The sequence below is a fragment of the Cavia porcellus genome, unplaced genomic scaffold (genome assembly GCF_034190915.1).
Source record: "Cavia porcellus strain 051 isolate PalLab524CR breed Dunkin Hartley unplaced genomic scaffold, mCavPor4.1 scaffold_9, whole genome shotgun sequence".
NCBI classification, from domain to species: Eukaryota; Metazoa; Chordata; class Mammalia; order Rodentia; family Caviidae; genus Cavia; species Cavia porcellus.
In genome coordinates, this window is record NW_026947492.1 from 86648292 (window position 1) to 87801724 (window position 1153433).

The following is a 1153433-nucleotide window of genomic DNA, read 5'->3' on the forward strand; positions in this document are numbered from 1 at the left end:
TGAGCGGGGACTCAGACACCGCGACCTCTGGTCCTTACCCTGACCAGATCCAGAGGCCTGACTTCTGAGCAAGGGACTGGCGCCCCTGGACCCGGGTTTCCGGAGGAGAACCCCCAGCCGCGTGGGTTCAGCGGCTCCGGGATGGCCTGGTGAACTGTGGCAACTTCCAGCCGGCGACAGTGGCGAGCTCAGCTCCGGGGGATCCCAGCGCGTGAGTCCGCTGGTCTCTGGCTCCTCCCTCTCCGCCGCGGGTCCCGGGACTCCGGCTCCGCTGCTCCGGTTGGGGGCAGCAGTCTCGTTTGCCACCAGCGTCTTTGAGCTCCTCGGGCGCAGGAAACCAACCGCCTCTGCCCGCAGCGCCAAGCGCAACCTGCCGGAGTGGCCGAGCCTGAGCTCCCGCTCAACGCCAAGGCAAGCGCAGCGGCGGGGCCCGGACGGAGCTGCGGTAGGGGCGGGCTAGGGGCGGGCTAGGGGCGGGGCTCCGTGCGGGGCGCGATCCCAGAGCCAGCGCAGCGCGCGGCGCGGCCCCGCCTCCTCCCCGCCGCCCCGGAGCCGCAAGTTTGGCGGCTCCGAGCCCTGCGCGCATTGGCACCCGGCACCTCTGTTCCTGCTGGCCTCGGTGCGCCTGCTCGGCAGGGACCCTCGGAAGCGATGCTCATGGATGTGCTTTTAGTTGTAGGGTTCTGCGTGTGTACTGCCAGGACAGGTAAGCAGGGCGGGGCGTGGGAGGGATTCGGGGAGTGGGAAGGGGGCGCACCGCGGCTGTGGCCTGCGTCCACACTAGCATAGGCAGATTGAGACTGAGCTCGGTGCCGCCCTGGGTGAGGTCAGCGGCACGGGTTGGTCCTTTAGATCTCTGTGCCCCGCTCGGGGTGAAAGGGCGACCGCGGACCTCGCGGGCTCACAGGGATACCGCGAATGTCCTCCTCTCCTGGGACGCGCCTGCCTGCGGGCGCTCGGGAGTGAGGGGTGCGGCCGCTCCGGAGTGAGGGGTGCGGCCGGGAGGTCACAGCCGGGGGCTGCTAGAAACCAGCTTTCTGGCTGCAGGGGGTCCAAACCTGCAGCAGGGCGGACCCGACAGGCCAGCGTCCCGGAACTTGGACGGTCCCAGGCAGGGGGCAAACTGCTCTCTTAGCCAAACCAAGACCCCAACCTGCTGAGAGGCACCCGGGGCGGGGGGACGGGCTTGGCCGAGCCTGAGAGGGGCCTGAGAGGGCGCAGCGGGGAGCGGGGACCCAAGACCAAGACCCTTGCTCTCTCCCAGGCCCCGAAGACTCCCAGGGCAACTCTCGGAGTATCCGTGCTCTCGCCGGCTTCTGCCCCAAGAACCGGGAGAACACTTTTATTTGGTGTGATTGCAGTAGCTGAGACTATGGGGAGATTTTCTGGAGGTCTAACAGAAGATTGCGGGGCGCGGGGGGGGGCGGGGGGGGAGCACGGACAACAGGCCTAATTGTCTCAAGTCCCCGCTCTGCTTTGCTTCTGGGGCTCCATTGTGGGGACCCCAGGAGCACTTCCTTCTGCTTCCACCGGCTCCCTTTCCCCAGTCCCCTGGGGCTCCAGCCCACGGTAGAGGCTTTCCATAAGAGCTACTAGGAGATGCTGGAAGAACCATGTGAGCTGAGGAGGGTTAGAAATAGGCAAAAAAGCAGGGGCTGCGGGGTCCAGAAGCCTGTCCTCTGGACAGGTTGGCCACTCACTTTGAACCCCAAGATGCATGCATGGGCATCTCCTCACCCCTAATCTTTTCCCCAGGGCACCCTGATTTTCCTTCTCCAGAGGTGCAGCGTCTTTCCTGGCCAGCAGGCAAGTTTATCTGGAAAGGGCCCCAGGAGGGGCACTGGCTCTTGGTTGGCTCAAAAGTTCTCTCTGCCCTTGGCCCAGGAGCCCCTCTTGGCTGTAGGATCCACGGATCCCAGGCCACTAGAAGCTTCCAGCTGGGACTGAGCTTTCCTTTTTGCTTAATCTGGAGCTTTACAGAGACATTTCTCCAGGGACAGAAGACCTCTCCCACTTTCTTTCTATGCAGCAGAGCTGCCCAGGCTGTAGTGGCCCTGAGACTCAAGTTGGCCTGGAGTAACTGTTTTGGGGAAGGGTGGGTTAATCTTTCAAAACTTAGAGCTCAGAGGCAGGGATGCTTCCTAGGAGGCGGAAGAGGACAAGCCAAGCTGGTGCAGAGCTGGGCGCCCCAGAGCAGGGAGAGCCAGGGAGAATCTGCAGACTGGGAAGAGCTGGATGGGGTCACTGTGCAACCTCAAGTGCGAAGTCCAAGGTGTCCAGGATCTGTGTGCTCATTATTGCTTTGACACGTTGACCCCCTGTCATGGTTTATGTTTGTGCCCCCCAGGTGTCATGAGTTTGCATTGTTCATTTGTGATGGTTCATTGTATAGTGCTTGGATTGATGGTGTCAGTGCTCCACCCACATAGGGGTGGAGCCAGGATGTGATGTAAGGGCAGGAAGAAGGTGTGTCTTTCTCTTTGCTGGTTTGAACTTGCTGTTTGCGGCTGCCATGAACTGCGGCCCAGCCATGCCCGCCTGCCTGGGAGCTGACTGAGTGTGGACTGAAACCTCCAAAAACTGTAAGAAATAAACTTTCCTTTCCCAACTTGGGCATCAGGTATTTTGTCTCAGCAATGAGCATAAAGTAACTAAGACACCCCCCCAACCCCCTCTAAGAGTGCACTGAATGTCTCTCCAGAGTGCATTGCTGTGGACCTTAAGCATACCATAGGCTTCTCTGTCCCATTGTCACGACCTTTCCATCTTGTAAGACATTGGTGGTAGGGGAAGGTTCATTCATGTATTTACTTCTTCATTCCACAAAGAGCTAAGTGTCTTGCTAGTTACCCAATATCATATAGAGAGGAAATGATTTGGTCCCTGACTACTGGGACCTTAGAGTTTAGCTGAGAATCCAGGTAGCAGCTGGGAAGCACATTCATTATACAGCTGGATGGGGTGAGGTGGGATTTTAACAAGTTTGTGTGAAGAAAATAGAGAGGGAAGGGGTGAGTTAATTCTGGGGAAAGGTGGAGGTGGTCAGGGAAGGTGACATTCCAGAGTTGTGTCTTGCTGGGCTTTGAGCCAGGTAAAGTGGGAAGCACTTTGTACAGGCAAGAACTCAGCAAAGCAGAGATACTTGCGGTGGCCTGACCCCACTCACTGGTTGTAGCTGTTGCCTGGAGAACTTAACTTTTCAGTGCTGCTGGGTCCCTTGCTACTTGAACAGCACAGGTCACATATTTGCTATACAAAAATTATCAGGAGACTCAAGGAGACAACGAAGAAATAACTTTGCCTTTGTACACTCACCGTTTCTTGAATTTGTATGTAGTTTTCTGTGGACAGCCTCTTTGATTTTGCTGGAAACCCACATTCCCACATCCAGCCTCTTCTATAGGGAGTGAAGACTGGCTGGTGATGAGTTTATTGGGATCCGAACAGCTGCTTGGAAAGTTTATTTTTCAAGTGAGAATTGTCATGAGGGATGTTAACAGTCCTAGATGAAATGAATATGTGGCTCATTTAGCGAGCTGCTGGGATATCACTGCCTTTTAATGGAAATGAGGGATGGTATCAGGCACCTTGTAATTAAGGCAAGGCTGCAGGGCGGCAGCAGTTACCTATGAGAAGATCTAGTGACAGGTGTCCTAAGGAGGCTGCGGACATTGTTCTTATTCTGGAAGCCTATGCTGGAGACCAGAGTTAAGATAGGAGATGCTGTTTTTCAGTTTTTGTTCTTGTTTCTGGATAAAAAATAATCTGGGACTTCCGGCACATCACTGATAATGAAACCTTAGAGGCTACAGGAATGGTGGTTTCCATGAGTTTGGAAGTGGTGAGTTACTTGAACTGAAGGATTATTCTCCCCTTGCTTTCCTGTTTGCTTTGTCATCAGGGTAGGGAGTGGAGGGAGTACTGTTCCAGAAACATCAGTGTCCCAGGTGCCCAGGGGAACTGCTGTTGCTGCCACCTGCTGGACGGGAGAGATTTTTTTTTTCTTTTGGAAGCCATTCCCAGGTGGTTTATTAATTATGAATTGAATAACTGAGCTATGAAAATGAGCCTCCAGGGATGTAAAATATTGGCTCACTTGAAACAAACAGAGAGCAGCTTCTTCAAGGAAACTGCTTCTGGGGTGTTCAGAACTGATCAAGTGGTCATGAAATCCTGCTGTTAAATGAGGTCTCACAATGTCTTTCCGGAGTCATTTTATTCCTCATGGACCAGAAAAACAGCGTTCACCGTGGTCCATAAAATGGATTAGATCTGAATTGAGCCAGAAGTAAGAGGGGCTGCTTGGTGCATTCTGAGTTCTGAAAAATGTTTGGCTCTGAGGATTTGGGGGGATTATCTGTGTAATGCAGAGAGGGACTGGGAAAAGGCACAGAGAAACTGTGCTATCAGAGGGGCAGTGGGAAGAGTTGTTTTCTCTTACTCTCCAAGGACTCTCCAACACTCTCCATTGGCTTCCTTGTATTCCCCACCACGCCCTGCCTCATGGTCTCTGTTCTGTGTTGCTGCTAGCCTCCTGCCTATTATGCCAAAACAGTTCTTTGTTGCTTTCCAGTGGTTGGCTCTGGGCTGGACCCTGACCTTCAGATGGACATTATCAGCGAACTTGACCTCGGAAACACCACCCGTGGAGTCACTCAGGTGTCTGGACAGCACAATGGCAGCAAAGCGTTTTTATTTCAAGGTAAAAGGACTTCTTCCTTTGCATGGGACAGAGCCGGGGGGAGTGCTGGTCTGGGGAGTGTCCACTGGTGGGCCTTTGTTTGGTGGTCGCCTTTGCTAGTTTTCTTGGGTTCTAGTCCATAAGAGCAATGAGATGTGCAGCAGGGTTCTGAGAGTGGGAAGAGGCGTCGGGGGGGCGTGGTGGAGAAATGTTTGGTTTGGTCATAAAATGGCTGCCTGGGGATTTTAGTGGAGAGTTAAAGGGTAATGAATTTGGGAGAACTTTGGAAAACTATTGGCCCACTATGTTATTTTTGCTGGCGATCTCTTCAGCCATTATCTGTCCCTTTACCTGTGTGTATACCAGTATCCGTCATCTCCCTGGTAGACCATGAACACAGTAGATACTATGGCTGTCTCTGTTAACAGTCCAGCTTTTCTTCTCCTTTCACTGTCACAATGTCTAGTGTACATTTTGGAACAACTGGGATGAGGGAAAGGAGAAAAAAAGGAAAAGATACGTGTGTAGGGATACATATATAGATGTATGTGTGTATGTATGCAAGATAACTATACTACTGATCCCTGTTAGTTCATCAAACAAAACAGTTTGTGCTGTCATTGTTTGATTGTTTGATCATTTTTATGCCTACATCTTGTAACCTGAACAACTACTTCTAAGATAACAATATCAATGTATTAACTAGTGTTAATTTCCTACTATTTTTTTGAAATTGTGTCATTTCTACCATTTTTCTGTTTTGCTGTTTTTTAAAGAACATTTTGCTTTCATTGTTTGATAACAGTACCCAATATATTAACCATTGTTACTTCCCTGTTACATTGTCTTGAAATTCTGTCACACTATAAGTGAGCTTACCCAGCCCTGCCCATTATAAAGTTGATTACAATTCATGAAATCACTCAGTGAGCATTTATAAAGACAGTGTTCAGTGGTTCTGAAAAGGATGGGCTCTGGAGCTTTACTGCTTGGGATCCACATTAGCCCTAATTGCTCTGAGACTTGGGTGATTACTTAGTTTGATTTGTTCTCATCTACAACAATAGATCCTTGCTAATGCTAACGCTACCTACCTCGTATGGTGGCTACGGGGATTCAGAGGCAGCCTGGGAGAACAGCTACACTAATTTTAGGCAGAAGGTAGAAGGTAAATTCTATCTTCCCTTTTGGAGTTCCTTTCCTGTATTAGGTAACATGCTAACAGTAGGGTTACCAGTAAGAGTACATAAGAGGCAGCCCCTGCTCTAAAATGTAATGAAGGAAAAAGTCATTCCACAAATCCTTGTCAAAGATTAATACAGGCACGTCTGACCTAATTGGAGAGGCGGTGGTTTTAGAGAAAGGACACCCTGAGAAAGTGGTTTATCAGCAGAGAGTGGACCGCATGAACTGGCAGCCTCCTGTAGGAATGGGTGGGGCTCAGGGAAGTCTGGGCAGAGGAAATAGTACCAAGCATAAAAGTCTAAAGGTAGAAACCAGTAGAAAGGCTCGAAAGGTGGTGAAAGGCTAAGTGATATTGGACCTGGTGAGCAGAACCAGCATCCTGACGCTGTGAGTGAGTGTGAGAGTGCTGGGGATTTACAGCCAGTGTCCATTCCGGGAGGTGGGAGGCCAGGTACTTGTTATTAAGCACTGTAAATAGCTCCCCTCCCTGTAGGCCATATTACTGGTCTTGTACTATACTTTCACTGAGGTGGAGCCTTTGTTTAGGTTAAAGCAGAGAGGCAGACTGGTTGCATGTGGTAATAAGGCGGCTGGGATTTTTCTCTGAAAATGCCTGGCAGTGTTCTTTTGACACAGCCTTTTAAGAAGACAACAAAAGGATTTTTTTTTTTTTTTTTTTTAAAAGAACGACTGAACCAACATTACGGAATGAGATCCATGTGTCCCCTGGGCAGATCACTCAAGGGTTGTTAGTGACACATAGCAATCTATAGATCTAATGAGAGTGCAGATTTGTTACCTTGTACTTACTAAAGAGTTGGAGAAATTCTGAAGCTGGGCATGGGAAGTGAATACAGACCAGATCACTTTTCTTTTTGCACTGTATGTGGTCTACACAGTCACTCTTGAGAGTCCATGCGATTCTAGATGTAAGCAAGGCTGCTATGAGCCAGGTTTGGTTGGTGTTTAAGCCCCAGCATCCATACTTTTGCTCCTTGGAGCCAGCCTTGTGCATGGTGCACTGTAAATGGTTAATAAAATGTTTGCAATAAGTTAAAATTTTTCTTTGTCCTATCTACCTGAAAGAGGCTTGTTCCTGTGTTATTTATCATTCATTCATGTATATTCTTTCATTCATTCTGTAAGTGTGGGCCCGTTGGCCTGAGAAGTCTGCTCTCTAATCTGTGTGTTGTCTACTTTTTAAATCTGTTCCTAGGATGTCAGCTAGGCTGCAAGAGCTGGGAGAGCTTTTCATCTTTCTTGCTAGAAGATTAACTTCATTCTTGGAGTCTGAGGAGGCTTTTCCATGTATCCCATCTCTTGTTGATTATACTCGGTGCACCTGGGCAACCCAAGATAATTTTTGTTTTCAACAACTACAGTTTGGTCACATTTACAAAATCCTGTTTGCCATGTGAGGTGACATATTCACAGTTCTGACATTAGCTCAAAGACATCTGCATTATTCTGCTTTCCCCAAAATCTGCTCTCTGCCCTCCAAAGATTCATGTTGGTCCCTCATGCAAAATAAATTCACTGCATCCCACTATCTCCAAAAGCTTTGAGCATTTAATTTCAGCTCAGAGTCCAAAATCTCTAGTTGGGAATTGGGAAAATTCCACAACTCATCACTCAAGCTGTTTTATTCAGTTGTTGTTTTGGGAGGAAATTCTGCTCTATTTGTAGACCTGTGAAGCTAGAAAATAAGTGTCTATTTCCAGCATATAGTGGTGGGACAGTATGGAGCACCTGCTGTGGAAGGAGAAAGGAAGGAGCACAGGAGTCACCAGTCCAAAGTAGCTTTGAGGTCAAGCTGTGTGAACTTCATTGTGTTTCATATCCTGGGAGTAACCTTTGCCTTCTGTGCCTGTAACTCATTCCTTGGGGACACCACTGAGTTTTTTTTTTTTTTTTTTTTTTTGGTAGTATCAGGGATCGAACTCTTGGCCTCATGCTTGCCAAGCAGGCATTTATGCCACTGAGCTAAATCCCCAGGCCCACCACTCAGTTTTCATGAAGGACAGCATGTATTTGCAGACCAGTAGTTTCAGTCGTTGTTTTTGAGACATGGTCTCCCTAGGTAGTCAAGGCTGTCCTCTCATGGCAAACCTCCTGCCTCAGCCTCCGGAGTGCTGAGATTACAGGTGTGCACTACCCTGCCCAGATGCAGACAAATAGTTTTACTAGCCTGTTTCCTGCCTGCAGAGCTGAAGAATTTTGGGGATTTGTCAGCAATCTTTCATTTTATCCTTTCTGTTCCCTCCAGTTCAACCTGGCAGTGTTTTTGTTGGTATTTTTAAAATAACATTTTGAATATTTTTAAAATTACATTTTGATTTTTGATCAGCACATAAAAATTTTATATATCTATGGGATGCAGTGAGACATTTCAATATCTGTGTACAATGTGTAAAGATCAGATTAGGGTCATTGGCATCCCTCACCCCAGCTATTTATCACTGCTTCATTTTGGCAAATCTTCTCTGCTAGTTATTTTGAAATCTTCAACTTATACTTGTCGACCATAGCTGTGCCACTGTGCACTGCACCCCGTCATTACCCAGCCTCTCTCTATCTCTTCCTCTCCCCTTCTTTCCCAGCACTGTGGAATCTGTGAGGTCAGCTTTTTGGGGTCCACAGATAAGTGAGGACGTGATGGTGTTTGCCTTCTGTTGCTGACTTATAACACAGCACGATGTTGTATAGTTCCTTCCACTTTCCAAATGTCACTCTTTTTATTGAGGTGACAGACTAGTACTCCATTGTTGAAGGATACAGTTGATTTGTCCATTCCTCCGTCTGTGGACCCTCAAGTGGATGGTGCATCTTGCCTACTATTAATAATGGTGCAGTAAACGTGTAAATGCAGAAGTGTCGTGGGCCCATCAATTTCAGTTGATTTGTGTGCTACTTCTAGTGCCTTTGAGGGCTCTCCATGCTATTTGTTGTCTCCGCCAACTGTCTGAATGTTTCCCATTTTGGGCATCTTCAGCTGCATTTGATGACAGCTGTTCTAATGGGGTCAGATGATAACTCATTACAATTTTCATTTGCCTTTTCCTGCTAATTAGTGAGACTGAACATTTTTCATATGTGTTGGTCATTGTCATGGTTTATGTTTGTGTCCCCAGGCCTCATGAGCTTGCATTGTGTATTTGTGATGGTTCATTGTATAGTGCTTGGATTGATGGTGTCAGTGCTCCACCCACTTAGGGGTGGAGCCAGAATGTGATGTAATGGCCGGAAGAAGGTATATTTTTCTCTTTGCTGGTTGAAGCTTGCTGTCGGCAGCTGCAATGAACTGTGGTGCAGCCATGCCCGCCTGTCTTGAAGCCAACTGAGTGTGGACTGAAACCTCCAAAAACTGTAAGAAATAAACTTTTCCTTTCCCAACTTTGGGCTTCAGGTATTTTGTCTCAGCGACGAGTAAAAAGTAACTAAGACAGAAATTTGGTACCGAGGAGTGGGGTCCTTTGCTGTGACTATACCTGGCTATGTTTTTCAAGAGGCTTTGGAAATGGCTTGTGGGCGGAGTTTGGAAAGGTTTGGACATGTCGTCCAGATGCATAGAGCTGGAGCAGTGTAGGCTGTTCTGTAGAGGAGATTCTGGCCAGAGCTCCAGAGATCAGAAGGCTGATAGAAAGCCTCATGGTAAAGACCAGGCTTGTGAGGTTTCTGCTGGGAAGAAGGACTGCATTGGTTGTTGGACTCCACATGATGTGTGTTATGGCTTGGCAGAAAGTTTGTCTGCATTTTGCTCCGGCCCAGAGACTTTGCCTGAGACTGAGACAAAGGGCAATGGACTGATTAATCTTGAAAAAGAAATTAAAAAGCAACCAAATGTTGAGGCTGTGGCATGGCTATTGTTGGCAGCTTTTAGCCAGCTATATGTTTCAAATCAAGAGCAAAGAGCCCAGCAGGATAATGTACAATGCTGTGAGTTTGGCCTGAAGGAAGATTCCAGGAAGAGTGTGGATTGTAAAGACAGAGTTGAGATTTTAATTCCTGAGGAGAAACAGAGAAATAAGAAAGATGGCCCCAGGGCATCCCAGGAAGCAAGTCCCCACCCTGTGCAGCCTCACAGCAAAGATGAAAAATTTTTCTCAGAGGAAAAAGCTACAGAGTGCCAAGCCCCAGAATGGCGACATAGGCCAAGTGAGGTTCCAGAATGGCGACAGAGGCCAAGTGAGGTTCCAGAATGGTGACAGAGGCCATGTGAGGTCCCAGAATGGCGACAGAGGCCACATGAGGTTCCAGAATGGCGGCAACACAGAGAAGCTTTTCATCACAATCAGGTAAACAGAGCCCCGCTATCCAGGCAACTGACCCCTACAGCCAAGAAAGAGAAAAGCCTGGATACTGCTTCAGCTAGCAGCAAACCTTGGCGGCATCCACAAGGTGCTGATTTTAGGTGCAAGGAAAATGCACCAATTCTGAGGGTAAAACGGCTTCCACCTCGATTGCAAAGGGTCTGGGAGGCCAAGCAGTGTGCCCCTGAGAGGACAATTTGTGAAGATGTAAGGGTGAACCCGAAGGTGCAGTGGAGACCCCAGAAGTTTGGAAAAGCCAGCAATGTGGATGATCCAAGGGAAGCTGCAAAAAGAGAGCAGAGAAGATTTAAGAGAAAAGCTGCGGGAGTTGAAATCGCTGGAAGTGCCCTGGGGGTGGAATCACCCAAGCCTTTGGAACTTGCAACCAGATTGCTTCAGATGCTGAGTGTAGAACTCTAGGACTTAATGTTTGCCCTGCTGGATGTTGGACTTGCTTTGTTTCCAATGCTTTCTATTCCCCTGTTTGTAACTTTTGGAATGGTAATGTTTATCTTGTGCCTTTGCATTTTAGAAATATTTAACCTTGTTTCATTTGTACAGGGGCTTACAGTTAAGAGTTTGCCATAGATCTTGGAGATTTGGGACTTTGACTGTTTCAGCAATGCTGAAACTTAGGACTTTGGCAACTCTTGGAGGTGGACTAAATGTCTTTTGTATAAAGGATGTACATGAGTCCTGGGGGCCAGGGGTGGAATGTCATGGTTTATGTGTGTGTCCCTCAGGCCTCATGAGCTTGCATTGTGTATTTGTGATGGTTCATTGTCTAGTGCTTGGATTGATGGTGTTACTGCTACACCCACTTAGGGGTGGAACCAGGATGTGATGTAATGGCAGGAAGAAGGTATGTTTTTCTCTTCGCTGGTTCAAGCTTGCTGTCGGCAGCTGCAATGAACTGTGGTCCAGCCATGCCCGCCTGTCTTGAAGCCAACTGAGTGTGGACTGAAACCTCCAAAAACTGTAAGAAGTAAACCTTTCCTTTCCCAACTTTGGGCTTCCGGTATTTTGTCTCAGCGATGAGTAAAAAGTAACTAAGACAGTCGTTTATATATATTCTTTAGAGGAATGACTATTTAGGTCATTTACCAAATTTTTAATTGAACAAAGTTTTGTTTTTGACTCTTGGGCCTGGATGGAAATAACCTGATACCTGATGGCAAATAGTTCACAAATATTTTCTCATGCTCTGTAGCTTTTCTCTTCATTCTGTCGCTGGTGTGCTTTGTGGTGCAAAAGTTTTGTAGTATGATGCAATCCAATTTGTCAAAGTTTGGGGGTCTTTGTTTCTGTGGTACTGGGGATTGAAACCAGGGTCTTAGCACTGAGCTGTTCCCCACCTTACAATATATTTATTTTGAGAGAGGATCTCACTAAGTTGCTAAGTTGGCCAGTTGGGATTTGAACTTGCAGTCTTCTTGCCTCAGCCTCCCAGAGTGCCAGGTTTGCAGGGGTGTACTGCCACGCCCAGACTCTTCTGAGGTCTTGTCCCAAACACCCTTGTCTGTTCCTATGTCTTGAGGATTTCTCCTGTTTCCTTCTGCCTGTTTCATAGTTTTGTGCCTTACATTTAAATAGTTGATCAATTTTGAGTTGATTTTTGTATCTGATGAGATATATGGCACTAGTTTTATTCTTTTGCATGGTGCTATTCAGTTTCCCCAGCACCATTTGTTGAAAACTTTTCCATTTTCCAGTGTATGTTCTTGCTGCTGTTGTCAAGAATCAGTTGGCTAAAAACATGTGGATTTATTTCTGGGTTCTCTTCATTGGTTTATATCCATTTTTATGATGTGCCTTGCTGTTTTGGTTAATATAGCTTTTTGGTATGTTGAAATGGTAATATTTTCAAGAATCTTTGAGGTCTACTATATAACAGGGATTCCAAGTTTACTGGTCTTGGGTCCTTCTAAGCCTTCAGTGGCAACACTTTCAATGCCTGTGTTTTCACTAACAGTCTGTTCACAAAGATTTAAATAATTTCTACCACAATAGCTTGTTCCTTACCAAGCTCTTCACATTCCTCTGAGCCCTCCCCAGCAGAGCTGTCAGCTGCCTGCTGAAGGATGCTAGGCATTTCTTTATGATGCTTTTCAGAACATTTCTAGGTTCTGCTCATTACCTCAAATCAAAGTGTCTCCCACAATTTAGGTACCTGTTACAGCAGCACCCACAATCTGTGGTCTTTTCCTGTTGCTGCTATAGCAAATGATGGCAAATTTATCATCATACAGTTCTGGAGGTCATAATTTCAAAATGCACCCTGTAGGTCTGAAAGGAAGGTGCTGGTGGAGCTGTGCCTCTTCCTGTTGGTCTACAGGGTCAAAAGGTCACTGCCTTTCAAACACTTCCAGAAGCTGCCAGGCTGGCGGCAGCACTCTGGTGTTTGTACCTGTTGTCAGGTTTCTTTGTCTCTCTGTTGCTGTCATCACATGGTCTTCTCTGGCATTCAGTAGTTGCCCCCCCACTCCCCAACCAAGGATCCTGGTGATGGTACTGGGCTGACTCACATAATCCAGGATCATGGCTTCATTTCAACACCCATAATTTAATCACAGCTGCTAAGTCTCATCTGCCCTGCAAAGCAACATATTTACAAATTCTGGGAACTAAAATGTGGATTCTTTTTGGAGGTTCATTATTCTGGTTACTCATTGCTAAGTAGAAAAATAGAACATTATCATGTTTCCAGAATATTCCAATTAAGTCTGTTTCTAGTGCACTACTTCCCAGTGTAAGTATATTGTGAAATGTATCTTTCTGTGTTTTTAACAAAATATAAGAGTTTGTAATAAATATATGATAACAACAGATTTATATTTTACACTTGAAAATCTCAATTTCAATGCTCACTTTTTTCAATGCTCACAATGATCAGTATATCCTGAGCTTTTATTAAAGTTAAAAAAGCAGTGTCCTTAAATTATTTCATGCAGTCTTGATTAAATATTAGATTAATGCTTTAGTGAGGTATAATTAGCTTACAATAAACCATACATATTCAGACTATATAGTATGGTAATTTTGATATGTCAACATACCTGGGACACCATCACCACAGTCAAAATAAACATAGTTATCGTCACAAAAGACTTTACTCTTAATTCCTCCCAGATGCCTCTCAGAGCTGCTGGGCTGCTTCTGCATCTTCAAAGAAGCATCAACCTGCTTTCTGTCACTGCTGATTAGTTTATCCTTTCCACAATTTTGTATATATATGGAAACATGTAATGTGTCCTTTTTTGGTCTAAATTATTGTAAGCTATAAAGGTCTTTTCTTATAGGAAGTAGATAGTTGCATTTTACCTTTTTATTTTTAAACCAATAAGAGACTCTCAGTCTATTCATCAAATATTCTTGTGTTATTCTAGGACATAGTTAAGTACCGGGAAACATTTCAGGCCCTTGAATTTCTACTTGGGTGATTTATTGGACAGGCCCAGTGAAACACTAGTGCTAACAGTAGTCAAACTAAGTATTTCCCATCACTGAGGCAGTATCTTCCCATGGACTGTACCCACAGCACCTTGTGAATTATGAGAGTGTCCTTTGACTGCTAGGAGTAGCTGCTGTTCCTGGTGCTGTGTATGCATTGGGCTCTGTTGGTGATTTGACTTGCTAGGGTAATTTTTACATATTAAAGGAGGCCTGTATTTCTTTCTGTGCTGCCACCTCAGTGCTTGTATTTTGTCCTGTGAAATCGGGTGCTGTCATCTCCCCGGGGCTCAGCTTCCTCCTTTCCATGCAGAGACACTGCTGAGCTCCGCCTGCATTGTCCCTGCTGGGCAGCAGCCCGGAAACTCACAGAGTGGGGAGCTAACTGACTGCAGGGCTCATCTCTTCCCTGTGCAGCGGCTCAGGGATCGCTGCTGCTCATTGATTGATGTTTAATGTCACAGAAACTGCTGTCATCCAGTACTCATAGTAAATCTAAATTCAAATTAACTAAATTATATAAAATTAAAATTCATTCCTATGGCCACACTAGCCATATTTCATGTCCTCATTTGCTCTGTGTGGCTAGAGATTACCTTAGTGGACAGTATAGGTCTAGAGAGGCACAGGGAGTTTCACTCTTTCATTGCAGCTCAGGTGTACTGGGAAGACTGTAAGATCTTCTTTTTCAAAGTTAATTCATAATAGTAAATCGCCTGCTTGAAAAACATGAGGTTTCAAGTTCAATCTCCATACCAAAAAAAAAAAAAAAAAAAAAAAAAAAAAATTCATGATAGCGTCCAGCAAGCTATGAGGCTTCTTGTCTCACAGTGTCTAAATTTACTCATTGATAAAGCAGAGGGGAAAATAGGACCTACTGTAATGGTGGCACCTGGGAGGCTGAGGCAGGAGAATTGCCATGAGTTCCAGGACAGCCTGGGCTACCCAGGGAGTTCAAGGGCAGGCTGAGCTACATAGTGAGACCCTGCCTCAAAACGAGGGTGGGTGTGGCTCAGTGTAAAGACTTTGCTCCTCATAGTGTCACCTAGCATGTAAGCTGTAGTGAGGATGGGGTGGATTAAAGCACACAAGGTACCAAAGCGGAAACAGATTCAGGATGAGCTCTTTTCGGTGTAAATCCGTGTGTTCTAACATGATGGGGTTCAGCTTTGGCTTTTTCATGTGCTTTGTGTGTTACTGTCAGATTGCAGCCTGCACAGGTAGATTAGGAGAGTGGGGAAAGCAGCAGATGGTGGAGGGGCAGAGCATTAGAGGTCAGCACTTTATGTGTGAACTTATTTCAGTCTCGCTTTAAACATATAAGATAGGTGCTATTGTTACCTCTTTTTATCAGGGAGTGAATGGAGGATTGATGTATCTCTTCCTGTCTCTAAGCCTCCGTTTCCTTGTTTGGAAAGGGGATGATGATACAAACTACATTACAATGTGTGGGAAAGCACGGTTACAAAATGTATAAAAAGAGCAAAAAGTCTAAAAAGAAGCTTATTATTTTGCTTATTTCTGTATTTATTAACATCTCACCGTTCTTTCCCTGGCTGTAAATTGATGCATGTTTGGGAAATGAACATTCCTTCAAATGTTAGCTGATTAACAAAGCTGATAAATTTGAGTAGAAAACTCACTTCATAGAAAGCACATTTACAGCACCAGCTACAAGCCTGATAGGATTTATTTTAAGATTAGCTGAAGTTTTTAGAGTCATCTTTGTCGCTGCTGTCTTTATGTAGTGCAAAGAATTGAAGTAGAATTTTTTTGGTCTTCTTGCTTAAAACACGTATATTTTATTCGGGATTGTGGGCGGTGAGGGGAGAATGAGTGTTTCAGTGTAGACTGGCACGATGTTCTCTAAGTGACAAAATCCCTGAACACCAGCATTAAGTCTTCAGAAATCGTTTTTCAGAACCTCCGCTTTGCTTTGAGTGGGACTCAGAGATGATCTGGGGGTTGGAAACGCTGATTCTCTCTGCTGGTGTCTTAAAGTTAAATAGTTGGGAGAATGTGTCCAGTGGGGCTTCCTTTCTAAAAGCAAACTAGAATGTGCGGGAATGCTTCTTTTCTTTTTCTTTTTTGACTGCTGGAGAAAGTGCTACTTTTTGGGCATGCTGTTTAAGAAGAGTTTCTAAAGAAGGAATGGAACAGTGTCTGTTAGTATCTTGTTTCATGTGCCAAGGTAGAGCAGAGTAACTGGGCTAGTCCAGGGGAGGATTCCAAGCATTCAGTGCCTCTTTGCCTTCTAGGCTTTGAGCTGGATACTGGGAAAGGGAGAGGAATACGGTGAAGGTTACAGGCTGGGGAGGTGCAGAGTCCAGAAGGGCACCTCAGTGTGGTCTCAGATGCTCCATGGGGAGATGACGTCTGGCTGTGTTTGTTCGGGTGTGAATAATGTCCCAACAAGATGGAGAGTGGATTCTTGTCACTGCCTGACCTGGGGGAGACTTCTGTGGGAGGTGGCATCCATGTAGGACGCTGACAGGGGTGAGTGTGTGACTTCTGTGCACAGGAGCACTGCCCGTGTGCCATCGTGTTCACAGAGCAGTGCTGTAGGTTTAAGCTGCAGTTTTAAATGCTCAGAAAATCTGAGTAAGAGGGAGCTCCCCAAAGGGTTTGTTTAATGTTGCTCTTCCAGATTTCCTGCCACCCACTGCTGCCCAAGTCTGAACTGTTTTTTCTGTTGATTGGATGCACCTAGTCGCTAATTGCCTCTGGGAGCATTTAGAAGCCAACCTCAGTTTGAATGGAGTGATTTAGTATAACTTTGCATTTAATCAGTTAGTGGAGTGGTTCCATTCACATACCAGTGTCTCCCCAACATAGGGGACTTCTGCTCTTGCCAAATAAAAACTCCATCAGTGAGTTTTTAAGTCCCTCTATGGGATGAATCACCATCTGTGCAGGCTTATTCTGGAAGATCATTAAGTGGCTATGTGATTACCTATATATCATAGAGCAAATAAACTCTGTATTTATTTCCCAATCTGCACACTCCCAACATCTGCCCTGAACTCCATTTTCTGTCATGCTTCTCACATCAGATAAGGAAAGTAGAGATGCGAAGGAGAGGAGAGAAAGAGAGAGAGAGAGAGTGGGAGGGAGGGAAGGAGGGAAGGAGGGAGGGAGGGAGGGAGGGAGAGAGAGAGAGAGAGAGAGAGAGAGAGAGAGAGAGAGAGAATGGAAAATGGTAAGGATTCTTTCTTCTAGGAACTCTAGAGATAGCAGCCAATCCCATACACACAAAGTGGCTTTGGGCCAACTACTTAACCCCATGGAATTTGTTTCCTCTTTGTACATTGAATAATAGTGGTAATGTCTAGGATGCAAAGTTCTAAAGGATTAATTTAGATGATATAAATTCATTGTGAAACAAAGAAATTTAAATTTTAATTAGTATTGTTATTAATAGTGTTGTAAAATAGTTTTCCATTACATAAATATACTGCAAGCATCTGTTCTCTAGGAGCTCTAATAGCAGCAAAGAGATCAGCAAAGGACAATAAACAAATACATGAGGGTAAGGTGTATTTTTGCTTGGATAACTTCAAAATATGTACACTGGAGCTGCAGAAAGCATTCCTATTTTATTTCTCTCAAGGAGTGTATATATTTGCATTTATCTACTCTGCTTAAGTCCTACTGAGAACTGATAACTGAAGACTGGAGTAAAAAGTATTACCCTGCTGCTTCATTTGGTCCTTCCACCGGCCTTTGTCTATGTGGACTAATTTCCTGTCATTGTAGGGGTGAGGGGATGGAGGCTTGGAGTTCTAGGAGCTCCCCTGTGACCACACAGGGTAGCTGTGGTTGTGGACAGAGGATTTATGCTCCAGGGCAGTCACCTACAGTGTGTGTCTCAGCCCCTCCTCCTGGTGGCTGGTCCCCTACTCCATAATTGCAAAGTGCAGGACGGGCAGCAGGACAGAGCTACACCACCACATAAGAGACACCATGGAGTCTCCTGCCAAATAACTTTTGACGTATATTTTAAACCAACCAGAATGGGTGGTGGTCTTGCCTGGTGGCGAATCCTATTTAATAGGATTCTCATCATTCTCCCAGTTGGAAAATGGGCTGCTGCACACCTAGAGCGAACATTTGACAATCTGGCTGCATAAAGAGTGCATGCAGGAAAAGTTGAGCTAACAGTGGGACTAAGTTTTAGTAGGCATTGATTTAAAATCTAACCTCCATGGCCGTTTGTCCAGGTTTATATTTTTGGGAGTGGATGGTGGGAGAAGTCGATTGGCATTGACTGCCATGCTCTTTGATTAATGATTTGATTCTTAATTGAGATTTATCCTCACATATTCAGACTAGACTATTTTTTGTGGGAATGCATCCCTAAAATTAGCATGTAAATCAGTGGGAAAATTACGTGATATGCAAATATTTTACGTGATATGTATATCTTTTCATGGATGCAGCCAATGTGTAAAATGGAGCCAAGCTGCAGTGATAAATGAGGCTGGGTCTGTCCCCATGCTGTAGTCCGTTAAAGGTGACTCCACACAGACTTCTTGGTACCATGAGGCAGCAGAGCACATGGGGTCCACCTGCCTGGTGACCCAGGCTATAACCTTGTCTCTTTTACTTGTGATCCCTGGCTAAGTCACTGAACCTCTCCCCACCTCTGTCTTCAAAGTCATAGACTTTTTAGCTTGACAGGGAATTGTTTTGCAAAGCAGACATACAAACAAGGCACAAGCACAAAAGATGATATTAGCAACAACCCTGTAGTTGTTCCCCAGCATCCATAATTTGCTTAATGTGCATAACATCTTTAATAAATGGTTGTAAAATAAACTTAAGGCCCTGTGTTTGTCTCCAAGCTCTTTTTATTTTCTGACCCCACCCACCCACGAAGGCCATTACTAATGTGGTTCATTGGTCTATTTGTGTGTATGTATGCCAGCTAATAGAGTACCACATTTATATATTTGTATGTGTCCCTGTGCAAGATACGCTACAGACATGGCTGACTGCAGTCTTCGCAGACACACTGCATAGTTTTAAGTCCCAGCTTTGACTATTACTGTGTAGTCTTGGACAAGTGTTTTTCTTGTTTTTGTACCTGGAATTGAACATATGACCTTGTGCTTGCTAGGCAGGTGCTGTGCCACTGAGCTATATCCCCAGCTCTTGGACAAGCTCATAAACTTCTCTGCCTTCCCCATTTGTATTATAGGTAAATTAAACATTCTTCTGTTTTTCTGTGTGGGTTAAGCTACTTGATTCACATAAAAACATTATGGAACATGTAGCAAACATTTCGCAAATGTTAGCTGATTTGTGTGGTTTCCAAAATTATGTGTACAGTCTAATACAGTGTGGGTCTTTCTGAAACCTGTTCTTTGGAAGAGGCTTGTGTCTGGTTTATTAGTTTAAATTTCTGCATACCTGAGTGTTCAGCTAACTGCCTACTCATGGGTACTTGACTTGGTTCAGATGCTTGACAAACAGTATTGTGTTGTACAGCTTTGTGAATGTTTCCTGTTCACGGCTCATAAGTTCTTGAGATATGAAGTGAGATTAAAAACATACCGTGAATATTGACATTAAAGAACTTGTAACATTGGAAGACATATTACCACTAACCATGAATCCCCTCAAGTCTTCTGTCATCACTTAAAGCACTATTATCCTCTCATTCTTTCTGCCTTCTGAAGTGGTTTTGCAAGTCCTCTTTCCTGAGTGTCTTTATTTGTACTATTATGGTTGCCTTCATGTCCTGAATGGATTCAAAACTTTTACCTTTTATGATCATTTTGACATGGACAAGATCCAGTCAAGATCTGCGGGGTCAGATCTGGTGAATAAGGCAGATAAGGCACCATAATGTTCTATATGTAGAAATTGCCGGAAGCGTTTTGAACTGATTTAGGAAACCAGTGCAGACATTAGAAGACACCTAAGAGGGCTTGAGGAGCTGCATAGGAAAGGGATGAGAACAAGGGGTTGAGTAAGGGGGAGTTTTGAGGGGCATAATGCAGCATAGTTTTTACTGTAATATGTTTTTATTTAAACTTTCACTGCAGTTTTTATCAGGCTTCATGCACACTTCACTATAGGAAAGATTCTTTTTTACGTTAAAATAAAAAATACAGTCAATGATAACAGAACTTCAAAACAGAATAATAGGGGATTAACAGTGGTTAGTATGTTGAATGTTGTTGCCTTCAAATAGTTTTTTTTTTCAGATTACCAGATGTATTCATGAGAAAAAAAAATCAAACAATGAAAGCACAAAATGTTCTTTTAGTTAGGCTAACAGAGATTAGTAGTAATATATATATATATATATATATATATATAGTAGTAATATATATATATACATATATATATATATATATATATAGTCTTTTTTCATCTTTCTTTTTAAAATTTTTTTAAAAGAGGATAAAATCAAGGAAAACAAATCAGAATAAAACCAATCAAAACAAACCAGTATAGTTTCAAAACATTACAAAATCAACAACAGTTACCATAATGCCTTTTGCTGACTTCAAAGTAGCTGCAGATAACTTTGAACATAGTAAAAGTCGAACAAAACAGAATAGAATGAAAATTATAAAAATAAAACAATGAGTATAATAAAGGACTTCAGAACAAGACAATGCCAAATCCAAAATGGCTACAGTAATGTCTCTTGCTGTCTGTGAAATAGCTGCTTAGGCCAGCAGATATAGCAAAATCAAGCAAAATAAAAGAGAATAAAATCCAACCCAACAAAACAATGAAAATGATACAGGACTCCAAAACAAGATAATAGGGAATTAACAGTGGCTACCATCTTCAGGAGGAGATCCCCCTAGATGCCACACTGTGTACCACTCTCCTCTGAACAGATGATCAAACCACTGGCTGTAGACCTGCAAGGTCAGTGAAACACCAAACACCACAAGCATCACATTGCATTTCTCCTAAATAGCTATCATCATAGCCTGTGTTTCTCCAGATCAGCCGGTCACTTCTGGGGTGGGGGAATGGTACTTCTTGTTTGCCAGACCATGTCAAAGGGGACTAGGGTGTGGCTGTCCTGCTCTGTTGGCAGCCCATGTGTGGTGCTGGTTACAGGGCGGGGTTGTTTCTTGGTGGGGGCTTGTTCTCTCTCCCCGCAGACTGTGAATGGCACTGCCTCATGGGGAAAGGCTTGAGTCTGGCTTCCCTTCTTTCTTTTCTCCTTTCCCTCATCCCAGTTGTTCTTTCCTTTTTAGCCATATCCTCCCCTTCTACTTTCACAATATCTGTTGTACATTTTGGATCCCACTAACTCTTTCAGTTTAGGGGAGACAACATGATGCTCACCTATGTGAATCTGAACCATTTCACCCCTGAGCATGATCTCAAGTTGCATCCATTTACCTGTAAGAGCCTCACGATTATCCTCCTTTATAGCTGATTAGCACTCCACTGTATAATAATACCATATATTTCTTTTCCATTCTGCGATTGGTTGGCATACTACTCCCGCTTTTTTCTGGGTTCTTAACACATGGAGTGTTGTTTTCTCTCCTTTGACTTTTGGTCTATTAATTTCCTTTTGAGTTAAATGTGCTTCTTGCATATGGCATATTGATGGATTTTGTTTATTGATCCACTCTGGTTGTGTTTCTTTTTGTTGGTGAATTGAGGCCATACATAAATTTTTATGATTGATACATATTGGCTTGTCTTTATCATGTTATTTTCCTGCTGTGGTTCCATATTTCCCCCCATTTCATTACTTTCTTTGCTTTGTGATTTCTTTCTGTTCTTGTTCTTGAAATTGTGGTCATTTTTATCTTTCTTGAATATCTTTCAGTACTCTTTGTGTAGGATTGGCTTGGTGGTCATGAATTCCTTCAGTTTTTTCTTATGGAAGTATCTTATTTCCCCATTAATTTTGAAAGATATTTTTTCAGGGTACATCAGTCTGGGTTGAAAGTTGTTTTCTTTCAGGATTGGAAATACTTCACTCTAAGCTCTTCTTGACTTCATGTTTTATGTTGAGAAGTCTGCTGTGGTCCTGATGAGTTTGCCTTTATAGATGATGTTTTTCTTTTCTCTAAAAGCTTTTAATATTCTGTTCTTGTGCTGAATTTCTGGGATCTTGATTATTATATGTGTGGGTATAGATTTATTTTAGTTATGGGTAGTTGGAGTTCAGCATGCCTCACTTATCTCTCTCAGGTCTTTTTCCTATGCTTGGGAAGTTTTCTGCTATTACTTCTGTAAATAGTCTTTTTACATCATTGTGTTTACTCTTGCTTTTTGCTGACATTTGTTGGCCTTGAATTATTTTTCTTTGTGTTGTCTTGCAGCTGTGGAACTGTTATTTCCTGGTTCCTTACTTTTTTTTAAAGAGATCTTTCCTTTCATGATCGCTAGTTGCAATCCTCTCTTCAAGGTCTGAACGTCTAACCTCAGCCTTGTGTGAGTGGATTTGCCTACTTTTAGTGGAGATTTTCATTTCCTAGATACCTCTTTGGATCTGTTTCTTGCATTCTAATTCTTTCCTGTATTGCCCACTCAAAGTTTCCATCATTTTCCTGTATTCCTTGCTCTTTTTCTTTGATTCTATGTCTTTAGTTGTGCTCAACAATTCTTCCATTATGGTTGTCATTTCTTCTTTTATCTGACGTAGTATTTCTGATCTGGTTTATAGCCTCATGAAGTTGTTTCTTCACTTCAGTTGCTATCATTTCAGAAATGTCAAGTGTGCTACTTCCAGTTTATTTACATCTGTGACTCTTGGCCTTGCTCTGTGTGTGCTGGAGGTCTGAGATCGCATTTTGCTTCTTTGTCATGACAGTTTTCTGGGTTCCTCTGGAATAATGAGTTGTGGAGTCCCAGGTGCACCCCAAGTTGGCTACCTCTCTGTGGTATGAGGGACTGGACCAGGCACCTAGGGTTCTCTGTACCTAGTTTCCCAGGGGTGCAGTGGGGTGTGGGGCAGAATTCTCAGGACCCATGTGGATACACTGAGACTCCCCCGATGTTGGCCATTCGGCTGGCTGCTTCTTGGTCCGCACTGGCTACTGGCAGGCAGGTCCCATGATGGAGGTTGATGGGCTTTCAGGGGTGTGGCTGGCTATATGGAGAAGATTCTTTAAGGGAACCCTTAATGTCCAGTGGTCTATTAATTCAAAATCCTATGCTTCATCTCCCCCAGTGATGGAGATAACACCACAACACGAGGCAGCAAATACTGTTTTGGAATACTCTCCTAGGACAGTTTAGAGAAACGCTACTGTTTGCTAATGCAGATCCCCTCTAGGGGTCCCCTCCACATCACTCCAGTTTAACTGGCCACTTTTTGGTTGCTTGAGTACTTCAAGGTTTTCTTTGATTAATCTTATCATTCTTATTCTTGCCCAGAACTCCTCCTTGTCTTTACACTTTTTATTTTTGGCTCTCAGTTGCTCTCTGGTTTCAATTTAAATGTTACTTCTTTAAAGAGACTTTTTTGGCCATCTTATTTTTAAGGATCCTCCATTTGTTACCTGTCACTACTTCTTAAGTCCTTTAGTGTGCTTGGCATAAATTTAGATTACTTAGTTTCTCATTTGCCTTCCATTTTTTGTACCTCTAGAAGTCTTCAGCATTACTTAGTTTGTTTTCCCTCACAGATCAGTATCTCGCACAACATTTGACATGTCATTGGCAATCTAAAAAGGTTTGCTCTGGTAATAAATAAAGAAATGATTTGACAAAGCACTTGTGATTATAGTGAAAAAGTCATGAGATATTTTCTCAAATATTTGTGGATGGTTTTCCTTTCTCCTTTCCTTTTGCTAAGGTGAACGTTTCTGCTTAGGTTAGTGGTTCCCAACAGGACTCCTTTTCCCATTCCCCTGTCATTTTCCCTAAATGGGATTCCTGACCATTGGTCCATAACTCTTAATGCTGTTTGCTGTCTGGAGCTGATATATAGGCTTCCAGCGTGGTCTCACTTGGACACACCAGCATTTTCTCCTTGTTCAAGTTCCTGTTTCCATCAGTGCAGCTCTGTAGTAGTATTAATTCATAGTGCAAGTACTGTAGACCAAGACGCAAGGAAGTTTGTTTGTTTTTGACATTTCTGTTAATCTCACACATCTCACTGCTTGATCTCTGACAGTTATTCTTTTGTATCCACATTTATGTCTCTTACGTTCACTATCGTTAAATTTCACTACTCTCTTTAAAAGAAGAAGAGTGTACTAAATCATCAAGGCTGCTTGCCATCTTTAAAAGTAAAAGTGATTCTACATCAGTGTGGATCATGGGATGGCTTTACATGTACCCTGCTCAGGTCTATGGCCACACGCCACATGTTCATATCAAAACTTGAAATGTGACTTGTGTAACACAGAAACTGAATTTTACATTTTGTTTTATTTTAATTATTTTAAGTTTAAAGTTTGGATAGCTACTGGAATGTATGATGCAGCTCCAGAGAAAATTATTTCGGTTTAAAAAATGAAATGGTGTGGATGAGCTGTGGGGAAAGCGCCAAGCTGATAGGACAGCATTTTCTCTGTCGGAGTCACTTCTCCTCTGTTCTTTCATTTAACAGATTTTCCTCCTTTCTTTCAAAGGCAAGCATCAGCTGTGTGCCCACCACAGTGTATGTTTCTGATTTTGAAGAAGACAGTTTTGTCCTCCCCTCTCGAGAGGTGCTCTGTCTAGTGCAGGGATCTGTGACTGGTTGCTTTTTAGAATCAACTGGGAAACTTAAAAAAAATCTTGGTGTAAGGACTAGGAATATAGTTCAGTGGACCCCTTTCCTAGCATGTGCAAGGTCTTTGGTTGCGTCTCTAGTGTTACACACTAACACCCACTGCACACCTCCACACACATATGCACACCATTCTGAGGCTGAGGATCCACCTCAGAGATCATAATTTATCTGATAAAAGTTGGCCCCAAGACCTTGATAGCCTTGAGAAAGTTTGACTAGCTGCTCTAATTGGCAGTCAGATGGGAGAATCTCTCTTCATCTAAGGGAAGGGAAGTTTCCTTCTTAATAAACAGGTAGGGGAGTCATGTTTGAAGTTCCATTTTGGTGGAAAAGTTGCTGGCATACTCTAAAGTGTTCCAGGGGTACTCTTCTGTGGGCTGTTCCTCAATCCCCAAGAAGCAGACCTGATGGTTCATGAAGTCAGCTGCACAGCCTTACTTGATATGTAATGGTACAAAACTTGCAGACGTTTCATCAAGAGAGGCTTGATCTTATTTTACTTTAAATTTTAAAAACGTATGATCCCCTGGCAAATGTATTTCTAGTCTTCAAATCAGACACTCCTGTCCAGTGTTTTATGTATCTGTAGTCTTAATCAGTCCATGTGCTTGCTGTGGTTTCTCTAGAACTCAGCCTCAATGAATAGAGAAGGAGGAGCCAAATGTTTATGGGGCTGGGCAGAAAGTTGAGTAGGTCCTTTTAGCTAGGAGGGATTCTGTGGCTATATCACTTAACATAGGCTCGGGGTCACTGTGGGAATAACAACCAGGTTCTCTCTGTGTGCTCTTTACGGATGTCTGAGACTTCTGCAGCACGCTGACAGAATATCCTTTATGTAGATCAGTGCTTCGTATTGTGACAGAAAAAAATGAGAGCATGACAGAGCATCAAACGGCCTCTAAAGCTTTGTCTTGCAGTATTTTGCTTTTCATTTAAAGCAAGTTCTATGGCCATGCAGAGAATTGACCTCCCCCAAGAAAAGGCAGCAAATATTTGTGAATAATAATAGTTTATTGCTGTTTTCTCTTCCTATCGCAGGTATTTGGTTCAGTGTCATTTCTATACAAAATATATTTTCCACTGCCCCTCTGTAGTGAGACCATATAAAGAAGACATCTAGTCATGGCGAGAAGAACAAAGGCTGGCATCTTGTGATGCAACTTTACATAAAGTATTTATTTGACTCCTCTGGCTTGGGATACTCAAAAACTAGAATGACCAGTTATCTGCTTCCCATCATGTGCAGTGTAACAGGATCAGTATCACTGAACTCAGTACTGTTTTGGCAAACGGAAAGAATGGAAATATACAATGGTGACTTGTAGAGGAATGTTAGAATTTACTGGGACATATGTGGTAAAGACTCCTGTCTTAGGGAATGTGTTGGTCAGCTTTCTATCATGATAAGGATATACCTGAGATAAAGTTAAATTCTGCCTCTTGATTTTGGAGGTTGCAGCCGATGATAGATTGGCCCTGTTGTTTTGGGCTGGTGGTGAGGCAGCACATTATGGCAGAAGGATGTGGTAGAACAAGACTACTTGGTTTATGGTGAGGGAGCAAGACAGTGAAGAAGGGATGAAGGTCCACCCCCACCCACTTAAGACCACCCAATCACTTAAGACCACCCAATCACTTAAGGCCACCCAATCATTTTAGACCACTCCCCCATTCACTTAAGACCACCCAATCATGTAAGACCACTCCCCCAATAACTTAAAGACCTCCCTTTAGGTTCCATCTCTTACTGGTTCCACCATTCCCACTAGAGCCTCTCAGGGGAAAAAGCTCCTAACACATGGGTCTTTCAGAAGCAGACTAAGCAGGGATCAAGTATGTTCATCTGCCCTTTGAAAAATAGATCTCCAGCTCATTGCTTCCCAAGGGCTATTTGTGTTGCTTTTGGGAGGACAAGCAGTCTCCCTTTTCTGTTATAGTTTGTTACAGCTGAAAGACCTTGCCAGTCCCCTTCTCATCCCTAGGTGGACAGAAGCTTGAGGGCTATTTTGTTTCCATATTCCTTCCTCTTGTCATATTGTAGTGTGGGCCTTTGGCTATAAAACAAGGGTAAAGATAGTTAATTTTAGTCATCTATTTAATTCCAGTCAGATTTGTGTACCAAGAGCCATGCTCGCAATTAGTTTTGTCTACCTGGATCTATCAGGCTTTCATGAAAAGCCTGAATTTCCCCTTCCCATGTTTTCCATATAAACATTTACTGCCCTTCTTTAAGTTGTTCAAGTTTTCACAATGGTGGGATGTCTGACACCTTGTTAGGTGCAGAGGAAAAGTTAGAATTTAGTCAATATGAAGAGTTTTAAAGTTTCATTTTCATTTTTCAGTTGTGTCTCGTCTCTATCCATCTCATCCGTCCTGTGCTTGAGGACTTCCCATCTGTCTGATGCTGTGCTGACCTGGGCAGATTCCACAGAAGAAATCTGGAGCACTGAGTGTGGAGAAGAACTATGAGTTGCCTTTTTCAACACTGGAGATTATTGAACCCAGGACCTTGTCACTGAGCTACTTTGCAGCCTTTTAAAATGTTTTATTTTGAGACAGTGTCTTCTTGAATCACTTAAGTTTCCCAGGCTTTGCTCCAATGTGTGATTCTCATGCCTCAGCTTCCCAGAGTGCTGGTATTACAGACATTCACTTTTATCTGACTTTATATCCTGCTCTGATGTGGTGGTTGGGACAGCAGACTGTGTGAGGAGCATGGTCAGCAGGGAGGAAATTGGATGCATTATCGATGCCTGAGGGATCAAATGATGAGATTGTTTGGGCCAAGGGAGAAAGACAGCAGCTGTTCCATCTCTGGATCGAGTCCAGTGTATTGGCAGCTCTGAAAATGCAGGGGCGTGACAGATTTCCAAGAAGGACCCCTGGATTCCTTGAATCCCATAGGACCTTATTGATAGCTTCCTCCATGATAAATCATTAAAGAGCTTGATGCTGAGACTGTGGGTGACAGGCAGTGCTGAGCTTTGAATTCTCGTCCTTTAGGAAATAAAAATGTAGTTGGGAAATAAGTAAACACATGAAAGGTTATTAACGCTGTTTGACTAAATGATAGAAGATTGATGCTTTGCTGAAAAGAAATGGTTACAGCTCAGAGATCTTAATTTGGAGTCCAGGAAAAATCAAAAGGGAGCCTGTGAACCCCCCAAATTGCATGCAGATTTTGTTTGTGAATGCATTTTTTTCCCCTGGAGAAAGGATTTGTTCCTGCATCATGTCTCATGGATGTATGTCATCCTTCACAAATGTCAGCATTCTCTTGCATTTTATCTTCATAGTGTCCCTGCATGTCAGATGGGAAAGCCAAGACCCAGAGACATTAAGTGGCAGAATCAGCACTTGAATCCCAACCTTTAGGCTTCACCTGTTTTTCTGGGGTGCATTCCCACAGCTTCAGTAAGATGACTAGTGATTGGTCCATTTCTCCATGTTTGATTTATGCCCAGGATGGCAAGGTGCTTTTGCTTGGAACAGAAGGTCCACGCCTCGAGGGAAAATTAGTAAGGCTTAGATTCATTCAGCTGTGACAACCACAGCCTGTTTTTCATGTTGGGTACCTGCATGATGATGGGCATCTGTCCCCATCTTCCCAGAGGTGAGGACCAATGTGGAGCTTCAGGACAAGGGCAGGTGGTACATAGAGAAGAACTTGTCTACTTCCAAATGGGTCCTTTGTTCAGTCTGCGGTGAGTCTGCCTTGAATAGTGTTCTCTACAGCTAGGGGAAGGGCATGTAAGTCCTTGAAGGCTTCTTTGTGATTCTGAATGCCCATTACTCTCCTGATGTCCAGGAGTCAGTGGAAGATGATGGATGAATGCAGTCCTGGATTCTCTGGTGTCCTGGACTAAAGCCCGGCAGGGGCGTTTGTTCACCTTGAGGTGGGTGGCTCTGCAGGCAGCGGGGAAGGTCCTCACCTCCACTGACAGTTGGGGCCTAGAAGCTCTGTGGATGTTCTCACACCACCATCCAGGTTTGAAACACTTTGAAAGTGACCTGTTGCCATTCTGTTGCACAAATCGAGTCCTTGTGGCAAATCACTGTGTTGGTTTTTTTGACTGATGGATGTGGCTGAATGAAAGAGTAGAGAAACAAAAGCCTGTGGGACTTGTGGCTCAAAGGAGCCTCTGACAACAGAGAACTGGGAGTAGGGGAGTTGGGGGAAGTGGCTGTGAGGGTGTGTAGAATGGAGTTTTGATTCCCGGTCTGTGGCTTGGTGGGTGAGAAGGGTGGGTGTGTGTGCGCGTGCGTGCGTGCGTGCGTGCGTGCGTGTGTGGAGGGCCCTTGGGGGCTCTCTGAATATAATTAAGACCTGAGTTTGACCCATCATTTACAAATTCTGTGGGTTAATTTACTTCTTATTTGTTAAATACAAGTAAAGTTAACCACCTTGTAATGTTGCTCCAGGATCAATATTCGAAAGCATGCGTGAAAATTGAATCACATGCCTGGGTGGCCTCAGGAAGCATTGCTTGAGTGGCAGGTGTAGGTGTGTCGTGGGTACGCACGTGCGGGCATTTTCTGCCAGCTGTCTCTGCAGGCCTCTTTGACTATAGGGTTTTCCCTTGTGTGGTCGAGGCTGTCCTCCAGAATGACTGCTCCTTTCTGGGACCTGCCTGCCTTCCGGCAAGGCTCACTCAGGCTTTCCACACTGCCTTTCAGCGTGCTGTTTGTTGTTGTTTTTGCCATTGTCATTGGTGTTGTTTCTTACCAGCCATCATTCTCCCAGTTCTCCTGGTGTGGAAGCAGTGGGAGTCCTGAAAGGGTGGTGATCTGATTTATACCAGGCCACCCTGTTGCTACCTGGACACAGGTTTACCCACCCCGTGCCTGTTCTCTTCTCCAGTCTGAATAAATGGGAAAGGCTATTTATTTAAATCCATTTTATGTTACTTTCCACTTTTAAACCAGCTTTTATTGTTAGGAATTACATTTTTGTTTTTTCAATTTTGAGACTCTTATTTTACCTTTTAGCATGATGTGTTATCATCAGTGTACACCTTCAGTTACCGAAGGTGACATTTCTTATTTCTAATGCTTTTATAAAAATAATGGTGCATCTTTCTTTCTTTTTCTTTTTTATACTGGAAATCGAACTCAGGACCTTGTGCTTACCAGGTCAGCACTGTGCCACTGAGCTATATCCTGAGAAATAGTGCATCTTATAAATGGATGCCTTCTTAGATCTCTCTTCTCTCTGTCTGTGTCTCTGTCTGTGCCTCTGTCTCTCTCTTCACTCACTCTCTGTCTCTTTGCAACCTAGTATTTCTGTGACCTTTTTCCAAGACTGTTTTTGCAACTAAAGTACAAGCAACTCCCGGGTAAGGCTCCTTGTGCCTGGCTCAGGTAGATGGTGGTGCTTGGGGCGTGCTGGGATGAATGAACATGTCTGCAGGGTGTGACTTACCTCCAGGGAAGCCCACAGGCTGAAGGACCTCCATTGCCTCTTTCACAGCATGGGCTTTCTCCTTTTGTTTTGCATCCATAGTTGGAGGGTCTCACTCTAATTTTGAGCTGCTAGCTGGGGAGGAAACTCAGGTGTGTGAGTAGAGGTAGTGAGTCCCACAGTCACTATCGAAGTTCCTGAGTGACTCTGGGTGGTAAGTATTGTTGGTGGGGGTCTGAGGATCCAGAGATCTTTTAGGGGGTGGAATGAGCTGGGAGTATTTGTGGTAAGAACAGAGGGATGACAGGTTGGGTCAGGCTTAGAGGTGGGGGAAGGCTCCAGAATTCTATCCAGTCACAGCATAAAGGACAGGTCAGCTTAGTGATGAGATCGTGTGAGAGGTCATGGGAGAAAAACCTAGGAAGATACATGGGGCTTGGCTGGGAAAAGCTCTGAATCTCACGCTTAGGAGCTTACCATGGGGAAAGTTTGGGCTTCTCTGTTACATCGACTTGGGTTCTCATTCTTTATTTCCAGAAGACATTTACTGAAAGGTGAAGCTCTGTCCCAAGTGCTGTGGAAGTAGTGGGAGCACAAAGACCCGTCACCAGGCTTGTGGACGTTCCACTGTAGTGGATTCAAAGCCCAGCTGGGTGAGCTTTCACATGCTTCTGAGTCTTAATTTCTTCTTCTGTGAAATAAGGGCATTGAAAATTATGTGTGTGTGTATTGCGTGCATAAATGAAGTAACGCATAGGCCATAGAGCCTGGTTCATAGCTGGTATCCATGTGTATCAGCTCCCTGATTCCTCTTCCTCCTTACCATTTCCCTTCTCTACCTCCCTTCAGGGAGCCACTGGCTCTGCTTTGTGCCTGGCAGAAGAGCACTGCCCTATCTAATGCCCTAGAACTGCCAGTTACCACTTAGCAGCCCATGGAGTGGGCTGGATATATTTACGTGCCAAAAGTGACTGTAAGTGACAAAGGTCAAGGCAGTTCATCGGTAGAATTTAAGTGCTGAGCTCTTGGGAGGCTCTGCAGGATGTCTGTAACCCCAGAGCATGGACTGTGCTCAGGCTGGACCATGCCCAGAGAGAACCCAGGTTAGGTGCTCCATGCAGGGAGGGGTAGGGACAGAGGGACATAGCAAACAGAGCTAGAGGAAGGGAAGATGAGAGAGGAAAAGAGACGGGAAGCCTCACACGCAGGGGGCTGACTGTAAGTGCAGTGAGCAGCGGTGCAGAAGCTTATGTTTCTCTCTTCTGCTTGTTGAGTGCCTGCTGCATGCTTGCCAAGAACAAATTCCCTCATGATGCTTGTATAGAATTATAAGAGAAAGATAATACACATGAGTGAATAAATTACAGGAGAACTTTGACTAGAGACAAAGGCTATTCATTTATTTGATCAACAAAAATTTGAGTGTGTAATTTGCTAGTTTTGGATCTAGGAGATCAGCAGATAGCAAGGAAGGGGATGATCTTACCCTCATAAACTTCACATTTCCATGGAGACACAGTCAGTTACCCCACAGACTAATGGATAAGTAATCACCACTCAGTCAGTTAAGAGTGTTACAAGGAGTAGAAAGCAAGATAACAGGACAGGGGCTGTTTTACAGAGTAAGCACTTGAACAGGATGGATATTAGAGGCCTCCCTGAAGTATGGAAGAAGCCATGCCCTCACCCAGGGGAAGGACACACTGGGTAGAGGGGCAGCAAGTGCAAAGGTGCCTGGTGAATGTAAGAATGACCTAGTAGGTCACAGTCACTAAAGGTGACTGAGAGTGAGAGTAGTAGGAGTTTGGGTCAGAAAGGTAAGCAGACCTTGGGGGCTACGGGCAGGAGTTTGGATTTTGTTTCCAATGAGTAGATAGCAGAGGGTGGGATTTTGAGCCCCACAGAAACAAATTGCATCTTTTAGTACGGTGGGCTGCTTTGTGGAGGAGAGAATGCGGAGACCCCAGGATGTAACTGCAGGCCCAGATAGGAGGACACCTGCAGGACTCCAGGTGAGCTGGTGGTGCTGTGGTGAGAATGACCAGGAGGAGGTGGTGGGAAGCATCCCCACTTGGGTCATTGCACTTTAAAACCTTGCCATGATAAACACATAGCGATGGCACAGTTAAGGGGACTCGCTGTGACCTGTCCACACAGGCCCTCATTGTGCTTTGATCCTGTGCCCTCACGCTGCTTCTGCTACCCTTCCCTTCCCTCCTCCACCCTGCAGCACCCGTCAGGGCCTACTGACCCTTCCTTACTAGGTGTATGTGTCAGAACCCACATGCGTGTGGGAACATGCCACACTTGGCCTCCGGTTCCAAACATTTTCCTGCAAATGGCAGGATTGCATCCTTCACAGCTGAACATCTCTCTGCTCTGCATGAATCCATCATGTTTTCTTTATCTGTTCATCTGTTTGATGGGCACCTGGGCTGATTTCCATATCATGGCCCTTGTGAGTAATATTGCAGTAAACATGAGTATGCGGGTATGGCCTTTGTATGCTGGCTCCATGTCCTTCAGATATATAAACAAGAGTGATGCTGGGTGGATCATATGAGAGGTATATTTTCTGTTTTTTTAGGCACTTCCATATTGTTTCCCACAGTCATGCTACTAATCTACATTTTCACTAATGGTGTACAAGGGTTTCATGTCTTTGCCAGCATTTTTTAAAAAAAACTTTAGCCATTCAGAGTAGGTTTTAGCTAACATAGTTTTGGCTTGAATTTCTCTGATGGCTAATGGTAACAAGCATTTTCATATATTTATTGGCTATTTGTAGTTCCTTTGAGAAGTGTCTATTTAGATTGTTTTTACCTGTGTACTATGATGCAATCCCATTTGTCACTTTTCACTTTTGTTTCCCGTGCTTTTGGGGCTCTTTCTAGAAAATCACGGCTTGTACCAGTATCTTGAAGTGTTTCCTGTACGTTTTCTTCTAGTGGTTTCTCAGTCTCAGGTCTTCCTGTAAGATCATTGATCCATTCTGAGCTCAGTTTTGTACAAGTTGAAAGGTGAGCACCCAGCCCGGGTCTTCCACATAGGGTTGTCCAGTCTGCCCAGTACCGTTCCTTGGAGAGGCTGACATTTCTCTGACGTATGTGTTGGGCACCTTTGCAAGAATCATGTGGCTGTAGATAGGTGGGCTTGCTGCTGTTTCCTTATTCTGTTCCCCTGGTCTCTGCATTCATTGTTATGCCAGCTCTGTGCTGTTCTTATTACTGTGACTCAGTGGCTGTCTTGAAACCAGTTATTGTGATGTTTCCAACTTTGCTTTTTTGATCAAGATTTCTTTGGCTCTTTTGGGTCATTTCTGATTCTACATGAATTTGAGGATTATAATTTTTTCTAGTTTGGAGAAGAACATTCTTGGTATTTGCATAGGGATTGGATTTGTACATTCTTTTGGGTAGTAAGGACATTTTAGCAATGTCAGTTCTTCAACAACAGGGGAGGTCTTTTCACCTTTCGGTGTCTTCTTCAATTTCTTTCTTCAGAGTTTTGTAAATTTTATTGTAGAAGTCTTTTTCTTTCTTAGGTTTACTCCAAGGTGGATACCAAACATTTAAATAACTGTGATGCACATTGGGTCAAATGCTGCTGAAAGTTGAGGAACAGGAGAACCAAACATTGTCCACTGTGTTTGGGAAGATGGAGAACTTTTCGCAGCATTGACTACAACCGTCTTCAAGGAGTAGCCAGCATGATAACTTGTTTGGGGATAAGCTTGACAGAAAAGGTTAAAAAGCAGAGACAGGAAATGCAGGTAATTATTTTGTGACTCTTTTATAAAGTGTCTCAGTCACTTTTTGTTGTCACTGAGATGTATTACCTGGCACCTGCAGTTTAAAGGTGGAGAGGAGAGGTTTATTTTGGATCACGGCTAAAGTCCACGGCTGTTGGGTGTAAATCAGAAACAGGATGGCAGAAGGGAGACAAACCCTCCCAGGTCACGCCCCAGAGACCTGGCTCTTCTGACCAGACCCTCCCTGAGAACAGCAGGCCTGCTTTAGCACCGCCCCCTGTGGTTCCATCAGCTTCCAAAAGCCTCAGCTGTGAGTGAGTGAGGCACCTGGGGGACATTCTTGATGCAAGCTGTAACAAAGGGGAGTGATGAGGAGGGGCAGCAGCTGGCTGCTGGTCACTTGGGGTCTAGGGAGTTTTTAATATAGGAGATGTAATGATTGGCACATTGTGTCACCTTGAGAGGTTTAGAAGTTTAAGTGACTCACCTGGGGACCAGGGTCCTGCTTTGTAAACATCCCAGTCTGTTCAAGAGGAGGGTGCTGAGATGGTGTGAGTGCTACACCCACCCGAGGGTGGGTAGCTTGCTTAAAGTATGAGGGAAGAAAAGAGGCTTTTTCCCCCTTTTTTACTCTCATTGCTTTTGCTGTCATCCACTGTCTGGAAGCGTTAGTCATCTGCCATGCCTTAGAGCCAGCTGACTACAGACTGAAACCTTCACAAATTGTGAGATAAATAAATCTTGCCTTCCGTAACTTTGGGCGTATAGTATTTTGTCTTAACAATGAAAAAAAAAATAACTAAGACAGGATATATTGGACTACATTTTAGGAATAATCTATCAGAGATCGGTAAATATGGTGCAGAAGAGAGGCGAGCTAATAGCAGGAAGTCCTTGAATAGGTGAGAGGGGCTAGGACCCCAAATGTGAGTTCAGGGATGGATATCAGGAGCAGGACCTGCTGACCCGTGATACCAGAAGAGAAGGCAGAGGATAACGAACATAGGTGTATGGGTTTGGGAGATTTGCAGTTGGAAAGACAATCCCAGTTCTTTCTTTTTTCTCCATGAAATACAAATAAGGTAAGGACCTGACCACAAGCACAGGAGGAAGTTGAAGGTGAGAGAAGATGCAAAACAGAAAAACCTAGGCTGGGGTGATGTGAGCAAGCCTGCCCTTCTCCTGCTGTGTGCTTTCAGTGGGCAGGGAGAAGCCAGGACACATGGCAACAGGCTTTTGTGGTCCTTATGGCTATGTCCTAGTAATTGAAAAATGTTTGTTAAATAAATAAAAACCCCCAGTGGCCTGGCAGAGAGAGGTATTTACACAGTCATCTGGGATGCTCTGTAAAAAAAAAAGTGACATAGAAGATTGCATATCTTCCTGCTGAGGGTTGCAGGGTGCGGATTGTCCACACGTGTGCATGTGGATTTGCATGCCTGTGTGTGTGGGTTCTAGGAAAGCACTCCAAAGGGATGATCCCCGCCTTACTTAGTAGGTAAGAAGGGCTTTTCATCAGGTGGAGGAGCAAGCAGAAGGCACTGTGGCAGAGGCACGGGGCTGCAGTGGGCTCCGCACACAGAATTGCTGGGTGCCTCCAGCCAGGGACAGCACGGGCAAAGCTCTGAGGGGCTGTCGGTCCCTGGGTTTGCCGTGGCAGAAGCAGTGCAGATGATGGGAGTCACAGAAGGTTTTCAGTAGGAGCGCATGGGTAAGATGTGAGGTCCTGGGAGAGATGGGTCTCAGTGGCTATTGAATCAAAATCTGGATCAATCAGTGCTTGCACTCATCTAAGAACATTGCATGTTTTCCAGGAAAAGTTTTCTTTCTTTTCTTTTTTCCTTCATTCTTCACTGATAAAACTGGATAATAACACAGGTTCTAGACTGGGACCTGGATTCGAGTTCCATTTTAGCCAGGGCCTTGGCCCAGGACCGCTTTCGTGGAGTGAGGGAAATAATATTCTTTTCCCAGGGCCATGCGTGACCAGGGAGACAGTGTCTGCAGAGGAGCCTTGGAAACTGGTTGGTTAAGTGCTTTGGTGATGCCAGGGCCGGAGCTTGTTCGTTCCTCGGAGGTGCAGGCAGGGTGCTTGAAGCAGGTCAGACTCTGCTGAAGTTAGTGTTTCTAGCACGGCGATTCCTCCTGGATGAGCCTGGCACTGAGGAATCAGAAAAGGAGCTCAAGTAGGGCTTTCTCAGTGCCTTAGCTGTACAATGTAGTCCCCACTAGTGAGGACTCATGGGTTATTTAAATTGGAATTAATATTAAAGCAAATAAAACTAAGAATTGAAGCTAACATTGCCCTAACCATGGTTCAAATGCTCAGTAGTCACCTTGTTGTGCTCCTGTGCTGACTCGTGTGGCTGTTACTGTGGAAACCTCTGTCACACTTGCTGCTGACCAGGCTCAGGAGGGAGGCTCCATGGAGCGGCAGAGAGCCTAGAAGGGAGGTGGTGGCTTACAGCACCTGCTGGGACCTGGTGATACCGCCTAGTGAGACATGCAGAGGAGAGGCCCTCGGGTAAAAGTGAACGTGTGCACTGTCAGTGTCACTGTGTCCTCGTGCTGTATTTGGGTCTGGGCAGGACTCACACCACGTTGCCAGGGTGCTTCTTGGGAGACAAATGCTGGACATAAAAGAATGCCTGGCTCTGTAGCTCTTTAAGGGTTCCTGGCAGACAGTAACCCAGCTGCCTGCCTGCCCATGTTTACATTTTGTGTTGAGGGAGAGAGAACAGAAGCTTTAGCACGGGAAAGCCCTGTGCCACACCTGTCATTCTTTTGACAGGGCCTTCTCCAAACCCTCGGAATGTGAAGGTGCCAGGGCCCTTGCTCAGGTGATGTGCAGTGGGGCTTTGGAGAATATAGCTGGATAATCACCAGCCAGGCTAATGTATGTCCCCTCTACAGCCCAGGCATGCCCTGGACACAGAAAGGAGCTGACCTCCCCACTGTGGGAGAAAAGAGAAAGGAGGTGAAATGGCCTGGGCAGCTCCAGTGGTCAAGGAAGGTGGATTTCAGAGGATTCTAGGGAGACAAACAACAACCCAGAGACAGCAGCCCAGATGCCCTCCATCCTGGACGCCACCTGTGTCCTGGCCAGCAGAGTCAGGGGATGAGCTTTCCGTTCAACGTGTGTTTATTCAGCAGCTGTCGTTTGCCATGTACAGCTCCAGGTGCTTAAATTACTGTGGCTGTAGAGGACAGGAGCCCCTGTCCTTATGGAGCCTGGGAGTCAGTGAGAGGAGAAAGGCAACACTTCCTGTGTGCATCCCACACGCCAGGCTGGTTCTCCTCTGCTCAGGCCTCCTCCCCGCTGTACAAGGGGCTCCCTGTTACTCTGCCTGGTTTTCATAAGCAAGCTGGCTTGTCTAGCGTCTCTTCTGGGAGTGATAGAAATGGTCATGGTTGTCTGGAGCCCCAGACTACACCTCCTCTCTTACCCTCACTTCATTCCTGGTCCCTAAACTGGGAAAAAGATGTTCCTGGATGAAAAAGGCTGAGCAGACCCCGTGTCTCTGGGGTGGAAACCCCATGTGAGTTTTCAATCACTGTGTTTCTGACATACAATAGTCACATCTGTAGGGAGGAACAAGCACACATGTGTCATTCTCTAATCTTTCTTAGTACACGTGAGCTCTCCCCACAACCCCATCCTTTCTTCTCTGAGCTGTCTGGCTCCCTGTTTTTGACCATCTTGCCTTTCTTTTTCTTTTTAATTAATTGACATTTTATATTTTTGTATAAGAAAAACCATGTTACATTTAACTTTCTTTGGCTGGCTTAATGTCACTTAACCTTAGAGTTTCACGATCTATCCATTTTTCCTGAAGATGATATGATTTCCTTGTTCTTGATGGCTCGTGTCTCCTGTTCCATTATACCACAGACACACAGACACACAGACACATACAGATGGGGTGAGGAGTTAAAGGGGGGGGGGAGAGAGAGAGAGAGAGAGAGAGAGAGAGAGAGAGAGAGAGAACAAAAACATTTTCTTTATCTATATCCGTGAATCTATAGATGGACATCAAGGCTGTTTTCCGCCTCGCTTACAGGATGTGAGTTGTATGCAGGCGAGGAACACCAGGCTTACTTGTGACAGGTGAGCTGCCAGTGCCCTTTCATTTATTTCCCTGGCCAAGGCTCTTACTCCTCTTCCATACCATTTTACAAACATGCAGAAACCGAAGGCTTCTTAGCCTCACTGGACCATTCAGGGCATAGCCACCTCTGCAGCTGCCCTGGCCCTGGGACCCATTGAGTTCTAACAGAGCCCCCTGGGGGGACTCCTGAGCTTGCAGCACTCGCCAGCTGGGCCTTTCCTCCCGGAATCCGACTTCTGTGGGCTCCAGTTACATTCTGTGTCAGTGATGTCTGGAATGTTCTTCTCTTAGCACCTCTTAGCCTGCAGAAAAAGATCTCGAGTCTGCTCTTTTTAATATTTTATTTTCGATTCCCTTCTGTGTTCCCTTCCTCTTTCCTCCAGGTTGAACTTTTTATGAAAGTGGCTTCCGCCTCCTCTTCAGTTCCTTTGCTGCCACTTTTAGATCTCACACCCTCTTCCTTTCCCCTTCTCCTTTCTCTCCCTGATTTTTCCTGTTTTCATCTCAAGACCAAAACCAACTGTTAAGGTGATTCTGGCCCTCCCTGGGTTCCTGAGGCTCTCATTCCTTAGCCGAGGAGCCGTGTTTTGTGCCCACATCAGCTCTTGAAGACTTTTTGGCTCCTTAATGCAGGTCTGCTTCTTAGTTGCAGGTGCCAGCTGTTTTTGTTTCTCCTTTACAGTGCCCTGGCACTGCTGCCATTTAGCTTTCCTTCTGTCTCAAGAAATGCACATTGCATCACCTGGCACCGTCCCCTGGTACTGCCTTCCCTCTGTGCTGTAAATGACCTCTAGGTCTCTGAATGCCATAAGCATGATGAAGACTTCCTAATCTCTAATGATTGAGATTCAAAAGCAGGGAAGCAGTTTAGAATCCTTCCCATCAAGCTGTCAAGATCCCTGGGCTCTTTTGTTTTATCCTTGTTAATATGACTAGGAATTTTCCAGTGATTGTGACTTCCTTGGAAAGTGGGTGCTGGTGGTAGGAGGTACGTCAGAGAAAATGTAGAAATCCACCAAGGTTAGTTCTACCAGGGAGCACTGCAAGTTGTGCATAAATCTCTCTCAGTTTCCAGGTTTCTGGTACTATCTGTTCACAGAGATAAAGTGGGATAATTGATCAAGGTGCTGAACAAAAGGTAGTTCTGTATTATTTTCACCCCCCTTTCCTGCAAAGCCCATGGAAATATATGGTGGAGATAACGGCTCCCAAACTTTAACATATGCGTAAAACTTCTGGAGATCTTGCTACACGTGAATCTACCTTAGTGGATCAGGATTCTATATTTCTAGCAAGTTCCCAGGAGACATTGTCACTGCTCTTTCACAGACCACACTGTGAGCAACAGAAGGCTTGAGGGCAAGGAGCCAGCAAAGTCTTATTTTTATTATTAGTTGGGGTTTTGAGATGGGCTTGGTGAGGACTTCCTTTTATAAGATAAATCTCTTAGCCAGCATCCTGGCTCCTGCTTGGTGCTGTTGGTGGTAAGGAGTTGTGAATGTCACATTTTCTCCTGCTGGTGAAGGTCCTGGGCCATGTTTTACTTCAGTGACTACAGGCAAAATGGAGTTCAGAGAGGTGATAAAGAGAAGCCAAGAGGAAAATGAAATGGAAATCCCCCCAGCGGAGGCAAATACTAAATCCCTTTCTTCTTGGCTCAAAGATCTGGGCTTCCCTTGGTGTCTTGGTTACTTTTCTCTTTTCGTTGAGACAAAATAACTAACTTGCAAAGTGAAGCAAGGAAAGGTTTACTTAGCTTACAGTTTGGGGAGGTTTTAGTCTACACTCAGCTGGCTGTAAGCAGGTTGACATGGCTGAGGGGCAGCCGTTCATGGCAGCCACAAGTGGAAAGAACAAACAGGGCAAAAGAAGAAAAGCAGGCCTGCTTCCCACCCTTACATTGTGTATTGGCTCTGCCCCAGAGGAGTGCAGCACTCACACCACCAATCCCAGACAGACAACAAACCAACCACAAATGCTTGACTCAGTCACAGCTATGATTTCAGGAGGTTTGAGGGGGGGCATCCATACACAAACCAAAACGCATGGGGAGGTATATTATTATTAATTTTCATGACATACTGAAAACCCTACTTTCTGTTCCATAATATCCTCAGTACATAAAATTGATTTTTTTTTGATGGTAGGAGACATTTAGGTATTACAAATGCTGTTTGTGGTCTGTTCTTTGTACCTGGAATGACTGTGTGCACACATATCACGTAAGTCCATAGGTGAGCTGACCTGTGCTGGGCTAATACAGTTTCCTTGCTAGCTTATAGATGAAGATGCTACAGGGATTGGAGAGCTCACTGAAACCATTACAATCACTGTCTTTTAAACTCCTTTTGACTAAAATCCACTTAACATATGGTATAAGAAGCATAAGAACTCCTAGCAAAATTATCCTCTCTTTCTAGAGGCGAATTGTCATATAATGAGATGTTTCTGATCAGTGTTTTTCCTGTTCTTTTTTCTATGAGTAGTTATATGTTTTCTTTGGCAGCTAAAGGTGTGAATGGATCAAATTGGACCCATAATTTTCTCCCAGGTTTCCTGTTACCATCCTTGCCTTCTTTCCTCTATCTCACAGATCCTATTTCCCTCTGTCTTTGCTACTTTGTCCTCAGTTCGTAAGATGGCTCGAGTTGTGTCTGTCTCAGAGATCTTTCCCACTCCTTCAAGGGCTCTTTGTGGGATCTCATGGCTTCAAATACCTTCTGTGTACTCACGGCACTCAGGTTTACATTCCAAGCACACATCATTTCCTTAATAACTGAATACACAGTTTGTTAGTTAGCCTCTCCAACACAGAACACCAAGCCACCCATCCTTTCTGTTCTCCAACTCTGTACATCTATTTGCCCCAGCTTCCATCTTAGTAAATAGTTCCATCATCTATCCAGTTGTTCAGGGCCAAAAGTTAGAGGCTATCCTTGAACAATATTATCTTTATTTTATCCCTAATCCACACCATTAGATAGTTTCATCTCCCTTTGCTCCAGAATGTATCTTGAATTAAATCATGACATTATTATTTCCACTGCTACAGTTCTACTCCAAGTTACTACCATTTCATTGGAAATGTCACAATGACCTCCTCACTGGTAACCTGTTCTCCACTTGTGTACCTGTGCAGTTTGTTCTGCATGTGGTAGTCACATGGTTTTTCTCTGTTGCTTAACACTCTCCAGGAACTTGTACACTTTGCATGAAGTTCAAGCTGAACAGCTGTCCTTATCTGTCTCTTTCTCATCCACACTGCTACACATCTAATTTTCTTACTCTAATCAGATCAATTCTTTCATGTTCTATTAGTCAGCTGTTGCTATAGAATAAACTTCTTCAGAACACAGGACCACTCAGGGATACGTTCATTCTTTCTATACAAGTTACTGTTCTGTACAAGTTACTGAATCAGGAGATCCAGGCTGGGAGCTTTTGTTTTAATCAGGACAGGTGGTCCTGGACATACACAGTAGTTTACATTTACATCTGCTCTTCTTATGTATGTGTCATTTCGGAGCCCAGGATGAAGGGAAAGCTCTTTTCCTGGCAAGGCAGTAACCCGAGAGGAGCAGTCTGTCACACAGGCAGAAGTCATCCCTTTGCTTTTTTCATATCTTCTTGTAATGCACCGGCCAAAGCAGAGTCATGTGGCCAACTCAGGGTCAGAAGATTTTGTCCTGTCCTTGGGGGCTGGAGAAAGATGGTAACCTTTTCGGATTGACCATAGGAACCATGATGCTTTCCAACCATGCTCCTGCCCCAGAACCTGCTTTCCTCTCCTCTCCATCTGCCTGTGTGGAATGCAGTCCTCCCTCATTTCCTAAGCCTGTCTCTTGTGACCTTACCTATTCCCTGCTCACAAAAGTCTTTGAACATCACTTTGGCTGAAGGAGTCTTCTCAGTTTTCATATATAAAATTATCCTATTTTATCTTTTCCATTATACTTTTTGATACTTGATATTACTTACTTTTTCTGTTCTTATGTATTTTTGTTTATAGTCTGATACAGGAATATACAGTTTAGGAGAAAATACAAGTTTTGTGTTAGGAACAGGATAGAAGCCTAGAATAGAATTTATTGCATAATAGATGCACAGTAAATATTTGTGGTTTGACTGTCTAATTCTTTTATGTCTTGAAGACTGTTGAAATTATAGTCCCCAATATGCATCAGTGCACATGGTAGGGTGAGCTGAATCACTCAGTGCCAATCTAAATAGATAATTAGGAAGCTTATTAACATTAATTTATTGGCTGCTATCACAGCATAATCAACTAAAGATAATAGTGTTGATATCTATGTATGTTTTCTGTAAACTGTGGACCTTACAGACAGCTGCACATTTTCATACACAGCCCGAGCCTTTGCTCTTGCCAGGGTTTGCAACCTAAATAACCTGGCAACCCACTAATTTTAGTTGACTGCTAAAATTCTGCTAACCTGTTGAGTAAATTAGCTGTGAGTAACCCTTAGCTGTACCCAAAAATAGCACTTTGAACTGGAGTGCTATGTCTTCACATATTAACACAAAGGCCATTACTTTTCAGTCGAGTTTGAGACCCATCCAAAACACTGGTATGTTCTACCACTGGGCAGTAGGTCTGTGTCTGTCATTATTCCCATTGCTGGGAAACAAGATCCAACACCTGCAACTTAGAGGAGGAGAGGTTTACTTTGGCTCACAGGACCGAGGTTATAGCTCAGTGGCACAAGCACCTGCCTGGCAAGCACAAGATCCTGAGTTTGAGTTCTGCTACCAAAAAACAAAAACTTTGTCTCATGATTTCAGTCCAGTGGCAACAGCTTCAAATGCAAAACCAGCAAGATAAAAGGGCCTCCTAGGAGGAGAGCTTCTTGCATCGTGACAGCCAAGAAGCTGAGGCAGAAGGAAGGAGCAGGAAAGGGGAATAATCCCTCCAGGCCACTCCCCCAGTGACCCACCTATGCCATCCAGATCCTGCATCCTAACAGCAAGTCAGCTATCTGCCTTCAGTATCCTCCTGCCTTCCAGGAGCCCTGCCTTAATACGTGAGGCTTTGTGGTGACAGCCTCAATTTAAATCCTAATGAGGTCCTACTTGAAGGATTCATGACATGCCATGGCAGTGTCATCTAGGTGAAACTGTTACAGCCCAAACCAGGGACAGTACTTTTCCAAGAACATATAGGAAGAACTGGCTGGACTGCTGTCTTTCATTCTGTTATCTAAGTTATCAGGATTCCTTTTGCTTTTCCATTTGAAGACTGGATTTTTTGTTTTTTTCACAAGGACAAAGAATTTCATGCCTGTGTAAAGTCTGCCAGCTCTAATTATTTAACTAAAAATCACACTGGAAGCAGGGAGGGGAGAATATCATCCTATTTAATAGACAAAGAAACAAAGAGATTGAAGAGGCAGTCAGTGGCAGAGCTCTGCTAGAATCCACGTCTCCTGGGTCAGGAAAGTCTTCTCTGGTTGTTTGGACCATTCCTGAAGGTAGGGGATGTCTTTTGGTGGTGTTGGTTGGTAGAGGGAAAGGCTCAGAGTCTATAGGACCTTGGATCTTACTCTGTAGACTAAAGTTCTTTGGGAATCATTAGACAGTGGTCCAAGTTTTGCAAGAACTTTAAGGTGACATGAACAAATGGAAGTACATGGTTTCATGCCAAACATATTTGTGTTTAAATCTGCTGTCCGCCTACCAGGGCAGTGATCCTGAGCAAGATATTTACCTACTTGTATTAATTAGGGATCTCTAGAGAGATAGAACCAATAGATTTATTAGGTGCACTGGAAGTATGATTATGAAGGCAGAGGAACTCCAGGACTGAATGTTTGCAAGGTGGAGAGACTCCAGGATGCGGGTTCATAGGTCAGCACACATCCAGATGCCTCAGGGCCCGGGAAACAGTGCTGTAGCTCTCAGGCTGATGCTGAAAGCCTGAGAACCCAGCTGGCTACCGGTGTAAATCCTGGAGCACAGAAACTCGAGATCCAGGTGTTCTGATGTCCAAGAATAGAACATACATCCCTGCTCCAGGAGGAAGAAAAGATTTCTGTGCTCTCTCGGCCCCTGCTTGGTGGATGGAGCCTGCCCACATTTCCTCAGCCCACTGAATGATGTGCTGACTTCCTCTGGGAACGCCCTCATGGATGAGTCCCAGCTAGTCCTCTGCCATTCTCCAGGTAACTCTCTATCCAGTTGAATTGATGTCCCACAGCAGTTATCACGTCATTCTCATCTCAAGTTCCTAAAGTGTCACGGGAGTACAGGAATGTCCTCTCCCTTTTAGAAATACAGTAAAGACACCAACCATGGTCATGTAGTGGGCACTTAGCACACAAAGGTCCCCATTTCAAGTGGTACTGAAAACTGCCCTTTTCTGGCTCTGTGATGTTGACTGTCAGGTGGGAGGCTGAACTGGAAGCTGTCGAAGGGGAGTTTTATTGATATGATCTATTCAGCTGGGCATGGTGATGAAACCACCATGTGATTAGTAGAAACCAAATATGCTGAATATACATACATTTTTTGAGACAGGGTCTTACTGTGTAGTTCAGGCAGCCTGGACTGACTGTGGAGCCCAGGCTGACCTCAAACTTGCAGTGATTCTCTTGCCTCAGCCTCCTGAGTGCTAGGATTACAGCTGTGTGCCACCGCTCAGAGCAGAATCTTTTACAATAAGCACAGAAATACGAATTCTTCAGCAAGAACATAATTTGGCCAGCACGATATTACATAGTCTGGACACACCAAAAAAGAAGAAATTAAGCAATTTGGAAGACCTTTGTGCAGAGGGCGGTGCCTGAGATTGTGTTATCATTGTCAGTGGGAGGGATCTAGATGTTAGAGTGACCCCCAGGTTTGTAAAGGCGGCAGTGGTGTGTAGTTTCCCTGGCTTGTGCAGCTGGGATCCCCACGTCAGTCACCCATGTGCCCTGCCCTGTACTGTCAGTTGGTGCTTCTGCATGCAGGAAGGGGCTGGCCTGAGGAGGGATGGCATTTATACTCCTAGTGCGTTTTTGATTGGATAGATTGCTGACCCCCAATCTTACCCTCTCCACAGCCAGAGAGGGCTGAACTGTACTAGTGGGGAATCCTTCAGTGTGTCAGTTCAGATGCAAAGCTTTCATTCCAAGACCAAAGTTTTTGCCTTCTTTCTGCTCCCTACTTGCTGTTGATCAGGAAGACCCGGCAGTCCCTGAACGCCTTTCCGTTACCCTTGTAAGGCTTAGATGATCTGTCTGGGATGGTCCCTGTCTTAATCCCTTATAGTGTTTTATGTCTCGCGTCTTTGCTCCCTGAGTTCCATCCACACTGATGCTCTTCAGGTTCCCAGAATGTCTCATAATTCTCTATGTCTTTTGTGTAAAGTTTGTATATTACACCTACAAAATGACTGCTACTGACTGCTAAAACAATAGCTTAAATAAGGTTTTCACTTTCAAATGTCACGTGATAAAAACTCTATGAAAGAAGGAAGATGCAGATTGGTCAAACTGGTGGTTCATTGACCTCACACAGCTCTGGTTTCCTCCCCTATCTTTTTGTCCCATTACTTTAGCGTGCTGGTCCTGCTTTCCTTGTGGATACCAGGCTTCCAGGCCGCTCATGGAAAGAGTGCAGTTTTCAGTACCAGGAGAGAGCGTTTCTCCTCTGGTGTATCTCTTCTTATTGGCAAAGAAACCTTGCAAAGAAGTCAATTTCTGGCTTCCTAGTTTCCAAACTAAGCTTAGCCAGAGTTGCATTAAGATAAAATGAACAGTGAACAAAGTTCCAGAAAAATCAGTGTTTTAGTATAAACCTGCTGTTGGCGACATGACTTCCTTTATCTAGGTTGCTTTCTTTCCTTACCTACTAAAAGAACTAGATACATAATCCTTGAGTATACTGTAATTCTATCATCCCTCTCTCTGTCTTCTTCTCTCTGTGTCTTTTCTTTTCATTTCTTTTTCTTTCTTTCTTTCTTTCTTTCTTTCTTTCTTTCTTTCTTTCGTTCTTTCGTTCTTTCGTTCTTTAATTCTTTTGTTCTTTCCACACATCCATCTTTTACTTGATTATGTCCTATAAAGGCTTCTCATGTTCTAGGAATTGTCACAGGGAATGAGAGTAGGTTGGAAATCAAAATCAAGTCCATACTCTCATGGGATTTATAATCTGGTGAGAGACAGGCATTAAATAATTGAATTTAATTCCTCTATTATAGGGCTGGCTGACATTTTTGACTGGCAATTCTTTATGCAGTTGGCTTTGAGAAGGCGGTGAGTGTTCTGTATTTGGTAAAGAGATAGGGCTGTGTTGGGCAAGACATTATCAGCAACCTCTGGAAAAGTACAGGGAAAAATTCAATGTTCCTGTATTATTTTTTTCTTTAAATTAAGGAGTAGTTAACATACAGTGAAAGAACAGCTATGGAGATTTCCGTTGATTAGATTTTACTGTGTTCCTGTGAAATTGTCATGCCCAAAGGTGAGTGTTTCGGGGTCTCCTCCCCAGCACCTTCCTCATCCCAGCTACTTAGCTTTGCTTATGTTTTGGCTTCAGATGTCCTTTTACTTTCATTCTGCTCAGCAAGGTGTTTTTGAGGTTTGGTTGTATTTTTTCATGTCCTGGTGGCTCGTTTTATAGTCAGTTAATTTGCATTCATATATTTTTCTTTATTTTGGATAAATACCTGGGATAGTCAAGTTGCTGGGCCAGAAGGGAGATGTGATTTTATAAGAAATGACCAGAGTTCTCCAAAGTGATTTTCATTTTCTAAGCCCATCAGCATAATGTGAGAGTTTCAGTGGCTGTATGTCTTTGGAAATATTGAGTGTTTGATTTTAGTTATTAAAATGTCTATTAAGTAGTATTTCATTGTGGTTTTCATTTGAGTTTTCCTGATGACAGATAATGCTAGCCTGCTTTGTGTGTGTGTGTGTGTGTGTGTGTGTGTGTGTGTGCGCGTGTGTGTTTATTCCTGTATCAGTGTGCCTTGTATGTCAAGGCTTTTACTTTCCATCATCAGTGTTATTATTTTTGTGGTGCTGGGGATTGGAAACAAGACCTTGTGCGTTGTAGGTAGAAGCTCTATCATGGAGTTTATTCCCCAGTGCTATTATTGTTTTTAAATCCTTTAGGAGGTTCTTAAATATATTTGGACCACATGTTCTTTGTCAGAAATACCCATTACAAATATTTTTCTCTTAGTGTTTGACACATTCTTACAGTGTTTTTATGTGCAGAAATTTTAAAGTTTGATCAAGTCTAATGCATTATTATTATTATCATTTTCTTTAGTGGTTAGCTTTTCGTGTCTTGTCTCAAAAATCTTTGCTTTCTGTGAAGCTGAAGAAGTTTTACTTTCTACAAGTTTACTTCATTCCAGCTGGTATGTTCAGTCTATGGTGCAACTTGAATTAATGTTTTTTGCATGCGGTTTATGGTGTAACATCCAGATCTCCCCCAGTGTTTTGTCACCATGTGGTAGAAGGATTTTTCCTATTTCACTGGCTTTGTCAAAACTCACGTGACTGTACGGTGTGTCCACTTCTGTTCTTTCCACTCCGTCCACTGGTCTGTAGCTTTATTCTTACACTAATAGTAAACTGTGTTAATTACTGCAGTTTTATGGTTATTCTTGAAATAGACAATGTAAGAATTCCACCTCTATTCTTTTTTTTCATGATTGCTAGGCTGTGGGAGGTACTTTCCATTTTGATGTACATTTTAGAGTCAGTTTTAAATTTTTTCAGAAAATTCAAATAGAATTTTAATTGTTGATTACATTAAATTTATATATGAATTTGAGGTAATGCTTACCTGACAATATTAAACTACTTATGCCACAGATTGAAAATTTTTGAATTTTTCCATGACATTTATGTGTTTTCTACAAAATTTCAAGGAACAGGTGTTTGAAGAGAACAAATTTCATTGTGTTCCACTGTGAAGGATATTCCAGAAATGAATGATTAGGCACCAAGGTGTTAAATTTTTCATGAGTCAGTCTGTGAATGATGTTAATATATCTCTATCAATATGGGCTTTAAAATATATCTGAGAAATGTTTCATAGTCTTTAGTGCAGTGTTGTGTATCTTTCAGCTTTGGATTTATTCTTTGATACTACACCTTGTGCCAATTTAAATAAATAGCACTGTATTTAACCTCAAATATTGCTACTTTATAAAAGTAAAATTAGCTTTTATATATTGACCATTTGTTTTGAAGCCTTCCTAAATTCACTTATTTGTTCTGATAGTGCTTTTTTTTGTTGCAGCTATTATAAGGTTTTCTTTCTTTACAGTCAGGAATAATGAATAACAACAGACTCCCTTCATTTTTCTTTTTTTTTTTTAATTTTTATTTTGAAAGTATACAACAGAACAAGTCAGAATAAAGCCAACTAAGATCGTACAGTGAAATTGGTACAGAACTTCACAGCAGGTTACCGGGATAACAGTAATAGGTATCACGGTATATTTTGTTATCTTTATAATCGTTGTTCTTTCAATCCCGTATATCAGAATGAGATGAAATACAGAACACTATAGAACTTATCAAAACAGAATATTGAATAGAGCAGTACCATTAATCAGAAAAGAGCAAAACAGTAATAAAAATATTTGCCTTCAAAGAAATTGTAGAAGGAAGTCCCCCTTATTTGCTATGGTCAATCTCCCAGGAGATGCTCAGATTTCTGGTTCCCACTTGCTAACGGGCGGGAAGGAGGAGGAGAAGGAGGATATGGGAAGTGGGATAATTGACTCTAGGCCATGTAGCAGTAGGTTCACTATGCTAAGCAGGGAGGCAGAATGGTCCTTTGTTTTCACATCGTCCTCTCTTCCAACATGGAGTGGATTTCAGGAGACACTGCTAGTTCTCCCCCTGGAAGGGCTGCAGTCTGCCACCCTGCCTCCACTTACCAGGGAGGGGAGGTGCTGGCTTGGCTTCCCAGAGCCCTGAGTTCCAACATGGCTCCCTTCATTTTTCCTAATCTTGTTTCTTTTCTTACCTTACTGTATTGATGAAGGCTTCTAATTCATTGCTGAACAGTTGTAATGCCTAATGTTTCTGTGCTGATCTTAGTGAGAAAGCATTCATAATTTTAAATAAAGTACCGCCTGTTTTTTTTTTTTTTTTTAATGTAGACATCCTGTATCAGAATGAATGTTCATCATGATGAATGGTGGGATTTTTTCAAGTGCTTTTCTACATTCAGTAAGACGATCCTGTGACAACTCTTGCTGTAGTCAGTTCTGGAGGCAGCCAAAAGTCATAAGTATCTTTTGTGAAGATGGTGAACACAAAGTGGTTTTTCTTTGATACTTATTTTTTCTGTTAAAGTTATGACTCGTAGAGCTACAAAATCATTTTCTCCCAAATCATTGTCCTTTAAACAGAAAATTAAAGAAATATGCCCCTTTTTCTAGAAAGTAGCATGATTACTAGATCTTGGCACTGCGTCTGGGGGAAGTAGAAGGACAGGAAGGATTGGACCCCGTGCTGGAAACAGAAGACATAACAGATAATGAAGCAACACTCTCCCCCGTCTTGATTCTGGTTTTTCTTCTGGGAAAATTAAAGCACACTTTAGTTGGAATGTGGAAAGAGGGCCTTAGTGTTTTTAAGGTGTTTTAGTACTGAGCTAGGGGCATTGTCCAGGGAAACAGAACAAAGTTAGTTTTGGTCATCAGACTTCTGTTCTTCAATCTTAGGAAAATTATGGAGTGTGAGGGAGATGCTAAGGGCTGGATAAACATCATCATTATTTTTATAGAGAGATTAGATGTTACAAAAAACAGTCCTGTGATCCTATTATCTATTCTTACAAATAATTTAGATAATTTAAATTAAACAGATAGGAATATTAGGATCGTAATTCTTAACTCCCCTATAGAGTGTTCAAGAATACTCTCATGTGTTGTCTTTGCTCATGGTTTCTTGACCTCTGGACACGGCATCTGCTCAGTTTGAGTTTGGTCTTTGTGCGCCTGCATTCCCCATGCTTTAGTTTTGCCCTCTCGTTTCCTTGCCATTCTTGCTCCCAGATGTCTGTTCACTCTGCTGTGCTGAGAGCGGACTGTGATCAGGTTGGCTATCGTCCTGGGAGCACAGTGGTCCTGAAGACTTTAGCCTTGTGTCTTATTTTCTTGGAAGCTCCAATGGAGAGATGCTTCCTTTTCATAAATAAGAGAAAGTGAAATTCTACAACTGTGTCTCACTGTCGCGTCCTGGGCTTTACAGTCATTCACAGGCCAGAGCTACACTGTGGTCAGGAGAATAGGTGACTGACTGGCCAGACCTGGGCTGCATGTCTACTCCTGTCGGGGAAACGTATGTGTGGAAAGGGAAGTGCAAGGTGAGCAGGAAAAAGCAAAATAAAACACCACAGTAACAAGGAAATAATCCAAGTACCTGCAGGCTCTTGATGACTTCATCCTTTGCTGTGTAGTGGTCTCTGAGCATGTTCATTGGGTAAGATCATTAATAATACAGTTAGCTGGATTTATAGTGAGCTCAACAAATACACTCGAAGAGTGTTGACTTGTGAATTAATGTGGGCCTCAAACACTGTTCCCAGGCTCATTCTGTCTGGTTTTGTATGTAATCGATTCTGGGTGGCATTTTTCATTGCATGAAAATATAATAGATATATTTACTAGATCTTTGGGTAAACTGCTTCTAGAATTTCATGTTTCACTGTCTGGTTAAGTTGTACAACAAATGCAAAAAGCCATAAGGCTCTCTATATTTTGTTTTTGCCAGGTAAGCATGTAAATACCATAGTGACTGCTATTTATCCATTTAACCAACATTTTACTAAAGTAAAAAGTTTTATGGCGAAGAAAAGGATGGAAGAGAATGTCTTATCAAAAGACAGCCCTTTTCAAGGAAAGATAATTTGCTGCCTTAAATGGACATAAAACAAAATAATGCAATGGATTTAACACACACAATTGCAACATAAAAATTCAGTTTTCAAAATTATAATCCATCTACTTTCTATAATTTTCTCTCTATAGATTTGTCACTAGGGGGATTTGTATTTGACATCACATCACAGCATGGAAGTTTGATGTCAGCCTTTAGACTTGATTGCTTTTAGACCTAGTAGCGAGTTCAGGTGCATATAGCTCTACTGACAAAACCAGGACTACACCCTTAGTGCCTTTCATTCAACTCCCATATTTTCCATTATACGAAGAGCAGTTGGGAGCAACCCCTCCACCCCCAGGCTGCATACGCACATGTATTTGATCTGACACAATGCAGCCATTTCTGTTCCCTTTCCCCATGGAACAGAGGAGCTGTGAAGGGAAGGATGATGTGGGTGCTGTCATGTGCGGGGCTGCTCTGAACTGGGATGCTCAGGCAAAGGTCTAGATGTTGACTGAAGCAGGCAGGGAGTACCTAGAACAGTGCTGCAGACCAGCAACCAGCCCCATCCAGCCAGGGCCCAGTGTGTGGTCCCCTAACTGGGGAGCTGCTACTGGAAGCTATGAAGAGCTGGAAGGAACTGTTCCCTTGCTGAGTGCTGGAAGGAGGTCCGTATGCAGCTCCATGGGCCGGAACCAGGCACTCAAGCTGACAGGGTGGACTCTCATGGAGATGACTATGAAGCTCTTCCCAGTGGTCCAGAGCCTCAGTACCACAAGAGCAAGTCTGCCTTGAGAGCATTTCCATGAAAAAGACCTGGAGTTTTTAATCCATGCAAGTTCAGAATGAGACAGAAGACTGCATGCCATCAGCCTTAGGCCACCTTAACAGGGCCACGATGTCTAGGTCATGAGAGATGGTAGTTCTCTTGGTGCTGGGTTGTTGATATGTGGACAACACCGTTCTTTTTCCTTTGTGGCTGATTCTTGTGCTTTGCGCGTTATATAGTAGCACCTCGGGGCCCCACTCACTTGCTGCCTGTAGCACGTCCCGGGTGTGGCAACCACACATATCTCCAGATGTGGTCAGGGATTCCTGGAGGGAGGGCGACAGATGGACCCAGTTAGGAACCATTTCACTGAACAATGTGTGAGGGCCCCAGTGGAGCTTGTATTCACTTCTGAGATAGGGTGCAGCTGGTAAGTAGCTTACTTGGGTCTCAGATGTGATTTGCTCTGTTTTATTCCTCCTTCCCATTATCTAAGTGTGTCTCGTGTGCCTTTAAATGCATCTTTCACAGTGACCTGTCTCATATTCTGGGCTTTACCTTTGCATTTTGGGATGTTTGGGGATTTGTTTGCTGTAATTTCCCGTGGAGTTTTGGCTCAGTGCTCCCCTAAATGACTGACTGAGGGTCTCAGTTTCAGAGCATCCATGGTCCTCACAGGAGAAACTGAAATGTCTGGACATCTGGGTGCTCCTGCTTGATGCTGCAGGGGCCATGGCCAGTATTTAAGAACCTGTGAGTGCCAATAGAACCGCATCACTGCTGACAGGCCATCATATCCATGCTTGCTCCCTTCTCTTCAAGCAGAACCTCTGACTTTCTGTGCAGCATCTCAGGATCCCTCACCATTCAGTACGATGGCTTCACCTGCCTTTTGGCAGGCTGTCCTTTGACTCTACTAGCCCAAGGCAAGTAGCTGCTGGATTAAGTTGTTTCTAGGGCTGGTAGAAGCCCATATGAATCACGATCTTGGTCCAGAGTGCTGTGCCTAGTGGACCCGCAGAGATGCACTCGCTTCTGTTGGAGACAGCTGTCCTTCCTATGTTGGCCTGGAACCCAGCCCTCAGGGTACTGGAGTTCCTTGGTCCAAGTAGAAGAAGAGCTGTTATTCCAATCACCCTGCACTTTGTTTCCTGGCCCCTAATTATTCCTGAGGTTCCAAGAGTCCACAAAATCTCTTGAAGAAGTACCCATGGCATGTGTATGGTTGTCCTTGTAAATGCAGAATCTCAAACTCTGCTTAATAGTTCAGGGAGGAATGGGTAGACATCATTCCCTACCTGTATCTGTCATAACCAGAAAGAGAAGCACTTATTTTCCTTTCCTAGGTGTCAAACAGAAGTCCTAGAATAGACAGTGGCTCTGTGGTGTAGGCTGGGGAAGGATGCTGCCTGCCCCTGGAGCATTGGGGCCTCAGCTCATTTATTTGAGCCAAACACCGTGCTCTCTTCACAAATTAAAATAAGAGATTTGACAATTGCTTTGAGAAATGCCAAAATTTTTTTAGGGGGGAATACGTGTCATCACTGAAAGGTTTAGGCTAGATAGCAGGTAGCTTTTACTCGTTAGGATTCTCTAAAGAAACAGAATCAATAGAACATCTATATCTATATCTATATCTATACCTATATCTATATCTGCAAGAGGATGTATTAGGGGGCTTGCAAGATCAGCGGAGAGATAGTCTGCACGGGCTATCTGCTCAGTAGCTGCTCTGTCCAAGAAGCAGGGAGCTACAGAGCAAGAAGAATCAAGGATTCATCACCAGTCTGGAATTAAAGTCTGAAAGCCCTATGGAGAATTATTATAATGAGTCCACCTTAAAAGGCTATGGGAACTGGAGTCTGAGGTCCATGAGCAATGGCAGCTTCAAAGGACATCCTGTTTCAAGCAGAGTGGAGGTTTTGAGATAAACAGCAGCTCTCTCCTTCTTCCCCTTTTATTCCATCTGGGCTGCAAGCCTATTTGGCTTTTTAATCCACTCAAGTTGGCCATCACAATTAAGGGCCACACACTTCTAATGCAGTTCTCAAGTGAATTTGACTCTCTTGTTGAACTCACCACAGTGGGCTGCTCAGTTCTCTGTACACATTGGATCAGTGTCTCGCAGGTTTTATTGTGCTCTAAACTGTGGCTCCCCAGAATTCTGCTGGGAAAAGTGAATACACAGAATGCTGCATGTTTCTCAGCTCCCAGTGACAGGGGTAGAATGAGGGAGCAGAGTGAAGAAGGTGATGCCCAGTCCCAGATCATATAGAGCTATTGATTAGGGTTCATGCTGATAGAAGTCAGTGCCCACACCCATGAGCAAGGTTTTGAGATTTGACAACCTTGGCCACGACTTTGAGATTTGACATTTGCAATCATTTGACCTAAAAACAAACTTTTGGCCTCTGAACAGCTACAGTTGGCTAGGATGAATAACTTAGTGTTCTGTGGTGCAGTAGGGTAACAATGGTTAATAACAATTGATTGTGTTTTTCAGAATAGCTGTTTGAGAGGATGTTGAATATACTGAGCACAATGAAATGATAAATATTTAAGGTGATGTGTGTGCAAGTTACCCTGATCTAATCATTCCTCATTGTATACATGCATTGAAATATCACATTGAAATGCATAGTTATTTACAATTAAAACAAAATGAAATAAAACAGAAGAAATGCTAAAAAGAAGCCCATGATTGCTCATAATTTCAAGCATAGTTGATACAGGCATGTATGTGGCTGCTTGGAGAATCTTTTTATCTTCATTTCCTTTTGCCTCTAAACATGAAGTTTGTTGCCTGATCTCATTTGCCAATGTCTGTTAGAATTTTAAATGCTACTGGGTCCCCAACCTCATTTGGCTCCTTAAAGAATGGGGTCTGATGGAAGGAAGGGTCACTCCAGCACCTCCAAATGGTCATTCCCCCAGAGTGCCCAACCCTGATATGGTGGGCAGAAAAATCAGTTCTTTCTCATGAGTGTTCAAGCTGCTGCCTCTTTTATCTGCCAGAGGTTCAAAATCATGTGCAAACTTTAAGCATATCTGGGGTGTGTGTGTGTGTGTGTGTGTGAATTTTATTTTGCATTTGAACATAACCACAGTTGGATTGCTTGATGTCATGAAGTGTCAGTCAATGATGAGCTGCGGTTTAATGTCATCTAATATTAGCTTTGACATTGCTGCTACTAAACTCAGCTCCCTACAATCTACAGCCTGAATAGCAGCCATCCACTGGGGCTTTAGAGGTGTCCTAGGAGCAGAAGGATCATAGTTCAAGACCCTCTGATGTCTGGGAGTACATGGTATACCTGAAAATGAGAAACTACAGACATACAGTTTCTAAAAGTAGTGATCGCAGTGCATCTATACAGTAAACCCAAGGAAACAATATATGCTTCTGCGTTCTGGCTTTCCTGATGATAACAGGGTTAATTTTCTTGAGGAGTGTCAGAAGTGTTTTGTAGTCTCAGCCTAATCTGAGATTTGTTTATAGAGCTCTACAAATAAACCCACAATGTTAGAAGTTTGACAAATTGCTCAGTCCACCAGATCTCAATCGCAACTCTCTCTCTTTCAAATTCTAGGCAAGGAGTGACTTTAAAATGTCTTTTTGCTCATACATGTTTTGAAACAAACTCTGCAAAAAAAAATTGTATTTGGAAGGCAACTTGGAAGCCTGCTGGTTGCGTATGTGTGATAGAACAAGATGCTTATAGATTTGCTTTAAAAAATGAAACCTTAGAACTTGAAACCTGACATCCTGGGGCCGTTTGATAAATGTTGATGGTTTTGCAGAGACACACATTGCTTTTTCCTTTTTACACATATTTCTTTGCAAGGCTTAGCAGAGCTCAAACTCAGAAGGGACCCGGCTATCTCCCCTGAGGAAATAAACTTCCCAGAAGAGAATGTGGGGTAGCTATAGATGTCCTGCTAGGTGGGTGCAAGCATGTGAGGGACTTTTCAGATGTCCAGTTGTCCACTCTTGGAGCAAGATATTTGACGTGTTTTGGGGGCCTCCTGTGGAGCAGAGCTCCTCTGGGTTGTATTTGTTCCTTAATTGGAAATGTCCTCCTTCAAAGACAAAGTAAACATAGTCTCAGGTGTGGTGCTGAAGGCAGGAACTGTGGGGTGGTGGGAAGAGAGTGAGAGTCTCTGTGTCTTGGTGGCTTACAGACTTAGTGTGAGAGAGCACACTCCCCATCTTCCTTTTAGATAAAAGTCCTTCCCAGAAAAAAACGCTGTTGAAATACAAAAGCTTTGTACCTGGAGCACGGCTGCTTTTAAGGATGAGCCCCTCCAATGGCTGCTGTCAAGCTTGTCATATTTTATTCATTAATTGTGCTGTGCCTGAGTGAAATAAGAAAAGCAAAGCTCCAGATCACAATTTAGGCAAGAAAAAGATAAAATAGTTTTTATTGTGACTTTTTGAAGAATTTTATAATCTCTCTTAATTCATTTGGAAAGTTGTACAGAGCCCTGGGTGTGTGGCACGTGTGGAGGTTGCTGGGCTCGCGGGGACGGGCTCCAGGCTGGGTGAAGGAGAGTGTGACAGAGGAGAGGCTGCAGGAGGCGTTAGTGTAAATAGAAGCCCCGAAGCCTTGTTTGCATCAATCATATTCACGTGGTTATTCCGTGGTTGATTGGAGTGTGCATTTTTGCTTGTTTTTAAATTTTTTTCTTTTTTGTAGAAGGTGGGGGCCTGGATCATGTGGTGTGTAACTCATCAGGGAGGATTTATAGCATAGGACAGGGAAAGGCCACTTACAAGGTAAACTTGTGTCCTACCTGTGTGTGGGACAGCAACAGAGGACCTCACAGAGCTCATTATGCTGGTTCCATCATGAATGTGAGCAAGGAACCAGACATGCTTTCTAAAAAAGATGTGTCAACCTCATTGGGGAAAAAAGGCCAGCTGTTGGCTTCCTCACACAGACCTTAGATGTTCCTCACTAGCAGATTTATGCAAAGACTCTTAATGACCCGCACCACCCTTATGCTCATGGCCCCATGTCTTGGCTCTAAATGGCTTGCAGACTCAGTGTGAGATGTGTGTTGACTCAGTGTCTGCGTTCACTGTTCTGGTGTCTCTGTCGTGAGCTACGTTGGAAGCTGGAGAAAGTAGCCTCCCACGTGGCCTCTGTGTGTGCCTACCCTGTAGGTGGCCATCCTGTCTAATCCTGGCACCCAGATAGTGAAGAATACGAGAGTGACATATTCAAAGCCGTGATCACGTGGTCCTGTGATGTAGAGGTCATCATGACCGTGAGTTACACTTTTAAGGAGCCCACACTGAGGTTGGGAGGGATTCAGGGACCCAGATATGGGGGTCAGCGTATCAAATGTCACTCAGCATTGTGTCAGGACTCACAGTAGATCCCTGGTCTGTGGACCCCAAATCCCACTTCTGTGAAGGGTGGTGCTTCCTGACCTTTTGTTATCTGGGGTACAGGGGAACAGGGGCTGGGGCATTAAACCCAGGGAAAGAGAAGGATCTCTTCTGTGTGGGAAGTGCTCTGCCTGGCCACCTGGAGGACTGAGAGGATCCAGTGGCAGCTGTGAACAGGGTCCCGGCATCTGCTGAGGACCAGCGGGATGAGGCTGGAGCACCTGCATGGGCCACAGCCTGAGGGTGGCTCCAAAGCCCTGGTGACAGCTAGGAAGGAGGGCAGTGAATGGAGCACGTTTGTGTGACGTCTATGTATGCAGTGTTAGCACAAGTCAGTGATGCCCGGGAAGAGCCACATTCCCACAGACAAGGTCCCCAGCCTGCATCATTGCCTGTGGGAAAATGGGCCCTGGGTTGTCAGGTCATTTAATGTGTTTTTCCTGGGGATCTGAATTTGACATGAACTGCTAATTTTTATGCTGGATTTCATTGAGGCTCAGATACAGACACTTACTCGTCTTGGTAAAATAATGCAGTAGTAACTAGGGATGGTGGCTCCTGCCAGAGTGGTGAATCATCCCTTCACTCTGGGAGGCTGAGGCAGGAGGGTCACAGGTTTGAGCCCAGATTGGGCTACTCCATCTTGTCTCAATAAAATGAAATTTAATACAGCAGCAGCATCTTATATAATGAACTGTGTTTTTTCCTGTTTTACAAACTGCAGCGCCTTGGATGTGTTGAAATACAGAAGGTTGGTCAGGAGGGTGGAGGGTACTGATAGGGCCTAACTTAGTGTTCTAGGCTGCATGGAGCCTGAGGCTGGCTAGTTTGACATCTTTGATCCAAAGCTGGGACCCCTAGCAACACCCCATTCTTGGCTGTGTTCTTGTCACGTTTACTTGGGATGCATATAAATGTGGGTGCTTGTGTCTCATCCAAACTATATTTTTCTGAGTGTCCGGAGGTGAAGCTTGGGTGTCATATTAAATTAATTAATAATTAATTAATTAATACTGGGAATTGAACTCACAACTTTCACTGCCAGGCAGCTGCTGTGCCGCTGAGCTACATCCCTGGCCCTAGAATATTTTTCAGTTCACCCAAGTGATTCTGCCACACAACCACTCGGTGGAAGAAGCCAGAGGGAGGAAAAGGTGCAATGTTGAGTCTGGTTCCCAAAAGCCTGAGGGCTAAAAGAAAGTCCCTGCTGCTGAAGGGTTTGTAGATGATAATCATTTACCTATCAATTGTATTGACCAAGATCAATGGAATGGAGGATTAGAAGCTGCTGTTTGAATTGAAATGAGGCCAAATAAAGGATAAATTATCACGCTGTTGTATACAGCAGGCATTGAACTTGCATGGTAGGATCAGGCAGAGCTGACAGAGTTTGAAAAAGTCTTCCGCTTCCAGATTCATACAAGTTCTGAATGGGTTACTAAAGGAAACCCGCAGTCCATCATCCATCCATTCATCCATCACTCCAATATTTTTCAATGTCTACTCTTCTTGCTCTGTGGCATTAGGTGCTAAGCACGGTGGTGAGGCTCCATGCTGTCCCACCCTTATTTAAGTACAAGGTCAAAGAGGAGAAAGCCCTGGGGAGGTGGGCAAGCAGATCTGTTTATCTGGGAGTTGGGGGTATAGAAAGCACATTTCTGCTGAAGCCTGAGTAGCAAGAGGTGAATGAGAGGTCACCAGATGTGACTGCGCACAGGTGCATTCTAGACAGAAGAGTAGCCTGATCAGATACCTTAGGATAGGAAGGAGCTCGCATGGAGACTAAAGACAGCTGGAGTGTGTGTGTGTGTGTGTGTGTGTGTGTGTGTGTGTGTGTGTGTGTTTTAGCTAAGGTAAAAAGCACAGAATGTGGCATTTACCACCTTAACCATTTATAAGTGTACAGTTCATTAGTAATAAATACATTTATGTTGTGTAAAAGTCCCCAGAACCTCTGCATCTTGCACAAACTGAGTAAGCATTAAATCACAGGTCCTTATTTTAGGAGGATAGAACTGTATCTTACAAACTATCAGATCTACAAGGGATTTAAGTAAGGGAGGAAAGTGTGTGATCAGTATGTGGCACAAGTACCCATGTGTACCAGGTAAGCACAAGGGGTGGCATGGCCTATTTTGTGTTGCTGTAACAAAGTAGTTAGACTGGGTGCTTTGTAAAGATAGATTTATTCCACTCACGTTTCTGGAGGCCCCAAAGAATGATGCTGGCATGCTCTCTGGTGAGGGTGTGATGGTGAATAACAGCACATGGCAGGAGAGAAAGAGAGAGAAAGAAAGAGACAGACAAATTACAAAAGTGAGCAAGAGGTGGAGAGTGGCTAGGCTTCCTTTGCTCTAACAACTTACTTTGATGGAAACTCACCTCTGTGAGATCTAACCCACTTCATGAAATCATCACTAGTCCTCCCACCAGGCCACTGTAAACCATTGTTTTCCCCAAGTCTTAGTTACTTTTTTACTTGTCGCTGAGACAAAATACCTGAAGCCCGAAGTTGGGAAAGGAAAGGTTTATTTCTTACAGTTTTTTGGAGGTTTCAGTCCACACTCAGTTGTTTCCAAGGCAGGCGGGCATGGCTGGGGGGCAGTTCATGGCCGCTGCAAACAGCAAAGGGGAACCAGCAAAGAGCAAAACATACTTTCTTCCTGCCATTACATCACATCCTAGCTCCACCCCTTTGTGGGTGGAGCACTGACACCATCAATCCAAGCACCATACAATGAACCATCACAAATGCACAATTCAAACTCATGAGGCCTGGGGGACACAGACATAAACCTTGACATCCAGGACCCACCTCCCACAGGTCCTGCACCTTTTGGTCCTGCTTATTGGGGACCAGGTTCAGTGTGAGTTTGGCTGGGAACAAACCATACCCAAGCTATAGCAGAGGGTTTGCACCTAACCTGCTCAAAGGCATGAGAAAAGCGCAGTCACCTCTGCATTTCAGGGGTGATGTTGAGTAAGGTTCAGTCCTGAGTCTCTTGTGAAAGCCCAAATTATTGGCTGGATGACACCCCTCTTGCTGGAGTGAGAGGACCAACTATGACCACATGAAGTTAGACTGTATCTGCTCTGTATATCAGAATATAGAAGCAAGGAGGTGCTTTACAGGGAAGATGCCCCAGCTGGCTAGATCGGAGCTGCAGGTTTCACCAGAGGGGAGAGGTACTAGGGGCTTGAGGTTGAGACATAGCATTGTTTTTCCCAGCAATTGGCTTTTAGGTGTATATTTTGAGATTGTTACAGTATCATTTGGACATTTCAGAAGATCTCATAATGATTAAAGAACTAGCCAAACCCATTGATATAGGTAGAGGACAGGTAAAGACTGGGCAAACAATTTCATAGACTTTTGGTTTGAATTTCTCTGGTTTTAACATGTGACTTTGGAATCCTCTTTCAACTCAGGCTGTGGTATGGGTACTGACTGACTGGATGGGAAAAAATAATTTCTATTTTTTGAGATGTGCCTTTAAATCTCACTGACATATTGATTACTCAGGAGGGTCTGACATGCTGCTGTGTGCAGGCTGCTGTCCTGGATCTGACTGTACAGGAAGAACATGACCTATGTTTTTTTTTTTTTTTTTTTTTTTTTTGAGGAGATGTTGGTCTCCGTGGAGGAAAGGAAGAACTAGCAATATATCATATTCATTTCTTCATGTACTCAAAAATATCTATTATACTCTCAATTGAAAGACATTGTTCTAGTTGTTAGAGATGCAGTAGGGAAAAGACAAGATTTCTGTGGAGCCTACATTCCTGTAGAAGTGGCCAATGACAATAAACTGTGAGCCAAATTAAGCCTCTCCAGTTCTAAGTTGTGGGTGTTGGGCATTGTATCATAGCAACAGGAGAGGTGATTAATATAAAATATTGATACCAGATAAGTGGTCATCACTGGTATAATTATACCTGAATATGTGGTTTAGATGCCTTTGAAACTGGCTCACAGGAGAATTTTGGAATTTCTTGGAGATGTGGTCAAGAGAATCCTTAGAATATTGTAAGAACTTGATGAGTAATTCTGCCTATGAGGTCTCAACCAAAATGCTGATGGAAATTTGGATAGTAAAAGCCAGACTCAGGAGGTTTCAGACATGAATAATGACTCTATTAGGAAGTACACTAGATCTCACGTATGTTACATTCTGCCAAAGAATTTTTTTCATTTGTTTATATCATTAGATGTTGTATGAGGCTGAACTTGAAGGCAGCACACACATAAATGTAAAAAAAATTGAAGAGACCCAACATTTAGGCTGTAGTATGGATACTATTGCTAATGTTTAGCCAGATCCATAGGGTGACTTAGGAGCAAAAAACAGTTGGAAAACTTAATTATTGGCTCAAATAGAACTGAGTATAAAGTTATGACAAAAGTTAAGTGGCTGCTGATGAGATTAGTGCCGCACAAATGAGCCCAGTACTTTGTACAGGGAAGAGGAGCAAGTGGCCTTAGCAACATCTCAGAAATGAGGAAAATGCCATCCATCTCAGGGTCAGGGGTGCAAAAATACGTACTTTCTTCATTTGAGGAGAGAGTCCCTGAGGTCCCTGGTATAGAAGGGCCTCCCAGGAAACTGACTCTAGAAGAATCATTTCACCCTGCTTAGCCATCCAGGCACTCAGAGGCTACTACAGCAATGGTTCCAACAGGCCTGGAAACTGACAACAGACCTTGGCATTGTTCACTTGATGCTAGTTTTAGCAGCATGTGTAATGGAAAAGTTGTGGGATCAGGCAGGCTTCCACCTAGATTTCAGAAGAAGGCCATAAGAATGAAGCCAAAGGTACAGCAGGGACTTCAGTGGGAATTCTGAGCTGTCAGGAGCATGGACGCTCTGTCAAGGAAAGCTGAAGGCTGTGGGTGTTTAGTTCAAGAGAAGGGACATATGGGTTGCAATCAATAAGACTATGGATGGGGCTGGAACTCACATCTCACAACCATGTATTCTGGAGGCCAGACACACAGCCACTGGATTTTCCTGCAAGTGTTGGTCTTGCTTTGGTCTATTTCTTTCCCATCTTCTTATTACTCTGTTTATCAGTGGGAATGTTCACCTATATTCTGATACCTTGGTTTGTATAACTTTAGTATTATATTACTTTATTTTTTAATTTAAAAAGGTTCATAACCAAGCATTTGCCTTTAGTTTTAGAAGAGATCTTGACTTGGAATTTGGAGAAATGATGGAACCTGAAGGCATTGAGGAAAGGATTGTTTTATTTTCAGTTGTTAGATGGAATTAATAACTTATGGTTTATCTGGATATTTAATATGGTTTAAGGAGATGTGTTTGAGTGTCAGATTGTAAGGGGTGGATCGTAACTATTAATTGCGATATGTCCATTTGATTCAATTAAGAAATATCTAGCAGCAGATCAGTAAAGCATCCTTTTTGGTGTGTCTGGCTGGGTCATAGTGGCCCAACATATGATTACTGACCCTTTCCCTCTCTGACATCTTTTCCCTGCTCTACTTTCTGGCCATCATGAACTCAGCATCTTTGCTCTGCCATAGTGTTCTACCATGCTATTTCTCCATTGGAGTCACTTAACCATGGACTGAACCTTCTGAAACTATGAACCAAACCTCTTTTACTTTAGTTGTGGGTGCTGAGTGCTGGGTATTGCATGTCACTGACAGGAAACCAAACTAACGAGGTGAGGATATTGTTCTGGATTATACAAGAGGACCAAGTGCAATCACAGTAGTCATTATTAGATAGAAGTAGGGGTATTAATGATGCCAGGTGCAGGTGTAGAAGGTGGAGGAAGGGAACACGACCTTAGGAAATCTGGAAAAAAGGAAACATATTCTCCCCCGAATCATCCAGTGGGAGTGTAATGCTGTCTGTACATTAGTTTTGGGCCTTGAAACTCATCCTAGGCTTCTGACCTTCGAAATTGTAGGACAATAAAACTGTGTTGTCTTTTAGTACTGTTAGTAGTCATTTGTTACAACAGCCATTTAAGGGTTTGAGAGAACTGAGGTAATCTATATGGTGTGGTCTAAGTACGGGAAAGAGCTTCCTGATTCTCTAATTGCTACATGAGATTGAGAAAAAAAAAAGAACAAAGAAGAGAGAAAAAGAGAGGCGAAAAGAGAAGAGGGCATAAAAGAAAAACAGAGGAGGAGACAGGACAAAAAAGGACTCAAATGGAAGGAGGCTGCCCATTGGTAGCTATGATGGAGCATCGTGTTAAAGTTCGGGACTTGTGGGTGGATGGACTTTCTCTGAAGCATTCTGCCAACTAGGGAGCATGAAGAGGGGGACACAGTGAAGGGGCCTCCAGATGGTTCAAGAGCAGGAAGAAAACCAGAAGACTGAGCATCCAGAGGATAGAAGCCCTCAAAGTGGAGGAGAAGATGACTGCTTGGGAAGTTTCTGGGATGCACTTAGAGATCAGGTGGCCATTTGGCCACTGGATTTGGCAGGATGTGGAAAGCAAGTTATGTCAGAATGAGAGGTTCTGGTCAGCGTAGCTAACAGCCCTGGTTAGCTGTCCTTCTGTAGACTGAGTCTGTCTGATTCACCATGCTGCGGAGTCTGCACAGTGAACATGTGTCCAACATACCTGTTTGAATGAGAGAATGTGATAGACTTCAGGGCTTGAGAGCGCAAGTCGCCCTCCCTGGGATGGCAGAGCTTGGTGGAATCAGAGAAATTGGTTTGGACCTCATCAAGGGATGTGCTGCACTTGGGTCTGCGTGGGGGAAGGAGGCTAGAACTCCAGGTGGAGGAGGAGCTGAGAAGAGGTCTTTATGGACCCCCAGCATCTCCTCATCCTACACTCGAGTGTGGCCCAACTGGGGGTGAATAAGGATGAACCAACAGCCTCTCTCAGTGTGGGGAGCTCAGAGAGCAGGAAAAAGTGTGTGCTGTCTAGCTCAGACCATAAACAAGCACAAAAGCCTTGAGAGTCTGCGAGACACCATTTGAAAGGAAATATGCAGACATTGTTTAACATACTGAAGGAATAATTTATTGAAAACCAATGCAGTATTGTTACCTGAGGAAATGCTAGAGCCAAGTTATTTGTAACAGTGACCAAAGTTCAATTTTCTACCCATGTGACATTTTTCTTTCTTTCTTAAAGAGACTTCAGTAAATGGAAATTGTCATTTTAGCCTACAGCTGCTGCTTGTGTTTGGTAGGGCTGAGGGTGGGAAGTTGGTCAAGGAAGGTCCTATAGTCAGATAACAATGGGCTCTGAGTTCCAGGAGCGAGAATGGACATTTCTAGTGATTCATTTTAAGCATGACATTAATGTTTAGGTGCAGTTGGAATAAAATCCCTAAGGAGGAGATCAGTCTTTACAGGACAGTAAGTCTGTAGAAAGTCACGCCCAAAGCTCTCTGTTTGGATAGATGCCGAATTTCTGGAAGCTTCTGTATAAAAGCTGAAGGAGTTTTAGGTAATCTATTCCTTGTCCAGAAAACTTTAGCATCCTTCTCATGCAGGGTAAAAATGCCAGTAATTATATGTCTTACCCCAGAAACTCAAAGGCACAGACACCTTGTGACCAACACAGATAGATAAATCGCAAAGGAGACCTCAGTAGCAGGACTCTGGAACTAATTAGCTAGCAAGGCATGTGATAATACTCTGGGGGACCGGCGGCGGCTGAAAAGATAAGAAGTATGAAATATAAATGACCTTTATTTTGAGAATGCAGGGAGAGACACCCCCGACCCCTCAGGGGCGCAGCATCTCTACCCTGGGGTCTGAGATCTCTCCGTGGAACACGTGGAGTGAGGCACATAAGTAGCCTAGGCTTGGGGTGGAACCTAAGGGGGCATTAGGGATGCACAGGTAGCTCATTGATCTTTGTTTGGTGCTCCAGGTAGATTCCTAAGGGAGGGGGAAATAGGAGCTCTTTGCCTTTACTGGCTACAGTGTCCTGCCTGGGCCAAAACACTTTCAGTGTGTAATTAGATTAATGCACGTGACCCAAAAGCTGTTGATATCCCTTTAGGACAGAGGAAATAAAAGCACCAACAACAAAGCATTGCGTGGAGGAGTTCCAAATTATTGTCCCTATCAGGAGTGATTCCTGTTACATATTTTTTGAATAACTAGATAGGATGAGCCTGAAGGCTCCAAATGTAAGGGAGGGTTAAAGGGAAGGGAATGTTAATTACGCTGATTTGATCTGTTAACCTCATATACAGACGTGGGATTAACATGCAGATCCCCACCAATATGGACAGTGATCATCCCTATTATTATCATAAAGAAGTGTCAGCCTGGGAGTGGGGTGGAGAAGAATAAGGAAGGGGGTTTCCCATTACTTAGCTCCTGCTGGGTTACCTGGATTCACATTGCTTTGTGATTTCTTTCTGTTGTAGAAAAGGTTTCTCTGTCACTCCTTCTCATAGCAAGGGAGAAAGGCTCTGCCGTTTACTTGACAGGCATAGTGCTCAGGACTCCCTTAATCCATCAGTAGGTAAGTTATTTCTAGAAGGCCCCCTCCAGCTTCGCTCTTTCTCCTTTAGCTAAACTGGAGAGAAGGAAACTATGCCTGCGAAGCTGCCTGGCCCCTCCATGTCCATCTCCACGGGCACGTGTTTCTGCAGGGCACAGTCTTGCCTCTTCACAGTGAGTCCTTCACCTCTGCCCGCTGGCTTGGCTTCTTGCCCCCTGCTCCTCACTCATCCCTTCACCCCTGTTTGAGGCCCTGCTGTCATACTGGTCCCAGGTCACCAAGTTTATGCAGGATCTGGAGTGAAATAGCATGGATGCCATGGAAGTCTTTTGTCACTGTTTCTCCCGCAATTTGCTCATTAATATGATCTTGGTCATTGCATTTTCTACTAAAGCTGGGTCAATTTCCCAGGGGTGGAAAGTCAGGCATGAGTCCCTTCAACCAATTAAATGACTTGTTTGTGTGAGAGAAGACAATTTCATCAGGAGTATTTCCCTGTGATTTGACATCTCCTTTTGCAGGCTGAACTTTTTAAAAAGTGCTTTCTAGTCTGATGACAGGGTTGCCTAGATTTTTGATAGAAAAGTTAAGTAATTAAGATAACCCAAGTCACACACATGCTTAGAGTTGTTTGTGTGTCACCAGGAGGGAGATGCCAAGTTGTATTTTGAGACCATGAAAAGAAATAGCTGGATTGTTTCTTGTCAGGCTGCATGTAAACTTATCAGTCAGAGTTTAGCTTTCTGCCTCTCCACGCTGCAATTGTCTTTGCCCAGAGTCTCAGGAGCTTACCTTTGAAACATTAGCTGTTCACCCTAGTAATTGCTCCATCCTCTAATTTAATGAAAACCCATTAAACTGAAACAACAATTAAAATGAGATATCATCTCTGCAGGAGGTTTGCATATTAAAATCGCTGTGCATTCCCATACAGGCAGATTTTTATTCTTGAAAAATGGAATTTGAAGCAACATGTGAAAAATGATTTATAATGAAGAATCATAAACTAGAGAGCTCTGAAGTTGAATATGATGCCTTACGTTTTACTATTGAGTCTGAGTAGCTGTTATAAGTTCAAGGCCAATATGATATTTTGAATGTCTCTTTCATGCCTGAGAATTAGACTGATCAAATGGAGACAACTATAATTTTGTAGGCCCACCATTCCAGACTTAAAATGCGCAACTGTTTGCACATTCAGTACATGGAATACTGCAGGCTGTTGGAGGACGGCACCCCTTAAATAGAGGAGACCAGGTGGACTGAGGAGTTGAGAAGTTTAATGATTTCCTCTTGTGTGGGATTAGGGAAGCCATTTAGAAATTTAAAGAGAGAGCAGTTATTTTGAACCTGTAGATGCACCTTAGCTCAATATTAGAGGTGGGATCTTGTGAAAGTCATGGGCTTCTCTAAGCCAGAGATTTCTTGTCTTTAAAGTAAGGGTATTCATATTTATCCAGATATGTGGTGCAATCATATAGAAGAAACCCTTGGGAAGCTTTAAAGTTCAGATTTTTAGTAGGCAGATTTCTGTGATTTCCTTGCAAAGTTTCTCAGAAACATTCTTAGGAGCCCTCACTGTGTGCTGGGCACTTTCCATTTTTCTGTCATGTCACCAGTAGGGAGCTATGAAAACTGAACAGTATTACCATGGTTGGGCAGGTGAGGCGACTCGAGAAGGAAGCAGAGAAACTTGAGTCATGGTAGGTCTCACGTGGCTCTGTCACAGAGTTGGCACTGAAATCCTGCTGTGTCTCAGGTGACAGATGGCACTGAGAAGCAGTGGTACCTTGCGGTTGGCCGTAGTAGGCAGAGCTGAGTTTGAACTTCAGCTGTGCTGCTCTGTAGAAAGCTCGTCAATTCTTTGCACCTTACTTTTAAAATGGAGATAGCAGTGCTAGCATCACCAGGTTGCTCTGAAGCTTAAATTACAATATGAGATGTGGGGACCAGGGATTTAGCTCAGTGGCTCAAGTGCTTGCCTGGTAAGCACAAGGTCGTGAGTTCGATCCCCAGTACAAAAAAAAAAAATATGAGATGTGATTGAAAAATATGATGTGTTAGAAAAATTTGACAGACAGAACGAACCATGAATCCCCCCCAGAAGGCTCCCTTTGCTCGTAACACACTAACTCATCGTTCTTGCCACTGCCCAGGGCAGCTCTGGAATCCCCTTTCGTGAGTGTCTTCAGAACCTGACCATTCTTTTGGATGCCTCAGTGTCCTTGAATGTATTTAAGGTGTTTAGTTTTCATGGTCATTTTTCCTCTGGGGAGAAGCCAGAAGTTGCATGGTTCCAGATCCTGTAAAGAAGGTGACAAAGGCACATTCCAGTGGTTTGCAGGGCTGTCTTTCCATTGGATAGCACTGGGCCACAGCTTTCACCATCGTTTTGACCACACCCTATGAAGACACTCATGAGCTAGGATTTCTTGAACTGCAAGAGTTCAGCAATGTGTGTTTGAAGTGAGGGGGAGCAAGTTGTGTGTGACTAACAGCAAAGTGGCTTTTCCTGAACTGTAACTTTTCAATTCAAAAATTGCCACATCACTGCTTGAATTTTTCATTGACTCTTTGAATTTGTGCTTGGCTTTACCAGCGAAAAGCAAAAATTTAGGAAATTTTGGGTATTGCCTGAGTGAACCTAGAATGACGTGGCTGGAAAGGCCCACAGGGGCCCCATGCTGGTTTATTTTATGGAGATAAAAGAATTAGAAGTGGCCATAACCTTGTCCCCAGCCATGGCTGGCAACACCCATTCCCCAGTTGCCCTCACTCTGGCCCACAGCTCAAACTGACCACCAGCTTTGCCTTGATTTCAGCACCAGCTGCAGCACCCAGGCTCTCTTGGCTTGGTGCATGATGGTAAAGCTTAGTGCTCTACCTGAGCTATGGGACCCAAGACTGGTCTACAGTTATCATGCACTTTTTATGTGGTAGACAGTGTGTTAAGAGTTAGCGTGCATAATCGATCCAGTCTTCTTAACTGTCCCCCATGGAGTAGAGGCAGTTTTATTTTACTTTTCAGATGCAGAAGTTGAGGCATAGATGGATTTACATGTCTGAGGTCACACATCTGACAAGAGTGAGAAAGCTGGACTCGGAATCCAGCTGTCTGTCTTCAGAATGGGAGCTCTTAATTACTACTATACCCGTTCTTAGCCAAAATATCCAGTCCTGGATGAGGTGCTCTCTGGCCTGCTCTACGATATCCTGGACTTGTGATGCCACCTGTCATGGCTTATTGCAGTGGCCCCAAGCCTCATGCAGTTATGGACTTGACCAAATGTAGAGTTTGTGATTGGTCTGTTGTCTAGCACTTGGATTGGTGGTGCGAGTGCTACAGACACCTAGGGGTGGAGCCAGCATATGGTGTAATGGCAGGAAGACAGTGTGTCTTGTTTGTTTGCTTTTGCTTTTTGCAGTGGCCATGAATGGCTGCTCTTCAATAGCATACTGCCTTGGAGCTGAGTATGGACTAAAACCTCCAAGAACTATGACAAATAAAGTTTCCTCCCCTAACTTTGCATGTCAGGTATTTTGTCTCAACAAAGTAAAAAGTAACTAAGACACCACCCAGCAGGTCTGCTTTTCTTCTACTTGTGAAGGAAGCACCCAAATGGCTCCATTCATCATGTTTGTGCCTTTTTCTTGTGAAGAAAGTCTTACCCTCTTGTCAGTAGAGGCTGCCAATAGTCCATTTTGTGTCACAGAGTCTGGTTCAGAGGATTGCTCAATAAAGATTTCTAAAATGAAGAATAAGGAAGCAATGGATGAGTGGTTGAATGGATGGCTTGCAAAAGGCAGGGGTAAGGACCACCTTCACACCTTTCATGAGAACCAGACAGCATACCTTGGCCAAATTGTGTTGCTTGTGCTTAGTAACTTGTGTGTGGCATTTCATATGCCATGTAGTGGGTACACCTGCTGGTGCTTGGACTCTTGGCCAGAGTGGTTTAAAATGATCCTAGAAAAAGCTTGATGATTAGCTGTGTATTATTAAAATACACCTCAGTTCCTGACAGGTCATACAGATGAGCACAGACAAGGGTTTTTGCCCAAGAGCGCTGAATATTGCTTTTGTGAAGTGCCCCCATCAGGCCATCCAGGGAACTGACTGATGCTTTACTTCAAGGAATTGTGTTCCTGGAAAGCAGGAGCTGGTGGAGGCTGGTTGGAGGGCCAATCTGTTGCTCTCACTGATTTAAGTATGCACAATTGTGTCAGTGAAATCCAGGTGATTGCTGCTTATTTTCTCCTTTATAGAATTCCCTTCTTAGTTATCACCTGTTTCTATAATGTGATCTCCTATTGTAGAAGAAAATGTGTTGATTTTTCCTTCCAGGAAGTCTCAGAGAATATTTGCAAATTCATATATGTGCAGAAAGGAAAAATTTCAGTTACAGTAGTTTCCAGTTGCTAGTATTTTGACTGGTTCCCAATCTCTGTTATGTACCACTGAATACCTTTAATGCATACTCAATATGATGCTGTAGACATGGCTGTGTATCTGTTTCACAGGATTCCTTGTGTATTTCCTGTGTTATCTTAATACTTCAAGTACCATCATCTTACCCTATGTACTTTCCCACTGGGTACATAGACCCTAATGTATTTAACCATCCCTTATTGGTAGATCCCGTCTTTGCTGTACAGTACAGTCTTAATCATATTACAAAAATCTTTCATCAGCCTTTCCCATTTGTTCCCTCATCTTGCGATTCAGCTGGAGCTGCATTTATACTTTACCTCTTTTTTTTTGTGTGTGTCTTTTTCATTTTTATTGGTACCGGGGATCGAACTCACGACTGCCTGCTTGCAAGGCAGGCGCTTATGCCGCTGAGCTAAATCCCCAGCCCCTATACTTTACCTCTTTCGTCGCTGTAGGGAAAGGAATGAGGGTGATGGAGAGGAGAGACAAAAACTTGATCAATGGTAGGTTGCAGTGGTAGTGTGGAGTGTCTGTAATTTGTCAATTTCTTAGTGACACAGGGGATGTGTTGATTTTCTTTACTGGTCAAGATGAGCTCAGCTGCCTTTCAGTGCCTACCTTACTAGTGAAATTATAGGGGCATTGGAAGCTGTTTTGATGGAGTCACATAGTAATTATAAAAAAGTGATGAATACCTAGAACTCTGTGGTCTGAGTTCCCTGAGGAGTAGCTGGCGGTGCTCAGTGCGCCTTTTCATGTCTTAGCCAGCTCCCTGTGTTAATATTCTTTATCTCAGCAAGTTAGTGTTAAATGTGGATATTTTCATGGGCCTCCTATCTTATGTTGTCTAGAGTTTGGGCTCAAGGTGTATTTTATGGCCACAACACGATGAGGGTTTGCTGTGTGCCAGGCACTGTACTGGGAGTGGGGTAAACATGTTTTTTGTGGAGTTTGCAGTCTAGGGAGCAGTTTAGTCATTAATAAAGCACTCCCACCCATAGGCTGGCAGTGCTGGGGTAAGTACCTGAAGATGAAATATAGGGGGCGCTGGACTGGGGAAGTGACAGTTAAGGTTGTGTCCAGAAAAGGAGGCAGGAAGAGTGAGGTCCCTGAGGCTGGATGTGCAGCAGTGGGGGAGGTCCATGGACCTCGGCAGGAAGGAATGAGGCTCTGGTGCTGGGCTGCGTGAGCAAGGGCGGAGGGAGGGGAAGGAGGGGATGATGGAAAGCAAGCAGGGTGCCCTGCGAATTCCTGTAATAGGCAGGAGTTCATTTTTCCCCCACTTGCTTGGCCTGTGACCCTGGGCAAACCATGGAATTCCTTTGTTTCTCAGTGTCTCTGTCTGTAAAATGCACAAGGGGTATAGAAATAGGTTATCTACTCATTTGTGCAATAAATGCTTTCTGAGTGATTATACAAATTGCCTAATGTTGGGTGTGTGATGGGGAGTTGTCCTCTGTCCCCTCATGTCAACCAGTGAGAATACACACGTCGGCAAATCGTGGATGCCATGCAGGTAAGAACATGACCTTTGGAACCAGCCAGCTGTATATGTACTGTGGCTTCCCAGCTCAGTGTCTTTTAGAACGTTATTTTAATTCCACAAGGCTAACTTTTCTCATCTATAAAATAGAAATAACAGCAAGGCCTGTTCCTGAGACGGCCGTGAGTGACAGGACACATGCAGAACCTTGGCCCAGTTCCCGGCACTGCAGTAAACCATCACACTTGTCTTGTATCATTGTCATTTCCGAAGCCAGTGGAGGTTTCATGGGAGGTCATTGTGCCCTTGTTAGTGGAGATGAAAATCCCTTCCGCACTCACCGGAAGTCTTCTGCTGTCCTGGCTGCATTCTGCTTGTGATTTCTACCTCTCTGCAGACGGCCTGGATCAGTGATATCCAACATCCTAGAGATGGGCTGTAGGACCTGCAGGGGGACACAGAACCTCCACAGCAGAAAACCCGCATGGCTGGTTGACAGTTCTGAACCCTCAAACTTATCCTGCACTGGGAAGTAGAAAGCCAACTGCCAGTGCAAATGAACATGTGTTGCTTTGCTTTTAGGGAACCAGGGTTACCATGAGCTTGAGTGTTACTGCAGCTGGGAGGATGTGCCTTTCTCCCAGGAGCTTACCGTATTTGAGGTTCTCCACGTGAACCCTGAAACACTGTCTGAATGCTCGCTCAGTCAGCGCTGAGGCAGGCCGCCCTGGGGTGTTCATTTTTCCATGTTTCTGGCTGCCGCTTCCTTTGCTACCTTGATTCTCCAATCTGCATCAGCAGGAACTTTGCCAGTGGCTATGTTTTGTGCTAATCTGGTACCCCGTGGCTGTCAGGAACCTGAGAATTCCGTCCAGTGGATGCTTTCGCTGCTGGACTTTTAGTGAAAGATCTGCTTGCAGAGAAAGAAAAACGCCAGGACAGTGTAAAACGTGTGGTGCTCACATCCGCCCAGCAGTCCTGCAGTGAAAACACCTTCTCCTTCCTCTCGCGCCTGCCTGGCATTGTGTGTTAATCGTTTTTTTGAGTCAGGTTTAATGAGGCCCCCTCTGTGATGTCACTGTCTGCCTCCATGACCCTCTGTCCTCCGTGCTGTGCCCTGCTGGCTACCTCTTGTCACTGGGAAATGGTCTCACGTATGTATCTGTGGGACACAGACAATAGTTTTAACTTTCATTTCCTCAGTGCCCATCACAGTGTCTTCTATAGACGCAGCACAGCTGTGTATTTGCTGGCCGTGAAATTCACCACCATCCTGCCCCTTCAGGTGAAGGAGGAGGCCAACAAGGTTGTTTCCTGATTCAGCAGGGAAGAGTGTGTGAGTGCAGTTTAGTAATTTCTTTTCTTCTCTGCTCTCCAGTCCCCTCCTGTCACCCAGCACTGATTTTTTTTTCTTTCTGATGTTTAATTAGCACCTTAGCATTTTTAGTCTTGCTTTAAAAAGAATAGGTGGCACCTTTTCATCCTAGGAAAGAAAAAGCAATTAACCCTTGCTGCTGAGTTAGCATATGGTAACTAGATCTTGCCAAATCTCAGAGTATTTGGAGTGATATTTTCTCTTCTTTCCAAAAAAAAGAGAATGAGTGGCAGTTGCTTTAAATAATGGCATCCTGGAAAGCTGCCTCAGCACAATGGCAGCCCTCAAAGCTAGAGGGCACACAGTGGAAACCCTCAGAGGTGGGTCAGATTTCACAAGTTTGAATTGTGTAGCTTACTAGTCAATTTTTGGAGGAAGTAGGTAAAGAGATGCAGGTTAGCACACGTTGAGTTGGGGTATGATGAGTGGAGAAGGGCTCCCCCATTTTTACATTGTGTATGTATTCAGAGCCTCTCTCTCTCTGACATATCTGCTTTCCTGATGATGTTGGGGTGACAAGGACTAGATCTCAGCTTAGGGAAGGGGGTTCAGTAAAAGGGAGGTCCCTGGAGCCAGCATTGTTGTGTCAGGTATCTCTGGCCACAGCTGTGGTTCACCAGGTAATGTGATAGGCACTGAATGGTTCTGACAGTGTTGCCTGGGAAGAGAACATGTGGGGTCTATAGGAGTTCAATGAAGGCCACCAATGGGTGTCAGATTCAGGGACTACACAGTTGTCATTCTGAGGATGACTTGATTTACACATGGTGACCTGGTCCTCCCACCCAACTCTACCTGTAAGTCACACTTTTATCTAATCCCCCTTTGTTGTGTTCAGCAGCCTTACATTCTGCATGTTTGATCTGTGCTTAACACATTTCACAGGTCTCTAACTTAGAATCTATATTTAACACTTCTTTGGAGCTTTCCACATCTCACTTGTTTTTCTTGTTCTTGCTGGCAGAATTAAACATTCTCCAGTTACCCAGCAGCATCCTTCACAGTGGCTAAACACGGAAGTATGATATTCACGATCAGGTCTCATTAGTTGGTTTCCATTGGTCACTCTTTTAACTCCAGAGGGGAAAACACAGACTGTGAAGTAGCTGACATGTCAGTATTTTCAGTAATAGGAAACTTTACACTTTATGTTAATTTGAAAAATCAGCAAAAGAGAAAAATTGTAGAATGTGAATATTTTTTTATGGAAAATGTGCTCGTACCCTCTTTTTCTGTGTGGCCAAGAGCAGGAAAATGTGATTAACAGGCATGAAATTGAGGCAGGGAAAGGACTTGGTGATGATGGAATTTAGCTCTCTTACTTTTTGATGCTGTGTGTGGGATTCAGAAAAGGAAAGTGTCTCATCCAAGGTTATACAGCCAGTTACCTGTCAAACTCTCCTTGAAACCCGGTCCACTGTTCTTCCATTGTAAGAAGTGAATTTTCTTGTGTTCTTCACTGGTTGAAAATAGGTAATTAGTTACTTGAAAGGTCTTTTTGAAAATGAGAATGCACACAGAGTCTCCATGTATCAAAACAGGTGGTTCTTACATTTTCCTTTGGTGGGAGTTAATGAAGTCTCATTACTTCAGTGTGCCAATCCTTTATAAAGAGAAATGAGTCAAACCAGCATAAGGAATGTCCAGCTGTCAAGCAGGACTGAATGAGCAGAAATATAAAAGAGGGGAAGTCAGCACCAAATGTCGTTTTCTATAGTCAGCCACTGGCATTCAGCCATTCATCTCTTGGTCTTCCAAAAGGTTCCATACTGCTTCCTGACTGCAATATACATACTTATTCAAAGTAATAATGTAAATGAGGAAAAGAGTGGAGGATACATTCATTGACCAGTCAGTCTTTGTGAGTTGCCTGCTTCATGCCAGGCCAGGCACTAGGAAGGGTTGATGAAACAATGAATATATGAGTGGATCTGCCCTCTTGGAGCTTAGTGTTAGTGGGAAAAGGAAAGAAATGACAGGAAGCAAGAAGCATGAAACAAGACTGCGATATTTAAGAGAATAACAACCCGATCCGAATTCACAGATTATGATAAATTATGTGGAGAAAATAACCAGAGTGGTATGTTAGTGGGACATTTGTGGAGGTCTTGCTTTGGAGAGAGTGACTGGGAGTTTGTATCTGCAGTGAGAGCCCACAGAGGATGAACCAGGCACGTGAGAAGGTGGCAGAAGTGTGCTTGGAAAAGGGGGAAAAGTCTAGAGCAGGAGTGGTCTTGGTGGCTCCTCTAGTGCCCCAAGAGAAGAGTGTGAGATGGAAGGAGAGATGCAGGTATAATCCCTGGTGTGTGTGTGTGTGTGTGTGTGTGTGTGTGTCTATGTGTGTGTGTGTGTGTGTGTGTGTGTGTGATTTTGCAGGTAATGGAAATGGAGCTGAGTTTTATCCTATGACCAGTGAAAAGCCATTGGAGAATTTTATGCAGTAACTAAAATGATTTGGACATATATTTTAAAAAGAGCATTTTGGCTGTTGTGTGGAAAACAAGGAAAAGAAAAGTTCTTATGGGAAACACAGAGACGAGACGAGTTAGGAAACTGAAGTGTCAGGGGAGCAATCTTAATGTCTTGGGTGAGAGTTATCAGAGAGAGGTAGGGAAGTAGTTAACAGACTTCAGGCCTGGGAGCCCTCACGACTTGCTCTTGGATCAGAACACAAGGCGCAGAGCTCGGAAGAATCAAGTGGATTCTCTAGTTTCATTGGCTCAAAGAACTTGGTGTCACCATTTACAAAGACTGGGAATTCTAGGAGAAGACAGAAGGTTGTGGGAGAGAACTAGAGCTCTGTTGTGGGCAAATGCAATTTGAAATGTTCATTAATCTCTTGCAGATAGGTGGTGGCAAGAGATTGGATCTATGACTCTGTTGCTTAAGGGAGAACTTAACATTTCACTTGTAAATATGGGGGTCATAGGTCATGACACTGGAAGATCAATTCCTAGGAATACTGAGGTGATGGTACTCACTCTGGGAATGATGTTTATAGCTTCTCTCCAGCAGGCTTTGCTGAGTGATCATGCCCTCTTTTGGATCCAAGTAGCACAATCCTGTAATGAGGTCTCTAGGTCCTACCACCAATCAGTAGAGTCCTATTTGATGAGTGAGGAAGTAAGCAGATAAGAGAGCTCCACCTCCTTCGAGTCTAACTGTTCTGCCACTAAATTCTGGGCAGCCTTTACTACAGTTATACCTAGCAGTAATGATAATAAAAATAATGTTTAAAAATTTGCTAATATTCTCTAGGTTGCAAAATAGTTTGTTTATGTATTTAATAAATTTTGCATATTATCCTGGGATGTCTTCATCTGGGATTTCATGCAAGGAATAAAAATATTCTTAGGCTGAGGATATAGCTCAGTGGCACAGCGTCTGCCTGGGAAGCATAAGGTCCTGAGTTTGATTCCCAGGACAAAAAGAAAAAAACATATTCTTTAAGTGACTGTCGTTTGTTTGAGCCCTTGAAGAAGACTAACACAGTTTGCCACTTACCAGTAGGGAAGGCATTTCTTCAGGAAAAAAAGCAAAGTGCTAGGTGGGTATACAAGTGGTGTAGATCAGCATTCTGGGAGACTGGGGAAGAGGATTGCAAATCCAAGCTCAGCCTGGACACGTTAGAGCGACCTTGTCTCAAAATAAAAATAATAAAAAAAAAAATGCTAGCAAGGCGGCTCACTGGGCTTCAGACCCCAGTACCCCAAACAGATTGCAGGTGGGGTGCTCTTCATGAATTGGCTGCTCACGTGGTAGCAGCCTCCTTGTTTTTTCCATTCACAGCCTAGACTTTTATAGCTGGGAAAAGACTGCTGTTCCCTTTTGTGTTATTTACATGAAGTGGCAGTTCATAGTATTACAAGGTAGGCTGGGAGGGCTTGCAGAGAGGCCTGGTCCTTCACCTCTATTTGCAGATAAGAAGACAGGGGCTCAAGGTCAAGAATTCAAGGACTTCTCCTTTAGAAGCCACTGAGATTCTTCAGGGTTCTTCAAGTTCGAGATGTTCCTTGAGCAGTACAGACTTTGAAGTTTTGTGTTTTTCAAAGGCTCCTCATGCAGGGCTGGAGAGATAACCAAGAAGTTGTCATACAGTCCAAAGAGATGGTCAGGGTGGAGAGGAGACTGCCTGGTCCTCCTGTGACCTTCCTCTGTCACCCTCTGAGTAGTCTTCTTTAGCTTCATGCCCTCTGTGTTCCTTTCTGATCCCAGGAGATGCCGTGTGCAGTAATGATATAATACCTGTTTAAGGTAGTGAGGCTGAGGCTGAGAGGGAAATGGTAGATGCCTCTCATTCTGTTGGTGTTGGAGGAGGAGATTTCATCCAGGAGCAAGATTAGCTGGACTAACACACCTCTAGGCTTGCTAAGTTGGTCTCCATTGTTATAAATATTTCATGAGGAGAGTCATCCATGGCACCTTTACAGAGAAATTCCACGTGTGCTTTCGGAGCATGAGCAAATCTTGTGTTTATTGTCCAAGAAATGGCAGAGCTTTCTGGTGTTACTGGTGCTCGTAAATCTCAGCTAGGTACCGGACATGGACATGTTTCCTAGGAGCACTGTGGGGAGAGGGAAACACAACCCAGGAGAAGAGTGAGCGTGGGTGGCACTCGGTGGCATTTGGGCTCTGCTGGATCCCAGAGCCTCTGAACTTTGAACCCCATTTATCTGACCAACATTTGCCCTCCAGCACCCTGCTCTGCTTGCATCAGGCTGACTGGCTCAGTGTTCTGTCAACATTCATGTCAGAAAATCACAGTCCGGCCCATTGTAAACTGGGCACGGTGACAGGGATAGCATTTCCAGGGTATGCATCGAATGACTGTGGGTGAATGGTACCCGAAATTGAAAACTGTTGACGGGAGGGGAAATGGAAAATGTGACCTGGATCCATGAACATGGTGTTTTAAACTGTGGACCTTTGCTCTCTTCTCACATTCCCTTTTCTCTTTCTGTAATCCTTCCCTCCTCTCCCTTCTCCCCTCCTGTCCTCTCCTCTCTTCTCTCCCCTCCTCCTCCTTCTCATTTCCTAGATACAGGAAGAGAGATCCATGCAGCTCCTCATGTGAGTGAGAAATTAATTCAGTTGTTCCAGAATAAGAGTGAATTCACCTTTTTGGCCACCGTGCAGCAGAAGTCATTGACTTCAGGTGTGATACTGTCCATTGGAGACCTGGAGCACAGGTAGGAAAGCTTCTCCTGCTCTTGAAAACCTGCTTGGAGCTAGTTGACTCTGCAAGGTGCTTTGGAGGTGAGAGGTAGGAGCTCTAGGGAAGGTCTGACTAGGGGAACCTTGGTTGCTGTTGACCGCATTACTGGATTTACTTCGCCAACGACTGGATAAAGGAAGTGTGGTGTTGGCACACAATGGGTGCTATTCTGACAAAGAAGGACGAGCTTGAGTCGTAGTAGGAAAATGGAAGCACCTGGAGAGCACAGTGCTAAGTGAATTAAATCAGACACAGGAGCTTAACTGTCACAGGGTTTCTCTTATATGGGCAATCCAAGTTATCAATAGAGCAAAATAAAATGCGGATAGTAAGAAGTAGAGCTATCTTTCTCACATGGGAAAAGGATTAAGAGTTGCAGGGAGGGTGAGGGAAGGGAAACAAAGGGGGTGAATACAGGACTGAAGATATGTACCTGCGCCAGCTCCTTAGGAGGATTGTAAACACTGTGTCCTCCAAACATGTACTCATAACAAATACATAGAAATAAAGTCTAAAAATTAAAAAAAAAGAAAACCACAGAGCTGACTTTGGGTAAAGTGACTTTCTCCTTTGCCATCCAAGACCCACCCCTGAGAGCCTTTCTCACCTACTCTGTGGTCGACTGTTCATAGAAAACCACATCCTGTCTGAGGATGCCACGTGTAAGGCATCAAGCAAGTTAATTGCGTGCATTTAACAACTTTTAAGGATTTGTCCTATGTGTAATTGGGATCTGTGCTTGGTCCTGGGAATATTCAGGTGGATAATTATGAATGTTGATGCCCAGGATTGCATAAGCTGTTAAGGAATGTGGACAAATAAATAGCACAAAGCACTGCAGAAACAGGGTTGCATGCTTGTGTGCAGGGAGTGAAGGTAAACCTTAAACCCACGGTAAAGGTAAGTAAAGTTAAGTGGTCTGTCTTGGGACTTCAGCAGCCAAGAAAGGCTTCATGCAGGAGCATGGTTGGAAAAAACCATGTTGGTGGTAAGAGACTGCAGCCTACAAAGGTTTGTGGGAAATAGAATGAGATTTGGGGTAGACTTTGAGGAGAAAACAAAACAAAACAAACCAAAACAAAAACCAAAAACACAATGAACATTAGCATTTTTCAAGATCTTTAAAATTGCGTAAAAAATCCCTAGTCAGTGCTCAGTCCACAGACGCATGGTAACATACGATGCTTATGAGAAGGCACGTAGTATTACTATTTCTACTTTAAAGAGAGGAAACTGAAATATAGATTGTCGGTTGCTTTGCCAGGGATCATCTTTTTTAAATAAGCTTTTTAAAAATTAAGGTTATCAGTATAATTTATATGTGCATAATGATCATATTCATCAGAGGAACTTTGTACTTGCACATGATATGTTTCAGGAGTCTGCTACTAAGATGATGGATGTATGAGTGACACCCAGGTGTCTGGCTCCATGGCATGCTTTCTTAGTCTATTGCTTTGACTTCTTTGACCCAGTGTTTCTCCTGCTCACTTTTTAATTATCCCATTCTTTGGTGGGCACTGTTTGGTATCCCTTAGTTGAAATAGGGTGCTGACAGTTGAGGTGAAATGTTCCATGTACGGTATTGATTCAAGGCCACTGTGGGCTTTCTGGTTTGAAAGAAGCAGCCTTGTCGTGTCTTGGAGCCCTGGTCACAGTGAAATAGGTGGCTTTGTCCAAGAACTGGCCATACAAAGCCTGGCTGTCTGATGAAAGTGTTTCCTTGGTGATTTGTGCCTGTGCTGTGCCTTCCCAAGGTCAGTGGTGAAACATTTGCAGACAAGGGTTGTTTAAGTGCTGAGCAGGAATCTGGGCCCAGTCAGGCTTTGTGGTGCCCTGAGGATCACACAGGGACCATCTCTGCTTCTCAAAGTTGAGAGGCAGCAAGAGAGGCCATCTCTGCTTGAGAATTCCTAGATGAGATTTTTAAGCTTGTCTGCAAGTTTTAGAGAAGGATGAGACAGATCACTCTGGAGTGTGTCTGATCAATGAAAAACAACTTTCTAATTTTGTTGATGTTAATTTTTTCTTGAGGACCCGGTGTGAATCCTGGAAATGGTTGGCTTGGTTGGTTAAAATTCAGATACCTTACAAAAGCTGCAAGAAGTTGTGGGGAACTTTTTAACTTCTTTTTGCAAAGGTTCTAGAATATGGTAAATACCGCAGCTCTTGGGGTTCAAAATAATTCCACCCTTCATCCTTCAGACTGCCTCAGGGGCCTCTGAGAGGTATTTACCAGGCTGTAGGGGTCTAAGGGATCACAGGGTTCTCACTCACCAGATCCCTTGTGCTCTTTCAGACAAACTATTTGGGGAGCTCTGCAGTGGGTATTGTCAGCGCATGAGGTGAGGTTTTCAATGCAGACTGCAGATGCACTGGACTTTGGATCCTGTGTCAGTTTTGAGGCCTATTTTGATGACCTGGGATTTCTGGCTACAGGAATTTTGAGCAACTATCTTTCAGTGTTGAATCTTGGTTTTGGAAGACTAGAACAACTGCTTATTCTTGAATTTGAAGACCAGCTCTTTCTGAGTGAAGTCTGATGTAAGGTAGCTGCGGATACATACAGAATTTCTGAGACTCAGCCTTTTCTCAGAAAGACAGGTGAGGTATAAAATGACATAATATTCAAACACTGTAATTAAAATTTTAAAGAGGGTAGTAATAATGTCCATTCCAAGGGGCTCAGTCTGGATTTTGTAGAGATTTGTGTTTTGCTTAATCTGAATATCCGGTTTGCTTTGTAGTTCCTTTGTATGATAGAACCATTTCTTAGCAGAGGAGAATGAGGCCCCAATAAGTGTTTGTTTAATGTCCTCTAAGACATGAGCTGAGGCCTCTTACTAGCTCCCGCGAGGTACTCAGTGTCTTTCCTGTTCTTCACTTTTCTTCTTGGAGGCTTCTACCAAGGATATTAAGATGGTTAATCAGGCCTCTGCTTTTATCCAGGGCCACACAAGCTGGGAAAGATGGGAACCAACGATGTGGCAGAGGAGGCTCACCTGGGGGTCAGCGAGCAGAGTACTAGGTTGGAAGCCAGGAGGAAAGATGTCAGGAGAACAAAAGTTTAAGAAAGAAGTTCACATTTGAGTCTGGATCCCTGGACATCAGGTCACAGAGAACATAATTGAATACTGTAATTCGTTGGGGAAATTGTTAAGACCACAATTTTCAAATTTTTTTTTAAAATCCCTCAAATGCGAGTCTTTGAGGATCTGACCTGTGACTGTCTGTTTTAAGTAGAGATCAAGGTGATTCTAATGCTGTGAACAAGTAGGTGGGAATACTTGCCAGCCAGCTGTGCCAGGAGATAGAGCAGGAAGACAGGCTTGTGCGCCTGCGGGTTCCCCAAGCATCTGTCCATGCCTGCCCACGAGGGAACCCCAGCGAAGCTGTGTGGATTAGGATACAGGATTAAGTGCTGAGATAAAGACTACAAGATCAGTGGTTTAAACTAAGCGAAGTGTAACTGTCTCATGCTGCAGTTTGAATACATGCTGCCCAGAGTATATGTGACAACTCTTTCTGTCAGGGCCTTGCAGTTTCTAGGGTCTGCCGTGCCCCTGGTGGTGTTCACTTCCACATCAGTGCTAAGCCAGCACGCAGGGCAGCCAGACGTGGAAAGTGTGACCCTGCCCGTGTGACTTCCACCTGTCTCCTCTTTGCCAGAATGGGTTGCGTGGAGCCCCTGAGCTTCAGGGAGAATGGGGGAGGTGGTCTTTCTCCTGGGTAGCCCTGAGCTTCACTAAGAACCTGTGACTAACAGAAGGAGGGGTAAGTATGCTTCAGAGGCCAGGGGACATTCTCTACTTGTAGCACTGTTTCCCCTCTCCACAGAGAGGGCTTGGACTCTGCTCTGTGCATGTTGTGTGAATCCCTGGAGAATTCATTTTTCCTGCCCCATTCTGGATGAGGAGCTAGGTGGAAGATTGGTATCACCCCTAGGAAAATTACTCAGAGGCAGAAGCTGGAAGCTGATTTCCCCTCCAAGCAAAGAGGAGCTTTGGTTAGAAGCCACCTACCTGTTTGACAACTTAAATGGCTTATGCTTGTGATAATGACCTTTTTATAGAGGGGACCATAGAGATAGCAGATATATGCGTCTCGGTTGAGGGGGTGAAAATGAGCATTTGCTTAGGGCATGCCTTTGTGTATTGAATACTTTTTTTACTGACACATTAATTGTACACATTAGTGGGCCTCCATGTGGTGTTTCCATATGTGTGTAGACAGTGTGCACTGATTAAATACAGCTGTCTTTGGCCATCACCAAGCACCCTACCCAATCCCTAGGAATGTATGATCCTCCTGCCTCAGTGTCCCAAGTATCTGTGGCTACAGGCACAGGCTGTTGCTCCTGGATTGTTAAAAGCTTTTCGTTTAGGATAGCACATTATTAACCCTGAAGATCTGGACTTTAAACTTGGCCTTTTTACTTGGTACGTTGTTTAGTGATAATGAGCCTGAGAGGCTTACACTGGATTTGCCAACAAACAACACACACAGAAAGAAGGAGGCATGGCTTGGATTGCCTGAGTCTCCTTGTATATAGGATGGGGATTGGATGGTGTCTGTCAGGAAGTCAACATTATTTGCTGGGGATTGAGCTCAGCAGCATAAGCACCTTCCTGGCAACACAAGGTCCTGAGTTTGATCCCCAGTGCACAAAACAGTTGATATGGTTGTACAATTTTGATTTTGCAGATGCCATTGTATTGTCCTGTGATCTCAGAAGCCTGAGTGACCAATGCCAGGACACAATTACGTTTTAATGCTTGGTAAAGAGGTAATGGGACATCTCGACAAGTGCACACTGTCAGTGTGCACTATTTTCTTTTAAATGAAGTATCAGAGGGTGAGGGCACCCTCTGCAGCCTGGAGGACTCCTAGCTTATTTCAGGGAACTATTTCCTCATTGACAGTCTTAGCTAAGGAAGCGCTCTCTCTATTTGCTTCTTGCATAATGGACTGCAGGGAGTATTTCTGGCTGCACATCTGTTTGGGGTAGCTTTTCCTTTGGTGGTGATTCAGAGACCCATGCTCGGTCCACTTAGTCACTGTGCTGTTTTCTGTAAGTGGTGCTTAAGACCTCTCAGGGCATCGGCCTCACTCCAGCACCACAGAGAGGACGACGACGACTTATTAGGGCCAGCTTGGAAGCAGAGTTATGTCCATTACTTACAACCCAGTGCCTGGAACTGGAGCGCATGGCCACACCCAGCAGCAGGAGAGGGTGGGAACTGGGTGTAGCTCTGTGACAGCAGCAGAGGTGAGTGGGTGTGGTGATTTTCTATGCTGATTTCATTGGTGCCTCTTTCCTTACTTTTGAAATCACAGTCTTCTCTTGGGGAAAGGGAAGAGGTTGCACACAATTTGATTCTGTGGATCAAAACCATCTGAGACAGCAAGATGTTGTCGTACTCCTCTCTCTGTACCACAGAGGGCCCACAGTCTTGGTATCATTCACTGGGTCAAGAAACTCCAGTTCCCCAGAGCATCCTAGACTCAGTGTGGTGATGCGGAAGGGACATCTTTGGTGTCATGTCACCTTGGGCTGCTACTCACATCTCTCCCTCACTGGCCATGTCACGTGGGCATTATCTGTTTCTACCTTTAACCTCCAGCTTCCGCATCTGTGAACATGGTATGATATTTGCCCAGTAGGCATATTCTGCGGACTTGGGTCAATGCCTGGTACATTGCAGACACTGAGTCATGGGGAACCATTGTCATTATACTGTTTTTTATGTAGATTTTGTGCTGTCTTCACTTCATTGGGCATGGTTCAGCATGAATATCTTATCTTACAGGTCCTACTCTTGAGATAGCTATTAAAACAAGTTATACTGGAAAATACACTCTCAACATTTAACTCATAGGCATCAGAAACCTAAGAAAGAATTAATAATGAAAAAGCCTCTGGTTTGTTGTTATCTTAGTGACTGATAGGAGAAGCCCTGTCTCTGGCCCTTTTCTGTGGTTTGAACTAGTCCTTGTACCTCTTCAATTCTTGTTTGGGAACAGCTGGAAGGCACTGGGTTGGGTCCCTCTTCCTGGTTAATAAGTGATCTACTGAATACTGTCCTCTGCAGGCCTTCAGTCTTTCCTCATTCTGAGATACTTATCAGCCTCATGTAGGACTGGGGAACTTTTCATTTCATTCTCTTCTATCTTTGTGTCTTTTTTAAAAATGACTTTTTTTCTTCCTGGTGTCTTCCAGACAGTTTCCTCCACATTAGTCTCTCCCTTTCTGACTGTTCTTCTTGAGGCTTCGTTTTTTCTGTAACTGTGTGACAGGTAGAAGATGGATTTCAGAACAGGAACCAGGGTGAGTTGATGGCTTCCCTTGATACTATTGTGAGAATGATCCAGTGCCCGGGGGAAATAAGCAACAGAAACCATGGAACAAGGTTTTATTGAGAAAAATCAGATCTGAGAGAGGCTGACTGGAGGATCCAGTCTTTTCTGTTTTGCAAGTATAAAAAAGTACCAGAGACTTTGCCACTGAGCTCTGAACCACTGCTGTGCTTCTTTGGTGCTGGTTCCTCAGGAGGAAGGAACTGGAACTTGTTTTTCGTTTTTTTTTTTTTTTTTTAAACTTTTCCTTGGATCTAATTTTGTACTTAGAGTTGCAAAAATGGATCAGAGGATTCTTGAATATCTCTCACTCAGTTTGTTGTAATAATAATGTCTTACATAAATGCAATAAAATTATTAAAGCCAGGAAATTAACATCCCAGCTGGACTTTTAGCCAACTGCGTATTTTATTTTAATTTTATCATTTTCTACTGAGAGTTCATTTCTTCTGTAGTAGGATTTTATCCAGAATCCCTCATTAAATTTAGTTACTATTTCTCCTTCGTCTTCACAATATGGCAGTTCTTCAGATTTGTTTTTGTTTTTAATGACATGGATACCTTTGAAAGGTAAGGTCTTCTGTTTTAAAGTGTGTCTCTTGTTTTGAGTTTCTGGTATTTCTTAGGATTAAGCTACTAGTTTTTGGAAGACTGTCATAGAAATGATGTTACTTTCTCTCCAAGTAGCGTGTCTATACACTCCTGATGTCTGCATCCAGCGTCTTATTATGGGTCATGCTTAGCCTTCAGTTGGTTAAACTGAGTGTCACATTTCTTCCCTGTGAAGTTTCTGTTTTTCTTTTATGACTTAAAGGAAGCAGTAATTTCCTCTTTATAGGCTTCACCTGGGAAACTGCTCTGGAATTAATGGACTTCAGAAGACACATTTCTGGCTTCTCCATTGAAGCAGAACATTGCATGGGGCATTTCCTCAGTAGTTCTTGGTCTTATTTCCTCTGCATTGCTTTTCCTCTCTTGACTTCTCCTTTACTTTATTCCATTTAACTTCTCTAGTGATTATGCAGAACATCAGAATCCATTTCTGTATTTTATGATAAGGTCTCCTGGTAAACCACATTGTTAGCATGAAATAGTTGTTCTAGGCTCACTGGTTTCTTAAGAGGATACAGGTTGAATGGCCTTTGTCCAAAATGGTTAGGTCTAGAAGTATTTTAAATGTAAACTTTATACACACCTTAGACAAATATCTTTAAACAGGATCTTAATATTCTGCATTTTGCTTTCAAGTTTTGACTTACACCATCATTTTTGTGCTCAAAAAATTTTGGGTTTTAGAGCTTTTTGGATTTCAGATTTTTTCATTAGTAACAATCAGTCTATATTTCTAATTTAGGCAAAGATAAATTTGTATGTGACTTTGAAATTTCTTGTATGGAAAACAATAGCTTGACCTCTGAAACTTTGTAAGCTTTGAAAGCCATTGCCCAGCTAATACTCTCTCCCCCACAAACTCTAGGAACGGATGATTAAATTTCTGCCTTTTTTATTCTTACATCCTTATGTTCTAGGCCAGGGTACATTACCTTCAGCTAGTACTTCTTCTCTAGTCCAGCCTGAATATTTTAGTAGTCACATTCAGAAATCCTCACTTCAGATAGTGTGGCCAGCAGGTCAGTCCAAGGGGCATTACCTGGGCTCTACTTCACATCAGTCCAGATCTGCTGAATCAGAGGCTGCATTTATCAAATATTTTAATTGACACATGGTAGCTGTACGTATTCATGGGTATGGTGTGGTATTTTAATACATGTGCTCTACCCTGATCATGGTCATTGGTGGTGCCCATCACCCAAACATTTGATATGTGTTTGTATTGAGAGCATTCAAGGTGCTTTTGTACTTGTTTTAAAATATTCAGCTAGTTGCTCTTTTAGCATGGTTACCTTACTGTGTTATGGAATATTAGCGGTTATTCCTTGTCTGAGCCGAAAGCTAAAGCAACACTTTTTAAAAAATACTGCAGTCAGAGTGCCTCCACCTCCTGATGCCAGGTGATCTGAACTGATTGGAGAACAGACAGAGATAGTTTCAAAATAGTAGGCAGGAAGGTTCTTCAGCTCTTAGTGAGCATGGGGAAACTGGGGACATAACAGGAACTCTGGTAACACAGGGTAATTTGATTAATTTTGGAAGATGGGAGGAGTCTATACCAGCTTCCTAAATATTACTATGAGAAAAACTCTAGCTCCCTCTTCTGTCTCCTGCAATGTTGGAGATTAGGCTTTGGTGCTCCAGGTTCATACAACACGAATTATTCTCAGCTCAGTTTACCTAAAATGTCTGGTTTACTTAATGGTAATTTCTACTAATAGTTTGTTAAATCTGTAACAGTTCACATGTGCCAGGAAGGTAAATTGGCTTTTGTCAAATTTGGTTTTAGATAAAGTTGCTTTAGGCGAATTCCCGCTTAAATGCATTAACTCCAGGCAATTGAAAGACTTCTGAGGGCTAAAGCTGAAACAATGTAAGCTAAAAAATAAGTTTAATATTGTATTATAACCCAAGCTATAAACTAACCCCAGAGTTCACACTGAAATAAATAAATGGGGAAAATAGACAAATTGCCCATGCAGTAGAATTCAAAATGATTTGTACAAAGTTTGTCCTCTGTAAGTGGGTGAGCATAACTCCTTACTTCTTACCAAGAGCAGCTCACAGTGACTTCCTTCAAAGAATGCAGAGTGGAGTAGGGAGAGAAGAGGAACAACTTTGTGGAGAAACCTGAGAAAACATAGGTCAGCTGGGGAGGGTGACCCCACTGGCACCAATAGTGATATCATCCCTGTAGTATGCATTGTTGATGTGATGTTACGAGGACTACACTGTGTCCCTGTGGGCTTCTGCAAAACTCACAACGCAAGTGTAATAATCCTGAAGACATTCCACAAATACCAATTGGGAAAAATTCGATGAAATACCTGACAACCAGTCTTCAAAACTGGCAAGGTTATAAAAAAATGGATCAAGCTTGAACTTGTACAGCCAAAAGACCAAAGAGAAATGGCAGGTATGCTGGGTAACACTGGAACAGACAAGGATATTAGATAAAAACTAAAAATATCAGAATAATGCATGGACTTCAATTAAGAACAATAAATAAATATTATTAATGTATTAATATTGTTTTATTAATTGTGCTGAATAGTCCATGCTAATGTAAAACATTAATGAGGAAAGCTTAGGTACAGGATACATGGAATTCTCCATTATTTTTGAAATTATTCTGCAAAGGTATTTTTCCCCCAAATTCATTTATCTCAAGAATAAAAAGAAAGAAAAAAAAAGAGAAGACAAAGAATAAAAAATTACAACAGAATTTAAAGCACTTCAATCAGGGGGCAACAGTGGTACATACATTGCACATTGTCATCCCCAAATCATTCACCCAGACTACAGAGGTATTCTAACAGAGGTTATTTTTTAAAACGAATTTTGGAAGAATGCTTATAACACTGATAATGACGAGTACTCATGAGGGAATTTGGGTACCAGGCAGACTGGGCACAGGATGGGAGAGAAAGTTCTCGCCGAATGTCTCTATAGATATATTAAGTTTTTGGAACTCTGAACATAAAAATCTAAATGGAATTTGAAAAATTGAAGACTGTTTCTTGTTTGGGAAAAGTAATATTTTTTCTCTTTTATTTTAGTAAAGAGGTAGGGAAAGTGCCACACTGTTGGCTGTTACGGTGCCTTCAAGTGCAAGGGCGACCACTGTCACCTTCTCACGTCCTGTGTTTTAGATCTTGGTATTCACAGACATCTTAATTTTGATGACCTTGAGAGTCCAGAGCTCTACTTTCTGTATAAAGCAGGATAGTCCTGTGTGCTTGTGGGTTTATACCTTGGACTTGGTTGCTTAGTAAATATTTTTATTTGGTTTTACTTTCAGGCCTTGCCAAGCAGATACAAATGATCTCCATTACCCTTGTTCCTGTAAATTACCTCCGTGGGTCTTTCATTTTAATTTCTTTTCCCAATTAAGATTTTTTTTTTCTATTGTAACTTTTCTTTGGTTTCATTCATTTTCTCTTTGTTTTTAGTACCTTGGTAAGGTGAGGTCAGCCTTTAGAGAAAAGAGCGAATTTCCATTTTTAACAGGCTGTAATACAACTGCTTTGAATCCGTGCCAAGGTCTTTATTTTACATTTCATTTAACGCTGATTGTTTTATTACAAAACAGGCAGTTTGCAATTGCTGTCACAATTTATCTCTTGCTGTATGTTGCTAAGAAAGTTGAGTACAGAACGAATATGTGGCATTGCAGTCCAAATAACATCACGAGGTCCTGTCTAAACAAAAGGAGGGCGAAGGCAGACACATGCTTATTTCTGAGGAAAGGCACCTGTGATACTACTGGCACCTTCACACATCTGGGAGGCTGTTTCCATAGATGCAGAAAGGAGAAAGGGAAATCGTAATTAACATCAGGCACGAGGCACATTCTAGGCAGAATTTCTATTATTATTGCCATTTTATACCCAAAAGTTCCCATGAAATACACGTTTTACTTTCTAGTATGTGAAGAAAGGAGGCATAAAGGAACGGTGTGTCTAACCCCGTCCCCCACACGGATGAACTGCAGGCAGAGGCAAGATTAGCATGGATGGGGTGAGCTCTGTAGCCTGTTTATTTTTGGCCAGTGTTTTTCAGGTGTTGTTATCTTTCTGCTGCACTGTGTTATTCTGAATACAGGAAACAGAATTTTGGAGCACCAGGTGTTTGTCCAGGTCAATTAGGGTTTTCTTTTAACTCAATCAAAAAGCTATTTGAACCGGAGGAGCACTTGGAGTTGGAATCCAGAGAAAATACCTGATTTGTAAAAGGAATGCCAGGCTAGATGCTCCTGTTAGAGTAGAAATGAAGGTGGAAGCCAGCAGCTGGGACTTGTTACAGGAAAAATAATGCTTTAATAAGAAACAATCACAGATACTCAGTTGTATCCAGAGTCATGTCACAAACTCTGCAGCCAGAATCATGGAAAGAATTGTGTGTGTGAACAGAGGCACCGCTGTGAGTACCTACTAAAGCATTCCCTAGGTACTTACTTCTCTGACTAGCAACTGGAAGCCATGTATTTTTGATTTGAAAATCATTTTTAGCTTTTCAATAATTTTAAAAAATTTTAAACATTTTATAATTATATAAATTTTTGTAGTGCAAAGTGATACTAATTTTCTTATTGTAAGATAAAATAATTAAATCAAGTTAGTTAATATGCTCATCTGCTCAAATACTTAACATTTGTTGGGGGAAGAATATTTGAGATTTATTCTCCTAGAAATTTTTTTTTGTCTTTTCTTGAGACAGGATCTGACTATGCAGTTCAGCTTGGCCTTGAGCTCACTTTGTTTTATTACAAACTGGTTTTGTAATAAACCAAGCTGGTTTTGAACTCGCAAGGATCCTCCTGCCTCAGCCTCCCAATTGCTGGGATTACAGGTGTGCACCACCATGCCCAGCTATCTCCTAGCAATTCTAAACATAAACTATGCTATTAGTAACTGCATTCCCCATGATCCTGTGTCATAGAATTGAAAAGAGCATCCCATTCCTCCTGTCTGACATCTTGTACCCTGTAACCATCACCTCCCCATCCTCTCCAAACCCAGTCTCTGTACTTTCAGCTCCTGTGGATTTATTTCTGGTTGAACGTATATGTGACAACATGTATTATTTTCCCCTTTTGTGTCTGATTTATTTCACTAGCATAGTGTTCTCCAGCTCCACATCTGATGTTGAAAATGACAGAATCCCCTCTTTATAAGACTGTCCCTGTTTGTTGATGGCATGACTTTATATAGAGAAAAATCATACAGAATCTAAAAAAAAGTTAGAACTAATAAATGAATGTAGTACTCAGCTCACAAAAATCAGAATCTCTGTACATTAGCAGTGAACTCTCAGAAGTCCACTTTATATAAAACCAGAATAAATGTATACTTATAAAACTGTGGGATTACTTAAAAGAAAATTGTCACTCTGAGGTTTGATTATCTGGCTAATGATGCTAGGTATTTAGTAAAGACATATTTAATTTATACTTTCAATTTTTGAAGGTCAAAACCTGTGTGCTTAAAGTTAAAGTGTTTTAGTGTTAATATATAAAATACCAACTCAACACTTTTTATGCTCGCAGATGCTACATGACAGGAATTTGGACAGAGCCCAAAAGAGAAAGTTTTTCTTTGTACTTCAGTGTTTGTGGCTTCAGATGGGAAGGCTGGACTGTGAGTAAAGCACTTAGAGGCATTTTGACTCAACAGTCTAGTATTTACAGTGGTTTTTGCCTGGTATCACAGTTGGGGTGGTACTTTGCTGCCTTCCACATATGGTCTTGGTCTTCCTCACAACATGGCAGCCTCAGGACAGTGGGACTTCCTACGGAGTGGCTCAGGGCTTTAGGCATAATGTTTTAGTACACAAGATATAAACTACATTTATGCATTTGAGACCCAGTCCTGGAAGCTGTCAAGCCTCACCTTGGTCCTGACAAGATGTCTTCACCCCTTTTCTTGTTGCTGAGAAACAGAACTGATCACTAACAGTTTAAAGCAGGAGAGATTTATTTTAGCTCATATTTTGAGTCCCTGATATGCTGGATTCAAGGCAGAAATGGCATGATGGAAGCGTCTGGCAGAGGAAGGCTGCTTATGTCATGGTGGCCAGGAAGATGAGGCTAAGGAAGGAGCCAGGAAACGGGACATATCCTCCAGGCCATGCCATGGTGACCACCTCCACCCAGACCACATCTCCTACCAGCACACTCAGCCAGGAACTCATCAGTGCAGAGTCCACTGATGGCACAGCAGCCTCACGACCCAGTCACTTTCCAAAAGCCTCACCTCTGAACACATGAGGCTTTCGGGGACTTTATGATCTAAACCATAACATAAGATTACTGAGATGCTAGGGGAGGGACATAATTCCTACCTTTCAGTGAGGGAAATGACATGAGCACTTTGTAGAAAAACACAGGAAATGGGAGAGATTGTTGTGGCTGTGTTCAGAAAATGCCATTTGCCAGTAAGAGAATTATGCAAGTTGTCTGTAACACACAGGATGTGAGATGGCTATGCTCATGGATTCTGCCATTTCTTTCTATTTATAGACCAGCAGCAGCTTTGGGTCCATGGCTATGTCTCAGTTTCCTGCCTTTCTCCTCATGTTCTCATACTTTCTTTTAGTGAGTCAAGGCAGGCTGAAAACCTATAGTCTGTTTATCATCACCAGTAAAGGCTTATTTTGTGTACATCCCAGTTTGTATGGGGTATGGGCTCTCTGATCTTTGCCATCATTTACAGATCTGGACTTATTCTGTCTCATAATGTGTGATCCACAAAGGACCTTCTGCAGTTGCCAAGGGTGAGCGTTCCCCTGGCTCAGCTCCCTGGGCGCGGATGACACAGCTCCCCTCACCCTGGCCTGTGCGCTTTTGTTCCTACTATTCACGTGGTCCCTCCTAGATTCAGGAGGGGAGGAAACAGTGTAATATGTGTCAGGGAGGTGTGAGGGGCATAGATATATTAGCTATGTGTGTTACATTTCCCCTCTCTGATCCTCCCTCCTTCTGCCTGCAAAGGATCCTGGAGCCTGAATATTGAGAGAACTTAGGGATTGATTGAAGCTCCCTGGCCAACCCATCATTCAGCTTCTTTTCAAATTTAACAGTTTTCCAAGTAGGTAATGAATGACAGGTGTTTAATGGAGCACATATTCAATCATTCAAGATTATTTATTCAATCATTTAAAACTAGTTTTGGAAGTAAATCTCTTTTGCCCACATTAGATCTTTTGGGAAACTCCAATTTATCCAACAGGTGAAAGCGAAGCTCCCGTAGTTGAGAGGTTGTTGTCCCATCTCTTCCCTCTGCCACAGACACTGAGTCCTTCTGAGGAGTCCGAGGGTGTGGTGAGTCAGATTCTGTCATTTTATTTAGCAGACAGGAGAACCTGAGCACAGAGTGGCAGAAATGTGATTTGCCAAAATTTCTGTAATTCGTCATAGAGGTTGAAACCCTGGTATTTATTTAAAACTGTGTCACTGCCTCTTCCTTAGTGTGTGGCTCCTGTGAGACACCAGCCTCAGTGAGGAGTAGTGTCACCTGCCTGCTGCATTTGGCCTTTTATCTTCCTTACTCCAGCACTGGACAGAGGCCCAGGGAGGGATCAGGCCCCAGTGTGAGCAGCTGCAGTGTTTTCTCTTGGTTGGGAAGAGCACACTGCACAGGCCTGGCCCCTGAGCCTGCAGAAGGAAGCCCTGGCGCCATGGAACATTGTTAGTGCACCTGAGCTCTTCTGCTCCTGATGTGATCAGACCTTTGTCCCCACGAAGGGGTACAGCGTGGTGGGAACAGCACGGGTGCTAGAACTGAGCAGACCTGGGTTTGAATGTTAGGAGTCGTTTGACTCCCCACAAGCCACTGTATCCTTTGGAGTCTTGGCTTTTACATTTGTGATGCGAGGTGAGTAGGATACCATCTTTAAAAACTTGTGACACAGTCTGGAGTAAAGGAGGTCTCCATCGGGAGCATCCACCCGGGTGTTGTGAGGTCCAGGTGCAGGTCGTAGTTCTGCCCCCGTGGGCCGTATCATTTCCCTGTCTCTCATTTCTATCTGCACAAAGAAGCTGTGGTTACAAACACAGACTGGGGTTGCTATAAAAGCATTAACTTTAGAGCCAGACTGCTCTTCTTTGAATTGTTGTTCTACTTCTATTGAGTTTTGCACTTTAGGCAAGTTATTTTATCTCTGTGTAAACTAAGGATGATAATAGTAGTTTTGAAGGTCATTTTGAGGATTAAATTACTAATACTTGCAGAAGAGTCCATAGTTTATAGTCAGTGCTGTGGAACTGACCGGCGCAGCCCCAATGAAACAGGAGACAGGAGACGCTCTTGTGGATGACAGTTAACTGCTGCTTTATTCACGCGGGCTCTGGTTTATATATTTGGCCGTGACCAATCACAGGCTCCCACGAGGAAGCAGGGCGGGAATGGGACACAGGCTCCGGCTACCATATCCAGCTGTGGCCAATCAGGAGTTGCCACAGAGTATGGAGTGAGCACGAAGTGCGCACGGGTTGGCTAATTTAAAGAGGGACGTAGCCATTGCGGAAGCTGGCGTGGTCCTTTGTCCCAGGTGGGGTATGGTATGTTGAGCGCCTGCGCCCAACATGGAACTACTTTTTTAAGAAAATAAATAAATATCACTAGTTTGTAATTGGGTTCGTTTGCTATGAAATACAAAATTCTAAAGGCATTTCTGCCAATGATTAAGTACTCAGTAAATGTTAATTAGTACATATAGATGTTAGCTACATTGTCTTTGTTATCATTGATATTACAATTTATAAAGATAGAATTACCTTTTGTGGAGGTCATATTCAATGCCTGGACACTAATTTTTCATCAGATTTGGGATTTTTCTCCCTGAGATAGGAATTAAGGCCAGAGGTAAACACTGAGTAGAAGCGTGGCCTTGTTTGCTAAGTCTACCCTGCCTTGATTTCCCACCAAGGCTTTCACAGAGAGATTGTTTATTCAGGGCCCCAGAGGGTGCACCGGCCTCTGCTGGAATGCGAGTAGGTGCAGCAGTAACTGTGAGGTCTTAAAGGTGTGATGCATTTCTGTAGACTGTAGGCACCCTCACAGAGTAGCTGGAAAAGAGATCTTTATCAGGAGACTTCTCATGGACTAGCACTGGTTAATATTTAAAATTAACTTATACTGTTTATATACAGAAACTACACATTCATCCAGGAATAACCACTCACACTTTGGGTAGTGTATCTACTATTAATCCTGTGATCAAAACTACAGTGAATGTTATAGTTTTTAAAATGTTAGCAAAGCAAAAGACACATCGCCGTCAGCCCCCTCAAACACTTCCCCCTGCGTTGAGCACACTCATTGTTCTTGCCACATTAGAAGTGGATCTGGAAGTCCTCTCTCATGAGTCCTTTTGAAATGTGATAAAAATGCTTTGATTGCTGCTCTCTGGTGCCGTCAACAGAAAGGCGGCTCCTAAAAACACGACATGGTGTCAGGCACCATGGGACTCCTGACTCTTCCCCAGAGTGGAAATGACCATGCAGGGCAAATGTTCCGAATCAATTCAGGACATCAGAGTGGGCAGGACAGTGCCACTAAAGACACATACCAAAGAGGACATCAAGAACTGCTTCAGAAAGTGGCAAGAATGGTGGGACAGATGTGTTGAAATTGAGAAGGGTATTCTGACAGAGATTAATGGCAGTGTGTGTTTCGATGAATACATTTTTAAAAATTTAAATACCGTATTTTTCATTCATACTCCTTACAGTCTTAACATAAAATATATGTAGTTCACAGTCTCTCTCTACACATGCATGTATAATCTCACAATGGGTTGTATTGCTTCAATTTGGGGGACATGACAAACATTTTAATATGTATGTATATCATATAGAAATTGCCCTCCTTGAAGCCTGAAGAGCGAGGACCATCAGGGATGAACCGGTCACTTCCTGTGTCCTTCCTCTCCCTGCGAGCCCATGAGGCCCTGAGTCACCAGCCTGTAGTCTCAGACTTCTGCTCCTTCCTTACAGTCAGCTGTCCAGGAGGTAAAGCAACACCTGGCACACTCCGCTGCTGTGATTCTGCAGCATTAATGTGCACATAAGTCATCTGGGGTCCTGCTGATGTGCAGGTTCTGATTCAGGAAGCTTGGTTGGGTCCTGGGGCTCTGAGCTGGACCTGGTGATGTCCGTTTGCAAACAACACTGGGGGACAAAGTTTACTCCAAATCAAGGCTCTTCCCCCTTCCCTCATGGTAGTGGAGTCCCATCACACCAGTGACCACCCCTCCAAGGTGCTGTCAGGGTCAAGTCTCCCATCTCTGCTTGAGTTACTGCTGAAAGTACTCGCCTTATTCCCCTCTCAGCCTTCATGACACAGTTTTATCCTGATGTCACTTAGCCATTCATGGTTTCTCTCTCCCTAGTGTCACTTTTGCAGTTAGCTAAAGTACTTTTTCCAAAAGCACATGGTGTTGGAGGGCATGAATTTTGTCCCAGTTGTTTGAAGCACAGCACTTTTTGATGCTATCTGAAGATAAGATACAGGGGTTCACTCTTGTCATGTCATGTCGGATTTCTTTTCTCGTAGCTATACATTTTAATATTTACTTACACAATTTACTCCAATGCTTTGTAAAGTGATCTTTAAATGATCTATTTATAATACATTAAGCACTTGCTCAATGAGGCCATAGACCCGGGAATACTGATTAAATCCCATTAAATATGTTTATTTCCCTCTTTAATGACTGTGTCAGCTGATACCTGTGAACATACCTAATTGTCATTGATTGGAGTTGTTTTAAGATCATGTCCTTTCCTCCAGGAGTCACTTACTGGTCAGAATAGAGTAATTGGGAGATTTCTTGGGACATTTGAAGCTTGGGAAAGTCCCCACTGTAAGATCATGGTGCTTTTCTGTACTGGGGGTCCTGGGGGCTTTTGGGCAAAGCACTCAATGTCTGTGATCATGTGCAAATCCATCAGCAAAATAGGGAATAATAATATATATTTAAAAATGAAATAGGACGATGCTGTGGAAACACTTGGTGTGTTCTTGGCACATGACACCCATTCCTTCCCTTGCCTTCTCTTTGGGGGTCTTTTTGGCCACTTTCTAAGGGTTTGTTGAGAAGGACATATTTTACTATCTGTTTTGTTAGTTTCAATACGCCTTAAGAGAATGACCCATATTTTACTATGTTTTAAGCCTTTCATTGTTTGTTTGGTAAAGACATAGTGAATTAATGAATGATCAGATAATCTTTAAGATCTTCTTCACTTTTACATCAACTCATCAATTCTTCTACTGTTTCAGTTCCTTAGAACAAATGGGATAATTTCTTAAGAGACATTTTAAGGAAAGTCTCTGTTTCTGATCTTATTAAATTGTGCTTTATTAATTATTGCTAATATGTTTGTACCTGGGACCAAGACCTGGCTGCTATTGTATAAATAACCTCTTCAGTTTATGCTTGGTTCTTTGTCTTGGTGTAAGAGAGGTGAGGCAGAGGCTGGTCTTGATTCTCTTCCCATGATATTCTTTCTTGGGAAGATCCCTTGTCAGACATGAGTAAGAAATATGCAGTTATTCTCCGATATAAGATTTAGGATTCGTATAATATGGGCTGAGTTTCAGGATGTATTCATTTCATCCTCATAGAAGATGTGTTTTACATTTTAGATTAAATACAGTCTGACTGTTAAGATCAGGCCCACCCTGGGGACTAGGAGAGAGGCAACAGGTCCTTCCAGATCTAGTCACAGTGGGGTCCCCTGTCCAAGTAGCTCTTGCATTGTCCTGTGGACACCTTGCAGGAGGTTGGCATGGAGGTCACCCTTGCTGTGACTGAAGGTGTCCTTCAGGTTGGCCGTAAACTGCTGAAAAGCACACAAACTCAAACTGAAATCTGGGTTTAAACCTTGTCTTGGATGTGTTGTTTAATCCTTGAATCTCAATTGTTTTTAATCTTTGAAAAAGGATAATGATATTGGTCATGTAGTTTTTGTGGGCAATAAATTAGATTGTGCAAGTGACCTGCTAGTGTGATGCCTGGCAGCTGGGTAATGCCCAGTGTTGATGCCTCAGTTACAGTGACACCTCTCGAAAGAGGTATCAAAGATGAAATGCTGCTGTCACCCACGAAGGTGCCAGGTCTGCTGGGTTTCGGAAGCGTGTCCCAAACACACTTGCTATACTTTTGGGCTACAGTTCTGATCATAGTATTGGCACTAAGAATTTCTCATGGGGATGGAAAACACAAAAATCCCAGGAAAGAGATGCCAACTGCACATTGCATTGTGCGATAATTTGAAGTACTGATCATAAGTGAATAGGTTTAACCTCTTTCCCCTGGTACTCATTTAGGAGTTGTTCAGTTAAAACTTTTTGTGCAAGAGAGGAAGAGGAGGAGGAGGAGGGAAAGAAGAAGAGGAGGAGAATGAAGAAAGGAAGCTTAACTAACTCCTTTGCTCCTGCAATGTGTTTCAAACTCTAATGTCTAATACAACTTTATTTTTTATTAACTGTTGAAAAAGTTCAAATGGCAGTTCTAAAAATAAACATTAATGCATCCTTTTCACATGAATGGCCTTTCTCAGACAACAGGAGCAGAGCTCTGAGCTGTGCTCCTCAGTGTGTCAGAGCCCTGCACCAGGCTTGTTGATTAGCTGTGACATCTTACTCAAGGTGGATCCACTGGTCTCTGATTCAGATGTGCAGGGTGCTGCCACAAGGACTCCCCTACAGTGGGTGAGCTGGATTGCACGTGTACAGTTGATTTCAGCTCACGGCTTTTTTGTGGTGCTTCACTGATTTTAGGTTCTGGAAGACCTGCAGTAAGAAGGTGGGGACTGATGAGAGCCACGCTACCCAGACTGGAAATAAAACAAACTTTGTTTCTTTGCATGCAGCTATTTTGAGCTGGAGAGCAGTGGCCTGCGGGATGAGATTCGCTATCACTACATGCACAAGGGGAGGCCCAGGACAGAGGCACTTCCCTACCGGATGGCAGATGGGCAGTGGCACAAGGTGGCTCTGTCAGTTAGTGCCTCGCACCTCCTGCTACACGTGGACTGCAGTCGGTAAGCCTGTGTCTTTGGTCTTGAGTGATTCTGCCCTTTAAATCAAGCAATGGGAAGGGGAAATAAATCAGAACCCTCCAGGACTTGCCGGGAAACAAACCCAAGGACCCTTAATTGTAATTTAACCTACCCAGTGGTCCATTAGGTGTACTGAAATGACCAACCATAATACAATAAGAAAACAGCTAATTAAGATGAAACTGTACCCTGCCATGAGGAGCAAACGCACAGAAAGCTGATTGCAGACTGGGGAGTATTAAGTGCACCTCAGTGTGTGCTAGGCCCCAGTTGAAATTCCGTGGAGCTGTGGCTACAGTTAACTGTGATATATTGTTGTTGAGTTCGTTCCACTTGGGAGGGAATAAGCCATTCTCCAGTGCTACTGAAGCAGCTAATTCTATTTTACTTCATCAAGTACAACTTTGCTTAAATGTCTTTTCCAAATGGAGACTCTGAAAGAGGCTGTCCTTGGGCTTTTTTGAAATTGAATGTTTTCCACTCCCTGCAGAGGAATAAGCCTTCTAGCTCGTTAGAGAGTGGCACTGTGATGTGTGAGGCCTGAGGTTTCCTCCAGGGGCTGTGTGTTGTGGTGAAGCGCGGTGTTGTTCCACATTTGGCACTGACAGCTGAAGAGGGGAAAGACCATTGGTCTTTACTGGGTCATTTGTGGTTGGACAGCTGGGTAATGGTGGTCAGGGGAAATGTTTCAATCTCCTCAGAACCTCCTGTAGTCCTTCTGGATAGTGACCCACATCCAATTATGGAGAATGTTTTTATTTTCATTTTTTGCATTCCAGGGAAGTGCCCATGTGTTATTAGTTCTCGTTAACGATGCCTTCAAGGTTAAAAATAACTGTTCAAGCACAAGGCTCACTCATGACCCCAGGACTCAGCATGGGAGGTTGGGGACAGTGTCCCTTCCAGACCCATTCAGAAGAGCGATAGTTCAAGATCAGTCAATGATACACTGTGCCTTGTGCTGAGATTCTCAAATGTGCTTGTCATGCTAGTTCTGCAGTCTCTTTTACAAGACCTAGAAGGGCAGGAAACTAGTGTCAGATTCAAAGGAAGTGCTGGAATATTGAAGTGAGTCTCACTCCATTTTGATGTGGTTATTTAAGAAGCTTTCTGGACTTCTGAGTCCATCTAGATTCAACTAGGTATAATATGTGTGCCCAAACAGTTTCCAGACAAACTCTGGCTCCTTTCTCCCTGAAGGTCTGGTCTATGCAGCCTGTGTACAGCCAGTACTTAGCTCTCCTTCCTGAGCTCACTGGCAGATTTGGTTTTCTAGAATTAACGGAGTCTGCCAGGTAGCACTGTTTCCCCCAGGGCCTCCCATGCCCAGGCTGTCCAGAGGAAGGGTACTGCTTGCCGCAAAGTGGGCTTAGATTCTTGAGTTGAGAAATTCTCAACTGCAAAGTCCTGGTTGCTATTTTCTTGCAATGCACTTTTTTCTTCTTTCTCCCAGAGTTTTACTATTTCTTTTTTTTTCTTTTCCTTTTTTAAAAAAATTTTATTTAAGGAGAAAAAGAAAAAAAAAGGAGAGAAAGGGTACAAGTTATCCAGATTTACAGAAAAAAAAACAGTAGGAAATCACTAGTTAAGGGGTTACATTTTGTCATCTTAGAAATAGTTGTTCAAGTTACAAAATTAAAGCTTATAAAGTGGACATTCCAACAGTGAGACTGCAAACAGTTCTGTTCAATGATCCAACAAAACGCAGTAATATCATTATTTATCCTATACACTTAAATATACATGCAGTTTTACTATTTCTTGACATCATTCTCTTTGGGGAAGATAAAGAAAGAGGAATCCGGATCTGCCTCTGTGAACCCTGAATTCCTTACCCTTGCATGTTCTCTAATGGTTCCTGTGAAATGTTTTCTCCTGCCATCCTCAGACATTTGTTAGCTGTATATATTTAGGCAGGTTAAGTTCCTTGCCTCAGCTTCTTCAGTTGTAAAACAGGAACACAAATATTAATGTAGAATTGCTAATACTAATTATTCACTACTTAATTACGGTGTAGCCAACAACAGGCAGCTTAGACACCGATCCTATGAGGTATGTCGCCTGGTGACACTGCAGCTTCCTTAGTTTGTGTGAGGACACACAATGATGAAATCACCTACTTATGCACCTATCAGCAAGCATCTCCTCCTCTTACCACTGGGAATGTCCAGTGAGGTATTTCTTGTGAAATCCTTGAGACCGTGCTTGGCCTTTGCTGCTGAATATGCGTGTGTGGAGGTGTGTGGTTTAGTCTGCATCTGCGGTGCTTCTTTGTTCTTGCCTCCCAGCTTTCCTCCCTGGGTCCTTCTTGGCTCCTGTGGCCTCCCTCCTGGGAGAATGGAAGGAGATGAGAAGTCTGCAGCTGTAGGATAAGTCCATGGCTAAGATGGGTAGACAGGTCCCTGTGTCTCTGTGCTGCTCTTGATATTTTTCTCTTCATTGCTTATGGTATGACACATCTCCTTTGTGTAAAGTTTTGGGTTGGGGTACTATATATATGTATATTGTACTGGGAATTTTACTTAGGACTCTCTCAGCCACACGTTTCATGCCACCTGGAGGTTCTTATTTCTAGATCCTTTTCGCCCTGGGAGTTGTGCTCTTGTTTTTCTCCAGCTCCTATCCAGGGTTATTCTGCTGACTAGGAGATGCACAGAGATGACAGGTAACATGTGTCAGGCGCTGACTGTACTTAGCCCACTACACAGATTGACTCATATTCTTCTTTTATTAAAATGAAGAATCCCAGAATTATGTTATCTGTCTGCAGTCCTGCTGCTCACAGGTGACAGAACTGGGATTTGAGCCCATCTGACTCATGGGTACCTCTGACCTCTAGGCTCTTCAGCTCTTTCTTGTGCATGTGCTGCCTGGACATACATTGGTTCTAATGAACAAATCCATTGCGCTGGTTTGGAGAAGAGACCTACATTTATGGAACATGTTCTACAGGTTGAGTGATGGGCTGGGCTTAACACTCCTTGGGACACTTTTATTAGATCCACTTTATATATTTATAAAAAATTAGGCTCTAATTACCTAAGTTTTAGTCACATGATACAATAAGCATTAAAATGGAACTTTGAGCTAAAGTACCTTTCAAACCCGAGTCTTTTCACCCTTCCAACACTACCTGTATAGTATGCTAATGATGTGCATTGCCCAAGACAAAATCACAAGCAAACCAGGAAATCTTCCCAAGGCAGACATGCTATGGATGGTCACAATGAGACCTAAAACCAGGAAGAAGAGATTTCCCATGCAATTCTATTGCTCTGCAGAATTTTAGTATGGCAGGATTTTCCACAAGGTTAGAATTGAGAAAACAGAGCTTTTTCAGACCTAGTTACACAACTTGTCACAAGAAAAGCAACTGCTATTTTAGCAATTATTTTAACACTTTCTGCTTGCTACTGGGACTTACACTTTTTTCCTTGCTACAACTGTTTAGCTGGATCTAGTTAGATGCTCCCAATGTACTGGTAGTAGATTACCCCATGGTAAAAATGTGAAAGAAAATATTTAGTTGGTGTCCAGGCTGTTTATCTCCACTGCCTTGGGTTTTTTTAGCTGCCTTTTATATTCATAGTTGCCACCAAAGCTCAGAATAAGACCCAAACTAATCTTTTCATCTTCAACTCCCTTGGCAGCCTGTCCACATTACTCAAAGGACAGAATTCGTCAACACCTGGGGTTCCCATAAGCAATCTTCTGTACTCACTAACCAGAGAAACACATTTCCTTTCATTTATTTGGTAATTTGTAATTTTCATTCAACTCATCAATTAATTTATTGGGCATCTCTGCAAGACTGTATAGGAGACAAACAAGTAAGAGAATCTGAGCCACCAGGAATTTCATGGTTTTTTTGTTTAATCATTTAAAATTCATCAGAAACCTTCCCACCCTATAAAGGATCCCTTTTCTTGGGCATCAGAGAAAGCCTGGGCTCAGACCAAGGCCCCTGAGCAGGCAGAGTTGACAGCTGATAAGAGGAGATGAGCACTCGAAAGATCTGGAAATGTTTGCTTGCGGCACCGTGTGCTCCTGGTGACAGTGGAGTGGAGCACATCACCAGCTTAGAGCTGGGCTTCAAAGGGCACTTTCCCTGCTTCGCCTGGAACTTTCTATGCTATGTAAGCATACCCACTCTAAATCACCCTCCTCATGCCTCTCTGCTGGAGAAATTACATCTTGTCACATTTAAAAAGAGCTTTGAATCTTTATTTCATTTGTTCAGAGTTGTACAAGTGTGCATGATGCACGCACACACACACATACACACATACACTCTGCAACCCCGTGACCATGACCAGAAGTTAGCTCAGTCATTACAGTTTAGACAGTGAGTATCTTTATATCTTATTTTTAATGCTTGATACTTATTAACCACACAGCTTATCTAAATTTGGCATCCACTGGTCCCAATGAAAATGCAGAATCAGGAAAAATACTGGCACAGAACAAGTCATCATTCAAGATTCCTGTGTAATACTCTGTCACAGTACTTTCAGGACATAAGCATCTGTTTATAAATGTAAATTTCTCATAGTGAAATATGTTGACATGGCACTGTCCTTCCAGAGAACTCCTAAAGTATTTACAGACATCTTACTAAGCTTCATATTCCTGCCGAAGTTAAGCCATCTCTTTAATGCACAACATTGGTTTTATGCAAATATTACTAGAGTAGGCAGGGTACCAGGAAGAGATGAGTATCAAAGGTCTTGGTTTCCCAGAGAGCAGGTCCTGGCTCTCGATCTGCCGGTTTCCTGATTGCTACATCCTTCACTTCAGAAGGTATGCCACAGCTCACATCACAGTTAAATAAAGTAGAATTAGGAAGCTAGTATGTGCCTCATGCCCAATTGGCAGAATAGCTCCAGACCCTCTACCAAGGAAGAGATGATAAGTAAGGTAGGAAGATAGCGCATGCCCAGGTTTAAATTTAACAGTACCAGGCAACAGTATGAGCACTGTCATGCGGCAGTGCATGATGGACTGTTGATTTCCTGGTGGAGACAGTCAGGGCTGGGAGATCACAGCAAGGAGTGTTTCCAGAGATGCGGAGTAGCATGTCAATTTCTTACTATCCCAGATGAAAATGCACGACCGTGTTAGCCGCTGTACAGCTTTGCTGGTATGTGACCTGAGAGATGGACTTGGAACAAAGTGTGTGCTGTAGGAAATACAGAACCAATCACAGTCTGGAGAGAGGAGAGTGTGCGTGGATGAGTAATATCAGGGTGGCTGTGAGGGAAAGCCTGCAGGGGGAGCAAGAAGGAAGTGTGAGAGAGGAGCAGGAAGGGAAGGGAAGGGAAGGAAGAGCTGTCTTCCGTGTTCCGTATTCCAGGCAGAGTTCTGTGGCTTAACCTAGACTAAAATGCATTCTAAATTCTTGTCTCAGTGTTGACATTTTTAAAAGCATGCATTATATCTGATGTATGCTTGTGAAAGGCAATCTGTCTCAGTTTCTTTCATTCATTCATTTACTCATTCATATGCAAGAATGCATGCATACTTGCATTTAAAATGAGTAATAGTGGCTTTTCTATCAGCTAGTTGTTGGAGGAATGTAGCTATAGGGTCATGTCAAACCTGAAAGTTTCAAGCTACTATGTAAGTATAGAGCATAATTAAATACTATAGATCTGTGTTATTACATAAAGAAGATTGTGAAGCATTCTTCTGGGAAGAAGTACAGTTTAGTCAGACTGTAACCTCTATGAAGGCAGTGGCTTATGACCCCTGGATTCAATACTTTATGTGCAGTGTGGACCCATGATGCAGCACAGGCTTGGAAGCCAACCAAGTCCTTGAGGTATTTCTGAGTGCTGGGACCTAGCCAGGGTTCCCCGGTCATCCGTGTTACTCTCCTGGCCTGTCGTGCAGTATAGTGGTGCCTGGTTCCTCACCAAGAGAATCACCTTAAAAACAGCTACTGGAAACCTTTTGTTGGTCCTGGATGTGCTTTGAGAATATGGCACAGCTTCTTTCCTTCCTCATTCTTATGAGGGGGGTGTTCAGAAGTTCATTCCCGTCCCCTCAGCTCATGAGTCCAAATTGTGACTTTTGTTAGGAGGTGAAAGATTTAAGCAAGTGAGGGAGGCCTGTGTTATAATTATCTGGAACTCTTGAAGTCCACAAAGATGAGCAGAATAGCATTTTTATTTCTTTCTCTGCTTTGAAAATCTGGCCTGTGAGCCCTCAGATATTCTGGACAGAGAATCTGAACTGAATGATATTGTTACACTGTGTGACTCTGGGCAAAGTGTGTATTGTCTCTGGGTGTCAGCTTTCTCAGTATACAGGGAGGGATGGAACCAGGTGACTTTCAGCTCCTTCCACTGCTGGCCTTCTAGGAATCTCTGATTCTGTCTCATCTTGGAACCTGCTTCAGGGCTGCCTGCCTCTTTCCATTCAGGACCAGGGAGAGCAACCCGGGAAGCTTCTTCTCAGGGCCACTGGTGCACTGCACCAGCAGGGGTTTGACAATTACCTGAGTTTATATATGGATTGATAGGCAGTGAGTTACTCATGAGCACAGACAAAAACTTGCTTTCCTTAGATGCTTTCTGTCTTTTAACATCACTCACCTCCTTTCTTAATTGGAGTAAAGACTGGATATGCATTTTTGGATACTAAGGGCTGTTAGCTTCTTGTTTTCTCCACCTTGTACCTTTTTTTTCTTCCAAAGTATTGTGCGTCAGACATATGACATGAAACAGCTCATGAGGCTGGGTGAGGCTTGCCCTGGTCATGGAGGCCTTGGTGGCTTGGTGACCTACAAGTTAGAGCAGTGTAATGTAGCAAGCAGATGAAGGATAGTTGTGCTGTTGTAAACATAACACATCCTCTGAATACTGAGGGATGCTGCAGAGTCACAGAGATTTGAGTAATACTGACAGTGAATTAAAGCTGTAGTTGGCTACTCTGATGCACTCAGAGGTGTAGATTGCTTGGTGAAATAGAGAGTGGTTGCTTAATTTTTGAGGCGGTCTTGCCTCTGCCATGTCGCATGCCTCATGAGGACAGGGCACCCACACTTCCACCTAGGCTGTGTGCCCTGGGCTTATCTATTTCAACCTCATTAAGTGGATTCCATGTTTAACTTTGCCCTGTGTTCTACTGACATCAGTAGCTGACCTATTTCTAATTTTGCTTTTTCAAGAACTTTCATCTTTTTATCTTGTTCCCCAGTGGGTTAAATATGCCTTTAGTTAACTGCGGGCTCAATGGCAGGGAAAGGTAGGGGGTGGGAGGATCAGTAGAAGTGATCATAGCTTCATTCCCTCTCCATCAACCTGCATTCCAGGTTTTCAAAGTTCTGTGAGAAGAATTTTTAAAAAATACTACAATAGACTCTTTCTTTATCTGAAGCTTTGTTGGCAAAGACCATCAGTAGATGGTGAGAAGGTGTTTTCATAGATACACGAGGCCCAAGATGTAGTAAAATAGAGAAAAAAAATAACACTCTGTTTGTGATTTATGATTCCCTGTGCAGGCCTCCAGCCACATCTTGTGCTGCCATTGCATTTCACAGATGTGTGTCTGTGTAGTGTAAATGGAGGGGGAAATACCTGTTAGAGAAATAATTTATTATCAAAAATATTGGTGCTTGCATCTTTATTGCTGTAACTTTACCCCATACTTTTGATGGATATATTTGGTAATTTTTTTCCAAGCAAGGATAGTGAAACTTAAGCCACAACAATTGGTGAGATGCAACCTTGTGTGAAAAATACATACATTTATGAATTCCTTGTCACTGTTCCTCTTATGTTTCACTGGTTGCAAAGGAGCACTGGGGAATAAAAAATGCGTGAGTCACGAGAACTTTTAAAGTAAAAAACAAATTTCCAGTTGCTGCATTAGTTCTCCTGCTAGACCACGGGAGCTGATGCTCTTTGGAGAGAACTATTTTTCTACACCTCTGTAAAAAATTAATCTATATCCTGGGAGCTTTAATTAAACTAATGTTATAAATAATAATAGCAGCTAGAACTGTTGGATGCCAGGAAGTAGATTTACAGGGGTGCTGTTCAGTGATTCTTCTGGGCAGTGTAGGGGATGGAGCCTGAGGATGAGGAAGCTTGGGAGGAAAAGGTTCTGTGAGCTCTTTCTCCTGCCCTAACCTCACCTTCAGGTGACCTCTGTCCCCAACTCAGCTTTTTAATGTCTGCTGAGTGTTTCTCCCAGAAAATCCCAGAGACACTGAACACTAGTTCAAGGGTCTGCATCTTAACCTGGGGATTCCTTGGCAATTGGAGCGGAAAACATTTCTCTTCCTCTTCAAGGCCTGTGTGGTGCTGTCTCTCCCCTACCTAGGAATGTCACATCAAGTCTGTAGTCATTAGAGCCTGTTAGCCTGAGGGAACCACTTTCCTGACAGCAAATTTCACACATAGGTTCTTACAGGCTTCAAATTGGGGCCATCAGCTGGCTTCTTGGGAACAACCAGATGTCTGTGCTACCCAAAGTGGCATTGTGTCTCCACTGGGGGTGTACTGCCCCCCAGTGATTAATCCTGATGTCCTCATTGCAGAGCACACAGCTCACTTAGCCGCTCAGTGCACTGTTACCAGTTCCTGCTATCGAAGTCTGAGGCTGCAGGTGGCTGCAAGAAAAGGAGGGACAGCGCTGGGGAAATGTTAATTCCAGGTTCTTGAATTATTGGACACTTTATTCTCAGAGACCTGATGCCAGGTGGGGAGAAACCCACACTTTTTACTTGATCATTGCTAAGCTGAGGTTAGGACTTTATATTTCTTTAGCGATGGTTCAGGTATTGACTTGGTCTTCATTATAGCCCTGTGAGATGGACGTTCATGCATCTGTAGGGACTTTTGCAATGCTGAGGAAAGAACTGTTTTCCTGGGTTCACCGTAAGTCAGTGGCTGAGGAGAGCCAGCCTCCAGGCATCTTTTCTTCTTTTGTTTTCGGGGTGCTTACTTTCTATCACTTCTTTCCACACTGTATCTACTCCAGAAAGTCAAGCAGCTTTGTCTCGATCAATGATTATGAACCTTTTAGAGCTGAGTGCCCAAACTGCCACCAAAAGTGATGGCAAAGTGCCAAGTTTGCAGTTAAACCTGAATCTTGAGGCTTTAGTTTAGAAAAAGCAATGCATATGTTAACATCTTTTATCTCAAGAGCAAGTAACACTATGCCATGGGTTTCTACCGCTGCACTAGATTACCACACAGGGCTTGGTTTTCCTCCTCTTCCAGGTCTTCTTCTTTCTCCTTTTCCTACTCCTCTTCTTCATCCTCCTGTTGTAGTAAGAGTACACTTTCAATTCTCATGGAAAGAGTTCAAGGTGTCCCACTTATCAGGGAGAAAACACAAACCAGGAGACAGTTTTCATCTATTAGCTTTAGTCTAGGGGAGCTGGCCACCTCACAAGACCACTTTCTGTATAAGCAAATATCTACCCTGTTATAAATCCTAACTTTTTGCGGATCGATTGGTCTTAGACTCTAGAAGGGTTATGGGTGCATGGGTTTTCAATCTAATGACTCCCTTTCTCCTGGATCTTGGAAAGTTGGGAGGCTCATGGCTCTCAGCCTAGCCCTTTACCTTCCATGGTTTGAATTCCTTGCATTTGCCTCGGTGCTCACGTGTAATGGCCAAAGCCCTAATCTTAAATTATTATCGACTGCAAATGAGCCGTTTGGCCATTTCTTTTTTTTTTTTTTTTTTTTTTTTATTTAAGAGGAAAAAGAGAAAAACACAAAACAAACCAAAGCGGCGTAAGGGTATACGCAATACAGAACTACAAAACAAAACAAAACAAAACAAAACAAAACAAAACAAAACAACATAACAGTAAGAAATTACCTGCTAGTAGATTACACACTATCTTCTTGAAAATAGTTCCTCAAATCACAGTATCAAAGAACACAAGGTGGACATTCAAACAGGGAGACTGCAAACAGCTGTGTTCAATGTTCCAAAAACATTGATAAAGTCAGCTATTTAACACCCCCAAACACACTTGCTGTTATATCCGTTATAGCTCTTTTTCATTTTTTCTTTTTTTTCCCTCTCTTTTTTACAACAAAATTTACACATCTTGGATTTTATTACTCCTTAGTGCTTATTACTTTCTTTGGGGGGGGGAAGAATACAGTCAAATATGGCAAAACAAAGCTGTCAGTCAATACCAAGGATAGACATAGCACATGGTGTAGAACAGAGTACAAGTTTATCAGCAATGGTTATCAACGTTGTCCCTTGTTTCCTTAAAAAGAATTGTCTATCTTATTAGATATTATAAAGTTGGACAAAACAGTAGAGAACAAGACCAATAAAACTTAGGCATTGTAAACATTACAGGACTTCCAAAGAAGACAATAGTCAAACCAGAATGGGTATCTTAGTGAATCTTATTGTCTTCAAAGTAGTTGCCTATGTCTTCAAACTTGATACTATCATATAGAATGGAACAGAGTCTAATCAGTCAAAACAAGATCGTGGGAGTACTACAGGACTTCAAAACAAGTTAATAGGAAATCAAAAAGAGTTACTATTTATATATCCTAATTTTTTTGAATTTTTTCTTTAATTAAGACAAACATAAGAAATGACTAAATAATTTTTTTTTGAAACAATAAGGGGGAGATTGAGATAAAACAGGACATAACAATATAACAATAGAGGTCACAGCATGACTGTTTCAACAACCTAGTACTTCACCACCTTATAACCTGACTTAATAGTAGTTACCATAGTGTCTTTTTCCTTGAAATATTTGGATAAAACTTCATATACTCTAGCTTCAAATATTTTCATATCAAGAAGCCCAGAATAAAGCCTTTCTAATTAATGAGTGAAAACTTTATAAGGCTTTAAGGCCACCTAATGGGGAATCATGATTACCACATATTTTTATATATTTGAATCATTATTTACATTAGGGAAACTATTCGGTATTCACACATGCGAGATTGATTTATTTCACTAATGAGTATGGTCTCAAGCTGCGCCCATTTATTGATAAATATCTCAATGTGATCCTTCTTTATAGCTGAATAATACTCCATTGTATAGAAATACCACAACTTTTTTATCCATTCCTCAGTTGATGTGCACTTGGGTTGTTTCCAAGATCTGGCAATTACAAATTGTGCTGCTATAAACATAGGTGCACATATATCACTGTGGTATGATGCTTTCAGTTCTTCTGGGAATATGCCTAGAAGTGGAATAGCTGGAATAAATGGGATTTCCCGTCCCAACTTTTTGAGAAATCTCCAGACAGATCTCCACAAAGGCTGTACCAGTCTACACTCCCACCAGCAGTGCAGGAGAGTTCCTTTTTCCCCACAGCCTCTCCAGCATTTGTTGTCGGTTTTCTTGATCCTGGCCATTCTTTCAGGAGTGAGATGGTATCTCAGTGTCGTTTTAATTTGCATTTCTCTAATGACCAATGATGATGAGCATTTTTTCATGTATTTATTTGCCATTTGCATTTCTTCATCTGAGAATTGCATATTCATCTCAGATGCCCATTTTTGGATTGGATCTTTGAATTTCGGAGGTCTGAGTTTCTTTAATTCTTTATGTTTTAGACAAGAGGCCCTTGTCTGAGAGAGAGTTCACTAAAATCTTTTCCCAGTTTGTGGGTTTTCTTTTCACTATGCTGGAGATTTCTTTTGACATGCAGAAACTTTTTAATAAGAAGTTGTCCCAGTTATTGATTCTGGGAAGTATTTCCCGTGTGGTTTGAGTCCTGTTCATGAATTCTTTACCTACTCCTATGTCTCGAAGGTTTCTACCTATTTTGTCTTCCAATAGATTTAGTGTTTCTGTTTTAATATTCAGATCTTTGACCCATTTAGATTTTAATTTAGTACATGGTGATAGACATGGGTCTAGCTTTAGTTTTCGGCAAACGGAGAGCCAGTTTTTCCAGCACAATTTATTAAGGAGACTGTCGTTCTTCCAGTGAACCTGCTTGGCTCCTTTATCAAAAATAAGGTGGTTGAGTGTGTTCGTAGTTGTGGTTGTATCTTCTAATCTATTCTACTGATCTTCAGCTCTGTTTTGATTCCAATACCATGTTGATTTTACTACTGTTGCTTTGTAGTATAACTTCAAGTCAGGGATTGTGATGCCTCCTGCTTTGTCTTTGCTGCTTAGAATTGCCTTTGCGATTCTAGGTCTCTTCTGGTTCCAGATGAAATTTAGGAGTGATTTCTCTAGATCTATAAGGTATGTTGATGGTATTTCTATTGGGATTGCATTGAATCTGTATAACAGTTTTGGGAGAATGGCCATTTTCACAATGTTTGTTCTTCCTATCCATGAGCAAGGGATGTCTTTCCATTTTCTGAGATCATCTTCAATTTCCTTTTTCAGTGTATTATAATTTTCACTGTATAAGTCTTTCACTTCTTTCGTAAGAGTAATTCCTAAATATTTCATTTTTTTGCTTGCTAATGTGAACAGTCTAGTTTCTCTTATTTCCCTCTCTGTAATTTTGTTGTTCGTGTATAGGAATGCTATTGATTTCTGAGTATTGATTTTGTATCCAGCCACATTACTGAATTTATTTATTGTATCTAAGAGTATTTCAATGGAGTTTAGGGGGTCTTCTATGTAGAGTATCATGTCATCTGCAAACAATGATAATTTAACTTCTTCTTTTCCTATCTTTACCCCTTTTATTTCTCTTTCTTGCCTAATTGCTCTGGCTGGTACTTCCAGTACTATATTAAATAGGAGTGGTGATAAAGGACATCCTTGTCTTGTACCCGATTTTAAAGTAAAGGCTTTCAATTTTTGGCCATTTAGTATGATGCTGGCTGTTGGTTTGTCATAAATGGCCTTTATTATATTGAGGTAAAGACCATTTATTCCAATTTTCTGTAAAGTTCTTATCATGAATAAGTGTTGGACCTTATCGAAGGCTTTTTCTACATCTATAGAGATGATCATGTGATTCTTATTTTTGGCTTTATTGATATGGTGGATTACATTTATTGATTTGCGTATGTTGAACCATCCTTGCATTCCTGGGATGAATCCCACTTGGTCATGGTGTATAATCTTCTTGATGATTTGCTGGATCCTATTTGCCAATATTTTATTGAGGATTTTTGCATCTGTGTTCATTAGGGAGATCGGTCTATAGTTCTCTTTTATAGTTGGGTCTTTCTCAGGTTTTGGTACTAGAGTAATATTTGCTTCCAGGAATGACTTAGGAAGGATTGCTTCCCTTTCAATTTCATTGAATAGTTTGAGGAGTGTCGGCATTAGGTCTTCTTTATATTTCTTGTAGAATTCTGCAGTGAATCCATCTGGGCCTGGGCTCTTCTTGGTGGGCAAGGACCCAATTACATTCTCAATTTCATTAGCAGAGATTGGGTTATTCAACAGTTTTATATCCTCTTGATCTAGCTTTGGTACTTCATATGCTTCTAAGAATCTGTCTATTTCTTCTGTGTTATCAAACTTTTGAGAGTAGAGGTTTTCGAAATAGGTGTTGATGATCCTCTGTATTTCTATTGGGTCTGTAGTGATTTCTCCTTTTTCATTTCTTATTGCATGAATTTGAGCTTTTTCTTTCCTTTTTTAAATAAGGTTGGCTAGGGGCTTATCGATTTTATTTATTCTTTCAAAGAACCAACTCTTTGATTCGTTGATTCTTTGGATTGTTTTCTTAGTCTCTATTGCATTGATTTCTGCTCTGATTTTTATAATTTCCTCTCTTCTTTTAGCTTTGGGCTTCACTTGCTCTTCTTTTTCTAGCTGTTTGAGGTGTAGCATCAAGTTATTTATTTGTATTCGTTCTGTTTTCCTGATGTGGGAACTCAGTGCAATAAATTTTCCTCTCAGGACGGCTTTCATTGCATCCCACAGATTCCGGTAAGTTGTATCTGCATTTTCATTTTCTTTTAGGTATTGTTTAATTTCTTCTTTAATTTCTTCTGTGACCCACTGATTACTCAAGAGTGTGTTATTCGGTTTCCATGTGTTTGCGGGATTTTTTGCAGTATCTTTTATCATTAATTTCTAATTTCAGAGCACTATGATCGGATAACATGCAAGGGATGATTTCAACTCTTTTGCATTTGCTTAAATATGTTCTGTGAGCTAATATATGGTCTATTTTAGAAAATGATCCATGTACTGCTGAGAAGAATGTGTATTCTGATGTTGTTGGGTGGAACATTCTGTATATGTCTATCAAACCCATTTGTTCACAGGTGTGATTCAGTTCTGTTATTTCTTTGCTCATTTTCTGTCTGGTTGATCTGTCCCTTGGTGTCAGTGGTGTATTAAGGTCTCCTGTTACAATTGTGTTACTGATAATTTGAGTTTTCATTTCTGTTAATAATTGTTTTATATAGCTGGGTGCTCTGGAGTTTGGTGCGTATATATTTAAGATAGTTATCTCTTCCTCTTGGAGTTTTCCCCTTACGAGTATGTAGTGACCTTCTTTGTCCTTTATGGTCATTGTTGGTTTAAAGTTCACGTTGTCTGCAAACAGAATGGCTACTCCTGCCTTTTTTTGGATTCCTGCTGCATGAAGAATTGTTTTCCATCCTTTGACTTTCAGTCTGTGAGTATCTTTCTGGGTTAGATGGGTTTCCTGTAAACAGCATATGGTTGGATTTTGTTTCTTGATCCATTCTGCTAGTCTGTTTCTTTTGATTGGTGCATTGAGACCATTTACATTAATGGTTATTACTGTTAAATGCTGGTTAATTGTAGGAATGTTATCTCTCTGCTGTTGCATCTTTATCTTTCGGTTCTGTTTAATTATTTGCTTTGCTTAGTGGTTTTTTCCTTTGTGTATCTAAACTGTCTTTCAATATTTTTTGCAGGGTTGGTTTGGTGTTCATGAAGTTCTTCAGCTGTTCTTTGTCATGGAAGTATCGTATTGCACCATCTATTTTGAATGATAGTTTTGCAGGATATATCAGTCTTGGTTGGAAATCATTTTGCTTTAGGATCTGGAATACTTCACTCCATGCTCTTCTTGACTTTATCGTTTGTGTTGAGAAGTCTGCTGTGATTCTGATAGGTTTTCCTTTATAAGTGATTTGTCTTTTCTCTCTGACAGCTTTTAATAATCTATTCTTGTGTTGGATTTCTGGGATGGTGATTATTATATGTCTGGGTGTAGTTTTATTTTTTTTATGACTGTTTGGAGTTCTGTATGCTTCACTGATCCTGATGTCATTTTCTGATCTCATGCTTGGGAAATTTTCAGCTATTACTTCTCTAAATATCCTCCTGACATCCTTCATGTTGTCTCCTTCTCTTTCATTAATCCCTATCATTCTTATGTTATTCTTCTTTGCATCGTCTTGCAGTTGTTGAATTGTTGTTTCCTGGTTCCTTGTTATTTTCAAAAGATCTTTCCTTTCCTGTTCACTAGCTGCAATCCTGTCTTCAAGGTCTGAAATTCTATCTTCACTTTCATTAAGGCGGTTTTTACAACTTTCAGTGGAGTTTTTTATTTCCTGTATATCTCTGTGCATCTGCATTATGTATTCTGTTTGTTTCTTATATTGCTCGTCTAGGGATTCTATCTTTTTGTTTAGTTCCTCCAATTTTTTATCTGTGTTTTCTTTAGATATATTTAGAATCTCTTTCATTTCTTTTATCATTTCTTCTTTTATCTGGGAGATTATTTCGAGTTTGAATTTCTTTAAAGCTTCCTGGAGTTGCTTGTCAATTTCAGTGGCTATTGTGTCCGATATTTGAGGTGAATGGCATATATTTTTGCTCCTAGGGTTTCTTGAGATGGGCTGGAGGTTTGAGGTTGTAATTTGGTCTTTCGTTTTGTCATTTTCCTATATTTCGGTGTTTCAAGTGTTATTTGAAAGCTTCCTCAGGATCTGTTGAAAATCCCCTTCTATATTTGGAGCTACTGAGACTCTGGCGCCGCGCTACCCCAAGCCATTAGGCCTACAGAACCAGTGGCCCTCCTCTGCCTGCTCAGAACTCCGCAGTTCCAGACAAGCTGGGCCTCAGGGACACTGTGCGCCCACCTGCCCCTTGGAAGCTCCACAGTTCTTCAATCGCAGACGGGTTAGGGTACTCACCATAGGCCTCAGTGCTTCAGGAACCTGTGGACCCTCCCTGGTTGCAGAGATATCCACAGTCCTCCAGACACCTGGAGAGGCCGATGCAGGCACCCCAAATCTGCCCAGCTCCTCCTCTGCAGACCAATGGCCAGGCGCGGCAGCTAAACAGGCTGGGCTAGACTGGTAGTGTGGGCCAGCCCACCTATCGGGAGCTCAGCAGGTCTCCAAATGAACCCGGAATGGGGAGGCTGATGTGGAAGCCTCAAACCCACCTCTCCCCTTCACTGCACCTGGAAGCCTGAGGGAACTCCAGCAGTCTGGGCGCAGATATCCAGAGTCCTCCAGACACGCAGAGAGGCCAGTGAGGGCACCCCAGATCTGCCCAGCTCCTCCTCTGCAGACCTATGGCCAGGCGCGGCAGCTAAACAGACTGGGCTAGGCTGGTAGTGTGGGCCAGCCCACCTATCGGGAGCTCAGCAGGTCTGCAAATGAAGCCGGAATGGGGAGGCTGATGTGGAAGCCTCAAACCCACCTCTCTCCTTCACTGCACCTGGAAGCCTGAGGGAACTCCAGCAGTCTGGGCGCAGATATCCAGAGTCCTCCAGACACGCAGAGAGGCCAGTGAGGGCACCCCAGATCTGCCCAGCTCCTCCTCTGCAGACCTATGGCCAAGCGCACCCATTTGACCATTTCTACAAATGTGGAATAGATGTATTACCCTAGGCTCCACTGTTACATATCTGGTTTTACACTTTCCCCATATAAACTTTGATACTCGCTTCTTCAAGGTGAGAAACTCTCTGTATTACTAAGGTGACTTTGTACTTCCAAGTCTTATTAAAAGTGGCTGGCAGTGAAATAAAAGGCTGGCCGTGGAAGACCCCCCCACTTAGGAAGACATTTGTGCTTATGGCTTCTTTTATTGGAACCTAATTAGACACATCCTAGGGCCTGCGGGAGCTGACCTGAGAACACAAGAGATAAGGTGAGCATGTTGAATTCTGTGTGGCTTTTGGGGGTGCAATTTTGCATGATCATTAAAGTGATGTGTAATACTTCCTACCGCACACCTGCTCAGTGTGGCCCCTTCTCACTCTGCCAAACAATTACATCCAGTAACTGGCATCCTGTAAATTTAAAACAAAAGTACCAATCATATAGCTTCCACGAGGTCTCTAGAGGCTAGCCTGTATTTCCTCCTTCAGTTGTGTCCTGTACTGATTTTTGTCTGCCTATGACACAATTTTCTTTTAGTTCTTTAAATTTGCTCAATTCTTCCAAACCACCAGACCTATGCCTATGCTGTTTCGAGAATACCAAGTTCACTCCCACTCATCCTTAACTTTCACATCTTATATTGCACATTTTCACTATCATCTAGTGTTCATTTTGCCACTGAGTAGTTATTGGCCCTTTGCCTGCTATCTGGCTTCCCCACAGTTTCTAGCACCCTGAATCTCACTGTCACATCACCAAATACCTGCTACTCAACAGCTGGCTGCAGTATTTGCAAATATTGGAATGGACCAATCATAACGACAGTAGCATCTATATTCCTGATTTCTGACCTTATGATCCTAGCCTTCTAGGTAATTGCATTCATTAACTATTTTCCCTTTGCTTCCCTCTCCCTATCTTTATGAAGTAGATCCCTTTTCTATCTGCTCACTGGGGCAGGGTTGTTGTGAGAATCAAATGAGCACCTGCATGTGAGTGGGTGTTTTCAATCACACATGCTTTGTAGATAGCACCAACGAGGGCAAAAGGAAGTAATCCAAGCATTTCTGCAACTTTTTGGGATTGCTGTGTTCTGGAGAATGGCTCCTAGTTTATAGAAGGTGCTCCTTGCTTTGCTGGACTGATTCACAGCACAGTCAACCATGGCACACTCTCATGTTGAATTTCCATGGGCCTGTGTCTGCAGGAGCTCTGGCAGGCATGCAGAAATGGGGAGAAGGTAATTTACAGATAGGGCACAAGCATAAACTGTCACAGATGAGATTAGGGACAGATGTCCACCTACTGGAGATCGAACATGGCTGGGGACTGGTGTTTTGCCTGTATGGTGGTTATGTCACCGTGATAAAATCCTGTAACTGTTTCTTAAAACTGTATCTGAGGCTTGTCTGCAAGGGTTTCCATCAGCCCAGTTGAGAACACATTCTTGGCGTAGTTCCATAGCTGTTGAGAAACAGCATTATTGTGAAACTCAATAGATTTTTTCTTTCCTTTTTTAAAAACCATGATGAAATGTGCAAGGTAGTATCTAAAATGACCACCCTGTCTTTAGTCATACTGTGTGGAGATGGTCTTTATTAACAGTCTTATTCCCATCCTTCAGACCTCCCTTTGGATATGCACAAATGCTCTTTGAACAGTGGGATGGCATCAGACGTGTTGTTCTTCAGCTGCTCCTTCATTTACCAGAGCACAAGCTCTTGATCTGCTGCAGGATCCTGCCCAGGAGGGATGAGGACCGCCGTGTTCCTCACAGGGCAGCCAGGACAGTGGGTTGATGGGCAGCTTGTGTGGCAGCACTCATCGCATGCTCCGGGCTTCCTGCTGTGGGCTGTGGTGTGTCCCTCTTGCCTGTTACAGCAGTGGCTGTGGAGACAGGGAGGAAGCCAGGAGCACCTGCCCTTGCATCAGCATGCCCTATTTTGGGCGTGTAGCTGGGTGAGAGTGGAAATTAGCCTGCACTGATATAGGAGCAGCAAAACTGAAATGGGTGTGTGGTGAAGGTCAGATGCTTTGAGCAGGGCACAATGCTAGATCTTTTTTTTTTTTTTTTTTTTGGCTGTTGTGGTGCTAGTGCTATCCAAGGTCAGACATCAAGAGAACACAAGGAGAGAAAGTGTCATTTACTTTAGTTGTTAAGACTAAAGGAGCTTGTGGACTTGAACAGAAATGGGTTTCAACCCTGGCCCTGCCACGAGCTATGTGAACCTTACTTTTCTTTTTCTCTCTCTTTAATAGTTCGTTTTATTTTATTACTACGTGTTTGTAGTTCATGCAGTTTACAATCGTCTTGCGGAGGAATAAGATGTACATGTTACAGCTCGTTTTTTCTTTAACTCCTTTTCTCTTCCCTCCTCCTCCTGCTCTGGTTCCCTGACCCTATTTTCTGTTCTGATTAATGCTGTTTGTTTTAGCACAAGTTAAGTCTTACAGTGTTTACACTGATTTGGGTTATTAAGGCTCCTGTACTTGATATGTCTTTATTCCTCTCATTTCCCCTTCCCTTCACTTCCTCTTTGCTCCTTTGGATCCTTTCCCCATTGGGTGAAATCTGTGCCCTTGTCCCTTTATATTCATCTTTTATCATTTTCTTTGCTGGTACTTTGCCTCACTCAGCTGAAGGCTATGCAGGATCCAATCTTATGTGTCTAATTTATTTCACTCCACAGTATGTTTTCCAGAGGCATCTGTTTTCCTATAGATGCCTCAAGTTTGTTCTTCTGTATAGCTGAGTAGTATTCTACTATATTTAGCTACTACATTTCACCTATCCAGTCACCTGGTGGTGGGTATACAGGCTTCTCCCAGGACTTAGCTATTACAAATTGTGCTGCTACAAACATAAATAAATATCACTGCAATATGATGATTTTAGCTATTTGGGGAAGATATCTACCAGGGTGATAGCTTGGTCACATGAAGTTTGAATTCCTTGAGAAATCTTCATACTGATTTTCTTTTTTTTTTTTTTTTTTTTTTTTGGCCTTTTCATTTTTACCGGTACCAGGGATCGAACTCATGACTGCCTGCTTGCAAGGCAGGCGCTTATGCCACTGAGCTAAATCCCCAGCCCCCATACTGATTTTCATAATGGTTACAATAGTTTACAGTCCCATCAATAGTGTAGAAAAGATCTCTTTTATGCCACAACCACACAGAATTGGCTATTGATTAATTCCCACCTTCCAGAGCAAGGTGGAATCTTAATATTGGTTTGATTCATATTTCTTTAAATGGCCAGAGATGTTGAACATTTTTTTCATATATCTATTGGCCATCTGTATTTCTTCCTCTGTGAGGTCCCTGCTTATTTCCCTAGTCCATATCTTCACTGGATCTTTAATTTTGGGTGGTTTAATTTTCTTAATGTTCTGTATATTGTAGATGTTAGTCCTCTGACTGAGGAGTAGCTGTAAAGTTTTTCCCATCCTGTAGCAGTCTCTTCGCTCTCCTGACTGAATGTTTGCTGTGCAGAAACTCTTTAACCTTCTATAACATCACTTGTGGAATCTTGTTACTACTTCCTGTGTGATCAAGATTCTGTTGAGGAACTCCTTTCCTACTCCTGTGTCAGAAGTTTGACTATTTTGTCTTATGGAAAGTTTAAGGTTTCTGTTTTAATGTTTATATCTTTGATCCATTTTTGTTTTAATTTAGTGTATGGTGAGCAATAACAGTTCAATTTCATTCTTCTACAAGCAGGAAACCATTTCTCCCAAACTGCTTGTTGAATGGGCTGTCTTTCCTCCAGTGTATGGTGTGGACCCTCTGCCATAGTGCAGATAGCTGATGTCTGGGGAGGTTGTTATATCCTCAGTTCTGTTCCTTTCATCCAGTGTCTGTTTCTATTCCAGTAACGTGTCATTTTTATCTCTATTGCTTTGTAGTAAAGCTTAAAGTCAGGTCTTGCTATGCTACCTGCTTTGCTCTTATTGCTCAGAGTTACTTTTGCTCTCCTGGGTCTCTTCTGGTTGTACATGAATTTTAGGGTTGCTTTCTCTGGATCTGTAAAGTGTGCTGTTGGTATTTTAATTGGGATTGCATGACATCTGGATAGCAGTTTTGGAACTGTGGCCATTTTGACAGTATCGTTTCTGCATAACCAGGAGCAAGGGGCATCTTTCTGTTTTCTGATGTTCTCTTCAATTTCCTTTCTCAGAGTGCTGTAGTTTTATTTGTACAGGTCTTTCATTTGTTTGGTTAGGTGAATTGTTAAGTATTTCATTTGTCTTAAAGCCATGGTGAATAGTATTGTTTTCATAATTTCCTTCTCATCCCATGCATGGTTGGTGTACACAAGTGCCAGTGATTTTTGTGTTTTGTTCTTATACGCTGATACTTTGCTGAAACTGACTATTAATTCCAACAGTTTCTTGGTGCGGTTTTTTGGGTCTTCCATGTAGAGTATCATGTCATCTGCAAAAGTGAAATTTGAGCTCTTACTCTCTTATATGTGTCACTCTTATTTCTTCTTCTTGTCTGATTGCTCTGGCTAATGTTTCAAGAACTATGTTGAACAGCAGAGGTGATAGTGGACATCCTTTTTTCTTTTTGATTTTAGAAAAAATGCTTTTAGTTTTTCCTCTTTAGTATTATGCTGGTTATTGGATGGTTAATGATGGCTTTTTATGACATTCATGGATGGTCCTTCTATACCTGTTTTTTTTTTTTTTTCAGGGTTTTTATCATGAAGCGGTGTTGGATTTCACAAAAAATCTCTTTTGCATCTATTGATATGATCATGTGGTTTTCAACCTTGCTCCTGTGTATGTAATGTATCACATTTGTAGCCTTATATATGTTGAACCATCCTTGCATCTCTGGGATGAAACTTATTTGATCATGATGTGTCAGCTTGTTTATAATATGATGCATTCTGTTTGCTAATATCTTTTGAGGATTTTTTGCATCTATGTTAATTAAAGAGATTAACCTACAGTTCTCTTTTAAAGTTGGGTCTTTATCTGGTTTTAGGAGTGATACTGACTTCTAGAAATGAGTTTGGAGCACTCAGCTGTTCTTTGAACAGCTTGAGGAGTATTGGTAATGTAACATCCTTACAGTTTTTGTGGAATTCAACAATGAATCCACCAGGTCCTGAGCTTTTTAACACAACTTACTTTTTTAAGCTTCAGTCATAGGACAGGTACTATTGTGCCTCATTTGTGGGATTAGGAGAATTAAAAGTGATAATGCACAAGGGTCAGATAGGCCACATTTTACTGCAAATAATAATGGCTGAAATGACCAGAATACGTGCAAGGATACACAATGTATACTTAAATAAGACATTTAAATGAGGTGACGCCTGGGGTAAGTTTTTGACTGGGACAAGGTACTTTGCATCTTTCTGTTCTGACCTCCTCAGCTGTATCTCTGGATGTTTTCCCTGACAAAGAGAAAAGAGGTTTCCATGAATATCACAGACTGCTCATCCTTCCTTTCATGGTTCTAGAACACTGCTTATCCAGGAAACAGGGTCTCTGAGCAAAGAAGGAGGAGTGGTTGTGGGACAGATTGTGAGCAGTGTGTGCCCCAGCGTGACAGTAGTTCAGCACTGGGCCTTGGTAGTGAGTGTCATGATGACATTGTGATGGTGCTGTTGCTAGATCTGATTATGACGATTCTGCTTGCACACCTCAGTGGAGCAGCAGGTACCAGCAGAACAAATACCACCATGATCTGGTGGATCAGGAGTGATTTTTAATCGCTGTTCCTGCTGTCAAAGCATTTTCAAAAGGCGCAGGTCATGATCCAACAGGCCAGAGTGCTCCCTGCCTCCAGATTCTGTCCACCATGTTGGCAGGGTGGGTACTGCAAGGCTGTTACTTTAGGAAATTCAGCCTCCACCTGTTTGCCTGTTGCAGCTGCCCTTCCATGAGCTACTTAAACACAGCTTCCTATTCCACAGAACATGCTGGCAGGCCCACCTGTGCCACTGTGGACTGTAGCTTTTATCCCAGCTGGCCTCCTGCTTACCTTTGCCTGAAGACCCCAACACTTGCATTCGTGGCCCATCAATGTCTGGCCTTTGATACCTGCTCATTTTGGCAATTTCTTTGGAGGTTTTTCTCTTCTTGCTGATCTCAGAACCTCCAAACTACCCTGCCAGTCACCACCCACAGTATCTTTACCAGCAGGGGAGATCCCAAATTTGCTTTGCTGATCTTTTTGATCTTGACTCCTTGGCATATTTTGATGATTTTGTTTTCCTGCTACACTCTAAGTGCAAATTGGATTCTGGATAGTTTGTTGGGAAGCTGCTTTACTTTCCCAAAGTTAGAGTCATGCAGCATTGAAATCCAGCTTTACTGATGGGTTTAAAGTCCACTTAAGGGAACTTTCTAGTCTGAAGATGAAAATGAACACAGTCTTCACAATATTCACAAATTGTTAAACATGCAAGTTAGGTGTCTGAGCATAGCTCCAAAACTCATCCTTGCTCAACACTGCATGGGAAAGGTGACTCAGGACTTGCAAGGCCATCAATCACCAAGATTAACTAAAGTGTCTCTTTCCTCAAAAGAAAGAAACATGCCTAACTCGGTCACAGTCGTCACTCATGGGAAAAGCAGGGAGGCTGCAAAAAGCCTCCAGCGCATGTGAGCTCCCTTCGATTGCTTCTCCCCAAACATCCTGTCACCTCCTATCTTCCCTCTGCTCTGCATCCTAGCAGGCTGTCTGATTTTATGAGTTTTGTTGGCAGCAGATTTGGGGAAAGGAGAGGGCAACTTTTCCATCTCTGTGGGGTCACTTTGTGCTGGCTGTGTCCATCGACAGAAGGTCCTAATTAGGCCATGCACTGTGGGTTAATACCTTTTTATATTTAGCTTCCCAATCCTCATAACGTTTTACAGACTGTGTCATGCCATACCATTCCTTGGCATTTATCTATTCCTTGCACTTCTTTTCTAAGTTACCCCTTGAATTGATTATTCTCTTTTTGGATGAGCAAGTCTCAATACAGACTATTGTCCAGATCCATGACTATAACAGATGGCTCTCTGCCTTTCCTGCTTTCGGTGGGCTGTCCTTGGGTGTGTTTCTTAAGCCCTTGGGGTTTCTTGAATCTTGAGTTTTGGTTTTCTCTTCAGTAAAATGAGGGTGGCAGAAATCCTTGCCTTTATCTTCCTCACCAAGTACAAAAAATATGCAACTTCTATGTGAACTGGAGGTGGCCTGTGCATGAGGAAAGAGTTTCTAGCACTGGGACTGGAGGACGAGAGGCTGAAATGGGCAGTGGGAAGGTGTCTGCCTCCGAGGATGGAACATGCAGGACTCCCCAGAGGGCTCTGCATCCTCACCTGCTCTGTTGGCCCAGTGGAGTAGATTCACCTTCCACGGGACCTGATCCTCCAGATCTAGCCCCAAAGCTCAGCCCGCGGCCATTCCTTCCCTACTGCCCCAAGCTCACAGGTTCTGCTCCTCAGGAACCCAGTAGAGGCCTTGTCTAGCTCCAGATGGGTCATTTCATGATGCAGCTGGCCTCTGCCAGGCCTCATTGCATGATGAGACCTTTGGGGGATGTACTGATGTGATTGGAAAAAAGGAAATTGTCAAAGTGATGCCAAGGAACATCCTGAAAAGGCCAATCCTTGAGCTTTTGTTGCTTGATATTTAAAAAGCGCAATATTTGGCAAGGGTAAATACTATTATTTGTGTCTGTGGTCATCTCACCCGGGAGGTATTTATGTTGGAAACTGTCTTGGAAAGCCTTGTACCTGAGCTTCCAGAAGGATGTGGCACAGGTCTGCAAGTCACTGCTTATTTTATCACACGCATCTGTGATGCCTATTACAGTCTGTGAAGGACTCATCAGTGTCCTGTAAAATCATCTTGGTCACTGCATGGTGTGTAGTTTAGAATTTGTCTCATCCTCCATCAGTCATAGTTCTTACACCCAGTGAACAGTGTCTGCACCATGGACTTGTTTGATTTTAATGTTGTTGTCCTGGCACATGGCAAAAGCCTGGCACAGAATAGGTGTGCAGTAGGATTTGCTGAATGAATGAATGGATTTGCAAATGAAAGAAAGATTGCAAAGCCCAGGTGCCTCTGTTGGGTGTGAGAGAAGAGTTTTAACTGCTGAAGGCTCCATATTCTTCCCACAACTTTGAAGAGACAGGCATGAACCCATAAGGTCCACAACCCTCATGGACCCAAGGTAGAAATCAGTGGTTACTGAATTTGGACATGGGACAGTTAACTTCCATTGGAAATGAGAGGAAGGTTCAAGAAGCAGGGGATCAAGGGAAAATCTTTAGAAGAGAACAAGATGGCTGGGCTGTTAGTCTTCATTTTCCAAAGTTGCTTGGGCCACAATTTTATCATTTGTTTTTAAAAAGAGAGGGCTTGAGTGTAGCTGAGTGGTACACCATTTGCCTAGCATGCGCAATATTCTCACCTCATACACATGTATGCACACACACACACACACACACACACACACTTCATCCAGCATAACGGGTTTAATTGAAGCTATGTATGGAAAGCGTATAGATTTGTGTGGTATATAATAAAGATTTTCATTATTATTTTTGCTGATGTTGTTAGCAGTAAGAGAAGGAGAAAGAGAAAGGAACATTTATGAAATAAAATTAAGCAAATCCTGGCTAGCAGATGAGTTCTAATTGTGCCTCAAAGTTCTATATGTACTTTGGCAAGGACTTTCTTTTTTTCAGGCATTGTTTGGAAAAGTGAGGAAATTGAATTTTATGGCCTCTGGATGATTAGTTTGCATAGAGTTGGAGTTGAAGAATGCACAGAATTTGTGTATCAGAGAATGTGATATGCCTGTGGGAGATAAGTTTCTTTGTAAAAATTCTTTCCAGCTTATGCCATCAGGTTATTTAATCAAGCAAAAAGAACAGCATGTCTGTTATGATCCTTCTATGCTTGCAAATACACTTTGGATACGGGGGGAGATTGTCAGATAGCCATAGTTTGCTTGGTTGACTCATTTGGTTGAATACTAAGGTGTAAAGAATCTCAAGGGGTTCAGAAAAAGAGAAGGAAAAAGGTAAAAGATAGTCTTCTTTGTAAAGCTCCTAAATTGTCAGCAAGATGCTTGCTTTATAATCACTCATATATCCTTTAGAAAAAAAAAAAGGAGTTATCAGGAAATGGAAGATAAAAAGAAAGAAATAAGTACTATTTATTAAGTGTTTGAACAACTCCGTGGCATATGGGAGCAGATAGTTTTAAGATATTTTCATTTCCATTTTGATTGCGAGGTTGTAGGACCAGGGAGGCTTGGCTTCTGTATGGTCCCAGAAGTAAGTGGCAGATTAAAGTTGGGACTGACACCCAGGCCTGTGTGACTTCAAATACATCATACCCTCTCCTTGGTGAGGTAACCTCTCTACAATTCTTATGTCTCCTAGTACTCTACACTTCTCCCTTATCCTCACACTCCATTGATAAACTTCCTGCCTCCCCCAGAGGATGGAAACAATTAGTTGCCTGATTCTTTATTATGGACCCTGCATGTCCAGTACTGGGGTATTTTCCATCTTTTTTCCAGCCACCACTTTTCTTTGTAGGGTGGTGTGCTATGGTTTGTGTCTAGGTGTCCCCAAGCCTCATGTGGCCTTGGAGGTGGCTGAATCTAGTGTCTGTGATTGGCTTGTTGTCTAGTGCTGGGATTGGTGGTGTGAGTGCTGCACCTGCCTAAGGGCAGAGATAACATACAGTGTAAGGGTGGGAAAAAGGGGTGTTTTTTTCTCTTTTGCTTTTTTGCTCTTGCTGCTCTTGCTGCTGTGAACGGCTGCCCCTCAGCCATGCCATGCTACCTTGGAGCCAGCTGAGTACAGACTAAAACTTCCAAAACTTTAAGAAATATAGCTTACTTCCTTAATTTTGGGAATCTGTTGTTTTGTCTCAGAAGTGAGAGAAAAGTAACTGAGACAGGGGCCTCTCTTCTGCAGCATTTATTTCATCCATTTCTCTTCCTCTTGCATCCTATCAATGAGAACCAAGTCAAAAAAGCTCCTACACTTTCTATTCCCATCTCCTTCTCTAGCTGCATCTCCATTTCTCAGCTTTTCGTTACAGCAAAAATCCTGGCCACATGGCCAATTCCGAGAGTTAATTCTCCATCTTCATGCTGTTGGACCTATCACTTGTGTTTGGCCTAATTCGTCACTTCCTGCTTGAAAATTACACTTGGCTGAGTTATGGGGACACGAAAGACTTGGAGTCTTTCACTTCTGACTGTGTAAGCATCAGTGACCGACAGGTTTTCCTGATTCCACATTTGCTGTTATCCCTGGATTAAAATAGGTCTATGCCTAACCCATTAACCAAATTAGATCATGTCAGCCTGCTACTCACAACTCCCCAAAGCTTCTCATTTCACGTAAGGCAGCAGACTGAGCCCAACGGTGGTCTTTGAGTCTAAGGTGTTTTAGTCTCTTTCTTTTCCCCCAACCTCATCTTCTGCCACCGTCTACCCTGCTTACTGTGCCCCAAGGAAACCTCGTTTCTTGAGTGTTGGTGTTCTTTGAGCATTCTCCACATACCTGTCTTGGTTACTTTTCTTTCATAATTGAGACAAAATACCTGATGCCGAAAGTGAAGGAAGGAAAGGTTTGTTTAGCTTATAGATTTTGTAGGTTTCAGTCCATACTCAGATGCCTCCAAGGCAGGGTAGAATGGCTGAGGGGCCATTTGAAATGGCTGCAAGCAACAAAGTCTTGGTCCAGCCTGTTTCCTCTCATTTCTTTTCATCTTAAAATCCAGGATAATAGAAAACAGAGGATATAGAAGGTAATATGTATTATATTCTCTAAGAAGCTTGTGGTCTTACTTGGAAGCTACAACCAGTACGATAACCAGTAGACTGTCATACATGGTGCTGCCTGATACAATGCTGAGTAATGAAACGAGTCTATTTTAACGCTATTACAACTGGGAAAACAGGTGCCTTCTCTCAGTCAGCATTTGTTGTGTTAGGCCTTATGCTAGTTTCTGGGGATAAAGAGGTGATGATAGTGATGGTGATGATTACATGATTTCACTTCAATGAAACATCTAGAATAAGCATAGTCATAGAAACTTCAGACTGGGTCAGCAGGGGCTTGGGGTGATGAGGAATATAGAATTATTGTTTTATGATTATGAAGTTTGTGCTCAGGATAATGAAAAAGTATTGGAAGTAAATAGAGGTGATTGTCCCACAATATTGTTAATTTAACCAGACCCACTGATTTGTACAGTTAAAATGAATGAAATGGTAACATTGTGTTACACATATTTTATGGTTAAAAGTGATAATGTAATGTATTAAAATCTGTTGAACTATTGACCTTAACTTAATAACTGTTAAATATTATCATACCAGAATATAAAGAAAACCCAAATCTACATTTTGAACAAATCATTCATTAGTCAGGAACATCTGACCTTTAAAGTCATCTCTGTCATATATTCCAGCAAATTTTATTTTAAACAAAAGGAAAATAACTTCATGAACTCAAGGCAAAGAGACCATATCATTTACAAGTCAAAGAAATTTGGGTTGGCTTCACATATGTGGATAGCAACTTAATAAGATAAAATAAGATGAAAATAACATTTTCAATAAAACCCAAGGAAAGATTCAGAGGAAGAGCTTCCCAGTTTGACAGCTGTGTCGAGTTCTTGGTGTATCATACAATCAGTGAAGTGCCAAGAGTGTTTCAAGCCCAGAGACCAGAACATACTAAGGACAGAGGCAAGAGACTGCCTGAGACTTCCAGGATTTGCAAATAAGTCCAACAAGTTGGCATGGGCAGAGTTTCTGTAAAGTGAAGTGGAGAAATTCTCTAGACATTAAATGTTGTAAAGTATTTCATTCATTTACTTACGTAATATCCTTATCCTTATTTCACTTAGTGTAATATCCTTTATCTTTCTTTGAATTCCAGTAACACTTTCATTATTTTGTTTTGATTGCTTTTGTTCTGTTTTGCTTGGTTTGATTTTATTGTGTCTGATGGTGTAGACAACTATTTTGAGGAAGACAAGAGACATTATGGTAAAAAAATTTTCTCAAGTACTAATATGAAGTGCCTAGTAATGTCTATTCATGAAATAAGAAAGAAAAAGACACAGAGTAAAAGGGGCTTGTGAGATCTGTATAAAGAGGTTAAGGGGGGCTTATCCATGGAGGTTTCACATAATTCTTCAGCTATTCCAAACAGCTTCTTCCATCTGATAATTTGCATTTCTGCCTTTCCATCAGCCTAGTGTTGGAAGTACTGGTGGACAGTTTAAAATTTTTTCCCAATTAACACATAATACTTGTATAGACTTAAAGAGTATAGTGTGATATTTCATACATCAAATAAAAAACAAGTATATAATATATGCTGATCAAATTGTTAAGGTCTATAATGTATACTGATGAAACCAAATCAGTATCTATCTCCTTACTGTCTCTTTATGTGTGGGACATTGGAGATTCTATCTTCTTGTTCTTCATAAAATATATATTTCCGACTACTGTAGCATAGAACTCTGGATTTGATGCCTCCAAACTGTGATTTGGTGCCCGTGCTCTACTATCCTTCTAGCCTTCCCTCCATCTCCCTTTGCTAGCCTCTCTTGGTCACTGTTCTCCTCTCTTCTGCTTTGAGATCATTTGTTTTAGCATCCACAGATAAGTGAGCACGCATAGTATTGGTCTGTCTGTGTCGCACTTATTTCACTTAGTGTAATGTCCTTTAGTTGCATCTGTTTTAGCTGGAGGACTCTTAATCTAGCCCAAGGCGGGGGAACCAAACTGGATCACCTTCTGGATGAACATGCAGTCACAAAGAGATGCCTATGTCCAGGAACTGATCTGGCAGATAAAATCTGAGTACCTATGTGCAAAATAAGTGAAACAGAAACCATGATCTGGAGCGTATATTTTTGTTGTAAGAACTGGTTTAGGTACTGAAGATGCCAAGAGAAGTAGGTGCTGATATCTGCTTTCAAGCTGTCTATGAATTCATGTATGCTGACTGGAGCACAGATTGCAAGGGAAATGGGCACTGGGGATGGTGAGAAGATCAGAGCTTCTATCTTCGTATTCTCTGATGGGCGAGCATCTCAAACCTACCATGGAACTTTCTTTAAATGCCTGTTTGACTCTCAGTATAACAGAAATTGACTTGAATAACTTGAGCAGAAAACAAGAAAATTATTAAAAGGCTATCAAGTTATCTCATGGAATAAACATGAGGGAAAGAGTTTAACTGGGTCACTGGAGGGATATTAAAAAAAACAATAAACCCTCAGGTAGCTTTTAGTGTCATTTTACTTATAACACTCACGTTAGTACTAGCTAACATTTTCCAAAGCAATTACTGCGCTTTAATTCATCAAGCCTCAAAATAAGTAGGTAAGCAGCATCTTTGATGTGTGAGATAACAAGGATATGAAATGATTTGTCCAGGATGGCTTTTCACTTGATTGGTTAAGCCCAGAATTTAGAACAGGGCCCTTCTGACTATGGAGTCCATTCTTTTCCAGTTAGCCATCTTCAAAATATTCTTCCCTTACTGGTGTATGTTTTTCCCTTAGTAATTCCTTTACCTTCATAATTGTTCTTTTCACTCATTTGGGTCTTGGGAAAAGAGGAGTCAGTTACATGTCCTTAATAATAAGACATGCCTGAAAACTGTCTTTAAGTTATATCCTGCGACCTGAGCATGAAGGGCCACCAAGAAAACAGATAATTAAAGCAATGAGTAGGAGGTTTCAGTTGTTGCAGTGATTTCCTTATTATCATCCATGAGATGCCTTACAAGGCACGGCCCATTGTAGTTAAAATAATGACACAGAATTTGAAAGGGATTTGAAACTTTGTCAGACATTTTCTGAGCCTAGAGTTGTAGCTCATTGTTTTCCAAATTTCAGTTTTTCCTCCACAATGAACAATGACTTTGTGATTAAACAGCTGCAGTTACTATTGAATGCTTCCCACTTAATAACAAAAGTCTTTTTTAGAGCAGGAAGTTTAACTAAAATGATTTGCTCTTCTTTGATGATTGTGAATTTCTAAAGCCTGAAAAGACTGATAGCATGGGGAAGAAAGAAACTTTTCAGAAGACGATTATTTTTAGAAGGAAGAGCCCTAAATTAAATGAATAATTCAGTGTACAAGCTGTGGAGCAGAAGTCACAGCATACAAGTTGTCCTCTCGGTAAATATTATTAAAAAGCAATCAAGTGTATATTGGGAGGACTGCAGGCAGCAGCTGAGACAGAGAGGATGAGAGATCACGGAAGCACCATGTGAAAGTAAGGACCAACTACCTGTGCTTTAGTTCTCAATAGAAGCAGCTAGCCTTATGCAGCAGGTGCTGTGTGCCGCTACACCCTTCACCTCAGTCTCGCTCCCTTCTGCCTGGCTGCAAGGTCCCCTGGGCTGATATCAGCCAGGAGCAGAAGGGAGAGGGGCCTTGTTGGTACAGATGGGCAGGTCAGTGTCCTGTGGCATAAAGAACACAAGGCAGAGCCATGTCTGTAGGGGCAGATGGGGAATACCCAGCTCATTCTATATGAGGCTGAATGACAACGTTATTTGTTTAGTGCTGATTATCCACTCTACAGTGTAAGCCTATAAGTCAGGGATGTGTTATTCTTGGGAAAATAAGAGCATCTTCGGATCTGTCACATAATGATTCTTCCCTTCGTCCATCATCCCCACCACTATCATCAGTGGGACATGGTCAGGAAAACTCTTCCTTTGCTTTATATGCTTCACTGAAAAGTGATGTTCTGGAATTTCTTTGTGGTGCTTTCCTGGTTTTTTTTCCCCCTAAGAATTTAAATGGAGCAAACTTTAGAGATGGTCCTGCTATTCCCATCATTCTTATCTTACAGGTGTACTAAGCCAAGTCCTGGCTACTTGCATTGTGTGGCTTGTTGTCACTGCATCAGGGACAAGAGCTCTGGGTCAAGCCAACTCCACTGCATGCTGCGGACATGGGATGGACATGGGGCAGACACCACAGCAGGCTGCCATCAGAGAGAGATTTGTGTCTGCTTGGGGCAAGGCTGGCACTTGTAAATGTTCGTGAGTAGTTCAGGAATTTGTACTTTTGGATAACTCATAAAACTCTCTTACTGCCTAGCCCAGTATGGGAATTGCCAGAGAACCTTAGTGGTGCATTCCAAAGTCCTAAAAATGTCATTAGGTCAAAGGACCCTTGGAATCTTGGAGATACCCATGTTTGGGGGAAGTGTGTGGATGTAGGGGCTGTGGCTGTCTTGCAAGGATGATCAAAGATACTGTGAACTATTTCCTTTGTTTTTTAACGTAGCTGCTAGACCCTTATATATTCTGCAGCATGGTTTAGAAGTTTCTAGTTCTCAGGCCTTTAGGGAGGATGTCCACCCCTGGGGAGGATGCATATTGCTACATGGGGCTATCACACATGCTCACTGCATGACAGACAGCTTGGGACACTCGTATGTTAACATAGACAGGAGCAGGTATACGTTGGGTTAGAATCCATTTTACATCCTGTCTGACCCTGAAAGTCCTAGTTGTAGTGTGGGTTTTATATGAGCAGCAGGCTTTTGATTTGGTGGCTTGCGTGTTGTGGGCAGTGAGGCATTTACTGATGAGGAGGAAACCTCCGTAGCCGGAGGCCTGTGTTGGGAGGGTCCATTTCCTCAGCTCAGGGCAGAGTGAGGAGTTCGCAGGATTTGCTTTAACTTCCCTATTTACTTAACTTGGGTGACATTGGGTGTAGGCGGTAATCACTGAGGCCCACTGACCTGTTGACAGGAGCCAGGCTCCTGAACTGTGCCTCAGGGTCAGTAGTTGCCTTTTTGCCAAGCTTCAGATTTGTTTGTGTGTCGCGTGGGCAGGGGCCTTTCACCCATCTGGGAGGATCGGGAATGATCCTGTTTCTTAGTTTATGACAACAACATGGGTCTGCGTAATGTACCTTTCATGTGTTCTTTCATTCATTAATTCCTTCATTCACCTTTTTTGCTGCCTCACCTTCCCCCTAAGCCTATGCAGGGAAACACTATCAGTGTCTTTGGCTGACAGATAACATTGTTTTATTTGTACTGTACAAACACAATAAGAATGTTGTTTATATATATGGATGTATATGATATGTATATCCATATATATATATTAGAGATTTTAAACTATTTTAAAAAGTTTTTACTTAAAAATAATTTTAAGGGCCAGGGATTTCGCTCAGCTGCATAAGCTCCTGACTGGCAAGTGTGAGGTCAAGAGTTCGATCTCCGTAACAAAAAAAAAAAAAAAAAAAAAAATTAATCTCATAGCAAATTATATGAATGGTACAGAGAAAAATCATGTACTCGGCACAGATTCTGCTTTTTTTATGTGTAGATAGTACTGTGCTTTTTTGTATGTCCGTGTACTCATATGCACAACTGTTTGAGTGTTACCTACTTCATAACCTCTACCCTAATTCTGAAGCGCAAGCTACTCACTTAGATAAATACTGCCCCATTATCAGAGTCAGGGAGTTGAGCATTGATAAATATTATTAAGTGCTCTATGGGTCTTCCTTAGCTTCAGTTTCCCTGATAACATCCTTCACAAAACATCTTCCTGCCCCAGGGTCGGATCTAGGATCCCGTCCTGTACTTGGTCTTTATGGATCTTTGATCTCTGTTAATAGGAAAATGTTCTTCAGCCTTCCTCTCTTTCATGGTATCTGCATCCCAGGCCCCAGTATCCCTGGGCACCGGCAGTCATCCTGTGGAATGTTCTCCATTGTGGATTTGCCTGATGTGCCCTCCTCATTGTATTTCCTTCCTCTGGGCTTTAAAAACACTTCTGCATTTTAAAACTCTCTTCCATTGCTATGTCTGTATCCAGTGTGTTGATTCCGCCTGCTGCATGGAATTCCAGTGAGAATTGCCTCTTGGAAGGAATCCATAGGGCTGCCAGGAGAGCAATGTCTAGGGTATTTTCCTTTGCAGGAGGAGGAGGAGGCGACTCTGATGGGAATGTCTGCCATGGGGAATAAAAAAGCCCACCTGGACACACGTGTATGGGTTGCTGTGCCTTAGCTGATGGTTGACAACCTCTGGCGTTTACCTCCTCAACTGTTTCTAAGGCACAAGGAGCCCTTTCACTTGCAGAAAATGAGCTGAGGGTGGAAGCTGATCTTCTTGATTATTTTGTGCTTCATTCACTCATGCGCTTAATCAACATTGATTTAGAGCCTACTCTGCCCTTTGGACCCCATCTTCCAGCGTATTGAACCCCAGAAAGAGAGCTTTTGAACTGCAGACTGCTCTCCTGATGGGGAAATGTTTTAAAATGTGAGATAAGGTAAATGGTTGACAACATTTTCAATTTATAAGTAAAGCAGCCTTATAGAAAATTATTATTCTACCTCTTTCACTAAATTCAGTGATTTCCATTTTTCTCAGGTCTTTCTCATATTTCTCAGGACTGAACATAATTTTGGCATCATTATCCCCGCAGTGCATAAGTAATTTGGCACGCCATGTTCTCGGTGAGAATTATTCGGTGTGTCCGTGCCCATGCTTCACAGCCTGCACATTTATCACTGCTGATGACAGCAGTATATTCTCTCGAGCTGATCTACTGTAACTTGGTGTTTCACTTTTGTTGTAAATTTGGCTTGTTTCTAGTTTTTCCACGAGTGTTAGGAATAACTCCTTTTTTAAAGGAGCAGCATCTCATATGAGAAGAGTTCTGACAAACTGTTTTGTCCAACATTATTATAACATAACAAAAATACCAGATTCCTGTGAAGAAAACACAGTCTGTCTTTAGAAAGGAAACTTATTCTTTCCATAATTATGTTTTGAGTCTCCATTTATAATGGGAAGGTAATAGGTGGAGAAAGACGTGATGGATGTCAGGTTCCTAAAGGTACCCCCTACTTGTTGCTAGGAATCTTCACATTTCAAGTGGGGTGTGGGGGTGTGGGGGTGTGGATGGGTGGAGCAGTGGGCGTGGCTGAGACCCCAGGACAGAGGCAGTGTGACCCCTCCCACCTGCAGTGGCTCCCAGTCCCTCACTTTCCTTGACACAACTGCACAATCTTAAGTTCTTGTGCTTCTGGGGGGCATCCATCAGCCCTGGCAGGAGACAGCGAGCTCCCTCCCAGCCGAGAGGATAGATTGGTGGTCCTGACCAGGATGCATCTGAGCAGGACTCCCGAGCAGGGCTTTGCAGAGAGACAGAAGAAAGCAGGAGTGTGTAGGGCTCTGTGGGAAACTGAAATGTACAGATGGCTCCAGCTCTAGCCTCCAAGAGCCTCTGAGCTTCAGGAACGGAGAGGTGATTGCCTGGGGTTAAACAGAGGCTTGTGATCTGTAGGTACTTGCAGGGGACTGTCAAACAGTATGGATTTAAACACTTTTAACTTAACTGGACCTTGGTAACCATTCAGACAGCCCGTTGTTGTGCAGGCTCAATAGGCATCTCCGCAGATTCTGGATCTCCTAATCTTCTATTACGAAGATGCCCATAATGTTTCAGATAAAGATTTTTTTTCCCCTGAAGAATGTCTCAGTTTTACTCCATGGAGGCAGGGCTTTATGAACCTGGTTTCTTGCTCTATTTTCTCATGGCTATGTAGGAGTTGGAAATATAAATATGGCTCAATCAGTGTTTTTTGATTGGATGATGACTTTAGGACTAGACTTTTAGGCTGAGCATGGGTCAGATAGGCCGATACTGCCCTGCTGCTTAGAGGGTTGCCTCAGGTTACTGTAGAGATGAGCAGCTGCAAGAAGCAAGGTCTGGGAGCAGTGAGGTGCAGAGAGAGAAGTGCATGGCCTGAGGAGCCAGGCAGGTGAGTGTCACTGTCCTCATTCCACTGCTCCATGCTGTCTCCCCTCCTGTTTACCACTTCTGACCCTCCCCATTGTTATCTGTAACATTGAAGCGAAAACACTTTCCTTAGGGTTTGTGTGACATTCATTGTTCAGAGTAGGCTCTGAAAAATGCTTCCCTCATGGTCACTCCCCTGCCGAAAGGGAGATGAGAAAAGCAGGAGAGGCCTAGATACCGTGTCCAGGGCTGTCAGGAAACAGAGCTTTGCATTGACCTTTACTGCTTGCCACAAGCCGGGCTCTTTCTCTGCACCAACAGCTCAGGCATGGGTCCTTTCGCGGTGTTCGGACCTGTTCACGCTGCTTCGTGTCCATGAGTAACAGTGTTCTTTGCCTCCACAGGATTTATGAGCGTGTGATAGATCCTCCAGAGACCAGCTTTCCCCCAGGAAGCAACTTATGGCTTGGGCAGCGCAATCAGAAGCATAGTTTATTCAAAGTAAGCCTAACTTTCATTCATTCACTCACTCATTCATATACATTTCATACATGTATATTTTTCCATATGTGCACATGTATACTGCTCAACATGAATACTGGAGATGTGTATATAATTACCTTAGTAGGAAAGGCACGCTCTAGTAATTCTTGATGCTAATTGAACACTTAGTATGTTCCATACGCTCTTCTGAGTGCTTGACATGAGTTAACTTATTTCATTGTTACAGTGACTCTGTGAAGTAGATGCTCTGAAATTAGGCAGAGAGCTAAGTGATGGTCACACAGCTTGCGGTGCTGCTGGGAAGGATGATCTGGGATGTAAATGATCCTCAGAATGTGCCTTATTGATCTCCCAATGCTGGGAGCTTAGATGGTACTGGAGTTGGTTTCCCTCAGTGGAATATGACTATGTTAATTCAAGCTGGAGAACCAGGCCTGTGCATGTGATAGAGGATGAATCTCAGCTTGCCTGAGCTTTAGTCTTTTTGTTCAAAGAGGATAACTAATTTATTTACAGTGATAAAAGGCACTGAAAACCCTAAAAACACCGTAAAGTTTTAAGATGGTTTTGTTCTTTTAAAGAATCATAGACTTTTGCCTCTGGCAGTATGGCAGAGCAGGTATTACAAAAGTCTTCCTGATTCAAAATGCCTGTAAGTGCTGGATCAAATGCAACAGAAATCTTTAAAAATGCATCTTTATGCTGAGAAGAAGGGAAATTTTAGGAATAAAATACTCAGAGGAGATAAAATCCAGAAGAGCATCTCTCAGTACTAGAAACTTGGAGCTTTCAGGATTTCCTCTTTCCTTTTTTTTACAAAATCTAAGTGGAGTTTGCATGCAGTAAAATTTTCTCCTTTCCATGTGCAGTTTTGCCCAACTTGTATAATTACATCACCTGTTATGTCAGATAAAAAAATATCCCCTCACCTCAAAAAAAAGGCCCCATACCCTTTGTAGACAGCCCTTCTCTTTACCCTCAGTCTCCCTCTAACATCCACTGATCTGTCCTCTAACCCTAGCTTGGCCTTTTCTAGAGTGTTGTATAGATGGACCTTTTCATGTATATAGGTATTTACATAAGTCTGTGTGCTAGGGTTCCTGTACTTGTAGAGTTTTTTTCCATTTTGTTGCTGAGTAGTATTCCAATTCCAATTCTTTGAATAGTTGGATTGTTTATCTAATCCTTACTGAGGAACACTTGAGTTGTTTCCACCTTCTAAATAAAGGTACTATGAACATTTGCATGCAGGTTTTTCTATGCATGTAAGTTTTTGTTTCAGTTAGGTAAATACATAGATGTGGCATGGCTGAGTTATACAGTAAATATATGTTTAACTTCATAAAATGTTTTATAAAATGTCCAAACCATTTTGCTTTCTTACGGGTAGTGCATAAGAGTTCTAGCTGGTATCTAAAATATCAAAGTGTGAAAAAGATATCTAAGATGTATTTTAGATCCCATGTATGTTGATAGTTTCTGAGCCAAAGCCAGGACACAGGACACAGTTACTTCCAGCAAAGCAGTGAGCTGAAAAGCTCTCCTGTCTTGCACAGAGAGGCTATCCGGTGTCAGCCTGTCTCTAACTTATCTCTGGATAAGAAGAAACAATCATTTCCCTAGGAATTAAACCTCTACTCTATCATTCTGCAGGGCTGAATCTTAGATTCACATAAACTGTCTCAGTGTGGCCCTGGGTTGGTATCTTGAAATTCCTGTGGAGGAACATGCAGGTTATTTTTGCAGAAAGTCATACTTGGTGTAGATCTTCCAGGACGTCCACAGATCAGGTCTGTGACAAAGAATTTTGAAAGATACTGTGAGTGACAGTGGGAAGAAAGAACAAAGTGGTCAGTTGACCTCCTTGGGACTACATAAATTGAAATTATAAAGGATATCTTTAGGATTCTTTTTTAAAAAATTTTATTTAAAGAAAGACAAAACAAAAAAAAAACAGCAGAAATGTGTACATACTTTCAAAGAAAATAAATAAACAGTAATAAATCACTAGTTGATATACACGTATTGTCCCCCCACAAATAATTGTTCAAGCTCCAAAAATGGAACACATAAATGAGAATTCAATCAGGGACACTGCAAACAGTTCTGTTCAATTATCCAGCAAAAACTAAGTAATATGGCTATCAATCCTATGCACTTAGACATGTATGCATTTATCCATATCTTCATTTATGTTGAGACCAAACAAAGCATAGCAGATTAAAATCATTCTGAACAGAGATTAATAGTATTGCTGGATTTCACATCATGACACTCTGGAATCAGCACTAGGTACTTTTTTTTTCCTTCAAAGTATTTGTTCATTTCATCATGTGTCATAAGACCAGTTCTCATAAACTGTTTATAGGTTTTATGCAAGCATGAGTCTTAACATCTATCCTTTCTATATTAGAAGGAGAAACAGAACAGAAGCAGGACAGAAGAAAACATATTCCTATAGACACATAAAACTAAAAAGACATATAAAACTGCTGTACAAGGTCACTCTACCATGCTCTACCATGGTTACTGTGCTGTCGTTACCAACAGAATTGGCTATCTCATCAGATAAAGTATAATTGAATATATCAGTACATAACAGAATTAGTAGAAATACAACTTTATAGATAGTGTAGAGCTACATAAACAGGTAGTAATCAAATCACAATCGGTATCATAGTGAATCATTGTCATTTTCAGTATAGTCTGTACTTTCCAACTTGATACCATCAACCTAACAGTTTTGAATAAAATGTGTCAATAACAAGCAGCAATCAAACAAATCAGATTTAACTAAGATCAATCATGATACAACAGTATAAGTCATACAGGGATCTGGATTAAATTAATAGCAAATTGTGCTATATCCTTATATTTTCAGGACAGCTGTCTGCACCCTCACATCTAGTGCTTGTATATAAACTGGGACAGAACAAGTTTCATCCAAGCAGAATAGTGTGAGTAATAAGGTTTTAATTCCTGATACAGTATTAGCAATATCTTCTGAATAGGCTTTTTAAAGACTATTCCTCCCCTTTCACTCCCCCAGGATGTACTGTGTATTTTGGGTCTCCCCAACACTCTCGGTTTCATATTGAGGGTGGCAACCTGCTATTTACCTAAGTGTTTCCGAACTTTCTCACTCCTGGACTTGATCTCTAGTTGTATTTCTGCACTTATTAAAGCCTGTCTTTTCAACCTATCCATAAATACTGGTCCAGTTGCCCCTATTACTCTCTGGTTCCCTATCACATTGAGTTCGGTTTTCTCATATTTGATTTTGGTCCATATACCCTTCTTCAGGTTAATTATATTTCTTATAAAGAGCCTCCTGGTGGACCCTACCTCTTGATCCACTCTGCCTGTGATTCTCTCTTTTTTCTAGGCCATCTATATTAGAAATTATATCCAACCTTCTCTGCCTCATTTCTGCTGTGCTCTTTTTCCATCATTAGCTGTCTGTTTATCTTCCTGATTTCGCTTTTTGCTCCATTCATTGGGGCCTCTCTGCCACTGTTTCTGAAATCCTGGTGCTTTTCTCTCTCTTTAGAATGTCCTGTAGTATTCTCTGTAGAGTTGGATTGGTGGTTTTGAATTCCCCCAGTTCCTCTTTGTCTTTGAAGCATCTTGTTTCTCCATTAATTTCTAGAGACAGTTGTGCAGGATACATCAATCTGGGCTGGAGATTATTTTCTTTCAAGGCTTGGATTATTTTGCCCCATGCTCTTCTTGATTTGGTGGTTTGTGCTGAGAAGTCTGCCATAATTCTGATGGGTTTTCTCTTGTAAATGATCCATTACTTGTCTCTGACAGCTTTTAATATTCTGTTCTTATACTGGATTTCTGGGATCTTGATTATTATATGCCTGGGTGCAGTTCTGTTTTGGTTGTAGGTGGCTGGGATCCTGTATGCCTCATACATCTGGTTATCTTTTCCTTTTTCTCTGTTTGGGAAGTTTTCCTTAATTATTTCTGTAAATAGCCTTCCTTTGCAGTTCCTTTGTTTGTACCCCTGCTTCTTCATTCATTTTCTTTAAGTTATAGATCCTCTTGTCATCTACCAGCATTTGTATTGTTACTGCTTGTTTCCTTGTTATTTTTAAGAATTTTGTCCTTTCATGTTCCCACATTGCAAACCTGTTCTCCAGTTTGTATAATCTATCCTTAGTTTCTTTCAAGCAGTTTTGCCAGCTTTCAGTGGACTTTTTGATTTCCTGGTAATCTCTTTGAACCTGCTTCATGTATTCTATGTTTTCCCTATTTTCTCCATCAAACAATTCCTCCTCCCCCCCTTTTTTTTTGTTCTTCCATTCTTCCATCTGTTTTTTTCTTGGGAGGTGCTTAGCATTTCTTTAATTATTCTATTTATATCTTGCTTTACTTGGTTAAATATTTCACTTTTGAACTTGTCTATGAGGCTCCAGAGATAGTGCTTTATGTCTATTGGTGCCATGTCTGATATTGCATGTTTGCTGTCCTCATTCTCCTTTACATTTATCTTTCCTGGATCAGTGTTCTCAGTATTGGGGACTGAGGACCCTTTCTTGTTGCCTCCTCTTCTCATATTTTTTGTTCCTTTCATACAGACATATATAGGAAACCCAGTTTCTTTCTTTGTTGGTTTCAGTTTCTCTTTAAAATTTTTATCTTAAATACATAAAGACAAAAATAATAAATTAAAGGGAGTATGGTGACTAGACATGATAAATTATCCAGGAATAACTGAACCGAGAAGCACTTCCTGAGATAACAAGTGCAGTCATCGAAGTAAAACTGCTGAACAGTAGATTAGACACAGGCGAAAAGAGCATTAATGAAATGGAAAACATCATCAAAGTAATTATCCTAATAGTGTTTGAGAGAGAGCAGAACATAAGGAAGAGCCTGAAACATAGAAATCACATTTTTTTTTGAGACAGGGTCTCGCTGTGTAGTTCAGGCAGTCTCTCAGCCCACTGTGTAGCCCAGGCTAGCCTTAAACTCATGGCAATCCTCCTGCCTCAGCCTCTTGAATGTTGTGATTACAGGCATGCATAACCATGTCTTGACAGAAAAGTAAGTTTATATAAAAATGTTTACCTATCCCTTTAGTATGTGTGTATATGTATATATGTATGTGTGCATGGATGTATGTGTGCATATGTCTATACACGAATAGTTGAAAATTCCAAAACATCATATATAGAGTTTATGATCAAAGACATCAATTCTCTTTTTTTTTTTTTTTAATTTAAGAGGAAAAAGAGAAAAACAAAAAACAAACCAAAGCGGTGTAAGGGTACACGTAATACAGAACTACAAAAAAAAACAATACAAACAAACAAAAAAAAACATAACAGTAAGAAATCACCTGTTAGTATATTACATATTATCATCTTGAAAATAGTTCCTCAAATCACAGTATCAAAGAATACAAGGTGGACATTCAAACAGGTAGACTGCAAACAGCTGTGTTCAATGATCCAAAAACATTGATACAGTCAGCTATTTAACACCCCTAAACACACTTGCTGTTATATCCGTTAGAGCTCTTTTTCTTTTTTTTTTTTTCCCTCTATTTTTTACAACAAAATTCACGCACTTTGGATTTCATTACTCCTTAGTGCTTATTACTTTTTTTTTTGGGGGGGGGAAGAATACAGTCAAATATGGCAAAACAAAGCTGTCAGTCAATACCAAGGATAGACATAGCACATGATGTAGAACAGAGTACAAGTTTATCAACAATTGTTATCAACGTTGTCCCTTGTTTCCTTAAAAAGAATTGTCTATCTCATTAGATATCATAAAGTTGGACAAAACAGTAGAGAACAAGACCAATAAAACTTAGGCATTGTAAACATTACAGGACTTCCAAAGAAGACAATAGTCAAAACAGAATGGGTATCTTAGTGAATCTTATTGTCTTCAAAGTAGTTGCCTATGTCTTCAAACTTGATACTACCATATAGAATGGAACAGAGTCTAATCAGTCAAAACAAGATCGTGGGAGTACTACAGGACTTCAAAACAAGTTAATAGGAAATCAAAAAGAGTTACTATTTATATATCCTAATTTTTTGAATTTTTTCTTTAATTAAGACAAACATAAGAAATGACTAAATAATTTTTTTTTTGAAACAATAAGGGGGAGATTGAGATAAAACAGGACATAACAATATAACAATAGAGGTCACAGCATGACTGTTTCAACAACCTAGTACTTCACCACCATATAACCTGACTTAATAGTAGTTACCATAGTGTCTTTTTCCTTGATATATTTGGATAAAACTTCATATACTCTAGCTTCAAATATTTTCAAATCAAGAAGCCCAGAATAAAGCCTTTCTAATTAATGAGTGAAAACTTTATAAGGCTCCAAGGCCACCTAATGGGGAATCATGATTACCACATATTTTTATATATTTGAATCATTACTTACATTAGGGAAACTATTCGGTATTCACACATGCGAGATTGATTTATTTCACTTATGAGTATGGTCTCAAGCTGCGCCCATTTATTGATAAATATCTCAATGTGATCCTTCTTTATAGCTGAATAATGCTCCATTGTATAGAAATACCACAACTTTTTTATCCATTCCTCAGTTGATGGACACTTGGGTTGTTTTGAAGATCTGGCGATTACAAATTGTGCTGCTATAAACATAGGTGCACATATATCACTGTGGTATGATGCTTTCAGTTCTTCTGGGAATATGCCTAGAAGTGGAATAGCTGGAATAAATGGGATTTCCAGTCCCAACTTTTTGAGAAATCTCCAGACAGATCTCCACAAAGGCTGTACCAGTCTACACTCCCACCAGCAGTGCAGGAGAGTTCCTTTTTCCCCACAGCCTCTCCAGCATTTGTTGTTGGTTTTCTTGATCCTGGCCATTCTTTCAGGAGTGAGATGGTATCTCAGTGTGGTTTTAATTTCATTTCTCTAATGACCAATGATGATGAGCATTTTTTTATGTATTTATTTGCCATTTGCATTTCTTCATCTGAGAATTGCGTATTCATCTCAGATGCCCATTTTTGGATTGGATCTTTGAATTTTGGAGGTCTGAGTTTCTTTAATTCTTTATATGTTTTAGACAAGAGGCCCTTATCTGAGAGAGAGTTCACTAAAATCTTTTCCCAGTTTGTGGGTTTTCTTTTCACTATGCTGGAGATTTCTTTTGACATGCAGAAACTTTTTAATAAGAAGTGGTCCCAGTTACTGATTCTGGGAAGTATTTCCCGTGTGGTTTGAGTCCTGTTCATGAATTCTTTACCTACTCCTATGTCTCCAAGGTTTCTACCTAATTTGTCTTCCAATAGATTTAGTGTTTCTGTTTTAATATTCAGATCTTTGACCCATTTAGATTTTAATTTAGTACATGGTGATAGACATGGGTCTAGCTTTAGTTTTCGGCAAATGGAGAGCCAGTTTTTCCAGCACCATTTATTAAAGAGACTGTCGTTCTTCCAGTGAACCTGCTTGGCTCCTTTATCAAAGATAAGGTGGTTGAGTGTGTTCGTAGTTGTGGTTGTATCTTCTAATCTATTCCACTGATCTTCGACTCTGTTTTGATTCCAATACCATGTTGATTTTACTACTGTTGCTTTGTAGTATAACTTCAAGTCAGGGATTGTGATGCCTCCTGCTTTGTCTTTGCTGCTTAGAATTGCCTTTGCGATTCTAGGTCTCTTCTGGTTCCAGATGAAATTTAGGAGTGATTTCTCTAGATCTATAAGGTATGTTGATGGAATTTCTATTGGGATTGTATTGAATCTGTATAACAGTTTTGGGAGAATGGCCATCTTCACAATGTTTGTTCTTCCTATCCATGAGCAAGGGATGTCTTTCCATTTTCTGAGATCATCTTCAATTTCCTTTTTCAGTGTATTATAATTTTCACTGTATAAGTCTTTCACTTCTTTCGTAAGAGTAATTCCTAAATATTTCATTTTTTTGCTTGCTAATGTGAATAGTCCAGTTTCTCTTATTTCCCTCTCTGTAATTTTGTTGTTCGTGTATAGGAATGCTATTGATTTCTGAGTATTGATTTTGTATCCAGCCACATTACTGAATTTATTTATTGTATCTAAGAGTATTTCAATGGAGTTTAGGGGGTCTTCTATGTAGAGTATCATGAAAGACATCAATTCTCATTGTAGGAAAAAAATGAAGTTAGGGTGTATGTTACCAGCTGTTGCCAAACAAGTCACTTGGGAGACTTAGAGGTGTGTGGAGGTATTTTCCCTAGCTCACAGTTCTGTGGGTGGATCGGTTATCTTTCTGGTCTGGCCTGGCACCAGTGGGCAGGAGGACCTGAGGTGGCCTTGTCACATCTGGAAATGGGGTGGCTATGGTCTCCTGTCCTCAGTCTGCTCCATGTGGTCTCCTCGTCCATGCTGGCTCAGGCTTATTTAAATGGCTGCCACAAGGATCTAAGCATAAGCCTACAGGAAGCCCCTGCACACGTGTGCTTCTCCAGGCTGTTCCACATCATCTGATTTGCTGGTGTTTTATTTGTCCGAAGCCAGTCATTTGGTCAAATCTAGAATCAAAATGTAAAGAAACAGACTCCATCTCTTGAAAGGATGATGTGCAGTATCGCCTTGAAAAACTTGGATTTTTCACCATTGAAATAATCTATTACACCAATTAAGGCAGCCACACAGTAATATTGGCAGAACAGCAGAATTTCAAAGATGCAAGGAATATCTTAAAAGGCAGCAATGAAAAAAGACAGTTTTTCTATTAAGGAGTAATGCAAATTGAACAGCCAGCTTTTAAATAGCAAAAGCAGAAGCCCAAAATATTTTCAAATTTTTAAGAGATAGTAACTCTCACATGCAGTGGCATATTCACAGCATAATTATTGTTTGAGAATGCCTGTGAAATGAACACAGTTGTACACAAATAAAACTCTTACTTTGTGTAAGAATCTTCCCAGAAGGAAGACATAAGATACAAGAATTGGTGAAGAAATAAATACTGAGAGCATGCATGAACCTGAATATTCATTGTTGAAGTAACAATTATGCCTCATTATATAAAAAATAAAATTAAAAGTATTAACAATAAAATTATAGTAGGAGGTGCTAAGACTTTGACTTTTGATTAATTTTAGACTTGAATTTAGACTTTAAATTAGTATGTCAAAAATTTAAACAAAAACCAATGTAACAGAAATCATGTTCCATTCCCAAATTAAAGTCGAATAGACAATTTTTTAAAATCTCCACGTGTTGGGTATGGTGGTGTGTTCCTGCAGTTCCAGCTACTTAGGAGGCTCAGGTGGGAGAATTTTTTGAGCCCAGGAAATTACGACCAGTGTAAGCATTCTAGAGAGACCCTCATCACAGTACCTCCATCACTGCTGGGTGCTGTGGTGTTTAAGATTGTTGTGAGTTTGAGGCTAGCTCACCTGAGTTCCAAAGCCAGCCTTCAGTCACTACATAGTGAGACTTTACAAAAAACCAAAAATCAGACCAAAATGAAACAACCTTCCATCAATCAAAAATAAAGGAAGACGGGAAAAATGTTTAAGATAGGTGATGTAATTCCAGTTTCAGTATTCATTATCAAATTAAACTACTAACAATTCAGAATTTAAAATGGGAGTATTATACTGGATCCCTACAACTCAAATTTTGCTGCATTGTTGTTAACAATGCAATGATATAAAATAGAAATCACACAAAACAGAGTCACCAAGTAGCTTTTCTAAAAGAAAAATAGGCCAAAATGAATGAAAAGCCTCGAGGAGCTCCGGTAATCACACCTTCTAGGTCAAATGGTTGCTGCACAGTGATAAACAGTTCAAAGATGCATTGGCTTAGTAACAGAATCTCAAAATACAAATTGCTGCCTTGCCAAAGAGCATGGAAGGGTGGTCTTCTTGTGACAGGGTGCATGGTCACCTGAATGACCCCTTGGGGAGAAAACTGATCTTCATTCTTATTTCATATCACATGCAAAATCAATTCCAGGTGGATTATAGATCTGCACTAACACACACACACACACGCATACACGATAGAGGAATCTTTATGACCTTTATATACTACAAATGATTTAAAACAAGACACAAAAATTAATAACTATAAAGAAAAAGACTAGATACTAGAAGATAGAATATTTGCAACCTTTTTTTAAATCAAAAATCATGACTGAGAGTTACCAGAGTTCATGACTGGGTGTAAAAAGACACAGCACAGGTATAAAAGAAGCTGTAGAAAGTAGTTGTATCCTGCGAATCTGTTTTATCAACACTTTGTGAAGAATGTCATATCAATAAAAGATCTATCCAATTAAAAAATGGAAAGAAATACTAATGAGCATTTTACAAAAGGGAATATCCAAGAGGCCAGTGAGCAGAGGAAAAAGTATTGATCTGTAACCAGGGAAAGTAAAACCAAAATGGGGACACTTAATACCCATCAGGATGGCTAACAGCACCATGCATGTGCAGGAATGCAGAGTACCTGAACTTCCCTCCACTACTGGAAGGTGTGAAAATTGCCTTAAGAATTGTTGAAAACTGTTTGTAGCTGTGTATATTAAATGAGAATAGACGTACACATGACTTTTGATCAATGAAGAATACATCCAGATATAAGTCTAATAGAGAGGTACAATGTATATACTAAAAAGTATACATAAAAATGATAAAAATAGTAATATTCAGAACATAAAGAAACAGCAACCCCAAATCCATCAATTATGGAAGAGATATGCATATTGTGCTGTCTTTTAATAGCAGGATTCTGCAGAGCATTTAAAATGAATAAATCATGTAGCAGCGACATGGATGAACCTCACAAGCAGTGAGTCCGGAAGTAGACTTGAAAGGCTGTTTATTTCCCTGATACCAAGTTCAAACACAGGCAAAACTGAGCTGCATGTTAAGGTCTGGGTGTCCTCTGCACAGGGAGAGTGATGGTTGGGATGGGAGGTGAGGATGGCTGTTGGGATATGGCCTCACATTACTTATTGAGCTGTGCAGTATTCAACATGTTAACTTTAGTTAATCCATCGGTAGATACTTTTGTGATTTGTGTGCTATATATATATATATATATATATATATATATATATATAGTGTTCTTTATTAAAAACAGGTACTAAGCACATATACAAATATGTGCAATAGGAAATTCCAAAGAAAAATGGATAAATACCCCATTGCACTGGAAGATTTTTTAAATATATTTCTCTCACTAATTCATAGTTTATTCAGGCAAAAAAGCTGGGAGCACATAGATTGAAGCACCTTACCCAATGAATTTACCTAGTGGCGACATGGAAACCCCATAACCACCACTATTAATGCATTTACTATGTGAGATGTTAATGAATGCTGACCATTTGAAAGGCCATTTACAGCTCATGATGGTCCATATCCATTGATGAGCGTGTAATTTCATTACTAATGCATAGAGAAGAGATAACTGGCTCCCAAGCCAGACATTTGAAATAGAATATACCTTTTAAAATAACTAATGGATTTAAGGGAAAAAGACAACAATAATATAATTTAGCAATCAAAACAGAGGGGTAATAATGATATTAAATACTGAAATTGTGAAATGTAGCTAAACAATTCTGGTTGAGAAATATTTATCTTTATATTCAAAAATGCAAGAAGTTTATGAGTTAAGTGTTCAACTTAGGAAGTTGGAAAACAAACTACAGAGCTAATCAAAAGATAATAAAATGCATGAAGTAGTAAGCATAGAAGAACAGAAATTAATAACATAATAGGCTGTCCTAGGCCTGATTTTTAAAAAGCAAAATTTGTTCTTTTAAAAAGCAAATGTGGAAGTTTGAGCAAAAAGTAAGAGAAAGCATAAAAAGTACAAGGAAAGCATAAGATCAAGTCTTTAAAAAGTTAGAACAATAGCAATCATGTATTACTAACTTTATGGCAAAAAATGGAAAGTTAAAGTTAGAGAAAGTAGGCAATTGCGTATTTCAAAGTAGATTTAAGAAATGAAAACCCAAGCAGTCATAGAATCGCTAGAGTAGTTGAGTTTATGGTTCAGTACATGTTTCAGCTTTTAATGCCAAGGAAAGCAGAGGAAATCTTACAGGGTTAAATAGCGTAGACCTCAGCAATCTGAGCTGAGCCTGTCCAGTGGTCTTCACATTCTCATTGGATGCCATCTGCATCTCTGACCAGCTTCTGGAAACCGGCCACAGTAGCATCCTCTTAGCTGGGGTGGGTAGTCTCTTTTTCATTTGTTTTGTTTTTTAATAGGGGTCTAATGTGAGCCAGTACACCTAACGGAAGAGAACACTTCAGGAGTCAGAGTAGAAATGTCGAGGGCCTGCCGAGGCCGAGCTGTGAACTTGTGCTTTGTTATTTTGCAGCATTATGCTGACCAGAGCAGTTACCGGTCTAGTGGGTAAAAGGTTCTGGGAAACAGATTCCCCTTTTTCTTGGGATGTACTGCAGGTTCCCTCTGTGTGAAGCATAGCCACGTCTCTCCACCAGCTAACCATCAGGCCCTGTCAGTGTCACAGGTCACTTAGTACACATTCGAGGAAATAACTCCAACCTTGTGTAAACTCTTCTGGAAAAGCCAGTAAGTGGGACAGCTTTGCATTTCACTTTGTGACAGTAAAGAGACCTTGATTTTCAAACTAGGTAAGAATTGTATGAAGAAGAAATTGGATAAACTGATTTGCTTTTGGGCAGATTAGATTTAAAAAATTCTAAACACAGTATTAGCAACCCAGTCTAGCATTGTGGTGTGTATTCCTGTCTGAGAGAAAACAGCTTTTTACTTTCAACAATGCTAATTTGTTTTTACCATAAAAAAGTATTAACACAATTGGATACATTAAATGCAGGGAAAAAACCCAGTGATCGTGTTAAGAGGCTGAGAAAACATTAGATAAAATTCAATATAGATTTGAGATAAAGAAAATTCTTGGTGAACTGGGAATAGAAGAAAATGTTACTAAGCTAATAAAGAGTACATAAAGTAAATATACATAAAATATAAGACTTATGGTTTAAATATTAAGAGGCTTCTTATTAAAATCAGGATCACAAAAGAGTGCCTGGTATAATTAATGTAATGAGAGAAAACATAAAAAGTAGAATTAAAAATACATAGCAGCAAGTGCTGTAAAATTAAAACAATAGTAATCCTCTGTTAATAACTGTATAGTAAGAAAATCAAAAATTAAAATAAGAGAAAATAGACAGTCATACAATTCAAAATAGATTTTCAGTATTATGCTGAAAGTCCTTAATAGAAAAATAAGCAAAAATCTTAAGAATTATAAAAAATAAAAATGTAGTTATTAACAAATCATATAATAGCTTGCACAATACTAGGGTCCCTGAATTATTGGCAAGAACACTGAGTGTGAAGCCAGTGATACAGTCAATTGTGTCGCTAAACAAAGGCAGCAGCAACAGGAATAGAAATGCAGCTAAAGAGAAGATTTCATTTATAACATCAAAAGATGAACAAAGCACTTATGACCAAGTCAGACAAAACACAGACATGATGTTTATGAAGCAAATCATCACTAAAGAAAGTGTGTATGGAAAGAGGCACACTGATTTTAGAGAAAGTTTACGATGAGAAAAACATCAAATATTTTAAAATTGATTTCCAGATTCGATGATGTTGTAATAGGACTTTTTTCCCTGGTAGAAAAGCCAACACTGAAATTCATATGAAAGCAGAAGGCCAAGAATAATTAAGCTGTTTTTTGAAGAAGGGTTAGATAGAGCCCTGCTTCTCACACACAGATGGTTTCTGTAGGTTACAGGCTCAGCACTGTGCCATCACTGCCCAGCTCAGCACGTGGACCGTGAGATCAGGATGGCGAGGCCCATCACCTCGTGTTAAGTGGAAATGGAAACCTGTGGTGAAAGAATGAATTCATCAATCAGTAGTCAGGAAAATCAGTTATTTAAAAACATTTCATGTGTGACACCCACACACACACAGAACATTGACTCATGTCATTGATTTTTGTGTATTTCATGTCAGGGAAAGCTTCCCTTATATATCTGGATGCCACGCATGGAAATCAGTTATAGCTGAGTGAAATACCTAAATGTGAAGGCACAAACTTGTGCTTTGGAAAAGTCAACATGGAAGCTTATTGACATGATTTCAGAAGTTCTTTTTAAAAATACATTATTAGACCAGTCTTGGAATCTGTTCTCTTGGGATTTGCTTCTCTGGAAGGCCACATGACTTTGCTGCAGCTTCTGTTTCTTCCAGGGGTGAGGTGTTCACAGGATAACCATAGAGTCAGAAATGAACCCTGAATTCGCCATGAGAATGAGCCCACATCAGCCTTCTGGGGGATGAGATCCCACTGAGAAGAGAATCCTGTGGCATGGTTTGTAGCCAGTTCATCCTCTGAAGCTGACACAGGTCAACTATCAGATGATGAGTGATCCCTAGGGAGGATGCCCGCCACCCCCCAGAAGCTAGGAAGCTATGCTGGGTCATTCTTAGAGAGAAAAGGGAGTACCCTAGTAGCTAGGGAATGTGCTGAAGCTGCCCCGAGCATCTAGAAACATCAAAGTGGAAAATTTCCACACTGAGACATCCCCATAATCCAGGGCACATTACAGAGAGACCACCTATCATAAAGACTCATTCCCCACTAAACTGCAGACCTCAACACAGAGACACATCTACAATGAGAAAAGAAGGCAACTAGATACCTCTAGAAACATTGAGTTCCTGAAAAGCTAACCCCACAGATACTTAAGTAGGTGAAATTTCAGGCAAAGAATCTTTTTTAAAAATAAAACTGAAAAATTGTTTAAAAATTTAATTAATTAAAATGATCAGCAAGAGCAAAGAAGGTACAAATAAGCCATTGAATGAGTTAGTGAGGACAATGCGTGACACGCAAGATCCTGTCTGTAAAGTGGCAGAAGTTCTGAAATTGAACTAAGCGGAGCTGGGAGTGGTGGTGCAGTCCTGGAATCCCAGCACTTGGGAGACTGAGACTGGAGAATCATTGCAAGTTCTGGACCAGCCTGGGCTAAAATGTGATCTCAAGGCCAACCTGAACTGCGTAGTAATACTGTGTCTTAAAAAGAAACGAAACAAAACAACAAAACAGAACAAAACAAAAAGCCAAGCAGAAACCCTGAAAATGAAAGCACAGAAAGCACACAAACACAAGGAGATTGAAAAATGCACTCCTAAAGAATCAGTGGGTTACTGAAGAAATCAGGGTGGAAATTAAATTCATACAGTACAGTAATAGTAGAATCACTACGTATCTGAATCTATGGGGCCCACAAAAAGAAGTTACAGAAAAGTTTATGGCTATGAGTGCCTACCTTAGAAAAAAAAGAGTGAGCTCCTTTTAGTCTAATGGTACATTTCAAGACCCTAGAAAAGCAAGAACTATCCAAACCCCAAACCAGTAAAAGAAAGGAAATAGTAAGTGTGGAAGTTAATGCAATTGAAACTTAAAAAATACAAAGGACCAGTAAATCACAGAATTGTTTATTTGAAAAGATATGTAAGTGCAATAAACCCTTAACCAAACTAATCAAAAGAAAGTGAAGGCCCACTTTAATAAAATTCTAAACAAAATCGAAGAAATTACACTAGGCACCACTTCTGTCTTTAACAGAAGTATCCCTGTTTGAAAATGCATGGTTCTCTACGTGAAGTCCCAAAAAAAGATCAGCAAAATTTTTTATCTGATAAACATTTTCAACAAAGTAGCAGACTATAAAATAAACACACTGTAAAATAAAATCTACTGCTTTCCTGTACATCACTGATGAACTCACTGAGAAAGAAATCTGGAAAACATTTTCATTCATTATAGCTTAAAAATTAAATTCCTGGGAATGAACCTAACCACTGAGATTAAAGATCACTATTGGAGGAAAAAAGTCAGAAGAGACAGTTGAAATTGGAAAGCTGTCCCTTGTTTCTGGATTGGCAGAATAGCAGTTAAAATGACCAGATTGCCAAAAACTGTAGATTCAGTGCATTCCCTATTAAAATACCAACAAAATTCTTCACAGAATAGGAAAAGCAATCTTGAATTTCATCTGGGGTCAGGAAAGACCCAGAATAGCCCAGGCAGTCCTGAGCAAAAGAGCAATGCAGTATAAAGCAATAATAACAAAAACTATATAATCCCTGTGTCAAAAATAAATAAATAAATAAATAAATAAATAAATAAATAAATAGAACAATGTGCAGATCGATGAAACAGAAGATACAGAAACAAATCCAAGCTCATCCAGCTGTCTGGCTTTGACAAATAAGTAAACAATATATATTGGAGAAAAACAGTCTTTTTAATAAATTGTACTGGGAAAACTGGGGCTCTTCATGCCAAAAAAGTAAAATTAGAGCACTGTCTTTCACCCACACTAAAATCAACATGATTCAAAAACGTAGTTATAAAACCAGAGACACTGAAACATAGGACGATGACATAGGACAAATGTCTGGCCCCCTAGGCACACGCAGAGACTTCTGAACATGGCTGAAAAAGCACAGGGAACAATATTAATTATCAAAACATCACATTAAAAAGCTCCTGAATGGCAAAGGAAACCAATGAAAAAGTGATGAGACACCCTCTGCATAGGAAGAATTCTTTCCTAGCTCTTCTTCTGCTAGGAAATTAATATCTAGAACATATATGGAAACTTAAAAATTAACCCCCAAAAAATAATTGCGCTAAAAATGTGGACACATGAACTGTGTAGGTCCTCTTCAAAACAACAGGTTAAGTGGCTGTTTGTGAAATAAATATGCAACCTCTCTGGCCTTAAGAGGAATGCAAACAAGCTACATTGAAATTTCATCTCATCCCTGTCAGAATAGCCCGCATCTGGAATACAAAAAACAGTGAATGCTGGTGAGGATTGGGTGGGCGGGCGGGGGGAACCCTCCTACATTCTTGACGGGAATGTAAACTGGTACAGCCACTGTGGAAATAAACACAGCAAGTCCCCGACTTACACTCCAGTTGCAAACTTTCACAGATCTGGGAGGAGCTCACGTTATGAAGATGCCTAGGTGAGAACACTGTGTGGAAGTAGCTGGACATGGCCACAGTCCTGCCGCTGTGGGCTCAATGCCCAGTGCAGTGGTGCACAGTGGGCAGTACATTTGGCTTCTGATGAACGTGTGTGTGTTTGTTTTTGTTTTGTCTTTCAGTTTACATTGTACATCTGTGTCAAAGTGCCTAAGACTCACTTCTTGGACTTACAAATTAGTCTGATTTCTGAATGTTTTCCCAGAACAGAACTCGTTCATAAGTCAGATACTTACAATATGAAGATTCCTCAAGGAACTAAACATAAAAACACCATTTGACTTGGGCATATTTCTAAAAGAATTAATTACTACATACAATAGGATATATGCATACCCATGTTTATAGCAGTCTGAGTCATAGACTGGGGAAACAGCCAACATGCCCATCAACAGATAAGTGGATGGAAAAAAGGTAAAGTTATACACAGTGAAATATTATAGAGCCATGAAGGCAAGAGGAGCCATGCCATTTGCAGGAAAATGCATACCTAAAAATAAAAAGTAAATAAAAAGTTAAAAAGTTAAAGGAGAAGGGGATGGAGGTCAATCTAGAGAATGAGAAAAGGGATAAGCAGGAGGCAGAAGAAAAGGGAGAGGAAAGTTTTGAGATGGAGATTAATTATGATAATGAGAAATGTACATACTGACTTCTTAAAATAAACCCATCATCATGTACTATTAACATGCACTAAAATATTTTAACGGACACATAATTATACATATTTAAATTGATCTTATGCAAGATTAAAAGGCAAAATCCTCAAAGAAAATATTGATAGATTTAGTGGATCGCCATTCTAAATATAAGAACTAAACCCAAGAAAGTCTTAGGAAATAAATGCGAATCTCATACTTTTGATTTCACAGTTGATGCTTAGCTATTAAAGCATGAAAAATAAAACATAGATAAATTGGGTTTCTTCAACATTAAATGCTATTTTGAATCAAAAGATATTGTGATTATTAAGAAAGTACATAGAATGAAAGAAATATTTGCAAATTATATATTTTAATGAAGATTGGATGTAAAAATATAATTTAACAATAAAAGATATGCAACCCATTTTAAAATCAGAAAATGACTTGAATAGACATCTTTTTCAAAGTAGATGCAACTGTGGGCAAGAGGCACATGGAAAGGTGTTTCACATTCTTAATTATCAGGGAAATGAACATCAAAACCACAGTAATACATGACTTCACACCTGCTCCCATGGGTCTTGTCTCAGTTATGTTCTTCATCATGAGGACGTCATACCCAGCACCCAAGAAAGGAGAAAGGTTCCTTATCAGTCACAGGTTGTTCGGGTCTCAGTCTGCAGTCACCTGGTTTCAAAGACAGCGCCACAGGGCAAGGGGCATCGCATCAGAGGAGGAGTCTGTCACATGGCACTGAGGAGCAAGGAGGGAACCCAATAGTGGGAGGGGTGTATACTTCCAGGCGGCCCAGTGCTTCCCCCCAGGCTTCACCTCCCAGCGTCACCCACTGCAAACCCTTCAGTGGACTAATCCAGGATCCCATGCCCTTGATCCAGGATCACACATCTGTGACACAGTCACCTCCCCAAGGCCCACCTGTGAGTGCAGACAGCTTGGGGGGTTTATCTACAGATAAACCGCTACAGTTACAATTTCATTTTAAATGAGAAATCAGTGTAGGCAAGGGTGTGGAAAGTCAGTGCCTTGCTGATGTGCACGTAAGACAGTGCTGATGCTATGGGCAGCCTTGGAGAATCAGTGCTTTAGGCAAAAATATAACCGTGGGCCGAATGCGCTTGTACATGCAGTGTCATGTACAGTGATACAGATCTGAGTTTGAGTCCTGTGCTGAGCGGTCCCCCTCACAGCTGTGATGGTTTGTGTTTTTATTTTTAATTTTTAAACTGTGAAGCAATGCTCTTGCTTAACTCTTTTCAGTGACTCCTTTCCACATCAGTGCAAGCTCTGGCCCCTGTTTTCCTTCTGCAAACTTACTCTGAGTCACATTTTCCTCTGGCCACCAGGTCCTAGCTACACTACTCTTCTTTTAGTTCTGTGAACATACCAGAGCCCTTTAACATGCCTCTGCTTGGAACTTTTCATTCGTCCATCCAGTTCAAATGGTTTCATCTTAATCTGGGTGTAAATGGTTTCCTCTCGCACCACCTTATCTTTGCAGATCCTTCGCTGTTACGATTTGTGTTAAGGACCAGGCTTTGTTGGTCTCCTACATTTACTTGTGTGCCCATGCTGGGCTGGTAGCACTGGCTGAGGGCACTTCCCTGAGATGTTTCCAGTCCCCTGCAGGTTGGCCATTGGTCAGGTGATGTTTGGACCACAGGTCTGTTCTTACCCAGCAGGCAAGTGTAGGTGGCTCCTGTGGTCCTTGGCAGCATTTCAGGGAGGAGAGAGTAGGAGCCCACAGGCTTTTGTGGCCTGTCATTGGCACGTGGTCATTTCTAGCATGTTCCACTGGTCAAGCCGAGTCATGTGACCAGTGCCGGGTTTGAGGATGGGGAAACAGACTCCTCTGGATGTGTGGGTCTACAAGGCAGCTCAAGGTACAGGCATACGAGGGAATCCGTTATGTGTTTATGATTATGCCACCACGTACTTTCTCACTGAAACATTTCCTTCATCGCACTCGTGGTCTGAAAGAAGGTGCAGGGCAGGCTTCAGGGCAGTGTCCTCTGCAGTCCCACAGGGCACTGCACTTAGGAAGATTTAATGCCCTCTGTTGCCATTTTCAAGTTTTTAGTAAGATTTGAAGAAGAGGCACCACCAATTATGCAAGTAAGTTAGTTTGTGTGGATGTTTTCTTGTTTAGTACTGTTCTTTCTTTCCTGGTTGCAAGCTTCACCGAGGTCAGAAATGTCTCTTCTTCACTAACTGGTCTAGAACATCCCAGCTCCATAACTGCCAGACAGTTTACAGATGCTTTTGGATTAATTTCACCCCGATGAATCCATAGTTAAATGAAAGTAATTGTTATTTTGTGTTAAAAAAAAAAAAGGTTTGTTAGCTCATGCTTGCAGTGCATAATGGTTGCCTTCCTCCTGGGAAGTTGGTGCACATATAGAACACAGTTTAATTTTTTTCTAAGTTTCCTTCCCCTCTCTCCTTGCGACATGAAAACATCTGAAGTCCCCATGCGTCTAGGAGGCCTCATCTCCCCAGTGTCCTAACTCAGCACAGGACAGTGCGAACCAGCATCAGATCTTAGCAGCAGGTCTGTGTGTACCCTTACTTTCACCTGGACATTGCTGTCTTCTTGAAAGGACTGAGCTGTTCTTGACAATGAAATTGGTTGCAACTTTTTTTTTTAATTTCGCAGCTGGTTTTTTTTTTTTTTTTTTTTTTTTTTTTTTTTTCTCATCTACTTCCATGATTCTACAGATGGTAAACATATGGTTATAGGCTCATAGAAAAAGATGCTATCTTGGATTCTTCCAATCTTTAATTCTTGTTTTTCCTTTCATGCAGAAAGTGAAAGTCATAGAGCTGAGAAATCATATACATTTGTAGATTAATATTTCTGTGCAGAAACAGCAGGTTGGCTAGTGATATGCTAAGGAGCTGACAGTTTTGATCACAATGAGTGCAGACCAGTGTCTGTCTTGGCTTTTTTGCAAGCTGAAATATTTTATTAAGTGTTTTCAGGGCAGAAATACAGGATTGGTTTCCATTTTGAACATATTCCTTCTGAGTTTCCCAGGTCTTACTTTTTGTTAGCCTGTGGCCAAAGCTTGAGTTCCTGCCAGTTTATAAACAGAACACCTCTTCATGCACATATTGACATGCTGCCAGGAAACTCTCTCACCCCTTTTTGCTTTCCCTTTCAAAACAATTTGTTTCAGTGTTTTAGCTTACAAAAAAAATATAACCATTTCTTCAATGTAAACAGAGATCTGCAGGGAAAGAGAACCCTTAAAGAAGAATTAGCATTTGTTTGGCTGTAAAGCAGCTCACATTTGTATTAGAAAGCTCTGGGTGTGGAGGAGAGCTCCCCTAACCTCAGTTCTGCCATACATAAGAAGGCCTTAACAGCACAATTTTTAATTTTTTTCTTTGCATCTTCATACATTTCTTACTGCAAAATGAGAAAAGTTCCAGGAAGTGTGGAAATACTGGGCATGATTTCCTCAAACATTAAAGAGCCATGATACACAGCCTCTCCATGCACATTTATTTTCCAGGGCACCCTGAGCTGCCTGCAGGAGGGAGAGAAGATTAAACAAAAAGGGAAAAAAGTACCCTTTTTCCCCCTTCCATCAGCACTAAGAGTAAATTGTATTTATTTGTGCTCTGCATCTTTATTTAGTTGTTCAAGGTCTGCTGAGGTTTAGTATCGCACAGTAAGGAAATGATAGTTCAGAAAATTAATAGCGTAAAGAAGATTGCAGAAGGGAATATTAACAACTACAAACATCACTGAAAATCCCTTTTAGCAAACTGTGAACATTTAACACAAATAATTTGTTATACACATTTGATTAGTAGCTATCTGTTCCTTCAGACAATGAAATAGAACCACATTTTGATAATAGGAGGTCTTTGTAGCAGTATCTTGTTAGTTGATGTAACTTTAGTTCTCCCTCAAAGGATGCATTTTTACCTGCAGCATTTTCCAGTGATCCAGCACTGGTTTTGGAGTTGGTATGCCTCTAGTGCATGTTTAAGAATTCAGGTGATCTTTAGGAAAGCTCCTGGAACTATCAGAGCCTGAAGTTTCTCATAGGTAAAAAGATCAGATGAGTTCACCCTAGATCAGTAGTTCTTTTTTTTTTTTTTTTTTAATTTTATTTTAGAATAAAGCCAAGCAAAACAAAACAGAATGAAGCCAATCAAAACAAGACAGTGTAAGTGACAGGATTTCAAAATAAGGTAATAGGAAATCATCAATGGTTACCATAATGTCTCTTGTCATCAAAGTAGCTGCCCATACCTTCAGACATAGTGAAATCAAACAAAACAGAAACAGAGTAGAACTTATGAAAACAAAACAATGAATGCAGTGTGGGACTTCAACACAAGATAATAGTGAATCCACAATGGCTACCATAAAGTATCTTGTTATCTTCAAAATAGCTGCCCATGCCCATGCTAAAATGAAACAAGACAAGACAGGATAAAACTCAAACAAAGAAAACAATGAGAATGATAGAGGATTTCAAAACAAGATAATGTGGGATTAACCATGACTACCACCTTCAGAAGGAGACTTCTTAGGTGCTACATTGCTTATTGTTATCCTCTGGATAGACACTCAGACTGCTGGGTTTAGACCTGCAGAGTCAGTGAAACACTAAGTACTACTAGCATTAAGTTGCATTTTACCTCATTAGCTGCCATCACAGCCAGTGTTTCTACAGATCAGCAGGTCACTTACTGTGGGGAGGTGCATTGGTTCTTCTTGTCTTCCTGCCCCCATGCAGTAAGGAGCTGGCATCTGGCTCTCCTCCAGTCAGCCCTTGGTGGCGCTGACTCATGGGAGATCTTAGCTTCTTGTTGACTTCTAGTTCTCCTCCACTGCAAATGGCTTAGTTCTCAGTGGGATTATCAGAATCACTTCCTAAGTATACCAGAATGTCCTCTCCTAGCCTCTTTGAAAATTCTGATTATATACCTTTGGGTTAAAAACTACTGCCCCACACAAGCCTAACTTCTCCCAAAATTGTGTGCTGCTATATTGTGTAATTCAGAGTCTTCAGGATGTTCTTTTCTTAATATGGGGATGGAACTCAGGGCCTTTGCATGGAATTATACCCCGTACATTTCATTTTTTGTTTTGAGACAGGGTCTCCTTAAGTGACTAAATTGCTTAGGGTGGGTTTGAACTTTCAGTCCTCTTCCCTCAGCCTCTGAGGGAGCTGGAATTGTAGGTGTAAGACACTATGCCTTGCTAGCTTTCAGGAATTTCATGTTTTTAAAATATATAGTGTGCCAAAGATGTGAAGTCTACTAAAAGAACAATGGTGTATCATACTGAGTTGATTTGTGTGGTATTTATATTTATATCTAGTAATACTGTTGGCTTCCATTCAGGCCCCAATCAATGAGATTTTACTTTATTGCTACATAGGCATAGGAACATGGGCTAAAAAATGTCAACTATTTTTTTTTTTTTTTTTGTCTTTTTCCTTTTTATCGGTACCAGGGATGTAACTTAGGACTGCTTGCTTGCTATGCAGGCACTTATGCCGCTGAGCTAAATCCCCAGCCCCAAAAATGTGAACTATTGAGTAAATTCTCCTGCTCAAAAAGAGACCTGTGGTTGATAGTAGAGTAGGCTTTCTTTTTTTTTTTTTTTTTTTGTTAAGATGTAAGCCTTTGATCTGGAACAGCTTTTGAACATGTGTCCTGTTGAAACAGAAGCTCTGGGGTCTTGTGGGGAATCTGATTATTAGGCAAAATCTCAAGATATTTAGGAGCGTAAGGAACTTGATATTTGAGAAACACTGCCAAGGTGAATGCTGTGAAAATAAAGCATAGGTCTGAAAACAAGAGATCCAGTGAGGTCAGGTAATCCAGGGCCAGCTAAGTTGCAATTCCAGCTAAGTACGGATTTCTTCAAGTTAAAGGAGGAAATAACAGAAATTCTGTTTTTTTATTGCCTGACTCCTCTGGGAGAGGTTACAGTGTTGGAACGCACATTGTCTTGTGGAAATCCTCACAGATCATTTTCCTGGGGTGCAGCAAGAAGGGAGATTGAACTACTTTGTAATTTCATAATTGTGGAAACCCTGTTTGTGGTTTAGCAAATTCTTTTTTTTAAATCAGCAAATATGTATCACTACGGACCCACATGGCAGCTCAGCACAAGACCTCAGGGCTCATGTTCTTGAGAAGTTGCATGGAGACCTGATCAAAAGCACTGAGTGCGTGAATCTAAAAAGTGATTACAGTAGCACAGAGGTCCCCAACCTTTTTGACATCAGAGAGTGGCTTCATGGGATAAATTTTCCAAAGAGTGCAGAGTCGGAGATGGTGTGAGGTGACTCAGAGGAGCAGCACTTAGCTCCCTCTTTACAGTGCACACTAGGACTCCTACTGCTGGGAGGATGGAACTGAGCTGCTGTCCTGAGGGAAGCATGACCAGGCAGGCCGTGAGCAGTGGGAAAAGGCTGTCAATGCAAGGAAGCCAGGCTCTCTGCCTTGGGCTCACCTCCTGCTGGGCAGCCTGCTCCCTAAGGGGTGATGCTGCCTGGCCTGGCCCTGGGCTGGCCTTTGAGGGCCTCTGAAAAGACACATTGCCATGAACCCTTTTGCCTCCAGCACACTTAGCCATTGTCTCTCCCACTTTCTGAAGCAGTTTTGCAAGTCCTCTTTCTTGTACACACACGTTTTCACATGTGCACACACTCACATGGGTTCACACTTCTCAGGGTGATGATTAGTATTTGTATTGTTTCACTGCCACCTTTGTTTTAATCCAACATTAAATTACATCCATTCACCATCAAGTTAACATTCCAACCTTGATTCACTTGGCAAGAGTCAGTTTTTATGCCAATATGTGTGCTGAGCCCCATGACCTCTCCAGAGGGGCTGGGTGACCCAAGTATTATGGGTTTCCGTGTTAGTGAGCATTGCAAAGCCATCAGCTCTTATTTCTGTTTTTGTTCCAGTCAACACCACTGACCTTCATCTAATGCTGTGTGTATCACATGCTCACAGGGGCCAGAGGTTAAAAGTAGGGACAAGAGATACAGGAAAGGTGTGGGAAAGCAATTTGTAATGTATCAAGTATCTAAAATTAGTAGAGTCCCTTAATTAAAAAATATAATAAGGGAAACTGCTGTTTCTTAGTTTTTAAATGTTTAACAAGTGAGATGGAGTATTTCCTAAAATATATTTTATAATTATTTTAAAAATATAATTGATACCTTGGTACATTTCATCCACATTTCTGAGCTCCCTTTCTATGGGTGAAAAAAAATGAGAATGATTTAGAGTTTTCTGATGAATAGAAGATAGAGGGGCGCCATATTTTCCTGACACATATATGTATTTTTCCCACTCATTATCACTGAGGTTGGTGGCTGGCCTGGTTTGCCTGGGAACATCTTGATTTTAGCGCTGAAACTGCCCATGTCCCAGGAAATTCCTAAGTTCTAAAGCAAATCAATCTGGTTGGATACTCTAAATAAACCCATAATCATCTTGATTAGTCAGATGTATTTCTAAGGTAATATTTAATTCTCTGTGATGGGTCATTGTTGGATGGAAATTTATAGCTTTGTCTGAAATACACACATGCACACACACACATACTTATATACATAAATATATATACACACTTTGTAGTAACAGTACAGAGTTCTAAAATGAGCTTGGATGCCTGTTTAACTGACCTAGAACTTGAGTGCTGGAAGGATCGTTAACCTTTTTTTTTATCCGGCACTGATTTTCATAAAGAAAATAACTAATCCTCAGAGAAGGTGGTTTATTTACTGCCTGTGACCATTCAGGAGGTTAGAGGCGGATCCAGAATGTGAACCCAGGCCCCCTTACTCTTGATCATTTACTTTTCCTGTGTATGGAATATGTCTGAAAGGTGGTTTAGCCTCCTCCTTCTTCTTTTCTTTTCTTTTATTTTTCTTTTCCCTGGTACTGGTGCTTGAACCCAGGGCTTCTAAAATAAGTTACATTTTCAGCATTTTCCGTTTAATTTGCCCAGGATCACCTTGAAATTGTGATCTGCTTGCCTTAGCCCCCGAGAGGCTGGGATAAAGGCAGGCATGAGCTTGCATGGAAAATAGAGCGGCCCAGTCCCAGAGAGACACTGATGCCCTTGGCTTGCGCTGCATTAACTTCTCCCTGGCCCTCCTCTGTGTGCGGTGATCAGTGAACACTGAGGAGCAGTGGCAGAGCCTTCTTGCCCCTGGGGAGGCCTCTGCCTCTTGTGGCCACAAATACCATCCACACAGAGAAGGAGGTTCAGGCATGTGTGTATTCCTATGAAGCAGTGCTGTGATTTTGCTATTTCTGTTAATATTTGTAGCTTAAAATACTAAGCAGAAAACAGCATTTGCTGATTGCCTTCTGTGAACTGGAAGAGGGGCACATAAATGGTGCTCGGTGCTCCCTCTGAAAGACTTGCAGCACTGTCTGAAGCCCATATTTTATTTATAAATTAAGCTCAGAATTCTGAGCCAGCTTCTGCATCTTCCATCTGTTCTGTGATATCTCTTCTATCAAATCAGGAAAAAACAAACAAACAAACCTAAAAACAGAATCTTAAATTTAAAATGAAAAATCCGGAACCGAAGTCAGTATTTTCACTGAGAGAAGCTATTCCCGATGGCGATGGCTTTCTTAAAGTGGGGGAACCCTTCCCTTCTTGATGAACTGCAGCATTACGAGAGCACCTTTTTTTCTCACAGAGCTTGAGCAAGTCTAAAGACTCAGCTCCAAGGACCCAGTTGAAGAAGGAGATCATTAGGGAATTGTTCTGAGGTCTAGCTTCTGTTTCTTGACTAAATGAATTAATGGGAACGTTTCAGTCCATTATGTCTCTCTTCCCACTGTATAGCAGAAGTCCTGTAATTCAGCTATATTTCATATACTGGGATGATTAAGGCGATGAAGAGAATGTTAACTGCACCAGTGTCTGTTTAATTTTAGTTGAAGACTCTCCCATTGACAGATCTTGGTGCTGTGACCTCTTTGGAATTAAACAGTGCCAGCTGATGATGTCTTTCTCACCATACAGCTCTGGCTCAGAATATCTAGAGGAGAATGCTTTGGTTTGGATCAGTGTGGGAGAGGTCAGCTCCCCTTGTGAGTGAACAACAGTCCAACCTCCAGGGCTGCAGGCTGCATAGGGCCTCTGGAGCTGTGACTGGGCTCATGATTACCACTTGTGTCTTCTCCATCAAGGGCGTCATCCAGGACGGAAAGATCATCTTCATGCCAAATGGATACATAACACAGTGTCCAAACCTCAATCGCAGTAAGTAGCACCTGAAGCACTTGCGAGTTTTAAATGGTGCAAAGCTTGCTCATGGGATCAGAGAAACAACCTCAGGAGGGCTCAGGTAGAAGCCCGTGCTGGCTTCTGGGACTGTGAGGGTCCTGGAAGAAAACTCGTTATCTGTATTGTGTGCTTCTGTGTCTCTGAAGTTTTAAGAAGGTTTTCTTCTATACAACATTAACATTTGGATGTAGGAAAAGGGTTGTGTTAATCGGTTCTGTGTAAGACAGATTATGTATCAGTGTTATGTATATGTGTGTGTTTTAAATACTACTATTACATCAAACTTTTTTAAGCCTCTAGACCTAGATATGAACTCCCTTTTTCTCTCTTATAATACTTTATATTTTTTCCCGTCACCTCTCTATCAAAATGAGGGTTTGATTTTGAAATGTCATGTGGCCTTTTTAGTCAACAATCCCCTTTTCCTGTTTCTTTCTTTTTCTTATGAATAAAGAAAAAGATCCAGGCCCGAAATCCTCTCTGACTTCACCCAGATTTTACCCAAAAGAACAGAAACCCTCCTACCATCAAAAGTGGTTAAGATGTTTTAAAAAGTTTTTTCTTACATTAGCACAAGATCAATATATATTTTTTATTTTCTTCATTGAGCTTGCCCTACCTGCAGTGATTTCTTAAGCCTGGTGCAAGGAATCATGGATTTACAAGAGCTTTTGGCCAAGATGACTGCAAAAGTAGGTATCTGAATTTCACTTGGGATGTTCATTTCTTTTCCTGTCATATTGAGAGCTTAGAGTGATCTGTCACGATGGAAACATTTTTACCATTGGCACCTGCAATATATTACAACAAGAATGTTTTATTTTCTGCTGAAATTGGACTTCCTCTAGTAAGCATTCAGGCCTTTGATGCTATTAAGCTGCATCTAAATGTTGTTCTTGAAAAATATTTGGAAGCAAGAGGCAATCTGTATTACTATAGATTCCCTAGGAGAGGAAAAAGAATTTGCCCAATGGCTATTAAACAGGAAACACTGTAAGATGATACATGGTGAGAACCACTGCTGCTTATAAAAGTCAATGCATTTTAGATGTAGGAATTATTGCCAACAATCATGAGGAGGAAAACTAGCTGCCATTAGAATCAGATCACTGTGCTAGGAAGACCTCACCTAGGCTCTATTTCATGACTGATCCTAAGTTGAACAAGGAAGAAACATTTGCCTTTTAACACTTTCAGCTTTTAAGATTCTGCATCTTTTCTTCCTCTCCATCACCCAAGTAGTGAACATCTTGGGAGAAACTTCTATCTGCCAGTCACTGTATTAGGCTTCTAGCTGCACTGATGAGCAAGGCCTGACTTCTGCCTCAGAAGTGGCTGCAGGGTGTGGTGGTGCCAAAATTTAAGTAGTTAGAAGCTTTGGTGTCTGTTCATGAGGTGTAGATTCATGATGAAAACCCTGGATTGAAAAAGTAGAGAATGTGGCTGATGCTGTTAGGATACCAATTAGCTATGAATGTGGGTTTGGCCTAGGTGATGAGAGCATTAGGGTGAGCCTAAGAGATGTTATGTTCTGCCAGAGGAAGAATTTTAATAGCAGCAAAGATGACACATTTATTCTCTTCTACTTGGGCTCTGACTGCCTTCTCCCTTCAGGCAGGGCAGACAGACAATACTTGGAGGGTTGCCCAGTGATTAGGAGACAGGGCTTGTGTTGGATTCATAGGCTCTGCCCCAGAAGACAGTGTTTTCACATAGAACTGGAAGTTTGGTCAAACCCAGTCCCCTTTTTTCTGGGAGGTAGAAATGGGATATTTTTGCAAAGAGAAAGATGGAGTCTGGAGCATGAGAGTGAAGTGTCCGCCTTCCACTGCACAGTGCTGGAGAAATGTGAAGGCGGGCAGGTGTCGGCCCTCCCATCCTGCGGCCTGTGGAGGCTTTTATTATACATTGTCTGGAGCGGCCGATCTCGATGCTGTTAGTTATATTTTAGCATGCTACAGATTTTGAAACCAGAAACATGTGACTCAATAGCAGGCAATTGACGGTCTCCGCAGGCTCCGAGGATGCCCTTTTCTTTCTCTTTATGGGGAACCATTTTTCTCTTTTAGGTGTACATTATCTAGAAGCTGCAGTGAGCTCCATCCTCAGAGCACTATAATGTAAAATGGGCACTGGAGAGTCAGAAAGTATTTAATTGTGGGACACAAGGAGCAGAAGATGGTTTAATCTGCTTCCTGAACCCCACCTTCCTCCCTCTGGCATTTTGGCAGACTTGGAGTCTGTTCCTTCCAAACTGTGAAGAGAATTGTAATTCTATCACTGAGTACTTCAATTTTCACTGCATAATTTGTATCTGTGGTGATCCCAAGCAGGAATTGTAAACAAAAAAAAATTTTTTTCTATAAATTGCCAGCCAGCAAACACTGGGCTTTTTAAGTTAAGCAAAATTGAGCGTATTATGTGTGTAACTATTTCTTTTAAATGAAGTTATTTATAATTGGTGAAAACAAAATCATTGAAAAACATAAAAACTATTCTTAGCTCACAGGATGTTCAGGAGCAAGTGATAAACCAGACTGGGACCGTGAGCTTCTGTTTGTCAATCTTTGACTTAGAAGGAACTGGATAGTCACTCAGATGAGCCATACTTACTGAACATTTTGCATGTGTTAGTTCCAACCCCTAAGCATTTTAAATCAATTCTCACAATAATCTTGTAAGCTGAGTTTATTGTGCTACTTTGAGAAGGCCATGGCCCAGAAAGGTCGCTTTCTACAGGATTGTAAATAGCAGAGCTGGGACCTGAATTCAGGTACTTAGGTTCTGAAAACTGATGTGACTGAGGAAGTTTATGGGTGGAAAAAGGAGAAATTAGAAAGAAAGTTAGAATCCATAAAGTGCTGCTAACTGTAGCGTGAAGGAGGTGGCTGTACTAACACGAGGCTGGAGATCGGAGAGGAATGAGCAAATAAAACAGGCAAAGAGCAGCGCCTGTGTGATGGCTTGTGGAGCTGAGCTAGATTTCAGTGACTCCCTTTGGGAGTGAGAACAGAGCTGGCAGCAGCTCCTCAGGAAGGAAAGTCCAGGAACAAGGCCTTGCACCTCGCCTTTTGGCTCTGAGCTGCTTGTTTACCTTGGAAAGCTGTGGGAGGTCTGTAGTCTTGGGTGACACTGGGTGTGCTCTTGCCAGTTCCACTTGGGCACACCACACACTGTGTCATCTGACTGCTGAGAATCAGTCCTCAAACCTGGGAGAGGCATGTGACTCCTCAGGGAAGAATTTTTAAGAATTCTAAGGGAGGATTCCCCCCAGCATCCTGCCCTGCTGTAGCTGATACTCAGACCTGAACAGAAAAGGTTCTCTCTGTGCTTTGTGCAAGGCTTATCTCCTTTGTGTTAACGTTAAAACAGGGTACAGCCTGGGGATCCCCCACTTTCCTGTAGGAGCTTCTTTTAAGACCCAGTTCTTGGGCTGATCTCTTTTGAGTCTGCTCCCCACATCTGCACAGTCTTCAAGATAAAAGCTTATGAACAGGATGGAGGTGGGCTTTGGTGCTTGCTTGGGTCTTGGGATCTCTGCTGCCACTTTCTGTTGACCTCTGTGCTGTTCTTCCTTTTGTGTTAGCTCTGTGATGCTTTCCGGAAGTTTCTGTTCGCATACCGAATGTGGTATTTTGCTCAGTTAGTTGCTAACACACTTCTCACTGTCTAGTCTGCCATGTTGGTGGAAGTGGAAGCCTAGCTCACCCTTCTGACAGATTGAAGGCTGCAGAGCTGGAGATGTGAGGCACAGTGCAAGCCAAACACTGTTTCCTGGTGGAGAGGGAACTCTATGGCACCGAGTCCTTCTGGACTTAGCCCTGCCATTAGTTAAGTAAAGCTATGGAGGCAAGATTGAGGTGATGGGGTGGAGCTGGGTGTCGGAAGTTTGGTTAAGTTGTCGGGTGGCCTCGACTGAGGTAGGCGTGCAGTCATGGATCATGATGGAGGTAGGGAATGGGCTTTGGAGCCAGTCTGGTCTGACTTAGAGACTTTTTTTTACGATTGCGTGTTTTAAAGTCACAGCCTTAGACAAGTTGTTGAATTGGTAGCTGCCACCTCCTCACCCAGGGAGTGGTGATAACCATTTACTCGGGACCAGGTAAATGAAATTCTGTGCAAAACTCACCACAGCCATTGGCCAGCGGGTGGCTGCTGTGTTTATAGTACTGAACCAAGGGCACCGAAGGGAGAGTGTGAAGGAAAGATGGTCCTGAGAAATTGTGCCCTTTCCTGTGGCTTGGCATCACACAGATTGGCAGAGACTGCAAGTTGCTGTCAGGTAGTTGGTCTAGAACCAGTGCGGAGAAGTCTCAGGAAACAGCAGAAAGACCTCAGGCTTAAGTCCTGCTGGACATTGTGAAGCACTACTAGTAAGCAAGCTCAGGGTGCAGGCTGGACAGGAGTCTGCAGCCAGAACCACGTCAAACCTAAAGATAGAAGCTGAGTGTGGTGACACAGGCTTTCAGTCCCAGCACTTGGGAGGCTGAGGCAGGAGAATTGCTGTAGTTTGAGGCCAGCACAGGCCACAAAGTGAGTTCAAGGGTAGCCTGAACTGCATAGTGAAGCCGGGTCTCAAAACAAACAAATATAACAGAAATGTCCTATCAGTCCAGGAATCTGTCTAGAATTGCCCACTCTGCCTTTTTTCTGTAAGGGTCAAGGATGCCAGTTCCCATTCACTGATATTCCAGTGACAGAGGTGAGGCTAGGACAAGGCCTTTTGAGAAATCCTGACATTTTTTTTTTTTTTTTTTCATTTTGATCGGTACCAGGGATCAAACTCATGACTGCCTGCTTACAAGGCAGGCACTTATGCCGCTGAGCTAAATCCCCACCCCCCAGAAAGCCTGACATTTTTGACAAAAACTGCACACTTTCAATGCTGAGAAGGTGCACGACTGTGACCTAAAGTAGCAATGCTGCCTGAGGTTGTTAGCTGACAATTTAATCCCCCAGAGGCTACTGCTCCCCCGGTTTACTCTGACATTCCCTCAAGTGGGCCGAGCTGTCCCCCTGCCAGCCAGGAGGACTGTGATAGCCTCAGGTCATTGGGTCCCGCTCCTGGATCCAGCTGTGCCGAAATGGCATTGTGCCCTCAAACTCACAAAGAGGGCACTTGAGAAACTGGAAAAATTTTACATTATTGTCATGTGTAAATCTTTGATAAATCTATGTGGGCAAGTCACGGAGCGCTTCGAGCAGCAGGCTTTTCGGCTTTCACATATTTAATCTTGAGCTTTCCAGTATTTTGGAGGGCTCAGTCATAACTCAATGATGATTGTGTAATTGAACTTAAAGGTTTAACAGCAGCAGCAGCAGTATTTTTCCCTTCTATGTAGCAAACATGAAATAAAGCGTATTCCAAAGGAGGAAAAGCAATTTCTGCATGACTGATACACTCAGATCCATTCGCTGTCCTCTTACTGTGCAAGAGGCCGCCTCTGCGTAGCTTTGAAGGTGGAGAGTGAAGAATAAGTATTCAGTCCCTGGCTTCCAGATAAACACGGGACAAAGGTAAACAGAGCAGAGATGTAGATGTCATACCATATCTGTTTTGGACCTGCCAGTCTCAGAAAATGGCAGGCAGTGTAGAAATAGCTTTTGAAAATGAATTAGTATAAATTCAATGCACTCATGCCAGTGACAGAGAATGTAATTTAGTTTTTGATTCAGAGTTCTTTTTCTCTATTATTGTTATAGGATTTAGCAGGAGCAAAGGAAGGCAAGATTGCATATTAAATGCCTTTGAGAAATTAGTTTTTTGCCTTAATATGCTTTTGCCTCTGTATCTGTCTGACATAGATATTATTATAGAGATTAAGGCTTTTCAGTATTGTCAAAAAAGCTAAATACATGTAAAATTTTAAAAATCCATTATGTTGAAACTGCGGTTTTCCTCAGGAATTGAGTTATAGATGAACATAGCTCAGCTTTGATGGACCAGTATTGACAATTGCCAATATTCACCTTAGGCAAGAGCCTAGGTTTGCAGGATAGAGGAGGAATTGCCTTTTCAGTCATTGAGTCTTTATGATGTTTCCTCCTGGGAATGATACGGGTACCAGAGTTGTTCCAGGTTTTCAGGATAAGGTAGGGATTCTCCTCTCCCAAGCAGGTACGTATTCTGAGCCACTTTTAAGGATATATGGAGATCTAGTTCAGCCTCTTTTTGTTCCGTCCTTGGTCAGGCAGTAACCTTACTAGGAACTACTCAGGCTTCTAGCAGTCAAGAAAAGATAATAAGAAATGAGTTGCTGTTTCCTTTTTATTGTCTCTGACCTGTATGTGGTTTGGTCACTTGACCTTGCCAAAGTCTTGGTAATGTATTTTATCTGTGTTTCCTGAAGAATTCCTAAAGATCTTAATTAGCACATATTCTAGGAACTCTATAATGAGACTGGAGTTTTACATGAAACATTAATTTTGGGAAGAACCTACATATTAAAAGGAGCCATGGAAGCTGCTGATGTTTAAGTAGTAAACCCTTCGCTCTTCAGGGGCTGATCATGATGCGTGTGCTTTGTTGTGCATGTTATTTTCTCTGCCTTTGCTACCACCCATGAAAGACAGGCAGTGGCCAGGTTTCCCTGAAATACTCCAAAAGCTTGGGGGAAGAGGAGGACATGAATGACTGGTCTGAAAGTTGGAATGACACATGGAGCAGAGCACTGTCATGAGTCACTGAGAGGGACACGTGTAGCATGAGACTGTGTCTCACCCAGAAAGTTTGGTGGGAGTCACTGTTCCTGAGGTGCAACCATTGCAGTCTAACATAATAGCTCAAAATAATTTCAGGGGGTTTACAGACTGAATCAGTTTCCTATATGGGAGAAAGACTCCAGACATGAATGCATATGCTGTGACTGAGAAGATAAAGAGAAACCAGAAGATGAATTGGTGGGAAATGGAATTTGTTTCCTAATCATGGCAATCTGATGTAAAGGAAAAGAGAGAAAAGTGATATTGCTCTTGGGCTGAATTACACTATAGCATGTCTGTGGCAACAGGTATCTCAGGCCAAAAAACTGTCTATATTGAGACTCTGTTTGCATTGTATTTTCCTTTTTTTTTTTTTTTTTTTTTTTTGTGGTGTTATGGATTGAGCCCAGGGCCTTGTGCTGGTGGGGAAGCTCTCTGCTGAGAATCCCTGGTTTGTGGTCTGGTCTGTTTGGGCTGAATGACCCGGGGAAAAACTAAATCCCTCTATGCTTTTGTTCCTCTGGCCCCTCCTCCCTAGAATTTTATATTGCAGAGAAAGCAGCAATATCCTAAGTGTGTAAACCATTGCACTGTGGTTAGTGTGTAACAGGGAGATGATGATAGGTGAGGAATGCAAGTGCATGTGAGCTCTTCCTTAGATCTCCAGTGAACACTGTAGTAAAGCTTTCCTTAGTGGGTTTCCGTGTAGGCTTGAACTGAAAGCACACACACCTTTCTGAACATTCACGAGGTTCCTGAGATACACTTCCACGTCTCACTTGGTGTTCATTAGACCATGAAAGTCAGCGTGTTTTCAGTTTTCAGAGGTTCAACTTTGTGTTTAAGGGAAAAATGAAAAACCAAAAATAGATCTTGCTAAGAATCTGTATAACTACTTTGAACATTTTACTGTCGCCCTCATCCTGTTTGGATAGTTTTTTCCTTGTTATTGCTTTGTTAGGATGACTGAATTACACAAATGACACTCTGTAACTCTCCTCCTGTAGCTGAATCATGCAGAGAGAAGACTTAGTCAGTTGGAAAACTGTCACTGTGAGAAGATCTGTCAAGTGAGTGGATTGCTCTATCGGGACCAAGACTCTTGGGTTGATGGTGATCACTGTAGGAACTGCACATGCAAAGTAAGTACCTTTGAAAATGAATAAGATAAAACCAGTTTTAAGGGGACAGGCATTCTAATTATAGCATAATTGAGTTCGTTAATATACAATGTCAGCTCCTTTCAATGTTCCATCTGTTAGCAATTCAAGCAATTATGAATGCTGAAAAATTGTCGTTTTTTTATCAGAATTCTTGGGAGTTAAATCTGGTTTTTCTCACTACACTGTGATTTGATCCTATAATATTAGTAAGAAGCTTCCTGTTTGGAATTTAGAAGTTGAGGTATAGAGGGGAAGAGACTCTTCCATCCTCATTGTTAACTTTATCACAACTTTTTTTCAGAATGCATTTTCTTTTTTTTTGTCTTTTTCGTTTTTATCGGTACCAGGGATGGAACTCAGGACTGCCTGCTTGCAAGGCAGGCGCTTATGCCACTGAGCTAAATCCCCAGCCCCTAGAATGCATTTTCTAGAACGCATTTTTAAACAGGATTTAATTAGTCTCGGTGGGTTTTTGTTGTGTTTTGCACGGTATCTGTCATTTGTCTCAGAGAACTGCAGGATGTTTTCCTCCTTCCCTGGTGTCCATCATTTGTGTTCTCCACCTATTTCAGACAGTTACGAGAGCTCCCTCTAAAATTAGCATTTGTCCAGTTAGAATTACTTGATAAATATCTGAAGACTGCTATTGTTTGTCCAGGAAAATACAAAATGGATTGTTAGAGCCTCAGAAATGATTGACAGGGTCTGCAAAAGGTGTTATTCATGTTGGTGTTAAAATAGGCTTTTTGTTTTCTGCCTAACCTGCTTAGTCCACATGGGCAGGTGAGATGAAGTCAGTGATGTATATCAGAAAAGTAATTGAGGTGACACAGGTTCTTTAGGCTTACAGAGATGTTTTATTTGTGGTCCTGGAGTGGAGTGGGTGCTCCTCACACTCTTCTCTTTCCCTGGTGTGGTTTGGGGGTGAGATTGGAGCTCTCTCTGCAGCAGGAGTGTTTAAAGCCTGCCTCTGAGAGGCCTTTTGTCCTTCCTTCCTCAGAGCGGTGTTGTGGAGTGCCGGAGGATGTCCTGTCCCCCTCCCAACTGCTCCCCCGATGCCCTACCCGTGCACATCGCTGGTCAGTGCTGTAAGGTCTGCAGACGTAAGTCCTAGCCGGGGTTCAGTGTGGGAAGCTCAGTGTTTTCAGACATTTTTTCTGCATTTCAGGTCCCAATCCACTGCCTGTGGAACAATGTACTTGCTGTTGATGTAATGTCAAGTGTATAATGAGAAGCACGGTGATATTTTAATCACTTGTGCTGTGGCAAATACTTTAGATGGCTTTGTATTTTCATCAGAGGTTCCTTGCATGAACCTTCATTACTATTCTCTCTTTCTGTATGGAGATGGCTTGTGCTCACAGGGATCCAGGCACTCGTGCAGGGTCACTCAATGGGGTGGGTGTAATCACTAAACAACTCCAGGGTTCCCTGTGCCTTGCCTCCCTATTTTGAACAGTCAAGTGAAGGGGAAAGTTCTGCTTTGTATTTTGAGGTTCTGGCTAGATTCTCTTGGTAGGGAGGGGTCTTAGCTGGACATTTTGGGATGAAGTTCAAGGTGCATCTTATATGAATGGGCATGTGTTTGCATCCTATTTTTAAATCTGCTTTGACAATCTGGATTGTTTTGTTTCCTTTGGGTCATTTCACCCATTCATGTTTAATGTTATTAGATATGGTTAAAGCCACTCTTTATTGTGTACCATGTCTTCCCTTGGTTCAACTCCTTGCTGTTACTGTCGCTTTTCTGTCACTCAGACTCAATCCCTGAGACCCATGACTTAAAGGAAGAGAGGTTTGATTTGTCTGATGTTTTTGGTCCATGGTAAGGTGGTTCTCATACAGAACAAGATGGCAGAGGGGCTTGGTGGAGGAAAAGGTACTGAAGCTATGGTGGCCTGGAAGAGAGGGAGAGAGAGGGAGTCAGAGTCCTCAGAGGCATGCCCCATGAGCACACCTCTCCCCAGGCCTGACTCCTCATAGCACAGTTCGCTCATTCATTGATCTGTCCAGTTGTTAATATAGCATGGCTGTCATCTGATCGCTTTCCAAAGCCCCATTGTCTGTACTCATGAGAGTCTGAGGGGACTCCATTTGCCTTGAGTTTTTCCATTTTCCTCGAGAACTGCCTTAAGGAAATATATGTGAACAGTGTTTTTCTCTTCTGTGCGTTTCCTGAGTTTGGTTTGGGTGAGGCCATATTCTAGGGACTACAATGAAAGGTGCTGATATAACTCAGATAACAGGAGCCAATCTATGAAAGCGGATTGCTTTGTCTGCTGACTTCCTTTGTCTTCGTTTGTTAGGAACAGTCTCAGGAGCTGGAGCACTTGCAGATGAGGGCTTCTGTTTGGAACCAGAAAAGAACTTTGAGCATCCATGGTTGTCTAGGAAGTGACTGTCCTGTTCCACTCCTATCTATTTGTTGATATCTGCTCTCGCCAAGGCATACTGAGAATGCCTCACATTAAACATCCCTTGGTGAGCTTCATAAATTGTGGGTTTTCAGAACCCTCCTTAGACCTGCTGAATCAGAGTCTGCAGGCAGCAGTCTACTGAAAGCTGTATTGATTTGGAGTCTGTATTTCAGATCTGCTAGAGATGAGAGGGAGGAGGAAGAAGGAATCTTTCAGCTATGCGACACCATATTTGTGAAGGAAAAACAGTAGTGCAGTGAAAGGGAGACTGTTTGCCTGATGGTGTTTATGGGAGTGAAGCAGAAATTAAGCTGCCAGTGTGAGTCGGACGTGAATGATGAAGAGTCAATCCTATTGATGACACTCCTTGCTGAGATCGCTTGTCCGAAACACTGCCCTCAACTCTGGATGAAACAGTGCTGATGGGTCAGTCTTCCATTTTACATCAGGACTGAACTAAGTCATTTTCTATGTATTCATTCACGTAATTCTCTAAATAAGCCCAAGTGGTAGTCCTCACTATTAGTACCATCGTATAGGGGAGAGAGAAGAGCCCAGGCTCTCAGCGCTGGTAACCCGGACAATCCAGCTGCCATCTGGCTGATGCTCTTAATCTATCTATTCTACTTACTGCCTGCATCATCTCTGTCACCTTAAAAAATGGCAGAGAAGGAAACCGGTAACTTCATCAGAAACTTGTGTATGAGGAGAGTGGGGTAAACTTCAAGGATAGCAGCTCAGGAAAGTATCAGAAAGTAAGTGGGAATCTGCTAGGTAAACAAGGTAAAACACACCTGCTGGAGGGAATCACACATGCAAAATCCTGGAAATAGCACAGAATTGGATTTGATACTTAAGAGCAAGGTTTTATAGCAGGGCTTTGGCCTCCTAAAAAAAGTGCTTTCAGAAAGACCACCACATCAAGAGAGCTGGGGACTGGGGGTGGGGTGGGGTTGAATTTGGGTACATTGCAGGCAGAGGTGAAGAGGCTGGAAGGCAGGCAGTCTGGGGAGGTGCAAAGGAAGAGAGGAATGTGAGTGACAGCTGAAGGACCTGGCACACAGTAGCACTGTTTTGCATGAGCATCTGTGAGGCAAAGATTGCCAGGTTTTGAACAAGATCCTGTGGGAGACTCATGGTGTGATTAACAGAAACAAAGCAGGAGAGGAAATAGATTGGGGACTGGTACACTTTATGTGGCACATTTGCACTGAGGTGGCAGAGGGACAACCAGTTTGATGTGAGTGTCTTTCTCAGAGGGGTCGTGTTTGAAGCCTGAGCTTTGAATTAGCTGCCCAGGAGGAAGAATCCCTGGGTGCTCAGCTCCTCTGATCTGCCACTCTCCTTTAAAGTGTGAAGCAGGGGCCTGAATTTGATGTTCTACACTGCTGAGTGCTGAGGGATGGCTGGAGTGTGTTTCTGGTGTGCAAGCAATGGAAACTGAGTCAGAATGAGGCTCATCATGGTGGGGGTCCAGGAGGGTGCCCTACAGTATTCTCATGCTGTTCTTCAAACAAAGAGATCTGCATTGCTTGGAGGCTGAGAATCTGCCTTGGGGGAGTCTATTGGAGTTGGATGGTACCTCAGAGATGATGTGGTTACATCACATGACTAGCTGATCTATTTTTCTGTTTTATTACAGCAAAATGCATCTATGGCGGGAAAGTTCTTGCAGAAGGCCAGCGGATCTTAACTAAGATCTGTCAGGAATGCCGAGTAAGTTCTAATCTCACGATCCCATTGCGAGGAAATAGTTGGGAGAATGGTGTGGGCTTTTGCTAGGTTCTTGAATGGGGCATCTTGGCCGGGATGGGTTGCTGAGGGGCAGAACCCTCTAGATGCTGGGATGGGGTAGAGCACGGGGTGGGCACAACCTCCATTAGGGTGTGATCAGCAGAGGTCAGCTGAGGATCAGGTAGCCTGGGAAGAAACCAGTAAAGGGAAAGTGGCTGAGGAGACTGAGCAAGGCGAAGAGCAGTAGGAGGTGACACTGTAGGGATGGCTTGGGGCCAGAACATTTAAAGGCTTTTAAGACAGGGTTCAACAAGAACCGTGGGAGCAATGAAACCCAAAATGTGTAATAGTCACTGTACAAAAGAGAGGAAAAGAAAGTGCTCTAAACTATATAACTGCATGTATATTTAAATGTATAAGATAGAAAATGATATCACAGAGTTTTATTGGATCATTGAACAGAACTGTTTGTAGTATCATTGTTGGAATGTCCACTCTACAAGCTTTAATTTTGTGACTGGAATAATTATTTCTAAGATGACAATATGTAATCCATTAACTAGTGATTTCCTACTGCGCATTTTTTTTATTCTGTAAATCTGTATAACTTGTACCCCTTCACTGTTTTTTTTTCTTTCTTTTCTTTTCTCCTTAAATAAAAATTAAAAAAAAAAAAAAAAAAGACAGGGTTTCAAAGGTCCTGTCGTTTGACTTTCCTGTTTATGTAAATCCCTATCCATCATGGCAATTCAATTTGTACTCTCCTTTATCTCTTATTCTATTCAACAAATATTTATGATCTTCTACAATCTTCCAGGTGCTATTCAAGTAACTGTGTTAGCATTTCATTAAGTGCTTTTGGAGCACCTATTGTGTACCAGGCACAGCGCAGGACAGGAATTAAAAATAAGACTTTATGGTTCCCTGGAGATGCTGATATGCACTGAAGTCAGGAGGCAGGGAAACTAAGCGTAGTGCAGGCTGGTGAACCTGGGGCCATTGGTCAGTTCTTTGTATTAAGTGATAGCACTGGTTAGGGCACCTTGACTCAGTGTGAGGGGGCCAAGCAGTGCTTCTTGAAGGTGGTGGTTGTTCTTCACCAGAAATTACTTCCCAGGTGGATGAGAGTGAAGGCATATTCCAAGCAAAATGAATAGCACTCACAAATGCCCCAAAATAGAACCTAAGAATGGGAGAGAAAAACTAAATGTGTTAGGTCCAGTAGGGCCTCTTCAGCCTTCTTAAGGAGTGCAAATAATGGGCTCATTACTTTTAAACTGAGTACAGATTCTAGTAAGGCCCACAAACAGGACCTCAGATGAAGTGAGGTCGTGAGGATTCAGCTGCCGAATATTTAACCTTTCATGTAAGCGATTTTATTTATATCTGGGGAAAACCTAGCGCTCATCTACCTGACCCTCTTTTATCTCCTTCACACCTGGACACTGTGGCTCCTGTCTGTGTCCTCTGCCTGAGTTCTGTGTGTTCCTTTTTCCTTTATTCAGTTTCCATACATGTGGCATCTCTGCAGTTTTTTCCCCATCTGGGTAGAATTAATTACGCCCCAGTCACACCATCTAATGCTTTTATCAGAGCACATCATTTTCGGACTTGCTAGATTATATTATGGTTTATAGTTTAAGAAGTTTTTGTCTCCTTCCACCCAGACTGTGAGCTTGTTAAGAACAAGGAGGAGGTGTCTGAGTGTGGTGGCACATGCCCGTCATCCCAGCACTCGGGAGGCTGAGGCAGCAGGATTGCCACAGGTTCCAGGCCAGCCTGGGCTGCATAGTGAGTTCAAGTGCAGCCTGAACTACATAGCCAGACCCTGTCTCAAGAACACCAAAAATAAGAAAAAATAAAACAGGAAGACGTTTTGTTCCTCTTTGAGTTTGCAATGCCTGGTACCCAGAAGTGTGCTGGATTTGGTGCACATAAAAATGGCACAGAGCTCTCTGACTCTGCTTTCACTGATGTCATCATGCCAGTAGCTCAGAATCCACCATGGTTAGGATATCAACGGCAGAAATCAGTACACTTTACAAAGAAAGCCTCCCCTTCTCAGGTTAGTTGTTAAAATTTATCATCTAACATTGTCAACATCCTTCCTCACTATAGAAGATATGAAGACACCTGGGATTGGGCTCAGGGGACATAGCAAAGGGAATTTGCCTTCTTTCCAGCAGTGTCACCATTTCATTTGCAATGTTATTATTAGTGGAATAGCTCAGAGTGCTGATACTTATTGTAGGTTGTTATCACTGGACACTATTAACAGTGAGAATTATTAGTTGGTACCAGTGACTAACCACATGAACATCTTTTTTGTTTTCCTGATATCTGACGTCCAGGGTGGAGTTTTAGTGAAAATTACGGAAACGTGTCCTACTTTGAACTGCTCAAAGAATGACCACATTCTTCCAGAGAATCAGTGCTGCAGAGTCTGTCGAGGTAAGTGGGCTTGATGGAATGTGGAGGTCTGTGCTTGTGATAGGACCTTGTGTGTGTGCGTGTATGTGTGTGTATGTTTAATGAATAGTGTGATGGGAAAAAAGCACACACTGCAGGCTCTGCTCTGATGCTTAGAAATTTGTATTTCTTGTTTATTTTTCTCAGACATAGTCTCTACATTTGCAAAATGAGAGAGTGTCTGCTTCTTAAGAGTGCTGTGAAGATTAAACAGGACAAGGCATAAGCACCTAGCCTAACACCCAGCACATGTGATGTGCTCAATAAACAATTGCTATTAAAATAATGCTAATGATAGTTCCTATAATAATAATCATCCCCTCATGATTACATTTTCCTCATGAGTAGGTTGAGGAGTTATCATTTCAGCATGGTTCATGGACCAATTCCCATATCTCATAGAAAATATAACTCACAGTGAATCCTTATTCATGAAATTGATTTCTGTGCACTTTGTTTTACTTCTTTGAATGAAAACAGACTGAATTTAGAACACTGATTGCTAATTAATTCTTGGGTATAAATTGTTTTCTCCCTCTTCCTAGAATTATCTTTTCCTCCAAATACATTCTTATTTCTTCTGCTCACATGTTTTTTCCTCTCTCTTAAATTCTTACCTGGGCAGATTAGATGGATAAGGAGAACCTAGAATTTATTCAGAGTCCTAAAATTGAGTCCACTTAAACTGATAGCTGTTATTTTAAAAACAGTATCTACTCCCACTATTTCACTTTCTCAAATCTCTAGTTAGATCTGTGTCGCCAGAATTTCCACCCTTCTAAAGTTAAGAAGGCTGAAGCAGCCTTGTGGTTTGTCTCAGGTGACCTCATCTTTAACATTTTTCTATCTTTTCTGTAGCACAAGAGCTGGTCATTTTAGGTTTTGTAGACCAGCAGATTTCTATTGCAATTTTAAATTCTGCTACTATGCAGGAAAGCAGCATAGATCATGGGTATATGAAGAACTGTGGCTGTGTGTCAGTAAAATTTTATTTACCAGAACAAGTGGCAGCTCCTAACTTAATGACCACTCCTTTAGCACACTTTGATATATAAAAATGTTCTGTTTTTTATCATGATGTGTTTTTATTTCAGACTGTGACTTCTGTCTATGGGTGGTCATGAAAGAGCTATGCTTTACTAAAGTTCTTAGGAAATTATGGTACCCTAAGAATCAGGGTTATGCTAACCATGGCATCGGACTCTGCCCTGATTTATCTCTTATGACTACAAGTGTATTTGCAGCTGGGACACTTTGGCAATACTTAAACATCAAATGGAATTATCAGAGGGATGCAATTATTGATAACCAATAAGGGTATCAGGTGGGCCTTATCATTTAATGCAAAATCCGTCACTTGCTGTTTGTTGAGGTGCCAAGTGGGACTCAGCTTATGCCAATCCCTTCTGACTTACGGTTTCATTAGAGCAGGATCATTGATTAGGTCACAGAAATTTAAGACGAAGTCATTGCTCTAGTGTCCCTGCTTGTGCTAGAAGTTGTTGTGCCTTTCTCTATGAATAAAGATTCTGAGAGATGTCAGACCTCACTGGAAGGCAGACTCCCATTCCCAGCACTCTAGGGGCTTTTAGCAAATTTGACTTAGCTACAGAAAAGTGAGAGCAAGGACTGACTGATGCTCCCCAGCCTTGGTCTCGGCCATTTGCGAAACTCAGGATATTTTTTCTTCTCCTTCATGTGTGTTTTCTTCCATCCCAACCAACCAGGAATTCCTTTTTTTTTTTTTTTTTTTTGTGAAGCTGTTGGTTTTCTCTGGAGATTCCGGAGGGATAAGTGAGTTTGCTGTCCTCTCTGACACCTCCACATTTTGACAGGAACTGAAATGTGCCTTCTTAGAAAAATATGGCAGAGAGGAATTTCTTGTGGGAGGTTGGGTGAATTAAAACTTTCAGGTCTATGAGTTCTCTTGTGTTTCCCTCCCATGTCAGAATTCACTGGAATGAAGGAAGAAGTATTTTTCAGTAAGGTCCTCATTAGCAACTTTTACCTCAGTTACTTCCTTCATCCATGTTGACCCATAGCAGAGAGGGTACCCAGGCTCCCTCTGCACTTCTGTGTATTGGGAAGTTAGAAAATGAGAGGCAGGTTCATATGGAAAGTCAGCATCTCTTTTATGTAAACCCTACCATTTTGGTAACAACAAAACACCAATCAGATGTGCTCAAAATACTATTGTCTTCAACTATGTCGGTGATGAATTTCAGTCCATTTCCTTCCATTCCAATCTATCTTCCAAGAGCTTCTCTGAAGGTAACATAGTAGACTCTGTAACAGAGTGGTTTCTGTGAGAAATCTTTTATCCCTCTGATTCTCATTGGCTTCTTCCCTTTTGATTCACATTCATGTCTTTTGAGTGGTTCTTACAGAGAAGGAGGGATCGAATAGTTACTATACTGCCAAGATTTGCAAAGCCCAGGGACTTTTTCCAAGATAAATTATTCAGCTTTTCTTGTCCCTTATCCTTTCCCCCTATCTAAAACAGTAAGTAATAGAAAGGTGAGAAACATCTAATTTCTATGTAAAGCAATTTTTACCCTGCACGTGGAGCAGCTGGCACTGGCCACGCATTGGCAGGGAGCAAGTAAAAAGAGAGGCAGGAGTAGGATGAGATCAAGTGCCTATTTTGGGGTGAACACTGGGATGCAGTGTGATGCAGTCCTGTGACTTTTGTCACCCTGGCTTCAGTGATTCCAGAAAGCAAAATGTCCCTGGCTCTTCCCAAACTTACACTGAAGACAATTACATATTAGCATATTACAATTACAATTAGCATATTAACCTGCCTTGCATCCATTAATCAGTTTGAAAGAAATTATCTTTTGAGAATATCATTCCTCAGAAGTCTAAGTCAAAAACTTTTTTGAGGAGTGTAACTTGTTAACTTTTTTATACAGGTAATTTTTAATGAATAACATGTGTATGTTTATAGTTTTCCAGAGTTTATTCTCAGTAGGACTTGGATGAGCCACCTCACCTGAGTGGGTTATTTCTCTGTCTCCAAGTGGCTGATGGCATAAGGCTAAAAAATCAACTTCCCACTTAATGATTATATTTATAAATCGGTTCTTTAAATGCAGGAGACAAGTAAGTGATGGAGATACCTTCTGACTGAGAGAGCATCTTTGTTGCTGTGTTTGTGGTCCTGGGGCTTCACACACATTTGGCAAGTGCTAGGCCACTGAGCTACATTCTCTGTCCTTCATGTCCTTGTCATGTCAGTGACTTAGATGGGATTTTAATTGAGTCAATATATTTTGTATATGAAATATTGTTCAAATCCTATTTTGCTCAGCTGTAACTAGTTTCCTCAGGTTATAACTTGTTAGTTTTATTATGTAGGCAATTTTTAAATGAGTAACATGTATATGTATATGTCATTACTGTCCACTTTCCACTGACTAATCCAGAAGAACTGTGCAGACTATGGTTTTACATTAACCATTTTCTTAGTGGGAGTTAAATCTGAGGGCTTTGTGTTATCAGAACTGGTATCATGACCAGAGCCTAAGAGACTTTGACTCTCCAAAGTTTGCAAATGCTGTGACATATTCCTCTTCTTTTTGACATAGATGAGGGCAACCATCAGAGCAGTCACTTACATCCACAAGGCTGTTGGTGTATCTAGGATGCCCAGGGAGAGAACTGCAGAGAGGTGTGGGCCGGCACATGCAGGGGGAGGAAAGGCAGTGGGCACTGGTGGAAGAGACCGCTTAGCCACTGCTGGGCTCAGTTCTCAGTCACTGGCAGCAGGATGTGCAGCAGCCCTCAGCATGGCCGCAGCTTCCCCAGATGTCTCAGCACACTTTGTGCTGGCAGCGTGAAATTTGTTTACCCCCCTCATTACATTGAGGAAATAGCCATAGCTGGAGTCTGCCCACTAGTAATGTGAGAACATTAGGTGGATATGAGGAGAGGGCACTGGAGTGACATCTCTGCTGCTTCCTGGAAAGAAGCAGGAAAGGCCTGAACTAGTCCCAGCAGATAAAAAGATTGCTCATGAGTTTCTGCTCCTCTCAGTTGAAGGTTGGAAAGGAAAACAACAAAATCAAAGATGATGATCACGCATCCAGGCTCCAGGAAAACACACCAATCTTGTGGCTCATTCCAAAATTTCCCAACACACTTTTCATGGCTTTGTTCCCTCCACCACCAGCTCTAATTGCATTTTCAGGGTCACTGATGACTTTGGAGGGTTTTGCTGCATGTTTATGACTTCCAATGCTGGAGAAAAATGTTCTTTTCAACATCTGTTCCAAATGTGCTTATCTGTAATTTTAATTCATGCTCACTTGTCTTGTCATCTGGCCTGGACTTAAATTACTTGGAATTATTTGTACTATTTATGATTTTATGCTCTTCCATTAAACCCTCCCAGAATCTCAGCATCCCATGATGTCCCTCCCCAGGTCTTCCCTATCATTTTAGGTGAATTTATAATTGAAATGGTTCTAGAGAGGATTTCTGGGTATTTGAGGTAAACAGAGATCTGGAAAAGAGACATTTAATGGGACTGTAAGCTGGTGTGACAGTGGAGGACCTGGCAGTGCATAGACAGGTCAGGCCCTCTGCGTGTTTATAGTTGGGGTGGGATCTGATCAAAACCCCTGAAGCATGAGCTAAAGTGGCTTGGGAAGACAGTGCCTGTGCTGAAGCTGGGAGCAGAGGGCATCTGAAGGAGAGGCTGGGCTCAGGGAACACAGCAGTTCAGTGACCCAAAAGTGACTTAATGGACTTGAATCTGGGAAGTTCCCAGAATGAAGCCCATAGTTCCAGAAAGAACTAAATCTAAAGTTAGGCTGTTCTTCCAGGTAAGAGCTCAGGTGTCTCCTAACATGTGTATTAGGTGTGGAATGCATAAAGTAATTCAGTTCTCAAAAAGGATCTTCGGGCTGTACCCTCCCAAAACAATACATGGGAAGAGAATGTCCAGGTAGGTAAAGTGCCTGACCTGGTGGTGTCACACTGTGCACAGGAGACTTAGGGCAGGGAATGGTCGTCTTTCTGCAGTTGACTTGAGCTATCTCTGCGCTGTTAGTCTTCCTAGGAGAAGTAGCCTGTTCATTGTTCGTTGGGGAAAAACTCATGGGAGTAAATCCTGCATGTGCATGCCCATCATTAGCTGCAGAACGCAAAGATGAGCCACATTAAGTGTATACCTTTTTCTTAGGTATACAGCGTGTGGATGGGGTTCTAAAGAGCAGCAATGTGAGAGACTTCATTGTTATAGTCAGGGCTGTGGTATGCACATTTTGTCCATGAATTTAAAGTAAATAAATAGTTTAAATAGGGTTATTAGTATTTGTAAAGCACTCTAAATACAGTACCACTAAGGGGGAGACAAAAGCTTAGGCTGTTCCCAACCAGTGGAAAAAAAAAAATAATGTGACTCCTCATGTCTATGCTTCTTCATTAACTTCCTTGAACCTGTCTCAGCCATTTGACGCTCCATGTGTTTTGAATGCCTGTTCCTTTGGATCTTATCCTCAGGACCTCATAAGCTCCTTCTCATTGACACATTCCTGGGGCTCTGTGCCCCATTCACCATAATACCCCGCTGAAATTCTGCGTAGTCACCCTGGCTTTATTGTAAGGTGGGTGAGGACCTGTCTGCCATGAGTTTCTGGGCACATGGTGAGTAATTCATACATTTTTCTTGACCCACTAAATGGCGCCTCTGCCAGGAACTAAAACCAAGCTGTGGTCTGAGTAAAATGAAAAGCATTGTCTTTCAGCAGACTGTGTGTCTTTTCCTAAGTACCTCCTCATTTGAAATGATTTGAGTATGAACTCTCTTTGGGTCTTACTCATCTTGATATCTGTGGGTGCTATTCTGATGTGTGACAAGTTAGTTTACTTCTTACCTTGAGTTTCCAAATAATAAGTGATAATAGAGTGTTCTCTGGAGAAAGAAAAGTTTCTTTCTTTCGAAAGATCTGGGCATGCATGGAGTAAAACATGCTGATGACTGGTGGAGCTCTGTCTCCTCAGGCCAGGGTCAGCATCCCCTGATGAAAGCTATAGCTGGATGGGCTTGTGGGGGGGAGGACTGGGAATTATATCTGGTTTTTAATCTGTTTCACTTACTACCTAAACATTGAATAATCATAGGCAAAGGAATAAACTTCTTTGAGACTCATTGTATGCATCTTTAAAATATTCCTAGTTTTAACTTGAGAAGACTCTGAGGATTTAGTTGTGAAATCAAGAAATATTGAGCGCCTATAATGTGCTATGTATTTTCTTAGGCACAAGATCAACAGATTTGTGTATTCCTTTCCCTCGTGGAGTTGAACTTCTAGTGGGCAGACAGGCCTCCATCCATAAACACAAAAAAAAATCTACTAGTGATCATGATAACTTCTGTAAACCATGAGGTTAGGCTCCCAAGAGAGGGAACAATGGGCTTCATTTAGACTCAAGAAACAAGAATGTCTTCCTTGCATAGAGTATAACGTGTGTGCTTGTGTGTGTGTGTGTGTGTGTGTGTGTGTGTGTGTGTGTGTGTGTGTGTTTCTGTATGTTGAGAACATTTAGATCTGCTGTTCTTACTGCATTGGCAATTTGCCTGTTATTTAACACAGTGTCATTAGCTACAGTCCTCATTCGCTAAAGTAGATCTATAGAATTTACTTATTCTGCTTGAGTGAAAACTTGTACCATTTGACCAACATCTCGGCATACCCCCTTGCCTAAGAGTTATTTTAGCAGACATGCATATTAACATCCTGAGTTGGTGGAACAAATTTTCAAAGACTTGGAATCAGAAAAAAGACTGCAGTGCTAGAGGAATAAAAAGAAAGTCTGATGTGGCAGGAGAGGTGTGATGGGGTGGTGTCCGTCACTTCAAGTTGGAGCTGAAAATTTTGTATTTGAAATAACACAGGAGGCCCGTGAAAGATTTTTTTAAAAGGTGACACAGTCTAATCTATGTTTTAAAGCATTCTTTTGCTGTGGAAAATGGATTAGAGACAGCCAAGAGGAAACAGGAAAACAAATGAGGGATGATGTCTAGAAAGATGTGTGTGGAGCGAGGCGAGTTGTCTTACTATGCTGTGGAAGGAAAGAATCTGTGGAAGGAAAGAGGTCTGTATGAAACTATAGGCTGAGGACATGGCTTTGGATTTGATTCAGATATGACATGTACTACACACACAGACACACAGACACACACAGAGACAGGCGCACATGCATGGGAACAGAAACTGGCAGACCATTTTCAGAACAAGGATAAAGATGATCCCTGATTTTCTAGTTATTTCCTGTGTGTTTAGAGAGGATCATGGATTTTCGTTATTGATCCTAGATGTTCTTGACCATTTCTCAGGAATAATAGGGCACAAATATTGGTCCATATTTAATTTCTGTTAAAAGCAGATTTGTAGAATGAAAACCTTCAACCTTGATAAACTATATTTATTTTTAATAAATTTGCAGAACGTAGAAAGGCTATTGTGTTGGTTCATTTCTCATTGTTGAGACACAATACCTGACTCCTCCAAGTTGAGGAGGAAAAATTATTTTAGCTCACAATTTTTAAAAATTTTAGTCCATATTTGGTTGGACAAAGGCAGGGCAGCATGGCAGAGGGACACTGCAGAGGAGAAACAGTTCGTGGCATGGCAGGTTGGCATGGGACTTCCTCCTTTTTCTTTTTATTCAGGCTACAAGCCTATTGGTAGGTGCCACCCACAAGCAGAGTGAGTCTTCTGGCTTCAGTACATTCATCATTCATTCCCAGAATTATGCTAACCCAAATTTGGGCTAATGCAGTTTCCTCCAGTTACCTCTCCAAAGCCCCACTTGCTCCCAGTGCCTGAGGCTTGGGGGAGCATCTAGACATAAGCCACAACACTCCTCTCCTGGCTTGCAAGGGTCTTAGAATGCACATCCCTCTATGCAAAATGCATTTAATCTGTTTCTAAGAGTTTCCAAAATCATGGTAATTTTAGTATTATTGGAAAGTCTAAGTCCCAATTCTCTTCTGAGATTTAAGGCAAACTTTTATGTGCAAGGCCTTATAAAAGTGGAAAATTAAATACTTCCAACATATAATGGCACAAGATAAATGTTCCCATTCTGGAAAGTTCAAAAGGGCGATACAGAGGAATGAGACAAAAACAATCCAGCAGGGCAAACATTAAATCCCCAGTTCTGTGTACAGCACCCAGGGTGATTTGTGGCGTGATGTGCATAACTTTTCCTCTATTTATTGAAGTTTATTGGTTCAATTTAGGTACACATAGTAACCACATTCATTATAGGAAGTTTGTGCCTATACATGACATGTCATGAGTTCTCTGTCTTTTTTTATTTTGCAGTCCAATTTCTTCTTTTAAAACTCCCTTCCCTTCCCTGTTCATGAAACTCTGCTTTCATTTTATCCTTTTCTCATTTTTTCTTTTCCTTCTTTCCTTGATCTCAGTTGTAGCCTTCATCTCTTTTCTCTTGGGCTGGCGTTGCTCATTACTTGTGGCATATTCCTGACTTCAACGAACTTCAGAGTTCTCCATGGCATTTTTGGCTTTACCCGCAGAGCTTTACACACTGCCTTCCCAAAGGCACACTGACTGGCCTCTCAGGCCTTCTTCTGAAATCTGCGTGGATGTCAGAAGCCTCCCTGACTCTACAACTCCTGCATCCTGCATGAATGAAAAACCCGCACCACCTGAATGATGCCAATGTGAGCTGCCAACTGGAGAAGCACCTGAGCTTCTCTCTGTCTTGCCTGTAAAGGTCAAGTGCCTGGATCGCTGAGCACTGCGAATCCAATCTCAAGGATCAATTCTGTAGGCTGCTGCCATTCTGAAACTTGCCTTAGAGAATTTCTTCTCAAAGCAAAGATTTTCATCTTTGCAATTGTGGGGCTACGAAGCTTAGAGTCCTTTTGGTTCTTGCAATTCCCTTAGGCCATGTTTTTTTTATTGTGCAGTTGCAAATTACATGACTTTTTGCTACTAATCTTTTCAGCAATCAGGTTGTCCTCTGTTCTGTTTTTGTAGGCCACAACTTTACTAGAGCTTTCTTTCTGGCCCAACTCAAAACTTTCAAAATCTTTGCTCTTGATTTTTAAACTTTGGTCTTGATTGTTGACATGTAATAGATCTGTCTAAAGCCTCCCAATAGGAGCCATACTACTGCCTCAACATTATACTTCTTTGAATTTTTTCCACCAAATTAATTAGGCTACTGCACTTAATTACAGTCTCCTGAAAAGTCTCTGAACATGAATAAAATGCAGACAAATTTTCTTCCAGAGCAGAACACACATGGCTTGGAATCCACCTGCCAATGGAATCCTTTCCAACTGAAACTTCTGGAGCCTGCTCTTTTTGGCTGCATTGTAGTCAGAATTGTGGTCTTCTGAGTTCTGACCAGAATCTCCCATCAGGCTCAGCTCACAGCATTGTAAGGCTGATTCTCCATCAGGGATTTACAAATATTTCCAAACTTCTCCTGTACAGCATTTCTGAGGGTTTCTGCATCCAGCAGTCACGTAGTGTCACAGTTGTAATCACTAGCAATCACTTATACCCCCAGATACGTAGTATCACAGCAGTGACTCCACTTCTCTAATAACAAATCTGTCTTAGTTACTTTGTCATTGCTGAGACAAAATATCCAAAACTGACAAGTTAAAGAGGAAAGGCTTATTGTAACTCACAATTTGTAAAGGGTTTAGTCTATAATTAGTTGGCTCCAAGGGTGGCATCACAGAGCGGCAGCACAGAAGAGAAACAGTCCATGGCAAGGGAGGCAGGAAGCCTTGAGACTTTCTTTTTCCCTTTTTATTCCCCTTAGGCTAAAAACCTATTGATTTGTGTTATGCATACTAGGGGTGGGTCTTCCTTCTTCATAAAGCTCACCATTCACTCTCAGAAACCCATCAGTGGACTAACTCAGTATCACACACCCTTGATCCCGTTACCTCCTCAGAGCCCCAACTATGAGTGCGTGAGGGTTTGGAGGGCCATCTGGATCTGAGAGGTAATGGTAATGATATGATTTATGAACAGTAACAGAAAATAGTCACTAGCAATCACTTATACCCCCAGATATCTAAATGTTTTTTAAGTGGTTTTAAGAATATTTTTAAAGTCGTTCTTATGAGAACTTTAGAATCAAATTGTGACCATCATTTTCATTGTCTTGGATGAGTAAAATTCCAGACACATTTTCCTATTTTTGTTTTTTGATACTGGAAACTGAACTCAGATCCTTGTGCTTGACAGAGTGGCACTGTGCCACTGAGCTTTATCCTCAGCCCCTTGATGCGTTTTTCTAACCTGTGGATAATAGTAATTGTAGGATAGTGTAGGAATTTAATGAAGTACAGCTGTGTAACTTGCTAAGCATTATTCCTGCTATATTGGAAGAAGTCAATAATAGCAACATTTTCAGGTATCCCCATTATGGAAAGCAGTGTGAAGATTCCTCAAGAAAGTAAAGCTAGGGGACTGGGGATTTAGCTCAGTGGCATAAGTGACTGCCTTGCAAGCAGGCAGTCATGAGTTCGATCACTGGTACTGATAAAAAAATGAAAAAGACAAAAAAAAAAAAAAAAAAAAAAAAAAAAAAGGAAAGTAAAGCCAGAAATTCCATTGGACCCACTGTTCATGTTCTTCTCAGTATCGGCTTCAAAGAGTTAAAGATGTCATGTTACAGTGATACATGTATACCCGTGTTTATAGTGGTAGAACTCATAAAAGCTAGATCTTGGAAATTGGCAATATTTCCATCCACAAATGAATGGAAAAAAAATATGGTATTGTATACAGTGCAGTACTTAACTCTAATGAAAGAGGATAAACTTGAATCATTTGTAAGAAAATTGTGTCCTTAAGACTATAATGTTATGTGAAATAAATCAGATATACAAGCTCAAATAACACAAGGTTTCACTTAGGTGAGAAACTCAAAACATAAATAAACCACAAAGTAAAGGAAGAATAATAGGACATAGATTGTTCTTTTAAAAAAGAAAAGAGACAAAGAGAGGAACTGGGGATGGGAGATAAAAAAAGAATTAAGATGTGTTAAACACAGGCAAGTGAAAAAATATTGAATTTTTTTACCTTATTTGTGTGTCTTCTGTGATCACATTATTGCTTGTAATTTCATAAAAAATAAATATGTTAATATTTTAGGAGGAGGATAGATTGGAGGAGACTCCTACATTTTCCTCAATTGAGAAAAAAGCATTCCAAAGTCTGGTTGGAGGGAAATGGCGGGGGCGGGGGGGAGAAAGAAAGAGAGACAGACACAGAGACAGAGACAGAGACAGAGACAGAGACTCTGAGACTGACTGCGTAGCAATTAAGCAGCAACTAAAGCCAAACAGCCAGGAGAAAAAGCTGTGCATCTTAAAATGTCGTGATGTGCACATCAGACAAGATAGACAAAGCCTTTGGAAGGATTCTGAAAGGCAAAGAATCATTTGTGAATTTATGAGTTGTCGTCCAACTCAGAGGTTGAGGCTCTGTTTTAAGAATGATGTTGACCAGCGGGGGTGAAGTGTTTTAGAGCTGGACTGGGATGAAAGCTGCACAGCTGTGTAAATTACTGAAATATCATCAGACTTGCTACTTGCAATAGATAGATTTCATAGTATGTAAATTGTACCTCCATAAAAAGATTTAAGGACAGAACTATGGTGACTAGCACACGAGTCAGATTTGCCTTCCAGTTGGCTATGATGGGGGATTGCACGGCCCTGCTGTTTTCACCCATCCATTGATTCCACCTCTAATTTGAAGACTTCTGTCTGCCCATTTGTCCACCCATTCTGTAAGTCATCATCCACAGCACCATTGCTGTGAAAGAAGGTTTTGGTCAAGAGTAATGAATTAGACAGAAAATCTAGTGCAAAGAAGTTGTAGTGATTAAAGTTATGCTTCTTAGGATATGGCAGAAAGGAGGGGGAGATGTTTGGAAAGTGAGAATTTACCTTGTAGACTGAATATGTGCATATAAAATGATACTGTCTTTATCCTTTAGATAGAATACTCAGAATCTGTTGCTCTAGGGAGTAGAAAATACTGATTAAAAGCTCTGGCTTCAGTCAGATTTGGGTCATGACTTTCTGTGCCTTACACATGTGCAGCAGCATCTTTCAACCTCAGTTGCTCCATTTGTAAAACAGGGTTGATAATTCTGCTGTGTAGAGTTGCTAACAGAATGAAATGGGATAATGCATGTAAAACACTTAGCTGGTTACCAAGCTCATAGCATGTGCTCAAAAAATGTTAATTATGATCGTTACTATACCCGTGCCAGACTATTTAAGATTTGCCCAGTTTATCCTTTCTTTTTCATAAAGATTAAAATTGCATTCTCCCCATGAGGATCTGTGTCCTGCTCTTTTTCAAGTTCCTATGTAACATAGTTTTGTGTCCTGCAGAAATGATTTTTCTGTCTCTGAAACATGTGAGAACATTTGTGCCGCTCATATTTCACTACATGTGGATTGCCTAGTTTTGATGCCTCCCCATATGTAACTTACCTCTTCTTAGAGTTTGTAACATAGCTGTGCACAGGGGATATTTTAAATACCTTTGCGCTTCCGGATGCTTGTCCCCAAATTGGGTACCTATTTAATCCTGGCTGGATGGTTGCTCCCTCACTTGTGGTAAGGTGGCCCTGAATAAGTACTGCAAACGGTGGCCTGCGTTATTTAAACAGACAGTTATTGTGGCACAGTGGTGAGACTCACTCACAATGGATTCGGCACTAGATTTGTCACATGGCCCTTCCCCGACCTTGGGATAAAATTTTCCCTACTCCTTGCATTGTGAGTGGACAGGGCACATGTCTGATAGAATGATGTACATTTGAAAAATCTGTCTTTCGTACTGTAAATTAGAATGTTTAAACTATTTTGTTTTAATTGACAATAATTGTGCATGTTTATGGATTATAATGTGGATGCTTTGAGATGTTTGCAGTGGTGTTTGGAAAGTTTTTACCCGTGCTGTCAGAGGCATGTAGTAAAAAAAGTTCAAGTCACCCAGAAACAATGAGAAGAGAAATACAGCACAGAGCACATATGAGAAAAGATGAACCTGTGGCACTGGTTCCAGTCTCATGATGAGTAGAAACATGACAGCTACTTATCGGTCAGCTTTGATGCAGCACTTGAAGGACAGGCTCTTCGGGCAGAGGGAGCTCTGGTGCCTAAAATCATTCCTGGAGTGAAAAAACCTTGCAGTCTTGGTCGTGAGCTCCTTGAGTCTTTGTAGAAATGTTCTCAAGCGCCAGAGGCTTTGGATTGCTAACAAATTCACCTCTTAGTCCTCTTGTTATTGGGACATTCAGCAGTTACAGGTCACAGACATGAGGCTTGGAGTAACACCACTTCCCCAGGGATGTGTAAGTATTTCCCAGCAGCCTAGGAAGTGGTACATTTTCCGCTTTTTAACTGCTGAGTTTTGCTGTGGTAAAAGGTATACACTGACATACTGGGAGCAGACAGAGCTTGCACTTGGCCAGACCTGACTGAAAACCCTGGCACTGCCACCACGAGCTGGGTGTTGGTGGATTTGAGGCTGGAGCTTCCCTTTTCTTATCTCGAAATTATAGCACTGTTATTCTGAACTTCATCATTACTGATTGCATCGCGTCCTCACCACTGTGGGCACTGCCTACTGATGAGACTCTGGATACGTGTGTAGCTGGAGCTGTTCCTAGTGGTTTCCATGCATCAGCCCACTTCACTTTCTCAGCGACATATTGATAAGTTGTATTATGCTAGTATTATCCCACCTAAAAAATGCAGTAGAATTTTATTGGTAATATTTAATAAAATGTATTTTAATCTTCCAGATTAAATATAACCTATGTGTGGTTGGTTTAAAATTCAATTTCAAAGATATAAGCATCCTAGAATCTCATTGTTGAAATGAATTAATTATGGAAGTTTGTCTAGTCCAGCGATTTTTGTATTTTCTAATCCCCAAATCATTGTTCTGATGATCCACATGTCAAAAATATGGAAACAGCTATCCTGTTGAATTGGGCCAGGGGACTTGAACTCTGTGTAACAATTTATCTGTGCCCAGAGCTCTGAGGAACATGCACTGAAAATTACTGATTTTCTTCATTTCCCAGGATATGTACCTAGATAAACAAAGTGATTTATAGTATTTCTCAGATGCAGACTCTGAATTACAAATCACATATCTTGATTATCCTAGATCTATTTGTTTCTATCAGACCACAGTGTGTGATTCTACATAGAAATTATTATTTGCTAACATTTACTAACTCAAAGATGATAAAATACCTTTGAATATTTTATACTGAAACTTTGCAACTTTTATAGAGGTCTAACCTATTCCTCCTAGATCAACTCAAAGTGCTCTATGATATGTAAACAATTTCCTCTTGGAAATTTGATGGGTTAGGTTTAGGGTTATGGCTGGGATTAAGGTTAGAATTAGGGTAGTAGAGTAAGAGAGGAAAATGAGAAGCAAAAAATATTGAAAAATTCTGATGACTCTAAAATAAGCAAGTACATTGGGTGGACATTTGTCGTGAGAACACTTTTAGTCCTGTGTGATTTCGGGCATGGCTTCTGATGGACGCAGTGAGAAGACAGCACACCTTGTGCCTAGTGTGAATGGCTTCAGTAAGAACCTTGAAGGCTAAACCTCCTGTGGGTGAATTAGCAGAAAAATCACTGTGCAAGGGAAGACATGCCTGTCAGCCTTGAGTCTAGGCTGTGGTCTACAAGGGAAAATTTGCATTCCCAAAAGCTTAGCGCTACAATTTATTCTTGGTTAAGTCCCATCCCCAAGGCGAAAGTGTAGTTTACACTGATCTTACGTTGATAATTCCCCAGGCAACTGACAGAATCAAGCGCAAATACTGTCTGAGGAAATGCAATTTAAAGCCAAAACTCAAATGATTGTCACAGGTTAAATTCCAAAGGATATGAGGTTGCAAATAAAAGAATTCCTTGAAACACAAAAGCATCTTGTGTGACACTTAGCATGAACATCAAACTACATGATTGTGTGTATACAAATTGAAAATATTGGAATTATTCATGTAAAAATGCATGTGTAAAGTGTTTAAAAGAAATAAAATTAATAAACTTAAAATATGAAATAATAAGGGACTATCAAATTTGAATAAACAGGGTAAAAATGAATCAAACACTATTCTAGAACATAAAAATATAGTAAGTAAAAATTCCACCAATATCGGTGACTAAAACAGAATGTGGCACAGCTCAAGATAGAAATAATAACTGAAAGACATATCTGGAAGTCATTCAGTGTAGAGAGGAAAATATATGTATTATATGAAAGCAAATCTAAGCAGCAGGAAGAAGTGCTCACAGAGACAATGTTTGAAGAAAGAATATTTGATAATTTCCTAAAATGATGAAAGAGTTCCTTGACACTAAGACTCAAGAATTCCAAGACCCTAAATAAAAATAAATGCACAGGTATAGATCTTAAAGTAAAACTAAAGAATATAAAGCAAAATCAGTCAATGAGCCAATCAAGAAGTCCAACAATCAACCATCCAGTGAGCAACCAGCCAACCAACCAGTGAGGCAATGAGCCAACCAACCAAGCAACCAACTAGCGAAACAAACAAAAACTTGATCTTTAACGTAAGCAGAAAGAAAAGAGGTAGCTACAGAACAAGGAATTAGATTAGCAACTGAATACTCCCTAATAATCAATAGAAGTTATAAGAAATGAAATAAAATCTTAAATATGTTGAGATAGTAAAACTAAATATAGTAAAACTGTAAACTATGAAGATGGTCTATGGACCTATTCAGATCAATTAAAATCTAATACAGTAACTATTAAAGATCTTCACTAAAGGATCTTCCTAAGGAAGAAAAATAATTACTCTGAAGAGATTCCCAGTAATTCTGGAAGGGATATTGAGCAAAGAAAACGTTACATATGTGCTTTAAAAAGATTGTCCTGAAACATGTTTAAGTATGTCGGTAGCAATCTTGTTTATAATTCAAAATGTGAAAATAACTCAAAATAAATTGTGGAATCTTCATACTATGGAATAGTATACAGAATTGGCAACCGATACCTTCAGGCATTAACTTGAATGAATAGAACAAAGCACACCTTATAGACTTGCACAACATAATTTTACTTCTATGGACATTAAAATGTCCAAAGCTAAGTGATATTTATTGGAGAATAAGAGCTTGTGTATGACAAAATAATAGATATGTGAAAGAGAGAAATCAACACAAAATCCAATCTTTTGTGTGTATTGTAAGTTTTATGTTAAAACAGTTATAAAGATTAATTATATAAGAAGGAGATAAGAAGAGGAGCAACATGGGTAAAAGCCTTCTGTAGGAATGACTTTAGTAATCTGAGTATCCAAGCAAAAGAACCCATAAGTGATGAGGTGGTCCTAAGTTTCCTGTCTCTTTTCCATCGTTATCCACCCCAGCTTGGTACATTGCTAATGTGTGTTTTCATGCACTGTGACAGGTAGTAACAAGTGGTTTGTGTTTTGTCATCTGGAGGTCTTCTATTTCCTCCTTTCCTGATCTGAAGTTTTGTGTGCATCTTATAGGTCATAACTTCTGCGTGGAAGCACCTAAATGTGGTGAAAACTCAGAGTGCAAAAACTGGAATATGAAAGCGACTTGTGAGTGCAAGAGTGGTTACATATCTGTCCAAGGAGACCCTGCCTACTGTGAAGGTAAGGAGGAGGAACAGGCTCCTGAGAGATGGGGTAAAGACTGAAAGCCATCTCTGGCCTTTGTTCCTGGGGGCTTATAAACACCCTACATTACTCCAGGTGCTCTGCTCTCTGGCTTTATCCAGGCTATCTCACCTGACAGAACAAGGTCCTGGAAGCTGGTGAGGAACACAGGGACTCAGCACATCCCATGTGGCACTGTGTCTTCTGACCAGAATGATCCTAACACTTGGCTTCCACTTTCAATTTTGAGGAGACTGCCATCTCCAAGTTTAGTTATGTACTGTGTGCTGGATTCTCTTCTAATAGCATTTGGCATTTGTTTAATCCCAGCTGTCATCTTTTTCAGGTATCAAGGTCAGGGTTTTTTCAGTTGGATTTCTTAGTGACTGTTTCATGTGCTGCCGATTACAGATCTTTAAGAATCGCAGTGATAGCACTCATGAGTTTGGCTCCTGGGCTCAGACCTAATCACTGGGTTTCTGTGGTGCAGTTTTCTACCTCACAGTGCAGAGCAACTCCTCTGTTGCATGTGAATGACTCTTTCCAAACTCAGATTGGTGGTGGGTGCCATGTGCCCTGCTCCTTTAATATGGCAGAGGTGTGGCTTAGCTCTTCCTGTGTAGGGGTGCTGCTGCAATACCTGAGCCCACCCTTTCCTGAGGTGCCCTCTGGCTCTCCCCTGTCAGATTAGAAAACTTCTACCAGGCAAGGGGATGACTGGACACTTTTCGTGTCCCAGTTCCTATCATTGCGGTCATTCCTTTTACTGTCACTAATTAAATATTAAGCCATGGTGATCTGGTAATTGGGGAGGTAGCTCTCTTGAGTTAATCTGGTCACTGCTCCACAAGCATTTGATTCTGAAGTTGGTATTGAGAGTTCCCAAGGTAAGGATAACAGTGATCTCTGCCAGTAAGAGTAAGTAAACTCCTTTCCCTTCTTCACTTCTACATCATTTCTCCTCGGTTAACTTTTTGGGTGTGGCTAAAGACTAGCAGTTGTTGAGGAAATGTATCTGTTTGCTTCCAGGGTTGGTAGCTGTTGGTTTTCATAGCTTCAGGAATATTGTTAATTTGTCCTTTCCTTTTAATTAGCAGTACTCTAACACTTTTTCCTTTTCTTTCTGATACCTTTCTATCCTTTTGCTTACTTTCTAGATGTGTTCATTAGAGAATGAAGCTGCTCTTTGACTAGAACCTTTTAATCTACCCTTTAGTATCATGTTACTGTTAATTTGCAGGAAGTGGATTATAAGTTTGAATAATTCACACTAAAGTGTATTTGTAAAATTTTACCTTATCAGTTTTCTAGCAGAAAATTTAAGTCATTAAAAGAAAAATTAAATTATGAGCAGTCTGTATTTTCTTCACCATGGAAAAAAAATGCTATCAGGTAAGGTCCTATAAACTTAGCTTACTTTCCTACTTTCTGCTTTTTGTGGAGATGGATTCCGACCAATTACAATACTGATGGCAAGAACATGGAAATAATTTGGATCTTGGTTCCATGAACACTGGCAGACCTTTTACTTGTCCCATGGATTCAGTGCACCCCATTCTTTGTCCTCCTGAGCTAGGGAGACCTGGAAGAATGGGGGAGATAATTGCTGACCCTAATTCTTTTTGCTTGCATCCACCTTCATGATGTTATTTTGCCCCTTGGACTCAGCTCTAAGAGCAGCCCCCTGTGACATTAAACCTGCCTTTGTGGGAGCCCTTGTGATATGATGCTAAGTGGCCTTAGGTCACTCTTCTTGCACAAGTCCCACTTAGCTCAGTGTCTTCACTGGGCCATGGTGGTCTGTGTCTTCCTTGGGTGATTGGTGCTTCCTTGGGTAATGGTGATAGGCGTGGGCATCCGTCATCTCTCCATTTTCCTGGAGACTTTCTACAAGGACACTTGTTCGTGGGAGGCCCCTAAGGAGAAAAAACTGAATGAATGGGGTCTTCTAGTTTACAGAGCTCAGAGAGGATAGCAAGGTTGAAACCCGGGAGGAAAGGCTCTGAGGATAGAATGGAGTCTGCATTGCCAGTGGGAACAGATGCCTCCTACCTTAGCCAGCCATCTGGAGCATGTCCCCTGATTGCATGGTGGCTGCTGTAGCCACAGTCATGGTGAGGCCTGGCACCATCCCAAGCAAGCAAGGAAGGAAGGAGTGGGAAGCATAAATCTCTCTATGTGGAGTTCTGTCTTTTTATGTTGAAAGAGTTTCCTTCAGAGAAAGGCTTCCAGCCCCACCTCTACCATGCACAGAAAGCTTGGCCTGTCTTGGTTTTCAGACCTGCATTAAATCCCAGTGTTCACTGTATTCTTAGACCAGTGTTGGGGAAAAGGAAGGAAATGACCACTACTGGCTTGAGCTAACTTATGCTGCAGAGCTGGAGTAGTCTGTCTTTCTTAACAGCAAATGATCTTTGTCCTTGATGTGAACCAAATAGGGATGCAGCAACAGAAAAGATTGGGAGTTGGTTTGGGGGTGGCAAAAGCTAGGACTACCTAACATTTTCAATGGTTAAAGTGAGTTTGTGACCATTTTCCTAGCTCTGTCTTAAGAAATGTCCTCTGGAATAATCTGTCAGACAAGTTTAGAGTTAGGTACTGAAGTCTAGTCATATTGGCTCACCCTCACCTAAAGTGAACTAGATAACTCAGAAACTACTTCATGCAAGCTGTTTTTTACCCTGTATGAATGGAGCAAAAATAGCCCACATTATTAAACCCCAGTGAACAAGACTGGCTTGCAAATTAGAACACAGAATTACTTGCATTGTCCAGGCCATCTTGAAAAGCCTATTTGGGCTATTAGTGCAAGAAGAAGCAAAAAAGGCTTTCAATGCTCTTAACTTCCTAGGGTAGTTGAGGAGCTGTGGTATATTAAGGACTCCTGCTCCGCAGAGATTGTTGGAAAGGAGAAGAGATAGTGGAACTCCTGGCCAATCAATGGGAAATAATAAGACCTTTTGTTGGCAATGATACAATTCACGGGAGGCTGCTTCTTTTTGCAATTTAGCTGGCAATTCAACCTGGAACTGTCTTTATTTTGAAGATGGTTTTACTTGGATTTCAGTATTTAAGAACCTGATGAGCAGAAGCGTTTACTCTTTGTAATGACATTTTCAACCAACTGGTCTTAAACAGTTTCTGGCCCATTATAATAGATTAGAAGTAACTTCCAGGGAAAGTACAGCAACTGGGTCCTCTTGGTGGTCTTTCTTCTTGAATTTGGAGACTGAAAATATAGTCTTATAAACTGTGTCTCCCTGCAGTAAGAAGTTATTTTGATGAATGAAGAATACTGTGATGTCCTCTCACTCTAGACTCTGCCATGTATATTCAGTATGACGAGTAGCCTCGAATGCTAAGATCTCTACCTGCAGAGTGTTGTGAATTTTTCAGATGCCTTTTACATGGTGCACTTTCTGATGATTAAATAAATTTCTGAAGAAATTGGCAGCATTGGGTCATTAATGCCCCATTTTACAAATGCACATGTGAAGACTCAGAGGACTGCAGATAAACCTCAGTGTAGTTTTACTCCAGGGCCTTATGCTTTGATTAGGCTTTTACAAACCGCCCCCCACCACCACTCATACTTTTCCAGTATCGCACTGCTATTCAAAATATTTGCTGCCTCTTCATTTTGTTCTGCATCTGATGGAGTCAAAGAAACATAAGCGGGTGTGACCTGTGTAACTGTCATTTCAGAGTGAACATGCTAAAACGTTTGCAGGACTCTACCTCATTTTCTTTTCTGTCTGGCACAAAACCTGACAGTGTTCAAGATCAAGACTTGTCTTGTAGCCAATGTTCCAGAATGAGGATGACATGGAGCCGGTGACAACTGACAGGTGATGGACTCGTGGCATGAAGGAAAAATAATCCTGTGTACTCAGGAATGTGTGGTTTTTGGAGGTAGTGCTGAGAGGCACCTGTTACCTCTACCTGTCCTGCTCAGTTTACTGATATATCCACCTGACTGAGCTCATGCAAATCTTGTGTGGTTTGGAGAATCCGTGCTCACAACCAAAATAAAATTCTAACCCAGTGAATGTTGAATGTCCCCAGAGGTATAGAGCATTTGGGTCGAAAGTAGTCTGCACTGGCTCTGCTGTCAGGGATAGAGTTTTTGAATACCGCACTTGTAAATTAGTGCTTTGTTATATCAAATCCAACATGGTAAGTTGGTTTTCCCAATTAGTGTGATCATGAGACAGTATGTGTCTAAAATTCAGGAAACTCTCCCATATTTACTAAACATTCACCATTATTATTGCCATCCTGTTTAATTGTTAATGTTGATGGCAGTCCTTTTTTGAAATTGATGTGCTCTGTGAAGTCAGTCCTTTGAGAAAGTGGGCTTCCCATGGTTTTCTGGGAGAATTACTGTGTTGCAAGGGAAAGGGACTTAGGGTGGAAGAACTAGGGCTCACCAATTCTCTCAGGGGCCCATACTGAACACTTGGGCACTGTGCATGATAAACTACAAAGCAGAATTCATTGTTTTCTCAGAAAAGCACAAGCACAGCTGCATTCAAGGATATATTTGGAAAGAAATCTTTTCTGCATTGGTATGAAGTTAATAACTTCTTGTAACAGAGGTTCTGAGGTGTGCACAGCACAGTAACTGATTAACAAGGTGATTTATAACTTCTTTTCCATGATCGACATGACAATGAAGAACTTGACCCCTTCAGAGGGAAGAGGCCAGGAAAATGGCAGGGAAATCAGTGCAAACAAGAAACTGCTCCCAGAATAGCTGCAGGTGTAAGATGTACGGGATGCAGAGGCTGCATGCACTCCCATAGAAATAAAACTGTAAATTCTTGATTAAGAGAATTTACCGGAAAATTGACCAGTGTGCTTAATTACACTTTTAATTATCCATATGTTAACCAAATAACTTTTTTTAAACATTTTTTTTGCCTTTAAATGTTTTACATCTTTTAAATGTGTGAGCACTGTGATCTAAGCCACCCAATTGATGCTCAACTCTGGCCTTCATTTCCCTGAAACCCTGCTTTGGACAAAGATCAAAAGCTTCTTCTGATTATGCCCTGCTAGCAAAAGCTTACGTCTCAGCTCCGTGCCCCATTGGTCTGTGGGGAGTGAGAGTGCTTGAGATAAGGACACCTTTGCACTGGGTGTAGTGATGCACCCTGGAGATGAGGTTGGAGGATTGTAATTTCCAGCACAGTCTGGGCAATATAGCAATTCCATGAGGCCTTTTCTCAAAATAAACAAATAAATTAAAAAAACTGGGGTGTGTAGCTCAGTATGAAGTTCCTGGGTTCAGTTTCCCGCCTTGAAAAACCAAACCAAAATAAAACAAGATCAGACCAGGTGAGATCAGACCAGACCAAGCCAAATCAAACCAAACCAAACTGAACCAGACCAGACCAAGCAAAACCAAACCAAATAAAATTGAACTGAACTGAACGAAATGGAAACAGACCAAACCAAACCAGACTAGAACAAACCAAACCAACAAAATAATCTGGGAGTCTCTTTCTTATATTTTTAGCTCTCACAGCCTCTGGAGGTATCGTGTGTTACCCAGGCCCTTTGAAGCCCCAAGTCCCCCTGTAGAGGACATGGAGGTTTCCAGCCTTTGCTATGTCACTGTTAGTGTACCGTTGTCCTCCCATGAGCTGTGCAGCAGGGCCCTCGTCCTGGGTCTGTTTTTTTTTTTTTTTTTTTTGCTTCTGCCTCTGTATTTCTAGGGCTTGTTTTGCACATGCATCGGTTCCTGCCCTTCCTCTCCTCTGAGCCCTTAACTCCCAAGCCCTTGCTCCAACAAGTTGTTGCTCAGAATTATATTAAACAGAAAAATAAAAGCAAATCCAAATCCTGGTTATTGTACCTGGGTTAGATCAAAGGGTTCTTGTTAAACTTCTGGGTGCAGAAATACTCCTTGTCAAGCCTTTGTACAAGAAGTATCCCTCACTTGTGTCCCTCACATGGCCTGGGCAGTAATTCTTTCTTCAGTCCTGTGTCCTTCCCCTGTCTTTTCACATCTTTCTCTCTGTCTCTGTCTGTCTGTCCCTGTAGTCATCGCTGAAGTTGTAGCTCAAATGTGACCATCTCTAGAAAAAAGATGGTCTTTCCTAAACTGGTTAAATTAGCTCTGTTACTACCCTCTGCTACACCACAGACAAGTTTAATTTTTTGTATTTTATTTTCTTTATAGCATGTGTTATCTAAAATTGTCTTTAATTGACTCTGCCTCTTTAGAATATAAACTAATTGAGGGAAGACATTTTAATTTATTCACTGCATCTCCAGCATCTACAATAGTGCATTGTGAATTATAGTCAACTGTATTTGTTGAAAGTAAAAAAGGAAACAAGAAAGAAGGAAACAAGAAAGGAGGGAAACAAGGAAGGAAGGAAAAAGAAAGGAAGTAAAGAAAATGAACGGCAAGCTGATTCCTGTAGAAACATGTGCTATGACTTGTTAGTGTTGATAAGAGCTGATTTATAAACTGCAGAGTCTGTAGGCGGGGCAGGAACTGATTCTGCTAACCTCTGCTAATACTCAGTGCATGCATTGCTAAAATGCTGTCTGTTAGCTTCCTTTCATGTGAATGATTTTCATAAAAGAATCATTTTCCAAACATTGTTCTGATCAACTGTTTATAGAGAAACATCAAATTCTGTACAACTTTTATGTTTTGATTTCCTGTGTTCTGGGGCTCTGGCTTCAGTGAATTATACTGAAACTTGTTCTCTTGGGAACTCCTTGGGACTTAATTTCTTAACTACTTCCTTTTCTTTTTCTTATTGGCATTATCCATGGGCCTCTTCGTGGCTGCAACTGTGTCATGTCACTGGGGTTTGTTCAGTCCTTTATGTACCTCGTGTCTGAGCAGGACCCATGCCTTTTTCTTCCAGACCAAAGTCACAATCTTTCTCTCTCTTTTTTTTTTTTTTCCAATCTCTTATATGTTATAGTTCTGAGCTTTATGTCAGGAGAAATGAAATACATGTAACAGCTCGTATATATTTCTGAACAATAAATATCCATCTTCCATTAGCAGAGATACATACATTCCTTAAAGAAAAGATGCTTGCTAACTAACAAAATCTCAGGTTGTGAAATTTCAAGCAGCATAGCAAAAGAAAGTGAAAAACTACAACGATGTGAATACAGAAAAAGAAAGCTCTTAGGCAAGAAACTGAGCAGCTCATTCCTGCCGGGCATGTGCCCTGGTGGCCTGCTATCTTCAGAGTCCTACTACCTAGTGTTGTCTTAGTTACTTTTTTCTCATTGCTGAGACAGAATTCCCAACACTCAAAGTTAAAGTGGGGAAAGGTTCATTTAGTTTATAGTTTGCAGAGGCTTCAGTCCATACTCAGCTGGCTCCATGACACGGTGGCTTGGCAGAGGAGAACAGTTCGTGGCAGGCAGAAGGTAGCAAAGCAAGCAAGGGGGAGAAAGACAAGCCTTGTTTTAGTCTTTCTATTGTGTTCAAAATACAGTAATTAGGGTGGAGCCAAACCAATGAGTGGACTGATTTAGAAATCATCCCCCTTAATCCCAGCACTCTTAATCCCAACGTCCTCACTCTCAACATTGTACCATGAAGCAGTCACACATTCTAGATCCAAGCACCACTGAAATAGCCCCGTCTGGGACTGTGTGAGGCTCTGAGGGACATCCAGACAGAGCCATAACAAGGTTTCTCCTGCCTCCACTTATTTTCTTGACAGCTCCCAGGATACTGATATAGTGGGTGATCAGCCAAGTAGGAACAAGGAGATCTTGACTGATCCCACTTCGCCACTGACCAGCTAGATGACCTTTGAAAGTCACCCATTTCTCCATGTTTGGTTTTGTCACAGTCCAAGGGAGACTTGTAAACAAGGCCTATATAAGGCCTTTATTGATTAAGTCATGGCATTTAAATAAAGTATTGAAGGTGGAAGTATTTTTACAGGCTGAAGCAGCATCACTATGTACTTGTCATTATTTATGATTATAATTTCCTGATGACACATGATTATAATATCAATAAATAAGTTGTTCACCACTGGCAGTACTGTGCTACCATTCAGGGCTTTGTGGTCCAGCTAGATGGTAGGTGTGTACTCCAGATGTTGCTGTATCTGCCAGCATCTGCTCTAACCACTGTTTTGTGTTTAGTCACTGTGGGGTATGTAAAGTGTGGGGGGCATCTATGGTATACAGCACCAGGGGACCGCATTCCTGCAGTGATCCTGGTGAGCAGCACTGTGGAGATTATGCAGAATGAAGCTTATAAGGTTGTACGCCGCAGTCTTTACTAGGGGGGAACTGGGCAGTAGGCTCAGAGCCTGGTCTTATTCTTTCAGTGAGTATTTTTTACTTAAAGTCTTTTATTTATGAAATAAAAATTGTATCTATCTATCTATCTATATTTTAGTATACATTTGCAGTACCTGATGATTGCATTCATTGTGGGGAGCTGGTACAGGGATGTAACACATCCCAGTTCCCTTTAATGCCCCTCTGTTCTCTTCCTTACCCTCTCCTCCGTCTTTTCACCCTCTCTCATTTACAAACACTGTGTCTACCTGTTCCCTTTTATCTAGCTTTTTTTTTGTTTATAGTTTATTTATGTTTTGAGTTTTCAGTGTAAGAGAAACCGTGCAATAGTTAGGCTTGTGTCTGATTTATTGCACTTAAAGTTACGGATTCCAGGTGCATCCATTTTCCCACAAATCATTCAAGTCTGTCCTCCTCTAGGACAGAATTGTGCTCTATTGTGTGCAGCTGATGCAATTTCCTTATCACTCATCTGTTGGTGGACATATAGTCCACTCCCAAGGTTTAGCTGTTATGAATTGTGCTGCTATGTCATGAGTGTGCATATGTCACTAGAGGATGAAGCCTTTAACTCTTTCAGCAGGATGTCTTGATAGGGAATAGCAAGGACAAAGGGAATTTTTAGGATTAGTTTTGAGGAATCTCCAGAGTGATTTCCTAGGATATATGACCAGCAACAACGTGAAAGTATTCATTCACCCCTACAGCCTTGGTGGCTTGTCTAATTACTTGATTTCTTGACAGTGACCATTCTTTCTGTAGTGAGATGGAATCTCAGTTCTGATTTAATTTGTGTTATTTCCGTGGCAGAGTGTTGAGCATTCTTTAATGTATTTATTGGCCATTTGTGTCTCCTCTTCTGAGAAGGCCTATTCACTCAGTTGCCCATTTTATAACTGGGTCTTTCATTTGGGGAGGGACTGAGTTTTTGAGCTCTTTATATATTCTAGATAATGGGCCTATGTTCAAGGCATAGCTTGTAAAATTTTATTTTCATTCTGTAGAGATTAATTGCCCACCTAATGTGACTGGATCCTGTACTGGCTCCTAGGAATCCAAAGATGACTTCAGCTATAGATTCTACCCTCAGAATGCTTTCAGTCTGAAGACAAAAAGAGCATTGAAGTCAGATGATGAACATACACTGGGATTTGTTCCACTCTAGGAATTAAATAGTGCCATGTGGGAGCAGGGTGACCTGCCAGGAGCAGCCATCAATGGCCACCCCATGGGAGCATAGCTGAGGGACTGAGCACTTAAGAATGCAGTGGCCCACAAAAGTAGGGTGTCCTCCACAGAAGGGTCAGCACACACAGAAGCACAGAGTGGAAAGTTGAGCATGGCTAGAACATAAGAAGCTGGGCAGAAGCTCAGGATGGAGACCCAGCTTGTGGCCAGATGGTGGAGAGCACCCACAACATGCGTGGAGATTCAGCTTGTCTTGGTGATGAGCACACTCACAGATAGAGTGCAGGCATCAGACAGGTGCGGCATTGGACCCATTGAAACGTTAAAATTTCAGTTATGTTTATTTCCATCTTTTCTGTTTGGTATAAATTTTATAATGTGCATGGTATATTCATACAATAGCCCAGGCATGTGCTTTACTAGTCATGTGTGTACATATAGGAGGTAGATACACAAAGATATTCTCAGCAGTGATATATGTGGTGGCTGAGATCGAGGTGAGACTTGGAGATAGGAAGGACCCGACTAGATTGGTCTGTTAGGAAAGCCGTGCCTAAAACCATGGAGGTAACATTGGCTGGAGATGTGTTGCAGGCAGGGAGCCAGTTCAAGCAGTAGTTGGTGTCTCTGTGAGGCCTCAGGCTTAGCCAGTGTGGATTGCAAGGTTCAGAAGCATCACTGAGATTGTCAGGAGGATTCCTCATACTTGCTGATACCTCTCCTCAAATCTTTGCACTCCTGTTGCATCAGATTCCTGACTGGGAATTGCTTGTGAGAGCTTCAGTATCTGTTGTTTTCCCCAAATTTATCTTGCTGTGCTTGGGGCAGGATGGGATCTGGAGGCTAAGTCTGCAAAATAGTCTAGTGTTATTTTTCAGTGATTTATCTTCACCTTGAGGATCAAAATGAGACATCTATTAGCTCGCTGTACAGTGCTGCATATGTTATATTATTTGTTGTATTTAGCACGTGAGGCAGCAAAAAGAGAGGGAAGAAAAGTAAAAAATGAAGGGAATAATGCTCCTACTTACTTTTGGAGATAGATCCAATTTTTAGTACTCTATAGGAAATCGAAATTTGGTACCTTTAAACTTTTTTGGTTGTTTCAAAACTGATGCACCTTGTGAGCATCTTCCTGGTGGCCCTGTATAGACAGGAATGAGAAAAATTGAACTCGCCAGGGTTTTACCGAGCTCTTGTTCCTGCAGCTCAGGTGTTAGTGCCTGCTCTGACTTTGGTTTCTCAGTGATACTTGGCTGGGTCAGCAAGAATTGTACACCAAAAACCATGAGAGAAGAATAGCAAAAGTAAGTGGAAAGGTTAGATTCTGATTTGAAGTAACTGGAATAGAACTCCTAGCATTTCCTCAGAGGATTTCATCTCTCCATTTTTCATTTGTAAACTTAGTGAGCTAACACTTTCTTCATTAGTCTCCTTTAAAAACTGCTGTAAGAACTTAAGGGAGCAGAAAGATCTAAGACAAAATGTAGCCTGAAATAGGATTTTTACAATTTAGAAATAACTTTTGTGGGCACCTGTTTTCAACCCCTAATAATTGCAGTCATTCTGAGGAACCTGTGCGTATACATATCCCTCTTCACCTCCCCATCACTTCCCCTCCCCTCCACTCCTCCCCTTTCTCCTCATCTCTTCTCCACCACCTACTCTTAGTGAACTCTGGGCATCACTTATGCTGAATTTGGTACAGTTAAGTTCTAAACTATGTGGTGCAGGTGTGTCAGTGAGTAGTGAGTAAGGGGAAGACTAAGACCCAGGGCTGCATTCTCTGGAGATCAGGACCACGGTGCCTGAGAAGGATGCTGCCTCCTTGAGGACTGGAAAGTGTGAGACACCACAGGAAAGTCAAGCTGAGAGCAGGGGAGAGATGGCTTAGGGGCTGGCAGCAGAGGGAGAGAAGATGGACCAAAGCACTGGGAACTGAGGCTAGAAGAGTGGACCACAGAGTCAGCCATCTGAATTTGATGTAGTGTGCATGAAACAGCCAGAAAATTAATTGCGTCTTCTCCATCGGGGGCTGGAGAGAAGCAGAGGGAAGGCAGAGCTGGGGAGCCTCATAGGCTCTATGAAATTTCACTTCTGCTCCAGAAGTGAAGGAAATTGGTTGAAGGCTATAAAAATGGTTTCAAAAAGGTGACAAGATTCACTTTGTAATTCTGAAAACTTATTCTTGCTGTAGTGGCAAGACAGACACACCATTGTCCATCTCTTGTAATCACCCTGGAGGGTGATCAACTAGGATTGGCAGAGGGAAGGTGGAATGAATGGGAATGGCTGAGAGATTGGATGTGCAGGGCAGATTGGTTGTTGTGGAAAAAGTGAAGTTATAATTAATTTTCTGGATGTTTCATCCACACTACATCAAACTCGGATGGCTGAGTCTGTGGTCCTCTCTTCTGGTTTCAGATAGTACTTTGTGTCAACCTTTGTTAGAGTGGTGATCACATGGAATCTTCATTACTATTTTTAACACTTGTTTTCTTTTTAAAATTTTTTTATTTTATGAAAAAAAGGATAAAACAAAATAGTAGAATACCTAGGCTGGGGATTTTGCTCAGCGGCATGAGCACCTGCCTAGCAAGCGTGAGTTCATGAGTTTGATCCCAGGTTCCAAAAAAAAAAAAAAAAAAAAGAAGTAGAATACCAGTAGTTAATACATTACATGTTGTTATCTTTAAAGTAGTTGTTGAGGTTACAAATTTTGGGAATAAAAATTTCTCTAATCGATATTGCAATATGTTTTCAAGGTTAAGAGCTATTTGAAGGCTAGCACTGTTTTTTTATTTACCTTTGTATCCCTAAAACTCAGCCTAGGACTGAGTATAGCACTTATGCAGAATATGCTTTCTAAATGAACTGGTAAAGGTGTGATTTCCTTTACTGAATAGCATGATATGGGTTTTTTCCACTAAGACGTTTAGCGTCTCATAGAGAAATTATATTCATTTCTTTCCCAGTTGTAAGATGGACAAAGCCCCCTTTAAATGTGTTGTGCTTATTTGTTTTACTAGCAGGGCATCTTACTCCTCTTGGTATTGAGAGGATTTGCAGAAAACTGGTGCTAGCTAATAGCACCTCAAGAGCTGCCCCGGAGAATTTGGGACTTTTTATTTGTGCCTGGGTCATCCTCACTTTACCTGCTGTTACTGATTGTCTGTATGTATTTCTGACACAGCAGCTCAGTATTTTTTTTTCTGGGTAGAGGAATCAAAGCATTCTGTGTGATTTGCAACTGGTTCTCCAGATCCTCACGAAGTCTTTTAGTATGCTCTCTCTTGCTGGACTGCTCACCTGGGAATGTGGCAGACCTGGAGACTTCGCTAATATGAAGCTTCAATATTTCTGTTAGTCTGAGGTATAAACATTTAAAGGAAGTCAGTTTTATGAAAGGTGGAAATGCTTAAAATTTTAGAAGGTAAGTGCTTTCAATAGTTTCTGTATGCCCACTGTTTAAATCTACTACTGAAAAGTGGATTTTTCCCTAAATCCACTTTGATGGGTTGTAAGTCATTTGTGGTGAATGATGATTCTCTATTATTCATTAATACTATTCCTACAGATAATAAAAATGAGGGCCTTTTTAGGTGTCCCTGAGCACACCTCAGTGCCATCCTCCTTCCCCAGTTAAGTGTTAATGCGTGGCATTCCCTGACAGTGAAGCTTGCTGCTTACTGTATAATTAGTTCTGGAAGAACTCCGGAAACAAGACTTTTCTTCTTGTCCATGGATATGCATCATGCGCACATGTATACCTATGTAATATAGTCTCATATTAAATGTGTTATATATTATACATTACATAGAATACATATGATTTCGTGGGGAATACAACTTTTCAGCTTCAGATTTGAACATGCTTTGTATTAAATTTTAGTATGGATCATGACTATCAAAAATATGCAATATTTGGCCAAAGCACAACCAGAATTTGACTGGCTGTTGAGCAAAAAGCAGACCCTCTGGTGTCTCTATTCCAACTCAGCTCATTGCTCCTGTCTATGTCACTCCAAGGTTCCTGAGTGTGGATGAACAGCTTCCTCTTGAGAATTTCTCCAGTTTCCAAAGACTGTTCCCACACCCAGCGTTAGTTTAAACCTTTAGAATCCCTATCCTCTATCTAAAGTCTGTGGTGTCTCCTTCCCATAAGTAACTCAATATTTTTGATGGTAGAAGTTCTATAAAATTCACTTTTTCTTAAAATAAGTATAAATTTAAGAATATTGCATGTTAGTTTATTCCCCTTTGTCTTTCTCTCTTTAGTTATTCTGATTCCCTTTCCTACAGCTTCATTGTTGGGGAAACCAAAACCTTAGACCGATACCCAGCTCCTGAGCAGATCACTGAATAGTTCCAGTTCTGCCTGCTTCTAAACTGTAGTTTGCTTGGTATGGAGCTTGTACTTCTGACCAGGGGATTATGAGCAGAAGTGATGTGTGCTGCTTCCGAACTAGAGCATCTCGTAAGTGGGTAAAAGTCCCCAGCAGTGCTTCTGGTCTGTAGTCTGAGCTTAGCACTGCTGCTTAGTTCAGGTTCCTGTCTGGAGCTGAAAGCCATCTGCCCCGTTGCCCATCCCAGGGACCTGCAGTGGACATGTAATACTAGTTAAATTAGCTTCTTTTGTTTTAAGCTATTGACATATTTGGGTTGTTTTCTGTCACAAGCAAAACTCATGACGGCCACACATAGAATCCACCATGCTGTCTTATACGTGAAAACATGTATTAATACCAGTAGTATTTTAGAAGGGATAAAGTGGTAAAAAAATGATGTCAATAGAAGAAAAAGCATATATATTCTGACAACTTGATTTACTACTTTTTTTTTTTTTATGTTACAAGTGCTTTTAGAGATGTGTGTAGAAGTTGAGAAAGGACCTTCTTCAGAAGGACTCACAACTTAGGACCCATCAGAGGAAGGTGATATGATAGGCTGGAGAGTGTGGCATGATAGGGTGTGAAATAAGATTGAATCTTTTTTATTTCCAGCAGGTGAATTAGATGTGGGACAGTGGTAGGAGATATAGGGAGGTAAAGTGTGTTTTCTTGACAAACTCCTTAAAACATGTGCCATGGCCCTATTCCCATTTTTTACTTCTTGATTTCCCTTATATTGATATGCTGATAATATGTAGGTGTCTTATAGATTCAAAGTTACCAGTCGAAAAATCTTTCCTTAAAAACCAGTGAGAAAAGGAGGCAGTGGTGGCATTTGTGTGTGCTGAACAGGTGGCCGTGGCACTCAGAGGATGGAAATGCACAACCACAGTGGCTTCAGCATTTGATGGCCTAGAATAATTGAAAGTTCAGATTGGTCTTCAGGCGAAACTGCTTCCAAGGCTGGGGAAGTGTCACAGGATTGTCTCTGTCCCTGTCATTTTTGCTGATTTCATTCCCAGGCAGATTTCTTTAATAGCTTCCAGCAGCTTCAGGCTTCCTGTGTAATCCCATTGCTTCCAGGAAGTGACACAGAACTGAGTCTCATTAGTCTGTGTTGGGTCCAGTGCTGGCCTCTGACTGGCTCCTCAGTGGGGTGGGGGTCACCTTTACTAACAACTTGTGTCTGCAGGCAAAGGAGACAGATAGGCTTGGGCAAGCGAAACCAAGGGTGCTGGACCAGAGGTGAGAGGATAATTTCTCCTGGGTCCTGTGATTTCTTTTACTGTGACATCTTTTATTTTTGTAGCTGGAAGGTCTGTGAAGTGAGGTGAATGAGAGAGATTATTTGGAGAAGCCCTGAGCTGAGAGTCCTGGGTTTAAATCCCTGTCCGGTTATCTGGCCCTGTGATCTAACCCCAGTAACATCACTGAAGTGCTGTTTAATAAGGGGAGTGAGACTTCTGCATGGCACTTTACCATGCATGCAGGAGAAACAGGACATTGCTGGTACGGTGTGTTGGGAGATTGTCTCCCTTTTCTTGTTTCAGAAGCAGAGCTTTTGGTGAGTTGACTAAGGTCAGGCAGTTGATAGAGGCAGAAGCAGAAGAATTCTCTCTGTCTTCTCATTTGAAGCAAAGAATTTAGTGGAAGTCATGGTATGAATGGCCTAGTAATGATGGCAAAGTGATTTGCCATTTGTAAAATCTTAATGAAAGAGGGAAATACTATATATATATATATAAATATATATATATATAAAAAAAATATATATATATTTATTTATATATATATATATATTTATATATATATAGTATTTCCCTCTTTCACTTTCTATATATATATATATATATATATTAGTTCATCAAAAACAATGGTTTGTGCTTTCATTGTTTGATCCTTTTTTCATGCCTGTTTTGTATTATGAGCAATTATCTTGAAGGTAAGAATACACAATATATGAAACCATTGTTCATTTCCGATTGTTTTGTTTTGAAATTCCATATCACTGTTTTTGTTTTAAAATAAAAAAAAAGTAATAAAAATAGGTTAGCAGTGGAATTGTGGTTAACAAAATACTTTGGAAAGGCTGAGCTTGTTATTTAAAGGATTTTCCTGACTAACCTTTAGGAATCCTTGGTAAGTGAAAAGCTTCAGATTGTCTGCAGGGTTTCCTGCACTGAGGTTTTCTGTTTCGGGCTGAAGCAGCATCAGAACCATTCAGACTCTAACCTTCTTTTGCCTTCTTAACACACCTTCTTCTCTAACATTTCACTTTGGCCTTCTTCCTTCTTCTTGGCTCATGTTGCTTTATCCAGACCAAGGGCCATTAGCGCCTTCCCCCTTTCACATGCTCTTCCAGAGTTATCTCCACCCGTGGTTTATGGCACCAGCCTTCTTGTTACTTAAGTCACAGATTTATGAGACACTCATGACTTTTAACACTTTTCTCTCCTTCCTCCCCATGTCTGATTGTCATCAAGATCACTGGATTTTATCTACTTCCTGTCTTTACGTCTCACTCAGTTCCCTCCATGTTCCTTGAGCTCTTAAAGTCTGCTTCTCCCTCACCTTGATGGTGTGGTGGCCTGTGAACTTCCTCCATTCTGGCTGCCTTCATACAGTTTTGTGTGGGACTCACCAAATAATCCCCTCAGAATGAGTACTGAGAGTGCCATTCCCTGGTACTGCCAAGTAGCTTTTCACTGCTGTGTGGAAGAAGTACCTCTTTATCATGGTTACAGGGACATTTAGGATCTCTGTGGCTTCTGGCCTCATTTTGTTCCATGCTCCCTCCTTCTCTCCATCTCACAAGCTACATCTCACAACTCATCTGCCAGAAGTCCTGCACTGCCATCCCTAATCCTTATAATCTGCACTTAGTTGTATTTTATTCATTTTTCAGATCTCAGGTCAACCCTGTTAGTTAACTTGCCTACCCAGGTGAAATTGGCAGTATATACTCCCTTAGGACCATGCATGTCTCATAGTTCTAGTTTTATATTTGTATGATTTCTAGTCACTTTCCCATGAATATTGATTACTAAAACCTCATGAATGTTGGATAATACTCAGTGTATTAAGCTACCTCTCTTGTCACTGGGAGGAAACACCTGATACCTGAAACTTACAGGAGACGAGATTTATTTGATTCATGACTTAGGAGGGTTCAGTCTATGGCTGGGTAGCTGTAGGATAAAAATAGCATGGCAGTCACAAGGGACAGCAGAAAAGTGTCAGAAAAAGGGGCAATGTCTAAATATACTACCAAGGTCACACTTCTGTGACCCTCCAAAACACTTTACTACTGACCTAGGCATCTCTCAAGCCAATTAAGTTAACAGTTCAATTTAACTGTCAAATCAGATGAGTAATCAATATTGGCATATCATATTTTAACAATAATAATAATCACTGAAGCCAGACAGTCTGAGTTCATATCTTAGCTTAATACTTCATTTGTTGTCTGACTTTGAAAGCATTATTTGATTTCTCTGAATTTTCAGCTCCTTCTTTGCAACATGGGCTGGTAGTTCTACTGGACAGCCTAGAATCGAATAGACAGTGTGGGCCTGACTCATGGTAGGAAGTCCTGCAGTGCTATTCCTCTTCTTTTCACTGTTTATCCTCCCAGCATGCCCACTCTGTTATAATAGTTAAGTATGCACCGCAGACACTGGGAAACACTTCTTTTTACACTTTCTGTTCTTCACAGCCTTCTCCTTCTTCACTCTGCCTGGGCACCTGCATGGCACCTACTGCATAACAGTCCTTTTTTTTGAAGACTTGACACTGACTTGTGTCCTCTCGGTGGTTTGTGCAGGACCACTTGGCTCCTTAATGGCCAACACTTACAGTGATGGCCCATTTGCAGGGAGCAGGGAGTAATTTGCTTAGTTTTCAGGGAACATTAACTCACTTTGGTCACTATAGCTCAGGGATTCAATTTCCTCTTTGTGTTGTCAAATAGCAGCTCTACTTGGACCCTTTTTGAATTCAAACCAGATTTTAGTGAACTAAAAAAATTTTAAAAAATTATGTTAGAATAACCAAGTGAGTGATTTTCTTTCAGTAGCACTGATTTTCTCAAGGTTGCAGGTTGACTGAGTCAACTGTGTTTGTTGAAAAATGTTCAGCAAATAATCTGTTTGGCTCTGATGTACCTGTTCCACTTATCACTTAAAAACTAGCCTTGAGTAGATAAGATTGAAAAGAATGATAATGTTGTCAGAAGGGTTAGGGATCGAGTGAAGTTGATCACTTCACTTGATCACTTTGGTTAGCTATGTCCTGCCTCATTCCCTGAAGTATTTGATGGTTTAATATAAGTACAATGAAAGAGAGGAAATCTAGTTTAAACCAGAACCTAAGTAAGCAGTGAAATTATAGACTAAAAAGATAAAACAAGAGGACGTTTTATATCTGAATCTTTTAGACCATAAATCCATATAATTAATATAATTAGTGAAATTGAAATGTATATTTTTTACTGAGCTGAAGAGTTTTATTGCCTTCACACTTAATGCTTCAGCCCCAGCTCAGCTCTACCACAGCATGAGTGTCCGCATAATAAATGGGGGGCAAAGGACAGATTATCAGAAAAGTTTACATTTCTAACAAGTTCCCAAGTGAGGCATTTCTTCCTTATTCTTGGTGTCGGGATTGTGTTTTTTTTTTTTTTATTTTAACTTTTTTGTTTAAAGAGAAACAAAACAAAACAGTAAAAGGGTACAAGTAATACAGAATTTCAAAAAAAAAAACAGTAAGAAATCACTAGTCAATAGATTTCATATTGTCATCTTAGAAATAGTTGTTCAAATTACAAAATTAAAGCATACAAAGTGGACATTCAAACAATGAGATTCCAAACAGTTCTGTTCAATGATCCAACAAAAACTTAGTAATATGGTTTTCTATCTTACACACTTAAATATACATGCAGTTATATCCTTTAGAGCACTTTCTTTTTCTCTCTTTTTTACAATAACAATTACATTTTTGGTTTTATTACTCCTGCAGTTCTTATTACTTTTTTTTAAGAGAATAAAAATCAGTGTGACAAAATAAAACAGAGTCAGTTAGAACAGAAGGAGGGACATAGTACGTGATGTAAAAACAGAATACTAGGTGATCAACAATGGTTACCATAATGCCTCTGACTATCTTAAAAAGAGTTGCCGATATCAACAAGTATAATAAAATTGAACAAAATAGTACAGGACAAAACTAATAAAACCTAAACATTGGAGACGTTATGGGACTTCAAAAGAAGGTAATAGTCAAACCATAATGGGCATCATAGTGAAACTTATTGCCTTCAAAGTAGTTGCCTATACCATCAAACTTGATAGTATCAAACAAAACAGAATAGAATAAAATCAGTTATATCAAGATGGTGAGAGCAATACAGGGGTTCAAATCAAGTTAATGGGAAAACAAAAAATTTACTATAATATATCCTGCTATTTTTAAATTTATTTTACCTTAATTAAAAAAATAATAACAAAATAAATTAATTTTTTTAAAAAAATGAAAAAAAGGGAAGATTGAGATAGAAGAGGACATAACAACAAAACAACACATGTCAGAAAAGAACAATTTAAGCAACGTAGTGTTTCACCACCAGATAATCTGACATAATAGTAGTTACTATAGTGTCTTTTTCCTGGAAATATTTGAGTATAACTTCATGCACTATAGCATCAAGCCTATCAAGATAGTGTGAAACCATTCAAGAGAATGAAAGTATTACAGGATATTTAGAACCAGCTACAGAAAACGAACAAATTATGTCTTTGCCTATAAAAAATTTTGTTTATACTATCACATATAATAAAATCCAGTAAGATACAACATGATAAAACCAATGCAGACAGAAGAACAAAAGCTTGATGGGACTTCAAAACAAGATGATGTTAAATCAGCACTATTATGATGTCCTGTTTTCTTCAAAATAGCTGTTCATACTTTCACAGACAATAAAATCAAACAACCAAGATTAATAACATTCCAATTAATGAGGGAAAACATTCTATGGCTTCAAATCAGTATAACGGAGAATCATGATTACTTTTATGTATTCTTATCATTTCTTACACTAGGGAAATCATTCGGCATTTATATATGTGAATTTGATTTATTTCACTTATGAGTATGGTCTCAAGCTGCACCCTTTATTTATAAATACCTCAATGTGATCCTTCTTTATAACTGAGTCATAAAATACCACAAATTTTGTATAAAAATACCACAACTTTTCTATCCATTCCTCACTTGATGGACACTTAGGTTGTTTCCAAGATCTGGCTATTATAAATTGTGCTGCTATAAACATGAGTGCACATATATCACTGTGTTATGATGCTTTCGGTTCTTCTGGGAATATGCCTAGAAGTGTAATAGCTGGAACTAATGGGACTTCCAATTCCACCTTTTTGAGAAATCTCCAGACTGACCTCCACAAAGGCTGCACCAGTCTACACTCCCACCAACAGTGTAGGAGAGTTCCTTTTTCCCCACAGCCTCTCCAGCATTTGTTGTTGTTAGTTTTCTTGATCCTAGCCATTCTTTCAGGAGTGAGATGGTATCTCAGTGTGGTTTTAATTTGCATTTCTCTAATGAGTAATGATGACGAATATTTTTACATGTATTTATTTGCCATTTGTATTTCTTCATCTTAGAAGTGTGTATTCATCTCAGATGCCCATTTTTGAATTAGATCTTTGAATTTTGCGGGTCAGATTTTTAAAAATTCTTTATATGTTTTAGACAGAAGTCCTTTGTCTAAGGGACAGTTCATTAAGATTTTTTTCCCAGTTTATAGGTTTTCTTTTCACTATGCTGGAGATTTCATTTAACGTGCAGAAACTTTTTAATAAGAGCTGATCCCAGTTATTCATTCTGGGAAGTATTTCCCATGCGGTTTGAGTCCTGTTCATGAATTTTCTACCTACTCCTATGTCTTCAAAGTTTTTACCCAATTTGTTTTCCAATAGATTTAGTGTTCCTGTTTTAATTTTCAGATCTTTGATTCATTTAGATTTTATTTTAGTACATGTGATAGGCATGGGTTTAGTTTTAGTTTTCAGCATATGGAGAGCCAGTTTTTCCAACATCATTTATTAAAGAGACTGTCATTCTTCCAGTGAACCTATTTGGCCCTTTTATCAAAGATAAGGTGGTTGAATGTGTTTGTAGTTATGGTTGTATTTTCTAATCTATTCCACTGATCTTCGGCTCTGTTTTGTTTCCAGTACCATGTTGATTTTACTACTGTTGCTTTGTAGTATAACTTCAAGTTAGGGATTATGATGCCTCCTGCCTTGCCTTTGTTGCTTAGAACTGTCTTTGCTATTCTAGGTCTCATCACTCCAGATGAATTTTAGGAGAGATTTCTTGAGATCTATGAGGTATTTTTATTGGGATTGCATTGAATCTGTATAACAGTTTTGGGAAAATGGCCATTTTCACAATATTTATTCTTCCTATCCATGAGCAAGGGATGTTTTTCCATTTTCTGAGATCATCTTCAATTTCTTTTTTCAGTGTATTATAATTTTCCCTGTATAGGTCTTTCACTTCTTTCCTGAGAGTAATTCCTAAATATTTCATTTTTTTGGTTGCTAGTGTGAAGTGTGTGGCTGCTCTTATTTCTCTCTCTGTGATTTTCTTGTTAATGTAGAGAAATGCAATTGATTTTTGAGTACTGGTTTTGTATCCAGCTACATTGCTGAATTTATTTATTACATATAAATATCTTTCAATGGAGTTTTGGGGGTCTTTTATATAGAGTATCAAGTCATCTGCAAATAATGATAATTTAACTTCTTCTTTTCCTATCTTTACCCCTTTTATTTTTCTCTCTTGTCTAATTGCTCTGGCTACTATTTCCCATACTATATTAAATAGGAGTGGTGATAAGGGACGTCCTTTTCTTGTGCCTGGTTTTAAAGTAAAGGCTTTCAATTTTTGGCCATTTAGTACGATACTGGCTGTTGATTTGTCATAGATGGCCTTTATTATATTGAGGTGAACACGATCTTTTCCAATTTTCTGTGAGGTTCTTATCATAAATGAATGTTGGACCTTATCAAAAGCTTTTTCTGCATCTATAGAAATGATCATGTGATTTTTACCTTTGGCTTTATTGATATAGTAGATTACATTTATTGATTTACATATGTTGAACCATCCTTGCATGTTTGGGATGAATCCCACTTGGTCATGGTGTTTAATCTTCTTGATGATTTGTTGCATCCTATTTGCCAATGTTTTATTGAGGATTTTTGCATCTGTGTTCATTAAGGAGATTGGCCTGTAGTTCTCTTTTTCAGTTAGGTCTTTCTCGGGTTTTGGTACTAGAGTAATATTTGCTTCCAGGATTGCCTTAGGAAAGATTGCTTCCCTTTCAATTTCATTGAAGTGTTTGAGGAGTGTCAGCATTAGGTCTGCTTTGTATTTCTTGTAGAATTCTGCAGTGAATCCGTCTGGGACTGGGGTCCTCTTGGCATGTAAGGACTTAATTACATTTTTAATTTCATTAATAGAAATTGAGTTATTCAGCAGTTTTACATATTCTTGACCTAGCTTTGGTACTTCATATGCTTATAGGAATCTGTCTATTTCTTCTGCATTATCAAACCTTTGAAAATAGAGGATTTTGAAATAAGTGTTCATGATCCTCTGTATTTCTATAGGGCCTGTAGTGATTTCACCTTTTTTATTCCTTATTGCATGAATTTGAGCTTTTTCTTCCCTTATTTAAGTAAGGTTGGCTTATTGATTTTATTTATTCCTTCAAAAAACCAACTCTTTGATTCACTGATTCTTTGGATTGTTTTTTTAGTCTCTATTGCATTGATTTCTGCTCTGATTCTTATAATTTCCTCTCATCTTTTGGCTTTGGGCTTGACTTGCTCTTCTTTTTCTAGATATTTTAGGTGTAGCATCAAGTTATTTATTTGCATTTGTTCTGTTTTCCTGATGTGGGAACTCAGTGCAATAAATTTTCCTCTGAGGACAGCCTTCATTACATCCCACAGATTCCTGTAAGGTGTATTTGTGTTTTCATTTGCTTGTAGGTGTTGTTTAATTTCTTCTTTCATTTTGTCTGTGACCCACTGATTACTCAAGAATGTATTATTCAGTTTCCATGTGTTTTTAGGAGTGTTGCAGTATCTTTTATCATTAATTTTCAATTTCATAGCCTTATGATCCAATAATACATAAGGAATAATTTCAACTCTTTTGCATTTATTTAAATATGTTCTGTGAGTTAATATATGGTCTATTTTAGAGAATGACCCATGTACTGCTGAGAAGAATGTGTATTCTGTTGCTGTTGGGTAGAATACTCTGTATATGTCTTTCAAGTCCATTTGTTCACAGGTGTGATTCAATTCTTTGTTATTTCTGTGCTATTTTCCGCCTGGTTGATCTGTCTATTGGTGTCAATGGTGTGTTAAGATCTCCTGTTATCATTGTATTACTGCTAATTTGGCTTTTCCTTTCTGTTATTACTTGTTTTATATAACTGGATGCTCTGGGATTTGGTGCATATATATTTAAGATAGTTATCTCTTCCTCTTGAAGTTTTCCCCTAACCAGTATGTAGTGACCTTCTTTATCTTTTCTGATCATTATTGGTTTGAAGTTCACGTTGTCTGCAAAAAGAATAACTACCCCTGCTTTTTTGGGGGTTCCTGTTGCATGAAGTATTGTTTTCTACCCTTTGAATTTCAGTCTGTGAGTATCCTTTTGGGTTAGATGGGTTTCTTGTAGAGAGCATATGGTTGGATTTTGTTTCTTGATACATTCTTTCAGTCTCTTTCTTTTCATTGGTGCAATGAGACCATTAACATTAAAGGTTATAACTGTTATATGTTGGTTTATTGTTGACATGTTGTCTTTCTGCTGTTGTGTCTTTATCTTTCTGTTCTGTTTAATTGTCTGCTTTGTCTAGTGGTTTTTTCCTAAATGTATCTAAACTGTCTTTCAGTATTCTTTGCAGGGTGGGCTTAGTGATCATGAGGTTTTTCAACTTTTCTTTGCCATGCAAGTATCTTATTTCTGCATCGATTTTGAAGGACAGATTTTCAGGATACATCAGTTTAGGAAATCATTTTCCTTTAGAATCTGGAATACTTCATTCCATGCTCTTCTTGACTTTATTGTTTGTGCTGAGAAGTGTGCTGTGATTCTGTTATGTTTTCCTTTATAGGTGATCTGTCTTTTCTCTCTGTCATCTTTTCATTTTCTATTCCTTTGTTGGATTTCAGGGATGCTGATTATTATATTTCTGGTGTAGTTTTGCTTTGAAAATGGCTATTTGGAGTTCTGTATGCTTCACTGATCCTGATATCAGTTTCCAATCTCATGTTTGGGAAAATTTCAGCTATTACTTCTCTAAATATTCTCTTAACATCCTTTATGTTGTCCCCTTTTTTTTCATTTATCAACCTTATGTTGTTTTTCTCTGCATTATCTTGCAGTTGTTGAATTGTTATTTCCTGATTACTTGCTATTTTTTAAAAGATCTTTCCTTTCCTGTTCATGGGCTGCAATCTTGTCTTCGAGGTATGAAATTCTGTCTTCACATTCATTGAGGTGTTTTGTTACAAATTTCAGTGGAATTTTTGATTTCCTGTATATCTCTTTGCATCTGCTTTATGTATTCTGTTTGTTTCTTATGTTGTTCATTCAGGGATTCTATCTTTGTGTTTAGTTCCTCCACTTTTTAAACTATGTCTTCTTTAGATATGTTCATCATCTCTTTCATTTCTTGTATCATTTCTTCTTTTACCTGGGAGATTATTTGTAGTTTGAATTCCTTTAAAGTTTCTGAGAGTTGCTTCTTTATTTCGGGTACTATTATTTCAGGTATTTTAGGCATATGGCACGTATTTTCTTCCATGTACATGGCTCCTAGGTTTTCTTGGGATGGGATGGATGATTGAGATTGCATTTTGGTCCTTCATTTTGTCATTTTCCTATATTTCCTCATTTCAAGTGTTGTTCCAAAGCTTCCCCTGGGCATGTTGGAAATTGTCTCCTGTGTCCTGAGCTCCTGGGACTCCTCTGGTCACATAGCCCCCTCCTTGGATAGCAAGGCCCCTGGATTAAATGAAGGGTGCCAGGCTCCTCTCAGGTAGACATAAAGTCTCCTCAAGCTACACAGCTCCCCCCTCTGGCAGCAAAGCTCCCCTGATGGAAAGAAGTCCACCTGGTGTGATCCAGGCCAGCCCAAATCCCGCTAAACCCAATCTAGTGTGGCCGAAAGCCCAGCAGGCCCCCAATCCCCTAGAGCAAGGATCTCATACTCTCTTGGGGATTGCATGTTGTGTAACCATCCAACTCCTTGGATCGCAAAGCTCCCCAGGCTGATAGAAGGTCCCCCTATAGCCTAGGCAGGCCTCAAACCTCCTCAGAAGGGCTGCTCCCTCCTCCACATGGTGGCAGTTGTGCTGGTGCTCTCTAGGCCAAAAGAAGGTTGCAATAAAGGCCGCATCAGGTTCCTGTGGCTTAGCTCAGCTCCTTGCTCCAGGTGGGGCAGCTGCAGTGTGCCCTCCGGGTGAGGGAAGGTGCTCAGCAAGGCCAGAACAGGTTCCCGAGGTTTGGCCCATCTCTCTCCTCCAGTAGAGCAGCTGCCAGGATTATGTTTTGTGAAACACTCTTTTAGATATTTGAGCATGACTTCCATTCCTCTGAAGCTCACAGATAAGATGAGTGTAGTGGTTGATACATTGTGTTAATTGGAGGGTTGAGAAATTAAGGTTACTCAGCAGGGTTCCGGGGTCCTCACTTTGTAAACATCCTGGACCTGTGCAAGAGGAGGGCAAAGAGATAGTGTCAGTGCTACACCCACCTGAGGGTGGGTAGCTCACTTGTGATATAAGGAGGAAATGAGACTTACTCCTCTCTGCTTTTGCTCTGGCTGCTTTTGCTGTCTTCTGCTGCCTTCAAGTGTTTCCCCTGTGCCATGCTGCCCTGCTTGAGAGCCAGCTGATTATGGACTGAAACCTCCACAAACTGTAAACTAAATAAACCTCTCTTTCCTTCATTTTGAGTGTTGGGTATTTTGTTTCAGCACTGAGAGAAAAGTAACCAAACCACGTGACTGCAGGTACTATAGGTGCCCTAAACTACGCTGAGGGGAGTATAGTCCTCTTGGAGAGACTCTGGATGCAGGCATTGCTAGGTGGCGTTCTCACCAAATTTTATAACCTTCTCTAACTTGACATATTTAGAAATTGTTTTATATAAATAAACTTAAATTGTTAAAAAATTCATTATTAATTTAATGGGAGAGGGAAATATTTTAAGGAATTAATCCAGAGAAAACTACAGAGTGCATAGTATACTATTTACCTCATGTTGTCTCTGGCATATGGTTGGCAATAACCAAAATGACCTTTTAAATAGATTAAAAGGAAACTGCACAGGCTGAAAGGTTGCCTAATTCCACCAAAAAAGGCCAAAGTCTTTATCCAGGATATTATTTATCCAGGATAGGGTTTACTCTCAATTCACCCTGCTTAACCGGTGTTTGTCCCTTTGTAGCTGTCCTCAACTAACTTGACCTTCATTCTACTGATTCTTTCCTGGTCAAACGCTGTGTGGCATGGGCTAGAAACAGAGTGCCTAGATTAAACCCCTTTCTCTCTTGCATCCTCAGTTATGAGCTGCAAATGATGGGTATTGAGAAACTCATTTGTCTTCATTGTGCCTCATTGTGTTCATCTGTATAATGAGGCCAATCGCAGCACTTATCCCACAGCATCTATTGCTCTGTGAGTAATTGAATTAATACATGTAAAGGAGTTAGGATAAACATTCTATCAGAGTGGCCCACATTGGGTAAAGATGATTGACCTTCATCCCTCTATGTGGCCCTTTATGCCTGTGAATTGACTACCTCGGAACACTGTGTCCTCCCATCGGGCACCCCAGTGAGGCTGAAGTGAACCCAAAATAGCTAAAAACAGTCTGCTGGCTACACACTCTGCCCTGGTCCCTCTTTGAAAAGCGATCTTGGGCTCCATCTTCAAAGTACTTGCTCCAGTTTCTCTGAGAACTTCCACGCAATTTTTCAGAGCCAAGAGCATTCTCTTTCTGTCTCTGCTCATTGTTCCCACCTCCTGGCACATGGACAGCCAGTCAGTTCTTCAAGGAGCAGCCACAAATTCTCAGAAAGCCCATGCTGGCCAAATTCAACTTCCAGATCTTCCCTCTCTCCTTGCCTATCTCCATCTGTTCTTTCTTGACAGCACTGGGGTTGAACCCACGATCTTCCCTGAGCTATATTCAGCCAATTTTATTTTATTTTATCCTATTTTATTTTTTTATTATGAGGCAAGGTTTCCCTAATTTACCTAGGTGGGACTCAAAATATTGACGTTCCTGCCTCAGCCTCTCAGAGTGCTGGGCTTGTAGGTGTCTGCCACACAGCTGGTTTGACCGGTTTAGGGTTATTTCTCCCTCTGTAGTCATCACTCTCATCTGATTGATCTGAAAGTAATATTTCTTGAGCCCTCTCGGCTGTCAGCTATCCTGCTAAGAGCTTGACATCCACAAAATGACTCAGCGTTCACAATTTCTTTATGGCGTATAGGTTAGTGCCTGCATTTTACAATTGAGAAGATACAGAAAGCAATTTGGTCTGACCCAGAGCTTTGGCATTTTCTGGTGCCCTCTGTGGTCTCTGCAGGGGAGGCTGGGCTTCCCGACAGCAAGCAGAATCCCCTGAGTTCTGTATCCCGTTGAGACCAGTGTGAGGAGTGGAGCCCTCATCCAAATCAAACACCACCGTATCCAAGTGGTTTTTCCATTGCTGCCATACTATAAGGAAAAAGTTGTAGAATAACAGATTCAGAGACATTTTATATCGGAAAGTAAAACTCAGTCAGTGGCCTGTGGCTGTGCTCATGCTGCCTGTCACATGGTCAGCCTGCTAAGCTCAGGGAGCCTTGACTGTCTGGGTCCAGCTGCTTCTCCTAGATAACACGCTAGGTCAATCTGACTGGGTCCAGCAGCAGTGCCTGTGTTTTGCTACATCTGTTTGTCATCTATCTATCTATCTATCTATCTATCTATCTATCTATCCATCTATCTATCTTATCTATCTATCTATCTATCTTAGCCTTCCAGCTTTACTCCAAGGACTTCATGTCTGGGACAAACTGGCCTGTCAAGGACACGGTGAACTCTACTTCTTCCACTCAAACCTTTCCCCCTCCCTTCATCCCTCCCAGCATGTTCCTGCCTTATAATAAACAATTTCCTTATAAGTAAACCTGCTTAAGACAAATCTGCTTGACAACATATGACTCAGTGCATTAACCTATCATGTCACAGCCTGCCATCAGCCTTGTCCTTCCTGCTTGCCAAATGTATTTAAACTGAACTCTAAGCTGACTCATGGCTGGTGATTTGGACTCAGACTCAGTCCCTCAGCCCACTGATGTTCAAATAAAGTTGCCTTCCAGACTCCTCAGTATAAAGAGCCTTCTGTTTGGTTTGATGCTGTTTTTTCTGCAACAATGCTAAAAAGGTAGGAGAGATTCTTGGTTCTATCCAGAATGCTGTGTCTTACACCACACCCGGTGCAGATCTCTGTTCTGTGTTTTTCCAGTGTGGAGAACACACTCCAGATACCACCTGACTGCAGCCTTCAGAGCTGCACTCCCTATTGGCCTTCCATTCAAGACCATGCTGTGTTCCCCTGGGGGACCTTCCTTCTCCCCACCAAGGTAATTGTCTTGAAGTTACAGACTGCCTGGCCTCTCTTAAGACCATCCTAGAACTTAAGGTCTCTCAAAGGCCTTCCGTGTTCCAGCACCCAAACAGAACCCTGACCACCCCTGACATTTCATGTGCTTGATCCTGTTGTGGGTTTGTGATTCAGGCCTTCAGCTTGGCTGCAGGGCATAGGAAGCAGTGGTGAGGGGTTTTTGCTGCAGAACATCCGTCTGGAAGGGGACCAGGAAGGGGCCAGTTTGGCTTCTGATATTGCAGCGCATCACAAAGGTAGTAGCTGGAGGATGGGACTGTAGGGGGGAAATCAAAGGAGGCAGCCAATTAGGAGAAAGCCTTAGGTCTGGGCAGGCAGAGCCCAGCAGAGGAGTCTTCGGCTGGAAGTCCTGTCCTTGGGCAGGGTATGAGGAACAGAGTGGTAGAGATCAGAAAGCACTTTTTGTGCAGCACACGCAGTGTGATGACCAAGAGCACCGTCTCTGTGGCTGGACTGCCCAGACCTGAGTCCTGAGTCCACTGCTCAGGGGACTTGGGCAAGTTACCCCCCACCCCCTACCTCTACCTCAGTTTCCTACACTATTGAATGTGGATGTCGGGCAGAGACCTAACTGGGCTGTGAGAGTTAAGGGTGTCCTGTGTCACCTGCCAAGGGTCCTCTTTCTTTCTTCTTCAAATGATAGGATGTCTTGATTATTATATGGCGGATTGACATTTAGAGGACAGTTGCAAAGATGCTGCACAGAATGTGAGAGTTTCCTTACTATGCCTGACTCACACTGGCATTGTATATTTGTTAAAAATAATGAGCTCATATCGAAACATTAATTTTAACTAAAATTATACCTTTTAATCAGGTTTTTCTAAGCTTTTACTTAACACCTTTTACATGTCACATCCAGGATACTAGCTAGCTATATCTCATTATCATATCTCCTCAGGTTTCCCTTGATTGTGGCATTTTCTTTGTTTTTGATGATGCTGACACTTTGGAAAGAGTAATAGTCAAATAATTTTTAAGACTATCCCAGAACTTGAATGGTCTAATTTTTTTTTTTTTTTTTTTTTTTTTTTTTCACTGTGTTAGTCCAGGGTTAGGCACATGGGAGAGACAGCCTCACAGATTCTTGTTGTGTATTTTGTAACCCAGGCTTCTCTGTACTGTTGGGATTGTCTCAGCTTTGCTAACAGGGACTGTTTCAGCAGAGTCCTTGGCCAGGGATTTTAGGTTTGTTTACCCGAGTCAACTCCCTGATTCAGTAGGATGGGATGCAATAGACAGCTGCCTTTTGAGCAGGGGCGGAGCCTGCCTTGCCACTGCCTGGACTATAATTAGAGTCTTCTTTTTGATGGAAGACATCAACCCAGGGGCGTTGTAAGTCTTCCAACCTCTAAAATGGAAATTTGGGGGTGAGCTACGCTTGATGATTTTATTTCCTTTCTCCTGCTTCGCATTGTAAATTCTGTTTGAACAGCTGAGAAGGAGCCTTTCTGGGACAGATTAATGAAGAAATGTACTTTCATGTTCCGCTCCTTCAGCCCTGTAGGGCTGACAGTCCTCATAGAGTCTGAACTTTCTCTAACCGCATGCTAGAAGGGCTCACTTCCCAGGTGAATTTTACCTTCATGAGCCCATGAGCCCTTAATTCAGCATGTGCGTAATTCTGCTTGGAACATTTATTTTTCTGTGGTTATTTGCACACTGGTTGCTGTCACCTCAGAATACTGTGAGTTCCTAGAAGGCAGATCGTATTTTTTAAACAGATTTTGAAGTCAGTGTGTAGCACAGTGCTGTGTTAGCAGCTCAGTAATGTTGATGACATAACCGATCCTAGGACTAGGAGTTAGCTTTTTTGCCTGACTTCATTAATTTGAAGTCTTCAGATCAACTTATGTGACACAGTTCGTATTGAAGGGAAAAGTTACGGTCCTCTGCGCCTGCTGTGGTTGTTTTATTCTCAACCTCTAACAGGCCTGCTGAAAACAGTGCAGCCTGGATTTTGGCCTTGGCTTTCCTTTTAGGAATTGCTCACGACTGCGCTCTGATTTTTCTACTTTTGCCTCTCATGGGTCGCTGAGCACACTTGCTCATGGGCTTGAGCTTTGTCCATGTTTTTTCAGATCCCTGCAGCCTTTCTTGTTAGGTTAACTCTGTTTTTCTTTAGATAATTGTCTTTTCACAGAGATTCTGTTGTTTGTTTGTTTCCTTATTACCACAATTGACTGTTCAGCTTTTCTCCACCAGTAACCTTGGGAGTTTGATGGCTGTGTCAGGGTTCTGCCCTGCTGGGATGCCTGTCTACAGGAAGGACAGTTTTTCTGAGGCCCAAGTGTACTGAAGTCAGGTTGGCAGTGAAGGACCAAGAAGGGGGCGGGAGAGCAGAGCTTTATCCCAGCTGGTGAGGATCACGCTGTAGCCACTTTGTAAAAGCAAAACATGGGCTTTGAATTTGCTCTGCTAATCAGCACCCCTTCTGCTGCAGGAATCATCTCCTGCCTGGGGTGAGCTTGGTGATGGATGCCTGCCTGGCTTATGTTGGCCTGACACTGTGTTAGCTTTTAAAGGTCAAGCCTTTTCTTCTCCTCACAGTTAGCTTTAACCTGGTATGTGGAAGTGACTGTATTTGCTGCGTGGCTTTTTTAATTTTTTTGTCCTGTGGTTGAATCAGTGCAGTTGTGAAAATCTCAGCAGCTTCTGAAGAATCCTTTGGTTCTAGCAGATTGTGAGGCCCATTTTCAAGGCCCCCCATCCCTTTCTCCTTCGCCACCCAGCAGCAGTCAATTCTAGAGCCCATCTGTGCTTCTCCTCCAGGTGGCTCTTTCCAGGTGTTAACGCAGAGCTTAAATAAAACTCGACCTGATGCCCTTTTCAGCCAGGTACTTCTGTTTGGCGACCCGATGTGTTCTCCACAGACCTCCTGTGATTGTCTGAGACCTGTCACTGTGTCTGTGTAACTTTCCGCTACATACAGGGCCCTTCAGTCCTAGTGTCTGTGAATACAACACCTAGGGCATCTGTACCTGAACAGGAAGCCTTCGGATCCTGTAGCTTTTTTCCTTAGTCCTTCCAGTATTGGCAGAAGGTGACTGAGCCATCCAGCCCTGTGGTGGACAGAGACCACCACCGTAGAAATCATTGGCTTTTTCTGGACACTAATGGATGCATACCAGATAATGAATACATCAGAAGCCTGATCTTTCTTCTTCTGTTGTAGCTTAGGACAGATCAGAGCATGGAGGGCAAGGTGAAAATGACCACATGCTCGCTTCTTAATGACAAATGAGTTTTGGCTTCCTTCATCTACTTTCTCCCTTTCAGTAGTTGAAAATAAACAAAGTAACTAGAGAAACCTCAGGACAAGTCAGCTGGGTAAATGTGCTGCCTACTTTTTCTTGTCCGTGGAATCCTTTGGTGGAGTGGTCTTGGGAAATGTGACCTGAGCGTCTTTTATGAAGCCTGCCACTCCCGGGACTGTGAAGAAACATGGCCAAGGTTGGCCACGAGGTGGTTGCACTATCTCTAGATTTTTTCTCCATTCCTTTCCTAATGCACCTTTGGTTTTAGCCATAGTGAAGGAACCACAGTTTCCCTCCGTAGCAAACTGTGCTCTCTGCCTTTCAGTGGAAGGGTACGTGATGTGGTCCTGTTTCTAACTGCCCTACTCTGCTGTGGTCTCCCACTCCGTGTGAATGAAGTAATGAGTGAAGAACTGTACAGGACCCCACTGAGGATATGCAGTCGCTTCATTTTTGATAGATTGTTGTAGGATTTTCACAAATCTTGGAATAATCTATTTGAGTTCTTTTTCTTGAGCCGAGACATTTAAAAATCAAGGCCCTTAGCAGTTTGTTCAAGGTGAAAGTGTTGAATAAAAGACTGTGTGTTGGGGTGGGGGTGGGGCACACCCATATGATCCTGAAAGGTGGGGATCCTGCTATTCCAGTCCTTGTCAGCACTCGCAGACCTGATGCTTTACAGGAATATAGTCAGAAAGGCATTTTATCCTAGCACTAATAAGGCAGACTTTGCTCCATGTTGAGAAGAGCAGGATGGATCCAGGACCAGTTTCCACAGCTGCTATCTGCCTGACAGGGTGAGAAAAAGGGGAGCTTTTAGATTGCTGGTCGCATCCTTCTAGGCCACAGGAATCACAGTGTGCTGAACAACGTCAAGGTCTAGAGACCAGTAACTAAGAGCCTTATGGAGTCCCATTAAGGTGAAGATTGTAGCTTTTAAGCAACTTCTATTTCTTTCCCCTCTGTTTCACAGAGTCTATTTTTGGAGAAGAAAAGGTTGAAATAGTCTTTAGTTAGTTGAAAATGAGGGTCATCATCCAACGTGAAACCTGCCACTTACCCTTGATCTTTTCCTTAACTTCAAATGTCAGTGCAGGTTTGCATTGTGAGATGTCAAATCCTGTGATCTTGAGCAAACTTTTTAATCTTGTTGGTCCTGTTTCTAAGTGTCTTTTTGGGAAAGACATCCAAATTTTCTTCTAGTCACTTCCTAGACTGAACTCTGTGCTGTCAACTTGCCATCAGCACCATGAGTTTTTCAGTGAGCTGTTGAGAGTGACCTCCTTGCCACTGAAGCTCCACAAAGTTGTGGCAAAGAGCCCAAAACAATGAAGACATAGGCCTTCAAAACAAGGCGCTTAGGAACGTAACTAAGGTTGTTATTTTACATAGTGATCTTCAAGAGTTCCTCAGATCACTAGACACAAACACGGAAAATTGTTCCAATCCTATGAATGTTAACTGTTTTGTTCCACAAACTTACAGTATTTGTAGCACAATCATCTTAACTATCCTAAGTGTGTTTATACAGATTTAGACATTGTTTCTTTCTCTTCCTTTTTCTTTTTCCTCCTTTTCCCTGAGATGCTAATTTTTTTCCCCTTTGAGTAGATTCTCACCTTTGCACTGTATTTACTGAGTTTTTGGTATGTTCTGTTCTCTTACCATTTCTTACAGTAGGGAGACAATATGGTATTTATACATGCGAGTGATTTATTTCACTTATTAGTATGATCTCAAGTTGCCTCCATTTATTTATAAATATCTCAATGTGATCCTTCTTTATAACTGAGTAGTACTCCATTGTATAAAAATATCACATCTTTTTGATCAATTCCTAAGTTGATGGACTTTTAGATTGTTTCTAAGTTCTGGCTATTACAAATTGTGCTGCTATAAACATGGGTGCACATATATCACTGTGATATGATATTTTCATTTCTGAGAATATGCCAAAGAGGTGGAATAGCTCGGTCAAATGAATCTTCCCATCCCAGCTTTTTGAAGAACCTCCAAAGTGGTTGCACCACTCTGCACTCCCTCCAACAGTACAGGAGAGTTCCTTTTTCTCCGAAGCCTCTCCAGTATATATTGTTGGTAGTTTTCCTTATCCTGGCCATTCTCTCGGAATGTGATGGAGTGAGATTTTAATTTGCATTGTTCTATTGACCAATGATGCTGAACATTTTTTCATATATTCATTTTCCATTTGTATTTCTTTATATGAGAACTGTGTATTCATCTCAGCTGCCCGTTTTTGGACTGGATCTTTGAATGTCGGGGTCTGATTTTTTAAATTATTTATATGTTCTAGACAGAAGTCCTTTGTCTGAGGGACAGTTGCCTAAGATTGTTTCAAAATTCATGAGTTTCCTTTTACTCTGTTGGAGATTTCTTTCAACATGCAAACACTTTTTAATAAGACGAGATCCCGGTTATTGATTCTGGGAAGTATTTCCCCATGCGGTTTGATTTTTGCTCATGAATTCTCTACCTACCCCTATGTCTTCAAGATTTCTACCTTCCTAGACACTCATCATTATTGATCACACTCATGTTGGGGAAAATGGCAGCTGGGTGCGCTGGACCAGACGTGAGGCAGGCAAGGCTCATAACAGAGGGAACAAAGCAGTTTTGCAAAAAGGACGGAACAGCCACATTTAGGGTACAGGTAATGAGTAACACTCTGTAGCCAGGTTTCATCTGGTCACAGAGGCCTCAGCGGAGAGGTCATCTTTTTCCTTAGCCCCAAGGTATCGCAGTTTGTCTCATTGAGTTTAACCTCGGCCACTGAAGACACACAGTCTAGTCTACCATCAGCCTCCTGCTTTCATGGTGACACACACAGCCTCGGCCAGATTCACTAATGAGACCAGAAGCCCATTTAAGGAAATCACTCCTATGCAGCCTCCACTGCTCACGAGTAAACACAGTCACCCCTGGGTCTGGGGGAGGGCGACATGGCATCCTTCACTATTGTTCAAACTCAAGATGGCTTCTCTCTCGAGCCTTCTCTACACCAATGCAGCTCTGTCTCCTTGGTTGATATGACTTTGAATTCATCTTGCTGGCTGTAGTAGCATGAGGCTCTTCCTCCTTCTAGCCTCTCTTCCCTTTTCCTGCCTTGATAAATAGTCTTGTGCTGGGAAAGGCACCTTGTGAGAGGGCCTGTGAGCAGGCCTTTCTTTCCACTTCCTTGTTTGGAAGAGATGCCCCAGTTGAAAGCCCACCAGCAGCCTCTCAGCTTTGGAACTTGTGCTGTAGACCAGCTGGACACTGTGTCAACAGCCGTGCTCTGCAGAGTTGTTTGACTTGGTTCAAACTGTGATGATCAGCTGGTAAGGTTCAGCTGGTGATAGTGCAGGGAGAAACCCAGAACCAAAGCAAAACAAAACACAGCACAATAAAAGTTAAGAATCTCTTTCCTGGTCTTTCAGACCATCCAAAGGGCACCCAAATTACAAAGTGTCCTTTCCACAGAGAAGAAGAGGCTGTGCTTGGTTTATGAGAGTATTTTAACAAGCTCTGTTTGCCCTAAGAGTTGACATACATGTGTGTTTACAGATCTGATCTTACAGCCAGTCTCTAGAGAAAAGCTGGGCACACTCTGAAGGTAACAGTGAATGTCAGCACTTGGTTTGATGGGGTTGGGGTGGGGTGGGTTTTACCTCATTAGAGAGGTTTTGAAACTTGAGTGTCTCTTTCATGTTTATCTGGAAGGCTGAAACTGTGTGTGCATGATCATTGAATCATGGCCCATAGACTTGTGGATAATTGCTTATTATCTTTCAGAGAAAACTTTGGCTTCCCAAATAGTTGCTGCATTTTAGGCATGGAGCTCAAAAATTAAGCATATTTTCATAATCAGAGCGTATCAGAGATGGCAAGTCAGGTGAAAGCTTCATTATTTCTCGGTATAATTTCATGCCTTTGGAGAAGCACCTGTCTTGATTGAGCCTGAACTGCTGGGTTTTGAATGCAAGCAGATTGCATTATGTGTAGGGCACATGGCCCTCTTGCTCTGTTGCATAGCAAGTTGCCTGTGAGACGTGCAGCGGTGCTTGCAGAGTGCGGTTGGCCTATCTGCAAATTCATTGACAGTAATTAAATGATACAGACTTAACCATGTCCCTTGAATCTCAGGGTACCTGATTCACTCAGCTCCGTGTTTGGCCTGAGCTTGGATAAAACTGTGAGGAACAAAATGAACTTCTGTTTTTGGCATCAGCGTTTGTCTTCTTTTTTCTACTTCTCTATGGAAAAGCACAATTCTGGGGCTTCTCCATCTTGACAATATTTCCATCTGTGGCTGAATAGCTCTTTATTAGTGGTGTCTGTCCTGTGCATTGAGATGCTGAGCAGAAATCTGATCTCTATCCTACTAGTTGCCAGTGGGATCCCATGCCCTAGTTGTGACAATGGAAAATATTTTCAGACCTTACCTTGACTGGTAAAATTGTCCTTGGCTGAAAAGAAGTATCCTCCTGAATGCTTCATATATATAGAACATAAAGGTCTATATTATGGCAGTGTCAGCCATGAGCTGAGTTCTTTGCCATAGTTATCTGCAGGGAGCCTGGGTACTGATTTGCTCAGGTCACTACTGATTTTTCTTGTTGCCCCACCAATATTATTAATATAGCTCATTTCATTTTGAAAAGTATACCATTCACAGTGATAAATGGTAGACACCCTAGTTTTGGGGAAAACACGCAGTCTTATAATTGCATAAAAGGAAAGTAGGCTGAAGATAACAAGCGATTTGTCAAAAATCAGGTTACATTGTTACCAAACTGAATTGCTTACTGTTAAGGTCAGAAATATCTAAGTCCAAAATCCTGTTTGTTGCTTTGATTTTCTCTGTCTGATGTCACCATAGTGACCTAACTGTAAAGTAACTGACATTAAAAGGATTCCAAGGACCGCCATGAGGGTAAGATTTTGAGCTAGTTCATCATTCTCAATATCCGGGGTGGGGGGGAGAGTTTAGAGTTGGACAGTGTGAGCTTCAAGTCTTAGAGTCACATACCACCCTCTTTGTTTATGTCTCCATAAAATAGAGTTAAGGATCGAATCTGAGGCTAATGTGAGATTTAAGTTAGATAACCTGATGCAGGATGGAGCCTAGAATACATAATGCATCAATACATTGTTGCTATGTTTGACACCCCCAAAGGAGAGAGTGTTTTTAAAGTCCAGGATGCAGAGGAAGTCAGGCCAAATCCTAAGGGTTCTGATGGAAAGGATGGTGGGGCGGTCAGGGGATGAGCTCAGTGTGGGATGATCGCTTACAACAAGGGCTCTCTGGCTCTCTGAAGGGGCTGTGCATAGAAAGAACACTCATGGAAATTTTGCAACCCAAAGCTTCAGCTGCTTCTCCAATCCAAGGGTATTTCAAATTTGTAGGGAATTGTTGACAAGCAAGACCCATAAATACCCCCAAAGCATGGATGTGTGCTCATGGGTTCTGCCTTGGATGGTTTAGAACAGAGAGCACTCAGCCAGCAGTGCAAAGCCAGCACTCAAGGTGTGTCCACAGCCAGTGCTGTGGGCTCCTCAGCAAGTCATTCTCTGCTTGGTAACCTAATTGTTCTCACTGTAGAATGAATAATTGGGACTAAGCATTAATATCTTCTTTCTCATGAAAAATACCACAAACCAATTTTATAGCAATATTAAAAGAACATTACAGGAAGCAATACAATCAGCCGCAGCTCTGCGTGATTCTACATTGCTTATAATTCTGTGTGTCTAATGTTAATCCTGGATAGTGGCAATATTGCTGGATTATATTTTTTTCTGTGTTTATTTTTATGTTTCAAATGTCATACTGCACTCATCTGTTACTTTTCAGATAAACAAATATTTAATCCTATTACTTTATAGATCTGTAAATTTCTTAGGAGAGTGGGAAAAAATTCCCTATTTATAAAACAGCTTCCTGAGAGTTTTGTACTGAAATTCAGGCTTGGTCATACCCTGAGGTATCATGTGCTATGGAACATGCCAGTAATGGCAGTGCATGACACCTGTCCACTCCAAGTCCTCAGTGCCCACCTGCATGTGCTGTGGAGGTCTCTGGTGTCTTATGTGCTGTTCTGTCAAGCTGGGAAGACAAGTGAGCATGCCTGGCTTTCTCCTCAGTTGCTCTGGTCTTTTAGCATTTTTGTATTTTATGTATAATCCACAAGCATTGCACTAAGGCAGTGCAACATTGCATAAATGTCATTCCGCTAAAACAATTGCAAATATTCTTCAGAAGTCTTTCTTGGAAAACAGATGATTAGCTGATTATCAAAATTAATGACTCCTATGCTTTAGAGAAAAGAAATTAAAACTTAGATATGTTTTGCTGTTTTAGAACCATACCTAGTTTCAGGTATTCAGAAATTTTACAAATGGGCTAGTCTCTTCATTCATTGACAAATTCCAAACCATAAAATCAAGAAATACCTTCTAAATATGCCTACTTGAAATGAAATAAGCAGAGGACTGTTGATCATTATAGTATCTTTAAGGTTAATTCAGAAAATCATTTTTTTATGATTTTGTTTACTCAAAATTCTATTGCTGCTGTTTTGTTGTTGAAATTCGGACTCCCAGACTCATCTGGTTGCTTTAGGAAGCACTGTGATAATGAGGTGATCAGTTCAGCAGTCAGAGGTGCAGGTCCTAGTGTTCAGATTGCACTGAGCAAGTCCACTGCGAAGTGGTGTTCAGATTGTATTGTTTAAACCGGCTCATCTGTCACTTAGGAGAGCAACAGTACCTTTCTTACAGCACTGTTTGGGGAGAAAGTACATGTAAATTGTTTATAAGTGTTCCTGGCACAAATGGGATGTCCATGATTTTACCTTTTAAGGAGCTTGTATTTCATCCGTGACAAACACAAAATATAAACTTCTCTAGAACAAGACTCACTAAAACAAGATTCTCTATTTAGTCCAAAGTGGATTCATCCTAAATGTTGTAGCTGTTTAAAAATTCAGATTATTCTTTTCTTTCAGCTCCACTATTTGTGTAAATTGTGGTTTGATTAACTAGTTTCACCTAAAGCTTTCCTTCCCGTGTGGTGGATGCGGTGTTTGTCCCGTTGTCTTCCGGTCTTGTCCCACTGTAAATTTTCTCGTCAGCATCTTATTTACTCAGCTGGTGAGCAAGTTACAGCGCGTGGCTCCCACTTACTAAAGTTACTGGATCAGCTGGAAAGAAAATTGCACTGTCCTCAAAGAGCTTGTTATGAGGACTGGATCTATAGAAGTTATTTTTTAATTTTAAAAACAAAGCAAAAAGATAGTTTTTAAAAAGTCAGAAATCAACATTAGTTAATATATTGCATCTTGTTATCTTAGAAGTAGTTGTTCAGGTTACAGAGATTTAGGCATGAAAACAATGATCAAATGATAAAACCACAAACTGTTCTTTTTGATGAACTTACTGAGATTAGTGATTTAGTTCCATTTAATACAGCTATTCCCCTGCTGCGTATTTTCCCAGAAGAAGTGAAAACATCATGCCACATAGATACCTGTGCACATGTTTAAAGCAGCACAATTTATAACAGCTAAATCTTGGAAACAACCCAAATGCTGATCAAACATGGAATGGAGAAAAAAGATGTGGTATTTATATTCAGTGTAGTATTACTCGGCTATGAAGGACAAACTTGAGGCTTTGATAGGTAAATGGATACAACTTGAGACCATACTTACAAGAAAGATAAATAAAATTCACATGTGTAAACATCATATTGTCTCCATAGTATAAAAAAGCACCTAAAAGAATAATAAGATCCAAAATATACAGTAGATATTGGGATAATGAAAGGGAAACAAAGTGCTCAAAAGGAAAGAACAACTAGACTAGAGGAAAGGAGAAAAAGAAGAAAGGAAAGAGTATATGTGTATTGGTATAGCTGTGTATGTGCCTATGTGTATATACACAAGACAGACAACTGTACTGGAATGTCTTTGAAATCTCCATGTGTCATCTTTCTCCTAGATAGTTCTCCTGAGGTGGAGCCCTCTCCCCCATACCTGACATGGTGATTTATGTGTCCTTTGCATTTCTTCAATAAGAACTTGGTCGATAATAATTTGGAAACTGTAGCCATTCTGTTTTGAGGTTTTGACATTGTTTTGTGTTTTATATGCAAAAAGTCTCATTTAATTCTTGCAGTCTTATAAAGATGGTGCTCTTTTTGTTTTATCCTTATGAAAACAGAGACTCAGCATAGTTAAGTGATTTCCCAGAGTCCAAAGCTTATGTGAAAGAATCTGAATTTAAATTCAAGTTAATTTTATTTACAAATCCACATTCTTAACTGTTTTGGCTGTAGTAGATGAATAAATGCATACATAATAAGGCAAATGAGTTAATTTTTAGTAAGCTTAGATTATAAATGCATCTCTTGCTGTTCCTTATTGACTAATTCATCTCAGTCTTCTTGGCTATTTCTTCATCATTTTCCTGAGTTATGAACTTTGAAGGGTCCCAGGACTGTCTGCATGGACTTCTCTGTGTGTTTCTATTTACTCCCTGGAAGAACTTGATCTTTCTTTATTTTAAATATCAGTGCAGTGCAGTGCTAGCAATGCCATCCTTTACAATGAGTCCACACCTGATCCCCGAAACCTGGCTTGGATATTTATGTCTGCACTTGGTGTTAAAAAATGCATAAACTGACATGGCCCCAATTGAACTGTAGATAGCCCCACAATCTGCCCTTCTCAGGCTTCTTCTCCGTCAGTCTTTTCCATTGATTAAGGACCATCTGTCTAAGATGAACAGGCTAAAATCTCTGGACTCACCCTTCATTTCTGCTTCTCAGGCTGCAAATCTCATGGATCAGCAAATCCTCTGGACTCAGTCTTCAAAGTTATCTGAAATCTGCGTGATCAAATCTCTCTCTTTCTTATAGCTGTTGTGTGGTTTAAGCCACCATCAATTTTCACCCGAGTTATGCTTTAGTCCTGGGCCTCTTCTGTGTTCACCCTTTCCTTCCCAACCTCGGTCCTCTCTGCACCCCAGTGTAGGTGTGGTCCTGTTAAATGGGAATCGCTTCACGTCACCCTCTTTCCCAGACCTCTTCAGCAAGCCTCTCTCTCTTTCGGGACCTGTACAGTTGTTTTTTTCTCATGACTCCTTCCCTTACCTCTGTAGTTCTCACTCATGTCCCCCACTCAGTACAGTGTTCCCTGGCTGATCTTTAAACCTGTGTATCATTTCCACTCCCTGGATCCTGCTTCTGTTTCTATAGTCTCCATAACAATCTCCTTACCTAACTATGCAGTTCACTATATGATTTCCTTGACAGTAGATGGTAAGTAATAGGCAACGATTTTTACCTATTGGGTTCATTGTCCCAGAACTGTGCCTAGAACATTCTATACACTTGATAAATCTTTGTTGCATTGGTGAATGGATCGTGTGTATTTACTCCCGCTGGACCCCTGTGCCGAGTATTTTGCATTCAGTACAGCATTGTAAAATACTCACAGTGATCTAAGTAATCTTACCAGGCATACACCACAGGTGAGAAGCCTGAATTTAGAGGGATTAAGTACCGGGTTCAAGGTCACACAGCTGAGTGTAGACCTTAGTTCTGCAGGATCTCAAAATGCTGTGCTCTACAGTCACAGTCTGCTGGCTTTGTCTGCTGCCCTGGTTCCTGTCCTTCTTCTGGCTCCTTAAAAACAAGCGTAAGTCCCACCTGGCTAGCACATTTCCTCCTGGTGGTCTCTAAAACAGTGCTTTCCAAACACTGTCTTATGAGGGATTAATACATATTCTTTTGGAGAAGAATATTCTTCGGAAGAATCAATGCTAACGTTTATGTTTAAAGGTGATGGGATGGTTTAGCACCAAAATTTATTCTAAATGAATTTTTGGGAAAATGTTAAATGCACATTTTTTTCTTTAAAGGCAGTGTTGCACCGTCTCTGAAAGAAGCAGCCAGTCGTGGAGGACATCCTTAGGAGTCCTGAAAAGGAGCCCTATTGCTCTTTAGAAGAAAGACTGAGTCAGCTGATGCATTTATGGTTCCGACTTTCTATCTGAGTTTCAAGCTCCTTCAGGCAGGCACCATCACTGTTAGAAGCTAGAGACGCTCTAGTGACTGGTAATGAAGGTAAACAAACAAGCAGTTCCCACCCTGAATAGTACAGGGAGAGCTGACTGCATGAAGTCCATTGCTAAAGTCTCCCTGTTAAGAATCTTCCCGCCAGGCACGGGGTTGACACTGGTCTTGCCCCTTGTTTATTTTTCCACTGTACTGTGATTCCCAATCTGCAAATGGGAGTGTGAACAAACCCTGCTCTTTGGTCCTCACAGTCAGGGCATCTCAGCAGTGACCACTTCTCAGGTTCTGGGATTATTTTTTAAAAAGTGCTTATTAGTACAGGTTTGCAGTGCCTAATGATGACATTTGTGGTGAGGAACTAGTACATGTATAGGACACATCTCAGTTCTCTTTTGTGCCCTCCCTTCCTTCCTCTCCTTGTGTGTCTTTGTCTTTTTCCTATTTAAATGACCTGTCTCCCTTTAGATGGAGCCAGAGACAGAGACTAACTTAAGGAGAATTTTCTTGCTATGTACAGTACCTAAAATATTTTGATGTTCAGCAAGATGTAGTTTGGTTTCCCCTTAAGATGTAACACTAAAGTTACATCTGAAGTGGCTCATTTTTTGGACAAAGCTGAACAGTTAAAAGGTGCTACCAGGAGCCACATGACATGAGGGGTGCCGCCTTGAAGGGGCCAAGGCAGAGCCGTGATTTGGTGTCCCACAGTGGGAAATCCCAGGTGTGGTGTACATGTGTCATAAAAAACCTGGGTGGACTCAACTTTGCAGGCAAAACGTATTTTTAAACTTGGTTTTTAGAAACTCATTGGTTCCATGTAACCCTGCTGAGAATAGGGAAAAATCCAAAGTGTAATTATATCCACTTCCGCACTACCTCTTTCTTTGCCCTTTATCTTTCTTATTTGACTTGTATATTTCCTTTACAGCTTCCATTTCTAATTTCTGTATTTGATGAAAGTGAGAAATAAGCTATATCTGTTCTACATTTGGAGCTGACTGAGAAATTGTGTGTTTTTTAAAATGGAATTAGCTGGACCGTTGGTATACTTTTCATCAAACATGCAAATTATTATCTTTTAGTTGCTGTCCAGAAAAGTTTACATCCTCAAACCCTTGCCACCTCATTCTGTTGGCTGTCAGAACCCAATGGAAACAGGCTCCTGCCTGCGTCATTACGAGATGGGTTACATAGGCGTCACCTGACCTAGGTAGTGCTCCATTTCCATCCTTTGTATGGTAGGGTTGTTAAGTGTGGACTTCAGTGTTTCTTAAACCAAGTAGAAAAATGCACAAAATTTTTTACTTGCATTTGAAAATAAAGGGTTTAACTTAACAATAGAATTTTTATAAATACTTGGTTTAGGTGGTAGGTGTGTGCTCATCCTGCCAGACCTTACCATCCTTCACAAAGTTACTAGGGAGCACAGTTTTGTCTGAACAAATAGCAGAGTTAAGCTTCGTTTCCATTTCACAGCATATGGTTCAGCTTATGAAGTTAGTGTGAACTTCATAAAGTATGGCCTGACTTATGCTCTGTGTCTATTTAGCATTTGTGGAAAAGGCTTGTTTTATTTTGTGTCATGCACAGACTTAGGTGTGCTGACTTTTCTGGCTCCTTAACACCGTTTCCTCAGCATCTTCCTTCTTTCCCGTGTTGTCTTCATGGATGTCGTTATGGTCATTGCCCTCACCTCTACATGGCCATCACGGTGGCCACTCAACAGCACCGTGGGAATACTACTGGTGTCAGAATCCTTGTGCAGGAGTGTGAGCACCTCTGTTCTCTCTGACAACTCCACTTGAATAACTTCCACTAGGTTAATCTGATTTCCTGAGATCCTATGTTATTTTTTTCTCCCTGAACTGCTTTGTTGCTGTAAAGTTGGATTCAGACTTATAGTCCCAAGGGGAAGCTTGAGAAGGAGAGAACAAGAGAGGAGTTGGATAAAGGTCACCAAAGAACATTTGATTTAAATAAAATCAATTATCACTTACTGTACTAACTTACAGCGTTCAATTTCCTGTCCATCCATCCATCCATTTCTCTAACTGAAAAGAAATGGAAAAGCCATTAAGAGCTTTTGTGTTGATGGCAGGTACAATATAACTAAAAACAAGATTGAAGAGCTTGCATATTTTTACATCCTCAGCAGAGTTTGTAGAGTGACTTGCTGAATAGGTACTTGAGAGACTGCCAGTGCAGAAGTCAATGAAGTGATGGGAGGCTCATCACGGAGTATTGGGTGACGGTTCCTCTCAGGTTTAGGAACGTGATGGCCTGGAGTACTGGACATTAGCCCATGAGCTTAACTTTAAATTGCATTAGGTATTTAAGACTCAGCAGAAAAGACTCAGTGCAGTGGACATCTTGGATTAGACAGTAATTAGGGCAGTAGTAGTTACTGCCCTTGTCTGCAGGAATGTGGAAGGTGAGGCAGGATCTCGGGTGGTCTGAGTTTGCCTTAAAACCTCAGCAGGAAGAGAAGCTATAGATGATGTGTCTCTCTGCTTGGGTGATTTGCCCTTTTTTGAAGGAACATTTGCCTTAGTGGCTCAGACCACAGGTCCCGATGAAGTGTCTTGGCTCTAGTGCTCGATGTGGGCAGCCTTTTTGATGCTGAACAAATGCCATCGGATCAGAAATGGAGGTCTGTCTGTCTTAGTTTTTTCAGTTAAATATCTGATGCCATTTAATTGACTTGATTAGGGCTATGATAGTACAAATAATGTCAGGGCCTCATGCAATTTGTTTCATAGGAGTTTTATTTTCATTTTTTATTTGTTTTCTTTTGACATGACTTTCTTCAAGTATTTTAATTTTTCTCTTATTTAACCAAAAATGGAAGAAGATATTTAAAATTTCTGGTGGCTTTTCCAAAAAGAGATTCTAAACTTAATTGCTAATTTGTTTGGTTAGAATATACTAACAATGTGTGTTCATTTACAGAAGGAGGACAAAAAATCAGTATTTTCTCTCTTACATATGACTGCTCTTAATATTTTGGTACATTTTCTTTAAGGCTTTCAGGATGTATTTATTTTTCATGATGGTTAATTTTTATATCAAAATCTACATTTGAAGAAAATGGATATCGTGCTTTTAGTACAATGTTTTCTCTTACTATTACATCGTTAGCATTTTCCTGAGCTTTGTAGCACTGTATTCTTCTGGAAGATTACGTAGCATGAATATGCTGCACTGCAGTGGACAGAGGCCCAGTCTGTGCTCTTCCCTGCTGTCGGGTAGTTAGGTTATTTTCAGTTTTCACTCTCACGAACAGTGCTTTGGTGCACATCCCTGTATGAACTCAGTTAATTCTCTGACTGTTCCCACTGAGTGCGTTGTGCTAATATTCTCAGTTCTCTTCAGGTAAAATGCCCCTTCTTTGGGAATTACCAGCTCTGTACTTTATTTATTAGCTGTTGACAGATACAAGGTGGCATGCGCTCTGGGAAGAAAATGAGTTATGGCTGAGAAGACCTAGATGGAGATCATTTCCTGCTGCTCTTTAGCTGTGTCATTTTAAGGCTGGCAGTTCCTACCAGGACCTTCCCCCTTTTTATGTGCAAATTGGAAGGGTAGGAAACTTACCTTACTTTCTTTCTCCAGTGGTTTTGAAGAGCAAGTGAGGCAGTGGAAATAATAGCACTTTGTAAACATGAAAATACCTTATGCTTAGAAAAGTTTTGTGAATGTTTCTTTGTATGGCAAGTGTCTTCTTTCTCAAGTGGAGTACATCACCTTTTAATTTTAATTTACCAGGAAGTAAAAAAGGGATGATCAAAAAGATGGTGTGGGCCTAAATTAGAAAACAGTGTCACAGTGACACACACACTGCCCTAGTCCCTCTCAGCATAGCCCCTGCTTTGCACACACTCACTGGATCCTTGTGGCCGCTTCGGGAAGCAGTTCTGGCAGCACTCAGGCGTGAGCATCTTTGGGAGATGTGATAAAACCTCCAGTGGGTGCTGCTGCTGCCCAGTGCCAGCCCACAGACAGAGAGGCTCACAGAAGCCTTACGGAGCGTCCTTGCCCTCCTCATTCACTGTAGCTGCACTGGGCAACTTCTAGAGCTCCCTGAGGTCAGTATGTCCATGCAAAGTAGGGGTTTCCTGTCCGTTCAGGCTGCCACAGCAGCACAACTAAAGACACCCAGGAACGGGGACCTCCAGCATTGCCTTAGAGGGTGGCAGGCATGATGGGATGCACATGTTTGGGGTGAGGGGGAAAGGGAGTATTTTGGGAGATGATAATAGGAATATGTTTTTAATAATAAATTTTAATGATTTAAGCATTCACCATATATTTGAGCATTTCTTATATATTAGACAGGTTGGATATACACAAATATAACTTTTAAAAATCAGTGAGGCTACTATTTATTTTAAGAAAAACTTCTTTATGTAATAACCATTTATCTAATCAAAGTTCTGTGCTCTGCTCCAATCGCATTGCACCTGAAATCCCCCTCTAGAGCGAGCTCTTTCTCATTCCTTGCACTTGGCTAAACTTCACTGACTTTGCAATTGTACGCTGTATTATTGTTTTTGTTTGCCACCCTTAAAGTCTTCACATCCATATGTTAAGTAAACTGTAACGTTACATATTTGTCTTCCTTCTGAGCAGAATTTAGAGTGTTTCAAGTCCAAATAACTTTTGTCTTTCACTTTACTTTCACCCCTAGGAATCTGAGTTGTTTACTATGTGACTGCCCACATCCGTTGGGGTGCCCGTTGTTACATCCTGGAGATCCTCAGTGCAGTTTACCTGGTGGTCCTTGCTCACCACTCCTTCCTGTCCCTCGGTCTTTCTTCCTGGATTATTCCCTTTTATCAGTGTTGTCACTGTGGAAGGTTTTTCGATGAGTATTCCTGGTGGTAACCACTTTCTGCTTGGCTGAAAATGACTTCCTCACTTTTGTTCATAGGTAAGGACTTATGTTAATACAGTATCTGATTCTCAATTGAAAATTACTCTCTCTAGTTTTGATGCTTGTGGTGCTTATTGTTTGAGTTCTTACTTGGGTGCTGGGAAGTGAACCCAAGGCCTGGCAGATCTTACACTGGTGCTGTACCCCCGAACAGCATCCCTCATTTTCATCAGAGTTTTCAAGGCATTGGCACTGTCTTCTGGCTTCTGTTTGTCAGTGTGGAGGCTTCTGGGCCCGTGGACTCACTCTTCATTTTTAGCTGATGCTTCTCTGCTTCACTTTCCCTACTTTTGTAATCTCTCTCTCTTTGGAGAGCTGAACCTGTATTTAACCAGATGAGGATTTCTTTAATGTATTCTGCTCTATGTTGATGTTTTGAAACTCAGAGATGAAGAAATGTTTTGGAACCCTGTCTACTTGGCCCAGCCATTGATTCGTTGGCACTAGACTATAGTATTTTTTATAACCCTTAGGCAATCTGAATCTTGGTATATCAGGAAGAAAAACTAGTTAGAACCTTTATGTCACTTTGGCTTTTGTGGTACAATCAGCAATAACAATGACATCAAAGAAAGTCTAGAATGTAACAAATGAAGTAACTATTAATTTGCTACCTTCAGCTCTATGAAACATATTTGTGATTAAATAACAAAATCTAAAACACACCAAAAACTTGTATGCAGTAAATAAGCCCTCAATATGACCATTGTATCTTTATCAGAGAAATTTAAAAGGAGTTAGGGGAAAAATAGAGAAATAGAAGAAGAAGAGGTTAGAAGCAAGGCTGGAGGACAAAGGAAGATCACAAACTTTGGGAAACTGGTGCAGAATATAGGAGAGCAAGAAGGAAGAAATAAAAAAAAGGAACTTGGCCCAGCCAGTGGTTTTTTGGCACTAGACTATAGTCACATGCAGACAAACAACCACAAAAACTGTAGAAACTGTGTTCACATTTATATAAAGACCATAACAAGCAATGAAGAAAAAACAAACAAACACCCCCAAAATGAAAAAAAGAGACAAAGAAAAGAAAAAAGAAGAAGAAAAAAAAAATGGTTCATTTTAAGGTGTGTCTGTGCTATCACTAACTGGGAAACATGGACAGAGTCCAGGTCTGTGCTGATGAATCTCAGCAACTTAGCAATAGCTTTACGAGTTGTAGTAGATAATCCCTGTGGCCCTGCACCTTTCTTTCCCCTGAGGACAGGCTGATTTCTGGCCATGAAATTGGAACAAGACCTTTTTACCTGGCAGCAGTCACCTTGTATGGGCTTGAGCTCAGCTGGGAGCTACTGGTCAGAGCCAGCCTTGTTCTTAGTTCTGGGCTTGGTTGGCCTGTCTTCAAGACAGCTCCTGGTTTGCTTTCTCCCGCAGGCTGCTGCAGTCCTTAACATCCACTGCTGTACTCCTCCGATGTGTCTGTTCCCACAGGCCTCTGGGGCTGCCAGCAGTGCCTGCAGCCAACTGTGTCTGAAGGTTTGACCAGATTCTCACATGCAGTGAATCCTGACTCAGAGAGAAGGTTCCATCTGCCACCTCCTTCTTCTTCACTGAAGATTCACTCCTCACTCTCCCCATGGGCTTCAGTTCTCACTTCAGACCCTTACTGGGTCTCTGGAATTCACTTCCCTCCACCTTCTCTTCTTTACGTTGCTGTTTTTCAATGCCTGGAGAGCAAATCTTGGAGAGGCTCTTTCTCTCATGCTCATTACACCACCATCTTCTCAAAAGCATTCTAAAATACAGAAAAATTTGGTACAAAGTTTATAAGAAAAAGCCTGTCAAATCTATTAGCACAGTTTTAGAGTAAGAAGTCTTTGAGATAGTATCATAGAAAATATGCAACAAAAGAGAAATGACAACGTGGTATGATTCTGTGTTAAACAGAATGATTTTTATGTAGACATTCACTGTAACTCCTGTTTTGAAAAATCATACCAGTACAGTATCACCTTGGTTCACAGGTGGCTTTGTTTGTAAACAACTTGGTTTGCAAACAGAAGCATTTGCGAAAAGTTTGTTTTTGTTTGCAAACTCCACATCAGGTGCAAACACAACCCCTGCTGTCTTTCTTACACAGACCCAAATGTGGCCATTTTTCCCACATCACAGAACAAATTAAAGTCATGAACTGAGTTAACACTGTGCTGAAAAATGCTACTGTTAAAAAGTAAAAATTGGCAATAAAGAAGGATTTTGAAAGTTTTACTCACCCGTATTCTTTTTTTTTTTTTTTTTCCTTTTGTTTTCCTGTATTGACTATATATCAGTTTTATGACTGGAAAAGAGTAAGTACTTGAATTACCTTCACTGACAACTAAGTGGTTTAAAGAAACTTACCAATTTTTCTTATACTTTCTCGTATGTTCAGAGAGTGTGTTGATTAGAGTTTTCCATGTCAATTGTTTGCCACCTGACAGGAAAAGGACGTGGAGTTTGAGATCCCAGAAAATGTCTTTATATACGGTAGCCAGTCCTCTTCCTAAGGAGACTGTAGAACTCCGGGCGGTTGTAGCTCTTGTAATGTGTGTGTTACTGGTGAAGTAATGGGTAGGGAGACGAATGTATGGGTGTGCAGTGTCTTAGCAGCAGATTACGAGAAGCACCTGCAAAAATTTGCTTTCCGGTTAAGGAATATTCTTAAGCTCATGATGAGTTTTTTAAAAAGTACTCAGATATATTTAAGATACTTAATCTAAAGCTATCTTATTTTTATATATTCCCATCTTCTATTATAGTAAAAACAATTTGAGTCTGATGCTTATCTGCCGGAATAAAAGCATGATTTAATGAACTGACATGTAAGCTTTAAGTGAAGCAATTGTTGGAATTAGCTTGTTTGAATTAAGTTGTTCTATTTGGGTTTTATCATTAAGCCTCCACTGTATGTGTTTCATTGCAACCTAGTTGAACTTTGTTTTAAAATGGAGCAGAAGACTTATTAGAATTGCACCTCCCTTGTTAGTGATACCTGTGCCTCTGGATGCCAAAACTGCACTGATGATGACATTTGTATTTGCCTTGTTCTTGCAAACAAAGTGATGTCCTAGGTATCCCACAGACCTAATTTTTTTCCCGCACATTTCCTAGTGCATTTTTTTTTTAATTGCTGGACTCTTGGGACAGTGTAATTAACTGGGACATAGCCATGGTTGTTTGCATGAGGAGGACTTGGAGCTCTAGAGCATCTGATGGAAATGTGACGTCTGCCTTCAAAGGGAGTGGTTGTTCTTGCATGGAGCATTGGAGTGACCCTGTCTAGCTTCCAGTGGAATTAAGTGACCAAATTCATTTTTCTGACCTTTTTATTGTGTCCTCTCTTTGGTTCTGTGCCAAGCTCCAGAACAAAGCCATGATTTCTCTGCAAGGGGAAATTTAAGTTCTGATGAACATGGACCCAAGAGCCATTGCTGGTGGGGGATGGTCATTTTACCTGTTGTCCGCAGATTGAGTGCTGTGACCTTTGCATCTCAGCACTTAGTGCTGTGCTGAGTACATGATCAGTCATGAAATCCCACGTATCCTTCTAGCTCAGTGCTGGTGTTACCTTTTCCCATTGTAAGACAAAGATTTTCTTTACCTGTGCTCTGATGATGCTCCAGTCTCGCCTCTGTTTATGTAGTTTTCACCTCACATGAAAATGGTTTTCTTGACTTTTCACACCCACATCTATACTGACTTTCCAAGTTTCCTGAGGGGACAGGGCACATTTATCCAACATCTTATTTGGAGTGGCTAGTCCATAGTTAATGTTCCTATACTTACTCTAAAGAACCTTGAGAACTTCCCAGGAACTTTTTATACCACATTCTCTAGGGCAGATTCTAGCCAGGACAAACTGCTTAGCTTCTGAGATCAGGCAAAAGACGGAGTGTTTTTGGGGTGAGATAGTACAGGGGTGTCCCACATTTTTAATACTATAGAGACTTTATCAAATACTTTCTTCACCTTCACTGTTCAAGAAGTATCTTATCTGTTCTACTGTTTTTAATTCTGATTAAACCAAAAGGCATCTGGGTAAGAAATTCTTAGTCATTCTGGTGTAATATCTTATTTCACCAAATCAAAGGAAGATGGACACCTTGCCCACTGAGAGAAGTTAAGGGCTTCTTCCTGTCTGATATACACCAAGATCTGAAAGGGGCTAATATATGATGGCTGGATAACCACACTGTAGGACAGTTGTCATCAGTGCTGTGACCTCTGGAACCCTGCAAATGACACAGCACGAGGAGTTGCTGGCTGGGAGTTTCAGCTGTGTTCTTACATTAGTTCATTTTATGACATTTCCAGGAGCCTCTTTATTCAGGCCCAAAACACCAGCTCTAAAGGGGAATGCTTTATGTTAATGTACCACAAGGGGTTAGGCAGATTAATTAGGTACATAAGACCCCAGTGCCTTTCTGCATTGCTTCTGCTGTGAGGGTCATGTTTTTGCCATTGATTTCCTCCTTCCCGAGCTCTGGACTCATTTGTCACAGCTGTGGCTCTGGACTCACAATCTGAATCTGGATTCTGCTACTGATTAGCTTTGGGCAAGTGTATGCAGATCACTTAACTGTGAGTCTCACTTTCCCTTTCTGTGTAGTGGAAATGATGTTAATCACAGGATTACTATCAGGAACATTATGAGTTTTATCTAGGTGTCTTTGCAAATCCTCATGGGGTCATAGATGGCGCTTTTTCAAAGGTGACTAGATCTAGGTGGGGGCACTGAAACTGATTCATGGTGCGAAACTAGGACCAAGGGCTTTAGGATTGAGGGTTTGAGTACTACCCACCCTAAAGATTCTGGATAAGATAAGGGATAGAAAGAACTGCGGTCCTCTCTGAATTACTTTGCTACCTTCTGCCAATCACAAACTGTGTTTTCTCTGCGTGACCTGTTTGTCATGCTACTCTGCCTTGGAGCCAGCTAGTTATGGAGTAAAACCTTTACAAACTGAGTTAAATGAACATTTCCTCCTGTGATATTGGATGTCAGGTATTTTGTCTTGGCCACAAAGAAAAGTAACTCAGATGAGGAGTAAATCTAATTATATGATACATTTGAAAACCTTATGATTTAAAAATACCTAAAATTTTAGCAATTATCAATAACAAATAAATTGTGTCATTTAGTTTGTTTTGAATATTTGCTCTGGCTATAGCATCATTATGATGGGAATGGTCTTTTCTTCTCTGTGTGTGTTTTATATATAGCATATCAGTCTAGTTCTCATGATGCTTGATGACATCTGGTCAAATGTTGTGTTCTTGATTTCAGTATCCTATTATGTACCTAATAAAGAACCAGCATGTTGGGAAGAGTAAAATACAAAAGAGTAAAATGATTAAATTATCTAGGACTAGCTTCATTATTTCTTTTGAAGGTGGCTATGTTGGTGAAATTTCCCCTGATCCATTCTTTTGGATGCCAGAAAGGATTTTAATAACAAAATCTAAAAATCAACCTGAAGCTAATAGTAGGTTTGTGAATTCTTTCTACCATATGCACATACTACTGATTTAAACCCTGAACGTGCAATAGCACACGAAGACAGATGAGGTCTTAGCTCTCATGTGGTTCCTTGATCAGGAAGTATTAGTTGTCATTGACACTGGTAAAAAGGCCTTTCAGTGAAGGAAGAAGGGATGGCCCTCTCTTGTGCTCCTGATTTTGCTGTGGATGGGAGAGAATTGAAGTTCCTCTTTGACTTTTCTCTGGAGAAGTGGAGATCAAGAAGTTTCTCTCTTTCCATTCTCAAGTTCAGTTTGACTGGGTAGACTTTGAGACACTCTCTGAGTCACATTTACTAGAAGAGGTGACTCTGTCTTGTAAGGATGTGCTCAGCTTTTTTAAACTATCCAGTCCCCCGCTGTTCAAACACAAACACACATCCGCCAATCTTAGGCTCAGGTTTAAATAGTTTTCCTTGCATGAAGCCAGTTAAGTAGGACTTGCCTCTGGCCACCCACTCTCAGTTGTCTGTAACTAGGTGATCCATCTTCCCCCGGGGAAGTTACTCTATATAGTTATGTGTTGTCCTATATGGGAGCTGCTAGCTACTTGTCACTATTGATAGCATTTGAAATGTGATTAGTATGACTTGAGATGTGTTATAAATGTGACATGCACCCAAGATTTTTATAAATTAACATGAACATAAAATATTAATATTATTTTATAATGATTACAATTTGAGGTGACATTGTGGGTTTAGAGCATTAAAGAGAATATGTAATGAATACTAATTTTAACACATTGACTTCTTTTTAGACAGGTCATTTTAATTAAAACTGAAATTACACAGGTGGCTCACATTTGGGGCTTACGTTGTTTTCTTTGCATAATGCTGATCTACAAAGATAAGTAGATCTTTTACCTAAGCCATGATCTTCAACCTAGTTACTAATAAATGTGTTATTAATTATATTTTGGCTAGCATTGCTTTTTTGTGTCATAAATTAGTTAAAGGCCAAAGGGTGATTGATAAAGAAAATGGGATATTTATGCACAATGCATTACTATGCTGCCTTAAAGAGGTATGAATTGGAGTTATTTGTAGAAAAATGTATACACCTTGAGACTAAATATTAAGTGAAATAAATCAGAAATAAAAGCTTAAGTATAACATGATTTCTCTTACACAAGAAACCTAAAATATAAATGAAGTGGAAAAAAGAAGATAGCTAATAAAAATAGGGAGCTAGTTCTTCCGCAAATGAGAAGGGGACTGAGAGATATGGGAAGGAAAGTAAGCAGATAGGAAAGAGGTTTACAAAAAAGAATTGAGATGTGTGATGTATAGGCACCACCTGCCCGCCGGGAATGCAATCATTCTATGCTACAAACATAAGAAAAATAAAAATTAAAGAAAAAAGCCAAAACCAGAGGAAATCAACTGTAGATCACTTGTTTTTCACTGCTTGAGGAGCTATGAAGTATGATAAAAATATACAGTAAATGTGTAAGTTTAAGATTTTTATTACAGTAAAAGACACATTGCTATTAACCCACTCAAATAGTCCTCCTGGCTTTTGACAGTCTTACTCCATCATGTTTGCTGCTTTCTGACACAGTCCTAGAAGTCCTTTTTTATCAGTCTCTTCAAAAGTTGCGACACAAAACTACTATGAACGGTGTGTTCTTACACACCGTATTCACTGTATCTAGTAGTATGCCCTCTGTCTTGTCCGCAAAGTCAGAATCACTGAGAAAGGTGAATGCTTCACAGTGATTCAGATCATGGGTTCGCCTGCAGCAGAATAAGAAAAGACCCTCATGGAGGAGGAGGATGTCCAGAGCTGCTTCAGAAAAGGGTGAGAAGGATGAGTAAGTGTATTCAGAGAGAGCAAAAGAGAGAGAGAGACAGAGAGAATGACAGAAAGAGAGAGGGAGAGACAGAGAAAGACAGAGACAGAAACAGAGAGAGACAGAAAGAGACAGAGACAAAGAGACCGACAGAGAGACAAAGACAGAGAGAGAGAGTTCTGAGGGAACTCTTTTACTGTGGTGTATCTTTTACTGCAATAAATTTGTAAAAGTTTGAGCATTCATCACAGCTATTTTTTATCATACTCCATGGATTCCCATATCAGCTGATATGCTGGAATGCAGTTCTGACCCTGCCTGCTGGTAGTAACCACTGACCTTACAAGTTAAAGGGCAAAGTCTACCACAAGTGACATTCATTTTAGATCAGCTGGCTACAAATCTAAAAGTTTTCATAGAATTTCTCAGGTTTGAAGCTGTGCTGTACAAAACTCAGAAGAGTTCTAAAATTTTGATGACAATTTTATTGTAAGGACTACTACAGATCCAGAAGAATTAAATGAAGAGAGTAATATGTGAGGTCTGAGGGATTCCTGAACCACAGATTCCACTTCTCCCTGTGGCATTGTCCTGGGACGCTGAGATGTTCACCACCCAGAAAGTTCCACTGGGCTTTGGTGCCCAGAGATCTTGTTGGGGTTTTGTTGTGAGGCATGATTAACTGAGTCTTTGCCCATTGGATTGAAGTCAGTGTCTGGAGGTCAAGCTGTCTTGAAATCCCCATCCTCTCACCAAGTATTTGGTCTTCCTGGTGACTTAATCTCCATCCTGAGGTTATCTGGAGCTCCCCAGGAGTTACTCCAGTCACACAAGTGCATGTGTAGTCTGGGGGGTTCATGAGCAAAGACACATAGCTTACATGGGAAACTCCATGGATTTCAGAGGTTCTGTGCCAGAAATCCAAGACAAAGACCTGACATAGCCTTCCTCTTACAACAGACCGAAAAGACCAGGCTTTAAAAAGTGAAAAGCCTGACGTCCCCTTTTAACTAACATTTATTAAGCTGCCCATGCCCTTCCCTGGACACTTGAAGTAAACTAACGAGCATCAAACATTGCTGTCCTCCTGGAAGTGATGTTCTAGCAGGTGAAACAGACAATAAACAAAAATACAGTGAGGCAGTCAGTCAGTCAGAGAATATGAGAAGGTGGAGCTGAGGAAGAAACCAAGAATAGAAACGGATTTCCCGGGCTGATGTGAAGAGAGGGAAAATGACGGATGCGATTTATCCCACGCAGTCAGACTGAACTTCCGTAAACAGTGACATTAAACAAAGACTTGAAGGAGAGCAGAGGCTTAGTCCTATCAAAATTTGGGGAAAGAATGTTCCAGGCTAATACAATAGCCGGAGAAAAGACCTAAGAGCAGAAGTGTTCTTGGTACACTCAGGAAATGGCGAGAAGTACCCTGTGACCAGAGAGCGAGAAGACAATAGGAGAGAAGCAGAGGTCACAGGTGGCCAGAGTCTATAGGACTTGTAGGACACTGCATGACCTTTGGATTTCATTCCTGGGGGCTTTTTCTATTTGAAGAATTTTGAGCAGAGGAACTGACTTCCTTTTCGGGAGCATGTCTGAGTCTGTTGTGAGCTGGTTGTGGGAGAAAGAAGGGATGAAGGGAGCCTTGCATTGAGTGGGCTACTGGTCACCAGGCAGAAGGTGACAGCAGCTTCGGAGAGGAGGTAGACTCACACAGTGACATCCCGGTATGTTTTGAAGATGGTGCCAACTGAGTTGCTCCATCAGATGTTCACATGAGGGATCAAGCGTGTGCAAGATGAGACTGAACACGTATGGGAGTCTTGACTTTATCCTGCCTGAGTGGAGGGGCCAGTCAGGCGCACAGCAGAGAAGTGGTCTGATACCCTAGCATTTCCCAGAAGTCCCTGTCAGGGCCATGGAGGAAGGAAAGAGGAAAGGAGAGAGGACTGGATGCTGCGGACCAGAGGTGGTGTTTAGCCTCTCTGAAAGCCTTCAGCACCCTTGTGTTAGAGGATCTAACCCATTTCATCTCTGACATCTTTACCATAATAAAATACGCACACGTCCTTTTTAAAATAGCTCTGGCTACTGCAGAAACTTAAAGGAGTTTAATAATTTTGCTTTTGAAAAGATTTGACCCATATTCCACATTTAATTCATGGATGGCCTTGATTTCTCAGCCATTGTTAGGCGTGAAGGTAAAATGCCAGAAATCTAACCTGCACAGTGTTTTTGATGTAAAGATACTTGACAATTTGTGAATTTAATGGCACAGACTTCAATAAAACATTGTGTAGACAAAGCAACACATACTGATACTACTTTTTTTAGTTTTCTTTTTGTATTTTTGATGCAAAATTGTTACAATGAATTTAATAATTTGGAAAATATGTGCTATGAATATTTTTTAGAAAAATAAATGTATGTTAATATTGATTAAATAGTTATCTTTTTTTGTATTTTTGACTACATTTCTTTTACAGGTCTCAGAGGTTCTTATGGGCTCTTAAAACAGTTATAGGCCCATAAACCTAATGGATTAATCAACTCCAGATGCCAGTGGAATAGTTAGAAACTTACTATCTGAGAGAGACCTTTGAGCGGTTTGGTTCTCACTGGCTTGATATAAGGCAAGGTTTTAGGGCAGCCAAGTGCATGCAGTGTCCTGCCTTTTGTTATGTAATTTCTGCATACATTTTTCAGATGTCACCTTGGGCCTCCTGTCACACTGATCTTGGCTTTGCTAGAATGAATTGAGGAGTGTGCTTCTGTGCTTGGTTTGCTACAATACCTTTGGCATGTTCTTGTCGCTATGGAAGTTATTTTCCACGTTAGTTCAGTGAGGATGTTTAGAGAAGTATTAAGAAGCTTAAACACAGATGCAAACTGTTGATTAAGTTTTGCCACTCTGGATAATGGATTTCATTTTTATCTTTCTGGCAACTTGGCTTTGGATTGCATACATTGAATTCGAAGAGAAATCTAATTATAGCTGTGTTATACAGTACTGCATGTTAACAGGATTAAATGTTCTGAGGGGACACTGCTTGCTTTAACTCTGAATTCATTTTGTTTTTATAAAAGAGGGCAAAAGGTTTCGCATGAAACGGGGGAGAAATATGTCTTCCCTACTCCACTGAATAAGTTTTGTGATCAAATGTTTTGACATTATATGTGATACAGAAAAAAGAAGAAATACCCTTGAAAAAAATCAAACAAATAAGACAAAGTCTTTTTCCTTGTTCTTCTAAATAGTCTTGAGAGAGCCATTTATGAGCATTTCCTTTGTAGAGGACTCATCCATGTCTGCCCTGTGCATCCCTGGTTCACTTGTAATTTTGAATGTATTCATTTACCTGTAAAAGCCTCAAGTTTACCCTTCTTCATAGCTGAGTAGTACTCTGTTACAAAAAAGCTCACAGCTTTCTTATCTATTCCTCAGTTAATTGACATTTACATTATTTCCAAGATTTATCTATTGTAAATTGTGCTGCAATCAACAGGGTTGTGCATGTATATCACAGCGGTGTGATGTTTTTAATTCTTCTGGGAAAATACCCAGAAGGGGAATAGCTAGGTTGAGTGAGATCGTTAATACTAACCTTCTGAGGAATTTCCACACTGATTTTCACGGTGGCTGTGCAGATTCACACTCCTATCAGCAGTGGAGAAGGGCTCCTTTTTCCCACAGTCCCTCCAGCATTTGTTATTCGTCGATTTCTTGATGACAGTCATTTTTTCTGGGATAAGATGGAATTCAGTGTTGCTTAATTTGTATTTCTTGAGTGACCAATGATGTTAAACATTTTTTCATGTATTCATTTACCTTTTATACTAATTCATCTGAGACGTGTGTATTCATTTCAGATACCTATTTTTGGATTGGGTCTGAGTTTTTAAAATTCTTTATATTTTCTGATAGGAATCCTTTGTTTGAGGATTTGCTAAAATGTTTTTCTACTCTGTGTGTTTTATTTGCACTTTGTTAGTGATTTCTTTTAATATACAACACTTTTTAATAAGGTAAGATCCCATGCACTGATTCTTTAAAGTACTTCCTGTGTAATCAGGGTTTTGTTCAGGAACAATCTGCCTACCCCTATATCATTAAGATTTCTGTCTTCCAGTAGATGCAGTGTTTCTCTTTTAATATTTAGACTTTTGATCCACTTTGACTTTAGTTTAGTGCCAGGTGACAGACCTGGGTCTAGTTTTATTCTTTTGTGTGGGGAAAGCCAGTTTTCCCAGAACCATTTATTAAACAGGCTATGGACATATTTGGCCCCTTTGTCAAAGATAAGGTACCTGAGTGTGTCTGTAGTTGTGACCTGGTTTGCTTGTAAATGAATACAGTTCATCAAACTTGATTGTTCCCTTGTGTTCCTTTGCTCTGGAGCCCTTGCTGGTAAAGAAACAAAGCCTTGTCAGGGTGGATATCTGAGTGACAACTGATGGCAGTGTTTTGCACTTTACCTTAAATTCAAGCTCCCAGTCCCTTCACAAACCCCTTGTGTCTCCCTGTTCCAGTGCACTGCTGGATGGCTGCGATAGGAAACCTGAAGAGCCAACATTGGGCCTGCGTTCACAGGCAGGTCCCCGACTGTTTGTATTATCTGTTGTCCATAAAAACTGTTTCTCTTTCTCCTCGTACAGTGTTTGTGGAGTTGATAGAAAGATAGAAAGATATGGCCTGCTTCTACTTTTGCTTTGTTTTTAGCACACCACAAAGAAGTACAAGATGAAACAGGTGAAAAGTAGGAGCTGTGGGTTTAGACTTTTCAATCTGGCTTTTCTTTCACCTGACTATTTTGAGAAGATTGATAATATCTCTTTGTGTTTGTCAGCTTATGCTTATATCTAGGTGTCCCCCAACACTCCTGCAGTTATCAATGGGCTTTTGGAAAGGCATGGGGTTTTGGAGGAATCATAGGTGACTTGCAGGTAGGAGGTGGGATGGTGTCCAAAGAGGCAGTCACTGTGGAGGTGGCCTCTGAGGATGTATCTCTCATCCTGCCTGCCCTCTTGAGCTCTCTGCTTCTCTTTCCCCAATACCAGGCCATACATGCTATGAGCAGTCACAAGCAGCTCATCCTCTGCCCGTGCCCCTCTGCCATGTGGACTTGTCACGGAGCCAGATGAGTATGGACTGGAACTGCACACCAAAATGAAGCTTTCTTTCTCTAAATTTGTGAGTGGCAGGCATGGTAGCTCAGCAGTGAGGAAAGTGGCCAAGACCTGAGCTTACTGCTTTGTGAAATAGAATTTGCTGTCATTCCTCTGGTGTGTATTCATTGAGAGTCCTTATGTACCCGGCAGTGTTCTTGGTGCTGGGTACATACATAAAACCTAGGCTATTTCCTGCCTGCCCTTCATGAAGGCCTGACTGACCAGAGCATGAGATTGTCCAGCACCCAATAGGTCTTAAATATAGTTCTGTTTTCTTCCCTTTCTTTTGCTGCACAGTAAAAAAATTAGCTTAGTGAAAGTATTTTACTAGGATTACTTCGATTGTTTTATCTCTCGGGGTTTTTTTCCTTCAAAATCTGAAAGGGGCATTTGTAGTGAAGTTTTAGTATTTAAATATGAGCATTCTGACAAGGACAAGGGAAGCAAATGATGAAGGGAGATTTCTGGACAGCCTGTTAAGCCAGATGGCCTAGATTCTTACCCCATGGGTGACTGGAAACTTCCCAAGTTTTCAGGCTGATGTTTTCTGAAAGTGTTGAATTTTACAATAGTGTTTCAGTCCTTCTGTCCAGAATGGGTCAAAGCACTCTGTGTTGAAGTGAGTCCAGTTTGCTTTGCTGAAACCTTTCATATATTGGGTAGAAGACATGTCACGGTGCCCACGGGACTTCTTCCTAGAGTGTTTTTGACAAAGAAGAAAGTGGTGCAGGAATTCTGCCAAGAGCAGGTGCTCTGTATTTCTAGGAAAAACGTGGAAACAAAGGTGTCAGAAACCACCTGAGGGCAAATGAAAAATGCGTGGGAGAATGCTGTATTTGTGTGCTGTGGAAAGGACCATTTCTAAAATTCTACAGGTTATATTATTTAGCAGATTTCTTGCTTTATTTAAAGTTATAATCTGTGAATATTTTTCTGCAACAGATTTGTTGCTTTTCTTGTTTAAATAAGTTCTTCTTTTAGTGGGAAGTGTGTTTATTCAGGTGCCTTTTTGTGGGAAGTGGTTTATTCTGGTCCATGTTTCCTGCACCTCTTACCACGATGCGTGTAAATCTCTGTGTAGAAGATCTTTGCTTGTAGCATGGATGAGTGATGCAAACATTGGCTGACAACTCTGCAGAGCTTGCCATGTGGTATGCCTTGTTTTGTACCTGTTAGATCTGTTATTTCATTTTATCTTCACCACAAATATCTCCCATTGTACACACAGACACAAGAGCTTAACTAATTTGCCAAAAGTTATCAAGTGAACAAGTCCTAGAGTCAGATTTAGAGAGAACCATTTGACTTCAGTCTAATCTTTTCTGTTTCATTAGGTAAGTAATGAATAATAATTCTACTAGGATTGGAGTCTACTGATTCTAACAGACTATAGAAATACAATATGGTTCTCTTTATAGGACTGATAGAGTCTTTTCTCATATCTCTTTGTGCTGTAAAATGAAAATATGCACACAGGAATACACAATACAATAGATGATTGAAATATGGAACATATATTGAAATTAAAATGGTGTTACAATAAAATACTCCTTGTTGTTTCTCTTCAAGATGCCTCTTTTGATTTAAACATACCTTTCCTATCGTTATTGCTACTTTCTGTAGGAGTTCTGGAAATCTGTCATGAGCATCTTTACAAGATGTGATTAAAATGCAGGACCTGCTGCTGCTGAGTGGTTTGCAAAATAAAGGCAGGCTCATAAGAATATCGCAATGTGAGGACTTCCTGAGAACATGGCGGACAGACAGCAGCAGCTACTGAAGGCTCTCTAAAGGCTCGGCTCAGAGGCCAGGAATGATGCGGACTAAGGAGATACGAACCAGTAGAGATATGCTCTGCTGACTCAGGAACGAACTGGGCTGAGAGAATCTAACTTAGAATACAGTCCTGGCGCTAAAATAGGAACAGAAAAATCTCGGTGTGGAGGCTCGACCCCGCGCCATTGGAAACCGCGGTTTGGATTTCCCGCCACCCAGCGGCTGGCTGCCTCCACAGCGGCTCGGCAAGGAGAGACGCGCCGAGCTCTGGGAACGGGAGTCTGCGAACGGAGTCGGAGGCAGGACGGACAGGGAGGAAAACTGACTGGTGGCGAGGTGAGCAAGAAACTGATCCCCTACCACAGTTTGACTCCAGCGGAGGTTTTTCTGGGCTCGGGCAGTCCTGTGAGAGCAGGGCGCGGTGACAACTCCAGCCGCACATTCCCCTCTCGGACGGGATTGGTGAAAGGTGCCTGGCCTGAGTGACGCTGCTGGCGGACTCCCTAGGCTGGCCTAACCCAGATCCCAGAGCCTGACGGTGGCCCGGAGGAGCGACCGACTCTCGCGTAGGCTGCCTCCTCCGCAACTCCCTGGGGCGCAGCAGTGGGCGGGAACAACTAGCCAGCACAATTTGATCAGGCTGTGGCTGACAGGCAGGGAAGCCGGGCCTCCTATGTAAGATTGCATTTTATAAGGAACAGAAAATATGGGGAAGGGAAGCAACAAAAAAGGCTCCTCGGCCCCCAATCCTGAGAAACAGGCAATAGTGGACACCGCACCAATATACATTAAGTGCCATCTAGAGAGCCTCATAGACCAATTCAGGAATGAAGTTATCAATGACCTGAAGCTAGAAGTATGCAGAATAGTTAGAGAAATGCTAAGCACCGCCCAGGAAAAAGCAGATGGTGGAATGGAACAACAGAAAAAGAGGGGAGAATTGCTTGATGGAGAAAACAGAGAAAGCATTGAGTATGTGAAGCAGGTTCAAAGAGACTATCAAGAAATTAAGAAGTCTATCCAAGACTGGCATAACAGCTTGAAAGAAACTAAGGACAGACTATCTGAATTGGAGGGCAGACTTGAAACATGGGAGAATGAAATGAAAAACTTCTTAAAAATAACAAAGAAACACACAGCAATAATACAAAGACAAGAAGATGATAAGAGGAGCCATAACTTAAGGATTAAGAACATAAAAGAAGAAGTAGGGACACAAACAAGTGAACTACAAAAGCTACTCACAGAAATAATCCAGGAGAATTTTCCTAATTTAGCAAAAGGTAAAGATACTCAGATGTATGAGGCATACAGGACCCCAGCTACCTACAACCCTAACAGAGAAACACCCAGGCATATAATAATAAAAATTCCAGAAATTCAATACAAGAACAGAATATTAAAAGCTGTAAGAGACAAGAAACAGACTACTTACAAGGGAATACCCATCAGAATTACAGCAGATTTCTCTTCACAAACCATCAAATCACGAAGAGCATGGGGAGAAATAATTCAAGCTTTGAAAGATAATAATCTCCAGCCAAGATTGAGATATCCTGCACAACTGTCCCTGGAAATTGATGGAAAAACAAGATGCTTCCAGGATAAAGAGGAACTGGGGGAATTTGCAACCACCAATTCAACCCTACAGAAAGTATTGCAGGATATTCTAAAAAAAGAAAAATACAAAGAACCCAGAAATAGTGGCGGGGAGGCCACAACGAATGGAGCAGAGAACAAAATGTAGAAGACAAACTGACAGCTACTGACAGAAAAAGAGCTCAACAGAAATGAGACAGAGAAGATTGGATGATAGGAACAGCTTTTTTTGGAGAAAATGACATCTTAATAGGTAATGCTGATTTAGTACCATCTTGTTTTGAAGTCTCATCTAGCTTTTGTTCTTCTGTCTCCAATGGTCTAAACAGGTTGTATCTTATTGGATTTTGTTATGTACGATAGTATAAGCAAAAACCTTTTAAGGACAAGGAGATTATACAGAGACCATTGTTCATTTTCTGTTAGTCGATTCTAAATACTCTATAATGCTGTCATTCTCTTAAATTGTTTTACATTGTTTTGATATACTTAATGCTACAGTATATGAAATTGTACTCAAGGACTTCAGGGAGGGAGTCAATATGGTAACTATTTTTGGGTCAGGATTATCTGGTGGTGAAACACTATTCTGCTTAAATGGTTATGTTTTGATCTGTCCTGTTTCGCTGTTATGCCCTCTTTTTTCTCAATCTCCACTCCATTATTTACTTTTTTATTTTTATCCATTTAATTAAAGGGAAAAATATAGCAGGATATAATATAGTAACCCACTTTGACTTTCTATTATCTCGATTTGAAGCCCTGTATTACTCTCACCATCTTGTTTTTGACTGAGGTTCCTCTATTCTGTTTTGCTGGATAGTATCAGGTTTGAAAGTTTAGGCATCAGCTGAGAAGATAATGAGATTCATTATAACGCCCATTCTCGTTGACTTTTATCTACTTTTGAAGACCTACAATATCTCCAATGTTTTGGTTTTGTCGGTTTTATTCTTTACGGTTTTGTTCAATTGTATAACAACTAATGATATAGGCAATTCTATTAGAAATAGCGGGAGGCATTATGGTAACCATTGTTGATCACCTTGTATTATGTTTTTATATTATCTATTATGTCCACCCTTTTGACTTGACTGATTCTGTTCTGTTATGTCACATTTGGTTTTACTCTCTTCCAAAAAAGCAATAAGAACCGTGGGAGCAATTAAACCCAAAATGTGTAATAGTCATTGCACAAAAGAGAGGAAAAGAAAGTGCTCTAAACTATATAACTGCATGTATATTTAAATGTATAAGATATAAAATGATATCACAGAGTTTTATTGGATCATTGAACAGAACTGTTTGCAGTATCATTGTTGGAATGTCCACTCTACAAGCTTTAATTTTGTGACTTGAACAATTATTTCTAAGATGGCAATATGTAATCCATTAACTAGTGATTGCCTACTGCGCATTTTTTTCTCCTGTAAATCTGTATAACTTGTACCCCTTCACTGTTTTTTTTTCTTTCTTTTCTTTTCTCCTTAAATAAAAAAAAAAAAAAAAAAAAAAAAAAAAAGAATATCGCAATGTGTCCATATTAGCCTTGTTCACTTGGTCTGGCAGCCTAAGACATCTGGTTCTTCTCAAAAGTCAGATTGACCTTGAAAGGTCAGAACACCAAGGCAGTTATGATAGGTAATGCGTAATGTTTATTTTACTATAGTAACTTAAAGTGTTCACCATGTTTTTCAATTATACGTTGTGTGCTGTTGAGCAACAGATCTAAGAGTCAGTCTGTGTATCTCTTATAGCTAAGCAGTGTGGCTGGACATGAATCGAATGAATAATTGGGATTCCATTTATTGAACAGGACTGACTTTGTACACCTTACATTTGATTCCAGCCAGGCCTCCTAAAGAGCTTAAGGTTTATTAAATAGATGAGATTTCAGGGGCCAATGAGTCCCTGAACTAAGCAATGGTAGGTAGAGTATATAACCTGACAATATATGTATATGGGCTCTCCTTCTCTCTCTCTCTCTCTCTCTCTCTGTCTCTCAGTCTCTCTGTCTCTCTCTCTCTGTCTCTGTCTCTCTCTCTCTCTCTCTTCTAAGTCACTGTAATATTACAGCCAGACATTGCTGTAACTCAGAACTTTTTATGTATAAATACTCCATTCAGCCAGAAGAAACTGTAGTTGAAAAGAGTGAATGCACATTTCTAGAACAGAAGGCCTAGAATTTAGAAAAAGTTAAGTTTGTACTTTGAGTCTTTTAAATGGTTGGCTGAATTAAAAGTTGTTACCCACTATACTTTGCATTGCAGTGAAGGTTTCTCGAAGTTGTCCATACTGTTTAGATATCTCAGCTGGAATCCTTGTGGGAGTTATTACTGACTAGCACCTCACTTAATGGTGCTTCTCTGTGAGAAGTGCAGACAACATAGGAAGTATAATCTGTACATTCATTCCAGGAAAGTCAACTTCTTGAGAAGTTGTTTGACCTGATACTATTTAATTAAGCCCTTTCTTCCACACAGTGTTGTGGGCATGCATTTATGATGAAGTTTTAAAAATTAATTTGTTCTTATTAAATTTTAGTATATTTCTTGAAATTCTTTATACTGTCGTCTAGAAATCACCAATTTCCAAGACTAGAATGCTTCACTGCAAAAATATTCATTGTGGAGATAGAAAGTCAGATTCTTGTCTTACCTTCACTGTTTACGATGTGAATTACTCTGCAAAAGTAATTTGCATTATTGTCTTCTGAGCTCTGACAAGTCTTGCATCAGGCTCAGCTAATAGCTTTCTAGGGCTATTTCTCCAGCTGACATCTCTAAACTTTTTCAGTATACCCTGTGTGCCAATTCTAAAAGCTTCTAAACCAAATGGTCAGATAGCTTCAAAGCAATGACCCCACTCCTGGTAGCAAAATCTGTCTTAGTCTTTCCTGAGACAAAATAATAACATTGTAAATGAAGGGAGGAAAGGTTTGTTTGCTTATAGCTAGTAAAGATTTCACTTTGTAGTCATCTGATTGCAAGGCAGGATGGCATGGCAGAGGGGAGTGTCAGAGGAGTGTCAGAGAAGACAGGAATCAAAGAGAGAGAGAGAGAGAGAGAGAAAGAGAAAGGAAGATGGAGGAGGAGGAAGAGGAGGAGGAGGAGGAGGAGGAGGAGGAGGAGGAGGAACAGGGAAAGGAAATGTGTTTGTCTCACTCCCTAGTGACCCATTTCTTCTGACGAGACCACACATCCTAAAAGGAAGTCAGCTATAATGCCTCTATGATCCAGTCACCTCCCAAAGTTCCTGCCCATGACCACATAGGTTTTAGGGGGACATCTAGACCAAACTTTAACATTGAATTCCTTTTAGGCCATTGTCAACTTACAAAAGATGAAGTATATGAACACAAAGCCTAACATAGAGTAGGTGCTGACACATTTTCACCTTCTTCGATTCTTCTCATCTTTTATAGATACATAGGCACTATTAGACAATGATGGTGCTCTCAGGGATCTTGTAGCTTATTAAACTGAAAGGAAAAGTTGTTTCCCTGCTTAAAATGACAGATATGTTCCTCTTAAGCCCTAAGATGTGTACTTACTAAGTCACTCTTTAGCTGTTTTATTTATGTCACTAAACCCTAAATGTATACTTATTATGATTCCATTATGAACATTATGAAGTATTGCACTAAATTAAATGAGAAGAAAACTGCAAGGAAGTTCTCCAAAGAATACTTTTTTGAGCTTTTGTCATTTAACACAGATAGAAAATATCAGGAGATTTAATATTTGGGAATTTTAGGTGATCCTTAAACTAGATTTCTACTCCAAATGATATCATAAACCTGGTTTCTCAGAGGCTAAATTAAGAGCCATTAAATAGGAAATCAGTCAGTGGTACAAATCCAACAATAATAAGTTTACTAATCCTGTTTCAGCACCTCCATGAGGGTTCTCTTACTAAAATGGAACTACAGCTATTTTTCTCATGTTGCCAAAAGAAGTGTTAATGCAGAGAATGTGCATGAGAAGTTTGCTTTTCTGCTCTTTCTCAATTTCAACACCTGCTATTATTACCTTGTATAGTGCAACGTTGTGAGTACACACCATTCAGTAGTTCATGATGAGTTATGTAGAGGTCCATAACATAACATGAAATTAACATCTGAAAGAATTTTTAATACATTTTGAAAGATCTGAGCCTCAAGATGACTTAAAGTTTTTTACTCATGGGAAGGATGAGCCAAATCAACCAAGAATCCTACTCACCCTGCCTGCCTAAAAACTGACAAGTGTATCAGATAGTCTAAAGACACCAAAGACTCCCAGAGCTGGCCTCGCATTTGGCCCTCTCACATCAGAGTCCAGATTGTCTCAAAATCTAAAACACTGGTATTGCAGGAGGGTGAGTGTGGTTTGGGAGTAAGAGTGAGTTGATTTTGAATTCTTTCCCCTTCCTTGTAACCTTTGGTAAATTATGAATCTTCATTTCATCATCTTCAACATACACATAATATACCAATCTACTAAGTGTGTCATTATTATGAAGTCAATAAATCCAATTAATAGATCTGTATTATGATTTCTCTAATGGAAATGGGTCATATCTGGTTTACATGTTGACCCCATTGCCCATAAAAATACACAGTAAGTGTGTTGATCTGCTTTCTGATGCTGTGGCATAATACTTGCGAAAAACAAGTTAAAGAAAAGAAGCTTTATTGTAGCGAATGGATTCAGAAGCTTCAGTGGTATAGTGGCTCCTTTGTTTCAGGTCCTGTGCTGAGACAGTTCCTCCTGCTGAAAGAGTGTGGCAAGGCAATGTTGCTCACCTCACAGCAGTGGAGGAGGAGTGGAGAAGGGGGAGAAGGAGTCGGGGGGCATAGAGAAAACAGAAGATGAGGAGAGATCCAGAAATAAGATACAACCCTCAGTGTTACACCCCATGACATTCTCCCTTCAACAAGCCCCTTGTTAATACACGGATGAATCCACTGATGACGTTAGAACCCTCAAGATTCCTTCCAAAGCTAGCAATCAATTTCTAGTGCATGGTTTTGGGAGATGTTGTAGATTATAATCATGCCATGCATGGATTAAGGAAATTAACATATAATAAATTTTAAGCATTTACCCACATATTTAAATATATGGGCCTCTCAATAAGTGGGAAGTATGAGAGTAATGGCAAAAGCTTATTATTAACATGAATTTACTGCACCTGCAGAAGTTAAAAACTACAAAGAATGTTTGTAGGTGGGAGCAAAACTAGACACCTTGAGACTGACTTTCCCAATCCTCTTAGCATTTAAAAGCCTTTTTATACATTAGTGTAGCTCTGAGCAGGTCTTTGTCCAACTGGTTTCCTAAGACCAGACCTGCAAGATGATCTGATTATAGACCTCTCTCTTCATTGTCTTCAGACTGTTGAGAGTGACTCTGAGAAGCAGCAGGTGGCTCCCAGGCACAGATACCTGGAACCAAAGCAGGCCTCCAAGAGGGGAGGAGATGGGGAGGCCTTTGAGAGCTTTTGCTCTGTAGGTGACTAATGAGATGATCACTCTAGGAAACATTTGTATTTCCTTCTCTTAAAGATACAGTCTTTGAATGAATGTACTTAGCTTTCTCTCTAATGGCGTGTCCTCTTTGATGCCTGGGTGTTTTGTTTGTTTGTTTGTTTGTTTTTATCTCTGCTGCTTCACTTTGTCACACAATGATCAGGTTTCCATCATGATGGCAGTTTGAATGCACAAGTATAGGAGAAGCACAGAAAATTGGAAGCCAGTCTTCTCCTCATAGAAAGAATAGGATTTCCGTGTCACCAATATATGCAGAGGATGATAAGTTTAAACTAGAAACTAAAGTAACTTTATGAAATTTTGTTCTATTGTTTAGCTTTTTGGTGGAAGCCATTAGGCCCTTTAATGTGGCAGGTAAGCTCCATTGAGCCCATGCTGCTGATAGAGAAATGGCACGCAGTGATCTAATCAGTGAATGTGGGAATTATTAAACACAAGTGCAGTAGCCTGGAATAGAAATGCTGAGTGCTTATAAATGACTGCACTGTTAGTGGAAGGAAACCGCCATGCAAGTTAACACATCAGAGCTGCACACAACAAAGTCCTGTCACTGTTAGTGTGTGTATAGAGTGATACCTGGATTTCATTTATAATTCCAGGTAAGTTGCTTTTTCTTCCTTCCAGCTGCAGAACACCGACTTGAATTCTATTTTCATTTTAAACATCAATAGTTCATCATGTAATAGCCTCCTTTGGCCTCAAGGTTCTTGGCATTTTTACAGGAAACACAGCACAGTAGCAGTTCTTTCTACAGATGGGGAAAAAAAATGACAGACTAAAGATAGGTTGTTAAGTTGTAACAAAACACAGCTTCTAAAGCTGGGTGAAGATTTATTCAGAGAGACAGAACTACTGTTCAGCCAAGGAAATCGGTACAGAGGAACTGAAAAAGGAGTGAAGCTCCTGTGCCTTAAAACTGTAATGAACCCTGGTGCCGCAGCAGCCTCAGGTCAGGAAGGAGTAGCACGCCCCAGTTTTGTTGTCTCAGAAGCTCAGCGTGTCCTCTTCTGGTGATTATTCAGAACATGGACCATTAGCCGGATGTGTGCGTGTTAGTCAGCAGCACAACGGAGCCCACTTTTCACTAACACCTGTGCTACTCCTGTGTAGATGCTCAGCATCCAGATGTGTCCTTGACCTTTTCCTCTGCCCTGTTTCCCTACTTCCTCATCATGTAGGATACCTTAACTCCCTGAAACCTCTGTTCCTGGAAATCTTTCTCTTTTCCTCTCTGCCTGTTGACACTGTAGGCTTCTCATCGCTAATTTTGTAGAAAATACCTTGAAACTTAGCTTTCCAGCACCCAGAAATGATGTTGGGTCTGTCTCATTTACCCTGGAAACAGATGATGATTCCTAATCAGAAACAGTGCTTTGTAAATAATCTTTGCTAATCATCATGAGTCATCTTTGAATAGTTGGGATTCAGCTAGGGTCTCAGGGCATGGGGTGTCTGAAGAATTGAGGCTGGCATTCCAAGATAGCTTCTTCATTTCCACAAAGGAGGAGGAAATTTAAACTACAGATATAAACTAGTGTTTGGTACATTATAGTCTGACAGTTTGGAGAATATATGCTTGGATATTCATGGATGTGGGCAAATAAAATTTAACCAATGGGCTGAGGATTTTCAATGCTTTTGAAGATGCTCAGTGTTGGATAAACAGAGGTACTAGGTTTTGTGTGTGTGTGTGTGTGTGTGTGTGTGTGTGTGTCTGTGTGTCTCTGTGTGTGTGTGTGTGTGTGTGTGTGTGTGTGTGTGTGTGTTTTGTTTTTTTGAATCTGCAGATCATGGTAGGTGTAGGGCAAGACTTGGAAGCCAGAAGCCCATGTGCGGCACCACAGCTGTGTAACAAGGGCTCCGTGGTGGTGTCTGAAGATAATAAGAATCAAAAGTCAGCATAAGCAGCAAATGAAAGCTTTTTAGAAGAAGTAGCATTTGCAATGGGATTTGAAAGAAGTAAGATGAAGACAGTAAAAAGTGTCCACTTTTTAGTAGCAAATTTCTATTTTATTTTTGTAGCCGGGTTCAACCAATTAATTCAAATAAATCTTTTCCTTTATCTGTTGGGAAATGCACAGAGAATAGAAATAATTTTAAAGACACCTCTTTTAGACTAAACAAAACAGTTTTTTAAGCAAGCAAGAAATGGGAACTACATGCTCTCTGCAGCCACTTTGAATTTAAAGTAGTTGGGTTATTAAAAACAAAACCTTTTCAATCATACAAAAGAAGAAAAGGGAGCCTGAGAGAGCCAGCATCTTAAACACTTAATAGTGAGAATGACTTTTTGTGTTAAATCATATTTTTAAGAGATCAAGGACTTTGCTATACAAAGTCAAGTTCTGGGACCTGCAGCAACAGCATCTTGCAAATCTTACTAGAAATTCAGGGTCTTAGGAGCTCCCTAACTCCTTGAGTCAGCTCCTTTCTATTATCAAGAACCGCAGGCCATTTGTAGACACCTTTCCGTGTTAAGAAGCATTGTGTAGGAAGCAGGAAGTGGCATTTTAGGTGAGCAGTCTGCTAGAATTCAGTGGCATCCAAATGCCAATCAATCAGCAGAAGCATCCTGGCAACATTTGAGAAATGTGTATTATCTTTTTGATCATTAACTCATATCTAACAAATCAGAAACTGGGGGGCGAGATCAGGAGATGGTAGAGGTTGAGTGCAGGTTTATGCATTTCAATAAGATCCTCAGTAATTCTGATAACTTAGATTTGGTAGCTACTGATGTGACAGTGGTGATTCCTACAGCTACAGTGAACCTCTGAGAAAGGTGAATTAATTGTCTAGGGTAGAGTTTATGCATGCATATTTTTTGTGGCCTTATTGAGATGCCATTTATATACAATAAAGTTCATCAATAAGCAAAGTAAACATTTTTAATGCTATCCAGATGTTTGTCCTGTGCAGCCTCACGTGAAAACTGCTGGAAGAAGAGGAGGTGATTGTTCTCCCATCCTGATGAGCCACAGTGGATCTGAACACGGGCAGCAGCAGTGAGTGAGGTCTCTGTAGATGTGTGAGGCTTCCACATAGGGAGGCGCACAGAGAATCCTCTGAGGTTAACTGCCTTAGTGACTCACTTCAGGTTATCCAGCACTTTGTAAATATGTAATTATAGGCTATCTCCTTTTTACTCTATCAGGGATCTATTACACAAACTATTCCAAGCTCTTCCCAGGACCTCTCCCAAAGAAACGTTATCATAACTGCTATATTTGCCACTCTGCTTGTGAGGATCTTTCATTTGCACATGCCTGTTTTCATTATAATATCATGAGCAAGAAGAGAAACTAGAGAGGTTCCATGCTCAGATCAGTCTTTGACAGGGTTATACTTCGTAGTGTTTTGGACTCACTCCATTCTTCAACTGAGAAGAATGTACATTTCTAGTAGTGTTGTTATCTTTCCTTTTTTCCATACTGGGTCATGGAGTACAAGAGTTTAGAAGAAACCTGGTTGCTGAGAATGGTAAGAAAATATTCCTGCTTTGAGAACAGCAAAAATGAATTGGAATCTGGTATATTTCTTACTGTGTCTCTATTGGTTCTTAAGGATTTGGGTGAATGATTATTAAACTGCACACTTAGGCTGATTAAATCACTTTCTTGTGTCTGGTGGGTGCTTATGCTTATGGGGTGGATTAGAAGATACAGCCATGGAAGTGATCTTTCAGGCTGTGTGTGAGCTGCTTAGCTAATAGGAAGAGGATTGGAGGCAGCCCAGAGCCATTCCCATTGTTGGGTCCAGCATAAATAAATTTTCTTACTAATTTATGGTTTTTTATCAATATTCTATAACCTTGTTTTGAATTGCTGTATCATTGTGTTTAGTGTTTTTTTTTTCTCTTTAAAATAAAAAGACATAGAATTCAAGTCAAGTGGATTGCAAGATGTAAGAATAGGCTGTTAATGTTGATGAAAAGTAAAATTCACAATGAAGACAACATAGATAGGAATCTGTGTTTACTAATAAAGATGGATCTCTTACAGAAGCAAGGAAGATCAACAGAAACACAATCCTAGTGACAGATTTTAATATGCCATCATTGGTTCATAATGAACAAAATAGAAGCTAAACAAAAGCAGGAGACTCAAAAATTCATAAAAATGAATAAATAAATATAGCTCAAAATTATACCTTTATATAATAGCCCTACTTTTCAATTGTTCATGGAAAATGATCAACAATGATCATGGGAAAACATCAGTAACATTACTAACCCTGAAATTATTGAGGCTGTAATTTTCGACATCCAGCTCAGTGAAATGCTGAAAGAATGACAGCGTTGTCAAAAAACTGAAAAGCCTCAGAAATACATGTTAATCTCTAGACTTACTTTGTTCAGAGAAGAAATAAACACAACAGAACATGATGAATTATTAGTCTGTGGAAAAACACAGAACTCTATGTGAAGCTTATGTCTTTGTGATCATAAGCATATTTTCAAGTCAGTCCCTGCCTTTGCAGATTTGGGCCACTCTGGGAAGTGCAGTTATAGTGCTATGGAAAGCAGAGGCTGAGATATTGGGATACAAGGAGGGCACCTTCCAGGAGGCTCAACCAACTGCTAAGAGCTTTGATGTCACTTAGAGTGGAGGAGGGCAGATTTTCTAGAATAACGGGCTGGGTAGCACCTTTTAATAAAGTGCTGTCTGAGTACAGAGAAAAGACTAAGCCTGTAGACAGTGATGGTCTTCATTTTGGATGTACTTTATTCTTATGCCTACCACAGTCTAGCAGGGTAATACTTATAAATGTAGTAGCAAATATTTTTATTAGAACTTGTAATATGTTAGGCATTGTGTTAAATGCTTTATAAGTATCATCTCAGTTAATTTTCAGGGTATTCCTAGACTTCAAAGTTGGGTAGCTGTTTTGGCTTTATTTTTTGCTTTTCTTAAAAAATAATGGCTTTATTTGAAAAGCAGTGAAAATGTGTCATACAATTAAGCCTTCTAGTGCTTTGAGATAGAATCTCGTTAGATAGTCCAGGGTGGACTTGATTTACTGTGTAACTCAGGCTGGCCTTGAACTTCTGCCTCAGTCTCCAAAGCGCTGAGATCACAGCTGTGCACCACCACACTTGGCATAAAATTCCACTTCTCTAAGGGATTATTTAGTGAAATCACATCTGTCTCCTGCCTATCTCAGATTCCACTGGCCCTCCTTAGAACAAAATCCTTTTCTTTTCAGTGATATTGTACGCTTCTTTGAAATAACACACACATACACTGTATGAGTGGGTATATTACATCCCTGTGTATTTACTCCAGGGTAAGCACAGTGTGTGTGTTATTAGGTGCTTCTTTCCCTGCTTTATATGCTGGATAGGGTCCGGTGTGAGCCATATGTGCAATACTCTTTTTCTTTTCAATGTCTGCATTAGATTCCTTTGTGTGTCTATGGCATGATTTTAAAAACCAGACCAATATTGGGGAACCACGGTTGTTTTTTTAGCTTTTGTGAGTTTATTGGTACAATTTAGGTGGCATAATGATCACACTCATTATAGGGAATTTGCGCCTGGACATGTTATATCTTGCTTCCTCTTTTTTCCCCCATTCCCTTACCTTTCTTTCAACCTCCCTACCCCTCCCTGTTTATAAAGCTCTGTTTTCATTTTATCCTTCTTTTCTCATTTTTCCTTTCCCTTCCTTCCTTTTTCCCTCCCCACCCACATCCCTCTTCCTTTTTGAATAGTTGCTTCCTGCTTCACAGTGTATATTGTATATTGTGGTACTTATTTACATTTTCAGTTTCTCATACCAGCGAGATAATGTGATATTTGCACACATAGGTCTAATTGATTTGACTTACGATTATGGTCTCAAGGTCCACCCAGGCCCAGTTTTTATTTCCAGGTCACTTCTCCAAAGCCTACTTCACTGGGTGTCCTTGGGCCTGTGTCTCTGTGCATGCAGTGCATGCCTGTGTTTATCTGTAGAAAAATCGTCATGGGATTACTTTATCAAAGATGCGTGCATTTCACATGCAGGTAAATGCTGTTAAATTGCCTCCCAAATAATTTATAATAATTTGTACTTCTAGCAGTTCCATTAATGTTCCGTCTTTCCCCACACCCTCACCAACAGAGTACTGGTGAGCTGTTGGTCTTTGCTTACCTGGCATATGAGGCACACACTGCTACTCCTGATCACCCGAGATAAAATACTGTCTCATTAGTGCAATGTTATTTTCGGGTGTCTAAGCATCATTTCATATGTCTAAACCCAATGTTTATTTTTTTAAAGAATGAATTTTTCATCCATATTCATTTTTCTTTTTATATTGTCAAATGCATTTTGTTGACTTATATGAATTTTGTATATTAAACAATTTCCCCATTTTTATCCCATACTATTGACTATTTTTCATTTTTCTAATTTTCTTTTGACTTTGTTAAATTTTTTTTCTCCAGATACACACACACTGTTATAACTGTTACTATTTGGAATATGAGACAGTAAATTTTAGTGGCCTTCAGGAACTCAGTCAAAAGAGAATTTGTACAAGACCAGTGCTTGTACTCTTAAGGGTCATGCAGTTATCCTTTGGACACTTAAATCTTCTTCTTGCCTTGGGGAAGCTGGCTGTTCCACACTTAACTTACTTCCTCTGCACATTTTACAGATGAAGTTGTTCAAACCTCAAATCCCTGAAGGTAGGTCATCACCTTGATTTTCCTTATTATCTCAGGCTGTTGTTTTGTGCTCTTGCAGAACTGTCTTTGTTGCAGGTTGCTGCTCTCCTTAGAGCTTTTCTTGTTTTTCCAGACAGGGTTTCATTATGTAGTTCAGGCTGGTTCTGAGCTCACTGTATAACCCAGGCTGGCCTTGACTGTACTCCTGTCTCAGCCTCCCAGATGCTGATGTTATAGGCCTGCACCAACATGCCCTGTTAGAGCCGTTCTTTCATGTGGTTTACGCAATGTTTTAGTGCTGATGTGTTTCCTGGTAACGTCCCAGATTTTATCATCATAAATAGCAGTATTTCAGAAATATTAAAAGAAACACACATTCAGCAGTCAGAAAACTCCAGTCTTTCATTTTCTTTGTTCAAATACAATCCACTGCCTCCATGTTTGCATGGTTTTTACTCCTCTCCTGTCTTTCTTTGTTGGGACAGGCTTCACTCTGCAAGCTGTCATTGTTCTCATTATAGTGAAAATATTTTCAATCTCCTTTCTTTCTAATCCAATCCCTTTCTTTCATACTGGACCAACCCTGTCTTTGGGTGAAACCCATTTCCTACCTCGTCCACATTTCTCCACAGGTGATAGAACCTTACCTGAAAAAGTCACTCCACTGTGTAAATTATGATCACCTTTTACATTAATGATGGAAAATTCCACTTAGAAATACACCTGTGCATGACATCTGAGGCTTCACTGGTAGATGCACTACCGTCCTCTTGCTCCTCATATTTTCAATCTGCTTTACCTTGGGGTGTCACCGCCCTCTTAGTTTATGACCCTACTTTACATGCCACTGAGAAGGAGCAGTCCAGGAGAGAGCCACCTCAGCTGATGCCCTCCTGCAGGCTTCCAGCTGCTCCTCTCCCTAGCTATAGTGTCCCCAGCTCAGGAAAGCCAGCCTTTACCTGCGTTAGTCCCTCTGAACTTTTCAGGGACCTCACACCTTCGATTGTTACCTCGTTCTTAATAGCAGCAATTTCACCCTCTCTCCTGCATTTTTTCACCAGTATCCTCTTATTATTATTTTTTTGTTCTATAAATGATTCCTTCTGTGCTCCTAAAAGACACAAGAAAGCCATTGTTAGGACCCATTTGGCCTTTCAAGGCCGATTCTTGGAAGTGGCTCACAGGCTGCTATTTCTTCTTGACTACAAACTATTCTGTAGCCTGACACCATCTCATCTCCAGGCTTCCTGCTCCAGTGACTTCCTGCCAATTCCAGGAGTCATCTGTCACTGCCCTACGTGATCTCTCAGTAGCCCAGGTCATCAGCTGATCACCAGCCCTCTCTTTGAGACAGTTCCTCTGCTCTGTGTATTGATGACAGCTTATTAATTGTTGTCTTCCTGTGGGGACCATTTCTCAATCATCTTGCAGGCTCCTCTTTGGTCTGAACTAAACGTGCTCACGTTTTTCAGGCTTTGATCTAGTGGTCATCTTGTCCTCCTCCAGATCCTCCACAGCCTCCCTCTTTCTCTCTACTTTCCCCTCCTACTCTCTTCTTTCTCTTTCTCTGTTTTTCTTTTTTTCTTCCTTTCTCTCTCTGTCTTTCTTTCTCTTTCTGTTTCTTTCCCTCTCTTTCTTTCTCTCCTCCTTCTCTTTTTTCTTTTCTTTTGCTTTCCTTGTCTTTCTCCTCTTTCTCCTTCTTCTTCTGAACCTCTTCCTTTTTCCTAATAAGAAAAGTGATATCACGTTGCCAGTTGTTTTTAATGAGTTTGTCTCTCTCACTGTCTGTTTTACTTTGCTGGAGCTTGTGTAAACAGCTAAACAGCTAAGCATGTTCTCTACCTCTGAATTACAGTCCCAGACCTGAGATCTGAATTTTTCTCTATTTATTCAGTTACTATCTGAAATCCTAATATAAGTCTGTAATCATAATATAACATAATAAGTCTACTCAGAATATGTCCTTTGCCGTTGGTATCGTCTTAGCATATTACACCACAATCCATGCAGTTCTAACCCTGTACAGCCTCGACATTCTTCATGGCATCCAGCAGGTCCTGTCCAGTTAGCTCAGATAACATCTCGATCCATCTTCTTTCCTTCATTCAAGCTTTCATCTTCTTTTGTGTACTAATGAAACCACCCCCTTTTCCTTCTCTGTATTTCTGCTTTCTATGCATTCGATCTAGTCTACATCCAGAAAACACAGCTGATCTTTGTTTAAAACAAACAAAAACTAAGCTACTTGAGTGCTGTGTTAAGTGATTTCCATGGCATATCTTACTTACTTTTTTAGTCATCTCATAAGGTAGGAACTACTGTTTCCCTGGAGTGGTTAAGTAATGTTCTCAAGGTCACACAAAAAGCAGGTTGGCAAACAGAGATGGAAACCCCAAGTGTCTAACTTTAGAACCCTCCCTCTAGGCTACTGGGAGAGAGTGCACTGTTTCCTTCCTCACAGCAGTTTGAATGCTTGTAGCACAATACTTCATCTCTTTTGCCTCCGGAGACCTTGGAAATTACAACTGAATTTCTTACAATGTTGATCATCTGTTTTTCTGGCATTCACCATCAAAGGGCATCTTGTTTCAGGCAGCTGAAATAGCACAGGCTTCTTGGGGCTTCGTCCAGAAGCCCGAACAGGCTCATTAAGATGAGAGGGATTTTCTTCACACTGTTTTATGATGCTGCTGATGGAGACTCAGTGTGAAAAAAAAAATCGGTGAAAGTACAAATGAGTTTAGAAGCACACCAAGGTGCTTCTGTGGTGATCACACATTTACAGACACTGTCTCTGCAATGGGCTGCAGAGCTTTGAATGTCTCTTCACTGTCAATCATATTAACCAGGTGTGCAGAGAGAGAAGGCTGCCATTATGGGACATTTTCCCCTTGGAGGTCTGTACAGCACCACTCACCTTTCCGTCTTTCCTCCCAGCCATTCATCCTAGTCTGCCAGACTCATCTTTCTAAAATCCAGCTCAGACACAGCCAGCTGATGGTTTAAATGTCAGATAACTTCTCTCTGGCTGCCAACTGATTCAGTACTCAGAGCCTCTGCATTGTGATTCCAGTGCTGTTTTCCCAGGCTCCTCTCTGCCTCGTACTTTATGCACATTATGCTGTCATCAGTGAGGTTAATTAATTCAACCCATGCAAGCTCCTATGTTCTCACTTCATGTCTTTATCCTCTAGTTACTTCAAGTGAAAACATTTTACCTTCCTAAAATCTGTACTTAAGAGTATTTAACATGTGAAATCAGATTGCATAGTGCTTGGTAGGAATTTAGGCAGAAAAACTTCTTATTGTTCTTCACTTGTTTTTCTGACAGCATGGATTTTAGTAGAACAGTGGCTCAGGAAAGTCAAGTGCAAGGATCTGGTGGAGGCTTAGGTGCTCCTTGGGAATCTGGGTTCCCGGGAATGCAGATCGAGGAGACTTGGCCGAGCTGGTCGGCTGGAGCCTCAACTATGAGAAATAGAGCAGGTCACATCACCAATGATAGGGGAAACCAGCCAGCTGCCTGGCTAAGTAAAGAGAAATGAACAAGTCAGTACATGTTTTCCTGGTGATATTGGTTCAGTCATAAGTATCAAAGTGGAGTAATATAGGGGTAATAAATATAACTCCCAACCTACTAGATGTCAGATATACTGAGTTCCCAAAATTGACAAATGAATTCTAAGGACCAACAGAGGTTAAGAGTAGGAAAACTTTATTGAGAGAGAGAGAGACAGAGAGAGAGAGAGAGAGAGAGACAGAGAGAGAGAGAGAGACAGAGAGAGAGAGAGAGAGAGAGAGAGAGAGAGAGCTATTGAGTGATAGGAAGGCACCCAAAAGTGGCTTATCAGTGTGTCCACTTCTCGAAGGAAGCTTTATAGAACAAAACCATGAAGTGGACAAATGTGGATCAGTACTGTATGACCAACCAATAAGGTTACAAGTGTGGCCACTTAGGTGGTACAGATTCAGGGGGAAGCAGGTCACATAGCAAGTGTACATGGAAAGAACAAAGACCTTCCTAAGGAAGGGATGCAGCAGGGGTTTCTGTTCACTATCCTAGGTGACTGATGTCCAGTTACAGTTTGTTGGACTAGGTGATGACCAGCTGTCTCACCCTCTGGGGAGGCTTGTAGGCCTGGTCACTCCATCGTTACCTCGAGGCCTGGCCTCCCATAGACACACCTCCTGTTGCAGTTGCAATGTGTTCTCATCCTCTACGCTGTCTCCCTGGAGGACCTAGTCCCATCTGACTGCCTATATATTCCTGCCTAACTTGGCTGGCTGTATAGGAAGAAGACAGAGATGACACAGAAAATGGCCAGTGGCATGATGACAAACGGCAGGCAGCAGCTCATTGCTGGAGCCACGGTGGGGCTGCACACTGCAGACAGAGTGCTCCGATAATTTAGGTGATTTTGTATTATTTTAAAAACAAAGTTCTCTGTGTCTTCCGAATGGAGAGTAGATCGAGTGGGAAGAAGGGAGAAATGCCGAGAACAGAAAGGAGGCTGTGTCCCTAACCCACAAAAGAAGCTGGAAGACTGAACACAGGGAAAAATGGGTGGATTGAGACAGGGTATTTGTGCAAACTGGACATTGGGTGGCTTGCAAGATATGGAGTGGCCTGAGGTCAGAAGCAGTTGGGGTTGGGGTGGGGGATAAGAAGCGCTGTTTCCAGACTTGGCTGCTAAATTTTCCTCCACAAGTGTCTCCTGGAAGGAAAGGAGGCTGAAGTACGCAGGAGCTCCCTGTGGGCTTGTACTCCTGGTTGTGTCCCTTAAGGAGCTGGCATTACCAGCAATGTTCATTACCGCTCCGAACCCTTCACAATAGGAGCTGCACTGTGAAGAGGGAGGAAGGGCCCTCTGCTTTAGGGTGCAGACAGCTCTCTGTGTGCTCTTGCCTGCAGTAATGGACATGACAAACGTGGTTCTGGCAGCATCGAAATGTGTGCGTCTATCATACAACTTTAAACTTGAGTCTTTTACCACACCTTGCTCGTGTAGAATACTGTAAATTAACATAAAAAATTATAATTGCCCTGTCATTGACACCATGGATGTATACTACTATGTTAAAAGAGTTATTTTAGAAAGTAAACATTATTATCAGTGTTATAATTCTTTTTTAAAATTTTATTTAAAGTATGCAAAAAGACTTGAAAAAATGGAAAAGGCTTGGTGGGAATACGATAGTACACAAAGACTCTGTACAACTCCAGGCAGCTTCCCGAGAACATTACTGTGAACATGTTCCCTGCATTCTTTGTGGATTTGTATTGTTGCTATAATGACTTCCAGGCAGATGGCCTCAAGAAATATTAGTCTCAGGAAGTGCTTAGTATTCTTTATTTATTTGCATGGCTAAGGTAGCTACTGTTGGGGCTCTGTTCTGAGACTTTCCTGAGTTCTGAGGTCCTGTGTATCAAAATTAGAGTTAATTATATTGTTTATCTATTGCCTATATTTTCTAGTCCTTTTGGGTGAAGGATGTTTTTTGGGGGTGTAAAATAAATTAATATGCAGTTCAACCAGTAATTTGTTATATAATGGAGTGCCCATAGTAGTACCTATCGATAGATAGTTGTTTGCAGGATAAAACAAGATGACAAACACATTTCAGCATGATATTTGGCTCAAATGTCAACTCCTATATTGTTTACTTAATTTATGGATTAATAACATTGGATCTGGGCTGAGTAGGTCAGGGCTGAGAGTCTGGATTTTCTAGCTCTTGATGAAATGGTGACTTTCTGGGAGAACTTTACTGGGATATCAAGCAGCATGGGCATCATGCCCATTTCCACATGAGAGCCATTTGTTACTCTGTGCGTGCAAGGAACCTTCTAATCATCTCACCGTGTTTGACTCCCTTCATCATCTGATGGTGCAGGGCCAGAGCATTTGTGTCTCTGCTTCCTGTCCCAGTACTGTAGCCAGCAGAGCTTGATTGAAGGTCTCGCTTAGACCCAGAGAAGCCAGCAGCACTATTTAGTATTTTTCTGGGTGGCTGTTTCAGAGCGTGCATTCCCAATTCTGTTATTTAAGTTGAAACTGTAGCTAAGAGCTTGACCACAGTGGTTCAAGATTCTTAGTGATACATGTTTAAAATGCAATTATCTTTTATGGTATGGAAATTAGAGGAGGTGTTCATATGTGATGCTTATATCACTCTAGTACCTAAAATTAATCATCCTTCTTAAAATGTTTATATACTCAGTTATTCATTAAAGTATTTATTGAGTGCCTAGCATGTATTTAATATGACTCAAAGTATTGTGGCTGCCATGGAAAGGAATCTGATGCTTGTGAAATCTGAATGGTGCTGGAGAAATCAAACAACAATGAAAACAAATAAATAAACCCCAGAATTTCAAGAGATGTGAAGGATGGAAAGTGACTATGGAGGTGCTAGCTAATCAGAGAGAGAGAAAGAGAGAGAGAGAGAGAGAGAGAGAGAGAGCCAGTACTATTGCGTTGGGAGCAGCCTGGGGCAATGCTTATCCTACTCCTGGGCAGCCACAGCTGATACAGTGAGGAATGAGCTTGGCCTGTGTAAAGAACAGGCAGCAACTTGGCATCCTTTAGGTAGGTGACAGACAGGGAGAGAGATGGGAAAGGCAGGTGAGGAGCAGGCTATGTAAGGACCCTAGGATTGGGACCCTGAAGTTGTACTCCAAGTACAGTAGGGTGGCGAGGGGTTTAGAGAGAGTAACACAAACTTATGTTTTCTTTGTTTCCTAGTAGCTCAGTCTACTGCACAGGGGTGGACTTTGAGGGATGAAACTAAATGCTGGAATGACATAAAGCATTTGCAGTTTGTTCCTGTGTGAGCTCCTCGAAGGTAGCTACTTACTTCTTTGGTCTCCATTTTTGAAATTCAATACTTAATAAATGTCAGTTGGATGAAGGAGTCAATTGCATGAATCTAGCCTGTGTGTTAAATGCTAGGTCGAGTCTATTCTTTTCTGCTAATCTTTGCAGGCAGGGTCTGTGTCATATCCTAAAACAGGAACAAATCTAGCTGTTTTGTGCTAATAATATGTTAATCGAGTATTTCCAAAGTCACTGCTATAGTTCAGATATGGTTTGTGAACCAATTTATTTGTGTGTTAGAAGCTGTGGTCCCTATAGTGGTTGTGTTGGTGGTGTGGAACCTTTAAGAGGCAGAGAGTAGTGGGAGGTTTGGGGGTTACTGAGGACCCCGCTGCAAAGGGAATAAGGCAGCTCTCCTGAGAGGGAAAGCATCTAAAGGCCTGAGTCTGGCCCCAGCCTCTGCATTCAGGGTCAAGATGTAACTGATGTTTCTATTTGCATGTCAGCCATGACCATCTTATGTCACCATCCCCTGCTGTTACCAGGGACCAAGCCCATGGGCCCACCCATCTTAAACTTTGAATCTCAGTGGTGGCAATGTGGGAAGGACTGGAGTTCAAGCCCCAGCGTGGCAAAAGAAAACAAGAGGCACCATAAAACTTTAACCCTACTGAGCTGTTAGTCCCTCCCAGGTATTTGGTATTTTATTCTGGAGCAGAATTGGCTGATACAGTCACAAACACGTCAGGGGGCTGAGAGAGAATCCTCTGTATCCTGCTTTCAGCTTCTAAACTTTCAAGCTTTGAACTTTGTAATTTTAAAGTTTTTTTTTTTTTTCCTATGGGGTGCAGTTAGACACATGAAATAGGCTAGAATAAGATTTGGCTTTCGCTTAATGTTAAAAGCACTAGTGTTTTCATTTAGTTGAATAATATCTTTAAGATGGAGTAGATGGAGTTGGGATATTTCTCGGTAAGTTATCCTGCCCAAGACTGACTGACTATCTCTGAGCTGAGAATGGACTCTCCACCTGGTTTGTCACCAACAGCCACTGACTTCTGTCATTTGGTTAAGTTTATGTCCAGGGCTCGACCTTCCCAGCAGTGTATGGGGAATTCTTAGTTCTGCAAGCCTTCATTTACCTTTATAATAGTCTTTTATCAATTTTGTTCTAATAAACTACTTCTAATTTAAGATAAAACCCATCCTGAATTTTAGATGGAAAGCTTCAGGTTTAAATGTAGATTGAAAAATAAGTCTTGAATGAAAGAGCAAAAAGAACGAATCAGAACTGAGCTACTGAGCCTGATGGAAGGATTTTTTACCTGAAGATAGATCCTGGCTTAGACAGCGGGCGGCAGAGAGTGTAAATACTCGTTTTATTTATAGCCAAGAGTGAAATAATTAGGGTCAACCTGTTGGGAGCCGTGGCACTGTCAAGTCATCAGACGCGGTGATTGCGAGGCCTGTGGGAAAGTACAAAAGCCTGAGCTAGATTACCCCTCTCATCGAGCCCGCCTGTGTGGCACCTGTTTCTTATCACCCCACTAAGTTCCCGCCTCACAGGGTAGTCTGCCTAGCTATTAATCCTATATATAGCCAGTGCCTCCACCCCCGAGAGAGAGAGAAGCACGAAAGGAGCCGCGGGGAGCGGACCGGTAGAGGCTTCGGGACAGACTGTAGAGAGAAGCCCGGAAGGAGCCGCGGAGAGCGGACCGGTAGAGGCTTCGGAGCGAAGCACGGAAGGAGCCGCGGGGAGCGGACCAGAGGAGGCTTCGGCTGGGAGCGATCCCAGGGCAGGCTGTACGGAGAGAAAATAAAAGAAAAGGTTGTCCACTGCCAGACTTTGTCGTGTGTCCTTCCTGCCGGCCGGGAGCGACATCGACATCAACCTTTTTATTAAACTTCATGTGTGGAACTAGGTAGGAAGAGAGAATTTTATGTTCATATTCTGAAATGGTTTCTAAAGATCATTTTGTTCCAATCTCCTTATGTTACACCGAAAAATTTTAATATGTATGTTATCTGGAGATAAGAGAAAAATGAAAATATTCCATTGGTCACTAGTGTTGTAACTTTATGCTGATTGTCAAATTCACAAAAAGATACATGCATTCTCTATTTTTCATTATCATACTGACAACTATTATGATTATGTGTGAGTAAAAATAAATGTTTTGAAGCCGAGAGCTTCCCTGTCTTGCCTTAATATTATTTATGAGCGTTTCAAAGTTGATGTCCTGTGAAATTGTTATGATGTGAAAGTATTTAAATATCAAGGTTGAGTGCAGTAGGAAGAAAGCAGGAGAAAGGATGCCAAACCCAGACCTCACACTGTCGTCTGCTGCATATGTAGGTCAAATAAATAACATTTTGTTTTAGTTGCAGAATGAGAGATTATTAGTTTCTTACCACAGCCTGCTATTCATAGCTTATGTCTAATTTTTTAAAAGTGTATTTTGAAAACAGTTGTAGAGGGCATTGTGCACACTTCTTTGGAGATTTGGAACATTTTTTAGGTAGAGTGAGCCATTGCCCCCATCAGAATTTTCATCAGCATGTGATTTTTCAGAGGTGCAGAGTACTTCAAAATGCCATAGCTAAAGATTGAACATTGTTGGGGGCATGAGGAATTCATGATCAATAATGTGGTTGGCCTGCTAGGGTTTGTCATCTGAAGATAGCATCTATGTGAATTTAAGGAGGCTGCAGTCAGTATTACAGTACAGAGACAGGGCACAGCCAGTGTAAGGGCATTAAAGATAAACAGGAAGAAGTGAAGCTTTCCTGCTGCCTCCTCCATGAACAAAGGATGGGAAATAAAAATGCTGGAAGTGTAGGCTGTATTACCACGAGTTTTCAGAGCCCAGCAGTGTTAAGGAAAGACGCATTCAGTTGGAGTACCATCACCCATATAGGTACTTCCCGCCCGGTTTATCACAAGGGATCAAGCTAGGCACTTTGGGATATTTCAGAAGAAGGAGGACAGCGAAAGAGGGAGGGTTTCTGTGCTGGCCATTTCAGGAAATGAGCGTGGGCTGCTCCCCTACCCCAGATTGTCATAGTGGTCTTTATTGGTGAGCAGAGGCTGTCAGACAAGGCCGTTTCTCAGTGTGGATTCTGTCTGTCATAGTGGTAGAGGGGACCAAGGCTTTGCGCTGACCACTGTGTATTTTTGAGCTGATTCTTTTCATCTCTTATTGAAGTTCAACTTCCATTTTGATATTTTCTGCAGTTGCAGATGTACAATGGTATGGGAAAAAAAAATCCTACAAGGAAGAAAAATGGACAAAGAAGGAGAGTAAATATCCCATAAACATTGTTCTCTGATGGGTTTACAATGGCCAGTTCATCTTCCCACCACTCAACAGCATCCTTTGTGGGCAGGAGTATCGGGAAGTTATGGTTAACACTCCTCAGGAGGGTAAGCAAAATGCTGCCCTGATGTGGAGGATAAATAATGGAAAAAGACATTAGGCTTTACTCTGTTTATGTTCAGTAGTTATTTTTCTAGGTCTAAAAGGTAGTTTTGCTGTATCGGAAAGACCATTAATGCTGATGGTTGCAGTGTATTTCTGATAAACTGTGATGAACTTGAGGTCAGGGAGTCTGGGATTTGGGTTCATCTCTTGTTCACTTTCAGCCACATGACCTTTCGTCCATGGAGCCATCGGGTAACTTGAGCAAGACACACTTCAGGGAGGTGAGAGCGATTCCAGAAATGCTCAGGGGTCTGTGGAAACCTTGGCTTTCTCAACCTGTTTACTATCCAGAGAAATGTATTCATTTTAATTTTCACCTTAGACAAACAAGTTTATGAATGTGTTTGTTGAGGGATCTTTTGCTACTTGGTGGAATCTGAGTATGAAGCAAAACCTCTAGCTCTTTGGTAGGCAAATGACAGATTTTCACCATAACAGATTTTCACCCCAAAAGAGGACATGTTTTCTTCTGACCAAGTGTGCTGTTATCAGGTAGTCTCTTTATGAATGTACTGAAAGTACTCATTGAAAGTACTGAAGCTTCAGGATGAGTTTGAACACTGGCCATATCCCTTGCTAATGATATAGTTTCCTAAGGGAAGCATCTTAGCTTTTTGAACCTTTAATTTCTTTGCTGCAAGAGGAATATGCCTTGCAGAATCATGTAAATTAAAGCTAATGAGTGTGTGTTTCCTGGAACATGCTAGGTATTTGATAAACTGTAGCTACTCTTCTGTGATATATATGGTACTCTAGGCAGCATCAGGTGCTTTATTCTTGCTAAAGTTCACCTCACTGATAGATACCCCTTCTCTAAAGACCTGTCCTAGAGCAGGAAAATGCATCACATTACTTAGCAGATTTTATCTTGATCTTTAGACAGCTCAGATGAAGATCCCAGAGCATTTTCTTAATGTTATAAAGTATACCTAGAGAAATATTTAGCCAGTTGAGAACTGACCTTCTTACAACTCTGGCTTAAATAAGTCAGTTGGAGGCCTTTCTTTAGTGAAGAAATGAAGTTCTCTCTCAAGTTGATAGCAAAAGCTCAGAATCATGAGTAGAAGTTTGGTTCTGTATGGAAGTTCATGTTAAACTCTAGAGGGTAGATAGTATGGAATTTTGTATCCATTTCCAATGAAGATACTAAGCAGTAGGGAAAGTAGTTGTTGTCAGGCCAACTCCTATTTATTCCTATAATTCTCATTTTTACTTTAATAGGTAAGAGATTCATCACAGCTCTCATCTGTCACTATATTTATTATTTATGCACCCACTTATCCTTCCATCCAATTAGCATTCTCAGTTGCTTATTTTCAAATGCCTTTAACTCACATGTGGTGTTAGTGTTTTCGATGGAGGCTGGGGATAAGCAAGGTAGGAAAGTTCCTGTGTTTGAGGAAAGCAGACCAGCAGGGGAGTGGGCACATGCATAGATGATGGCGGTGCTATTTAAATTTGCAGAAGTTACTTTTATGAAAATCAGAAAAGGCACATGGTGGTTCTTCTACTAGGGAAGATCACAAGTTAGGGGTGTAGATGCAGCGTGTCACGGTTGATCCAGCAGAAGGATGGAGAATTACAAGTGGGGACTTCCTTGTTGTGTTGCGCCATAGACAGGTTTAGAAGGGTGATAACGCTTTTGCAGGAAGGACAGGTAAGAAGAGCATCCAGTCTGGGTGTGCATCGTGAGAACTCACAAGGGGATTTGATTCCTTATTCCTTTCCTGTGCGTATTTACAGAGCACCTCCCTTGTTTTTGTGGCCCATGCCAAGTGTAATTGTCGCCTAAGCAGTAACCCCCAAGCCTTTCACTTCATCTCAGAGCCCAGTGTCTCTCAGCGCCGTTGTCCTGGCTCACTGTTCCCATCCCCAGACTTTTTGTTACTGGTCCTCTGGGAGCGCTTATGCCCACTTGTATTTTCTGTGTCCTGTGAGCTAAGTTTTCTTTCTTCCTGTCCTTTTCCCTCCCACTGAGCTGCTTCCACAGCGAAATCCTTTTGTGTAAGGAAGGAAGAAATGACTCCAAGTGCACCAAGGCTGTCTTTAAGAAGCCAATGCTGCCTCTGGGGTCCAAAGCAGCCTCCTCTGTGATTACTGCTCCCTGGGGATTCCAGAAGACCAAGAGCAGGGAGTCTTTTCTACCACAGTCTTTCCTCTTTGTGTGCAGACCTGAGCCTCTGCTTTCTCACACAGCTTTCCTCCATTCCGTTTTCCTGTTCTCTCACGTTGGATGTTACTGCAGAGGATACAGCTCAGTGTAGCACAGAGTTTCTTATCCCTCTGGCATCTTTCCTCTAAGGAGTCTTTGGGACATGTTTTCTCCCCTTACATTTTAGTGCTGCAGGCCCCTAGCTGTGTGGTGGAGAACCACAGACCTCTGTAATATGTACCTCCTCCCGATAAGGTGTTTCACCTCATGGTAGGTGATGTCACCCTACTGAGAGGAGGCCCCCTGGGGTCTGCCTTAGCTTTTGTTCTTTGTCTCTTACCTGTTGTGTGTCAAAGGTCAAGTATTTTAGTCTCTCCTGTCTCACTTCCTGTCTGTAGACCTGGGAGGTTGAAAAGTTGTGCCTGCTCAGAAAAGTTATAAGGAGTGCTCTATCAGTAAATAACGGGGTAAGGAATAGCTCTCACAAAGCACTTTACAGATGTTTGCTATTGTTCAGAAGAATCCTTCCATTTAGAAAAGTAGCTTCAAACCCATTGAACAGCGGAGACAATTTTCTGCTGTGTCCCAGTTCGGGGATGGTGTGGTCCTTTCCCTCTTTGAAATTGTTTTCAAGGGAAGCAGGTTGGGTTAGAATGTCTTTGTCTGTCCTCTTCATCCATTCGTTTCTGTTTGTTTGCCAATGTTGGGGGTTGAGCCCAAGGAGTGATGGGCTATGTACATCATCAGCCCTGTTTGCTGCTTTCTAACTTAGAGATGGGGTAGATAAGAGCAAATGGCTTTCTTGAACCCGGGCAGTGTTCCTTAACTGCCTCCTTTAGGTCCACAGGCCCTGCTTGTCTTTGTAATTCAGAGTCTGATATTGGATGTGACATTGTAGTGAGTCACTTCTGAATCCAGCACCAATCATTTAGTTTTAAAAGATTGAAGCTTGTGCATTTTATTTCAACTGCTTGGTGGAATCAGGTAATTAGTAACTTGATCAAGTGACTATAGGAATTTTGATATTTAGTTAATCAAGGAAGGTGGATATTCTTGGAGAAGAGAGTGAAGTTTGTTTTCTAGAAGACCAAAAAAGAATGGATGCCACAGGTAGAAATTCTTTAGAGCCATCTTCCTTCTGGTTAATCTATTGTGCCCTGATGTGTCAGTCCGTATTTTACTAGAGAAAGGGATAAAACATAAGATATACAAATGTATAAGAAATCACAAGATTGGTTACAGTGGTCAGCCACAGAGTTAGGTGAGGGAGCATGCAGAGGGGGTCTGCACCCTGGAGCTGAAGGATTCAGTCCAAGGTCTGGAGCTCACTGCAGGGTTCGTGCAAGTCTGTGTCAGACTGATGGGTCTGTGATAGGAGACTGAAGGATCTGAGGCAGAAAAAGTCTGCACTCGAAGCTAGGAGATGACCTCCAGGTGAAGGGGAAGACTCGAGCTCCTCTGATGAACAGAGGCAGATCTGTCCTTCCTCATTTCCCCATTGTACTGTCCAGGCAATGAACCACACCTGGGTGGGTCCTCTCTACCCTAGGATGTAGAATTGCTGCGTTGACTTAGTTAAATTTCTAAACTTCTCAAGTGGACACAATCAATTAGCCATTAGACAGCATAAAATAAAAAATGTTACTAATACCTATGTGGTGCTAGTAAAGATGAAATGAATCAATGTATGTACATTCTTAAGCCTGTGCCTGGCACAAAGTGGTAGTCAATTAACCCATTATGATAAGGAGGAGTCACAACTAGAGACAAAGAAGATAAAAATGGTGTGGTGGATTGACAGCTGGTGGTCACCTTGTAACAACCTGCTGAACTGAGTCAGTCAGTCTTCAGTTGGGTGCTGGTATGGATGACCCACCTGAAGACAGTTCCCAACATAAAAAGGAGGACTGGAGAGGAGGAAGTGTTGCTTGTTCTCCTCTTGCCGTTATTCTCCTGGAGGAACTTGTTGAGCTTCTTTCCTGATATGAACTTGGCTGTTCTCATCCTCAGAGGAACTCGGGACCTTGTTGTCACTGAGAATGGCTGTGGTTCACTTTGGAGTACCTCTGGTCTTTACTTTGAGCATTGCTTCCTGGCTCCAGAGGCTAAGATGGTGTGCTATTCAGTCTCCAGAAAAAGCTGTCACTCTGGCTTCCTGATACCAACTCTGCTGTTCTCATTGTCACAGCAGCTCAAGATAATATTGTTGCTTAGAATGGCTATAGTACTTTTGGGGGGAGCTCTGGTCTTTACTTTGAGCATCACTTACAGGCTCCAGTGCAGATTCCCCAGGCTTGCTGGCACAGATTTTCTAGTTTCGTCTAGTGACCTTTAGGTCTTCCCAGCACAGATCCATGAAACAGACTTGCATGGGACATTGTCATGGGCTCTAGGTCTTCAGCTGGACTCATGCAGGACATTGCCGTGTGATGTAGGCCTTCAGCTGAATTCTTTGGGGTCTTTAGTGTGTGGGCAGATTTCCTGCACTGTTTTGCATTTGACTCTTTGGGTGATTATTATAAAATAATTTATAAATTATGTGTCTTGTATTAAACTGTTTTCCTTGTAATCCCTGACTACAACAAATGGCTTCCTTAGTTTTATTTTCTTCCATCTCATTGATTTTTTTAGTGACTGTCCTTTGTTTCTGTAAAGCAAGCACACAATCAGGTAGAGTCAATGTGATCAGGAAAGGCCATCAATATTTGTTAAGGTGTCTTTCTTTATCAAGACTGAAGTCAAATGCCCACTTCTGAGTGAATCACTGTTATCACATCCATCGGAATTAGCCTCTCTTCTCCTAGGAGAACCTGAACTGGGCACAGTCCATGTTCATGTGACCCCCTCCTTTCTGGCTGCCCATGGGTTTATGAAGGCACAGATCCTGTCCTGCTGACATCTGGAACCTTTACTGGCTGAGGTATTTAGCTGTCTTTCAGTATCTCTTGAATTTACTGTTCCAGTTGTAGGGAAGCCAGAAGCTCAGTGTAGCTCTTACTTTTCCTGGGTTTCTCTGACTAATCTGAGTTGTGACACATGGGAGAACTTGGACCTCTTGGATGCCCTAATTTGTGTTGTTACCGTCAGCTGAGGTAGAGCTCAGACAGTGACAGATGTAGGTAGGGTGCACTACAGCTCGGGGCAGAGGCAGACTCTGTAGCTCTTATCTCCATGTGTGTTTTTCCTTGCAGACACTCGGCAGAGGTTTATGGTCACCCTTGAAGTTCACCAGAACTAGGGTGAAAAGTAAGTCAGGGGATAGGGTTTTATGCTGCTTTTCTAAAGCCATTGTGCTAAAACACAAAAAAGATGTGTTTCTTTTTTGACAGTGTTTGATTCTGAAATTGAACCCAGCAGGGGGAAAAATATCTTAGCCTGAATTTCTGAATATCTGACATAACTATGTATAGGAAATTCTTAAAAAATATCAGTAACCCTGAAGTCTAACTTGAAAAGTATATCATCTTCCATTTGCTCTATGAAGACTTCCTTAGTATTCATGGGGTAACCGGAACATGCTTTTGAATTTTCGTTCTGAAAATATGTGATCTGGCAGGCAACAATCTTGTTTGACACACATTTTTTTTTTTTTTGTCTTTTTCCTTTTCATTGGTACCAAGAATCGAACTCACGACTGCCTGCCTGCAAGGCAGGCGCTTATGCTGCTGAGCTAAATCCCCAGCTCCGTTTGACACATATTTTAAAAGATGATGTAAAAATCTATTTCATCAGAAAGCTGACAGCCTGAGAAAGCTATGGTGTGACTCAGCTGTGGCTGCCATAGAGAAGTACTATAGACTGGGGAACTGAAATAATAACTGATTTCTTACAGTTTTGAAGCTGAGAGCCTTGAGAGGGTTATTGTGTGACTCATCTATTGCTGCCATGGAGAAGTACTATAGACTGGGGGACTGAAATAATAACTGAATTCTTACAGTTTTGAGTTTGGAAGTGTGAGATCCGGGTGCTGGCACCGTAAGGTTCTGGAACGATTTTCTTCCTGGTTTGCCAGCAGTCACCTTCTTCCTGCCTTCACATGGAAGAGAAAGCGAGGGTGAGAGTAAGTTCTCTGGGGCTTCTTCCAGGGAGAGCACCGATCTACACCATGAAGATCCTGGCACTTCCCATGTTACAAAATAAGATAAAACAAAGTTTCTTCACAGTGTAATAAGAGAATCACAATAGTTAACACTCTGTCTATCATCTCCTAAGTAGGTACTCAGTGTATAGGAATTGGACAAAAAGATTCCTTCTTTCAAAGAAGAAATGGATAGTAACACAAAATTTTCTTTTGAATACGCTTAAACTAACTAGTATGGAAAATTATTTGAATTTTTCCCTATTTCCTATTTATCTATTTTCTAGTGTGAATTTTATCTGTATATCTGTGTCTCTTTTTTTGAATAGAGAGACTCTCATATAAGGGAAGTGATGTAATATTTAAGCGTGTATGTCTGACTTATTTCAGTTAACTTTATGTTCTCCAGTTGCATACATTCACAAATCAATGCCCCAAGTTGATCTTTCTTTATGGCAAGTTATGATCCATTGTACCTACCACATTTTCCATATCTGTTCATCTGCTGATGGACATAGAGGCTGTTTCCAAGATCTAACTATTATGAAACTCTGCTACTATAAATATGTGTATCCCTGTAGTAGGATGGTTTTAATGTTTTGAGATGATACATAGATTTCTGGATACTTATGGTCTGTCTAACCCTAATTATCTCTCAATGCTTTCTTCTGCCAGTGCCACCTTATTAGGAAGTAGGGCTTCAATATGTGAATTTTGGAGCAACACAATTCAGTATTTAGCAGTTATCTAATAATTTACTTAGGGGGAAAATTGGTCCTGGAATTTTTAGGTTATTACAAAGATCAGATTCATAGTACGCAATTTTTGAGAGGCAGGATTTCAGTGTGAAGGGTGCAGACTCTGGAGCCATGCTCCTAAATTGATGCCCTGGAACAAGAGGTCCACTTCCTGCTTATTGAGCTTTGATGATTTACTGTATGTTTCTATGCTTTTATTTATCCATCTGTAAGACGAAGATGAAATACATAGTGTTGTGTATCCCTCATTCTGCATAGTAGCACCTTATTGCATTGTAACTATTAAATGTATTAGCAAACATTTAACCTTCAAGCTCTTCCTCGTGCACCACCAGTAATGAGGGGGCAGTGTCTCCTTGCTTTTTCATGGCGGTATTAGACTGGAGCTCCATTTCCCTACAGTCCACACTCTTCCTGCTGTTTTCCCACCATTGGAGGGAAGTAGCATTTATTGTAAGAAAGACCTCATTTGTTATGAAAGACCTTATATCTTTGTCATAAGAAAGAACTTAGGTCTTTATTTCTAACCTGGCTTCTGTAGGCATTTGTTTTGCATTTCTAGGTTGTGTAGGCATTAGATGTTTCTCCCCTCAATTTAGGAAAGAAATACAATTTTAGAACACTGGATAAACATTCTTTCTGGAATTAGTGTTCATCTGGGTAATTGGACAAGTCAAAATTTTTCTCTTGGTCTCTAGCTTCCCATTTATAGAAGGAGTCCGTATTCTGTCTACCACACTGGGATTGAAACTTAAATACATTTTGAAAGACAAATTCTATGTTCTCTGCAAAACTGAAAGCACAAAAGTTGCCCATAAGTTGCTACTCCTACACCTGTACTGTCTGTTATCAACCTGCTCCCTAAAGTGCTATGTTTATTGCAGTTGACTTGCTTACTTTGAGACATCATAATGACTTAGTGCCCTTTACTTTACATTAGGAATCATTCTGATTATTAATTATGTTGGTTTGGAAAAAGATAAAGTGACCTGTGTGCCTCTTTCTGCATTGTAGTGTGGAGAACATATTCACTGTCATAGAACATTAGTGTTACAGATCACTATTAGGGAACGTGGCCAAGTTCCCAAGCATGTATCATGAAGGCTTAAATAAACGAACCAAGTGGCATGATTTTAGTGCTCCAGGAACATCAGGACCCAGAATTCAAGACTCTGGGGGCTAACACAAGGCATGTCTCTGGGAGGCCTGTGTTAGTTTAGTTTTCAAATAAGGAAGGGGTTAGAGAAGAAAACACAGGAAACCTGAGCAGGACCTTGGAAGTGGTTCAAAGACTTTCCAAGTGACAGGCTCTGTTAGGGTAGGAGAAGCATCTTAGGAGAAAGTCTCCAGGTGACCTTCACTACAGGAGTGAAATGCCTGCAGCTGCGATCTCTATCGTATTGATTGGGGTTAGAGCCCTGTGTCCTCAGCTGTGGCCTATCTTGCCTTTTTTGAGGTGTTTCTTTGTTCTCAGTTCTGCTACCCTGGCCATACCACAGCCCTGCAAATGTATTCAGCTGAAATAGCTCCCAACAGCTCACATAAAGAAATGTAAATTAAAACTGCATTGAAATGCCATCTTATTCCAGAAAGAATGTCTATCATCAAGAAATCAAATAATAACAAATACTGGTGCGGATGTGGAGGAAAAGAAACTCTTCTATATTGTTGATGGAAATGAAAACTATCATAACTACTGTGGAAATCAGTATGAAGATTCCTAAAAAAGTGAAAAATAGAAAATTCTTTTGACCTAGGTTTTCATCTAAGTTTCTTATTGAAAGAGAGATATTCTATTAGAGCGCTGTATGCACACCTGTGTTTCTAGCAGTAGAATTTATAATATCTAGATCTTAGAGACATATATGCCCATTAGCAGATGGATGGATAAAGAAAATGTACTATTTTTACACAATGGAACACTACTCTGCCATGAAGAAAGATAAATTTGAGGCATTTGTAGAGAAATTGATGCAAACATGACATTAAATAAAATAGGCCAGACACACAGGTTTAAATATCACATGGTTTCTCTTATATGCATATGTAATATACACACATGGGAGTTCTTTTCAAATAGATGGGGAATTAGAGATGGAAGTGGGGGAGGGAGAGGTATGGAGAGAAAGAACTGAAGGAGTAAAATGATGGAAACAGAGTTTTGCAAATGGGAAGGGGATCAAGAGTTGAAAGGAACAGCGAAACAAGGGAAGAATAGGGCTGGGGATTTAGATCAGTGGTGTAAGCACCTGCCTAGCAAGCACAAGATTGTGAGTTCAATCCCCAGTACTACAAAAAGAGGGAGGGGCAAGAATAGGGCATAAAAAGAGAATTACGCTATAATGTACACTTGTGTCCATTGCTCATGATGAATATAATCACCATGCATTGCAAACTAATAAATAAAAAAATTATGTGGGCATAAACTTTAGAAAATATCCCAAGTCACAATGGAATGTATTGATAGTTCTGATACACCTACCAACTGGCCATCACCGCCATGTTTTTATTGCCTACAGATCTCTGCAAAATTAGATCAGTCTGGTAAAACTGCTGTGCAGATCATTTTACCACCCCCTAGAAAACTTGTTCAGAGTTGCGCTGTTGTGTGAGTATCTGTTTGCTCATCCTAGTTGCTCTCAATTTTCTGGAAAAATGCCTACTCATGTGACCTAGACATAGTTTTTATGACCTGTGTCTTTGGGAAGGCCTCTGGCTGTCTGCAGCCTTCTGCGTGGAGAGGGGATGGCTCAGGAGAAATTGTTCCAGTGGAAGCTTCTACGATGAGGAGACAGAAACATCAGACTGTGTGCAGAGTATCACACCAGGGTGAAGTGCCTTCCGGTCCAGCTCTCAGTTTATACACTGGAAAACCACGATCTACAGAAAAACATGATCCGCCCAAACCTACAGTTAGCTACTTAGAAACAATGAGAAGTTAGTGTGACTTCTGAGTGTCATTTCCAATGCCTTCTGTCCAACAATCAGTGAAGGACAAGTGTGCTGCTTGGGATCAAGGGGCCTTAGTTGGATGGAATTCTAAGTACTGTACAGTCGCGTGTGAGGGTTTTCCCTGGGGTTGGTAGGCAAAATGAGATGGAATGCAAAGGACTGTTAGGACAGAATAGGGCCCAGTAACTTGGTTTTCACCAGCACTCTGCTTTCCTTTTAAATTTACACTAAGAATAGTGTATGACACTCCCCCTGTTCAGCCCCCTCCATTGTATTTTTATAGGAAATTCTTCCCTATTAAGTCTGAATAAATCACATTATTTTATGCAAAGAGGATTCTTTACACACACTTCTGTATGCTCTCCAGACTCTGCACTTTAATTTAATGACACTGATGCTAAATTTGGGTCTGAGTTTGCTCTGAATGTCTGTGCGGGTTGTAGGTGATGCTATGTGTAGAACTATTATGTCACATCAAGATTCATTGTGAAGTCCGTAAATACACCTTTTAAAAGTGAAAACAAAGTACTTTGCCATCCTGAGGACATAAATCATGTGCTTTCATTACTTCAAAAGACCACCAGACAATGAGCTCTGGTATTTCTAAGGTGACAAGCAATTTATAAGAATAAATTACAACTGGACTACCATTACACTCCAGTTGATATATACAGCAATAAGGATTATAAATGTTTATTTAGCAATATTTAGCACTATTATAAAAACCTAGACTTTTCTGTTACTAATTTCCTATTCTATAGGAGACACCAAGCTCCTGTGAAAGGCACTGTGTCAGACTGTGCATTCCTGCTGCAAACAGAATGCCTGTATCTGCCTGCTCAGGGGCCTGAGGTTACTGGAGCCCAATGTGTGAAAATGTTGGAATTTGATTAGAAGAGCTGAGGAAGCAGTGGTGGATGGGGCCACACTACTGCCTTAACCAGGAATAATCTGGAATAAATGTTCTGAGGATGCTGCACACAGGCGTGGGAGTTAGGAAGTCTGCTTGGTTTTGTAGCTATCATGGCACCTTGGGACATAGAGAGCATCACCACAGCTCTGCAGTGTCACTCAGGGTCAAAACTTGGCACAGCAGAAACAGCGCCAACTTTGGAGGTGGACTTCCTGGATCCAAGTCCAAGTTTTCTGCTGAATGGTTTTGTGCCTTGGGTTCTAAGTTGTCTAAGAATCGCTGAGACTCAGTTTATCCATCTTGGCATGGGGATACCGATCTTCTAGAGTAGTCCTGATTAAGTTGAGTTCTGAAATGTTTGCTGTAGAGTCCCTAGCCGAGTATCTGACACCTAAAAATGACAAGTACTTTGAATATCAGGTACCAGGCACTGTTTCTTGTTCTGTTCTGTGTACGAAGTATGGGCTGTTTAGCTGCTTGCTGATCTTACTAACCCTGTAGCTAAAGAGGTGCCTTTGAAGTCAGCCCGTCCTTCTGTAAGATGCTAAGCTCACTGTGGTTCTTCCTAGAACATTTTTTCTTTTGTAGGGAGTGATGATTCAGATGTTTAGCTTGAGACTGGACTTGAGTGGATTTGACATCCTTCTTGGACTCCAGCCTCAGGCTTGGACCTGTCTTGCCTTTGGTCTAGGTGAGCATCACCTTGAGAGAGGCAGCACCTCGGCCCCCTGTACAGCACCCAGGAGTTAGCTCAGGTCTGTGGTTACAGTCCCCATGACTTTGTGGCCACCCGATCTCTGTCGCTGACATTGGTTCATTCTTCCAGCAGGAAGCTGTGCTCTTTTTCCCCTACTTTGTAATTATCCATTACCTCTCAGAGTCTCTCTACTTCTGTGAACATAAAGCAGCGTTGTCTTAGCTCATTTTAAAAATCAGTGTGTTCTCTTCTGGAGGTCATTTTCTTCATGCAGCCCAGCCCTCTGAAGATGTTAATTCTGTCTTGACTCTTGTAATCATATTCCTTTTTGAAGCACTCCTGAATCCTGTTGAAACTATCTGCTGGGCTACATCTTCTGATACAAAGAAGCAATCTTTATTTTGGTGAATCTGTCACTCTGCCACCCTTTTCCCTATTCTGAAACCATGAGTTTGCAGTTTCTACCATTTCTTTCATCTTCTGGAGACTCAGCTGAATGAATTTCCCCTGTCTGTTACTCACCATTTATACTGGGCTGTGACTTACAATGTGCTTGCTTGATGAAGGATAAGCAGCAAAGATAAGATCATGGCACTTTAATTTTCTGGTGCATTTTTCAGCTTTTTGGCTTTATTTTAGTTCTGCCAAAATTACAAATGGTATGAACTGGAAACCAAACATACTCTGAGCCAAACCATGTGAGCAGCAAGGATGTATGACCACCGGGTCTGGGATGGTTCACAGAGAGCAAAGATTGGATTAAATCTATGTGAGCAGTTCTCCTTGAGGTTTTCTAAGCAGTTCTTTGTCTATTTTTTTTAAAATATCTTGATTCAAGTCCTTAGAGTGCCATGAAACAAGGGGATGACCTGTTTGATTTGCATCAGACTAAGTAACTTCTTCAAACCCGGGTGAGCTGGGGACTCTCAGTGGTTGGTTGCACAGAGACCAAAGGATGGTCCTCTGGGAGGAGCAGACAAGGATCCTTGACAGAGACACAGCCATTGCTGTCAGCAGCCTGCTCACCAGTTGTGGCCTGTGGGTGAAGACTGAATTGCCTTCAAGGCAAGTCCTGCCAAGGCTCTCATCTTGAAGAATGGCTGGGCCCCTCAGCAGTGCAAGGCAGACCTGTGTGTGACTGTGTTCCTGTGAGTGAAAGACCAACATAATTTATCCTTTAGCATGTGCTGCTCAATCCATTCGCCTCACTGCAGGTGGAGTGATACTTTAAAAACAGAAATCAGATTGTGTTCCTGGCCTGATGAAAGTTTGGGCTTCTACACGTAGCCACCAGTACCTGTGTCTTGATCTTGTCTTTCAAGTTACATCTCAAATAGGCACAGCTCCTGCCTGTAACCAGTCTTCTGGAACGTTCTTCTCTGTTTGCTGTGTTGTTTCTCTCCCCTTTCTCTGTTTCACTTCTATTTTAGATCACAGATGGAGCATCATTTCCAGAGCAAATTGTCTCTGACCCTCCTGGAGGTCAACTCCCCTTGTTAAAGTGTGTCATGTCCTTGCTTGAAATTGTCGTAGGTTTGTTTCAATAATTTGTTAGGCAGTTAAAACCTAGGTTGGCATTTTGTTCATCACATTGCCTCTGGACTTAGTAGCAGCTTCACTAATATTCTTTGGGAGTCATGATTAAGTGATTCTCCCCTTTCCTAAATCTGCAGAGAAAAATTTAGTCTCCAAAGTGTCCTTCTGGGTACCCATCTTCATTCTCTACTTGGTGAATTTTGATTCACCTTTTAGGATCAATCTTTGTGAATTTTTTTTTGAGTTGCCTTTCATATTTACCTTTGTAGTAGTAAGAGGAGGCTCAATGGCTTAACTCCACAAGAATACATTTCTAGGTCATATAACAAGTTCATCAGTCCGGCCTGGTGGCCTGTTTCTCACCTAGAGCCCCAGCAGGAAGGACTGTTCAACTCTGCACTTCTGTGATGTGGAAGACAGGGATAGGAAAATGTGCTAAGCCAGATGTTGGCTCTGACCTTTCTATCTAGAAGTGATACCTGAGTGCCTGTGCTCAGATTCCATGCTCAGTCATATGGTCAGGCTTTTATTAAGAGAGAGTAGAGAGGTTCATTTGTGTTCTCTGAAAATGGGTGAGATGTTATGGACATCACTAATCCAGACCAAACTTTCCCAACACCTGGCTCCTCCTGGGTATCCAAACTGTCACTCCCAGTACTTCATTCTTTCTGCCCTTCTCTGTCCCTTAATCTTAATACTCTGTGATTCCATCTTTTAACTTGTGTGTTCCAGCATCATCACTGCAGTAATTCCTTGCTTCCCTCAGGATTCTGGCTCTGGGTTGGGTTCCCTGGACTCAACTGTGAGATGGAGACCAGCACAGGAAGTTGTTGATTACCTGAGTCCTGTCATTAATTTCTAGTGTTGTGTCTCATATCATGGTTACAAGACTCTTGCTAACTGCGGGTCTCTTTTTAAGATCTCAATGACACAACAGTAGTTTTTATTTATAGCCCTACAAATCTTTTACACTGAAAATGGTCTGCTGCTATATCAGCGTGTTTTATTAGGAAATAAATCAATGTACTTTTCTCTTAAAAATAAATAGATTTGTGAGTTTTCTAATGACCCAATGTAGTCATTTTTATCCTTACTTTCTATGTATTAAGGATGGTAGGACATTGGTGATTATATTCACTGAAACACTATTGAGTAATTGCCATTTTTAGGGAGTGTTTTGAAGTAAATCATAGTGAATAAGATACTGGTCTATGAGTTCAAACACAAAGTACAGCAATCTGAGTGTGGTGGCTAATTTTGCATCAGGTATTTAAGTTCTCTGAACAGTGATTTTCTAAAACTTATAGGTGTTTTTAGTTTGTTCAAGGATTTGCATGTGTATCAACTTGGATGATGTCTTCAAAGATACACACCTTAGAATCAGAACTGACCCTTAGATCAAACTGATGGGGATCCTGGATTCCGGAGAGTAAGTGCAAGTCATTGGCCATCGAATAGTTGAGCTACACACAGAGCTCACATTTCCCACCTTGGATTCCCAGCTATAATCTGCCTCTGTCTCCATCTTTTATCAGCAATTTCAATAAAATGAACCTAGATCCATTTTTGAACACATAATTTCCAGAAAAATATTCTCTCGACTTAAAGTTGTAAGTTATGTCAGTTTGTATCATAAACTTTTATGAAAAAAAAAAAAGATGATACTCTGGCCTCTGTGCCAAAGAGAATAGAAGTTTTTGTGGAAGTCAGCCTGTTATGCTTCACAAGGGCTGGGTCCCCAGATGGGAGGATGAAAGGCACTGATTTGCCTCAGACACAGCTGCTGTCTGTTCACAACAGAGGAAGAACTGGGTGCAGCATCATTTTGTAACAGATGGATTAGAACACATGAGCAGAGAAGGGTTAGATTCCCTTGATATGTCTGATAAAGGCTTCCCATGTGCTGTAGATGCCCAAAAAAATATTAATTGGTATAAACTCTTGGGATGTAGAACTCCTTGATTTTGAACATTTAAGCACAATCACCTCCTTGGTGAGAGATGAATAACTGATTTTGTCTTCATCCTTCTTGGACTCTTCACTGTTACACATTTTCCTAGAAGTGCTTTTCACTCAGGATAGGATCTAATGCATCACTTAATTTGTGCTTGGGTTTTGGTTTTACTGTATCTCTTTTTTCCTCTTCAGTGAGCATTCGCCTTTTGTAATTTCTCTGTAAGATGATCGCACTGTGGTTCAGTTACTTGACTAAACAGATATTGTTTCTTTTTTTTTCTTTCCAGATATTGATGAATGCGCTGCTAAGATGCATTACTGTCATGCCAATACTGTGTGTGTCAACCTGCCAGGCTTATATCGCTGTGACTGTATCCCGGGTTACATTCGTGTAGATGACTTCTCTTGCACAGGTGAGTGCAACAAAACGTTTTCTAATTCGTCCCTTCTCTGCGCCATGTCTGTGTTGTTACACTAGCACCTAGTATACAAAAATACTTTTACTTAAAATTCTCTTCCATAATTCCACCCTCGCATTCTGAAAAGGAACTAATAATATGAGAATGTTTGTCTGCATAACTGATTTCCACACCCAGTATTTCCGCCTGTGTACCTGTGTGTGTACATGTCTGGGGGTGTGATGAAACTGAAGTCTTAGCTGCCTGTGGTAACACCAAGGAGCTTAAAGCTACCAGTTCAAAAAATAGAAAGATTCAAACATTTTTCCTTCCATTATAATTAAGTGTTTTTCTATGTGAGAAATGAACTTTGAGAAAGATAAGCGTTACCTTGAAGTAGGCGGCAAGAGTGCTTGTTGGTCACATATCAGGCATGTGGGAGCCACTCAAGATTATGCTGCTTTATATTTTCTTGCTGTCATTTCCCACCTCTTCTCCTTCCGTCACTGTGCTTAGACTGACCTGGAGCACTCTGTGAACAGAGGAGGTCTTGGTGGGCATTAGCTTTGTAGTTCCAATGTCTTCCCAGTCATGTATCTGCAGATATCAACCTGATGTTGGTTAAGGATAGTAGAAGATTGCAGGTCTTTCTTTGCTTGGGTCAAATATATTTAAATGCTCATTAACACTGTAAAGTAATACAATTTGGGATTCTTGTGAAGGTATTTCCCTGACTCCTGACTCTTTTTGTCTTAGCACTGTCGTATGAAACTGCATTCTTCCCTGGGAATGTGGTGCCACCTAATTTCTTTCTCTGAATGATCTTTGCAGAAACATAGAAAGTTGGAGAAGTCAAAGAATCATACACGATTCTTCTGATGTTTCCTGTTTTGCGTTCTAAGTTGCTGCTGTTTAGGGAAAGGACGGGAAAGCTCAGAGGGAGCAGGATTCTGAGGGCTACGTGAGGCCAGCTGTCATCTCCCTCTCTTCTCTATACTGCTGTTAAGACCGTTAGGAATACATGAGAGAGATGACATCTTAAGGGCTAAATTTCCATGGGACCAGTAAACAAACATGTTGTAAAAACCTGTGTGGTTACTGGTAACTGTCACTCTTCTCACTAGTAAATGAAGCTCATAACTCAGCTTGACCCCAAGATGACACAAAGCTGCTGACTGTCTCCCCGAACAATAGCTCCACATCATGAGCCTCACTAAATGAGATGAAGGCAGGCTGAGGTGACTTCAGTGTGCCACCCCTGCTCTTGTGTCCTTGGTGAAGGGGCTGGGAAACCCTGTGTACTTATTAAACTCCTGCAAAAGACAGGTCTCCACCTGGTAGTCTGTGTGTGGAACAGGATGGGAAACGTGTTATCTGAGGAGCTGGCTCCAGCATTATTTTAGGAAGTGAAATGTGCTGTTTGGAATAAAAGACAAAAGCATGGATCCTGCAAGGTAGCCAAGCACCCCTTCTTCACTGGAAAAGAATAAATAGCCCTGTGGGGGGAAAAAACCAGCATCACACAGCTTTTTGTTTTGTTGGCCATGTAGGTGTATTTGCCTAGGAGGAAATAGAAAAAGTTAGAAATCACAACGGTGAGGAAAATCTGGGGAGAGGGCATACAAGATGGAGGCCCGTCAGAGAGCGAGAGGCTGGGTGCTGGGACAGCACAGGTGAAAAAGACCCAAAGGAAACAGGGAGGAGAGGACTTTTTACAACAGGAGTGTTGGGCGGGAGACAGCCAGCAGCAGCACCTGCCTGGCAAGTGTGAGGTTGTGAGTTCGATTCCCAGTGCCAAGACACAGAAACCAAAACAACACCACAGAAGTAAATAAAATAGAAGTTTTTAATGTGAAGTTCATCCACTGTTTCACTGTGCAGTGTGCCCTGTGAACCTCCCTCCTGACTCTGAGATCTGCGGTAAATTCCCTTTCCCCTTAATGAGGGGTACACACTCCTCCCCCCAAGAGGGAGCACGTTGACATGACTCCTGCTCTTTGTCACCTGTATTTTTAAGGTGCTTTTGTAAATCTTTTGATTTGAGTAGGATTCCGCTGTTGCTGACACCTGAATTTCTCTTTTCAGTTCCGATCTTTCTCCAGAGCTTCTGAGTCATAGATTCAGCTTGATGTCTACATACAGATGTGTAAGGAAGCATTTCATATGGAATATGTGTAGGACAGACACTTTAATTTCTTCCCACATATGCAAATCTTCTCTTAAAACTCTTCCCATCTCAGCAAATGAAGGTTTGCCCAGTTTAACATGGGAGTCCAATGGTTCTGCTTGATTACTCTTCCTCCCTCGTGGACAGATTTGATTGCTGTGTCATCCGCCTTGTTGATTGTGCTTCTCATCCTGTCCACTTCTTTCCATGTCCCCTGTTATCACCCCAGAGGACTTTTGCAGTTGTCTCCACTCTAGTCCAACTCCACTATATTCCATTCTTCACATAGCAGTCGGAGCAACCTTTTAAAAAATAGAAATCACACAAATGCTTGAGACACTGACACATGTCTCACCACACAGGAAATCAAATCCTTACTTTATTATTTTGACTTATAGCACCAAGTGATTCCCCCCTTCTGCCTCTCTGCCTCTCTCTTGTACCATTTTGCTTTTTCTCATTACAAGACGATGACCCTACAACTTGTCTTCTCCATTTAAAACATTTCTTCTTCCTCAGTTTCTTTGCATGCACTGTTGCCCCTTCTCGGAAGTCTTTTTGTCTTGATATTTACGTAGAAGGCCTGCTCTTAACATTTAGATCTTCGCCTAGAAGCGGCTAACAGTGACACAGAGAGGCTTTGATTTGTCAGTATAAATAGCCACCCATGTTTTCCCAACGCTGTACTACTTGACTTTATTTCTCTCAGTGTATCTCATCACTGTCTGCCTAAGATTTGTGGTGTGTGTGTGTGTGTGTGTGTGTGTGTGTGTGTGTGTGTGTGTTCACCCTCAGACTGAGGGCCTTACTTCATGCATACTAGCCAAATCCTCTACCTCTGAGCTACTTATCAGCCCTTAAATTGTCTCAGTTGTAAGTGGTTTTTGTTTGTCTCTCTTCACTAGAATTTAAACTCTGAGAACAGGAATCTTTTGCTCTTTTGTTTCCTGCTATCTCATGACTGCCTAGCACACTGTATGTCATACAGAATTCAACTAGTATTTGCTGAGTTAAACAATGCATAAAACTAAAGGACCTTGTGCAGATCCTTTGCTTCTCAAAACTTCATTTATGGAATGTTGTCCATATCTGCCATACCTAAAAACTAGTGTGAACGTCAGTTAGGAATAATACGTGTGAAGATACTGAGTATGACATCAAGTCATGATAGCATATTCTGCAGTAACCAGCACCTTAAATATGGAGCAACTTAACATAACACTGGTAGTTCCTGCTGTGGTATTTGTCTACCACTGATCAACAGGAGTGTTCTGTTTATAGCTACACTGGAGTGTGTTCTGATAGAGCAGTTCCTATGGGGAAAATTGTCCACCTCCAAGACAGGAAAGAGAGCCTGAAAGCATGAAATGTTCTGGCCAAAAGTGGGCAACTTCCCTCCTAACCCATTGACTAATGCTAGTCATTGGTCTGTCCCAGAACAAAGGAATGAAGAAATGCCTTCCTAGCACATGTTCTGGAGAGAAACAGGAGCTGCTGATGACAGAGTCTAATGCATTCTGTAGGGACTCATACTGGACAGAGTCTTAGCAAACAGAGTTTCTTTGGATGTGAGGACCTGAAGAGCTGTTGATGAATCCCGTGTCAGTAACAGATGAACATTCAGAAAATAGTTGCAATATTTAACAAATTATGGAAAGTACTATAGTGGCAGGGAGAATAAACAGAATCCAGTAGGAATAAGACCCTTGATTGTAAAGATAAAGTATTGGTGATGATGATGATGGTTTGCAAGCCCAGGGGAGTTATTGGATTACCGAAGCAGGTTGTCAGCTGTGCCTGGATCAGGTTAGGATTTACAGAAATCCCTTAGGAATGGGGACAGGTGAGCTGGGTTTGGTGGCACACACTTGTGATGTAAGCACTTGGGAGACTGAGGCAGTGAATTCACAGCCTGCCTGGGGTACCTAGTGAGTTCAAGTCCAATCTGCACTACACAGTGAGACCCTGTCTCACTGTAAAACAAATCAACAGATCTATTGAGGATTGTGAATGAGGGAAAAGGGTCCTAAAGGATAAGTAATGTCTTAGGTAGTTATTTCTCCTCTAGTGTCAATTCCAAAAGTGTCCTCTGTTCAACACTTTAGTAGTTAACCAGACTGATTCTCTGGAATTCTGAAGTGTACTTTGGCATCCACAAAGTAAGCTTCTAGATCAGCTATGCTTTATTCCCCAACGTAGATACGATCCTCACCCATTTCCTTATTGGCAAACAAAAAAATTACCTTTTCCCTGAGGTAACTTGTTTATGTGATAAATGAGGTGTGTAATAGCTATACAGTGTTATAAAGATTTTTTTCAGATGTTAAATTTTCAGTACTCTATTTGTTAAACTAATCCTTCTTCACAGTCTTAGAAGAGTTTCAGTGACGTGTTGGATGTTTAATGGTCTGTGGTTATTACTCCTTGACAAACTGCAGGGAAGAGAGCCTTTCCTGATCCCACTGACAGCAGAACCAAAGATTCCGGGCTAAGCATAGAATTGGAGGGGAAAGCCAGTGAGGTATTCAGATAAGGAACTGCAGCCTTTACTCAGTTACATTTTCTTATAAAGATTATAAGATTATAAAAAGAATAGCTGAGCATACTTCTGTGATCCTGGCATTCTTGGGAAGTCTATACATGGGGGATTGCCCAGCCTAGGCAGTTTATGAGATCTTGACTCAAAATTAAAAAAATAAAATTAAATGGCCAGGTGTGGTGGTGCACATGTGTAATCCCAGCACTTGGGAGACTGAAGCAGGAGGAGCACTGTGAATTTGAGGCCTGGGCTACAGAGTGCATTCAAGTCAGCCTGAAATACTTAGTGACCTGACCTCAAAAAGACAAACAAAAAAACAAAACAAACAAAAAAACCCACTTTTTTTTTTTAATAAATGATTTGGGATGTAGCTCAGTGCAAAGCCCTGGGTTCAATCACCAGTATGTCCAAAAACATTGTATCTATAGGATAATAATGCTCAAGAGTATAAAATGGAGCACTTTTGTTTAGAATTTAAAACTGAAAATCCCTGATGTATTGTGCACCTGGGCTCCGTAGGTTTTCCACGATGGAAGCATTTGGCCTTTGACAATGGAGGATGTGTTTTGGCCTTGAAATTAGTTTGAGCTTGGATCAATTCATCCCCTGTAAGAGATTCCTTAGCTATAAAGTTTGTAACTGGAAAAGTCACCAATTAGCATTTTATGGGGTTGGTTCTTTCCCATATTCTTTTAGTTTCTGGAGTGGTCAGTCTGCTGATTTCTTGGCCTCTAATGTTCCTGTATTCCAGGTAAACCCCTCATGCTTTGGCTGTTTGATAAGATGTTATCATTAGCGATGCAGGCAGTTTGAAAGCAGGGTCCTTGTGATTTACAAGGAAAGTGTGCAGCAGTAAGACAGGTGTTTGACGGAAATGGGTAAGCACTCATTTTTATGCCAAAAATTTCCTATGGAGGCAAGACATAAAGGGAAAGAGTGAGATAACAATGTCTCATGTGATTTCTATTACCTCACTAAAGGGGTTTTTATTCTCTTGATGTTGGCATGGAGCACACCTTGGAAGAAACATATATTAGAAACAGAGAAGGCTTAAGGAGTGAGATACAATAGTCTATTAATTTAACAGCTTGCATTAAGCACCTCATAATGCAAAGAGGTTAGGCAACTGTTTAAATGCCTTCGGAGTAAGAGTGAGTTGTTGGAAAGTTTAGGTGAGGTTTCTGGAGCACGGCTTCTGCCCAGAGGTGATGAAGTAGAGAACATTTTCCATCGTGGGATGCTTGAAATTTTCTCTCTGAGCAGAGGCATAAGATGTGGAACTAAATAGAACGTTCTCTAACTTGATAATGTCAGGTCCTAAATTATTCACGGATTGCCCTTGTCTTCTGAGCACACACCTTGTGTTTGCTTTGGATGACTGTCTTTAGTTTTGGCTGTTGGTTCACCTTAGGGGCAAGTTGCTGGACATCGACTTGACTTTGAGTCTCTGAAGAGGTGATGCTGGTGAAGAGGAAAGCAGGTGTAAGCAGGCAGCAGGCGAGTGAAGATGACAAGATGCATCAACCCTCAAGCTGAATAGAATCACTGTGCATCGCACACAGTCTGTGGGCCTTCAGCCCATAACACTGTAGTTTATAAATGGCTGTCACCAGGAAGCCAGCCATTAACAGATGCTGTCAAGGCTGTGGGGAAGAAGGAACTCTTCTCTGCTGTTGGTGGAAGTGTAGATTGGTTCAACCACTGTGGAAATCAGTGTGGAGATTTCTCAAAAAACTAGGATTGGAGGTCCCATTTGGCCCAGCCATTCCACTTGGCTATCTTTCTAGAAGAATTAAAACATCATACCACCATCATACCATGGGTGATATATACGTACCCATGTATATAGCAACACAATTTGTAATAGTTAAATCTTGGAAGCAACTCAAGTGCCCATCAACTGAGGAATGGGTAAAAAAGAGGTGGTATTTCTATATAATGGAATATTACTTGGCTATAAAGAGGGATAAACTTGAAGCTTTTAGAGGTAAGGGGATATAACTTGAGACCATACTCATAAGTAAAATAAATGAAAATCACATGTGTAAATATTGTATTGTCTCCCCAGTGAAAACAGCTGACAGAGTAATAAGATCCAAAATGTACGGTAGGTATTGTGATAATGAAAAGGAAGGAAAGTGCTCAAAATGAAAGAACAACTGGGATAGGGGAACTGAGACAAGAAAGGAGGGAAAATATTATATATATATATAGATACACGTCTATGTTAGTGTATATATGCAAGATGGACAACTAAACTACTAGTCTGTGTAAGTTCGTCAAAAAGATCAGTGTTTTCAATATTTGATTGAGCAATTATTTCATGTTTGATCAATTATTTCAAAATCTCATAATCTGTACAATTACTTTTAAAATGACACTATGAAATATATTAATGTTAATTTGGTATTTTTTAAAATTTTGCATTATTTTTATGTTTTTTTGTTTTGCTTTTAAAATAAAAAAGATAATAAAATGCCATATCCAAAGTGTCATAGATTACAGTGCTATATTTGTTTATCAGAAAACACTTATTGGTAGATCAGATAATAAAAGTGAAATTAAGCCATGTACCTTTGGATATCCCAAAACCCGCCTAGCAGGTCTGATGGGAGTCATGAGATGCTCGCCTTTGTTTCGACTATTTGGTATTTTTCTTCCGTTCTCTTAGATAATTAGTTTCTCTTCCTTCCTGTTCTGTTCCCCAGAGAAGGTGTGTTACTGTGTCAAAAGTAGGGTTCCAGAATTCTTAATCCATCCAGGTGGAGATGGCCAGGTCTAACTTCAAGGTAGAAATAGTTGAGACATTAAAAATCAAATACAATATAAAATAAAATAAGATGTCAGTGCCTGGGATCTATTCTTAGAGGTTTTAATTTCCTTGGGTTTAGGGCTGTGATGCAGCATTGAGGGCACATTTGCTCAGACTTACAGATGCTTTTTTTTTTTTTTTTTTTTTTTGTCTTTTTCATTTTTATCAGTACTGGGGATCGAACTCACAACCAACCTGCTTGCAAGGCAGGTGCTTATGCCACTGAGCTAAATCCCCAGCCCCCAGATGCTTTTAATGTTCAGTCAAGTTTGAGGGTTCCTCCTTTAGTGCAGAACAGAAAGAGCTGCATGTGGGAGCATATCACAAGGTAACGGAAGGGGAAAACCTTCTTTTTAGGACTAGAGAAGAATTCCCCTAGGCTGTCATGGGTGACAAAGATTTGAGGAAATAATGCAGGCAAAGGCTTGGACAGCGCTTCAAGGAAGGGTCCTGCTTTCAGAGCTGCACTATGAGTGCGCAAGACACAGAGAGAGAGGGCAGCAGAGGTCTCTGTGGGGAGATCCTGAGCCCTCCAGGATGGCCAGGCTGCTGCAGGACCTGGCCACTACAGAGGCATAGCTCATCTCCATGGTGACCTGAGTGTCCCCTGGACCAGGGCCAGATTGCTCCCTCTCTGTCCATGCCATGGTTAATTGGAAATCTCTGGAGCCATGGTACACCCTGGTGGAAGTAGAGAATGCTCAAAATGACCAGATATTTCCTTAGAAGAACTCAGAATTACTCATCAAACTGAACTGAAGCAATTATGGAAAGTTGTATTACTTGCTCAGACACCTTTGGATCAGGTTGCTTTGCCCATCATGCATAAAAAAGTAAAAGTCAATAGAAGAGAAAAAACTTAAGGGACCCTCTAAAGAAAGATTACAGTTTATCTTCTTATGTTTAATTTTTCCTCATGTAGTACTGAAAATAATAATGCTAAAATAATGCCAATGTGTAATAAATCCAGGAAATATATCTTCAAGAGATTATCCCAAGTTTACCTTAAATTTCATGATAGAAATAAATCTGAAGGATATGTCACATGTTTGGTCTTTTGTTGAGTCTAAGGAGGAGCTCTTTTGTATTTCAGCCTCTATTATAAAAAATCCAAATCACGTTAGGGGCTGTAGAACAGCTAGGATAAATTATGGAGCTTGCCCTAGGGATTTTGCGCACAAACCTATTAAGTACTGTGTTGCCCTTGACCCAAATTAATCATAAAAGACTTGTTAATATTTCTGTATATCGTTGGAGCTGTGCATTCAGAATAACAATTAAATTTCACATAAAGAAGACAGCTCATTATAATGCATTAGCATTTACAAAACCCATAGAGGCTAGTTTGGTAGCCCCACTGTCTCCGCATTTGGGTCAGAAAATAACTGGAGGTTTTTCTTTAACACCCTATCATTTTATATTATTTTCATCTTAAAGACGTAGTGCATACTTATGGGTAGTTATTTCCATATCGTTTTAAAGGAGAATGGAATGTCTTAGAACTTGTTTTCTTTCTCCAAGATAACTGAGAGGAAATGTTACGTCTTCTCTACTCTCAAAATTGCTGAAACAACTCTAAACTTCAGATCTTGGGGTAAGCTGCTGGAAATAAATATTTCTAGACCTTTTGATACAAGCTGTCAAGTTGTCCCCAAGAAAGACTGTAATAGTTTCACTGTTACCTCCCAAATTTAGAAGACTTTCCCACTTACCATTTCTTCTTAAGACCGGAAATAACTATCAGAAGTTCAACCCTAGTAGATTTGTTTTCATGTTTCATTGACAGAAAGTAGCTTTGTATACCTATTCACAAAATGTGTCTTGTGGAGGTAAATAAAATTATCTTGAGTCAAAACTTATAATTTATAGCAGTTGGCTAAGAAGTCAAAACAGAATTTAAGTTCTGTTGCCAAAAAGAAATTGTTGTGCATGTGTGTAGATTTGCAATTGTATGGGTCATTTAGAGCCTTTACTAGAGTATATGTAAAGCTTTCAAAATATTTATTCAAGTTTAGGAGTAACTAAAAAGATGCCAATTTGAATGAGTATTAGATACCAATTATACTAAATTTATATATGTGACCCTGTATATTATATATTTACATATATATCATTACCCATTTGTGAAGATGGCTCAGGAAATGTACACTGCTGATGGAAATGAAATTGTTATGGTCTTTCTTGGGGTTAATTTGGCAGTGTGTATCAAAAGGCCTGGAAATATTTATTTATAAAAACTTATCCCAATGAAAGCATCAAACACAATTATTTATATCAGAATATTTTCATTATAGTCATTTACTTCACCTACTATTTATCAGAAAAAAACCAGAAGCAACCTCAGTATGCACTAATAAAGATTTGATTAAATTATAATATATTCATGTAGTGGAACATAATATGTATTAAAATAATATTTAAAAAACTATTCAATATCTATTGAAAACTGAACTTTATGGTGTAAGATGTAAGGCAGGATGTATATTATTTCCCAGTTAAAACAATAGATAAAGATTATGAATGAACCCGCCATACATGTATATACAAGCACGTAGAAAAGGCAGATTACAAAATCTCCTCCTCAACCAAATAAACAGGCCACAAAGAGCGATTAGGTGATTATGTCCAACACTTTTTCTCCACATTTTTATGTATTTTCAGATTTTCCGTGGCAAAGGAGAACAGTGTGATAGACCGATGTTGTTTTATTAGTAATAATGTTTCAATATAAAAAGTGCTAGTAAAATATTAAAAAAAAACATGCTGGAAAAGTTAAGATTAAATGTTTATCTCCTCTGAATCTCTTAAATACACCCCAGTAGATTAAAATAAAGGCTTATGATATGAAAGTACTAATACCATTCCTTGGGGCCTGACTTGAAGAGATTCATAGCAATCCTTGTGCTTTACCACACTCCTGGAGGCAAGGCTTTTATAGTTGCCATGTTTAGTCCATTTGCTCTGCTGTACCATTAACTGGGTGTTTTATAAACAACAGGAATTTATGTTTCATAGTTCTGGTGTCCAGAAAGTTCCAGAGCAAAGCACAGCATATTTAGGGTCCTGAGACGGCTTAACCTCATAGATAACTTCTTCTGTCGAGCTTTTATGTGACACAAGGGCTGACGATCTCTCAGAGTTCTTCCTTAGTGAGCCTTAGTCACCATCTAGAGGCCTGGTCTCCTCCTTCCACCAGTGTAGGGACAGGATGTCAGCGTATGGTTTTTTAGGGGAATGCAAACATCCCAATCATTGCAGATGCTCTGTTACTTCTTTTTCCTTTGAGCACCCTGGCACTGTATGTTTCACAAGTCCTTCTGTCCGAGTTGTCAGGGAAGTTGGTCCAGATATTTCTGCACCAGGACCATGACAGCAAAGACACTGAGGGAGGCAGAAAAGGCCCAGGATTTCAGTGGCAAAGCAACCATGGAGGGAGTATTAGGCAGCATAGATTATCACTTTATTCCTGCCACTGACACACCGAATGAATGTCACTAAATCAATACTTTTTGTTTTATACTTGCAGGAGTAAGATTAAATTGCTCAATGGTTTTCAGCCAGATGAGCAGAGATCACAAATAAGATTTCTTTTACAAAGTGTTGAGCTTCTTTTAAAAAAGATAATTTCACAAACTATTACTTTTCTAATTCTGTAAGTCTCTAAGGTATGGTTCCTGGCCTCTAGGAGATTATGATCTCTTTGGGAGACATAAAAATGATATTTAAGGAGAATAATTTTATAGGTCACATAACTGAGTGCTACATTGTGAACCACAGGCAGTAAATGCAATGGGAAAGAGCACAGAAGCCAGGAGAAAGGAGGACAGTGATTATGAAGTGTTACAGAGAATGTGTCCTCCGCTGTCCCACAGGACACCTGAAAGGTTTGGGTTAATGTGAGGTGGAAATTAGGGTAAGACTGTGGCAGACAGCCCTGCGTTCCTTTCCCAGCTTGGACGTTTATTAGCAGAACCAACTTGGTTCGATTCAGGGAAATGTATGCAGCTTTCTTTCAACATCCTGCGAGAAGTGACTGAAAGAGCATTTGTGAAATGCTTAAAATAAAGCTCAGTGCAGAGCAAACACCCAGGAAAAGCCAACTATTATAGTCTCTACAGGTGAGGACACTTACTTGGACAAATGGAGCATAAGAGTGAACATAGAGCCATATACCAGAAAGTGATGGAGCAGAAGCAGAAAGGCAGTCCTTCCCACCGCAGAGTTTCAATCTACCTGCACTAGAGATTTTTAAAACTTTTTTTTGGTGCCGGGAATCAAACTCATGACCTTACGATGGCCAGGCTGTACTGCTGAACTAAATCCCTGGGCCCAGGAGCTCCTTTGAAATTGCCTTTAAAATGTGAATGCAATGTGGTCCCCCTGTGCTGAGTACACAGCAGTGACTTTAGATTGAAAGCAAAGACTGCACCCGAGAGAACACCCTTGTAGCCCACAGCTTTACCACATTGGAGCTTTGGGGTGCCAGGCAGCTTCCTCAGTGTTCCCTGGCTCGATATATAATCTCAAGAGAGAATGAGGTGAGGTTTAAACTTAGGAGAATGCCCATCCCATGCTAATGTTGAAGCTCTAACATTTGCTCACCAAATTTATCTCTTCCTTCCCTCCTTACTAAACAGCTGTTGAAACACTTAAGAAGACACTAAGGAGCAGGGTGTGTGGCACTCACCAGGAATGTCAGCACCCTGGAAGTCAGAGACAGGAGGGTTTCAAGTTCCAGCCCAGTCTGTGCGAGTGAGTGACAGTAGGACCCTGTCTCAGTGACAGAGCTGTGTTCCAGGTTCAGTGTCTAGTACAGAGATAGACGGAGACAGCACTAAGACAGCTTCGGGGACACCTGGAAAGCAACTTCCTTCAAGAAACCCCATCTAAATAGATCACTTCCAGATTTTCTGGTAACAGGAGTTTGCAGTGAGATGCTTTAGGTCTATGATCTGTAATGTTTTTGGCACCCGGGACAAATTTCATGGAAAATGGTCCCTCATAGACTGCGGTGGTGCACTGGTGTTTTTTCCTTATGATACAACCACATTACATTTATTGTGCACTTTCTTTCTAGTATTATCACATTGTACATAAAGAAATAACTGTACAACTCACCATAATGCAGGATCAGTAGGAGCTCTGAGCTTGTTTCCTTGCAGCTCAATGGTCTCATCTGGAGGTGATGAAAGACAGTGACACTCAAAGTGTGTTGCTTATGTCCAGCCTGCTCTGTACCCTCATTTCGCTTTCTGTTCCTGTAGCTAACTCTGCTTCACAATGATAAGATGCTGGAAATGGAAGCAGGCTCTTCAGTGCTCTTGTGGCAGTCTTGGGACATTCTGCCTTGACTTAAATATGGAGCATTTGGATATTTGCCACTGTCTCTAGCAAAGTTTTAAAGCCACTGTCCTTTGTTATTTCAGGCAGTCGATCCTTTTTAGGACAAAGTTGATTCACTTGGATTATTCTCAAGTGCATTACAGATCATTCCTTCCTACTTCTGGAATCTGTTTTGATTGGGAAGTAATGTTTAAACCCTTTGACACCTCAGATAAGTGATCATGCACCAGCTGGAAAGAAGAAAGTCCTGGCTCAGTCTCTTTGGAAACCTCCAGTGTTTGAAACATGTCAAAAATTAGAATAGTCACTCATCACTCCCGTAATTCCAGTTTGAATATGAATGAATCCACTTTATCTTCTAGCTTTAACACGACTGGCTTTCTTCTCTGAAGTGACAGATTCATTAAGAAAGGTAAATAAGTTACACCAGTAAACAAGTTTCAGAATCCCTTCTGACACTGAATTGTTTGCCAGTGGTAACTGTTTATAAAAGAAATCTCTGCTGTGGCTCTCATAGCTCAAAAACTCTGGCCAGTAATCTACCATTAGAAAACCATGTCTCTTCTGTGGATGACAGATGATGTGTACTGTGTATGCATTTTACAGAGCTGTGTGCATAGCTGTAAGTTAAGTCCATGTTGTAGTCAAAGATTGCAAGGAAAACAATTATATACAGGGCACATGATTGATAGTAGTATTTTATGATAGTCACCCAGAGTCAAATACAAGAAGTACAGGAGATCTGTCCACACACTGAAGACATAGGGAATTCAGCCAAGAGCCTGGATCCCACAGCAATGTCCTGCATGAGTCCAGCTGAAGTCCTAGAGCCTGTATTAATGCCTCCCATGATTCCTGGTGGAGAGGTAGAGCCCATGACAATGACACATGCAAATCTGTTTCTTGGATCTGCACTGGGTAGGCTGCAAGGTCAGCAATGGAAGCTACAAAGTCTGCCAGTGAGATGAAGGATCTGTGCCAGTAGGCTGAGATTTCTACAGTGGAGTGAAGGAGAAATCCTCAAAATAAGGGCGGGGTTCCCCTGAAAAGTGCCATAGCCATCCTCAGCAACAACAAAGTCCCAGGATCCTCAGAGGATAACAGCTAAGTAGATACCAGGAAGCCAGTGTGACAAAATCCTACTGGAGATTAAACAGCACACATCTTCCCCTCCAGAGCCAGGAAGCTATGCTCAAAGTAAGGACCAGAGCTCCTGCAAAGTGAACTGTGGTCATTCTTGGCAACAATGTACTGATCTCCTCCAATATTAACAGCTGAATTAGTATCAGGGAAGTGAGCATGACAAGCTCCTCCAGGAGAACCAAGGGCTCCAAATAACAACACTTAGGAGAATCCACAATGCAGTGGAGAACCAATGACACTAGTCTTCCTTTCCAGGTCTCCCTTTTATGCTGGTAACTTTCCTCAGTGGGCCATCTATAATCAGAACCGTGCTGATCTAGTTCAGCTATTGTTTAAGTTTACTACCAGTTTTTAATCCACCTCAGCCCATGTACATGGCTGATAAGTTAATAATCATGTCCTACAGAATACTGTTATGTTCAATGACATTTTTCAGGTAGCCAGTATTTCCCTATGGAAGATAGAGGGTATAGACTCACATTCAAAAACAAGCTTTTTGAGTTGAGTAGTGAAACCAGAAAAGTGTTTGGTCATGTCAGCCACTTTGTCCACTTTTACCAGTGAAAAAATTCAGAGACTTAAATCCTGCACTGGCGATGCAACAGTGATGTTGCTTGGGAACAGAAGGGCACATAAAATATTCTTATGCAGATGATCCTGAAAAAATAGGTCACATTGCAACAAACACAGTTGTCTTATCAACATTGATGGACCCATCAACCTGAATTTTGTTGCATGGTGAAACATTGATCCTCTCTAATAAGTGTGCCTTCTGGTATTTCACGTATTTGTCTAGTTATGGTGCTAAGCAACAGGGAAATAAATGGCACTGAATGGCGGCCACTCTGAAAACTTCATCATGAATGTCCTTCACAGCAGGCAAGATCAACTCCTCCCCACCATGCCACAATAAAGGTGTTCTCAGCTTTTGCAATGTGGTTACACTCTAAGAATTATGTTCTCATTATAGGCACAATTGATGAACTGATATCCTTCAGTAACTACTATTGTTGTTTTTTCAATGTTTATGTTTTTTTCTTTTGAAAAATTCCCAAAGTTTGTCTTTTATTACAGTGTTCTTGGCCTTCATGGGGCAAAGTAGTTTTGAGAATTTGAGTGTTTCATTTGCTAGCCAGCCACCACATACTACACAAAGCTGGTCTGGAGAATGTAAATCACCTGTTACAGTGAGCCTGAATTTTAGGAGGACACTTGGCATCTTCTTTTAATTAAATTTTTCTTTTTCTTGGCAGGCTTAGTGTCTTCTCCTATTCAGTCATCAGATCTTTCCCTTTTTCAAGTAAACTCTCCAGTGACATTTATTTGTTACTAATTTTTTGGCTAGGTTTAACTTGTGGGATTACCAAAGCCATGACTGAAACAAGTGCGGAGTGAGGGAAAGAGGTACAGCTGTAATGGTAAATGAAACAGTGGGTAGGTCACTGACAGTGTTGATTTCATACTTAAAGTCTGCCACCTGATGCAATTCAGTTTTCATGTGCTGTAAGGATTTTATTGAGTGTGCAAGCAATTTTATTTCTCTCTGTGCAGGTAAGCCTTTTTACTGGTATTAATTTGTATTTGTTGCCACTCCCCAGCACTAGCATCACTGCCTCAGCTTCACTTCAGATTATCAGGCATTAGACTCATAAAAAGCACAATACTAGCTCCTAAGTGCAGTTCATTGTGGGGTTCATATGCCTATGAAGGTCTAATCCTGCTGATGATGAGACAGGATATGGAACTCAGGGGGAAATGGAAGGGATGGGGAGTGACTGTAAGTATAGGCGAGTCTTTGTGGGCTCATCTGCTGCTCACCCACTGCTGTGCAAGCTGATTCCTAACGGGCTACAGGTAGTTAATAATTTGTGGCCTGATAATGGGACCCCTGTTTTGGCTGAAGGGTTAAGAAGGACACTTCTTAACAGTATATTTGAATTTCCAGGAATACATTATTTATTCAAAGAAAGCACTGCCTTCTGGAGTCCAGAGTTGAGAGTTTCTGAGAACATACCTTGCGAATATGTTCTGTAAGTACCCTTAAAATTTTACGTCTGTTCCCAGAGAACAGAGCTCTGTAGGACAAATGGTTTCTTTCCTCAAGTGATGAACTAAAGGCAGGCAACTTAGTTCACACTGAACACCAGGAGGGACTCTTTGCACTCTGCCATGTCCTTAGGGAACTTGCAGCACAGAAGAAGATGTAGATAGAAAACAGCAAAGTTTAATAAAATCATGAAGATGTTTCCTAATTGTGAAAGTAATATATGAATTTTGTGGAAATACTAAGAAATTCAAAAGGCTAAGTGCAAAATAAAAACTATCCATCTTGGTGGATTTCCTATGTCTACATCTGTGTTCCATTATGTGGAAATCATAGTGTAGCTACCAGTTAGTATTATATATATATGAGTGTGTGTGTGTGTGTGTGTGTGTGTGTGTGTGTGTGTCTATGTGTGTGTGTGTGTATTACCTGTTTCATAAGCATTGTCCAGATTATCAAAGATACTATTAAAGATATGAAAGAAATGTAATAATCGTGGTCTAACATATTCTTTCATATGGACACATTGCCACAGCTTTTGCTATAACAGAGAAGTAGTAGCATCCACTTTCTCCATCTTCATTTTGTTTTCTCTTTTGGTGCTACTTTTCCTATTAGCTTACTAAGTTGAATGTAGAGAAACATTACTGTAACAGGCGTTCCAAACAGCTGTGTGTAAGATATCAGAAAACATCTTTAAGTTAAAGTATTTTGATTTTGGAACTTTGAGACCTGATGAAGAAACAAGGCTAGAGAAATCTCACTTGTAGATTGTCAAGAACTTTAGGTTGCTTTCTGGTTAGAAGTGTTATTTTCCCCCAGCAGTTAGTTAATGTCACTTTGATACAATAAAAATATAGCATTGGTCAGAAGGAGAGGACAGCAACCTTACCCATCATTGTAAGAGGAGGTAGGAGGACAATTATGGTCTCCACCAGACAGGTGTGGAACGAAATGACCGGGATGCCACAACCCTCAGGTAGAGCAGTGAACAGTACAGGCAGGGAGTCCAGGGAACAGAATCCCTGCACCAGGTTCCTTACCCACAAGCAAACTGTTCATCTTTCTTTAGAGCAGATGAGAGCAACTCACAGCTTTGAAGTCAAGTCCATGAGGAAAACCAGAGTAGCGCCCTCTGTCTGTTTCTAGGGTTAGAAAGTTGACAGGGAGGACACTAAGCAGCACTCAGGTGTGGTCCTGCTTCCCTCCCAGATGAGCAGGGCTCTGGATGTACAGTGCCCCTGTGTGAACGTGGTCTGCTTTGTTTTACCCCTCTGGCCCTCTGTCCTCTAGATTGTCTGTTCTCTGCTGCATTGTTGCTGCTTTTCTCTTTGAATCCAGTTTACTTCACCTTTCATATTTGCTTTATCAATGTGTGTTATAATTTATGGCTGAACCTAAGGATGGTCTGAATGAGAGACGGAAAATTGTCTCAAAGCTGGGCATGGTGGCACATGTCTCTCATCCCAGAACTGAGAGGCTGAGGCAGGGGATTGCTGTGAGTTTGAGGCCATTCTGGACTAGATAGTGAGCTCCAGGTTAGCCTGAACTGCACAGTGAAATCCTGTTATTCACAGTGTATACAATTTAGGACTCTCCCAAGTGTCCATCAGCAGACGGATGGATAAGCAAAAGGTGGCTTAGGTGTACAGTGGAGCGTGGTCACGTGTGTTAAAATGTAAGGAAATTCTGACACAGTCTGCGGTATGGGTGACCCATGCAGGTGTTATGTGAAGTGAGATAACTCAGCTACAAAGGAACACATAGTGTTGGACTCCACTTACAAGAAGTTCCGGGAATAAAAGGGATCTTGGTTAGCATAGGCTAACCAAGGGGACACAGGAAGTTGTCATTGAGTGGGGCTGGAGTTTCGAGTGTACAAGAAGAGAGTTCAAGGGAAGAACAATGAGGGTGGTTGCACAGCACTGTCAATATACTGCATAACCCTGGGATGCACCCTTAAATTAATAAGATGCCATATTTAAGGTGAGCTGTATTTTACCACAATAAAAAATTAGAAAAACAAATGCCATCAGGGAAAGATCCTTTCCCAAGTCAGCTCTTGAAATAACACCATTTTTCTTTTCGTCTCTAACACATAGGCAGCATCAACTTCTGTTCTGGGCTCAGATCAAGTTTTACTAATCCGTGATTTTATTCCATCATTCATTAAAATGAGAGTGCCAAAGGCCTAGTGAGCAGCAGGTGTTTTTCTAGATGTCCAGAATGTGTCAGTGAATAAAGTATTGTCCAATGCATGAAATAACATGGAGAAGGGAACAAAAGCTGACAAGAAGTAGGTAAACAGCGGGTCAGAAGATAAGATGTGCTGTGGAGCAAAACCAACTGAGGGAGAGGAAATGGGGTGCAGGGTGGCCAGGGATGTGATTGCATGCAACATGGGCTGGAGAGGTCTCCTGATGAGGAGCCAATGGCACAACGACATGGGAAAGTGAGGGGGCAGGGCATTCACTGTCTGGAGTGTCTATGTGCCCAGCTGTGGGGACCACAATTGGATGGAATTTAGAATCAGTGCAGTGGACTCGGTTCTGTCCCAGACCAGTCACTTGACCTCGCTGAGCTCCAACGAGCTCATTCCTGCAGTGCAGATCGTAATAATTTTACAAACATGTTGGGAATGACAGATGAGAAGGTGCATGCTGTAAACTGGGAAGTGGTGTACCAAGGTTCTTGTTAAGTATTTGCAGGGGTTCTAACTTCTTCAGCAATAGAGGTCCATGGAAAGATCTGCACCTGAACATTACCTAGATAGTTTCAATCATCTGTCCTTACACTCTTCTTTCAGTGCATGCAATGAGGTTTCAAATAGTTCTCTACTCAATGGCAGAACTAAATAATGGAGCTCATTAAATCAGTAAACTCAAAGCAGCTCTTCTGTGCTGTATGAATGTCACAGGTGCACTGTGAAATAAGGTGCATGGGGTTCCTGACTTTAGACACGTGGAGAGTCTAGGCCACATCTGTCTTCCTAAGGTTTGAAGGAGACAGAAGTCAGGTATAGAATGCATGGGTGCTGCTGCATTTTTCCTCTAAGCAGCGAACAAGCTTCATAGGCCACAGCCATTCCTAGGATAATTTTTCTTTTAGAAGAGGAAGGAGGTTCAGGAAGGGACATTTCATACCTGGCAGGTAAGAAATTCAGTGTCCTCCTCCCATGACTGCTAATGATGCCTTCTTATTTAACTTGACAGGGCTTAATGAGACATCTCTAGAGTCAGGGGTAGAAAATCTCCAAGTAACCAGGGACCTGAAAGTACCTGCTTTTCATTCTTTATTTTTACATCTATGGTTTTCCCATTCCCCCCGCTGTTGCTAAATAATCCAGAAAAGAAGAATGCAAGACCCCTGCCTTCTTCATCTAGGGGATCAGCACTGTGCCCTCTGTGATTGCTGCCCGAACACCCATGGTGTCTTGTAAGGTCATTATTTTATATCTGCTGGGTGGCAGTGGGTTCTTAGGGGCTTTGAAGCCCGTTGGCTTTGTTCTCAGGGTTGAACAAAAGCAAGGACTGTGTGTGTGAAGTGCACAGAGGTGTTGCTGGCACCTTGTGACAGTCCCTAATGGGGCTGCTCAGTGGCAGATAATAGACGGATGGTGATGGTGGGCTGAGAAGAAAGATCATCCTAGGACACATCTTAGGGCATCAGGAGGTTGTCCTGGAACCCATGTAGCCACGGGCTGAGCTGTCACACTGAGTTTCACGAACCAGCATGAGCTGGTCACTGAGGACGGATACCAGGGTCTCCACGTCAGGCTTTTTTCTTGGACAGTGAGGAAGTGCTTACCTAACAGTGGAACTGACTCACTTACTATATTTTGAAAGTCATCTCCAAAGGAAGGGTGATAATAATGTATGATAGTAAATTCAGAAGCTGGCCTCTGGAAAGAATTGTGGGGGTTATTTATGTAGAAGCAATGTTATTATCCATATATTAGAAAATAATTTGGGTCAGGGATTAAGATGAATATTGAATTTTTGGGAAACAGAATATGGCAGAGAGGAAAGAGTTTGTGATTAGTTACTAAAGAACTTTGAATTAATCCAGACTAGTGCAATACATGGCCCTGAGTGAGACATTTGAATTTTGGGGGCTTTAGTTTTATCATCTGTGAGAGACTATTAGATTATAAATGGACTTTTAGAAGCTGTAAAAAGCCTTTCTCTCCTTTAAGCCAAGCAGAATAAGTTTTCATCTTCTCAACTGCATCCACTTTATATAATGATAGACACTTAATTGCTCAATTTTATTTTTACTTTTTGGCTTAAACACACGTATTAATGATTTGGAGCATTAAAATTTTCTGTGTAAAGCTTTATTGTTAAGGGAGACTTTCAGTTTTATATTTAAATATTTTCACAGTTGTTGTAAAAGTACCCATGGACACCTTTCTGCCATACCCTTTCTTTGCTGGGTGTTTGTTTCTGAAATATTCCAGGAAATATGTGCATATCCACTCAGAGCAGAATGGTGTCTAACAGCTATTACTGAGTTACAGCCTGGAATTTTCACACAATAAAGGAACCTTCTTTGCACGATAGGTAATTTCTGTGAAGGAAAACTGGAGACGGGGTCAGGATGAGCAGGGATTGTCCCCTTGCACGTGTTTGTCGTGCTGAGACTGGGAGACACTGTGGGGCACTGGCTGGCCAGTGACGTTCCTCTGGGATTTACCCTGCTTTTTGTTTATACTAGTATCCACAGAGTCACAGTCAGTGTATAATTGTCTGAGGTCTTGATACTGGGCCCAGTGAATACCTTTCCTCAAGCACTGGCCTGTGTAGGAGGCGGGAAGTGGGGAGCTGGGATGGAGATGGTGGAGGCCTATGAAAAGACCACAAGTATTAGAAGTCTTCAAGTCTCAGTTTTATAAGAGTGGTTTTCTTATTTTGGCCAATGTGTTTTGCATATTGTTCTTTTTATTGTTTTGCCTACGGAGAATGGAGATCTTTGCTTCAAAAATCTATTGCATGTAGAATAATTTGAAAATAGTTCTCTAAACTGTTGTACTTTCTATAAGTACAAACAATTTTAAACAAAGCAAAAATCCCCTGTGATTGGAAGCAATTTATAATAATATTACTGTAACTGTTCTTATTATCATTTGGGTTGGTGTCCACTTACTCCAGTAAAAGGCTGATATTGTGCACAATCACAATTTATTTTTTATTTTTTATTTTTTTTTATCAGTACTAGCAATTGAACTCAGGACTGCCTGCTTGCAACGCAGGTGCTTATCCTGCTGAGCTAAATCCCCAGCCCCGACAATTTAATCATATGCTTTAGATGACACATCTTCTAATCCAAATTGTAAAATCAGCTATGTTTTAAAAAATGCCCTGCATTTAACCCATAAAGAAGCAGAGCAAACAAGGAAGTAAACTGGGCCTCTCTTTAGATATAAAAATTCTATCTACAATTAAAGTAGCTCATTAGTAATTTGGGACATCTGATTGGTTATCCTAGTGTTTCAAGGGGAATGGAGTGAAGCATAAAGTAAGGCCGTCTCGTCCTCCTGCAAAACGCCTGGTGAAGCCGTCTTGCAAGTTGGGGGAAATGCTGAACTGGTTCCACATGAGAGTCAGATAGGAGACAGAGATGTGAGCCATGCTGATACAGGTATATGAGTATAGATGAGGTGTGTAAAGATGTGTGTATAAGGACAATGTCCTTGGAGGATGCCAGAGTCCTGGAACTGAAAGAAGTAAAAAAAAAAAAAAAAAAAAAAAAAAAAGGCAAATTAATTAAGAGATTATAACGTGGAACTAATAGCCAGGAAGAGTTGATTGTTGGCTCTATTGTTACAGGATCACACAGAAGGTCAGCAGGGCCAGGCATGAAGAATTCCATTATATTTGGCAAGAGGAGAGGGACTGGCAGTGTGCCAAAGAGCAAAATCACTGCTGTCTCCAATAACAGGATTTAAAAAGAGATCTTTTGATAGAAAATTGGACAGACAGTAGGATCTGGAAGTTTTGGCAGTCCAAGGACTAAAATGAATTGGAAAGAAATGTGAGGGAACAAGTTCAAGTAGTGAAAGGCCTTTTTTGTCCCCCTCATCTGACCTCTCAGATGCAGAATATTTGAGGACAGATGCGAAACGTAGAGGTGGATCAAAGATGCTACCCAGGAAGGCATCATTGGAGACGGGGAGGGTACAGGAGATGAGCTGGCTCTGGGAAATCGACTGGACGCTTTCTCTTCTGAGCCTGAAAGGATGGGTAGATGGCTGGAGGCAGGCAGAGGGACCTCTGAGGAAAGGCAGGCGTATGGGCTTGGTCCGTGCCTGGCAGCGACTCACTCTGTCTCTCCACTGAGTACATTTTGTGCAGCACATTTTCCAATCTCCACCTTTTAGAACCTATGAGAACTAGACCTACCCTATGCAAATAGAAATGTAAGGTTTTCCCTGGAGGCAACTTTGAAATATGGTATATGTGTCACCGCTCTGGCACATCCCCTCTGCTTAGTTTTATGAAGGTGCTTTGCTCTGTAAGTGAAGAGAACCTGGCTGTATTGTTAAGCAGCAGAATCTGGGGCTGAAAGCAATGTCTGAGGAGCATTTAGTTCTTATTCTCTCAGTGATTTGAGGTGAAGTCTCATAATTGCTCTCCTCCACATCTGCAATGCTGGTTTAAAACTGGCCTTCTCTTGCCTAGGGAACTGAGGAGGAGTCCAAATTTAATGCTGTATAAATCACCATGAGGTTCTAAATGTGAAGAGCTATCATTACCCACCTACTAGACACGATGACACTCATAATGGTATATTGATTGCCTCATGTTCATTACCATGGCAATAGCTTGCACTTGTAAAGGGATAATGTATTCTCTGCTAGAGCAAAACCAGAGGAAGACCATCTATTCCCCAGAGGCCCATCTTCAAGAAAATAAAATCTAAACATATGGTTTATTTTGACCTAAACAGTGTTTCATGTGTGGAGTCTGTTGTGAAACTTTTTTCTTGAAAGTAAAATGTGCCCGCTATCTTGCTGGGAAACTATAAAATGCAGACAAGACTCACAGACTTCTTAAGACATGCTGGGTTTGGGAGAATAATGGGAGGTTTGAAATCTGGCTGCAAATAGCTTTGTTTTATCAATGAGTGGTTAGTGGCTTTCACAGTCACATTTGAACAGTAATGTCAAGGATGTGCTGAATTCTAATTCAGAAAATATAGTTCTTGTTTGAAAGCAAAGCCAGTGGAGTTGTAGTGGATTCTTGATTGTGTTGACTTGAGTCATTAAGAAGCTTAACTAAATGGGTTTAGCAACTCTACACCCTGGGGTGTAGAAAAACTATCCTAGGGTGGCTCTTCACCTGGAGGTATAAAAGGCAAGAAGGAAGGACAAATGCATTCCATTTTGTGGAGAAGCTCCAGTCTTCTCCTTTGACTTGGACATCTCACGGCTTCCAGTGTAGACTCTTCAGCTTTCCATGTCAAGCCTTAGACTTCTGTCACAGGATCCATCACTGGTGGTGTGGACTTGCATTGGACCCTGGGGTGAACTCCAGACCTGGGATTGACTCCTTCAGCCTCCAGCTTGCAGGCACCCTGTGCACACTTCCTCATCCAACTCTGGCTGACCATCGTAATCCAATCTTGTCATTTCTTTATACATTTGTATGTCTTGTATTATATCTGTTTTCTCTATTAAAATTGAGTAATACAGGAGGCATGTTTCCTCTTTGAGTGTGAGAATTTTCTTCTAATGGGCACTTGTGTCAAAGCCCTTGGGTTACTGTAGATCCTAGCAAGCACGAACTTTTAGAGAAATACTTGACTCTGTTTGACTAAATCTATCTCACAAAGATGCAGCTTCTCATGCAAAGTTATTATGTGAAAACCTGCTTGACAACTATGTAAAGAGGTCTTTAGGACTTGGCTTCTTTCTTTTATTTCCATCTCCCTCCTGTGACATCCATCAGGACAAGCCTCTTGCAAGCTAATGCTTTCAAGATAAATCTATACAGGACTCCGGGAGAACATGCCGGACAGACAACAGCAACTACTGAAGGCTCTCTGACAGGCTCGGCTCAGAGGCCAGAAATGATGCGGACTAAGGAGATACGAACCAGTAGAGATATGCTCTGCTGACTCAGGAACGAACTGGGCTGAGAGAATCCAACTTAGGATACAGTCCTGACGCTAAAATAGGAACAGAAAAGACTAGGTGTAGAGGCTCGACCCCGCGCCATTGGAAGCCGCGGTTTGGGTTTCCCGCCGCCCTGCGGCTGGCTGCCTCCACAGCGGCTCGGCAAGGAGAGACGCACCGAGCTCTGGGAACGGGAGTCTGCGAACGGAGTCGGAAACAGGACGGACAAAGAGGCGTACACGAAAACTCACTGGTGGCGAGGTGAGAGAGAAACTACCCCCTACCACAGTTTGACTCCAGCGGAGGTTTTTCTGGGCTCAGGCAGTCCTGTAAGAGCAGGGTGCGGTGGCAACTCCAGCCACACATTCCCCTCTCGGACGGGATTGGTGAAAAGTGCCTGGCCTGAGTGACGCTGCTGGCGGACTCCCTAGGCTGGCCTAACCCAGATCCCAGAGCCTGACGGTGGCCCAGAGGAGCGACCCACTCCCGCGTAGGCTGCCTCCTCCGCGACTCCCTGGTGCACAGTGGTGGGCGGGAACAACTAGCCAGCGCAATTTGATCAGGCTGTGGCTGACAGGCAGGGAAGCCGGGCCTCCCATGTAAGCTTGCATTTTATAAGGAACAGAAAATATGGGGAAGGGAAGCAACAAAAAAGGCTCCTCGGCCCCCAATCCTGAGAATCAGGCAATAGTGGACACCGCACCAATATACATTAAGCGCCATATGGAGAGCCTCATAGACCAATTCAGGAATGAAGTTATCAACGACCTGAAGCTAGAAGTATGCAGAATAGTTAGAGAAATGCTAAGCACCACCCAGGAAAAAGCAGATGGTGGAATGGAAGAACAGAAAAAGAGGGGAGAATTGCTTGATGGAGAAAACAGAGAAAACATTGAGTATGTGAAGCAGGTTCAAAGGGACTATCAAGAAATTAAGAAGTCTATCCAAGACTGGCATAACAGCTTGAAAGAAACTAAGGACAGACTATCTGAACTGGAGGGCAGACTTGTAATATGGGAGAATGAAATGAAAAACTTCTTAAAAATAACAAAGAAACAAACAGCAATAATACAAAGACAAGAAGATGATAAGAGGAGCCATAACTTAAGGATTAAGAACATAAAAGAAGAAGTAGGGACACAAACAAGTGAACTACAAAAGCTACTCACAGAAATAATCCAGGAGAATTTTCCTAATTTAGCAAAAGGTAAAGATACTCAGATGTATGAGGCATACAGGACCCCAGCTACCTACAACCCTAACAGAGAAACACCCAGGCATATAATAATAAAAATTCCAGAAATTCAATACAAGAACAGAATATTAAAAGCTGTAAGAGACAAGAAAAAGACTACTTACAAGGGAACACCCACCAGAATTACAGCAGATTTCTCTTCACAAACCATCAAATCACGAAGAGCATGGGGGGAAATAATTCAAGCTTTGAAAGATAATAATCTCCAGCCAAGATTGAGATATCCTGCACAACTGTCCCTGGAAATTGATGGAAAAACGAGGTGCTTCCAGGATAAAGATGAACTGGGGGAATTTGCAACCACCAATTCAACCCTACAGAAAGTATTGCAGGATATTCTAAAAAAAGAAAAATATAAAGAACCCAGAAATAGTGGCGGGGAGGCCACAACGAATGGAGCAGAGAACAAAATGAAGAAGACAAACTGACAGCTACTGACAGAAAAAGAGCTCAACAGAAATGAGACAGAGAAGATTGGATGATAGGAACAGCTTTTTTTGGAGAAAATGACATCTTAATAGGTAATGCTGATTTAGTACCATCTTGTTTTGAAGTCTCATCTAGCTTTTGTTCTTCTGTCTCCAATAGTCTAAACAGGTTGTATCTTATTGGATTTTGTTATGTACGATAGTATAAGCAAAAACCTTTTAAAGACAAGGAGATTATACAGAGACCATTGTTCATTTTCTGTTAGTCGATTCTAAATACTCTATAATGCTGCCATTCTCTTAAATGGTTTTACATTGTTTTGATATACTTAATGCTACAGTATATGAAGTTGTACTCAAGGACTTCAGGGAGGGAGTCAATATGGTAACTATTTTTGGGTCAGGATTATCTGGTGGTGAAACACTATTCTGCTTAAATGGTTATGTTTTGATCTGCCCTGTTTCGCTGTTATGCCCTCTTTTTTTTTCTCAATCTCCACTCCATTATTTACTTTTTTATTTTTATCCATTTAATTAAAGGGAAAAATATAGCAGGATATAATATAGTAACCCACTTTGAGTTTTTATTATCTCGATTTGAAGCCCTGTATTACTCTCACCATCTTGTTTTTGACTGAGGTTCCTCTATTCTGTTTTGCTGGATAGTATCAGGTTCGAAAGTTTAGGCATCAGCTGAGAAGATAATGAGATTCATTATAACGCCCATTCTCGTTGACTTTTATCTACTTTTGAAGACCTACAATATCTCCAATGTTTTGCTTTTGTCGGTTTTATTCTTTACGGTTTTGTTCAATTGTATTACAACTAATGATATAGGCAATTCTATTAGAAATAGCGGGAGGCATTATGGTAACCATTGTTGATCACCTTGTATTATGTTTTTATGTTATCTATTATATCCACCCTTTTGACTTGACCGATTCGGTTCTGTTATGTCACATTTGGTTTTACTCTCTTCCAAAAAAGCTATAAGAACTGTGGGAGCAATGAAACCCAAAATGTGTAATAGTCACTGTACAAAAGAGAGGAAAAGAAAGTGCTCTAAACTATATAACTGCATGTATATTTAAAGGTATAAGATAGAAAATGATATCACAGAGTTTTATTGGATCAGTGAACAGAACTGTTTGCAGTATCATTGTTGGAATGTCCACTCTACAAGCTTTAATTTTGTGACTGGAACAATTATTTCTAAGATGGCAATATGTAAACCATTAACTAGTGATTAACTTTGCATTAAAAGGTATGCATTAGTCTTTTGAGGGCCAAGAGCAGAATGTTATGGTTTAGGTCAAGAATGACTTCTACAGCTCTTATACACTGAGATTCAGAGCTTTTAAGTGATTAGCCTGTGGAGGCAGTAGAGATAAAAGTGACATTAGGTAATAGGGCCAGAAGACCTCGGTCACTGTGGGCCTGACCCAGGAGGGTATTCCTCCTGCCCAGTTCTTTCCCTCATCCTCTGACTCCTGTGCGCCAAGACATGAGGAGCTTTCCTCCACCCAGGCCCTGCCACTGTGTTCTTTCTGTTCATAGCTGACCCACCAAGTAAGAACTGAGACGCCTCAAAGTGTGAGCTGAAATAAACTTTTTTTTAATTTGTGGGTTTCCAGTATGTTGTTCCAGTGATGAGAAAGTTACTAACACACCAAGTCTCATCTTCTGCTCTATGTGGAAACATTGCTGGGCATTTCATGTCATTGCATTTTTGAACAGAGAACCTGTGAATGATAAGGGAGCTCTTCAAAAAGAAAAAAATAAGTTTACAATTCTCTGATTTTTTAGATTCATTAATACCTCTATTACAAAACCATAAAAGTCCATCTCCCTATGTAAGATTTATAAGAATTTCAATGAGTTGGGGCAGAGAAGTATAATTTAAATACATGCATTCTTCTGATAAAAAGATGTGTGCTTTAAAAACTGTTTTTTTTAATCTCATGAAATACATTTAGATAAGAAACTATCCTCTTCACTTTAAGAATTAAATAATTAAGAAAGAAAATACCCTTGTGTGTATGGATGGGGGTATTTCTTTGTTTTTGAAAAGAAGGCTAGTATAGCCAACTTAAATACAACACAGAGAATAAGAGATATCTTTGTTCTTACAACTCCTTTCGGCATACTATCAAGGATGCAGTACCTCTTCCATTCCACATACTGCCCCAATTTCATACCATCTCCTTGACTACTCTTTCCCTACCATGCTCTTTTCTCCTCAGTCACTACAAATTCATAATCTTTCTATGGCATAATATCCTAACTATTCCCCAGTCCCTTGGTTCTAATAACTGAGCTTATTAAATTACTATCCCTAAGAGGAATTCCCTTGCCAAATATTAACATAATTGAACTTACTCCCTGCTACACAAAGTTTGGTCAAAATTCTCTTTGAGCTCCAGTGAATTCAAGTAAAGCAATCTTTGACTTCTGCTCTTAATGGTAAACACAGACTCAAGGTGGGAAGCGGTAAAGACATGTGAAGAGAATATAGTGTGGGAATCTACCTTCATGCAGTCATTTCATCAGTCCTCATCAAGACATACTTCTCTCTCTCTCTCTCCATGCATACCAGTCAGGATGCTTTTTGACAATATCGCTATATATTTCAACCTCATTTTACTTATATCTGATGTGGGATCCAGAAGAAGCTATACTAAATTCTTAAACTACCTAGGTATAGTTTCATTTGGGCAGTACTATAAGTGTTTTTCACAGAGTTTTCATGTCAATTTGTATTAGGTTGAGCAATAAGAAACAGTTACTTGAACTGGGGATAGCGCCTGCCTGGCAAGCATGAGGTTGTGAGTTTGAATCACAGTAAGAAGGAAAGAAAGACAAAAAGACAGAGAAAAGAGGAGAGAAGAGGAGAGGAGAAGAGAGGAGAGGAGAGGAGAGGAGAGGAGAGGAGAGGAGAGGAGAGGAGAGGAGAGAAGAGAAGAGAAGAGAAGAGAAGAGAAGAGAAGAGAAGAGAAGAGAAGAGAAGAGAAGAGAAGAGAAAAGACCCCACAATCTTTGTGGGTAGATTCCATCTTCAGGGTTATGATCCAAGATTGCAGCTATTCTTTTGCCAATGTCTCCTATTACAGGTTAGACAGAGGCAAGGAGAAAGACAAAGCAACAGATTACAGGATGAGCTTCAAGGAAGAAGTTACCAGCCACACCACAGAACTGAGTCACTGAAGAGGTCTGTGTAGCTGTCACGACACAGAATCAAAGTACCACCACCACTGCAGGAACACTCACCTCTGCCATGATCTGAAAACTGTGAATTCAAAAAGGAGCTGATATCATTCATCTGCCATGAGAGAGAAAAATGGAAATCTCTAGTAATTCCCAACTTTCTATGTAACTCAGCTCCTGATCAAAGCCAACAACACTGATTTATCAGACCCTAAATCACACTTGTGACCCAGATAACAAGGTAAATTAAAAATGTAGGTCTGGCATCCCAGGATCTACACAACAGAAAGCACACCTGCAGGACTTGGAAGGACAATGGTTAGAGCCAATCTATACTGTTTCCCATCCCAGGCCAGCATCCTGTGCATTTCGCTACCCCTAAAGGCATTTTGCTTGAGAGAAAGGAAAGGCTATCATAACACAAAGACCTTCTGCTGATCAGAGATATCCTTACCAGGCAGAACTTCACAGGAATGGATTAGAAACAACTACAGTCTGGTTAAAAGGCATTTGACCTTCAAATTATGCTATACTCAAGAGTGAGAGGAGAGACATAGAAATAAAGATAGAAAGCATGCAACGTAAAGTGGTACCATTGCTGCCTGCACTGCCAGGTGCTTGAAATTTGCACTCTGCTCCCTGTCAGTTACTGTTGTTCCCCTAATCATCTTCTTTATCATCATCCTTTAACCTTGGATTCATAAGAGTTAAATGGTAACAGCTATTTGGATTCACATATATTTTTATTTAAAATTCAATGAACCATTGTTTATCTTTACAACATTGCTGTGCAGTATAAAGATACTGGTTTCTGTTTTGCGGGATAGAGTGAAATTAACCAGCTTGTCAAGGTCACACAATGAGGCTGAGGACAAAATACCAATAGAAACTGCCTCCCCATGGTATGAGTCCCAAAGACATTTTCAGCTGAAAATGCTGAGAGAAAGCCTACAGAGAAAAACAAAGGCACAGTGCTTCGGATCTGGTTCTGAAGGAGAAATTAACTGATTATCAAGGACTAAAAATGTTGACATTTTTTTCTTTACCTTTCTTTCTTTTGAGCTTTGAGATCTCAAACTATATATTTCAAGATCAGTGAATCAAGAAAGATATTTCTCCGGGAGAACATGGTGGACAGATAAGAGCAGCTACGGAGGCTCTCTGAGATTGCCAGCTTAGAATCAAGGAATGATGTGCTGTGAGGAGTCGTAAGCAGGGGGAAATATATCCTGCTGACCCAAGAATGAACTAAGCTGAGAGAAACCAACTGGAACTACAATCCCAGTGCTATAACAGGAACAGATAAAATCTAGGCACGGAAGCTGGAACCCGTGCCAATGGAAGCCACAATTTGAATTTCCTGCCACCACTGCTGAGTCGGAATTGGCACAGCAAACAGAGTTGAGAGGGGAACTGGTGGGGAACCCTACAACAACCTGCAGTGAGTGAGAGAAACAGGGACTTTCTCATAGACTAGGAGGCTCCAACAGAGGACATTCTGGGGACCGAGAAGACTAGCCAGAACAGGACGCTGCAGTGACTTTAGTCACATAATCCCCTCTCAAGAGGGATTGGTGGGGAGCACTTGGCCTGCGTGATGCAATGGACTATGATCCGGTAGGCTAGCCAAAACCAGGTCCCAGCCCCTGGCGGTGCACCCTAGCAGTGAAGCATTCAGTAGGTTGACCTGGAGGGGTGGGCCCAGCAGAGGCTGCCCAGGTCTGTGTCTCCCTAGTATACTGCAGTGGGCAGGAACACCTAGCTGGGGGATTCAAATAACTGTAACCAACAAAGAAAAAAAACTGGGCCTCCTATATACGCTTGTATGGAAGGAACAAAAAATATGGGAACAGGGAGCAACAAGAAAGAGTCCTCAGTCCCCAATCCTGAGAACATTGATCCAGGAGAGGTAGATGCAAAGGAGAATGAGGACAGAAAACATGCAATATTAGACACAGCACCAATAGACATAAATCGATATCTCCGGAGCCTCATAGACGAATTCAAAATTGAAGTATTTAATGAAATAAATCAAGATGTAAGTAGAATAGTTAGAGAAATGCTAAGTACTGCCCAAGCAAAAACAGATGGTGGAATGGAAGAACAGAAAAAAAGGGGAGAATTGTTTGATGTAGAAAATAGAGAAAACATAGAATACATGAAGCAGATTCAAAGAGATTACCAGGAAACTAAAAACTCTGTTGAAGGTGGCATAACAGTTGAAAGAAACTAAGGACAGATTATCTGAACTGGAGGACAGATTTGTAAGGTGGGAACATGAAATGAAAAACTTCTTAAAAATAACAAAGAAACAAACAGTAATAATACAAAGGATAGAAGATGATAAGAGGATCTATAACTTAAGAATTAAGAAAATAAAAGAAGAAGTAGGAACACAAACAAATGAACTACAAAAGCTATTCACAGAAATAATCCAGGAGAATTTCCCTAATTTAGCAAAAGGTAAAGATACTCAGATTTATGAGGCATACAGAACCCCAGCCACCTACAGTCCAAAAAGAGCTACACCCAGGCATACAATAATCAAAATTCCAGAAATCCAATATAAAAACAGAATATTAAAAGCCGTCAGAGACAAGAAACAGATCACTTACAAGGTAATACCCATCCATTACAGCAGACTTCTCAGTACAAAACTTCAAATTACGAAGGGCGTGGAGGGAAATAATTCACGTTTTGAAAGATAAGAACCTCCAGCCAAGATTGATATATCCTGCACAATTGTCCCTAGAAATTAATGGAGAAACAAGGTGCTTCGAGAATAAAGAGGAACTAGGGGACTTTGCAACCACCCATTTAACTCTACAGAGAATACTGCAGGACATTCTAAAAAAGAAAAATACCAAGATTCCAGAAACAGTGGCAGAGAGGCCACAATGAATGGAGCAGAAAGCAAAATAAAGAAGACAAACTGACAAAAAATAACAGAAACAGAGCTCATCAGAAATGAGGCAGAGAAGGTTAGAAGGAACAGCTATTTTGGAGAAAACAAGATATCATAATAGCTAGTGCTGGTTTAATATCATCTTGAATTGAAGACCCATCAAGCTTTTTGTTCTTCTGTCTCCATCGGTCTTAACATGTTGTATCTTATTGGATTTTATTATATGTGATAATATAAACAAAAACTTTTATAGACAAGGAGATTATACAGAAACCATTGTTCATTTTCGGTTAGTTGATTCTAAATACCCTGTAATGCTGTGATTCCCTTGAACAGTTTTACATTGTCTTGATATGTTTGATGCTACCGTATATGGAGTTATACTCAAAGATTTCAAGGAAAGAAATACTATGGTAACTACTTTTATGTTGGGATTATTTTGTGGTGAAACACTATTTTGCTTAAATGGTTGTGTTTTGACTTGCGCTGATTTGTTGTTATGCTCTCTTTTATCACAATCTCCTTTTTTATTATTTACTTTTTTATTTTTATCTTTTTAATTAAGGGAAAATAATAAAAAATAGCAAGATATATTATAGTAATCCACTATGATTTCCTATTAACTTGATTTGAAACCCTGTATTGCTCTCCCTATCTTGTTTTGACTAATTTTCCTCTATTCTGTTTTGCTTGATAGTACCAAGTTTGAAAGTATAGGCAACAACTGTGAAGGCAATAAGATTCATTATGACGCCCATTCCGGTTGACTATTATCTTCTTTTGAAGACCTGTAATGTCTCCAGTGTTTTGGTTTTATTGGTTTTGTTCTTTACTGTTTTGTTCAATTTTATTATAACTGATGATATAGGCAATTCTTTTTAAGATAACAAGAGTCATTATGGTAACCATTGTTGCTCACCTTGTATTTTGTTTTTACATTATGTATTATGTCCATCCTTTTGATTTGACTAATTCTGTTCTGTAATGTCATATTTGATTTTATTCTCTTAAAAAAAAAAAGTAATACGAACTGTGGGAGTAAAAAACCCAAAATGTGTAATTGTCATTGTACAAAAGAGAGGAAAAGAAAGTGCTCTAAAGGACATAACTGCATGTATATTTAAGTGTATAAGATAGTTAACCATATTAGTGAGTTTTGTTGGATCACTGAACAGAACTGTTTGCAGTGTCACTGTTTGAATGTCCACATTATATGCTTTAATTTTGTAACTTGAACAACTATTTCTAAGATGGCAATATGTAATCTATTAACTAGTGCTTTCCTACTGTTTTTTTTTCTGAAATTCTTTATAACTTGTACCCTTTCTCTTTTTTTTCTTTTTCTCCCAAATAAATTTAAAAAAGAAAGATATTTCTATGCAAATATAATATGTATGCAAGGGATGTTTATATGAATAAAAGCTAGAACAGAATTGAATCTCTTAATTTCTCAAAATGACAAAATTGGCCTTTTATCTTTTATCTGTTATCTTTTATCTGTGAAATATATTCTTCCACACCATTTAGTTCCTCTGTATGTGGGGATACGAGTAGACTACTTTTTAGGGTCTATAAAATCATTATCCATGAATTTTTTCCAATGTTAAAAACAGAGAAACATTTTACATAAATTCTGGGAAAAAAACAGTTGGATATGTTCAAATTTAATGACATCAACGAGAGTTTGATGATCATTCTTCAAGTTCCACTTCTGTCACCAAGTAACTACACAAACTGGGAATAAATTGACCTTTCTAGGTGTAAGGTTATTTTATTCATAAAAGAAAATAACAGCTAGATGATCACTTCTAATGTTACAGTTTTCATGTCCCCCTTACACTCAGCTTTCCCATCTCTGAGACATGTTTGCTCTGGCTGCTTTTGTTGGCTGCTTCCTTGAAGTGTTGCCCCTCAGCCAAGCCACTCTGCCTTGGAGCCAGCTGATTATGGACTAAAGCCTCTACAAACGACAAGCTATACAAACCTTTCCTTCCTTAATTATGGGTTCCAGAATATTTTTCCCCAGCAATGACAGAAAAGGAACCATGACAATACCTGAGACTCATAATCTAAAAGAAGAAAGGTTTAACTTGGTTCAAAGTTTTAGGAGATTCAGTTCATGGTTAGAAGAGAACCTCATGGTGGAAAGTCAGGGTGCAGCAAAAACACTTAGCTCATGGAAAGCAGTCTTTAGATCAGGGTAACAATTCCAGAGAGAAAGAGGAGAGAGACCAGAGACAGGCTTTGAGTTTACACCTCCATCACCAACCCATACCCATCAAGAGTAGGCTTCACCACACACTGGGTGGCTCCCAACTCAATCGATCTACCTTTAATTCACACCTTCAAGCCTTCCATGTGTTAACAAAAATAACAAATGAACCTTAATAGCTGTTCTAACATGTCCAACAGTTCCAAGTACTTTCCTGGTGTGATCTCACTAAACCCATAAGTTTCTGTTCCCATCTCACAGCACATATCAGATGACTAGAATTTACTTACTTATTTTCCTTCAATAGATTCAGGCTTTGAGAAACAAATGACCATGTCTGTTTTAATAGGTTTTATTCCCCTCTCTCTATCATACATTTTACTTTATTACATATTTCTTGGTTTTCACTAGGGCACATACAGAGAGATACAAGGCTCTGTGGGACACTATAAGTCTAAGCCAGATTCTTGTACACTTTCTAGCAGAGAATCTCTTCCTTGTCCTCTGGATGTGAAAGGTAAGGATATTGTATAGATTTATCTTTTTTATTTTAATTTTTATTTAAGGAGAAAAGAAAAGAAAGGAAAAAAAACAGTGAAGGGGTACAAGTTATACAGATTTACAGAAGAAAAAAATGTGCAGTAGGAAATCACTAGTTAATGGTTTACATATTGCCATCTTAGAAATAATTGTTCCAGTCACAAAATTAAAGCTTGTAGAGTGGACATTCCAACAATGATACTGCAAACAGTTCTGTTCACTGATCCAATAAAACTCTGTGATATCATTTTCTATCTTATACCTTTAAATATACATGCAGTTATATAGTTTAGAGCACTTTCTTTTCCTCTCTTTTGTACAGTGACTATTACACATTTTGGGTTTCATTGCTCCCACAGTTCTTATAGCTTTTTTGGAAGAGAGTAAAACCAAATGTGACATAACAGAACCGAATCGGTCAAGTCAAAAGGGTGGATATAATAGATAACATAAAAACATAATACAAGGTGATCAACAATGGTTACCATAATGCCTCCCGCTATTTCTAATAGAATTGCCTATATCATTAGTTGTAATACAATTGAACAAAACCGTAAAGAATAAAACCGACAAAAGCAAAACATTGGAGATATTGTAGGTCTTCAAAAGTAGATAAAAGTCAACGAGAATGGGCGTTATAATGAATCTCATTATCTTCTCAGCTGATGCCTAAACTTTCGAACCTGATACTATCCAGCAAAACAGAATAGAGGAACCTCAGTCAAAAACAAGATGGTGAGAGTAATACAGGGCTTCAAATCGAGATAATAAAAACTCAAAGTGGGTTACTATATTATATCCTGCTATTTTTTCCCTTTAATTAAACGGATAAAAATAAAAAAGTAAATAATGGAGTGGAGATTGAGAAAAAAAGAGGGCATAACAGCGAAACAGGGCAGATCAAAACATAACCATGTAAGCAGAATAGTGTTTCACCATCAGATATTTCTGACCCAAAAGTAGTTACCATATTGACTCTTTCCTTGAAGTCCTTGAGTACAACTTCGTATACTGTAGCATTAAGTATATCAAAACAATGTAAAACCATTTAAGAGAATGACAGCATTATAGAGTATTTAGAATCGACTAACAGAAAATGAACAATGGTTTCTGTATAATCTCCTTGTCTTTAAAAGGTTTTTGCTTATACTGTCGTACATAATAAAATCCAATAAGATACAACCTATTTAGACCATTGGAGACAGAAGAACAAAAGCTAGATGAGACTTCTAAACAAGATGGTACTAAATCAGTATTACCTATTAAGATGTCATTTTCTCCAAAATAGCTGTTCCTATCATCCAATCGTCTCTGTCTCATTTCTGTTGAGCTCTTTTTCTGTCAGTAGCTGTCAGTTTGTCTTCTTCATTTTGTTCTCTGCTCCATTCGTTGTGGCCTCCCCGCCACTATTTCTGGGTTCTTTGTATTTTTCTTTTTTTAGAATATCCTGTAATACTTTCTGTAGGGTAGAATTGGTGATTGCAAATTCCCCCAGTTCATCTTTATCCTGGAAGCACCTCGTTTTTCCATCAATTTCCAGGGACAATTGTGCAGGATATCTCAATCTTGGCTGGAGATTATTATCTTTCAAAGCTTGAATTATTTCCCCCCATGCTCTTCGTGATTTGATGGTTTGTGAAGAGAAATCTGCTGTAATTCTGGTGGGTGTTCCCTTGTAAGTAGTCTGTTTCTTGTCTCTTACAGCTTTTAATATTCTGTTCTTGTATTGAATTTCTGGAATTTTTATTATTATATGCCTGGGTGTTTCTCTGTTAGGGTTGTAGGTAGCTGGGGTCCTGTATGCCTCATACATCTGAGTATCTTTACCTTTTGCTAAATTAGGAAAATTCTCCTGGATTATTTCTGTGAGTAGCTTTTGTAGTTCACTTGTTTGTGTCCCTACTTCTTCTTTTATGTTCTTAATCCTTAAGTTATGGCTCCTCTTATCATCTTCTTGTCTTTGTATTATTGCTGTTTGTTTCTTTGTTATTTTTAAGAAGTTTTTCATTTCATTCTCCCATATTACAAGTCTGCCCTCCAGTTCAGATAGTCTGTCCTTAGTTTCTTTCAAGCTGTTATGCCAGTCTTGGATAGACTTCTTAATTTCTTGATAGTCCCTTTGAACCTGCTTCACATACTCAATGTTTTCTCTGTTTTCTCCATCAAGCAATTCTCCCCTCTTTTTCTGTTCTTCCATTCCACCATCTGCTTTTTCCTGGGTGGTGCTTAGCATTTCTCTAACTATTCTGCATACTTCTAGCTTCAGGTCGTTGATAACTTCATTCCTGAATTGGTCTATGAGGCTCTTTATATGGCGCTTAATGTATATTGGTGCGGTGTCCACTATTGCCTGTTTCTCAGGATTGGGGGCCAAGGAGCCTTTTTTGTTGCTTCCCTTCCCCATATTTTCTGTTCCTTATAAAATGCAAGCTTACATGGGAGGCCCGGCTTCCCTGCCTGTCAGCCACAGCCTGATCAAATTGCGCTGGCTAGTTGTTCCCGCCCACCACTGTGCACCAGGGAGTTGTGGAGGAGGCAGCCTACGCGGGAGTCAGTCGCTCCTCCGGGCCACCATCAGGCTCTGGGATCTGGGTTAGGCGAGCCTAGGGAGTCCGCCCGCAGCATCACTCAGGCCAGGCACTTTTCACCAATCCCATCCGAGAGGGGAATGTGTGGCTGGAGTCGCCACCGCGCCCTGCTCTTACAGGACTGCCCGAGCCCAGAAAGTCCTCCGCTGGAGTCAAACTGTGGTAGGGGGTCAGTTTCTCTCACTCACCTCGCCACCAGTCAGTTTTCATGTACGCCTCCTTGTCCGTCCTGTTTTCGACTCCGTTCGCAGACTCCCGTTCCCGAGCTTCTGCGCTTCTCTACTTGCCGAGCCACTTGTGGAGACAGCCAGCCGCCGGGCGGCGGGAAACTCAAATCGTGGTTTCCAATGGCGTGCGGTCGAGCCTCCACACCGAGCCTTTTCTGTTCCTATTTTAGCGCCAGGACTGTATTCTAAGTTGGTTTCTCTCAGCCAAGTTCGTTCCTGAGTCAGCAGAGCATATCTCTACTGGTTCGTGTCTCCTTAGTCCGCATCATTCCTGGCCTCTGAGCCGAGCCTTTCAGAGAGCCTTCGGTAGTTGCTGTTGTCTGTCTGCCATGTTCTTCTGGGTCCATCAAGGTACATTTTAGGATGCTGGGGTCAGGACCCTGTTCTCTCACTCAAATATTCTAATTTAAGTGGTCTGGAATGATACCCATACTTAGTTATTTTTCCCAAAGTAGGCAGGTCTATAGGATATGGCTGGAGTGTGCAGCCAGGCTGTGTTCCTCTGATCTAGGGGTGCATACATAGATGGTTTATTTGTGTTTATTTTTTCCGATATCTCTCCATGCCTTTGGCTTGTGAGCCAAGTTCCTTTACTTAATTACAAAGAAGTAGTCCACAAAAAGCAGAGTGGATGTGGGGACCCAGGGACTTCTGCACACAGTGTGTGCAAATGGAGTGTGTGGGGGGTGTGAGAGATCTGTGATTGTACATGTTGCATGTTGAGAATCCCTCTGGAGTGTGTGCATGACATGTGTGGTGAGATGTGTGTGTGTGTATGTATGGACAGTGCCCGTGGGTGCATGTGTGTGTTTCTGTGTGAAGGATGATGATGGTATGCATATGGTGTTTATAGATGCTGTGAGTGATGTGTCACTTGTGTAGGCTTTGTTTGGATGATGTGCATGACAGCCTCTATGAGTTTGAAGCAGATCTTGCTGCCTCCCTCACCATTCATCGTATTGATCTTGTTTAAATCGCTTTTTTTCTCTGAGCCTGTTTCTACTTCTGTAATTTGAAAGGCCAGTGGTACCTTGACCTCCTGTGTTTGTTGTAAAGACAAAGTGGGAAAAGGTGTATAAAATACGTGGGCACAGTTCCTACCATGGATTGAGCCCCCCTAGAAGTTACTGGACAGCTTTGAACTCTTGATCACTTTGCTCCACCTTTCTGAGCTCTATTCTGGGTTTGTTAAATGGGAATAACTATTACCAGCAAATAGTATTTTGGCACAAATCAAGTGAGTTAGAATTTTCTCGCCTTCATTCTGAATGAAAGCACCACACGAAGTGAAGGATGCCTGCAGGCCCCACAGTATGGAAACACTTTCCCCAGTCCATTGGCCCTGCCTGAATTCTTTGTTAGAGATAGAGGTCTGTAGGCTCTGCAAAATCTCAGTGTAGCACTGAATGGCATCACAGAAGTAGGTACAGTGCTTGATTTGGGGTTGAATGTTTAGACCGCACCTGAAGGACCCAAGCAAATCTGCTCCGGGTACAGTCCCGCTGTGCCACAGTGAGCTCAGGAAGCTTTCCAGCAGTGGCTGCTGGGTGAGGATGTGAGGTGGGGAGCTTTTGGTGTTTACAGATATTGGCTCTCCAGCACAGGTATTGCGCCTGGGATTGAATTAAGCATTTACCCTCTTTCCTAATTCCAGCTCTCTCCTTGCCATACCTCTTCATTATGAAGTTCTCCCAGTTTGGTCATTGCACAGGTTGCATGCTTTTGCCCAGCACTGATTAAAGTTCTGATTCATTGCTCAAAACGAAATGTGTGCTGGATGTTGACACCAGACAAGAGGAACAGGCACACTTTTGGCCTAAGAGAGATATTGTTTGGGATGTGTTTTCTAGAAATTCACTCTGTAATTGTTTTGTTACCAAAATGACTCTTGGAAGATACTAGGAGTTGGGGGATGGAAAGGATAGAGCTGGGGTTTGAAATGACATTGACCTTGTGGAGTTGCAATAATGCTTTGGACTCTTAGACAGAATATGATGAGCATGTTTATCTTACCAAATGGAGCATTTTCCTGTCTTTACAATTGGCAGCTGCAGAGATGCTCGCTGAAATTAGAATTCCCTCAAAAGGATTTCTTTTTAATCAAATGAAAATATGCCAGTGGGAAATTGTAGGGATTTTTTTCCACCTAAGAATCAGCATGAGAATGAATATTTCAGGTATTTCATATCTTTGTGGGCTTTCTGTAAGTGATGTATTCCCAGAGGCCTTTACCTGATTACACCAGAATATTTCAGAGACTGGCCTTGACTGCCTTCCTGTTTTTTGTAGTTTATATAGATTTTTTCAAAGAAAATCCTGATCTCATGGTAGATTTGTTACTGCGGTTTTCCTGTGTGTCACCTCTTCTCACTTCAGAGTGACCTCTCTAAATTATTTTTCTGAAATTTATGAGATTTCATAAATTCTTGCTGTGGCCACAGATGGCACAGAGACAGCACAGTTTTTTTTTTTATGTTCCTCTTAACGTTCTTAGAAGAGATGATTTTTAGGGCCAGCATTAAAAATGCAATTGTGTTTTTATCAGGCATTGTATAAATCATAAAATTGCTAGTGTGTTAAATAGACATTTCTGATTCAACTAGATGGACCACTCATTAAGCCATCTGAGGTCAGCAGACAGACTTTCAGAAATGAGCAGCTCAGTTTGGCGCTTTGTGGGTGAGGTCATGGTGTGTGTGTGGTGCAAATGCCTCTGTGTGTGTAACAGCAGTGTAGCTTGCAATATTAAGATTTGGTGGCAGTAAGTAGAACTGAGGTATAAGCAAATTTATTTATCAATTTCATCATATAGTTTTAGAGCTCTAGTTAGGTACCCAGTGCTGTACTAGGACCTTATGATACGGGTGACTACACCTGACATATTTCATCATCTGTGTGGCCTGGGGTATGAAATAAAGGGAAAAGGAAGGAAAGAGTATTTCTTTCGGGGCTGGGGATTTAGCTCAGCGGCATAAGCACCTGCCTTGAAAGCAGGCAGTTGTGAGTTCGATCCCTGGTACCGATAAAAATGAAAAAAAGCCAAAAAAAAAAAAGAGTATTTCTTTCAGGCCAGAAACCGCTAGGCTACTTAATATGTCATATTACCATATTTATTATGGTTACATAAAAAGTCAGTGAAGTAGATGATTTTCTCACTTTATCAGTGGAGGAACTGAGGCACATAGATTAATGTCAACTGCTCAAGTTTACGAAATTAATAAGGGGTTCACTTGGGATTGTCTAACTTCACGTTTTTAGCTTTTCTACACCACTGTGATATTTCTGTTTAAAATTGAGAAGGGTTTTAACCTATCAGCAGTCTTCCTCGTGACTCTTGGAGACGGCCATTGATTCACCAGCCTTTTTACTAGAACAGAGAGTCATGCTCTGGACAGTATGAACGACCTCATGTAGCCACAGTCTTTCTGTTTTGTGCACAAGAGCAAAGCAGCTCTGAGAGAGGGGTTGCATGGTCCAAATGACAGGACATGTGGCTCTGTGACTTGTGGTAAAGTTATGATGGTGCTGTGACCATAAACAATGAATGCTGATGTTCTGTGAAGGTTGTTTAGTGACTTCTGTGTCTCATGGTGGTGGTCTGTGTATGGGTAAATGTGTGTGGGAGCTGTTATCCAGAACTGTACTCCCATCCTTCATCTTAGAGTTACTCAAATCTTTGGTGACTGAAAGCAAATGCCTGCATCTCAGAGGAGATTTTCTTACACAAGGGACAGTGACATTGAATCTGAGTTGAAAGATTATTAGCCTGGGACTTGACAAGGCAGGGAAATCCATCTTTGGGGACATCTCCGAGGAGCAAAACTGAACCGTGAATTCTAATGTCATTAAATCCAAGTACTCACTAAGTGATCATTGCCTGCTGCACTTTATGCTACGTTCTGAGAATTCAGATATGAACAAATTATAATTTCCTTGCCTTAAAGGAGCCAAGTAAAAACTGGGTGGTATACACAAATACAGGTTTCCTTTCCAGGTGACAATGACAAACATACAACTTGCATAAATAGTTTTGAGCAGCGAGACATGAACATAGCAAGGAAGAAACAATTACAGAGAGACATCCTGGAGGGAGAAGATGTTAAGCTGGGACTTGTAGGATGACAGGAAATAAACCAGGCAATCATGCACAGGCCAGAAGGTAGTCTAAGGAGCGGGGACAGAATCTGTGATGAGGTCCCTATGAAGTATGTTTGAGGAATGCACGGAGTCCCTTGTTCTTGTGTATAAAATGGAGAGGAGGGAAATGGATGGAGTGCATGATGAGAGCTGACATAGGTTGGTTGGCGTGTTCCATCACCAGATTAAAACACCTGAGGCAATCAGTTTAAAAAGAGGAAAGTTTTCTTTTGGCTCACAGCTTTCATGGTTCCATCCCATGGTCACTTGGCCATTGCTTTTGGACCTCTGGCCAGGTGCTGGATGGTGGGAGCAGATGGTAGAGAAACTTGCTCAGTGCAGGGCACGTGTGAAGCAAGGGGAAAGAAGGGGTGGAATTAAAGTGAATGAGGGTTTGAAGAGGGTGATAATGTGACAAAATATGGGGGACAGAATTCCCCCACAAAGCACATTTTAGGAGGTTGATTTGGAGGGTCACAGATCCCGCCCAAGTGAAAAGCATGCACATTTAGCACAATCAGCCTGAGAAAGTGATTTTCCCTTGAAGTGCGTGGTTGCCTTGACTGGAGCAGAAAACACTGAGGATAAAGTTGAGCCTTGGATGAATGCAGGGAGGTGCGTTATCTGAGAGACAAGAGTTTAAGTGATGGATTGGTGAGAAAAAGGTCAACAGACTGAAAAGCAGGACTAAGGGGAGGAAGAGCGTTAAGAATGTGGTAGGAAGATTAAGGGAGTTGAAAAAAAATGAAGGGAAAAGCAGCTGAAATAAGGAACCAAGTTACTGATGTTTAAGATTCTTGATGGGGATCACTTCAAGGTGATCCAGTGAACTGCAGCTGATCAGAAGAAGATACAGAAGCAGAAAGGAAGTAAGTCCTACTAGATTTAAAAAGGTTAAGAGCTGAACACCCATTTTTAGTGATCACCCTTAAAGACATTGAAACCATTAACCTAATGCCACGACTTGAGATAAAATGATTGGACCAGCTGTGAATGTGTATTAAAGTAAGAACCAAATTAAAAACCCGAACCTCTTTCACTCTTTGCCACGAACTGATACTGCACTGTCCCTGCTGAGTCATTCAACTCAAGCAGCTCTTCAGTGTTTCACTTTCCTCCCTGTGTACAATAGAGTGTGCGGTGTTAAATATATTCACTTATGATAGAAAATCATACCAGCATCTTACAAGAAGCGCAGCGCATGAAAGCAAGTATTCAGTATTTGTGGAGTGAATTAAAATGCTTACCATCAGCTTCTGCATTTTTGAGAATTGCACTCTGGAGACTGACACAGTGTATGTGCTCATCTTTATCCTTCTTGGTGGAACAATTCTTGCTGAGACCTGAGAAAGCAAATTGTGTCTGCCTCAGATGAAAGCCACAGTTCTCAATCGATTATATATGTTGGTTGTTAAATTTTGAATTCATGTTCCTGACATCTCTGCTCTTCAATAACATTTTTTTTTTTGTTGAGAAACTATGAAATAGATTAAAATGTGAACGCCAGCGTTTATTGCTCAGGAAGAAATCCTGTTTCATCCTTTTACCTAAGACAGTGAATTTAATCTCTGTCTCAGTTTTTCTTTTTATCTGTAAAGTGAGTATAACAGGACTCCTAGCACATACCATACTGTAAGTCTCAAATCGGGTTTTAAACTAGTTGTGAGTGTTAAAGACTGAATTGGTACATAACACAGTACCTCACTACCCAAGAAGAGTGTCACTTTATTTTTTCTAACAGGGATTGAACTCAGGACCTTGCACTTGCCAGGCAGGTGCTCGCACCACTGAGTTATATCCCTGCCAACCACTTTTATTATTATTTTCAAGTCACTCTTTGTATCAGCACATAATCTCTTGAATTCTAGATATGACTCAGTTGCCTAACATTCCACATTTCCCTTTGGTGTTTCCCATACTATGCAGTGCTTAGGGCCTCTAACTTGCAAGTGCAACCTGCTATGGTACAAATTTTTTCTGCACTTGGAAAGTAATTTTTCAGCCTCCATCTTGTGTCTATATTTCACTGAAACTTTTAATAGGATGGACTAGAAATTTTTAATAGGATGGACTAGAGAAGCAGTATTCTTTTCATTTGCTTTTATTTAATTTCACCCTTATTTATTGTTTACATACTTACATACATTTATTTTATATATACACATTTATCATCAGGACTAAAGTCAAAATGATTCAAGGATCTAAATATTAAAACAGTAACACTAAATCTACTGAAAGAGACAGTAGATAGAAATCTCAAAGACATAGGTGTAGGTAGTGAGTTCATGAACAAAACCCAGTGTGCACAGGAAATACTTGAAAGAATCCACAGCTAGGAGCTCATATTACTAAAATGTTTTTGCAAAGCAAAATATCACCAACAGAATGAAAAGACAATCCACAGAGTGGTAAAAATTTTTAGCCAACTGTCCCCTCAAATAAAGGACTTTTCTCTAGAACATATAAAGAATTGAAAAAAAAATCAGATCCCACAAATTCAAAGACACTATCCAAAAATGGGCATCTGTGATGCATACATATATCTCAGATGAAAAAATACTAACGGCAAATAAATATAGAAAAAATGTCTTACATCATTGGTTATTCAAGAAATGCAAATTAAACCAACACTGAGATTCCATCTCATCCCAGAAATAATGGCAATCATCAAGAAATCAACCAATAACAAATGCTGGAGGGGCTAAGGGGGAAAAAGACCCCTTCTCCACTGTTGGTAGGAGTGTAGACTGGTACAACCACTGTGGAAATCATTGTAGAGATTCCTCAAAAAACTAGGATTAAAGGTCCTATGGTACTCAGCTATTCCCTTTCTGGGTATCTTCCCTTAAAAATTAAAAATATCATTCCACAGCAATATGTGTGCATCCATGTTTATAGTAGCAGAAGTAGTAATAGCTAAATCTTGGAAACAGTCTAAATTCCCACCATCTGAGGAACAGATGGGATATTTTATACAATAGAGTACTACTCAGTGAAAAAGAAGGCAATATGCAACTTGAGACCATGCCACACTCATAAGTAAAATAAATCAGACTCACATCTGTAAACACTGTATTGTCTCCACTGTGTGGAAAAAATTGAAAGAGTACCTAAGGTCTAAACTGTGCAATAGGTATTACAAAATGAGTAGGAATTGTTCAAAAGGAAAAAGGAACTAGGATGGGTGAAAGCCAAAAGGATAGTAGAGAAAAGGGAAGAAATGCAAATCAATTATACTCTGAGTGCCTCTTGGATCATTTAAAAGTGAGGATTATGCTAGTATTGATTGGATTAATATTTATGCCCATATCTTGTTCCCTGAGCAACTACTTTGAAGATAAGAACAAGTGTTAACTATTGTTCTTCCTCTATTATTTTGTTACGAAATTTTGTTTTACTTTCCTACCATAAAAAAAGAATGTAAAGACAGCTCTCATATTTAGATCTGCCCCCTCCCCAGCTCTTTTTTAACACTAAGGACAACAGAAAGCCCCAGGGACTAATTAAAAGCCTCCAGAAGTACAGCATTGTACCATACCAGAGTCACTGAATTGTCCTCAGCTGGGTACTGTTTACTACTTGTTGTTTAGGGACATTTAGTCAGGTAATATTTCTTTAGACGCTGTCATACATGCTCATGCATTGTTTGCAGTCATGGTTATATGCAAGATATCATTTGGCATGATGTTCTGTAGGATAATTATACAGAATGAAGAGAAGTCTGTATTTTAAATCACTTTTCAGTGTACAATGTGTCTTAATTTCACTGTGTATCCTTTTGTTCCTGCACAATAGTTAAAATAGAGCAGGGTTTTCATAAGTGCACCACAATCTATTGGCCATTTGTATTTTTGTGGTCTTCTGTGACTGCCACTTCTATCTGTGTGTGTGTGTGTGTGTGTGTGTGTGTGTGTGTGTGTGTGACCATAACAATTGAAATGTCCCATTCTTCTGTTTAGAGGAAACAAGTGGTGCTTTCAGGGGAAGTAATTTATTCATGAATATTTTACCAAGCTCCAAACAATGGATATTTCACTTCTAGGCAAGAGAAAACAGATTAACAGTGAGTTCTCAGGAAGCAGGGGAAACTTACCCTTCTGCTTTTATAGTCGTTATTCAGGTTGCTTTAGCTCTGCAGCGCATGCAGACCTTGTGCTTTCTTCTCTGCCGTCTCTCTGGGACACGAGTCATCTTAGCCCTGATATTCTGATTTTGAACACCTTAGGCAGGTTGAACATAAAACATTTTCATGTTTTCCATTTTAATCTATGATTTTAACTGCTCACTAGCCATCACATGCAGATAAGCTATGTCAGTACCACTATAAATTTAAAATACATTTTAAAATACTTATACTAAAATCCATGGGGAGTAAGAACTTGAACAGCTCTTCTCGGAGACCCTGCCCCTCTGTCCCCTTGCTTTGGGTGTTCACAGGGCCTCTTTCCTTCAAAGCATTTGGACTGTTGATTCTGTTGCCTGAGCATCCATCATCACTCCCTTAGAAGTAACACCATCTCCTCATTACTTTTTCCTGGACTCCACATGGGACAGCACTGTACAAATATAATAGGCCATTTTTACCATTTAAACTTTAATCAGCCAAACTTTGAGCAGAAAAAGGGCAGTTTTAATAATATACTTTAATTCCCTATATCAGAATTATTAGTGAAGAGGGGAGTAATGTAGAATTACTGAGACATTTCCCCCTCTTTTTTCATGAAATTTTTGAAATGCAGCATGTAGTTCACACTGGCAGCTCATCTTAGAGTCTGCACAGTTCCCATGACTAATTTCACACGCAGTGAATGACTATCATAGTGAAATGGACGATACAGTAAAACTTCCCACTCAAGTTTCCCTCCGGGAGAAGAATCTTTATCTTAGTTAGGGAGGTATTTGTGTTTGCTACATTGTTTTGCTATAAAATGATGTGGAGATTTGAGTGTGTGGGGCAAGGCCTGGGCATGAGATGACTTGGTATACTCAGGGGAGGGAAGGAGCAGCAGTTACTGGCGGTGACTATATTAATTTTCTTGAAGATGTAGTTCTGACAGATGTGTTATACTGGTTGGTTAGTTTGTCTCTCAGTGGCATGCATCATGTGTTTGTACATTTGTTCTGCTGCAGAATAACCTAGTTTTATGAGCCTGGATAAGTCCCATGTGACAGGGAGAAAGACAAAGCTATATCCCCACCAAATGCATAGCGTTCGTGATTAGTTCGTAAATAAAGTTGCTACAGTACCACCATAAAGCTATTCAGTCTGTTAGATGTTACAAAGCCCTTGGTGGGAATGGGAAAAGGTGCTACCTGACTTACACAGAAACTGAACAGAGCCAAAGACTGTTAGGTATTCGCAGCCTTTGGATTATTGCAGTCAACAATCACCAGTTTAAGAATTTGTGCTATATGTACCATAATTTTATGTTTTCAACTTAATGCAACTATTTAATTGAGATGTGAAAAGCAGAAACACACAAGTCACAATGGCATATATCCAAAGTGTTTATAAGTCTGGGAAGGGAGCTGTGATACTGTAAATGTACAATAATATAAATTTGAGGTAATTTAAAATGATTTCCCAGAAAGAGAAGGTACTTAGCCTGTTTATGAGAAGTGAGACTTCTCTGAGTTAATACTTCTGCTGCCTGCAGTTTGAAGAAACTCCAGGTGCTTAAGAGATAGAGAACGACTAGTTGTCCAAGCAGAGGCATCAAATGGGGAATGTGAGGGCAATTTCACATAAATTGCTATCAGAATATAAAGTGTCAAAAGGGAGAGGCAGAAAATGAAGATGGAGAGACAGAGGGCCTCAGCTCACACAGGCACCGCCTGCTGCACCAGGAGCTAGAGTCCTCTTCTGAGAATTCAGTATAAACTGCAGTGCGATCTTACAGACAGTGGCTGGAGGTGGCGGGGAGGCTGACAGATGGTTTCAGAAGTCTACGGGATCATCTTCCTGATGGATCCGGATGGTCAAAAGTCAATCAATTGTAGTGAAAATGGGTTTGGGAGCCACTGTTTAGGACCTGGTGGCTGCTGTGGGCTGAATTGTCTCCCACCAAAAGCCATGGCCAGAGTCACCCATGTTTTCTGTGTCCTGTTTTCTTTCCTTTAGCCTGAATTCACTCACTATTATAACTCTTGTCTCTTATCCAAAGTGCTCCACAGTTTCCGCTTCTGAAATAAATCACAGCAGTATAAAAATGCATTAGTTGTTTTGACTTTTAAAAGTAAAGAAAGGCAAAGGAAGTGTGTTCCTTTTAGGGCTCTCAATCTTCTTCTGTGATGAGCTCCTATCAAATGTTGGAAAGAACTAAAATCCTCTCATTTGTGCCTCATTTTAGAGTTGGACTGCATTTCCTTCATGAAGCCACCTCACGGGATGCATATGTGTGGAATAATACTTAGGTCTTATTACTTGGTCTTCCCTGGATCATCTCATTTTTAGAAAACATTTCTCACTGGGAGCTTTTTATTTTCTTATTTCCATTCTATTGGATTACTTTCTCACCAGCACTCTTTCCCACAGTGTTGATTATTTGTCTCAAACGATTGTCTGTCAAAGTTCCTTTCATTTATGGCATTCTGCAGATGAAGAAAGCCTAGCTATTTGTATCGAGTGGCTAATAACCCTTGAAGATTGGCTTCAGAAAGCATTAGAAAATTTTCCAGCCTGTCCTCCCAGTGTCATCGCCAGAGGTAGACCCTTCTCCTGGGGACTTTCCCCTGTGCTGCTTGGGGGAGCTCTTTTGGTTTTCAGTTTTTTATTCAAATTGCTGAAGTATATGATCTGGGATATGTCCATTTCTTAGATTAATGGCAGGAACGTCCTTGTGCTGGCAATCTTATGTAGTCCTACATCTTTAAATACACTCTGTGCTGATGAATTCAGAATTTTCATACTCAACTTTGGTTTTTCCTTAGTATTTCTTTTTCCGTTTTCAGTCTTGTAAATCGAAGCTCTAACTTGACAGTCCCCCTGAATACTAAGTAAGCATTTCAGATTTATCTATAAATTAAATCTTGGCTAGTACCAACCTAGTCTTTTCTCTAGTGTTTATGATTTCTATAGACATCACAATAATCTGTCCAGGAAGTAAAGCCAAAATTTTGATGGGATGAAAGAAGAAAAGCAAATATAATTATCTACAATGATAAATCATGGACAAAGGAACAAATAAAATGTATCCATTGGCTACTAGATAAAGATGGAATTCTGATTATTGCAAATCAAGGATATTTGAAAGTAGTTTAAGAAACAAAAACATGAATAAGAACATTTTTGTCCTAAAGGGAAAAATGTTCAGTACCTCCTTTATTTATAAGAAAGCTGAAACCCTTCATACCATACATTAAATTAAGGTGATTTATATATGAAAGATGAGGACACTCAATTGGTTTAAATAAAGAAGAAAACATACTGACTCAAGCAACTTGGTAGGCAGAGCTGAGTTAAGGGGCCTGGGTCCAGTGAATCTCTGCTATGGTTTTGACTAGTTTTCCTTGTCTGTATTTCTTGCCTTAGCCTGGCTAAAGTCTGAGGTGTAACTTCTCTTTAACACAAAGTGGATTTTAAGAGAGGCTGGCTTAGGGAATCAGGAATGATAAGTTTTGCCTCTCTCACACGTTTTGGTACATGTGACTTCAATCTGAGACCTGATTTCCCTCTGTAGTCTTGAATGTGAGCAGTCATGTGTACTTTCAGTTTAAGTCTGAATTGGAAAGAGAGTTCCGTTCTGGGAACCATTCAGACCACAGCTGTGATTGTGTTAATCTGCATGGACCTGCCAGGCTCTGTGCTTTCTGCAGGTACCGTAGACAGCAGAACAGCACAACGTGTTTCACAGAAGACAGTGCAGTCCACTTTACTGTGGTGATCGGCTCCCTTGTTTCCGAGCACCAAGGATGCAAAAGCCAGGGCAATAGGAGAGTGGATGTGGTGCTGTTGGCAATAGGTGAACGCCCATTTGAGGTGGTCCTAAAGCTGTCCTGCATCCTTCCTGACCTCCTCAGGGAGCAGCATTCCTCCTTCCTAGTTTCCTTTTCCTGGAAAGCACTCCATCTCACCCTTGGTGTTTCACCTGGCCAGCCCTTTCTCATCCTTTGTTCCACGGCTTAAGTAATTTTCTTAATTCCCCTTCACTGCACCATATTATCCTCTTTATTTCATTTATGTAATTATTAAAACCTAAAATAGTTCATCCCCTTGCTTGCTCTTTATTGTCTGTGTCTTCATTACATTTTAAGGTCTTTAGAGGGGGTACGGTAGCAGTCTTATTTCATGCTAGATCCTTAGCAGGAAGAAAAATACCTCATGGTTGAGATACAGCGTGACACAGTTGGTACTCAGTAACTATTTGTAAAGTAACCAACAAACAGTCTCCTAAAGCCATAAAAATCTTTGCATTGGAAGGACATTAAAAAGTTACTTGTGACAAAGGACCATCACGTCTCTGATGTATCACCCCTAGTGACAGGAAATTGACTACTTCCCCAGCTCTCCCATCCATTAGGTATCTGTACCCATTGGAAAGTTCATACATTTTTACTGTGTCAAAAATACAACCTCACTGTAACGCAGACATGTTTGTGTTCCTGAGAGTCCAAATTCTGTATAACATTATTGTAAGTTATTGAAGACAATGGTCACATCTTATATTCTTGTGCCTTCTTTTCATCCCTTATTCCTTCTGTTGTGTTACTCTTCCCCATCTGAGAGAGTCATCCATGAACTTGTAGTTTGTCTATTTTCAGACATGCTCATATGACTGAGTGTTCATGTAGTCGGACTTTCCTCTGCCTTGTTTTAGATATTAAAATTGTCTTGATCCTTATAAATATTCTGAGCTACAAATACACCCAGTTAAAAGTTCATAGTATTTTTCCTTAAATACTGCTATCAAGCTTTTAGCTGACATAGTCATGAGTATCTTCCAGTGTCTCATCTGTCTTTTTTGGAAACAAGTACGGAGTTATTTTTGCAAGAGAGCAGGTGAGGTCATTCGTACTTGTGCTTTGGTTAGATTCTTTGCACCCTACAGAGGACTTCATTGCTATTTTCCTGGATAACTGTCAGCACTGAATAACTCAGTCATACAGTGGCGATGTAGTGTATCTGCTTTCTGAATTCTGATGAGCGACAAAACCTTAACATGCTATTACACAGTTCTTATCAATAACTCAGGATTTCATGAAGGATATTTGGGCCGCCCATCATTCCAAATGTCCTAAATTATACCTTTTAATCTTGCCAGTTCACTGGAGCAGTACCTACTGGAACCTTGGTGAGCCCTCAGCCTACATGGAACCACTTTTGATGTGTGATGCTTTGTATTTATCCCAGTAACCAATGCCAGAGAATGTAATAGGGAGCAAGTTAGTTTGTTTTTTTTTTTTTTTTTTTTTGGTGGAAGGACATTGTTAAGCATGCTGTTTGGTGAGGACAAAGAATTGAACATTTTCTCATGTTTTACAGTCAAAATGAAGAAAAACTGAAGTGTTTTAGAAAAAAAAAAATGGCACGTTGCTATTTTGTGATGTTTAGTTCCATACACGGCACATCAAGGTTTGTCTGGAGAATAAAATCATGTTCTCTGCTTCTTATTGAGAAGAAATGATTTTACAAATGGAAAAGACTTTGTTTTTCTTGATTTGCTTTACTAAGTCTAAAATAAAGCTTTTGATTTTTTTGCTGTCAAAAAAAACCCAGAAACTGTGTATGTTCCCTTTTATTCTATTGCTTAGAGTTGCATTTGGGCTCACACATAGCAAATATGCAGAAATATATAGCCTGTTTTGCTAGTACTGATACTACTATTGGATTGACTATTCTCTTTATTTTCCTTTCACCATTACGATGTAGGTTATGGTTTATAATTTTCTATTATGGATTGAGCTATGCTAATTGAAGATTTTTTCTGCATGTACTCTTTCTTTGCTTTCTCCTTCTGTCATCTTCTAGGAGTCCCCATTTTACTCTAAGTTTGCCTATGACTCTCGGTCCTAATTCCTAGATCATCTTTTGGCATATGTGTGGCTCTGTAAGTCCTCAGACCTTTTCAAACATGGGTGTACATGTGATTCAACACAAGCAACTTAAGATAATTCTAAGATTTCTCTCTTGAAGACAGTGGTAAAAACTTCTTGTCTTAAATTTATAAAGACAGGCCTATAGGCTGCAGGCTGCTGGGGATTATTTTCTTTCCATGTTGCTTTCTTCATGTTTCAGTTCCACAATGAAATTTAGATTGATGTGCAAGTAGAAGGGAAGAGAAATAGAGAGGGAGACAGAGAGGGAAATAGAGAGAGAAAAGGAAATCTATGAGTCTCATATGTCAGGTAAATGCAACAGACACCTTTTAATATTTTGGCAGAAAAATCATAACAGTCTACAGTGGTATCCTGGTTTGTGAATTTAATTCTTTCCACATTTCTGGAGAAGACAGGCATATTTGATTTCATGCAGGAAAGATGACCAAGGTCATATCTGACACCTGATGGAAAGTTCAAAACTGAAATCAAATTTTTGCCAACACTTCTTTTTGTGAACCAAATTGTTCAGAGACAAAAATCTTCATGAACTAAGGGACCACTGTATTATGATTTTTTTAGATAAAATATTAAAAAGTTTCTGGTACATATATATATATTAAAAATTGAGTACATCTAAGTTGTTAGTTTTTTTGGTGGTATCTGGATTTCTTTTGTTTTTGAAGATTTATATAAACTGCTGATACTGATACAAACTCCTGAACAAGCAGTTTTCTTCCTGTAACTTCTGCATTACAGTTTTTAAATTTTTTTTATTTAAAGATAAAGAAACAAAAAAAAAAAATACATGGAGACAAAAAAGGGTAGAAATAATACAGAATTACAGAAAAATAAATGGTAAAAAATCACCAGTTGATAAGTTACATATTGTCATCTTAGAAATAGTTGTTCAGGTTACAAAATTAAAGTATGTAAAATGACATTCAAATAGTGGCACTGCCAACAGTTCTGCTCAATGATCTAACAAAAACTTAGTAATGTGGTTATCAGTCCTACACACTTGTTTTATATCTTAAAGAGGGTAAGATTAAACATATCAAAACAGAACAAACGAGTAAAAAAAATTTTAAAGAAATACAGATTACAAACCAACTCCACTGGAGATCTTCACTGTTTATCTAATTGTCTCTAGTTTCTTCCAAATAGTTGTCCCCATCTTCACACACATTATATATATATTGCATATTATAGAACTAATCAAATCATTACAGGATGATGAAGGCTTTTTAGGTCTTCAAGATCTGACATTGGGGAAGACAATAATAACTACCATCGCATCTCTCATTCTCTTCATAGTGGCTGTCCTTATCTTTACATATGCTGAAATTGAACTTAAGAGACTAGACTAATATCCCTCTGATTAGTGAATAATAGTATTGCTAGATTTTATATCATAATGCTACAAAATTAGCATTGGGTTTCTTAGTGTCTTTTCTTCTTCAGAGTATCTGTTAATTACATCTTGCATTATATAATCTATTCCCATAAATAGTTTTTTTTTTTAAATTCTTCTCATGTGTGAATTTCTACATGTATATCTCTCTGCATTATAGGGAAAAACAAATCATAACAAGACGACAAAACGAATTCCTAGAAAAACATGCAATGAATAAGACACATAAGACCACAATACTAGTTGATCTACCATAGTTACGATGCTTTCACTTGTTATTTTCAATAGATTTGTCCACATCATCGGGCTTAATATAATTAAACATAGTATTACCTAGCTATTTTTATAAAACCACCACTTTGAAAACATTGTAGAACTTGAGAGCTGTTAATAATTAATATCAGTATGGATATCTTTTACATCTTGTCATTTTCAGAGTTGTTGCCTCTACTTTTAGGGTTGATACTATCAAGCACACCAAATTCATATAAAATCAGCCAAGGCAAAACCGCGGTCTTATGAATCGGATTCAAATAAGATCATTCATAGTAAGACAATGTAAGTAATATAGGATTTCAGTTTAAGTTAATAGGAAATTAAGGATAGTTACCGTGGTATAACCTGCTATTTTTGGGTCAGAGGTCTGTGCCCTCAAATCTGATATCAGTGGACAGACTAGAACATATCAAATTCAAACTAAACAGGGTGATAAGACTGCTGTGTCTTTTAAATCCTGATATACTATTAACAATGACCTCTGCCCTTTTTTTAATAGTGTATCAAAGCTATCTATACTAAAGACTATAGCTTACTGTCTCTGCCTCATTGCATTACAGTTTAAAGCTGCTGGGTCGTTTGCGTTTCTGAATTAGGATACATATGCTCTCGTAAGGTATCCTCAGAAAACCTGCCTTATTACTGCAAGGCATTTCTTAGACTTCTCTACATTGACTTCAGTAGTCTTCTGGGACCATGGGGTGAGAGTTTGGGCTTCTGTTGCTTTTTCTTTAGTCTCCAGTCCCAATTTTTCACTCAATTAGATTAATCTCCCTTAATGCTTTCTTATTATTTTTGCACTGATCAGTTCTAGTAAAGTATTTTTATTACTATAAAAATAAAGTATTTCTCTTATGACTTTTGCCACTGAAATTCCATTTGCATGTTTCTGAACTCTCTCTGAACCTGGTAAAATGTAGTTTACAATGATCCGGTTTTCAAAGACCCAAATAATTGCATTTCAAATTTGTTTTCAATCATCGGCCACCAGGAAAATATCCAAGAAGAATGTTTTACAAGTAGACCTACTTCCAGAGTCATTAGTGCTGCTCTGCTCTGTAGATCCTTTGTAATCTGAAATTTTAGACTTCTTGGTGCTAGATTTTAAACTAGTAGCAATTTTGTAGGACAGTACCTTAACAGAGGATCCAGGAATTGCTAAACTGTAGTCCAGTCTTGTTAGCTCAGAGCGGTTTTCAGCACAGTTTCTAGGTTCCTCTATCAGAATGTAGGCGGCTGGGGACAAAGTCACTTTTGACCAGCTTTGCTCAGTAAGGTGGCAGGACCCTAACTGTGCAGGAGTCTTTTTCCTTTTGTTACCTGTCTCTTCTGGAGATCTTAGGGTTGATCTAGTCTCTCAATCCACAAGGGTTCTTAACCTTTGAAGCTTTGCCATTAATTCAAGCACCATTACTCAGACTATTTTGTTTAGATATCTTATCCTCCTGGTATTCTCAATCTTTTCTGGGGGTTAGTCTCAGTGTCTACTTTTAAATCCTTTTTCTCTATCTTGTTTATCTAAGAGTGATATTATTACAAAGACCATTTATAGAGAATTTTCTATGTGCCACACACTGTGTTAAATACTTTGTGTAAGGCTGAAGCTGTTTCTGCACATTTTCAGAAATATAACTCTTAGAAAATTCCTTTAGTTTAGCCTAGAATTTCAGAGTAAAAATGATGGAGAAACTGGGTATGTTTTAATGTTGGCAATTCATGGAGATGATAAAAGTTGACTTATTGTAAGGCTGTCTGTGTGCATGGGGGGATGGGGGAGGAAGGGGAGAGAGAGAGAGAGAGAGAGAGAGAGACAGAGAGAGAGAGAATGTATATGTATTGGTTCTTTGCCTTGATTTTATAGAATTTTCCCTCAAATCCAGGTTTAGAAACAGTAGTAATTGTAGAATGTGGTTTCCTCTTTTAATATATTTAATTCACTGTACAATAGAACTCACAATGGGCACACTTTAAATATCTAGTTCCCTCTATGCATTTCAACTTTGATTGGACTTGCTTGTACTCCAGTGGTCACTAGCAGACAAGGGAAAGCAGCAACTGCTAGCCAGCAGGCCTGATTGGACTTGCACAAATTTGATTCACCTACAATTTCTCAGAATAATGTGTGTAGCACCAGTCTGTGGTGTGAGACTCATTCTACTCCAGGAGTCCTTGTTGAGATGAGTTACGTGACAGTATGAGGCAAATGGGGTAGATTTCAAGCTTGACTTTAGACGCCAGTGAGGGAAAAAGTTAATAATAGACTGTGACATACTTGCTGAAATATCACTCTGGCTCCCTGGTCTGCATTTTTCCTGTAATTAGGAAGGTACATTTCACTTAGATTTTACGAAGCACTTTCACATCCTTTTTCTGATTTCACAGTTTATATACTTTGTCACATGGAGAATGACACTTTCCCTGTCACCTGCTTATGGAAACCCTTCTATGTTTGAATATCCATTTTCCTTTGGCTGTCTTTCCTCAGTACTTCAGGAAAAAGTAGAGATTTTTTTATTGCTTGCTTGTGGTTTTAATTCAGCAAATAATGCACTAGGCAAGATATATAGCACACATTCTCTGCCTTTATAAAAAGGGAAGGCCACTGCTTGCCCCTTTCCTAACACACAGTGGTTGATGTTCAGTATGTACAAAGTAACTTGATTTTTGCTTGATACCTAGAGTCCTCTCTGTGTGTGTGCATTTGCATGTGTGCACACAAGGGTGTTTCTAACGTAATGAAAGGCGTGCTTCAGTATAGGTGTGGGTTTGGGACAGATTCAGAGAGGTAGAGTAGGTAACATGTTATCTGTGTTCTTCATGATTACAGTAACTGTGGCTATCACTACAAGTCAGGTATTCTTCCAAGTGCTGTATAGATACTAATTTGCTTGATATTCATTTCATTTCCAACAAACCAACAGAATACTATGGTTCTCCCTATTTTGAAGAGAATAAAACCAAAGCCCTGAGAGATGAAAAGACTTGTCCAGTGTTATTTGGCTAAAAGAATCTGGTACCAAGATTAGAATCCAAGCAGGGCCACTTTTACCACTGGACACAGTAGCCAGTGTGTAGTCACTCCTGAGAGTGAAGGGCAGACATGAAGTAATTCATACACTAATCGGGGATAGTAGGGATGTTTCAGTCAATGGAGCTCTGTGGATACCATACCAAAGAGTTCCTGTTTTCTCAATTCCACAGTTCCTGGAACATATGTGGTAGTTTGCTAAAATTGTGTTTAACAACACTCAAGGTTATTCTTTCCTATGCTCCAGTGCCCCCGGCACCACTGTGAGTGGGAAGTGGAATATATTGTAAATAACCAGTCTGTGACTACTAACTTAGATATCAAGTTCAAGGAATCAGATGATCTAGATGAGTATTTTCCACTTTAGATTCATAACGTAGATGGCTGAATGTGTCTCTCGTCACCATAAATAATAAAAGTGAGGGGAGACAGCAGAGAAGGAGGAGAAACACTACTACAGTTCCACCAAAGCATGTGGAAGCAAGGGGAGTCCAGAGCGGGGAAGAGATGGGGAAGAAACAGGGGTTCTTCATCCTCTCCAATCGGGATAGTGAGATTGAGACTGCACTGAACCTGTTGTTCTTAGATGTTGTGTTTCATCGTTCACAAGATACGTGCAGCTTCTGGATGTGATCAAATTTCTCAGAGCCCACAGCATTCATAGATTCTCAATCTGGGATGCAGAATAGATAAGAGGCGGTAGACTATGTGCAATTAATCTCAGCAATCCAGGTCCCCCATCCTCTAGAAATATGTCTGAAAATCTTCCCCAAGCCACACACACACACACACACACACACACACACACAAAGAAAGCAAAACAAACAAATAAAAAAAAAACACACGATCTTGTTTGAAATTCAGGATTCCAGGATTGTTGTCTAAAATTGGAAGCAGTATACTGCGGCTTCTTCCTAGAGCCTGTTTGCTTCGGGTTTTCTATCAATTCTGCACTCCGTGTGGGCTTGTGAGCTCCTGACCCCATTAGCAGTAGAGATGACATCTTCTCATTTGTTTGGTTTCTAGGTCTTTCTGCATGGCTGAGTTTTCATCTCTAATTGTTCTTCAATTGCATGTTTGTGCGCTCTCTCTCTTACTGTAACACGAGAGTCAGTGTTAGAGTTCAGTTTTATTGTCAATGTACATGTGATTTATCCTCACACAAAGGGATATGAGAAGAGATTTTGGCGCAGCATGTTTAATCGCTATAAATATTTCCTGCTTCTATTCAAATGTTTAATGAATTTTAATCAGTTGTAAAATGTTTTTAATTGGCCCAATTTAGAGTTAAAAAATAATCCACGGAAATGATATATGGCAGTACTGGGTTCAGATCTATGTACTTCTTATCTTTAATCTGTAAATAAGTTGCTGGATAAATATCAGTCTTTCTGCATTTAATATCTCACAAGAAACAGTTGAATATATTCTGGGAACCTCAAACAATACGCTGGAGGAAAAGTTTCAGATTGTCTCCACAATGGCAGTGTCATCTTTAAGCACATTTAAGTTTTGAAATGTGTTTTATAATACCTCATTGGGATGACTGCTGTCATAATCAGTGAAAAACTATTCAGACTTCACGCGGTCTAAGTCTGACTTAACAGCTTGGTTTCTGGGATCTTTGCTCCACTGGTCTCTCGTGCTTTTCTAACCTAAATGTTCATGTTTTCCTCCATCTCAGTCTTCACCTTATCTACTGTGTGTCCTGAAGTCCCTCTTCTCCCTTGCTGCTTTGTTCCCGCTAACTCCAGGTCTGCGTATTTGCACTGAGAGAGGATGCTTTGTAGTGGGTTTCTTCTTTTTCTCTGAGGCTCCCCATGAGACATAATGGAGGCATGCATATAAAACACTTCCTGCGCTGCCTGGCACAGAGTAAGTGCCACCTAAGTGAAGTCCTGAAGTGACTCTGTCTCAGTCACCCTGCTGAGACCTCCTCCTCAGAATCCCAAAACCTCTTGTTCTCCTTTAATAAATTCTTGTTAGTACTTGTTTGCAGTACACAGTGACTCTGTGAAGCATGGGAAGTTGGTACATGTTCCTAACACATCCTGATTCTTTTTACTTCCTCCTCAGTTGTTTTATTGAAATAAAATTTGTTGCTCCAGTGAGGGGTGTGACTTCGTTCTCAAGATTGTAATGACCATGTAGTCCTGACTTTCAGAGGTCCCTTGTCCTCTGCACGTGGAATTTGGGGACTGTGGCACATCATATTTCCTAAGGTGGAGGAGAACAACACAGTACTTCACTGAACCAAGCTGGCGCCTGAGTTTTGAGCACACTGTGTCATGGTGTGGCAGCTTCTGTAGTGAAGGGGTTAAGTAGTTATTCCACTGAATTAGAAGTCATTATGGCACTTCTACTCCTTAGAATTTGATTCCAATGCAGTTGCCTTAAAAAACCGAGAAACGCCTGGACAGTTCTTAGCAAAAGAGAAAGAGGTGAACCAAATATCCTTATACACTTGGCCTAGGTTAGTGTCACGTTCAATAATTGGGGAGCAGCCTGTCCCTCTCCTCTGCTCTGTGTTGTCGTCAAAGTTTAGTGGCGATACAAAGGTGAATTTCTGACCATGTGACTTCTGACCAGAACTTCTTCAGAGTAAGGGATTTTCAGAATTCATGGAGGTCTAACAGTGAATTCAAGAATTACGAATTCCTAGGTGGGAATAAGATATATGAGGTACCTAAAATTGTTTAGGCCACTAGTAGTGACACCAGCTAGAAAACAGAGTTTTCCTGGGTCAATCATTTTAAAACTTTTTTTTTTTTTTTTTTTTGCATTAGAAGCAGGGTTGTGAACATGAGGTACAATGAGAAGGGTACCTGCAGGGACTGCCACTGCTTTCTCCCTGTCATCAGCGTGTTTGACAAATCACTGTAGCTTCCTGGAGGGCTACTGAATGGATCACTATGTCAGGGAAGACACATCTAGAGAGTTTGCTGAAAATCTGAATCTGGGGCCTGCCCTCAGGGATTTATATTGGGAAGATTGGAAATGAAACCAGACGTCATTTTTACTCCCCTCCCACTCCGTGTTTCTGACGGAAACTTTCCATACATTAAAGGTGGTTGCACTGAGACCCACATAGTGTCCTTTGCATTTCCGTGATTATTGGTGACACTGAGCATTGTTGTGCTTCAGCTGCTGGTCGCATGTACTATTTTGAGATATTTCTGTTCAGACATTTTATGCATTTTTATATTGGGTCATTTGATTCCTTGTTATTGCACAGTTTGTATCCCTTAGATATTAAATGATTTTCAAATATTTTCTTCCTATCTATGGGTTCCTTCATTCTGTAAATTGTTCCTTTTGCTGTGCAGAATTCTTCCTTAGGTACTAACATAAGTTACTAAAAACTCTTGATGTAGTAACAGAAATGCTACTGTTTTTCAGACCACTATTTCCCTAATAAAGATTGATTTTTTCCACACTGTTTCACAGTATTTTAAAGAAATATCCTTAGCTTTGCCTGAGGTTATCAGACACTAAATATTTAATGAGACTTGAGTCTCATCTTTCAAGATATTGAATGTACATGAGCAGATGAAATTAACTATGGAATCACCAGAAAACTTCCCTTCCTCCAAACCAAATGTGAAATGACATTGTCATGTTGGGTGATTCTAAGGGCACTGAGCTTGAGAATTATGAACAATTTAAACAGAAATTATAGTGAGCTCTTCTCAAACCTCTATATTTGTGATCCCATGGAAAAGTTATTGGTATTCCAATAAGTTAACTGCAATCTACCTCTTCCAGTGTAACCGACAGCGAGAATAAAGACACTAAGACATATTTATAGCTAAGGGCAGCTACGGCATCCTAAATCTAACCAGGAAGAAGCTTCATCAGAACAAAGGCCTTGACCCAGGGCCCAACCAGGATGTTATTTAATTCTTGAAGCAGGGAGTGGTTGGAGGATGAATGAATGGGAGAATGGTGGGAAATGCATGAGTACTGTGAGTTGGGCTAAGTAGGAGGCCTGAGCACTACTGTGATATACAGAGAGAAGGGGATGCAGGAAGACGAAACTATATAACACAGCTAATGTTTTGCAGACAGTGCTTCAGTTCTGATGTGGAAACTTTTTTCCCTAGGAAGTCACAACCTTTTATATTGAGGCTCCTCTCAGCTGACATCCCTAGAGCTGTGGCTCTTCATCCCACACAGCTCAATCATATGTTTGAGAGTACCAGTGAGGGGAAACAGAGGCTGTCACCTGCTTCAAAGATTATGCATCAGCATACTTACATTGCTTAAAGGGAACAGAAGAGAAAGGGAAATGGCTTCGCCGGCTCTGTGTATATCAGTACTTGGAGATAGGGCCAGGATTAGCAGAAGTGGAGATAATTACTCTTGATTGAAGAAGAGTCCTCCAGGTAGGTGAGTCTCCATAATAAATAGTATGGTGAAAAATTTGCTTCTTTTTTCAATGCTAATGTATTCCTATTGGGTACATTTAGTTAATTAAGAGAGAAATAATTTAATTTAGAAGAAAATATTATGTAATTAAAATTAGAGGATTTTACATTCAGAGGGCAATGGAAAGAAACCTGTTGTTCAAGACAGGAGAAATGCCTGTGATAGTGAGTTTGTGCAGTGAAGAGCACCTGGGTTCTGACTGAGGAAGAGCAGAAAGAGAGCACAGCAGTCACAGGAACCTGGGGAACTTTTCAAATTGCCTGAATTCCCCCAAACCGAGAGGTACTGATGGATAGAACAGTTAACCTGTTTTCCCTGAAATGCAGCCATCAGGTAATAACAGGAGTTCAGTAGTAAATAGTTTTGCTCTTTATCAGGCAATCACCTGAGGGTTTTACTGGATCTCAGTCCTGAAAAAAATACATATATTTTAATAAAGTAGTGAAGAAAAGATACTTTATGCAGGAGTTTTGAAGTAATATAAGTATAAAAGAAATCATATACTTTAAGGGTTTTGGAGAGAGTTAGCTATTGTCACAATTATAATGTCCAACACACCAACCTCAAATTGAGTGACTTAAAAATCATTTATTTCCGATTTGTCAGTTCACTGGGTGGATCATGGCGTCCCACTAGCAGAGCCTCTGGATTTCAAGGCTGTCTGGGAAACTGTGCCTCAGTGTTCCTAAGCTCTATACTCAGAAAGACACTTGGATTTTTATGATATGAAATATAGGACATGAAACATTTGGTTTGTCAATGTGTGTTCCTTTGTCTTCTATCAATTACGACAGGCTAAGCAAAACTATAGAAACATCAAATGTTAATTTAAATGATCTAAAATGCAGCACTGTAATTATTGTAGTGATTCTTGCCTCCTAGTGCACCAAAGGAATGGAAAATGTATGGTTTGGAATGCATGAAGTTACGTTGTGAGCAGTGGTCAGATTTTAATAGCACTTCTTTGGACTAGGCATCAGTCTATAACTCTAACTAAGAGCTGTAATGGAAAACTATAGTTAATATTTAAATTTAAAAATTGTTACCATCAAAGTTACCTTCTAGTAATCCCTCCAGAGCAGTCCTTGCTTGAACACATCACTCTTCACTTTCTGAAGCAGCTCTGAAGTCCTTCTTCATAATTGTTTTAGCTGCGCTGTTGTGACTGCCTTAATGTTCTGGATCATTTTGACTTTGGGGAAGAATCATGAGTTCTGTGTGGCAGATCTGCTGAATAAGAGAGACGAGGACATGGCTTTTTTTTAAAAAAACAAGATCACTTTCTAATTAGATGGCGCTCCGCAGCAGCCTTCACTGTAGTATTTACTACACCTTTTAATGACATTCCCCCTCTCCCCAAAAAAGATTTCCACAGTTGCTTTAGAAAGTGTCAAGAATGGTGGCCATATTTTGAGGGGGATTAATGGCCATGTGTCTTTTACTATAGTTTTTTTTTTATTTTATTAATTTTTAAATTTTTATTTTGAAGAGAATAAAACCAAATGAGAAAAAACAAAATGAAGTCAGTCTAAACAAAAGAGTGGATATAGTACATGACTTAAATCCAAAATGCAAGGTGATCTACAATGGTTACCATGATGTCTCTCGTCATCTTCAATATAATTGCATATATCATCAGGCACAATAAAATTGAACATAGCAAACAAAGAAAATCAATAAAAAAATCTTTGGAGATATTACGGGACTTCAAAAGAAAGTAATAGTCAAATCAGAATGGGTATCATAGTGAATCTTATTGTCTTCAGAGTAGTTGCCTATATTCTCAGACTTGATACTGTCAAACATAACAGATTCCAATAAAATTAGTCAAGACCAGGCAGTGATCTAACAAATCACATTCAAATAAAATCAGTCATAATAAGACAATGAAAACAATGCAAGACTTCAGATTAAGTTAATAGGAAATTAGAAATGGTTACCGTAGTATATCCTGCATTTTTGGAATAGCTATCAGTGCCCTCAAATCTAGTACAAGTAGACAGACTACAACAGAATACAACCAAACTAAGCAGAGTGATGGAAACAATGTGGGTTTTAAATCATGATACAAGATGAACAATGTTCTCTGCCTTCCCTTTTTAGATAATTCCTCCTTTCACTTTCATGGGGTGCATTGTACATTTTGTATCCCACTAACTCTTTTAGTTTTTAGATTAGGTAACCAACCTGCTATTTATCTAAGAGGTTCTGAATCTTTTTACCCCTGAGCTTGATCTCAAGTTGTATCCATTTACCTACAAGAACCTCTTTTCTTTCCTTATAGCTAAGTACTTCTCTATTGTATAGAAGTGTTAGGTCTTTCCAACCTATCTGCAGCTACCCCCACCTTTTTTTGGTTCCTTGTCATATAGAGCATTATTTTGTCATCTTTGACTTTAAGTCCAAATAAACCTTCTTTCAGCATTTTTGATGAACACTATCTCCTGATTCACTCTGCATTTCATTTTACTAATGTATGAGGCCATCCATGTTAGTGATAATTGCCAACCTTCTCTGCCTTATTTTACCAAATTATTTTTCTGTCATTGTTTGTCTACTTTTCCTCTTCATTCCAATGTCTGCCCCATTCAGTGAGCTTCCTCTGCCGCTGCTACTGAAACCATGGTCTTTTTTCTCTCTCTCTAGAATGTCCTTCAGTATTTTGTGTAGGGTTGGATTGGTGGTTGCAAATTCCCCAGTTCCTCTTTGTCATGGAAGCATCTCGTTTCGTCATTAATTTTGAAAGATATTTTTTCAGGGTACATCAATCTGGGTTTGAGGTTATTTTCTTTCAGGGCTTGGAATACTTGACTCCAAGCTCTTCTTGATTTGATGGTTTATGCTGAGAAGTCTGTCATGAGTCTGATAAGTTTTCCTTTATAGGTTATCTGTTTGTTTGCTCTGACAGCTTTTAATATTCCATTCTTATGTTGAATTTCTGGGATTTTGATTATTATATGTCTGGGTATAGATCTGTTTTGGTTATAGCTGGTTGGAGTTCTGTATGCTTCATATATCTCAATTTTTTTATGCTTGGGAAGTTTTCTTTAATTATTTCTGTAAATAGCCTTTGTATTTCATTTGTGTTTACCCAGACTTCTTTACTCATATTTTTTATTCTTACATTATAGATCCTCTTGTCATCTTGTATCCTTTGTATTGTTACTTCCTAGTTCCTTTTTGTTTTCAAGAAATCTTTCTTTTCATGATCACAATTTGCAAACCTGTCTTCAAGGTTTGATAGTCTATCTTTAGTTTCTTTTAAGCAATTTTGCCAGTTTTCAATGGAGTTTTTAATTTCCTAGCAATCTTTTTGAATCTGTTTCATGTATTCTAGTTTTGTTTTATATTCTTCATTAAACATTTTCCTCCTTTTTCTATGCTCCCCCTTTTTCCATCTGTGCCTCTTTGAGAGGTACTTGGCATTTCATTTATTGTTTTTCTTATGTCTTCCTGTACTTACATTAGTATTTCTGTTTGGAGTTCTTTTGTAATTTCTTGAAGATATTTCTTTATGTCAGATGCTGTTTCTTCAGAAACTGCAGATGTGCAACCCCTGATCTCTTCCGTGTTTACCTCTCCTGGGCCAGTACTGCCTGGGTTGGAGGCTGGAGACTTTCTTTTGTTTCTTCCTTTTGTGATGTTTCTGGTTTATTCCAGAGAGGCGGATAGTGGGGATCCCCGGCATTCCTGTATTGGTTATCATTACTCCAAGGCATGCTGGCTAGGAGTTGCTGCTTTTCCTAGTCTGCTAGTGACTACTGGAGTACAAGCAAGGGCAGGGCAGACTGGCCTCTCCCTTCGGAGCTGGTCAACCACTGGGAGTCTTCACCACATTAATGTGAGCCGTGCAGACAGGGCTGGTTAGGGATAGCTTCGGGGAAGCCTTGGTCTTGGGTACTGGATCGTGCACAGGGGTGGGACTCAGTCCAAGCAATTCTCACCAATCTGCTCTGCACTAGGCTAAATGAAACCAGGTGCAGTTCTGGTTCCAGATTTGTCCTGCCTGACTCCAAAATGGCACCTGACTAATTGCCCATTTTTGCAGGAGGACCGAGTCTCCCACACTCACTGTGAACTGGTGCAGTTCTCCAGTCTGATGCTCCCCTCCGTGACTGCACCCTCCTGCCAAGACCCTCGTGTTTGCCACCCCCAACTTCACTGTGACTGTGTATCTTCAGATTCTAGTGGCGTTTTGCACACAGCGGGACCGGCTCCTTTGAGAGTTCATCTGGCTAAACATTCTGTCCACATTATTTTTCCTATTCTTTCTTTCTTTTTTTTTCCACTTTAGTTTTTTCCTAGGTCAAGCGGATCCACATCCTTCCCTCTGGTCTTCTCCTGGATGCTATCTATATTCTTGCATTTGAGCTGTTTCTCTCAGAGAGGCTTTTTAATTTACTGCTTATTGATGCACCATCTTCCCAGCTTCCTGTATTGTTTTATAGATTGAAACATTCACTATACATTTTGATCACATCTCATATAACTCATTTAATTCTCCAAGAGATTTTATGAATTTGATACTATTCTTATGTCAGTGTAGCCATTTAGAAGACAGAGATACAGAGCATGAACTGACTTTCCAGCTGACTTCTTCCCAGCTCCTAAGTGGTGGATCCCAGGCTCGAATCCTGGCATTCAGATTCCAAGGCTGGCTCTTGAGTTTCTGCAGAGGTCAAGATGCCTACAGCTGTCAGGTCTCCATCTAGGGCCACCTAAAGGACGGTTCTGATAATGTTGGGGGAAGCTAATAACTGGAATGTAGTCTTGCTATAGAAAGAAGTGTTGCAGCTGGACTGAAGAATCATAGCTAGAGTGTTGTTGGCAAGAAGAAGCCAAAGGGAACACTAGAGCGATGAAATCTCTTCATTGGGAGACTTTCAACATTTCTCTGGCACCTTTATCAACAGAGTCTGATTGGGTACAACTAGTGAGACAGTCATGTGGTTTTGTGAGTCGCAGTTCTAGGGCCAAGAGCACAATTTCCAAATAAATAGATCTGTTCGAATTTAGGGGAAAATGTTACTGAGGAATATCATTCCGCTGCCCCTGTACAGGGAAATCATTCCCAACTTTTATGAATTCGATCTTTCTCATGTACAGATTATCTCAAATAGAGCCTGATTTAGACCTCTTTCAAGGCCCAGCCTAGTCTTGTGTGTATAGTAGGTATGCAGTAATGGTTGCTGCAGAAGTAGTATTAGAAATGTTTCATTAAAGAGTAAAATCATAAATTTAACACCCATTCACAGGTCAGTTGAGCAAATAAAGTGTACAAATGAGTACATTACTCAGGATAAAGTCTTGTTATATCCCTGTGAAAGCCCAAGATACCTCCAGTGTTTGCAAAAAAGTTTTACAAAGACTGAGACAATATCCACTCCCACTGTTCATGCAATTTTGAAGGCCATTGGGACTTGACTCCTTCCTGACATTTCTGCACATTATAGTGTAAAAATTATACATTAGTTTGTTTTTGTGCTTCCCACATGCAGTGGGAAAAGATAAACATTCTCTCATTCTGAAAGGTAAACATGGGAGAATGGACAGAAATTAGATCAAAGCAAGACCAAAACCCAGCATGGAAAACATTAAATGCTGTGGCTGTGTCCAGCACCCATGACAATTTATGGTAAGATGTGTGCTCTAGATGGCTTATGTCGACCTGTCTATGGCTTTGGTGGTGGAGAACCACATGGCATCTCTCTCACATTGGCTCTACTCATTGCCCAGGGCTATCCTCAGCAGATTTTCCATGTTGCTGGCATCTCTGCTTTCTTGTGGGATCCACTACCTTTGATGTCATTCTTAAATTTTCATGCAGTAAAGCTTATGTGCTTCTGGAAGGAAGTATGGCCCTGTCACATAGTTTTGTCTGGCATCTCAGATCTTCTTCTAAAATCTAGGTGGAAGCCTTCATGACCACATAGTTATTGCATTCTACATGCCTGGAAAACCAGCCTAAGCAGATGATGCAAAGGGTCGCTGTCAGCTTGAATAGTAGCTGGGCCCCCTCAGACTATGGCTGCAGAAGCCTCTTGAGTATCTGGTTGATTCATTTTAGGAATATTTGTTGCAGGAGGTCCTGAAAAAGCAGATGTCCCAAGGACTCTACTCAAATGAAAGTTTTATAGTTTATAACCTTGAGTATGTGGTGGCTGGGATCTTACTGAATTCTGAGATGTTCGCAAGGCAACTTTCTTGATGTGCCCAAAGAGCTTGACTTTTCTCTAATGCTCATGTTTTCAACAATCATTGTTTTTGTTTGCTCTAGCTTTGTAGGCATTTCTTTTTTTAGAAAAACTTCAGACTTTTCCAATCATTAATCTCTGCCATTTGTTCCTGATTCTCCTTGTAGATTTGGTTAAAAGAATTCTGCTGTACTCATGTCACAGTCTACATGTTAGGCTAACTTGAAATTTTTTTCACCAGATTAATTACTCTACTACCATTAATGTCAGATTCTGCAGAGACTCAGGAAATAAGGGATATATAGACATGATTTCTGCCAGAGTATGATGCATATGTCCTTTGTCCCAACAAACAATAGAGTCCCCATCTGAAAGTTCCTGAACTTGGTATTTGCTATCATTACTATGAGTATTCTGGTTTTCTGAGCTTTGTTCAAAATTCCCTATTGATCTCAACTTATAGAACTCTAAGGCTTTATCTAGCCTGCATCTCTAAATCTTTCCTAACTCCTTCTGCAAACCAGTTCCAAAGGCTGCTGGTCCACATGGGCCACAACAACAGCCCCACTCCCAGGATCCATTTTCTGTATTAGACAGATTTCGCTTCTCTGGGACAGAACAACATAGCAACTCTCCAGAAGAGGAGAGGTTGATTTTGGATAATAGTTTAGGGGCTTCAGTCCTAGTTGTCAGGCTGAAGAGAGAAATGGCAGGTGAAAGGGTATCCTGGAAGACAGCTGCCCACCCGTGACATCCAGGAAGCAGGGTGAGAAAAGAGGAGGTAGGGACAAGAACACTCCCTTGCAGGTCACATCTCCAGTGCCCACCTCTTCTGCCCACAGTATCCCCACCTCTGAAAATGAGACATTTGAGGAACATTGCATAGATAAACCTAACAATATTCAATCAACTACCAATTTGTATGGAGAAGAATTCAATAAGAATGAAAGTCATGGAAATAGAAATAGTACTTTTTAAAAATATCTGTATTTCCCTTTTAACTGTTATCTTCTTTATCTGTAGAAGCCATAAGTCAGCTAAACACAATACCACCTGGACACAGTGCCACAGTCATGGATGACCAGGAGGAAAACAGGGTATTCCCTTTTGCCAGACCTTCTCTCCAATCCTTTTTTTTTTTTTTTTTCTCAACCATTACCTTTGTTTCAGGAAGGATAATACTAAATTCATAGTGGCAGTCCCCAAAGGAGAAGGCAAACTTCCTCAATAAAGCAAAACATGAACACAGCATTATTTTCTTGCCATGTTTTATTTTTATACATTTTCTTCTTCAGAGTTTCTCTAGGTAGTTTCAAAACCAAGAAAAATCACAAACTTCTCTCTTCACAGTAGAGAGATAAAAGGGTTCAGAAAAAGTGGTGCTTTGGGGATACTTATGTGACCGTTACATGAATCCAAAGTCCAATAAATGGCTTTATTTCTGTCTTTTATGCTAGTTGTGGGTAGGTCTATTGGATTAAGTGTGTTACACAAAGTCATAAAGCATTGGAACACAGTTCAGCTATTCATTAACACTATTATTTAATGATACATTTTCTAAATTATCCCAGTGGAACAAAACTAACATTTATTGAATTTATATTACTTGCCTGGAGTGGAGTCAGACACCTTTTGCATACTTTCTCTATAATCTTCGTAGTGTCCCTGTGTGATGGTTCTTATTGCTCACATCCTTGGATGACAATGCAGAGGCTCAGAGACATTAAGTACACCTTCTAAAGTCACAGAGCTGCTGGGTGGCAGAGCTGAACACGACCCTGAATCTTCTCACTTTCCGCTATGCCCTGATGTTGAGGATCCCAGAGACGTAGAAGCAAATGAGTGTCCTACTAAAACTTTCCTGGAATCCCTGGGCAATTCTTCATGGACAACAAGTCCAACACAGAAGGTGACAATGGCCTCAGCTGTTTTTAAAGGTCCTGTTATGTGCCAGTAACAATACCAAATACTTTAAAAGTTTATTCTCATGAACATTATATAACTGTTTCTTGATGGTTTACTTAGTCTGTTTGGATCCTACGAAATAAAAGTTAAGCCAGTGTTTCTACCCTTTGACCTTGTTTTCATGGTCTGCATTTTACACACAGTGAAACTAAAGCAAAGAGCTTGCTAAATTCTCACAGGTAGCAGGGGAGAGTTCCCATCCATATTTTTCACCCTCGAAAAGTTTGCCTCTTCATGTGGAAACTTGTATCCATGTGAAATTCATTTTCTTTCATCTCAGTCTGCCACAAAAAAATCCTGGAAGAACTCTATTGTATAGTAATAAAATATATAAGTCTTGAAAGTTGTAAAACTTTCAAGAGTTTACAGTAAATAAAATATATAGTATAAGTACCTCCTCTCTATCCTTTATTCATTCTAAGTGCAAATTAGCGTTAATTGTTTAAGATACATTTTTAGACTTTCATATGTATGCACACAAATCACATATAATGATACCACCTATTATATTATAATTTTCCTTCTTTAGTGTATCATGCTATAAATAAAAGTAATAGTGACTGGTTGAATTGCTCATTTGTGCTTTTCTTCTTGTTGCCGCAGAGGAATTGCAAAGGAAGAGAGCAAGTTTCTTTCCCAGTTCTTCCTACCAACTTGTCTGCAACCACACTGCCATTTCCATGTTGACTATCACCCTACTCATGGCTTTGAATTAAGGGCAAATTCCACTTCTGGAATCACAAAGCACATGCCCCAGGGTGCAAAAGTTAATCTTCATTTCTAAGGAGACCATCTCTCCTAGAGAGAGCTGGGGTTCATGTTTTGAGAGGTTGAAATGGTGTGAGCTCAAGTAGCTACACTGAGTATAAAGAAGATAAGATGTGTAGGTTCCTAAAGTGATATCACTCAAGACTGGGGACTGTTCCATGGAGGAGAATTAAATTTGCAGTCCACTCAGAGACTCAACTCCTTGTTCTTTGCAAGATCAGCAGGGCCTCTAGCCTCTTAGAAACTATTTTGGCTAGAATAATACCAGTGTGTAGTCCCAAGAACTTTTGTCTAAGACACCAGAATCATAGTGAGATGCTGCTTGGTAAATGGAGCTAGGATTGAGTGAGATTGGGGTGTTCATTGTGGTACATAGGTAACGTAGAGTTGTATTTATTTTGAGTTATAAAAATGGTGTTTGAAGTTCAGAACTGTGATATTTGACAAATAATCTATGTTTTTAAGAACAGAACAGATTTTCAGATATTACAATTAGGAAACTATAAATTGTGCTGTAATGATGCATTTATTTCATACCTTACACACAATATTATTATCAAGCAAATGCTGTTTTCCAGTTAAGGAGGTATGACATAATTCTAGGATCCTAGCAGAATAACTAACATTCCTAATCTACTTTCTTGGAAAAACATTCCATCTAATAATGACCTCTGAGGAAACCTTACCACAGACAGAGAAATAGATGTACCAACTTTTTTCAGAACTTTCTCTGAATAATCTTAACATCTTTACTTGCATGTAATTTGCATAGCATAAGTTTGCCCTTGTATAGAATTTCATGTAGTTTGGTGTATTTTGAGATTTGTGAAACTGTTTTATAATCTAATTTTATAACATTTCTATCTCTTCAAAGACGAACCTGGGTGTCCATCAGTAGTTATTCCACTAAGCTTTGTCTGAGGTAATTCAGTCTACTTTCTGTTTCTATAAGTTTTCCTATTCTGAAAATTTTAAGTGAATTGAATAATATAAGATGTGTTATTTTCTGGCTGGTTTCTTTCAATTAACAATGATTTGTTTAAAAAATACAAGTCCATGTTTGCAGTAAACAGAGTTTCCATTTCTCTTAGGGAGTAGTATGTGCACTTAACATGTCTTGATCCTTATATTCCCCCCCCCCGCCCATCCTCTGTTGCTAGATCCTTATTTTATGATTTTAGTTGATGTCAGTGATATATACTGATTACATTCATTGTGAGTATTTGGCATATGTACAGGACATATCTTAAATCCTTTTACATCCTCTTACCCTCTGACTTTCCCTTCATCCTTGGTCTCATGAAGCCTTTCCCACTTACCAAAAAAAAAAAAAAAAAAAAAAAAAAAAATTATCTTCCTGTTACCATCAGAAATGTGAGTCAGTAGAGCAGAATACAATGACACAAAAACAACCCCAGACACGTTGAGTTATTCAATCTTTGCAAAAGGAGCTAAAATGTACCTTTGAGGAAAAGCCTCTTTAGCAAATGGTGCCAAGAAAATCCTATGTTTATAGGCAGAAGATTAAAGCTGGACCCCTACCTCTCACTATGTAATAAACTAAAATCAAAATGGCTCAAATGCATAAATATTAACACAGAGACTAGAAGAGAAAATAGGAAGAAAAAACTTGAGGTCTTACAGGAGTAGGCAAGGACTTTCGGAACAGAACTCTAGTTGTGCAAGAAATAACAGTAAGAATAGATAAATGGCATTGTATTAAAGGTTTCTTCACAGTAAAGGAGACAATCAGCATTTCAACAGCAACTTATTGAATGGGAAAAAATTGCCAGGTATTCCTCAGACAGAGAACTATTGCCCAGGATATACAAAGAACAGGAAAAAATTAGACCATGCAAAACAAGGCCTAATCAAAAAAGCAGTGAAATTAGTAGATACTTCCAGAAAAGAAGTACAAGGAGTCAATAAGCATGAAAAACTGTTCCACGACTCTGGCCATCAGTCATCAAGAAATCAAAGATGGCAAGGCTGAACTGAAAAAGGAACACTTGTTGATGAGAATGTAAACTAGCACAGCGATTACAGAAATCAGGATGGAGATTTCCCCAAAAAACTAAATATAAATTCCATTTGGCCCCGATATGCTCCTTCTAGGGATCTCCCCAAAAGAAATAAGGGCATTGTGTTACTATGATATGTGTGCCCCCATGCTCATAGCAGCACGGATTGTAATAGCGAAGTCCTGGAATCAGACAAATACATAAAGAAAACGTAGTGTCTATACCTTATGGGATACTACTCTGCTATAAAGAAGGATAAATTCAAGACATTTGTGTACATTCACCTGGAAAGGATAATGTTATGTGAAATCAATCAGACTCACAAGCTTAAATACTGTTGGTTTCTGCCATGTGAGTATCAAAGTACAAAGAAGAACAAAATAAAAGACTGATGTGATCTTGAAACTGATCTGTGACACACCCTGCAGCATCTCTCAGTACTTCCTTCTGTTTGCCTGATGAATAAGACTCTATTGTATGTCCAAGCCCGTTTTCAGCGTGTATTCATCAGTGAATACTAGTGGATGTTGGGGTTGTTTCCTTTTGGCTCCTGTGAATAATGCCGCTGTGAACCTTTATGTGGAAATACTTGTATGAGCATAAGTTTTGATATATTTTGGATATATAAAAAAAAAATTACTGGAGCATGTGAATGTCCTATGTTTAGTAGTTTGAAAAACTGCCAGATTAAAACTGCATTAAAATTATGTTTATGATGACAAAGAAGGAAACCAAATCAGTGTGATGGTTGGTTGGAGCAGAGTGGAATGAAACAAAACTTTCGGCTGTGTTATGTTGGGGCAGGACCATGCTGGACCTTAGAAGTTGTGTTAAAAATATTTGCTTCATTTTAAGAATATGGAAAACATTTTAAAACTAGGAAGGGTGAGAGAGATTTGAATACCCATAAGACTGCTGTATATGCATTGCAGAGAATTGGTTGAAGGTGGAAGGTGGTTGACAGGAAAAGAGGCACTGGTGACGAATAGCTGGAGCTCTAAGGGACAGAGGATGGCACCGTGGACAGGAGTCAGGACAATGGAAATGGAGATTCTGGAACAATGCAGAGAAAAATCTGCAGAACTTGGCAATGGATTCATTTAGGAAGACTGAGGGAAGAGGAGGTGTCAGGATGACTAACAAATGCCTGGTCCTGTTTTCTTCTGCCGTGATTCCACAGTGGCTGACTTGGTTTGGATTTACCATTCTGTATTCAAACCTTTCTGTTGTTGTTTATGCCAGTTAGAAAACGAGAAGAGAAAGAAAGTGACTGATTGTAATTTTAAGTACTGTGAATGTTTTTGTTAAAGCTGAGCTGGATTGGTAGTTTTCCCTCTATGAGGTTTTCCATTTAAAAAAAAACCCATGATTTTCTCTCTTTAAAAATCCCTAGACCTAAGACAAGTGCACCGTTAGTCCATTTCTCACCACTGAGACACAGCACTTGACAACTGCAGTTTAAAAGAGAGGCTTATTTTGGCTGATGGTTTCAGTGGATTCAGTCTGTGTTCAGCTGGTCCAAGGCAGAAACAAAAGGAGCAAAGGGTGAGATGCTAGAAAGAAGTTTACCTTTTTGCAGCCTAGAAGCAGAATGAGAAGGGAGTGCATGCGTTACTATATTAAGGTGTCTTTAACTCTTTCAGAAAAGAACCTAGATAAGGAATATCTGGGTCAATAGCATGTGTTTTCCTAGTTATTTTGAGGAATCTTCATACTGGTTTCCACAGTGGTTATGCTAGTTTACATTCTTACCAACAATATAGAAGGGTGCTTTTTCCTCTACAGCCTCACCAGCAATTGTTGTTATTTAAATTCCTGACACCTAACTGTTTTGAGTAAAAGAGAATCTCAGTGTTGTATTCATTTGCATTTCTCTAACAGCCAAAGAATTTGTACTTCTACATCTGAGAAGTGTCTATTCATTTCAGTTGCTCATTTAATTAATTAATTAATTAATTTTGTCTTTTTGAGACAGGGTCTCACTGTGCAATTCAGGGTGGACTTGAGTTCATTTTGTAGCCCAGGCTGGTCTTGAAGTTGCAATGATCTTCATGCCTCAATATCCTGATTCCTGGGATTACAGGCTTGTACCAGCACACCTGGCTTAGTTGCTCGTTTTTGATTGAGTCTTTTATTCTTGGCTAGGTATAATCTTTTGAGGTTTTTTTTTTTTTTTTTTTTTTAATTCTACATATTAGTCCTCTGTCTGTGGAACAGCGGTATAAATATTTTTCTCATTCTGCATGTTGTGTCTTTACTCTGTTCCTTGTTTGGTGTGATTCCATTTGTTGATTCTTGGTGCTACTATGCTAAGTAGAATAAATCAGACACACAAGCTTATGAAACCAAAATATAAAGAGCAAATCACAAATAGATAATTAGAAATAAGCAAATATATCTTTTTAAAAAGAGAAGGAAACCAAGAAATGGAGAGAGAGATGGTAGATCAAGGAGAAAGGGAAGGAAAGGGTTTTCTTCAAAAAGAATAAAGATGGGCTATGTGCATCCCCCAGCTCCGATGGAATCATTATATACTGCAAATATGTGCTAATAAAAAAAGTAAAACACTGGAAAAATAAATGAGGAGAGGAGCTAGGTACAAGAATCTGTTCTTCCAGGTCGGATGCTCAGGTGTGCACCCTTTCAGCCAAGTGTCAGCTCTCAGCAGCACCTCCAGGTAAGAACTCACAGTGGAATGATCAGGTCCAGTCACCTTCCAAATGCCACACCTCTGAACACTTGAGACTTTCGGAGACTAATTTAGCACAAACAGTAACACTCAAGCAGACGCTGAAAGGTGAAAAGACCATGGACTGAATAGGACCTTTGGAATTTCAGGAACAAGAGGTTATTACTCCCTGACTGTTCTTTTGGCCTCCTGTATATCCTGGATGGTGGGCCGAGGAAACCTGCCTCATTCGCTGCTCTCAGACAGACAAGCTCCTGGAGAAACCAACTCCCTCTTGTTAAAGAACCAGGAAAAGAAAGGCCTAATGCAACTGAAGTCCTCTCTGAAAACGTCTCTCCTCTGGGGTTAGGCATTGACCAAACTGTTGGAGAACAGCAGACAGGTCTCGGGTCCCGCTGTTGTAGTGATGCTCCTTGGGTCAGCAGGGAGCTGGGTAACAGTCTCACCACACAGCACAGACATTTAGTGGAAGGTTCAGAATGAGGCTAAAGGACCCTATGCATTCTCCCAAGTCCACTGTCAGGGTGGCCCCAGCAGGAAGCTGAGCTTCTGCCCCACCCAGCACTGAAAAAGTGGTGTGACTTGTGCTGAGGTGATCTCTTTCTGTTATTTAATTAAGTTTATTGGTGTAGGTTAGGCATGTACACTGATCACCCTCATCACAGGGAATTTGTTCCTGCACATGGTTAATGTAACTTCTGAGTGTAATTCCCCTAGGACTGATAACAAGGGTCACCACACCTTTACAGCATTGCACTGGAAGACTTAGCTACTACAACAGGAGAACCCAGGAAAGGAGAAAGCATACAAATTGCAAAGGAAGAAATATTTTGTCCTTATCAATGACTTGACTTTCTGTGTAGAAAATCCCAAGAAATTTACAAAAATATTACAGAGCTGATAAATGAATTCAGTCAGGATGTTGCAAACTACAATTTCAACACACAAATACCAGTTATGGAGCAACCAGCCTCTGTACTATCAACCAGTGTGTAAAAACTAAACTTAAATCTGCTTTGGCACATATACTTCTTACAAAACACAATGAAATAGTTCTGAAACTAACAAAAATATGCAAAGGATCTGTATGTTGAATATTGCAAAAACACTTAAAAAGGAAATGAAAGAATATACAAGTAAATAGAAAGACATACTGTGCTCTTGGTCTATAAAACTCTGCATGATAGGATGTTGATTCTCCACATGTTGAACTATTAGTGTAACCCAGTTTGTATCAAAATATCAATAGGCTTAATCTAAAATTTATGTAGAAAGGCAGAGAAACTAGAATACCTAAAATAATTTTTAAGAAGAGGAATGCAGCATGAGAATTGCCTGATAGTAATGCTGTCTACACAAATATGTTAATGTAGACAGTGTAATATTGGCAGAGAAATAAATAGATCAAGGGAACAAAATGTAAGAACTAGAGACTAATAAAAATATAACTAATTGGTTTTGACAAAGGTATAAAAATAATTCAGTTGGAAAATATCCTTCAAAGCAAATAGCACTGAAATAATTGGACATGAATATAAACAAAATTAAACAATCCCCTCCCCCTTACTGTACACTCAAAAACTTCAACCTAAACCTCATACTGAGTATGAAAACTAGGTCAAAATAAATTACGAGTTTAAAGTCAATCGTCAAAACTTTACAACTATTATAAAGAAGTAAAAGAAAAGCCCTTTGGAACCTAGGATAGATTAAGTGTTCTTCCAGGTGACATTAAAGACAAGACCCTTTAAATTAAAATAGAAAGTTCTTTGAATTTCATCATTTTTACAAGAAAGCAGAATGTTGTCATCATGTTCTGGCTATTAATTTTGGCTAGAAGTAATTCAGCATTAGTGGTAGCAGTAGTAGCATCACTAATAATCCTACTCCTAGCACTTGTAGAGTGATAACAACAATAATGACTAAATTACTTACCCTTTTCAGGACTTACTAGTTGCAATGTCCCATGAGTGCCTTTTCTATGTTAACTAATTTAATTCTCATGATAATCCAAGGAAGTAAATTCTATTATCTGCATTTTAGAGTTAGGACACTTAATACATAGAAGAATAAGTAACTTACTCTATGCACACAGCTATTAATTGTCAAATCCAGAATCTTCTCAGCTAGGGTGGTTTATTCTCAAGTCTATTTGCTTAACCACTCTGTCATGCTACAGCTCACAAATGCTTGTGTTTTGTTTTTTGTACCATGTGCACAAGCTGGAAAGAAATTTGATGTTTTTAGGAAAACATCCACTCTTTGTCTTGCAAACTTAGGTGAGACTAAAGATAATGAACAGTGGCATTTTGTAATAATGGTCCTTTGACAACAGTTCCTGTTTTCTCAGGAAGTTTGTAAGAGACCTCCATGAGAATATGGGATTGAGAAAAAAGAAGGCAGCTCTGATTTGAACAGGAAGGACTTGCATCCACGTGTCTTGGTTTAGTATGAGCCACACATAGCTTGTGTGCTCAGTGATGCCTCAACTGCTGTCCAGATTGTCACATCTAAGCTCCCTGCTTACCAGTTTTGTGATACTTGGTACATTGTTTAATGCCCTCTTGTTTTACTTTCTCACTGTAAAATGAACAGACTTACTTCATGTTGTTTCTGGAGAATTAAATTATTCAGGCATGATGGAATAACATGATAAATGTTTAAATTTTAAAATTTACAAAGACACATTGCCATTAATCCCCCTTACTTCAGACCTACTTACCCATCTTTTCGACACTTTCTGAAACAGTTCTGAAAGTCCTCAGTTAGTGACTTCAGTTGCATTGACATATATGCCTTGATGTCTTAACTCAATGGAAGTTTACCTTTCAAGGTCGTTTTGAGTTTGGGAAAGAGTCACAAGTTGCATGATACCTGATCTGATGAGTAAGTAGATGAGGACACATCGTGGTATTTTATTTGGCTAAAATTGCTGTAAATATTGATCAGTGTGGTGCGATAAAAATTATGATAAGTATTTAAGTTAAACATCCACTACAATAAAAGACACATTGTCATTCATTCCTTCAAAAAACTCATTCATGCTAGCTTTTAACACACTTAGCCTATCCTCCTTGGCAATATACCTTTTACTGTAATAAGTTCTTTTATATTTATACCTTCACTGTTATTTTTCCGTAATCTTGTATAAGGACCAGTTCAGGGCTTGGCACTAAGTTCAGTACCGTATTATGAAATGAGAATTGTAAGACATATATCCCAATTTTTCCCTGCAAAGCGGCTTGATTAAGGCATTCATGATAAAGTTTGCAAATATCACAGTATCAACGAGGTAATATATTGAGTCTCATAAGTTACCAAGGCAAGTGAAATTTCTGTAGCCCAGCAAACATGGCAGAAAGCATCATGGGAAGAGTATAGGTTTAAAGTGTTTGAAACCAGGGGAAAAGATCACTGGGAGCAAGTTAATTTTGGTATAGGGAAACAACTGGAAATAACTAGAGAGGTGGCAATAAAATCAAGCATTTTCAGGAGGGCAGTGGAGCCATGGAAGGGGTTATTTCAAGAACAATGTGAGTGAAGATCAGGCAGCAAAGGAGAGTCCCGACTTTTGGAATGTTGCATTAAACAGTAATCTCTCCCCGGCCTGTTCTCCTGGAGTGCTCTTTGTGGTAAATTCTAAGTCAAGCATGACCTTTCTAGAACATCCAGTTGAAAAACCAGCTGCAGGATGATCTTTCTTTTCTCACCATTAGAACATCTGCCCTCTAATGAATTCTCATTTCAGGTTATCTTTATTCCTCTTATCTTGTGTCATCACACTTGTTGGTTTGCCTAGGACATTCTGAATTTATCTCTGTTATCCCATATATTTACTAACAGTTAATCTTTTCACCTTAAAAATGTCCTGTGTGCATGATAAGATGTGAAGTCAGCTACTTAAAGCTCTTATTACTTCTTTCTTGTGTGCCTGTCAGTTGCATGTTATAAATATTCAAATGTCTAGAGGAGCAGGGATCACATCTTCCTATTCCTAGTATAGACTGGAATAATTATAAAATGAATGTAAGCTAGGAGACTGAAAATTTTGCAGGTTACTTTCTTCATCTTCTTTCTTTTGGTCCCTACACCACCTGCTGTAGTGTTTGTGTGTATTTGGTGTGTGATAGGTCTGCACACTGGATTTGACCTCTATAGCTTTCTGTTTTTGGATTATGATGGACATGGCTTTAACCTGGTCTAGAAGTATGTCCTCATAAATCTCTCTGCTTTCAAACCTGTTCAAGTTTCCAGTGACAGTTTGGGTTGGTGTTAAGGCCTGAAGTAAAATTTCCTTGTAAATCTGTGGTATTAAATCAAGCGAGATGCATGAATGGGCTTTACCCCCCATTACCTGGGGGGACTAAAGCAGCTCTATTTTGCACAATGGAACCTTTTCCATTATGAGGTCCTTTTATGGTTGTAATAGCCTTGTCTTTCTTCTTAATTTTGTTATGGAGTTATACTAGCAGATGTTAACTTAAATAAATGCGTAAACTTTCCCCACTTGTAATTTATGGAGGAGTCATCGATAAGTTTATAAACTTCCTAATCATGGGAGGAAAGGATTGTTAGTTCTGAGGTCTTGGTCTCTAGCCCATTTGAGGCCGTCTTTGTAGTGTGGCTCTACTTCCTTCCATGTTTAACAGACTGCTGTCTGACTATGCAAAATAAAAACACTGCATAGAGGCAAGGACCAGGGCTGGAATTTCAAGCCCTATGAAATGGGCCACGTGGAGCATCAGCCTGCTGGAGCCCCTTAAGTAGGGCTCTGAGAGTAACTCCCTTTCCTCAGCGCAGTGCTGGGCTCACCAGTGACCTCTGTGACCAGTGCTCCCCTCTGCAAATCCTGCTTTGTAAGTTCTCCATTGCTAGGCTCCTTTACCTCTCTCTTCCTCTTTAGCCTTACTCTCTTTGCTCTAAAAGAGCCATGCTATCCAGTGTAGGTTATTAGAGTAAGGGTTCCCAGTGGGCCATGCTGCTGGCGTTTGGACTGGTTAATTCTTCTTTGGGTTCTACTGTGTACTATACAATAAAGAATGGCACCCTTGTCTCTGATTGTTGGATTTCAGTCCTGTCCCCAATCCTGGCAGCTTAAAGTGCCTTCAGAAGCTATCAAATGATTCCTGGAAGAGGGACTGCAAAATTCCCGCCATTAGAGCAACTGCCTTGTAGTCTTTGTGGAAGGCTTCTAAGGAGACAGAAGCAGTGGCCTCACAGCAGTGCTCAGCCACTGTGTGACTGGGACCATTAATCCTGGTAGAAAGCTTCACAGGACTAAGGCCCAGCAGACCCCATGGTGTGACTGGGTGGGTCATAAGCTGGGCTATTGTGTGGTGCCTGGCTCCTCTCTCTCTGATTCCCGTCCCCTTCTCTGCTTCCTGGCCACTGTGGACTTGGCAGCCTTGCTCCTCTCCATTCATCTGTCCTGATCTCTCTGTGTTGGAGCCAGTCAATCACAGACTGTAACCATGGGCAAATTAGCCTGCCTTCATGTTGTGGATATCGGGTATTCTGTCTCACCTGACAGAGGCAGTGACAATCAAAGTTGTTTGGCTGCTCTGGTACTCAGTCATCTTTTGGATTTGCTAAGATTTCAGCCACATCCTATGCAGAGACACCCAGACATGCAGGGACCTCCCCTCCATGCTACTCACCAGCATTTCATGGATAACTTACTTTTCCAAGGCAAGAAAATGTAACTGTCTTTTTCCCTCTTCCCTGAAAACAGAGAACGATGAATGTGGCAGTGGGCAGCACAACTGTGATGAGAATGCCATCTGCACCAACACCGTCCAGGGGCACAGTTGCACCTGCAAACCAGGCTATGTGGGCAACGGGACCATCTGCAGAGGTAGGTTCGCCACTTGTGGGGTGAGCTGTGTGTGCTGCAGCCTGCAGGGCTCTCAGATGCTTCTCAGAAGTGCTCTCGTGAGTGCAGTCAGGGGTCCTGTTCCTGGTCAGTCAACTGGCAAGGACACTGGGCAGGAAAGAAAGGAAATGGTGGCTCAGGCTGAGCTACTGGATTGTGGATGTGACAGGGGCGCACAGTTCCTGAGCTGATGCCTCTGTTCCTCTTTGCATCTTTGAACCTGAGTGGGTGAGGGTTAGGGTCAGTGGCTGAGGTGTCGCCCTTCCCTGCGAGCTTTGCTTCCCAGGCATGAGGGTGCTGTTCATGTCCACAGTCCAGGTATCTGCTTCAGTAAGACACAAGATGTTAAAATTTTTAACTTGATGAGTAGCAGTGCAAACACCAGTACTCTGACTTCCCACAGCACTTAGGATAAAAGTAAAACCCTCTGCCGCCTTCTGAGGCCTTCAGAGTGTTGTCCCTGAGTCCTCTTAGCTGCCACCTGTCTTTACTCACACATTCCGTCCCTCTGCTTCCTCATCAGCACTGCTGCCCCAGGTGAACTCCTCCACCTCTCGGGGTCCCCGCATTCTTCAGCCACCATATCCACAGCAGCACTCCTAGAACTCTCAGCACCTCTCAGCCCGAAACTTTCTTGATGACTTTTTCACCTGAGGAAACCTTTTGCATCATTGTGTTTGTCTGTGTTTCCTGCTCTTCACAAGGATACAACCAGGTGACAGTGTCATCTCGGTCTTATCACACAGTTTGTTCCTAGCAACCAGAAAGAGCCTGGCATCCTTATTAACTGTGTGTTAACTGGCTCAATCAAGGAGCAAGGAGATACAATCTGTTGGGAAAAGAAGCAACGTTTAGAAAAAAATCAAAAACAAACAAATAGAACCTAGGAGTTGACCTGTGTGATAGGTGTTGCCATCATTCTCATTCTAGAGGTGAAGCAGTTCAGACCCAGACGGTTCAGATAACCGCACCCCTGTAACAGAGGACCTGTAATAAGACACTCAGGAACTGTAAAACATTGATTCTAATCTGTGTTGGTTGATGTATGGTTAAGACCTCACACATGACTGAAATAATACATTGGTGAAACTGTTTCGAAACAACACTTGACAGACACCATTCTACACTCAAAGAATGTATTTTTCTTGATTCCATCAGTTTTACATTTTGGAACAAATTTTGGAAAAGAGAGTCACACGCAGGAGCACATACTTATAGTAATTTTTCCCTCTATTTCTTAATTCACTTAAAATTAGAAACAGCAAAAATATCTACCTATAATGGTACATTTATAGTTATCTTGGGTGTTTACTCATAGAATAGGCTGCATTGGTTTGAAATTCTCAGCGTGTGTATGTACAAACAGATATACATACATATATGCACTGCAAAACATATTTTTGAGGAAAAGAAAGAAAAATAAAAAGTACTATATATAATTATTTTATGCCTTTTTAAAATAATTATTCCCATACATATGTAAATATATAAAGACTAGAAATGTGTGTACTATTCACTTTTACACCCACGGGTGTAAGATAAAAGTGCATTCTCTTATAAAATTCTATATTATTTGCATCTTCCAGTGGGAATTAGTATATGAAATATCTGTGTGGTTTTTAAAAGAACTACAAAGTAAGTAAACCTATGCTCAGGTTTTTAAAAAATGTTAAAAAACAAAAGAAGATTAAATACATTTTTAAAGCAAAGTGAAAAGGCAAATAGACAAATGAAGTTCCATGAATTATCAAGCCCACCTCTGGAATTTGCCTGTCAGTGCTGTGAATTAAGGCAAAATCTAGGGATTTGGTTTTAATGCTTTTTATTATCAGAATTATGTTGCTTCATAAAATAACATTAATTGCCCTTGCTCAGTGGGTTTTGTGTTTGCTCAGTCCTCTCTTGCTTTTGTGAGAAGTGGGCGTTTTACCTTTGTGATATTTGAAAGTCTAGCTATGAAAAAATAGAGCTCAAATAATGTCTCATTGCCTGCAGACTCCAAGGGTAAGAAATGTTCAATGTGCAGAAGCTTTTCCAGGTGTGTTCATAGACCCGACTTAAGTCTACCCAGGATGAGCACTGTTAGCACTTGTGCCTTATGGGTGTCACTCAAGGCAGTGCTTCCTGAAATAATGCTAACTGGCGGGCGTGCACTCAGATAGGCTCAGCTGGTGGCCAGGGCCTCAGGAAGGAGATTTCTCTGCACAGGAATGCAGAGCGCTCATTCAGCTCAGTGACTGGTACCAGATATGTTTATGGTGCCTTGCTGGCTGTGTCCACGTGTGTCATTTCGCTTATTCCCCAGCAGAGCCTTGCAGTGTGGGTGGCATTATTCTTCTTCAGGTGAGAATCAGGAAGAAGATGCAGCTGAATCTGATTCATCCAGGTTAGTGGGGATTGATTTCAAGGTTCTTAGTTTCTCCTCTCATCTATTTGCATTACCTGTTTCTTTCTCTTTTCTCCCCTGGATATAAATTCTCTCTCTCTCTCTCTCTCTCTCTCTCTCTCTCTCTCTCTCTCTCTATCTCTCTGTCTGTCTCTCTGTCTCTTGTCTCTCTCTCTCCCTCCGTCTGTCTCTCTCTCTCTCCATGTATGTGTATGTTTTTCTCTCTTGCGAAGAAGCTAAAACGAAAACAGAAAGGCGAGAGAAGATACAATGACAATCTATTATTTTTAAAATAAGATATTTGCTTACATATTTGATAAATAGAAGTACTTTGGAAACTATACAAAATGTGTTGTTAAATATTTTGGCATTTAGAGTTAAGTGGATAGAATGTTTGCAAATCGTTTCCAATGGGACTTGTGTACCCTGACTTGAGAGTTCAGGTTACCTGTGGAGCAGTGTTTATCTGCACTCCCAGTCCTGCATTAGTGCAGGATGGAAATCAGGCCTTTGCTAGGCCATTATCAATACACTTCTGATAGACTAAGCCTTTCTTCTTATCTGTCATTAGGGCTGGATGTGCGGTGGTGATTCTTGGAAGCATTCTTGTCTTAAGGACTGGTGGCATTGACATTTATTCTTTATACATACAATGAGTGTGAATTTTATGCCAGGAATATAATTTTAGGCACCATAAGAGCAAAAGACAAGTAAAAGAGGACTCTAGGCGATTTTACCTTTTAATGTTGGATAAAGATTTGAACAACTAGAACAGTTTTTAGAACGGAATTTTGCGACAGAGGCCATTAAAGAGGTCCTAACGCGTACAGCTGTGTGAAAGGATTATGCATCCCTTAGCACCTCTCTGCTTAAACGTAATAGGGATCTTCCGGCTGCAATTGGCAGAGGCCAAGGAGTCATTAAAATGTGGGTTCCTTGTTCAAAAAGCGGGAAACTGTTTTCAGTTACAGATACTAAATATAAAGCTTTTATTTTAGTGGTCTTTCTTGTGCTATTGTGGTATTCATTTGCTATATAGTGTTGTTTTATAAAGTGTGGCAGTGTTCATGGGGAATGCTAACTTACAGGTGCTCCAGGCCGGTGCTGCATCTTGATGCACTCATGGCCCTTTGGTGTAAGGGTTTCCCAGCCCCCTCACCAGTACTTTATGTCCAGGCCTGAGGCAGGGAAGATGAGTCAGTCATCTGTGTTGTCCATACACAATGGAGTGCAACTGTGCCACAAAGAGGGTTAAACTTGAGTCATTTGCAGGAAGCAGATGCAGCCTAAGACTGTCAGGTTAAGTGTAATAAATAAGACAAACACACTTAAACACCCTGTAATTTTTCACAAAGATGTGTTAAGGCCACGAACCACTCCCCCCAAGGAATGCCATCATAATGTACTAAAAACATGGACTAATGAAAATAAAACTGAAGGAAGAGCCCACCACCCCAATCCACAGAGCTGGGAGGACCCAGAGTGTGGCCATCTGTGACCCCGCTCCTGGATCTCCTGCACTGAGCATCTGTGTGTCCTGAGTTGTCACTAGGGACATGGCCATCACACTGTGTCTGGAAACCCCAGCCCATCCCAGCCCTGTTCCTATCTCAGTGTGGGACCCTGCCAAATTCAGGAGCAGCAAGGCCTGAACACCGCACTAAAACGCGGTACTCCAGTACACTCTCTGCTGTCCTGGTGAGCCCACCTGCAAAACAGAACCATACGTGAAGCGGTGGACAGCTTGGAGAGGGGACCACCATGGCCCGGCGCCTCTTACACAGTGGTGTGCTTGTGAAGGTGCTGGTGCCACTGTTTAGCAGAACTAGTTAAAATAAAGGGTTCCATGACCAGGCTTCCCAGGTACACCACAGACTCTAAGGGCAAAACAGTGGCTGAGATATGGAAACAGATTCCCCCAGGACTCTGGGTGCTCCTGCTCCTCTCTCCTGCCCACTTTCTCCTTCTCCTGCAGGCTGACTTCATACTTGTCTTTTGATTCAGGCTGAAATTCTGTTCATTTGTGCAGCTGCCTGAGGTAGGTCTGTGCATGGCAGTCTCAAAAACCGTTACTACCAGGGTCCTGGAGAAGGTCATTCTGTTGGAGCCTGGTTCATAGTAAGCAGCTTCACAGATGCTAGGCCTATTGCGGAAAATGCAAATATAATGATTTACCATGAGAATCCTAAGGGTCTTTGGTTGTTGTTTTGAGACAGAGTCACTGTACGTACTACAGGTTGGCTTTGGACTTACTATATAGCCTCACATGCCCTCAAATGCATGGTGATCCTCTTGCCTCAGCCTCCCAAGTGCTGGGTTACAGACCTGCATCATCATACCTGCCCAGCACTGTTGTGGTTTGAGGAAACCTCAGAAAGCCTCCTGGTCTTTCCTTCATATTCAGAACCAATGGAAAAGAAGCTAAAGAATTCAAGAACATAGAGATCGAAACATCACAGTGAAAATTTACAAAGATTATACCAAGAACGTTACTTATATTAAGTCAAGGATGTTATTCAGAATGCTGAGCTCCCAAATTGGACAGGTCTATGCAGCCAATTGTAGGCAGACAGGAGAAACTTGAGGGCAGAGCCAAGCGGGGCTTCCCCTCCCCCTGCACGGCCTGAGGAACCGCCACAGACATTTCCTGTGGGCTCAGATCCCCGGCATACATGAGGAAGGAGCAGGGCTGCTCCCATCTGCCATGTCTGCTTCCTTTGTCCTACTCACCAACAGTCAGGGAGGCAGGAGCGGATGGGCTAGGAGGCCAGGGGACAGTCACTCCTCCAAACATCAGATAAATGGGGCAGGAGAATCTTGTTCTCTTCTCCTGACCTCTAGCTCAACTGAGAAGTGGCAAAATATTTGTTGGTGTAATCTTGCCTTGATTCCAAATGAAAGATACTTTTTCCAGAATGAAATATTTTTTTAAAAAAAGAATTATTGTTTAATGATGTAAGGGAGAACTCAGCCAAGAGATTCCCTGGAGATTTCACGGGCTTGTCACCTGAGAATCCTGAAGCAATCCTGTATCCATAGGCACAGTCATCCTGGAGAACATTTGACAACTTTCTGGATGTTCCCTAGAACTTCTGAGATAATAAGGGGTGTGACTTCTTCTTCAGGTCCCTCTGTTGTCTACAGAGGAATTTCATTAATCTTCCCTGGCACCACACTGACTTTTATAATATAATAATCTATGGCATTGCAGTCTCCTTCTCCTGGTCTTTCAAGTCCCCGAAGCCCACCCTGACGTCTCAGGCCAGGTAAGCACTTCTCTGTGCTCCCAAGAAGCTGTCCAAATGCTCCCACAGAGTGCTTGCTGCTTGCGACAGTTGCCTGATCATCTGTTTCCTATAGACTGTGGATTAATATATCTTAGTAACCAGAATTGAGTACAGAGCTTAGCATGGTACAGTGCCCTCAAGTTTCTAAGGAAGACTCCTCCCTAATAGAAGATGTAATTTATATATGTAGGAAATTTTCAAGGAAGCAAAAGTCTGTTGGAACACAGACTGGAATATGTAGGTCACGCAATCCTTGTCCATAGCCCAAGAAAACCACTGCTCCCATAGCAAACCAGCCTTATCCTGTCTGGGTTACTGAGGGGTGACCAGCTGCCAAAGAAAATCACTCCAATAAAAGTCTGTTCACTGTAGAAATGTCAGGAACACAAGAGAATTTGTCTTCCAAGGTGCTTCAGAATCTTGTAGCTCTGAAGTAATTTACACTGAGCCTGTTTGCATTGAGTGCCTGTGCAGAAAGCAGCTTCCTGTAGATTTCTGTTTGATGAGAGGCCAGATAAACAGTGTAAAAGAAAACCCAGCAATTCGTAAACAGAAAGCTAGAGAGGCTCCATGGAGACAGAAAGATTAATTTGACAGCGCATGCTAAAGAGATGAATGAAAGCCTGAGTTACCGTAAACAGCCAAGTGAAACAGACATTGCACTGCACTGGGATGTCTCCAGAGGCTCCCGGGCAGTGCAGGAGGGAGGAAGGGAGAGAACAGAAAGACAACTTGTTACTTTTTTTAATTTATTTTTTCCCTTAATTAAAAAAATTAATTTTATAAAAGAAAACAAAGGGGAGATTGAGATAAAAGAGGACATAACAACATAACAACACAGGTCAGAACCGAACAATTTAAGCAACAGTGTTTCACTCTACAAGATAACCTGACATAATAGTAGTTACCATAGTGTCTCTTTCCTTGAAATATTTGAGTATAACTTCGTTTACTACAGCATCAGACATATCAAGACAGTGTGAAACCATTCACGAGAATGAAAGTATTACAGGGTATTTAGAACCAGCTAACAGAAAATGAACAATGGTTTCTATATTATCTCTTTGCCTATAAAATTTTTGTTTATACTATCATATATAATAAAATCCAATAAGATACAAACATGATAAAACCAATGGAGACAGAAGAACAACAGTTTGATGGGAGTTCAAAACAAGATGATATTAAATCAGCACTAGCTCTTATGATGTCTTGTTTTCTTATAGTAACATTTTTGTTTTCCTATTAACTTGATTTGAACCCTTTGTTGCTGTCACCGTCTTGTTTTTACCGATTTTACTCTATTCTGTTTTTTTTTTTTTTTTTTGATAGTATCAAGTTTGAGGGTATAGACAACTACTCTGAAGCAGTAAGATTCACTATGATACCCATTCTGGTTCTATTATCTTCTTTTGAAGTCCTGTAAGGTCTCCAATATTTAGGTTTTATTGGTTTTGTTCAGTACTGTTTTGTTCAATTTTATTATATCTGATGATATAGGCAAGTCTTTTTAAGATAGCAAGAGGCATTATGGTAACCATTGTTGATCATCTGATATTCTGTTTTTACATAATATACTATGTCCATCCTTTTGTTTTGACTGACTCCTTTTTGTTTGGTCACATTTGGTTTTATTCTCTTCAAAAAAAATAATAAGAACTATGGGAGTAATAAAACCCAAAATGTGTAATTGTTATTGTAAAAAAGAGAGGAAAAGAAAGTGCTCTAAAGGATATAACTGCATATATATTTAAGTGTGTAAGATAGATGACCATATTACTAAGCTTTTGTTGGATCATTGAACAGAATTGTTTGCATTCTCACTGTTTGAATGTCCACTTCGTATGCTTTAATTTTGTAACTTGAGCAACTATCTCTAAGATGATAATATGTAATCTATTAACTAGTGATTTCTTACTGTTTATTTTTTTGAAATTGTGTATTACTTGTACCCTTTTACTTTTTTTTGTTTTGTTCTCTTTAAATAAAAAAAATTAAAGAAAGACACCTTGTTATAATGAAGTGACCTTGAGAATAATAAAGCCAAAAAACTACCGGCCTGTGAATCAGAGAAGATGAAATTTGAAGATTTTTGAAGCAAATAGCAAGGAAAATCAGAAGCCTTGGCAAAAGTACACGAAGTATCCTGGATATACTTTTGGAGCATGGTGAATGTAATGCAAAAAAACTCAGAAAGATACCAATCTAAGATTCTTCCTTTTATGCAGATCAGATGTTGGAGAGACTGACAAAGGGCAAGGCTGAGTGATATTTTAGGTTGATTTGGCCCAGTTTGAGCTAGATTTTTGTGAAATAATATATTGTAAATCCATGTATTTGTAAAAATAAACTCATGGTAAACAGATAATGGTTATGAATGTATTTCTAATTGTGTACCTGTGAATACAGAGCAATTTTATTACAAACCAAAAATAGGATTTGAAACTAAGTGTCCCCTGTAACACATCTGTAAATTCAGACACAGGTGGCTAAAGATTAGTAGGATGGATCCTTGCAGTAAATGTGGAGGACTTTGTAAGAAGCAGAGCCACTTAAAATTCTCCACGTATAGAACATAATCAAGAGGGTTTCTCTTTTGTAGTGAGTAAGATTCCCTTCAAGGTCATGTTGACATAATTGGACCAGGTAAGAAATGTGACTTTTAAATTTTTAGTACTGTTAAATGATTGGCCATATATCACAACTATAAAGAGAAGACTGATACGAGTGTGGATGACATAAAGTCACTTAAATTCACCCAGTCATCCCGTTCTTCATATAGAGGCATAAATGTTACCAGATAATGATAAGGGATAGTTTGCCAAGTGTATGCAGAATCACAGCATCATGGGTAAGACATGAGTAGGCTCAAGGAATGAGCTGCAGAGAGATGGAAAGAACATCACATAACTATTTCCCTAAAAAACACTCCGTGGTCAAAGAAGGTCTAAACTCTTTAGTCCCTGACCCTATCTAAGGTTGGAGGATGGCATCTCTTAGGGTGTCACCTCTCCCCATGGCCCTGTCAGTCACACCTGAGGGCTCCCTAACTGACTCCCCACAGCTCAGGCTGGATTATTCCATGCCCCCTTCCCTCTCTCAGGGTCCGTTACTATCCTGGACACTGTCTCTCAGCTTCCTCTTCTTTCAGCTGACAGCCTACTTCTCCTTCCCCCAGCCCATAGCCCGTGCTCTCGTGATCTTCTCAGTCGGACTAAATTTTCTTCTGTTTTCCTTGAGGCTTCCAACTCCTCTGTCTTTTTACTGTTAGCTATTTAACATGCCAGCTTTTGCCACTGGCATCAGACCTTGGTGTTCAGTAAATATAGATCCAAAATGAGAGCTGACCAGTTCTTGTGACACCAATCATCTCCATGACTGCAGTGAAATTATTGCTTACTGCTAAATGGAGACCACCATTTTGAGAATATAACAAAAATTAAAACTGTATGGACTCTGTGGACTGTTTATTTTAGTGGTATGGAGACCCATCAGTGGAACTCCTCTCTACATTTAAACACAATGAACCATCAGTGAACCTCCTCTCTACATTTAAATACACTATCTATTGTGCATATGAAATTTGTTAGCTCTATTTTATGTTTCATTACTATATTGAATATACTCACACTAGAAATAAGGAAGCACTTCAGCCAAATTTCAGCAAGGTCATGAGCCACCCACGCACGACTTCCTCTCTGCATAGCATCTATTTCAGATTCTTTTTGTTTGTCTCTTCTGGGCCCATATACTTATTCACCAGTCCTAATGGGAGCAATCTTTAGAGTTGGGAGACATTTAACTTACTGGGTAACAAAGGCAATAAACAAAACCACGACATGTCCCTAAACACACATTATTGACTTTTAAAAAATCATGCCCCCCCCCCCCCGCTCTTTGGGAGAAGCATACCTTTGTTACTCATTGGAAGGAAGTCTAGTGTAAACAAAGTTTTACTACTACATGGTTAGGGGGTCACAGGTTGACAGTTCACATCATTCAACTTGGCAAAAAATTTATGGGCTGCATATTAGTGATGTGTTAATCAAAATTTTCCCTCTTTCTTCCTCATCCTAATAATCTAGCACTCTGCTGGATTCTTGCAATCAGTCTCCAGGAGGGGAGGTACAGGAGCGTGAGGTGAACTATCCTGAATGGCCAATGCTCTTCAGGACATTCAGGTTGGGCAATGACATGTCTCTTAAGAAAACAAGATCTGAAGTGTTATCATGCCCAAATGACAACATTAATTTTCTGTGATCCTCTCCATTGCTTTAATTTGAGAGAATTTCAGAGTTGCCCCAAATTTTTATTATAACTCTTTTCTTAATATATTGATTATGTTAATAGTAAGAATGTCTTTCAAAATATTTTTTTGGTATTTTGAGACAGACATTTACTCTATAATTCAGTCTAACCTTGAGCTCACTGTGTAGCTCCAGCTAGCCCTGAATTCATAGGGAGCCTCCTGCCTCAGTCTCCCAAGTGCTGGGATTACAGACATGTGCCATCACACCTGGCTAGGAAAGCCTTTAGAATACCTGTGCAATGCATGGCATGGTCTCTCCCATCATTACAAAACTCCATGTCCAAGCCAGATGAATGCATCTTTGAGTATGAAAGTGAGAAGCTCTGTGGTTCATGATTCAAGACTGGTCCACGATTACCACTCACCAAGCATATCATGTCCTGCCTAATAGCACAGTGCATTTCAGAAGTGGTCCTGCTGTGACCAGTGGGGAATAGTCTTGAGATCATTATTCCCTGTGGCCTACCATAGCACGGAGTCTATTTTTCTGCAATTGGTTTAGTTCTCAACCGTAGATCAGCTCAGGAACACTTTGTCCCAGAAGAAAGAAATCTTACTCTGCCACTGCTTAGTGGAGGTTTGAGCTATCACCACGTTTTTCCTCAACATAACAATGAAACCATACTTAAAGGCCAGATGCTCCCCGGTTTTCAGGTAAGCTGCTGGAGTTGGAGGTGCAAAGGTCACATCTTGCTGTATCCATGGCACACAGACAGGAAGTTCTCAGGCCCTCGCTGTGACCAAATGTGAGAGGTCGCAAAGAAGAGGTGGCATGGGCCACTTCGACACATTTACCAAATAAATGCTCTTTTTCATAAAGGCGAAAGTTTTCAGTTGGGGGGCCACACAAAGAAGACAAAATCATTCATTCTGTTACTATTCCTGACTAATGGCTGGAGAAAACAATTGATACAGGCATCCGCCCACCTCTGCTCCTCTACTAGAAATGCTCACAAATTTTAAACACACTCTAGCAGCTGATTGATACTAATATTAATATTAGCATGAGTATTAACTGTAGCGTTAAGGAGCATTAAAATAACTTGAAATTATTTTATAAACTTCCTGTAATACAAATTCTTACCAACAGTTACTATCACTAATTTACTTGAGAGTATATTCATTATAGTCTTAAAAAGGAGGTGCTGTGTAACTGCTGATTTAATTATAAGAGCAGAAAATATTTTCTTACAGAGGAGGATTATGCTGCATTTTGAATAACATTGTCTTTGAAAAATATATTTAGAGCTAGAAAAGGAAACCATTTTTCTAATATTCAATCATCAAGAGATATTTATGCTCATTGTCCTGATAAAGTCCTGCAGGAAAGCAGTGAAGCTGTATTTAACCAGCAGCAATAGATTAAAAAGATCAGGGCAGAGGAGTGGGAATTACATGGAATAAGAGACACTAGATCGGTTAGGTTCTTCAGCCTCACAAGTCCATCTTGATGTGCTCTCATTCTGGCCTTTAATATTCAGTTTTTTCCAGCACATTGCTAGTAGAGACAGAGAAAAGAAAGAAATTAAAATATTTCTTGGATACACTTAAAGCACTTCCTATCGTTCACCAAGTCAGTGCTTGCTTACCTTTTAAAGTTTGCAGCCTGGTAGACAATAACCACATCCGTAGAGGCTTAAGGAACACACGTGAAACCAGCTTGGATCTCAGAGGAAGTGGAAATCTGACACTTAGACAAGTGCTGATTCTTTTGAGTGCACTTTGTGTTTGCACTTTGGTGAGTTCCAGAGATGTTTTTTATCTGTAATTGTCATATCTAAAATGACTCATGAGATTACAAGAGCTGTATAAATATATACGAGTCAATCGTATTTTAACAGAGGATACTGAACATTAACCTTCTGTTGAGCAGAAGGTTAAAACTCTTCCTTTCCTAAGTAATACTTCTTGATAGACTAGGAGACTATTTTTAGGCTACACTAGTGAAAGATATTCTAGTAAATTTGTAGGTTCTCTGCTACAATATGTTCTTGTCCGGCGCTGCGTCTGTCCCGCAGAATGAGGCACATGGACACTTTGTCTCTGCAGGCTCCTTTATTGACTGGGCTACAACCTCAATACACATCCGTCCTTGACGGCTTCCTACGTGTTGTGTGTCGGGCACTTCCTATACTTGGGCTTATATAGCTAATGTTATCCAATCATGGGATTACACGTGGGGACAGGCGATTGGGCGGCAACAATGAAGCAATCAATCATTACCATATATGGCGGGGACAGTAAGCCGAGCAAGAACCAGGAAGCAGGATGTGTGCGCCATCTTGGGCACATGATGGGCGGGGGAGCAGCGAGGCGGTAGGCGGACGCCATCTTGTGGCTATATTCTCATGGGTAATACGGCAGGCTCCCAACATGTTCTCTTTGAGTAGAACTACTTTGAAAAATATTCAGAACATTTTACAATTGATACTATTATAGAATGGCAGCCAGCTGTGCTTAATATGTTCATATCAATTCATGTTATGTGCAAAATGTGTTCATTTTGGAAAGGCTCAGAAAAAAAGCCACAGTACCGGGTTGGATACTATATTTTAAGGCAATATTAGCTTTAATAGATCTGTTACCATTAGTTGCTGTTTTTCTATGAGAGTTATGTGGCCAGGAATCTAGGTCAAGATCTATTGCTATAGCTACCTAATCCAGATATATTTGAAATCAGCTAACAGGCTTCTCTCGGTTCTGGTATTTATTAATGCAGCAAAAGATAAGAGGAAATACAAATAATATACACATGCCAACATCACTTGGCAGAGGTACACACAGCAATCTTTCCTCAGGGAGATGTTGGGGGACTGAGTAAGTAGGACTGACCAGTAGATTGTGCTATGGTTTTGAATTTCCTGCCTTCAACTTTCTGCCCCATCCTATCCCAAACATAATTCGATATTTCTTCATTTTAGCTCTGAATGTTCTGTCTGTTTGGTTTCTGTATGAAGTTAGAGATGCCCCTGGCAGAGTTCCATCAGGTCCGTCAGCAGTTATTTAAAGGTTAATCCTTAAGTACAGCCGTCTTTCAACCCAGACACATGGCGATGTTGCTTTTGCCTGGTTGGGTCGATGACAGCTAGATGCTTCCTTGCTTAGGGCACCCGAGTTACACTTTATTGTATGACAATAAAGGAGTCAAATGACTTCTTGTTATTCATTTTCCCATTTATTAATAAATGTAATGACATTTTCAATTTCTGTTCAGCAACAGCCAAGTGAGAAAATTGTTAGAGTAAGTGGGTGGTACAAAAGAAACTACTTGTGTAAAATAGCCAATTGATTGTAGCTACTCTGAGTCAAGTTCCAAAATTTCAGTAGTTTCAACACAGTAATTGTTATTACTGATGTCTTTGTTTGTTATGAGTTGGTGGTGAGTAGGTTTTGTGTTCTGTAATAGATCATAAACTGTGTCACTATTTGTTCTATGGCTCTGATCCCTTCTTAGTTTTCAGAATCTGTATCATTTCATGATCAGTTGGGGAAAGAGAGCAAGATCATGCATGGCTGAGTTTTATGGGTCAGATTTCAAGTGATACCTACATGTCTTGGCTAGCACCAAACTGCCCAGAACTCAGTCCATATTCACCCTAAACAACACAGCAGAATATCAGTGTTCTGGTAAGAGAAGGACACACAGGAGGACAGTGCTACTGGTGAGTGTCTCGGTTAATTTTCCTTCATTGCTGAAACAAAATACCCAACAACCAAAATTAAGGAAGGAAACATTTATTTAGCCTACAATTTGTGGAGTCTATAATTGGCTGGTTCCAAGGTAAAGTGGCATGTGGCAGAGGGCAACAGTTCATTACGGTGGAAACCAGTACAAGCCACAAGAGCAAAAGGGCAAGGGCATGGAGAGAAGACTGTTTCTGTCCCTTATAATGTATGTAGTCCACACCCACTTGGAGTGTAGCACTCACACTCAAAGTCCCAGCATTAAATCATGAGTCATTCAGAAGCTCTAGAAGCTTGACTCCATGACTTCATGAGGCTTTGGGGGGACATCCAGCCTCAAACCAAAACTGAGCATTTGTCATCTTGCTTATCTGTGTTATAAATGTAGTTCTATATGTATAAAAATCACTGCATTATCATTTGCAGAAAATAGGCTTTTGGATATAATTCTTAAAGGTACTGTGGCTGATCCAGTGTGAAGATCATTTGTAGGTCTACAAGTGAGGACTGGATCTGTTCATGGTTGAAATCTTTCTCCAACTGAATGAACTCATTATTTTTTTCCTTCCATGTCATCACTATTTCGATCTAGCTTCGATCAAATTAAAGGCAGTTCATTTTTCATCTGAGCTTCTGATCCTGGAAATTTTAAGGAAAATTGTGAAATAGCATTACGGGTCACTTGCAATGAGTTGAAAGAACTCAGAATCATTAACTAGCTCTTGAGCAGGACTGCTAGTGACAGAGTACAGTGACACTCACCTGAGCCCTGGGCTGCTCATCACTCTGTGACTTACATAACTGAGTCATACCTGTTAATGTGATAGGTTCCTTCCTGTAGTTAGTGATCGTCTCTTCCCGTTGGTGAGTTTGCCGTTTTACACTTGCAATAGAGAAACCATGTGTTAATTCCTCTGCATTATGTCCTTTTGTCACCTTATTCATTTGGAGATGACATTATTTTAATGTGGTGTATTCTGCAAGGTTTTGTTTGGGAGTGAGACTAAAAAATCCAGGTATGGATGAGAAATGCTAACAACATGTTTAGGTTTAAGACATGTTTATTCACATTTAGAATATTAGAATTTCATAAAATAAATCCTTTGTTTAAAAAGTGGCTGTATAGATGAGAGAGAAAGTCTTCATAATGCTCCAAAATGTACCGGTTTTTATGAATGTGCCTGCATGGGACTGGGTTCAGTCTTCAAGAATACTTATAGTTAAGAATGAGTTTTGGGGTCTGAACAAGTTCCCTGTTTTACAATGAGGAAAACTAAACCTTGTCCTTCCTTATATATTTCTCTGAACATTGTATTTGTACAAGATAAGCAAAGTGTCTTGAAGTATCAGAAGAGGGTTTTCTTTCTGTTCAGCAAAACAAAGACAAACCTCGGACTGTACTGTGTATTCTAAAATTGGTGGGTGAGGTAAAAGCTCTAGAACAATGTTGCTCAAATGATATATCATGTGAACCACATATTGGTTTAAAATACTGCTAATGCTGCTTTGAGGAAGACTAGACCTAACAGATTTGACACCACTCAGCCTGAAATAGCCTTACTCTATTTGCTTGAGAGCCACCCCTAGCTAGAGGGCACCACAGCAGCTCATCAGTTATTTGTTCATCTGTGCAATTGAGGACACAAAGCAGATCCACAGAGAGGTGGCAGGGCACCCAACTAGTGCTTTCTCTGGTTCTCTTTGTTACACTGAGTATCCCAGTCTGGATTTCAGTTAAATGCAACCCTGTAGCATTTATTAAGCAGACATATGGTCGTAATTCGTCTGCTAGAGGATGGAAATATCTAATGCCTTCTGCAGAATAACATTTCCTGTCTCAGGATGCAACTTCACCATAAAGTCATATACTCAGTAGAAATAAGATGCATTCCTCAAAGCTCAAATTATACTAAGACAAATGAGTAAAGGGAAAAAGAAAACAGCAAGTCTAAAGCATTTACTTTTGTTGCATTTCAAGATCAATTCCATTTTGAAAATAGTTCCTGGAAAAGCAGACATAATGCTTTCCATAATGATCTGCTCACTGGGATGATGCTTATTAACATTAAGTAAGGCCATGCTCTGTAGTCTCTGCTTCAGCCATTAGTCACAGGAGAGCCTCATGATAGGAAACGATAAGAAAAGATGGCAATTTGGGCATAGTTTTCTGACATACTTAAGCACATCACTCCCTGGGAATCATCTTTGAATACTGAATTTACAGAGAATAAATCTTCTCCATTATAGACCCAGATGATCAGGAACCTGTAATATTTTACAGAAATTTAATTAACAAGAGGACAAACATAAAAATAAGCATAAATGGTTTTGAATCTGACATTCTTGGAATCAAATCCCAACTCTGACACATGTCTTTTGATCCAGGGTAAATCTGACTTCTCTGAATTTGCTTTCTTGCCTAAAGAATATGGAAGACATTACACTGACCTCATAGTAGGCACTGTTGCCTCTGTTTTTCCCAACCATTGCTCCTTAGTGCAGCCAGCATACAAGAGCTTGGATACAATTGTGGTGGCACAGTAGTGAAAAGGCATGTCACTGAAGCTAGACTCTTTGGGTGCAGAATTGGCCTTCTTACTTTTACAATAAAAATATAATTGAAGCGTGGTAATTTATGAAGGAAGGAAGTCTAAATCTATCATTCTGGAGGCTGACAAATCCAATAACATAGCACAGAATGTGCTTGGCTTTTGAGGACAGTCTAGAGCTTCTTCAACTCATAGCTGAGAGTCAAAGGACTTGCAGGCACAAGTGGAAGAAACAAGGCAGACTTTATGGGAAACTGCTTTCACATTAACTGATCCAGAGCTAGGAGAGCAAGAACTCACTCTTGTGAGAGAAATCCGTGAACACCTTCTTGACAAAACCAAAAGCCCATTTTAAAGCCTCATGACCTTTTCAACAGTTTCCTGGGATGAGTTTCAGCATGAGTTTTAGAAGAATCAAACTATATTCCAACAAGAGCAGAGACCTGACTCTTTTACTTAGCTGGAGCTACTATCTTGAGCTAGGCACTGAGTTTCTTTGTGTATTACTTTTATGACTGGGTATAATAACTATGTTTACCTCCATGTATTAAATATCAGTGTGCAGGGGACTGCCTGGTGTGTAGATTTGTGTCATTTAGTATCTGTCTACTCTGACTCCATGCCCAAGATCTCTGGATCCCATGAATTATTTCAGAACTGAATTTTCACCTTTTAGGCACGATACACTTGGGAATTACCTGCTCTGGTTCTATTGGGTCTTGACCTAGGTTTCTGATCTCCCAAACAAGTATATGGTGGAGGTTTAAATAAAACACAAGTGATATGGTTTTAGGGCTCTATGAGGGTCAAAACACTTTATTTGAGCTCGAGACTCTGAGGGTTAAGACAAAGTCTTTTTTGGATTAGCCCACATTTATTAGGACCAAGTACAAAAGCGGGGGAGAGTGAGTAAAGCACAGGCAATGAGCAGGATCTTTGGAGTCACTTTAACGATGTCTCTAAGTAATGAATCATGTTAATTTAGTAGCACTGTCTTATCATGAAGACATGGTAGGAGTGAGACTGTAGGAGTAATTTTGTAGCTGTAGTCTCTCTCTTGTTAATTGGGGTGGAGCCAAGTGTCTGTAGCTGTGGCCTTATCTTGCCCTTTGAGGTATCTCTGGCCTCACGGGCCACTACAGGGCTCAGCCAGGACCAGTGATTTATAGAGGTTCACTTACTATGAATCAGCTCCCATACCAGGCAAGGGACTGAGGCCTAGGACAGACTCACAGATGAATGTAGAAAGACAATCAGTAAAATTAAAATCTTGCCCAGAGCCGCTTTGTAGTGGTCTCCAACATGGTTCTCATCTATCTTTCAGGCCTCATTTTTTTCTACCCTATACAAAATGTGTACTTTAATAAAACTTTACTACTTTCCATTTTCTGAGTCTTTCTTGTAGAATAACTCTGTGATTATGTGTATTTTCCTGTTTCAGAGCTGGGCTCTCACACTTAGCAGTTTTGTGATCTTGGAAGTTACCTGAGCCAGTGTGAACCTCTTTTTCTATACATTTTAGAAATAAATGAGAACTAAATTTCTTGGAACATACTTATACAGAGCAAATGCTAGGTGTTTGTAATCATCCTCACTTTGAAGTAAATGTAACTTTACTTCAAATGTAACTCTTTCTTGGCAGTTTTTACCCCACACTGAAAATGTTCATTTGCTTACTCCTCCCCTCCCCACCCAGTACCCAGGGAATGCAGGTGACATGTGCTTGTCATCTTTGTGTTTTTTAATTTTGGTTTTTTTTTTTTTTTTTTTTTTGGCTTTTTCATTTTTTTTTTTTTTTTTTACCGGTACCAGGGATCAAACTCACGACTGACTGCTTTCGAGGCAGGCGCTTATGCTGCTGAGCTAAATCCCCTGCCCCGTGTTTTTAAAGCTTAAAGTGTTGGGTATTTAATAATTCTTTCTTGAGGAAAACAAAGTAGTTTAGAAAATTGAGCTAAGTAACCTTTACCTTCTTCTATCAGTTATTTTCCTGTCACTATGAAAAAACTCATAACTCAAAGGAAGAGAGCTTTTTTTGGCTTATGGTTTCAGAGGGTTCAGTCTATCATATGCTAGCTCTGAGGCAGAGTGGCATGGTGGAAGGGCATGGTACAGAAAGTTGCTCAATTCATGGCAGCCAAGATGCACAGAGAGAGAAAGGAGGAGCCAGAGACCCTTCCAGGTCACACTCCCATGACCCCACTCTGGCACCCAGTCCCCAAATCATAACTGAACATTGAACTATGAATTCATCAGTGGATTAATACTTTAATAAATGCAGTATCCCCATGATCCAATCAGCTTCTTGTCTTGGTTACTTTTCTCTCATTGCTGAGACAAAATACTTGTCATCCAAAATGAAGGAAAGAAAGGTTTATTTCGCTTACAGGTTTTGGAGGTTTCAGTCCATAGATCATGTGTAATAAATGCCCAACTCAAGAAAGTTACAAGGAAAAGTGTCTTGAGGCATTAACAAGGATCTAATTATTACTGAAGAATTTAGGACTATTTGATTCCCATCAACTGAAGTTTTAGAAATCATTTTTCCACGTAGATCCTTTTTTCTATCCTGTTGGTAACTATCTGTTTTTAATTTTCTTCCAGGAGCCTGTCCTTCGCCTCTTATTCCATATGGTTCTAGCATTGGAACTCATAACTTGAAAACAATGACAGTTGTGCATTTTTCTGGACACAAAGATTTGATTCAAGGTTTGACCTGTTACCTAGGCAAACTCCCTTTTATCTAGTGTTAATGGACAAGGAGTCTTATTTTTCTGTTTTGGAAATGAATCTAGAACAATATGACTACAACTTGAGCTCATTGCAGGACTACAGGGGCAAAGTTGTCTGCAAAACAAGCAACACAGTGAAATGTGTGTAGTGGGAAGTGGAACCAACTGTGGGTAGTATTGTTACTGCTGTAGCTAACCCTGCCTGAGATCAGCATCAACTCTGGATTTGCTGAATCCATCTAAACAGCTGTCCTGTTTTCTAACATAATGCTAAATACTGGGATATAACTATACCAGTAAAATATTCTTCATGTTCAAATGAGACAATTTTTTGTATTTGTTAGATAATGAAGTATTTCTGGGATAATGATTACTTGTATCACCTGGTCAAGGTCCTTGTTTTTTAAGCCAAAAGGAAGACAGTGTCTTAGATGGAAGAAGAATTGGCATATCTGACTAATACATTTAGTTCTATAGATGAATGCATTTGGTTCTCAGGTCATTCTAACAAATATGTCCCTAAGTTATTTTTTCTTATTTATTAAAAAGGTGCTGCTTAAGAGAGATAATTTGTGGGAGTTTTGTAGATATTTTTCACCTTTCAGTTCAGGGGTATAAATGAGCCATTATTTTGGAACATTCATATGATCCTCAAAATCTGCAGGGCTACTCCTTGATCCTAGCTGTTTGAATGAAAATATCATTTTTCTTTTTCAAGTGGTGCTGTTTTGATTTTTTTTATCAGTTGGCAGCTAGGTTTGGAAGTTCATAGTTAATTACCTAGGAAAGAAGAAAGCCATCATATTTTGTCTCTGGGTGACAGGCATTAGAACAAAAACAAACTCAGAAGAGGTCTCCTTTGGATAAGATTAACCAGTGACTATAGTTCAAATCACTTCATAAATTATAGTGCCATGAGCAAAAAACTCTATCGTGGCATTGCAGATTATGAATATTGGAGTCTAAAGAGTACATCAGTGACCCTGAACACTTTATGTTTCACGATGCAAACAGAAACGATACTACTTTCCAGACCCATGGAAGTCAATAGATGAAGCTTCTCACTGCTGCTGCTCACCTGGATAGGCAGAAGGGATCAGTAGCTCAGCACACCTCACCCTGCTCCTGGCGCTCATTGTGGGGAAGCTGTGGGTTTTGCAAGCTTTAGGGGTCTGTGCTCAGTCATTAAACTCCACTGTGTTCGTGGGGAATTCTTTCCATTTTGGTATGTTGGTTCTTAATCCTGCTATGAGGAATGCAAGGTTTAGCCCAGTGTTTACAATGGGATATTATCACTTCTAATGGAGATAATGAGACATTCTGAGAAGTTATTAAACATGAAATATCAATAAGAAGAAGCCCGTTACCTTCATCTTCTTTAATTCTCTAAAGATACTCTGTTTCTTAATAACAACATGCCTATTTTTCTAAGACATAATATAATAGTATTTAATAGCCAAAATCAAGTCTATTAAATTAAATATTTAGAGATTACTCACAAAGTTTTTGAGCTTAAATGAAGAGTCAATTTCTTCTGTTCTACCAGTATTTGAGAAAATTTTCTGAAAATCATCAGAGTGTATTTTTACATCTAACACTATGAAAATACTTAGTTGAAGATTCTTAGAGCCAATCTCAAGCATGTAAATCCATAAACTGTATGTTGTTTATCATACTACCCATCCTTAGCCAAGTGTTTATCACAGGGAACCAGAGACATCTCTGTTCCAGTCGCCTATGACTCCCATAGAGAGCAAATGGTAGCTTTGTAGGACTAGGACAGTACTGGATCCCCTAAGGAAGCAGGGATGCTTGGGGCAAAATAACTAAGGAGTAAGGGAGCTGCAACCACACTGGAGCTTATGCATTCAGAGGGGTAAACCGAAGAGCCAGGAAAATCAACAGTCAGTAATCTTAATAAAGGAACAGAGTTGGCAATGGCATGAGGGAGGTTCAAGGGGATAGAATGTGTAACAGTGGGGAGGAATTTGCAGTCACAGTTACCTGGAGAACCAAGTGAATTTTTGGCTTTGAAGTCGATGTATCTGTGAGTAGCTAGGTTTGATATACATTGATGACATTTGGTACAAGGTCAAGGCTAAAGCTTCTGTGTATAAGAAGAGCAAGAATGAGGACAAAATTAATTTTCAGGAGACACAAGGGCTGTGTTTACTGAAGGCACCCAGACATAGAAGTTACTGAACATGTATGGAATGTTTAAACACAAGGATTTATGGCAGGTGGTAATATACATTCAGTTCCATTTGATTTTCACCAAAACCTCCAAAAATAGTTATTTTTACCTGTGAGGCAAATATGGCTTAGTGACTACCTATAATCACACAGTAATGTCACAGCTAAGATTTCAACCCATGCCTATTTGATTTCAAATTTGACTATTCATTGGTATATGAGAGGTTTGATAACAGAGAACAAGGAACAGTAAGAGAGGTGGAATCAAATCAGTTTTACTACCCTAACATTGGTTTAGGAACAGGTATAGCTTGTGCCATAGAACAAAGGGTTTAGTGAGTCTGGTGGGTTGGAATCCAGTTGACTGTGGTACACGGTGCAACCATGTGGAATTTCCTTCAAATCTGAGACAGCTGGAGGAAGGATTTTCTATCTGAACACTTCATGACATATAATGTTTATAGGGAAGTCGATTAAAACTCCAAAGTAAACCTGGGAATACACTGATAACTGTGCCTATATTTAATCAAAACCAGCCAATCACCACTTCTTCTGTAATAAGTTACCATGTGGGAATTAATGTGAGAAGAGGCTAAAATAAGGCTTCTCATCCCTTCAGCAAATGCATAGTTTGATATTCTGCTCTGTTTATGTGTTTGATCTCTGAGTAGAAATTTCAAAGAAGTGAAGTCAGAAGGTAGGAAGACTGAAAAAATAGGGCTTGAATAGTTGCATTAGTAAGGTTTACATGGGAACAAAATACCAGAGGTAATTCATTTATAATGAGAAAAAGTTTATTTTGACTTAGAGGCTTTAGTCAGGGATCAACTAGCCTCTTAGGTTTGGATTTGTGAAGCAAAACCTCACTGCAAGAATACATGATAGCGAAAAACTACTCACATTAGAAATTATGATGAGAAGGGCTGAAGGTCTGTCTCACAGTCCCCTGGGAGAGTGTGCTGCTAGTGACCCAAGGACCTCTCGTAATGCCCACCTCCTGGGGCACATGATGCTCCCAGCAGTGCCATCCTGGGACAGGCCTGTAACACACGGACTCCTGGGGGCAGCCTGGATCCATTCTATAGCAATTATAGATTTTAATCACTTTGAAGGCGGCTGTCAGCCACTTAAACGTGATTTTGCATTCCACAGCTCTCAGCTCTTCTCTCTGACCACTCCAAACACAAACCTGTAATGCTTGATCCTGGAGTGCACAACCGACAGAAAGGGAAGTGGCCTAGGCTGTATTTTACTTAAAAGTATTTACATTTGAATAAATTTACAGTACTTACACCACTTAAAGTAAGTGGATGTCCCTGTGGATAAGGATTAATACAGAAGTGGCATGAAACACCTCATTTACAGGCAACCAAGGTATTTTAAAGTGAGAAGGACCTCAGGGGACCGTCTCTCCTATTTACAGGTTAAAACACCCTGAGGAAAAGGGAGGAATAAACCTCTGAACAGCAGAATTTGGCGGAGAACCTGTGTGTAATTTTTGGGAATATTTTCTATACTATGTAATATCTTCCTGTGGTATATTTTAAAACTACTTCTATCTGTCTCTATTATATATAATTATATTATGTATAGCATTATATACAATACATAGAACATCTCTTATATACTACATCTCTATTATATATATCACTGTATGTAAAACTATGAATAACATACAATGTTATATATACACTATATATGACAATCTATATTTATATGTAGATATATAATATACTATATTAGATATATTTTATACAGTACAATATATGTAACATGCATCATACTGTATATATGTAAAATGTGTATCTACCACATTTATAATGTATACTATATACACAGCATACTATATATGCATGTATCATATGTATATCATGTACAGTATACATCTAGAGGATATATCTGTATCTCTATACACTGTAGTGATAAAGTACAACTGAGATTTACTTAGAAATTTGCTTATTTTCAAAGTCATTTCTACTGTGTCATATTCCAGTGTTGCTGAAATAACCCTTGAGGGAAATGTTGTCTTCCATCATGGTTTACAGATGATGAAACAAAGATTAAAGAAGGTTAGAAATGTGAACTTGATCAGGGTTGCACAACAACACATTCACAATCTCAGATCTAAATACAGATTCTTTGAATACAGAATGTGTGCTTCTTCCATTGCATTGATCATAAAGACATGGGAATCATATGCAATCCATCTGTGACACTTCCAAGAGTAAAAGGAGGTATTTGGTGATTTCACTTATAGTTTTCTATTGGACAAGTTAACGTGCCATTCTATCATTCACCCTACAATTCTTGAGCAATCAAGAATTTGTCAGATGTTTACAAACAGGGAAGTTAAGGGAAAACAACAGGTTCTATGCTGTTGAAGCACTGAAGTTTGCTTGACAAGCAAATAGACGTAGGTATAGTGTTGTGTGAGAAAACACTAAAGGGGAAAGCTTGAGTTCTGTGGTCATGAAGGAATGACCTCAGCCTCTGTCTTAGTCTAGGAAGAGAGGTGGGGAAGTTTGACCAGGCTGCTTTTAAGGTGATAACTGAAGGTGAATCGATGTGAAAGAGAGAATGTCTGAGCAGGGAGAGACACTCATGTGGAAAGAATAACACATATCTGCTGCAGGAAGAGCACAGTGTGTGCACAGGAAAGCACCCCTCCCTCCACGTGCCTGGGCATTCAGCTATCAAAATTGCTTGAGAAATATAAGCTGCCGATCTACAGTGAGAATTTCTTTTCATAGTGTTAGGCAGTGAAAATAAAGAATGTGTCTCTGTGCAGGGAACATTTGTTAAGTATAATACTAACTGCAAGACCAAATGAAGCATTCATAGTGGTACCAGAAAAAATAAACTGGAACGCTGGAAAACAGCCATTGGTCTTCTGCCTAAGAAATTGCATTATGGAAATTGTGCCATCAGAGTGAATTAGTAGATGACTTAAATAACTCAGTGCCCAGCAAACAAATGTAGGAGTTAAGCTTTCTAAGTTAGGTTACCATGGAAGGAATGTTTGTTCCGATGCTGAGCAGCCATAAAAGGACTGAATGAAGACAAGATCCTAGGTGCACAGGGGGCTTTCACATTGGGCTCCAGGAGGGCAAACACATGCCTTTGGGAGCTGAGTAAACAATGCTGGACTGCCTGGAAATTCATTGGTGCCCCCATTTTTAACAGTCTTTAGCAAGGTTTGTGTTTGTTGTTAACACTGTGTCTGTAAAGGTGGCGGTCAGGCTGGTGACCACTGATTAAAGGAGCCAGTGTCCAGTTGCTGAACTTCCCTTTTACTTTTTTTTTCCTTTATTTTTGTTATTCTGAGGCAGAGTCTCACTATGTAGTACAGGCTGGCCTAGAACCCACTATGCAGTCCATGCAGACCTCAGACATGTGTTGAGCCTCCTGAATCAGTTTCCCAAGCGCTCGAGTTACCATTGTGCACCATCACGCCTAGCACTTACTTCTTTGTTACGCTTTAGTAAATTTCTGCTGTGCTTTCTTTTCATAGTGCATTTCACAGCCATTTCTGCAAGAGGCCAGCTGGGCTGAGATGGTCACTAGGGGTTGCAGTGCAGCTGTGTGGAGCTCAGGGACAGCTGAGAGCAGCTGAGCCAGCCCTGCAGCCTTCAGATGCTCTCCGAATTGCTCTCTGATGCACATTCTTTCACCATTCTCTGACGTGGAGAGGAGCAGAGGGAATGGCAATGATCAGAAATGACAGACACTGCATTGTATGAGGTGATTTGAAAGGTAGATCACGGTCTCCACATTAACAGCAAAGAGACAGAGTGTGTCATGGCAGTCCTGTGACTTTTTTTATTTAAAGAGAAAAAATAAAGGAAATAAAAAAAAACAAAGCAGTAAAAGGGTACAAATAATACAGAATTTCAAGAAAAAAAATATACAGTAAGAAATCACTAGTTAATAGGTTATATATTGTCATCTTAGAAACAGTTGTCCAAATTATAAAATTAAAGCATACAAAGTGGACATTCATACAGTGAGATTGCAGATAGTGCTGTTCAATGATCCAACAAAAGCTCAGTAATATGGTTTTCCATCCTACATGCTCAAACATACATGCAGTTATATCTCTTAGACCACCTTCCTTTCTTCTCTTTTTTACAATAACAATTACACTTTTTGGGTTTTTTTACTCCCACAGTTTTTATTACATTTTTTTTTTCAGAGAATAAAACCTAATGTGACTAAACAAAACAGAGTTGGTTAGAACAGAAGGATGGGCATAGTACATGGTGATGGACACTTGGGTTGTTTCCAAGATCTGGTGATTACAAATTTTGCTGCCATAAACAAAGGTGCACATATATCACTGTGGTATGATGCTTGCAGTTCTTCTGGGAATATGCCTAGAAGTGGAATAGCTGGAACAAATGGGACGTCCAATCCCATCTTTTTAAGAAATCTCCAGACTGACCTCCACAAAGGCTGCACCAGTCTATACTCCCACTAACAATGTAGGACAGTTCCTTTTTCCCCACAGCCTCTCCACCATTTGTTGTTGTTGGTTTTCTTGATCCTGGCCATTGTTTCAGGAGTGAGATGAAATTTCAGTGTGGTTTTAATTTGCATTTCTCTAATGACTAATGATGATGAACATTTTTCATGTATTTAATTTGCCATTTATATTTCTTCATCTGAGAAGTTTGTATTCATCTCAGATGCCCATTTTTGGATTGGGTCTTTGAATTTTGGGAGTCTGATTTTTTTTAATTCTTTATATGTTTCAGACAGAAGTCCTTTGTCTGAGGGGCAGTTCACTAATATTTTTTCCCAGATTGTGCAGTTTTTTTCACTATGCTGGAGATTTCTTTTGACATGCAGAAACTTTTTAATAAGAGACGATCCCAATTATTGACTCTGGGAAATATTTCCCGTGCGGTTTGAGTCCTGTTCATGAATTCTCTACATACTCCTATGTCTTCAAGATTTTTACCCAATATGTCTTCCAATAGATTTAGTGTTTCTGTTTTAATATTTAGATCTTTGATCCATTTAGATTTTATTTTAGTACATGGTGATAGGCATGGGTCTAGCTTTAGTTTTCGGCAAATGGAGAGCCAGCACCATTTATTAAAGAGACTGTCGTTTTTCCAGTGAACATGTTTGGCCCCTTTATCAAAGATAAGGTGGTTGAGTGTGTTTGTAGTTGTGGTTGCAACTTCTAATCTATTCCATTGATCTTCGGCTCTGTTTTGGTTCCAGTACTATGTTGATTTTACTACATTTGCTTTGTAGTATAACTTCAATTCAGGGAATGTGATACCTCCTGCCTTGCCTTTGCTACTTAGAACTGTCCTTGCTATTCTAGGTCTCTTCTCGCTCCAGATGAATTTTAGGAATGATTTCTTGAGTTCTATGAAGTATGTTGATGGTATTTTTATTGGGATTGCATTGAATCTGTATAAAAGTTTTGGGAGAATCGCCATTTTCAAAATATTTATTCTTCCTATCCATGAGCAAGGGATGTCTTTCCATTTTCTCAGATCATCTTTAATTTCATATTTCAGTGTATTATAATTTTCCCTGTATAAGTCTTTCACTTCTTTCGTGAGAGTAATTCCTAAATATTTCATTTTTTTTGGTTGCTAGTGTGAAGAGTGTGGCCTCTCTTATTTCTCTCTCTGTGACTTTTTTGTTAGTGTATAGGAATGCTATTGATTTTTGAGTATTGATTCTGTATCCAGCTACATTACTGAATTTATTTATTACATCTAGGTGTCTTTCAATCATGTTTTGGGGATCTTCTATATAGAGTATCATGTCATCTGCAAATAATGATAATTTAACTTCTTCTTTTCCTTTCTTTACGCCTTTTATTTCTCTCTCTTGTCTAATTGCTCTGGCCAGTATTTCCAGTACTATATTAAATAGGAGCAGTGATAAGGTTCATCCTTGTCTTGTGCCTGATTTTAAAGTAAAAGCCTTCAATTTTGGCCATTTAGTATGATATTGGCTGTTGGTTTGTCATAGACGGCCTTAATTATATTGAGTTTAGGACCATCTATTCCAATTTTCTGCAAGGTTCTTATCATAAATGAATGTTGGACCTTATCAAAAGCTTTTTCTGCATCTATAGAAATGATCAGGTGATTCTTACTCTTGGCTCTATTGATATGGTGTATTACATTCATTGATTTACGTATATTGAACCATCCCTGCATGCCTGGGATGAATCCCACTTGGTCATGGTGTTTGATCTTCTTGATGATTTGCTGTATCCTATTTGCCAATATTTTATTGAGGATTTTTGCATCTGTGTTCATTAGGGAGATTGGTCTATAGTTCTCTTTTTCAGTTGGGACCTTTGCTAGTTTTGGTGCTAGAGTAACATTTGCTTCTAGGAATGATTTAGGAAGGATTGCTTCCCTTTCAGTTTCATTGAAGAGTTTGAGGAGTGTTGGCATTAGGTCTTCTTTGTATGTTTTAGAATTCTGCCTGAATCCGTCTGGGCCTGGGCTCTTCTTTGTAGGTAAAGATTTAATTACGTTTTCAATTTCATTAATAGAAATTGGGTTATTCAGTAGTTTTACATCTTCATGACCTATCTTTGGTACTTCGTGTGCTTCTAGGAATCTGTCTATTTCCTCTGTGTTATCAAACCTTTGAGAGTAGAGGTTTTCGAAATAGGTGTTGATGATCTTCTGTATTTCCATAGCGTCTATAGTAATTTCTCCTCTTTCATTCCTTATTGCATGAATTTGAGCTTTTTTCCCCCTTTTTAAAATAAGGTTGGCTAGGGCCTTGTCGACTTTACTTATTCTTTCAAAGAACCAACTCTTTGATTCATTGATTTTTTGGATTGTTTTGTTAGTCTCTGTTGCATTGATTTCTGCTCTGATTTTTATGATTTCCTCTCTTCTTTTGGCTTTGGGCTTGACTTGCTCTTCTTTTTCTAGATGTTTGAGGTGTAGCATCAGGTTATTTATTTGTATTTGTTCTGTTTTCCTGATGTGGGAACTCAGTGCAATAAATTTTCCTCTGAGGACAGCTTTCATTGCATCCCACAGATTCCGGTAAGTTGTATTTGTGTTTTCATTTGTTTGTAGATATTGTTTGATTTCTTCTTTAATTTTCTCTATGACCCACTGATTACTCAAGAGTGTGTTATTCAGTTTCCATGTGTTTGGTGGGATTTTTGCAGTATCTTTTATCATTAATTTCTAGTTTCATAGCACTATGGTCCGATAGCATGCAAGGGATAATTTCAACCCTTTTGCATTTATTTAAATATGTTCTGTGAATTAATATATGGTCTATTTTAGAGAATGACCCATGTACTGCTGAGAAGAATGTATATTCTGTTGTTGTTTGGTGTAACACTCTGTATATGTCTATTAAATCCATTTGTTCACCGGTGCGATTCAGTTCTTTTATTTCTTTGCTGATTTTCTGTCTGGTTGATCTGTCTATTGGTGTCAATTGTGTGTTAAGATCTCCTGTGAGAACTGTGGTTCTGCTAATTTGGTTTTTCATTTCTTTTAGTACTTGTTTTATATAACTGGGTGCTCTGGAGTTTGGTGCATATATATTTAAGATAGTTATTTCTTCCTCTTGGAGTTTTCCCCTAAGCAGTATCTAGTGACCTTCTTTATCTCTTCTGATCATTATTGGCTTGAAGGTCACATTGTCTGCAAACAGAATAGCTACCTCCACTTTTTTTGGGTTCCTGTTGTATGAAGTATTGTTTTCCATCCTTTGACTTTTAGTCTGTGAGTATCCTTTTGGATTAGTTGGGTTTCTTGTACACAGCATATAGTTGGATTTTGTTTCTTGATCCATTCTGCCAGTCTGTTTCTTTTAATTGGTGCATTGAGAACATTTACATTAATGGTTATAACTGTTATATATTGGTTTATTTTTGACATGTTATTTTTGTGCTGTTGGATCTTTATCTTTCTGCTCTGTTTAATTGTCTGCTTTGTTTAGTGTTTTTTTCCTAAATGTATCTGGGCTGTCTTTCAGTAATTTTTGCAGGGTTGGCTTGGTGATCATGAAGTTTTTCAGCTGTGCTTGTCCTGGAAGTATCTTATTTTTCCATTGATTTTGAAGGACAGTTTTGCAGGGTACATCAGCCTAGGTTGGAAATCATTTTCCTTTAAGATCTGAAATACTTCACTCCATGGTTGTCTTGACTTTATTGTTTGTGCTGAGAAGTTTGCTGTGATTATGATCGGTTTTCCTTTATAGATGATCTGTCTTTTCTGTCTTACAGCTTTTAATATTCTATTCTTTTGTTTGATTTTTGGGATGGTCATTATTATATGTCTGGGTGTAGTTTTATTTTGGTTAGAGCTATTTGGAGTTCTATATGCTTTGTTGATCTTGATATCAGTTTCCAATCTCCTGTTTGGGAAATTTCCAGCTATTCTCTAAATATCTTCTTGACATCCTTTATGTTGTCCTCTTCTTTTTCATTTATCCCTATCAACCTTATGTTGTTCCTCTTTGCATCATCTTGCAGATGTTGAATTGTTATTTCCTGATTTCTTGTTATTTTTAAAAGATCTTTCCTTTCCTGTTCACTGGCTGCAATCTTGTCTTCGAGGTCTGAGATTCTATCTTCACATTCATTGAGCTGGTTTTTACAACTTTCAATGGACTTTTTGATTTCCTGTATATCTCTTTGCATCTGCTTTATATATTCTGTTTGTTTTTTATATTGTTCATCCAGAGATTCTATCTTTTTGTTTAGTTCCTCCAATTTTTTAACTGTGTCTTCTTTAGATATGTTCAGCATCTTCTTCATTTCTTTTATCATTTGTTCTTTTACATGAGAGATTATTTCTAGTTTGAATTCCTTTAATGCTTCCCAGACTTGCTTCTTTATTTCAGTTACTGTTATTTCAGGTATTTCAGGTATGTGGTATGTATTTTCTTCTATGCACATGGCTCTTAGGCTTTCTTGGGATGGGCTGGATGTTTGAGATTGCATTTTTGTCTTTCATTTTGTCATTTTCCTATATTTTCGAGTTTCAAGTGGTGTTCAGCGAGGGAGAGAGGTCTGCCAGGCTGGGACAGGGTTCCGTGCCTCGTCGCCACTCACTGGTCCAGGCAGGAAACCACGGGCTGGTCCCCAGGCGAGGAAGAGAGTTCAGTCAGACTGGGCAGTCCTGTGACTTTTAATGGAGCCTACTAAGAATGCTTAGCAGTTGGCACACCAGTGTTGGGAGGATGGTTTGGGGCACTCACAGTCTCATCTCTGAGGCTAGCAAGGCTTCACATTTGTCTTCCTTGTCTGTGGAAGCTCGCACCTCAGCTTTCCTGAGTTTGTTGATAACCTGTGCTACCCATACTCTCCATTTCCAGGAAAGTAATTGGATTGTTCTTTTAGTATCTGAAAAAACAGACGCCATCCTTAGGTTTGGAAGTAGATTTATTTATATCCACAAGCACTGATTGGGATCATTTCCAAAGTATCAGGCCTCGATCTCTGGTGGTCTAGGGTTTGCATGGGATAATCAGGCAGAAAGTACAGAGGCAGAAGGGTTGTCAGCTGGGGATTGGTTTATACATTGTGCATCACAATGACCAGCCATTTGTAACAGACATGAGCAATCGGAATTGGAACAGAAACTGTTTCCTGGGCAACTAAGAAACTGAAGTGTACTGATTGGGGTGGAGTGGAAGCACATCTTTCACTTCTTTTAGTTTCCCTGGCAAATCTTTGCTGGGAACAACACATGTGATCTCCTGAAACAAGGCCCAACTAGAAGCGATAACTTAGAGTTGTCAGGAGATGGGCCCTAGCCAGGCATCCCAAGATTGTCTTTTACAGTTTTTCCCTAAATTAGTTTTAGGAAGAAACATAATTTAGGCCTTTGTCTTCTGTAACATTACTCTGGCAAGGTAGTGAGGGAATTAAGCTGATTTAGAGTGTCTGACCTTGAATGCTCATCAAATCATGGTCAAGTGTTTGATCTATTTTCTTGGAGCAATCACCCATAGAGTTTAAGGCAAAAAACACGGCTGGCAGGGTGCAGGGAAGCAAGGATAGGGGTGCAAAAATCCAAAGGAAATAGGTATGAAGCAATTCTATGAATGATGTCCTCAGGCTTTAGTTGTGCATGAGCTGGTCAGCATCCAGAGTGACCAGAGCAGGGTTTTGAGTGCGCTGTCTCTTCAGAGTGGGTCTCAAAGGAACTGTCAGGTAAATTTTCCAGTGGATCTAAGGTGTGATTCTGAAACATGCAGAGGCAGTTAATATGTACCTGGATAATATATGTGTGCAGGAATTTCTACAGATATAAGCTGGCTTTTTAACTGGTTGCAAGATCTGTCTATTTTTTACTTAATCTATATTTGGAGTTAAAATGTAGGCCTGCTGTTTTGCCCGTGATCCAGGATAGGCCATAGGTAGAGGAGATTGTTTCACAGAAGGGCACTACATACTTTTCTTGTCTTCTCAGTATGGGTAAAGATGGGAGGTCAGTGCCTGTGACACAGATACTAAAGCCTGAGCTGGCTGCAGGGGTTCAGGTGCCAGTACAGTGTCTTGGATTTGCAGAACATATGATAGGGGCAAATCTGGTAGTTGGGATTATTGTTTTAGTTAGTTGGGTCCCCATGGAGTCTTATGCATCTGGAATGGATTGTTTTGCATTTTTGGTGGCATGTTTCTAAACATCTGCTAGAAACAGTTTACTGTGCAGATCATCATCATCCCTGTAGGTGCGTTTTGGCCTAAATAGCTTTGTTCAAGGTGACCACAGCATATCTAGCTTATTGGTCTTTATTCCTAACAGAGCTACTTCCGTCCAAGAGCAGAGTGTCCTCAGCATCTGTCAGAGGGCCCATTTCTTTAACGGTTTATTCCAGTACACCATGTGGCACTTGGATAGACCTAGGTCTCAGTCTACACTGGGCTTATGAGGTTTCTTGATTGGAAGGACAGTGACTTTAGAGCGTGGACGCAAAGGTGGGAGGCAGGGCTAGGTGACCAGGTCTACATATTTGCACAGATAGACCACTGGGCACTCACAAGGGCTGCCAGTCTGAGTAAGCATCATTGTTTTTGTGAACTCAAAGGTCCAGATTTTATAGAAGCCAGCAGCTCCAAGGAATTTGCAAGTGTTTTTTTTTTTTTTTTTCTTGTAACAAGTTTCTGCAAGATATTGCAGCAGAGCTTTTGTGCCTTTTCAATAGACAGTCTGGATGTCATCAGTCAGAAGTACAATAACCTTCTTCAAAGAAAGTAAACAAGTTTTTGAACCTCCAGGAAGTTGAGTCCAAGTCAGTTTGCATCTACAACTGAGGTCTTCAAGAAGAGATGCTGGATGACAGGACACAAATGAAGGGTGAAGAAGGCATTATTCAGGTCCAGGAAGGTGTACCAGCAGGCTTTGGTGGCAGAAAACTGATGCATTTGGTGGGTGATTGTGGTAGCACTGTCAGCTCTGAAATCTTGAGTTGACTTTATAGATAGGAGCGGTATATTTTTTAGCATTTTGGCAGTCTATACTGTTTATTTGGGAGACCCTGATGGAGCTGGAGGGGATAGAGAAACCTTGGAGAAAAGGTGCTGGTTGTTTGGCAAAATCTGTCATTAGAGCCTCCTGGAAAATAGTGGGAGATTTCTTAACCCCTTGTGGAAATTGAGTCCAAGGGAATTGCATCTTGTTTTAGGATTCTCCCCATTGAAGGGGCTTATTGCAGCAACTTGCAAGCAAATGAAGGCATCTTCTAAATCTGGACATGTAAACCAGGTGGCATCTGGCGGTAACAGTCCAAAAAGGATATGTGACTGTGTTATTGGTGGCAGGGAGATATTGTTCAAGGTGATTAGTAGTCTATCAGGCTGATGTGTGACTATATGTCTCTTTGTACTTCCACAACATCTGAGAGCAGTGGAGGTCACAGTGCAGTGGCACGGTTGATGGCCAGGTCCAGAGGGGAGTCTCTAGTTAATACCTGTGAGAGGAAAGATCTCAGAACTTCAGGATTTCAGGTATCTGTCCAGCTGATATAGGCATAATCTTTCCCTCAGGGAACAGTCAAACTGAAAGTCAGGTTTAAATGAGAGAGGGGCTGACTGTCTTGGTGCAACAGAGATTTTAATTTAGGCTGTAAATTTGCAGAAGGGGAGAAAAGCAAGAGTCCCAGTTACCCCAGTGATGGATTTCTCAAATTGTTAAGTGGAAGGAAATTACAATATTAAGGATTGCAAATGCTCTTTAAGTGAAGGCAAAATTTTAAAATGCTCTATACTTTATTGAGTAGACTTTTAATAAGGGATTATAGTAAGAAATTGTGTTCAGTTATCCTGGAGTCACAGAATAAAGCACTGCTAATTGTAAAATTTGTTCACAGACATTTTAAAATGTGACTTTGAGTGACTGTATGAATTTTGGGTTAAAATAAATTGAAATGCTGTTTGATTTTAGTTTAATTTATCTTATTATATTTTCACTGTTAATAATGACCATAAGCAGATGCAGTGTTCAAATTGCAGGTAGGTAACCCTCAAAGAAGTTGATGAAGAAGACATTACAGTCAGATTCATAAGGGGTAACTGAGGCAGAGAAGGAATAAGTTAGGGATATAGTTCAGTGGCGTAAACACCTGCCTGACAAGTACAAGGTCCTGAGTTCTACTCCCAGTACCAGAAACACATACACACACACACACACACACACACACACACACACACACAGAGAGAGAGAGAGAGAGAGAGAGAGAGAGAGAGAGAGAGAGAGGGAGAGAGAGGAGTATGAATTTTATTTGAGTTTCAGCCCACGTTTACCTGCATTGTTTGGTGCAATACAAATTCTTTTTTGCTTTTTTTCCTGACGAATTTAGCTTTCATGTATTTGTTTATTATTTCTAATCAAGAAGGTGATTTTCACTGTATCTCCTTTCCACTGTCCAAAATTTTGCTAACTTTTATAAAATTCTTGTGACTTTTTAGGTTTACAATCTTTAAAAAATATTAAAAATCAAATATAACTTTATTAATACTTTAAGAGGAAAAAAAATCTAAGCATGTTATTTACCTGAATTGCTTTACTTGGAAATGTATTTGTAGATATTTTTAGGCTTTTTGTAAATGTCAGTTTATCTGTTAAAGGCATGAATATCTACCCATAGTGGTGGTACTGTGTGTGTGTGTGTGTGTGTGTGTGTGTGTTGTAGTGTGTGTGTCTATGTGTGTATGCAGCTGTGCAAGGGTGTGTTGTTCTTTCTTCCTTTCTCAGGAATGTGTGTGAAGGGGACACCATGGGGGCATATAAAGCACAGAAGAAGAAAATTATCACGATGTAGGGTAAAGAGTACCAGCTTCACAGAAGAGACCCAGGACTGGACTTACTTTACTGGGATTATGAATTTTGGACTAAATAAAATTGAGATGTTTTGAGAAAAATCCATGGTATAAGGTTTCCTGTGTTGCTGTTGGCACTGTGAAATGTGGATGTGTGTATTAAACTAAAAATGGAGACAGCTTTAATACAGAGGGAACTTTGTTCACTTACATTTCTATACATTATCATTACAGAAAGCTTCTCTTTCCACCTCCTTTTTAAAAGAAAAGCCCCCCAGATGCAGGAGAATTGAAGAAAAATATACCAATAATAATCACAGTCACATAACAATAGATCTTCGAAGACTATAATCCTGACAGACAGAGCAGATTTAAACTGGTGTATTCATAGTTTGGGAATATAAAACTATTTAATAGAAATTTTCATGTGGCTGTAAAATTTTATTAGATTTCAAGTGTGAGGTAAACTTTTCCCGGCTGACAGTCTCCACCTAATTTCTTTTAAGAACGAAAAACTTTGCTGCTTAAATATCACTTTCATGATTAGATTATATACTCCTCCTTACCTTCCTAAAAACTGAAAGAAAAAGAAACATGAATAACATGATAATGCTGGTGAGTCACATGACCACATTAACTCTCCCCCCATCTCAGCATCCTTTTTGAAGAGCAGATTCTCTTGAAAACTACACCAAAGAGAGCAGAGCCCCCTGCACTGAGTGGTGCTAGTCAAAGACCTGCTCAGTAAAATCCTCCTCGCAGTGCAGCCTTGGTGCCTCACTCAGAGCCTGTTATGACCCCACTCAGCGTCTCCAACAGCTGGGGAGCTTGGGTGCTCCATGAGGCATGAGCTGAGGCCTGCACAGCATGCTCTATCTAGCTGCTTGGCCTTGGTGCACCACCCAGAACCTGGGAGAATCCCGCCCGGCAACCCTGTGGAGATTCAGAGTGCCATGTTGGGGGGGCTGAAGATCCACCCAGCGTACTCCCCCATTTCAGGAGCCTTTGAGTGTTACTAGGGACCTGGTAAGGACTGCCTAATGACGCTCACACAACAGAGGTAACTCCCTGCCCTGTGGACAGACATCCTCAACTCAGGGAGCAAGTGAGACTTGCATTTAGCTTCCTGAGGGCAAACAGGAAGTGATAAAACAAAAGAGCAAAGTGCAGTCTGTAACCTCCAGCCCGCCCCAAACAGGCCCAGGAGACAGGGACATAGAAGGACATGTGAGCCACACACCTGAAACTTCTGAAATGGGAGCAACTGAAGTAAAGAAACAACTCCAGGAAGCTGTAGGGAGCTCAGATCAGAAATAATCTCCTAGGTAAAAGAAAAAATAATAAATGTAACAAAAGAAATGTTGGACACATTTAAAGAAGATATAGTTTAAAAAATTGGGGAGCGCTGAAAAAGGATGGAAACCTTAAATGAACCATATGAGAAAGAAATAGAATGCATGAAACAGATTCAAAGAGCTATCCAGGAAATCAAAAATTCCACTGAAAGCTGGCAAAACCACCTCAATGCATGTGAAGATAGACGTTTAGACATTGAAGACAAGATTACAGAGAGTGAGTATTGTTTCCCTAGTATAAGAAACTGAAAGAGTAAATAAGATCCAAAATCTTCAGTAAGTATTTTGAAGGGTAACAGACTGCTTAAAGGGGAAAAATAACTCAGGGAAAAGGGGGAAAAAAAAGGAAGGGAAAAGAAAAAAAGATAAAAATTTGTTTATACACACTTAAGATAGCTAAGATGAGTACACAGCTAGTTCTGTTAGTTCTTGGAACAAAACAGCTAGTATTCATAGAATTAGATCAATTTTGCATGTTTATATCTGGTAATCTGAGTAACTCTTTTACAGATAACTATGTAAACAAACTTAATTATGTTCCTACCACCTTGTTTTGAAAGTCTATATTGGTATTGTTTTGGGCTCTTCATTATTGTTATTTTTTGTCTCTTTTGATTCTTGTTTTTCTTGTATTTTTTTCCCCTCTATACAGAAAGTATAGATGTACATGTATAGACTTATATATGCGTAGATCTTCTGCTAAAGACTTTACAAGAATTGATTTTATTACATGTCATGGTATCAACACCTACTTTGAAGAAAATGAGACACTAGAGTAGCCATTGCTGATTTTCTGACATCTTGTTTTAAAGTCCAACAATGCCTTTTTTTCTTTGTTTTGGTTGGTTTTAGTTTGTTTTCAATTCTTTGATTTCACTATGTGTGAAGGTATGGATGGCTGTTTTGCAGAGAAGAGACATTATGGTAACCATTGTTGATTTTCCTATTGCCTGGTTTTGAATGCCTATAATGCTTCCATTCTTTTATGTTTATGAATTTTATACTATTTTGTTTTGTTTGAATTCGTTGTGTGTGAAGATATGGACAACTGTTTCAAAGAAAACAAGAGACATTATGGTAGCCACTGTTGATTTCCTGTTGTCTTGTTTTGAAATCCTGCGTTGCTTGCATTGTTTTGTTCTGATCTGCTTTGTTCTGTATTGTTTTGTTTTACTCTCTTTAAAATACAAAAAGAAAACTATACCAAAGAAACATTTCTTCACAAAAAAATATATGTAGGTGTCGCTTTCTCAAATAAGGGCTTCTGCAGCAGGTTTGCTGTGGTCTGTGTAATGCACGACCTCTTCCAGAAGTCAGCAGGACCTTTCTGGAGTATTTTAACTCTCACTTTCCTCAGTCCACTGTCAACTGGCCGCTGTCCTGTGGATATTAAATTGTGGTGGCAGGACACGTGAGGCATTGCTTTAATTATAACATTGACAATGGAGCAAATTGAGATCCAGTGTATTAATTCCTTTGGAAAAAATTGAAATAGTCTTCGCAGTTGGTTTTCTAGGACTTCAAGTTGATTTTAAGAGCTTTCTTAAAGAGTGTGCGTGTGTTTTAAAATTTCGCCTTGCATTGTGGCAAAGCTTTGGTATGCATGGGTCACAGGCTTCGAAACTTTATGGTTGCTGTTTTTGTTTAAGCAAAGTAATATCTTTCAGAGTCCTTTATTTTTATTTCATAGCCCTTTAATGCCTCTCTGTTGTCCTCCTGGTGTCATAGAAATCCCTTCATTTGTCATTCAAAGCACTCTACTCTCTGACACCAATGTACTTTGTAATTTGTCTGTTAGGGTTTTCCTACAAAAATTCTTCCTTCCTTCCAAAAACAGTTATGCTTAGCATACTCCACAATCTTTTCAAGTCTCTCCCCTCCTCTGCCTTTAGTGTTACTAGCCTTGCCTTCAGGACTATACTAAAATCCCTTTTGTATGCACCTTAACCCATGGACCCGGCTGTTTTATCCTCTGTACTTCTCAGTCCTGACCTGGTCACTGAGAGGCAGTTTACTATCAACTGATCATGGGCATTTGGTCTAGGTTTATTTCATTGACCTGCTCCTGAAGTGTAAGAGTTTTGTACTTCTTTCTTCTTTCCTTGCATTCTTTTTTTCTGACATTATAAGATCTGTATCTTCAAATATAAAGAGTTATATCTTCTTTTTGTTACTGTCTTCTATCTACTATGTAACTAGTGTTTTTATTCTCTGCTGTTCAGTCCCACTGGAATGCAAGTTACCAAAGGAGTCAGGAGGCTTGCAAAGGTTCTCAGGGGCTCACAGGGCAGCCAGCTGGGCTCTGGAGCCAGTGTTCCTGACCAGTGACCCATGTGGTCTCATGGAGTTTGGCAATGACTCCCTTTTTATTATTTGTAATTTTGCTTCCTTCTCAATGGGGTTTGGCTGCGTGGACCACTTGTTCCTTGGATGTTTCACTTCTCTTAGATTCTGTGACACCCCTTTCTCTCTCCTCCCCTGAACCCCAGCTCAGTTCTTTCCTACTCGCCTTCCTCTAACACTTGGACCCAAGTTTGTCATCATCTGTTTCCCGTGCTTTCTGGACCATCCTCTGTAATCACACAAACATTCGTGCACCCACCCCCAGGCATCATTCTGTGGATGTCATTTGGCCTCCAAGGACACAACACATCTAAAATTTAACTTGTTTTCATCTCAGTCCTCATCCGTTTCCCTTTACTTCAGTTGCCCTGCATTTCTCTTAGTTGTGTTGCCATCATCTAGTCTGTTAATGCACTGAGAGTAATGTCCACTGTGCCTAGCCCAGTAGCCTCACCCTGTTTATCTACTAAGCATCCCTAAAAGTGTTTACAGAGTTTTCTTTCTCACTATCTTTGCCCTTGTGCGATACCTCACCATACCCGGTGGGATATTTCATAGTCCAGTGGCTCTCAAATTTTAGTATACATCAAAATTAAAATGTAAATGGTTAGGACCCAATTCTAGCAATTCTGATTCAGCAAGTCTAGGGATAGTCTCTTAAAATTGAAGTATTAATCGTGTGTTTTTCTGAGAAAATCTTCATCCCTTCTCTAAAAGAGAGAAAATGTTGGGTAACACTATGATGATGGACACGTGATATACATCTGTTAGTTTTTACAGAATGAACAATAATAAAGGTGAAAAGTAGTATAAATTATCTACTCTGAGAAACAATACTGTGACAGTGTTGATTCATTTATAGCAACTGCACAGCATCCTGCAGGATTTTGACAGTGGGATGTTTGTGCTTGTATTGGGTTGGGGCGTATTGTTACTGTCTATGGCTTCTGAAACTAGTCTCAAAATTAAGTGTGTATTTTGAAAACAATTATACACATGTTAGCACATTTAAGCTATCTAGTGAATTAGCCAACTCTGCAGTATTGTACTTCTTACTGTATAACACATCCCATCTGCCACATAGCACTCTTTCTCACTGCAGTAGAATGTCTGTTAAACATGGAATGGAGAGAATTGTGACCTACACAAGAGTTACAGATCCAAATTCCACTGAAGGAAACTAGTTCAGTTCAAGGAGAGGTTTCACACGAGGTGTTGAATCGCCTCAACGTAATAATTATGGCCCTGAAGTTGCTGTCCACAGCCAGTTGCTCTATGAAGACAATTTTCCATCCTGCCGTTCTTGGCCATTCTTGGGAAATTTTCCTTGGCCCTGCAATCTCACTGAGGCACCCGTGTTTCTATCACAGGATTCCTCCACCAGCTAAGTATGGCGGCCGGCACACAGTGACTATGATTCCTGGAGATGACATTGGGCCTGAACTCATGATGCGTGTCAAGAGTGTGTTCCAATGTGCATGTGTGCCTGTGGACTTTGAGGAGGTACGTGTGACCACCACATCTGGTGAGGAGGAGATTCATAATGCCATCATGGCAGTGCGTCGAAACTCTGTGGCTTTATCTGGTGGTGAAACACTATTCTGCCTAAATGGTTATGTTTTGATCTGCGCTGTTTCGCTGTTATGCCCTCTTTTATCTCAATCTCCACTCCATTATTTACTTTTTTATTTTTATCCGTTTAATTAAAGGGAAAAAATAGCAGGATATATTATAGTAACCCACTTTGACTTTCTATTATCTCAATTTGAAGCCCTGTATTACTCTCACCATCTTGTTTTTGACTGATGTTCCCCTATTCTGTTTTGCTGGATAGTATCAGGTTCAAAAGTTTAGGCATCAGCTGTGAAGATAATGAGATTCATTATAACGCCCATTCTCGTTGACTTTTATCTACTTTTGAACACCTACAATGTCTCCAATGGTTTGGTTTTGTCGGTTTTGTTCTTTACTGTTTTGTTCAATTGTATTATAACTAATGATATAGGCAATTCTATTAGAGATAGCAGGAGGCATTATGGTAACCATTGTTGATCACCTTGTATTATGTTTTTACATTATCTATTATGTCCACCCTTTTGACTTGACCGATTCTGATCGGTTATGTCACACTTGGTTTTACTCTCTTCCAAAAAAGCAATAAGAACCGTGGGAGCAATGAAACCCAAAATGTGTAATAGTCATTATACAAAAGAGAGGAAAAGAAAGTGCTCTAAACTATATAACTGCATGTATATTTAAGTGTATAAGATAGAAAATGATATCACAGAGTTTTATTGGATCATTGAACAGAACTGTTTGCAGTATCATTGTTGGAATGTCCACTCAACAAGCTTTAATTTTGTGACTTGAACAATTATTTCTAAGATGGCAATATGTAATCCATTAACTAGTGATTTCCTACTGTTCATTTTTTTCTTCTGTAAATCTGTATAACTTGTACCCTTTCACTGTTTTTTTTTCTTTTCTCCTTAAATAAAATTAAAAAAAAAAAGAAAAGAAACTCTGTGGCTTTAAAGGGCAGCATTAAAACTGACCACACCAAGCCACCTTCTCACAAATCCTACAACAACTTGCTGCGCACTACTCTGGACCTCTATGCCAGTGTTACCCATTTCAAAAACCTGCCGAATGTGAACACTCACCACCAGGGCATAGACATTTTGGTCATACGGGAAAACACAGAGGGTGAGTACAGCAACCTGGAGCACGAAAGTGTGAAAGGCGTGATCGAGAGCCTAAAGATCATCACGAAGGCCAAGTCTTTGCGCATTGCTGAGTACGCCTTCCAGCTGGCGCAGAAAAGTTACAGCTGTGCACAAGGCCAACATCCTGAAACTGGGAGACGGACTCTTTCTCGAGTGCTGCAGGGAGGTGGCGTCCCACTATCCTCAGGTCGCCTTAGAGACCATGATTGTGGACAATGCTACCATGCAGCTGGTGACCTGGCCTCAACAGTTTGATGTCATGCTGATGCCCAATCTTTATGGTAACATCGTCACCAGCATCTGCACAGGGTTGGTGGGGGGCTCAGGCCTTGTACCTTCAGCCAATTATGGCTGCTTGTGCGCAGTGTTTGAGACAGCTACTAGGCAGTTGAACAAGAATCCAGCGGACTGGAACTGGGTCAATTCGACTGCCATACTACTGGCGAGCTCATTATGCTGGATTACCTCTGCCTGCACTCCCACGCCGCCACAATTCACGCTGCGGTCTTGGCATCCTTGGGCAATAAAAATATTCAAACACCAGACATCGGAGGCCAGGGTTCCATGATGGAAATTATTCGACATATTATTGAACATCCGATATGCCAATTAAATGATTGGTCCTTGGAAACCATTATCACTGAAAGGTCTTTCTGTTCTGTTCTTGTTGCTGCCTGCCCTTAAAAGCCTCACCAGCTTGGCTAATGTGTCCCCCAAAATATGCCATCTGCTGTGGGGCAACAGGTGTGTGAGTGAACCAAGACTGATCTTTTCCCATTAAATTAAAATGCCATAACATTGCTTATTTAAATTAGCCAAATAGATTGCATTGTAAGTAAATCAAGGACTCTCTGCCCTTTATTTAATCAACAATTCTCACCTACCTATGTTAGGACACACTGACTAAATCAGAGCTGTTTGTGGAGGACAAGGGCTTTTCCAGAACCTGGCTCACTGACACCCAAGTGGTGAAAACTCAGCAGCCCAGCGCAAGAGAAGTCTGGCTTTTCTCTAGAAGTTATTAATGAGTTAATTAGTGCGGTGCATCCTGCCTGCAACATACACACCACAGCTTTATTAATAAACAATGTAATGCAAAGCGGGGCTGTCACAGACTGCTTCTGTGCCTCCCTCGGGGTTCCAGGCCTGGTGTTTTTTAGGAGATTTTGATTAGGAATTTTTCTGGGCTTCTTTTTCACATACAAAAATGGGCCCTGTAACTCTCCTGTAGGGAGACTCTTGAAGTTCTTGGAGCTGGACTCAGCTGTGTAGGAATCAGATCTCTTTATAACACTGGGCCACATTTCCTTGCTGAACAGATAAAACCATGGATATTGTAAACTCTATACTCAGTGCCTTGGTAGATGCTTCTGTCATGATTTGAAAGAATATGTGTGGAAAAACAAAGTATGCTACTCTAATATGAGCATTTGCCAACCTGTTCATATATTGGATTTATATTATTTTGAAGATATTCATTCGGGGACAAAAATAATTTTATTCCTTGGACATTTTGTTATTCAAAAGTTAAAAAAAAACAATTATAAAATCTTACAGCAGTTTTCTCGGGACAACTTGCCTGTGGGTAGAAGTAACATTGAGGAAACCAGTGAATACTATGTTTTGGAAACCTGTTTGTCAAATATGACCTTTAGATCTCACCATGGTTCGTATATTAGGAGTTGAAGACATTCTTCTTGGACCATAAAAAGTTCCTGTGCTCTCCACAAAGTCCTAACTTAGTCTGATTATCTTGATTCCACCTGTGCTAATTATATATGAAGTCAGGGCCAGGGTTGGAAATCCGAAAGCTAGTTGGATGGGGTTTAGCTTGAGAAGTAAGTGACCATATTCAACTTATGTAGAATTCTTTAGAAAAATAATCAGGAAAGAATCAAGTATAATATCATCACTATAGTCCGGTTATTGGATGGGTGGATAACCATCAGCAAGGAAGGATTTCCCCAACCCATGTAGCCCCCACCTTGGGCTAATCTAGAACTGTGTCAGTGGTGTGGTCTGACTAATGGACCGGGAACATATCACACCCTGAAGTCCTTTGTCCCCAGGGCCAACTAATCCACACAGCCTTAACTCACACTGCCTACTCTCAATCCTTTCTCTCATGACTGGGAAAATTTGTTTATGGCACAGCCACAGATGGTGGCTCAACTGTCAGCTTCTGTTGAACAATGGAAGTGTATAGTTTAGTTCAACTGAAATTTCCCTTCCTGTTAAAAATGTCCACTTACAGAATCTCGCACTGCTCTTGTAAAATGGAAAAAGTTCTTGGATCAGACTTCTGTTCTTGGATCAGACTTCTCCTTGTAAGCCACAGTGGAATTGTCCACTTCTGTTGTTAGACCCCTACTTAACTGTGAGTCACGTATTATTTTTCCCAGTCCTTCCTAGTCCTTAGGAGAATGACTATACATAAACATAAGTAGTGCATGCTTGGTGATGTGTAATTAAAAAATAAATTCCTTGGCTCATCCTGCCTCCTTCTTCTTAGATCTAAAGTGAGATGATCAGTGAGTTCACTTTGCAGGGTTGTTTGTTGAGACAGAGAAAGTAAATAAGTTTGCCAGCATTGCGGCTGTGACCTGGGGAATGCTTGATGTGCTTTTGAAAGCACTGATGTAGCTGTGCAGGAGGCCATCTGGTGTGTCTGTCCTCAGGAGTGGTCATTTATTTTCATCCACCTCCCCCTTGTAATATGTGTCCCCACCCGTGGAAATTCAGGGGAAGTGGACTGGAGCCACCAGAATTATGTTTTCAATGGTAACTAAATGCCAGCAAACAGTATTGCTTTATGCTGGGCAATGAGGAAAGCACACACCAGTTATCTTAAGAACGATTGGTCTAGTGCTGATAAGAAGGATTAATTGTGCATTGTCTGAGCAGATACCATGGATGATGAAGGCAGCGCCCGTACAGTGACAAGGCAACTTTGAAAATGTTTATCCGCTCACAGTTTCTTTGGGGCTTTGGGGTTACACCGGCTGTGGTTTTCAGGTTTCAGAATTGTGCCTGTCAGTGCACAGCACTTCGCAGCTGTGGAGAGAAATGCAGCTTCAGAAGAGGAAGAAGAGAAGACATAAAACTCTTCAGTGTGTCCATGAAGCCATCTACCTGGGAGAGGCAGCAAGGTGCTACAGAAAGATGAAGATGAGAACAGCAAGTTTGATGAGGAAGAAACTAAAGAAAAAGCCCCAGTATGCAGATACACAAGAGATATTCTAGCCAAAAGTGCAAAAAAGTTAAGCTAGATATAGAAGACTCAACACCATCATCAACATGAAAATCTCAAGAATTCTTAACAAAGAAAAAAAAATCCCCAAACAAAGAACTTAGTCCTGTAGACGACATTGTAACAAAAGTGTAGAAAGTAAGCGTCCAGGTGGTTTTCTTCCCACAGTGTGAGCCCTGTGGAAGGACTGTGGGAAGAGCTGCTTCCAGATGCTTGACTAGGGTGATAGTTTCTCTAGCATGGGAAGAAGTCTCAGCAGGGGGTAGAACACTGGCCTGACGTGGGAGGACCCAGGTTCTTTCATCTCCAGTGCGACACTCCCCTAACGTGTTTACACAGTTTGGTCAAATTTTCTTTCTTATTTCAATTCTGTAGAAGTTATGAGGCTTAGCATTTAGATGTGGCCTTTTAGAAAGCAGAATGAGAATTCTCCTACCATGTTTTATCAGTGTGGTGAGGTACCATGCCAAATTTATAGTTTCTAAAATGTTCGGTTTCTAAAGATGAAATCTCACCCTTTGCTTGGCTTCAAGTGTTTGTGGGAGGTTTGCATAGGACAGTGATAGCAGTGGTCAGACCTGGACATGGTGGGAAGATTAGGATATACACATGGAATAAACTGAGTATTTTAATAACAGGAAAAGTATAAATAAAATTGTTATATTATCTATACATACCATTCAGAAACATACTCATAAAGAACACTGGGTGAACTACATTATTTATTATAGATTATTGGCTTACAACCAACTTCTCCTAGGGAGAAAAGTGTCTTATTAAATGTCCTTATTCTCTCTTCTTTTCATTTCTCAAATCCAGCAATCTCTCTGTTTACCCCAATAGCTCCCTTCTCATTAACCTCCTTCACATTAGAAACTTCCCAGTTTCTCTTACTGTAGATACAGCCTTGCAAGTCATGTTCTGCCTGGAGTTTAGTAGCCTTCAATCTATTTTCATGCAAGGCACACAGCGTGATATTTCTGAAAGTAAGTAGAATCTTGTCACTTCCATTCTTAAAATCCTCTTCTAAGGGCTTCCCTTTGTCCTTTAGAGAAAGTCAGCTGAGCTCACACATCTCTGTATGGCTTGGCAATAAGGGGATAGAGCCAAACAACACTAGAGCCTCAGAACTTGAGACAGAGACAGCTTTTCATTTATACTCAGGATATGAAAAGAAAAGAGGATCAGCAGGGGAGAAAGGAGAGGGAGGAACAAAGGAAAGAATGATGGGTGATGGGAAGAAGGGGTCTCCTTAGAGGACCCTTTGGCATAAAGGATGAAGGAAAGAAAGGCTGTTAGTGCTTTAGGACACTAACAGTGTCACTGTTAGTGCTTTAGGACTGGGAGAAATAACATTCTAATTCAGTGATGGCAAATCATTTAGAGACCCAGTGCCCAAACTACAACCCTAAATGCACTGATGTGTCACACAGTGCCAACACTGCAATTAAAGTCTAATGAGTTATGGCTTGTGACATCATCACCAGGCGCTGCTACTCCTTTCTGAGCCTGTGCATGGCCTCTGTGTGTGCTGGGTGCTCAGATGTTAGGGTCAAGCTGGAAGAACTTGGCTCGCGTGCCCGCAGAGATGGCATTGTGACTCATTCCCGTAAGTTTGCCACCACTGGTCTAATGGTTTGCAGAAACTCTCCTGTCTTCTCTAAAGAATACTAAAGCCTCATGGCAGTACAGCAGGTGGTGGAAGGTTGTTTGCAGTTTGCAAAGATTTCTGTAGTCCTTTTGTTGTATAATTTCATCTGTGCCACATTTATTAATTTACTTTGCTTTACTTATGGTTCTTGTGTTACAATCAACAGGAAGCACAAGTTGTCTGAAGTTTCCCTTAATTATTTTTTTTTTCTCAGTAGGACTGTCTTGGCTACAGCTTTATAAATCACGAAGTCAGTCAAATGCTGTAGCTGAATCTCAGCTCTGTGACATAAGAGCTGGGTAGTACTCAGTAAGCTGTGTAACTTCGCTGACTGCGGGTTTTCTCATTTTTCAGATAAGTGTAAATGTCTACCTTCATAGGATCACTGTGAACATCAGATAAAATTTCTTTGTTTATTGCTACATAACAAAGCACCCCAAAATTTAGTGGTTTAGAAAAAGGGATTAATGGGCATGTGATTCTGTGGAATAAGCAGGCTGTTATTAGTTGGGGTGTTGGGGTTGCTGGAAGACCCAAAATGCCTGTGGCCACGTGGCTGATGATTGTAGGAATGACTGTTCATGTGGAGCCTCTGCTTTTCTCTGTGTGGCCTTCTGAGGAGGCTGTGTTGGCCTGTTTGCAGCAGGACACCTGATTTCTAAGGAGCAAGGGCAGTAAGTTGCTCAGTACCATTGGTTCTGCCTTCCATTGGTAACATAAGCAATGAAGGCAGAGCAGATTGAGTGAGGGCCATGCACTCCACCTCGCCATGGGACAGTGAGAGGATCACACTGCAAAGGAGCCTAAGGAGTAGGAAACAGAATTGTGTCCTGTGGGAAGCATGGTCTCCACCACAGTAATGTATCTAGATCTCTCCTCACAGTATCTTCCATGTGGGAACTGCTTAGTCAGTGACATCTGTTAGCACTGTGGACCTTTTGCTCTTCTATTTTAACCTAGCTTCTGCCCCTTTATGTGTCTCATAGGTTGATTCCCCTCATTCTAACTCATTTCTTCTGTACTTATACCTTTCAAGGACTACATAGAAGGTTGTCTAACCAGCTTCAAATTTAATCTCTTGCATTTCATACTTTATCTTGTATTAATTATTCATCTATGTGAATTTAATCTTAATAAATTATACAGTCTTTGAGGTTCTGAAACACAGTTACGCCAATGTCCTGGATCTTGTATTACCCACTACAGCGCTTGTATAGTTGGTAAAATTTCGTAATTAAACATATCAAATGAGAACAAAAATACTAGTAATAATAGGACTTATTGTGTGTATTATGTATCTTACATTTTTTTCCATGCTTTCCATTTATTAGCCATTTTTTCTAGTCCTCAGCATTAACTCTATTAAATGATTATTCTAGCAGTCCTCATCTCATAGAGGAGAAAGCAGAGGGGAGCAGTTTGAAGAAATCAGCCTGAAGTCTCACAGCTAACAGGAAGCAAATCCAGATGAGGTCGCACTGATTCCACTGACTGCAGAAGCCAGTGTGTAAGTGGTGAGGGGCGTTTTGGAAGAATGAGTGTTTACACATGGTGCTGTTTTCATACTTCATGTGAAAGCGGGTCAGCTTTCAGTTGTAGATCAACGTTTCTTCCTGGAAATAACCCTATAAATTCACTGAACTAAAGCAGTGTCAAGGGATCTGAGCTTTGCAGAAGCTGCACCACAGGAGGGCAAAGAGAGTGGCTTCCATTTCATAGCTAGGATGTACTTAAGCCGGGATGGACACGCCAAGCCTTCTGATTCCAGACGAAGCCAGGATGGCAGCCAAACGGGGTGAGGATCCACACCGTCTCACTCCCGATGATGTCTTCTTTTCTCGGGGCTACAGCTGTCTTCTAATGTATATATAGTTTAATCTTCACATCAGCTCATGCCACTGAGGAGTAAGTACTGACAAATTCAGTGGACCCTGTCAAGATTAATCACATACTTTGAAGCCAGAACCAACCAGGATGAAAATTCAATGGCTGGTACCTGTGTTTATTTGTCTACTACTAAAGAAGCTGCTTCTTACTTTCATGGGGTAACCCACATAGTCCAGCATTAAAAAGTTATATAAATATAAATATATAAAAAGTTATATAAATATAAAATATATAATTATATTAGTATAAACAATAGTAATTAATAATAAATACTATTAATTAATTAAACAATGCTAATTAATAATAATTAGTATAAATAATAATAATTAATAATTATAAATTTTAAATAATGTATAATATGGATAATAATATAAATAAATATTAACATAAATATTTATAAATGTAAAAATATAAATATATATAATATAAATATATAAATATGAGCCTGTTTGGAGTCTGAGTCAAGCATTAGATATTGAAACATGACATTTCATAAATGGCAAGTTAAATAGTCAATGTATTCTTTTAGGGTAGTGACAGGCCAGCAAAGAGCAATCTTAGGACAGAAATAAGGTGCTGTTGAAATCAAAGAATTGTTAAAATAATTATATGGAGGTGACACCAAAGAAATACTGAATTTTCCAAATAAGAGGAGGCTTTTGAAGAAATGTATACAGTTCTGCATCTTTACAGAGTTAGCACAAATCCTGAAAGGAATGCTAAAGGCTCAGTTGGACATATGCATCATTTCTGCAGGAATCTGATTTCCAAGCACATTTCAGATGGGAAGTGTTTGGTCCTTGGAGCTCCTTGGCATTTTGCATAAGATTGGAACTCAACCTGGCAAAGCGTTCTTCACATCAAAATGATGCTGCTTACTCTGCTATGGGAAGCCACGTATACTGCATTTGTGGTCATGCCAAGGAGGGCATGGAAGAGAGAACAAAAAGTCTGGGGAAATGACTCAGCTTCACAAAATCAATTCAAATGGAATGTCTCATTATCAGTTTTCAGAATGCTTAAATATCATTGCAAAATGAGTAAAAACACAGTCCAGTGCTAAAAACTATAATCCGGACTCTGTTCTATTTAGCCCAAGTGTCTGATGCGCTATAGTTAATGCCAATCTCTGCTCATGCAAAATGCATGCAGATCAGTGGATATTGTGGCAAACGAGGTACTGTTCCATGTATATCCAAATACAAAAGCGGTCTTTCCCTCTTTTCAGAAAAAAGAATGCCTTACATTCACATCTCTTTACACATTCTTATCTTACCTGATCTCTCAGTTCTATAATTTTGAACAACAAGCAACTACGTAGGGGAGAAAAATGACTCCTTGTGCTGGCTTCATATTTCTATAGAATTTATCTGGACAATAAATTTTAAAAAGACAAAAACAGCATCAACAAAGAATTAGTAATAAGTGTGATTTCACTGTTGCAAATATTGAGTGTCATTGTGTAATTAGCTTGATTGTGATGATTATTTCAGGGGTATGTGTACAATAAATCATCAAGTTGAGCCCTAAGTGTAGACAAATATAAATTGTCAGTTATACCTATATTAATCTGGAAATTACAAATGCTTAATATGGTAAAAGAAGTCAAAGGTCAGTTTTTGGTCACATAATAGGCATCACAAATGTGTATAACAGTTAGACAAAACAGAAAGAAATAGCCCTAATATAATTCAGTTAGGTTCCTGTGACTTGATTTAAAAGGCCAAGAAGCAGACTCAAAGACTGATTTGTCTGTCTCAAACTGCTTAGCCAAAATGATGCGTATTCACAAACTTCAGAGAACTTGAAAAATGATTCTAGGTTACGGAAGAATTTGAGATCAAGATTCATGCGTGAAGATTAAATGAAATTATTGAATTATCTTATATTCAAAAACTAGTATTTCTGGCTTAATGTAGTGTTTATCATAGTCTATTAAATATATATAATCAAGTCCATAGATCAAGTAAGAATATGCAGGAAGTGATCCAAGAAATAACCCACGGAGTGTGTCCACATCTGTGAAGTGACACTGGAACACGCGCAGCCCTAACGCTGCCCCCCGTGCTCCCCTCGCCTTGCGCACACTGTGCCATCACCTGGACCGCGCTCTGGAGGAGCCCGGAATGTCTCTGTTCCCGAGCGTCTCTGTGGCTGTGGTTAATGACATGGTGGGTGCTGCTGCCCGGTGCCGTGCAGTGGGAGGGAGGCTCACGCAGATGCCGCGCTGCTTTACTTTTGCACCACTCTCTTTCAACATCCCTCTCTCCACAATCACGTTTCATCATCTTGTTCTCTGCAGGACTGCTCTTACTTCCCACTGTCATTTGCTTGGTGCCGAGCTACCTCATCTTATTCTGTTTTGATCTCTCATCTCTTTTGGAAATGGATGTAGAATGTTAATTAAAATCTGATGTGTGGTCCTCCTCCCTCATCTTTTATTTCAGTGACATAATCTGCTGATTGTCCTGGGACAACACTGACGGGCCAGTTTCCTCCTGGAGTCTGGGATAGGTGTGGTTGCCATTTTTCTGTAGTGATTGCAGAGTGGTCACCTTCTGGGTCACAGGGCACCATTAAAAAATCACCATTTTGCTCAAGTTCAAGGAAATAAATAGCAACAAGGAACAGCACATCTGAGGACAATGACCCAATTACCCTTCCATTTGATACCCTCCTGTTCTTTACCCAGGAAGTTGCTTCCCCAGAAGGATTGTTGATCCCTCCAAATTTCTCTATGAGGCTATTTCATATCTGTTTGGACAACACCGAACACTGACAGCTGAAGGTATTAGCATTACTTGACCATGATTATCGTTTTTTATCCAGATTGGCAGATGCTTTTTAAGTCTCCAGTGGAATTTCAGTGAAAAAGAGCTTAAAATGCACAGGAGGAGGAAAAGTCCTTCTGTCCCAGGATTCCTGCTGAGCTGATAACAGTCTATGGGAAGTCATCTATTTAAACAGAAATAAACATGCCTTGGGATACCAGGAACTATTTGCAGCTTTATTAAGCTATTTTCAGGTTTATTAAGAAATCAGTGTTTAATTTTTCCAGCATCTCTCGTCCTGTTGGTCCTGTTCATTTAGCTTTCCCCTGCGTCTGATTCAATTAGAACTGTTAATGAGAATGCAGAATTTGCCTTCTGTTCCTTACAGAAAGATGGTGCTTTTGGAGGAGAATAAGGAAGCTGGAGGATTTCAAAGTGTTTAACCAGAAACTTATACTTAATTGGCTTTTAATAGGGAAAAGTATTCTTGATCAAACAGGGCCTGTGTCTGGGTTCCAAGAAATTTCACCAGTAGCTGAAATTTGGAAAATTGATCATCTCTATGAAGGATGAGGCCGAGGTGAGCAGTGTGTGTGTGTGTGTGTGTGTGTGTGTGTGTGTGTGTGCATGTGTAAAGTGATAGAAAACTTTTTAAATCTGTATTTGGTACACCTTATGATCTCTATTGCAGCTCTAAACTCTTGGCTTTAAAACAACTGGAAGTGTCCTTCTTTGCCACAGCTATACCAATGTTTATTATTCTTTAACTTCTTGATAGCTGACATTCTTTCTCATATAAGATAGAGTCTGAGTGCTGTTTTGATTTGCGTTTTTCTAATGGTTGGAGATGTTGAACATTTCCCTACCTTGCTAGTAAGATGTAAGCTAGTACAACCAGTATGGAAATCAGTAAAGAGAATTCTCAAAGAACTAAAATGAGAAATTCTATATGACCTAGAAATTCCCCTTCTGGATATCTACTTGAAAGAACTAAAGACATCATACTACAATGTTACATGCAAACTGATGTTTATAACAGCAAAAACGTAAGATCTAAACCGTGGACACTGCCTGTGTATTCACAATAGACAATTGGATAAAGAGAATGTGCTACCTATGCACAGTGAAATACTACTGAGCTGAAAGGACGGACGAATTTGAGACAGTTGTAGAAAATGGATGCACCTGAAAAATATAGTATTGAGTGAAATAAATCAGTCACACAAGCTTAAATTCTATATGGTGTCACTCATTTGAGTAATCTAATGTACAAAGAATAAAACAAAGGAAGGATGGATGGAAACAAGGGGAAAGACCTCTTGCAAATGGGAAGGGGTCCAGGAGATGGAGGGGGAGAGGAGAGATGAGGGGAGAGGAAGTGAGTAAAGATATGCCATGCACAAGAACCTAACGACCTCAGTGCATGTGAACATTCTAATTCATGGACATGAGATAAGAATGATACTAACAAGAATGGAGATGGGGAGAGGAGATTTAGGGCTTGAGGGAGAGAAATAGGTGGAAAGGAGAAGGGGACTACACAAGAAAATAAACTCTGTTAGGTACATGCACCCACACCAAGATGAATGTAAACGGGTACTACAAACATGTACTAAGCAAAGCAGAGCGAAAGTACCCATGGATAGTATGGGTGTCCTGCTAAATGTGGCTGTGTTATACAAGACTTCACTTAGAGCTGCTGTAATTTATGTTTCACTTAATTTCTACATGCCATGTAACACTCTGCTTCCTTTAATGTTTTACTATTTAAATATCAAAGCCAAGCTTTGCTTAGGTACCACACAGGAACAAGCCTGCCGGCTGTGATGTGTGAACTCTTGCTCAAGGCAAAGGGTCTTAGGTGATGAATAAGATTGGAACCTTGACTTCCTGTGACTTTTATTTTCCCAGAGAGGAAAACCCCAGTGAGCATGTACACAGAAATGCACACCACTCACAGTCTAGGAGCTAGGAGGAATGGAAAGCAAGTAACAGGAAGCAGAGTTGCTGTGCCTGGGGGTACCTGGTGGAGTGTGGCCTTAGGCTGATCAGGAGGCCCCTCTGAGGTGGTACCTATGTGAATCTCTTGAGTGCTGTAGGGGTGGAGTGAAGATGTGGTCTAAGTGGAAGTAATGACAGAGATAGTGCCCTGACTCTGAGGTGAGCTGAGCATGGTTGAAGAAGCCCAAAGATTGTTCTGACTGAGCAGGGATTGCAGAGTAGAAATTGAGGGCCCAGGTAACCAGAAAGGAAGGCAGAAGTCAGGGAGGATGCAGGCTGAGGCCTCTGGGGTGATTTTGTGTTTCAGTGTAAGGTGATGAGTGTGTTTGAGGCAAAGGGTGATGGACAATGGCTTTCACCCTTGAAGACCACTTTGGGTCCTGTGTGGGAGAGAACTGGTCACAGCAGGATGAGTCAGGAGGGCTGAGAGTGTAGTGACCTCTCTTAGTGCAAGGTAAAGGCTCTTCCGTGGACTCTTCTAACAATTCCTCACGGGAAGGTGAGACATGGAGACACAATACAGCTCGTGTTAAACTACTGAATGAAATAGCATGAATAGCATTTTCCAGAACTGAATTCCATATTATTCAAATTATCTCAGTGGTGCTCACAAAAATGTGTACCCATCTGCAAGATATTTACTGTACATGGCGTTGTTTCTTTAATCTCTGCTTCTGTGAAGTATGTGTTATTTACACTAGAGCTGAAGAACCTGAGCTAAGTTTTGCAATTGGCCAACAGCTCTCAAAACTGGTAGGTGGCAGAGGCAATGAATAGGTGCCTTAGATACCTGGCATTTAAGCCTGTCATCTTTTAACTTCAATGCTCTTCTTTTCCCCTGTGGCTCGGTTATCTATTGCTCCATGTCAAAGCAATCCAATGTGTTATGCCTCAAAACAGCAGTGATCTATGATTTCTCATGATTTGAGGCTTGGCTGGACTCCACTGGGTGGTTCTTCCATTCCACATGCTGGCTGGATCATACAACATGGGCTATAATAGATGGAAGCTCACTGGGGTATGAATGTCTGAGATGCTTCACCTCTGTAGCCGGTCAGTGCTGGCAGGTGATGGTTCCATGGGACTTCTGAACCACTGCCAGCCTAGACAGGCACTCTTACTCTATTGTGGGTAGACACTACCCACAGGAATATGGGAGAAAATTCTAGAAAGCTAAGGCCTAGCATGCAAATGATTATCAAACTCTGCTTGTATTATACTAAACGTAGTATTATCTGAGAGCAGGTCATATACCATGTCAAAACTCAAATTTCAAAGAGACTGACTATGGCAGTTCATTAAGAAGCTGTGGTATCTATGCAATGTTACCCTGACTTCTGTCTTTTTATTTGATTTTTTTTATAAGTACATATTTGCAGTGCATACAGTTTACAATCATCTTGGGAAATGGTTGCATGTAAATACCACATGTTGGGGGCTGGGGATTTAGTTCAGTGGCATAAGCACCTGCCTTGCAAGCAGGCAGTCATCAGTTCAATCTCTGGTATCGATAAAAAAAAATACCACACATTGTTTCTGTTTTAAAATCCCCTTTCCTCTTCCTTCCTCCCAGTCCCTCCTCCTCCAGTGCTCCTATCCTGATTTAATTCTTGTGGACATTAGTAATCTTAGCTCCTGACCTCTATCTTTAGATGACAATGCAAGACAGTGTTTTTCTCTTCTGTGGTGTATCATGATGCTATTTTCAATAACTAAGAAAAGGGTAAAACAGGGCCAGATGTTTAGCTCAGTGGCATAAGGGCCTGACTTGCAAGCAACGGTCATGAGTTCCATCTCCAGTGCCAAAAAAAATAGGGTAAAACACCAGATATTTATTAATGGATGTGTTGCCTATACATGTGTAAGGTTTTTACCATGAAGAAAGCACTGTGTTATGTTCTATGAAAAAAAAAGAAAAGAACTGGATAAGCCCTGATCTTTTTCCTCAAGCTATGTAGAGTCTAAAAGAAAATGTGAAGGCACCAGATACCATGGAAATTACTATTAGTGGAAGGTTGCATAAGTTTCAGGAAATTTTTCCTATAAGAATATACCATTTTTCTGATTGCTATCATTTTTTATATTGTAGGAGGAACTGAAGCATTTTTTGAGCCAGCAAATTTGGAGGGCATTGTGAAAAGTCAATTTTTCTCAAAAGTGAACTAATAGGAAGGTCACTTCCAGTAGTAGAGGAAGGGGAATTTCACCTACTCTAGTGGTCTCCAGTTCTGTTCAGTCTCTGACTGGTTTAGGTAATCAAACTGTATTGTTTCATCTTTCACTGACACCTTTGAAGAGCCAGCTCCATTAAAATACACAAATGAGAAGTTCTGATTCGCTCAGATTATCTATGATAGATTGGACAAGTATAAAATTTTGCACATAATAAAATACCGTCTCGGTATTTTTGTGCTGTTGTCCTAGACTGGTTAATTTTTAAAGAACAGATGCACACTTCTTAGAAATTTGGAGACTGAGACGTCAAAGATCAAGACCCTGGAAGGTTTGGTGGCTAGCGAGGGCCCCACTTCTGCTTTTGAGCTGACACCTTATTGTTGCATTCACTGCAGGAGCAACTGCATTGTCCTCACTGGTGGAAGGCTTCAGGGCTCACAGGTGCGCCCTCCTCCACCTCGCGGGCAGGTGCTCATCTCTGTCCTGAGAGCAGAGCCCTCATGGCTGCATCCCCTGACAGTGGATGTGCCTCTCTAATGCATTTGGGTTGAATTCAGTCTCAACATGAATTCTAGAGGCACATCATTTTAAAAACTGTATCAAATGCGCTTTTAATATTTTTTCTAAGAAGAATAAAAGCCAACAATACAAAACAGAATAAAGCCAATCAAAACAAAGCAGTGAAAGTGGTACAGAACTTCAAAACAAGGCCATACTCAACAGTGGCTGCCATAATGTCTCTTGTTATCTTCACAATGGTTGTCCATTTCTTCAGACATAGTAAAAGCAAATAAAACAAAACATAAGAAAAGCAATCAAAACAGAGCATTGAATAAAACAAAACAAAACAAAACAGTGAGAACAACATTGGATTTCAAAAACAAGACAGAAGGAAATCCCTCATGTTTGCTACACTGCATATTGTCATCCTCCTAATAGAGGCTTAGACTTCCTGCCTTAGTCCTGCAAAGTCAGTTACACAGTACAAGCATTTAGCTGTTTTTGTACCTCAGCTGCTGTCAGTTCAGCCTGTCCTCTGAGCCAGCTGGCTGCTTGCAGGGTGTGGGGGTCAGTGTCTTCATTCTCAGCCTGCTCTCCAGGTAACTCTCCATTAAAGCAATCTGGTTTCTCTCTTCCCAGGCCAATGCCTCTTTTGCATAAGGGAAGATCAAACTAGTTTCTTTATGTGCTCTTCCCAGACCCAGCACGCCCTCTGCTAACTCACAGGAGCAGAGAACTGGCTTTTCTTTTCTTGGGCCCGCATGGTCTGCCTTAATAGTAATTTCTAAGATGTCATTCACTTTCTGTTATTGTAGTATAGGGCTTTGTTATTTCAATGCCATTAAAACCACACAAAAGGCTCACTTCCCACCATTTAACATCCATGGTACTTGCAATAGTCTGCACCCTGTCTAAATGTCTCAGTGTGTCATTTCTGTTCTTCCTCATGACCTTCCTTTATGTACTGTACTCATCTTCATTCTCAGGTAGGAAAGTTTCAGGTAGTATTCAATCATTTGCTCAAGATACAGAACCAAGGCTTGAAGCCTGGTCCTTTTGAATTCCTAGGTCCTTTCTCTTTTTTACTGTGTGACACAGAAGTGACCCAAGAGAAAGCGCTGGGATGGCCTTTGGGAAACTTGAGTTCTAGTTCTTAGGTTGAACCAACTGTTTTTGTGATCTTGGATGAATTAAGTTGCATTAAAAAATTCACTTTTTCTTAAGCATAGAACTCTGCAACTCTATATGTCTATGCAAATTGGAGTTCACATTTATATCTTAGCTTACCTTTTGTATTCTGCCATCCTAGTCTCCTTTTCCTGATCTACCTTTTATTTTTAATAGCCTGTATCACCCAATATTTTATATCACCTACATAATTACTCCTTATATTTATCCTCCAACTCTTTTGCTACAAGACGCAAACTCCACTGAGGGATGAGATCTTTGTATATTTCATTTAAATGTTTATTTTATGTGTCACTAAAACTCAGAATATCCCCAGTGAATACGCATTTATTGTATATTTTTAAGGGAAGATGAGCATAAATGGGGAGGGCGGGCAGTGACATCCCAGGGTACAGAATGTGGTGCAAACAGAGAGAAGAACGCATCAGGTGTGCTGGTCTTAAAAAGACTTCCGTTTGTGTGGGGAAATGAAGAAGAAAGACGATGGGACCACGATTGCAAGGGCCTTCTACATAGTTACACAAGTCCAGATTTTATCTTTTAGGTGATAGAAAGACATTTTTATCTCCAAGATGTATTAGAAAAATCAGAAAGAATCCCAGGAGTGCAATGATTGGTGATGGGAGACGGCCTTAGAGTGTTCCTTGCATTTCAGAGTAGCACTGAACTTCCTGGGCAATTGCATTGGGGGCATCTTTCTTGGAAAATGACGAGAGTCATCAAGGAAATGAGAAATGATATAGTCTGAGCGCAGGGAGAAAAATGTGCAGATGCAGATGTGTTATTCCTTATGGTAATTGAACTTTAATTTAGCAGTAAAAATCTGCTATTTAGAGAATTGTCACACTGTAAAAACTTGAAGCATGTAGATTCTCAGGATACTTAGAGCATCATTGGATGCTGATGGGCGACAAGCATAAAAACATCCAAATTAATCATAACTACTACTGCTGCAAGGAAAATGCAACAGTGTGTTTATCAAAAGGATGTTTCTAAAACATCTGTAAAGAATATGAAAAACAATAGGGCAAGAGGTTCGTGCTACAAAGTCATGTAGTAAACAGAGGCTACAAAACTCTATACGGAGCTGTCTGGACAGTATATGTTTGATGTTTGTATTAAATTTGTTACTATGCTTCATGGACATTATTTTTAAAGTAGTTGCATATTTAATAATTGTGTACAATTACAAATGTATACTTTGCTTTTTATGTACATTTGGATAATGAAGAGTCCAGATTTTCATAGTCATAATTGGAACTGTAATAAATATCTCAGTACGCAGTTGGATTTTTTTTCTTCATATTAAGCACTGTTTTCCAAAGAGACCATGGTCACAATTACTGAGCCAAAGATATGTATTATTATTGCATTAATTCTGCTGCCAATTTGAATAATAAAAATTGATACTTATTAGTTATAAAATTATACTTAGCAGTGAGGTCCCACATTATATTTATTAGCTGGCTATTTTCTATTCTCAGAAGGAAACCATGGCTTTCAACCTCTGATCTGCTAAAGTTTAGTGTGTTGAATTTGCGTATCATTCTCAGAACTCTCTATATGCAAAGGCAAAAAGCTTTCAGTCAAGTCAACATAAAGAAATGATTCACTGAAACAGTTGGTCAATCTATTGACATTATGGAATACTTCATCTAAAAAAGTAGATCAATATAGTGAAATATCTTGTGGAATAAGGAGACACCCAATAAATCATGTTAAGAAGCAGAAGTGAAATTCAGAGAATGAACTGAATGAACATGTTTCCGCCTTGTCATGACTTCATAAGCACCTCCCTCTGGATTCTTTCTGTAATATAATAATGATAATAGCATTGTCGGGAAAAATCTCTTCCTGTGGGCACACTGGGAAACTTCACAGTGATTGCAGCGTGTTCCATGCTGATGTCTTCTCTCTTCCTTGGGTGGCCTGAGTGCAATCTTCGACTGGAAATTAACAGCATTGGTTCTCTCCTTTCAGTGACCCTTGGTTAGGGGAAAGTCCGTCGACTCCATCTGTTAATGAAGAAGTGTGCTCCCTCGTTTGTCATGGGATGTACTTGACAGTTGGACTCTTGTCAGGTCACAAGGAGAGATGAGCAGAAGCTCTGGAATTATGAGTACAAGGTTACTAACACTACATGAAAGAGAGGACGGTTTTTCTTACCTGAATCTGTCACAGTGGGAGTTGAGATCAGTAGGGATGATAGCAGCCTGAGTCATGTATGTCATGTATGGGAATGATATTCTTTAATTATGGATTTAAAGTATTAGGATGTTAACAGTATAACTTCTTTGACCATTTCATACATACCTATTAGTCTGAATATTTGCTTTAAATGTAGTATTGGCACTGCCTGCATTATTGCTCTGCTGGAATAAGCCTTGGCTATCTTGAATTAGGAGGCAACTTTATGTCCTAGATCAATCAGGGCTGTTGACTTTATGAGATCTTTGGCTAATTAAAATATAACATGACTTCACATTCATGAGCAGTAATAATCATATCAAATCTACGATGAGTGAAATGTTACAATAATTTAACTCCTTTCTCTGAAATAACTTAACTCATACAGTCCTGAAAGTGTGTGTGTGTGTGTTCATATGTGTTTTGATAAGATAAAATTTAGATAACAGGGTAAAATATAAAAAAGAACAACTCTTAAAATTATTCCATACCTCTCCAGAATCTCTCTCTCTCTCTCTCTCTCTCTCTCTCACACACACACACACACACACACACACACACACACACACCACACCTATTTATAGGTACACACCTCTGAAAGAGAAATTTCACAATATCTGTGATGTTGCGTTGACCTCAGTCAAGCAGGCTTCTTTTTGAACTGTTCTGAATATCCAGGAATAAAAATGGGGCAGAGATCTGATTCCAGCCTTAAAAATAGATCCGAGACAGAAAGAGTGGTACAGTGAGCCCTGAGATACAGGATAGTGATCTTGCTCCCTGACTTTATTTATAACTGGAAATTAAAATATACTTTAATTTGAGTCAAAAGCATGGTCCATGTGAATGTCTACACATAAAGCAAGCAGATCCAATTGCAATTCAGAAGGGAACCAGGATTGAATTTTTATATGGGGCCAATAGAATGGAGTAAAGCTTATATTTAGAGTTAATTAAAAATTATCAAGTGGGTGTGGTTCTGTAGTCATTTATCAGTTCAGAAAGCTTTAACAATGTCATGAATACTTGATAAACTAATTGAAGAGGTCTTCTGAGCCATGCTTGATGATAATTCCAGCATTTTGGGAGGTTGAGGCATCAGAATTTCAAATGCCACCAGGGACCCTGTCTTAGAACTTTAAAAAGTGGTGGCCAGGTAGCTCAGTGTGAAATCTCTGAGTTCAGTCTCCAAAATAGGGTCATGTGAGACCAAATGCTAAAAAGAAGCATAATTAAGGACATGTAGGGAATAACGTGGGTAACTCAAATAGCACAGCCTTTAGTTGGAACCTTGGCTTTGCTGCTCATCACGGGTGACCTTTAGCAAGTCAACCCCTCTGTGTTGTTTTCCCCATCAGAGAAATAGGAACAGTAACAGTAACAGTAAATACCTCCTGACATGAAACGAGTCTTAAAAGACATAGACATATGCAAAACAGGGTGTACTTTATCAAACTGAGAAGTTATTAAAGATAATCATGTTGACAAATATAGGAACTATGTTCAAGGAAACTCATTAGGCGTGGATCTATGATTTCTGAGCTTAAGAGAGCAAGAAATGAAGCTAATAATAATGAGAGTAATTTATGAAGGTCCTAAATTTCCCTCCATGAATACTATCACCTTACACTTCTTTCTCAGACCTTGAAGACACGTGTCTCAAGAATAGGTCAATGTTAGAATACAATGGGAGTAACACTAACTCTCTCAATAAGGAGTAACCAGTAAGTGTCTTATTTTCTCACCGTAGAGCTATTGCTCCATTTCTAAGATAGCTGCATGTTCTAGGAAGAAAAAAAATTTTGACGGGATCCCTGGGACTTATTTTTTCTTTAACTCCCCCAGAATTCTGCACTGATTTCTCCCCATCCTCTCCCAATTAGCTACTAGTTTTTCTTTGAAGTCTCTCTAGTTATGGGAAGCTGCTTTCTCGTGGACCTATCTTGTGATAGCATCATAAGCTACTAACATTATTTATAATTAGAATCAGGATAAAGAGTTTAATTACTTCCAGGAGCCACTTGTGCTCAGTGTGTTGAATGTCTTCCCTGTGATCGCCCTGTGAGGTTGATGTCACATTATAAAAGTTCCATCCAGAGAGATGAGTTTTTGAGCATGCAGGCCCTAAAGTGCCTAGAAATAAAGCAGAGTTCCTGGTGGTGTTATGTTAGGGTAAACCCAAATAACTCTCATTCTTTGGAACATGTACTTAGAGACTGATAAATTTAGACATGTTTTTAAGGTTGGCTAGCAAGCAACTGGGCGTACATTTCTTTGTTTCCAAGTGAAACTGCAAAGCTCGCCTCCATCCCCCTGGGGTGCTTTTTACAGCCTGAGAAACAGTAGTATACGTATTTTCTAAGTGTGAAGGAAGCTTTCTATCATTGTATACAATGAATTCAAATATTCTTGACCTTCTTTTTCTTTATTACTCAAAGTCTATCTCATTGACATGAAATTATGAGAAAACAAACACTTCTTGAAGAATGCTTGACTTTAAGCACTTCCTAATAGGATTAGAACAGAGCTTTTAGAAACTGTAAGTTATTTTTAACCTTTCCTTATAAAGAGCCAAATTTGTCCTTCATTATAATCATTACTCTGATGTTGCCCATGGTCTTAATTATGTTGTTTGTTTCACAAAAGATGAGACCACAGCTTCTTAGTGTTAATATAAATGTTTCTACTTGATATTCAGAATATGGAGGGAGCCACTACCAGTGCATTAGGTGCATTTTTCAAACATTCCAAAACAATGAGAAAAAGTTGGTACCTGACAAATTTAAAAAGAAAAGTGAGGTTCAGAGGAACCAGCACTTATATAGCATGGAATAAAACTAGTGAGTGACAGACCAGATGCTTGAATCTCCATCTACCTGGACCCTAAAAATATGTGCTCTTTATTTTACTGCTATTGTAATAAGTAAGTGCTAACTCTCAGTACACTCATGTTAAAAATTGTGCCAGGAGTGGTGTAAGCTTCATTCAGCAAATATTCATTGAGTAGCTATTGCGTCTGACAATATGGCAGGCAGTGAAAACCAAAACAAATCAGAACTGAGTATGTTACCTGTCTTCTGATCCTTAACATCTAGTAGGAAATCAGAGATCATTTCAGATAATTAGCTAATGACAATTGTGATAAGTACAGTGAAGATATGCAAGGTATAATGACAGTGGATGACAGTAATTTGACCTAGTACTTGGGTCACTGGAAAGTAATTGTGGGTTTAACTAAGAAGATAACAATTCCTTGGCTTTCTGTTTGACAAACCTGTGGCCTTGATGTCACATTGTAAGAATTTAACATAGGACAATGCTTTGGAAGAGTGTCAGTCAGGCAGAGAATGGTGTTACAACCCAAGCATAAGTTCCGAGTCAGGAAGGGCTTTGTGTGCTAAAGTAGCAGGAGACCAGGTGGAAGAGGTCCTAAGGACCAGCTCCTGCAGAGCTTTGGGAATGTTAAGCATTTGTGTATGAATCTGATGGATGCTGAGAACCTGAGGAAAGGTCTGGATTTGAAAGGGCTCTGCCACTTGAGCTGCCTGAGCTTTCATTTCAAAATCAGTGTACAGGCAGCAGACACTGGGACAGTAACCCATGTAGTGGTGACTTTAGGAGCTGAAAATTAATCTGCGTGTTTCAGTACCAAAATCTGTAGCTTTCCTAGTTCCTCAGAGTGCTTAATGACTCTGAAGCAGCTTATTGATGCTCTCAGGAAACTGATACATTTGTAAAAAGAAGGGCATTATCTGTGCTATAAAATTAAATGCTGCATTGCAAAGCCATATGCTAAATACTACAAAAAAATATTGGCCCAAAAGGGCGGCATAAACCCATGGGGAATATATTTCTTCAAAAAATTCTTTGATTAGCTTATACTGATAGGCAGGGTTTACTTATATTTATATTAAAGTGTATGTTTGTCATGCCTGGAATAAAAAGTATGTTCTTTTTCCCATGTTATGGTTTAGGTTTCTGGGTATATATTTGGGGCTTTGAAGACATATGCATTTCAGAAACTGCAGATATATGGTCTTCATCTTTTTAGCACATACACTTACATTAACATTTCACTGTCCTAGCCAGCCTTCTGTGTTGAGAGTCCCTAAAATAGACAGTATAAATGTCATGAGTAACTTTTCAGGGGAAACCTAAAGTTGTACCTAAAGTATTCTGAAAATATTCATTACATATATATTGAATATTAGGATTTTGCATAAAATCAAAATTGAATGTCTTCTGAGGTCCCCTACAATAACAGCTTTACATGTTGTTTCATTTAATACTTGCAAACTGATAGGAAGGACAGTTTTTACATTTTGTAGACCAGGGATATTTTCTGGATATTTATATGCCCTCCCCTCTAATCTGTATCCTGAAACTTGATCAGCAATATAATGGCATTGAGAGGGGTGGGTCTTAGGAAGTGATTAGGTTGTAAGGAGTCAGACACTTCCATCCCTGGGCTCAGTGTCCCCATAGATGAGGTTCCCAATAGATAAAATCTTGCACCATGAGAAGACAATGAGAAAGCAGCATCTAAGCACTTAATTAGTGAGCTCTCATTAGACACCAGATCTTCCGAGAATTTGTATTTGGACATATCAGACTCTAGAGCTATGATAAATAAATTATTGTTTATGAGCCACCCACTTGATAGGATTTCCTTCCATCATCCTGAACAAATTGTGAGAATAAGTACAATAGGGTCAGAGAAGCGGGGAAATATTTTTGGGGTGCTGGAGTTATAGCTCAGTGGTATAGCACCTGCCTAGCATGCATGAGGTCCTGGGTTCACTGTCCAGCACTGTGTACACACACACACACACACACACACACACACACACACACACACACACTGATGGGAATAGGAATGAGAAATGTGCTCAGTCTGTAGAGAGAACCAAATTTGGAGCTCACAGATGAAGCAGCTCTCAGACAGGAAGTCCCTGTTCTTGGCTACTTTTCAGCAGTGCACTTTCATGCTTTTGAGAAATAATGTTTATTCTGTGTAGTAGGGTTTTTCCTTCTTTTTGAAATGGATACTATTTCTGACTTGATGTTGAACATTTCCTCAAGTAAATTAACCATCTCAGGACAATAACATAATAGTGGCATTGGGGATTGTGATAAAATAACAGCCGGCACTAATGAAGCCCTGGTCATGTTCTGGACATTGAGTTTAGTGCTTTACACTTTATCATTTCATCTTTAATTTTATGGGGAAGAAATAAATATTCTCATTTTATAGTTTGGGACATAGAATCATAAAGGGTTTATATTCCTTGGGATTCTCTAGAGGAATAAAATCTGTAGAACATATATGTATGATTATACACTCAGCTTTACGGGGTAGGGGAAACAGGACCAGAATGGGGAGAGTGCACCGTGGCCCTCTGCATGCTGCAGAGCTGGAGCAACAGCCACTGCTGAGCCCAAGAAGGTGGAATCCAGAGAAGGAAAAGTGGCAAGGAAGCAGCCCCAGGCCCAGGCTGCAGCCTGGGGAAGGCAAACACCAGAGACCTGGAGAGCAGTGTCCAAGGGCTTCAGTAGCAAGGGACGCACCTGTCCAAGACTGGAGCTGTGGAAATGGGCCGACTTCCTCCTTCACTCCTTGCCAGCCGATTGGTTGATGCTGTTACTTCTGGAGTGGGCATTTCCTCTTCTGTTCACTGTGCTGCATGACAATCCTCTGCAGAAACACCCAGCCCTGCACTTTACTAATGTGTGAGGTTTAAACCACTAGAGTGGACACATCGTAGTGAACCACTGTGGGGTCGAGGTAGTGGGTCCCTAAAGTGGCAAAGCTAGGAATGTAGATTATGTGTGAGAGTCTCTTAATCAGTGTGCTTTTGACCAACACATGAAATCTCCTTAATAACTAACATGACTTTGTCATGGGACAGTTGGCAAGTGTAAATCCGGGTGCTTTTGTCTAAACAGCTGGTGAATTGAGTCAACACAGGCTGGAGTGTTTGCAGGGATGTAATGAAATCTTGATTAGTTATTTCAGCTAATTTGTCTTCTGACAACCTTGGAACCAATGGTGGGGGCCTCCCAAACATAGCTTCAAAGGGGGAAATTCCAGAAACATATGGGGTACATCTAGCTCTTAACAGTGCAAAGGAAGAAGGCTCATCCAATTATCACCAGTTTCTAAAGACAGCTTAGCTATATTGTCCTTGAGAGTTTGGTTCATAAGTTCTACTTGCCCTGAGCTTTGTGGCTGATAGGTACAGTGGAGTTTTCAATTAATCTTTAATGCCTGGGCTAACTTTTGGGTGACTTCAGCTATGAAAGCCAGGCCATGATGGGGCTCCATTGATAATGGAAGGCCAAATCAAGGTATGATCTCATGCAATAGCTTTCTGGCTACCACTGAGACTGACTTGGTCTTAGTAGGGAAAGCCTCTACCCAGCCATTGAAGGTATCTGCCAATACCAAGAGATAGTTGTGTCCTTGTAAACCAGGTTTTACCATATCTGTAAAGTCTACTTCCCAGTGTTCTCCAGGGACAGTTCCTTGGTGCCAGGTGGTCTCCAATGGAGAGCTTTTGGTCGGGTTGACTAACAAGCACTGCGGGCATCTTGAGCTTAAAGAGTGGTCAGTTTGGGGAGTCTTGGAATGAAAAACTGAGTTCTGAACAATTCAGCAAGTTTAGTTCCCCCTAAATGGGTAGTTTGGTGAGCCTGGGGTAACAGCTCCTGCCCTAGTGCCTCTGGCAACAATACTGGTTTATCAGGTAACTGGTACCAGCCCCCTGGGGTGGGGGACTTTGATCAAAGTTGAGATGCTAACTGTAGGTCTTTCTTTGTGTAGACTGGTTCTGACAAGGTCGGGGGGACTAGCATCAGAGCAGGTACTTCCTCAGTTGGCCCCTCTGATGTGGTTGCTATTTTTTGAGTGGCTTGATCTGCCAAATTGTTTCCTAAGGTGACAGGGTCATTTCCTGTCTGGTGAGCCTTGCAATGAATAATAGCAACTCATTGAGGTAGCCAGACAGCTGCCAGCAAGTCTAGAATCTGTGGAGCATTTTTAATCTTAAGTCTCAGCCGAGGTTAAGAAACCTCGTTCTCGATAGGTAGCTCCATGTACATGTACAGTAGCAAAAGCATATCTGCTGTCAGTATAGATATTTATGCTCTTTTCCGTACCTAACTTTAGCACCTCAGTCAAAGCAATGAGCTCCACCCTTTGGGAAGAAGTGCCAGGCTCTAACCGCTTAACCCAGAGTACCTCTTTTTTGGTGGTCACTGCTGCTTCAGCCACTTGTTTGCCATCCTGGATGAAACTGCTCCCATCGGTGAAATAGTTCTCGGCATTTCCTAAAGGCTGGTTGGTGAGATCAGCCCGTAGGTTCTGCTGCAGTTCCAGGATGTCAGCAGACTCGTGGAGAGGTGCACTCTGAACCTCCAGGTTGTTGTCAGGCATAAAGGTGGCTGGGTTTAAGGCTGAAGAGGTCTTGAATACCACTGCCTCTGGGTCTAGACGCAGGGCCTGACAGTGTAGAATTCTGGTATTCGAGAGCCACTTTTCGGGAGGGGTTTGATAAGAGTCTCTAAACTGTGGGAGGTCACCACAGAAATCTTCTGTCTATAAGTGAGTTTTTTTTAGCCTCTTTAAGTAACATTGCCACAGCAGCTAGCATTCTCAGGCAGGGGGTGGGGCCATCCTCCTGTCACTGGATCAAGTCTTTTGGAGGGGTAGACTATAGGCCTCTTCTAAGGGCCAATGTCCTGGGTTAGGACTCCTTTGGCAATGCCCCTGAGTTTATCTATGAACAAGGTGAATGGCTTGGTAACACCAGGGAGTCCCAGGGTTGGGGCCTCTGTCAAGACCTGCTTGAGCTGCTAAGAGGCCTATTCACATTTATCAGTCCAGTTCAGTGAATTTTGAGGGAGTCATATAGGGGCGAGCTGTTTCAGTAAAATTTAGAATCCATAGTCTACAGTATCCAACCGCCCCTAAAAACTCCCATACTTTTTTTTTTAGTTTTTCTCTCATTCTAACACCTTGGTTATCTTCTTGTTCGTAGCTTCTTGTAAATTCACTCTGTTCTCAAAGACCTTTTGTGCTATCTTTATTAACTGGCTGAGGGGCATTTTCTCAAATCTCTCAAACCTTTGCAATTTTTGTCTAACATGTAGGGCTGACTGAGTTGCAAAGAGAACAACTGGTGCTACTGGGGAAACCTGCTTACCTCTGCTTGTTCAGTCTGGGTGGGACAAAAGGAAAACATGGTTCTGGCATTCCAGATCAGAGAAGGCTTCATCTGGATGGCACACCGCTTTTTGTCCCAGGGTGCTGTGTGGCAGGCCATCATTTTACTGAAATTACATACTTAACAAAAAGGGCTTTAGTCTGCCCTCACCCTTTTGGAGTATAATCTCATTTTAATGAAAACATTTTGCAGTAAATGTTCACCAATCTTATGAATAAATCTACCAAAATTGACCTAATACTGTCAAATTCTGAACACATTTACTTCTTTTCAAACCTATTTGCAGTACTATAAACCAAGACAAATAAAATTCACATCTCCTCAAGCCTTCTACAACTTACTATACACCCTCAAGTTGGGCTTTTCCTAAATTCTTTCACATTCTGGCACAGCCAGACATTTTTATTTGAAGACAAAACCACTTTCTTTGTCCCTCTTTTAAACTTATTACCATTCAATTACCTTTCCTCTTGCTTTTCAGAAATTAAAACTTTCAGCAAAACCCTTGAAGTGATTTTCTTTCAGTAGTTTAAAATATATTGAATCATTTTATATGTTTTTACCACCTTAAAATGCTACACTTTAAAAACTGTAATTTTCTTAACTGGCTCAAAAGCAGTATGGCTTGGTTTCACTTGGTAAAGTTAATATGATTTTTAAAATCCACATACACACACACACACACACACACACACACACATTTCAATCAGAAAGAAAAATACTTTTTAAAAAAGGCATGCTGAAGTTGCAAGTAATTAGTTGAGAACTAAAACATTAAACAAAGCACCACAATATTAAAGATACAAACAAAGGTTGTTTTGTGCACAGTTTGGTGAGCTAAAGGAAATAATTTTTTATTTATAACCTTGAGTCTAATAAGCCATATGAATCCTGCAACAGAAATGGGCAATGAGCCCCTAAGTTAGTAACAAATTCAGACAGGCAGACAATTCTAAAGTACAAAAACACTGAACATAAATATACACGGGCAAAAAGCCCCAAAGTTATGAATGGGCCCCAAAAGCCCTAAAATACAAAAGGGGGAAAAGGCCCCCAGAAGCTGTCTCATTTTATCTGTAGTTACAAATGTATGCATTCAGATTGTAAACAGGCAAAAAAAAAAAAAAAAAAAAAAACCCAAATACTTACAGATGTTAGACAAAAATCAAGTCCCCTAGTTCCCAGGAATTGGGAAACACCGGAAGGGGACAGAGTGGTGACGCTGCCATGGTGGTCAGGTGAATTTGGCCACAGTCTGCTTTGGGTCTAGATTGGACTGGGAGGGTGGTGGGGGAGGCCCAAATACATACCCAGGACAGCCTGGGCAGTGCCCATGTCAAAGGATCCAGTCGGGGGGCCATTTGTCCCTATCAGCCACTCCAGAGAAGCAAAAATCATTAGTTTTCCTTTGAAAACAGGCTCCCCATAACCCTCAGCCCACCTGTCAAATCCTTGGAAGTGATCAAGCACAAGGCTAAGGGGCGTGCTGGATTTAGATTCAGTTTGCCTCATGGCCAGCAGAAATGTCAGTTTTTTTTTTTTTTTCCCCTGTGGGAGCATCTAAGAGACAGAGATAAGATTAGGAGGAGGAGACAGAACAACAATGAGATGAAAATAAATAATGGTCTAAATCCCTTTGTCTGTTTTGGGCTCATAGAAGTGATTCCTAGGAGAGAATGTTCTGTTAGATGTGGAGTACCCAAAAGGAGAACAGTTAGACCAAATGGACACACAGACAGACATACAAGACAAGACAAGCTGCAGCAAAAATGGCCTTTGCTCAAAAAAGTCAAATTTTGGGATCTGGAGGAATTAACAAATTAACCAACGGAGCGATTCCCCACCCAGGGCAGAGTCACAAAGGGATGAAATTCATCCCAAAAAACCAAGGACTCTGTCCTCGGGAGGTCTTCACTCCCCAAATTGAGGGTGTCCCCTCCTAATGGAGCAGTTCCCCACTTGGGGCAGAGTCACAAACAGATGAAATTTGGCCAAAAGAACCAATTGACTCTGTCCTCAGGAGGTCTTCACTCCCCAAATTGAGGGCGTCCCCTCCTGAAATACGAATTGACTGCAGTCCAAACAAATCCTCCAGAGTACTTACTTTTAGGTGTTCAGAATTGAGTCAGTGGTCTTACTTCCATCCTGGAGGAGCCCACAAATGTGATAGCTTGGACCCTGGAATAAAATCCAAGGAAGCAAGAAATTAAAATTTAGGGAGCAAAGGCTTTATTTTAGGCCAGGCCTGGTGATACAGTCTCTGGGAGCCAATATGGAAGACTGTGCGCCTGACAGCTAAAGGGCAGGGTTTTTATATTGTAAAACTGCAAACAGCTGCTGGTCTCACAATGCAAGGAGGGGGTGGGTTTGTGGCACACTACAGAACAGGAAAACGGCGATTACATTTCTTGGGAAGAGCAAGGTTCAGGTAAGGGTTGGGCTAACGAGCAAGTTTAGATTAGGCTAATATCCTTTGGGGGAAAGCACATCCTGCAAACAAGCAAGTTGCCCTTCAAACAAGTTTAGATTAGGAAGACATCCTGTAATTTCCTTGTAGTTGAACATTTCTTAAGGAACAGCACATTTTATTACTGATGGGCAGAGAGGGCTGGGGGGGGAGTTACAAGAGACTGAAACTTAAGGTTTTTACGGGAAATGGAAACTTACCTAACCTAAAGGGAGGGGGGTGCAGCACATACGGAACAAGAAAAAGCGCAGTGGTTAGAACTAGGCTACAACAAATATCACTGCATTTAATGAAGCTGATTCTGTTTACTCACCTCTCAGAGGAATTGGTGACTGTGGAATGTTCTTTCTTCTCCTCAGTAGTATTAATGTCCATCCTCAGGCTCCTCTTATACACGGAGAAGCCACTGTTCATAATCCTGTACTCATGTGACTCTTTACCGTATATTTTGTCAATCACTTCTGGAGAATATGCTAATTTGATCAATTGCATCTTTAAAATGCAGATTCTTAATGTCTTCCTTAACAATGAAGCTCTAATGTAGCCTGACTGCCTGTACATGTGCAGTTACCATGAGACAGGCCTCAGGTCATCTGTCACTCTGAATTTATAGTGGTGAATGAGGCATGAACCCTTCTACTTCATAGTGTCATATTTAAGAGAAAGATAGAAAAGCCAAGAGTAAATATGATTCATTGAATCTCTAATCAGAAAAATGACCTTAAATTCACTCTAAAGAAAGTCTTTTTTTTCATGACTTTAATTTTTTGACTTTGGCTATTTTATAGCAACTCTACAGCCTTTTAATATTGGATGATTCTCAGTTTTCCTAACACATTGATTAAGATCTTTTACATTTGAGAATCAAGTCATCAGCTCTCTGAAAATACACAATTATTTCACTAACCATTCAACGCATATTGATAAAGCACCTGCATAGTGATTGAGACCAGCAATTCCAGAATCTGCTTTTTTAAATTTAAATCTGTTACCTCCTACTCTGCAACTTTGACCATGTTTCGCATTTAAAACAAGAGGTATCCTTCCATGAATGTGAATTCTAGGAGTACTGATGTTATAGAGCTGTGGTAAGGGTTAAGGATAATTTGAATGCAGTACTTGAGCATAATATTTAAGGTATGTAAGTCACTTTTCTGTTGCTATGACACAACACATGACATTCACAGCTTAAAAGAGAAAAGGTTTAACCAAGCTCAGGGCTTCAGGGACTTCAGTCCATTGCCATCGGGCTTCAAAGAAGAAACATCCCACTGGAAGAGCAATGATGTACACATCTACTTAGTTCCCAGCAGTTGGGATGCAGAGCAGAGGACAGCGCCAGAGAAACACAAGGTGCGGACCATGCATAGTATTCATGGCATAGGGTCCACAGCTCACCCAGGCACACACAGAAATGTGTTCCACAACATCCTGGGGTTGTAATGCCAAACCAATCAAGCTGACTGCATTTACCTTAACTCTCACATAAGGTAGGATAAAAGCTGAGTGCACGTTAGTTTTATCATATCAGCAGCAGCTTTTCCCAAGTGATCTCCACTGTACATAGATGACCAGCAAACTCAGATATGATCTCGTGAGGCTCCATGTGATGAGGTAAAAGCAGACTCAACCTGGATGAAACATTCAACACAGAGGAAGAGAGGCAGGAAAAACTGGAGAAGTGGACAGGTGACTTGATTTATGTCATAGCCTCAACCCTAAGAGCAGTGAGAAAGGGTAAAAGTGGGGGTGACATTCCCCACTTATACTGAAGAGATGACATGCTGTTGTGGGGAGAGATTAGAGAGGACTGGTGGGGCACAAAAAGAGAGTCCCTAACTGTGAACTCTGTTGCAAGCAGAATATCTGCAGGCAGTTGTAAAAACCAAGTATGCATTTATGAATCATCTTGCAGTTTATTCGGATATGAGTTGCTCAGTGTCAGACAACTTTTGAGTGATGAAGGGGGCAGTACAACCAGCCTTTGATCTTAGCCCCATGACCATGTCTACACTGGATCCAGTGGCAGGGTGAATGGCCCAGGGAAAGGGAATGACCATTCTGAGCACTGCATGGACTCAAGAACTGCTGAGGCTGACGAATGGAGAGAAACTGGAGGAAGGTTTGGTGCAGTAAACAGGTCAGGTTCTGTGTCTTTGTGAAACTCCAGGTAATATAGATATGATTTAAGGTCTGCTGAAAGCTTATCTAATGCCTGCGTGTCATGGCATTAGACTAACTTGATGTCTTTTAAGAATTTTATGAGCACCTGTTTGCAATGTGTGGTGTTTACGTTTCTCTGGGGAGTGGGTACATGGACGTAATACAGCCCGTTTCCTTTTTTAGCCCTTCCCTCCTCCCTCCCTTTGTCTCTGCATCCTCTTTCCCCTTTTTTCTTCTTCTTGCTGTTATTCTTAGTGCACAGTGTGACATGTAATTTTAAAACTCACTGATGTAACTAGGTTCCTCTCCATGGTACACATTAATTCTACTTAATTCCCCTTCCTCTCCTCCTCTTCCCTTACCCTCTTTATTTAAAGAGATTTTCAGATTCTTGAGCCATCTCTGGATGTTCCCATATTTATTCAGAGCATTCAGGATCTTCTGTTTGCTTCACCAGAAAGATGGTCATTTTTGAGTTCAGATAAAATAATATGTAGCATTTTCTTCAGTGTGTTTATGGAAAATTCCTTCCTCTAAAAATTGTAGATCTTTCAAACAAGTGCCCAGTTGATATATTACTTTATTGGGGGTTCTTTTCCTTCTCTTTTTTCCTGTGATGTTTTGAAAGGCCATGCTTAATCACACCTGTAACATTTCCCTATTGTCTTACGTGCTTTCAATATGAATTTGTTAAGTGCTGTTTTCACTCCAGCGGATCTACTGTTTCTCACAGAACAACTTCTGAATGCAGTTTGCTAAGAACACAGTGACTGTGAGCGGTACCCTCAATCTGCCAGCTTTCTCTTCCCTCTGTGTCATCTGCAGCTCTAATCCTCTCTCCTCCCACAGCTAAATCACTGATTGCAAAATCTGCTGATACGCGGGGGGCTTCTTTTAAAAATTTCTAACATGAAAAATGTCAAGTTATGACTTTTATTTGTCATCATATTAGCTAAGCTTTCTCTCAAATATTTGAGCAAGGCCTGTTTCATTATCCACTTAAAAATGAATTTACCCAATTGTTAAAATTAAAACATGGTTAAACAATCCCTGAAAACACTAAAACCTGAGAAAAGGAAGAAAAAGTAAATGACTACTAGCAAACTGTCACTGCTTACCTGCTAGTGTATTTTCTTCCTTTTCTTTCTCATGTTTAATGTCCTAGGAATAGGGATTTCCAATCGCGTGGGTGGCATACCCAACTTCTGTCTTTCCCTGGTGAGTTTTAAACTGGTTTCTCCCAGTCCACATGATTACATGCCCTCAATCATTACTCCACACTGATGGTAGCCTGAATGCCTCTCTCATTTTGAGAACTAAAAATTACCCTGCATCACTGAATAGAGAGTCTTCCTCTTAAAGAATTGACCTGATAGGAGTTAGAAGAATTCCAGGGTGCAAGCGAATGGCATTTCTGCTGGATCATTCTCAGTGACAGTGCTACCAGCTGGTCCTCAGTGACAGCCAAGCAAAATGTGCGGCGATATCTGTTTCGGTGGTTCAGTCTCTGATTTTGGGTGTGGCTTTCTTCTGGGGGCAGAGATGGGAGAGGGGAAGGCAGGCCACAGTGAATGCATCTCCTAAGTATGAAAGCTGAGGATACATAAATTATGATAAAACTTAAGCATAACTTCTCTTATTTTATGTAGTTATGATCATAATATAAATATCATTATTTGCCTACATAATGTTTTATTATAATGTATTCCATTGATAGAAACACTGCATTTTTCTAGGATAATGATAGTGATGACAATAATTCAAATAATTACCATTTATATAGTTTTCATTAAAATGTGCCCCAAATTGCAAGGCTAGAATGTGCTACAACTGAGATTAGAATGAAAAATTATGCTCTTAGCCACTAGATCCTACTGCCAAGATTGGCAAGAGAGCATAATTATAATAGATATGACTGTTCCACAATTGAATGGATACATAGTATAAACACAAATTTACCTAACCTTTCTTCTGCTGTAGTGGAGAACTGTTACTGTTTTATTTTTTTCTCCAGTTATAATGTTGTCATCATGTTGACACATTAACTTCATCTTAGTGTTATATTTTTCCTTAAAATGTATTCATCAAGCTAGTAATACTGACTCAATTCCGTAAATAAGTGTATGTCCTTGGGAATATATTTGAAAAGAGACTTTTACTTCTCAAGTTAGTGTAACTGGCACTTCCAGCAAAGATAGGTGAGAGTTTCTTCCTTGGATATTCACTCCCTTCCACTCATCAAGTTTACTAGTTGGCAGGAACCTTTCTGGTAGTCTAAGGTGATACTTCATATTACCCTCAGGGACTGAGACATTTCCTTGGGATGTTTGACAGTAGATAGGGAAATATGAGCATGGGGAATGGAGAGTAATAGCAGGAAGGGACACAGAGCATAGGTTGGCAGAACAAATGTTGAAAAGTCAAGAATTACATTAGAAATACAAGATTTACTTTGACTAAGTCTTTGTGGGTTGAGTTACTTTATCAAGGGCATCTGAACCTGTTCAAATTACTTGGTATCTCTAGATAATCTGTTTAGTAAGCTATAAAGCCAACAGATTGGATTATCAACTTTCTCACAAGTTTAGTGCAATCTAATATTAGCCAGTCTCTAACTATGGGGGTTAAACAAAGTATACATTCACTATATCCTGAAAGAAAAATTACATATATTACTTGAGCTCTAATATATGTATTTCTTATGGTGTAGGAAAAGGCTGTTATTTCCAGGAGATAATTAATAAACCAGAAGAACTGTGGGGTATGTGTCAATTATGAAAGATTTAAATCTCCAAAGCTCCTGTTACCCTCTGTAGCACATAAGATATTAATGCTTTCCTGACCTTGTCTGGGTTTTATAGGACAATCCTCCTTTCTCTTGTGTTGGAGGGAGAATGTCTCCTCAAATTAGAGGGACTATAAACCATATCAAACCTGGGTTCAGTACACAGAGATACAGCAGTGTGAGAGCCGCGATCTAAGCCTGGGAGGCACCATCTGCTCTCTGGAGTCAGGGGACAGAGCTTTAGGGAAGGGAAGGGACCGCTTCTCTCACAAGTTGTGTACTCGGAGGCACAGGACAGTTTTTTCTTCCCAGAAAGTCACTTGCAGGCACTTGCCTATCTTTCTCATGTTACTACCTTGTCACTTTTTGGAAACCAAGCCAGGGTCTTTCCCATCCATCAGTGAAATAAGTTACTCTCTTGATACCCCTGTTCCTAATCTCATATGCTGACTGTTTTATGCCATCTGTCTCCTTCAGTAATGTGTGACTGCAGGCTGCAGCTAATTCATCTTTCCTGCCCCACCTCCCCTGCATGGTAGCTATTCAGTAGCTGTTTGTTGAGTGGGCACAAGAATAGTAACAGATACATTTTTCTAACAAAAATTTTGCTTTATTCTTTTGTGCTCCTAAAATTACATTTTGTTTTATGCTAGGAAGGAACCATGACGGTGAAAAGCAATTGTCTTAGAGAGAGAGACAGTGTGAGTTTAACCTGGTCCTAGCACTTCTGAGATGTATTACTAACCATAGAAAATCAAGGAATCTGTGTCAGTTTATTCTGTCACATGAAGTTACTTTACATGACTGTTCTTTGGATTAAAAAATAACACTGAAATGAGTTAGAACACTATGTTGCTTTTGTTTTGTCATCATTCATAGGCATGTTAATGAGATTCATGACATTAGAAGCTTCTTTAGCAAGTGTACGTGAATGGGAGCCTGTGTCATTGGTGCTATTTGTAGTTATTATTACAGTGTTGTTTAACCTCTGACACCTAATGTTAAACTCTTGAAAAAACTGCTCCAGAAATGACAGAAGAGCCAAAAATCTTATCTGCATGAAAATCCTTAAAATTTAACATAGTTTGTTTGCATCACCGCATTAGTCTGAGAGGCACCACCAGGTTCAACTGAAAGGATAGAAATATCAAAACGGATGGAAATACTTGGCACGAGTATCGTGCTGTGATAGCCAGAGACCTTGGGCTGTCCTATGCATTCAGGTATCTTCACAGTGTCCCTGGAACGTGGGTGGAGAGATGCCCATTTGACAGATGGAAAGTGCTTGCTTCAAACTGCAGTTTGTCTCAGCTGAGCCAAGCAGGTTTTTAGTTGCTCTTTCAGGTCTGACTTTATGAGTGAGCAGAGTGGAAGCCCCGCTTCAGGTCCCACGTGGACCTGTTGTCAGCTGGGGTGCAGTGGGAGGGGCTCCTTTACTGGACAAGGACTTCTGATGCTCCGTTCCCCTAGCTGCCCTCCTGGACAAGTCGCTGAAATATGCTTCTTGTGCACATTTAAATATTTTATGTTAATAGTGATTGAAGTCAGATTTCCAGTAATACTTCCTGTGGTTTATTGGCCCAGTTAATTTAACATGAAGAAAAAAACAAGAAGGAACCAAAAGCCTGGCACATTTCCATATGCAAATTGTGCCTGGAGGGAGCTGTTAGATGTGGACGACCAATAAATTCCAGAAATTTAGTAGAATTGCACCAGACTGTGACATTAGCTTCCGTAGGGTGCAGGGTTTGTTTCAGTGCTCTTTCTTCATGCCCTGTCCTCCTTCCTGATGCTTTGTGCAGCCCTGAAATTCCCGGCTCTCAGGATGCACTGTGAGTGCCCTGCACTAGCGATGGGACCCTGGCTCCCGGGAGGTCTGTAATTGTCTGGCTCTGACAAGTTTTCAGTGCAGAGCTTTATTTCCTACCCAGCACCACAGATGTGTCTCTGCCTTAACAGTAACCCTGCCATGAGGAGGGAAAGGTCATGGCCCACAGTGGTGATTCTCCTGCAGAATTCTGATGAACCTGAGATTCCTCAGGGTGATGCAGGGGCTGTGGCTGGAGGGTGAAGGAGGACACCAGCAGCGCTCCAGATGGGCTTTTTCTTTTCACCTGTTACACTCTACATACTTTATCTTTCAGAGTTTTTCCCTACCTCAATTCAAAGGTAAAAAATACAGCACTAATTTAGACTAGAAGAAGGCTATCAGTAATATGTGGCATTTTGTGGTAGGTTCTATCCGTTAGATCCTGGATCTTTAGTCTCTAACTGAATCCTCTAATTACTGAGCATTGCGGCCATTTTCATTTTACAGAAGAGAAAGCTGAGGGTCAGCGGTGTGAAATAATTTGTCCAGGCTACATGGTTGATAAGTTGCAAATCTAGGACTCCCCTTCCCTTCCTCTCTCTCTCCTTCCTTCCCTCCACTCCCTTCCCCTCCTCCCTTCCCTTTCTCTTTCCCATTCCCTTCCCTTCCTCTTTGCAGCTAGCATGCAAGGGCACCTGCCTTGGTCCACACATGCCATAAGGCGTTGGAGACGCCGTGGTGAGTAAGATGAGCATGGCTGCACCCCACAGGATTTACAGGGCACCTAAGTTGGTCAGGCTGTGACCTCTGAGCTCTTGTCCCTTCTACCCTTGTTTCTGCAAATCAGACCCTGAAGCTTAACTCTGAGAAAGTTTAGGGAAGATAGGAGACAGAGAATGAAGCCGACAGATTCTTAGTAAATCAGCTGGAGGTCACTTTCTGGGTAATGTGTGGGCAAGGATGACCCCATGGTATGCTACATTCTTGACAGAGCCAGGAAAATGCCTTACACAACGAATGCATTTCTGGCATGCAGCTATAACTGTAAGTATTGTGTGAAGAGCACTGATGATAAGTGATGAGATCTTAGCTCATGTCTCCAGTCTCCAGGCATCTTGGGAAAGTAATTTCACTTATTTCTGTAAAATGGGAAGACTGGGTGGCATCCATGGTTCTCTTTAGCTCAGATGCTCTGTGGTTCTGAGTTTGTAAATTCCCTGGGTCCGTGCCCTGGGATTTGAAGTATACACAGTGTTCTTCTCCTCAGGGACACTGCCTGTGAGAGTAAGTGTACAATATTTTGCATTCTAAGCAATGATAAGAAGTAAATTCTTCATTGTGTCTGAATTCACAATCATCTGCTCACATGCACATATCAGAAAAATGCTATTGTGTGCATGAACCATTGTGAAGCTATCTATTGTGTTTCATCTTACTCTATTGTGACCTATTTTGTTTCATGACTGTGATCCGGTACTTTGGTTTCATGTTGACTCTAATAGCTAAGCCTGGTTTTACTAAACCAGATGCCCAGGAAAAGCTTCTCCAAGTGAAGCCTTTTCTCCCTCCTGCTGGCATTGGAAGATTAAGAGAAATGCACAGTGATCTCTCTTATCTGCAGGTTCCTCATCTGCAGATTCAACCAATTGCAGATGGGAATATTCATAAGCGTTACCTCTGCACTGAGCTCAGACACACTTCGCTTGCCATTATTCTCTAAAACTGCCTTGTACCAATGTCCCTACCCACACAGCACTTGCACTGTGTTAGGTGAAGATAATTTAAAGACTGTAGACATTTTAGGGAAACGCTGCGCCATTGTATGTAAAGAACCTGAGCACCCTGGAGTTTGGGGCCCTGGTAGAGGGAGGTAGATCCTGAAGCCAATCCCCTGTGAAGACTGTGGAAAGAACTACATGTTATTCTTCTGAGTGTCGAATGACACCCTCTGTCCCCTCTGGGAGAGCTGTTCTTTCCTCTATGACCAGGCAGGCAGTCTTTTCCACTTTGCATCGATGATGCCATTAGACCTTCTGCTGTCCTTGAAGTCAAATGAAAGTGCCCCTTTAGGGGAGAAGCACAAGCCATTGCTTTATAATGAAATGACCATTCAGTGCAGCCCGGGATTAAGCTGCTTCATGCAGTAGTCAAAGAGTTCTTTAAAGTTCTCTAATGCATAGTGCTATAACGGAGAGAGCAAGTAATCACCCATATGTGTTAGTGTACAACAACGGAATGGAATACTTGTGGCTTGTGAACTGGCTTTATTATTACCAGGCAAAGAAATTAGTGTAACTTTGCAACTGAGAGCCCTTAGTGGCCAGGGGCTCTCACATAGGGAGATCACATCAAATAGAGAGATCACATCACATAAGAGGCAGAACCTGGTGCTTCAAGCTCGCTGGACCTTCTTGCAGGACCTCGGTTTGGTTGCTTTTCAAGGAAAAAGATGGAAGACAGAAAGCAATTGTTCAGTCAAATTTCTTAGAGTACTTAATTTTCCTTTTTTGCTATTTCTGTGACTGGTTAATATCTTGTAATTTTAGCCCAATTCTGAGAACTGTGGTAACATTCTACACATTTGGTGAGATTCTAGGGTTTTCTACTCTACCCAGGATTATTACTCCAGCAATGCCTCTCAGTTTACTGGATGTAAAACCAATCACTTTTACTTTGATATTAAAAATGCAATGACGAGCAAGTTCAGGGTGGCTACCGCCTTAGGTTTTAGCTAAAACAGCACCTCACAAAAGCCCTTTCTGGGAGCTTTGTTAAACTTGCTCTTTTATTTCCCAGTGTTGTTTGTCCTGTGAAATTTTCTCAGTGTGTGTGTACACCTTTACTGTCTGATACCTTCCAAGATTATATCTACCAAAGGTGTGAGGACTTCCTGTTCCCATTCTATCCTGGAGGCCCGGACTCTGCCTGACAGTCAGGGCTCTGTAAAACAGATTAAGTGGTGGCAAGTGTTGATGCTCCACTTCAACGTTAAATTCAGAATATCCCTCTTCTACTCTCAAAGATGTTGCTCTGGTTCTACTTCCTGTTTTATATGGTCATGTGTTGTGTAAATGTTTATGTCTTTTTGCTAGCTGTTACTCTCCTAAAGGGAAACGTTCGCATTTTTTTTAGGGTATTTACAGTTAGCAACTATATGTGTGCCTGTCATGGTGATGGATGCTGTGTCAGCATTTTTAAAATTTATTCTCCCCATAACCCTTGAGAAAGCCATTATTACTCCCTGAGGATCTTGGTTCAAAACCCTAAGAGACATGTCTAGTGTGTTTAGCTTCTAAGTGACAGGATTCAGGCAAAGAATATTTGTGTTCACTTTATATTCTCTCTCTCTCTCTCTCTCTCTCTCTCTCTCTCTCTCTCTCTGTCTCTCTCTGTCTTTCTGTTTCTCTCTCTGTCTCTCTGTCTGTCTGTCTCTCTCTGTCTCTCTCTCTGTGTATCTCTGTCTCTCTCTCTGTCTCTCTCTCTCTCTCTCTCTCTCTCTCTCTCTCTCTCTCTCTGTCTCTGTGTCTCTCTCTTTTTCTGTAATTCTTTGGGTCCTACATGAGGAATTATCTCATTAACCATTTCAAAATTTAATGGATGAAAATTTAAAATAAAATAACTTCAATTTAGATTTTGAAGAATACTACTATTGATTTCCTGCAAGACCTTTTACATTTTCCTAACTATAGTTTTACAATTTTCTTCAAATATGATGGTGTTGATAGAGGTACTTGCTTCGTTATGTTAGTGGCAGCATCCTTGGAACTGTTTAAAGTGCTGCAGTCACAACACTGATGCCTGTCTTTCAGACAGTACAGAATGCGCTTATGAATACAGGCTAAACAAGCACTGTCTACTTATCAGCAGTGGAAGGCTGAGGGAAGACAATGTTATTGTGATATTCAGAGATACTCAGGTGAGGACAGATGGCTGAGCTATGGGTCCAAGAACAGTGATCACTTGAAAGGGAATGTATTTCTGGTCTGCATTGCACAAGTAACCAAAAATGCAACGTTAGTAGGCAAAAAAGAGGGAAAATGCAGAAGGGAGAAGAAAAAAGAGGTTATTACTTCACAGATGCCCAGCTTTGTGTTTCAGGATTCAAGGAGCAATCACTGAGGAATGGATAAAAAAGATGGTATTTTTATACATGGAGTACCACGCAGCCATATATAAGGATAAACTATAGACTTTTACAGGTGAATGGATGCAACTTGAGATTGTATTCACTAGTGAAATAAATAAGACACGTAAACATCGTATTGTCTCACTGGTTTGAGAAGCTGAAAATAACATGTATGTGTTTGTGTGTGTATGTATATGTATGTATGTATGTATATATATATATATATATATATATATATATATATGATAATTATACTACTGATTTCTCTGTATTGTTTAAACAGTTGTAAACAGAGTTCTCTGGGTGAATGATTTGGGGATGACAATGTACAATGTATGTAGAATTCTGTTCTAGTTTTTTTTCTTCGTCTTTTCTTCCTCTTCCTCGTCCTTCTCTTCTTCCTCTTCCTCCTCTTCCTCTCCCTCCTCTTCTTTCTCTTCTTCTTCTTTTTTCTTCTTCTTCTTCCTTCTTCCTTCTTCTTCTTCCTTCTTCTTCTTTTTCCTTCTTTTTCTTCCTCTTCCTCTTCTTCTTCCTCCTCCTCCTCCTCCTCCTCCTCCTCCTCCCCTCCTCCTCCTCCTCCTCCTCCTCCTCCTCCTCCTCCTCCTCTTCTTCTTCTTCTTCTTCTTCTTCTTCTTCTCCTTCTCCTTCTTCTCCTTCTCCTTCTCCTTCTCCTTCTCCTTCTCCTTCTGCTTCTCCTTCTTCTCCTTCTCCTCCTCCTCCTTCTTCTTCCCTTGAAATGAAATGAAAAAAATTTCAATGGCACCCACAGATTGCCATAACTTTCTATTCTCAATTCCTTCCTCTCTGGGACTGGTGCCCCGTTCTAGTCACTTCTGCTCCCTCACATTCCAAGCTTTGTCTCCTAATTTCAGCACCGCTGTTTTTTCTTGGGGTTTCTCATCCTGTGCTTTCCCCAAAAACTACCTTCTGGCAGACAGCTGAGGGTGTCTTAGAAATCCCCTTATGCATTTCCTTCTATATGTCCTCCTATCATGTGCTTAGCCTTGTTTGATGTTTGCAAGCATGTATCTCCTGTATTTTACACAGTTCCAGTTGTTCACAGCAGAAGGTGAGCTCCCTGTGCCGAATAAATTTCTATGGGGGGAAGCAGAAGTTGTATTGTTCTCTCTTTTATGTGTTGTCATTTTGTTGGTTTATTCATGGAGCTGTTAAAAATTTTTGATGTTTGCCCATTTTATTAATGATAATGTTTTCTTTATATGGCATTTGGTTTTAATTGTTTATCCCCATATTTTAATTTTTATGTAACTGAAACTATTAGTATTTTGTCTGTTACTTCTTCCAACTAGGATCCAATATTTGCTTAAAGTTTCATTCATGAGTATTTAGGAGGTTCCATTGTTAATATTTAACTGTCAATCTCCTGAGATTAATTTGGTTAATGTTACCAAATGGTATTATATATCTTTTATTCTCCATTTGTTCAAGTTATTTATAGAGAAAGGTGTTCTATAAATAAATTAAGTGCATATCCCTGAAATTTACTGACTGTTAATTACCAATTATTTTAGAGCACACACATTTTAAGCCCGTGTCACAGATTTAAGGTCTTTCTCTGTTAATACATGACTTAAAAGGATGACCTGGCATGGTTCATCCTAAAAGATAAATTATGCCTTAACTCCATGACATGGAGACGAGGACAGAATGTCTAGACCAGCACTGAGGGGTGAAGCAGCTGCCAGGATGGGTGTTTCTAGTTCAAGTTGATGGTTTACAATGACCAGTCTCAGAAAGACCTACTTGGAATTCTGTCTCTATTGCTTAGCTCCATCTTTTCCAGGTTGTGCTTAAGGTGAAATTAGACACTGCATGAAAAATAATTCCTGATGTATCTCCATTGTGGCCTTCACCACTACTGTGATTGTAGTGATAGGAGCAAAAGGGCGAAACATGATGGAGATGCGTTTGAGTGCTGTGTGTGGGTGAGAATGAAGGAGCAGGAACAGGCTGTTGCTTTATTTATAATAAGTAGAACAGCTGTGCTCTTCCACATCTGCCTCTGCTGCCTGCCTGTGCCTGCATGACGTGTCATTAGCTGGTCCCAAGCATCGACCTCTTCTTACTGTTACCCTGAGTTGACATATGCATTCAGTTTCCGGCCTTTGCACAGGGATTCAGTAAGCAGTGAAGCATCACAGGAGGGGATGGAGGTGAGGAGTGAAAGGGAGAACTTTGTGTTACTTTACCTATACCCATAGGTGGATGCTCTTCCTGGCTTCTTCATTCTTCACAGACCTGTTTAAACCAGATCAGCCAGAATTCACTCTATTCTCTTTTGGTAGAAGCCTGTAGAGTTATTTCCCTGGAATAGGAGGCAGGATTATTAAGTTGAAATTCTTTTTTTCTCCAGGACTTGGCTGTGTGACTTTGAGCAGGTCCTTTATTTTTGATTTACACTTTGGTGTTGAAACTTAGCATTAGTTAAGGGCCAGTGAAGTTCTCTGTGTGTATCAGAGTTCATTCAGTTGTTAACTTTTTATTGAAATCATTGAGTGGTTTTGATGTGTCAGTTGCTTTGTTTTGGTGCTGAGGATACAACTGTGTAAAAATCACAGGGCGTGTCCCCACCTAAAGGAGCGTGTTGTCTAGAAGAACAGAGAGACAGCATGCTCACACCCATTTGTACAAGGAATGCTGTAAAGGAGAAGTGAAAGGCTTTATTAGTGGTATGTAGTATAGATCAAGGGTCTACAAACTTCCCTACCAGTGGACAGGTAGTAAGTATTACAGGTTTGGGGGTCAGTGCGGAAAATGGAGTGATCGTGCTTACCAAAATGACTGCTTGTGTAGATCTTTGAAAAAATATTATACATTTAAAAATCCAGTCTTAGGACACATGAGGCTAAAGAAATCAGTGACATAGCTGGGCATGGTGGCTCATGCCTATAATCCCAGCACTTGGGAGGCTCAGGTAGGAGGATCTTTGTGAGTTAGAGACCAGCCTGGTCTACAAAGTGAGTCCAAGGCCATCCTGAACTGCATAGTGAAACCCTGTCCCAAAAAGACAAAACAAAAAACAAAGAAATCAGTGACAGGCTGTAGTCCATTCACTCTAGATTAGACATGAGGTACACTCAAAATGCAGTCTGCTGGGTATTACACCCTTGTCTGTGAAGTTTTAATGGTCACCATTCTCCTGCAGGACTTCTGTGACATATCTTCTCTTATCTGTCTTTTCCCCATATCTCTATTTTCTAAAACTTTTTATATCTTTACACCATGTTTCTATGGAATTAAAAATATGTGTGAATGCATACATTCATGCTAGTCACTTTCTACTAGTATAATCGGGGTGTCTATTTGTCTCCCTTACAAAGCATTTAATAATTTCCTTGGCTTCATTTATTCTGGAGATTGCAAAACTAGGTTGAACTGTGGAGATTTGGTAGCAGTTACTGGGATAATCTTCAAGCATCTTGTGCTGTATTTGCCAATGCACCTGGAGAAAAGACTGAAAGCAGGTTTTAGGGAGCAGACTGAGGAAGAGAAAAAAAGAGGTAAAACACCCAGCTATACAAGAGTATTATTAGTGAGCATATTGCTTTTGACAATTCCCCTTTTCACAGGGTAAAGAAATGTTTTTGTGTGTAGTAGACTCAGAGAGTGTGTCCTCTGTGAACATACTAAGCTATTTAGAGAAACTCCAAGAACATGTATTGCTTTGTAAAACTCATATTATGAGATGCATTACAAAATACAAAACTCAAGATTTATACAAAATGACATTTAAAATACCTAAAACACTTGAAATGATTCTGAATTTTATTCATTCTAAGTCTTTCCTAAGGTAGCAATTCAAACACTCCTATAAGTACTTCTAAATATTTTTTGCACCTATACCCAGCACTAGGAAATGATGCAGATTCCCTGTGCAATTAATTTGACTTTATCAACAACTTTATCTCCTCTGTGCTCTCTTTCTCAACTGCCTTTAATTGCCCAGTGTCTAACTTTTCTGATCCTATTTTATGTAGACTGGGAAAATAGTATGACTGAAGAAAATGCCAGAGATGTAATCGAGGGATTCTCAATAATAACCATGTGACCCTGGCCATAAATCCCTTTAGAGTGAGCATCACTCTCCATGTAGATATGAAATTTCCAATACCATTTATTTGTTATCTATCAATGGAGATTAAAGTCTTTCCTAGAGGATCATTGAGAAGGGATGAATCCTTACTGTTAGGACAGCTAGGGGGCTGTGGACTGAAGATGTCAGACAGAACTTTGGACATCACTAGGTGCTTTTCTTCCCTAAAAATGCGAATCTGTGTGTTTGTAGCATCTTGTTAGCATCTGATAAGTTCATCAAGGCTTTATATTCTGCACATGGCATGAATTACATTGTTACAGGTTAGAGGACCATTGGGCTGATGGAAATTGATATGTATATTAAGCATAAATCGGACACTCTTTTCCATATGTATTAGCTTAACTGAATTCTTCCATGAACCCTATGAAACAAACACTATTCTTATCTCCAGGTTTTGCATGTAGGTATAGATACAAAGAACATGTAAGCAGTATGTCAGTATTTGCCAATTGGATGTATTTGCTTACAGTGAACAAATAAGCTTTCCATGAATCTCCTGTAATTCAATGAATACTAAGCAATATTTACTGAACACTGGGTATGTTGTAGGCACAGATTTCTTTTCTCACATGGATTGGTTGATTTCGTTTTCTCATTCTCTCTATGCAGCAAGTGATTCATTATCCCCATTTACAGATCACCTAAAAGGCAGGGAAAGATTTGTGAATCAGAAGATCAGAGTTAAATCCGGACCATGCTACTGCTTTTAAATACCGTCAATCCCTGTCTCCTTCCATCATTCCCTTTTTCATAATCTGCAGTTATGTTTTTCTTTGTGTATCTTTTTATGATGTCTGTTTCTTCTCTCATCCATAAGTTTACATGAATGCAAGACTATATATGTTATTTTCACTACTGCTACTCCAGAGCTTAGGAACATGTTGAGGACATGGTGGGAAAGCAGCAAACATGCACCTGTTGGAAAAATAATGAACAATTTCCTACCAGGTTGTGTAGCAGCAGTACCAATGGTGATAGTTGTATCCTTTTTCACAGAATATAAAGCATTTGTCTCGTGGTTAGTAAGAGCAAATTCCTTTCTTTCCCAGGCTGTGGCCAACAGAATTTCATACTATTTTACTGACCCTGATACTGGCTCCCAGCATTAGTACCACATTTCTCCATCGGATAGCCTGTCTGTAAGCATTCACATAGGTTTTCCAGATAAGCCTCTAACACACAGCTGCCATCATAGCTCCTCCTTGTCTCCAAGCAATTCTTCATTCCCTAAAGAGAAACAGAAGCCAATTTCTTTTTCCTTCTGGGGAATTTTGCTTATTATGGTTTAGATTTACAGTGTGCTCCATTGTTTGAGGGTAGGGCTTTTGGAAGGTGATTTGATCATGGGGCTCTAGGCTTACCAGCAGATTAATTCATTGTTGAGTTCTGAGTTCAATGTGCTGTGAGGAGGTAGGGCTGAGTCAGAGGTGATCAGTGGTGGAATATATATGACTCTTTTCTCTATCCTGGTTTCCTAGTTGCTGTGACTTGAGAAACTTTCTTCTTCCAAGACCTTGTGCCATACCATTATTGCCCTGGAGCTGGTAATCATGGACTGAACTGTCTGAAACCATGAGCCAAAACAAATCTTTTTTCCATTGAACTGTGTGTGTCTGGTACTTTGTTCTAAGATCAAACTATGACTAATATGTAAAGTTTTTTCTTCTTTTTTCAAAATATTTTAACCTGCCCTAATATTCATAACAGCCAAAGTGTTCCTTGAACAAAAATTAACCATATAGTAGCACTATCTTCAAGATGTATTAAGATCACTTAATTTCTACATGAATCTTGTGAAGCACATATTATTCTCCCTATGTTTTTGGAACAGTTACAAGTATGAAGAATTACTGGGTAATGCGTCAGAAACTAGCAGTCTCACTGTAGATCATACAGCTTTGATCCCACAGCACTGCAGCAATAATGTCCATGATTTCTGGCTGATATTTATTGTGCTGGGTCTGTTCTTTGATGTATACTTGGCATTTTCTCCTTGAAGTATTTTCCTCATAACAGCAGCACAATGGATGCAACTATTTTCCACAGTCTGCATGGGAGAAAACTGAGCCTCATAGACGTGAACACATAGATAACCAGATCCCACCCTGTCACCACTTACAGTCAGTCCCAAAGACAGAGGTGAGAGAATCAAGGCCTTTTATTCCTAAGCAATAGTTAACTCATTTTTGTAAGAATGAGGCATCAACAAAGTTTACCCCAGCCCACTCAGTAAATAGATACAAATCTGTAATGGACACCTATGCTATGTAGTTGAAGCATTATCCAATGCACATAAAAAATATAACATTTTTATATAACTTTAGAATATTAACTAAAGTATAATTGAAATATAGAAGCCCAGATTTTATAATAAGCTTCATATTATATCATAAACTTGCCCTTAAACAGCTGCTGAACAGTAAGAACAACACCCACATAACATTTACTGAAACACTGGGTTAAATATTTTTACATATGTCACCTCATTGAACTGAACCATAATGGCACAGCATAGATTTCTCTTCTATATATGAATAACTTGAGGTCTTTGGAGGTCAGTGATTTTCCCAAACCACAGTGAATAGCTGGCAAAGCAACATTTCACACCCAGGACTCTCTGTTTCAAATCTGAGTGCCTCGTACATTGATTTCCAGTCTTACTTACTTTTCTTAGAATACCTCAACAAAAAGCAAAAATAGATTATTTCTTCAAGATTGCAAGTTCCATGTCAGATAGAAATAGTAGTAGATGTAGATCTTTTCATTCTAATCTGTCTCTTTTGATACCACATTTACTGCTTCTCATAAGCATGCACATTTTACACATATATTAAACAGTAATGAGAATTAGAGTTTTGTATTTAAACTATTTTTTTAAGTTTCTCTGTCTGTTTTCCATTGTTGTCCTCGAGTGCCTCTTTAAAATTTCTTGTTGCTGAGATTATTACATTAAATTATTTCTGCAAGAACAATAAGATAATCCCAAGTAATTCATAGGAAATGAAGAGTATTCCCTTTGAAGATCTCATTGAGATCTTTATTGAGATACTGCGAAGATTAATTCTTAAAGAAAAACAATTGGGGAGATGGAGAAAATGGCGGCTTGCTAGGGGATCGGGCGGAGAGTCTCTCCGGAGAAATCATATTAGAAGCTAGAATATGACAACATGGAGAGGGCCAGACAAATGGATAATGATTCTTATTAACCAAGACAGTGCAGCTGTAGGATTTAAAGTCGTGCTGAGACTGTGAAGGCTGATAATGGGAGGCTACAAATCCCGCGCCTTTAAATCAATGAACTGACCCATGGACCCAACACGAAAACCTGTGTTGGCTTTTGGTGACTGCTGGAAACTGAGAGCTGGGACCCCAAGAAGCAGCCAGGACTGCCCTGCTGCACCAGAGGAGATCGTGAAAGGCTCTGGAGCTCCAAGACCGTTCCGCGCTGTGCCGGGAGTACACGCTGCGCAGATTTCTGACCGGCACTGTGCCGGGAGCGCAGGAAAGGTGGGAGGTGTGGTGTGCGATGGACCCGGGAAGAGGACCTGCGATGGACCCTGGTGAGTACGTGGGGCCCCGCGGCTGCTGGGGTTGGCCAGAGAACATCTTGGAACTGGGCAGTGCCCGCCACCACGGGGACATCAATAACACAGAGTCTGGTGGCAGCCATCTTAGAGTTGGGCAGAACCTACAGCTTGGTGGCATCACTGAGTCCCCCTGTAGGGAGGGCTGGTGGAAGACATCTTGAAATTGGGCAGAGCCTGAGTACATTCTCACTTCAGCGTCATACAGAGAACTAGTGGGAGACATCTTGGATTTGGGCAGATCTGCTGTTCTGGTGCTCCTGTCACAGAGAGGTCTGGAAGAGAACAGGTGGGATTTGGCAGAACCCTGTGCCATAGTGACATTAGTCAGCTGCTTCTGGTACAAAGAGAACGGGCAGGAGCTACTGGGGCTAAACAAAGCCTCTGCTTGGGGCCCAATAAGCAGATACAAAATAGTCACAACTCAGTGACATCCAGAAAGTACAGCATAATTTACAGATTGACTGGCAGAGAGGCTGGAGACTAGCCTGTACCGCCCCTACATCCCAGCCTACCCCAGATAACAGCAAATTGGGGAGGACAGCAAAAACTCAAGTCAGCATGCTTCTGAAAGGCCCCAAGCAATTCGGAGAGGGCCAGAGAACCCCAGGACAGTCTGAAAGAAACCAGAAACATGACAAGAGATAAAAACTTTAAAAAATCTCCAGCTGCCCAACATGAGAAAATAAGCCCAGGAGAAGTAAATACTGAAGAGAACAAGCACAGTAACCATCCATTGCTGGACACAGCATCAGCCGAAATTAAAAAGTACCTTCATGATCTCATGGAAGAATTTAAAGCTGTACTCCTGATCCAAGTGAGGCAAGATATAAAGAGATTAATTAAAGAAATGACAAGCCCTGCCCAAGAGAACTCAGATGGAAGAACTGAGGAAATCAGAAAAGAAAGAGAAACTTCTGAAGAAGAATTTAAACATAACTTAGAATACATGAAACAGATCCAAAGAGAATACCAGGAAACTAAAAACTCCACTGAACACTGGCAAAATGCCTTGACAGAAACGGAAGACAGCCTTCTGAAACTTGAAGAGAGATTTATGGCATCTGATCATGAAAGAAAAAGCCTCTTAAAAATAACAAGGAACCAGAAAGAAGCAATTCAAAAACTAGAAGATGACAAAAAGATACATAACTTAAGAATAAAGAATGTGAGTGAGGAAGCAGAAGCAACCAAAAATGAAATGCAAAGAATATTCACAGATATATTAAAGCAAAATTTCCCATGTGTAGCAAAAAGAAATATCCAGATAAAAGAGGCATACAGAACACCAGTTACCTACAACCAAAACAGATCTATGCCCAGACATATAATAATCAAGATTCCAGAAATCCACCAAAAGAACAGAATATTAAAAGCAGCCAGAGAAAAGATGCAGATTATCTACAATGGGAAAACTATCAATATAACAGCAGATTTATCAACACAAACTCTTAAGAAGGGAGTGGGGAGAAATATTCCAAGTCCTGAAAGAAAATAATATGCAATCAAAGCTCATATACCTGTCAAAACTCTCTCTCAAAATTAATGGAGAAATAAGATACTTTCAAGACAAGGAGGAACTGTGGGAGTTCGTGGCCACCAATCCAACCCTACAGAGAGTGCTGAAGGACATTAGAGAGAAAGAGAGGAAGAGATACCAGGATTCCAGCAACAGTGGCAGAGAGGCCTCAGTGAATGGGGCAGACAGTGGAATGAGGGAATAAGGTGGACAAATTATAGCAGAAAAGTGGAGTAGCAGACATGAGGCAGAGACGGTAAGCTATAGTCTTTAGTATAGACAGCTCTGAAACTCTATAAAAAAAAGGCAGAGGCCATTGTTAATGGTGTATAAGGATTTAAAAGACACAGTAGTCTTATTGCCATATTTAGTTTGAATTTAATTTGTACTGGTCCGTCCACTCATGTCAGATTTGAGGGCACAGACATCTTGACCCAAAAATAGCAGGTTATACCATGGTAACTATCCTTACTTTCCTATTAACTTAAACTGAAATCCTGCAATACTTACATTGTCTTACTATGACTGATCTTAATTGAATCTGAATCATAAAACTATGGGTTGGCCTTGGCTGATTTTATTTGAAATTGGTATGCTTGTTAGTATCAACCCCAAAAGTAGAGGCAACTACTCTGAGGATGACAAGATGTAAAGGATATCCATACTGGTATTAATTAGTAACAGCTCTCAAATCCTACAATGCTGTCAAAGTTAAGTTTTTATAAAAATAGGTGATACTATATTTAACTATAATAAGCCAGTGTTGTGGTCAAATCTATTGAAAATAACGAGAGAAAACATAGTAACTACAGAAGATCATTTATATTGTGGTCTTATATGTCTTATCCATTGCATGTTTTTCTAGGAAATTGTTTTGCTGTCTTGCTATGACTTGGTATTCCCTATAATACAGAGAGGATAGATATATATGTAGAAATTCACACATGTTTTTTTTTAATTATTTACGGGAACAGATTATATAATGCAAGATGTAATGAACAGATACTCTGAGGAAGAGACGCTAAGAAACCCGAGGCTAATTTTGTAGCATTATGATATAAATTCTAGCAATACTATTGTTCGCTGATTAGAATGACATTGGACTGGTTTCTTGAGTTCTATTTCAGCATGTGTAGAGATGGGGACAGCTATCACGAAGAGAATGAGAGATGGGATGGTAGTTACTATTGTCTTCCCTAATTTGGAACTTGAGGACCTAAAAAGCCTCCAATGATTTGATTAGTTCTATAATATGCAATAAGTATATAAAGTGGGTGAAGATGGGGACAACTATTTGTAAGAAACTAGAGACAGTTAGATAGACAGTGAAGATCTCCAGTGGACTTGCTTCGAAATCTGTGTTTCTTTAAATTGTTTTTTTAACTGCTTTGTTCTGTTTTGATATGTTTAGTCTTACCCTCTTTGAGATGTAAAACAAGTGTGTAGGACTGATAACCATATTACTGAGTTTTGGTTCGATCATAGAGCAGAACGGTTTGTAGTGTCACTTTTTGAATGTCATTCTAAATGCTTTGATTCTATAACATGAACAGCTATTTGTAAGATGACAATGTGTAACTTATCAACCAGCAATTTCTTACCGTTTGTTTTTCTGTAAGTTTGTATTATTTCTACCCTTTTTTTATCTCCATGTATTTTTTTGTTTCCTTTCTTTAAATAAAAAAAGAAAAACAATTGAAATTTGAGAACAATTTTGCAAGTGAAATCTCAATAAATATTATGCTCTACTACACAATATGTAAATGATATTGTAATAATTATTTCCTACTTATTACCATCAAAAGAATTCTTTATGCAAGTTAGGAACAGGCAGCTGGATGGGATCCTCTTAGTGAGACAGTTTTCAAGATATTTTGGGCTTGGGATCAGGGAATGTAATGCATGTTAGACTGGACCTGAAATCAAAGGAGCCAGGAAATACTAATTACATATCAAAATCACTAGCACAGTAAAGTGAGTTCATTTTGATTTTCTTCTTGGTCCCAGGATCAAAAATATCATAAAATCAAAATCCACAAAACTCTAGTCATCATGCTAATATGTCCTTGTATTAAGCAAAATAGAGAAGCATATATGTTCAGAAAGGTAAATCACACATTCAGTGGCTAATAGCACCCAGATTAATCCTGGGTGGCATCAAGCTTGCGGGGTGTTGGTGCACCCCCGCCTCTCACAGTGATGCCACGTGAACTTGCACATCTTCTATTTTCTGCGGGGGGGGGGGGGGATAAGTGGCAGACACCCGGGCTCAGCCCTTAGGCGTTACCTCTGCTCATAGGACTTGGGCCGGAATTAGTCTCATGGCGCAGATAAGGGACATTGAAAACTGCAGACTTGCACACTTATTATTGGGTGAAGGATGTCCCTGCTTCACTAGCTGTATCTTTTCTATTCTGCCACCTTGTTTTTATGTCTTTTTTATTCTCTCCCATTTTGCATTCTTATCCTATCTTTTAGCACGGGTCTTTGTTTTTCCTTGTTTTCATTTCTAGTTGAAAAATTATATCTCAACTAATCATGTGTTTTTTCTTAAATTAAAATTATATATCCGACATGTAGCCCACTTCTATGACCTAGTGTGAGTGCTTTTTAAATCATGTGCCTTCCATACTTCATCCTTGCTACTGTGGAGCATGGTTTCTTGGTTGAGGAATACTCAGAAATGAGGCATGATTCCTCACCTCAGGTTGTTTACAGTCTTGTGAGGAAGATGCGGGATGCCACGGGCAGACATCATGGCAGGGCAATGTGAGAACTGCAAGTTCTGCATTTTCTGCAGGTGCTGTGCTGTGGGAGTTAATTCAACATTGTCCCCACTTCCTGAATGATAAGCACAGGGATTTGGCTGCACGTTCCAGTGGTGTCAGGACTTCTCAGACTTTGTAGTTGAACACAGGGTCATCTAGAAGATGTAGAATTATGTGTTCCAGGAAACAACAACCAGTTCTATAAAAGCTCCTGATAAAATTATTCGCCCCAGAATTTCTAAGGCATCTATTCTGGTCCTCCTCTGCTTTCCATGAGTGACACTTTCATGCTTACATTTCTCAGTGCTCCTGTAAACACCAAGTGCTGAATTCTGCATTGCTTTCTGAGTTTTAGGTGCAAGATACAATCTGTTTTTGCCTAAATTTTATGGGGCAGAAAATTCTGAGTTAATGGCTCAGAATTTTCTCTCTGAGATGCGAACATCATCTTATGCTGTTTTCCTTTTTCAGTTGTCTTAATCTATCATTATTTCCACTGCAATTTTTCTGTTTCTCAAGAAGCTCAAATGCCAGCAGTGGTGTGTGTACCAGTTAGCAAAAAGAGGATGCACAAAATATTTAATATCTAGAGAGAAGACACTTCATTATTAGTCAGCCTAGAGGAAAAGAGCTGAAGTGTTTAAAAGGATTTGAACTTTGCTGAGCACTTACCTTGTGCGAGCACTGTGCCAAGGGCTTCCTTTGCCCTTTGCCATCTAACCCTAGTCCTGCAAGTAAGGCAGCGGGTTTTTGCCTGACCCCGGTAAACAGATAGGAATTTGTTGCTCATCGATGTTAAGCAATGTGTGAAAACAATGCAGGTAACAAAAGATGGACTCAAGACCAGAAAGCTAGAGCTCTGTTTCCAGACTCAAGTTCTTCACGCCTCACTAAGCCAAGGACTGTGTGAATGACACAGTACCTGTGTCCTGTGGGAAGGGGTCAGCGATTGAGCACACAGTGAGCGGAGAATAGTCCTGCATCCCAGGTCTTATCATTTGCTCATGGCATTGGTCTTCCTTTCATAGGACTCTCCTTTTTCTACAGTTCAGAGTTTTAAAACTCGTAATTTTTTTCAAACTTAACCATTCAGCTCTCTCTCCTAGGTGCTATTAACCTTATTCTGAATGAAACTGGAGTTTTGGAAAAACAGTATTATCAGTCCTGAATCCTGTGGACAGAAAAGAACTATCTTTCTTTAATCTGTTTTAACATTATCTAACAAAATACACAAAGTATGTAATTATGATGAAGAGAAATGTTTTCCTCACACGTATCCCGGACTTTAAAGTCCAGGAGAGGGCATATCTGATGAAGTTCTTTCTGGCTGCATCATTCACCTGCCAGAAAGAGAGGAAAAGAGGTGAAACACATCCTTCTGTAATGAACACCCGCTCCTGTGAAAAGTGAATACCTGGTTTGCTAATCTTGGTTGAAAGGCACGTTTTTCAAAACTATTGAGACTAAGTTTTCCACACATGAGTTTTGCAGGACATAAGCACAAGCAGTGTGGCCCTTTTGTGAATCAGTCCACATCCATAGTTAATAAAATTCCACTTACAGCCCGTGCTTCTCTGCAGTGTGGCTGACATGCTGAGGCCCTTCTGATGCTTCTCCACGTGTCTGTACCTTTGTGTATGCTGCTCCTCCTCCCTGACATGAACTCGCTTGGTCCCTCTGTGTCTAGTTGTTTACTATTTTCCAAATTCAGCTAAGGCACAAGTTCTGTGGCCTCCCTCTTGAACTTTCAGGCATATTAGTCCTTTCCTTTTCTTTACCTCCTCTTGACCTTATGCAGACGATATTGTAAGGTCTCTAAGGCAGCTTCCCTGACCTTTTGGCAGCAGGGACTGGTTTCACAGAAGACAATATTTTCCATGGTCTCATTAAGTGTTATTTTATGAATGATTCATAGGAGCAGGTAGCCTACATCCTTCAAGTATGCCGTTTGCAGAAGGATTTGGGCTCCTAGGAAAACGTGACACCATTGCTGATGTCTCAAGGGGTGCAACTCTGGGGGAAATGCAAGGGATGGGGCAGCACTTTAAATAGGGAGGAAGCTTTGCTTCCTGGAGCTCACTTCCAGCTATGCAGCCTGGTTTTTAACATCCCACTGAAGGAAGGGTCACAGTACACATGACTGTGGTCTTTAACAGTGTCACATTCTGGCTAGACAAGCATATATACTCACCAAATGAAGCAATGATGCAGTATCTTGCCTTCCAACCTGTACCACTCTACTTCATGCACCCTCTGTCACAGAGGATTTCTGTTGAGGCCTGGATAGGAAATACTTTCTAATGTGTGGGCCTTTCGGCTCTGTTGAGACCACATCCATGGCAGGCAGTACTTGAAAGCATATTTTTAACATATCGGTCTTTCTAAAGCTGAGGCCAATATCTCAATTTGAAGAATTTAGGGATTAATATGAGTATCTCTGTGGCCCATTCTATCACAAAATGCTTTGAGCTAGAGAGATATGGGTGATAACCACAATGTATGAAAGGATTCATTTATAAATCCCAGGTTTCATGAATTGTGAAAGCAAGTCTTTGGATAATAAGTGCATTTTATAAAAGATATAGAAACAGTCCAAAATAATAGATCTAAAGACAAAATAGTGATGCATTATGCATAGAAGAGTAAATATATGTTTCTGCTTATATATATCCAATGTGAAGGCCCTGCCTGTTTTGAAAAAACTTACTTCTTACTATTTTATTATTGTAAAAATTGTTCATAAAGTACTATGTATCTTTTCATGTTTTATTTTATTAGTGTATGTTTTCAGTCATGAATTTTATATTCATCTTAAGGAATAGGAACATGTACACTCCAGCTTGGTTCTTTTTTATTCCCCTCCCCTTCTCAGGACTAAGCCTGGATGGGAGACAGAAGATAAAGGTGCAAGCAGCTCACAGATTCTAATGTGCACCTGCCTCTCTGCATTGCCTTTTGTTATTTACCTAGATGGAAATTAGAAACACTTTTCATTTCTTTGTTCTATGCAGTACCTTTCCTGAGAACAAAACCTACATCCAAAATGTCTCTCTTCTTCACCTGGCAAAAAATTCTGTTCATTCTTTCAGACCTGATTCAAATGCCAGATTCATTACAGAGCTTTGACTCATCATTGGGCCCAGTTAATCATGTTCTTTCTGGAGTCCTCTCAGCACTTGGTTCATGCTGCTTTGGTAGCATTGATCTCTTTGTATAATGCTCAGTTTTATAAGGGCTCCTCTTGCCTGCGGGGCTCTGGGATTCTTGAAGTTGAAAATAATCCTGATGATTGTTGGTCTGCTTCTCAGCACTTAGCCTATTACTGTTATTCTGTAGGTGGAGGAGCCTTAGAGGGAGATGACTTAGTCATATGGTTAAGACTTGAATCCCACAGTGTCACTTGGAGGCATCATGACATTTGAGATCTTGCTTAACTTCTTTAAGCCAAATTTCTCATCTAAGAAGTTTGGTATATGAAGGCACAGCAGTACTCTGAAGGGGAAATAGAATTATGTATATAAGTCAGCTACAGCACATTTAATAGATTTTGAGCAAACGTATTTGGTATAGCGTTGTAGCTGTTGCAAATAGAAAATGCTGCTGAAGCTGTTGGTGTATATACACATAGAAGCAAATGTATTTAACCTGTACTGAGGTAAATAAAAAAAAACACTAAATTATGCAGGATATCATGCATGGGGACAGATACAGCAGTAGATGCGGATGTCTGGAGCATTCATATTATTAGACTCGCCTAATATATTTTCACTTTTATAATTCTCTGTATTTTAAATTGTTGGAGGATATTGAAATGGGTAAAGAAGGATTAAAACAAGAGAATGTTGTTCCTGGAAACATGATATACCTACACATATAAAGTAGGAGTAGTTTCTCAGCTTAATCCTTATGGACATTTTGGAACAGATAATTCTTATCGGCATAGGACTTTCCTAGGCATTGTAAGATGTTTTTACAGTGTTCCTGGTCACACCCCACCAAGTGAACAGTAGCAGTGTCTGGTCCCGCAGACACTTGACAACCAGAAATGTTTGAGGGAACCTTTCAGCACTCTTGTGTTTTGAAGATGTGAGGACTAAGTCAAAAAGCAGCTGTGGAGGTGGTTATAACACCTTGATTACTGACAGCTGAGCTGGAGAACATGAGTTCAAATCTGGGAAAAGATCATCCAGGAGACAAAACTAATACTGTCAGATATTACCTTACTTCCAAGAAGAAATGAATGAGAGTGGGATCCTGTATGTTGAATGCGAATGACTTCTAATGATGTTGAACCACCTTTGAATTTTAAGGGCATGCATTTGACTTTATAATTCAGGGTAGCCATCTTTTATTTATTTAAACAAACTGATAGGTATTTTTTTATAAATAATTCATACTTGTTGTGGTTTATATCTAAAATGTCCATGCAGACTGTCAGGTGGGTGGACAGTGATTGGACTGTGGGGTGCTGTGCACATCAGTGCATTCCTCCATTGATGAGTTCATAGACTTGAGTGCTGCTGGGAAATCAAGATTGGTTGGTGGTGATCACTGTGGGTGTGAAAGGTGCATTCTCACTCCCCTTCTCCCTTTTCACTGTCATAGGTAGAGCACAGCATGCTTCTCCTCAGTTTTCTTTCTGCCTTGGAGAGAGCCGACCATGGGCTGAAACTGTGACTCAAAATAAGTCTCCCCTTCTTTAATGTATGTGGGTAAGGTATTGTTTACCAGTGTCTGGAAAACCAATAACACGGTTCCTCATAATGTTCTACTCGAGGGAAGATAGGAATGGGCCAATTGCTACATTAGTTGCTTTGCCATCATTGGAAAAAAAATGCTGAGTATAAAAGTCTTACAGGAGGAGAGGATGATTTTGATCTCTAGTTTTTAGTATATGTGCTGCCGAAATGAGCACAACCTATAGTTTTTAGAAGAATCCATCTGTGGTTTTTTGGCTGCAAGTCAGAAACCACACAGCAGAAGGACACGGGGGAGAAAATCTGCTCACCCCGTGGCAGCCAAGAAGGAAAGAGAGGGATGCACCTTAGACAGGAACACAGAATTCCAGGTCCCACTCCCAGTGGCTCACCTTCAACTAAGCCCCACATTCTAATAGCTTACTCCACTGCTGAGTCCACGGTGAGTACGGTGTTTCTATGAACCAGTCAACTTCCCAAAACATAGGGCATTTTTAGACCTAAACCCTAACACACTTCCTCTATCCCCAAATGGCTCATGTTCATCTCACTACACATTTAGCAAAATCTTTACATTTTCAGCATTGTTGAAAATTCCAAGTCCAATGTGTCTTTAGAAATTCTGGGTAAACCATTAGCTGTAACTATGAAAACAATAAAAAAGAAAGTTAAATACTTCCAATACTCTAACACAAAATAAATTTTCCCATTCCAAAAGAGAAATATGAGTAGAGAGGAACAGAATGAAGGACTGAAACCCTAAAAGGCAAACATAAAATCTTGTAGCTCCATATCTAGCCCACAGATTATGGTAATATGGGTCAGCTGTGTCTCTTTGGCCTTGTTGGTTGTTGCCCACACAGCTTCTCTATTGGGCTGGTTTTCTCTCTGTATATGACTCCTCAGCAGACATGCTGTCTTCCTGGAATCTACAATATCCTGGTGTCCCGATTGCTTATTAGCTTCACATTTACAGATATTCACCCTGCACTACTGCAGCCACAGTGTCTGGCTTCCAAAGCCTTGTTCTGAAATTTTGGGGGAAGCCTCCACAACCACAAAACTCTTCCATTATGCATGCATGGAAAAATTGAGCATCATGATTCTAAGGTGTGCAATGAGTAGAAACAGTAACCAGGACCCACTGGGCCATATTTGCAGTGTCCGCTGACCCACTGGACCATATTTGCAGTGTCCACTGAGTAACTAGATAGATAAACTCTAAGACAAACATCTCCACACAATCCTGAATGAACATGGTTTCATGGAGCTCTCTTCTCAAAGCGAAGTTTTTGTAAAGTAGCTTATTCTTTTTCACCTTTGAGTCTCAACAAGGAAAGTCTAGCCAACTTTGAGAAACCTTGAAACAATATTTTCCTAATTAGTTTGATGCAAAATCTTTTGTTTCCTTTTAATGCTAATCTTTTCATCAACCATATTCTCCTCAGTAACAACTTGGTAGGCACTTCTTTCTGGTTAGACTGCAAACATTTAAAATCATTGACCACTTTTTTATTCTATTAATTTTTTATTGTAGATTTGTTTATAATCAGCCACCAGCACCCATGTGGTAGCAGATTTGAAATTTCCTCTGCCATGCTTTTGACACATCTAATTTAAGCGATAGCAAAGGTTGTACGATATAAATTAAATTTAGATAAGTTCTAGGCTAGAATAAAACATGCATGGTCTCTCATCCAGTTTCTAGCATCATCTGAATTCCCAGCTGAAACCTCCTGAACCTGGTGTTTACTCTCCTCTGGGGGCATTCCAAAGGGATGGATAACATATCAGTAAAATTTTGAGAAGATCATAAGTATTCAGGCTATTTGTAAACCTAGCTTAACATTTTATTGCCCTCTGTGTACACATTCATTTCATATGCTGAGATTGTTTAAATTATGAAAACACATATTTCTATGGATTAAATCTTTCTCAGCTTTGAAATTTTGTGATTTTATTTCTTCCCACAGTGAGAATTCTATCAAAAATAAAACTATAAAATTTTAGAGTTGATCCAATCACAAATCTCCACAGCAGTAACTGAATAACAAATGGCACTAAAGTAACAGGTTGGAATTTTTACCTCATTATATATTTACAGTGTGTTTATACTATGCTTCAGATTCCAAATAATGCTTGACAGATAGGCAACATATTAGGTCTCATTCTTGTGGTGCATGAGTTTTCTCTAAGTTTGCAAAACATTTATGATCCCAAGTTGCATGACAACCATTTTATACAATGGAAGTTACCATGTCAAGGAAAAAATGACAATGAATCTTTATTTTAAACAAAGTTCTACAGCACAGGGATCTTTTCTGTCTTAACACTGTATCTCTGAATTGTAGAAAGAAATTGATTAATTATGTTTTCTGTACATTGGAACACAATGCCAGGCAACCACAATTTAAAGGAGGAACATGTTTATCTTTCGCTCACAGTTTGAGACGTTCCAATCTATGATCTCTGGCTCCAATGTATAAATATTGTGGTGGTGGGGCATCACAGAAAACAGCTCCTCATTTCATAGTGCCTAGGAAGACAAGCAGAGGAACACTGCTAGAGAGCAGTGGATCAAGGTTATAGATACAGAAACAGTGTCATGCCTTCATGGCCCCCAGACAGATGCAGAAGTGTGCTTTATTGATTTCCGTGACAGCTGTCAAGCCAGCTATGTTGACCGTCTAGCTTAACCTTGTCAATTTGACACCCAGACATACTTCCTTAAACTATACTTAATCTTCAAGTAAACAAGTCAAACTGTTTTCCTAACCCAATACAGCTATTGTGCCTACAACCAAAAACCCAAGAACACTTTTCCCAAGTTCTCAAAAGTTACAGCACTGTTCAAAACCAAAGTCCAAAATCTTCTCAAAGACTCAAGGAAAACTCTTAGTTGTAAACCCTTAATTTGAAAAGTAAAGTACTTATTTTCAATACAGTGGTACCAGTAAATATTACTATTCTAAAAGAAAAGAATAGAAATGGAGAGGACCAAAGTAATACTGAAGCCCATCAGGGGAAACTTTAAACCCATTGTTCCATGTCTAAGATCTGAGTGCATGGTGGTGAGGAATGAGTCCCAGAGGATTTGGCATCCCTATTGCTAATGATTTTACAGATCACAGTCTAAAGAAGTTCATGTTCACTGTACCTTCAAGGTCACTACTTCACCTTCAGATTTATGCCCACATTCTCCTTCAGGTTCCCTTTGCCTGGTTTTCCAGTTCTTCCTTTGAAATCTGGGTGGAAGTTTTTGTGGTTCTACAACTCTTGTATTATGCATACTGAAAAGTCAGCATTATGCAGGCTATACCAATATGTGTGAGAGCTCAAATAGTAGCTAGGTTTCCTTAGATCATAGCTGTGAAAACCACTGAGTCCATGGATTGCAGAGCATGGTTAAATTAATTATGCAAAGGTTCTAGCTGACCCTTCTTGAACAGGGGTCTTGAGGGCTGTCTTCTCAGATAAAGTGTTTACTCTTTTTTCATCCTTGAACCTGGAATTAATTGAGTCTTTTAAGTGCTTCAGATGCCATCAAAGCATCCTTCCCCTGGCTCAAAATTTTGTGGTCTTATTAGCAGAGTGAATCTCTATAGCAGCCACATCAAATTTACATGTGGTTTCCTTAAGGCTTAAATTTAACTTTTATTACTATTTATGCTTTAAAACATGTTTTTTGTCCTTGGTATGATATAAATCATTTTATACCAGTCTAAAAGCAGGCATAGCTTGAACATTGATATACCTTTGAATTCCTCCACCAGATCAATTAGTCCACTTACCTGAAACGGATCATCCTGCAGAATCATGAGAAAAGTATCAAATTTTCTGCCAGACTTTAACATGATTTCTCTCTAGGTTAGTTCTATATATTGTTCTCTTTCCTAAGTCAAACTACATCAACATGGCCTTTTACCATTGGCATTCTTACTAACATTATAGAATTTGGAGCTCTGACAATAATTTCCCACCCAGCACTGCTTGCAGTACTCTGGGACTTGTCTATCTGGGATCTGTAAACTGTACCAAAGTCTTCCCATAAACCAGTTTCAAAGGCTTCTGAGCTGCATGATAAACAGTGATTCCACTGCTGGTACCATAATTCTAGATTGGTCAGCTTTCCCATCACTGGGGTTCAATATTCACCACCACCCCTTAAATGAAGCCAAGTTCAATTTGGTTCATGGTTTCAGTTGCAGCCTATGATAAGCTGTGTGCATAATAAAAATACCTGTCAGAAGGGTATGTTAGAGCAAAAGTGTTCATTTCATGTCACTGAGGAAGCAGAGAATAGGAACTATGCCAAAGAGGAAGGGCCATGACCCACAAAAATATGCATGAACTATGCTGCTTTCTTGAGTTGCTCTCAAGCCTATCAAGTTGAAAATCCAGTTTAACTATCCCAGTATTGGTATCTTGAAAAGAAGATTCCTGCTGATAGCAAAAACAGCAGTTGCCTCCAGTTCTTAAGAACGTTTCAGCTGCTTTGCACTGTACTTTGTGGTTAATGTTGATGATTTTAATTTAACTTTCACAGTATTAGTGCTGTCGATACTAATGACTGCTTTGAGAGAAAATGGAGGCAAAGCGAGGTGAAATGAGTAGCTGTGGGCTACACTATCAGGAAATTGAGAGTAAGCATTTGGATCATAGTTTCTAATAGCCCAGTTACCCATAAACTGGCAAGAGCATGTAGTGGTGACCTAGCTTTTTTCTGTAACTTTGACATCAACAAGTAATACTATATATAGTTTATGTCCCCGGCTAGCAGAGTCTTTGTTTTCACATGCTGGGTGCTCTGTTGGTTGAAGATACTTTATCCAGTAGAAAGAATCCGCCCACCAACTTCAGAACAAAATGCAACAGTTTAATTTGATATTTTATGAGATGTTCAAAGCAAACTTGTTTTAATCTTCATTCCCCAAAGAGTTTTTAAGTTATGGGTGACACGGTATGTCATTATTTGTTTTTTGTGATTTTTAAAATTATTTTTGCATACCATCTAATATTGAAGTAGGCAATGAAAGCTTTGTTTACCTCAAGTAAATTCCACTTAAAATAGATATGTATTTAGATTTATTGTAAATAGTATAATGCTCAGACAAAGTGATTTCCTAATAGGTTAATGAATTTTTACATACCACCAATTGTTTAATGTAATCTATAAAATCTGGGTATAGTTTTCATTTATTTCTGCTGTGATGGAACTATTCAAGAAAGAGTAAATCTGTCTATGTGAATACCAAATTGTAGACAAAACTGTATCGTAACATATGAAAAAGAGGTAATGTTTTTAAGGTAGAGATTTCTTTGCTTAGTACCTATTTGGTCCTAGACAAGGCACCTGACTTCATAGTTTCTGTTTCACCTTTTGCTTTTGTATGAAACACTAAAATCTATCAGACATCTCTACACCAAGTGCTGATTTACTTATTTGAAAGTAAATCAATCATGAATCACAATAGATGTCTTTAAGTCATCTTGATGAAGCTGTGCATCGTGCAAGATGGGTTTTTATTGCTTGGGTCTTGGATGGTTTGTTCACAGTCACAATGATGCTGCTGTCAAAAGGGTTTATATAAGCAAAACACTTATATAGCAGGAACTATGTGCCAAACACTTTTACATTCCTTACAAATGTCACCTCATTTTATCCTCATGTAGGGTTTTGATTATGATGTGTGTAGAGTCACACAGTGTCACAAGCATCTCATGCTTTCCATGCGACATCTCCTATTATTAATTCTAACTACAGGGTCAGTAAATCATGAACTATATATATATATCCACAGTACAATATCACCCATTCTCCTGACCAGGTCTGTGGGGTCTAGGTGAAATGCTGTTCCATTTGTACAGTTTAAAAAGTTAAACTGAAAATTATCATGTAGAGTGAAATTAGAGTCAGAAAGTTCAATATCTCATGTTTTTTGCTAATATGAGAAAATGCATAAAAATAATAAATGCATAAAATGATAAATAACTGACTAAAATAAAGGAGCTATAATGGGACACTGAGAGGTAAAATGCTGGAGCTGAGAGAGACAGGAGGAAAGGGAGAGGACCAAAAGAGGACTGCAATTGATTAAGAAATATTAAATGTGTGTACTCACTGCCCACAACATACCCCATCATTATGCAATACTAACATGCAGTAATAAAATTTTAAAAAATTAAGCTGAGTTTTCAATTTCCAAAATTCTGGCCTCTTTTGGTGCTGCTTCAGTATTTATTTTACAAAATTTTCCTGCCATTTTTAACTGGCAAAATCCCTGTCCTTTTATGTTACTCACTTCTATGCAAAGCAATACTTTAAATATCTTATTTGAAATGTCAGCCACCAGAGCTCACAATATGTAATTTTTGGGACAAGAGATTTTGCATTCATGTATTTATATGTTTTTCACTTTGTCACGAGTATACCAAGGTAAAAATTGTGTAAATCTTTTTGTGCATTGGTTAAGTGTACTGAGGAAGGGGGCTTTGCATTTCAAGGTGTACACTATTTACTGGGAAGGGCAGTGAAGTTCACAGTCAATTGCTGAAGCAAGGATGCTAAATCATCCAAGTGATAGGAAATGTAAATGACAATGTTGGGGCAAGTTCTGGGCACTCCAACTTGTATTCCACTAAACAAATAATTTAACTCCTTATAGTTGAATTAATGTTAATTATGTGATGACACCAGTAGCAGAATGCAATCATGGCATTTTTTTCAGGGTGGACGATATTTCTGAACTACAATTACAATTTAAAACATTTGTCTCCCATAATAAAAGCAACTTCAGTAATGATTCCAATCATCTTCATTGATATTATTTTAAATGTACTTTATAGGATGCTAACTTACTGGTTGTTTAACAGTAAGAGACAGTAGAGTACACTGATTGGAAGTGATTCAGAGTTATTACAACAAGAGCATTTTATCTGAATAATCTGCAGAACATCTGTGAAAGAATTCAAAACAATATTTTTTGAGGATTTGCTATGTAGTCAGATACTGAGACTAGGACTGAGTGGTGATCAAAAGCAATTTTGCCACTTGTCCTTGTGGGCTGCTCAGTCCAGTGGATGAGCTGGTAGGTGGTAACCAGTTCTGTGTGAATGGACGATTGTATTTAATGCTGCAGTGGAGAGGGGTGGGCTGCTACGCTGTCCTGTTGTGAGTGCTGCACACAGGGGGAGCTAACATGATCTGCAGGTCAGCAGATCTGCCCCGGTCAGCAGGGCAGCCCTGGGATGGAGCTGGATAACTGAAAGCTTCATGAAGTGGCAGAGTCCACCTCCTCCTCAGCAGCATTGCTGCACTGAGGCCTTTTTACCAGAGGAATCATTCAGGGGTAAACTAAACACTGTAACTATAAAAACAGTTCATTGCTTTTATCACCAAAATATTGGAAGTAGATTAATTGGCTAAAAATAAGGAGTTAAATCACTATGTTACAAAATTTATCAAATACCACAAACTCCTACTTATAAACAAAAAATGTCATACAAGATGGTTGGTGAAAAACAGTATGAAATAAATCATAAGCACTGGAAAAGGCTTTGCCTTCACCCAGATCTTACCCTTTCTAGTTTCTCGGTTTCTCTTATTTTATTTCAGATATATCAATAATAACACCAACAGCAGTAGCTGCTCATGCCAGCCAGCATTTAGCAAAGCCAAACCAGTGCGAAACACTTGGTCCATGATTTCAGTTGATTTCATATAAAAAGTGAAATGGGTACTATAAAACTGATTTCCTTTATGTTTGGAAAATCTTATTTTGCCCAGTACAGATGTGTGTGTTCCCTGATGCCACAAAGAGAGGTCCAGCGCTCATATGTTTCCCGTGGATTTCCTGACTGCTTTTTATCTAAGCAGAGCCATTCTTTCCCAACAGCATTCTGTGAAGAGGGCTGCAGATATGGTGGAACATGCGTGGCTCCTAACACATGTGCCTGTCCGTCTGGATTCACAGGAAGCCACTGTGAGAAAGGTAATCCGGCCTGGTGTTTTCAGGGTGGGGAGGATGACGTGGGAAGAGCGGAGGCTCCTTTTCTAGGCAGAGACAGGTTTCTGTGATACACGGTGACTGATGGTGAACGTGACTCTCTTACAGGGACACCTTTTGGTTGTCTCATAATAGTCTTCCTCCCCCTGAAGATAGAGCTCTATTTGCCCTTCTGTATGCATCTAGTTTAGAAAAGTCAAGTCGTTTCTCTGCTATAGTTTGCAGTGCATTTTTAGTGCTAATTAGAGATAAGGCCTGATGAACTGACCTGCCCCGCTTACCATCAATTGAGTAGCATCATACGGGCCTATTAGAGTTATAATAATCTGCCACATCAACAGAATCTAATTAGGGGCACATGCTCCTTGCATAAAAGTGCATTAAATAACTCTAGCAGTGGGATTATTTGCATGCTTGGGAATGTATTTTAATATTGGTTTATTAGGAATGTTATCATTCTTGGACCTGATAACTTAAGCCAATTAGTACTAGTAAAATTTCATGATATGTAGCTTTCAATTTTCACTAATGTGGTGTTTGCATTTGGCACTATGCAGTGAAACCTTTTTTCTTGTTGGTGGAAAAAGTTCAATTTGTGTAAAAATGAAATTTGATGTTCATGCAAATGTGTATGTCAGTGAATGCAAGGAGTTTATGACTTGTGAAAGTAAGTATTTAAATTTACTTTCCCTTGCATTTTCTTAGCACTAAATCTCTGCATTGTGGTTTTCTTTGTATATCACACTTGATGCCTTCTACAGCACAGATAATAAATAGAATTATGTATCATTATACCTATTACAGGTATTAAATGAAGGAGGAATTATCTTTATCTGCTGTGAAAAATGCAGACAAGGCTGTTATCTTCTTCTCTTCATGTTAAAAATTTCTGAATGTGGATCATGATTTTTAAACATTAGCCCATTTGTTATCCTCCATCCTGACTAATATATTGTATGACACCACCTGGGATAGATACCCTGATTCATGACTACGTAAATTATTCAACACAGAAATCAGTGAATGATATCTGCATCATTGTTCTCATATTTGGGATTTTATTAGAAAACCAAATTACATAAAATAATTGATTGGTTTGTTCTTTTTAAAAAAGACATTAAAGTGTCAAATACTACACCCAGTTAGCATGAGAGAATTACCACAGGGATCTGAAGAATATTTGCTCAAAGCAAAGAAACTTAATGGTAACTTCACACATGCCTTTATTGCAGTATATTTAATTTTAACTAGATTTTCTAATTAAATGAAAAAAATAAGGATTCTCTTTGCTTGCTTTAGATCTACTGCGATTGCCTGTACTAGAATTGTAGGAAGTAATTAACACAGAAGTTTGATGATGGAGATGCCGGTGATAGATACTCCCATAGTGGAATGCCATTTGCTGCGTACCAACTGTGCATTAGGGCATTTCAAATATTCTTAATACCAAGACAAATAAAAGAGACAGAATTCCTACTCCCATTTTATGGATGGCAAACTAAAGCTGAAGTAGGTCATTAACTCCTGCAATTATTAAAACTGAGACTAAAACTCAGGTTATCGCACACGAATCCTGTAGTCACAAATTTCATATATATTTCTCAATGGTAACACGTGGAATTGTGTTTAAAATATGAACCTATGGGCTGCTTCTCTAGCTTGGGTGAATAAGAGCCTGGAGAGGTCGGTGGTCCACACATGCTGCTTCTTCACTGAGCCTCTTGTGTTATGGCAATGTGTTACCACAGCATCAATACGGTGATTCTTCTTTTGTATTGTAAATAATAACTGAGAGGGTGGGGATTGCCATAGAGTGGTCTTCTTGTCACTGAAGCTTGGAAAGATTGATTCTTTGTTTGTTTGTTTGTTTGTTTTTAACGAAAGATAAAATACTCATTTTCCGATCAGTTGTGCTCTAGGTATCCTGATGCATGACAGGTGAATGGGTTAGCACTGTGACTGGGCTGACTTGTGGTTTCCTGCTGATCACCAGTGATAAACCCTTAGGGAGGCTCTCTGTGGTGAATACTCACACAGGTAGCTGGAGAATCAATGCCAGCAGACATTTGCAAGTGTAAGGCGATGTCTGTGGTCATCATTATCCTAAATCTTTTATTTGATCTGTTTTAGTTTCAGGGCATTGGATCATTGAAACTATATAGAACCCACTGATATTTAGTCCGAAGTATATTCTCTTGGCTTTCTGAGTTATTGATTTCACTCACTGGGTTTTGATATTTAGCTATTGAAAATTTAAGTATACTTAGTTGAAATCATTAAAATTGCTCCTTAAAGAAAATGTGCTTCTAGATATAAAAAAGTTAAAAATCTCACATTTGTGGCATGTAACACAAGATGTACAACTCTTCATATTTTTATCCATTGATTAAAATTTCAGTGAATTTTAACATTGCATAACTCCACTAGGGATCAGCAAATACTGCTTCAGGGTTTCTGGACAGCATATTACTTAGCTCTTCTATTTCTTACCTTTGTTCTCCTTGCTTGTGACTTTGAATTGGTTGGATAAATGTGTGAAGAATGAGAGGACTGAAGAGTTGTAACAACCCTAGAAAGTGGAGAGGAGTGAAAGTTCTCTTCTTAGCCTCCCTAAGAGCTAAAGAATAGGAGTCAGTGCTCACCCAATGCAGAGAACACAAACCCAGTGGAAAACCACAGTCCTCTGAGAGACTCCCCAAATGTAAAATCAGTGAGCCAAACTCTATTTGTTAGCTGCCCTAAAAGGAGGTTTCCCTCGGAAATGCCAGTGAGGCTGAATTTCCCTCTTAGCTTTGCTAACTGAAACTCTGCAAGCAGCACTAAACACTAGGTGAGGAAGAGAACTCCTTAACCTAGACATCACTGTGCAACAGACAGTTCCTTACTGGACAGAACTGGGCTGTGCTGTGTAGGATATTTAGCAGAGTCCCTAGAAGTCACTTGCTAAATGCCATGTGTACTGCACCTCCAGTTAAAATAGTCAAAAGTATCTCTGACATTGTTAAATGACTTCTGCTGGTAAAAGTGTCCCCTTTAGGAACTCCTGGCCCTGATGTAACATTTTTTTTTTTTCTTTATAGAAAGGGTGTATGAAAGGGTGAGCAATCTCCAGGGAATGCTTAAATTTTTTAACTTAGTGATGAAGGACAAATGTCCCAGAAAGACAGGGTAAATGCTTTCAAAGCAAGGAGTCCTTTGAGTATTTAAAGGAAATGAATTGCAATGTGCCTTTTACTTTTAATAAACATTCTTAAACTTTTAGTGAATTTTTTAAATTTTTGATGAATAGTCAAATATTTACAGCAATTTCTGTCAAACAAAACCACCATGATGTATCCTTAACTATTTCATTCCCCGGACCTTGTACTGTGCAACTTCTGGACTTCACCAGAGGGAAAAGGACCGTCACAGGTAAATGTGCTGATAGAGGCAGGAGAGCAGGGCACAATGTGGTGCAGATGCTCAGGACAAGGACTCGCAGGACTGCTCCAGAGAAAGGTGGGAGGATGGGATAAGGCTTCTCGAAGTGAGAAGCGTTAGGGAGGGTTAAAGGCAGTGGGACTTACTATAATGAATTTATTGAAAAATTGACCACTTGCTATATTGTGATATGTGATGTATGATATATAATATGAAATATAAAATATATGGCATAATGTGTATTTAGAGCAAATATCTCAGTTTTATTGAAATGTAAAAATTACAAGCATTTTTGTAGATGCTAAAGGAATTGAAAAATCTTTTAAACTTTTTAGAAATTCTTGGGCTTAATTTTAATTAGAAAATTCTGGATCACTGAACAGTCAGACATTCCACTGTGGAGATTCCTTAAAAAACTAGGATTGGAGGTCCTATTCAATCCAGCTATTCCCCTTCTGAGTATTTTCCCAGTAGAATTCAAAATATCATACCACAGTAATACATGTGTACTCATATTTATAACAGCACAATTTGTAATAGCTAAATCTTGGAAAACAAATGCCCATCAATTGAGAAATGGATAAAAAAATGTGATGTTTTAAACAATCTATTACTCAGGTATAAAAAATTAACTTGAGGCTTTTATAGATAAATATTTTCAACTTGAGACCATCCCCATAAGTGAAATAAATCACTCTCTAGTGAGTAAATATCATATTATCATCCCTGGTGTAAAAAAACATGAAGGGTAAATAAGATCCAAAATGTACAATAGATATTGTGAAAACAAAAGGGAAAGAAAGTGTTCAAAAGTAAAGAACAACAGGGATGGGGTAAGGGAGAAAAGAAAGAAGGGAAAGATTGTATATATACAAGACAGGTAACAATACTACTAATCTTTGTTAGTTCATCAAAAAGAACAGTTTATGCTTTCATTGTCTGATTGATAATTTCTGGTGCCTAAATCTCATAATCTGAACAACTAATTTGAAGATGACAATATATAATATATTAACTATTGTTAATTTCCTATTGTTGTTTTGAAATTCTATATGATTGTTTTTATTCTTTTGTTGTTGTTGCTTTGTTTTTAAAATAAAAAAAGAAAACCCAGATACTGGCTGATTTCCATTATGAGCTGTTACACCTCTTCACAGTCTTAAAAATAAGATAGGTGCAGAAACGCAGCCTGCTTTGTGTCCACGCCTTGTTACTAATGAGCGAAGCAGGTGGTTGTTCCAGACCACACAGGAAATTTGCAGTGCTAACCCTGGCTGTTCCTGAAGGAAGAAATAAAATTTTGCAGAAGAATGCTTTAATTGTAAACAGTGAGAAGAAATTTTCTCATGCAGAATTAAATTTAGTATACATATTTTAAAGAGAATTTGTATTATTATACTTTCTCCATGACTAAACTAGTCGAATAAGCACTCTTATTAGGAATTTGGACAGAACTGTATATCAAGATGTTTATTTGTGGTGGTACAGAGACAGCAGCCAATTATACCACATTTCTTCTCAGATGTTACATTAATTACAGATTGTGTTAGTACCACCATATAAACACTGTGTGTCTGTAACCAGTACATTTTGAAGCACATTGCAAGAATTTGGCAGTGTTAGTCACACCATGGGACAAACTGCAGTCTAGTGTAAAACAATTGGGAAAACAAGCTGATGTCTGAAGAATAACAGGTCTCAGCTTTTTCTTACAACTCTTTTGGAAATGGGTTATTTATTTTAAGCGTTATTCAGAAAACTGAAATAGCTATGGAAACTTTTACAGGCTTCACGGTGTTCCAGAGTTTAGTAAGTGATCTAGAAAGCTTGTCCTAACAAGTAGCAAAGAACATTGAATAGCATTATCTATTTTCAGTACAATTTTCTGTGCTTATTTTTCTGTTTTGCTTGTCTAAATCTTCAAATTTTTCTATAGTAAATACAACTTACATTTTTAATAGGAAATGATTTTTTAAAACTTGAGAATACTATTACATAGAAATTTAATTTTTCTTAGTTACTGGAGATATGTATTTTAAACTTTCCTTTAAGGAAATTATTTTTTGGTAGGATAACTTATTTTGTTATTCATTCTTTACCCCCAAGGACTTGCAAATATGTACACAGAGCATAATAATTTGATTAGAGGATATTGTTCATCTACCAGGGACAAAGAGGTGTGTATTCTTCCTGATTTTAAATCTTTCCTCTATTTTGAGAGAAGTACATTAGCGTCCTTCTATTTGCATTGGCTTTATTGACACCTATTTTTGAGATGAGATTTTTAAGGATCATTAAAGGAAGCAGATTATAGCTCCATTTCATGTCAGAGAAGATACTCTTGTATTTCCTCCCCCTCCTCCCACCACAGGACTTTGCAAAGGGCGTCTGTCTAGAGGATGAACACAGACGCAGTTCTAGTTGAGAGAGTTACTGAACTTTTCTCAATTTGTGCTTTCTTAGCATGTCTGACACATAGCACATGCTCAGTAAATGGCAATTTCTATGATGAGTGCTGCTTCTTGTAAAGTGTTTAAAAAGAAGACAACTGGCTTTGTGATTTCATTAATAGCAGAAAAGAGAAAGCTCTGAGGTTTCTTTGAGTTGCATATCCAGAAGAATCCCCCTCACCCCCAATAAAAACATGGATACTGATGCTTTTCAGAACTTCCAGTGCAGTCAAATTAGTATGACTTTGGTTGAAGGATTCCGCATACTGGGTATTTCAGCAGTGAAGGTGGGTGGAGGAGAGACACTGAACCGGAAGGTGAGAGCGGACCGCATTCACGTGTTCACATCTACTGAATTCTTCCCACTTTGGAGCAGCAGAAGAAGCTCTTCCTGGTTCAGCACCCTCTTCCTCTCTCCATCCATCCTTTCACTTCATTTGACTGTGGAGGAGAAAGTGGGGTAGAGATCTAACTCACTTCCTCAGAGCTCCAGACAGAGTTGCCACGCAAGTCTCAGATACCCTTGGAGACATATGATCATCAAGTCCTGGACCCTACCTGGAGCAAATTTGGAAAAATACATCAAGTTATTTTCACTCTAATCTCTTTGACAAAAAGATTTCAAGTCATTTTGATACAGCTGTTGGAAGCAGTGGCTTTTGTTCCTAAGCAGATAATTGCACTGGAAATTAAAGGTGCAGCCTATAAAAGGGAAAAGAATACAGCACTGAAGTTCAGAGGCCTGAGCTCTGACGCTAGGTCTACCTGTGATGTGCAGCTTACACTAAACTACTGCACACTTACGGTGAGTCCAGTAGCTTTGGTTTCTTTCCTCTTGTGAGGCTCCTGCATTTGCCATGTTGGACCAATATGAGGACAAGTATAAATGTCATCCAGCCAATCAGCAATAGAGTTGGAATTGTAACCTTTGTATGACTAAATGCAAAATGTAATCTGCTGCCTCTTGCTCAACTTACCTTACCCAAGGGTAGTCACACTTACCCCTTGGAGGACAATCCTCTCATTCCTCCAAAGCCACAGAGCTCTGCTTCCTATCTGTTGGACTAGGGAAACAGTTTCTCTGTTGTGAATCTCTTGCCTTTCCCACTGGCATGAGATTAGGTGACTTTCTCTTGTAGGATTCCCTTAAACGAGATTCTTTCTCATACCCTATCACACTGAGAACGGGGCGGCTGCCTGCTAGCATGGTTCTTCTTTGCCATTAAACAGAGGCAGCCTGAGACTCGGACATTGATGCTTAGGTTTTCAAGATATGAGTCAAATGCCAGCTGCTGTGTCCCTGCACAGCCAGAGGAACTAAGTGCCTTTGAAGCCTCTTTCCCTAGCATGAGTTTAAGGAGGAAGTTATTCTCATTCTTTTCTCTTTAAAACAAAAATGAACTGGCATCGGCACCGTGCCAAATACCCTTTTTCCAACAGAGACCTTACTGGTACTTTATCAGCATCCTTGTTGACTTTTCAAGCCTGGCTTCCCAGAGCTGGAAGCTGGTTAATGCCTGATGGAGACACAACGGATCATTGACAAGTGTTTTTTTTTGTTGTTGTTTTTTTTTTTTTTTTTTTTATTTAAGAGGAAAAAGAGAAAAACACAAAACAAACCAAAGCGGTGTAAGGGTACACGTAATACAGAACTACAAAAAAACAAAACAAAACAAACAAACAAACAAAAAAAACATAACAGTAAGAAATCACCTGTTAATAGATTACATATTATCATCTTGAAAATAGTTCCTCAAATCACAGTATCAAAGAATACAAGGTGGACATTGTCCTTGTTTATTTAGCACCCGGGTTTGGTATGTGAGGGTCCTTAGTGACTGTTCCATAACGACCTTCTGAAAATCCAATCTTAATGGCCTATGTTATCAAATTATATAAGTAGCTGATAAAAGAATAAATAAATATATTCAGATGTGGATAATAAATCTCACTTGATGGATTGTTTTCACATTGCAGACCACAATTGACAATCCCTGTTCAATATTATTTGAATATTGCAGAAGGGTAACTGCAGTAAAATATGCTATAGAGATGGGGGGATTTCCATGGACAGAACAATACAGAAACTTTTGTGTATTTCCAGTAGCTTAGTCAGCATGCATTTCCATAAAGCTGTTTGCACTTTGCCTTCAGAGAAGAGAGCCAATCTTTGTAACAGATTGACAATCACCATAAAATAAGTGAAAGCTGATACTATTTGCATTGTCTAATTAGTAATGCAGAAAATAATCCCTGACTATTTCGATGACAAGCAACTTTGGCTTTCTGCCAGCCAAGCCCATGCTACTGAACTGGGAAAGTCAGGAGTGGGTCCATAAACTAATTTTTGATCCTATGTACTGGAAAACACAAACATGACTGTAATGCGAAGTGTAATGACTAACTGGGAAGTGAACTAAACTTTGTGTGAAAGTATGATGAAAGAGAATCCAAAAATTACACAACTTCACTGGTAACTCTTCATGAGTCTCTGGATCCAAGAATACACACCGCACCACAGATCATATGGAAAAAAGGCTACCTGAAGCCACTAGGTTGACCCAAAGGACTGTAACTTACAATGTGTAACTTACAGCGTGCCATCTCTCTCCCCTAACAGAGTGCGCAGATTAGAAAAAGTAGTTGACTGAAAGCATTCAGCTTGGTTCCAAAATAAGGTGAATCAAACAGCAAGATCTATGTCTTTGTTTTAGTAGTGGTTCCAAAGATAAGGCGTTTCTGGCTTGGTTACTAATGTTGTATTAAAGCGTTCTCCAGTTTAACAGAGACCTTGAAGTGATCTATGGGAAGCAACAACTTTAGCCAAGGAGGGAGAGCTTCGGAGATTATTTTACTGAAGGATATCAGGCTAAGAAACCCCCTCAGTGCTCCCTCAGCCCTTAAAGGGTGAAGTCCTCATCCATAGCATGATAGATAAAGACTTCAGCGATTAGACCTCTGCCTACATCTGCAGCTTTAACTCCTATTTTTCCTAACTGTAAATCCTAAACTTCAGCCCATTACATTACTTTTAGTCAGTGAAGTGTTTGTTTGCTTGTTTGTTTGATTGTTTAAATCTCTGAGTTTTTCTTTGTAAGGGTTTCTCTGCCTGTATCATACACTAAGATTTATCTATGGTGGTTATCAATGTATAGAAATACAATACAATAGACAAGATAGCACACTGGGTGTCTCCTAGAGTGAGGAATAATCATAATCTTCTCCCCATCAAATTGCCTTTCTGGTGGTCTTTCTCTCAGAGCTGGTCAGTCTGTCTTTTCAAATTCTCTAGGCTGAAATCTTGAAGTCATCCTTACTTCTCTTTTGAATCATTCCCCAACATCCAAATTCTTTTTTTCAGCCTTCAAGGTGTGTGTAGAGTCCAAGCTTCATATGGAGTCCCCACCAGCGCCTTGGGCATGCTGTCCCTGTCTTCTTTACTCTAGGTGACTGTAGAAGCCCTCACTCATCTTCTTCCCACCTCTGTGTACTTGTAGATTCTTTTCAGCACCTGGACTATGGGCCATTACTAAAACATAAATTAGGACTGGGGACGTAGCTCAGTGGCACAGCACCTGCCTGGCAAATACAAGGTCCTGAGTTTGATTCCCAGTACACCCCCTGTCACGCAAAGCTAAATCTTTTCAATCCTCTGCTCCCCATTTCCATGGCTCCTAGTAAAATCAGAATAATTCCAATGGTCTGTAGGGCCCTGCTTGCTCTTGGTCTGGCTTGCTGTTCCTTCTGTGTGGTCAGTGTTTCCTCTGCTCCTTCCCAGCGGCATCTCCTCGGTGCTGGCGGTAGTGACGTCCCTGGTTTTCCTGGAACCCATCAGTGCTGCTTTCCCCATTGTTCGTTGTGCTTCAGTGTTGCTCTGCTGAATCTTGGGTTCAGTTCCCTCCTGTCATAGAGATTTCTGCTTGTTTCTTTTCGCACAAGCCCTGTCCCCAGAACGAATGCCACATTTCCTTCCTTCTCCCTCCCAGTTTCATTGTTCTTCTGAGACTTAATGACCCTCTGATGCAATGGTCCTGTTTTTCTTTTTCTTTGCAGGGTTCTGTTACCCAACCAGAAGATGAACTCCACAAGGGCAGGGGTTTTGTCTATTTTATGGTCACAGTGTTTCCAGACTGGAACACTGCCAGTTTATTCACAGTCCTAATGCTGCCACCTCCAGTATTCATAGACCTCTGCCTGGCCTCATGTTCTCCAAGAACGGGATCAATTTGCAACACTCTCTGCGTTTCTGTCCATTTTTTGAGTTGAAGGAAACTTTCACTTATCCTGTGCTGCCTAAATCAGATCCCATCAGAAAGAGAAGCTGGCCTGAACCTGTGACTTGTCTGCACCCCAGGAGAAGGAAATGCTTCTGTTTGAGTTTAGTTAAATGCATCACCACTTGTCATCCACCATCCCGCACTACTGACCTGATTCCAGCTCTTTTCTCTCTCTGTGAGTTCAGCCACTTCAGACTTAATGATCCTGTTACATCACAGTGCCAGGGTCCCGGGGTACAGAACTAGGCTGGATGGGCTTTGGAGGAAATGGGGTAAATGGGGTTGAGAGATGGAAACTTTGAAAGGCCTGTGTGAGTCACACAACAAGTACCACAATCCAGACAGTGCCAATGGCAGCCATGAAAAGTTTCAGTGTGTCTGTGAATGTTCCACAGAAGAATATGGAAAGAGCAGCACCACAGTTAGTTGCTGTTTCTTTTTTGCTACTTAAATTATACAGCCCTTTGTATAACACTGGCTGTTAGAGCTGGGATACCTTTGTTGTAAAGCTATCTTCATAGAAGGGGCAAAGTATCTCAGTGAAAATGGAAAAAGATTTTTATCAGCTTGATGATCTAAAGTTCTTTCAGTCTGAGCTCTTTAGAAAGAAAAATAAATATGTAATTCATCTCGAGACCATAAAGCTGTCTAGGTTTCGAGTGTCAGAATCAGAAAGTTAAAGGGGGTAATGAGGAAGATTCTTAATCATTACTTTGACAAATATGAAATGTCACCTTTCCCCCAAAATCTTAAATGGAAATTTCTTACTTGGAACACCAGAGCTCAGTGAAGAATAGGAGGGGCTGTCAAATTCAGGTGTTATGCATTTGTTCCACATCTCTCCAACACAAGTATCTTGGATAAGTTATAGCATGATTGCTGTGATGATGCTAGCCCCAAAGTGAAAATTGTCAGAAAATGTGATCTAAATTCCTGTGGAGGCAGGTGTGTGTCATAACTCTGAATTGAAACAATGATCTTACACTGTATCTGGCAGGAAGAAATGTGAACAACTGTACCTTAAGGAAAGGTGTCATCACATGCTGGGATGATCAGGGAAAGCATGGAAAGCTCCTTGGCATTTCTAATGTAAGTCATTCATGGGTAATGAGAGCATGTTTGACCCTGCACTTGAGTCTATGCTGGAGCAGATGGAGTGTGAGTCCAAGCCAGGGATACTGGGTGTGCATGGAGTCTCTACTTGTCAGTCACTATATTTGCAAAGTTGTAACATGCCTCTGAGCCTAAAGTATAAGCCAGGAAAAAACTGCTTTTTGGAAATTTGCAGTGAAGGGTAAATGCAACAGGGTGGTAGAAACCTGTGCATTGGGTGTAGTATAGCATATTTATATATTCAGTTTCCATCCCTTTCACTTGATTTAATTTTTAAACCAGGAAAAGCATTTAGTAACCACTTAAAATCTTAGCAAAGAACTTCAAGTCTAATAGCAACATCCCATATTTATATCTACAGTTCAAGGAACAGATGCAAGCTTGGATAATTCAAGTTGCTTTCTGGTCAGTGCTTCCACTTGTCATGAAGGGATCATTGGAATGCTTGAATTCTCATTTCTTTTCCCTAGTGCCAGTCCACATTACAGTTTTGTCCTGGGAAAATCTGACAGCCACACTGTAGAATAATTATTTTTTTTTTTAGTTTAGTCTCTTCCTACACTTGAAGCACCCTCTTTTCTTTATGTTATCCTATTTGTGGAAAAATGGAACCTCGTAGTGTCATCCACAGAAGAACGTTAGATATTTCAGGAAAGAGACTTAACAGTGTTTGTATTTTACTGGGCATGTTTATGGAGATACCAGTTTTTCTGTGAAAGGTTGGACTATTTCTAATAGGAAAACTTCAGATAATTTTGCATGTTTATACTTTATTTGGTTGGCCAGAGCATTCAAATGTTCTTAGAACACCCATCTTTACTCCCTCAGCAGCATATCCAGCGTGCTCAAAGAGGGAGAAAGGAAAAATTAAAAAGAAAATTAGAAATGTGAAAGATTACAACTGATTCTTGGTGGCAGTCTCTATTTTTAAAATAATTCATGTTTTAATTCAGAATATATTCCTGGAACTTTGGCCTCTACTGAACTTCATCTCATGTAATGTGCAGGGTTGTTTGGACTGCACCTTCTTCATCCAGGAGGATATCTGGTAAAAACATTATCCTTGTCTTGCTCCTGCAGTGTGTAATGCCTATGCAAAGGTCCAAACACCTCTTAGGAGCTTCTAAAGTCACCCTGAGGTGGAGCAGAGGATTGCAACTCCTGTAATCAGATATCGATGCAAAGGTGAGAGCCACTAACAGTTAGCTGTCCCCATTGATGCTGGCTGATACCAGAACTGAGCAGTGATACAGCTGTTAATAGCTACAGGAGAGACATTGACAGAATGGGGTCAGAGGTGGCCAGTCTCATCTGGAGTCCACTCTGTTGCCAAAATGGATGTTAAATTGTACAATGCAGATTCAGTCAAGAAGAAAAGCAACACACTCTGTTTTGTTGTCTTAAATTATAATCCTAGTCTTATCTACCATTTCATAGACAAGGAGGAATTCAATCTGTACCACATGGAGATGCTTTCCTTCCAGAATCTTCTGAACGTCTTGCGTTCTCATGAGGCACAAAGCATTTGCCCAAATGGTATAGGCCACAGTGGTCAGTGCCAAGATACTTATACAGCAAACTCACATTCCCTTTTAAATATGGAGGTTTTAAAAATGACAGCAGTGCAACTCAAACCATCTCCAACAAAACTAGAAACACTAGGCCAACCTTGACAGCTTTGCAAGGCAGTGTGTCAAATGCCAAAATATAAAGGCTGATGATGTAGTTCTTACCTATAATGTTTACCTACCCTGTTCCAGGCCTTGGGTTCAATTTCCCATTTTAAAAACAAAATCAGAAACAAAACAAGACAAAACAGAAAAAGTTTTTCATATTCTATTTTTTTTTTTTCTTGTTTGGTACCAGGGATCAAACTCAGGACCTCCTGCTTGCCGAGCTGGCACTTATGCCACTGAGCTAATCCCCAGCCCCCAATTTTTTTTTTTTTTTTGTTTGCTTGTTTTTTGTTTTGGTACGGAGGATCAAACTCATGAACTTGCACTTGCCAGGCAGGTGCTTACACCGCTGAGGTAAATCCCCTGCCCATTTTTAAAAATTTTATTTAAATGGAAAAAGAGAAAAAACAAAACAAAACAAAGTGGTGTAAGGGTACAAGTAATACAGAACTACAAAAAAAAAAAAAACAGTAAGAAATCACCAGTTAATAGATTACACATTATCATCTTAGAGATAGTTGCTGAAGTCACGGTATCAAAGCATACAAAGTGGACATTCAAACAGTGAGACTGCAAACAGTTGTGTTCAATGATCCAACCAAAAACATTTTTCACATTCTTAAAAAAAAGTCCTATGAAGATCCCTGATCTTATGACAAAGGTGCTTAGTGTTAGGACTGTCTTTCTCACAGATCTATTCTCATCTTGGTCAGGTCTTTGAGTGACCCATTCTTTCAAGAGGGTGAATCACCGGCTGTCGGCCACTGCTCACCCCATCTTCAAACACTGGTGTCTTGGTGGATTTCAAAGAAGACTTCTACTCTTCTAACCAATGTGTTCTTAGTTGACTCTACTTGCACTGATTGAAACAAATAGTGGTGGTAGATATTTCTATGAAAACAATGAGGATGGAGCAGGAAAACATTCTCTAATAGAATATAAACAATCATTTAACTAAAAGAATGGGGAACGGATGGGGAATATGCAAAAGCAGTTGGTGCTTACATGCACACAGAAAGTGTGACTCTTTCCAAAGCTCACCAAGTATGTAAGAATCTTATTTCTTGGGGTCCACTGTCAGCTTTCTTCATCAGTTCTAACTCTGTACTTCCTGTGGGGTGCTGAGAATGAGTGTCCACAGTCCGCTACTGAATCCCTGTGGGTTCCCTCCTTCTCTTTCCATTCATCAATGCTGTGTAAAGGTTGTTTCTCGCTTCTGCCCCATTTTTGCCATCAAAAGCCTGGGCTTCTTCCCATAAGTGCAATGGCTCAGTCTTGTTGTTGAACTTCTGTTCTTACATATGTCACGTGGCCTACAAGCAAGGTTGTTCATAGCCATGGAATCTAGAAAGGCATGACTACTATAGGAGGAAATGAAGGGAGAAGTGTGAGAAAGAGATTGCAAATAATAGCTCAGTGCCTTGGTTTTCACCTTTCTTTTTTACTTTACCCGCAGTAGGGCACATGCCTGGATTGACTGCCTGGATGATTTTATTCATGCTGCCTTCAGTCAGCTGCTTTTATATAGAGTTGGGAGAGGGGCACAATAGGAACTGTTCAAGGCTTTTTCAGGAACTTCTGAATATGAAAAATTAAAGTAGGATTGGGTTTTCTCATTTCCCTTTTCCAGTTCTGCTTCAGGAAACCCTAATGATTTTGAGTTGGGATCCCCTAGTTGTAATTTCTCATCTCAGAGGCAAGATGAATCCCAGTGCTGATGAAGTAGGAATATGTAATTAACTATCCTTTCTAAAGGGCTCGGTGTGGTGCCCACTGTGGGGGCTCATAGCTCTTGTCATCACAACAATCCCAAGCAGTAACAACCAGGGTTAGAAATCTTAAGCACTCTGTGTAACAGCTTGGTCCAGAGGTGGATTGAAACTTAATTTTTTTCACTCCAAAGTTTATTATCTGATGCTCATGATTCGTGCTAATATCCTGCTAATATTTCTTCTGTATGGGGTCTCCTGAATCTCAGTCTGAAGGGACTGTTCCCTGTGACTCTGAGAACAAGAGTTTCTTGTCAGTGCTTTTTAATCACTTGGGTAGAATGGGGCCAAACAGGCTATTCTAGGCCCTTCAATTCCATCTCAACCAGAGCCTCCTTGCTTTGAGTTCTAAGAAAGAATTAATGGTTAAAAAAAAAAAAGTCAGTGAGGACTACCCTAACCTGAGGTCGCCCTCAGCTGTCACTGAGTGGTTGTGCAGGTCTACCAGTAGTCCACCTGGGCCTGTGTACTGTCTCCAGTCACACAGTCCACTTTGCACCAGGCCCTGCAGCTCCTCCCCTGCGTTGCTCCTTCCTCCTTGTATGGGCATATCAGGGACTAATCCTGGCCTGCTGAGCTCCCAGCAGTTATAAAGATACACACCTCTGCTGATTTCATAAACAATACAGCAACTTGTGGACTTCTCTCACAGTTTCATTTTCATAAAAAGAAACAGGATTCTCTCTATTTTTTGTCTACAACTTGGTATTTAGATTTGTCACTGTTTTCTGTGCTAACAGAACACAAAGTCCTCTCTTGTGCAGTTCTCAGGAATATCCTTTTGTGGAATCTTAAACCTAGAAAACTACTGCTTCCCACACAATGGCTTCAGTGCTCACATCTCTACATGAATGCGCTAACCACTGGCAGTGACAATAAATAATAAAAACCAAGCCATAGTTAAAAGTGGGTGGGTAAAACTGTTCCATGGAGCCTTGGATTAGGAAATTATCTGGAGCTCGCAGCTGTACTAAAGCTGGGGAGAGACAGTGAGACCCTCAACTAAGGCGCAGAATTTCAGGGGTATCAGGAAACTTAGCTATCAAGATAATGATATAGTGTAATATGTTACAAAAATCAAAAATGCTACCATCCACAAAATGTTAGTGTCTTTTGAAGATAGAACCCAGCAGAAGTGGGATTCAGGTGAGTTAGACCATGACACAGGTATGTAACAAGTTCTGTGTTAGGGTTTTCTGCGAGGCTCCTTCTGACTTGCCCAGGCATTCAGAAGTTTACAGGAAGGATCTGCATCATCCTTTTGCTTTTTCAAAAGTGAGTGTACATGGCCTCCTAGATCTTCTTGTGTGAAGTCCCTTAATCCAAGGCTATAGAGAAAGAGCAAATGTGGGGTAGAATCTAAAGTACAGTGTTGGCATGCTTGCAATAATATTGTTAGTGTTTAGAATTCTCACATTCAAGAAAAACATTAAGCGAGATAATGATGTTTCTTGGAGCATATTTAGTAAATTCAAACAGCAAAAAAAATGTTTTGATACCTAATAATAGAATGTGTGATTTTTGAGTTCCTATTATGTGCCAGGCACGGAGCCAGATGTGTTCATGCCTGTCACCTTGAGCACTCAGCTGAGCCCTTCAGGATCGGCCATTTCACAGGCAAGGAAACTGAAGTCCAGAGAACCTGAGGGTGTTCTTCGGGTCCATCCACCAACACATGATGAAACTAGGATCTGAACATAGGTGTCTCTAGCACTAGTGTTTCACTGAGTGCGTGAAGGCTTGGTTCCAAGTTTAAACATCTGTAGTTGTTTGCATCTGTTGAAGGGAAATGCATTCCTGGAAAGAGAAGTACAAGTAAGAAAACATATGTCACCATCAATAAAGTTTGTGTCCTTTGAGGTTTCAGCTTAGGAAAGTTCCAGAGACAGAGAAACCAAGAATACTTTGTAGACACTCGGCAGGTGAAACCCAAGCTTTTAAGAATGCTTCCTGATCTGAGCAGGAAACCTGTGAGTAAGTGGGAAGTCAGGTCCAAGACAGGTCTGAGAGCTCTTCTGCTCCAGGAGTCTCCTGAGACTCACATACCCCCACCCCGAGCCCCCCACCCAGTAAACCTAATTTTTGGTTCTGCACCTCTTTGCTCTGCTCAGGGAGGAGTTTCAGCATGTTAGCTCTGCATGATCCTGGAGCAGAAATTCTGACCTCTAATAAAAGCTTACAATAACAAATCACATGAGAAACCTTATTATCCAATAAACTATTGATTATTGATTCAGAGTTCTGAGCATCATGAAGGATTCCTGTCACTGTCACATGCATCATTATCATCATGAGACAAATTCCAGGATTACTCAGTTCTCCAGATTCTGAGAGATCAGATGCAAGATAAACCAAAACCCAGGAGTTCAGATCTGGATGGGCCATCTTGGAGAGGGATTTTCAAAATATAATATAAAAAAATGACACCCAAGAGATGCTGTGGGTGGGTGGAGCTGTATTAAACAGGATTTCAACACCAATCCCATTGTCAGTCTTAGGAGCTTCACTTTTATAACTCTAGGTGATTTCTACATATGATTAGATTTGATTAAAAATGTGACTGCTTTGATAGATGAGTGCAAATAAATCTTTAGTGAAATACTGTTCTCTCACTTGACTAATGGCTCTGAACTCTTAGAGTGGTTATTATTCCTTACAGAGGGTTTAATGCTGGGTTAGTAACAAGGTTAAAATGAGAAGCAAGAGCCTGGCATAGGGGTGCACACCTGTAATCCTAGCACTCGTGGGGGCCGAGGGAGCTGAGGCAGCAGGAGGATTGCTGCAAGTTTGAGGCCAACATTGGCTATATAAAGGAGTTGAAGGCCAGCCTGAACTGCAGAGTGAGACCCTGTCTCAAAAAGACAAACAAAAGAAAATAAAATGAGAACACATGAGAAGCAAGACCTTCTGACCTTTGGCTTCTGTCCCTGCTTTGCCTGCATTTGCCTGCATAGTTTCTCCAACACCTCCTCGGCTGAGTCCTGCATCCTTCTCAAATGTTAGGTGTTTGTCATCCATGTGGAAAAGGAAAACCATTCCACTATTGTAGAAAGATAGTTTTGAGGCTGTGGCCAGACACCAACATTTATTTCACCCCATGTCTGTCAAACTCTTTGAATCGGTCCTTCCAGAGGTGAAAAGTAAGACGTACTTCTCCAGCTGTCAGGAGGCAGGGGACTTGGCAGAGCTGTAACTGCGTTTTGCTTTATATTCAGCCTGTAGAGGCAGTAACAGCATCATCAAGGTTTTTGTTGCTCATGAGAGTAATAAAATCCTTACAGCCCTCCATTAATGACAGGCTGGTCTTTCTGAAGACTTACAGTAAAAACTCATTTTGAATTAGAGATAAAGGGGTAGAAATTCAGAGACTTGAGCAACTGTGATCATGTCCACAGGAGCTGATTATGTGTTTAACCAGCTTGGATCAGGCAGGAGATGCCAGAGAGTTCTGTGCCACTGAGTGTGGTAAACGGTCTCTGGAAATCAAACCAACTTAAACAGTTTCATAATCAGGAATCAAGGAAAGATGGCTCAAGGAAATAGAACTGATGGAATAGGGGCATACAGGTGTTAGTGTTTCGGTTTGTTTTATTTTGTTTTTACTGATTTTGATTTACACATACTTTGATTTACACATGTTGCTGGCAGCTATGATTAAGGTAACCAGAAATATCTGCTTCCATTCTTATATATTCTAAAGATTTTTAGGATTAAAACTGGATTTTAGTGACTTTCTTCTAATATCTACCCATTGAACTGTAGGTATCTTCAAGTCGCAGTTTAAAAATCATACAGCAGAAGACAAAAATAGGTGTGATTGGTGCTGAGCTCTGAAATGTCCTGACCTCTACTCATGTCATGGTATCTTCTTATTTGAATGAAATAACTCCCTGCATTTCCTAAGTGTATTACTCTTTTCTTGTAATACATCATAGTTTAAATTTATCTTTTGAATTTTAGAGAAGTATTTTAAGAAATAGGAAATAAATACATTAGAAAATAGGTTTTGAGGACCATATCTCATGACATAGGGTACTTTGAGAAAACAGAACCCCCACATAATTCTGAAACAGTTCAAACTATTTCTGTTCAACCCATCCATCCTGAGCCCAAAGCTTCAATTCATCTCACAGGGTAATTTCTACCACCTCCTTTCCAAGTCTCAGCCTTGGGAATGAGGCATTAAAAACAAAGGGAAGCCTAACGAATGGTATCACCAGAAAATAAAAGACAACCAGAGGGCCAGGTAACCCCCAAAGTGCTTCTTGACCTCTCCAGTTAACCATCTCAAGTGAAAGTTGTTCATTCCCTCAGGGCTGTTAAACTGTCTGAAACTAGACTGAGTTAGAAATTTACAGAAGTTGAACTTGCCTTAACATCCTTAAAAAGTGGTCAAAATAACATATTTTATGTTAAATATATTTTATCACACTAAAATATTTGAAAAGTTTTATTAGACTGATCAAAGTACAAGTTTAAGATATCTCCAGAAAAGTAAATAATAGCCCAGAAGAGAAAAGGTATAGAATGGAGAACACATAGAAATGGTTAGAGGATAAATTCAGAAGTTGATTCTGAATAGTATGACTTCCAGAACAAGAAAGCAAAAAACACCACAGAAGCAAATTATCAAAGATTTAAGGAATAAAATTTCCCATGAAATGAATGTCATGAGCTGGGTTGTAGTCAGGGTTGTGAGGAGAACAATTAGAATTAGGACACACAATTTATCATATTATTTTATGTTGGCCACCCAGAGTTAAACACAAAAAGTGCAAGATATCTCTCTGCAACATTAAAGACCCAGAATATTCAGCCAAGGGCCTGCATCTCACAGCAATATCCTGCATGAGTCCAGGTGAAAACCTGGAGGTCATGACAGTGCCTCCCAGTAGTCCAAGTGGAGGTCTAGAGCCCATGAGAAGGAATCATGCGAGTTTGTTTTACGGATCCGCATTGGGAAGGTCCAAAGGTCAGCTAGAAAGTCCATGCCAGTGGGATGAAGGAGCTGTGGTGATTGGTTGAGGGTTCTGCACTGGAGCTGAGAAGTCATGCTCCTAATAAAGACCAGGGCTGTCCTGAAAAGCACCACAGCTATCCTCAGCAACACAAAGGTCCTGAGCTCTTCTGACGATAAGCACATTTGAATACATGCCAGGAAGTCAGCATGATGAGTTTGTCCTGGAGATTAAGCAGCACACGTCTTTCCCTCCAGAACCAGGAAGCAATGCTCCATGTAAGGACCAGAGCTCCCACAAAGTGAACCTCAGCCACTCTCACCAACAAGGTCCCGAGCTCCTCCAGTGACAAGGGTTGAACTCACACTGGGGAAGCCAATCATGATGAGCTCCTATAGAAGAACCAATAGTTCCAAACAGCAACACTTAGAGAATCCCACAGTGCCTCGCTTTTCCACATCTCTGCTTATGCTGGCAGCTTTCCTCAGGTGACCATCTACACTCACCACCATGCTGATTTAATTTAGCTCATGTTAAGTTGACCACCAGTTTTTAATCCATAACGAACTGCAAGCCAGATAGAGCTCACTAAGCATCTGAGTATTATTTATGTTTATATGAACTCATATCATTTCTGAACACCAGATAAAGAATGATTCTAATTGCTTCCCAAAGAAAAGAGAAAGCAGGTGTGTGTCAAGGACAAGGATCTGGATGACACTCACATCCTACTTTGTTATATAAGAAGCTAAAAGAAACTGAAAGTTGTACATAAATTTGAGGACAGGCAGAATATACTATGTCTACCTGAACATCAATCACTTTATGCAATTTATTGCACAAAGATTTGTGCTAGCCCCTAAGTGACGGCGTCCTATTCCAGACCTGGGACTACATTAGCTCTCATAATGAAAAGGAGACTTTGAAGTTGTGACTACACAGACATCCTCAGGGATGGCAGATTTTCTTTGGTTCCTGGTGGCCTTTATATAATCACAGGGTCCTTACTAGAGGCAGAAGAGTTTTACACAGACAAGAGTTTGTGCTAAGCAGAGATGCAAATGTTTGAGTGATACCACTGTAAAAGAAGTAATGAGCCAGGAAATGCAGGGACCTCTAGACACAGAAAACCCAGGGAAATGGATTGTCCATGGGGGCCCGAATGAGATGCAGGGATGCTGACCTATTTATTTTATAATTCTGCCCTGCAGAGTTAGAAGATGAGAGTTGAGTTGCGTGATGTTTGTGTTGATTTACTACAGAGACCATATTCAACACATACAGAGATATTGTGGGGGGAATTTATTTAGGATCTGCAGTTCTGGCCATCCAGATATTAATGGAGCATGAAGATAACTACAATTCTGATATTGTAGCCCTTGCCCAAAAAATTCTGTTTTTTTTCTTTTCTTAGAAAGCTACCAGCAGATGTGCTACTTCTAAAAGCTGGTGTGATTAATGCAGAACAAGAAATTTCCCAAAGTGGGCATCCACACAAGAAGGAAATATGAAAGGACAGCACATATAATCATAGCACACATCTTAGGTCCACTGTAAATCCCCTTCCATAGCCATAATTCTGTCCTGATAATAATGACAAATAAAATTTATGACTAAATATATTGGAACCTAGCAGGGTACGGTGGTGCATAGCTATAATCCCCACACTCAAGAGACTGAGGCAGGAAGGTTGCTTCAAGTTTGAATACAGCCTGGGCTATATAGTGAGCTCAAGGCCAGTCTGCACTACAAAGTGAGATGCTGTCTAAAAAAAAAAAAAAAAACAAATGTTGGGACCTGCTAATATTAGCGGGGGGGGGGATGTCTTGATTTTCCAAACAAAACTGTAGAGAATTTTAAATATCAAAAATCAAGAAATGAACAGTAAGCAAGGAATTTACAAATATGGATATAAAGAAGGGATGACAGAGCTGAAGAGCTGGCTGTGCTGTGAGGGGGAGGATTTCCCACCTTTCTCTGGGTTCCTTTATTGTGTAGGAGTAGAAGTAAACAGTATAGGCAGAAACACACTGACACTATAGATGAGAAACTCTTTCCTTCACTGTGGAGTCCATTTCTCCTTTTCTGATAATTTCATTTTTCTTTGAAAATAAATGTTCCAATGGATTCCTCAGATAACACTGTTACATATGGGTTATGAGTGTGCTTCCTTAGCTGGTTTCCAAGCGCTGCCTTTGTGGAAGCCTGCAGGTTGCCATAGTGTTAGCACCAATCTACTAGGGCTGATTCTATGTTTAACTCCTCATTTTACTCCAGAAACTAGGCTAATTAGTGGCATGCACTACACAGTGGGACTTGATAAATGGAATTCTGGCCAAAAAAATTGAATGCATTCCTAATCATTATCATTTTATGAGCATCATAAATCAAAGTTTAATACGAGAAAGCAGATCATTTTAAAGATTTTCATGAAAAATTTTTTGAAATATTCTTAAGGCATGCTAGGACAAAGTGCCTGTCTCTATTGAGATCTGTACATTGTGTCACCATCAAAGCTTCATACTCTTATTAAGGCACATTTTTAACAAAGTCCTTCTCTACTGAATTAAGGTGTATTCCACAGCTGACTCACTGAATTAATGATCAAAGTTAAAAACACAGGTACCACACTACTACCTATCTGGAGTTGATTTTCTGTCCAGTTGCTCTGCATTCTCAAAGTAGCTGCCAAGTTAATGATAACGATGTGAAACAGTCTATGATGATTATAATTCTTCAGCCTTTTAGTGTGATTATATGATAGGTTTTAATAATTGATGTTTCTTGTATACCCCATTGATTAGACTTACTAAATTACTGCCTGCTTTAACAGAGTAATAAACATCCTAGACTTGGATTTGACGACATATCTTTCTAAAAGTCAATAAGCCTCCATGAATGTAAAGTCATTTCATGTAACAGAATATTCCAGAACATAGTAGTTTACAGTGGCAGTCACTTAATTTCCTCACTCACAGGTCTGCAGATTTGCAGGACTCTTGGCAATAGGCTCAGTAAAAATTACTGGGCTTTGCTTTGTGAAATGGATGGGTCAAGCTGCAAGTGCCTGCTCATTCTCCTGGGACTTGCAGCTACTGAGCATATTCCATGGCAGTGACGGAAGTGTGAGACCAAGCCAAGTTGTGCAAGGACGTTTTCATGATCTGCTTACGATTCATACTCTACTTTTTCATGAGGCAAAGGACAAATTAGTGCTTTTCATTAGTCCAGCCACACATCAAAGGGGGCAGTCAAGGACAAGGTAGAAAAATAAGCTACTTTAAAATTATGATAATAAGGGGTACATTACATTAAAGGAAGTTGATTTTTAAATGAGTGTAGGAGGAACCTGATCAACAAGGATTTGGAAGCAGGGGATCACAAGAGCCAAGAGATATTCCACAAACACTGCCATGGGATCAGCAAGTGAGAACACAGGCAAACACCTGAGGCTCCCAGCTCATGGACTAAGGAAACAGGGCTGGGGAGGGAAGTGCTCCAGAGAGGTCTTGTGCAAGGTGTTGATTCCATGTAAGGCCAGCACAGCTTACCTGGAGGCAGGGAAGCCTGAGGCTGCTCTTGTTCAGCACGGTCAGCAATGAGAAAGCAAGGTGAGCACAAATCACAGAGCTGCTGGCCGTCTCCATGTTTCCACCTCCACGTCCCAGCAGTAGATCCTTCAAGACGTAAGTGCGCTGAATTTCTTTGCCCCCAAACTCAGTAATACAGAAACTGTCTCCTCTCCTTCCTTCCTTTCCTCACTTTCTCCCTCCCTTTTCCTTGTCTTCCTTCTCCTTCACTCCTCCTCTTCCTTCATCTTTCCCTCTCTCTGTCTCCTCGGCCACCTCTCTGTCTCTGTCAGTCTGTCTGTCTCTCTCTCTCTCTTTTCTTTTCTCCCTCTTTCCCTCTCTCTCCCTCTCTCACTGAGGATGTACCTTAGTACCCAGATAAATGAGGCAAGCATTCTCCTGAACTGTGGATACCTCCCAAAACCTATATATATTTTTTTGAAGTCAACTCTAACCTAAAACCTAACACTGAAAGACACTCTGGACAGTCTAATTTTTGGCCTGCATCAAATTGACAGAATATCTAGCACAGGTGAGGAAGGACACTATTCTAACAAGGAGAGCAGAAAATATTTGCCGTGTAATTGCTGAGCAGTAACTTACATTTTTTTCAGTTAATTTCATCTTTGAAGACCAGGATATTGCTCTTGCTCACTAAACTTTAATTATGAAAATGTTAGGGCTGCTTCACTCTTGAGTGAACGTAAGAACAAAACACAGAAGAACATACTTACTTATCCTTGCCTGATAAATTGTAACTGGTCCAGAAACATTGGGTTTTTCCTATGTTAGATGGTCAAAAAATGTTGGACTTTTCCTTTATTGGATTTTTCCTATATCCTTCTTGGATATTTCCTATATCCAAGAAGTGATCGAGGTCTTTCTCTGACCTCTGATCTCTACGACTCCCTGACATAAAGAAGTGCTCATTTTCATTCAGAATCTACTTCCCAGTAATTTCCTGGACACTAAGCCTGTCCAAGCCTCTGTGTGGTGTTGTAGGAGGACTGCACTGATGATCTTACCTTCTTATGGTCTCGAGCAGCTAATGCTGAAGCCACAGACAAAAGGCTGACGAGTGCTCTATCAAAGGTAGGAACTGTAGATTATCTGTTGACCAACTGACAATGGAGTAACTGTCTAGCTTGCACTCCACTGAGAGGGAAGATGGAAAGGTGAGGAGAGGCCATTTACCACTTTCTACGGTGGAGAAGGGTCATGCCAGGCTAATGCCAGAGGGCTCCATTTTCTTAGAGTCTTTACTATAGGTGAGTGTCATCATCTATTGAAAATAAAATTAGCCAACAGCAATACAAATACTTACTGGAAGAGATGTAAGAGGCTTCTGGTGGTATTCATAAGTCTGGAGTCATGAATTGATTTGGAACACTGCTAATTAGTATGACCGTTACTGTTTTTACTTGGACAAAGACTTCAGATGCAAATAATAAAGGATTCGTATTTCAGAAATACACATTCTTTTACTCCTTTCAATATTATTCGCTTTTTAGTAAACATTTTATATTAATCTCCAACAGTTATCTTATTTTACTCAAAATAAGAAACTTCAGTCAGGGGTTTTTTAAAATGAAACAAAAAAGGATAGACATAATATAGAATTAAGAAAAACAGAAATCAACACTAGTTAATATATTGCTTATTATCTTTATCTTAGAGTTACTTGTTCAGGTTACAAGATCTATACATAAAAAGAATTTATGACATAAATACTTTCGCTTCCACAAAGGAAATAAATGACCATCTTTTAAATTTATTTTGCTTCTGTTAAAGATTGTTGGTGATTTTCATGGGGAAAGTACCAAAGTAGGAAGAGAACAGAAATGTGCCTAATTAAAAAAAAAAAAAAAAAAAAAAAACGATAAAATATGGTTTCAGAACCTTTGAAGCCCGTGTGTGTCAAATGATTTAGTGGTTATGGAAGATGTGACAGAATTCCCAAGTGACTTCTTGGTTGTGCTAACCTGTGGATCATCACATCTGGGTGTGTGTGATCCGCTTAGCATTGCTGATAGCAATAGTAACCTCACACTCATTCCCACTGTAAATCTTCACAGCACAGAGTCTGGTTCATGGCCAGCATCCAGGCTCTGGTGTCAGCTTATTCATTTGCACTCTCTGATCCTAAGATTCCAGTGACATATTATTTTTAAGGCACTGGTGTAAGTTAGTTTTAAAATCTGTTCATGTACGAAGAAAAAAAAAGAATGCAATCATAATGAAAATGACTTAAAATATCTTTAAGAGGATTGTACAAAACTCATGGGCTTATAAACCACAGAATGATGAAAAACAGATGTGGTATTTTTATGCAATGGAGTAGTTCTCAGCTGTAAAGAAGAAGAGTCTTGCAGCTTTTATAGGTAAATGGAGGTAATTTGAAATGATACTCGTAAGTGAAATAAATCAAACTCACATTTGTAAACATCATACTGTTTCCCTATTATAAAAAAAACTGAAAGAGTAATAAGATCCAAAATATGCAATAGATATTGGGCTAGTGAAAGGGAAAGAGAGTGCTCAAAAGGAAAGAACAGCTGGGATAGGGGAAAGGAGAGAAGGAGAAAGGCAAAAGAATATATGTATGTAGGTATGCATACATACACATGTGTATATACATATGCAAGAGAAAAACTATACTACTAATCTCTGTTAGTGTATTCAAAAGAACAGTTTGTGCTTTTATTGTTTGATTGTTTGATCATTTTCTCTTGCCTAAATCTTGTAACCTGAACAGCTGCGTCTAAGATCACAACATGCAATATGTTAAATAATAATAACACCTACAATATTTTGAAATTCTACAATATTTTGAATATTTTTTGAAATTATGTTTGTTTTCTATCCTTCTTTGTGTTTTGCTTTTTAAAATTTAAAAAAAAACCCTCATGGGTTTTAATGTTAAAGTAACACTGACAAATTAGAAAGAATGTGAAATTATGTAAATGTCTTAATTAATTTTAAATCATGGGTGTAAATGTGAGTTTCCTAGATACCTTTTAATGTTGGGGGAGGGATTTTTTTCCTTCATTATGACCAGCGTATGAGTCTGACACCCTGTCTTCTATAAGCGTAGCAGTTATGTCAGCAAAAGGGGCTTTAGCTCTGTTTTGGCTTAAACACCCCAACTTCAATGCAGTGCGTGGCAAAAATATAACTTGCTATTCCAAACAAGTTTGCTCTTCCAAACCCACACATTCCTAGCAGCATCAGCTTTGAAATTCAAATGCCAGATAATTTGAAAATCATTTTTTAGGAGGGAAATATTTCGGGAAGCATTCTCTCTTGCCCGACTGGATTGATGATAAAGCCTTTGTATATTTACTGGTTGGAAAAGGCAGGGATCAGGAAAGTCCCCCATCGCTAAGATAAAATGGGTATCTTGTTCTTTTTGGGATTTGAGTCCCTGCTAAGATTTCACAGAGCATCTTTGCTAGGAACCTTAAAACCTCAAAAGGCTACTGCTGCTGCAGATCCAGGAGCGAATCATAGCATTTACATTATCTTCCTTAATCCTATGATTTGTTGATCTCTAAAATGGCAAGAAGAGCCTGTCCCTTTTTTAGAGGTTTGTGGTAAAGATTAAATAACAAACAGAGTTTCTGCACAGGACTTGGAATATCTTAGACATGTGTTACATGTTTAAGTTTTCTGTACATTTTTCCAGGTGCCGGGCTTGCTTGATTACCAGAAAACTGCATGAATTCATAAGCAGGTACATGGAAGATAAGAGAAATCATTGGTATTGAAAGTAAACATGATACCTATCTAATTACTCTGCTGTTAAAGTGATTTATTGACTACATTTCACCTTTCTGATTAAAAGCTTATTTAAAATATATTTTTAATTATTCTGCATGCCTTTGGTTAATTTACTATATATTGATATTTTAGGCACATTTCAGGTTTTTTTAAATTTTAGCTAAAGACTTCTGCCATGCATAAAATTTTATATTATGCATAAAATTTATATTATCTTATAAATAATGAGTGTGCTTTGACATCTTTAAGTATAAGCATGTTTATTTTTCCCCCTAGGGTATGCAAGTTGGGAAACTAAACACCTTTGACTACCTCCTCTAAAAATGTCTGTATGAAGTCCTAAATTTGTTAGTTTAGTTTAATTTTGAGATTTTTTTTTCCCCCTTAGGGCAATGTGAGGTTTAAGCAAACTGGTTTTTAGGGAAAGTGTTGTTTCTAATGAAAGGCTCACTCATGGAGTCTGCTTACAGAGAACCCAGGAGTCCAGGGATTCAGTGTTTTACTGCTTAGGCCCTAGAAATTGATTTCTGGGTGAAGTGGGCTCACCAGTGAGATATCAAGCACGTCCCAGGATTAAAAATGGTGAAAGAGGACGTGTCCTGACTGCAGCATAAACAGCGGGAATGTTGCCAGACCTCAGGAGTGTGCTTGTCCCACAGCCCACAGGCTCCTGCAGTGCCCCATTTCCTTCCCTGCTGGTCACCTGGGTCCTTATGATGAGTCCTCACCCAACCCCAAACCGAGCAACGTCAGTACAGAGGAGCGCTTTCACTCCCTGGCCTGCAACGGTCTGCAATACTTGAGTCCTCAATCCATTCTGAGACAAGTAAGAAAAGCAAAACGCTGTACAGAGTGATGAGCAAACTGTGATTTCCCAGGTCACAGCACATCCAGCCTGATTCTTTCACCTGCAGAGGGGACTGTCTTATAATTTAAAGGCACTGTTGATCCCAAAGCATGATAGAGACACCTGCTTCACTCCTGCTGATAGCAGGCAGGTGACTTCTTCACTCCCGTTCTTCTATATTTCAGTGACACTAACATCTCACCTCTCAAGGAAGCCTAGCCTGGCCTCCCTATTTAATATGTTTCTCCTTGCCTCATGCCTCAGACTACCAGTCCCCATTACCTATTCTCTATTTTCTTTCTCAGAAAATCCTTTCTCTCTCTGTAATTTGCTATGCGATCTGAAATACGTGCTCCCCTGGGTAGATCTGTTGATTTGTTTCATTCACTGATTTTTCCCAGGTGCTTTCAGTAGAGTCAACCTGTGGTAAGATCCAACCCACATTTACTACACATGGGAGCAGAAGATACTTGGGGAGTAGCTCTTGTTCTTATGGTCTAAGGCAGCAGCTACAATTTAAACATTTCACATGGCTTCACCACAAGGCTGGAAAAGCAAGAGCCTGATTACTACAAAATAAACTCATCCGCATTCTAGCATTCTCATCAGAAGGAGTTTGGCCAGAGTGGCCAGCTCCAGGGCTTCATTTTTTGTGTGTTGGGGTCCTCTCCTGGCTCTGCTCTCTCTCTTCTGCCTTTGTTTTTTCACCTTCTTTCTCAGTTTTTCATGCTTACCTGTGCAACGCCTTGCACCATTAGCTGTCTTGACAGAATAAAATTTCACATTTATGGATTTGGTACTAAATTCAGAATGCTTGTTTTGTGTAATCTTGATTGTATTTTCTAGCTGGATTGTATACTGAACTCAACACTCCTCTGAATCTTCTTTGTAGCTCTGTTGTGTGAATGAATAAGAACTTATGTGAATCACATATAACAGTGCCCAGCATGTAGTAAACTCCCCAGGATAAAATGAAAGTTACTTTATTTTTGGCCCTAGTGGACTATAAATTTATTTAGTGTAAGAATTGCCAGGCTTCTCATTTGTTCCGTGTCTCCTTTGGGTCATAATAGTAGTGATATACAGTATTTGCTCAATGATTTTTTGACTTCTCAGTGCACTATCTGGTTTGTCTTAACTACAGTAAAGGCAAACTCGTTCATGATGTCCCAGAAGATATCTACAAAACTATAAAGCAAAAATGAATTTCACAGACTATGAATGTATTAGTTCTATCGCAGTAGGCTTCTATATCTGCTTTTCACTTTATTCAGTTTCAGTTACCTATAGTCCACCCAACCTGAAATTACTAAGTGGGAAACTCCAGAAATAAACAATCTGTAAGTTTTATATTGTACATCTTTCTGAGTAGCATGATGAAATCTTGCACTATCTTACCTTGCCCTGTCCTGTCCCAAATACAAACCATCCCTTTGCTCAGCATATCCACACTGTAGTGCCACCTGCATGTTAGCCCTTAGCTGACACCTCAGTAATTAGATTGATTTAAGATCTTGCAGGGCCTGTGTATCAATAACTTTTATTTTATTTAATAATGGTACAAAAGAACAAAAGCTGGGAATGCCGAAGACCAACCATAAGGTGCTGCCTCTAAGAGAAAAGGTGAGAGTTATTGCCTCAATGAGGAAATAAAAAAACTGAATGTGAAAGTTATTAAAATCTGAGGTAAGAACAAATTCTCTATCTTTGAATTTACGTAGAGGAAAATAAAGTCATGACAGTTTTACTGTCACACCTGAAAGTGAAAAAAATACCAGAACAGTCCATGATAAGTTCTTATTTAAAATGGAAAAAGCAATAATACACACACACATATGCACATGCGTACACACACATATATGTAACTTGGTGCTATTCATGGCTTCAGTTATTTTCTGAGGGTCTTGGGCTGGGGCTCTTTGGATATATCCTCTGTGGTTAAGGGAAACTACTGTTTACTTACAGTTTTTTAAAAAACTCAGAGTAAAATTACTTCATATTGTTGGTTCTTAGCACCATTAACTTCTTGGTCCTCTACTTTAAACCGCATATATTTGTTTTTTGTCCATTTGGGTTTGTCAGTGAGGTTCCAATCAGTCACGTTAAAGGACTTACTACCTTGCGTAAGTATCACCGGTCTAGGCTACTTGATAATTTTTTATGTGTCACTCACCAGTTGCTCGTTCTACTCTTTTATTGCATTAGCATCAATAAAGACAAAGGTTTTTTCACAATTTCAGCCATCTAGTGAAAATTACGGACTTCTCCTTGAAGATAATACAGGATCAGTGGACATATATACTGTGTTTTAAATTTTTTGTTCCTATTTTCCATTTCTTGTAGCTGTGGAATTTCTGGAAACTTCTCTACCCATCACTAGTTTGTCATAAACTACTGAAGTGGGTCTAGGGATTTGCTGACACTGTGTACCATTTTTGGACTTGATGGGTTTAAAAGTCATTCTCAGACCTGTTTTAAACCCCTCTGCTGGTGTCCCCCATATGAGCTGTCTCTTCACCTCTTACCTTGGCAGGATTTTCAAATTTTCCCCTTTTCAAAAGACCCAAGTAATAGTTAAAAGTATGCTTTATTTTGAGAACTTCAGCCTTGATTTTGGTCAGCCTTCCAAACTGTTCATGTTTGTGTTCACAGTCCAATGGGTTAATTTTGCTCTATTTAAATATAAAATAAGTGAAAAGAAAAACATTTAAGTGAAAGTCTTCTGAAAAGAGAAAAAGTTTTATTCTGCCTATTGTTTATACAAAATAGAACATTTTATTCACTATTGTGGAAAAGGTTTATTCAAAATGTGTAACTTTTCATAATTTAATAATTTGATGGATTCACTAAACTTGGCATTAAAATGGAGACTGCTTCAGCATATATAATTATTGATATTTAACTTAAACATATTTTTCCTGCCTCTTTACCTGTTCCTCACCTAATTAAACATAATGAGGAACACAGCTTTTATGCTACATCAATGCCTCCCTTTGAGACTCTGCAGCATAAGCAGCCCACGCTGCCTCTGTACGTTTGCATGGCGACTATGAATTGTTAACACTCCTTTTTCCCTTTGTCCACTCCGCTTCCTGTTGGTAACAATGCTCATAATGTCTCAATCCAAAGAAATTATTTAGCCTTACTGAGCTGATTCATGGGAGATGGGGCCACAGAATATGGAAGAAAATTACCTAGACCAGCCCTATCTGATACGTTTTAAGATTGGGCTAAGATGCAGACAAAGCTGCATGGAATTTAAGGAATTATGGCTCAAGTGTTAAAGGTGGGTGTCTGAGGTCAGGCAAGGCTCACAATCCACAGGTGACTGTCCATATGGGCAAGTCCACTGAAGATAACTAGACTTAAACACTAGTGAATGACTATGACAGAACAAGAGAAAGCAGGAAGTTTCTACAGACAGTGAGGCATCAACCATACTGCAAGACTCCATTGTTGGTACAGAATACCAATCCTGGATGCTATATATGCATAGGAGGTGACCAGTCACCAGAACAAGACAGGCTAAGCCCAAAGGACAGAGGTATACAGGAACAGAGCTTGGATGAGTTGAAATGAATTATGCCTCCTAATTCCTAATTATATCCCCTAATGGTTTCAGTCCATTCCATTCTTCAAAGAAGTAAGAAATTTATTAGACCTTCCTGTTCTTTCTGAAATATTCCTAGGGCCACCCATTGCTGATCTTTTTAGCACTGAATACTGCCATTTTGTCAGTCTCTTGTTATACCACTTTTTATGACTGACTCACAACTTTTTGACTGTCAAAATTTTAGCTGCACATTCTTTGGGATGAAGATAAAATGAGACTGTAATGATTGATAGATTGTGTCAACTTGAGGAGTTTAGAAATTTAATGAACCAAATCAGCAGGGGGCCGGGGTTCTCTCTTTGTAAGTATCCAGAGCCTGTGCAAGAGGAGGGTACAGAGATGCTGTGAGTGCTACACTAGCCCTAGGGCGAGTAGCCTGCTTACAGTAGAAGTGAGGAGAAGAGGCTTGCTCTCCCCCACATTTGCTCTTGCTGCTTTCCCTGTCTTCTGCTGCCTTGAAGTGTTGCCCTGTGCCATGTGCCCCCCTGCCTTGGAGTCAACTGATTACTAACTGAAACCACCACCAACTGTTAACTAAATAAATATTTCTTTCTTTAATTTTGGGCAACAGGTATTTTGTCACAGCAATGAGAGAAAAGTAACTAGGACAGAGACCTACTCACTGCCTGCTTAAGGAGAGTTCATGCTACCCTGGGGAGATAAGACCAGAATAAAGGAGGAATCATGTCACTGAAAGAGCACTGCTGGCGTCTGGAGCACAACAGTTGTGAAACTGTCTATTACTTCACTGGTGAAGTGTCTTCGGAGCTGAAGAACTGTGGTTCAAGGCTGAAGTAACAAGCAACACCCTGTACTGAAGAGTGAAGGAGAATAAGGGGAGCAAAAGGCCTGCGGATTTGGTGAGAACAAAAAATCCCTCAGGAGCGAAACAAGCCTCACCTTTGAGAGAGCACTTTGTGCAGAGGCCATAGGGTGCTGTGACTGCGATGCTGGAGAGAAGAGTCTACAGCTCTGCTTCACTGCCTGTAGGGAAGAATTATCTTAGAGACTTTCACCTCCCAGCAATCTTTCCTGGAACATATTGTTGGAGATCTGTGAAACTTGTGAAAAGCATGAATTATAGCTGTTATCTATGCTTAGTTCATAGAGCCTGCTGTGTTTTAGCAAAATGTTTGAAGCTCCTTTATTTAATGTTTTCATCTAACCTCCCACATCTCACCCACTAAGATCCCATCCAGCACTGGCACTGAAGTAGTTATGTTCTCCAGGACACAAGTTTGCTTTGCCTTGTTAAGTTTTGGCTCATTTTATGTCTTCTGTCACAGATGTGTGCCTTCAGCTGTCTTTCAGAAAAGTGCCTGCTTTTGAAATTACTGCTGTTGTGCTGTGTGTGTGTGTGTGTGTGTGTGTGTGTGTGTGTGTGAGAGAGAGAGAGAGAGAGAGAAAGAATAGAGGCAGAAGCAGAAACAGAGACAGAGACAGAAACAGATGGAGACATACGAAGACAAGAGAATTTATTTAATAATGGAATTAATTTTTTTCTCACTTAACAGAATGTTAGGAATATAATATTAGACAATTACCAGTAAACCTACATTTGTCATTGCCCTAGACATTTGCTTACCGGTGAACGTAGAAGAATAATTTTTCTGTTTACCAGCTTTACTAGTAAAGTAGTTTTACTTATCCTTATTCTTTTGCTTTGCACATTTCTGACTCTCTTCAGATAGAATTCTGGAGGTAACACTGTTCTCCTGGTATACACAGCTTTAATTATCATTTTGCTGGAATCCAAATGGTCTCCCTCTGGATACACACTGGTTCTCTTACATCTATTTGTGCTCCCTCCAGCTGATAAGAGATGTGTATTTCAGTGCTGTGAATGTTCATTATTTTGGATCTTTGCTAATATGTCACTGGAAATTAAATTAGCAGTGGTTTTTCTTGATCATTAAATAATGTGAATTATTCATCTTAAAAAGTTAAAATTACTTTTAATTTTCTATGTATTTTCTTGACATTTTGTTTGAATTTATTCCACAAAGTAAATATCTATATTTTCCAATTTGACCTGATAGTCATTGAAAGTTATCTTACATTTCTTCTGTCATTGAAATATATTTTAATTATTATTTCAAGTGCTGTAAAATATTGGCCAAATCCATATGAAAAGTTTACATATATATATGTAATCATATATGTACATATATAAATATATGTACTCAATCATATTAATATTCATACTTAATTTAAACATTTTGTTACAGTCTAATTGAGATAGAAAAAACTCAGGTAGTACTTTTGTTGTATAGACTGATAGGCGTTTTATAGGGCTGCACCCGGGCAGCCCTCAACACAATCAGTGTAAGGAAGCAATCAGTTCTCAACTGTTCTCATCCTTGTTGTAATCTCTCAGTTTTCTCAGGTTCTAATTTAATTTTAAAAAAAACTCACTCTATTTCTATATATTCTATTGCTTTCTGTTTTCTGAAGTTTTCTGTAGGAGGAATCACAATATTCACTCTTTTAGTCTGATATAGAATAATCATTTGCTATTATATGAATTATTTACAGCAGTAGTTTATTACTTTTAGTGTGCAGTCTTATTGTATTATGTGGCTATTTCATAACTTCACAAAGTGTTCCCTTACAAGGAAGCATTTTTGCTGGTTTTTGCCAGTTACTTGGAGAGCCCTGATGGCAGTTTATGACTGTAGCTGTGTGTGGACAGGCACTTTTTTTCTCTCTGGGTTAAATACCTAGTGATGGAATGGCTAAATCCTAATAATGTTGGTGAATGTTTAACTTTCAAAGAACTTCCTCTTTTTCTAAACTGGTGACATTGTTTTACATTCCCAACAGCAGTGTGTAAGTTCTGTTTCTTGTTAACTCCCAGGAAGCGTGCGGCAGTCTGTAATTTTGGCCATTCTAATAGGTGTTTAGCAGTAACTTGTTTTCTTAGGTGTAGATTTTATCTGATGACTAAATAATGTTTGGCATCATTCTGGAGCTTCTTTGAGAAGCATATGTCTTCTATACTAAGGGTTCTTTCTATTTTAATTAATTTTAAAAATTAATTTGATTTCTTTTTATTGGAATTTGTGAAGTTCTTATGTATTGAGATAAATTCTTTTTGTCTGATGTATATTTTAGAAGTATTTCCTCCAAGATTCTGGTTTCTTTTCCTTTATTTTAATAATACCTTTCAAGAGCTGAAGTGTTTAATTTTGGTGGAGTCCACTGTGCCCTTTTCTAGTTTGCGTTCATGATGTTGTATGGAAGAAGTGTTGGGCTCACCCACAGTCACAGTGTTTCCCACAGAACTTCTCAAGTTTTGGGTTTTATGTCTGTGTCTATGGTGTGCTTTGTGTTGGTTTTTAAGTGAAGAGAGGCGTGGCTCAGAGTGTTGTGGTTTCTGCTGCATGTGGACGTCCACTTTTCTGTTCCCGTTGTTGCAAAGTCTGGCCTTTCAGTGCTGACTCACGTTTCCGTCCTCATCAGTCCTCAGTTGTCCCATAGAAGTGAGTCATTTTCATCTTTCTGTTCAGTCAGGGTATTTACTGTTAAACCAATAGCATATTAATTCATCATTTTTACTCAGTGATAAATCTTTGAATAAGGTTGTTTACCCTTTATTTTGTTTCTTTCTTTTTTTCCCTCAAAACTGTTCCTTTTTTTTTTTAAATGTAGCAAAACACAAGGCAAACTATCCTAGTACTCCTAACACTAATGAAAGTGGGCAGTTATCATGCAGCTGTTGGTTGTTTCTGGAAATTCAGCAAAACTGGAAATTTGTTTTGCCATTTTGTTATTATTCATTTAATTATTGCAAAATAAAATATTCATCCCCCAAACTGAAGACTTTAATCTATGAGCATGACTCAAAAAAAGAAACGAGCCATCTGTGTTCTCTTCTTTTCATTATAATGTCACTGTAGTCACCCTGGGGACTTCCAGTGAATTTTCTTGAAAGCTTTGAAGAAGAGGAAAGCAAAAATCAAACTAAATTGTTAGAGTGAAAGACTCACTAGGCTGTTCTCAGGTGTTTCGCAGGGGCACACATAGTTATGTCAACACTGATATTTACAGCTGCAGATAGAAACAAGATTTATGACACTGATCAGTGTGTCACATGATGAGACTACACCTGAGATGAAAATTCATAGTGATATAACCATGGCTTAGAAATCCAACTTTGAAAAATCAATTGAAAACTAACAAATGCTACCACGGCAAAAATTAGTAAATATACAGATTTATTCTGGAAGCAATGCCGTATACCTTTCAATCTAGAGGAAAGTTTTGAAGAAAGGCTGTATGTTGACTCACGGGGAAAGTGAAGTCTTTCTGTACACACGTGAAATCTCTGTGGAGCTGCACACTTGTAGTCGGCTCTTTATCTCCTATTGCCGATAAAATACTTTTTCATACTCACTTGCGATTCTTGTTTCAATACTTTTTCTTGATTTTTATTGAGCATAGATCACTTACTGGAATTCATCCATTTCTCTGTGTGTGTGTGTGTGTGTGTGTGTGTGTGTATGTGCCTTTGCTGATTGAACTCAGTGAATATAGTGTAGTATTATAAGTCATTAAATCCAATTTTAAAATGTTTACTTGATGCTATAAAATAAAAAGAAATAGTAATGTTTAAATTTATTTGTTCATTTGTCTTGCTTTTCATTCAGTTGGTGGCTTCTGATAGGACAGTATTAGTGGAGCTAATTTTGTGATAAATCTTCCTGTAACCTATGCTCTGAGTTACATTTTCATCTGAAAATTCGAGAAAAAAGACACATAACTTTGAGCTATATTTGAGGAAAGGCATTCAGGGTCAGTCTGGGTGTAAAAAATCCGTGGCCTTCATGAGGCATGCAATGATATTTTTGTCCTAATATCTGTCCTGGTATGGAAGAGTTAAATACTATTTTAATGTATTTCCAATGTTTGATTATCTTAAATATTAGTTGATATGAAATATTTCATAGAATTTAAGAAGGTAGCTACAGATTTATTTTTTCTTTGTATGCTTGTTTTACCTTTTGAAAAATTTTGCTGTATTTATAGATAGTCTTCAAATTTCTTGAATTATGGTAGTATGAAATATAAGTAGTAAAATATTTTTATGGTTTAAAATTTTTTATTATATGAAAAAATAAAACCAAATTTCCAAACAAAATGGGAGAGTAACAATACTGAATACATTACATATTATCTTCAAAGTAGTTACTCAAAGTACAAGATATGGACATAAAAATAGTTCTCCAAAGGATATTAGCACAAACCTTTCCTTTCAATGAACTAAGAGAAACTAAACATTTCATTTTAACTTTCTGATTTAATCTTTTGAACAAGCTAACCAAATTAATATTCAATTTCCAGACTGGAATAAAGACTGAGATTGTTTCAGAGATACAAACAACTATTAATCATTAGCTTTAGTCTTATAATTCTGTGATTTCTACTGTACTTTTTACCTGAAAATGATTTTATCCCGATGTATTGATTTCCATAAAATAACTGAGGCATGTTACAGGGTGGATACTATTCACAAGTGTATTCAGCCGGTCAAGTTGGTAATTTCATTTACTCTCATATAAACGAAAAAGAATCTTTAGGAACAGGATCAGAAATTGATTTTAAATGATAATCTGGTGTCCTGACAGAGAATGATATGTGTTTTCACTCAACCTCACAGGTGCTGAAAATTAAAGAATTTAAGGAAAATACCTTTACTCTCCTAAGAAGTAAAGTCCTTTTTAAGAAGTTCTCTTAGTTAACCTAGTTTCACCAGTTGCAGTTGGAAGGTCTTTGACTCCTGAAGCAAAAACATGGAGAAGATAAGGGGAGTGACTGAGCACACACACATGAAAAGGCGCGCTCAGGCAGGAGACGGAATCTAATACTCATCAGAACTGCAGTGCCTTTGAGTTCCATGCACACAGGAACCTGGGTAACATCACCTACAATGATTTTTAATTTCACTCAGTGCTACTTTGAGATCAGAAGTTTTCTGAGGAAAGTTGCGCAGTGATTCCTGTGGTGTCCTTCACGTGATTTTGACATGCAGAAGTTAATTATTTTTTAAATGAGAGGGGGAGTAGGAAGAGGGAAAACATTACTTGTATCCATTGTTGTGCTAGAGATTTTACTTGTAGAATCTCGCTCACTGCTCACAGTTACTCTGCAGTAAGATGCCCTTGTTTGAAAGATCAAGAAAAGAGCACAACATGGGCAGCTCACTGTCATTCACTGCCTGGTGCTCACTATGGTGAAGAGAGTAATTTCACACACTTTGGCTGAGGCGTTTGCTGATGTCAAGAGGCCGGTGGCCTTACAGCTGGTCCGAGGGCTTCCCTTGGAGCCGATGTGGATGGCCAGCTATTCCTTTCTTTTTAATTACTTTGGAAGTTGATACCTTTCACAAAGTTGTTTTGTTTGATTTAAATTGTTCATTATTATTGGCATATGGCTGACACCATAGCAATTCCTGCCTGTTCATTGGATGTGTGTAAATTTGGAGCTATGATGTATGTACTCTTGCTTTGCTCATCATAATTCTGCCTAAAAATCTATTAATTTTATGGACATTTTCGAAAAAGTAGATCTTCACTTTATTTTTGCCCCATTGGTTATCCATTTGCCGTGAATTGAGTGATGTTGCTTGCATCTTTTAATGTTTTCTATTTTGTTTACTTTGAAGACTGGTTTTTCTTTTTGAAGTGTCTCAGGCTGAAGCTGAGATAGTAACCTGAAATACTTCTGCATTTCAATTCACTGTTATATATGTCTATTTAGTCACTATTTAAATAGCATCTCACAGATTTTCATATTTTGTATTTTCATTTAATTCAAACTATTTTATAATTTTAAATATAGTCTTCTCTTTGAACTGTGGATTTTATCCCTGTTTTAATGTGCTAAAGATCTGTAAATACTTCAAATATACATATATTTTGTATTTTTCACTTCAATTCTAGTTTTTTATAGAAATTAATTGTCATGGTTTATGTTTGTGTCCCCCAGGCCTCATGAGTTTGCATTGTTCATTTGTGATGGTTTATTGTATAGTGCTTGGATTGATGGTGTCAGTGCTCCGCCCACATAGGGGTGGAGCCAGGATGTGATGTAATGGCAGGAAGAAGGTGTGTCTTTCTGTTTTTGCTGGTTCCATTTGCTGTGGTGGCTGCCATGAACTGTGGCCCAGCCATACCCGCCTGCCTGGCAGCTGACTGAGTGTGGACTGAAACCTCCAAAAACTGTAAGAAATAAACCTTTCCTTTCCCAACTTGGGCATCAGGTATTTTGTCTCAGCGACGAGTATAAAGTAACTAAGACATTAATGTATGTTTTAAATCTTTATTAAAAACTGGTTAATAATCTAGAATGTAGTCTAAAACAGTAAATGGTCCCTGTGAAGGAAACCTTTGCAGGAGGATTTCACAAATGTCAGTTAGGACAGGTTGGTTGACCGTGTGGTGCAGGTTCTTGGTACCATTTCTGATTTACTTTCTTCTCAAGACTTAAAGAGCAGAGGCTACTTTTCATGGTTCAATAATCTGTGAATTCCACGGTCAAAGTGCAGGGAGTTTCAATTCGCACAAGACCCTGCTTCACAGTTTGCAGAGGGTCTTCCTGTTGTGTGTCTCCGTACAGTGGAGAGAGAAAGAGGCGCTCTAGCGATTTTCCTCTCCTCATAACCTCACTCACTCCATCATGGCGGCCCTGCCTTCTCACTGGCATCAGAACTTCTTCATGTCCGGTAAGATATTTACCATTTTCAGGGCTTCTTAATCTGTTATCTTCGATCCAGTTTCTTTCTGTATAAAGCATGTCGTTAAAGGCCCAGAGTTCTTTAAATGTGTTGATGATTGACTTTCTCAAGTCTTATTTTCTGTAAGAATGTCTCTATTACATGTTCATTACTGGAATATGTTGGCACTGAATGTGGAACTAGACTTTGTCAGGTTTTTTCTTAAATATTTCATTTTTTATTTTTTTTAAATTTTATTTATTTATTTATTTATTTATTTTGATGTAAGGCCTCACTGTCTAGTTTGGGCTCGCTTTGAACACACTATAAATCCTGAAACTTGAAGAGGTCCTCGTGCCTCAGCTTGCTGAGTGGTAGGATTATAGGTGTGCACCACCATGCCCAGTTTACCTTTAAATACTTTAAAATGAACTATCTTACTTTTCTTATTTAAATGCTTTTAAAGAGACATGTGTGATTATTCTCATGACATTTTATATTGTGCATCTTTTGTTTTCTTTTAACACTGAGAAAGTGCAGGTCTTCATCCTAAGCTACCTACTCAGTTCTTTTGATTTTTTATGTTGAGACATTTAAAAAAAAAAACTCACTAATATGCTCTGACTTAGGGTTAAATTTGCAGTCCTCCTTCTCTGCATCCCAGAGAGCTAGAATTACTAAATGCACCTCCAGCTCTAGCCCATGTGCCATGTTAAAGAAATGACCTTTTGAGATTGGGTTTGTTTGCTTGTCTCTTATATTTATTCCTTTGATTAAAGTATGCCTTGGCAAGGTTTACCTCTGTGTTCTTTTGTTTGGGTATTGCTGATTTCTTTTTTTAAAAATACATAATTTAAAAAATAGACATAGTTTTGTGTAATTTGGAAACTAGCCGTAATTTTGCTATACTTTTTCAAATAAATTATTTTTCTAACCTCCCTTCACCCCCATTCTTTGGACTCCAACAATTAGTATATTACACTATTTACACCTTACTGACACTGTCTGTTGTCTTCTCTGCTATATTATGGGTAGGTTATGTGGGCATGTTTTCAGTTTCTCTGGACTAGGTTTTATGTCCAGTTTGTGGTGTGGTGTCCTTTACCATAGCACTGTGGCCTGGATATGGAAGTATCTTGGGAGAAGTTACTTGCGTATGACTTATTGCTTCTTTTCTCCCCTTTGTAGAGTTACTATTTTACATTTTTAAAATTTCTGTCTATAGTCTGAAATAGTTGTTTTATAAGGTTTTTTATACACTTTGTTATTGCTTATGCAGAAACATTTCTTTTTGTATGGCATAAAGTATTATTTCTGTCAATTTTGGAAATATTTTCTTCATGCTGATCTCATATAAATATTTTTAATATCCCTATTACCAACAAAATTATTGATAAACAATTAATCTAGGCTTTAAAGAAATTAAGAGTCTAGATGTACCCTTAAGAACAAGCAAATGTGAAAAAGAAAAAAATACTATGAAATAAGGCATAGTTGTAGGAGAAGCATATCAAGGGTCCACTCAAAACATAACTGAATTTTGATGGAAATTTTTAAAGAAATATATATGTTATTCAGATAAATATGTACAATATGTTGCATGAGATGATAAGGTCAGATAAGAAAAGTAGTTTAAAGGTGTATTTTAAGTGAGATAAAATATTTTAACTTGATACATTGATATCAGAAGGCCAAGATAAATTCCACAATACTTTGAGAAATTCCTTAAACTAAGAATATGAAAATAAACAAACGAGACACACAAGGATAAATATCACATGTTTTTACTTCTATGGGAAAACCACAATACAAAAAAATTAAAGAGCAAAACAAAAGATAATAGTAAACAAGGAGATTGATCTTTTTCCTAAGAATGAAAGGGGTGGAGGTGGGGGGAGGAAAAGGGGGAGAGGATGTCAGAAACAATTAACATGTTTTACGTACATGGACAAGTTCTTCTTGATGAGTGTAATTGTGTGTCACAGATGTGTCCTAATAAAAACAAATGTAAAGATAAAAGCCAGTAATGCTTTCATTAGGAGCTGGAAGTGGAGCAGAGGAGAAGTGTGTAAATAAAAAGACATTAGAGATATATTCTAAGACTTAGTCAGAAGAGAGCTATGTGTTAAGACAGTCCAGCTCCTGAGCAAGCAGTCCTGCTCTGGGAACTGCCCACCCTCCATACTTCTTGGCTGGGTGAGTTAGTGCATGTGTGTTTTGTGATTGGCACATACAAGGAAACAAAATGAAAAGCCCAAGGAACATACCTTAGGTTTCCATGCTCTGGAAGAACTTGAAATGGAATGAACAGAGTATCAAGAAGATGAGTTTCAATAATAGACAGACTGGATGATGGTGAGAGTGAGTTCTGTTGTCTTGAATATTATTGGGTAACATTTTGTTGGCTCTTGGTTGACCCTTACCTCTCCCCATAAATCCCTTACTTCTGTATTTTGTTCATAAATCCAAGTATGGACAACAGTGCTCTTTAGCAAAACAGTAATGCAATATTAGATAGCTTTCAGGAGGACACAGATTTGATGTCAGTCTCACTGAGATTTTAAATTTACAAATATTTCACTGACAGAGCTCTGTGAATTTTGAACCTAATGCTGTTGCTGTAGCTCATGGAAGAAGCTAGACAACAAATACAGCGAGGCATTTGCTCAGATTGAGCTACTCAAAGGAAATGTAAGGTAAAATAAGAGAATCACATACAAAGAGAGAAGTACAAAGCAGAAAGGTTGAAGAGCATGGTGGGGCCTTAGGCTCTGAGAAAGATAGCAGCTGTGTGCCAGGCAGGCAGGGGATGTGACTCAGCTCAGCTCATTGCTGCCCAGAGAATGAGGGCCAGCAGCACGCAGCCTCAGAGGTACATGTGTTCACCAGACACTCACATCATCCCTCCCATTTAAATGTTAGTAAAATACCTCAGATAGAACATGGCAGCCCATTCAACCCAGCCACTTGGGGCCTTCAGTTAGCAATCTTGTCTTTTCCTAAGAAACAGTGACCACCAATGCTTTTCCATTCATCCCAATTGCTGTTCACTCCCATTTAAAGTTTTCTCCCCTTCCCAGGCTCAGGGTACCAGTTGTATCCTGCGAGACAGAAGGAGAGAATGGTAGAGGACAGCCAGCCACTGTGGGGCAGTGCTGTGGCTTTGGAGTGTCCCTGGGCACCAAGACTCTGGAGCTGGCCTCTGGGACTGGATAGAGCTGACCCCACAATCTGCACGGTGAGAGGCGTTGCTGGTGCCTAACCCACAAACCCACTTCTGATGGCCTCTCCTCATCTCTTGGGGCCAGTGCTGATTTCCAAGGAGCAATGTCCCTGGGAGCTTTGTGGGGACCTGTGCAAGACACTTTAAGTCACAGCTCAGCTGACATGGCCCAGGTATGATGCAGCTGATGGCCAGGGGTTTTACCCCTTAGAGATAGGACACAGTGAAGGGTTCTCTTCACCTCTTGGGAAACACGGTCCCCAAAGTAGAGCCTTAGAGTGGAGTTCAGATCCCCTCTTGGGCCATGCCGCACAGCCCTGGGACACAGGTTTCTGTGCAGTTGCTGCCGGCCGAAGCTCTCTCTGCACACAGCTTGGCTGCTGCTGTTTTGAAAGGCAAGCCGTGTACCCACAAGCCTGGTGAGCTGGCCAGGGCTGGGACCTGGAAGAGCTGAGACAGTATTACCAGCATCTGTCCCTCAGGATCTCAGGACCTTCATGGGCCTTGCAGGGTGTGGATTCCAGCTGGCCCTTCTCAGGCCTCAAATAAATCTTGCAGGATGCTGGCTGGCTTGGCTCTGCAAGGAAGCGACTGTCTGAATCTGCTGGGGACTCTATGTCTTTGGGGCTGCCTTCCATTCTCAGGGGCCAGACTGCATCTGCCCCCAGGGATGCAGGAGAGGCCAGGCTGTGACTTTGGCATTGGCCTCACTGACACCTGGGTTGCCAGCCACAGCACAGATGCTAAGGGGCCTCTGCATGGGCAGCTGCTCCACTGCCTTTGAATCTGACCCTTGGGTGAGGTTGGAGCAGCCCTCATCTTATATTTTAGCCAATCTCAGCCTCAGGACATGGCCTGAGCATTTGGACTAAGATGCAGGTCAGCATTTTTAGTCATTTATCGTAAGCAGTTTCCACTTCTGTCTATCTGTCTGTCTGTCTGTCTGTCTGTCTCTCTCTCTCTCTCTCTCTCAATATCATTAAGAACGTATTGAGCTCAGCTTTTCTATTGAGCTACATCCCCAGCCTTTTTTTGTTCTTTTAAGGTAAGGTCTTGCTAAATCACTAAGATGCCAAAGCTGGGCTTGAACTTGATACCATCCCACTGTGGCCCCCCAGAGCACTGGGATCACATACCTTGCCTGGTTTGTGCCTGTTTTTTTTCTTTTTGTCTTTTTTTATTCAAAATTTAACTCAGCCATCAGCTGGAGGGGGGCTGGGCAAAACCCGGGCCCCTCCCGAGACACCTGTCATCTCAGCAGACCACCTCATGGGACCCAGGAACTCCAGCTAGCTCTGAGTACAGGGCCTGACAAGACCCAGGCTCCCTCCCATGACCCCTGCCACCCTGGATTTCCACATCCAGACTTAGGAACTCCAGCCAGCAGTGCACCTCCACAGTTCCACCACTGCCCTTGGGGACCCCTCACTTCCTGGACCTACTATTGCTATTGCTCTTTGGCTCCCACACCTCCCCCAGCACCTTGGACTGCAGTGGATTAACTATGCTGTATGAAGGGAGACTCAGTAACCCCTCATCCAAACAGAAGTACTTAGCAGACTTCCATCATCGAGGTGAGTTTACCCTTAAAATAGGAATAGAGCGTGCCACCTTCAGTAGATAAACAGGAGCAATAGCAAAGCTCCCTCCAGAAGCAGGCCATTGGTGAGCTTGAAAAAAGGGTGGTGGAGTCCTTCCTCCACACAGAGAACATCAGGTAGGTTGAGGAGGGTGCCAATAGACCTGCCCCAATCTGGAGAAAATTAAAAGGGCCTATGTGACACCCAGAGACACAGTAGGGGCCCCACCCAAGACAGACACTATAATCAGGGAGACCTGGTGATGCTGAACAACTTGAAGACATAATAACAGCAGGAACTAAGAGTTGATTTCCATCAAAACTCCTTGGCTTCTCAGCCTAGGAAGAATATAGGACTCACCCAACAGGCCCTGCACTGGGAAGTCAGGTGAATCACCCACCTCTTCATTGTGGGTCCCAGCAACTGGACAAACATCAACCTTACAGTAAGACCCCAAGATACACACTACCAACAGTTGACACTAGTGGAACTGAAAGAGCAAGTATAAATTTGAAAGGGGAAAATTGCAAAACAAAAAAGCAAAATACAATTTCATACATCTAGTCCATCAGGAACAACTGCAGGAGACACTGAAATAGAAGACTTCAAAAATAACACGCCAGAAATCTCTGAAAAGATAGCCAGTGAAATAAAAAAAACAACTCCCTGAGGCTATAGAGGAAATCAAGTTAGAAGTAATCTCTCATGTAAAGACAAAATAACAACCTTAGTAAAGCAGTTGCCCTGCACAGCTAGAGAAGAAATAGGTAAAAAAGTACAGGAGAATGGAAAACTGATTGAAACCTTGAATGAACAGTGAACAAAACAAGCAGAATTTGTGAAACAAACTCAAAAAGTCATCCAAGCAATAAAAATTCTACTGAAAGCTGGCCAAACCATTTAAATGGAGATGAGGATAGAATTTTGGACCTTGAGGACAGGATCGCAATTAGTGATCATGAAAGGATAGACCTCTTAAAAATAAGAAAGCAGCATGAAATGACAATCCAACAGCTTCAAGATGATGCCAACAAAAACAGTATACGACTCATAGGCATCAGTAAAGATGCAGGAGCCAATGAAACTGGAACATTTTATGCAAAATCAAGCCAGAACATCTCAGTTACATCCATAAATGTAAATGGCCTCAATACACCTAACAAAAGAAATAGATCAACAGAATGGATCAAGAAACATGATCTACCATATGCTGTATACAAGAAAAACATCTGACCCAAAGGGAAACTCATAGATTAAAAGTCAAAGGATGGAAAACAGTATTCCATATAACAGAACCCCACAAAAAAGCAGGTGGGTTCTTTATCTCTTTTAATCATTTTAGGTTTGAATTTAATGTTTTCTGTAAATAGAGAAATCAGCAATTAATGGCAAAAACATTGCAAAACCTGAATAAATACATGGAACTTAAATAATAACCTCGTGAACAACCATTGGGCTGCAAATGAAATTATAGAAGAAATAAAGCAACACCTACAATTCAATGAAAATGTGGAAACAACATAATGTATTCTGTGGGATGCAAGGAAAGTGGTCTGAAGAGGGAAGTAAACTGTCATATCAAGAATGAGCACAGATAAACAACGTAATCTTCCTCTCAAGCTTCTAGAAAAAGAAGAGAGCAAGTAAAACTCAGAGCTCATAGAAGAGAGGAAATTATATAAAGATCAGAGCAGAAATTAATGCAATTGAAACTAAAAAAAATATACAAAGAATTAATGAATCAAAAAGCTGGTTTCTTGAGAGAATAATCAAAACTGACAAACCTTTAGTCCGGGAGGGGCATGGTGCAGATGGCAGGGATATCCTGGGTAGAAACGAGAGGGAAGGAGTAGGGTAGGGGAAGCAGGTAAAGGGGTTCGGAGTGGGATTGATATGGAGGTCCCTGAAGGCACAGTGTTTGGGAAGGGCTTGCGCTCAGCTCTGGATGTCCGGCTGGTGAGAGAGCCATCTGGTCCCTGCAGCCTTTTTTACAAGGACACTCATCCTACCCACGGAAGCAGAGCTAGGCCCTCCCCAGTGGCCTTCATCTTAGTGCTACCTGGCTGTTTAGATCACAGTGGATGCATGGAGACCCAGTTCTAAGCATGTGAAGCCAGAGCCTCCCTGCAGAGCCCTGGGTCAGGCAGGTGCACGTGATCTTTTGAGCCTCTCAAGGCTTTTAAAGCCATGCTGAAGGCATCTGTGGGCAGAACTGCCTGTTCTTCCCTTGGGTGAACACCTGTTTGGACATGACATGCATGTGCCTGGGTGCACATGTTCACATGGACACACATGTTTACACACACAAACACAGCATCATATTTTGTTCATCCTTCCCCCTGTCCCTCTCACAAAGCCCATCTAATGCGAGCCCAGGTCTCGGTCTCTTCCTTTCAGGGACACTCTAATTGTAACCTGCACCAACAGCACCACCAGCATCTTCCCTGGCTTCGTCATCTTCTCAGTCATTGGCTTCATGGCCAAGGAGTGCAAGGTCAGCATCTAGAACAAGACCGACCAGCGTAGGAGCAGCTGCACTTCCTGAGCTCCGTTAGTCCTGGCTGGGGAGCTGCTTTCTAGGGCAGGCAGAGGCTGAGGGGGCCTAAGTGGCCCTCTATAGACGGTGCAGGACGGTCGCAGGTAGGAAGCTCAGTGCAGAGTCCAAGTGTGCCTGCCTGAGCCACAAAGGTTGCTTTAAAACCCTCTTTCCCTCTCCTCTCTCCTCTCCATTTTCTTCTCTTGCTTCTTTTACTTCTGTGTCACCCTGAGTAGGTCAGCTCTGTGCTGTTAGGTCCCAGTAGAGGACTCACTGGGCAAACCCAGTGTCCCAGAGCTGAGTGACCTGCAGACCTGCCATAAGAGGGCGCCCTTGGCAACTCAGCACCTCGGTTGAGTGAGCACTGATTCCAGGAGCCTTTGCCTTACAAATTGTTTTGCTGCTTGTTGGGTCAAATATGTTGTCAAGGCCTTCTGGGTAGTTAGCAAGGCAGAACTACAGTTCAACCTGTGAGTGGTGAAGTTGGATGGAGGCGGCTGGTGGGAGGGGCTTGCAGGGCAGATGTTTACTCTGCCCCACCATCCTTCTGTGAATGGCTAACATTTATCACTTTCCAGTTTACATTTTTGGTCTCATTTCACCCATATTTCCACGATAGCATTTGCAGGGGAAGCATTTCAGATTTTTAGTTAGCTGTTTATTCCCACTCAGCCTGGTTCTGCATGGGATTTGGGTGTTTTGAGGGTCTTCCTTGTGGCTGTCCCTTGTCCCTGAGATCTGGTCCCTGATCATGGGCATGTGGGCTGCCTGTGTGTGAGGATGGGCCTGGCAGGGCTGCCCTGGGACAGGCTGGTCCTCAGCCAGTCCTCCTCCCTCCAGGAGCCACTGCTGCTCTCAGATAAAAGCTCAGTGAAAACCAAGCTCCAAAATGTCACCTTTTGGTCCTCTGACTGATCTCCCTGGGCTTCCCAGTTTAACTAATTACTATTTGGTCTCCTGCTGATACAGCCCTAAAGAGTTAAATGAGCCAGCATGTTCCAGGGCTGCAGTGAGCTGTCAACCCCCAGGGTGTTTGGTGATGTGGTAGTGCCTAAATTAGAGGTGCCCTGGGAGCTAAGCAAATGCTTTTCCCTGGTTGAAGCACCTCTAATTCCCTGGGAGGCTGGCAGAGAAGGGGAAAGGCTCTGTCACAGGGAGGGCCCTGTGTATTTGTGCAACTGGGGCACATGCTAGAGCCACCCCCAGGTGTCCTGTAACCTGCTTTCCGCCCAGCAGAGGAGCTGATGCAGACCGTTCTGCCCCAGTTTCTAGCAGATCTGAGGTGCTCTGCTGCTTCCTGTGATTCTTCTAAGCTTGTTGGAAACCAGTGGCAGAGCTATCAGAAACATTGATTCCTGAGATGAAGGCTGTTTCAGTTAAAAATTCTTCACACTTTCCTGACCCCAGGAAAGGGATTTGACAGGGGGTTGTTGCCAGAGACAAAACAGAAAACAGAACCTCAAAAGGAATTTTATTTATCCTCTGGGTAGAAAGCAGCAGGTAACTGCCCGTGCTTCTCTCTGAAATTTACCCTGTCAATTGTTTTCCAGTTCTTCTGGTCTGAGAGCTGACAGTAGCCCGCCTAAAAGGCTCTGACCTGTGGTGCTGATCTCTCTGGATATGGGTCGCACATTTGAGCCCAGGCCTGTGTCCAACCCCAGCCCCACTCCTTCCTTGCTGAGCAACCTGATTAGCACATAGACACTCAAGATGGGTTTACTGACCCAGTAAGCTAGGTGCAAGCTTTGGTGTTTATTCAAACATAGGTTCTTTTCAATGATTTAATACAATACTAATTCATTTAGCCTTCCCTGTTTATTTTTCTTGTGGTATGAGGGTTTGAGCCCAGGGCCTTTGACCTGACCTTAGTCCTTCTATTGTACTTTTAGATTTTGAGACAGAGTCTCACTTGATCAAGCTAGGCTCAAACTTGTGATCCTCCTGCCTCAGCCTCCCAAAGTGCTGGGATTACAGGTGTGCCTCCCCATATCCAGTGTGCAGTGCCGTTCTGAGTGAGGCATTTTTGTGAAAAGTATCTCTGTAAATCTCAGCTGCATCAGGATCTGGGGATGATATTGGTGAGAAAAGCAAGTTGTCCTCTGCTTTTATATGAGACAGAAGAAGGAGATGCTTGTTCTTCTTGGGCATCTAATCCAGAAAAGCAGCTTCTGGATGCCTCTTCTGCCTTTCAGGAGCTGTCTCCCAACCATCACGTTACCACCTGTGGGGCAGTGGTTCATCTCGGGACCCAACCTGAAGCCCTAAGTGGTGTTTATCCAGCATCAGAAAGAATGGGCCAGACTCGCATAGACAAACATGCACGTGGATATCTTATTTAGAGTTCTTAAGTATGATTATAACTCTCAATTAACCAGGTGACTGGGACATGCCACCTCAGTTTCCTTAACTGTGAATAGCTCAGAGACACTTATGATCAAAATGAACACTTTCAACAAGACACTCCCCACCCAACCTGAATCCCAATGCCTGTCTATTGCCTGGGTTGCAGGCCTGGTGCCTAAAGTTCCAGTGCTGTGTCCTCAGGGACTCATTCCAGCTGAGATATGCATCACAGTCGGCCTCACCCAGCTCTGCTATGGTGCATTGCATTGGCCAGAGCCCCTGACTGGGTCTCCTGAGCTGCCCAAGGTTAAGGAAGGCTGGCATCTCTGTCCCGGCAAGTTGCAGGGAGGCAGAGCCCTGGTGATATCCTCTGATATGAACAATAGAAATGGGGTATGTGTCCCTTGGGTTCCTACCATTCTGGGAATGTTTTATGCTTTTTACTGGCCTTGGTACCTTAATTCTCACTGAATCCTGTGGGGGTAGGTACTGTGATCATCTCCTGAGGGTAGGTACAGGTGTCGCACCTAGTGCCCAACCTTGCAGGAGGTAATCTGTGAGGAGGGGAGCCCTCTCTGCAGCCACTGGGCTGTACCCTCTGCCATTGCACATGAAGAAACACAGGACTTAGCCTCAGCAGAGAGTCCATGCACTCTTTTAAATACTCAACAGTGGTGTTTTCTTCCTGACTCTGTTCCCTGGAGTACCTTGAGTAAGTGTGGTTTGCTGTGATGTAGCTTGAAAAAAGCACCTTCACTCAGGTACCATAGGGAGGCAGCTTAAATTGAAGCAGGATTTTTAAAATTAAGCATCTGAAGGGTCTGATTCTGATCAGGAGACCTGCTGAGGTCCCTGGCATTGGCCATGGAAGACCTTGCTGGCTTTATGGGCCTAGTGGTCACCCCAACACAGTGCTGGCTGCCTTGCTGTGCACTGGAGACACATTCTGAACTGTAGTTTAACACTGACTTTTCTTTATAGTGCAGAGAGAGACCTTTGGAAGCTGGCTCCACACCCTGCTCAATAACTGTGTAAAGTGGGTTGTCTTAAGGATTTGAGGCTTTATATTTTACATACCCTGAGGCCCTAGGCAACATGAGGAGCTAACAACCTGATAAATTCATGTTTTAAAAAGTACTATTATGCTTGTGTTATAATAACTCCAGGTGCTGAGATTTCTGGTTTCTAGACATGCATAGGCTGTAGATTTTCCTGTGCCTGGGGTCACTCACCTCCATGCACTATCTTTTAGTTTCCTGCTTGAAAAGACACACACACACCTCCCATGTTTCTCTATGGGTTTGGTTACCATGATCCTCCCAGGGAGACCCCAAGGCAGGTAGAGACTGCCCCCAGAAGTTTACCATAGATGAAAAAACCACCAAGAAGTATGGGGTAGTCTCCAAAAAGCCTGAACCGGAACCTGTAAGTGTCAAGCTCATGGTTCACTCATAATAAAAATTAGCATTCAGTGAGTATGGATCATGTGTCAGGTATTTCTCCATTGGCTCCTTCCTCACAACTATCTTAAGAGGTATGATCATTAGTCCCATCTCATAGATGGGCAGAAATCAGGCTTATAGAAATTTGTTTAGGGTTGCATAGGTGGTGAGTGATGGAGTGTGGATCTGGACCAGACCCATCTAACCTTCAGAGACCAAACTCCATGCCAAGCCATGCTCCGCCTCTAATTGCCTCTCTCCATCTAATCACTACACTTTAGCAAGTAGGGCAACATCTTAAAAGTGTGGGGGCTATGTTTTCTGTGCATGGCTTCTCCTGGAGAACTGACCAGGAGGGAGGGTAGTTACTGGGGAAATGAGGTCATTCAGGTCCATTCTGACTTTGGAGCAGGGATTCCCAAGATCAGCAATATCCACATTGGGCTAGACTTTCCTTTGTTACTGGGGGGCTGTCCATTGCAATAGAAAATGCTGAGCAGCATTCCTCAGCTCTACCCAGTGAATGCCAGTAGTCATCCTAGGCCATCCCAGTTGTGAGAATGAAAAATGTCTTCAGACTTTGCCGTGTATCCACCTGGATTTATGGGGGAAAGGAAGAGACACATTATCAATTGTTTTAATAACTTTCTTCATTACTGGAACAAAATACCTAATGCCTACAACTAAAGGAAGAGAAATTAACTTTGGCTCATAGTTTGTAGAGGTTTCAGTCAATAGTCGCCTGGCTCCAATGCAGGTGTCATGGCAGAGGGGCATCACAAGGAGAAACAGTGCATGGCATGGCTGCAGGAAGCAGAGAGAAAGACAAGAGAAGGAGGAGGGATAGAAACAGACTCTTCCAGTCTACACCCCAGTGACTCACTCCTCCAACTAGGCTCCGCCTCCTAATGTCATGTTTAGCTGTAAACACATCAGTGGTCTAATCCACAGAGGAGCATCATGCTCTGTGATCCAGTCATCCTCCCCAAACCCCATCTATGCAAGCAGAAGACTGTGGGGGAACCTCTAGATACAAACCATTGCATCAACTCAGGTTGAGAATCACTGTTTTAGAGTAGAATTATTATATTTACTCATGACTCATACCATAAAAAATGCTATTTGTCATGCTGTGTGCATGAGACATAGCCTGATCTTTGAAATGTGTGGAGATGGGTAAAGTTGATACCAAACAGTGGAAGCACTGTGTGATAAGTCATTGTTCAGGAGCCATGTAGAGGGGGGCCCTGGGTGCTGGGAAGAGGGGCTTGGAGGTGAGTCTGCACTCATCACTTCTCTTCTTCCTCCAGGCCCAGGCATTGCATTTGTGGTTTACTCGGAAGCCTTGACCAGGCTGCCCCTCTCTCTATTCTGGACCATTATCTTTTTCATGATGCTCCTCACTCTCGGGCTGGAAAATATGGTGAGCCCCTTTCCATTCCAGGCTTGTCCCCCGCCCCTTCTGAAGATGCCTTCCTGGCCCTGGCCCAGCCTTCAGGGAGGCTTGGGAGTCCTGAGGTCTCTGCTGAGCAGGGTAGGGGTACTGAGCTCCTCGCTGAGGCTGGTGACAACCTTTCAGCTTTGGTGCTCATGTGATGTCACCATCTCTCTCCCTTCTCCCTTCCTCTGTTCTCAGTGCCAGGTTTTAGCTGGTGTACTTTTGCCCCTTGGCATCATTTTGCCATGGAGCCAGAAAAGGAAGGATAATGTGAAGTTAATTTTAGGGAAATTGCTGTGGGGCTGAGACTATTGCTAATCATGCTGACTGCTCTCAGAGTTTAGCCTTTGGGTACAAAGAGGGCTTTTCTTCCAGTAGAAGAGCAAATGCAAAGTAACCGAAGGAGAGGAATTTACATCTCATGAATGCAAAATGAAGCTTAAAATGTCCTGATGAATGCATCTGAGTGCATTCTCTGGGGGCCAGAAGCATGGTTTCTGAAGCTCACACCCTGCCTGAGTCTCCTGTATAGTCTTGAGGGTTGTGCCCAAGAAAACAATGCCACCCTCAGAACCAAACCTAACCCAGACATGGTGCTCCCTGCTGAGACCTGTGAAGACCTTCCTGTGGGTCTTGTGAGTGGCATAACCTGACTCAGCTGCATCTTTTCTGGCCCTGCTGCAGTTTGCAACCATCAAGACCATAGTGACATCCATCTCGGATGAGTTTCCCAAGTACCTGCGCACACACAAGCCAGTCTTCACCCTTGACTGCTGCGTTTGTTTCTTCAACGTGGACTTTCCAATGATCACTCAGGTAAGGAGTGCTGGGCTAAAGCTGAGGGGCAGTGGGGCGAGAGGTTGCTGGCTACCTGTCCTTTTACCCTGAGCTCTCAGACCTTCCGAACTCAGGCACACCACCACCACTTCCATTTCAGCAGCACCAGTTCATTAGAGATTTGAACCACAGAGGGAAATATGTCATGCTGGCCACCGGGGACACTTCTAGCATCCTCATAATTGAAATGTAGCCTTCTTTAGCCAACAAGACAGCTATGTCCTGTCAGAGTTCACACAGCAGGTCAGAGGCAGAACCGGGGTCAGTTCTTGGATCCTAGCTCCTGATTGGTGGCTTTGCCCGTGCACCATGATCAGACTTGCCTGTAACTGGCGCAGGAAACAGCGGAGGGGCTCCCAGAACTCCCCTTGGTCAAGCTTCTGTCCTGCATGCTGTGTGGGCTGTGCCATGCGATGACTTCTGCCTGGGAACCCAGAGATTCAGTGACCAGGGATCCCTGATGTTCTGGTCTGAGCTCTACAGAATGTAGAAGCAATTCCATGGAACTGAGGACCATCATTGACCCCAGCATCATGATTTTGATGCTGGTGGCCAGACTGGTCTTTTTCTCTAAAATTCACAATTAAAGTATAACACACACAGGAGAAGTGATGCTTCTTGTTAAAATTGTAAACCTATTTGTTTTATTGGACAAGTTACAATTGTGTGTATTTATGGGGTACAAGGTGGTGCAATGATATTTGCAGCAATGCAGAATGATGAACTCAAGCTGACTGATGCATCCGTCACCTCAGATACTTATCATTTTCTCTCTAACCTTGTACCCTTTAGTCAATGTCACCCCATCACGCTGCCCCTTAATCTGTGGCTACCATCCTCTGCTCTCTGCTACTGTGAGTTCTGTGCTTAACGATCTCACACATCAGTGGGCTTATGTGGTGTTTGTCTTTCTGTGCTTATTTCACGTAGCATAACATCCTCCAGGTCCATTCAAGTGGCTGCATCTGACGTAATTGCCCTCTTCCTAAGGGCTAAACGCTATTGCACACCTGTGTGTATATCTGCATACATCACATTTCCTTTATTCTGTCATCAATTGGGATGTTCAGTTTGTGTGAATCATACTGCATTGAACATGGGAGTGCAGGTGTCCCTCTGACATTAGGATGTCAAATCCATTCACTGTACCCCAGGATTTGAGGTGCTGGATCATCTTTTGAGGAGCCTCTAGAAGGTTTTCCACAATGGCTGCGATGCACCAGGGCTTCCTTTTCCCCATCAGGGCCCACACCTTGAATGCATAGCTGGACGGGTTTGCGGAACTGCTGGATACAAGGAGGTTGAGCTTGGGAACCACTCAGCTCCCTTCGGCATTATGGATCCCACAGTTATGAGAAGACCACACTGGTAACAGGCTCGGGAAGGGATGGAGGAAACCACTGAACCCTAAAACATTCCTCAGTGGCTTTCCCCATTGAAGGGTCGTTTGAAAATCTTCCTGAACCAAGAGTGTTTGGCTGTATGGGCAGTAATTATCTGTGTATTTTATTTAAGTGACACTGCCAGGTGGCTGAGAAGGCTGCTGTCCTTTGTTGAAATAAAGTGACTGATGCCCACTTGAAATTTGTGCTGGTTTTGGCCCCTCAAATCACTTTATGCAGAGCAGAGATAAATGAACTCCCTGGGAAAGTGTTCTTGGGATGGTGGGGACAGAAAACCAGCATACAGTGATTCTTGCTCTAAATCTTGAGGCTTTCCTAAAATCCTCTATTTACTGAGCAGAGTCTCAGTTGGTTGTGTCAAACTTTTCCCCAAGCATATGAGGCCAGCTCAAAAAAACAGATACGTACACGGACATGCCAGGCCATAGCATTGCGGAGATCCCTGCACTGGCACTGAGCTCTTTGTGTGTCACTATAGGCTGACATTTTTGTACCTTATCGCAGAGAATATTTAGTATTTATTTTAAATGTTCAGTCTGCCCTAATTGTCCTGGCAACAGGTCCCTGCCTGATGATTCTCGGCATAGTAGAGGTCACATGGACAGCAGGCTGGGGCCGCCCCTGCCCAATGTCGCTTGAATGAGGGGCTCTAGTGTCTGCCCCTCCTCCTACAAGGGCTCTGTGCCTCACACTTGCTCTCTGTGTCTTTACTCACAGGCTTGCAAAGATTCTGCGAAGACATAGAGATGATGATTGGATTCCATCCCAACAGTTTCTGGAAAGTTTGTGACCCCAAGCATCCTAACTGTAAGGACTGCATGCATTTTCACATGGCTAGTGCCTTGCATGCATATGTGATAATTACACTCAAAGATGTGTGTGCCACTGTGTGACCCTGAGCAGCTGATGGGAGGAGTATTCTTCATGTCTGTTGGTGAGGAAACTGATAGTTAGAGAGGTGAAGTGATTTGCCTACAGGTACCCAGGTGATCAAGTGCATGGGTCTTTGCAGCACCCCTCAGAATGTCCCCATTATATGCTTTGTAATTGGGTTGCAAGTAGCAGTCACAGCCAGCACAAATCACACACTAACATGTTCCAGGTTCTACTTAAGGAGCCTCATCTGTCTCCCTTGGTAGCTCTGTCTTAGTCACTGTCCTGTCCCTTGGGGCACAATGCCTGATACCCACAATTTAAAAGAAGCAAGATTTATTTTGGCCCATGGCATTTAAAGAATTCACTCTGTAGTCAGCAGACTCCAGGGCAGGAAGGGCATGGTGAAAGGGTCTGGCGGAGGACAGCTGCTTCCATCATGGTGGCCGGGAAGCACAAAGCGACAGGAGGAACTGGGAGGTGGAGCTGTACCCTTCCGGTTCATGGCCCCCAGTAGCCGCCTCTTCCAGCTGGACTCCACCTCCTGATTGCAAGTCAGCTCTGAAATCTATTTTTTAAGAGAGGAATTTATGTATTGGGATGCTCTGAATTCTTTTGGGGGGGGTGCCAGGGATTGAGCTCATGACCATGATCATGCTTGCCAGGCAGGCACTTATGCCACTGAAATAAATCCCCAGGCCCTGGGAACTCTGAATTCTTCAGTGGATGAATCTATTGATGAGTACAGTACCCCCATGACCCAATCACCTTTCAGAAGCCCCATCTTGGAACATAGGAGGACTGATGTGGGGGACATTCTGGTCCAAAACCTACCAGGCTTAATGGGGCAGGCACTGTAATTATCTCCACACTGCAGCTGAGGAAACCAAAGCCCAGAGGGTCTGTGACTGCCCCACATTGTCCACTTCACAGTTAGCAGCAGCCTGGATCTGAACCCAGGTAGGGGGGCTGCAGAGCTCATGCCCCCAGCTACTGCTCTACAGCTAAGCCAGCGTTCCTCACACTTTTGCTGTTCATTTTTCTTGCTTTTGAGAACTGTCTTGGCATCTTCCAGTGTGAAGGGAACAGTTTGGGAACCTCTGAAATTCATCTTTTCAAAGAACAGAGCCTTTCACGTGTCAGTAACCTGGGTGGGGACTTACATTCACATTCCCATCTTGCCACCTTTGTGATTTGCCTTAGGCTGTGTTTTCGTCACTCTGCTCTTCAAACATGATCATTAATGGAGACCTTGCTTTCCCTCCTTCTTAGCTCACCTGCCTCTTTCCTACCATTGGGCTTCTTCTGGGGATCATGTAATCCCAAGGAAGTTGCCACCTCCGATTAGCCCAGTAGGCATAGTAGAAACCAGATTAAGATCTTCCGTTTTAGTATAGGATGAATACTTCGCTCAAGAAATAAAATATTAAAACAAAAATGCAGGATAGAGTAGATGAATACATAAGTGCAAATAAAATCCTTCCTTCCTTCTTTCCTTCCTTCCTTCCTTCCTTCCTTCCTTCCTTCTTTCCTTTCTTTCTGTTGCAGAGTGAGTTCTAATCCAACCACCCAAATTTTGTCCTGAAAAGCTAGAGGTTGTGACAAGAGAGCCCCCCAGGACTTGTCCCTGTCTGCAAGGATGCAGACTTAATACCTGAGTAGGAGGCCAGAACTGGTCTGAAAAGCCACACCTGATTTGGGGCGTGAGAGCTGAAAAGGACTGAGCAGGGGATCTGTGGACTGAGCTCAGGACCAAAACTATGTGGGACCTGGGGTTCTCTGCATGTGGGCGACAGTGCCTGGTGGGTGCCTTCAGCTGAAAGGCCTTTGGACACCTGTGTACCCCGGGTCTTCCCAGCTCCCCATTTTCTCCAGTTCCTGCTCCTCAGGCTTACTGTTGGCTGAGTCGATTTAGAGTTTGTACTTTTCCTCCTGTCCTGGAGGAAGAGGTTAGCATGAGAGTTTGCTCTTTGCTACAGAAGCATACTACCTGGTGGTAACCAGCACTGCTCAGAGCTGAGGTCCCTATGACAGAGCCACCCATGGACACTGTCTGAGAAGCCTATGAATGCTTCTTCTGCTGGTTGATGCTCTCCCTATTTTATAGACAGACTCTGAGGCTTGGAGGTGTCAGAGCCCACAGCTGGATCCAGGGCTGCCGAGGCTCCCAGCTCTTGTTCTGCACCCGGGTGGTCATCTCCAAGTGGAGTTAATTATGTCTCCTTGCATTAAAATTCTGTGAGTGTTTGTGAGCACAGTGTTAGAAAAGAGGAATTCTAGGGACTTGCTATGCCTTTGAGGAAGTTCCTCAATGAGGCTGTTTTGTGTGATTCCAATGGGGAAAACTGCTAGAGAGTTGTAGAGCACCTTGGGAAGTATCTTGAGCCAGATTCCCCTTCTGTGTTGTTGAGAAGCCAGGGGCGATTAGAAGCGGTCCGTTCCACTATCAGTTCCATTGCCGTCACTGGGCAAGTTGCTGGCACCTTCTCTGGCTGCCGTTCAGCCAGAGGCCAGGGTAGATTGGACTTGGCGGCTGGATTACCATCAGTCATGGTCAAGCCCATCAGAGGACAGGGATTTATGGAAGCTGACGTGGCAGGGGGAGCAAGTCTGGCAAAGAGCAGATTGGTGCCTTAAAGTTTCATGTGATATTTGTGTCACTAGAAATGGGCATCAAAGGACCAAACCCAGTGCTTCTATTTTGCCATTTGCCCTCTGTAAAGTGGACATTTGGAGTTTGTTGGAATTGGCTAGGATTATGGGTTTAAATTGCTTCAGAGCCCCTGAAATAAAATTGATCATTTTTATACATGCCTTCATGGATTTATAGAGCTATAAATACTCACCGTGCAATTTTTGTGTTAGAGTCAGATCACTGAGTTAGGCACACATAAGCACCTGCATTGCTATTTATATGGTAAATGAAATGGAGCAGCTCTCCCTAGTTACCCTGGGCCAGGCTTCCAAATGACTGGTTAATAAAGCTTGTGATTCTACAGGGCACATGTTTACCAAGGGGCCTACGGTAGACAGTTCTTTCCATAGGGACATTTTTTCTTTTCTCAACAGTAATCTCCAGGCTCATGCTGCTTATGTTATATAATTCAATATACTGAATTATTGTTGCATTGAAATAATCACTCACACCTCATCCTGGGCTTTGCAGCAATAATCTAGATGCTTTACATGTGCAGAGTGCTTCGCGATTTTCCCAAAATACTTCCATGTGTTGTTTTGCCTGACATAAAGTATTTCTGGGCAGTTTTGTTATAACATGATAGGACGAGAGAGGTGGAGCTGGAGAAGGGAAGTGGGTGAGGATTCTGGGCTGCAGCTACCACAGGCAGGGAAAAGCCACACAATCTTCTTTGGGAAACACCCCCTAAATGCTGGGCTGGAGCTGTCAGAGCCCGCTCTCCATCTCTGCAGATTCTGCAGGTACCTCTGATCTCAGTGTCCTCTTGTCCTTCTTAGCTAGGCTGGCCTGGTCCTAAGTGTGATCTCACTGCTGTGGCCAGGCGAAGCTCACAGTGGTGGAAACAGGGAACAGAGAATGATTGATGACTTTCTGAAAGCCCAGAGGGCTCTAGAGTGAATACTAGACCACTGTTCCCAGAACCACTGTGCACTGCACTTGGTGTGAACTGTGTCCACTTCACAGCAGGGGAGTCTGAGGCTTCAAGGTCCCTCAGTTAATTATCCAGGGAACCAAGATTAGCCCGCTAGTCTCTGGGCTCTTGGTTCGCTGTTTGGTGATGAGGTCTGACACCTGAGTCCATGGAGGGGGAGCCATCCTGCTCTTCGTCCCACAGCTTCCTCTAGCACCAGGCTTCCTTCTGAGTCCCTGCTTGGGGACCGCTTTGGCTATGAGCTTTAGTGGCAGCTTCTGGAATCGGGCCATTCCCTAGTCAAGTAGAAAGCCAAGCAGATTCCAGACATTCCAAATTAAAACACATAAATTCTCCAGACTTTTTTTTCTTATAAGCAAAGCTTGATTGTCCATTATGCAACAAGGCAACCCCTTAAAACTCCCCCCTTCTCCCCCACAGCCCCCGCTAGTTTCCTGGGTGACTTCCTTTCCACTCGTCTTCTCGGCTGATTGCCTGCATATGTGTGCATGTGTGTGTGCATGCACATGTGTGTGTGTGTGTGTGTGTGTGTGTGTGTGTGTGTGTGCCTGCGTGGCTCTGTTCCTAGGAGGTGGCTGATGCAGGGTCAGCTGCCGGGTGTATATCATCTTCCTCTCTCTGAATTTAGGTTTTCTCATTTGGAAAATTCCATTTCAGGGCAGATGTGGGTAGGAGAAGAGATAACACAGATGACAGTATCAGACTCATCAGAGGGACCTGGGCGCATGGCTGCTGAGTGACCAAACACTTCATGTCACTGTCCTGATGCCTATGTTTCTCTTTTATCCCAGTTTATCCTGTGCTTCAGCTTTTACCAGTGGGAACCCATGACCTACGGCTCTTACTGCTACCCTACGTGGTCCATGGTGCGGGGGTGGCTCATGCTGGCCTGTTCTGTGATCTGGATCCCGATTATGTTTATGATAAAAATGCACCTGGCCCCTGGCAGATTTATCAAAGTAGTTCTCCTCCTCCCTGTCCCTTGCCAACCTCTCCCAAGGGAGAGTCCCTAAAAGCTCTTTGATTATAAAACAAATGGTGCAGTGACTTATTCAGGAGGGAGACCTGGGGATGAAGTGCTTAAGGTTGCCACCGTTTCTATTACACCCATTTTATTATGTGTTATTCTTCTAATGGAGGGGCTCAGCCAGTGCAGGGGCTGAGCTGTTACTGTGCTCTTCCTCAGTGTGGTGACAGCTCAGGGAACGAATGATCAGTGCCTGCTCCTTCCTGGGCTTTCTCCTCCTCCCCCCAGCCACACTTTAGGTCCCAGGTCTCATTGTTAACTACACATCAGCTTCTTCTCTCCTGATGTGCTCTTCTCAGCCTCCTTCCACCCATAACATCTGTCACCATTAAACTTAAAATCACTGCCCATCCTCCTGTCCTTGTCTTAGGAATGACTGAGGAGTCCTATCTGATTCTTGCCACTAGCAAAACTTAAGGAGAGCCCTAGTAGTCATTAAACAAGGTGGGAGTGTTTTTCTTACTTTCTTACTGACCCATTTCCCATCTATAATGCAAAGAGTCCCCAGGATCACTCCAGAGTGGATGAAAGGGGGGCTGCCCCTTTTTGAACCAGCTGTGAAGCATGCACAGGCATTTGTTACTTATGTGAAGTCGCATGCTTAGGGATGCTACAAATCCATTCACCCTGCCTTAGTCTTGAAGAACCAGGGCTACTTTGGACCCCACCAGGGCTACTTAGGTTTTGGTCGAAGATCCACTTATGAGGTTACTGGAAATGTAAGTCATCGCGTACTATGCAGCTCCACTGAACCAGAATATGGAAGAAATGGAACCCTGGCAGGACCTGTGGATGACCCAGCTGCACGCTCCCATTGGAGAAGCCCTGGACTAGATCGAGGTGAAGAGACACTGTCAGCAGAGTGCAGAGAACAGATGGGCGGTATTGCTCTAGATATCCACACTGATAAAAAGGCAGAGACATGGAAGGGGAAGCAGGATGGAAACAAGGCGGGCAGTAAGAGCACAAAACAAAAGTCTGCAGGAGACCGGCAGCTTCTGATGGAGTCTGGTTTGGTCTAGGGAAGGCACAGGAGTCCTCTTGTTCCAGTTTGCATCCTCAGAAAATCCTGCTCATCTTCCCCTTGAGATAAAGTGGCCCCATTTCCCCCCAGAGAGTGCTCATGCCTGCCTTGGGTTATCCTCCCCACAATGAGACCCAGAAATTTCTGTCCCTTAAAACAGAACCCAGCTCCTGTTACTGTTGTCTTAGGTTAAATTCTCTAAACCAGTGAGTCAGCTATATGAATTTATTATGGTTGATTTGGAACACACAGTTTGCAAAATGATGATTAGAGGAAGATTAAACTAATAGCTGTAAGACCCAGCTTCACTCTAATAGGTAAAAAACATATAATTGCCCCCTTTTACATCACCAGAAATATATTTTCTTTCTTTTTTCTAGAAAATGCTCCAGAAAAATTATGTTTCCCATAAGCATTTCAGTGGAAGCAAAAGCAACTCTCCCATTATTTTAGCTTGCTTGAAGAACCCACACTACTGAACTAAGTCAGGAGCATATATTTTTGTCAGCAGGTCATTAAAACCTTCACTTGTGCTTAGCAGTGTGTCTTTGTGGTTTTTTCCTGGTCATTTATACACTCTTGGAAAATGCGTGAAGACAAACCCAATGATTGTGATGTAGCAATCCGCTGCTGAGCCCACAGAGTAGAAGTAATTGAGCACAGGTCTTTCGTAGACTGTGGCTTACAGATTCCTGTCATTTGGAGGGAGAAAGGTATAATTAAATGTGGGCCCTTTGTCCTTTATTAATTTTGTGCGATACAAACATGCAGCCATTTTAATATTGCTTGCAGGGAGATATATAAACAGTGTCAGGTGAACCATGCTGGGTATCTCTTTATTGTACCTGGGCCAGCTCATTTAAAGGGACTGATCTTCCTAACCACCTCTCTTGGGCTTAAGCAGGGGCCATGGCAAACGTGGTCCTAAGTATTTTGGGCACAAGTGCACAGTCTCTGGGGGTGGCAGTGATATGCATTGCTTTCTGTAACAATGCATGTCTTTTGCTTGCTTTCAGAGGCTGAAGTTGATGTGCTCGCCACAGCAAGACTGGGATCTATTCTTAGCTCAACACCATGGGGAGCGCTACAAGAACATGATCGACCCCCGGAACCCTCTTCCCTGGGTCTCAAACTGCCAGTCAAGGATTTGGAACTGGGTACCTAGTGCTAGCCCAGCATGTGGAATGGTCCAGACTTTAATCCTGTTTGTCCTCTCTACTTCCTCCTTTTGCCCAGGTTCCCTCTCATTCCCCTTCCTCCCATATCTTGGATCCCAACCATGCATGTGTGGTAGCAAAGTAGGACCAAGTGCCACATGCTGTAGTGAGAGCCACAGGGACCAGTTGAAACACTGATTGTTTGTGTCCGTGGTGTCAGTTTCCAGAAGTGGTGGCCTCCTGAGCACAATCTCCTCCCCTGGGCCCTCCTGGAGCCCTAGGAGGGGTAGATGACTTGGTTTCCAGAGAAGGATCTGCTGTGTTTCATCACTGAGGTGCCAGGCATAGAAGAGCAGAGTCAAGACTGTTAATTTGTACTTACCAGAATTGCAAATCTGAGCTGCAATATGCAGGGATTTCACTCAGGCCCCCAGAGTTCAGGACTGGGTCCATTTAGAGGGATGGCAGTGGCCAGAAATTATTTTATACATGAGGCAAAGCCAATGGACTTGGACACTACTAAGGCTGGTGAGTTCCTATTTCCAGCTGTCATCACATGTTTCCTTACTTGGAACAAGGGTACCACAACCTCAAATGCTCTGCTCCTGCTCCCTGTGGGGCAGGTAAAGTGTCCATTCTTCACCCTCAGTCATCTTTTCTTTCTGTAATCGCATTGTGAGATCTTCTGGTCATTTCTTCTCCTCCAGCACAGGAAGCCATCCTATGATTTGTGCCTAATTTTGTATGTTCAAAGTAGAGCTCCGCTACGGTTTCTATGTAACATTTAGTGTTGTGATTCAGTGCCATGATCCTTGGTTTCTTCTCCTTTAAGTGTCTTTGTATAAGCTGTAGACACCTTGTCTTTCAACCTCTGGGACAAGATTTACCCTGGTTCTGTCTATATATTATATATGTAAGACACACACTTTTCAAAAACCATTTCTCAATTTATACTCAACTTTTTCATTACAATTAATGCCAGTTGTCACAGAGAAATCAAAGACATGAAGAATTTAACGGAAGAAACCTTAATATTCACTGCACTGTAGCACATCTTAGGTCACCGTGTTTACAGAAATTTCAGATAGATGCAGCTTAGGTGAGCAGAGAGTGATCCTGATAAGACTATAGCTTTTAAGACTACACTTAGCCAATTCAGTTGTAAGAGTTTCCTATTCACAGCGTTCACTGTAACTGCGCTCCAATGAGAGCGAGTCACATGTCTGCCGAGTTTGGAGAAGCCGTAACCTTTCTTACCTTCTTATATTCTGAAGATGCATATATGAATTTTTTAAAATGTGATATGTGCTTATGTAGTATGTACTCATAGTGGTGTTTTCTGTCCTTATAAATATCTTAGGAATCACTATAGAGACGGCGAATTTAGAACAATGTAGTCTGGGCCTTTTTCTTTTCTTGCAGTACTAATATCTAAACCTAAAATTTTTTCCTTTAGGGGAGACCATTTCAATAATTTTCTTATTCGTCTTCACATACTGGATCATAGGCAAAGTTTTCAGTTCAAATCTTGTATATTGATGTGACATTTTTATCTTGTTCAGTAGTGATGAAATCCAACAACAGGCTTTGATGTTAACATTTTAAAAAGATGACTTCCTTTGTACTGAAGTATCTGAACTATTTTTCTGAGTGCTTCCTTTTTTTAGGGCAAAGAGCATCACCATTTGCCAGCAAGACTGTGACTGTCCAGGTTTCCAGAGTAGCTTGTAAAAAGTGTTGGAAAAAGAAACACAGATGGGTCTAACTGTGGGTTTTCCCATCTCCCATCTGCAGTATGTCCGTCCTTTCTCTTCCCGTCCTTCTCCCTTTATATCCCACAGCTGGACCTCCCTGACTTTCACAAACACTGAACCTCCATCTTCTCCTAAACTCACTTTCAGGAAGTTGAGGTGTGGCCTTGCCTGTCCAGTATTTGCCATCGTGACCTGTCACCAAATTTCCCCAAGAAAGCCATATTGATGAGAGGCCTCCATTCCCATACCAGATGTCAGAGATGGTACCAAAATTTAGCTTCCACAATTGATGCCTGGAAGAGAAGTGGGGAGAGATAAAAAAGCTTTTCTATCTGAAGGTGGAAGCAAATATGTTAAATTGATTAGCATTCTCTCTTGGGATTGGTGTGTTTATGTCATAGTGAATGGGTTTCCTTCTGCTACTTGGCTGAAACTGAGTTTGATCCTAGACACCAACCATATTTCTGCTAATTATTACTCTTGTGACTAAAGGAAGGGAGAACCCCCAAGGCTCCTGCTATTTGCAAACAGAAAGCTAACTCAGTTATGAGAATGGAGACCACCTTGTTCAGTAGTGTTTTGGGGTAGTTATACAGGATTTGTGTTACTAAGTTTTGTCCAGCAAAACCCAGTAGCTGCGTGCTCAGTAACTGAGGTTCCCTGCCAGTTACCTTTTCCCATAATTTCACGATTTCATACACAGTTTGCTTAAAGAATCTTGCTCAGGTGAGTGGCTCTGAACTTACCTGGAAATGGCTAGCTTTTAGATTTTAGATTTCATCAGTTTTTACAGCACTTTTGGGTTTGAGGCTTTCTCCGACAGGATGTTTCAGTGTTCTAGGTGTGTCCCATTGTGTATCCATAGCTTTATGCTTCCCGTGGACTTGGGTGAGATGCTCAGAGCTGAGATGCATCTGACTGGATGGCTGGCTCCCATGCTATTAACATGCATTGTCAACTGGAAGGGGGAAAACCAAATAAAAATATATGAAAAGCATTGATATAACCCTGCACCTCAGGGCTTCCCTTCAGACTGGGGAGAACTGAGTTGCTTAGGAAAGACTTTCAGCCAGTCACTATGCCAACAAGTTGGGACATTTTTCAGTTGCCAAATTATCTCCTAACACCAACAGATGTCAGAAACCCATTCAGAGAAAAACAAGCCATATTGAAAAACAGTAACCCTCTAATTTCCTTAAAAGAGAAAAAAAAAATGTGTATTTCTTAACTATTAGTGTTCTGGTTTCTTATGCAAATATTTGTCTTGTGTATTAGTAACTTTTAATCTTTGTGTTGTGTGTTGTGTTTGTCATAATGTGTCTTTGGTAATTGTTTTTCCCCCTGGATATTTATTTATTGCATGAAATCTGTTATCAATGCAAAATCTCAATGACTTCAACGCCTTTGAAATTACCAGCATGTGTTTAATACATAAGGAGGGTTAATCAGCTTGTATTTCAGTGAGCAGCACCTTACAAAGAGCGACACGAAGTGATCTCTGTGAAGACTTGAGATGTCTTCGTGGCATCGCAGGGTTGGGAGTTGAGCTTTGTGTCTGTTTTCTGTCCCATCATCTCCCTGTGCCTCAGCGCTTCCTGCCCACCTTCCTCTCCTTTCAGCATGTTCTCCCCATGCCCCAAAGTAAGAGTTTTCTTTCCTCTCTGTTCCCCTGGCCATGGGTCACTGTCCTCTTCCTAGAGGCTGGCACAATCCCTGTGGCTCAGTGTGGGTGGTGGCAGGGTCATACCGCTGTGGTTGCAGCTTCCACTGCTTCTTTGAGGCAATGACTTGAGTGGGAGGGTTCCCTGCGTGGCAGGTTGTCTTGCAGGGACAAAAAGTCAAGGCCAACAAAATACGCATTTCCTTATTTCATGCTGGGTATCATGAGGAAATCTTGCAGGCTGGAAGCAAAGGCGGATGATTACCTCTGGATATGCATTTTCCCGCAAAGTGGGCCTGAGATTTGGAAAGTGAAGCTTCCTGTCTTGCCTGGATTTCGCTTTGGTTTTCCAGGAAGGCCAAGGAGTTATGAATTGTGGTCTCTGCTCAGGTCACAGCTGAGCAGCCTGCAGCCAGCAGAAAGTGTTTGCAGACTGAGGATTCATCACCTCTGAAAAGCACACAGAGGTGTGATCTGCTTGGCATGGATGAAATAAACCTTCGGGTGACCATTTGCCTTACAGGTATATTTTACTGTTAGGGTGATACTTAGAAATTCACTAGGAGCTGTTTTGTTTCTCATTTGCTGGTCTTTCTTTGTACTTTATTATGGACCAATCAAGGAATCAGTAACTTCTTAAATTGTGTACTTGGATAATATTCTATAAGCAATGAATAAAGATATGTTTGCAAGTCAGGTGGTCCTTATATTTTTTCATTAACTGTACATGATGAAAATATATCATGTTACAAATTATACATTGTAGATACTTACAGAGTATGTATTATATACTGTGCATTAATCACTTATAAAGTCATTACTCTTGAGGCCCTACCTGAAATTTTGCATTCATGTGTACAAATGCAATTTATTTTATTATATCCTTGCCTATTATATACAGATATAAATTAGAATTTATCCTAATAATGTATGAATTCACAAAACCCTAAATAAATGTCAGCGTTTAAAACCCTTTACCTGCCATCTTTCCTTCTTTACAAACAGCCTTTAGGCTTCCCGAGATTGGTCGGTTTTATTGTGAGAAATGTGGAAGAGTGGTGGAAAATTGCCCTCCTGGGAAAATTAGATACCGTTGTGCTGTGGTAGAAACAAATACCAATTAAATTGTTATATTCTTAACCATCAGAATGCACTATTGTTTGGTGAATTATTAATTAGCCTTCATGGGCAGGAGAGCAAGAAAGAAAATGAGGGAGAAGAGAGAGGGGGAAGAAGGAAAGGAGGGGAGAGAAAATGAGTATCTCGGTAGATCTTAGGTCTGCCTGGGGGAAGGAGCAGGTTAAATATCTCTGTATTTTAGTGATTATTTTTTCCGTTTTGATTCAACTTTATTCCAATTCAGTAAACACCTATAAAGATCCTGCCTTGCCTTAGACAAAATTAAATAAAGCAGTCTTAGAGCTCAAGGAACTCAGAGCCTGCACTAAGCATGTAGTTAAGCCAGTGCCATTCCTGTCTTATTGAGCCGTGTGGCCCTCACATTCCCTGCCCAGACGGGACCATGAGGTCCCAGGCTGTGGTCTCTCCTGTCTGTTCCTATTGACCCAGTAGCTGGGCTCTGAGCTCCAGGTGTATGACACACTCATGCTCTGTCTGGAGTCAGTGTTGGATGGTTAGGGGGTGATCTGGGCCACGCTTGGTACGAACATAAAAGCCCTCACGACCAGTGCTGAAATCCCTATGCTGAGAACACAGGTGTCCATGCTGTGGCCAGGCTCTGTCCCAGGAAGAGCTCACAGTGGTGAAGCCCACACAGGTGCTCAGGCTGGCCGTGAATCTGAGCCTCAACAGGTGCACAGAGCTCACATGCTGAGCTCGTATGGTATCTTCTGTCCCCAGCCAGGGTCCTCCAGCTAGGAGAGCACCTGCCCTGTGGGATCAGAGCCTGATACAGCCCACTGACCTCTGTCTTGCTCCTGAGATTCCTTTCCTCCTTGGGCTTTGAAACTTTCTGTGCTGAAAATTCTCAGCTCCCCGTAAAATCGAGAGAATGAGGAGCATCTGTGCCCAGATCATTTGTTTTCCATCATTATAAACTCAGTCTATTTCATTTTCTTTGTTTTTTTCTTAGGCTCACTGAAGTATTTTTATTGTTATAAATGGTAGAATTTTTAGAGAAACAATAACATAATAATGTTGAAAGAATTGTTCCAGCTTCAGTTTGAATGTGACCATGTGCCACATAGAGACTTAACTGAATTTAAAATGTTCATCACAGGTGGCAATGTGCTACCATATAACTGAAAAATAAGAAAAAGCACAAGAAGATATAAAGTATTACCATGGGGTGGGCAGAGGAGGGGACCCATGCTCAAGCTGGATGTGTTCATACTTCATGTTTTCAGTCCTGTCAGTGTGTCCTTCTCCTTCTTGTTCTTACTTCTTTTCTTCTTCTTCTAGTTCTTCTTCTTCTTCTTCTTCTTCTTCTTCTTCTTCTTCTTCTTCTTCTTCTTCTTCTTCCTTTCTTTTCCTCTTCTGCTTCTTCTTCCTCTCCTCATCCTCTTCTTCTCTTTCTCCTCTTCCTTCTCCTCTTCCTTCTCCTCTTCCTCCTCTTTCTTCTCCTACTCCTCTTCTAGTTTTTGTTTTTTCTTCTTGTTCTTTTTCTTTTCCTGCTTCATTTTATTTGGGGGGGGGGCAATGTCTCAGTCTGTAGTCCAGGCCAGCCATGAACTCATGGTCATCCTCCTCCCTTAGCCTCCAGCATGCTGGGATTTCTAGGCATGTGTCACCATGCTTGGCTCCCTGTTACTTATAACACTGGATTATAAGGAGTAGAGTTTACATCCGAAGCACTCTGGTAAAGGGACTGGTCCTCTAACACTACCCATCAGAAAAACTCTGCCCCAGCTTTTTCCCTCCTCCCAAATCCTGCAGTGAAATAGACCTGGACTCCAAACATTGTGATCTCTTCTAGTTTCATGCCAAGCTTGGAAGATACTCCTGTGCCTACATCCTTCTCTACAGCTGCTAAATTGATGTTTCCAAAAGTGCATTGTCTTCAGGGTTGCACTTGGAATTAGGACCTTTCAAGTTGCCCCTTCTCCCTCTTACCACCCAGAAGCTCTGCTCCTGGGAATTTAGTCCATGGAACTAGAACACAGCATAGAAGACGCATGGATATTGGAGAAAGCTTATTGCCACGGTGTCCATGGGAGGAAAAAGTCTAAACAGAATAAAGGTCATCTAAAAAAGAAGGCTGAAAAAACTACTAGAGTTTCTGTTCTCTAAAATACAAGAATAAATTCTGGAACAGCAGAGGTTAAGAGTAGGAAGAATTTATTGAGAGGAAGAAAGCTTCTAAGAAGGACAGAAAGGGGCCTGGAAAGTGTGTTGCCCCTATTTCATTTTATCATTTCCACCCCTCTGCTTAGCATTTCTTTGGAGTATTTCAAAGCAGATACTCAGTACGGGATAATTCAGTTGGGGCTGCACTGCTGTGTTTTTGTATCCTTTTGAACCAGTCTATTCCTATATGAGGGTGAGGTCACGTGCTGAGCTTGGAGTTCACTCAGCACAGCAGGAACCCCCTACTGTGAGCGGATACAAGGGGTGCAAGGATGGACTGGGAAGGAGCCTACAGGATGTTCACCATGAAAACTACAATGACTCCTTCGTCCCATCTTTCTCCTTGCATGTCCTTGTCCTCTATTCCTCTCCTTGTACTTTGCAGGGGCTTTCTTATCCAGCTCTCTCCTGGACCTTTGAGTTATTCTCTGCCTTTGCTCATGTTCTCTCCCCCTTTTCTCTGGACCTCTTTCCTAAAACCAGAGATTCAGAATCTAACCATTGAACAGGACCCCAAGGTCATGAGATTCAGTGTATCCAAGACACAAACCCTTTCCCAGCACTCCCTCTTGTGGGAGTTAGATTCACAATGTGATGCAGTGGGGTGAGTAGCTGGTGTCTGAAGAGTCACAGTAGGGGTGGGTTGGGCATCATAATTGGAAGGTCCTCTAGTGCCTTTCAAGTGGCTCAACTTTACAAAAATTGGAGTTCTCTCTCTCTCTCTCTCTCTCTCTCTCTCTCTCTCTCTCTCTCTCTCTGTCTTGCTCTGTCTCTTTGCTTTCTCGCTCCTTTTGATATTGGGAATCAAACCCAGGACTTTATGCTTTCCAGGTAGGCACTGTACCACTGTGCTATATCCCAGCCCTGGGTTTACTTCTCTGATCACACATTTTGTTGTACAAAGTTGAGTCCATGTATGGTTTGTGCCACTGTCTTTTGCCTTTAAGTGCCATCTGTAACTCTATGAGAACTCTGAGCTGTGGTCATTCAGCCCATCCCCGTTCTTTACCCAGTAGGGTCAGGAGGAAAGAATGACAGCAATGATGTGGTCACATGGAAGGGCAGTCATGTTTTTGTCAAGCACTGATTCATTGCTTGTTCATTTATTTTCACACTGCTTTCGGTATCCTAATTATTTACACCTTTCTGGTGCCTGCCAGTCTGTGGCACACAGCAGATACTCACAAATGTGTTTTTAAAACATTGGATGAACAAATAGTGAGTGTGAACTCTGTATGAGGAACAGAGCTGAGAGTAACAGTGTGCAAAGCAGCCTGGGTAAGACCAAGTTTCTCCCTCGGGGTCACTCACGGTGGGTGAGGATTTAAGACCTCATCTGTGCTGTCCTCCTGTACACTGGAAAGCACTAGGAACCACAAAAAGATTAAGGACAAAAGCAGATTGAGTGGAGTGCAGGGAGAATTCCCTTTACCTTGGAGGATCAGTAGGACCTCAGGAAATGGGGTGCTGGTACGTGAGGAGGACTTTGACTATTGGGGGCAGCTGGATGGTCTCCCAGGGGGTTAAAAGCACATAAAAATGAGTGATGGATAGATCTGGAAAGTCTACCATACGGCAGAGGAAGTGGGAACAAAGGTGATGGTGTAGTTTAGGACCTGATGATCATGCAGCTTCAGTGGCAGCATAGGAGTCCAGAATTTGTCAGCCAGGACACAAGGAAGACTGAGGCTACTGAAGAGAGCACGGGTATTTCCTGACTGGGGAATCTCTGAGGCTAATTTCGAATTTGATATTTCTTGTCTTAGAGTTGTGAGATAGTTTTTTTTGGGGGGGGGTGCATGCTGGGTGTCAAACTTACAACCTTACATTTGCCAAGCCGGCACTTACAGCACTGAGTTAAATCTCCAGCCCTGAGATACAGTTATTTTAAAAACACCCTGTCTCCCCTGCTCCAAAGTGGAGAACACTTATAAGTGGAGGGCCCTGACAATCTCTGTGTACAAGCCCTGCACCCTTTTCTAGCCTTCTTTTGAGTGGTTCTCCACTCTCCGTGATACTGTCTTAAGGAAACACAGTGAATCCGAGCTATGAAAGTATTTGTATTTCACAGAGTTGCTACAACATGAGGAAGTGGCTACAGCATGAGGAATTGGGGGAGACCAATGACTCTCTCTGGATTCCTGTTCTTCCCTTCTTAGCAACATCCCCGACTTAACCAAAGCATGGCATTTCTGGTTCTTTGCAAGATCTGGTAGCCTGACCTGACTCTGTGTCTTCACCTGACTCTGAATCACACCATGGCCTCATCATGGTGTCACTGGGAAGTTGGGTCTGGATTCTAAGAGGAACCTGGCCATTGCTCTTTGGTTCTTTGTTCTTTGTGAACAAATTCAAGCAGCACTGGTGGCCATGCAGAGACATAGGTAGAATTTACTGCAAAGTAGACACAGACAGAGCGATGTCATCAGGTGAGAAGGTGGGCAGTGTCACAAAGACATCTGCTCAGGCTGCAGCCTGGATTCCTTTTCATGCACACAAGACTCACTTCTGGGGTTCGGGGAGCATGAGTGATACTGATGGTTATCAGTATTCCTCTTAAGAGTTATTTCAGAATGTCGCTCTCTCAAAGGTATCTTCCTCCTTATTTTAAGATGCTCAGTGTTCTCTCAGAGGTCTTAATCATGTAAGAAACTTATGAAAGAAATCTATGATAGCAAAAGTTCTAATCCCAACCAAGTCTCGGCCCATGGAGGGAGAGTGTTTAGAGAACGCCCTTCTCTCTGGTGGCTTTGGGCAGAAGCTGCAGCTCCTGAGAATGCTGTGTGCTTTGCTTTGGAAACTATCCCCCAGGGGGCAGGTATTGCAAGGCATGTGTACAATGCCTAATGTGCTGTGTGGGATGGCTTTGGACCTGAGACTTAACAAATGAGTGTAAATGTATTAGACCAGAGATCTCATCAATGAGCTGTAAATGCACATTAAACGCAGCTTTCTTTACTTAGCCATAACCAGCAGCTTCTTTGTCCCTCAAGCTCTGGGCTGTCTAACTGGCTGCGAGACAATGGGAAGACTGTGCACCTTGCTCCTTACCCTGGCACCTGAGCCTTGGTCGAGTGCGTGCCAGTCAAGGTGGTGGTGTCTAGTTTAGCACCTAGATCCTAACAGGCATTGCCCATTTCCACCTGCTCTTTGGAGCCTTGGAAGAACACATCCCAGCTGGCTGGTCAGTGGGCCCAAGGAACACAGAGGATACTGGGACAGAGTCATTGGTTAAAACACAGACCCACAATGAGAGCTGGAATCCGTCGCACAGTCTTATGTGCTTTTAACCCCCTGGGAGACCATCCAATGCCTGAAATCCGAGAACTCCCTGTCGGAGGTCAGCAGGGAGCAGCAGAACTTTAGCCAACCTGCAGAGATGCATGTATGAATGTTTGGTGTTGCAGAGCAGTTTGGACATTTTCAATGTTAGTTCTTCCCAATTGCTATCAACAACAACAATAATAAAAGCTTAATGTGGTGTGCCACAGAGTTTGGTAGCTGTGTGTTGTGTGGCCCTGGGTAAAGGATGTGTGAAGAGTTGCCCAAATGTAAATGGAAGTGATATGTGAGACTTCCTGACTTGCTCTTCTTCTTCTCTCCATTGTCTTACCCTGTTTGCTGTCTGGAACATGGATGCAATGGCTGGAGCATCTATACCCACAGTTTACCATGAAGACATTGTCATGAACATGGAGAAGAGATCTAGAAGGGGCCTGGACTTCCCAGAGCCATCGGATTGAACCTGGACTCTGGAACTGTAGAATTATTTTTCCTGAGGGAAGATTATACATCTGTTGTTTACATTACTACCATTTGGGAGTTTTCTTGTTATCTGAAACCAAACCGAATCCTTAGTGACACAGGAGGTCAGATGAACTGAAATGATCAGGAGACCCAGGAATCTTTGGGAAATGAGTGGGAATTTATTGCTACTTTGGTCACAAAGATAAATTTTTTGACCTATGCCTCAGAGTAGTCTAAAAACACTGAAAAAGACCACTGCTTGCTGAGTGGTTTTATGCGGATGGGCAGAGCCAGTCACATGAATGGATATCATAGTTTGTTCCCTACAGCGAGCTCTCCCTGTCTTTCCCATAGCAACATCCTGTGGCCTGAAATTTCTCCAGTTAATATTCACAGCATGTGGGGTCAACAGTCCTGCCCATGAAAATGACAAGTCAGTGAGGAATGTTCAATCTTTCCCAGCTCAAGGAATTTGAAAAGGACACCTTCTATCAAACTTTCCTACAGAGTGGGATAACTGAGCACATAGCACTTCTACCTGCAATAAACAATCTTTTAAGGGCTGAGAGAGACCCGGGTGAGTGCCACGTGAGCAGCCCTGGCCCGCTGGATGATGGAGGGAATCTTTATGGAGAAAAGCTTGAAGGTTGACTGTGGGATCATCTTTTCTCTACACTCCTGGTCTCTGTGTGAGGGGTTCTTTTTGGAATACTCCTGGCCTTTAAGTCCCCTTTCTGCTCTCTCATTCCCCATGGAAAAGGTTGACAGCCAGTGCTTTTCATTTCTCCCTGAGATCTCTCTCACTTTCTGTTTTCATTCCAACCAGTGGGGCAGATGGCCATAGCAAGGTCCAACCTGGAGGGAGGGCAGATGGCCCTTCTATCTTGGCTGTCACATAATGTTATGCTCTTCCTGCTCTCTCTGTATTAATGAAGAGGCTGTCTTGGCCTCCTGCTGATTCTCTTACTTCTCAGTGAATCCAGAGCTCAGTCAGTAGTTATTTATTGGTTGCTCCCAAATCCTCAGCAAGAGACTGAATTCCCAGGCTTCATCCCAGGAGAGAGAGAGTGCAGTTTAATAAGTTAGTACACAGTTTGGTTTCATACTCCCTGAATTTGAAACTTGATTTCAGTACCTATTTGGCCACTGGCTCAGTATTTGTATCTATAGAGTCAACACAATAATACCACTTAGCCAACTGGGTTGTCCTGAGGAACAGATGCATTGGTTCACAGGAAGCCAGAAAGCAGTAACCCACCCAAAGTTAGGCCAAATAAATGCAGGCAGGCAGTGCCACTGTACTCACTCAGGCGGGGATGGGGTGATTGGAGTGGGGGTGTTGGGGGTTGCGGGGTGGCCTCTCTCCAGGGCCTCTGGGAGGCTCTTATCTGTTTTGCTGGGGCAGACAACATGTCCTTACTTGACACTTTATAAAACCTAAGTATGTGCACTCCTTGGTTCTCATTGTGAGAAACTCGGAGCTCATACCAAATTATTGATGTTATGGATTAGAACAGTTTCATCTAAAACATTATGAGGTGCATTTCCCCATATGTTCTATCTGTATTTTTTCTACCTATTTTTCCCACAGACCTACACCCAGATTTGTCCTGAAAGTGTTTGAAGCTACGTAACAGAGAAATGAGATAGTTTGGATATCGTTCAAGTTTACTGTAGTTGTCAGAATAAAGTCCAGAGTTTTCATGTGGAACCCACATGTTCATGCAGAAGCCTTCTTTGTGAGTGCAGGTACATTGCAAGAATTGAAAACATCCACCCAGGTCAGGGCTGCATAATTTCACAGAGCACTGGAGCTGCTATGTTTGTGAGGGAAGCTTGGTGTTTTCACACTTTCCTGGTTCTGACAGCTAATTGCCATTTGTATTAGTTTCTTATCCCTGTCAGAACAAATAACTGCAAACTGTGAAATTCAAAACAACAGAAATTTAGTCTTTCACAGTCTCAGAGCTTTCAAGGCTGAAATCCAGGTTGAAGGAGCCAAGCCCTCCTGATCCCTCCAGGGGAGGAAGGGTCCTTTCCTAAGTCTTCCAGCCTCTGGTAACTCAGAACGCCAAACTTCCATGTCAGCCACTGTGATCCCCTGATGACCTCTCCCTTATGCCTGCTCCTGCATTTTTCCCCTGGAGTTTTCCTCAAGGACACCAGTGATAATCGGCTGAGGTCCACATTAATGACAGCAACTTACATCTGCAAAGATCAAATCTTAAATATGGCCACATTTTTTGGTACCAGTGGCCAAGTCCTTAGCATATCTTTTGGGGGCAGTGTGGCAGGTACAATCCAATCCAAGACAGCAACACCATCTCATTATCTCCTCTTTTATCAGGAAGCTTGTTATGTGTCCATAACATGAGGATAGCTGTAAACTGTTCAGAGGAAGAGTGACTTAGCCAGGGAAATTCAGGGAAGTCAGTGAGATGGATGGTTTCTCAGGCTCAGACCAACTCTAGCTTCTGGCTTTAGTTTGGATACTGACTTTTCCTCTAGCACTCCACATAGAGTCAGTGATAGAGCAACTTTGGGGTCCCAGGTGTGAGACAGCTGACCTATGCAGGGTCCCACTGGAGCAGGCAGTCTGCTTCTGGTCACTGAGAAGAGTCAGCTCTCCTGTGGGAGAAACACTGCTTCATTCACCCAACAATTACCAAGTTCCTACCATGTGCCAGGCAGTGCTATGGATGGAAAGATGCGTGGTGGACAAGAAAGACAAAATCTTTATTCCTGTGGAGGATGCATGACAGTGGGAAAGACTGAGAATGCCTAAGTAAACAGCAAATTGCATCATTTCAGGTGAGAATAAGCACAGTAGAAAACAAGGCAGAGTGTGGAGAAAAGGAATCTGTCTCCGCTGTGGGTGGGAGTGTAGACCAGCACAACTGCTGTGGAATCAGTGTGGGGATTCCTCAGAAAACTAAGAATAGAGGTCTCATTCCACCCAGCTGTTCTTTTGGATATCTTCCTGGAAGAATTAAAAACATCATACCGCAGCAACAGGTGCACACCCATGTTCATAGCAGCACACTTTGTAGTCGCCAAATCTTGGAAACAACCCAAATGCCCATCAACCAAGGAGTGAACACAAAAGATGTGGCATTTTTATACAATAGAGTGCTACTGAGCAAAAAAGGATACACTCGAGGCATTTATAGGGAAATGGATGCAACTGGAGAGCAACTCATAAGTGAGGTAAATCAGATTCACATGTGTAAACATCATGCTGTTTCCTAATGTGAGAAGCTGAGAGAATAACTAAGATTTAACATGCACATCAGATATTATAAAAGGGAAAGAAACTGCTCCAAAGGAAAGAGAAACTGGGATGGGTAAGGACTACTGCCTGGAGCCAGGGTTAGGGTTAGAATGGGGGAGAGAAAATTGGGGAGGAAGAATGTGAGCATGTAAGACCCTTGGATTGTCCCAAAGTGTCAGGATTGCAGATGGAACTTGAGGAGTAGAAAGCAGACTGTCACCTCTGGGGTGTGTGTGTGTGTGTGTGTGTGTGTTGACTGAATTGTATGGAGCAAGAAGAGAGGCAAAGTGAACACTTGGTAACCAAAGACTACAGCCAGGAAGGAGATGAAGACAGGTAGGAGGAAGCCGGGAGCCATGGCGCTGGTGAGAAGTGGCCCATTTGGGATTTTTGGCTTTTAGGTATACAAGGTCTGCTGGCTTGAGTAAAGGGCATAGGGAAAGCAAATGGAGGTAGCCCTGGGTTATTTGGTTAAATCGCTTGGCAAATGCTGGTGCCATCTGCTTAGAAGTTAGCAAGTTTGGAAAGAAGGAAAGGTCAAAGTTCCTATTTGGCTGCAGCACAGTCTTCCCTGAAGATGGCTAAGGAAGTCTTCAAAAATAGCTTTATTGAGATACCATTCACATACCACAGGATTTATCAAATTGAAGCACACATCCCCATGGCTTTTAGTCTACTGTGGCTGTCAGTAAGAGTTCTACACCCACCACCATCTGTGCAAGCCTCAGGTCTATCACCATGATTAACTTCAGAGCATTTTCATCACTCTCAAAGTAAACCCCTCATCCCTGGCCATTTCCTCTAATCCCCGCCTCTCTCCCTTCTCTACCATAGCTAGGCAACCAATAATTGAGCTTAGGGTTCAAAGGAGAGGCTGGGGCTGGAAGTACACATTTGACATTCTTTCATAGTAGATGTGGTTAAAGGTGATGAGTGTGAATAGAAGACTGAGGAGTGAGGTGCTTGGGGGTCTAGAAAAAGAGAAGGGTGATCAAAGGAAGCTCCTAGCTCCTAGGTTGAAACCATGGAGGATGGTTATCCTGCTGGGGAAGGCGGTCTTGGGACATGGCACTGGACAAGCGGGTTCTTCTTCTTGTCTCCACTTGCAACACCTGTCATCAAACATGCAAGAAACCCTGTGGTCCTTCACTGCCACTAGAACTTTCTGAGTCTATCCTATGATGGTTTCCCTGCCAGGGCTACCCAGAAAATCCTCACTCAAAAGATGCATTTATAGGAGGGACTGAAGTTCTCAGTTACCTAGGAAAGATTTATGACCTTGTGGAGATTAACTCTTGTTGCTGTTAATGGATGTGGTGCTGAAAGCAATGACAGAACATAGATCTCACTTTATTTTTTAATAGAAAGAGCTAAAATCCATCTCCCTTCCCCAGACTGACTAATTACACAGACCGGAAATCAGAGAAAGGGACACCTCTCCTCTCTGCAGGAGGATGAGTATGACTTTTAGGAATTCTGGATTCCTGAGATTCCAAAGGAGGCCTTAGTTTAAAGCTACTAAGGCAAGGTAAGGGCAGAGGAGTCACAATTGTCACTTTGCAACACAGGGTGCAGTGTCCTTGTCCACAAGGCCTAGGGAGTCTTGGGAAATCCTTTTCTGAGGTGTGTGATTGTGAGCTTTTAAGGCAGCATGCTCCAGGGTGAAGGACTGCCCTGACTCTGATGAAAACACACTGTGAAAGCAGAGGTTCCTGGGAATCACTGAGCTTTGACATCCATTTATATCCTAAACTTCCAGCTCAGCTTCTGGATTGCACAATGCACTGTGTGTGTGTGTGTGTGTGTGTGTGTGTGTGTGTGTGTGTGTGTGTTTCTCCCTGTCTGTCTTTGAGTGTGTTCTGGGGACTGCACCCAAGTCCTCACACATATTAGGCAAGTGCTTTACTATTGAGCTACACCCAGAATCTTTGTTAAAATTTTATTTGCTGACAGGATTCTTTCTGATAAATTGTCCATGCTGGCCTCAGACTTCAATTCTTCTGGCTCAGCCTCCAGAGGAAGTGAGAACTACCATGCTCTGCCCTGATACACTTCGGAGCTGGAATTTATCTGTTTGTTCATGATCTTTTCAATCCCCTAAAGGAACACAATGTACAAGGCCAAATGGGACAGTGGCCTGCATAGAGAAATACCAAAAAAATAGGGCAGAGATCAAAAGAGCATGTAGGTGAAACCTTCTCTTAATATAACAGTGTCCTGCTAATTTATTGACACAGTGGGATCAAAGTTATCTAGGGTTCACAGCCATGGTAAGGAGAAGAGGTGCAAAAATGTGGCAAAAAGGCTCTTGAAACTGTTGAAATTGAACTCCCCAAGGAAAGAGGGCTGTGGGATTTTCTTTTCCTTTCTGGGATCCAGGTTTACTGTTGAGGTGCTGGGAAGTGCAGGGCTCAGTGGGCAGCCTGCTGAGCTTTAAATTCTGTAGGGCTAATGTGGTACAAATCTCAAGTTCTGTTGTTTCTGATTTTCAGGACTCTGTATTCCAGTTATAACGAATATTCCTGGATGGAGGTGCTGTAGAGATCTCCAACCCAGTGGAGGACACCTCAGGGAGGTCTGAGGAGAAGGCTGCCCTACCTTCCTACAAGTCCAGCTTTTACCTCCCAAAATAGTATGGGGGGGGGGAGACCTCTGGAGGGATCACAGGAGAGACCAGCAGGTGACTGCTAAAGCAGAGTGTGTTTTCAAAAGAAAACCAAGGAAAAAAAATAGTTGAGAATTTCCCCTGTGAGGCAGCATCTGCCCTGCAGAAAGAGGTTTGCAAACAGACTCCCCAAATCTCAGCTGTGGATTGCTCCAGCAGCACAGGGACCCTTTTTACTGCTCCTTCCACCTCAGCGCCCTCTTCCTGCACCCCAAAATCTGCACCCAGTTCTAGGGGCGAGTTGAAGGAGGCAGGAGGTCTGGGCGCTGAGCAGGGACTCAGACACCGCACCCTCTGGTCCTTACCCTGACCAGATCCAGAGGTCTGACTTCTGAGCAAGGGACTGGCACCCCTGGACCCGGGTTTCCGGAGGAGAACCCCCAGCTGCGTGGGTTCAGCGGCTTGGGTTGGCCGGTGAACTGTGGCAACTTCCAGCCGGCGACAGCCCCGAGTGCAGCTTCGTGGAATCCGAGACTGTGCAGCGGCTGATCTCTGGCTCCTCCCTCACCGCCCCGCGTCCCGGGACTCAGGCTCCGCTGCTCCAGGTGGGGGGCAGCAGTCTTGTTTGCACCAGCATCTTTGAGCTCCTCGGGCGCCGGAGGCAGACCAGCTCCGCCTGCAGCGCAGAGCGCAACCTGCCCAAGTGGCCGAGCCTGCGCTCCCACCCTGCGCGGGGGAGTGCGCAGCAGCAGCAGCAAAGCACCAACCTAGCCTCCCGCGGTGGGGGTCGCGCAGGGGGCGGGGTGGCGGGGGCTCCATGCAGGGGCTTCCCATCCGAGAGCAAGCGCAGCGCCAGGCGCAGCCCAGCTTCCTCCCCGCAGCCTGAGTGCAAGTTTGGTGGCTCCAAGCCCCGCGCGCCTCAGTACCCGGGCACCTCCGTTCCTGCTGGCCTCGCTGCGCCCTCTCGATGGGGACTCTCGGAAGCGATGCCCATGGATGTGCTTTTAGTTTTAGGGTTTTGCGTGTGCACGGCCAGGACAGGTAAGCAAGGCTGGGCGTTGGAGGGATTTGGGAGCGGAGAGGGGGCGCCCCGTGGCTGTGGCCCACATGCACACTGGCGCAGGCAGACCTGGCCCGGGCTCGGCGCCGGCCTGGGTAAGGGCAGCAGCACGGGTTGGTCCTTTAGATCTCTGTGCCCGGCTCAGGGTGAAAGGGCGACCAGGGAAACCACGAATGTCCTCCACTCGTGGGCCGCGCCTGCCTGCTGGCGCTTGGGAGTGAGGGATGCAGCCGTGAGGTCACAGCCTCGCGGTGCTAGAAATCAACTTTCAGGCTCCAGAGGGTCCAAACCTGCAGCTGGGCGGATTCGCCAGCCCCGCGTCCCGGAAATTGGAGGGTCCGAAGTAGGGGGCAAACTGCTCCCTGAGCCAGACCAGGACCCCAACCTGCTGAGAGGCACACGGGCATCTGGCGGGCTCAGCTGAGCCTGAGAGGGCACAGTGGGGAGCGGGGACCAGAGAATGAGACCCGTGCTTTCTCCTCGTCCCCGCAGACTCCCAGGGCAACACTCGCTGTATTCTTGCTCTCCCCGGCTTCTGCCCCAAGGACCGGCAGAACAATTTTATTCCATGTGATTGGAGTAGCTGAGACTATGGGGAGATTTTCTGGAGCTATAACAGGTTGCAGGGCGAATGGGGGTGGGGGGAGAGCAAGAACAGCAGACCTAATTGCCTCATGTCCCTGCTCTGCTTTGTTTCAGGGGCGCAGTTGTGGGAACTCCAGGAACACCTCCTTTGACTTCCACAGGCTCCCTTTCCCCAAGTCCCCAGGGGCTCCAGCCAGCTGTAGCGGCTTTCTATAAGGTGCTACTTGGAGATGCTGGGAGAACCTGGTGAGCTGAGGCAGGGTAAAAATAGGCAAAAAAGTAGGAGCTTCGGAGTTGCTGGAACTCTCATTCCAAGCCTGAAGCCTGTTGCTCTGGACAGGTGGGCCACTCACTTTGAATCCCAGGATGCATGCATGTCAATTTCCTGGACCCATCTTCTACCCCATGGCACCCTGATTTTCCTTCTCCAGAGGTGCAGCCTCTTTCCTGGCCAGTAAGCAAGTTTATCCAGAAAGGGGCCCAGGAGGGGCGCTGGCCCTTGGTTGGTTCAAAGGTTCTGTCTGCCCTAGCCCCAGGAGCCCCTCTTGGCGGTAGGATCCAGGGATCCCAGGGCACTGGAAGCTTCCAGCTGGGACTGAGCTTTCCTTTTTGCTTGATCTGGAGCATCACAGAGACATTTCTCCAAGGACAGAAGAGTTCTCCCCTTTCTTTCTATCCAGCAGAGCTACCTAGGTTGCAGCTGCCCTGAGACTCAAGTTGTCCTAGAGTAGCTGTTTTGGGGAAGGGTGGGTTAATCTTTCAAAAGCTAGAGTGCACTGGCAGGGATGCTTCCCAGGAGGAGGTAGAGGAGAGGCCAGGCTGGTGCCAAGCTGAGCCCCAGAGCAAGGAGAGCCAGGGAAGATCTGCAGACTGGAAATAGCCAGATGGCATCACTGTGCAGCCTCAAGTGCCTATCAAGGTCCAACGTGTCCTGGACTGTTGTGATCATTACTGCTTTGAGAAGTTGATCCCCACTCAAGTCCCCTCAACCAGGAGTGCACTGACTGTCTCTCTAGGGGGCATTGCTGTGGACATCCTTAAGCATGCTATTGGCTTCCCCATCCTATGGCCAAGACCTTTCAGTCTTGTAAAACGTTGGTGGTAGGGAAGGTTCATTCATGTATTTACTTCTTCATTCCACAAAGACCTAAGTGTCTTGCTAGTTACCCAATATCATATAAAGAGGAAATTACTTGTTCCCAACTGGGACCTTAGGGTTTAGTTGAGAATCCAGGTAGCAGCTGGGAAGCACATTCATTATACAGCTGGATGGGGTGAGATGGGATTTTAAGAAGTTTGCGTGAAGGAAATAGAGAGTGGGAAGGGGTGAATTAATTCTGGGGGAAGGTGGAGGTGGTCAGGGAAAGTGACATTCCAGAGCTGTGTCTTGCTGGGGCTTTCAGAGGGGTAAAATGGGAAGCACCTTGTACAGGCAAGGACTCAGCAAAGCAGAGATACTTGGGGTGGCCTGACCTGTTCACTGATTGTAGCAGTTGCCTGGGGAACTTCGCTTTTCAGTGCTGCAAGGTCTCTTGCTATTTGAACAGCAGAGATCACATATTTGCTATACAAAAATTATCAGGAAACTCAAGGAGACAATGAGGAAATAACTTTGCATTTTTAAACTCACTTTTTTTTTTTTTTTGAATATGCAGGTAGCATTCTGGGGACAGCCTCTTTGATTTTGCTGGAAACCCACATTCCCACATCCAGCCACTTCTGTAGGGAGCAAAGGCTGTCTGGTGATGAGTTTATCCCAAACAGCTGCTTGGGAAGTTTATTTTTCAAGTGAGACAATTGTCGTGAGGGATGTGAACAGTCCTAGATGAAATGAACATGTGGCTCATTTAGCGAGCTTCTGGGAAATCACTGCCTTTTAATGGAAATGAGTGGATGGTATCAGGCACATTGTAATTAAGGCAAGACTGCAGTGTGGCAGCAGTTACCTATGAGAGCATCTAGTGACAGGTGTCCTAAGGAGGCTGCGGACAGTGTTCTTATTCTGAAAGCGTGCTGGAGAGCAGAGGGGAGTTAAGTTAGGAGACGCTGTTTTTCAGTTTTTGTTCTTGTTTCTGGATTAAAAAATAATCTGGGACTTCCGGGTACATCACTGATAATGAAACCTTGGAGGCTACAGGAATGGTGGTGTCCATGAGTTTGGAAGTGTGAGTTACTTGAACTCAAGGATTATTCTCCACTGCTTTCCTGTTTGCTTTGTCATCAGGCTAGGGAGTGGAGGGAGTACTGTTCCTGAAACATCAGTCCCAGGTGCCCAGGGGAACTCTGGGCTGCCACCTGCTGCACTGGAGAGATTTTTTTTTCTTTTGGAAGCCATTCCCAGGTGGTTTATTAATTATGGACTGAATAATCGAGCTGTGAAAATGATCCTCCGGCCTCCAGGAATGTAAAATATCGGCTCACTTGAAACAAACAGAGAGCAGCTTCTTCAAGGAAATTGCTTCTGGGATGTTCAGAACTGATCAAGCAGTCATGAAATCTTGCTGTTAAATGAGGTCTCACAGCATCTTTCTGGCATCATATTACTCCTCATGGACCAGGAAAATAGCTGTCACCAGGAGCCATAAGCTGCAATAGATCTGAATTGAGCCAGAAGCAAGAGGGGTTGCTTGGGGGCCTAGGTGCTGGACATCAAAAGTGGGTGAGTGGGCTTTGGGCTCGGACACCCCCAGAGCAGGGCTGAGAGTGGCCAGCGGCAGTAGGTATCCCCATCAGGACCAAGGCTCTGAGTCCCAGGGCGGGGCCTCAACTGTCCTGTAACACTGACAAGCTGCCTTCCATATTTTAAAAATATCTCCTCCCAGGAGCTTTTTATCCTGCCTCATTCTAATTCCCAGCTTCAGCCATTTGTGGGGATTTATGTCAAAAGAAGAAAACTTTATAATAGAGTTTCCCAGGAAAGGGCAGGAGCTCCGTGCCTGGAGAAGAAACAGAAACACTAAAATAAAAATATTCCTGGAACTCACACTCTCGTGCTCCGTAAGGTTCAGGAGGGGCCGTGTAAATACTGCCTTATTAATAGGTTTCCTGATTCCCTAGGTGCTGTGCAGAGTGCTACCCTTTATACATCCTGCTGTTGGCTCTGGGCATTTTCATCCTGAAGGCCACCAATTAAAGGCGGAGGAGAAAATTGTACCCAGAAGCCTAATTGATTTATTTTGCATTGTTTTGTGCTTATGAGATGTTTTCATAAAAAGAACAAAACAGTTGTGGGGAGGGGGTGACCTGAATGTTCCGCATTATTCTAAGAGTTGGGGACTAGGACTAGCAAGGTGGAGTGGAATAGGAAGATGCACCTTTAAAAAAGGCAGGTTAGGTAGTCCAAAGTTGGACATGAATTCTGCCCAAGTCTAAGCTGTGGGGAGTGTTTCCTGAGTCACTGCGGAAACCGCGGGAGTCCAAGAGGGTTATTACCACCCCACTTTCACAGATGAGACAAAGGATTGGAGAAATAATTTTTCCAAGAAGTGATCTAATCTGTAGAGGGAAGAGATGGGGCTGCATGGGGTTTTTAATTTAGCATTTTTTTGCAGCACTTTCTGGATTGAGGTACTGTGTGTTCACCTTAGGAGAAGGACTCAACATACTATTGGGACATGATGGTCGGTTCTGAGAATCTAAGTGCCTCCTAGGCTGTTGCGATCCAGGGCTTCCTGGTCTGGGAGATTTGGTATCTTTGGGATGACCTTGCATCAGTTACTACCACAGTACTGTCACATAGCACGGACTTAAAATAACAGTCATTTATTTTGATTCATGTATCTGTAGGTCAGATTTACCTGAGCCAGACTTGGTGGAGCTTAGTTCCAAGTTTAAGTGGGGGCCTGCACCCCGTGTCTTAGTCTTCCTGGAGCAGTGGGCCTGCAGGTCCGTGTTCTTCTCATGGCGATGCAGAGGTACAAGGAAGTCAGGTCCCTCTGCGCAAGCACATGGAAGCCTATACTTGTGTAATGTTACTAAAATCCTGATAACCAACGCTGGTTACACTGCTGAGCTCAGTCAGGGGGTGGGGAGGCCTCCTGTCACTCTAGTGGGAGTAATTCCCAGCCACATGTCACAGAGTGTGAGTGTGGAGAAATGAAGGGCTGAGGCCAATAATTCAGCCAACTGTAGTCTCCTCACAAGGTTGCCTTGGCCTGGATGCCATCTCGACCTCTCATGGTGTCCCCAGATATGCACATTGCTCTGATGTCTGTTCTCCCAGAGCAGTGACCATGAACCCACTCATCAGACAATTATTCAGGTTCTAAATTAAAAGCCTATAAGGTGTCAGGACCTGTGCAAGGCACTGGGGCCAGAGGGACACCTCCTTCCTCTTGTGTCCAGTGAAGGGCACATTCGCCAGGCCACTCTCAAGATTCCTGGCCAGAGAAGGAACAGCTTGGAAGTCCTTTGAGATCATCCTTGATTTAATTTCTGCCATATAGGAGTAGAACACCATAGGTCAAACTGAAGTATTAGTTCCATGCCTGTCTTTCCAAGGTGATCACAGAACTACTAGCACCTGAGCTCACTTAGAAAAAAGCAGTGTGGGTCTGGGTGCCGGAGTCGGGACAATAGGAAACTGGCTGGTTGACATCTGCTTTGCACAGAGCAGCTGCTTCTGAACTGGGTCTGTGTGTAGGATGAGCAGGAGTGAGCAGGTGGAAACTAGTCAGAGCATTACTGGTCCCCTTCTTCCTTTACCTGTAAGCCTTGAATGCCTCCAGTGATACAGCGGTCAGGCTCCTTGTTGCAGGCTGTGTGAGATCATCCTCAGTGCCCCACCATTCATATATTCATAGTCCACCCTTGGTGACACCCATTAAAAACTTATTACATAGATGACTGCAGAGTCCGTGGAAGTAGCGGTTGTCTTGGCTTAAACTGGCCCCATAACTGGCTGTATTCCACAGGAGAGAATTCAGATGTTCAGTTTAGGAGACAAGGGAAAGCCAGGCAAAAACAGCAAAGGCAGTGATGTGCACTATACCTTCCATTTAACCTTTTTGTGTCCTGGCAGTGACAGGTTTCACCTCCGAAGAGCCCTTCCTGAGCAGCCTTCTGTGGACAAAAACCTCACTGTGCAGCAGTCACTGTTTCCTAGCAGGAAAAGAGGAAGCGGGCAGACGGGGTAGATTTCTCTCCCCTCCTGTGTAGGGCAGACGGGGTAGACTTCCCTCCCCTCCTGTGTAGGGCCAGGTGAATGTGGGAGCACAGGTGAGGCTGTGACAGCTCACGATGTCCTGATGAATATTGTCCCAGGTGCTTTAGGACAAATTGGGTGTGAGCTCTCATAATGCAGTCTCGGTGTCTGCATTACCATCAGATGAAAGTTGACAGCTGTTGCTGATTAAAACATTTCTAACTGTGCAATCAGAACTTCACTACTGAGATGCTAAGTGTAGATAGATGCAGCTGTATGAATGGCTGAGACAGCTCCTCAGAGTGATGTGCAGTCTTATTAGCCTATGTAATTTGAAATCATTTTGCAGTCATGCATGGATCATTCCGCAGAATACAGATTGGGTAAGAAACACCTCTGGTATTTTCTGTTCTCAGGCCAGGAAATGGGAGATCAGGGTCCAATTTCTCTTTACTGAAGTTCTGCAACAAGACTTTTTAGGATCTAGGGTTCCATCAGGAATCCCCTTGGATAGAAATACAAATCTGAGATTCTCTTTTCTGGCCAGCCACTTCACTGTTTCTTTTCTAGTAGGACCAGGGTCCCTCTCTACTTTCTGCCTCTATAGGAAAGTTGTGTTCTGAATAGGACTTTACTGTGGTGATGGTGCTAGATTTTGCCTTTGCAGCTCTCTCTGAGGCAGATGGATCACAGCCCTAAGCACCTATCTGCAGTTCCCAAATCAGAAAAATCAGCACCAAAAGATTTCTTGAAAAACTCACCAGACAGCAAAGCCTATCCTGCCTTGAACTCACTTAGTGGCAAAACCTAACCTCAATGGATATTAGGCTGTTTATATCCTTTATGCAAATTAGAGAAAAACACCATACACTTCAGTCCAGAAGTACTGCAGACTCTGATAGTGGGATGCTGACTCAGACCTTGCTGAGAATATAGCCTAAGTTATGGCATATGATGCATGCTGAATTCTGAAAAAATGTTTGGCTCTTAGGATTTGGGGGGATTATCTGTGTAATGGGGAATGGGACTGGGAAAAGGTACAGAGAAACTGTGCTGTCAGAGGGGCAGTGGGGCAGTGGTGTTTTCCCTTATTCTCCAAGAACTCTCCACAGAGTCTCAATTGACTTCCTTGTGTTCCCCACCACGCCCTGCCTCAGTGGTCTCTGTTCTGTGTTGCTGCTAGCCTCCTGCCTATTATGCCAAAACAGCTCTTTGTTGCTTTCCAGTGGTTGGCTCTGGGCTGGACCCCGACCTTCAGATGGACATTATCAGCGAACTTGACCTCGTAAACACCACCCATGGAGTCACTCAGGTGTCTGGACTGCACAATGGCAGCAAAGCATTTTTATTTCAAGGTAAAAGGACTTCTTCCTTTGAATGGGGGAGAGGCTGGGAAGGAGTGCTGGTCAAGGGGAGTGTCCACCTGATGGGCCTTTGGCTGGGGGTCACTTTTGCTAGTTGTCTTGGGTCCTGGTCCAGAAGCTTATTGAGATGTGCAGCAGTGTTCTGAGAGTGGGAAGAGGCATCAGGGGGCCGTGGTGGAGAAATGTTTGGTTTGGTCATAAAATGGCTCCCTGGGGATTTGGGTGGAGAGTTAAAGGGTAACAAATTTGCGAAAACTTTGGAAACTATAGGCCCACTGTGTCATTTTTGCAGGAGATCTCTTCAGCCATTATCTGTCCCTTTACCTGTGTGTATACCTGTATCCCTCATGTTCCTGGTAGACCTGAACACAGTAGATACTATGGCTGTCTCCTGTTAGAAGTGCATCTTTTCTTCCCCTTTCACTTTCACAATATCTGGTGTACAACTGGGATGAGGGAAAGGAGAAAAGAAAAAAGGAAAAGGTTACATGTATATGATAGATAAGTATACTACTAATAATGAAAGGGAAAGAAAGGGCTCAAAAGGAAAGAGCAACTGGGATAGGGAAAAGAAGAAAAGGAAGAAAGGAAAAGATATGTCTGTAGGGTTACATATATAAATGTATGTGTGTGTATATATGCAAGGTAGATAACTGTAATGCTGATCCCTGTTAGTTCATCAAACAGAACAGTTTGTGCTGTCATTGTTTGATTGTTTCATCATTTTTATGCCTAGATCTTGCAAACTCAACAACTACTTCTAAGATAACAATATCAATGTATTAACTAGTGTTAATTTCCTACTATTTCTTGAAATTCTATGTCATTTCTACCCTTTTTTTCTGTTTTCTTTTAAAAAAAAAGAACATTTGTGCTTTCATTGTTTGAAAACAATACGCAATATATTAACTATTGTTAATTCCGTTACATTGTCTTGAAATCCTGTCACATTGTAAGCGAGCTTATCCAGCCCTGCCCATTATAAAGTTGATTACAATTCATGAAATCACTCAGTGAGCATTTATAAAGACAGTGTTCTGTGGTTCTTAAAAGGATGGGCTCTGGAGCTTTATTGCTTGGGATCCACATTAGCCCTTATTGCTTTGAGAGTTGGATGATTCCTTAGTTCTATTTGTTCTCATCTAAACAATAGATCCTTGCTGAAGCTACCTCATATGGTGGCTATGGGGATTCAGAGGCAGCTTATGAGAGCAGGTACACCAATGCCTGGTAAACACTAGCTCCCCTTTTGAAGTTCCTTTCCTGTATTAGGTAGCATGCTAACAGTAGGGTTACCAGTAAGAGTAAATAAGAGGCAGCCCCTGCTCTAAAATGTAATGAAGGAAACAGTCATTTCTGAAATCATTTTTGAGTTAAACTGTCTGTGTACAATGAAGGAAATGTATAGGCTGATAAATGAGAGTAATACAGGCAGGTCTGATCTAATTGGAGAGGTGGTGGTTTTAGAGAATGCACACCCTGAGCAAGTGGTTTGTCAGCAGAGACTGGACCACATGAATAGACTGCCTCCTGTAGGAATGGGTGGGGGCACAAGGAAGTCTAGGCAGAGGAAATAGTACCAAGCATAAAAGTCTAAAGGTAGAAACCAGTAGAAAGTCTTGAAAGGTGGTGAAAGGCTGGAGAGGAGGGCATGGGCTAAGTGACACTGGAGCCAGTGAGCAGAACCAGGGTCCTGACCCTGTGAGTGGGTGTGAGAGTGCTGGGGATTTAAAGCCAGTGTCCATTCCAGGAGGTGGGAGGCCAGGTACTTGTTATTAAGCACTGTAAATACCTCCTCTACCCGTGGGCCATATTACTGTATTACTGGTCTTGTAGGGTACTTTCACTGTGGTGGGGCCTTTGTTTAGGTTAAAGCAGAGAAGTGGACTGGTTGCATGTGGTAGTAAGGCGGCTGGGATTTTTCTCTGAAAATACCTGGCAGTGTTCTTTTGACACAGTCTTTTAAGAAGACAACAAAAGGATTTTTTTTAGAATGACTGAACCAGCATTGTGGAAAGAGATCCATGTGTTCCCTGGGCAGATAACTCAAGCCTTGTTAGTGACACATAGCAATCTACAGATGTAATGAGAGTGCAGATTTGTTACCTTGTACTTATGAAAATGTTGGTGACATTCTGAAGCTGGGCGTGGTGAAGCGAATACAGACTGGATCACTTTTCTTTCTGCGCTGCACAAGTCTACACAGTCACTCTTGGGAGTCCATGCTATTTTTGATCTGAGCAAGGCTGCTCTGAGCCAGGCTTGGTTAGTCTTTAAGCTCCAGGAATCCATACTTCGGAGCCAGCCTTGTACTGTAAATGGTTAATAAAATGTTTGCAATGAGTTAAAAAAAAATTTTTTGCCCTAACTATGTGCTAGAGGCTTGATCCTGCTTTACTTATCATTCATTACATAAGTGTGAGCCCATAGACCTGAGAACTCTGCTCTCTAATCTGTGTGTTTTCTATTATTTTCTTTTTTAATCTGTCCCTAGGATGCCAACTAGGCTGCAACAGCTGGGAGAGTCTTTCACCTTTCTTGGTAGAAGACTAACTTCATTCTGGGAGTCTGAAGAGGATTTCCCCTGTATCCCATCTCTTGTTGATTACACTGGATACGCCTGGGCAATCCAAGATAATTTTGCTTCTCAAGGTCTACAGTTTAGTCATACTAACAGAATCCCCTTTGCCATATGAGGTGACGTATTCACAGTTCTGACATTAGCTCGTAGACATCTGCGTTATTCTACTTTTCCCAAAATCTGCTTGCTGGCCCCAAAGATTCGTGTTGGTCCCACATGCAAAGTAAATTCACCGCTATCTACAAAAGCTGTGAGCATATAATGTCAGCTCAGAGTCCAAAATCTCTAATTTCATCGGTGGGAAAATTCCACAACACAATACTCAAACCGTTTAATTCAGCTGTTGGTGAGACCAATTTTGGGAGGAAATTTTGCTCTACCTATAGACCTGTGAAGCTAGAAGATAAGTGTCTATTTCTTTCTTTTTTTTTTTTTTATTTAAGAGGAAAAAGAGAAAAACACAAAACAAACCAAAGTCCAGCATACAGGGGCGGGACAGTATGGAGCACCTGCTGTGGAGGGAGGAAACGGAAGGAGGACTGGAGTCACCGGTCCCAAGTAGCTTTGAGATCAAGCTGTGTGAACTTCATTGGGTTTCATGCTTTGGGAGCAACCCTTCGCCTTTTGTGCCTGTAACTCCCATTCCTTGGAGACACCACTCCATTTTCATGAAGGACAACATGTATTTGCAGACCAGTAGTTTTGTGGTTGTTGTTTTTGACACAGGGTTTCGCTGTGTAGTTTAGGCTCGCCTCCAATTCACTATGTAGCCCAGGCTGACCTTGAACTACTAGCAAACCTCCTGCCTCAGCCTCCTGAGTGCTGGGATTACAGGCATGCACTACCATGCTCAGCTGCAGACAAATAATTTTACTAGTCCGTTTCCTGCCTGCAGAGCTGAAGACTTTTGGGGGGTTTTCATTTCATTTTATTCTTTCTGTTCCCTTCAGTTCAAGTTGACAGTGTTTTTGTTAGTAGAAATCTCAAGAATATTTTTAAAAATACATTTTGATTTTTATCAGCAAATAACAATTTTGTATATTTATGGGACATAATATATATGCAAATAATAATATATATACAAAATATATATACACTGTGACATTTCAATATCTGTGTGCAATGTATAAAGATCAGATTAGGGTCATTGGCATCTCTCACCCTAGCTATTTATCACTGCTTCATTTTGGCAAATCTTCTCTGCTAGTTATTTTGAAATCTTCAATTAATACTTGTCGACCATAGCTGTGCCACTGTGCACTGCACCCCGTCATTACATAGCCTCTCCCTGTCTCTTCCTCTCCCCTTTTTTCCCAGCACTCTGATCTCTGTGAGGTCAGCTTTTTGGTGTCTACACATGAGGGAGGACGTGATGGTGTTTGCCTTCTGCTGCTGACTTACAACACTCAGCACGATATTGTGCAGTTCTTTCCGTGATGCTACAACTTTCCAAATGTCACTCTTTTTATTCAGGTGACAGAATAGTATCCAGGCATTTAGCGCCTCTTTGCCTTCTAGGCTTTGAGCTGGATGCTGGGAAACGAAGAGGAATAAGGTGAAGGTTACAGGCTGGGGAGGTGCAAAGTCCAGAAGGGCACCTCAGTGTGGTCTCAGATGCTCCATGGGGAGATGATGTCTGGCTGTGTTTTGGTGTGGATAATGTCCCAAACAAGATGGAGAGGGGATTTCTTGTCACTGTTTGACCTGGGGGAGACTCCTGTGGGAGGTGGCATCCGTGTGGGACGCTGACAGGGGTGAATGTGTGACTTCTGTGCACAGGAGCACTGCCGTGCTCCATCTTGTTCACAGAGTGGTGCTCTAGGTTTAGGCTGCAGTTTTGAATGCTCGGAAAATCTGAGTAAGGTGGAGCACGCCAAAGGGTTTGTTTAATGTTGCTCTTCCAGATTCCCTGCCGCCCACTGCTGCCCAAGTCTGAACTGTGTTTTCTGTTGACTGGATGCACGTAGTCGCTAATTGCCTCCGGGAGCATTTAGAAGCCAATCTCATTTTGAGTGGAGTGATTTAGCATAACTTCGCATTTAATCAGTTAGTGGAGTGCTTGCATTCACATACCAGTGTCTCCCCAGCATAGGGGATTTCTGCTCTTGCCAAATAAAAACTCCATCAGTGGGTTTTCATGTCCCTCTGTGGGATGAATCAACACCTGTGCAGGCTTATTCTGGAAGATCATTAAGTGGCTATGTGATTACCTATATATCATAGAGCAAATAAACTCTGTATTTATTTCCCAATCTGCACACTCCAACATCTGCCCTGAACCCCATTCTCTCAGTCATGCTTCTCACATCAGATTATCAAATGCCACATTAAGGAAAGTAGAGATGCAAAGGAGAGAGAGAGAGAGAGACAGACAGAGACAGACAGACAGACAGAGAGAGAGAGAGAGAGAGAGAGAGAGAGAGAGAGAATGGAAAATGGCAAGAATTCTTCTAAGAACTCTAGAGATAGCAGCCAATCCCATATACACAAACTGGCTTTGGGCCAACTCCTTACCCCCATGGAATTTGTTTCCTCTTTAGACATTGAATAATAGTGGTAATGTCTAGGACGCAAAGTTTTTAAGGATTAATTTAGATGATATAAATTCATTGTGAAGCAAAGAAATTTAAATTTTAATTAGTATTGTTATTAAGAGTGTTGTAAAATAGTTTTCCATTACATAAATATACTGCAAGCATCTGTTCTCTAGGAGCTCTAATAGCAGCAAAGAGATCAAGCAAAGGACAATAAACAAACACATGAGGGTAAGGTGTATTTTTGCTTGGATAACTTCAAAATATGTACACTGGAGCTGAAGAAAGCATTCCTATTTTATTTCTCTCAAGGAGTGTATGTATTTGCAGTTATCTACTCTGCTTAAGTCCTACTGAGAACTGATAACTGAAGACTGAATTGGAGCAAAAAAGCATGACCCTACCTTTCATTTGGTCCTTCCACCGGCCTTTGTCTATGTGGATTAGTTTCCTGTCATTGTAGAGGTGAGGAGATGGAGGCTTAGAGTTTTAGGAACTCCCCTGTGACCACACAGGGTAGCTGTGGTTGTGGACAGAAGATTATGCTCCAGGGCTGTCACCTACAGTGTGTGTCTCAGCCCCTCCTCCTGGTGGCTGGTCCCCTACTCCATAATTGCAAAGTGCAGGACGGGCAGCAGGGTAGAGCTACACCACCACATAAGAGACACCATGGGTCTCCTGCCAAGTAACTTTTGACGAATATTTTAAATCAACCAGAATGGATGGTTGTCTTGCCTGCTGGCGAATCCTATTTAATAGGATTTTCATCATTCTCCCAGTTGGAATGGGCTGCTGCACACCTGGAGACAATCACCTGACAATCTGTCTGTGCAAAGAGCACATGTAGGAAAATTAGAGCTAACAGTGGGGCTAAGTTTTAGTAGGTATTGATTTAAAATCTAATCTCCATGGCTGTTTTCCCAGGTTTATATTTTTGGGAATGGATGGTGGGAGAATTCGATTGGCATTGACTGCTGTGCTCTTTGATTAATGATTTGATTCTTAATTGAGATTTGTCCATATATAGTGAGTCTAGAATATCTTTGTGGGAATGGATCCCTAAAATTAGCATGTAAATCAGTGGGAAAATTATGTGATATGTAAATATTTTATTGAAATATATCTTTTCATAGATGAAGCCAGTGGGTAAAATGGAGCCAAGCTGTAGTGATAAATGAGGCTGGGTCTGTCCCCATGCTGTAGTCCATTAAAGATGACTCCACACAGACTTCTTGGCACCATGAGGCAGCAGAGCACATGGGGTCCACCTGCCAGGTGACCCAGGCTATAACCTTGTCTATTTTACTTGTGAGCCCTGGCTAAGTCACTTAACCTCTCCCACCTATGGTCTTCAAAGTCATAGATTTTTTAGCTTGACAGGGAGTTGTTTTGTAAAGCAGACACACAAACAAGGCACAAGCACAAAAGATGATATTAAGTAACAACCCTGTAGCTGTCCCCCAGCATCCATAATTTGCCTAATGTGCATACCATCTTTAAAAAATGGTTATAAAATAAACTTAAGGCCCTGTGTTTGTTTCCAAGCTCTTCTTTTTATTTTCTGACCCCCCCCCCGCACCGAGGCCATTGCTAATGTGGTTCATTGGTCCATGTGTGTGTATGCATGCCAGCTAATAGAGTACCACATTTATATATTTGTATGTGTCCCTATGCAAGATACATTACAAGCATGGCTGACTGCAGTCTTTGCAGACACACTACATAGGTTTAAATCCCGGCTCTGAATCTTACTGTGTGGTCTTGGACAAATTCTTTTTTTTTTTTTTTTTTTGTACCTGAAATTGAACATATGACCTTGCACTTGCTAGGCAGGTGCTGTGCCGCTGAGCTATATCCCCAGCTCTTGAACAAGCTCTTAAACTTCTCTGCCTTCCCCATTTGTATTATAGGTAAATGGAACACTCATCTGTTTTTCTGTCTGGGTTAAGCTACTTGATTCATATAAAAACATTAGGGAAGATGTAGCAAACATTTGGCGAATGTTAGCTGATTTGTGCTCTTTCCAAAATTATGTGTACAGTGTAACACAGTGTGGGTCTTTCTGAAACGTGTTCTTTGGAAGACACTTGTGTCTGGTTTACTAATTTAAACTTCTGCATACCAGTGTAGAGTATTCAGCTAACTGCCTAGTCATGGATACTTGACCTGGCTTAGATGTTTGACAAACAGTACTGTGTTGTACAACTTTGTGAATGGTTCCTTGTTCATAGTTCTTGAGAGATGAATTCAGATAAAAACACATCATGAATATTTACATTAAAGAACTTGAAACAGTGAAAGACACATTACTACTAACCATGAATCCCCTCAAGTCTTCTACTGCTTAGAGCACTATTATCCTCTCATTCTTGCTGCCTTCTGAAGCAGTTTTGCAAGTCCTCCCTCCTAAATGTCATTATTTGTACTATTATGGTTGCTTGATGTCAGGAATGGATTAAAAACTTTTACCTTTTATGATCATTTTTACACTGAGGAAGAGCCAGAACAGAAGCTGTGTGGTGTCAGTTCTGGTGGATAAGGTAGATAAGGCACCATAATATTCCATGTGTAGAAATTGCTGGAAGTGTTTTGAACTGATTTAGGACACTAATGTGGCCATTAGAAGACACCTAAGAGGCTTGGGTAGCTGTATCAGAAAGGGGAGAGAACAAGAGGATGAGCACACTCAAAGTAAGGGGGTGTTTTGAGGGGCATAATGGCAGCATAGTTTTCACTGTAATATGTTTTTATTTAAATGTTCACTGTAGTTTTTATCATGCTTCAAGCACACTTCATAGAGATTTTTTTATTTTAAAATAAAAAAGAAAAACTACAGATAATGATACAGAATTTCAAAACAGAATAACAGGGGATTCATAGTGGTTAGTATGTTGTATATTGTTGTCTTCAAAGTAGTTTTTGTTCAGATTACCAGGTATTTGTGAGACAATTATCAAACAATGAAAGCACAAACTGTTCTTTTAGTTAGGCTAACAGAGATTAGTAGTAATATATATAATATATATGTAGTCTTTTTTAATCTTACTTTTTAAAATTTTTTTAAAAAGGAAAAACCGCTCTTGGCAGTTTCCGCCTTGCTGGTTGCAGCTGCCATGAACTGCAGCCCGCCATGCCACCCTGCTTTGGAGCCTACTGAGCATGGACTGAAACCTCCAAAAAACTTGAGCGGTGCAGAGGAGGAGCTGGGCGGATCTGGAGTGCCGGCAGAAGCCCCTTCCTTTGTCTGGAGGACTGAATATCTCTGCAAGCAGGGAGGGATCGCAGGTTCCTGAGGCACCTCGGCCTGTGGCTTCCGGGTGCAGTGAAGTGGAGCAGCGGGTTAGAGACCACTACATCAGCCTCCCCATCCCGGCTACACTTGGAGGTCTGCTGCTCTCCTGATGGGTGGGTGGGCCTACACTATCCCCCGAGCCCAGCCACGCCTAGCCATTGGTGTGCAGAGGAGGAGCTGGGCGGATCTGGAGTGCCTGGAGAAGCCCCTTCCTTTGTCTGGAGGACTGAATATCTCTGCAAGCAGGGAGGGATCGCAGGTTCCTGAGGGACCTCAGCCTGTGGTAAGTGCTCAGCACACTCTGCCCAAATCTCAGACTGTTCCGGACCCCCCAGGCTTCCGGGTTCAGTGAAGTGGAGCAGCGGGTTAGAGACCACTACATCCCCCTCCCCATCCTGGCTGCACTTGGAGGTCTGCTGCTCTCCTGACGGGTGGGCGGGCCTGCACTATCCCCCAAGCCCAGCCACGCCTAGCCATTGGTGTGCAGAGGAGGAGCTGGGCGGATCTGGAGTGCCTGCAGAAGCCCCTTCCTTTGTCTGGAGGACTGTGGATATCTCTGCAAGCAGGGAGGGATCACAGGCTCCTGAGGCACTGCGGCCTGTGGTGAGTACCCTAACCCGGCTGTGATTGAAGAGCTGTGGAGCTTCCAAGGGGCAGGTGGGCACACAGTGTCCCTGAGGCCCAGCTTGTCTGGACCTGTGGAGTTCTGAACAAGCAGAGGAGGGCCATTGGTTCTGCAGGCCCAATGGCTTGGGGTAGCGTGGTGCCAGAGTCTCAGTAGCTGCAAACATAGAAGGGGATTTTCAACAGATCCTGAGGAAGCTTTCAAATAACACTTGAAACACAGAAATATAGGAAAATGACAAAACAAAAGACCAAATTACAACCTCAAACCTCCAGCCCATCTCAGGAAACCCTAGGAGGAATGTATTTAGAAGAAAATATATCCCATCCACCTCATATATCAGACACAATAGCTACTGAAGTTGACAAGCAACTCCAGGAATCTTTAAAGAAATTCAAACTCGAAATAATTTCCCAGATAAAAGAAGAAATGATAAAAGAAATGAAAGAGATTCTAAATATATCTAAAGAAAACACAGATAAAAAATTGGAGGAACTAAACAAAAAGATAGAATCCCTAGACGAGCAATATAAGAAACAAACAGAATACATAATGCAGATGCACAGAGATATACAGGAAATAAAAAACTCCACTGAAAGTTGTAAAAACCACCTTAATGAAAGTGAAGATAGAATTTCAGACCTTGAAGACAGGATTGCAGCTAGTGAACAGGAAAGGAAAGATCTTTTAAAAATAACAAGGAATCAGGAAACAACAATTCAACAACTGCAAGACGATGCAAAGAAGAATAACATAAGAATGATAGGGATTAATGAAAAAGAAGGAGACAACATAAAGGATATCAAGAGGATATTTAGAGAAGTAATAGCTGAAAATTTCCCAAGCATGAGATCAGAAACGGACATCAGGATCAGTGAAGCATATAGAACTCCAAATAGTCATAACCAAAATAAAACCACCCAGGCATATAATAATCACCATCCCAGAAATCCAACACAAGAATAGATTATTAAAAGCTGTCAGAGAGAAAAGACAGATCACTTATAAAGGAAAACCTATCAGAATCACAGCAGACTTCTCAGCACAAACAATAAAGTCAAGAAGAGCATGGAGTGAAGTATTCCAGATCCTAAAGAAAAATGATTTCCAACCTAGACTGATATATCCTACAAAACTATCATTCAAAATAGATGGTGTAATATGATACTTCCATGACAAAGAACAGCTGAAGAACTTCATGAACACCAAAACAACCCTGCAAAAAATATTGAAAGTTTAGATACACAAAGGAAAAAACCACTAAGCAAAGCAAATAATTAAACAGAACAGAAAGATAAAGATGCAACAGCAGAGAGATAACATTCCTACAATTAACCAGCATTTAACAGTAATAACCATTAATGTAAATGGTCTCAATGCACCAATCAAAAGAAACAGACTAGCAGAATGGATCAAGAAACAAAATCCAACCATATGCTGTTTACAGGAAACCCATCTAACCCAGAAGGATACTCACAGACTGAAAGTCAAAGGATGGAAAACAATTCTTCATGCAGCAGGAATCCAAAAAAAGGCAGGAGTAGCCATTCTGTTTGCAGACAACGTGAACTTTAAACCAACAATGACCATAAAGGACAAAGAAGGTCACTACATACTCGTAAGGGGAAAACTCCAAGAGGAAGAGATAACTATCTTAAATATATACGCACCAAACTCCAGAGCACCCAGTTATATAAAACAATTATTAACAGAAATGAAAACTCAAATTATCAGTAACACAATTGTAACAGGAGACCTTAATATGCCATTGACACCAAGGGACAGATCAACCAGACAGAAAATGAGCAAAGAAATAACAGAACTGAATCATACCTGTGAACAAATGGGTTTGATAGACATATACAGAATGTTCCACCCAACAACATCAGAATACACATTCTTCTCAGCAGTACATGGATCATTTTCTAAAATAGACCATATATTAGCTCACAGAACATATTTAAACAAGTGCAAAAGAGCTGAAATCATCCCTTCATGTTATCGGATCATAGCGCTCTGAAATTAGAAATTAATGATAAAAGATACTGCAAAAATCCTGCAAACACATGGAAACTGAATAACACACTCTTGAGTAATCAGTGGGTCACAGAAGAAATTAAAGAAGAAATCAAACAATACCTAAAAGTAAATGAATATGCAGATACAACTTAGCGGAATCTGTGGGATGCAATGAAAGCCGTCCTGAGAGGAAAATTTATTGCACTGAGTTCCCACATCAGGAAAACAGAACGAATACAAATAAATAACTTGATGGTACACCTCAAACAGCTAGAAAAAGAAGAGCAAGCCAAGCCCAAAGCCAAAAGAAGAGAGGAAATTATAAAAATAGGAGCAGAAATCAATGCAATAGAGACTAAGAAAACAATCCAAAGAATCAACGAATCAAAGAGTTGGTTCTTTGAAAGAATAAATAAAATCGATAAGCCCCTAGCCAACCTTATTAAAAAAAGGGAAGAAAAAGCTCAAATTCATGCAATAAGAAATGAAAAAGGAGAAATCACTACAGACCCAATAGAAATACAGAAGATCATCAACACCTATTTCGAAAACCTCTACTCTCAAAAGTTTGATAACACAGAAGAAATAGATAGATTCTTAGAAGCATATGAAGTACCAAAGCTAGATCAAGAGGATATAAAACTGTTGAATAACCCAATCTCTGTTAATGAAATTGAAAATGTAATTAAGTCCTTACCAACCAAGAAGAGCCCAGGCCCAGATGGATTCACTGCAGAATTCTACAAGAAATACAAAGAAGACCTAATGCCGACACTCCTCAAACTATTCAATGAAATTGAAAGGGAAGCAATCCTTCCTAAGTCATTCCTGGAAGCAAATATTACTCTAGTACCAAAACCTGAGAAAGACCCAACTATAAAAGAGAACTATAGACTGATCTCCCTAATGAACACAGATGCAAAAATCCTCAATAAAATATTGGCAAATAGGATCCAGCAAATCATCAAGAAGATTATACACCATGACCAAGAGGGATTCATCCCAGGAATGCAAGGATGGTTCAACATACGCAAATCAATAAATGTATTCCACCATATCAATAAAGCCAAAAATAAGAATCACATGATCATTTCTATAGATGCAGAAAAAGCCTTTGATAAGGTCCAACATTTATTCATGATAAGAACTTTACAGAAAATTGGAATAGATGGTCTTTACCTCAATATAATAAAGGCCATTTATGACAAACCAATGGCCAGCATCATACTAAATGGCCAAAAATTGAAAGCCCTTACTTTAAAATCAGGCACAAGACAAGGATGTCCTTTATTACCACTCCTATTTATTATAATACTGGAAGTACTAGCCAGAGCAATTAGGCAAGAAAGAGAAATAAAATGCATAAAGATAGGAAAAGAAGAAGTTAAGTTATCATTGTTTGCAGATGACATGATACTCTACATAGAAGACCCCCTAAACTCCATTGAAAGTCTCTTAGATACAATAAATAAATTCAGTAATGTGGCTGGATACAAAATCAATACTCAGAAATCAATAGCATTCCTATACAAAAACAACAAAATCACAGAGAGGGAAATAAGAGAAACTGGACTATTCACATTAGCAAGCAAAAAAAAAAAAAAAAAAAAGAAATATTTAGGAATTACTCTTACGAAAGAAGTGAGTGAAAGACTTATACAGTGAAAACTATAATACACTGAAAAAGGAAATTGAAGATGATCTCAGAAAATGGAAAGACATCCCTTGCTCATGGATAGGAAGAACAAACATTGTGAAGATGGCCATTCTCCCAAAACTCTTATACAGATTCAATGCAATCCCAATAGAAATACCATCAACATACCTTATAGATCTAGAGAAATCACTTCTAAATTTCATCTGGAACCAGAAGAGACCTAGAATCGCAAAGGCAATTCTAAGCAGCAAAGACAAAGCAGGAGGCATCACAATCCCTGACTTGAAATTATACTACAAAGCAACAGTAGTAAAATCAACATGGTATTGCAATCAAAACAGAGCCGAAGATCAATGGAATAGATTAGAAGATACAACCACAACTACAAACACACTCAACCACCTTATCTTTGATAAAGGAGCCAAGCAGGTTCACTGGAAGAACGACAGTCTCTTTAATAAATGGTGCTGGAAAAACTGGCTCTCCATTTGCTGAAAACTAAAGCTAGACCCATGTCTATCACCATGTACTAAATTAAAATCTAAATGGGTCAAAGATCTGAATATTAAAACAGAAACACTAAATCTATTGGAAGACAAATTGGGTAGAAACCTTGGAGACATAGGAGTAGGTAGAGAATTCATGAACAGGACTCAAACTGCACGGGAAATACTTCCCAGAATCATTAACTGGGACCACTTCTTATTAAAAAGTTTCTGCATGTCAAAGGAAATCTCCAGCATAGTGAAAAGAAAACCCACAAACTGGGAAAAGATTTTAGTGAACTCTCTCTCAGACAAGGGACTCTTGTCTAAAACATATAAAGAATTAAAAAAACTCAGACCTCCAAAATTCAAAGATCCAATCCAAAAATGGGCATCTGAAATGAATACGCAATTCTCAGATGAAGAAATGCAAATGGCAAATAAATACATGAAAAAATGCTCATCATCATTGGTCATTAGAGAAATGCAAATTAAAACCACACTGAGATACCATCTCACTCCTGAAAGAATGGCCAGGATCAAGAAAACCAACTACAAATGCTGGAGAGGCTGTGGGGAAAAAGGAACTCTCCTGCACTGTTGGTGGGAGTGTAGACTGGTACAGCCTTTGTGGAGGTCTGTCTGGAGATTTCTCAAAAAGTTGGGATTGGAAATCCCATTTTTTCCAGCTATTCCACTTCTAGGCATATTCCCAGAAGAACTGAAAGCATCATACCACAGTGATATATGTGCACCTATGTTTATAGCAGCACAATTTGTAATCGCCAGATCTTGGAAACAACCCAAGTGTCCATCAACTGAGGAATGGATAAAAAAGTTGTGGTATTTCTATACAATGGAATATTATTCAGCTATAAAGAAGGATCACATTGAGATATTTATTAATAAATGGGCAGAGCTTGAGACCATATTCATAAGTGAAATAAATAAATCTCGCATGTATGAATACTGTATAGTTTCCCTAATGTAAGTAATGATTCAAATATATAAAAATATGTGGTAATCATGATTCCCCATTATGTGGCCTTGAAGCCTTATAAAATTTTCACTTATTTATTAGAAAGGCTTTATTGTGGGCTTCTTGATATGGAAATATTTGAAGCTATAGTATATGAAGTTTTATCCAAATATTTCAAGGAAAAAGACAGACATTATGGTAACTACTATTCTTTAAAAAAACTATTTAGTTATTTCTTATGTTTGTTTTAAGGGGAAAAATTAAAAAAATTAGGATATATAAATAGTAACTCTTTTTGATTTCCTATTAACTTGTTTTGAAGTCCTGTAATACTCCCACAATCTTGTTTTGACTGATTAGACTCTGTTCCATTCTGTGCGATAGTATCAAGTTTGAGGGTATAGGCAACTACTTTGAAGGCAATAAGATTCACTAAGATGCCCATTCCGGTTTGACTATTGTCTCCTTTGGAAGTCCTGTAATGTTTACAATGCCTAAGTTTTATTGGTCTTGTTCTCTACTGTTTTGTCCAACTTTATAATATCTAATGAGATAGACAATTCTTTTTAAGGAAACAAGAGACAACGTTGATAACCATTGTTAATAACCTTGTACTCTGTTCTACATCATGTGCTATGTTTATCCTTGGTTTTGACTGACAGATTTGTTTTGCCATATTTGACTTTATTCTCTCCCCCCCCCCAAAAGTAATAAGAACTAAGGAGTAATAAAATCCAAAATGTGTAAATTTTGTTGTACAAAAGAGAGGGGAAAAAAAAAGAGCTCTAAGGGATATAACAGCAAGTGTGTTTAGCGGTGTTAAATAGCTGACTATATTAATGTTTTTGGATCATTGAACACAGCTGTTTGCAGTCTCTCTGTTTGAATGTCTACTTTGTATTCTTTGATACTGTGATGTGAGCAACTATTTCCAAGATGATAATATGTAATCTATTAATAGGTGATTTCTTACTGTTATGTTTTTTTTGTAGTTCTGTATTATGTGTAACCTTACACCACTTTGTTTTGTTTTGTGTTTTTCTATTTTTCCTCTTAAATAAAAAAAAAGGAAAAACCAAGGAAAACAAAACAGAATAAAACAAATCAAAATAAGCCAGTGTAGTTTTAAAACATTACAAATCATCAACAATTAGCATCATGCCTTTTGCTGTCTTCAAAATAGCTGCAAGTACCTTTGGACATAGTAAAATTCAAACAAAACAGAATAGAATGAAAACTATAAAGACAAAACAATGAGTGTAATAATGGACTTCAAAACAAGACAATGGTAAGTCCAAAATGGCTACCATAATATCTCTTGCTATCTCTGAAATAGCTGTTCATGCCATCAGATATAAAAAATCAAGCAATATAAAAGGGAATAAAATCCAACCCAATACAACAATGAAAATGATACAGGACTCCAAAACAAGATAATAGGGAATTAACAATGACTACCACATTCAGAAGCAGATCCCTCCTAGATGCCACACTGCATACCACTGTCCTCTGCCCAGAAGATCAAACAATGGGCTGTAGACATGCAAGGTCGGTGAAACACCAAACACCACAAGCATCAAATTACATTTCACAAATAGCTATCATCACAGCCTGTATTTCTCCAGATCAGCTGGTCACTTCTGGGGTGGGAGGATGGTACTTTTTGTTTGCCAGAATGTGGGTCAGAAGGGGTTGGAGTCTGGCTGTCCCCGCTCTGTTGGCAGCCCTGCAGGGTGCTGGTTTGCAGTGGGGGGCTGTTTCTTGGTGGAGGCTTATTCTCTCCCCGCAGTCTGTGACGGACACCTGGGGAAAGGCTTGGGTCTGACTTCCCATCTTTCTTTTCTCCTTTCCCTGATCCCAGTTGTTCTTTCCTGTTTAGCCATATCCTTCCCTTTCACTTTCACAATATCTATCGTACATTTTGGATCCCACTGACTCCTGTAGTTTAGGGAGAACATGATGCTCACCCATGTTAAGTTGTGTGAGTCTGAACCATTTCACTACTGAGCATTGATCTCAAGTTGCACCCATTTACTTGTAAGAGCCTCAAGGTTATCCTTCTTTTAGCTGATTAGCAATGTACTGTATCTTAATACCATATATTTATTTTCCATTCTGCGATTGGTCGGCATACTACCCCCTCTCTTTTCTGGTTTCGTATCACATGGAGTGCTGTTTTCTCTCCTTTGACTTTCAGTATATGAATTTCCTTTTGAGTTAAATGTGCTTCTTGTATATGGCATATTGATTTTGTTTCTTGATCTACTCTGCTTGTTTTTCTTTATGTTGATGAATTGAGGCCATGCATGAATGGTTATGATTGATAAGTATTGGCTTGGCTTTATCATGTTATTTTCCTATTGTTGGTTTCATATTTTTCCCCTCTGTTTAATTACTTTCTGTGTTTTTGATTTCTTTCTGTTCTTATTCTTGAAATTGTGGTCACTTTTATCTTGCTTGAATACCTTTCAGTGCTCTTTGTGTAGGATTGAATCCTTCATGAATTCATGAATCCCTCATGAATCAATCATGAATTCATGAATCCTTCATGAATCAATCATGAATTCCTTCAGTTCTTTGTCCTGGAAGTATCTTATTTCCCCATTAATTTTGAAAAATTTTCAGGGTACATCAATCTGGGTTGAAAGTTGTTTTCTTTCAGGATTGGAAATACTTCACTCTAAGCTCTTCTTGATTTCATGGTTTATGTTGAGAAGTCTGCTGTGATCCTGAGAGGTTGTCCTTTATAGATGATGTGTTTCTTTTCTCTAAAAGCTTTTAATATTCTGTTCTTGTGCTGAGTTTCTGGGATCTTGACTACTATATGTGTGGGTATAGACTTATTTTGGTTATGGCTAGTTGGAGTTCAACATGCCTCACTTATCTCTGCTAGGTCTTTTTCTCATGCTTGGGAAGTTTTCTGCTATTACTTCTGTAAATAGTCTTTTTACATCATTGTGTTTGCTCTTGTTTTTTGCTGACATCTATTGGCCTTGAATTATTTTTGTGTTGTCTTGCAGCTGTTGAATTGTTATTTCCTGGTTTCTTATTACTTTTAAGAGATCTTTCCTTTCATGATTGCTAGTTGCAATCCTCACTTTAAGGTCCGAAAGTCTATCCTCATCGTTGTTTGAGTGTATTTGCCTGCTTTCAGTGGAGTTTTTCATTTCTTAGATGCCTCTTTGGATCTGTTTCTTGCCTTCTAATTCTTTCTTGTATTGCCCATTCAAACTTTCCATCATTTTCCTGTATTCCTTGCTCTTTTTCTTTTATTCTTTGTCTTCTTTAGTTATGCTCAACAATTCTTCCATTATGGTTGTCATTTCTTCTTTTATCTGATATAGTATTTCTGATCTGGTTTACAGTCTCATGAAGTTGTTTCTTCACTTCAGTTGCTATCTTTTGAGAAATTTCAAGTGTGCTACTTCCAGTTTATTCTGCATCTGTGTCTCTTGATGTTCTGTGTGAGCTGGAGGTGTGAGATCACATTTTGCTCCTTTGTCTTGCCATTTTTCTGGGTTCCTCTGGAAGAACGAGTTGTAGAGTCCCAGGTACCTCCCAAGTTGGCTGCCTCTCTGTGATATGGGGGAATGGACCAGGCACCAGAGGTTCTCTGAACCTAGTTTCCTAGGGAGGCAGTGGGATGTGGACAGGATTTGTAGGACCCATGTGGATGCACTGAGACTCCCCCGATGTTGGCCATTGGGCTGGCTGCTTCTTGGTCTGTACTGGCTACTGGCAGGAAGGTCCCATGATGGAGGTTGGTGCATTTGCAGAGGTGTGGCTGGCTGTATATAGAGGATTCTTTAAGGGAACCCTTAATGTCCAACGGCCCATTAGTTCAAAATCCTATGCCTCATCTCCCCTAGTGATGGAGATAACACCACAACATGAGGCAGCAAATTCTGTTTTGGAATACTCTCCTAGGACAGAGCAAGATTACTGTTTATTAATGCAGTGCCTTTCTAGTGGTCCCCTCTATTCACTCCAGTTTAATTGATCATTTTTTGGTTGCTTGAATACTACAAGGTTTTCTTTGATTCACCTTATCATTCTTATTCTTGCCCAGAACACCTCCTTGCCTCTCCACTTTTTATATTTGGCTTTCACTTGCTTTCTGCTTTCAATTTATTTTTATTTTTATTTTTTTAGTAAGAATTTATGAGCTTTTATTTATAAATTAATTCCATAAACTACTAAACATAACAACAAAGAGTTCTTATGGATAGAAAAATAAATTATTTTAATAGCTATCTAAATCTGCCTCTTGCTTCTGGAGAAATGAATGCATGACATACACATATTTTCCCATTCAAGAACTAACCAGGCCTGACCCTGCTTAGCTTCCGAGATCAGACAAGATTGGCGCATTCAGAGTGGTATGGCCGAGATGACATACACATATTTTCAAAGTATCTCTACCATTCACTTACAAGTAAATACCGCTGTATTTTTATACAGAATTGGAAACAGTCTGTTAAGAAGCTAATTTCTAGTAACTTTCTAACTGTAAGAACTGACCTTCATAATATATACACATTTTATAAATCTTGTAATTCAAGTAATTTAATTAATCATCCACAATTAGGCACAAGTATACATGGAAAGGAATTTTACTATGGTCAGAAAAAGATTTTTTTAGGTGACAAGGGGACTTTATTTCTAAAGTCCCCTTTTCTGTTTTTGTATACTTTAGAACACATTTAAATCTAAGAAGAAACAATATCCAGTCATTTGATTCTTTGCTTTTTTCTTGCTTGAAACTGTTCTGTTTTGTTTTTTACAGATTTAATCAGCACTGACAAGGCAGGATCAATGGGCTTCTTTTGGGATGCTTTTTCAGTCTCACTTTTTCTTTATTGCCTGAGTAATTTCTTGCTCTTTTTGTTCTCTTTCCCGGGCTTTTTCCTCAAGAATTTTTTCCATAGCTTTTGTTTTCTTGAAATTAGGATCTGAAGGGTCCAAATTGAACAAATGGGAAGTATACATTGCCTGAAATCGTGCATCACTCACGTTTACCTCAAAGTCATCCTCTAATAATTCCTTCTTTTTCATAAGCTTCTTCTTCTGCTTTTTGCTCAGGTTCTGGTGTTCCACAATCTTGTTGTAATTGAAGTGTTTCTTGCTGTCCTCCTCCTCATCCATCACAAGCAAAGCCATTTCAGTCTTTTGTCTTTCTGTTTCAGTTTCTTCCTCTGGAGAGGTGGCATCTTTTACAGATTTCACTGATTTTTTCTTTAAAGCTATTTTTTTAACTTCTTCAGCAAAGTATGGGTCATTCAAATCAACATCGGGGAAGTTCATCTTCACTGGTCTCTTCTGTAAGAGCCTTCTGGTTTTTTTTTTCAGTCTTTTTTTCTCTTTCTTCTTCTCTAAAAATTGTTCCCAAGGAGTCAGTTTATCTTTTCCTTCCAATCTGTTTTTTTACCATCTCTTCTGCACTTTCTTTAAGACCTGGAACCCACTTAATTTCCATTTCCAAATCATTTTCTTTTCTTTTATTTTCTTTCTCTTGAATAACCTGCAAGAGCTGCCTGTATTTAGCAATCTGCTCTTCATCATCCTTCTGATTTTTTTTTGTCTTCCCATCATCTTCTCCACCAACTTCATCATTACCTTGCAGCTCCTCTTCTATCACCTCTTCATCTTCACTGGAGGAAGCTAAGTAGGCTTGAAAATCCATGTCCAAAAGTTCTTCCTTTTTAAATTTTCTATTGAGTGTTGTGATTCTTTCATGATCAGTCTCATCCCAAGTGATCTCCACCATTGATGTTCCCATTGCAGCAGATGTGAAATATTTTGGTTTATATGCTGTTAAATCCACTTCCAAGGCTACATCCTTCGGCTCATCATCAAAAATAATATCATCTGGTATAAACCATAGATCTATGAAAGAACAACTACTTTCGAATTCCAGGCCATCACAATCTTCATAAATTTTACTTGCTGTTTCTGGAGAATCCCAATCCACTACTGCATAATAGTATTTCAGTGGTTTGAATTGATAATGTCTCAGTTTTTCTCTAGAGTTCCAGTCCTTTTCAGGAGCATCTTCAGGAATGCTTAATAATTCTACTGGTCCTTGAACTTGCTCTTCCTTCATCCTCTCTTTTCCAAACTCTGAAGGATATATCTTTACAGAAAATATAACACCTCCTTTAGGCTTAAATGAGTTGAACAGAGCCAGTAAATCTTTTGCCTTTAATCTATCCCAGTCCATGTTGCAAACTGCCAATCGATGTGTAATCTCATCAGCTCGAGGAGCATCTTTATCTAATTCTCTCCAAGCATGTTCAAAACCAGGTTCTTCTGGAAATAAATCTGCCAAGTCATCTTCATCTTCAGAACTAGTTTCTACATTTCCTTTACCCCTTGCAAGATCAGGGCCACTGTCACTTTCATCCTCCTCCTCACTGTCACCTTCTTCATCTTCACTTCCATTATCAGCTGAAGCTCCACTGCCACCTGTGATTTCATCTTCAGATTTCTCATCACTTCCTATTTCATCAGCACTGTCTGAATCTTCCTCTAGAGCGTCTTTGTCAGACATGCTACCATCACTATCTCTTGCTTTTAAGACCAGAACCTCTGGGTCCGTCTTTAGTTTCCCTTTGGGAAAAAGAATCTCTATTTTCAGTAATGCTTTTTTTCTGTTTTGTACTTGTTTGTGTAAGTTCTCTGCTGTTCTTCTTAGAAGTTATTTCTGAATCTATCTTCTTAAATTTACCCAAGCTTTTGATTTCCTTAATTCTCTCAGAATGATCTAAATCATGTTTATTTCCAGGATGCTTTTGATTAATATTTTTGGTTTCCTTTTTTTCCTCAATAGTATTTTTTGAATCTATTTCTTTTTTTGTCTTATGGTTTTTCTTCTTCTTCATTTTCTGCTGATTCACTGCTTTGCTATCTTCATCAGAGAGATCAGAATCAGAATCTGAAAGGTCATAGAAACGTTTCAAGTCCTCAGTAGTGCTGTGATTGATAGGGCACCCTCTTTTATCAACTGCATAGTTCAATTTGAACTTTTTGTCATGAAACATGGCTCGAAATCTCTTGTCAATTTTGACTTTCCGATCCTTTTCTGGCATCTCCCAGAACCTAGGATCCTTTGAAATTCGCCTAAATCGCCGATCACTCATTATTTCTTGTTTGGATGACATTTTGAAAGTCTTACTGAAGAACCGTTCAAAGAAACCAAACACGTCTCGGGTCTCTCTTAGCCTCACATGGAAATCACACCCACAATCCTTTGCGCGAAGTTCGGCCGCAACGGTACGCGAACGGGGCCAAACTACTTCTCGTTTGCCCCCTTTTGGCGTTCATTTTTGTCGCTTTGTAGTGGCCATAGCCGTAGCCATAACCGCGTGGCGTAGGCGCACTACAAAGTGCGCGAGTATGTAGTCCTTCGTGTAGAGATGCTGAGGCCGCAGCTGCAGTGGTGTCGGTGGCTAAGGCCTGGTACAGCAAGCGTTCTTAAAGAGAACTTTGGTTTCCGAGAGCTCGCTTCTGGTGTCTCTCCCTCAGGCAGCACTTCTCCCGGAGGAGCTCTAAATATCTTCCACCGGGGTTTGAAGAGGAAACAGAAAAACTGGGCGGCGCAGCAGCCAGAGCCAAGGAGATTTGACTACCTGAGGGAGGAGGTGAGACCGCGGGGCTCTGGTTTCAATTTAAATGTTACTTTTTCAGAGAGACTTCTTTGACCATCTTATTTTTAAAAGATCCTCCATTTGTTACCTGTCTCTGCTTAAGTCCTTTAGTGTGCTTGGCATAAATTAAGATTACTTAGTTTCTCATTTGCCTTCAGATTTCTATTCCTCTATATCATAACTAGCTTTCAATATTACTTAGATTGTTTTCCCTCGCAGATCAGTATCTTGGACAACATTTGACACTTGTCATTGGCAGTCTAAAAAGGTTTGCTCTGGTAATCAATAAAGAAATGATTTGACAAAGCACTTGTGACTATAGTGAAAAGTCATGAGATATTTTCTCAGATATTTGTGGATGGTTTTCCTTTCTCCTTTCCTTTTGCTAGGGTGAACATTTCTGCTTGGACTAGTGGTTCCCAACAGACTCCCCTTCCCATTCCCCTGTCATTTTCCATCATTCAGATTCCTGGCCATTAGTCTATAACTAATGTTGTTTGCTGTCTGGAGCTGATATATGGGGCTTCCAACATGGTTTAACCTGGACACACAGAGCATTTTTCTCTTGTTCAAGTTCCTGTTTCCATCAGTGTAGCTCATTAATTCATAGTGCAAGTACTGTAGACCAAGACCCAAAGAGGTTTGTCTGTTTTTGACTTATTTCTGTTATGCTTAGACATCTCACTTCCTGATCTCTGCGGTTTTTCTTTGATACCCACATTTATGTCCTTATGTTCATTATCATTAAATTTCATTACTATCTTTAAAAAGAGAGGAGTGTACTAAATCATCAAGGCCACTTGCCACCATTAAAAGTAAAAGTGATTCTAGATTACTGCTGATCATAGGATAGCTGTGTATCTACCCTGCCCAGGTCTATGGCCACAAGCCACCTGCGTGTATCAAACACTTGAAATGTGACTTGTGTAACAGAGAAACTGAATTTTACATTTTGTTTTATTTTAATTATTTTGAATTTAAATTTTGGATGATAGTTAGTGGATTGCATGGTGCAGCTCTAGAAAAAAATGATTCGATTTTAAAAATGAAATGGCGTGGATAAGCTGTGGGAAAAGCACCAAGCTGATAGGAGGCCTGTTCAGTGTTAGAGTCACTTATCCACTGTGCTTTCATCGAACAGATTTTCTTCCTTTCTATCAAAGGGAACATCAGCTGTGTGCCCATCATAGTGTATGTTTCTGATTTTGAAGAAGACAATTTTATCCCCCAGCTCTCAAGAGGTGCATGGTCTAGTGCAGTGATCTATAGCCCTGGTTGCATTTTAGAATCAACTGGGAAACTTAAAAAAAAAAATCCCGATGGAAGGACTAGGAATATAGCTCTGTGGGCCACTTGCCTAGCATGTGCAAGGTCCTTGGTTGGGTCCCTAGTGTTACACATAAACACCCACTGCACACCCACACACATATATGCACACCATTCTGATGCTGAGGATCCACCTCAGAGATCATAATTTATCTGATCCAGAGTCGGCCACAATACCTTGATAGCCTGAGAAAGTTATGATTAACAACTGTAATTGGCAGTCAGATGTGTGAGTCTCTTCATCTACTGGAAAGGAAGTTTCCTTCTTAATAAACAGTTGGGGGAGTCATGTTTGAAGTTCCATTTTGGTGGAAAAGTTGCCGGCATAGTCTAAACTGTTCCAGGGATACTCTGCTGTGGGCTGTTCCTCACTCTCCAAGAAGCAGACCTAATGGTTCATGAGGTCATCTGCACAGCCTTATTTGATGTGTAATGGTACAAAACCTGCACACATTTCATCAAGAAAGGCTTGATCTTATTTTACTTTAAATTTTAAAAATGTATGATCTTCTGGCAAAACGTATTTCTATTCTTCAAATCAGACACTCCTGTCCAGTGCTTTATGCATCTGTAGTCTTAATCAGTCCACGTGCTAGCTGTGGTTTCTCTGGAACTCAGCCTCAATGAATAGAGAAGAAGGAGCCAAATGTTTATGGGGCTGGGCAGAAGCTTGACTTGGTCCTTTTAGTGGGGAGGGATTCTATGGCTGTATCACTTAACATAGGCTTGGTGTCACTGTGGAAATAACAACTAGGTTCTCTCTGTGTGCTGTTATGGGATGTCTGAGATTCTACAGCACACTGACAGAATATCTTTTATGTAGATCAGTGCTTCACATTGTGACAGAAAAAAATGAGAGCATGACAGAGCATCAAATGTTCTCTAAAGCTTTGTCTTGAAGTATTTTGCTTTTCATTTAAAGCAAGATCTGTGGCCATGCAGAGAGTTGACCTCCCCCAAGAAAAGGGAGCAAATATTTTTGAATAATAATAGTTTAATATTATCTTCTCTTTCCATCACAGGTATTTGGTTGGGTGGCATTCCTATACAAAATATATCTTCCCCTGACACTCTCTAGTGAGACCATATAAAGAGTACATCTAGTCATGGTGAGAACAAAGGCTGGCATCTTGTGATGCGACTTTACATACAGTGTTTATTTTATTCTTCTGGCTTTAGATACTTATGAACTACAAAGATCAGTTATTTGCTTCCCCTAATGTGCAGTGTAACAGGATTAATATCACTGAACTCAATACTGTTCTTGCAAATGGAAAGAATGGAAATATAAAATGGTGACTTGGAGAGGAATTTTGGAGTTTACTGGGACATATGGTATAAAGACCCCTATTTTAGGGAATGTGTTGGTCAACTTTCTGTCACGGTAAGGACATACCCAACATAAACAGGGAGGTTAAATTCTGGCTCTTGATTTTGGAGGTTGCAGCCCATGATAGATTGACATTGTTGTTTTGGGTTAGTGGTGAGGCAGCACATTATGGCAGAAGGATGTGGTAGAACAAGACTATGTGGTTTATGGTGAGGGAGCAAGACAGTGAAGAAGGAATGAAGAACCACTTAAAACCACCCAATCATGTAAGGCCACTCTCCCACTCATTTAAGACCACCCAATCACATAAGACCACTCCCCCAATCACTTAAAGACCTCCCTTTAGGCTCCATCTCCTACTGGTTCCACCATTCCCAGTAGAGCCTTTCTAGGGAAAAAGCCCTTAACTCATGAGCCTTTCAGAGGCAAACTAAGCAGAGGTCATGTATGTTCATTTGCCCTTTGAAATCTTCAACCCATTGCTTCCCAAGGGCTATTTGTGTTGCTTTTTGGGGGACAAGCAATCTCCCTTTGCTGTTATAGTTGTTACAACTGAAAGACCCTGCCAGTCCACTTCTCATCCCTAGATGGATGGCTGCCTGAGGGCTATTTTGTTTCCATATTCCTTCCTGTTGTCATATGGCAGTGTGGGCCTTTGGGTATAAAACAAGGGTAAAGCTAGTTCATTTTAATCATCTGTTTCATTCCAGGCAGCTTTGTGTACCAAGAGCCATGCTCACAATTAGTTTTGTCTACCTGCAACCTGTCAGGCTTTCACAAAGAGCCTGAATTTCCTGTTCCTATGTTTTCCCTGTAAAGGATTTACTGCCCTTAAGTTGTTCATGTTTTCACAATGGGGGTGTGTGTCTGACTCTTTGATTTAGTATTGGCCTCAAGGCTGCCCAGAGTCTTTCTCGATTTACCTTTGATTGTTGGAGATGAGAGAGTTGTGTCTTTCACACTTGTATATCCTACAACTTAACTGTTTATTCTCCTTCATTTCCACTTGAAAGGTTGCTGGTTCTTCCCTGAAGTATTCTTGTGGAGCTTTGCAAGGGCTTCTGTAATAAAGTATTGCAGATGGGGTAGTTTAAACAGCATACATTTATTTTTTCACTTCTGGACAGTAGAAGTCTAAATTTCAAGTGCTGGTAGGATTGGGTTTTTCTGAGGTTGTATGGAAAGTTTTCTGGGCATCTCTTCTTTGCTTTAGGATGGTGGTCGTCTTTTTCTTCACATCATTTGCCTTCTGTGTATATCTCTGTGTCTAAATTTGTGTTTTTCATAAGGACTCCAGTCGTGTTGAAGTAGAGCATATCTTAGTGACCTCTTTTTTCATTTCATTACCTCTGTAAAGACTTGTTCCCCAGAAAGATGACATTCTGAGAAACTTGGTGATAGGATTGCAGCAAATGATTTGGGAGGGAGAAGCCACAGTTCAATATGTAATACATTTTTTTTTTGTTCTAGTCTTTGTCAAATACAACCAATAGTGATTCTTAACACTACCTAAACTTTCTATTATCCAATCTTATCAGGCACATTTTTTCTCATCCAATTTATTTCTGATGACAGTTTTACCAAATGTTCCATACCTGTAAAACATAAACCAGCATCAGTCTAATCTCCAGGAATACAGCTTTATTTCTGCCTGGCCCCAGAGATAACAGGGACAGATGTTTATTTGTTGTTGTTGTGGAGGCTCCTACTTCTTGTGTCAATTTCTGTATCAGCAGGAAGGCTGGGTGTTGTTGCAGTGGGCAGCCCTGTGGGACTCAGTGAGTTCCAACATGGAAGGTTTCCCTGGTGAATTGACTGTCTCTCTCCTTCACATTTCCTCCCGCAGCACCCTGTGTGACTCAAGTCAGAAAGCCGGTGGGAATATTTGCTGTAGCAAACTGGGGAAACAAGTGAGGTACAATATTCTCTGCTCTGTGTATCACTTCCTCTCAGATTTCATTTACCAAAATAACTCATGTGGACAAGTTAAAGGAAGCAGAAAGCAAAATTCTCCTCCAGAAGGGGAAAAGGATGTGAAAAGAATTAAAATGTATCATATACAGGTGCCAACTCTGCATGATGAGTGTAATGGTTATATACTGGAAACATGTTAACAAAAGGAATAATTTAAAATCTTCAGGGATGGATAGGAAACACTTGTGAGCATTTTGTTACAGTACCGCACAATAGGGTGTTGTTTATGATTTTAGAAAAGCTCAGGGAGATGGTGGACGGAGTTTGAGACTTGGAACTAGGTGAGTGGGAAGATTAGGGGTGAAGGGTGAAAAAGGAAAGGGTTTGGGATTTGGTACAAGATCCAGCTGGAGTGAACACTAGAGGCAGGAAGGTGAACACATCAGAGATGCAGGAGGCTTTCAGCAGGCACAGGTGGTGCAGGCTTCCTACTCTAGCACTAGCAAAGAAGTGGACCTTTAATGATGCAGCGCACTGAGATGAGTATTGCTTCTTGCAGCAACACCGGGCTGTCTTGTTGATATGGTTGCAGCTCTGCCACTTAGTAACTGTGTGGCTTTTATTAAGTTACTTGACCTCTCTGACACTCTGTGTCTCATCTGTCAAAGGAATAGTGGCATCACCTACCTCACAGTAGCATTTTCAGTATTGCATCTGGCCATGTGGTATTTGTGTCACCTTCAGCATGTTACTTACACTGCAGTCCCCTGGTGTCTGTGGGGGATGGGCTCCAGGACACCCTTCCCCAACAATATCAACATCTGTACATGTTCAAATCCCTTAGATAACGTGGCATAGATTTGCATATGACTTATTCAGTCCTTCTGTTTACTTGAAAATTATTTCGTCCACCTGACACAGTGTAAATGCTGTGTAAAGACTGGTATCATTAGGGAATGATGACAAGAAAACCAGTCTTACAGTTTAGTACAGATGCAATTATTTTTTCCCAAATATTTATGACTTGCTGTTGGTTGAATCCATGGATTCTGCGGCCACAGAGTGAGAGAGCTGGCTGTGCTTGGCTTCCGTCACCTGTCACATAGTCATAGCGATAGTATGCACTGCATAGTGCTGGAGCCAGGACTTAGAGATCTAAGACTTTTAAGCCAATGCTTGTACTAAATATAAACTAAATGGTGATTATTCTTGTTATCATGAGCTGAGGGGAGACAGTAGAGCTTTTTGAGCTGTGCCAGACAGAAGTGAGCACAGAGCATATATCAAAAGATATATGCTTTCTCTGCAAAGAAACACACTTTTCTAGAGAGTGCAAGTCTAAGATGCCCGAGGCAGGGAAATGAAGCAGAGAAGAGGGGAGAAAGCCATAGTAGGGTTCATTACCAAGTAGGTCATAGTTTCCTGATGAGCTGTACCCGCTTTCTCAGGGTGTTTTCACAGAGGCTGAATTTAGTCTCCACATCTCCAGATAGTCCATGAGAATGAGGGAGGGAGACAAGCTTATGTGTTGACTTCCAACCCATGGGCCCAGACTCCTTCCATGAAGCATCAGCCTCCCCAGACTTCTGGGCTGCATGGGCGTGGGTGCCAAATGAATCCTGCAATCTCTCTTACCTCAGTGGAGGAGCCCCAGGAAATGAGCAGAAAGTTGGGGTGTCAGGGTGTGGGGAGGAAGCAGAGGAACCTGCACCTGAGCTCCATGCTCCAAGGCCAGTGGTCAGTCTGTAGGGACTCTGGTGGCGGTAGCAGTCTTGCTGCATCATTGTGGGGATCCTATGACAAGATGACCCTAGCGCTTCTGGAGCACAGCAGGTCAAGAACTCGAGGTTTCTTAAACAGAACCACCTTTTATTCACAAGTTTCTCCCTTGACAGGTGGGGAAAGTGATGTCCAAATTGAGGTAGGGTTACTTAAGGTCATACAACTTGTTACGTGCACAGGATAAGTTAGATTTTGGACAGTGTGAAGAATTTTGAAGTTTCATTTTCATTTGTCAGTTGTGTCTCATCTCTATCCATCTATCCTGTGCTTGAGGATTTCCCATCTGTCAGATGCTGTGCTGAGCCGGGAACTTTCCAGAAAAGAAATTTGGGGCTCTGAGTATGGAGAAGAACTATGAGTTGCCTTTTTAAAATGTTGGGGATTATTGAACCCAGGACCTTGTCACTGAGCTACTTTCCAGCCTTTTAAAATGTTTTATTTTGAGACAGTGTCTTGCTGAGCCACTTAAGTTGCCCAGGCTTCACCCCAATGTGTGATTCTCATGCCTCAGCCTCCTGGAGTGCTGACATTCCCTTTATCTGACCTTACATCCCACTCTGCTGCAGTGGTTGGGACAGCAGGCTGTGTGTGAGCCCTGCCAGTAGGGAGGAAATTGGATGCATTCCCGATGCCTGAGGGATCAAATGATGAGGTTGTTTGGACCAAGGGAGAAAGAAAGCAGCTTTTCCATCTCTGGTTTGAGCTCCAGCGTATTGGCAGCAACTCTGAAAATGCAGGGAGGCAATGGATTTCCAAGGGGACCCCTAGATTCCTTAATCCCATTGGATTTTGGTGATGGCTTCTCCATGATAAATCATCAAAGAGCTTGACGCTGGGATTGTGGGTGACAGGCAGTGCCAAGCTTTGATTCCCGTCCTTTAGGAAATGAAAATGTAGTTGGGAAATAAGTAAACACATGAAAGCTTACTAACACTGTGAGACTAAACTAACAGAAGATTGATGCTTTGCTGAAAGGAAACGGTTACACCTCAGAGATCTTAATTTGGAGTCCAGGAAAAATCAAGAGAGAGTCTTCGAATCCCTTAAAATTGCATGCAGATTTGGTGTGTTTGTATTTTTCACCTAGGGGAAGGATTTGTTCCTGCATCATGACATACATCATGCAGGATGTATGTCATCTTCACAAACATCAGCACTCTCTTGCATTTTATCTTCATAGTGTCCCTGTGTGTCAGGTAGGAAAGCCAAGACCCAGAGAGGTTAAATGCCAGAATCAGCACTTGAATCCCAACCTCTGGGCTTCACCTGTTTTACGGTGGTGCATTCCCACAGCTTGAGTAAGATGAGCAGTGATTGGTCCATTCCTCCAGTTTTGATTTATGCCCAGGATGGCATGGTGCTCTTGCTTGGAACAGAATGTCTGTGCCTCAGGGGAAAATTAGTAAGGCTTAGATTCATCCAGCTGTGACAGCCACAGCCTGTATTTCATTTTGGGAACTTGTGTGATGACAGACATCTGTCCCCAACTTCACAGAGGCGAGGGCCAGTGTAGAGCTGCAGGACGAGGGCAGGTGGTATGTAGAGAAGAACTTGTCTACTTCCAAATGGGTCCTGTGTGCAGTCTGCTATGGGTCTGCCTTGAATAGTGTTGTCTACAGCTAGGGGAAGGGCATGTAAGTCTCTGAAGGTTTCTTTGTTTATAGTTTTTTTCTCAGTGATTCTGAATTCCCATTACTCTTCTGATGTCCAGGAGTCAGTGGAAGATGATGGGTGACTGTAGCCTTGGATTCTCTGGTGTCCTGGACTGAACCCTGCAGGGGCATTTGTTCACCTTGAAGAGGGTGGTCCTGCAGGCAGCAGGGAAGGTCTGCACCTCCACTGACATCTGGGGTGTAGAAGCTCTGTGGGTCTTCTCACACCATCATGAGCCAGGTTTTAACCAGCTTGAAACACCTTGAAAGTGACCTGTTGCTATTCTTTTGCACAAATTGAGTCCTTGTGAGAAATTGCTGTGTTGGTTTCTTTGACTGATGGCTGTGGCTGAATGAAAGAGGAGAGAAGCAAAAGCCTGTGGGACTTGTGGCCCAAAGGAGCCTCCAACAACAGGGAACTGGGAGTAGGGGAGCTGGGGGGAGTGGCTGTGAGCCTGTGTAGAGTGGGGGTGTGATTATAGGTCTGTGGCTTGGTGGGTGAGAATGGTGTGTGTGTATGCATGCATGTGTGCGTGCATGTGTGTGTGTGTGTGTGTGTGTGTGTGTGTGTGTGTGTGTGTGTATGTGTGTGTGTGGAGGGCTCATGTGGCTGTGTGTACATAATTAAGACCTGAGTTTGAATTCCAGACCCATCATTTAAAAATTGTGTGGGTTAATTTACTTCTTTGTATGTCAGTTTTCTCATCTGTTAAATACAAGTAATGTTAACTACCTTGCAATTTTGCCTCAAGATCAAAATGTGAAAGCTTTCGAGAAAACTGAAGCATGTGCCTGGGTGGCCTCAGGAAGCATCACTTGAGTGGTAGGTGCAGGTGTGTCATGTGTATGCACATGCGGGCATTGTCTGCCAGCTGTCTGCAGGCTTCTTTGACTACAGGGCTTTCCCTTGTGTGGTCGAGGCTGTCCTCCAGGATGACTGCTCCTTTCTGGGACCTGCCTGCCTTCAGGCCCCACTCACTCAGGCTTTCCACAATGCCTTTCGGAGTGCTTTTTGTTGTTATTTCTGTCATTGTCATTGGTGTTGTTTCTTACCAGCCATCATTCTCCCAGTTCTTCTGGTGTGGAAACAGTGGGGGCCTTGAAGGGGTGGTGATCTGATTTATACCAGGCCACCCTGTTGCTACCTGGACACAAGTTTACCCACCCCAGCTGCCTTTACTCCGCTCAGGTTTGAATAAATGGGAAAGGCTATTTAAATCCATTTTATGCTACTTTCCATGTTTAAACCAGCTTTGCTTGGTAGGAATTACATTTTTCATTTTTCAGTTTTGAGACTCATATTTTATCTTTTAGCATTAGGTCTTACCATCAGTGTACACCTGCAATTACTGAGGGTGACATTTCTTATTTCTAATGCTTTTATTAAAATAATGCTTAATTTTTCTTTTTTATACTGGAAATCAAACTCAAGACCTTGCACTTCCTAGGCTGGCGCTGTGCCACTGAGCTATATCCTGAGAAATAGTGCATCTTATAAATGGATTCCTTCTTAGATCTCTCTTCTCTCTGTCTCTATCTCTCTCTCTCTCTGCTCTTCACTCACTGTCTGTCTCTTTACAACATATTGATATTTCTGTTACCTGTTTCTAAGATCATTTTTGCAACTAAAGTGGAAGGGACTTCTGGGTGAGGTGCCTTTTGCCTGGCTCTGGTGGATGGTGGTGCTGGATGCCTGCTGGGATGAATGAACTTGTCTGCAGGGTGTGATTCCCCCCAGAGGAGCCCACTGGCTAAAGGACCTCCATTGCCTCTTTCACAGCGTGGACATTTTCCTTTTGTTTTGCATCAATGTTTGGAGGGTCTCACTCTCATCTTGTCATGCCAGCTGGGGAGGAAAATCAGGAGTACATGTAGAGGTAGGGAGCCTCACAGGCACTACTGAAGTTTCTGAGTGACTCTGGGTGGTGAGTGTTTTTGGTGGCGTCTGAGGATTCAGAGATCTTTTAAGGGGTGGCATGAGCTGGGAGGATCTGTGGCAAGAACAGAAGGATGCTGTGTTGAGTCAGTCTTAGAGGTGAGGGAAGGCTCCAGAATTCGATCCAGTCACAGCATAAAAGACAGGTTGGCTTAGTGACATGTTCATGTGAGCTGCCACAGGAGAAAAACCAGGAAGATACATGGAGCTTGGCTGGGAAAAGCTTTGAATCTCAGGCTTAGAAGCTTACTGTGGGGAAAGCGTGGGCTTCTCTGTTACATCAACGTGGGTTTATTCATTCTTTATTTCCAGAAGACATTTACTGGAAAGTGAAGCACTGTCCCAAGTGCTGTGGAAATAGTGGGGAACACAAAGACCTGTCACCAGGCTTATGGACTTTCAACTATAGTGGATTCAAAGCCTAACTGGGTGAGTTTTCACATGCTTCTGAGTCTTAATTCCTTCATTTGTGAAATAAAGGTATTGTGAAATATGTGTATGTGTATCACAGGCATAAATGAAGTAACGCATAGGCCATAGAGCCTGGTTCATAGCTGGTATCTATGTGTGTCAGCTCCCTGATTCCTCTTCCTCCTTACCATTTCCTTTCTCTGCCTCCCTTCTGGGAGCCACTGGCTCTGCTTTGTGCCTGGCAGAAGAGCACTACCCTATCTAAGAGCCTAGAACTGCCAATTACCACTTAGCAGCCCGTGAACTGGGCTATTCTAGCAACAGTGAACATGGAGACACAGTCAGTTAACCCGTAGACTAATGTATAAGAAAGCAAGGTAACAGGACAGGGGCTGTTTTACAGAGCAGGCAGTTGAGCAGGATGGAAGTTAAAGACCTGCCTGAAGTATGGAAGAAGCCATACCCTCACCCAGGGGAAGAACCCACTGGGTAGAGGAGCAGCGAGTGCAAAGGCTCATGCTTGATGAATGTAAGAATGACCTAGTAGGTCACGGTCACTAAAGAAGGCGACTGAGAGTGAGAGTAGTAGGAATTTGGGTCAGAAAGATAAGCAGACCTTGGGGGCTAGGGGCAGGAGTTTGGACTTTGTTCCCACTGAGTGGGTGGCCGAAGGTGGGATTTTTAAAAAAATTTTATTTAAAAGGAAAAAGAGAAAAACACAAAACAAAACAAAGCGGTGTAAGGGTATAAGTAATACAGAACTACAAAAAAAAAAAAAAAAAAACCAATAAAATCACCAGTTAATAGATTACATATTATCATCTTAGAGATAGTTGCTCAAATCACAGTATCAAAGCATTCAAAGTGGACATTCAAACAGTGAGACTGCAAACAGTTGTGTTCAATGATCCAACCAAAAACATTAATATGGTCAGCTATTTAACATACCTAAACACACTTGCTGTTGTATCCTTTAGAACTCTTTTTTTTTCCCTCTCTTTTTACAACAAAATTTACACATTTTGGGTTTTATTACTCCTTAGTTCTTATTACTTTTTTGGGGGGGAGAGAATAAAGTCAAATATGGCAAAACAAAGCTGTCAGTCAAAACCAAGGATAGACATAGCACATGATGTAAAACAGAGTACAAGGTTATCAACAATGGTTATCAACAATGTCTCTTGTTTCCTTAAAAAGAATTGTCTATCTCATTAGATATTATAAAGTTGAACAAAACAGTAGAGAACAAGACCAATAAAACTTAAGCATTGTAAACATTACAGGTCTTCCAAAGGAGACAATAGTCAAACCAGAATGGGCATCTTAGTGAATCTTATTGCCTTCAAAATAGTTGCCTATACCCTCAAACTTGATACTATCATACAGAATGGAACAGAGTCTAATCAGTCAAAACAAGATCATGGGAGTATTACAGGACTTCAAAACAAGTTAATAGGAAATCGAAAAAAGTTACTATTATATATCCTGCTAATTTTTTAAATTTCTCCCCTTAATTAAAACAAACATAAGAAATAACTAAATAATCTTTTTAAAGAATAAGGGAGAGATTGAGATAAAACAGGACATAACAATATAACAATACAGGTCAAAGCATGACTGTTTCAGCAACCTAGTGCTTCACCACCAAATAACCCGACTTAATAGTAGTTAGCATAGTGTCTTTTTCCTTGAAGTATTTGAATAAAACTTCATATACTATAGCTTCAAATATTTCCATATCAAGAAGCCCAGAATAAAGCCTTTCCAATTAATAAGTGAAAACCTTATAAGGCTTCAAGGCCACATAATGGGGAATCATGATTACCACATATTTTTATATATTTGAATCATTACTTACATTAGGGAAACTATTCGGTATTCACACATGCGAGATTGGTTTATTTCAGTTATGAGTATGGTCTCAAGCTGCGCCCATTTATTGGTAAATATCTCAACGTGATCCTTCTTTATAGCTGAATAATACTCCATTGTACAGAAATACCACAACTTTTTTATCCATTCCTCAGTTGATGGACACTTGGGTTGTTTCCAAGATCTGGCGATTACAAATTGTGCTGCTATAAACATAGGAGCGCGTATATCACTGTGGTATGATGCTTTCAGTTCTTCTGGGAATATGCCTAGAAGTGGAATAGCTGGAATAAATGCAATCCCAGCTTTTTGAGAAATCTCCAGACTGACCTCCACAAGGGCTGAACCAGTCTACACTCCCACCAACAGTGTAGGAGAGTTCCTTTTTCCCCACAGCCTCTCCAGCATTTGTTGTTGTTGGTTTTCTTGGTCCTGGCCATTCTTTCAGGAGTGAGATGGTATCTCAGTGTGGTTTTAATTTGCATTTCTCTAATGACCAATGATGGTGAACATTTTTTCATGTATTTATTTGCCATTTGCATTTCTTCATCTGAGAAGTGTGTATTCATCTCAGATGCCCATTTTTGGATTGGATCTTTGAATTTTGGAGGTCTGAGTTTTTTTAATTCTTTATATGTTTTAGACAAGAGTCCCTTGTCTGAGAGAGAGTTCACTATAATCTTTTCCCAGTTTGTGGGTTTTCTTTTCACTATGCTGGAGATTTCTTTTGACATGTAGAAACTTTTTAATAAGAAGTGGTCTCAGTTATTGATTCTGGGAAGTATTTCCTGTGCGACTTGAGTCCTGTTCATGAATTCTCTACCTAATCCTATGTCTTCAAGGTTTCTACCCAATTTGTCTTCCAATAGATTTAGTGTTTCTCTTTTAATATTCAGATCTTTGACCCATTTAGATTTTAATTTAGTACATGGTGATAGACATGGGTCTAGCTTTAGTTTTCGGCAAATGGAGAGCCAGTTTTTCCAGCACCATTTATTAAAGAGACTGTCGTTCTTCCAGTGAACCTGCTTGGCTCCTTTATCAAAGATAAGGTGGTTGAGTGTGTTTGTAGTTGTGGTTGTATCTTCTAATCTATTCCATTGATCTTCGGCTCTGTTTTGATTGCAATACCATGTTGATTTTACTACTGTTGCTTTGTAGTATAATTTCAAGTCAGGGATTGTGATGCCTCCTGCTTTGTCTTTGCTGCTTAGAATTGCCTTTGCGATTCTAGGTCTCTTCTGGTTCCAGATGAAATTTAGAAGTGATTTCTCTAGATCTATAAGGTATGTTGATGGTATTTCTATTGGGATTGCATTGAATCTGTATAAGAGTTTTGGGAGAATGGCCATCTTCACAATGTTTGTTCTTCCTATCCATGAGCAAGGGATGTCTTTCCATTTTCTGAGATCATCTTCAATTTCCTTTTTCAGTGTATTATAGTTTTCACTGTATAAGTCTTTCACTCACTTCTTTCGTAAGAGTAATTCCTAAATATTTCTTTTCTTTTTTCTTTCTTTTTTTTTTTTTTCTTGCTAATGTGAATAGTCCAGTTTCTCTTATTTCCCTCTCTGTGATTTTGTTGTTTTTGTATAGGAATGCTATTGATTTCTGAGTATTGATTTTGTATCCAGCCACATTACTGAATTTATTTATTGTATCTAAGAGACTTTCAATGGAGTTTAGGGGGTCTTCTATGTAGAGTATCATGTCATCTGCAAACAATGATAACTTAACTTCTTCTTTTCCTATCTTTATGCATTTTATTTCTCTTTCTTGCCTAATTGCTCTGGCTAGTACTTCCAGTATTATATTAAATAGGAGTGGTAATAAAGGACATCCTTGTCTTGTGCCTGATTTTAAAGTAAGGGCTTTCAATTTTTGGCCATTTAGTATGATGCTGGCCATTGGTTTGTCATAAATGGCCTTTATTATATTGAGGTAAAGACCATTTTTCCAATTTTCTGTAAAGTTTTTATCATGAATAAATGTTGGACCTTATCGAAGGCTTTTTCTGCATCTATAGAAATGATCATGTGATTCTTATTTTTGGCTTTATTGATATGGTGGAATACATTTATTGATTTGCGTATGTTGAACCATCCTTGCATTCCTGGGATGAATCCCTCTTGGTCATGGTGTATAATCTTCTTGATGATTTGCTGGATCCTATTTGCCAATATTTTATTGAGGATTTTTGCATCTGTGTTCATTAGGGAGATCAGTCTATAGTTCTCTTTTATAGTTGGGTCTTTCTCAGGTTTTGGTACTAGAGTAATATTTGCTTCCAGGAATGACTTAGGAAGGATTGCTTCCCTTTCAATTTCATTGAATAGTTTGAGGAGTGTCGGCATTAGGTCTTCTTTGTATTTCTTGTAGAATTCTGCAGTGAATCCATCTGGGCCTGGGCTCTTCTTGGTTGGTAAGGACTTAATTACATTTTCAATTTCATTAACAGAGATTGGGTTATTCAACAGTTTTATATCCTCTTGATCTAGCTTTGGTACTTCATATGCTTCTAAGAATCTATCTATTTCTTCTGTGTTATCAAACTTTTGAGAGTAGAGGTTTTCGAAATAGGTGTTGATGATCTTCTGTATTTCTATTGGGTCTGTAGTGATTTCTCCTTTTTCATTTCTTATTGCATGAATTTGAGCTTTTTCTTCCCTTTTTTTAATAAGGTTGGCTAGGGGCTTATCGATTTTATTTATTCTTTCAAAGAACCAACTCTTTGATTCGTTGATTCTTTGGATTGTTTTCTTAGTCTCTATTGCATTGATTTCTGCTCCTATTTTTATAATTTCCTCTCTTCTTTTGGCTTTGGGCTTGACTTGCTCTTCTTTTTCTAGCTGTTTGAGGTGTACCATCAAGTTATTTATTTGTATTCGTTCTGTTTTCCTGATGTGGGAACTCAGTGCAATAAATTTTCCTCTCAGGACGGCTTTCATTGCATCCCACAGATTCCGCTAAGTTGTATCTGCATATTCATTTACTTTTAGGTATTGTTTGATTTCTTCTTTAATTTCTTCTGTGACCCACTGATTACTCAAGAGTGTGTTATTCAGTTTCCATGTGTTTGCAGGATTTTTGCAGTATCTTTTATCATTAATTTCTAATTTCAGAGCGCTATGATCCGATAACATGAAGGGATGATTTCAGCTCTTTTGCACTTGTTTAAATATGTTCTGTGAGCTAATATATGGTCTATTTTAGAAAATGATCCATGTACTGCTGAGAAGAATGTGTATTCTGATGTTGTTGGGTGGAACATTCTGTATATGTCTATCAAACCCATTTGTTCACAGGTATGATTCAGTTCTGTTATTTCTTTGCTCATTTTCTGTCTGGTTGATCTGTCCCTTGGTGTCAATGGCATATTAAGGTCTCCTGTTACAATTGTGTTACTGATAATTTGAGTTTTCATTTCTGTTAATAATTGTTTTATATAACTGGGTGCTCTGGAGTTTGGTGCGTATATATTTAAGATAGTTATCTCTTCCTCTTGGAGTTTTCCCCTTACGAGTATGTAGTGACCTTCTTTGTCCTTTATGGTCATTGTTGGTTTAAAGTTCACGTTGTCTGCAAACAGAATGGCTACTCCTGCCTTTTTTTGGATTCCTGCTGCATGAAGAATTGTTTTCCATCCTTTGACTTTCAGTCTGTGAGTATCCTTCTGGGTTAGATGGGTTTCCTATAAACAGCATATGGTTGGATTTTGTTTCTTGATCCATTCTGCTAGTCTGTTTCTTTTGATTGGTGCATTGAGACCATTTACATTAATGGTTATTACTGTTAAATGCTGGTTAATTGTAGGAATGTTATCTCTCTGCTGTTGCATCTTTATCTTTCTGTTCTGTTTAATTATTTGCTTTGCTTAGTGGTTTTTTCCTTTGTGTATCTAAACTTTCAATATTTTTTGCAGGGTTGTTTTGGTGTTCATGAAGTTCTTCAGCTGTTCTTTGTCATGGAAGTATCGTATTACACCATCTATTTTGAATGATAGTTTTGTAGGATATATCAGTCTAGGTTGGAAATCATTTTTCTTTAGGATCTGGAATACTTCACTCCATGCTCTTCTTGACTTTATTGTTTGTGCTGAGAAGTCTGCTGTGATTCTGATAGGTTTTCCTTTATAAGTGATCTGTCTTTTCTCTCTGACAGCTTTTAATAATCTATTCTTGTGTTGGATTTCTGGGATGGTGATTATTATATGCCTGGGTGTAGTTTTATTTTGGTTATGACTATTTGGCGTTCTATATGCTTCACTGATCCTGATGTCCGTTTCTGATCTCATGCTTGGGAAATTTTCAGCTATTACTTCTCTAAATATCCTCTTGATATCCTTTATGTTGTCTCCTTCTTTTTCATTAATCCCTATCATTCTTATGTTATTCTTCTTTGCATTGTCTTGCAGTTGTTGAATTGTTGTTTCCTGATTCCTTGTTATTTTTAAAAGATCTTTCCTTTCCTGTTCACTAGCTGCAATCCTGTCTTAAGGTCTGAAATTCTATCTTCACTTTCATTAAGGCGGTTTTTACAACTTTCAGTGGAGTTTTTTATTTCCTGTATATCTCTGTGCATCTGCATTATGTCTTCTGTTTGTTTCTTATATTGCTCGTCTAGGGATTCTATCTTTTTGTTTAGTTCCTCCAATTTTTTATCTGTGTTTTCTTTAGATATATTTAGAATCTCTTTCATTTCTTTTATCATTTCTTCTTTTACCTGGGAGATTATTTTGAGTTTGAATTTCTTTAAAGATTCCTGGAGTTGCTTGTCAACTTCAGTAGCTATTGTGTCCGATATTTGAGGTGAATGGCATATATTTTTGCTCCTAGGGTTTCTTGAGATGGGCTGGAGGTTTGAGGTTGTAATTTGGTCTTTCGTTTTGTCATTTTCCTATATTTCTGTGTTTCAGGTGTTATTTGAAAGCTTTCTCAGAATCTATTGGAAATCCCCTTCTATGTTTGCAGCTACTGAGACTCTGGCACCACACTACCCCAAGCCAGTGGGCCTGCAGAACCAATGGCCCTCCTCTGCCTGCTCAGATCTCCGCAGTTCCAGACAAGCTGGGCCTCAGGGACACTGTGTGCCCACCTGCCCGTTGGAAGCTCCGCCGCTCTCCAGTCGCAGCCAGGATGTGGAGGCAGATGTAGACGTCTCAAACCCACCTCTCCACTTCACTGCACCTGGAAGCCTGGAGGGACCCAAACAGTCTGGGCTCTGGGCAGAGTGTGCTGAGCACTCACCACAGGTTGCAGGGCCTCCGGAACCCGCAATGCTCCACCGCCCCCGGAGACATCCACAGTCCTCTAGACACACGGGGAGGCGGATTCAGGCGCCCCAGATCCGCCTAGCCCCTCCTCTGCACACCAATGGCTAGGCGCAGCAGTCCCAAACAGGCTGGGCTCCGGGGATAGCATGGGCCCGCCCACCCGTTGGAAGCTCAGCAGTTCTCCAAGTGCAGCCGGGATGGGGAGGTGGATGTAGAGGCCTCAATCCCACTTCTCCACTTCACTGCCCAGAAGGTGGGATTTTGAGACCCACAGAAACAAATTGCATCTTTGCAGTACAGTGGGCTGCTTTGTGGAGGAGAGAATACAGAGACCTTAGGATATAACTGCAGGCTCAGGTAGGAGGACACCTGCAGGACTCTATGTGAGCTGATGGCGCTGTGGTGAGAATGACCAGGAGGAGGTGGTGGGAAGCATCCCTACTTGGGTCACTGCACTTTAAAACGTTGCCATGATGAACACATAGTGATGGCACAGATTAACGGGACTTGCAGTGACCTTTCCACAGAGGCCCTCATTGTGCTTTGATCCTGTGCGCTCACACTGCTTCTGCTACCCTTCCCTTCCCTCCTCCATCTTATAGCACCCATCAGGGCCTACTGACCCTTCCTTACTAGGTGTATGTGTCAGATCCCACACGTATGTCAGAACATGCTGCACTTGTCCTCAAGTTCCAAAAATTTTCCTGCAAATGACAGGATTGTGTTCTTCACAGCTGAACACCTCTCTGCTATGCGTGAATCCATTCTGTTTTCTTTATCCATTCATCTGTTTGATGGGCACCTGGGATGATTTTCCATATCGTGGCCCTTGTGAGTAGTATCGCAGTAAACATGGGTATGCAGGTACTTCCTTTGTATGGTGGCTCCGTGTTCTTCGGATGTATAAACAGGAGTGGTGCTGGGTGGATCATGTGGGAGTTATATTTTCAGTTTTTTGAGTGACTTCCATATTGTTTTTCATAGTCAAGGTACCATTTTCACTGATGGTATACAAGGGTTTCATGTCTTCACCAGCATTTTTTTTTAAATTTTAGCCATTCTCATTAAGTTTTACCTAACATAGTTTTGGCTTGAGTTTCCCTGATAGCTAATGATATCGGGCATTTTCACACATTTAGTGGCTATTTATAGTTCCTTTGAGATGTGTCTATTTAAATTGTTTACCTGTTTGGAAATTGTTACATTCTGGATGGTAATCTATCTGATGAATAGCAAGTGTTATGTGTGGCTTTCTCTCATTATACAGATTATCTTTTCATCCTATTGGTTGTTTCATTTGCTGTGCAGAAACTTTTTGCTGTGATGTGATCCCATTTCTCATTTTTCACTTTTGTTTCCCGTGCTTTTGGGGCTCTATCCAGAAAATCACTGCTTGTACCAGTATCTTGAAGTGTTTCCTCTACGTTTTCCTCTAGTGGTTCCCCAGTCTTAGGTTTTCCTGTAAGATCTTTGATCCATTCTGAACTGAGTTTTGTACAAGTTCAAAAGTGAGCACCCAGCCCAGGTCTTCTGCATAGTGATGTCTAGTCTTCCCAGTACTGTTTGTTGGAGAGGCTGACTTTTCTCTGACATTTGGTTGTAGATAGGTGGGTTTACTGCTGTTTCCTTATTCTGTTACACTGGTCTCTGCATTCATTATTATGCCAGCTCTGTGCTGTTCTTATTACTGTGACTCTGTGGCTGTCTTGAAATCAGGTATTGTGATGTTTCCAACTTTGATTTTTTGATCAAGATTTCTTTGGTTCTTTGGGGCCTTTTCTGATTCTACATGAATTTGAGGATTATAATTTTTTTGTAGTTTGGAGAAGAACATTGTAGGTATTTTCATAGGGATTGGATTTGTAGATTCTTTTGGGTGGTAAAGACATTTTAAGCAATGTCAGTTCTTCAGCAAAAGGAGAGGTCTTTTCACCTTTCAGTGTCTTCTATTTTCTTCTGAAGAGTTTTGTAATTTTTATTGTAGAAGTCTTTTATTTTTTTAAGTTTACTTCAAGGTGGATACCAAACATTTAAAAAAATGTAGTGCACTGTTGTGTCAAATGCTGCTGAAGATTGAGGAACAGGAGGACTAAACATTGCCTGTGTGTTTTGAGAAGATGAAAAAGTTTTCACAGCATTGACTGCAATAGTCTCAATGGAGTAGCCAGCATGATAACTTGTTTGGAGTAGGCTTGACAGAAAAGGTTGAAAACCAGAGACAGGAAATGCAGGTAATTATTTTGTGACTCTTTTATAAAGTGTCTCAGTCACTTTTCCTTGTCACTGAGATGCATTACATGGCACCTGCAGTTTAAAGGTAGAGAGGTTTATTTTGGATCATGGCTACAGTCCATGGCTCGGTTGGGTCTAAATCAGAAACAGGATGGCAGAAAGGAGACAAACCCTTCCTGTTCAAGCTCCAGGGACCTGGCTCTTCTGACCAGACCCGGCCTGACAATGGCAAGTCTGCTTTAGCACCCCCTTGGTTCAATCTCCTTCCAAAGGCCTCAGCTGTGAGGGTGTGAAGCATCTAAGGGAACATTCTTTTGATGCAAGCTGTAACGAAGGGGAATGATCAAGAGGGTCAGCAGCTGGCTGCTGATCACTTGGGGTCCAGGGAATTTTTAGGACAGGAGATGTAGTGATTGACACATTGTTTCAACTTGAGAGGTTTAGAAGTTTAAGTGACTCTTCTGGGGGCCACAGTCATTACTTTGTAAACATCTTCATCAGGTACAAGAGGAGGGCACTGAGATGGTGTGAGTGCTACACCCACCTGAGGGTGAGTAGCTTGCTTACAATATGATGGAGGAAAAAAGGCTCATTCCCCCTTTTTTGTTCTTATTGCTTTTGCTGTCTTCCTTGCTTTGAAGTGTTGGTCCTCTGACATGTCTTGGAGCCAACCAATTATGGATGGACTGAAACCTTCACAAACTGTGAGCTAAATAAAACTTTCCTTCTTGTCTTAGCAGTTAAAGAAAAATAACCAAGACAGGAGATATTGGACTGCATTTTAGGAATAATCTATTAGATGTGCAGAAAAGAGGGGAACTAATAGCAGGAAGTCCTCGAATAGGTGAGAGCGGCTAGAATCCCAAATGTGAGTGTAGGGATGGATTTTAGGAGCAGGACTTGCTGGTCCTTGGTACTGGAGTGAAGACAGGGGACAGTGAATACACATCTATGGTTTGAGAGATTCGCAGTGAGAAAGATGATCGCAGTTCTTTTTCTTTTCTCCATGAAATACAAATGAGATAACAACCTAATAGCAAGCAGAGGAGGACATTGGAGGTAAGAAAAGATGAGAAACAAAACCTAGACTGGGATGATGTGATGGAGCCTGCCCTTCTCCCATTGTGTACACGCAGTAAGCAGGCAGAAGCCAGGCTGCGGGGCCACAGGTTTTTGTGGTCTTCACAGCTGTGTTCTAGTAACTGAAGAATATTTGTTAAATAAATAAAAGTACCCAGAAGCCTGGCAGAGAGAGGTACTCACATAGTCATCTAGGATGCACTGTAAAAAACGTGACAGAAGATTGCAGATTTTTCTGCTAAGGATTTCAGGGTGCGTAATTTACACATGTGTGTGCATGCGTCTTTGCATGCCTGTGGGTATGTGTTTCAGGAAAGCACTCCAAAGAGATGTTCCCTGCCTTACTTAGTAGGCAGGAAGGGCTTTTCATCAGGTGGAGGAGCAAACAGAAGGCACTGTGGCGGAGGCAGGGGGCTGCAGAGGGCTCACAACACACAATGGCCAGGGAAGGCACAGGCAAAGCCCTGAGGGGCTGTCTGTCCCTGGGTTTCCCAGCGCAGAGACAGTGCAGATGATGGGAATCACAGAAGGCTTGAACAGGAGCACTTCAGTGTAGACCTGAGGTACTGAGAGAGATGAGTCTCAGGGGCTATCGAATCAAAATCTGGGTCATTTAGGGCTGGGACTCCTCTAAGAACATCGGATGTTTTTCAGGAAAAGTTTTCTTTCTTTTTTTTTTTTTTTCCTTCATTCTTCACTGGTAAAATCGAATAGTAACACAGGCTCTAGATTGGGACCTGGATTTGAGTTCCGCCTTAGCCAGGCCCTTGGCCCAGGACAACCTTTGTGGAGTAAGGGAAATAATACTCTTTTCCTAGGGCCATGCGTGACCAGGGAGACAATGTCTGCAGAGGAGCCTTAGAAACTCATTGGTTAAGTGCTGCGGTGATGCCAGGGCCGGGGCTTGTTTATTCCTTGGAAGTGGCAGGCAGGGTGCTTGTGCTTTGGCCCCACGAAGTGGGTGCAGACTCTGCTGAAGTTAGTGTTTCCTGCACGGCGATTCCTTCTGGAGAAGCCGGGCACTGAGGAATCAGAAAAGGAGCTCAAGTAGGGCTCTCTCAGTGCCTTAGCTGTACAATGCAGTCCCCGCTATTGAGGACTCATGGGTTATTTAAATTGGAATTAATATTAAAGCAAATAAAACTAAGAATTGAGGCCTTTGTTGCCCAACCATGGTTCCAGGGCTCAGTAGTCACCTTGTCATGCTTCTGTGCTGACTCTCATGGCTGTTACTATGGAAAACTTTTTCACACCTGCTGCAGACCAGAATCAGAGTGGAGGCTCTGTGGAGCAGCAGAGAGCCTAGCAGGTAGGTAGTGGCTTACAGCGCCTGCTGGGACCTGGTGATACCGCCTAGTGAGACATGCCGAGGAGAGGCCATCAGGTAAAAGTGAACGTGTGCACTGTCAATGTCACTGTGTCCTTGTGCTGTGTTTGGATCTAGACAGGACTCACGCCACATTGACAAGGTGCTTTTTGGGAGACAAATGCTGGACATGAATGAATGCTTAGTCTCTTGATCTCTGATGTGCTCTGTAGCTCTTTAAAGGTTCCTGGGAGACAGTAACCCAGCTGCCTGCCTATATTTACATTTTGTGTTGAGGGAGAGAGAACAGAAGCTTTAGCATGGGGAAAACCCTGTGCCACACCTGGCATTCTTTTGATAGGGCCTTCTCCAAACCCTTGGTATGCGAAGGTGCCGGGGCCCTTGCTCAGGTAATGTGCAGTGGGGCTTTGGAGGAATATAGCTGGATAATCACCAGCCAGGCTAATGGATGTCCCTCTACAGCACAGGCATGGCCTGGACACAGAGGAGCTGACCTCCCCACTGGGGGAGGAAAGAGAAAGGAGATGAAATGGCCTGGGCAGCTCCAGTGGTCAAGGGAGGTGGATTTTAGAGGATTCTAGGGAGACAGACAACAACCCAGAGACAGCAGCCCAGATGCCCTTCGTCTGGAGCGCCACCTGTGTCCTGGCCAGGAGAGTCGGGATGAGCTGTCCGTTCAGTGCGTGTTTATTCAGCAGCTGTTGTTTGCCACGTATGGCTCCAGGTGCTTAAATTACTCTGGCTGTAGGGGACAGGAGTCCCTGTCCTTATGGAGTCTGTGAGTCAGTGAGAGAAGAAAGGCAACACTTCCTGTGTGCAAACCATGTGCCAGGCCAATTATTCTCTGCTCAGGCCTCTTCCCTGCTGTATAAGGGGCTCCCTGCTAATCTTCCTGGTTTTCATAAGCGGGTGGCTTGTCCAGCATCTCTTCTGGGAGTGATAGAAATGGTCATGGTTGTCTGGAGCCCCAGACTACACCTCCTCTCTTACCCTTACTTCATTCCTGGTCCCTAAACTGGGAAAAAGATGTTCCTGGATGAAAAAGGCTGAGCAGACCTCGTGTCTCTGGGGGTGGGAACCCAATGTGAGTTTTGAATCACTGTGTTCGTGACATACAACAGTCAAATCTGTAGAGAGGAACAGGCACACGTGTCTTTCTCTGGTCTTTCTCAGTACATGTGACCTCTCTCCACACCCCCATCCCTTCTCCTCCTCCCTCCGAGCTGTCTGGCTCCCTGCTTCTGACGATCTCACCTTTCTTTTTCTTTTTAATTAATTGATGTTTTATGTTTTTGTATAAGAAAATCATGTGGGGGCTGAGGATTTAGCTCAGTGGCATAAGCACCTGCCTTGCAAGCAGGCAGTTGTGAGTTCAATCCCTGGTACCAATAAAAAGTTAAAAAAAGAAAAGAGGAAATCATGTGGTATGTAATTTTCTTTGTCTGACTTAGTATCACTTAACCTTAGAGTTTCTTGATCCATTTATTTTTCCTGAAGATGATAGGATTTACCTGTTCCTGATGGCTCATAACACACAGACACAGACTCACAGACACACAGACTCACACACACACACACACACACACACACACACACACACACACACACACACACAGATGAGGGGGGCATTTTCTTTATCCACACATCTACGGATGTGCATCAAGGTTGTTTCCTGGCTTGCTTACTCTCTGTGAGTTGTATGCATGTGTCTTTAACTCTGGCGAAGAACAGCATGCTCACTTATGACAGGTGAGCTGCCAGTGCCCTTGCATTTATTGCCCTGGCCAAGGCTCTTACTCCTCTTCCGTACCATTTTCCAAACATGCAGAAACCAAAAGTCTTCTTAGCCTCACGGGACCATATAGGGAACAGCCACCCCTGAGGCTGCCCCCAACCCTGGGACCTGTTGAGTTCTAACAGAGCCCCTTGGGGGGGACTCCTGAGCTTGCAGCACTCGCCAGCTGGGCCTTTCCTCCTGAAATCTGACTTCTGTGAGCTTCAGTTACATTCTGTGTCGGTGATGTCTGGAATATTCTTCTTCTAGCACCTCTTAGTCCCGCAGAAAAAGATCTCAAGTCTGCTCTTTATAATATTTTATTTTCAATTCCCTTCTGTGTTCCCTTCCTCTTTCCTCCAGGTTGAACTTTTTATGAAAGTGGCTTCCGCCTCCTCTTCAGTTCCTTTGCTGCCACTTTTAGGTCTCACACCCTCTTCTTTTCCCCTTCTCCTTTCTCTCCCTGATTTTTCCTGTTTTCATCTCAAGACCAAAACAAACTATTAAGGTGATTCTAGCCCTCCATGGGTTCCTGAGGCTCTCATTCCTTAGCCCAGAAGCCGTGTTTTGTGCCCACATCAGCTCTTGAAGCCTTCTTGGCTCCCCAATGAATGTCTGCTTGTTAGTATTCCAGGTACCAGCCGTTCTTGTTTTTCCTCTATGATCCCTTCAATGGCACTGCTGCTATTTAGCTTTTCTTCTGTCTCAACTTAAGAAATGCCACATTGCATCACCTGGCACAGTCCCCCTGGCACTGTCTTCCCTGCTAAATGACCTGTAAATGACCTCTGTGTCTCCGAATACTATAAACATGATGAGGACTTCCTAATCTCTAATGATTAGGATTTAAAAGTGAGGAAGCAGCTTAAAATCCTTCCCATCAAGCTGCCAAGATCCCTGGGCTCTTTTGTTTTATTCTTGTTAATATGACTAAGGATTTTCTAGAGATTGTGACTTACTTGGCAAGTGGCTGGTGGTGGTGGGAGGTGTGTCAGAGAAAATGTGGAGGAGCCCCCAAATCCACCAAGATTAATTCTGCCATGGAAGACTACAAGTTGTGCATAAATCTCTCTCAGTATTCTGGTATCATCTGTTCACAGAGGTAAGGTGGGATAATTGATCCAGGTACTGAACAAAAGGTAGTTCTGTGTTATTTTCACCACCCTTTCCTGCAAAGCCCATGGAAATATATGGTGGCAATAATAGCTCCCAAACTTTAACCTGTGCACAAAGCTTCTGGAGATCTTGCTAACACGTGAATCTACCTCAATGTAGAATCCTCAGGGATTCTATATTTCTAGCAAGTTCCCAGGAGACATTGTCACTGCTCTTTCATGGACCACACCATGAGCAACAGAAGGCTCAAGGGCAAGGAGCCAGCAAAGTCTTATTTTTATTATTAGCTGGGGCTTTGAGATGGGCTTGGTGAGGACTTCCTTTTTTTTAAAATTTTATTTAAAAGGAAAAAGAAAAAAACACAAAACAAAACAAAACGGTGTAAGGGTACATGTAATACAGAACTACAAAAAAAAATAAGAAATCACCTGTTAATAGATTACATATTATCATCTTAGAAATAGTTGCTCAAATCATAGTATCAAAGATTACAAAGTGGACATTCAAACAGAGAGACTACAAACAGCTGTGTTCAATGATCCAAAAACATTAATATAGTCAGCTATTTGACACCGCTAAACACACTTGCTGTTATATCTGTTAGAGCTCTTTTTTTCCCCCTCTCTTTTTTACAACAAAATTTACACATTTTGGATTTTATTACTCCTTAGTTCTTATTACTTTTTTGGGGGGGAGAGAATAAAGTCAAATATGGCAAAACAAAGCTGTCAGTCAAAACCAAGGATAGACATAGCTCATGATGTAAAACAGAGTACAAGGTTATCAACAATGGTTATCAACGATGTCTCTTGTTTCCTTAAAAAGAATTGTCTATCTCATTAGATATTATAAAGTTGGACAAAACAGTAGAGAACAAGACCAATAAAACTTAGGCATTGTAAACATTACAGGACTTCCAAAGGAGACAATAGTCAAACCAGAATGGGCATCTTAGTGAATCTTATTGCCTTCAAAATAGTTGCCTATACCCTCAAACTTGATACTATCATATAGAATGGAACAGAGTCTAATCAGTCAAAACCAGATCGTGGGAGTATTACAGGACTTCAAAACAAGTTAATAGGAAATCAAAAAGAGTTACTCTTATAAATCCTGCTAATTTTTTAAAATTTTTCCCCTTAATTAAAACAAACATAAGAAATAACTAAATAATTTTTTTAAAGAATAAGGGAGAGATTGAGATAAAACAGGACATAACAATATAACAATACAGGTCAAAGCATGACTGTTTTAACAATCTAGTGCTTCACCACCAAATAACCCGACTTAATAGTAGTTACCATAGTGTCTGTCTTTTTCCTTGAAATATTTGGATAAAACTTCATATACTATAGCTTCAAATATTTCCATATCAAGAAGCCCAGAAGAAAGCCTTTCCAATTAATAAGTGAAAACTTTATCAGGCTTCAAGGCCACATAATGGGGAATCATGATTACCACATGTTTTTATATATTTGAATCATTACTTACATTAGGGAAACTATTCGCTATTCACACATGCGAGATTGATTTATTTCATTTATGAGTATGGTGTCAAGCTGCGCCCATTTATTGATAAATATCTCAATGTGATCCTTCTTTATAGCTGAATAATACTCCATTGTATAGAAATACCACAACTTTTTTATCCATTCCTCAGTTGATGGACACTTGGGCTGTTTCCAAGATCTGGCGATTACAAATTGTGCTGCTATAAACATAGGTGCACATATATCACTGTGGTATGATGCTTTCAGTTCTTCTGGGAATATGCCTAGAAGTGGAATAGCTGGAATAAATGGGATTTCCAATCCCAGCTTTTTGAAAAATCTCCAGACAGACCTCCACCAAGGCTGTACCAGTCTACACTCCCACCAACAGTGCAGGAGAGTTCCTTTTTGTGAGGACTTCCTTTTATAAGATAAATCTCTTAGCCAGCATCCTGGCTGCTGCTGGGTGCTGTTGGTGGTAAGAAGTTGTGAATGTCACATTTTCTCCTGCTGGTGAAGGTCCTGGGCCATGTTTTACTTCAGTGACTACAGGCAAAAGGGAGTTCAGAGAGATGATAAAGAGAAGCCAAGGGGAAACTGAACTGGAAATCCCCCAGTGGAGGCAAATGCTAAATCCCTTTCTTCTAGGCTCAGAGATCTGGGCTTCCCGTGGTGTCTTGGTTACTTTTCTCTTCATTGAGACAAAATACCTTACATGCAAAGTGAAGCATGGAAAGGTTTACTTAGCTTACAGTTTGGGGAGGTTTCAATCTACACTCAGCTGGCTGTAAGGCAAGTTGGCCTGCATGAGAGGCAGCTATTCATGGCAGCCACAAGTGGAAAGAACAAACAGGCCAAAAGAGGAAAAGCAGGCCTGCTTCCCACCCTTACATTGTGTATTGGCCCTGACCCAGAGGAGTGCAACACTCACACCACCAATCCCAGCCAGACAACAAACCAATCGCAAATGCTAGACTCAGTCACAGCCATGATTTCAGGAGGCTTGGTGGGGGGGGCATCCATACACAAACCATAACACATGGGGAGGTATATTATTATTATTTTTCATATCATACTGAAAATCCTACTTTCGGTTCCCTAATATCCCCTGTACATAGAATTGATGTTTTTTTTTGATAGAAGGAGACATTCAAGTATAAAAAAGCTGTTTGTGTTCTGTTCTTTCTACCTGGAATGGCTATGTGCACACATATCCCATAGGTCCATAGGCCAGCTGACCTATGCTGAGCTGATACAGTTTCCTTGCTAGCTGATAGCTGAAGATGCTACAGGGATTGGAGAGCTCACTGAAACCATTACAATCACTGGCTTTTAAACTCCTTTTGCCTAAATTCCACTTAACACATGATATAAGAACCATAAGAACTCTTATCAAAATTATCCTCTCTTTCTAGAGGTGAATTGTCATGTAATGAGATGTTTCTGATCAGTGTTTTTCCTGTGCTTTCTTCTATGATTAGTTATATGTTTTCTTTGGCAGCTAAATGTGTGAATGGATCAAACTGGACCCATAATTTTCTCCCAGGTTTCCTGTTAACATCCTTGCCTTCTTTCCTCCCTCTCACAGACTCCTATTTCCCTCTAATTTTTGCTACTTTGTCCTCAGTTCCTAAGATGGCTCAAGTTCTGTCTCAGAGATCTTTCCCACTCCTCCAAGGGCTCTTTGTGGGATCTCATGGCTTCAAATACCTTCTGTGTACTCATAGCACTCAGGTTTACATTCCAAGCACATCCTTCCCTTAATAACTGAATACACAGTTTGCTAGTTAGCCTCTCTAGCACAGAACACCAAGCCACCCATCCTTTCTGTTCTTCAACACTGTACATCTATTTGCTCCAGTTCCCTTCTTAGTAAATAGTTCCATCATCTATCCAGTTGTTTATGGCCAAAAGTTAGAGGCTATCCTTGAGCAATCTTATCTTTATTGTATCCCTAATGCAGACCATTAGATAGTTTCATCTCCCCTTGCTCCAGAATGTATCTTGAATTAAATTGGGTCATTATTATTTCCACTGCTACAGTTCTATTCCAAGCAACTATCATTTGTTGGAAATGTCACAGTAACCTCCTTAATGGTAACCCACTCTCCACTTCTACATCTGCACAGTTTATTCTGCATGTGGCAGTCACATGGTTTTACTCTGTTGCTTAACACTCTCCAAACAGTTGTACATTTAGAATGAAGTTCAAGCAGAACAGTTGTCTTGGGAAACATTTCTTTATCTGTTTCTTTCTCATCCACACTGCTACACATTTTCTTTTCTTACTCTAATCAGATGAATTCTTTCACGTTATATCAGTCAGCTGTTGCTATAGAATAAACTTCTTCAGAACACAGTACAACACAGGGATAAGCGTTTATTCTTCCTATAGGACCACAAGTTACTGAATCAGGAGATCCGAGCTGGGAGCTTTTGCTTTAATACAGACAGGTGGGCCTGGACATGCACAGTGGTTTACACTGACATCTGCTCTTCTCACGTGTATGTCATTTCGGAGCCCAGGATGAAGTGAAAGCTCTTTTCCTGGTAAGGCAGTAACCCGAGAGGAGCGGTCTGTGGCACAGGCAGAAGTCAGCCCTTTGCTTTTTTCATATCTTCTTGTAATCCAACGGCCAAAGCAGAGTCATGTGGCCACCTCAGGGTCAGAAGATTGTGTTCTGTCCTTGGGGGCTGGAGAAAGATGGTACCCTTTGCAGAATGACCATAGGACCATGATGCTCTCCAAGCTTGCTCCTGCCCCAGAACCTGCTGTGTGATTCCTGGGGCGCAGAATCTCGAAAGCCAGGAGTTCTGATGTCCAAGAACAGAACATACATCCTGGCTCCAGGAGGAACAGAAAATTTCTGTGCTCTCCTGGCCCCTGCTTGGTGGATGGAACCTGCCCACATTTCCTCAGCGCACTGACCGATGTGCCGACTTCCTCTGGGAACGCCCTCACGGACAAGTCCCAGGTAGTCCTCTGCCATTCTCCAGGTAACTCTCAATCCAGTTGAATTGATGTCCAACAGCAGTTATCAGGTCATTCTCATCTCTGATTCCTAATGTGTCACGGGAGTACATGAATGTCCTCTCCCTTTTATAAATGCAGTAAAGATACCAACAATGGGCATGTAGCGGGCACTTAGCACTCAAAGGTTCCTATTTCAAGTGGTACTGAAAACTGCCCTTTTCTGGCTCTGTGATGTTGACTGTCAGGTGGGAGGCTGAACTGGAAGCTGTTTGAAGGGGAGTTTTATTGATATGATCTATTCAGCTGGGCGTGATGGTGATGTATTTTATTAGTAGAAACCAAATATGCTGAATACACATACATTTTTTGAGACAGGATCTTACTGTGTAGTTCAGGCAGCCTGGACTGACTGTGGAGCCCAGGCTGACCTCAAACTTCAGCGATTCTCTTGCCTCAGCCTCCTGAGTGCTAGGATTACAGCTGTGTGCCACCACACAGAGTGGAATATTTTACAATAAGCACAGAAATACGAATTCTTCAGCAAGAACATAATTTAGCCAGCACGATATTATGTAGTCTGGACACACCAAAAAAGAAGAAATTAAGAAGCAATTTGGAAGACCTTTGTGCAGAGCGCAGTGCCTGATTGTGTTATCATTGTCAGTGGGAGGGATCTAGATGTTAGAGTGACCCCCAGGTTTGTAAAGGCGGCAGTGTTGTGTAGTTTCCCTGGCTTGTGCAGCTGGGACCCCCACGTCAGTCACCCATGTGCCCTGCCCTGTCCTGTCAGTTGGCATCTCTGCATGCAGGAAGGGGCTGGCCTGAGGAGGGATGGCATTTATACTCCTAGTGCGTTTTTGATTGGATAGATTGCTGACCTCCAATCTCACCCTCTCCACAGCCAGAGGGGGCTGAACTGTACTAATGGGGAATCCTTCAGTGTGTCAGTTCAGATGCAAAGCTTTCTTTCCAAGACCAAAGTTTTTGCCTTCTTTCTGCTCCCTACTTGCTGTTGATTAGGAAGACGCAGCAGTCCCTAAACGCCTTTCTGCTGCTCTTGTAAGGCTTAGATGATCTGTCTGGTAGGATCCCTGTCTTAATCCCTTACAGTGTTTTACCTCTTGCCTCTTTGCTCCCTGAGTTCCATCCACACTGATGCCCTTCAGGTTCCCGGAATGTCTCATACTTCTCTGTGTCTTTTGTGTAAAGTTTGTATATTATGCCTGCAAAATGAGTGCTACTGACTGCTAATACAAATAGCTTAAATAAGGTTTTTACTTTTGAATGTCACGTGATAAAAACTCTCTCGTAGAAAGAAGATGCAGATTGGTTAAACTGGTGGTTCAGTGACCTCACACAGCTCTGGTTTCCTCCCCTATCTTTTTGTCCCATCACTTTAGCGTGCTGGTCCTGCTTTCCTTGTGAATACCACGCTTCCAGGCTGCTCATGGAAACAGTGTAGTTTTCAGTGCCAGGAGAGAGCGTTTCTCCTCTGGTGTATCTCTTCTTATTGGCAAAGAAACCTTGCAAAGAAGTCAATTTCTGGCTTTCTAGTTTCCAAACTAAGCTTAGCCAGAGTTACATTAAAATAAAATGAACAGTGAACAACGTTCCAGAAAAATCAGTGTTTTAGTATAAACCTGCTGTTGGCAACATTGACTTCCTTTCTCTAGGTTACTTTCTTTCCTTACCTACTAAAAGAACTAGATACATAATCCTTGAGTATATTGTAATTCTGTCAACCCTCTCTGTCTTCCTCTCTCTGTTTTCTTTCTTTTTCTTTCTTTCTTTCTTTCTTTCTTTCTTTCTTTCTTTCTTTCTTTCTTTCTCTCTTTCTCTCTTTCTCTCTTTCTTTCTTTCTTTCCCTTCCTTCCTTCCTTCCTTCCTTCCTTCCTTCCTTCCTTCCTTCCTTTCTTCCTTTCCATACATCCATCTTTTACATGATTATGTCCTACAAAGGCCTCTTATGTTCCAGGAATTGTCACAGGGAATGAGGGTAGGTTGGAAATCAAAATCAAGTCCATTCTCTCATAGGATTCATGATCTGGTAAGAGACAGGCATTAAATAATTGTGTTTAACTCCTCTATTATAGGGCTGGCTGACATTGTTCACTGACAATTCTCTATGCAGTTGGCTTTGATAAGATGGTGAATGTTCTGTATTTGGTAAAGAGATAGGGCTGTGTTGGACAAGACATTATCAGTAACCTCTTGAAAAGTACAGGTAAAATTCAGTGTCCCTGTATTATTTTTTCTTTTAAATTAAGGAGTAATTAACATACAGTGAAATGAACAGCTATGGGGATTTCCATTGATTAGATTTTACTGCATTCATGTGAAATTGTTGTGCCCAAAGGAGAGTGTTTCGGGGTCTCCTCCCCAGTACCTTCCTCACCCCAGCTACTTTACGTTTGCTTGTGCTTTGACTTCAGATGTCCTTTTTCTTTCATTCTGCTCAGCAAGGTGTTTTTGAGGGTTGGTTGTATTTTTTCAAGTTCTGGTGGCTCGTTTTATTGTCAGTAAGTTTGCCTATGTATATTTTTCTTTATTGTGGATAAATACCTAGGAGAGTCAAGTTGTTGGGCCAGAAGGGAGATGTGATTTTATAAGAAATCACCAGAGTTCTCCAAAGTGATTTCATTTTCCAAGCCCATCAGCATAATATAAGAGTTTCAGTGGCTGTATGTCTTCGGAAACATGGAGTATTTGATTTTAGTTATTAAAAGGTGTATTTAGTAGTATTTCATTGTGGTTTTCATTTGAGTTTTCCTGATGACAGATAATGCTAGCCTGCTTTTGTGGGTGGGTGTGCATGTGTGTTTATTCCTGTATCAGTGTTACTTGTATGTCAAGGCTTTTACTTTCCATCATCAGTGTTACTATTTTTTGGTGCTGGGGATTGGAAACAAGACCTTGTGCGTTGTAGGTAGAAGCTCTATCATGGAGTTTATTCCACAGTGCTATTATTGTTTTTTAAATCATTTAGGAGTTCTTAAATATATTTGGGCCACATGTTCTTTGTCAGAAATACTCATTACAAATATTTTTCTCTCAGTGTTTGACATATTCTTACAGTGCTTTTATGTGCAGAAATTTTAAAGTTTGATGAAGTCCAATGTATTATTATTATTATCATTTTCTTTAGTGGTTAGCTTTTCGTGCCTTGTCTCAAAAAATCTTTGCTTACTATGAAGTTGACGAAGTTTCATTTTCTATAAGTTTACTTGGTTCCAGCTGGTATGTTCAGTCTATGGTGCAATTCGCATTAATGTTTTTTGCATGCGGTTTTTGGTGTAACATTCAGATCTCCTCCAGTGTTTTGTCACCAGGTAGTAGAAGGATTTTTCCTACTTCACTGCCTTTGTCAAAACTCATGTGACTGTACAGTGTGTCCACTTCTGTTCTTTCCATTCTGTCCACTGGCCTGTAGCTTTATTCTTACACTAATCACATGCCTGTTAATTACTGTAGTTTTATGATTATTCTAGAGATAAACAATGTAAGAATTCCACCTCTATTCTTTTTTTTCATGATTGCTGGGCTATGCTAAGTACTTTCCATTTTAATGTACATTTTAGAGTCAGTTTTAAATTTATTCAGAAAATTCTAATAGAATTTAAATTGTCGATTACATTAAATTTGTATATCAATTTGAGATAATGCTCACCTAACAATATTAATATGCTTATGCCAGAGATTGAAAATTTTGAATTTTTGCATGCATTTATGTGTTTTCTACAATATTTCAAGGAACAACTGTTTGAAGAGAACAAATTTCATTGTGTTCTACTGTGAAGGATATTCCAGAAATGAACGATTATGCACCAAGGCGTTAAATTTTTCATGAGTCAGTCTGTGAATGATGTGAATATATCTCTATCAATATGGGCTTTAAAATATATCTTAGAAATGTTTCATAGTTTTTAGTGCATTGCTGTACATCTTTCAGCTTGGAATTTATTCTTTGAAATTATATTTTGGGCCAATTTAAATAAATAGCACTGCATTTAACCTTAAATGTTACTACTTTATAAAAGTAAAATTAGCTTTTATATATTGACCATTTGTTTTGAGGCCTTTCTATATTCACTTATTGGTTCTCATAGTGCTTTATTTATTTTTGCAGCTACTATAAGGTTTTCTTTATTTACAATCATGAATAATGAATAACGACAGACTCCCTTCATTTTTCCTAATCTCGTTTCTTTTCTTACCTTACTGTACTGATGAAGGTTTCTAATTCGTTGCTGAACAGTTGTAATGCCTAATGTTTCTGTGCTGATTGTAGTGAGCAAGCATTCATAATGTTAAATAAAATGCTGCCTGTATTTTTTTTAAAATGTAGACATCCTCTATCAGAATGAATGTTTGTCATGATGAATGGTGGGTTTTTTTCAGGTGCTTTTCTACATCCGGTAAGATGATCCCGTGACAACTCTTGCTGCAGTCAGTTCTGGAGGTAGCCTAAAGTCATAAGTATCTTTTGTGAAGATGGTGAACACAAAGTGGTTTTTCTTTGATACTTATTTTTTCTGTTGAGGTTATGACTGGTAGAGCTACAAAATTATTTTCTCCCAAATCATTGTCCTTTAAACAGAAAATTAGAGAAATATGCCCCTTTTGCTAGAAAGTAGCATGATTATAAGATCTTGGCACTGTGTCTGGGGGAAGTAGAAGGATAGGAAGAATTGGACTTGGTGCTAGTAACAGAAGACCTAACAGATTATGAAACAATGCTTTACCCAAACTTGATTCTGGTTTTCCTTCTAGGAAAATTAAAGCACAATTTAGTTGGAATGTGGAAAGCAGGGCTCAGTGTTTTTAAGGTGTTTTAATAATGAGCTAGGGGCATTGTCCAGAGAAACAGAACAAACTTGGTTATGGTCGTCAGACTTCTGTTCTTCAATCTTAGAAAAATTGTGGAGCATGCTGAGGGCTGGATAAACGTCATCATTAGTTTTTTACAGAGACATTGGATGTTCTAAAATACAGTCCTGTGATCCTGTTATCTATTCTTGTAAAGAATTTAGATAATTTAAATTAAACAGATAGGAGCATTAGGAACAAAATTCTTAACTCCTCTGGAGCAGGTTCAAGAATACTCTGCATGTCGTCTTCGCTCATGGTTTCTTGACCTCTGCACGTGGAATCTGCCCAGTTTAAGTTTGGCCTTTGTGCGCCTGCGTTCCCCATGCTGCAGTCTGCCCTCTGGTTTCCTTGCCATTTGTGCTCTCAGATGTCTCTTCACTCAGCTGTGCTGAGGGCAGACTGTGATCAGGTCAGCTGTCGTCCTGGGAGCACAGTGGTCCTAAAGATTTGCACCTTGTGTCTTATTTTCTCAGAAGCTCCAACAGAGAGATGCTTCCTCTTCATAAATAAATGAAACGGAAATTCTACAACTGTATTTCACTATCGCATCGTGGGATTTACAGTCAGCCCCAGGCCAGTGCTACATTGTGGTTAGGAGAATGGGTGACTGACTGGCCAGACCTGGGCTGCTTGTCTACTCCTGTCGGGGGAAACGTATGTGTGGAAAGGGAAGCACAAGGTGAGCAGGAAAAAGCAAAGCAAACACCACAGTAACAGGGAAACAATCCAAGTACCTGCGGGTTCTTGATGACTTCATCCTTTGTTGTGGTCTCTGAGTGTGTTCATTGGGTAAGATCCTTAATAACACAGTTAACTAGATTTACAATGAGCTCAACAAATACACTCTAAGAGTGTTGACTTGTGAATTAATGTGGGCCTCAAGCATTGTTCCCAGGCTCATTCTGTCTGGTTTTGTACATAATCCATTCTGGGGTGGCATTTTTCATTGCATGAAAACATCATAGATATATTTACTAAATCTTTGGGTGAACTGCTTCTAGAATTTCATATTTTCACTGTCTGGTTAAGTTGTAAGACAAATATAAGAAATGATACAGGTTCTCTGACTTTTAGCTATGTAAGGATGTAAGTACCATGGTCATGGCTATTTATCCATTTAACCAACATTTTACTAAGGTAAGAAGTTTTATAGCAAAGAAGAGGAGGAAAGAGATAATGTGTTATGAAAAGACAGCCCTTCTCAAGGCAAGATAATTGGCTGCCTTAAACTGACATAAAACAAAATAATGTAATGGATTTAACCCAGATGAGTGCAACATAAAAATTCAGTTTTCAAAATTACAATGCATCTGATTTCTGTAATTTTCTCTCTATAGATTTGTCATTTGGGGGATTTGTACTTGACATCACATCATAACGTGGAACTTTAATGCCAGCCTGGAGACTTGATTGCTTTTAGACCTAGTGGAGAGTTCAGGTGCATATACCTCTCCTGACTAAAACAGAACCACACCCTTAGTGCCATGTCATTCAATTCCCATATTTTCCATTATACCAGGAGCAGTTGGGAAGCAATCCCCCATCCTCAGGCTGCATATGCACATGTATTTGATCTGACACAATGCAACCATTTCTGCTCCCTTTCCCCACAGAAAAGAGGATGTATTATGATATGGGTGCTGTCAGGTGCAGGGCCACTGTGAACTGGGGTGATCAGACGAAGACCTAGATCCATGTTGATTGAAGCAGGTGTGAAACACCTAGGACAGTGTTGCAGACCAGCAACCAGCTCCATGCAGCCAGGGCCCAGTGTATAGTCCCCTAATTGGGGAAATGTTACTGGAAGCTATGAAGAGCTGGAAGAAACTGTTCCCTTGCTGAGTGCTGGAAGGAGGTCTCTATGTAGCTCCATGGGCTGGAACCAGAAACTGAAGCTGACAGGGTGGACTTTCATGGAGATGAATATGAAGCTCTTCCCAGTGGTCCAGAGCCTCAGTACCACAAGAGCAAGTCTACCTTCAGGGCACTTCCATGAAAAAGATCTGGAGTTTTTAATCCATGCCAGTTCAGAATGAGCCATAAGACTGCATGCCATCAACCTGAGGCCACCTTAACAGGGCCACAATGTCCAGGTCATGGGAGATAGTAGTTCTCCTGGAGGTAGTCTGTGGGTATGTGGACCACACCATTCTTTTTACTTTGTGGCTGTTTCTTGTGCTTTGCTCATTACATAGCAGCACCCCTTGGCCCCACTCATTTGCTGCCCGTAGCATGTCCCAGTTGCGGCAACTGCACACATCTCCAGACATGGTCAGGGGTCCTGGGGGGAAGGGGATGGATGGACCCAGTTAGGAACCATTTCACTGAACACTTTGCGAGGGCCTCAGTGGAGCTTGTATTCACTTCCAAGCTTTCTGCTTCCTGAGGAAAACTCACCAGTTGGTCCTCTGGGATAGATAGATGAGGGCAGAAACACCATGGTGTTAACATTTGGAGAAGCCAAGAATGTTTCTACTTGAGGAAGAAAGTCCCCAGTGATGGAAGGGTCGTTGTATTTGCAGGACAGCCTGTGTCTTTATCCTCTCACTTTGTTATTATCTCTGTGACTCTTTTTTAATCTTCTTTCAACCTTTCTCTGTGTTGGGCTTTGTTGTACTTTCTACTTAGATTTAAATTTTTTGTTGCAATAAAATGAATAATAAAATTTTCCATTTTAACTATTAAAGTGCACAACTCAGCAGCATCGGTTACTTTGTGATGTTGTCCATGGCCATCGTGATCTAGTTCCAAAATATTTCACTGCTCCAAATAGCCCCTCAGTTTTATCTCCCCGCTCCACAGGAGGCACAGAGGGACTACTCCTCACGCCTCACCCTGATGCCTAGCCTTGGATAAATCATACAGCCCATGCCGTTCCATTTTTTCTTATTTGACTCACCCCTTTATCTTCCTCTTCCACTACTTGTCACTTTTGTCCACTAAATTCTGAGGCTGTCTGAAGTGAATGTCTTCTGCTCTCTTTCCACTCTGGAATCTTACTGTCATCACCCACCTTCTTGTCTGTGGCTCATGCTGTGAGGGGCCTGTGATCATCCTTTCTAAAATCAGGGTCCTGCTGGAATCTGTGCTCACACCTCCTGCCATAGAGCCTGGGGTCAGAGCCAGGCTGTGCTGCTTTTGTGGTTTTGCTGTGTTTTCCCATTTCTTCTTAACCCCGTGCCCATCAGCTCAGGCTATCATAACAAATTACCATAGCCTGCGTGGCTTATGCAATAGACGTTTCGTTTTTATAATTCTGAAGGCAGGGAAGGCCAAGATCAGGATGGCAGCATGGTTGTCTTCCCAAGAGGGTCCTCCTGGCCTACAGTTGGCCACCTTCTTGCTGTATCCTCAGACAGCAGAAAGAAAGATGGGAAGCACTTGAGACCTTCTTATACCAGCACAAATTCTGACATGAGGATTCATTCCTCTTGATGCCATATGAAATCGAGTGCATCAAATGCCCCATCTCCAAACCCTGTCATCCGGAGCTTCAACATGTGAATTATGTGGGGACACAATTCTGTCCATAGCACACGTCCATCTCTCTCCTTCCCTAAACCCCAAACAACTTGTCACCGCACTGCACCTTTGCTAATCTTCCACATCTCCAGTCCAAGCCTCCAGTGTGGCCAGTCCTGTCTTCCCCCAGGACTCATGGTGCTGCTTCCCAGCAGAGTGGTGTCCTGGAGAGCCCTAATGGTGTAGCATGACCTTGGAGACCTTCTATGAATCTGGCTCCAACCCAGCTGTCTCTTCTCATCACCCACAACGTCCCTTTCCTGATGCCATCTCTGCCCTTCTTACCGATGGCCCTTGAGTGGATGTTGCACTTTTGAGTTGCCTGTCTTTACTCTAAGTGTCTTGTCAAACAAAGGGGTCCTTGTTTATGTGTCAGCCTCTTTACCTTTCTTCATGTGTACCCTGAATTCCTCTTACCCATCTTGGTCATCTTCAGTTTGCATTGTATGGGTTTCTTCTGGAATGTCTCCAAAATTCTATTTAATTCATCTTTGTTCTATGTTACTTTTAGCTTGTCTCTCTTGTTATCATCTCTATTAGGGAAGGAGCTTCTTGATGTTAGGAACTTTATCCACAGTTAAGAACCTACAATCCTGTTATACACAAGAAATAAAAGAATAAAAATATATAAATATTTATTCTTCCAGAATACTGGGTACATAGGTACTTTGTTATTTCCCATATGTTCCTATGCTTTAACTTTTCCCCTTCTTTACTGCATACAGAAAAACATACAAAAAAATCTCTAGAGCACATGTCAAAATTTTAATAATTATTACTTTGGCAATGTGGGTGTCAGCTTTCCGTTACTGTAATGAAGTATCTGGGGTAATAAACTTTTTTGGTCAGTTTTTGTGAGTACATCTTTGCAGTGCAGAATGATCATATTCCTCATAGAGAGCTGGTACATCTGAATAACATATCTCAATTTTGAGTTAATTTGAGGAGAAACATTTTTGAGTTAAAACTTGTTAATAAAGGGAGGTTTGAGTGCCTGATAGGGTTCAGAACTAGAATGGTCCCCAAAACTCTCATGTGCTCAGAAGTGGGACTTTGGAGAGGTGACTGGATCGTGGGGTGTTATATTCAGTAGTGCACTCAGTTGTAAGTCCAGAAGCTGAGAGTGCCATTAGGAAGTGGGGCTGCTTAGGGCGGGTCACTAGGAGCCTGACCTGGGAAAGTTTGTCTGCCTCCCTGTTTCCTTCCTGTCTTGGTGCTTCCTGGGCACCATGGTGTGAACAGCTGTCCTCTGCCGAGTCCTTCCACCATGCCATTTTCCCTTGAAGCCAGCTGGCCACACAAGGGCTAAGAACTCTGAAACCAGAGGAAGCCTCTCCTTGTTTTAGTTGTGGGTGTTGGGTATTGTGTCTTAGTGACAAGAAAATAACTGAGACAGTGTCTGTCCCTGAAAATGTTCAGAAAAAGGCAACACTGTCTCTCAGAGATATCATAGATGGAATTGCTAAAATTGCAGAAGTTGTCAGAGCTCTTCCAAGGCTAATGATTTCTGAATCTGGGAGCTGCTGACATTAGGGGTGGGCTAAGTCTGTGCTGGTAGTGCCTCTCTGTGCATGTAGGTTGTTCAGTAGCACTCCTGAGTACCTATTAGATGCCAGTAGGATCCCTAAGTTGCAGCCACCAAAAATGTCTCCAGAGTTTAACAAATGTCTCGTGGAGGCAAAATCATCCCAGTTGACAAAGATTATTTTAGGGACCATTCTGTCTTTAAGAATTTGTAGTATTTTCTTATGTTTTCTAAGTAGCAGGTCAAGTGGATTCTGAAGATTGGGGGAATGCAGGGGAAGGATAAGAAAGAACAGACCTATATTTAGCCAAATGTGTGCTACAACAGTCAGGGAATTTTACTCCCAATTTGCAGATGAAAAATTTGAGGCTCAGAAAAGGCGTACAGCTAGTAAGTAGCTCAGCTGGGTCTCAGATGTGATTTGCTCCATTTTTGTTTGCTGCAATTTCCCGGTGGAGTTTTGGCTCAGTGCTCCCCTAAATGATTGATCTAGGGGTTCAGTTTCAGAACATCCATGGTCCTCACAGAAGACCACACTGAAATGCCTGTACATCTGGGTGCTCCTGCTTGATGCTGCAGGGGCCCTGGCTGGTATTTAAGAGCCTGTGAGTGCCAGTAGAACTGCATCACTGCTGATAAGCCATCATATCCATGCTTGCTCCCTTCTCTTCAAGCAGAACCTCTGACTTTCTGTGCAGCATCTCAGGAGCCCTCACCATTCAGTAGGACAGCTTCATCCACTTTTGGGCAGGCTGTCCTTTGACTCTACTAGGTCAGGTCAAGTAGCTGCTAGATTAAGTTGTTGCTAGGGCTGGCAGAACTCCATATAAAGCATCAGCTTGGCTGAGGGTGCTGTGCCTTGTGGACCTCCAGAGACGCACTCGCTTCTGTTGGACACAGCTGTCCTTCCTATGTTGGCCTGGAAACCGGCCCTTATGGAACCGGAGTTTGTGGGTCTAAGTAGGAGAAGAACTGTTATTCCAATCACGCTGCACTTTGTTTCCTGCCCCCTAATTATTCCTGCTGTTCAAAGAGTCCACAAAATCTCTTGAAGAAATACCCATGGCATGTGTATGGTTGTCCTTGTAAACGCAGACTCTCAAACTCTGCTTAATAGTTCAGGGAGGAATGGGTAGACATGATTCCCTACCTGTAGGCTGTCCAGAAAGAGAAAAACTTATTTTCCTTCCTGGGTATCAATCAGAAGTCCTAGAATACACAGTAGCTCTGTGGTATGGGCCAGGGAAGGAAGCTGCCTGTCCCTGGGACATTGGGGCCTCAGGTCATTTATTTGAGCCAAACACAACGCTCTCTTCACAAATGAAAATAGAAGTTTTAATATTTGCTTTGAGAAATGCAAAATCTTTTGGATACATGTCATCAGTGGAATATTTAGGATAGATAGCATTTAGTTTTTACTTGTTAGGGTTCTCTCAACAAACAGAAACAATAGAAAAAATATCTATATCTGCAACAGGATGTATTAGGGGGCTTGCAGTATCAGCAGAGAGAGAGTCTGCCAGGGCTGTCTGCTCAGTGAGTTAGTGGATCAGTAGCTGCTCTGTCCAAGAAGCTGGGAGCTACAGAGCAAGAAGGATCAAGAATTCATTACCAGTCTAGGATTAAAGTCTGAAAGCTCTATGGAGAATTATTAGTATGAGTCCACATTAAAATGCTGCAGAAACTGGAGTCTGAGGTCCGTGAGCAGTGGCAGTTCCAAAGGACACCCCTCTCAAGCAGAGGGGAGCTTTTGAGATACACAGCAGCTCTCTCCTCCTTCCCCTCTTATTCCATCTGAGCTGCAAGCCTGTTTGGCTTCTTAATCCAGTCAAGTTGGCAATCACAGTTAAAGGCCACACACCTCTAATGCTATTCTCAAGTGAGTTTGACTCATCTCTCTTGTTGAACTCACCAGGGTGGGCTGTTCCATTCTCTGTACTTAGTCTGTGTCTAGGGTACCATGAAATACTGTCATTTAGAGTTGGGACTAGGGGGTGGGCAGGCCCATTAAGTACACATTGGATTAGTTTCATACAGGTTGTGTTGTGTCCTACACTGTGGGTCCCCAGAATTCTGCTGGGAAAAGTGAATATGAAGAGTGCTGCCTGTTTCTTGGCCCCCAAAGATGGGTAAACGGGATAGCAGAGTCATAGAGAGCTATGGATTAGAGTTCATGGTGATAGAAGTCAGTGCCTATACCTATTGAGCAAGACTTTGAGATTTGATATTTGTGATCATTTGACCTAAAAACACACTTTTGGCCTCTGAACAGGTACAGTTGGCTAGAACAAATAACTTGGTGTTCTGTGGCACAGTAGGATAACTATGGTTAATAGCAATCAATTGTAATTTTCAGAATAGCTAGTTGAGAGGATGTTGAATATTCCCAACACGAAGAAATGATAAATATTTAAGGTGATGGATGTACTGGTTATCCTGAGCTAATCATTCCTCGTTGTGCACATGCATTGAAATAGCACATTGAAATGTATAAATATGTACAATTAAAGCAAAATGAAACAAAACAGAAGAAAAACTTTTAAAAAACTTAAGATCACTCATAATTTCAAGCATAGTTAATACAGGCATGTATGTGGCTGTTTGTGGAATCTCTTTATCTTCATTTCCTTTTGCCTCTAAACTTGAAGTGTGTTGCCTGATCTCATTTGACAATGTCTGTTAGAATTTTAAATGCCACTGGCAGAGTCCCTAACCTCATTTGCCCCCTTAAAGAATGAGATCTGATGAAAGGAAGGCTCATTCCAGCACCTCCAAATGATCATCCCCAGAGTTCCCAAAGCTGAGATGGTGAACACAAAAGTCAGCTCTTTCTCATGAGTGTTCAAGCTGCTGCCTCTTTTATCTGCCAGAGGTTCATAATCATGCCTGAAGTTTAAGTGACCGGAGCCGCGGGAGACAGGAGACCAAACTCGAGCAGGATCAGCTCTCAAACTTTATTACGTACAGCGAACCGGACCTAACAAGGTCCGCCACCCTCAACGTTGGTTCCTCTTCCGCCGTTGGGGGCAGGAACAACCTCTTATAAGGGGAAGCAGTATCCAATCACAGAGAAGCGCGCCTAACAAGCTGATAGGCTAGCGTCACGGGTAACTGGGCAGATATGACAATTTGGCGGGCTTGTTCAGGCCGGGAAGAACCCGGAAGCAGGAAATGGGCGCCATCATAGGCGGCTTCCCACATCTCCCCCTTTTTTATTTATTAAAATAGGATGGTCTGTGGGTCCCTCCAAGGTGTCTATGACCTTGTTGCTGTTAGACACCTAGGAGTGGGCCTACCTTGTAGGCCGAGGCATGAGAGAATGTAGAGGTCTATACCCTGCTGTGCATCACCCTGTTTTGTGCATATCCTTGCGCCAGGACTATGCTCAAGGTGAGTGGTTCATTTTTTCACAGGGCCAGGCATATGTGAACCGAACCTGGATGCATATAGACATTCATTCATGCCTTCCCCCCAACCTTTGAGGTGGATGGCACTGCAGTACCCTTGGTCTCGCATCTCAATGCCAATAATTTGACTCCAGGAGGGACCCCTGGCCTTATAGGCCATGTATATCTGAGTGGAGCCTGTCTTAGGTTGACCGGGAGGGCTTTTCCCGTCTTACCCGTCATTGGCTTGCCCACTCAGCTCTTATAGCTGATGTTCTGCAATGTGAAGGAGATATGCGGCGGCCTGCTGGCCTGATGGGCCACCTGCTGCCATTTGCATGGCTGCCATAGCTGTGATCTTAACCTGCTGCTGAGTTTGTATGAGGCGATCTAACAAGCATTTAATAACCACAAGCCCTACTAGGATAGCCATGGCAATCAGGATCCAAGTAGTCAGGTTGGGCCAGGAGAACCAGGAGGTGACGCGTTCCCACAAATTGGCTATAACACTGCCTAAAGTTGATAAATCGAACCTGACTGGACCTAGTTGGATACCGTCCATATTGTCAAGTTCCTGACCGACTATGAGGGACAAATTGTGAAACTTAGGTAGGTAGGTGTCTTGCAGCCAAGCTGTCATATTTTTTAACAGTGTTGGTCAAATTTGTGCAAACAGGGGTGATTAATAGGAACCCACAGAATAGAAAAAGCTCCAAACCAGACATTTTAGTTCGTAGATGGTCTTGGGCGCTGAGCGTCGGTCCCAGAAGGGTCGAGTTGACTTGTGTCCGCGGACTTATCCTCCTGTGCTTTATCAGGAACTGGTGGGGAGTTTACTGCTCACGTCAAACTTTCCGGGACCCACAGCGGTTCGCAGCCTGGTTCCTGTGGGAAGACACAAACCGCACCTCGGGTCCAGCTAACCACTGGATCCGGGCCCATCCATTGTCCTGTAAGGACATCTTTCCATCTCACCAGCCCTTTGTCGGCCGGGGACAGGTTATTGTGCTCCATGGCAGGGGAATGATATGGTAAAGAGTGCCAATGATATTCTTCCTTTGGGCGTTAGGCCATGGCCACCCAATTCACGGCACAGGCGTGTCCACTCTTCTAAGGACCTATTTTTGTTAGTTCTTAGGACATCACAGCACTCCTTAGTGCACTGTTCAAAAATCAATTGTTTTATGAGAGGGTGAGCCGCCTCAGCATCTGGAAAAATCCTGTTAGCGGCCTCAAGCATGCGGGCCACAAAGTCTGAAAATGGCTCTCCCTGCCCTTGTATAATTTTTGTAAGGTGACCCGTATGTTCTCCCTTTCCAGCCAGCCGTCTCCAGGCCTGGAGGCCACAGCGGCTAATTTGTTCATAAACCTGGCGAGGGTATTGAGTTTGATCTTCCTCAAAGGCTCCTCGCCCTAATAGCATATCCCTGTTCCACTCTCTCTGGTTATTTTCCCTGTTGGCTGCCGCCTGCTCTACACAGAATTCCTCATTCCAGGACTTCCAATCTAAATATTGTCCGGGGGAGAGGCAGGCGCGTGCCAGCTGGGTCCAATCTCCAGGAGTTAAAAGCAGACCTGCCAATGCCTCTAAAAGCGCCATGGTAAATGGCGCATTGGGCCCATAAGCTGAAACTGCGTCCTTGATAGCTTTAAGTTGTTTAATTTCTAAGGGCTCATAATATCCTCCTCCTCCCCTGCCTCCTACTTGTACCGGGAATGCATGGAGACCGGAACACTCAAAGGAAGCCGCGACCATACCCTCTGGTGGAAGGAACGTCCTCCTCCCTCCCCAGATGGGGGCGCAGAAGGCAACCCAGGAAGTAGCTCTCCCTCTAACCAGGGCGGTGCCATAGGTTGTGGTGGCAGCCCAGGGAGCAACTACTCTTCCGGCCACGGCGGTGCAGTGGGGCCTGGCGCCCTGAAAGGAGCGACCATGGGTCGCGAACTTGCCAAAGGGCGGGAGGGCTTAAGCTCCTCCCATAAGGCGGAGTAGCTCGGGCAGGGTAGTGTTTGGTTCCCCTTTTTATCTTCCCGAGCCCTAAGTTCCTCTTTTAATGGTGTAGGAGGGTCATGCTTAGCAAAGACGACCTCCTCTTCTGAGCCTTCCGAATCCGAATCAGAATTAGAGCCCTGAGGGTCCTCCGGAGACCCACAATCGGCAGTGGCTCCGGGCTCCTCTGAGCATTCCAATCGAGCTCTATCAAAAGCCTGTCGGGCTGTATTAGCGAAGCGAAAGCAAAACAGATGCAAAGGGAAAAGAAAAGAAAAACAAACCCAGTGTCCACTCGTGTGGCGCTCAAAATCTGTTAGGTGCGTCCACCCAACCCAGGTGACCCAGTACTCACCTGTCCCGGGAACCACTGTATCTCACGTAGCTGATCAGGGTGAAGAGAAGAGGCGCTCGGGGCCTTCCGTTGTTATTGGGCCAGGTCCTCCGTCGTACCGCAGGCGACAGCAATCGCACCTCCCGGCCGAAGAGGCACGTCGCTGAGTCTTTTACCTTTTTCCCCGTCCGGGCCACCAGATGACCGGAGCCGCGGGAGACAGGAGACCAAACTCGAGCAGGATCAGCTCTCAAACTTTATTACGTACAGCGAACCGGACCTAACAAGGTCCGCCACCCTCAACGTTGGTTCCTCTTCCGCCGTTGGGGGCAGGAACAACCTCTTATAAGGGGAAGCAGTATCCAATCACAGAGAAGCGTGCCTAACAAGCTGATAGGCTAGCGTCACGGGTAACTGGGCAGATATGACAATTTGGCGGGCTTGTTCAGGCCGGGAAGAACCCGGAAGCAGGAAATGGGCGCCATCATAGGCGGCTTCCCACATTTAAGCATAGCTGAGGGGTGTGTGTGTGTGTGTGTGTGTGTGTGTGTGTGTGTGTTTGAATTTTATTTTGTGTTTGGACATAACCACGGTTGGGTTGCCTGATGTCATGAAGTGTCAGTCAGTGATGAGCTGCAGTTTAATGTCATCTAATATTAGGTTTGACAGTGCTGCTACTAAACTCAGCTCCCTACAATCTATAGCCTGAAGAGCAGCCATCCACTGGGGCTTTATATGTGTCTGAGGGGCATAAGGATCGTAGTTCAAGATCCTCTGGAGTCTGGGAGTGCATGGTATACCTGAAAATGAAAAAATACAGACATGCAGTTTCCAAAAGGAGTGATTGCAGTGCATCTATACAGTAAACCCAAGGAAACAATATATGCTTCTGTGTTCTGGCTTTCATGATGATAACAGGGTTCATTTTCTTGAGGAGTGTCACAAGTGTTTTGTGGTCTCAGCCTAATCTTAGATTGGTTTGTAAAGCTCTACAACAAAACCTGCAGTGTTAGAAGTTTACCAAATTGCTCAGTCCGACAGATCTCAATCCCAACCCTTAATCCTTCAAATTCTAGGAAAGGAGACTTGGAGAACTGTGGAGCTTCCAACGGGTGGGCTGGCACACGCGATCCCTGGAGCCCAGCCTGTTTGGGACTCCCACACCTCACCATAGGTGTGCAGAGGAGGGGCTGGGCGGATCTGGGGCACCTGCATCAGCCTCCCCGTGTGTCTGGAGGACTGCGGATATCTCTGCAAGCAGGGGAGGATCTCAGGTTCCAGAGGCACCGCGGCCTGTGGTGAGTTCTGAGCACACTCTGCCCAGAGCCCAGACTGTTTGGGACCCTCCAGGCTTCCAGGTGCAGTGAAGTGGAGAAGTGGGTTTGAGGCCTCTACATCCGCCTCCACATCCCGGCTGCACTTGGAGAACTGTGGAGCTTCCAACAAGTGGGCGGGCACACGCTATCCCTGGAGCCCAGCCTGTTTGGGACTCCTGCATCTCACCATAACTGTGCAGAGGAGGGGCTGGGTGGATCTGGGGTGCCTGCATCAGCCTCCCCATGTGTCTGGAAGACTGTGGATATCTCAGCAAGCAGGGGAGGATCCCAGGTTCCAGAGACACCACGGCCTGTGGTGAGTGCTGAGCGCACTCTGCCCAAAGCCCAGACTGTTTGGGACCCTCCAGGCTTCTGGGTGCAGTGAAGTGGAGAGGTGGGTTTGAGGCATCTACATCCGCCTCCGCATCACGGCTGTGCTTGGAGAGCTGTGGAGCTTCCAACAGGCAGGTGGGCGCACAGTGTCCCTGCGGCCCAGCTTATCAGAAACTGCAGAGTTCTGAACAGGCAGAGGAGGGCCGTTGATTCTGCAGGCCCAGTGGCTTGGGGTAACGGGGTGCCAGAGTCTCAGGAGCTGCAAACATAGAAGGGGATTTCCAACAGACCCTGAGGAAGCTTTCAAATAACACTTGAAACACAGAAATATAGGAAAATGACAAAATGAAAGGCCAAATTACAACCTCAAACCTCCAGCCCATCTCAAGAAACCCTAGGAGCAATGTATATAGAAGAAAATATATGCCATTCACCTCAAATATCGGACACAATAGCTACTGAAATTAACAAGCAACTCCAGGAAGCTTTAAAGAAATTCAAACTCAAAATAATCTCCCAGGTAAAAGAAGAAATGATAAAAGAAATGAAAGAGATTCTGAATATACCTAAAGAAAACACAGATAAAAAATTGGAGGAACTAAACAAAAGGATAGAATCCCTAGATGAGCAATATAAGAAACAAACAGAATATATAATGCAGATGCACAGAGATATACAGGAAATGAAAAACTCCACTGATAGTTGTAAAAACCGCCTTAATGAAAGTGAAGATAGAATTTCAGACCTTGAAGACAGGATTGCAGCTAGTGAACAGGAAAGGAAAGATCTTTTAAAAATAACAAGGAATCAGGAAACAACAATTCAACAACTGCAAGACGATGCAAAGAAAAATAACATAAGAATCATAGGGATTAGTGAAAAAGAAAGAGACAACATAAAGGATGTCAAGAGGATATTTAGAGAAGTAATAGCTGAAAATTTCCCAAGCATGAGATCAGAAGCCGACATCAGGATCAGTGAAGCATATAGAACTCCAAATAGTCATAACCAAAATAAAACTACACCCAGACATATAATAACTACCATCCCAGAAATCCGACACAAGAATAGATTATTAAAAGCTGTCAGAGAGAAAAGACAGATCACTTATAAAGGAAAACCTATCAGAATCACAGCAGGCTTCTCAGCACAAACAATAAAGTCAAGAAGAGCATGGAGTGAAGTATTCCAGATCCTAAAGCAAAATGATTTCCAACCTAGACTGATGTATCTTGCAAAACTATCATTCAAAATTGATGGTGAAATACGATACTTCCATGACAAAGAACAGCTGAAGAACTTCATGAACACCAAACCAACCCTGCAAAAAATACTGAAAGACAGTTTAGATACACAAAGGAAAAAAACACTAAGCAAAGCAGATAATTAAACAGAACAGAAAGATAAAGATGCAACAGCAGAGAGATAACATGTCAATAATAAACCAGCATTTAACAGTAATAACCATTAATGTAAATGGTCTCAATGCACCAGTCAAAAGAAACAGACTAGCAGAATGGATCAAGAAACAAAATCCAACCATATGCTGTTTACAGGAAACCCATCTAACCCAGAAGGATACTCACAGACTGAAAGTCAATGGATGGAAAACAATACTTTATGCAGTAGGGATCTAAAAAAATGACAGGAATAGCCATTCTGTTTGCAGACAATGTGAACTTTAAACCAACAATGACCATAAAGGACAAAGAAGGTCACTACATATTCATTAGGGGAAAACTCCAAGAGGAAGAGATAATTATCTTAAATATATATGCACCAAACTCCAGAGCACCCAGTTATATAAAACAACTATTAACAGAAATGAAAACTCAAATTATCAGTAACACAATTGTAACAGGAGACCTTAATATGCCATTGACACCAAGGGACAGATCAACCAGACAGAAAATGAGCAAAGAAATAACAGAACTGAATCACAACTGCGAACAAATGGATTTGATAGACATATACAGAATGTTCCACCCAACAACATCAGAATACACATTCTTCTCAGCAGTACACAGATCATTTTCTAAAATAGACCATATATTAGCTCACAGAACATATTTAAACAAATGCAAAAGAGTTGAAATCTTCCCTTGCATGTTATCGGATCATAGCGCTCTGAAATTGGAAATTAATGATAAAAGATACTGCAAAAATCCCGCAAACACATGGAAACTGAATAACACACTCTTGAGTAATCAGTGGGTCACAGAAGAAATTAAAGAAGAAATTAAACAATACCTAAAAGAAAATGAAAATGCCGATACAACTTACCGGAATTTGTGGGATGCAATGAAAGCCGTCCTCAGAGGAAAATTTATTGCACTGAGTTCCCACATCAGGAAAACAGAATGAATACAAATAAATAACTTGATGTTACACCTCAAACAGCTAGAAAAAGAAGAGCAAGTCAAGCCCAAAGCCAAAAGATGAGAGGAAATTATAAGAATCAAAGCAGAAGTCAATGCAATAAAGACTAAGAAAACAATCCAAAGAATCAACAAATCAAAGAGTTGGTTCTTTGAAAGAATAAATAAAATCAATAAGCTCCTAGCCAACCTTATTTAAAAAAAGGGAAGAAAAAGCTCAAATTTATGCAATAAGAAATGAAAAAGGTGAAAGCACTACAGACCCAATAGAAATACAGAAGATCATCAACACCTATTTCGAAAACCTCTACTCTCAAAAGTTTGATAACACAGAAGAAATAGACAGATTCTTAGAAACATCTGAAGTACCAAAGCTAGATCAAGAGGATGTAAAACTGTTGAATAACCCAATCTCTGTTAATGAAATTGAAAATGTAATTAAGTCCTTACCTACAAAGAAGAGCGCAGGCCCAGATGGATTCACTACAAAATTCTGCAAGAAATACAAAGAAGACCTAATGCCGACACTCCTCAAACTATTCAATGAAATTGAAAGGGAAGCAATCCTTCCTAAGTCATCCCTGGAAGCAAATATTACTCTAGTACCAAAACCTGAGAAAGACCCAACTAAAACAGAGAACTATAGACCAATCTCCCTAATGAACACAGATGCAAAAATCCTTAATAAAATATTGACAAATAGGATGCAGCAAATCATCAAGAAGATTATACACCATGACCAAGTGGGATTCATCCCAGGAATGCAAGGATGGTTCAACATACATAAATCAATAAATGTAATCCACCATATCAATAAAGCCAAAAGAAAGAATCACATGATCATTCCTATAGATGCGGAAAAAGCCTTTGATAAGGTCCAACATTTATTCATGATAGGAACTTTACAGAAAATTGGAATAGATGGTCTTTACCTCAATATAATAAAGGCCATTTATGACAAACCAACAGCCAGCATCATACTAAATGGCCAAAAATTGAAAGCCTTTTCTTTAAAATCAGGCACAAGACAAGGATGTCCTTTATCACCACTCCTATTTAATAGCCAGAGCAATTAGGCAAGAGAGAGAAATAAAAGGGGTAAAGACAGGAAAAGAAGAACTTAAATTATCTTTGTTTTCAGATGACATGATACTCTTCATAGAAGACCCCCTAAACTCCATGGAAAGACTCTTAGATACAATAAATAAATTCAGTAATGTGGCTGGATACAAAATCAATACTCAGAAATCAATAGCATTCCTATACACGAACAACAACCCAAGTGTCCATCAACTGAGGTATGGATAAAAAAGTTGTGGTATTTCTATACAACGGAGTATTATTCAGCTACAAAGAAGGATCTCATTGGGTTATTTATCAATAAATGGGCGCAGCTTGAGACCATACTCATAAGTGAAATAAATCAATCTCACATGTGTGAATACCGAATAGTTTCCCTAATGTAAGTAATGATTCAAATATATATAAAAAAGTGATAATCATGATTCCCCATTATGTGGCCTTGAAGCCTTATAAAGTTTTCACTTATTAATTGGAAAGGCTTTATTCTGGGATTCTTGATATGGAAATATTTGAAGCTATAGTATATGAAGTTTTTTCCAAATATTTCAAGGAAAAAGACAGACAGTATGGTATCTACTATTAAGTCGGGTTATTTGGTGGTGAAGCTCTAGGTTGCTGAAACAGTCATGCTTTGACCTGTATTGTTGTATTGTTATGTCCTGTTTTATCTCAATCTCTCCCTTATTCATTAAAAAAATTATTTAGCTATTTCTTATGTTTGTTTTAATTAAGGGGAAAAATTTAAAAAATTAGCAGGATATATAATAGTAACTGTTTTTTTGATTTCCTATTAACTTGTTTTGAAGTCTGTAATACTCCCACGATCTTGTTTTGACTGATTAGACTCTGTTACACTCTGTATGATAGTATCAAGTTTGAGGGTATAGGCAACTACTTTGAAGGCAATAAGATTCACTAAGATGTCCATTCTGGTTTGACTATTGTCTCCTTTGGAAGTTCTGTAATGTTTACAATCCTTCAGTTTTATTGGTCTTGTTCTCTACTGTTTTGTCCAACTTTATAATATCTAATGAGATAGACAATTCTTTTTAAGGAAACAAGAGACATTGTTGATAACCATTGCTGATAACCTTATACTCTGTTTTACATCATGTGCTATGTCTATCCTTGGTTTTGACTGACAGCTTTGTTTTTCCATATTTGACTTTATTCTCTCCCCCAAAAAAGTAATAAGAACTAAGGAGTAATAAAACCCAAAATGTGTAAATTTTGTTGTAAAAAAGAGAGGGAAAAAAAGAGCTCTAAAGTATACAACAGCAAGTGTGTTTAGGGGTGTTAAATAGCTGACCATATTAATGTTTTTGGTTGGATCATTGAACACAACTGTTTGCAGTCTCACTGAATGTCCCCCCTCAGTGGCAGATGTGAACAGGGTCCTGGCATCTGCTGAGGATCAGCAGGATGAGCCTGGAGCACTTGCGTGGGCCACAACCTGAGGGTGGCTCTGAGGCCCTGGAAACAGCTAGGAAAGAGGACAGTGAATAGAGTGTGTTTTTGTGCCATATGGGTGTAGAGACAGTGTGCAGTATTGGCACAAGTCATGATGCCCTGGGAAAAGCCATATTCCCATGGAAAAGGTTCCCAGTCTGCATCACTGCCAGTTGGAAAATGGATCCTGGATTTCTAGGTCACTTTAATATCTTTTTACTGGAGATCTAAATTTGACATGAATTCTCCTAATTTTTGTGCTGGATTTCATTGAAGCTCAGATACAGACACTACATTTTTCTGAGTGCCTAGAGGTGAAGCTTGGGTGTCATATAAAATTAATCATTTACTGAATTATTTGATACTGGGAATTGAACTCACAACTCACAACCTGCTGTGCTGCTGAGCTACATGCCCAGTCCTGGCATAGTTTTTAGTTCACCCAAGTGATTCTGCCTCACAACCACTCAGCTGGAAAGAGACGGAGGAAAAGCGCAATGTTGAGTCTGTTTCCACAAAAGCCTGAGTGGAAAGGAAAGTCCCTGCCTCTGAAAGGTTTGTAGATGAGAATCATTTAGCTATTGATTGTATGGACCAAGATTGAGGGAACTGAGGATTAGAAGCTGCTGTTTGAATTGAAATGAGGCCAAATAAAGGATAAATTATTATACAGTTGTATATAGTAGGTGTTGAACTTGCATGGTAGGGTCAAGCAGAGCTGATAGAGTTTGTAAAATTCTTCCACTTCTGGGTTCATACAGGTTCTGAATCGGTCACTAAAGGAAACCTGAAATCCGACATCCACCCATATCTCTCCAATAGTTTTTCTTTTATTTTAAGGAGATTACAACAAAAGAGGCAGAACAAAGCAGATCAGAACAGAACAATGTAAGCAACACAGTACTTCCATCAAGACAACTGGATATCAACAGTAGCTAACATGATGTCTCTTTCTTTGAAATAGTTGAACATACTTTCACATACAATAGTATCAAATAGCAAAATAGTATGAAACCATTCAAGAGAATAAAAGTATTACAGGGCATTCAGAACTAAATAACAGAAAATGTACAATGGCTAATTTGTTATCTCATTTTTCATGGAAAATTTGTTTATCCTATCACACATATTAATATCCAAAAACAGCATGATAGAACCAATGAAAACAGAAGTACAAAAGCATGGTAGGACTTCAAAGCATGATGATATTAAATCAGCAATGACTGCCATAATGTCTTGTTTTCTTCAAAATAGCTGTTCATACCATCACACATAAGAAAAACAAACAAAACTATTCCGACTAAGGAATCAAAATATAAGGCTTCAAAGCAATGTAATGAGGAATCATGATTACCATAAAATCTTATGTGCTCATACCATTTCTTATACTAGGGAAACTATTTGGTATTTATACATGTGAATTTGATTTATTTCACTTATGAGTATGGTCGTAGTGATCATGAAGTTCTTCAGCTGTTCTTTGTCATGGAAGTATGTTATTTCTCCATCCATTATGAAGGACAGTTTTTCAGGGTACATCAATCTAGGTTGCAAATTGTTTTCCTTTGGGATCTGAAATACTTCACTCCATGCTCATCGTGACTTCATTGTTTTGAGAAGTCTGCTGTGATTCTGACAGGTTTTCCTTTAAGGTGACCTGTGTTTTCTCTCTAACAGCTTTTAAAATTCTGTTCTTATGTTGGATTTCTGTGATGGTGGTTATCATATGTCTGGGTGTAGTTTTATTTTGGTTATGGCTATTTGTAGATCTATGTGTTTCACTGATCTGTGTGTAAGTTCCCATTCTCATGTTTGGGAAATTTTCAGCTATTACTTCTGTAAATAGCCTTCTGATATCATTTGTATTGTCCCCTTCTTTTTCATTTATCCCTATCAATCTTATGTTGTTTTTCTTTGCATCATCTCTCTGCTGTTGAATTATTTCCTAATTCATGTTATTTTTAAAAGAACTTTCCTGTCCTGTTCACTAGCTGCAATCTTGTCTTTGAGGTCTGAAATTCTATGTTCACTTCTGTTTAGGAGGTTTTGACAACTTTCAATGAAATTTTTCATTTCCTATATATCTCTTTGAAACTGCTTCATGTATTCTGTTTTTATCTTATATTGTTCATAAAGGGATTCTATCTTGTTGCATTGCTCCTCTAATTTTAACTGTGTCTTCTTTAGGTATGTTCAGCATTTCTTTCATTACTTTTGTCATTACTCCTTTTACCTGGGAGATTATTTCTAATTTGAATTCCTTGTAACTTCCCGGAGTTGCTTCTTTATTTCAGTTGCTATTATTTCAGGTATTTTAGCTGTATGGCTTGTATTTTCTTCTATTTGTATGGCTTCTAGGCTTTCTTGGGATGGGCTGGAGGTTTGAGATTGCAGTTTGATCTTTGTCTTGTCATTTCCTATATTTCCATGTTTCAAGTTATGTTCCAAAGCTTCCTCTGGGCATGTTGGAAATCGTCTCCTATGTCTTTGGCTTCTGGGACTGAATGGAGGTTGCTGAGCATGGTCCAGTCAGGCCTGCAGGACCTCCCGTGCCACCTCTGGTGTTCTAGGAAGCTGGGTGGGCTCCTAACCACTGTGGACGATGGTCTAAAGCTCTCCCCCTGGATAGTACTGATGCGCTGGAACTCACCTTTCATGCCTTCAGCTCCCTGGATTGAACAAAGATTGATGGGTGTGTTCTAGTTAGACCTGTGAAACCTGCTGAGCTTAGTCCAGTGTATCTGGAAGCTCTTAGTACAGTGTATCTGGGTGGGCACTTAACCAATGGGAGTAATGATTTTAGACACTGCCTGGGGCCATGCCAGTATGCTGGAACTCCTCTCCAATATTTTTCAGTCACTGCTCTTCATGCTCTGTTGCATTAGGTGCTGAGTACGGTGGTAAGGCTCCATACTATCACACACTCATTTAAGGACAGGATCAAATAAGAGAAAGTCCTGGGGAGGTGGGTGAGAAGATCTGTTTATCTGAGTGTTGGGGCTGGCAGGAAATCACATTTTTAGTGAAGCCTGAGTAAGAGGTTGCCAGATGTGACTTGTAGAGGTGCATTCTAGACAGAAGAGTGGCCTGACCAGACACCTTAGGGCAGGAAGGAGCTCATTTGGAACCTAAAGACAACTGTAGTCTGAGGGGAGCTGGGAGGGAAGAGGTGAGACTTGGGTCCTTCAGAGTTTTGGTAATGACATTAGGGGGACTGACTTTTAATCAAAGTAAATCAAGCTATTTTCTTTTTTAACTAAGGTAAAAAATACATTTTTTACATTTACCACTTTAACTATTTCCAAGTTTACAGTTCATTAGCAATAAATACATTTATGTCATGTATGTGTATGTGTGTGATCAGAATGTAGCACAAGTACCCATGTGTACCAGGTAAGCACAAGGGGTGAAACAGGCTATTTTGTGTTGCTGTAACAAAGTAGTTAAACTGGAAGCTTTGTAAAGATAGATTTATTCAACTCATGTTTCTGGAAGTCCAAAAAAATGATACTGGCATTGCTTTTGGTGAGGATGTGATGGTGGATGGCAGCACATGACAGGAGAGATACAGAAAGAGACTGACATACAGAGACAGACAGACAGAGAGACAGAGATTACAAAAGAAAGAAGAGAGTGGAGAGGGGCTAGCCTTCCTTTTCTCTAACAACTCACTTTCATGGTTAGATCTCACCTCTGTGAGATCTAACCCACTTCATGAAATGAGCATTAGTCCTCCCACCAGGCAACCACAAACTATTGTTTCCCCCAGCGCCCACCTCCCACAGATCCTACATGTTTTGATATTTCTGTATTAAGGAACAGGTTCAACATGAGTTTGGTTGGAAACAAACCATACCCACACTATAGCAGAGGGTTTGCACCTAACTTGCTCAAAGGCATGAGAAAAGTGCAAACAGCCACGTTTGTACTTCAGGGGTGATGTTGAAGGAGGTTCTGTCCTGAGTCTCTTGTGAAAGCCCTCCTGCTGTATTTTTTGAGGAGTGAGAGGACCAACTATGACCACATGAAGTCAGACTGTATCTGCTCTGAACGTCAGACTATAGAAGCAAGTAGATGCTTTACACGGAAGATGTACTGCCTGGCTAGATCTGAGCTACAGGTTTCACCAGAGGGGAGAGGTACTAGGTGCTTGAGGTTGAGAGCTAGCATTGGTTTTCCTAGCAACTGGCTTTTAACTGTATATTTTGATGTTGTAAGTATCCCTTTGGACATTTCACATGATTTCATCATGATTAAAGGACTGGCCAAACTCACTGGTATGTGCAGAGGACAGGTAAAGACTGAGCAACTTCATGGACTTTGGGTTTGAGTCCCTCGCTTTAACAGGTGGTTTTGGAATCCTCTTTCAGCTCAGGCTGTGGTATGGGTACTGACTGACTGGATGGAAGAAAATAATTTCTCTTTTTTTAAGATGTGCCTTTAAATTTCACTGACATATTGATTACTCAGGAGCATCCCATATGTTCCTGTGTACAGGCCAATGTCCTGAATCTGACTGTACAAGAAGAACATGACCAATGCTTTGTTTTTGAGGAGACGTTGGTCTTGGTGTAGGAAAGGAAGAACCAGCAGTATATCAGATTCATTTCTTCATGTACTCAGAAATATCTATTGTACCCTCAAGTGAAAGACATTGTTTTGGTTGTTAGGGATGCAATAGGGAAAAGACCAGATTTCTGTCTACATGGAGCCTACATTCCAGTAGAAGTGTCCATTAGCAATAAACAGATATATAGTAACATGTAGTATGAAGGACATTAACAAGGAAATGAAAGAAGCAATAGGGAAGAGAGACAGAGAGGGAAAAGAAGAGGGAGAGGGGAGGGGCAGGGAGAGGGAGAGGGGAAACGGAGAGAGAGAGAGAGAGAGAGAGAGAGAGAGAGAGAGAGAGAGAGAGAGAGACTGATGACTTACATGGCTCAAGGGGAAGGAGGTTGAATTTAGATAGGATTACTGAGGCAGGCTTCCCTGAAAAAGTAATATTTGAAATAATGTCCTAAGAAAGAAGGATTCAGCCATGTGAAGGTAGTAGTATTATTGTCACATGTTATGAAGAGTGAACAATTTTATGTGCTAAGTGCTGTTCTAAACCCTTTAAGTTAATTAACTTGTTTAATAATCATAATTATATATAAGGAATGTATGTTACAAGGTCCATCTTACAGAAAGCACAGAAGGGGAATAGAGACAACTGCTAATATTAATACATCAATTTAATTGGATTAAGAAGTACTTATGATATTAGTAAAGCAATGTTCTGTGTGTGTCAGGTGAGTCATGGATGTATGGCCTTGGGTAACCGCTGGTATTGTTCTGTTGCTTTGATTCTGTGCTTCTATGAATTGAACAGGTTTGCTCTGCCATGTCTTTTTGCCTTGCAGCCTGATGATCATGGACTGCTTTTCCTGACACTGAGAGCCAAATTAAGCCTCTCCACTTTTAGGTTGTGGGTATTGGGCATTGTGTCCCAGCAACAGGAGAGGAGACAAATATAAAATATTGATACCAAATAAGTGGGTATCACTGCTGTGATTATACCTGAACATGTGGTTTAGATGCCTTTGAAACTGGCTCGCAGGAAGATTTTGGAAATTCTTGGAGATGTGGACTGGAGAAGCCTTAGAATACTGTAAGAACTTGATGGGTAATTCTGCCTTGGAGGTCAGAAAACCAGAATGCTGATAGAAATTTGGATAGTAAAGGCCAGAATCAGGAGGTTTCATATGGGAACAATGAATCTATTAGGAAATACACTAGAATCCATGCATGTTACTTTCTGGCAAAGAATTTGTTTTCATTTGTTCATATCATTAGACATTGTATGAGGCTGAACTTGAAGGTAGCACACATATATATGTAGTAGAAAAAATTGAAGACAACTAACATTTATGCTGCAGTATGGTTACTACTGCTAATGTTTAGCTAGATCCGTAGGGTGACTTGGGAGCCAAAAAGAAGAGCAGGACAGTTTGAAAAACTTAATTAATTGCTCAAACACAACTGAGAATAAAGTGGTGACAAAAGTTAACGTGGTTGCTGATGAGATTACTGCCAATAAAAATGAGCCCAGTACTTTTACAGGGAAGAGGAGAAAGTTGCCTTGGGAACATCTCAGAAATGAGGAAAATGCCACCCGTCTGAGGCTCAAGGGTGCAAAAGTATGTACTCTCTTTGTTTGAGGAGAGAGTCCCTGTCGTCCCTGGTATAGAAGGATCTCCCAGGAAAATGACCCTACAGGAATCATTTCACTCTGCTTAGCCATCCAGGCACTCAGAGCCTACTACAGCTAAAAGGCCTGGAAACTCCCCAGGCTGACAGCAGACCTTGGAGTTGTTCACTTAATGGTGGTATTAGCAGCATGTGTAAAGGAAAAGCTGTGGGATCAGGGGAGATTCCACCTGGATTCAAAGGAGGCCTGGGAGGTCAGGCATGGAGCCTCTGAGAGCCCATACAAGCCATAGGAATGAACCCAAAGGTACAGCAGGGACTTCAGGAATTCTGAGGTGTCAGGAGCATGGAAGCTCTGTCAAGGAAAGTTGCAGGTTGTGGGTGTTTAGTTCAAGAGCAGGGCCTTATGGGCTGCAATCAAGGAGATCATGGATGGGGCTGGAATTCACATCTCACCACCATGTGTTCTGGAGGCCAGACACATAGCTACCTGATTTTCCTGCTGAGTTTTAGTTTTGCTTTGTTCTAATTCTTTTCCATTCTCATATTCTTACATTTTTCAATGGGAATGTTTACCTCTGTTCTTGTACCTTGGTTTTGTGTAACTTTTCTTTCAGTTTAAAAAGTTCATAGCTAAACCTTTGCCTTCAATTTCAGAAGAGATTTTGACTTTGAATTTGGAGAAGTGCTGGAACCTGAAGGCATTGAGGAAGGGATTATTTTATTTTCAGGTGTTAGATGGAGTTAATAAATTACTGTGGTTTATTTGGATATTAAATACGGTTTTAGGAGATGTGTTTGAATGTCAAATTGATAAGGGATGCATCATAACTGTTAATTGTGATATGTCCATTTGAATCAATTAAGAAATACCTAGCAGCAGATCATTAAAGCGTCCTTTTTGGTGTGTCTGGGTGGATCATGGTGGCCCTGTATATGATTCGTGACCCTTTTCCTCTCTGACATCTTTTCCCTGCTCTGCTTTCGGCCATTGTGAACTCAGCATCTTTGCTCTGCCATAGCATTCTACCATGCTATTTCTGCATTGGAACCAGCAAACCATGGACTGAACCTTCTGAAACTATGAACCAAACCTCTCTTATTTTAGTTGTGGGTGCTGTGTGTTGCATTTCAGTGCAGGAAGCCAAACTAATATAGTTGAGGATATTATTCTGGATTATCCAAATAGACCAAGTATAATCACAGTAGTCATTATTAGATAGAAATAGAGTTAGTAATGATGCTAGGTGCCACTTTTGAAGGTGAAGGAAAGGAACATGACTTATAGAAAGCTGGGAAAACAAGGAAACATATTCTCCCCCAAAGCATCCAGTGGGGGTGTGATGCTGTCTGTATTTAATTTTGGCCCTTGGTCATCTTAGGCTTCTGACCTTCAAAACTGTAGGATGGTAAAACTGTGTTGTCTTTCAGTACTATTAGGAGTCAGTTTTTACAGCAGCCATTTGAGGATTTGAGAGAACTGAGATAATCTGTATGATTTAGTCTAAGTTTGAGAGAGGGCTTCCTGATTCTCTGATTGCTACATGAGATTGAGAAAGGAAAGAATAAAGAGGGGAGAAGAATAGATGAGAAAAGAGAGCATAAAAGAGAAACCAGAAAAGAAAAAAAAGGGCTCAAGTGGAAGGAGGCTGCCTGTTGGTGGCTATGATTGAGCATCATGGTAAGGTTCAGGTCTTGACGGAATGGACATTCTCTGAGGTATTCTGACAACTAGGGAGCATGCAGAAGGGGACACAGTGAAGGAGCCTGCAGATGGTCCAGGAAGAAAATCAGAAGGATGCAGTATCCGAAGGATAGAAGTCCTCAAAGTGGAGAAGACAATAAGTGCTTGGGAAGTTTCTGGAAGGCACTTAGAGGTCAGGTGGCCATCTGACCACTGGATTTGGCAGGATGTGGAAAGCAAGTTATGTCAGAATGAGATGTACTGGTCAGCACAGCTAACAGCCCTTGCTAGCTGTCCTTCTGTAGACTGAGTCTGTCTGATTCACCATGCTGCAGAGTCTGCACAGTGAACATGTGTCCCACATACGTGTTTAAATTAGAGAATGTGATAGAGTTCAGGGACTGAGAGGGAAAGTCACCCTCCCTGGGATGGCAGAGTTTGGTGGAATTAGAGAAATTGGTTTGGATCTAGTCAAGGGATGTGCTGCACTTGGGTCTGCGTGGGGAAGGAGGCTAGAACTCCAGGTGGAGGAGGAGCTGAGATGAGATCTTTATGGAACCCAGCATCTCTTCATCCTACACTCGAGTGAGGCTCAACTGGGGGAGAATAAGGATGAACCAACAGCCTCTTTCAGTGTGGGGACCTCAGAGAGCAGGAAAGAGTGTGTGCTGTCTAGCTCAGATAATAAAAGCCTCCATCAAGCACAAAAGCCTCCATGAGAACCTAAAGACACCTTTTGAAAGGAAATATGAAAACATTGTTTAATATACTGAAGGAATAATTTGTTGAAAACCCATGCAGTATTGTTACCTGAGGAAATGCTAGAGCCAAATTATTTGTAACAGTGACCATAGTTCAGTTTTCTAGCCATGTGACATTTTTCTTTCTTAAAGACACTTTTATGGAAATTGTCATCTTAGCCTGCAGCTGCTGGTTGTGCTTGGTAGGTCTGAGGGTGGGAAACTGGTCAAGGAAAGTCCTGTAAACAGGTAGCAATGGGCTCTGAGCTCCAGGAGTGAGAATTATTTCCAGTGATTCATGTTAAGCATGGCATTAATGTTTAGTGCAGTTGGAATAAAATCCCTAAGGAGGAGGTCGGTCTTTAAAGGATAGTAAGTCTGCAGAAAGTCATGCCTGAAGCTCTCTTTCTGGATAGATGCCGAATTTCCTGAAGGAATTTCAGGTGACCTATTCCTTGTGCAGAAAACTTTAGCAGCCTCCTCATGCAGGGTAAAAATGCCAGTAATTATGTTTTCCCCCAGAAACTTGAAGGCACAGACACCTGTGGCCAACACAGATAGACAAATAGCAAAGGAGATCTCTGTAGCAGGACTCTGGAACTAATTAGCTAACAAGGCGTGTAATTAGATTAATGCACGTGACCCAAAAGCTGATGATGTCCTTTAAGGACTGAGGAAAAAAAAGCGCAAACAACAAAGTATTGCATGGAGGAGTTCCAAATTATTGTCCCTGTCAGGAGTAAATCCTGTTACATATTTTTTGAATAACTAGAGAGTTGAGCCTGAAGGCTCCAAATGTAAGACAGGGTTAAAGGGAAGGGAATGTTAATTACTCTGATTTGATCTGTTAACCTCATATACAGACATAGGATTAACATGTAGATCCCCACCAATATGGACAGTGATCATCGCTATTATTATCATAAAGAAGTGTCAGCCTGGGAGTGGGGTGGAGGAGAGTAAGGAAGGGGGTCTCCCATTACTTAGCTCCTGCTGGGTTACCTGGACTCACATTGCTTCATGATTTCTTTCTGTTGTAGAAAATGTTTCTCTGTCACGTCCTTCCCATAGCAAGGGAGAAAGGCTCTGCGGTTTACTTGGCTGGCATAATGGCAGGACTCCCTTCATCCATCAGTAGGTAAGTTATTTCCCCTGCAGCTTCCCCAGGCAGCTTCGCTCTTTCTCATTTAGCTAAGCTGGAAAGAGGAAAACTATGCCTGTGAAGCTGAAGCAGCCTGGCCCCTCCACATCCATCTCAGCGGGCACATGTTTCTTCAGGGCACGGTCTTGCTCTTCACAGTGAGTCCTTCACCTCTGCCCGCTGGCTTGGCTTCTTGCCCCTGCTCCTCACTCATCCCTTCACCCCTGTCTGAGGCCCTGCTGTCTTACTGGTCCCAGGTCACCAAGTTTGTGCAGGATCTGGAGTGAAATATCACAGATACCACTGATGTCTTTTCTTACTGCTTCTCCCGCAATTTGTTCATTAACATGATCTTGGTTATTTCATTCTCTATTAAAGCTGGGTCAGTTTCCCAGAGGTGGAAAGTCAGGCATGAATCCACTCAACCAATTAAATGACTTGTTTTTGTGAGAGAAGACAATTTCATCAGGAGTATTTCCCTCTGATTTGATATCTCACTTTGCAGGATGTGAACTTTTAAAAAGTGCTTTCTAAGAACTATACAGGGAAAATTATAATACACTGAAAAAAGAAATTGAAGATGACCTCAGAAAATGCAAAGACATTCCTTGCTCATGGGTGGGAAGAATAAACATTGTGAAAATGGTCATTCTCCCAAAACTCTTATAGAGATTCAAGCAATCCCAATAAAAATACCATCAACATACCTCATAGATCAGCGCAATTACCTAAAATTCATCTGGAGTGAGAAGAGACCTAGAATAGCAAGGACAGTTCTAAGCAACAAAGGCAAGGCAGGAGGCATCACAATCCCTGACTCGAAGCTATACTATAAAGCAACCATAGTAAAATCAACATGGTACTGGAATCAAAACAGAGCCGAAGATCAATGGAATACATTAGAAGATACAACCACAACTACAAACACACTCAACCACCTTATCTTTGATAAAGGAGCCAAATAGGTTCACCGAAGAATGACAGTCCCTTTAATAAATGGTGCTGGATAAACTGGCTCTCCATATGCCGAAAACTAAAACTAGACTCATGCCTATCACCATGTACTCAATTAAAATCTAAATGGATCAAAGATTTGAATATTAAAACAGAAAATCTAAATCTGTTGCAAGACAAACTGGGTAAAAACCTTGAAGACATAGGAATAGGTAGAGAATTTGTGAACAGGACTCAAACCTCACTGGAAATACTTCCCAGAATCAATAACTGGGGTCACCTCTTATTAAAAAGTTCCTACATGTCAAAAGAAATCTCTACCATAGTGAAAAGAAAACCCACAAACTGGGAATAAATCTTAGTGAACTGACTTCTGTCTAAAACATATAAAGAATTAAAAAAAATCAGACCCCCAAAATTCGAAGATCCAATCCAAAAATGGGCATCTGAGATGAATACGCACTTCTCAGATGAAGAAATGCAAATGGCAAATAAATACATGAAAAATGTTCATCTTCATTACTCATTAGAAAAATGCAAATTAAAACCACACTGAAATTCCATCTCACTCCTGAAAGAATAGCCAGGATCAACAAAACCAACAACAACAAATGCTGGAGAGGCTGTGGGGAAAAAGGAATTCTCCTGCACTGTTGGTGAGAGTGTAGTCTGGTGCAACCATTGTGGAGGTCAGTCTGGAGATTTCTCAAAAAGCTGGGATTGGAAGTCCCATTTATTCCAGCTATTCCACTTCTAGGCATATTCCCAGAAGAACTGAAAGCATCACGCCACAGTGATATATGTGTACCTATATTTATAGCAGCACAATCTGTAATCACCAGATCTTGGAAACAACCCATTTTTCCATCAACTGGGATGGAAAAAAGCTTGTGGTATTTTTATAAATGGAGTACTACTCAGCTATAAAGAAGGATCACATTGAGATATTTATAAATAAATGGATGCAACTGGAGACCATACTCATAAGTGTAATATACCAAACTCACATGTATGAATTCCAAATAGTTTCCCTACTGTAATAATTGATTTAAATACATAAAAGCATGTGGCAATCATGATTTCCCATCATGTGCCTTTGAAGTATTATAAAGTTTTCACTCATTAATTGGAATGGTTTTATTCTGAGATGTTTGATATTACTGTCTGTGATGATATGAGCAGTTATTTTGAAGAAAACTAGACTGCAAAGTCCCAGCAAACTGTTGTTCTGTGTCCACTGGTTTTATCATGTTGTATCTTACTGTATTTTATTATATGTGATAGTATCAACAAAAATTTTATAGGCAAAGACATAATATAGAAACCATTGTTCATTTTCTGTTAGCTGGTTCTAAGTACCCTGTAATAATTTCATCCTCTTGAATGGTTTCACACTGTCTTGATATGTTTGATGCTATACTATATGAAGTTATACTCAAATATTTCAAGGAAAGAGACAGTATGGTAACTACTGTTAAGTTGGATTTTCTTGTGGTGAAACACTATGTTGCTTAAATTGTTTTGCTTTGTCCTGTATTGTTATGTCTTCTTTTATCTCAATCTCCCGCTTTTAAAAAAATTATTTATTTATTATTATTATTTTTTAATTAAGGGAAAAATAAAAAAAAATTAGCAGGATATATTATAATAACTTTTTTGATTTTCTGTTAACTTGATTTGAAGCCCTGTATTGCTCCCACCATCTTGTTTTGACTGATTTTATTCTGTTCTGTTCTGTTTGATAGTATCAAATTTGAGAGTCTAGGCAACTACTTTGAAGGCATTAAGATTCACTATGACGCCCATTCTGGTTTGACTATTATCTTCTTTTGAAGTCCTGTAATGTCTCCAATGTTTAGGTTTTCTTGGTCTTGTTCTGTACTGTTTTGTTCAATTTTATTATACCTGATAATATAGGCAATTCTTTTTAAGATAGCAAGAGGCATTATGGTAACCATTGTTGATTACTTTGTATTCTGTTTTTTCATCATGTACTAGGTCCATCCTTTGTTTTGACTGACAACTTTGTTTTGTCATATTTGGTTTTATTCTCTCCCTAAAAAAGTCATAAAACCTATGGGAGTAATAAAACTCAAAATGTGTAAATGTTATTGTAAAAAAGAGAGGAAAAGAAAGTGCTCTAAAGGATAAAACTGCAAGTATGTTTAGGTGTGTAAGATAGATGACCCTATTGCTAAGTTTTTGTTGGATTATCGAACACAACTGTTTGCAGTCTCACTGTTTGAATGTCCACTTTGTACTCTTTAATCCTGTAACTTGAACAACTATTTCTAAGATGACAATAATCTATTAACTAGTAATTTCTTACTGTTTATTTTTTGTAAGTCTGTATTACTTGTACCCTTATACTGTTTTGTTTTTTTTCCTTTAAATAAAAATTTTTTTAAAAAGTGCTTTCTATTCTGATGACAGAGTTGCCTAGATTCCTGATAGAAAACTAAGTGATTAAGATAACCCAAGTCAAACACATGTTTACAGTTTCTTGCGTGTGACCAGGAGGGAAATGCCAAGTTGTATTTTGAGACCATGAAAAGAAATAGCTGGACCGTTTCTTGTCAGGCTGCGTGTAAGCTTATCAGGCAGAGTTTAGCTTTCTGCCTCTCCATGCTGCAACTGTGTCTTTACCCAGAGTCTCATGAGCTTACCTTTGAAACATTAGCTGTTCACCCTCTATTGCTCCATCCTCTAATTTAATAAAAACCCATTAAACTGAAACAATAATTAAAATGAGACATCATCTCTGCATGAGGTTTGCATATTAAAATTGCTGTGCATTCCATGCAGGCAGGTTTTTATTCTTGAAAAATGGTATTTGAAGCAACATGTAAAAATGATTTATAATGAGGAATCATAAACTAGGGAGCTCGGCAGTGGAATATGATGCCTTACTGTTTACTGTTGAGTCTGAGTAGATGTTACAAGGTCAGGGCCAATACAGCATTTTGAATGTCTCTTTCATGCCTGAGAATGAGACTGAACAAAAGGCAGAAAACTATAATTATGTTTACCCCCCATTCCAGACTTTAAAATGGACTAACGGTGGCACCCTCTGTACATGGAACACTAGGGTCTTGGAAGATGGCACCCCTTAGATAGGGGAGATCAGGTTTGCTGAGGAGGTGAGAAGTTTAATGATTTCCTCTTCTGTGGAATTAGGGAAGCCATTCAGAAATGTAAAGAAAGAGCATTTATTTTGAACCTGTAGATGTACCTCAGTCTAGAGGCTCAGTGCTAGAGGTGGGATCTTGGGCAAGTCACCGGTCTTCTCTAAACCAGAGATTTCTTGTCTTTAAAGTGAGGGAATTCATACTTATCCAAACATGAGATGCAATCATAAATAAGAAACCCTTGGGAAGCTTTAAAAAGTCCGGATTTTTGGTGTGCAAATTTCTGTGATTTATTTGCAAAGTTTCTCAGAATTACTCTTAGGAGGCACTCACTGTGAGCTGGGCACTTTCCATTTTTCTCTCATGTCACCACTAGGAAGTGCTGAAAAGTGAACAGTATTACCATGGTTGGGCATGTGAGGTGACTCAAGAAGGAAGCAGAGGAACTTGAGTCATGGTAGGTCTCACATGGCTCTGTCGTGGAGCTGACATTGAAACCCTGGTGTGTCTGAGGTGACAGATGGCACTGAGAAGCAGTGGTACCTTGCGGTTGGCCATAGGCAGGGCTGAGTTTGAACTTCAGCTGTGCTGCTCTGTAGAAAGCTTGTTAATTCTTTGCACCTCACTTTTAAAGTAGAGATAGCAGTGCTAGCATCATCAGGTTGTTCTGAAGCTTAATCTACAATATGAGACATGATTGAAAAATACGATATGTTATATCATGTGTTAGAAAAATATGACAGACAGAACCATTAATCCCCCCAGAAGGCTCCCTTTGCTCGTAGCACACTAACGCATCAGTCTCGCCACTGCCCAGGGCAGCTCTGGAATCCCCTTTGTGAGTGTCTTCAGAACCTGAGCATTCTTTTGGCTGCCTCAATGTCTTGAATGTATGTAAGGTGTTTAGTTTTCATGGTCATTTTACCTCTGAGGAGAAGCCAGAAGTTGCATGGTTCCAGGTCCTGTGAAGAAGGTGCACAAAGGCACATTCCAGTTGTTTTGCAGGGCTGACTTTTCATTGGGTAGCACTGGGCCACAGCTTTCCCCATCGTTTTGACCACACCCTATAAATACACTCTTGAACTAGGACTTCCTGAACTGCAAAAGAGTACTACGATAAGTGTGTTCAAAGTGAGGGGTAGTATGTTGTGTGTGACTAATGGCAAAGTGACTTTTCCTCAATTATAACTTTTCGATTTAAAAATTGCCACTGACTGCTTGAATTTCTCAGTGACCCTTTGAATTTATGCTTGACCTACCCAGCAAAAAGCAAAAATTCAGGAATATTTGGGTGTTGGCTGAGTGAACCTAGACTGATGTGGCTGGAAAGGCCCACAGATGCCCCGCACTGGTTTATTTTATGGAGAGAAGAGAGAAGTGGCCATAACCTTGCCCCCAGCCATGGCTGGCAACACCCATTCCCCAGTTGCCCTCCTTCTGGCTCACAGCTCAAACTGACCACAAGCATGGCCTTGACTTCAGCACCATCTGCGGCACCCAGGCTCTCTTGGCTTGGTACTTGCTGGTACAGCTTGTTGCTCTACCCATGCTATGCGACCCAAGACCTGTCTACAGTTATCATGCACTTTTTATGTGGTGGATAGTGTTTTAAGAGTTAGCATGCATAATCAATCCAGTCTTCTTAACTATTCCCCCTGGAGTAGAGACAGTTTTAAATTTACTTTACAGATGTGGAAGCTGAGGCATAGACAGATTTACATGTCAGAGGTCACATATCTGAGGAGAGAGAAAGCTGGACTCTGAACCAAGTTGTCCAGCTTCAGAATTTGAGCTCTTAACTACTACAATGCCCTGTGCTTAGCTTAAATATCCAGTCCCTGATGAGGTGCTCTCTGGCCTGCTCTAGGTTATCCTGGACTTGCGATGTCACCTGTCATAGTATATTGCAGTGGCCCCAAGCCTCATGCAATTATGGACTTGACCAAATCTAGAGTTTGTGATTGGTCTGTTGTCTAGCACTTGGATTGGTGGTGTGAGTGCTACAGCCACCTAGGGGTGGAGCCAGCATATGATGTAATGGCAGGAAGACAGTGTGTCTTGTTTGTTTGCTTTTGCTCTTTGCAGTGGCTATGAATGGCTGCTCTTTGGTACCATACATTGGAGCTGCTAGATATGGACTGAAACCTCCAAGAACTATGAGAAACAAACTTGCCTCCCCTAACTTTGCATGTCAGGTATTTTGTCTCAACAACGAGTAAAAAGTACTAAGATGCCTCACAAGCAGGTCTGCTTTTCTTCTACTTGTGAAGGAAGCACCCAAATGGCTCCCATTCACCATATTTGTGTCTTTTTCTTTTAAGGAAAGTCTTACCCTCTTGTCAGTAGAGGCTGCCAATAGTCCATTTTGTGTCACAGAGTCTGGTTCAGAGGATTGCTCAATAAAGATTTCTAAAGTGAAGAATAAGGAAGCAATGGATGAGTGGTTGAATGGATGGCTTGCAAAAGGCAGGGGGTAAGGACCACCTTCACATTTTCATGAGAACCAGATTGTACCTTGGTGAAACAGTGTTCTTCCTTGTACTTAGTAACTTGGTGTGTGGTGTTTCTTATGCCACATAGTGGGCACACCTGCTGGTACTTGGACTCTTGACCAGAGTGGTTTAAAATGATCTTAGAAGAAGCTTGGTGATCAGTTATGTATTATCAAAATACACCTCAGTTCCTGACAGGTCATAGAAGTGAGCATCCACAGGGGTTTTTGACCAAGAGTGCTGAACATTGCTTTTGTGAAATACCCCCATCAGGATATCCAGGGAACTGACTGGTGCCTTACTTAAGGAATTGTGTTCCTGGGAAGCAGGACCTGGTGGAGGCTGGTTGGAGGGCCAGTCTGTTGCTCTCACTGATTTAAGTATGCACAATTGTGTCAATGAAATCGAGGTGATTGCTGCTTATTTTCTCCTTTGTAGAATTCCCTTCTTAGTTATCACCTGTTTCTATAATGATTGTAGAAGAAAATGTGTTGTTTTTTCCTTCCAGGAAGTCTCAGAGAATATTTACAAATTCATATATGTGCAAAAAGAAAAATTTTAGCCACAGTAGTTTCCAGTTGCTAATATTTTGATTGGTTCCCAATCTCTGTTATGTACCACTGAATACATTTAATGCATACTTAATATGATGCTGTAGACATGGCTGTGTAGGTGTTTCACAGGATTCATTAGGTATCTTCTATGTTATTTAATACCTCAAGCACCATCATCTTATCCTACATAATTTCCCACTGGGTACATAGACACTAATTAATGGTAGGGAATGGTATTTAACCATTCCCTATTGGTAGATTGCTTCTTTGCTGTACAGTACATTCTTAATCATATTACAAAAATCTCATCAGCCTTTCCCATTTGTTTCCTCATGTTGCGGTTCAGCTGGAGCTGCATTTATCCTTTACCTCTTTCATCACTGTAGGGAAGAGGTTGAAGGAGATGGAGAGGAGAGACAAAAACTTGATCAATGGTGGGTTGCAGTGGTAGTGTGGAACATCTGTAATTTGTTAATTTTTTAGTGACACAGGGGATGTGTTGATTTTCCTTACTGTCATTGTCAAGAAGAGCTCAGCTGCCTTTCAGTGCCTACCTTATTAGTCGAATTATAGGAGCACTGGAAGTTGTTTTGATAGATTCGCATAGTAATTATTAAAAAGTGATGAATACCTAGAACTCTGTAGGCTTAGTTCCCTAAGGAGTAGCTGGCAGTGCTCAGTGGGCCATTTTAGGTCTTAGACAGTTCCCTGTGTTAATATACTTTATCTCAGCAAATTAGCGTTATATGTGGATATTTTCATGGGCCTCCTGTCTAACATTGTCTAGAGTTTGGGGTTAAGGTGTATTTTATGACCACAACACGATTAGGTTTTGCTGTGTGCCAGGCACTGTTCCCTGAGTGGGGTAAACATGTGTTTTGTGGAGTTTGCAGTCTAGGGAGCAGTTTAGTCATTAATAAAGCACTCCTACCCATAGGCTGGCAGTGCTGGGGTAAGTACCTGAAGATGAAATATAGGGGGCGCTGGACTGGGGGAGTGACAGTTAAGGTTGTGTCCAGAAAATGAGGCAAGAAGAGGGAGGTACCTGTGGCTAGATGTGCAGCAGTGGGGGAGGTCGATGGACCTCGGCAGGAAGGAATGAGGCTCTGGTGCTGGGCTGTGTGAGCAAGGGCGGAGGGGAGGGAGGGGAAAGGAGGTAACTATGGAAAGCAAGCACGGTGTCCAGCAAATGCCTATAATGGGCAAGAGTTCATTTTTTCCCACTTGCTTGGCCTGTGACCCTGGGCAAGCCACGAGATTCCTTTGTATCTCAGTGTCTCCATCTGTAAAATGCACGAGGGGTGTAGGAATAGGTTATTTATTCATTTGTGCAATAAATGCTTTCTGAGTGAGTACACAAATTGCCAGGTGTTGGTGTGTGATGGTGAATGGTCCTCTGTCCGCTCATGTCAAGCATGAGGTCACACACGTTGGCAAATCCTGGCCTATTCCTGAGATGGCCGTGAGTGACAGGACACATGCAGGACCTTGGCCCATTTCCCGGCACTGCAGTAAACCATCACATTTGCCTTGTATCATTGTCATTTCTGAAGCCAGTGGAGGTTTCATGGAAGGTTATTGTGCCCTTGTTAGTGGAGATGAAAATCCCTTCCGCACTAACCGGGAGTCTTCTGCTGTCCTGTCTGCATTCTGCTTGTGATTTCTACCTCTCTGCAGACCGCCTGGATCAGTGATATCCAACATCCTAGAGATGGGCTGTAAGACCTGCAGGGGGACACAGAACCCCCTCTCTTCCCACAGCAGGAACCCCGCAACTCTGGTTGGCAGTTCTGAACCAGCAAATTTATCCTGCACTGGGAAGTGGAAAGCCAACTGCCAGTGCAAATGAACACGTGTTGCTTTGCTTTTAGGGAACCAGGGTTACCATGAGCTTAAGTGGAACTGCAGCTGGGAGGATGTGCCTTTCTCCCAGGAGCTTGCTGTGTTTGAGGTTCTCCACGTGAACCCTAAAACACTGTCTGAATGCTCCCTCAGTCAGCGCTGAGGCAGGATGCCCTGGGGTGTTCATTTTTCCATGTTTCTGGCTGCAGCTTCCTTTGCTATCTTGATTTTCCAATCTGCATCAGCAAGAACTTTGCCAGTGGCTATGTTTTGTGCTAATCTGGTACCCCGTGGCAGTCAGGAACCCGAGAATTCTGTCCATTGGTAGCCTGAGTAGATGCTCTTTCCCTGCTGGGATTTTAGGGAAAGACATGCTTGTAGAATAAGAAAAACTCCAGGACAGTGTAAAACATGTGGTGTTCACATCTGCCCAGCAGTCCTGCAGTGAAAACACCTTCTTCCTCTCGCACCTGCCTGGCATTGTGTGTTAATTGTTTTTTTGAGTCAGGTTTAATGAGCCCCCTCCCCCCGTGATATCATTGTCTGCCTCCATGACCCTCTGTCCTCCATGCTGTGCCCTGCTGGCTACCTCTTGTCACTGGGAAATGGTCTCCCATATGTATCTGTGGGACACAGACAATAGTTTTAACTTTCATTTCCCCAGTGCCCATCACAGTGTCTTCTCTAGAAGCATCACAGCTGTGTATTTGCTGCCCGTGGAATTCACCACCATCCTGCCCCTTCAGGTGAAGAAGGAGGCCAACAAGGTTGTTTCCTGATTCAGCAGGGAAGAGTGTGAGTGCAGTTTAGTAATTTCTTTTCTTCTCTGCTCTCCAGTCCCCTCCTGTCACCCAACACTGATTTTTTTTCTTTCTTTCTGATGTTTAATTAGTGATATTTGCTTTAAATAATGTCTGCCTGGAAAGCTGCCTTAGTATAGTACTAAAGGGCACACAGTGGATACCATCAGAGGTGGGTCAAATCTTACACGTTTGAATCGTGTAGCTTACTAAATAGTCAATTTTCAGAATCCAGGAGGAAGTAGGGAAAGAGATGCAGGCTGGCACACATTGAGGGGTATATGACAAGGAGAGAATTGCACCCACATTTATGTATTGCCTGTATACTTATAACCCCTCTCTCTGTCTCTTTCTCTCTCTCTGACATACCAGCTTTCCTTATGATATTGGGATGACAAGGACTGGATCTCAGTTTAGGGAAGGGGGTTAAGTAAAGGGAGGTCCCTGGAGCCAGCATGCTTGTGTCAGGTAACTCTGGCCACAGCTGTGGTTCACCAGGTAACCTGATATGCACTGAATGGTTCTGACAGTGTTGCCTGGGAAGAGAACATGTGGGGTCTATAGGAGTTCAGTGAAGGCCAGTGATAGGTGTCAGATTCAGAGACAACACAGTTGTCATTCTGAAGGTGACTTGATTTATACATGGTGACCTGGTCCTCCCACCCCATTCTACCTGCAAGTCACACTTTAATTCCTTTTGCTGTGTTCAGAAGCCTTACATTCTGCATGTTTCATCTGTGTGTAACACATTTCACAGGTCTCTAACTTAGAATCTATATTTAACACTTCAGAGCTTTCCACATGTCACTTGTTTTTTTTTTTTTTTTTTTTTTTTTTTTTTTTTTTTTTCTCGCTGGCAGAATTAAACATTCTCCAGTTATGCAGCAGCATCCTTCACAGTCGCTAAACATGGAAGTACGATATTCCCTATTAGGTCTCATTAGTTGGTTTCCATTGGGCACTCTTTTAACTCCAAGGGGGAAACACAGGCTGTGAAATAGGGGACATGTCAGTATTTTCAGTAATAGGAAACATTACACTTTATGTTAATTTGAAAAATCAGCAAAAGAGAAATATTATAAAATGTGAATATTTTCTGCATGGAAAATCTGCTCAGTACCCTCTTTTGCTGCGTTGCCAAGAACAGAAAAATGTGATTAACAGGCATGAAATTGAGGCAGGGAAAGAACTTGGAGACGATGGAATTTAGCTCTCTTACTTTTCAGATGTTGTGTGTGGGATTCAGAGAAGGAAAGTGTCTCCTGCAAGGTTATACAGCCAGTTACCTGTCAAACTCACCTTGAAACCTGCTCCACTGCTCTTCCATTTTAAGAAGTGAATTTTCTTATGGTCTTTACTGGCTGAAAATAGGCAGTTATTTACTTGAAAGGGCTTTTCTGAAGATGAGAATGCACACAGAGTCTCCATGTACCAAAACAAGTGATTCTTATATTTTCCTCTGGAGTTAATGAAGTCTCGTTACTTCAGTGTGCCGATCCTTTATAAAGAGAAATGAGTGAAACCAGGGTAAGGAATGTTCAGCTCTCAAGCAAGACTGAGTGAGCAGAAGTGAAAAAGAGGGGAAGTCAGCACCAAATGTCGTTTTCTTTAGTCAGCCATTGGCATTCAGCCATTCACCTCTTGGTCTTCCAAAAGGTTCCTTACTGTTTCCTGATTGCAATATACATACTTATTCAAAGTAATCATGTAATTGAGGAAAAGATTGGAAGATAAATTCATTGCCCAATCAGTCTTTGTGAGTTGCCTGCTTCATGCCAGGCACTAGGAAGGGTTGATGAAACAATGCGTATGTAAGTGGCCCCTGCCCTCTTGGAGCTTCGTGTTAGTGATAAAAGGAAAGAAATGACAGGAAGCAAGAAGCATGAAATAAAACTGTGATAGATAAGAGAATGACAACTTGATCCCAATTTACAGATTATGATGAATTAGATGGAGAAAATAACCAGAGTGGTGTGTTAGTGGGACAGCTGTGGAGGTCCTGCTTTGGAGAGGGTGGCTGGGAGTTGTATTTGCAGTGAGAGCAGAGAAAGGAGGAACCAGACATGTGAGAAGGTGGCAGAAGAGCACTTGGAAAAGGGGGAAAAGTCTAGAGTTCTGGAGCAGGAGTGGTCTTGGTGGCTCCTCTAGTGCCCCAAGAGAAGAGTGTCAGATGGAAGGGAAGATGTAGGTATAATCCCTGTGTGGGGTGTGTGTGTGTGTGTGTGTGTGTGTGTGTGTGTGTGTGTGTGTGTGATTTTGCGGATAATGGAAATGGGGCTGGGTTTTATCCTTTGAGCAGCAAAAGCCATTGGAGAATTTTATGCAGTAACTAAAATGATTTGGACATATATTTTAAAAAGACCATTTTGGCTATTGTGTGGAAAACAAGGACAAGAAAGTGCTTATGGGAAACACAAAGATGAGTTAGGAAACTGAATTGTCCCTGCGGAGCAACCTTATTGTCTTGGGTGAGAGTGAAGTAGGGAAATAGTCAACAGACTTCAGGCCTGGGAGCCCCCACGACTTGCTCTTGGATTGGGATGCAGGGTGCAGAGCAGGGAAGAATCAAGTGCATTCTCTAGTTTCATTGGCTCAAAGAACTTGAGTTTACCATTTACAAGAACTGGGAACTCTAGGAGACAGAAGATTGTGGGAGAGAACTACAGCTCTTTGGGCAAATGTAATTTGAAATGTTCTTTAGTCTCTTGCAGATAGATATGACAGGAAATTGGATCTATGACTCTGTTGCTTAAGGGAGACTTTAAGGTTGCACATGTAAATATGGAGGTCATAGGTCATGAGGCTGGAAGATCAATTCCTAGGAATACTGAGCTGACGATACTCACGCTGGGAATGATGTTTATAGGCTTCTCTCTGGCAGGCTGTGATGATTGATCATGCCCTCTTTGGGTCCAAGTAGCACAAGGCTGCAGTGAGCTCTCTGGGTCTCCACTGCCAATCAATAGAGTTCTATTTGATGAGTGAGGAAGTAAGCAGATACGAGAATTCCTGCTCTTTTAGCTCTAACTGTTCTGCCACTGAATTCTGGGCAGCCTTTACAATTTTACAGCAGTAATGATAATAAAAATAATGTTAAAAATTTGCTATATTCTCTAGTTTGCAAAATAATTTGTTTATATGTTTAATAAATTTTGCATATTACCCTGGGATGTTTTCAGCTGTGATTTCATAGAAGGCATGGAAATATTCTTAGGCTGAGATTATATAGCTTAGTGGCACAGTGCCTGCCTGGGAAACACAAGGACTTGAGTTCGATTCCCAGTACAAAAAGAAAAAAATATATTCTTTAAGTGACTGTCACTTATCTGAGCCCTGGATGAAGGCTAACACAGTAAGCCACATGGCGGTAGAGAAAAAATTTCTTCAGGTAAAAAAGCAAATGCTAGTTCGGTAGACAAGTCGTGTAGAACAGTATTCTGGGTGACTGAGGAAGAGGATTGTAAGTCCAACTTCAGCATGGACAAGTTGGAGAGACCTTATCTCAAAATAAAATTAAAAAATGGCTAGTTAGGTGGCTCACTGGGCTTCAGACCTCAGTACCTCAGACACATTACAGGTCAGGTTCTCTTCACGAATTGGCTGCTTCTGTGGTAGCAGACTCCTTGTTTTTTCCATTCACAGCCTAGACTTTTACAGCTGGGAAAAGACTGCTGTCCCTTGTTTGTTACTTACACAGTGTGGCAGTTCATAGAATTACAAGGTAGTCCTGGAGGGCTTGCAGAGAGGGCTGGTCCTTCCCCTCTATTTGCAGATAAGAAGACAGGGCTCAAGGTCAAGAATTCAAGGACTTTTCCTTTAGAAGCCACTGAGATTCTTCAGGGTTGTCACACAAGTTTGAGATGTTCCTTGAGCAGTGCAGCCTTTGAAGTTTTGTGTTTTTCAAAGGCTCCTCATGCAGGGCTGGAGAGATAACCAAAAAGTTGTCATACAGTCCAAAGAGATGGTCAGGGTGGAGAGGAGACTGCCTGGTCCTCCTGTGACCTTCCTCTGTCACCCTCTGAGTAGGCTTTAGCTTCGTGCCCTCTGTGCTCCTTTCTGATGCCAGGACATGCTGTGTGCAGTAATGAGATAACACTGGTTTACAGCAGTGAGGCTGAGGCTGAGAGAGAAATGGTAGATGTCTCTCATTCTGCTGAGGTTGGAGGAGGAGATTCCATCCAGGAGCAGGATTAGCTGGACTCACACACCTATAGGCTTGCTGAGTTGGTCTCCACTGTAATAAATATTTCATGAGGAGAGTTATCCACAGCACCTTTACAGAGAAATTCCACGCGTGCTTTCTGAGCATGAGCAAGTCTTGTGTTTATTCTCTAAGCAAAGGCAGAGCTGTCTGATGTTACTGGTACTCGAAAATCTCAGCTGAGTACAAGGCAGGGGATGTTTCCTAGGAGCACTGAGGGAAGAGGGAAACCAAGCCCAGGAGAAGAGTGAGCATGGGTGGCACTCTGTGGCACTGGAGCTCTGCTGGATCCCAGAACCTCTGAACTTTGGACCCCATTTATGCCTTCCAGCAGCCTACTCTGTTTGCATCAGGCTGACTGGCTGGGTGTCCTGTCAACATTCATGTCAGAAAATCACATCTGTCCCACTGTAAACTTGTCACAGTAACAAGTGGGCACGGTAACAGGGATAGCATTTCCGGGGTTTACATTGAATGATTGAGAGTGAATGGTGCCTGAAAGTGAAAACTATTGATGGGAGGGGAAGTGGCAAATGTGACCTGGATCCTTGAACACGGTGTTTTAAACTGTTGACCTTTGCTGTCTTCTTTCTCACATTCCCTTTTCTCTTTCTGTAACCCTTCCCTCCCCTCCCTTCTCCCTTCCTATCCTCTCTTCTCTTCTCTCCCATCCTCCTCCTTCTCATCTCCTAGATACAGAAAGAGAGATCCATGCAGCTCCTCATATGAGTGGGAAATTAATTCAGTTGTTCCAGAATAAGAGTGAATTCACCTTTTGGGCCACCGTGCAGCAGAAGCCGTCGACTTCAGGTGTGATACTGTCCATTCAAGACCTGGAGCACAGGTAGGAAAGCTCTTTCTGCTCTTGAAAACCCGCTTGGAGTTAGTAGACTCTGCAAGATGCTTTGAAGAAGAGAGGTAGGAGCTCCCAGGAATGTCTGGCTAGGTGAACCTTGCTTGCTTGCTGTTTGCCGCATTTCTGAATTTCCTAGCCAACATATGACTGTATAAAGGAAGTGTGGTGTTGGCACACGATGGATGCTACTCTGCACAAAGAAGGATGAGCTTGAGTCATAGTAGGAAAATGGATGCACCTGGAGAGCATTCACAGTGCTAAGTGAATTAAATCAGACACACAAGTTTAACTGCCACATGGTTTCTCTTACATGGGCAATCCGAGTAATCAATAAAGAGCAAAATAAAATTCAGATAACAGGAAGTAGGGCGATCTTTCTCACATGGGAAAGAGATCAAGAGGTGGAGAGAGGAGTCAGGGAAGGGAAACAAAGGGTGTGAAGACAGGACTGAAGATATATACCTGTGCCAGCTTCTCAGGAGGAATGTAAGCCCTATGTCCTCCAAACATGTACTAATAACAAATACATAGAAATAAGGTTTAAAAATAAAAATACAGAGCTGACTTTGGGCAAAGTGACTTTCTCCTTTGCCATCCAAGGCCCACCGAAGAGCTTTTCTCACCTACTCTGTGGTCAACTCTGTTCATAGAAACCACATCCTGCCTGAGGATGCCTTGTGTAAGGCAACCAGCAAGTTAATTGCTTACATTTAACAACTTTCAAGGATTTGTCATGATACTGGGGATGTTAAGGTGGATAATTCCGAATTTTTATGCCCACAATTGCATAAGCTGTTAAGGAATGTGGACAAATAAATAGCACAAAGCACTGCAGAAACAATGCATGCTTGTGTGCAGGGAGTGAAGGTTAACCTGAGGCAAAGGTAAAGGTTAGTAAAGGTAAGAGGTCTTACTTAGGACTGCAGCAGCCAAGAAAGGCTTCATGCAGGAGCATGGTTAGAAGAAACCATGTTGGTGGTAAGTGATTGCAGCATGAAAGGTTTGTGGGAAACAGGATGAGATTTGGGGCGCGCAGTGAGGGGTGGGATTGCAAAGGCAGGAGGAAGTCAGGTTACTGCAAAGCATCAATGCCATATTGAAAAACTGGAAGTAAAGTCCTCAGAGAAAATGAGTCATAAGTTTGAGAAAGGTCACCCCATTAAAATAATGATTGTTAGTAATCTGAGCAGGTTAAAATTACAGGAGTGACCTCCCCCTTACTGGGCTGCTGAACATGTTCCCGGAGAGCCACCTCTGTCCAAGGTGCTGAGGCAGGTATTGTGGGGAAATAAAATGAAAATCTTGCTGTGCTGTACGGTAGTTTGGCAGCGTGGAAGGCCAGGCTGACCTCCTAAAAACTAATGCACTGAAGAGAGAGTAATAAAGGAACAGCAGTGTGATGTTGCAACGCAGTGTGGGGCTAATTTTGAAATCACATGGATGTACTAAGCTCTCTGACCCCTGCTTATTTGGTCAGTGGATGAAGAAGGCCACGTAGAGAGATGACTGCTGAGGGACACATGGACTTCCAGCAGGTCAGGGAGGGAGGAAGCTGTGTCAGGCTGGATCCACACTGTGCACCTTTCGGCGGTGAAGAAATGTGAGGAAAGGCAGTTTTTACGTCCAGGGGAGTGGACACACTAACTCCGCTGCTGCTGAAAATGTTTTCCTTGAGCATTTTCATCAAGTGTGTGAATCAGTAGTTCTGTATCTTTTTGGTGGTTAAGTTGGTTTCAGCCTCCTGAGATTGTGAATTGCCATGATCCTTTGGACTGGATTTTGTCAACATTATGAGCAGGTTTTTTTGGGGTCAGCCCAGAGAACACAAGGTAACACACATGTCTGTGAAAGATGTGGGTTGGTTTAAAGGCGTGTGAATGTTGGGGGTCAAGCGTCAAGCCATGTCTCAGCTTCACGGTTAGGGAGAGGCTGTGTTCTGTGTCATTGGTCTTGTGCTATTGGGCTGCTCGGTAGGAGGACCATACAATGCTATATCCAGAAAACACATCTTTTGGTATTTCCTGAGAAGGCAGAGTAGAACACTTCCCAAAGCAGGGGAGAGGCATGGCTCATTTTAGCAGAAGGAGCACAGGCCTCAGATGTAGACCAGCAGAGTCTAGAGTTCCAGGTCTACTTTTGTGGCAACAGCTGTTGAATGTCTAAGAACATCAGTTTCCTCATCTGTCAAGTGTGGATAATAATCCACTTTGGAGGGTCGCTGTAAGGATGGAACAGGTAGTGCACATTGATGTGCCATTCTTTAATGGATGTGTATTTCTTCTCCTTGTGTCTTCAGACTATTTATTTGCTGTGTTTCCCTTTTGGAATTAAAAAAAATCTTACTTTGTGAAGACTTTACAGTATCCTCAGCAGATCTGTAATAGAATCTGAGCCTGCTGAATGGAGATTCATATAAACATTTTTTATTATAACAAGACACCTGAGCTATTGACTCATAAAATGAATATGAATAGATAGAAACTAGATCTGTCTCTCTGGATTTTACGGTTCTCTCCTCCAAATTTGTTTAATCAAAGCAAAGCACAAATGTTGGAGTTTGAAATGTAGTAGCTGTGTGTTGCCCAGAAGTCCTTATTTCCAGCCTGAAGAACAAATGTAGTGAAGAAAAAGAGGAACAGAACAAAACAGTGAGTGTTTTATGTTAATATATATTTAAGAATTAAACTATTTACTGGAACCTTCCAAATATTTCCAGTGTGCAGCATGTGAGAATCTTTCATCACTTCAGTTTCCTTTTATTATTAAGATGTGTTCGTTACTTTTTCATCACATTGACAAAATGCCTGACACACAGAGTTAAAGAAGGAAATATTTATTTAGCTCACAGTGTGTGGAGGTTTCAGTCCTTAATCAGTGGCTCCAAGGCAGTGTGGCACATGGCAGAGGGGCAACAGTTCATGACAGCAGAAGACAGCAAAAGCAACAGCAGAGAGAGGAGGGAGAAGACTGTTTCTCTTATTGTGTATACAGGCTACCTGCCCTAGGACAGGTGTAGCACTCATACCTTTAGCGCCAGCGTTGGACCATGCATCAATCACAAACTCTAGATTCAGCCACCTTTGAGAAGCCTACTTCATTTGACTCCATGAGGCTTTGGGGAGATAACCAGACAGACCACAACAAGTGTTTAGACATGCAGATAGTTCTGCAGACATTTTACCATGGACATTGGTGGGCATATTAGGCAACTGTATAGGAAGACAGCTGTGCATTTGGAGCTCTTCTTTATTCCATAGCAGAAGATCTGGGTACTTGGGTGGCAGATTGTTGACTTGGAAGGTCAGACACCCACGTTCTTTGTGTGATTCTCCCATGTGTGATTGTGATTGTATTGCTTATGGTCAGAGCATATTAAATGTATGTTTTCCATAACTGGGATATGATAGATATCAGATTCCTAGCTGATTTTTTATTTTCATCATTTAGTCATTTTTGGTATGTTCACAAAATTGCACATTCACCTCCACAATTAATTTTAGAAATTTCATCAACCCAAGAAGAAACACCCCTTATCTGTCATTCACAATCTTTCCATAAGCTCCATTATTCTACATTTGTTGTCTGTTGATTTGCCTATTCTGGTCATTTCACATAATGAAATTATACCATATGCAATCCTTTGTTACTCACTATTCTCACATAGAATGCTTTCAAGACTTCCTCAGATTGTAGCTTTTGTCACTGGTTCATTTTTATTTCAGAATGACATTACATTGTTTCGGTTAACACGTTTGTATTTATTCATTCATTAGTTAGTGGACATTTGAATTATTTCCAGTTTTTGGATTTTATAATGATTTCAGAAGCATTCATACACAAAATTTTGTAGGGCAATGTTTTTTATTCTCTTGTATATACGTCTAGGAGAGGAATTGCAGGATCAGAACTACCAGATTATTTTACAACACTGATTGTACCACTTTAGATTCGCAGCAGTACAGTGTGAGGGGTCCAATTTTTTGTCTACATCCTTGTCAACACCAATTATCTTTCTTTTTTATTGTATCTGTGCTAAGATGTGTAAAGTATATATCATTGTGTTTTTGAACTGCACTGCCTGATGCCAAATGATGTTAAGTATCTTTTCATGTTCATATTGGTCATTTGTATGTCATTTTAGAGAAATGGATGTTCAGATCAATTTCCGAATTTTAATCAGGTTGTCTTTTTATAATTGATTTGCATTTGTTTCTTTATCATATAAATCCCTAATTAGATATTTTATAATTTTTCTTTGTTCTCTAAAGCATGATGAGAGTTTTAAGATTTGATATACCAAGTTTGTTGTTTATGTACGTGATGGCACATCCAAGAAGCCATTTCCTTATTCAAAGCCATGAAGGTTAGGTCTGAACATTTTTTTTCCTGAAAGTTTATGTCCTGACATTTTAATTTTTGTATATAGTGTGAGGTAGGGTTCTGAATTCATGCTTTTGCCTGTGGCTATCCAGTTATCACAACACCATTAATGCAAGACTGTATTCCATACCTAGTGAATTTTTTTAACATCCCCGTTGTAGATTAATCAGGTAAAATGTGAGGGCTTATTTTGAATCTCAATTTCACTTCAGTAAATGATGCACCTATTATATGGCAGTATTGTTTTGTTTGTTTTCCTTTGCAGTAGATTTTGAAATAAGGAAATGAGTCTGCCATCTTGAATCAAGATAGTTTTGGTGGTTGCATTCACCTTGAATTTCTGTTGAAAGTTAGGATACTAGTTTGTCAATTTCTACAAAGAATTTAGGAATCTTGGAGATTGTGTTGAACTTGGAGATCAGTATGGAAGAATAGTGCCATCACAATATCACAGTCCTGGATTCAGTAATGGGAGGAATCTATTTATTTAGGTCTTCCTTAATTTTTTATCACAGCATAAATGTTCATTGCTTTAAAAGTTGATTGCTAAGTAACTTATTTTCTATTATTATAAATGGAATTATTTTCTTAATTTAATCTGGTTACTCATTGCCTCTGTATAAACAGGCAAATAATTTTTGAATATTGATCTTGCATTTTGCAACCTTGTAAAATTAATTTGTGAATTATAATTTTTAATGGATTGCTTAGGGATTTTGCATATAAGGCTACATATTCTGCAAATAGAGATAGTTTCATGCTTTTAGAAAATGGTGGAAAATGCAAAGAAATATCCAAATTATTGGGAAAGGGGTACCTAACTCAAAGAGGACGCACATAGGTACACACCTGCATGCATTTTATTTCATTTTCTTGCCCAGTTATCCTGGCAGGAAATTTGAGTGTCCTGTTGGATAGAAATGTTGAGAACAGTTGTCCTCATCTTATTTATGATCTGAGGAGGGAAATTTGCAGTTTTCACTTTGAAAACTGTATATTAGCTCTGAATTTTCATAGATAGTATTCCTTAAGTTAGAGGAATTCTCTTCTTTTTGTAGATATTCTTTATCAGGTTGAGGGAGGTTCCTTTTCTATTCCTTACTGTTCAGTACTTTTATTATGAAACCGTGTTGAACTTTTTCACATTCTATTTTTGTATCTTTTGAACTGGTCATGTAGTTTTTATTCTTTGCTTTATTGATGTAGTGTATGCATGAATTGATTTTTGAATGTTATATCAAGCTGGTATCCTGGAATAAATACCACTTGTCTATGTTGTGTAAGCTTTTTTGTATACCACTAGATTTGATTTGACAGTATAGTATTGAAGGTTCTTTTATCTATATTCATAAGAGATACTGATCTTTAGTTTTCTTTCTTTGGATGTTTTTCTTCTGCTTTTGATAATAGAGTTTTGGGCTGATTTTTAAACATTTTGGGTTATTTTTTCTAAAGCTAAAATTTGCTGATTGCATACCGTGTGCCAAGCATTCAATTTTTCTTAGGATCAATTTTGATTTGTTAGCTGTAAAATCTTATAATTTGGAAATAGTAAAAAGCTTTTCTTTCAAATTCCACTATTTATATGAGCTGTTTTTGTTGTTTTATAATATTGGCTACAATTACCATAACACTAATGAATAATAAATAATCAGCTTAAACATCCTCATTAAAATTAGGAAGAAGAGAGCAGGAAATATTATTTTAGATTTTATTAGGTTTTATTATTTTAGGTTCTTTTTATCTGTATAATATAGTACCTATGTATCTATCTTGTCATAATGCAAAGGAAATTTAATTTTATTTCTGAAATTTCTGAAAGGCCAACAAGTCACAAATAACTTAAAATTTTATTCACTGTCTCTTAACTGTGCCTTTTAAGATAATTTTATGCTTTTCTTCATCATTTGTTGATGTAGTTATAATAATAAAATTAATCATGTGACATATTGTTGAAAATTCTTGAAAAAACATTCATTAACTGATATTTTGTTTAAGATATTTGCATAGTTAAAGCATAAGAGTAATATTGATAAGACAGCACTAGTTGATAAAATTATTTTGGGGCACTTAAGCTCTACAGACATTGTTTAAACCTTTAATACTAAAGTCATGAAGTACTTAAATATTTCAACGAATTAACAAGTGAGGTGTCCTATATTTTCTGTATATATGAGTTAAGACAAAGTTTTGAAAAAGTAACCCTGGTAACCACCACACTTTTATCTTCTATAAAATGAGTTTTTAAAAATTGTGCATTCTACAAGATCACGTGGTGTTAGTTTTCCTGGCTGGCTTCTTTTACTTAGCATCCTGTCCTCCAGGTTCTCCTACACTGCACATGGCAGGGGTTTGCTCTTCTTTTTATGACTGAGCAATATTTCATCATATACATGCAGGGCATTTTATTTACCTGTTCATCTGTTGGCGGATACTTAGGTTGGTTCTGCAGCTTGGCTATTGTGAGTAACGCTACAGTAAAGAGAAAGGTCAGGAATCTCTCTAACATACTGCTTCCCTTTCCTCTGAGGTTGCTGGCTCCAATGGTATCTCTATTTTTGAATGTTTGAGAAACTCCCATGCTGTTTTTCATAATGACTGTACTGAATATTACCCCCCCCAAGCGTGTGAGGCTTCCTGTATTTTCAGCCCCTTGCCAACATTTTCTATTTTGGAGGATCGTCATTATTACAGTTGTGAAATGCTATCTCCTTGGTGTTAGTAAGGCTGAGCATTTTTTTTCATCTATGTGTTGCCATTTGTACAACTTTTTTTGAGAATCTATTTAGAATTACAGTCAGTATATTTGAATACTGTGTTTCTTGTTTTCTTGCTGTTTGACTTTTTTCATTTCCATGTATGTTTTCAGTGTCAAAACTATAATCTGGAAATATTTCCTTCGATTCTGTAAATTGTCTCTTCACTCTTTTGATTGCTTGCTGTGCATGAGTCTTCCAGTTTATTGCAATCCTACTTGTTTATTCTTTTTTTTGTCCCACTTCTGCTGTCGGGGTCACATACAAGAAAATCATAAAGCTTTCCCTCATGTTTTGTCATTAAGCTGCCTTGATTTTTATATTCAGTGTGAGATAATCATCCAATTTCTTTCTCCTGCATGTGGATATCCAGCTTTCCAAAAACACTATATATTTTTTCTCCTTTTGTGTTCCTAGCAGCTTTGTTGAAAATAGGGTAGATTTATTTCTGGTTCTTTATTCTATTTTTATCATCTGCATATTGTTTTATTTTATGTCAGGAACATGCTGCTTTGGTGTCATAGAGTGTCATAGAGTATTTAGAAGTCAGATAATGTCATGTCTTTAGTTTTGCTCCTTTTGGTCAATCCCTCTTTGACTGTTTAGGGGTTATTTGTGTGTGTGCTTACACATTAATTTTAGGATTTTCCCCCAGTTTTATTAATGCATATCATTTAGGTAGATGAATGGGTTTTCTTGTGGTAGGTTTGTTCTTGCACATAACATACGTTAGTCATTCCCACCCCATCACTTCCCTTGTCCCAGCCTCACCCATAGTGTCATATTTTTTGGTTTGGTTTTTGATATGAAATATTTGGGTTTTGATATTTATGATGTATTTTTATCATATTCATGTGCCTGTTACTCAGCTGTGTTCCAGTGAATGTGTCATTCATAATTTTAAATAGAGTTTCTATTGAATCTATAGAATGTATAGATTGGGCAGTATAAATCTTTTAAACACTTTAATCCATGAACATGATAGCTTCTCATTTATTTACATCTTCTTCAGTTTCTTTTATCAGTGTTTATAGTTTTCTGTTTAGAGATATTTTACTCTCTTGGTTAAATTTATCCCTAAATGTTTTGATTATTGTAACTTATCAGTGTGGTTACTTTCTTGATTTAATTTTAGCTTAATATTAGTGTAAGAAAGCACAACCAACTTTACTATGTTGGTTTTGTATTCTATAACTTCACAGAATCTTACAGAAACAGCTTTAAACTTTTCCACACTGAGTATGATGTTAGGTATGAGTTTGTAGTCTGTGACTTTTATTTTGAAAATTTTGTACATTCCTGATTTACTTAAAACATAGGCAGTACCTCTCCTGTAATTGTTTCTGCTGGAGTCAACCTGAAAACAATTAGAGGTAAGAAGTACATGTAAACGTAAATTAAAAATATATAGAATATATTTCATCTGAAAAGTCCAAAAAGTATTTAGGTTGATATAGTATATTGGAAAGGAGGAAGCTGATGAATATTTTATGATAGAAAAATGTTCATTTTTCTCTTTTTTATGGTGAAGTATTATTTAGTTAATTTTAAGCTCTTCTTTGAATTAGGTTACATTGGTCACAAAACCACATTCAATTTAGATTTGCATTGTTTGCAAGTAATTGGATATTATATTCTCATTTATCTAAAGCAAGCTGTCTTCTCATGTAAAATGGATGTGTTTCATTTTTTTTCCTGATCAGACGCATCATAAGGTTGGGTAATTTATTGATCTTTTTAATGAAGAAGTTCTTAGTTTTATTGATCAAGTGTATTGTCTTTCATTTCAAATTCACTGATTTCTTCATTTTATTTTTGTTTAGATTTTCTCCTTGGTATTTTTACTACTTGCTTAATGTTCAGTTCCCTTGTTTTCTGTATTTTCTGTTTATAGTACTGTTAAAGTAACTGAAGACCTTGTGTCTTACTGTGGGTGTCATTTTGATTACAGTCCCTTGGTTTTGCTACATTGTTTCCATTTTTATACTTCTCTATGGTTCTGAATTTCTATGGTTTGACTTCCTCTTTGATCCTATTTAAAGCAAAGGTTACAAGTTTCCAGGTGATTAAGTAGAAATTTCCTAATGAGTAATTTCTGCTTGTATTGTTAATTGAGGATATAAAATATTGCTGTGTGATTTTTAGAAGGTTAAGTTGCTTTTTCCTAGTGTTCTTTCACATGCTCAAAACCTTAAAGTGGACCATTTTAAATCAGGGTAGTTTTTGTGTTTTGTGTTTGTAGTCACATATCTATCTCTCTCCCTATCTCTGTATAGATATAGATATAGATATAGATATAGATATAGATATAGAGATATAGATATAGATGGAGAGAGAACTTTATATGTAGTCCCTTTCAGTTGTGTTATTTAACTTGTCTGTCTAGTTCTGCGTAGAACACCATGCGTTGAAAGAAGTGGGCTGTCACTAGCTTCTCCTGAATGTAGAATTTCATCATGGTACCTTGGCTAGGTTTATGGGCCTGCCCTGGGTAAAAGTCAAGCATCAGTTCACTTGCACCATGCTCCAGTGACTTGACCTGGAAAAGCAGACCTCGTAGTGTGGCAAGGCTGGGCGCTGGAGTAGGCAGAAGTGTGTGTCTTGACTGGTGGAAGCTTTTCATTTAGTCTGTGCCCAGACACTAAAAGAACTGTATGTAGCCATCTGTCTCACAGAAGGGTCGGTCTAACTGACAGTCTCAGGCCCATATTTTGCACTCAATAAATACATATTGAATGAATAAATAAGTCAATGTCTCCATCTGTGGCTGGAGTGGTTTAGAACCTTCAAGGCTGGTTTCACAAATTTCCATGGTATGTATTGTCCCAGGGATAGGACAGGATTTCGTGCAGGATGTGCTATGTATGGAGGCTGCTCAGGATGGAGAAAGGGGCAAGGGTTTTGGTATCTGGAGACTGAGATAAACCGCACTTGGACTCTCCATGAGGTGTGGAAGTATTTGTAAAACACATAGCACAGTGCTTGATGCACCAGAATCTCAACTTGAAAAGTCATCCTGGTGATAATAAGGACAATGATGCCATCAGATGTTGTTGGTGCTGAGGAGAGACAGGTATCAGGGTGGCCAGAGAAAGAAAAACCGTCATTTCCCCTAGTTTGGTGGTGAAAGAAAAGTGCTGACAATTTCTCAGCCTGTCTGCTGATGCTCAGCGTCCAGTCTGAAGTCACCTTTGCTGCTGAGACACCACGGGGGAACAGAGTTCAGGACCCAAACTCCTTCCACCACCCTCATCAATACACAGGAAGTGATCACCGAACGACCTTTTCCATACTGTAGACCACACTTTGTTTACTCCTTTGGAAATCAATCTCTATTAGGTGTCTGGCTAGTCTCACACAGATTGTCCAAATGGAATTAATTCTGAAGTTTTCAAGTAGCAGATTTGCCTTCCTGATAACGAATGACTTAAGATAACTTTAAAATCATTTCTCACTTTCAGGTAGTTTATTAAGTATGTCAGAATGGAGGGTCAGAGGACAGGGCAGGGATCTGCAGAAGTATGTTAATGGTTTGATGAAATTCCTCAAGAAAAACCTTCTTCTTTGTGAATTAACAGTATACTGCCACTTTATACTGAACTTTTGTATAAACCTAAATGTTTAATTCTTTCCTTAGTCAGGTACAGCATAAGGCCTGGTTTCACTTGTTAATGTTCTTCCATTTGAGAAGGAAGAGAGCAAGTTGGAATCTTGCCTTAAAAAGATTCTACTCACATTGCTTTTGAAGTTTGTATACAAACATGTGTCTGTATTTTAAAGCAGTACAGGACTCCTGTGATTCAAGAGACTTTAGATTTAGAACTATGATATTGTTAGGGCATAAGCTTCTTTATCAGCATCCTCAAGAGATATTAATGAAATCCTATCAAATGCTTTGTGATGACAGATGCAAGACTACAATTGGTAAGCGCGAGGACTGAAGACAGTCTATGAAAGAGGTGACGTGGTCAGTGTCCCGGTAAAAGGAACACAGGGTTCAGGTCACCCTGTCTTACTCAGAGGCAGTTGCAAAGTCTGCTCAGAATCACACTTCATAGTTTTAGAGAGAAGTAAGGAGACCTCAGCCAAGAGAGCACACATGGGAGGGTGTTCCTGATAAAGCACGAGTGAGGAGGTGAGAGGCAGGAGAGCAGAGTGCACTGGAGGAACGAGGAGGCATTCAGTGTGCTGGACAGTGGGGAGCCTAACCAAGGGAGAAGGCCAGGGTGCAAGAGCTGAGTCTCCAGAGGCAGGCAGGCGCCCGACTGTGAATGACGTAAGCAGTGCACAGAGGTGCTGCACTCAGCGGCCAGTGAGGAGCCATGCAAGGGGTTTAAGTGCAGGCACAGCTTGATTAGATTTGTGCTTTAGAAAGATCACACTGCTTAGTGGGAGATGGCCTGTGGGGGCTGGAGAAAGAAAGACAGGAGGTTGCTGCCATTATCTAGGATCTAGACTCCAGCTCAGAGGACAGGGTGTTGCACTAAGTCAGATAATGGAGGTGCAGAGGTGGGAAGATGATGTGGGCTGGGTGTAATTCTGCGTGGAATGCTGGCAGGTGGAGAGGAAGGAGGCAGGCATTCTTCCTTAGGCTGCTGTGAGGCATTCTGCTTTGAGCATGCAGTGTGCTTTGGTGATTTTTTTTGGAAAATCATGTTGTACAAACCACATAACAGAGTTGCTTGCAATTACTTTGTTTCAATTTTTAGTTGCATCGGTAAAAATATTGTAGAACAGAAAAAAAGGCATATATTTTTTGTCCAGTAGATGGGATCACTTGCCTCTTTATGTGACCTTCCTATTGAGAAGGTTAATGAGTTACAAGCTGGAAACGTGCACCCCTGAGAGATGCTTCTGAGATCTGGGTGATGAGCCACTGCTACTGTAGGTTTCCGTCATATTATCTTTGTACCTAGCTTGAAGAAAAAGTTTGAAGTGCACAGATGAAGATAAAGAGGATGCAGAGTTAGGCTGTGGTGTAATTTGGGAAGCAGTAATTTTCAGGCAGAGATGGAAATGAACAGAAAGATGTCAATAAGATGAAGAGGTTTTCAGGAAAACCCTAATTAAGTAAAAGTTAAATCTTTGTTGGAAAACAGTGAAGCTGCTCAGGTGCATTTTGACCTTAATTGAAGACAAAATTGAAAACATAGCAATAGAGTATAATGTTTTGGGCAAACTGCTCATGCTTGTATATATGCTTATTAGATTTTGGATTGCCTAGTGTTTGAGAAATGCAAAGACAGCAAATGTAGCCATTAACCTTTACTTTTTTAGTATAAAAGTCACAATTTCATTAATATCTGTGCATAAAATCATTTCAGTTCAGTGGAACACTTCTAGAGAATTTTAAAACTATCTTTGATATCCTTTAGTAATAGTGGTTGTGAAACACTTGCATTTCTGTGTAATGTTTATTCACTTAGCTGGTTCATAGCGGACAAATGTGGACAGATGGGCACTGTCACTGATGAAAGACAGATTAAATCCCTGAGCTGCTGAGTTCCAGGTAGAAGATCGCCCATGAAGTCAGGTCACTGATGGGAATGGCCCAGTGGCAGTGATGCTGAGACAAGAGTCATGAATTGAATATTCAGAAGACTGGACAACTGCCCAACCATACCTCAGTTTACCTATCTGTCAAATTCGAATTCATTCATTTTTTATCAAATATTTATCTGCTTCAGACACTTCTGCAGGCTAAGAGTCATGATGGATTTTTTGCTTACAAGAGGATGTGCAAAGTTCTTCAGGAAGTTTTCAAGGCTGATCAAAATACATGGCAAATACTTACATAAAACATTACAGTAAAAGCTACATTGCTATTAATTCCCTTCAAATGGCTCCTTGTTAATCCAGACTTAACCGGATTTCTTGTCATTTTATGTTTTTCTGAGACAGGGACTCATTTTTTTAAAATTAAGTTTATTGGTTGAATTTAGATATACATAATGATCACATTCATAATAGAATATTTGTCCCAGTACATGATATATTTTAGTTCCTCTTTTTCCCCACTCCCCTCCTCTGCTTCCAACCCCTCTTTCCCTCCCCATTTACAAAGCTTTGTTTCCATTTCTCCTTCATTTTTCTTTCCCTTCCTTCTCTCCCCCAGCTTCTGTTTCCTTTTGGTTTTTAATTATGCTTTCAGTTTCTCATACCAGAGAAACAATGTGATATTTATAGGCTTGTCCAATTTATTTCACTTCTGAATAGGATCTCAAACAAAATCCATTTAGTTGTAAATATCTCAAGTTTATCCTTCTTTATGGTTGAGTAGCACTCCTTTGTGTAAAAATCGCCCACATCTTTTCTATACCTTGGTCACTTGATGGGCATTTTGGTTGTTTCTTAGATTTAACTATTATGAATTATGGTGCTATAAATATGGATAACATGTATCACTGTGGTTTGATGATTTGTTTTGGAAAGCTTCTAAGAAAGGGAAGAGCTGTGTCAAATGGAACCTCCAGTCCTAGTTTTTGGAGGAATTTCAACATCTGTTTCCACAGTGTTTGCACCAGTCTACACTCTCCACAATTCTGTGGAGAAGGTTCCTTTTTCCCCAAGCCCTCCAGCATTTGTTATTGGTTGATTTCTTGATAGTGGCCATTCTTTCTGGATTGAGATGGAGTCTCAGCATTGTTTTAATTTGCATCTCTCTACTGACCTCTGGCATTGAACATTTTCCACATATTTATTTTCCATTGTACTTCTGAGAAGTGTCTATTTATTTCACATCTGTTTTTGGAGTGGGTCTTTAAATTTGGAGAAGTCTGATTTTTTTCAGTTCTTTATATGTTCTAAATATTAGTTCTTGGCCTGAAGAAGAATCAGCTAGGACTTTTTCTCCCACTCTGTGTGTTGTCTTTTCACTGTGCTTGTGATTTTTTGTTGTGAAAAAAATCTTTTGAATACAATGAGATCACAGTTGTTAATTCTTTGTAGGGGTTCCTGTGCCATTGGGATTTTGTTCATGATATCTTTGCCTCCATTTGTGTGTCTTCAAGGGTTCTACCTGTCTGATCTTTGAGCAGATTTAGTGTTCCTGTTTAAATATTTTGACTTTAGTTAAGTGCATGATGTGAGACATGGGTCTGGTTTTAGTCCTCAGCATGTGGAAATCCAGATTTTTTAGCACCATTTATTAAAGAACTATCTTTCTGCCAGTGAACGTGTTTGGAAGCAGACAAGGATGTCCACTGACACCGCTTCTGTTCAATATAATTCTGGTAATAGCCAGAGCCATTAGACAAGAGAAAGAAATAAAAGTAATGAAGATTGGAAAGGAAGAAGTTGGATTATCATTGGTTGTGAATGATATAATATTACTCGTAGAAGACCCCAATACCTCCATGAACAGACTTCTAGATTTAATAACCAGATTCAGTAGTGTAATTGGGCACAAAGTCAACACTCAAAGACAATAGCATTCCTTTACAGAAATAATAAACTCACTGAGAGAAATTAAGGAAACCACACTTTTCATAATAGCTCCCTCAAAATGAAATACATAGGAATAAATATAACAAAAGAAGTAAAGGACCTCTACATTGAAACTACTGCGCTCTGAAAAGGAGATGTCAGAGGATATCAGAAAATGGAGAGCTATCCCTAGCTCTTGGGTAGGAAGAACCAGCATAATGAAAATGGCCATGCTCCCAAAACTGTGATACAGATTTAATGCAATCCCAATCAAAATACCATTCACATACTCCAGAGAACTAGAGAAAACATTTCCTAAAATTCATCTGGAGCCATTTGGGACTAGGACAGCAAACACAATTCTGGGCAACAAAGGCAAAGTGAGGGGCATTTGAATCCCTGTTTTCACATTATAATACAGAGCTTTTATGATAAAAGCATTGTACTAGCAAAAAAAAAAAAAAAAAAAAAACAGAAAGAAAGAAAGAAAGAAAGAAAGACTGGCGAGTCAGTGGAACACACTAGAAGATGCCAAAAGAACTCCAAACACACTCAGTCACCTTATGTTTGACACAAGGTCTGCTTCTGTAGTGCAGGCTGGCCTTGAATTTGCTATGCAGCCCAGACTCATGGTGACCCTCCCTGCCTCAGCTCCGGAATGCAGGCATCCACTACCACGCCTGCCTTTCTTCTCTCCCTTTTTGGGAGTAATTCTGGAAGTTCTGTTTCGTGGGTGCCTTTACAAGAACCCTGCTGCTGAGTGCCATTCAGTGGTGAGACTGACTTGTAAAGACACTAAGCATGTGTCCGCATCCACCACGTCCACTGGTGTGGCACCATGTCACTTCTGGCTCTTCCCCAAAGTCAAAGTGAACATGAAAGGCACACATCATGAGTGGGTTCAGAACACAGAGGTGGCCGTGACAGTGCAGCTGAAGACACTCCTGACAGCGGACTTTCAGAACTGCTTCAGAGCATGGCAAGAGTGATGGGATGAGTGTGTCCAAAGGAAGGGAGGTGTTTTGAGGGGATTGATGATGGGGGAGTGTGCCTTGTGCTGTAATAACTGTAAAATACTGAATATTCACCATGCTTTTCAACCAGTCTTTTGTACACTCTATTGAGAGATTTCGGATGGTAAATAGGGGCAAAATCAATCCTAATGATCAATCCTAATGTGGAAAAAAACCAAATGAGAGAGGTGAGAGATAGGTGAGTGGAGAAGCGAAAACAAATCTGCTCTGTCCTCCTGTCATATGGAGGCTGGAACATATGAGTTGAGTCTAAAAGTGATAACTGTGAGAGAATCAGAAGGATGAGTGTCCCTCACAGAGGAGACAGGAGGTACCAAGGCCCTGAGCAGGATGGAGAGGTAGTGCAAACAGTTTCCTGAATAGAGGTTGGGGAGAGGAGTGGTTCTAGATGAGGAGACACTAACAGAAATAGCTGCCTGGATGACTTAACAGTGTGACAGCAAATGCTTCAGAAGGGGCAAGATGTGATATTTACATAAGAGCATGTTATTTTAGGTAAAATCTCTCATCAAACATTTGCTGCCAATGTGCAGACATAGGTCATTCATCCACGAGAAGTTTTAAAAAAAGAAAAGTGATTTTGTAATTTATGAATTTACAGTTACCCAGTTTCTGCAGAGAAAGTGGGCTCCATCAGTGAATTTTGTTCTTAGAATTTTTTTAGCTCCCCTCCCCTTTTAATTGATGGAGCTGTTTGTGAATAATGATGGTGTGGTGGTAGGAAGTCTCTGGCAATCTGCTGTCTGGGGCATTGTCAATAGGAGCCAAGCCCAGCTGGATTCTCTGTGCCTACAATTGTCACGGCGTTTCCTGACTGCTGGGGGTCCCATCCCCTAGACGGTTGCTGTGGTCCAGCCAAAGGCAAAGGGCGGTGTGTGGGAGCCATGCACAGGAACTGCAAAGAGCCAGGCTGAGGCCTGCAGCTGCCCATGGAGCAGCCTTGCTGGGTTTCTGAAAAAGCAGAGGCTTTCGTTTGCAGGGTGGGGACTGTGAGACCACAGCCCACAGATGGCTTCCAGAGATGCCTCATTCAGTTCCTACTGTGTTGACTCCCCTGGTTTTTATCCTTCACTATTTTTTTAAACCATAAACTAGTTTCCCAACTTTAGAAATCGAATTTTTGACCCACAGGTCCCACCTTCCACCCCTTAGGAAAAATGGGCCCGGATCCTTCAGGCTGCTCCACTGCCCAGCTTTCCCCACGGCCTCCTTTATCACTGTGAGGCCGCAGTTTAGTTGCTTTAAAAAAATCATTTTAAAAAGATATACTTGGGAGAAAAGTGGAATTCATGTCCCAGTGTCTTTATTAAAACAGGAAACCCAAGAAAAGTAAAGGGCTGCTTGTTTGAAGAAAGGTACTTGAGACGCCCAGGCCACTTCAGGTATTTGAGAGCTCAGCCTGGCATGGTTCACTGGTGCGTGAGCAGCTGTAGGGTCGGAGTGCAGGTGAAGTGTTTTAGAGGGAAATGAGTGTGTGTGTGTGTGTGTGTGTGTGTGTGTGTGTGTGTGTGTGGCGGGGGGCAGTACCTGGTTTTCCCATGCTGGATTTATTAGGAATAGGCCAGGTCAGAATCTATGTTTGGGAATGGGTGAGAAAGGACGGAAGAAATATGGGAGCCAAGCAATGGAGCTAACTGGGTGGACCCCACAGGTCTCACCTTCCAAACAGGGGTTATTTCTGAAGCTTCTTAGGTTCTTTTCCTCAAATCATGTCAAGGACATTTATTTCATTTTCCTTGTGGCCAAGATGGCTGTATTTTCTGTCATTGGATCTTGGAGAACAGAAGGTCTGATTAGAAATTTTAGGTCAACTCAGACAATTCTTAGTATGCAAAGTTGGGAGTTAGTCCTTGAGGTTATGAGATCCCTGGGAAATGCCAATGACTGGGAAATAGGACAGGAAATGATCCTAGCCTGGGGTAATTTAGTCTGTAGTCACTGCTGGCTTGGCAGAATTGGCTGCGTAGACATAGCAGACATACAGGATGAGTTTGGGGGCTCTGAAAATAATACGAAAAGCTCATTTGCTCTCTTTAGTTCTGCTCTGGTTTGGTTCTGGCTACTAAGCTCTCAGCTTTGAGAAAATGAAATAGTTTATGTTTCCTGAGCACCTGATGTCTAGCATTTTGAGTTTATCTTGGTTCAAGCCAACAAGAGGTAGGAACATTCCATAGTTTTTTCTAACATTCAAAACATGATTATGTACAATTTTAAAAGAGCAAATAAATTCATTTGGTGCTTCTTGACTCCAGCATTTTTTACAGATGAATTCTGGGCTAGAGATTGGTTTTTTTTTTTTTTTTTTTTGTCTGGTTTCATTTAAATGGTGCTAATATGAAAGTTGAATTCACACTTCTCTTGAGATTCCCTGAAAAGAGACACAAATATGACCAAGACTTAGAATGTGACTGTTTTACTTACATTATTTAATTTTGCCCCTATCCAAGATATATTAACGATTATTTTTCCATCCTTGATATTGGTAAACTGCTCTTTAGGGAAGTTTAGTAATTTGTCCAGCTCTGTACGTAGGAAATGGCACAGCCTAAAGCCATTCCAAGTCTGAAAAATTTGAAAAGAATTTGCAGTGCACCTAAGCATTTTGACCAGTGAATTTGCTTTATGTAAAAATTTTTATCTGTTATCTCTGGTATTCTTCCATGAGGGTAATTCCTTTTCTTGGGTTGACCCTTTTGAAACTGATGTAATTCCAGCTTGATTTAGGACTCAAGTCACTGACTGGTGTGGGGATTCCCGAGATAGTTCTCAAGGACCAGAAGAACGTAAGATACTTTTGGCACATGAGAGTTTCACGATTAAATAAATGTGTGCATCATAATGTAATTTCTGTGTTTCTTGAAGAATCATAATTAATATTAGTAGGCTGGGAATATAGCTCAGTGCCACAGTGCCTCTCTGGCAAGTGTAAGGTCGTAAGTTCGATTCCTGTTACCAAAAAAAAAAAAAAAAAAAAAAAAAAAAAAAAAAAATGAAAGCACAACTAATGTTAGCATTTTTCAAGATTTTAAAATCGTGTAAAAAGTTCTAGTCAGTGCTCAGTCCACAAATGCATGGTAACATATGATGCTTATGACAAGGCAGGTTCTATTATTATTTCTACTTTAAAGAGAAGAAACTGAAGTATAGATTGTTGGTTGCTTTGCCAGGGATCATCTTTTTTTAAACAATTTTTTAAAAACTTAATTTTATCAGTATAATTTAAATATATGTAATGATCATATGCCTCAGAGGAACTTTGTACTTGCACATGATATGTCCCAGGAGTCTAATACTGAAATGATGGATTCATGAGTGACACCCAAGTGTCTAGCTCCAGGGCATGTTTTCTTAGTTAGTGTAGTGCATTGACTTCTTTTAACTTGTGCTTTTCCTGCTGTGTTTTTTAATCATCCAAAGCTTCAGTGGGCACTGTTTGGTATCCCTTATTTGAAATAGGATACCAACAATTGTGGTGAAATGTTCCACGTAAGGTACTGATTCAAGGCCACAGTGGGCTTTCTATTTTGAAAGAAGCAGTGTATGGGAGCCCTGGTCACAATGAAATAGGTGGCCTTGTCCAAGAACTGACCACACGAAGCCTGGCTAAACCGCTGAAAGTGTTTCCTTGGTGATTTGTGCTTGTGCTGTGCCTTCCCAAGGTCAGTGGTGAAACATTTGCAGACAAGGGTTGTTTAAGTGCTGAGCAGAACCACAGCCCATCTAGGCTTTGGGGTGCCTTGAGGGTCACACAGGGACCATCTCTGCTTCTCAAGGTTGGAAGGCAGCAAGAGAGGCCGTCTCTGCTTGAGAATTCCTAGATGAGACTTTTAAGCTTGTCTGCAAATTTTAGAGGAGGATGAGAGAGATCACTCTGGAGTGTGTCTGATCAATGAAAAATGATTTTCAAATTTTATTGATTTAAATTTTTCTTGAGGACCCAGTGTGAATTCCAGAAATGGTTGGTTTTGGTGGTTAAAATTCAGATGCCTTTAAAAAGCAACAAGAAGTTGTGGGGACTTTCTGACTTCTTTTTGCATAGTGTCTAAAATATGGTAAATACCGCAGCTCCTGGGGTTCAAAATAATTCCACTTTTCATCCTTCAGAATGCCTCAGGGGCTCTGAGAGGTATGTACCATGGCTGTAGGGGCCTAAGGCACCACAGGCTACTAACTCACCAGAACCCTTGTGCTCTTTCAGACGAACTATTTGGGGAGCTCTCCAGTGGGTACTGTCAGCCATGAATGGTGAGGTTTTCAATCCAGACTGTGGATGCACTGGATTTGGATCCTGTGTCAGTTTTGAGGCCTATTTTGATGGCCTGGGATTTCTGGCTACAGGAATTTTGAGCAACTATTTTTTGGTGATGACTCTTGGTTTGGGAAGACTTAAACAACTGCGTATTCTTGCACTTGAAGACCAGCTCTTTCTGAGTGAAGTCTGATGTAAGGTGGATGCTGATACATACAGAATTTCTGAGATTGAGCCTTTTCTCAGAAATATGGGTGAAGTATAAAGTGCCCTGTATGGCATGTACGCAAGTGGGGATCAGGACTTCCTGCTTTTTCTGCTCCCATCTCCCCTTCTTTGAGAAGTTATTGAGCATCTTTTCCAAATCAGGTACTGCTCCAGTGGCTGAAGAGTTTGATATCTGAACCCGGGACGACCTTCATCTATAATGGCCACTCACACCATACGTTTTACTAAAGCGTTGCATTGTGTCATGCTGCTCCTTTGCTCAACAGCCTCCAGTTGCTTCCCCACTAACTCAGCATAGATTACAAAGGGCTATCCTGTTCTGGTGATCTGGTCCCGGCCGACACCTGTGACCTCATCTCCTGCCTTTTGAGCGCTGTCCGTCAGCTCAAGCACACTGACCCTGGTCATTCGCAAGCCTGTCTTCCTCTGCCCCAAGGCTTTTGCATTGTCCAAGGATAGTGCTTCTTTTGCAGGACTAAACCTTTACTGTGCTCACATCTCTTTTCTTGTGTTCACACCTCACTAGAGAGGTCTTCTCTGTCAGCCCAGGCTAACATAGCCTTCTCTCTGCTCTGCCACATACTCTTTGCTATGCTGTTTTATGTTTTATAAACTTTCTGGTCCTCTAACACAATATATATTTACTTGTTCCCCATGGTCTTCAGTTTAAGTGCAAAAATCTCATCTCTCTGTTTACTGCTATATCCCGAACTCTTTGAACAATGTTTGGCACCCTACACATACTCCCAAAAACAAACAAGGGAAAAGCAATTTGAAACACAAGAGAAGAAGGCACTAACTCTTCCAGAGAAAGTCTGAGGATGACATTGAAACCAGAACTTGCAGAAGGAGCAAGAGGTGGCCTGGTGGAGATTGTGTGCATTGTGGAGACAGGCGTAGGGAAGGATGAGTGAAGGGAGTTCTGGGCATGACGACAAACACAGAAGCATGGTGCATTGTTTCTTTCCTTCCTTTCCTCTTCTCCCTCCTCCAGCCGCCTCCAGAATACAAATTGTTAGCCAGCAGCTGCTGGGAAGAATACACCACCACCAGGTGCAGTGTGCTGAGGCTTCCACACTGTGGTGAACTAGCACACACCTGGCTGAGCTTAAGTGTGTTTATGATTCATTTGGGGGAGGGATATGGATATTTGTCTTTCTTAACTGAGCATCATCATCTCATAACCAGGTCTTACAGGAAGAACACAAGCCTTCACATGCCAACAGAGAGACTGAAAAGCATGTTGAACTGATTGTAGGACAATAATGTCCATCTCCAGAAAGACTTTTTACGACTGTAAAATGCCCAGTTGTTTTCCTACACTTAAAACTCAGGATGAAGTTAGATTGTCACGTAGGTTTTTTCACCTCACTCTGACACTTTGAAGTGAGTTGAAAGTCAGGTGGAAACACATCAGGAGAAGAACAGAAGTTGAAGAAAGACATTCATATTTGAGTCTGGACCCCTGGACATGAGGCCCCAGAGGACATAGTTGAATATTGTAGTTGGTGGGGAAATTTTTAAGACTACAGTTTTTTTTTTTTTTAATCGGTTGAATGGGAGTGTTTGAGAATCTAACCTGTGAGTGTCTGTTTTAAGTAGAGATCAAGGTGATTCTAATGCTGTGAACAAGTAGGTGGGAATACTTGCCAGCCAGCTGTGCCAGGAGACAGAGCAGGAAGACAGGCCTGTGTCCATGTGGGTTCCCCAGGCATCCGCCCATGCCTGTGCACGAAGGAACTCCAGGGAAGCTGTGTGGATTAGGATACAGGATTGAGTGCTTAGATAAAGACTACAAGGTCAGTGGTTTAAACTAAGCAAAGTGTAACTCTGCCTCATGCTGCAGTTTGAATACATGCTGCCCAGAGTTTATGCACAACTCTTTCTATCAGGGCCTTGCAGTTTCTAGGGTCTGCCCTGCTCCCAGTGGGGTTCACTTCTACATCAGTGCTAAGCCAGCATGCAGGGCAGCCAGACGTGGAAAGTGTGACCCTGCCTGTGTGACTTCCACTTGTCTCCTCTTTGCCAGAACTGGGTTGCATGGAGCCCCTGAGCTGCAGGGAGAATGGGGGAGGTGTTCTTTCTCCTGGGTAGCCCCGAGCTTCACTAAGGGCCCGTGACTAACAGAAGGAGGGGTGAGTATGCCCAGAGACCAGGGGACATTCTCTGCTTGCATCACTCTTTCCCCTCTCCACACAGAGGGCTTGGACTCTGCTCTGTGTATGTGCACGTGAATCCCTGGAGATGTAACTTTTCCTGCCCCATTGTGGATGAGGAGCTAGGTGGAAGACTGATATCACTCCTAGGATAGTTATTCAGAGGCAGAAGTTGGAAGCTGACTTCCCCTGATGTTCCTACCATAAAGCTCCAACAGGTGGTTGGAAGCCAACTGTTGCCTGATAAAACTTAAATGGCTTATGCTTGTGAAGATGACCTTTCTGTAGAGGGGACCATGGAGATAGCAAATGTACATGGCTGAGTTGAGGGAGTGGAAATGAGCATTTGCTGAGGGTGTGCCTTTGTGTGTTATGTTTTGCTTACACATATTAATTGTACACATTAGTGGGGATCCATATGATATTTCCATATGTGCAGGTACAGTGTGTACTGATTAAATACAGCCATCTTTTGCCATCACCAAGCACCCCACCCAATTCCTAGGAATCACTGTTCTACACCCACGTGGGCACTATACAAGAGTGCATTTAGTAACTTGCCCGTCTGCCTGACTTATCTCAAGTAAGATAATGTCCTCCAATTCCATCCATTTTGCTGCAAGCCACACAATTGCATTCTTTATGCTGGACTAATACTCTCTGGTTTCTGCATATCACATTTCTGTTGATGGGCATCTAGGATAATTTTATATCACAGTTATGTGTCTATGCTGCCAAAGGAAGCATGTTCTGTATCTTACATATGAATAGAGTGCAGTCATCATGAGTGTGCAAATATCTTGGCTAATGTCATTTCCTTGGCTATTAAGCATGGAAAGGAGTGGGATAGCTGGATTTTTTTGTAACAATGGAGCCTTGCTGTTTTGCCCTGGATGATTATGTTGCTGGCCTGAGACTTCTGGACTCCTATGATCCTCCTGCCTCAGTGACCTGAGTGTCTGCGGCTACAGGCACAAGCCATTGCTCCTGGCTTGTAAATGCTTTTCATTTAGGATAGCGCATTATTAGTCCTGAAGATCTGGATTTCAAACCTGGCCTTTTTACTTCCTGGTACATTGTTTAATGATAAAGAGTCTGAGAGGCTTATACTGGATTTGCCAACAAACAGCACACACAGATAGAAGGAGGCTTGGCTTGGATTGCCTGAGTCTCCTTGTATACAGGAAGGGTTTGGATGATGTCTGTCAGGAAGTGAACATTACTGTGCTGGGGATTGAAGCACAAGGTCCTGAGTTTGCTCCCCGGTGCATGAAACAGTGGATATGATTGTATAATTTTGATTCTATGAATACCTTTGTATTGTCCTGTGATCTCAGGAGCCTGAGTGACCAATGCCAGGACACAATTATGTTTTAATGCTTGGTGATGAGGTAATGGGAGAGCTCCACACCTGCAACCTGTCAGCGTGTGCTGTTTTCTTTTAAATGAAGTGTCAGAAGGCAAGGGCGCTCTCTACAGATAGGGGGGACTCCTGGCTTACCTCAGAAACTATTTCCTCATTGATAGCTAAGGATGCTCTTCTTCTATTTGCTTCTTGCATAACGGACCACAGTGAGTATTTTTGGCTAGACATCTGTTTGGGGTAGCTTTTCCTTTGGTGGTGATTCAGCGACCCATGCTTGGTCCACTTAGTCACTATGCTGTCTTCTGTAAGTGGTGCTTAAGGTCTCTCAGGGCATCGGCCTTACTCCAGCACCACAGAGAGAAGGTCCAGTGTGTTAGGGCCAGTGTTGGAAGCAGAGTATGTCCATTACTTACAGCTCAGTGCCTGGAACCAGAGGGAATGGCCACACCCAGCAGCAGGAGAGGGTGGGAACTGGGTGTAGCTCTGTGACAGCAGCAGAGGTGAGTGGGTACGGTGATTTTCCATGCTGATTTCATTGGCATCTCTTTCCTTTCTTTTGAAATCAGTCTTCTCTTGGGGAAAGGGAAGAGGTTGTGCACAATTCTGCTCAAGTGACTTCCAGGTGTTGTGATGATTTCTGATATCAAAACAAGCTGAGATAGCAAGGTAGACTTGGTAGTACTCCTCCTCCATACCACACAGGGCCCGCAGTCGTGGTATCATTCACTGGGTAAAGAAACTACATGTTCCCCAGAGCATCCTAGACACACAGTGCAGAAGGGACATCTCTAGTGTCATGTCACCTTGGGCTCCTGTTCGCATCTCTCCCTCACTGGCCATGTCACGTGGGCCAGATCTTTTTATACCTTTAACCTCCAGCTTCCTCATCTGTGAATGTGGTATGATACTCGCCCAGTTGGTGTATTCTGAGAACTTGGGTCAATGCCTGGTACATTGCAGACACACAGTCATGGGGAGCCATTGTCATTGTATTGTTTTTATGTAGATTTTGTGCTTTCTGTCTTTAATTCATTGGGCGTGGTTTAAAACTTCCTAAATATCTTATCTTGCAGGCCCTACTCTTGAGATAGCTGTTAAAATAAGTCACTCTGGACAGCACGGTCTCAACATTCAACTTGTACACATCAGAAACCTAAAAACGAATGAATAATGAAAAAGCCTCTGGTTTGTTGTTAACTTAGTGACTGACAGAAGAAGCCCTGTCTCCGGCCCCTTTCTGCGTTTGAACTAGGCCTATACCTCATCAGTCCTTGCTTAGGACAGCTGGAAGGCATTGGGTCAGGTCCCTCTTCCTGGTTAATAAGTGATCTAGTGAATTGTGTCCTCTCTGCAGGCCTTCAGTCCTTCCTCATTCTGAGATACTCATCAGTTACATGAAGGACTGGGGAACTTTTTGTTTCATTGTCTTCTATCTTTGGGTCTTTTTTAAAAATGACTTTTTTCCTTCCTGGTGTCTTCCAGACAGTTTCCTCCACATTAGTCTCTAACATGTCGACTGTCCTTCTTGAGGCTTCATTTTTCCGTAACTGTGTGACAGGTAGAAGATGGATTTCAGAATGAGAACCAGGGTGAGTTGATGGCTTCCCTTGATACTGTGGTGAGAATGATCCAGTGCCTGAAGGAGATGAAAAGAAACCATGACACAAGGACTTATTGAGAAAAATCAGATCCCAGAGAGAGTGACTGGAGGATCCAGTCTATTCTGTTTTGCAAGTATAAAAAAGTACCGTAGACTTTGCTGCTGAGCTCTGAACCACTGCTGGGCTTCTTTGGTGCTGGTTCTTCAGGAGGAAGGAACCATAACTTTTTTTTTTTTTAACCTTTCCTTGGATCTAATTTTGTACTTAAAGAGTTACAAAAGTGGATCGGAGGATTCTTCAGTATCCCTCACCCAGCTTGCTATAATAATAACGTCTTACATAAGTGCAATAAAAATTATCATGGCCAGGAAATTAACATCCCAGCAGGACTATTAGCCAACTGTGTGTTTTATTTTAATTCTATCATTTCCCACTAAGAGTTCCTTTCTTTTGTAGCAGGATTTTGTTCAGGATCCCTCATTAAATTTAGTTACTATTTCTCCTTCATCTTCAAAATGTGATGTTTCTTCAAATTTGTTTTTGTTTTTCTTGACTTTTATACGTTTGAAAGGTAAGGTCTTCTGTTTTGAAGAGTGTCTCTTGTTTTGAGTTTCTGGTATTTTCTTATGATTAAGCTACTAGTTTTTGGAAGACTGTAATACAAATTATGTTACTTTCTCTCCAAGTAGCATGTATACACACTCCTGATGTCTGCATCCAGCATCTTATTATGGGTTATGCTTAGCCTTCACTTGATTAAACTGAGTGTCATATTTTTTCCCTGTGAAGTTTCTCTTTTTCTTTTATAACTTAAAGGAAGCCGTAATTTTCTCTTTTTAGGCTTGACATGGGAAACTGCTCTCGAATTAATGGGCTTCAAAAGACACATTTCTGTGGCTTCTCCGTTGAAGAAGAGAGTCACATAGGGGCATTCCCTCTGTAGTTCTTGGGCTTATTTCCTCTTCATTGCTTTTCCTCTCTTGAATTCTTCCTTCACCTTATTCCATTTAACTTCTCCAGGGATTATACAAAGCATCAGAATTCATTTCTGTATTTTATTGTAATGTCTCCTAGTAAACGACATTGTTAGCATGAAATAGTTGTTCTAGGCTCACTAGTTTTCTTAAGAGGATACAGATTGAGTTGCCTTTATCCAAAATGGTTAGGGCTGGATGTATTTTAGATTTAGGACTTTTAAATGTAAGCTTTATACACACTTTAGACAAATATCTTTAAACAGGATCTTAATATGCCTGCATTTTGCTTTCAGATGGGGTTGAAGTTTTGACTTACAGCACCATCATTGTGCTCAAAAAATTTTGGGCTTTGGAACTTTTTGGATTTCAGATTTTTTTGGATTAGTAACAATCAGTCCGGATTTCTAATTTAGGCAAAGATATATTTTTATATGACTTCGAAATTTCTGGTATGGGAAAATAATCACTTCATTCTTATTTTAGTAGACTCAACCTCTGAAACTTTGTAGGTTTTGAAACCACTGACCAGCCAATGCTCTCTCCTCAGCAAACTCTAGGAACAGATGGTTAAATTTCTGCTTTTTTTCTTCTTGCATCCTTATGTTGTAGGCCAGAGTGCATTACCTTCAGCTAGTACTTCTTCCCTATTCCAGCTTGAATATTTCAGTAGTCATATCCAGAAAGCCTAAGTACTGATAGTGTGGCCAGCAGGTCAGTCCAAGGCGCATTACCTGGGCGCTACTTCACATCAGTCCAGATCTGCTGAATCAGAGTCTGCGTTTATCAAATATTTTAATTGACACATGGTAGCTGTATGTATTCATGGGTATGGTGTAGTATTTTAATACATGTGCTCTACCCTGATCATGGTGATTGGTGGTGTGCCCACCACCCAAACATTTGATATGTGTTTGTATTGAGAATATTCAATGTCCTTTATATTTGTTTTAAAATATTCAACTAGTTGCTCTTTTAGCATGGTTACCTTATTGTGCTATAGACTATGAGCTAAAGTAATACTTTTTAAAAAATACTGCAGTCAGAGTGCCTGTACCTCCCTGATGGCAGGATGATCTGAACTGATTGGAGAACAGACAGAGATAGTTTCAGAATGGTAGGCAGGAAGGTTCTTCAGCTCTTAGTGAGCATAGTGAAACTGGAGAAATAACAGGAACTCTGGTAACTTCATTGATTTTGGAACATGGGAGGAGTCTATACCAGCTTCCTAAAGTTTACTATGAGAAAAAATCTGTAGCCCCCTCATCTATCTCCCAGACTGTTGGAGATTAGGCTTCGGTGCTCCAAGTTCATACAACACGAATTATTCTCAGCTCAGTTTACCTAAAATGTGTGGTTTACTTAATGATAATTTCCACTAATAGTACTACTCACATGAAGTTAATGTTTGTGAAATCTGTAACAACTCACCTATTCCAGGAAGGTAAATTGGTTTTCATGAAATTTGTTGTAGGTAAAGCTGCTTTAGGCAAATTGCCACTTAACTGCATTAACTCCAGGCAGATTAATTTTAGATGAATTCACTTGGCCCAGTTGATTTCTGAGGAAAGAACATGGAAATCAAGATGAGAATGTCCAGTCATCATTTCCACTACCAGTAATGTTAGTTGTGGAGGGACTTTGCCGTGCCCAGGAGGCTGGATGGGAACTTGTTGCTTGGCTTCTTGCTGAGAACATGTTTGTACTTAGCTGTCTCCTGCCATCTGTGCTTGTTCTTTATCATGGTGCTCAGGGAACCTATATGCTGATGAGGGAGTCTTCACAGTGTTCGCTCATACTTAGCCTCTCTTATTGGCCTGGGAGTCTTTTTCCCAGCGTGGCTTAAATTCATTCAGGTTCTATTGTAGAACCATGTGCCCTTCCTTCACAGTGCTTAGCTGTTTCCAGTTGTACATTTGTTAGCAGGATCGTGTTAGCGCCTGTCTCTCCTGCTGGACTGGGAGTTGTATGAATACAGGAAACTTGTCTGCTTTGCTCATCATTGTGCCTTCAGAGACTGACAAGAGGGCTGGTAGATTGATAAATATTGTTGGCACAAATGAACAAATGTATATTAATCAGCCTCTGATTTTATTAACATTAATAAACTACATGTGACACACCTAACAGATGATTGTAATATATCAAACTAACATCAAAGCTGAGAGTTATTGTAGAAAATGTTTCTCCTGAAGATGATAATCAGTAAAAATGTTTAAATGATAATGGTTGACATTTACTGACTTCTTGCAAGATCTCCTCTCTCTGTCTTGTCTCTGTCTCTGTTTCCGTCTTTCTCTGTCCTTTCTCCTCATACTGGGGATTGGGCACAAGGCCTTGAACACAGGTTAGGCAAGTGCTCCTCTATAAAGCCACATCCCACAGTTCCCTCAATATATTTTCCTTCTCTTTCTCATAAAAACATTTATTAGTACGTACTTGCTGTACATGCAGTTTACAGTCATCTCGGAGGGTGGGCACATGCACATTAAGCAGCTGGGTTCCTTTTCTTTAGGCCTCTTCTCTGTTTTCTTCCTACTTGCCTCTTTCCTCCTCTACAACCCCTTTCTTGCTTCCTTCCTCATTCCTAAAATGCCCAATCTCAGCTATTGGTGCAGTTAAGCTATCAGCACCATGGACAGAGACAAACCTGCCCTAACTGTTTGCAGCAAGCATTGGTGGTGGGTTGAGACCTGGGGCCACTCAGCCCATGATCCCAGCCTCCCTAATGACTCCTATGGGTGGTAATTTCTCTTATAGGTTTGATGAGTCTCTTGATTCTCATGCTTCTTTCATCCAGGAACAACTGTATTAGGCTTTGTTGCCCTGCCTTTGCATATGGGTAAGTCTTTTAACTTCTGTCTGCTTGTGCTTTCTGCAGTAAGTAGTAATGACTGTACCTCATTCCACAGGGTTATTCCAAGAATTCACTGAAGCATTGACTATAAAGTACTATCAAGCTGGCAGATGGTAAGATTTGATAAATGCTAGCAATTACCGTGAATATTACCATTATATAGATGGTGCTTTCACTAAATTACTTCCCTAATGAGGAACTTCTATTTCTTATGACAGTGATTTTCAACTTCAATAACAATCAGGGTCACTGGTGAGACACAACCCTTTGATGCATAGCAATCAGCTCTCAGGCATGTCACGTATATTTTGTTATAGTTACTGAAAAACAAGAGATCTGTTACTGCACTTATCCATTAATTTAAAACATATTTACTAATTCCAATATTTTAGATGCTAGGTTAGGCTCTGAAGATACAAAGATGAGTAATAACACACAAAGTTCATGTGTTTGCAACTAAGAGCCCAGTGGGAGAGACTGAAGTTAATTAAATGTTGAGAAAGTATAGAAACAGAAACAAAGATGGCTGGAGGAATGGAACAGAGTATCATGAAAAGACCCTGGTGATAAGAGTGTATGTCTTCCTAAGTTCTGGCATTTAAGGTGAGGGATGAAAGATAAGTAGATACTAAGTAGATAAAGAATGCAGGGAAGACTGTTCCAGCATTGAGGCAAGTATGTGGTGTTGGACGAGAATGTGGTGTGTTGGAAGATTTGAAAGGAAGTTTATTTTATGGTTTGTGTCTGGATGTCCCCCAAAGCCTTATGCGGTCATACAGGTGGGCTTCTAGAGTTTGTGATTGATCCATGATCCAATGCTAGGATTAAGGGTTTCAGTGCTACACCCTTCCAAGGGCAGGTGGCCTGCACAAAATGGAAAGGACAGAAAGAGCCTTGTTCTCCTCTCTCTTTACTCCCTTTTGCTCTTGTTGCTTTTGCTATCTTTCCCTGCGATGAATGGTTACCCCTCGGCCATGTGTCACTCTGCTTTGGGGCCTGCCCATTACAAATGGAATCCTCTACACAGTGTGAGCTAAATAAACCTTTCTCATTTTAACCTTGAGTGCTGGGCATTTTATCTCAACAACAAGAGGAAAGTAACTAAGACTGTTGGTGTGCAGTCAGCAAGGTAAAAATGAACAAAGTGATGCTGGAAAGATTTCAGAGGGCAGAGCATGTGGGTTCCTGAAGGCTCTATTTTTAAGAATTCTAGGCTTAAACTCATTTTCACTGTGAAGGTATTGATGTATTTTAAGTTTGGGAATGAGAGTGCTGTAGGGGGTTGATAACATTAGGGGGCTTGTATTAGCTAGTGATACTTTGATAATAGAACAAACTGGAAGAGGCTAGCATAGATTTGTAAAGATCAGATAGGAGGCTGAGTAGTTGCTAGCAAGAGATGGTGGTAGCTACAGTAAAGGTAATAGAGTGGAGGTGAGGATTGGATGGATGTGTTAAACACCTAGAAGCCACGGAACATTTTAAAGCTTGATGATTGTCATACACAATAATTACATCCATTCCTACCTCCCTGTTTCATACCATCCCTCTTTATCTCGAGGTAATAGAACTTGCTGGTGGTTTATACAGCAAGCACAGAGCTGGATGGTATCAAAGACACCTCTCAAGATTTTAGCTTCCATTCTGCTTCCATCTATAATGAGCAGCAGATTTTGAGAGGGAATAGAAGGAGTTATAACTTGAGGTTATTGAGTTTGAGGCTCCAAAGCAGAATTGTTGAGTAGACAGTTGCTTATGCAGGTATATTACTTAGATCTAGATTAGAGTTCTACAACTATAAATCATTTGTGTAAAAAAAAAACCCAATACTGTACCAGACAAGAATGCAGCTAGAACCGCTGGTGCTTTCTGAGAGGAGGAGAAAGGGCTGGAGTTAGAAGTTCATAACAGAAACTGCATGATGACAGACCCAGTGGGAGCATTTTAGGCCCTTCACGTGTCTGTTTTTAGGGTCGGGGCTGGGCACTCCAGGCTGTAGGAGAAGAGCTCCACGTCAGAGCTTGCCTCCCTACACTGCCCTGATTTGCTGTTGTAGTTCCTTCGCAGCTCCTGTTTGCTCTGCGTCCATCCTCTGTGCTGTTCATACCTGCTCCTTCTCTGTTGCCTCCGCAGACTTGGCACATTTCTGGCTTGATGTTGAAACTTTCTCTCCCCTTTGTGAAACATGTCCCTTACCCCCTTCAGTCTGAATAATCCTCCATGTCTGCATTCATTTTGAAACGTTCTTGCATCCCCATTCAGGAGTGGATGTTCTTCCTTTTCTTCAGAGGTCGGGCTGTCTTTGTTTCTTTTTGCATACGTTTATACTTTACCTTGTCAGGTGGGACATCGATTCCTTGAGGAGAAACAAGAGCCTTGTGTTATATAGTGGCTTCTTCTTATTTACCATCCATTGCATATGATTTTCAGTCCTGTTTTCTGTTTGTAAGATGGACTTAGCCATGGACAACTGGCCCTGTTTCGAGTGCTCCTCTAGATTTGTGCTATAAAGAAGTGATTTCCATTTCGAGTAAGAGAAGATCAAATTAAAAGCAGCAAGGGTAAAGGACAAGCTCTCTGTGTAAGGAAGATCTGTTGTTATTTTATGTGAGAAGAGAAAAGTCTGGAGCAGGGAGAATGCTATGCTGCTGTTGGAGTTAAAGTGATGGGATGAGATAATGTATTCATGCTTAGTTTGATGACATAGAAACCTCAGGAATAAAGGGGAAACTTTCAGACAGATGATGCATGGCAATTGGACATTTGTATGCAGAAAAGTAAACCTTGACATAGACGTTAAACTTGACACAAAAATTAACTAAAGATGGATCATACAATGTAATGCAAAATACAAAGCTATAAAGCTTCTCAGTGAAAATCTACATGACCTTGGGTCATGGGTTTGGTGATCAGTGTTTAGATATATTGAAAAGGGCCATGATCAATGAAATTAAAAAAAGATGTTAGTTTTTTTAGAACAACAGTCTTCTGCTACTTAAAATGCACTATTAAGATAAAGAAGAAAGTCACAGAATAGGAGAAATATTTTTTAAATGCCATCAAATATTGTGTCTATCTTATACAAAAACATGTAGAACACAACAAAAATCAGAGAAATAATTGAATAAAAATTCAAAAAAAGACTAGAACAAATATCAAATAAGATACCCAAATGGCAACTAAACTTGTAAAAAGATGCCCCATACAATTTATCATGAGGGAGGAGTAAATTAAATCAGTAAGACACTATTACCTGCCACGCAGAATGACTAACAGTGAAAATGCCTGACCATGCGATCTGCTGATATGGATGAATAGCCACAGGAACTTCTGTCACTTCCGGTGGGCTTTGACATAAGGCAGCCACTCAGGAAGACAGCATGGCAGTGTCTGCTAAGCTAAGCACAGTGTTGCTGTTTGGTCCAGCAGTTGTACCCCCTGTCCCAGACTTTTTCTCATTTCATTTCAAAACTGGTTTTTACACAGAATCCTGCATGACAATATTTATTTAGTGGTTTTATCCATTGTCAGCCAAGTAGGAAGCAACCAAGGTGTTTCTGGCCAATGAACAGATTAATGAATGCTGAATCATGTGTGCAGGGGAATGCTGTGGAGCCATCAAAAGTGATCGGTCAGGCTCTGTCTGCAAAGAGGTGGTTAAATCTAAAATGGTACCAGCAAATGGAGAATTCGGTTGAAAAGGTTGTGTTTGGTTTCACATATGTGAGGTTCTGGAAGAGAACAAAAGATAAGCGATCAGTGATTTCCAGGAACTTGAAGGTTAATGGAGAATTTTTTTTAATTTAAAGAAAGAGAAAAAAAGCAAAACAGTAAAAGGGTACAAGTAATACAGAATTTCAAAAAAAAAAAAAGTAAACAGTAAGAAATCACTAGTTAATAGATTACATATTGCCGTCTTAGAAATAGTTGTTCAAGTTACAGAATTAAAGCATACAAAGTTTGCATTCAAACAGTGAGACTGCAAACAGTTGTGTTCAGTGATCCAACAAAAACTACGTAATATGGTTTTCTATCTTACACATCTAAACACACTTGCAGTTGTATCCTTTAGAGCACTTTCTTTTCCTCTCTTTTTTACAATAACAATTACACACTTTGGGTTTATTAATCCCACAGTTATTATTTTTTTGGAAGATAATAAAACCAAATATGACAAAACAAAGCAGAGTTAGTCAAAACATAGGATGGACATAGTACATGATGTAAAAACAGTGTACAAGGCAATCAACAATGATTACCATAATGCCTCTTGCTACCTTAAAAAGGATTGCCTATATTATCAGGTGTAATAAAATTGAACAAAACAGTACAGAACAAAACCAATAAAACATAAACACTGGAGACATTACAGGACTTCAAAAGATGGTAATAGTCAAACCAGAATGGGTATCATAATGAATCTTATTGCCTTTAAAGTAATTGCCTATACCCTCAAACTTGATACTATTGAATGAAACAAAATAGAGAAAAATCAGTCAAAAGAAGATGGTGAAAGCAGTACAGGGCTTAAAATAATGTTAATAGGAAATCAAAAAAGTTACTATAATATGTCTTCTAATTTAAAAAAAATTTCCCTTGATTAAAAAATAATAACAAATAAAGAGAGGGGAGATTGAGATAAAAGAGGACATAACAACATAGCAATACAGGTCAGAACAGAAGAATTTAAGCAACATAGTGTTTCACCACAAGATAATCCGACTTAATAGTAGTTACCATAGTGTCTCGTTCCTTGAAATATTTGAATGTAACTTCATATGCTATAGCATCAAATATATCATGACAGTGTGAAACCATTCAAGAGGATGAAAGTAAAGTATTAAAAGGTATTTAGAACCAGCTAACAGAAAACGAAGGTTTCTTTATTATCTTTTTTCCTATAAAAATTTTTGTTTATACTATCACATATAATAAAATCCAATAAGATACAACATGATGAAATCAATGGAAACAGAAGAATAACAGTTTGATGGGACCCCAAAACAAGATGATATTAAATCTGCACTAGCTATAATGATGTATTGTTTTCTTCAAAATAGCTGCTAATATCATCACAGACAGTAATATCAAACAGCACAGAATAAACCATTCCAATTAATGAGTGAAAACTTTATTAGGCTTCAAAGCCATATAATGGTGAATCATGATTAACATATACTTTTATGTAATTATGTCATTTCATACACTAGGAAAACTATTCGATATTCATACGTGTGAGTTTGATTTACTTCACTTATGAGTATGGGCTCAAGCTGTGCCCACTTATTTATAAATATCTCAATCTGATCCTTCTTTATAACTGAGTAGGACTCCATTGTACAAAAACACCACACCTTTTTTGTCCATTCCTCAGTTTATGGACACTTAGGTTGTTTCGAAGATCTGGCTATTACAAATTGTGCTGCTATAAACATGGGTGCACATATATCACTGTGGTATGATGTTTTCATTCCTTCTGGGAATATGCCTAGAAGTGGAATAGCTGGAAAAAATGGGACTTCCAATCCCAGCTATTTGAGAAATCTCCAGACTGAACTCCACAATTGTTGCATCATTCTATACTCTCACCAACAGTGCAGGAGGGTTCCTTTTTCCCCACAGCCTCTCCAGCATTTGTTGTTCGTGGTTTTCTTGATTCTGGCCATTCTTTCAGGAGTGAGATGCAATCTCAGTGTGGTTTTAATTTGCATTTCTCTAATGGGTAATGATGATGAACATTTTTTCATGTATTTCTTTGCCATTTGTATTTCTTCATCTGAGAAGTGTGTATCCATCCCAGATACCCATTTTTGGATTGGATCTTTGAATTTTGGGGGTTTGATTTTTAAAAATTCTTTATATGTTTTGGAGAGAAGTCCTTTTTCTGAGGGACACTTCACTAAGATTGTTTCCCAGTTTGTGGGTTTTCTTTTCACTATGTTGCAGATTACTTTTTACATGCAGAATAAGAGGTGACCCCAGTTATTGATTCTGGAAAGTATTTCCTATGCAGTTTGAGTCCCGTTCATGAATTCTCTACCTCCCCTATGTCTTCAAGGTTTTTACCCATGTGTCTTCCAATAGATTGAATGTTTCTGTTTTAATATTGAGATCTTTGATCCATTTAGATTTTAAATTAGTACTTGGTGATAGGCGTGGGTCTAGTTTTAGTTTTCGGCATATAGAGAGGAGTTTTTCCAACACCATTTATTAAAAAGACTGTCGTTCTTCCAGTGAACATGTTTGGCCCCTTTATCAAAGATACGGTGGTTGAGTATGTTTGTAGTTGTGGTTGTATCTTCTAATCTATTCCATTGATCTTCGGCTCTGTTTTGATTCCAGTACCATTGTGATTTTACGACAGCTGCTTTGTAGTATAACTTCAAGTGATTGATTGTGTTGCCTCCTGCCTTAGCTTTGCTGCTTAGAACTGTCTTTGCTATTCTAGGTCTCTTCTTGCTCCAGATGAATTTTAGGAGTGGTTTCTTGAAATCTATGAAGTATGTTGATGGCATTTTTGTTGGTATTTCATTGAATCTGTAAACAGTATTGGGAGAATGGCCATTTTCACAATATTTATTCTTCCTATCCATGAGCAAGGGATGACTTTCCATTTTCTGATATTGTCTTCAGTTTCTTTTTTCAGTGTATTATAGTTTTCCCTGTATAGGTCTTTCACTGATTTCATGAAAGTAATTCCTAAATATGTCATTTTTTTGGTTGCTAGTGTGAAGGGTGTGGCTTCTCTTATCTCTTTCAGTGATTTTGTTGTTAGTATATAGGAATGCTATTGGTTTTTGAGTATTGATTTTATATCCAGCTATATTGCTTAATTTATTTACTATTTTAAGAGTCTTTGAATGGAGTTTTGGGGGTCGTCTATATAGAGAATCATGTCATCTGCAAACAATAATTTAACTTCATCTTTTCCTATCTGTACCGCTTTTACTTCTCTCTCGTCTAATTGCTCTGACTAGTATCTCCAATACTATATTAAATAGGAGTGGTCATAAGGGACATCCTTGTCTTGTGCCTGATTTTAAAGTAAAGGCCTTCAATTTTTGGCCATTTAGTATGATACTGGCTGTTGGTTTTTCTTAGATGGCCTTTATTATATTGAGGTAAAGAACATCTATTCCAATTTTCTGTAAAGTTCTTATCATAAATGAATGTTGGACCTTATCAAAAGCTTTTTCTGCATCTATAGAAATGATCATGTGATTTTTACTTTAGGCTTTATTAATATGGTGGATTAAATTTATTGATTTACCTATGTTGAACCATCCCTGCATGCCTGGGATGAAACCCACTTGCTCACTGTGTATAATATTCTTAATGATTTGCTCATCCTATTTGCCAATATTTTATTGAGGATTTTTGTATCTGTGTTCATTAGGGATATTGGTCTATAGTTCTCTTTTTTAGTAGGGTCTTTCTAAGGTTTTAGTGCTAGACTAATATTTGCTTCCAGGAATGACTTAGGAAGGATTGCTTCCCTTTCAATTTCATTGAAGTGTTTGAAGAGTGTCGGCATTAAGTCTTCTTTGTATTTCTTGTAGAATTCTGCAGTGAATCCGTCTGGGCCTGGGCTCTTCTTTGTAGGTAAGGACTTAATTACATTTTCAATTTCATTAGTAGAAATTGAATTATTCAGCAGTTTTACATCTTCTGCACCCAGCTTTGGTACTTCATATGTGTCTAGGAATCTGTCTATTTCTTCTATGTTATTAAACCTTTGAGAGTAGAAGTTTTTGAAACAGGTGTTGATGATCCTCTGTATTTCTATTAAATCTGTAGTGATTTCACCTTTTTCATGTTTTATTGCATGAATTTGAGCTTTTTCTTCCCTTTTTAAATAATGTTGGCTAGGGGCTTATCAATTTTATTTATTCTATCAAAGAACCAGCTTGTTGATGTGTTGATTGTTTGGATTGTTTTCTTATTCTCTATTGCATTGATTTCTGCTCTGATTTTTATAATTTCCTCTCTTCTTTTGGCTTTGGGCTTGACTTGCTCTTCTTTTTCTAGATGTTTGAGGTGTACCATCAGGTTATTTACTTGTATTCGTTCTGTGTTCCTGATGTGGGAACTTAGTGCAATAAATTTTCCTCTGAGGATGGCTTTCATTGCATCCAGTAAGTTGTATCTGTATTTTCATTTGCTTGTAAGTATTGTTTAATTTCTTCTTTAATTTCCCCTGTGACCCACTGATTAATCAAGAATGTGTTATTCAGTTTCCATGTGTTTGTGGGATTTTTGCAGTATCTCTTATCATTAATTTCTAATTTCATAGCACTATGATCCGATAACATGGAAGGGATAATTTCAACTCTTTTGCATTTATTTAAATATGTTCTGTGAGCTAATATATGGTCTATTTTAGAGAGTGACCCATGTGCTGCTGAGATGAATGTGTATTCTGATGTTGGATGGAACACTCTGTATATGTCTATCAAGTCCATTTGTTCACATGTTTGATTCAGTTCTGTTATTTCTTTGCTGATTTTCTGTCTGGTTGATCTGTCCCTTGGTGTCAATGGTGTGTTAAGTTCTCCTGTTATAATTGTGTTACTGATGATTTGGTTTTTCATTTCTGTTAGTACTTGTTTTATATAACTAGGTGCTCTGGAATTTGGTGCATATATATTTAAGATAGTTATCTCTTCCTCTTCAAGTTTTCCCCTAACAAGTATGTAGTGACCTTCTTTATCTCTTCTGATCATTATTGGTTTAAAGTTCACATTTGTCTGCAAACAGAATAGCTAGTCCTGCTTTTTTAGGATTCCTGTTACATGAAATACTGTTTTCCATCGTTTGACTTTCAGTATGTGAGTATCTTTTTGGGTTAAATGGGTTCCTTGTAGACAGCATATGGTTGGAATTTTTTTTCTTGATCCATTCTGTCAGTCTGTTTGTTTTAATTGGTGCATTGAGACCATTTACATTAATGGTTATAACTGTTATATGTTGGTTTATTGTTGACATGTTATCGTTCTGATGTTGCATCTTTATCTTTCCATTCTGTTTGTCTGCTTTGCTTCGTGGTTTTTTCCTAAGTGAATCTAAACTGTCTTTCAATATTCTTTGCAGGGTTGGCTTGGTGATCATGAAGTTCTTCAGCTGTTGTTTGTCATGGAGGTATCGTATTTCTCCATCCATTTTGAAGGACAGTTTTGCAGGGTACATCAGTCTAGATTGGATATCATTTTCCTTTAGGATCTGGAATACTTCACTCCATGCTCTTCTTGCCTTTATTGTTTGTGCTGAGAAGTTTGCTGCGATTCTGATAGGTTTTCCTTTGTAAGTGATCTGTCTTTTCTCTCTTGCAGCTTTTAATTTTCTATTCTTATGTTGCATTTCTGGGATGGTGATTATTATATGTCTGGGTGTAGTTTTATTTTGGTTATGGCTATTTGGTGTTCTACATGCTTCACTGATCCTGATGTTGGTTTCCTATCTCATGTTTGTGAAATTTTCAGCTGTAACTTCTCTAAATATCCTCTTGACATCCTTTATGTTGTCCCCTTCTTTTTTATTTCATTTCATTTTCATTTCCCTATCAATCTTATATTGTTTTTCTTTGATTCATCTTGAAGTTTTTGAATTGTTATTTCCTGATACCTTGTTATTTTTAAAAGATCTTTCCTTTCCTGTACACTCACTGCAATCTTGTATTCAAGGTCTGAAATTCTATCTTCACTTTCATTGAGGCGGATTTTACAGCTTTCAGTGGAATTTTTGACTTCCTGTATATCTCTTTGCATCTGCTTTATGTATTGTTTGTTTCTTATATTGCTTATCCAGGGTTTCTATCTTTTTGCTTAGTTCCTCCAATTTTTTAACTGTGTCTTCTTTAGATATGTTCAGAGCCCCCTTCATTTCTTTTATCATTTCTTCTTTTACCTGGGAGATTATTTCTAGTTTGAATTCCTTTAAAGCTTCCTGGAGTTGCTTGCTTATTTCAGTTGCTATTATGTCCGATATTTCAGGGGTATTGCATATATTTTCACCCATGTACATAGCTTCTAAGGTTTCTTGGGATGCGCTAGAGGTTTGCGATTATAATTTGGTCTTTCGTTTTGTCATTTTCCTATATTTCTGTGTTTCAAGTGTTTCAAGTGTTATTCCAATGCTTCCCCAGGGTCTGTTGGAAATCCTCTTCTATGCCCTCAGCTCCTGGGACTCTGATCTCCCAGTTCTCCGGATAGAGAGAGGGTCACTGGGGGTCAGGAATCCCAGCTCAAGCCCAGCCTCTGGATCCAATGGCGTCCACTTGCTTAGAACTCCAGAGTCCGCCAAGCACAGCTGGGATTGGGGATGCCATTGCAGGCCTGCTCAGGACCTGCCACACTGGTCCAGTGCACCCAGAAGCCGCCAGGTTCCCTATGATGGATGTGAGCAATTTTTCAGGCAGTGGAAATACTTGCTGTGATTGTCATAGTAAAGTTTTGCAACTATGCAGTTTTTGAAATCCACAGAATCCTGTATCACAAAGAGGAAGCCTTAAGGTTTTTGTATTTTATAGAAGTCATTTAGGTGCTCAGAGAGTCCCATGTTGGAAAGTAGAATATACCAAACTACCTAAGTGTATCACAGATTCTGACTGATGAAGTGGCTTCCGTGAAGGTTAGCAATTCTAAGATCACTACAACTGTGTGTTGAAAGTGAATAGTTAAATAAATGGTGAATCATGTGATGTTATAGATATGCCTGAGACAGAGAGTAGGATAATCCATGTGGTAACAAATTCAAGTTTATCTTAATTTAGATGCATATAGAAATATTTATAGATATCTGTAGGTATGCTGATCTCTCTCTCTCTCTCTGTCTGTCTCTCTGTCTGTCTCTCTTTCTCTCTGTTTCTCTGCATTTGCTCTATCAGTTGAGATGGTCTAGAAGTAACAGCATGTCAGTATTAATGAGCACACCTAACACCCTGATCTTGGTGTTTAGTACCATTCTTCAGGAGAAGGAAGCAGCTCTCCTTGCAGAAGTGGTTGATTTTAGCACTGAGTCAGGAAGTACATAAGACGACCCTTGAGTATTATGTAGTGCCAGAAAGTAAGGACACACTGAGAACAAAGCAAAATGAAATTAAAACCCCACAATATTAAGAGCATGTCAGAGAAGCCAACTAAATGACTCCCAAGGGCTAAAGCTGGAACAATGTAAGCTACAAAATAAACTAATATTGTATAATAATCCAAGGTGTAAACTAACCCCAGAGTTCATATTGATATAAATAAATGAATGGGGAAACAGACAAATCTCCCATGCAGTGCAATTTGAAATGATTTGTGCAAATGCTCCACTCTCTAAGTAGCTGAGCATAACTCCCTACTTCGTACCAAGAGCAGCACATAGTGACTTCCTTCAAAGAATGCAGAGTGGAGTAGGGAGAGAAGATGTAAAATTTTACCATGGAGAAACCTGAAAAACCATAGATCAGCCGGGAAAGGAGACTCCACTGGCACCAACAGTGATGTCATCTGTGTAGCAGGCACTGTTGATGTGATGTTAGGAGCACTGTGCTGTGTCTCTGTGGGCTTCTTCCACAAAACTCACGACTGAAGTGTAATAATCGTGAATACATTAGACAAATACAAGTTGGGAAAAATTCTTTGAACCATCTGACTACCTGTCTTCAAAACTGGCAAGGTTATAAAGGATCAAGCTTGAACTTGTACAGCCAAAAGACCAAAGAGACATGGCAGGTATGCTGGGTCATAATGTGGAACAGGCAAGGATATTGGATTAAAACTATTAAAGTCAGAATAATGCATGGACTTCAGTTAATAACTGTAAGTAAATATTAATATATTAATATTTTTATTAATTGTGCTAAATAGACCATGGAAATGTAAAACATTAATGAGAAAAGGTTGGGTACAGGATACATGGAATTCTCCATTAGTTTTGCAATTATTCTGCAAAGGTATTCTTTTTCCCCCCAAATTCATTTTATTTCAAGGATAAAAACAAAGAGAAGAAGACAAAGAAAAAAACTACAACCACATTTCAAAAACAAATTTCAAAACACATCAATCATGGGGCAACAATGGAACACACATCACACATTGTCATCCCCAAATCATTCACCCAGACTGTAGAGGTATTCTAAAAGAGGTTATTTTTAAAAATAAATTTCGCAAGAATGCTTATAACATTGATAATATTGAATACTCATGAGGGGATAGGTAGACTGGGCACAGGATGGGAGAGAAAGTTCTCACTGAATGTCTCTGAAAGTATATTAAGGTTTTGTAAATATGAACATAAAAATCTCAGTAGAATTTGAAAAATTGAAGACTGTTTATTGTTTGGGAATTATAATATTTTTTTTCTTTGCTGTTAGTAAAGAGGTAGGGAAAGCACCACACTGTGTTGGCTATTATGGCAGCTTCAAGTATAAGGGCGATCCATTGCTATGTTCTTACTTCCTGTGTCTTAGATCTTGGAATTCACAGACATCTTAATTTTGATGACCTCTGGAGCCCAGAGCTCTACTTTCTGTATAAAGCATGATGGTCCTGTGTGCTTGTGGTTTTTTACCTTGGACTTGGTTGCTTAGTACATATTTTTATTTGATTTTACTTTCAGGCCTTCCAAACAGAAACAAATGATCACCTTTACCTTTGTTCCTATAAATTACATGCATAGGTCTTTCATTTTAATTTCTTTTCCCAATTAAGAGTTTTTTTCTATCATAACTTTTCTTTGGTTCCATGCATTTTCTCCTTGCTTTTAGTATCCCTGGTTACGATAAAGTCAACCTTTAGTGAGAAGAGCCTATTTCCATTTTTAAGAGGCTGTAGTACAACTGCTTTGAATCTGTGCAAAGGGCTTTATTTTAGATTTCATTTAACACTGATTGTTTTATTACAAAACAGGAAATTTGCAATTGCTGTCACTGTTAATCTCTTGCTGTATGTTTGCTAAAAGAGTTGAGTACAGAACAAATATGCGACATTGCAGTCCAAATAACATCACCATGTCCTGTGTAAACGAAAAGAGGGTGAAGAGAACAGATGCTTGTTTCTGAGGAAAGGCATCTATGATGCTGCGGGCAACATCACTCCTCTGCGAGGCTGTTTCCATAGATGCAGAAATGAGAAAGGGAAATCATAATTAACATCAGGCACGAGGCATATTCTAAGGCGAATTTCAATTATTATTGCCATTTTATACCCAATAGAGCCTATGAAATATACATTTTACTTTCTACTGCATGAAGAAAAGAGGCATAAAGGAACAATGTGTCTAACCCCATCTCCAAAAGGATGGACTGCGGGCAGAGGCAGGGTTAGCATGGATGGGGGGAGCTCTGTAGCCTGTTCAAATTTGCCCAGTGTTTTTTGGTGTTTGTTATCTTTCTGCTTCAACCCGTGTTATTCTGAATACAGGAAATAGAATTTTGTAGCACCAGGTGTTTGTCCAGATCAATTAGGGTTTTCTTTTAACTCAATCAAAAAGCTATTTGAACCAGGAGAGCACTTGGAGTTGGAATCCAGAGAAAATACCTGATTTGCAAAAGGAATGCTAGGCTAGATGCTTCTGTTTGAGTTGAAATGAAGATGGAAGCCAGCAGCTGGAACTTGTTACACAAGAAATAATGGCTTAATGAGAAAAAATTGCAGGCATTTAGTTGCATCCAGTGTCATGGAATGAATCCTGCAGCCAGAATCGTGGAAAGAATTGAGTGTGTGAAAAGAGGCATCACTGTGCATCCCTACAAAAGCATTCCCTAGGTACTTACTTCTCTGACTAGCAGCTGAAAACCATGTATTTTTAAAGTGAATATCATACTTTTAGCTTTTCAATAATTTTTTTAAAATTGTAAACAATTTATAGTTATGTAAATATTTGGAGTGCAAAGTGATACTAGGTTTCCTGATTGTAAGGTAGGAAAATTAAATCAAGTTAGTTAACATGCTCATCTCCTAAAATGCTTAACATTTTTTGGGGAGAATATTTGAAATTTATTCTCCTAGCAATTTTTTTCTCTTTTCTTGAGACAGGGTCCCACGATGCAGTTCAGGCTGGCCTTGAGCTCACTTTGCAGCCCAGGCTGGTTTTGGACTCACAAGGATCCCCCTCTTGCCTCAGCATCCTGAGTGCTGGGATTACACATGTGCACCACCCTGCCTGGCTATCTCCTTGCAATTTTGAAACATGAAATGTGCTATTAGTAACTGCATTCATCATGATGCTATGTCATAGAATTGAAAAGAGCATCCCATTCCACCTGTCTGAATCTTGTACATTATAACCATCACCTCCCCATTCTCCCCAAACCCAGCCTGTGTGCTTTCAGCCTCTGTGCATTTATTTTTGGTTGAACGTATATGTTAGAACATGTAGTATTTGCCCCTGCATGTCTGATTTATTTCACTAGCATACTGTTCTCCAGCTCCACATCTGATGTTGAAAATGATAGAATCCCCTTTTTATAAGGCTGTCCATGTTGGCTTATGGCATGACTTTATATAGAGAAAATCATACAGAATCTACAAGAAGCATTAGAACTAATCAATAAATGTAGTACTCAGCTCACAAAAATCAGAATCTGTACATTATCAGTGAACTCTCAGAAGTCCACTTTTTATAAACCAGAAAAAATGTATTGTTATAAAACTGTGGGGTTACTTAAAAGCAGAAAATTGTCACTCTGAGGTTTGATTACCTAGCTAATGATCCCAGGCATTTAGTAAAGACATATTTAATTTATGCTTTCAATTTTTAAAGGTCAAAACCTGTGAACTTGAAGTTAGAGTGTTTTAATGTTAATATATAAAATACCAACTCAACAGTTTTTATGCTCCTAGATTATATAGGACAGGAATTTGGATAGAGCCTGGAGGAAAAATTTTATCTCTGTTCTTTGGTGTTTGTGGCTTCAGATGGAAAGGGTGGACGGTGGGGAAATTACCAGTCTAGTATTTATAGTGGTTTTTGGCTGGTATAACAGTAGGGGTCATGAACGGGGCTCACATTGCTGCCTTCCTCATGTGGTCTTGGGCTTCCTCACAACATGGCAGCTTCAGGACAGTGAGACTTCCTACAGAGTGATGCAGGACTTTAAAGCATAAATGTTCTAGCACACAAGATGGAAACCACATTTATGCATTTGTGACCCAGTCCTGAAAGTTGTCAAGCCTCACCTTGGCCTTTAAACCACTGAGAAGATGTCTTCACCCCTTTTCTTGTTGCTGAGACACAGAACGGATCACTGACAGTTTAAAGGAGGAGAGGTTTAGTTTAGCTCATGTTTTCAGTCCCTGATCTTCTGGATTCAATGCAGAAATGGCATGGTGGAAGGGTCTGGCAGAGAAAAGCTGCTTATGCCATGGTGGCCAGAAATAAGAGGCTAAGGAAGGAACCAGGAAAGGGGACATATACCCCAGGCCATGCCACAGTGACCACCTCCACCCAGACAACATCTCCTACCACACTCAGCCAGGAACTCATCAGTGCAGAATCCACTGATAACACAGCAGCCTCATGACCCAATCACTTTCCAAAAGCCTCACCACTGAACACATGAGGCTTTGGGGGGACTTTCTGATTTAAACCATAATACAAGATCTCTGAGATCCTAGAGGAATGGACATAATTCCTACGTTTCAGTGAAGGAAATGTCATGAGCACTTTGTAGAAAAGTGTGGGAGACAGGTGAGGCTGTAAGAGAAGCAGGCCAGGGAATGCAGGCTGTCTGTAACACACAGGACATGAGATGGCTGTGCCCGTGGCTTCTGCCATTTATTTCTGTTTATAGGCCAGCAGCAGCTTTGTGACCATGGTTACTTCTCAATTTCCTGCCTTTCTCCTCGTGTTCTCATACTTTGCTTTAATGAGTCAAGGTAGGTTGAAAATCTCTAGTCTGTTTATCATCATCAGTAAAAAGCCTATTTTGTTTACATCCCAGTTTATTGTTAGCCTGTATGGGTATGGACTCTCTGATCTCTGCTGCCATTTACAGATCTGGACTTACTCCTTCTCATGATGTGCGATCTGCTAAGGACCTTCTGTAGTTGACTAGGGTGAGGGTTCCCCTGACTCAGCTCCCTGGGTGTGGATGTTACACTGGTCCCCTCCCTTTGTCCCATGCACTTTTGTTCCTGCTAGTCAGGTGGTTTTCTCCTAGATTCAAGAGGGGAGGAAATAGTGCAATATGTGTCAGGGAGAAGGGAGAGGCATAGATATTAGCAACCTGTGTTACGTCTTCCCTCTCTGGCCCTCCTTCCTTCTGCCTGCAATGGATCCTGGAGCCTGAATGTTGACAGAGACCTCAGGGATTGATTGAAGCTCACTCACCAACCCAGCATTCAGCTTCTTTTCAAATTTAACAGTTTGTCAAGTAGAAAATGAATGACAGGAGTTTAACTGAGCTGGACCCTCAAGATTATCTATGCAATCACTTAAAACTAGTTTTGGAAGTAAATCTCTTTTGTCCAAATTAGATCTTTTGGGAAACTCTAATTTATCCAACAGATGAAAGCAAAGCTCCCATATTTGAGAGGTTATTGTCCCATCTCTTCCCTCTGCCACAGACGCTGAATCTTTGTGAGGAATCCAAGGGTGTGGTAAGTCAGATTCTATCATTTTATTTAGCAGATAGGAGAACCTAAGGCACAGAGAGGCAAGAAAATGATTTGCTAAAACATCTGTGATTCATCGATAGCAGTTGAAACCCTGGTATTTATTTAAAACTTGTGTCACTTCCTCTTCCTTCATGTGCGGCTCCTGTGAGACACCAGTCTGAGTGAGGACGTAGTGTCACCTGCCTGCTGCATTCAGCCTTTTATCTCCCTTACTCCAGCAATGGGCAGAGGCCCAGGGGGGGTGGGGACAGGCCCCAGTGTGAGCAGCTGCAGTGTTTTCTCTTGGTTGCCAAGAGTGCCTTGCACAGGCCTGCCCCCTGAGCCTGTGGATAGAGACCCTGGTGCCATGAAACATTGTTAGTGCACCTGAACTGTTTTGCCCTCTGCTCCTGATATGGTTAATCCTTTGTCCCCAGGAAGGGGTACAGTGTGGTGGGAAGAACACAGGTGCTGGAATTGAGCAGACCTGTGTATGAATCTTAGGAGTCATGTGACTCCCCACAAACCACTGTATCCTTTGGAGTCTCAGCTTTTCTACTGTGATATGAGGTTAGTAGGGTACCATCTTTAAAACATGTGACACAGTCTGGAGTAAGGAGGTCTCCATCGGGAGCATCTGCCAAGGTGTTGTGAGGTCCAGGTGCAGGTCGTAGTTCTGCCCCCAAGGCTGTAGGATTTCCCAGGCTCTCATTTCTATATGCAAAAAGAAGCTGTGGTTAAAAATACACACTGGAGTTGCTATACAAATCATTAACTTTAGAGATAGACTGCACTTCTTTGAACCCTTGCTCTATTGAGTTTTGTAGGTTAGGGCAAGTTATTTTATCTCTCTGTGTAAACTAAGGATGATCATAGTAGTTTTAAAGATCATTTTAAGATTGAAATTGAATCCACAGTTTACAGTCAGTGCTGTGGAACTACTTTTTTAGCAAATTAGAAATAAATATCACTGGTTTGTGATTGGGTTGTTTTGCTATGAAATACAAAATTCTAAAGTTACTTCTGCCAGTGATTAAGTATTCAGTAAATGTTAGTAATTGGTATATATAAATGTTAGCTATATTTTTGTTAACATTGATATTATCATTCACAATGATAGAATTACCTTTTGTGGAGGTCATACGCAATGACAGGACACTAATTTTTCATCAACGTTGGGATTTTTCTCTCTGAGATAAGAATTCTGGCCAGAGGTAAACACTGGATAAGAGTGTGGCCTTGTTTCCTAAGTCAGCCCTGCCTTGATTCCCATCATGACTTCCACAAAAAAATTGTTTGTTCAGGGCCCAGAGTGTACACCAGACACTGCTGGAATGTGAGTAGGTGCATCAGTAACTGTGAGGTCTTCAAGGTGTGATGCATTTCTGTAGACTGTAGGATCCTTACAGAGTAGCTGGAAAAGAGATCTTTATAGAGAGACTTCTCGTCTTCTCTCATGGCCAAGTGCTGGTTAACATTTAAAATTAACTAGTACTGTTATATACAGAAACTACACATTCATCCAGTAATAACCACCTCACACTTTGGGAAGTGTATCTACTATTAATCCTGTGATCAAAAACTACAGTGAATGTTACAGTTTTTAAAAAGTTAGCAGAGCAAAAGACACATCTGCGTCAGCCCCCTCAAACACTTCCCCCCAATTTCAGCACCCTCATCTCCTTGTTCTTGCCACATTGGAAGTGGATCTGGAAATCCTCTTTCATGATTCCTTTTGAAATGCGATAAAAATGCTTTGATTGCTGTTCTCTGGTGCCATCAACAGAAAGGCGGCTCCTAAAAACATGACACTGTATCCTCATCCACCACAGCACCAGGTCAGGCACCATGGGACTCCTGACTCTTCCCCAGAGTGGAAATGACTGTGCAGGGCAAATGTTCCGAATCAATTCAGGACATCAGGGTGGCCAGGACAGTGCAACTAAAGACACATACGAAAGAGGACATCAAGAACTGCTTCAGAAAGTGGCAAGCACGGTGGGACAGGTGTGTTCAATACCAGAAGGGTATTCTGAGGTAGATTAATGGCAGTGTGTGTTTTGATGAATAAATTTTTAAAAATTTAAATACCATATTTTTATTTATACTCTTTACACAGTATTAACATGAAATATATGTAGTTCACAGTCTTTCTCTACACATGAATGTATAATCTCAAAATGGGTTATATTACATCAATTTGGGGAATGTGACAAATATATATATATATATAGTGGAAATTACCCTCCTGAGTTTTATTTCCAAGTATACCATGGAATTCAGATACTCCTGTGAAGCGTTTTAGCACATGTGCTGCTAAAGTGAACACAACACCATGACATTTAACTTCAGGTCATGATAATACTGATGGTCCCCCGTACCCATAGGGGAGCTTTGGGGGAGTTGCTCAGCTTCTAGAATAGGGCCTGCCTGGTGCCTGGGCAAAGGCTCAAGCCTTAGAAATTCAGCTTGGATACATCTGTATACCTCTGTCCTCACAGAACTTCATGTGAGGGGACTGGGTTTCAGTGGAAGGAGAAGTCTGTGTGGGTGGCGAGAGGTGCCTCTGCCTGTGCACAGCCCAGAGCACAGCAGAACATCGTATCACTGTACTCAGCATTAGTCCACCTCTGCACAGGTGACCATGGCAGGCATGTGGGGATCCACATGGGGAAGTATCTAGAAAGAGGAATAAGCCAGAATCCTTATCCAGGAGGGTTCATAGTGTAGCTGGGAAACAGGAGTACAAGGGAAGAATGTTTGGCCTGGAAAAGAAAAACAGGACGGAATATCATTGCTGGTTTTAGATTTCACACCATGAGTGAGCAGCTCTAAGGGGAGCCAGAGCAGTTCTTTGGAACCGCAGGCTTGGCTGAGGTCCCAGGTTAAGGGGAGAAGGGCTGCTCACAAATCCTTCCAGTGGATTATCACTCAGACCTGCACTCCCCACCCTCTTAAGGCTCCAGAAAGACCCCAGAGCCCTTGAAGCCTGAAGATCGAGGGCCGTCAGGGATGGACTGGTCACTTCCTGTGTCCTTCTCCCTTCTAGCACCATGAGGCCCTGAGTCACCAGCCTGTAGCCTCAGACTTCTGCTCCTTCCTTACAGCCAGCTGGCCAGGAGGTAAAGCAACACCTGGCGCACTCCGATGCTGTGATTCTGAAGTTTAATGTGCACATGAGTCAGCTGGGGTCCTGCTGAAATGCAGGTTCTGGTTCAGGAAGCTTGGGTGGGGCCTGGGGCTCTGAGTTGGCCCTGGTGATGCCCGTTTGCAAGCGACACTGGGGGAAAAAGTTTACTCCAAATCAAGGCTCTTCCCCCTTCCCTCATGGTAGTGGAGTCCCATCAAGCCAGTGACTGCCACTCCAAGGTGCTGTCAGGATTCAAGTCCTACATCTCTGCTTGAGTTACTGCTGGAAGTCCTTGCCTTATTCCCCTCTCAGCCTTCATGACACAGTTTTATCCCGATGTCCCTTAGCCGTTCATGTTTTTTCTCTCCCTGGTGTCACTTTCACAGTTAGCTAATGTACTTTTTCCAAAAACACGTCGTCTTGAAGGGCATGGATTTCATCTCAATTGTTTGAAGCACAACACTTTTTGATACTGTCTGAAATGGTACCCTAAGATACAGGGGTTCACTAGTGTCATGTCAGGTCGGATTCCTTTTCTCATAGCTGTACATTTGTGACGACCACAAGATAATCATTTACTCCAATGCTTTGTAAAGTGATCTTTAAATGATCTATTTATGATACATTAAGCTCTTGCTCAATGAGGCCAAAGCCCAAGAATACTGATTAAATCCCATTAAATATGTTTACTTCCCTCTTTAATGACTATGTCAGCTGATCCCTGTGAACCTATTTAATTGTCATCAATCAGAGTTACTTTAAGGTCATGTCCTCTCCCTCAGGAGTAACTCATTGGTCAAAATAGAGGAATCTGGAGATTTCTTGTGACATTTGAAGCTTGTAAAGTCTTTGCTACAACATAACGGTGATTTGCTGTACTGGGGGTGCTGGGGGCTTTGGGGCAAAGCACTCAATGTCTGTGATAATGTGCAAATCCATCAGCAAAATAGGGAATAATAATATGCATTTAAAAATGGAATGGGACAATGCTTGTGGGAACACTTGGCCTGTTCCTGGTACATGACACCCATTCTTTCAAAGTCGCCTTCCCTTGCCTTCTCTTTGGGGGTATCCTCAGCCACTTTCTAAGGGTTTGTTGGGAGGGATTCATTTTAGTATCTGCTTTGTTAGTCTCAAAACACCTTAAGAGAGGGACCCATATTTTACAATGTTTTAAGTCTTTCATTGTATGTTTGGTTAAGACATAGTGAGTGAATTAATGAATGATCAGATAATCTCTAAGATCTTCACTTTTACGTCACCTGATCAATTCTTCTACTGTTTCAGTTGCTCAGAAAAAAATGAGATAATTTCCTAAGATACATTTTAAGGGAAGTCTTTATTTCTGATCTTATTAAATTGTGCTTTATTAATTATTGCTAATATGTTTGTACCTGGGAACAAGATCTGGCTGCTGTGTATAAATAACCTCTTCAGTTTATGCTTGGTTCTTTGTGCTGATGTAAAAGAAGTGAGGCAGAGGCTGGTCTTGATTCTCTTCCTATGAAATTATTCTTTGGAAAGATCCCTTGTGAGACATGAGCAGGAAATATGCATTTATTGTCTGATGTAAGATTTGGGAATTGGGCACAATATGGGCTGAGCTTCAGGATGCATTCATTTCATCCTCATACAAGACGTGCTTTACATTTTAGATTAAATACAGTCTAGCTGTTAGGATCAGGCCCACCCCACGGATAAGAGAGATCAGCAGGTCCTTCTGGATCTATTCACAATGTGGTCCCCTATCCCAGTAACTCTTGCATTGTCCTGTGGACACATTTCAGGAGGTTGGCATGGAGGTCATCCTGGCTATGACTGAAGGTGCCCTTCGGGTGGGCCATAAACTGCTGAAAAGTACACAAACTCAAACTGAAATCTGGGTTTAAATGTTGTCCAGGATACATTGTTTAATCTTTGAGTCTCAATAGTTTTTAATCTTTGAAAAGGGATACTGATATTGGTCATGTAGTTTTTTGTGGGCAATAAATTAGATCATGCAAGTCACATGCTAGTGTGATGCCTGGCACCTGGATAATGCCCAGTGTTGATGCCTCAGTGACAGTGACTCATCTCGAAAGCAAGGTGTCAAAGACGAAATGCTGCTGTCACCCACGAAGGTGCCAGGTCTGCTAGGTGTTGGAAGCATGTCCCAAACTCACTTGCTGTACTTTTGGGCTAAAGTTCTGATCACAGTAGTGGCACTAAGAATTTCCCATGTGTCATGGTTTATGTTTGTGTCCCCCAGGCCTCATGAGTTTGCAAGGTGTATTTGTGATTGGTTCATTGTCTAGTGCTTGGATTGATGGTGTCAGTGTTCCACCCACCCAGGGGTGGAGCCAGGATGTGATATAATGGCAGGAAGAAGGTATATCTCTCTCTTTGCCATTTGCAGCCACCATAAACTGCAGCCCAGCCATGCCCGCCTGTCTTGGAGCCAACTGAGTGTGGACTGAAACCTCCAAAACTGTAAGAAATAAACTTTTCCTTTCCCAACTTGGGCTTCAGGTATTTTGTCTCAGCAACAAGTAAAAAGTAACTAAGACAGAAATTTGGTACCGAGGAGTGGGGTCGTTTGCTGTGCCTATACCTGGCCATGTTTTTCAAGAGGCTTTGGAAATGGCTTGCGGGCAGAGTTTGGAAAGGTTTGGACATGTCGCCTGGATGCATAGAGCTGGAGCAGCTTAGGCTGTTCTGTAGAGGAGATTCTGGTCAGAGCTCAGGAGACCAGAAGGCTGATGATAGAAACTCTCATGGTAAGGACCAGGCTTGGGAGGTGTTGTACTCTAAGAAAGTAGCTTCATCATTTTGTGTATTATAGCAAATCTGTACCATGGCTTACTAAATGTTTTTTTTCCCTAACTGATATGCTAAGTGACCCAATTGATATGTTGAGCAATACTCTCCCCTGTAAAGAATTGCAAGAATTTCACTTAATTGAGATGTTAACCAGAGCGGCCCTCTACAAACAAGAAGAGTGGTGCTAAAACAAGCTAACAAGGGTTGTTAATCACGGTTAGGCGCCTCTATTCTTCGCTAAAGAACTAAAGAAGACTAGAAGGCCCACTAATTTACACATTGTTTGAAGTAACTTGTTTATATGCAGGGAGATTTGAGTATGAATTTAACCTTTTTGCCTAACCTTAGTTACTTTTCCCACAAGATAGATACCCTGTCGTTTTCCTGTTCTATAGCGCGCCTTATTGCCTCCCCTCACCCACCTATCTGGGCCATAAAGAATTTGGGTTTCTGGTGACCTCTCCCTGACCCGGTGATGATGTGTCATAAAATGAGCCGGCCCCAATTTTAAGAACTGCTTAGCTTAAGAGAAATTACCGGGTAATACTATGGCCCAAACCCCGATCGGTGCTTTCCTTTTGTTCTGTATGTATCTAATGAGTTAGATATCAGATCTTTGTAAAACTTAAGTTCCAGCATCTCATAACTCGTGACCCCTTCGCACTCACTAGCGAAGACAAGCTGTCCTGAGATAATTAGCTCTCCACTTTCTTCTCCAAATATTGCTGCAGACGTGCCACTCTGAGATAATATCAGTCTGCAGGATGGGAGTAATTTAAGGAATACCAGGAACTCCCGAGATTGTCAGAGCTAAGTGGACAGCAATACAGTTTCCAGATGCAGGTCAACAGGTTTAATGGCCTTGCAGGTTTCCCCCCACTTTCCCTTACTTTTAAAAACCCCTTTCCCCAGTCTTGGGCGCGCAGTCTTTGGGTCGATCCAGGAGAGACTGTGCTGCCAGGATTGGCTCAATAAAGCCTTTGCTACTTAAGTTTTGGACTCTTGTTTCCTTGGACTTTATACCGGGGCCCACGTTATAACAGGAGGTTTCTGCAGGGAAGGACTGCATTGGTTGTTTGATGTGTGTTATGGCTTGGCAGAAAGTTTGTCTGCATTTTGCTCCTGCCCAGAGACTTTGCCTGAGACTGAGACAAAGGGCAATGGACTGATTAATTTTGAAAAAGAAATTAAAAAGCAATCAAACCTTGAGGCTGTGGCATGGCTATTGTTGGGGGCTTTCAGCCAGCTTTATGTCTCAAATCAGGAGCAAAGGGCCAACAGGACAATGTACAATGCTGTGATTTTGGTCCGAAGGAAGATTCCAGGAAGGGTGTGGATGTAAGACAGAGTAAAGACAGAGTTGATATTTTGATTCCTGAGAAGAAACAGAGAGATAAGAAAGATGGCCCTGGGGCATCCTGGGAAGCAGGTCCCCACCCTGTGCAGTCTCACAGCAAAGATGAAAAATTTTGCTCAGAGGAAAAAGCTACAGAGTACCAGGTTCCAGAATGGCAACAGAGGCCACGTGAGGTTCCAGAATGGCAGCAACACAGAGAAGCTTTTCATCACAATCAGGTAAACAGAGCCCTGCGATCCAGGCAACTGACCCCTACAGCCAAGAGAGAGAAAAGCCTGGCTACTGCTTCAGCTAGCAGCAAACCTTGGCGGCATCCACAAGGTGCTGATTTTAGGTGCAAGGAAAATGCACCAATTCTGAGAGTAAGACAGCTTCCACCTCGATTGCAAAGGGCCCAGCTGGCCATGCAGTGTGCCCCTGAGAGGGCAGTTTGTGAAGATGTAAGGGTGAAGCCAAAGGTGCAGTAGAGACCCCAGAAGTTTGGAAAAGCCAGGAACATGGATGATCCAAGGAAAGCTGCAACAAGGGAGCAGAGAAGATTTAAGAGAAAAGCTGCGGGAGTTGAAATCACCAGAGGTGCCCTGAGGGTGGAATCACCCAAGCCTTTTGGAGCTTGCAAGGATATTGCTTCAGATGCTGAGTGTGGAACTCTAGGACTTAATGTTTGCCCTGCTGAATGTTGGACTTGCTTTGTTTCCAATACTTTATATTCCCATTTGTAACTTTTGGAATGGTAATGTTTATCTTGTGCCTTTGCATTTCAGAAATGTTTAACCTTGTTTCATTTGTACAGAGGTTACAGTTAAGAGTTTGCCATAGATCTGTCTTGGAGGAGACTTGGGACTTGGACTGTTCAGCAATGTTGAAACTTAGGACTTTGGCAACTCTTGGAGGTGGACTAAATGTCTTTTGTATAAAAGATGTACATGAGTCCTGGGGGCCAGGGGTGGAATGTCATGGTTTGTGTTTGTGTCCCCCAGGCCTCATGAGTTTGCAAGGTGTATTTGTGATTGGTTCATTGTCTAGTGCTTGGATTGATGGTGTCAGTGCTCCACCCACCTAGGGGTGGAGCCAGGATGTGATGTAATGGCAGGAAGAAGGTATATCTCTCTCTTTGCCGTTTGCAGCCGCCATGAACTGCAGCCCAGCCATGCCCGCCTGTCTTGGAGCCAACTGAGTATGGACTGAAACCTCCAAAACTGTAAGAAATAAACTTTTCCTTTCCCAACTTGGGCTTCAGGTATTTTGTTTCAGCAACAAGTAAAAAGTAACTAAGACACCATGGGCATGGAAAACACTAAAATCTCAGGAAAGAGATGCCAACTGCACGTTTGCATTGTGTGATAATTTGAATACTGATCGTAAGTGTCTTTAACCTCTTTTCCCATAGTCATCATTTAGGAGTTGTCTAGTTAAAACTTTTTTTCCAAGGGAGAAGGAGGAGGAGGAGCAGGAGAGGAAGAAGAAGGGTGGGGGATGAAGAAAAGAAACTTAACTAACTTTGCTCTTGCAATGTGTTTTAACCTCTAATGTCTAATATGACTTTATTTTTTTTATTAACTCTTGAAAAAGTTCAGAGGGCAGTGCTAAAAATAAACACTAATGCATCCTTTTTATATGAATGGCCTTTCTCAGACAGCAGGAGCAGAGCTCTGAGCTGTGCTCCTCAGTGTGTCAGAGCCCTGCACCAGGCTTGTTGATTAGCTGTGCCTCCTTACTCACGGCAGATCCACTGGTCTCCTTTCCAGAGGCATAAGGTGCTGCCACGAGGACTCCCCAACAGTGAGTGAGCTGGGTCCCACATGTACAGTTGATTTCAGCTCATGGTTTTTTTGTTGTGCTTCACTGACTTTAGATTCTGAGAGACCTGCAGTAAGGAGGTGGGGACTGATGAGAGCCACGCTACCCAGAATGGAAATAAAACAAACTTTGTTCCTTTGCATGCAGCTATTTTGAGTTGGAGAGCAGTGGCCTGTGGGATGAGATTCGCTATCACTACAAGCACAAAGGGAGGTCTAGGACAGAGGTGCTTCCCTTCCGGATGGCAGACGGGCAGTGGACAAGGTGGCTCTGACAGTTAGCTCCTTGCACTTCCTGCTCCACATGAACTGCAGTCGGTAAGCCTTTGTCTTTGGTCTTGAGTGATTCTGCCCTTGAAATCAGGTAGTGGGAAGAGGAAATAAATCAGACCCTCCACGACTTGCCAGGAAACAAAACCAAGGGACCTTAATTGCCATTTAACCTGTCAAATGGTCCATTAGGCGTGCTGAAGTGACCAACTGTAATACAATAAGAAAACAGCTCATTAAGATGAAACTGTACCCTGCGATGAGGAGCAAATGCACAAAAGGCTGATTGCAAATTGGGGAGTATTAAGTGCACCTCAGTGTGCGCCAGGCACCAGCTGAAATTCTGTGGGGCTGTGGCTACAGTTAACTGTGATATATTGTTGTTGAGTTTGTTCCACTTGGGAGGGAATAAGCCACTCTCCCTTAGAATACATCTGAGAACCGGGGGCTACTGAAGCAGCTAATTCTATTTACTTCATCAAGCACAACTTTGCTTAAATGTCTTTTCCAAATGGAGCCTCTGAAAGAGGCTGTCCTTGGGCTTTTTTGAAACTGAATGTCTTCCACTCCCTGTAGAGGAATAAGCCTTCTAGCTCGTTAGAGTGTGGCACTATGATGTGTAAGGCCTGAGGTTTCCTCCAGGGGCTGTGTGTTGTGGACAGGAGTGGGTGTTGTTCCATGTTTGGCACTGACAGCTAAAAAGGAGGAAACACCATCGCTTTTTATTGTGTCATTTGTGGCTGAACTGCTGGATAATGGTGCTCAGGGGAAATGTTTCAATCTTCTCAGAATCTCCTGAAAATCCTTATGGATAGTGACTCAAGTCCAGTTATGGAGAAAGTTTTTATTTTTATTTTTTGCATTCCAAGGAGTGTCCATGTGTTATTAGTTCTCATTAATGATGCCTTCAAGGTTAAAATAACTGTTCAAACACAAGGCTCACACTTGTGAGCCCAGGAAGCAGCATAGGGGGCTGGTGATAGTGTCCCTTCCAGACACATCCAGAAGAGGGATAGTTAAAGATCAGTCAGTGATACACTGTGCCTTGTGTTGACATTCTCGAATGTGCTTGTCATTCTAGCTCTGCGGTCTCTTTTACAAGATCTGGAAGGGCAGGAAACTAGTGTCAGGTTCAAAGGAAGTGCTGGCATATTGAAGTGAGTCTCACTCCCTTTTGAGGTGGTCTCTTTAAGAAGCTTTCTGGACTTCTGAGTCTGTCTAGATTCAAATAGATAGCATAAGTGTGCCCAAACAGTTTCCAAAGAAATTCTGGCTCCTTTCTACCTGGAGGTTGGTCTACGCAGCCTGCTTAAAGCCAGTACTTAGCTCCTACTTGCTGAGCTTAGTGGCAGATTTGGTTTTCTAGAACTAATGGGGTCTGCCAGGTAGCACTGTTTACCCTAGGGCCTCCCATGCCCAGGCTGTCTGGAGGAAGGACGCTGCTTGCCGGAAAGTGCCCTTAGACCCTTGCGTTGAGAAATTCTCTACTGCAAAGTCCTGGTTGCTATTTGCTTGCAATGCCCTTTTTTCTTCTTTCTTCCAGAAGTTTTATTGTTTCTTGACATTGTTCTCTTTGGGGAAGAGAAATAAAGAGGAAACCAGATCTGCCTCTGTGAATCCAGAGTTCCCTGCCCTTGCAGGTTCTCTGAGGGTTCCTGTGAAATGTTTTCTCCTGCCATCCTCAGACATTTGTCAGCTGTATAAATTTAGGCAGGTTAATTTCCTTGCCTCTCAGCTTCTTCCTTTGTAAAACAGAAATACAAATATTAATGTAGAATTGCTAATACTAATTATACACTACTTAATTACGGCTTAGACAACAGCAGGCAGCTTATAAGACAGCGATCCCATGAGGTGTGTCGCCTGGTGACACTGCAGCCTCCTTAGTTTGTCTGAGCACAAACAATGATGAAATTACCTACTTATGCACCTATCAGCGGTCATCCCCTCCTCTTATCACTGGGAATGTCCAGCGAAGTATTTCTTGTGAAATTTTTGGGACCGGGCTTGGCCTTTGCTGCTGAATATATGTGTGTGTGTTGGTGTGATTTAGTCTGCATCTGTGGTGCTTCTCCATTCTTGTCTCCCAGCTTTTATCACTGTATGTTTAATGGATCCCATGGCCTCCGTCCTGGGAAAATGGGAGAGGAGAAGTCTTCAGCTTTAGGATAAATGGCTAAGATGGGTGGATGGGTCCCCCTGTTTCTTTGCTCTCTTGATATTTTCCTCTTTGTGGCTTATGGTATGGCATGTCTCCTTTGTGTAAAGTCTTGGGGTGGGGGATATATATATATATATATATATATATATATATATATATATATATTACTGGGAATTGAACTAAGGACATTGCACTTGCCAGGCAGGCTCTTGCTCCACTGAGCTGTATCGCTGGCCCAGGGGTGGGAGACCATATGAAGTTGTTGCCAGTTAATTATTCAAAAACCCAAAACACAAGCTTTCTAAATAGAGCAGGGGATAAAAAGATTCTGAAAGACTGAACCATAGGAGAAATAAATTTTGATTTTTGTTCAGGAAAAGTCTAGAGACATGATTCCCAAATCTGACTATTCCTAAGAATTGCCTGAGGAACTCATAAAAATGCAAATGGCCAAGCTCTTTCTCTGACCTACTGGATCAAATTCAGTGACAGTGGAAGTGGGGAAGCCATATGTTTATATTTTTATTTTAATTGGCACATGATATTTGATCATATTTATAGGATACAGTATGATAATTTATGTGTACAATTTTTAGTGAACAAATGAGGGCAATTAGTGTTTTCATTTTCTCCACATTTATCAGTTTTATATGTTAGGAATCTTTAAACTCTTCCAGGTGTTTTCATATATGTAATGAGTTGTTATACACTGTAGTTATCCAGCTGGGCTTTAGAAGTCTAGAACTAATTCCTTCTAATTCCTCAGTTTTGGTATTGATTATTTAAATGTTTTCTACCCACCCCTAGTACTCAACCATTATTCTACTCTTTTCTTTTTTTATTTTTTTTTAGATTTATAGTCTAAATTTATTTTTTTATTTAAAGAGAGAAGAAAAGAAAGGATGTAAAAAAACCAATGCAGTAGTTTCTGAATGAATGAGACCTTCAATATTTCTCTTGCTGTGCCTGGATTATCTCCTTTAACATGATGTCTTCCAGTTCCACCCCATTGTCTCAAATGGCAGGATTTAATTTTTATGGCTGAATAATATTCTACCGCATATATATTTTTAGAAAGTTCTTCTCATGGTTTTCATGCAGGCAGGCAAGGCTTGAAGCTTGGTGCCAGATGGCAAGACCCTTGTTAGGGTGGAGAGGACAGACCTAGTGGAGAAGCAGGATTGAAAAAAGTGAATAAGGGCTTGCAAAACCAAAAACCTGAAGCAGAGCCCTGGAAAGGTAGAAGGAAGGAGTAAGGAGAGGGCAAGGTATAGTGCACAAAGTAAACTCACTCTCCTTATGGGTGTCTTCCGAGCCAGTGTTGGCCAACCTCAGAGGAGCAGAGGCTCTGTCCCCTGTATCAAGATGCTGGTCTACCACTTCTCACATAGGCACCTCTCACAGCAAGAGGATGTCACAAAGGCTCATTTTTACTCTCTCAGCCAAGTGTTTCCTACCACCTGGGGGTTTTTATTTCTGGATCTTTCTCACCCTGGGAGTTATGCTCTTGTTTTTCTCAAGCTCCTCTCCACAGTTATTCTGCTAACTAGGAGATACACAGAGATGACAGGTAATGTGTGTTGGGCGCTGAGTGCGCTTAGCCCACTACCCAGACTGACTCATTTCATACCTGCGCTGCTATTTTTCTTTTTGTAAATGAGGAATCCCAGCATTATGTTATCTGTCTGAAGTCCTGCTGCTCACAGATGACAGCACTGGGATTTGAGCCTGTCTGACTCATGGGTGCCTCTGACTTCTAGGCTCTTCAGCTCCTTCCTGTGCATGTGCTGCCTGGAAAGAATTGGGATCCAATAAATGAATCCATCTCGCTGGTTTGGGAGAAGAGACCTACATTTATGGAACATGTGCTACAGGTTTAGTGATGGGCTGGGCTTAACACTTCTTGGGACAGCCATGTTGGGACACTTTTATTAGATTCATTTTATATATTTATAAACAATTAGGCTCTAATTACCTAAGTTTTAGCCACATAATACAATAAGCATCAAAATGGAAATTTGAGCTAAAGTACCTCTCAAACCTGAGTCTTTTCACCCTTCCACACTACCTGCATAGTATGCTAATGATGTGCATTGTCCAAGACACAATCACAAACATACCAGGAAATCTTCCAAGGGATAGATACTATGGATGGTCATATTGACACCTAAAACCAGGAAGAAGATTTTTCCCATGCCATTCTATTGCCCTGCAGAATTTTAGCATGACAGGATTTTCCACTATTGTTTTCCATAAGGTTAGAATTGAGAAAACAGAGCTTTTCCAGACCTAATTACATAACTTGTCACAAGAAAAGCAACTGTTGTTTTAGTCAGTGGTTCAACAATTTCTTCTTGCTACTGGGACTTACACTTTTTTCCTTACTTCAGCTGTTTAGCTGGATCTAGTTAGATGCTCCCAATGTACTGGTAGCAGATTACCTCAAGGTAGAAATGTGAAAGAAAATCTTTAGTTGATGTCCACACTGTTTATCTCCACTGCCTTGGGTTTTTTAAAGCTGCCATTTATATTAATAGTTGCCAACAAATCCCAGAATAAGACCTGAACTAATCTTCTTTCCATTCTCATCTCCCTTGGCAACCTGTTCCCATTACTCAAAGGACAGAATTCATCAACACCTGGGGTTCTCCCCTACTCACCAACTAGAGAAACACATCTCCTTTCTTTTATTTGGTAACTTGTAGTTTTCATTCATCCCATCAATTAATTTATTAGGCATCTCTGCGAGGCTGTGTAGGAGACAAAAAGTAAAAGAGTCTGAGCCACCAGGAAGTTCATGTCTCATTCATTTAATCATTTAAAATTCATTAGAAACCTTCCCCATCCTGTAATGCATCCCTTTTCCTGGGCATCAGAGAAAGCCCGAGCTCATACCGAGGCCCTTGAGCAGGCTGAGTTGACAGCTGATAAGAGCAGGTGAGCACTGGAAAGATCTGGAAATGTTTGCTTGTAGCGTCTTTTTCCCATGGTGACAGTGGAGCTGAGCACATCAGCAGCTTAAAGCTGGGCTTCCAAGGGTTTTCCCCGCTTCCCCCAGCACTTTCTATACTATGTGAGCACCCCCACTCTAAATCACCCTCCTCATGCCTCCCTGCTGGAGAAATTACGTCTTGTCACATTTAAACATAGCTTTGAATTCTTATTTCATTTGTCTAGAATTGTACAAGTGTGCATGGCACACACACACACACACACACACACACACAATCTGCAGCCCTGTAACCGTGATCAGAAGTTAGCTCAGTCATTACAGTCTGCACAGTAAACACACTTAAATCTTATCTTTAACAATTGCTACATAGTAAACATACAGCTCATCTAACTTTGGCATCCACTAGTCCCTAAGAAAATGCAGACTCAGAAACAATACTTGCACAGAAAGAGTCAGTCATTCAAGGTTTCTGCGTAACACTCTGTTAGAGCTCTTTCAGCATATAAGAATCTGTTCATATACATAAATTTCTCATAGTGAAATAGGTTTACATGGCACCTTCCTTCCAGGGAACTCCTAAAGTATTTACAGACATCTTATTAAGCCTCATATTCCTGCAGTATTTAAGCCATCTGTATAATGCATGATATTGGTTTTATGCAGATATTGCTAGGGTAGGCAGGGTACCAGGAAGAGATGAGTATCAATGGTCCTGGTTTCCAAGAGAGCAGGTCCAGACCCTTGATATGGTGGTTTCCTGATTAGTTATTCTTCACTTCAGAAACAGAAAGATATGCCACAGCTCACATCACAGTTAAATAAAGTAGAATTAGGAAGCTAGTATGTGCCTCATGCCCAATTGACAGAATAGCTCCAGACCCTGTACCTAGGAAGAGATGATAAGCAATGTAAGAAGATAGCACATGCCCGGGTTTAAATTTAAGTGACAGTACCAGGCTACAGTATGAGCACTGTCATGAGGCAGTGCATGATGGATTGTTATGTTCCTGGTAGAGTCAGTCAGGGCTGGGAGATCACAGCAAGGAGTGTTTCCAGAGATGTGGAGTAGCGTCTCAATTTCTCATCATCCCAGATGAAAATGCATGACTGTGTCTGCAGCTGTACAGCTTTGCTGTTATGTGACCCGAGAGTTGGGCTCGAAACAAAGTTTATGCTGTAGGAATCACAAAGTCAGTCAGAGTTTGGAGAGGGGAGAGTATGCGTGGGTGAGTAATATTAAGTTGGCCTTGAGGGAAAGCCTGCAGGGGGAGCAAGAAAGAAGCATGTGAGAGGAGAGGGAAGGGAAGGAAGAGCTGTCTTCCATGTTCTATATTTCAGGCAGGGTTCTGGGGCTTAACCTAGACTAAAATGCATTCTAAATTTTCATCTCACCGTTGCCATTTTGAAAAATATGCATTATATGTGATGTATGCTTGTGAAAGGCAATCTCTGTCTCAGTTTCTTTCATTCATTCATTGGTTCATTCATTCACATGCCTAGAATGCATACCATGCTTATATTTAAAATGAGTAATAGTGGCTTTTCTATCAGCCGGTTGTTGGAGAAATGTTGCTACTCGGTCATATCAAATCTTCTGAAAGATTCAAGCTAGTGTAAAGTATAAAGCATCATTAAATACTGTAGATCTGTACCATCATATAGAGAAGATCATGAAGTATTCTTCTGGAAACAGGTACAGTTTAGTCAGATCTTAACCTCTGTGAAGGCAGTGGTTTATACCCCCTGGATTCAGGTCTTATGTGCCATGTGGACCCATGATGCAGCACAGGCATGGAGGCCAACCAGGTCCTTGAGGTGTTTCTGAGTGCTAGGACCTAGCCAGGGTCCCCCAGTCATCTGTTTTAGTCTCCTAGCGTGTCATGCAGTACAGTGGTGCCTGGTTGCTCACCAAGAGAATCACCTTAAAAATAGGCACTAGAGGCAAAGTGGGAAAGAAATCCTTTGTTGGTCCTGGCTATGCTTTGAGAATGTGGCACAGCTTCTTTCCTTCCTTATTCTTATAAGTGGGGTGTTCAGAGATTTATTCCCCTCCCCTCAACTCATGAGTCCAACTTGTGACTTTCGTGAGGAGGTGTAAGATTTCAGCAAGTGAGGGAATTCATTGTTTATAATTGTCTGAACCTCTTTAGGTCCACATGGATGAGCAAAACATCATTTCATTTGTTTCTCTGCTTTCAAAATCTGACCTTTGAGCCCTCAGATATTCTGGAGAGAAAATTTGAGGTGAACGATATTGTTAAACACGTGTGGCTCTGGGCAAAGTGTGTATTGTCTCTGGGTGTCAGCTTTCTCAGTGTACAGTGAGGGGTGGAACTAGATGACTGTTAAGTCTCCTTCCAATGCTTCCAGGCATCTCTGATTCTATCTCATCTTGGAAACTACTTCATGGCCTGCCTCTTTCCATTCAGGACCATGGAGAGCAACCCGGGCTAGTGTCTTCTCAAGGTCACTGGTGCAGTGCAACAGCAGGGTTTTGGCAATCACTTGAGTTTATATAATGATTGATAGCCAGTGAGTTGTTCATGAGCACAGACAAAAACTTGCTTCCCTATATGCTCTCTGTCTTTCTAACATCACTCACCTCCTTTCATGTCAGAGTAAAGGCTGGATATGCATTTTTGGATGCTAAGGGCTATTAGCTTCTTGTTTTCTCCACCTTGTACCCTTTCTTTCTTACAAAATATTGTGTGTCAGACAAATGACATCGAACAGCTCATGAGGTGGGGTGAAGCTTGCCCTGGTCATGGAGGACTTGGTAGCTTGGTGACATATAAGATCGTGGTGTAATGTGGCAAGCAGATGAAGGATAGTTGTGCTGTTGTAAACATAACACATCCTCTGAATACTGAAGGATGCTGCAGAGTCATGGAGACTTGAGTAATACTGAGATTGAATTAAAGCTGTAGGTGGCTAAGCTGATGCACTCAGAGGTGCAGATTCCTTGGTGAAATTGAGAGTGGTTGCTTAATTGTTGAGGCAGTCTTGCCTCTCCCATGTTACATACCTCATGATGACAGGGCCCCTACACTTCCACCTAGGCTGTGTACCCTGGGCTTATCTATTTCAATCTTATTAAGTGGATTATGTGTTTAACTTTGCCCTGTGTTCTATTGACATCAGTAGCTGACCTATTTCTAATTTTGCCTTTCCAAGAACTTTCATCTTATTCTCTTGTTCCCTAGTGGGTTAAATATGCTTTTAGTTAACTGTGGGCTCAATGGCAGGGAAAGGTAGGGGGTGGGAGGATCAGTAGAAGTGATCATAGCTTCATTTCCTCTCCATTAACGTGCATTCCAGTGTTTTCGGAGTTCCTAGAAAAGAATTTTTAAAAAATACGGCAATAGTATCTTTCATTTATCTGATGGTTTGTTGGAAGAGACCATCAGTAGATGGCAAGAAGGTGTTTTATTAGATATACCAGGCCCAAGATATAGTAAAACAGAGAGAAAACTAACACCGTGTTTGTATTTCTAGTGATTTCCTCTGCAGGCCTCCAGCCACATCTTGTGCTGTTGTTGCATTTCACAGATGTGGGTCTGTGTACTGTAAATGGAGGGAAAATATGTTAGAGAAATGAACGGCTTATTATAGAAAATATTGGTGGTTGCATCTTATTGCTATAAATTTACCCTGTGCTATTGATGGATATATTTGGTTATTTTTTCCAAGCATGGATAGGAAATGAAACTTCAAGCCACAACAGTTGGTGAGATGGACCCCTATATGAAAAAATACACATTTATGAATCCCTTGTCACTGTTCTTCTTATGTTTCACTGGTTTCAAAGAAGCACTGAGGAATAAAAAAAAATGCATGAGTCATGACAACTTTTTAGTTAAAAAAATTCCAGTTGTATTAGTTTGTTAGCTAGACCATGGGAGCTGATGCTGTCTTTGGAAAAAACTGATTTTCTACACCACTGTAAAAAATTAATCTATCTCCAGGAAGCTTTAATTAAACTAATGTTTTAAAATAATAGCAGCTAGAACTGTTGGATGCCAGGAAGTAGATTTACAGGGGTGTCTGTTCAGTGGTTCTTCTAGGGAGTGTAGGGGATGGAGCATGAGGATGCAGAAGCTTGGGAGGAAAAGGTTCTGTGAGCTCTTTCTCCTGCCCTAACCTCACGTGCAGGTGACATCTGTCCCCAGCTCACCTTTTTAAATGTCTGCTAAGTGTTTCTCCCAGCAGACCTCAAGAGCCCGCATCTTCACCTGGGGATTCCTTGGCAATTAGAGTGGAAAACATTTCTCTTCCTCTTCAAGGCCTGTGTGGTGCTGTCTCTCCCCTCCCCAGGAATGTCATGTCAAGCCTCTACTCATTAGAGCCTATTAGCCTGAGGGAACCACTTTCCTGACAGCAGATTTCACACATAGGTACTTGGGCTTCAAGTTGCTGCCATCAGCTGGCTTCTTGGGGACAACCAGATGGTTGTGAAACCCAAAAGTGGCATTGTGTCTCCATTGGAGGTGAACAGCCCCCAGCAGTGATTAATCCTGGTGTCCTCACTGCAGAGCACACAGCTTGCTTAGCCGCTCAGTGCACTGTTACCAGTTCCTGCTGTCCAAGTCTGAGTCTGGCTGTGGCTGCAGGGAAAGGAGGGACAGGGCTGGAGAAATGCTAATTCCAGTTTCTTGAATTATTGGACATTTTATTCTCAGAGACCTGATGCCAGCTTGGGAGAAACTCAGACTTTTTACTTGATCATTGCTAAGCTGAGGTTAGGACTTTATATTTCTTTAGTGATGGCTCAGGTATTGACTTGGTCTTCATTGCAGCCTTGTGAGATGGACATTCATGCATCTGTAGGGACTTACTTTTCTTTTTTTTTTTTCAGGGTGCTTATTTTCCATCACTCCTCCCTACACTGTATCCACTCCAGAAAGTCAAGCAGCTTTGTCTCGATCAGTGATAGTGAACGTTCTAGAGATCAAGTGCCAAACTGCCACCAAAATCACTTATTGATCACAAAGTACCAAGGTTACAGTTAAACCTGAATCTTGAAGTTTTAGTTTAGAAAAAGCAATGCATACATTAATATCTTTTATCTCTAGATCAAGTAACATGTGTGCCACTGCTGCACTAGATTTCTGCTCAGGGCTTGGTTTTCCTCCTCCTCCAGTTCTTCTTCCTCTTCTATCCCCTCTTCTTTCTCCTCTTCTTTATTTTCCTGTTGTATTAGGACTACACTTTCAGCTTCTCATGGAAGGAGTTCAAGGTGTTCCACTTATCGGAGGGAAGACGCAAACCACGAGACATTTTTCATGTATTAGCTTTTAGTCTAGGACAGCTGCCCACCTCACAAGACCAAGATCTACCCTGTTATAAATCCCAACTTTTGCTGATCTATTGGTCTTGGACTCTAGAAGGGTTAGGTGGTGCACGGGTTTTCAATCTAGTGACTCTCTTTTCTCCTGGATCTTTAATTTTGGGAGGCTCATGGCTTTCAGCCTAGCCCTTTGTTCTTCCATGATTTGAATTCCTTGTGTATGCCTCCATGCCCAGGTGCCCTAATTTTAAGTCATGATCGAATGCAAATGAGCCATTTGGCCATTTCTACAAATGCGGAGTAGATGTATTACCCTAGGCTCCACTGCTACATATCTGGTTTTATATTCATCCCATATAAATTTTGATACTTCTTCAAGGTGAGAAGCTCTCTGTATTTCTAAGGTGACTTTGTAATCACACATTCTTATTCAAAGTGGCTGGCAGTGAAATGAAAAGCTGGGCAAGGGAAGACCCCATTTAGGAAGACATTCGTGCTTATGGCTTCTTTTATTAGTACCAAATTAGACACGTCCTAGGGCCTGCAGGAGCTAACATGAGAGCACAAGACATAAGGTGAGCACATTGAATTCTGTGTGGCTTTTGTGGGTACAATTTTGCATGATCATTAAAGTATGTGTAACACTTCCTACCACACACCTGCTCACTGTGGCCCTTTCTCACTCTACCAAAAAATTACATCCAATTACTGGCCTCTTACAAATTTTAAAACAAAAGTACACATCATATAGCTTCCATGAAGCCTCTAGAGGGTAGCTGGAGTTTCCTCCTTCAGTTATGTTCTATACTGATTTTTCTCTTCCTCCCTTCCAAGTACTAACCAGGCCCGACCCTGCTTAGCTTCCAAGATCAGAAGACATAGGGCACGTTCAGGGTGGAATGGCTGTAGACAATTTTTTCTCTTCCTATGACCCAATTGTATTGTACTTCTTTAAATGTGCTCAATTCTTCCAAACCACCAGACCTATGCCTCTGCTGTTCCTGGAATGCCAAGTTCACTCCCACTCATCCTTAATTTTTACATCTCATATTGCACATTTTCACTATAACCTAGTGTTCATTTTCCCACTGAGTAGTTTTGTCTGGCTTCCCCGCAGGCTGTAGCACTCGGAGTGTCACTGTCATGTTAAGCATCACAGACCTGCCACTCGACAGCTGGCTCCAGTATTTGCAGGTAATGTCAGTATTTGCAAGTCAGTATTTGCAGGTAATGGAATGAAGGACTATAATCACGCTGGTATCTGTATTTCTGGTTTCTGACCGTATGGTCCTACCCTTCTAGGTGATTGCATTCATTAACTACTTTCACTCTGCTTCCCTCTCCCTATCTGTATGAAATAGATACCTTTTCTACCTGCTCTCTGGGGCAGGGTTGTTGTGAGTGGATGTTGTCAATCACACGTGCTTTGTAGGTAGCGCTAAGTAGTGTGAAAGGCAGTAATCCTAGCATTTCTGGAACTTTTGGAAATTGCTGTGTTCAGAAGAATGGCTCTTAGTTTATAGAAGATACTCATTGCTTTGCTGGTCTGATTCACAGCACAGTCAACCTTGGCCCACTGTCAGGTTGAATTTCCATGGGCTTGTATCTGCGGGAACTCTGGCCAGCATGCAGGAGTAGGGAGAATTTAATTTACAGACAGGGTACAAACATAAGCTGATCGCAGATCAGATGAGGGACAGACATCTGCCTACTGGAGAGCATACATGCCTGGGGACAGGTGTTTTGCCTGTATGGTGGATGCATAATCATGATAAAATCCTGTAATTCTAGTTTTTTTGTTTGTTCGTTCGTTTGTTTTTTTGGTACCGGGGCTGGAACTCACGACTGTGTTCTTGCAAGTCAGGCACTTACGCCCTGAGCTAAATCCCCAGCCCTGACTGTTTCTTAAAACTGCATTTGAGGCCTGTCTGCAAGAGTTTCCATCAGCCCAGATGAGGAAGTTTTCTTGGCATAGTTCCATAGCTATTGAGAGGTAGCATTATTGTGAAGCTTAATATGTATTTTTCTTTAATTTTTAAAAACAGTGATGAAATGTGCAAAGTATCTAAAATGACCACCTTGTCTTTAGTCGCACCATATGGAGATCGTCTTTATTAACAGTCTTATTCCCGTCCTCCAGAGCTCCCTTTGAATATGGATACTTCTCTTTGAATAGTGAGATAGCATCAGACGTGTTGTTCTTCAGCTGCTCCTGCATTTACCCGAGCACAAGCTCTGGATTTGCTGCAGGAACCTGTCCAGGCGGGGTGAGGACCACTGTGTTCCTCACAGGGCATCCTGGGCAGTCGGTCCCTGGGAAACTTGTGTGGCAGCACTCATCGCAAGCTTCTGGCTTGCTGCTCTGGGCTGTGGTGTGTTCCTATTGCCTGTTACAGCAGTGACTGTGGAGCCAGGACAGGGAGCCAGGAATGCCTGCCCTTGGATCAGCATGCCCTGTTTCTGCTGGGTAGCTGGGTGAGAGTGGCAATTAGCCTGTGCTCAGATGGGTACAGCAAAACTGAAATGGGTGTGTGGTGAAGGCCAGATGCTTTGAGCAGGGGGAGGGGGGACAGTATGCTAGATCTTATTTTTTTGGCTGTCCTGGTGCTAGCGCTGTCCAAGGTCAGACATCAGAATACAAGGAGAGAAAGTATCCTTTGTTTTAGTTGCTAACACTAAAGGAGCTTGTGGACTTGGACAGAAATGGGTTTCAACTCTGGTTCTGCCACGAGCTGAGTGAACCTTGCTTTTCTTTTTCTCTCTCTTTTTTAATAGTTCATTTTATTTTATTACTACATGTTTATTATTATATTATATATTGTATAATAATGTATAATAATATTCAATATACAATATTGTATTATATATAACAGACAATATTATGTATTATTATTAATTCACACAATTTACAATCATCTTGGGGAGGAATAATATGCATATATTACAGCTCATTTTTTCTTTAACCCCCTCGGTCCCCCCTCCTGCTCTGGTTCCCTGGCCACCTTTTCCATTCTCATTGATACTCTTTGTTTTAGCACAAGTTAAGGCTTACAGTGTTTACACTGATTTGGGTTATTAGGTTCCCATACCTGATATGTCTTTATTCCTCTCATTTCCCCTTCCCTTCACCTCCTCTTTGTTTCCTTGGATCATTTCCCCATTGAATGAGATCTGCCCCCTTGTCCCTTTCTATTCATCTTTTATCATTTTCTTTGCTTGTACTTTGCCTCACTCAACTGAAGGATATATTAAAGTATCCAATCTTGTGTGTCTGATTTATTTTACTCAACATTGTGTTTTCCAGAGGCATCTATCTTCCTGCATATGCCTCAAGTTTGCCCCTCTTTATAGCTGAGTAGTATTCCACTATATTTAGATACTACTTTTCTCTTAATCTAGTCACCTAGTGGTAGGTACACAGGCTTGTCCCTGGATATAGCTATTACAAATTGTGCTGCTACAAACATAGTAAGCAAATATTGCTGAAGTATGATGATTTTAGCTGTTTGGGGGAAGGTACCTAGCAGGGTGATAGCTGGGTCATGTGGAATTTCTAGTTTCAATTCTTCGAGAAATCTCTGTACTGATTTCCATAATGGTTACACTTGTTTACATTCCCATCAACAATGTAAAAACGTTCTTTTTTTGCCACAACCACACAGAATTTGCTGTTGATTAATGTTCACCTTCCAGAGTAAAATGGAATCTTAATGTTGCTTTAATTTACATTTCTTTATGGCCAGAGATGTTGAACATTTTTTCATATATTTCTTCCTCTGTGAGGTCCCTGCTTATTTCTCTAGTCCATTTCTTCACTGGACCTTTAATTTTAAGTGGTTTGATTTTTAATGTTTTCTGTATATTGTAGATGTTAGTCCTCTGTCTGAGGAGTAGCTGGAAAGTTTTTCCCATCCTGTAGCAGTCTCTTCGCTCTTCTGACTGAATCTTTGCTGTGCAGAAGCTCTTTAACCTGCTATAACCCAATGTGTTGACTCTTGCTGCTATTTCCTGTGTGATCGAGATTCTGTTGAGAAACTCCTTTCCTACTCCTGTGTCAAGTGTTTGTCTATTTTGTCTTATGGAAGGTTTACTGTTTCCATTTTACTGTTTAGATATTCCATCTTTTTTATTTTAATTTAGTATATGGTGAGCAATAAGAGTTCAGTATCATTCTTCTACAAATGGAAAACCACTTCTCCCAAACCGCTTGTTGAATGGGCTGTCTTTCCCCCAGCATATGGTTTGGACCTTCTATCATAGAGCAGATAGCTGGATATGTCTGGGGAGGTTGTTTTATCCTCAGTTCTGTTCCATTCATCCAGTGTCTGTTTCTATTCCAGTACCATGTCAATTTTATCACTGTTGCATTGTAGTAAAGCTTAAAGTCAGGTCTTGCTATGCTACCTGCTTTGCTCTTATTGTCCAGAGTTACTTTTGCTCTCCTGAGTCTCTTCTGATTGCACATGAATTTTAGGATTTCTTTCTATAGATCTGTAACGTGTGCTGTTGGTATTTTGATTGGGATTGCATGAAATCTCAATAGCAGTTTTGGAAATGTGCCCATTTTGGCAGTATTGTTTCTGCCTACCCAGGAGCAAGGGGCATCTTTCCATTTTCTGATGTTCTCTTCAATTTCCTTTCTCAGAGTACTGTAGTTTTCCTTGTACAGGTCTTTCATTTGTTTTGTTAGGTTAATTCCTAAGTATTTCATTTTTCTTGAAGCAATAGTGACTAGTACTGTTTACATAATTTCCTTCTCATCCCATACATGTTTGGTATACACAAATGCTAGTGATTTTTGGGTTTTGGTCTTGTATGCTGCTACTTTGCTGAAATTGACTATTAATTCCAGGAGTTTCTTGGTGCAGTTCTTTGGGTCTTCTGTATAGAATATCATGTCATCTGCAAATAGTAAAATTTGAGTTCTTACTTTCTTGTAAGTATCACTCTTATTTTTTCCTCTTGGCTAATTGCTCTGGCTAATGTTTCAAGAACTGTGTTGGAGAGCGGAAGTGACATCATTGTCTTGTTTTTGATTTTAGAAGAAATGCTTTTAGTTTTTCCTATTTAGTATGATGCTGGTTATTGGTTTGTCACAGATAGCTTTTATCACATTCATGGATGGTCCTTCTAGACCTGTTTTTTTTCAGGGTTTTTAATCATGAAGAGGTGTTGGATTTTATTTTAAAAATCTCTTGCATCTATTGATATGATCATGTGTTTTTCAACCTTGCTCCTGTATATGTAATGTATCACATTTGTAGCCTTATATATGTTGAACCATCCTTGCATCACTGGGATGAAACTTATTTGATCATGATGTATCAGCTTTTTGATAATATGATGCATTCTGTTTGCTAATATCTTGTTGAGGATTTTTGCATCTATGTTAATTAAAGAGATTGGCCTACCGTTCTCTTTTAAAGTTGGGTCTTTATCTGGTTTTAGGAGTGACACTGGCTTCCAGAAAAGAGTTTGGAATACTCTGTGCCTTTCAGTTTTTTTCAGCAGCTTGAGCAGTATTGGTAATGTAATACCCTTACAGATTTTGTGGAATTCAAAAATAAATCCACCCAATCCTAGACTTTTAAACAAAACTTACTTTTTTAAGCTTCAGCCATAAGACAGGTACTATAGTGCCTCATTTGTGGGATTTGGAGAAGTAAAGGTGATAATGCACAAGGATGAGATAAGCCACACTTCTGCAAATAATAATGGCTGAAATGATCAGAATATGTGAAAGGATATACAGTGTATATACTTAAATGAGACAGTTGAATGAGGTGCCTGGAGTAAGTTTGTGAAGTTTGTGACTGGGAAAAGGTACTTTGCATCTTTCTGTTCTGACTCCTCAACTTTGTCTGTGGATGTTTTTCCCTGGCAAAGGGAACAGAGGTTTCCACGAATATCAATGATTGCTCATCCTTTCTTTGGTAGTGCTAGTATATTGCTTATCCAGGAAACAGGTGCTCTGAGCAAAGAGGGTGGAGTGGTTGTGGGGTAGATTGTCAGCAGTGTGTGCCCCAGCATAACAGTAGTTCAGCCCTGGGATTTGTTAGTAAGTGTCATGGTGATGCCATTATGATAGTGCTGTTTCTAGATTTGATCATGACGATTTTTCTTGCTCACCTGAGTAGAGCAGCAGGTATCAGCAGAACAAATACCACCACGATCTGGTGAATCAAGAGTCATTTTTAATGTCTGTTCCTGCTATCAAAACATTTTCAAAAAGCTCAGGCCATGATCCAGCAGGCCAGACTGCTCCCTGACTCCAGACTCTGTTCACTGTATTGGCAGGGGTGGGTACTGCAATGCTGTCACTTTAGGAAACTCAGCCTCTACCTGTCTGCCTGTGGCAGCTGCCCTTCCATGGGCCGCTTAAACACAGCTTCCTATTCCATGGAACACACGCTGGCAGGCCCACCTATGCCACTGTGGACTGTAGCTTTTATCCCACCTGGCCTCCTGCTTACCTTTGCCTGAGGAGCCCAACACTTGCATTCATGACCCAGCAATGTCTGGCCTTTGATACTTGTTCATTTTGGTAACTTGTTTGGAGGTTTTTTCCTTCTTGCTGATCTCAGAACCTCCAAGTTACCCTGCCATTCACCACCCACAGCATCTTCACCAGCAGAGGAGATCCCAAATTTGCTTTGGTGATCTTTTTGTTCTTGACTCCTTGGTGTATCTTGGTATGTTGATGATTTTGTTTTCCTGTTACACTCTAAGTGCAAGTTGGATTCTGGATAGTTTGTTGGGATGCTGTTTTACTTTCCCAAAGTTAGAGTCATGCAGCATTGAAATCCAGCTTTACTGATGGGTTTAAAGCTCCATTTAAGGGAACTTTGTAGTCTGAAGATGAAAATGAACACAATCTTCACAATATTCACAAAATTGTTAAACATGCAGGTTAGGGTTCTGAGCATAACTCCAAAACTCATCCTCGCTAAACACTGCATGGGAAAGATAACTCAGGACTTGCAAGATGATCAACCACTGAGATTAAGTAAAACGCCACCTTTCTCAAAAGAAAAAAAAAAACATGTTTAACTAAGTCACAGTGGTCACTCAGAGGAAAGGCAGGGTGACATGCTGTAAAAAGCCTTCAGGTGCATGTGAGGTACCTTTGACTGCTTCATCCCAAATATCCTGTCTCCTCCCTTCTTTCCTCTGCTCTGCATCCTAGCAGGCTGTCTGAATTTCTTGTGAATTTCATTGGCACCTGATTTGAGAAAGGGATAGGACAGTTCTCCCCTAACCGCATTTCTGTGGGGTCATTTTGAGCTGGCTGTGTGCATTGAGAGAAGGTTCTAATCAGGCTGTGCATTGTGGGTTCCTACCCTTTTATATTTGGGAATATAAGAGCTTTCCAATCCTCATAACTATTTGCAGACTGTGGCATGCCACACCATTCCTTGGCATTTATCTGTTCCTTGCAGTTTCTTGTCTATGTTACTTCTTGAACTGAACCTTCTCTTTTCAGATGAACAAGTCTCAATACAGACTATTGTCCAGATCCAGGACTGTAACAGATGGCTCTCTGCTTTTCTTATTTTCTGTGGGCTGTCCTTGGGTATGTTTCTTAAGGCCTTGTGGTTTCTTGAATCTTGAATTTCTGTTTTCTCTTCAGTAAAATGAGGTCAGAAATTCTTGCCTTTATCTTCCTCACCAAGAACGAAAAATGTGCAACTTTCATGTGAACTGGAGGTGGCCTGTGCATGAGGAAAGAGTTTCTAGCACTGGGACACGAGGACGAGAGGCTGAAATGGGCAGTGGGAAAGTGTCAGCCTCCGAGGCTGGAGCATGCAGGTCTCCCCAGAGGGCTCTGCATCCTCCCCTGCTCTCTTGGCACAGTGGAGGAGATTCACCTTCCACAGGACCTGATCCTCCAGATCCAGCCCCAAAGCTCAGCCCGCGGCCATTCCTTCCCTGCTCCCCCAAGCTCACAGGGTCCACACCTCAGGAACCCAGTAGAGGTCTTGTCTAGCTCTAGATGGGTCATTTCGTGATGCAGCTGGCCTCTGTCAGGTTGCATTCCATGATGAGACCTTTGGGGGATGTATTGATATGATTGGAAAAAAGGAAATTGTCACAGTGATGCCAAGGAACATCCTGAAAAGGCCAATCCTTGAGCTTTTGTTGCTTGATATTTAAAAAGCGCAGTATTTGGCAAGGGTAAATCCTATTATTTGTGTCTGTGGTCATTTCACTCTGGAGGCATTTATGTTGGAAACTGTGTTGGAAAGCCTTGTACCTGAGCTTCCAGAGGGATGTGGCATAGCACTACAAGTCACTGTTTTATCACATGCATCTGTGATGCCCTGTTACAGCCTTTGAAGGACTCATCGGTGTGTAAATTATCTTGCTCAATGCATGGTATGCGGTATAGAATGTGTCTCATTGTCCCTCAGTCCTAGCTCTTACACCCAGTGAACAATGTCTACACCATGGACTTGTTTGGTTTTAATGTTGTATCCCTGACACATGGCCAAAGCCTGGCACAGAATAGATGTGCAGTAGAATTTGCTGAATGGGTGAATGGATTTGTAAATGAGAGAAGGATTGCAAAGCATAGGTGCCTCTGTTGGGTGTGAGAGAAGAGTTTGACCTGATAAAGGCTCATATTCTTTCCACAACATTGAAGAAACAGGTAAAAAAAAAACCCATAAGGCCCACAATCCTCATGGACTCAAGGTAGAGATCAATGGTTACTGAATTTTGACGTGAGACAGTTAATTCCTACTGGAAATTAAAGGAAGGTATGAGAAGCAAGAGATCAAGGGACAAGCTTTAGAGGTGATCTGGATGGCTGGGTTCTTATATAGATTCTTCATTTTCCAGAGTTGCTTGGGCCACAATTTTATCATTTGTGTTTTTTTTTTTTTTAAAGAGAGGGCTTGAGTGTGGCTGAGTGGTGCAGTATTTGCCTAGCATGTGCAAGATCCTCACCACACACGTGTACACACACACACACACACACACACACACACACTTCATCCTGCATAATGGGTTTAATTAAAATAATGTATGGAAAGCATATAGATTTGTGTGGCATATAGTAAAAATTTTCATTATCATTGATGCTGATCTTGTTAGCAGTAAGAGAAGGAAAGAGAGACAGAGAAAGAAACATTTATGAAATAAAATGAAGTGAATCCTGAATAGCAGATGAGAAAAACTGAGTTCTAATTGTGCCACAAAATTCTGTATGTCCTGTGGCAAAAACTTTCTTTTTTTCAGGCATTGCTTGTAAAAGTAAGAAAACTGAATTTGATGGTCTCTGGATGATTAATTTGCATCAAGTTGGCTTTGAGAAATGCACAGAATTTGTGTGGGAGAGAATATGATGTGCCTTTGGGAGATAAGTTTCTTTGTAAAATTTCTTTCCTGTTTATATAATCAGGTTATTTAAGCAAAAAGAACAACATATCTGTTATGATACTTCTCTGCTTGCAAATACATACATACAGGGGAGATTCTCAGATATCCAAAAGGAATAAGTATTGTTTCTTAAGTGTTTTAACAACTCCATGACATGTGGGAGCAGATATGTTTAAGGCATTTTCATTTCCATTGATTGTGAGGTTTTAGGACCAGGGAGGTCTGGCTTCTGTAAGGTCCCAGAAATAAGTGGTAGATTAGACATGGGATTGAAGCCCAGGCCTGTGTGACTTCAAATACATCACACCCTCTCCTTGGTGAGGTAACCACTCTACAATTCGTTATGTCTCCTCGTACTCTACACTTCTCCCTTCTCCTCACACTCCATTGATAAACTTACTTCCTGCCTCCCCCAAAGGAAAGAAACAATTAAAACCTGCCTGGTTCTGTATTATGGATCCTGCGTTTCCAGTACTGTGGTATTTTCCATCCTTTTTCCAGCCACCACTTTCCTTTGTGTGTGTGTGGGTGTGTGTGTGTGGGGGGGGGGTACTATGATTTGTCTGTAGGTGTCCCCCAAGCCTCATGTGGCCATGGAGGTGCCTGAATCTAGTGTCTGTGATTGATTTGTTGTCCAGTGCTGGGATTGGTGGTGTGAGTGCTGCACCTGCCTAGGGGCAGAGCCAACATACAGTGTGAGGGTGGGAAGAAGGTGTGGTTTTTTTCCTCTTTTGCTTTTTTGCTCTTGCTGCTGTGAACGGCTGCCCCTCAGCCATGCCATGCTACCTTGGAGCCCGCTGAGTACAGACTAAAACTTCCAAAACTTTAAGAAATAAACCTTTCCTTCCCTAATTTTGGGCATCAAATATTTTGTCTCAGCAACAAGAGAAAAATAATTGAGACAGGGGCCTCTCTTCTGAAGCACTTATTTCATCCATTTCCCTTCCTCTTGCATCCTATCAACAAGAACCAAGTCAAACAGCTCCTACACTTTCTATTCCCATCTCCTTCTCCAATCTCCGCCTCCGTTTCTCAGCTTTTCCTTACAGCAAAATTTCTGGAAATAGCTGGTAAACATCATCTTTACTAATGATCTCCACATGGCCAATTCTGAGAGTTAATTCTCCAATTCATGTTGTTGAACCTATCACTTGTGTTTGACCTAATTGGTCACTTCCTCCTTGAAAATTAGGCTTGGTTGAGTCATGGGGACACCAAAGACCTGGAATTTTTCACTTCTCACTATTCTTTGCCTTCTCAGTGTAATCATCAGTGATTGACAGGTTTTCCTGATTTCACATTTGCTATTATCCTTGAGTTAAAATAGGTTCCTGATCTGTACTTAACCCATCAACCAAATTAGATCATGTCAGCCCACTACTCACAACTCCCCAAATCTTCTCATCTTGTGTAAGGCAGCAGACTGAGCCTGAGGATAGCCTATGAATCTAAGGTGCTTTAGCCCCTTTCTTTTTCCCCACCTCATCTTGTGCCACTGTCTGCCTCGCTTACTGTACCCCAAGGAAACCTTGTTCCTTGAGTGTTGGTGTTCTCTGAGCATTTTCCCATACCTGTCTCGGTTACTTTTCTCTCACTATTGATACAAAATACCTGATGCCCAAAATGAAGGAAGGAATGCTTTATTTAGCTTACAGTTTTTGTAGGTTTCAGTCCATACTCAGCTGGCTCCAAGGCAGCATAGCATGGCTGCGGGGCAACCATTTAAGGTGGCTGCAAGCAACAAGAGCAAACAGGGCAAAAGCATACCTCCTCCCCTCACTTATATTGTATGTGGACTCCCTACACCTGGGTGGGTGCAGCACTCACACTGCCGAGCCTACTTGCTAGACAACAAACCAATCACAAAAGCTAGACTCAGCCACCTCCCTGACTGCATGAGGCTGGGGGGGGCATTTAAATTCAAAGCATAACAATGCCTAAGATCATTTTCTCCTTGATCTCATTTTTTGCTCCCTTCTTTGCTTAAGGTACTGTTCAAATGTCTTCTGAACTGTGAGTCTACCTAGAAACTCTCCCAGCATGTTGTTCTCCATCCCCATCTTCAATGTCTTCCTTGCATCTTTATTTCCTGTGTTTGTTTGGCTGTTACACATTTGTTTCTCCCCATTTCTGCTTTCCTCTGTTTCTATCTTCCTCTAAGAGGACTGGGACTCTCCAGAACTTAATACTGTGCCTGTACCATGGTAGATAATAAATATCTATTCGAGGAAAGAGTGAATGATTATGCCGCATTGTTTCCTTGTATCCTTTGTTACTAATTATTATGCACTTTCATTATATACGTGATTGGTGTAAAACCAAACCAGACCATATAAAAATAAAACTAAGTAAAATGGACTTAGTTTTCTGCATGCCACCAAATGGCTAAGCAGTGGAGTCACTTGAGGCAGATGGCTTGCAGGGCCAGGAGGATATATGTGAGAATATTTTACAACAGGAACAAAACGGGTTTGCTGCTGGGCTGGATAGAAACACTGTGGGCCTCTTCCTTGGTTGTACCTGGATAGTGAAGTGGTTTATGTTAGGTAGCAGGTAGGATGGAGTGGAGGGCTCAGAGCAGAGCTACCATTCCTTAAGCAAATACTCTTGGCCATTGGTTTATAAACATGATTTTATTTTGACATCACATAAAACGTATGAGGCACCTCTCACCTCTTCCTTTTATAGACAGGTTAGATGACTGAGTCAGGTCTCTAGTTCAGCAGTTGGAGCTGGATGTGGTTACACTAAAATCTTGCTGATGGGAAGGAAAAGGCAAGGTCTCAGAAGGTAGCACTGAGTTTCTCTTCAGATCTATGTTCTGACACAGAAAACCATGTCCAGAAGGTCAGATGAGGATTCAGATATTTACCATCTTTCAAAAAGGTTTGGTCCAGCCTGTTTTCCTCTCTTTCCATTTTAAAATTCAGGATAATAGGAAACAGAGGATATAGAAGTAAATATGTATTATATTTCTAAGAAGCTTGTGGTCTTACATGGAAGTTACAACCAGTACAGTGACCAGTAGAGCTGACTGATACAATGCTGAGATAATGAAATAAGTCTATTTTAATGCTATTACAACTGGGAAAACAGGTACCTTACCCAGTCAGCATTTGTTGTGTTAGGCTCTAGCTAGTTTCTGGGGATAAAGAGGTGATGATAGTGATGGTGAGAATTACATGATTTCACTTCAGTGAAGCATCTAGAATAAGCAAAGTCATAGAAACAGCAGACTGTGTTCAGCAGGGGCTTGGACTGAGGGGGAATATAGAATTATTATTTCTGACTGCAGAGTTTATGCTTGGTATAATGAAAAAGTATTAGGAAATAAATGAAGGTGATTGTTGCACAACATTGTGAATTTAATCAGTCTCACTGATTTGTACAGTTAAAAGTGAATGAAATGGTAACATTTTTGTTACACATATCTTATGGTTAAAAGTGATACTGCAATGTATCAAAATCTATGGAAGTATAGAACTTAAATAGATCAATTGTATCTCCTTTGAGATACAACTACACCTCAATAACTGTAAAATATTATCATACCAGAATATAAAAGAAAACCTAAATCCACATTTTGAACAAATCAGTCATCAGTCAGGAAACTCTGACTTATAAATTCAACTCTGGTATGTATTCTAGCAAATTGTATTTTAAATAAAAGGAAAATAACTTCATGAACTCAGGGCAAAAAGACTGTCATTTACAAAGAAAAGAAATTCGGGTTGGCATCAGACATTTTGACAGCAACTTACAAAATAAGATGCAATTAGCATTTTCAATAAAACTCAAGGAAAGATTCAGAGGAAGAGCTTCCCAGTTTGACACTTGTGGTGTGCTTTTGGTGTAACATGCAATCAGTGAAGTGCCAAGAGTGTTCTGAGGCCTGCCCAGGACATGTCCAGCAACATTCTCCAGAACCAGGAACCAGGAAACTCATCTGGTGGCTAGGGTGAGTCCACTCCCTATCCAGAGCCCAGGAGACTGTGTTAAAAATCATTGCTCACAGGGCCCAAGGGCTCACCCAGAGCCCAGCCATGCTAGACTAGCCTTGGGAGGCTTTGAAGCCTGAGTAGATTACCCCCAGCAACCATCTTCAATTCCGGGAGTTAAGAGCAGGTGAAGTGAGTTCCAGGGCATTGGTCTTTGCCCAGGGAGAGATTAGCCCATCATCCACAGTGGGTAGGTGCCTGCCTAGCTACCTGGAACACTGAAGGTAGCATGGGATGGCCTGCGGATCTTACTAGATCATGCTCAGGAACCTTCATTCAGTCTCAGGAGCCTAGGGCATAGGAGACAGTTTCCAACACATCCAGGGGAAGCCTTAGAAAAACACTTGAAACACAGAAAATAGGAAAATGACAAAACAAAAGACCAAAATGCAATCTCAAACCTCCAGCCAACCCAAGAAAGCCTAGGAGCCAAGTACACTGAAGAAAATATATGCCATACACCTGAAATACCTATAATAACAGCAACTGAAATAAAGAAGCAACTCCAGAAAGCTTTAAAGGAATTCAAACTAGAAATACTCTCCCAGATAAAAGAAAAAATGATAAAAGTCATGAAAGAGAGGATGAACACATATAAAGAAGACACAGTTAAAAAACTAGAGGAACAAAACAAAAAGATAGAATCCCTGAGTAAACAATTTAAGAAACAAAATCCATGAAGAAGATTCAAAGAGATATACAAGACATCAAAAATTACATTGAAAGTTGTCAAAACCAACTCAAAAAAAGTGAAGATAAAATTTCAGAACTTGAAGATAAGATTGCAACTAGTGAACAGGAAAGTAAAGATCTTTTTAAAAAGGAATTAGGAAATAACAATTCAACAGCTGCAAGATGATGCAAAGAAAAACAACACAAGATTATTAGGGATAAATGAAAAAGAAGGGAACAACACAAAGGATATCAAAAAGCTATTCACAGAAGTAATAGCTGAAAATTTCCCAAACATGAGAATGAAAACTGACATTAGGATTAGTGAAGCATACAGAACTCCAAATAGCCTTAACCAAAATAAACTACACCCAGATAATAATCACCATCCCAGAAATCCAACTTAAGAATACAATACTAAAAGCTGTCCAAGAGAAAAGACAGATCACCTATAAAGGAAAGCCTATCAGAATCATAGCAGACTTCTCAACACAAACAATAAAGTCAAGAAGAGCATGGAGTGAAGTATTTCAGATCCTAAAGGAAAATGATTTTCAACCTAGACTGATGTACCTTGCAAAACTGTCCTTCAAAATGGATGGAGAAGGAAGATACTTGCATGACAAAGAACACCTGAAAAATTTCATGAACACCAAGCCAACCTTGCAAAGAATACTGAAAGATAGTCTAGATACACATAAGAAAAAAACCACTAAGCAAGATAGACAGCTAAACAGATTGGAAAGATAAAGATGCAAGAGAAGAAAGATAATATGACAACAATAAGCCAATATATAACAGTTATAACCATCAAGGTAAATGGACTCAATTCACCAATTAAACAGACTGGCAGAATGGATCAAGAAACAACATCCAACCATATGCTGTTTATAAGAAACACATGTAACCCAAAAAGAAACTCACAGACTGAAAGTCAAAGGATGGAAAACAATACTTCATGCAACAGCAAATGAAACAAAAAAGTGGGTGTAGGTATTTTGTTTGCAGATAATGTGAACTTCAAACCAAGAGTGATCCTAAGACATAAAGAAGATCACTACATACTGGTTAGGGGAAAACTTAAAGAGGAAGAGATAACTATCTTAAATATACATGAACCAAATTTCAGAGCACCCAGCTATGTGAAGTAAGTCCTAATAGAAATGAAAAATCAAATTAGCAGTAACACAATTATATAACAGGAGACTTTAACACACCATTGACACCAAGGGACAGATCAACCCATAAGAAAATTAGCAAAGAAAAAACAGAAATAAATCACACCTGTGAACAAATGGACTTGATAGACATATGCAGAGTGCTCCATCCAACAGCATGAGAATATACATTCTTCTCAGTGGTACAAGGAACATTATCTAAAATAGAACACATACTAACCTACAGAACATATTTAAATAAATGCAAAAGAGTTGAAATTATCCCATGCATGTTATCAGATCATAGTGCCATGAAATTAGAAATTATTGATAAAAGAAATTGCAAAACCCCCACAAACACATGGAAATTGAATAATACACGCTTGAGCAATCAGTGGGTCACAGAAAAAATAAATAAGAAATTAAACAATACCTGCAAGCAAACGAAAGTACGAATACAACTTAGCGGAATCTGTGAGATGCAATGAAAGCACTCCTCAGAGGAAAATTTATTGCACCGAATTCCCACCTCAGGAAAACAAACGAAAAAAGACAAAAAAAAAAAAAAAAAAATTGTAAAAAAAAAAAAAAAAAAAGAATGAATACAAATAAATAACCTGTTGCTACACCTCAAAAATCTAGAAAAAGAAGAGCTAGTCAAGCCCGAAACCAAAGAAGGGAGGAAATTATAAAACTCAGAGCAGAAATCAATGCAACACAGACTAAGAAAACAATCCAAAGAATCAATGAATCAAAGAGTTGGTTCTTTGAAAGAATAAATGCAATTGATAACCCCCTAACCAACCTTATTAAAAAGAGGAAATAAGCAGCTCAAATTCATGTAATAAGAAATGAAAAAGGTGAAATTACTACAGATTCTGTGGAAATACAGAAGATCATCAACACCTATTTCAAAAACCTCTACTCTCATAGATTCAATAACAAAGAAATGGATTCCTAGAAAAATATGAAGTACCAAAGCTGGGTCAAGAAGATGTAAAACTGCTGAATAACCCAATTTCTATTAATGAAATTGAAAATGTATTTAAGTCTGTACCTACATAGAAGAGCCTAGGCCCAGACGGTTTCACTGTGGAGTTCTACAAGAGATAGAAAGAAAACTTACTGCCGACACTCCTCAAACTTCCATGAAATCGAAAGGGAAGCAATTCTTCCTAAGTCATTCATGGAAGCAAACATTACTCTAGTATCAAAACCTGAGAAAGACCCAACTATAAAAGAGAATTACAGGCCAATCTCCCTAATGAACACAGAAGCAAAAGTTCTCAATAAAATATTGTCAAACATGATGTAGCAAATCATCAGGAATATTACACACCACAACAAAGTGGGATTCATCCCAGGCATGCAGGGGTGGTTCTACATATGTAAGTCAATAAATGTAATCCACTATAACAGCCACAGCTCTCACCCTTCTGGCCTGGTCTCTGGTCCGGTGGGGAGCCGGTCTGGTCCCCCAAGTCAGGGAGAAAGTTCCTGCAAGCTGGGCAGAGCTCCCAGCCGCAGCTGCTACAGTCTCTGAACTGGCCTGGTCCCCGGGTCCGGTAGGAAACTGGCCTCGGTCCCCAGGTCAGGGCGAAAGTTCCCACGAGCTGGATTACTCTGGTAATCTACATGAGCACATTTAATCCTTCTAGAAAACAGTCCTCCACATATTGAAGACACTATCATAACCACCCTTAATCTTGCTTTGCTTCTTCAGACTGAGCATCTCTGTTCCTTCAAGCATTCATCATTCATCTGACTCATGAGCCCCTCACCATCTTGCTGATTTGTGCTGAAGTGTGTCTGTTTATCATCCAAGTTCCCAAAGCTATGTGTGATCTCTGGGCAGATTGGGTCAGATTAAAATGAGATAATTGCCTTCTTCCCTGGAGACAGTTTAAGATCACAATCCCTTGTGATAGCCTTATCCTAGGTCAGTACTGACCAAATGTGTTTCTGTGATAGAGTTTTTCAATATTTGTGTCTGTGATCTCATATCTTGTCTTTGAGAAACTCTTACCCCAAGCATGGAACCTTTCATTTCTCCATGCTAAGCTGGTTCTTATTTGTGTTGGTCCTAGCTCTTCTCTGTTAATATCTGCTTTAATCCTGATGGTTTTATACTAAATTTGCTATGCTTGAAACCATCACACCAGCTCCACATTTTCATGCAGATACAAGAAGGCTGCCTAATTCCTGCTTTACCACTGGATCACAAGAACAACTGCTAAACAGAACAAATTTTTGAATTTATTACGTGACTCTGATTCAATCAGACTCATGTTAGGGTGATGTCTGGATTAGGGACTTCAGGCAGTGAGTAAAGATTTGTAAAGGTTGTGGGAGATGCTGGAGACATAAAATGTTGATGAAGAGGGGAAGTTCCTTTGATGTGCTAGTGGGAACCAAATGAGATAGTGAAATTTAGTTGGTAGGCAAGAAAAAGTGAGAGTTCCACAAGTCTCTCTGTTCCCTTCTCTCTCTCTCTCTCTCTCTCTCTCTCTATCTATCTCTATCTCTTCTCTGTTATAATGAGTCTCAGTCTGCTTTGGCAAAGCCTTCTGTATGGCATTTACCAATCTCCTTTGAACACTGTGGCCTTCTCTGTGACACATCTCCTTACAGATCTCATTCCCCCCACTTTTTTTTTTTTTTTTTTTTTTTGGCTTGCCTTTGCATTTATTCTACAGCTAGCTGCAAAGCAGCAGTTTGGAAACCTGCTGAACCTTGGTGTCCTTCCTCTCTGCCCAGCATACATCTAGCTGGGAACTCAGTTCTCACTGCTTGGGTGCACGCTCTGTGTATCTGCAGAGTTGTCCTCTTTGTTGCAGTCTGTTCCCTGCTATATAATGCCAGAGGTGCCTTTTTTAATCTTGTCATTTGTTGAGTGTCATTTAGAGTTGTTTAACAGATTGGTAGGAGCGGATAACAGAACTTCTCACTAGGGGGTTTCTTTCAGGTTCTTCTGGTACAAGCCCTGTGAGCTGTGCATTTCATGTGAGCAAATAATTAACAACAACCAGGCAGCCTGACAAGGGAATTCAGCAATTAGCTCACCATGCATACAGGTGGAGAAACACCCTGGCTCAGGGAGGAGGCTTTGAGGAAACCTCCTGTAGAGTAAGGTGAGTTATGGGCTGGAAGCTCACCACTGGGGGGGGGGGGGTGTGTCTGGTGATCACCTGAATGGCTCCAAATAGCTGCCTTTTGTGTTTCATAGTGAAGCTCAAGAACTTTGATATACTCACATTTACTAGAGGCCAGCAAGGGAAAGGATTTGATGCTGTATTAGCAGAAAGCCAGAAGGAAGGCTTAGCTTGTGTAAGGTCACCCGTCAATGTGTCAGCGAGGGGAAAGCAGATAGGAATGAGCTTGTGTACTGTGCAGGAAACTTTCCCCAGCAAGCACCTGCTAAAAAGTAGTGAAGATATAATTCTGTCCAGTAAACAAAGGTCATTATAATTTTCCTCTTCAGGGAGGGCTTGGCTTTACCTCATGCCAAAGCCCAGGATAAACCTCTTCATTTAGGGGCTCATTTCAACTTCATATGGTCTTATTGAACAGGAGCATAATACATGTCAATTCACATGATTTACATTGGAGAACCATTCTTCTGTATAACTGGGAAAGGTACCCAGGAGTCCATACAGAGCCCTTTCTTCATCCAAGTAGATAAAAATCCAATATTGGTTCATAAATATTGGTGTTCCAACATTGCCATTAGTTTGTGTGGGGCTCTGAGGCTTTTATCATTCAACAGGAAAACCAAGTTTTTCATTGATAGGTCACTTAGGTATTTGGGATACTTGTCAGCAAAGGTGTTCTCACACAAGTCCTCAATAAAGAGAGGTCTTACCTTGTGGAGAAAATTCCTCGTGGGAACCCTGGATTCAGTGATTTTCCTCAAATTGTGCTTCTGTTCCTCTACAGTGTTAATTCTTTTCAAGTAGGTGGTATTTTTGACAGAATGCTTAATTTTCCATGTTATTGTATTAGAAATGAAAGATTCATACTTTAAAACACTAATAGATACTAACGGATGTGTATTTCCCATGATTCTTCCCATGCAGATCTTTTTTAAGGTCTCAATGAGCCCCAAGACCTCAGAAACAACAGCAAGTGGGAATTAGGTTTTCTCCTGTCCAAAGAAAGACTATAATTTAGATAGCTATGGAGTAAATACCTTATTTACATCTGACAGGCAATGGGAATATGATAAATTTGGGCCGATTATAATGCAGTCATCATTAAACTGCAAATCATTTCACTGATCAAAAGGATGCACTTGATCTAATTAATTTTCTAGTTCCCGACTCTCTTTTCTTCTTTCGGAAATGCAGTTTTCACTGAGCCTCTGCCTGACAGATATCAACTTGCTATCACTCTCTCTTTTCTGGGTGAAAAACAGCAAAAACAAGTTTACCTTGAGCTTTTTGTGCAGCTTCTGTTGTGAGTCTCATGAGGTGAGCATGTGAAGGAAGGCAGTGAAAAAGGATTAGCACATTTCAGTTAATTTTATTGACTTTATTTCCCTCATGATTAACTGTGTAAGGTCAAATGTAGAGTTTGAACAGTTGTTTTTTCCAGTCTTGGATAACTCCTTTTTGTGGGCTGCTCATTATAAAGTTTCACCCTAGTAGGGCCTTTATAAGTATCTGACCTAGTCCCACTATTATGAAGATAGAGAGAAATCATTTGTGTATTTGCTCAGGTGGTCACCTCATTGGCAAGGCAATGGAAATGCAGATTTGAAAAACAAAACAAAGCAAAACAGGATCTTGCTTTGCAGGAGTTCACGGTCTGCTAGGATGAGACAGTTCCTCAGCAAAGAGATGATTTGGGAACCTCATCAGTTTTGAGGAACTAAGTGATGCAGAGTGAGCAGGTGGTGAGAGCTCCTTTCTGTGGGACGATCAGGGAGAGTCTTTTGCTACAGGAGACACCTGAACAGGTGCAGGGCTGCTGCAGGGAGGGTACCATCTCTCCAAGACACCCAAGATCATGCATGGTAGCAGAATTCAGGAAGTGCTGACCAAACTTGAAGGAAATGTCCTGACACTAGCAAAGGCCAAGCCCTCCTTCTCGGGGAAGGAAATTTGGAAGGAGAGACTCAGCCATGCCTTGCCTCTGTGAGGCTCCCCAGTGCAGTGGAGGTACAGTGTCACAGTCTGAGGAGCTGGAGAATGTGTCCTAATGAGTTATCCAAGGAGGGATGGTGTTGGTGAGCAGTATGGAAGTAACATTAGGAAGTGAGTTTGTATAAAAATAAACTGTAAGAAAGGCTGTCTAATCCCAGTCTGAAGGAACAATGTAGGACTGGAGGCTGTGCTCCCTGTAGACATTTTCGTCTTCCCAGAAACCTTTCCTATGAATTGACTAAGTCTGGCAAGATCTAATAGGATTGGTGAGGGTGAGTCAGCTGAGATAAATCCCTGGCCCTTAAAATTATATGGGCTACGTGCTTTGTCACATGAACTTTTTTCTCGTTTTCTTCTGTTAAGTATGTGACATTAGGAATTGTCACACATTTGAATGAGTTAAACTTTTGCATTTTCAAAGAAAATAAAATAGATCTTATCAAATTACACAGCACATATTTAAAATCTGCGGAATTGTTCCAGTAAGAATCACATCTCCATGAACCTCCCTTAAAATCCCCCACCCCTTGAATTGAACACACTTATCTCATTGTTCTTGCCACCTTCTGAAGCAGTTCTGGAGTCCTCTGTCGTGAGTGTCTGTATGAGTTGTGATAAAAAATATGGAGCCGGCTGCCGCCCAGGGCCATCTTAAGGAAAGGCAGGCTCATCAAACCTTTATGATGTGTCCACATTCACTGTACTCATTGGCTCCTGGTCTCTGTGATTCCTGCTTCTTTCTCATTGTCAAAATGACCATGAATAGGAAACATTTTGAATCAACTCAGGAGACAGAAGCAGCCATTGCTTTTTTATTAGTGCGTGTTTGTAGAACATAATGATCACCTGGCTTATACTACTTTTATACAAAATTTAAACATCCATCACATGTATTGATCACACTTTGGACCTGCTTCTGACACGTGGACACAGCAGAGCACACAGAGCTTGTCAGTTTGAACTGAGCAGAACCAATGTAAAAGCTCTGCAGGGTCTGTAAGTCCCTGAAGAGACTTCCAGGGAAGACCACAACATCTGTGTCACTATGTGATCTGCCAGTGCTTACTGTTTCTCTCTGGGATGCTGCTTGGATTCAGCGTTTTATGCTGGAACTGTCCTTTGCCTGGAGAGGCAGTGTAGGAGGGTGGTCATGGCACAGGTTGTGGAGTCTGAGTTCAAATCTCAGTGGTGTTATGCATAAGCCGCTTACCCACGGAGAAGCTGTGTAACCGTGCTGAGCCAGGCACACCTGCCAGGTGCTGGTGCTGTGATGATGAAGTAAAGCAATCTATGGAACCTGCCCAGGGTGAGACTTGGTTCATCCCGAGTGCTGTGCTTTCTTCTCATTCCAGTCAGTAGGGAGCATTCTGTGAAGTCTTCTCCAGTTGTGACAGGTGGAGGTTGCACGGTCTTTGATTTTTCCTCGTGCTCACTGAAGCTTTGCATGCAGTGTAAGGCATGTGCCCGTTTGTGTCGGCAGTGCCCCTGAGGGTGGGGCTTGGACATTTTAAAGTCACCTGTGTGCATCTCCAGAGCCAGAGCGGTGGCTCAGGTGGTGTCAACAGTGAGGCATTTACTGATGAGGAGGGAAACCTCAGTAGCCCGCATGCTGTGGCTGGAGGGTCCATTTCCTCAGCGCACAGCAGAGGAGTTCGCTGGCTTCGCTATGACTTCCCGTTTTGTTTTACTTGTACTTGACTTGGGTGACATCGGTGTAGGCAGTAATCACCGCAGCCCGCCTGCCTGTTGACAGGAGCCACGCTCCTGAACTGTGCCTCAGGATCAGCAGTTGCCTTTAGCAAAGCTTCAGATTTGTTTGTCAGGTGGGCAGGGGCGCTTTCACCCACCTGGGGAGGATCGATGATCCTGTTCCTTAGTTTATGATAACAACATCTTAATGTTCCTTTCATGAGTTCTTTCAGTCCTTAATTCCTTCATTCCCCTTTTTTGCTGCCTCACCTTCCCACTAAGCATAGACAGGGAAACACTGTCAGTGTCACTGGCTGATAGATAGCATTGTTTTGTTGCATTGTACAAATACAGTATTAGTGTTGTTTATATATATATATATACACATATATATTAAGGATTTTAAACTATTTTGAAGAGTTTTTACTTAAAAATAATTTTAAGGGCCAGGGATTTATCTCAGCTGTGTAATCACCTGCCTAGCAAGTGTGAGATCACGAGTTCAATCCCCAGTTGAAAAAAAAAATTAATCTCATGGAAAATTATATGAGTGGTACAGAGAAAAATCATGTATTCGGCAAAGATTTTGCTTTTTCTCTCTGTAAACAGCACTGTGCTTTTTTGTATGTCCGTGTACTAACACACACAGACACACACACACACACACACACACACACTGTGTTTTGAACCTTTGAGTGTTACAAACTCCATAACCTTCTGTCCTAAGTAGTATAGAGCCTATTTCCAAATCGCAAGCTATTCACTTAGATATATACTATCCAATTATCAGAATCAGGTAGTTGAGCATTGGTAAATATTATTAAATGATCTGTGGGTCTTAGGTTCAGTTTCCCTGATAATATCTTTCACAAAACTCTTCTCCCTGCCCCCAAGGTCTGATCTAGGATCCCTTCCTGTACTTGGGTTTATGGGTCTTTGATCTCTTAATCAGAAACTGTTCTTCAGCCGTCCTCTCTCTTTCACAGTATCAGCATCCCAAGCACCAGTGTCCCAGGGCACCTGCAGTCATCCTGTGGAATGTCCTGCAGTGTGGGTTTGCCTGATGTTCCCTCCTCGTTGTATTTCCTCCCTCTGGGCTTAAAAAACAAAAAAAGTCTGCGTTTTAAAACTCTCTTCCTGTTGCTATGTCTGTATCCATTGTGTTGATTCTGCCTGCTGCGTGAAATTCCCTGTGAGAACTGCCTCTTGAAAGGAATCCGCAGGGCTTCCAGGAAAGCAATGTCTAGGGTATTTTCCTTGGGAGGAGGAGGCGGCGACTCTGATGGGGATGTCTGCCATCAGGAATAAAAAAGCCCACTTGCACACACGTGTTTGGGTTGCTGTGCCTTAGCTGATGGTTAACAACCTCCGGTGTTTACTTCCTCAACTGTTTCTAAGGCATGAGGAGCCCTTATGTGTGCAGTCGATGAGACCGGGTAGGAAGTTGATCTTCTTGATTATTTTGTGCTTCGTTCACTCATGCACTTATTTAACATTGATTTAGAGCCTACTCTGCCCCTTGGAGCCCATCTTCCAGCGTATTGAACCCCATAAAGAGAGCTTTTGAACTGCAGACTGCTCTCCCTCTGATGGGGAAATGTTTTAAAATGTGAGCTAAGGTAAATGGGTTGACAGCGTTTTCAATTTATTAGTAAAGCAGCCTTATAGAAAATTATTCTTCTCCTCTTTCCCTAAGTTCAGTGATTTCTTTTTTTCTCAAATCTTTCTTATATTTCTCAAGGCTGAATATAATTTTGGCATCATTATCCCCACAGTGTAAGTAGTTTGGCATTCCACGTTCTCGGTGAGAATTATTCGGTGTGTCTGTGCCTATGTTTCACAGCCTGCACACTCATCACTGCTGATGACCGCAGTAAATTCTCTCAGGCTGATCTACTGTAACGTTGCACTTCACTTTGGCTGTAAATATGGCTTGTTTCTAGTTTTTCCACCAGTGTCAGGACCAACTCCTTTTTTAAAGGAAGTCAGGAACGGCGTCTCATGTGAGAATAGTTCTGACACACTGTTTTGTCCAAAATTGTTCATTATAACATACAAAAATATTAGATTCCTGTGAAGAAAACACAGCCTGTTTTTAAAAGGGAAACTTATTCTTTCCTTAATTATGTGTGAGTCTCCATTTATAATGGGAAAGTAATTGGTAGAGAAAATATGGTGGGTCTCAGGTTCCTAAAGGTATCTTGTGCTTGCTGCTAGGAATCCACACATTTCTTTTTTTTTTTTTTTTTTTGTCTTTTTCTTTTTTACCGGTACCGGGGATCAAACTCACAACTGCCTGCTTACAAGACAGGCACTTATGCCGCTGAGCTAAACCCCCATCCCCAAATCCACACATTTCAAGTGGAGTGTGGTGGGGTGGGGTGGGGTGAAGCAGTGGGTGTGGCTGAGACCCCAGGATGGAGGCAGTGTGACCCCTCCCACCTGCAGTGGCTTCCAGTCCCTCTCTTTCCTTGATACAACTGCACAATCTTAAGTTCTTGTGCACTTTGCTTCTGGGATCCACTGGGGGAATCCTTCACCCCGGCACGAGGCAGCAAGCTCCCTCCCAGCCGAGAGGGTATATTGGTGGTCCTAACTAGGACGCACCTGACCAGGACTCCCCAGCAGGGCTTTGAGGGGAGACAGAAGAAAGCAGGAGTGCGCAGGGCTCTGTGGGGAACTGAAATGTACAGATGGCTCCAGCTGTCTCCTCCAAGAGCCTCTGAGCTTCAGGAGCTGAGAGGTGCTTGCCAGGGGTAAAACAGAGGCTTGTGATCTGTGAGGACTGTCTTAGAATATGGATTTAAAGACTTGTAACTTAGCTGAAGATTGGTAAGGCTGAACCATTCAGACAGCCCGTTGTTGTGCAGGCTCAGTAGGCATCTCTGCAGATCCTGGAGCTGTGGCCTTGTATTAGGAAAATGCCCATAATGTTTCAGATAAAGATTTTTTTTCCAGCAGAATGTCTCATTTTCACTCAGGATTTTATGTGCCTGGTCTCTTGCTCTGTTTTCTCATGGCCACATAGAACTTTGACGTATAAATAGGGATCAATTAGTGTTTTTTGATTGGATGCTGTCTTTAGGGAATAGACTTTGTAGGCTGAGTGTGGGGTCAGGTAGACAGATACTGCCTGCTGCTGAGGGGTTGCCTCAGGTTACTGTAGAGATGAGCAGCTGCAAGAAGCAAGATCTGGGAGCAGTGAGGTGCAGAGAGAGAAGTGCATGGGCTGAGGAGCCAGGCAGGTGAGTGTCACTGTCCTCATTCCACTGCTCCGCGCTTTCTCCACTCCTGTTTACCGCCTCTGACCCTCCCCATTGTTACCTATAACACTGAAGAAAGCATAAACACTTTCTTGAGGGTTTGTGTGACATTCATTGTTTGGAATCGGCACTGAGAAATGCTTCCCTCATGGTCACTCCCCTGCCGAAAGGGAGGTGAGAGAAAAGCAGGAGAGGTCTAAATACCGTGTCCAAGGCTGTCAGGAAACAGAGCTTTGCGTTGACCTTACCTATCCTTTGCTACTCACCACAGCTGGGCTCCTTCTCTGCACCAGCAGCTGAGGCCTAGGTCCGTCCCGCAGCGTTTAGACCTGTTCACCCTGCTTCATGTCTGTAACTGTGTTCTTTGCCTCCACAGGATTTATGAGCATGTGATAGATCCTCCAGAGACCAGCTTTCCCCCACGAAGCAACTTATGGCTTGGGCAGCGCAACTAAAAGCATGGCTTATTCAAAGTAAGCTTTTCATTCATTCACTCACTCATTCGTTCATATATATTTCATACATGTATATTTTTCCATGTGTGCACATGTATATTGCTCAACTTGAATACTGGAGATGTGTACATAATTACCTTATTGGGAAAGGCATGCTCTAGTAATTCCTGATGCTAATTGAACACTTAGTATATGCCACATGTTCTTCTGAGTGCTTGACACGAATTAACTTACTTCATTGTCACAGTGACTCTGTGAAGCTGATGCTTTGAAATTAAGCAGAGAGCTAAGTGATGTGCCTAGAGGTCACACAGCTTCTGGTGCTGCCAGCAGGATGATCTGGGATGTAAATGATCCTCAGAAAGTTCCTCGTTTATCTCCCAATGCTGGGGAGCTTAGGTGGTACTGGAGTTGCTTTCCCTCAGTGGAATATGACTGTGTTAATTCAAGCTAGAGAACCAGGCCTGTGCATGTGATAGAGGATGAATCTCAGCTTGCCTGAGTTTTAGTCTTTTTGTCCACAGAGAGGATAACTGCTTTATTGTACTTCATGAAAACAAGAGGATACAATGATAAAAGGCATTAAAAACCCTAAAAACACCATTAAGTTTTAAGATGGTTTTGTTCTTTTAAAGAATCATAGACTTTTGCCTCTGGCAGTATGGCAGAGCAGGTATTACCAAAGTCTTCCTGATTCAAAATGCCTGTAAGTTCTGGATCAAATGCAACAGAAATCTTTAAAAATCCATCTTTATGCTTAGAAGAAGGGAAATTTTGAGGAATAAAATACTCTGAGGAGATAAAATCCAGAAGAGCATCTCTCAGTACTAGAAACTTGGAGCTTTCAGGATACCCCCTTTCTTTTTTTTTACAAAACTGAGGTGGAGTTTACATGCAGTAAAATTTTCTCCTTTCAATGTGCAGTTTTGCCCAACTTGTATAATTTCATCACCTGTTATGTCAGATAAAGAAGTATCTCCTCACCTCCAAAAGTGGCCCCATACCCTTTGTACACAGCCCTTCTCTTTACCCTCAGTCTCCCTCTAACATCCACTGATGTGTCCTCTAACTGTAGCTTGGCCTTTTCCAGAGTGTTGTATAGATGGACCTTTTCATGTATATAGGTATTTACTTAAGTCTGTGTGCTAGGGTTCCTGTGTTCATAGACGTTCTGTTGCTGAGTAGTGGTCCAATTCTGTTGTATGAGTAAATGAATTGTTTATCTATTCCTCACTGAGGAACACTTGAGTTGTTTCTAACTTCTAAATAAAGGTACTATAATTTGTATGCAGGTTTTTCTATGAGCAATGGTTTTCATTTCACTTAGGTAAATACTGTCTCAGTGTGGCCCTGAGTTGGTACCTTGAAATTCTTGCAGATGGAAATGCAAATTATTTTTGCAGAAAGCTGTACTTGGTGCAGATCCTCCAGGACATCCACAGATCAAGTCTGTGACAAAGAGTCTTGAAAGACACTGTGAGTGACATTGGGAAGAAAGAACAAAGTGGTCTATTGACCCCTTTGGACTACATAAATTGAAATTATCAAGGGAATCTTTAAGATTCTTCTTAAAAATGTAGACAAAAATAATAAATTAAACGGAGTATAGTGACTAGAGATGATAAATATATCCAGGAATAATTGAGCCGAGATGCACTTCCTGAGATAACAAATGCAGTCATCGAAGAAAAACTTCGAAGAAAAAGTCTTTTTAATAAATGGTGATGGAAAAACTGGGGATCTGTGTGCCAAAAAGTAAAATTAGATAACCATCTTTCACGTACTAAAATCAAATGAACATGATTCAAAAGCCTAGATATAAAACCAGGCGTACTGAAACTATAGGAAGATGACTTAGGAAAAATTTCTGGCCCCATAGGTACAGGCAGAGACTTCTGAACAGGGCTGCAAAAGCACAGGGAACAATATTAATTAACAAAACAGTGGGGCTACACCACATTAAAAAGCTCCTGGAAGTGAAAGGAGACAACTGAAGAAGTGAAGAGACACCCATTGCATGGGAGGAATTCTTTGTAGTTCTTCTGCTAAGAGATTAATATCTAGAATATATATGGAATTTAAAAATTAACCCCCAGAAAAAAAGCAACTGATAAAAAAATGGATGCCTGAACTCTATAATCGTTTTCAAAATAAGAAGTTAAGTGACCAAGATATTTGTGAAAAAACTATTTAACCTCTCTGGCTTTAAGAGGAATGCAAAGAAAACTACATTAAATTTTCGTCTTGGTCCCAGTGAGAATAGCCCTCATCTGGAGTACAAAAAGCAGTGAATGCTGGTGAGGATTGGGTGAGTGGGTGGGTGGGTGCAATCCTACATTCTTGATGAAAATGTAAACAAGTACAGCCACTATGGAAATAAACATAGCAAGTCCCTGACTTACATTCCAGTTGCAAACTTTCACAGATCTGGAAGGAGCTCACATTATCAAGATGTTTAGGTGAGAATGGAAGTAGCTGGACGTGGCCACAGTCCTGCTGCTATGTGCTCAATGCCCAGTGCAGTGGTGCACAATGGGGCAGTACACTTGGATTTTACTGAATGTGGCTGTGTTTGCTTTTGTTTTGTCTTTCACTGCATCAAAGTGCCTAAGACACACATCACTGGACTTACAAATTAGTCTGATTTATGAATGTTCTCCCAGAAGAGAACTCATTCATAAGTCAGAAACTTACTATATGAAGACTACTCAAGTAAGTAGTCTTCCCTATACTACCCTTGGGCATATTTCTAAAAGAATTGATTACTACATACAATACAGTATGTACATACCCATGTTTATAGCAGTCTGATACATTGTAGTCAAGCTGGGGAAACAGCAAACATGCTCATCAACGGATAAGTGGTTGGAAAAAAAGTGTAGTTATACACAGTGGACTATTATAGAGCCATGAAGCCAAGAGGAACCATGTCATTTGCAGGAAAATGCCTACCTAAAGATAAAAATGCAGGGTAGATCCCCTGGGCGTTACTGGGTCATGCCTGGCCATCTCTATTGAGCCCTGGAGGCTGAGGGCACCTGAGGTGTGTTCCAGTGCACTTGTACTCACTCTGGGAGAGCCCATCTCACGCAAACCTAGGAGGCCTGTACATAGAAGAAAATATAATCCATACACGTTAAATGCCTGAAATGATATACTGAAATAAAGGAACAACTCCAGGAAGCTATAAAAGAACTCAAATCAGAAATAAACTCCCAGGTAAAAAGAAGAAATAATAAATGTAATGAAAGAAATGCTAAACACATCTAAAGAAGGCATAGTTAAAAATTAGAGAAACAATGCAAAAAGATGAAAACTCTAAATGAACAAGATAAGAAACAAACAATACATGAAGCAGATTCAAAGAGATATACAAGAAATCAAAAATTCCACTGAAAGTTGGAAAAATTGCCTCAAGGAAAGTTAAGATAGAACTTCAGACCTTGAAGACAAGATTGCAGCTAGTGAATAGGATAGCAAAGATCTTTTAAAAATAGCAAGGAATCAGGAAATAACAATTCAACAGCTGCAAGTTGATGCAAAGAAAAACAGCATAAGATTGATAGGAATAATGAAAAAGGGGACAACACAAATGATACCAAGAGATATATTTACAGAAGTAATAGCTGAAAAATTCCCAAACATGAGAATACAAACTCACATACAGATCATTGAAGCATATAGAACTCCAAATAGCCATAACCAAAATACAACTACACCCAGACATACAATAATGAACATCCCAGAAACCCAACGTAAGAAGAGAATATTAAGAGCTTTTAGAGAGAAGAGACAAATCCCCTGTCAAAATCTATCAGAATCGCAAAGACTTCTCAACAGAAACAGTGAAACCGAGAAGAGCATGGAGTAAAGTATTTCAGATCCAAAAGGAAAACCAATTCCAACTGACACTGATGTACCCTGCAAAACTGTCCTTCAAAATGGATGGAGAAATAAGATACTTCCATGACAAAGAACAGCTGAAGAATTTCATGATCACCAAAACAACTCTGCAAAGAATACTAAAAGACATTTTAGACAGACATGGGAAAAATCCACTAAGAAAGGCAGACTAACAGACTGGAAAAATAAAGAAGCAATAGCAGAAAAAAAATATCAAAAATAAACCAGTATATATCACTTATAGCCACTAGTGTAAATGGCCTCCATTCACCAATTAAAACAAACAGACTGGCACAATGGATCAAGAAACAGCATCCAAACATATGCTGTCTACAAGAAACCCATCTAACCCAAAAGGAAATTCATACACTGAAAGTCAAAGGATGGAAAGCAATACTTCATGTAACAGAAACCCCCCAAAAATCAGAGGTGGCTATTCTTTTTGCAGATAATGTGAACTTCAAACCAAGAATGACCCAAAGTAAAGAAGGTCACTACATACTAGTTAGGGGAAAACTTCAAGAGGAAGAGATAACAATCTTAAATATATATGCACCAAATTTGGGAGGACCCAGCTATACAAAACAAGTATTGACAAATGAAAAATCAAGCAATAACACAATTAAAACAGGAGACCTTAGCATTCCATTGACACAGAGGGACAGATCAACCAGACAAAATCAGCAAGAAAATAACAGAACTGAATCACACCTGTGAACAAATGGGACTTGATAGATGTATACAGAGTGTTCCACCCAAAAACATCAGAATATACATTCTTCTCCAAAGAATATGGAAGAGTCTCTAAAATTGATCATATATTAGCTCACAGAACATATTTAAATGCAAAAGAATTGAAATTATTCCATGCAAGTTACTGGATCACAATGCTAGGAAACTAAAAATTGATGATAAAAGAAACCTCAAAAACCCCACAAACACATGGAAATTGAATAATACACTTGTGAGAAATCAGTGGGTTATAAAGAAAATTAAAGAACAAATTAAACAATAGTATATACAAGCAAATGAAAATACAAATACATCTTACCAGAATCTATAGGATGCAACACACTCCTAAGAGGAAAATTTATTGCAGTGAATTCCCACATCAGGAAAACAGAACAAACACAAATAAACAATCAGGTGTTCCACCTCAAACATCTAGAAAAAGAAGAGGAAGTCAAGCCCAAAGGGAAAAGACGGGAGGAAATTATAAAGATCAGAGCAGAAATCAATGCAATAGAGACTAAGAAAACAATCCAAAGAATCAATGAATCAAAGAGTTGGTTCTTTGAAAGAATAAATAAATTGATAAGCTGCTAGCCAACCTTATTTTAAAAAGGATAGAAAAAACTCAAATTCATGCAATGAGGAATGAAAAGGGTGAAATCACTACAGACTCTGTGGAAATATAGAAGATCATTAATACTTATTTCGAAAACCTCTATGCTCATAGGTTCAATAACAGAAGAAATTAACAGAATCCTGGAAACATATGAACCTCCAAAGCTGGGTCAAGAAGATGTAAAACTGTTGAATAACCCAATTTCTATTAATGAAATTGAAAATGTAATTAAATCCTTACCAACAAAGAAGAGCCCTGGCCCAGACAAATTTACTGTGGAATTCTACAAGATACCATTTTAGTAATATTTGAAGAAGAGACACCACCAATTATGCAAGTAAGTTAGCTTGTGTGGATGTTTTCTTGTTTAGTACTGTTCTTTCTTTCCAGGTTGCAAGCTTCACCGAGGTCAAAAATGTCTCTTCTTCACTAACTGGTCTAGAACATTCCCAGCCTCATAACTGGTAGACAGTTTACAGATGCTTTTGGATTAATAATAGTTTCACCCCAATGAATCCATAGTTAAGTGAAATTGTCATTTTGTGTTTAAAAAATGTTTGTTAGCTCATGCTTCCAGTGCATAATGGTTGCCTTCCTCCTGGGAAGTTGGTGCACACATAGAACATAGTTTAATTTTTTTCTAAGTTTCCTTCCCCTCTCTCCTTGTGACATGAAAACATCTGAAGTCCCCATGTGTCTAGGAGGCATCATCTCCCCAGCGTCCTAACTCAGCACAGGATAGTGTGGACCAGCATCAGGTCTTAGCAGTAGGTCTGTGTGTACCCTTACTTTCGCCTGGACATTGCTGTCTTCTTGAAAGGACTGAGCTGTTCTTAACAATGAAATTGGTTGCAATTTTTGTTTTTTTAATTCCGCAGCTGTTTTTTTTTTTTTTTCCCTCATCTGCTTCCATGATTCTCCAGATGGTAAACATATGGTTGGTTATAGGCTCATAGAAAAAGACGCTATCTTGGCTTCTTCCCATCTTTAATTCTTGTTTTCTCTTTCATGGTGAAAGTCATAGAGCTGAGAAATCATATACATTTGTAGATTAATATTTCTTTGCATTAACAGAAACAACAGCTTGGCTAGTGATATGCTAAGGAGCTGACAGTTTTGATCATAATGAGTGCAGACCTGTGTCTTTCTTGGCTTTTTTGCAAGCTGGAATATTTTATTAAATGTTTTCAGAGCAGAAATACAGGATTGGTTTCCATTTTGAACATATTCCTTCTGAGTTTCCCAGGTCTTACTTTTTGTTAGCCTGTGGACAAAGCTTGAGTCCCTGCCATTTTATAAACAGAACACCTCTTCATGCACATATTAACATACTGCCAGAAAACTTTCTCACCCCTTTTTGCTTTCCTTTCAAAACAATTTGTTTCAGTGTTTTACCTAACCAAAAAAAAAAAAAAAAAAAAAAAAAAAAAAAAAAAAAGAACCATTTTCTTCAATGTAAACAGAGATCTGCAGGGAAAGAGAATCCTTGAAGAAGAATTAGCATTTCTTTGGTGGTAAAGCAAACCACATTTGTATTACAAAGCTCTGGGTGTGAAGGAGAGCTCCCCTAACCTCAGTTCTGCCATACATAAGAAGGCCTTAACAGCACAATTTTTAATTTTTTCTTTGCATCTTCATATATTTCTTACTGCAAAATGAGAAAAGTTCCGGGAATAACGGAAATAACGGGCGTGCTTTCCTCAAACATTAATGAGCCATAATACACAGCCTCTCCATTCACATTTATTTTCCAGGGCACCATGAGGTGCCTGCAGGAGGAAGAGAAGATTTAACGAAAAGAGAAAAAAGTACCCTTTTTCTCCCTTCCATCAGCTCTAAGAGTAAATTGTATTAATTTGTGCTCTGCATCTTTATTTAGTTGTTCAAGATCTGCTGAGGTTTAGCATCTCACAATAAAGAAATGATAGTTCAGAAAATTAATAGCATAAAGAAAATTGCAGAAGGGAATATTAATACCTACAAACACCCCTGCTTTCCAGCAGTGAAAATTCCTTTTAGCAAACTGTGAACACAACAAAAATAATTTGTTATACACATTTGATTAGTAGCTATCTGTTCAGACAATGAAATAGAACCATATTTTGATAATAGGAGGTTTTTGTAGCAGTATCTTGTTAGTTGATGTAACTTCAGTTCTCCCTCAAATGATGCATTTTTACCTGCAGCATTTTCCAGTGATCAAGCACTGGTTTTGGAGTGGGGAGGCCTGTAGTGCATGGTTAAGAATTCAGGTGTTCTTTAGGAAAGCTCCCGGGACTATCAGAGCCTGAAGTTTCTCATAAGTGAAAAGATCAGATGAATTCACCCGAGATCAGTAGTTCTGTTTTTTTAAATTTTATTTTAGAATAAAGGCAAGCAAAACAAAACAGAATGAAACCAATCAAAACAAGACAGTGTAAGTGACATAGGATTTCAAAATAAGGTAATAGGAAATCATCAATGGTTACCATAATGTCTCTTGTCATTAAAGTAGCTGCCCATACCTTCAGACATAGTGAAATCAAACAAAACAGAAACAGAGTAGAACTTATGAAAACAAAACAATGAATGCAGTGCGGGACTTCAACACAAGATAATAGTGAATCCACAATGGCTACCATAAAGTATCTTGTTATCTTTGAAATAGCTGCCCATGCCCATGCTAAAATCAAACAAGACAAGACAGGATAAAACTCAACCAAACAAAACAATGAGAATGATAGAGGATTTCAAAATAAGATAATGTGGAATTACCCTTGGCTACCACCTTCAGAAGGAGACCTCATAGGTACTACATTGCATATTATATTCTCTGGATAGACACTCAGACTGCTGGCTTTAGACCTGCAGAGTCAGTGAAACACTAAATACTACCAGCATTAAGTTGCATTTTACCTCATTAGCTGCCATCACAGCCAGTGTTTCTAAGATCAGCAGGTCACTTACTGTGGGGAGGTGCATTGGTTCTTCTTGTCTTCCTGCCCCTGTGCAATAAGGAGCTGGCATCTGGCTCTCCTCCAGTCAGCCCTTGGTGGCGCTGACTCATGGGAGATATTAGCTTCTTGTTAACTTCTAATTCTCCTCTATTGCAGTCCGCAAATGGCTTAGTTCTTAGTGGGATTATCGGAATCACTTCTTAAGTATACCAGAATATCTCTCCTAGCCTGTTTGAAAATTCTGATTATACATCTTTGTGTTAAAAACTACTGCCCCACAGGGTCCTAACATCTCCCAAAATTGTGTGCTGCTATACTGTGTAATTCAGAGTTTTCAGGATGTTCTTTTCTTAATATGGGGATGGAACTCAGGGCCTTTGTATGAAGTGATACCCAGTACATTTCATTTTTTGTTTTGAGACAGGGTCTCCTTAAGTGACTAAATTGCTTCGGATGGATTTGAACTTTCAGTCCTCTTGCCTCAGCCTCTGAGGGAGCTGGAATTGTAGGCATAAGACACTATGCCCTGCTAGCTTTCAGGGATTTCATGCTTTTAAAATATTTACTGTGCCAAAGATGTGAAGTCTACTAAAAGAACAACGGTGTATGATACTGAGTTGGTTTGTGTGGTATTTATATTTAGTAATACTGTTGGCTTCCATTCAAGCCCCAATCAATGAGATTTTACTTTATTCCTGCATAGACACAGGAACATGGGATAAAAAATGTGAACTACTGAGTAAATTCTCCTGCTCAAAAAGAGACCTGTGGTTGATAGTAGAGTAGGCTAAGATGCAAGCCTTCGATCTAGAACAGCTTTTGAACATGTGTCCTGTTGAAACAGAAGCTCTGGGTTTGTGTGGGGAATCTGATTATTAGGCAAAATCTCAAGATATTTAGGAGCTTAAGGAACTTGATATTTGAGAAACACTGCCAAGATGAATGATATGAAATAAAGCATAGGTCTGAAAACAAGCGATCCAGTGAGGTCAGGTAATCCAGGGCCAGCTAAGTTGCAATTCCAGCTACATATGGATTTCTTCAAGTTAAAGGAGGTGAAATACCAGAAATTCTGTTGTTTTATTGCCTGACTCCTCTGGGAGAGGTTACAGTGCTGGAAGGCACATTTTCCTGTGGAAATCCTCACAGATCATTTTCCTGGGGTACAGGAAGAAGTCAGATTGAACTATTTTGTAGTTTCATAATTTCGGAAACCCTGTTTTTGGTTTAGCAATTTTTTTTTTTTAAATTAGCAAATATCTAGTCACTACAGACCCACGTCGCAGCTCAATGCAAGACCTCCTGGCTGGTGTTCTTGAGAAGTTGCATGGAGACCTGGTCAAAAGCACCGAGTGCGTAAATCTTAAAAGTGATTACAGTAGCACAGACGTCCCCAACCATTTTGACATCAGAGAGTGGCTTCATGGGATAAATTTTCCAAAGAGTGCAGAGTCGCAGATGGTGTGAGGTGTCTCAAAGGGGCAGCACTTAGCTCATGTGTACAGTGCACACTAGGACTCCTGCTGCTGGGAGGATGGAACTGAGCTGCTGTCCTGAGGGAAGCGTGATCAGGCAGGCTGTGAGCAGTGGGAAAAGGCTGTCAATGCAATGAAGCTGAGCTCTCTGCCCTGGGCTCACCTCCTGCTGGGCAGCCTGCTCCCTAAGGGGTGTTGCTGCCTGGCCTACCCTGGGCTGGGCTTTGAGGGCCTCTGAAAAGACACTTTGCCATGAACTCTTTTGCCTTCAGCACACCTAGCCATTGTCTCCCCCACTTTCTCAAGCAATTCTGGAAGTCCTCTTTCTTGTACACATACGTTTTCACATGTGCACACACTCATGGGCTCACACTTCTCAGGGTGATGATTAGTGTTTATATTGTTTCACTGCCACTTTGTTTTAATCCAACATTAAATTGCATCCATTCAGCATCAAGTTAACATTCCAACCTTGATTCACTTGGCAAGAGTCAGTTTTTATGCCAATATGTGTGCTAACCCCCATGACCTCTGCTGAGGGGCTGGGGAACCCAGGTGCTATGGGTTTTGGTGTTAGCATTGCCAAGCCATCAGCTCTTACTTCTCTTTTTGTTCCAGTCAAGACCATTGACTTCATCTAATGCTGTGGGTATCACATGCTTGCAGAGGCCAGAGGTTAAAACTGGGGAGCAAGAGATAGGGGAAAGGTGTGGGGAAGCAATTTGTAATATATCAAGTAACTAAAATTAGTGGGGTCCCTTAAATAAAACTTATAACAAGGAAAAGTACTGCGTCTTAGTTTTTAAATATTGGACGAGTGGGATGGAGCATTTCCTAAAATAGATTTTATAATTTTTTTAAAAAAAATAATCGATACCATGGTACATTTCATCCACATTTCTGAGTTCCCTTTCTATGTGTCATGGTTTATGACTGTGGCCCCCAGGCCTCATGAGTTTGCATTGTGCATTCGTGATTGATTCATTGTCTAGTGCTTGGATTGATGGTGTCAGTGCTCTACCCACATAGGGGTGAAGACAGGATGTGATGTAATGGCCGGAAGAAGATGTGTCTTGCTCTTTTGCTGTTCCTGCTCGCTGTTTGTAGCCACCATGAACTGCAGCCCAGCCATGCCTGCCTGCCTTGGAGCCAACAGAGTGTGGACTGAAACCTCCAAAAACTGTAAGAAATAAACCTTTCCTTTCCGAACTTTGGGCTTCAGGTATTTTGTCTCAGGGAAGAGTAAACAGTAACTAAGACACTATGGGTGAAAAAACTGAGAATGATTTAGAGTTTTCTGATGAATAGAAGATAGATGGATGCCATATTTTCCTGGCACATATATGGCTTTTTCCCATTCATTATCACTAAGGTTGGTTGCTGTTCTGGTTTGCCTGGGGACATGTTGATTTTAGCGCTGAAACTACCCGTGTCCCAGGAAATGCCTAAGTATTAAGAAAGATTAATCTGGTTGGGTACTCTAAATAAACCCATAATCATCTTGATTAGACAGATGTGTTTCTAAGGTAATATTTAATTCTCTGTGATGGGTCATTGTTTCATGGAAATTTATAGTTTTGTCTGAAATATGTGTGTGTGTGTATATATGTATATATATATATATATCTTTTCTTTTCTTTTCTCTTCTCTCTCTTCTCTTCTTTTCTTTTCTTTTCCTTTTTCCCTGGTACTGGTGCTTCAATCCAGGGCTTCTAAACTAAGTTACATTTTCAGCGTTTTCCTTTAAATTTGTCCAGGATCACCTTGAAATTGTGATCTGCCTGCCTCAGCTTCCAAGTGGCTGGGATAAAGGGCAGGCATGAGTTTACATGGCAAATAGAGTGGCCCAGTCCCAGAGAGAGGCTGATTCCCTTGGTGTGTGCTCCATTAACTGCTTCCTGGCCTCCTCTGTGTGCAGAGATGAATGAAACTGAGGAGCAGTTGCACAGCCTTCTTCCCCCTGGGGAGGCCTCTGCCTCTTGTGGCCACAAACACCATCTGCACAGAGTAGGAGATTCAGGCATGTGTGTACTTCTGCAAAGCAGTATGATGGGGTTTGATCTTGCTATTTGTATTAATATTCGTAGTTTGAAACACTAAGCAGAAAACTGCATTTGCTGATTGCTTTCTGTGGTTTGAAAGAGGAGCACATAAATGGTGCATGGTGCTCCCTCTGAAAGACTTGCAGCACTGTCTGAAGCCCATATTTTATTTATAGATTGAGCTCAGTATTCTGAGCCAGCTTCTGCATCTTCCATCTGTTCTGCGATATCTCTTCTATCAAATCAGGAAAAAAAAAAAACTAACCTAAAAACAGAATCTTAAATTTAACATGAAATATCCAGATCCAAAGTCAGTGTTTTCACTGAGAGAGCTGTTCCCGATGGCTTTCTTAAAGTGTGGGTACCCTTCCCTTCCAGATGAATTATAGCATTATGAGAGCACCTTTTTCTCAGAGAGCTTGAGCAAATCTAAAGACTCAACTCCAAGGACCTAGTTGAAGAAGGAGATCATTAGGGAATTGTTCTGAGGACTAATTTTTGTTTCCTTGACTAAATGAGTCAATGAAAACATTTCAGTCTATTATGTCTGTCTTTCCACTTTAAAGCAGAAGTCTTTAAAGCAGAATTCAGCAATATTTCATATACTGGGATGATCAAGGTGGTGAAGAGAATGTTAACTGCACCAGTGTCTGTTTAGTTTTAGTTGAAGACTCTCTCATTGACAGATCTGGGCGCTGTGACCTCTTTGGAATTAAACAGTGCCAACTGATGATGGCTTTCTCACCATGCAGCCCTGGCTCAGAGTGTCTAGAGGAGAATGGTTTGGAGTGGCTCAGCGTGGAAGAGGTCAGCTCCCCTTGTGAGGGAATCAGTCTTGCTGAAAAATAGTCCAACCTTTAGGGCTGCGGGCTGCACAGGGCCTCTGGAGCTGTGACTGGACTCATGATTTCCACTTGTCTCTTCTCCATCAAGGGCGTAATCCAGGACGGAAAGTTCATCTTCATGCCAAATGGGTACATAACACAGTGTCCTAACCTCAGTCGCAGTAAGTAGCACCTGAAGCACTTGTGAGTTTTATATGCTGCGAAACTTGCTTATGGGATCAGAGAGACAACCTTGGGAGAGAATTAACATTTGGATGCAGGAAAAGGGTTATGTTAACAGGTTCTGTGCTGTAAGACACATATATTCAATGTTATGTACACGTGTGTGTTTTAAATTATTACTATTACACCACTCTGTTCTTTAAACTTCTGGACCTGGGTATGAACTCACTTTTTATCTTTTATATTACTTTATAATTTTTCCTGTCACTCTCTGTTAAAATGAGGGTTTGATTTTGAAATGTCATACAGTCGTTTTTGTCAACATCCCCTTTTCCTGTTTGTTTCTTTTTCTTATGAAAAAAGAAAAAAGATCCAGGCCCGAAATCCTCTCTCACTTGACGCAGATTTTACCCAACAGAACAAAACCCTCCTGCCATTAAATGATTGTTTTAAATTTTTTTTTCTTAAACTAGCACAAGATCAATATATATTTTATATTTTCTTTATTGGGCTTGCCCTACCTACAGTGATTTCTTAAGCCTGGTGCAAGGAATCATGGATTTACAAGAGCTTTTGGCCAAGATGACTGCAAAAGTAGGTATCTGAATTTCACTTGTGGTGTTCATTTCTTTCTCTGTCATATCGAGAGCTTAGAATGATATGTCATAATGAAACAATTTTAGCCTTGGCACCTGCAATATGTTACAACAAGAATGTTTTATTTTCTGCTGAAATGGGACTTCCTCTAGTAAGCATTCAGACCTTTGATACTATTAGGCTGCATATAAATGTTGTTCTTGAAAAATAATAGGAAACAAGGGGCAATCTGTATTAGTGTAGATTCCCTAGAAGAGGAGAAAGAATTTGCCCAATATCTATTAAACAGGAAACACTGTAAGATGATTCATGGTTAGAGCCACTGCTGCTTATAAATGTTAATGCATTTTAGATATAAGAGTTATTGCCACAAACCAGGAGGAGGCAAACTATCTGTCATTTGAATCAGATCACTGTCCTAGGAAGACTTCTCCTAGGCTCTGTTTCAGGACTGATTCTAAGTTGAAAAAGGAAGAAACAGCATTTGCCTTTTGACACTTTCAGCTTTAAGATTCTGCATCTTTTCTTCCCCTCCATCACTCACGGAGTTAACATGTTGGGAGAAACTTGTATCTGCCAGTCACTGTGTTAGGCTTTGAGGTACACTGATGAGCAAGGCCTGACTTCTGCCGCAGAAGTGGCTGCATGGGATGGTGGGGCCAAAATTTAACAATTAGAAGCTTTAGTGTCTGTTCATGCGGTGTAGATTCATGATGAAAACCCTGAGGCTTAAGTGAAGAAAGGCATTGAAAAAAATAGAGAATGTGGCGGATGCTGTTAGGATACCAATTAGCTATGGATGTGGGTTTGGCCTAGGGTGAAGAGAGAATTATGGTGAGCCTAAGAGATGTTATATTCTGCCAGAGGAAGAATTTTAATAGCAGCAAAGATGCCACATTTATTCTCTTCTACTTGGGGCTGTGACTGCCTTTTACCTTTAGACAGGGGAGGCAGACAATACTCAGAGGGTTACCCAGTGATTGGGAGACAGGGCTGTGTGTTGGATTCATGGGCTCCGCCCCTGAAGACAGTGTTTTCGCATAGAACTGGAATTTTAGTCAAACCCAGTCCCCTTTTGTCTGGGAGGCGGAAATGGGATATTTTTGCAAAGAGAAAGATGGAGCCTGGAGCATGAGTCTGAAGTGTCTGCCTTCCACTGACTGCACAGTGCTGGAGAAGTGTGAAGGTGGGCAGGTGTCCGCCCTCCCAGCCTGCGGCCTGTGGAGGCTTTTATTTACATTGTCTGGAGCGGCCGATCTCGATACTGTTAGTTATATTTTAGCAAGCTGCAGATTTTTGAACCGAGAAACAGGCCACTCAGTCTCAGGCAATTGAGCCTCTCCGCGGGCTCTGAGGACGCCCTTTTCTTTCTCTTTGCGGGGAACCATTTTTCTTCTTTAGCTGTGCATTACCTAGGAGCTGCAGTGAGCTCTGTCCTCAGAGCACTATAATGTAAAATGGGCACTGGGGAGGCAGAGAGTATTTAATTGTGGGACACAGGGAGCAGAAGATGGTTTAATCTGCTTCCTGAACCCCACCTTCCTCCCTCTGGCATTTTGGCAGACTTGGAGTCTGTTCCTTCCAAATGCGAAGAGAATTGTAATTCTATCACCGAGTACTTCCATTTGTACTACATAATGTATAATCTGTGGTGATCCCAAACAGGAATTGTCAATTTTTTTTTTTTTTTCTGTAAATAGCCAGCCAGTAAACACTGGGCTTTTTAAGTTAAGAAGCAAAATTGAGCATATTATATGTATAACTACTTCATTTAAATGAAGTTATTTATAATTGGTGAAAACAAAATCATCGAAAAACATAAAAACTATTCTTAGCTCACAGGATGTTCAGAAGCAAGCGATAAACCAGACTGGGAACTTCAGTTTGTCAATCTTTGATTGAGAAGAAGCTGGAAAGTCACTCAAATGAGCCATACTTATTGAACATTTTGCATGTGTTAGTTCCACCCCTAAGGATTTTAAATCAATTCTCAAAATAATCTTGTAAGCTGAATTTATTGTCTTCCTTTGAGAAGGCCATGGCCCAGAAAGGTCGCTTTCTACAGGATTGTAAATAGCAGAGCCCGGACCCTCAGGTGCTTGGGTTCTGAAAACTGATGTGAGAAAGTTTGTGGGTAAAAAAATGAGGGATTAGAAAGTTAGAATCCATAAAGAGGGGTAACTGTAGAGCAAAGGAGGTGGCTGTAGTAACAGGAGGCTGGAGATCAGAGGAATGAGCAAATAAAACAGGCAAAGAGCAGCGCCTGTTTGATGGCTTGTGGAGCTGAGCTAGGTTTCAGTGACTCCCTTTGGGAGCGAGCACAGAGCTGGCAGCAGCTTCTCAGGAAGGAGAGTCCGGGAAGAAGGCCTTGCACCTCGGCTTTTGGCTCTGAGCTGCTTGTTTACCTTGGAAAGCTGTGGGAGGTCTGTAGTCTTGGGTGACACTGGGTATGCTCTTGCCAGTTCCACTTGGGCACACCACGCACTGTGTCATCTGACTGCTGAGAATCAGTCCTCAAACCTGGGAGAGGCATGTGACTCCTCAGGGAAGAACTTTTAAGAATTCTGAGGGAGGATTCCCCCCAGCATCCTGCCCTGCTGTAGCTGGTACTCAGACCTGAACAGAAAAGGTTCTGTCTGTGCTTTGTGCAAGGCTTATCTCCTTTGTGTTAACGTTAAAACAGGGTACAGCCTGGGGGTCCCCCACTTTCCTGTAGGAGCTTCTTTTAAGACCCAGTTCTTGGGCTGATCTCTTTTGAGTCTGCTCCCCACATCTGCACAGTCTTCAAGATAAAACCTTATGGGCAGGATGGAGGTGGGCTTTGGTGCTTGCTTGGCTCTTGGGATCTCTGCTGCCACTTTCTGTTGACCTCTGTGCTGTTCTTCCTTTTGTGTTGGCTCTGTGATGCTTTACGGAAGTTTCTGTTCACATACTGAATGTGGTATTTTGCTCAGTTAGTTGGTGACACACTTCCTGCTGTCTACTCTGCCATGTTGGTGTAAGTGGAAGTGTAGCTCAACCATCTGACAGATCAAAGGCTGCAGAGCTGGAGATGTGAGGCACAGTGCAAGCCAAACACGGTTTCCTGGTGGAGAGGGAACTCTATGGCACTGAGTCCTTCTGGACTTGGCCCTGCTGTTATTTAAGTAAAGCTATGGAGGCAAGATTGAGGAGGTAATGGGGTAGGAGCTGGGTGTCGGAAGTTTGGTTAAGTTGTCCGGTAGCCTTGACTGAGGTAGGCGTACAGTCATGGATCCTGATGGAGGTAGAAAAAGGACTTTGGAGCCAGTCCAGTCTGATTTAGAGACCTTTTTTTGCGATTGTGTGTTTTACTGTCACAGCCTTGGACAAGCTGTTGAACTAGTAGCTGCCGCCTCCTCACACAGGGAGTGGTGATAACCATTTACTCGGGACCAGGCAAATGAAGTTCTGTGCAAGACTCACCACAGCCATTGGCCAGCGGGTGGCTGCTGTGTTTATAGTACTGAACCGAGGACACAGAAGGGAGAGTGTGAAGGAAAGATGGTCCTGAGAAAATGTGCCCTTTGCTGTGGCTTGGCATCACACAGATTGGCAGAGACTGTAAGTTGTTGTCAGGGACTTGGTCTAGAACCAGTGCGGAGAAGTCTCAGGAAACAGCAGAAATCCCTCAGGCTTGAATCCTGCTGGACATCGTGAAGCACTACTAGTAAGCAAGCTCGGGTGCAGGCTGGACAGGAGTCGGCAGCCAGAACCATGTCAAACCTAAAGTTAGAAGCTGAGTGTGGTGACACAGGCTTGCAGTCCCAGTACTTGGGAGGCTGAGGCAGGAGAATTGCTGTGAGTTCAAGGCCAGCATGGGCCACAAAGTGAGTTCAAGGGTAGCCTGAACTGCATAGTGAAGCCCTGTCTCAAAACAAACAAAAGAAGAGTAACAAATAGAAATGTCCTATCAGCCCAGGAATGTATCTAAAATGGCCCATTCTGCCTTTTTTCTTTAAGGGTCAAGGATGCCGGTTCCCATTCTCTGATATTCCAGTGGCAGAGGTGAGGCTAGGACAAAGCCTTTAGGAGAAAGCCTGACATTTTTGACAAAAACTGCACACTTTCAATGCTGAGAAGGTACGCGACTGTGACCTAAAGTAGCAATGCTGCCTGAGGTTGTTAGCTGACAATTTAATCCCCCAGAGGCTACCGCTCCACCAGTTTACTCTGACCTTAGGTGGCCCAGCTGTCCCCCTGCCAGCCAGGAGGACTGTGGTTTCCTCTGACATTCCCTTAGGTGGGTCCCCCTGCCAACCAGGAAGACTGTGGTAGCCTCTGGTGATCGGGTCCCGCTCTTGGACCCAGCTGTGTTGAAATTGCTTTCTGCCCTGAAACTCAGAAAGAGGGCACATGAGAGACTGGAAAGTTTTACATTCTTGTCGTGTGTAAATCTTTGATAAATCTATGTGGGCAAGTCAAGGAGCACTTCGAGCAGCAGGCTTTTCGGCTTTAACATATTTAATCTTGAGATTTCCATTATTTTGGAGGGCTCAGTCATAACTCAATAACGATTGCTTGATTAAACTTAAAGATTTCATAACAGCAGAAGCAGTGTTTTCCCCTTCTATGTAGCAAACATGAAATAAAGCGTATTCCAAAGGAGGAAAAGCAATTTCTGCATGACTGATACACTCAGATTCATTCGCTGTCCTCTTACTGTGCAAGAGGCCGCCTGTGTGTAGCTTTGAAGGTGGAGAGTGAAGAATAAGTTATTCAGCCCGTGTCTTCCAGATAAACACGGGACAAAGGTAAACAGAACAGAGATGTAGATTTGATACCGTATCTGTTTTGGACCTGCCAGTCCCAGAAAATGGCAGGCAGTGTAGAAACAGCATTTGAAAATGAATTCGTATAAATTCAATGCACTCATGCCAGTGACAGAAAGTGTAATTTAGTTTTTGATTCAGAGTTCTTTTTCTCTATTATTGTTGTTATACGATTTAGCAGGGGGAAAGGAAGGCAAGATTGCATATTAAATGCCTTTGAGAAATTAGTTTTTTGCCTTAATATGCTTTTGCCTCTGTATCTGTCTGACATAGATATTATTATAGAAATTAGGGCTTTTCAGTGTTGTCCAAAAAGCTAAATATGTATAAAGTTTTAAAAATCCATTACATTAAAACTGCGGTTTTCCTCAGGAATTGAGTTATAGATGAACATAGCTCAGCTTTGATGGACCAGTATTGACAACTGCCAATATTCACCTTAGGCAAGAGCCTATTTTTTCAGGATAGAGGAAGAATTGTCTTTTAAGTCATTGAGTCTTCATGATGTTTCCGTCTGGGAATGATATGGGTACCAGAGTTGCTCCAGGTTTTCAGAATAAGGTAGGGATTCTCCTCTCCCAAGCAGGTACATATTCTGAGCCACTTTTAAGGATGTGTGGAGATCTAGTTCAGCCTCTTTTTGTTCCGTCCTCGGTCAGGTAGTAACCTTACTAGGAACTACTCAGGCTTCTAGCAGTGAAGAAAAGATAATAAGGAATGAGTTGCTGTTTCCTTTTTATTGTCTCTGACCTGTATGTGGTTTGGTCACTTAACCTTGGCAAAGTCTCGGTAATGTATTTTATCTGAAGAGTTTCCTGAAGAGTTCCTAAAGATCTTAATTAGCACAGATTCTAGGAACTCTATAATCAGGCTGGAGTTTTACATGAAACATTAATTTTGGGAAGAACCTACATATTAAAAGGAGCCATGGAAGCTGCTGATGTTTAAGTAGTCAACCCTTTGCTCTTCAGGGGCTGATCATGATGCGTGTGCTTTGTTGTGCATGTTATTTTCTCTGCCTTTGCTACCACCCATGAAAAAGATAGGCAATGGCCATGTTTCCCTGAAATACTCCAAAAGCTTGGGGGAAGAGGAGGAGATGAATGACCAGTCTGAAAGTTGGAATGACACATGGAGCAGAGCATGGAATGACACATGTAGTCATGAGTCACTGAGAGAGGCATGTGTAGCATGAGACTGTGTCTCACCCAGAAAGGCTGGTGGGAGTCACTGTTTCTGAGGTGCAACCATTGTAATCTAACATAATGGCTCAAAATAATTTCGGGGTTGTTCAGAGACTGAATCAGTTTCCTATATGGGAGAAAGACTCCAGAAATGAATGCATATGCTGTGACTGAGAAGGAAAAGAGAAACCAGAAGATGAATTGGTAGGAAATGGAATTTGTTTCCCAATCATGGCAGTCTGATGTAAGGGGAAAATGATAAGACTCTTGGGCTGAATTATACTATAGAGCATGTCTGTGGTAACAGATATCTCAGTTCAAAAAACTGTCTATATGAAGACTCTGTTTGCATTGTATGTTCCTTTTTTTTGTGGTGTCGTGGATTGAGCCCAGGGCTTTGTGCTGGTGGGGAAGCTCTCTACTGAGGCCCATCTGAATCCTGTGCTGTGTTTGTGAACACAGACTGAAGCAGGCCAAATGAAAGCAATCAGTAGAGACGACTGGAACTGTACTGTAAGGAGCTGTTAAAGAAATCTGGTGGTACTGATGTGGTCAAGCACCAATGCAATGCTAGAAGAACCTCAAATGTTGGGAGATTAGACTTGCTCAGTATGGGTTACATGCCAAATTAACCCTAGGAGGAAAGAGGCAGAGATTTTCCAAACATCCAGATCCAACAACAACAAAACAAGAACCACAAGAAGTGGGTTTCCTAGGGGATAGTAAGAGTTCTACCCCTAGATTTGTGGAAGTGAATCAGCATTGTGACGAGTTTCTTTTGAGGGTACCCAAGCTTTATAATGTCTTTGAAATTGGAGATTCTAAGGCTCTGTACTTAGTGGTAATGATTGAGTGGCCTAGAAAAAATAAAAAGATTATTTTACAAAATTAAGATCACAATTAGGGCTTTGCTCACCTCATCTGACTTTCCCTGAATATCTCGGTGAATCCCTCGTTTGTGGTCTGGTCTTTTTGGGGTGAATTACCCAGGGAAAAACTAGATCCCTCTATGATTTTGTTCCTCTGGCCCCTGTTCCCTAGAATTTTATATTAGAGAGGAATCAGCGATATCCTAAGTGTGTAAACCATTGCGCTGTGGTTAGTGTGTAATAGGAAGACTATGGTAGGTGAGAAATGCAAGTGCATTTGAGTTCCTGTTAGATATCCAGTGAACGCTGTGATAAGTCCTTCATTAGTGGGTTTCTGTGTAGGCTTGAACTGAAAGCACACACACCTTTCTGAACATCCAGGAGGTTCCTGAGATACACTTCCATGTCTCACTTGGTGTTCATTAGACTGTGAAAGTCAGCGTGTCTTCAGTTTTCAGAGGTTCAACTTTGTGTTTAACGGAAAAATGAAAAACCAAAAATAGATCTTGCTAAGAATCTGTGGAACTAATTCGAACATTTTACTCTCGCCCTTTTCCTGTTTGGATATTTTTTCCTTGTTATTGCTTTGTTAGGATGACTGAATTACACAGATGACACTCTGTAACTCTGCTTCTGCAGCTGAATCATGCAGAGACAAGACTTAGTCAGTTGGAAAACTGTCACTGTGAGAAGACCTGTCAAGTGAGTGGATTGCTCTATCGGGACCAGGACTCTTGGGTTGATGGTGATCATTGTAGGAACTGCACATGCAAAGTAAGTACCTTTGGAAATGAGTAAGATAAAACCAGTTTTAAGGGGACAGGCATTCTAATTATAGTGTAATTGAGTTCAATGTCAGTTCCTTTCAATATACCATCCCTTAGTAATTCAAGCAATTATGAATACTGAAAAATTGTCATTTGTTATCACAAATTTTGGGAGTTAAATCTGGCTTTTCTCACTACACTCTGATTTGATCCTGTAATATTAATAAGAAGCTTCCTGTTGGGAATTTAGAAGTTGAGGCATAGAGGGGGAAGAGAATTTTTTGGTTTTCATACATCCTCATTGTTAGCTTTATCATAACTTTCTCAGCTAGAACACATTTTTAAACAGGATTTAATTAGTCTCTGTGGGTTTTTGTTGTGTTTTGCACGGTATCTGTCATTTGTTTCAGAGAACTGCAGGATGTTTGCCTCCCTCCCTGGTGTCCATCATTTGTGTACTCCACCTATTTCAGACAGTTACAAGAGCTCCCTCTAAAATTAGCATGCAAACTTTGTCCAGTTGGAATTACTTGATAAATATCTAAAGAATGCCATTGTTTGTCCAGGAAAATACAAAATGGATTGTTAGAGCCTCAGAAATGATCGACAGGGTCTGCAAAAGGTGTTATTCATGTTGGTGTAAAAATAGGCTTTTTGTTTTCTGCCTAACCTGCTTAGTCCACATGGGCAGGTGAGATGAAGTCAGTGATGTATATCAGAAAAGTAATTGAGGTGACACGGGTTCTTTAGGGTTACAGAGATGTTTTATTTGTGGTCCTGGAGTGGAGTGGGAGCTCCTCACACTCTTCTCTTTCCCTGGTAAGGTTTGGGGGTGAGGTTGGAGCTCTCTCTGCAGCAGGAGTGTTTAAAGCCTGCCTCTGAGATGCCTTTTGTCCTTCCTTCCTCAGAGCGGTGTTGTGGAGTGCCGGCGGATGTCCTGTCCCCCTTTCAACTGTTCCCCCGACGCCCTCCCTGTGCACATCGCAGGCCAGTGCTGTAAGGTCTGCCGACGTAAGTCCTAGCCGGGGTTCAGTGTGGGAAGCTCAGTGCTTTCAGATATTTTTTTCTGATAGGGTAAGTTCTGTTTTGTATCCTGAGGTTCTGGCTAGATTCTCTTGGTAGGGAGGGGTCTTAGCTGGACATTTTGGAATGAAGTTCACGGTGCATCTTATATGAGTTGGCATGTGGTTGGATCCTATTTTTAAATCTGTTTTGACAGTCTGGATTGTTTTGTTTCCTTTGGGTCATTTCACCCATTGGCATTTAATTTTACTAGATATGGTTAAAGCCAGTTTATTGTGTACCGTATCTTTTCTTGGTTTAACTCCTTGCTGTTACTCTCACCTTTGTGTCACTGAGACACAATACCTGACACCCACGACTTAAAGGAAGAGAGGTTTGATTTGTCTGATGGTTTTGGTCCATGATAGGGTGATTCTCATACAGAACAAGATGGCAGAGGGGCATGATGGAGGAAAAGGTACTAAAGCTATGGTGGCCAGGAAGAGAGGGAGAGAGAGGGAGTCAGACTCCTCAGAGGCATGCCCTATGGGCACACCTCTCCCCCAGGCCCCAGTCCTCATAGCACACTTGCTCATTCATGAATCTGTTAGTATTCCATGGCTGTCATCTGATCACTTTCCAAAGCCCCATGTCTTTACTCATGAGAGTCTGGGGGGACTCCTACATCTAAACCATAACATTTGCTTTGAGTTTTTACATTTCCTGGAGAACTGCCTTAAGGAAATATCTTATATATGAACAGTGTTTTTTTTTTTTTTTTTCTGTGAGTTTCCGGAGTTTGGTTTGGGTGAGGCCATATTCTAGGGACCACAATGAAAGGTTCTGATGTGACTCAGACAACAGGAGCCAGTCTGTGAAAGCGGATTGCTTTGTCTGCTGACTTCATTTGTTTGGAACAGTCTCAGGAACTGGAGCACTTGCAGATGAGGGCTTCTGTTTGGAAACAGAAAAGAACTTTGTCTGAGCATCCAGGGTGGTCTAGGAAGTGATTGTCCTGTTCCACTCCTATCTATTTGTTGATATCTCCTCTCCCCAAGGCATACTGAGAATGCCTCACATTAAACACACCTTGGTGAGCTTTGTACATTGTGGGTTGTCAGAACTCTCCTTAGACCTGCTGAATCAGAGTCTGCAGGCAACAGTCTCTTGAAACCTGTATTGATTTGGAAGCTGTATTTGAGATCTGCCAGAAATGAGAGCGAGGAGGGAGAAGGAATCTTTCAGCTATGCAACACATTATTTGTGAAGGAAAAGGAGTAGTGAAGGGAGAGGGAGACTGTTTGCCTGATGGCGTCTATGGGAGCGTGGCAGAAATTAAGCTGCCGGTGTGGGTCAGACATTAATGATGAAGACTGAATCCTATTGATGACTCTTGTTAATCCTTGCTGAGATCACTTGTCCCAAACACTGACCTCAACTCTGGATGAAACAGTGCTGATGGGTCAGTCTTCCATTCTACATCAGGACTGAACAAGTCATTTTCTATATATTCGTTCACTTAATTCTCTCAGTCAGCCCAAGTGGTAGTCCTCACTACTAGTGCCATTGTATAGGTGAGAGAGAGAAGTGCCAGGCTCTCAGCACTGGTAACCTGGAGCAATCCAGCTGCCATCTGGCTGATGCTCTTAACCTATGTGTTCTACTCATTGCCTGCATCATCTCTGTCACCATCAAAAATGGCAGAGAAGGAACAGGTAACTTCATCAGAAACTTGTGTATGAGGAGGGTGGGGGTAAACTTCACAGGTAGTGAGCGGCTCAGGAAAGTATCAGAAAGTAAGTGGGAATCTGCTAGGCAAACAAGGTGAAACACACCTGCCGGAGGGAATCACACATGCACAATCCTGGAAATAGCTCACAATTGGATTTGGTACTTCAGAGCAAGATTTTATATCGGGGCTTTGACCTCCTAAAAAAAGTGCTTTCAGAAAGACCACCACATCAAGAGAGCTGGGGACTGGGGAGGTGGAGTTGGATTTGGGTACATTACAGGCAGAGGTGAGGAGGCTGGAAGACAGGCAGCCTGGGAGGAGCAAAGAAGAGAGGAATGTGAGTGACAGCTGACGGACCTGGCACACAGTAGCACTGTTTTGCATGAGCATCTGTGAGGCCAAGGTTGCCAGGTTTTGAACAACATCCTGTGGGAGCCCCATGGTTTGATTAACAGAAACAAGGCAGGGGAGGAATTAGGTTGGGGACTGGTACATTTTTGTGGCACATTTGCACTGGAGGTGGCAGAGGGACAACCAGTTTGATTTGAGCTTCTTGCTCAGAGGGGTGGTGTTTGAAGCCTGAGCTGTGAATTAGTTGCCCAAGGAGGAAGAATCCCTGGGTGCTCAGCTTCTCTGATCTGCCACTCTCCTTTAAAGTGTGAAGCAGGGGCCTGAGTTAAATGTCTATACTGTGGAGCGCTGAGGGATGGCTGGAGTGTGTGCAGATATCCAAGACCCAGCCACATCACAGCCACCTGACAGGGGCGTCAGGCTGTGCCCTTCAATTGTGTATTCAGTGTGCACCCCCATGTCAAAAGTGTTCAATCCTTGCACTTGAGAGAGAAATAAATGTCAAATTAGGAGGGCCAGATGATAACGATGCAGGAAAATACAACTGTGTGACCCTCTCTCTAAACCTTGGGCACATTTATTTCTGACATCCTGGAGAAGTGGGTGTTGATGGTAGGTTTGAATTCCATGGTTGGACACTGTGAAATATTCTAGTTTGCATGTCCCTGGTGTGGTATGAAGGGCTTCAGGTATCCATCTACATTTCTACCTGCCCCTAAAGCTGTGAAAATGAAGTCCCAGGTGCCCCAGCCAAGGGTACCAGAGCCTGACCCACCTTATGCTTGAATTTCCTCAGACATCAAAAATAAGCCTTTGGGCTGTAGATCAAGAGGCTGGGTAATGAGGACCGATGTTAGGCATAGGGAAGGGAGTCACAGGAAGGGGAGGGGCTGCCAGAGAAATCAGGGTGAGACTGAGAGAACAAGGGAGATTCTCCTGACCTCTGGGGTGAACTGATAATTGGTGTCCTAATCATACGTGCATGCTGTGTCATTGTGAGGTGCGCAAATGACAGGAATGAAGGAATGTGCTGGTAGCATTTGCCAGGACCCAGACACCCTGCTGTGTAAGGGTGCAAAGCTCAGGGGACTTGTAATTTTTATACCAGACCAGTGGATTTGGGGGGTGGACATGTCCCTGAGTGAGGTGAGGCTGCAAACAGCAAGGCATCCTTACTTCCACAAAGGAATTCCGGGGTTACTCTGTCAAACAGGAAGAAAGAAGTCAGGTAGACGCTTTCAAACTGGGTCACAAGTGTGCTAATGACATTGCAGGAATGGCAGGGGGCAAAGTGGGAAGAAAAAAACCTGCTTCTGCACTTTCTAGCCTGGGTTAGCACGCGATTGCAGATATATATATATATATATTTTTTTTTTCCTTTTAAACAGAGGAAAAGGCCCATTTTAAGAACCATACTGATTTTCTTTTGTCGGTCCCCTTCCCCCCACTGAAATCCTTGGAATCTACTTTTAATGTTTGAAGTTGTATTAAAGCCCCTTCCCTTCGGGCAGTTACAGATAGCAGGGAGCTGTGTGATTACACATGCAATTAAGATGGAGGCTGGAGCACAGGGGAGCCATGAGGCTAACACAGAGCTGATGGTGGCCCAGTGAGGACAGTGTCTGGGAAGTGGAGAAAGGTACTTGTGTGGAGAAACTTATGGAGGGAGAGTGGTTAGCGTGTGGGCACTGACACACAGCAGAATAAAGGCAGAAGTTAGAAGGACCGGAGGTATGGAGGTCAAAGCTGTTGCTGATACCATTCTCGGAAAGGAAAACGCAGAGTGAAATACGTTTGTGTTCTGTCCTGGGCTTTTGCAGGTCAGGCTCTGAAGGGCAACAGACTCTGAAATGGAGATTTGCTTGTGCTTTATTAGAAAGTGCTTTCAGGATCACTCTAGGGCAGGATGGAGGTGGTAAAGAAAGGGCAGTTGGGCAGAAGGACAAGTTGAATTTCAAAGTAGTGAAACAGATTTTCCAGCTGCTAGTGGAGGGGATTTCACAACTGGAAATTGCCTTTCAAAGTTGTCCTGAGTTGGGGCAGTGGGGTTAGGACTCTGCCAGACTTTCTTCAAACACTTATGGGTTACAGGCTGCCCACAGAAGGCCACTTGACCTTGGGCAAGGTGCTCTCTCCAGCCCAGGACAAGTCCTGAGTAGGTAGCTGAGATCTGCTGGTTGCCAGCCGGTCCCACAGTGGCAAGAATGTGCCTTTTGGTCATGGAGGGGCTTTGAGTAGCTCACCTGGGCATCCACTGCAGAGGTCTAGAGTTTAGTAAGTTAGTCGCTGACTTTCCTCCTCCTTTGGATGACAAGAAGGGGTTGGAACAGCTGATTACTAAAGTTCTACATACTCGAACATTCCATGACAATGAGACAGTGTTAGAACGAGAGAGCTACCCAGCATTACCAATCCATTTTAAACCTGTTTACAGAAATAGAGGTTCTGAGGCTAAGGTTGTTAGTGGGAATTTAGCTCTCAGAATAAATGTCTCTGCCTCTGCTTCTCCTGAGAGCATGAGCTAGAAATGGTCCTCCTTGGGGCAGGAAGAGGAGCAATCAGGCCTTGGCTTCTTTGCTCCTGTTGCACTGGCTGTAGAATTTGGTGAACTCACATCAGGGTCAGATCAAACTGACATATTCTGTACTTGCTTGAATCAAGTCAGCAACTTAAATTATGAACAGAGCCCCAGTGGAATCTAAATTGAAGTTGCACTTACACTTCTCTCTGAAATTTTCTACAAGGCCTCGTTCCACCTCTGCCCTCTCTATTAGCCTGGCAAGCTCGCCTTTCCACGAGTGGTCTGCTTGGTGCACTGATGTAGCAATTTACTGGAATGGTTGTGTTTCTCTGTTGTGTGAGGGCTTATGAACAGATAGCCTAAGGACAGCTGCCTCCCATGATCACAGGAAAATAAACAACATCCTCACCCACGGCAGCCACAATTCTGATAGGCGGAAGATACATGAGGGCATTTCACTCAAGTGCTTATTCCACAGCTGGAGTGTCTGAGTCAGAACCCTTCAAACTATACCCTAAGTGATGGCAGCCAGTTATTCTACCTTTTGACCTCTTCCCATATCAGTTCATCCTCTTCCTTTGACAACTGCAACACTAATAGAACTGCAGGCTCTTGGTGTGCAGGCAATGGAAACTGAGTCAGGATGAGGTTTGTCACAGTGAGGGTCCAGAAGGGGGCCCTACAGTATTCTCATGTTGTTCTGTAGACAAAGAGATCTGCACTGCTTGGAGACTGAGAATCTGCCTTGGTGGAGTCTATTGGAGCTGGATGGTATCTCAGAGATGATGTGGTTATATTACATGACTAGCTGATCTATTTTTCTGTTTTATTACAGCAAAATGCATTTATGGTGGGAAAGTTCTTTCAGAAGGCCAGCGGATCTTAACCAAGAGCTGTTGGGAATGCCAAGTAGGTTCTAATCTCAAGATCCCTTTGCAAGGAGACAGTTGGAAGAATGGTGTGGGCTTTCGCTAGGTTCTTGAATGGGGCATCTTGGCCAGGATGGGTTGATGAGAGGCAGAACCCTCTAGGTGCTGGGATGAGGTGGAACACGGGGTGGGTACAACCTCTATTAGAGTGTGACCAGCCGAGGTCAGCTGAGGATCAGGTAGCCTAGGAAGAAACCGGTAAAGTGAGAGTATTGAGAGGGCAAATTGCCAGCAGCTACTGTGAGGCAGGTGGTTTGGTGGAGCCCAGGAAATGCTTTGCAGTTGGTGTTGGGGGACTTGGTCCCTGATGCCAGATGCAGCAGTGCCCGCTCTGCTCCCAAATGTCATGTTGTGCTGCCAAGTGCCCTGTCTGTTTCTCATACCTTCCTGTGAAATAAAATGTAAATAGTCACGGACCTTGTTCAGTAATCATCCAGCACAGATTCATCAGGCAGATGCTACCTTAACATTCTTTTGGATTTCAGGTGTAGAACAGTGCAGAAAACAATGTTCCTTATTATAGACCTGCAGTGTAGTGAGGGAGAGGACAGGAAAATAAATGTATGATACAATGACACATTCTGTTTGAAATTCTGAAGTAAACTGACAGGATAGAGAGGTTTGGCTTAAGGATTGGTGTTCTGGCAAGGCCTCGGTGAAGACGTAATTTTAGAATAAAATCCTGGGCATGGAGAGGGACTCAAGCATACAGCTGTTTTGTTGGGGAGAATTCCAGAAAGAGGGAAATCAGGCACAGAGGGCTTGTGATAGAAGCTTACGTGGCATGTCCTGGGTAAACAAGGATGCCATGGTGGCTGAGAAGATTGAGCAAGGCGAAGAGCAGTAGGAGATGAAACTGTAGGGGTGGCATGGGGCCAGAATATTTAAAGGCTTTTAAGACAGGGTTTCAAAGGTCCTATTGTTTGACTTTCTTATTTAGGTAAATCCTTATCTCTCATGGCAATTCAATTTGTTCTTTTCTTTATCCCTTATTTTATTCAACAAATATTTATGAGCTTTTACAATCTTCTAGGTGCAATTCAAGTAACTGTGTTAGTATTTCATTAAATGCTTTTGGAGCACCTATTGTGTGCCAGGCACAGTGCCTGATGGAGATTAAAGAGAAGACCTTATGGTTCCTTGAAGGTGCTGATATGCACTGAAGACAGGAGGCGGGGAAATAAGCTGTGGTGCAGGGTGGTGAACCTGAGGCCATTGGTCAGTCCTTTGTACTAAGCAATAGCACTGGTTAGGGCACCTTGACTCAGTGTGAGGGGGCCAAGCAGTGCTTCTTGAGGGTGGTGGTTGGTCTTCACCAGAAATTGTTTCCCTGGTGGAGGAGAGTGAAGGCATATTCCAAACAAAATAAATAGCACTCACAAATGGCCCAAGCCAGAAGCAGGGCTGGTCTTATTTAGGGAACTGCAGTGAATTTAACTTGGTGATGTCTCAGGGTATATGTGAGAGTGAAGAGAGAGAGAGCTATAAAGCTAGTGGGGGTGAAAAGGTTCCTGCGTTGGAGTTGATATTAATGGGAATGAGGGTCCACTGCAGGTGTGTGTGTGTGTGTGTGTGTGTGTGTCTGAGTATGGCTTTGCATTTCAAAGGTCACTGTGATTGAGTTAGTGGGGAGAGAGGAGGACTATGTGAATTTTAGTCATTATAGGCAAGAAATGATGAAGTTCTGGCCTAAGTCGGCAACGATAAAGATGGGAAAGAAATTTGAGAGCTAATTTACAAAATAGAAGAAAAGTAGTTTTGTGTTTCCTTAGGCATGGGAGAGACCACTGCGAGGGAGAGAAAGGGAGAACCAAGTTGAGGTTCAAATTCCTGCATGGTCAATGGGAGCAGCAGGTTCTGTCTTTGGTGGAAATCAGCAGAAACCTTCTCCAGATAAGCAAACTGATGATTTTCTGAGAGGATGTGAGGGTACTTTTCTAATTCCCGCAAAAGACAGAAAAATCAGGTTCAGGAGGGAACAGGGTCTAGGTAGTTTCAGAAGTGCATAAGCAGAGACATTTCCAGAATCAGTTTATCTGCCTTGGCAGGTGACTTTCAGTCATTTCCGCTGTCCTTGAGTACCTGACAGAGGATTCAAGTTCTGGAAGTGGTAATATGATTAATAAAACAGTTGACTCAAACATACAAGTCCTTATTGTTGAGGTGGGGCATTATCTGGCTCCTTTGGGCTCAAATTGGGGAGCTGGTCTCTTGGGATTACCATCCTATTAAACTGCCTGTAGTAGAGACACCATTTCCCAAGAGGAAGCTATGGTAACCACAGAAGGGGATGCTAAATCCTGTGACACCTAAGGGTGATGAATGCTGTCTTCATTTGATCAGGCAGTTGTGCTTATTGGGTCAGAGAGGGTGGAGAACAAATGGGCCTTGTTTTAGACATGTGGAGCTTGACTGTATTTTGCCTATCAGTGGCTACAAAAACATTTTCCCAAAACTTAGGGGCCAAAATCAATACTTTATCCTTCTTTCTTATACATGTGTAGGTTGAATGTACTAGTTGGAATCTCATAGGCTGCTAATGGTAGAATCCTGGGAAGGTTTGACATGGCTGTATGTTCAAGATGGCTTCTTTCTCGCCATGTCTAGCACTCAACTAAGATGAATAGAATGAATGTGTGTGTCCTTGTCTCTCTACGTAGCTGTCTTTCTCTCTTTTGCATCCTCTAGACATGGCTACCCTGGGCCTCCTTACAGCACTGTGCTCTCAGGGGTTTCTCACATGGTGATTAGCCTCCCCTAGCATAAGCCCTCTGAAGTGCAAGTGGAGGCCCCAGTATACCTTGTAACTTCGTCCCCAAAGTTATGTCTATGTGTTCCTTCCCATTCTGTTGGATATTTATGATCAGACCCAGTTAATCACAGAGAAGGATGCTACAAGGATGTGACTTCCAGGAGGCATGATTCACTGTGAGATGGCATCTTTTTAGACCAGCTACATAATAAGAGTTTGTGGTACAACTTTCTTCTTGGAAATGCCATGTACATATCCACTTCACATACCTGGATGAGAATTTAGTAATTCATTAAGTAGCTTATTCTGCAGCTAGACAACTTTAGCAACCAACAAATTCCTTTATTTGAGTGAATATCTACCTCTGCAGATCCTCTACCCACTGTTCTTACTTTTGTCTTCTGAGAAGAGAGCAGGCTACTTACACTTAACGTGAAACTCTGCGGCTGAAAGATACAAGTCTCTTGTCAAATGGACCTGGGTTTAAATTCTGAAATTTTACCTGGTTGTTTGAGAAGTGTTGTTTGCAAATGTAGAGCTGGGTTGGAGAAAGTGTTTTGGTCAGGAGGAGACAGTGAGAGCTTTTCCATTCTTTTGCAAGTTTTCCCTTTCCCTATCTTGCCTGATGAACCATCAGTTAAGAATTCTAGAGGCAGAGCCCCTAGCCCCAGAGGAAGGTGGTTAAGGTCAGCTTCAGTGAGAGCACATTGGCCAACCAGGCTCAGAGGAACACACTTGTGATCCTAGAGGTCTTTGCCTCCCAGAATGAGGCTAAGGCAGGGGACTGCAAGATCTTAGCACGATTCTATTTCAGAATGAAAATTTAGAAAGAAGACTGTGTTGCAGCTCAGAGCGGAGTTCCTGTGTTCACTCAAAGAGAGAGAGAGAGAGAGAGAGAGAGAGAGAGAGAGAGAGAGAGAGATCTTGTCTCTGTCACTTATAGTGAGCTGCCTCACCAGAAATGCTTTTGCTGCCCAGCACTAACTGGGAACAGTTGACCCAAACTTACTGCTTACCCATTGCATTCCTGGTCCTGTACAGCAGGGCTGGAGGCAAGGTGAATTTCTGTGTTGATACTTTATTGTTCATTCTTCAATGGTGGTGAAGCGCAGAGGGGGAGATGTGTAGTCCTGAATGAGAGCGTGAGGAACCAGGCACAAGAAAGTGAATGGGGAAGGCAGGAGAGCAGATCCCAGAACGCGTGTCCATAGAAGCTGTGGTCTCCCGACAAAGCACTGCTGGTTCCGAGGCTCTTCCAGAGATGCTGAATGCACCACATTGCCTGGAAATAGCCCATCTTTGCAAGTGTGTTCACCACGTTATTTCATTTTCCTTTCATCACATCCCTGGAGAAAGGACAAGATGTGTTTTATATGTTGAAGAGAATGAGGCATTTATAGACTAACCAAAGCTTTCAAAGAGACCCTTATAAAAGAGGAGCTTAAATTTAGTTCTTCATAGGAGCCCACGGAGAAGGGCTCTGCCCCGTATCTGATCTCTCTTTGGACAGACTCTGTCCCAGGAATTAATCTCCTCAGACTCCCCCACCACCTTTACCGTCCGTCCTGTCCTCCCTCTTGGCTGCCATTGGGAATGCCAGACAATGCTTGGATTCAGAGGGTTTACCGGGCATTTCAGTGTGGCTTTGCATCAGTAGCCACTGGTTTCAGGGGTCCCTTAGTTTGTGGAGGGAGCCATGATGGTGTGGCAGAGGGTGCAAAGACCTGTCAATGAATAAGGAGGCTCCCTGGCTGGGAGTGGGGGACCAGGTAGGCTGATCCCTAACCCAGGCTGCACACATCACACACGGAAGGGTCCAGAGGATTAAATGAGACTGTATGTGAAGAGCTCAGCACCTGCTTGAATGCTGCTCCTAACTGTGAACTGTTCTTCACTGTTTCCTTGGCCCACGCATGTTTTCTGTGACCTCAGAGCCGAACTCACGTTCTCTGTAAACTGTCCCACTCCTAGGGGAGAAAAGGGGATTTAGATTCTAAATCCCTTGCTTCTGTCTTCTGTATCAGGGAGAGCTGGGATGATTAAAAGCAATTTTTTCCTGCCATAGCCTTGGCACCAGACATAGATCTGTCATTTATAAGCAGCAGCCCTTTTGTGGTTTTGAGCAGAAGCAGTGGATGACTTTGGTAAGGTCATCACTGTGACTCTGTTATCTTGAGAGAATCCACACAGACACATATGAGACCTCAGAAGACGTGAGCACGGATTTAAAGGCCAGCTTATCTGAATTGTGCTGGCACATTGTAGGTGCTCCGCACCCCTCAGGTCATCTTGTAGGGCTTTTGTTTGGCTTGTACAGTTTACAGGTCATTCTCTTTGCACAAGTGATCATTCTCCTTCTTTTCGAAGTCATTAGTTTTTATTTAGTGTCTTTCTGCAATTATTTGTGAAATAATGACTTTGTGCACAGATAGAGTCTATTGACAAACAACATTTAAACTTTCTAAGCATTTACTATTTCTTAGGTAACATTTAAATCATGCGAAACATGCTATCACATTTAACCCTCGTAGTAGCTCTCTGAGGTGGGTCCAGTGCAGAGGGCAATTGAGGTGCAGAAAAACAGGGCTGTGTGACTGGTGAACCAGCTCACTGGGGTCAGAACTCTTGTGGTCTGGCTCTCTGACCTCCTTTCTTAGTCTCTCTGCTGCCATTCCTGGGGCTGATGGACTTATTCAGACTCATCTCCAGACTCAACTTCAGGCTCATCTATGAAGCTTAGAGAGGCGGATTCTGAAGAATTGAGTGACCACTTCTCACTCTGTGTGAGACAGGTCAGGGTAGGACCCAGTGACTCCCTTGATCAAAACAGCACCTACCACCTACCGGTGGCCATGGGAGAGCTTTAGTGCATATTTAATGTGTGTGATCAGCAGGGAGGGAGGATGACAAGTATAGGGTGAGAGGTCTGCTGGGCTCTCCAGGTGGCCTTTCTGAGATCTAAGCCCTAATGTCATATGACACCTGCTTTATGTAATGGAATCACTTCTTTCTTTTGTGCCTAAAATGGTGCTCTGAAAGTACCATCTATGAATGAATAGCATAAATGTTTACTGACATAATTTATGTGCTCTGTGTTTCTGAAAAAGATCCCAAGTTGACAGAAGCCTGCCTGGAGATCATTGCATTCCTATTGTAGGGGATTAGTTTAAAGCCTCATTCACACCAATTAAACAGTGAAAAAAACTTTCATTTCAAAGTTTCTGGCATTTCCAGGAGTTAATATATTATTTTTGAATAAAAAACTCAAGAGGAATAAACTTTTTTAGAAATCTTATTTTGTCCAGTTATTCCTTTTCTAAATTTTTTTTAAATTTGAGATGTTAGCTTTATATGTTATTAGAAATATAGCAATGAGTTGAGGACTTGAAATTGCTTATTTTGATGGTAGATAACATAGAGACAGTCACTCTAAGTAAAAATATAAAAGAATTACGTTTTTCCACTAACACAGAACTCACTATAGAGGTCAGGCAGTAGCATACCATAATCAGGAGGCTGTAACAATATTAATTATGAACAATTTCATACAGGAGAGAGTGCATGAAATAAAGTTAGTAAAGGTTCATGTCTGTTCTGTAGCTGGACTGGATGTTGTTAAGGGCACATATGGAGCAATAATCACAATTCGTGTTATTCTGAAATTCAAGCTACGGTTTCATCTGCTTAAGAACTTGGAGTTATCACCTTGCTCACTGTATATTAGAATTTTTGACAGCAGGCTCATTTTATAAAAAGAAAAACTTTCATGGGTGATTTAAAAAAAATCAAAGTCTACTGTAGTATGTTTAGTGTTGTTTTGATTCATAAGACAAGTGTATACTTAAGTTATAAAGTTTGGAATTTAGAGATAAAACCTCTAAGGTAGAGAAAGGAAATTACTCCAAAATCTTACCACCTAGAGATAATCTCATTTATAGGTTCCATCTTTGATGGAACCTTGGCAACCTTTGTTTGGTCCTCCCGGAAGAAGACTTGACCTGAGGCTCCCCACAAGTGATTTATTAATACAGTTCTCCCAGGGAAATCCAGGCAGACTGTGTGGATGACCGGATGGGAGAGGGAAACTGAGCAAAGTTGGACTTTCTGGTGGAAGGAGAGATATAGCCTGACTCCCCCACCATGTCTGGAATGTTACTTATGGCCCAGAGAGTGTCCTTCCTCTGTGTGAGGCACATTCTATGCCGTTCAGTCAGGGGCTCTGGGCTAAGGAAATGGGGTTGCAGGACATCTAGGTAACTTCCAGCTCCTGGACACAGTGATTCCAGGGCCCAGGGGTGATGCTGTGAGGAAGACAAGGTGACCCCTTGGTAGCCAAAGGTCTGGACCTTAAGTGTTGGCACGTAGCACAAATAAAAAGGATTCAGCAGTGTCCACCTCCCATACTTACGCCAGGACCTAGTGGACCAGAATAAATGTATTAATATGAGCAGATGGGAGTAGAGCAAATAATGAGAAGCCATTCAGCAATTTGCATACAATTTAGTTCATCCTCCTTATAGTATGCTATCAGCTTTCACTGACTTGTGATCATCGGTTTGATTCTCTGTGGGGGAAACTGAGGCACAGCAGAGCAGGACATGAAAATCCAGCCTTGTGCTAACTGTTGAGGTTTGGTGCTGCCCGTGTGACCGGGAGAGAGAAGTGAGGGTGGAATCTAGTAAGAAGTGGGGCTATGGAGTAGCAAGAGCAATTTTCAGGACTTAGAGCCAATCCTAGGATAGAATCAGGAGAAAAGTAAGAGGCTCTGGAAATGAGGAGCAAAGGAGAAGAAAAAAAAATACATCAAAGAATGCTGGGTACTGGTCCATGTGGGTGGGAAATTATAAGAACAGAGAGGGAGCCGTACTGCAAACAAGGTATCTAAAGGGTGAGTCGTTGGAAATTTACATTCCACACTGAAGGTTATGTTTTTCATGTGTGAGAACCTGTGTACTGACATAATGGGAGTTCTTGTCCAGCTGGAGATCCGTGAGTGTTTCTGGGCTGGTATGACCGTGTCTCTTGCAAAGTGAATACTCTGTCACCACGCCACCGCCCTTCCAACGCTGTCTACTCTGTCCTGTTCTCCCACTGAGTCAGGAGCTTTGGCTTTCCAGGAGACTCCTTTTCTGAATCCATTTCTTGGTTGTCTTACAACCTAAGAATGGGAGAGAAAAACTAAATGTGTTAGGTCCAGTAGGGGCCTCTTCAGCCTTCTTAAGGAGTGCAAATAATGGGCTCATTTAAACCTTTTTATATAAAACTGAGTACAGATTCTAGTAAGGCCCACAAAGAGGACCTCAGATGAAGTGAGGTTGTGAGGATTTAGCTGCTGTTATGGTTTGATAACTAGTGGTCAACTTAACACCAGCTGGATTACATCAGCATGCATTGAGAGAAGATGCTCCACCTGAGGGTTGCCAGGATAAATAGGTGAGAAGAAGAGAGGGATTGAGGCATTATGGAGGCATTGTTGGTTCTCCTATGAGTTGCTGTCTGAGCTGTTGGTTCTCCTGGAGAAGCTTTGGTCTTCACATCAAGCATTGCTTCCTGGCTCCTGAGGGAAGACATGTGCTGCCTGGTCTCCAGGATGAACTCGTCACGCTGCTTCCTGGCACGTTCCCAACTGTGCTTGTTGTTGGAGGAGTTCGGGGCCTCCGTGTCACTGAGGACAGCTGTGGTGCCTTTCAGGACAGCCCCGGTCTTTGTTGTGAGTGTGACTTCTCGGCTCCAGTGTAGAACCCTCATCCCACTAGCACAGCTCCTTCATCCTGCTGGCATAGACTTTCTGGCTTCCACCGCTGACCCTTGGGTCTTCCCAGCACGAATCCGTAAAAGAGACTGGCATGAGTCCTTCTTGTGGGCTCTGGACTTCCAGTTGGACCCCTGAAAGCATTGTCCTGAGCTCTGGGTTTTTATCTGGACTCATGTGGGACATTGCCGGGTTTAGACTCTTGACTAAATAATCTATGTCGTTGGTGCTGCAGATAGATTTCCTGCATTCTCCTGTGTTAACTTCCGGTGACCATTATAAAAATATTATAAACTCCATGTCCTGATCTGAATTGTTCTCTGTGTACAACCCCTGACTACAACAGCTGCCAAATATTTAATATTTCTTTTTTTTTTTTTTTTTTTTTTGGTCTTTTTCATTTTTATCGGTACCAGGGATCGAACTCATGACTGCCTGCTTTCAAGGCAGGTACTTATGCTGCTGAGCTAAATCCCCAGCCCCAGAATATTTAATATTTCATGTAAGCGATTTTATTTATATGTGAGGAAACCTAGCACACATCTACCTGACCCTCTTTTATCTCCTTTACAACTGGATACCGTGGCTCCTGTCTGTATCCTCTGCCAGTGAGGTCTGTTTGTTCCTTTTCCTTTATTCAGGTTTCTGTACCTGTGGCATCTCCGCAGTTTCTTCCCATCTGGGTAGAATTAATTACTCTCCCATCATACCATCTAATTATTAGAGCACATCATTTTCGGACTTGCCAGGCTATATTATGGTGTATAGTTTAAGAAGCTTTTGTCTCTCCCACTCAGACCGTGAGCTTTTTAAGAACAAAGAGGAGGAGGCCAAGTGTGGTAGCGCACACCTATCATCCCAGCACTGGGAACCCTGAGGCAGCAGGATTGCCACAGGTCCCAGGCTAGCCTGAGCTGCATAGTGACTTTGAGGGCAGCCTGAACTACATAGCCAGACTCTGTCTCAAAAACACCAAAAATAAAAAATAACCCAGGAAGACATTTTTTTCCTCTTTGAGATTGCAATGCCTGGTACTCAGCAGAGTGCTGGAACTGGTGCACATTAAAAGTGACACAAAGCTCTCGGACTCTGTTTTCACTAAGGTCATCATGCTGATAGCTCAGAATCTACCATGGTTAGGATATCAACAGCAGAAATCAGTAAGCCTCACAAAGGAAGCCTCCCCTTATCAGGTCAGTTGTTAAAATTTATCAGCTAACACTGTCAGCATCCTTTACTACAGAAGATACTAAGAAACATGGAATTGGGCTTAGCTGACATAGAAAAGGGAGTTTGCCTTTTTTCCAGGAGTCTCACCATTTAATTTGCAATGCTATTAGTGGAATCACTGGGAGTGCTGAGACTTATTGCAGGTTGTTATCGCTGCACGCTATTAACAGTGAGTATTGTTAATTGGTACCATTGACTAACCACGTGAACATCTTTTTTGTTTTCCTGATATCTGACCTCCAGGGTGGAGTTTTAGTAAAAATTACAGAAATGTGTCCTCCTTTAAACTGCTCAGAGAAGGACCACATTCTTCCGGAGAATCAGTGCTGCAGAGTTTGTTGAGGTAAATGGGCTTGGTGGGGTATGGAGGGCTGTGTTTGGAATAGGACTGTGGTGGCCTTTGTGTGTGTGTGTGTGTGTGTGTGTGTGTGTGTGTGTGTGTGTGTGTGTGTGTGTGTTTAATGAATAGTATGATGGGTAAAAAGCACACACTCCAGGCTCTGCTCTGTTGCTTAGAAATTTCTATTTCTTGTTTATTTTTCTCATAGTCTCTACATTTGCAAAATGAGGACAATGCCTGCTTCCTAAGAGTGCTGTGAATCTTAAACAGGATAATGCATAAGCACCTAGCCTAATGCCCAGCATATGATAAGTGTCCAATAAATAATTGTGGCTACAATAATGCTAATGATGGTTCCTATAATAATAACCATCCCCATCATTATTCCATTTTCCTCATGAGTTGGTTGAGGAGTATTCTTTTCAGCCTGGTTCGTGGACCAGTTCCCAAGTCTCATAGAAAATATAACAATTGATTTATGTGCACTTTTTTTTTTTTTTACTTCTTCGAATGAAAACAGACTGAAATGAGTAACAAAGTTTGCTAATTAATTCTTAGGTATAAATTGTTTTGCTCCTTCTTCCTGGATTTCCCTTTTCCCCAAAAAAAAATTCTTATTTATTCAGCTCACATATTTTTTTCTCTCTCTGAAATTCTTACCTGGGCAGATTAGATGCATAAGGAGAACCTAGAATTTATTCAGAGTTCTAAAATTGAGTCCATTGAAACTGATAGCTGTCATTGTAAAAACAATGTCTACTCCCACTACTTCACTTTATCAAATCTCTAGTTAGTTCTGTGTCGCCAGAATTTCCACCCTTCTAAAGTTAAGAAGGACCGAAAAACCTTATGGTTTGTTTCAGGTAACTTCATCTTTTCCACTTTTCTGTGTTTTCTGTAGCATAAGAATTGGTAAAGGTGGTCATGTTAGCTTTTGTAGACCAGCAGATTTCTATTACAGCTAGTAAATTCTATGCCATGCAGGAAAGCAGCATAGATCATAGGTATACGAAGAGCTGTGTCTGTGTGTCAGTAAAATTTTATTTACCAAAATAAGTGGTAGCTCCTAACCTGCTGACCACTCCCCTTGCATATTTTGATATATAAAAATGTTTTGTTTTTCATCATGGTGTGTTTTTATTTCAGACTGTGACTTCTGTCTGTGGTTGGTCATGAGAGATCTATGTTTTAGTAAAATTCCTAGGAAATTGCGGTACCCTAAGAATCAGGGATATACCAACCATGGCATTGGAGTTTGCCCTAATGTATCTGCTTTTATGACTACAAGTGTATTTCGAGCTTGGACACTTTGGCAATACTTAAACATTGAGTGGAATTTTCAGAGGGATGAAACTATTTTTAACCAATAAGGGTATCAGGTGGGCCATATCATTTAATGCAAAATCCGTCATTTGCTCGTTGTTGAGGTGCCAAGTGGGACTCAGCTTATGCCAATCCCTTCTGATTTATGGCTTCATTAGAGCAGGATCATTGATTAGGCCACAGAAATTCAAGAGGAAGTCATTGTTCTAACCCAGGTGTTTGTTCTAGTACTTGTCATGCCCTTCTTTATCAGTAGAGATGCTGAGAGATGTCACACCTCACTGGAAGGCAGACTCCCATTCCTAGTAACTCTAGGGCTTTTACCAAACCTGACTCAACTACAGGAAAGTGATAGCAAGGAGTGAGGCTCTTCAAACTTGATCTAGGCTATTTGCGAAACTCGGGATTTTTTCTTCTCCTTCTTCATGTGTGTTTTCTTCCACCTCTTCCAGCAAATCCTTTTTTTTGGAAGCTGTTGGTTTTCTCTGGAGATTCATGAGGATAAGTGAGTTTCTGCTGTCCTCTCTGACAACTCCACATTTTGACAGGAACTGAAATGTGTCTTTTTGGAAAAATACGGCAGAGAAGAATTTCTTGTGGAAAGTCGGATGAATTAAAACTTTCAGGACTATGAGTTTTCTTTTGTTTCTCTCCCATCTCAGAATCCACTGGAATGAAGAATTATTTTTCACTAAGGTCCTCATTAGAAAAGTTTACCCTGGTTACTTCCTTCTTCCTTGTTGACCATAGCAGAGAAGGTACCCAAGCTCCCTGTGCACTTCTGTGTGTGCATCAGCACTCAGAAAATGAGAGGTATATTCATGTGGGCAGTCAGCATCTCTTTTATGTCAACCCTACCATTTCAATAACAACAAAACATCAATCCAGAGAAGTTCAAAGTACTGTTGTCCTCAACTGTGTGTGCAATGAACTTCAATTCATTTCCTTCCATTCCAATTTATCTTCTAAGAACTTCTCTAAGGTAACATAGCAGACTCTGTCACATAATGGTTTCTGTGAGAAATCTTTTGTCCCTCTGGTTCCTATTGGCCTCTTCCCTTTTCATTCACATTCATGTTTTCTGAGTGGGTTCTTGCAGAGAACAAGGGGCCGAACAGTTACTGTTCTGCTAAGATTTGCAAAGCCCAGGGACTTCTTTCAGGATAAATTATTCAGCTTTTCTTGCCCCTCATCCTTCCCCCCTATCTAAAACAGTAAGTAAGGGAAAGGTGAGAAACACCTGATTTCTATGTAAAGCAATTTTGACCCTGTGCATGGAGAGGCTGTGTCATTGGCTGGCACTATCCATGGATTGGCAGGCGGCAAGTGAAGAGAGAGGCAGGAGTTGGAAGAGATCAAGTACATATTTCGGGGTAAACGCTGGGATGTGCTGTGCTGTGGCCATGTGACTTCTGCCACCCTCGCTTCAGTGATACCAGAAACCAGAGTGTCCCTGGCCCTTTCAGAACTCACACAGAAGACCTTACAATTGACATTAAACCCCCCTGTATCTATTAATTAGTTTGAAAGAGATTATCCTTTGAGAATATCATTCCTCAGAAGTCTAAGTTAAAAAACATTTTGAGGAGAATAACTTTTTAATTTTATTATTTAGGTAATTTTTATTGAGTAACATGTGTATGTTCACAGAGTTTTCCAGGGTTTATTCTCATTACAGCTCTGTTGAGTCGCCTCACCTGAGTGGTTTATTTCTCTGTCCCCAAGTGGCTGATGTCATAAGGCTGAAAAATCAACATCCCATTTAATGATTATATTTATAAATTTGTTTTTTAAATGCAGGAGACATGTAAGTGATGGAAATGTCTTCCTGTCAGAGAGAACATCTTTGTGGCTGTGTTTGTGGTCCTGGGGACTAAATGTGGGTCTTCACGTACCCTTGGCAAGTGTTGGGTCACTGAGTTACACTCTTGGTCCTTTGTGTCCTTGTCATGTCAGTGACTTAGATGGGATTTTAATTGAGTCTATATATTTTGTATATGAAGTATTGTTCTAATCCCATTTTGCTCAGCTGTAACTAGTTTCCTCAGGTTATAACTTATTTGTTGTATTATGCAGGCAATTTTTAAATGAGTAACATGTACATGTTTATGTAGTTACTTCCCCCTTCCCACTGACTAATCAAGATGAACAGTGCAGACTGTGGTTTTACATTAACCATTTTCTTAGTGGGAGTTAAATCTGAGGGCTTTGTGTTATAAGAACTGGTATGAAGACCAGAGCCTCAGAGACGTTCACTCTGCAAGTTTTGCAAATGCTGTGACAAATTCATCTTTTTTTTTTTTTTTTGACATAGATGAAGGCAACCAGCAGATACTTACATTCACAAGGCTTTTGGTGCAGCTAGAATGCCCAGGGAGAGAACTGCAGAGCAGTGTCGGCTGGCACAGGCAGAGGGCGGAAAGGCTGGACACTGGTGGAAGAGACCACTTAGCTACTGCTGGGCTCGGTTCTCAGTCACTGGCAGTAGGATGTACAGTAGCCCTCAGCATGGCTGCAGCTTCCCCTGATGTCTCAGCACACTTTGTGCTGGCAGCATGAGATTTGTTTACTCCCTCATTACCTTGAGGTAACAGCCATAGCTGGAGCCTGCCCACTTTTAGGGTGAGGCCATTAGGTGGAGAAGAGGTGAGAGTACTGGAGTGACATCTCTGCTGCTTCCTGGAAAGAAGCAGGAAAGGCCTGAATTAGACCCAACAGATAAAAAGATTGCTCATGAATTTCTGGCCCTCTCAGTTAAAGGTTGGAAAGGAAAACAACAAAATCAAAGCTGAGGACATTGATCATGCATCTCGATACTGCTCCGGGAAAACACACCAATCATGTGGCTCATTCCAAAATTTTCTGACATACTTCTCATGGTTTTGTTCCCTCCACCACCAGCTCTAATTGCATTTTCAGAGTCACTGATGACTTTGGAGGATTTTGCTGCATGTTTATGACTTCCAGTGTTGGAGAAAAATGCTGTTTCCAACATCTGTTCCAAATGTGCTTATCTGTAATTTTAATTCATGCTCACTTGTCTTGTCATCTGGCCTGAACTTAGTTGGGATTATTTGTACTATTTGAGATTTTATGCCCTTCCATTAAATCCTCCCACAATCTTAGCATCCCACAATGCCCCTCTCCAGGTCTTCCCTATCATTTTAGGTGAATTTATAATTGAAATGGTTCTAGAGAGGATTTCAGGGTATTTGAGGTGAACAGAGACCTGGGAAAGTGACACTTAATGAGAATGTAAGCTGGTGTGATAGTAGAGGGCCTGGCAGTGTATAGACAGGTCAGGTCCTCTGCATATTGAAAGATGGGGTGGGATCTGATCAAAACCCCTGAAGCATGAGCTAAAGTGGCTTGGGAAAACAGTGCCTGTGCTGAAGCTGGGAGCAGAGGGCATCTGAAGGAGAGGCTGGGCTCAGGGAACACAGCAGTTCAGTGACCCAAAAGTGCCTTAATGGACTTGTGTCTGGGAAGTGCCCAGAATGAAGCACGTAGTTCCAGAAAGACCTAAATCTAAACTAGGCTGTCCTTCCAGCTAAGAGCTCAGGTGCCTCCAGCATATGTATGTTAGGTGTGGAATGCATAATGGAATTAAGTTCTCAAAAAGAATGTTTGAGCTGTATCCTCCCTGACCAATCCAGGGGAAGAGAATGTCCATGTAGGTAAAGTGCCTGACCTGCTGGTCACACTGTGCACAGGAGACTGAGGGCAGGGAATGGTAGATATCTGGAGTTGACTTGAACTATCTCTGCGCTGTTCAGTCTTCCTAGGAGAAGTAGCCTGTGCATTCTTCATTGGGAAAGAAGTCACAGGAGTAAATCCTGCATGTACATGCCCACCATTGGCTGCAGAATGCAAAGATGAGCCAAAATAAATGTATACCTTTTCCATAGTTATACAGTGTGAAGAGGGTCCTGAAGAGCAGCAGTGTGGGATTCTTCGTTGTTATAGGCAGGGCTGGATATATGTACATTTTGTCCATGAATTTAAAGAAATCAATTAGTTTAAATAGGTTTATTAGTATTTGTAAAAGGACTCTAAATACAGGACCAGTAAGAGGGAGAAAAAAGTTTAAGCTGTTCCCAACCAGTGAAGAAAAAAAAAATAATGTGACTCCTAATGTCTGTGCTTCTTCATTAATTTCCTTGAACCTGTCTCCGCCATTTGATGCTCCATGTGTTTTGAATGCCTGTTCCTTCATGTCTTCTCTTCAAGTCCTGGAAGGGCCCTTCTCTGTGACACATTCCTGGGGCTCAGTGCCCCGTTCACCATAATACCCCGCTGTAATTCAGAGCACATGCGATTTATGTAAGGTGGGTGAGGACCTGTCTGCCATGAAATTCTGGGCACATGACGAGTAATTCATAAGCTTTTTTTGACTGACTGAAGGCACTTCTGCCAGGAACTAAAACCAAGCAAGTGTTCTGAGTAAAATGAAAAGCAGTGTCTTTCATCAGTGTGTGTTTCTTTTCCTAAGCACCTGCTCATTTGAAACGATTTGAGTATGAACTCTTATCTGGGTCTTACTCATCTTGATATCTGCTGTGGGTGCTGTTCTGACATATGACAAGTTAGTTTACTTTGTACCTTGAAATTCCAAACAATAAATGATAATAGAGTGTTCTCTGCAGAAAGAAATGTTTGTTTCTTTGGAAAGATTTGAGCACGCATGGAGTAGAAAATGCTGATGACTGGTGGAGATCTGTCTTATCAGGCCAGGTTCAGCATCCCCTGATGAAAGCCAGGACTGGATGGACTTGTGAGGTGGGAGAGGCTGGGAATTATATTTGCTTTTTAATCTATATTTTACTTGTCACCTACTCATTGAATAATCATAGACAAGGGAGTCAACCTCTTTGAGACTCAAGGTATACATCTTTAAAATACTCTCAATTCTAACTTGAAAAGACTCTGAGGATTTAGTTATGAAATCAACAAATATTAAATGTGTATAACTTGCTAAATATTGTCTTAAGCACAAGAAGAACAGATTTATGTGGTCCTTTCCCTCACAGAGCTGAACTTCTAGTGGGCAGACAGGCATCCATCCATAAATACAAAAATAAATTAGTTAGTGATCATGATAACTTCTGTAAACAAGGAGGTTAGGCTCCCATGAGAGGGAACAACGGGCTTCATTTAGACTCAAGAAACAAGAAAGTCTTCCTTACAGAAAGTGTGTGCTTGTGTGTGTGTGTGTGGTTTTTGTTATTGTTCCTTTTAAAAATATTTGCCAGCATTATTAAGGTATAATTGACAAAAATTTTATATATTTATGGTTATCACATGGATGTATACATTGTAAAACTATTAAATCAGTCTAATTAACATATCAATCACCTCACACAGGTGTGTGTGTGTGTGTGTGTGTGTGTGTGTGTGTTGAGAACATTTAGATCTGCTGTTCTGCACTGGCAATCTGCCTGTCATTTATTTAACACATTGTCATTAGCTATAGTCCTCATGTGCTAAGGTAGATCTCCAGAACTTTTGCATTCTGCTCTAGTGAAGCCTGTACACTTTGACCAGTATTGCACCATACACCCTTGCCTAAGAGTTATTTTAGCAGATATGCATCTTAACTTGCTGAGTTGGTGGAACAAATTTGCAAAGACTTGGAATCAGAAAATAGACTGCTGTGCTAGAGGAATGAAAAGCAAGTCTGATGTGGCAGGAGGGGTGTGATGGGGTGGTGTCTGTCGCTTGAAGTTGAAGTTGAGAATTTTGTATTTGAAATAACATGGGAGGCCTGTGAAAGATTTTCTGAAAAGGTGACACAATCCAATCTATGTTTTAAAGCATTCTTTTTTGTGGAAAATTGATTACAGACAGCCAAGACAGGAACAGGAAAGCAAATGAGGGATGCTCACTAGAAAGATGTGTGTGGAGCGGGGTGAGTTTTCTTATTATGCTGTGGAAGGAAAGAGAATCAGGAGGTCTTTATGGAATGAGGGGCTGAGGACATGGCCTTGGATTTGATTCAGATATGACATGTACTACACAGAGACACACAGACACACACAGAGACATGCATGCATGCACAGGAACAGAAACTGGAAGAGCATTTGAGGAACAAGGACAAAGGTGACCCCTGATTTTCCAGTTATTTCCTGTGTGTTTAGAGAGGACCATGGATTTTCATTATTGATCCTAGATGTTATTGACCATTTCTCATGAATCATTGTGCACAAGTATTGGTGCATATTTTATTTCTGTTAAGAACAGATTTGTAGATTGAAAACCTTCAAACTTGATGAACTATATTCATTTTTAATAATTTTTCAGAGCATACAAAGGCTATTGTGTTGGTTCCTTTCTCACTGCTGAGACACAATACCTGACACCTGCAAGTTGAAGGAGGAAAAGTTATTTTAGCTCATAGGTTTTAGAAATTTCAGTTCATATTTGGTTGGTCAAAGGCAGGGCAAAATGGCAGAGGGGCATTGCTGAGGAGAAACAGTTCCTGGCATGCCAGGCATGAAACAGTGGGACTTCCTTTTTATCTTTTTATTCAGGCCACAAGCCTATTGTTAGGTGCCACCCACAAGCAGAGTGAGTCTTCCGTCTTCAGTAAATCCATCATTCATACCCAGAATTATGCTAACCCAAATTTGGGCTAATGCAGTTTCCTCCAGTTACCTCTCCAAAGCCCTACTTGCTCCCAGTGCCTGAGGCTTGGGGGAGTGTCTAGACATAAGCCTCAACACTCCTCTCCTGGCTTGCAAAGGTCTCATGCATATCCCTTTACGCAAAATGCAAAATGCAAAATGCTTCTAAGAGTTTCCAAAATCCTAGTAACTTCAGTATTACTGGAAAATCTAAGTCCAAATTCTCTTCTGAGATTTAAGGCAAACTTTTATGTGCAAGCCTCTATAAAAGTGGAAAATTAAACACTTCCAATATATAATGGCATAAGATAAACATTCCCATTCCAAGAAGTTCTAATAAGGAGATACAAAAGAAAGGGACAAAAACAATCCAGCAGGGCAAACATTAAATCCCCAGTTCTGTGTACAGCACCCAGGGTGATCTGTGGCGTGATGTACAGAGCTTTTCTTCCATTTATTGAAGTTTATTGGTACAATTTAGGTACACATATTGACCACATTCATTATAGGAAGTTTGTGCCTGTACGTGATATGTCAGGATTTTTTTCTTTCTTCTTCTTCTTTTTTGCATTCCCATTTTCTCTTCCTTGGAAACTCTCTTCCTCTCCCTGTTCATGAAGCTCTGTTTTCATTTTATCCTTCTTTTCTCAATTTTTCCTTTTCCTACTTTCCTTGCTGTCAGTTGTAGCCTTCAGGGCTTCTCTCTTGGGCCGTCTTTGCTTATTTCTTGTGGCTTTCCTTGGTCAGTCCATATTCCTGGCTTCAACAAACTTCGGGGTTCTCCATGGCACTTTTGCCTTTACATACAGAGCTTTACACACTGCCTTCTCCAAGGCACATTGACTGCCCTCTCAGACCTTCTCTGGAAATCTGTGTGGATGTCAGAAGCTTCCTTGACTCCACAACTCCTGCATTCTGTACGAGTGAAAAACCTGCACCACTTGAATGATGCCAATGTGAGCTGCCAAGTGGAGAATTTCCCAAGTTTCTCTCTGTCTTGCCTGTAAAGGTCAAGTGCTTGTATGGCTGAGCACTGTGAAGCCAGTCCCAAGGAACAATTATCTCGGCTGCTGCCATTGTGAAACTTGCCTTAGAGAATTTCTTCTCAAAGCACAAATTTTCATCTTTTCAATTGTGGGGCTGCCAAGGTTGGAGTCCTGTTGGTTCTGCAGTGCCCTTAGGTCATGTTTTTTAATTGTGCAATTAAAAATTACATGACTTTTTGCTACTAATCTTTTCAGCAATCAGGTTGTTCTCTATTCCGTCTTTGCACGCTACAACTGTACTGGATCTTTCTTTCTGGCCAACCTCAAATATTTCAAAAGACTTGCTCTTGATTTTTAAACTTTGTTCTTGATTGTTGTAGTAGATCTGCCTAAAGCCTCCCAATTGTAGCCATACTACTGTCTCAACATTAGACTGCTTTGAATTTTTTCCACCAAATTAATTAGTCTACTGCACTTAATTATAGTCTCCTGAAAAGTTTCTGGACATGAATAAAATGCAGACAAATTTTCTGCCAGAGCATAACACACATGGCTTGGAATCCAACTGCCAATGGGATCCTTTCCAACTAAAATTGGTTGAACCTGCTCTTTTGGGGCTGTCAGAATTGTGGTCTTCTGAGCTCTGACCCCAGTATCTCTCACCAAGCTCAGCTTGCAGGGTTCTAGGGATGCATTTCCATCAGGGATCTACAGATCTTTACAAACTTCTGTACAACATTTCTGAAGGCTTCTGCACCACAAGTCAGGTAGTATCACAGCAGTGACTCCGCTTTTCTGTCTTAGTTACTTTGTCATTATTGAGATCAAACATCCAATGCTCACAGTTTAGAGGAGGAAAGGCTTATTGTGGCTCACAGTTTGTGAAGGTTTCAGTGCATAATCAGTTGGCTTCAAGAGTGGCATCACAGAGGGGCAGCACAGAAGAGAAACAGTCCATGGCAAGGGAGGCAGGAAGCACTGAGACTTTCTTTTTCCCTTTTTATTTCACTTAGGCTACGAGCCTATTGATTTGTGTCTTGCACACCGGGTTGGGTCTTCCTTCTTCAAAAAGGTCACTAGTCACTCTCAGAAGCCTATCAGTGGACTAACTTAGTATCACACAGCCTTGATCCCATTACCTTCTCAGAGTCCCAACTATGAGTGCATGAGGGTTTGGGGGGCCATCTGGATCTGAGAGGTAACGGTTATGAATGACTTATGAACAGTATCAGAAAATAATCACTAGTAATTGTTTATACTCCCAGATAGGTAAATATCAGAAGTATTTTTAAAAAATGACTTTGAGAACTTTAGAATCAAAATCTGATCATCATTTTAATTATCTTGGATGAGTAAAATCCTAGACATATTTTCCTATTTATTTATTTGGTACTGGAAGGTGAACTCAGGACCTTGTGCTTGACAGGCTGGAACTGTGCCACTGAGCTTTATCCTCAGCTCCGATGCATTTTTCTAACCTGTGGATAATAGTAATTGTAGGATAGTGTAGGAATTTAATGAAGTAGAGCTGTGTAACTTGCTAAGCATTATTCCTTCTATATTGGAAGAAATCAATAATAGCAACATTTTCAAATACCCGTTATTGAAAGCAGTGTGAAGATTCCTTAAGAAAATAAAGCTAGAAATTCCATTTGATCCACTATTCATCTTCTATGTATCGTCTTCAAAGAGTTAAAGATACCATGTCACAGTGGTCCGTGCGTACCCATGTCTATATTAGTAGAGCTCCTAACAGCTACATATTGGGAGTCAGCAGTATGTCCATCAAGAGGTGAATGAAACAGTGTAGTATTGCTCCACCAGAAAGAAGGAAAAATTTGAATAATTTGTAGGAAAATTGATGCAACTTGAGACAATAATGTTAAGTGAAATAAGTCAGATATACAAGCTCAAGTAGCACATGGTTTCTCTTAGGTAAGAGGCTCAAAACATAAATAAACCACACAGTAAAGGATAAATAATAGGAATTAGAGAGTTCTTTTGAGAACAGGAAAGAGACAATGAGAGGAATGGGGCATGGGAGATAACAAAATAATTAAGATGTGTTAAACACAGGCAAGTGAAAAACTCTTGAAATTTTTGTACCTTATTCATGTGTCTCCTGTGATCAGATTATTGCTTGTAATTTCATAAAACTAAATACATTAATATTTTAGGAGGAGGATAGATTGGAGGAGACTCCTACATTTTCCTCAGTTGAGGGAAAAGTGTTCCAAAGTCTGCCTGAAGGGCAGTGGAGATAGGTAAGGAGAGAGAGAGAGAGAGAGAGAGAGAGAGAGAGAGCCTGAGAGTGACTGGGTAGCAAATGAGTAGCAACTGAAGATAAATAGCCAGGAGAGAAAGCTGTGCATCCTAAAATGTCATGGTGTGCAGACACATCAGACAAGACAGACAAAGCATTTGGAAGGATTCTGAAAGGCAAAGAATCAGTTGCAGATTTCTGAGTTGGTGTCCAACTCAGAGGCTGAGTCTCAGTTTTAAGAATGATGAACACCAGCTGGAGTGAAATATTCTAGAACTGGACTAGGGTGAGGACTGCACAGCTGTGTAAGTTACTGAAGTATCATCAGACTTTCTATTTGCAATAGATAGATTTTATAGCATGTAAATTGGACCTAAATAAAAGTGTTTAAGGACACAACTATGGTGGCCAGCACACGAGTCAGATTTGCCTTCCATTTGGCTATGATGGTACATTGCATGACTCTGCTGTTTTCACCCATCCATTGATTCCACCTCTAATTCACAGACTTCTGTCTGCCCATATGTCCACCCATCCTATAAGTCATCATCCACACCACCATCCCTGTGAATGGAGGTTTTGATTAAGAGTAATGAATTAGACAGGAAATGTAGTGTAAAGAACTTAGAGTGATTAAAGTTATGCTTCTTAAGATTTGGCAGAGAGGGGAAGAGAGAGATAGATAGACATAGAGAGAGAGTGAGAGAGACAGAGACAGAGGCAAAAAGAATTTTTTTGAAAATGAGAATTTACCTTATAGGCTGTTTGAATATGTGAATTTAAAAATGATATTGTCTTCATCCTTTAGCTAGATACTCAGAATCTGTTGTTCTAGGGAATAGAAAACATTGATTAAAAGTTCTGGCTTCAGTCAGATTTAGGTCATGACTTTCCGTGCCTTACACAAATGCAGTAGCATCTTTGAACTTCAATTTCTCCATGTGTAAAACAGGGTTGATAATTCTGCTATGTAGAGTTGCTAACAAAATGAAATGGGATAACACATGGAAAACACTTAGCTGATCACCAGGCTCATAGCACGTGCTCAGTAAATGTTAATTATGACAGTTACTATACCCGTGCCAGACTACTTAAGATTCTCCCAGTTCATCATTTTTTTTTTTGGCAAAGATTAAAACTGAGTTCTCCCCATGAGGATCTGTGTCCTGCCCCTTTTCAAGTTTCTATATAACATAATTTTGTGTCCTAAAGAAATGATTTTTCTGTGTCTGAAACACTTGAGAACATTTGTCCTGCTTGTATTTCACTCCATATAGATTGCCTAGTTTTGATGTCACCCCACATGCAACTTAGCTCTTCTTAGAGTTTGTAAGATAGCTGTGGGCAGGGGTATTTTAAATACCTTTGCATTTCTGGATGCCTGTCTGAAAATTGGGTACCTATTTAATCCTTGCTGGATGGTTGCTCCCTCAACCTTGTGCTAAGGTGACCCTGAATAAATACTGCAAACGGTGGCCTGCATTATTTAAACAGACAGTTATTGTGGCACAGTGGTGAGACTCTTGGCATTAGGGTTGGTTTGTCCCTTGGCCCTTCCCTGACTTAAAGATAAAATTTTCCCTATTCCTTGCATTGTGAGTGGACAGGGCACATGCTTGATAGAAGGATGTACATTGGAAAATCTTATATTTTTCTTACAGTAAATTAAAATATTTAAACCATTTTATTTTAATTGGCAATAATTGTGCATGTTTAAGGGTTATAATGTGAATGCTTTGAGATGTTTACAATGGTGTTTGGAAAGTTTTACCTGTGCTGTCAGATGCATGTAGTAAGAAAAGTTCAAGTCACCCAGAAACAATGAGAAATACAGCATAGAGCACATATGAGAAAAGATGAACCTGTGACACTGGTTCCAGTCTCATGATGAGTAGAAACATGACAGCTACTTATCTATCAGTTTTGAGGTAGCCCTTGAAGCACAGGCTCTTCGGTCAAAGGGAGCTCTGGTGCCTAAAATCATTCCTGGAGTGAAAAAACCTCGCTGTCTTGCTCCTTGAACCTTTGTAGAAGTGTTATCAAGTGCCAGAGGCTTTGGATTGCTAACAAGTTAACCTCTTAGTCCTCTTGTTACTGGGGCAATCAGCAGTTAGCAGTTCACAGACATGAGGCTGGGTGTAACACCACATCCACCAGGGATGTGTATTTCCCAGCAGTCCAGGAGATGGCTACATTTCCCGCTTTTTAACAGCTGAGTTTTGCTGCGGTAGAAGGGTATGACGTACTGGGGGTAGACAGAGATTGCGCTTAGCCAGACCTGATTGAAAACCCTGGCATTGCTGTGAGGTGGGTGTTGGTTAATATGAGGGCTGGAGCATCCCTTTTCTTACCTCGAAATTATAGCATTATTGTTCTGAACTTCATCATTACTGAACTAGCATGGCTGTCCTCCCCACTGTGGGCACTGTTTACTGATGAGACTCTGGATACATGTGTAGCTGGAGCTGTTCCAGTGGTTTCTGTGCATCAGTGTAATTAACTTTCTCAGTGACATTAATAAGGTGTATTATGCTAGTATTATCCTCATCTAAAACTTCCAGTATTGGTAATATTTAATAAAATGTATTTTAATCTTCCAGATTAAATGTAACCTAAGTGTGGTTGGTTTAAAATTCTATTTCAAAGACAAAAGCATCCTAGAATCTCATAGTTGAAATGAATTAACTTTGAAAGTTTGTCTAGTCCAGAGATTTCTGTATTTTCTAAACCCCAAATTGTTGTTCCCATGATCCACATGTCAAAAATATAGAAACAGCTATCCTATTGAATTGGGATAGGGGGCTTGAACTCTGTGTAACAATTTATCTGTGCCCAGAGCTCTGAGGAACATGCACTGAAAATCATTGATTTTCTTCATTTCCCAGGATATATACCTAGATAAACAAAGTGATTTCTAATATTTCTCAGGTGCAGACTCTGAATTGCAAATTATATATCTTGATTCCTAAATCTAGTTGTTTCTATGAGACCACAGTGTGTGATTCTACATAATAACTATTATTTACTAAGATTTACTGACTCCAAGGTGATAAAATACCTTTGGATATTTTATACTGAAACTTTGAAGCTTTTGTAGTAGATCTAACCTGTTCCTCCTAGATCTCCCCAAAGTGCTGTATGATATGTACACAATTTCTTTTTGGAAATTTGATAGGATAGGTGTAGGGTTAGGTCTGTGATTAGGGTTAGGGCAGTAGGGTAAGAGGGGAAAATTAGAGGCACAAAATCTGAAAAATTCTGATTGCACTAAAACAAGTAAGTAAACCGGGTTTGGCATTTGTCCTGAGGAGACGTTTAGTCCTGTGTGTTTTGGGGTATGGCTTCTGATGGACCCAGTGACAAGACTGCATACCATACACCTAGTGGGAATGGCTTCACTAAGAACCTTGAAGCATAAACCTCTCTGAAGATGAATTAGGAGAAAAATCACTGTGTGAGGGAAGACCTGTCTGTCAGCCTTAAATCTAGACTGTGGTCTACCAGGGAAAATATCCACTCCCAAAAGGTTAGCTCTACAATTTATTCTTGGTTAATTCTCATCCTCAAAGTGAAAATGCAGTTTATAGTAATATTAGTTTGGTAATTCCCCCAGGGAACTGAGGGGACCAAGTGCAAATACTATCTGAGGAAATGCAATTTAAAACCTCAAGTAATTGTCCCAGATTAAATTCCAAATGATATGAGGTTTCAATTAAAAGAATTACTCAAGCCAAGAGGAACATGGATAGATAGCAGCAGCCTCAGAGGCTCTCTGAGAAACCGCACTTGAAATCCAGGAATTGTGCCAGGTAGGATGTCCTAGACAAGGGGGGATATTCTTTGCCGACCCAAGAATGAACTAAATTAAGAGAAACCAACTAGAAACGCAATGCCGGTGATACAGCAGGAACAGATAAGGTCTCAGCACCGAAGCCAGACCTCGCGCCACTGGAAACTGAGATCTGAATTTCCTGCAGCCACTGTTGGGTCCCGGATGGCACAGCAGGGAGAGAGGTGCGAAAGCTTGGAGAGTGGGAAGCATTGGAGTTGGGAGCGGGTCTGGCTGGGTGCTCTGCACTGACTTGTGGTGAGTGAGCGGATCGGGACCCTTCCATAGAGAAGGAGGCTTCAGCAGAGGACACACTCGAACCGGGCAGTCTTCTCTGAACAAGACGCTGTAGTGACTTCAGTAACATATCCCCCTCTCAAGCAGGATTGGTGGGGAGTGCCTGGCTTGCGAGACACCGCTGGCTGAGATTCAGTAGGCTAGCCCAACCCAGGTCCTAGCACCTGGAGGTGCACCCTAGTGGTGAAGCCTTCAGTAGGTTGACCTGGAAGGGCGGGCCTGGCATAGACTGCCCAAGTCTGTGTCTCCCTGGTGCGCTGCAGTGGGTGGGAACACCTAGCCAGCACAATTCTAAGAGACTGTGGCTGACAGGGAAAGAAGCTGGGCCTCCTATATATGCTTATATATAAGGAACAAAGAATATGGGAAGAGGGAGCAACAAGAGAGGGTCCTCGGCCCCCAATCCTAAGAAACATGCAATAGCAGACACGGCACCAATAGACATAAAGCGCTATCTCCAGAGCCTCATAGACAAATTTAGGAATGAATTATTAATGACCTGAAGCAAGACATAAGCAGAATAGTTAGAGAAATGCTAAGCACCGCCTAAAAGAAAACAGATGGTGGAATGGAAGAACAGAAAAAAAGGGGAGAATTGTTTGATGGAGAAAAGAGAGAAAATATAGAATATGTGAAGCAGGTTCAAAGAGATTACCAGGAAACTAAAAACTCTATCGAAAACTGGCATAACAGCTTGAAAGAAACTAAGGATAGATTATCTGAACTGGAGGGCAGATTTGTAATATGGGAGCATGAAATGAAAAACTTCTTAAAAAAAAACAAAAAAATATCAACAATACAAAAACTATAAGATGATAAGAGGATCTATAACTTAAGAATTAAGAACATAAGAGAAGTGGGAACACAAACAAATGGACTACAAAAGCTATTCACAGAAATAATCCCAGAGAATTTCCCTAATTTAGCAAATGGTAAAGATACTCAGATATATGAGGCATAGAGGACTCCAGCCACCTACAACCCAAACAGAGCTATACCCAGGCATATAATAATCAAAATTCCAGAAATCTAATTTTAGAACAGAATATTAAAAGTCATCAGAGACAAGAAATGGATCACTTACAAGGGAACACCCATCAGAATTACAGCAGACTTCTTGGCACAAACCATCAAATCATGAAGAGCATAGGGGGAAATAATTCAAGCTTTGAAAGATAATAACCTCCAGCCAAGATTGATATATCCTGCACAACTGTCCCTAGAAATTGATGGAAAAACGAGGTGCTTCCAGGATAAAGAAGAACTGGGGGAATTTGCAACCACTACTTCAACTCTACAGAAAATACTGCAGGATAGTCTAAAAAAGGAAAATACCAAGATTCCAGAAATAGTGGCAGAGAGGCCACAATGAATGGAGCAGAAAACAAAATGAAGAAGACAAACTGACAACAAACGACAGAAAAAGAGCTCAACAGAAATGAGGCAGAGAAGATTGGAAGGTAGGAACAGCTATTTTGGAGAAAACAAGACATCATAATAGGTAGTGCTGATTTAGTATCATCTTGTATTGAAGTCCCATCAAACTTGTGTTCTACTGTCTCCGTTGGTCTTAAAAGGTTGTATCTTATTGGATTTTATTATATATGATAATATAAGCAAAAACTTTTATAGACAAGGTAGAAACCATTGTTCATTTTTTGTTAATTGGTCCTAAATATCCTGTAATAATGTCATTCTCTTGAATGGTTTTATAATGTCTTGATATGTTTGGTGCTACAGTATATGAAGTTATACTAAAAATTTCAAGGAAAGAGACACTATGGTAACTATTTTTATGTCAGGATATCTTGTGGCGAAACACTATTTTGCTCAAATGGTTATGATTTGACCTGTGCTGTTCTGTTGTTATGCCCTCTTTTATCTCAATCCCCTTTTTTTGAATTATTTACTTTTTTCTTTTTATTTTTTTCATTAAAGGGAAACATTATAGTAACCTACTTTGATTTCCTATTAACTTGATTTGAAATCCTGTATTGCCCTCACGATCTTGTTTTGACTGATTTTCCTCTTTTCTGCTTTGCTTGATAGTACCAAGTTTGAAAGTATAGGCATAACTGTGAAGACAATAAGAATCATTATGATGCCCATTCCAGTTGACTATTATTTTCTTTTAAAATCCTGTAATGTCTCCAATGCTTTGGTTTTATTCTTTACTGTTTAGTTCAATTCTATTATAACTGCCAATTCTTCTTAAAATAGCAAGAGGCAGTATGGTAACCATTGTTGATCACCTTATATTTTGTTTTTACATTATCTATTATGTCCATCCTTTTGATTTGACTGACTGTGTTCTGATTTGTTGCATTTGGTTTTACTCTCTTCAAAAAAAGTAATAAGAACTGTGGGAGTAATAAAACCCAAAATGTGTAATTGTCATTGTACAAAAGAAAAGAAAGTGCTCTAAAGGTTATAACTGCATATATGTTTAAGTGTATAAGATAGATATCCATATTACTGAGAGTTTTTTGGATCATTGAACAAAACTGTTTACACTCTCACTGTTTGAAAGTCCACTTTATATGCTTCAATAATGTAACGTGAACAACTATTTCTAAGATGAGAATATGTAATCTATTTACTAGTGATTTCTTACTGTTTATTTTTTAAAATTTGTATTACTTGTAAAGAAAAGTTACTCAAAACATAAAAGCATCTTGTGTGACACTTAGCATAAACAACAAAGTAAACGATTATGTGTATTCAAAATTGAAAATATTGGAATTATTCATGTAAAATATGCATGTGTAAAGTGTTTAAAAGAAATAAAATCTAGTACACTTAAAAGATGAAGGAATAAGGGAGTATCAAATTAGTTCAAGCAGGTTAAAAAAGAATTAAACGGTAATCTAGAAAATGAAAATATAGTAAGTGAAATTCCACCAACATCAATGACTAAAACAGAATGTGGCACAGCTCAAGGAAGAAATAATAACTGAGAGACATATCTAGAAGTCACGAAGTTCAGCCTAGAGAGGAGAATATATGTATTATATGAAAGCAAATCTAACCATCAGGAAGATGCACTCACAGAGACAATGTTTGAAGAAAGAATATTTGATAATTTTTTTAAATGACGAAAGAGTTCCTCAATACTACGACTCAGGAATTAAAGAAACTTTAAATAAAATAAATGCACAGGTATAAACCTTAAAGTAAAACTAAACAGTATAAACTAAATCAGTCAAACAACCAATCTACCAGTCCAACAACTAACCAACCAATCGAACAAAGAACTAACCAGTAAACCAACCAGCCAACCAAACCAACCAGTCAAGCAACCAACCAGCCAAACAAACAAAAACTCGATCTTTAAAGCACACAGAAAGAAAAGAGGTAGCTACACATCAAGGAATTAGACTGGCAACTGAAAACTCACTAATGATCAATAGAAATTATAAGGAATGAAATAATATCTTAAATATTGAGTTGTTGTCAATAAATGTTAAGATAGAAAAACTATATGCAGTAAAACTTTTTAAAGTATGAGGATAGTCTATGGAAATATTTAGATGAATTAAAATCTAGTACAGTAACTGTTAAAAAATTTGCACTAAAGGAACCTTCGAAGGAATACTTAGGAAGAAAAAGAATTATTCTTAAGGGAATGGCAGGAATTCTGCAAGGAATATTGAGCAAAAAAAGTTAAATATGTGCTTTAAAAAGATTCCCCTGGAAATATGTTTAACTATGTCTGTAGCAATCTTGTTTACAATTCAAAATGTGAAAATAACTCAAAATAAATTGTGGAATCTGCATACTATGGAATAGTATACAACGTTGACAACTGATTCCTTAGTCATTGACTTGGATGAATAGAACAAAGCACACCATATAGACTGGCACAATATAGTTTTATTTCTGTGGACATTAAAATGTTCAAAGCTAAGTGATATTTGTTTGAGGACAAGCACTTGTGTATGGCTAAATAATAGATATGTGAAAGGGAGAAATCAACACAAAATCCAATGCTTGTCTCTGGTGGCTGCTTATCTCTGGTGGAGAAGGATTCATTGGATATAATGAAGTGTTACTGATAGTATTGTCATTTTATTTTATATATTTTTATCTTTTGTGTGTATTGTAACTTTTATGAGAAAACAGTTATAAAGATTAATTATGTAAGAAGGTAATAGGAAAAGGATTTGGGAGCAACATAGGTAACAGCCTTCTGGTAGGAACAACCTTACCAGTCTGAGTATCCAGGAAAAAGAACCCTTAATCCATGAGGCAGTCTAAAGTGTCCTGTCTCTCTTTTCCATCTTTACCCACCCCAGCTTTGCACACTGCTAACCTGTGTGTTCATGCACTGTGACAGGTAGTGACAAATGTTTTGTGTTTTGTTATCTGGAGGTCTTCTATTTCCTCCTTTCCTGATGTAAAATTTTGTGTGCATCTTACAGGTCATAACTTCTGCATGGAAACGCCTAATTGTGGTGAAAACTCAGAGTGCAAAAACTGGAATACGAAAGCGACTTATGAGTGCAAGAGTGGTTACATCTCTGTCCAAGGAGACTCCGACTACTGTGAAGGTAAGGAGGAGGAACAGGCTCCTGAGAGATGGGATAAAGACTGACAGCCATCACTGTCCTCTGTTCCTGGGGGCTCTTACAAACACCCTGTGTTACTCCAGGTGCTCTGCTCTCTGGCTTTATCCGGGCTTTCTCACCTGAGAGAACAAGGTCCTGGAAGCTGGTGAGGAATGCAGGGGCTCAGCACATCCCATGTTGCACTGTGTCTTCTGACCAGAATGATCCTCACATGTGGCTTCCACTTTCAATTTTGAGGAGACTGCCATCTCCAAGTTGAGTTATGTACTGTGTGCTGGATTCTCTTCTGATAGCGTTTGGCATTTGTTTAATCCCAGCTGTCATCTTTTTCAGGTATCAAGGTCAGGGTTTTTTCAGTTGGATTTCTTAGTGACTGTTTCGTGTGCTGCCGATTACAGATCTTTAAGAATCGCAGTGATAGCACTCATGAGTTTGGCTCCTGGTCTCAGACCTAATCACTGGGTTTCTGTGGTGCAGTTTTCTACTCCACAGTGCAGAGCAACTCCTCTGTTGCATGTGAACAGTTCTTTCTAAACTCAGCTTGGTGGTGGGTGCCATGTGCCCTGCTCCTTTAATATGGCAGAGATGTGGCTTAGCTCTTCCTGTGTAGGGGTGCTGCTGCAATACCTGAGCCCACCCTTTCCTGAGGTGCCCTCTGGCTCTCCCCTGTCAGATTAGAGAACTTCTACCAGGCAAGGGGATGACTGGACACTTTTCCTGTCCCAGTTCCTATCATTGCGGTCATTCCTTTTACTGTCACTAATTAAATACTAAGCCATGGTGATCTGGTAATTGGGGAGACAGCTTTCTTGAGTTAAGGAATCTGGCCACTGCTCCACAAGTATTTGATTCTGAAGTTGGTATTGAGAGTTCCCAAGGTAAGGATAACAGTGGTCTCTGCCCGTAAGAGTAAGTAAACTCCTTTCCATTCTTCACTTCTACATCATTTCTCCTCAGTTAACTTTTTGGGTTTGGCTAAAGATTAGCACTTGTAGAGGAAATGTATCTGTTTGCTTCCAGGGTTGGTAGTTGTTGGTTTCATAACTTCAGGAATGCCTGTTAATTTATACTTCCCTTTTAATTAGCAGTACTCTAACATTTTTACTTTTCCTTCCATTACCCTTTTGTCCTTTTGCTTACTTTCTAGATTTGAAGTTGATTAGAGAATGGAGCTGCTCTTTGACCATGAACCTTTTTATCTACCTTTAGTATCATGTTACTGATTTGTTAATTTGGGGGAAGTGGATTATAACTTTGAATACTTCACATTAAAGTCTATTTTTAAAATTTTACCTTATACAGTTTTCTAGCAGAAAATTTAAGTCATTAAAAGAAAAATTAAATTATGAGCAGTCTGCCCTCTTCTCACCATGGAAAAACTGGTACAAGGCAAGGTCCTATAAATTAAAAAGCTTACTTTCCTGCTGTCTTCTTTTTGTAGAGATGGATTCTGAACAATTAAAATACTGATATCAAGAAGCTGGAAATAATTTGGATCTTGCTTCCATGAACACTGGCAGCCCTTTTAGCTGTCCTGTGGACTCAGTGCACCCCCATTCCTGGCCCTCCTGACCAGGGAGACCTGGAAGAATGGGGGGGGGGGCAATTGCTGACCTTAATTCTCTTTGCTTCTGTCCTCCTCCATGCCATTCCTTTTCCCCCTTGGACTCAGCTCTAAGAGCAGCCCCCTGTGACATTAAACTTGCCAGTGCGGGAGCCCTTGTGAAACTTTGCTGAGTGGGCTTAGGTCTGAGTCACTCTTCTTGCACAAGCTCCCACTTAGCTCAGCATCTTCACTGGGCCTTGGGCAATGTGGATCTTGGTGCTTCCTTGGGTAATGGTGATGGGCGTGGGCATCAGTCATCTCTCCATTTTCTTGGAGACTTTCCACAATTCCTAGTACACTTGTTCATGGTAGGCTCCTAAGGAGAAATGGCTGAATGACTGGGATCATCTAGTGTTCAGAGCTCAGAGAGGAAAGCAATGTTGATCCCCAGGGGAAGTGGCCCTGAGAACAAAATGGAGCCAGCCTTGCCAGTGGGAACAGATGCCTCCTCCTTTAGCCCACCATTTGGAGCATGTCCCCTGATTGCATGGTGGCTGCTGTAGTCACAGTTGTGTGAGACCTAGCAGCATCCAAGCAAGAAAGGAAGTAAGGAGTGGGAAGCATAAATCTTTCTATGTGGAGTTCTGTCTTTATGTTGCAAGAGTTTTCTGGTGAGAGAGGCTCCCCAGCCCCACCTCTACCATGCACAGAAAGCTTGGCCTGTCTTAGTTTTAAGATCTTGATTAAATCCCTGTGTACACTGCACTGTTAGACCAGTGTTGGGGAAAAGGAAGGAAATGACCACTACTGGCTTGAGCTAACTCATCATGCTGCAGAGCTCTTGGAGTAGTTTGTCTTTTTTGATACCAAGTGATCTTTGGCCTCTGTTTGAACCAAATAAGGAGGCAGCAACAGAGAAGGTTAGGAGTGGCTTTGGGGGGGGGAGGAAGTAGTATTACCTTACATTTTTAATGGTTAATGTGAATTTGTGACCATTTTCCTAGCTCTGTTTTAAGAAATGTCCACTGGAGCAATCTGTCAGACAAGTTTAGAAGTACGTACCGAAGCCTGGTCTTACTGGCTCATCCTAACCTAGAGAGAACTAGATAGTTCAGAAACTGCTTCATACAAGCTACTTTTTACCCTGTGTGAATGGAGTGAAAATGGCCCATGTTATTAAACCCCAATGAACAAGACTGGCTTGCAAATTAAAACAAAACATTACCCACCTTGTCCAGGCCATCTTGAAAAGCGTATTTGGGCTGTTCGTGCAAGAAGAAGCAAATGGGCTTTCAACTTTCTTAAGTTCCTAGGGTAGTTGCAGAGCTGTGGTGTATTAAGGGCTCCTGCTCCGCAGAGATTATTGTAGAAACTGCTGGAGAGGAGCTAGTGGAGCTCCTGGCCAATCAATGAGAAATAATAAGACCTTTTGTCGGCGATGATACAATTCACAGGAGATTGCTTCTTTTTACCCTTGCAATTCCAGCTGAAACTTCCCCTATTTTGAAGATGATCTTAGTTGGATTTCAGTATTTCAGGAACGTGATAAGCAGAAGCATTTTCTCTGTGTGATGACATTTTCAACCACCTGGTCTTAAACAGCTTCTTACCCATTATTTTAGATTAGAAGTAACCTCCAGGGAAAGTACAGCAACTGGGTCCTATTGGTGGTCTTTCTTCTTGAATTTGGAGACTGAAAATATAGTCTTATAAACTGTGTCTCCCTGCAGTAAGAAGTTATTTTGATGAATGAAGAATACTGTGATATCCTCTCACTCTAGACTCTGCCATGTATATTCAGTACGACGAGTAGCCTCGAATGCTAAGTCCTCTACCTGCAGAGTGTTGTGAATTTTTCACATACCTTTTACATGGTGTACTTTCTGATGGTTAAATAAATCTCTGAAGAAATTGGCAGCATTGGGTCATTAAGACCCATTAAGACCCAGTGAAGATAAACCTCAGTGTATTTTTACTCCAGGCCTTATGCTTTGACTAGGCTTTTGGAAAGCCTCCCACCACTCATACTTTTCCAGTATCACATTGCTGTTCAAAATATTTGCTGCCTCCTCATTTTGTTCTGCAGCTGGTGTGGTCAGAGGAATATAAGTGGGTGTGACCGTGTCACTGTCACTTCAGAGTAAACATGCTAAAAACTTTTGCAGTACTCTACCTCATTTTCTTTTCTATCTGGCATAAAACCTGACTGTGTTCAAGATCAAAACTTTTCTTTTAGCCAGTGTTCCAGAATGAAGATGACATGAAGCCAGTGACAGCTGACAGGTGATGGACATATGACATGAGAGAAAAATAATCCTGTATACCCAGGAACCTCAGTTTTTGGAGCTAATGCTGAAGGGCGTTTTCCTATTACCTCTGCCTGTCTCTGCTCAGTTTACTGATATGTCCTTCTGACTGAGCTCATGCAAACCTCGTGTGGTTTGAAGAATCTGTTCTCACAACCAAAAGCAAATTGTATCCCAGTGAATGTTGAATGTCTCCAGAGGTACAGAGCATTTGGATGTTCGAAGCCTGCACTGGCTCTGCTGTCAGAAGATAGATTTCTTAAACACCTCACTTGTAAATTAGTGCTTTGTTATGTCAAATCCAACTTGGAAGTTGGATTTCCCAATTAGTGTTATCATGAGACAGTATATGTCTAAAATTCAGGAAACTGTCTTCTATTTACTAACCATTCACCGTTATCATTACCATCATGTTTAATTGTTTAAAAGATGATGACAGTCTTTTTTGAAATTGGTGTCCTCTGTGAAGTCAGTCCTTTGAGAAAGTGGTCTTCCCATGGTTTTCTGGGAGAATTACTGAGTGGCAAGGGAAACGGATTTTGGTTGGAAGAACTAGGGCTCAACAGTTCTCTCAGGGGCCCATGGTGAGCACTTGAGCACCGTGCATGATAAGCTCCAAAGATGGACTCATTCTTTTCTCAGGAAAACACAAGCAGAGCTGCATTCAAGGATATACTTGGACAGAAAGCTTTCCTGCAGTGGTATGAAGTTAGTAACTTCATGTAACAGAAGTTCTGAGGTGTGTACAGCACAGCAACTGATTAACAAGGTGATTTCTAAATTCTTTTCCATGATTGACGGTTTTAATGAAGAACTTGACCCCTTCAGAAGGAAAAGGCCAGGAAAGTGGGAGGGAAATCAGTGCAGACAAAAAAAAATCTCCCAGAATAGCTGAACGTGTAGAGATGTATGGGATGTAGAGACTGAGTGAACTTCCATAGAAATAAAACTGTAAATTCTTGATTAAGAGAATTTATGGGAAACTCGGCCAGTGTGCTTTATTACACTTCTAATTATCCATGAGTTAATCAGATAACTGTTTTTAAACTTGTTTTGTTTTTGCCTTTAAATATTTTACATTCTTTAAAATGCATGAACATTGTAATCTATATAGCCCAATTGATGCTCAAATCTGGCCTTCATTTTCCTGAAACCCTGCTTTGGACAAGAATCAAAAGCCTCTTCTGATTATGCACTGCTAACAAAAGCTTTCCTGTCAGCTCTGTGTCCGTTGGTCTTTGGGGAGTGAAAGTGCTTGAGATAAGGAAATCTTGGTGCTGGGTGCAGTAGGTGCTCTAGAGATGAGGTTGGAGGGTTGTAATTTCCTGCTCAGTCTTGGCAATGTAGGAATTCCATGAGGTCTTGTCTCAAAAAAAAAAAAAAATTTAAAACACTGGGGGTGTAGCTCAGTGTGAAATTCCTTGGTTCAATTTCCAGTGTTGAAAAACCAAACCAAAATAAAACAATATCAGACCAGACCAGACCAGACCAAACCAGACCAAACCAAATCAAACCAAACTAAACCAGACCAGACCAAGCCCAACCAACAAATTAACTTTGAAGTCTCCTTCTTACCTTCTTAGCTCTCACAGCACCTGGAGGTGTCCAGTGTTACCCAGGCACCTGTCAAGCCCCAGGTCCCCCTGTAGAGGGCACAGAGATCTCTAGCCTTTGATTTGTCAGTGTTATTGTGTGCCATTGTCCTCCCATGAGCTGTGCAGCGGGGCTCCTCATCCTGGGTCTGTTTTATTATATGCCTCTGCCTCTGTATTTCCAATGCTTGCTTTGCACATGCATCGGTTCCTGCCCTTCCTCTCATCTGAGCCCTTCTTAACTCCTAAGCACTTAAGAATCCAGAGCCCCACAAGAGTAGGGTGTCCTCCATAGAAGGGTCAGCACACAGAGAAGTGCAGAGTGGAAAGCCGAGCAGGTCTGGAACATAAGAGGGTATGTTCACATTGGCATACAGTATACATTGGCAGTACCTGATGATTGCATTCATTGTAGGGAATTGGTACAGGGACATAACACATCTCAGTTCCCTTTACTGTCCCTCTCTTCCCTTCTTTACCCTTCCGTCCATCTTTTAATCCCTTTCTCATTTACAAATGCGCTATCTACCTGTTCCCTTTTATCTATCTTTTTTTGTTTATAATTTATTTATGTTTTGGGTTTTCAGTGTAAGAGAAACCAGTGATAGTTAAGCTTGTGTCTGACTTATTTCACTTAAGTGCTAGTGCCCGCTGTGGCTTTGGCTCCTCGGTGATACTTGAAGAATTGTACACCAAATCCATGGAAGAAGAATAGCAAACTAAGTAGAAAAGTTAGACTCTGATTTGAAGGACATGGGATAGAACTCCTAGCACTTCCTCAGAGCTTTCCATCTCTTTCCACTTTCCATTTGTAAAGTTAGTGAGCTAACATTTACTTCCTCAGTCTCTTTTAAAACTGCTGTAAGGGAGAAGAAAGATCTAAGATGAAATTTAGACTGAAATAGGATTTTTTTCAATTAGAAACAATTTTTGTGGGCAGATGTTTTCAATCCCTAATAACTGCAGTCATCCTGAGGAACTGGCACGTATACATATCCCACGGTGATCAACGTCACATCCCCTCCCCTACACTCCTCCTCTTTCTCCTCATCTCTTCTCCACCACCTACTCTTGGTGAACTTCGAACATCACCTATGCTGAATTAGGTACAGTTAAGTTCTAAACTATGTGGTGCAGGTGTGTCAGTGAGTAGTGAGTGAGGGGAAGACTAAGACCCAGGACTGCATTCTCTGGAGATCAGGACCATGGTGCCTGAGAAGGATGCTGATTGCTTGAGGAATGGGAAGTGTGATACACCTCAGGAGAGTCAAGCTGAGAGTAGAGCGGGAGATGGCTTAGGGGCTGGTGGCAGGTGGAGAGAAGATGGACCGAAGCTCTGGGAACTGAGGTAAGAAGAGCAGATCACAGAGTCATCCATCTGAGTTTGATGTAGTGTGGATGAAACAGCCAGAACACTAATTCTGACTTCTCCATTGGGGGCTGGAGAGAAGCGGAGGGGAGGGAGAGCTGGGGGGCCTGGTAGGCTCTATGAAATTTCAATTCTGCTCCAGAAGGGAAGGTAATTTGTTGAAGGCAATAAAAATGTTTTCAAAAAGGTGACAAGATTTACTTTATAATTCTGAAAACTTATTCTTTCTATAGTGGCAAGGTAGAGATGCCATTGTTCATCTCTTGCGATCACCCAGGAAAATGTAGTGGTGGAGGGGAGGTGGGATGAACAGGAATGGCTGAGAGTTTGGATGTGAGGGGTAGATTGGTTGTTGTGGGAAAAGTGAAGTTAGAATTAATTTTCTGGCTGTTTCATCCACACTACATCAAGCTCTGATGGCTGACTGTCTGGTCTGTTCTTCTGGTTTCTGAGTGGCAATCACATAGGATCTTCATTACTTTTTTTTACCACCTACTTTATTTTTATTTTTTTATTTTATGAAAAAAAAGGATAAAATAAAATAGTAGAATAACTGGGCTGAGGATTTAGCTCAGTGGTATAAGTGCCTGGCAAGCGTGAGGTCATGCATTTGATCCCCGGTACCAAAAAAAAAAAAAAAAAAAAAAAAAAAAAAAAAAAAGTAGAATACCAACAGTTACTTCATTACATGTTGTTATCTTTAAAGTAGTTGCTAGGTTACAAGATATAGGCATAAAAATTGCTCCAGTCGACATTTCAATATGTTCTCAAGGTTAAGTTCTATTTGAAGGCCAGCACTGTTTTTTATTTACCTTTCTGTCCCTGAGACTCAGCCTAGGACTGAGTATAGTACTTATGCAGAGTCTGCTTTCTAAATGAACTGGTAAAGGTGTGATTTCCTTTACCGAATAGCATGATATGGGTTTTTTCCACTAAGACATTTAGCATCTCATAGAGAAATTTCATTCATTTCTTTCCCAGTTGTAAGATAGGTGAAGTCCCCCTTAAATGTGTTGTGCTTATTCGGTTTCACTGGCAGGGCATCTTCCTCCTCTTGTTATTGATAGGATTTGCAGAAAGCTGGTGCAAGCTAATAGCACCTCAAGAGCTGTCTGGACATTTTCGGACTTTCCATTTGTGCCCAGGTCTTCATCACTTTTCTTGCTGTTACTGAATACAGAATTTTGCTTTTTGATGCTAACACTTGGCTTTTCAAAACTTCAACATTTTTGAGCCTATTTTTTTAAACTCTTGGTTTGTCAATTAGATGATAGTTCACAGGTCGATGCTTCCAGCATTGTGCAAATGTATTTTGCACGTGATGAACACGAGGAGGTATTTATTTCTCCTCAGTAGCACTAAAATGCTCATAAAGACTGGATTTTTGTAGCTCCAGCACCCTAGAGAGCTCCTGGAGTAGCGTGAGTGCTCAGTAAATAGTGTTGCGAGCTGACCTGCTGGTGTTGGGATGGGGGCACTCACGGGTGTTTGATAAGTTTTACTGAACAAAAGAGGGAAAACTAGTAGTCGTGCAGGCAGTGTGCTAAGCAGGTCCCCATACTCGTCACCCTCTCAGTCCTAATTGGTCAATAAAGAAAACCAGGCATAAGGTCACATATTTCTTCTATGCCAGAGCCAGGATTTAATTTCTGGTCCTTTTGACACCAGGAGTAATTCACAGATACAGAATGGTCCAGAGGAGGCCTGGGATAGAGGTCCGCAGCACAGTGCCTGCCTGGCAGGTGTGAGGTCATGAGTTCATCCCCTGTTACCAAAAACAAAACAAACCAAAAACCAAACCAACCAATCAACAATAACAAAATCAGAATGATCTTGAGGAAGCATGACTTCAGCTGATACCTGTCACCCTTTTCTTTTTCTTTTTAATTTTCCAGGCTATACTGGGTGTTTCTCCATCCCAAAGCTTAGGCAAATGTTTTACTCAGAAGTGGTATTTTCTCTGATTATCTGTTTGTGTTTCTGGCACACCAGCTCAATACTCTTTTTCTGGGCAGAGGAAACAAAGCATTCTGTGTGATTTGCAACTGATTCTCCAGATCCTCATGAGTCTTTTAGTTTGCTCTCTCTTGCTGGACTGCTCACCTGAGAATGTTGGCAGACCGCGAGACTTTGCTCATATGAAGCTTCAATACCTCTGTTAGTCTGGGGTATAAGCTTTCAAAGGAAATCAGTTTAATGGTAGTTGGATATACTTAACATTTTAAAATGTAAAGTGCTTTCAATAGTTTCTGCATGCCCACTGTTTCAATGTACTCCTGAAAAGTGGATTTTTCCCTAAATCCACGTTGATGAATTGCAAGTTATTTGTGGTGAATGATGATTCTCTAGTATTCATTAATGCTATTCCTATAGATAATAAAAATTAGGGCCTTTTGAGTGTCCCTGAACACGTTTCGGTGCCATCTTTCTTCCCCAGTCAAATGCTAATGTGTGGCATTCCCTGATAGTGAAGCCCGCTGCTTACTGTGTGATTAGCTCTGGAAGAGCTCCAGCATAATACTTTTCTTCTTGTCCATGGATATGCATCATGCACACATCTATACCTGTGTAACATAGTCTCAGGTTAAATGTGTTATATATTATACATTACATAGAATACATTCAATTTCATGGGAATACATACAATTTCTCTGTTGCCCTTTTAAACGTGCTTTGTAATAAATTTTAGTATGGATCATGACTATCAAAAACATGCAATATTTGGCCAAAGCACACCCAGAATTTAACTGTCTTTTGAGCAAAAAGCAGACCCTCTGGTGTCTCTATTCCAACCCACCTATGGGCTTTGTAGTTTTCTACCAATCCCTGAGCTCTATCTAAGGCCTCTTGTTGGAAATTTGGAGGGTTACTCACATGTTTGAGTTGTGTTTACTTAAATTAATGGTTGTCCTAAGAAGGGAAGGGAACGTGATTTCTTTTCAAACATTTTTTATCATGTGCTGCACAGCAGACGCCAGCATTTCATGCAGTGGTTTTGAAGCAGTCACAGGACAGTGTTTAACACAGCAGCTGCTTACATGCCGTATGTTTGGAGCCATCTTTATTCACATGCAAAGCTTGTCATCACCCACGAAACCAGAATTCTGTGGGAAACATTTTAAAATCAGTCCTTAATGCGTTTTCCTGCTGTGGGTCCCAGAAGCATTTCAACATCCAGCGATTCCTAGAAATCTCTGGGAATTTGAATGACCCTTGCCAAGATTTCTTGTAACTGTGGTGAGTTTTAAATGCTTAGGAGACTAATGCAGACTCTTCTAAAACTGATTATTTACCTTCTGTGAGTTTCCCGATTACTTTGTGCTTTTGAATAATAACCATGAAGAGAATGGCCCATCACTTTGTTTTTCTTTATTTGAGCGTAATGTGTGTTATTAAATGTGTGTATAGGTAAACATGATAATAAATATTTGTATAGTACATTGTAAAGTTCTTTAATATATGTTATCTTTATGTCCTGAGTTGACTCTAATAAAGTATTATAAAGTTCTTACTTGTAGACGCCTTTATAGGTGAGAAACTTAAGGTCTAGAGAGGTGAAGTGACACCAAGATTCAGAGCCGGGTTTTAAGTGAAATCTATTCCAAGGTCAGGCCATTTTTTTTTTTCATTTTGGTTCTTCATAAAATAGACAGAATTAGCTGGGCATGGTGGTGCACTCCCGTAATCCCAGCATTTGGGCAGCTTAGGCAGGAGAATCATTGCAAGTTTCAGATCAGTCTGGGCTACAAAGTGAGCCCAAGGCCAGCCTGAACTGTAGAGACCCAATCCCAAAAAGACAAAAAATTGAAAACAACAACCTTTCCCCGAACTGTTAAATGAACACTTACAGTGCATGTTGTATTCTTATTTGTGTGAGGATGGGCTTTCGGATGGGAAGGAGTTTTATCTGCCTTGTTTACTGCTGGAACTCTAACACCAAGCCTTATCTGGCACATAACTGCTCAGTAAATACAGTTGTTGAATGCATCTGTGAGTGAATGAATCATAGTAATCACTGCTGCTAATATTTATTAGTAAATTTTATTCATTTAAATGCTGAAAACTTTACACGTTATTTCATATCATGCTTTATGTTATTTTCATTTTACAAGTGAGGAAACAGAGGCCAGGAGAAGTCAGGAGACTTGATTGAGGTTAGGCAGGTGGTCAGGTAGTGGCTTTACATTTCTCAGATTCTAAAATCTTAGTTTTTATTCCTGTAGGAGAGAACTGAGGCTCAGAAGTGAAACCTCCACTTGTGCCTTTTTATAAGGAATCTCACTGTTTCTGCCCAGAACCATATTATTTTGCGTATCTCCTTTTGCCCTAAAGTAGACAAATGATGGCAGAGCTGCTGCACTCACAGAAACTGGTATTTCTTCAGCATTTATTCCATGCCAGTCACAGCGATAAGCATTGCATATTTTTTATTTCACTTAATTCTCCCAGGTATTACTGTTATTCCTATAAAACGAAGGCTGTGAGAATATTAATGGTTTTGCCCGAAGTTACACCATTAATAAATTATACTGCTGAAACCCTAATCCAAAACCTTGTCTCAGTGAAAAAGAATATGAGACAAAAATACACAATATGTTATCAAAGAGTTATTAGGATGTATTTTGTCCATTTTCATTTTTTCTGTTTCTTATGGGTCCCAAATGAGCACTATTTGGTATGTTGGATCAGAAATGGTCTAGGCACTTCTTGGATTACTATGGATCAGGATGGTGTCCCCCATAGATTCAGAAATGTGACTTCTCCCTCCTGGAAGACTGTGGCAGAACCATCCTGAATACTCAGCCTGGCCCTGTTTACCTGCCGCCTCTCTCATCTCTTTTTTCTTCTTAAGACGCGGGACTCTTCTGCCCCACCTTCTTCATTTGCCCTTAGGTTATTTCATGACATCATCTGTTCCTGCTTAGCTGCCTGCTCTGTTTTCCTTCTCTTCTTCATCCTCCGTTTCCCTTGTTTTCTAATTATTAAGAATGTTATGTATGCTTAGTGCTTAGTGTGAAGGGGAATCCTATTTATAATGACCACAGAGGGTTACACTTCAAAAGGTACCAATGCAATTCAGGAGCGCCCCCTCCAGCATATTTACTGGGGGAAGACAAAGGATTTAAATTAAAGGTTTAATTGGAAACTTCTTAGGTTGGCTTACTTTGTGGTCCACCAAATCAGGTTCTTCTCTTGCAGGGTTGATGAATCTTTCTGTAGTTTTTAGCTACTCTGAGAAATAAACCATAAATCTTTCTGCTTATTTGCTTTGTAAGTCTCCCTGCTGGGTTGATGAGTATTTCCATAGTTTTTAGCTGCTCTGAGAAATAAACCATAAATCTTTGTGTTTATTTGCTTTATAAGTCTCCCTTCAGCTCATTTAGGCAGGAGGTAAACATAGTAAATCCAAGGCTTTCTTTTAGAAAACAAAAACGAACCATGCTACCATAAAAGGAAACCTGAGTTACTGGTACTGCATACATGTGAATTCCTCCAGAGTGGATAACATGTGTGTGTGTGTGTGTGTGTGTGTGTGTGTGTGTAGAATAAAAGTGTGCCTGGGCCTTCCTGTATTATGTCCCATGCAAATAACATATTTGATAATGCTATAAAGTAAATGAAATAATTTTTGTTGTGAAATAGCATCTTCTCTATTCCAGGCACCTTAGAGTTGGACAAGTTGATTAACAATGTGTCCATAAAGTGCCTTTTCTTGGTCAAATGGAATTTCCTCCTTGGTTGTTAAAGGTAGTTAAGTCCCTGAGACCCTTTCCTGGCCTGGGAGCCATAGGCCATATTTAGTGTTAGCTTTCTCCTTGTTGACTGAGAACAATCATGGAGCCAGCAGACTGAACACAAGTATGGATTCTGAGTCGCTTGGTCTGTGCTGGTGGATGTGTGTGGTGAGGTGGAAACTTACTGCCTGTAGTTGTGTGAAACTGAGAGCACATCTTTGGAGGGTATTTTGTGTCCTGTCTATCCCTGTGATTTTTCCCCTTGAGGTGGCACAGAACAAATGTCAGAGAAACGACTCCTTCAGTGTTATATTTCCAGCACTGTCCATGGCACACCAGTCACAGAACATTTATCTGAAAATCTGATGATGCACAATAGACAGGTGTGAATCACTCCTGTTTTAATTATTTTGGAGAGTTCTCTGTCCTCCTCTCTCCATTTCTTTCTCTGAATATTTTGAGTACCTCTTGTTCTCAGAAACTGTCTTGGTTATTTTTTCTTGTTGAGACAAAATACTCCAGGCCCAAAGTGAAGGAAGGAAAGCTTTATTTATCTTGCAGTGTTTTGCAAGTTTCAGTCCATACTTAGCTGGTTTGAAGGCAGGGTGGTGTGGGGAAGAGGCAGCTATTCATGGCAGCTGCAAGTTACAAGAGTGCAAGGGGCAAAAAGGGAAAAGTATCCCTCCCTCCCTCCCTCCCTTATATTGTATGTCCCTCCCTTATATTGTATGTTGGCTCCACCCCTGGGTGGGTGCAGCACTTATGCCACCAATCCTAGCACTAGACAGTGAACCAAACACAAGCACTGGATTAGCTGCCTCCATGACGGCATGAAGCTTTGGGGGGAAATTAAGCCGTAACAGGAATGAACTGTGCAAGCTGCAAACCTACAAAGAGCAAAGGAGGTCAATGTTTCTGGAAGCTCTCATACATCACACACTGTCTTGAGTGTTTGTATGTATGCATGTCTCATGGTCATGGGACATGATGCGATAGGTTTCACAGGCTTCACTGTAAAGGTGAGGATATGAATCCCAGAGGGCAAGGGTCAGAGTTGACATTTGGTCAGCCCATTGCTCCTGTTTATGTCTCCGAGGCTCCTGAGTGTGGCTGAGCAGCTGTCTCCTGAGAATTTCTGCAGGATTCAGTTTCCTAGATGTTTTCCCACACCCAGAGTTAGCTTAAATTTTTAGAATCCCTAATCACTGTCAAGTCTATGGTGTCTCTGTCTCTTAATTAACTCAAATTTTTTGCTGGTAGAAGTTCTATAAAATTTCTGGGGATGGGTGACAGGGTAGATGGCTTTCAGCTCCAGACAGGAAACTGAACTGAACTGCAGACCAGAAGGACTGCTGGGGATTTTTACCCACTTACAAGATGCTCTAGTTTGGAAGCAGCACACATCACTTCTGCTCATAACCCCTTGGTCAGAAGTACAAGCTCCATACCAAGCAAACTACAGTTTAGAAACAGGCAGAAGTGGAACTATTCAGTGATTTGCTCAGCAGCTGGGTATCCATCAAAGGTTTTGGTTTCCCTAACAATGAAGCTGTAGGAAAGGGAATCAGAATAATGAAAGAGGGAGAAAGACAAAGGGAAATAAACTAATATATCATATTCTTAAATTTATACTTATTTTCAGAAAAAAATGAATTTTATAGAACTTCTACCAGCAAAAAAATTTGAGTTAATTAAGAGACAGAGACACCATAGACTTGACAGTGCTTAGGGATTCTAAAGATTTAAGCTAACTCTGGGTGTGGGAAAACATCTAGGCAACTGAATCCTGCAGAAAGCACCTTCAGAAGGAATCACAACTCAGGACCCATCAGAGGAAGGTGATAGGATAAGCTGGAGAGTGTGGCATGATAGGGTGTGAAATAAAATTGAATCTTTTTTTTATCCAGCAAGTGAATTAGATGTGGGACAGTGGTAGGAGATATAGGGAGATAAAGTATATTTTCTAACTGTGGTTAGCACCAGGGCCTATTAAACACTCAACTGAGCAAAGCAGAGTCCCTTGAGGGCTACTTTCTTGATTTTGTAAACAGATTACAAACATCATTAGGCTTTTGAAAAACTCCTTAAACCATGTGTCATGGCCTTGTTCCTGTTCTATACTTCTTGATTTCCCTTATATTGAGAATATGCACGTGTCATATAATTCAAATTTACCAGTTGAAAAACCTTCCCCTGAGAAACCAGTGAGAAAAGGAGGCAGTGGTGGCGTTTATGTGTGCTGAACAGGTAGCCTTGGCACTCAGAGGCTGGAAATGTACAACCACAGTGTCTTCAGCATTTGATGGCCTAGAATAATTGTAAGTTGAGGTCAGTCTTCAGGCGAGACTGCTTCCAAGGCTGGGTAAGTGTCACAGTATTGTCTCTGTCCCTGGCATTTTTGCTGATTTCATTCCCAGGCAGATTTCTTTAACTGCTCACAGCAGTTTCAGGCTTCCTGCATAATCCCATGGTTCCAGGAAGTGACACAGAACTGAGTCTCATTAGTCTGTGTTGGGTCCAGTGCTGGCCTCTGAACCACCCACTGAGTGACTGGCCCCTCAGTGGGGTGGGGTTCACCTTTACTAACAATCTGTGTCTGCAGGCAAAGGAGACAGATAGGCTTGGGCAAGCGAAACCAAGGGTGCTGGACCAGAGGTGAGAGGATAATTTCTCTTGGACAATGAGATTTCTTTTACTGTAACATCTTTCATTTTTGCATCTGAAGGGTCTGTGAATTGATGTGATTGAGAGTGATTATTTGGAGAAGCCCTGAGCTGAGAGTCCTGGGTTTAAATCCCTATCTGCTTATCTGGCCCTGTGATCTAACCCCAATAGCTTCACTCAAGTGCTGTTTAATAGGCGAAACGAGACTCCTTCTGCACGCCGTGTCCCACGCCATGTCAACAGGCAGGCAGGAGACACAGGACACTCCTGGTAGGGTGTGTTGGGAGATTGTCTCCCTTTTCATGTTTCAGAAGCAGAGCATTTGTTGAGTTGACTAAGGTCAGGCAGCTCATAGAAGCAGAAGCAGAAGAATTCTCTCTGTCTTCTCATCTTAAAGTGAGGACTTTAGTGGCAGTCATGGTAGTGAAAGATTTTAGTAATGATGGCAATGTGATTTGCCATTTGTAAAAACTTAATGAAACAGGGAAATATTATATATATATATATATATATATATATATATATTCATAAAAAATAACAGTTTGTACTTTCATTGTTTGATGCTTTTTTCATGCTTATTTTATAATATGAGCAGCTACTTTGAAGGTAAGGATACACAATATATGAAACCATTTTTCATTTCTGATTGTTTTGTTTTGAAATTCCATATCACTGTTTTTATTTTAAAATAAAAAATAATAAAAATTGATTAGTAGTGGAACGGTAGTTAACGAAACACTTTGGAAAGGGCTAAGCTTGTTATTTAAAGGATTTTCCTAACTAACCTTTGGGAATCTTTAGAAGTGAAAAAGCTTCAGACTGCCTGAGGTTTTCTTTTTTGGGCTAAGGCAACACCAGAACCATTCAACCCCACCCTCCTTGTGCCTTCTTAATACACCTTTTTCTCTAACACTTCGCTCTGGCTTTCTTCCTTCTTCTTGGCTCATGTCCCTTTATCCAGACCAAGGGCCATTAGCGCACCCCTCACACTCCCCCTTCACATGCTCTTCCAGGGTTACCTCCACTCATGGTTTATGGCACCAGCCTCCTCGTTACTTAAGTCACAGATTTATGAGACACTCATGACCTTTAACACTTTTCTCCCCTTCCTCCCCATGTCTAATTGTCACCAAGATCACTGGATTTTATTCCTATCTTTACTGTTTACTCTGTTCCCTCCATGATCCTTGGGCTCTTGAAGTCTGCTGGTCCCTCACTTTGATGGTGCGGTGCCTCTGAACTTCCTTCATCGTGGCTGCCTTCATACAGTTTTGTGTGGAGCTCACCAAATAATCCTCTCAGAATGAGTACTGAGCATGCCATCATGCCAAGTAGATCTTCACTGTTGTGTGGACGAAGTACCTCTTTATCGTGGTCACAGGGACCTTGAGGATCTCTGTGGCTCTGGCCTCATTTTGTTCCATGCTCCCCCCTGCTCTCCATCTCCACCAGCTGCCTCTCACAACACTTCTGCCACAAGTCCTGCACTGCCGTGCCTCATTCCTTGTTACCTGCACTTAGTTGTCTTTTATTCTTTTTTCAGATCTCAGGTCAGTTACAACCCTGTTAGTTAACTTGTCTACTCACATGAAATTTCTAATATGTACTTGCTTAGGACCATATATGTCCTGTAATTCTAGTCTTATATTTGTATGATTTCTAGTCATTTTCCTGCAAACATTGCTTCCTAAAACCTCATAAATGTTTGATAATACTCAGTGTAGTAGCTATCTTTCTTGTCACTGGGAGGAAACACCTGACACCTGAAACTTACAGGAGAAGGTTTATTTGATTCATGATTTTGGAAGGTTCATTCTATGGCTGGCTAGCTGTAAAGTAAAAATAGCATGGCAGCCACAAAGCGGAGCAGAAAAGAGTCAGAGAGGAAGGGCCAGGGTCTAGATATACTACCAACGTCACACTTCCGTGACCCTCCAAGACACTTTACTACTGCCCTAGGCATCGCTCAAGCCAATCAAGTTAATAATTCAATTTAACTGTCAAAGCAGATGAGTAATCAATATTGGCATATCATATTTTAACAATAATAATCATTGCTGAAGCCAGACAATCTGAGTTCATATCTTAGCTTAATACTTCATTTGCTGCCTGACTTTGAGAGCATTATTTGATTTCTCTGAATTTTCAAGTCCTTTTCTGCAAAATAGGCTGATAGTTCTACAGGACAGCCTAGAATGGAATAGACCGTGTGGGCCTGATTCATGGTAGGAAGTCCTGCAGTGCTGTTCCTCTTTTTTTCACTGTTTATCCTCCCAGCATGCCCACTCTGTTATAATAGTTAAGTATGCACTGCAGATACTGGGAAACACTTCTTTTTACACTTTCTGTCCTTACAGCCTTCTCCTCTTTCAGCCTCTCTGGGCACCTGCATGACACCTGCTGGAAACTGTTCAGTTCATTAGTGATGACTCATCTCTTTCTTGTGTCCTCCTGGTGGTTTGTGCAGGACCACTTGGCACTTTAATGGCCAACACTTATGATGATGGCCCATTTGCAGGGAGAAGGGAGTAATTTGCTTAGTTTTCAGGGAACATTAACTTACTTTGGTCACTGAAACTCAGTGATTAAATTTCCTCTTTGAGTCCCCAAATAGCAGCTCTACTTGGATCCTCTTTGATTTCAAGCCAGATTGTAGTGAACTAAAAAAAAATTATGTTGGAATGACCAAGTGACTGGTTTTCTGTCAGTAGCACTGATTTTTTCAAGGTTGCAAGTTGATTGAGTCAAATGTTTTTGCTGAAAAATATTCAGCAAATAATCTGTTTGGCTCTGATTTAGCTGATCCACTTATCACTTAAAAACTTGCCTTGAGTGGATAAGATTGAGAAGAATAATAATGCTCTCAGGAGGAATAGGGATCAAGTGAAGTCACCTTTGGTTAGATACGTCCCGCTTCATTCCCTGAAGTATTTAGTAGTTTATAATATAAGTACAGTGAAAGAGAAGAAGTGTAGTTTAAATCAGGGACTCAATAAGCAGTGAAAGTATAGATTAGACAGATAAGACAAGGGGAAATTATATAACTGCATTTTGTGAGATTCCTGTTGTGTATTTTGTGTTGTAACGCAGGCTACTCTGTACTGTTGGGATTGTCTCAGCTTTGCTAACAGGGACTGTTTCAGCAGAGTCCTTGGCCAGGGATTTTTAGGTTTGTTTACCTGAGTCAACCCCCTGATTCAGTAGGATGGGATGCAATAGACAGTTGCCTTCTGAGCAGGGGTGGAGCCTGCATTGTAACTGCCTGGGCTATAATTAGTCTTCTTTTTGATGGAAGATGTCAACCCAGGGGCCTTGTAAGTCTTCTAGCCTCTAAAATGGAAATTTGGGGGTGAGCCATGCTTGATCATTTTGTTTCCTTTGTCCTGCTTCGCATTGTAAATTCTGTTTGAACAGCTGAGAAGGAGCCTTTCTGGGACAGATTAATGAAGAAATATACTTTAATGTTCCGCTCCTTCAGCCCTGTAGGGCTGACAGTCCTCATAGAGTCTGAACTTTCTCTAACCACGCGCTAGACGGGCTCACTTCCCAGGTGAATTTTACCTTCACGGAGCCCATGTGCCCTTAATTCAGCATGTGCCAAACTTCTGCTTGGAACATTTATTTTTCTGTGGTTATTTTCTGTGGTTGCTGTCACCTCAGGCTACTGTGAGTTTCTAGAAGGCAGACTGTATTTTTTAAACTGATTTTGAAATCAGTGTCTAGCAGAATGCTGTGTTAGCAGCTCAGTAATGTTGATGACATAACCGATCCTAGGACTGGCAAAGGTCGCTTATTTGCCTCAATTCCTTAATTTGCAGTCTTCCTATCAACTTACGTAACACAGTTTGTATTGGAGGAAAAAGTTACAGTCCTCTATGCCTGCTGTGGTTGTCTTAACCTCAGCCTCTAACAGGACTTTTGAAAACAGCGCAGCCTGGATTTTGGCCTTTGCTTTCCTTTGAGGAATTGCTCATGCCTGTGCTCAGATTTTTCTTCTGCTGGCTCTCAGGTGTCGCTGAGCACACTAGCTCATGCACTTGAGATTTGTCCGTGTTTTGCAGCTGTTCTTGTTAGGTTAACTCTGTTTTTCTTAAGGTTATTGTCTTTTTACAGAGTTCTGTCAACAGGTTTTTGTTTGTTTTCTCCCTTGTCACTGGAATTGACTGTTCAGCTTTTCTTGAGCAGTAAGTCAGGAGTTTGAGGGCTGTGTTTGTTAGGGTTCTACATTGCTGGGATGCCTGTCTTCAGGGAGCACAGTTTTTCTGAGGGCCAAGAGTACCCGAAGTCAGGTTGGGAGTGAAGGACCAGGAAGGGAGCAGGAGAGCAGAGATTTATCCCAGCTGGTGAGGATCACATTGTGACCACTTAGTCCAAGCAAAACGGGGGCAATGATTTGCTCTGCTAATCAGCGCGCCTTCTGCTGCAGGAATAATGGGTCCCGCCTGGGGTGAGCTTGGTGATGGATGCCTGTCTGGGTTATGTTGGCCTGACAGTGTGTTAGCTTTTGAAGGTCAAGTCTTTTCTTCTCCTCACAATTTGCTTTAACCTGGTATGTGGAAGTGACTCTATTTGCTGCATGGCTTTTTAAATTTTTTGTCCTGTGGCTGAATCAATGTGGCTGTGAAAAGGTCAACAGCTCCTGAAGCACTTTTGGTACATAGGGGATTGTGAGGCCCATTTTCAGTGCCCCCATCCCCCATCCTTCCCCTCCCAGTAGCAATCAATTCTGAGCCCTCTGTGCTTCTCCTCCAGATGGCTCTTTCCAGGTGTTAACATTGAGCTTAAGTAAAACATGACCTCAGGCCCTTTTCAGCCAGGCGCTTCTGGTTGGCCACCCGGTATGTTTTCCGCAGACGTCCTGTGATTGTCTGAGTCCTGTCACTGTGTCTGTGTAATTTTCTGCTACACAGACGGCCCTTCAGCCCTGGTTTCTGTGCATCATTCAATACCTGGAGCTTCTGTACCTGAAAACTAAGCCTTTGGATCCTGTAGTGTTTGCCCTTAGTCCTTCCTATAATGGCAGAAGGTGACTGAGCCCACCAGCCCTGTGGTGCACAGAGACCACCGCTGTGGAAATCACTGGCTCTTTCTGGACACCAATGGATGCATACCAGATAATGAATACATCAGAAGCCTAATCTTTCTTCAGCAAGGAGGGCAAGGTGAAAATGACCACACGCTCACTTGTTAATGACCAATGAGTTTTAGCTTCCTTCATCTACTTTCTCCCTTTCAGTAGATGAAAATAAAGTAACTAGAGAAAGCTCAGGACAAGTCAGCTGGGTAAACATGCTGCCTACTTTTTCTTATCCGTTGAAGAGTTTGGTGGAGTGGTCTTGGGAAATCTGACCCAATTGACCTTTAGGAAGCCTGTCACTCCCAGGACTGTGAAGAAACATGGCCACGGTTGGCCACAAGTCTGTTGCACCATCTCTGTAGATTTTTTCTCCATTCCTTTCCTAATGCACCTTTGGTTTTAGCAATAGTGGAGGAACCACAGTTTCCCTCCGTAGCAAACTGTGCTCTCTGCCCTTCAGTGGAAGGGTACGCAATGTGGTCCTGTTTCTAACTGCCCTACTCTGCTGTGGTCTCCCACTCCGTGTGAATGAACTAATGAGTGAAGAATTGTACAGGACCCCACTGAGGATATGCAGTAGCTTCATTTATGATTTATGATTGTTGTAGGATTTTCACAAATTTGGAATAATCTATTTGGGTTCTTTTTCTTGAGCTGAGACATTTAAAAATCAAGTCCCTTAGCAATTTGTTCAAAGTGAAAATTTTAAGTAAAAGACTGTATGATGGGGTTGGGGGGGCACACCCAGATGATCCTGAAAGATGGGGATCCTGCTATCCCATTCATTGTCACCACTAGCAGATGTGATATTTTACAGGAATATAATCGGAAAGTCATTTTATCCTAGAACTAACGAGACAGCCTTTTCTCTGTGTTGAGAAGAACAGGATGGATCCAGGACTGGTTTCCACAGCTGCTCTCTGCCTTACAGGGTGAGGAAAAGGGGAGCTTTTAGATTCCTGGTCCCATCCTTCTAGGCCACAGGAGTCACAGTGTGCTGAACACCTTCAAGGTCCAGAGACCAATAACTAAGAGCCTTATGGAGTTGCATTAAAGCAAAAATTGTAGCTTTTAAGCAACTTTTATTTCTTCCCCCTTTGTTTCACAGAGCCTATTTGGGGAGAAGAAAAGGTTGAAATAGTCTTTATTTAGCTATACCTAAGAGTCATCACCCAACCTGAAACCTGCCACTTACCGTTGATCTTTTCCTTAACTTCAAATGTCAGTGCGGGTTTGCATTGGTAGATCTCAAATCCTGTGATCTTGGGTAAACTTTTTAATCTTTCTGGTCCTGATTCCTAAGTGGTTTTTCTTCATGTTTTGGGGGGGGTCACCCAAATTTTCTGCATCTCACTCCGTAGGCTGAACTCTTGCTGTCAACCTGCCATGGTCACCACGAGTTTCTCAGTGAGCTGTTGAGAGTGACCTCTTTGCCACTGAAGCTCCACAAAGTGGTGGAAGCTTCCTGGAGACTTTTAAAACCTTCATTCGCTTCCTGGTAAAGTCTTGAAATAACTGATTTCATTACCTGAGTCTGAGCTCACTGCTTGCTGCTTCCGGCCTTTGCTCCTCTGCTCTGTCCCCATATTATGAACGCTTGTATTCTTCTCTTTTAGCCACCCAATTAACTTCTCTGACACTGCCTAAGCATTATCCTACCTGGGATTCTAGGTATAGTTGGCCATATTGGTTATTTCTCCTTGCCCCTATCACATTTTGGACTTACATATGTAGAATTACTAAGATTATTTAAATCGTAGTCTTGCATGTTTTCTTAATTTTGTAAGACACATGAATGAAGGATCCTTTCCTATTCTTGCTGGTATATCTAACTCAGGGACTGGGTTAGAGTGGGTTTCAGTGATATATCTTCAGTGCATACTCACAGGGGTCCATGTAGCCACACAGATTAAAGGCAGGGGTGGTACAGATTCTGCCATCCTATGAAAGGTGCATGTCAATATAGAAACCAGCAGGGCAGCAGCCTTTTGGCCAGGAGACACAGAGATTGATTTGTTAATGTGTAGGGACTAGGACCAAACTATGACTGTTTTGGCCCCGGTGATGTAAGATCTTTGGATCTGATCTTCCTGATTCGGAGGAATGAATGTTAGACCACACATATTGTTTTTAGTCAATGGCACACTCTTTGGGGAATGTAGGTTTCAGCTTTGGCTGTCTGGCTGTCATCACTGGTTATTTCAGTGTCACAGGTCCCCTTGGATGCTGACCGCTTGGGCACCAATGGAAAGACAGGGCTGATGTATACTGTGCTGTTCTTTCCCCACCAGGTGGGACAAGATATGGTATTTTTAGTGACTCTTCAGCGGTGTCTGAAGTTCTTAGTGGGTCAGTATCCTGCAGGAAGGCTGTGATCCATTATTCACTGTATGGTAGGAGTTGGAGATGGAGGTAGAGGCAGGATCTTTAATGATTTCTCATTGTCACAGTCTGCTTTCCACTCAGCTCTGCGTTCCACTTCATTTTAAGTGTTCTTAAGGTTTGGACATCTCTCCCTCTACTCAAGATGATTTAATCCTCAGAATGCAGTTGGAAAAAAATCTGTGCTTTCTTTTTGCTTTAAATGGTCATTTGAAAATTTTACTCCCCTCAGGGTGGTAGGGAGCTATAATAAAGTTTGCCATAAAAGATCTAGACTTGAGCCAGGATGTAACATGAACCAGGTTTGTGACCTCAGACAAATTGTTTACCCTTTCTCAGCCTCCTGCTCAAGACCTTTTAAATGGAAATGATTATAATTGCTCTTCTTAGTTCCTGGGGTGTTAGTCAGATAAAGGGCTTTTTATTTGGAAGGGGAAACTAGAAACAGTGTTTCTTTTCTTCTAAATGAAAGAGTCTTTGTACAGTGAACATAGACACCCAGGAAGTAGATACAATAAAGCTGGGTCTTAACATCACCTTGTAGCCTGCGGAGATTCAGTGGACAGGGACCAGGCAAAAAGGGACTTGGAGCTATGATTTCCCAGGCAGAGTATGGTGTTCTGTGATGGCAAAAGGAGAGCAGAGTTACTCTGGGTCCTGTGAGGTGTTCTCGTCTGGCAAAGGGTACATCCTAATGGTTCACCATGAGGGACAGGTTTGCCTGGCAGGGAGCCTGTGGTGATGTCTGAAGACATTTTGGCTATGACACCCAAGAGAGAGAAAAGGAATGGTTCTAGCTTGCAGTTACTAGAGGTCAGAAGTGCTGCTAAGTGTTATACAAGGTACAGGGCAAGCTCCTTGCAACAAAGAGCTGCCTGGTCCTAGGTCAGTAGTGCTGGGATTAGGAAACCCCCTTCCAGAGCTCCAAGGCCAAGCAGGAAGAGCCGCGCCAGACTCAGAATAGGTACCAGCACTCCGAACGGCCTGCTTCAGGCCTGTTACTGGCTGAGCCTGCACCCACCTCCGGATTTTCATGCTAAGGGGCCCAATATTGCTGACATGAACTTGCTTTAGACATTTCTCTGCATCCTGTTCTTCTCGGAAGTCTCTTCTGTCCGTATTCCCTGATGGTTAATAATTTGGGCTTTGCAGTGTGAATGCCAACCTCAAAACTTGATCTGCCATTGATGCACACAGCTGTCTGTGTTCCATCAACTCAGTCAGTTATAAAATGGAAATACTAGCACTCATTTATACCTCACTAGGCCAATAAATGGGCACAGATAGCAATGTTATTTTCCAGTTATTGATTACCTAGGAGAATGCCTGGCATTCCATGACTGCCCACTGCATGGTAACCACCATGGAATTGACCACACTCTAAGGCTAGAGCATACCAATTCAGCCTTCTCCTGTGGTTCTCATATCACTGTGGTTCAGCTGGTCATATTTATTTCATGCCAGACACAGTTGGCATGAGCAGTTGGAAACCAGAAACTCATCTCTTAGGCCTGCGAGTAAATTTATTACTATCTAACCAAATGCATATGCTAGAAATGCGTGTGCACCACTGAATTCGGATGGCTAATGCTTCCCAGAGCCATAGGAAAAGAAAGGCAGTCCTTAGCAGATGACAAAGGGGTTGGGAAGAGGGGCTTTCCAGATTGGAAGCAAAAACTTTCCTATCAGAAAACCCTTCAGTGGGCTCCAGTCTCTTGCCAGGACTTATGGCATATGGTGAGAAGGAGCAGCAAGAATTAAAATAGCAGTGTAACAGGGATCTGGGGTGAGCAGTTGTTCATGGGGAACGAAAGGCCAGGAGGCAGCCAGACACTCATTATTTATTTGTTTTATTTAATTTTAAAGAGATAAAAATATAACAAAGCAGATGAGAAGAAACCAATGTAAGTGACACAGATTTCAAAGCAAGAAAACAGGAGATCTCCAGTGGCTATCAGAATGTCTGTTGTTTTCTTCTTTTTGTCTATATCTTCACACTCAATGAATTCATACAAACAAAATAGTATAAAACTGATCAGAACAGACTAATGAAGGCGTTACCATTACAGGCCTTCAGTACCAGACAATAGGAAAATTGACAATGGCTACTATGTCTCTTGTTCTCTTCAAAATAGCTGTCCATAACTTCTTATATGTTGAAATTAAACAATACAAAACAGATTAAAACCACGCTGAACAAAGAATAGAATCATTACTAGATGTTTATAGCAGCACAATTTGTAATCACCAGATCTTGGAAACAACCCAAGTGCCCATCAACTGAGGAGTGGATAAAAAAGTTGTGGTATTTCTATACAATGGAGTATTATTCAGCTATAAAGAAGGATCACATTGAGATATTTATCAATAAATGGGCGCAGCTTGAGACCATACTCATAAGTGAAATAAATCAATCTCGCATGTGTGAATACCGAATAGTTTCCCTAATGTAAGTAATGATTCAAATATATAAAAATATGTGGTAATCATGATTCCCCATTATGTGGCCTTGAAGCCTTATAAAGTTTTCACTCATTAATTAGAAAGGCTTTATTCTGGGCTTCTTGATATGGAAATATTTGAAGCTATAGTATAGGAAGTTTTATCCAAATATTTCAAGGAAAAAGACACTATGGTAACTACTATCAAGTGGGGTTGGTGGTGAAGTACTAGGTTGCTGAAACAGTCATTCTTTGACCTCTATTGTTATATTGTTATGTCCTGTTTTATCTCAATCTCCCCCTTATTCTTTAAAAAAATTATTTAGTTATTTCTTATGTTTGTCTTAATTAAGGGGAAAAATTTTAAAAATTAGGATATAGAATAGTAACTCTTTTTGATTTCCTATTAACTTGTTTTGAAGTCCTGTAATACTCCCACGATCTTGTTTTGACTGATTAGACTCTGTTCCATTCTGTATGATAGTATCAAGTTTGAAGACATAGGCAACTACTTTGAAGGCAGTAAGATTCACTAAGACGCCCATTCTGGTTTGACTATTGTCTCCTTTGGAAGTCCTGTAATGTTTACAATGCCTAATTTTATTGGTCTTGTTCTCTACTGTTTTATCCAACTTTATAATATCTAATGAGATAGACAATTCTTTTTAAGGAAACAAGAGACATTGTTGATAACCTTGTACTCTGTTCTACACCATGTGCTATGCCTATACTTGGTTTTGACTGACAGCTTTGTTTTGCCATATTTGACTGTATTCTCCCCCCCCCCAAAAAAAAAAGTAATAAGAACTAAGGAGTAATAAAATCCAAAATGTGTAAATTTTGTTGTAAAAAAGAGAGGGAAAAAAAAAGAGCTCTAACGGATATAACAGCAAGTGTGTTTAGGGGTGTTAAATAGCTGACTATATTAATGTTTTTGGATCATTGAACACAGCTATTTGCAGTCTCCCTGTTTGAATGTCCACTTTGTATTCTTTGATACTGTGATTTGAGCAACTATTTTCAAGATGATAATATGTAATCTATTAACAGGTGATTTCTTACTGTTATGTTTTTTCTTTTTTTGTAGTTCTGTATTACTTGTACCCTTACACCGCTTTGTTTTGTTTTGTGTTTTTCTCTTTCTCCTCTTAAATAAAATAAAAAAAAAGAATCATTACTAGATTTCATAGCATGACAGTACAGAATCAGCAAAAGACACTGTAATGTCTGTTTTTTCTTCAAAGTAGCTGTTTATTTCATCATGCATAATATAATAAAGTCTCGTAAACTGTTTAGGAGAAGTTCTAGGCATATATAAGCCTCTACATGTATACCTATCTTTTCTGTACTAAAGAGAAAAACAAAACAAAACATTACTAGAAAAACAAGAAACAAGACAAATAACACAGGGCCCAAAACAATGACAATATAGGCCTTCAAAACCAGGTGCTGGGAACATAACTAAGGTTGTTATTTTACATAGTGATCTTCAAGAGTTCCTCAGATCACTAGACACTAACATGCAAAATTGTTCCAATCCTATGAATGTTAACTGTTTTGTTCCAAGAACTTTTAGTATTTGTAGCACAATCATCTTAGCTATCCTAAGTGTGTTTATACAAATTTAGATATTGTTTCCCTTCCTTTTCCCTGAGATATTACCTTTTTTCCCCTTTAAGCAGATTCTTACCCTTTCACTGTATTTATTGATTATTTTGTATCTATATACTCTTACCATTTCTTACAGTAGGGATGTGATTTCTAAAAATTCTTTATATGTTCTAGACAGAAGTCCTTTGTCAGAGGGACAGTTGCTAAGACTTTTTCAGAATTCATGGGTTTCTTTTTACTCTGTTGGAGATTTCTTTCAACATGCAAACACTTTCTAACAAGACGAGATCCCAGTTATTGATTCTGGGAAGTATTTCCCATGTTTACTGTAAACACAGTCACCCCTGGGTCTGGGCAGGGCGACGTGGCTGACGTTCTCCACACTCTTCTTATTGTCCAGACTCAAGGTGGCTTGTCTCTCGAGCTTTCTCTACACCAGTGTAGCTCTGTCTCCTTGGCTGATATGACTTTGAATTCATCTTTCTGACTGTAGTAGCAGGAGGTTCTTCCTCCTCCTTGCCTCTCCTCATGTTTCCTGTCTTGATAAATAGACTTGTGCTGGAAAGGCACCTTGTGAGAGGGCTTTTCTTTCCACTTTCTTGCTTGCAAGAGATGCCCCTGTCGAAAGCCCACAAACAGCCTCTCAGCTTTGGAGCTTGTGCAGTAGACCAGCTGGACACTGTGTCAATGGCCGTGCTCTGTAGAGTTGTTTGACTTGGTTCAAACTGTGATGATCAGCAGGTCAGAATCTGCTAGTGATAGTGCAGGGAGAAACCCAGGACCAAAGCAAAACAAAACACAACACAACAAAAGTTAAAATCTCTTTCCTGGGCCTTTCAGACCATCCGAAGGGCACCCAAATTACAAAGTGTCCTTTCCCAAGAGAAGAAGGGGTTGTGCTTGGTTTATGAGAGTATTTTAACAAGCTCTGTTTGCCCTAGGAGTTGAGATACATGTGAGTTTACAGATCTGATCTTAGAGCCAGTCTCTAAGACAAGCTAGGCACACTCTGAAGGTAACAGTGAATGTCAACACTTGGTTTGATGGGGTTGGGGTGGGGTGGGTTTTACCTCAGCAGAGAGATTTTGAAACTTGAGTGTCTCTTTCATGTTTATCTGGAAGGCTGAAAATGTGTACAAATGATCATTTAATTATGGACCATAGAGTTGTGGATAATTGCTAATTCTCTTTCAGAGAAAACTTCGGCTCCCCAAATATTTGCTTCATTTTAGGCACGGGGCTCAAAAATTAAGCATATTTTCATAATCAGAGCATATCAGAGATGAAAAGTCAGGTGAAGATTTCTTTACTGCTCAGTATAAATTCATACCTTTGGAGAAGCACCTGTCTTGATGGAGCATGAACTGCTGGGTTTTGAATGCAGGCAGATTGCGTTATGTGCAGGGCACATGGCCCTCTTGCTCTGTTGCATAGCAACTTGCCTGTGAGATGTGCAGTGATGCTTGCAAAGTGTGGTAGGCCTATCTGCAAATTCATTGACCGTAATTAAATGATACAGACTGGATCATGTCCCTTGAATCTCAGGGGTTAGGGGCGATTCCCTCAGCTTCGTGTTTGGCCTGAGCTTATATAAACCTGCAAGGAACAAAGTGAATCTCTGTTTTTGGAAGGAGCCTTTGTCTGTCTTCCCTTTTCTCTACTTCTGTGTGAAAAAGCACAATTCTGGGGCTTCTCTGTCTCGACAGTATTTCCATCTGTGTCTCAATAGCTCTTTGTTAGTGGTGTCTGTCCTGTGCATTGAGAGATGCTGAGCAGAAACTCTGATCGCTACCCTACTAGGTGCCAGTGGCATCCCATGCCCCAGTTATGACAATGGGAAATATTTTCAAACCTTATCCTTGGCTGGTAAAATTGCCCCTAGCTGAAAATCAGTATCCTCTTGGGTGCTTCATATGTACAGGACATCAAGGTCTGTAATGTGGCAGTGTCAACCATGGGCTGAGTTCTTTGCCATAATTACCTGCAGAGAGCCTGGGTATTGATTTGCTCTGGTCAGTACTGATTTTTCCTGTTGCCCCACCAACATTAATAGTAGTAACCTATTTCTTTTTGAAAAGTATACCATTTACAGTGACAATGGGTAGACACCCTAGTTTTGGGAAAAACACACAGGCTTATAATTGCATAAAAAGGAAAGCAGGCCAAAGATAACAAGCTATTTGTCAAAAATCAGGTTACATAGCTACCAAACTGAATTGCTCACTGTTAAAGTCAGAAATATAGAAGCCAAAATCCGTTGGTTGCTATCATGGTTTATGTCTGTGGTCCCAGGTTTTATGAGTTTGTATTGTGCATTTGTGATTGGTTATTGTCTAGTGTTTGGATTGATGGTGTCAATGCTATACCCACACAGGGTTAGAGCCAGAATGTAATGTAATGGCAGGAAGAAGGTATGTCTTGCTCTTTGCTGGTTCCTGCTTGCTGTTTGCACCCACCATGAACTGCGGCCCAGCTGTTCTCTCCTGTCTTGGAGCCAACTGAGTGTGGACTGAAACCTCCAAAAACTGTAAGAAATAAATCTTTCCTTTCCCAACTTGGGCTTCAGGTATTTTGCCTCAGCAATGAGTAAAAAGTAACTAGGAGAGTTGCTTTGATTTTCTCTGTCTTATTTTACCATAATAACCTAACTGTAAAATAATTGACATTAAAAGGATTCCAAGAACTGCTGTGAGGGTAAGATTTGGAGCCAGTTCATCATTCTCAATATCCAGGGGTGGGGGAGAAAGAGTTTAGAGTTGGACAGTGTGAGCTTCAAGTCTTAGAGTCACATACCACCCTCTTTGTTTATGTGTCCATAAAATAGAGGTAAGGAACCAAATCCGAGGCTGACGTGAGATTTAAGTTAGATAACCTGATGCAGGATGGGGCCTAGAACACATAATGCATCAATACATTGTTGATATGATGGGGACTCCCAAAGGAGGGGATGCTTGTAAAGTCCAAGATGCATAGGAAGTCAGGCTAAATCCTAGGGGTTCTGATGGAAAGGAGGCTGGGAGGGTGAGGGGCTGGGCTCAGGATGGGCTGGCCTTTTTACACTGCGGGCTCTCTGGCTCTCTGAAGGGGACTGTGTGTGGAAAGAGCATTCATGGAAATTTTGCAGCCCAAAGCTTCAGCTCCTTCTCCATTCCAAGGGTGTTTCAAATTTATAGGGAACTGTTCACAAGCAAGACTCCAGAAAGACCCCAAAGCATGGAGGTGTGCTCTGCCTTGGACAGTTTAGAACAGAGAGCGCTCAGCCAGGAGTGTGCAGCTAGCTCTCAAGGTGTGTCCACAGCCAGTGCTGTGGGCCCCTGAGCAAATCATTCTCCACCTCGCAACCTAATTGTTCTCATTGTAGAATGAATAATTGGGACTAAGCCTTAATATCTTCTTTCTCATGAAAAAGACCAGAAACCAATTTTATAGCAGTATTACAAAAATATTAGAGTAAGCAATGCAGTCAGCCGCAGCTCTGCGTTACATCTACATTGCTTATAATTCTGTGTGTCTAAGCAGTTAATCCTGGCTAGTGGCAATATAGCTGGATTTTATTTTGTTTTCTGTGTTTATTTTTATGTTTCTAAGGTCATATTGCACACATCTGTAACTTTTGAACTAAGAAAATATTTAATGTTACTATTTTATATCTATAAATCTGTAAAACTCTTAGGACAGTGGGAAAATATCCCCTATTTGTGAAATAACTTACTGAGAGTCTCGTACTGAAATGCAGCCAGTGGGGAACCTTGCTGGGCCTCTGGGTTGTAAGCTGAGGTATCCTATGCTGTGGAACGTGCAGTAATGGCGGTGCATGGCACCTGTCCACTCCAAGTCCCCAGTGTCCACCTGCATGTGCTCTGGAGGCCTCTGGTGTCTTTGTGCGCTGTCCCTTCAATCTAGGAAAGACAACTCAGTATGCCTGGCTTTCTCCTCAGTTGCTTTGGTCTTTTAGCTGTTTTGTTTTGTATGTATAATCCTCAAGCATTGCACTAAGGCAGGGCAACTTTGCATACATGCTATTCCTTCAAAACACATGCACATATTCTTTAGAAGTCTTTCTTGGAAAACAGATGATTAGCTGATTATCCAAATTAATGATTCCTATGCCTGAGGGAAAAGAAATTAAAACTTAGATTTTTCTGTTTCAGAACCATATCTAGTTTTAGGTACTCAGACATTTTAGAAATGGCTGGTTTTTTCATTCATTGACAAATTCTAAGCCATAAAAATCAAGAAAAGACCTTCCAAACATGCCTACTTGAAATGAAATGAGGCAGAGGACTGATGTTGATCATTATAGTGTCATTATAGTGTTAATTCAAAAATTCTCTTTTGTGATTTTTCTTTACCCAAAAATTCTCTTGCTGTTGTTTTGTTGTTGAAATTGGTCAATATTCAGACTCCTAGACTCATCTGGTTCCTTTAGGAAGAACTGTGATAGTGAGGTGATCAGTTCAGCAGTCAGAGGTGCAGGTCCTAGTGTTCAAATTGCACTGAGCAGTCTACTGCAAAGTAGTGTTCAGACTGTATTGTCTAAACCTGCTCATCTGTCAGTTAGGAGAGTAACAGTACCTATCTTACAGGTACCGTTTGGGGAGAAAGTACATGCAGATTGTTTACAAGAGCCCCTGGCACAAGTGAGATGTCCATGATTTTAGCTTTTATTGTCCTACTGAAGGAGCTTGTATTTCATCAGTGACAAGCATGAAACATAAACTTCTCTAGAACAACATCCACTAAAACAAGATTCTCTATTCAGTCCAAGCTAGATTCATCTAAAATGCTATAGCTTTTTAAAAATTCACGTTATTCTTTTATTTCAGCTTCACTATTTGTGTAAATTGTGGTTTGATTCACTAGAAATTTTCACCTAAAGCTTTCTTTCACATGTCATGGATGTGGTGTTTGTCCCCTTGACTCCTAGTCTTGTCCCTCTGTAAATCGTCTCCTCAGCGTCTTATTCACTCAGCTGGTGAGCAATCTCTAGCTCTGTGGCTCCCTCTTGCTAAAGGTACTATATCAGCCAGAAAGAAAATTGCACTGTCCTCAAAGAGCTTGTCATAGGGACTGGGTTTATAGAATTTATTTTTTAATTTTAAAAACAAAGTCAAAAGATAGTTTTAAAAGTCAGAAATCAACACTAGTTCTTATATTGCATCTTGTTATCTTAGAAGTAGTTCTTTGGGTTATGGAGATTTAGGCCTGAAATAAATGATCAAACAGTGATATTACAAACTGTTCTTTTTGATGAACTTACTAAGATTAATAGTATAGCTCCATTCAATCCAGCTATTTCCTTGGTGGGTATTTTCAGAGAAGAACCCGAAACATCATGCCACATTGATATATCTGCATATGTTTATAGCAGGACAATTTATAACAGCTAAACCTTGTAAACAACCTAAATGCTCATCAACCACAAAATGGATGAAAAGGATGTGGTATTTTTATGCAACGGAGTATTACTTAGCTATGAAGAAGGATAAACTTGAGGCTTTTATAGTCAATGGATGCAACTTGAGACCATAATTACAAGTGAAATGAAGCAAATTTTCTCATATGTAAACATCATAGTATCTACCTAGTATAAAAAAGAACCTAAAAGAATAATAGGATCCAAAATGTACAGTAGATATTGTGAAAACAAAAGGGAAAGAAAGTGCTCAAAAGGGAAGAACAACTGGGTTAGGGGAAAGGAGAGAAGGAAGAAGGTAAAGAGTCTATGTGTATGGGTATACCTGTGTATGTGCCTATGTGTTTATACACAAGATAGACAACTGTACTGGAATGTCTTTGAAATCTCCATGTATCATCTTTCTCCTAGATAGTTCTCCTCCTGAGATGGAGCCCTCTCCCCCATACCTGACGTGGTGATTTATGTGTCCTTTGTATTTGTTCAATAAGAACTTGGTGGATAATAATTTGGAAACTGTAGCCATTCTGTTTTGAGGTTTTGGTACATTGTTTTGTGTTTTATATGCAAAAAGTCTCATTTAATTCTTGCAGTCTTATAAAGATGGTGCTCTTTTTGTTTCATTCTTATGAAAACAGCGACTCAGCATGGTTAAGGAGTTTCCCAGAGTCCAGAACTTACATGAAAGAATCTGAATTTAAATTCAAGTTTGTTTCGTTCACAAACCCACGTTCTTAACTGTTTTGGCTGTTGTAGATGAATAAATGCATACATAATAAGGTGAATGAGTTAATTTATAGTGAGCTTAGATTATAAATGTATCTTTTGCTGTTCCTCATTGGCTAATTCATCTCAGTCTCCTTAGTTGTGTCTTCATCATTTTACTGAGTTATAAACTTTGAAGGGTCCCAGGGCTGTCTGCATGGACTTCTCTCTGTGTTTCTATTTACTCCCTGGAGGAACTTGACCTTTCTTATTCTAAATATCAATGCAGTGCAGTGTTAGCAATGCCCACCTTTATACTGAGTCCATACCTGATCCCCAAAACCTGTCTCAGATATTTATGTCTGCACTTGGTGTTGAAAAAACACATAAACTGACATGTCCCCAATTGAACTCTAGATATCCCCATAATCTGCCTTTCTCAGGCATCTTATCCTTCAGTCTTTTCCTTTGATTAAAGACCTTCTGTCTAAATCCGCAGGCTAAAACCTCTGGAATCACCCTGGATTTCTGCTTCTCATGCTGTATATCTCATGGATCAGCAAATCCTGTGGACTCAGCCTTCAAAGTTATCTAGAATCTTTGTGATCACCTCTCTCTCTCCTTATCACTGTTGCATGGTTTAAACCACCATCACCAGGGTTACGCTTTAGTCCTTTGCCTCTTCTGTGTTCACTCTTTCCTTCCAACCCCGTCCTCTCTGCACCCCAGTGTGGGTGTGGTCCTGTTAAATGGGAACTGCTTCAGGTCACCCTCTTTCCCAGACCTCTTCAGCAAGCTTCTTTCTCTTTCAGGACCTGTGCAATTGTTCTTTATTCTCATGAATCCTTCCCTTACCTCTGTAATTCTCACTGATGTCCCCCACTCAGTACAGTGTTCCCTGTTTACTCTTTAAATCTGCGTATCATTTCCACTCTCTGGACCTCCCTTTCTGTTTCTGTAGTCTCTGTTGTAACGTGGGCCCCGGTATAAAGTCCAAGGAAACAAGAGTCCAAAACTTAAGTGGCAAAGGCTTTATTGAGCCAGTCCTGGCGGCACAGTCTCTCCTGGATCGACCCAAAGACTGCGCGCCCAAGACTGGGGAAAGGGGTTTTTAAAAGTAAGGGAAAGTGGGGGGAAACCTGTAAGGCCATTAAACCTGTTGACCCGCATCTGGAAACTGTATTGCTGTCCACTTAGCTCTGACAGTCCCGGGAGTTCCTGGTGTTGCTCAAATTACTCCCATCCTGCAGACTGACATTATCTCAGAGTGGCACGTCTGCAGCAATATTTGGAGAAGAAAGTGGAGAGTTAATTATCCCAGGACAGCTTGTCTTCACTAGTGAGTGCGAAGGGGTCACGAGTTATGAGATGCTGGAACTTAAGTTTTACAAAGATCTGATATCTAACCCATTTGATACATACAGAACAAAAGGAAAGCACCGATCGGGGTTTGGGCCATAGTATTACCCGGTAATTTCTCTTAAGCTAAGCAGTTCTTAAAATTGGGGCCGGCTCATTTTATGACAGATCATCACCGGGTCGGGGAGAGGTCACCAGAAACCCAAATTCTTTATGGTCCAGATAGGTGGGTGGGGGGAGGCAATAAGGTGCGCTACAGAACAGGAAAACGGCGAGTATCTATCTTGTGGGAAAAATAACTAAGGTTAGGTAAAAAGGTTAAACTCATAGGCAAATCTCCCTGCATATAAACAAGTTACTTCAAACAATGTGTAAATTAGTGGGCCTTCTAGTCTTCTTTGGTTCTTTAGCGAAGAATAGAGGCGCCTAACCGTGATTAACAGCCCTTGTTAGCTTGTTTTAGCACCACTCTTCTTGTTTGTAGAGGGCTGCTCTGGTTAACATCTCAATTAAGTGAAATTCTTGCAATTCTTTACAGGGGAGAGTATTGCTCAACATATCAATTGGGTCACTTAACATATCAGTTAGGGAAAAAAAAACATTTAGTAAGCCACGGTACATGTTTGCTATAATACACAAAATGATGAAGCTACTTTCTTATAGTACAACATTCCCCTCTGATGTTGTGACTTCTGGGCCAAATCCTTGGCCGTACTTAAGGTCTGCTGGGGACAAGCTCATACGCTTGTTGCCTGACCATCATTAATTTTATATTTTGTACCTGACGATTGATATATGCAGTCAGCCTATTTACTATGCAGGGGCCCAAAGTAGCTAGCACTAGAATCACAATGATAGGACCGGCTACGGTCCTTATTATGTTGGTCATCCACGGTGGGAAGGAGAACATTTGTTCTGCCCACCCTAGAGCTCCTCGTCTTAGTCTCTCTCTTTCTTGTATGCCTCTTTGGAGTTCCGCTAAGTTTTGTCTAACTACCCCAGACTTATTGGCGTACAAGCAGCATTGCTCTCCCAGGGCCAAGCACAGTCCTCCTTTTTCAGCTAGCAAGAGGTCTAGTCCTCTGCGATTTTGGAGAGCTACTTCAGCTAATGAGTCCATTGAACTCTCTAAGGCCTCAATAGCATTTTGGACTCGTTTTATTTCTTCATCTACCTGTTGGAATAGCATATTGTATTGGTGTATGCTAACTCCCATGGACGCAGCACTCATCCCGAGGGCTGAGAATACACTGATCCCAGCCACAATAGGGAGGGCCGGACTTCTCTTATTGATCTGGTGACTGGCTGGGATGAGAACCCGGTTTCCTTCTTCCTCGGAGTGCCAGTAGATTCTAGGCAGAACCTGGGTTAGTACACACACCTCATCCTGGTCAACAACAAACTTTTTTGAAATCATACAAGGAAACCATCCTGAAGTACAAGCCCACCAATGGCTAGCCAGGGCTATTAGGGGAGTAGCGTCACCAGCTCCTGTGATGCGATAGGAGTGAGAAAGGTCATAATACTCAGGGGCTGTGTGGCTAAAATGATATATGCAGGTACCAGTTATCCCCTCTAAACTGGTGCCTTTCCATAATGATTGGGGAAGGAGCATTTTGCATCTAGAGGGATCAGAGGCTAGTTTATCAGTGACCGTGATGTAGCCCTCATAGAAGGAGGGCTCTGGGGACATACACAGCCAGCATGGGATTTTTAAATTGCTATCAAGGGAACTGTTAAGTAGCTCAGCTGCTACTTCCAAAGGTTGGAATATTTCCGCTATCATTGAAGGTGGGGCGGAGGCTTTGGGCTCAGTCTGTGCCCGTCTAGACCTTCTCAAACCAGTTTTTGTAGCCCTTGTTGAAGGTTGCATCGAGGTTGGATCGAGGCTAGGCACTCTAATCTCTATCCAGTGTGGGATCCCCCCTTCCCCCCTCCACATACACAGCTTTATCTGGGGCTGGCCTGTGTGGTAAATGCTCCCATTGCATGTGGCCTCAGTCACTTCAGTCGTCGGAGTGTGCCTCCGGGGTCGACTGAGTGGGAAATTAATGGGTGCCTTCTGAGTGGGGGCTGTCACTGGGCGGCGTCCTCTCCTGTAAATGACTACAGGAGGCTTTCTAGGTGGCTTGTATAAGATATTGATACTAATTCCAGGATCATGTCCAGATTTATAAATTTTAACAGCGTAAGTAAGCCCCTGCCCCAGCCACCTAAAATCCGTTGGATTTAGAAAGGTCAGCTGGACTGGGTTACAAGTATAAACACCATTAACAGTTTTTGTTTCCTATGTACTTGACAGCAAGATACTTTTCAGAGTTATAGTATCCATCTAGGCCCCCTGTGACACATGACCACGAATAACAATATTGATGTTTTGGATCGGAGGCACAGTACACATTATAATTGGGGTCGGGCTGGTTTTTAGGACATACATACAGGGATGCCTGCTTGAGTTGAAACTTAACTTGCAGAGCTTTAGGCCCATGGCCCGAGCAGAGGTTACGGTGGACCGACCCACCTACCCTGCCAGTTGGGCTGTCATCATTAATTATTATCCCATTGAAAAGTATACATAGGTCAATGGTGACTTGATTTATCGTGCCTTTAGCTCTCCCTAGTTCCCTTTTAGTTTTCTCGTCTGAAACAATCCAGTCCCCATTCCCGGGGTTTACAATTACAATCGAGCACCAAGCCAAATACCATAGTACAGACATAATTTTATGGCTGAGAGTCCTTTACAAACTTTAACTTTAACGGGTTACCAGTCCGTTGTACTGTCCATCGGGGACCCTTTTCGTCGTCTGTAGCTTCCAATGGTTTGACTTGTGTGTGGTGGATCCACGCAGTCTTCCCTGCTACCTTGACGGAGGTGGGAGTGCTGAGCACCACGGTGAACGGTCCCTCCCAGCGCGGTTCAAGCGAATCCCGGTGGTGTTGTCGCACCAGGACCGACGTTCCTGGCTCAATTGACGCTTGGGGCAGCATTCCCAAGGGGGGGTTCGGATGTTTTTGTCTGAACAGCCGGTGAATTGAGGTCAGCACAGGCTGGAGACTCTGTAAGGACTTAATGAGATCTTGGTTAGTTACTTCGGCTAATTTGTCTTCTGACAACTTAGGGACTAAAGGTGGGGGTCTCCCGAACATAGCCTCAAAGGGGGAGATCCCAGAAATATATGGGGTGCATCTGGCCCTCAGCAATGCAAAGGGAAGAAGGCTCACCCAATTGTCACCAGTTTCTAAAGACAGCTTAGTTAAAGTGTCCTTAATGGTCCGGTTCATGCGCTCTACTTGTCCCGAGCTTTGTGGCCGATAGGCATAATGGAGTTTCCAACTGATTTTTAATACTTGGGCTAACTTTTGAGTAACTTGGGCTATAAAAGCCAGGCCATTGTCGGACCCCATTGATAATGGGAGGCCAAATCGGGGTATAATCTCATGTAGTAGCTTTTTAACTATAACCAGGGCTGACTCAGACTTAGTGGGGAAGGCCTCTACCCAGCCAGTGAATGTGTCTACCATCACCAGGAGATAGCGGTGTCCCTGTAAGCCAGGTTTTACCATATCCGTGAAGTCCACTTCCCAGTGTTCTCCTGGGGAGGTTCCTCGATACCGGGTGGTTTCCAGTGGAGGTTTCCTGGTTGGGTTGACCAACAAACACTATGGACATCTAGAGCTCAGAGAGGCAATTAGTTTGGAGAGCTTTGGAATGAAAAATCGATCTCTGAACAATTCTGCTAGTTTAGTTCCTCCTAAATGAGTAGCCTGATGAGCTTGCTGCAAAAGCTCTTGTCCTAGTGCTTCAGGTAACAGCACTAGCTTGTCGGGCAGCTGGTACCAGCCCCCTGGAGTGCGGGGCTTGGCTCCAAGTTTAGATGCTAGCTGTAAATCTGTCTTCGAATAAACTGGCTCTGACAAGGCTTGAGGGACTAGCATCATGGCAGTTATTTCCTCTGCAGGCCCCTCTGATGTGGTTGCTATTTTTCGGGCAGCCTGATCGGCCAAATTGTTCCCTATGATGATGGGGTCATCTCCCACTTGGTGTGCCTTGAAATGAATAATAGCGACTTGCTGAGGTAGCCAGACAGCTGCTAGAAAGTCTAGGATCTGTGGGGCATTTTTAATGTTAGTCCCGGCCGAGGTCAAGAGACCGCGTTCATGGGAAATAGCTCCATGTACATGTACAGTAGCAAAAGCATATCTGCTGTCTGTGTAGATGTTTACCCTCTTTCCTGAGGCTAGCTTTAATGCCTCTGTCAGAGCAATGAGCTCTGCCTTTTGGGCAGAAGTGCCAGGCTCTAACTGCTTAGCCCAGAGTACCTCTTTCTCGGTGGTCACTGCTGTGCCGGCCACTCACCTCCCGTCCTGAATGAAACTGCTTCTGTCGGTGAAATAATTGTAAGCGTCCTTAAAAGGCTGGTTGGTTAGATCAGCTCGCAAGTTCTGCTGTAACTCGAGAATGTCAGCACACTCATGGAGAGGCATCTGTTGGTTTTCTGGGTTATCGTCGGGCATGAGAGTGGCTGGGTTTAGAGCTGAGGAGGTCTTGAAAACTACTGATTCTGGGTCTAGAAGCAAGGCCTGATAGTGTAGAATTCTGGCATTCGAAAGCCATTTTTCTGGGGGGGGTTTTAATAAGAGTCTCTAGGCTGTGGGAGGTTACCACAGAAATCTTTTGTCCAAAAGTGAGCTTCTTAGCCTCTTTGAGTAGCATTGCCACAGCGGCCAAAATTCTCAGGCACGGAGGCCACCCTCCTGCCACTGGGTCGAGTCTTTTAGAAAGATAGGCTATAGGTCTCTTCCAGGGGCCAATATCTTGAGTTAGAACCCCTTTTGCAATGCCTCTGAGTTCATCTACGAACAAGGTAAAGGATTTAGTAACATCAGGGATCCCCAGGGCTGGAGCCTCAGTCAGGGCTCGCTTGAGCTGTTGGAAAGCCTGCTCGCACTCATCTGTCCAGTCGAGCGACTTTTGAGTCTCTCCCTTTAAAGAGTCATACAATGGGCGAGCGATTTCAGTAAAGTTTAGAATCCATAGTCTGCAATATCCGACAGCTCCCAGAAACTCCCGCACCTGTTTCTTAGTTTCTGGGGATGGGATTTGTAATATGGCCTGGATTCTTTCTTTTGATAAAGTCCTCTTTCCTTCTTGTAATTTATAGCCCAGGTAAGTCACGGCCCGACGACACAGTTGAGCCTATTTAGCCGAGACTTTATAGCCTAATCATCCCAAAGTCTTTAACAACTCCTCAGTTGCCTCTTGACATGTTTCTAGGGACGTTGAGGCTATTAACAAATCATCTACATATTGAAGGAGCACTATCTCGGGGTGTTCCTCTCTAAATCCTAAGAGGTCTCTTGCTAATGCCTCGTCAAAAAGGGTGGGAGAGTTCTTGTAGCCCTGAGGTAAATGTGTCCAGGTCAGCTGTTCCTTTACCCCTGTATCTGGGTCAGTCCACTAGAAGGCAAATAGGGGTTGACTCACCAGAGCAAGAGGCAGGGTGAAGAAGGCATCCTTCAGGTCCAGGACAGAGTACCAGGTGTTCTCCGGATTGAGGAGGCTGAGCAGGGTGAAAGGATTTGGCACTGTTGGGTGTAGAGTCAGAACTCGTCTATTAACCTCTCGGAGATCCTGTACAGGGCAATAGTCATTTGTCCCCGGTTTCTGAACTGGGAGCAAGGGCGAGTTCCAGGGAGAGACACAAGGAATAAGAATACCATTGTCTCTTAGTCTCTGTATGTGGACTTTAATTCCTTTCCGGGCTTGCAGGCTTATTGGATATTGCCTTAAGCAGATGGGGCGTGCCTGAGGCAAGAGTTCCACCACAAGGGGGACTTGGTTGACTGCTAACCCTGGAGGGTTGTTTTCTGCCCAGACTTCTGGAATCTCCTGTTTCCATTTGTTCAGCAGTTTTAATTCTAAGTCAGTCCGTGACAACTTGGGTGCACCAGACAAATTTCCCAGCAGGCGGTAACTTTCTCCTTCTGGGACAAGAGCCAACACTCTAATACCCTCCGATTTCGAGGGGGTGTCAGTCCCTAGCTTCAGTCTCGGTTCATTCGTAACAAAGTCAATTTGCACCTGTAATTTATGTAGGAGGTCCCACCCTAAAAGGGGGTCCGGGCACTCAGGGACCCAAAGAAAATCATGTTGGACCAGTCTATGTCCAGGTTGAGCCAGACTAGCTGTCACCTTTGGGTACGATTTTCGGCCCCCTGTGGCTCCTATCACATCGACAGAGTGCTTGGTTAGTTTTCCTAATGGTTGAGTCAGCACAGAATAGGTGGCTCCTGTATCGACTAGGAAGTCCACGGGTTGCCCCCCCACTTGGAGAGTTATCCGGGGCTCGGGGGGTGGTGGCGAGCCCTGACCTCCTCATTTCTGAGACAACACGCCTTAGTCTCTCGTTCTGCCCTAGGCTTTAACTTTGGACAATCCTTACGCCAGTGTCCCATCTCCTTACAGTATGCACATTGCTCTTTGTCTAGAGGAGGTCGCTGACCTCGAGCTTCCTTTTTCCTAGGGCTAGCTGACCTCTTGGCTTCTTTTTCGCAAAGTAATTCCAGTACTTTAGTCATCCTTTTGGTTGTTGTTTCTTGCAAGGTTTCCCTATTGTTGAAAACCTTTTGTGCAACCTCGACCAACTGGCTGAGAGGCATTCCCTCGAATCCCTCAAGCTTTTGTAACTTTCTCCTAATATCAGGGGCCGACTGGGACACGAAAGCAATATTAATTGCTCGTGCATTCTCGGGTGCCATCGGATTGATTGGAGTATATAATCTATAGGTCTCTAAAAGGCGCTCTAAGAACACAGCTGGAGACTCATCGGCTAACTGCTGCACTGCACTCACTCAGGACAGGTTGGTGGGCTTCTTAGCAGCCGCACGAAGTGCATCTAAGAGCCTCAGGCGATATTCATCGAGAGCCTTCTTACCTGCATCCGTGTTAGGGTCCCACTCGGGTCGGGAGGAGGGAAACAAGTGCTCAATTCGTTGCCGATCAGTGGATGGAGATCCATCCGGTTCTCGGACTCCCTTTTGCCCCAAAGCGCAGATTCGCATCCTTTCCTCAGCCGTGAAAAGGATGCATAAGATCTGCTGGCAGTCGTCCCAAGTGGGAAGGTGGGTGGAGAAAACAGACTCTATAAGGCTAATCAGAGATTCCGGGTCCTTCGAGAAAGGGGGATTCAGACTTTTCCAGTTATAGAGGTCAGAGAAAGAGAAGGGGGTGTACGCAAACATGGAGCCCCCACTCGGGGCAGGGACCTCCTGCAGAGGACACAGTGGCGCTGCCTCGTGGCCCTGTTCCAGAGGTCCCTCTGGTCGAGCGTGGTGGCGGGTTCGAATGGGCCGAGGCGGGGAGGGCGAGGTGGAGTCAGGTTGTGGCTCAGGGGCAGGATACGGGGGAGGGGGTAAGGGAAGGATGTCTAGCGGGTCGGAGAAGTCTTCGCTCGGAGGTAAGACTGGAGGTGCGTTGGGCTTGGATGTCACCTCTTCAGCCTTGGATTTCGGTTTGAGGGCTGCTAGGACTCCATTCGGAGGTGGCTCAATCCAAGGGGGAGCATCATAGATTATATCTATCCAAGCCTGGATATAGACAATCTGATCGGGGTGAGCGGGGGGCCCAAATACATACTGGCGGACTGCTCGAGCTGTCTCCATATCAAAGGACCCGAAAGGGGGCCAGACTCCTTGGGTCCCCAGGGGCCACTCCTGTGTGACAAAGGTTGTGTCTGGTTTTGCGAACCTTTTCCCCATATCTCCCACCTTGCCTCTGGAATTCTTTAAAGTGGTCAATGACAAGGCTAAGGGGAGTGCTGGGAACAGATTCGTTCTGACCCATAATGGACTCGTTCTGACCCATAGCTGGTGGTGTCGCTGACTGGTTTTCCCTGCTGGAAAAAAAACTTAAAAGGCAAAGTTAGGGTTAAACAGAAAAGCTACAGAGACTAGGCAAACGGTCGGAATCACCTTTGCCCGCTCCGAATTCCAGGAAGGAGCTCCTAAGAAAGAAGGCTCTGTTAGAGTTAGGTGATCAAAAGGGGAACAATTAGAACAAATGAACACACAGACCGACATACAAGACGAGACAAGACAAGACAAGCTGCAGCAGAATGGCCTTTGCTCAAAAATTAGTCAAATTTTGGGATCTGGAGGAATTAACAAATTTAACTAATGGAGTGGTTCCCCACCCAGGCGGAGTCACAAATGGCAAAAACCAATTGACTCCGTCCTCGGGGGCTTCACTTCCCAAATTAAGGCCGTCCCCTTCCGAACAGAGTGGTTCCTCACCCGGGGCAGAGTCACAGATGGACAGAATTTGTCCGACAAACCAACTGACTCTGTCCTCGGGTGGTTCCCACTCCCAAATTGAGGGCGTCCCCTCAAAATTACAAATTGACTGCGGCCCAAACAAAACCTCCAGAGCACTTACTTTCAGATGTTCGGAAATGAGTCTGGAGTCTTGCTTCCATCCCGGACGAGCCCCCCAATGTTGTAACGTGGGCCCCGGTATAAAGTCCAAGGAAACAAGAGTCCAAAACTTAAGTGGCAAAGGCTTTATTGAGCCAGTCCTCGTGGCACAGTCTCTCCTGGATCGACACAAAGACTGTGCGACCAAGACTGGAGAAAGGGGTTTTTAAAAGTAAGGGAAAGTGGGGGGAAACCTGTAAGGCCATTAAACCTGTTGACCCGCATCTGGAAACTGTATTGCTGTCCACTTAGCTCTGACAGTCCCGGGAGTTCCTGGTGTTGCTCAAATTACTCCCATCCTGCAGACTGACATTATCTCAGAGTGGCACGTCTGCAGCAATATTTGGAGAAGAAAGTGGAGAGTTAATTATCCCAGGACAGCTTGTCTTCACTAGTGAGTGAGAAGGGGTCACGAGTTATGAGATGCTGGAACTTAAGTTTTACAAAGATCTGATATCTAACCCATTTGATACATACAGAACAAAAGGAAAGCACCGATCGGGGTTTGGGCCATAGTATTACCCAGTAATTTCTCTTAAGCTAAGCAGTTCTTAAAATTGGGGCCGGCTCATTTTATGACAGATCATCACCGGGTCGGGGAGAGGTCACCAGAAACCCAAATTCTTTATGGCCCAGATAGGTGGGTGGGGGGAGGCAATAAGGTGCGCTACAGAACAGGAAAACGGCGAGCATCTATCTTGTGGGAAAAGTAACTAAGGTTAGGTAAAAAGGTTAAACTCATAGGCAAATCTCCCTGCATATAAACAAGTTACTTCAAACAATGTGTAAATTAGTGGGCCTTCTAGTCTTCTTTAGTTCTTTAGCGAAGAATAGAGGCGCCTAACCATGATTAACAACCCTTGTTAGCTTGTTTTAGCACCACTCTTCTTGTTTGTAGAGGGCTGCTTTGGTTAACATCTCAATTAAGTGAAATTCTTGCAATTCTTTACAGGGGAGAGTATTGCTCAACATATCAATTGGGTCACTTAACATATCAGTTAGGGAAAAAAAAAACCATTTAGTAAGCCATGGTACAGGTTTGCTATAATACACAAAATGATGAAGCTACTTTCTTAGAGTACAACAGTCTCCATAACAAACTCCTTACCTAACAGTACAGTTCACTATATGATTTCCTTGACAGTAGATGGTAAGTAATAGGCAGAGAATTTTACCTGTTGGGTTCATTTTACCAGAACTGTGCCTGGGAGGTTCTATACACTCATTAAATCTTCCTTAGATCAGTGAATGGATCATGTATATTTACTCTGGCTGGACCCTTGTGCTAAGTATTTTGTGCTCGGTACAGCACTGTAAAATACTCACTGTGAGATTCTAAGTAATCTTACCATGCATACATCTCAGGTGAGAAGCCTGAGTTTGGAGGGATTAAGATCTGGTTCAAGGTCACACAGCTAAGTGTAGACCTAAGTTCTGCAGGACCTCAAAATGCTGTGCTCCACAGTCACAGTCTGCTGGCTTTGTCTGCTACTCTCGGTCCTGTCCTTCTTCTGGTTCCTTAAAAGCAAGGATAGTTCTCACCCTGCTAGCACATTTCCTCCTGGTGGTCTATAAAATGATGCTTTCCAAACAGTGTCTTATGAGGGATTAATAAATATTCTTTGGGAGGAGAACATTCTTTGGAAGAATCATTGCTAACATTTACATTTAAAGGTGATGGGAAGTTTCAGTACCAAAATATATTCTAAATTAATATTTGGGGAAAATATTAAATGCACATTTTGTTTTCTTTCAAGGCAGTGATGCACCAGTTCTTGGAGAACATCTTTAGGAGTCCTGAAAAGGAAACTATGGTTCTTTAGAAGAAAGCCAAGTTAGCTGATGCATTTATGCTTCTGATTTTCTATCTGGTTTTCAAGCTCCTTCAGGGCAGGCACCATCACTGTTGGAAGCTAAGGATGCTCTAGTGACTATTAATGAAGGCAAGCAAAAGGAGAACTTCCGAGCCTTAAGAATAAATGGAGAGCTAACTGCATGAAGTCCATTACTGATGTTTCCCTTTGAAGAATGTTCCTGCAGGCATGGGGTTGACACTGATCTTGTCCCTTGTTTATTTTTCTGCTGTACTGTGATTCCGAAAGCTGCAAATGGGACTGTGAACAAATCCTGCTCTTTGGTCCTCACAGTCAGGGCATCTCACCAGTAACCACTTATCAAGTTCTAGGATTATTTTTTAAAAATACTCATTAATACAAGTTTGCAGTGCCTAATGATGACATTCGTGGTGGGGAACTGGAGCATGTACACGACACATCTCATTCTTCTTTTATGCCCTCCCTCCCTTACCCTCCTTGTGTGTCTGTCTCCTTCCTGTTTACAAATGATCTATCTCGCTTTAGATGGAGCCAGAGGCAGAGACTAACTTAAGGAGAATTGTCTTGCTATGCACAATGCCTAAAATACTTTTGATGTTTAGCAAGTGTAGTTTGGTTTCCTTCAAGCCATAACACTGAAATGGCTCATTTGTTGACAAAGCTGAACAGTTAAAAGGTGCTACCAGGAGACACATTGCCCAAGGAGCACCATGCTGAAAGGGCCAAGTGGAGCCATGCCTTGGGGTCCCACAGTGTGAAATCCCTGCTGAGGTCACTTTTCAGGAGCACACCTCCTTTGTACAAGTGTCATAAAAACTTGGGTAGATTTAACTTTGCAGCTAGAATATATCTTTAAACTTGGTTCTTAAAAACTTGTTGGTTCCATGTAAAACCTGCTGAGAACAGAGAAAAATCCAAAGTGTAATTATATGAAACTCATGTGTATCCATGCTCTTGAAGTTATTCTCCATTTCTGAGAGGATATAGCAATGTTTTTCACCCAGCACATAAGACTCTCTTATTTACAGATACTCATACTGCTGAATTAGTCCAGGAGAGACAGGGGATCCACACTCTGTTTTAAAGCTTCCTGAAATTCTAGTGAGCCCGTTAGGCTTGAGAAGCAGCACTTTCTGCCATCTCTGGTCTTCTGGTTAAGAGAACCATTCCCTCCTATGAGTTTCATGCATTTTAAATAGCAAAGTCTAACTCCTTCAGAGCTAAGAAAACATGTAAGAAACACGGAAACTTTAAGTTAATAATTGCATGCAGAAGTCATAGTCAGTGTATCAGAAGGCATTGTTAACAAATACTCTTCCCTGTTACATGAAAAGCTGTAATTGATAAATACCATTAACTAATTAATATATTTATACAGGCAACTGTTTACCTCATTTGTATCGACTTCCTCCCTACCTCTTTGTTTGTCCTTTATTTATATCCACTTTCTCGCTATCTCTTTGTTTGTCCTTTATCTTTCTTACTTGACTTGTATTTCTTCTTTCATTTCTTATTTCTGTATTTGATGAAAGTGAGAAATAAGCTGTATCTTGTCCTATATTTGGTGCTTATTGAGAAATTGTGGTTTTTAAAATGAAATTAGCTGGACCATTGATATACTTTTCATCAAGCAGCTTGCAAGTTATTATCTTTTAGTTGCTGCCCAGAAAAGTTTACAACCTCAAACCCTGGCCTCCCCATCCTGTGGGTTGTCAGAACTCAATGGAAACAGGCTCCTGCCTGGGTCATTATGACATGGGTTACATGGGTGTCATCTAACTTGGCTAGTGCTCCATTAACATCCTTTGTATGGTGGATTTGTTAAGTGTGGACTTCAGTATTTCTTAAACCATGTAGAAGAATGCACAAAATTTTCCGCTTGCATTTTAAACTAAAGGCATTAAATTAACAGCATAATTTTTGTAAACACCTGGTTTTGGTGGCAGGCATGTGCTCGTCCTGCCAGACCTTAGCATCCTTCAGGAAGGTAGGAGGGAGAACAGTTTTGTCTCCAGCAAATAGAATGGTTAAGCTTTGTTTCCATTTCACAGCACGTGGTTCAGCTTATGAAGTTAGTTTGTATTCGTAAAGTATGGCCTGACTTACGCTCTGTGTCATTTTGGCATTTGTAGAAAAGGCTTGTTTTATTTCATGTCATGCACAGACTTAGGTTTGCTGAGTTTTCTGGCTTCTAACACCATTTCCTCAGCATCTTCCTTCTTTCCCTTGTTGTCTTCATCGATGTCATTATGGACATTGCCCTCACCACTAGGTGGCCATCATGGTGGTCACTCAAAGGCACCGTGGGAATGCTACTGATGTCGGAATTCTTGTGCAGGAGTGTGAGCACCTCTGTTCTCTCTGACAACTCCACTTGCATAGCTTCCACTAGGTTAATCTGATTTCCCGAGATCCTAACTTAGGTTTTTCTCTCTGAACTGCTTTGTTGCCGTAGATTTGGATTCAGACTTATAGTCCCAAGGGAAGCTCGGGAAGGATAGAGCAAGAGAGGAGATGGATAAAGGTCACCAAAGGACATTTGATTTAAATAAAATCAAGAATCATCTACTGTACTAACTTACAGTGTTCAATTTCCTGTCCATCAATCCATTTCTTTAACTGAAAAGAAATGGCAGGTACATTATAACTAAAAACAAGATTGAGGAGCTTAAAAAATTTTTACTTCCTCAGCAGAGTTTGTAGAGTGACTTGCTGAATAGGTACTTGAGAGACTGCCAGTTCAGAAGTCAATGAAGTGATGGGAGGCTCATCCCGGAGTACTGGGTGATGATTCCTCGAAGGATTAGGAATGTGATGGCTTGGAGTACTGGGTGTTAGCCTGTGAGCTGAACTTTAAAACTGCATTAGGTATTTAAGACTCAGCAGAAAAGACTCAGTGCAGTGGCATCTTGGATTAGACAATAGTTACTGTCCTTGTCTGCAGGAATGTGGAAGGTGGGGCAGGATCTCATGTGGTCTGAGTTTTCTGTAAAACCTCAGCAGGTTGAGGAGCTATGGGTGATTTGTCTCTCTGCTTGAGTGATTTGCCCTTTTTTGAAGGAACATTTGCCCTAGTGGGTCAGACCACAGGTCCCGATGAAGTGTCTTGGATCTAGTGCTCGCTTTGGGTGGCCTTTTGATGGTGAACAAATGCCATTGGATCGGAAAAGAACATGTGGTCCGTCTGTCTTAGTTTTTTCAGTTAAATATCTGATGCCATTTAATTGACTTGATTAGGGCTCTGAGAACATAAATAATGTCAGGGCCTCATGCAGTTTCTTTCAGAGGAGTTTTATTTTCATTTTTCATTTGGTTTCTTTGACATGACTTTCTTCAAGTATTTTAATCTTTCACTTATTTATCCTAAAATAGAAGGAAATATTTAAAGTTTCTGGTGGCTTTGCCAAAAAGAAATTCTAAACTTAATTGCTAATTTATTTTGGATAGCATATACTAAAAATGTGTGTTAATTTACAGAAGGAGGACAAAAAAATCAATATTTTCTGTCTTAGCTATGGCTGCTAATAATATTTTAGACATTTTTCTTTGAGGCTTTCAATATGCATTACTTATCATGATGATCAATTTTTATATCAAACTGTATTTGAAGAGAATGGATATTATGTTTTTAATGCAATGCTTTCTCTTAATATTACATCATTAGCATTTTCCTGAGCTGTGTAGCACTGTATGCAGCACCGCAGTGGACAGAGGCCCAGTCTGTGCTCTTCCCTGCTGTCGGGTAGTTAGGTTGTTTTCAGTTTTCACTCTCACGAACAGTGCTTCGGTGCACATCCCTGTATGTACTCAGTTAATTCTCTGACTGTTTCCACTGAGTGCGTTGTGTTAATATTCTCAGTTCTCTTCAGGTAAAATGCCCCTTCCTTGGGAATTACCAGCTCTGTACTTTATTTATTATCTGTTGACAGATACAAGGTGGCATTGTGCTCTGGGAAGAGAATGAGTTAGGGCTGAGAATACCCAGATGAAGATCATTTCCTGCTGCTCTTTAGCTCTGTCATTTTAAGGCAGGCAGTTCACTACCGGACCTTTCCCCTTTTTATGTGCAAATTGGAAGGGTAGGAAACGTACCTTACTTTCTTTCTCCAGTGGTTTTGAAGAGCAAGTGAGTCAGTGGAAATAATAGCACTTTGTAAACATGGAAACACCTTATGCTTAGAAAAGTTTTGTGAATGTTTCTTTGTATGGCAAGTGTCTTCTTTCTCAAGTAGAGAATATCACTTTTTAATTTTAATTTACCAGGAAGTAGAAGTAGAAAAGGGATGATCAAAAAGATGGTGTGGGCCTAAATTAGAAAACATTATCACAGGGACAGACACACTGCCCTGATCCCTCTCAGCATAGCCCTGCTTTGCACACACTCACTGGATCCTTGTGGCCACTTCGGGAAGCAGTTCTGGCAGCACTCAGGCGTGAGCGTCTTTGGGAGATGTGATAAAATCTCCAGTGGATGCTGCTGCTGCCCAGTGCCAGCCCACAGACAGAGAGGCTCACAAAAGCCTTGCGGAGCGTCCTTGTCCTCCTCATTCACTGTAGCTGCACTGTGCAACTTCTAGAGCTCCCTGAGGTCAGTATGTCCATGCAAAGTAGGGGTTTCCTATGAGCTCAGGCTGCTGAGGCAGCCACAGCAGCACCATGAAAGACACCCAAGGCACGAGGTCCTCCAGCATCGCCTTAGAGAGTGGCAGGGATGATGGGATACATATGTTTGAGGTGAGGGGGAAGGGGGGTGTTTTGAGAGATGGTAATAGGAACATACTTTTTAATAATTATGATTTATGATTTTTATTTTAAATCATTTTTATGATTTAAGCATTCACCGTATTTTTGAGCATTTCTTATACATTAGACAGGTTGAATATACACAAATGTAACTTAAAAATCATTTAGGCTACTATGTAGTTTAAGAAAAACTTCTTTATGTAATAACCATTAATCTAATCAAAGTACTGTGCTCTGCTCTGATCCTGAAATCCCTCTCTAGACTGAGCTCTTTCTCATTCCTAGCACTTCACTAAACTTTACTGACTGAAATTGTATGTTGTATTGTTGTTTTTGTTTGCCACTCTTAAAGTCTTCACATCCATATGTTAAATAAACTTTAAAGTTACATTTTTGTCTTCCTTCTGAGCAGAATTTAGAGTGTTTGAAGTCTTAATAACTTTTGTGTTTCACTTTACTTTCACCCCTCGGAATCTGAGTTGTTTGCTGTGTGGCTGCCCACATCCGTTGGGGTGCCTGTTGTTACATCCTGGAGATCCTCAGTGCAGTTTACCTGGTGGTCCTTGCTCACCACTCCTTCCTGTCTCTCGGTCTTTCTTCCTGGATTATTCCCTTTTATCTGAGTGTTGTCGCTGTGGAAGGTTTTTCGGTGAGTATTCCTGGTGGTAACCACTTTCTGCTTGGCTGAGAATGACTTCCTCACTTTTGTTCGCAGATAATGACATACGTTAATACAGTGTCTGATTCTCAGTTGAAAATTACTCTCTCTAGTTTTGATGTTTGGGGTGCTTATTATTTGGGTTCTTTGAGTGCTGGGAAGCGAACCCAAGGCCTGGGTGATTCTATAGGAGTGCTGCACCACCGAGCTGCACCCCTCACCCTTATCAGAGTTTTCAAGGCATTGGCACTGTTATCTAGCTTTTGTTTGTCAGTATGGAGGTTTTGGCCCCATGGACTCATTCTTAATGTTTAGCTGATGTTTCTCTGCTTCACTTTCCCTACTTCTGTAATCTTCTCTCTCTGTTTAGAGAGCTGCATCTCTATTTACCCAGATGTGGATTTCTTAAATTTGTTCTGCTGTATGTTGATTTTTTGAGGACTGATGACTGTTTTGCTTGGAAGCTTTCCAGCCCTCTTCTTTAGTAATATGCCTTCTCCAAGAAAGTCCTCTACTTTCTTGTTTTCAGAACAACAGTGAGACCTTTAAATTCTGCCTTCCATGCCCCTTAGCTGTGATTCCATACTTTCCATCACTCTGTGCTGCAGTCTTGATAATTTATTTAGATCTCTCTGCTAGTGAATGAATTACTTCTTCACTCCATAAATATATAATCCCAGAGATTACACACATATTTCTAGAAGTCTGCTAGATTTTTTCAAATTGGTCTGATTCCTTTCAGTGGTATATTGTTTTCCTCTGTTGTAATTTCTAGCCCATGTCCAATTTCTGGAAACATTAAGACAATGTGTTTTACGTTGAGCATTAGACAACGCTGTTGTTAACCCTGGTTTTAGTCTTTTCCTGTTGTTTGCTTGTGCTCACTCCTGGTGCCTTACTTCCTTACTTGATTAGTACCTTTGAGTGTGAGCTTATTTTCATCACTGGTGAGCAGCCGGAGTCTGTGAGCACTGGTTAAGGCTGTGTCTGGGTAGAGCAGCCCTATTCAGTAAGGAATTTCTACAGTGGTGGAAATGTTTTCATGTGTCCAGTAATTACCATAGGTGGCTACTGAGCACTTGAAATGTTGCTAATGGGAAGAACTGGATGTTTAATGTAATTTAATATTAATGGATTAAAATGAAACTTTATTATGACATGGATAGTGGCTAATGCTGGACAGCAGAGGTCTACAGAGCACTCAGTCTTGCTTTTTGCACAGCACTTGGGAATCACAGTGTTTGTTTGCTTTATGGTGGTATTTTGGTAGGGTTATCTCACACTATACAAGTAAATAGATTTGCTCCCGAAATAGCCTGTGTTATAGAAATTCTGGGGAGTATTTTTGTATATACAAAGCATCATATTTCTCCTATCTGTCTTCCTTTTCTGATGAGCAGATGAAGTTTTAACCAGCAATTTCCTTAATGGGGGCCTAGATCTTCACGAGTCCCACCTTTGGGCTGGGAATACAGCTCCACTTTGAAGCACTTTGCCACTATACTTTGGACACTGGGTTTGATTATAGCCCCCTAGCAGTGCAATTTGAAAAAAATGAAAACCTAGATTTATTAAAGAATTTTGTTTTCCATTTTGGGAAAAACTAAATCCTTCCCCTTTTCCCTCAGCAGTCATTGTAGAGATTGGTAAACAGCTCCAGGGCAGTGTTTTGGGGCTACCTCTGCTCTTTAGCCCAATGCCCTTTGGGTCCCCCCTCCCAAAATTTCTGCTACATTGCTCCAAGCCCAGATAGGCATCTGAAGGAATGTTTGCTACATTGTATCTGATGACATTACTCTCTGTATGGCACTCCAGGATATTTCTTCTGTGTTCTCAGTTCTTCCTTACTGAATAATTTCTTTGTTGAAGATAGATATTGGAAGACTTTCTTGTTGCTGGGCATGGAGAAAGGCGTTTGATGGTCATTAAATGACAGAATAGGGATGTAAATAAGTCCTTTTCATGGGCCATTAAATTCATGAATAAAGTAGATGAAAGCTGATATTTTGTATTGACAGCTGAATACTGTTGACCTGTTTATAGCTTGAGTTTAAAGTAGCTGGTTTATAAACAGTGAATATTCTGTTACACCAGCCATATGGAGGGACCTGGGATTATTGATACATGAGCCACAAGTAAAACCAACACAAGATGATCTTCCCTTGATGAGTTTATTGGTGATAACTGGTCGATATGTATTTTATCCCTCTACATTTAAAAGTGCAGCTGTGAATTAGATGCCAGCACAGGAAAACCCACTATATAAAGTAACAAAAGGAAAAGACCAGGAATAGCTTGGTTCCAATTTGGGTTAAACATAAACAGAGAAAGATTAGCAGTAGTGACATATTTTCAGAATTGTCATGGTTTCTGTCAGTGGCCCCCAAGCCTCCTGCAATTATGGACTCCACCAAATCTTGAGTTTGTGATTGGTTCCATGTCTAGTGCTTGGATTGGTGCTGTGAGTGCTACACCGGCCCAAGGATGGAGCCAGCATATGATGTAATGGAGGGAGGAAGGTGTGTCTGTGTCTCTCTTGCTGGTTTGCACCTTGCTGTTTTTCTGTAACTATGAATGGTGGCCAAGCCATGTCACCCTGCTTTGGAACCAGCAGAGTATGGACTGAAACCTATAAGAACTGCAAGAAATAAAGCTTTGGTTCCCTAATTTTGGGTATTTTGTCTCAACAATGACTCAAACATAACTAAGACAAAAATCTTTGGATTTTATTCTACCAGCACCCTCGTTGTATTTGCCAACATACACTGAATGTGTACTGTGTTCTGGATATAGTTCTAGAAGCTCATCACTTTCTTTTAACCTTTTAATATAGTTTCAGTAAAACTCCGATTTTCAATTAAAGATCTAGACACAGATACACTGAGAAATTAGATCAAGTTTACACTACTAATCATCAGTAAGACTAAGGATTGAAAACAGGCTTCAGTGCCTATCTTTTAACCAGTATGCATTATTTTGGAAATACTCTCTAGTAATATTGTGCAGAATTGATCTGTAGTTCTGTAATTGATGGTATAAGTGAGTTTTTGGCATATTCTTTCTGCTACAATAATCTTCTCTCTTTTCCTCCTTATATAAGAATAAATCTTAAATCTGATTTAATGATGCTGTGATAAATCTCACTTACAAAGTTTCTCCCATCCTCAGCATGTGTATTTTAATGTCCAAGCTTTTCTCATGGCTACAAGAGAACTGCTGTCACTCCAGGCATCATATCCTTACTCAAGATATGAGAAAGAGAAAAGAAGGGGCCTCAGTGTCTGCCTTTTCAATCATGAGAGAAAATGCTTTGCTTACAGTACCCATGGAGACACCCGTTCTGTCTCATTGGATTGGCTTGTGTCACATGGCTGTCCCTGGCTGCAAAGGACGTTGAGGAGTTAGATACTGCATTCTCAGACTCTGCAGCAGAAGAAAGTTAGTGTTATTATTGCCTCTGTTTTACATTGTTAAACCAAAAAGGTACAGTAACACAACAGGATTGGCTTCAAGGCGTTCCTGTGCCATTGTTTATAAAGAAGAAAATCTTTGTCTCAAAAGGCATGAAGATGGAAGATGGAAATTCTCAGAAGTGTTTCTGAGGTTGTTACAGAGGTCATAGTCTTCAATACCCTCCTTCCATGCCTTTGGCTTTCTTTAGTTATTGTTTCTGCAAAGCCTTTGGAAAAGAGCTCAGCTCTGTTGTAAATTAGGAATATCAACAAATTTTGTAGAAATTATATTATTTAACATTTGTGCTGAAACAGAAAAGCATGATTACTTTAGATGTGGTGAAAATGTGCACTATAATTATAGAGCTATTTTGTCTCAGTGTCACTAGCCTAAAATATATTACTCATACTTTCTCATTTTTTTCTCCTGCTCTTTTTTGCACCCTTGTGATCTTTTTACACAGTTGAAATCACACAGTGACTAGTTATATCTATTTTTACCTTTGGGCAGCATGTCAAGAACTTCCTAGTGTCACTAGAATTCTTTGTAAACATCAATTTAGTGTCTGAACAATATCTTCTGATAAGGATGGAAGGCATTATAGAATTACTCCATGCTTTGTGGATATTTACTTTGCTTCAGTTTTTTCCTACTATATTTATGACTTAATTCTTCCTACTGTATGTTAAATATCTTTTGATTCTTTCTTGGTACACATTTTGAAGACATGAAATGAAACCGACTAAGTAGGTATGAGTACTTGTGACATGCTTTGTCAGGATCTTGCAGCCTGTAATCTTCGTTTTTAGCTTTGTCTTGCCCTCTCATCTCCACTTCTGTCACCTTTGTAGTCACGTAGTCATAGATTTGTTGGTAGTGAAAATCTGGACCTTTTTGGCCTAGAGCAGAGAGGAGGATGCGGTGTATTCTAAAGAGTGATTTTTCATGGCTGCTTGTAAACTGGAATGTCTCTACCACTAGCAGTAGGCGTTCTTTTACTTTTTTGTCCTTCACGGCCAAAAAAGACCACAGTGAGCAGTGATCAAAGTTTCACTGGAAATTGATCTGTACTTATATTTCTGTGATAAATTTTAAAGCATTTATTACTTGTAATATCTGGGTTCACCAGAACACAACACCCTTTTTTTGATCCAATGTATTTATTAGTTGCTACATATCTCCTTTGTACCATGAATTGGTAGTAGAGTTTAAACTTCCAAACTGTGGTTGTAGGGGAATAAAAAAGGAGAGAAAGAGGGAAAGAGAATGTGACACTTGAGTACCAGGACTTGCTTGGCTGCAAGCTACACCGTTAATTATATTATACCGCACAACTTTCGGTAAATCTGTTTAAAAGTAAATTTCCTTATCAACCAGAATGAGTAGTAATGCATTAATTACTAAGCTTGACTGTTTGTCTTAACAAGACATAATTAAGTGTGATACATTATCATGGCATCTATAACTGAATGTTTAGTGAATACTGAGTTTATTTTCAAGCTGCTCTTTATGTATGAGTAAGTCTGGGAGTCAGGTAAAATAGCTTGATTTCTCACTAACTACAGGCTGAATGATTAGCACATGTCACTTAATACCCTCTCTGATGCTCGTAATCACTCTGGAGGAGCTGTGTTTCAAAAATAAATAGTAGTAATTTGCTCCATGAGTCCAAAATGCAAGTTCCTTGCCGAGCTAAGACTTGGGCTCAGGTTGGTTTGACTCTAACCATTTTATTATACAAAATCAGTATTCACCAACTTTGAAAAAGTACCCCAAAATTATAAGTAATAATGTTTATTCTAATAGTTCTTAAATATATACAAACCTAAAATCAGATACATGTTCATATATATACATACACACGCACAGAGAGAGAGAGAGAGAGAGAGAGAGAGAGAGAGAGAGAGAGAGCCAGAGATCCTGTAATTATACCATATACTACTACAAATACTACTATGAACTACTAAAAAAGCAATTTTCTGGTTAAGTATAAACAAAACTGCGGGCCACTAAAATTAAAATTAATTGCATTGGTTCAACATGAACAAAGATAATGCTTTGCTGGAATTAAATCAGCGCTGGCAATGCACATGAAGCATAGACTCTAAAATACAAATTTTTAGGCGGTGACATGTGTGCACTACCAAGTAGGAGCAATGATTCATTTGTCTCTCTTGCTATATTTGAAAGGCTGCTAAGTCTTATTTTGAAAAGCATGCTGGAAATAACCATTTTTCCTTGGTTACACTTGAACACATCATTTATGAATCAAGTCCGCCTCTTTTCTCGTTTGCTAACAGTACTTAAAATACAACCTCTTAGCACCATGCATCAGAAACAGGAAACAAAATGGGAACAAATATTCGATAGTAATGCTGATTTTAAATAATCATTAAAAGTAATTCAGTACACACTAAAACATAAATTTTAAAACTTCTGTTAAAATCTGTTGCAGGTTATAAAACTCATAAAACCTGGAAACAGCCATATATTCTAATGTCCGGTGGAACCATCTTCAGGGACTTCACCTTGCTGCATTGATCTTTTTTTTTTTTTTTTTAATTTTATTTAAAAGGAAAAAGAGAAAAGCACAAAACAAAACAAAGCGGTGTAAGGGTACACGTAATACAGAACTACAAAAAAAAAAAAACAGTAAGAAATCACCTGTTAATAGATTACATATGATCATCTTAGAAATAGTTGCTCAAATCACAGTATCAAAGAATACAAAGTGGACATTCAAACAGTGAGACTACAAACAGCTGTGTTCAATGATCCAAAAACATTAATATAGTCAGCTATTTAATACCCCTAAACACACTTGCTGTTATATCCATTAGAGCTCTTTTTTTCCCCTCTCTTTTTTACAACAAAATTTACACATTTTGGGTTTTATTACTCCTTAGTTCTTATTACTTTTTTGGGGGGAGAGAATACAGTCAAATATGGCAAAACAAAGCTGTCAGTCAAAACCAAGGATAGACATAGCACATGGTGTAGAACAGAGTACAAGGTTATCAACAATGGTTATCAACGATGTCTCTTGTTTCCTTAAAAAGAAATGTCTATCTCATTAGATATTATAAAGTTGGACAAAACAGTAGAGAACAAGACCAATAAAACTTAGGCATTGTAAACATTACAGGACTTCCAAAGGAGACAATAGTCAAACCAGAGTGGGCATCTTAGTGAATCTTATTGCCTTCAAAGTAGTTGCCTATACCCTCAAACTTGATACTATCATACAGAATGGAACAGAGTCTAATCAGTCGAAACAAGATCATGGGAGTATTACAGGACTTCAAAACAAGTTAATAGGAAATCGAAAAGAGTTACTATTATATATCCTGCTAATTTTTTAAATTTTTCCCCTTACTTAAAACAAACATAAGAAATAACTAAATAATTTTTTTAAAGAATAAGGGAGAGATTGAGATAAAACAGGACATAACAATATAACAATACAGGTCAAAGCATGACTGTTTCAGCAATCTAGTGTTTCACCACCAAATAACCTGCCTTAATAGTAGTTACCATAGTGTCTGTCTTTTTCCTTGAAATATTTGGATAAAACTTCATATACTCTAGCTTCAAATATTTCCATATCAAGAAGCCCAGAATAAAGCCTTTCCAATTAATGAGTGAAAACTTAATAAGGCTTCAAGGCCACATAATGGGGAATCATGATTACCACATATTTTTATATATTTGAATCATTACTTACATTAGGGAAACTATTCGGTATTCACACATGCGAGATTGATTTATTTCACTATGAGTATGATCTCAAGCTGTGCCCATTTATTGATAAATATCTCAACGTGATCCTTCTTTATAGCTGAATAATACTCCATTGTACAGAAATACCACAACTTTTTTATCCATTCCTCAGTTGATGGACACTTGGGTTGTTTCCAAGATCTGGCGATTACAAGTTGTGCTGCTATAAACATAGGTGCACATATATCACTGTGGTATGATGCTTTCATTTCTTCTGGGAATATGCCTAGAAGTGTAATAGCTGGAATAAATGGGATTTCCAATCCCACCTTTTTTGAGAAATCTCCAGACAGACCTCCACAAAGGCTCCCACCAATAGTGCAGGAGAGTTCCTTTTTCCCCACAGCCTCTCCAGCATTTGTTGTTGTTGGGTTTCTTGATCCTGGCCATTCTTTCAGGAGTGAGATGGTATCTCAGTGTGGTTTTAATTTGCATTTCTCTAATGACCAATGACGATGAACATTTTTTCATGTATTTATTTGCCATTTGCATTTCTTCATCTGAGAATTGCGTATTTATCTCAGATGCCCATTTTTGGATTGTATCTTTGAATTTTGGAGGTCTGAGTTTTTTAATTCTTTATATGTTTTAGACAAGAGTCCCTTGTCTGAGAGAGAGTTCACTAAAATCTTTTCCCAGTTTGTGGGTTTTTTTTCACTATGCTGGAGATTTTTGCAGAAAATTTTTAATAAGACATGCAGAAAATTTTTAATAAGAAGTGGTTCCAGTTATTGATTTTGGGAAGTATTTCCCGTGCGGTTTGAGTCCTGTTCATGAATTCTCTACCTACTCCTAAGTCTCCAAGGTTTCTACCCAATTTGTCTTCCAATAGATTTAGTGTTTCTGTTTTAATATTCAGATGTTTGGCCCATTTAGATTTTAATTTAGTACATGGTGATAGACATGGGTCTAGCTTTAGTTTTCAGCAAATGGAGAGCCAGTTTTTCCAGCACCATTTATTAAAGAGACTGTCATTCTTCCAATGAACCTGCTTGGCTCCTTTATCAAAGATAAGGTGGTTGAGTGTGTTTGTAGTTGTGGTTGTATCTTCTAATCTATTCCATTGATCTTTGGCTCTGTTTTGATTCCAATACCATGTTGATTTTACTACTGTTGCTTTGTAGTATAACTTCAAGTCAGGGATTGTGATGCCTCCTGCTTTGTCTTTGCTGCTTAGAATTGCCTTTGCGATTCTAGGTCTCTTCTGGTTCCAGATGAAATTTAGGAGTGATTTCTCTAGATCTATAAGGTATGTTGATGGTATTTCTATTGGGATTGCATTGAATCTGTATAACAGTTTTGGGAGAATGGCCATCTTCACAATGTTTGTTCTTCCTATCCATGAGCAAGGGATGTCTTTCCATTTTCTGAGATCATCCTAAATTTCCTTTTTCAGTGTATTATAATTTTCACTGTATAAGTCTTTCACTTCTTTCGTAAGAGTAATTCCTAAATATTTCATTTTTTTGCTTGCTAATGTGAAGAGTGTAGTTTCTCCTATTTCCCTCTCTGTGATTTTGTTGTTCGTGTATAGGAATGCTATTGATTTCTGAGTATTGATTTTGTATCCAGCCACATTACTGAATTTATTTATTGTATCTAAGAGTCTTTCAATGGAGTTTAGGGGGTCTTCTATGTAGAGTATCATGTCATCTGCAAACAATGATAATTTAACTTGCTCTTTTCCTATCTTTACCCCTTTTATTTCTCTCTCTTGCCTAATTGCTCTGGCTAGTACTTCCAGTACTATATTAAATAGGAGAGGTGATAAAGGACATCCTTGTCTTGTGGCTGATTTTAAAGTAAAGGTTTTCAATTTTTGGCCATTTAGTATGATGCTGGCTGTTGGTTTGTCATAAATGGCCTTTATTATATTGAGGTAAAGACCATCTATTCCAATTTTCTGTAAAGTTCTTATCATGAATAAATGTTGGACCTTATCGAAGGCTTTTTCTGCATCTATAGAAATGATCAAGTGATTCTTATTTTTGGCTTTATTAATATGGTTGATTACATTTATTGATTTGCGTATGCTGAACCATCCTTGCATTCCTGGAATGAATCCCACTTGCTCATGGTGTATAATCTTCTCGATGATTTGCTGCATCCTGATTTGCCAATATTTTATTGAGGATTTTTGCATCTGTGTTCATTAGGGAGATCGGTCTATAGTTCTCTTTTTTAGTTGGGTCTTTCTCAGGTTTTGGTACTAGAGTAATATTTGCTTCCAGGAATGACTTAGGAAGGATTGCTTCCCTTTCAATTTCATTGAGTAGTTTGAGGAGTGTCGGCATTAGGTCTTCTTTGTATTTCTTGTAGAATTCTGCAGTGAATCCATCTGGGCCTGGGCTCTTCTTGGTTGGTAAGGACTTAATTACATTTTCAATTTCATTAACAGAGATTGGGTTATTCAACAGTTTTATATCCTCTTGATCTAGCTTTGGTACTTCATATGCTTCTAAGAATCTGTCTATTTCTTCTGTGTTATCTAACTTTTGAGAGTAGAGGTTTTCGAAATAGGTGTTGATGATATTCTGTATTTCTATTGGGTCTGTAGTGATTTCACCTTTTTCATTTCTTATTGCATGAATTTGAGCTTTTTCTTCCCTTTTTAAAATAAGTTTGGCTAAGGGCCTATCAATTTTATTTATTCTTTCAAAAAACCAACTCTTTGATTCGTTGATTCTTTGGATTGTTTTCTTAGTCTCTATTGCATTGATTTCTGCTCTGATTTTTATAATTTCCTCTCTTCCTTTGGCTTTGGGCTTGACGTGCTCTTTTTCTAGCTGTTTGAGGTGTAGCTTCAAGTTATTTATTTGTATTCGTTCTGTTTTCTGATGTGGGAACTCAGTGCAATAAATTTTCCTCTCAGGACGGCTTTCATTGCATCCCACAGATTCCAGTAAGTTGTATCTGCATTTTCATTTTCTTTTAGGTATTGCTTAATTTCTTCTTTAATTTCTTCTGTGACCGACTGATTACTCAAGAGTGTGTTATTCAGTTTCCATGTGTTTGTGGGATTTTTGCAGTATCTTTTATCATTAATTTCTAATTTCAGAGCGCTATGATCCGGTAACATGCGAGGGATGATTTCAAGTCTTTTGCATTTGTGTAAATATGTTCTGTGAGCTAATATATGGTCTATTTTAGAGAATGATCCATGTACTGCTGAGAAGAATGTGTATTCTGATGTTGTTGGGTGGAACATTCTGGATATGTCTATCAAACCCATTTGTTCACAGGTGTGATTCAGTTCTGTTATTTGTTTGCTCATTTTCTGTCTGGTTGACCTGTCCCTTGGTGTCAATGGCGTATTAAGGTCTCCTGTTACAATTGTGTTACTGATAATTTGAGTTTTCATTTCTGTTAATAATTGTTTTATATAACTGGGTGCTCTGGACTTTGGTGCGTATATATTTAAGATAGTTATCTCTTCCTCTTGGAGTTTTCCCCTTACAAGTATGTAGTGACCTTCTTTGTCCTTTATGGTCATTGTTGGTTTAAAGTTCACGTTGTCTGCAAACAGAATGGCTACTCCTGCCTTTTTTTGGATTCCTGCTGCATGAAGAATTGTTTTCCATCCTTTGACTTTCAGTCTGTGAGTATCCTTCTGAGTTAGATGGGTTTCCTGTAAATAGCATATGGTTGGATTTTGTTTCTTGATCCATTCTGCTAGTCTGTTTCTTTTGATTGGTGCATTGAGACCATTTACATTAATGGTTATTACTGTTAAATGCTGGTTTATTGTTGACATGTTATCTGTCTGCCTTTGCATCTTTATCTTTCTGTTCTGTTTAATTATTTGCTTTGCTTAGTGGTTTTTTCCTTTGTGTATCTAAACTGTCTTTCAATATTTTTTGCAGGGTTGGTTTGGTGTTCATGAAGTTCTTCAGCTGTTCTTTGTCATGGAAGTATCATATTTCACCATCAATTTTGAATGATAGTTTTGCAGGATGTATCAGTCTAGGTTGGAAATCATTTTGCTTTAGCATCTGGAATACTTCACTCCATGCTCTTCTTGACTTTATTGTTTGTGATGAGAAGTCTGCTGTGATTCTTTATAAGTGATCTGTCTTTTCTCTCTGACAGCTTTTAATAATCTATTCTTGTGTTGGATTTCTGGGATGGTGATTATTATATGTCTGGGTGTAGTTTTATTTTGGTTATGACTATTTGGAATTCTATATGCTTCACTGATCCTGATGTCAGTTTCTGATCTCATGCTTGGGAAATTTTCAGCTATTACTTCTCTAAATATCCTCTTGACATCCTTTATGTTGTCTCCTTCTTTTTCATTAATCCCTATTATTCTTATGTTATTCTTCTTTGCATCATATTGCAGTTGTTGAATTGTTGTTTCCTGATTCCTTGTTATTTTTAAAAGATCTTTCCTTTCCTGTTCACTAGCTGCAATCCTGCTTCAAGGTCTGAAATTCTATCTTCACTTTCATTAGGTGGTTTTTACAACTTTCAGTGGGGTTTCTTATTTCCTGTATATCTCTGTGCATCTGCATTATGTATTCTGTTTGTTTCTTTTATTGCTCTTCTAGGGATTCTATCTTTTTGTTTAGTTCCTCCAATTTTTTATCTGTGTTTTCTTTAGATATATTCAGAATCTCTTTCATTTCTTTTATCATTTCTTCCTTTATCTGGGAGATTATTTTGAGTTTGAATTTCTTTAAAGCTTCCTGGAGTTGCTTGTCAATTTCAGTAGCTATTGTGTCTGATATTTGAGGTGGATGGCATATATTTTCTTCTATATACATTGCTCCTAGGGTTTCTTGAGATGGGCTGGAAGTTTCAGGTTGTAATTTGGTCTTTCGTTTTGTCATTTTCCTATATTTCTGTGTTTCAAGTGTTATTTGAAAGCTTCCTCAGGATCTGTCGGAAATCCCCTTCTATGTTTGCAGCTACTGAGACTCTGGCACCATGCTACCTCAAGGCACTGGGTCTGCAGAACCAATGGCCCTCCTCTGCCTGCTCAGAACTCCGCAGTTCCAGACAAGCTGGGCCTCAGGGACACTGTGCACCCACCTGCCCCTTGGAAGCTCCACAGCTCTGCAATCACAGCCGGTTTAGGGTACTCACCACAGGCCTTGGTACCTCAGGAACCTGTGATCCCTCCCTGCTTGCAGAGATATCCATAGTCCTCCAGACACATGGAGAGGCCGATGCAGGCGCCCCAGATCCGCCCAGCCCCTGCTCTGCACACCGATGGCTAGGCACGGCAGTCTGAAACAGGCTGGGCTCAGGGGATAGTGTGGGCCCCCCCCACCCATTGGAAGCTCAGCAGTTCTCCAAGTGCAGCCGGGATGGGGAGGCGGATTTAGAGGCCTCAAACCCACTACTCCACTTCTCTGCACCCGGAAGCCTGGAGGGTCCGGACAGTCTGGGATTTGGGCAGAGTGTGCTGAACACTCACCACAGGCAGCAGTTCCTCAGGAACTTGCGATCCCTCCCTGCTCGTAGAGATATCCACAGTCCTCCAAACATATGGAGAGGCCGATGCAGGCATCCCAGATCCGCCCAGCCCCTCCCCTGCACCATTGATGGCTAGGCGTGGCAGCGAAACAGCGCTGCATTGATCTTGAGCCGTAGCCCATAGGTGAGGTAGGAGCTAGATGGCACCAGATGAAAGGCCCAGAAAGTAAAGGTTCACAGGTGTTACTGGCACAGCATTTCTGTGGAGTAATATCTACCCATTGTGAAAATCACATATGGTGCTTGATCAAGCCCTCTGTAAATTAAGCCAACAGCTAATGCTATGCACACAAGAAGTCAGAAGTCATCCCAGCACCAGGTGCTTGAAATGGAAACCCATTCTGCAGACAGTGCCCTCCTCCCAATAGCTGCCATTCTTTTCATCTTTTCATGGGGAGAGCCAGTCCCTTGCTGAATGGCCTGAGGGCTTGCAGGTGATGAAGCCTGAAGACATCTGATGTGCAGTGATTGGGAGGCTGGGGAGCTGTTTCTGAAACAAATTCCAAGCCCTGAAATCCAACACCATTGCAAACCGAATTTTGTAATATTTGGTTTATCACCATGGCAGAAGCTGCATTGTACAGAATATGCTTTGTGAGATTTCACTTCATTAAAATACCTGTTTTCCCTCGCTTTTTGTGAAGCAACATGTTTTGCTAAATCGAGAACCCAGAATGGATAGTATTTGTGGATTAGCATTTAAATTGTCATAAGAGTTTTGTGAATTGTCAAATACTAAGAGTTGCTTCTGGTGATGCTAATAGCTCACATTGGTGAAAAAAGGCATGAGTATAGAAAAAGGTCATTAAGGAACAAGTGAGGATTGGTATTAGAAAATGAAGCAGGCCCACTGGGATATAAGAGATGGTGGGAAAAAATAGTGCTTCTATTCGGTAGTTTCAAAAATGTGTATTGTGAACTTACCAATGTTGATTGAAGTAAGGAGATTGTAAAGGTTTAGAACTGAATTTGAGAAGTTATATCCTGGCATGAGAGATGCATATTAAATGAGAAAATGAACCAAATTTGAACCAATGGGAATACATTTTAGAAGTAAGGCTCAAAGCAGCATGGTGTGTTCTAGGGAGATGAGACTTTTGCTCAGAGACACCAGGGGTCTGCACTAGGAAAGCTTGGCATGAAGGATTTACTGCTAAATTTCAAAAAATGGTGTAACATGTAATTTAGGATTTGCATGATCCAGTCACTCCTTAATGAAGAATAGATTGGAGGAGAAGACAGTAGAAGTAGGACTCTAGAGAGATTTTTCCAGGGAGAGAGAGGGTAGAGAATAGATAGCGGCAGAGATGGAGAAAGCTAGCTGTACTGGCAATATATTTATTACACTCAGCTGACTAACACTACTAGGGGTTTGAGTGTAGTGCAGTACGAGACAGGCAAGAGGAAGAACAGCTCCAAAGTTTCTGGCTTCAGTATTTCTGCACAATGGTGTCATGTTTAAGCATGATTTGTGTTTAAGACGTGCTTTGCTTTACTTTCTGTGAAACAAGTGAAGAAAGTCACTTGGAGTTTGGATGTGTGTTTTGCAATCAAAATAAAAGTCTGACCTGGAGATACAAATTTGGTAGTTTTCAGGATGTGAATGGTATTTAAAGCCCCCCAAATGACCCTCTTTAAGGGAGACTAATACAAGCTCAGACCAAATCTTGAGAACACTTGAAATTTGTAACTAGAGGGGAGATGAAGGGGCCCACAGTGAGAACTGATGTGGTCAGTTGTCATGGTCAACGCTGCCTGCAGTGGGAAGGCCCATGCACAGGGTGTTCTGGGGAAGCAGCTTAATACTGTCCCATGCTGCTGAGAACCATTAGGAATGATCAGAAAGGTCTTTGATTTGACAAGTGGCCAGTAGTCAGTGACCACAATAGAGAGCATTTTCCACTGGATCTGTGGTAGCAGGGAAGTGGACGAGTAGCAGAGGGCAGATCAGGGCACCAGGCTGAAGTGTGTTTGTGTTGTGGGGCCATTGTGCTGTTCATATTTTCAGGTGGGTGATATTTTAAGATACGTGTGGATGGGAAAGAACCAATGAGGAGGGATTTGTGATACAGGAGGGAGGAATCTGTGAGGTAAAAAATGGTTCACCCTTTTGAAGATGGGTGGAGACACTGCTATCCATAGAGAATGGATTTTCCTTCTGTCATAAACGGAAGGCAAAGTTCCTGCAGGCAGGAGCATTGATTTGATGGTGAGGAGATGACTGCTTCTATATCAGAGCAATTTTTTTTTTCCTGTGGAGAGTGATGTGGGACCATCAGAGGAGAGGCAGAGAGTGTGAATAGGCAGGAAACAGAAAAGAGACAGTTTGACTGGGCTGAGGAACACACAGGGCAGTATAGGGGAACGTGAAGTGATGCCATGTGACATATGGTAAAGCTGGTTGTGTGAACTTGTTTCCCTGAAACTTCCTCCTGATTGCGTGGAGACAAAGAAAGAAAAGTCTACATTAGTTCCCCAAGTTGACAGTTTTGCCAGGACCAGTGTATTGGGCAGAAGTGGCCAAGAGAGGTGGTGAGGAGCATGATTAAAAGGAAAGATACAGTCAAGTGAAGGTAGAGGAGAAGGCTGAGGGAGGAGGCATGTAGAAGAGTCCTGGGTTGGCAGTTTCCATGAGGTGGAACCACCGAAGCAGAGGCTGATGGGTGTAGGTGGGCTGAAAGCCTATGAGGTCATGATTTGAGTGTAAAAGCTTGGAAATAAGATAGTTGGCAGTAGGACAGGTTGTGAAGACTCCTACGTGAGTCATGGTGTGACTGGTTCAAATGGATGAAAGAAAAAGAGGTCAAGAAGTGTTTCTTCATCAAGTATACTCCATCAGTACCACAGCTTTACTGTAACCCTCTTTCCTTAGCCGTGGTTCATGCTGGCATGCGGAAGTTCTTCTAGAAAGAGGCCTCAAGTTCTTCTGGAAAGACGCCAAGTAATTCACTTCATTAACACTGATTAATGGGAAGAAGTTTTTACTGCCCAACTCTTCATTTTTCACTTGTTTCTAAAATTTCTTGGTGAGTCTCACCATTTTATTCTTCTAGATCAACATGGTCACATTTCAGTAATAATCCCATGTGGACTTTAATTGGAATTGAATTAAACATATAATAAAATTTCAGAGTAGTAGTCTTCCCTAAACATTAGTTTTATCACAAATGCCTTTCCATATATGTAAGTACTCTTGAGTCTCTAGATAAAATTTTATAATCCCACTGCCCCATTCTTCCTGAATATTTCTCGTTAATGTCATTTCTGGTTATCTTTTGTTGTGCTGTAATATGGTGATTACATTTTCCTATTATGTCCTGAACCTTTCTGTTGCTAGCATTTAAAGTTGCTATTGACTTTTGCATGTTTACTTTGTATATATCTTATTAGTGAACACTTTTATTAGCATTAACGACCTTTTAACTGATTCTCTGAGGCAGGCTTCTTAAATCTTGGTAAGGTGAGGGTAACCTCTTAAAGGAATGAAAAAATGTTTGAACAACCTGTGATGTGTTATACTATTTTTGAAAATAATTAGAACAATTTTCCTAAATACAAAACTTACAAGTAAGAACATATTTCATATTCTCGTGGCTCCTACTTATGAAACACAAGAGTAATAAACACCCAGTTCACAACATTCATTAAAGTGGTTTATTACATTGTTTTGCTGTACCCAAGACCATCCTCTTTATGTGACTTTGTGATGCTCACTTGAATCCAGGATCCTTGGATTTTTTGCAACTCAGTGCTCTCTCCGGCTTTCTCTTTTCTTATCAGTTCATGGCATTCATTGAGTCATTCCATGATGAGCATGCAAAATTCATGTTCTGTCTAACTTAGCTCCTTTCCTAGCAGCTCAGTGGTTAAAACAGAGGCACTGGCTTGGCAGGGCAGTGGTGAGAAAATCATATCATTCAGTTGGCAAAACTCACGATCTATGTTCTATAGGCAAATTCCAGGTGTACCACTCCCTTTACTCCAGATTTTTAAAAGCTTGTATTTCTTTTTTCAGATGCTCCGGATGTAAATAATATAAAATCACTATTGAGGGCCAGAAGATCCCTGATATTGTATTTATGAACTTCAAGGGTTCCATAAACTTAAATCCAAGAGAATAGAAATTCTAGTTAAAACAAAATAAAACAAACCATGTATTATCTGCAAAAAATTGCCGATTATGTCCTTTTCTATTGAGATGTTCCTTATATAAGTTTATGTGTTAAGAGATCTTTATTTTCTGTTTCTTTTTAAAATAAAAACACTTTCAGGAAAAGGAAATAGAGAGATACATCAACACCCAGAATTTTCTGGTGATTACTGTTTGATAGCAGGATTTCTTCTTTCCTTTTTGGTGTATGATTTAATGGAAATTTTCCTAGTTGCTTCAGTGTAATTTGTGTAAAATTTTATCACATTCATTTTAGGCATTTATTCTTTGGTCTTATTGTTCATAATGCATGACTTCTTTATATATTATGGTATGTTAAGAGGTTTTCTAAATATCAGGCCATTTTTGTATCACAGAGTGCAAACCTTTTCAGTGAGTACTATTTAATTTAGTAGTTCAGATGTGAAATGTCTGGAGTTGTTGTCTCAGTAGCTTGCTGAATTACATAGCACCTGAAAATTTATTGCACAAAAATGTGCATGATTTCTTAAGTTTCTTTAGGTTATTTTAGGGCTGGAAGGTCGAGGAAAGCCCTTTGTGATGAAGGTTGGTTTGATACTAGGTGGGGAGGTGGTGTCTTGCCCATACGTTTGTCAACCTGGCTTGGGCTTCATCACCTGCCTGCTGTGGTGACTTCGGAGTTCTCTAGAGCAACAAGAAGACATTGCCCAGTGCATAAGTGATTTTTATGCCTATGATTTTGTAATGATTTCTATTGTTCTAGAAGGCAAAATAAGCTGCAAGTTCAAACCCAGAATTATAGTAGGGGTTGACATAAAGCCATAGATAAAGAGGACAATATTTATAAGATTTTTGACCAAATACCTCTTATAGATACCAATATCAGAGGATGGGACTGATTTCTTTTATGGTTGATCAAGAGCCTTACATGGTGGTCCTGGAATCAGCTGCTAAGGCTCTGGTTCTCCATCACTATATGCATTTCCTTACAGTACCAGGTCCTTCTCATACTCCTGGTATCCAAGGCAATTCTATATGTTCAGTGTAATCAATATCCTTACATAGCACATCAACACAATTAAACACTTTTCTTTGATTCGCAACTCCGGCCAAAATGTAAGCTGTCAGAGAATGACTGTGGACTGGGCCACTGAACGAATGAACAAGGGGCATCCTCGGTAGGTGGCAGAACTTTTGTTTGTGGTGAAGCACGTAGCCCTGTTGTTACTCCTTAGGTATGACCCTGTGGTTTTAAAGAATGTCAGTGCTTTGATAGTGGGGATCTGTAGAAAATGGGCAGGGCATGTGGAAAGGGTAACTGCACAGTCCCGGAACCCTGGCCGTGTGGAACGAGTGTGAGTAGCTGCCTCTGCAGCTTTATGGTGTGGATCACCCAGAACCACAGGACAACCATCTCTAAGTCATCTTGGCTCCCACTTCATACATCCTCCCTCCACACTCAGAGACCCTGTGTAAGCTTTTTCTGAGCTGCGTTTTCAGGATAAATTGCACACACAGTGCTTCCTCTGTGTTTTCCTGCCAACTTAAGGGGGAAGGGAGAAGCCTTAATGCTGGATATCACCCACAGACACCCCTTGAAGGTCTTCCTCAGGGCTAATTGGTTCTTGTACCATCCAGATCAATCTTCAGCCAAGACCTCAACTAATGTCACTGCCCATAATTGAAATCTGCAGACCAGCGCAGCTCAGTAATTCATGGCAGCTCCTCGTTGCAGGCCTGTGTTCAATGCTTTAAGAGTTAAATTGGAAAACAATGTTAACGAAATGTTAGGTTGAAAACTGGTGCTGAAAACAACCCCAGGTGTGGGTGTCAAGCACTGATGGTGGCTGTGCTGCACCTTAAATGCTTCCCGGGACTGATGTACAAAGTAGGTACAGCTGTGTGCTTATTCAGCAGTGCTGTCAGCGTGGCTTCCCTACGCTCTTATCTGAAGAGGTGATCTATACAGAATTATTAGCAGTGTAATATCAGGGGTAGGTGGAAAATCAGAGAAAAATCTACAAAGATTCCTTTTTTCCTTTTGAACTTCGCTTCAGTCTTTCCTTTGTAAACTAATAATTTTAATCAGATTCTTGGAAGTAACAATCTGAATAGAGAGTACTTGAAACTCGTAAGTTATATAAATTAGTTTTTTGCAACAGTCTATTTTAAATTGACTTTCTTAGGAAGCTGATTTACTAAGATGTAATATGCATGCTAGATAGCACAGGCTCTGAAATGCCTGACAGAATTAAAATATGCAGTGCTATCTGACTCAGACAAGACAGATTATTTCTGAATCTTCTGTGACACATAAATATACAGACCAATATCTGGGTCAGCTTACAGTGTTTGGGTTAGGGTAAGTAAGAGCATCTTCCTGAAGTAAGTAATTTTTTAAAAAAATTTTCTTCCTTAATTTTTAGCCTCCTATCTATGATTAGGAAGTACCAGGGTGACCTTGGAGTCGCTGGACCTCGCTAAGACTTAGATTTGTCATCTGTGAAGTGACGAGGGTGGATCCTAGGCGCATAAAGATTCCATCTGTTTCTGATATTCTGGATCCTAAGACCCATTCTGCTTGGCCAAGTGGAACAGCCACTACAGATTTGGGTCTTAAGAAGCATTGTCCTAGCCATTGAGGTTCAAGTGCTTGGAAGGACGGAAATTCAAGGGACAGGAGCATCCCAGAAAGATAAGTCTCTCTTTCTCAACTGTGCATTCTGTCAAACCCTCTCTTGGATTTTGTTAATATGTGTTTAACCTTGAGCTTCATTCTAGGTATGTTTTGTATTTATAGATTCTAGATCAGGAGTAGTAAGGGGATAAGAAAGTAATCTTTACCATTTGTTTGACACAGATTTTGCCAAAATAAATACTAGTTTTCTTTCTTTGTTGCCTCACTGTTCTCTTCATTCAACAAATATTTATTAAGAGCCTACAGTGCCCCAAGCATGGTTATAGAGGCCGGAGGAGATACAGCACTGCACACAGCTTACATAACTGCCTGCCTTTGTGGGGCTGCACCCTAACAATAGGAAATGCCCATAACAAATAAGGATATTTGTATGCTGGGGGGATGCTGTCAGATGGGGTGAACTGGTACTGAGAAGGACACAGCACTCAGGCGGATGGGGAAGGCTGGCTGTGGAGGAATGCTGTTCACTCAGATGGTGACAAAAAAGGTTTAAAGAGGGTGAGTGAACCATGCAGGAGACTGCGAAAGAAAATTCCAGGCTAAGGAAGCAGCTGGCACAAATGCCTCATGGCAGGAATGTTCTTGGAATGGACAAGGAGCATTATATATAATTATATTAATTTAGCAAATTAATTGATATTTTTACACATATATGGAGTAGTCTGTACTCCCATTATGGAACTGTGTAGTGAACAAGAGAATCTCTAGTAGTGAGGAAAGTGAAAATCATTTCTTACTTGTGTGGAGTGACTGGGTGCAAGGGCCATTTCATTTAATTTGGTCCCAGAAGACCTCATTTGTCTGAGATCCGAATGAGGCGAAGAGGCTGCTTCAGAGTGTGCTGCGGAGAGATCACTGCAGCACAGAAGGCAAAGGTGAAGGTCCTGCAACAGGCACATGCTTCGCTGCTGGGAAACGAGAAGTCCAGTGGGAGTCCCTAGAAGGTGGAGCTGGGGAATCAGGAGGACCCATAGCAGGGAGGGATTGGTAGACCCAGAGCCCGCCTGTATCACCAGGCTGAGGTGTAGACACCAGACAGCCTGCAGGGAGGTCTCAGGTACTCCCGTGCCTCAAGGGTGGGTGCCAGCTGTCTCCAGTTCAAACCCAACTCTTGGTCAAAATCAATTCCTGTTTATATGAAATGTAAAAAATAGGAGAACAAGAATGACACAGAACTTGATGTGTCTGGGTTTTTTTCCTCCCCATTGACTATTTTGTAGGTTCTTCCTGTGTCTCTTTCAAAATGTGATTGCTTTTTCTGATTTCAATAGTAATATGTTTTCATTCCAGGAAAGCTGGATGTAGAGAAATCTCAGAAGCAAAAGAAAAACATCCATAACCCTGTCGCCAAAGATAAAACACCATTAACATTTTTATATGGACTCCTCAGCTTCTCTCTTTCTGTGTTCTTCTTTTTCTATGCTGTCTTCCCATCCATGTCTAATATAAATAAATTCATTTTTATAATAAGGGTCATAGTCTGTGTACTACTTGGTTACATGCTTTTACCTTTTAATAATGTATTCTTCCATCTTAAATATCCAAGACTGTAATTTTTCAGTGACTTCTTATGTTGTACAGTCTCTGTAATACGGTTCTCTAATTTTTAATGTTTTATAAATAACATGTTGTGATGATCTTTTATTTTGTGAATGCCTCTATTATTTCCTTAGAATATAAAGAATGGCTTAAAAAGTTGATTCTCTTAAATGTTCTCTTCAAACTTAATTCTTAAATCTAAGTTTTTCCTCAGACAAGTGCCTGAGTCCTCAGATCCTGCTGTACAGACCAGGGCTTTCACCATGCAGGGCTGTCTTCCCTGATGCTAGAGGCTGTGATTCTGCTGATCTCATAGGTAATTAAAGTGACGGCCCACTGTTGCTTTCATTACTTTATTCTGACTGCGAAATATTTACTATACATGGGTTATACAATTGCACTTGTTTTGTGACCTGCAAATTTATGTGCTTTGCTATTTTTGTACAGGTGTATTCATCTTTCTCTTTTATATTTTTATTGTTTAATAAGTATATTCAGTTATTTTCAAAGTTTGTTATTTGCCTATTAATTTTTTGTGGTGTTTCTAGATTGATAGGAAAGTTTTGATTTGCATCAAAGCTTTACAATCATCCCCAATGCCTCTTTTTTGTCTTTGTGATTGCAAAGCCATTCCTCAATGGTGGAATATTTTAATTTCTGTATTATTTAGAGTTAAACAATTAATTGTTCATTTCTAATTTACTGTGCCTTGTGATGTGTTGTAGCAGTTTATTATTGCTATTTTTCTAAAGTGATTGATCAAATGTACCAGAACTGTTTATTAAAACACATTTCATGGCTAATTTAAAGCACCTCTCATCATATGAAAGTATTACTTATATCTTTGTTAGTATTTTAGTTTCTGTAGCTTCATGTTATATACTTAGTATCAGGTGATGAAAGTTCTCAACTTGAATTCCCTTCCCTTCCCTTCCCTTCCCTTCCCTCTACCCTTCCCTTCCCTTCCCTCTATCCTTCCCTTCCCTCTACACTTCCCTTATCCTCCTCTCCTCTCCTCTCCTCTCCTCTCCTCTCCTCTCCTCTCCCCTCTTCTCCTCTTTTACTTCACTTAGTTTTTCCAGAAGGTGTCTCTAATAGTTGCATTAATTTATTTTATTTAGAGAAAAATTCAAAACAGAAAAAAGGATAGAAAAATAACTGAAGGGGTGATAAGATCCAAAATGCGTAATAGATATTGCACTACTTAATTTTAAAGACACATTTTTATTGGAACTGCATCATATTTATAAATACTTTGAGCACATGGATGCCTTCACAGGAACTTAGTGTCTCTTTCACAAGTCAACTTCTGCCCCTTCATACAGTCTCATAGTTACTGTTTTTCATTCAGGTCTTGCATGTTTCCTTATCGGTCTCTTGCTATGCATTAAGCACGTGGCTCCCTGTCATGAATAGAAGCTTTCTCCTGTTACCTTTTCTAATGAACTATTGTGTGAATTTGGAAAGTATGTTCTCCCCTGGTCTTACCTTTTTAGGTGATCTCATGCGGAATGGAGGAAATACTGCGGAGGTTTGGTTAAACTGACCACAGTGCTTGGGATGGGACAGCGTCCTCTCGTGAGGAAAACACCTGGGCTTGAGTGGTTTCTTTTCTCCCTGTTCAGCTTGGCATTGCACTGCATATACCATAGCAGTTAGTAGAAATCTTTTTTTTAAGCCTCTCTGTTTCTGCAATGACTCACTTTCACTTTTGCTAATAGGTTAAAGCAGGAAGCTGGGAGGGGGCAGTGGCTCTCTCCATGTGGTGGACTGCGGTACCGACCAAGTGCACGCACCACTAGCTGCGGTTACCGAGTGCTCTCACCAGGCTAGGCTTTGAGCTGAGTGCTGAGTGCATTACTGTGTTTAATCCTCACACCGCACTTTTGAGGCAGATCCTTTGTTATCTCTGTTTTGAGGAGAGAAGAGCTGACCGGAGATGCCCAGGAGCTTACCTAGTCACGAAAGCAATAAGGGGGTACAGCAGACTGCAGCAAAGTGGGGCCATTCTGTAGCTTGTGCTCCTAAATGCTGTGTTACAGTCCTGCCTTGGCGCTTTCTGGAACAAAGCCCCTTCCTGTCACTGACATGGCATCCCATGAGCCGTGTCAACAAGATGTGACATGGGCAAATCATTCTTCTTTAATTGCTGATTTCCAAAAGTCACACTTCTTATCGCTGTGTTACAAAGCTACAGCAGCATCATAGCAGACATATGGATATGGACCCTCTGGGTCCTAGCTCAGTTCTTTATGTAACTCCAGGTGTGTCTCACGTGTCCTCTTTCCTTCCTGACCCAGGGTCATTGTCTAAAAAAAAAGAAGGCGGATTATGTAAACTCCAGGAGCTCTGATAACCTGTGATTATAATCCAGTCTCTTGGGAGCATTTTAAATGAGCAGTCATGAGACAGACTATCAGTGTCTCCTTTTCTGATTTTATTGGCACATGTTTGTAGTACCTGATGATTGCACCCCTGTGAGGAGCTGGCACATGTCGGTGATGTATCTTAGTTCTTTTAAACCCTCTTCTTCCCTCTTCTCTTTGCTGCTCTCCATCTCTTGGACCCTCTTTCCTATCTACATTTTGTGCATATTTGCCCTCCATGGTGATCATGTTCCTTGTATGGGCCATCACGCACATCGCTTCCCAGTCACCTTTATTTAATGACATCCTCTCCCACTTCTCTCCTTCTCTTGTCTGTTTCTTGGTTTCTTTGTCATATTCCAAAAACCTTTCTCAACAGTTCCTATGTACTCAGATTATATTTTCTTGCTGAGCAGAACCCTTATTCTTTTCATAAGCCAATTGCTTTAGCAAGTCTTTCTCTCTTTTAAATCCCATTTTACACTTTATTAAAATAAGAATAAATGTTCCTCTAAAACAAAGATACACACTTGATGAAAACTTCTGCCTTTGCCAATTTATAGAATCCCTGAATGTGAGAACTAGAAAGTATACAGTGAGTTTCAAGCACAGCTGAGAAAATTCAGGCTCTGCAATGCAGAACTTCTCTTCTGAGATCAAAGAGTGAGTGGATGGCAGAGATGTGGATCCAACTATGTCTGCCTCTAGCTATAAATATATACGGTATCACAATTCCCATTGTAAAAATGTTTGGTTTGCTAAGACTGGAAAAATGGAAGAAACATCTAGTAAAAGGATAAGAAAAGGGTTTGATGCATTTCAAAGTTTATAGGCTTCAATCATAAAGTCTTATGATTGTAAACTTGGAATACGTATGCCTGAGTGCATTCTTAATGTATTAAGAACTTTGTCAAATCAATAAGAATAAAACATGCAAATTTTTAAATCATGCACAACATAAGACATTTTAAAGAAAAGATATAAGAGAAGAAACATAAGTTGTCTGGTAAGACATGTTTAGATTCTCTGGTAATCAAATATGTACAAATTAAAAACATAGATTCTATTTTTCAGTATATCAAATAAGTCAAGATAAAGACAGCACTAGTGATGAGCTGGACCCTTTACCCTTTTCTTTTGGAGAGTGGATGAGATGTCATCTTTCACAACTTTTCAGGGTTTGTAAAAGTCTTAAAATTGTGCATGTCTGCTAAACCAGCAATTTCACTCCTGGGAATCTGCATTTATGGTATGATTATGATTGTGTATGAATATAACACTATGTGGTTTTGTTTCTCCCAGTGTTTAAAACAGAGAAATTTTATTATTTATTTACTTTAAACAAAACAATTTTTATTAGTGTATTTTAGTACACAAATGATCACATTTGTCGTAGGGAATTCATACCTGTGCTACCACTGCTTCAACCCTCTTCCCCTCCTTATTTACAAGAGCTTTGGTCCAGTTACTCCTTCTTTTCTCTCTCTCTCTTTTTATCTTTCACTTCTTTCTTTTCCCCTTCTCCCTCCCTTGTTCCCCTTCTTATTTGAACATTTTCTTCCTATTTTACAATAATCATTATGCATTTTGTTCCTTATTTACACTTTCAGTTTCTCACATCAGGGAGACAATTTGGTATTTACACGTGTGTCAAATTATTTCACTGAAGAGTATGGTCTCAAGGTGTACTCATTTACCAATAACTGTCTCAGGCTTGTCCTTATGTTGTTTATTTTAGCTTGTTCTGTTTTTCTGATATAGGTAATCACAGTTATAAATTTCCCTCTAGACTTCTTTCATTGAATCCCAGTTTCTGGTATGTTGTATTGGAATTACTGTTTAATTGTAGAAACTAATTTCATCTTTTTTAATTTCATCTATTATGCATTGGTTATTCAGGAGGGTATTCTATAATATCTATGTGTTTGTGAAGTTCTTGTAATTTCTTTTGCAATTGATTTCCAGTTTCATTGCACTGTGGCCTGATAATATGCATGGAATAATTTAGATTCTTTTGGATTTTCTTAAGCATGTTCTAGAGTCAATATATGGTCTATTTTGGAGACCATCTAATGTGCATTTGAGAAGAATGTGTGTTCTAACATTGAGACTCAATTTGTTCAAAAAGTGTGGTTTATTTCTAATATTTCATTGTTTGTATTTTGGATAATTGATCTCTCTATTCATGATGGTGGGGTATTGAGATCTCCCCAGCATGCACAATTTTATTAGTGCTTCTTTGATTTTTCATGTCTATTAATTTTTATATAGTTTTGTACACTGGTATTTATTGCATATATATTTATGATTGTTCTCTATTCCTCTTGGATTTACATTGTTTATGTGATCTTTTTGTCTTTCTTAATCAGTCTCGGCTTGATTAGCTACCCCTGCTTTTTTCTGGGTTCCTGTCACATGGAATATTGTTTTCCATTCTTTGATTTTCAGTCTTTGAAATAAATGTGTTTCTTATGTGCAGTGGGAAGTGTGTTCCACTAGGATTGGAGTCTACTGATTCTAACAGACTATAAAGTAGAATAGTGGCTGTCTTTATAGGACTGATGGAGTCTTTTCTCATATCTCTTTGCCCTGTAAAATGAAAATATGCACACAGGAATACACAGTACAATAGATGATTGAAATATGGGACAGATATTTAAGTTAAAATTGTGTTATAATAAAATACTCCTCAATTCTCTTCAAGATGCCTCTTTTGATTTAAACATACTTATCCCATCATTATTGCTACTTTATGAAGGAGTTCTGGAAATCTTTCATGAGCATCTTTACAAGATGTGATAAAAATACAGGACCTGCTGCCGCCGAGTGGTTTGCAAAATAAAGGCAAGCTCATAAGAACATCGCAATGTGTCCATATTAGTCTTGTTCACCTGGTCTGGAACCCTAAGACATATGGTTCTTCTCAAAAGTCAAATTGACCTTGAAATATCAGAACACCAAGGCAGTTGTGATAGGTGAAGTGTAATGTTTATTTTACTGTAATAACTTAAAGTGTTCACCATGTTTTTCATTCATACGTTGTGTGCTGTTGAGTAGTAGATTTAAGAGTCAGTCTGTTGTCTCTAAAAGCTAAGCAGGGTGGCTGGAAATGAATTGAATGAATACTTGGGACTCCATTGATTGAACAGGACTGTCCTTTGTATACCTTATATTTGATTCCAGCCAAATCTCTCAGGCTTCCTAAAGAGCTTAATGTTTATTAAATAAATTAGATTTCAGGGGCCAATGAGTTCCTGAACCAAGCAATGGTAGGTAAAGTATATTACTTGTCAATATATGTATATGGGCCCTCTCTCTCTCTCTCTCTCTCTCTCTCTCTCTCGCTCGCTCACTTCTAAGGCACTGTAATCTTACAGCCAGACATTGCTCTAACTTAGAACTTTTTGGGTATAAATACTCCATTCAACCAGAACAAACTGTAGTTGAAAAGAGTGAATGTACATTTCTAGAACAAAAGGCTTAGAATCTGGATATGTTTGTAATTTGAATCTTTTAAACAGTTGGTTGAATTAAAAGTTGTTACCCACTATACCTTGCATTGCAGGGAAGGTTTCTAGAAGTTGCCCATACTATTTAAATATCTCAGCTGGAATCCTTGTGGGAATTATTACTGACTAGCACCTTGCTTAATGGTGTTTCTCTGTGAGAAAGGCAGACAACATAGGAAGTAAAATCTGTACATTCAGTCTAAGAAAATCAAATTTTTGAGAAGTTGTTTGATCTAATACTGTTTAATTAAGCCCTTTCTTCCACACAGTATTGTGGGCATGCATTTATGATGAAGTTTAAAAATTAATTTTTGTTTTCAAGTATTCTTTGGAAAATTTTAGTATCTTCCTTGAAATTCTTTATATTGTAAGCTATAAATCACAAATTTACAAGACCAGAATGCTTCACTGGAAAAATATTGATTGTGGAGATAGAAAGTCAGATTCTTGTCTTACCTTCACTGTTTACCACGTGAATTACTCTGCAAAAGTAATTTGCATTATGGTTTTCTGTGCTCTGACAAGTCTTGCATCAGGCTCAGCTAATAGCTTTCTAGGGCTGTTTCTCCAGCTGACATCTCTAAACTTTTTCAGTACACCCTGTGTGCCAGTTCTAAAACCTTCTGAACCAAATGGTCAGATAGCATCAAAGCAATGACCCCACTCCTGGTAGCAAAATCTGTCTTACTCTTTCCTGAGACAAAATAATAACAATTGTAATTGAAGGGAGGAAAGCTTTGTTTGCTTATAGCTAGTAAAGATTTCAGTTTGTAGTCATCTGATTGCAAGGCGGGATGGCATGACAGAGGGGAATGTCAGAGGAGTGTCAGAGAAGACAGGAATCAGAGAGAGACAGAGAGAGAGAGAGAGAGAGAAAGAGAGAGAGAGAGAGAGGGAGGAGGAGAAGGAGGAGGAGGAACAGGGAAAGGAAATGTGTTCTTCTCACTCCCTAGTGACCCATTTCTTCTGACCAGACCCCACATCCTAAAGGAAGTCAGCTAAAATGCCTCTATGATCCAGTTACCTCCCGAAGTTCCTGCCCATAAGCACATGAGGTTTTAGGGGGACATCTAGACCAAACCTTAATACTGAATGCCTTTTAGGCCATTTTCAACTTACAAAAGATGAAGTATATGAACACAAAGCCTAACATAGAGTAGGTGCTGATATATTTTCCCTTTCTTCATGTCTTCTCAACTTTTATAGATACATAGGCACTTTTAGACAATGATGGTGCTCTCAGGGATCTTGTAGCTTATTGAACTGAAAGGAAAAATTGTTTCCCTGCTTAAAATGACAGATTTGTTCCTCTTAAGCTCTAAGCTGTGTACTTACTAGGTTACTCTTTAGCTGTTCTATTAATGTCACCAAACCTTAAATGTATACTAATTATGATTCCATTATGAAATATTGCACTAAATTAAATGAGAAGAAAACTCCAAGGAGATATATATATATATATATATATATATATATATATATATATACAATATCTTTTTGAACTTTTGTCATTTAACAGAGATAGAAAATTTCAGGAGATTTAACATTTGGTAATTTTAGGTGATACTTAAACTAGATTTCTACTCCAAATGATATCATAAGCCTGGCTTCTCAGAGGCTAAATTAAGAGCCATTAAATAGGAAATCAATCAGTGGTACAAATCCAACAATAGTAAGTTTACTAATCCTGTTCCAGCAACTCCAAGTGGGTTCTCTTACTAAAATGGAACTATAGCTATTTTTCCTCACTTTGCGAAAAGAACTGTTAATGCACAGAATGTGCATGAGAAGATTGCTTTTCTGCTCTTTCTCAGTTTGAACATCTGCTATTATTACTTTGTACAGAGCACCATTGTGACTACACACCATTCAGTAGTTCATGCTGAGTTATGAAGAGATCTATAACATAACATGAAATTAACATCCGAAAGAACTTTTAATACATTTTGAAAGATCTGAGCCTCAACATGCGTTAAATTTATTTACTCATGGGAAGGATTAGCCAAGTCAATCAAGAATCCTACTCATGCTGCCTACCTAAAAACTGACAAGTATATCAGATATTCTAAAGACACCAAACACTCCAAGAGATGGCCTCGCATTTGGCCCTCCCTCATTAGAGTCCAGATTGCATCAGGATCACTGGTATTGCCAGAAGGGTGAGTGTGGTTTTGGAGTAAGAGTGAATTGATTTTGAATTTTCTCCCCTTCCCTGTGTAACCTTGGGTAAATTCTTCATTTCATCATCTTCAACATACATAAAATATACCAATCTATTAAGTTTGTCATTATTATGAAGTCAATAAATTCAATTAATAAATCTTATGTTTTCTGTAATGGAAATGGGTCATATCTGGTTTACATGTTGATCCCAGTGTCCATAAAAAATACATAGTAAGTGTGTTGGTCTGCTTTCTGATGCTGTGGCATAATACTTGTGAAAAACAATTTATAGAAAAGAAGCTTTATTGTGGCGAATGGATTCAGAAGCTTCAGTGGTATTGTGGCTCCATTGTTTCAGGTCCTGTGCTGAGACAGTTCCCCCTGCTGAAAGAGTGTGGCAAGTGAGAGTTGCTCACCTTACAGCAGTGGAGGAGGAGTAGAGAAGGGAGAGAAGGAGTTGGGGGGCATAGAGAAAACAGAAGACGAGGAGAGATCCAGAAATAAGATACAACGCTCAGTGTTACACCCCATGACTTTCTCCCTTCAACAAGCCCCTTGTTAATACAGTGGTGAATCCACTGATAAAGTTAGAACCCTCAAGATTCCTTCCAAAGCTAGCAATCAATTTCCAGTGCATGGTTTTGAGGGACACTATAGATTGCAATCATGCCATGTATGGATTAAGGAAATTAACATATAATAAATTTAAAGCATTTACTGACATATCTAGAATATATTGGCCTCTCAATAAGTGGTCAGTATGAGAATAACAATAGCTTATTATTAACATGAATTTACTGCACCTGCAGAAAATAAAAACTGCAAAGAATGTTTGTAGGTGGGAGCAAAACTGGACACGTTGAGACTGATGTTTCCCAATCCTCCTAGCATTTAAAAGCCTTTTTATACATTAGTGTAGCCTTGAGCAGGTCTTTGTTCAATTCATTTCCTAAGACCAGACCTGGAAGATGATCTAATTACAGATCTCTCTTTGTTGTCTTCAGACTGTTGAGAATGACTCTGAGAAGCAGCATGTGGCTCCCAGGCACAGATACCTGGAACCAAAGCAGGCCTCCAAGAGGAGTGGAGAGGGGAAGGCCTTTGAGAACTTTTGCTCTGCAGGTGACTAATCAGATGATCACTCCAGGAAACATTTTTATTTCCTTCTCTTAAAGACACAGTCTTTGAATGACTGTACTTAGCTTTCTCTCTAATGGCTTGTCCTCTTTGATGCCTGGGTGGTGTTTTTTTTTTTTGTTTGTTTTGTTTTTTTTTTTTATCTTTGCTGCTTCACTTTGTCACACAATGATAGGTTTCCATCATGATGGCAATTTGAAATCACAAGTACAGGAGAAGCACAGAAAATTGGAAGCCACAATCTTCTCCTTATGGAAGGAATAGGATTTCCCTGTCACCAATATATGCAGAGGATGATGAGTTTAAACTAGAAACTAAAGTATTTTTATGAAATTTTGTTCCATTGTTTAGCTTTTCCATTAGGCCCTTTAATGTGACAGGTTAACTTCCATTGAGCCCATGCTGCTGATAGAGAAATGGCACGCAATGATCTAATCAGTGAATGTGGGAATTATTAAACACAAGTGCAGTAGCCTGGAATAGAAATGCTGAGTGCTTATAAATGACTGCACTGTTAGTGGAAGGAAACAGCCATGCAAGTTAACACATCAAAGCTACACACAACAAAGTCCTGCCACTGGTAGTGTGTATATAGGGTGATATCTGGATTTCATTTATAATTCCCAGGTAAGTTGCTTTTTCTTCCTTCCAGCTACAGAACATCGACTTGAACTCTATTTTCATTTTAGACATCAAGAGTTCATCATGTAACAGCCTCTTTGGTTCAAGGTTCTTGGCATTTTTACGAGAAACACAGCACAGTTCTTTCTACAGATGGGAGAAAAAAATGACAGACTAAAGATAGTTTGTTCAGTTGTAACAAACACAGCATCTAAAGCTGGGTAAAGATTTATTCAGAGAGACAGAACTACAATTCAGCCAAGGAAATCGGTACAGAGGAACTGAAAAAGGAGTGAAGATCCTGTGCCTTAAAACTGTAATGAACTGAAGTCAACAAACTGATCCGTGGACCCAACAGGAAAAGCTGTGTTGGCTTTTGGTGACTGCTGGAAACTGAGACCTGGGATCCCGAGAAGCAGCCAGGACTGCCCTGCTGCACCAGAGGAGATTGTGAAAGGCTCTGGAGCTCCGAAGCCGAACGCTGTGCAGTTTTCTGACCATTCCACGCTGTGCCAAGAGCGCAGGGAGGGCGAGCGGCGTGGTGTGCAGTAGACCCAAGAGGAGGACCTGCAACAAACACTGGGGAGTACTGGGGACCCCGCGGCTGCTGGGGTTGGCTAGAGAACATCTTGGAACTGGGCAGTGCCCGACACCATGGGGACATCAATGACACATAGAGTCTGGTGGCAGACATCTTAGAGTTGGGCAGAACCTACAGCTCGGTGACATCACCAAGTCCCCCTGTAGGGAGGTCTGGTGGAGGATATCTTGAAATTGGACAGAGCCTGATGCTGTGCTGGCTTCAGCATCATACAGAGAACTAGTGGAAGACATCTTGGATTTGGGCAGATCTGCTGTCCTGGTGCTCCTGTCACAGAGAGGTCTGGAAGAGAACAGCTGGGATTTGGGCAGAACCCTGTGCCATAGTGACATTAGTCAGCTGCTTCTGGTACAGCGAGAACTGGCAGGAGCTACTGGGGCTAAACCAAGCCTCTGCTTGGGGCCCAATAAGCAGATACAAAATAGTCACAACTCAGTGACATCCAGAAAGTACAGCCTAATTTACGGATTGACTGGCACAGAGGCTGGAGGCTAGCCAGTACTGTTCCTGCATCCCAGCCTATCCCAAATAAGAGCAAATTGGGGAGGACAGCAAAAACTCAAGTCAGCATGCTTCTGAAAGGCCCTAAGCAATTCGGAGAGGGCCAGAGACCCCCCAGGACACTCCAGTCTGAAAGAAACCAGAAACATGACAAGAGATAAAAATAAAAAAAGAATCTCCACGTGCCCAACATGAGAAAATAAGCCCAGGAGAAGTAAATACTGAAGAGAACAAGCACAGTAACCATCCAATACTCGACACAGCATCAGCTGAAATTAAAAAATACCTTCATGACCTCCTAGATGAATTTAAAGCTGTACTCCTGATCCAAGTGAGGCAAGATATAAAGAGATTAATTAAAGAAATGACAAGCCCCGCCCAAGAGAACACAGATGGAAGAACTGAGGAAATCAGAAAAGAAAGAGAAACTTCTGAAGAAGAATTTAAACATAACTTAGAATACATGAAACAGATCCAAAGAGATTACCGGGAAACTAAAAACTCCATTGAACACTGGCAAAATGCCTTGACAGAAACTAAAGATAGCCTTCTGAAACTTGAAGAGAGATTTATAGCATATGAAAAAGCCTCTTAAAAATAACAAGGAACCAGAAAGAAACAATTCAAAAACTAGAAGATGACAAAAAGATACATAACTTAAGAATAAAGAATGTGAGTGAGGAAGCAGGAGCAACCAAAAATGAAATACAAAGAATATTCACAGATATATTAAAGCAAAATTTCCCATGTATAGCAAAAAGAAATGATATCCAGATAAAAGAGGGATACAGAACACCAGCTACCTACAACCAAAACAGATCTATGCCTATACATATAATAATCAAGATTCCAGAAATCCACCAAAAGAACAGAATATTAAAAGCAGCCAGAGAAAAGATGCAGATTACCTACAATGGGAAAATTATCAAAATAACAGCAGACTTATCAACACAAACTCTTAAGTCAAGAAGGGAGTGGGGAGAAATATTCCAAGTCCTGAAAGAAAATAATATGCAACCAAAGCTCATATACCCATCAAAACTCTCTCTCAAAATTAATGGAGAAATAAGATGCTTCCAAGGCAAGGAGGAACTGGGGGAGTTCATGGCCACCAATCCAACCCTACAGAGAGTGCTGAAGGACATTACAGAGAAAGAGAGGAGGGGATACCAGGATTCTAGCAACAGTGGCAGAGAGGCCTCAATGTACGGGGCAGACAGTGGAATGAGGGAATAATGTGGACAAATTATAGCAGAAAAGTGGAGTAGCAGACATGAGGCAGAGACGGTAAGCTATAGTATTTAGTATAGATAGCTCTGAAACACTATAAAAAATAGGCAGAGGTCATTGTTAATGGTGTATAAGGATTTAAAAGACACAGTAGTCTTATCACCATATTTAGTTTGAATTTAATTTGTTCTGGTCTGTCCACTCATGTCAGATTTGAGGGCACAGACATCTTGACCCCAAAATAGCACGTTATACCATGGTAACTATCCTTACTTTCCTATTAACTTAAACTGAAATCCTGTATTACTTACATTGTCTTACTATGACTGATCTTAATTGAATCTGAATCATAAGACTATGGGTTGGGCTGATTTTATTTGAATTTAGTATGCTTGTTAGTATCAACACTAAAAGTAGAGGCAACTACTCTGAAGATGACAAGATGTAAGGATATCCATACTGGTATTAACTATTAACAGCTCTCAAATCCTACAATGCTGTCAAAGTTAAGTTTTTATAAGAATAGGTAATACTATGTTTAACTATAATAAGCTGGTGTTGTGGACAAATCTATTGAAAATAACAAAAGAAACATATTAACTATGGAAGATCATCTATAGTGTGGTCTTATATGTCTTATCCATTGCATGTTTTTCTAGGAAATTGTTTTGCTGTCTTGCTATGACTTGGTTTTCTCTATAATACAGAGAGGATAGATATATATGTAGAAATTCACACATGAGTTTTTTTTTTAATTATTTACGGGAACAGATTATATAATGCAAGATGTAATGAACAGATACTCTGAGGAAGAGACACTAAGAAACCCGAGGCTAATTTTGTAGCATTATGATATAAATTCTAGCAATACTTTTGTTCGCTGATTAGAATGACATTGGACTGGTTTCTGGAGTTCAATTTCAGCATATGTAGAGATGGGGACAGCTATCACAAAGAGAATGAGAGATGCGATGGTAGTTATTATTGTCTTCCCTAATGTTAGGTCTTGAAGCCCTAAAAAGCCTTCATCATCCTGTAATGATTTGATTAGTTCTATAATATGCAATAAGTATATAAAGTGGGTGAAGATGGGGACAACTATTTATAAGAAACTAGAGACAGTTAGATATACAGTGAAGATCTCCAGTGGACTTGCTTTGAAATCTGTATTTCTTTAAATTGTTTTTTTTAACTGCTTTGTTCTGTTTTGATATGTTTAATCTTACCCTCTTTGAGATGTAAAACAAATGTGTAGGACTGATAACCATATTACTGAGCTTTTGTTCGATCATTGAGCAGAACTGTTTTGTAGTGTCACTTTTTGAATGTCATTCTAAATACTTTAATTCTATAACCTGAACAGCTATTTCTAAGATGACAATATGTAAACTTATCAACCAGCAATTTCTTACCATTTGTTTTTCTGTAATTTTGTATTATTTCTACCCTTTTTTTTATCTCCATGTATTTTTTTGTTTCCTTTTCTTTAAATAAAAAAAAAAAAAAAACTGTAATGAACCATGGTGCTGCAGCAGCGTCAGGTCAGGAAGGAGTAGCAGGCCCCAGTTTTGTTCTCTCAGAAGTTCAGCGTTTCCTCTTCTGTTGATTATTCAGAACATGGACCTTTAGCCGGATTTGCGCGTGTTAAGTCAGCAGTGCAGCGGAGCCCACTTTTCACTAACACCTGTGCTACTCCTGGGCAGATGCTCAGCATCCGGATGTGTCCTTGACCTTTCCTCTGCCCTATTTCCCTCACTTCCTCATCATGTAGAATACCTTAACTCCCTGAATCCTCTGTTCCTGGGAATCTTTTTCTTTTCCTCTCTGCCTGTTGACACTGTAGGCTTCTCATCGCTAATTTTATAGAAAATACCTTGAAACTTAGCTTTCCAGCACCCGGAAATGATGTTGAGTCTGTCTCACTTTGTTACCCTGGAAACAGATGACAATTCCTAATCAGAAACAGTGTTTTGTAAATAACCTTTGCTAATCATCATGGGTCATTTTTGAATAGTTAGGGTTCAGCTAGGGTCTCAGGGCATGGGGTGTCTGAAGAATTGAGGCTGGCATTCTGGAATAGCTTCTTCATGTCCACAAAGGAGGAGGAAATTAATTAATTAATTTAAATATTTTGTCTTTTTCCTTTTATTATCGGTACTGGGGATCGAACTCACGACTGCCTGCTTACAAGGCAGGTGCTTATGCCACTGAGCTAAATCCTCAGCCCCAGGAGGAGGAAATTTAAACTACAGCTATAAACTAGTGTTGGTACTTCAGTCTGACAGTTTGGGTAATATATGCTTGGATATATATGGATGTTGGCAAGTAAAATTTAACCAATGGGCTAAGGATTTTTAATGCTTTTGATGATGCTCAGTGTTGGATAAACAGAGGTGCTAGGTTTTGTGTGTTTTTTTGAATCTGCAAATCATGGTGGATATAGGGCAAGATTTGGAAGCCTGAAGCCCATGTGTGGCACCACAGCTGTGTAAAAAGGGCTCCCTGTTGGTGTCTGAAGATAATAAACTGACAGAATCAAAAGTCAGCATAAGCAAGCAAAGTAAACTTTTTAGAAGAAGTAGCATTTGCAGTGGGATTTGAAAGAAGTAAGGTGAAGATTAAAAATAGTGTTCACATTTTAGTAGCATATTTCTATTTTATTTTTGTAGCCATGTTGAACCAATTAATTCAAATAAATATTTCCCCTTATCTGTTGGGAAATGCACAGATAATAGAAATAATTTTAAAGAAGCCTCTTTTAGACTAAACAAAACAGTTTTCTAAGCGAGGAAGAAATGGGAACTACATGCTCTCCGTAGCCACTTTGAATTTAAAGTAGTTGGGTTGTTAAAAACAAAACAATTTCAATCATACAAAAGAACAAAAGGAGCCTGAGAGAGCCAGCATCTTAAACACTTAATAGTGAGGATGACTTTTTGTGTTAAATCACGTTTTCAAGAGATCAAGGACTTTGCTATTCAAAGTGAGGTTCCAGGACCTTCAGCAACAGCATCTTGCAAATCTTACTAGAAATGCAGGCTCTGAGGAGCTCCCTAAATCCTTGAGTCAGCTCCTTCCTGTTACTGAGAACCGCAGGCAATTTGTAGACACCTTCCTATGTAAGAAGCATTGTGTAGGAAGCAGGAAGTGGCATTTTAGGTGAGCAGTCTGCTGAAATTCATTGGTATCCAAATGACAATCAGCAGAATCATCCTGGCAACATTTGAAAAATGTGTATTATCTTTTTCATCAGTAACTCATATCTAACAAATCAGAAACTGGAGGTTGAGACCAGGAGATGGTAGAAGTTGAGTGCAGGTTTATGCATTTCAACAAGATCCTCAGGTAATTCTGATAACTTAGGTTTGGTAGCTACTGATGTGACAGTGGTGATTCTTAATCTTGACTGTTTGATACAGTTACTTGTGGTAGTGTTAAAAATCCTAAAGCTACAGTGGTGAGAAGGCTTAATTAATTGGTCTAGGGAAAGAGTTTATGCATGCATATTTTTCTGTGGCCTTATTGAGATGCCATTTATATACAATAAAGTTCATAAATAGGCCAAATAAACATTTTTAAGGCTGTCCAGATGGTTTTCCTTTGCAGCCTCACGTGGAAACTACTGGAAGAAGAGGAGGTGGTTGTTCTGCTATCCTGATGGGACACAGTGGATCTGAACACAGGCAGCAGCAGTGAGTGAGGTCTCTGTAGATGTGTGAGGCTTCTACATAGGGAGGCGCACAGAGAATCCTCTGAGGTTAACTGCTTCAGTGACTCACATCAGGTTATCCTAGTGCTTTATAAATATGTAATTATAGGCCATCTCCTTTGTATTCCATCACTGATCTATTGCACAAACTCTTCCAAGCACTTCCCAGGACTTCTCCCAAAGACAGGTTATGATAATTGCTATATTTGCTGCTCTGCTCGTGAAGACTTTTTATTTGCACATTCCTGTTTTCATTATAATATCATGAGCAAGAAGAGAGAGGTTTCAGGCTAGAGAGGTTCCATGCTCAGATCAGTCTTTGACAGGGTTATACTTTTGTGCTTTGTTTTGTCCTCACTCTATTCAAACTGAGAAGAATATACATTTCTAGTAGTGTTGTTATCTTTCCTTTTTTCCATGCTGGGTCATGGAGTACAAGAGTTCAGAAGAAGCCTTGTTGCTGAGAATGGTAAGAAAATATGCCTGCTTTGAGAACAGCAAAAATGAATTGGAATATGGTATATTTCTTATTGTATCTGTATTGGTTCTTAAGGATTGTGGGTGAACAATTATTAAACTGCACACTTAGGCTGATTAAATCACCTTCCTGAGTCTGGTGGGTGCTTATGGGGTAGATTAGAAGACACAGCCATGGCAGTGACCTTTCAGGCTGTGTGTGAGCTGCTTAGCTAATAGGAAGAGGACTAGAGTCAGCTCAGAGCCATTCCCATTGTTGGGTCCAGCATAAATAAATTTTCTTATTAATTTATGGTTTTTATGTTTTTTATCAATCTCCTATAACCTTATTTTGAATTCCTGTGTCACTGTGTTTATTTTTTTTTCTCTTTAAAATAAAAAGAAATAGAATTCAAGGCAAAGTGGACTGCAAGATGTGAGAAGAGGCTGTTAATGTTGATGAAAAGTAAAATTCACAATGAAGACATCGTAGATAGGAATCCGTGTTTACTGATAAAGATGGATCTCTTACAGAAACAAGGAAGATCAACAGAAACACAATCCTAGTGACAGATTTTAATATGCCATCATTGGTTCATAATGAACAAAATAGAAACTAAAGAAAAGCAGGAGACTCAAAAATTCATAAAAATAAAGAAATAAGTATAGCTAAAAAAAATCACACCTTTATATAATAGCCCTATTTTTCAACTGTTCATTGAAAATGATCAACAATGATCATGGGAAAATATCAGTAACATTACTAAACCTGAAATTATTCAGGCTGTAATTTTCCACATCCAACTCAGTAAAATTCTGAAAGGATGACAAAGTTGTTAACAAACTGAAAAGCCTCAGAAATACATGTTAAAGTTAATCTCTTTACTAACTTTGTTCAGAGAAGAAATAAACATAATAGATCATCATGAATTATTAGAGTCCGTGGAAAAACATAGAACTCTACCTGAAGCTTATGCCTTTATGACCACAGTGTATTTTCAAGTTAGTCCCTGCCTTTGCAGATTTGGGCCACTCTGGGAAGTGCAGTTATAGTGCTAAGGAGAGCAGAGGCTGAGATATTGGGATACAGGGAAGCAGCTTGCAGGAGATCCCATCAGCTACTAAGAGCTTTGATGTCAGAGTGGAAGAGAGCAGATTTTCTAGAATAACAGGCTGGCTAGCACCTTTTGATAAAGTGCTGTCTGAGTACAGAGAAAAGAAGAAGACTGTAGACAGTGATGGTCTTCATTTTGGATGTACTTTATTCTTACCCCTACCACAGTCTAGCAGGGTAATACTTATAACTGTAGTAGCAAATATTTTTATTAGAAGTTTAAATATGTTAGGCATTGTGTTAAATGCTTTATAAGTATCATCTCAGTTAATTTTCAGGGTATTCCTAGATTTCAAACTTGGGTAGCTGTTTTGGCTTTATTTTTTTCTTTTCTTAAAAAATAATAGCTTTATTTGAAAAGCAGTCAAAATGTGTCATATAATTCAGCCTCCTAGTGCTTTGAGATAGGATCTTGTTGGGTGGACTTGATTTACTGTGTAACCCAGGCTGGCCTTGAACCCTGGGGATACTTCTGCCTCAGTCTCTAAAGTGCTGAGATTACAGTTGTGTACCACCATTCTTAGCATAAAATTCCACTTCTCTAAGGGATTATTTAGTGAAATCACATCTGTCTCTGAGCTATCTCAGATTCCACTGGCCCTCCTTACAACAAAATCCTTTTCTTTTCAGTGATATTGTATGCTTCTTTGAAATAACACACACATACACTGTATGAGTGGGTATATTACATCCCTGTGTATTTACTCCAGGGTAAGCACAGTGTGTGTGTTATTAGGTGCTTTTTTCCCTGCTTTATATGCTGGATAGGGTCCGGTGTGAGTCACATGTGTAATACTCTTTTTCTTTTCAATGTCTACATTAGATTCCTTTGAGTGTCTATGGCATGATTTTAAAAAACAGACCAATATTGGGGAACCACGGTTGTTTTTTAGTTTTTGTAAGTTTATTGGTACAATTTACGTGGCATAATAATCACACTCATTACAGAGAATTTGCGCCTGGACATGTTATATCTTGCTTCCTCTTTTCCCCCATTCCCTTACCCTTCTTTCAACCTCCCTAACCCTCCCTGTTATTAAAGCTCTGTTTTCATTTTATCCTTTTCTCATTTTTCCTTTCCCTTCCTTCCTTTTTCCCTCCCCACCCAGATCCCTCTTCTTTTTGAAGAGTTGCTTCCTGCTTCACAGTGTCTATTGTACATTTTGGTTCTTATTTACATTTTCAGTTTCTGATACCAGTGAGATAATATGATATTTACCCACATAGGTCTAATTTATTTCATTTACGAGTATGGTCTCAAGGTCCACCCAGGCCCAGTTTTTATTTCCAGGTCACTTCCCCAAAGCCTACTTCACTGGGTGTCCTTGGGCCTGTGTCTCTGTGCATGCAGTGCATGCCTGTGTTTATCTGTAGAAAAATCATCATGGGATTACTTTATCAAAGATGCGTGCATTTCACATGCAGGTAAATGCTGTTAAATTGCCTCCCAAATAATTTATAATAATTTGTACTTCTAGCAGTTTCATCAGTGGTCTATCTTTCCTCACACCCTCACCAACAAAGTACTGGTAAGCTGTTGGTCTTTGCTTACCTGGCATATGAAGCGCACCATGGGGAAAAAATACTGTCTCATTAGTGCAATGTTATTTTCGGGTGTCTAAGCATCATTTCATATGTCTAAACAATTTTCATCCATATTCATTTTTCTTTTTAGATTCCCAAATGCATTTTGTTGACTTATATGAATTTTTATATATTAAACAATTACCCCATTTTTATCCCATACTATTGACTACTTTTCATTTTTCTAATTTTCTTTTGACTGTGTTGATTTTTTTTTCTCCTGATACGCACATGCTATTATAACTGTTACTATTTGGAATATGAAAAACAAAATCTCATTGGCATTCAGGAACTCAATCAAAAGAGAATTTGTACAAGACCAGTGCTTGTACTCTTAATGGTCATGCAGTTATCCTTTGGACACTAAATCTTCTTCTTGCTTTGGGGAAGCTGGCTGTTCCACATGTAACTTACTTCCTGTGCAGGTTTTAAAGATGAAGTTCAAACCTCAAATCCCTAAAGGTAGGTCTTCACCTTGATTTTCCTTATTACCTCAGGCTCTTGTTTCTTTGTGCTCTTGCAGAACTGTCTTTGTTGCAGGTTGCTGCTCTCCTTAGAGCTTTTCTTGTTTTTCCAGTCAGGGTCTCATTACGTAGGTCAGGCTGGTTCTGAGCTCACTGTGTAACCCAGGCTGGCCTTGACTGTACTCCTGTCTCAGCCTCCCACGTGCTGAGATTATAGGCCTGCGCCACCATGCCTGGTTAGAGCCGTTCTTTCATGTGATTTAAGCATGCTTTAGTGCTGATGTGTTTCCTGGTAATGTCCCAGATTTTATCATCATAAATAGCAGTATTTCTGAAATTTTAAAACAAACACACATTCATCAGGCAGAAAACTCCAGTCTTCCATTTTCTTTGTTCAAATGCAATCCACTGCCTCCATGTTGACATGGTTTTTACTCCTCTCCTGTCTTTCCTTCTGGGGACAGGCTTCACTCTGCAAGCTATCATTGTTCTCCTTATACTAAAAATATTTCCAATCTCCTGCCCTTTTCTTTCATACTGGACCAACCCTGTCTTTGGGTGAAACCCATTTCCCACCTCATCCACATTTCTCCACAAGTGATTGAACCTTACCTGAAAAAGTCACTCCGCTGGGTAAATTATGATCTCCTTTTACATTAATGATGGAAAATCCCGCTTAGAAATACACCTGTGCATGACACATACCTGAGGCTTCACTGGTAGATGTGCTACCGTCCTCTTGCTCCTCATATTTTCAATCTGCTTTACCTTGGGGTGTCACCGCCCTCTTAGTTTATGACCCTACTTTACATGCCACTGAGAAGGAGCAGTCCAGGAGAGAGCCACCTCAGCTGATGCCCTCCTGCAGGCTTCCAGCTGCTCCTCTCCCTGGCTCCAGTGTCCCCAGCTCAGGAAAGCCAGCCTTTACCTGCGTTAGTCCCTCTAAACTTTTCAGAGACCTCACACCTTCAGTTGTCATCTCTTTCTTCATAGCAGCAATTTCACCCTCTCTCCTGCATTTTTCCATCAGTATTCTTATTTTCTTTTGTTCCATAAATGATTCCTTCTGTGTTCCTAACAGAGACAAGGAAGCCCTTGTTATGACCCATTTGGTCTTTCAAGGCCAAGTCTTAGAACTGGCTCACAGGTTGCTTTCTCTTCTTGACTAAAAGTATTCCATAGCCTGACACCATCTCATCTTCAGGCTTCCCACTCTGCTCTAGTTTATAGTCTGCCAATTCCAGGAGTCGTATGTGACTGCCCAAAGTGATCTCACAGTAGCCCAGGTCTTCAGCTGATCACTAGCCCTCTCCTTGAGACAGTTCCTCTTCTCTCTGTATCGATGACAGCTTATTAATTCTTGTCTTCCTTTGGTAACCCTTTCTCAATCATCTTGCAGGCTCCTCTTTGGTCAGAACTAAAAGTGCTCACATTTTTCAGGCTTTGATCTAGTGCTCATCTTGTCCTCCTCCAGATCCTCCACAGCCTCCCTCTTTCTCTCTACCTTCCCCTCCTACTCTCTTCTTTTTCTTTTTCTTTGTCTCTCTCTTTCTTTCTCTTTCTGTTTCTTTCTCTCTCTTTTTTCTCTTCTTCTCTTTTTTTTCTTTTTCTTTCCTTGTCTTTTTCCTATTTCTCCTTCTTCTTCTGAACCTCTTTGTTATGGTTCGATAACTAGTGGTCAACTTAACACCAGCTGGATTACATCAGCATGCATTGAGAGAAGATGCTCCACCTGAGAAGGGTTGCCAGGATAAATAGGTGGAGAAGAAGAGAGGTGTTGAGAGGGATTGAGGCGTTATGGAGGCATTGTTGGTTCTCCTACGAGTTGCTGTCTGAGCTGTTGGTTCTCCTGGAGAAGCTTTGGTCTTCACATGGAGCATTGCTTCCTGGCTCCAGAGGGGAAGACATGTGCTGCCGGGTCTCCAGGGTGAACTCCTCACGCTGCTTCCTGGCACGTTCCCGACTGTGCTTGTCATTGTCGGAGCTCGGGGCCTCCGTGTCGCTGAGGACAGCTGTGGTTCCTTTCAGGACAGCCCTGCTCTTTGTTGTGAGTGTGACTTCTCAGCTCCAGTGTAGAACCCTCATCCCACTAGCACAGCTCCTTCATCCTGCTGGCATGGACTTTCTGGCTTCCACCGCTGACCCTTGGGTCTTCCCAGCATGAATCCGTAAAAGAGACTGGCGTGAGTCCTTGTGGGCCCTGGACTTCCAGTTGGATTCGTGGAGGCATTGTCCTGAGCTCTGGGTTTTTATCTGGACTCATGTGGGACATTGCCATGGGGTGTAGACTCTTGACTAAATAATCTATGTCGTTGGTGTTGCGGATGGATTTCCTGCATTCTCCTGTGTTAACTTCCAGTGACCATTATAAAAATATTATAAACTCCATGTCCTGACCTGAATGTTCTCTGTGTAATAACCCCGGACTACAACACTCTTCCTTTTTCCTAGTAAGAAAAGTGATATCAGCTTGCCAATTGATGTTAGTGAGTTTGTGGCTCTCTCCCTCCCTGTGTGTTTTTCTTCGCTGGAGCTTGTACATACAGCTAGGCAGCTAAGCATGTTCTCTATCTCTGAATTATAGTCTCAGCCCTGAGCTCTGAATTTTTCTCCATTTATTCAGTTACTATCTGAAATCCTAATGTAAGTCTGTAAACATAATATAACATAATAAGTCTACTCAGAATATGTCCTTGGCCACTGGTATCATCTTAGCATATAAACCACAATCCATGCAGTTCTAACCTGTACACCCACGGCATGCTTCACGGCATCCAGCAGGTCCTGTCCAGTTAGCTCCAATAACATCTGGATCCATCTTCTTTCCCCTCATTCAAGCTTTCATCTTCTTTTGTGGACTAATGAAACAACCACCCCCTTTTCCTTCTCTGTATTTCTGCTTTGTATGCATTCAATCTAGTCTACATCCAGAAAAAACAGCTGATCTTTGTTTAAAATAAACAAAAACTAAGCTATTCGAGTCTGTGTTAAATGATTTATGTGGCTTATCTTACTTACTTTTGTTACTTACTTATCTTACTTACATTTAGTCATTGCATAAGTTAGGAACTACTGTTTACCTAGAGTGGTTAAGTAATGTTCTCAAGGTCACACAAAAAGCGGGTTGGCAAACAGAGATGGAAACCCCAAGTGTCTAACTTTAGAACCCTTCCTCTGGGCCGCAGGCAGTACTATTTCACAAAAGTGCACCATTTCCTTCCTCACAGCAGCTTGAACTCTTGTAGCATAATACTTCATCTCTTTTTCCTCTGGAGACCTTGGAAATTACAACTGAATTTCTTACAAGGGTGATCATCTGTTTTTCTGGCATTCAGCATCAAAAGGGCATCTTGTTTCAGGCAGCTGAATTAGGACAGGCTTCTTGGGGCTTCGTCCGGGAGACTTAACAGGCTCATTCAGTTGAATGGAATTTTCTTCACACTGTTTTATGATGCTGCTGATGGACACTCAATGTGGAAAAAAATCCCTGAAAGTACAAATGAGTTCAGAAACACACTGAGGTGCTTCTTGGCGCTCACACTTTTATAGACACTGTCTCTGCAGGTGGCTGCAGAGTTCTGATCGTCTCTTCACTGTCAATCATAGTAACAGGTGTGCAGAGAGAAATGGCTGCCATTACAGGACATTTTCCCCTTGGAGGTCTGCACGGCAAGAAGCACCTTTCCTTCTTTCCTCCCAACCATCCACCCTAGTCTGCCAGTCTCATCTTTCTTAAATCCTGCTCAGAGGCTGCCAGCTCATGGTTTAAATGTCTGATGTCTTCTCTCTGCTGCCAATGGATTTCAGCCCTCAGAGCCTCTGCATTGTGGTTCCAGTACTGTGTTACCAGGCTCCTCTGTGCCTGGTCCCTTATGCATATTAAGCTGTCAGCAGTGGGTTAATTTGTTCAACCCACACAAGCTCCTATTTTCTTGCTTCATGTCTTTGTTCTCTTGTTACTTCCAGTGAAAACATTTCACCTTCCTAAAACCTGCACTTAAAAGTATTTAACATGTGAAATCAGACAGCATAGTGCTTGATAGATATTCAGACAGAACGACTCTTTATTGTTCTTCACTTGTTTTTCTAATGGCATGGATTTTAGTAGAAGAATGGCTCAGGAAAGGCAAGTGCAAGGACCTGATGGAGGCTTTGGTGCTCCTTGGGAATCTCTGTTAGCAGGAATGCAGAGCGAGGAGACTGGGCCATGCTGGTCAGCTGGAGCCTCAACTGTAAGAAATAGAATTGAGGTGGAGGTCACATCGCCAGGGATAGGGGAAACCAGCCAGCTGCCTGGCTAAGTAAAGAGAAATGAACAAGTGCGTAAAGAAGAATCAAGTCAGTATGTGTTTTCATGGTGTCATTGGTATAGTCATAAGTATCAAAACGGAGAGACATAGGGAAAATAAATATAACTCCCAACCTGCGAGATGTCAGATATACTGAGTTCCCAAAATTGACAAATGAATTCTAAGGACCAACAGAGGTTAAGACTAGGAAAACTTTATAGAGAGAGAGAGCGAGAGGGTGTAGACAGCTCTCTGTGAGCTCTTGCTTGTGGTGACAGAGATGACAAGCATGGTTCTGACAGCATCGAAATGTGTGCATCTATTATACAAGTTTACACTGGAGTCTTTTACCATACCTCTCTCTGTGTAGATTACTATAAATTAACATAAAAAACATTGTAATTCCCCTATCATTGACACCATGGAAGTACGTTATTATGTTAAAAGAGTTATTTTGTGGAAGGTAAACATTATTATCAACGTTATAACTCAGTTTTAGAATTTCATTTAAAATACACAAAGAGACTTGACAATAGCTTGGTGGAAACATGATAGGACACACGACTCTGTATAACTCCAGGCAACTTCCTGAGAACATTACTGTGAACATGTTCTCTGCACTCTTTGTGGATTTGTATTGTTGCTATGGTGACTTCCAGGCAGATGGCATCAAGAAATATTAGTCTCAGGAAGTGCTTAGTGTTCTTTATTTACTAGCATGGCTGAGGTAGCTAGTGTTGGGGCTCTGTTCTGAGACTTCGCTGAGTTCTCAGGTCCTGTGTATCAAAGTTATAGCTAATTATAATTGTTTATCCAAAAGGGTTTTTTTGTTTGTTTGTTTGTTTGTTAGTGTAAAATAAACCAATATGCCACTCAATCAATAATTTGTTACATAATGGAGTGCCCATAGCAGTACCTATGGATAGACAGGTGTTTGGAGGATAAAACAAGATAACGAGCACATTTCAACATGATATTTGGCTCAAATGTCAGCTGTTATATTCTTTGCTTGATTTACAGATTTGTAACGTTGGATCTGGGCTGAGTAGATCAGGGCTGAGAGTCTGGCTTTTTCCAGCTCTTGATGAAATGGTGACTTTCTGGGAGAGCTTGCTGGGATGTCAAGCAATATGGGGACTGTGGCCATTTCCAGATGAGCGCCTTTTGTTACTCCATGAGTGTGAGGAACCTGTTCATCATCTCACTGTGTTGGGCTCCATTCATCTTCTGATGGTGCAGGGAAGAGCATTTGTGTCTCTGCCTCCTTTCCCAGTATTGTAGTCAAGAGAGCTTGATCAAAGTTCTTGCTTAGACCCAGAGAAGCCAATAGCGCTCTGCAATGGGTTTTTCTGTGTGGCAGTTTCAGAGCACTCATTCCACAGTGATACCACCTTGTTCCCCATCCTAGCTCCACTGTTATTTAAATTGTAACTGTAGATTAGAACTTGACCACAGTGTTTCTGGTTTCTTAGTGATACAACATGTTTAAAATACAATTATCTTTTATGGTATAGAAATTAGAGGAGGTGTTTGTACCCTATGCTTATATCACTCTGGTACCTAAAATTAATCATCCTTCTTAGAACGTTTATACATTCAGTTAAAGTATTTATTGAGTGCCTAGCATGTATTTAATATGACTCAAGTATTGTGGGTGCCCTGGAAAGGAATCTGATATTTGTGAAATCTGAATGGTGCTGGCAGAATCAAACAACAATGAAAATAAATAAACCCCAGAATTTCAAGAGATATGAAGAATGGAAAGTGACTATGGAGGTGCCAGCTAATCAGAGAGAGAGACAGAGAGAGACACACAGAGAGAGAGAGAGAGAGAGAGAGAGAGAGAGAGAGAGAGAGAGAGAGACAGAGAGAGAGACAGAGAGAGAGAGAGAGAGAGAGAGAGAGAGAGAGAGAGAGACAGAGAAAGAGAGAAAGAGAAAGTAAGTGAGCCAGTACTATTGCGTTGGGAGCAGCCTGGGGCAATGCTTATCCTACTCCTGGGCAGCCATACCTGATGCGGTGAGGAATGAGCTTGGCCTGTGTAAAGAACAGGCAGCAACTTGGCATCCTTTAGGTAGGTGACAGACAGGGAGAGAGATGGGAAAGGCAGGTGAGGAGCAGGCTATGTAAGGACCCTAGGACTGAGACCCTGAAGTTGTACTCCAAGTACAGTAGGGTGGTGAGGGGTTTAGAGAGAGTAACACAAACTTATGTTTTCTTTGTTTCCTAGTAGCTAAGTCTGCTGCGGAGGGGTGGAATTTAATGGACGAAACTAAAAGCTGGAATGACATAAAGCAGTTACAGTTTGTTCCTGTGTGCGAGCTCCTTGAAGGTAGCTACTTACTTCTTTGGTCTCCATTTTTGAAATGCAGTACTTAATAAATGTCAGTTGGATGAAGGAATCAATTGCATGAATCTAGAGTGTGTGTAAATGCTGGGTTGAGTCTATTGTTTTCTACTAATCTTTTCAGGCAGGGTCTGTGTCACATCCTAAAACGGGAACAAATCTAGCTGTTTTGTGCCAACAATATGTTAATCGAGTATTTCCAAAGTCACTGCTATAGTTCAGATATGGTTTGTGAGTCCTCCAATTTGTGTGTTAGAGGCTGTGGTACTTGTAGCGGTTGTGTTGGTGGTGTGGAACCTTTAAGAGGCAGAGAGTAGTGGGAGGTTTGGGGGTTACTGAGGACCCCACTGCAAAGGGAATAAGGCAGCTCTCCAGAGAGGGAAAGAATCTAAAGGCCCGAGTCTGGCCCCAGCCTCTGCATTCTGGGTCAAGATGTGACTGATGGTTCTATTTGCATGTCAGCCATGACCATGTTATGTCACCATCCCTGCTCTTACTAGGGACCAAGCCCATGGGCCCACCCATCTTAAACTTTGAATCTCAGGGGTGGCAATGTGGGAAGGACTGGTGTTCAAGCCCCAGCATGGCAAAAGAAAACAAGAGGCACCACAAAACTTTAACCCTACTGAGCTGTTAGTCCCTCCCAGGTATTTCGTTTCGGAGCAGAATTGGCTGGTACAGTAACAAACACGTCAGGGGGCTGAGAGAGAATCTTCTGCTGCTTTCAGCTTCTAAACTTTCAAGCTTTGAACTTTGTAATTTTAAAGTTTTGCTTTCTATGTGGTGCTGTTTGACACATGAATTATGCTAGAATAAGATTTGGCTTTCGCTTAATGTTACAAGCACTAGTGTTTTCATTTAGTTGAATAATATCTTTAAGATGGAGTAGATGGAGTTGGGATATTTCTCAGTAAGTCATCCTGCCCAAGACTGACTGATTACCTCTGAGCCGAGAATGGACTCTCCACCTGGTTTGTCACCAACAGCCACTGACTTCTGTCATTTGGTTAAGTTTATATCCAGGGCTCGACCTTCCCAGCAGTGTATGGGGAATTCTTAGTTCTGCAAGCCTTCATTTACCTTTATAATAGTCAATCTTTTATCAACTTTGTTCTAATAAACTGCTTTTAATTTAAGATAAAACCCATCTTGACTTTTAGATAGAAAGCTTCAGGTTTAAATGTAGATTGAAAAATAAATCTTGAAAGAAAGAGAAAAAAGAATGAATGAGAACTGAACTACTGAGCCTGATGGAAGGATTTTTTACCTGAAGATAGATCCTGGCTTAGACAGCGGGGCAGCAGAGAGTGAAAATATTTATTTATAGCCAAGTGTGAAATAATTAGAGTCAACATTTTTATTATACTTCATGTGTGGAACTAGGTAGGAAGAGAGAATTTTATGTTCATATCCTGAAATGGTTTCTAAAGATCATTTTGTGTGAGTCTCCTTATGTTACACCTAAAAATTTTAATGTGTGTGTTATCTGGAGATAAGAGGAAAATGAAAATATTCCATTAGTTACTAGTGTTGTAACTTTATGCTGATTGTCAAATTCACAAAAAGATATATGCATTCTCAATTTTTCATTGTCATACTGACAACTGTTATGATTATGTGTGAGTAAAAATTAAATCTTTTGAAGCCGAGAGCTTCCCTGTCTTGCCTTAATATTATTTATGAGCATTTCAAAGTTGATGTCCTGTGAAATTGTTAGGATGTGAAAATATTTAAATATCAAGGTTGATTGCAGTAGGAAGAAAGCAGTAGAGAGGACACCAAACCCAGACCTCACACTGTCGTCTGCTGCATATGTAGGTCAAATAAACACCATTTTATTTTAGCTGCAGAGTGGGAGAGTATTAGTTTCTTACCACAGCCTGCTATCCATAGCTAATTTTTTAAAAGTATATCTTGAAAACAGTTGTAGAGGGCAATGTTCACACTTCTTTGGAGATTTGGAACATTTTTTAGGTAGAGTGAACCATTGGTCCCATCAGAATTTTCATCAGCATGCGATTATTCAGAGGTACAAAGTCCTGCAAAATGCCACAGCTAAAGGTTGTTGTGGGCATGGGGAATTCATGATCAATGATGTGGTTGGCCTGCTAGGGTTTGTCATCTGAGGATAGCATCTATGTGAATTTAAGGAAAGCATAGTCAGTATTACAGTACAGAGATAGGGAACAGCCAGTGTAAGGGCATTAAAGATAAAAAGAGAGAAGTGAAGCTTTCCTGCTGCCTCCCCCGTCAAGGATGGGAAATAAAAATGCTGGAAGTGTAGGCTGTATTACCATGAGTTTTCAGAGCCCAGCAGTATTAAGAAAAGAAGGGTTCAATTTGAGTACCATCACCCATATCGGTACTTCCCGCCCAGTTCACTGCAAGGGATCAAGCTAGGCACTTTGGGATATTTCAGAAGAAGGAGGACAGCGAAAGAGAGAGGGTTTCTGTGCCAGCCATTTCTGGAAATGAGCGTGGGCTGCTCCCCGACCCCAGATTGTCATAGTGGTCTTTATTGGTGAGCAGGGTCTGTCAGACAAGGCCGTTTCTCAGTGTGGATTCTGTCTGTCATAATGGTAGAGGGGACCAAGCCTTTTCATGGACTACTGTGTATTTTTGAACCGATTCTTTTCATCTCTTATTGAAGTTCAACTTCCATTTTGATGTTTTCTGCAGTTGAAGATGTGATGGAACGGAAAATAAAAAGACCCCACAAAGAAGAGAAATGGCCAGAAAAGGAGAGTTAAATATCCCATAAACATTGGTCTCTGCTGGGTTTATGAAGGCCAGTTCATCTTCCCACCACTCAGTAGCACCATTTGTTGGGAGGAGTGTTAGGAAGTTATGGTTAATACTCCCCTAGGAAAAATGCAGCCCTGGTGTGGAGGGTAAATAATGGAAAAGGCATTGGGCTCTTCTCTGTTTATGTTCAATAGTTATTTCTCTAGGTCTAAAAGGTAGTTTTGCTGTATCAAAAAAAAACCATTCAAGCTGATGGTTGCAGTGTATTTCTGATAAACTGTGATGAACTTGAGGTCAGAGAGTCTGGGATTTGGGTTCATCTCTTGTTCACTCTCAGCCACATGACCTTTCCTTCATGGAGCCATCGGGTAACTTGAGCAAGACACACTGGGGAGGTCACAGCAATTCCAGGAATGACAGGGGTCTGGGAAACCTTGGCTTTCTATAACTGTTTACTTTCCACAGAAATGTATTTGTTTTTTTAATATTCACTTTACGTAAATAAGTTTGTGAATGTGTTTGTTGAGAGATCTTTTCCTACTTGGTGGAATTGGAGTATGAGACAAAACCTCTAGCTCTTTGGTAGGCAAATGATGTATTTTCATTTATATAGACAGAAGACACGTTCTGTTCTAAACAAGCCTGCTGTTATCCGGCAGACTCTTTATGAATCTCACATCATTGAAAGTACTGAATCTTCAAAATAAAATAAACTTGAGTTTGAACCCTGATCTTATCCCTTTCTAATGATACAATTTCCTAAGGGAAATATTTTAGATTTTGAACCTTTATTTTCTTTGCTGTAAGGGGAATATGCCTTGCAGCATCATGTAGATTAAAACTAATGAGAGTGTGTTGCCTAGAACATGCTAGGTATCTGACGAACTGTAGCTACTTTTGTGTGGTATTTTACTCAGGCAGCATTTCATTCTTGCTAAGCTTTACCTCACTGATAGGCACCCCTTCTCTGAAGACCTCTTCTAGAGCAGAAAAATTCATCACATTACTTAGCAGATTTTATCTTGACCTTTAGACAGCTTGGATGAAGGTCCCAGAGCATTTTCTTAATGTTATAATGTGTACCTAGAGAACTATTTAGCAAGTTGAGAACTGACCTTCTTGCAACTCTGGTTTAAATAAGTCAGTTGTAGGAGAGAGGGACTTAGTGAAGAAAGGTTCTATTTCAAGTTGATTAGCAAAAGCTCAGAAGCATGAGTAGAAGTAGGTTGGTACTGTATGGAAGTTCATGTTAAACTCTGGAGGGCAAATAGTGTAGAATTTTGTATCCAATGAAGATACTAAGCAGTAGGAAAAGTAGTCTTTGTCAGGCTGACTCCTATATTTCTCTAATTCTCATTTTTACTTTATAAGTAAGATACTCATCACAGCTCTCATCTGTCACTATATTTATTATTTATGCGCCCACCTATCCTTCCATCCCATTAGGCATTCTCAGTGGTTTATTTTCAGAAGCCTTTAACCCACATTTGGTGTTAGCTAGTGTTTTCGATGGAGGTTAGCGATAAGCAAGGTAAGAAAGTTCCTGTGTTTGAGGAAAGCCGACCAGCAGGGGAGTGGGCACATGCATAGATGACAGCCATACTATTTAAATTTGCAGAAGCTACTTTTATGAAAATCGGAAAAGGCACATGGTGGTTCTTAACTAGGGAAGATCACAAGTTAGGGATGTGGATGTGGCGTGTCACGGGTGATCCAGTTGAAGGATGGGGAATTGCAAGTGGGGACTTCCTTGTTGTGTTGCACCATAGACAGGTTTAGAAGGATGATAATGCATTTGCAGAAAGGACAGGTAAGAAGAGTGTCCAGTCTGGGAGTGCATCGTGAGAACTCACAAGGGGATTTGATTCCTTTTCCCTTTCCTATGCATGATATTTACAGAGCACCTCCCTTGTGTTCTTGGCTCATGTCAAGTGTACTTGTCGCCTAAGCCGTAACCGTGCAGCCTCATAAACCTTTCACATCATCTGAGCTCATCCACAGTGCCTGTGGGAGCCCAGTGTCTCTCAGCACTGTTGTCCTGGCTCCCTGTCCCCACCCCCATGCTTTTTGATACTGGTTCTCTGTTAGTGCTTATGCCCACTTCTATCTCATGTGTCCTTTGAGCTAAGTTTTCTTTCTCCTGTCCTTTTTGCTCCCACTGAGCTGCATTCTCTGGAACTCTCCTTGCTGTGCTAGCAAAGGCTCCTGCTCTTGGTCTTCTGGAATCCTCCTGGGAGCAGCAATCACAGAGGAGGCTGCTTTGGACCCCAGAGGCAGCATCAGCTTCTTAAAGACAGTTGGAGCACCTGGAGTCATCTCTTCCTTCCTTATGTAAAATGATTTCTCTGTGGAAGCCTCATGACTCCTGATGTCATTTCTAGTTACTGTCAGTGACAAAACTCCTGGCCACTGCCTTTCCTTCATTGGGTGCTCAGGCTGCAAATTCACACAAAGCTGTCTGGTTATTCTGGGCCAAATCCCAGCCTGACACATTTTTACTTCTGTGGCTGTAATCATCCTCACTCCCATGCTACTTCCTATTCTCCTGCCATTGCTTCAGGTGTCTACTCCTAGAATCATGAGCTCTGATAGACTGATCTCCAGGCAGGATCTTCCAGATCTGAACTATCAGGTTTTCATTCCTCTGGTCAGACCACCGTGGCCAGACCTCCCTCCCATCTCCCTTCCACCAGTGCTGTTCTTATCATGATCACTGCTGCTCTCCCAACTATCAGCTCCTTCCTTCAAATTGCGTCCATTGTATGAAGTCCCTTTACAGATGGGGGTATTTCAATCGCTGCATTGTTCCCTGTGATAACCTCGTGCCCACATTCCAGTTCCTACCTTCTTCCTTCTCCTTTCTCCACCTTTTATGATGTTCTGTACCATGCATGCCTTTTCATAGATGCTCCTAACCTGTCTGTGACTTTTTCTTCCACATTTTCTTCAAAGAGCCTTCAGTATATCAGCGTCCTCCTCTGTGCATGTCTGTCTGTCCTGTTCACTGTGGGAGCCATGACCAAGCCTGCCTCATCTCTGTACCCAGGCCAGCATCATTCCTGGAGAGCTGAGGTCCTGAGGGCAAGAAGACCACCCAAGGGCTCAAATGGGGCCCAGAGAAGCATACTGCCCTTCAGGAACTCATAGTGAGAACCCCTCCCAGGCCAGCTGCCCCACTCAAGGTAGGAGAGTCATACGTGGAGAGACCAATGAGAATTCCTGGTGGGGCACTTTAGAGACACTTGATGGTACCAAAGCAGGCACTCCTGGGGTAGAGGTATGCGAGGAGAAAGAAGAGGAGGAGAAGGAGGAGGAGATGGAGAAGGAGGAGGGGAAAGAGGAGGAAGAAGACGAGGAAGGAAAGGAGGTGGCTGCTGTCATTAGTTGGACTCTGGCCCCATTTTCTTCTTCCCGCTTCTTTTCACAGTAATTTTTTATGATGCCATAAGACAATAAGTATCACTTATTTCCTTCTGTCTGTCCCCTCCTGTGTCTGTGTGTAGGGAATGTATCCTAAAATAGTAAAGTGAAGTGTCTGAATTTGATGTCAACGGATACCAAAAATCAGTGATGTCAGTACTTTTTCATCTCCAAGAATGCTTTTTATTATTACGTCAGAAACACTTTAAATTTGATTTTCCCCAAATTTTTTTTACTTACCAAAGATAGTGTGACCAATTTATCTTTATTATCAGTCTTCTTTGTATTGAGGAATCTCATATTTTGCCATCATTGCTAATCAGAGGCACATGTTCTGAGTTCTTAAATTTAAGAGTTTTAATTTCTTTCACAGTTTATAGGGCAAAGATAATAAGAATACATATATGTGGGCATGCACACGCAAATACACGCAGACAGACACACATGCACACACACACACACACACACACACACACACACACACACACACACTCTAAACAGATCACCTAGCAGGCCTTCAAATAATCCAAGCAATAGCAGCTGGGCTCAGGGAGGGGACAAGAAGAACTAGTTAGTGTGAGCAAGATGTGCAGCCCTGCTTTGGGGAGCTGTGGGGTAAGGAGGGGTGAATGACTGCAATGTCTTTGGAGGAACCTCAGCGAGGTCATGGGGGAGCCAGGGTGAGCACTGGGGGTCAGGGGCACCGACATTAGCAGACATTGGCTCTCATGTAGATCTCCAGGGCCTAGGAGGCAGGTGAGAAAGCTGAGGAACCTGAGGAGAATGACCAGCTTTGAACCAGGACAGGCAGAGCAGCCTTGCAAGTTAGAGACTGTGTTCCACACCCTGTCTCACTGAACCTCTCCATAGCCACTGTCCTTCAGGTGGGGACGCCTAAGTCCATAAATACCATGTAATGTTTCCAGATTAATGCTAAAGCGAGGAAAGTGGATTGAGATCTGTGAGATATTTTTTTTTTCTGGTTATGATATTCAGCTACTAAGGGTCATATATGCTGTCATCTACTTCAAGAAAAGAGAAATACAGGCCTGTGATTGGCCTCTTTCTAATTTTTGAACACATTCATGACCATATAATTCAACTTATGATATAAAGGGTATAATTTTTAATGTTACATCACATATGAGCTATTAGTAAACATATTTATACACAAGATTTACCACTGTGGCCCCTTTAAAGATACATTTCAGTGGCAGTGGTAACAATCACAATGTTGTATGATCATCTCCTATCAGTGAACTATTTTTACAAACTTTTCCTCACATTAGCTGGGTACGGTGGTGCAGGCCTCTGAACCCAGCACCTGGGAGGCTGAGGCAGGAGGATCATTGCAAACTCAAGACCGGCCTGCACTACACAATGAGCTCAGGGCCAGGCTGAACTGCACAGTGAGACCCTGTCTCTAAATGGCCAACAAACAAACAAATAATAAAACCTCTTTCATCACATAAGACAGAAGCGTTTTACCTTTTAAGCAATAGCTATCTATACCTCCCTCTCTCTCTAGGTAAAAACCAATTTATGCTGGAGGGACCGTGGAGAACCCTTGATATTTCATCAGAACCTAAACACTGAATTTCCATCTGGCCTGACAACTGTGTTTATAGATAGGTGCCCGCAGAACTGGACGAGGGGACTGTACTCCTAGCCTTTTCCATGGAGTCATTTACATTGGCTGCAAAAGGGATTGTTCTCATGTTCCTCTTCTGTGCAGACCTGAGCCTGCTTTCTCACACAGCTTTCCTCCGTTCTGTTTTCCTGGTCTCTCACGTTGGATGTTACTGCAGAGGAGACAGCACAGTGTAGCGCAGAGCTTCTTATCCCTCTGTCATCTATCCTCTAAGGAATCTTTGGGACATGTTTTCTCCCCTGACATTTAGTGCCACAGACCCCTAGCTGTGTGTTGGAGAACCACAGACCTCCGTAATGTCTCAGATCCAGCCATACCGCCTCCTGATCAGGTGTTTCACCTCATGGTAGGCTTTTCTTTTCTTTTCCTTTTTTTTTTTTTTTTTTTTTTGTCTTTTTCGTTTTTATCGGTACCAGGGATCGAACTCAGGACTGCCTGATTACAAGGCAGGCACTTATGCTGCTGAGCTAAATCCCCAGCCCCACACCTCATGGTAGGCGAAGTCACCCCACTGAGAGGCGGCCACCTGGGGTCTGCCTTAGCTTTTGTTCTTTGTCTCTTACTTGTTGTGTGTCAAAGGTCAAGTTGTTTAGTCTCTCCTGTCTCACTTCCTGTTTTGGGAGGCTGAAAAGTTGTGCCTGCTCAGAAAAGTTATAAGGAGAGCTCTATCAGTAAATAACGGGGTAAGGAATAGCTCTCACAAAGCACTTTACAGATGTTTGCTATTGTTCAGAAGAATCCTTCCATTTAGAAAAGTAGCTTCAGATCCATTGAACAGTGGAGACATTGGTTTTCTGCCGTGTCCCGGTTTCAGGATGGTGTGGTTCTTTCCCTCTTTGGAATTGTTTTCAAAGGGAAGCAGTTGGGTTAGAATGTCTTTGTCTGTCCTCCATCCATTCCTTTCTGTTTGTTTGCTGATATTGGGGGTTGAGCCCAAGCAGTGATGGGCTTCCTATGTCACCAGCCTTGTTTCTTACTTGCTAACTTAGAGACAGGGTGGAAAAGAGCGAATGGATTTCTTGAACTGGGCAGTGTTCCTCAACTGCCTTGCTTGTAGGTCCATAGCCTCCTGCTTGTCTGTAATTCAGAGTCTGATATTCAATGTGACTTTGTAGTGAGTCACTTCTTAAATTTGAGCACTAAATCATTTATTTTTAAAAGATTAGAGCTCGTGCATTTTATTTCAACTACTTGGTGAAAGCAAGGAATTAGTAACTTGACCAAGTGACTATAGAAAATTGGTATTTAATTAAACAAGGAAGGTGGATATTCTTGGAGAAGAAAGTAAGTTTGCTTTGTAGAAGACCAGAAAAGAATGGATGCCATTGGTAGAAATCCTGTAGAGCCATCTTCCATCTGGTTAATCTCTTGTATCCACATGTATTTTCCTAGAGAAACAGATATAACATAAGATATACAAATGTATAAGAAATTTCAAGATTGCTTTACAGAGCCACAGAGTTAGGTGAGGGAGCATGCACAGGGGGTCTGCACCCTGGAGCTGAAGGATTTGGTCCCAGGTCTGGAGCTCACTGCAGGGGACGCGCAAGTCTGTATCAGGCTGATAGGTCTGTGCTAGGAGGCTGAAGGATCCGAGAAAGAAGCCAAAGAGTCTGCACTAGAAGCTATGTCCACCCTGAAGGGGAAGACCAGAGACCCTCTGAAGAACAGAGGCAGAACTGTCCTTCCTCATTTCCCCTTTGTGCTGTCCAGGCAATGAACTGCACCTGGGTGGTCCTCTCTACCCTAGGATGTAAAATTGCTGAGTTGACTTAGTTAAATTTCTCAAGTGGACACAATCAATCAGCCATTATACCGCATAAAATAAAAAAGTTAGTAATACCTATGTGGTGCTAGTAAAGATGAAATGAATCAATGTATGTAGAATTCTTAAGCCTGTGCCTGGCACAAAGTGGTAGTCAATTAATGCCACCCATTATGGTAAGGAGGAGTCACAACTAGAGACAAAGAAGATAAAAATGATGTGGTGGATAGACAGCTGGTGGTCACCTTGTAACAACCTGCTGAACTGAGTCAGTCTTCAGGTGGGTGCTGGTGTGGATGACCCACCTGAAAACTGTTCCCAACATAAAAAGGAGGACTGGAGAGGAAGAGGTGTTGCTGTTTCTCCTGTTGCCATTGGTTCTCCTGGAGGAACTTGTTGAGCTTCTTTCCTGATACGAACTTGTCTGTTCTATTATCAGAGGAACTTGGGACCTTGTAGTCACTGAGAATGGTTGTGGTTCACATTGGAGTAGCTCTGGTCTTTACTTTGGGCATTGCTTCCTGGCTCCAGAGGGCAGGATGGTGTGCTATTCAATCACCAGGAAAAGCTTGTCACGCTGGCTTGCTGATACGAACTCTGCTGGTCTCACAGTTACAGGATCTTGAGATGTGGTTGTTGCTGAGAATGGCTGTGGTACTTTTGCAGGGAGCTCTGGTCCTTACTTTGAGCATCACTTCCAGGCTCCAGTGCAGAACCCGCGGGCTGCTGGCACAGCTCTCTCATCCTGCTGGCACAGATTTTCTAGTTTCCTCCACTGACCTTTGGGTCTTCCCAGCACAGATCCATGAAACAGACTTGTACAAGACATTGTCATGGGCTCTAGGTTTTCAACTGGACTCATGTTGAAGTCCCAATGTAGAACATTGCCAAGGGATGTGGACCTTCAGCTGAATTCTTTGGGGTCTTTAGTGTGTGGGCAGATTTCCTGCACTGTTTTGGATTTGACTCTTTGGGTGACTATTATAAAATAATTTATAAATTATGTGTCCTATATTAAGTTGTTTTCCTTGTTACCCGGAGTATAACAAATGCTTTTCTTGGTTTTATTTTCTTCCATCTCATTGATGTTTTAGTGACTGTCTTTTTTTTTTTTTTTTTTTTTTTTTTTTTTTTTTTTTTTGTATAAAGCAAGATCATTATCAGGTGGAGTCAGAGTGATCAGGAAAGGCTATCGATATTTGTTAAGGCATCTTTCTTTATCAAGACTGCAATCAAATGCCCTCTTCTGAGTGAATCACTGTTATGACATCCATTGGAATTAACCTCTTTTCTTCTAGGAGAATCCGCACTGGGCCTTCTCAGTCCATGCTCGTGTGACCTCCCTCCCTCCTGGCTGAGCATGGGTTTACGAAGGCATAGATCCTGTTGCACTGACATCTGGAACCTTTACTGTTTGAGCTATTTAGCTATCTTTCAGTATCTGTTGAATTTACTGTTACAGTTGTAGGGAAGACAAAAGCTCAGTGTAGCTCTTACTTTTCCTGGGTTTCTCTGACTAATCTGAGTTGTGACACATGGGAGAACTTGGACCTCTTGGATGCCCTAATTGTGTTGTTACCGTCAGCTGAGGTGGAGCTCAGACAGTGACAGATGTAGGTAGGATGCACCGCAGCTCGGGGCAGAGGCAGAATCAGTCGCCCTTGTCTCCAAGTGTGTTTTTCCTTGCAGACACTCAGCAGAGGTTTATGGTCACCCTTGAAGTTCACCAGAACTAGGGTGAAAAGTAAGTCACGGGATAGGGTTTTATGCTGCTTTCCTAAATCCATTGTGCTAAAATGCCAAAGGCACAAAAAAGATGTGTTTCTTTATTGACAGTGTTTGATTCTGAAATTGAACCCAGCAGAGGAAAAATATCTTAGCCTGAATTTCCAAATATCTGCCATAACTATGTATAGGAAGTTCTTTAAAAATATCAGCAACCCTGGAGTCTAACATGAAAAGCGTGTCATCGTCCATCTGCTCTAAGAAGACTTCCTTAGTATTCATGGGATGACCAAAACATCCTTTTGAGATTTTGTTCTGAAAATATTTGATCTGGCAGCCAACAAGCTTGTTTGACATATATTTTAAAAGATGATGTAAAAATCCATTTCATCAGAAAACTGAGAACCTGAGAGGCTACTGTATCATTCAGCTACGGCTGCCATAGTGAAGTACTGTAGACTGGGAGACTGAAAAAATAACTGAATTCTTACAGTTTTGAGTTTGGAAGTGTGAGATCCGGGTGCTGGCACCGTAAGGTTCTGGAACGATTTTCTTCCTGGTTTGCCAGCAGTCACCTTCTTCCTGCCTTCACATGGGAGAGAAAGCGAGGGTGAGAGTAAGTTCTCTGGGGCTTCTTCCTGGGAGAGCACCGATCTACACCATGAAGATCCTGGCCCTTTCCATGCTACAAAATCAGATAAAACAAAGTTTCATCACAGTTTAATAAGAGAATCACAATAGTTAACACTGTGTCTGTCATCTAAGTAGGTACTCAGTGTATAGGAATTGGACAAAAAAGATTCCTTCTTTCAAAGAAGAAATGGATAGTAACACAGTTTCTTTTGAATACGCTTAAACTAACTAGTATGGAAAATTATTTGAATTTTTCCCTAATTCCTATTTATCTATCTTCTACTGTGAATTCTATCTGTATATCTGGTTCTCTGTCTCTTTTTGGATAGAGAGACTCTTAGATAAAGGAAATGATGTAATATTTAAGTCTGTATGTCTGACTTATTTCAGTTGACATTATGTTTCCAGTTGCATTCATTTACCATTGAATGCCCCAGGTTGATCTTTCTTTATGGCAAGTTGTGATCCATTGTACACAAGAATTCTTAGAAGATTCCTAAGAAGATTCCTAAATTCTAAGAAGATTCCTAAAAAAAGTTAAAAATAGAGACTTCATTTGACCCACTTTTCATCTAAGTTTCTTCCTGAGACATTCTATTAAAGTGCTATAGGCACATCTGTGTTTCTAGCAGTACAATTTGTAATATCTAGATCTTAGAGACATATATGCCCATCAGTAGATGAATGGATAAAGAAAATGTGCTATTTGTACACAATGGAATACTACCTTGCCATAAAAAAGGTAAATTTGAAGCATTTGTATAGAAATTGATGCAATTTGAAAACATGATATTAAATAAAATAGGCCAGACACACTTGTTTAAATTCTACATAGTTTCCGTTATATGGATAGGTAGTACACACATGTGGGAGACTTTTTTCAAATAGATGGGAGACTTAGAGAGGGAGGTGGGGGAAGGAGGGGAGGAAGAGGGATGGAGAGAAAGATTTGAGGGAGTAAAATGATGGAAACAGAGCTTTGCAAATGGGAAGGGCAACAAGAGTTGAAAGGAACAGGAAAAAGTTGAGGAATAGGGCTGAGGATTTACCTCAGTGGTATAAGCACCTGCCTGGCAAGCACAAGGTTGTGAGTTCAATCCCAGTACCACAAAAAAAGGGAGAGGGAAGAATAGGACATAAAAAGAGAATTAAACTGTGAAGTATCCTCAATTCCTCATGATGAATATAATCAGCTTGTACTTCAAACTAATAAATTAAAAATTACGTGGGCATAAGATTTAAAAAATACCCTGTGGCACAATGGAAGGTGTGGATAGTTCTGATATACCCACCAACTGGCCATCACTGCTGTGTTTCGATAGCCCACAAATCTCTGCAAAGTCAGATCAGTCTGGTAAAACTGCTGTGCAGATTATTTTACCACCCCCTAGAAAACCTGTCCAGCATTGCGCTGTCGTGTATCTGTTTGCTCATCCCAGTTGCCCTTAGTTTTCTGGAAAAATGCCTACGCATGTGACCTAGACATTGTTTCTAGTACCTGTGTTTTTGGGAAGGCCTCTGGCTGTCTGCAGTCTTCTGCATTGAGAGGGGATGGCTCAGGAGAAATTGTTGCAGTGGAGGCTTCTATGATGAGGGCACAGAAATACCAGATTCTGTGCAGAGTATCACAACCAAGGTGTAAGCACCCTCTGGTACAGCTCTCTCATTTTATACATGAGAAAACCACAATCTAAAGAAAAAAGTGACCTGCCCAAACCCACAGTAAGCTACTAGAAACAATGAGAAGTTAGTGTGACTTCTGAGTGTCATTTCCAATGCCCTCAGTCCAACAATCAACAAGAGACAAATGTGCTGCTTGGGATTGAGGGACCTTAGTTGGATGGATCTAAGTACTGTACAGTCCTCTGTGAGGGCTGTCCCTGGGGTTGGTAGGCAAAATGAGATGGAATGCAAAGGACTGTTACGAGGGAATATGGTCCCACTAAGTTGGTTTTCACCAGCACTCTGCTTTCCTGTTAAATTTACACTAAGAATAGTGTAGGACACTCCCCCTGTGGAGCCCACTCCATTGTATTTTTATAGGAAATTCTTCCCTAATAAGTCTGAATAAATCATATTATGTTATTGAGAGGATTCTTTACATACACTTCTGTATGCTCTCTAGACTCCGCACTTTAATGACACTGATGCTAAATTTGGGTCTGCGTTTGCTCTGAACGTCTATGCAGGTGGTGGCTGATGGTATGTGAAGAACTATTATGCTCCATCAAAATTCATTGTGAAGTCCGTAAATACATTTTTAAAAATGGAAACAAAGTACTTTGCAATCCTGGGGACATAATTCATGTATTTTTATTACTTCAAAAAACCACCAGACGATAAGCTCTGATATTTCTAAGGTGACAAGCAATATATAAGAATAAATCACACTAGGAGTTCCATTACACTCCAGTTGATATATACAGCAAAAAGGGTTATAAATGTTTATTTAACAATATTTAACAGTATTATAAAAACCTAGGCTTCTGTATCACTAACTTCCTATCCTATAGGAGACACCAAGCTCCTGTGAAAGGGGCCGTGCCAGGCTACGCATTCCCACTGCAGACAGAATGCCTGTATCTGCCTGCTCAGGGGCCTGGGGTTACTGGAGTCCAATGTGTGAACATGTTGGAATGTGATTAAAAGAGCCAAGGAAGCAGTGGTGGATGGGGCCACACTACCACTTAACCAAGACTGTAATCTGGAATAAATGTTCTGGAAAATGTTGCACACAGGTGTGGGAGTTAGGAAGTCTGCTTGTTTTCATAGCTATCATGACACCTTGGGGCACGGCAAGCATCACCATAGCTGTGCAGTGTCACCGAGAGTCAAAATTTGACACAACAGAAACAGTGCCAACATCGGAGGTGGACTTCCTGGATCCAAATCCAAGGTTTTTGCTGAATGGTTTTGTGCCTTGAGTCCTAAGTCATCTAAGAATTGCTGAGACTCAGTTTATCCATCCTGGCATGGGGATACCGATCTTCTAGAGTAGTCAATTCTAAGTTGAATGATGAGATGTTCTCTCTGGAGTCCCTAGCCAAGTGTCTAACACCTAAAAATGACAGGCACTTGGAATGTCAGGTACCACGTACTGTTTCTTGTTCTGTTCTGTGTACGAAGCATGTGCTGTTTAGCTGGTTGCTCATCTTAATAACCCTGTAGCTAAAGAGGTACCTTTAAAGTCACTCTGTTTTAGGGGCTGGGGATTTAGCTCAGCAGCATAAGCGCCTGCCTTGCAAGTGCGTGGTAGATCCCCGGTACCGATAAAAAAAAAAAATAAGAATAAAAATATCTTTAAAAAAAAAAGTCAGCCTGTCTTTCTGTAGATACCAAGCTCACTGTGGTTCTTCATAGAAACTTTTTTTTTTTTTTTTTTTTTTTTTTTTGTAGGGAGGTCTGATTTAGATGTTTAGCTTGAGACTGGGCTTGAGTTGATTCGACATCCGCCCTGGGCTCCAGCCTTGGGCTTGGCCCCTTTTTGCCTTTGGTTTGGGTGAACATCACTTGGGGAGAGGCAGCGCCTCAGCCCCCTATACAGCACCCAGGATTTTGCTCAGGTTTGCGGTTACAGTCCCCATGGCTTTGCAGCCACCCCATCTCTGTCTCTGATGTTGGTTCATTCTTCCAGTAGGGAGTTATGCTCTTTTTTCCCTACTTTATATTTATCCATTACCTCTCAGTGTCTGTCTACTTCTGTGGACATAAAGCAACATTGTCTTACCTTAGCATCATTTTCTCTTCTGGAGGTCATTTTCTTCATGCAGCCCAGCCCTTTGAAGATGTTAATTCTGTCTTGACTCTTGTAATCAGATTCCTTTTTGAAGCACTCCTGAATCCTATTGATACTATATGCTGGGCTACATCATCTGATACGAAGCAGCAATCTCTATTTTGGTGAATCTGTCTCTCTGCCACCCTCTTCCCTGTTCTGAAACTATGAGTTTTCTATTTTTTCCATTTCTTTCATCTTCTAGAGACTCAGCTGAGTGATTTTCCTCTGTCTGTTACCCACCATTTATACCAGGCTGTGTCTTTTGTATGTGCTTTCGTGATGAAGGATAAGCAGCAAAGATAAGATCATGACAGTTTAATTTTCTGGTGCATTTTTCAGCTTTTGGGCTTTATTTTAGTCCTGCCAAAATTACAAATGGTATGAACTCTCAGCCATACCATGTGAGCAGCAAGGATGTATGGCCACATCCTGGAGGTCATTTTCTTCAGGCAGCCCAGCCCTTTGAAGATGTTAAAGAGCATGTTAAAGATGTTAAAGACCCCTCCAGGGTCCAGGATGCTTGGCAGAGGGCAAAGATTGGATTAAATCTATGTAAGCAATTCTCCCTGAGGTTTTTAAAGCAGCCTTTTGTCTATTTTTTGAAAAATATCTTGATTCAAGTCCTTAGAATGCCATCTAACCAGGGGATGGCCTGTTTGATTTGCATCAGATTAAGTAACTTCTTCAAACCTGGGTGAGCTGGGCACTCTCAGTGGCTGTAGAGAGGCCAAAGGAGGGTCCTCTGGGAGGAGCAGACAAGGATCCTTGACATGGACACAGCCATTGCAGTCAATAGCCTGCTCGCCAGTTGTGGCCCGTGGGTGAAGACTGAATTGCTTCAAGGCAAGTCCTAACCAGTTTCTCATCTTAAGGAATGGCTGGGCCCCTCAGCAGTGCAAGGCAGACTTCCCTGTGTGACTGTGTTCCTGTGAGTAAAAGACCAAGGTGATTTATCCTTTAGCGTCCCCTGCTCAATCCCTTCTCCTCAACTGCTGCTGGAGTGATATTTTAAAAACAGAAATAAGATTGTGTCCCTGGTCTGATGGAAGTTCGGGCTTCTACATGTAGACCCCCCCAGGACCTGTGTCTTGAGCTTGTCTTTCAAGTTACATCTCAAACAGGCACAGCTCCTGCCTGTAACCAGTCTTCTGGAATGTACTTCTCTGTTTGCTGTGTTGTTTCTCTCCCCTTTCTCTGTTTCTCTTCACACATTGAGCATCATTTCTATAGTAAATCTTCTCTGACCTTCCTGGAGGTCAAATCCTCTTGTTAAAGGGTGTCATGTCCTTGCTTGAAATTGTCATAGGTTTGTTTCAATCATTTGTTAGGAAGTTAAAACCTAGGATGGCGTTTTGTTCATCACTTTGCCTCTGGACTTGTAGCAACTTCACTAATATTCTTTGGGAGTCATGATTAAGTGATTCTCCCCTTTCCTAAATCTACAGAGAAAAAGTTAGTCTCCAAAGTGTCCTTCTGGGTACCCATCTTCATTCTCTACTTGGTGAATTCTGATTTACCTTTTCAGATCAATCTTTGTGATCTTTTTCTTTGAGTTTCCTTTCATAGTTACCTTTGTATTGGTCAGAGGGAGCTCAATGTCTTAACTCCACAAGAATACATTTCTAGGTTCACCAGTCTGGCCTAGTGGCCTGTTTCTCACCTAGAGCCCCAGCAGGAAGGATTATTCAACTCTGCACTTCTGTGATATGGAAGGCAGGGATAGGAAAATGTGCTAAGCCAGATGCTGGCTCTGACCTTCCTGCCTAGAAGTGATACCTGAGTGCCTGTGCTCAGATTCCATGATCGTTCATATGGACAGGATTTTATCAAGAGAGAGTGGAGAGGTTCATTTGTGTTCTCTGAAAGTGGGTGAGATTTTGCAGACATCAGTAATCCAGACCAAACTTTCCCATCACCTGGCTCCTCCTGGATATCCAAACTGTCACTCCCAGAACTTTACTCTTTCTGCCCTTCTCTGTCCCTTAATCTTAATACACTGTGATCCCATCTTTTAGCTTGTGTGTTCTAGCACCATCACTAAAGTAATTCTGGCTCTGGGTTGGGTCCCCTGGAAGCAACTGTGAGATGGAGACCAGCACGTAGGAAGTTGTTGACTACCTGAGTTCTGTCATCAATTTCTAGTGTTGTGTCTCATATCATAGTTACAAGACTGTTGCTAAACGTGGGTCTCTTTAAGATCTCAGTGACACAAAAATAGTTTTTTATTTATAGCCCTACAAATCTTTAACACTGAAAATGGTCTGCTGCTATATCAACGTGTTTTATTAGGAAATAAATCAATGTACTTTTCTCTTAAAAATAAATAGATCTATGAGTTTTCTAGTGAACCAATGTAGTCATTTTTATCCTTAGTTTCTGTGTATTACGGATGGTAGGACATCTATGATTATCTTCATTGAAACACTATTTGACTACCATTTTTAGCGAGTGTTTTTGAAGTAAATCATAGTGAATAAGATATTTTTTAATATAAAGAGAAAAACAAAACTAAATGAAGCAAGACAGTAAAAGGCTAGAAGCAACACAGAATTTCAAGAAAAAAAAAAACATACAGTAAGAGTTCACCAGTTAATATATCACACATTGTCAACTTACAAACAGCTGTCCAGATTACAAAATTAGTGAATAAGATATTAAGTACAACATGTCTGAGTGTGGTGGGTGATTTTGTGTCTGGTATTTAACTTCTCTGAACATTGCTTTGCTAAAACTTACAGGTATTTTTAGTTTGTTCAAGGATTTGCATTTGTATCAACTTGGATGATGTCTTCAAAAAGACACAGACCTTAGAATCAGAACTAACCCTTAGAATAAACTGATGGGGATCCCGTGTTCTGGAGAGTAAATGCAAGTCATTGGCCGTTAAACAGTGGAGCTACAAACAGAGCTCACATTTCCCAGCTATAGTCTGCCTCTGTCTCCATCTTTCATCAGCAATTTGAATAAAATGAATCTTAATCCAGTTTTGAATGCATAATTTCCAGAAAAATGTTCTCTTGACTTAAAGTTGTAAGTTATGTTAATTCTTAGCATAAACTTTTATGGAAATAAAGATGATACTCTGACTCTGTACCTCAGAGAATAGTAGTTTTTGTGGAATCAGCCTGTTATTCTATCACATGGACTGGGTCCCCAGGTCAGAAGATGAAAGGCACAGATTTGCATCAGAACACAGCTGCTGTCTGTTCACAACAGAGGAACAACTGGCTGCAGCATCATTTCCTAACAGAAGGATTCGAGCATGTCTTAGCTCGACACATGAGCAGAGAGGAGCTAGATTCCCTTGATATGTCTGATAAAGGCTTCCCATGTACTGTAGATGCCCAATAAATATTAATTGGTATCAACTCATGGGATGCAGAACTCCTTGGTTTTGAACATTTAAGTACAATCGACTCCTTGGTGAGAGATGAAAAATTGATTTTATCTTCATCCTTCCTGGACTCTTCACTGTTACATCTCACATGCATTTTACTAGAAGTACTTTTCACTCAGGATAGGATCTAATGCACCCCTGAATTTGTGCTCAGGCTTTGGTTTTACTGTGTCTCTTTTTTTCTCTTGACTTCAGTGAGCATTTGACTTTTGTAATTTCACTGTAAGGCGATCACACTGGTTCAATTACTTGACTAAACAGGTATTGTTTCTTTTTTTCCTTCCAGATATTGATGAATGCGCTGCTAAGATGCATTACTGTCATGCCAATACTGTGTGTGTCAACCTGCAGGCTTATATCGCTGTGACTGTGTCCCGGGTTACATTCGTGTAGATGACTTTTCTTGCACAGGTGAGCACGAGAAAGCAATGTTTTCTAATTCATCCCTTTTCTGTGCCATGTCTGTGTTGTTACACTAGCACCTAGTAAACAAAAATACTTTTACTTAAATAATTCTCTTACATAATTTCACTCTCACATTCTGAAAAAGAACTAATAATACAAGAATGTTCACCTGCATAACTGATTTCCATACCTAGTATTTCCACCTGTATACATGTGTGTGTACATGTATGAGGGTGTAGTGAAACTGAAGTCCCAATTGCCTATGGTAACACTGAGGAGCTTAGAGATATCAGTTCTAAAAATAGAAAGAGTCAAACTATTTTTTCTTCCATTATAATTAGGTGTTTTTCTATGTGAGAAATGAACTTTGAGAAACTTAAGTGTTATATTGGGTTAAGGTTAGGGTTAGGGTTAGGGCTTGTTGGTCAGGTATTGGGCCTATGGGAGCCACTCAAGATTATGCTGCTTTATATTTTCTTGCTGTCATTTCCCACCTCTTCTCCCTCTGTCACTGAGCTTAGACTGACCTGGAGCACTCTGTGAACACAGGAGGTCTTGGTGGGCATTTGCTTTGTAGTTCCAATGTCTTCCTAGTCATGTATCTACAGATATCAACCTGATGTTGGTTAAGGGCAGTAAAAGATTGCAGGTCTTTCTTTGCATGGGTCAAATATATTTAAATGCTCAGTTTGCACTGTAAAGTAATATAATTTTGGATTCTCTTGATGGAATTTCCCTGACTCCTGACTCTTTCTGTCTTAATAGCACTGTTGTATGAAACTGCATTCTTCCCTGTGAATGTGGTACCACCTAATTTCTTTCTCTAAATAATCTTTGCAGAAACACGGAAAGTTGGAAAGTCCCAGAAATATACAAAATTCTTTTGCCATTTCCTGTTGTGTGTTGCGAGTTGCTGCTGTTTAGGGAAAGGACGGGAAAGCTCAGAGGGAGCAGGATTCTGAGGGATACGCGAGGCCAGCTGTCATCTCCCTCTCTTCTCTATAGTGCTGTTAAGACAGTTAGGAAAACATGAGACAATTGACAGTATAAGGGCTAAATTTCCATGGGACCAGTAAACAAACATGTTGTAAAAACCTGTGAGGTTACTGGTGACTGCCACTCTTCTCACTAGTAAATGAAGCTCATAATTCAGCTTAAACCCAAGATGATGACTGTCTTCCAGAACAACAGCACTACATCATGAGAATCACTAAACTGAGATGAAGGCAAGTTGAGGTGATGTCAGTGTGCCACCTGTGCTCTTGCTGAAGGGTGTGGGAAACCCTGTGTACTTATCAAACTCCTGGGAAAGGCAGGTCTCCACCTGGTAGTCTGTGTGTGGAACAGGATGGGAAACGTGTTATCTGAGAAGCTGGCTCCAGCATTATTTTAGGAAGTGAAATGTGCTGTTTGGAATAAAAGACAAAAGCATGGATCTCATTAGACAGCCAAGCACCCCTTCTTCTCTGGAAAAGAATCAATGGCTCTGTGGTGAGGTACCCCAGCTTCCCACACACCTTTTCATTTTGTGTTGCATACCTGAGAGGAAATGGAAATGTTAGAAATCACAAAGGAGAGGAAAATATAGGGAGAGGGCCCACAAGGTGGGACCAGTCAGAGAGCGAGAGGCTGGTGCTGGGAAAGAGCACAGGTGAAAAAGACCCAACAGAAACAGAGAGGAGAGGATTTTTACAACAGGAGTGTTGGGCTGAGAGACAGCTCAGCAGCAGAGCACCTGCCTGGCAAGTGAGAGGTTGGGAGTTTGATTCCGAGTGCGGAAACACAGAAACCAAAACAATAGCAATAGAGGTAAATAAAACAGGAATGTTTAATGTGAGGTTTGTCCACTGTTTCACTGTACAGTGTGCCCTGTGAACCTCCCTCCTGACTCAGATCTGCGGTAAATTCCCCTTTTCCTTAATGGAGGGTAGATACTCCTTCACCCAAGAGGAAGCACATTGACATGGCAACCACAGAAATGGTTTATGTGCCCCTAGCATGTTGGGGTCCCACAGGGAACATCATAAGGTAACCTTTCTGTTCCCTCTGTGGTCCCAACCCCGTACACCTGTTTGTGCACATGAAAGTGTGAGTCCTCACTGCCTTCTCTCGGGAATTTCAGAAATCTTCCTGAGGACGCTGGACTTCCACGGATCAGATTTTTTGAATGGATTCACTCTTTACACTGTATCCTTTGCTACTGTGTCCTTGTTCTGTTTTTTCTCCCCTCCCCACAGGAACACTGAATTTGTCTGTGGGCATTGTCCCCATGTCCTCCCTCTCACCCGCCTTCCCTCCTCAGACCCCCGGGGACTTCCATCATGGGCTTCCACAGAGACCAGGTTTATCAAGGTCACTGTGAGGTCCACTTTCCTAAATCCTAGGCCCATATCTCAGCAGCACTGAGCAGGGCATTAACACACCTTCCCCACTGAGACAGCGTCTTTGCTGGGCTTGTGGCATTCAGGTCCTGCTCTGCCTCTCTATCATAGTCCAATCCTGCTTAGTATTTCTGTATGGTCATGTCTTCCCGTTCTGACATTTGAAAGGTCACTGTGCCCTAAAGCTCTGTCCTCCTGCTTTTTGTCACCCGTATTTTTAAGGTGCTTCTGTAAATCATTTGACTTGAGGAGAATTCCACTGTTACTGACACCTGAACTTCTCTTTCCAGCTCTGATCTTTCTCTGGAGTGTCTGAGTCATAGATTCAGCTTGTCATCTACATACAGATGTGTAAGGAAGCATTTCGTATGGATCACATGGAGGACAGAGGCCTTAATTTCTTTCCACATCTGCAAACCTTCACTTCTTAAAACTCTTCCCATCTCAGCAAATGAAGGTACCATCTGCCCAGTTTAAGATGGGAGTCTAGGGGTTCTGCTTGATTAATCTTCCTCCTTCATGGACAGATTTGATTGCTGTATCATCAGCCTTATATCTCACCCTGTCCTCAGCCTGTCCACTTCTTTCTGTGTCTCCTGTTACCATCCCAGAGGACTTCTGCAGTGGTCTGTGCTCTAGTCCAACTCCACTATATTCCATTCTTCACATAGCAGTCAGAGCAACTGTTTAAAAAATAGAAATCACAGAAATGCTTAAGATACTCATGCATGTCTCACCACACAGGAAATCAAGCCCTTACTTTATTAGTTTGACTTATAACACCAGGTGATTCCCCCTTTTGCCTCTCTGACTTTCTCTTGTATCATTTTGCTTTTTCTCATTACGAGATGATGACCCTGCACCTTGTCTTCTCCATTTAAAACATTTCTTCTTCCTCAGTTTCTTTGCATGCACTGTTGTCCCTTCTCAGAAATCTTTTTGTCTTGATATTTACGTAGAAGCCTTGCTCTTAACATTTAGATCTTAGCCTAGAAGTGGCTAACAGTGGCTCAGAGAGGCTTTTATTTTTCAGTATAAATAGCCACCCATGTTTCCTATGCTGTACCACATGATTTTATATTTCTAAATGTATCTCATCACTGTCCGACTAGCATTTGTGGTGTGTGTGTGTGTGTGTGTGTGTGTGTGTGTGTGTGTGCACGTGTGCACGCATTTACCATCAGACTCAGAGCCTCACTCATGCATATCAGCCAAATCCTCTACCTCTCAGCTCCATATCAGCCCCGAAATGGTCTCAGTTGTAAGTGGCTTTTGTTGGACTCTCTTCACTAGAATGTAAACTCTGAGAACAGGAATCTTTTACTCTTTTTTTTTCCTGCTATCTCATGACTGTCTAGCACACTGTCTTTCATACAGCATTCAGCTACTATTTGTTGAGTTAAACAATTCATAAAACTAAAGGACCTTCTTATTTATAAATATCTCAATGTGATCATTCTTTATATCTTGTTTTGAAGTCCCACCAGGCGTTTGTTCTTCTGTCTCCATCAGTTTTATCATGTTGTATCTTATTGTATTTTATTAGATGTGACAGTATAAACAAAATTTTTTTATGGACAAGGAGATAATATAGTAACCATCATTCATTTTCTGTTAGTTGGCTCTGAATATCTTGTAATATTTTCATTCTCTTGAATGGTTTTACACTGTCTTGTTGTGTTAATACTATAGTGTATGAAGGTATACTCAAATATTTCAAGGAAAGAGACACTATGGTAGCTACTATTATGTCAGGTTGTCTTGTGGTGAAACACTATGTTGCTTAAATTTTTCTGTTCTGACCTGTTTTGTTGCGTCCTCTTTTATTTTAATCTTTTAAAAAAATTTAAAAATGGCAAAAAAAAAAAACCCTAAAGGACCTTGTGCAGATTCTCTGCTTCTCAAAACTTCATTTATAGAATGTTGTCCGTATCTGCCATACCTACAGATTAGTGTGAACATCAGTTAGGAATAATATGTGTGAAGATACTGAGTATGACATCAAGTCACAATAGCATATTCTGTAGTAACCAGCGACCTTAAATACCTAGTGATTTAACATATCACTGGTCATTTCTGCTGTGGTATTTGTCTACCATTGATCAACAGGAATGTTCTGTTTATAGCTACACTGGAGTGTGTTCTGATAGAAAGGTTCCTATGGAAAAAATTGTCCACCACCAAGACAGAAAAGGGACCCTGAGGTCCTCTATCAAGCATGAAATGTTCTGGCCAGAAAGTGAGCGATTTCCCTCCTATCCCACTGACTAACGCTGGTCATTGGTCACATCCCAGCACAAAGGGATGGAGAAATGCCTTTCTAGCACACGTTCTGGATAGAAACAGGAGCTTTTGATGACAGAGTCTAATGCATTCTGTAGGGACTCATACTGGGCAGATTCTTAGCAAACAGAGTTTCTTTGGATGTGAGGACCTGAAGAGCTGTGATGAATCTTTTGTCAGTAACAGTTGGGCATTCAGAAATAGTTACAATATTTAACAAATTGTGTTAAGTACTATGGTAAGTGGCAGTAAGAGTAAACAGAATCCAGTAGGAAAAATACCCTTGATTGCAAAGATAAAGTATTGATGATGATGATGATGATGATGATGATGATGGTTTGCAAGCCCAGAGGAGCTACTGGAATTTACCGAAGGGTGTTGTATCTTATTGGATTTTATTAGATGCCTGGATTAGGTTAGGATTTACAGAAACCCATTAGGAATGTGAACGGGTGAGCTGGGTTTGGGGACACACACTTGAGATGTCAGCGATTGGGAGGCTGAGGCCGGAGGAACCTAGTGAGTTCCCAGCCAGCCTGGGCTACCTAGTGAGTTCAAGTCCAGTCAGAACTACACAGCGAGACCCTGTCTCAAAGTGGAACAAACCAACAGATCTACTGAGGATTGTGAATGAGGGAAAAGAGCCCTACAGGATAAGTATCGTCTTAAGCAGTTATTTCTCCCCTAGAGTCAGTTCTAAGTGTCTTCTTTTCAACAGTTTTGTAGTTCACCGGATTGACTCTCTGGAATTCTGAAATGTACTTTGGCATCCACAAAATAAGTTTTGAGATCAGCTACGCTCTTTATTCCCCACATAGAATTGATCCTTACCCATTTTCTTATTGGGACACAAAAAAGTGACATTTCCTTGAGGTAACTTGTTTATGTGATAAATGGGGTGTGTAATAGGTATACGGCATTATAATGACTTTTTCAGATGTTTCCTTTTTTTGTACTGTACTTGCCAAATTAATGCTTCTTCACAGTTTTAGGAGAGTTTTCGTGGCTGGTTGCATGTTTAATTGTGGTTATTACTCCTTGACAAACTGCAGGGAAGAGACCACGCCTTCCTGATCCCATTGACAGCAGAACCAAAGATTCAGGGTTAAGCACAGCATAGGAGGGGAAAGCCAGTGAGGTATTCAGAGAAGGAGCTGCAGCCTTTACTCAGTTACATTTTCCTATTAAGATTGTAAAAAAGAATAGCTGAGCATACTTCTGTGATCCTGGCATTCTGGGAAAGCCTTGAAATTAGTATGAGCTTGGATCATTTTATCCCCTGTAAAAGATTCCTTTAGCTATACTGGTTCTTTTATAAAGTTTGTGATGAGAAAAGTCACTGATTAGCATCTTTCCCATATTCCTTTAGTTTTTGGAGTGATCAATCTGCTGATTTCTTGGCCTCTAACGTTCCGTTCCTATATTCCAGTAAAACTCCTCATGCTTTGACTGTTTGATAAGATGTTATCATTAGCGATGCAGTTTGAAAGCAGGGTCCCTGTGATTTACAAGGAAAGCGTGCAGCAGTAAGACAGGTGCTTTACAGTAATGGGGAAGCACTCATTTTTATGCCAAAAATTTCCCATGGAGGCAAGACATAAAGGGAAAGAGTGAGATAACAATGTCTCATGTGATTTCTATTACCTCACTAAAGGGGTTTTTATTTTCTTGATGTTGGCATGAAGCACACCTTGGAAGAAACATTTATTTGAAACAGAGAAGGCTTAAAGAGTGAGATACAATAATGTATTGACTTAATGGCTTGGATTAAGCACCTCATAATGCAAAGAGGTTAGGCAACTGTTTAAATGCCTTCGGAGTAAGAGTCAGTTGGAAAGTTCAGGTGAGGTTTCTGGAGCACGGCTTCTGCCCAGAGTTGATGAAGTAAAGAACACTTTCCATTGTGGGAGGCCAGAATTTTCTCACTGAGCAGAGGCATAAGATGTGGAACTAAATAGAACATTCGGTAACTTGACAGTGCGAGGTCCTAAATTATTACTGATTGCTGTTGTCTTCTGAGCACACACCTTGTGTTTGCTTTGGATGACTGTCTTTAGTTTTGGCAGTTAGTTCACCTTAGGGGCATGTTGCTGGACATTGACCTGGATTTGAGTCTCTGAAGAGGTGATGCTGGTGAAGATGAAAGCAGGTGTAAGCAGGCAACAGGGTCAGGGGAGTGAAGATGACAAGATGCATCAACCTCCAAGCTGAATAGAATCACTGTGCTTCACACACAAGCCTTGGGCCTATAGCCCATTTCACTGTAGTTTAAAAATAGCTGTGATCGGGAAGCCAACCACTAACAGATGCTGGCAAGGCTGTGGAGAAAAAGGAACCCTTCCCTGCTGTGGTCGGATTATAGACTGGTTCAGCCACTGTGGAAATCAGTGTGGAGATTCCTCAAAAAACTAAGATTGGAGTTCCCATTAAGCCCAGCTATTCCACTTGGGTATCTTTCTAGAAAAGTTAAAACATCATACCACCATCATACCAGGGATGATATATATGCACCCATGTTTATAGCAATATAATTTGAAAATAATTTGAAATAGCTAAATATTGGAAGCAACTCAAGTGCCCATCAACTGAGGAAGGGGTAAAAAAGATGTGGTATTTCTATACAATGAAATATTACTTGGCCTATACAGAAGAATAAACTTGAGCCTTATAGGTAAATGGATACAACTTGAGGCCATTCTCATAAATGAAATAAATAAAATTCACATGTGTAAATATTGTATTGTTTGCCCTGTGGAAACAAAAAGCTGAAAGAGTAATATGATGCAAAATGTACAACAGACATTGTGATAATGAAAAGGAAAGAAAGTGCTCAGAATGAAAGAACAACTGGGATAGGGGAAACGAGACAAGAAAGAAAGCAAAATACTATACACACACACACACACACACACACACACACACACACACACACATATATGCAAGATAGAGAACTAGACTACTAATCTGTAGTTCATCAAAAAGATCAGTGTTTTCAATATTTGAGCAATTATTTCAAGTTTGATCCATTATTTCAAAATCGCATAACCTGTACAATTACTTTTAAAATGACAATATAAAATATATTAACTAGTGTTATTTTGCTACTGTTTTTTGAAATTTTGCATTGTTTTTATCTTTTTTTGCCTTTAAGCTAAAAAAATGATAGTAAAAATGCCACATTCAAAGCTTCAGAGAATACAGTACTATTTTTGTTTATCAGAAAACACTTATTGGTACATCAGATAATAAAAGTGAAATTAAGCCGTGTACCTTTGGATATCCCAAAACCCTCCTAGCAGGCCTGATGGGAGTCATGAGATGCTCGCCTTTGTTTCTATGTCTTCGGCATTTTTCTTCTGTTCACTTAGCTAATTAGTTTCTCTTCCTTCCTCTTCTATTTCCCAGAGAGAGTATGTGACTGTGTCAGAAGTAGGGTTCCAGAATTCTTAATCTATCCAGGTGGAGATGGCCAGGTCTCACTTTAAGGTAGAAACAATTGAGACATTAAAAATCAAATACAATATAAATTAAAATATGGTGTTGATGCCTGGGATCTCTTCTTAGAGGTTTTAATTTCCTTGGGTTTAGGGCTGTGATGTAGCATTGAAGTCACATTTGACTTACACCTGGCTTTTAATGTGCAGTCAGGTTTGAGGGTTACTGTTTTACCGTACAACAGAAAGAGCTGGCCTATGGGAGCATATTATAAGGCGATGAGAGGGGAAAAACCTTCTTTTGAAGACTAGAAAAGAATTCCTCTACTCTGTCACAGGTGACACAGAACTGAGGAACTAATGCAGGCAAAGACCTGGACAGCGCTTGAAGGAAGGGTCCTGCTTTCAGAGCTGCACTGTGAACGCACAAGACACTGAGAGAGAGGGCAGCAGAGGTCTCTATGGGCAGATCCCGAGCCTTCCAAGAAGGCCAGGCTGCTGCAGCTCCTGGCTACTACAGAGGCACAGCTTATCTCCATGGTGACCTAGAGTGTCCCCTGGACCAGGGCCAGATTGCTCCCTCTCTGTCCATGCCACTGTTAATTGGAAATCTCTGGAGCCATGGTATACCCTGGTGGAAGTAGAGAATGCTCAAAATGACCAAGACATTTACTTGGAAGAACAGGAGCTCAGAATTAGTCATCAAACTGAATTGAAGCAATTAGGGAAAGTTATATTACTTGCTCAGACACCTTTGGATCAGGTTGCTTTGCCCATCATGCATAAAAAAGTAAAAGTCAACAGAAGAGGAAAAAACTTGAGGGATCCCTCTAAAGAAAAATTGCAGTTTAGTTTCTTATGTTTAGTTTTTCCTCATGTAGTATTGAAAATAATAATGCTAAAATAATGCCAATGGGTAGTAAATCCAGGAAATATATCTTCAGGAGATTACCCCAGGTTTACCTTAAACTTCATGATAGAAATAAATCTGAAGGATATGTCACATGTTTGATCTTTTGTGGGGTGTAAGTGGGAGCTCTTTTGTATTTCAGCCTCTGTTGTAAAAAAATCTAAATCATGTTAGAGGCTGTAGAACAACTAGGATAAATTATAGAGCTTGCCCTAGGGCTTTTGTGCACAAACCTATTAAGTACTGTGTTGCCCTTGACCCAAATTCATCATAAAAGATTTGTTAATATTTCTGTATATTGTTGGAGCTGTGCATTCAGAATAACAATTAAATTTCACATAAGGAAGGCAGCTCATTATAATACATTAGCATTTACAAAACCCATAGAGGCTAGTTTGGTAGCCCCACTGTCTCCGCATTTGGGTCAGAAAATAACTGGACATTTTTCTTTAACACTCTAGCATTTTATATTATTTTCATCTTAAAGATATAGTGTGTACTTATGGGTAGTTATTTCCATATTGTTTTAAAGGAGAGTAGAATGTCTTAGATCTTGTTTTCTTTCTCCAAGATAAATGAGAAGAAATTCTACATCTTCTCTACTCTCAAAACTGCTGAAACAGCTTTAAGCTTCAGATTTGGGGATCAGCTGCTGGAAATAAATATTTCTAGACCGTTAGATACACGCTGTCAAGTTATCCTCAAGAAAGACTGTAACAGTTTCATTGTCACCTCCCAAATTTAGAATAGAAAAAGAAAATTTCCTGCTTACGATTCCTTCTTAAGACCAGAGATAACTATCAGAAGTTCTATCCCAGTAGATTTGTTTTCACGTTTCATTGGCAGAAAGTAGCTTCATGTACCTATTCATAAATGCGTCTTGGGAAGGTAAATAAAATTACCTTGAGTCAAGATTTATTATTTATAGCAGTTGGCTAACAGATCCAAACAAAATTCAAGTTTTGTTGTCAAGAATAAAGTGTGCATGTGTGTTGATTTGCAATTGTATGAGTCATCTAGAGCCTTTACTAGAGTATATATAAAGCTTTCAAAATATTTATTCAAGTATAGGAGTAATTAAAAAGATGCAAATTTGAATGGGAATTAGATACCAATTATATAAAATTCATATATGTGACTCTACATCTTATGTATTTACATATATGTCAATCACCTATTTGTAGAAATGTTTCAGGAAATAGGAGCTGTATACATTGCTGATGGAAATGAAATTGTTACAAGGTTTCTTGGGGTTAATTTGACAGTGTGTACCAAAAGCTCTGGGAATATTTATTTATAACAACTTATCCCAATGAAAGCATCAAGAATAATTATTTACATCAGAAGATTTTGATTATAGCCATTTACTTGATTTATTATTTATCAGAAAAAAAGCAGAAGCAATCTCAATATGTACTAATAAAGATTTGATTAAATTTCAATATATTCAAATAGTAGAATATAATACATATTAATATAATATTTAAAAGACTATACATTCACAATTTAAAAATGTGCTTTATGGTGTAAGATGTAAGGCAAGATATATACTATTTCGCAATTAAAACAATAAAGATTATAAATGAGAACCCCCTCCATACAAACGTAGAAAAGACAGATTGCAAAATCTCCCCTTCAACCAAATAAACAGGTCACAAAGGGTGACTGAGTAGGTGCTTATGCCCAACTCTTTTTCTTTCTATTTTTATGTATTTTCAAATTTTCTGTAGCAAAGGAGAATGATGTAATAGAACTATATTGTTTTATTAATTTTTCAATATTAAAAGTGCTACTAAAATATTGGAAGACAAAACTTCCTGACAAAGGTGACATCAAATGTTTATCCTCTCTGAATCTCTTAAATACATCACAGTAAATTAACAAAAAAAAAAAAAAAAAGCTTATGACGTGACATGAAAGTACTAATACCATTCCATGGGGTCTGGGTTGAAGAGATTACTAGGAATCCCTGTGCTTTACCACACTCCAGGAGGGAAGCTGAAAGGCTTTTGTAGTTACCACGCTTAGTCCACTTGCTCTGCTGTACCATTTATCAGATGTTTTATAAACAACAGGAATTTATGTTTCATAGTTCTGGTGGCCAGAAAGTTCCAGAGCAAAGCACAGCACACTTAGGTTCCTGAGAGGGCTTAACCTCATAGATAGCTTCTTCTCCCGAGTTTTCACATGACACAAGGGCTAAGGATCTGTCAAGGTCCTTCCTTAGTGACATGTCACCATCCAGAGGCCTTGTCTCCCTGTTCCACCAGTGTAGGGAAAGGATGCAGTGTATGATTTTTTAGGGGAATGCAAACATCCCGATCATTGTAGGTGCTGTGTTATTTCTTTTTCCTTTGAGCATCGAGGCACTGTATGTTTCGCAGGTCCTCCTGTTCAAGTTTCCAGAGTCAAGGAAGTTGGTCCAGATATTTCTGTACCAGGACCATAACACTGAGAGAGGCAGAAAAGGCCCAGGATTTCTGTGGCAAAGCAATCAATGAAGGAATATTAGGCAACATGGATTATTGCTTTACTCCTGCCACTGAGGCACCGAATGAATGTCACTAAGTCAATACTTTTGTCTTTATACCTGAAGGGGTAAGATTAAACTAGCTTAATGGTTTTCAGCCAGATGAGCTGAAATTACAAATAAGATTTCTTTCACAAAATGTTTACATTCTTTTAAAAAAGATAATTTCACAAACTATTACTTTTTTAACTCTATAATTCTCTAAGATATGGTTCCTAAACTCTAGGAGATTATGGTCTCTTTGGGAGACATAAAATTTATATTTAAGGGGAATAATTTTGTAGGTAACATAACTGAGTGCAAAATTGTGAGCCACAGGCAGTAAATGCAATAGGAAAGAGCACAGAATCCAGGAGAAAGGAAGACATTGATTATGAAGTGTTACAGAGAATGTGTCTTCCACTGTCCTGTAGGACATCTGAGAGGTTTGGGTTAATGTGAGGTGGAAATTAGGGTAAGACTGTGACAGACAGGTCTGAGTTCCTTTCCCAACTTGGGCATTTATTAGCAGGACCAACTTGGATCAATTCAGGGAAATGTACGCAGCTTTCTCTTAGGATCTTGTGAGAAGTGACTGAAAGAACATTTGCGAAATGCTTAAAATAGAGCTCAGTGCAGAGCAAACACCCAGGAAAAGCCAGCTATTACAGTATTTACAGGTGAGGATTCTCACTTGGGCAAATGGATCGTAAGAGCTAACACAGAGTCATATACCAGAAAGTGATGGAGCAGAAACAGGAAGGCAGGCCTTCCTACCCAGAGATTTGATCTACCTGCAATAGAGATCTTTTTAAAAAATTTTTGGTGCCAGGAATCAAACTAATGACCTTATGATGCCAGTCAGGCACTTGTACTGCTGAGCTGAATCCCCGGGCTCAGGAGCTCCTTTGAAATTGCCTTTAAAATGTGAATGCTATGCGGTCCCTGTGTGCTGAGTAAACAGTAGGCACTTTTACAATGAAAGCAAAGACCTGGGGCAGAGAGAACACATGTGTAACCCACAGCTTTATCACTTAGGAGCTCAGGGGTGCCAGGCAGCTTCCTCAGTGTTCCCTGGCTGGATTTATGATTGCAAGAGAGAATAAGGTTAGGTTTAAACTCAGGAAAATGCCCATCCTATGCTCATAGATGATGGTAATGCTGAAGCTCTCACATTTGCTCATCAAATTTACCTCATCCTTCCCTCCTTACCAAACATCTCTTGAAACACTTATGAAGACACTAAGGAGCAGGGTGTGTGGCATTCATCTGAAATGTCAGCACCTCGGAAGTCAGGGACAGGAGCATTTCAAGTTCCAGCCCAGTCTCTGCAAATGAGTGATAGGAGGACCCTGTCTCAGTGACAGAGATGTGTGCCAGGTTTGGTGTCCAGTGCAGAGGAAGGGGGAGACAGCACTAAGACAGAGTGGGGACACCTGGAAAGCAACTTGCTTCAAGAAGCCCCATCTAAATAGATCACGTCCAGACCTTCTGGGGACAGGAGCTTGCAGTGAGATGCTTTAGGTCAGTGACTGTAATGTTTTTGTCTACTAGAACCAGTATTATGGAAAATGGTCCATCATGGACTGTGGTGGGGCAGTGGTGTTTTCCAATAATACAACCACATCACATTTATTGTGCACTTTCTTTCTAGTATTATTACGTTGTACGTAAAGAAATAACTATACAGCCCACCATAGTGCACCATAGTGCAGTAGGAGCTCTGAGCTTGTTTCCTTGCAGCTAAATGGTCCCATCTGGAGATGATGAAAGACAGTGACACTCAAAGTGTGTTGCTTACATCCAGCCTACTCTGTAACCTCATTTCACTCTCTGCTGCTGTAGCTAACTCTGCTTCACAAAGGTAAGATGCTGGAAGTAGAAGCAGGCTCTTCAGTGCTCTTGTGGCAGTCTCAGGACATTCTGCCTTGACTTTAATATAGAGCATTTGGATATTTTCAGTTGTGTCTAGCAAAGTTTTAAGGCCACTGTCCTTTGTGATCTCAGGCAACTGATCTTTTTAGGACAAAGTTGACTCACTTGGATTATTCTAACATGAGTTACAGATCCATTCCTTCCTAGTTCTGGAATCTGTTCTGATTGGGAAGTAATGTTCAAACCCTTTGACAGCTGAGATAGGTGATCATGCACCAGCTGGGAGGAAGAAAGTACTGATTCAGTCTCTTTTGAAATCTCTGCTAAGGTTTGAAACATGTCAGAAATTATAATAGTCACTCATATTCACATAATTCCAGTTTGAATCTGAATGAATCCACTTTATCTGCTAGCTTTAACACAGTTGTCTTTCTTCCCTGAAATGATAGATTAGTTCATTGAGAAAGGTAAATAGGTCACACTAGTAAACAAGTTTCAGAGCTTGTTCTGTCACTGGAATGTTCTGCCAGTGGTAACTTTTTATGAAAGAAATCTCTGATATGACTCTCATAGCTCAAAAACTCTGGCCAGTGATCTACCTTTAGAAAACCATGTCACTTCTGTAAATAACAGATGATGTGTGTTGTGTGTCCATTTTACAGAGCTGTGTGAACAGATGTAAGTTATGTCCATGTTCTAGTCAAAGATTGCAAGAAAAACAATTATATACCGGGCACATGATTTATAGTAGTATTTTATGATAGTCACCCAGAGTCAAATACAAGAAGTGCAGGAGATCTTTCCACACACTGAAGAAGTAGAAAATCCAGCCAAGAGCCTGGATCCCACAGCAATGTCCTACATGAGTCCAGGTAAAGACCCAGAGCCTGTATTAATGCCTCCCATGAGTCCTACTGGATGCCTAGAGCCCATGACAATGACACGTGCAAGTCTATTTCTTGGATCCATACTGGGAAGGCCCAAAGAACAGCAATGGAAGCTACAAAGTCTGTGCCAGTGGGATAAAGGATCTATGCCACTAGGCTGAGGGTTTTGCAATGGAGTGAAGAAGAAACACTCAAAATAAGGGCAGTGTTCTCTGAAAAGTGCTACAGCCATCCTCAGCAACAGCGAAGTCCCAAGATCCTCAGATGATAACAGCTAAGTACATACCAGGAAGTCAGCATGAGAAGTTTCTCCTGGAGGTTAAACAACACATATCTTCCCCTCCAGAGCCCGGAAGCTATGCTCAAAGTAAGGATCAGAGCTCCTGCAAAGTGAACTGCAATCATTCTTAGCAACAGTGTACTGAGCTCCTCCAATGTTAACAGCTGAATTCATATCAGAGAAGTGAGCATGACAAGCTCCTCCAGGAGAACCAAGGGCTCCAAACAACAACACTTAGGAGAACCCTCAAAGCAGTGGAGAACCAATGACACTAAACGTCCTCTCTAGGTCTCTTTTTTATGCTGGTAACTTTCCTCCAGTGTAGATCAATTGGCTGATCTACATTCAGCACCATGCTGATCCAGTTCAGCTAGTGTTTAAGTTGATCACCAGCTTTTAATCCACCTCAGTCCATGTACATAGCTGATAAGTTAATCATATCCTACAAAACAATGTTAAGTTCAGTGACATTTTTCAGATAGCCAACATTTCCCTATGGATGATAGAGGGTGTAGACTCACATTCCAAAACAAGCTGTCTGAGTTGAGTAGTGAAACCATAAAAGTGTTTGGTCATAGCAGCCAGTTTGTCTATGTGTTTCCCAGTGCAAAATTCAGATTTCATGGAAAGGAATTATTCAGCGACTCAAATAGTCGCTGCAATGGTGATGTTGCTGGGGAACAGAAGTGCACATAACATAGTCTTATGCACATGACCCTGAAAAAAATAGATCACTCTACAACAAACACAGTCATCTTGTCATCATTGGTGGAACCATCAACCTGAATTTTGTAATCCTTGCTAACAACTGAGCCTTCTGATATTTCACCCATTTGTCTAGTTATGGTGCCAAGCAAAAGGGTAAGACATGACACTGAATGGCAACCTTTCTGAAAAGTTCATGATGAATGTCCTTCACAATATGCAGGATCAACTCCTCCCCCATGCTGCAGTAAGGGTTCTCAACTTTTGCCATGTGGTTAGACACTAGATATTATGTTCTCATTACAGGCATATTGATGAAATGATAGCCTTCAGTAACTACTTCTGTTATTTTGTTCAATGTTTAGGTTTTTTTTTTCTTTTGAAAAACTCCAAAAGTTTGTCTGCAGTGTTCTGGTCCTTCATGGGACAAAGCGGTTTTGAGAGTTTGAGTATTTCGTTTGATAGCCAGTCCCCACATACTACACAAAGCTGTTTTGGAGAATGTAAATCACCTATTACAGTGAACCTGAATTTAAGTAGGACACTTGGCATCTTCTTTTAAATAAATCTTTCTTTTTCTTGGCAGTCTTAGTGTGTTCTCCTATGCAGTCATCAGATCTTTCCTTTTTTCAAGTAAACTCTCCAGTGACATTTGTTTCTTACTCATTTTATGGCTAGGTTTAACTTGTGGGATTACCAAAGCCATGACTGAAACAAGTACAGAGTGAGGGAGAGAGGTACAGCTGCAAGTGATAAATGAAACAGTGGGTAGGTCATGACAGTGTTGATTTCATACTTAAAGTCTGCCACTGGATACAATTCAGTTTTCATTTGCTGTAAGGAGTTTACTGAGTCTTCAAGCAATTTATTTCTCTTTGTGCAGGCAAGCCATTTACTCGTGTTAATTTGTATTTGTAGCCACTCCCCAGCATTAGCATCACTGCCTCAGCTCCACTTCAGATTATCGGGCATTTGACTGTCATAAAGAGCACACCACCTAGCTCCTAAGTGCAGTTCATGGTGGGGTTCATACTCCTATGAAGGTCTAATGCTGCTGCTGCTGAGACCAGAGATGGAACTTAGGGAGAAATGGAAGGGATGGGGAGTGACTGTAAGTATAGGCGAGTCTTTGTGGGCTCATCTGCTGTTCACCCACTGCTGTGCAAGCTGATTCCTAACAGGCTACAGGTAGTTAATAATTTGTGGCCTGACAATGCAACCCCTGCTTAGTCTGAGGTCTAAGGAAACTTCTTAACAACATATTTAAATGTCCAGGAATACATTATTTATTCAAAGAAAACACGGACTTCTGGAGTCCAGAGTTGAGAGCTGCAGAAAAGACACCTTGAGAATATGTTCTGTAAGTAACCTTAAATTTTTAAGTCTGTTCCCAGAGAATAGAAGCTCCTTGAGCTGTGAACAGCTGTGGCTTTAGCATTCTGCTGGCTGCATCTAGTTAGTGCTTAGAGGGCACTATAGGACAAATGGTTTCCTTCCTCAAGAGATAAACGAAAGGCAGGAAACTTGGTTCACACTGAACACCAGGATGGGCTCTTTGCACTCTGTAATGTCCTTAGGAACTTGCAGCACACAAAAAGATATTAATAGAAAACACCAAGTTTAATAAAATCATGAAGATGTTTCCTAATTATGAAAGTAATACATGAATTTTGTAGAAATACTAAGAAATTCAAATGGATAAGTGGAAAGGAAAAGCCATCCATCTCGGTGGATTTCCTATGTCTACATCTGTGTTCCATCACGTGGAAATCACAGTGTAGCTACCAGTTAGTATTTTATGCATATATGGGTATTACCTGTTTCATAAGCATTGTCTAGATTATCAAAGATACTGTGAAATATTATGATCGTGGTCTGAAGTGTTCTTTCATATGACACATCACCACAGCTTTTGCTATAACAGAGAAGTAGTAGCTTCCACTTGTCTCCATCTTCATTTGGTTTTCATTTTGGTGCTACTTTTCCTATTACTAAGTTGAATGTAGGGAAACATTACTGTACCAGGCGTTCCAAATAGCTGGATGTAAGATATCTGAAAGCATCTTTAAGTTAAAGTACTTTGACTTTGGAACTTTGATGAACTGATGAAGAAACGGCTGGAGAAATCTCACTTGTGGGTTGTCAAGAACTTTAGGTTGCTTTCTGGTTAGAAGTGTTATTTTCCCCCTAGCAGTTAGTTGATGTGATTTGGATACAATAAAAATATGGCATTGGTCAGGAGGAGAGGACAGCAACCTTACCCATCATTGTAAGAGGAGGTGGGAGGACGGTTATGGTCTCCACCAGACAGGTGTGGAACGAAATGACTGGGATGTCACAGCCGTCAGGTAGAGTAGTGGACAGTGCAGGCAAGGAGTCCAGGGAACAGAATCCCTGCACCAGGTTCCCTACCCACAAGCAAACTGTTCATCTTATTTTAGAGCAGGTTAGAGCAACACACAGCTTTGAAGCCAGATCCCTGAGAAAAGCCAGAGTAGCACCCTCTGTCTGTTTCTAGGGTTAGAAAGCTGATAGGGAGGACACTAAGCAGCACTCAGGTGTGGTCCTGCTTCCCTCCCAGATGAGCAGGGCCCTGAATGTACAGTGCCCCTGTGTGAACGTGGTCTGCTTTGTTTCACCCCTCTGGCCCTCTATCCTCTAGATTGTCTGTTCTCTGCTGCATTGTTACTGCTTTTCTCTTTGAATCCTGTTGACTTCACCTTTCATATCTGCTTTATCAATATGTATGTTATAATTTATGGCTGAACCTAATGATGGTCTGAATGAGAGACGGAAAATTGTCTCAAAGCTGGGCGTGGTGGCACATGCCTCTCATCCCAGCACTTGAGAGGCTGAGGCAGGAGGATTGCTGTGAGTTTGAGGTCATCCTGGACTACATAGTGAGCTCCAGGTTAGCCTGAACTGCACAGTGAAACGCTGTCTCAAATAGACAAGACAAAAAACTAAACCAAGTCAAAACAAAACAAGTGTTGGTGAGGATGCGAATGAATTGCACATAAACATTCACAATGTTATTCACAGTGAATAAAATGTAGGACTATCCCAAGTGTCCATCAGCAGAAAAGTGGATAAGCAGAAGGTGGCATAGGCATATAATGGGGTGTGGTCACGTGTGTTAAAATGTAGTGAAATTCTGACGCAGGTGGCTGTATGGACAACCCATGAAGGTGTTATGTGAAGTGAGATAACTCAGCTACAACGGAACACATAGTGTTGGACTCCACTTACAAGAATTTTGTGGAGTAACCGGGATCTTGGTTAGCATAAGCTGAGAGGAAGGGGACACTGGGAGTTGTCATTGTGTGGGGCTGGAGTTTCGAATGTACAAGAAGAGAGTTCAAGGGAAGAACAGTGAGGGTGGTTGCACAGCACTGTCAGTGTACTGCATAACCCGGGGCTGCACCCTTAAATTACTGAGATGCCATATTTTAGGTGAGCTGTACTTTACCTCAATAAAAATTAGAAAAATGAATACCATCAGAGAAAGAGCCTTTCCCAAGTCAGCTCTTGAAATAACACTATTTTTCTTGTTGCTTCTAACACATAGGCAGCATCAACTTCTGTTCTGGGCTCAGATCAAGTTTTACTAATCCATGATTGTTGGGAGCCGCAGCCCCGAGCCCGGTCGCCTCACTTGGCGGACGTGAGGCCTGTAGTAAAGAGTAAAGCCTGAGGTAGATTACCCCTCCCATCGAGCACGTTAGTTTCCTGCTTACCGCGTAAGCAACCCGCTCAACAATATAGTCTGCCTGGCAACTGATGATGTTAGCCAATCAGCTTGCCTTGCTTACTTTAACATGATTGGACACTGTATCCGTATATATACTGGTGCCACCCCTGGGGGGGAAGGAGAAGCCCGGAAGTAGAAGCCCAGAAGGAGCCGCGGGGAGCGGACCAAAGGAGGCTTCGGCTGGGAGCGATCCCAGGGCAGGCTGTACGGAGAAGAAAAATAAAAGAAAAGGTTGTCCACTGCCAGACTTTGTCGTGTGTCCTTCCTGCCGGCCGGGAGCGGACATCGACATTTGGTGGCCCGTACGGGGACTGATCACCCCCGAGACGTGACAGCGGACAACGCTCCAGTACAGAGCTGCGAGACAGGTGAGTTGGGGATAAGCCTGGGCTCTGGGTGGCGCGCACCTACAGGGCTTTTAGACTCCCCTCAGGCTCACGCGTAAGTGGCGGATTCCTTGGGCCTCATGCGGTGAGTAACATATTAAAAGATGGGAAACATGCTAGGTAGCAACACTAAGAGCGAGGGTGGTTGTGGAGAAAGCTCTCAAGAGCTTACAAAAGTACGCAGGGTATTTGAGCAGGCCCAGTCAGGGAGCTCCCGAGAGGGGCCCATCAAGGGGAACAAAGATGCTAAGGAGAAGGACGGGGCTCTAGCCTCGGAGTCGTCTGACTCCGAGGACGAGGGAAAGTTGAATGGCAAGGAGGCCAAAGAGACCAGCTGTCAGGAGCCTAAGTCGCTCGATAAGGAGTCGCAGGGTTCTTTCCCAGTAATTCAGGGTACCACAGAGCCATTTGTTGACTTTGTGGCCCGAATGCAAGATGCTGCCGATAAGATATTTTCTGATCCGGGAGTGGCTCGACCGCTGGTAAGGCAGCTGATTTTTGAGCAATGTACAAAGGAGTGCAAGGCAGCGATAGCTCCTCATAAGAACAAGGACCTCAACGCCTGGATTAGGATATGTAGAGAGATAGGGGGGCCGCTCTCCAACTCGGGAGTGGCTGCTCTCCTGGCCGCGGCTGTACAGCAGAGGGGACCTCGCGGGTTAGAAGGGGAATGTAAGGCTAAAGGGTGTTTTGCCTGCGGGGAGCCAGGACACATTAAACGTCATTGCCCAAACAATGCAGATGCTAGGCCTCGCCCTAGGAATGAAGAACCATATGTTTGTGGGCGATGCAAGAGGGGATCACACAAAGCTGAGGAGTGTAGGTCGGTCTTTGATGCTCAGGGCAACCATATTTGTGGACGAGATGCTAGAGGGCCAAAAAACGGCCAGAGGGGGCCCCCTTCACAGGCGGGCCCCCGCCCCAGAGTCAGGACTTGGTCGAGGCCCTGAGACAAGCTAATCTGCATGTTGCCCCCGACAAGATTCAGGGAGGAGAAATGGTGACCTACTTAGGCGCGAAAATCTCCCCTATGCTAGTCTCTCCACAGAAGGTCACCATTAGGACGGATGGCGTTAGGACCCTAAATGACATGCAAAAGCTATTGGGAGACATTAATTGGATTAGGCCATATTTACATATACCAAATTCAGATCTCAAACCCCTGTTCGACCTTCTGAAGGGAGACCCAGATATAGCCTCCCACAGGAGGCTCACTCCTGAGGCAAGAGCTGCCTTACAGAGAGTGGAGGAAGCCTTAGGTGGGGCTACCTTACACAGAATTGAACCAGGGCGACCCTTTGATGTCTGTTTGCTACAGACTAGTCTACAGCCCACAGCGGTGATTTGGCAGAAAGGACCATTACTGTGGATACACCCTAAGGTCTCACCTGCAAAAGTCATAGAGCATTACCCGGAGGCAGTCGCTTCATTGGCCCTTGAAGCGCATGATAGAGCTGTCCAACATTTTGGCTCAGGACCACAAGCCATCCGAGTACCCTATACCGCCAGCCAGATCAAGACCCTGGCTGCCTGCATAGATACATGGGCCATTCTGAGATGTGTTTTCCATGGGGATATAAACAATCAATACCCTAAAGACCCTATCTTGTCATTTGTCACTCAGCACCCTATAATTTTTCCAAAGGTTACTGCCTCTGAGCCATTAGTCCCAGCAACTACAATATACACAGATGGCTCCAAGACGGGGATAGGCGCCTATGTGATCCTAGGCAAGCCCCCGGTTACCATACAATTTAAACCTGATCAGCCTCAGGTGGTAGAACTGCAGATCGTTAAAATGATTCTTGAACGGTTCTCAGAAGCCATTAATATTGTCTCCAATTCTAGGTATGTGGTCAATGCTATGCAAGTGCTTGAGACTGCCGGTTTAATTAGATCCACTTCCACAGTGGCTGGGCTGTTCCTGTCTATCCAGACATTGCTTCAAAACAGACACCATAAGGTCTTCACCACCCACATAAGAGCACATACATCCCTGCCGGGGCCCATGGCACAGGGGAATGCGGCTGCTGATACTGCCACTCGCCCGTTATGGATTTTTACCTTACTAACACCAATCGAGCGAGCCCGTGCCTTCCATGATAAGTTTCATGTCAATGCCAGGACACTAGCAAACCATTTCCATGTTTCCAGAGCAGATGCACGAGATATCATGCGACTATGTGACTCCTGTGCCACATACAAACCTGCCATACCGATGGGAGTAAACCCTCGAGGTTTGATCCCTGGTGATGTTTGGCAGATGGACATCACACATATACAGGAGTTTGGGACTCTTAAATATGTTCATGTTTCCACAGACACCTGTTCTCACGTCATATTCGCAACAGCAGAAACAGGTGAAAAAGTGTCTAATGTGATCAATCATTGCCTGGCGGCTTGGGCCGCATGGGGCAAACCAAAAATATTAAAAACTGATAATGGACCAGCCTATATAGGCAAAGCCTTCAATGAGTTCTGCAAAATGATGGAGGTTCAATTAAAACATGGTATCCCATACAATCCCCAAGGTCAAGGAATCATTGAGAGGGCTCATAGAAGCCTCAAAGAAATTTTACAAAAACAAAAAGGGGGAGTAGGCCAAGGCCTGGCCCCAAAGGCACGATTATCCATGGCACTATTCACACACAATTTTTTAAATTTAAATAATGATAATTGCTCCCCAGCCGTGGAGCACTGCAACCCTTCCCCCAACCATAAAGGGTGGGTGAAGTGGAAAGATGTCCTGACAGGGCAATGGATGGGCCCGGATCCAGTAATCAGCTGGAACCGAGGCGCGGTTTGTGTTTTCCCACAGGAATCGGGACGAGAACCACTGTGGGTACCGGAGAGACTGACACGGGCGACAAAGCCCTCGACTGAAGATCAGACCTGCCCTACCGGAGATCCATCACAGACCAACCAACAAGATGAATAGAAATAGCGGTAGCCCAAAATGGACAAGAAGATCCTCAGGCATATGCATGGCTCGCTCGCCTAGCCTACGACCGAGTCTAGGGGTGGTGAGCTTCCCACACTCCTCCTCTAAAAAATTATGACATAGCTGGTTAGGAGAGTCAATGACGGGTAAGAGCGTACTCCCCCGGTGCGACTCAACCTAAGCCAGGCCCTACCCCATTCTGCACGTAAGCCGCTGGACTGTTAGATGCTGCCCAGGTCTAAATTTCTCTCCGAGGGGATTTCTTTACGGAGAGGAAATGAGTGCAAGCTTGTGTGCATCCAGGTTCCGTCCAGTTTGTGCCTGGCCCTAGAAAAAGGACGAGGGCCTCAGGGCCTTGGCAGACCATGGGACGGCCGACCAGGGTCTAAGCCAAGGACCTACGGTGGGCCTACGCATAGGGCATAAGCCTCTGCACCCAGTCCAGGAAGGGCTACGATGCGCACATTCATAAAAAATAAAAAAGGGGGAGATGTTGGGAGCCGCAGCCCCGAGCCCGGTCGCCTCACTTGGCGGACGTGAGGCCTGTAGTAAAGAGTAAAGCCTGAGGTAGATTACCCCTCCCATCGAGCACGTTAGTTTCCTGCTTACCGCGTAAGCAACCCGCTCAACAATATAGTCTGCCTGGCAACTGATGATGTTAGCCAATCAGCTTGCCTTGCTTACTTTAACATGATTGGACACTGTATCCGTATATATACTGGTGCCACCCCTGGGGGGGAAGGAGAAGCCCGGAAGTAGAAGCCCAGAAGGAGCCGCGGGGAGCGGACCAAAGGAGGCTTCGGCTGGGAGCGATCCCAGGGCAGGCTGTACGGAGAAGAAAAATAAAAGAAAAGGTTGTCCACTGCCAGACTTTGTCGTGTGTCCTTCCTGCCGGCCGGGAGCGGACATCGACACATGATTTTATTCATTCATTCATTAAAGTGAAGGTGCCGAAGGCCTACTGGACAGCAAGTGTATTTCTAGATGTCCAAAATGTGTCAGTGAATAAAATAGTGTCCAGTGAATGAAATAACATGGAGCAGGGAACAAAAGCTGACAAGAAATAAGTATACAATGGGTCAGAAGATAATATGTGCTGTGGAGCAAAACCAACTGAGGGAGAGGAAATGGGGTGCAGGGGTGTTCAGGGATGTGACTGCATGTGCCATGGTCTGGAAAATTCTCCCTGATGAGGAGCCATGGCACAAGGATATGGGAAAGTGAGGGGCAGGGGATTCACTGTCTGGAGTGTCTGTGTGCCCAGCTGTGGGCACAAATGGATGGAATTTAGAATCAGCGCAGTGGACTCTGTCCTGTCCCAGACCAGGCACTTGGCCTCTCTGAGTTTCAACGAGCTCATTCCTGCAGTGCAAATAGTAATTATTTTACAACCATGTTGGGAAAGACAGATGAGAAGGTGTGTGCTGTAAACTGGGAAGTGGTGTAAAATGGTTCTTGTTAAGTATTTTCAGGGGGTCTAACTTCTTCAGCAATAGAGGTCCATGGGAAGATCTGAACCTGAGCATTACCTAGATGGTTTTAAGCATCTTCCTTTGTACCCTTTTTTCAGTGCATGCATGCAACGAGGTTTCACATAGCTCTGTACTCAGTGGGAGAACTAAATAATGGAGTTTGTTAAATCAGTAAGCTCAGAGGAGCTCTCCTCTGCTGTATGAATGTCACAGGTGCACTGTGGAATAAGGTGCATGGGGTTCCTGACCTTAGACACTCGGAGAGTCTAGGCCACATCTGTCTTCCTAAGGTTGGAAGGCGACAGAAGTCAGGTATAGAATGAATGGGTGCTGCTGCATTTTTCCTCTAAGCAGCAAATAAACTTCATCATCCTGAGCCATTCCTAGGACTGTGACTGCTAACAAGGCCTTCTTATTTAACTTAACAGGGCTTAACGAGACATCTCTAGAGTCAGGGTTAGAAAATCTACAAGTAACCAGGGAGCTGAAAGTACCTCTTTTCATTCTACATTTTTACATCTATGGTTTCCCCATTTCCCCGATGTTGCTAAATAATCCAGAAAACAGAAAAATGCAAGAGCCCTGTCTTCTTCATCTAGAGGACGAGCACTGTGCACTCTGTGATTGCTCCCCGAATGCCCACGGTATCTTGGAAGAAGGTCATTATTTTATGTCTGCTGGATGGAAGTGGGCTCTTTGGAGTTTTGGAGCCCATTGGCTTTGTTCTCATAACTGAACTAAAGCTAGAACTGTGTGTGTGAAGTGCACAGAGGTTTTGCTGGCACTTTGTGACAGTCCCTCATGGGGCTGCTCACAGGCAGATAATAGATGGATGGTAATGGTGGGCTGAGAAGGAAAGATCCTCCTAGGACACATCTTAGGGGACCAGCAGGTTGTCTTGGAACCCAGGTAGACACGGCTGAGCTGTCACCCTGAGCCTTCAGGAACCAGCATGAGCTGGTCACAGAGGACAGATACCAGGGTCTCCACGTCGGGCTTTTTTCTTGGACAGTGAGGAAGTGCTGACCTAACAGTAGTACCAACCACTTAGTATCTTCTGAAAGTCATCCCTAAAGGAAGAGTGATAATAATGTGTAATAGTAAATTCAGAAGCTGGCCTCTGGAAAGAATGCTTGTGTTGTTTATGTGGAAGCAATGTTACTATCCATATATGGGGCAAATAATTTGGGCTAGCAATCAAGATGAATATTGGATATTTGGAAATGAAATATGGCAGAGAGGAAAGAATTTGGGATTTGTTAATAAAGAAGTTTGTTTTAATCCAGACTAGTACAATATATGGCCTTGGATGAGACATTTGAACTTTTTGGGCTTTAGTTTTATGGTCTGTGAGAGACCATTAGATTATAAAGCTCTATTAAGCTTTTCTCTCCTTTAAGTCAAGCAGAATAAGCTTTTATCTTCTTCTCGATTGTGTCCACTTTAAATAATGATAGACACGTAATTGCTCATTTTTTTTAATTTTTACTGTTGACTTAAACACATGTATTAATGATTTAGAGCATTAAAATTTTCTGTGTAAAGCTTTATTGTTAAGGGAGGCTTTCCGTTTTATATTTAAAACTTTTCACAGGTGTTGTAGAAGTACACATGGACACCTTTCTGCCATACCCTTTCTTTGCTGGGTGTTTGTTTCTGGAATATTCCAGGTAATATGTGCATATCCACTCAGAGTATAATGGTGTCTAACACCCATTATTGAGTTACAGCCTGAAATTGTCACACAGTCAAGGAACTTTCTTTACATGTCAGGCAATTTCTGTATAGAAAAACTGGAGACAGGAGGTCAGGATGAGCAGGCATTGTCCCCTTGCACATGCTTGTCGTGCTGACACTGGGAGACACTTTGGGTGCTGGCAGGCCAGTGTCGTTCCTCTGGGATTCACCTTGCTTTTTGTTTTCACTGCTGCGTGCAGAGTCCAAGTTGTTGTGTAATTGTCTGACATCTCGACACTGAGCCCAGTGAGTACCTTTCGTCAAACTCTGGCCTGTGTAGGAGGCAGGAAGTGGGGAGTTGCGATGCAGGTGATGGACGATTCTGAAAAGACCGCAAGTATTAGAAGTTTTATAAGAGTGGTTTTCTTATTTTGGCCAATGTGTTTTGCATACTGTTCTTTTTATTATTTGGCCTAAGGAGAATGGAGCTCTCTGCTTCAAAGATCTATTGCATGCAGAATAATTTGAAAATAGTGCTCTAAACTTCGGTACTTGCCCTAAGTACAAACAATTTTAAACAAAACAAAAAGCCCCTGTGGTTGGTTGCAATTTATAATAATATTACTGTGACTGTTCTTATTATCAGTTGGGTTGGTGTCCATTTTCTCCAGTAAAATGGTGTTGTTATATACAATGACAATTTAATCATACGCTTAAGAGGACACACCTTCAAATCCAAACTGTAAAATCAGCTCTTAAAAAAAAATTGCCCTGCATTTAACCCATAAAGAAGCAGAGCAAACAAGGAAATAAATTGGGCTTGTCTTTATAAAAATTCTATCTACAATTAAAATAGCTCATTAGTAATTTGGGACAATCTGATTGGTTTTCCTACTGTTTCAAGGGGGAATGGAGGAAGGCCATCTCGTCCTCCTGCTAAAAGCCTAGTGAAGCCGACTTACAAGTTGGTGGAAACGCTGAACTGGTTCCACATGAGAGTCAGATAGGAGACAGAGATGTGAGCCATGCTGATACAGCAATATGAGTAGAGATGAAGTATGTAGGGACACGTGTATAAGGCCAGTGTCCTTGAAGGAGGCCAGAGTCCTGGAACTGAAAGAAGCAAAAAAGAGGCAATAAAATTAAGAGATTATAAAATGGAACTAATAGCCAGGAAGAGTTGATGACTGGCCGTATTGTTACAGGATCACACAGAAACTCAGCAGGGCCAGGCATAAGAATTCCATTATGTTTGGCATGAGGAGAGAGACTGGCAGTGTGCCAAAGAGCAGTCATTGCTGTCTCCAATAACAGGATTTAAAAAGAGATGTTTTGATAGAAAATTGGACAGACAGTAGGATCTGGAAGTTTTGGCAGTCAAAGGACTAAAATGAATGAGAAAGAACTGTGAAGGAACAAGTTCAAGTAGTGAAAGGCGTTTTGTCCCCCTCATCTGGCTTCTCAGTTGCAGAATACTTGGGGACAGATGCGAAATGTAGCGGTGGATCGAAGATGCTATCCAGGAAGGCATCATTGGAGACGGGGAGGGTACAGGAGATGAGCTGGCTCTGGGAAAGCCACTGGACTCTTTCTGTTCTGAGTCTGCAAGGATGGATAGATGGCTGGAGGCAGGCAGAGGGACCTCTGAGGAAAGGCAGGCGTATGGGCTTGGTCCATGCCTGGCAGCGACTCACTCTGTCTCTCCACTGAGTACATTTTGTGCAGCACATTTTCCTGTCTTCACTCTTCAGAACCTATGAGAATGAGACCTCCTCCATGTAAATACAAATGTAAGGTTTTCCCTGGAGGCACCTTTGAAATATGGTATATATTTCACCACTCTGTCACATCCTCCCTGCTTAGTTTTGTGAAGGTGTTTTGCTATGAAAGTGAAGAGAACCTGACTGTATTGTTAAGTAGCAGAATCTGGGGCTGAAAGCAATGTCTGAGGAGCACTTAGTTCTAATTCTCTCAGTGATTTGGGGTGAAGTCTCATAATTGCTCTAGTTCTCCACATCGGCAATGCTGGTTTAAAACTGGCCTTTTCTTCCCTAGGGCATTGAGGGGGACTCCAAATTTAATGTTGTATGAATCACCAAGTATGAATCACCATGATGTTCTAAATGTGAAGAGCTATCATTACCCACCTACTAGACACGATGACACTCATAATGGTATATTGATTGCCTCATATTCATTTCCAAGGCAATAGCTTGCACTTGTAAAGGGATTATGTATTCTCTGCTAGAGCAAAACCAGAGGAAGACCATCTATTCCCCAGAGGCCCTTTGGCAAGAAAACAAAATCTAAACATATGGTTATTTTGACCTAAATAGTGTTTCAGGTGTGGAGTCTGTTGCAAAATTTTTTTTCTTGAAAGTAAAATGTATCCCACCTATCTTGCTGGGAAACTCTATAAAATGAAGACAAGACTCACAGGTTTCTTAAGACATGCTGGCTTTGGGAGGATAATGTGAGGTTTGCAATCTGGCTGCAAATAGCTTTGCTTTATCAATCAGTGGTTAGCAGCTTTCACAGTTACATTTGAATAGTAAAGTCAAGGATGTGCTGAATTCTAATTTGGAAAATATAGTTCTTGTTTGAAAGCAAAGCCAGTGGAGGTGTAGTGGTTTCTTGATTGTGTCAACTTGAGACATTAAGAAGCTTAACTAAATGTGCTTAGCAATCCTACACCCTGGGGTGTAGAAGATCTGTACTAGGATGGCTCATCACCTGGAGGTATAAAAGGGAAGAAAGATGGGCAAATGCATTCCATTCTTTGGAGAAGCTCCAGTCTTCCCCCTTTAACTTGGACATCATCTCCTGGCTACCAGTGTAGAGTCTTCCGCTTTCCGTGTCAAGCTTTAGGCTTCTGTCACAGATCCATCAGCCTGGTGGTGTGGACTTGCAGTGGACCCTGGGGTGAACTCCAGACCTTAGACTGACTCCTTCAGCCTCCAGCTTGCAGACACCCTCTGCACGCTTCCTCATCCAACTCTGGCTGACCATCGTAATCCAGTCTTGTCATTTCTTATACATTTGTATGTCTTGTGTTATATCTGTTTTCTATATTAAAATCGAGTAATACAGGAGACATCTTCCCTCTTCCAGTATGAGGAATTTTATCCAAGGGGCACTTGTGTCAAAGCACTAGGGTTACTGTAGATCTTTGCAAGCAGGAACTATTAGAGAAATACTTGACTCTGTTTGACTAAATCTATCTCACAAAGATGCAGCTTCTCATGCAAAGTTATTATGTGAAAATCTGCTTGACAACTATATAAGAAGGTCTTTAGGACTTGGCTTCTTTCTTTTATTTCCATCTCCCTCCTGTGACATCCATCAGGACAAGCCTCTTGCAAGCTAATGCTTTCAAGATGAATCTATACAATATCCTTACCTTTCACATCCAGAGGACAAGGAGGAAATTCTCTAATAGAAAGTGTACAAGAATCTGGCTTAGACTTATAGTGTCCCACAGAGCCTGGTAACTCTGTGTATGTGTCCTAGTGAAAATCAAGAAATGTGTAATAAAGTAAAACGTATGCTAGGGAGAGCATTAAAACAGACATGGCCATTTGTTCTCAAGGCCTAAATCTATTGAAGGAAAATAAATAAGTAAATTCTAGTCATCTGATATGTGCTAAGAGATGGAAACAGGAACTTATGGGTTTAATGAGGTCACACCTAGAAAGTACTTGGAACTGTTGGACATGTAGAATTTTATAACAGCTATTAAGATTCATTTGGTATTATTATTTCAACACATGGAAGGCTTGAAGGTGTGGAATAAAGTTGGATCGATTGAGTTAGGAGCCACCCAGGAGGGTGTGGTGAAGCATACTTCTGGATGGGTACAAGTTGGTCATGGAGGTGTGAACTCAAAGCCTGTCTCTGGTCTCTCTCCTCTTTCTCTCTGGAATTGCTACCCTGATCTACGGGCTGCTTTCCATGAGCTAAGTGTTTCTGCTGCACCCTGATTTTCCACCAAGCAATTTCTGTGTTGAAGCCTGCTAACCATGAACTGAATCTCCTGAAACTGTGAACCAAGTAAAACCTTCCTTCTTTTAGATTATGAGTCTCAAGTATTGTCTTGGTTGCTTTTCTGTCATTGCTGGGGCAAAATATCCTGGCACTCATAATTAAGCAAGGAAAGGTTTATTTAGCTCATTGTTTGTGGAGGCTTTTGTGCATAATCAGCTGGCTCCAAGGCAGAGTGGCTTGGCTGAGGCCCAACACTTAAAGGCAGCAGTCAACATAAGCAGCCAGAGAAAATATGTCTCAGTGATGGGAAAGCTGAGTGTAAGGGAGAACTGATGGCCATCTCTCTTGACTGTCATTAGCCACAGTGGTGCAACTGCAGTTGAAATATTTGTTTCACTTTGTAAATCTCCTGTATGATAAAATTTACGCAATTATTAGTCAGATCGTTTCTAAAAAAGAGAAATAAGGATTAAAATTTGTTTTAGATTTTAAAGATATTGATATTTAGATGTAAATATTGAACTGAAAACTGTAAAGTTAGAAGTTACGTGATCATCTAGCTGTTATCCTTATTTTATGAATAAAAGAGACCTAGAAGGGTCAACTTATTCTCAGTTTGTGTAGACTTGGTGACAGAAGTGGAACTTAAAGCATAATCATTAAACTCTCGCTGATGTTATTAAATTTGAACATATCCAACTGTTTTTTTCCCAGATTTTATGTAAATTTTTTCTGTTTTTAACATTGGAGAAAATTCATGGATGATGATTTTATAGACACTAAAAAGTAGTCTACTCATATCCCAACATACAGAGGAACTAAATGGTCTGGAAGATTATTTTTCACAGATAAAAGATGGCCAATTTTGTCATTTTGAGAAATTAAGTGATTCAATTTTGTTCCAGCTTCTATTCATATAAACATCCCTTGCAAACATATTATATTTGCATAGAAATATCTTTCTTGATTCACTGATTTTGAAAAATCTAGTTTGGGATCTCAAAGCTCAAAAGAAATGAAAGGTAAAGAAAAAAATCTCAACATTTTAGTCCTTGATAATCAGTTAATTCCTCCTTCAGAACCAGATCTGAAGCACTGTGCCTTTGTTTTTCTCTGTAGGCTTTCTCTCAGGATTTTCAGCTGAAAATATCTTTGGGACTCATACCATGAGGAGGCATTTTCTATTGGTATTTTTTCCTCAGCCTCATTGTGTGACCTTGACAAGCTGGTTAATTTCACTCTATCCCACAAAACAGAAACTAGTATCTATGTACTGCACAGTAATGTGGTAAAGATAAATAATGGTACACTGAATTTTAAATACAAACATATGTGAATCCAAATGGCTGTTGCCATTTAAATCTTATAAATCCAAGGTGAATGGATGATGAAAAACAAGATGATTAAGGGAACAATAGTAACTGAGAAGGAGCAGAGTGCAAATTTCGAGCACCTGGCAGTGCAGGCAGCAATGGTACCACTTTACGTTGCATGCTTTCTATCTTTATTTCTATGTCTCCCCTCTCACTCTTGAGTATAGCATCTTTCAAAGGTCAAATGCCTTTTAATCAGACTGTAATTGTCTCTATTCCATTCCTGTGAAGTTCTGCCAGGTAAGGATATCTCTGATCAGCATAAGGTCTTTGTGTTATGATAGCCTTCCTTTTTGCTCAAGCAAAATGCCTTTAGGGGTAGTGAAATGCACAGGATGCTGGCCTGGGATGGGAAACAGTATAGATTGGCTCTAACCATTGTCCTTCCAAGTCCTGCAGGTGTGCTTTCTGTTGTGTAGATCCTGGGATGCCAGACCTACATTTTTAATTTACTTGTTATCTGGGTCACAAGTGTGATTTAGGGTCTGATAAATCAGTGTTGTTGGCTTTGATCAGGACCTGAGTTATATGGAAAGTCGGGAATTACTAGAGATTTCCATTTTGCTGTCAAACATCATGGCAAAGGAATGATACCAACTTCTTTTTGAATTGACAGTTTTCAGATCATGGCAGAGATGGGTGTTCCTGCAGTGGTGATGGTACTCTGATTCTGTGTTTTGACAGCTACACAGACCTCTGCAGTGACTCAGTTCTGTGGTGTGGTTGGGAACTCATTCCTGGAAGGTCAGCCTGTAATCTGTTGCTTTGTCTTTCTCCTTGCCTCCATCTAACCTGTAATAGGAGACAATGGCAAACAGATAGCAGCAATCTTGAATCATAATCCTGAAGATGGAATCTACCCCCCAAGGATTGCGGGGTCTTCCTTTTCTCTTCTCTTCTCTTCTCTTCTCTTCTCTTCTCTTCTCTTCTCTTCTCTTCTCTTCTCTCCTCTCCTCTCCTCTCCTCTCCTCTCCTCTCCTCTCCTCTCCTCTTTTCTCTCTTCTTCCCTTCTCTTCTCTTCTTGTCTTTCTTACCGTGTTTCTGTCTTTCTTTCCTTCTTACTGTGATTCAAACTGACCACCTCATGCTTGCCAGGCAGGCGCTATCCCCAGTTCAAGTAACTGTTTCTTGTTGCTGAACCTAATACAAATTGACATGTAAAGTCTGTGAAAAACACATACAGTACTGCCCAAATGAAACTATACCTAGGTAGCTAGGTAGCTTGGCAATTTAGTATAGCTCCTTCTGGATCCCACATCATATGTAAGTAAAATGATGATGAAATATATAGCGATATTCTCAAAAGGCAGCCTGACTGGTATGCATGGAGAGATACAGAAGTATGTCTTGATGAGGATTGATGAAATGACTGCATGAAGGTGGATTCCCATGCTATATTCTCTTCACGTGTCTTTACCATTTCCCTTTTTGAGTCTGTGTTTACCATTAAGAGGAGAAGTCAAAGTTTGCTTTAGTTGAATTCACTGGAGCTCAAAGAAAGTTTTGACTAAATTTTGTGTAGCAGGGAATAACTTCTACTATTTTAATATCTGGCAAGACAGTTCCTCTTAGGGATAGTAGTTTGACAAGCTCAATTATTAGAACCAAGTAACTGGAAGGGATAGTTAGAGTACTATGCCAAAAATAAATTATGAATTTGTAGTAGCCTGAGGATAAAAGAGAGTGGTAGGGAAAGAGTAGCCAAGGAGATGGTATGAAATTGGGGCAATATGTAGAATGGAAGAGCTACTGAATCCTTGATAGTATCCCCAAAGGAGTTGTAAGAACAAAGATTTCTCTTATTCTCTGTGTTATATTTGTTAACTTGGTTATACTGGCCTTCTTTTCAAAAACAAAGAAATACTCCCACCCATACACAAGGATAGTTTCTTTCTTAATTGTTTAATTCTTTGTTAAAATGAAGAGGATAGTTTCTTATCTAAATGTATTTCATGAGATAAAACACAATAGTTTTTAAAGCACACATCCTTTTATCGGCAGAATGAATGTATTCAAATTATACTTCTCTGCCCCAACTCACTGAAATTCTTGTAAATCTTACATAGGGAGATGGACTTCTGTAGTTTTGTAATAGGAATGTAAATAAATCTGAAAAATCAGAGAATCCTAAACTTATTTTTTCTTTGTGAAGAGCTTCCCAATTATTCACAGCTTCTCTGTTCAAAAATGCAATGCCATGAAATGTCCAGCAATGTTTCCACACAGAGCAGAAGATGAGCCTTGGAAAATGTTTTAGTCAAGTGACTAAAAGGTTTTGGTCATCACTGGAACAATATACTGGAGACCCAGAACTTAAGAGAGAAGAAGTTTCTTTCAGCTCACATTTTCAGGGGTCTCAGTTCTTGCTTGGTGGATCAGCTAGAAGCAGAAAGCATACTGTGGCAGGGCCTCGGTGGAGGAAAGCTCCTCATGTCTTGGTACACAGGAGTCAGAGGATGAGGACAGGAGATATGCTCTCCTGGGTCATGCCCATAGACGCACATGCTCTTCAGACCCTACTTTCTAACAATTTTCTATAGTGCCTCCATGGGCTAATCACTTAAAAGCCCTGAATCTGAGTGTAGAAGAGCTTTAGAAGTCATTCTTGACCTAATCCACCATAACATTCTGCCCTTCGTCCTCAAAAGACTCACACACATAACTTTTAGTGCAAAATGCATTCAGTCCATCACCAAGCATCACCAAAATCTGCTGTAGCATTGTGAAAAGTCCCAAGTCTCCTATGAGACTCAAGGCAGATACCTAATTTGAGGTCTTGTAAAAATCAAACAGAAGTTAGGCACTGCCGTAATACAGTGGTGCATGGAAAGCATTTCTATTCCTAAAGGGAGAAATATGGGGCTAAATAAGAATGGGACCAAAACCTAGCAGGCCAAACATAGAATCTTGTAGTTTTGTGTCTAGAGCCTAGGGAAGTTGTGAGGAGGTGTGAATACCAAAAGGCTTGAGTGACCCTGCATCTATGGCATTGTTAGTCGTAGGCCTCATGGCCTCTCTCTTGGCTCAGCTCTGTTTCTTGTCTGTGGCTTTACTTAGTATTTTAATTTTTTGGTTTCTCAGTTTCCCGGGGGTTCCCCTGCACTTTTGAATTCACTTTCTTAGCTTCATACTCTGCCTTCTCAAGTGCATACTGTCTTGGCCTACAAGTTCTTTGCTGATATCTGGGTGGAAGCCTTCTTGAAGCTACAACTCTTGTATTCTGCATGCCTATAGAACCAACACTGTGTAGATGACACCAAAATATGCTACCAGCTTAAGCAATAGATACTCAGGACCCTTGGACCATGGCTACAGTGACCTCTGATTGCCTGGATGAATGAGTACTATGAACTAAATCCTAGGAAATCAAATCACTAGGTGGTCCTTTTTGAGCAGGATGTCCTGGATTTCTTTCCTCTATGAAAAATCTTTTACTGTTATGTTTTTACATCTGTCAAAGCATGGGGGCTTGCTGATTCTGAAGATGCCCTCAAGTGCTCTTTCTTTTTAGGTCTAATTTTTTTTTCTTTTTTTTAATTTTATTTAAGAGGAAAAAGAGAAAGACACAAAATAAAACAAAGCGGTGTAAGGGTACACGTAATACAGAACTACAAAAAAAAAAAAAAAAAAAAACATAACAGTAAGAAATCACCTGTTAGTAGATTACATATTATCATCTTGAAAATAGTTGCTCAAATCACAGTATCAAAGAATACAAGGTGGACATTCAAACAGGGAGACTGCAAACAGCTGTGTTCAATGATCCAAAAACATTGATATAGTCAGCTATTTAACACCCCTAAACACACTTGCTGTTATATCCGTTAGAGCTCCTTTTCTTTTTTTTTTTCCCTCTCTTTTTTACAACAAAATTTACACATTTTGGATTTTATTACTCCTTAGTGCTTATTACTTTTTTTTGGGGGGGGGAGAGAATACAGTCAAATATGGCAAAACAAAGCTGTCAGTCAAAACCAAGGATAGACATAGCACATGGTGTAGAACAGAGTACAAGGTTATCAACAATGGTTATCAACGTTGTCTCTTGTTTCCTTAAAAAGAATTGTCTATCTCATTAGATATTATAAAGTTGGACAAAACAGTAGAGAACAAGACCAATAAAACTTAGGCATTGCAAACATTACAGGAATTCCAAAGAAGACAATAGTCAAACCAGAATGGGTATCTTAGTGAATCTTATTGCCTTCAAAGTAGTTGCCTATGTCTTCAAACTTGATACTATCATATAGAATGGAACAGAGTCTAATCAGTCAAAACAAGATCGTGGGAGTATTACAGGACTTCAAAACAAGTTAATAGGAAATCAAAAAGAGTTACTATTTATATATCCTAATTTTTCAAATTTTTTCTTTAATTAAGACAAACATAAGAAATGACTAAATAATTTTTTTTAAAAGAAAAAGGGGGAGATTGAGATAAAACATGACATAACAATATAACAATAGAGGTCAAAGCATGACTGTTTCAGCAACCTAGCACTTCACCACCGTATAACCCGATTTAATAGTAGTTACCATAGTCTGTCTTTTTCCTTGAAATATTTGGATAAAACTTCATATACTATAGCTTCAAATATTTCCATATCAAGAAGCCCAGAATAAAGCCTTTCTAATTAATGAGTGAAACCTTTATAAGGCTTCAAGGCCACCTAATGGGGAATCATGATTACCACATATTTTTATATATTTGAATCATTACTTACATTAGGGAAACTATTCGGTATTCACACATGCGAGATTGATTTATTTCACTTATGAGTATGGTCTCAAGCTGCGCCCATTTATTGATAAATATCTCAATGTGATCCTTCTTTATAGCTGAATAATACTCCATTGTATAGAAATACCACAACTTTTTTATCCATTCCTCAGTTGATGGACACTTGGGTTGTTTCCAAGATCTGGCGATTACAAATTGTGCTGCTATAAACATAGGTGCACATATATCACTGTGGTATGATGCTTTCAGTTCTTCTGGGAATATGCCTAGAAGTGGAATAGCTGGAATAAATGGTATGTCCAATGCCAACATTTTGAGAGATCTCCAGACAGATCTCCACAAAGGCTGTACCAGTCTACACTCCCACCAGCAGTGCAGGAGAGTTCCTTTTTCCCCACAGCCTCTCCAGCATTTGTTGTTGTTGGTTTTCTTGATCCTGGCCATTCTTTCAGGAGTGAGATGGTATCTCAGTGTGTGGTTTTAATTTGCATTTCTCTAATGACCAATGATGATGAGCATTTTTTCATGTATTGATTTTCCATTTGCATTTCTTCATCTGAGAATTGCTTATTCATCTCAAATGCCCATTTTTGGATTGGATCTTTGAATTTTGGAGGCCTGAGTTTCTTTAATTCTTTATATGTTTTAGACAAGAGGCCCTTGTCTGAGAAAGAGTTCACTAAAATCTTTTCCCAGTTTGTGGGTTTTCTTTTCACTATGCTGGAGATTTCTTTTGACATGCAGAAACTTTTTAATAAGAAGTGGTCCCAGTTATTGATTCTGGGAAGTATTTCCCGTGCGGTTTGAGTCCTGTTCATGAATTCTTTACCTACTCCTATGCCTCCAAGGTTTCTACCTAATTTGTCTTCCAATAGATTTAGTGTTTCTGTTTTAATATTCAGATCTTTGACCCATTTAGATTTTAATTTAGTACATGGTGATAGACATGGGTCTAGCTTTAGTTTTTGGCAAATGGAGAGCCAGTTTTTCCAGCACCATTTATTAAAGAGACTGTCATTCTTCCAGTGAACCTGCTTGGCTCCTTTATCAAAGATAAGGTGATTGAGTTGTGGTTGTATCTTCTAATCAATTCCACTGATCTTCGGCTCTGTTTTGATTCCAATACCATGTTGATTTTACTACTGTTGCTTTGTAGTATAACTTCAAGTCAGGGATTGTGATGCCTCCTGCTTTGTCCTTGCTGCTTAGAATTGCCTTTGCGATTCTAGGTCTCTTCTGGTTCCAGATGAAATTTAGGAGTGATTTCTCTAGATCTATAAGGTATGTTGATGGTATTTCTATTGGGATTGCATTGAATCTGTATAACAGTTTTGGGAGAATGGCCATTTTCACAATGTTTGTTCTTCCTATCCATGAGCAAGGGATGTCTTTCCATTTTTTGAGATCATCTTCAATTTCGTTTTTCAGTGTATTATAATTTTCACTGTATAAGTCTTTCACTTCTTTCGTAAGAGTAATTCCTAAATATTTCATTTTTTTGCTTGCTAATGTGAAGAGTGTAGTTTCTTTTATTTCCCTCTCTGTCATTTTGTTGTTCGTGTATAGGAATGCTATTGATTTCTGAGTATTGATTTTGTATCCAGCCACATTACTGAATTTATTTATTGTATCTAAGATTATTTCAATGGAGTTTAGGGGGTCTTCTATGTAGAGTATCATGTCATCTGCAAACAATGATAATTTAACTTCTTCTTTTCCTATCTTTACCCCTTTTATTTCTCTTTCTTGCCTAATTGCTCTGGCTAGTACTTCCAGTACTATATTAAATAGGAGTGGTGATAAAGGACATCCTTGTCTTGTGCCCGATTTTAAAGTAAAGGCTTTCAATTTTTGGCCATTTAGTATGATGCTGACTGTTGGTTTGTCATAAATGGCCTTTATTATATTGAGGTAAAGACCATTTATTCCAATTTTCTGTAAAGTTCTTATCATGAATAAATGTTGGACCTTATCGAAGGCTTTTTCTGCATCTATAGAAATGATCATGTGATTCTTATTTTTGGCTTTATTGATATGGTGGATTACATTTATTGATTTGCGTATGTTGAACCATCCTTGCATTCCTGGGATGAATCCCACTTGGTCATGGTGTATAATCTTCTTGATGATTTGCTGGATCCTATTTGCCAATATTTTATTGAGGATTTTTGCATCTGTGTTCATTAGGGAGATCGGTCTATAGTTCTCTTCTATATTTGGGTCTTTCTCAGGTTTTGGTACTAGAGTAATATTTGCTTCCAGGAATGACTTAGGATGGATTGCTTCCCTTTCAATTTCATTGAATAGTTTGAGGAGTGTCGGCATTAGGTCTTCTTTATATTTCTTGTAGAATTCTGCAGTGAATCCATCTGGGCCTGCGCTCTTCTTGGTGGGTAAGGACTTAATTACATTTTCAATTTCATTAGCAGAGATTGGGTTATTCAACAGTTTTATATCCTCTTGATCTAGCTTTGGTACTTCATATGCTTCTAAGAATCTGTCTATTTCTTCTGTGTTATCATACTTTTGAGAGTAGAGGTTTTCGAAATAGGTGTTGATGATCCTCTGTATTTCTATTGGGTCTGTAGTGATTTCTCCTTTTTCATTTCTTATTCCATGAATTTGAGCTTTTTCTTCCCTTTTTTAAATAAGGTTGGCTAGGGGCTTATCAATTTTATTTATTTTTTCAAAGAACCAACTCTTTGATTCGTTGATTCTTTGGATTGTTTTCTTAGTCTCTATTGCATTGATTTCTGCTCTGATTTTTATAATTTCCTCTCTTCTTTTGGCTTTGGGCTTGACTTGCTCTTCTTTTTCTAGCTGTTTGAGGTGTAGCATCAAGTTATTTATTTGTATTCGTTCTGTTTTCCTGATGTGGGAACTCAGTGCAATAAATTTTCCTCTCAGGACAGCTTTCATTGCATCCCACAGATTCCGGTAAGTTGTATCTGCATTTTCATTTTCTTTTAGGTATTGTTTAATTTCTTCTTTAATTTCTTCTGTGACCCAGTGATTACTCAAGAGTGTGTTATTCAGTTTCCATGTGTTTGCGGGATTTTTGCAGTATCTTTTATCATTAATTTCTAATTTCAGAGCGCTATGATCCGATAACATGCAAGGGATGATTTCAGCTCTTTTGCATTTGCTTAAATATGTTCTGTGAGCTAATGTATGGTCTATTTTAGAAAATGATCCATGTACTGCTGAGAAGAATGTGTATTCTGATGTTGTTGGGTGGAACATTCTGGATATGTCTATCAAACCCATTTGTTCACAGGTGTGATTCAGTTCTGTTATTTCTTTGCTCATTTTCTGTCTGGTTGATCTGTCCCTTGGTGTCAGTGGTGTATTAAGGTCTCCTGTTACAATTGTGTTACTGATAATTTGATTTTTCATTTCTGTTAATAATTGTTTTATATAACTGGGTGCTCTGGAGTTTGGTGCGTATATATTTAAGATAGTTATCTCTTCCTCTTGGAGTTTTCCCCTTATGAGTATGTAGTGACCTTCTTTGTCCTTTATGGTCATTGTTGGTTTAAAGTTCACGTTGTCTGCAATCAGAATGGCTATTCCTGCCTTTTTTTTTGGATTCCTGCTACATGAAGAATTGTTTTCCATCCTTTGACTTTCAGTCTGTGAGTATCCTTCTGGGTTAGATGGGTTTCCTGTAAACAGCATATGGTTGGATTTTGTTTCTTGATCCATTCTGCTAGTCTGTTTCTTTTGATTGGTGCATTGAGACCATTTACATTAATGGTTATTACTGTTAAACGCTGGTTAATTGTAGGAATGTTATCTCTCTGCTGTTGCATCTTTATCTTTCTGTTCTGTTTAATTATTTGCTTTGTTTAATGGTTTTTTCCTTTGTGTATCTAAACTGTCTTTCAATATTTTTTGCAGGGTTGGTTTGGTGTTCATGAAGTTCTTCAGCTGTTCTTTGTCATGGAAGTATCGTATTGCACCATCTATTTTGAATGATAGTTTTGCAGGATATATCAGTCTTGGTTGGAAATCGTTTTGCTTTAGGATCTGGAATACTTCACTCCATGCTCTTCTTGACTTTATCGTTTGTGCTGAGAAGTCTGCTGTGATTCTGATAGGTTTTCCTTTATAAGTGATCTGTCTTTTCTCTCTGACAGCTTTTAGTAATCTATTCTTGTGTTGGATTTCTGGGGTGGTGATTATTATATGTCTGAGTGTAGTTTTATTTTGGTTATGACTGTTTGGAGTTCTATATGCTTCACTGATCCTGATGTCAGTTTCTGATCTCATGCTTGGGAAATTTTCAGCTATTGCTTCTCTAAATATCCTCCTCACATCCTTCATGTTGTCTCCCTCTCTTTCATTAATCCCTATCATTCTTATGTTATTCTTCTTTGCATCATATTGCAGTTGTTGAATTGTTGTTTCCTGATTCCTTGTTATTTTCAAAAGATCTTTCCTTTCCTGTTCACTAGCTGCAATCCTGTCTTCAAGGTCTGAAATTCTATCTTCACTTTCATTAAGGCGGTTTTTACAACTTTCAGTGGGGTTTTTTATTTCCTGTATATCTCTGTGCATCTGCATTATGTATTCTGTTTGTTTCTTATATTGCTCGTCTAGGGATTCTATCTTTTTGTTTAGTTCCTCCAATTTTTTAATCTGTGTTTTGTTTAGATATATTTAGAATCTCTTTCATTTCTTTTATCATTTCTTCTTTTATCTGGGAGATTATTTCGAGTTTGAATTTCTTTAAAGCTTCCTGGAGTTGCTTGTCAATTTCAGTAGCTATTGTGTCCGATATATGAGGTGGGTGGGATATATTTTCTTCTATATACATCGCTCCTAGGGTTTCTTGAGATGGGCTGGAGATTTGAGGTTGTAATTTGGTCTTTTGTTTTCTCATTTTCCTATATTTCTGTGTTTCAAGTGTTATTTGAAAGCTTCCTCAGGATCTGTTGAAAATCCCCTTCTATGTTTGGAGCTACTGAGATTCTGGCACCGCGCTATCCCATGCCATTGGGCCTACAGAACCAGTGGCCCTCCTCTGCCTGCTCAGAACTCCACAGTTCCAGACAAGCTGGGCCTCAAGGACACTGTGCGCCCACCTGCCCCTTGGAAGCTCCACAGTTCTTCAATTGCAGCTGGGTTAGGGTACTCACCACATTCTGCGGTGCCTCAGGAACCTGTGGACCCTCCCTGGTTGCAGAAATATCCACAGTTCTCCAGACACATGGAGAGGCAGATGCAGGCACCCCAGATCCGCCCAGCTCCTCCTCTGTACTCTGATGGCTAGGCGTGACCGCAAAACAGGCTGGGCTCGGCTGATAGTGTGGGCCCGCCCACCCGTCGGGAGCTCAGCAGTTCTCCAAGTGTAACCGGAATGGGGAGGCTGATGTGGAAGCCTCAAACCCACCTCTCCCCTTCACTGCACCTGGAAGCCTGGGGGGACTCCAGCAGTCTGGGCGGAGATATCCAGAGTCCTCCAGACACTCAGAGAGGCCATTGAGGGCACCCCAGATCTGCCCAGCTCCTCCTCTGCAGACCGATGGCCAGGCGCGGCCTTTAGGTCTAATTTTTTTTTTTTTTTTTAATGCTAAGTTTGTTTGCTTTCTTTGCTGTTTAACCATGCTTTTGTTTGCTCCATATTTGCAGATACTTCCTTCTGGGAAAAGCTGAAAACTTCTTAAATGGGATTTTTGCCTTTGATGTTCACTGTAACTCTGGTTAAAATCAATGAAGAATACTTCTGCCATAGAGTAAAATGTTGGACTGCCTTGAAATTTTCCCTGCTGTATTAGTGAATTCACTACATTTATCTCAGTCTTCCACAAGGTCTTAGGACATGAGAAAAAAGAGCATAACACACTTGCTCTGCAGTCCCATTGCCCATGGAGTTCTTGTTGCCACTGTGACCCCTGAGCCTAGCTTATACCATTTGCATTTCTTTGAGAATTTTGTTCTTCTGACTTCTCACCAGTATTCATGAGAAGCTCAGTTTGTAGACTAAGCATTCTAGGGCTTCTCTAACTGGAATCTCTAAATCTTTCCAAAAAATTTCCTTGAACCCACTGCAATGACTTCTAAACCATGTGACCATGTGTATTCACAGTAATGACCCCACTTCTGTGTAACCAAATCTGTCTGTCACCTTCTCATGAACAGATGAAGATTTCTAACAATCACAGTGTCAAAGAGCAGAGGTTTATTTTCACTCACATTTTCAGAGGTCTCGGTCTGTGCATGGCTGTCTGCTGTAAGGCAGAAAATGCCTAGTGGTGGGGTGAGGAGTGCTGCTCATGTTAGGAGAGGTAGGAAGCAGAGAAGTAAGGGGCAAGTTGGGGAGTGGGATATGCACTTCTAGTCACATGTCCTGTGACCTCCATCTTTATCAGAATGTCCTCCTGATAGCATCATACTTAGCTATAATGCTGTTATGGTCCAATCGCCTTTCAAAAGCCCTGGCTCTTAGCGCGAGAACATTTTGGGTGTTATTTTTGATCTGCATTGTAACAAAAAGTATAAGTGACATTGTATTGATCAAGTGAAGGAATTCTTTTTCAAGACCAGTGTAAGGACAGGGTTTAAAGAGATAAACCATGGAACCAGCAGTATCAAGGACAAGGGAAAGCGATATAAAATAAACATTAGACCCAGCAAAGCAGGAGAAAATTATGCATGCATGGTTGGGAAGGAAGAGTACCCATAATGTCTCAAAATGCTCTCTCTGAAGAAGTGAGAAAAGGACTGAGAGTGGAGTGTTAGAAGCTGGGTGCCTTAAGCTGAGCATGCATGAGCTCAAAGAAGGAGGACTCTGTGTGGCAAACAGCACAAGTGTTGTTGCAAGGTGTTGCACTGATTTGCAGGAGTCATCAGGCAGGCCCTGGGATAGACTGAAGGAATAATGCTGTGAGGCATGAAAGGATCCTCTCAGGACACGCTCCAAGCAAATGGAAATGAGAAACAAACTACCCTTTACTTTGTACACTTATATCTAAGTAGATTTGTATTGTGATTGAGTTAAACAATTTGAGATGTGAAAAATGAGCTCATGTCCACATCCCTGCTTTTGTGTTAGAGGCCAAGATGCTCATAGAAAACAGTGCCTCTGAAGCTGGAGGATTAAAATTTGCAGATAATGAAGGAGGTGGGGGAGACAGACAGACAGACAGACAGATACATTTTATTTGTCAATTGGTATGTCTTATCTCTTCCCTTGTGTTTTTCCTTCCTATGCTGCCACTGGGGCAAGGCTCCCGGGGTGTGGGGATAGGAATGAGTGGGTGTTTGCTGATTGTAGTGACTGACTCGGGAGCTTGATGGAAGGTGAGGGGAGTGGTCACAGCAGAGGGAAGGCTCGAGGGTCAACTGCAAGGTGTGTGTTTTCTTAGGATGGCTAGAAAGAGTCACTGAAGAAGTGGTATGAATGAAATGTTAAGCAGAAATCATAGTTTTAGTAGCAGAACATGCTGTAATTGGAGAAAAGAAAGACAAAGGCTGGCAGGTGTTGAATCTCAGAGATGAGGCAGGTCTTCAGGACAACAAAGTCCCTAGTCTGCCGTTCTACGAAGTTTTTTTTTTTTTTTTTTTTTTTTTTTTTTTAATCTCAGGTTCTGGAATCAACAGCCTGATGGGAATGACTGCTTTATCACAGCAGTGTGTGCCTTGGGGAAAATAATTTCTACCATGCTGTGCCTCAGTTTCTTCACTTACAAATTATAAATGAATAATAATACCTCATACCATATAGGATTGACTAAATGAATTAGCACATTAAAGCACTTGGAACCCTGCCTGGCACAGAATCAGTGCTATAGAGCTGGGTACATTTTTGAATGAAACTTTTTACCATTATCACTTTTATGTGCCAAGCACAAGAGCAAGCTTTAAATAGAACTCCTGATCGAACAACTCAAGGAAGAGGTGTTAGTATTCCTGTTTACCAAATGGAGAAACTGAGCCATAGAAAAGCTAAGTAATTTTCCCACTAGGCATGGAGTCTCAGTCTAGACAGATGGAATCCAGTGCCTAGTTCTCAGCTGTGTAAACAGTGAGATTCCTGACATATGGAAGTGGATTAGCAAATAGTATCTGCTACTTATGATCATTTGCAGTAGAATTGCCATAGGCAGAGGGAGTTAATATAAGCAATTGAGATGAAAAGTTGTGAGTGGGTAAAAGTTAAGACTAATCAAATGTCAGATACAGAAAAGAAATGCCCAAATTAATCTTTGGGATTTAGGGTGGGTAGATAGTGGTGCTGCTGCTTCCCTTAATTATGTAGTTAGAGCAGAGACACAGTGCAAGGGCCACACAATCCTGATGCCGGCCACATGTCTTAGTCGTGCTTGTGTAGAACAAATCAGGAAAAGAAATAGCTTCATCCAGGCAAGGTGGGGGACCTGGCCTTCTATAATAAATTTCCTTACAGCAATTTCAGGATCCCCTAGGATGTTGTGGGACAGACAATCAGGAGTCTCATGTGTGTCGATTCTTACTGAATTTCAGAGCTTAAGGGCCCTCACTGTTTCTACTCTTCTACTTTTATTTCTCTTCCCTGTTCTGTCCCCAAGGTTTAGTCCAGGACCTAGACAGATGTGCACAGAAACTATTTGCTTGTAGACTGGCTGCTGTCAGACTGAAACAGTGTCTGCTCCTCCCAGGAAACATAAACTCAGGACCTGTATTTCATACTCCTCATTTGCAAGACAGAGATACTAATACTTATCATCTGAAGTTGTTGTAACGGTTAAAATATGTAACATGTACAGAATCCTTTTGTGTAGCTTCTGACACATGGAAAACATTTATAGATGACAGTGCCCTTCTCTGTGCTACCCACTGAGGGCTGACAGATGAGAAAGCAGAGATCCATCCCTAGGAGGTTAAGAGAGAGACTAACAAGAGGTCCATTCATGGAGTCAACGGTGGGCGGATGGAGATGTAAAAGGAAGAGGAAACAACGCAGCCATCATCAGAAGGCTTTACTACTGTGTTAGGCCTGAAGGGTAGGGAGAGAACTGCTGTGTTAGAAGGCAGCGCTGTGGTGAGGGAGCTGAGGCTCCCAGTGAGATCTGTCATCATGGAGCCTGGGACCTCTGCTGGAGCAAGTGGCACTGACCTGCACTGGAGAGGGACAGAGAAGAATTACCCTGCTTCTCTCTCTCTGCTCTCCTGTTGGGAGCCAGCCACAGAGGCCACCAGGGAGACACAGTCCAGGGCAGAGAGGGGTGAGAATAAATGTGGCAGGAAGGAGGATGGCAGTGCCAAACAGAAAAGGGAGGTAATAAGAGAGAAAAGGGGGCAGTACGGAAAACGTGCAATGCACTTTTTTGAAGAAAGCTTTGGGGTAATATTTTTTATCAGTACATGTGTTTAGGACATATTGGCTACATTCCTCATGGGAATTGGTACAAACACATAACACAGCTTACATTTTTTGTCTTCTTCCCCTTCCTTCCCTGTGGTCTTTCCTCCCCTCTCCATTTGTAAAAGCTCTATTTCCATTTCCCCCTTCATTTCTTTTTTCTTTAAATTTCTTTTCATTGCTCCCCCTATCTTTTAGTTTTTCTTCTCATTTGCAAAAGTTCTTCCTAATATCTGTCCTCTATTTTGTTCCTTATTTATTCTTTTTGTTTTTCCCACAACAGAAACAATGCAGTATTTAAACTTACGTGTCTGAACTTACTTCACTTACTATTATGATCTTGAGGTGCATCCATTTACCTGAAAATGCCTTGTTTATTCTCACTTCTAATCTTCCAAGAAAGTATCGCACCCTACTTCATGACGCTGAGATACTGAGGAACATACAGTGCACTTCTAAAAGTGACGTAGTGAATTTACTTAAGACGCCTTTTTATGGGACAATGATAGTTTTGTGAGGGCTCTAATAACTGTAATCTGAAAGATGGTTCCAGACTTAAATGCATGTATGAAATACTTAGAGGAACAAAATTATATATGTATTTGTTTACTGGAAGTTTTCTACAGCCTTTGGTAACTAAGTATTTTGAGTAGAGCTCTGTGCGGAAGATGTAGTGTGTAGCATCCCCAAATTTGTTTTCTTGGATCATTTCATGGACAGATACTTCTTAGAATGTACTGAGAGAAACTGGTCCAGAGGTGAAGGCACAGAGGAAATTCATGACCGTCTTACATCTGCTTAGAAGGTGCAGCCTGAGATTGTTGTAAGTGGTTAAGATTGGTGGATAATGACTCTGTGTAAGGTCTCCTTTAGAAGGTGCTTTTCTGACACAATAGAAAAGTAGGTGCTTTGGGTAAGTTTGGGGTTAGCAGTGGTATCCTAATGGAGCATTAAGCTGTACAAATAGTGGTCTTGAAGATCAGGCCTTTACTGATAAAGATTTATCCCTGTTGTGACTCCTTTGGGGAGGCCAGCTGTGATAACATTTCCAGTACTTTCTAACAAGGATCTTAAGTATGTATTACAATGAGGAATGCAAAAGAAACTTGACCCTGTGTCTGTTGGCAAGGGAACTGAAATATTATTGTAAAGGGGATGTTAACATATAATGGGATGAGGAAAAGAATCCCAGGGAGCCTTTGTTCAAGTGCTAAAACCTACTTTAGACTAAGGGATATTTAATCATTAGTTATGGTTGGGCATATGTGTGAAAAAGCACCTCAAATGCTGCATAGAATCTCCTAGGCACCATACACGGTAGGGTTGGAATAGATGGGAAGGGAGGAGAGGGGGAAAGAGACATTGGTATTTCAGCTGGAAGGATGGGAAGAGCAGGGATTTGTGTGTGTCTTTCAAGTGATGGATTCACGTACGCAATGGACCAAGCTCTGATTGTTCTACTTCTGAAGCCAGCCTGACACCGCTCTGGGTGGCTTTCACATAACGAGGTTTATGTGCCTTCTCTCATTCAGTTCCTTGAGTAGCTGATGAACAGTGTGGCTCAAATTCTCCCTGTGGGCGTTTAGTATACTTTTCACCCACTGAAATTTAATTAGGAAAGAAACAAAGCCCTGCACACCTTTCACACTGATTCATCTATAAGAGCCAATGAATTGGACTGGGAAACAGGTTGATTTCACTCAATGTATTTTCTTCCTGAAGATAAATTGCCAAAAAGGAAGCACTGTAAGTTTCTGAGCTAGGGCAGTAAGTTTTCATTTTTAAAATGTGTGCATATGATAGAATCCTATGATAATAGTTCATTGTATTATATCACCTTAGGGGCTGTGTTGTGGTCCCAGAACATAAATTCTGCACATGGCAGGAGACAGAAGTCTGTTTTGCTGGTTTCCCACCATCCTCTTTCTAACAGCAGCCAAAGCACTCAGAGAGGAATGCTAGGAAAACCGGCAGGTTGTGGCCTTTCTTTGTAGTCTTAGTGTGTGTTTTTATAAGGGCCACATGCTGGAACTACATAGCTCTTAAGAGCACAGGATTTGCTGTCCTGTGGATTGGAGGGCAACTCTGCCTATTAAGACATTTTAAATCTACATATTAGTATTAGACACAGTTCCTTTCCATTGCAGCCTGTGGGTTTCTGATTCCTCTCCTGGGTTGCCTAAAAACTAAATCATAAATGTTGTTCTTCATTTATTCATGGATTTTTTTGGTAAGATATTTATCGACTACGTGTTATTGCCAGGTGCTGTAACTAGCAGCTGAAACATGAACAAGAGGCACAGAATTCCTGTTCTCCTGGAATTTCTGCTCTAGGTGGGCAAACAGGGTTCATTGTTTACTGCCTATATGACAATTTCAGGCAGGACTCAGGCCAGTGTTTAATTTAAACATACTGCTTAGTGATAAATTCTATGAAGAAAATAAAACAGGAGGTGAGGCTAGCAAGGATTAGAGGAGAGTCATGTTGGATTGGTTGATCCGGGGACACTTCTCTGAGGATATAGTTTTGAAATTAATGTCTGAAGGATTAGAACCAACATGCAGATTATCTTGTAGAAAAATATTTCAGCAATAGCCAAGATCTGGTGGCTGAGGAAGTGGGTTTTAATGGAGCACGATGAGATCCAGTAGTGGGGACTCCAGTTGAAGAGAAGTTACAGGGCCTCTTTTAATGAAAAGGGTACTTATGGTCAGCAGAAAAAGATCTGCACATTGTCAGGTCCTGGCCTCCGCTTGCCTTGTTCTAAACACAGTGCACAGTTGTCAGGCATCCGGCATCTTTTCCTGAAAATGCAGCTGAGGGTTCCTGGGACAGGATAGTGCATGGGCAACAGCCTCTGGCCTGACGATGCAGTGGATTCCTCATTGGGTTCAGTCTTAGGGTGTGAGCTGAGCTGAAGGCTGCTTTCAGAGCACAGCCTCATGACCTTTTCAGTGATCCACTTCAGTAGCTAGGAAGGAGATGTTCGTAGCATGGGCATCGAGATCATAGTAACCTGGAAGAGCAGACGCTGTACTTCTCACCCTTTGCTGCACATTTGAATCATCAAGGTGCATTTTAGGATGCTGGGGTCCAGGACCCTGTCCTCTCACTCAAAGATTCTAATTTAAGTGGTCTTGAATGAGACCCAGACTTAGGTATTTTTCCCAAAGTAGCCAGGTTGATAGGATATGGCTGGAGTGTGCAGCCAGGCTGTGTTCCTCTGTACTAGAGGTGCATGCATAGCTGTTTTCTTTGTGTTTATTTTTCCTGACATCTCTCCATGTCTTTGGCTTGTGGTTCCTTTATCTAATTACAAAGACCTAGTCCACAAAAAGCAGAGTGGAGGTGGGAACCCACGGACTTCTACACACAGTGTGTGCAAATGGAGTGTGTCTCAGGTGTGAAAGATCTGTGATTGTACATGTTGCATCTTGAAAATCCCTCTGGAGTTTGTGCGTGACATGTATGGTGAGATGTGTATGTGTATGTGTGGACAGTGCATGTGGGTGCATGTGTGTGGCATGTGTTGTGCGTGGTGGATGCTGATGGTATGCATGTGATATTTATAGATGGTGTGAGTGATGTGTCACCTGTGCAGGCTTTGTTTGGATGATGTGCATGATAGCATGTGTGAGTCTGAAGCAGATCTTGCAGACTCCTTCATCTTTAATCATATTGACCTTGTTTAAATCACTTTTCTTTTCTCAGCCTGTTTCTACTTCTGTAATTTGAAATGCCTGGGGTACCTTGTCCTCCTGTATTTGCTGCAAAGACAAAGTGGGAAAAGGTGTATAAAATACCTGGGCACAGTTCCTACCATGGAGTGAGCCCCTGTAGAAGTTACTGGACATCTATGTACTCTCAATCACTTTGCTTCATCTTTCTGAGCTCTATTCTGGGTCTGTTAAACAGGAATATCTATTACCAACAAATAGTATTCTGGCACAAATTGAGTTAGTATATTCACGCATTCATTCCGAATGAAATCACCACATGAAATGAGGTATGCTTGTGGAACCCACACTGGAAACACTTTCCCTCATCCATTGACCTGCCTGAATTCTTTGTTAGAGACAGAGGTCTGTGGGCTGCATGCAATCTTAATGTAGCACCATATGGCAGCACAGAAGTAGGTACAGTGCTTTCTCTGGGGTTGAATATTTAGACTGCACCTTAAGGACACAAGCAGATCTGCTCCTTGTACAATCCTGCTGTGCGATGGCGCTCTCAGAAAGCTTTCCAGCAGTGGCTGCTGGGTGAGGGCGTGAGATGGGGAGATTTGGTGTTTATAGACATTCCCTGTCCAGCACAGGTATTGCGCCTGGATTGGAAACATTTAAGCATCTAATTTCTTTCCTAATCCCAGCTCTATCTTTGCTGCACCTCTTCAGTGCGAAGTTCTCCCAGTGTGGTCGCTTCACAGGTGGCGTCTTTTTGCCCAGCATTGATTAAAGTTCCAATTCATTGCTCAAAACAAAGTGTGTGCTAGATGTGGAAACCAGCCAAGATGAGCGGACACAATTTTGGCTGAGGAGAGACATTTTTTGGGAGGTGTTTTTGAGAAATTCACTCTGTAATTGTTTTGTTACCAAAATGACTCTTGCATGATACTAGGGGTTGGGGAATGGAAAGGATAGATCTGGAGTTTGAAAGGACATTGACCTTGTGGAGTTGCGATAGTGCTATGGACTTATAGTTGGAATGTGATGAAGGTGTTTATCTTACCAAACAAAGCATCGTCATGTCCATGTAATTGGCAGCTGGAGGGATGGTCTTAAAAGAATTTCTTTCTGGTGCTTGGTGGACTCTGGAGTTCTAAGCAAGTGGGCACCAATAATTCCAGAGCCTAAGCGGTCTGGAGTGAGTGCCCCCCACACTTTTCCCCAAGCCCAGCAAGTTTTCGACCCTCGCTCGGCCCGGACAGGGAACGTCGAGGCTTCTGGGTGCTCTATACCAGTGTGTCGGGTCCTGAGTGGGCCTGCAATGGCCTCACCATGCCTGGCTGTGCTTGGTGAACTCTGGAGTTCTAAGCAAGTGAGCATCATCCCTTCCAGAAGCTGGACACCCTGGTGGGCATGACCCTGCATCTTCCCCCGAGCCCAGCTAGTTTGGAATCCTCTTTCAGCTCCAGACAGGAAACTAAAGAAGACACAGTTAAAAAATTGGAGGAACTAAACAAAAAGATAGAATCCCTGGATGAGCAATATAAGAAACAAACAGAATACATAAAGCAGATGCAAAGAGATATACAGGAAATCAAAAATCCATTGAAAGCTCTCAAAACCACCTCAATGAAAGTGAAGATAGAATTTCAGACCTCAAAGACAAGATTGAAGCTAGTGAACAGGAAAGACCTTTTAAAAATAACAAGGAATCAGGAAATAACAATTCAATAACTGCAAGATGACGCAAAGGAAAACAACATAAGATTGATAGAGATAAATGAAAGAGGAGACAACATAAAGAGTGTCAAGAGGATATTTAGAGAAGTAATAGCTGAAAAATTTGCAAACATGAGATAGGAAACCGACATCAGGGTCAGTGAAGCATATGGAACTCCAAATAGTCATAACCAAAATAAAACTACACCTAGACATATAATAATCACCATCCAGGAAATTCAATATAAGAACAGAATATTAAAAGCTGTCAGAGAGAAAAGATAGTTCACTTATAAAGGAAACTTATCAGAAGCACAGCAGATTTCTCAGCACAAACACTAAAGAAAAGAAGAGCATGGAGTGAAGTATTTCAGATACTAAAGGAAAATAATTTCCAAACTAGACTTATGTACCCTGAAAAACTGTCCTTCAAAATCTATTGAAGAAAGAAGATACTTACATAACAAAGAATAGCTGAAAAAATTCATGATCACCAATCCAACCCTGAAAAGAATAATGAAAGATGGTATAGATACAATTAGGAAAAAACCACTAAGCAAAGCAGACATTTAAACAGAACAGAAAGATAAAGATGCAACAGTAGAAGGATAATGTGTCACAAATAAACCTACATATAGCAGTTATAACCATTAATGTAAATGGTCTCAATGCACCAATTAAAAGAAACAGACTGGCAGAATGGATCAAGAAACAAAATCCAACCATATGCTGTCTACAAGAAACCCGTCTAACCCAAAAGGATACTCATAGACTGAAAGTCAAAGGATGGCAAACAATACTTCATGGAATAGAAATTAAAAAAAATGCAGGAGTAGGTATTCTGTTTGCAGACAATGTGAACTTTAAACCAATAATGATCAGAAGACATAAAGAAGGTCACTACATACTGGTTATGGGAAAACTTCAAGAAGAAGAGATAGCTATCTTAAATATATATGTACCAAATTCCAGAGCACCCAGTTATATAAAGCAAGTATTAACAGAAATGAAAAACCAAATTACCAGTAACACAATTATAACAGGAGACCTTAACACACCATTGACACCACTGGACAGATCAACCAGACAGAAAATCAGGAAAGAAATAACAGAACTGAATCAAACTGGGAACAAATGAACTTGATAGACATATCCAGGGTGTTCCATGCAACAACATCAGAATACACATTCTTCTCAGCAGTACATGGGTCATTCTCTAAAATACACCATATATTATCTCATAGACCATATTTAAATAAATGCAAAAGAGTTGAAATTATCCTTTGCATGTTATCAGATCATGGCACTATTAAATTAGAAATTGATGATAAAAGATGCTGCAAAAATCCCACAAACATATGGAAACTAAATAACACACTCTTGAGTAATCAGTGGGTCGTAGGGGAAATTAAAGAAGAAATTAAATAATACCTACAAGCAAATGATAATACAAATACAACTTACTGGAATCTGTGGGATGCAGTAAAAGCTGTCCTCAGAGGAAAATTTATTGTACTGAGTTCCCACATCAGGAAAACAGTACAAATACAAATAAATAACCTGATGTTACACCTCAAACATCTAGAAAAAGAAGAGCAAGTCAAGCGCAAAGCCAAAAGAAGACAGGAAATTATAAGAATCACAGCAGAAATCAATGCAATAGAGATTAAGAAAACAGTCCAAAGAATCAATGAATCAAATAGTTGGTTCTTTGAAAGGATAAATAAAATTGATAAGCCCCTAGCCAACCTAATTTTAAAAAGGGAAAAAAAATCTCAAATTCATGCAATAAGAAAGGAAAAAGGTGAAATCATTACAGACTCTTTAGAAATACAGAAGATTAGTAACACCTATTTTTGAAAACCTCTACTCTCATAGGTTTGATAACACAGAAGAAATAGACAGATTGCTAGAAACGTATGAAGTACTAAAGCTAGGTCAAGAATATGTAAAACTGTTGAACAACCCAATTTCTATTAATGAAATTGAAAATATAATTAAGTCCTTACCTACAAAGAAGAGCTCAGACCCAGATGGATTCACTGCAGAATTCTGCAAGAAGTACAAAGAAGACTTAATGCTGACACTCCTCAAATTCTTTAATGAAATTTAAAGGGAAGCAATCCTTCCTAAGTCATTCCTGGAAGCAAATAGTGCTCTAGAACCAAAACCTGAGAAAGACCCCACTAAAAAAGAGAACTATAGACCAATCTCCCTCATGAACACAGATGAAAAATTCCTCAATAAAATATTGGCAAATAGGTTGCAGCAAATAATCAAGAAGATTATACACCACAACCAAGTGGGATTTATCCCAGGCATGCAGGGATGGTTCTACATATGTAAATCAATAAATGTAACCCACCATATCAATAAAGCCAAAATTAAGAATCACATGATCATCTCTATAGATGCAGAAAAAGCTTTTGATAAGGACCAACATTCATTTATGATAAGAACCTTACAGAAAATTGGAATAGATAGTCTTTACCTCAATATAATAAAGACCATCTATGAAAAACCAAAGCCAGTATCATACTAAATGACCAAAAATTGAAGGCCTTTACTTTAAAATCAGGCACAAGACCAGGGTGTCCCTTATCACCACTCCTATTTAACACAGAACTGGAAATGCAAGCCAGAGCAGTTAGACAAGAGAGAGAAATAAAAGGAGTAAAGGTAGGAAAACAAGAAGTTAAATTATCCTTGTTTGCAGATGACATGGTACTCTACATAGAAGATCCCCAAAACTCCATTGAAAGACTCTTAGATATAATAAATAAATTGAGCAATGTAACTGGATATAAAATAAATACTCAAAAATCAACACCATTCCTATACACTTGCAACAAAATCACTGACAGAGAAATAAGAGAAGCCATACCCTTCACAGTAGTAACCAAAGAAAAAATGAAATATTTATGAATTACTCTCATGAAAGAAGTGAAAGTTCTATACAGGGAAAATTAAAATACACTGAAAAAAGAAATTGAAGATGATCTCAAAAAAATAGAAATACATCCCTTGCTCATGCATAGGAAGAATAAATACTGTGAAAATGGCCATTTTCCCAAAACTGTTATACAGATTCAATGCAATCCCAATAAAAATACCATCAACATACCTCATAGATCTAGGTAAATGACTCCTAAAATTCATCTGAAGTGAGAAGAGATCTAGAATAGCAAAGACAGTTCTAAGCAACAAAGGCAAGGCAGGAGCCATCATAATCCCTGACTTGAAGTTATACTACAAAGCAACTGTAATAAAATCAACATGGTACTGAAATCAAAACAGAGCAGAAGATCAATGGAATACATTAGAAGATACAACCACAGCTACAAACACATTCAACCACCTTATCTTTGATACAGGAACCAAACAGGTTCACTGGAAGAAGGACAATTTCTTTATTAAATGGTGTTGGAAAAACTGGCTCTCCATATGGTGAAAATTAAAACTAGACCCATGCCTATCACCATGTACTTAATTAAAATCTAAATGGATCAAAGATCTCAATATTAAAACAGAAACACTAAATCTATTAGAAGACAAATTGGGTAGAAACCTTAAAGACATAGGGGAAGGTAGAGTTTTCATGAACAGGACTCAAACAGCATGGGAAATACTTCCCAGAATCAGTAATTGGGACCATCTCTTATTAAAAAGTATCTGCATGTCAAAAGAAATCTCCAGAATAGTGAAAAGAAAACTCACAAACTGGGAAATAATCTTAGTGAATTGTCCCTCAGAAAAAGGGCTTCTGTCTAAAACATATAAAGAATTTAAAAAAATCAAACCCCCAAAATTCAAAGATCCAATCCAAAAATGGGCATCTGAGATGAATACACACTTCTCAGATGAAGAAATACAAATGGCAAATAAAAACATGAAAAAATGCTCTTCATCATTATTCATTAGATAAATGCAAATTAAAACCACACTGAAATTCCATCTCACTCCTGAAAGAATGGCCAGGATCAAGAAAAATACCAACAACAAATGCTGGAAAAGCTGTGGGGAAAAAGGAATGGTTTTATTCTGGGCTGTTTCATTTTATTTTTTGTGATGGTATGAACAGGTATTTTGAGGAAAACAAGACATTATAATAGCTAGTGCTGATTTCATATCATCTTGTTTTGAAGTCCCATAAAACTGTTGTTCCATCTCCACTGGTTTTATCATATTGCATCTTACTGAATTTTATTATATGTGATAGTATAAACAAAATTTTTTATAGGCAAAGAGATAATATAGAAACCATTGTTCTTTTTCTGTTAGCTGGTTCTAAATACCCTGTAATACTTTTATCCTCTCAAATTGTTTCACACTGTCTTGATATGTTTGATGCTATAGTATATGAAGTTATTCTCAAATATTTCAAGGAAAGAGACACTATGGTAACTACTATTAAGTCGGGTTATCTCGTGGTGAAATACTGTGTTGCTTAAATTGTTCTGTTATGACCTGTGCTGGTATGTTGTTATGTCCTCTTTCATCTCAATCTCCCCCCTTTTTAAAATTTATTTTACTTACTAATTTATTTGTTAGTTTTTAGTTAAGGAAAACAATAAATAAATAAATTAGCAGGATATATTATAGTAACTTTTTTGTTTTCCTATTAACCTGATTTGAACCCCTGTATTGCTCTCACAATCTTGTTCTGACTGATTTTACTCTATTCTGTTTTGTTTAATAGTATCAAGTTTGAGGGTATAGGCAACTACTTTGAAGGCAATAAGATTCACTATGATATCCATTCTGTTTTGACTATTATATTTTGAAGTCTTGTAATTTCTACAATGTTTTGGTTTTATTGCTTCTGTTCTGTACTCTTTTGTTCAATTTTATTATACCTGATGATATAGGCAATTATTTTTATTGTAGCAAGAGGCATTATGGTAACCATTGGTGACAACCGTGCACTCTGTTTTTACATTATGTACTATGTCCATCCTTTGTTTTGACTGACACTGCTTTGTTTTGTCACATTTGGTTTTATTCTCTTCCAAAAAAAATAAATGTTAATAAGAACTGTGGGAATAATAAAACCCAAAATGTGTAATTGTTATTGTAAAAAAGAGACAAAAACAAAGTGCTCTAAAGGGTACAACTGCAAGTGTGTTTAGGTGTATAAGGTAGATGACCATATTGCTAAGTTTTTTTGGATCACTGAACACAACTGTTTCCAGTCTCACTGTTTGAATGTCCACTTTGTATGCTTTAATTTTCTAAGATGACAATATGTAATCTATTAACTAGTGATTTGTTTATTTTTATTGAAACTTTATTTTTTGAAACTTTATTTTATTGAAACTGTTTATTTTTTTGAAATTTTGTATTACTTGTACCCTTTTACTGCTTTTTTTCTCTTTAAATAAAATTTTAAAAAAGAATTTCTTTCTAATCAAATAAAGATATGCAAATGGGAAATCATACAGATTTTTTCCATTTAAAAATAAGCACAAGAGTGAAATATTTTTAAACAAGGAATTTCATATGTGTGTGGGCTTTCCATAAGTGATCCATTCCCAGAGGCCTTTACCTAATTAAACCCAGATTTCAGAGACTGGCCTGGACTGCCTCCCAGTTTTTTAGCGTTCACATAGACTTGCTCAAAGAAAAGCCTGATCTCAGGGTAGATTTGTTAACTGTGGTTTTTGTGTGTCACCTCTTCTCACTTCAGAGTGATCTCTCTAAATTATCTTTGTGAAATTCACGAGATGCTGCCTTGCTGTGGCCACAGATGGCACAGAGACAGCTCAGTCTGTTTATGTTCCTCTTAACCTTCTTAGAAGACATGGATTTTAAGCCCAACATTAACAGTGCAATTGTGTTTCTGTCAAGCATTGGCTAACCAAACTGTGTCAGCTCTCATCACGCACTCCATCCACTTCCCTGCTTTCCATTTCATATGCTAAGAACAAGAGACTCCATGCATTTCTCAGACATATTTCATAGGGACCTCATTGCAAATTCTGTCCCCGATCCTCAGATTACCTTCTGACCTGTCCACAAGTGCAGTGTAAAAACACCTGAGGCACTCAGTTTAAAAAGAGGAAAGTTTACTTTTTGGCTCACACGTTGTTGTTTCATCCCATGGTCACCTGGCCATTGCTTTTGGACCTGTGGCCAGGTGCATCACGGTGGGAGTGGATGGCAGAGGAAGTCACTCAGCCCAGGGCACTGTGAAGCAAGGGGAAAGGAGGGATGGAGTTAAAGTGAATGAGGATTGAAGAGAGTGATACTGTGACTGAAAATATGGGGAGCAGGATTTTGCCAGAAAGCACATTTGAGGAGGGTTGATTTGGAGGGTCACAGATCCAGCCCAAGCTGGAAAGCATACACATTTAGCACAATCAGCCTGAGAAAGTGATATTCCTTTGAAGTGCGTGGTTGCCTTGACTGGAGCAGAAAACACTGAGGATAAAATTGAGCCTTGGATGAATGCAGGGAGGTGCGTTATCTGAGAGACAAGAGTTTAAGTGATGGATTGGTGGGCAAAAGGTCAACAGCCTGAAAAGCAGGACTAAAGGGAGGAAGAGAGTTAAGAATGTGGTCGGAAGATTAAGGGAGTTGAAAAAAAATGAAGGGAAAGGCAGTTGAAATAAGGAACCAAGTTACTGATGTTTAAGATTCCTGATGGGAATCACTTCAAGGTGACCCGATAACTAATCTACAGCTGATCAGAAGAAGATGCAGAAGCAGAAAGGAAGGAAGTCCTGCTAGATTTAAAAAGGTTAAGAGCTGATCTTCCATTTTTAATAGTCAACGTGAAAGACATTGAAACCATTTAACCTAGTGCCAAGACTTGAGACAATATAATTGGAGCAGCTACAAATGTGTACTAAAGTAAGAAACCAAATTAAAAACCCATACCTCTTTCGATATTTGCCACTGACTGATACTGTACTGTCCCTGCTGAGTCATTCAATCCAAGCATCTCTTTAGTGTTTCACTTTCCTCCTTGTGTACAATAGAATGTGTGGTGTTAAAAATGTTCATTTGTGGGGCTGGGGATTTAGCTCAGCGGCATAAAGCACCTGCCTTGCAAGCAGGCAGTCGTGAATTCGATCCCTGGTACCGATAAAAAGGAAAAAGAAAAAAAAAGAAAAAAGAAAAAAAAATTCATTTGTGAAAGCAAATCATATCAGCATCTTACAAGAAGCGCAGTGCATGAAAGCAAGTATTCAGTATTTATGGAGTGAATTAAAATGCTTACCGTCAGCTTCTGCATTTTTGTGAATTATACTCTGGATACTGACAGAGTGTATGTGCTCATCTTTATCCTCCTTGGTGGAACAATTCTTGCTGAGACCTTAGAAAGCAAATTGTGTCTGCCTCAGATGAAAGCCACGGTTCTCAATCGATTATATATGTTGGTTGTTCAATTTTGAATTCATGTTCCTGACATCTCTGCTCTTCAATAACATTTTTTTCTTGGTTGAGAAACAATGCGACATAGATTAAAATGTGAACGCCAGCGTCTATTGCTCAGGAGGAAATCCTGTTTCATCCTTTTACCTAGACAATGAATTTACTCTCTGTCTCTGTTTTACTTTTTATCTGTAAAGTGAGTATAACAGGACTCCTAGCACATACCATACTGTAACTCTTAAACAGGGTCTTAAACTAGTTGTGAGAGTTAAAGACTGAATTACATAAAACAGTACCTCACTACCCAATAAGAGTGTCACTTTTGTTTTCCTTTGTACCAGGGATTGAACTCGTGACCTTGCACTTGCCAGGCAGGTGCTTATATTGCTGAGCTTTATCCCCAGTCCAGTGCTTTTAATATTATTTTCAAGTCGTGTGTTGTATGAGCACAAAATCTCTTGAATTAAATATGACTCAGTTGCCTAATGTTGTGCATTTCCCATTGGCGTTTCCCATACTATGCAATGTTTATGGTCTCAAACTTGCAAATGCAGCCTACTATGGTACAGTTTTTACCTGCACTTGGAAAGGAATTTTTCAGCCTCCATTTTATCTGTGTATTTCACTCTAATTTCCTAATAAGAAATTTCTAATAGGGATGACTAGAGAAGCAATTTTCTGTTCAGTTGTTTTTATTAAATTCACCATTATTTTTTATACACTTATATGCATTTATTATATGTACATTATGTATATTTATTATTATATGTTATATATTACATATATTATATATATATATATATCTCAATATGCACTAAAGTCAAAATGAGTCAAGGATTTAAATATTAAAACAGTAAGACAATCTACTGAAAAGGACAGTAGGTAGAAATCTCAAAGACATAGATGTAGGAAGTGAGTTCATGAACCACAGGAAATACTTCAAAGAATCCACAGCTAGGATCTCATATTACTAAAATGCTTTTGCAAAGCAAAAGAAATCACCAACAGAATGAAAAGACATTTTCTACAGAGTAGTAAAATTTTTTAGGTAAGTGTCCCTCGGACAAAAGACTTATATCTAGAACATAAAGAATTGAAAAAAAATCAGATCCCACAAATTCAAAAGCCCTATCCAAAAATGGTCATCTGAGATGAATACATACATCTCAGATGAAGAAATACTAGTGGCCAATAAATATAGAAGAAATGTTCCACATCATTGTTTATTCAAGAAATGCAAATGAAATCAAGACTGAGATTCCATCTCATTCCAGAAAAAATGGCTAACATCAAGAACTCAACCAATAACAAACGCTGGAGGGGTTATGGTGGAAAAAGATGACTTATCCATTGTTGGTAGGAGTGTAGACTGGTACAAGCACTGTGGAAATCATTGTGGAGATTCCTCAGAAAACTAGGATTTGAGGTCCCATGTGACCAAGCTATTATGTTTCTGGGTATACTCGCTGAAAAATTAAAAATATCAGGCCACAGCAATGCATATGCACCTATGTTTATAGTAGCAGAATTGTTATACCCAGATCTTGGAAACAATCTAAATGCCCACCCACTGAATAATGGATGCAATATTTTTATACAATAGAGTACTACTTAGTGAAAAAGAAAGTAGACTTTTATAGGTAAATGGATGCAACTTGAGACCATATTTATAAGTGAAATAAACAAGACTCCTATCTGTAAACATTGTATTGTCTCCATTGTGTGGGAGAAATTGAAAGAGTACCTAAGGTCTAAACTGTGCAATAGCTATTGCTGAATGAGAAAGAATTGCTCAAAAGGAAAAAGGAAGTAGAATGGATGAAAGCCGAAAGGTTAGTAGAGAAAAGAGAAATATGCAAATCAATTATACTATTAGTGCCTCTTGGATCATTTAAAAGGAAGGTTTATGCTAGTATTGATTGGATTAATATTTGTGCCCATATCTTGTACTCTGAGCAACTAATTTAAAGATAAGAACAATTAATATGTTAACTATTGTTCTTATCCTATTATTTTGTTATGAAATTTTGTTTTACCTTTTTCCATAAAAAAAGAATGCAAAGACAGCTAGCATATTTAGGTCTGCCACCCTCCTCACCTTTTTTTTAAAGCTGAGGATGGATGAAAGCCCCAGGGAGTAATTAAAAGCCTCCAAAACTGCAGCATTGTACTATATGGGTGACACTGAATTGTCCTCAGCTGGGCACTGCTTCCTACTTGCTGTTTAGGGACATTTTCTCAGTTAATAGTTCTTTAGACCCTGTCACAAATGCTCATGCGTTGTTTGCAATGATGGTTATTTGCAAGATATCATTTGGCGTGATGTTCTGTAGGCTAATTATACAGAATGAAAAGAAGTTGTATTTAAATAACTTTCCAGTGTACGATGTGTCTTAATGTCACTGTGTACTCTTTTGTTCCTGCACAATAGTTAAGAGGGAGCAGGATTTTCATAACTACACCACAATCTATTGGCAATTTGTATTTTTCTGATCTTCTGTGACTGCCACTTCTATCTGTGTGTGTGTAACCATAACAATAGAAATATCCCATTCTTCTGTTTAAAGGAAACAAATGGAGCTTTCAGGGAAAGTAATTTATTCATGAATATTTTAGCAAGCTTCAAACAATGGATATTTCATTTCAAGGCAAGAGAAAACAGAGTAATAGCGAATTCTCAGGAAGCAGCGGAAACTTACCCATTCTGCTTGTATATCATTATTCACGTTGCTTTAGCTCTGCAGCACATGCAAAGCCCATGCTTTCTTCCCTGCATGGTCACTGCAGTCTGTTTGGGACATGAGTCATTTTATTCCTAATATTCTAATTCTGAATACCTTAAGCAGGTTGAACATTTTCATGACTTTTCGATTTTAATCTTTGATTTTAACTGCTCGCTAGCCATCACTCGCAGCTATGTCAGTAACACTATAAATTTAAAATATATTTTAAAATACTTAAACTAAAATCCATGGAGAGTAAGCACTTGAACAGTTCTCCCCGAGACCCTGCCCCTCTGTCCCCTTGCTTTGGGTGTTCACAGGGCCTCTTTTCTTCGAAGCATTTGGACTGTTGATTCTGTCACCTGATCATCTGTCCTCATTCCCTTAAAAGTAACACCGTCTCCTCATTCCTTTTCCCCAGCCCCCACTTGGGACAGCACTGTCCAAATATATTAGGCCATTTTTATCATTTAAACTTTTATCAGCCAAACTTTGAGCAGAAAAAGGACAGTTTTAATAATATATATTAATTCCCTGTATCAGAATTATTAAGGAATAAGTAACTAATGTAGAATTACTGAGACATTTCTCCTTTTTTTCATGAAATCTTTGAAAACACAGCATGTATTTCACACTGCCAGCCCATCTTAGAGTCTCCACATTTCATGTGACTGATTTCACACGTGGTGAATGACTGCCGCAGTGAAACAGAGGATAAAGTAAAACTTCCCTGCTCGACTTTCCCTCTGGGAGAAGAATCTTTATCTTACAGTTAGGGTGGTTTTCCTGTTTACTTGATTGTTTTGCTATAAAATGATGTGGAAATTTGAGTGGGTGGGGCAAAGACTGGACGTGAGATGCCTCAGTATACACAAGCAAGCTAAGGAGCAAGCGAGTTACTGGTGGTGGCCATATTGTTTTCTTGAACATGTAGTTCTGACAGATGTATTGGGCTGGTTCCTTAGTTTGTCTCTCAGTGGCATCATGTGTTTGTACATTTAATTTGCTGCAGAATAACCTAGTTTTATGAGTTTTGATAAATCCAATGTGATAAGGAAAAGGACAAAGCTATGTCCCTACCAAATACATAGTGTTTATGATTAGTTCATAGATAAAGTTGCTAAAGTAGGACCATCAAGATATTCAGCCTGTTAGATGTTACAGACCCCATTTGGTGGTTGTTGGGTGCAGGCGCTCAACATACCATACCCCAGCCGGGACTAAGGACCACGCCAGCTTCCGCAATGCGCTACGTCCCTCTTTAAATTAGCCAACCCGTGTGCACTTCGTGCTCACTCCATACTCTGTGGCAACTCCTGATTGGCCACAGCTGGATATAGTAGCCGGAGCCTACATCCCATTCCCGCCCTGCTTCCTTGTGGCAGCCTGTGATTGGTCACAGCTGAATATATAAACCAGAGCCTGCCTAAATAAACTAGCAGTTAACTGTCATCCACAAGAGCATCTCCTGTGTCCTGTTTCATTGGAGCTGCGCCGGTCAGGTGGTAATGGGAAAAGGTGATATGTGACCTTCACAGAAACTGAACAGAACCAAAGTCTACTATATATTGGCAACCATTTAATTATCGCAGACAACAATCACTAGTTTAGAAATTGTACAATATGTACTATTTTCTGAATAATTTTATGCTTTAAATTTAATGCAGCTATTTAATTGAGACATGAAAAGCAGAAAGACACAAGTTACAGTGGCATATACCCAAAGTGTTTATAAGTCTGGGAAGGGAGCCGTAATAGTGTAAACATACAATAATAGTAATTTGATGTAATTTAAAATGATTTCTCTGAGAGAGAAGGTACTAAGGCCATTTATGAGGCAGTGAGACTTCTCTGGGTTAATACTTCTTCTGCCTGCAGTTTGAAGAAACTCCAGGTGCTGAAGAGACAGAGAACGACTAGTTGTCCAAGCAGAGGCATCAAATGGGGAATGTGAGAGCGATTTCACATAAATTGCTATCAGAGTATAAAGTGTCAAAAGGGAGAGGCAGGAAATGAAGATGGAGAGACAGAGGGCCTCAGCTCACACAGGCACCGCCTGCTGCACCAGGAGCTTGAGTCTTCTTCTGTAGAACACAGTATAAACTGCAGTATGATCTTGCAGAGGGTGGCTGGAGGCGGCGGGGAGGCTGTCTGACAGATGGTTTCAGAAGCTTGCGGGAATATCTTCCTGAAGGAGCAGGAGGGTCAGAAGTCGATCAACTGTAGTTAAAATGGGTTTGAGAGTGGCTGTTTAGGACCTGGTGGCTGCTGTGAGCTGAATTTTCTCCCACCAAAGACATATACTAAGGCTACAGGGTCCATTGTGACTGGAGTTGGAGATAGGACCTTTGAGGAGGCTGTTTAAGCTAAATGACTTTGTATTCCTCACAGTGGGCTGCTGTCAGACTCAGTAGTTTAAGTAACAGGCATTTATCTCCCATAGTTCTGAAGGCATTGAAACGTAAGACCAGGGCATTAGTAGAGTCCATTCACAGGGGAAGAGACTGCTTTCTAGCTTGCACATGACAGCTGCCTTGTATCCTCCTATGTTGGAGAGAAACTCTGGTGACTTTTTCTTCTTAAGAAAGCACTAATCCCCTCATGGGAGATCTACCTCCACAACCTTACCTGAACTAATTGTCTGCTAAAGCTTCCACTTTCAATGCCACCACACTGGGATTCTGGCTTCAACACATGAATTTGGGGTGCATAACAATCAGTGCAAGTCATCAATGTGGGACTCTAATCCAATAGGATTGCTGTAACTGTAAGAACAAGAAAAAATCTCTTGCGTACATAAAAGACCCACAGAGAAGGCAGCCAGCCGTCTGTCAGCCAAAGAGCAAGGCTGCCAGGGAAACTCAGCACAGAGTCACCTCTCTCTCGGACTTTCAGTCACCAGGACTGAGAGAAACGTTTGTTATTTCAGTCCGTGGTGCTTTGTTTTGGTGTCCTTAGAAAACTAATTAATACAGCAGCTGCTCTCAAATTGTAAACAATTTTTACGTCTGCACTTCTTCATTGTTTCTTCCTACTTCCTGTTGTCTGAGAAGTTTGGGAAATAAAGTTATTTAATTAACCTTGCGAGATTTAAGAGAACACAAGTACTAAGGTGAAAGAGTTCATTGAATCCAAAGATGACTGAGTTCCAGAAATCTGTGTGTAATGTCTCTACTCAGCCTTAATAAGCACATCTCATCCTTTTGTGCCCACTGCAGGTGCCCTGGTAACTGGGCATGTTTGTTCCTTCATCTTGCTAATTAGCCAGAGTGACCCGTGTTTGCTGTGTCTTGTCTCTTTGATCGAAAGCGCTCTGCAGTTTTCACTTCTGAAATAAATCACAGCACTATAAAAATGCATTCGTTGTTTTGACTCTTAAAAGTAAAGAAAGGGCAAAGGAAGCGTGTTCCTTTTAGGGCTCTCAATCTTCTTCTGTGATAGGCTCCTATCAAATCAGAGGACTAAAATCCTCTGATTTGTGCCTCATTTTAGAGTTGGACTACATTTTCTTCACCAAGCCACCTCATGGGATGCCATATGCGTGGAATAATACTTAGGTCTTATTACTTGGTCTTCCCTGGATCATTTCATTTTTAGAAAACATTTCTCACTGGGAGCTTTTTATTTTCTCCTTATTTCCATTCTACTGGATTACTTACTGTCCCGCACTCTTTCCCATAGAGTCTTGATTATTTCCCTGAAACGATTTTCTCTCAAATTTTTCCTTTGATTTATGACATTCTGTAGATGAAGGAAGTCTAGCTATTTGTATCAAGTGGCTAATAATCCTTAAAGGTTGACTTCAGAAAGCATTAGAAGATTTTCCAGCCTGTGGTCTCCCAGTGTCATCACCAGAGGTAGATCCCTCTCCTACAGACTTTCCCCTCTGCTGATGGGGGGGCTCTTTTGGTTTTCAGATTTTTATTCAAATTGCTGAGGTCTATGGTCTGGGATATGTCCATTTCTTAGATTAATGGCAGGAACGTCCTTGTGCTGGTAATCTTATGCAGTCAAACATCTTTAAATACTCTCTATGCTCATGACTTCAGAATAATGATACTCAACTTTAGTCTTTTCCTTAGTATCCAGTCTCCTAAATAGAAGCTCTCACTTGACAGTCTCCCTGAATACTAAGTAAGCATTTCAGATTTACCAATAAATTAACTCTTGGTTAGTGCCAACCTAGCTTCTTCTCTAATGCTTACTATTTCTGTAGATATCACCATAATCTGTCCAGGAAATGAAGCCAAAATTTTGATGGAATTAAAGAAAAAGAAAGAAGAAAAGCAAATGTGATTATCTAAAATGATAAATATATGGACAAAGGAGCAAATAAAATGTAGTCATTGGCTATTAGATAGAAAAAAGATGGAATTCTGTTTATTGCAAATCAAGGATATTTTAAAGTAGTTTAAGAAACAAAACCATGAATAAGAGCATTTCTGTCCTAAATGGGAAAGTGTTCAGCAGCTTCCTTTATTTATAAGAAAATTGAAACCCTTCATATGTACATTCACTAAGGTGATTTATATATGAAGGACCAGAATATGCAACTGGTTTAAACAACAAAGAAACATATTGACTGAAGCAACTCGGAAGGTAGAGCTGAGTGGAAGGGGCTGAGTCCAGTGAATCTGTGCTATGGTTTTGACTAGTTTCCTTGTGTGCATTTCTTGCCTTAGCCTGGCTGCAGTCTGAGGTGTAACTTCTGTTTAACACAAAGCGGAGTTTAAGAGAGGCTGGGTTAGTGAAATAACGATGTTAAGTTTCACCTCGTTTCCACGTTTTGGTCATGTGACTGTAGTCTGAGACCTGACTTCCCAATATGGTCTTGGATATGGGCAGTCGTGTGCATTTGAGGTTTAAATCCAAAGTGGAAAGAGAGTGCAGATCTGGGAACCATTCGGATCACAGCCGTGGTTGTGTCAATCTGCATAGACCTGCCGGGCTCTGTGCTTTCTGATGGTACTGTAGACAACAGAATGGCACATTGTGTTTCAGAGAAGACAGTGCAGTCCACTTTACTGTGGTGATCGGCTCCCTTGTTTCCAAGCACCAAGGATGCAAAAACCCGGGCAATAGGAGAGTGGATGTGGTACTGTTGGCAATGGGTGTATACCCACTTGTAGATGGTCCCGGAGCTGTCCTGTGTCCTTCCTGACCTCCTCAGGGAGCAGGATTCCTCATTCCTTGTTTCCTTTGCCTGGAAATCACTCCCTCTCACTCTAGTGTTTCACCTGGCTGGCCCCTTCTCATCCTTTGTACCACAGCTAAAGTAATTTTCTTAATTCCCCTGACTGCATCATATTATCCCCTTTATTTTATTTATGTAATTATCAAAACCTAAAATATTTCTTCCCCTTGCATGCTCTTTATTGTCTCTATCTTCATTACATTTTAACGTTGTTGGAGAGGGTGGTAGCAGTCTTATTTCATGGTAGATCCTTAGCAGGAAGAAAAATGTCTCATGGTAAAGATACAGGGTGACACAGTTACAAATAGTTACTTAGTAACTATTTGTAAAGTAACCTAAGAACAGTCTCCTAAAGGCATAAAAATCTCTGCATTGGAAGACCATTAAAAGATCATCTGTGACAAATGACCATCCCATCTCTGATGTATCACCCTAGTGACATGAAATTGACTACTTCCCTTGGCTTGCCCATCCATTAGGTATCTGTGTCCACTGGAAAGTTCTTCCATTTTTACCACATTAGAAAAATATGGTCTCACTGTGATGCAGATATGCTTCTGTTCCTGAGAATCTGAATTGTGTATAACATTATTGCAAGTTGTTGAAGACAATGCTCACATCTTATATTCTTACTTCTTCTTCTCTTTAAACTTGGATTTCCCTTATTCCTTCAATTCTGCCATTCCTCCCCATCCGGGAGGCCCATCATGAACTTGTTCTAGTTTGTCTTTTTTCAGACATGCTTGATGATACAGTCACAAGACTGAGTGTTCGTGAAGTAGGACTTTCCTCTGCTTTCTTTTAGATATTAAAATTGTGTTGATCCTTATAAATATTCTGAGCTACTGATATACTCAATTAAAGTTCTTAGTATTTTTTCCCAATGCTGCTATCAAGCTGTTAGCTGATATAATCATGAATATCTTCCACTGGCTCAACTGTCTTTTTGGGAAACAAGTACAGAGTTATTTTTGAAGAGAGCAGGTGAGGTCATTCACACTTGTGCTTTGGTTAGATTCTTTGCACTCTGCTTAGGACTTTATTGCTTTATTGGTGGATAACTGTCAACACTTAATAACTCAATCTTACAATGGCGATGTAGTATATCTGCTTTCTGAATTCTGATGAGCGATAAAACCTTGACACTGCTATTACACAGTTCTTATCAATAACTCAGTATTTCATGAAGGATATTTGGGCCATCCATCATTCCAAATGTCCTAAATTATACCTTTTAGTCTTGCCAGTTCACTAGAGCAGTACTTAGTGGGACCTTGGTGAGCCCTCACCCTATATGGAACCACTTTTGACGTGTAATGTTTTGTATTTATGCCAGTAATCAATGCCGAGGAGTGTAATAGAGAACAGGTGTGTTTATTTTTTCCTAGTGAAAAGACGTTGTTAAGCATGCTATTTGGTGTCTTCCCTCTCTTATTATGAAGACATAAAATTGAACATTTTCTCATATTTTACTATCAAAATGAAGAAAAACTGAAGTGTTTTTTTAAAAAAAGTGGCATGTTGCTATTTTGTGATGTTGTCTGTTTAGAAACTGTGTATGTTCTCTTTTCCTCTATCGCTCAGAGTTTCATTTGGGCTCACGTATAGTAAATATGCAGAAATGCATAGGATGTTTCACTGGTACTGATAACACTATTGGATTGACTATTCTCTTTATTTTCCCTTCAACATTAAGATGCAAGACATGGTTTAAGTTTTCTATTATGGAATGAGCTATGCTAATTGAAGATTTTTTCTACATGAAAGCAAAGTGCTTTGCTTTCTCCTTCTGGCATCTTCAAGGAGTCCCCATTTTATTCTAAGTTTGCCTGTGACTCTTGTTCTTAATTCCTTGATCATCTTTTGGGACATGTGTGGCTCTGTAAGCCCTCCAAACTTTTCAACACACAGATGGGCATGTGAATCAACACAAGCAACTTAAAATAATCCCAAGATTTCTCTCTTGGAGACAATGATAAAAACTTCTTGTCTTCAGTTTATAAAGACAGACTTATAGGCTTCAGGCTGCTGGGGATTATTTTCTTTCCATGTGGCTTTCTTCATGTTTCAGTTCTGCAATGAGATTTAGGTTGACGTGCAAGTAGAAGGGAAGAGAGAGAAATAGAGGAAGAGAGAAAACGAGATGGAAATCTGTGAGTCTCATGTGTCAGGTAAATGTAACAGAAACCTTTTAATATTTTGGCAGAAAAATCAAAACAATATACAGTGGTAGCCTGTTTTGTGAACTTAATTCTTTCTAAATTTCTGGAGAAGACAGCCATATTTGATTTCATGTAGGAAACAAGGCCAAGATCATGTTTGTCACCTGATGGAAAGTTCAAAACTGAAAACATTTTTTTTTTTCAAAAACAATTTTGATTTTTTTCAACCAAAATATTAAAAGATTTCTGTTTCATATATATATATATATATATATATATATACACACACACACTTTAATAAACTGAGTTCATCTAAGTTGTTAGTATTTTTAGTGCTCTCTAGATTTCTTTTGCTTGTGAAGATTTATGTAAACTGCTGATAACTCTTGTACAAGCAGTTTTCTTACTGTAACTTCTGCATTAGAGTCTAAAGCTGCTGGATCTGCAAGACATTTCTCAGACTTCCCTACATTAACTTCAGTAGTCTTCTGGGACCATGGGGTGGGAGTTTGGCCTCTCGTTGCTTTTTTTTAGTCTGCAGTCCCAATTTTTCACTAAATTATATTGACCTCCTTTAATGCTTTGTTATTACTTTTTCACTGATCATTTTTAGTAAAGTATTTTTATCATGAAAATAAGGTACTTTCCTTATGACTTTTGCAATTGAAATTCCATTTGCATGTTTCTGAACTTTCTCTGAACCTGGTAAAATGCAGTTTACCATGATCTGGTTTTCAAAGACTCAAATAATTGCATTTCAAATTTGTTTTCAACCATCGGCCACCAGGAAAATATCCAAGAAGAATGTTTTACAAGGGGGCACAAAGGTGCTTTTTACACCTACTTCCAGGTTCATTAGTGGTGCTCTGCCCTGTAGATCCTTTGAAATCTGAAATTTTAGACTTCTTAGTACTAGATTTAAACTAGTAGCAATTCTCTAGGACAGTACCATAACAGAGGATCCAGGGATTGCTAAACTCTACACCAGTCTTGTTAGCTCAGAGCGGTTTTCTGGCTCCTCTATCAGAATGTAGGCAGCTGGGGACAAAGTCACTTTGACCAGCTCGGCTCAGGTACAATGGCAGGACCCTAACTGTGCTGGACTCTTTTTCCTTTTGTAACCTGTCTCTTCTCATGGTCTTAGGGTTGAACTAGTCTCTAGGTCCACCAGGGTTCTTAACCTTTGCGGCTTTGCCATTATTTCAGGCACCATCACTCAGATTGTTTCGTTTAGGTATCTTACCGTATTGGTATTTCTCAACCTTTTCTGGGGGTTAGTCTCAGCGTCTACTTTTAAATCCTTTTTCACTATTCTGTATGTGTAATAGTAATAGTATTGCAATGATCATTGATAGAGAATTTTCTATAAGTTACACACTGTGTTCATTCTTTGTGTAAGACTGAAGCTTTTTTTCACATCCTCAAAATATAACTCCTAAAATATTCTATTAGTTTAGCCTAGAATTTCAGAGTAAAAATGATGGAGAAACTGGGTATGTTTTAATGTTGGCAGTTCATGGAGATTATAAAAGTTTACTTATTGTAAAGTTGTCTCTCTCTCTCTCTCTCTCTCTCTCTCTCTCTCTCTCTCTCTCTCTCTGTATGTGTGTGTGCACGTGTGTGTCTGTGTATTAGTGTTTTGCCTTGATTTTATAGAATGTTGTTTCAAAACCTCAGTTTAGAAACAGTAAGGATTGTAGAATGTGATTTCCTCTTTTAATATAATTAATTGACTTTACAATAGAACTCACTATGGGCACAGTTTAAATATCTAGATCCCTCTATGAATTTCAAATTTGATTGGACTTACACAAATTTGATTCACCTAGTTTCTCAGAATAATGTATGTAGCACAAGTCTGTGGTGTGAGACTCATTCTACTCCAGGAGTCCTTGTTGAGATGAGTTATTTGACAGGAGGCAAATGCAGTAGATTTCAAGCTTGACTTTAGAGGCCAGTGAGGGGAAAAGTAACTAACAATCTCTCACATATTTGCTGGAAATATCACTCTGGCTCCCTGGTCTGCGGTTTTCCTGTAATTAGGAAAGAACATTGCACTTAGATTTTTCAAAACATTTTCCAATTCTTTTTCTAATTTCACAGTTTATGTACTTTGTGGCAAGGAATGACACTTTCTCTGTCATCTGCTCATCAAAACCCTTCTATGTTTGAATATCCATTTTCCTCTGGCTGTCTTTCTTCACTACTTCAGGGAAAAGTAGAGATTTCTTTCTCGCTTGCCTGTGGTTTCAGTTTAGCATATAATGCACTAGGCAAGATATATAGCACACGTTCTCTGCCTTTATAAAAAGGGAAGGGGTAAACAGAGGCCACTTTCCTAACACACAGTGTGTGGTGTTCAATATGTACGAAGTGACTTGATTATTTCTTGATCCCTAGAGCTCTCTGTGTGTGTGTGCATTTGTGTGTGTGCACACATGAATGTTTCTAATGTAGTTGAAGGCATAATTCAGTGTAGGTGTGGGTTTGGAACAGATTCAAAGAGGTAGAGTACGGAATATGTTACCTACGTCTTTCATGATTACAGTAACTGTGGCTGTCACTACAAGCCAGGTATTCTTCCAAGTGCTGTATAGATACTAATTTCCTTAATCTTTATTACATTTCCAACAAACCAACAGAATACTATAGTTCTCCCTATTTTGAAGACAATAAAGCTAAAGCCCTGAGAGATGAAAAGACTGGTCCAGCATCATCTGACTAAAAAAAGCTGGTACCAAGATTAGAATCCAAGCAGGGCTCCTTTTACCATTGGACACAGAAGCCAGGATATAGTCACTCCTGAGAGTGAAGTGAAGACATGAAGTAATTCATACACTAATTGGTAATAGTAGGGATATTTCAGTCAACCCAGCTCTAGGTAGACACCATATCCTACATTCCACAGTTCCTGAAACATGTGTGGTAGTTTGCTAAAATTGTTTAACAACACTCAAGGCTAATCTTTCCTATGCTCCAGTGCACCAGGAAGCACAGTGAGTGGAGAGTGGAATATATTGTAAATTACTAAACTGTAATTACTGACTTTGATACCAAGTTCAAGGAATCAGATGATCTAGACCAGTATTTGTCACTTTGGATTCATATGGTACTTTGCTGAATGCGTCTCTCATCATCATAAAGAATAAAAGTGAGGGGAAACAACAGAAAAGGAGGAAAAACACTAGTACAGTTCCGCCAAAGCATGTGGGAGCAGGGGGAGTCCAGAGCGGGGAAGAGATGAGGAAGAAGCCAGGGTTCTTCATCCTCTCCATTCGGGATAGTGAGTTTGAGACTGCATTGACCCTGTTGTTCTTAGGTGTCGCGTTTTATGGTTCACAAGATACATGCAGCTTCTGGATGTGATCAAATTACTCAGAGCCCACAGCGTTCATAGATTCTCAATCTGGGATGCAGAATAGATAAGAAGCCATAGATTGTATGTGGTTAATCTCAGCAGTCCAGTTCCACTGGCCGTGCACCCTCTTCAAACAGATGCACGTGGAAGAGAGAGATCTTCTGATTGGGTTAAGCCCAGTTCATTTTCACTGGCTTTGTATAACTAAATTATTCTAAATCTCTGTACTTTATGTGTAGATGGAAATCAATTGCTCATTTCCCATCCCCTAGAAATATGTCTGAAAATCTTCCCCAAGCCACACACACATACACACACAAAGAAAGCAAAAGAAACAAACAGAAAACTGCCATCTTATTTGAAATTCAAGATTCCAGGATTGTTGCTTAAAATTGGAAGCAGTGTACTTCTTCCTAGAGCCTGTGTGCTTCAAGGTTTTCTATCAATTCTGCACTCCATGGGGTCAGGGCTTGTGAGCTCCTGACCCCCTTAGCACTAGAGATGACATCTTCTCATTTATTTGGTTTCTAGGTCTTTCTGCATGGCTGAGTTTTCATTTCTAACTATTCTTCAATTTCATGTTTCTGCGTTCTCTTTCTCTCTTACTGTTACTCGAGAGTCAGTGTTAGAGTTCAATTTTATTGTGAATGCACATGTGATTTATCCTTACACAAAGGGATATGAGAAGAGATTTTGGCAAAGCATGTTTAGTCACTGTAAATATTTCCTGCTGTTATTTAAATTTGTAATGAATTTTAATCAGTTGGAAAATGTACTTAATTGGCCCAATCCACCGAAATGATATGTGGCAGTACTGAGTTTAGACCTATGTAATTCTCATCTTTAATGTGAAAATGAGTTGCTGGATAAGTATCAGTCTTTCTGAATTTACCATCTCACAAGAAACAGTTGAATATATTCTGGGAACCTCAAATAATATAATGGAGGAGAAGTTTCAGATTATCTCCACAATGGCACTGTCATCCTTAAGTACATTTAAGCTTTGAAATATGTTTTACAATACCTCATTGGGATGACTGCTGTCATAATCAGTGAAAAACTATTCAGACTTCTTGTGGTCTAAGTCTGACTTAACAGGTTGGTTTCTGGGATCTTTGCTCCACTGGTCTCTCGTGCTCTTCTAACCTAAATGTTCATGTTTTCCTCCATCTCAGTCTTCACCTTATCTACCGTGTGTGCTGAAGTCCCTCTTTTCCCTTACTGCTTTGTTTCCACTAATTCCAGGTCTGTGTATTTGCACTGAGAGAGGATGCTTTGTAGTGGATTTCTTCATTTTCTCTGAGGCTCCCCATGAGACTTAATGGAGGCATGCATATAAAACACTTCCTGCGATGCCTGGCACAGAGTAAGTGCCACCTAAGTGATGTCCTGAAGTGACTCTGTCTCCTCACGCTGCTGAGATCTCCTCCTCAGAACCCCTAAACCTCTCGTTCTCTGTAATAAATTTTTGTTAGTACTTGTTTGCAGTACACAGTGACTCTGTGAAGCACGGGAAGTTGGTACATGTTCCTAACACATCTTGATTCTTTTTATTTCCCTCCTTGGTTGTTTTATTGAAGTAAAATTTGTCCCTCCAGTGAGGGAGGGACTTCATTCTCAAGGTTGTGATGACCAAGTAGTCCTGACTTTCAGAGGTCCCTTGTCCTCAGCACGTGGAATTTAGGGACTGTGACATGTTGTATTTCCTAAGGTGGAGGAGAACGACACAGTACTTCACTCAACCAAGCTGGCTCCTGAGGATTTGAGCACACAGCGTCATGGTGTGGCAGCTTATGTAGCGTAGGGTTTAAGCAATTATTCCACTGAATTGGAAGTTATTATGTCACTTCTGCTCCTTAAAATTTGATTCCAATGCAGTTGCCTTAAAAAACTGAGAAACACCTGGACAGTTCTTAGCAAAAGAGAAAGAGGTGAATCAAATATCCTTATGCACTTGGCGTAGGTTAGTGTCACTTTCACTAATTGGGGAGCAGCCCGTCCCTCTCTCCGTCCTGTGTTGTCATCAAAGTTTAGTGGTGACACAAAGATGAATTTATAACCATGTGACTTCTGACCGGAACTTCTTCAGAGGGAGAGATTTTCAGGATTCAGAAAGGTCTAACAGCAAATTCAGGAATTATGAGTTCTTGGGTGAGAATAAGATATGAGTTACCTAAAATTGTTTAAGCCACTAGTAGTGACACCAGCCAGAAAGCAGAGTTTTCCTGGGTCAATCATTTAAATACTTTTTTTTTTCTTTTTGCATTGGAAGCACAGCTGTGAACATGAGGTGCAAAGCGAAGGGTGCCTGAGGGGACTGCCACTGCTCCCCCCCCCATCAGCATGTTTGACAATCACTGTAGCTTCCTGGAGGGCTAATGAATGGATCACCATGTCAGGGAAGGACACATCTGGAGAGTTTGCTGAAAAGCTGACTCTGGGGCCCGCCCTCAGGGGTTTATATTGGGAAGATTGGAAATGAGCCCAGACGTCATTTTCACTCCCCTCCAGCTCCGTGTTTCTGATGGAAACTTTCCACACATTAAAGGTGGCTGCACTGAGACCCATGTAGCGTTGTTTGCATTTCAGTGATTATTGGTGACACTGAGCATTGTTTGTGCTTCAGCTGCTGGTTGCATGTACTCTTTTGAGATATTTCTGTTCAGATATTTTATGCATTTTTATGTTGGGTTATTTGATCCCTTGTTATTGCACAGTTAGTATCCCTTAGATAATAATTGCTTACCTGATACATGATTTTCAAATATTTTCTCCCAATCCACAGGTTCTCTTCATTCTGTAAATTGTCCCCTTTGCTGTGCAGAGTTCTTTCCTAGGTACTAACATGAGTTACTAAAAACTCTTGATGTAGTAACAGAAATGCTACTGTTTTTCAGACCATTATCTACCTAATAAAGATTTCTCTTTTCCACACTGTTTCATGGTATTTCAGTATTCTTAGCTTTGCCTGAGGTTGCCAGACATTAAATATTTAATGAGACTTGATTCTCATCTTTCAAGACATCAACATAGTTAAACAGATGAAATTAACTATGGAATCACTCAGAAAACGCCCCTTCCTCCAAACCAAGAATGAAATGATATTGTCATGTGGGATTATTTTAAGGACACTGAGCTTGAGAATTAATGAAAAATTTGAACATAAATTATAGTGAGTCCTTCTCGAACTTCTATTTTTGTAATCCCATGGAAAAGTTTTTGAAATTCCAATAAGTCACAGCCTCTTATCTTGAGGCTCATCCCAGCTGACAGCCTTGGAGCTGTGGCTCTTCATCCCACACAACTCAGTCACATGTTTGGGGATTACAGAGAGTGGAAACAGAGGCCATTACCTTGCTTCAAATATTATGCACCAGCACCTCAGCCAGCCCTATTTACATTGCTTAAAGCCAACAAAAAGGAAAGGAAATGGCTTAGTCATCTCTGTGCATATCAGTACCTGGAGGCAGGGCCAGGATTAGGGGAAGTAGAGATAATTACTCTTGGTTAGGAAGGGTCCTCCAGGTGATCTGCCACAATAATAGCATGGTGAAAAATTTGCTTCTTTTTTCAATGTAAAGTATTCCTATTAGGTACATTCAGTTAATTAAGAGAAAAACAATTTAATTTAGAAGAAAATATTATGTAATTAAGAGTATAGGATTTTACATTCAGAGAGCGGAACCTGGAAGGAAGCCTGTCGTCCAAGACAGGAGAAATGCCTGTGGCAGTGAGTTTGTGCAGTGATGAAGACCTGGATTCTTACTGAGGAAGAGCAGGAAGAGAGTACAGCAGTCACAGGAACCTGCAGAACTTTTCAAATTTCCTGGATTCCCCCAAGCTGAGAGGTATTGAGGGACAGAACAATTAACCTGTTTTCCCTGAAATGCAGCCACCAGATAATGCAGGAAGTCAGTAGTAAATAGTTTTGCTCTTTATCAGGCAATGACGGGAGGGTTTTGCTGTGAAAAATTCAGACTGGAGTTCAATCCTGAAAAGAAATTTTTTTTTTTAATATAAAATAGTGAAGTAAAAATACTTTATACAGGAGTTTTGCAGTAATGTAAGCATAAAAGAAATCATGTATTTCAAGGCTTTTGAAGGAGTTAGCTCTTTTCACAGTTATAATGTCCATCACACCAACCTCAGAGTGAGCGACTTAAAAAAATCATTTATTTTCCACTTGGCAGTTCACTGGGTGGATCTGCTTCATGACATAAATTTGCAAATGTGCATCTCTCATCCTCTTGGGGTGGCAGTAAGCAGAGTCTGGGTTTTCTTGTGGCAAAGCAAAGTGTATATCAAGCCATGAAACATATGTCCCCATTGAAAGGTTTGGCCCAGACAGGACACTGTAGCCAGGAAAGCCACAACCGGAAGCAGGAAGCCCCATCTTGCCCTGCCCCTAGGAAGTTACCTGTGACGCCATCTTCCCGCCCCTGGGAATTTACATATGGCACCAAACCTAGGACCAATGGGCTACCTGTGTATCCCTAATGCCCGCCTTAGGTCCCATCCCAAACCGAGGCTATTTACAGGCCCCCACGCCACGTGTCCGCCGGAGAGATGGCCGGATGCCAGCGGTGGGGTGCCGGTCATCTCTCTCCGTGTTCTCAGAATAAAGGCCGCTTTTTATTTTATATTTCTCATCTTTTGTTAATATTTTTCATCTTTTGGAAATAACTCTATCATTTGGTGCCGTGACTTGGATCGGCAGGCAACTAACTCTTGGGCCACATACCCAGAGTTTCCTCGCCGATAACCAGATAACATCCTGGGTTAATCCCGAGCTTTTTCCTCTCCCGAGACGTTCCTGTCGCCAGCCGCCTGCACTCCGCATCAGCCAGACTGATTTCAGGTGAGCACTCCCTGGGGAACTTTTCGCACTGGGCAGCCCCAGTGGAATGTTCTCCCCGTCTGCGTGGGTCTGTGCATTTTCACGTCCTTAGGACCGCCCAGGGCAGGGTTCTTTCTGGGCAAACCTGCGCCCACAAAATCTCTCACGTTCTTTGGGTTCGGATAGCCCAAAGCAGAGATTTTTGGGACTGCCCACACTGAAAGAATGCCTCACTTCCCTTAAAGCCTTGCGCTTTCACGGGCAAAACTGTTACTGACCCCACATAGACTCCATTCGTAAATCTCTCAGTGACGACTGGAGTTTACGGTTTGGAACCGTAGCCGCCGCGTGGTACCACAAATAAGTGACGACTTTTTTCTGGACCTCCGGTTTTTTTTCTTGCCTGAATCAGTCATGGGGAACGTATTTTCTAACTCCCAATAGACGCCTTTACAATGCCTAATTTCCAATTTACGTACTCTAAAAATTAAAGGTACCATAAAAACTAAACAACTAACTTTTTACTGCCAGGAGGTCTGGCCAACCTATCCGCTTATCGGCAAGCCTTGGCCCAAAAAAGGAACATTTGACCCCTGCATTCTCAGGAACTTGTATGATTTTTTTTTTTTTTTTTGGCTTTTTCGTTTTTATCGGTACCGGGGATCGAACTCACGACTGCCTGCTTCCAAGGCAGGTGCTTATGCCGCTGAGCTAAACCTCCAGCCCCGAATGGAACTTGTATGATTTTTGTCAAGCTGGCAACAAGTTATTAGAACTCCCTTATGTCCAAGCCTTTCTTATTCTGAGAACACGCCCATCTCTCATTAAGTCTTGTGCTCCTGCTGAGATACTTTTAGCTAAATCTACTGCGCCGCAAACTTTTCCGTCCTGCCCTCCGTTCTTTTCCCAGCCACCGCCTGCCTACCACCAAACTCGTTCCCTGCCGTTATCTCCCGCCGGACCACTCTCTCCTCCCCCTATGCCTGATTCTCCCAGCAGCTCTAATCCCTCTGTGTCGCAGTTATCTCCTGATGTTCGATCCTCTCGCCCTCCGTCTCCAGGGACCCATATCTCTCCCAGCGGCTCTGATCTCTCTGTTAGCGCTTCCCCGCAGTCTCTGACTTCCTCTCCTGAGAATTCTCTATCCCCTACAGCAGTCTCGCCGCCTGCCCACCATACTAGCTCTCGGTCACTATGTCCTTCCAGCAGGTCGCGTGATTGTTCCAGCTTGCGCGGGGAACAGTCGCCATGTTGCAACCCCCTGCCACGTGGCATGGCGCCGCCATGTTCAGGAGGGCCACATGGCGACAGGGCGGCCGCCATGTTTCGAGTCACATGACAGGGCGCCGCCATGTTCCCAGGTGCCGCCATGTTTTGGGCCACATGACAGGGCGCCGCCATGTTCCCAGGCGCCGCCATGTTTCCAGGGCCTTCACTGTCAACATGCATCTCCTTGTGGATCCTCTTGTGAACTACAACAGCCGCTCTGTTGCAGTGCACATGATGCTTCATTGTGCTGCCGACAGCAGTCCTCTAGCTGCAAGGCACACAGTGAGACGCCATCTGCCTGTGTTTCCCAGGGTGACCGGCAGCAGCTCTGTAGCCGCTCTACAGATGATTGCTCACATGCGCCTACCGGAAGGATGGCTGCTCAAGGGCCCTCTGCTCCGGAATCTCCTCAGGCTCTGCTACCGCTTCGGGAGCAAGCTGGCCCCAAGGAACTTGTTAACATCTATGTGCCTTTTTCCCTTTCTGATCTGTCTCAGATTACCCTTAAATTAGGTAGCCTCTCTGTTGACCCACAGAATTATATCAGGCAATTTAAATTTATTACTAATTGTTATGATTTACATTTTAAGGACGTTTATAATGACTCTAGGCCTATAGCTGTGCCAGAGCAGGACAAGCATACTAACTATAACAAACTTTTAAAACAGGTCCAGGAGGCCAATCAAAACCCAGCTGTGTTCCTAAATTGGCTTTCTAATCCTCGCGCCCTGCAAGCAGTTCCAGCTTCGCGAGCTGTGTCGGGCCGCCTCCCAGCCCCTCCCCCATGCGCCGTCCCAGCCCCTCCCTCCCCCATGCGCCGCTGTCGCCGCCGCTGCCACCTTACACGTTTCCGGGGGCAGTCCGAGCCTGCCCCTGCGCACTACATCCCAGCGCTTGTCCCACCCACTGGGCGTGCTCTGTCGGAGCTCAGCGAAACAGCAGCTCAGCGGCTCTGCTCAGGCACGCTTTTTTTAACAATTTGGCTCTGCTCAAAAGATGCTTTTTTATTACAATTCTCAAACCATTTAATCAAGGTTATTGGCCACCTGATAATTTTACCAGCCTTGTTTATCAATCAAAGCCTTCACCAATCTCCTGTTTAACAACTAAGGTAATAAATTCCTTTTTGCTGGGAACCACTAGCTGTATTTCAAGACAAGGGTTTTCTTAAAGTTTTATTTTATTTGTCTTGGTTCATTCTACTGCAAATAACAACTTTAAAAGTAAATGTGTTCAGAATTTGACAGTATTAGATCAGTTTTGATAGATTTATTCATAAGATTGCTAAACCTTTACTGCAAAATGTTTCCATTAAAGCCTTTTTGGGCAGATTAAAGCTTTGTTAATTCTACGTGTCACCCTATAAAAAAAAAGTGATATGCCATCCAGATAAAGCCTGCTCTCTAATCCAAAATGCCAATATTAAATTCCTGCATACTTACTTAATTCTACTATAGTCCAAATCCCAAAAAAAAGGCAAAACTTGACCTTCAAACCTTATAGAGATCTTAATATGGTTTTTATATTTTTAACACTTGTGACACTTGGAGTTCTGAGACAGGTAAACCTACACAAGGTGGAGCTGCCTGCCCCCTCCATGGACCACGCTCAAATGCAGCAGAAGATACTGGGCAAGAAAATGCCCCATCCTGGCATTCTTTGAGACCTTACTCCAGGGCTACTGGACTGTCCTCGCCACCAGAGAGTGGGTAAGTCATCCTAAGTAATAGCCCTCACAGGAAATGTCGACACTGCCAGATTCATCACCGACAGAAAATTGCTGCTGAAGACTGAGGAAGTTCAGGGCAACAACAGCCCCCTTTGTGGGTGTCCATCTCGGATTCCAAGTCGCACTAAAGTCTCAGGTAAGACATTCTCTATATTTGTGGACATAGAGGCCATATATACAGAGGTCTTCCTGAGTATTCAGGCTGCTATATTAAGTCCTCAATCTCTGGGGGTATTGATGGTCAACCTATGCCATTTATAAACAGGGCCTATTTTGTGCAGGTCCCAGTCCTAAATCTTAAAATGCCTTTTATACAGGCTGACTTAGACACACTGAGGCCTCGGCAGCTTCCACCTGTTGTTGCTGGTAGACCCTTCCTCAGTGATATAGACCACCCCCTTCCTTTCTTGTTCACCAATTTGTCAGACAACCCTGGTCAAGACTGACAGATACATTTTTGTCTTCTCACTTGGTTTATACTTTTTCAGGATACATAAAAGCCTTTCTCATACTTGCTAAAGTTCTGTTACAGCAAATCATTCCAAGGACTACAACCAGGTTACAGCGACCCATGCCTAAATCAAAGTTGCTGGACTTCCATCCTAGTTTCACATCGCTCAGGCTAAGAGGTGCCCTCCCAGCCCTAAATCTGATCATACTGAGTGGTCATCTCATCTTCTGTCTCCTACCTGTCTCCGTCTCACAAAGGCCTCGCAGCCACAGTTAACAGGCTAAGTCACGTTTTGTTATCCACTTTGGTTCCTAATTTCTTACATTCTATTAATGATCATTTTTACAGCAGGACTCTTGGCAGTCTTTCCTAAAGACTCCCACATCATGCGTAAGATAATCTTCATAATGTTCTATATGATAACAGTTGCAGTTCTTTCTACCCTCAGCTGTCTGGTTAAACGTGACATCCCTGAAAGCATAAGCCCTTACCTTCCCTATACGGGTACAGCCACTGCCTTCCCTGCTCCCCCTATTCTTTCCAGTTCAACTCCTGGACCGGAGACAAGTTTTATACACCTACCGTCTTAACTTTTATGCTTTCAGATGGGGGAGTAATCACCTCTCATAACTCCACTCCTCCTAACCCCATGTTTAATTTTCAGAATTCTGCCTTACCGTGGAACATGTCTAAATCAAAGGCACCTTTCCTTCTACCTCACCTGGGTCCTTAAATATGACAGTGCCATGACTCCTCATAACATTTTGTCTCTTTGTTTTTCCAGTCTGACATACGTGCATTCACCAGTGAAGTTGTCCTGGCTAAAAGACCTGGCAGCAGCATCTACCTGGGCATCAACCTTCATCCCGTCGACTCCCCTAGGCTCCAGTACAGCGCCCTTTGCCAGCAGGAAGTAGTTAAAGAGAGAAATCTTCGCCCCTTTTCATAATAATAACCATAAGACGGGATATGAAAGGTTTGGCCCAGACAGGACACTGTAGCCAGGAAAGCCACAACCGGAAGCAGGAAGCCCCATCTTGCCCTGCCCCTAGGAAGTTACCTGTGATGCCATCTTCCTGCCCCTGGGAATTTACATATGGCGCCAAACCTAGGACCAATGGGCTACCTGTGTATCCCTAATGCCCGCCTTAGGTTCCACCCCAAACCGAGGCTATTTACAGGCCCCCACGCCACGTGTCCGCCGGAGAGATGGCCGGACGCCAGCGGTGGGGTGCCGGTCATCTCTCTCCGTGTTCTCAGAATAAAGGCCGCTTTTTATTTTATATTTCTCATCTTTTGTTAATATTTTTCATCTTTTTGAAATAACTCTATCACCCATGTTTCAAGCCTTTGTTTAATCTTAGCTGTTAATGTCTTTTGGCCAAAGCGCATCAGTCTGGTCCACTTTGAGCAAATTCAAAGGGAAAGGAAACAGAGGCCACTCGAGTTTCTAGACACAGGGTGACCACACTGGACCTCGATATAAATACTACTTAAGCAGTAGACTTTTACTTACTCCCACATTGTCATATTTGGACATAGTTTTGTAAGCAGTGGTTTTATCTCATCAACTTTTATAAACGAAATATAAGACAATATTTGTGTAATACTTTAGGATAAGAGCCAGCAGATTTTTCTTTAAAGGAGTGGATAGTAAATATTTTACGCTTTCCAGACCATAAGGTCTGATTGTTGAGACTGCACAAGTCTCACATTGTAGCATGAAGATAGCAGACAAATTATAGGTAAGCGGATGGGTGCAGCTGTGTCCCAATAAAACTTTATTCACAAGATAAGGAATTGGCAGCAGGAACGGATACAGACTGAAGTCTGGCTTTGTTCTCTAGGTGCTAGTTTGCGGAAAAGCAATTTAGGAAACAATGTTATATAAATTCATTGCTGTCCTTAGAGAATCAAATTAACCTATAATATAATCTCCGCTTCATAGCCTATTACCTGAATAAACAGCAAAACAAAACAGAAGTCTGTGATTATTTCCATATCAGAGATTATGGTAGATCGTGTTGTTGTTGTGTAAATCAACAACTATCAGTTGGAAAATACTGAAGCATATTCAGATCTGTAGTTACTAAGGCACCCTGGATTCTGTGGGGCACAGTGTTGCTTTTGGTTCTGATCAGAGCACTATGTAGAGATTTCCCTTTGGCTTGTGACATGGTTCTGAGCCATCAGAAAAAAGTCTAAGATCAGGAGCTGGCAATTTTCCTTTCTGTGGAAGAAAAATGAGTTGGCAAATTAGTGTGGAAATAAATCATTCATTTCTTTTCATTTACATCTAGGAGACATTCGAGGCTCTGTGTATAAGGGAAATTTTTGTTCTGCCTCTGGCCAGGCTACAAAGGTATTGGCTTAACACTTTCTTTGAATTTTGTCTCAGAAGAGTTTCAGATTTGCATCCTGCTCTGTCTTCTATTCAACACTTGGAACTTTTCTTGTCTTTTTCCTGGACCCAAACCCAGAGCACTGCTGGCTGGGTCAGGCTGTCTGGAAGCCATTTGACTAAAACTCTGTCTAAATTTTCAATCCTTTTAATGAATGCTTTCTCCCTGGGTTGGCATCATAAATGAACATTTTGTTTTAAAAAAAAATCAGTGACTAATAAATTAGTGTTAAAAGGTCTGAAATTGCTCTAGCTCCAGCTCACAAAGAAAGGAGAAATTTAACAGGGAAATGAATGTGCATAGGTGTGTCTCTGCTTTGAAAGGCAGTTCCCTAATACGGGTTACTCGACCTGCACATAGATGGAGAGACATCAAGAAGGGGACTCAGGATTCACCTAAGAAGTACATTCACTTCCCTGTTAAATTTCTCCTTTCTTTGTGAGCTGAGCATTCTGACTCTCCAAGGTAACGCAGCTGGAGCTGGAGCAATTTCAGACCTTTTAACACTAATTTATTAGTCATCTTTGAGAATCCACCGGCTTTCGGCTTTCGTGTGACACCTACTTGAGGATGATCAGCGCTTTGGTAGTTATTTATGGGGAAATGCAGAGGATGCACAAGGCTCACACAGGAGGATGAATGTGTCAGGGTCTGTTTGTTGAGAGGAGGAAAGAAGCCTCCTACTGAGTGCCTGGGTTGTGTGGCCCCAGCAGGAATCCCTAAGGTGTCACCCTGTCAGAAGCAGCAGTGGTGCAGAGGCTGAAACTCATTCTCACTGTCCCTTCCTCAGAGTCCCACTTGCAGAGCCTCTGGATTTCGAGGCTGTCTGGGAAACTGTGCCTCAGTGTTCCTGAGCTCTGTGCTCAGCAAGACGCTTGGATTTTTATGATATGAAGTATAGGACATGAAACATTTGGTTTGTCAATATGTGTTCTTTTGTCTTCTATCAATTACGACAGGCTAAGTACAACTATAGAAACATCAATTATTCATTTAAACAATCTAAAATGCAACACTGTAATTATTGTAATGATTTCTTCCCCCTAGTGCACCAAAGGGGTGGAAAATGTATGGTTTGGAATGCATGAAGTTCATGTTGTGAGCAGTAGTCAGATTTTTAATAGCACTTCTTTGGACTATGCATCAGTGTATAACTCTACCTAAGAGCTGTAATAGAAAACTGTAGTTAATGTTTAAATTGGAAAATTATTACCTTGGAAGTCACCTTCTAGTAATCCCTCCAGAACAGTCCTGTTTGAACACATCACTCCCATCACTTTCTGAAGCAGCTCTGAAGTCCTTCATAATTGTTTTAGCTGCGCTGTTGTGGCTGCCTCGATGTCCTGGGTCATTTTGACTCTGGGGAAGAATCATGAGTTCTGTGTGACAGAACTCTGAATAAGAGAGACCAGGACATGGCTTTTTTTTTTAAACACGATAACGTTCTAATTAGATGGCGCTCAGAAACAGCCTTCACTGTAGTTTTTACACCTTCTAATGACACACTTCCCCCAAAAGATTTCCACAGTTGCTATAGAAAGTGTCAAGAATGGTGGAATGTTATGAGGGGGGATTAATGGCCATGTGTCTTTTACTGTAGTGTTTCTTACATTGAAACCTTCACTGTGTATTCACATCTCATATTGACTAATTTAATTCTCCAAGATATTTTGTGAATTGGATACTATTATTACATCAGTGTAGCTGTTTAGAATACAGAGACACAGAGCATGAACTGACTTTCCAGCTGACTTCTTCCCAACTCCTAAGTGGTGGATCCCAGGCTCGAATTCTGGTGCTCAGATTCTAGGGCTGGCTCTTGCATTTCTACAGTTGTCATGATGCCTGTAGCTGGCAGATCTCCTTCTAGGGACACCTAAAGGATAGTTTTGGTAATGTTGGAATGAAGTCTTGCTATAGAAAGAAGTGTTGCTGCTAGATCTAAGAAGAATCATAGCTAGAGTGTTGCTGGCAAAAGGAAGTGGAAGGGAACAGTAAGAGTGATGAAATCTCTTCATCAGGAGATTTGCAACATTTCTCTGACACTCTCATTAACGGAGTCCTATTCCATGCTGCTGGCGAGACAGAGAGGTGGTTTTCGGAGTCCCAGTTCTAGCAAGACTAAGCATAATTTCCGAATAAAGAGATCTGTTCACGATTTAGGGGAAATGTTACTGAGGAATATTATTCTGCTTTCCCTGTACAAGGAAATTATTCCCAACTTTTCTGAATATGATCTTTCTCACTGAATTACAGATTCTCTCAAATAGGGCCTGGCTTAGGCCTTTCTCAAGGTCCAGCCTAGTCTTGTGTACATAATAAGTGCGCAGTAAATGGTTTCTGCAGAAGCAATATTAGAAATGTTTCATTAAAGAGTAAAATTGTAAGTTTAACATCCATTCACAGGTCAGTTGAGCAAATAAAGCTACAAATGAGTATATTACTCAGGATAAAGTCTTGTTATATGCCTGTGAATGACTGAGACATCTCTAGTGTTTACAGAAAAGTTTTACAAAGACTGAGACAATATCCACTCCCTCTCCCTTGGTGGGATGATCATTATTTAAGGAAATGGGCACATCAATCCAGGACTATGAGATGTGGGACTCTCCAGCAGCAGGGCCATGGCTGTGCAAGCAGGTTGAGATTTTCGTTCACATTTCAGGGATGCTTCCCTCTTAGATGGCAGCATTTCTGATGCCTCATATTAACTGTCAGAGGGTAATGTATGCCACTGGTGGGATTAACATCAACCCACTGGCCGATCTTTCACTTTACTAATGTGATTGGAATCAAGTTGTGGCACTGAGCTGAACAAGATTAGGTAATCAGTCATATGTCTGAACAGAAAGAACAAATGAGAGTGAGGGGAGGTAAAAGAGAATAAGACCATTAGTTTGAAACAAAGGAAAAAAACAAGTCTGTGTTGCTGTTGCTATGATTCTTTTCTTTGACTTACAGGTCAAAAGGGTGGCTTTCTGTAACTGAGTGTGTTTGTTGGAAGTGAAATCATGTTTTCTAAGTAATACAAACATTTGCCACAGGTTATATGTTTATTAACAGGGAAAGTTGAAAGCCAAGTAGTAGTGAAGTGACTTGAAAATTTCTTCACTTTTTTGTCACTTATTTATTTTAAAGATAGTAAAATTCAACAAGACAAGACAGAAAAAAAAAAACAGTTAAAACAGTACAGAAAAGCTGGTACAGAACTTCAAAGCAGGATACCAGGAACACAACAATAGATACCATAGTACATCTTGTTATCTTCCCAATAGTTGTTCATTCCATTAGGTATAGCAAAATCAAACCAAAATGTAGCACAATAAAACCAATAAAAACAGAATATTGAATAAAGCAAAACAGTTAATCAGAACAAAGCAAGTGACTTCAGTGACAAGGTAGAAGAAGATCCCTATATTTTCTGTGTTGCATCCTGTAATCCTCTCAAAGCATGCTCAGACCACTGCCCCCAGGATGGCATAACCAACCAAACAATACAAGCACTCATTTGCTTTATGCGCCTTAGTTTCTATAAACTCAGCCTGTCCTCAGAACCAGCGGATAGCTTACAGTTTGGGGGCGCAACACAAATGGTGTTGTATTCTCAGCCTGCGGGCTGGTAGGCATGCAGAAGGCACTGTCTGACTTTTTCTCCTGGAATCTGCTTGGCTTGTGCTGTTTACCAGGAAGGCTGGCTCTCAGATTTCTTGGTTGGTCCCCTATTTTCTTAATACAATATTCAAAACAGTTTATATGTAACATAGGTTAAATGTGTTACGTCTTCAAATGGAGACTGGGTACAGTGCATTTTTTGTTTTATGGTTACCATCAATTGTTACTGATACCTTAACAGCTAATCAGATAGGAATTATCTCCTTTTAGTTCTTCCAATTACATAGTGTGTTTTAGTCTATTTACCTGGTCTATCTAACACTGACCCACAACCCACTTACATTCTCATCCATCTTCCCATCCATCCACCTATCCACCAGTGCACCCACCCACCCATCTACCCACCCACCCATCCTCAGGGCTTATGTCTTACAGGATCACCAAGTACACTTCCTTTCTTGATGTCCACTTTCTAAGTTCATAGGTAGATGATCCAAATATTACTGTTTCAATGTAGATTTCTGTATGATTTAACTAGATAGATCTTGTATTTCATTCCAGTGTCCCTTATTTCCTACCGCTTAGTCTGGGAAAGCTGCTTAACTGTCCCAAAACCCAGACTGAATTTGTGAAATTGAGACAGTACTTCCCACCTCCCAGCATGATGTGGAGACCTAAATGTGAGAGCAGGCACACAGCTCTGTGCTGTGTCTGGCAGGCATCACTTTGCCCCCTCTGGCTTTTAACCTGTGCCTTGTTTATCACTGTGCAGGTAAAGAGGTGGCACCTTATCTGGGCTTTGGGGAATAAGTCTGTTTCTTAAGAAAGAGGCATCTTCACCTGGCTCTCATTTATACAAAATGAAATTTATGTGAAAGTGAAAGGGAAATTGTAGAATTGATGGGCAGATGGAGAAAGTTGTGTGGAGAGCCTGGACCAAAGAAGATTCTAATGACCCGGAACATGAGAAGGAAAGAATTATCTCATACGAGGGATGGTTGGATGGATAACCCTAACCAGTATGACTTGTGTACACAGATCTTTCAAAATTTAAAGTTGAAGAAAGTCCTGTTCCTTGAGGTCTTGTGGTAGGAAGCAGGTTCTAGACTTACCCTTCTACTGTGATGCGAATACTATTAAATGACATTCAGTTTCCCATAAGGAGATCCAGAGGCCAATAGGAAGAGAAACTGGATGCTGAATGGCCAAAATTAGGAATTGTTAGTCATTCTGAGCATGTGTGTGCTCACATTATCCCTACACATTCTTAGAGACCCTGAATCCGACAGTGGTCCGTCCTTATCTTGGTAAAAGCTTAACATGTCTAGATGGATTTTAGTTCATTCCTGAAGGCATCCCTTTGCCTGTGTGAGGGTATTTTAATTGCTCATCCCTGGACCTTCTCCAAATCTTGCTAAGTCTTTTCAGAGTTGTAGCAGGCAGAGTTGCAGGGTTTTCTGTGTTGACAGGGTGTACTTGGTTTCAAGGAAAGAATACTGTGTTTGCTTTCCTGCCACATAACTTTAGTTAACATGCTTGCCATTTACTTGAAAGAATAAGTGTTATTTTATATCATCTGGGCATCCAGCAAACCAGGCTTCCCTAGTTTTAGGAATAGAGGCATGAACAGTAGAGTTCTTTGGCCCAATGTAGGGAAAGAGAGAGGTGAAGAAAGACCTACATATCCCTAATCTCTTCTCTGGAAGTGGATCGCTTTGGTTTTGGATTTAAATCCAGATTGATTTGCTTTCCCAAAAGTCTGGATTTTGCTATTGCTTGAATATTGACAGAGCTTGGTTTTGCTATCCGTGAAATAGTAATGAATAATCATCTCTAGAGTGAGAAAATTAACTGTGATTCATGTAGTGACACTTTGGCAGGAAATCTGGCACATGGTATGAACAGCATGTAAAAATTGCATTGTTTCTACCTGTCATATCATAGAGATGAGGGAAATCTAATATAATTGAAGTCCTTGGACCTTGCAGGGGTCAGTGGAGGGAAAAGTTTACAGAGGAGGTGAGCCTGGAGCTAGTTGATGAGGGAGAAAAGTGAATGGCTCAAAGGAGAGAAATGTGAGAACATGAATGGATAAGAGAGAAGATAGCTAGATTCCAGATGTCTGGACATTAGAACTGTTTTCCTCCTGGTTACAGCAGTGGTTAATAGAAAAGGGAGGAAGGTGACAGAAAGTAACTGCTGAGGAGATGAGCATTGCTTGGGGTTGTTTCTGAGCTCAGGAGACATAAAGCCTAACTAACACTTAGGAAGATAAATTTACCCATGATGGCTTTGAGAGTAGATTGGCTGGTCTATTAAGCAATGAGTGCTTCCCTTTCACATTTTCAGCACTTTATTATAAATTTTGCATAGCACCTCTGGTCAAGGGAGGTGACTCTCGTCTTGTTTGACCTCTTCTGTCAGTGTTGTCTGTGTTTGCATTTCTCCATGGTATAGACCATGTTATTGAGAGAATCATAGAATGGACAGGACAGGCTCCCCTGATCTGTCTAATTTTTGGATGAAAACATCTGAAGCCCAGAAGTATCAAAGATCACAGACTTTTGGAAGCACCAGGTGGTTAAAAACCAAGAAGGATTTTAGGTGGATAACTTGCCGCTGGTAGTTGTATTAACTTGGTCTCTTGCCTGACCTTTGCATAGCACTCTCCTGTCTGTGTAGTAGGGTGACAGTACCTACCTCAGAAGGCGGCTGTGAGACTGAACTAATGAGACGCCAGGAGGACACCTGACAGAAGAGCTCTAGTGAGTGTTAGCTCCCTGCTCGTCCTGTAAGAGCCAGTCAGTGTGCTGGAGTTTAAGGAAGGTGGGTGCCGCCTCTTAGGCCAGGATTACCAGTTACAGAGGAAATCCGAGGCTAACTGGCTGTGTGTTTCCACTGTAGCTTTTCCTCTCATCAGTGTCACTGTAAGGAAGGAGATGAGCAGCGTTTTTTCTTCTCTGTGCCTGGGTCCAGGACACTCCTCGTGGTTCTGGTTGAAATGTTGGCTGCCGTTTGAGGGCTGACACAGGTAGCTGTCATCTCCATTAAGAATAATTGCACCTCAGCCCTTTATCCACAGAGTCCTTGGCTCCCCTAGCAGATTTCCGTGTTGGCACCTTTTTGCCTGCTTGGACATGCGAAAGCTTTGCCACATCTCTGCAGCGTTGGTCTCTCTCCTTTATTGCTGGCAGTCTTGAAATTCATAATCCTGAAAGGCTACCAAGACTGTTATCTAGAAGAGAATGAATTACTGAACTTGGATTTTTCTAATTAAAAAATTTTAAAGAAAATGTCATTTAATTAAAAAGAGCCAGGTATAAATATGTAATGTACTGTAAGGCTCAGTAGACAGAGAAAAGATACCCAGGGTAGAGGGATGGCTCAGTTTCCACTGACTTGCTCTGGGCCTCCGGCTTTGCAACATCGGCTATCTGAATTTGAATATTTCGAGAGTCCTTTCCAAGGCAGACTTTTTGCAACACCATAGACATATTTCCTTTAATAATAACCTCAATAATTTCCAAGATAAGATAAACACAGAAAAATGTAGAGTAAAATGTAAATCTTGTACACATCATGAATCTTATCAAACTTGAAGTGTAACTTTCTTTAAGGAAAGATTTTCATATTGTTGAAATTACTCAGTATCCTTCTTAGGTCTCATTTCTTTTTTTTTTTTCCTTTGAAATAATCATTTTCTGGCTTGATGCTGATTATTTTCGTGCATATCTTATCTGCTACTACACATCCACATATCTATAAACAATATATTGGATTACTCGAAATGTTTTCACTTTTGTAAAAGTGATGTCATACTGTATGTGATAGCTTGGACACTGGAATAAAACCCAAGGAAGCAAGAAATTAAAATTTGGGGAGCAAATGCTTTATTTTAGGCCAGGCCTGGTGACACAGCCTCCGGTAGCCAATTTGGGGACTGTGCGCCTTACAGCTAGAAAGGTTGGGTTTTAAAGCTGAAAACCACAGGAATGTTGTGAAATTTGACCCAGTTTGATAACTTTCTTGTAGTTAAATGTATCTTAAGGACGGCACATTTTATTACAGACAGCCAGATGAAGAGTAGGGGAGGGGGTTACAGGAAACTGATACCTAAGGCTTTTACAGTTTTCTCAGGAAATAGAAACTTAACCTAGAAAGATAGGAAGGGAAGGGGGGGGGTGGGCCTGAGCAGCATATACAGAACAGAAATGAGGCGCAATGGTTAAAACTAGGCTATAACACTGTATATATTCAGCTACCACTTGGTTTTGTCAGATAGTTTTTTGAGACTTATCCATGCTCAGATATGTAGCTCTAGTTTACTCATTTTAAATATTATATGGGCGTCCATTGAAAGAGCAGTGCACCATTCAATTATCTTGTTTTTTGTTGACTAGTTTTTATAATTACAAATAATGCTGGAATTAATGTACTGGTGTAAGTCTCCATCTACTATGTGTGTCTATTAAGTGACTTTGATTGTTGTCAGAATGCTTCTAAAGTTTGAAAGACCGTGGTTCCAGTGGTTTCTGCCTGGGTTTATTTGCTTCCAAATTACTTACTAACTTCAGAATCCTACAAGTTACTATCTTTTCTCATGGAATGTACATTGTGTTTTCTCTTTGCCAATGAACTGCACTGAAAATACTGATCAGAGGTATTAACCACCTCTCACTAATCTCAGTGAGTCTTACACAACTTATGTACACACCTAATTGTATATATAATACTACAAATGCCCACATAGTCAGTGGGCCGTTAGTGATTTGCTTATATGATTTTCCTAAGTTCAGAAGATAACGGCCTCATGCAGGAACAAATTTATTTAGCTTTAAGAAATAATATAAGGTAGGAAATGTTGTCATAGGCACAACCAGTAGCACAAAAAACACATCAGATATGGAGGCAGGTTCTGGGGTTCACTCATAGATATGGGACTTGTTTTCCTTCCAAGATGCAGCAATGGGCCCCACCTTGGATGGCAGAGGCACTGAAAAGCTATAGACTCCCCTGAGCTTTGGCTTGAAAAGTTGAGAATCTCCTAATACATGGCTTGCTGACAGCGCTGTGCTGGGAGTCATATGTTTACCACTTGGGCCTTTCAGAGTCTTTATAGATCTAAACTCTAGCAAATAGCTTCCTGGAATCTTACAGAATTGATGTAAAACAAGACATGTATTTAAAAAATGAAACAAATGAAGTTGTTTTACCTTTTAACTAAAATGCTAATCAAATGTCTTGTTCTTATAATTTAGCCTCTGTATTTCGAGTGGACTTATGAGATCATGTATGAAAAAGGCATGAAAAGCAGATGAATGTAACCCTTGAGCTGTCCTTTGGTTACAGAAAGTAGTGAGGGGACAGAAGGTCATATGATTCCCAATGACTCATGCTGAGTGACAACTTTCTTTAAAGGTGGTGTATGTTTATATATTTCTATTTCCTATTTAGGTAGCAATAATTATGATCCTTTATTCCACATCCCAGCAATGTGTCTTATCTTTTTTTAATTTATTTTCATTTAAAGAAAGACAAAACAAAACAGAAAATAAGTAGAAATAGTACATACTTTCAAAGAAAATATTAAACAGTAATAAATCACTAGTTTGTATTTACATATTCTCCACTTACAAATAATTGCTCAAGATACAAAAGTGGAACATATAAAAGGGAGTTCAAAAAGGCAGACTGCAAATAGTTCTGTACAAGTATCTAATAAATACTAAGTAATATGGCTATCAATCCTATACACTTAAACTTGTATGCATTTATCCATATCTTCACTTATGTTGAGTTTAAACAAACCAAAGCAGATTAAAATCACTGTGATCAAAGATTAATTGCTGGATTTCACATCATGACACTATGAGTCACTGAGTACTGTAGTGCCTTTTTTTCCCTTCAAAGTATTTGTCGATTTCATCATGTGTCATAAGACCAGTTCTCTTAAACTGTTGATAGGTTTTATGGAAGCATGCATCTTTTTTTTTAATTAAATAATTTTTAATGAATAAGGGAGAGGATGAGATAAAAGGGGAAATAACAACATAACAATACAGGTTAAAGCATGACACTTTCAGCAACCTAGGGCTTCACCACCAAATAACCCGACTTAATAGTAGTTACCATAGTATCTTTTCCTTTGAAATATTTGAATATAACTTCATATGCTATAGCATCAAACATATCAAGACTGTGTAACACCATTCAAGTGGATGAAAGCATTGTAGAGTATTTAGAACCAGCTAACAGAAAAAATGATCAATGGTTTCTATATTATGTCTTTGCCTATAACAATTTTTGTTTATACTACCACATACGATAAAATCCAGCAAGTTACATGATAAAATCAATGGAGACAGAAGAGCCATAGTTTAATACGGCTTTAAGACAAGATGGTATTAAATCAGCACTAGCTATTATTATGTCGTATTTTCTTCCAAGTAGCTTTTCATTGCATCACAGGCCATAATATCAAACAGTCCAGAATAAAGCCATTCTAATTAATGAGTGAAAATTTAATAAGGCTTCAAGGCCACATAATGGGGAATCATGGTTCCCACGTACTTTTATATATTTGAATCATTTCCTACACTAGGGAAACTACTCGGTGTTCACAGATGCAAGTTTGATTCAGTTCACTTATGAGTATGGTTTCAAGCTGCGCCCATTTATTGATAAATACCACAATGTGATCCTTCTTTAAAGCTGAGTAGTACTCCATTATATAGAAATACCACAGCTTTTTTATCCATTCCTTGGTTGATGGACATTTGGGTTGTTTCCAAGATCTGGCAATTACAAATTGTGCTGCTATAAACATAGGTGCACATATATCACTGTAGTATGATGCTTTCAGTTCTGGGAATATGCCTAGAAGTGGAATAGCTGGAACAAATGGGACTTCCAATCCCAGCTTTTTGAGAAATCTCCAGACTGACCTCCACAAAGGTTGTACCAGTCTACACTCCCACCAACAGTGTAGGAGAGTTCCTTTCTCCCCACAGCCTCTCCAGCACTTGTTGTTGTTGGTTTTCTTGATCCTGGCCATCCTTTCAGGAGTGAGATGGAATCTCAGTGTGGTTTTAATTTGCATTTCCCTAATAACCAATGATGATGAACATTTTTTCATGTATTTATTTGCTATTTGTATTTCTTCCTCTGAGAAGTGTGTATTCATCTCACATGCCCATTTTTGGATTGGGTCTTTGAATTTTGGAGGTCTGATTTTTTTTTTAATTCTTCATATATTTTAGACAAAAGTACTTTGTCTGAGGGGGAGTTCACTAAGATCGTTTCCCAATTTGTGGGTTTTCTTTTCACTATGCTGGAGATTTTTTTGACTTACAGAAACTTTTTAATAAGAGGTGGTCCCAGTTATTCATTCTGGGAAGTACTTCCCGTGCAGTTTGAGTCCTGTTCATGAATACTCTACCTACCCCTATGTCTTCAAGGTTTCTACCTACTTTATTTTCCAATAGATTTAGTGTTTCTGTTTTAATATTCAGATCTTTGATCCACTTAGATTTTAATTTAGTACATGGTGATAGGCTTGGGTCGAGTTTTAGTTTTCGGCAAATGGGGAGCCAGTTTTTCCAACACCATTTATTAAAAAGACTGTCGTTTTTCCAGTGAACCTGCTTGGCTCCTTTATCGAAGATAAGGTGGTTGAGTGTGTTTGTAGTTGTGGTTGTATCTTCTAATCTATTCCATTGACTGTCTGCTCTGCTTTGATTCCAGTACCATGTTGATTTTACTACTGTTGCTTTGTAGTATAACTTCAAGTCAGGGATTGTGATGCCTCCTGCCTTGCCTTTGTTGCTTAGAATTGCTTTTGATATTCTAGGTCTCTTCTGGTTCCTGATGAACCTTAGAAGTGATTTCTCTAGATCTATAAGGTATGTTGATGGTATTTTTATTGGGATTGCATTGAATCTGTATAACAGTTTTGGGAGAATGGCCATTTTCACAATATTTATTCTTCCTATCCATGAACATACGATGTCTTTCCATTTTCTGAGATCATCTTCAATTTTTTCCTTCAGTGTATTATAATTTTCCCTGTATAGGTCTTTCACTTCTTTCATAAGAGTAATTCCTAAATATTTCATTTTTTTGCTTGCTATTGTGAAGAGTGTGGCTTCTCTTATTTCTCTCTGTGTGATTTTTTTGCTAGTGTATAAGAATGCTATTGATTTCTCAGTATTGATTTTGTATCCAGCCACATTACTGAATTTATTTATTATATCTAAGAGTCTTTCAATGGAGTTTAGGGGGTCTTCTATGTAGAGTATCATGTCATCTGCAAACAATGATAATTTAACTTCTTCTTTTCCTATCTTTACCCCTTTTATTTCTCTCTCTTGCCTAATTGCTCTGGCTAGTACTTCGGTACTATGTTAAATAGGAGAGGTGATAAAGGAAATCGTTGTCTTGTGCCTGCTTTTAAAATAAAGGCTTTCAATTTTTGGCCATTTAGTATGATGCTGGCTGTTGGTTTGTCATAGACAGCCTTTATTATATTGAGGTAAAGACCATCTATTCCAATTTTCTGTAAAGTTTTTATCATGAATGAATGTTGGACCTTATCAAAGGCTTCTTCTTCATCTATAGAAATGATCATGTGATTCTTACTTTTGGCTTTATTGATATGGTGGATTACATTTATTGATTTATGTATGTTGAACCATCCATGCATTCCTGGGATGAATCCCACTTGGTCATGGTGTATAATCTTCTTGATGATTTGCTGCATCCTATTTTCCAATTCTTTATTGAGGATTTTTGCATCTGTGTTCATTAGGGAGATTGGACTGTAGTTCTCTTTTTTGGTTGAGTCTTTCCCAGGTTTTGGTACTAGAGTAATATTTGCTTCCAGGAATGACTTAGGAAGAATTGCTTCCCTTTCAATTTCATTGAAGATTTTGAGGAGTGTCAGTATTAGGTCTTGTTTGTATTTCTTGTAGAATTCTGCAGTGAATCCGTCTGGACCTGGGCTCTTCTTTGTAGGTAAGGAATTAATTACATGTTCAATTTCATTGATAGAGATTGGGTTATTCAGCAGTTTTACATCCTCTTGATCTAGCTTTTGTACTTCATATGTTTCTAGGAATCTCTCTATTTCTTCTGTTATCAAAGTTTTGAGAGTAGAGGTTTTCAAAATAGGTGTTGATGATCTTCTGTATTTCTATTGAGTCTGTAGTGACTTCACCTTTTTCATTTCTTATTGCATGGATTTGAGATCTTTCTTCCCTTTTTTAAATAAGGTTGGCTAGGGGCTTATCAATTTTATTTATTCTTTCAAAGAACCAACTTTTTGATTCGTTGATTCTTTGGATTGTTTTCTTAGTTTCTATTGCGTTGATTTCTGCTCTGATTTTTATATTTTCCTCTCTTTTTTTGGCTTTGGGCTTGACTTGCTCTCCTTTTTCTAGCTGTTTGATGTGTAGCATCATGTTGTTTATTTGTATTCGTTCTGTTTTCCTGATATGGGAACTCAGTGCAATAAATTTTCCTCTGAGGACAGCTTTCATTGCATCCCATAGATTCCGGTAAGTTGTCTCTGTATTTTCATTTGTTTGTAGGTATTGGTTAATTTCTTTTTTAATTTCCTCGGTGACCCACTGCTTACTTAGGAGTGTATTATTCATTTTCCATGTTTTTATGGGATTTTTGCAGTATCTTTTATCGTTAATTACTAATTTCATGGCGCTATGGTCTTATAGCATGCAAGGGATAATTTCAACTCTTTTGCATTTATTTAAATATGTTCTGTGAGTTAATGTATGGTCTATTTTAGAGAATGACACATGTCCTGCTGAGAAGAATGTTTATTCTGTTGTTGTTGGGTGGAATACTCTGTATATGTCTATTAAGTCCATTTGTTCACAGGTGCAATTCAGTTCTTTTATTTCTTTGTTGATTTTCTGTTTGGTTGATCTGTCCATTGGTGTCAATGGTGTGTTAAGATCTCCTGTCAGAATTGTGTTACTGCTGATTTGGTTTTTCATTTCTGTTAGTACTTGTTTTATATAACTGGGTGCTCTGGAGTTTGGTGCGTATATATTTAAGATAGTTATCTCTTCCTCTTGGAGTTTTCCCCTAACCAGTATGTAGTGACCTTCTTTATCCTTTCTAATCATTATTGGCTTGAAGTTGACTTTGTCTGCAAACAGAATAGCTACCCCCGCTTTTTTGGGGGTTCCTGTTGCATGGAGTGTTGTTTTCCATCCTTTGACTTTGAGTCTGTTGGATTTTGTGTCTTTATCCATTTTGCCAGTCTGTTTCTTTTAATTGGTGTTTGAGACCATTTACATTAATAGCAAGAACTGTTATAAATTTGTTTATTGTTGATATATTATCTTTCTGCTATTGCATGTTTATCTTTCTGCTCTGTTCAACTGTCTGCTTTGTTTAGTGGTTTTTTCCTAAATGTATCTAGCCTGTCTTTCAGTATTCTTTGCAGGGTTGGCTTGGTGCTCATGAAGTTCTTCGGGTGATCTTTGTCATGGAAGTATCTTATTTCTCCATCAAATTTGAAGGACAGTTTTGCAGTGTACATCAGCCTAGGTTGAAAATCATTTTCCTTTAGGATCTGAAATACATCATTCCATGCTCTTCTTGACTTTATTGTTTGTGCTGAGAAGTCTGCTGTAATTCTGATAGGTTTTCCTTTATAGGTGATCTGTCTTTTCACTTTGACAGCCTTTAATATTCTATCCTTTTGTTCAATTTCTGAGATGGTCATTATTATATGTCTGGGTGGAGATTTATTTTGGTTGTGACTCTTTGGAGATCTATATGCTTCATTGATCTTGATATCAGTTTCCAATCTCATGTTTGGGAAATTTTCAACTATTACTTCTCTAAATATCCTCTTGACATCCTTTATGTTGTCCCCTTCTTTTTCATTTATCCCTATCAACCTTATGTTGTTTCTGTTTGTGTCATCCTGTAGGTGTTGAATTGTTATTTCCTGATTTCTTGTTATTTTTAAAAGATCTTTTATTTCCTGTTCACTTATTGCAATCTTGTCTTCGAGGTCTGAGATTCTATCTTCACAGTCATTGAGGTGATTTTTACAACTTTCAATGGAGTTTTTGATTTCCTATATATCTCTTTGCATCTGTTTTATGTATTCGGTTTGTTTCTTATATTGTTCATCCAGGGATTCTATCTTTTTGTTTAGTTCCTGTAATTTTTTAACTGCCTCTTCTTTAGCTATGTTTAGCATCTGCTTCATTTCTTTTATCAATTCTTCTTTCATCTGAGAGAATATTTCTAGTTTGAATTCTTTTAAGGCTTCCCATAGTTGCTTCTTTATTTCAGTTACCATTATTTCAGGTATTTCAGTCATATGGCATGTGTTTTCTTCTATGCACATGGCTCCTGGGCTTTCTTGGGATGGGCTGGATGTTTGAGATTGCATTTTGGACTTTCGTTTTGTCATTTTCCTGTATTTGGGAGCTTCAAGTGTTGTTCCAGATGTGGGAGAGAGATCCAGCAGGCTGGGATGAGGTACTCTGCAATGGCCCCACTCACTGGACCCAGTAGGGAACTATGGCCTGCTCCTCAGGCCAGAAATAATGTCTCCTGAGGCTGAGTGGAGCTCCCAGCTGCAGCTGCCACAGTGTCTAATCTGGCCTGGTCCCCGCGTCCAGTGGGGAACTGGCCTGGGTCCCCAGGTCAGGAAGAAAGTTCCCACAGGCTGGGCAGAGCTCTCAGCCACCACTGCTACAGTCTCTGAACTGGCCTGTCCCCGGGTCTGGTGGGGAACGGGTCTGGGTCCCCAGGTCAGGGCGAAAGTTCCCGCAGGCTGGGTGGAGCTCCCAGCCGCCGCTGTTACACTCACCCTTCAGCCTGGTCTCTGGTCCTGTGGGGAGCCGGTCTGGTCCCCTATGTCAGGGAGAAAGTTCCTGCAGGCTGGGCATTGCTCCCAGTCGCAGCTGCTACAGTCTCTGAACTGGTCTGGTCCCTGGGTCCGGTGGGGAACCAGCCTGGGTCCCCAGGTCAGGGCGGAAGTTCCTGCAGGCTGGCAGACTTTTTCCACAAAATAAATTTTTGGAGGTTTCTGTCCATACTCAGCTGGCTCCAAGGCAGTGTGGCATGGCAGGGCTGCAGTTCATGGCAGCTGCAAACAGCAAGGCGGAAACAGCAAGAGAGCAATGTGACTTATCTTTTAACCACAGCCTTTGGTTATTTGGTGTCTGCATTGTCAGCACAATGGTATTTATTTAATTCAACTGAGAATTAAATGGAAGAATCACACATTTGGTCAGGATGTATTTATCACACTTTCCCTAACACACATTCTCAGTGTTTTAGAAGGTGTATCACACTTCAGTAATATGGGATGGACAAATCTCATCACAGTGTGTGCTCATGATTAAACATTTTGCAAACATTTATCATGAATTTCAATGATACACATTGAAACACATTTGAATATGTAAATTTAGACAAAGTTAAGACTCATTTGTCTTTCTTGCTTTTAAAGTATTCCCTTAGTGAAGTCAGTAGCACATCGTGTGTGTGTGTGTGTGTGTGTGTGTGTGTGTGTGTGTGTGTGGGTGGGTGTGTGTAATAGTGAAAATTAGCCTATTATGATTGCTTGTAATTATTTCCATTTCTGAAGCACAAAGTAATGTGCACTGTGATAAATATGTTATTTTTGTGTTTTTATTTCTGTTGACACATGAAAATACTAAAGGGGTATGTTTAGTAGTGACAGGTTTTTCAGATTAGTTTTCCCTGTCAATTTTATGAAGCAGAGTGATATTTAAATGCTATACCAGAGTGTAGCCGAAAGAAAGATCATGCCTAAACAGGGGTGTGGCCACACTTTTGGGCATGAACAAATAGTCTCTTCAGCAAAAGTTACATCAGATCAAGCATTTGAAATTTCCTTCACTTTCCTTTTGGGGCAAACTTATCACAAAATGCACTCATGCATTTTCCTATGTCAAAGGAAGAGTGATGTGAGCATTTTGTGTTTTTAATAATTGAAGTTTCTGCAAAACTTCAATCAATGCTTTTAAAACATTTATCACTGAAAAGTAACAATTACTTAAAACACCTAAATGGATAAACAAAGTTAACTCTAATGTACAGCTTGACTGTTTATTTCATGTCATTCTTCTTTCTTTTAAATGTGAAGTATGTGATAAGCACTGTGTCAAAATCCAAAAGGTTAGATTGGTAGGTAAATAGGGCATTTTTGGCTTTGTATACCAGGCAAGTCATCCAGCACTGAGTTACATCCCAGCCTGAAATGGGACAATTTTGAATGTTGCAAATTATTGATTTACCTTACCAAAGCATAGGGTTCCTTTCCCAGAGGTTGGAACAGGACAAGGAACTATAAATTTGAGCTGTTCATTAGTTTTGATAAACTCAAGCCAACCAAGAATAGAGAATAAAGCTAGATAGCGAGTGAGTGCAAGCTGGGTACTGTGGAAGGTCTGGGTGAGGTGTGAAGGCTGGGTGTGAATGCAGTGGGAATAGCATACGGTGAGGTGTCTCGTTACAGATATCTGAAAATGAAGTGCATAAATGTTTGAAAATTTGTTTACAATTTAGAGCCAGCCAGTGTATTTCCCTTAGCCACCAGACAATCAAGAAGCATTTCAAATGAGGGGAAAGAAACTTTACAGGTAAAAAAAATCTTGTTCCCTATGTTTAGGTGGAAGTGTAATGGAAACTTTATAACAAGGAACAGTGACTTGGAAGTTTTGAGTTGTGTTTCTGCAAATTGTACAGGTAAAAAGTTACATTGTTTCATGTTGTTGACAATTTTTTTTTTTTTTTTTTTGGTTTGCTGAGTAACAGGAATATAGGAAAGATTGCAGAGACCATCCCCTGATTTTCACTTCTGGCACTGCAAATAAATCAATACTAGATTTTAGATTCCTAGTATTTGTCCTACTTATATTAAATAAATCATGATGTTTATACCTGAAGTTCCTAGCCTTTAGGTTTTTTTGAATTAGATGCTGACCACCCTTGGTTTCTTCCTTGGGGAGCCTCGGGGATGTAGATCATTTCCATTCCATCAAGTTTCATCCTGTGGAGCCTCGTGATGATGATAGTGTCATGTCCTTCGCAGAGCATCCAGTCCTTCTGTGACTGTGAAGCATGTGACAAGGCCCAGACACATGGTGACCTTTGGTGACTACTCAGTGTCTTTAAAGGACGGACTCATGGATACTGGTAACGTCAGTGCTAGAGAATGCTTTTAGGGGAGCCACTGGTGCCACAGTGTCCAGAATCCTCAGCTGCTCCCCTGTCACTTACCCATCAGCCCCAGGATGGACCTTGGTCCAGAAATTGTGCCTGTCCACCATGAATCAAGGAAGGCCTGCTTTTCTGATGGGAGTAGGCTTGGTTATTTTAATTTTATTTTTCTTAATTTTATCTTCTAAACAGTTACTTTTGGTTACTTTTCTCTCATTGCTGAGGCAAAACACCTGACACCCAAAATGAAGGAAGGAAAGATTTATTTAGCTCACTGCTTGTGGAGGTTTCAATCCATAATCAGCTGGCTCCAAGGGAGGGCAATGTGGCACAGGGACAACAGCAGCCAGCAACCAGCCAGAGAAAATACAAGCCTCTTCTCCTCCCTTTTATTGTAATCAGGCTATCCACTCCTCAGTGTGGGTACAGCAGTCACACTGCTTCTGTGCCTTCCTCTTGCACAGGCTGAGGATATTTACAAAGGACAAATCCTGGCTCCCTGCTGAGTCTCTTAGTTAAACTTTTAAACTTCTCAAGTTGACACAATGTATCAAGTATATCAGACAGCTAGCTACTAAAAGGAACTTTAGATACAGAAGGTAGGAATTTCCCTTCACCCCAAGGTGATTTTAATGCCTATGTCTGAACCCCTCTCTTGAGATTCTGACTCAGCTGCTGTGGTCATCTCAGGAGCTAAGAATTCCTTTAAGAAACCCCCTAGAGATTTAACACATGGCTGAGAAGATCAAGGAGCTGGTTCAGAATGGGAAGTCTGGTAGTACAGTTATTGGACTAATAATAATAGCATCACAAGGGAGCTTAGTGTAAATCCAAATCCCCAAGCCCTGTGCAAGACCAACCAAGTCAGAAGCTCTGCAGAAGTAACGCCCTGCAGTTTGTCTATTGGCAAGCTCTCCACATGTTCCAGTACCTGCCAAGCTTGAGAAAGTCTGGCCTTAGACAGACCTCCGAGGTGAGGGAAGAGGCTGAGGGTGCGGTCCACTGAGAACAGCATCACATCCAGAAGGTGACTGGTGCAAGCCTAAGTGTGGGACTAGATCAGGCATTGTCCTGTGGGGAGAAAGCAGTCCACGCTGGCATCATCCTGGGGAACAGATTCTGCTATCAAGAGGAAATGCCTGCTCTCAGCAGATGCTTGATTAACATGAGCCACGATCTTTTTCAATGTCCATGGCAAATATTATTAATTAATCCTAGCCATGTTCTGCTGACCACAAGTATTCAACTACCATCCAGTAATCAAACTCGATTCTCAAGATAAACTCTGTTAACAACCCTACTTACGAATAAAGAAGTCTATCTGGAGATAGAGCTCAGCTGTGGAGCATTTGCCCACTAATCTGCATGTCCTGGATTTGACCTCTAGCACTGAAAAGAAAATCTTTGACGTTTTGTTTGTTTGTTTGTTTATTTTCTTGTTTACATTTACTTAGCACCTATGCTGTAAAAAATATATATATATACTATAGCGACATAGGTAATTTAAAGATGTTGAGTATCCTCACAGAGGAAGATAAAAAGAAAAAGGTGAAGTAAAAATGTATATTGCATTTTACTGAATTCAGTGTATCCAAAAACAGTTTTCAATACCTAATTAGTATACAAATTAGTACTGGGATATTCTGCGTTCTTCTTTTTGGAACTGTATCTATGAAATGCAGTGTGGATTTGCATTTACAGCAGTCTGCAGCCATGCTAGCCACTGTGAGGGGCTTCATAACCACCTGCTGTTCCCTACTAGACAGAGGAGCTCTGGATCTTTGGTCAGGGACCACAGCAACCCTGGCCATAGCCTCAGTGAGTTCACATTTATTCAGTGACTCAGTCACAGTGAATGATGTCTTCCTGTGCAAGTAAACTACCTCCCCCTGGGATTTTCTTGGAGAGCACAGCTGTGCACTCTCTGGGACACCAGAAGCCCTGACCTTGTGTTCAGAACCTTTTCTTGTTTCCACACTGTGCATGGGACTCACCACCCCCATTTGCTGCCTGCATCACATCCTCTCTGACCTCAGTGTGTGCTCTGAGTAGAGATTGAGCTCTGGTGCTGGTGAAGGCTGTGTGTCTACTCTCCTGCCAGGACACTAGTTCCTAACAATGTGACAGTGTAGCCCCTTGATGCGTGTGGGTTGCAATGTCACAGACAACAGGCAGTAGCTTATATCGTGGTGATAGGAAGCCCACCAGTGCCTTCCCCCTCACGTGGGCTACAACTCAGATGGACTGAAAGAACCCACTTGATTTCCCCTTAGGCCTCCTTAGTCTGCCAAAGCCCCGTCCTCACTCTGCTCCCACTGCCCAGGCCTCCTTGGTCTTCTTTTCCTCACTTGAAACCTTTTAACTTTCCTTTTGGCCCAGAGCTCTGTAGTGCAGGGTGAATACACAGTTTATTTCTTCCCTTCATCCAGGTGTCTAAGTACCCTAAGAGAAGCTTTCCCAGACACTCTAATTCGGCACCTGTATCACTCTCCGTCACCTTGCTCTGTCTTATTTCTCTTCAAGGTAATAATCACTATCTTAAATTATCCATCACTGTGCATTTTAATTTATTGTTTGCTTCTTCCTGCCAGGACAGGAACTCCAGTATAGCAGTGCACTTATCTCTTTTGTTGACTGTTCTATTATCCGAGCTTAGAACAATGTAAGTATTCAGTAATAAAATGGTAAATACTTGAATAACTTCAGGTACCCTTATCTAATTTAAACCTGTGCCAGTGTTTTTGTTAAAAAGAGAGACAGTGCAAGAGATAACATACAACATGAGTAAGTCCCCAAGGCCATTAAATACCAGAACTCAGATTTTAACCCAAGACTCAGTGTTTTCAGAGCTAATCTCCAATCACTCTGCTTTTTCTAATCACTGTACTTTGGGGCAAAACAAAACCTTGCCTCATATGCTTTTTTGCTCTTACTTCTCTGAAATTAACTTTGGCTTTTTTAGTATAATTTTCTACATCTCCCCATGTTAACAGATTGCTGTCTCACATCAGGCAGAGGAAACGAGTGGAGAACTTAGTAAGAGGATTCCACACTGCCATCAGCATAGGTACTGATGCTCCCAGGACTGTCACTGAACATGAGCATCAGCTCATGTCAGCAGATTTGACTGCAGTATAATTGTCCTTTCTTTGAGTTTATGTTGGGGAATGTCTGTGTTAGGTGGCACCTGAAGGCTGTGTGGAGTGAGGGGAGTGTGAGGCAGCTGGCGAGTAGGGAATCATCTATCATGCGCCTCACTTTGAAGACGGAAGATGGATTAGAAGGAACCAATGAGGGTCCTGCCAAGTGGTTTTATTTTTTATTCCAGCCAAGTTCCACAAAACCTCACTGAGCTCCTGTTTCACACCAGGCCTTGGGCTCAGTGCTAGGGATCCTGTCTTGGTTATCTAATGGTTTGTAGTCTCCACCTTAATCTCAGTGATATACAACAGCCACCATTTTACCATGTGCATAAATGCTGTGGATCAATAATCCAGGCAGGGCCCAGGGAGATGGCTTGGATCTTCTTGGTATTAGAGCCTCAGCTGAAATTTCAAGGGTTGAGAAACTAACTGAAGCGCCTTTGCTCAAATGTCCATTGTTTTCTAATTTTTCTTGATGCCTGTGCACAGCTTGAAATATCAGCTAGAGTCTGTTTATGACCCTGTCCATGTGTCTTTGGGTTTTCACAGCACAGCAACTGGTTCTAAGATGTGGTATCTTGAGATGAAGCATCCGGAGAAAAAGCATTGCAAGAACTGACAGACACCTCACCAGCCTTGAAACCAACCTGTTTTTTGCTTTTTCTCTATGGTTACATATTTCTAAAATCATTTCAGATTCACAGGGAGGGTTGTTAGATTGGACCTTCTGATAGAGGAAGGCAAGGTTACACTGCAAAACAGTGTGTGGGCTGAGAGATAGTGTTGCGACTAATTTTGGAAAATCTACCACACAACGGGAGAAGGAAATGATATTTGTTACTACCTGTAAACAGCAGGAATTCAATCATCTTTGGAGAGGCAGGTGCGTCCGGCTTCCATCAGGCAGATTCATTGTTTTTAGGAAAGCTACTTTGGCTCCTTGTGCCCACATTATGTGTACAAGCAGGGGGTAATTTGCTCTGCCTTGCAGATGCCTCCACATCAACCCCAGGTTTGCACTGGGGTAATTTTCACGGATCTGTCACTTTGCTGTGATGGCTCAGCATTGACCTTCCAAGTTTATACCTTATATCATTTCACTTGGCTGACTCCTGTTCAATCCTTTCTTTAAAAGTCGCTCCTGTCAGAGGGTCTTCCAGAAATGCTGGTCTGGATCATGTGCCCTTACTGTGCATCACGATGGCACCTTGCCCACCTACTGTCCCTGCAGCAATGACCATGGACTAGAATGGCCATTTTTATTTCTCCCTTGTGGGTCCTGTCAGAGCAGAGCACTGTCTGTTTTTGCCATTATTCCATGTCCCTGAAACATTGTTTTAGTCAAAGATTTGTCTGTTCTTTCTATATATTGTGTCCTGAGGAAAAAAAAAATAGTCAACCCAAAGGAGGAGAGAGGGCCAGGTAGTTACACTGACGTATTTACTTCTTCCTTTTTCTTCTTTGCTTCTTTCTCCTTATTCGAAGAAAGGCTGAATCACAGATACCTTGTAGCAGACTTTCCTTATACCCAGTGGGCTTTAAACTAGCTCTATAGATGATTCTGCCACCAACAAAGAAAAATAAGGCAATAATGTATAGCTGTAGTCAACCAAGAAGGAGTATGATCCAGAAGGTTGTAAAGCTGAGAGAACCTAGTGTCTTCCTATCATCCAGAGAGCGTCTTTAAAAATGCATATTACCTATTTGTATCTCTGTTTTTTTGGGGGATCTCTATCTCTTTGTCTTCCTGATTGAGTGAACCCAGGGTCTCCCACATTGTAGGCAAACACTCCCCCACCAAGCTACATACACAGCCTACTGTGACTATCTTTTGAATATATATAGATAGGAAGTCTTGTTAGAGGGAAAAGGCAACAGAAATTAATTCTTTTAAACTTCTTGGAATCTCAACAAATACATCCCTGTATATTTCCAGAAGGATATTGCCTTTGCAGATTCACTAGATATATTTTTCTAGATTTCTTGTTTTTGTAATTTGAGCCCAGCAATTTAGAGAAAGCAGGGGGTGGGGAACTCCAGCAATTATTAAGCATCTACTCTACAAGGGGACATATGAAAATTTCTCAAAGTATATTTTTGTTTTTCAAAGTATTCAGCAAAGTAACTACTAGACATTTTGGGAGGAGGAATATAAGTCAGTTAATTGCAGTTGGTAATGGAGAATGAATTCAACAGAAATGAAGGAATAAGCTGAAAAGCACGGTGGTAGGAAGAACACATTTTCAGAGGCTGTGTTTCCCTGTGATTCAGTCTTGTTTTTCTTCGACATGATGAGGATGGAATGGAGGTTCAGGATTGAGAGACATACTGGTTTCATATAGCTAGTTCATATTGGGGCTGTGGTTCAAGCTCAGTATGTTTAAAGGAATTATTCTTCCTCTCACCCTCAGCCATGTGATCTCTTTATAGTATATGTAATCAGTCTCTGTCCCTCTATCTTCTGTGGTTTCCACTGATGGAATTCTGAAGGCCATTGGGACTTGACTCCTCCCTGACATTTCTGCACATTATAGTGTAAAAATTATACATTAGTTTGTTTATGTGCTTCTATCATGCAGTGGGAAAAGGTAAACACTCTCTCATTCTGAAAGGTAAATATGGAAGAATGGACAGAAATTAGATAAAAGCAAGACCAAAACCCAACATGGAAAACATTAAATGCTGTAGCTATGTATCCAGCACCCATGACAATTATAGTAAGATGTGCTCTAGATGGCTTATGTTGACCTGCCTATGGCTTTGGTGGTTGAGGACCACATGGCCTGTCTCTTGCTTTGGCTCTACTCATTACCCATGGCTTTCCTCAGCAGATTTTCCATGTTGCTGGCATCTCCACTTTCTTGTGGGATCCACTACCTTTGATGTCATTCTTACATTTTCATGCAGTAATGATTATGGGCTCCCATAAGAAAGTATGACCCTGTCACATAGTTTTGTCTGGCATCTCAGACCTTCTTCTAAAATCTAGGTGGAAGCCTTCATGACCCCGTAGCTTTTGCATTCTACCTGCCTGGAAAACCAGCTTAAGCAGATGATGCAAAGGGAGGGTTCAGCTTGAACTACTGTAGCTGGGCCCCCTCAGACTATGGCTATAGGAGCTTCTGAGTGTCTGGGTTATTCATTTTAGGAATACTTGTTGCAAGAAGTCCTGAATAAGCAGATGTCCCAAGGGCTCTACTCAAATGAAGGTTTTATAGCTTTGTAACCTTGAGTATGTGATCAGTGGGATATTACTGATTCCTGAGATGCTCTCAAAGCAACTTTCTTGTCTCTGCACAAATTGCTTGACTTTTCTGTAATACCCATATTTTCAACAGTCATTGTTTTTCTTCGCCCTAGCATTGTAGCTATTTATTTCTTGGTAAAACTTCAGACTTTTCCAGTCATTGAGCTCTGCCATTTGTTCTTGATTCTCATTGTAGTTTTGGTAAAAATATTCTGCTGTTTCCATGTCACAGTCTAAATGTTAGGGTACCTTGAATTTTTTTCTGCCAGATTAATTAGTCTACTACCATTAATGTCAGTATCCTGCAGAGACTCAGGAAATATAAACATGATTTCTTCCTGAGTACAATGCACATGTCCTTTGTCCCAGCAAATAATAGAGTCCTTGTCCCCAACTGAAAGTTCCTGAACCTGGTCTTACTATCGTTTCTATGAGTATTCTAGTCCTCTGAGCTGTGGTCAAAATTCCCCTTTGATCTCAGCTTATAGAACTCTAAGGCTTATCTAGCCAGCATCTCCAAATCTTTCCTAACTCCTTCTGCAAACCAGTTCAAAAGGCTGCTGGTCCACATGGGCCACAACCACAGCCCCAGGATCCATTTTCTGTATTACACAGATTTCCCTTCTCTGGGACAGAACAACACAGCAACTCTATAGAAGAGGAGAGGTTGATTTTGGATAATAGTTTAGGAGCTTCAGTCCCAGTTGTCAGGCTGAAGAGAGAAATGGCAGGTGAAAGGGCGTCCTGGAAGATAGTTGCCCACCCATGACATCCAGGAAGCAAGGCGAGAAAAGAGGAGGTAGGGACACGAACACTCCCTTGCAGGTCACATTTCTGGTGCCCACCCCTTCTGACAACAGTATCCCCACTTCTGAAAGTGAGACATTTGGGGAACATTGCATAAATAACCTAACAATGTTCAGTCAACTACAAATCTGTGTGGAGAAGAATTCAATAAGAATGAAAGAATGGATTGAAAGTCATGGACATAGGAATAGTACTTTTTCAAATATCTGTATTTCCCTTTTAACTGTTATCTTCTTTATCTGTAGAAGCCATAAGTCAGCTAAGCTCATAGCACCTGGACACAGTGCCACAATCATGGATGACCAGGAGGAAAACAGGGTATTCCTTTTTGCTAGTCCTTCTTTCAAATCCTTTTTGTTTTTCTGAACCATTACCTTTGTTTCAGGAAGGAGAACACTAAATTCATAGTGAGAATCCCCAAAGGAGAAGGCAAACTTCCGTGATAAAGTAAAACATGAACACAGCATTATTTGCTTGCCATGTTTTATTTTTATACATTTTCTTCAGAGTTTCTCTAGGTAGTTTCAAAACCAAGAAAAATCACAAGCGTCTCTCTTCACAGAAGAGAGATAAAAGGGTTCAGAAAAAGTGACGCCTTAGGGATGCTTATGTCAAATAAATAGCTTTGTTTCTGTCTTTTATGCTAGTTGTAAGTAGGTCTATTGGATTAAGTGTGTTACGCAAACTCATAAAGCATTGGAACACAGTTACAGTTCAGCTATTCATTAACACTGTTGTTTAATGATGTATTTTCTAAATTATCCCAGTGGAACAAAGCTAACATTTATTGAATTTATATTACTTGCCTGGAATGGAGCTAGACACCTTTTGCATACTTTCTCTATAATCTTCGTAGTATCTCTGTGTGATGGTTCTTATTGCTCACACCCTTGGATGACAATGCAGAGGCTCATAGACATTAAGTACACCTTCTAAAGTTACAGGGCTGATGAGTGGCAGAGCTGAACGGACCCTGAGTCTTCTCACTTTCTGCTACGCCCTGAGGTTGAGCATCCCAGAGACATAGAAGCAAATGAGTGTCCTACTAAAACTTTCCTGGAATCCCTGGGCAATTCTTCATGAATAACAAGCCCAACACAGAAGATGACAATAGCGTCGGCTGTTTTTAGAGGTCCTGTTATGGGCCAGTAACAGTACCAAATACTTTACATAGTTTATTCTCATGAACATTACATAACTGTTTCTTGAACATTTACTTAGTCTGTTTGAATCCTAGGAAAGAAAAGTTAAGCCAATGTTTCTACCTTTTAGCCCTGATGTCATGGTCTGCATTTTACACACACTGAAACTAAAGCAGAGAGCTTGGTAAACTCTCACAGGAAGCAGGGAGAGTTCCCATCCAGATCTTTCACCCTTGAAAAGTTTGCCTTTTCACATCGAATCTTGCATCCATCTGGAATTCATTTTCTTTCATCTCAATCTGCCACAAAAAAAATCCTGGAAGAACTCTATTGTATAGTAATAAAATACACATGATCATTGTAAAACTTTCAAGAGTTTACAGTGAATAAAATATATAGTATAAGTACCTCCTCTCTATGCTTTATTCAATCTAAGTGCAAATTATTAATTGTTTAAGATACATTTTTAGACTTTCACATGTATGCACACAAATCACATATAATGATACCTTATATTATAATTTTCCATCTTTAGTGTATCGTGATATACATCAAAGTAAAAGTGACTGGTTGAATTGCTCCTTTGTGCTTAGTTTCTTATTGTGGCAGAGGAATTGCAAAGGATGAAAGCAAGTTTCTTTCCCAGTTCTTCCCACCCACCTGTCTGCAACCACACTGCCATTTCCATGCTGACTACCACCCTACTTGGGGCTTTGAACTGAGGGCAACTTCCACTTCTGGAATCACAAAGCACCTGCCCTGGGTGGAAAAGTTAATCTTCATTTCTAAGGAGACCATCTCTCCTAGAGAGAGCTGGGATACATGTTTTTGGGAAGTTGATATGGGGTGAGATGAAGTAGCTACACTCAGTAGAAAGAAGATGAGACCTGTAGGTTCCTAAAGTGCTATCAGTCAAGACCGGGAACTGTTCCATGGAGGAGAATTAAATTTGTTGTCCACTCAGAGACTCAACTCCTTGTTCTTTGCAAGATCAGCAGGGCCTCTAAGAAATTATTTTGGCTAGAATACTACCAGTGTGTACTCCCAAGAGCTTTTGTCTAAGACCCCAGAATCATAGCGAGATGCTGCTTGGTAAATGGAGCTAGGATTGAGTGAGATTGGGGATTTCATTCTGGTATATAAGTAACTTATAATTGTATTTATTTTGACTTAGAAAAATGTTGTCTGAAGTTAAGAACTGTGAGATTTTACAAATAATCTATGTTCTTAAGAACAGAACAGAATTTCAGATGTACAATTAGGAAACTATAAATTGTGCTGTAATCAATGCATTTATTTCATACCTTACATACAATATTATTATCAAGCAAATATTGTTTTCCAGTTAAGGAGGTATGACATAATTCTAGGATCCTAGCAGAATAACTGACATTCCTAATCTACTTTCTTGGAAAAACATTCCATCTAAGAATGACCTCTGAGGAAACCTTACTACAGACAGAGAAATAAATGTACCAACTTGTTTCAGAACTTCCTCTGAATAATCTTAACATCTTTACTTGCATATAGTTTGCATAGCGTAAGTTTGCCCTTGTATAGAATTTCATGTGGTTTGGTATATTTTGAGGCTTGTGAAACTGTTTTATAATCTAATTTTATAACATTTCTATCGCCTCGAAGACAAAGCTGGGTGTCCATCAGTGGTCATTCCACTAAGCTTTGTCTGAGGGAACTCAGTCTACTTTCTGTTTCTATAAGTTTTCCTATTCTGAATATTTTATGTGACTTGGATAATATGTGTTATTTTCTGGCTGGTTTCTTTCAATTAACAATGATTTGTTTAAAAATTACTAGGCCATGTTTTCAGTAGACAGAGTTTCCATTTCTCTTAGGGAGTAGTTCAAGTACTTAACGTGTCTTGATCCTTATATTTCCCACCTTCACCCACAAATGTCCCTCTGTTGCTAGGTCCTTATTTTTATGATTGCAGTTGATGTCAGTGACATATACTGATTGCACTCATTGAGAGTATTTGGCATATGTACAGGACATATCTTAAATCCTTTTACATCCCTTTACCCTCTGACTTTCCCTTCATCCTTGGTCTCATGAAGCCTTTCCCGCTTATCAATATATATATATATATATGTATGTATTTTCCTGTTACCATCAGAAATGTGGGTCAGTGGAGCAGAATACAACCCCAGACATGTTGAGTTATTCAATCTTTGTCAAAGGAGCTAAAATGTACCTTTGAGGAAGAAGCCTCTTTAGCAAATGGTGCTGGGAAAACTGGATGTTTATAGGCAGAAGATTAAAGCTGGGCCCTTATTTCTCACTATATAATAAACTAAAATCAAAATAGCTCAAAGACATAAATATTAACACAGAGACTGGAAGAGAAAATAGGAAGAAAAAACTTGAGGTCCTATAGGAGTAGGCAAGGACATTCTGAACAGAACTCTAGTTGTGCAAGAAATTACAGTAAGAGTCAATATATGGGATTGTATTAAAGGTTTCTTCACAGCAAAGGAGACCATCAGCATTTCAACACACAACCCATTGAATGGGAAAAAAACTGCCAGGTGTTCCTCAGACAGAGAACTATTACCCAGGATATTCAAAGAACTGGAAAAAATTATAACATACCTGGAAGCAGACAAATACATAAAGAAAACGTAGTGTCCATACCTAATGAGATACTACTATGCTATAAAGAAGGATAAATTCAAGACATTTGTGTACATTCACCTGGAAAGGATAATGTTAAGTGAAATCAATCAGACTCACAAGCTTAAGTACTGTTGCTTTCTGCCATGTGAGTATCAAAGTACAAAGAAGAACAAAATAAAAGACTGATGTGATCTTGAAACTGATCTGTGACACACCCTGCAGCATCTCTCAGTACTTCCTTCTGTTTGCCTGATGAATAAGACTCTATTGTATGTCCATTTTCAGTGTGTATTCATCATGTAGGTGGATATTGGTGGATGTTGGGGTTGTTTTATCCTTTTGGCTCCTGTGAATAATGCTGCTATGCACCTTTATGTATGAGCATAAGTTTGATATATTTTGGATATGTAAAAAAGAATTACTGGAGCATGTGAGAGTCCTATGTTTAGTAGTTTGAAAAACTGCCAAATTAAGAGTGCAGTAAAATTATGTTTATGATGACAAAGAAGGAAACCAAATCAGTGTGGTGGTTGGAGCAGAGTGGAATGAAACAAAACATTCAGGGGTGTTATGTGGGGTCAGGCCACTCTGGACCTTGGAAGTTGTGCTACAAATATTTGCTTCATTTTAAGAATATGGGAAACATTTTAAACCTAGGAAGGGTGAGGGAGATTTGAATGCCCAAAGGACTGCTGTATGTGCATTGAGGAGAATCAGTTGAAGGTGGACAGTGGTTGATGGGGAAAGAGACACTGGTGAGGAATAGCTGGAGCTCTAAGTGACAGAGGACAGCACCCTGGACAGGAGTCAGGACAATGGAAATGCAGATGCTGGAATAATGCAGAGAAAAGTCTGCAGAATTTGGCAGTGGATTCATTAAAGAGGACTGAGGGAAGAGTTGGTGTCACAATGACTAACAAATGCCTGGTCCTGTGTTCTTCTGCTGTGATTCCACAGTGGCTGACTTGGTTTGGCTTTACCCTTCTGTAACTCCAGGCTACCCAAACCGTTCTGTTTCTGTTGTTGTTCATGTGGATTAGAAAAGGAGGAGAGAAGGAAAGTGCCTGCCTTTCATTTTAAGTACGGTGAATGCTTTTGTGTAAAGTTGAAGTGGATTAGTAGTTTTCCCTCTATGAGGTTTTCTATTTTAAAAATCCATGATTTTCCCTCTTTAAAAAATCCCTAGACCTAAGACAAGTGCACCATCAGTCCATTTCTCACCACTGAGACACGGCACTTGATAGCTGCAGTATAAAAGAGAGGCTTAGTTCGGTTGATGATTTCAGAGGATTCAGTCCATGTTCAGTTGGTTCAAGGCAGAAACAGAAGGAGGAGAGGGTGTGGTGCTAGCAAGAAGTTTATCCTTTTGCAGCCTAGAAGCAGAGTTAGAAAGGAGTGTGTATTGCTGTAATAAGGTGTCTTCAACTCCTACAGGAAGGAACCTAGATGAGGAATATCTGGGTCAAGAGCATGTGTTTTCCTAGTTATTTTGAGGAATCTTCATACTGGTGTCACAGTGGTTATGCTAGTTTACATTCTTACCAACAATATAGAAATGTGCTTTTTTCTCTGCAGCCTCACCAGTAATTGTTATTTAAATTCCTGACACCTATTTGTTTTGAGTAAAAGAGAATTTCCATGTTGTATTCATTTGCATTTCTGTAACAGCCAAAGAATTTGTACTTCTACATTTGAGAAGTGTTTATTCATTTCAGTTGCTCATTTTATTTATTTATTTATTTATTTATTTATTTATTTATTTATTGTCTTTTTGAGACAGGGTCTTACTATGCAATTCAGGCTGGACTTGAGCTCATTTGTAGCCCAGGCTGGTCTTGAATTTGCAAGAATCTTCCTGCCTTAACCCCCGATTGCTGTGATTACAGGCATGTACCACCACACCTTGCTTGGTTGCTCATTTTTAATTGAGTCTTTTATTCTTGGTTAGGTCTAATGTTTTTGAATTTTATTAATATTCTACATATTAGTCCTCTGTCTGAGGAACAGCTATCAAAATATTTTTCTCATTCTGCTTGTTATCTCTTTACTCTGTTCCTTGTTTCCTTTGCTGGGAAGGAACCTTTTAATTTTATGTGATTCCATTTGTTGATTCTTGGTGTTATTATGCTAAGTGGAAATAATCAGACACACAAGTTTACAAGTTGCATGGTTTCTCTTCTATGAGATATCAAAATATAAAGCGCAAAATCACAGATAGATAATTATAAAATAATTTCTTCAAAAAGAATAAAAATGGGTTATGTGCATCCCCCGGCTCTGATGGAATCATTGTATACTGCAAAAACATAAACACTGAGAAAATAAATGAGAAGAAAGGAGCAAGGTACAAGAGAACATGCTCTTCCAAGTCGGATGCTCAGCTGTGCACCCTTTCAGCCCAGTGTCAGCTCTCAGCAGCACGTTCAGGTAGGAACTTGAATTAGAATGATCAGATCCAGTCTCCTTCCAAACGCCACACCTCCAAACATGTAAGACTTTTGGAGACTATTTTAGGCACAAACAGTAGCACTCAGGCAGACTCTGAAAGGTTAAAAGATGATGAACTGAATAGGACCTTCGGAATTTAAGGAACAAGAGGATGTTACTCCCTGACTCTTCTTTTGGCCTCCAGTACATCCTGGATGGTGTGCTGAGGAAACTCACCTCGTTCACTGCCCTGGGACAGGCAAAACAAGCTCCTGGAAAAACCAACTCCCACTCATTAAAGAACCAGGAAGAGAAAGGCCTAATACAATTCTCTGAACACCTCTGCCCTCTGGGTAAGGCAGTTATCAAACTGTTGCAGAGCAGCAGGCAGGTCTTAGGTTCTGCTGCTGTGGTGATGCTCCTTGGGTCAAGCAGGGAACTGGGGTTCCACCACACAGCATGGACACTTAGTACAGTGGTTCAGACTGAGGCTAAAGGGCTCTGCACATTCTCCCCAGTCCACTGTCAGGGTGATCCAGCAGGAAGCTGAGCTTCTGCCCCACCCAACACTGAAAAAGTGATGTGAGGTGGGCTGGAGTGATCTTTTTCTGTTATTTAATTAAGTTTATTGGTGCAGTTTAGGTATGCACAGTGATCACTTTTATCACAGAGAATTTGTTCCTGCACATGGTTAGTATACTTCTGAGTGTACTTGCCCTAAGACTGACAACAAGGCTGTGAGCTTTCTCCCAACACACCTTTACAGCATTGCACTAGAAGACTTAGCTAGTATAATAAGAGAAAGGAGAAAGCATACAAATTGCAAAGAAAGAAATATCTACTCCTTATCGATAACTTGACTTTCTATGTAGAAAGTCCCAAGGAATTTACAAAAATATTACAGAGCTGATAAATGAATTCAATCAGGTTGTTGCAAACTACAAATTCAACACACAAATACCAGTTATGGAGCAACCAACCTCTATAATATCAATCAGTGTAAAAACTAAACTTAAATCTGCCTTAGCAATATACTTGTTCCAAATAAAATGAAGTAGTTCTGAATGTGGCAAAAATATGGAAAGGTATGTTGAAAATTGCAAAACACTTAAAAAGGAAATCAAAGAATATATAAGTAAATAGACATACTGTGCTCATGGTCTGTAAAACACATGATAGGATGTTGATTCTCCACTTGTTGAACTATTAGTGCAACACAATTTGTATCAAAGTATCAGGAGCCTTAATCTAAAATTTGTGTAGAAAGGCAGAGAAACTAGAATAGCTAAAACAAATTTTAAGAAGAAGAATGCAGCATGAGAACTATTCTACCTGATCAGAATGTTATCTACATAAATATGTCAATGTATGATATTGGCAGAGAAATAAAATATCAAAGTAACAAAATGTAAGAACTAGAAACCACTAATAAAAATATAACTAATTGGTTTTGACAAAGGTATAAAAACAATTCATTTGGAAAATAGCCTTTAAAGCAAATAGCACTTAAATAATTGGACATGAATATAAACAAAAATGAACAATTCCCCTCCTTACTGTACACACACAGACTTCAACCTAACCCTCATACTTGGTACGAAAACTTGGTAAAATAAATTACGAGTTTAAAGTCAATTGGTGAAACTTTACAACTATTATAAAGAAGTAAAAGAAAAGCCCTTTGCAACCTGGATAGATGAAGTGTTATTTCAGGTGATAGTAAAGAGAAGATCCTTTAAATTTAAAATAAAAGGTACTTTGAATTTCTCATTTTTACAAGAAAGCAGAATTTTCTTATTGGTTGTTACTACCTTCTGGCTGTTAATTCTGGTTATAAGTAATTCAACAGTGGGGGTAGCAGCAGTAGCATCACTAATAATCCTACTCTTAGCACTTCTAGAGTGATACCAACAGTGAGGATCAAGTAACTTACCCTTTTCAGGACTCACTACTTACAACATTCCATGAGTGCTTTTTCTATGTTAACTAATTTAATTCTAATGAAAGTCTAAGGAATTAAGTTCTATTATCTGCATTTTAGAATTAGGACACTTAAGACCTAGGAGAATAAGTAACTTTATGCAGAGTTAGCAATTGTCAACTCCAGATCTTCTAAGCTAGAATGGTTTATTCTGGAGTCTGTGTTCTTAATCTCTCTGTCATGCTCCAGCTCACAACTGCTAGTGTTTTGCTTTTTGTGCACGAGCTGGGAAGAAATTTGATGTTTTAAAGAGAATATCCATTCTTTGTCTTGCAAATTTAGGTGAGACTAAAGGTAATGAACAATGGCATTTTGAAATAACAGTCCTTTGACAATAGTTCTTGCCTTCTAAGGAAGTATGTAAGAAACCTCCCTGAGAATATGGGATTGAGAAAGAAGAGGACAGCTCTGGTTTGAATAGGAAGAACTTGCATCCAAGTTGTCTTGATTTAGTTTGAGCCACACGTAGCTTCTTGTATGCTTGGTGATGTCTCAGCTGCTGTCCAGATCAGCACATATGAGCTTCCTACTTACCAGTTTTGTGACATTCAGTAGATTGTTTAATGCCCTTTTGTTTAGTTTCTTACTGTAAAATGAACAAAATTACTTCATATATTCTCTGGAGAGCTAAATTACTGAGGTATGGTGAATAACATGATAAATGTTTAAAAAAATTAAAAAGACAAATTGCTGTTAGTCTCCCTCATTTCAGACATACTTATCCCATCTTCTTGACACTCTCTGAAGCAGTTCTGAAAGTCCTAAGTTAGTGACTTCAGGTACATTGCCATAGATGCCTTGTTGTCTTAACTCAGTGGGAGAGGTTTACCTTTCATGGTCATTTTGATTTTGGGAAAGAGTCACAAGTTGCATGATACCTGGGCTGTTGAATAAGGTGGGTAAGGACAAACCATAATGTTTTTATTTGGCCAAAATTGCTGCAAAAATTGATCAGTGTGGTGTGATAAAAATTATGATAAATATTTTAAGTTAAAAATGTATTACAATAAAAGACACATTGCCATTCATGCCTTCAAAAAACTCATTCATGCTAACTTTTAACATACTTATCCTATCATCTTTGGCAATAAACCTTTTATTGTAATAAGTTTTTTCATAATTGTACCTTCACTGTATATTTCGATAATCTTGTATAAGGACCAGTTAAAGACGTGGCACTAAGTTCAATACTATATTATGAAATGATACTTGTAAGAAATATACTACAATTTTTCTCTGCAAAGCTGCTTGATTAAGTCATTCATGATAAAGTTTGCAAATACCACAGTATCAACATAACTGCCTCCAAGGAGGTAAAATAATTAGTCTCATAAATTACCAAGGCAAGTGAAATTTCTGTAGCCCACCAAACATGGCAGAAAGCATCATGGTAAGAGTATATGTTTAAAGTGTTGGAGACCAGGGGAAAAGTTCATTGGGAGCAAGTTAATATTGGGTTAGGGATCAACTGGAAATAACTAGAGAGGTGGCAATAAAATCAAGCATTTTTAGGAGGGTGGTGGAGCCATGGAAGGGGTGACTTCAAGAACAGTGAGAGTGAAGACCAGGCAGCAAAGGAGAGTCCCGACTTTTTGAATGTTGCATAAAACTGCAATATCTCCTGATCCTTGGCTTGGAGTGCTCTTTGTGGTAAATTTTTATCTGAAAGCTGCTAAGTCTACCATGACTTTTCTAGAACGTCCAGTTGATAAACCCCCTGCAGGAAGATCTTTCTTTTCTCACCATTAATGTCTGCCCTCTAATGAATTCTCATTTCAGGTTATCTTTATTCCTCTTATCTTGCATCATCACATGTGTTGGTTTGCCGAGGACATTCTGAATTTATGTCTGTTATCCCATATATCTACTAACGGTTCATCTTTTCACCTTAAAAATGTCCTGTGTGCATGATAAGATGTGAAGTCAGCTACTTAAAGCTCTTATTACTTCTTTCTTGTGTGCCTGTCAGCTGCATGTTATAAATATTCAAATGTCTAGAGGAGCGGGGATCCCATCTTCCTATTCCCAGTATAGACTGGAATAATTATGAAATGAATGTAAGCTAGGAGACTGAAAATTTTGCAGGTTACTTCCTCGTTTTCTTTCTTTTTGTCCCTACACCACCTGCTGTTGTATTTGCGCGCATTGGATTTGATGTCTACAGCTTTCTATTTTTGGATTATGTTGGACATGGCTTTAACCCAGTCTAGAAGTCTGTCCTCATAAATCTTCTCTTCTCTCTGCTTTCAAACCTGTTCAACTTTTCCACTGACATTTTGGGTTGGTGTTAAAGCCTGAAGAAAAATTTCTCTGTAAATCTATGATATTAAATCAAGCAAGATGCACAAGTGGGCTTTACCCCTCATTGCCTGAGGGTGACTAAAGCAGCTCTATTTTACATGATAGAAACTTTTCCATTATGAGGGCCTTGTTAGGAGCTGTAAAATAAATAAAAATTAGTGAAGACAGATAATGTTTCAGGGGAGTGGTACCTTGATTTAGCAATTTACTAAGCCAACTACATTGAAATTTTATTTTTGTTCCTATTTATGTTATTTCTTTGAAATTTTTAGGTTGCATTTTCACTAGATTTATAACCTTTTATGGTTGCAATAGCCTTGTCTTTCTTCTTAAATTTGTTATGGAGTTACACTAGCAGATGTTAACATAAATAAAGGGCATAAACTTTCCCCTCTTGTAATTTATGGAATAGACATCTAGATAACTTTATAAACTTCCTAATCATGGGAGGAAAGGATCGTTACTTCTAAGGTCTTGGCCTCTATCCCATTTGAGGCCATCTTTGTAGTGTGGCTCTATTTCCCTCCGTGTCTAACAGACTGAGGATGTCACTGCCATCTGACTGTGCAGAATAAAATCATTGCACAGAGGCAACGACCAGGGGTGGAATTCTGAGCCCTATGAAATGGGCCATGTGGAGCATCAGCCCGCTGGAGCCCCTTAAGTAGGGCTGTGAGAGTAACTTCCTTTCCTCAACGCAGTGCTGGGCTCACCAGTGTCCCCTGTGACCAGTGCTCCCCTCTGCAAATCCTGCTTGGTAAGTTCTCCATTGCTAGGCTCCTTTACCTCTCTCTTCTTCCTTAGCCTTACTCTCTTTGCTCTAAATGAGCCATGCTATCCAGCGTAGGTTATTAGAGTAAGGGTTCCCAGCGGGGCACACTGCTGGCATTTGGACTGGCTGAGTCTTCATTGTGTTCTGCTGCACGTTGTATGATACAAAGCATCACCCCTCATCTCTGGTTGCTGGATTTCAGTCCTGTCCCCAGTCAGGGCAGCCTAATGTGTCTTCAGAAATGATCAAATGATTCCTGGAAGAGGGACTATAAAGTTCTCACCATTAGAATAGCTGCCTTGGAGTCTTTGTGGAAGGCTTCTAAGGAGACAGAAGCAGTGGCCTCACAGCAGCACTGGGCCACTGTGTGCTGTGACCATTACTTCAGGAGGAAGCTTCACTGGACTAAGGCCCTGCAGACCCCTTGCTGTGACTGGGTAAGTCATAAACGGGGCTACTGTGTGGTGCCTGGCTCCTTCCTCTCTGATTTCCGTCCCCTTCTCTGCTTCCTGACCACTGCGGACTGGGCAGCCTTGCTTCCCTCCATTCTTCTGCCCTGATCTCTGTGTTGGAGCCAGTCAATCACGGACTGTAACCATGGGCAAATTAACCTTCCTTCATATGTGGATATTGGGTATTCTGTCTCACCTGATGGATGCAGTGACGATCAAAGTTGTTTGGCTGCTCTGGTACTCAGTCATCTTTTGGATTTGTTAAGATTTGAAACACGTCCTGTACATGCCCCATTTATGCAGGGAGATCCCCTCCATGCTGCTCACCAGCATTTCAGGGATAACTTACTTTTCCAAGGCAAGAAATGTGATTGTCTTTCTCCCTCCTCCCTGAAAACAGAGCACGATGAATGTGGCAGTGGGCAGCACAACTGTGACGAGAATGCCATCTGCACCAACACTCTCCAGGGGCACAGCTGCACCTGCAAACCAGGCTACGTGGGCAACGGGACCATCTGCAGAGGTAGGTTTGCCACTTGTGGGGCGAGCTGTGTGTGTTGCAGCCTGCGGGGCTCTCAGATGCTTCTCAGAGGTGCTCTCGTGAGTGTAGTCAGGGGTCCTGTTCCTGGTCAGTCAACTGGCAAGGACACTGGGCGGGAAAGAAAGGAAATGGTGGCTTAGGCTGAGCCACTGGATTGTGAATGTGTTAGGGGCACACAATTCCTGAGCTGATGCCTCTGTTCCACTTTGCGTCTTCGATTCTGAGTGGGTGAGGGTTAGGGTCAGTGGCTGAGGTAACATCCTACCCTGCGAGCTTTGCTTCCCCGGCACAGGGGCTCTACTTGTGTCCACAGTCCAGGTATCTGCTTGAGTAATAAACAAAGTGTTTAAAATTTTTAACTTAATGAATAGCAGTTCAGACAGCAGTACTCTGACTTCCCTCTGCACTTAGGGTAAAAGTAAAACTCTCTGCAGCCTTCCGAGCCCTTCACAGCATTGAGTCCTCTTAGCTGCCACCTGTCTTTGCCCACAACCTCTGTCCCTCTGCTTCAGTGTGCTGCTTCCTATCAGCACTGCTGCCCCCAGGTGAACTCCTCCACCTCTCGGGGTCCCCGCATTCTTCAGCCACCCTATCCACAGCAGCACTCCTGGAACTCTCAGCACCTCTCAGCCTGAAACTTTCTTGATGACTTTCTTCACCTGAGGAAACCTTTTGCATTGTTTGTGTTTGTCTGTGTTTCCTGCTCTTCACAAGGATACAACCAGGTGACAGTGACATCTCGGTCTTATCACACAGTTTGTTCCTAGCAACCAGAAAGAGCCTGGCATAACTTAGGTCCGTATTAACTGTGTGTTAACTGGCTCAATCAAGGAGCAAGGAGACACAATCTGTTGGGAAAAGAAGGAACTTTTAGAAAAAATCAACAACAACAACAAAAAAAAAACAAAATCCAGGAGTTCACCTGTGAGATAGGTGTTGCCTCCATTCTCATTCTGAGGTGAAGCAATCCAGATCTAGACAGGTCAGATAACCGCACTCCTGTAAAAGAGGACCTGTAATCAGACACTCAGGAACTGTAAAAGATTGACTCTAATCTCTGTTGCTTGGTGTGTAGTTAACACCTCACATATGATTGAGGTAATACATTGGTGAAACTGCTTTGAAACAGGAATTGACAAGCGTTTTTCTACACTCAGAGGATGTGTTTCCTTGATTCCATCAGTTTTATGTTTTAGAACCAATTTTAGAAAATAGCATCACAAACGGGAAAACATGCATATAGTAATGCTTTTTGCATCTGTTTCTTTATTCATTTAAAATTACAAACAGCCAAAGTATCTACCCTTTATGGAACATTTATATTGGTTTTGGGTGTTCACTCATAGAATAGGGTGCAGTGGTTTGAAATTCTCAGCATGTGTATGTACAAGCAGATATACACACATATATGCACTGCAGAACATATTTTTTAGGTAAAGAAAAATAAAAAGTCTATATATAATTACTTTATGCCTAATATTTTAAAATAACTATTCCCATACTTATGTAAATATATAAAGACTAGAAATGTGCATGCTATTCACTTTTATACTGATGGGTGTAAGATAAAGTGCACTCTCTTATAAAATTCTATACTATTTGCATCTTCCAGGGGGAATTTGTATATGAAATATGTGTGGTTTTTAAAAGATCTACAAGGTACGTAAACCTATGCTCAGGTTTTTAAAAAATGTTAAAAAAATAAAAGAATATTGAATACATTTTTAAAGCAAAGTGAAAAAGGAAATATACAAATGAAGTTCCATGGATTATCAAGCCCACTGCTGGAATTTGCATGTCAGTGCTGTGAATTAAGGCACAATCTAGAGATTTGGTTTTAATGCTTTTTATTATCAGAATTTTGTTGCTTCATAAAATAATATTAATTGCCCTTGTTCAGTGGGTTTTGTGTTTGCTCAGTCCTCTCTTGCTTTTGTTAGAAGTGAAAAATTTACCTTTGTGGAATTTGAAGGTCTAGCTGTGAAAAATATGAGCTCAAATAATATTCTTGGTGTCTTCAGACTCTGAGGGGAAGTGTATTTTCCCTTGGAAGTTATGAATTAGGAAAATAATTTTCTTAACATGATTTCCATGGCCAATCACATTAACCACGGTAAGAGGGAGAATTCTGTTTTATGAATGTTGGAAAGGGAGCCATGTGTGAGAGCTAGAGCATGGGATAAGAATGCGCACACTGGCTCAGGACTGCTTTCATTGCTGGCAAGGTGAAACTTTTACCTAGTTTTGGGTTACAACTGATTTAGTATTGCAAATAGCGATGAAGAGAATATGCATCGCTGTGTTATAAGTTATAAAAAGCTATGCAATCTAAAAATACTGTGACAGTGAAGGAGGAGGAGGAACCAGGATGGGGTGGGTTTCATGGGGGCTGCACCTCACTCTTCTCCCGCAAGCACCAGATTTTGTATTTGTTTTGGGGCTTTGTTCCACAGGTGACTTTACCTCCTATATCTGAACAGTGCACTGTGCTTTCCAGTGTAACTCCTTTTGTAAAGAAATGTTCCATGTGCAGAAGCTTTTCCAGGCGTGTTCATAGACCCGACTAATTCTACACAGGAGGAGCACTGTTACCACTTGAGCCTTAAGGACATCCCCCAAGGCAGGGCTTCCTGAAATAATGCTAACTGGCAGGTGAGCACTCAGGTGGGCTAGGCTGGTGGCCAGGCCCTCAGGAAGGAGACTTTTCTGCACAGGAATGCAGAGCACTCATTCAGCTCAGTGACTGGTCCCAGATCTGTGCACGGTGCCTTCCTGGTTGTGCCCACATGTGTTATCTCACTTACTCTCCAGCAGAACCCTGCAGTGTGGATGGCGTTATTCCTGTTAAGGTGAGAATCTGGAAGAAGACACAGCTGAAAATGGTTCATCCCAGTTAGTAGGGATCTTAGTTCCTGTCCTTTAACCTTTGTCCATTACCTATTTCTTTCTACTTTTCTTTTTCTTCCCTGGATGTTTATTCTCTCTCTCTCTCTCTCTCTCTCTCTCTCTCTCTCTCTCTCTCTCAATCTCTCTCTCTCTCTCTCTCTCTATGTGTGTGTGTGTGTGTTTTTCTCTCTTGCCAAGAAGCTAAAAAGAAAACATAAACACAAGAAAAGATACAATGACAATCTTTTATTTTAAACATAAGATGTTTGCTTACATATTTGATAAATATACAGAAGTACTTTGGAAACTATACAAAATGTGTTGTTAAATATTTCGGCATTCGGATTTAAATGGACAGAATGTTTGCAAATATTTTCAAATGGGCCTTGTGTACCATGACTTGAGATTTCAAGTTTCCTGTGGAGTACTGTTTATCTGCATTTCTAGTCCTGCATTAGTGCAGGATGGAAATCAGGCCTTTGCTAGACCATTGTCAATGCACTGCTGATGGACTGAGCCTTTCTTCCTATCTGTCATTAGGCTGGATGTTAGGTGCTGATCCTTGGAATCATTCTTGTCTTAAGGACTGGTGGTGTTGACATTTATTATGTAAATATACAGTGAGTGTGAAGTTTATGCTGGGAATGTAGTTCCAAGCACCAGAAGAGAAAAAAACAAGTAAAAGAGGACCCTGGGCATTTTCACTGTTTAATGTTGGATAAAGATTTGAACAAATGGAACAGTTTGCAAAATGGAATTTTGTATGTGACAGAGGCCATTAAAGAGGTCCTAAAGCGTAGAGCTGTGCGCAAGGTGTATGCATTCCTTAGCACCCCTTTGGTTGGGGGATCTTCTGGCCACAATTTGCAGAGGCCAGGGAGTAATTAAAATGTGGATTCTTTGTTCCAAAAGCAGGACACTGTTTTCAGTTACAAATACTAAAAAGAGAGATTTTATTCTATCTCTGTGGCCTTTTTTGTGACATCGTGGTGTTCATTTGCTGTGAAGCATTATCATAAGCATGGCAGTGTTCACGGGAAAATGCTCACCTACAGGTGCTCCAGGCCACTGCTGCATCTTGACGTACTCATGGCCCCTTGGTGTCAGGGTTTCACAACCTCCTCATGAGTACTTTGTGTCCTGGCCTGAGGCAGGGAAAATGAGTCAGTCATCTGTGGTGTCCATACACAATGGAGTACTACTCTGCCACAAAGAGGGTTAAACTGGAGTCATTTGCAGGAAGCAGACGCAGCCTGAAACTGTCAGGTTAAGTGTAATAAATAAGACACACACACTTAAACATGGCGTAATTTTCACAAAGATGTGTTAAAGACACGCATCAATTCCCTACAAGGAATGTCATCATGCTGTACTAAAAATATGGACTAATGAAAATAAAATTGAAGGAAGAGCCACCACCCAATCCACAGCAGCTGGGAGGCCCCAGATGTGGCCATCTGTGGCCCTGCTCCTGGATCTTCTGCACTGAGCGTCTCGGTGTCCCGAGCTGTCACTAGTGACGTGGCCTTCACACTGTGTCTGGAAACCCTGAAGCATGTGCATGGTGCCCAGCCCAGCCCAGTCCCTGTCTGAGTGTGGGACCCTGCCAGATTCAGGGGCAGCAAGGCCTGAACACCACACTAAGACACCACACTCCAGTACATGCTCAACGGTCCTGGTGGGCTCCCCTGCAAAACAGAACCAAGTGTGAAGCCATGGAGAGCTTGGAGAGGGGAGCCACTCATGGCCAGGGACCTCCCACCAGTGGTGGGCTTGTGAATGTGGTGGTGCTGCTGTATAGGAGAACTACTTAAAATGGAAGGGTTCCATGACCAGGCTTCCCAGGTGCATCACAGAATCTAAGGGCAAAATGGTGGCTGAGATTTGCTAACAGATTGCCCCAGGACTCCTGGCACTCCTGCTCCTCTCTCCTGCCCACCTTATGTTTCTCCTGCAGGCTGAATTCATACTTGTCTTTTGCTGCAGGCTGAAATTCTATTCGTTTGTGCAGCTGACTGAGGTCAGGTCTCTGTATGGCAGTCTCAGAAACTGCTCTTACCAGAGTCCTGGAGAGGATCATTCTGTTGGGGCCTGGTTCACAGTAAGCAGCTTCACAGATGCTAGGTCTATCACAAAACATGCAAATATGGTGATTTATCATGAGAACCCTGAGGGGTCTTTGGTTGTTATTTTGAGACAGGGTCGCCCTACCTACTACAAGCTGGCTTTGGAATCATTATGTAGCCTCATGTGGCCTCAAACACATGGTCATCCTCCTGCCTCAGCTTCCCAAGTGCTGGATTACAGACTTGCATCATCACACCTGCCCAGAACTGGTGTGGTTTGTGGAGACCTCAGAAGTGTGGAGACCATCACATTCAGAACCAATGAAAAAGAAGCTAAAGAAGAACATGGAGGTCGAAATGTCAGAGTGAAAATGTACAAAGATTATACCAAGAACGTGGCTTATATGTAAGACATGGATAATATTTGTAATGCTGACTCCCAAATTAGACAGGTCTATGTGGCCACTCACAGGCAGACCGGAGTAATCTGAGGGCAGGGCAAAGTGAGGCTTTTCGTCACACTGCTCGGCCTGACGAACAGCCACAGTCATTCTTTGTGGGCTCAGATCCCCCACATACATGAGGGAGGAGCGGGGCTGCTCCTATCTGCCATGTCTGTTTCCTTTCTCCTACTCACTCACTAACAGTCAGGGAGAAATGAGCAGGAGAGCCAGGAGCCAGGGAACAGTCCCTCTTCCACACATCAGATAAATGAGGCAGGAGTACCTCATCCTCGTCTCCTGACCTCTAGCTCAACTGAGAAGTGACAAACTATTTGTGTGTGTAATCTTGCCTTGATTCCAAATGAAAGATACTTTTTTCCAAAATGAAATAAATTTTAAAAAATATTATTCAGGCTACGGATTTAGCTCAGCGGCATAAGCGCCTGCCTTGCAAGCAGGCAGTCATGAGTTCGATCGTTGGTACCAATAAAAAGGAAAAAGATATAAAAAAAATTATTCAATGATGTAAGGGAAAACTCAGAGCCAAGAGGTTCCCTGGAGGTTTCACGGGCTCATCACCTGAGAATCCTGAAGCAATGCTGTCATCCTGGAGTCATCCTGAAGAATATTCCACAGCTTTCTGGATGTTCCCTACCACTTTCGAGATAATAAGGGGTGTGACATCTTCTTCAAGTCCCTCTGTTGTCTACAGAGGAAATTCATTAATCTTCCCTTGCACCACATTGACTTTCAGACTATGCATGGGGACTCTTCATGATTTAATAATCTATGGCATTTCAGTCTCCTTTCTCCTGGTCTTTCAAGTCCCCACAAAGCCCAACTTGACATCCCAGGTCACATAAGTACCTCTTCTCTGTGTTCCTGGGAAGCTCTCTAAATGCTCCCAAAACCCTCAGGGTGCCTTCTGAGACCATTGCCTCTTTATTTCTATATTTCCTGTAGACTGTGGCTTAACGTATCTCAGTAACCAGCATTTAGTACAAAGCCGAGCGTGGTGTAGTATTCAAAGTTTCTAAGGAAGACTTCTTTCCAATAGAAAATGTAATTTATATATGCAGGTAATTATCAAGAAAGCAAAGTCTGTATAGAACACAGGAATGGTCACACAATCCTTGTCTTCAACCCAAGAAAACCACTGGTCCCCCAGCAAACCAACCTTATCCTTCCTGTGTTACTGACAGGTGACCACCTGTCAAAGAAAACCACTCCAATAAAATTCTGTTCACTGTAGAAATTCCAGGAACCCAAGAGAATTTGTTTTCCAAGGTGTTTCAGAATCTTACAGCACTCTGAAGTAATTTACTCTGAGCCTGTTTGCATCGAGTGCCTGTGCAGAGAGCGGCTTCCTGTAGATTTCTGTCTGATGCAAGGCCAGATAAACAGTGTAAAAGAAAACCCAGAAATCCATAAACAGAAGGCTAGAGAGGCTTGATGGAGACAGAAAGATTAATTTGGCAGTGCATGCTAAAGAGGTAAATGAAAGCCTGAATTAACATAGACAGCCTAAGTGAAACAGACATCAAACCGCACTAGGATGTTTCCAGAGACTCCCAGGCCGTGCAGGAGGAAGGCAGGGAGAGAACAGAGAGACACGTTGTTATAGTGATGTGTCCTTGGGAGTAATAAAGCCAAAAACTACCAGCCTGTGAATCAGAGAAGATGAAATTTGGAGATTTTGAAGCAAATAGCAAGGAAAGTCAGAAGCCTTGGCCAAAGTACACATAATGCTCTGCACATTGTTTTGAAACATGGTGGGTGACTGTGATATGAAAGAAGTCAGAAAGATACCACTCTAAGATGCTTCCTTTTATGCAGATCAGATATTGGAGAGACTGACAAAGGGCAAGGCGGAATGATATTTTAGGTTGATTTGGCTCAGTTTGAGCTAGATTTTGTGAAATCATATATTGTAAATCCATGTATTTGTAAAAATAAACTCATGGTAAACAGATAATGGTTATGAATGCATTTCTAAGTGTGCACCTATGAATACAGAGTCATTTTATAACAAATCCAAAAGTAGAATTTGAAACTAAGTGCCTCATGTAAGACATCTGTAAATTCAGACACAGGTGGCTAAGGATCAATAGGACGAATCCTTGCAGTAAATGTGCAGGATTTTGTAGCAATCAGCCACTTAAAATTTTCCATGTACAGAACATAATCAATTGGGTTTCTCTTTTGTAGGGTGTAAGATTCCCTGAAAGGTCATGTTGAATAACTGGACCAGGTAAAAAATGTGACTTTTAATTTTTTAGTACCATTAGATGATTGACCATATATCATAACCATAAAGAGAAGACTGATACTAGCATGGATGACATAAAATCACTTAAATTCACCCAGACATCCGATGTCTCTTTTCATACAAAGGCACAACTTTTACCAGATAATGATAAGGGATAATTTGCCAAGTGTATGCAGAATCACAGCATCAAAGGTTAGATATGGACAGGGTCAAGGAATGAGCTGCAGAGAGATGGAAAGAACATCATACAACTATTTTCCTAAAAAAGCCTCTGTGGTCAAAGAAGGTCTAAACTATTTAGCACTTGACCCTATCTAAGCTTCAAGCGTGGCATCTCTTAGGGTGTCACCTCTTCCCATGATCCTGTCAGTCACACCTGAGGGCTCCCTAACTACCTCTCCAGGTTATTCCATGCCCCCTTCTCTCTCGTGGGGTCCGTTGTTATCCTGGACACTGTCCCTCTCTCAGCTTCCTCTTCTTCCAGCTGACACCTTACTCCTCCTTCTCCCAGTCCATAGTCCGTGCTCTCATGATCCTCTCAGTCGGACTTAAATTGTCTTCTGTTTTCCTTGTCGCTTCCAACTCTTTCTGTCTTTTTATTCTTAGCCATTTAACATGCCAGCCTTTGCTATTGGCATCAGACGTTGGTGTTCAATAAATGTAGATCCAAATTGAGAGCCGACCGGTTCCTGTGACACCAATCACCTCCATGACTGCAGTGAAATTATTGATTACTGCTAAATGGAGACCATCATTTTGAGAATGCAACAAAAATTAAAACTCTAAATGCTTATGGATTGTTTATTTTAGTGGTATGGAGAACCATCAGTGGAACTCCTCTCTACATTTAAACACACTATCTATTGTGCGTATGAGATTTGTTAGCTCTATTTTATGTTCAATTACTGTATTGAAAATAGTCATACTAGAAACAAGGAAGCCCTTCAGCCTAATTTCAGCAGTCACGAGTTGCCCAAGCATGACTTCCTCTCTGCATAGCATCTATTTCAGGTTCTTTTTGTATTTGCCTCTCCTGGGCCCCTGTCCTTATTCAGCAGTCCTAATGTGAGCAGTCTTCAGAGTTGGGAGACATTTAACATACTCGGTAACAAAGGCAACAAATAAAACCATGACATGTCCTTAAACACACATTATTAAATTTTTAAAAATCATGCCCTCCTGCTCTTTGTGAAAAACATACTTTTGTTACTCATTCGAAGAAAGTATTATGTAAACAAAGTTTTACTGCATGGTTAGGAGTCAAAGATTGACAGTTCACGTCATCCGACTTGGTGAAAAATTTATGAGCTGCATTTTAGTGATATATTAATCTAACATTTCACTATTGCTTCTTCTTCCTAATAATCTAGCACTCTGCTGGATTCCTGCAATCAGTCCCCAGGAGGGGAGGTACAGGAGTATGGGGATCTACCCTGAATGGCAAATGCTCTTCAGGACATTCAGGTTGGGCAGCAACATATCTCTTAAGAAAACAAGATATGAAGTGTTATCATGCCCAAATGACAACACTAATTTTTTGTGATCCTCTCTATTGCTTTAGTTTGATAGAATTTCAGAGTTTATCAAATTTTTAATTATATTGTTGTTCTTATTGAATGTACTGATTATGTTAATAGTAAGAATGCTTTTCAAAAAATTTCTTTTGGTATTTTGAGACAGACATTTACTCTATATTTCAGGCTAACCCTGAGCTCACTGTGTAGCTCCAGCTAGCCCTGAATTCATAGGGAGCCTCCTTCCTCAGTCTCCCAAGTGCTGGGATTGCAGGCATGTGCCATCACACCTGGCTAGGGAAGCCTTTAGAATACCTGTGCAATGCATGGCCTGGTCTCTCCCATCATTACCAACTCCATGTCCAAGCCAGATGAATGCGTCTTTGAGGATGAAAGTAAGAAGCTCTGTGGTTCCTGATCAAGACTGGGCCATGATTACCACTCAGCAAGCATGTCACGTACCGTCCAATAGAACACTGCAATTCAGAAGTGGTCCTGCTGTGACCAGTGGGGAATAGTCTTGAGATCATTATTCCCTGTGGCCTAACACAGCATATAGTCTGTTTTTCTGCAGGTGGTTTAGTTCTTACCTAAAGATCAGCTCAGGAACACTTTGTCCCAGAAGAATGAAATCATTCTGCCACTGCTTAGTGGAGGTTTGAGCTATCACCACTTTTTTCTACAACTTAGCAATGAGACCACACTTGAGGGATGGATGCTCCCTTGTCTTAAGGGAAGCTGCTGGAGTTGGAGATGCAAAGGTCACGTATTGCTGTATCCATGACACAGAGACAGGAAGTTCTAAGGCCCTCGCTGTGACTGAATGTGAGAGGTGACAGAGAAGAGGTGGTGTGTGCCATGTCGTCAAATGTACCAAATAAATGCTCTTTCTCATAAAGGTGAAAGTTATCAGTTACGTGGTCACACAAAGAAGACAAAATCATTCATTCTATCACCATTTCATACTAGTAGCTGGAGAAAACAATTGATAAAGGCATCCTCCCACCTCTGCTCTCTACTGGAAATGCTCGCCAATTTTAGATACAGTCTAACAGCTGATTGATAGTAATATTAATGTGAATGTTAATTGCAGAGTTAAGCAGTGTTAAAATAACTTGAAATTATTTTACAAATTTCCTGTAATACAAATTCTTACCAACAGGTACTATCACTAATTTACTTGAGAGTATATTTATTATAGTCTTAAGAGAGAGGTACTTTGTAACTGCTGATTTAATTATAACAGCAGAATATATTTTATTCCTAAAGAGGAGGATTATGATGCATTTTGAATAACATTTTTCTTTGAAAAATATATTTGGAACTAGGAAATGAAACTATGTGTCTAATATTCGTCATCAAGAGATATTTATGCTCATTGGCTTGATAAAGTTCTGCAGGAAAGCAGTGAAGCTGTATTGTAGTCAGGAAACCAGCAGCTGTGGATTAAAAAGATCAGGGCAGAAGAGTGGGACTTATGTGGCGTAAGAGACACTAGACTGGTTAGGGTCTTCAGCCTCACAAGTACATCTTGATGTGCTCTCATTCTGGCCTTTAATATTCAGTTTTTTCCAGTACATTGCTAGTAGATAAAGAGAGACAGACAAAAAGAACATAGAATATCTCATGGACACACTTAAAGCACTTTTTATCACTCACCATGTTGGTGCTTACCTTTCAAAGTTTACAGTCCGGTAGACAGTAACCACATTCCTAAAGGCTTAAGGGACACATGTTTAACCAACTTGGATCTCAGAGGAAGTGATCTGACACTTAGACAAGTGCTGATTCTTTTGGGTGCACTTTGTTTTTGCACTTTGGTGAGTTCCAGAGATGTTTGTTAACTGTAATTGTCATATCTGAAATGACTCATGAGATTGGAAGAGCCATATAAATATACAAAAGTCAATTTTATTTTAACATAGGATACTGAGCATTAACTTTCTGTTAAACAGTCAGGATAAAACTCTTCCTTTCCTAAGTAATACTTCTTGATAGACAAGGAGACTGTCTTTAGGCACATTATTGAAAGATTTTCTAGTAAATTTGTAGTTTCTCTGCTACAGTACGTTCTATTTGGGGAGAACTTCTTTGCAAAATATGCAGAAACTTTAACAATTGATACTATTATAGAATGACAGCCAGCTATGCTTAATATGTTCATATTAATTCATGTTATGTTCAAAATGAGTTCACTTTGAAAAGGCTCAGGAAAAAGCCACAGTACCTGGCTAGATAACACATTTTAAGGCAACATTAGCACTAATGGATCTGTTACCATTAGTTGCTATTTTTCTATGAGAGTTTTTGTGGCCAGGAATCTATGTCAAGATCTGTTGCTGTACCTGCCTTACCCAGGTGTCTTTGAAATCAGCTTAGAGGCTGCTCTCAGTTCAGGTCTTTATTAAGACAGCAAAGGACAAGTGGAAAACACGTACAAATAATATACAAGTGCCAACATCATTTGGCAGTAGTACTCACAGCAATCTTTCCTCAGGGAGATGTTGGGGGACTGAGTAAGTAGGACTGACCAGTAGATTGTGGTGTGGTTTTAACTTTCCTGCCTTCAAGTTTTTGTCCGATCCTATCCCAAACACAATTCGTCATTTCTTCATTTTATCTCTGAACATTCTGTCTGTTTGCTTTCTGTATGAAGTTAGAGATGCCCCTGGCAGAGTTCCATCAGGTCAGTTGACAGTTGTTTAAAGCTTAACCCTTAAGTACAGCCGTCTTTCAACCCAGACACATGGCAGTATTGCTTTTGCCTGGTTGAGTCAATGACAGCTAGATGCTTACTTGCTTAGGGCACCCGAGTTACACTTTATTGTATGACAATAAAGGAGTCAAATGGCTTCTTGTTATTCATTTTTTCCCATTTATTAATAAATGTAATGACATTTTCAATTTCTGTTCACCAACAGCCAAGTGAGAAAATTGTTAGAGTAAGTGGCTGGTACAAAGAAACTACTTGTGTAAAATAGCAAATTGGTAATAGCTGCTCTAAGAGTCAAGTTCCAAAATTTCAGTAGTTCCAACACAGTAATTGTTATTTATTACTGATGTCTTTGTTTGTTATGAGTTGGTGATGAGTAAGTAGGGTTTGTGTTCTTCAATAGATCATACCCAGTCACCATTTGTCCTATGGTTCTGATCTCTTGTTAGTTTTCAGAATCTGTATCATTCCACCATCAGTTGGGGAAAGAGAGCAAGATCATGCATGACTGAGTTTTATGGGTCAGATTTCAAGTGGTATCTACATTTCTTGGCTTGCACTGAACTGCTCAGAACTCAGTCCATATTTACCCTAAACAATAGAGCAGAATATTAGTGTTCTGATAAATGAAGGATACACAGGAGGAAAATGCTATTGGTGAGTGTCTCGGTTACTTTTCCCTCATTGCTGAAACAAAATACCCAAGATACAAAGTTAAGGAAAGAAACATTTATTTAGCCTACAGTTTGTGGAGGTTTCAGTCCATAATTGGCTGGTTCCAAGGTAAAGTGGCATAGGGCAACAGTTCATGGAGGTGGAAACCAGTACAAGCTACAAGAGCAAAAGAGGAAAAGCATGGAGGGAAGACTGTTTCAGTCCCTTATAATGTATGTAGGCCGCACCCACTTGGCATGTAGCACTCACATTCATAGTCCAAGCATTAAATCATGAGTCATTCAGAAACTCTAGAAGCTTGTCGCCATGACTTAATGAGACTTTGGTGGGACATCCAGGCTCACACCAAAACAGTGAGCATTTGTCATCTTGCTTATCTGTGTTATAAATGTAGTTCTATGTGTATAAAAATCATTACATTATCACTTGCAGAAAATAGCCTTTTGGATATAATTCTGAAAGGTACTGTGATTGATACACTATGAAGACCATTTGTAGGTCTACAAGTGAGGACCGGGTCTATTCAGGGTTGAAATCTTTCTCCAGCTGAATGAACTCATTATTTTTTTTTTTTTCATTCATGTCATCACTATTTCTATCGAACTTCAATCAAATTAAAGGCAGTTCATTTTTCATTTGTGCTTCTGATCTTGGAAGTTTTAAACAAAATTGAGCAATAGCATTATGGGTCACTTGCAGTGAGTGCAAAGAACTCAGAATCATTAACTAGCTCTTGAGCAGAACTGCTAGTGACAGAGTCGAGTGACACCCACCTGAGCCCTGGGCTGATCATCATTCTGTGACTTACGTAACTGAGTTACACTTGATAATATGATAGGTTCCTTCCTGTGGTTAGTGATCAACTCTTCAGGTTGGTGAGTTTGCCATTTTACACTTGCAACAGAGGAACCAAGTGTTGATTCCTCTGCATTATGTCCTTATGTCACCTTACTCATTTGGAGATGGCATACTTTTAATGTGGTGTATTCTGCAAGGTTCTGGTTGGAAGTGAGACCAAAAAAATCCAGGTGCGTATGAGAAATGCACATTAACTACATGTTTAGGTTTAAGACACATTGATTCACATTTAGAATGTTAAAATTTCATAAAATATATCATTTGTTTAAAAAGTGGCTGTATAGATGAGAGAAAAATTCTTCACACTGATCCAAAATGTAGCTGTTTTTGTGGATGTGCCTGGATGAGACTGGGATATGACCTGGGTTCAGCCTTCAGGATTGTTCATAGTTAAGAATGAGTTTTGGGGTCTAAACAAGTTCTCTGTTTTACAGCTAGGAAAACTAAACCTTGATTTCCTTACTTATATTATTTATCTGAACATTGTATTTATACAAGATAAGCAAGATGTCTTGAAGTATCAGAGGAGGGTTTTCTTTCTGTTCAGCAAAACAAGGGCAAACACAGAGACTCTGCTGTGTACTCTGAAAGTGGTGGATGAGGTAAAACCTCTATAGCAGTGTTGCTCAACTGAGATATAAGGTGAACCACATATGTGATTTAAAATATTGTTGATGCTGCTTTGATGAAGATTAGACCTAACAGAATTGAAACCATTCAGACTGAAATAGCTTTACTTCACTGGCTCAAGAGCCACATGAAAAAATGTTCATCATCATTGGTCATTAGGGAAATGCAAGTTCAAACCACAATGAGATTCCATCTCACTCCTGAAAGAATGGCCATGATTAAGAAAACCAACAACAACAAGTGCTGGAGAGGCTGTGGGGAGAAAGGAACTCTCCTAACATTGTTGGTGAGAGTGTTGACTGGTACAACCTTTGTGGAGGTCAGTCTGGAGATTTCTCAGAAAACTGGGATTGGAAGTCCCATTTGTTCCAGCTATTCCACTTCTAGGCATATTCCCAGAAGACCTGAAAACATCATACCACAGTGATATGTGCACAAATATGTTTATAGCAGCACAATTTTTAATCGTCAGATCTTGGAAACAACCCAGTGTTCATCAACTGAGGAATGGATAAAAAAGTTACGATATTTCTATATAACGGAGTACTGCTCAGCTATAAAGAAGGATCACATTGAGATATTTATCAATAAATGGGTGCAGCTTGAAACCATACTCATAAGTGAAATAAATCAAACTCGCGTCTGTGAACACCGAATAGTTTCCCTAGTGTAGGAAATGATTCAAATATATAAAAGTATGTGGGAACCATGATTCCCCATTAGGTGGCCTTGAAGCCTTATAAAGTTTTCACTCATTAATTGGAATGGCTTTATTCTGGGCTGTTTGATATTATGGCCTGTGATGCAATCAACAGCTATTTTGAAGAAAACAAGACATCATAATAGCTAGTGCTCATTTAATACCATCTTGTTTTAAAGCCCCACCAAACTATGGCTCTTCTGTCTCCATTGGTTTTATCATGTTGTATCTTGCTGGATATTACCATATGTGGTACTATAAACAAAAATATTTATAGGCAAAGAGACAATATGGGAACCATTGTTCGTTTTTCTGTTAGCTGGTTCTAAATACTCTACAATGCTTTCATCCACTTGAATGGTGTTACACTATCTTGATATGTTTGATGCTATAGCATATGAAGTTATATTCAAATATTTCAAAGAAAAAGACACTATGGTAACTACTATTAAGTTGGGTTATTTGGTGGTGAAGCACCAGATTGCGGAAACTGTCATGCTTTGACCTGTATTGTTATGTTGTTAAGCCGTCTTTTATCTCAACCTCTCCCTTATTCATTTAAAAATTATTTAAGTTTTTTCTTTTTTAAACTAAGGGGAAAATTCGAAAAAAAACTAGCAGGATATATTATAGTAACCTTCTTGATTTCCTATTAACTTTATTTGAAGTCCTGTGATACTCCCACTATCTTGTTCCGCTCTGTATGATAGTATTAAGGGTATCAGAGTATAGGCAATTACTTTGAAGGAAATAAGATTCACTTGATGCCCATTCTGGTTTGACTATTATCGTCTTTTGAAGTTCTGTAAGGTTTACAATGTTTAGGTTTTATTGGACTTGTTCTCTACTGTTTTGTTCAACTTTATAATACCTAATGAGATGGACAATTCTTCTTAAGGAAGCAAGAGGCATTATGGTAACCGTTGTTGATAACCTTGCACTCTGTTTTTACCTCATGTGCTATGTCTATTTTTGGTTTTGACTGACAGCTTTGTTTTATCATGTTTGATTTTATTCTCTTACAAAAAAAGTATTAAGATCTGTGGGAGCAATAAAACCCAAAATGTGTAAATTTTGTTGTCATAAAGAGAGGGGGAAAAAAGTGTCCAAAAGGATACAACAGCAAGTGTGTTTAGGTGTGTTAAATAGATGACCATATTAATATTTTTGATTGGATCATTGAACACAACTATTTGCAGTCTCACTATTTGAATGTTCACTTTGTATGCTTTGATCCTGTGACCTGAATCACTGTTTCAAAGATGATAGTGTGTAATCTATTAATTGGTGATATCTTACTGTTTTTTTTTCTTTTGTAGTTCTGTATTACTTGTACCCTTACACTGTTTTGCTTTGTTCTGTTTTTTCCCCCCTTTTTTCTTTTAATTAAATAAAAAAAAAGAGCCACCTGTAGCTAGAGGGCACCACAGCAGCTCATGGGTTACTTGTTCATCTGTACTCTTGAGAACACAAAGGAGATCCACAGAGAAGTCGCAGGAACCAACCAGTGCTTTCTCTGATTTTCTTTGTTACACTGAGTATCCCAGTCTGGCTTCCAGTTAAATGCAACCCCATAGCATTTATTAGGCAGACAGATGGTTGTAATCCGTGTGCTAGAGGATGGAAATATCTAATGCCTTCTGCAGTAGAACATTTCCTGTCTCAGGATGGAATTTCACCATAAAGACAGAAATACTCAGTAAAAATGAGACGCATTCTTCAAAGCTCAAATTATACTAAGACTAAAATGGAGTAGAAGGAAAAACATCTACTTTTGTTGCATTTCAAGATCAATTCCATACTGAAAACACTTCCTAGGACAACAGACATAATGCTTGTCATAATGACCTGCTCACTGGGGTGATGCTTATTAACTGTAAGTAGGGACGTGATCTGCAGTCTTTGTTTCAGCCATTAGTCACAGGAGAGCCTTTACAACAGGAAATGAAAATAACTAAGGAGTAAGGGAGCTTAAACCACACTGGGGCTTACGCATTCTGAGGGCTAAAGTGAAGAGACAGGGGAATCAGCAATCAGTAATCATAATAAAGGAACAGAGTTGGCAATGGCATGAGGGAGGTTCAAGGGGATAGAATGCATAACAGTGGGGAAGAATTTGAAGTCACAGTTACCTGGGGAACCAAGTGAATTTTTGGTTTTTAAATCGATTTATCTGTCGGTACCTAGGTTTGACACACATTAATGACATTTGGTCATTAATGTCAAGGTTAAAGCTTCTGTGTTTAAAAATAGCAAGAATGAGGACAAGGTTCCTGAGGCACCGCAGCCTGTGGTGAGTGCTCAATGCACTCTGCCCAAATCCCAGACTATTCCGGACCCTCCAGGCTTCCGGGTGCAGTGAAGTGGAGAAGTGGGTTTGAGGCCTCTACATCCGCCTCCCCATCCTGGCTGTACTTGGAGAACTGCTGAGCTTCCAATGGGTGGGCAGGCACTCACTATCCCCGGAGCCCAGCCTGTTTGGGCCTCCTGCACCTAGCCATCAGTGTGCAGAGGAGGGGCTGGGCAGATCTGGGGCACCTGCATCGGCCTCCCTGTGTGTCTGAAGGGCTGTGGATGTCTCAGCGGGCGGTGGAGCATCGCAGGTTCTGAAGGCCCTGCAGCCTGTGGTGAGTGCTCAGCGCAGTCTGCCCAGAGCCCAGACTGTTTGGGTCCCTCCAGGCTTCCAGGTGCAGTGAAGTGGAGAGGTGGGTTTGAGGTGTCTACATCTGCCTCCACATCCCGGCTGTGATTGGAGAGCTGTGCAGCTTCCAAGGGGCATGTGGGCACACAGTGTCCCTGAGGCCCAGCTTGTCTGGAAATGTGGAGTTCTGAGCAGGCAGAGGAGGGCCATTGGTTCTGTAGGCCCAGTGGCGTGGGGTAGCATGGTGCCAGAGTCTCAGTAGCTCCAAACATAGAAGGGGATTTCCAACAGATCCTGAGGAAGCTTTCAAATAACACTTGAAACACAGAAATATAGGAAAATGACAAAACGAAAGACCAAATTACAACCTCAAACCTCCAGCCCACCTCAAGAAACACTAGGAACAATGTATATAGAAGAAAATATATGCCATTGACCTCAAATATCGGACACAATAGCTACTGAAATTAACAAGCAACTCCAGGAAGCTTTAAAGAAACTCAAACTCAAAATAATTTCCCAGGTAAAAGAAGAAATGATACAAGAAATGAAAGAGATTCTGAATATATCTAAAGAAAACACAGATAAAAAATTGGAGGAACTAAACAAAAAGATAGAATCCCTAGACGAGCAATATAAGAAACAAACAGAATACATAATGCAGATGCACAGAGATATACAGGAAATAAAAAACTCCACTGAAAGTTGTAAAAACCGCCTTAATGAAAGTGAAGATAGAATTTCAGACCTTGAAGACAGGATCGCAGCTAGTGAACAAGAAAGGAGAGATCTTTTAAAAATAACAAGGAATCAGGAAACAACAATTCAACAACTGCAAGATGATGCAAAGAAAAATAACATAAGAATGATAAGGATTAATGAAAAAGAAGGAGACAACATAAAGGATGTCAAGAGGATATTTAGAGAAGTAATAGCTGAAAACTTCCCAAGCATGAGATCAGAAACCGACATCAGGATCAGTGAAGCATATAGAACTCCAAATAGTCATAACCAAAATAAAACTACACCCAGACATATAATAATCACCATCCCAGAAATCCAACACAAGAATAGATTATTAAAAGCTGTCAGAGAGAAAAGACAGATCACTTATGAAGGAAAACCTATCAGAATCACAGCAGACTTCTCAGCACAAACAATAAAGTAAAGAAGAGCATGGAAACAACCCAATTGTCCATCAACTGAGGAATGGATAAAAAATTTGTGGTATTTCTATACAATGGAGTATTATTCAGCTATAAAGAAGGATCACATTGAGATATTTATCAATATATGGCACAGCTTGAGACCATACTCATAAGTGAAATAAATGAATCTCGCATGTGTGAATAGCGAATAGTTTCCCTAATGTAAGTAATGATTCAAATATATAAAAATATTTGGTGATTATGATTCCCCATTATGTGGCCTTGAAGCCTTATAAAGTTTTCACTTATTAATTGGAAAGCCTTTATTCTGGGCATCTTGATATGGAAATATTTGAAGCTATAGCATATGAAGTTTTATTCAAATATTTCAAGGAAAAAGACAGACATTATGGTAACTACTATTAAGTCGGGTTATTTGGTGGTGAAGAACTAGGTTACTGAAAAAGTCATGCTTTGACCTGTATTGTTATATTGTTATGTCCTGTTTTATCTCAATCTCTCCCTTATTCTTTAAAAAAAATTATTTAGTTATTTCTTATGTTTTTTAATTAAGGTGAAAAATTAAAAAAATTAGCAGGATATATAATATAACTTTTTGTGATTTCCTAGTAACTTGTTTTGAAGTCCTGTAATACTCCCACTATCTTGTTTTGACTGATTAGACTGTGTTCCATTCTGTATGATAGTATCAAGTTTGAGGGTATAGGCAACTACTTTGAAGGCAATACGATTCACTAAAATGCCCATTCTGGTTTGACTATTGTCTCCTTTGGAAGTCCTGTAATGTTTGCAATGCCTAAGTTTTATTGGTCTTGTTCTCTACTGTTTTGTTCAACTTTATAATATCTAATGAGATAGACAATTCTTTTTAAGGAAACAAGAGACATCGTTGATAACCATTGTTGATAATCTTGTACTCTGTTTTACATCGTGTGCTATGTCTATCCTTGGTTTTGACTGACAGCTTTGTTTTGCCATATTTGACTTTATTCTCTCCCCCCCAAAAAGTAATAAGAACTAAGGAGTAATAAAACCCAAAATGTGTAAATTTTGTTGTAAAAAAGAGAGGGAAAAAAAGAGCTCTAAAGGATACAACAGCAAGTGTGTTTAGGGGTGTTAAATAGCTGACTATATTAATGTTTTTGGTTGGATCATTGAACACAGCTGTTTGCAGTCTCCCTGTTTGAATGTCCACTTTGTATTCTTTGATATTGTGATTTGAGCAACTATTTCTAAGATGATAATATGTAATCTATTAACTGGTGATTTCTTACTGTTTTTTTTTTTTTTTTTTTTTTGTAGTTCTGTATTACTTGTACCCTTACACCGCTTTGTTTTGTTTTGTGTTTTCTCTTTTTCCTTTTAAATAAAATTTAAAAAAAATAATGAGGACAAAATTAATATTCAGGAGAAACAAGGGCTGTGTTTACTGAAGGCACCCAGACACAGAAGCTAATGAACATGTATGGAATGTTTAAATGCAAGGATTCATGGCAGACGGTAACATCCATTCAGTTCCATTTGATTTTTACCAAATCCTCCAAAAATGGATCTCTTTTTATCTGTGAGGCAAAAGTGGCCTATTGACCACCTATAATCACACAGTAATGGCACACCTAAGATTTCAACCCATGCCTATTTGATTTCCAATTTGTCTATTCATTGGTGTATAAGAGAGGTTAGATAACAGAGAACAAGGAAGAAACAGTAAGAGTGGTGGAATCCAATGAGTTTTAGTACCCTAGCATTGGTTTAGGGAGCAGCTATAGCTTGTGCTGTAGTTGGGGCTGGATTCATAGAATAAACGCTTTAGTGAGTCTGGTGGGGTGGAATCCAGTTGACTGTGGTACACCCTGCAACGATGTGGAATTTCCTTCGAATCTGAGAGAGCTGGAGGAGGGATTTTCCATCCAAACACTTCATGCCATATCCTGTTTTACAGGGCAGTTGATGAAAACTCCAAACTAAACCCAGGAATACATTGATATTCTTGCCTATATTTAATCAAAACCAGCCAATCACTACTTCTTCTGTTATAAGCTGCCATTTGGGAATTAATGTGAGAAGAGGCCAAAACAGGGCTTCTCATCCCTTTAGCAAATGCATAGTTTGAGATTCTGCTCTGTTTATGTGTTTGATCTTTGAGTAGAAATTTCAAAGAAGTAAAGTCAGAAACTAGGAAGACTGACAAAACAAGGCTTGAACAGTTGCATTAGTAAGATTTATACTGTAACAAAATACCAGAGATAATCCATTTATAATGAGAAAAGGTTTATTTTGACTTAGAGGCTTTAGTCAAGGGTCAACTAGCCACTTAGCTTTGGATTTGTGAATCAAAACCTCATAGCAATAACACATGGCAGCAAAAAACTATTCACATTAGAAATTAGGAAGCAAAAAGTAAGGATGAGAAGGGCTGAAGGTCTCATAGCCCTCACTAGTGACTCTAAGGACCTCTCATAATGCCCACCTCCTGGGGCAGACGCTCCCAGCAGTGCCATCCTGGGACAGGCCTGTAACACATGGACTCCTGAGGGCGGCCCAGATGCATTTTACAGCAATGTTAGATTTTACTCACTTTGAACAAGGCTGCCAGCCACTTAAAAGTGGTTTTGCATTTTGCAGCTGTCAGCTCTTCTCTCTGACCACTCCACTCACAAATGTGTAATGTTTGAGGGTAGAGTGCACAGCCCATAACAAGGGCAGTAGCCCAAGTTGTACTTAAAGGTACTTATATTTGAAGAAATTTACAGGGTTTAAACCACTTAAAGTAAATGAATGTCCCTGTGGATAAGGGTTAACACAGAAGTGGCATGAAACACCCCATTTATAGGCAGCAAAGGTATTTTACAGTGAAAAGGCCCTCAGGGAACCTTCTCTCTTATTTACAGGTTAAAACATCCTGAGGAAAAGGGAGGACTATAACCTCTGAACAGCAGAATTGGGCGGAGAACTTGTGTGAAATTTTTGGAAATATTTTCTATACTATGTAATATCTTCCTGTGTTATTTTTCAAAACTACTTCTATGTATCTCTATTAAATATTACTTCTATCTCTCTCTCTATATATATATATATCTGTTATATATAATTGTATAATACATACAGAACGTCTCTATTATATATTACATCTGTATTATATATATCACTGTATGTGAAACTATAACAATGTTATATATATACTATATATAACAATATTTTTATATGTAGATACATAGTATACTATATTAGATATATTTTATATAGTATAATATATGTAACATATGCATCATACTATATATATGTAAAGTGTGTATCTACTATACTTATAATGTGTACTATATACACAACAAACTAAATGCACATATATCATGCATATATCTTATAGAGTATACATCTAGAGGATATATCTATATCTCTATACACTGCAGTGATAAAGTATAACTGAGATTTACTTAGGAATTTGCTTATTTTCAAAGTCATTTCTACTGTGTCATATTACAGTGTTGCTGAAATAACCCTTGAGGGAAATGCTGTCTTCAATCATGTTTTACAGATGATTAAGCAAAGATTAAAGACAGTAAGAAATGTGAACTTGATCAGCGTTGCACAACAAACACATTTGAGAGCTCAGATCTAAATACAGATTCTTTGAATACAGAATGTGTGCTTCTTCCATTGCACTGATCATAACGATGTGAGTGTAGTATACAATCCATCTGTGACACGTCCACGAGTAAAAGGAGGTATTTGGTAACTTCACTTATAGTTTTCTATTGGACAAACTGAAGTGTCTTCTATCATTCACCCTACAATTCTTGAGCAATCAAGAATTTGTCAGATGTTTACAAACAGGGAAGTTAAGGGAAAACAAGCAGGTCCTATGCTGTTGAAGCACTGAAGTTTTGTAAGAATGCTTGACAAGCAAATAGAGGTAAGCAGAGTGTTATGTGGGAATCACTAAAGGGGAAAGCTTGAGTTCTGTGGTCATGAAGGAATGACCTCAGTCTCTGTCTTAGTCTAGGAAGAGAGGTGGGGAAGTTTGAGCAGGCTGTTTTAAAGGTGATAACTGAAGGTGAATCGATACAAGAGAGAGAATGTCTGAGCAGGGAGAGACACTCATGTGGAAAGAATAACGCATACCTGCTGCAGGAAGAGCACAGTGTGTGCACAGGAAAACACCCCTCCTTCTGCGTGCCTGGGCATTCAGCTATCAAAATTGCTCCAGAAATATAAGCTGCAGATCTACAGTGAGAATTTCTTTTCATAGTATTAGACATTGAAAATAAATTTTAAAAAATGTGTCTCTGTGCAAGGAGCATGTGTTAAGTATAATACTAGTTGCAAGACTAAATGGAGCATTCATAGTGGTACCCGAAATGATAAACTGGAATGCTGGGGAAAAAAAAATTGGTCTTCTGCCTAAGAAATTACATTATGGATGACTTTAAAAACTCAGTGCCAGGCAAACAAATGTGTGAGTTAAGCTTTCTAAGTTAGGTTACTATGGAAGGAATGTTTGTTCCATGCTGACCAGTGATAAAAGGACTGAATGAAGACAAGATCCTAGGTGCACAGGGGGCTTTCACATTGGGCTCCAGGAGGGCAAACACACGCCTTTGGGAGCTGAGTAAACAATGCTGGATTGCCTGGAAATTCATCTGTGCTCCCATTTTTAACAGTCTTTAGCACAGTTTGTCCTTGTTGTTAACTTTGTGTCTGTAAGGGTTGTGGTCAGGCTGGTGACCACTGATAGAAGGAGCAATATGCTGAACCACAGTGTCCAGTTAGTAAACTTCTTTTACTTTTTGTTTTGTTTTTGTTTTCTTTGTTTTAGTTATTCTGAGGCAGAGTCTCACTATGTAGTACGGGCTGGTCTAGAACCCACTATGCAGCCCAGGCAGGCCTCGGACATGTGTTGAGCCTCCTGCCTCAGTTTCCCGAGTGCTGGTGTTACCATTGTGCCCCACCATGCCTAGCACTTACTTCCCCGTTACCCTTTAGTAAAGCTCTGCCATGCTTCCTTTTCACAGTGCATTTCACATCCATTTCTGCAAGTGGCCAGCTGGGCTGAGATGGTCAGTAGGGGTTGCAGTGCAGCTGTGTGGAGCTCAGGGACAGCTGAGAGCAGCTGAGCCAGCCCTGCAGCCTTCAGATGCTCTCTGAATTGCTCTCTGATGCACATTATTTCACCGTTCTCTGACGGTGGAGGAGCAGAGGGAATGGCAATGATCATAAATGACAGACATGCTGGATTGCATGAGCTAATTTGAAAGGTAGAGCACGGTCTCCACATTAAGAGCAAATGGACAGAGTGCCTCATGACAGTCCTGTGACTTTTAATGGAGCCAACTGAGAATGCTTAGCAGTGGGCGCACCAGTGTTGGGAGGACGGTTTGGGGCACTCACAGTCTCAGCTCTGAGGCTAGCGAGGCTTCATATTTTTCTTCCTGGTCTGTGGAGGCTCACACCTCAGCTTTCCTGAGTTTGTTGATAACCTGTTCTACCTGTACTCTCCATTTCCTAGGAAAGTAATTGGTTTGTTCTTTTAGTTGAAAAGACAGAGACTCCATCCTTAGGAAACCCTCAGGATAAATCATGAGGCAAATAGGCTTTTGTGCTTGGATCATCTACTACAGAGGTAACAACTAAACTTAAAGAGTTTTGTAGCAAAATACCCTTTGGAGCTTGCCCCAGAGGGAGGACTGGGATGCAGGCTGGCGTGACTGCATCCTGGCAAGCATTTCAGGTGTGAGGAGGCAGCTTCCGTGAAGCTGGGACTGGAAATGAAGATGCACTGTTAAAGGCGTTGCTTCTTCTGTGTCATGTAGTGATCTGTCTGTGTCTCTCTTCCCTTCCCTTTGCCTAGAAGACTCTGCATGTTGTGTTTCCTGATTGAAGACTATTTTTTCTACTTACACATTTGTTCACAGAGTCAACTTATAAAATTCCTTCTAAAAGGTTTTATTAGTGCCCATCAATGTGTCTGGATTCAGTCTTCATTATTTTCACTTTGACTTCTAAGGGCTACACTTTCATGCTTTTGTGTGCCGTGGTGTTTCTGCTTAGAATTTCCTCTGGGTTTTGAGGTTTGAAAGAAATGTCTTCCTCCCTAAGCATTGCTTCCTCCTTCCTCTACCTTTCAGTGGAGGACTTTCCCAATGCCCTGATAATCGCAAGTTCCCCTCCAGTATGTTCCCCTGAGACGCAGTTCCTACCTTTACACCAGCGTGTGGCATATTTACCTCGTCTTCTCTTCTCCATGGACTGTGAGTCCCTTAAAACCTGGTGCTAATATCTTTCGTTGTTGTTGTTAATGTTGCTTTACCCAGCACTTTGTACCCAAGGAGCACACTGTAAATGGATGTCCAATACTGGTGTTCATGTTTATGTCATTTATTTTTCCAAGGTTCTTTTACTTCCTATTCATATGGTGTACAATTTTTGCCTCTGCTAAATAGTCTTTATAATAATCATTTCCTTCACTTTGTATCTTCATGATGTATAATTTTTACCTCTACAATCTTCCTATAATTATGTATAAACTCTTGCTGAGAACCTAAGCTAGCTACCAAGATAGGTATGAATTCACTGCAGCACAGAAATGCTGCATTTGCTGGATTTATTTCTTCATTGTGTATTTAACAGACCCAAAGAGCTCTTGATCGGAGTCTGAAGTTTGGCTGGAAACAAATCCCAGGTGACCACCTTCACTAACAACAATTAAGATCTAGAAGGCAGATCAGTTGTTGGATCTATTAACATTGACATTATTTTAACACAATGAAACTCTTTCCTCCTAAGTCAGAAGTTGTTGAAAGTCATCTCCACATTTTGAATACTTGATCACCCTGACATACGCGTGTCAGGTCTCCCTCTGACTCCCTAGAGTGAAATGGGCTCAGGTTTTCCATTGTCTGTGGGTCTCAGGGTTAGGCTTGGAAACTGTCCTCACCTCAGTGGGGATTCCAGGGCTCTTATCATGACCAGTTGCTCAGGGATGTGCGTGGAAACTTAAGAAACCAAGACACAGGAGAGCAAAATAATGGCAAAATGCTGAATGATTGGGCAGATAGATACAAGAGTCTCTGAGTTTGGGTTTTCTTAGAAGCAGACTGAAAAGAGCAATTTGGTGCATAGATTTTTATTCCAAAGTAGAGCAAATTCTGGTAAAGAAATGCAAAGCAAGGCAGGAATAGAATTCTGGCCAGCATTGTGCACTTTATTGGGGTGATGTGAGTTTTGCTTGTGGACAACAGGAGTTAATTTCTGCGGGGAAATTTGGGTGACTGTGTGCCAGGACTATCTCCAGAGAGTGCGCCACTGGCAGAGGGCTACTCTGGAGAAAATTGTGTTTTCTAGCACTGAGTCCTGTTGGCTGCCCCTCAGCCTCAGACATGCAGGTACTGTTGTACTCTAAGAAAATAGCTTCATTATATGTGTATTATAGCAAACCTGTAAAGTGGCTTACTAAATGTGTTTGTTTTATCCTTTTTCCCTAAATGATATGTTAAGTGACCTAATTGATATGTTGAGCAATACTTTCCTCTGTAAAGAATTGCAAGAATCTCACTTAATTGATATGTTAACCATTGTTGCCCTCTACAAACTACAGAAGTTGTGCTAAAACAAGCTAACAAGGGTTGTTAATCACTGTTAGGTGCCTCTATTCTCCGCTAAAGAGCTAAAGAAAACTAGGATGGCCCATTGATTTACATTTGTTTAAAGTAACCTGGTTGTGTGCATAGAGATTTGCATATGAGTTTAACCCTTTACCCTGACCTTGACACATTACCGCCGTTTTCTGTTCTGTATGGCGCCTTATTGCCTCCCTCTCCCCTCACCTATCTATCTAGGCCATAAAGAATTTGGGTTTTTGGTGACCTCTCCCCAGCCCGGTGATGATCTGTCATAAAATGAGCCTGCCCCAATTTTAAGAACTGCTTAGCTTAAAAGAAATTACCGGGTAATACTATGGCCCAAACCCCGATCGGTTCTTTCCTTTTGTTCTGTATGTATCAAATGAGTTAGATATCAGGTCTTTGTAAAACTTAAGTTCCAGTGTCTCATAACTCGTGACCCCTTCGCACTCACTAGCGAAGACGAGCTGTCCTGGGATAATTAACTCTCCACTTTCTTCTCCAAATATTGCTGCAGACGTGCCACTCTGAGATAATGTCAGTCTGTAGGATGGGAGTAATTTGAGAAACACCAGAACTCCCAAGATTGTCAGAGCTAAGTGGACAGCAATACAGTTTCCAGACTCGGGTCAACAAGTTTGATGGCTCTGCAGGTTTCTTTGCTTCCCCCCACCCCCACCCTTTTCCTCCAGCCTCTTTTTAAAGTCCTCCCTTCAGTCTCTGGGGGACAGTCTCCAAATTGGCTCCTGGAGACTGGTTGCCAGGCCTGGAAATAAAGCCTTTGCCACCTAAATTTTCGGTCTCTTGCCTCCTTGGATTTTATACCGGGGCCCAAGTTATAACAGTACTGACAGTGGAAGTCAGGTAGGTAGGCTGTGGTGGAATATCAGAGTCCTCAGAGAAAGAAGGAAGAAATGGAAGTGTCCTTCCTAGGAAACAGTGGGCAGGATGCTTGCTGCCCCACTGTGGCCCTAAGACACAAAACACCTGTGATTTACTGTGAAATGCTGAGAACTTCTGCAAAGATATTTTAGACCTGCTTTCACAGTCTTAAATTCCTCACCTACTTCAAACACATGGAAAATTCAAGGGAGTGTAATTAGCACTTTCTGAGGAAAATTTACCCGGAGAGATCTGTTCTGTGAGTCTCTCCTCCTGTCCCGCAAGTGCATCAGCACCTTTGCTCTCATCAGATTTGGAATTCAACAGTCTGATCACAAGGAGGGTGTGAAATGTGTCCTCTGCAGTTTGGTGACATAAGAAACTGGAACCTGCATGTCTCTTAAGGAAACCTAGAAAGCTAGAGTGGCAAGCTGGGATCTGCTTCAGGAAAAGGTAGAGGTAAAATACTACTGTACGGGTAGTGGGCTGCCCACTGCAAAGAGCTGCCAGGGTGGTGGTGAAATGGAAAGCAGAAACACCTAAATAACACCAAGGGTTTGGAGATAGATTTATTTATATCCACAAGCACTGATAGGATCATTCCCAAATATCAGGCCCTGATCTCTGGTGGTCTAGGGCTTGCATGGGATAAGCAGGCAGGAAGCACAGAGGCAGAAGGCTTGTCAGCTGGGGATTGGTTTATACAGTGTGCATCAGAGTGACCAGCCATTTGTAAGAGACAGGAGCAATCAGAATTGGAACAGGAACTGTTCGCTGGGCAACTAAGAAACTGACGTGTACTGACTCTAGGGAGCAGAAGCACATCTTTGCTCTCTTGTAGTTTCCCTGGCAAATCTTTGCTGGGCACAGTACATGTGATCTACTGAGACAAGGACTAACTAGAAGCAGTAACTTAGGGTTGTCAGGGATGTCAGGATGGGCTTCGCCAGGCTTCCCAAAATTGCCTTTTACAGTTTTTTCCTAAGTTACTTTTAGGCAGAAACATAATTTAGGCCTATGTGTTCTGTAATATTACTCTGGCAAGGTAGTGATGGAATTAATCTGACCAAGAAGAGTGTCTGATTTGAATGCTCATCAAATCATGGTCAAGTGTTAGATTGACTGTTCTGTTTTCTTGGGGCAATCATCCATAGAGGTTAAGGCAAAAAACACAGTTTGCAAGGTGGAGGGAAGCAAGGATAGGGGTGCAAAAATCAAAGGGAAATTGGAATGGAGCAATTCTATAAATGATGTCCTCAGGTTTAGCTGTGCATGAGCTGGTCAGCATTCAGAGTGAGCAGAGCAGGGTGTTGAATGCACTGCCTCTTTATTGGGGTGAGCCTCAAAAGAACTGTCAGGTAAATTTTTCAATAGATCTAGGCTGGAATTCTGAAACTTGCAGAGATAGTTAATATGTGCCTGGATTATATGTGCGCAGGAATTTCTACAGATATAAGCTACCTCTGCTACAAATGCAGGCCTGCTGTTGCTGCCAGTGATCCAGGATAAGCCATACTTAGGGATGATTTATTTCACAGAAGGGCACTACGAAATTTTATTGTAGTCTTAGTATGGGTAGAGAATGGAAGTTCAGGGCCAGTGACACAGATGCTGAAACCTGAGCTGGCTGCAGAGATTCACCTGCCAACACAATGGCTTGAATTTGCAAAACATATGGTAGGGGTGGATCTGGTGGTTGGGATTATTGTTTTAGTTAGATGGGTCCCCATAGAGTCTTATGCATCCAGATTGGATAATTTTGTATTTTTGGTGGCAGGTGTCTAAACAACTGCTGGAAGCAGTTTACTGTGCAGATCATAATCATCCTTGTAGGTGTGTTTTGACCTAAATAGCTTTGTCCAAGGTGGCCACAGCATATCTAGCTTATTGGTCTTTATTCCTAAAGGAGCTACTTCCGTCCATAAGCAGAGTGTCCTCAGCATCTGTCAGGGGGTCCATTTCTATAACAGTTCATCTCAGTACAGCATGTGGCACTTGGACAGACCTTGTCTCAGTCTACAGTGAGCTTGTGAGGTTTCTTGATTGGAAGGACAGTGACTGTTGGAGCACAGAGGAAAAGCAGGAGGCAGTGCTTAGTGACCAGGCCTAAGTATTTACACAGATAGACCACTGGGCACTCACAGGGGTTGCCAGTCTGAGTAAGCATCATTGTTTTTGTGAACTCAAGGGTCCAGATTTTATAGAAGCCAGCAGCTCCAAGAAATTTGCAGGTTTTTTTTTTCTTGTAACCAGTTTATACAAGGTATTGCAGCAGAGTTTTTGTGCCTTTTCAATACACAGCCTGGATGTCATCAATCAAAAGTCCAATGACCTTCTCTAAAGAAGGTAAACAAGTTTTTGAACCTCTGGGAGGCTGAGTACAGGTCAATTAACCTTTGAGTCTACAACTGAGGTCTTTATAAAGAGGTACTAGATGACAGGATGCAACTGAAGACATTATTTAGGTCCAGGAAGGTGTACCAGCAGGCTTTCCTTAGCAGAAAACTGATGCAATGTGAATGGAGGCAATTGTAGTGGCACTGGCAGCTTGGAGATCTTGAGTTGGCTTTATAGACAGGAGCAGTGCATTTTAGCAGTTTGCCAGTCTATACTGTTTACTTGGGAGACCATGATGGAGCTAGAGGGGATAGAGAAACCTTGGAGAAAACGTGCTGATTGTCCAAATGTGTTGTTAGAGAGAGCCTCCCTCAAAATAGTGGCAGATTTCCCCTTGTGGTAATTGATTCCAAGTGAGTTGCATCTTGTTTTAGGATTCTCCCCACTGAAGGGGCTTATAGCAGCAACTTGCAAGCAAATGAAAGCATCTTCTAAATCTGGACATGTAAACCTGGTGGCATCTGGAGGTAACAATCCCAAAATATATGACTATGTTATTGGTGGCATGGAGACTTTGTTCAAGGTGATTAGTAGTTTATCAGACTGATGTGTGGCTACGTGTCTCTTTGTACTTCCCACAACATCTGAGAGCAATGGAGGTGACAGTGCAGTGGTATGGTTGATGCCCATGTCTGGAGGGGAGTTGGTAGTTTATACCTCTGGTAGGAGAGTTTTCAAATCTTCAGAATTTCAGATATCTTTCATGCTGATGCAGGCATCATCTTTCCCTCAGGGAACAGTCAAAGATGAAAATGCAGGGTTAAATGAGAGGGAGACTGACTGCCTTGGTGCAAAGGAGATGTCTGCCTAGGCTGTAAATTTGTGCCTGGCAGAAGGGGTGAGAAGCAAGAGTCCCAGTTACCCCACCAATGGTAACTTTTTGACAGAGGAAAATTTTGACGGCGTAGTTTTGTTTCATTGTCTACCATGAAAGTCACAGGCTTACCCCCAACTTTTGCAATGTGCTCAGACTCTTGAGGGCCCAGTTTGACAGAGCTCAGTCTGTCTTATCTATTTGGGCCCAACAGGTTGCAACTCATTTATCAGGGGTGATGGTCTAAGTGTTCCTCAATCAAAATGTGGAACTCAGAAAGAATTGTTGACAGTCATTTTGGGTGGGCACTGAATGACACCACCTGACACCACCTGACCAGGACAGGTGTGTCTCAGGGTTGAAAGCTGGGCTGTGTGGCCACATGCAGGTGATGGCTAGCAGGAATTAGTTCATTTGGCTGAAAGTAGATGAGTTGGGAGTGGGAAGTGAAGATATAGGTGTTGGCAGCAACTGCTGTGGCTGAGGAGGATTCTAAGGTCAAATTCTCAAGGAGAATGAATTTTTTTCCTCTCTTTTTATTTATTTATTTATTTATTTTTTCTAGGAGGTACAGGGAGCAATTTAGTTTCATTTTTAACTCCATAAAAGCCCTTTTTTCTGTATTCAGGGACTGTGGATTTTTACTAATAAATTCCCATTTCTGATTTCCTATGTGAGTGTTGTGTACCCATGAATGCTAGCACAACAGAGAAAGGGTGAGAGTGGATGCCCCAGAGAAAGAGACCATTCAGACACCTGCCTGGCTGTGCCCTCTGAGGGAACTTAGGTGCAGCTTAGCTAATAAGTGTTCAAGGCCTCTCCTATGCCATATGTCAGTCACCATGGAACCACCAGGTGAGTCACTATGACTAGTGCTTCCCAGTTTTGGTGCATGGACGGAGCAGCCCAATGCCTATTCTGTCCATTTTACTGACTCACACATTCATTCAACAGGCATTCAGAGATTAAAACATCCTAACACTTTTTTCTCAAGGGTGGTCCTAACTAAAGAGAGTTGATTCTCCTTATGCTCAAGCTAAGCAAGACTGACAAACTAACTGTGGTAATCCTGAAGGTCTTACTAGAATTAGGCAGACAGACAGACAGACAGACAGACAGACTGCAGACCAACAGATTGCATTCTCCTCACTTTGGAGTCCAAAGTGAGCCACTTGAACAGAGAGCCAGGAATCATCCTCCAGACATCTGAGAGGACTCAAGAAATCTCAAGAGCACACCTTTCTGTCCGTACCTGGAGAGGTCCTTTCTTTGTCCATGAGGGATATGACAGGTGACCAAAGAGGTCAGCATGGTTAGGCTTCCCAGCTGATGCATCAGGTGCAGTGGCATTCACAAAATATTAGCCACTAATCTTTGGTGCTCCAGAGTTTATGTGAGATAAGCAAGCAGAAAGTACAGACGCAGAATGGCTTGTCAGTTGGGGATTGGTTTAATGGTGCACATCCTAGTGACCAACTATGCATCACAGTGACCAGCTGTTTCTAAGAGCTCAGAAGCAGCTGAAACTGGAACAGAAACTATTACCTGGGTAACCAACAAACAGAAGTGTACTGGCTGGATGAGGGAGCATTTTCTGTTACAGTGAAAGAGATTCTCATGGCCAAGATGTCAGGATGCAGCTAGGACGGGGTGATAAGGTGGCAAGAATGGAGGACTGAAGGAACCAGGAGCCAAGGCTCTCATGCCCACCTGCAGGAGAGTTGCTTCCACATCCCTGTGCCTGCAGAGAGCAGCACATCTTTCATCAGGATACTTGCCTGGGACTTCTCTCTGGGAAGAATTAGCCTTTTGTTTAGTTCAGGCCTTCAGCTGATTGGCAGAAGCCTGCCCACATGTGGAGGGTAGTCGGCTTTCCTCAGTCTACTGACTGAAATGCTGATCTCCTTTAGAAATGCTCCCACAGAAACACCCAGGATATTTGAACAAATATTTGGGTACCCAAAAGCTATTCTGCTGTGAGTTGAACTTTTCTTCTTGACAGACTCTACCGAATCCCATAGGTGAGTTAAGGTGTTGCAAATGAAGAATTGGCTTTTCTCCAGGTGAGATGTATGAAAGTAAAATGTTCTTCTTGATTTTCACATATGCAAATTGTTACTTTACTTATCTCGATAGGCTTTGTTCAGGCTCAGAGCTGATGTACAACCTTTCAAAATATCTTTATCAAGCAGCACCAATGCAGACCACAGGTATTAGAAAACACTAAAACTATCTTTTGTGTCTGAAATCAATTTCATCAAACTTGGCACATTATATTCGCAATACAAAAATGATTGCATATTCTTATCACATAATATTCTCTGACATTCAGACTCAGTGAACACTGTAAACCACATCTCCCAGGTTTTTTCCCAATGAACTACAACATTATTGTGTTCATTTCATACTAGTTCATTGTGGGTATGTTAATAAGGTAATAGGTGAGTGATAGTTTTATGTTCTACTGATAATTACATTTGACAGGCAGTACTGCAGACTGCCTCAGAAAACAGAAATATTATTGTCCATGAGAATGCTTCAGTGAGACGCAAATGTCTTCATTAGCTGTGCCTCTGTGCAGAGGATGGCGTCAAAGAAAATGTGACAGGTAATGTGGATGCTCAAAGGTGACTTGTCAGCAGCACTGAGAAACCTAATGTGTTTTATTTTTTGCACACATTCTCTTATAGTCTTGGGACAAATCACACAGAATGTCTCTCTGGTCAGCTACTTAGGTGTGTGTTCTCATCCTTTGGGGTCCCGCATCACACAGCCACTTGGTGAAGAAGAGGGTTTCCAACAGCTGCAGAGTTGTCTGTCTTCTGGCTACAAACCCAGCAGACAAATATGTATGCACAAGAGCCAGGTTCCTCATCTTCTCCAGAAAAGTAGTATTTTACCTCAGGGATCCTTGAGGATCTTCCCTCTGTTTCTTCTCACACTTTCGATTAATGTATTTTAATGTAGATCCATATTTGCTCTAAAAATATTTTAAAAATTAGTCAGTATTCACAAAACATGAAGGCAGATCTTAAAAATAATTTCTTCAGAAGAGGAGAATTATAAATGAAAGTTTATTCATTTTTCCTCTAGAAGATATATTAATATTTCCCATGGATTTCTTAAATTGTTAAGTGGATGGAAATTACAATATTATGGACTGAAAATGTTCTTTAAGTGAAGGCAAAATTTTAAAGTGCTCTAATATTGTGTAGACCTTTGATAAGGGATTACAGTAAGAAATTGTGTTCAGTTATCCTGGAGTCACAGAATAAAGCACTGATAATTCTAAAATTGGTTCATAGACATTTTAAAATGTGACTTTGAGAGATTATATGTATTTTGAGTTAAAATAAATTGAAATGCTGTTTGATTTTAGTTTTGTTTATCTTATTTGAATGGATACAACATTCTCAAATAGTAAATTTGCACTATTAATAATGACCATAAGAAGATGCAGTGTTCAAACTGCAGGTAGGTAGCCTTCAAAGAACTTGGTGAGGAAGGCATTACAGTCATAATCAAAAGGGGTCACAGAGGCAGAGAGGGAATAAGCAGTTTGCCAACCTGTTAATAGCTGTCAGTGAAGGGATCAGAATTTTCAAGCCTAAACCTTACTGCCTCAAAGACAAAGTCCATTTACAACAATAAGTAGTTAATTTGCAAAAGGGTGAGTCCTCTGGTGACCCTTCCTCATTTCTTCTCCCTGGAAGCAACCACTGTTAATTCTATCCATGGATCATCTTGATGCTGTTCTCCCTGTCTCTGAACAGCATTTTCCTTGCTACCTCTTTGTACTTTTGACATTTTTCCCATTAATGCCCACCACATAAGAAGGCCATTTGTCTGTCTTTCAAATGCACTTTGTTGCTGGATCAATATTCTTTGATTATGTTATGGTGACTGCATCCATGCTGTTGATAAACTGAATCTTAGACTGCACTGTGCCTGGTTTTCCTTGTTGAACAGCCCTGTTACTTTTGTCATCAATAATCATCTGGTTTAATTATTTTACTTCTCAATTTGCCTGTAATTTATCATAATTAATTTCAACTTTCTCTCTTGATGTAACAATGATCTTTACTGCATTAAAACTTTCATGTTCTTGAAAACACCCCTTTCCCACTGTTTGACAGACTTCTGGGATCTCTACCTAGCTCAGGTCCTGCGGACTTATGCAGGATTTTGGGGCATCCTTTGCCTCTCTTTATAGTGAAAACCCAGGTTTTGTGTCCTCTGGCTACTCCTTGGTTCACTGTTCTCTCTTGGTGGAACTCATTTTTCATCCACTAGCTTTTCATTCACTCGTTTTTCATCTAGTTACACTAGAAAAGGTACAGGAGACAAAATGCTTTGAGATCTTGAAACTGTTATTATTAAACAGTATTTACAGATTGCATAGAAAACTATTTGGCTTGTGATATACAAAGTACATTTTAAAAAAATTCAACCTTTAGTCTTACCTGGTAGCTTGATTAGATATTTTAGTTTACAAATCATTTTTCCCTCAGGATTGCTGTGATGTTTTCTGATATGAAATTTGAGAAACCCAATGCATTTCTGGCTTTTTATCCTTTGCTTTGAAATTTATAGTTTATGATTTAAATTTAGTATGATATGGGTATAATGCTTTCATTGATTTCAGTTGCCTTCAGTGAGCCTTTAACATCTAGGTATTCATAACTTGTCAGTCTGTGAGTGTTCTTGCGCTGTATTTTTGATGATTTTTCTGCGTTCTCGGTTCTTTTGCTTCCCTGGTCTTTCTCTGCCTCTCCTCTTGATGCTGGTTTCCCGGCTCTCTACTTTGGTTTTTTTATTCACAGCACAGATCATCTTCATCTAACATCTGGAAATGTCCTGCACATCATCCTCTAACACTGTAAATGAACTTTCCATGCCCGCTGTCCTCTTTTGCACTGCAACTCTTCTTGTCTTTTTGTATCTTTTTCGTAGCATACTCTTGTGTACTCTTTTGTAGCCCTGTGTCATGGCTATAATGTCCTTTCTCTCTTAGGGCATAAGGAAAATGAGCAGAGTGATAATAATAAAGAAACTTGCTCTTATCCGGACTCCTGCAACTCCCTTGCATGTGTCTGTTAATCTTCTTTGTCTTCTTTTGATATAGAGGAAAGAAACTCCCAACGTGCTATGGGTCTGATACATGTTTGTGTTCTCTAAAACTGAAGAATGAATTGGAACAATGTAGGTTAAGAGCAGACTGTATATACTGAGAGAAAGGAAGCTTCTGTCTGAGAGAGAGGCAGAAGGGGTCTGAGTGAATTGTCAAAGACCCCATCCTTTTTAGGGACACTTATAAAACAAACCACAAAGTGAGGTGGGTCTAAGGTGAGGAAAACATGGGAACTTGCAAGGTAAGTACAAAGTGGAACAGAACTATGGACAACCAACAAAATTATTAGTGTAATTGCTCAGGTAAAATTGATTAAGTCAGGGACAAATGGGGAAGCCTGTCACATAGCAAATGGACATGAATACAGAACAAGGGCTGTATATGCTGGTGTGTGTGTGTGTGTGTGTGTGTGTGTGTGTGTGTGTGTGTGTGTTAGTGACTTCTGGTTTCCTCAGGATGCTTGAGACCTATTTAGAATATCAATCCCTAACACTTATCCCTAGGAAGTATGCGAGTGCATTTGATTTATCTTTTGTCTTGCGGTCTGGGCCACAGTGAAGGTGTTGGTCTCTCCCATAGTTCCAAAGTATCTGCTGTTTTGCATGGGCACTTTTGATGGCCCAGGCCTGTCTTACTGCCTATATTTCTATCTAACTAACCTGCCTATAATATTATCTTTTATATTAGAAACTCCCCTCAAATATTAGAACCTGCTTTTCTATTAGCACTTAAAAGCTTGAAACAGTAATCAAAACTCAGTGCAAATTAAGATGTGACTGTTGACCATGGAGTTGAATTTACATCTTTCTCTGGGATACACCTGACTGTAAATATATTTTAAGTAATTTAATACTACTTTGTTGATCTTTTTTAGAAAATACTGTTTAAAACGTGGATGAGGCAACATAAGTCAATCTGCTAAGATTCTAAATGTCATAGAAGTTTTCACCTATTTTCCTATCATGCAATTTTGGAATCTTAGATACGTCTGATATTCCACTACAGAACACGAATCTTTGGTTAGGCTGGTCGAGAGACAGTCATCAGGCTAGGGAGGATAGGGATAAGAACTGAATGTGTTGCTGTTTCTAATTTTTTTTTGTTTTGTTTTTTAAGAGTAGAAATTTTGCTGGGGATATAGTTCAGTGGCGTAAGCACCTGCCTGGCAAATGCAAGGTCCTGAGTTCTACTCCGAGTACCAGAGAGAGACACAGAGACTTAGAGACAGAGAGAGAGAGAGAGAGAGAGAGAGAGAGAGAGAGAGAGAGAGAGGAGTATGAATTTTATTTGAGTTTCAGCCCACCTTTACCTGCATTGTTTGGTGCAGTACAAATTCTTTCTTGCCTTTTTTTCCTGACTGGAATTTAGCTTTCATTCATTTATTTATTTATTATTTCTAATCAAGAAGGTGATCATCACTGCATCTCCTTTCCACTGTCCAAAATTTTGTTAATTTTTATATAATTCTTGTGACTTTTTAGGTTTACAATCTTTAAAAAATATTAAAAAATCAAATATAACTTTATTAGTAGTTAAAGAGGGAAAAAAATCTAAGCATGTTATTTTTGCTGAACTGTGTTACTTAAAAATGTATTTGTAGATATTTTTAGGGTTTTTTGTCATTATCAGTTTATCTTTTAAAGGCATGAATATCTACCATGGTGGTGGTAGTGTGTGTGTGTGTGTGTGTGTGTGTGTGTGTGTGTGGTAGCGTGTGTGTCTGTGTGTGTATGCAGCTGTGCAAGGGTGTGTTGTTCTTTCTTCCTTTCTCAGAAACGTGTGTGAAGGGGACACCATGGGGACACATAGACCACAGAAGAACAATTTTTTATCACGATGTAGGGTAAAGAGTACCAGCCTCACAGAAGAGACCCAGGACTGGATTTACTTTACTGGGATTATGAATTTTGGACTAAATAAATTGAGATGTTTTGAGAAAAATCCATGGTATAAGGTTGCCTGTGTTGCTGTTGGCACTGTGAAATGTGCATGGGTATATTAAACTAAAAACTGAGACAGCTTTAACACAGAGGGACTTTGTTCACTTACATTTCTATACATTATCATTACAGAAAGCTTCTCTTCCCACCTCTTGTTTAAAAGAAAAGCCCCTCAGATTAAGGAGAATTGAAGAAAAATATAGCAATAATAATCACAGTCACATAACAATAGATTTTGGAAGACTACAATCCTGCCAGACAGAGCAGATTTAAACTGGTGTATTCATAGTTTGGGAATATAAAACTATTTAATAGAAATTTTCATGTGGCTGTAAAATTTTATTAGGTCTCAAGTGTGAGATAAACTCTTCCCAGCTGACAGTCTTCATCTAATTTCTTTTAAGAATGAAAAGCTTTGCTGCTTAAATACCACTTTCATGATTAGATTATATACTCCTCCTTACCTTCCTAAAAACAAAAGAAAAAAAAAAAAGAAACATGAATAACATGATAATGCTGGTGAGTCACATGACCACATTAACTCTTCCCCCATCTCAGCATCCTTTTTGAAGAGCAGATTCTCTTGAAAACTACACCAAAGAGAACAGAGCCCCCTGCACTGAGTGGTGCTAGTCAAAGACCTGCTCAGTAAATCCGTCCTCGCAGTGCAGCCTTGGTGCCTCACTCAGAGCCTGTTGTGACCCCACTCAGCGTCTCCCACAGCTGGGGAGCTTTGGTGCTCCATGTGGCATGAGCTGAGGCCTGCACAGCATGCTCTATCTAGCTGTTTGGCCTTGGTGTACCACCCAGAACCTGGGAGAATCCTGCCCTGCAACCCTGTGAAGATTCAGAGTGCCATGTGGGGGGGCTGAAGGTCCACCCAGCGTACTCCCCCATTTCAGGAGCCTTTGAGTGTCACTAGGGACCTGATAAGGACTGCTTAATGACCTTCTCACAACTGAGGAAACTCCCTGCCCTGTGGACAGACATCCTCAACTTAGGGAGCAAGTGAGACTTGCATTTGGCTTCCTGAGGGGAAACAGGAAGTGATAAAACAAAAGAGCAAAGTGCAGTCTGTAACCTCCAGTCCGCCCCAAACAGGCCCAGGAGACAGGGACATAGAAGGACGCGTGAGCCACACACCTGAAACTTCTGAAATGGGAGCAACTGAAGTAAAGAAACAACTCCAGGAAGCTGTAAGGAGCTCAGATCAGAAATAATCTCCTAGGTAAAAGAAGAAATAATAAATGTAACAAAAGAAATGTTGGACACATTTAAAGAAGATATAGTTAAAAAAAATTGAGGAGCACTGAAAAAGGATGGAAACCTTGAATAAACAATATGAGAAAGAAATAGAATGCATGAAACAGATTCAAAGAGCTATCCAGGAAATCAAAAATTCCACTGAAAGCTGGCAAAACCACCTCAATGCATGTGAAGATAGACGTTTAGACATTGAAGACAAGATTACAGAGAGTGAGTATTGTCTCCCTAGTGCAAGAAACTGAAAGAGTAAATAAGAACCAAAATCTTCAGTAAGTGTTGTGAAGGGTAACAGACTGCTTAAAGGGGAAAAATAATTCAGATAGGGAAAAGGGAGAAAAAAAGGAAGGGAAAAGAAAAAAAAGATAAAAATTTGTTTATGCACACTGAAGATAGCTAAGATGAGTGTACTGCTAATTCTGTTAGTTCTTGGAACAAAACAGCTAGGATTCATAGAATTAGACCTATTTTGCATGTTTATATCTGGTAATCTGAGTAACTCTTTTGCAGATAACTATGTAAAATAACAAACTTAGATATGTTCCTACCACCTTGTTTTGAAAGTCTATATTGGTATTGTTTTGGGCTCTTCATTATTGTTATTTTTTGTCTCTTTGGATTCTTGTTTTTCTTGCATTTTATTTTGTCTCATTTTTCCTTCTTTACAGAAAGGATAGATGTACATGTATAGGTTTATACATGTGTAGATCTTCTGCTAAAGACTTTACAAGAATTGATGTCATGGTATCAACAACTACTTTGAAGAAAATGAGACGTTATAGTAGCCATTGCTGATTTTCTGTCATCTTGTTTTGAAGTCCAATAATGCCTTTATTCTTTGTTTTGGTTGGTTTTAGTCTGTTTTCAATTATTTTATTTCGTTATGTGTGAAGGTATGGATGGCTGTTTTGCAGAGAAGAGACATTATGGTAACCATTGTTGATTTTCCTATTGTCTGGTTTTGAATTACTATAATGCTTCTATTCTTTAATTTTTATGAATTTTATACTATTTTGTTTTGTTTGAATTCGTTGCGTGTGAAGATATGGACAACTGTTTCAAAGAAAACAAGAGCCATTATGGTAGTTACTGTTGATTTCCTGTTGTCTTGTTTTGAAAACCTGTGTTGCTTGCATTGTTATGCTCTGATCTGCTTTGTTCTGTATTGTTTTGTTTTATTCTCTTTAAAATAAAAAAAAGAAAACTATACCAAAGAAACATTTCTTCACATAAAAATATGTGTAGGCACTGCTTTCTCAAAGAAGGGCTTCTACAGCAGGTTTGCTGTGGTCTGTGTAATGCACGACCTCTTCCAGAAGTCAGCAGGACCTTTCTGGAGTATTTTAACTCTCACTTTCCACAGTCCACTGTCAACTGGCCGCTGTCCTGTGGATATTAAATTTTAGTGGCAGGACAGATGGGGCATTACTTTAATTATAACGTTGAAAATGGAGCAATTTGACACCTAGTGTATTAATTCCTTTAGAAAAAATTGCAACGGTCTTCATAATTGGTTTACTAGGACTTCAAGTTGATTTTAAGAACTTTCTTAAAGAGTATGGATGTATTGTAAAATTTCGCCTTGCATTGGGGCAAAGATTTGGTATGCATGGGTCACAGGCTTTGAAACTTTACTGTTGCCATTTTTGTTTAAACAAAGTAATATCTTTCAAAGCCCTTTATTTTTATTTCATAGCCCTTTAATGCCTCTCTGTTGTCATCCCGGTGTCATAGAAATCCCTTCATTTGTCATTCAGAGCCCTCCACTCTCTGACACCAATGTACTTTGCAATTTGTCTGTTAGTGTTTTCCTACAAAAATTCTTCCTCTCAGCCAAACAGTTATGCTTAGCATACTCCACAGCCTTTTCAAGCCTCTCCCTCCTCTGCCTTTAGTGTTACTAGCCTTGCCTTCAGGACTGGACTAAAATCCCTTTTCTAAGCACCTTAACCCATGGACACAGCTGTTTTATCCTCCGCACTTCTCAGTCCTGACCTGGTCACTGAGAGGCAGTTTACTATCAGCCGATCATGGCCATTTGGTCTAGGTTTATTTCATTGACCTGCTCCTGAAGTGTAAGAGTTTTGTGCTTCTTTCTTCTTTCCCTGCATTCTTTTTTTCTGACATGATAAGATCTACATCTTCAAAAAGAAAAAATAATTTACATCTTCTTTTCATTACTGCCTTGTACCTACTCTATGTCTAGTATTTTTATTCTCTGCTCTTTATGCCCACTAGGGGATGCAAGCAAAGGAGTCAGGAGGTTAGCAAGTTTCTCAGGGGCTCACAGGGCCAGCTGGGCTCTGGAGCCAGTGTGCTTGACCACTGACCCATGTGGCCTCAGGGAGTTTGGCAATGACTCCCTTTTTATTGTTTGTAATTTTGCTTCCTTCTCAAAGCGGTTTGGCAGTGTGGATGACTCGTTCCTTGGATGTTTCACTTCTCTTAGATTCTGTGACACCCCTTTCTCTCTCCTCCCCTGAACCCCAGCTCAGTTCTTTGCTACCTGCCTTCCTCTAACACTTGGATCCAACTTTGCCATCATCTGTTTCCCGTGCTTTCTGGACAATCCTCTGCCTTGTGTACTATGTTTCACTCGCAGTAGCATGACGCCACCGTCTCACAATCAGGGGGATAAGGTCACCACTTGGTGATGGGCTACTTACTTATTCATAAGTGCTGTTGTAAATACTCTGAATGACTCTATTAATGAATTAGACTCACCCAATTCTACTATTAATGGGAAGTCAAACTCATTTATATTTCAGGAATGTCTGTGTGCTGGCTTACTTCTGGCAGGGTGGCACTGGGTTATCTGGAAGGAAATTGCTCATAATTCATAATCCATTTCATATTGTCTGAAAATATTTGTGATTTGTGGTTATTTATATATCATTAATAGTTACAGAAAATTTGAAATATGATTGCCTATAAACTGGGAATTCATAGATCTATTTGCTTCCTTGACTTTATCCACAGGTCTGTATTTCACGAGATGTGAAAAAACGTATGTGTGCATATGTGTCCTTCTATCATCAAAACAAAAGCGAGGTTATACTTATAATTTTAAGTCAAAATCGAAGTCTTCATGCAGATGATATATGGAACAATACTATTTATATTAACATCATGCAAATATAAATGCTATGTGATATATGTGCTATCTCTATATATTTATATATTTTTGTGGTCCTGGGATTGACTCAGAGCCACATGCAAGTTAGTTGAGGACTCCACCAATGAGTTAACCAAATGTATTTCATCAGTCACTTGCTAGTAAAAAGCCTGTGTGGCTGTGACTTATGAAACATTTTGGCAGCTCTTTGCTTTATTTGGCCAACTCCTTCAGTGAGTGATGTGTGTGTAAGTGTGTGTGTGTGTGTTTGTGGTTGTCATTACAGTCTTAATATACTCCTGGAAGTGTGTCTCCTATGAGTGTCATTCATCATCTGTTATAGAAAAACACAAGTTAAACCGTTCTGCTCTAGATTGTTTTCATGCTAAATGTGCTTCACTCTCTCCCTTACTTGGTGGCTCTTGAATCTACATCATCAACTGTGCTCCCTTTTCTGTAATCACACAAACATTTGTGCACCCACCCCCAGGCATCATTTTGTGGATGGCATTTGGCCTCCAAGGACACAACATATCTAAAATTTAACTTGTTTTCATCTCAGTTCTCACCCGTTTCCCTTTACTTCAGTTGTCCTGCATGTCCCTTAGTTGTGTGGCTATCATCTGGTTTGTTAATGCGCTGAGAGTAATGTCCAGTGTGCCTAGCCCAGTAGCCTCGCCCTGTTTATCTACTAAGAATCCCTAAAAGTGTTTACAGTGTTTTTCCCCCCTCATTATCTTTGCCCTTGTGTGATACCTCACCATTCCTGGTGGAATATTTCATAGTCCAGTGGCTCTCAAATTTTAGTATACATCAAAATTATTAAAACGTAAATGGTTAAGGCTCAATTCTAGCAATTCTGATTCAGCAAGTCTAGGGATAATCTCACAAAATTGAAGTATTAACCAGGTGTTTTTCTGAGAAATTCTTTATTTCTTCTCTAAAAGAGAGAGAATGTTGGGTAACACTATGATGATGCACACATGATATACATTTGTTAGTTTTTATGGAATGAACAATAATAAACGTGAGAAGTAGTATAAATTATCAACTCTGAGAAACAACACTGTGACAGTGTTGAGTCATTTATAGCAACTGCACAGCATCCTGCAGGATTTTGACAGTGGGATGTTTGTGCTTATATTGGGATGGGGCGTATTGTTACTGTCTATGGCTTCTGAAACTACTCTCAAAATAAAGTGTGTATTTTGAAAACAATTATACACGTTAGCACATTTAAGCTACCTAGTGAATTAGCCAACTCTGCAGTATTGTACTTCTTACTGTATAACACATCCCATCTGCCACATAGCGCTCTTTCTCACTGCAGTAGAATGTCTGTTAAACATGGAATGGAGAGAATTGTGACCTACACAATAGTTACAGATCCAAATTCCACCGAAGGAAACCAGTTCATTTCAAGGAGAGGAGCACATATTTTCACATGAGGTGTTGAATCGCCTCAACCTAATAATCATGACCCTGAAGTTGATGTCCACATCCAGTTGCTCTATGAAGACAACTTTCCATCCTGGCATTCTTGGCCATTCTTGGGAAGTTTTCCTTAGCACTGCAATCTCACTGAGAAACCCGTGTTTCTATACAGGATTCCTCCACCAGCCAAGTACGTCGGCCGGCACACAGTGACTATGATTCCTGGAGATGACATTGGGCCTGAACTCATGATGCATGTCAAGAGTGTATTCCGATGTGCACGTGTGCCTGTGGACTTTGAGGAGGTGCGGGTGACCACCACATCTGGTAAGGAGGAGATTCACAATGCCATCATGGCAGTGCATCGAAACTCTGTGGCTTTAAAGGGCAGTATTAAAACTGACCACACCAAACCACCTTCTCACAAATCCTACAACAACTTGCTGATCACCACCCTGGACCTCTATGCCAATGTTACCCATTTCAAGAACCTGCCGAATGTGGACACTCACCACCAGGGCATAGACATCTTGGTCATACGGGACAACACGGAGGGTGAGTATAGCGATCTGGAGCACGAAAGTGTGAAAGGCGTGATCGAGAGCCTAAAGATCATCACAAAGGCCAAGTCTCTGCGCATTGCAGAGTACGCCTTCCAGCTGGCGCAGAACATGGGGTGCAGAAAAGTTACAGCTGTGCACAAGGCCAACATCATGAAGCTGGGAGACGGACTCTTTCTCGAGTGCTGCAGGGAGGTGGCGTCCCACTATCCTCAGGTCGCCTTAGAGACCATGGTTGTGGACAATGCTACGATGCAGCTGGTGACCTGGCCTCAACAGTTTGATGTCATGCTGATGCCCAATCTTTATGGTAACGTTGTCACCAACATCTGCACAGGGTTGGTGGGGGACTCAGGCCTTGTACCTTTCAGCCAACTATGGCTGCTTGTGCGCAGTGTTTGAGACAGCCGCAAGGCAGCTAAACAAGAATCCAGCGGACTGGAACTGGGTCAATCCAACTGCCCTGCTGCTGGCGAGCTGCATTATGCTGGATTACCTCCGCCTGCACTCCCACGCTGCCACAATTCGCGCTGCGGTCTTGGCATCCTTGGGCAATAAAAATATTCAAACACCAGATATCGGAGGCCAGGGTTCCATGATGGAAATTATGCGACATATTATTGACCACATCCGATATGCCAATTAAATGATTGGTCCTTGGAAACCATTATCACCCAAAGGCCTTTCTTGTCCTGTTCTGTTCCTGCCCATCCTTAGAATCCTCGCCAGCTTGGCTAATGTGTCCTCCAGAATAAGCCATCTACTGTGGTGCAATAGGTGTATGAGTGGACCAAGACTGATCTTTTCCCATTAAATTAAATTGCCATAACATTGCTTATTTAAATTCGCCAAATCTATTGCCTTGTAAGTAAACCAAGGACTCTTTCCTTTTTAAATCCACAATTTTCACCTACCTGTGTTAGGACACACTGAATAAATCAGAGCTGTTTTGGAGGACAAGGACTTTCCAGAACCTGGCTCACTGCTATCCAGGGGGTAAAAATTCAGCAGAAACAGTGCACGAGAAGTCTGGCTTTTCTCTAGAAGTTATTAAATGAGTTAACTAGTACAGTGCATCCTGCCTGCAACATACAGATGGCAGCTTTATTAATAAATAAGGTAATGCAAAGCTGGGCTCTCACAGACTGCTTCTGCACCTCCCTTGGAGTTCCAGGCCTGGTATTGTTTAGGGGCTTTTGGCTAGAAATTTTTCTGGGCTTCTTTTTCACATACAAAAATGGGCTCTAAAACTCTCCTGGAGGAGGAACTCTTGAAGTTCTTTGAGCCGGGATGAGGTGTATAGGAATCACATCTCTTACATCCACTGGGCCACATTTCCTTGCTGTACAGATAAAACCATGGATTGCAAACTCCATGCTTGCTGCCTTCACAGATGTTTCTGTTCATTGAAAGAAAGAATGTGTGCAAAAAACAAAGTATCCTTCTCTAATAGGAACATTTTCCATCCTGTTTATATACTGAATTTACATTATTTTGAAGATCTTCATTCAGAAACAAAAATAATTTTACTCCTTGAATTTTTGTTATCAGAAAGTTAAAAAAGTAACAATTCTAAAGTCTTACAGTAGTTTTCTTAGGAGGACTTGCCTCAGGGGAAGAAGTAAGACCAAGATAGGCAGTGAATTCTATGCTTTAGAAATCTGCCTTCTTATCTCAACTATGACCTCCGGATCTCACCCTGGTTCATGTATTGGGAGTTGAAGACATTCTTCTTGGACCATAATAAGTTCCTGTGCTCTCCAGGAAGTCTTAACTTAGTTGGATTATCTGGATTCCACTTGTGCTAATTATGTATGAAGTAGGGCCAGGATTAGAAATCCGAAAGCTATTTGGACAGGGTTTAGTTTGAGGAGTAAGTGACCATATTTGACTTATCTAGAAGTCTTCAGAAAAATAATCAGGAAAGAATCAACTATAAAATCATCATTATAGTCCCTTTATTGGATGTATAGATAACCATTAGCAAGGAAGGATTACCCCAACTCCTCTAGCCCCCACCTTGGGCTGATCTGGACCTGCATCAGTGGTGTGGTCTGACTAAAGGACCAGGACCATATCACAGTCTGAAGTCCTCTGTCCTCCAGTGCCACACTAATCCACAGAGCTTTAACTCACACTGCCCACTCTCAGTCCTTTCCCTCATGACTGGGAAAATGTGTTTATGGCACAGCCACAGAGGGTGGCTCAGCTGTCAGCTTCCGTTTAACAATGGGAGTGTATAGTCCAGTTGAGCTGAAATTTCCCTTCCTGTTAAAAATGTCCACTTACAGAATTTCTCACCGGCCCCATAAAATGGAATAAGTTCCTGGATCAGACTTCTGTATAGCTCCTTGTAGTCCTCAGTGGAATTCTCCACTTCTGTTGTTAGACCCCCACTTAACTGTGAGTCACGCATTAGTTTTCCCAGTCCTTCCTGGTCCTTAGGAGAATGACTGTACATAAACCATAAGTAGTGCATGCTTGGCGATGTAATTAAAAAATAAATTCCTTGCCTCATCCTGACTTACTCGTCTTAAATCTAAAGTGAGATGATAAGTGATCTCACTTCACAGGGTTGTTTGTTGATTCAGAGAAAGCAAATAAGTTTCCCAGCATTTTGGCTGTGACCTGGGGAATGCGTGGTATACTTTTGAAAGCACTGATGTAGCCGTGCAGGCAGCTGTCCTTCTCAGGAGTGGTCATTTATTTTCATCCACTTCCCCCTTATAATGTGTGTCCCCACCCATGGAAATTCAGTGGAAGTGGACTGGAGCCATCACAATTATCTTTTCAATGGGAACTAAATGCCAGCAAACAATATTGCTTTATGCTGGATAATGAGGAAAGCACAGACCAGTTATCTAGTTGGTCTAATGCTGATGAAGAGGATTAATTGTACATTGTCTGAGCAGATGTGATGGCTAATGAAGGTAGCACCCATGCAGTGACAGGGGCAACTTTGAAAATATTCATCCACTCACAGATTCTTTGGAGCTTTGAGGTTACACCCCCTGTCATCTCCAGATTTCAGAACGTGTTCCTGTCAGTGCACAGCACTTGGCAGCTGTGGAGGGCTGTGGAGGGAAATGCAGCTTCTGAAGAAGAAGAAGAGAAAGGTGTAAAACTCCTCAGTGTGTCCACGGAGCCATCTTCCCCTGGGAGAGGCAGCAAGCTGCTACAGAAAGATAAAGATGAGAGCGGAAAGTTTGATGAGGAAGAAACTGAAGAAAAGTACCAGTATGCAAATCTACAAGAGATATAATAGCCAAAAGTGCAAAACAGTTAAGCTAAATACCGAAGACTCAATGCCATCAACATGAAAATCTCAAGAATTCTTAAAAATGGAAAAGAAGGAAAAAAACAAAACAAAACAAACAAACAAACAAACAAAAACCTTCCCAAACAAAGAACTTAGTTCTGAAGAAGACATTGTACCAAAAATTCAGATATGTAAGCATCCAGGTGGTTTTCTTCCCACAGTGTGAGCCCTGTGTAAGGACTGTGCGAAGAGCTGCTTCCAGATGCCTGACCAGGGTGTTACTCAGTATCTCCAGCATCCCAGCATTGGAGGAAGTTTCAGTTCAGGGGTCTCAGCTGCCTTTGCCACCAGTCTCAGGAAGTCTCAGCTGAAATTTCCCTTCCTGTTAAAAATGTCCACTTACAGAATTTCTCACCGGCCCCATAAAATGGAATAAGTTCCTGGATCAGACTTCTGTATAGCTCCTTGTAGTCCTCAGTGGAATTCTCCACTTCTGTTGTTAGACCCCCACTTAACTGTGGGGCTTCCTGAGAACACTGCCCCGAGGAGTGAGGACCCAGGTTCACTCATCTCCAGTGCCACACTCCCCTAACGTATTTACACAGTTTGTTCAAATTTTCTTATTTCAGTTATGAGCCTCTATCAGTTATGAGCCTCAGCATTTAGATGTGGCCTTGAGAAGACAGAATGAGAATTCTCCTACCATATTTGATCAGTGTGGTGAGGTACCATGCCAAATTTATAGTTTCTAAAATGCTCAGTTTCTCAAGATGAAACCCCACATTTGTCTGGCTTCAAGTGTTTGTGGGAGGTTTGCATAGGACAGTGATAGCAGTGGTCAGACCTGGACATGGTGGGAAGATTAGGATATACACGTGGAAAAAACTCAGTATTGCAATAACACAAGAAAAGTGTAAGTAAAATGGTTATATTATCTGTACATACCACTCAGAAAGATACTCATAAAGAACATTGTGTGAATTACATTATTTATTACAGATTATTGGCTTACAACCAACTTCTCCTAGGGAGAAAAGTGTCTTATTAAGTGTCCTTATTCTTTCTCCTTTTTATTTCTCAAATCCCGATCCTCTCTCTTTCCCCCAATAGCTCCCTTCTCATTAACCTCCTTCACATTAGAAACTTCCCAGTTTCTCTTACTGTAGATACAGCCTTCAAAGTCATGTTCTGCCTGGAGTTTAGTAGCCTTCAATCTATTTTCCCGCAAGGCACATAGCGTGATATTTATGAAAGTAAGTAGAATCTTGTCACTTCCATTCTTAATCCTCTTCTAACGGATTCCCTTTGTCCTTTAGAGAAAGTCAGCTGAGCACACACAGCTCTATATGGCTTGGCAATAAGGAGGTAGATTCAGAACCTGGGACAGAAACAGCTTTTCATCTATACTCAGGATATGAAAAGAAGGGAGGGTCAGGAGGGGAGAAAGGAGAGGGAGGAACAAAGGAAAGAAGGATGTGTGATGGGAAGAAAGAGTCTGCTTAGAGGACCCTTTGGCACAAAGGATGAAGGAAGGAAACGCTTACATTCACTGTTAGTGTTTTAAGACTGGGGGAAATAACACTCTAATTCAGTGATGGCCAAAATACAACCCAAACCCACTGACTTGTCACACAGTGCCAACACTGCAATTAAAGGCTAATTAGTTATGGCTTGTGACATCATCACCAGGCACTGCTACTACTTTCTGAGCCTGTGCATGGCCTCTTCTGAGCCTGTGCTTGGCGCTCAGATAGATGTTAGGGTCAAGCTGGGAGGACTTGGTTTGCATGCCAGCAGAGATGGCACTGTGATGCATTCCCATAAGTTTGCCACCACCGGTCTAATGATTTGCAGAAACTCTCCTGTCTTCTCTAAAGAATGCTAAAGCCTTGTGGCAGTTCAGCAGGTGATGGAAGGTTGTTTTCAGTTTGCAAAGATTTCTGTAGTCCTTTTTTTGGATGATTTCATCTGTGCCATATTTATTAATTTGCTTTATTTATGATTCTGGTGTTACAATTGTCTGATGTTTCCCTTAATTTTTTTCTCAGTAAGACTGTCTTGGCTACAGCTTTATAACTCACTCAGCCACTGAAATGCTGCAGCTGAATCTCAGCTCTGTGAGGTAAGAGCTGTGTAATATTCAGGTTTGTAACTTTGCTGACCGTCCGTTTTCTCATTTTTCAGATAAATGTAAACGTCTACCTTCAGAGGATCACTGTGAACATCAGATAAAAGTGCTTTGTTATTGCTACTAACAAAGCATCCCAAAATTTAGTGGTTTAGAAGAAGTGATTAATGGGCGTGATTCTGTGGATTAAGCAGACTGTTGTTATTAGTCGGGGTGTTGGGGTCGCTGGAAGATCCAAAATGCCGGGGCTCATGTGGCTGATGGTTGTAAGAAAGACTGTCTGTGTGGAGCCTCTGCTTTCCTCTGTGTGGCCTTCTGAGGAGGCTGTGTTGGCCTCTTTGCAGCAGGACACCTGATTTCTAAGGAGCAAGGGACTGGGTGGCGATCTCTTACAGCCGGGCCTGGTAAGTTTCTCAGGACCACTGGTTCTACCTTCCATTGGTGACATAAGCAATGGAGGCACAGTAGATTGAATGAAGGTCATGCACTCCATCTCACCATGGGACAGTGAGAGGGTCACACTGCAAAGGAGCCTAAGGAGTAGAAAAAAAATTGTGCCGTGTGGGAAGCATGGTCTCCACCACAGTAATGTATCTAAATCTCTTCCCACAGTGTCTTCCCTGTAGGAACTGCTTAGTCAGTGATGTCTGTTAGCACTCTGGACCTTTTCCTCTTCTATCTTACCTAGCTTCTGCCCCATAAAGTGTCTGATATGTTGATTCCCCTCATTCTAACTCATTTCTTCTGTGCTCATACCTTTTCCAGGTCTATATAGAAGGTTGTCTAACCAGCCTCAAATTTAATCTCTTGTATTTCACACTTTATCTTGTATGAATTACTCATCTATGTGAATTTAACCTTAATAAATCATAGTCTTTGAGGTTATAAAATCTAGGTAAGCCAATGTTCTGGACTTTGCATTATTCACAACAGTGCTTATATAGTTGGTACAATTTGGTAATTAAACATATCAAATGAGAGCAAAAATACTAGTAATAATATAATATGTTTATTGTGCACCTTACATTGTTGTACATGCTTTCCATTTATTAGCTTTTTTTTTTTTTTAGTTTTCAGCATTAACTCTATTAAATGATTATTCTAACAGTCCTCATCTCATAGAGGAGAAAGCGGAGGGGAATGGTTTGAAGAAATCAGCCTGAAGTCTCACAGCTAATGGAGTGAATCCAGACAAGGTTGCACTGAAGCCACTGACTCCAGAAGCCAGGGTTTAAGTGATGAGGGGCGTTTTGGAAGAATGGGTGTTTACACATTGTGCTCTTTTCATACTTTATGTGACCATAGACCAGCTTTCAGCTGTAGATCAGCGTTTCTTCCTGAAAATAACCCTATAAATTCACTGAACTAAAGCAATGTCAAGGGAGCTGAGCTTTGCTGAAGCTGCACCACAGGAGGGCGAAGATAGTGGCTTTAGTCTCATAGCTAGGATGTCCTTCAGCTGGAATGGACACGTGAGCCTTCTGATTCCAGAGGAAACCGGCATGGCAGCCACGCGGGGTGAGGATCCACACCATCTCACTCCCGATGATGTCTTCTTTTGTCTGGACTGCAGTTCTCTCCTAATGTGTATATCATTTAATCTTCACATCAGCTGATGCCACTGAGGAGTAAGTACAAGCAAATTCAGTGGACCCTGTCAAGATTAATCACATAGTAAGTAGGGAGCCGGAATCAACCAGAATCAAAACCCAACAACTGGTACCTGTGTTTATCTACTACTAAAGAAGCTGCTTCTCATTTTCATGGAGTTACCTAGATAGCCCAGCAATAAAGTCACATAAATATAAATATATAAAAAGTTATATAAATATAATATATAAATATAAGTATTTATATATAATATATAAATATAAGTATTTATATATTATATTTGTATTAATATAAATACATATATTTATATATAAATATGAGCCTGTTTGTGTCTGAGCCAAGCATCAGATATTAAAATGACGTAACATTTCATAAATGGCAAGCTAAACTGTCACTGTATTCTTTTATGGTAGTGTCAGGCCAGCAAAGAGAAATCTTAGAACAGAAATGAAGTGCTGTTGAAATCAAAGAATTATTAAAATAATTATATGGAGTGGACACCAAAGAAATACTGAATTTTCCAAGTACGAAGAGGTGTTTGAAGAAATGTATACAGTTCCGCATCTTTCTAGAGTCAGCAGAAATCCTGAAAGGAATAGCAGAAGCTCACTTGGACATGTGTATCATTTCTGCAGGAACCTGATTATCAAGGACATTTCTGAGGGGAGGTGTTTGGTCTGTGGGGCTCCCTGACAGTTTGCATAAGATCAGAACTCAACCTGGCAAAGTGTTCTTCATGTCTAAATGAAGCTGCTTACTTTGTTATGGGAAGCAGCGTGTATTGCGTTTGTGATCATGCCAAGGAGGGCATGGAAGAGAGAAAAAGTGCAAGGAAATAACTCAGCTTCACAAAATCAGTTCAAAGGGAATGTCTCTCAATTTTCAAAATGCTTAAAAATCAATGCAATATGAGGAAAATTACTGTGTGGGGCTAAAAACTATAATCTGGACTCTGCTTTGCTCAGCCCAAGTATCTGGTTTGCTATAGTTAATGCCAATCTCTGCTCATGCAAAAATGCATGTACGTCAGTGGATATTGTGGTGAACAAGGTATCATTATATGTATATCCAAATAAGAAAGTGGTCTTTCCCTTCTTCAGAAAAAATGCAACGCCTTACATTCACATCTTTATGCATGTTCTCATCTTACCTGATCTCTCAGTTCTATAATTTTGAACAACAAGCAACTACTTAGGGGAGAAAAATGACATTTGTTATGCTGGCTTCATATTTTGATAGAAATTATTTAGATAATTTAAAAGCAAAAACAACTTCAACAATGAATTAGTAGTTAGTGTGATTTCACTGTTGCAAATATTGAGTGTTGTTATGTAATTAACTTGATTTTGATGATTATTTCAGAGGTATATGCACACCAAATCATCAAGTTAAACTTTAAGTGTAGACAAATACAAGTTCTTAGTCATACCTCTATTCTGGAAAATGCAAATGCTTAATATGGTAAAAGAAGTCAAAGGTCAGTTTTTGGTTACCTGAGACGTATCACAAATGCATATAACAGACAAAATAGAAACAAATAGACCTAATATGATTCAGTTCGGTTCCTGTGACTTGGTTTGAAAGGCCAAGAAACACAGATTCAAAGATTGCTTTGTCTCAAACTTCTTGGCTGAAATGATGGATTCACAAACTTCAGAGAACTTGAAAAATGATTCTAGGTTAAGGAAGAATTTGAGTTGAAGATTCATGTGTGGAGATTAAATGAAATTATTGAATTATATTCAAAAAACTAGTATTTCTAGCTTAATGTAGTGTTTATCTTAGTCTATTAAATGTATGTAATTGGATCCACAGATCAAGTAAGAACATACAGAAAGCGATCAAAAATAATATGCAGTGTGTTCACAGCTGTGAAATGACGCTGGAACACGCGCAGCCCTAACGCTGCCCCCCGTGCTCCCCTCGCCTTGTGCACACTGTGCCGTCACCCGGACCGCGCTCTGGAGGAGCCCGGAATGTCTTTGTTCCCGAGCGTCTCTGTGGCTGTGGTTAACAACATGGTGGGTGCCGCTGCCCAGTGCCGTCCAGTGGGAGGGAGGCTCACGCAGATGCTGTGCTGCGTCCGCACCCTCTCACTCACTAACCATGGCCGCAGACGGCTTCCGACTCCTCCTCAAGGCAAATTCCTGGAAGGCAGATGTTCAGAGTCCATTCAGGACATCAAAGCAGCCACCAATACAAGACACTGGAAGGCTCACTTCCAAAATCGCTTTAAAAGTGGCAAGAGCCGAGGGATCAGCGTGTTCATGGAGAGGGTTGTTTTGAGGTAGGTTAATAGCAGTATGCCTTTAATATAATTAATTTTCAAGATTTAAACATTCACCATGGTCGTTAATTATACCTCACATCTATGTAATCAAATCATTTCACCAAGGGATCAGTTCATAATACATCCCTCAGTGTATCCATCTTGCCTCAGATGGGTTTCCCTTTTAGAAATTGTTATGGATAAGAAAGTACCCTTACTTGGAGCTGCTTGCTACTTAATTTATATTATATCTTAGCTGTAATATAGTGAGAAAAGGAAAGTTGCTATGTAGAAATCTGCAGTAGCAAGACAAGAATCAAGTTTTCAAAATATATAGATAATATAGAAATAAATGGAAAGAAATTTTAAAAGACATTATATTTGACTATTTAAATTCATGGGTAGGAATCCCGTGGTGCTTCATCTAGCTTTGAGCTCTCAAATTCATGAGATGCATGCAGTATTAGTTAAAACATGTATGATGAAAACTTAACTGTACAGTAGCTTTCAAATTATACTGGGAAACCTGGTTTACGTGCAACCTGTTTTTCAGGCTAAGTCTCTAGGATTGATCTTTTGCAAGTTTTTCAAGCTGTGATGGGATAAAGTGATTTGGATTCCATTTTTATTCTTGCTGTAGTAAGATCCTTTTTCAACAGGGACCTCATCCGTGGAGTCTTTCACTCCTTCCTTTGTTCTTCAGCCCTCTGTGTGGCCTGCTGAGCACAGTACTTGTGTTGAGTCACAAACTTTACCAAAATGGATGATATAGCTTTGAAAGTCCATGTGCTTTCTTTCAAGAGGCCACAGGGCTGAGGGAATCAACCACAATTAGACGGTGAAAAATATTGTGACAGGTATTGTAGTGTAGGCAAAAACAAGGTGCCAAGAGACAACAGAAGGGAAGAGAAATGAGAAAAATCGACCCAGGCAGGAAACCTTAGGCTCATGTAGGAGAAAGGAGGAGAGGGATGGGGGACAGCATGGAAGGAAGGGAGAGGAAGTCCTTCTGGGTCTGACCCAAGACCCTGATGGTTGGAAGAGGGGGCTGTGGCCTGCCATGGCCTAATATTAAACATGTTTCCATCTCCCCAATCATCTCATATTTTACACCCTGTAATTATTATTTGAACCAATGTTACCTACTTTATGTGTAAGTTGAGATTTTCAAGAGTTAAGGTGAGCACTAGATTTTTGTATTGTTTAATGATTAACTTGTCATTGATTCATTAACCTTTTAGACGCCTCATCATAGTTAACTCTCATTTGTTGGGTCAGGGGGATTTATTACCTTCTTTGGGCTCCTGCTCAGCATGATTGCTGTCTCCTCCAAGCTTTCCTTTACTTCTTTACTTTTGCACATCTCTCTTTAAATGTCCCTCTCTCAACAGTCATGTTTGATCATCTTGTTCTTTGCAGGACTATGCTTATCCCACTGCCATTTGCTTGATGCTGAACTACCTCATCTCATTCTGTTTTATATCTCTTTTTTTGGAAATTGGCATATAATTTCTATTAAAATCTTATTTATGATCATCCTCCCTCATCTTTTATTTCAGTGACATAATCTGATGATTGTCCCCAGACAACATTGATGGGCCAGTTTCCTTCTGGGTCTGGGTTATGTGTGGTTACCATTTTTCTGTAGTGGTCACAGAGTGGTTGCCTTCTGGGTCACAGGGCATCATTAAAAAGAAAATCACCATTGTGCCCAAGTTCAAGGAAATAAATAGAAACAAGAACAGCACATCTGAGGAAAATGACCCAATTACTCTTGCATTTGACACTCTCCTATTCTTTACCCAGGAAAATGCTTTCCCAGAAAGGATTGTTGATCCCTCTATCTTCCTCTATGAGGCTATTTCATTTCGTATCTTTTTGGAGAACACCAAAAACTGACAGCTAAAGGTATTAGCATTACTTGACCATGATTGTCATTTTTATCCAGATTGGCAGATGCTTTTTACAGTCTCCAGTGGAATTTCAGTGAAAAAGATCTTAAAATGCACAGGAAGAGGAAAAGTCCTTCTCTCCCAGGATTCCTGCTGAGCTGACAACAGTCTATGCAAAATCATCTATTTAAGGAGAAATAAACATGCCTTGGGATGAAGGAGACTATTTGCAGCTTTATTAAGCTATTTCTAGCTTTATTAAGAAATCTGTTTAATTTTTCCAAAGTCCCTGATCCTGTTCATTTAGCTTTTCCCTGCATGTGAATCAATTAGAACGGTTGATGGGAATGCAAATTTTGCCTTCTGTTTCTTACAGAAAGATGGTGCTTTTGGAGGAGAGTAAGGAAGCTGGAGGACTTCCAAATGCTTAACCAGAAACTTATACTTAATTGGCTTTTGATAGGGAAAAGTATTCCTGATCAGACAGGGCCTGTGCCTGGGTACCAAGAAATTTCACCATTAGGTATTTTTCTTTCTAAAAAATTCTTTGGAAAATTGGTCACCTCCATTAAGGATGAGACTCAGATGAGCACTGAGTGTGTGTGTGTGTGTGTGTGTGTGTGTGTGTGTGTGTGTGTGTGTGTAAAGGGATAGTAAACTTTTTAAACTCTGTAGTTAGTATACCATATGGTCTCTATTGCAGCTTCTAACCTCTCTGGCTTTAAAACAATGGGAAGTGTCCTTTCTTGCCACAGTTATACCAGTGTTTATTATTCTTTCACTTCTTGATGGCTGCTATTCTTTCTCATATGAGATGGACTCTCAATGCTGTTTTGATTTGATTTCTCTAATGGTGAGAGATGTTGAGCATTCCCCTACATTGCTAATAGGGTGCAAACTAGTACAACCACAATGGAAATCAGTAGAGAGAATTCTCAAAGAACTAAAATGAGAAATTCTGTATGACCAAGATATTCCCCTTCTGGGTATCAAGAGTATGTGCAAACTGATGTTTATAACAGCAAAAACATAAGATCTAAACCCTGGACACTGCCTGTGTATCCACCAATAGACAAGTGGATAAAGACAATGTGTTACCTATGCACAGTGAAATACTGTTCAGCTGAAAGGATGGATGAATTTGAGACATTTGTAGAGAACAGATGCATCTGGAGAACATAATATTGAGTGAAATAAATCAGTCACAAGCTTAAATTCTATATGGTGTCACTCATTTGAGTAACATAATGTACAAAGAATAAAAAAAGGAAGACTGGATGGAGACAAGGGGAAAGACCTCTTGCAAATGGGAAGCCCAGGAAATAGAGGGGGAGAACAGAGAAGAGGGGAGAGGAGGTAAGTAAAGATACACCATGCACAAGAACCTAATGACCTCAATGCATGTAAACACATAATTCATGGACATGAGATAAGAATGACGCTAACAAGAATGGAGATGGGGAGAGGAGATTCAGAGCTGGAGAGAGAAATAGGTAGAAAAAAAGGGGACTGCACAAGACAGTAAGCTGAGTTATGTACATGCACCCACATCAAGATGAATGTAAACATGTACTACAAACATGTACTAAGCAAAGCATAAGGAGCCACAGATGGTATGAGTATCCTGCTGAATGTGGCTGTGTTCTATACAACTTCACTTGGAGCTGCTGTAATTTAAGTTTCCCTTTATTTCTACATGTTGTGTAACACTGTGTTTGATTTAATGTTTTACTATTAAAATTTAAAAGCCAAGCTTTGCTTAAGCACCACACAGGAACAAGCCTGCAGGCTGTGATGTGTCAACTCTTGCTCAAGGCAAAGGGACTTAGATGATGAATAAGATGGGAACCTTGACTTCCTGTGACTTTTATTTTCCCGTAGAGGAAAGACACAATGAGCGTGTACACAAGAAGTGTACCCTGTGTCACAGTCTAGGAGCTAGGAGGAATGGAAAGAAAATAACAGGAAGCAGAGTTGCTGTGCCTGGGGGCACCTGGCAGGGTGTGGCCTAGGCTGATCAGGAGGCCCCTCTGAGGCAGTACCTATGTGTGTCACTGAGTGCTGTAGGGGTGGACTGAAGGTGTGGTCTAAGTGGAAGTAATGACAGAGGTAACGCCCTGACTTTGAGGTGAGCTGAGGATGGCTGAAGAAGCGGGGATTGCAGAGTAGAAAGTGAGGGCCGCAGGTATCAGGAAAGGAGGGCAGGCTTAGGGAGGATGCAGGGTGAGGGCTTTGGGGTGATTTTGTGCTCAGTGCAAGACGATGATTGTGCTTCAGGTGAGGGTGATGGGCAATGGCTTTCACCCTTGAAGATCACTTTGGGTACTGTGTGGGAGAGGACTGGTCACAGCAGGATTAGTCAGGAGGGCAGAGAGTGTAGTGACCTCTCTTAGTCCAAGGTAGAGGCTCTTCCATGCACTTTTCTAACAATTCCTCAGGGGAAGGTGAAAGATGGAGACACAATTCAGCTCATGATGAACTCCTGAATGAAATTGCATCAATAACATTTTCCAGAAATTAATAACATATTATTCATATTATCTCAGTGGTGCTTGAAAGAGTTTTGGCCCAGGCTGGACACTGTAGCTGGAAAAGCCTCAGGCGAAACCAAGGAGCTCCATCTCCCCCACCCCTAGGGTTCTTCCCCACCCCTAGGAATATGTCCCTGGCACCAAACAAAGACCAATGGGCTACCTGTGCATCCCTAATGCCCCCTTAGGTTCCACCCAAACCGAGAGGCTACTTATATGCCCCCACTCCTCGTGTTCCACAGACAGATCACAGAACGGGAAGGGGGGGGCATGCCATGCCCCAGGGTATGGGGGGTGTCTCTCCCCGCATTCTCAAAATAAAGGTCATTTATATTTCATACTTCTTATCTTTTCAGCAGCTGCCAGTCCCCCACAGTTCTATCGTGCCCACAACCGTGTTTATCCATCTTCAAGATATTTACTGTACATGACGTTTCTTTAATCTCTGCTTCTGTGAGGTATGTGTCATTTATGATATAGCTGAGATAAGCTTTCCAGTTGTCCAACAACTCTCAGAACTGGTAGATGGCAGAGGCAGTGAATAGGTGCCTTAGCTATCTGACATTTAAGTCTGTCATCTTTTAACTTCAATGCTCTTCTTTTCCCCACTGTGTCTTGGTTATCTATTGCTCCATGTCAAAGCAATCCAAAGTGTTGTGCCTCAAAACAGCAGTGATCTACGAATTCTCATGATTTGGGGCTTGGCTGGACTCCATTAGGTGGTTCTTCCATTCCACGCTGTTAGCTGGATCACACAACATGGGCTACAATAGATGGAAGCTCACTGGCGTCTGAATGTCTGAGATGCTTCACCTCTGTAGCTGGTCAATGCTGGCAGGTGACCAGGATTTCTCCATTTTGTTCCATGTGACTTCTGAACCACTGACAGCCTCAACAGGCACTCTTACTCTGTCGTGGGTAGACATCACCCACAGACAAAGGGAGAAAATTCTGGAAAGCTAAGCCCTAACTTGCAAGTTTCAGGATATTATTTTTATAAGAATATAGCTTTTTTTCTGATTGTTACTGTTTTCTGTATTGTAGGAGGAATTAAAGAATGTTTTGATTCAGCAAATTTTGAGGGCATTGTAAAAAGTCAGTTTTTCTCAAAAGTGAACTAATAGGCAGGTCACTTCCAGTGCTGGAGGAAGGGGAATCTCACCTACTCTAGTGCCTCCAGTTTTGTTTGACCTCTGACTGGTTTAGGTCATCAAGCTGCAGTGCTTCATCTTTCACTGACACCTTTGAAGAGCCAGCTCCATTAAAACACACAAGGAGAAGTTCTGATTCACTCAGCTTATCTATGACAGATCTGACAAATATAAAATTTTGCACTTGATAGAATACCATCTCAGTATGTTTCTGCTGCTGTTCTAGACTAGTTAATTTTTAAAGAAAAAAATGCATATTTCTTAGAGTTTTGTAGGCTGAGAAGTCGAAGATCAAGACGCTGGAAAGTTTGGTGGCTAGGGAGGGCCCTACCTCTGCTTCTGAGCTGACACCTTATCGCTCCATTCACTGCAGGAGCGTTGTCCTCACTGGTAGAAGGCAGCGGGGCTCACTGGTGCTCCCTCCACCTCGCGGGCATGTGCTCATCTCATTCCTGAGAGCAGAGCCCTCATGGCCACATCCCCTTCCTGTGGGCACTCCTCTCTAATGCATTTGGGTCGGATTCGGTCTCAAAATGATTTCTAGAGGCACATCATTCTTAAAACCATATCAAATGCACTTCTATTTTTTTTTAATTTTAAGAAGAATAAAACCAATAATACAAGCGGAATAAAGCCAATCAAAACAAAGCAGTGAAAGTGGTACAGAACTGGGCCATACATCAACATTGGCTACCATAATGTCTCTTGTTATCTTCACAATGGTTGTCCATTTCCTCAAACTAAAAGCTAATAAAACAAAACAGAATAAAAGCAATCAAAACAGCATTTAATAAAACAAAACAGAACAAAACAAAACACTGAGAACAATATTGGATTTCAAAAACAAGACAGAAGGAAATCCCCCATGTTTGGTACACTGCATACTGTCATGCTCTTAATAGATGCTTAGACTGTCCGCCTTAGTTCGGCAAAGTCAGTCATACAATACAAGCTTTTAGTTGTTTTTGTACCTCAGTTGCAATCAATTCAGCCTGTCCTCTGAGCCAGCTGCCTACTTGCAGGGCGTGGGGGGCATTGTCTTTGATTCTCAGCAGCTCCCCAGTTGGCTCTCAGGAAGGGCAATCTTGCATCTCTCTTCCTGGGCCAATGCCCCCTTTAATGTAGCTTCTTTACGTCTTCTTCCCAGACCCAGCATGGTCTTAGCTAACTCACAGGAGCAGAAAACTGACTTTTCTTTTCCTGGGCCCCCATGGTCTGCCTTAATACTAACTTTTAAGATGTCATTCACTTTCTGTTATTGTAGAAAAGGGCTTTGTTATTTCAATGCCATTAAAACCACACAAAAGATTCACACCCCTCCATGTAACATCCATGGTATTTGCAATAACCTACACCCTGACTAAATGTCTCTGTGTGTCATTTCTTGTTCTTCTTCTTGACCCTCCTGTATGTACTGTACTCATCTTCACTCTCAGCTACAAAAGTTTCAGGTAATGGTACTCAGTCATTTGCTCAAAATACAGAACCAAGGCTTGAACCCTGGTCCCTTTGAACTCCTAGGTCCTTTCTTGGTTTTTACTTTGTGACACAGAAATGATCAATGGGAAAGCACTAGGATGACCATTGGGAAACTTGAGTTCTAGTTTTTAGGCTTGAACCAACTATTTTTGTGATGTTGGGTGAATTTAAGTTGCAATAAATAATTCACTCTTTTACTTAAGCATAGAACTCTGCAACCTGTATGTATATGCTAATTGGAGTTCACATTTACTTCTTGGCTCACATTATATATTCCATCATCGTAGTGTCCTTTTCCTGTTTTGCCTTTTTTTAAAGAGCCTATATCACCTAATATTTTATATCACCTACATAATTACTCTTTATGTATATCCTTCAACTCTTTTACTACAGGATGCAAACTCCACTGAGGGTCAGGATCTTTGTATATTTCATTTAAAGATTTATTTCATGTCACTAAATCTTAGAATGTCCCCAGTGAACACGCATTTATTGTACATTTTCAAGGGAAGGTGAGCATGACTGGGGAGGGCTGGCGGTGACATCCCAGGGTACAGAATATGGTGTAAACAGGGAGAAGGATGCATGAGGTATGCTGGTTTTAAGAAGACTTTCATTTGTATGGGGAAATGAAGAAGGAAGAAGATGGGGCCATGGACAGTACCCATGACTGAAAAGGCCTTCTATGTCATTACACAAGTCTGGATTTTATCTTTTAGGTGATAGAAAGACATTTAAATCTCCAAGATGTATCAGAAAAATCAGAATTCCAGGAGTACAATGCTTGGTGAAGGAAGACATCCCTAGAGTCTCCCTTGCATTTCAGAGTAGCACTGAATTTCCTGAGCAATTCTACTGGGTGCATCTTTCTTGAAAAATGACAAGAATCATCAAGGATATGAGAAATAATATAACGTGAGCTCAAGGAGAAAAATGTGCAGATGCAGATGTGTTAGTCCTTATTTATGGTAATTGAATTATAAATTTAATTTAACAATAAAAACTTGCTATTTAGAGAACTGTCACACTGTAAAAACTCAAGAAGCATGTAGATTCTCAGGATACTTAGAGCATCATGGGATGCTGATGGGCGACAAGCATAAATACATCCAAATTAATCATTATTACCACTCTTGCAAGGAAAATACAACAGTGTGTTTATCAAAAGGATGTCTCTAAAACATCTGTAAAGAATATGAAAAATAATAGGGCAAAAGGTTTGTGCTACAAAGTCATGTAGTAAACAGAGGCTACAAAACTCTGTATATTGAGCTGTCTGGACAGTATAGATTTAATATCTGTATTACATTTGTTACTGTACTTCATGGATATTTTTAAAGTAGCTGCATTTTAACAATTGTAAACAAGTACAAACATATACTTAACTTTTTATAAACATTTGGATAACGAACAGTCCAGATTTTCATAGCTGTAATTGGAACTGTAATAAATATCTCAGTGCATAGTTGGGTTTTTTTTTTTTTTTCATATTAAGGACAGTTTTCCAAAGAGACGATGGTCACAATTACTGAGCCAAGGGTGTGTGTTATTATTGCATCAATTCTGCCTGCCAGTTTGAATAATAAAAATTGATACTTATTAGCTGTAAAATTATTCTTAGCAGTAAGGTCCAGATTACATTTATTGGCGGCTATTTTCTATTCTCAGAAGGAAATCATGGCTTTCAACCTCTGATCTGCTAAAGTTTAGTATGCTGAATTTGTGTATCACTCTCAGAACTCTATATATGCAAAGGCAAAATCAGTCAAGTCAAATTGTCAATATAAAGAAACAATTCAGTGAAACAGTTATCAATCTATTGCCTTATGGGATACTTCATCTCAAAGAGTAGATCAACGTTGTAAAATATCTTGTGGAATAAGGAGACACCCAATAAATCGTGTTAGGAAGCAGAAGTGAAATTCAAAGAATGAAGTGAATGAACATGTTTCTGCCTTGTCATGACTTCATTAGCACCTCCCTCCCGATTCTTTCTGTAATATGATAATGATAATAGCATTGCCAGGAAAAGTCTCTTCCTGTGTGCATGCTGCAAAACTTCACAGTGATTGCAGCGTGCTCCAGCTGATGCCTTCTCTTTTCCTTGGGTGGTCCGAGTGCAATCTTCCACTGGAAATTAATGGCGTTGGTTCTCTCCTTTCTGTGACCCTTAGTCAGGGGAAAGTTCTTCTACTCCATCTGTTAATGAAGAAGTGTGCTCACTAGTTTGTCATGGGATGTACTTGACATTTGCACTCCTGCCAGGTCACGAGGAAAGATGAGCAGAAGCTCTGGAATTATGAGTGCAAGATTACTATAGTATACTGTACTGTACTGTACTGTACTGTACTATGCTATGCTATGCTATACTATACTATACTATACTATACTATACTATGCTATACTATGCTATACTATGCTATACTAAACTATACTGAAAGAGAGGAATTTTCTTCCTATCTGGATCTGTCACAGTAAGAGCTGAGGTCACAGGCATGAAAGCAGCCTGAGTTCTTTAGTATTCCATGTCATATATGGGAATGAGATCCTTTAAATATGGATTCAAAGTATTAGCATGTTATCAGTATAACTTCAACAATTTCATATATACTTATTAGTCTGAATATTTGCTTTAAAAGTAGTGTTGACACTGCCTGTGTTATTGCTCTGCTGGAATAAACCTGAATTAGGAGACAACTCTGTTCTAGCTGGATCAAGACTGTTGACTTTATCAGCTCTTTGGCTAATTAAAATATAACATGTTTTCACATTCACGGAGCTGTAATAATATCAAATCTATGATGACTGAAATGTTATAATAATTCAACTCCTTTATCTGAAATAATTTAACTCATGTATCCCTGGAAGTGTGTGTGTGTGTGTGTGTGTGTGTGTGTGTGTGTGTATGTTGATGAGATAAAACTTAGGTAACAGGCTAAAAAATAAAAAAAGAACAACTCTTAAAATTACTTCATGCTTCTCCAGAAGCTCGCGCGCGCGTGCACACACACCCCCCCACACACACACTTATTTATAGATACGCACACTAGGAAGACACTGTGAAAGAGAAATTTCACAATATCTGTAATGTTGCTTTGACCTCAGTCAAGCAGGCTTCTTTTTGAACTCTGTTATGAATATCCAGGAATAAAAATGGAGCAGAGATCTGATTCCAACCTTAAAAATAGATCCAAGACAGAAAGGGTAGTACAGTGAGCTCTGCTGAGATACAGGATGTTGACCCTGATCCCTGACTTTATTTATAACTGGAAGCTAAAATATACTTTAATTTGAGTCAAAAGCATGGTCCATGTGAACATCTATATATAAAGCAAGCAGATCCAATTGCAATTCAGAAGGGAACCAGGATTGAATTTTTATCTGGGGACGATAAAATGGAGTAAAGCTTATATTTAGAGTTAATTAAAAATTATCAAGGTGTATGATTCTGTGTTCAGTTATCAGTTCAGAAAGCCTCAGCAATGTCATGAATAGGAGATAAACTAATGGAAGAGGTCTTGTGAGCCATGCTTGGTGGTAATTCCAGCATTTTGGGAGGTTGAGACATCAGAATTTCAAATTCCACCGGGGACCTTCTTTCAAAACTTTAAAAACTAGTGGTCATGTAGCTCAGTGTGAAATCTCTGGGTTCAGCCCCAGATACCAAAATAGCATCACGTGAGACCAAATGCTAAGAAGAAGCATAATTGAGCACATGTAGGAATAACCTGGGTGTGTAAAATAGCACAACCTTTAGCTGAAACTTTGGCTCTGCTGCTCACCACGGGTGACCTTTAGCAAGTTACTCAACCCCTCTGCACTGTTTTCTCCTGTGAGAAAAACAGGAACAGTAACAGTAAACACCTCCTGACATAAAACGCATCTTAAAAGACATAGGCATGTGCAAAACAGGGTATACTTTATCAAGCTGAGAAGTTATTAAAGATAATCGTGTTGACAAATATAGGAGCTATGTTAAAGATCTCATCAGGCTTGAAGCTGTGATTTCTGAGCTAAGAGAGCAAGAAATGAAGCTGATAACGACGGGAGTAATTTATGAAGGTCCTAAATTTCCCTCCACGAATACTATGACCTTACACTTCTTTCACAGACTTTGAAGACAGGTATCTAAAAAATAGGTCAGTATTAGAATATGATGGGAGTAACATTAACTCGCTCAATAAGGAGTAACCAGTAAGTGTCTTATATTCTCACCGTAGAGCTAGGGCTCCATTTCGATTGCTGCATGTTCTAGGAAGAAAGAATTTTTAACAGGATCCCTGGGACTTATTTTTTCTTTACTTCTTTCCAAATTCTGCATTGATTTCTCCCAATTCACTACTAGTTTTTCTTTGAAGTCTCTCTAGCCATGGAAAACTGCTTTCTCATGGAATTATCCTGTGATGATATAAGGTACTTTCATTATTTATAATCATACTCAGGATAAAAAGTTTGATTTCTTCCAGGAGCCACTTGTGTGCACTGTGTGGAACATGTTCCTTGTGATGGCCCCGTGATGTTGATGTCGTGTTACAGAAATTCCATCCAGAGAGATGAGTTTTAGAACATGCAGGCCCTAAAGTGCCTGGAAAGAAAGCAGAGTTTCTGGTGGTGTCACCTGTTGGGTAAAGCCAAGTAGCTCTTATTCTTTGGAGCAAGTACTTTGAGACAGGTTAGTTTAGACATGTTTTTAAGGTTGGCCAGCAAGCAATTGGTCATACCTCTCTTTGATTCCAAGTGAAACTGCAAGACTCTCCTCATCTCTCCAGGGGGCTTTTTACAGCCTGAGAACTGCGAATGTACACATTTCCTAAGTGTGAAGGAAGCTTTCTGTCATTGTGTACAATGAGTATTTAAACTGCTTGACCTTCTTTTTTTATTACTCAAACTCTATCTCAGTAATGACAATAAATTTTGTAAAAATAAACATTTCTTTAAGAATGCTTGACTTTAAGTGCTTCCTAATAGGATTAGAATGGAGCTTTTAGAAACTGTAAGTTATTTTTAACCTTTCCTTGTAAAGAGCCAAATTTGTCCTTCATTATAATCTTTACTCTGATGTTGCCCATGGTCTTAATTGTGTTGTTTGTTTCACAAAGGATGAGACCACAGCTTCTTAGAATTAATATAGATAGTTCTAGTTGATATTCAAAATTCGGAGGGAGCTACTACCTGTGCATTATGTGCATTTTTCAGACATTCAAATAACTTTGAGAAGAAGTTGGTACCTGACAAATTTAATAAAGAAAAGTGAGGTTGGGAGGAACCAGCACTTGTACAGCATGGAATAAAACTAGTGAGTGACAGACCAGATGCTTGAATCTCCATCTACCTGGACCCTAAATATGTACTCTTTCTTTTACTGCTGTTGTAATAAGTAAGTGTTAACTTTCAGTACACAGTGTTAAGAATTGTGCCAGGAGGGGTATCAACTTCATTCAGCACCTGCTATGTCTGGCAGTATGGCAGGCAGTGAAAACCAAAGCAAATGAGAATTGAATATGTTACCTGTCCTTGTGAGCCCTGACATCTAGTAGGAAATCATAGATCATTTCAGATAATTAGCTAATGACGGTTGGGATAGGTACAGTGAAGATATGGAAGGTATAATGACAGTGGATGACAGTAAATTTGACCTAGTACTTGGGTCACTGGAAAGTAATTATGGGTTTAATTAAGAAGATAACAATTCCTTGGCATTCTGTTTGACAAATGTGTGGCCTGAATATCACATTGTAAGAACTTAACATAGGACAATGTTTTAGAAGAGTGTCGGTCAGGCAGAGAATGGTATTACAACCTAAGCGTAAGTTCTGAGTCAGGAAGGGCTTTGTGTGTTAAAGTAGAGGAGAAGGTGGAAGAGGTCATAAGGACCAGCTCCTGCAGAGCCTTGGGAATATTAGGCATTTTCCTCTGAATCTGATGGATGCTGAGAACCTGAGGAAAGGTCTGGATTTGAGAGTGCTCTGCCACTTGAGCTGCCTGAGCTTCCATTTCAAACTTCAGTGTACAGGCAGCAGACACTGGGACAGTAACCCATGTAGTGGTGACTTTAGGAGCTGAAAATTAATGTGCGTGTTTCAGTAACAAAGTCTGTAGCTTTCCTAGTTCCTCAGAGTGCTTAATGACTCCAAAGCAGCTTACTGATGCTCTCAGGAAACTGATACGTTTGTAAAAAGAAACACATTGTCTGTGCTGTAAAATTAAATGTTGCTTTGCAAAGCCATATGCTAAATACCACAAAAAATATATTGGAGCAAAAGGACAGCATAAACCCATGGGGAATATATTCTTCAAAAAATTCTTTGATTAGCTTTTACTAATAGGCAGGGATTACTTACATTTACACTAAAGTATATGTTTGTCATGCCTGAAAAAAAAATAAAGTATGTTCTTTTCCCCATGTTATCATTTAGGTTTCTGGGTATATATTTGGGGCTTTGAGGACATATGCATTTCAAAAACTGCAGATATATAGTCTTCATTTTTTTAGCATTTACACTTATATTAACATTTCACTGTCCTAGCCAGGCTTCTGTTTTGAGAGTCCCTAAAAATAGACAGTAAGTATAAATGTCACGAGTAATTTTCCAGGCAAAACCTAAAGTTGTACCTAAAGTATTCTGAAAATGTTCATTAAAAAATACATCAAATATTAGGATTTTGCATAAAATAGAAATTGAATGTCTTCTGAGGTCCCCTACAATAACAGCTTTACATGTTGTTTCATTTAATACTGGCAAACTGAGAGGAAGGTCTATTTTTACATTTTGCAGCTCAGGGATATTGTCTGAATATTTATATGCCCTTCCCTCTAATTTGTATATTGAAAACTGATCAGCAATACAATGGCATTCAGTGGGGAGGCTCTTAGGAGGTGATTAGGTTGTAAGGGGTCAAACACTTCCATCCCTGAGCTCAGTGTCCTCATAGATGAGGCTCCAGATAGTTAGATAAAACCTTGCACCATGAGAAGACAGGGAGAAGGCAGGATCTAAGCACTTAATAAGACACCAAAGCTCTCATAAGACACCAAATTTTCAGAGAATTTGTATTTGGACGAATCAGACTCTAGAACTATGATAAATAAATTGATGTTGTTTATGAGCCACCCACTTGACAGTATTTCCTTACATCATCCTGAACAAACTGTGAGAGTAAGTACAATAGCGTCAGAGAAGCTGGGAAATATTTTTGGGGTGCTGGAGTTATAGCTCAGTGATACAGTACCTGCCTAGCATGCATGAGGCCCTGGGTTCACTGCCCAGCACTATGTGTACATACACACACACACACACACACACACACACACACACACACACACACTGATGGGAATAGGAATGAGAAACATGCTCAGTCTGTAGAGAGAACCAAAGTTGGAGCTCACAGGTGAAGCAGCTCTCAGACAGGAAGTCCCTGTTCTTGGCTACTTTTCAGCAGTGCACTGTTTCATCTTTTTGAGAAATAATGTTTATTTTGCATAATAGGGTTTTTCCTTCTTTTTGAAATGGATACTATTTTTAACTTGATGTTGACTGATATGGTCAACATTCAAGTAAATTAACCACCTCAGGAAAATAACATAATAGTGGCATTGGGGGTTGTGATAAAATAACAGTCAGCACTAATGAAGCCCTGATCGTGTTCTAGACATCAGGTTTAGTACTTTACACTTTAAGATTTCAACTTTAATTTTAGGAGAAGACATAAATATTGTCTTTTTATAGTTTGGGACATAGAATCATAAAGGGTTTGTATTCCTGGGAATTCTCCAGAGGAACAAAATCTGTAGAAAATACATGTATGATTATGCACTCAGCTTTACGGGGTAGGGGAAACAGGACCAGAATGGGGAGAGTGCACCGTGGCCCTCTGCATGCTGCAGAGCTGGAGCAACAGCCACTGCTTAGCTTGAGAAGGCCAAATCCAGAGAAGTGGTGAGGAAGCAGCCCCAGGGCCAGGCTGCAGCCTGGGGACCGCAGATGCCGGAGACCTGGAGAGCAGTGTCCAAGGGCTTCAGTAGCAAGAGATGCACCTCTGCAAGACTGGAGTTGTGGAAAATGGGCAGACTTCCTCCTTCACTCCTTGTCAGCTGATTGGTTGATGCTGTCACTTCTGTAGTGGGCATTTCCTCTTCTGTTCACTGTGCTGCATGACAGTCCTCTGCAGAAACACCCAGCGCTGCACTTTACTAATCTGCGAGGCTTAAACCTCTTGAGTGGACACATGATAGTGAACTGCCTTGGGATCGAGGTAATGGGTCCCTAAAGTGGCAAAGCTAGGAATGTAGATTATATGTGAGAGTCTCTTAATCAGTGTGCTTTTAACCAACACATGAAATCTCCTTAATAACTAACACGTCTTTGTCATGTGACAATTGACAAGTTTAAGTGTGAGAAATGGGTAAGAGAAGCATTTATAGTTTATATTAAAGTATGAAGTCTGGCACGGGATAATTTTAGAACTGACTATCACTGCATTTAATGAAGCTGATTCTGTTTACTCACCTCTCAGAGGAGTTGGGGACTGTGGAATGTTCTTTCTTCTCCTCAGTAGTGTTGATCTCCATCCTCAGCCTCCTCTTACTCTTCACGGATAAGCCACTGTTCCTGATCCTGTACTCATGTGACTCTTTCCCATAAATGTTGTCAATCACTTCTGGAGAATATGCTAATTTGATCAATTGCATCTTTAAAATGCAGATTCTTAATATTTTCCTTAAAAATGGAGCCTTAATGTAGCCTGATTGCCTGTACCTGTGCAGTTTCCTTGAGACAGGCCTCAGGTCATCTGTCACTCTGAATTTATAGTGGTGAATGAGGCATGAACCCTTCTACTTAATAGTGTCAGATTTAAGAGTAAGATAGAAAAACCAAGAGCAAGTATGATTCAGTAAATCTTTAATCAGAAAGATGCCCTTAAATTCACTCTAAAGAAAGTCTTGTTTTCACAACTTTAATTTTTGATTTTGGCTATTTTACAGCAACTCCACAGCCTTTCAATATTGGATGGTTTTCAATTTTCCTAACACATTGATTAAGATCTTTTACATTTGAGAATCAAGTCATCAGCCCTCTGGAAATACACAATTATTTCACTAAACATTCAGTGGATATTTATAAAGCACCTGCCATAGTTATTGAGACCAGAAATTCCAGAATCTGCTTTTTTAAGTTTAAATCTGTTACCTCCTACTTCTGTATCTTTGAGCATGTTTCAGTTTAAAAGAAGAATTATCCTCCCATGAATGTGAACTCTAGTAGTACTGATGTCATAGAGCTGTGGTAAAGGTTAAGGATAATTTGAATGAAGTATTTGAGCATAATATTTGAGATGTATTAGTCACATTCCTGTTGCTATGACACAACACATGGCATTGACAGCTTAAAAGAGAAAAGGTTTAACCAAGCTCAGGGCTTTAGGGGCTTCAGTCGATCGCCATCGGGCTTCAAAGAAGAAATATCCCGCTGGAAGAGCAATGCTGAACACATCTGCTTAGTTCATAGCAGTTGGGATGCAGAGCAGAGGTTAGTGCCAGAGAAACACAAGCCATGGATTGGGCATAGTATTCATGGCAGAGCATCCTCAGCTCACCCAGGCACACACACAACCATATTCCACAAAAGCCTGGGGTCATAATCCCAAACCAATCAAGCTGACTTCATTTACCTTAACTCTCACATAAGGCAGAGTGAAAGCTGAGTGCACATTAATTATCATATCAGCAGCAGCGTTTCCCAAGTGATCTCCATTGCACATAAATGACCACAAACACAGATATGATCTTGTGAGGCTCCGTGAGCTGAGGTAAAAGCAGACTCAACCTGGTTGAAACATTCAACACAGAGGTATAGACAGGAGGAAAAGCTGGAGAAGCAGACAGGTGCCTTGGTTATGTCATAGCCTTAATCCTAAGAGCAGTGAGAAAATGTCAAAGAGGAGATGACATTCCATACTTATACTGGAGAGATGACATGCTATTGTGGGGAGAGATTGGAGAGGACTGGTGGGATACAACAAGAGAGTCCCTAACTATGAATAATGTTGTAAGCAGAATATTTGTAGACAGTTTTAAAAACCAAGTATGCATTTAAGAAACATCTTACAGCTTATTAAAATATGAGTTGCTCAATGTCAGACAATTTTTGAGTGATGAGAATACAACCAGCATTTGATGTTAGCCCCATGACCACATCTACACTGGGATCCAGTGGCAGGGGTTAAATGGCCCAAGGAAAGGGAATCACCATTCTGAAGGCTGTATTGACCAAGAACTGCTGAGGTTGATGAGTGGAGAGAAACTGCAGGAAGGTTGGGTGCAGCCAACAGGTCAGGTTCTGTGTCTTTGTGAAACTCCATATAATGTTGATATAATTTAAGGTCTGCTGAAAGCTGATCTAAGGCCTGAGTGTCATGGCATTAGACTAACGGGATGTCTTTTTAGAATTTTACGAGCACCCATTTGCAATGTGTGGTGTCTACATTTCTTTCAGGTGTGGGTACATGGATATAATACAGCTTGTTTCCATTTTTAGCCTTTCCTTCCTCCCTCCCTTTGTCTCTAAATCCTCTTCCCTCTTTTTCTTTCCTCTTGTTGTTATTCTTGCCGCATGTTGTGACACATGTTAAAACTCACTGATGTTACAAGGTTCCTCTCTATGTTACACATTAATTCTACTTAATTCCCCTTCCTCTCCTCCTCTTCTCTTACCCTCCTTATTTAAAGAGATTTTTCAGTTCTTGAGCTGTCTCTGGATATTCCCATATTTATGCATCGGATTCAGGATCTTCTGTTTGCTTCACCAGAGAGGTGGTCGTTTTCGAGTTTGGATATAATAATATGTAGCATTTTCTTCAGTGTGTTTGGTTATGGAAATTTCTTTCCTCTAAAACTTGTAGATCTTTCAAACAAGTGCTCAGTTGATATATTACTTTATTGGGGGTTCTTTTCCTTCTCTTTTTTCCTGTGATGTTTTGATTGGCCATGCTTAATCACATCTGTAACATTTCCCTATTGTCTTACCTGCTTTCAATATGAATTTGTTAAGTGCTGTTTTCACTCCAGCGGATCTACTGTTTCTCACAGAACAACTTCTGAATGCAGTTTGCTAAGAACACAGTGACTGTGAGCGGTACCCTCAATCTGCCAGCTTCTCTTCCCTCTGTGGCATCTGCAGCTCTAATCCTCTCTACTCCCACAGCTAAATCACTGGGCTGCAAAATCTGCTGATACCCTGGGGGCATCTTTAAAGATTTCTAACATGAAAAATATCAAGTTGGGACTGGAGGTTTAGCTCAGCCGCATAAGCGCCTGCCTTGCAAGCAGGCAGTCATGAGTTCGATTCCCGGTACTGATAAAAAGGAAAAAGACAAAAAAAAAAAAAAAAAAAAAAAAAAAGAAAGAAAGAAAATGTCAAGTTATGACTCTTATTTGAATCATATTAGCTAAGCTTTCCTTCAAATATTTGAGCTAGGCCTGTTTCATTATCCACTTAAAAAGTGAATTTACCCAATTGTTAAAATTAAAATGTGGTTAAACGATCCCTGAAAACACTAAAACCTGGAGAGAAGGAAGAAAAAATAAATTCCTGCTAGCACACTGTCACTGCTTACCTTCTTGTGTATTTTCGTCCTTTTCTTTCTCTTATTTAATGTCCTAGGAATGGGAATTTCCACTCTCAGGGGTGGCATGCCCTCCTTCTGTCTTTTCCTGTTAAGTTTTAAACTGGTTTCTCCCAGCCCACATGGTTAGATGCCTTCAATCCTTATTCCACACTGATGGTAGCCTAAACGCCTCTCTTTCATTTTGAGAACTAAAAATTACCCTGGATCACTGAATAGAGAGTCTTCCCCTTAAACAATTGATCTGATAGGAGTTAGAGAAGTTCGTGGGTGCTAGGGAGCGGCATTTCGGCTGGATCATTCCCAGTGACAGTGCTACCAGCTGGTCCTCAGAGGACAGCCAAGCAAAAGGTGTCAGAATGTCTATTTCTGTGGTTCAGTCTCTGATCAGGGGAGTGGCTTTCTCCAGGGAGCAGAGATGGGAGAGGGGAAGGCGGCCCTCAGTGAATGCATCTCCTAAGTATGAAAGCTGAGGATGCATAAATTATGATAAACCTTAAGGATTTCTTATTTTATGTGGTTATGATAATAATTTAAATATCAATATTTGCCCACATAATGTTTTATTATAAAGTATTCCATCTAATAGAAACACTGTATTTTTCTAGGATAATGATAGTGATGACAATAATTCAAATAATTATCATTTATATAGTTTTCATTAAAACATGCCCCAAATTGCAAGGCTAAATATGGTACAACTGAGAGTAAAATGAGAAATGCTCCTAGTCATAATATGCTACTGCCAAGACTGAGAGCATAATTATAATTGGTATGACTATTCCACAATTGAATGGATACATAGTATAAACACAAATTGCCTAACCTTTCTTCTACTATAGTGGAGAACTGTTACTATGTTTTATCCAGTTATAATGTTGTCGTCATGTTGACACATTAACTTCATCTTAGTGTTATACTTTTCCTTAAAATGTAATCATCAAGCTAGTAATACTAACTCAATTCTGTAAATAAGTGTGTGTCCTTGGGAATGTATTTGCAAAGAGACTTTTACTTTTCAAGTTAGTGTAACTGGCAATTCCACCAAAGATAGGTGAGAGTTTCTTCCTTGGATATTCACTCCCTTCCACTCATCAAGTTTAATAGTTTGGCAGGAACCTTTCTGGTAGTCGAAGGTGATACTTCATATTACCCTCAGGGACTGAGACATTTCCTTGGGACATTTGACAGCAGATAGGGAAATATGAGCATGGGGAATAGAGAGTAATAGCAGGCAGGGACACAGAGCATTGATTGGTAGAACAAATGTTGAAAAGTCAAGAATTACATTAGAAACACAAAATTTACTTTGACTAAGTGTTTGTGGGTTGAGTTACTTTATCAAGGGCATCTGAACCTGTTCATATTACTTTGTCTCTCTAGATAATCTGTTTAGTAAGCTATAAAGCCAACAGATTGGATTATCAACTTTCTCACAAGTTTAGTGCAATGTAATGTTAGCTAGTCTCTAACTATGGGGGTTAAACAAAGTATACATTCTCCATATCCTGAAAGAAAAATTACACATATTACTTGAGCTCTAATATATGTGTTTCTTATGGTGTAGGAGAAGGCTGTTATTTCCAGGAGATAATTAATAAACCAGAGGAACTGTGGGGTATGTGTCAATTATGAAAAATCTAAATCTCCAAAGCTCATGTTACCCTGTGCAGCACATAGGATATTAATGCTTTCCTGACCTCATCTGGATTTTATAGGACAGTCCATCTTCCTCTTGTGTTGGAGGGAGAATGTCTCCTAAAATTAGAGGGAATATAAACCATACCAAACCTGGTATCAGTACACAGAGATACAGCAGTGTGAGAGCCAAGATCTAAGCTTGGGAGGCACCATCTGCTCTCTGGGGTCAGGGAGCAGAGCTTTAGGGTGGGGTAGGGACAGCTTCTCTCACAAGCTGTGTATTCGAGGCACAGGACAGTTTTCTCTTCCAGGATAGTCAGTTGCATGCACTTGCCCATCTTTTTGATGTTACTAGCTTGTCACTTTTTGGAAACCAAGCCAAGGTCTTTCCCATCCATCAGTGAAATAAGTTACTCTCTTGATGCCTCTGTTCCTAATCTCATAAATTTACTGTTGTATGCCATCTGTCTCCTTCAGTAATGTATGAACTCTATCGTAGACTGTAGCTAATTCATCTTTCCTGCCCCACCTCCCCTGCATGGTAGCTATTCAGTAACTATTTGTTGAGTGGGCACAAGAATAGTAACAGATACATCCTTCTAACAAAATTGTGCTTTATTCTTTTGTGCTCCTACTTACATTTTGTTCTGCTAGGAAAGAACCATGACAGTGAAAAGCACTAATCTTAGAGACAGATAGTGTGAGTTTAACCCTGGTTTTAGCACTTCTGAGATGTATTATCAACCATAGCAAATCAACATAATCTGTGTCAGTTTGTTCTGTGACAGGAAATTGATTTACATGACTGTAAAAGATAATAATCTTAATGAGTTAGAACATTATGTGCTTTTGTTTTGCCTTCACTCATAGGCGTGTTAATGTGATTAATGACATTAGAAGATTCTTTAGAAAGTGTATATGAATGGAAGCCTGTGTCTTTGGTGTTATTTGTGTTATTATAACAATTAGTGTTGTTTAACCTCTGGAATCCTAATGCTAAAATCTTGAAAAAACTGCTCCAGAAATGACAGAAGAGCCAAAAATCTTATCTCATGAAAATCCTTAAAATTTAACATAGTGTGTTTGCATCACCGCATTAGTCTGAGAGGCACCACCAGGTTCAACTGAAAGGATAGAAATATCAAAACGAGATATTGGAAATACTTGGCATGAGTATCGTGCTGTGATAGCCAGAGCCCTTGGGCTGTCCTATGCATTCAGGTATCTTCACAGTGTCCCTGGAACGTGGGTGGAGAGACGCCCATTTGACTGATGGAAAGTGCTTGCTTCAAACTGCAGTTTGTCTCAGCTGAGCCAAGCCGGTTTTTAGTTGCTCTTTCAGGTCTGACTTTATGAGTGAGCAGAGTGGAAGCCCCCGATTCAGGTCCCACGTGGTCCTGTTGTCGGCTGGGGTGCAGTGGGAGGGGCTCCTTTACTGGACAGGGACTTGTGATGCTCTGTTTCCCTAGCTGCCCTCCTGGACAAGTACCTGAAATATGCTTCCTGTGCACATTTAAATATTTTATGTTAATAATGATCGAAGTCAGATTTCAAGTCATACTTCCTGTGGTTTATTGGCCCAGTTAATTTAACAAAAGAAAGAAATGAGAATGAATAAAAACATGGCACATTTCCATATGCAAATTGTGCCTGGAGGAAGCTGTTAGATGTGGGGCGACCAATAAATTGCGGAAATTTAGTAGAATTGCACAGGACTCTGCCATTAGTTTCCGTAGGGTGCAGGGTTTATTTCAGTGCTCTTTGTTCGTGCCCTGTCCTCCTTCCTGATGCTTTGTGCAGCCCTGAAATTCCCTGCTTATCAGCCATGTTCTCCCCCTCTGAGGATGCTCTGAGAGTGCTCTGCACCAGCGATGGGATGCTGGCTCCCGGGACATGTCTGGCTCTGACAGGTGCTCAGTGCAGGGCTTAATTCCCTACCCAGCACCAGGGATCTGTCTCTGCCAGTAATCCTGCCAGAAGGAGGGAAAGGTCACTGCCCAGTGTGGTGATTCTCCTGCAGAATTCTGATCAACCCTGAGATTCCTCAAAGGTGATGCAGGTGCCATGGCTGGAGGCTGAAGGAGGATACCAGCAGTGCTCTGGATAGCTCTGCCTTTTCACCTCTTATACTCCACTTACATTATCTTTCAGGGTTTTTCCCTCTCTCATTCAAAGTTAAAAAAATACAGCACTAATTTAGACTAGAAGAAACCTTCCAGTAATACATGACATTTTGTGGTAGGTTCCACCCATTAGATTATGGATCTTCAGCCTCTAACTGGATCCTCTAATTACTGAGTGTTTCTTCCATTTTCATTTTAAAGAAGAGAAAGCCGAGGGTCAGTGGTGTGAAGTAATTTGTCTAGGCTACATGGCTGATAAGTTGCAAATCTAGGACCCCTTCCCTCCCCTCCCCTCCCCTCCCCTCCCCTCCCCTCCCTTCCCCTCCCTTTCCCTTCCCTTCCCTCCCCTCCCCTCCCCTTCCCCCTTCTCTCCCCTCCCCTTCCCCCTTCCCTTCCCTTCCCTTCCCATCCTCCTTACAACCAGCACGCGCTGGTCACCTGCCTTGGTCCACACATGCCATAAGACATTGGAGACACAGTGGTTAGTAAGAGGAGCATGGATACACCCCACAGGATGTACAGGGCACCTAAGTTTGTGAGGCTGTGACCTCTTGTCTCTTCTACCCTGTTGTTTCTGCACATCAGACCTTGAAGCTTCACTCTGAGAGAGTCTAGAGAAGACAGGAGACAGAGAATGAAGCAGATAGATTCTGAGTAAATCAGCTGGAGGTCACTTTCTGGGTAAGCTGTGGGCAAGGATGACCCCAGGGTACTCTACATTCTTGGAAGAGCCAGGAAAATGCCTTACACAGCTAATGGCTTTCTGGCATGGAGCCATAACTTTAACTATTGTGTGAAGAGCACTGACTTTAAGGGAAGATAACTTAGCTCATGTCTCCAGTCTCCGGGCATCTTGGGAAAGTAATTGCACTTATTTCTCCATCTGTAAAATGGGAAGACTGGGTGGCATCTGTAGTTCTCTTTAGCTCAGATGCTCTGTGGTTCTGAGTTTGTAAATTTCCCGGGTCCGCACCCTGGGATTTAAGTATTCACACTGCTCTTCTCACTATGGCATGCTGCCTGTGAGAGTAGATATACAATATTTTTTATTCTAAGCAATGATAAGAAGTAAGTTCTTCATTGTATCTGAATCCACAAGCATCTACTTACACACACATTTCAGAAAACTGTTATTATGTGTAAGAAATATTGTGAAGCAATCTATTGTGTTCCATCTTACTCGATTATGACCTATTTTGCTTCACAACTGTGATCCAATTATTTCATTTCATATTCATTCTAATAGCTTAGCCTGGTTATACTAAACCAGATGCCCAGGAAGAGCTTCTTCAAGTGAAGCCTTTTCTCCTTCCTGCTGGCTTTGGAAGTTTAACAGAAATGCACAGTGATCTCTCTTATCTGCCGGTTCCTTATCTGAGGATTCAACCAACTGCAAATGGGAATATCCATAAAGGTTACCTCTGCGCTGAGCACAGATGTGTTTTGCTGGCCATTATTCTATAAAACTGTGTTGTACCAGCATCCCTACCCACACAGCACTTGCACTGTGTTAGGTAGAGATGATGTAAAGACTGTAGATATTATAGGGAAGTGCTGCACTGTTGTACGTAAAGAACCTGAGCACCCTGGAGTTTGGGGCCCTAGTAGAGGGAGGCAGATCCCGAAGCCAATCCCCTGTGGATACATGGAAAGAACCTCCATGTAGTTATTCTTCTGAGTGTCGAATGACAGCCTCTGTCCCCTCTGGGAGCGCTGTTCTTTCCTCTGTGACCAGGCAGGCAATCTTTTCCACTTTGCATCGATGATGCCATTAGACCTTCTGCTGTCCTTGAAGTGAAATGAAAGTGCCCCTTTAGGGGAGAAGCACAAGCCATTGCTTTATAATGAAATGATCATTCAGTGCAGCCCGCGATTAAGCTGCGTCGTGCAGTAGTCAAAGAGCTCTTTAAAGCTCTCTGATGTGTAGCGCTAAAGTGGAGAGAACAAGTAATCATCCATATGTGTTAGTGTACAACAATGAGATGGAACACTTGTAGCTTTATTATCATCAGGCAGAGAAATTAGTGTAACTTAAATTTATAAACTGCAACTGAGATCCCTAGTGGCCAGGGGCTCTCACATAGATCACATCACATAGAGAGATCACGTCACATAGGAGGCAGAACCCGGTGCTTCAGTTTGCCTGGATCTTCTTGCAGGACCTCAGTCTGGTTGCTTTTCAAGGATAAAGATGGAAGGCAGAAAGCAATTGTTCAGTCAAATTTCTTACAGTAATTGATTTTTCTTTTTTGCTCTTTCTGTGATTTGTGAATATCTTGTAATTTTATACCAGTTCTGAGAAATGTGGTAAAGATCTATACATTTGGTGAGATTCTTGGTTCTGTAGGGTTTTCTGCTCTACCAGGGTTATTACTCCAGCAATGCCTCTCATTTTACTGGATGTAAAATCAGTCACTTTTATTTTGATATTAAAAATGGAATCACAAGCAAGTTCAGGATGACTACTGCCTTAGGTTTTAGTTAAATTAGCATCTCACAAAAACCCTGTCTTGGAACTTTGTTAATCTTGCGCTTTTATTTCACAGTATTGTGAAATTTCCTCAGTGTGTGTGTACACCTTTACTGTCTGATACCCTCCAGGATTACACCTACCAAAGGTGAGGACTTCCTGTTCCCATACCGTCCCAGAGACCAGGACGCTGCCTGACAGTCAGGGCTCTGTAAAAACAGATTAAGTGGTGGCAAGTGTTGATGCTCCACTTCAACGTTAAACTCAGAATATCCCTCCTCTACTCTCAAAGATGTTGCTCTGGTTCTACTTCCTGTTTTATATGGTCATGTCTTGTTTAAATGTTTGTCTTTTTGCTAGCTGTTACTCTCCTAAAGGGAAGCGTTTGCATCTTTTTAGGGAATTTACAGTTAGCGACTATATGTATGCCTGTCACGGTGATGGGTGCTGTGTCAGCATTATTTTATTTATTCTTCCCATGACCCTTGATAGAGCCATTGTTATTCCCTGAGGATCTTGGTTTAAAACCTCAAGAGACATGTCTACTATGTTTAGCTCCTAAGTGACAGAGGAAGGATTTAGGCAAAGAAAATTTTGGTCCACTTTATTCTCTCTCTCTCTCTCTCTCTCTCTCTCTCTCTCTCTCTCTCTCTCTCTCTCTCTCTCTCTCTCTCTCTCTCTCTCTCTCTCTCTCTCTCTCTCTCTCTCTCTCTCTCTCCATTTATTTGGGTCCTGCATGAGGATTTATCTCACTAAACATTTCAAAATTTAATGGATGAAAATTTAAAATAAAGTAACTTCAGTTTTGATTTTGAAGAATACTAGTGTTGATTTCCTGCAATACATTTTACATTCTCCTAACTATATTTTTACAATTTTCTTCCATTATCATGGTGTTGATAGAGGTGCCTGCTTCATTAACGTTAGTGGCAGCAACCTTGGAACTGTTTAAAGTGTTTCAGGTACAGCACTGATGTGCAGTAGGTGCCTTCCTTTCAGACAGTAATGAATACCCTTATGAATAAAGATGAAGCAAGCACCGCCTACTTTTAAGAAATGGAAGGCTGAGACAATGTTAATGCGATATTCTGAGACACTCAAGTGAGGACAAATGGCTGAGCTATGCATCCAAGAACAGCCATCACTTAAAGGTAATGTATTTCTGATCTACATTGCACAAGTAACCAAAAAGGCAACGTTAGTAGGCAAAGAGAGAGAGAGAGAGAGAGAGAGAGAGAGAGAGAGAGAGAGAGAGAGAGAGAGAGAAAAGGCAGAGGGGAGAAGGAAAGAGAAATGTGATAGGGAAGTGTCCAGAAAACTTGGAATATTCACTTGGAAACACGCTTTCTCTCTCTTTTCTGTTGAAAAATGAATCACGCCCTCTTCCTTATTCCATGTCCACCTTGAATTTCAGAAGCATGTGTGCTTTTCCTTTTTAAAAGGTGTATTTGAAACTCAGTTTTGTACAGTGACTTTGACTTCCAACACTTTAGCCTCTCTGTGTGTCATTTTAATAGATAATGATTTTTGTTCTTGGAGGAAAAACAACTGAGAAAATTTTAAAAATATGAAAATGTGCCAACACAGCCACGTTCCATGATTCAGAAGAGAAAATAATGCTCTTCTAGTTTGACTTTTTTCTCTTGTATATCATGCTTTTTCATCAATAATATATTCCTGTATTCTCACTCATATCCCTTAGAATTTATTAAGCATTTAGATTTTTTCTAATGAAATCTGATTATAAATAATGCTTCACAGGATTTCTTTCATGTTGATCTTTGTCTATGTCTCTGCTTCTCTGATTTATTTTCTCTGAATTGATACTCGAAGTACAATATTTAGACTAGAGGCTGCCCACAAAGGCTAAACCATTTTACTTTCTCCCTACTGTGGGGGGGAGAATGTTTAGCCACACATTTCCAGTTTAGAACTTTATCCTCTTAATTAGTTGTCTATTTTGTGTGGAAAACTAATATTGTGTTGTTTTAAAATTAAGCTTTGTTACTGCTGAGGCTGAGTTTTAAATTCTGTTTGTGTTTTTCATTTTGCATGTTGTTTGGTTCATGTCTATATGTTTTCCCAAACCTCATGCAGTCATGTGGGTGAAGGCTTTCAGAGGAATCTGAATCTAGAGTTTGTGATTGATTCATGATCTAATGCTGGGATTAATGGTGTGAGTGCTACACCTGCTTTAGGGCGGGTAGCCTGCATACAGTGTAAGGGGAGCAAAAAGGTTTGCGTCTCTCTCTCTCTCTCTCTCTCTCTCTCTCTCTCGCTTTTGCTGTCATCCACTGTCATGAACTGTTGCCCCTCTGCCATGTGCCACCTGCCTTGGAGCCAGCTGATTATAGACTAAAACCTCTATAGACCAAGCTGAATAAACTTTTCCTCCCTTAACTTTGGGTGTTTTTTTGTTTTTCGTTTTTAGAGAAAAAAAGCAAAACAGAAAAAAAAGGGTGGAAATATTTCAGAATTTCAAAAAAATAACAGTAAGAAATCACCAGATGATGAATTATATGTTGTTAAGTTACAAAATCAGAGCATAAAGAGTGGACAAACAATGACAATACAAGCCTTTCTGTTTGATAAACTAACCAAAACTTAGCAGTATGGTTATCTATTTTGCATGCTTAAGCATACATACAATCATATTCTTTAGAGCACTTTTGATATTGTAATAATGACAGGTGTTACGTATTTTTGTCTGAGCAGTGGGAAAGTAATTAATACACACAGTTTCTTATATTAATTTGATTTTCCTATTTAGAGTTATGTAAGTTGACATGTGGTTGGCCTAGAGTGAAATGTGTGCACCATAGTGCATCTTTAGTAAGCAGTGAACATGAAGCGCACTTGTCCCGCCCCATCACTATGCAACTATGTCATTCCCAGTGTCCTGAAAGTCCCCACAAGTACCTAACCCAGACCTCTACCAGGCACACCCCACTGTTCTGATTTCTTTCATAGTAACACTGTTTCTAGTACTATAATTTTATGTAAATGGATCGTATGATGTATAACTTCATGACAATGATTTTTACCTCAGAATCATGTTCTTGATTTGCAGTCAAATGGTGGAGTAAACCAAGACTTTATTTCACTTAATCTCAGAGGAGTACAATTTATCCACCCCTCCTCTTACTGATACCTTCGGGTTGCTCTCTGTTCTCTTTCGTCTTTGGATGTCACAGTAGAGAGGGACGCTGTACGTTCCCTTTCAGGCTGGATTCTGCCATCTGGCTTCCCTGTTTGTCCCTCCTTCCTTTATTCTTTCTTTCACACACTAATTCCATGCTTTCTCTGTAGGTGAAGAGGTGCTTTATTTATTTTTTGTTTCATTTTATGTACACTTTTGGCTTATAACTTGTATCCTTTTGTTTTATTATTTTCAGTGGTTGCTGTATGCTTTGAAATGCAGCTTTCTAATTTATCAAAAATTTCAAATGTTACTAATCCAGCTCATGGATAAATAAAATTTTTAAAATAGTAAACTTAAATTTTCTCAGTACAACATTCCAATATCTTTGTTTTTATTGCTGTTTTATATCTACATAGTATAATTGCTAAATATGTTATTTTTAAATTTTTAGATTTTTTAATAATCTTAAAAAATTAGTTAAGACACCCTACCTCTGCTTAATTCTGCCTAACCAAGTAAATCTCCTGTATTATTTTTCTTCTGCCTAAAGAACTTCCTTGCATAGAGTACTGATTTGCTACTGTTAAAACTGTTCAGTTTTACTTTGTAAGTCTAAAACATTCTGTACTTTGTGTTTTTGAGGGATATTTCACTGGTAAAAGTCATAGAATAGGTTTTTCTTTTTTACTGAAGAGATGACCTTCTCTGTCTTCAGGCTTAAAAGAAATGTAGACTGAAAATTCGCATGTCCTATTGTGATTAAATATTTTATCTCTTCCATTGACTGTGGCTTGTGTAGTTGGATAGGATTTGTGCTGCAAATTAAAATTGCTTTTTATGTTTCATGTATCCTTTTTAAGAAACTCTACTTCTCTTTAATGGTTTCTTTCACATTAAGTGACTACTTCCTAGTGTAATGATACTTTAATAGTTACTTTCTCTTGAGATTTTGAATTTAGTGATTGTTCTGACACATGACATGTGTCTAATGAAAATATATATCAGATTTATACAACTTAAACTCCAGTGAAATATAGAAATATTACTCTTCTATAGTGTTTTTCTTGCTTCCTTTTTTATCCACTCTTATTAAACATATATCCATATGTAATACAAAATGCATGGTTGTGATTATTTCCGTGTATAATTTTATGTCTTTTAAAGTATCTGAGAGAATAAAGGAGAGAAATTATATTCTTATAAAAATGTATAATAGCTTTCTCACCATAGTAGTTCTTTTTGACCCTTTTGATTTTAGTAACTATCTAATGTATTTTCTGTATTGTGCTTTGGGTTTGCTTCTACTCAGTTTTGCATAAACTGTCACCAGTTACATTTACATATCTTGTAGGTTTAACATAATTAATTTTGCACTGATTTGCACAATTGGCTTTTAATTCCTTTAAGAAAGAAAAGGAAATAAAACATGCAGTGATTCTATCTTTTATAATTACATGACTAGTTTAACTAATAATTTTCCATGGGATTGATTCTCTTTAAAGTTTCTTGCTTTTATATGGAAAAAATTCTTTAATAGTTGTTATGAGTAAGTTAGACTACAAGAAACATTTTCAGTTTTGTTAATCATAAGATATCTTTATTTTTCTTCACATTTTAAAAGGTAGTTTTGCTAGGTACAGTATTTTTTGGAAGAGTTAGTCTTTTACCGCATTAAATATACCACTTTATTTGTCTTCTGACATAAATTGCTTTCAGTTAGATATCAGCTGATAATCTTACTTAGATTCATTTACATGATAGTGAATTTTTTGCTTTGGTGTTTCTAAATTTTCACTTTGTAGTCCATGTTCAACATTTTTCTCTTATGTGTCTGGATATATTTCTCTTTTCGTTTATCTTACTTTGCATTTATTGAACTTATCGAATGTGCAGCTTAATATTTAAATATATTTGAGGAATTGTAACCATATTTATTCAAATATTGAGTCATGTAATTTATTGATATAGATATATTCTGACAAATATGTCATTAAGCAATTTTATCATCATATATACATCATACAACTAAAATTACTGTACTTCAGTTGTGCATATTTTAAGCCAAATTAAAGGTGTTCCTCACAGTTCTCAAACTCTGCTCATTTCTTCTTCTTATTAATTTGCTTTTATTAAGTTATTGTCATCTGTTAATTTATCTGTTAATTTATCTGTTAATTTATCTTCAGGTTTACTGGTTCTTCAGCCAGCTCAAACTAACTTTTACTTATTTATTTTTTATTGTGAAGAGAAAAAACAAAAGCAAAATAAAACAGAATAAAGACAATCAAAACAGACCAGTGTAAGTTACACAGGACTTCAAAACAATACAAAATCAATAATGGTTACCATAATGCCTATTGTTTCTTCAAAATATTATTTCTTCAGACATAGTAAAAATCAAACAAAATAGAATAGAATAGAAAAATAAAAACAAAATAGTGAATGCAATAAAGGACTTCAAAATATGATAATAGTAAATCCCAATTGGCTACCATAATGTATCTTGTTGTCTTTGAAATAACTGTCCATGTCTACAGACATAATAAAATCAAACAAAATAGAATAAAACCCAACCCAATAAAACAACAAAAATAATACAAGACTTCAAAACAAGATAACAGGGAATTAACAATGGCCACTACCCTCAGAAGGAGACCCCCATGGGGGTACACTGCACACCATCATACTCAGAATAGATGATCAGACTACTGGCCAAGACCTGCAAAGTCAGCGCAACACCAAACACTACAAGCATTAAACTGTATCTCACCTCAGTAGCTTCACCACAGCCTGTGTTCCTCTGGGTCAGCTGCTCACCACCGTGGGGGTGACGAGTGGCTTCTCTTGTTACCCAGCCCATGCACCAGAAGGGCCGGCATCTAGTTCTCCTCACAATGTCCCACGCAAGGTGCTGTTTCACAGGGAGGGCTTTCTTCTTGGTGACTTCTTCTTCTCTTACTCCACAGTGCCATGAGGTGCTTACTCATGGGAAAAGACTGGGGCCCGCTCAAATTAATTTTTGAGATAGTTAATTAGTCATTGCAGTTATTAAATTATTTTTTAAAATGTAGAATATTTTTGCCATTCATAGTGTTCACGTTTATTGTAGGGAATTTGTACCTATACATAATATGTCTTAAGATTTGTTTTGTTGGGGCTGGGGATTTAGCTCAGCGGCATAAGTGCCTGCCTTTCAAGCAGGCAGTCATGAGTTCGATCCCTGGTACCGATAAAAACGAAAAAGACCAAAAATACAAAGATTTGTTTTGTTCCCATTACTCTCCCATCCTTCACCCATTTCATTATTTCTAAAAGTAATGTGTATCTTTTCAGTTACATTATTTTTTAATGAGAAGATCATTCTACCTACACATACTTCATCAAAAATAGATTTCTTTAGTTCTTTGGACATAATCTGGCTGTTTTTAAATCTTTACTAAATTCAGTATCTAACTCTTTATTATATTGAGTATCTACATTACAAGCAAATTATATTTCTTATTTTTGAAATCTTGAGAAAGAGAGGAGAGAAAAGAGAGAGATTGAGAGAAACAGAGAGAGGGAACTTTTATCATCCTCAGACATTTTTTTTTTTTTTAGTAAAGATCCATTTTATGTAAGATGTTAAAACAGTCTCTAGTAGTGATTTATATTTCACTCCAAGTTCTTACTATTTTTTGTTGTTGGCTTGTAGTGTCTTAGTGAAGCCAATTTACTTTGCATGGCGAAGGCTCTGGGCATGTAGACTCCTCAGAGGTGAAGCCTTGGCATGCCAACCACCATCATCCTGGTGAAAGTGCACTCATCTGGCTATCTTTCTGGTCTCTCTAGTAAGTTGCCTCTCTTCCTTGTTAACACACTCAGTTATAGGTTCACCTGACTCCAGACTGATTGCTCTATGATTTTGTACAATGCATGGAAAACAATTTGCTCCAAATCTCAATCAGATTCGGGCCCTTCGCAGGAGAAATCTTGGAGGCCAACATTTGAACCATATTTTCACTGCAGGAGGTCTCTGTGGGGTCTCATCCTCATTTCTTCCTGGTACACCAGCTGACCTGCCATTTAGCTTGTTGGTTTTATGCTCCAGTCTCCTGATAATTACTCACCTTCAGCAACTTCATGGTTTGTGAGAGTGCCCAAAAATAGCACTGTACCATACTTTGCTCTAAACAAAGCAAATTATTTTGGAAAGTGGTTCAAAGTCTCATAACTCATTCAAGTTCTTTTTTGAGTTTATTTATGGTGAGGCTGATGCAGACCTTACCTCATGTCTCAATTAGACCTTAAAGATTACCTTCCAGGCTCTCACTCCAAGGCCCTGCATTATTTCTCTTAACTCTTGCTGGCTAGAACTTCAATCTCTTGCAAGCTTATTATGCTCAAAATAATTTCCTCAGGCCACAGAACCTTGCTATTTTTTCTCTGAGGGCTTCTCAGATTATTATTCCACAGATGCACAGATTTGTGTTTCAAGGTTCAAGGATCAATCACTGAGGAATGGATAAAAAGGATGTGGTATGTTTTTTACCATGGAGTACCACTTAACCATAAAGAAGGATAAACTATAGACTTTTACAGCCAAATGGATGCAACTTAAGATCATACCCATTAGTGAAATAAATAAGACACACATGTAAACATTATACTGTCTCACTAGTGTGAGAAGCTGAAAGTTACAACATATGTATGTGTGTGCGTATATATGTGTGTATATATATATATATATATATATATACATACATACATAGATACATATATATATATATATATATATATATATATATATATATATATATAGTTATACTACTGATTTCTCGGTATTGCTCAGACAGTTGTAAACCGAGATCTTGTGCTCTGGGAGAATGATTTGGGGATGACAATGTGCAATGCATGTAACATTATTGCCCCCTGATTGACATGCTTTAGAATTGTTTCTTCTTGTTCTCCTTCTCTTCCTCCATCCCTTGAAATAAAGTGAAAAAAAATTCAAGGGGACCCACAGAGACTGCAAAACTTTCTGTCCTCAACTCCTTTCTCTCCAGGACTGGTGCCCCCATTCCAGTCACTTCTGCTCCCTCATATTCCAAGCTTTGTCTCATTAAGAGACACACAGCTGTTGTTTTCATGAGTTTCCTCATCCTGTGCTGTCCTCAGAAACTACCTTCTGGCAGAGAGCTGAGGGTGTCTTAGAAATCCCCTACACACTTCCCTTCTATACGTCCTCCTGTGATATGCTTAGCCTTGTTTTATGTTTGAAAGCATGAGTCTCCATCTCCTATGCTTTATACAATTCCAGCTGTTCACAGCAGAAGGCATGCTCCCTGTGCTGAGTAAATTTCCATGGAGGGAAGCAGACGTTCTACTGTTCTCTCCTTTATGTCTTAGCATTTTTCTGATGTATTCATGGAGCTGCTTAAAATAAAATTTTGATCTTCACCCATTTTATTAATGATAATATTTTTATGTCATTTAGTTTTGTTTATCTCCATATTTTAATTTTTATGTAATGAAAACTACTAGTATTTTGTCTGTAATTTCTTCTAACTAGGATGCAATACTTGCTTAAAGTTTCATTCATGGGTATTTGGGAGGCTCCATTGTAATATTTAACTGTCAGTCCTCTGAGGTTAATTTTGATTTATGTTACAAGATGGTATTGTTCTGCATTTCTTCAAGTCATTTATAGAGAAAGGTGTTGTATAAATAAATTAAGTGCATATCTTGGAAAGTTATTGAATGTTACTACCAATTCTCTTAGATTTGATGCATTTCCAACCTGTGTCAGAGATTTGTCATTCTCTGTTGATATGTCACTTAAAAAGATGACATTGCATGGTTTATTTTAAAGGTAAAATATGCTTTAAACTTGTAACATGGAGCATAAAGACTAGCCCAGCACTGAAGGGTAAAGCAGCTGCCAGGATGGGTGTTTCTAGTTAAAGGTAATGGCTGACAATGACCAGTCTCAGAAAGACCTACTTGGAATTCTGTCTCTATTACTTAGCTCCATCTTTTCCAGGTTGTGCTTAAGGTGAAATTAAGCACTGTATGAAAAATAATTCCTGATGGATCTCCATTGTGGCCATCACCACTACTGTCATTGCAGTGATACAAAAGGACGAAACATGATGGAGATGCGTTTGAGTGCTGTGTGGGTGAGAATGAAGGAGCAGGAACAGGCAGTTGCTTTATTTATAAGGAGAACAGCCCTGCATGTCCACACCTGCCTCTGTTGTCTGCCTGTGCCTACATGCGGTGTCATTAGCTGGTCTCATGCACCTCTTCTTACTTACTGTTACCCTGAGTTGACCTATGTATTTGGTTTCCAGCCTTTGCACAGAGATTTAGTAAGAAGTGAAGCATTGCAAGAGGGATGGAGGTGAAGAGTGAAAGGGAGAGCACTGTGTTACTCTACCTGTCCCAGTAGGTGGATGCTCTTCATGGATTCTCTGTTCTTTACAGACCTGTGTAAACCAGATCAGACAGCCTGATAGAAACCTGTAGCTTGGTAGAAGCCTGTAGAGTTGTTTCACTAGACTAGGAGGCAGGATTATTAAGTTGAAATTCTTTTTTTCCCCAGGGCTTGGCTATATGACTTTGAGCAGGTCCTTTATCCTTGGTTTTCACTTTGGTGTTGAAACTTAGCATTAATTAAGGGCCAGGAAAGTTCTTTTTGTGCATCAGAGTTCATTCAGTTGTTAACTTTTTATTGAAATCATTGAGTGGTTTTGATATGTCAGTGCTTGGTGCTGGTTTGGGTGCTTGGTTTGGGTGCTGAGGATACAACTCTATAAAAATCACAGGGCGTGTCCCCACCTAAAGGAACAGGTTGTCTAGAAGAACAGAGAGACAGCACGCTCATGCCCATTTGTGCAAGGAATGTTGTAAAGGAGAAGTGAAAGGCTTTATCAGGGGTACATATTATAGACAAAGGGTCTAAAAACTTCCCTACCAGTGGACAGGTAGCAAATATTACAGGTTTGGGGGTCAGTGGGAAAATGGAGTGACGGTGCTTAGCAACATGACTCTGGGTGTAGATCTTTGAAAAAATATTGTACATTTTAAAAATCCATTCTTAGGACACATAAGCCTAAAGAAATCAGTGACAAGCTGTAGTCTACTCACTGTAGATTAGACATGAGGAGCACGCAAAATGCAGTCTACTCGGTATTACAGCCTTGTCTGTGAAATTTTTATGGTCACTATTGTCCTCTGTAAACATACTAAGCTATTTAGAGAAACTCCTAAAGAAGAATCAAATTTATTTGAAGAAAATAACATTTTTGCTTTGTGGAACTCATACTATGAGATGTATTACAAAATACAAAAGTCGAGATTTTTTAAAATGACATTTAAAATACCTAAGACACTTGAAATGATTCTGAATTTTATTTCTTCTACATCTTTCCTAAGGTAGCAATTAAAAGACTTCTGTAAGTACTTTTAAATATTTTTGCAGCTATATCAAGAACTAGAAAATGATGAAGATTCCTTGTGCAATTAATTTGATTTTTTCAACGATTTTACTTCTGCTGTGCTCTCTTTCTCAATGGTCTTTAATTGCAGAGTGTCTAAATTTTCTGACCTTATTTTATGTAGATGGGGAAAATGCTATGATTGAGGAAAATGCCAGAGATATAATCGAGGAATTCTCAATAATCATCATGTGTCTCTGGCCATAAATCATTTTAGATTGAGCATCACTCTCCATGTGGATGTGAAATTTCCAATACAATTTATTTGTTATCTATTGATGGAGATTAAAGTCTTTCCCAGAGGATCCTGCAGAAGGGATTAATCCTTACTGTTAGGACAGGTAGGGGGCTGTGGACTGAAGATGTCAGACAGGACTGACGACATCGCTAGGAGCTTTTCTTCCCTAAAAATGCAAATATGTGTCTTTGCAGCATCTTGTTAGCATCTGATAAGTTCACTGAGACTTTATATTTTGGAAATGACATGAATTACCTTGTAATAGGTTAGAGGACCATTGGGCTGATGGAAATTGATATGTATGTTTAGCATAAATCAGACACTTTTCAATATGTATTAACTTACTGAATTCTTCATGATCCCTATGAAACAAATGCTATTCTTATCTCCAGGTTTTGCACATAGGTATAGATACAAAGAACATGTAAGCAGTATGTCAGGATTTGCCAATTGGATGTATTTGCTTATAGTGAACAAATTCACTTTCCATGAATCTCCTGTAATTCAATGAATATTAAGCAATATTTACTGAACACTGGGTGTGTTGTAGGCACAGATTTCTTTTCTCATATCGATTGTTTGATTTTGATTTCATTTTCTCATTCTTTGTATGCAGTGAGTGATTCATTATCCCCATTTGCAGAGCACCTAAAGGCAGGGAAAGATTTGTGAGGCAGATGATCAGAGTTAGATGATCAGAGTTAAACCCAAACAATGCTTCTGCTTTTAAATATTGTCAATCTCTGTCTCCTTCCATCATTCTCTTTTTCATAATCTGCAGTTCTGTTTTTCTTTGAGTATGTTTTTATGATGTCTGTTTCCTCTCTCATCCATAAGTTATATGAACTGCAAGACTGCATGTGTTGTTCTCACTACTGCTTTTCCAGAGCTTAGGAACATGTTTAGGTCATAGTGGGAAAGCAGAAAATATGCACCTGCTGGAAAAATGATGACCAATTTCCTTCCATGTTGTATAGCAATAGCACCAATGGTGATAGCTGTATCCTTTTTCATAGAATATAAAGCATTTGTCTCACAGTTAATAGGAGCAAATTCCTTTTTTTCCCCCAGGCTATGACCAACAGAATTTCATACTATTTTACTGACCCTGATACTGGCTCCCACCATTAGTACCACATTTCTCCAGCAGATAGCCTACCTTTAAGCATTCACATAGGTTGATGAACCTCTAACACACAGCTGCCATCATAGGCCCTTCTTCTCTCCCAGGAATTCTTCATTCCCTAAAGAGAAGCAGAAGCCAATTCATTTTATTTTTCTTTCTAGAGAATTTTGCTTATTATGATTTAGATTTACAGTGTGCTCCATTGTTTGTGGGTAGGGAGTTTGGAAGGTAATTTGATCATGGGGCTCTAGACTTATCAGCAGATTAATTCATTGCTGAGTTCTGAGTTTTAATGTGCTGTGAGGAGATGGGGCTGAGTCAGAGATGATCAATGGGTGGATGCATATGACTCTTTCTTCTATCCTGGTTTCCTGGCTTCTGTGACTTGAGAAACTTTTCTCTTCCAGGACCTTTTGCCATCCCATTACTTCCCTGGATCTGGCTAATCATGGACTGAACTCTCTGAAACCATAAACTCAAATATTTTCTCCATTAAATTGTGTGTGTCTGGTACTTTGTTCCAAGAACAAACTATGACTAATATATTATGTAAAGCTTTTTCAAATTATTTTAACCTCTCCTAATACTTGTAACAGTGAATATATTGCTTGACCACAAATTAACCATATATTAGCACTGTTTTCAAGATGTATAAGATCTTTTAATTTCTACATGAATCTGGTGAAGCACATATTATTCTCCCTAAGTTTGTGTAACAGTTACAAGTACCAAGAATTACTGAGTAATACGTCAGGCCCTAGCAGTCTCGCTGAAGAGTATACAGCTTTGATCCCATAGTACTGAGACAATAATGTCCTTGATTTCTGGCCAATATTTATTATGTTGGGTCTTCCCTTTGCTGTATGCTTGTCATTTTTTCTTTGAAGTATTTTCCTATTAACAGCAGCAAAATGGATGCAATTATTTTCCACAGTCTGCGTAGGAGAAAACTGAGCCTCATAGACGTGAACACATAAATAACCAGATCCCATCCTGTGACCACTTACAATCAGTCCCAAAGACAGAGATGAGACAATCAAGGTCTTTTACTCTTAGGCAATAGTCGACTCATTTCTGTACGAATGAGGCATCAACAAAGTTTACCGTAGCCTATTTTAGCAGTAATTAGATGCAAGTCTGTAATGGACACCTATGCTACTTAGTTGACACATTATCCAATACACATAAAAATATGTAACATTTTTATGACTTTAGTTTATCATCTAAAGTATAACTGAAATATTGAAGCCCCAATTTTATAATAAGCTTCATATTACAACATAAACTTCCCCTTAAACAGCTACTGAATAACTTGAGGTCTGTAGAGGTAAGTGATTTTCCCAAACCGCAGTGAATAGTTGGGAAAGCCACATTCACACCCAGGACTCACTCTGTTCAGACTCTGAGTGCCTCCTACTTTGATTTCCAGGCTTGCTTACTTTTCCTACAATGCCTCAACAAAAAAGAAAAATAGATAATTTGTTTAAAATTGCAAGTTCCATATCAGACAGAAATAATGCTAGATTTAGGTCTTTTCCTTCTAAACTGCCACTTTTGGTACCGCACTTCCTACTTCTCATATATATACACATTGTACGCATATATTAAACAGAAATGAGAATTAAAGTTTGGTATTTGAACTACATTTTAAGTTTCACTGTCTGTTTTTCATCGCTGTCCTCAAGTGCCTCTTTAAAATTTCTGATTGCTGAGGTTATTACATTAAAGGATTACTGCAAGAACAACACATTTAACCCCAAGGAATTAATAGGAAGTGAAAAGTATTCTCTTACTGAGATCTTAGTGAGATGTTGCAGGGATTAATTCTTAAACAAGAAAAGAAGTTGAAATTTGAGATCAGTTTTAAATATGAGAACTCAATAAATGTTATGCTCTGCTACACAATATGTGATCATTTTAATAGATGATATTATAATAACTCTTTTCTTACTTATTACAATCAAAATAACGTCTTATGCAATTTAGGAATGGGGAGCTGGCTTGGATTTTATTTTCTTTCTTTTTTTTTTTTTTTTTTTTGTCTTTTTCCTTTTTATCGGTACCGGGGATCGAACTCAGGACTGCCTGCTTGCAAGGCAGGTGCTTATGCTGCTGAGCTAAATCCCCAGCCCCAGCTTGGATTTTCTTAGTGAGATGTTTTCAAGGTGTTTTGGGCTTGGGATCAGGGACTGTAATGCATCTTAGACTGAACCTGAAATCAAGGGAGCCAGGGAATACTAAGCACATATCAAAATCACTAGCACAGTAAAGTGAGTTCCTTTTGATTTTCTTCTTGGTTCCAGGATCAAAAATATCATAAAATCAAAATCCACATGACTGTGGTCATCATGTTACTATGTCCTTGTATTAATCAAACTAGAGAAGCACACCTGGTCAGAAAGGTGAATCACACAGTCTGTGGCTCATAGCACCCAAACTGATCCTGGTTGGCATTAAGTCTGCAAGGTTCTGCATCGCCCCCACCTCTTACAGTGATGCCACGTGAACTTGCACATCTTCCATTTACTGCGAGGAGAGGGATGAATGGCAGACACCCCGGCTCAGCCCTTACATGGTAGGTGCTACCTCTGCTCACAGGACTTGGGCCGGAATTAGTTTCATGGCCCAGATAAGGGACACTGAAAACTGCAGATTTGCACACTTTTTATCGGGTGAGGATGTCCCTGATTCAATAGCTGTATTTTTTCTATTCTGCCACTTTGTTTTTATTTCTTTTTTTTCAGTCTTGTTTTGCTTTCTTGTCCTTTCGCACGAGTCTTTATTTTTCCTTGTTTTCTCTTCAGTCAGCCCGATTTGAAAAATTATATCTCATCTAATCATGTGTTTTTTCTTAAATTAAAATTATATATCCGACATGTAGCCCACTTCTATGATCTAGTGTGAGTGCTTTTTAAATCATGTGCCTTTCACACTTCATCCTTGCTGCTGCGGAGCGTGGTTTCTTGATTAAGGAATACTCAGAAATGAGGCATGATTCCTCACCTCAGGTTGTTTATGGTCTTGTGAGGAAGATGAGAGATGCCACGGCAGACATCATGGCAGGGCAATGTGAAAATTGCAAGTTCTGCATTTTCCGCAGGTGCTGTGCTGTGGGAATTGATTCAGCATCGCCCCCACTTCCTGAATGGTAAGCAGAGTGCTTTGGCTGCAGAGTTCGAGAGGTGTCAGGGTTCTCAGACTTTGTAGTTGAACGCAGGGTCATCTAGAAGATGTATCATTATGTGTTCCGGGAGACACTTAACATCCAGATCTATAAACGCTCCTGATAAAGTTATTCACCCCAGGATTTCTGGGATGGGTGCAAATTATGGCTTTTCTTCTTTCTTTCTTTCTTTTTTTCTTGTTTTCTTTCCTTCTTTATTTCTTTCTTTGTACCAAGGATCAAGTTCACAACCTTGTGCTTGCCAAAGGAAAGCTTATGCGGCTGAGCTAAATCCTCAGCCCTTGTCTCTCATTTATTGAGGCATTAGCCCAGATTCCTGAGAAGGAAGACACTGATTTGGGAACTTCCCATAGCATTCATTCCTCTAAGCCACAAACACTGACATGTTGCAAGGAGGAAAGAAGCCGTCCCTTTCTGAATTTTACCAATGTCTGAAGAGAGATATCCCTGCCACAGAACTTCATAAATCTCACAAAATATGAGGAAAACTGCTTCTAAAACATGGCAAGAATGAGGAGATTCCAACTTGGAAAAGTCTGAAGAGCTTCTGATCAATTGGGACAACAGTTGGTATCAGACATCCAGGGTTTTAGGAGGCCTCTGAACCCCCGAAAGGTTTTGTATGCATGTGGTTCGATGCATTTTTGTGGAAGAGGCTCTAATTTTTAAAATGAAGAGCCACTAATGTCATTTGAAAGACCTAGAACCTTCCACCTGAAGAGATTTAAAGACACGACTGGGATCAAACAGAGACAAATCCAGCTCTGGAGCTATTCTTCTAACATTGAGTCTTACGGATTGAATTATCCCCCTTCGTAAATATTGTTGAAACTTTAACCCTCTCACCTACGAATGTGCCCTTATTTAGGACAGGGTCTCTGTAGATGTAATCAAGTTAAGATCAGATGCTTAGATCCTAATCCAATGTGACTTTTCAGTTTCCAAAAAGAGGAAAGTTCCACACCAATCCAGAGACACAAGCAGGACAACCACGCAAAGATGAAGGCAGAGACTGGGTCACGAGGCTGTATTGCAGGGGTGCCAAGGACTGCTGGCCACCATCAGAAGTGAGGCAGAGAAAGGGACGGTTCTCCCTGAGAGCCTCTGGAGGGAAGGAACAGGGCCCTGCCAAGGCCTGCGTTTCAGTCTTCCAGCTAAGGCAACTGTGAGACTGTACATTGCTGTGGATAGGTCAGCAAGCCTTTGCTTTTAATTTTTGTTATCTGGGAGCCCTAGGAGACTAACAGCACTCAGGCCTGCCCGACTTCTCAGATCACTGAATTTCTTCCTATCATAATGCATGGCAATGCTGTGGGTTTGCTTTTTGTTTTGTAAAGTACATTCTTACTGCACTCCTTTAGGGGCTCTGTCAGCAGTCCCCCCTCACTTTCTGTCCTGGGCCTGCACTTCTTGCCTGCTTCCGCACTGCAGCAGATGAAGAGTAGCTCCTTCCAGACTTCATATGAAACTTTGCCTTCCAGGCTGAGTTCACTGAGTCCATCACCTGTCTTGTGCTTGAGTGCCAGGTCTGGGGGCCTCCCGCATGGAGCTTGCTCTGTCCAGAGCTGTGGCACTGCCCATGTCCAGTTCCCTGAGGCTCCAGCTCCCCCTTTGACTTCACAGGCCTGGTTAACTTCAAGGCAGGCAGTGCTCCTGAGATGGACTTGGAGCTGGAGAAGACAGAGGAAGGAGTCATCAGGAGATAGCACATGACTTGTTTCCTGCTCTTTCCAACCTGAAGAGTGTTCCAAAATGTTCACGTTCTGAGATGGTTTTTCTGAGGTATCCGGGGTCACCAAGAAGCCAAGGACATTTCTGAAAAGATAGAGCTAACTCACAAAGCACAATGTCCCTTTTACTTTATTCATATTTATGAGCTGAATTAAATTTGTATGCTTAAGTCTTAATCACCAGAATATGAGAATGTGACATTATTTGGAGATGGAATAATTGCAGATCGTTTAAGTGAGATAATAGTGAATAGGGGTGAGTACCTAATCCAATATGATTGGTGTCCTTATAAAGTATGAAATCTAAAAACATACATACACGGAGGGAGGGAGGGAGAGAGCAAGGGTGGCAAAGATGGGGATGGGAGAGGGAGAGGCAGAGAGAGAGAGAGAGAGAGAGAGAGAGAGAGAGAGAGAGAGAGAAGAGAGAGAGAGAGAGAGAGGAAGAGAATAAATGTATTGGGTTGTTTTTGTTTTTGTTTGGTTTGTTGGAATTGCAAATTGAACTCAGGACCTCCTGCTTGGCAGGCAGGCACTGTGCCACTGAGCTGTGTCCTGGTGAGATGAACATCTGGTACCATGAGAAGATTGGTTGTATTGGGATGATGTCCTTAATCCTAGGAAAGTAAAAGATTGCCAGAAAACCACCAGAGGCTGGGGAAGAGTTAAGGAATAGTCTACTATGGAATTCTTAGGTGGAACCAGCCCTGCTAGCAGTTTGGATTTGAACTTTAAACCTACAGAACAGAGGCAGTCAGTTTATGTTTTATACCATCAGCCTGTAGCATTTAGTTTCCACAGCTCTACACAGGAACACACCAGTTTCTCTCCACATCTCATTTTCTCTCATTCCCTCTTGGATTGGATTGGGTTCTTTTCCTATCTGTCTGTCCTCCAATAATAGGGGAGCATTCAGACTTGTTCTTGGCTCTGTTTTTCCAGAAACAAGTTGTACATCATTGATTTCTGTTTTTAATATAGTGTGTGCTAAGTCAAGGACAGGGCACTGGCTAATAGAGAAGAAACACTAGATTTCATTGTCCTTGGAAATATAATTTTTAGGAGAATGTGCTGATTTTTAAAGCCGCTGGGAGAAAGATAAGGCCAGATGCTGCAGGTTAGGCTTCTATATTGTGATAGGGACCAGGAAAGGGAGAAGTTTAAAGCTTCTAGAACTTAAAGGAAATTGTTGACTGTGAGGAACCATGTTTTATCTTTTCCCTGACAGTGCCTCAAAACAAGAGGTCATATTTAGTGTATTCTAATGCATATTTCCAAAGTCTCACCCGTGGTTTTGTGTCAAACAAAGGGGAGTTTTATTCCAAGTGGAGACCCAAGCGTTTGTAGACTAGGCCCTGTGCTGGTAATTCAGACAAAGTAATTAGTGTTTATGACTGGAGGAGTCTGGAGTATGTGTGATGAGTTATATTAATCGGGTGTCGGATTGATATTGTGGGGCAAAGATAATTTCTCCAACTAAGTACACATGGCCGGTAGCTCCAACTATTCCCTGGACCAAGCCATGATCCTCATCATAAGGTACACACTAAGTACTTATTTGCATATCAGACCATGCTAAAAGTGAAAATATCTAAGCTTCAAAACCCATTATCATCACATGTATGATCAATGAAGATTTTGAAGAGTAAGCAAACTTCATCTGTAGTTTCAAACTTCAGTTAAATCAATTTTGTACTTATTAATACCTGTTTTCAGAGAAGCAAAATGAGTTTTTATTTTTGTTGTTGAGCTGTTTCCAAATAGCCCCCTAGTTAATGTGTGCCAGGATCCTATGTGCCTATTTAAATTATCAGAATGTAGAACTGATTTATGCTCTGATTTTTGCTCTTAATCTGTAGTCCAACTCCTGTGAGTTGTTCATAGCCATTAGCCTGGATTGTAAATTCTATGTTGCCCACAGCCACATCTGCATGTCTCCACTGTGTCCAGAATGCCTGTGAAAATCATGGATAACAAGAAATATATATAAAGATCTGTTGCCTAAGACAACTCCCTTTGGTAGTTAATCTTGATTGTCACCTTGATTGGGCATTGAGAAACACCTGAGAATTTAGTAAAACACACTTCTGGGTGTGGTGGTGGGTGGGTTGATAGAGGAGCACTAGAGCATCCTCAGGGACCTAAATACAGCTGTGGGTTAATGGCTTGAGACCCTAATTTGATGGTACTATTGGGAGGTGATGGAATCAGGAAGTGGAGCCTACTTGGAGGAAGTGAATCATGGGATGTGACCTGTGGGCCATGTCTAGTGCCTGCCCCTTTCTCTGCCTCTTTCCCTCCTTCTGCTTCCTGGCTGCCATGAGGTGAGCAGCTTTCCTCAACACTCCTTTCCACCACGATGTTTTTTCCTGAAGCCAGTCAACCATGGACTGAAACCTCTGAAACCATAAGCCAAAATAAACCATTGCTCATTTAAGTTGACTTTTTCATATCTTTAGTCACAGCGATGAAAAGCTGACTAACATACTCTCACTCCTGGTTGGAATCGGTGTGAATGCTTTCCTCAGACTCTTCCCTAAGGGAGGCACTTAAAGTACACTGAACATCTATCATGTCCCAAATCCCTATTAAGCACTTTAAATTATTTTAACAGAAACCCTTTGCATTGCTTTAAAATGAATCTAGTAGCTTTACTTGCTATTTATTTTTGTAGGTAGAATTAGGTAATAGAACTTAGCACTATATTGTACAGGGAACAAAATCTCAGCTTCTATGGTTCCTTTTTCTTTTTATCCTTTATTACATTCAGCACCCACCCATCATGCCTCATAGTGATTTTTCTCGTCCCTATTTAGAACAATGCAGAAAGCCTTTTCAGAGGCGTGGAAGTGCCATATTTTCCATTAGGATCCTTTATAAGGAAATTCCCCAGGGCACATCTCCCTCTTCACGGATCGCCTTCTCTAGTATGGTTGAATTAACTCTCACCACAGTCACAGCCTGGCTCCTAAAATACAACATTCTCAACCCCCTTTTTAAATTTAGGTTTTCAATTCTGAGACAGGAGTCTTGTGAAGTCAGTAACCTGTCCAGACTGGCCTTGAACCTTTGATCCTCCTACCTCAGGCTCCAAGGGTGTCTGGGATTACAGGTGAGCACAGCGGAGAATTCAGGGCATTGCATTCAGTTCATGCCTTAGTGCCCATGGCTTCCCCAACAGTGGAGGCCACAGTGGAGAAAAGTTTTCTTTAAAGAACTCGGAAGTAGATATTTTCGTGTTCTGGAGTACAGGACTCTGTCAGGACTACTCAACTCTGCTATTGTGATTCAGAAGCAGCCAAAGACAGTAGTGAGCTTGGCTGTTATTTGCAAAAGGAAATGTCAGGTCAGGTTTGGTCTGTTGCTGGTAATTTGTCAGTGCCTGATGGGGCTTCTTGAAGATGGTACTCAGCTGAACCTGGAGTGCATCAGTCCCTCCAAAATATCCCACACTGGGTGCACGTTGTGTTTTAATTCTTGGTTTTATCTGAAATACGGTAAGGTTGCTGTTGAACATTTTCGACTTTGTGTCTGGCAAGTGTGCCTCATTCGAGGGCTAGCATCTAGTCTGTGCATAGCAGATTGCCTCTTAGATCTCACTCAAATCGGGAGACCCTTGCTTTCTGCCTGAGCATCTAAAGACTTCTTGCTAACTCTGTCAGGTATCCGTTGGCTCCGGGGTCTTTTAGCTCTCCTTGAAAACAGCCACAGGGCCGTCTGTGACCTGTTTATTGAAAGCTGTGTAACTAAGTACAGTAATGGAATTTTTTCAATCAATACTCAATTGTAGCAGGAGCCAGTGGAGAAATTTCAGGCAGCTGTAACATGCTGAGATAACGTGGTGTTACCAGGAAAGTAGGCAGTAGAGAGCTGTGCTAATTGAGTCCCATCAATCGTACATGTGGGTATTGGGCCTGATCTGTGGTGGAGAAGCTCTGGTATTGCTCGATGTGTGTTTGGGTGTGTGAACTCAGACAGAAATCTGAACTCAGGCAGATTTCATTTAGTTAGTCCAGGCCTCTTCTCACAATTTTCCACTGTTTCTTTGTTCAAGAATTCAGCAATCTCTGCTCTGGATGTCACATAGGACAAGCAATGGCATCTCACAGTTATGTGGGGACAGTTGGTACCGAGCTGGAAAACAGGATGATAGAAACGAAGTCAAAAAACACACAGTTTAAATTCCATCTATTCCACCTGTGTGGTGTGCTGCCTGTGAGTCAGGTAACATCCAGAGCACCCGTTTTCCTAACTTTATGCCAGGAACAGTGCCTGTCTGTCTCACCACTCAATTTCCATGGACTCCAAAGCAAATTTTTTTTTTTTTTTTTTTTTTTGGTGTGAAAATGCTTTGCAGTGATAGCTGCTGTTCTGTGAGCACCTGGATTATTCTGCTTCTCCAGGGAATGAATGTGTCAGCCTGAAGGACGTTTTCCTTATAATTTAACCTGTTCAGTGCCAGAGCTTTAATTTTAACAACTTTTATGGAGCTGTTTCTCAAAGAATGCACTGTAGACTGACTGTTTCATGAAACCCAATCATCAGTAAAGTGTAACACATTGCTATTCAGGGCTGATGTGAAGAATGCTGTTTCTGTTGTCAGTGTTGTGCCTGCAGGAGCTGAGGACTGTGGACCTTACTGGGATCGGCTCTGGCCTTAGAGGTACCTTGCTTTTTGCCATCAGGAAAACTTAGTTTTAGTCACTGTGTTGTCTGGAAGTTTTGAGTCCTTTACAAATGAAAAACACAGACAAGAGAATGACTGAAATAATACTGTAGCTAATACTGAAGATACGCAGCTCTCTTGGGGACAATCTATGCCCAGAAAGAAGTGAGATGAGATCCTGAGGGGTGAAGGACTTGCTCATAGCCACATAAAAAATAAGTATCAAAGTATCAATTATCTGCATACTCCAGATCTCAAGGCAACATTAATAATGAGCAAGTGAAAAACAAGAGAGCCGCCTGCAGTTCCAGAATCACATTAATGAAGTCATAGCATTGAGAAGGCTGTCACTAGTTCCATACGCACACTGCCGTCAAAAAGGATTGCTCTTTCCATTGGCTTAAATATTATATCTAAAACAGGCATGGAGTCAAGCTTTCTAGGGAGATGGAGAGAGAAAGAGACAGACAGAGAGGTGGAATAAAGGGAGACAGAGTAAAGAAAAAGTGAGTGAATAGAAAAGGAGTGGAACACAGAAATAACAGAGGCAGACAGAGAGAGAGAAACAGAGACAGAGACAGAGACAGAGAGGAGAGAGAGAGAGAGGTCACTACACATGTTGAAAAGCCTGTGCTCCTTTTTACTTTGCTAAAGTGCCTTGCTCTCCTGTCCACCTAAGAATCTGTTGTGTGGAAAATCTCAGAGTAAGTGACTTTACCTGGGTAGGTCTTGATTTCCTTGCTTTATAACGTGGTGTGTAAGAATAACCAACCGTGAAGCCAGTAGTGAGGATTATAGGCCCTGTTTATGGAAAGTGTGGATCGCAGCTCTGGGAGAGTTGAATGTTCACCATGCTGCTTCTGCTGCAGCTGGGATGCAGACACTGTGACACCATAGAGTGGTGACTGTTGGGAAGAAGGAACAGCGTGAAGCCTCAGAGAACAGCCTTGCTGGTGCTTAAGGACGTGTGATCACGGATGTCCCTGGAGAAACGGCCTGTGAGTGGAGATGAGAGGTAGACTCTAAGCCCCATGAGTGACTGGGGAGACTCCAGATGGATGGGGTCAACCAGGCACTACGGTGAAAAGGATTCTGGCTCCTTTGAGGAATAAGATCCCAAGAAGACATTTACTAGCAATCATTTCCAGTCTTGTTTTGAGTTTTAACCCTGAGGAGATTGAGAAACAAAATATTAAACTTTGAGGCATTACAATTAGGAGATTTCTACCCATTTACTATCTGTTCTTAAGTGTTTTGAACGTAAAAAAAAAAAAAAAAAGAGCAGTTATTTTTTTTTTTTCTGGGCAGAGTCCTGGGGGTCAGATTAGAGAGTAATCAGTCACCTGATTACTCTGGACCAAGTCATGTCAGAAGTAAAGCTCACATCTGAGGAGCAGCCACTGGTCTGGGAGAAGAATGACAGTCTGAACAGCTGGACATGGAACAGTCTCCTTTGGATCTGGTGAGGAGGAACTACAGGTAATTAGGCAGAAAAGTGCAGCACTTTGAAATTCTGTGTCTCTGAACAAGTAGCAGTGAGATGGAGTGGAGGGTACAAAAGGACATTTGTTGACCATGTGCATGGGCACAAAGATAGAGGGTGATTCCGCTTTCGATCTACAGCTCTAGAGTGAATGGTAAGAAAACAGCAAGGATAATGATTTTGCTTTGATACCAGCTGGTCTGCATGTGATGTCCTAGACAAATCTAAAGGATAAAATTGATCACTCATTAGTGGTGTTACTTTATGGGAACTGGGAGCATTAACGTGGGCGAGAATAGTTAACCATCGATCCATGATTTAAATAGTTGGAGAGAAATGTAGTCCACACGTTACTACCCAAAGTGTAAGTCAAAAGAATTGGCAGAGTTGACTTTAGTTTTATCAGTGTGAAAAATGCTCAGAGAATCCACTGCATTTGGAAGAGAGTTTAATGAAAACCATCAGAAGATGGCTTTGAAGTTTCATGGTATTTGGGCTATTTCTTTGGCTGTTTTTCTTTTAATCTATAATGCAATCTCTTTGTTTTAAAATAGATTTCTTTATAAAAATACAGAGCTTATTCTTCTATTATTTGCTTAGTAAAATAGTGCCCTTTCTATTAGCAGTGAAAGGAGCAGCAGAGACAGATTTTGAGCCTTTGAGTTTGGAGTGCGTGTGTTAGTTTGTCTTGGATGATAAAGGAGCACTTTTGTGCTGGCCTCTTTGTGTAAACACTGTAGTGTGACCCACAGTGAGTTACTGTACCATAGTTAATTGGGTGCTCTGCTCTAGGGAGCATTGGTCTCAGGTCCTCCATTGGTAGTTTGTCTCCGCCTCGCTGGGTCTGATTGCAGTAATGCCTTCTCCAGCCAATAGAATGACATGAATTGATTTGCCTTCCACTGCATGTTTCATAATCTATTCTACTGGAATCATTACTATTTGCTATTCAGCTCTTAAAGTAAGTGAGACTTTGTCTTTTTTACTTGCTGTCTCTGAATTGCCAGAAAGCTTTATAATTCAGATAGCAGGAGACCTCAGCAATCATGCCCACAAGGCCATTACTGTGAGCTCTGGGGACTCCCAGGCTGTGAGTCTGTCTCCATGCTTAGCCCTCTCTCTGTGTCATCTTCCTGTTCAGCCATGTCGTAGGTCCTCAGCTCCATGCTTGTGATCTTTGACACCACTGCCATTGCAGTGGGCTGATCTCTCGTCACTCCTCTCCTTTTCTTTCTTATTACTGCTCAGGATTTCAGGTTTTATATCCAGTGTTCCTCAGTCCCTCTTCTCCTCAGTGAAAGAGCTATTAGGTCTGATGTCACTCTGCATCTTTGAAGTTTCTGACCTCGATTCTGAAAAACAGCAAATGTAAAATGTGAGTGCCATGGACAGCTGATGGAAGAAAAAGGAAGTGACTTAACTATGGAAGTCAACTTTTTAAAAAAGTTCTGGAAACTACTCACATTAAAAATACATTTGTCCTTATGGCTGAGAATTTTTTTTTTCCATTGCCGAATGCATAGTTGTATAATTTTAACCGGGGCATTCAATGGTAGTGAGCAGTAACCAAAGCGTTTATAAAAGACCAAAATTACATGCAAATATTTCAGTGTCTCTTCTGTTGATAACAGCAAGTGTAAACTGCCTCCTGAGACTCAGTTGAATCTTCTACTGCTTTACAAATCTCCTTTATGACTTGTAATATATTTGTCCAATGAGGAGTTACTGAGGATGTGGTATGAACAGGAGCTGTAGTTGGAACTGAGGACTAAGAGATAAAAGACACAGTCTATCTGCTTCCAAAGCTCAAATCTATGAGGTCAAGATATAAGAAGATAAGTATAGGACGGTGTGATAGGTACTATATGAAGTGTGTCACTGGCTCTCTCAATAAGGGAGGGCACTTGTGGTTATTGAAACAGTGAACTCTAACCATTAATCCCATGTCCTAACTCCCAATTCCAGTGAGTGTAGACTTGCTTGAAAGTAGAGTAATTGCAGATGAATTTAAACTGAAGTTTTGAGTTGATGTCATCCTGGATTTAGCAGGTGCCCAACCTAGTGCCTGGTGTGAAATGGAAATTACTGTCAGTCATCAGAAATAGAAGCATGGAACAGAAACCTCAGAAAGGATCAAATCACCCCACATCTTCATCTCAGAGTGTGACAAAACTAATTTTCCTGTCTGTGGTAATCTGTTATGGCAAGCCTAGGAGACTAATAGAGACCTTTATCATAGACTGGAGGCCCGAGACAAGAGGCAACTGTCAGTATTAACACATTTCCCAGTTCTAGGGATGGACATTCAGCTGAGTGTAGAGACCAAAGAGTTTACTCATTTTACCAATAAGGTAAAAAACTTCCAACCTGAAAAAAACACATTTAAATATAACTTATATTATCACAAGTGAGAAAACTTCCCAGGTCCTCGTTCCGTGTAGAAAGAAGGTAGAGACCTGCTACTCACTCAACTTTCTCTACTCAGGACAGAGATCTTGTCTTGCCTGTGCAGTCTGCCTGGGCCATGTGTCTTGATGGAACAGACTATTGGAATGTCATTGAGAGTTCATACCTCTGATTCTATCTCAATAGCCATGGTGACCTCCACTTCCTGTCTGAATTATTGTGATAGCTGTGTATCTGATTTTATGGTTGTTTATCCCACACAGGGTTTATTTTTCTCTGTACAGCAGCCAGAGAGTTTCCATTAAAATCCAGATGACACTATGCCACTCATTCGCACAAAACTTCCCAGTGGTCACTCCTTGCCTCCAGAGCAAAACCCTACAATTCTTAAATGTTCTAAAAACTCGGGTATATTTGGTGCTCCATGATCCCTTTGTCACTCTCTCCTATGACTCAGCGCTTGAGTCACATGTCCCTTGTAAATCATATGTATAAGAGTACAGAGGGGGATTTTAAACAGCTCTCCATGAGCCAACTTCCTGCCAGCGGAGAGTCTGAGCTGGAAACAGGTCTTCAGTTGGACTGAAAGGTGATCATGATGAAAACATTCTTAGGGTACCCATAGGTGCTACATGTCTCCAGCCAGGGCATCATGGTTTACCCATCCATGGCCAGAATCCTGGGGGTTCAACACATGGATACCAATATAAGCTCAGCATATGTGGGAAACTGATCCTGGTTGGATTAAAAGTACAGACCTAGCTGCTGGTGAAAAATGCAAAAGGATATATCTGTAGAGAGAGGTGACATATCATGTCATGGACTTTTATATTTATCTTGTCATTTAGCCTTTGTGTCTGCTTGATAAATGGATATTAATGATATTTCAAATGCAGTGGGGACAGGAGGCTAAGAGAAGGTGGGTAATTTGCCCAAGGTCACACAGCTAGTGGTGAAATCCGTTCTTGTCTGATTCCTGTGCTCTTTTCCTTCCACTGTGCAGTCTGTAAATTAGAAACGCATTTCGAGGGATTTGAGCCTAAACCTTTCAAAAATAACATCAACACAAGAATGAAGACTGTTCCCCTTGGAACTGAGATATAGCCAAACACCTAGAAAGACAGATAACAGGATGGCGATGAAGGCTGGAAGCCTGGTTAATATGGGCGGCACAGGGGCAAGGGTTAATCACAAGCTCACCTAAGAGGACCCTGGGCGTCGCCTTTGAAAGTGGGCAGAGAAAGGTCAAATATATTTCCGAATGCCATAAGAACCAAAGATCTTTGGAATTTTTTTTCTGTTCTACAACATGATCATTAACAATTCTAATACTGAATTCCGTAGTTGAGACCTTCAAGTGCACAATGATAAAGTAATACATTCCCCACAAAATACGAATGACAGCTTGCTGACCGTTGAGAGATGGAGTTTCATTTACTTCTAGTTATCTGTATCTGAATATTTTCTCACATGTGTCTCCCCCTGTGTGTGGACCTGTATAACTGGAAATAAAGATGGTGTCAGTGATCATGGACACATTTTTTACCTCAGGAATAAACACTGCAGTAACATTATTCCTTGCAACAGCCAGAGAAATTGTTTTTATTTCCCAAGTTACCATGTGGTGTGTAAGGCTGGCAGAGCTGGACAGCAGCAGACCTGAGATCTGCAGCTTGGCTGCTTCAGTCTGGACAACTTTTTTTTTTTTTTCTTTCTGATAGTAGAAGTTTCTGCACCTACTAAGTATTTAAGAAGCGAGAGTAGAGGCAGAGTTCCTTGAGGGTATAATGGCTAAGATGATTTTTTTCTCTCTTTCTTGTCCCCTTCCGTGACATTTTAGCTCTTTTCTCCTTTATTCCCCACTTCTCTTAATCCTCACACCAGTGTTCGCCCCATTGGGGGAAGCTGGCCCCTCTCCACAGCCGCCTGCTGTGTGTGGCTGCAGTGGCAGAGTCTGGGGAGTATTTCCAGTCCAATGATAGCTTCACAAGGAACTTTCTCACGGGCGAGTCACTTCACCACTGTCTTCTCAGTTTTCCCCTCCACAAAATGAAGCTGCACTGCACAGTACTTTAAAGATTGTTATGAAGTGCTCTTTAACACAAGTGCGAACATCTGTGGAATTGTTCAGCGGTTGCGGGATGGAAGTGCGGAACAGAAAAGCACCCTCGCGAACTCCATCAGAATCATCCAGCTGCCATCCTTTCAGCTTAGGCTTATATTTTACTGCAAGAGTGAACATCTAAATCTACACAGTTATATAAAATTGCAGAAGGCTTTTACGTGAAAGAGTTTTCTCAAATTTATTTTTTCAAATATCTCCAGGCTGTGACCTCCAGGGTAACAGAAGAGTCATTTCCAAATGGCAGGGCAATGGAAAGCCTTCTGAGTACCTGGCCTGGTCCTCCTCTGCTTTCCTAGGGTGACACTTTCAGGCTTACATTTCTCAGTGCTCCTGTAAATGCAGAGCGCTGAATTTTGCATTGCTTTACGAGTTTTTGGGTGCAAGATATAAGCTGTTGCTGCCTAAATTTTACAGGGTAGAAAATTCCAAGTTAATTGCTCAAAATTTTCTGAGATGTGGACATCATCTTATGCTAGTCTGCTTTTTGTAGTTGTCTTAATCCATCATTATTTCCATTGCTGTTTATTCTGTTTCTCAAAAAGCTCAAATGTGGCAGAAGCGTGTGTACCAATTAGCAGAAAGAGGCTGCAAAAAAGACAATACCTGGAGAGAAGATACTTCATTATTAGTCAGCCTAGAGGAAAAGAGCTGAAGTGTTTAAAAGGATTTGAACTTTACTGAGCTTTTTCCTTGTATGAATGCTCTGCCAAGTGCTTCCTTTGCCCTTTGCCATCTAAACCTAGTCCTGTAAATAAGGCAGCAGATTTTTGCCTGCCTGGCTAAACAGATAGGAATTTGGTGCTCATGGAGTTTAAGCAATGTGTAAAAATAATGCAGGTAATAAAAGGTAGACTCAAGACCGGAAGTTAGAGCTCTGTTTCCAGACTCAGGTTCTTCCTGCCTCACTAAGCCAAGGACTGTGTGAATGACACAGTGCCTGTGTCCCGTGGGAAGGGGTCAGCGATTGAGCACACAGTGAGCGGAGAATAGTCCTGCATCCCAGGGCTTAGCACTTGCTCATGGCACTGCTTTTTCTTTCATAGGACTCCCCTTTTTCTCCCATTCAGAGGTTTAAAGCTCATAAGAAATATTTTTCAAATTTAATCCTTTAACTGTCTCTTCCTAGGGGAAAGCTACTTACCCTTATTCTGAATGAAATTGGAGTTTTGGAAAAACAAGAGACTGTTATCAGTCTTGAATCCTTCATAAGGTCTTTGGACAGAGAAGAAATGTCTTTCTTTAATATTTTTTGTGTTACCTAACAAAACACACAAATTATTAATTTTGATGAACAGAAACGTATTCCTCACATATATTCCTGACTTTAAAAGTCCAAGAGAGGCCACAGCTGATGAGGGTCTTTCTGCTTGTATCATTCACCTGGCAGAAAGAGAGGAAAAGAGGTGAAACACATCCTTCTGTAACGAACACCCACCCCTGTCCTAAGTGAATCCATGGCTTGCTAATCTTGCTTCTCTGCCAGTGTGGCTTACCATGCTGAGGCCCTTCTGATGCTTCTCCACATGAGCCGTATGCCTTCTCCTCCCTGACATGAGCTCACTTGGTCCACTGTGCTGGTTGTTTATTATTTTCCAAATTCAACTAAGGCACAAGTTTTGTAGCCTCCCCCTTGAACTTCCAGGCATATTAGTCCTTTCCTTCTCTTTACCTCCTCTTGACCTTATGCAAATGATATTGTAAGGTCTCTAAGGCAGAGTCCCTGCCCTTTTGGCAGCAGGGGCTGGTTTATCAGAAGACAGTTATTTTCC

The 1153433-nt window shown here is 40.9% G+C and overlaps 3 protein-coding genes, 1 long non-coding RNA gene and 2 pseudogenes across 6 annotated transcripts; 5 read left to right on the forward strand and 1 right to left on the reverse strand.

Annotated features, from left to right (window-relative positions):
• The first annotated feature begins 515 nt into the window (after positions 1-515).
• Positions 516-511157, forward strand: LOC100728849 (protein kinase C-binding protein NELL1-like). 3 transcript variants are annotated; one of them, XM_063256784.1, is made up of 16 exons: positions 516-706; positions 4574-4702; positions 77405-77555; positions 97431-97601; positions 133582-133678; positions 160591-160663; positions 161297-161379; positions 168397-168531; positions 169553-169655; positions 172612-172685; positions 175055-175154; positions 191760-191888; positions 292486-292611; positions 372806-372928; positions 477560-477655; positions 509714-511157. In XM_063256784.1, exons 1-16 carry the CDS (start codon positions 652-654, stop codon positions 509731-509733), a joined length of 1665 nt encoding a protein of 554 aa, XP_063112854.1. In that variant the 5' UTR covers positions 516-651; the 3' UTR covers positions 509734-511157. The 3 variants fall into 3 exon arrangements, with proteins under 3 accessions (XP_063112854.1, XP_063112855.1, XP_063112856.1); XM_063256785.1 differs by lacking the exons at positions 372806-372928; positions 477560-477655; positions 509714-511157 and adding an exon at positions 298714-299654; XM_063256786.1 differs by lacking the exons at positions 292486-292611; positions 372806-372928; positions 477560-477655; positions 509714-511157 and adding an exon at positions 252920-254831.
• On the forward strand, positions 412249-414736 carry LOC111754766 (isocitrate dehydrogenase [NAD] subunit gamma, mitochondrial-like; annotated as a pseudogene).
• An 18931-nt stretch (positions 511158-530088) lies between the features above and the next one.
• LOC134477735 (uncharacterized) lies at positions 530089-543743 on the forward strand. Its single transcript, XR_010049926.1, has 3 exons — positions 530089-530234; positions 532376-532465; positions 539228-543743. It is a non-coding gene; the product is annotated as an uncharacterized LOC134477735 (long non-coding RNA).
• A 12797-nt stretch (positions 543744-556540) lies between these two features.
• LOC100728572 (protein kinase C-binding protein NELL1-like) overlaps positions 556541-1153433 on the forward strand; it is a 609835-nt pseudogene continuing 12942 nt past the window's right edge.
• On the reverse strand, positions 582190-585268 carry LOC101788476 (ESF1 homolog). Its single transcript, XM_063256787.1, is given in 6 exon segments — positions 582190-582883; positions 582885-583328; positions 583330-583370; positions 583373-583459; positions 583461-584622; positions 584624-585268. Coding segments are annotated over 6 exon segments (2424 nt in total). The 5' UTR covers positions 585196-585268; the 3' UTR covers positions 582190-582765.
• LOC134477594 (isocitrate dehydrogenase [NAD] subunit gamma, mitochondrial-like) lies at positions 1089334-1090578 on the forward strand. The gene is given in 2 exon segments (XM_063255689.1): positions 1089334-1090273; positions 1090275-1090578. Coding segments are annotated over 2 exon segments (990 nt in total). The 5' UTR covers positions 1089334-1089565; the 3' UTR covers positions 1090557-1090578.

What these genes read in the sequence shown, in the direction of transcription:
- LOC100728849 (XM_063256784.1), top strand. Translation starts at nt 652, where the DNA reads ATGCTCATGGATGTGCTTTTAGTTGTAGGGTTCTGCGTGTGTACTGCC. An exon ending in AGAAGCATAGTTTATTCAAA is followed by an intron (nt 133,679 to 160,590) that starts GTAAGCCTAACT and finishes TTCTCCATCAAG; the next exon opens with GGCGTCATCCAGGACGGAAA. An exon ending in AGATGACTTCTCTTGCACAG is followed by an intron (nt 292,612 to 372,805) that starts GTGAGTGCAACA and finishes CCCTGAAAACAG; the next exon opens with AGAACGATGAATGTGGCAGT.